Below are 1,153,433 nucleotides of genomic sequence, written 5' to 3'. Positions count from 1 at the left end.
GTAAATCTATCCTTCAGTACACAGCATTTATACTATATATTTTATATAGCAGCCCTTTAGAGATAGTTCTTCTCAGTTTGTGAAGGTACTCTTAAATACCAGAAGTTAATATTTGAAAATGCAACAAAATTAGGATTGAGTAAATTCTGATATATTGTAGACTTCACAAAACTTTCAAGCTATTTTCCAAATATTTTGTGTTCAGTTCAATGCATTTTCTAATCAGTATAATTTTCTTAACTCAGTGGGTATTGTCAGAAATTTAATCTATTTTTTAATTAATTTATACTCACCAATTTGACTTAAGGGGTATTTTGATATCTAGGAATTTTTTTAGTTTCTTTTTACAGGTCTCTTAAAAGCCTATTTTGTCCTGAAGTTGCCCTGAACTAAATTAGAATCCATTTTGAATCCATTTTGAAACTCTGAACTGAAAAAATGTATTACTACTACAAAATGAACCATGACATTCAACTAAAATAACAGTTCTTTGAATATACAGTTAACTGAAATTCTGGCAATATAGCTAAAATGAAAGAAATATAACTGGGAAGTCAGCTGATCAGGAGTCAATTCATGGTCTTCGCTTGACCTACCCTTAGTTCCTACTTCAGTCAAATATTGAATGTTTTTCACTAAAATAAGTATAACAACCCTTTTCACTCCCTTGCCTAAGTAGAAGACATTGTTAAGTGGATGTCTGTAATACTTTGAGTTGTTCAGACAAGAACACCTCGTAAGAGTTTTAGAGCAATGTTCAGTAATAAGGCGTGGAAGCAGGCCCTTTCAAATCCTGCAGGTGGAAGCAGAAATAGGAAGAGACCATTTGCGGACAGTGTTGCTGAAAGCCTTACAATGTTGGCTCACTTCTGCAGATGGGCCTTAATAAAACAACAGGGGATTGGTAAAAGTATGGCACATGGGATACTATGAATTGAACCATTCAAAATGATTTAGTAGACTACACAGTAGTGGTGGAAAATGACATGGAAAAATGCTCATGATATGTTAAGTTTTAAAAAGTTATCGAACAGTGAGTATTGTGATATCAAGGAAGTACATATGGATACTGAAATAATTAGATCAAGAGATTAATGGATCAACGGATGTATGGGGTAGATGTAGATATAATATAGATATAGAAATGCATACAGCTCTAAAACATATACACGTGTGTATGTATATTATATATATAGATATCTTTTTTATCTGTATCTAGATAAAATGTTAATGATAAAAATGTAAAATAAATGTTAATTCCATATTAATAAACATGGAAGTTAGGGTGATTTAACATTTGTGTTTTTTCCTTGTCTGTATTTTTCCTGAATAAATATGGATTTTCTTCAGTAAATATTATTTCCTTCAATAAACAAGTATTACTTTATAACATGTAAAAATTATTTAAGTGGAATACACTAGAAGAAAAATCATATATTAACCAATTAACAGACTGTACCATACTTATTCTAAAAGAAAAAAATTGTGCATATTTTTATGTGTTTACACTTTCCAAGCCCAACTTGCATTAATGTAGTCTCATGCCCCTTTTGGCTTTGCTGCAGGCAGAGTAGATCTCCTGTGCCTTAGGGCCTGGTGACATGGGAACCAAGTCACAGCCACCATCCCAGGCCTTGGATAGGGAAGACCTGCACTAGCAGCTTTTGACCTCCTAGGACCTCCTGAGGAATCAGACTTTTCATACAAATGTGCACCTCTCATGAGCTGAAAGATGATAAAAGGGGCATTTAGTGGTTGCTTTATGTGCTCTAAATTCACCTGGGAGACATCTTTAGATTTTTGAAATGAAGATGACCCTAATTCTACCCTCTACCTTTACATGGCAAGCAAAATGGGGTCAAGCTGTCCACCTAAGTACTGATGACGGGAGCACAGGCAAAACTCGTTTTAGCATCCAATTCCTCCTTGTTTTGTCCGCCTAAGACTGCCTCCTCAGTTGGAGGAAAAGTGGTTATCTCCACCAGGAAATAATACATTAAGAGTCGAGCTTTCCTAGTATAATACCCTCTCTGTAGAGTGCTGGCTCTTAAGAATGCTGTAAAGAAATAAATAGGAAAGTGTTATTTTTCAGCTATAGAAGACTGGGATTCAGCCTGATAACAACAGAAGGCCTAGGTGTTTTGCACAAAATAATACAGGAATCATTACTGAATTTTTGTGTTATCATTTAAGCTACGGTATACTCTAGACAACAGCACATAGAGCAGAAATGCAGATATCCTAAAGGGTCAGTGTAAAGGTCTCAGGCAAGGGGTTCTTTATTATTGTTTAATTTTCTTGAGTGTGATTTGTAGGTTTTCCCCCTATTTTTACGGGGCCTTCCCTAATTTATTCATAATGCATACAGTCATGAGGTAGCATCCCTTCGACACTCTGCAGAAAAGCATTTTACTTAAGTCTGAACCCATTCGCTAACAGTCCTGTAGCTTCTGGGCTTTGTAGTCTGTTCTCTGATTCACAAAATCCCTTGTTAGAATTGTACAACACTCAGAGCAAGGATCATGAATGAAAACAGATGCAGATTGTTAAAATGTTTGAATTTGTGTTTCAACACATCTGATACTGAAATTCTGATTTTTCACTTGCACAACTCATTTCAACTATATCCACCCTTGTTTAGGTCCAAAATCACTGTGGACCATGATTGCAGCCATGAAATTAAAAGACACTTGTTCCTTGGAAGAAAAACTATGACAAATCTAGACAGCATTTTAATAAGCAGAGACAGCACTTTGCTGACAAAGGTCCATATAGCAAAGCTATGGTCTTGCCAGTAGTCATGTACAGATGTGAGAGTTAGACCATAAAGAAGGCTGAACACCAAAGAATCTATGCTTTCTAACTGTGATGCTGGAGAAGACTCTTGAGAGTCCCTTGGACTGCAAGGAGATCAAACCAGTCAATCCTAAAGGAAATCAGTCCTGAACATTCATTGGAAGGACTGATGCTGAAGTTGAGGCTCCAATACTTTGGCCGCCTGATGTAAAGAGATGACTGTTTGGAAAAGACCCTGAGAAAGATTGAGGGCAGGAGGAAACGGGGGCAACGGAGAATAGGATGATTGGATGGCATCACCAACTCAATGGACATGAATTTGAGCAAACTCTAGGAGATAGTAAAGGACAGGGAAGCCTGATGTGCTGCAGTCATAAAGAGTCAGACACGACTTAGCAACCAAACAATAACAACTTGCTTAGGTCATAGGTTGGAGGTGCAAAATCAGGCGGGACTGGCACTACAGGTATCCTGAATCTGAACTGCGTAGACTGACTTGAACAAAAAGAGTTTGGTTCAAACCCACATATATGGTAACTCCAATACAGGGTTTTCAAATGAATTGGACTCAAGAAATATAATAGTTTATTTTTGTCTTTCTTTTTTCAAGGTTAGTTTTCCAGGGATAGTAATTAAAGAATAACTATGTTGAAATTCTTTTGAATGAGCTAAAAGAAAGACAAGGGGTAGTATTCCTTCAGGCTCATAAATAATAATTCCTTGAAAAAATATATTGAGCCAATAAACCATATTCCCTTCCCTTGACATAGTCCCTAGTTTTTAAGTCACCTAACTTTTTTCTATTCAAACTAAGAAAATGTAGTATATCTTTTTTGGTATAATTTGCTCATGGGAAATCCTGTTACATATAACCTTTCACAAACTCAGTGTTAAATGCCTCTTTTCTCTTCATTTCAATATCTCACAGTTGATTGTGTGTTAACTACAGTGCAGACACAGGCTGCTGTTACAAAGAGGTGACAAATATACAAAACAGGGTATTATTCAGCAGAGGCTATTTGGTAATATGTAACTTACAAGGTAATTTATTTGTTGCCCCCAACAAAGTTACATGATTATTGCAAACATCATAAACTAGGTTCAATTCCAGTCATACAAGGAGGATTTATAGGATGTTTCCTGTTTCAGCTGAGATCTTATTATAGCTCCCACAGGTAGTCAAAATGCCAGAGAATTATAACTTCCTTCAGTAATTGCTCAAACTTGAATGTAGCCAATACGGAAGGAAATAGGAACGGGCCATAAGTCTATTGTATCCTCTGGGTGTTTGAGAATCTCTGGTTTGTATTTCTAAATTGATATATAATCATTTTGGGTTTTTTTAAGATTAATTTTAAGTTTTTTCCCTAAGGAAATAAATCAACTAGCTTGTTAAATTTTACACAGTATACTGAACTATATCATCAAAGCTAGATTTAGGCCCTGTCCTCAGCAATCTACATTTGTTTCTTAAATAAATAATAATAAGAATCATTTTCCCAAGCACTTCAGTCTAATGTTACAGCTGTATCTGGTTACTCTTTGGATGGGAAATAGGCTGGTTGCTTTTCTTCTTGGCCTTCAAGCTTTGCTCCTGAATCCTTTCCACACACTCGACTCTTATTTCAAAGAGAAACCCCACTGGGAGGCTGGAAGACCTGACTGAGAGAAAAGGAAGTTATGCTAATCTCCTACCCCAAAGACACCAGAGAGCATTTCAAATACTTGCAGCTTAGGAGGAAAAAAAGTTTTCATTCTAGATCAATTCAAAGTTAGGTTATCACAATTGGAAGCTTTCAGCCTATGCCACCTTCTGTCCCCCCCTCCTCTAGCCTTCCTTCCTCACCAGTTCCTTCCTTAGACCAAGAAACAGAGCTGCTGGCTGAGGAGCAGAGCCAGACAGAATGAAGCTGAGGAGCTCAGAGTGGGCATGGGAAGATGCAGAAAAGAGGAACCAGCTGCTGCAGAGAGAAATGGAGGAGTTTTTTTTTTTTTTTTTCAACCATGGGACGCTTGATTGTTGGGGCAAAAGGTGCCAGAGCACCGAAGTACAGGAGTGGGCAGAGTTTGCTTTTGCTGCGTGCTTGCCCTCCTCAACCTCCCACAGCCTCAGGAGGAGCCAGAGGCTCTGCAGCTGGACCTGGGCCTCAGTGGGGCTGGAGATCCAGCACAAGCTGGAGAGAGCAGTCCTGACACCCTATCAGAAGCCTGAGCTCCACAGGAGCTGGAGCTGCTCAGGATCTGGAGGCTGCCCCCACCATGCAGGGTGTGGCAGGCATCAGAGTGGACAGCCCCATGACCACCAAAACAGATGGCACCTGGGATCTGAGTAGCCCACCAGGAATTTTCTGTATCCTTTATTAAATTTGCTCTCAAAGCACTAAAAAATGAGAGAGAGTGCCCCACGAGAGTTGGGCCTGTGTGGACTGAAGACCCAGACGGCTGTGTCCCTGACTACAGCACAGCCAGGACTGCATATCTGGAGGGACAATGACCCTGAAGTGTTGGGGCCACAGCTTGTCTGTGTAGCCCCTGTGACATTCAGGAGTACTTTGCTTCTCAGATGTGAAAGATTCCAGAAAAGGGGAGCAGGGAGCTCTGGGTGTTGTAGCCTCACATTCCGGGAAACAAACTCACTCAGAAGGACAATGCAGATAGTGGAGTGCAGTTTATTACACCGGCGGGCCCAAGGCAGAGTCTCCTCTTAGCCAAGGACCCCGACCAGCATTTGTGAAAATCTTTTATACCCCATGTGTACGTGCCGAACCCACCACCCCAAATTCCTTGAGACTTACATAAACCAAGGAAAATACAATCCCAATAACCCCATCATTCACGTGCTATGTGCTCATGTGCTCAAACAGTCAAACAATTAGCCAATAATCAATAAATCCGAGGTTACACTCCGACAGATACAGAAAAATTTATGGCCTGTGTGGAGGAAGGGGTGATTAGCGTATGTTTTCTCTTAGGCAATGAGTCACCTAGATACGATCTTCAAGGTTCCCCTGTCTGGAGGGGGTCTTATCCTTCTGTTGTTGTTTTCATAGGCACTAAACACAGAGTTCAGAGTCCATTGGAAAGGTGGCCGAGCATGATCAGCATGAACAGGCCTAAGATGGAGTCCAGGCCCTATGAATTCCTTCTTCATGGGAAATAAAACTTTTTTTTTTTTTTTATGTTTAGTCATTTGCTGAGAGTGAAATAACAGACTTTCACCTTTGTTAGCTGAGGAGTTTCTAAAGGAGACATCTTTCTAGAAGAAATGGTGCATATTAAATCTTTCAAGAAGAAATAGAGTCCAATGCAAGTATTCATTTAAGAAATACTTTATATGTCATATGGTGTAATCATTCTTAACCTCTTCCCCAGCCTTTTTGAAAATCTGATGAACAATACGAATTAATTCTCTAGGAAAAAGCATACACACGTGTAAGTACAGGGCCTTTGTCACAAACTCTCTGAAGTGACGGCCAGAAAGATTTTACCAAAACAGTGATGCAGAAAGCCCCACCCTCCATTCCCCAATAAAGATCAGCAGTTAGCCAGCTCTCTGGGAACAGAAACAGCTCTGGAGAGCACTGGAGTCCATTCAGCAAGGTAGGAGAGCAAAAATTCGAGAATAACCTCACAAGGGAAGGAAGGAAGCTTCATTTTGCCTGCATTATCCCATTCCTCAAGATAACATTACTCAGAGCCAGAAGAGAACTTCTAGAAAGCAAAGAGAACAACCAGAAACAGTTCCCCTCACCAGGAAAGGAAGAGTGGAGAGAGTGAGCCGCCACCTCCCCCAGCCTTCGGGGTACCTTATGAAGGTCCCATTTCAGTTTCACCCCCACCCAGAGACTGACAAAGCTGAGACACATACAGACAGTTAGGAACAAGGAAGAAAAGCAGTCATGGTTTAAAGTGACTGTACTGGTGGCCGGCCCAGGCCTCTGTGGCTACATGAGTGCAAGATGCCAGCCTAGACCCCACAGCTTACATCCTCTTCCTAGAGTGTACTTCATAAAGCCACTCCAGCTTTGTATTTGAACACCACTAGCCTGACACCTGTCACCAGTGTCCACCAATATCCACGTCCGATGGGGGACAATACAGCCACTGATGGGCATGCTGACACCCAAGGTCCCCATAACGGCTTGTGGTCTTAGGTCAGGCCCTGTCTTCTAACCCTGGCCTGCACAACCGCACCACACTACCTGTACTTAATCCCTCTAGCTGTGCACCTGCATACTCCTGGCCTGACCTCCAGTACTGTCCTCCCTGCAGTGGGGAGACTGTGTAGTCATAGGAGAGCATACCAGCAGCCAGGGTCTCCTCCAGCCCTTGCTGCCCACCCTGGCCCCCACCACTAGGTGTGTGTCTGCAGCTGAACCAAGCTTTTCCACAGGCACCTGCAGCAGGCAGCTGTATGCACACTACTGGCTCTAGCCACCATCACTGTCTGGCCTGGTCACTAGCTTCTGGACCTAGAGGGATACCTGAGGAGCCCAACAGCTCGTGCAGCCACTGCAGACTCCCACAGTGTTCCCAAGGACCACAGAGCTGTTCATGTTGTGGACCTCAGCAGCATGAGCCAAAGAGACATCATGCAGCCCTGGACCCACTGCCACCATGTGTCCCCACACTCGGTACCACTAGACCCAGGGACACAGTACACCCTAACCCACAGGTGAGTCTTTCCTTGCTGAGATCAAGCCATGAAGTCTGGAAGAGGTGACTAGTTATTTAAATGTAGAGACATCTATGAAAGCCTATATGGGATCATAAAGAACCAGGGAGTCATGAGTCCACCAAAGGAACACAGTAGGCCATCAGTAACAAACCCCAATGTGATGGAGATACAAGAATTGCCCAATAAACAACTCAAAATAATCGTTCTAAAGATGCTCAGAGAACTATAAAGAACACAGATGTGTAATTCAACAAAATTAGGAAAACAACAGAAAAATAAAATGAGAAGTTCAACAGAAAGATAGAAAACATAAAAATGAACCAAACAGAAATTGTGGAGCTGGAGAATACACTGAGCAAACTGAAGAATCCAATAGACAAATACATAGAGAGGAAACCCCAAGAGACTAAGAGCAGATTTCTCAGTACAGATCTGACAGACCCAGAGAGAATGAAATCCTGTATACGAAGTACTAGAAGAAAGAAACTGCCAATCGAGAATAACTGACCCAGCAAAACTGCCCGTCAGAAATGAAGTTTCTTCGCCACCATGCCTACTTTACAAAATACGCTGAAAGGAACTCTTCAAGCTGAAATGAAAGGGTGATAATTAGTGACATGAAACATATGAAAATATGTATATACCACATTGGTTAAATTACACATATAGTCAAATTCAGAATACTCTAATACTATAACAGTATGTTAACTACTTTAATAGAAAAGATACTGGACAAACATATTTTTAAAAAGCTATACTTACAGTAATTTCTTAATGGATATACAATATAAAAAGATGTAAGCTGTGACATCAAAAACATAAAAGGGGGGGTAAAAGGGGTTTTGTAGGTGATTGAAGTTAAACTGGTATCTATGTAGACTATTATATGTACAAGATGGTCTATGTCAGCCTCATGGTAGCCACAAAGCAAAAACCTACAGCATATTCATAAAAGATAAAGGGAGTGATTTTTCCTGGTAGCCTAGTGATTAGGATACTGAGCTTTCACTGCCATGGCCCAAGTTCAATCCCTAGTTGGGGAACTGAGATACTTTGAGCCACATGGCATGATAGGTGCATGACTACTGGTTCAATCTTCTTAGCCATTGTGGATCTGTTTAGTTTATCTTTTTTTTATAAGTCAGTCTTGATAGGCATATATTTCTAAAAATCTATGCATTTCTTCTAGGTTAGCCAATTTGTTGGCATATAACTATTCACAGTAATCTCTGGTGTATATGTATAAAGGAATATTATTCAGCCACAAGAAAGAAGTGCTGCCATTTGTGACAACATGGATGAAGCTTGAGAGCATTATGCTAAGCAAAACACATCAGAAAAAGAAAGACAAATACTGTATGATATCACTTACATGTGGAATCTAACAAAGCTAAAGGCATAGACACAGAGATTAGAATAGTGATTACCAGGCAATGATGGGGACAGGGCAAAGGGGAGATATTGATCAAAGGGTACAAACTTCCACTTATAAGATGAACAAATTCTTAGAATCTAATGATTAATTATATTGTATTATGTAGTTGAAAGTTGCTAAGAGAGTAGATCTTAAATGTTCTCACCACAAAAAAAGAAATGATAATTATGGGACATGATGGTGGTGATAGCTAATATTCTGGTGGTAATCATTTTGCAGTATATACATTTGCAACATTTAAGGGTATCAAACCAATACTTCTTACCCCTGAAACTTACATAATGTTATATGTCACTATACTCAATAAAGATGGGGGGAAAAGACTTTATTGAATTAAAAAACATATTTCAGGGGAAACCTTCCCTCATGTACTCTTTTATTACTGCCTGGATAAATTTGAGACAGTTATACTTTTTTCAGTTTAAGTTTTCATAATTGTATTAGAAAGAAATAATTTGTACCCTTTCTGACAACCCACTTGAAGATGACTCTTGCATTATTTATGCATTTTCACAACAAGACTTTTCATGTATTTGAATTCTAATAGCTGGGAAAGGAAATGAAAACAAATCAGCAAATGTACTTAGCCCTTGAAAGTTTGAGACATCTGAGTAGTTACAGTATCAACTATATCATGAACAATTCCTTTTATTAAAAAAAAAACTGCTAAAACTCAGAGGGTTGCAGTATTCTCAACACAGAATCAACTGGAAAAGAAAATGTAGACCACTTTTAAATATCTTTGATGTTGCCAAACCAGGGGGATTTTTTGATATGAGAAAAATACACATTTGCTTTTAAGGCAACATATTGCCTATTATGCATTAATGAACTGACTTCAGCAAAGACTCTTATCTGTTGCTTAAAACTGACCACTATAAACAGCCACTAGAGTGCTCTTTGCTACTGCCAAAAAAGATGTCCAAATATTTTCAGCTAAAATGCCAGCAGAGATCAAAGAGGTTTCACACTAGTTCTCCACATGCCAATGAGATACAAATGCCATCTTTTAGCACATTATAACAATTCTGTCAGCAAATTTGCCAGCAAATTTGGAAAACTCAGCAGTGGCCACAGGACTGGAAAAAGTCAGTTCTTATTCCAATCCCAAAGAAAGGCAATGCCAAAGAATGCTCAAACTACCGCACAATTGCACTCATCTCACACGCTAGTAAAGTAATGCTCAAAATTCTCCAAGCCAGGCTTCAGCAATACGTGAACCGTGAACTTCCAGTTGTTCAAGCTGGTTTTAGAAAAGGCAGAGGAATCAGAGACCAAATTGCCAACATTTGCTGGATCATCGAAAATGCAAGAGAGTTCCAGAAAAACATCTATTTCTGCTTTATTGACTATGCCAAAGTGAAGAGGAACTAAAAAGCCTCTTGATGAAAGTGAAAGTGGAGAGTGAAAAAGTTGGCTTAAAGCTCAACATTCAGAAAACGAAGATCATGGCATCCAGTCCCATCACTTCATGGGACATAGATGGGGAAACAGTGGAAACAGTGTCAGACTTTATTTTGGGGGGCTCTAAAATCACTGCAGATGGTGGCTGCAGCCATGAAATTAAAAGATGCTTACTCCTTGGAAGGAAAGTTATGACCAACCTAGATAGCATATTGAAAAGCAGAGACATTATTTTGTCAACAAAGGTCCATCTAGTCAAGGCTATGGTTTTTCCAGTGGTCATGTATGGATGTGAGAGTTGGACTGTGAAGAAGGCTGAGCACCGAAGAACTGATGCTTTTGAGCTGTGGTGTTGGAGAAGACTCTAGAGAGTCCCTTGGACTGCAAGGAGATCCAACCAGTCCATTCTGAAGGAGATCAGCCCTGGGATTTCTTTGGAGGAAATGATGCTAAAGCTGAAACTCCAGTACTTTGGCCACCTCATGCGAAGAGTTGACTCATTGGAAAAGACTCTGATGCTGGGAGGGATTGGGGGCAGGAGGAGAAGGGGATGACAGAGGATGAGATGGCTGGATGGCATCATTGACTCAATGGATGTGAGTCTGGGTGAACTCCGGGAGTTGGTGATGGACAGGGAGGTCTGGCGTGCTCAGATTCATGGGGTCGCAAAGAGTCCGACATGACTGAGCTACTGAGCTGAACTGAACAATTCTGTTGTACAATATTCTTTTTCAATGATCTGTAAAAAATTATGCATTTGTTGTTGTTTAGTTGCTAAGTTGTGTCCGACTTTGTGACTCCATGAACTGCAGCCTGCCAGACTTCCCTGTCCTTCAGTATCTCCCAGAGTTTGCTCAACTCAACCATCTCATCCTCTGTTGCTTGCTTCTGCTCCTGCCCTCAATCTTTCCCAGCCTCAGGGTCTTTTCCAATTAGTCAGCTCTTTTCATCAGGCAGCCAAAGTACTGGAGTTTCAGCTTCAGCATCAGTCCTTCCAATGAATATTCAGGACTGATTTCCTTTAGGATTGACTGGTTTGATCTCCTTATAGTCCAAGGGACTCTCAAGAGTCTTCTCCAGTACCACAGTTCAAAAGCATCAATTCTTTGGCATTCAGCCTTCTTTATGGTCCAACTCTCACATCCATATATGACTACTGGAAAAACCACAGGTTTGATTATGTAGACCTTTGTCAGCAAAGTGCTGTCTCTGCTTTTTAAAATGCTGTCTAGGTTTTCACAGCTTTTTTTCCAAAGAGAAAGCATATTTTAATTTTGTGGATGCAGCTATCATACCTAGTGATTTTGGAACCCAAGGAAATAAAATCAGTCACTGTTTCCACTTTTTTCCCCATCTATTTCCCATGAAGTGATAGGACTGGATGCCATGATCTTAGTTCTTGAATGTTGAGTTTTTAGCCAGCTTTTTCACTCTCCTCTTTCACCTTCATCAAGAGACTCCTCTTCAGTTGCTCTTCACTTTCTGCCATAAGGGTGGTATCATTTGAATACTGAGATTGCTGATATTTCTTCTGGCAATCTTGATTCCAGCTTGAGCTTCACCCAGCCTGGCATTTCACATGATGTACTTGGCAAAGAAGTTAAATAAGCAAGGTGACAATATATAGCCTTCCATATTCCTTTCCCAATTTTGAACCAGGCCATTGTTCCATGTATGATTCTAATTGGTGCTTCTTGACTTGCATACAGATTTCTCAGGAGGCAGGTGGAGATGGTCTGGTATGCCCATATCTTTAAGAATTTTCCACAAATTGTTGTGATCCACAAAGCTTTGTGTAGTCAATGAAGCAGAAGTAGATGCTTTTTTCTGGAATTCCCTCACTTTCTTCATGATCCAATGAATGATGGCAATTTGATCTTTGCTTCCTCTGCCTTTTCTAAATCCAGCTTGTACATCTAGTAGTTCTCAGTTCACGTAGGGCTGAAGCCTAGCTTGAAGGATTTTGAGCATTACCTTGCTTGTATGTGAATTGAGCACAATTGTGCACTAGTGTGAACATTCTTTGGCATTGCCCTTCTGTGAGATTGGAATGAAAACTGACCTTTTCCAGTTCTGTGGCCATTGCTGAGTTTTCCAAATTTTGAGTACAGCACTTTATCAGCACCATCTTTTAGGATTTGAAATAGCTCAGCTGGAATTCTGTCACCTCCCCTAGCTTTGTTGGTAGTAATGCTTTCTAAGGCCCATTTCACTTCACACTCCAGGATGTTTGGCTGTAGGTGAGTGACTACATCATAACAGTTCTCTTGGTCATTAAGACCTTTTTTGTGTAGTTCTTCCGTGTATTCTTGCCACCTCTTCTTAACCTTTTCTACTTATGTTAGGTCCTTTCAGTTTCTGTCCTATATCGTGCTCATTTTTGCATGAAATGTTCCCTTGGTATCTCAATCTTCTTGAAGAGATCTCTAGTCTTTCCCATTCATTTGTTTTCCTCTATTTCTTTGCATTGTTCACTTATGAAGGCTTTCTTATCTCTCACTGCTATTCTCTGGAACTCTGCCTTCAGTGGGGTATATCTTTCCCTTTGTCCTTTGCCTTTCTCTTCTCTTCTTTTCCTGGCTATTTGTAAGGACTCCTCAGACAATCACTTTGCCTTCCTGCTTTCTTTTTCTTGGGGATAGTTTTGGTCACTACCTCCTGTACAATGCTATGAACTTCTGTCCATAGTTCTTTAGGCACTGTATCAGATCTAGTCCCTTGAATCTATTCATCACCCCCACTGTATTATCATAAGAGCTTTGATTTAGGTTATACCTGTACCTGAATGACCTAGTGGTTTTCCCTATTTTTTTTTTTTTTTCCAATTTAAGCCTGAATTTTGCAATAAGGAGTTCATGATCTGAGCCACAGTTAGCTTCAGGTCTTGTTTTTGCTGACTGTATCAAGTTTCTCCATCTTCAGCTACAAAGAATATAATCAACCTGATTTTGGTATTGACCTTCTGGTGATGTCCATGTCTAGAGTTGTTTCTTGTGTTGTTGAGAGAGGATATTTGTTATGACCAGTGCATTCTTTTGGCAAAACTGTTAATTTTTGCCCTGCTTACTTTTATACTCCAGGCCAAACTTGCCTGTTACTCCAGATATCTCTTGACTTTTACATTCCAATCCTAAAATGTTCACTCTTGCCATCTCCCGTTTGACCATGTCCAGTTTACCTTGATTCATGCACTTAATATTACAGGTTCCTATGCAATAAATTTCTTTATAGCATTGGACATTTAATTTCACCACTAGACACATTCACAATTGGGCATTGTTTCCACTTTGGCCCAGTCTCTTCCTTCTTTCTGGAGCTATTTCTCTGTTCTTCCCCAGTAGCATATTGGACACCTATCGACCTGGGTGGCTCATCTTTCCGTGTCATATCTTTTTGCCTTTTCTACTGTTCATAGGGTTCTCGAGGCAAGAACACTGGGGTGGTTTGTCATTCCCTTCTCCATTTGTCAGAACTCCCCACTATGCTCTGTCCATCTTGGGTGGCCCTGCATGGCACGGCTCATGTATTTGAGGGAGATACTATTTTTTTGGCATAACACAGAAAATATGAATTAGGAAAGCTACATTTAGTAAGTTCAGTGATTTATTGTTACAAGTTAATACACTTTTTCCCCATTGTATGGAGTTACAAATTCTTGGCCAATTATCCAGAATACAGATGAAACCTGAATGTTACAGTGTAACTTGATAAAATACTTATCACTCCTTAGTCACTTGAATAAATAATAAATATTCTAACAGTTATAGTGAAGGAGGAAACAGATAGAACAGGCTCCATCTTGAAAGCAGGATTCCATCTTGGGCTGGACTTGGGTGGACTTTGAGCTAGATGCCCAGTATCTATGGAAACAACATACCAACTGGAAAACCAGGCCTCCCGGATGGAAGAGCCCCAGGGCTCATACCTAGACTCTCTGTTAACTAAAAGAATACCCTAATTATCTTTGTAACTGAATAGAATCATAAAGTCTATTATGCTTATTGGGGTATGACCACAGGCCTATTGATAATTTTCCACTGTTGACTACCTAGGCTTAAGGCATATGAATCACGAGTTAACTTTGATTGTATCTCTCTTTTCCTTTGTTCAGACTAGTTTCAAGGAATTGGGGGAGGTGGGTTAGGGCATGTACACTTAGGGCATATAAGGTTTTCAGAAAGACTGGTCAGAGTCCTTGGCTAAGAGGAGACTCTGCCTTGGGCCCGCTGGTGTAATAAACTGCACTCCACTATCTGTATTGTTCTTCTGAGTTTGTTTCCCGGAACACGTGGCTACAACATTTGGTGCATGGGCCGGGAAACTCCTCACTTTGCGGAGACAAGTCCCATTTGGGACTACTCCGAGGCCTTGCAGCTCGAATCTTCTAGAGGGGGGAAGGCGCCTCGCCCTTCTGGAAGGATTCTGCTTCTCAATGCCTGGACCTTTCATGTTAGCAGGTAGTGGACGGCAGCAGGGAACTGAGCGCTCAGGTGAGGAGGAACCCACCCAGCAGGGTGGAAGAGGGGGCCTGATCACCCCCCTGGGAGGGATTAGAAGGGGCACAGACCCACAGGAGCCTGGAATAGGCAGGTGGCAATGATTGCTTGGTACACAGGTTGACGAGTGTGTTAGGGCTTAGGAAGGAAATTTGTGAAGGTCATTTAGGAGGTGGTGTCCACGCTGTCTTGGGGAAAATTATTACCAAGCAATTGCCAGAGGATTTTAGGAGAAGAAACTTGGTTTTAGTGTGCTCGTATTCTGTCCTCCCCAAGGAAGTGTCCCATCTGCTATGAAATTCTTGACCCCCTCGGAATTGTCAGGCTAGAAGGAGGGGGATACATAAGTGAATACGAATTGGCTTTTCCAGAGATGGCCTGGGACGTGGGATATTTAACCCATCTGTATTTTCATTCACACCTGATCAAGCTCATCAAGGCAGAATGGACTTTAAAAGTTAAAGGAGAAACAGTCTTGGATCACGTGTTCTGGTTCGGCTGTGCTGACCAGCAGGTGAAGACACACCAATCCCCCTTCTCCCTCTGGGATCTGGCAGGTAAGGCTCTTCTCACCCCAATTAGGAAGGAGGCAGAATGGCAATTTAAGTGTCATTGAGTGGAAATATCAGAAGTACATAGGGTACTGAGAACTTCGTAGACAGAACGAAAAGAAAAAGTAGAAGAAGGTCCGAGAAGGTAAGCAAGATGGGGGGAAGTGAATCTAAGGCAACTATATTGGAGTGCATGATTAAAAATTTAAAGAAGAGTGGATCACAATAGACTGTGGAAAATTCTGAAAGAGATGGGAATACCAGACCACCTGACCCGGCTCTTGAGAAATCTGTATACAGGTCAGGAAGCAACAGTTAGAACTGGACATGGAACAATAGACTGGTTCCAAATAGGAAAAGGAGTACGTCAAGGCTGAATATTGTCAGCCTGCTTATTTGACTTCTATGCAGAGTACATCATGAGAAACGCTGGACTGGAAGAAGCACAGGCTGGAATCAAGATTGCCAGGAGAAATATCAATAACCTCAGCTATGCAGATGACACCACCCTTATGGCAGAAAGTGAAGAGGAACTAAAAAGCCTCTTGATGAAAGTGAAAGTGGAGAGTGAAAAAGTTGGCTTAAAGCTCAACATTCAGAAAACGAAGATCATGGCATCTGGTCCCATCACTTCATGGGAAATAGATGGGGAAACAGTGGAAACAGTGTCAGACTTTATTTTGGGGGGCTCCAAAATCACTGCAGATGGTGATTGCAGCCATGAAATTAAAAGACGCTTACTCCTTGGAAGGAAAGTTATGACCAACCTAGATAGCATATTGAAAAGCAGAGACATTACTTTGCCAACAAAGGTCCATCTAGTCAAGACTATGGTTTTTCCTGTGGTCATGTATGGATGTGAGAGTTGGACTGTGAAGAAGGCTGAGCACCAAAGAATTGATACTTTTGAACTGTGGTGTTGGAGAAGACTCTTGAGAGTCCCTTGGATTGCAAGGAGATCCAACCAGTCCATTCTGACGGAGATCAGCCCTGGGATTTCTTTGGAAGGAATGATGCTAAAGCTGAAACTCCAGTACTTTGGCCACCTCATGCAAAGAACTGACTCACTGGAAAAGACTCTGATGCTGGGAGGGATTGGGGGCAGGAGGAGAAGGGGACAACAGAGGATGAGATGGCTGGATGGCATCACTGACTCGATGGACATGAGTCTGAGTGAACTCCGGGAGTTGGTGATGGACAGGGAGGCCTGGCGTGCTGAGATTCATAGGGTCGCAGAGTCAGACACGACTGAGCGACTGAACTGAACTGAACTGAATTGAATGGGGTGAAGATGATGCCTAACCGCGTCCACATACTTTGTGAGGTCGAATGACCCCCTGTGGGATTAGGATGGTGACCAGAGGACACCATGAACTTAAAAAGAGTGGACGCAGTCTATACAGTAGTCACAGGAGAGCCAGGACACCTGGATCAACATCCATATATTCACTCAAGCTAGGGTTAGCTCAAGACCCTCCTACTTGGACAAGGTTCTGTATCCAGAAAGGAAAGGGAAAAATATTAATGGCAAAAAAATTGACTCATGATAAAACAGAAAATTCTATAGGATTTGGACGGGGATGACCTGACTCCTCCCCCATACTGGATAATGACGCGCCTGCCTCCCAGTGCTCCACCAGGACCGGAGGCCGCCTTAATGCCCGATCCAGGGTAATGTGAAGTTCCTGCAGCAGCCACTGCTCTTCCACCAGCTCTCCCGGAGTTTGTAGAGCCGCCATTTCGGCAGGCTCCAATCCCAGCAATGGAGACCTCTGGTCAACGCCCCCAGAATTCCACCTCAGCTGGACTGCCTAGATTTTATCCACCTCTCCGGGTGAGTACTGATGGGAAGGGGGAAGAAATCACAGCAATTAGACAGAGGCTGCGCTCCGCCAAGGAACAGGGGGAAAGAACCCCACTACAGATGCCCCTCAGAGAGCTACAACAGCCTCCGGTTCAGGACGCATGGGGCACTACCGCCCGCCCCCTGTAGCCTATTATCAGCCATTTTTCTCTACGGATATTAAACTGGCAGAGACACGCTCCACCGTACTCGGGGGTGTTCCCCGCCCCACCCCCTAGGAATACAGGTAATTTTTAAGGTGTCTCCTCCTTCTCACATGCAGAGAGATTTAAACTCATTATGAAGGTTCATCCTGTGTAAACTTTTCATGAACTTTCACCTCAATGGAACAATAAGGTTAATATAGGAAGCAAAGCAAAATTCCTACCAGAGATTTACATAGCGTAGCCTGAGGGACTCAGAAGCTGTTCTTAAAACACCACAACTATCTTCCCACTGTCACACTGTGCAGAATCAATGTGCAGACTGTTTTTCCAGAAGAGAATATATTGAGTTGTGTGGTCTTTCAGATGGAAGTCATGGTATTGCCAGCAACCGTTGAACTTAGGCTCTGATATGACAAGAATAGCAGAACTCACCGGAGAGGTCAGCAGCTGCTTCCTCTAAACACTTTCTGGGTGCTGTGACCTCCAGCAGCAGAGGCATTTATTCTTCAAGGGTATTTGGCTGTCTTGGAAGCAAACGAGCCTGGTCGGTCCTCACTGTGTGATCAGTTGCCAAGGGAATTAATTGCCAGTGCAATCTTGAGACTAGATGTGAAGTTATACGGATAGGATAACATTTCAAGGTCTACTAATCCTTGTGCATAGTGACATGAGAAGACCATCAGACCAGCTTGAGTATGGGAGGTATTTCTGAAAAGGGATAAGATTACAATTAAGTGTCTCAAAGCTCCTGCCTCTTTTATGAAGTACTGACTCCAGCTAGAGGTCAGTCACCACCTGAAAGGATCATGTCTCTATTTCAGGACAGTGACCTGAGCAGTCACTCTGTACTTTCTCTGATGGTCCCTCTTCTTTGTCCTTGGTGTGTGCGTGGTAAGTCACTTCAGTCATGTCCGACTTGGTATGACCCCAGGACTATAGCCCACCAGACTGCTCTGTCCATGGGATTCTCCAGGCCAGAATACTGGAGTGGGTTGCCATGCCCTCCTCTGGGGGGTCTTCTGACCCAGGGATTGAACCCGTGTTTCTTACGTCTCCTGCACTGGCAGGAAGGTTCTCTACCACAAGCTCCACCTGGGTAACCCCTTTGTCCTTGGAATTTTACTTAATTTCTAAATTAAAAAAAAATTTTTTTTTCCTATAACATGGAACACCTTTTTGATATTCTGCCAGTGCTCCCACTCTTATGCCTATTTATATAAGAAGCTCAGATTCCTTCTCCCCCAGATACTCTGGACAGGTGAATCACCTCATTAGGAGAAATCACAGAAACCACTTTATGTGTCACCATTGAGCTCTCTCTGCTCTGGGTGCTAGAAACCCCCACCTACTGTAACTAATAATGCTGTGCTCCTCCATAAGAATCAAGAGGAAAAAAACTACTTGCACCCATCATAAAGCAGAGTATCATTAGCAATGGAGTTCTGTAGTATCTGTCTAGCCATCAGTCTTTTCTATCTGACAGCATATTTTCTGAAGGCTAGGCATGGTTGGGGGTATGACTAAACTGAAAGATGAAATAAACATGGACCTGACCTTAAGGCTTTCCCAGAATTGAAGAAGACACAGGCATGCAACAAATACAATGTGATTCAGTAAGTAATAAAGTAAGTAAACAATAAAGGCACCTACAAGGTTAAAAAGAGAGGATGACATGCTAAGGAAAGGGAGGTGATGAATATAAGAGAGAGACATAGGAAACAACATGAAGAAAAATAGAGGCTTTCAATGAGCAGTTGTTGAAATTGTTCTAGATGTTGCAATGATATTTGAAAATACAAGCTTTACATCTGTTGTGTGTAGTATACAAAAATACAGTATAAAGTATTACAGTATAGAGCAGATTAAGAAAAATTTTTTTCGCATTTAAGACAATGTAGTGACTTTCAAACCGGAGCTAGAATTTAGCCTGACACAAAAACATCCATTCTCATGAGTGGAAATTGTGACGTTATACTACTCCTAAAAAAGTGAACTCTCAGAAGGCAATTTCATAAGAAGCAAAACCAAATAGCCTAATAATATCAGAGAAATAACCACTATTAACTGAATTCCTGTGTGGCAGGCTCCAATGTCATTGATTTGTATACATAATCTTGTTTAACTCTCACAACAGCTCTTACAATAGTTACTAACCCCATTCTACATTTAAGGATACAAAATCAGAAGAGTCAAGCAATTCATCTATAAGTGAGAGTTGGATTCAAATCCCAGATTAATTCGATGACATGGTATCACACTTCACACATCAATCCCTAAAACCCTACCAAGAACCAGTGAATGCTCATTATGATTAAGACTACATGAAGCAGTATCACACAGCACAAAGAGCACGGTGCCAAGAATCAAGAAGACAGTATCCTAGTTCCAGTCTTCTTCTATGCAACTTTGGTATACTTAACCCTTGAGTAGTTTGAAGTAGCTAATTTCTAAGGCTTTATCTAGGTAAAAAGACTAAAATTCTCCTTTATTATAACCACTGCCATATTTTTCATTCAAGTAATATGTTGGCTATTATTTTGAAGATAAGGTCATCTTTCATACATGCAGAATCATTTAATCAGTCACGTTTACAGGGTTCCCTACACTAAGTGTAATACTAGACTAAATGCTGACTATTCCAAGGTAGGATCTCATGTCAATAGCTGGGTTAGCATCACAAATTCACTAAAATATAATTTCTCTTAACATAGAAAGTATAAATACTACATGAGTTTGAGCCTCAAAATGAAAATGAGTATTTTCAAAATTGGTAAATATGACATACTATCTATTACATATTGGAGAGGCAGGGGAGCATGAAAACAGACTAGGAAAGAAATTAGGGTTGGTAGAGATTAAACTATGAAGGATCAGAGAGAAAGTGTAGAGGTAAACTCTGTCATGAAGGACAGAAAATGCCAGGAAGAACAAGCTCACTGTTCTTTACCCAGAAAAATGGTTTTCACTGTTTTGGCAAAGTGCACAATATAGTAGAAGTAGAGGCAAGAACTGATGCCTTTGATTGTGGTGCTGGAGAAGACTCTTGAGAGTCCCTTGGACAGCAAGTTAATCCTAAAGGAAATCAACCCTGAATATTCATTCGAAGCACTGATGCTGAAGCTGAAGCTCCGATACTCTGGCCACCTGATGTGAAGAGCTGACTCACTGAAAAAGATCCTGATGCTGGGAAAGACTGAAGGCAGAAAGAGAAGGGGACGACATAGGACGAGATGGTTGGATGGCATCACTGACTCAGTGGACGTGAGTTGGAGCAAACTCTGGGAGATGGTGAAGGACAGGGAAGCCTGGCGTGCTGCAGTCCATGGGGTTGCAGAGTCAGACAAGACTGAGCAACTGAGTAACAAATAGGAGAGAAATCCAATAGCCATCACTGAATAATTTTAATTATTAGTGCTGTCACCCAAATAATTTTGTGACACCGGGGCCAGGGATTTAAAGCTATGAGACAGCTTTCCATTTGTTTATGAAAATTCAGAAAATAATCTCTACTGAGTAATTTGGTTTGGAGATCAAATGAGATAACTAAAGAACATGAAAACGCCTAGCATTGACAGTGACACAATGTAAGCACTGAGTAAGGGTTATTCTTCTGCTCCTTGAGCTGCAGTTAAATTAGTGAAGCTTTAAATACTTTTGGATTAAAAAAAAAAAAACAAAAGCCCATTCATATATCAGAGACAATGCAAAGATAAGAGTACAGCTCTGGGCCAGATTTAAATCCTGGCCGTGCTACTTCCTTGCAGTGTGAGTCGGTCAGGTTACTTACCTTCCCTGAGCTTCTGTATCCACACTGGTAAATGAGAATAATCATCACGTAGGGATACTGTGAAAACAAAATGAGTGATACTTAGAGGTTTAAATTAGATAAAACTTACACTGCAGTATCTGGTAAACAGGGATCTCTCAGCAAACATTAGCTCTCGATTACCCTAGCCAAAATTTTCAGTTTGGACAAAGCCCCTATTAACAGTTAAGGTCAAATTTTCTCTTGGCTCCCACCTCAAGTTTTGCCAGCTGGGCCTTGCTTCAGCTGCACACAAGGACCCTTGTACATTTATGATTGAAGGTAAGAACTAGGAATGAACTAAGTTCAGCTTCTGCCTCAGAACTTTTACCTTATCTGCTCCACATTCAGCCTTGGCAAGGTGTAACACCTGAACGCCTACTTCAGTGTGTGCTTTCTGGCACCCAGAGCTTGTATACAATCAATGACTATGTAACTAATTACACAAGGTTATGGTCATACTTAATTAGCATGGCATCTCGATTTATAATTAATCATTGAATGTTCTCTTTCAAATAAAAACTTTAGATGTAACTTGGAGTGAAAATCTCCCCGTGTGCTTTACATGTTGAATTCTATCCATCAGTTTAAGCATGGATTTGCATTTAGAATGCAAGTATTTCTTACTTGATACTTGCTGTAAGGATCCTCTTTCTACTGCAGAGAAGATGCTGAAATTGGTATGAATGTGCATGCAACTAAAAATGATATGTAACTTGAAATTCCAAAGCCATATTTTTATCTTGACAGCCAGTCACATCGCTTCATTGCCACATTGCTAGAACCTACATTTACTGACAATTGTTTTCTCAATCAAATGTGTGATGCAAAAAAGCTATGCAAAAAACATTAGGAAAAATAAACATGGCACCATATTTCAGGTTTGCTTTTGAAAATGTTATCCAATAGTGCACAGTTTCAGTCTGTGAGAATAATAAAATTTTATCATCACCACTGATCCCCAAAACTTTAAATCCAGGAGATAAAGAGGAACTGTTGTTAACTAACTAATGGAGTTAATGATGTGATAGCAACTTAATCATGAGTTGGTCTCTGCTGTATACCTGACAGTAACTATTTAATACCTTAAATAATTAGTTTAACATGAGGCTGGGAGCAATTGGGCAGTTGACAAAACTGAGAAATAAATGATTCTGAACTACAATTTTTTTTCTTTAAAAAAAAATTATTTCCAATTGAGAGATAATTACAATATTGTGTTGATTTCTGCCATACATGGATGGCATATCTATGGATCAGCCATAAGGTATACATCTGTCCCCTCTCTCTTGAGCCTTCCTCTCACCTCCACCCCATCCCACCCCTCCAGGTTGTCACAGAGCTCTGTGACACTTGCTCTGTAGTATTAAAAACTTTGCAATTTCCCCATGACATTTCCATTTTTATGAATCATATCATTAGGAGGGCTTCATTGTCCTATTAATTTCAGAGTGCAGGAGCTGCCTGGATTTTGAAGCTTTGGAAGCAAGAGCTGTGGTTAAACGTGAGTTTCTAGCAGGTTTCAGGATATAATAAAGAGTGATGACACAGATTCCAGCTGCCGGATCCTGGAGATGCTGTGGGACCCTTAGGGAGTGAGAAGAGGTAGGTGAGAAGCAAAGCATGCAGGAGAACGAGGAAGATATAAACATTGGACGGTAAAGCAAAGTAGATGGTTTAATTTCTTTTTTTTTTTTCCTTTTCTTTAAGAGGCAAAGTGAAGCAATTAGGAGAGTCTGGAATATGCCCCTGAGTGCTAATCTTGACAAACTTATGAGATCAGGTCAGATTTATTGATGGTGCCCATCAGCTTTCCATAAGCCATTTAAAAATACATTGTCAAAATATGTTTAAAATCCTCAGGTTGTTGGTTCTGTAGCTTAAAGTGTGAAAGGAAGAAGCTGAGTAAATGGATAACTAATAATTGAAATAGCTTGAAGAAGAAAAAAGGCCCAGATTTTATATCTCTGAAATAGGATCCCATTAATGTGAATGCAATTTGCTTTTTCTCAATCTGATGATGACTTTGTTTCTATAGACCAGTTTCCAGAATGTACTGTCTGTAGCCTTGATTACCACCTAAGTTGCTACTCTGAATCTTTCCTATATAGAAATTTGATAGTCAAGAATGTTCAAAGTCATGGACTTCCCTGGTGATTCAGGGATTAAGACTCCTTGCTTCTCCTGCAGGGGACATGTGTTCCATTGCTGGTTAGGAAACTAAGATCCCACATGCAGCATGGCATGGCCAAAAAAAAAAAAAAAAAAAGACAGTTCAAAATCAAATCTTTCTCTGTGACCATTGGATACTGCCCCCTGCAAACTACCTTGCATAGTTCTTCTGCTGGGCTCCTATAGCTATTGTGAATATAAATACAGTTGACCCTTGAACAACACGGGTCCACTTGTAAACTGATTTTTTTCAGTAAATGCATTACTGCAGTACTACATGATCCAAGGTACGTTGAACTGGTGGATGAGGAACCACTGCTTTGAAGGACAGATTATAATGCTGTATAGATTTTCAGTTGTGCAGGGGTTGGCATCCCTAATCCCTGCATTGTTCAAGGGTCGACTATAGACACATTTTTTAAAATATAAATTTATTTAATTGGAGGTTAATTACAACATTGTATTGGTTTTGCCATAAATCAACATGAATCTGCCACGGTATACACGTGTTCCCCATCCTGAACCCCCCTCCCACCTCCCTCCCCGTACCATCCCCCTAGGTAATCTCAGTGCACCAGCCCTAAGCATCCAGTATCATGCATCGAACCTGGACTGGTGATTCGTTTCATATATGATATTATGAATGTTTCAATGCCATTCTCCCAAATCATCCCACCCTCTCCCTCTCCCACAGAGTCCAAAAGACTGTTCTATACATCTGTGTCTCTTTTGCTCTCTCGTATACAGGGTTGTCGTTACCATCTTTCTAAATTCCATATATATGCGTTAGTATACTGTATTGGTGTTTTTCTTTCTGGCTTACTTTGTATAATAGGCTCCAGTTTCATCCACCTCATTAGAACTGATTCAAATGGATTCTTTTTAATGGCTGAGTAAAATTCCATTGTGTATATGTACCCCAGCTTTCTTATCCATTCGTCTGCTGATGGGCATCTAGGTTGCTTCCATGTCCTGGCTATTATACACAGTGCTGCGATGAACATTGGGGTACACCTGTCTCTTTCAATTCTGGTTTCCTCAGTGTGTATGACCGACAGTGGGATTGCTAGGTCATAAGGCAGTTCTATTTCCAGTTTTTTAAGGAATCTCCAAACTGTTCTCCATAGTGGCTGTACTAGTTTGCATTCCCACCAACAGTTTAAGAGGGTTCCCTTTTCTCCACACCCTCTCCAGCATTTATTGCTTGTATACTTTTGGATCGCAGCCATTCTGACTGGCGTGAAATGGTACCTTATTGTGGTTTTGATTTGCATTTCTCTGATAATGAGTGATGTTGAGCATCTTTTCATGTGTTTGTTAGCCATCTGTATGTCTTCTTTGGAGAAATGTCTATCTAGTTCTTTGGCCCATTTTTTGATTGGGTTGTTTATTTTTCTGGAATTGAGCTGCAGGAGTTGCTTGTATATTTTTGAGATTAGCTGTTTGTCACAGTTGCTTCATTTGCTATTATTTTCTCCCATTCTGAAGGCTGTCTTTTCACCTTGCTTAGTTTGTTGTGCAAAAGCTTTTAATTTTAATTAGGTCCCATTTGTTTATTTTTGATTTCCAATATTCTCGGAGGTGGGTCATAGAGGATCCTGCTGTGATTTCTGTCGGGTTGCATTCCTATACACTAATAATGAGAAAATGGAAAGAGAAATTAAGGAAACAATTCCATTCACCATTGCAACGAGAAGAATAAAATACTTAGGAATATATCTACCTAAAGAAACTAAAGACCTATATATAGAAAACTATAAAACACTGGTGAAAGAAATCAAAGAGGACACTAACAGATGGAGAAATATACCATGTTCATGGGTCAGAAGAATCATTATAGTGAAAATCAGTATACTACCCAAAGCAATCTATAGATTCAGTGCAATCCCTATCAAGCTACCAATGGTATTTTTCACAGAGCTAGAACAAATACTTTCACAATTTGTATGGAAATACAAAAAACCTCGAATAGCCAAAGCAATCTTGAGAAAGAAGAATGGAACTGGAGGAATCTACCTGCCTGACTTCAGGCTCTACTACAAAGCCACAGTCATCAAGACAGTATGGTACTGACACAAAGACAGAAATATAGATCAATGGAACAAAATAGAAAGCCCAGAGATAAATCCATGCACCTATGGACACTGTATCTTTGACAAAGGAGGCAAGAATATACAATGGATTAAAGACAATCTCTTTTAACAAGTGGTGCTGGGAAAACCAGTCAACCACTTGTAAAAGAATGAAACTAGAACACTTTCTAACACCATACACAAAAATAAACTCAAATGGATTAAAGATCTAAACATAAGACCAGGAACTATAAAACTCCTAAAGGTGAACTACAATTTTTAAATACAATTTATATAACAAAATATAATTTTGGAGTAAAATTTAGTCATGTATTTTAGAACTTACATCCTATGATGGGTATTTTTTAACGTTCAGATCAGATCAAATCAGTCGCTCAGTCGTGTCTGACTCTTTGCGACCCCATGAATTGCAGCACGCCAGGCCTCCCTGTCCATCACCAACTCCCGGAGTTCACTCAGACTCACGTCCATTGAGTCAGTGATGCCATCCAGCCATCTCATCCTTTGTCGTCCCCTTCTCCTATTGCCCCCAATCCCTCCCAGCATCAGAGTCTTTGCCAAATCAGAGGGCAGACACACTGAAACCATAATCACAGAAAACTAGTCAGTCTAATCACACGGACCACAGCCTTGTCTAACTCAGTGAAACTAAGCCATGCCGTGTGGGTCCACCCAAGATGGGCGGGTCATGGTGGAGAGTTCTGACAGAATGTGGTCCACTCGAGAAGGGAATGGCAAACCACTTCAGTAGTGTTGCCTTGAGAACCCCATGAACAGTATGAAAAGGCAAAATGATAGGATACTGAAAGAGGAACTCCCCAGGTCGATAAGTGCCCAATATGCTACTGGAAATCAGTGGAGAAATAACTCTAGAAAGAATGAAGGGATGGAGCCAAAGCAAAAACAATACCTAGTTGTGGATGTGACTGGTGATAGAAGTAAGGTCTGATGCTATAAAGAGCAATATTGCATAGGAACCTGGAATGTTAGGTCCATGAATCAAGGCAAATTGGAAGTGATCAAACAGGAGATGGCAAGAGTGAATGTCAATATTCTAGGAATCAGCAAACTCAAATGGACTGGAATGGGTGAATTTAACTCAGATGACCGTTATATCCACTACTGTGGGCAGGAATCCCTTAGAAGAAATGGAGTAGCCATCATGGTCAACAAGAGTCCAAAATGCAGTACTGTGATGCAATCTCAAAAATGACAGAATGATCTCTGTTCGTTTCCAAGGCAAACCATTCAATATCACAGTAATCCAAGTCTATGTCCCAACCAGTAATGCTGAAGAAGCTGAAGTTGAACGGTTCTATGAAGACCTACAAGACCTTTTAGAACTAAGACCCAAAAAAGATGTCCTTTTCATTATAGGGGACTGGAATGCAAAAGTAGGAAGTCAAGACACACCTGAGTAACAGGCAAATTTGGCCTTGGAATATGGGATGAAGCAGGGCAAAGTCTAATAGAATTTTGCCAAGAAAATGCACTGGTCATAGCAAACACCCTCTTCCAACAACACAAGAGAAGACTCTCCACATGGACATCACCAGATGGTCAACACCGAAATCAGATGGATTATATTCTTTGCAGCCAAAGATGGAGAAGCTCTATCAGTTCAGTTCAGTTCAGTAGCTCAGTCATGTCCGACTCTTTGTGACCCCATGAATCACAGGATGCCAGGCCTCCCTGTCCATCACCAACTCCCGGAGTTCACTCGGACTCACATGCATCGAGTCAGTGATGCATGCCATCCAGCCATCTCATCCTCTGATGTCCCCTTCTCCTCCTGCCCCTAATCCCTCCCAGCATCAGAGTCTTTTCCAATGAGTCAACTCTTCACATGAGGTGGCCCAAGTACTGGAGTCTCAGCTCTAGCATAATTCCTTCCAAAGAAATCCCAGGGCTGATCTCCTTTAAAATGGACTGGTTGGATCTCCTTGCAATCCGAGGGACTCTCAAGAGTCTTCTCCAACACCACAGTTCAAAAGCATCATTTCTTCGGCACTCAGCTTTGTTCACAGTTCAACTCTCACATCCATACATGACCACTGGAAAAACCATAGCCTTGACTAAACGGACCTTTGTTGGCAAAGTAATGTTTCTGCTTTTGAATATGCTATCTAGGTTGGTCATAACTTTCCTTCCAAGGAGTAAGCATATTTTAATTTCATGGCTGCAATCACCATCTGCAGTGATTTTGGAGCCCCCCAAAATAAAGTCTGACACTGTTTCCCCATCTATTTCCCATGAAGTGATGGGACCAGATGCCATGATCTTCGTTTTCTGAGTGTTGGGCTTTAAGCCAACTTTTTCATTCTCCACTTTCACGTTCATCAAGAGGCTTTTTAGTTCCTGTTCACTTTCTGCCATAAGGGTGGTGTCATCTGCGTATCAGAGGTTATTGATATTTCTCCCAGAAATCGATTCCAGCTAGTGTTTCTTCCAGTCCAGCGTTTCTCATGATGTACTCTGCATAGAAGTCAAATAAGCAGGCTGACAATATACAGCCTTGACATACTCCTTTTCCTATTTGGAACCAGCCTGTCGTTCCATGTCCAGTTCTAACTGTTCCTTCCTTATCTGCATACAGATTTCTCAAGAGGCAGGTCAGGTGGTCTGGTACAGTCAGCAAAAACAAGACCGGGAGCTGACTGTGGCTCAGATCATGAACTCCTCTTTGCCAAATTCAGACTTAAATTGAACAAAGTACGGAAAACCACTAGACCATTCAGGTATGACCTAAATCAAATTCCTCATGATTATACAGTGGAAGTGAGAAATAGATTTAAAGGACTAGATCTGATAGAGTGCCTGATGAACTATGACGGAGGTTACTGACACTGTACAGGAGACAGGGATCAAGACCATCCCCATGGAAAAGAAATGCAAAAAAGCAAAATGGCTGTCTGGGGAGGCCTTACAAATAGCTGTGAAAAGAAGAGAAGCAAAAAGCAAAGGAGAAAAGGAAAGATATAAGCATCTGAATGCAGAGTTCCAAAGAATAGCAAGGAGTGATAAGAAAGCCTTCCTCAGCAATCAATGCAAAGAAATAGAGGAAAACAACAGAATGGGAAAGACTAGAGATCTCTTCAAGAAAATCAGAGATACCAAGGGAACAGTTCATGCAAAGATGGGCTCGATAAAGGACAGTAATGGTATGGACCTAACAGAAGCAGAAGATATTAAGAAGAGGTGGCAAGAATACACAGGAGAACTGTACAAAAAAGATCTTCACGACCCAGATAATCATGATGGTATGATCACTCAGCTAGAGCCAGACATCCTGGAATGTGAAGTCAAGAGGGCCTTAGAAAGCATCACTATGAACAAAGCTAGTAGAAGTGACTGAATTCCAGTTGAACTATTTCAAATCCTGAAGATGATGCTGTGAAAGTGCTACACTCTATATGCCAGCAAATTTGGAAAACTCAGCAGTGGCCACAGGACTGGAAAAGGTCAGTTTTTCATTCCAATCCCAAAGAAAGGTAATGCCAAAGAATGCTCAAACTACTGCACAATTGCACTCATCTCACACGCTAGTAAAGTAATGCTCAAAATTCTCCAAGCCAGGCTTTAGCAATACGTGAACCGTGAACTTCCAGATGTTCAAGCTGGATTTAGAAAAGGCAGAGGACCAGAGATCAAATTGCCAACATCCGCTGGATCATGGAAAAAGGAAGAGAGTTCCAGAAAAACATCTAATTCTGCTTTATTGACTATGCCAAAGCCTTTGACTGTGTGATCGCAATAAACTGTGGAAAATTCTGAAAGAGATGGGAATACCAGACCACCTGACCTGCCTCTTGAGAAATCTGTATGCAGGTCAGGAAGCAACAGTTAGAAGTGGACATGGAACAACAGACAGGTTGCAAATAGGAAAAGGAGGCTGTATAATGTCACCCTGCTTATTTAACTTATATGCAGAGTACATCATGAGAAATGCTGGGCTGGAAGAAGCACAAGCTGGAATCAAGATTGCCAGGAGAAATATCAATAACCTCGGATATGCAGATGACACCACCCTTATGGCAGAAAGTGAAGAGGAACTAAAAAGCCTCTTGATGAACGTGAAAGAGGAGAGTGAAAAATTTGGCTTAAAGCTCAACATTCAGAAAATGAAGATCATGGCATCTGGTCCCATCACTTCATAGGAAATAGATGGGGAAACAGTGGAAACAGTGTCAGACTTTTTTTGGGGGGGTGCTCCAAAATCACTGCAGATGGTGATTGCAGCCATGAAATTAAAATATGCTTACTCCTTGGAAGGAAAGTTATGACCAACCTAGACAGCATATTCAAAAGCAGAGACATTACTTTGCCAACAAAGGTCCGTCTAGTCAAGGCCATGGTTTTTCCAGTGGTTTATGTATGGGTGTGAGAGTTGGACTGTGAAAAAAGCTGAGTGCTGAAGAATTGATGCTTTTGAACTGTGCATATAAATAAGTCAATAAATATTTTTCAATAGGACCAAATAACTCAAAAATCATTTCTCACTAAAGACTAAAACATTTAAGATTTCAAACTGATTCTTTTCCCCAAAGAGGGAGAAAGAGGTCATAGTGTACCTTTAGAAAAAAGAAAGCAAGGTATCTGTTTTGAAATTCAGGGCAAGACAACAAATGAAATGATGGTTCATGCTCAAGTGACTATAAAAAAGGGATGAAGAACATACATGAGTTACACTACTTTAAGGATTATTCATTCACAAGTCTTTACAAATAACACAGGTGAAGTCTCCCAGAGGCAAGTCATTGTAATAGAAAGGTGTACATGATTTCATGCACATTAACTAGCAGATTATGGTTCACTGTCTGATAGAACTTGAGCCTGGCTTAGAAAACCTGATGGTATATAATAGACTTTATCATTCTCGTATCAATGACACAGCATTTGTAAGTTCAGTTCATTTCCTTCTTTATAACCTACTTGTCTTGATTGGATCTGTAAACTCTTAATATACAATCAAAGAACAAAGCAAGACAGGCAGACCAGAGAAAGGAAAAGCTCTAGCTAGCCAAATTAGGCTCTGTCAAGCTCTCCTTATGAAATACTAATTTGTATACTTCTACTTCTCATGTATGCCAAGTTTGTTTTTGCCTTCTGGGGCTTTACCTTCACTGTTCCGTCCATTTCTGGTTTCTTTTCATCCTTCAGGTCTTATAGAGGCCTTCCCAGATGACACTTTCCAAAGTGGTGCCCCCAAGCAGCTCTTTGATTCCTCAGCCCATCATCCCGTATATTTCCCTATCACCATCAGAAGTTTCCTCCTTTTCTGTCCATCATCGTTAAGATGAGAACTTAAGTGTAAAGTGGAAACTTCTTTATTTTGCTATTATACCCAGGAATCAATATATATTTGCTGAATGAATTAATTAGCAGAAAAGAAGAAAATGATTAGGAAGACTGCCAATGACTAACTGGAGAATCCAGGATGGAAGTCATGGGAAGCCTGTGTGTCAAGTTCCATGGTTACCTCTTATAAAGAAAAGGAAGGGAAAATTAAGAGATAAGTTGAATAAACAAAAGGAATAGGAAGGAGTCTAACAGAAAGGAAGGAACACCTTATTTTAACTCTAAGGTACTGTTTTAATGTGAAAAGTATTAGTTGCTCAGTCACATCCAACTTTCTGCAACCCAGGCCCGCCAAGCCCCTCAAGCCCCTCTTTCATTGAGTCACAAAGAGTCAGACATGACTGAGCAACTAACACTTCCACTTTTCACTGTTGTAATAACTGAGGAAACACAGGCTTGGTAAGGGATTGCTACTTTAAACTACACTGATCTCATCTGGCCAATACCTGGGCTTCCCTGGTAGTGCAGCTGGTAAAGAATCCGCCTGCAACGCAGGAGACCTTGGTTTGATTCCTGGGTCGAGAAGACCCCGTGGAGAAGGGATAGGCTACCCACTCCAGGATTCTTGGGCTTCTCTGGTGGTTCAGATGGTAAAGAATCCAACCCGCAATGAGGAGAGCCTGGTTTGATCCCTGAGTTGGGAACATCGCCTAGAGGAGGGCATGGCAATCCACTCCAGTATTCTTGCTTGGAGAATCCCCATGGACAGAGGAGCCTGGTGGGCTACAGTCCATGGGGCCGTAGAGTCAGACATGACTGAGCGACTAAGCACACCAAGCACAGCATCAGCCAATACTTACTCAACTGCATCAGACTCTCACAACTATCACCATAGCACTGTGCCAATTACAATCCATAAAGCCAGGTTCTGACTTAATTTTCTGGACTCAATCTTCCCTTAACTCAAAGTTCCCAACTGTTTTTTCTCCTGAATAAACACCAGAGCCCTAGTCCTATGGTAGTGAGAATCTACTATTTTGCTATTTTGGGGTGGGGGAGGCGGTGGTTTAAGAAACTGGTGACACTAGCACAATAGAACAAACAGTTGATTAAATTATGACTTAAACCAGTACAAAGTTCACTCTAAGGTCCTGGAAGGCAGGGGTAATCTCTTTCATCGTCAACAGTTCAGACATGTGCTCTCAAACCGACTGAATAGAGGACACTTTGTGCTCAGAAATCCTGCATTAGCTCTATCTAAAAAATAGTAATTACAGTAAATAAAGAGAAGATGGATTAATGACAGCTAAGGAGTGATTTCCTTTCTTAATTACATTTAATATATGATGTAGATTTCTATTTCCTCTGAATATTTAATAACAAAATGGCCACTTTACCTAGGTTCCAAAGTATTCCGTAAAAAGGGAACTTTCCAAAAAATGAAGTCTGTGCTGGAATGAATGACAGAAACACAAATTTAGCAAGCACATTAAAATATAAAGAGCTTTACAAGTTAACTTTACAGGATGTGATTTAATTGGCTATTTTATTGGTAATTTGAAAGGTCAGTATTAATTATATCAATTTAGAGGGAAAGTGTTTTTTCTTTAAAGTATGTATACCAGGCTATCAGTATGAAAGGCAAGGAAAGCCTTACAGCTTTTCACCTTTTGATTGGTAGATTTTTTTAATTTATTTTAATTGGAGGCTAATTACTTTACAATATTGCAGTGGTTTTTGCCATACATTGACATGAATCAGTCATTGATTGGTAGATGTTTTTACTTGAGAACATAAAGTTTTCAAAATGACATATCTGAGAAATGAGGTTAAAATTTTTAGAGAGTTTCCTACATATACAGTACCTTTTGGAATTAGCTTACTGCGTAACTTAAAATGCACCTGTTTAACAGTTTAAATTTAGAATTAAGGAATTAGTGTCCTAGCATAATTTCAATCTACTCTGTAGTTTATATACTTAAATTGGATATATTTTCATTTTTTAAAATTTATTTTATTTGGCTGTGCCAGGTCTGATCTTCAATCTTCATTGCAGCGTATGGTAGTTGCGTCATGTGGGATCTAGTTCTCTGACCAGGGTTTGAATCCCAGGCCTCCTGCATTGCAGCCTGGAGTCTTAACCACTGGACCACCAGGGAAGTCCCTTCATTCTTTAACAGGTATATACCCTTTTATAGCAATGTTGTTCGGATTTGAAAATAATGCTTTATACTCCTAAAGGTCAATTAAAATTCAGTAATCAGAGTAGCTGTATACTAACATTAATTATTATGCACTATATTTTAATAGTCATATCACTATACTTAATATTGTTTGGGGGGGTGTTTTCAATTCTAAATACATGCACATAAATAACACGCAAACGTGTCCCATTAGCATTTTTAAAAAATCTTTGGACCATTCCACTTGAAAATGAGTAATCCATTAAATAAAAACAACAAATAAACTTAAAAAAGATATTCCACTTTACTAATAAGCAAAGATATGCAAATTAAAACATTTATGTTTCATCTTTTAAAGAGGCAAAGATGCATCAACAACAGTAAAATTGGTATATATCAACAGTTTACCACAGGAGGAAATTGTACTCAAATACACAACTGTAAGAGTAAAACTGATATAATCTCATTGGAGGGAAATTTAATATGTTTAAAATGTATACACCCTTCCACCAAGCAATTTTACTTGTAAGAAATTATGCTATTTTTAAGGAGATAAAAGCCCAAGTTCACCAAGATATTATTTATAATACAGGAATACTTCCTTTTATTGCGCTTTCCTTTATTGCACTTTGCAGATACTGCATTTTTTATAAATTGAATGTTGGTAGTAACTCTGCGTTATCAGATGATGGCTAGCATGATTTTAACAATGAAACATTTTAAATTAATGTATGTGTTTTTTTAGACATACTATTATTTCACAGTTAACACACTACAGTGTAGTGTAAACATAACTTTTATATGCACTGGAAAATAAAAAAATTCATGTGACTCGTTTTATTGTGATACCCACTTTACTACAGAGGCCTGGAACTGAATCAACAATATCTCCAAGGTATGCCTGTAATGAACAAGAAGAAATCTGCCTAAATGTTCATCCAAAAGAAACTTTTAAACTAGTTATGGTATACAAGGAGGCATTAAAAAGAATATCAAATAGCAGACTTTTTCTACTTGAGTGAAATAAATAGATTACAGGCAAGTATATATGTTATGATTACATTACTGTAGAGAAAACAACAAAAACAGTATGCTGCAGTATAAATTCAGAAGAAAATGAGAAAAGTTAAGACAAACAAGATGTTAAAAATAGGAGTTGTCAATCTACTTTTAACTTTATTTAAAAATTTGTTTGGGGGGAGGAGTAGAAAGACTCTCTGCAAAGAACAATCCCGTAGTACACCAGTTAGTCAGTCAGTTTAGGAATATGAGAAAAAAACTGGGGCAAGATAAACTTGACAGGACTATGAAAGAGTGACTTTTCTCTTCACCTGAAGAGGGGTAAATAATGTCTTCACCCTTCCACATACTACCCCAATGGAAGTGTATATATTCAAAATGCCTGCTTTACCTTCGAGGACATTACTACTGACAAGTTATTACCGCTCTAGGATCCTAGTATTTCAGAGCAAACAGCATTTAATCTTACTTTCAACTGTTTACTGTGTATTTAGGTTATTTCAAATCTAAAACTATGTCATTAAAAAATTCCTGACCACTGGAAATTTTCAACAGATAGTGACAACTATTCCCTGCTTTAAATATAAACTGGAGAAACCATACACAAAATAGAAATATAGTCTTGTGGCACTTCAATTTCATTCCAGTATCTGAACTACAAAAAAATTATAACTAAGTTCACAGTAGCTTTCTTTTATCTTAACACAAGTTACCAGTGTATATATAAGAAGCTGTGAACAACAGAAGCTCTATGATATCCAGATACACAGCTCATGAGAAAAAGTCTTTACAATGCTAGTCAAAGAGCAAAACATCCACTTAGTTTTCAAATTAAATGAGGTGCTCTGCCTTCCATGCCAGCTGCCAAGCAATAGTCTCTTTATGTGTTTCTCATTCATTACTGACTGATATAGCAGTTCTCAACATTTTCATTAGTTCTGTGATCATTCCGTGTTTTCCCCCTAATCTTTCAAATAAATCTGTCCATTTTCTTACTGATAAAAATTAGCAAGCTAATGGCACACAAGTTTCCTTTTAGCGCTTAACTTTTAAAAAATGTTATGCAACTTTATTTTCTAATTTTAATATTTTTTCTAGTGGAATATGTTTCAAAACATTTAAGCAAATCTTACAATAGGTGACCTAGTATCAATGTGCTACTTAGATATACCTAAAATAAACTAAAGTTTATTTTAAACTAAGTTTAAACAAAAAAACTTCCATTTTACTGAATAAATTTCTGAGGATCCCAAAAAGAAATCATTCAAAATGTGATAGTCTAGTGTTTATTTTGTTACGGCAGGTACACTTGAATTTCAAAAATTTAAAACATATAAAAAGTGGTTAGGGACTAACATTTGTATCAACAGTTGATAAATGTCTAAGATTGTTTATTATACAGCAGGGTACAATGGTAGTGCTAACGCCAACAGGGCACTGTGGAAATTAGTCTAAAAATTATTATTAGGCTTTATACAAGCAACATCATTTGCTGCCGTTTTAGAATTTGGGGACACAGTCTGCTTCTAATGCTAAGCAGTCCATGAACACTTTTAATGTTATACAGTGTTATAGTAATTAGTTTGGCAAATGTTTCAAAATAAAGTAGAAATGTATTCATAACATCACAGAAATGCACATCCAGTTTTGTTTTCAATAAGAACCATAATAGGTACAGGTCAGAACTCTTCCCTATATGAAATAATTTACACACGATGAATGCTATAATATCACTATCTAAAATAATCACTAAATACAATTATTTTTCAGAAATAAACAAGCAAAGGTTTTTTTTCATTATCAAATATCAAAAACATAGAGAATGTATGTTTTTCAAACAAATGATATTGTAAAATTATTGGAATAATTTCAATGAATTCCGTAAATGTGCGACCTAAATCAACCAAGTATACTGAAGTACAACCATATTAAGAAATTGATGATCAGAAAATACAACCATATGAAATAAATTTATAATCCACAAAACTGTTTTTCAGGTCTTAAGGTCAAACAGTTCCACAGTTTACAGATAAAACAGAGGCAACAAAAATGCGTGCTTGTCTTCAATAAGTAGTTATTTTATGCAGAGGATGTAACACTTTGCTTGTAGACAGCATGGTATGCATTTCTCAGCAAGACATAGGGAAAACAAGATTCCAAAAGATCCATTGTCAGGAATGGGGATTCCTGCACAATCTGAAAAATTCCAAAAATGTATTAATTCAAGTTATTTATAATGGAAACATTTACTGACAATGAGTAAAGAATAATTTTATATTGCTCTTACTGGGAACACATAAATTTTTACTTTTAAAGTACTTTACTTTTACTTTAAAATCTGAAATATAAATGTGCCATAGTGCATGCATTAAAACATTTTAAATCACTACTTCTCAATTAAATCAGTTAATCAACAGGAAATACCAAGCACTTGTATTGCCCTCAACAATATACCATTTATTTAAAATATGGTCCATATCATCAAGTCTAATTGGTAACACAACACTAAGCTAAAAAGCCAAATCAAACCTCAGACCATCTATGATTAAGTGGAAAGCTGTTAAATTCTCGAGTTTTCAAAAGACAAGAAAAATCAATGTAGGCTAAAGTAATCAAAGTCTATCTAAAAAAGGGATCTGAGCTACAAGTACGTGGAATCATTATTAGGCTGCTGTGGAACCATTGTTAAGCTAGACACAGACCTCTGCAGATAAAGGAAAGTATTCTAAGTGAGGAAACAATCACACTACAGAAACAAGCACAGCTGGCTTCATGGCAGTAAAGAGAAGGAATTGACTAGGCACATAAGGTTGTAAGAAATGTTATTAGATGGGTGAGATGGAGTCAGAAAATAGAACATTCAGAAAACTAGGAAGAGATGAAACTAGGAAGACTTGGAAAATATAAAGCCTGAGTGTTTCCCAATAGGTTGAAAAACTATTTATAAAAGAACACTCTACAGGTAATGGTGATTCATTCTGTTGTTTTCTGAGATCCTTACCACATGGCAGTCTTTTCAGCGATTATTAGAAAGTGTGTGGCTTGGGTGGAGTGACTATAAATTGTCAAAAAAGTACATCAACTCTTATTACTATTTAATGACTAAAATACCAAGAAAATACTATCAGGAGTGACTGGAACCTTTTTGTGATTAACAAAAATTAAAATAAGACTTACCATATCTAGCAGTAAATAAACAGATTCTCTATTTCGTGTAGTTGTTTTATCTGTCTCCTGGCCAATTTTCAGTAGACTGGAGGATGCAAGCTTAAAAGTATACATACATTTTAAGTAAATAAGTTTTTTTAAAATAAAACTTTCACTATATATTTATAGTGAAAACTTTCACAGTGTATTTATCTTCAGTACGCTTCAACTTGCAACACATTTCAATAACAAGGTGAGCTTAGGTTCCATACTTTCAAGCAACAATTTAAGAGCTATTAAGGTATAAACAGACACAAAGATAATAAATGATACTGAAAAATTATTAGAATGATTTCCAATAATAATTATTGGAATAATAAATATTTGGTTAATCAAATATTTTTACTGGTCTTTAAAACTGATTTTTTTTTAGAACAAGTTAAAAAAAAAATAACCACAACAATTTAAATTCCTTTTTCTCTTCCCAACATCTGTATTAACTGTATTTCTTAATTTCTAAATAAGAAAATTTCACACTGAGTTTGAGTTAATACTACTACAGTGAGATTGACATTAGGTCTTGAATGAAGGAAATAAAATGAAAAATTTTAACTCTTAATACTGTTTTCTTTGAAATAGATGTTATTTTATTCTCCAATTAGTACTACATTTGCTTAAAAAATTAAAAAAAGAATTTTTAAAAGCTAACAGGATTTGTAACTTGAAAAGATGCAAATATTCTAGTGCTCTTATATCATAAGTGCGTCTTTTAAGTAAAATATGAAAAGGTATGCTGATACAGGAAAGAAAGAGCTACACTACCACAGAAACTAAGAGCAATACTTCATGAGGCTAGAGTCAGCATTACTACTTTCTTTTGGCAGTGAGTAGTATTCTTACTTTTGAGTTTGTCTCCATTCACAGACTTTCTCCAAATAAATGGAAATAAATAAAATATATCCTTTTAGAGGGAACATTCATCCTTTGCCTCTATCTTTCTTTGTTTTGTTTTGTTCTCTTTCAAACACTAGGCAAAATTCTAGAGCAGTCCAAACATCAGCTCAGAAAAAAAAGTCATATTGCAGAGCTCTAGAAACAAGAGACTGCTAAGCCAAAGGGGAAAAATGCTAAGCTAACTGCTCCTTGATTTTAATACCCTATCTTTACCTGTTTCTTCTTCCAAAAATAAATAAAGAGAATTTACTTTGTTACACCCCAAAGTTGTGATTTTTAATTCTCTCTAAAAAAAAAAAAAAATGTCCTGAATTTTGCTTGATTATACATACCGCCAAAAATTCTTTAAGCCGATCTTCAATGCTTCCTTTGTGAATTGTAAACAAAGCTGCAGCGATCTGGTTGATGGCTTTGGCCAAGCAATGTATGTTGTTGCAGTGCCCTGAGAAAGTGCATATAGGGTTTGTGGTTTCTGTGTGACTCCAAAATATCAAATCTCTAATGACTTTATAATCTACATAAATAGTGGCATGATTAAAAACAGTTGGAGCATAACCTGCCTTGCCCTCTCTTCACTTTCATGAGAACTCGTGCTTTTAAAAACAGTGTAGAAGAGAGCAACAACCATTGCTGTATTAAACAGGCACATTTTCAAAAACCCCTAAAAGAAACCATACATCAGTTTTACACTGTTTTGGAAACTTATTAAGTGCTTAGCTGCTTTAAGAACATTTCCCCATTCAATCCTTAAAATAATCCTAAGAGTTGGATAGTCCCTTCACTATCCCCTGCCACATACACATGCAGGCACCCATAGGCTCACATGTATACACTTCATATGTGTATGTGAAACTGGGCTTAGAAAAAGAAAAATTCAGTCTTTTAAGATCACACATTTAGTAAGTAGCAAAACTTAATCCACTTCTTATTGTGTTAAAAAAAAATGCACAATTACTTGAAAAGTACCTACTATATCAAAACTCGTAACTCTCCCAATGACAAAACAAACTACTATTACCTTCTATAGCAGGGCTATACTGAGACATCACATTACTGGCCAGTGTGGGCAAAGAAACGGCCACAAACACCATGAGGAGGCAGGCAATTTTATATTCTTCTTCTGGACTTATGTTTTCTAAGGCAGAAAAATTACAAATAACATCAAGGTATTTCTTTCAAGATTAGTTAAGAGTTGATGATCTAAATCAGAAAAAGCACATTTTAATTTTTATGTATTTTACTCTCTATAGAGCTGATTATGATTTTGTTACAAGAAGTATAGAATGCATAGAAATAATACACAATAGTATCAGCCATTATCAAGCTGTTAAGCATATTTCAAGGACATCTAAAAAAACAGTAAGGCAAAATTTCCTTTTTCTTTTTTAAATTGTAAGGTTACAGGACTAAAAATATATTTAGAATAACTGGAATCCTAAAATCTTCTACTTGATAACTAATAATAAATTATTTAATAGGAAAACTCTATGTTTCAGTATAGAAAATTTATCTCCTAACTTACTGTGCCAAATCATCCAAAAAACTTCATTTTTTTTCTAAAAGATATACATGTGATCTGATATTTACTATTAAAAAGATATAAATGTGTAAAAAAAACTGGATTTCTAACTTCTTCATTTTAGAAGACAGGAGGAACCAGTCATAAATGAATATAAGTAACACTGTCCTAACGTTTTAATTATTTATTGTTAAATAATTTATCTAAAACATTTATTGTATCCATATACTAAAATCTGTGTGTTATCTAGGTACTTCACTTATCTGGCACCTGAGAGTCACTCCACTAACTATATATAATTAAGAATTTAACATAAGACAAGAGTCAGAATATATTTGAAAAATCTAGCTGATTATGACTATTCACAATAGCCAAAACATGATATCGATCCAAATGTCCATCAACAGATGAGTGGATAAAGATTTCCATCAATAGATGAAGGGAATACTACTCAGCCATAAAAAAGAACAAAACAATGCCAATTGCAGCAACATGGATGCAACTAGAAATTATCATACTAAATGAAGGAAGTCAGAAAGAGAAAGACAAACATCATATGATATCATGTGGAATATATACCATATAATATATGTGGAATCTAAAACATGGGATGGGCTTCCCTCGTGGCTCAATGGTAAAGAATCTGCCTGCAATGCAAGAAACCCAAGTTCGATCCTGGGGTCAGGAAGATCCCCTGGAGAAGGAAATGGCAACCCACTCCAGTATTCTTCCTGGAGAATTCCATGGACAGAGGAGCCTGACAGGCTACATACAGTTCATGGGGTCTCAAAAAATCAGACATGACTGAGCAACTAACACTTTCACTTTCAAACAACAAGGTCTTACCATAGCACAGGGAATTATATTCAATATCCTGTGATGAATCACAATGGAAAAGAATATTTATGTGTATAACTGAGTCAGCTTGCTGTACAGCAGACTGGCACAACACCGTAAATCAATTATATACACTTTAATAAAAATTTTTTTAAACCTGGATGATTATAAAAAATACAGCCCTGGTAAATCAAGCTAGTCTCAATAATTAACCATGTGACTATAATTAACATATTGCATAAGTGATGAAACAAAACTAATGTCAAATCAAAAAAGAACTGATGAACTTAGTCAAACACCATGTTACATCCAAGGAAGTAGGGGAAGGCATTTTAGTACCAGAAACAGATGAAACATTTTACTTTGTGGAAAAAACTAGAATTCTGAGTAAGACATTTTAAAGGGCTGACCTTAAAATATTTTAAATATTTACATAATAATGCACAGACTTTCTATGGTAAGTAGCTCTAGTCCAATTAAAATAGGATATACTTTCATATTTTTTATACATTTAAAAAATTTACATATTACGGTTTCTTTTTTTGGCCATGCCACAGCTTGTAGGATCTTAGTTCCTAACCACTGGACTGTCAGGGAACTCCCAAGACACCCTTTTCTAGATAACAATGTTTCTGTCTATTAGATGATTTCCATCAGCAGACACTTATTTTCCCATCTGAAAAATATCCTTCCCTTGATTTTACTCTTGCCTCTAGCTACTACAGTTTTATTTCTTTGCTCCCCTTTATACAGTAAAACTCTGCAAGAGAGTTGTTTTATACTCATTATTTCTAATTTCTTTTCTCCTATTTTCTCTTCAGCCCTCTTTAATGAGCTTTTTGCCTTTAGGACTCCACTGACACTGCTCTTGTCACACCTATTAATTCTACACAGCTGGCCATTTCCTTTCCACTCAAATGGAAGTGATTCTTTCCTGGTTTGTCTTCTCCTTCACACGCCCTTCCTTCTCAGTTTCGCTTCTGGTAGTTCCTCCTCTTCTCCCTGAACTCTTAAACATGAAGGTGGCCCAGGACTCAGACTCTGATCCTCTTCACCTCTGCATACTAAATAGGCTTAATAACCTTATCCAGTCTTAATACTTAAATATCTAATCTCTGTGATGACGGTGCTATAACATAAGCTCCAGTAGACAAGGATCTTGGTATTTTCTGCACTGATATATTCCAACTACCAAAAAAATACACAAAAAAACTCACTGATATAAAGCAGACACTTGAACAGATAAGTATTACATCTATATTTGTGTTGCACAGGTTATTTAATAAGACCACTACATAATTACTAATGTATTTTACCTGATTTTTGTGAGGAAAGAGCTACCACCAAGGCAGGATCAATCTCACAAGGCAATCCAGCAGCTGATGATAATTCATACACATTCATTGCAACCTAAAAAATATAAAAACTAGAGTAAGAAACATACCAACAAATTTCTGAGAAATCTCACTTTAGTAAGAAAAAATACAGAATGTTTAAATTCGAGTTGCCTATAAGAACACTCAATTCAGTCAGTTCCGTCGCTCAGTCATGTCCAGCTCTTTGCTATCCCATGACTCGCAGCACGCCAGGCCTCCATGTCCATCACCACCTCCAAGAGTTCACTCAAACTCATGTCCATCGAGTCAGTGATGCCATCCAGCCATCTCATCCTCTGTCGTCTCCTTCTCCTCCTGACCCCAATCCCTCCCAGCATGAGTCTTTTCCAGTGAGTCAACTCTTCACATGAGGTGGCCAAAGTATTGGAGTTTCAGATTTAGCATCAGTCCTTTCAATGAACACCCAGGACTGATCTGCTTTAGAATAGACTGGTTCGATCTCCTTGCAGTCCAAGGGACTCTCAAGAGTCTTCTCCAACACCACAGTTCAAAAGCATTAATTCTTTGACACTCAGCTTTCTTCACAGTCCAACTCTCACATCCATACATGACCACTGGAAAAACCATAGCCTTGACTAGACGGATCTTTGTTGGCAAAGTAATGTTTCTGCTTTTGAATATGCTATCTAGGTTGGTCATAACCTTCCTTCCAAGGAGCAAGCGTCTTTCAATTTCATGGCTGCAAACACCATCTGCAGTGATTTTGGAGCCCCCCAAAATAAACTCTGACACTGCTTCCCCATCTATTTCCCATGAAGTGATGGGACCAGATGCCATGATCTTTCTTTTCTGAATGTTGAGCTTTAGGCCAACTTTTTCACTCTCCTCTTTCACTTTCATCAAGAGGCGCATTAGTTCCTCTTCACTTTCTGCCCTAAGGGTGGTGTCATCTGCATATCTGAGGTTATTGATATTTCTTCTGGCAATCTTGATTCCAGCTTGTGCTTCTTCCAGCCCAGTGTTTCTCATGATGTACTCTGCATAGAAGTTAAATAAGCAGGGTGACAATATACAGCCTTGACGTACTCCTTTTCCTATTTGGAACCAGTCTGTTGTTCCATGTCCAGTTCTAACTGCTGCTTCCTGACCTGCATACAGGTTTCTCAAGAGGCAGGTCAGGTGGTCTGGTATTCCCATGTCTTTCAGAATTTTCCACAGTTTATTGTGATCCACACAGTCAAAGGCTTTGGCATAGTCAATAAAGCAGAAATAGATGTTTTTCTGGAACTCTCTTCCTTTTTCCATAATCCAGCGGATGTTGGCAATTTGATCTCTGGTTCCTCTGCCTTTTCTAAAACCAGCTTGAACATCTGGAAGTTCACGGTTCACATACTGCTGAAGCCTGGCTTGGAGAATTACTTTACTAGCATGTGAGGTGAGTGCAATGGTGTGGTAGTTTGAGTATTCTTTGGCATTGCCTTTCTTTGGGATTGGAATGAAAACTGACCTTTTCCAGTCCTGTGGCCACTGCTGAGTTTTCCAAATTTGCTGGCATATTGAGTGCAGCACTTTCACAGCATCATCTTCCAGGATTTGAAATAGTTCAACTGGAATTCAATCACCTCCACTAGCTTTGTTCGTAGTGATGCTTTCTAAGGCCCACTTGACTTCACATTCCAGGATGTCTGGCTCTAGCTGAGTGATCACACCATCGTGATTATCTTGGTCATGAAGATCTTTTTTGTACAGTTCTCCTGTGTATTCTTGCCACCTCTTCTTAATATCTCCAGCTTCTGTTAAGTCCCTACCATTTCTGTCCTTTATTGAGCCCATCTTTGCATGAAATGTTCCCTTGGTATCTCTAATTTTCTTGAAGAGATCTCTAGTCTTTCCCATTCTGTTGTTTTCCTCTCTTTCTTTGCATTGATTGCTGAGGAAGGCTTTCTTATCTCTCCTTGCTATTCTTTGGAACTCTGCATTCAGATGCTTGTATCTTTCCTTTTCTCCTTTGCTTTTTGCTTCTCTTCTTTTCACAGCTATTTGTAAGGCCTCCTCAGACAGCCATTTTACTTTTTTGCATTTCTTTTCCATGGGGATGGTCTTGATCTCTGTCTCCTGTACAATGTTATGAACCTCTAGAGAATTTCAAAAACTTGGCTGAAGAAGGAACTATACAGTACAACGAACTACACTGAACAGCTGACTTAGTACTGTGTATGTGTTGCTGATTATAACTTTATACTATCAGGCCAAACAAAACTTGTGTATTTGCAGTGACAAATTCCAATAGAATCATTCTAAACCTATTATTTTTCTTGGAAACATAGGTGTAAGAGCAAGATCAAGCCAAAAGGTATGAGAAAAAAAAATGAATCAAAATTAATGACCTTATGTTTATGTCCATACTTTAAAAATTACCATAGTTCAGTGCCTAATTATGTTGTATATCCAAATACAGTAAATTCTTTATTAAAATAGATTTTTAAAGAAGTACTAATTTAAAACCGTATAAAGCAAGTTCTAATGACTAGTGTTTTTTGGTATCACATATGGATCTCAAGGATATTCTCACTGCTCAACATTTCAGTTCAGAAACTACCTAAACAGGATCGCTTTTGATATCACAACAGCTTTACAATCTAATATAAATTTAACTGTAAAAACCCAGCTATAATACAAGGTTGAATATATTTAATTTTACAATGAACAAACAAAAAGTTCTCTGATAATACTAAAAGGAAGAAAAGGAAGAAATGAATACTTGGGGATTCAGGAATATTTCTTAGGAGATGGCAATTGAATCAGGCTTTAAGATAAATAGATTTCAAAAGGCAGAAATATAAAAAGCCAGGATTTTCATGAAGAATAATTACAGAGCAAATCAGAAAATGTGAGAAGGTACACAGCAAAATTTGGTCATCTTACAGGATCCGGATGAGAAGAGGGGAAAAGTAACAAAGTGAGGCGAGCAAGAGAAGGATGGAACAAGTGATAAAAGCCTCAAAAATAAATTTGAGAAAACAGCTGAACACCAGACAAAAAGTTTAGAAATAACTTTTTAAAGTCAAGGCTTTTCAAACTACACAAAACAAAATAATCTTTCTGAAACATGAAGATAATAATCTTTAAGAAATAGTAACCTTTAAGAATAATAATCTTTAAGAAACATGAAAATTTAGAAAATATGGACAAAATAGCTCACTTACTAGATGTGTGTGCATGCATGCGTCCTGAGTCCCCTTAGTTGTGTCCAATTCTTTGTGACCCTATAGACCATAGCCCACCAGGGTTCTCTATCCATGGGCTTCTCCAAGCAAGAATACTAGAATGGGTTGTCATGCTCTAGTCCAGGGGATCTTCCCAACCCAGGACTGAACCTGCGTTTCTTAGGTGGATTCTTCACACTAGCGCCACCTGGGAAGCCTGTTCTAGATGTGTAACCACTGGTAAATACTTGCTGTGATTCAGTCAGTGGCTGTATTTCGCTGCCAATAAATCTTCAAAATGAAGACTCATAAGGTTACTAACCTTTCTATTTAAAACAGGATATTAATTTAAAAATTATAACCCATAATTAACATCCTTTTATAAGACTTTTTAACATCAATTTTAAAAAGCTGAACTTAGCTTTATTTAAAACACAACAACTCTCATTTCATTGGTTTTTTCATTCTGCTTATGACCATGTATTGGAAAAGGAAATGGCAACCTACTCCAGTACTCTTGTCTGGAAAATCCCACGGACTGAGGAGCCTGGTAGGCTACAGTCCGTGGGGTGGCAAAGAGTCAGACATGACTGAGTGACTTCACTTCACTATGACCATGTATAAATAGCTATCAGTTTAAGGAAAAGGTGACTGACCTGCATCACCAAGAACGGCCTGGAGAGCATCAACCTGGGCCTCTGGTGATGACGGACAGTGAGAAGGTCCAGTGAGGCCAGCAGCATCCGTCTGTCCCGCCTGCCCAGTTTGCCCTCCAGCCACGGACGCGGTGGGGCGATGACCGGAAGCCCCTGGCTCCCTTCCCCTCCCCACTTCTTGTGTGTGTGTGTGTGGGGGGGGGGGGGGTGTGTGTCCACCTCTGCAACCCCTGCCCCTCTCCTGGACAGTCTGCCAACCACCCACTCCTCCCGGAGGAGGGACTGAGCTACTGTGCACCTGGAAGTGGGGGTTGGGATGGGGGTAAGCAATCCCTCCAGCCCTGGGGAGCTCAGGAAAATGTATGCCTTCACTTAAGCTTTCATTTGAATACTGTGATCTGGTTTTTATTTCAAAATATAAAAAAGCAAACCCAACTACAATAGCCTTTTCACCCTTCTTACACTTTGTAACCTATCCCAGTCTTGCCTCATTGCTCCTCTGACAGCACTCTGTTACTCATACTCATTTCATTCATATTGTCTGTTTTTGTTTTTTTTTTTTAAGAAACTTGACATCAACTTGTCTATCTTTTTCTACTGAGTATATATATTATATAAATTATACATACACACACACACATGTGTCAGGCTAACTCGTTTTAGTTTACTTTTTTCTCTGAAGCCCTGGAGTTCTACAAGAGAGATATTTTGAGACTGAAACGCTTGTGTGCCTGGACTAGGAAGATGCCCATTGGGTTTGTATTTCTTTTTCATTTTGGCTTCTTCCCAAACCCCATCCATCCGGTGTTTCCCACTTCACATTTCTGGCTCTTATTTTTCTTTTTCTCCTTGTTTCTAAGCATTTGAAGACCCAACCGTGCTCCTAAATCTTGACTTAATTTATATAGCACAAATGTGTGGGAGACATGAGAGTTGGACTGTGGTTTTGTTTTTTTTTTTGGGGGGGGGGGGCTGTCTTGAGATGCAGATTGTGTCCTGAAAATGATGATTATATATGCAAAGCCTCCGCCCTGCCCTCCCTCTCTTCCACACTTCCCCACGAAAAAGTCACAGTGAGGCTTCCTGTAGGGAGCAGAGGAGCTGGAGCTGGCTTATAGAGGCCTGGGGCCCTGGTGTGAAGAGGAGGAGACTGAAATTCATGTCTTATGGCTATTCTGTTAATAAAACAGGTGTTGGTGGGTTTTTTAAAATTCTGTTTCTAAATAGAGGATTATACGCCTTTCTTTATTTTGATGGGGGTTGGGACTTGTGGCTTTAAAAAAAAAAAAATCACTTCTGAGTAGGATGTATATTTTTCTGTTGGGGTTTTTTGTTCGTTTTATTTTTTTAGAATCTTCCACAGCAACATGTGAGACCATGGAGTTAAAGAAACCCAGAGACCTTAATCAATTAATTGTACTGTTTGTGAATTTGTATAAATAATAACAAAGATCCTCTTAAAACATTTACATTCTTATAGTAAAAGGTTAAACTGATATTTATATAATAAGAGGAAATATGACGTATGTTTTTTGAAAAGAAAAAAAAGGTGACTGATATTAACCCATTTTACATTGCTATAGGTGATCAAGGAAGACCGACTTTCAAAATGCCTATATAGTATTTTGGTGCTGAGCTTTCAAAGACGCATTTTCAAAGGCAAAAATGTTAACACATTACTCTAAACTTTATAATAGCTTAGGATTTACTAAATTTCACTTCATATATAAGTTAAATATGCCATTTTAGAAACCGTAAAATACAAATAGAAGTTTTACTACCTTCATATCAGTTTCCCTTGGAATGTGATCCTTGAAATCTTCAATTGAACTGACAAGAAAAGGAATGTGGTAGGATAAGACCTAGGCAGGAAAACAAGCAATTATTTCTTAAAGGCAATCTCTAAATTTATGAAATGTTACCACTCAACTACTTTCAGCTTTCAAACAATTATTTTACTGTCTATTTTCAGATGATTTTCTAATGTACCCATTAATGGAATGCATTTGATGGCAAATTGAGTATAGTCAAAATGGAAAATGCGTTAATGAAGAAAAAGTTGGAAAAGTAGCATAATATCCAGGCAAGTTGTATCTCCTGAATTATATCACCAAAACATAGTAACTATGATTTTATATGCTTTATTTCACATAAACTATGAAAACTGGAATTTTAGTTATAATACTTCCAACTATAAATGGTAAAAGTTACTTTTAATTTCTGGGAAATTAAAAAGGACTATTTGGCTATAGAATATGTACTTAAAATGGCTTCTTACGTCTCTGAGTGCTTCCTGTGCCAGTGATCGGAAGGATAAAATTACACCAATTATTGTCATCCTCTTCAAGACACTGTCAACAGCTAAGTGTGAAGGAAGGAGAAAAGAGAAGAGAGTGAATTGGATTCTTTCTTAACCTTGGAAAAACTCTTTGTCATAAAACCCCATGACAAAAGGCACAATTAAAAACAATTTGATTACAACAAATGATTAAAGAGGCAAAGGTATTGAAAGTTGATATTAAAACTAAGGAAATTACTGTTTACTTTCAGTGGAGTACACTGTTCTTTAAAATGGCTTAGATGGTTCATCAGAATCTTGAAATAATCCTGTAAGTAGCCTCCTGTATAATCCTATCACAGTAATCGTAGAGGTGGGAGGGAGGAGAAGAAAGACTAGGGAAAGAAAAAGCTGCTGATCAGAGTGGATCCTTAAAATCAAATGGCCCTGGAACTAGGAGATGCTACATGTTGAGGTCCAGAGTCCAGAAACAAAAAATAATTATGTAGATCATAAGCAATAAGACCAGGTTTCTGAAGACTATGAATGGATTTGATCATTTACATTTTGGTTAGAGAACATTTTTCTGAAGTTTATTACCATTATATTCAAAATTAAAACTTGGTTAAATAAAATCAAGGGAAATTAGGATTAGAAGGATAAATACCTTCATTTTAAAAAAGCCAACATTTATTGAATTACTCCTCATACACAAGGCACTATACTATGTAATAAGAAAGCAGATACAAGTAGAACAATAACCTAGACCTTAAGTAACAATTTAAAGGCACTGTCAAGAAAACTAAGAAAACAGAATCCTATTTATATGAAACATACATACACACACACATATTTGTATATATATAACAAATTGCTAGACAGATGTATAGAGAAACTGTTAACTGCAGTTATACTTTTGAGCAGTAGGAATGAATTATTTTGGTTTGACTTCCTACCTCCTGTGGGGTTTGTTTAAATCTTTACCATAAGCATCTTTTATTACTACACATGAAAAAGCATAAAATAAACCAAAATGTGATGAGAATCAAAATAGCAGTGTTAACAAAACAATGTAAGTCACAAATACAAATTCCACATGAGCAAAGTCCTATTAATCTTTTTATCTATAGGACTCAGCAGAGTGCCTAAAACCCAGAACACAAGAGGATGTTTAATGAAATAATTAGTCAAGAAATGAGACTAGGAAGTTGTTACTATCCAGAAAAGATGAAAGAAAGAGAGTAAAAGAAAAGATTCTCTAAGAATATGTCATCCAATTTATGGGCATTCAGGAGGAGTGAGAACAAAGGGGCATGCCAGTCTAAAAAAACAGGACAGGAAACCCAGAAAAAAGAATCCAGAGAATAAGGCGAGCAATCAGAAAATAAGTAGTGTGATACAATCATATACTTCCCAAAGGATGTTACCCAGAATTTAACAAAGTTTGCAAAGACTGCATCTATAAATTCCTCTTAAATATGCACAATAACATATTAAAAGTTCTGAGAAACTTCACAGTAAGAAATCTTGTTTAATTTAGTTTCAATAAATAAAATAAATTTGTTCAAGTCACACAGAAATTCTGAAAAACTCAAAAGTTAATTGCAGACTGCCTCCCAATTCAGAGCTTTTGGGGGGGGGGGTGGTGGGCCACAGTGTGTGGCTCGTGAGATCTTAGTTCCTCCACCAAGAACTGAACCAGGGCCACAGTGGTGAAAGGACCTAACCACTAGACCACCAGGGAACTTCCCAGAGCTACTTTTAATAAATTACATAGCTTTCTCTTTTTAAGGGTATTTAAAAGAATATGTTAGCTGACTATGAAAATCAAACTGCTACAAAAGTACATCAATTTAGCACAAAGGTAAAAACGAGATTAGAGACAGAAGAGTATTCTGGAAAATAGTTCAACTCAAAGAGTAGCTTTCTCTATCCCCTAAGTAGATCACTCTTTAGCAGGCCTTTTATTTTTCCAAATCACAAAAAATATTTTGTTTCATTTCAACAAATAGGAGAGTTAAAAGTAATAGTAAACATGAATTGGACCTGCAGTGGGTTAGTTGCCTCTAACCAGATGATATAGTCAGAATGTTGTTTATTAGTATGAAATTCAGGCCAGTAAGGCCAGTTGGGTAGTCAAATGAGTATTTAAAAAACAAAGAAACATGAAAAATAAAAATAATAAGGATAAAGTAAAGCATACTAGAAAATATAAGTATACAGTAGACCAATGAAGAAAAGAGATCAGATAGGGATTTAAATAATAGTATTCATTCACACTCCTCTTCTGTATAATGCTACCAAGTCAATCTTTTTCGTTTTAAAATTTTCATTTCCTAAAGTTCCCAAGAGTAAACCTGACTTTTCCTCCTTTCAGTGTACAGCTCTAGGAAAAACTTTTAACATGTGTAGATCTACTTATCATCATCACCACAGTGGCAACGTTTCATCACCTCCAAAACTTCTTTTGCTGCTTTCCCTCTAAAGCTACGGCAAAGGCTGATCTGCTGTAAAAGGCAACCTGAAATGTAGTTTAGTGGGACGTTTTTTTGCTTTTATTTACTTTTGGCTGCTCTGGGTTTTCATTATCGTGCATGGACTTTATATCTAGTTGCGATGAGTGGTGGCAACTCTTTGCTGAGGTGCTTGGGCTTCTCATTGCCGTGGTTTCTTTTGTTGGGAAGCACTCGCTCCAGGCATGCGGGCTTCAGAAGTTACAGAGTGTGGGCTTAGGAGTTGTGGCTCACAGGCTCCAGCGCACTGGCTCAATAGCTGCAGTGTATGGGCCTAGTTGCTCTATGGTATGTGGGTCCTTCCTCCCAGACCAGGGATCAAACCATGTCCCTGCATTGGCAGGTAGATTCTTAAATCACTGGACCACCAGGGAAGTTCCTGTAGTTTAGTTTTATATTAATTTTAATTAAATAAGTTTGTATTTTTAAAAGCAAGATAAGCTAGCCTAAAAAAGTGATTCTCTAAGTCATTTTATAGTTTTATAAAATTTGATATAGCTGCAAAACACTTAAAAGAAAAATATCAAAGGGGAAGTACATAAACTCTATCCATATCTTTAATTTACTTCAGGATTATCTTTTATTTGGGAAAATAAACTCTCTGGTTTTCTCAAATATAGAAAGTATTTTATTCAGGATTTCACTAAGTCTTTAAAGTTGGAAAGGCTTTTAAATTGAATCAATAGGAAGTGTGACTTTTAGTTTTTAATTATAACTCTGAGTTCAAGGACAAAAAGCAGATGAAATTAACTCAAGTGGATCTAAAATAGTTAACTGGATAAACATACTTTAATAAACACTTAAGATTCACTGTTATTTCACAATATATCTCGAACAAAGAATCAGTATCAGGAAGATATGTAAAAAAAATTTTTAAGTTGGAGGCTCAGGTTTTCATGCAATGAATCCTAGGTTAGCAATACAAAGGAACAAGTTACTGATTCACATAACAAAGAGAGGTGAATCTCAACAAAATACACAAAAGAGTATACACTGTTTATACAACAGAACAGGCAATCTTAATTTATTATTTCTATGGTGATAGAAATGAGATCAGTCATTGTCAAGGGGTATGAAACTGACTACAAGGAATCATGAGTTTTCTGAGGTGAAGAGACTGTTCTTCCATGGGGCTGCAAAGAGTTGGACATGACTCAGCGACTGAACTGACTGACTGACAGACTGATCTACATCTTGACTGTGGTAATGGTTATGTGGATGTATGGCGGTGGTGGTTTAGTTGCTAAGTCGTGTCCAACTCCTGCAACCTTATGGACTGTAGTCTGCCAGGCTCCACTGTCCATGTGGATTCTCTAGGCAAGAATACTGGAGTGGGTTGCCAGTTCCTTCTCCAGGGGATCTTCTCAATCCAGGAATTGAACCCAGATCTCCTGCATTGCAGGTAGATTCTTTACCAACTGAGCTATGAGGGAAGCCCATGTGGATGTATACATCTGTCAAAAACCATCACACTCGTTCACTAAAATGCACATTTTACTTATACAAGCTATATCTCAATAATGCTGATTTTTAGAAAGTTACAGACCCAAAAGTTCAATCTCCTTTGGTCTAAATTAATGTAGATTAACTTATTTAATGGGTTCATGAGTTAACTGATAATGATATCGAATATTTAATATGTGATACTAAAGAGTATGGTAAAAAAAAATTATGAAACAGATAAGCCATTCACTTAAAAGATCCTTTCACTGCTAAAATGTTCTAGTGAAGAATGCTTTTCATAACTTACTACTTGTATTCACATCTGAGCAAAAACTAATAAAGACTGAGTTTCAGGATCTTCTTAATTCTTATAAAAAGCATGAGTTACCCACACGATAATCTTTTGAAGAGGGCAGCCATCTGGTCGGGTTTGTCAAAGCTGGTCCGCATTTGTGTTAGCACATCAACATTCTCCACCACAAGTTTCTGAGGAAAAAAAAAAAAAAAAAACAAGAAAAGAAAGATCTTAGGTCAGGCACAGACTTCCTTATGGTTGATGAGACAAGAACATGCTTGGTAATTACAACTGGCAAGCAGAAAAAACGATACAGAAAATCCAGATGCTCTATGCTTTGTTTTTGTTATTTTCATTAAAAAAATCTTAAAATTAAATAAAATTAATGTTTTCCTTCAGCTTGCAAATTCAAAAGGGAGGAGTTCAGGAAAAAGCAATAAAGATAAGGAGTAGGATAAAGGATTATCTTATGCTTAGACACAGTACAGCACCTACAATAAAAAGCAGACACCAAAGTGGATATAGAAAGCAATAAATTCCAACCAAAACAAAAAGAACTTGCTAAAGTTAAAGCTGGCTAAAGATAGCCTAGAGCTCATCACTGGATGATATACATAAAAACAGAGGGAGAAAACCATAGGGGTAGGGTACCACTTCATAAAAATTATAAACAGAGTAAAGTTTCCCAGCACTAAACAGAAATGTCAACATCTACCTCCTCTTCCAAGACCACTGAGAAACGGGAAGAGAGGGAAGGGAGTGAAGGATAGCTAATTAAGAAAAGTACAACTCATTAAAGAATTCTTTTCTTAAAAGCAGTACTGGAAAAAGTAATTTCATTTAAAAATTATAACTAAAACAAATATAATTAACTTTATTCTGGCAGAAATAATGGATCTGTATATTTGGAAAGCCTGGATATGTCAACTCAGCAGGTCTAGGTTTGGAGATGTTGCAAGCATACTGTTAAAATGCCACAGGAATTGTGTTAAAAACCAATGGCCGATGATAAGAGATTTAAGGGAAGCATAAAAAGACTATATGGAAAATCTATAAAAATAATTTTTCTTATACCAGTATGAATTTTATGTTACACTTTGGATTATTTTTGCTTTTACTCATATTCAGATGATCAGTTCCAGTCACAACTGTTTGCTAAATTCAACCTCTACAGTGTCTAATTAGAGACACTGCCTGCTCTCTCTGAGGCCAATTCAATACTTGTCTCATCAGTCAATACACACTCAAATATATGCCCAAGCTCGACAGTGTTCATACATCTTGAACATAATATCATGTATCAGTGAATCACAGACAGCATTGAGTTTTAAATGCACCATTATTTTATGTGTCATTAAGAAAAAAACTCTAATAATTAAACTGACACAATATTTTCTAATCATATAAGACACATATAATTTCAGAAATACTAATATAGGGTAATTTTGTTTCAGAATCAATAAAACAAAATAGTATATATTTAAATAGATATGGTGATCATTTTTAACTTCCTCTACTAGGCAATTTACAAACAATCCCATTTACCCTGATCCAAATGAGGGAGGTGACAGTCCACAATTTCACAACTGAGAAAACTAAGGCTCAGAGAGGTTAGGTAACTTGCCCAAAGTTACAGATATTAAACAGTGGAATTTGAATTCAGGTATGTCTGATTTTAAAATCCATGTTCTTAAACTCTAAAGAAATGGTTGTTGATCTTCAGCGTGCATCAGAATGATCTGGAGGACTTGTTGGGCTCCAACCCCACAGGTCCTAATTTAGCAGGTCTTAGGAAGAACCAAAAATTGTGCGTTTTTAATTAAGATTCAAAGCAAGGCTGCCTCTGCTGATCTGGATACCATACTTTAAAAACAATCAGCATAAAGTATTTAATTGCACATTACTCTTGAAAAGCTAATGATGTCTCTTCCTGACAAAGTATAGTTTATATAAATTTCTTTTCTCTCTCAATTGCATCCTGAAACAGAGTTTTCTATATATTTAAAGCCATGATGAATGATTATCTCTGACAAAGGGCCCCAAAGCTGGAAAACTAATACTAGGAATTGTAACTAAATGATATGGAACAACCTGAGATTAATCAAGTGAAACAAATCAAGACTACTAAAAAAAAAATGCTGGTTTTCTGTTCTAAAGTGTTGAATTCTTGGCACAATTCATATTTAAATTTCTTACTTCATTTGAAAAAAAACACCTTCTAGGACTCTGAAGAACTACAGAAGAAATGATCTGTAAAATGTCAAAACAATTCTTCTAGCAGGACTGGAAGAAGAAATTGACTTGATGGGCACAACTCCAAATACCCCAAGAATTTTAGTAGGAATGCAGACTGGTTTTCTTCTACAGAAAGTAATAAATGCATTTTATCATTAGTACACATGCATAGTGTTGACTATGTCTCTGACATGATTTATTCACAACCATTAAATATAGAGGGGCTTCCCTGGTGGCTCAGCTGGTAAAGAATCCACCTGCAATGTGGGAGCCCTGGGTTGGAAAGATCTCCTGGAGAAGGGAACGGCTACCCACGTTAGTATTCTAGCGAAGAATTCCATGGACTGTATAGTCCATGGGGTCGCAGAGTCAGACATGACTGAGCGACTTCCACATTAAATACAAAGAAACTTTTCCTTAAATTTATTTTATTGGCCCACAAACTTATTCTGAAACAAAAAGGTCCTCAGCTAAAACAGAAACTAAAAGTCAATTAATGTACACTTAAAGATAAAAAGAAGATGCAGCCACATAATATTTATGTCAGTTTAAATATAAAAAAAAAGAAAATTAAAGCTAAAAAGTTACAGAACTATCTTAAAAATATTACAATCTCCCAAAACAATGTACTCATTAATTTCAAAAAAGATTAAAATGCTATATTGGCACCAATATGCTTTAACGTGCAGAGTGTGAGTTAACAATCTTTTCCAAAGAATATTTGATAATATCAGAAAGTAATGTAAATATTCATACTCTTTGATTCACTATCTGTAATTTTTCCTATAAAAATGTTCAAACAAGTATGTAAACCTCATGAAATGCTGATTAAATGTAGAAAAATCTCTATATATGTCTAAACTCTGCTTCTTCCAAAAATCCACTAAAATGAGGAAAAAAATTAAAAGGCATAAATCTACAATAACAAAGGAAACAATAGAGGAAACAAGACCTAATGAGACAGCCCAACAAATTTCTAGAAGACGAAACCTGGAGCAAAGAATATGTAGAGGTGAGAAATTTGAGTATTTAAGTTCTTTTAAGGGAGATAAAGCACAGAAGGCAAGTTAATGGAAGCCTTGGAACCTAGGGAGGGCTCAGAAATTGTAGGCAGTGGCATAGAAAGGAAGACTTCGATTTGATAACAAGAGGGTCATTATATGCCTGTCTGGGGCATCTTCCACACCCAACTTCTCAAGTGATGCTGACAAGAGGACGCTACATTCAGGAATATCAGGTAAAGAAGGTGAAAGACAAATTAAGCAGGATTCCTTTCCACTCCCACTTTGGGTAGGCTTTGTCTTGGGTTTTGATTATAGAGCTCCTTGCTCCACAAGACCACCAAGACTACAGCTGGATCTTACAAATCTTACTTCTAAATTAGCAAATGTCTTCACATCAAAAGTGGCTTCCAGGGGCACTTCCCTGGTGGTGTAGTGATAAGGATCCCTGCTTCTACTGCAGGGGGCACAAGCTGGATACCTAGTTGGGGAACTAAGGTCTAGAAATAAACACCTCACTGTCTTTTTAGCTCTTCTTTAGAAGATGTCTGTCTTCCTTCCTTTCTTCCTATCTCTATCTAGCTCCATTTTTTAAAAAAAGTTGTCCTTAAGGTAAGAACTGACCTAAATAATCTAGCCTACCCGTACTGGAAGCAAAAATCTGTGTTATTTCTATTAATATAATTTTATAAACTCAGTATTCTAAGCAAAGTAATTTTACAGGACACTGAAAATGCAAAGTAAAATTAGAATCAGCACTGATAAACAAGTACGAGGAGATTTATCTCAATAAAATACAACAGTGTAAAACAAACTGAACTTGTCTATATGAAACACCATTATATTATGACCATAATATTTCTTATGGAATAAAATATAAGAATACACACTAAGTAGGCCTCAGTACACCGAGGCTGAGAAAACAAAGTTATGAATAATACCTCCAGTTCTTAATAATACACAAGTGGTTACATTCACAGAAATCTGAATTACAACTTGGGATTGGTAAGAATGATCTCTAAGAAAACCACTGTAAAGTGCTGTGCAATTCCAGATAACTAAATCCTTAGGACTAGCTTTGTTTTGCAGAAATCTAAATGATAACGGGCACAATGCTGGAAATGTAAAGCTTTCATATTTATGGCTGACCACATTAAGAACGCTTCGGAAAAATGCTTAACTAAATCATGATTTAGTGCTGAGAAGCAAAAAAATAAAAATATAAAGCTCCTAAACAGCAAAACATAACCATGTAGTTTTTCTAAAAGTCTTACAATTAATAAAATATGCAAGGTTTTATGAAGGTAAACTGAAAACTCATGTCAAGTAAGGAAAATCACAAAGAAGATTACTAAAATCAGAAGTTTTAAAGAAAAAAAGTTTTAGTATTATAAACCATCTTGGTTTTGGGGTATATTACATTTAATGAGAAACCCAAGTTAACTCACACTGATATATCTCCAAAGATAATAAATCTAAACTCTTACCCAAAAAGTTTCTTTTGACTAGCTTTTAAACTCAGGTTTAATACTATCAAATATCTGAAAAAGAACCCAGCCAAGAAATAACACTCGAGTCAGAAAACCCATAGTATTAAAAAAGAAGTCAACATTATTTAGTATTATTACGTCAACTTTAAATTTTAATATCTAAGAAAATACTGTCACTCCAAGATATAAAAGAGAAATGTTAAAACATCAGCTTTTACCATTTATTTTAAAGAATAAGAATATACTTGATAACATTAACAATTAAGGACATAGCTAAGACAGTTAAGTTTATAAAAAGATTACTAAGAGACCATGAGAAAAATCTGAACTCAAAAAAGATCCAAAAATAATGAACAATAACAAGAAAAATTATGAAAATAATAAAGGTCTAAAAAACAGTATCATACAAAATATAAGATGTGGAAAACCAAATAAACAAAAGGGACCTAATTAAACTTAAAAGCTTTTGCAGGGCAAAGGAAACTATTAATAAACAAGATTAAAAGACAACCCTCAGAATGGGCGGAAATGGGAGAAAAAACCCTGCAAATAAAACAACTGACAAAAGATTCATCTCCAAAATATATAAGCAGCTCATACAGCTCAATATCAGAAAAACAAACAGCCCAATCAAAAAATGGGCAGAAGACCTTAACAGACTTTTCTCTGACATACAGATGGCCAATAAACCATCTGTATGTCTTGTATATACTAAGATTAACAGATGCTCAGCGTGACTCATTTTTAGAGAATACAAATCAAAACGACAATGAGGTATCACCTCACACCAGTCAGAATGGCCATCATCAAAAAATCTATGAATAATAAATGCTGGAGAGATGTGGAGAAAAGGGAACCCTCCTACACCATTGGTGGGAATGTTACACTGATACAGCCATTATGGAGAATAGCATGGAGATTCCTTAAAAAAAAACAAACAAACAGGAATAAATCTACTATGATCCAGCAATCCCACCACTGGGCATATACCCTGAGAAAATCACAATTCTGAAGACACATGTACTCCAATGTTCACTGCAGCACTATTTACAGAATAGCCAGGACATGGATGCAACCTAGATGTCCATCAACAGATGAATAGATAACGAGGTAGTACATACATCCAACGGAATATTACTCAGCCATAAAAAAGAATGCATTTGAGTCATATCCAGTGAGGCAGATGAACCTAGCATCTATTATACAGAGTGAAGTAAGTCATAAAGAGAAAAACAAATATTGTATATTAATGCACAAATAGGGAATCTAGAAAAGTGGTTTTGATGAACCTATTTGCAGGTAAGGAATGGAGACTCAGATGTAGAGAAGGGACTTGCGGATGAGAGTCCGCAAGGAGAGAGCAGGATGAATGGAGAAAGTAGCGACATACATACACTGTCATTTACTAAACAGATAGCTGGTGAGAAGTTGCTAAGAACACAGGGAGCCCAGCCTGGCACTTTGTGATGACCTAGAGGATGGGATGGTAGGAGGAGAGGAAGGCTTAAAAGAGGGGGTGTATGTATAATTAAGGCTGATTTGTGTCCTTGTACAGCAGAAACCAACACAACATTATAAACCAATTTTCCTTCAAATAAAAAATAAATTAAAAAAAAAGTCAATCTGAAAGGACAACATACATTTGTTATGGCTTCCCTGGTAGCTCAGCTGGTTAACAATCTGCCTGGAATGCAGGAGACCCCAGTTTGATTTCTGGGTCAGGAAGATCCCCTGGAGAAGGGATCAGCTACCCACTCCAGTATTCCCAGGCTTTCCTGGTGGCTCAGATGGTCCCCTGCAAAGCGGGGGCCTGGGTTTGATCCTTGGTTCGGGAAGATCCCCTGGAGAAGGGAACAGCTACCCATTCCAGTATTCTTGCCTAGAGAATCCCATGGACAGAGGAGCCTGGTGGGCTATAGTCCATGGGGTTGCAAAGAGTTGGACACCAATGAGTGACTTTCACGTCATACATTTGTTAAAACCCACAAGATACACAAATCAAGAAAGAACCCTAATGTAAATTTGGGACTTCAGGTGATAATAGTATGTCAATGTAGGTTCACTGATGATGACAATATGTACCCACTCTCTGATAGAGGATGTTGATAACGGCGAAGGTTATGCACATGTGAAGCAGGGCATGTATGGAAAATCTCTGCACCTTCTGTTCAATTTTGCTGTGAACATAAAATGTTCTAAAAATAAAGTCTATCTTATAAAAGGTCCATCTAGTCAAAGCTATGGTTTTTCCAGGAGTTATGTATGGAAGTGAGAGTTGGACCATAAAGAAGGCTGAGCACTGAAGAACTGATGCTTTCGAACTGTGGTGCTGGAGAAGACTCTTGAGAGTCCCGTGGACTGCAAGGAGATCAAACTGGTCCATCCTAAAGGAGATCACCCTGAAAATATACACTGGAAGGACTGATGCTGAAGCTGAAGCTCCAAACTTTGGCCACCTGATATGAAGAATCGACTCACTGGAAAAGACCCTGATGCTGGGAAAGACTGAAGGCAGGAGGAGAAGGGGTGACAGAGGATGAGATGTTGAGATGGCATCACCGACACAATGGACATGAGTTTGCGTAAACTCTGGGAGATAGTGAAGGACAGCGAAGCCTGGCGTGCTGCAGTTCATGGGGTTGCAAGGAGACAGACACAACTTAGTGACTGAACAACAACCTTGTAAAAAAACACAGATGTGGAAGCCATGGTTCAAGTTACTGTAGGAAAACAAAAGAGGGGAGTGAAGGGGAGGGGGAAGGAAGGAGGAGGAAGAAGGGTTAAGAGAAAGGGAAAAAAAAAAGGTATCTGATTCCAAGTTGAAAACAGCATGGTATTATAGCTACATAAAGTGCTGATGCTACACATTATCTAGTAAGTACAGTGTCCAGGGTAAGTAAGTGCACTCTCACTAATCAGATCTGTAGTTGAAGTTGAGTTTATTCTCAGTTCTAGGCATTATTCTCTATAAGCAACACCAACAAGAGAATTTGTGACAGAAGAGAGTGAGACTAGAAGAGAAATGCAATATATTAAAAACTGCTTTAAACATGTGAAGGGTCATCTTATTACAGGCAGTCTCTACCTCTTGAGGTAACAGTAAGGGCCAATCAAAAATTACTATTTAGATATGAAAGTGAAAGTGAAGTCGCTCAGTTTTGTCCAACTCTTTGCAACCCCATAGACTGTAGCCTACCAGGCTCCTCCGTCCATGGGATTTTCCAGACAAGAGTACTGGAGTGGGTTGCCACTGCCTTCTCCAGGGGATCTTCCCCACCCAGGGATTGAACCCAGGTCTCCCTCATTGTAGGCAGATGCTTTACCAGCTGAGCCACCAGGGAAGTTTAGATATAAACATAAGTAGAAATATAGAGTAATTGATGAGATTGCCTCATTTTCAAGATCAACTCACCCACCTAGAAAAATGTATGTTTCTGCACTAGCTAAGAGTAGGTTAGGTGATTGCTAAGATCTCTTTCATGTTTTGAGACAGTGGAGCACAGTACTAGTATAAGCTCTGGAGTCAGGGCGACTCTATATATAGATCAAATTTATTTAGTTATATATTAAGCATGTCAGCTTGGACAAGTAAATCTTTCTTGGTTTTACTTTTCTAATCTATAAAATAGGGACAATACCAGTTTTAAGGATTTAAAGGAGTTAATAAAATACATGTAAAGAGCTTAGAAAAGTCCTAGAATACAGTAAAAAATCAGGAAAGCTACCTGTTTTTATTTTTGAACCCAACAAATATTTACCAAGCACCTCTATCTGCTGGACATTAATTTAGCACCAAGGTTTTAAGAGAGTTTTTAATTAAGTTTTTATTCTAGTGAAAGTGACATAAGATGCATGACATGAAAGGTCACAAATAAAGCTAGATTAAAAGAACAGAAAGTAATGGTTGCTATTTTTAAAAGTGTGGTCAAGAAAGGATATTCTGATAACTGAAAAATATATGAATGTTACAAGAAAACAAGCTAAGACAGTATCTCAGGGAACAGTACTTTGAGATGACACAACAGCAAGTAGGCCAGCTGGGATGAAGAGTGAAAAAATGTGAGAAAAAGTGGAAGGCCAGATCCTCTTGGCACCTGACAATACTGTTAAGGACATCAGATGCCTTCAACTCTCACAGGTATGTATAGGCCAATTTTTATTATCACATCATACTGCTTAACCTGCCACATTAAATGGCAGAGAAACAATAAAAACACTAACAGTTCTGGAAGTGTCTGAAACAAACAACAGTTAGCAAAAGCTAAATAACTGGACCATAATTCTGCAATGATTTCATCCTGAGAGGAGCACAAGAAAGTAGACTGGGATGACAGATGTGCTGCCAGAGAACAGGAGGATGGAAAAGAGACCATGAATTTACAGAGGGATTAGTCTAATAAGTAAGAATTACACTGTTTGTAAAGCAAGCAAAGCACCAAAACTAGAAGTGCAATGTTTGTGTATTTAAAACTATATAAGGTACGATATCTGTGCATTTAAAATCCACATTATAAAATAACTAAAGGCTGATTTCTAGCCAAGAATTGCAGATCTTTCTTTTAAAGAAGTGAGAGGATAATGACATGATGAATACTAAAATATTTACTCAGTTCTTATTGTAAGTCAGGGACTATGGTGAGTACCTAAGCAGCTGAAACTTATCACTTAAAGTGATTCTCAACCCAAAGTCAAAGCTCTTAAGTGACAGGACCAAAATCCATGATAGCCTGACTTGAAAGATTGCGTTCTTAACCACTGAGTAATACTGCCTCTCCTTTTAGTTATACTGAGTCTTGCTCTCTACTCACTCAGCAAAACATTAATCTTGCAGGAATTGACTTCACCTGTCTATTTGCCCAATTTTCAGTAAATCAGATGACCTCATTTAGACTTCTCGGGTGCTACACCTGAAATGCCAGCTACTTATTAATCCTATACACCATATTCTTAAGTAATTTAAAATAGAAGGCACAAGTAACCACCAAAAAAACTTTCACAAAGAAAAAGCTGTATTTTTAAACGTGTCTTTCCTATTTTGTCTGTAAATTCAAAAATTTTGCTGGCACAAATTTAAATTCTTTAAAAAACTAGATAGCTGTTATATAGACTCATTCAGTATAAATCACTTTAGCCCTGAGATCTTTTTACAAGACTTCTAGAATTACTTAAAACATTGCTTCAGCTCTTTCACGTTTATTAAAATGCTATGCACATTTTTCATCCAGTTTAAAAAGCACAAGATAATTTAAAAGACTGGCTAATAATAATAATAAAAAACAAACAAACAGTGGGAGGTGGGAGGGAAGTTCAAGAGGGAGGGGACAAAGGTATACCTATGGATGATTCATGTTGATGTGTGGCAGAAACCAACACAGTATTATAAAGCAATTATCCTCCAATTAAAAATAAATAAGTTTTTAAAAAGAAAAAAAAAAAACAATAAACCTAACAATGTTTATATTGGAATCTGTGGAAAGTAATACATTCAAACTACAAATTTAAACAGATGACTGGCTGGAACTTTGAACATGGTTATTGGAAGAAAGGCATCACAATACAACAGAATGAAGACGACTAACAGTCAAGAAATTTGAGTTTCAGTCTCCTTTAGCCAGTCAATTCACCTCTCTAGGCTTTCTGCTTTATCATTTGTAAAACAGAAGCAAATGAAGATGCTACTGAAAGAACTTGCTAGCTCTGTAATTTTGCATAATTTATAAATTTCATATAAATTCATATAGTTTCATTTCATGACAACTTTATGTCAGGTTAAAATAATTAACACTCTAGGTTTGTTTGTTCACATTTTTGAAATATTTTAAAGCTCAAATCAATAAAAACTGTATTACCTTAAGTTCAGCAACTTGTGATGAAATATGCCACATAAGACTTTCACTTAGGAACTTCATACCATATGGGCCAAGCAGCTCCGATAATGATCTCATTTCTGAAAGGAAATGGAATTAATTTTATACTTTGACAAAAAAATTTAAGAAGCAAATTATTAATTGAAAACTCTAAGAAAAGTCTCTAGAATAAGAAAGAACATAAAGGCCTAGGTAAGTCTAAAATTAATTTTTGATTATCCATATAATTGAATGAAAATAGTCATAACGGAATCAAAACCCAAAAGAATCAAGGTTTCTTCATTCTCTAAAATATGCCAGAGTATTATTCACCTGATATGTCAGAATATTCCTCTGCATTAAATGTTAATTCATTTTCCGTAGGTAAGTTCACAAATGCTTTCATTGCAGGGAAATAAGCTATATGACCATTGCTGACTTGTCTTAACAAAGTTTCCAAATACCTAAGGAGAAGAGTAAATTTGCAACTGGAGAATTTAATTAAAAATTTATTAAGGTATACATTACTGCATATAATTTTAAAGTTAACTAATAACATGAACAAGCATTAATCCATTTAAAAAACTTTTGTAAGTCATTCATTACAAAGAAACTTTTTATCATTCCAAATTTCTGAATATGTTTCTTACCAATTTGTGTACAGACTTGTAATGGTTGGTTCTCCATGACTGTCTAAATGTTGTGTTTGTTGAAGAAGAACATTATTAAATACTCTTGTAATATCAATTTGCACATAGTTTTCTATTGACTGGAGTACAGTCATGTATGCTCTTACACTTGTTAGAAGCTCTGATGGTTTTGCAATTTCCTGTGTGGCTTGATTATACATAGTCATTCCAACAATTGACCTGGAGCGGGGATGGTAGAAAAAATTAAAAAGCTCTAATTCTTGTATTTCTGTAAATAGGCCATTCAGTTTACAATTCATGAAATTAGTACTATCATTAACTTCCAAAGCAACAACTTTAAAAAAGAATATACCTAGCAGACATACAGGAATGAAATGGGGATGCAAGTGATTAAAAAAAATACTAAGGGCATCAGCAATAAAAATGATTTAAGAAGAAAGAGGGTTTTAAATATTCCTTTAACATGATATGTGGTCTCCAGCAAGTAAATGGACTATTCAAGTCTACAGCTTGAATTCCTTTAGCACTGTTACACACCAGTAGTTTTTAGGTCTTAAATATATTACCTACAGTCTTCATATTTAATAACCCTGCTATGCAGTTATCACCATCATTTCATAGAGGAAAGAACAAACCTGAGGTGCAGAACTCAAGTAAACTGATCAAGGTCACTTTGGAAGTGCATGCATGCGTGTGTGCCAAGTCGCTTCAGTTGTGTCTGCCTCTTTGCCACCCTATGGACAGCAGCCCGCCAGGCTCCTCTGTCCGTGGGATTCTCCAGGCAAGAATACTGGAAGTGGGTTGCCATGCTCTCCTCCAGGGGATCTTCCTGACCCCAGGGTCCGAACCTGTGTTTCCTGTGGTTCCTTCATTGCAGGTGGATTCTTTACTGCTGAGCTACCAGGGAAACCCTAAAATTCCCTAATCATTAGATTTATAAAGATCTTAGACTTGAATCTGTAAGGATAAATTCATAAAGACAACAGACAAACCCCATGACTAGTAACAGTCCCAGAAGAACAACTCAAGATGAAAACTGCTGTCCTTGTACACAGCCACTAAGTCTTTACGATTGTGTGCAAGTGATCAGCAAAAATCAATCAACTAATACTCACAAGCTATTTGTTCTGGCATAAAAATATTTCCCAGGTAAACAAGTATACAGCCTTGCCTTGAACCTGATCACTAAGTAGATGTTTGATAAAAAGAACATCTGCTTCTCTGTGGATTAACGGACCAACTGTTTACAGAAGGAAAACAAGGGAGCTGTAAACTGAACCCTACCTTCCATACAACACTGTACCAATCCACCGAGCCGAGAGTGCTAAGTATCAGAAGCGTAATGTCCTATGGTCTAAATGCTGAAGCAGTTTTGGTTTCACTGTCAGGATGCCTTCCTTACTAAAGAAGAGCAAGAGACTCTGCTCAACACCAGACTGATGCTCAACACCAAGCAACTGATGACTTGACACTCAATTTACTGCCTATTTACATATTCTATTTTCTTCTATAGTTGTTGTTAGTGACCACAACCTTTAGCCAAACCTTTTGAAAGTCCTTTGGCAAAATTTCTTTCATAAATTGCTCTAAGGCCTTTAAGAAAAATGTATTGAATCAATCAATATTTTCTTTAATAAATAAATGTGTAACTTTAGAAAAAAGCTGAAGCAACATTTACAAAATTTCTGACTTGTTACATAAAATATCAAGAAACATAACTTATTAAACTAATTAGAATTGAGTGCCTCACGGGTCTAGAATTCTATTGGCATAACAGCATACTTTGGAGTTCACAAGAGTTTCGTGTTCATCCAACCCTGAGGTTTTCACACATTTGACTGTGACCTGCTATACGATATGTGTCTAACATCACCAACTCAGTACACACAAATATATACCTAACTGAAAAGTTCTGTGAAACAATATTTCTACTTACTACATGCAATGCACTGAGTTTTCCCCCTATTTCTGCTTCCTTCTTTCCTTTCCTCCCTTTTTTCTTTCTTTAAATGTTCACTACAACTTTCTAAACTGATTCCATGATCCTACTGGGCTGCCACCTGCCAGCTGACGTATACCAATTTGCTCCAATCTTCTCCTTTTTCTTAGCATATTAAAAAGCAGAGACACTGCTTTGCCAACAAAGGTCCACATAGTCAAAGACATGGTTTTTCCAGTAGTCATGTATGGATGTGAGAGTTGGACCATAAAGAAGGCTGAAAGTGAAAATCGCTCAGTCATGTCCGACTCTTTGCAATCCCATAGACTATACAGTCCATGGAGTTCTCCAGGCCAGAATACTGGAGTGAGTAGCAGTTCCCTTCTCCAGGGGATCTTCCCAACCCAGGGATCGAACCCAGGTCTCCCGCACTGCAGGCGGATTCTTTACCAGCTGAGCCATAAAGGAAGCAAAGAGGGCTAAGCGCCAAAGAATTGATGCTTTTGAACTGCAGTGCTGGAGAAGACTCTTGAGAGTCCTTGGACTGCAAGGAGATCAAACCAGTCAATCCCGAAAGAAATCAACCCTGAATATTCACTGGAAGGACTGATGCTAGAGCTGAAGCTCAAGAAGCTCTAATACTTTGGCCACCTAATGTGAAGAGCTGACTCATTAGACAAGACCTTGACACTGGTAAAGACTGAAGGCAGGAGGAGAAGGGGACGACAAAGGATGAGATGGTTGGATGACGTCACCGTCTCGATGGATGAGAGTTTGAGCAAGCTCAGAGAGTTTGGTGATGGACAGGGAAGCCTGGTGTGCTACACTCCATGGGGTCGCAAAGATTTGGACACGACTGAGCGACTGAACTGAACTGAACTGTCCTTTTTCTTATAGGGAAGTTAAGGCTCACAAAGATTAACTAGCCTCTCCGGTGTTACAACGAGTTAATAAGTGTGGGATAAGACTGGGTAATTTAAGTAATTCCCAGTTCACTATTCTTCATACTTACCAGTTATTTTTTTCATACTACAATTTTACTAATTTATATACCATTTCTACTAATGCTTTCCCTCATAAAAGTAAAGACTGCATAGATATGAAGAATAAAGAAAACAAACTCATTAATCTAATCAACAAACAAAAAACAGTTTATATTCTTTCTTACTTAGTAAAGCGGATTTCCAGATGAGAAGTCAAATATTCTCGTGGGGTAAAGGTATGTTCCCAAACCACCATGTTTGGTACATAATTTATAGAGAAACACAACTCGGAAAGTGCAGTGTGCAACTTATCAAGGCTGAAAAATATTAATAAACAGTAAAGAAAAAAATTAACATCTCATAATAGCAATATGAAATTAATTTCATATCAGAATAGTAATGGCAAAATTCAACTTTTCCTCTCTTAAACTGACATGTTCAATATATAACAAGATGCCAAAATAGTGTCAGACATCTAATTTCAAATAAACTGAACATTACAGATTGCTTATAGTATACCCCCTCCAAATTTTTAGACAGATTCTTGGCCTTCAATATTCAACATATTAAAAAAATGACATCTATTACATGTATTTTCTTCAAAAATCCAAAATAAGTACTTTTGGATTAAATAAGCACTAACTGGCTAATCAAGTTCACAAATGTCAAAAAACATTAACAACTGGGAAATGAAGAATTTACAATTACTAGCATTTCCTCAGTACTAATGCCATACAAAAATGGAAAAAAAAAAAAACCAAAAAACCTCTTCTACCTGTAACAAAAAGATACAGTAATAGTGGATGGCTTACTTGGTCACGACCAGCCTGTTTTTCCTCATGCTTTCAACTCCTGGTTTTTCCCTTTCAGGTTCCCCTTTCTTACCAGTCTGTTTCTTTGACTTTTTATTCACTGCTTGACTGATGGTTTTGGCACAATGCTTGGGCAATAACTAAATTTAAAAATAAATGAAATCATACATACCAATTACTCCGAAAACATTAACTACTGAAACAAACCTTAGCTAAACCCAGACTATGCGGCAAATATACTAGCACTAAGAACAGAGGTAATAAGTGAGACGCAGCATTTACCTAGCCAGCTTGGAGAGCCCATTCAGCTTGGAAAACACAGAAACAGGGAAATCTTGTGTGAAGAGACATTTCATAGAGGTAGTTATATCAAAGCTACAGTTCAAGGACAAATTAAAAAAATACCAGGCAAGCGAGGAATAACATTTTACTGAAAGGAAAATGGCCTATGAAGACCAAAACTATGATAGAACACAATGTGCTCTGAACCTCATCAGAATGACTCAGTAGTGGAGCATAAAATGCTGGGGAGAGATGTTCGAGCTACTTTGGGAAGGGACTTGAATGCCAAGCTAGAGGCTGGATTTTAAACCATAACCCTAAAGACAGTGCGACATTTCTTAAAAACCTAACAACAGAGCTTCATAATAAGAGGTAATGAGATTTACTGAGAATTTGAGGATAAGATTAAAAACGGAAAAGAAAACAAAAAACAAAACCCAGCTAAGAGATGATTTTCTTGCCTTCAAGACAATTTTCCCATCTGTAAGGAAACATTTAAATTATTACCTGGTCACTAAGAGTACACTGTTCTGTGCAAATATCAGTGATGAGATTTCGAGCTTGTTTGGCCATTTCATCAAGGAACATATTACATAAGGAAAGACTGCGATCTCCAATATGATGTCTCTGTTAAAGAAAAATAGTAACAAAAACAATAAAAATTATAACAAAGTAATTTGAATTAACAAATCTAGACAAACCTAGAAAGCATATTAAAAAGCAGAGACATTTACTTTGCCAACAAAGGTCCATCTAGTCAAAGCTATGGTTTTTCCAGCAGGCATGTATGGATGTGAGAGTTGGACCATAAAAAAAGCTGAGTGCCGAAGAACTGATGCTTTTGAACTGTGGTGTTGGAAAAGACCTTGAGAGTCCAGTCAGTCCTAAAGGAAATCAGTCCTGAATATTCACTGGAAGGACTGATGCTGAAGCTGAAACCCCAATCCTTTGGCCACCTGATGCAAAGAACTGACTCACTGGAAAAGATCCTGATGCTGCGTAAGACTGAAGGCAGGAGAAGGGGACAACAGAGGATGAGATGGTTGGATGGCATCATGGACTTGATGGACATGAGTTTGAGCAAGCTCCGGGAGTTGGTGATGGATAGGGAAGCCTGACGTGCTGCAGTCCATGCAGTCACAAAGAGTCGGACACAACTGAGCGACTGAACTAATTTGAATTAAAAGTTTTTAAATAAACATAGAAAATAAGGTTCAAGTCTATCCTACATAAGAAGTGAAGATGGGAGATGTTATAGATCTCTTTTATCTCTTATAAAAACTAACCTACCATAGACATCTGGATTTTGTTTAACCAAATTCCGACTCCTGAAAGATAATACATCCCTTCTTCCTGAAAAAAAGGACTTGAACTAGCATTGCTTCAAACTTACTAATTTATTTAAAATGCAGATCTGACTTCACTACTTCTCTTCAATGGCTCAAAAATGCTGAGACTGGAAAGCAAAACAACTAGAGTATAACTCGGGCTCTGTGCTGCGAACAGGATAATGGCAGATGCAGAGACCACATAGGAAGCAGTAACAATCATCCAGGCAAAAGATAATGGGGCTTCTTCAAAGGTAAGAAGAGGCAGGAGTCTGAATACTTATGTAAGAGTAGAGCCAAAAACAGAAAAGGTTTCAAGTTGGGGTAGATGTGGAAAAATTAATGATTCTATTCTGGACATGTTACACTTCAGATGGCTAAAAATACCTAGGCTGCAATACAGAGAAAATCTAACTTGAAAGGAAAGATCTGGGCTGCAGATATAGATTTAGGAGCCACTAGCATAAACAAGGGAGAAGGCAATGGCACCCCACTCCAGTGCTCTTGCCTGGAAAATCCCATGGATGGAGCAGCCTGGTAGGCTGCAGTCCATGGGGTCGCTGAGGGTCAGACACGACTGAGCGACTTCCCTTTCACTTTTCACTTTCATGCATTGGAGAAGGAAATGGCAACCCACTCCAGTACTCTTGCCTGGAGAATCCCAGGGACGGGGGAGCCTGGTGGGCTGCCGTCTATAGGGTCGCACAGAGTCGGACACGACTGAAGCAACTTAGCAGTAACAATTCGTAAAGATAATAATAATGCTACTGCTCTTTTTAAGTTTCTTTTCTATAAGTTCTGTAGTTCTAAGTAAAAGGATTCAACACTAAGCTATTTTTTTTTTTTGAGGGGTGCAGAAATTTATTAGAATCCAAGACATGTCCTTTGGGGTTTATACATGTCATAATCATTTTTTTTTCATTTCTTATATGATATTATACATGTTTCAATGCCATTCTCCCAAATCATCCCACCCTCTCCCTCCTGCAGAGTCCAAAAGACTGTTCTATACATCTGTCTCTCTTTTGCTCTCTCACATACAGGGTTATCGTTACCGTCTTTCTAAATTCCATATATATGCATTAGTATACTGTATTGGTGTTTTTCTTTCTGGCTTACTTCACTCTGTATAATAGGCTCCAGTTTCATCCACCTCATTAATACTACTTAATTTTAATATATACTTACTATACTCACTAAGAGTTATTTTTCTTCTTGGACGATTAGAAGAAATACTGAGAGTACATTTTTGATAGATACTTGGTATGTGCAAAACTACAGAGTACTTTAATTACTCAGTAACTGTGTGTGCCAGTATGTGAATTCTTACAAACACTGGCAAATCTCAATTTTACTTACTGTATCTATTATATTAACAAGTCAGTGAAATTCTTCTTTGAAATGCTTATATTTAGCCAGCAATGTCTCCATTCAATTTGCAAGTATTTTCAATGAGCATTTCAGAGGAAAACTAAGCATATAAAAATCACTCATTATACGTAACTTTACCATAATATTAATGCCTGACTATTTATTTTAATAAAGGTTAATTTCAAGTGGCTTTATGCCTGGGAAATCCCATGGACAGAGAAGCCTGATGGGCCACAGTCAATGGGGTATCAAAAGAATTAGACACGACTGAATGACTAAATAACAAGTGATTTTGTGATGTGTTCTTAGAAACATGTATCTGTATTTATCCAATCATTTAAATAAATATTACATCATATGCCTAATCAAGCATTCTTCTGACTCTGCACAGAGATACATTAGGTGGGCAAGTAGGTTAGGTAATTATGACTTTGTGAGTCTTTGTGAAATTTGGTCAGCTGTATGCTTGGAGTAGCTTATTCCGCATACTATATTAATCCCAATACTACTCTGAAATTACCTCTTCTGGACACAGTTCATGTGTGCAACTCATAAAATGAGTGCAAAGTAGTGGAAATGCAATTGAGTATCTTGATTGAGAGGGTAACTCCAAACACTGCTGAAACATCTTCTCAAAAGCACGACTATAAAAACTATAAGGAAACAAATTAAAAATCAGAATCATAATTTTTATAGTTAGAGTTAGTTTAATTTGATTCAAGTAAATGAAAATTACCAGCTGTAGCATTTATTCTCGTAGGAAAAGTTATTTTTCCAAAGAGTTCTCTTACATATTAATAACCATTTCAGAATTATAAAATATTATTTCTATAACATTAACGCATTTAAAAATAAAAGTTAAAGAGAAAATAAACCATATCTATGGCATTTGAATATATACCACTCGAACCTTACAGCATCAAAAGTCATCAAAGCTGAGTCACTATCAATTGTAAGAAATACCATTATTTTATGTACCACTAAGAAAAATATTGTCAATTAAACAATAATACACCATCAACTTTAAATTATTTCCAGATTGAAGAGATGTTAAATCTAAAAGAATATGAGGTGATAAAATACAGATTTAATACATCTTCGAATAATAAAACAAACAGAAGTAGTAAACATGTCTTTATTTTGGATGTGACAAAGTAAGAATGTGGTTAAGACCAAGTATGAATATAAATTAATTAAATGACTGAAAATTTGCAAGTTTTAAACATTATTCAAAGTGCCTTATTTCCAGGAAAGAGAAGAGGAATTTATTTTTTTCTTTTTGAAGTTAATTTATTTGGCTGTACTGGTTCTTAGCTGCAGCACGCAGGATCTCTGGTCTTCACTGCAGTATGTGGGATCTAGTTCCCTGGCCAGGGATAGAACCTGGGTCCCCTGCACTGGGGGTACGCAGTCCTAACCAATTGACAACCAAAGAAGTCCCCAGAAGAGGAATTTCTAATTGCTGTATCATTCTTTTACAATATACAGCTCAAAAATACCTAAACATAAAATGTTACATTTTCTTTTCAAGGTAGCCTCTGGGTCAGACAATAGGATAGGGTTCCAAATCTTAAAACTCTTACAAACTTGTTACATAATAACTATATTTCCTGAGTTCCTTTAAGAGATCGCTTATGTCTTCCCTGCCAAGTAATTTGGATTTTTTCTGCAAAACTGCTAATTAAAGCCCCACTACAAACTGCAAAAACCAAGGTGTTTTTTTTTTTTTTTTTGGTTTTCTCCCCAAAACAAAATTATTCACAAGCTTTTCATAATGATTTCTATTCAATACAGAGAAACTACTACCACTATCCACTGAGAGTATTTCAGCATTTTAGAATTAAAGGAACCTACCTACCACGCTATTCTCATCAGCTTCCCTAAAGGAAAAAAGATCAAGAAGCAGAAACAGAGTGGACACTGTACAGCTTTGAAATCAGAATACTTAAGTTTGAGTCCTGACACCACTGTTTATTAATTTTATCACAATCAAGTTCACTTATTCATTGAAATACTTATTAAGCACTTACTCTGTTAAGACACTAAGGAAACAAAAACTTGACCTCCTTCAAGAACCATATAATATGGGGAGAAAAGGAGGAGCTGCAGACTACTAAGAATAACAAAAGAACTTATAACAGAAGCAAAGGAGAGTGGAGCACAGTGGAGGGGACTGTCACCACATTATCACAATATTAATATCTAACTTAATACTACAGAGGGAAACCACGTGGTATTTAATTGCCAACATTTGCTCTAGTTGACCCCAGTCCAAATTTTTTTTCCTTTAATGACACAATTCGAAGCGATTGTTTTTCACTTCTTCAAAGAAAGCATAAAAAACAAATTCACATCAGTAAAAGGTGCTCCTATAGAGAATTAAAAACAGACATAAAACCCCAACATAGTAAACTTCACTACTGGCAGGTTGTTCTCTATTCCCTTGATTCTTACAATCTCTTAGTAAACTGTCTTAAGCACCACACTAACGTAATCAAGAAACACATCTTTGGATAATAAAAATTTCAAATTCTAATTTAAAGAAAATTACAACATACCAAAATATGGACAGATCTGATGTTTCCACCAACATTTCCACCAAGGAATCTACCATTTTTGTGTGAAAAATTATTGTATTCATCATCTTTCCAAGTTCTCTGTGATCTGAAAGGCTAAGTGAAGCCTTAGAGACACTAGTATATGCCTGAAAAAGTAAAGAAAGAAACAAATGTAGTTTAGGTAATGACTTCAGGTATAGACCAAGTCTACAGGAAAAAAGAAAAAATACCCACTATTGAAGAATATTTAAAGTTTATTAAGAACATCATCTTTTAAAAACTGTCTACCATGATTCAAACTTAAAATTCCTATCAAGAATTTCTTTATTACAGTAAACTGAAATACTATTCTTAAAACAGAATCTAATACATGGGTCATTCAGCTTGAACTCCTAAAGCAAGTGAAGCTACATATCAAAGATACAAAACAATGAATTGTCACATGGTGTCCCTACCAAGAGAAGTTTTCGACTTAGTTCAAGATAAAACACATATTCAAAACAGTAAGATGAAACTTAAGTACTGCACATGTTGACTCAGGAAGGTTTTTGATTATACTGAATCATTAAAAACTGGAGAGCATAACACACCGTACTAATTGACGAACTCTAGAGAAGCATTCTGAAGGTGGTAAAATTAGTGTTAAGTTGATAAAAAAGGCGACAGGTCTTAACCAAAACCATCAGGACAGGTTGCGAGGGAAAGAAATTCCACTAAGAGGTACCAATGCACTGAAAACAAAACCTACCCTTGGGTGGTGGACATTTCACAAGCAAGGAAAACAATACGAGGGATGCCTACAGAATAAACATCATATATCACGCTGAAGAATTTAAACTTTTTGATAAATCACCAAAGAGTCTGTGTGATGGATAATAACTGCTTAGAAAGATTGTTCTATGCTGAGGTGGAAACAGAGAGGAGTGGAGAGGGAACAGGAGGCAGAGCTTCTTAGGAGGCAGTGGTGGTAACAATCCAGACAGGATAATGAGATGGTCCGGGGTGGTAAAGCTCAAAAGTGTTTAATCAGGGGAATGACTAGACATGGTAGGCAACCCAAGAATTATGGTTGATGACCACGGTCCTGGCTTTTGGGAGGCATTCTTTCATGAATCTCACGTGTACTTACACACCTTGCTGGATACGCCAAGAAAGCACAGCCCAGACCACTCACTATCTCAGCCATTTCTCCAGGTCTTACAGCTACCAAACTTGAGAAAGAAAGTAATGTGTCCCTCTGGAACAAAGAGCAAATATGCTTCCTGTTGATGATGAAACAGAGGGTTCCTCAAACTCAGTCCTCCTTAGCTTAAGACGTGCCCAATGCATACACAGCATTCATCTGGGTCTCTCTGCACTACCCCCAAAAGACATGATAGCAAGGGAAAAAAATGTATATATCTGGATGCTCATGGCACTTCCTGTGCAGTGAATTAAGTTCTCTGTCTCTAATCCAGGAGCCCCATGTCTTCTGCTAGTACCCATGAAACAGTAAAAGACTAAACAATTATTGCCTTTTAAGTAAGATAAAAATCAAATCTCAGTCTCTCCAGTGGGAAAAGGTCACTACACAGATGAGGTTACCATTCACTAAGGCAGGCGCATCACAAAGCAGAGCTCTATAATTTGATGTTTGTGTCTTCTACCAGAAAAAGGGAGAAAATGAAGAATGTGATGGCAATACAGTAATGGCAAGATGTATTCTGGACATTCATCACAAACTAAGTCTAACGGAAGTATAATTTACCTTTCATCAGTTTTAAAGTACAAAGAGGAACCAGTAGTGGCCATGAGTTCAATAAAGACTTCTACTAGCTGAGAATAATTTTAAAAATTCTGAATTAAAGTCCTGTGAAAATAAATTCAGATGAAATGGATGGTGACAAAATGAGACAACTTAATTTAAAACTCATTTGAAATGCTTGACAACAGTGGAAGAAGAAACACACGTCATTTAAAAAAAAAAAAAAAAAACTGGTTTAAATAAGTCTAAAATATGAACTACCCAAGTAAATTAGAAGGCAAAGAGAATCAGTGACTGAAGATACTTAAGAGACTAATGGAACAAACAGCAGAATGAGATCCTAATTTAGGAAGAGAAAAAATGGCAGAGAATACATGTAGAGAGGGAGAACTCTTCTTTTAAGACTCCAAAGACCCCAGTGACGGTAACAAAGCGTACTATCACATTCCCTTAAAGGCTTATTCTTCTAGCCCTGCCCTACTCAAGAAGTGATACAGAGCTCTACATCTCTCTCTGGCCATATACTTACACCTAGTAACTCTTATCCTTCTACCAGATCACTGATCAAACTCAGATCATTCATATCTTTTGTGAAGATATTTTTCTTCCTGTAGTAATATTTTACATTAAGAAGGCTCTTTTCTTGCCCTTTCCTGTGTAAGTGATTCTCCTACTCCAACTTGACCCATCTTTCAATGCGTGGGTAACAAGCTGTTTTCTCTACAAAGCCATTACTAGTAATTCCACTTGAAAAAACAACTTTCTCCTTCCTAAGAAAAGTGTAATTAATTGATAATCATACTCTGTCACTGTACTGATAATCATACTCTGTCATTCTAACTTAAGCTTTTAAACTATTTAATTTTCCCTATCTTTTATGCCTTGTCTCCAAATCCAGATGTATAAAATATCCAAATGAGGATTATACTCAACTATATAAGTTGTCAGTATTTTATCTCCCACATCCTGTAGCCTAGTCTGTGATCTTGAAACCCTAACAGTTGACTTGCTGTTAGTCATCTACGCAAACATCCTAGTTTCTGGACACTGCCTTCTACCTTGCATTTGTGTCCTCTTTTCCTAGTTAAGGCTTAGTTTTATGTCCCATTACTTTCATCCTTGGTATGTTTTGACCTATTCTCACTATAAAGTGAGAGTCTAATACACAACAGAAAGGAGTTGAGTGACTATTTGTCCTAATCATGGTTGAGAGCAATGCTATGCGTTGAACTGTCTCTCCCAAAAAGACATGTTGAAAGCATAATCCTTAATACTTCAGAATGTAACTTTATTTGGAAGTAGGGTCTTAATAGACATAAGTTAAAATTAGATCATTAAAATGGACTCTAATCCAGTATGAACTGTGTCTTTATAAAAAGAAGACATTTGGACAAAGAGATAAACAAAGAAGGAAGATGATGTGAAGAGAGAGAGCGATGTCATTAGAGCATTCTATCTATAGGCTATGGGAAAACAAAACATTCTCACAAAGGGATATATCAACTCTATACCCTTAATGCTCACTCTAAAGCTTCAAACATTGCTGTATGACTGCAATAGACAACGGTAAAATTCTCAAGTGAATTTTTCAAATGAGTAAGTCTAATAATTCTGAAGTATTCAATAAGGGTTATTTGAAAGTCATCTAAATCTGTAAAATTCTCTGAACATAAATGTTGGTTTAGGAACTCCCACAAACTGAGAGTAAGAGGCTGAAAACAGTTCAAACTTTGTGACGATGACTTTCAAATTTTTTAATGTGTATGTATCCTTTGGCACAGTAATTCTATTTTCAGTCATTTAATAAGCATGACTTACATACTGTTTTGTAAGTTTTTTTTTGAACAAGAAAATGTTAATTTCTAAACTTTATTTTTAACTAGAAGAAAATAATGTATAATATATCTCAAGTATCTCAAGTATTCTTCCCTGATCTCCCACTAATCAGCTCTGCGATTTCAGGGAAGTTACTTAAAACATTACTAATTATCAACTCATATCTGTTACAATGGCTATTATAAAAAAGGTAATATATAAAGACATTTGGTGAAGATGTGGAGAAAAGGAAATCTTGTTTATCAATGGTGGGAACGGAAATGGGTGCAGCCACTGTGGAAAACAGTACAGAGGTTCCTCAAAAACTATGAACAGAACTACCATATGCTCCAGCAATTCCACATCTGGTATTCATCTGAAGAAAAGGAAAACACTAACGCAAAAAGACATCTATATCCCTTTGTTCACTGCAGCATTATTTACAATAGTCACAACATGGAAACTACCCAAGCGTCCACTGATGGATGAATGAATAAAAAAATTGTGGGGTACACACACACACACACACACACACACACACATAACTAGAAATATTATTCAGCCATGAAAAGAGAAAGGAAATCTTGCTATTTGTGACAATATAGATGGGCCTTGAAGGTATTGTGCCTAATGAAAGAAGTCAGAGAAAGGCAAATATCATATGATCTCTCACTTACATGTGGAATCTAAAATGACAAAAACAAACCAAAATGAACAGAAGAAAAATCCAAACTCACATATACAGACAACAGATTGGTGTTTCCCAGAGGCAGGGAGTCAGGGGTAGATGAAATGGGTACAGCAGTCATAAGATACAAACCTCCAGTTACAAAATAAATATATGCATCCTGAAGAGCAGAGTCAAATGGGCCTTAGGAAGCATTACTATGAACAAAGCTAGTGGACCTGATGGAATTCCAGCTGAGCTATTTCAAATCCTAAAAGATGATGCTGTGAAAGTGCTGCACTCAATATGCCAGCAAATTTGGAATACTCAGCAATGGCCACAGGACTGGAAAAGGTCAGTTTTCATTCCAATACCAAAGAATGTTCAAACTACTGCATAATTGTACTCATTTCACACACTAGCAAGGTCATGCTCAAAATCCTCCAAGCTAGGCTTCAACAGTACTTAAATCAATGTACAAGCTCAATTTAGAAAAGGCGGAGGAGCCAGAGATCAAAGTGCCAACATCTGTTGGATCACAGAAAAAGCAAGAGAATTCCAGGAAAACATCCACTTCTGCTTTATTGACTATGCCAAAGCCTTTGACTGTGTGGATCACAACAAACTGTGGAAAATTCTTCAAGAGATGGGACTACCAAACCACCTTACCTGCCACCTGAGAAACCTGTATGTAGGTCAAGAAGCAACAGTTAGAACCAGACATGGAACAACAGACTGGTTCCAAATTGGGAAAGGAGTACCTCAAGGCTATACATTGTCACCCTGCTTATTTAACTTATATGCAGACTACATCATGCGAAATGCTAGGCTGGATTGAACCACAAGCTGGAATCAGGATTGCAGGGAGAAATATCAATAACCTCAGAAATGCAGATAACACCAACCTTATGGCAAAAAGCAAAAATGAACTAAAGAGCTTCTTCATGAACGTGAATGAGGACAGTGAAAAACCTGGCTTAAAATTTAACATTCAATAAACTAAGATCATGGTATCCAGTCCCATCACTTCATGGCAAATAGATAGGGAAACAATGGAAGCAGTGAGGGACTTTATTATTTTGGGCTCCAAAATCACTGCAGATGGTGACTGAAGCCATGAAATTAAAAGATGCTTACTCCTTGGAAGAAAAGCTAGACAGCCTATTAAAAAGAAGAGACATTACTTTGTTGACAAAAATCCATCTAGTCAAAGCTATGGTTTTTCCAGTAGTCATGTACAGATGTGATGAGTTGGACCAGAAAGAAGGCTGAGAACTGAAGAATTGACGCTTACAATCTGTGCTATAGGAGAAGATTCTTGACAGTCCCTTGGACTGCAAGGAAATTGAACCCAGTCAATGCTAAAGGAAATCAACCCTGAATATTCATTTGAAGGACTTACGCTGAAGCTTCAATACTTTGGCCACCGGATGCAAAGAGCTGATACACTGGAAAAGATCCTGATGCTGGGAAAGATTGAAGGCAGGAGGAAAAGGGGATGACAGAGGATGAGACGGTTGGATGGCATCACCGATTCAATGGACATGAGTTTGAGCAAGCTTTAAGAGATGGTGAAGGACAGGGAAGCCCGGTTTGCTGCAACAGCAAAGTGTTGGACACAACATGGGCTTCCCTGTTATGATAAAGACACTACCTGCAATGCAGGAGACTGGGGTTCAATTCTTGGGTCAGGAAAATCCCTTGGAAAAGACAATGGCTATCCACTCCAATATTCTTGCCTGGAAAATCCCACGGACAGAGGAGCCTGTTGGACTGCAGTCCATGTCGGGCATAACTGAGTGACTAACACTTTCACTGTCTTTCATGTGATATATAGGATGGTGACTATAATTATAATTAATAACACTGTATTATATATTTGAAAATTATAAAGCGAGTAAATCTTAAAAATTCTCATCACAAGAAAAAAATAAACTTGTAACTACATATGGTGATGAATATTTACTAGATTTATTGTTGATCATTTCAAAATACACATATATACTGAAATCATTGCTGCATACCTGAAACTAACATAATGTTAAATGTCAATAATATCTCCATTAAAAAAAGTTTTTTCCTTGACGTAAAGACTATGTTAGTTATAACAATACAAAAGAAGTCTTTTCAATAGGTATACAAGGAATATTTTTTCATATTAAGTTATGCTCTCATGTTAACTGAGGTATTCAATAACAAACAGAACGACAATGAAAATTAATGTTATTCTTACCTGTAATCGAAACCAATCTAATCTCATTCCTCTGAAATCAAATACTTCCCCATCTTCAACTACAGTAACAGAAAAAAGATTACAAAGCTAATTAATATTTTCCAATAACTTAAATCACACTTTAAAATTTAAGGGCTAGGACAATTCCACTTCTGGATGTATATACAAAAGAATACACCCATGTTCTTGTGTACACCAATGTTTACAGCAGCATTATTCACAACAGCCAAAAGGCAGAAGTAACTAAAAAGTCCATCAACAGTGGATAAACAAAATATCATATATACACACAATGGTATATTATTCAGCCTGAAAAAGGGAGCAAATATTGTAGCATGGATGTCATGTCATGGATGACATGTTGAGGGAATGCTAAGTGAAATAAGGTAGTGATAGAAAGACAAATATTGTACAATTCACTTATGTGAAGTATCTAGAATAGTCGAACTCATAGAAACCAAGTAGAATAGTGGTTCCAGGAGCTGGGTGAAAGGAAAACGGGGAGTTGTTACTCTATAGCTACATTTTCAATTTCGCGGGATGAGAAGTTCTGAATATTTATTGCACAACGATGTCAATACACTTAACTCTACTGAACTGTACACTTTTAAGTACTTAAATGTAGTTAGAAATGGTAATGTGGTAAATTCTATTTTACGACAATTTAAAAATGATAGCTAAGAGTGAAATAATTCTCATATCCTATAAAGGTGATGAGGCAGCTGTGCTAACAGAAGGGTAGTATACAGATTTCTCTCTAAACCCCGTGATTCTCATTTTGCTTACATGTCAACTCAAAAGTACCTAAAACAGAGCATGAGGAATCCTGTGAATAGAAACTTTGGAAAGCATGCTGAAGTCCCACAAAGTAACTTTATTTTAACCAAATATCATCAGGCACGTTTATAGCAGATTCATTATATAAGTATGTTTAACTTAATTTATCAATTTATAAGTTTATCAAGTTATCAATTTATCAAGTTATAAGTTTATCAATATAAAGTTTGATAAAACAAATTTATTACTCAGAAATTTTGATAGTTTTTATTTAAAGAATATAAAACTAAAATATCCAGTCTACTGGAATGGAGGAGTATTCAACTAATGGAAAGGCAGTCTATGATATGACACCAACTTTTGAGATTGACAGATCTGAACTTAAGTTCCTATTCTAGAACTTAGTATCTGTTAAAAAGTGTGGGCAAACCATGTTGAATTAAGGTTAACCTTAAGCCTTAAGGCTTAAGTTTCCAAATGTGTTAAAAGTAATTAACAACTTTTTAACATTGATGAAGATTGAATAAGATAATATATATAAAGTGCTTGCCCAGATTAATCATTTCATTGATTACTGTCATAGGTAATGCCTGGACCGTAATATAAACTTTATTATGATATAGGGTGCTCATTTTTCTTTTTTATAATTACAAAATACCTTTTGCCTCAAAAATACCATTTTGCCTCCAGCTGAATATGAAGAAATGTCAAGCTATACTTCTTGTAAATATCACCACACATCCATCTTTGAAACCTTTGCTTCAGAGCAAAGTTAAAACAAAAGAGAAGAGATTAAATATGCTCCAAAGTAGGATAAGTAATACTATAAAAACTAACTGCTAAGTCCTCTCCTCATTAACAGAATTTGAAAACCTAATGGCAAGAAAATACATTTCAATTTAAAAGACTTATTACCTTGTTTTACACTTAGAGAAGTCATAGTGTTAACAAAAGAGGACATGATGATTGATTCATCTTCAGGGCAAACAGAAAGATTCTGGAAAAAAAAAAGTGATAAAAATAATGATTAAAAACACCTAGTTGGGAAAAAATTCACAGGTCCATCAACTAGTAGGTGGATAAACTGATACATCCATAGTTAGATTTTTTTAAGCAATAAATAAAACTGGAATGTTTATACATACAGTAACATGGATGAACTCAAAAACATGCTAACTAAAATGAAAAACAAGGATGATTTCACTCACATGAAAAAAAACATTTTTTCAAGGCAAAAGTGACAAAAAAGCAGACAACGGGTTGTTGAGGATCTAGAGAGGGAATCAACTGCAAACGTGCACAAGAAAATTTTTAAATGTTGGAAATGTGCTTTATCTTGACTGGTGGTGGTGACATGAATGTATACAGCTGTCCAAATTAAAACAGTACACTTAGAACAAGTGATTTTTATCATGTATAAATTTTACCTCAACAAAAGTAGCACCAAAAAAAACCCTCTGAAAATGGCTTAAAAAGTGAGTATTTAATAAACTATATCTGAAGTAGATGCTAAATGATAAACTTTTAAAAAAAGTATATGCTTATTAGCTCACAAAAACCATAGTTTTCACATTAAGACCTGTACAACCATGTAAATGCCCACAGAGTTCTATACTGTACAATTAAAAATAGTTAAAATGACAACTTTAATGTTACATACATCTTTACCACAATTTTAAAATTTAAGTTACCATTTTAGCCAATATTACAATGAACTATTTTCACAAGTTATCTTAGTTTTAAATTTAAATCCTAGCAAATGGTTAAAAAACTATGCATGTAAATACTGTACTTGCGGGTGGTAAAAAGCTCAGGCATTTAACACATTTAAATAGTGTTATCTGAATGTGTTATTACACATGTACTCATGAACAGTGCAATACTGATCAAGTCACATAGGGTCTTTTTTCTTCACTATACCTACCCTCAGAGCTGGTAATATACTATGGATAAATGTCCATTATTAATACTAGTATCAGTATTGCTGTTGCTACTATTACTGTATCAGAAAAATAAGAAATTAATTTTCTCAGTTCAGTTCACTCAGTCGTGTCCGACTCTTTGCGACCTCATGAATCACAGCACGCCAGGCCTCCCTGTCCATCACCAACTCCCAGAGTTCACTCAGACTCATGTCCATCGAGTTGGTGATCCCATCCAGCCATCTCATCCTCTGTCGTCTCCTTCTCCTCCTGACCCCAATCCCTGCCAGCATCAGGGTCTTTTCCAATGAGTCAACTCTTCACATGATGTGGCCAAAGCATTGGAGTTTCAGATTTAGCATCAGTCCTTCCAATGAACACCCAGGACTGATCTCCTTTACAATGAACTGGTTGGACCTCCTTGCAGTCCAAGGCACTCTCAAGAGTCTTCTCCAACACCACAGTTCAAAACCATCAATTCTTCGGCGCTCAGCTTTCTTCACAGTCCAACTCTCACATCCATACATGACCACTGGAAAAACCATAGCCTTGACTAGACGGACCTTTGTTGGCAAAGTAATATCTCTGCTTTTTAATATAACTAGGTTGGTCATAACTTTCCTTCCAAGGAGTAAGCATCTTTTAATTTCATGGCTGCAATCACCATCTGCAGTGATTTCGGAGCCCAGAAAAATAAAGTCTGGTGCTGTTTCCACTGTTTCCCCATCTATTTCCCATGAAGTGATGGGACCAGATGCCATGATCTTAGTTTTCTGAATGTTGAGCTTTAAGCCAACTTTTTCACTCTCTACTTTCACTTTCATCAAGAGGCTTTTTTTTTCAGTTCCTCTTCACTTTCTGCCATAAGGGCGGTGTCATCTGCATAGCTGAGGTTATTGATATTTCTCCTGGCAATCTTGATTCCAGCTTGTGCTTCTTCCAGTCCAGCATTTCTCATGATGTACTCTGCATATAAGTTAAATAAGTAGGGTGACAATATACAGCCTTGACGTACTCCTTTTCCTATTTGGAACCAGTCTGTTGTTCCACATCCAGTTCGAACTGTTGCCTTCTGACCTGCATACAGATTTCTCAAGAGGCAGGTCAGGTGGTCTGGTATTCCCATCTCTTTCAGAATTTTCCACAGTTTATTGTGATCCACACAGTCAAAGGCTTTGGCATAGTCAATAAAGCAGAAATAGATGTTTTTCTGGAACTCTCTTGCTTTTTCCATGACCCAGCAGATGTTGGCATCTCTGGTTCCTCTGCCTTTTCTAAAATTTTCTAAAATTTTCTCAGTATTGCTAAAATAATATAAGACACAAAAAGACATGGAGTAGCTTAAAATTTTTAATACTTTAACACAATCTATAAAATTAATAAATATCCAGTTAGTCATAGCAAACTTCAAATGCCACAAAGCCAAGAGTTGACTTACTTTTTAGACTGTGACAGCACAGTAGCCTTTGATTTATCTGGTATGTATGCTATGCTAAGTCACTTCAGTCGTGTCCGACTCTGTGCGACCCCATGGACAGCAGCCCACCAGGCTTCCCCGTCCCCAGGGTTCTCCAGGCAAGAACACTGGAGTGGGTTGCCATTTCCTTCTCCAATGCATGAAAGTGAAAAGTGAAAGTGAAGTCGCTCAGTCGTGTCCGACTCTTAGCGACCCCATGGACTGCAACCTACCAGGCTCCTCCGTCCATGGGATTTTCCAAGCAAGAGTACTGGAGTGGAGTGCCATTACCTTAATAACAATTTTTAAAAAATTAAAAACTGCATTGCTGTCCACCTGAAACTACCACATGTTAACTGGCTATACTGTGATATAAAATAAAAAGTTTTTAAAAAACAACTGCAGCAAAGCAGTAACACTTTGCTTTGGATAAAAGCAGCTTTTCTATTCCTTCTTTTAACAGACATTCTAGAAAGGAAGCGTATGAGCTCCATCTAGTGGATAAAAGAAGAAATAAACTAGGATAGTAAACTGTAAGCTGTTTATAACTGAGGGTAAACAATTACATGAACAGTTTTCTTCCTATTTGCATTTTTAGGTAGGTTTGAAAGAAAATGAGGATTTCAAAGTATGGTTATTTCTGGGGAAAATCAATAGTTTTAGATTCAGTTCACTCACTCAGTCGTTTCTGACACTTTGCGACCCCATGGACTGCAGCATGCCAGGCGTTCCTGTCCATCACCAACTCATGGAGCTTACTCAAATTCATGTCCATTGAGTCGGTGATGCCACCCAACCATCTCATCCTCTGTCGTCCCCTTCTCCTCCTGCCTTCAATCTTTCCCAGCATCAGGGTCTTTTCCAATGAGTCAGTTCTTCGCATCAGGTGGCCAAAGGATTGGAGTTTCAGCTTCAGCATTAGTCCTTCCAATGAATATCAGGACTGATTTCCTTTAGGATGGACTGGTTTGATCTCCTTGCTGTCCAAGGGACTCTCAAGAGTCTTTTGCTCTTTTGCTGTCTCTGACTTTTCATGTGGCCCCCAGTAATTTCTCATCCACACTAAGCCATGGTGATTTTCCTAAATATTAAATCTGATTTATGACTAACCTCCTCTTTTGCAAGATCCTCTATAATTTGGTTACTGTACACCTCCACCCACCAAGATAAAGAATTATTCCCTGCATGTGTTCACTTTAAGCTTTATACACCCTTAAGCATAATGCCCATCACACTGGAATACAACTAAATGTTTTCTTTGCTCTAGATAATGATCCCCTTGGCAAAATATGACCGTGACTTATTTACAGTTGTGACTTCACCATGATACACAAGATTACTTTGTAAATGTTTACTGAGCAAATAAATCAATTATTGGAAAGGAGGGAAATAAGAAACAAAAGGGAGAATGCTTTCAGTTTTTTACCTGCACAAGCTCATTGAGGACAACAGCATCAAAGCCAGAAAGGTACTGCACGTAATATCTCTGCATTACAGGTCCGTATTTCCTTACATGTGCTCTAAGCTCTTCCATATAAAATATTAATTCAGCAATGTGCCTTTTTTATTTAAGAAAAAACATTTCAAAAATTAAATTCACTTACTATGAAGGAAAATATGAATTGCCTTTGATATTGCTACATCAAGTTTTTTCCTTAGAAAAAGCATTGTTAAATATTTAGTGTCAACTACTTTCTTTTTTATATTATCTCATATACAAAAAGAAACTATGGAAAGCAAAAAAGCAAGAATAAAAAACTGATAAAGGAAAATACAAAATAAAAATAAAATTAAGACATTTCATAAATGCATCATTAAAAAGTCATAAATAAAAGAAGGTTAGAGTATTAGGAAAATGTAAGATTTTTGTGTATGCTATTATTTCTCTGATTCATTTAACTTCTGTTGAGGGACTGTGGACTAAAATAAGAAAAAATATATTACAAATGACACAGCTGTAACTCCGTTAGGATTATTATTCAAATTTTTGTCTAATAAATAATTCTGAAACATGAATCCTATAAGAAATACTATAGCACAAAAACACACCTCTGCAACAACCTAGAGTTCTAGTGATAAAACATTTAAGCTTTAATTCAAAGCTAAAGTTGACTTTGCATTCTAATTCATATCACCTAACAATGTATTTTAAATATTCCCTCCATTATGACAAATATGAAAAGCCTTCAAGTTTTTCAAAATAATTTTACTTTAGTCCCTAAATTCCATAGCCCATAAAGCAAATATACAAAACATATATTTTTTAATGTTGCTAACTTACTTATCTATAAAGTCATCTGCACTCTTCTTTGGCATGTTATCTGCATGACGAAGTAGCCAGATAATTTCATCACGGGCAAAGGATAATGCCATAAAAACAAAAAGTGCCTGATAAGAAAAAAAAAATTTTTAATTTTAATGTGGCACATTTGTTGTAGCCGAAACAAGAATTAAATCAATTACCTTAGGACCCAGCAAGCCAGGCTGATCAGAGAGGACAGTAGCCAATTCTTTCAGTGCAGACCTTAAAAACTTGCGTCTTTCTCTGTGCATTGAACCACTATAGGAAAAGACAACCACCATTAGAGTTTATCTGTTTCTACTAAACTTATTACTGGCAATTAATTAACATCATTTCAGAGTCAACTTCCAAACTTTTCTTAGGAAACAGAAACCCTTAAAAATATCTTCTATGTGTTTGTCATTAAATGACTCTTCAATCTCGTCTTTATCCTTGCCTTTCTTGTGCTGCTATGGTAACTTTTTTCACTTCTACCTCTTAATTAAGATCCTACTCAAACTTCAAGACCAACTCTTCAAAAAGTATTTCCCAATATAGAGATGTCTAATCCTGAAGAATTTCTGCCAGTTAAGTACCATATAGCCTAGAACTCTATAAAACGGACTGTGAAATCCTTAAAAATAAGCACTTTTTTTATTGTATACATTTTTGTCACTCCCATGTAGAATCAATAAATATACCTTAATAAATAAGTGATTACCTATATCCTCATTTATTAAGTATATTGCTATTAAATATATCATTGTTTAGTCACTTAGGCATGTCTGACTCCTTTTGCAACCCTATGGACTTAAAACTGACTAAATCAAAGCTATATTCATTAAGGTACTGGGATGAAATCTATTTGGTGCTATTGTTCAAAAAGAAAGATGAGGAAAGGATAATCATAAATATTCATGTAATGGGTATCTTAAAAATAAAATACAAATTAGAAAAAATTTATTCTCACAAATTAACAACAACAAAAAAAATCAAAGAATATTCCAAATATTCCAACTCCTCATACTGTTCAAAATATAAATCATTCCAAAAAAGTTTTAAACTTTAGATAGTTGCAAAAAAATGACACCCCACAAACAGATGGGGAAAAAATGGAAACAGTGACAGACTTTATTTTCTTGGGCTCCAAAATCACTGCAGTTTGTGAATGAAGCCATGGAATTAAAAGACGCTTGCTCCTTCCAAGAAAAGCTATGACCACCCTAGACAGCATATTATAAAAGCACAGACATCACTTTGCCAACAAATGTCCGTACAGTCAAACGTATGGTTTTTTCAGGAATCACGTACGGATATGAGAGTTGGACCATAAAGAAGGCAAAGTGCCGCAGTATCGATGCTTTCAAACTGTGGTGCTGGAGAAGACTCTTGAGAACCCCTTGGACTACAAGGAGATCCAACCAGTCCATCCTAAAGGAAGTCAACCCTGAACAGTCATGGGAAGGACTGATGCTGAAGCTCCTATAGTACTTTGACCACTGGATGCTAAGAGCCGACTCATTGGAAAAGACCCTGATGTTGGCAAAGATTGAGGGCAGGAGCAGAAGAGAGTGACAGAGGATGAGATGGTTGGAAGTCATCATCAACTCAATGGACATGAGTCTGAGCCAACTCCAGGAGATAGTGAAGGACAGGGAAGCCTGGCTGTGCTGCAGTCCACGGGGTAAAAAAAGAGTTGGACACGACCGATAGACTGAACAACACATCTATTATATGCCAAAATTCTAAGGAAAAGAAATATGAACCACGAGAAATTTAACTCTGACACCACAGATTAATTTTGAAGACACACTAAAATCCAACCTTTACCTATGTGACCTTAGGTTCTAGTTCTCTTAAGCTCCAGACTCTCATCAAGAAACAGGGATGAGGACACCTGACTCAAGATGTATCTTTCATGATATCTAACATACAGTACTTTCACAATGTTAGCATAATTCTAACGACAAGCTTTCTACTTACTGAAAATAATAAGCTCATCTGGTGTAGTATCTAAATAGTAAGTGGGTAATGTTTTGATTATTTTACTATACAGGGTTGCTGCAAGGAGTATTACCATCAAGAGAAGATAGAAACACTATGTTAATGAATGATAAGAATTACTACTGCTCACTACTTATAACTGTTTTATATAATGCAGGGAAAAAAGACCTTTATAAAAGATAGCTGTGACACCATATATCTGCCAAGGGTTTAACATATGAATAAGCAGGCCTGGAATGGAATTCTAACCCACTCCAAAGCATGTTATTTGTACTAGAGACTGACTTTATAATAATATAAGCACTTTATTTGGGTGAAAAACATGCATGAGGAAATAATAAACTATCAGTTCAGTTCAGTTAGCAATAAATAAAGATGATTTAAATTCCTAATATCTATGTTATAGCCTAAGCCTAAATTCTAAAATTTCTTGTAGTTTTATATTTTCACCTATGACTGTGGTGTTATCTTTTCTCTGCCTTGTAGAAATACTGATGGATCAGACAGTGTTATCTCTACTGTACCTAGACTTACTAAAGAAGATATTCTATACAAGTATACCATGTAACAATTAAATGAATTACCAAATTATTTCTTGAGAAAATTGAAAAGTTGTTCAAACATTTTAAATACACTAATATCTAGTTTAAGTTATCTACATTTTCTAATAAAATATATTTACTAATATTTGGGAAAGGTATGGGATTACATACTTTGAAAAATAAACACCATTGGGGGGAGTGCACATGAAGTAGTACAAAAATCATCATAACTTGCCAAGTATTGGTACCAGAGCATAGGAGCAATAAGAGAAAGGAATGACACCAAAATAAATCCCTCTGTATGGTATTCCTTAAGAGCATGTTAACACTTAAAAAATATTAAAAATCTGTCCATACTAATACCAAGATGACTATATACAGTTATAAACATGTTTCTCATTGATTGAAAGTCCTCTACTTCTACTGCCACATCTCACACACCATTAATCTGCACTCACTTCAGCAAAATAATGCTTTAAGAAAGGAATTCTTGATCAAAAGTTTCACAGATAAGTTAAAACCACTTACGCATGTGACACAGCTGCCTCTTTGCATTCTCTTATGTCATTAATACGCTTATTATACCTATGAGCCAAAAAAAAAAAATTGGAAGTTTTGGTCAATAACAGTAAAAACAAGTTAGTCAAATACTAGTCAACTAAAAATGTCTTATTATCAACAAGAAAAACTGGCTCTCAAACTGGAAATACATGGAAAAGTCTACCCACATCATTTTGAGCACCTTAAGTACCCCATTGGCTCTTCCTAAAATAATACATCTTGTATTACATTAAAATTCAGTAATAAAATTAAATTCACAAAGCAGACTTTTATTTTCTTAAATCTCCAATAGGGACACTAAATTATACTTCTAAAATAATGAACAGTGATTTCCAAAAACTGCAAGTGCTGAAAAAGCTATTACTTCTGGCTTTTTACGCTACCTCATAAGCATAAAAAAATTTCTCAAGGCACATATACTAGGAACAGAAATTTTGTGGTGGTCCAGAAAACTGAAGCAGGGAAGCATTTGATTACTTTAAATTATTTTAAGGGATAGACCTACAGATGATTATTACTCACCATTTTTTTAAAAAAGCACATTTTTTTCAAATTAAAAAAACATTTAAAATAGAAGACACTGAATACAAGCATCAAATAGTCTAAAGGTGCCATCTATAAAATAAACTCTAATAAATATATGCTAATTTCCTGGCTACTAAATACATAAAAATTCAAAATTCCTAAAATGTTAAAGAAAAATTATCTTCCTAACCACTTATACCAAGAACTTCAATTTCTAAATTAAGTATGCTAAGATTTGTGTATTCTTTAAGCAAATGCCATAATTCTGTAACCACTGACCTGTATAAATTATGAGTTTTCATACTTATGGTCTGACTTGTTAATTACTATAATTCACATTTTAAATTGGATCACTCATTCACGATTTTAAAAAAAATTAAAACTTTTCAACTTTAAATACAGAAATTCTTAAATGGTAAATTTAACACAGAAAAAGCACAGCAAAGGAATTTCAAGAGGTCCAGTGGTTAGTACTTGGTGCTTTCACTGTGGTGGGTCTCAGTTCAATCCCCGGTCTAGGAACTAAGATCCCACAAGTCACGTGGAGTGGCCAGGAAAAAAAAAAAAAAGGTATAATGAAGAGACAATTGGTTTCATGAAGCCATTAAACTTATCTGTACCATATATACCTTAGGCTCACTCAATACTCAGAAACTCTCTGGTTCTAAGTGTTTACATATATTTAAATATAATTCCCCAGAGAGGATGTCAATATGCTAAGACATAAGTTTCAGGATTTTTGTTCTGAATCACTTTGAAAATGACAAAGCTCACAACTAGGATATTTCCAGGTACTCCACCATCTAAAATAAAAAGTAAACTGAGAGCTGAAAAATACAGAGGGTACTGTTTCTCACACTGAGAGGCTCTCACGCTGAGAGCCTACCTGCATGAGAATGTCAGAATCCCTTATGGCGACAGAAATCAAAACAGAGACCACCTGTGTAGGCTAGGGGAAAGTGGACCAGGGGCAGCAGTACTGACCAGAAAGAGGCACAGGAGAATTTTCTGGGGACATGGAAATATTCTGTATCTTGATCTAAGTGGTCACCAGGAGTATTCGTACACAAAATTATTGAGTTGTTCATTTAAAATTTATGCATTTTTCTGTCTGTAAATTTACCTCAATAAACTACTGGGGGGAGGCGGTGGGAGAAAAGGGCAGATTTCTTTACCTCTCCACAATACAGATACAGGGGATTTAGGAGGTTAGGGGTGATGCCCAGGAACCTGGATTTTAATTCACATTCCAGGGTACTTCATATGCATACTAAAATCTGAGATGGTATACTGGCTTACACTGTCAGTACTAGACATATCTTTACATTTTAATAATAGATTTTTTTAAATCTGAATTTCATTTAGGACATTATTGAATGGGATATGAAATAAATGTAGGGGAATTTCACTTCCATGAAGCTGACAAACCCAACCCAATTATTCAATATTTTTAGGTCCAATAGATCCCAAGATATTTTAGATACTCCTAATTTCAAAAGATTTTATAAAGGCTACCAAGTGTGAGTTCAACTTGTTTTTATATACTGGCTACAGAACCAAAAGTGGAAAAAAAAGCAAGCATTAAAAATTCCAAGGGAACAAATTTAAGAATTATTTGTGTTACAAGGAATGAGTATAAATGAGTCAGTTGGAATACTTCCTCATTATAAGGAAACATGATTTCCTTTTTGCAGTGGTCTGACTTCTGCAATGGCTATAAATAATTAATGAAGTATTTTTGATTGATTCATACACTTTTTTAAATGCACTGCATTCTAAAATACATTTCTAAAAACTTCATAATTCCTAAAATGTACATTGTGCTTTCAGTCATATTTATGTCTAAAACCATATAATGATACACAAAAGAGATCATATCTTCTTTCTCCTAGAACACAAATTTTGAAACAGCAGAAACACTAGATATTTCAGTCTGTGAAGTAACCTGTAAAAAACATCAGGATCATTGTTAAAAAATACTTGGTTTGACTGACAAGTTGGTATAGATTGTATCTTCTCGCATAATGTGAGTCTTCTCTACCCTAGAACATCAACACATATTCCACTCACTACTTTTCTCCAAAAAAGACAAAATAATTGAAAATGACATACCCTCGAATGTTTACAAATAAGTCTTCTGCAGCTTTATGAATGTGGAAAACTTCATCTCGAAAAAGAGAGAGGCAAGAGCTACTTTGAAGAGCTAGCTTCCAAAGGTTCAGTGCTGTTGCATCAGTATTTAGGATCCCATGGCACAAAATAAAGCCAACTTGAAACAAAAGGAAAAGAAATAGAAAATAAAAAGTTTTCCTAAGTTAGGTTATTTGAGTTTACAGGGTAGCTTTTTAAAAATAAGAAACATAAATACAGTCACTTAAACTGAGGCTTTTAAGTGACAGGTAATAATACATATACATACAAGATGGCAACAATATTTCTCTTTTTCAATAATTTTCTGTACTTTGTGGCACCCCACTCCAGTACTCTTGCCTGGAAAATCCCATGGACAGAGGAGCCTGGTGCGCTGCAGTCCATGGGGTCGCTAGGAGTCAGACACGACTGAGCGACTTCATTTTCACTTTTCACTTTCATGCATTGGAGAAGGAAATGGCAACCCACTCCAGTGTTCTTGTCTGGAGAATCCCAGGGACGGGGAGCCTGGTGGGCTGCCGTCTACGGGGTCCCACAGAGTCGGACATGACTGTAGTGACTTAGTAGTAGTAGTTAGTAGTAGTAGTACTTTGCAAAACCAGTGCTTTTAACTGACTTTAACAAATGAGTAAAAGATATTTTAAGCTAGAGATCAGAAGCTACCAATTTACATATATACAATTATCCTTACAGTTGTTAGAGTAACTGAAAAAAAAAGCTACTCTTCTAAGTCATTACAGGAAATGAAATAGCATGTCACAATTTCACAGCAAATTATAGTTTGTACTAATTTAGTCTTCTGACATATATTATCTGATAAGATTACCACATAGAGTGGAAAGACCAGTGGTATCCTTCTTTTACAACTGAAGAAATGAGGGTCAGTGACTTGCCTACAGTCACACTAATAAAGTACTAGAACCAGACTTTTCCTCAAGTAGTTACCCTTAAAGGCCAATATTCTTTCAGTATGTTCCATGGCTCTCTATTCTATAAATTTAAGTACCTTACCTTCGGTCATCTGATTTAGAAATTCTTCAAAAATGTGTAATCCTGTATGTTTACTGAGGTCTTCCCTGACCCTCTATTAGAGGCCATAAAACCTCATCTTTCATTCCTAGAAAGTGAAAGTCGCTCAGTCCTGTCCGACTCTTTGTAACCCCATGGACTGTCCATGGAATTCTCCAGGCCAGAATACCAGAGTGGGTAGATTCTACCCACTAGAGTGAGTAGAAGATTCCCTTCTCCAGGGGATCTTCCCAACCCAGGGAGCAAACCCACGTCTCCTGCATTGCAGGCAGATTCTTCACCAGCTTAGCCACAAGAGAAGCCCAAGAATACTGGAGTGGGTAGCCTATCCCTTCTCCAGCGGATCTTCCCGACCCAGAAATTGAACTGGGGTCTCCTGCCTTGCAGGCAGATTCTTTACCAACTGAGCTATGAGGAAAGCCATAAAACCTCATCTTTCATTCCTAGAACATGTACTCAATGCTTATTATAAACTAGGTATCATGCTGGGCCAGTTAAAAACAATTCTATTTTCTGTAAGATTTCCCTCTGATTCTCAACAGTCATTTCAATCTTTAAACTTCTCAATCACTAACATTTAACTTGCCCTGCATCTTTTATATTTAAATATTCCTTTCAAAGGGCCACTACACAGGCAAACTAACTCTTTAGGTAGGCATATATTGTAGGATTATACATACAGAAGTACATTTATTAATAACTTCCTTAAAAATTCCTGAAATATATTAAGATGTTTTTTATACTTAGGGTCCCTAAATGCAAATCTAATTATTTGATCTGGTACATAACCAAAGAAACAAAACACCTTTATGGAAATTTTTACAATCCTCAAGAGAAGTTCTGTGAAAATTTTTGCCTCATGCACTGATACATGATACTCTAATCCCTTTACTAAAATGAGATTTCACTTAAGTGTCTTGTACCTCAATTTATACTTAGACTCATAACACTTCTGTTGATAATAAAAGTTTCTCTGAAAATATTATCAGTGTCATTATGGGTCATTATAAACTTTACTTACATAAGACATGGGTTATATTATAAAGTATATTCATTTATTATAAGGTCAATAAAAGGTAAATTAAAATAGCCCAAGATTAGGAAGATAGTCTATTAACTAAACCACACATTAACCTCCTTTCCCCACTAAGTCCTTGGCAAAAGGACGGAAAAAAAAATTTTTTTTCAGTCATAAAAATGTAGGAAATAAGACAAAATCAATACTAAACAAGAAAGTTGGAGAAAATCTTTGAAGAGAGAAAGACTGTACTATCAATTTAAAAAGAGATCTTCCATAAGGAGTCATCTGGGTACAGTCAATAAAGTAAGAACAAATCCTGAAAAGAATACCAGGATAAGTTACTGTATAAAGTTACTGTGTTAGTCACTCAGTCATGTCTGACTGTTTATGATCCCATGAACTCCAGCCCGCCAGACTCCTCTGTCCATGGAATTCTCCAGGCAAGAACACTGGAATGAGTAGCCATTCCCTTCTTCAGGGCATCTTCCTAACCCAGGAATCGAACACAGGTTTCCTGCACTGTAGGCAGATTTTTTACTGTCTGAGCCACCAGGGAAGCCCCAAGTTACTGTGAAATCGCATTCAAAAGAGCTGGATCCTCAACATTCCAGACCCTCAACAACCCTCATGCTACGTGCTAAGTCACTTTAGTACTGTTTGACTCTGTGACTCTGAGGACTGTAGCCTGCCAGGCTCCTCTGTCCAAGGGATTCTCCAGGCAATAATACTGGAGTGGATTGCCATGCTCTCCAGGGGATTTTCCCTATCCAGGGATTAAACCTCTTATGTCCCCCGCATTAGCAGATGGGTTCTTTACCACTAGCACCACCTGGGAACCCCCAACAACCCTTAGCCCCAGGCTAGAATCTAGACCAGTGATTCTCAAACTTTGGCTTCCTATCAGAATCACTGGGAAGGCTTATTAAATCACAGGTTGCTGGGATCCATTCAGAGTTTTTCATCAGAAGTCCTAGGATGGAAATCAATATTCCGCATATCTAATAAGTTTCAAGGTGATACTACTACTCTTTCAACTAACCTACAGCAAAGCTGTAAAGAAAATAGACTATCTTTTATAGAAAGTTCTAGTGCAGGAATTGGTGTCAAAAACAGAAAAGTAAAAAAAAGTGGGAGGGAGAGAGAAGTGCAAAGTTTGATGTAACTCTATTAAATTCTACTCAAGGCTCAAATAAATGAAAGCAGCAAAACTGAGCAAACTGTCTTGACTTTTGGCAGTTGCAGCTCTCCCGAATTAGTTTGCCTTTTCCATGCCCAGGCATCCTCCATTAGGGTATTCTGCCTTCTGACTTCACCTCACTGCTCATTACACAAAGCCTTGCATTCATTACTCCCATTTAAGTAGTGGGACTGGGCTTCCCTGGTGGTTCTGATGGTAAAGAATCTGCTTGCAATGCAGGAGACCTGGATTCAATCCCGGGTCGGGAAGATCCCTTGGAGAAGGAATGGCTACCCACTCCAGTATTCTTGCCTGGAGAATTCCATAGACAGAAGAGCCTGATGGGCTACAGTCCATGGGGTTGCAAAGACTCAGACAAGACTAAGCGACTAACACTTTGAACACTTTCAAGGTAGAGACTGGATAGAAATAGTTCTATATAACATCAGAGGTCACTCAAGCCACCTAACTACTAATCACATGGGTTCTTCATCCATATATCCATAAACATAAAGCAATCAAGGATCACCATGCTTTTGAGCAAAATTAATACTCCGAAAGCTGTCTTTTTAAATCCACAAAACCATAAAAACCTTAACAATCATTATAGAAAAAAATATAAGGATCACAAACCTGATCAATGTAAAAGTTATAATTAATAAAAATGGCTAAGGACAGGCAATGTGTGTTAAATTCTTCCTCTTTCATACTAGTAACAGCATTACTCAAACCGCCAGTGCATGAGATTAAGTATAGAACTGAGAGTATTTAGAAACTTTCATTTAGAAAAATTTTCACTGATAGCAACTTAGGGGTAGAAACCTAGTAACAATCAAATTGTTAGATTAAATATTTAATTGTTAGATTAATACTTAAATATTGAATCTAATAATTAAAATGTAGGCTTTTATTTCATCTTTGCTTATTATTTTATTTCTGATAATTCCACTAATTCAGTTTCAATGTATTTTATAAAAAAGTACCAGTCCAAAAATCACTAAAAAAGAAAAATTGGTCATTCACCAGTTTTAGAAACAGTATAATAAAAAGTCATCAAATAATACCTAAATGTTAATAAATTAAGAAACAAGAACTATAAGAACTAAAAAGTACAAACTGCTCAAAATTATTCCCCTCTGCAAGTGGACCTGGGGGTGGTAGAAAAAATTATATTATAGCAGTTTTCATTTATACGGTATCTGTGTGTCTATTTCTCTCATAGTTTGTGAACTTTGTAGGCATGCAAACAAGTAATTTTATTTCCCATGCAAACATATGAGATGTCTATTATATGTACTAAAATAATTTAAAAACAAAAACAACTGAATAAATGCAGTACCAAGAAAATCATTAAAAATAAAAATTTACTTTTGATGGCCTTGTTGAGAGGCAATATAATGTAGACCACGAGCCTTGAAGGTCCTCTGTCTTTGTCACTTACTTGTCATGTGGACTAAACTTTAATTCCTCATCTATCAACTAGACCAACCTACTCTAACCAGATCAATATAAGGACTGGATGATGCACACAGAAGGCTTAGCACAGTGCTTGGTATTAAAGCAATCCATGTACTGTTATTTCTCTCTAAAACTTAAATCTGAGGAGCAGTCATAAAACTAACCAATTTTACTTACAGATAATCCATTTTTCCATGGCATCCAAAGAGAGATATTCACAAGGCATCTTAAAAAAGAAAATATAAATTTGTGATTTAACGGAAAAAGTTCTGCACTGAGTCACTCCTCCTCTTCCTTCTAAGAAGTCTGACTACTCAATTCTTGGTTCAAATACCACCACAACATAGTTGAAAAACTGGATGCAAGTTTTATAACCTATATTTATACCCGCAGTCCATAAAAGACAATGAAAGCGGTGCCTCTTTCTCAGATGTATAGAACAGTCTTTTGGAAGAGTTTAAGTTTGAATGAAAAACACAGGGTTTCCATCAATTCGAGAAGATCATAGCTACTTGGAGAAGGGAGTGTGTGCCTTGGGGTGCGGGCAGGGGGACTGTAATTAAAGACAAGGACCAGACAGATACATGGATAAGTTGGAATAAACATAATTTGGAAGCTTCCAAACCAGAAAAAAAAAAAAGAAAGCTGTGCCTCTTTCAAATTCACACACACTGAAACTTCTCTTTAAAAAACACGGTTGCTAAATTGTTTTCAATTTAGTAAATAACTACTTCCAAATTTCCCAAGTTTACTGCAGAGTTTGCAGTATTTCAAAGGATAAAATTTTATTAAAAAAAAAGTATGTGCCTGGATGCTCACTATATCACCCAAGTCAGTAATTATGTGTGTTTATTCTCCATATGCATAACATCTCTGTTTATATACACAGAAAAAAGACTGAAAAGAAACTTAACAGAATACAATAGTGACTTTCTCTAGTAAGTCTGTAAGATTTGGGGTGATTTTTGTTTTCTTCTAATTTTCTGAATCTTCCCAATTTTCTACCATAAGAAAACAAAGCAAATTTTTAAGCCTTAAAAGAACTCATACTGCTAACTGTACTCGGCATCAGCATTTAGAAATTAAAAAACTGTGAATAGTACAATGTAAATAATGAGCATTTTACAATACAGGCTAATACTAATTAGAAGAAAAAGTGCAACAGCATTGCTTGATTAAAAAAAAAAAAAATTTTACTCTTTTCATTCAAAAAAGAAAGTACAGAACCATACAGTGTCAGACTGTGCGGGATTAAGCATTGTGCTGGGGGCACTGATGAGACTCAGCAACTGGGCATTTCTCCACTGGTCAGCTGAAAGGTTCCTTCGAGGATACACCATCTGAAGAGAAATTAGTGCATCTGAAAGAGACTAATTAAAACAGAAAAACAGAAAGTTGAAGAATGAGTTGGGTTTTTTTACTTTCCATTTAATTTCCAGCTACAAGTGTTGTGTGTTTCTAACTGTACCATCATAAAACAAGAGCCTAATTATAAGTATGCCCCATATGACACTTGAGGTGGGTTCCAGTTATGCTCTAGATTTTTGTTTTTAATTTCATGAAAGTTACATAGATTCTGCATTCCTCAGCTAAAGCTTAGCTCAGCAAATCATGTTACTTTCTTAAAGGTGAAAATGTAGGGCAATCGTGTGATCTTTACTTTAAAAATGACACAGAGTCTAGCGTCACCCTTTTGTGTATCACTTTCTATGCCAATAGTGCTCACTGCAAGAAAAAGTGGTACTTAAGGTTATATGACTAAGTGTTAACACAGCTCAACATGTTTCATATTTCTTCAAAGAATGCCTTCTAAAAATGATCCACTGTACTTTATCTCAATAAATTATTTCTATTTGCCATTTAGTCTATTAATGATTTCATCTCATTTGCTTCTTGCTTGCTTTTAACTCTTTTGCTAGTCACTCCTGGTTCCTAAAAATTCTGTACAGAGTGGTCCTTTAATTTGGCTATGCATAAATTGCCAGGAGAGTTTGTTCAGAAAAAGAAAATCCAGGGCTCTGCCTGAGCCAGAACGTCTGGGAGTAAAACCTAGGAACTGTTTTTATCACTGCACCAAGTGATTTTGAATAATTTTTAAAATTAATTTGAACAAATCCTAGTAAATATATGGTGGTCTTTCTTGGGCTTCCCTGGTAGCTCAGTTGGTAAAGAATCCGCCTGCAATGCAGGAGACCTGGGTTCAATTCCTGGGTTGGGAAGATCCCCTGGAGAAGGGATAGGCTACTCACTCCAGTATTCTAGCCTGGAGAATTCCATGGACCAAGGAGCCTGAAAGGCTACAGTCCATGGGGTCGCAAAGAGTCAGACACAACTGAGTGACTTTCTATTAACATCAAAGCCCTGAGATATCATAGAATATTGGAAAAATCAAGATTAGGAAAATACTGATCTAATCCAAATAGACAATTCTCCTCAAGTAATTATTAACAGTCTAGTATGTGCTAATGGCTATGGAGAACTTAGAGATATATGAGGTGAAAGTGAAAGTGTTGCTCAGTTGTGCCTGACGCTTTGTGATCCTGTGGACTGTAGCCCACCAGGCTCCTCGGTCCATGGAATTCTCTTGGTAAGAATAATGGAGAGGGTATCCACTCCCTTCTCCAGGAGATATTCCAGATCCAGGGATTGAACCTGGGTCTCCTGCATTGCATGCAGATTCTTTACCATCTGAGCCACCAGGGAAGCCCTAAATAAAGATATAACAGCCTTTAAAATAAATGTTTATCATTTAACTGGGAAAAGAGCCAAATTTGAAGTGGGTAACTAAAAGCAAAGCCATATCTGATTGGCAGAAAGTTAGAAACAGATCCAGAGAAAAAACAAGAGATGAGCAGCTGAGGTAAAAGCACTAACAAAATCAAAGAGACAGGTGGTGATGATCTGTTTAGCACTTTGAAAAACCCTGACACTTCCATCTACAATGCTGATTTTTACTTCAAAATTGGTATCATCTACTAGACTCTTCCAAGCTAATGGTACAACTAACTCTAAGACATTAAATCTACATAAATTTGTGGGTATAATATAGCTCTGCAGAGAAATTAAACTGGAAATGCATCTTTAGAATTTTCATGGGAGTAAGAAAACTGAAGGAAAATTCTTGCTGCTAACTGTATGTCAAAAAAATAAAGCACAGATTCATATAAAACACTGTATTATTAAAACCTAACTCCCATCATTCAAAGGGAACAATGAACCAAGATTCTAATACCCCAGCCCTCGTTTTGCCACAACTGCTGCCAAATGGCTTACTTCATCACACCACTTCCAGTCCTCAATTTCCTTATCTTTATGAGGATACCTATAAACTTCCTTGACATGCTAAGGAACTAGCCCTCCCTCAGAGAAGCCATTATAATGGCATGACCCTAAACCAAAATTATTTCATTAAGAACTATTTTTTAATATATCATAAAAGACAGACATTTCAAATTATCACAAACTCCTGCAATTTTTTCTCATTACGAGGCTATATTCTAATAACATAACTAAGATTTATCAAATACTATGTGTGGAAACACTTTGCACAAAATAACTCATTTAGTACTCATAACAGCCATATAGAGTAGGACTACTATTACTGCATTTTTATAGATAAGAAAACTGAGATACAGTGAAGTTGGTTAAGTAATCTGCCCAGTAATACACAGTAACTGTCAGAGTTGGGATTAGAACGAAGCAGTCTGATATGAGTCTAGTAGACATTCTCAGGTACTAAACTTCACTAACTCTATATCCTATAGAGAACCTAAAAACTACAATGGATCAATATATTCCAGACTTTCCATTCATGATTCTGGATATAATTAAGGAGTTCTCTGGTTCACAATTAGATAAAACCATACATAACTATAAATCATATCTCACTAAGATTTTCTTTCTTAGAAGCAGTTTATCACTCTATCCACCCTAAAGCTCTCATATGCCTATTGAAGCACACCTAAAACCCAGCTCTTACCTTGCTATGGGGCACAAATTCTTCCATCATTTTCTTTAAAGGGTTTTCATAATCCACAATCATCTGACCAAGGCGTGGGTATTCTCGGTCACTTAAAACAGACACATAAATATCACTGAATTGTAAGCCATCAAATTGAGAACTTCACACAGATTTCTTTAATGCAGGTATACCTTGCCCCATGGGTCATCTCATGAGCATAGTTGTATAATCCAATGATTGCCTTCCTTTCTTCAATTCGAGACAGCAGTATCATTAGTGTTGTATATGTTATGATCAAATCTAAGTAGTTCTTTGTTAAATCAAAGTTTACAGTCTAAGAGAAAAAAACATTAAATTCAACTTTTTATTTCACAAACTTTTAAGCACACACAAAAGAATCTTCATGGCAGCTACTGGAAGCTAATAATTTTCTGTAGTTATTTATTTTATCCCCATTTCTGAAATTCTACCTAATTCCTTTCACCAAAAACATGTCTAAAATTTGGGAGTTACAGATAATAGTTTTGTGCTTGTAACACAATTTTACAGATGAAAAAGAGTTGGTGATCACCCTATTCAAACTGCTAACAATTTAAAAGAATAGCCAAAACCAGAATAATAAGCATGGAAGCAATTCTCACTAAGTAAGAAAAAAGGAGTATTAAGTTAATGAATAGGTTCACCATTAACTCAGTGATGTTTTTCACTGATTTCTTATATCTAGAAACTGTCTTATTAAGAAAGATTTTATCAAGTATGCCTTTTATGGAGAAAAAATTATTTGTGTAACCTTTTAAAATTGAGCCTATTAAAATAAAATACTAAAATTAACAACTATTTCCCAATATGTACAAGATTTATATTCAATGACAATCAAATAAGTAAAAAGAGAGATACAGTATAACTCCTTACCTTAAAAAATAAAGCCAAATTCAATGCTGAAATTTTATATACTAATTATATAAATTATCTCTAAAGAAAAGCATCTGATCCCCTTAGTTCTACTACTATAAGCAGAGAGAAGAATTAGAAATTTTTCTGAAAATTATACGTACAATGTCAAAGAAGACTTGGCAAACATCAATAGTATTCAGCAATTCACAAACATGGTCCTGAAAACAAAAGTTTATTTTAATCTTTTACTTATATGACTACTACTAAATTCAGAAAAAACATACTTTATTATCCACAAGTGACAGAACGTTTTATACAATTAACAAATATCAATTTATCTCTGAAATATTAAACTGTATGTATTAAAATACATACCTTAAATTCCATAACATCTACAAATGTGAAGTAATATAATGCCAGATTTTTCAGAATCTCTGATTTTTCTTTCTGCAGTTGTGCAAGCTGTTGCTGTGAAAACAAAATTAGAATGCACTGTTTACTGTGAACAAAATTATTACGTTTAATACAAACTATCTTCTTTTATGATTGCTATATGAAAGCACAAGCTTTTAGAAGAATATTTCTAGATGATTAAGGCTCTTTTAAAAAACCAAAATACTTGAAACAGCAACTTCTAAATAGTGGCCAGCAACTGACAGTGTGAGGCTATAAAACGAATCAAAGCGGATTAGTACCAAACTGCACTACTATTAAGAAAAACTGCAAAGTGTTAGGAAAAAAATAACTATCAAATGAACTCTTAAAAAAAAAACTGAAAGCAACTCATGAGCGTGATCACATTACTAAAAGTGGGAGAAAAGAAGGTGAAAAATATTATAACTTACACTACAAAAAACAATATGCTTTATAAATTCGGAACTTACCAAAAAGAACATCCAGGCAAAGCCACGTTACGCATGCAAAATAAAATGTAGATACAAACATAAAATACAGTAACGGTTCCCTGACCAGATCCACAAAACACAATAATACATTAAAGAAAAGCAAAAATCACAACAACAAAAAAGAAATGAGAAAGAAGCAAAACTAGAGTTAAGACGCATAAACATATGAAGAGGGAAATGTGAATACAAAAGACAAACATTATTTCAATCAACTGTATTATTAAATTTACAAAAGTCCTAAGTTTTCTTTTAAAACAACTATTAATATAACTTCTGATAGAATCCAGCCATACTGGACATGTATGCAGTAAACCATAAGTCTGCCAAACTTCAACACAATCATCTAGAACTATCTGATATTCTGAATGTAGCCTACAAAATAGAAATGTCCACATCATGTAAAAACTTGTTAGAAGAGGAGGATCTCAGCCTCACCGCAAATCAGAATCTGCCATTTAACAATATACCCAGGTGATCTAAATGCATGTTAAATATAATTTACCTAGGACATGAGAAAACCAGAAAATACGAGAAAATGGTTCAAAATATCAAACTGGCTATCAAAGGCCATCCAGTTTTAAGACCCTCCTGCAGTTCTTACTGACACCTAACACAGGAGAGTTGGGGGTAGGGGTGCCTCTACACATTATGATAAGTCAGAAAATTCTTAACAGTAAGCATAACATCAAAGGATTAAAAATATACCTATTAAAAGGCTATTTACAGTAGCAAGCACAGTGTTCTGGTAGACTCTACTACTATACAGTACCCTAAATACTGCAGTCCCTGCTGCTGCTGCTGCTGCTGCTAAGTCGCTGCAGTCGTGTCCGACTCTGTGAGGACATTTTAAAAAAAGTATAAACAAAGTTTATACTTCGTTATACTCTACTTCCCCTTAAAACCAGGCAAACTGAGGTATATACTTACAGTGATGCGTGTAACTGTTCTAGCTTTAGCTGTGTTACTAGTTGATTTTATTTTGAACAATATATCTGTTTCAAAACAATTCTATATTTACATGCACACTTTTGGAGAAGGCAATGGCACCCCACTCCAGTACTCTTGCCTGGAAAAGCCCATGGACGGAGGAGCCTGGTAGGCTGCAGACCATGGGGTCGCGAAGAGTCGGACACGACTGAGCGACTTCACTTTCACTTTTCCCTTTCATGCATTGGAGAAGGAAATGGCAACCCACTCCAGTGTTCTTGCCTGGAGAATCCCAGGGACTGGGGAGCCTGGTGGGCCGCCGTCTATGGGGTCCCACAGAGTCGGACATGACTGAAGCGACTTAGCACCAGTGGCAGCATGCACAGTTTTAATCATTACCACTCACAACATCAAGCAGATACTTATTTTAAAATGATTCTATTCCCTCAGATGATACTACCTTTACCTTGTTCAACAACATTTAACATTTATAATTGATATCAATCCTTTTCCCTGCTTTTCAGTACTTTAAATTTTAATTTTGAAATGTAACAGGTGAAAGTAAACTCCTAACAGGATAAAAAGCAAAAATATAACTTGGTTGCTGCTGGGTTTATATTTATAGTGCCTCCTTTCAATTTCGGTGTCTAGTTTGAACAAAAAATGACAGATTACCATCTTATTATGGGCCCTAATGATCTTTTATACAAATTCTCATTTTGCATATTAAGAAGCTAATGCCCACAGAACTTAAAAGAGTCTTCCCCAAAGTTTTATACCTAGTTAATATGAATGGGCCAGGATTAAAATTTCACATCCATACTCCTAATAAAGTGTTCTTCCTACTATTTCACATGGACGTGGGGGGATTTCATCCCCACTCCCATCTTCTTTTTTAACAGTAAAATCTCATCATGGTCTCAATTTCTCATTACAATGTATTTCCCCAAAATTGTATATAACTACCCTCTACTGTATATTGTCACCCTGTTTATTTAACTTACATGCAGAGTACATCATGTGAAATGCCAGGCTGGATGAATCACAAGCTGGAATCAAAATTATGGGGGAAATACCAACCTCAGAAATGCAGATACTTACTCTAATGGCAGCAAGAGAAGAACTAAAGAGCCTCTTGATGAGGGAGAAAGAGGAGAGTGAAAAAGCTGGCTTAAAACTCAACATTCAAAAAGCTAAGATCACGGCACTCAGTGCCATCATTTCATGGCAAATAGAAGGGGAAAAAGTAGAAACAGTGACAGAATTTCTCTCCTTGTGCTCCAAAATCAATGCAGATGGTGACTGCAGCCATGAAATTAAAAGATGCTTGCTTCTCAGAAGGAAAGCTATGACAAACTTAGGCAGAATATTAAAAAGCAAAGACATCACATTGCTGACAAAGGTCCATATAGTCAAAGCTATGGTTTTTCTAGTAGTCTGACAATGGTCCGTATAGTCAAAGCTATGGTCCAATGTCTGTATGGACATGAGAGGTGGACCATTAACGAAGGCTGAGTGCCGAAGAATTGATGTTTTCCAATTGTGGTGCTGGAGAAGACTCTTGAGAGTCCTTGGACTCCAAGGAGATCAAACCAGTCCATCCTAAGGGAAACCAACCCTGAATATTCATTGGAAGGACTGATGTTGAAGTTGAAGCTCCAATACTTTGGCCATCTGATGTGATGAGCCAACTCATTGGAAAAGACCCTGACACTGGTAAAGACTGAGGGAAGGAGAAGAAGGGGGCGACAGAGGATGAGATGGTTGGATGGCATCACTGATTCAATGGACGAGTCTGAGCAAACTCAGAGATTCTGAAGGACAAGGAAGCCTGGGATGCTGCAGTTGATGGGTAGCAAAGAGTTGGACATGACTTAGCGACTGAACAACATCAACAAAGCCTCTACACTGGTTAAAACAAATTTACTGAACTAATTATATATGAATTCAAAATAATTATTCAAGTTTTTAAAGCTCTACATACCTTTGTCTAAATATACCTTCCAATCTAAATTTCCCCTACATCTATTCACAGACTATACTAAGTAGCTAAAACAAACTATCCACTATTGTATATAAACATCTCACATTTTCTCTACTGTTTCCTCTATGGATATGTCCAAATTCCTCTACTTATACATGTCCAAATCTCACTACTCCTAAATTACTCAATTCAAATGTTAACCCCATTTTCAAGAAACCATCCCTGACTGAACTGCTTCCCTTGATGCAAATAACACCTCCCTCTTCTAAATGTGTACAGTTTCTAATAATTATCACTTTCTACCTTGTATCATAGTTCTCTCCAGCACTGTGAGGCAGTGTGCCAAACTCCACAGCCTGTATCATACAGCTGTGCACAAAAATATCCAATATAAAATCTATCAAATGAGTGGTTAGAACAAACTGAAAAGATCATTATTTGCTGTATAACTCAGGGAACTCAAAGCAGGCCTCTGTATCAACCTACAAGGGTGGGATGCAGAGGGAGATAGAAGTGAGGGTCAAGAGGGAGGGGACATATGTATACCCATGGCTGATTCATGTTGCTGTTTGACAGAAACCAACACAATTCTATAAAGTAATTATCCTTCAATTAAAAAAATAAATTAAAAATTAAAAAGAAAAAGACCTTTATATGGCAGTGTCAGATAACATTTTAGTAAGTTAACACTAGCCAGCCCACCGCTTATTGTGAAATCATGGCTAAATAACTTAACCTCTCACAGTCTAATACCCTCAATATTAAAATGGGAGCTGATGTGGGCAGTTTAGCCAAGACAATGTACAGGGCACCCAGAAGCTGCTCATTAATTAGTAAGTGAATAACAGAAGACACTCACAAACCACTTCTTCAAAATGAGCAAAAAATAAAGCTATTGAAAATAATCTCAATACTACTCATAGTACCCTAAAAAGAGCTGATATTAACTGAGCATGCTCTCTTTCGCAGGTAGTTCCAAAAAGTGTGCAAGTATTTTACATGATCCTCTCAACATCTCTATAAAAAGTTACAATTATGTTCCCTATTTATCAAAAATAAATTCCATAAAGTTCTACGTGAAAAATCAACTATAACAACAAAGAATAAAAGTGTCTACAACTCTTGAAGCTCAACTGCAAAAAATACTCCATTTTCATTTTTAAAGTGAAAGAGAGCAGACACTACCAAAAAGTATTTAACTTCTAGGTTCAACATCCAGAACAAGTCCTCTACCTCCCATCTCATTATTTCATAGTAAATAAAAAGTAGGAAATGGTTTAAGAATATAATCAATAATAGACCATAGAAAAGTACAATTTTGAGAAGGTAAGATTCTATTTGCTAACACTTTAAAAGCATATCATGGATACATGGGTTAAATATATTACCAAAATATCTGTACAGTGCTTTCATTAAAGTTTTTAACTGTGGACCATTATTCTTAAAATTCAAAGTAAAAACAAAATAAACAGGATAAACAGCCATGCAGATCACAAAATAAGATCATATCTCTTCAATGAAAAATACTGGTAATTAATCTTTGTACAATGAAAAAGTATTTTCTACACAAAATATAAGTATCTTAAAAACTGATTGAGGGACTCCCCTGGTGGCACAGAATCTACCTGTCAATGCAAGTAGATCCCTGGTCTGCAGATTCCACATGCCACAGACCAACAAGGCCCATGCACGTAGAGCTGGTGCTCGCAACAAGAGAAGCCCTGAGAGAAGAGGCCTGTGCACCGCAACGAAGACCCAGTGCAACCACAAATAAATAATTTTTTAAACTGATTGAAATTTAGTATTTACTAACTTTTATTCTTTCAGAGAAAAGATACTAACAAATTACGATCAGGAACCAATGACAAAGAGAGCTAACTCACAGACTTTCAATATAAAGGAAAGTGACTCAAGTTCTTTATTCACCTATGTCAATTATTCTTTCATCATCTAAACTGCTTATGCATAATAAACAGCTTTTCTTGACCTAAAATATACTAAAGTATTTTATTTCTCTTAAAAAAACAACCAAGTACAGAAGTTTGGTTGTTCAATTTCTTAGTAGATATTCTAAACCAGGTTTTTTAAAATAAGAGTGTAGAGAGACTATTTGGTAAACCTCCTTTAAGGAACGGTCCTGCCACCACTCTGTAATCAACACTCATAGCACAGCAGCCTCCTGCCTGGTCTCTGTATTCTGTTCTTGCCTCTTCAGTCTTCTCCACATAGCAACAGGAGAGTGGACATTTCAAGGCAACACACTACCCTGAAGAGAGGATCCCAATGAAGGAGAAGGGGACGACAGAGGATGAGATGTTTGGATGGCATCACCGACTCAACGGACATTAGTTTGAGCAACTAATGGAGTCCGTGGGGTCGCAAAGAGCTGGACACGACATAGCAACTGAACAACGGCAATACAAGATATTAACAATGGGTAAAGAGTATAACGTGAATTCATTATACTATTTTTGTTCAAGTCTAATATTATTTCAAAATAAAGAGCTTTAAAAAAATTCTAATAGTCTCTCATCATACTTAAAATACAAAGTCCTTATCAATGTCTCAATAAAATCTAAATAGGACCCCTGCCAGTCTCCACAACTTCATCTCCCCTCACACTCCTCCAGATTCTCTCAGTAGCTGTCATACCAGTCCACATGCTGTGCTCATCAAATAAATTCACCAAGGCTGGCCCCACCCCACACCTTTGCACTTGCTCGTTACCATGTCTGGAATGTTCTTCACTTCTCATAGCTCAATCTTTCACTTCAGAGAAGCCATTGTGGAGCACTTATCTAAGATAATCTTCTCACTCACGTTACTCTCTTAATTCCTTATCCTGCTTTCTATTTCTTCCTACTACTTATCTCCAAATAAAAGAACCTATTTATTCACTTTAGTTCTTTGTTGTCTCACATCCCAACTTGAATTGAAATTCCATAGAGGCAAGGTTTGTTTTATTTCATGCTGTTATCTCCAAGGTCTAGAGTATTAGAACGTAGCAGATATCCTTTAAATAAATAAATAAATAAATGATCAAGTTTCTCCACAGAAAAATCACGAAATCAATTTTTACACTGCACTGCTAACTATAAATGAATGCAATATCAGTATCAATTCACGTCTCATGAGTTCATGTATCCTAATACAGAGTGGTGATTTAATCCCCTGAATAAATCTCTGTTGGGTAAAATACTTCACTATGTCCTTACAGGATAAAAAATGAGAAACATCTAAAAAGAATTACATACTCATATCAAATATACGTAAATCTCCTAAGAGTACATGAAAATCCAAATTAACACCAAGATTAGTCATTTCTTAAAAAGGTTCATGGGACCTTATCAAGCTTTCCTTTTATCATATACAGATAATTCTACTGGCATTCACTATTTCAGAAATGCATTTTTCTGAGCAAAAGGTAGTAAGTAAATTCTAGGGAAAGTTTTCCTAACACACCTAATAAAAATGCATGATTGAGTGTTTAATATTTGTTACTAAACAATCTTCATAACTGCTTTTCAAGGTTCATTTTTTTTAAATTATGGTAAAACACAGCATGAAATATATCACTAAGGTCATATTTGATAAGTGTGTAGTTCATTTGCATCGTTGTGCAGCCATCACCCTCATCTACCTCCAGAATTTTTGTCATCTTCCCAATCAAGGCACATTCTTACCATTTTCCAGATATAGAAACAGACTAGAAAAGGGTAATACGTTAATATAGATAATCAAATTTCAAAGTTCAACATACCTCTTCAATACACTTCAAAATTCAAGTTGCCATACAATGACAAAAGGAGTATAGGAATAAGTAAAGCTAATGCTATTTTCTTCTCAGAAAATACTTCTATTTAATTGTAGTTTCATCAATCTCACAGATTGAACTTCTAAGAGCTCTAATTCAACCTGTTCATTTTATACATTAAAGCAACATTTTTCAAGTATATATTGGCATCTGTTCAATTCTGAAAAGCAGAGTTTTGTTTTTTAAAGAACCGAAACACCAAAAAACTTAAAGGTTGTATCCATGCCTCTTTGCAATAGAACTTTCCTGTTCCTCTCATCATGAGTCTATTTTCCCACCCTTACCATCTCAGGGAGCCTTGAGACTTGCTTTGACGAATGGAAAACAAGGAAAATGATACTCTTATAACTTACAAAGCCTTATAGCTTCATATTTTGTTCTTTTTTAGGACACTGTCCTGAAGTGTCATGAGCAAGCTTGAAATATCGTATCCCACCGAAAGAGAGGTTCAACATGCTGCTATCCCAACAGGCCCCATGCCTCAGCCACCCACCAGATGAATTCAGCTGTGACCTAAGACTGGTGAGACCTGCAGAGGAACTGCCTGACCAACCTCAGAATAAGAAATAAGTTGTTGCTGTTTTAAGTCTATTAAGATTTCAGGTGGCCTGTTATATAGCACTAGGTAGGGAAACAAGACTAATATAAAGTTTAATAAAAGAAATTAAAAGTCTTTATTTCACTACCTGAGCACGATAACTTGCACCAGGAAAAATCTTGGAAATCTAAGATTTCTGGTTACAAGATGGTTGAAATAACACAAACTGATGAAACTAATTTTAAGTATTAGAAAAGCACTAATAATATACCCCAGTATAGTGTGGCCAGTCAGGTCTAACATCTTTATAAAAGATATCACACTGTGTTAAGGACAATACAATTCACCTCAATTCAGTTCAGTTTCTCTGTCGTATCCGACTCTTTGCAACCCCATGAACCACAGCACCCCAGGCCTCCCTGTCCATCACCAACTCCTGGAATTTACCCAAACTCATGTCTATTGAGTCGGTGACGCCATCCAACCATCTCATCCTCTGTCGTCCCCTTCTCCTCCTGCCTTCAATCTTTTGCAACATCAGGGTCTTTTCAAATGAGTCAGTTCTTCACATTAGGTGGCCAAAGTATTGGAGTTTCAGCCTCAGCATCAGTCCTTCCAGTGAACAGCCAGGACTGATCTCCTTTAGGATGGACTGGTTGGATCTTGCAGTCTAAGGGACTCTCAAGAGTCTTCACCCAGTTCAAAAGCATCAATTCTTCTGTGCTCAGCCCTCTTTATAGTCCAACTCTCACATCCATACACGGTCACTGGAAAAAACACTGCCTTGACTAGACGGACCTTTGATGACAAGATAATGTCTCTGCTTTTTAATATGCTGTCTAGGTTGGTCATAACTTTCATTCCAAGGAGTAAGCGTCTTTTAATTTCATGGCTGCAATCACCATCTGCAGTGAATTTGGAGCCCAGAAAAATAAAGTCTGACACTGTTTCCACTGTTTCCCCATCTAACTGCCATGAAGTGATGGGACCAGATGCCATGATCTTCGTTTTCTGAATGTTGAGCTTTAAGCCAACTTTTTCACACTCCTCTTTCATGTTCATCAAGAGGCCCTTTAGTTCTTCTTCACTTTCTGCCATAATGGTGGTGTCATCTGCATATCTGAGGTTTTGATATTTCTCCCGGGAATCTTGATTCCAGCTTGTGCTTCATCCAGGCCAGCGTGTCTCATGATGTACTCTGCATAGAAGTTAAATAAGCAGGGTGACAATCTACAGCCTCAATGGATGTACTCCTTTTCCTATTTGGAACCAGTCTGTTGGTCCATGTCCAGTTCTAACTGTTGCTTCCTGACCTGCATACAGGTTTCTCAAGAGGCAGATCAGGTGGTCTGGTATTCCCATTACTTTCAGAATTTTCCACAATTTATAGTGATCCACACAAAGGTTTTGGCATAGTCAATAAAGGAGAAATAGATATTTTTCTGGAACTCTCTTGCTTTTTCCATGATCCAGTGGATGTTGGCAATTTGATCTCTGGTTCCTCTGCCTTTTCTAAAACCTTTTATTTCTTTTCCTAAAACCAGCTTGAACATCTGGAAGTTCACGGTTCACATATTGCTGAAGCCTGGCTTGGAGAATTTTGAGCATTACTTTACTAGCGTGTGAGATGAGTGCCATTGTACGGTAGTTTGAGCATTCTTTGGGACTGGAATGAAAACTGACCTTTTCCAGTCCTGTGGCCACTGCTGAGTTTCCCAAATTTGCTGGCATATTGAGTGTAGCACTTTCATAGCATCATCTTTTAGGATTTGAAATAGCTCAACTGGAATTCCATCACCTCCACTAGCTTTGTTCATAGTGATGCTTTCTAAGGCCCACTTGACTTCACATTCCAGGATGTCTGGCTCTAGCTGAGTGATCACACCATCATGATTATCTGGGTTGTGAAGATCTTTTTTGTATAGTTCTTCTGTGTGTTCTTGCCACCTCTTCTTAATTCTTCTGCTTCTATTAGGTCTATACCATTTCTGTCCTTTATTGAGCCCATCTTTGCATGAAATGTTCCCTTGGTACCTCTAATTTTCTTGAAGAGATTTCTAGTCTTTCCTATTCTAAAGGCACCATTTTCCATTATGAATGAAAATGTAAATGAAGCTAATCCCTTTACACTCAATTTTAATAACAGTCTTTAAAAGTTTTTCAAATATGTGATTAGCTTGTTTTCATAACCTAGGTATAGAGAAATAAGTTAGGCTTTTCTTACTCGTTAGACATCATAATTGTAACTGATAATTATACTGCACTTTTATGTCAAGACAGCCTCATGTGCTGTTGACATATGCAAGGCAGCATGACCACATTACAGAGTCCTCGCCAGCCATACTTTTCACTTTTTAAAGTTTTTATTTCTTTTCCTATCAATTATCATTTACTCCTGATGAAAGTACCTTTTAACATCAATGCTTTGGAAAATATATTTTTCACAACTTTACCTAGGTAAACTCAACAAGCTTGGGCACAGGGAGAACCAAAAAGCTTATTTCTGAATAAACTTCACTTTTTATAAACTACTATTTCTGGTTACTCAAAATAATTTTTTTTTTTACAGGTTTACTGAGGTATAATTTATATATCGTAAATTCATCTACCAATTAAATAACTGAAAATTAAATAATTGTAGTAAATTCATAAAGAGTTGTACAACCACCAACCCTACCCAGTTTTAGAACATTTACATTATCCCAAAAAATTCTCTTGTGCCCATTTTCAGTTAATACCATTCTCGCCTCCAGTCCTAATACTGATCTGCTTTCTGCCTCAATAAACTTGCTTTTTCCAGACATACCCTATAAAATGAAATCATATATAAACTTTTACAACCAGCTTCTTTCATTTAGCCTAATGTTTCTGCAGTTCATCCATGCTATAACATGTGTTGGTAGCTTGTTCCTTTTAATTGCTAAATAGTGATCCATTAAATGCATATACCAATTTAGTTTATTCATCAATTGTTGGGCATTTGAATTACTTTCATTTTTAAGCTATTTTGAACAATGAATGCTGCTATAAACATAGCCATGTGTGGACATGTGAAGTACTTTCATTTTTCTTGACAGATTCCTAGAAGTGGTATTGCTTCCTTCTGAGTTCTCAAGTGCAACTCAGAGAGGCATGTGATAAGAAAAGTAACCTCTAGATAAGAGTCAAGTTGCTGTAATTATATACTATGTATTTATTCAGCAAATACCCCAACCTGATACTGTATTGTCAGACACTGTTGGAGGAGCTGGGGATAAAACTATGAATAAAATGCTGACCCTGGCCCTAAATGAACATACAATCTAGTGAGGAATATTTATGTAAGTATACAGGTAACTCTTCCTTTTTAAAATCTGGTTATACCACAACTAACTTACAGGTGCAAGGTTCAAAGCTGGTGAAAATTTGTGATGATTAATTCCCACTTTCCCTTCAAGACAGAGACCCTCATCAACTTGTAATAACATAAAAGAAGTTTAAAGGAAAAAACAACCCATACACAAAATGCTATGAGAAAGACTACAACAAGAAAGGTCAGAGCTTCAAAGGGTAGTAAAGATGATGAGCAAGATGGAGAAAATTAAAGAGGGCCTTACCCTCAAGGATTATTTTTGTTACTTGATTACATGATGACGGACAGTGGAGGCTCATATTAGACTGCCTCAATCAGGAGGCCTGTAAAGAGGAATAAAGTTGATGCTTAAGCTGTCTTGCATTCTTTCTGAACTTCCTGGACATCTGATGTTCTTGGGAGATTTTGGAGTTAGGGTGAAGTGGTGTCAATGAGAGAATAATTCCCACTTGATACCTGATCTTTTAATACCCACTTTCTAATACCACCCTAATACCCACTTAATACCCTGAAAGTGAAAGTCACTCAGTGGTGTCTGACTCTTTGTGACCCCGTGGACTATACAGTCCATGGAATTCTCTAGGCCAGAATACTGGAGTGGGTAGCCTTTCTCTTCTCCAGGGGATCTTCCCAACCCAGGGATTGAACCAGGTCTCGCACGTTGCAGGAAGATGTTTCACCAACTGAGCCACAAGGAAAGCCCAGGCAGGGTAGGGTACCCTACCTTCATCAATTCTTTGAACTCAGAGGGAGCTCCTACCCACACACTCTACTACTCTTTCTTGAAAACATACCATCTCATGTTCAGTCTCCCCTTTTATCCATCTTAAGATCAACCGGCCCATCATTATATTACTCCCTTGTAACTCTCTGCCTCTGTCATACTTGCCAGATAAAACCCACAATAGGAGAAAGCCTATACCTATGCTCTGACTCCATCTCAACCTGAATTCACTACCACCAACCCTAAATGAGTTGCAACATTATGCCATTTTCACCATTAATTCCCTCTCCCAACTCTCCTCAGTGATTATGCGACTCCTCCTCTCTCTTAATAATGCCTCTTCATCTTGATTCTTAGGTTAATGCTTGCCTAAATGGCAACCCACTCCAGTACTCTTGCCTGGAAAATCCCATGGATGGAGGAGTTTGGTTGGCTGCAGTCCATGGGGTCGCTAAGAGTCGGATACGACTAAGTGTCTTCACTTTCACTTTTCACTTTCATGCACTGGAGAAGGAAATGGCAATCCACTCCAGTATTCTTGCCTGGAGAATCCCAGGGACGGGGGAGCCTGGTGGGCTGCCATCTACGGGGTCGCACAGAGTTGGACACGACTAAAGCAACTCAGCAGCAGCAGCAAGCCGGACCTTATATATATAGCTGGCTACTCAACATCTCCATTCAGACTTCTAGTAGGTCTCTCAAACTTAACATATCTAATATTGAGCTACTGAGTACTATCCCTTCTATAATCGAACCCTAAATAATCTTATTTCATCATCCCAGTAAATCTTGATATTTCCTAATCGAAAAACTTTAGGTCTTAAATTTCTCACTGTTTTATATACCCCATACCCAATCCATCAGCAAATACTGTAGGCTCTGTCTTCAAAACATCCAGAATGTGAACATTTCTCACCTTTACCACCCTAGGCCATGCCACACTCAGCTCTTTCAATGACTACAAATTGCCTAATCAGCTTCTCTGTTTCTACCTCTGTTTTTTCTCCAGACTATTTCTCAATCCAGCAACCACAGTGACCATAGGTATATCACTTCATTCCTCTATTACTCTTCTACAATAATTTCTCAACTCAAGAGTAACTAACCAAAGTCCTTACTATGTTTGAGAAAGCTCTTTATGATCTGCCTACCCCTTCAACCATCGTCCTTATCTCCTACCACTATCTCCCAGCTCCTTCCCCAGGGGGCACTCTGGCTTACCTCCCGTTCCCTGAACAAGCCAGGTATGCTTCCACCTGAGCTTCTGCCAGTGCTGCTCGCTAAACACAGAAGGCTCCTCCCCCAGCTCACCTCACATCCTCCTAACTTTAAATCTCCGCCCTGCTGTCTCCTCAGTAAGGCCTTTCTCAGGTCAAGTCAATTAGCATATCCCCATTATCACTCTGGAGAACGCAATGGCACCCTACTCCAGTACTCTTGCCTGGAAGATCCCATGGACGGAAGAGCCTGGTTACAGTCCATGGGGTTGCTAAGAGTTGGACACAACTGAGCGACTTCACTTTGACTTTTCACTTTCATGCACTGGAGAAGGAAATGGCAACCCACTCCAGTATTCTTGCCTAGAGAATCCCAGGGATGGGGGAGCCTGCTGAGTTGCCAGCTATGGGGTCGCACAGAGTCACACACGACTGAAGCGACTTAGCAGCAGCAGCAGCAGCAGCACTGCCACTCTTCGTTCTTTTTAGAACGCATCTCTACCTGGCAATATATTCCTATTCTAACCGATCTCTGTCCAGAAGAGTATAACCTACAAGACCAGTGATATGATTTATTTGCTGCTGGATTCCCTCTCCCAGAATAGGACTCAGCTAATAGAAGGCACCCAGTAAATGTTTTAAATAAATAAAACTATGGGAACACATACAAGCGGTACTTAACCTAATTAGAAAGGGTTAGAAAAAGCTTCTCCAAAATGGTGACATTTAAGGATAGACCTGAAAGACAAGTAGAATTAGCCTAGTCAAAGAATATGGTAGAGAAAGATTTTTCTAGATAATAAAAATAACAAAAGGCTAGAGGCAAGAGAAAGAATGACCATTTGTGCCATCAAAGTGTACAAATACCTCTCCCCAAATAAAATACTGCTTTAAAAATAGTCTATTCCCCCAATGAGGAAAATGAGGGCTAAAACAGTATACTATCCCATGTATTCCTGGCCAAAGACCATTAGGGTATGTATTTAAAACAGTATTAGGCAAGATGAGTGCTAAGAAGAACAAAAGTAAAACAAATATTTTGCAACATCTGTTATTTATTTCCTTATAGTTCCTTTTGCTATCTTTGATTTTAGAGCTTGGCAAATAATTTGATTTGACAAAAGGTAAAACTGGACTGGCCGTGAAAAACAATAATCAGATACCATGTCAAAGGTACTCAAAGGATACCAGGTTAAAAGTGGCCAAAGGCCCCTTCAAAGAAATGACTCAAGAAAACAAAACTAAAGATCAACAATACCACTAGGTTTGGTAACATACTTTGCTGTTTGAAGGAAATCATAATCATCATTGCAGTCAAAGGGATTAGCTAACAACACCTGGAAGATGGCTGAAAAACTGACAAGATATAACTTTAGGAAATTTTAAGAAAATGAATAAATAATTGCAAATGGCAGGAATGCATCTCCTTGGGGACTATGCTATGAAACCCCAAGACAAGGCTCACTGGCCCTTTTATCTGCCGAATAACTGACAGCATCCTTATTATTGTAGTTTAGTATAATTAGAACATACAATGCACAAGACACAAAATAAGGTGATTTTAAAACATATGTGTTTTGGGATCACGAGAACCACCCTTGGGAATATGACAAAAGCTGAAAAATACACTGACACATCAACTCTGTACACAATTTCAGGGGATTCCCAAACTCTATCAAATTCAGTGTGAAAGTTCAATCAGTCAGTCAGCTCAGTTGCTCAGTCATCTCTGACTCTTTGCGACCCCATGGACTGCAGCACGCCAGGCTTCCCAGTCCATCACCAACTCCCCAGAGCTTGCTCAAACTCATGTCCATCGAGTCAGTAATGCCATTCAACCATCTCATCCTCTGTCGTCCCCTTCTCCTCCCACCTTCAATCTTTCCCAGATTCAGGGTCTTTTTCAAGAGTCAGTTCTTCGCATCAGGTGGCCAAAATACTTGGAATTTCAGCTTCAACATCAGTCCTTCCAATGAATATTCAGGACTGACTGCCTTTAGGACTGACTGGTTGGATCTCCTTGCAGTCCAAGAGACTCTCAAGAGTCTTCTCCAACATCACAGTTCAAAACCATCAATTCCTTGGCGCTCAGCTTTCTTTATAGTCCATCTCTCACATCCACACATGACTACTGGAAAAACCATAGCTCTGACTAGACAGACCTTTGTCAGCAAAGTAATGTCTCTGCTTTTTAATACACTGTCTAGGTTGGTCATAGCTTTTCTTCCAAGGAGCAAGCATTTTTTAATTTCGTGGCAGCAGTCACCATCTGCAGTGATTTTGGAGCCCCCCAAAAATAACGTCTCTCACTGTTTTGTTTCCCTATCTACTTGCCATGAAGTGATGGGACCGGATTCCATGATCTTCATTTTCTGAATGTTTTAAGCCAGCTTTTTCACTCTCCTCTTTCACTTTCACTTTCATCAAGAGGTTCTTTAGTTCTTCTTCACTTTCTGCCATAAGGGTAATGTCATCTGCATATCTGAGGTTATTGATATTTCTCCCCACAACCTTGATTGCAGCTTGTGCCTCATCCAGCCCAGCATTTCTCATGATGTACTCTGCATATAAGTTAAATAAGCAGGGTGACAATATACAGCCTTGACGTACTCCTTTCCCAATTTGGAACCAGTCTGTCGTTCCATGTCCGGTTCTAACTGTTGCTTCTTGACCTGCACACAGATTTCTCAGGAGGCAGGTAAGGTGGTTTGGTATTCCCATCTCTTGAAGACTTTTCCGAAGTTTGTTGTGATCTACACAGTCAAAGGCTTTATGAGAACCAATACACTTGGGATAATAAAGAGAAATATATCCCGGGATGAAAGCTATGCAGCAGGCTTATGAAAATTGTCCAGAGGAAAGTTGGAAGGCAGAGGGTTATAGGAGAGTGGGCTCCAGAAAAAAAGGAAAGCTTATAGAAAGGTGGCATGAATTTTAGACTGGATAAATTTTAATATTCTATAAAGAAAACTAATTCAGGAAAGTAATAATATTTATTTATGGAACAAATTTAACTGTGAAATAGTTCTGGAAGACAGAATCCATTTCATTTTGATAATAAATATATATATAAATACATGTCATATAAACATATTATATTATTTGGACTTCTAAGAAAGTCCAAAGTGTGATAATGGAGTGAAGCAATGCAAATCAAACATTCAGGTCTTTGCCAATTATTTTAACTTTTAGAATCAGCACATAATTTAATCTCAGAACACTATATGATTACAGGACCAAAGGACAGCATTAACAATTCTGGAAACATGAAAGTAAAAATGACCAAGGTTGATGTTATAAATATAGAGAAATACACTATTTAAAGTTTAAAAAGGAAGTAACCAACAAAATAAAAATATTAACCAAAAAAAAAAAAAACATCAAACATCAGGAAGAAGGGAGAGGATAGAGGAGGGGAGGAAACAATGAGCTAAACCCTCATATTTTATAGCAAAAAATTAACAGATGCTATCTAAAGTTGGCAAATAAATATATAAAAGAATGAGCATATTTCTTATAGTTCTGGAGGTAACCTCCAGATATACTAAAAATATAGGTTCCCCTGAGAAATATGAGCAGGATAGGAAAGACTGGAATAGGATTACATACCCTCACATTTCATCCTAAATTCTTCTAGACTATTTAATTATGATATATTCATGTTAGCGTGGTAAAAATTAAAAGAAAAAAAAAAAAAAAGCCAGTTTAGGTAGGTCTTTAGTGCTGATGCAATTCCTGCCAGCACTTGACCTATTTCAAATAGTTTTTAAATATATCAAAGCAAGGTTTACTTGTTTTTTCTATTGAGGGGTTCACTCTTTTATTAATTTTCTTTCTTATTTAAGCTAGAAATTACATGTGGAAGAGATATTAATTGAATGTTGATCACACTTTTAAAAAAGAATATAGACACAAGTTAGTTCTCATTGTATTAAAATTTCTTGAATTTTAGTCAAAATCAAGCATTTCTTTTAAGTTTCCATGAGGATACACACATACTTCTTTAAAAAAGTATACATCATCAAAACCGTTACATTACTTTTACTGTAAGATGATTCCTTCTATAATCAAAGTATTATTTGCTAGCCTACTACATCCAAGTCGACAGAGATTGAAAGATGGGTGCACGGAAAACAAGAGTGAGGTTTCACAAATAAAGAGATTACTTTTGTTTTGCTTCCCCTAGTGGAGGCTGGAAGAAAGGAAGGAGGGGAGTAACAGGAGGGACTGGGAGGCGTGAAAAGCCTTGATGGGATCATTACAGCACTTCACTTGTCAGAGCAGGGTTCACAGATCTGAAAGGATACATTCAGAAGACATTAAAAGACAGTATTAAAAGTGACAAACCCTCAACGACCAGTGTAACATTTTGTAAAAGTTAGAGGGGTTTCTGAAGATTCTAGGTTTAGGTAACCAAGTGAATTGTAATGATTCAAAACAAAGAATACAGAAAAGACACAGAATGCAGGATAACCATGTGTTCAACACTGGACACAAAGTGTGATGTTCAGGTTGTGGAGCTGTCCAAAGTGTAACTATACACAGTATATTACTAGATAGTATAGTATCTAGCGTATTACTTAGTTGATGATATACTATTTAGATGAAGCCATGGAAGTAAAATGTTTTCTTACATACATATATTGCAGGAAGTGAAAAAAAAGGTCATTGAGAAATATCTACATGAAAACAGCTGGTAGAAAAAAAAGTGAAGCAGACCTAAAAGTTAGAGACGTAATATAAATAAAAGCTTCCATTTTTCAAAAGCAATGTGTTACACAAGTCTGCTGAGTGGTAAAACCAAAACTCAAATTTTGGTTTGTTGTCCATCCCTTTAACCAATATAGTATCACCATGATGGCAGCCATGACAAGACAAGTAATGCCCATTTTAGAGACTAACTAGGAATAAGCAAGTTTCCTTACCCTTTCCTTCTAACTCCGGACTAAACCACAGTGCATGTGTCAAGAGCCTCCCCATACCCCCAAAACACATTTATGCTTTTAAGAAGCTGGGGCTCCACTAAAAAGTACAATTATTTTTATAGCTAATAATATAAAGTGTTTTAAAGTGCTGGTAAATTTGGATCTTGACATAGTTATAGACAATATTCGAATAAATGAAAGCTAGCTAAGTTAAAGCTTATCAATCAGGTTCATTTACTCATCGTTATTTACTGTCTCTCATGAGCCAAGCACTAGGGATAAAATGGTGTCTAAAAACAGGCTTTAACGCTGTGCCTCTGAACAAACTGTGATGAAATTATGACACTTTTAGAGTTGCTCTGTCTTGTCTTGAGTGACTTTGTAAGCTACTTAATTAAAAATGTTTGTTACATATAATAGCATCTTGTAATACTGTGCTCCAAGAAAGAGGAAATAAACAATAAGTATAACACAAATATTCCTCTAAGTTTGAAAGCTTAACTTCAAATTATTTCAATAATGGCCTATACCTTAAGTCCAGAATCCCTGTATTATTGTACCACCCCACTCACTAATAATGTCTTCATTCTTAGGGAGTTAAGACCTAACTGAACATACATAAGACAGTAATTTATATCATTTTCTCCTTAATTTGGGAATCAAATCCAAAGTTTTATACTAAATGTACAATAAATAAGAAAATTCCTTAATGATACTTTTGAGCCAGATATTTTTACAGTTTTAAACTAGCTTTTAGATGTAAATACAGCATAGGAAGAAAGGGGGGAATTGTTTTTAGAAGTTTAGGAAAAAAATTTCTTAAAAGTTTTAATATACACCTGAACATTAGCTTTAAGAATTTCTTGGGCAAAACAACTTTTACCTATTGATAAAATAAGGAGTTTCTACTCTTTTCTTCATCCAGGGAAATAACAGATTTCCCTCTATATGTTCATAAGAAATCTATGAGAAACAAACCATAAATCCATTTGACAGTTATACTTTCAAAATAATGGAAGATATGATATAGACAAATAACCTCTCAGCTCAGAAATGTTTTCCTTATCTAAATTAAATAAGAAAATCTATAAAGCCTATTAAAATATATAGCCAGGGGCTTCCCTGGTGGTCAAGTGGTTATGAATCTGCCTGCCAATGAAGGGCACATGGGTTTGATCCCTGGTCCGGAAAGATTCCACATGCGAAGGAGCAAGTAAGCCCATGCGTTCCAACTACTGAGTCCACTTGCCCTAGAACCCATGAGCCACAACAGAAGAAATCACCAGGTGAGAGGCCCGCCTGCTGCAGCTAGAGAGTGGCCTCTGCTCGCAGCCACCACAGAAAGCTCACTCACAGTAGCCAAGGCCTGGCTCAGCCAAAAATAAATAAATAAATCTTAATTAAACACACACACACACACTGTTCAGTCGTAAGTCGTGTCTGACTCTTTGTGACCCCATGGGCCCTCCAGGATCCTCTGTCCATAAGGTTCTCCAGGCAAGAATACTGGAGTGGGTTGCCATGTCCTTCTCCACACATATATATTTTATATATATAGCCCGGCATATATTAGACACTCAATTAAGTAGCTGCTATAATAAAACTGGCTTTTATTTATATGAGTTTTATTTAATTGACTGCTTTGAAGCATATAGGGCATTTAATTCAACACCACGATCCAGGAAAAAAAATCACATTCCTTGGTATGGACTCTCCCTACGTCCAAAATTGGGGGTGGGATAGAATTTGTAAATTTACAACTGGTCACAACTACACAAGACAGTAAAAGTGACTCAACAGATTCAACATCATCACTACTGAAGCCATGTTAGGAACCAATCCTATTAGTTGGCACTGCCCTCCTTCACTGTATACGAGATATCTGTGTGCTCCCAGTTTCTACTGGATTTAAAAGTATGGGAGCTGGCACAAGAGCAGATACCTGAGAAACAATAAAAAAAAAATCAACAATTTTTCGCTGCAAAATAAGACTGGCTTTTTTGTAAGGATCATTTTAGAAACTTGAAAGCAAAAACTTTGCTGAATTTTCTACTGAAACAATCTTTCTGTGACTGCCTTTTCTGAAATTGAGGACAAGTGGTGCTTGTGTAACATGCATGAAAACAGAAATACTGCTCATCAGTAATTCTCCTTGATCCCTGAGATAATACAAGCATGTTCTACAGCACATATCTCTACAATGGCCCAAAGACCAGGAATAAGAAGAGAAAAAAGGCAACTGTGATGTCAATACCATTTCTTCAGTGTATTTAGCCAGAAATCGGTAAGCTCCGATCATCCCAGACACTACTGTCATTCCCTGTCCTTATACTTCTATTAACCACTTCTCTAGAATTAAAAAATTACAAGATGAAATCCCTCATTTCCTAACCCAAACTCACTAGGAACTTAAGAGGATTTTAGCTCTTAAAACTAAGATCACCAAACTTCACAAACAGTACACACAGTACTTTAGCGTGTAAAAAACAGCAGAAGGGCATTACACAGACTAGCTATAAAGGCCGTAGGACAAAATTCAGACTTTGCAAACAACACAACCAGAGTACCTTCTACAGGTAGAGATAACATTTAACAATGGTGTATAATTGATATTATAGGTTAAACATAGAATTATCACATGACCCAGCAATTCTACTCCTAGGTATATATTTCCAAGAGAAATAAAAAACATATGTCCATATAACTTTTACACAAGCATTCATAGTAGTAGTATCCGTAATAGCCAAAGAGCACAAACAACTCAAGCATCCATCAATTGATGAATGGATAAATAAAAGGTGATATATCCACACAGTTGAGTATTTTTTGGCAATAAAAAGAAGTACTGATATATGCTACAACCTGAATAAACCTTGAAAACATTATACTAAGTGAAAGAAGCCAGTCAAAAAAGACACATTATTTATTTTATCTATATAAAATCTACAGGACAGGCAAGCATACAGAAGGAGATTCATGTTTGCCTAGAGTTGGGGTGGTGGGGATACTGGCAGGAGTGACTGCTAATGGGTCTTGGGTTTCTTGTGGGGATGACAAAGATGATCTAAAATTGACTGTGGCACCGGGACACACAACTCTGTGGGTGAACTAAAAACCACTGAATTGTACATTTTAAACAGGTGAACTGTATGCTATGTGAATCATATCTGACTAGTTATTTTAAAAATCAATTTTGTGCTACAAAAGTTGAAAAATAAACTATTAAAAAACAAACAACAATAACAAAAACCTAGTATTATTGTAAACAGCATGCCCAGCAAATCAAGAACAAAGATTATCAACTTATTCAACAAAAAATTTTACTGATATGAAATATGTTTAATCAGATCTTGCTAATTTTCTAATAAAAGGTCTTGTATCAAGGAACTATGCTTATTCTCATACAGAAATTTTCACACACATATAAATTAAACTGAAAAGATTCTCTGAAGAGCTCATATCACAGATTTCATAAGCCATGAGAAAGAGAAGCATAAAATTAAATGTAAAACAGATTTCATTATAAAATCTTTTAGAGTGAATATATAACCTCTCAGATGAGTTAGCGAACTAGTATCAACAATTGAAGAAAGAGTTTTCCACACAATAATAGTGTTCTGAAGACATGTTCATTTTCAGTTATTCATATCTAATCAGGAACTAACTGTGATATCTTAATATACCAATGATAAAACAAAATCTTCTGTGAAACGAAAGAAAGACTTCTATTAACCTATATTCACAAAAACAGAAAACTTTTAAAATAAAACTTTAAAAAATTATTTAAAAAGCACTTCAGACTTATTTTGTTAGTTCTGACTGGTATTTTTCCTTCACATTAGAATATTTTTAAGTGAAAGCTGAATAACAGGCTAAATACAAATCTTCAATGAACATACACATGATCTGAAGAAACCACAAGATGACAAAATATCTTTTAAGCAGAGCTTCTCAAAAGTAGGGAGATTGTATGTAAGAGGAAATTTCTAGACTAAGTTTGTACATTAAGAAAAAGAGAAAAGAATTATAAGGTCACCAGAGAAAAAAGGAAAAAGAGAAGACACGCAGAAAGAGTCCAAGTCAACAAAATTTAAATGAAAAGACCACAGTAAGGTGAAAAATAACCCTAATTTCCTAAAGTGAGTTATTCATAGCAGTTGTTATAAAGAATTACCAAAAGATATGTGAAGGAATTGGCAAGACTCTAAATGTTACCATCTTTCAATATAATACTATGAAAAACTTTACCGTCTGAGGAAATGTAATATGGAATAATAAAGATCCTAACACCATCAGCTTGTTATCTTATTTAATGTAACAAGTTTTTCTCAATTATAAAAAGAAATACATTTTAAAGTTAAACAGCTAATTATGAAAAACAATACAAGCTCTATGAAGACATTTTCTAACTTCAAGACAAAGTTAAACCTATGACTGTAAGAAAAAAGTCCCTAACTGGTCATGCAAATACTAATATTTGAAAATATATACATATCTATTACCTTACTCTTTGTTGCAACTTGAAAGGGAATAAGTATATGTAAGAAATTAAGATCCTATTTTTCTATAATAAAATGGCAACGTAGCTCAATTGTTTTTTCCACCAATTTCTGAGATAAGAATATTACCTCTAAAAGCCTTTAATGTATATAGTTTATATATTCAGAATACAAAGAATTAGATAAATAAGAGCTACTTCAAGTACTGACCATTACTTCCACTACAGATGGCTAAAATCAAGTAATATATAAATTTAAATGACTTACATTGTTGTTGCGAGTTTCTACAGCAGGGAATTTTCTGACTATGAATTTCACAGCAGATTCCAGGTTTTTGTCAATAAGGTAGGATGGTTTTGCCTTGGGGTCTCCACAAGCCTATAAAACAACAGTAATAAAAAAAAGTGAAATGCATCGTTTTTCTAAAACCAAAAAATAATAGCAAATCTGTAATCAGAAATTAGAGAGATACTTGTTTTTGGTGAGCAGGTGATAAAATGAATAGGCAAAGTGCAGGGATTGTCACAGCTGAAATATGCAATGGGAGACAGTACAGAGATGTTCTTCTACTGAAAAAAAATGCATGGAAAGTTTCAAAGCAGTTAGCGCAGAACAGCAGTGAAGGAAAAAGCTCAAACCTAAAAAAAAAAAAAGAAAAGAAAAAGAAAAAAAAATTCTTGGTTTGAGGTAGGATTGTATTCATCTGAAGCTAATAAAGTATGACAAAATTAAATATTCAATAAGAGTACTAGAAATGTTTCTATGTGTTATATAATAAAAGCTTATGTTTAAATGTCTTTTCCAAAATGTTCTCCTCATTCAATCTAAACATTTTAAATACAAGAGCCCTAGTTCAAAAGAACTGGAAGGCGCTAAAACTGGCCTTATAGTATTAACTTGTGTTGCCGAAAATCTGAGTTACAACATTGTTTTCCATCATACCAGCAGCACTTCAAACAATGAAATCTACATCTATTCTATATCTCATAAGCACAGAACAAATGGAAATGTTTACATTTTGACCACATCAGCAGTACAGCATTCTCTGTATTAAACTGTAAAGCATTGTACAAATGTAAGGCATTTTTATTAGAAAGAACTTTTTATCTGAACTATTAGCAATACAGAATAATCTTCAATACTGTTCAGTTTCATTCTGTGACATTATTAACTGCTTCCTAGTGAATTACTAAAATGGTAACATTTCTACTTAACTTCATTGTATTTTAAAGAGGGTATGTCCTTTGAAAAGTTATCTATTATGTGTGAGGAAATACAATACTGTAATTTAATGATTTTTCACTGTTTACTATAGCTATGTTGTGGATTGCAGAAAGAGAAGTTATGAAACATGAAACTGATCTGAAAGCGGGCAAGCGGGCAAAGGGAAGGTGAAAAGCTTTGCAAACCTTCCAAACTTGTCCTTGCTGGGGAAGCATTGTAATAAAAAGAGAGAAAATTACTTGTAAACAATGACTGTCAAACTCTGACATACGTTTCAGTAGAGAACTTATGCACTGCAGACTATGAATAACAAAACAAGATGGAAACTATATGGTGCTACAATTTTAAAGGTATTCTAAGCAGCAAGTTTTAGTACACAATAAGTTTATAGAGTTTATATTATTCATATATATTTAAATACTACTGTGAGGTGTACAACCATGTCAGTTTCTTGGTGCTCTTTCTAAATAACTTAAAAATAATACTAGAAGGAAAAATAAAGACTACATGCAAGTATAAAAACAGGAGCAAAACCATCAGTGAAATTTTACATACCTTAAAAAACGGTAGCCAAGAATAAAAATAAGTCGTTATTGGATGACTTCTGCACTTTAGCTCAAATTCCAACTGTTTTTCAAATATCAACTAACTCCTTACCAAGCCCAAGTATAAAAATCAATGCAAAAATTCCTATATTTTCCAAAAGGAAATAGGAATGGAGTAAGAATTATCTTAATTCTCAAACATAATTAGATAAAACAAAACTATAAGAAATTTAGAACTTCATAATCTTTAACCAGACTGACACAAAGCTATTGTATAAATTTCATTTCAATATCATAAATACTAATATATCTGACTTTTCCTCAGAGTCAGCTTTTTAAACTAGCTTAAAATACTATTTCTCATAAATTAATCTTCCAATTAACCCACATCCCCCAAAATATTATATATAGGAATAACTGAGAGCCACATAACTAAGAATTTGTACCAATGGAAATAGCTACATATTAGCAATTCCTTGTATCAATGATAAAATGAAAACCAAGTTTCAAGAACATGCCTGAGGTAGTACAGAATACTAAAGTGATTCCAAATTCTTTTTAAATATTATGTATCATCTTTCATACTCTAATTATTTTAAAATTCAGTTATTCGTTCTAACAATATAAGTGAAATAACTAATAAAATATAATAGACTACCATACCCATTCCCAGAGATCACGAATTTTATTGTGTAAGAATTTAATCAAGTAACTAATAAGATATATCTGTATATAAACAGCTCTTCCTTACTGCCCAGAAAATAAAAAGAATGGAATTTCATTTCAGTGGAAAAATAAGTGGTTATATGGTCTTTCCTTGGAATTAATTTAACCTTTTCCCACACTCCTCACTGAGCCATATTTAAACAAACTACGCTGGGAGACAGTATGCCATAAAGATGAAGAACACAGACCCCGGAAGAGAAGACTAAATTTCAGTCTTCACCACTTACTATCCATGGGACGATCCATACTTGAATATATTATGACACATCTCCTAATCTCAATTTCTTCATGTGTAAATGGGGAAATCAGTATTTACCTAATAGCTACAATTATAATTACCTAAGTACAAGTCTTATGTGAATAGTAACCACTGAATAGTCTTTATCATAGTAAACAGAATTAGAAATAATGACTAAGATTCTTTCCTCCAATCATTTATTCTTTATATACCCCAAGTCTAAACATAACCAAATTTGCTTTACTTATAGAAAACGAGTAGCCTAGTAGTTAAGAACATGAGTTATAAGATAGGCTGTCCATGTTCAAATCCTGGCTCCTAGCTATAACCATAAACGAGTAATTTTCTGTGCCTCAGTTTCTTCATCTGTTAAATAAATCATAATTGCAATCTACCCTAAAAAGTTTTTGCCCATTAGATTAGTATCTGTGGGTGCTTATGGGTGTGTGTGTGCATATGAGCAGAATTTTTAAGGGTATCTGGCATACTACATTCACTCAAAAAATGCCAATAAAAAAACAAGATTCACAGACACTATACAAGAGTACTAGGCACCATTTTATTTTTTTCTGAAATCAACCTACTCGAGATACCAATAGAGACATTTGCAAATACTCAGGCAAAAAAAAAAAAGTGCAAGAAAAAAAACAAAACTTGACTAAAAGCTAGTATTTAGGTAACTACATCTTGGCAAAAAGCCATTCTTAATAATTAACTGAAGAATAATGTCCTACCATACTGAAAGAATGCAAATATCCCAATACAAATATCCCAACTAACCAGATGTCTCAGTTTATAGAGATTAAATCTTCTTCACTCTAAGATTTTCATTTTAATGACACCAACACAAAGAAATCATAAGATAATAACCTGTATTTTAAAAACACGGCCTGCAGTTGGTACACCTAAAACTCTTACCTCTTCCTCCTACAGTAACATTACACAAAACTCATCTTTCACTTTTAAAAGTATTACCCTTTGAAATAACATATTTAATAAAATGATAGGGGATTCCTTGGCAATCCAGTGGTTATAACTCTGAGCTTTTACTGCCGAAGACCCAGGTTCAATCCCTGGTTGGGGAACTAGGATCCCACAAGCCACAAGTTGCAGCCAAAAAAGAAAAAAGAAAGGAAAAAAAAAAAAATTGAATATACTACTATACTTAGTTATCAGTATATTTTAAACTAATATATTCCAGAAAGGCTTGCCACAAAGACTGAATCAAAAGGTTTGATATATTCAATTAAACTAGAGTACATCTAACCTGTCCATCACCCCACCCTCCAAAAAAACCAAAAGGGGAGTAAAGGACAAAATTTTGTCTAAACCCCTGAATCTCATAGCTCTACAAAAGGAGGAAAAAAAAAAAAAAAGCTTTTGCATAATTGGTTAAGGGGTTGCCCAAATGGCTCAGTGGTAAAGAATCCGCCTCCCAATGCAGGAGACTCAGGTTTAGTCTTTGGGTTGGGAAAATCCCCCAAAGGAGGAAATAGGAACCCACCCCAGTATTCTTGCCTGGGAAATCACATGGAACAGAGGAGCCTGGAGAGCTACAGTCCATGGGGTCACAAAAGAGTCAGACACACTTAGCAACTAAAACAACAACAATAACTGGCTAAAAGGGGTATTTCATCAAGAAGCAAACAGGAAACTAAACTATATCTGTAATTTTAGAATTGTTGTAAAAAGCACCACTCTAAATCCTTATTTTATCTTTACTCAGCATGATTTCATAATGCATAAATGCATAATGCATAAATATCAGAATTTAAAATTCCAGAAGATCTAAAGCAAATTTAAATATTTATACACTTAAATTTCCAGTTTTCAGAACTGAAACTTTATTTCCCATGAATATTCTAATTATCTTTAAATTTAACAAAGCTAAGACTAATCTGGCAGATAAAATTATACTAGTGTTAAAGGACGTACTTAAATGTAATAATCAATAACTATCTCTAAGTGGATCACAGCCCATACAGCCTTAGGCAAGTTGCTTCCCTGAGCCTTAGTACTTTAACCCATAAATTAAGGATACTATTATTACCTACTTAATAAGGTAGGTTGTTCAGATTTTTAAAAGACAAAATACACAAAAAGTGCTTATTCCAGGTGCCTGATACACAAATTCTTATAAGTTTTAATTATCTTCTATTTTTTTTAAATAGAACTTTTCACAACAGATGGATATCTATAATGAGTTCCTAATTATCAAAAAAGATCATGCATTTAACCAAATTTAGTGTTGTCAATTTAGTATTTCTTAGTTCATTTTTTTCACAAAACACAAATATAATGTTATTATCCAAAATAAACAACAAAGACGTTTCAGAAAACCACATATTATTTTATTCAGGCCACAAAATAAACATCTTTGATTAAAAACCTCAAAATCAGACTTAATATAGTTTTAAAGTATGACTTTTCAACAAATTTTCCTGCCAAATCTACCACTGAAATCCCTTCCAAGGTCTTTCCTTGGGTTGTCACAATACAGATTATGTACCACAGCTTAACTTTGCATGGTTAATGCTACATATTTTTCCAAGAACTTCCTTACCACGATGTTTAAAAATAAAAATTAAAAGTATAGAAACAGTCCTCTATGCATAAGAGATTAAGCAACAATCAAGAGAAGACAAAACAGTAAGGATTATAAGAGTCAAGAGTAAAAGGAACATTTACTAGGCACCTGTTGCATGTAAAACATCTTGGTTTAGAAATTATCTCAATCTTCACTCAACAGAGAGAAAAGGAGCATCAGAAATTAAGTGACTTGCTCAGGGCTTTATGATTACTAACTTTGAGTACTCAAGTATTTCAAAACACTAAAAACAAAACAAACAAAAAAACACTAAAAACATTTACTGAAAAATATATACACCAAAAAAATTAAGTAAAAATTGTTCCATTTCCTCAGCTGCTCAAAATTTTTATTGAAGTAATCATTATTAAAGGAAAAAAAATCTGATTACTTCAATCAATTTTATTTTTTAATTTCCACTCTACCTTAAAATACATTCCTTTGCCAAAATATTATAGAACAAAATAATTTATTTTAATACAGTAACTTAATTGGAAAAAAACATGAACAAAGTCCCAGGGATCAGAATGAGAAGGCTATTTGTGAGAGTATAGGAAAGAAATCAGCCTCACCTGAATCGTATTAGGAAAGGGAAAAATACAAAATGTGATCAAGATGAAAGATGAATTTAACTTTTACTCCACAAATAAGAAATAATAAACCTGTGTTAAAACAGGTTTTGCAAAATTGAAGGTACAAGGGGACTAAAATTCTCCCTTGAGTCTTCAACAAATTGATACTAACGCCTAGAGGAAAAATGGACATCACTTAAGACCATGGATTGTAAAAGCAACTTGCCTATAACTCTTTTATTTTCTAATTTTAAAAATAATGAATTTCAGTGTGCAACTTTCCAGTAAGTATTAAAAAAAATCTAAAAAAAAAAACAACCTATCAAGACCAAAACAAGCCTCAAATTCTAATAATACTGATTAAATTTTTCATTTTTTTTTTCATGCATATCACCCACATTTTGGCCAATCAATCTGCTTGCAACTTCCCCCTTGAGATTGGGTAGGTGAAAAAAAAAAGGGGGCAGGAAAAGAAAAAAAGTAACCCACTTCTATAGTTTGGATTAAAAAACTTGATAGGAAAGTAACGGAAATTACTGGAAATGCTTTAAAATTAATGTAATTTTATAAATCATCTCTTATAGAGTCAATAATAGCTGATTTAAAGGTATATAAATATTATGATTATTGTTTCCTAAGGACAAGTTCTCAGAAAGTAATAAATATTTTGACTCATTATATACTTCAAAATTCTTTATTAAAAATTTTAATAAATCAAAGTTTCTAATTACCATTCAATACTCAAAAAGATGTCTATGTTACTGTTTTCAAACATTTCTCAGCTTCTCATATACAGAAACATTTCAGTTTATATCCAACAAAGAGTAAAGGTTATATGTGGTTACACTGTTAATATTCTAAAAGAAGTTGGTCTTTAAAAGACTGCTGGGAAACATACTTCTGAAGAACAAATACTTATTTTATATTAGCAGTAAGTAGATATCAAACTATAATACCAGGCAGTAAAAAGGAATAACTAAGTAATGTTCCTAAAGATGGTATAGACCTGGATTTATTAGGAAAAAGTGAACACTTAGTAATTGCCCACTATGTTTCAAGCTCCAGAAATACCCAACATCTATTCACGTCTTACTCTTGTGCCAGGCACTATATTAGCACTTTGTGAATTAACCCATTTAATTCTCAACTTTATAATGCTAATTAAAGAGTATTCCACACGTGGGAAAACAGGAATATCTAAGATTGCAAGAATTAGAGTCAGTAAGACTAACATGGCTTAGAAAACCAAAAAATGTAACTTCAAGTGTACGAGAAGCTGAGAGCAAATAAGCACCCTGTAGATGGTTTTGCTAGTACAGAGTCTATGTGCAGCCGAGCATTCCAGGAATTTAGTTATCCCTCAAAATCAAAATTAAATCATTGCAATTATCAGAAAAAGAAATCAGAAGTATTAAAAAGTTAATTTTACTTATTTCAGTGGTTTTTCAGAACAACTTCAGGGGCTTTTGCTTATTCAGTAGATTTGGGTCATGATCCAGATGTACTTTTAAAAACCTTTTAAAATGATTATGTTATGTATTTCTGACCAAGAACCAAGGGGCTCCTCAATTTATAAATAAAGGAACTCTAACTCAGAAAGATTAAACAACTTGTCCGAAGTTAAAAAAAAAAAAAAAAGTACCAAGGTTTTATCCAGAATCTAGCCCTCTCAACCCACAGAATGCTACAAGTATGGGGGAAAAAAAACCAGAAGTTTAGAGTCTATATGCCAGCAAAAAGGATTAATACAGGATTTTAAAACTTTATATATTTTATATCTTTATATATTCTACTGAACAAAAGTTTGGAATCTTGAATGACAGACTATTCCTTGTCATTGCCTAGCTGAAGTTTCTATTCATACTTCAAAACCAAGCACTAAAGTCACCATCTCTTCTTCCCATCTCCCCCAGTCAGGAATCTTTAACTCCGTTCTCAAGACACCCACAACAACACTTAATCACTGCATTTTAGTTAATTATCTACACATCTGTCTCACCCACTACAATATGAATTTCTTGGCACTGGAGACTGTATCGTAATTTGTTTTCCCAGTGTCCAGGAAGCCTTTCAACAAATGAATGAATGAAAACTCCCAATATTTGCTACTAACTGAAAGAATAGCTCATCATATGACTTCCAAAGTTTTATTAAAGATATAATTTTATTACTGTCAAGTATCTAAAATAATCAAGTATGCAATAAGAAGATATTTTCCAATACTTAAAACAAGATATTCCTTCAAAAACTTTAACCCGTTATATATTTCAAAATTATTAAAAATTTTAATGATTCAAATAAAAGTTACTGTCATTCAGTTCTCAAGATGTATATGCCATTTTCTGCTGTTCAATTCTCCTTATAAACTTGCAATTTAAGAGACTGTTAAGTTTAACTTATTGAAGTAAAACATTTCAGTACAATAGTATTTAAAGACATGATTTAGAAGATTCTCTGTCATATTAAGTGAGTCAAAATTAATAATTACAATACTGCAAATTCCTAATAGGATCAAAATTAAGAAGATCTTACTACATTTACTAAAATGACAACATTAAAACCCGTCAACAAAAAAACACATCTTGGGAACAGAAAAGAATAGTACTAATTTTGTAAAGTTCAAGACAGAAAGAAACACACTTATTGGTTGTACTTCCTTAATGGCATTTCTTTTATTTCATGCAGGTTTTTCAATGGAAAAAAAAAGTTGCCATCTGACTTTAAAAATCCAAATGTAGAATGTATATTTGAAATCTCAAGAGACAAAGCCTCTTCAGTGAAGAGAGGCCTGTACACATCCTTACAATGAAGGAGGGTAAGCGCTGTCTCACTGTCTGAGCTCATACCTTCTTCCTGTCTTATACGTGCTCTTCCCTCAAGCAAGGGTTTCTCTTAGTTTTCAGTTTTCTTAGTGTTATTCCTATGGTTAGTCTTCTCAGTTTGTGCTTTTAATATGTCATGGGCTAATTTTAGAAATAATCACAAAGAAAAAAATCCATATAATATAAAAAGTAAATATAAAATATTTACAAGTTCCCCAAAATGTCAATAAATTGAATTTTAAATTTCCTAATTCTAAACTATTTCTCATTTCAATATACTACAAAGCTAAATAGAAGTCTTTAACAATTACTGGTGGACTGTTAATTATAACCTCAATGACTTTTCATAACAAACCCATACAAAGTTCATATAAAAGTAGTCTACAGTAAATAAGAAAATTATTTCTATAATTGCCTATTTCTTTTAGGTTAAGATTATTGTGTGTTCAAAATTATATGTGCCAGAAAAATATCACTAATGATTATAATCTAATGACAAAAATAAATTAAGAGCCCAGATTTAGCAGTTAAGAAAGAAAGGAGTCAATCCAAACTTTCATTTTTCAGAGTAAGACTTGGACAAGTTAACCAAATTCAACCGCTTTATCTAGAGAATAAATCACAGATCTAGAGAATAAATCACAGATCTGTAGACAACTAAAAGAAAAAAAATTTTTAATTTAGGATATAATAGAGATTCAATAAATAGCCAGCATTACTTTTACTTTTATTACATGTTCTTTTTGCTAAAGAAAGACATAAAAGGGAAGCCTGGCATGCTGCAGTTCATGGAGTTGCAGTCAGACATGACTTAGCAACTGAACAACAACAAAGAGAGAAAACTATTTTTAACATATAAATGTACACCTACTGAACATGATCTGAAATTATTGTTGGAATTTACTTAACACTAACACTGCAAGTAAATTATCAAACAAGAATACAAATTAAATTTTCAATCACCCTTGCCAGTAAAGACAAAAATTTTCAATACCAATACTTTCTCATCTGAGCCTCCTCATTTTCCACATATTGCATGTAGCTAACTAAATATGTCCATCCTTTTAATTTTCTTAAAATATAAATATACAAGCAACAGATTAAGAATCCTAATTTCATTTATATGTAAACTGTACCATGCTGCTTCTTCATTTTTGGAAATAATCTATTTTAGTCATAATATAATAAAATATACATGTACATATGTTAGCATTTGTACAAAAAATTGTTAAGTATACCCTTGTGGCTCAGACGGTAAAGCGTCTGCCTACAATGTGGGAGACCCGGGTTCAATCCCTGGGTCGGGAAGATCTCCTGGAGAAGGAAATGGCAACCCACTCCAGTATTCTTGCCTGGAAAATTCCATGGACAGAGAAGCCTGGTAGTCTAGAGTCCATGGGGTGGCAAAGAGTCGAACACAACTGAGCAACTTCACTTCACTTCACATACACAGCTTATTTTTTAAAAGTGGGAGATGAACAGGCAGAGAATTTCTGAAGTCATATGAGTTTTTGACAATAACAAGTATTCCTTCTGTAATCATTTAAAAAATTTATTATTTAAGTTATTTAACAAATCCACAAAGGAAACAAAAGGTGGACAATTTACCACTGCCACTTAAAAATAATAAAAATAAGCCTCTTTCCTAAGTATTTTTCAGTGATCTTTATCTCCTCAGCCTACCAACCAGTATAACAAGAAACAGAACTATTAAATCCTCATTTTTACAAGCAGCTTCCTTGAAAAGTAAGGAAGTAGGATTTGTTTACATAAATATATACATGTTTTATATATATATATATATATATATATAGAACTTAAATACAGATGATGGAGAGACAATGCTTTCTTAACATGTTTAAAGGTTTTGATACTAAAAATCTCCCTGAGGAAAAAATCTTATAGGTACTAACAGTACTTCTACAACTTGCCAGAATCCAATCTTTGAACATGCTTTCTTCTCCTGATTAACCCACACAGAAAATAAGGCCCTTAAATGAAGAGAAATGTAACACTGAAAGGGAAGACTAAAGCTGATTTCCCTTTCTTTACCCTGATTGCATACTTCACATACATTTTTTTTTACCTCCATTAGATAAGCAGATATCAGGTAAAGACTTTCAATTTTACACTGCTACTAACTTCTTTACTCATAAAATAAATTTATCCAAAATCACGGGCAAAAGCCTGTAATAAAAATACTCCATTAAAAAGAAGTTTGCAATAGCTGGATAGGTATTTTCACCTTTCTGTCCTTTAGAATTGAGGCAGAAATTTAACAAGATGAAAAATATGAAAAGTATTAACTGAGACCTTTTTGGTATAGAATTATCAAGTTCATGTTGGTGATGGCGTAGGAAAAAATAGAAAAAAGTAAGAAGGAATAAACATACACACACACACAAAATTAAGCTCAGCTAAAAAATGTTTCCTTTTTGGAATTTTGGTCTATGTGTTTGCTAAACAGCAGTAAAATTTCAGAAAAAAACAAATGTTGCTCCCAAAAGTTACTGAGAGTCCTAAACAAATACCATCTTACATTCATAGAAGTTTTAAACTATTTTCACATTGTTATAATTTTTTATCTTCACAATCTTGTGCAGTAGACAGATCATGTATTACCATCCCTGTATTAAGAAAAACTAAACTGAGCTCAGTTAAACTGTTTAAAATGGGTCTTAACTTCTACTTTGTAAAGATAACATAATCAGAGTTGGAACAGACTTGAGTGCTCCTTTCAGTTAATTTTCCCCCATCTCACAGATGAAAAACAATGAAGCTCAAGGAAGTCAAGACACCCACCCAATATTATAAAACTCTTAGTGACATACTGAAGACTGGAAGGCAGGTCTCCTAACTTCTGGCTTGATACTCTTTACTTCACCACACTGCCCTGCCATATCACAATGAGTGATATACAAGTAGCCTGAAATGTTAAAAGTCACTATATAAGTGGGTAGTAGTATTAGCTCCAAAAAAGGGAAGACATTTTTAATTTTTAAAAAATTATGACATTATGAAATAAACAAATTTAAATGTAAAACTACCTACCACCTTTACCTTTTTCCCCTAAAATCCTCCTTCACATCTTCTTAAATCTCTGATTTGATTACAAATTCTTAAAATTTTCATAACCTGTACATATTTGTTCGTTGTTGTTTAATCACTCAGTGGTGTCCGACTCCTTTGAGACCCCATGGACTATAATCACAAGGCCCCTTTGTTGGTGGGATTTCCCAGCCAAGAATACTGGAGTGGGTTGCTATTTCCTTCTCCAGCCTGTACATATTAAGATATCAAAAATTACTCAATTGATAAAATTTTATTTCAAAAAGCAAAATATTTTTCAGGGGCCATGCTACATTCCCCTAAGTATTAAAGCCTCTTATTCTTGGTTATAGTAACTCAAAGTTATTTTATTGATACCTAAGTCACTGAAATATTTTTCACTCTATATGCTCACTAAAATATTGCCATTGCAGACTTTTAGTTGAAACAGTAATCAGATCTGATAGACAATCTAATGCAAACACGAATTAATGAAAATGTGGTAAATGACTGGCAGACATGTATTATGCGGTAGAAGGGTTTTTTTTTTTTTTTTTTTTTGAGGACTATAAGAGATTGAGATTGAAAAGATTACGTGGGTTTATACTGCCATAAAAATGTAGACAGCACGAACCTTATAAACACATGGTAAACAGATCTTATTCACTTTTGGGGGCAAGATTTTTGAACAAATGTTTCAATCCCAGTCAGCCAGGAAGATACGCCAGCCTTTATACACAGCTCTATACAGGCTGAAAGACTCAAAATCCATCTGATGTATTTGTATATAAAATCACATGAGGAGGGCAGATCAAAAGCTATTATTATTAAAATTAGAGCAAGATTACACACACACACACTCATATATATGTTGCATATACATACATACATAATATGCATAATGTATTCATCCTTTTCAACAAGTCCTAACTGAAAGCTTCATGGACCACATAAGACCTCAAGTGGTAGTAATTAAAAAATGAGTAACACAGTCCCCACTGAGCGGGAACTCACAATCACTCAGACAAGGTAGAAGTATTTCTCAAGAAATTATAAATGTGTTAAGTGCTGAAATATAACATTTCAATAATTCAAAATATTAGACACTTGGATATAATGATCAACTCACTTTAAATTGTACTAGTTCAATAATGCAAGAGCCTAAAGTTTCTCAAAAGAGGAAGTGAAAAAAAAGGCTTTTGAGAAAAGGCAGTGAACTGAAGCATTTGAACGCTTAGAATTTAGTCTAATCTTAGATGATTTATGAAGATGAAATTTGTAAAATCCGACTATTTTCATGCCATAAAAATGTGTAACGAATGCTTTAAAAAGAGGAATTTTGCCTAAATACCCGAATCACTTTTGATGTTACTCTCACTTCCTCTTTTGGAAACCATCATAACCATTTCCTTTAACCACAATACCACACGTCTAGTAACTTTTAGCGACGTTTGTCTTGCTTGTTTCTTTGCACAAAGATCGTATAGGAACGAATTTCCAAGTTAAAGAGCATCTCACAAAAAAGTTCAGGTCAATGAACCTGTAAGTAATACTATCTAAAATTATTACAAACTTACATAAACTTATAACCAAGTCTCTTCTCGGTAAATGCAGAGGGTTTCACTGGAATGACCCTGAGCTCCTGTCACACAAAATATTAAGTGTGAAGAGGCATTTTACTCTCCAGAGTGCACTAGGTTTAAAGTCAACCAATCCTCATATTCAGGGATGCCAATGGAACACAGCCATTGCTGCACAAAATTTATCCCTATTAAACCAGGACAGACTTCTCCTCTAGAATTTCAGTGTCTTACATCAAATTGCTGAAATAGGTCAGTTTTATATTGAACTCCATCATACGAATTTTTAAGTATTTTTTTCTTCAGGGGCCCTAATTTACAAGGGCTACAACTCTACTGCTACGATTAAACTAAAAGGAAATATTCAGAATGCATTAAAAAGCCAAAAAAAATAATTATTAAGATATAACATCAAATACACACTGGAAACTGTCAGGATCTAACTTGCATCAAAAAATCTTAAGTTTTCTCTTTATCAAATTACTAAAAACTTACTAACTTTGCCTTAAAAGGAATAGAATTCTGGTCTTTATTTTCTAAAGTAAATTAATGTAATATTTGCTCTTTTAACCTATTTTTCTTAACTCCAACTCAGCCTTCCATTCCTTAATCTTGCGAAAGCCATGTAAAGACGTTCAATGGGCCTATTAGCTAGAGCTACTCAAATGATCAGACTACACCATAAAATCAGCATAACAGCAACACAATCACAGCTTTTATTTTGTATAGACACCAAACGTAAAGAAATTTAAGAAACGATGTTTCGGTATTATCGACATGGTTGGAAAAACTAAGATGAGGAGGAGTAAAGAGAAAAGAGAGAAGAAGGCTGTTATTCCTGTCCTAGTGACTCACAACCCAAAAGTATTTCAGGAGAAAACTGGTTTCACCCTCACTACCACCTCCTTTCCACCTTCAAAATGAAATACTTCTAAATCGTCAACACACTCTTAAATGGCTTTTATTTGGCAATCCAGAATAAAATGGCCAAGTGGAGGAGATGCAGGGCTCATCCAAATGAGCCATTCCCTTCTCACATTCCCACTTACATCCAAAAGAACTGAGGGGAAAAAAAAAAAAAAAAAACTGCTACCATCTCCGCCAGATTTCTACCATTCGATCTCAGTTATGGAACACCCAAGTTTTCCTATCCCCCTCCTAGGATCTCATCCATCCTCCTCCCTTTCGTGCAGACCCAGTTCCGGGGGCCCGGGGGCCAGGGCGCCGAGGAGGGGGCGGCAGCGGCGCCGGCGCCCCTCACCCCGCGCCGGGCCGGCCAGTTCCCAGTGCTGGGAGCGGGCAAATGGCTGCTCTCCGCCCCTGGCCGGCCCGCGAGCCGGCGGGAGAGACGCCAAGGCTCCGCATTAGGCCGCGGCGCATCCCGGCAACCCCGGTGGGGCCTGCGGCCGCGAGGCCGTGCTTTCTGCCCCGGGCGCCGCCCGCCGCCCCCATTGCCCAGGCCTCCCCTGCCCTCCATCCCGCCTCCGCCTGCCCGCCGGCCCCGCCGAGGCCTCGCCGGCCCGTGCGCACCTTCTTGATGTTGTAGAGGCGGGTGAGCATGCCGACGCCCCGGTCGTTGAGGATGGTGAGCTTCTCCGCCAGCTTCTGCTGACTAGGCTGCAGCACGGAGCGCGACATGGTGGCGGCGGTGGTGGTGGTGGTGGTGGCGACGGCGGCGGTGGCGGTGGTGGGGCCGGCGCCGCCGGCCTCGCGCCCAGTCACCGGCCCACGGCCTCCGCAGCTACCTCGGTCGGGTCTCCTCCCCTCCCGCCCGTGACCTCCGCCTCAGGGGAGCGCGCCCATGGCCCTCGCGCCCCAATCCCGTGCGGGAGGACAGAGCGAGCCGCGGCGGACGCCTCGTCGTCCCTTTCCCCGCAGCAGCCCGTGCCCCGGCAGCGTCCTGCCTTCGGTCCGCCGCCCTTCCGTCCCCACCCCCGGCGCTCTCCGCCCCAGCCCCCACCACCGAGCCGCCTTCCCCGGCTCCTCCACTAGGTGTGGCGGAGGCGGCGGCGTCTCAGGCGGCTGAGAACGAGGCCGCTTCCCCGCAGCCCCGGACGAGCGGTCGGTCACCTGATCTGCCGCGCCGGCGCCCTCGCGAGGCCGGACGGGGAACTGCGCCTAGTTGGGGCGGGTGGGGGCCTCGGCCCGCCTCGGCCCGCCTCGCGCGGCCTCGCTGCAGCCGCCGCTCGGGACGCGGCTCCGGCTCCACACGCGACCCAACCCGGCCTGGCCCGCCCACTGTGCGGGAAGCCTAAGCCCGACCTGATGAGGTTACGTTTTTTTGTCCGCCACACACCCCTCGGCTTTCAAGTTTCCAAAAGTTGCCTTTCCACCGCCTCCCTAAAGAAATCAGCAGAAGCCCGCGGGGAGGGGGCGGGGGCAGGGCGGGTTTTTTTTTCTGGCGAGTTTCGCCCGAGAGTGGGCTGGTGGCTTCATGCGCTTTTCCCTCCCACTGCTTGACAGACGCTCCGGCTGAACACAGCAGATGTGCTCTGCGAGGCGGCCTTCGCCTCTCCCTTCCTCCCCTTTCCAGCCTATCTCCCCCGCTTCAAGGCAGTTCAGGGGAGAGAGGGTCGGAAGCGAGGGCGACTCAAGTTCCTCAGATAATCAGAATCTGACATTTGTCGACGGGATTACCCCTCCGGAGAAGACGTCAATAGAAGAGGCCCTGGCCTGAGGGAGGCAGAAATAAATGTTTCTTCAAGTTCATGAAGGAACTTTCCAATTTTTTTTCTGGCCTCCACCCCAAATCCCACCCCTTCTTGGCAACATTCTGCTTTTCCATATTTTTTTTCCCCTTTTTTTCCTGATCAAACACCTCCCAGTCACACCCGAAGGCTGCCCCCTCTGATTCCAAAAGTGAGCAAAACCAAGGACTTATGTCATTGACTTGGGTGAGGAACTCCAGCAAAGAGGAGTCAAGCTGTTTTGATGGATTTTTTCGCCTTAATTTCGTTTGATGTATTAATTTTTAAGTAAGTGACAAAATATTCTGCCACCTTCAATAAACGACATTACAAAAGTAAGTGTCATTGGATTGATCAAAACACTTTATGGAAAGGAAATTGTGAGGAATATATTCTGAAACTTTTAAAAAATCTAGTGTATGTAGAGTTCCTTCAGAAATTTTCGTTTTAATATTACAAGATCAAGGCAGTAGACTGAACTTGATTTAAGGAGCTTCGAAAAGAGTCCTACATTCAGCGAAAAATCCTACCTGCCATTATGCTTGGAATCCTATACACAAAATTAACTTGAATGAAGGTTTTTTAATACAAACACCTCAGAGAGATCACCTATTGAGCTAGTATTAGTTATTAGCATATTGGGGGGATTTAATTTATCTGGTTGCATTCCAACTTCATAGTTTAAATATTAATTTAGAGAAGGTAAGAGTCTGGAACCTGAGATAGTGAGGGCGGACCTGGGAAGGAGAGGGTGTAGGGAGTGGGGTGGGGAGTAAAGATGTGCTTTTTTCAGGGACCAAAGGCAAATTTAACCAGACAGAATTAGAGTCCTACATAGAAAGGTTATATCATTTTCTAGTTTTTCAAACGGAGAAGGCGATGGCACCCCACTCCAGTACTCTTGCCTGGAAAATCCCATGGACGGAGGAGCCTGGTGGGCTGCAGTCCATGGGGTCGCTAAGAGTCGGACACGACTGAGCGACTTCACTTTCACTTTTCACTTTCATGCATTGGAGAAGGAAATGGCAACCCACTCCAGTGTTCTTGCCTGGAGAATCCCAGGGATGGCAGAGCCTGGTGGGCTGCCGTCTGTGGGGTCGCACAGAGTCAGACACGACTGAAGTGACGCAGCAGCAGCAGTTTTTCAAAAGTGCTGTCTAGAGAGAACAATAAAATGGTGCCACATTAAAATCTGAACACAGCTGTCATTTAGAAAAGCCACTATCATGATTCCATATGAACTTGAACACTTGAAGCTGCTTATAACTCAGAAGCACCGGATAGAGGGAGAGCTCTGTAGATTCTAGTCTCATTGTTGAATTTTTATTATAACTAACTTTTAGACATACTGGTCCTAGATTGAATAGAATATTTATATTAGGTGTAAGTGAAGTATTCATAATTCTTGCATTTCTCTACATTTTGCATCAAAAAGGATTTTGTTACTGAGCCAACCCTTTTGAAGTTTACCCATATGTGTAGTGTGAGTGGGCTTCCCCGGTGGCTCAGCAGTGAAGAATCTGCCTCCAATGCAAGAAACCTGGGTTTGATGCCTGAGTGAGGAATATCCCCTGGAGCAGGACCCCACAACTCACTCCAGTATTCTTGCCTGGAGAAACCCATGGACAGAGGAGCCTGGCTGGCTACAGTCCATAGGATCACAAAGAGTCAAACACCACAGAAGCGACTGAGCTCACGCATAATATAAAGTTTATTGGAAGTGCTAAGGTAATAATCATGTATTTTCCTATGCATATATGATTCTATGGCAAGTATAATTAGTATATGTCCTTTTATATTTCCTCTCAGTATTTCAGTCTTTGAAAATATGTCATACCATGTGAATCAGCCTATAAAGTTATTATAAAAATTGCCCATCTTGTAGATTTTTTTCTTCCTACTGTTTTCTAGAAAAGCAGAAACTTTTAAAAATGATTAGGAAACTTAGAAAAGATTAGATAAATTTTAAAAAGCTTGATTGACAATTTTATTTCTCTCATCATATAAAGCATAGTTTTCACAATTCCTTTGGTCCTAAAGATTTTCAAATTGTTTCACTTCAGTTAAGAGATTTCTGCTGTTTGTCCCTAGAACATAAGGCTTCAGAGAGATTTAGAAAGTAGATGATAGCTTTTTATTTGCAGTAATCATAGAAATTTAGCTAGCATAGACCAATAGGCCTTAAAAAGTGTGAATTTTACTGTATGTAAAGTATATCAATAAATCTGACTAGAAGTTACAAAACTGTGTTTTGAAAAATTATTTTTTCTTGAGAGAAGTATAAAAGTACCCACTGTAAGGAAAGTAAACATTTGAAAACCCAAACTGGAAAACATATAAATTGGAAGAAGAATAAGTTTGGCTTTATAGAAGAATTCATAATAGAATTATATTTTGTGACCCACAAATATATTTTACAATGATTCAGTTATAAAATCCTACTTATAAAATTTCAGAAACAAATCATGGATATGACATATAGCTTTTTATATATGTGTTATAAAATATTTGATCATTCATAGTAACAATTCTGGATGGATTTAAATGTAAATGTTTGAACAATAAACACTTAAAATGTACAAAATAATGTTATTCTGAGAGGAGATATGAAGCTGTGTAAGGTATAGATTTTAATCTCCCTGGCTCACATTCTGGGCTTCCCTGGTAGCTCATCTGGTAAAGAATCCACGTGCAATGTGGGAGACCTGGGTTTGGGTCCCTGATTTGGGAAGATCCCCTGAAGAAGGGAATGGCTATCCACTACAGTATTCTGGTCTGAAGAATTCTGTGAACTATAGTCCATGGGGTTGCAAAGAGTAGGACACAACTGAGTAACTTTCACTTTCACTTGGGCTTCCCTAGTGGCTCAGTTGATGAAGAATCTGCCTGCAGTGCAGCAGACCCAGTTCGATCCCCTGGTCAGGAAATTTCCTGGAGAAGGAAATGGTAACCCACTCCAGTATTCTTGCCTGGAGAATCCCATGGACAAAGGAGCAGGAAAGGCTGCAGCCCATGGAATCACAAAGTCGGACACAACTGTGCAACTAACTCACTTTTTTTTTCAGCTCACATACTGGGTAAGCATAGAACTGTACATACACGAGGAAGTCTGATATAAAGCAGCCTGAGCTACAGGACTACGAGAGAAGTCTAGAGAGAAGAGCCCCAAATTGAAGTTCCTAAGCGTGTGTGTATGTATTGTTCACATGACTTAGTTGCTCAGGCATGTCCAGCTCTTTGCCAGGCTCCTCGGTCCATGGAATTCTCTAGGCAGGAATACTGGAGTAGGTTGCCATTCCCATCTTTCAAGGGATCTTCCCAATGTAGAGATCGAGCCCAGGTTTCCTGCACTGCAGGCGGATTCTTCACTGTCTGAACCACCAGTGAAGCCCAAAGTTCCTAAGGATTATTCTAAAACTTAGGTTTGTTCAACTTTAATAAGTGCAAAATAATTTTAAGTGCAGGCAAATAATAGGAATGCCCATCACATACATGAAAGAACAAATAAAGTTGAAGGTAGAACAGAAAATATGTAGGCCTGTGATTGCTAAAGCAGGAGAAAAAAAAATTCAATGCGGAAGAAGTATAGAAAAAAATGGGAAAACTAAAGGTAACTTTTGAGAACTTGAGGATAATAAAGATAATTTGAAATAGTTGTTGACTTTATTAATTATCCTTCAATGTCTCCTTCTTCCTTAGAATAAAGTCTACATCTCTCAGTCTCCCTTGCAGGCTAGTTCTTGCCACTAGGACATAAGTTTCAAGAACCTTAAGAGACTGCTGTGTTCTCTTTTTGCCAGTCTTCCCCTCTTATTTCATTCTGTCACATGAAACAGGACACAGAGACCACTATCTCAATCCCTGAAGACAATGGCCACTCTGAGATGACAGAACATAGAAATGGAAGCTGTAAGTGGGCTTCTTAGAGCAGAACTATCATACCAACCCTCCCCGTTCGATTTCTGGATTTTGTGTGAAACAGAAAGTTTTATTTAAGCTTCTTTTAGCTGGGATTTTTTTTTAATTATTCACAACCAAACTTGATCCTAAATAATATTTCTTGTGGTCAACATTATAGTATCATTACTAAGAGTAAAATAAGGACTGCTGCTGCTGCTGCTAAGTCGCTTCGGTCGTGTCCGACAGTGTGCGACCCCATAGATGGCAGCCCACCAGGCTCCCCCTTCCCTGGGATTCTCCAGGCAAGAACACTGGACTGGGTTGCCATTTCCTTCTCCAATGCATGAAAGTGAAAAGTGAAAGTGAAGTCGCTCAGCCGTGTCCCGTGTCGGACTCTTACCAGGCTCCTCTGTCCATGGGAGTTTTCAGGCAAGAGTACTGGAGTTGGGTGCCATTGCCTTCTCCAAAATAAGGACTAGTAATCCAATTTAGTATTTATGTGTTTTTCACACTATGTGTCAGGTGCTACTATTTGAGTTACATTTTCTCATCTGCCTCTCTCAATTTAATGTGCTCAGTCGTATTTGACTCTTTGCAACCCCATGGACTGTAGCCCTCCAGACTCTTCTGTCCATGGGGATTCTCCAGGTGTTCTTTAAATATTTTCAGAGGATAATATTCCTTTTGAGATATTATCATCCTCATTTTACAGGTGAGGAAACTAAAATACAGATAGTTTTTTATTTTTAATTACAGAAGGTCATACCCATAGAAAGTGATAAAGCTGGTATTAGATTCTGTCAGTCTGACTCCAAAGTTCATGCATCTTCTTAACCACTGTGCTCTAACCGGCATAAATTTGTCATGCATCCGATGAATAGATTCTGTAGTTTCTGGAGAGTTCCTTAACTCTGCCCAAACCTTCCTAAACAGTCCGTTGGTTAAATTTTCTTCAATTAACTGCTAGACTCAGCTATATTTTTTCCACACCAATATATCAGTTTTTTATGTGTTTTTCTTTAGCTTTTGCCTCCTCCAGAAGCTAGAATGGTAATTTTTTTTCTTTTTCAGTTTGTCTTTTTTTTTTTCCTTCTTTTTTTTTCACTTTTTAAATTTTTTTGTTTCTTTTTATTTTTTTAATTTTTCTGGTAATTTTTTTCTGTGACACTTTTTCCTAATTCTGAAGTATATTTCAGTTTGCCTTTTTTTTTTTTTTTTAGTCACCCAGCCTTCTGTTGCTTCCCTATTTAGAGCAGAAAGAGGGACAGATTGACAAAGATCTTCTTTCAAGGTTCTTAGGGTAAAGATCTTCGATTAGGATATCTCCTGTCAAAATTAATGTTCCCCTAATTCTTAAAGACAAATGCAACATTTTTCCTCACATACAAACCAGGTAGCTATATATGACTAGAAATGTATGACCAAATTTCTCTGAGAAGCCTAGAAATAAAGCAGTAGACATAGAGTGTTTTTTTTTGCCGGTTCCCCATCCCTTCCTTTTGTGAAACCAACTGCTACCTTTGACCAAAGTGAAAGTGAAGTCTCTCAGTCATGTCCGACTCTTTGCGACCCCGTGGACTGTAGCCCACCAAGCTCCTCCGTCCATGGGATTCTCCAGGCAAGAGTACTGGAGTGGGTTGCCATTTCCTTCTCCAGGGGATCTTCCCAACCCAGGGATCGAACCCAGGTCTCCCACATTGCAGGCAGATGCTTTAACCTTTGAGCCACCAGGGAAGCCCCTACTTTGAACAAAACTGAGCGCAGAAAGTGAAAAATGGGTCAGGCTGTGGGGAAGATTAGGCATATGTAAACAAGAAACAAATGGAGTTTTGCAAGGAAATTTTACTTTTTTAAGCTGTTCTAAAGATTGCATATAGTTGGACCATACCGTAGACAGAAGAACCAACTTTGGGTGAAGAACTTTGAAAAGGACAGTAGAAGATTTCACTGTAGTTTAACTATGGTCATAAAAAGGACAGACAGTAAGATACATGCTAAATCAATACTTCAAGTTGTGTTCTACATATTCAAAGACCATAAGGTATGAAAATTACACAACTAAAAATGATTAAGAAAGTGAACAGGGAAAGATGCAGCAACAGTATCCCAGTATCTATAGTAAGTGAATAAGGAGTTAGGACTTAGTCAGAGATTGCAACTTGGTATTGCAAAGGAGTAACCAAGAGAAGTTTAAATGAAACAGAAGATGTCTCCAGTAGTTAGCAGAAGACATGCCTAAAACAGAACTGATCTGAAAAGTTCAAAAAGAAAACAATGAGAAATTAATTACAGCCTTGATCTTTACTATTCACATCCGATTAAATTCATCTTATAGCCTGCGAGATATTGATAATGCACTTTACACATGTTTGTTTGCTTCTGCTCTGCAAACTAAATTTCCTTTTAAAATCACTCAGAACTTCAGGTTCTTTCTGTGGAAAAACTCTAATGTAATGAATAATTTCTGTTTATGATTGGTTTTAATTCTTCTTGGTTCTTTTTGCAGTACAAAGGATTCATGAGTTTTTTGTTTTTGCTTTAGAAATGTATTGTGCCTAGACATACTTAAATAGTAGATGATGTATCAGTGTATACACACACTAATTGCTTGATCTTTGGTGTTTGGTCTTAAGTATTTTAAAATACTAGAATGCTATGTGTAAAATTGGCAAAAAACAATGGTAAAACAAAGCTTGAGTTAAACTACCGGTTAAGCCTATGATGATATCCAACTTCCAGCTTATATTTTTACGTTTAGTCTACCCTAAAGATCCTTGGAAGGTATGTTATGACCAACCTAGATAGCATATTAAAAAGCAGAGATATTACTTTGCCAACAAAGGTCCGTCTAGTCAAGGCTATGGTTTTTCCAGTAGTCATGTATGGATGTGAGAGTTGGTCTGTGAAGAAAGCTGAACGCTGAAGAATTGCTGCCTTTGAACTGTGGCGTTGGAGACGACTCTTTCGAGTCCCTTGGACTGCAAGGAGATCCAACCAGTCCATCCTGGTTGGAGGAGGAGACCAGTCCTGGGTGTTCATTGGAAGAACTGATGCTGAGATTGAAACTCCAGTACTTTGGCCACCTCATGCGAAGAGTTGACTCATTGGAAAAGACTCTGATACTGGGAGGGATTGGGGGCAGGAAGAGAAGGGGACGACAGAGGATGAGATGGCTGGATGGCATCACTGACTCGATGCACATGAGTCTGAGTGAACTCCGGGAGTTGGTGATGGACAGGGAGGCCTGGCGTGCTGCAATTCATGGGGTCGCAAAGAGTTGGACGCGACTGAGCGACTGAACTGAACTGAAAGATAAATAGTTTACAAAAATTGGGAAGAATATCGAACATACTGAACTGGACCTCCACGAAGTCTAGACTAGGAGTACAAACTTAGGATCATCAAAATATGGATGATATTTGGAATCGTGGCAATAGATGAGATCATTTTTGGAGAGATTATTTTTAAAAGGAAATTAGGATCTAGTCCAAAGCCCTGAAGAACTCTGACTTTAGGAATCAAATACAGTTAAGTGGAGTCAGCAAAGAAGACTGAACAGGAGTTTGAAGGGAACCCGCACAGAGTCGGGCACGACTGAAGTGACTTAGTAGCAGAGACTAGGGCAGTAGCCAGAGGGGTCCAGGGAGGGTTCTCTGTTTACTTTCAGTGGAAGTTGTCAGATTATCCTGTAAAGAGGGAGAGATTTATAACTCAGTACAGACAGAAAGGATGATCAAAGGTACAGAAGCTTTGACAGAACAGGAAGAAAGGAAATGAAGGGGAATCAGATGATAAACAAACAAACTAATTTTGACTGGGAGTTCCAGGAAAAGCCAAGATAATGATACTAGATAACATTTATTGAGTACTTGCATTGTGTCATGCTCTGCTCCAGTGTCTTACATGTATTAATGTGCTTCATCTTCATAACAAACTCTGAAATAAGAACACTTTATTATTCCTATTAAACAGATGAAGAAGTTGCTCCTAAGCCCACAGCTGGTAAGGGGCAAAGCTCAGGCTATTAACCACTTAATGAGAACACTGATGTAGGTCAGCAGAATTGGTTTGGGAAAGATAGGAAAGTTTTCTCATAACTTCTATTTTCTCAATAATTAGAATTGGTTCATCAGCATAAAAGGGAGGTCATGTGTCACAAATATTGAATGTTTAGCAGAAAAAAAAGCCTAGGTTCTGGCATCAGACTAACAGAGCTGGAATCCTGGTTTTCACACTTACCTTGGATCTTCGACATGTGACTAAAGCACTCTGAACCTCAATTTTTCACCTTAAATGAAGATTATTGTACTTATTAGATTGTCTGAGGAATGTATGGAATAATTTTTAGGACTGTACCTTGTGTAATTCAGTGAATATAAGTGTTTCTTGTTACTACTATGGTGATTATTATTATTGTCCCAGCCTGCCCAGTTGTGTGATTTTCTACATTGGTATGTGGCACAAAAGGGATGAAGAGCTGTAGATTTTTCTGTTTTTAGGTGAGTGCTATGGAGAGAAAAAGTGGCAAAGGAATTGGGAGTAGTGGTTAGAGAATAATGTAGCTAACTGTGTTTTAAGACTCAACCAAAATTTAAAAACTTGTCTAATTGTATTAGCATTGCTTTGTTTGACAAATTCCATTTCAAAGTAATAATTTCTGAAAAAGACAGTTCCTCTATTTCATGTTAGACATATAGCATAATCATTAAGCTTCTAAGTGTTGATTATATGCAAATGTTAGGGACATTAAATTTTTTCTTATAAAATATACATTATGCTAAATATTATAAACTCATTATAAGATGATTTTCCCCTACTAAAACATCACTGAAGTCTAAATGTTTACAATAAGTCAAGCGTTCACTGATGCTTAAATTCAACTTTCTATACCCACTTAAATTCAAATCCAGTGTTACTTAACCACCATCATACAAACTAAGGTGCTACTGTTTCCTTGCTTTAAAGCTATGAACATTCATTGTCCTACCTAGATTATTTGTATGGTAGATTATTTGTCCTACCTAGATTATTTGTATGGTAAAAATGTATGGTACATTTTTCCCGTTTCTTCCATTATTTCTAATTACTTCAATTGATTACTATGTTCCCCACAAAACTTTAGAATCAGAATTTATTTAAATTTTCCACACTTTGTGTATCTCTCCCATTCCCAGTGGTCTTTATTTGTGCTACACTTGAAATAATAGGATGAACAATTAACTTTAAGTTTGTGAAAAGAAAAAAGCCATGTTTCACAGCTAGTGTCAAGTTTTGTTTACTTATTTCATGTCATAGATTCTACATTTACAATATTAGGAGAATGTTCAAACAAACTTTAGCATATGCATATGTATGTGTAAATACTTTCGTGTGTCAGATTTTAATTATAGAATAGTTTGACCTTTGTAAGTTGAAAGTATTTATAAATAGCTATAAATAGAAAATATTTATGTTATCTAGTATATTAGCTTAAAAATGGTAGTCATTCTGTTATCTAATATATTAGCTAAAACTGCAACTGCTAGATTACAAACTATAGTACTTCCAAACACCAGAAGGGGACATTGGTAGTCAACCAGTTCTGGAAAAAACAAAGTTAGTGTAGCTCACTCTCTTGTTTTAAGAGAGGGTGTGACAGACTTAAGGCTCATGACTTGAATCAGAAGAACGGAATGAAGCTAACAACTCGTCTTTACTCATTTCCCCCAAGGAGTTGAAGCAGAACAAAAATAAAGCTGAAATCATCTTTTCCTTACATTTTGGTCTTTATAGGCCAAATTAATTCTTGATTCTAATTAAGGTTCCTAATTAGCTTTGGATCATGGATGCTACATAAATCTAACAAAACTAGGCATCCTGTCCATAAAAATATACAAAATTTTAGTGCAATTTTAACAAACTTCCAGTCTCACTAAAGCCTATATAAGGCCCACAGACCAAAGATTCAGAACTATTCTGGACTGTAACAAGTCCATCCAAAAAGCTACAGGAAGAGGAGTTGTATACCCAAAGTAATCATGTGTTAAATGTCCAGGTTTAACCTGACATAAATATTGAAAAACAAATGTTCAGACCAGCATTCAGAATGTAAAAAGTGTCTCTTTCCTGATGAGTTCAATGCATAACAACTGACTCTCTGGTAATCTTTCCGCAGGATGAAAGTGTAGACTTTGTAGTCAACATCCTTATCAGGACTAAATATCCCGCTGTAGCTGGATTACACAAGTTCCTGCTTTATCTGCCTCCTTCTGGTGCCAGACTTTGGCACCTCCAACAGAAAGTAGGAAAAAGAACTGAACGCATGAAACTTAAATGATTTGATTTTATTTTCAGTTGAATACCTTGACTAAATAGCTTGGTGCAAAGGAAACTGCTATTTTGCTCTAAGTTTTTTCCCTTTTTCTTACTGCTATATGTATATAGCATTGGCTGCCTCCTTAATGAAATATATAATGTCTTAAAGAGATTCTGTGGCTTCTGCACATTACATAAGCCGTAGTCAGTCTGCCTCAGAATGAATGCAGAAAAATTGTAAATTTAGTCTCAGAAGCATGCTGCTAAAGCAGACCCAGCCAGCTTTTCAGCCTTCAAAGCAGCTTTGTATAAAGCAGCACATTTGGAAATCTGTCGCTGGTACACTCTATTCATACTGGATTAATAAGAAGTAAAATTTAACATGACGAAGAAAAGGACATAGAATATAAGAAAGGATCACAAAAATGGAAAAAGCAATAAATTCCAACAAAATCCAGTATTAGTTAAGTTTTCAAATACCTAGACATTTATGTTTTTGAATGCTGACAATATACTCTTATTAATGAAATGTCCCCTCTCTTGACCTCAATGCCCAGTGGCAAATTCCTCTTTGCAGTGTACGTTTGCCTGTGTTCCACACTGCTATTGCTTTTTCAGGTAGGCAAAAAGTAAATATATAGTAAATACCACCACCGTCATTTAACATTAAATGTTTGACACAAAATAATGGACTTGACTACAATTATCGGAGTTAAGTGAGCTGCCTCAAATTCTTCGTGGAATAAGATCATTTCAAAAAAGATAATAAGGCGTCTGCACATCTCGCGAGAACTGGAAGAGCCTATGTGACCTGGGCTAAGCGGAAGTTGGGTCTCTTTTTCGTGGCGCCTCGGAGGCTGTCGGCCACTTCAGAATGAAGCTGAACATCTCTTTTCCGGCCACTGGCTGCCAGAAGCTCTTTGAAGTGGACGATGAACGAAAACTTCGTACCTTCTACGAGAAGCGTATGGCCACAGAAGTTGCTGCTGACGCTCTGGGTGAAGAATGGAAGGGTTATGTGGTCCGAATCAGTGGCGGGAACGATAAGCAGGGTTTCCCCATGAAGCAGGGTGTCTTAACCCATGGCAGAGTTTGCCTGCTACTGAGTAAGGGGCATTCCTGTTACAGACCAAGGAGGACTGGAGAGAGAAAGCGCAAATCTGTACGGGGTTGCATTGTGGATGCCAATCTGAGTGTTGTCAAATTGGTCATCGTGAAAAAAGGGGAAAAGGATATTCCTGGACTCACTGATACTACAGTGCCTCGTCGCCTGGGTCCCAAAAGAGCCAGCAGAATCCGCAAACTTTTCAATCTCTCTAAAGAAGATGATGTCCGCCAATATGTTGTGCGAAAGCCCCTAAACAAAGACGGTAAGAAACCTAGGACTAAAGCACCCAAGATTCAGCGTCTCGTGACTGCACGAGTTCTGCAGCACAAACGCCGGCGTATTGCTCTGAAGAAACAGCGTACTAAGAAAAATAAAGAAGAGGCTGCAGAATATGCTAAACTTTTGGCCAAGAGAATGAAGGAGGCCAAAGAAAAACGGCAGGAACAGATTGCCAAGAGACGGAGGCTGTCCTCTCTGAGAGCTTCTACTTTCTAAGTCTGAGTCCAGTCAAAAATGAGATGTTCTAAGAGTAACAAATAAATAAGATCAGACATCAAAAAAAAAAAAAAAAAAGATAATAAAAAATTAAGATTAAGGGATTTTTTTCTTATCTCCATGGGTGACAGTTTAGCTTAATTTATGTGAAAGATGTCTTTTTCTTTTATATCTCTTTTATTTCAAGTGGTGTCGCTACCTTTATTGTAAGATTTTTAAAATTTTAACTTTATATTACAAATTGTTTCAAATATAAAAAATATAAAGAGTATAAAGGCTTCATATATATTCATTATCCAGCTTTGACACCTAACATTTTCCCCAACTTGACTGTAAAGGGTTTTAATGTATCTATAATTGAAACTAGAATTATTTAATCTATATAATAAATAATATATACTTAGATTATAAATATTATATAAACCATAAATAATTGGAAACTCTTGAAAGAGATCATTTTGAATTATTTTTAGAAGACAACTATTTATTGTTCCTTCAGAAAGGAATTGGGCTTATAAACAGAATTCTTATTGGGAGTTAACTTTATTTTCATGGTGCTTGATGGTAATTTTTAGAAACATTTTTTAAAGAGGAGACTGTAAGAATAAATATCAAAGTAACATGCTTAGCAATAGCCAAACCAAGTGGTCAAACTTATTAAGCTCAGTTAAATACATATCTCTCTATCAAACTGAAGCTGGGCTAATAGCATGTGATACACCATTGCATGAGTCAGGCTTCCTAAATCTTGATTTCTTTGAAAAGCAAATGAAGAATGCAGCCAGTGCATTCATTGTACTGAGTCACTGGGTTGAAAAACAGAAAGATAAACCACCTACTGAACAATCACATTTTTTTCTTCTAGGTGATTGACAATTCTTTGAAGACTGGCACTCATCCAGTGCTCATTTCATATATTCTGGTCTCGGGCAACTTTGACTATGGGAATTTGATTATGTAAAAAACTCTCTAACTGATGTATCATTATCATCATTCAGTCACTGAATGGTGTCCAGCTCTTTGTGACACCATAGACCGTAGTGTGCCAGGCTTCCCTGAGTTCCTCAGGCTTCCCTCACCACCTCCCAGAATTTGCCCAAGTTTATTTCCATTGAATCGGTGATACCATCCAACCATCTCATCCTCTGTCACCCTTTTCTTCTTCTACCTTCAATCTTTCCCAGCATCAGGGTCTTTTCCAATGAGTCGGCTTTTTGCATCAAGTGTCCAAAGTACTGGAAATTCAGCTTCAGCATCAGTCCTTCTAATGAGTATTCAGAGTTGATTTCCTTTAAGATTGACTGGCTTATAGGTATAAACAAAAACAATTTTTAAAAGTCAGATAATTTTCAGAATCCTGGTGTTATGTTTATTAAAACTTTTTTCAGCTAGTATTAAATTTTTGCTAGATATTTGCACTAGTTGACAAGAAAAATTACAAAATCATTTTGATTGATTCAGTCTAAGAAAAGTTTCTCCTTTTTCTGTTTCCAAAGAAGCATCAGTTCATTTCAGTTCAGTTCAGTCGCTCAGTCGTGTCTGACTCTTTGCGACCCCATGAATCACAGCACGCCAGGCCTCCCTGTCTATCACCAACTCCCGGAGTTCACTCAGACTCACGTCCATCGAGTCAGTGATGCCATCCAGCCATCTCATCCTCTGTCATCCCCTTCTCCTCCTGCCCACAATCCTTCCCAGCATCAGAGTCTTTTCCAATGAGTCAACTCTTCGCATGAGGTGGCCAAAGTACTGGAGTTTCAGCTTTAACATCATTCCTTCCAAAGAAATCCCAGGGCTGATCTCCTTCAGAATGGACTGGTTGGATCTCCTTGCAGTCCAAGGGACTCCCAAGAGTCTTCTCCAACACCACAGTTCAAAACCATCAATTCTTCGGTGCTCAGCTTTCTTCACAGCCCAACTCTCACATCCATACATGAGCACTGGAAAAACCATAGCCTTGACTAGACGGACTTTGTTGGCAAAGTAATGTCTCTGCTTTTTAATATGCTGTCTAGGTTGGTCATAACTTTTCTTCCAAGGAGTAAGCGTCTTTTAATTTCATGGCTGCACTCACCATCTGCAGTGATTTGGGAACCCAAGAAAATAAAGTCTAACACTGTTTCCACTGTTTTCCTATCTATTTCCCATGAAGTGATGGGACCAGATGCCATGATCTTCGTTTTCTGAATGTTGAGTTTTAAGCCAACTTTTTCACTCTCCTCTTTCACCTTCATCAAGAGGCTTTTTAGTTCGTCTTCGCTTTCTGCCATAAGGGTGGTGTCATCTGCATAGCTGAGGTTATTGATATTTCTCCTGGCAATCTTGATTCCAGCTTGTGTTTCTACCAGCCCAGCGTTTCTCATGATGTACTCTGCATAGAAGTTAAATAAGCAGGGTGACAATATACAGCCTTGACGTACTCCTTTTCCTATTTGGAACCAGTCTGTTGTTCCATGTCCAGTTCTAACTTGCTTCCTGACCTGCATACAGATTTCTCAAGAGGCAGGTCAGGTGGTCTGGTATTCCCATGTCTTTCAGAATTTTCCACAGTTTATTGTGATCCACACAGTCAAAGGCTTTGGCATAGTCAATAAAGCAGAAATAGATGTTTTTCTGGAGCTCTCTTGCTTTTTCGATGATCCAGCGGATGTTGGTAATTTGATCTCTGGTTCCTCTGCCTTTTCTAATATCCCCAAAGCTATAGCCAGTACTGACAGCAAAAATGCTCTTCTATGCATAGAAGAGCTGTCAGTACTGGCTATAGCTTTGGGGATATTATTATATTGATAAGCTTGATTAATATACTCTTCATTTAATTTTTGTTTATTAAATTTTAGGTTAAGCCTAAGATCTATTGTAAGAAAAAATGCTGTAATAAAATAGAGAAATATTAATCTTTATAATTTTATATTGTTTGTGGTTTCAAGTGCCTTTTTCTCTCTATAACATACAAAATCCAAACTGCATTTTCCCCATGAATTTACAATGTGGGGGAGAAAAGAAGTCTTTAAAATTTAGAGCAGCAAGACTCCATACTTTGGAAAACAGGGAAAAATAAGTTTAAACTGCTCTTGTAGTAAAAAGCGCACTTTCATGCAGTGCTGTAACCCTTTTCAAGATTAATTTCAACCTATGTATAAAGAACATTCAAAATATCCACACCTTCTAAATATGAACACACATTTATATACTCTTCTCTCTATATCAAGGATCATTATTTGATTTTTTGAAATATAATAAAAGCTTGTTGGTGTATTCCTTTCTGTATTTATTTTTTAATTGAAGGCAAATTGCTTTACAATGTTGTGTTGGCTTCTGCCATACAACAATGCAAATCAGCCATAATTATACATATATCCCCTCCCTCATGAGCCTCCCTCCGCTCCCCCTATCCCACCCCTCTAGGTCATCACAGAGCACCAAGTTGGGTTCCCTGTGTTATGTAGCAACCTCTCACTGGCTATCTATTTCACACGTGCGCCTGATGGGCTACAGTCTCTAGGGTGGGAAAGAGTCAGACACTACTGGGCATACATGCACAGTGTATATATTAATATGTTGATGCTACCTTCCCCATTCGTCCCACTCTCTCCTTGCCCTACTGTGTCCACAAGTCCATTCTGTACATCTGCGTCTCCATTTTATCCCTGCAAATAGGTTCATCAATACCATTTTTCCTGACTCCATACACATGCTTCAATATACAATATTTGTTTCTCTTTCTGACTTACTTCGTTCTGTATAACAGGCTCTAGGTTCATCCATCTCACTAGAACTGACTCAGATTCATGCCTTTTTATGGCTAATATTCCACTGTATATATGTAACACATCTTCTTTATGCATTCATCTGTTGATGGACATCCAGATTGCTCCCATGTCCTGGCTATTGTACATAGTGCTGCAGTGAGCACTGGGGTACATGGTCTTTCAGAATTGTGGTCCTCTCAGGGTATATGCCCAGTAGTGGGATTGCTGGGTCATATGGTAGATTTATTCCTCACACTCATATATTCTGCTCCCAGATGTATTCCCTAAGGAAAAAAACCTTAAATTAAAAAAAAAATTGTGCACAAGGATACTATTCATATTAAAATAGATTAGATACAATTTAAATTCTCATAGTAGGAAATATTTACGAGAAAATTCTAAGCAATTCCATGTCAATGAAAGAAAACATGGATATACAGGTCTTAACTAAAATCTCCTGTGTATCTCTTGCTAGCTGGGGATTTTGACAAAAGTTCTTGGTCTTCTATTAGTGTTTGAGAACGACAAAGTAGGCCTTGGTAGGCAAAGTAGGCCCTACAATGAAAACAAGTAGATCAACAGCTTAATGAGATGTGGGTAACACCATAAACTCTTGGTACTTAAGGTGTTCAGTTCAGTTCAGTTGCTCAGTCATGTCTGACTCTTTGTGACCATAAGGACTGCAGTATGGCACCCTTTCCTGTTCATCACCAACTCCTGTTTGCTCAAACATGTCCATCAAGTTGGTGATGCCATCCAACTATTGGTCCCTTCTCCTCCTGCCTTCAATCTTTCCCAACATCAGGGTCTTTTCAAATGAGTCAGCCCTTCGCATCAGGTGGCCAAAGTATTGGAGTATCAGCTTCAATATCAGACCTTTAGGTTGGACTGGTTGGATTTCCTTGCAGTCCAAGGGACTCTCAAGAGTCTTCTCCAACACCACAGTTCAAAAGCATCAATTCTTTGGTGCTCAGCTTGCTTTATAATCTAACTCTCACATCCATACATGACTACTGGAAAAACCATAGCCTTGACGAGAACTTTGTGGCAAAGCAATGTCTCTGGTTTGTAATATGCTGTCTAGATTGGTCATAACTTCCTTCCGAGGAGTAAGCGTCTTTTAATTTCATGGCTGCAATCACCATCTGCAGTGAGTTTGGAGCCCCCAAAAATAAAGTCAGCCACTGTTTCCCCATCTATTTGCCATGAACTGATGGGACTAGATGCCATGATCTTAGTTTTCTGAATGTTGAGCTTTAAGCCAACTTTTTCACTCTACTCTTTCACTTCATCAAGAGGCCCTTTAGTTCTTCTTCACTTTCTGCCATAAGGGTGGTGTCATCTGCATATCTCAGGTTATTGATATTTCTCCCGGCAATCTTGATTCCAGCTTGTGCTTCATCCAGGCCAGCATGTCTCATGATGTACTCTGCATAGAAGTTAAATAAGCAGGGTGACAATATACAGCCTCAATGGATGTACTCCTTTTCCTATTTGGAACCAGCCTGTTGTTCCATGTCCAGTTCTAACTGTTGCTTCCTGACCTACATACAGGTTTTGCAAGAAGCAAGTCATGTGGTCTGGGATTCCCATCTCTTAGAATTTTCTACAGTTTATTGTGATCCACACAAAGGCTTTAGCATAGTCAATAAAACAGAAATAGATGTTTTTCTGGAACTCACTTGCTTTTTCGATGATCCAGTGAATGTTGGCAATTTGATCTCTGGTTCCTCTGCCTTTTCGAAAACCAGCTTGAACATCTGGAAGTTCATAGTTCATGTATTGCTGAAGCCTGGCTTGGAGAATTTTGAACATTACTTTACCAGCGTGTGAGATGCGTGCAACTGTGTGGTAGTTTGAGCATTCTTTGTCATGCCCTTTCTTTGGGATTGGAATGAAAACTGACCTTTTCCAGTCCTGTGGCCACTGCTGAGTTTTTCAAATTTGCTGACATATTGAGTGTAGCACTTTCAGACCATCTTTTAGGATTTGAAATAGCTCAACTGGAATTCCATCACCTCCACTAGCTTTGTTTGTAGTGATGCTTCCTAAGGCCACTTGACTTCACATTCCAGGATGTCTGGCTCTAGCTGAGTGATCACACCCTCGTAATTAACTGGGTCGTGAAGATCTTTTTGTACAGTTCTTCTGTGTATTCTTGCCACCTCTTCTTAATATCTTCTGCTTCTGTCAGGTCCATACCATTTCTGTTCTTTATTGAGCCCATCTTTGCATGAAATGTTCCCTTGGTATCTCTAAAAAGATGTCCTTTTCATTATAGGGGACTAGAATGCAAAAGTAGGAGGTCAGGAAACACCTGGAGTAACAGGCAAATTTGGCCTTGGAGTACAGAATGAAGCATGGCAAAGGCTGATAGAGTTTTGCCAAGAGAATGCACTGGTCATAGCTAACACCCTCTTCCAACAACACAAGGGAAGACTCTACACATGGACATCACCAGATGGTCAACACCAAAATGAGATTGATTATATTCTTTGCAGCCAAAGATGGAGAGGCTCTATACAGTCAGCAAAAACAAGACTGGGAGTCAACTGTTGCTCATATCATGAACCCCTTATTGTCAAATTCAGACTTAAATTGAAGAAAGTGGGGAAAGCCACTAAACCATTCAGGTATGACCTAAATCAAATCCCTTATGATTATACAGTGGAAATGACAAATAGATTTAAGGGACTAGATCTGATAGACAGAGTGCCTGATGAACTATGGATGGAGGTTCGTGACATTGTACAGGAGACAGGGATCAAGACCATCCCCAGGAAAAAGAAATGCAAGAAAGCAAAATGGCTGTCTGAGGAGGCCTTACAAATAGCTGTTAAAAGAAGAGAAGTGAAAAGCAAAGGAGAAAAGGAAAGATATACCCATTTGAATACAAAGTTTCAAAGAATCGCAAGGAGAGATACGAAAGCCTTTCTCGGTGATCAAAACTGTCGGTTCTTCTTTATAGTCCAAAAGCTTTCTTTATAGTCCAACTCTCACATCCATACATGACTACTGGAAAAACCGTAGCCTTGGCAAGATGGACCTTTGTCAGCAAAGTAATGTCTCTGCTTTTTAATATGCTGTCTAGGTTTGCCATAGCTTTTCTTCCAAGCAGCAAGCATCTTTTAATTTCATAGCTGCAGTCACCGTCTGCAGTGATTTTGGAGCCCCCAAAAATAAAGTCATCCACTGTTTCCTCTGTTTCCCCATCTATTTCCCATGAAGTGATGGGCCCAGATGCCATGATCTTAGTTTTCTGAATGTTGAGTTTTAAGCCAGCATTTTCACTCTCCTCTTTCACTTTCATCAAGAGGCTCTTTAGTTCCTCTTCACTTTCTGCCATAAGGGTGGTATCATCTATGTATCTGAGGTTATTGATATTTCTCCTGGCAATCTTGATTCCAGCTTGTGCTTCATCCAGCCCGATATTTCACATGATGTACTCTTCATATTAGTTATTATATACAACACACAAGGTATTAGAGCAATACGTTTCCTCAGCTCAGATTCTATAGCAGAAGAGAGAAAGTGAGGGAAATACTAAACTATCTTTCAAGCCCCTTGAAAGATCATAACCTGAGATTAAGTTTTCAGCCAAATAGACCTTCAAATAGTGCAACCTGGACCTTTGGTGGTCTGACAAGTGGTCAGGACAAGGCAACCACAGCAGTTTCCAGACCCACAAGGGCTAACATGGACAATGGCTGATAGAGCTGGACTTTTAAGGCATAAAATCCACTAACCTGTGGGGACCAAAATCAACTTTGCCCTCAGGAGTCTTTGTATCTCCTGTGGTACCCACAAAGCCCAATGCCAAAGCTATTCCTTTCATAGATTGAAAAGGCCATTGTAAAAACCATCCCCTTTGTATGCATTCCATGTGTTGATCTACTCCATCATCTTTTAGTTGAGCCAAAAAATGTAGTGCCACTGACTGCAAAGACCTTTTTTAAAAATGTACTTATATCAAAAGGTAAATACAAATTCTCCAGTCCCTCTTTTTTTCTTTGCTAGAATGGACAAGGTCAGTAGGCAGCTTCATGCTGAGGGTAAGACAGAAAAGGGCATACTATGTTTAGAGGAAAAAATAATGGTGATAATTTTGGTGTCTGGCCAGGGTGTGCTATAGGGACATATCTTCCCTGATAAGAGAAAGAGGAAGCTTCCTTTCACTAAAGAGAGTCAACATTCAAGAGGTCAGTGGGAGAAGATGTGGGACTCCAAAGGCAGGAAATAATTTAAAAGGAACTTACTCATAGAGTTAGGCTTAAAGTAAGAATTACTCTCAAAGGAAATGTATGGTGTCATAATTCTGCCTAAAGCTGTCTGGATAACAGTTTAGGAAACCTGCTTCCTCTCTCTTCCTCTAAATCTTGGAGAACAGAGAATTTAATATCACTGGAGGTGATGGCAGGGGAAGTAGTAGAGATACCAAAACCCCTGGAGCCAGCTTTCCATTTCCCTGGAACTAAAGGTAGCATCAACTCCTACTTTTTACACTTCTTTCCATTAATACAGGGTCTGGCCCAGCCCATGTGAGAATCATCAAGATTCTCCCCATCTCTTGAAAGACTCTGAAACTCCAGCAGAGAAGTGTGGAAGAGTAAGTGTGAAAGGAACATCTGTAAAGCTACAGAAGTTATTTTCCCAAAAGTAAGAACCCCTTTTAATCTGTCCCCATTTTAGAAAACTAAAATATTCTAACATTAATAAAAAGTAGCCAACTTTATAGGAAAAAAAAAAAGAACACCTGAAGGTTTTGAGTTTTGTAGGAATAGCAACCCAGTCATTGTGTTAGTTTAAAAATTCTACTTTGTCTAACCTAGTAAGGGGAAAAGACGGCCTGATTAGGTTTCAACTGTTTTCATTTCTGGGGCTCATGTTCTCATAATAGTTAAAATTGAGTAGAAAAATCAGAAAATCATAACATTTTAGAGCTAAATAGGCCTGGGAGATCATTCATTCCTTTTCATTTTATGGCAGAGAAATTTTAGAAAGGATAAATGGCTCAAATGTAGGAAGCCAAAAAGTAGTGAGAGAAGCAGTAAGTATATATAATCCATAAAATGAAAATCAGATCAGATGAAATCTGGAGTTTATTATAGAAATTGTCATTACACTGAACCATGTTTTCTCTGCTGTTTTGGGTATATATTTGTTGTCTCTCATTGTGTTGGTTAGGAATGGAACAAAGTTTTTCAAAATTACTGCTACATTGGAAATCTACAAAAATGGGGACTAGACTATTTTGGGACCATTGTTCAGAAGTGCATTTAACTTAGAAATGGTTACCATGGAGATAAGCACATGGTGTGTGACTCTATAGGTTTCCAGTTGCAGTTTTTTATGCTGCTGAGACATAAATACCCAATATACACACATACATGCACACGAGCCCATGCACACAGGCACAATGAATTTAATTGTTCCTCTCTTTCTGTAACATAATATTAGATTGATGCAAATGTAATTTTGCGATTTCAGATCGTGAATTTTAAATCGTTATCAGGCTCAAACACATCTTTATTAATCAAAATAGGAACCATTACACTCAACACATTTTTGCCAGTGAGAAATAAGTTTGTTTTTTCCTGTAATATAAAAATCTGTGCTTCGTTCTATGCACTCTTGGAAAGCATTTTCTGCCTCCTGCTGGTTGTGGAGGCATTGTCTCTGGAAAAAGTTATTGAGATGCTTGAAGAAGTGATATCAGGTGATTAGAGGTCAGGTGAATATGGCAGATAAGACGAAACTTCGTAGCCCAATTCATTCAACTTTTGCAGCATTGGCTGTGCAAAGTGTGGTCAGGCGTGGTCATGGAGAAGAATTGGACCCTTTCTGTTGACCAATACCAGTTGCAGGTGTGACAGTTTTTGGTGCATCTTATGGATTTGCGGAGCATACTTCTCAGATGTAATGGTTTCGCCTGGATTCATAAAACTGTAGTGGATCAGAGTGGCAGCAGACCACAAAACAGTGACCATGACCTTTTTTTGGTGCAAGTTTGGCTTTCAGAAGTGCTTTGGAGCTTCTTCTTGGTCTAGCATCTGGCTTTAGGAAGTATTTTGGAGCTTCTTCTTGGTCCAGCAACTTGGTAATCACTGGTTGTCGCATAAAATCCACTTTTTGTCACATGTCACAATCCGATCAAGAAATGGTTCGTTGTTGTTGTGTAGAATAAGAAAAGATGACACTTCAAAATGATGAATTAAAAAAAAAAAAAAAGATGAATTTTTTTTTTTTTTGATTTGCAGTCAGTTCATGAGGCACCCACTTATGAAGCTTTCTCACCTTCCCAATTTGCTTCAAATGCAGAATAACCATAGAATGGCGACCTTAAGTTCTTTGTCAACTTCTCGTGTACTTGTAAGAGGATCAGCTTCGATGACCCTCTCATTTGGTCGTTGTTAACTTCCAAAGCCCAGCCTCTGTGCTCCTCATCTTCAAGACTCTTGTCCCTTCGCAAAACTTCCTGAACCACCACTGTACTGTATGTTCCTAGCAGTTCCTAGACCAAATGCATTGTTGATATTGCAAGTTGTCTCCACTGCTTTATAACCCATTTTGAACTCTAATAAAAAAATCACTCAAATTTGCTGTTTGTCTAACATCACTTCTATAGTCTAAAATACATACATAAAAAGTTTAAAATATAACCCAGTGCTCTATTATAAACAGAATGGCACAAAAGTTGCATAAAAGTGGGAGAAATACTCGTACAAAATAAACAGCAAATAATGTCATTAGCAAACAAACAATAAAGAGACATATTTATTAAAATGACATATAACATAACCACATTTATTTAAGAATGTATTCCGATATCACTCAGCAAAGTTCAGCAATGCAAAACAGCAGTGATTTTTGCATCACACTAATAATAAAATTTCATACAGGGAACTTCACCGGCAGTCCAGTGGTTAGGACTCCATGTTTCCAGTGCAGGCGGTTCGAGTTTGATACCTGATTAGGAAACTAGAATCACAAGTGTGTGGCCAAGAAAAAAAATTCCATGCAATGCTGATCTCTAGTGATGGAAGAATTTGAAAATTCTATACGTATTAAAAAGTAATATTGTACAATGATATGAAAATTACTTTTAAAAAACATTGTAAGGTAGCCTAAACCAAGCTTAAAGACTAATAACACACTTAACAAGTAAATAGGGAGAAGGCAATGGCACCCCACTCCAGTACTGTTGCCCGGAAAATCCCATGGATGGAGGAGCCTGGTGGGCTGCAGTCCATGGGGTCGCTAAGAGTCAGACACGACTGAGTGACTTCACTTTCACTTTCCACTTTCATGCATTGGAGAAGGAAATGGCAACCCACTCCAGTGTTCTTGCCTGGAGAATCCCAGGGACGGGGGAGCCTGGTAGGCTGCAATACATGGGGTCGCACAGAGTCAGACATGACTGAAGCGACTTGGCAGCAACAAGTAAATAGGATATACATCTTAGAAGTCACTACTCTTTAAAGTGGAAATATAAAAACAAGAACATTAAAAAAGATAGAGTGTATTACAAAAGATTCTTGTTACTTTCCCAAAATTTTCAACAACGTTAGGCAATTGCCTAGTGTTTCTCTGTCTTCCTCTATCTTGTCAGCTATGTAATTTCTTTTTTTTTCTTTTATTTTCTTTCCTTTACCTTTTCTTCAAGAAATATATATTTTTTTAAGATGCTTAAATTCCTGAGAGACTGAGCACTTTCAGAGGATGACAAAAAAATAAATTTTGATTGAAAATTTCTTTTATTTATTTTATTTTAAAATTTTTTCATAGTGGACATTTTCAAAAACCCCAAACCATGTATCCATCAACCAACTTTGATACTTAAACCATATAGTGGATTTCATTACCCAGCTTCCCACATTATTTTACTTTATGATTCTGTTCAGTTGCTCAGTCATGTCTGACTCATTGCAACCCCATGGATGGCAGCAAACATGGGTTCCTTGTCCATCACTAACTCCTGAAGTTCACTCAAACTCGTGTCCATTGACTCAGTGATGCCATCCAACCATCTCATCCTCTGTTGTCCCCATCTCCTTCCGCCTTCTATCTTTCCCAGCAACAGGGTCTTTTCAGTTGAGTCACCTCTTCGCATTAGGTGGCCAAAGTATTGGAGTTTCAGCTTCAACATCAGTCCTTCCAATGAACAGCCAGGATTGATTGCCTTTAGGATGGTCTGGTTGGATCTCTTTGCAGTCTAAGGGACTCTCAAGAGTCTTCTCCAACACCACAGTTCAAAAGCATCAATTCTTTGGCTCTCAGCTTTCTTTACAGTCCAACTGTCACATCCATACATGACCACTGGGAAAACCATAGCCTTGACTAGATGGACTTTTTTGGCAAAGTACTGTCTCTGCTTTTTAATATGCTGTCTAGATTTGTCATAACTTTTGTTCCAAGGAGTAAGGGTCTTTTAATTTCATGGCTGTACTCACCGTCTGCAGTGATTTTGGACTGCCAAAAATAAAGTCTCTCACAGTTTCCACTGTTTCCCCATCTATTTGCCATGAAGTGATGGGCCCAGATGCCATGATCTTAGTTTTCTGAATGTTGAGCTTTAAGTCAACTTTTTCACTCTCCTCTTTCACTGTCATCAAGAGGCTCCTTAGTTCTTCTTCACTTTCTGCCATAAGGGTGGTGTCATCTGCATAGCTGAGGTTATTGATATTTCTCCCAGCAATCTTGATTCCAGCTTGTGGTTCTTCCAGCCCAGCGTTTCTCATGGTGTACTTTGCATAGAAGTTAAATAAGCAGGGTGACAATATACAGCCTTGACGTACTCCTTTTCCTATTTGGAACCAGCCTGTTGTTCCATGTCCAGTTCTAACTGTTGCTTCCTGACCTGCATATAGGTTTCTCAAGAGGCAGGTCAGGTGGTCTGGTATTCCCATCTCTTTCAGAATTGTCCACAGTTTATTGTGATCCACACAGTCAAAGGCTTTGGCATAATCTATAAAGCAGAAATAGATGTTTTTCTGGAACTCTCACTATTTTGATGATCCAACGGATGTGGCAATTTGATCTCTGGTTCCTCTGCCTTTTCTAAAACCAGCTTGAACATCTGGAAATTCACGTACTGATGAAGCCTGGTCTGGAGAATTTTGAGCATTACTTTGCTAGCTTGTGAGATGAGTGCAATTGTGTGGTAGTTTTTCCTCTGTAAAGAGCAATATTGCATAGGAACCTCGAATGTTAGGTCTATGAATCAAGGCAAATTGGAAGTGCTCAAACAGGAGATGGCAAGGAATCAGTGAACTAAAATGGACTGGAATGGGTGAATTTAACTCAGATGACCATTATATTTACCACTGTGGGCAGGAATCCCTTAGAAGAAATGCAGTAGTCATCATGGTCAACAAAAGAGTCTGAAATGCAGTACTTGGATGGAATCTCAAAAACGACAGAATGATCTCTGTTCGTTTCCAAGGCAAACCATTAAATATCATGGTGATCCAAGCCTATGCCCCAACCAGTAACACTGAAGATGCTGAAATTGAACAGTTCTATGAAGACCTACAAGACCTTTTAGAACTAATACCCAAAAAAGATGTCCTTTTCATTATAGGGGACTGGAATGCAAAAGTAGGAAGTCAAGAAACACCTGGAGTAACAGGCAAATTTGGCCTGGGAGTACGGAATGAAGCAGGGCAAAGACTAATAGAGTTTTGCCAAGAGAACGCACTGGTCATAGCAAACACCCTCTTCCAACAACACAAGAGAAGACTCTATACATGGACATCACCAGATGGTCAACACCGAAATCAGATTGATTATATTCTTTGCAGCCAAAGATGGAGAAACTCTATACAGTCAGCAAAAACAAGACCGGGAGCTGACTGTGGCTCAGATCATGAACTCCTTATTGCCAAATTCAACTTAAACTGAAGAAAGTGGCAAAAACCACTAGACCATTCAGGTATGACCTAATTCAAATCCCTTATGATTATACAGTGGAAGTGAGAAATAGATTTAAGGGCCTAGATCTGATAGATAGAGTGCCTGATGAATTATGGATGGAGGTTCGTGACATTGTACAGGAGACAGGGATCAAGACCATCCCATGGAAAAGAAATGCAAGAAAGCAAAATGGCTGTCTGGGGAGGCCTTAGCTGTGAAAAGAAGAGAAACGAAAAGCAAAGGAGAAAAGGAAAGACATAAGCATCTGAATGCAGAGTTTCAAAGAATAGCAAGGAGAGATAAGAAAGCCTTCCTCAGCGATTAATGCAAAGAAAAGGAGGAAAACAACAGAACGGGAAAGACTATTTTAAGATCTCTTCAAGAAAATTAGAGATACCAAGGGAAGATTTCATGCAAAGATGGGCACAATAAAGGACAGAAATGGTATAGACCTAACAGAAGTGGAAGATATTAAGAAGAGGTGGCAAGAATACACAGAAGAACTGTACAAAAAAGATCTTCATGACCCAGATAATCACGATGGTGTGATCACTCACCTAGACCCAGACATCCTGGAATGTGAAGTCAAGTGGGCCTTAGAAAGCATCACTATGAACAAAGCTAGTGGAGGTGATGGAATTCCAGTTGAGCTAATTCAAATCCTGAAAGATGATGCTGTGAAAGTGCTACACTCAATATGCCTGCAAATTTGGAAAACTCAGCAGTGGCCACAGGACTGGAAAAGGTCAGTTTTCATTCCAATCCCAAAGAAAGGCAATGCCAAAGAATGCTCAAACTATAGCACAATTACACCTCACACGCTAGTAGAGTAATGCTCAAAATTCTCCAAGCCAGGCTTCAGCAATATGTGAACCATGAACTTCCAGATGTTCAAGCTGGTTTTCGAAAAGGCAGAGGAACCAGAGATCAAACTACCAACATCCACTGGATCATCGAAAAAGCAAGAGAGTTCCAGTAAAACATCTATTTCTGCTTTATTGACTATGCCAAAGTCTTTGACTGTGTGGATCACAATAAACTGTGGAAAATTCTGAAAGAGATGGGAATACCAGACCACCTGACCTGCCTCTTGAGAAATCTGTATGCAGGTCAGGAAGCAACAGTTGGAACTGGACATGGAACACAGACTGGTTCCAAATAGGAAAAGGAGTACTACAAGGCTGTATATTGTCACCCTGCTTATTTAACTTACATCCAGAGTACATCATGAGAAATGCTGGGCTGGAAGAAGCACAAGCTGGAATCAAGATTGCCGGGAGAAATATCAATAACCTCAGCTATGCAGATGACACCACCCTTATGGCAGAAAGTGAAGAACTAAAGAACCTCTTGATGAAAGTGAAACAGGAGAGTGAAAAAGTTGGCTTAAAGCTCAACATTCAGAAAACGAAGATAATGGCATCTGGTCCCATCACTTCATGGGAAATATATGGGAAAACAGTGGAAACAGTGTCAGACTTTATTTTGGGGGGCTCCAAAATCACTGCAGATGGTGATTGCAGCCATGAAATTAAAAGACACTTACTCCTTGGAAGGAAAGTTATGACCAACCTAGATAGCAAATTCAAAAGCAGAAAGATTACTTTGCCAACAAAGGTCTGTCTAGTCAAGGCTATGGTTTTCCCAGTGGTCATGTATGGATGTGAGAGTTGGACTTTGAAGAAAGCTGAGCACCGAAGAATTGATGGTTTTGAATTGTGGTGTTGGAGAAGACTCTTGAGAGTCCCTTAGACTGCAAGGAGATCCAACGAGTCCATCCTAAAGGAGACCAATCCAGGGTGTTCATTGGAAGGACTGATGCTGAAGAAACTGCAATACTTTGGCCACCTATTGTGATGAACTGACTCACTTGAAAAGACCTGTTGCTGGGAAAGATTGAAGGCAGGAGGAGAAAGGGATAACAAAGGATGAGATGGTTGGGTGGCATCACCGACTCAATGGACATGAATTTGAGCAAGCTCCAGGAGTTGCTGATGGACAGGGAAGCCTGACATGCTGTAGTCCATGGGGTCGCAAATTGTTGTACATGACTGAGGGACTGAACTAAACTGAGTACTTATTTAATAATGTATTTAAATGAAATTCAGGTCTTTAAAAATCTTAAGTATTTGCACCCTTGTCTTTTAAATAAAAAGTATCAAGACTTAACTATCACAGAATGAGATACCTATCCAAGACCAGAAAAAATTATCTTTCACTCTATGCAGTCTCATCCCAAAGTAATATAGTTTTGAATACCCATTATTTACAAAAGAGTCCACTATTTGCATGATGTGGTGATTTCACTTTCTACTATTCATCTTCATAGAATATCTCTAGGGATTTGTTGTTCAGCCTCTCATTCATGTCCTATTCTTTTATACCCCGTGGACTGCAGCATGCCAGGCTTCCCTGTCCTACAGCATCTCCTGGAGCTTGCTCAAATTCATGTCCATTCAGTTGGTGATTCCATCCAACCATTTTATCCTCTGTCGTCCTTTTCTCCTCTTGCCTTCAATCTTTCCCAGCATCAGGGTCTTTTCAAATGAGTCAGTTCTTTGCATGAGGTGGCCAAAGTATTGGAGTTTCAGCTTCAGTATCAGTCCTTCCAATGAATATTCAGAATTGATCTCCTATAAGATTGACTGGTTTGATCTCCTTGCAGCCCAAGGGGACTCTCAAGAGTCTTCATGATCACCACAGTTCAAAAGCATCAATTCTTTGGTGCTCAGCCTTCTTTATAGTCCAACTCTCACATCCATGCATGAGTACTAGAAAAACCATAGCTTTGACTACATGGATCTTTGTTGGCAAAGTAATGTCTTTGCTTTTTAATATGCTGTCAAGGTTTGTCATAGCTTTTCTTCCAAGGAGCAAGCATCTTTTAATTTCATGCCTGCAGTCACCATCTGCAGTAATTTTGGAACCCAAGAATATAAAGTCTGTCACTGTTTCCATTGTTTCCCCATCTGTTTGCCGTGAAGTGATAAGGAGTAGTGGTGGTTTCCAGTTCCACAGTTGCCATCTTAGATCCGTCTATCTCTAGGGATTTTTCCAGAGAAATACATATTCTTTAGGAGCATTTCTAGGGGGAATAAGTTACTTGAAACCCCTGACTCTATTGAGAGAGGATTGAAGATAAATATATAAGACATGTCATTTTGCTTTGGACCAATTAGTCATCCCTTCCCTTATGGCTCAGCAGTACAGGATCCACCTAGAATGCAGGAGATGCAGGAGACATGGGTTCAATCCTTGGGTTGGGAAGATCCCCTGGAAGAGGAAATGACAACCCACTCCAGTATTCTTGCCTGAAGAATCCCATGGACAGAGGAGCCTGGTGGGCTATGGTCCATGGTCTAAAAAGTGTTGGACATAACTGAGCACGTACGCAATTAGTTATCCAGCTAAATGCTGACACTGAGATACATTTTGAGGGTGAAGTTCCATTGCTTTCTAATACATCGATTGAAAGTCACTCAGTCGGTCCAACTCCTTGTGACCCCATGAACTATACAGTCCATGGAATTCTCCAGGCAAGAATACTGGAGTGGCTAGACTTTTCCTTCTCCAGGGAATCTTCCCAACCCAGGGATCGAACCCACAGGGAAGAAGAAATTCTTCCCTGGAATTGAACCCTGGAGAAGAAATTCTCAACCCACTCCAGGATCCTTGCCTGGGACATCCCATGGACAGAGGAGCCTGGTGGGCTATAGGCCATAGTGTCGCAAAGAGTTGGACACAACTGAAGTGACTTAGCATGCATGCATGCATGTTTGTAATTAATGTAATTAAATATGTTTAAAGGAGAATAAATTCTTGGCAGAAAGTGAAGAGGTCAACATTCCTTGAGGTTCCACTATGGAATGGAATTTTCTGTCATTGACAACCTAGCAATTTTCTAAATGCAACCTCTGTCTGCCTCCACTTCCAGTCTATTAAATTCCTTTAATCTCTCTAATTTGCCAGTTGTCCCCACCACTTCACTGAAGCTCTTCTATATAAAATCATTAGTTGATTTTGTTTTATCATGTCAAGTTTTCTCTTTGGGTCTCTGTGTCCTGGCTTCTCTGTAATTTTTTATATCATTGAACAACATTTCTTTAAAAACTGTTTGCTGCTGCTGCTGCTAAGTCACTTCAGTCGTGTCCGACTCTGTGCGACCCCAGAGACGGCAGCCCACCAGGCTCCCCCGTCCCTGGGATTCTCCAGGCAAGAACACTGGAGTGGGTTGCCATTTCCTTCTCCAATACATGAAAGTGAAAACTGAAAGTGAAGTCGCTCAGTCGTATCTGACTCCTAGCGACCCCATGGACTGCAGCCCACCAGGCTCCTCTGCCCCATGGGATCCTCCAGGCAAGAGTACTGGAGTGGGGTGCCATAACCTTTGATAATATGGCACAGGTTTTCTACAGACCTCTATAACTTATCTGCTTGCTTTTTAGGTCCCCAAGATTTATCCCCCCAGAATTTTGTCCTTGGCTGGGTTTTCTTTAAACGGACTCCTTTGATAAATTCATTTCTTGTCGTTCAATCATCACTTCTACATGAATGATCTCATCACAAAGCAGATATTCAAAAAAAAAAAAAAAGCAGATATTCTCGCTTTGCTCACTTACTCATTTGCATACGAAATACTTATTAAGTTCTTACATTATGGAAGGCACTAAGTAAATAAATTATGTTCCTCAACACTGTAGAAAAATATAGATCACAGCTCTCACAAGACTAGCTAGAAACTGTCAGGTCATCTTTGATGAGCCCCTTACTTCAATTCCTGTATTTATTCTTTCAATAACTTTCATTTATTTTTAAAAAATACCTTTTGAGTGATCTGTTTTTTGTATGGGCTTCCATGGTGGCTCAGAGGTTAAAACATCTGCCTGCAATGTGGGAGACCTGGGTTCGATCCCTGGGTCAGGAAGATCCCCTGGAGAAGGAAATGGTAACCCACTCCAGTATTCTTGCTTGGAGAATCCCATGGACAGAGGAGCCTGGTGGGCTACAGTCCATGGGATCACAAATGTTATCACGTCCCTAATGGGTTATTTGCTTCTTAATTGGTCATTTGACAATTTTTATTTTCTGACCAGATTTTCTTCAGCCTATATAGTAATATTTCTTATCATATCACTCTTACTCTTCATAAACACTAAAAGTCCCAAAATTTCCAGCTGGTTTGTGAGGCGTCCATAATCTAAAACTACCATACTGTATAAATTTTATTCCTAAGAAGTCCCTTTTTTAAACAGCTAGAAAGTTCCCCCTGAAACATGTATCCTTATCACTTCTGTGTTTTTGCTAATACTAGTTCTCTTATTCTGTGATTTCATTTTTCTCTGCTGATGTTTTTTCCCTTCCAAATGGAACTGTTAGCTCTTGGAAATCAAGACCTATTTTTAGTTGTTGTTGAATTTTATCTATTCTGAAATACACATGCTTTCATATTATTAACTTATCTGAAATAAAGATACATCTTAATTAACATCAACAATGTCATAAACCTTGTAAAAATATGATTGGCAGTACTTCTTTCCTGGTGGTACATGAAATAATGGTGTGTCTTATAATCAATGGTATCTTAAATTTAATGAAATACCATTTTGGGGTAACCTCACAGTCCTTGGTGAAATATTAAGCTCATTGCAGATACTCCATAAATGGCTGTTGGTTAATTTATTTCCTGGTTATAAAGTTCTGAACCACAGAATTGGCTGCACTAATTTACATGTCCAGCTTGTTAGTAATTTCAAAAATAAAAACAAAAAAAAATTTTTTTGCAGTGAAGGTAGGTAGAAAATATAAAAAAGAATGAGAAACTGTGTGGCACCTACTTTAAAAAAAAAAAGAGGCTATCACAAAAGATTGAAATTTAAATTTCTGAATTACACCCCAAGCCCTTTTGTTTCAGGGTTTGGGAAAAAACCTCACTTTGTTTTGTGCTACATGAGATCCTTAAATATTACCACAGACATGCAAATATTAATATCTGAAAGGAAATATAGAAAATTCCTGCTTCTGTTTTGTTGCTTCTTTTGTTTTATTACTATAACCATGCATATATAAGCAAACGACGTTTTATAATCAAAATGCTCCAATAACAAATTCATGTGAGATATTGTATTCATAAAGAAAATTTGCATTCAAACCTGTTTTAATTGAACTAATTAAAAAAAAATGTCTTTAAAAAGATTGCGGAGACTTCCCTGGTGGTAGAGTGGGTAAGAATCCACTTGCCAATGCAGGTTAGATTCCTGGTCCTGGAAGATTTCACATGCCTAGGAGCAACTAAACCCGTGCACTGCAACTCTGAAACCCACGAGCCACAGCTACTGAGCCTACATGATGCAACTATGGAAGCTTGTGCCACTAGAGCTTTTTCTTTGCAACAAGAGACGCCATTGCAATGAAAAGTCTGCACACCATAACTAGAGTAGCCCCCACTCTCCACAACTAGAGAAAGTCCACTCGCAGCAATGAAGACGCAGCAAAGCCAAAAATAAATAAATAATTTTAAAAAGGTTGCAAGAGGAATTTGATTTTTTTCTGTATTCATTTTAGGCTGTCTCCCTGTTCTCAGTGAAATGCAGAACTAAGACTATTAACTCAAGCCAAAATTGTATGCCAACTGGACTTCCGATTATTTATACATATTTTTACCCATATAAATCATATCTGAGTAAATGAAAATTAGATATTTCCATAGCAATTTTATTATGAAATATGTCACAAGGTGTATAACTAGTGGGATAAAGGTGGGCCTTGGGATCCAATAGACCTGAGATTGAGTACAAGAGCCACTGCTTACTAGCTGTTTGCATTTCAATTATAGTTGTCCCTTGATTGGGGCACTTAGTGCCCTTGTTTGGGGCACTAAGCCACGAACCACTAAGAATCTGAGTGTAACTTTACAGTCAGCCCTCCATATCCATAAGTTCCATATCTGGGGATTCAGCCAACCTAGAATTGTGTAGTACTGTGGTCCAGTAATCATTAACAAAGATCTGTGTATAACGGAGCTCATGTAGTTCAAACCTGTATTGTTCAGCAGTCAACTGGGCTTTATCCAAAAGTGAGATTCTTATGATGTCCAGAGATAATACTAGAAAAATGCATAGCATTTGGCATAGACACTTTAAATCTGTTAGGAGACAGAAATTATATGGTGGACATGGCAATAAATTCCAGAATATATTCAATCCACACTTTCCCCCTTTCCCCATACCCCTTAATTCTTATAAGAACATGCTCCTTCTTTCAGAACAATCCTTTATCAAACCTTTATCAACCAATCCTTATCAAATCTCAGCATAAGCAATGCCTCTCCTGTGGGTGGAACGCTGCCCACTTCCTCTTGCCTGGGTTTTCTAACCTTTTGTTTCTTCTTTCTCTCCTGCCAGAACTCCAACTCCTCTGCCCACAGGCTAGCTTAATGAAAAGGAATCTTTCCCTTAAAGGACTTTTTACATAACCATATAATACAGTAGAACAAGCACTAGATACTAAGTTAAGGGTGGCTCAGATGGTAAAGAGTCTGTCTACAATGCAGGAGACCCGGGTTCAGTCCCTGGCTGGGGAAGATCTCCTGCAGAAGGAAATGGCAACCCACTCCAGTATTCTTGCCTGGAAAATCCCATGGATGGAGGAGCCTGATAGGTTCCATGGGGTCGCAAAGAGTTGGAGATGACTGAGCTCCTTCACTTAAGGGACCAGGGACCACGAGTGATGACATTGGGCAAATAAGTTTACTTCTTGGGCTGTACTGTACTGTACTGTAAGTCACTTCAGTCGTGTCCGACTCTGTGCAACCCCATAGACGCAGCTCACCAGGCTCCCCCGTCCCTGGGATTCTCCAGGCAAGAACACTGGACTGGGTTGCCATTTCCTTCTCCAATGCATGAAAGTGAAAAGTGAAAGTGAAGTCGCTCAGTCGTGTCCGACTCCTATCGACCCCATGGACTGCAGCCTATCAGGCTCCTCCATCCATGGGATTTTCCAGGCAAGAGTACTGGAGTGGGGTGCCATTGCCTTCTCCGACTTCTTGGGCTACTCTTCTATAAAACAGTTGAGTGGCACAGTGTCTAAGCATCCAATGATACTAACATGTTAGGATTACAGTATTATCAGCAGGGACTGCAGCTATCAATGTGTAGTTGACACTTCTACTCATCCATTACAGAATGATGTGGTACAAAGAATATGGGTTTTTGAGTAAGATGGAACTGTGTTCAGCCATTCTTGCTACTAGACCCTAGCAAACAAACCCAAACTCTGTGTCCAAAGGCTAGTCTTTACCTTGCACATTAAATGCCCTTCTCTGTAAAAATGTGGTCTATATTACTTCCCTCACAGAGTTGTCATGAAGCAATGTTTGTATAGTGCTGGGAAATGGCATGTGTTCTCGTTGAGGAGGGTTTTAATCTAGTGTAAGAGCTTGGTCTTCATGTCACTCAACACTGTCAGCAGCATGTGACACAGCTGATCACACTGTCCTCCTTGAAATGCTTTATTTGTACTCTCAAAAGTGTCTATCTTTCCTTTTTTCCTGCTTCCAAATCTCTCCATCTTAGTCTCCTTTGTTGAATCCTTCTCATCTTCTTGACCCTTAAATGAGGGCATAAGTCTGGCTTCTCATTCAACCTTCGTAACTATATCATCTCATTCAGTGTTATGGTTTTAATGGCGTCTTAAAGCTATGAAGTCAAGTGGGCCTTAGAAAGCATCACTACGAACAAAGCTAGTGGAGGTGATGGCATTCCAGTTGAGCTACTTCAAATACTGAAAGATGATGCTGTGAAAGTGCTACACTCAATATGCCAGCAAATTTGGAAAACTCAGCAGTGGCCACAGGACTGGAAAAGGTCAGTTTTCATTCCAATCCCAAGGAAAGGCAATGCCAAAACATGCTCAAACTACTGCACCATTGCACTCATCTCATACACTAGTAAAGTAATGCTCAAAATTCTCCAAGCCAGGCTTCAGCAATATGTGAACTGTAAACTTCCAAATGTTCAAGCTGGTTTTAGAAAAGGCAGAGGAACCAGAGATGAAATTACCAACATCCGCTGGATCATGGAAAAAGCAAGAGAGTTCCAGAAAAACATCTATTTCTGCTTTATTGACTATGCCAAAGCCTTTGACTGTGTGGATCACAATAAACTGTGGAAAATTCTGAAAGACATGGGAATCCCAGACCACCTGACCTGCCTCTTGAGAAACCTATATGCAGGTCAGGAAGCAACAGTTAGAACTGGACATGGAACAACAGACCGGTTCCAAATAGGAAAAGGAGTACGTCAAGGCTGTATATTGTCACCCTGCTTATTTAACTTATATGCAGAGTACATCATGAGAAACGCTGGGCTGGAAGAAGCACAAGCTGGAATCAAGATTGCTGGGAGAAATATCAATAATCTCAGATATGCAGATGACATCACCCTTATGGCAGAAAGTGAAGAGGAACTAAAAAGCCTCTTGATGAAAGTGAAAGTGGAGAGTGAAAAAGCTGGCTTAAAGCTCAACATTCAGAAAATGAAGATCATGGCATCTGGTCCCATCGCTTCATGGGAAATAGATGGGGGAACAGTGGAAACTGTGTCAGACTTTATTTTTGGGGGCTCCAAAATCACTGCAAATGGTGACTGCAGCCATGAAATTAAAAGACGCTTACTCCTTGAAGGAAAGTTATGACCAACCTAGATAGCATATTGAAAAGCAGAGACATTACTTTGCCAACAAAGTCCATCTAGTCAAGACTATGGTTTTTTCAGTGGCCATGTATGGATGTGAGAGTTGGACTGTGAAGAAAGCTGAGTGCAGAAGAATTGATGCTTTTGAACTGTGGTGTTGGAGAAGACTCTTGAGAGTCCCTTGGACTGCAAGGAGATCCAACCAGTCCTGGGATTTCTTTGGAAGGAATGATGCTAAAGCTGAAACTCTAGTACTTTGGCCACCTCATGCGAAGAGTTGACTCATTGGAAAAGACTCTGATGCTGGGAGGGATTGGGGGCAGGAGGAGAAGGGGACGACAGAGGATGAGATGGCTGGATGGCATCACCAACTCAATGGACGTGAGTTTGAGTGAACTCCGGGAGTTGGTGATGCACAGGGAGGCCTGGCATGCTGCGATTCATGGGGTTGCAAAGAGTCGGACATGACTGAGTGACTGAACTGGACTGAACTAAAGCTGATTACTCCAAAATTTCCATCTCCAGCAGAGATCTCTTCTATGAAGTCCAGATTCACATGTGTGGCTTCCCACTTGACATTTCCATTTGGTAGAGTAATAGGCATATTAAACTTAACATGTCCCAAAATGAACTTTTCATCTCCACACCATTCCTTTCTTGGTAAATGGCAGATCTACTTTTCAGTTGCTTAGGCCGAAAAACTTTAAAATTATCCTAATCTTTCCCGTATCAGTCTACTAATAAAGTCTCTTGGCTCAGCTCTCATATATATCTAGCATCTGACTGTGTCTTCCCTCCCCATCTACAGCCATTCTAGCCTTAGTAACTGTTGTCTTCCATCTGAGTCATTGTAACAGCCTCCTAACAAATCTCCCTGCTTCCATGTTGCCCCTACTCCTCCTCACAGCCGCCAGAAAGATCATCCTTTTACAGCACAAGCTAGCATGTCACTTTATCGCAGACTAGGTCCCTGGAAACAGATTGAGGTAGTGTTTACCATGCAGGACTTTTTAAAGGAGTGCTTTTGGGATCAACATTTGTAGAAGGGAGTGGAAGGATCAGGCTTCAGCAGAAGTCAATAGGTTATGCAGGCCCAGTGATAGTCTTGGCCAACCACATGTTGGTCTTTCCAGCCGGAAGCGCTCTTCAAAGTTGTCTCAAGTTGGGCTAAGATAGCCAGGTCTTTATGTTCCCTCATCAGTCGGTCTTGGTTGTGGTCTGTTCCATGAAGGCTACAAGCTCAGGCAAGGCAGCCCTCTGTAGCCAAGGCAGTCCTGAAGGCGTCATTACCAGTCAGCCAGTAGCACTTTCAGACAGCAGGTACTCACTGAAGGGGAATTTGAGTAGTACAACGCAGGTTCCGCCACTCCTCTGTTCTCTCTTGTGGCTCTCCGTCTCATTCAGAATCAGATCCAATGTCTTCACTATTTCTTTCTACCCTCCTCTCCTCTTTCAACGTTTCTCTTCGATCACTCTCTAAAGCCACACTTGCCACCTGGCAATTCCTTAAACTTCTCATCAGTACACTCCTGTCTTGGTACTTTTTCCTTCTACCTGCAGAGCTCTTCAATTAGGTATCTACAGGGCTAGCTCCTGCACTTCATTCAAGTCTCTACTCAAATTTCACTTTATCAGAGGAGCATTCTTTCACCAACCTGTAGCAAATAGCACACCACCCTTTCCTTCTGTTACCTTATTTCACTTAGTTTCTCTTTTTAACTCTTATTTCATAACCCAACATAGTTATAGTTTATTTATTTATTATCTGTCCATCTGCTCCCTCCATTTGGAAATGAGTTCCATAAAAGAGGGGACTTTGTTTTTATTTATTGCTATATTCCCACGGACCACAACAGTGCCTCGCACATTGTAACTGCTCGATAAATATTTATTAACACAGTTACTTGAGGGGCAGTGCAGTATTCCATAGTAAACAAGACCTAAGGCATTGGACTGAAACAAACCTAAATTTTACTTGTGGGTCTAAACTTATGATCTGGGAAATGTAGGATAAGTTATTTGCAATCTCTGCATTTGAGCTCCCTCAGCTGTAAAATGTGGGTAATTATAATACAATGGCTACATAATAAATTTGGGGTGAGTCAAATGGGATAAGGTGTGTAAAATACCTGACATACAACATTAAGAATTTAAAAGTTGCTTATAAGCACAGGACCTAGCATCTAGTGTGCTCAATACTTGGTATTTTTTTAAATCACTTCATGATAAATACATGGAATAATACGTGGTCAGAGTAGTTTTTGATAAACACATACTTGTTTCAGTTCAGTTCAGTTCGGTCGCTCAGTCGTGTCCGACTCTTTGCGACCCCATGAATTGCGGCACGCCAGGCCTCCCTGTCCATCTCCAACTCCCGAGTTCACCCAAACTCACGTCCATCGAGTCAGTGATGCCATCCAGCCATCTCATCCTCTGTCGTCTCCTTCTTCTCCTGCCCCCAATCCCTCCCAGCATCAGAGTCTTTTCCAATGAGTCAACTCTTTGCATGAGGTGGCCAAAACACTGGAGTTTCAGCCTCAGCATCAGTCTTTCCAATGAACACCCAGGACTGATCTCCTTTAGAATAGACTGGTTGGATCTCCTAGCAATCCAAGGGACTCTCAAGAGTCTTCTCCAACACCACAGTTTAAAAGCATCAATTCTTCGGTGCTCAGCTTTCTTCACAGTCCAACTCTCACATCCATACATGACCACTGGAAAAATCATAGCCTTGACTAGACAGACCTTTGTTGGCAAAGTAATGTCTTTTCAATATGCTATCTAGGTTGGTCATAACTTTCCTTCCAAGGAGTAAGCGTCTTTCAATTTCATGGCTGCAATCACCATCTGCAGTGATTTTGGAGGCCAAAAAAATGAAGTCTGACACTGTTTCCACTGTTTCCCCATCTATTTCCCATGAAGCGATGGGACCAGATGCCATGATCTTTGTTTTCTGAATGTTGAGCTTTAAGCCAGCTTTTTCACTCTCCTCTTTCACTTTCATCAACAGGCTTTTTAGTTCCTCTTCATTTTCTGCCATAAGGGTGGTGTCATCTGCATATCTGAGGTTATTGCTATTTCTCCTGGCAATCTTGATTCCAGCTTGTGTTTCTTCCAGTCCAGCATTTCTCATGATGTACTCTGCATATAAGATAAATAAGCAGGGTGACAATATACAGCCTTGACGTACTCCTTTTCCTATTTGGAAACAGTCTGTTGTTCCATGTCCACTTCTAACTGTTGCTTCCAGACCTGCATATAGGTTTCTCAAGAGGCAGGTCAGGTGGTCTGGTATTCCCATGTCTTTCAGAATTTTCCACAGTTTATTGTGATCCACACAGTCAAAGGCTTTGGCATAGTCAATAAAGCAGAAATAGATGTTTTTCTGGAACTCTCTTGCTTTTTTGATGATCCAAGGAATGTTGGTAATTTGATCTCTGGTTCCTCTGCCTTTTCTAAAACCAGCTTGAACATCTGGAAGTTCACGGTTCATGTATTGCTGAAGCCTGGCTTGGAGAATTTTGAGCATTACTTTACTAGCATGTGAGATGACTGCAATTGTGCGGTAGTTTGAGCATTCTTTGGCATTGCCTTTCTTTGGGATTGGAATGAAAACTGACCTTTTCCAGTCCTGTGGCCACTGCTGAGTTTTCCAAATTTGCTGGCATATTGAGTGCAGCACTTTCACAGCATCATCTTTCAGGATTTGAAATAACTCAACTGGAATGCCATCACCTCCACTAGCTTTGTTCATAGTGATGCTTTCTAAGGCCCACTTGACTTCACATTCCAGGATGTCTGGCTCTAGCTGAGTGATCACACCATCGTGATTATCTGGGTCGTGAAGATCTTTTTTGTACAGTTCTTTTGTGTATTCTTGCCACCTCTTCTTAATATCTTCTGCTTCTGTTAGGTCCATATCATTTCTGTCCTTTATTGTGCCCATCTTTGCATGAAATGTTCCCTTGGTATCTCTAATTTTCTTGAAGAGATCTCTAGTCTTTCCCATTCTGTTGTTTTCCTCTATTTCTTTGCATTAATCGCTGAGGAAGGCTTTCTTATCTCTCCTTGCTATTCTTTGGAACTCTGCATTCAGATGCTTATATCTTTCTTTTTCTCCTTTGCTTGTTTAAATGATGCTAAAAAGTTCTTGAGTTTTTCATGTTAGAGTGCTGGGTAGCTAGCTGGGGCTAATATCTCACTCTTGTTAATAGGGAGAAATTTGGTTTAAATCAATCTCAACAACAACAAAAATTTCAATATTTGGTGTTGTGAATAAGTGGTCTTTAAGCGCAACTTTGTCACTTTATACATAAATTTATACGCTATGTCTAAGTCCATTCAAAGTTGCGTTGTCTTTTAGGTGGGCTGAGCAAAGTTTCTATTTAAAGGAATCGGGATTTCTTGAGAAAAATGAATCATTCTTTTGTAATCCATTCTGTATTATCAGAATATAATATATTCTAATTCTCTATATATAATATATCTATATATATCTATATATAATATATATATATATAATGATTCTAATTAAAGAATCATGCTATAATTATTGTTTTGTAAACGTGGATATTTGCATCACCACTTTCTGAAACTACGTATGAAAAGACTGTTGCAATACTTCTTATAAAGAGTGTATATTTATTGCCTGAAGGCTTCTTCAGCAGTTTTACTGATAATGAAAATGCAGGCGAGAAGTCAGGGGGAAAATGTATTAAGCTCTTGTTTATCTTGTTTATATACAATTAAATAATTAAAAAGAAAAAATTACTTTTGCAAATTTTATTTAAATTATTACTCGTCTACCAACAGTTTTTCTTTTTTCTTTTTTTTAAATCGAGTAAATGTTCCTCTTGGCAGTAACAGCAGAAAGAAAAGGTGTGAACACAGAAAGCAAAGACTAATTTTTAACGTCTGCTGTAGCCCCCCGGCGGAGAAGGCAATGGCAGCCCACTCCAGTACTCTTGCCTGGAAAATCCCATGGACCGAGGAGCCTGGTAGGCTGAAGTCCATGGGGTCGCTAAGAGTCGGACACGACTGAGCGACTTCACTTTCGCTTTTCACTTTCATGCATTGGAGAAGGAAATGACAACCCAGTCCCGTGTTCTTGCCTGGAGAATCCCAGGGACGGGGGAGCCTGGTGGGCTGTCATCTATGGGGTCGCACGGAGTCGGACACTACTGAAGCGATTTAGCAGCAGGAGCAGCAGCAGCTGCAGGGATAGCATTGTTTTCCGCTAAACAGGAAGGAGAAACAGCATCCAATCGGCGTGCCTTTCTCAATGGCCAATCAAACTTCTCCTTACATTGCGGCGCTGGGAAAAACGGAGCCGGGCTTTCTTGTCTCCAGGCGAGTGTCAGCTAGTGTTACCTGCCGGGCCGTGTGCCCATGAGGTTGTTTTTGTTACCTGAACACTAAGGGACTTTAAGTTCGGTCCATCACTGTGCTAGTTGGATTTGCTTGTATTTGTTCCTAGCCACTGCTCAGGTAATGCACTCCCTTAACCAGGAAATTAAGGCATTCTCCCGGAATAATCTCAGGAAGCAGTGCACCAGGGTGACAACGCTGACTGGAAAGAAAATTATAGAAACATGGAAAGATGCCAGAATTCATGTTGTGGAAGAAGTAGAGCCAAGCGGCGGGGGAGGTTGTGGCTATGTGCAGGACCTTAGCTTGGACTTGAAAGTTGGTGTTATTAAGCCATGGTTGCTCCTGGGTGAGTATATTTGATTTGCCGCTAAATCGTTGAGTTCTTTTAACCATATTACTTCTCATTTTTCTTCCTAGTATATAGTAGTCTGTTCTATCAGCCAAAAGTGCCAGAAAATTGAAATGTTTCCTTTTCTGGATTTGGAACTTCCCCTAGCTGCCTGGGACTGTTTCTGCCACACTATGAACCTAAGAGGCATGGATTCTAGTAGCACATAGCACCTGGTATTTGAATTTTAGAAAAGCGTCTTTCCTGTTTTTCTAACTTGTCTGGAGGACAACACATTGATGGTGTACTTTATTGGATTATGAAAGGATATAGCCGTAAAAGATTATCCAAGTAAAACTAATGCTTTTATTAGGCAAGACTACAAGTGATGAGGGTTAAAGTTGTAGAAAAGTTAATGCTTGAAGAGACAAGTGCTTGTTTGCCTGCCCTGGGGTTGCAGCTATATGGAGTGCATGCCTCCTGTGGCCACATCTATTCTTGGTGTCTGTTTTTGGACTGTTAAGAAGGTGGATTGTTATTTTATAGCTAGGAGTCTGATGGTTTATGGTTTCTTGTATTCTGAGAAATAGAGATTCCCTGCACAATGCATAATTTACAAATAGCAAATGAAGCACAGATATGAATGTGCAAACTTGCCACAAATATGATGCAGTGTTCTTAAAAAATAGTCAACAGTGTTTTAAGTAGGTTTGAATAATTTTTCATTTATGAATAGAGAAATTAAGGCTTGGAAAAATCAATGATTTTTCAATATTTATATAGCCAAGCCTCTCTTGTGTAAAAAGAACACTGAATTGGGAGTCAGAAATAGCCAGTGAGATGCTGTGTGATGTGCACACTCCTTTTAAAAGCTCTGTGAAACAGAGATCATCAGCTCCATTTTTCAGATTGGAATCGAACTTAACAATTCGTTAAATAACTTGCACAGCTCAAGTCTGGTAACACTCCTGCTCTCCATCATTAACGTATACTGCCTCAGAGAGTCCAGGCTTTCAGCCTCACTCTTCCTACTCTACTTGTAGTAGATGAGCTAGTGCAAGTTATTAATTCTCTCTAGTCCTCCAAGAACGGAGAAGACAATGGCACCCCACTCCAGTACTCTTGCCTGGAAAATCCCATGGACGGAGGAGCCTGGTAGGCTGAAGTCCATGGGGTCCCGAAGAGTCGGACACGACTGAGCGACTTCACTTTTACTTTTCACTTTCACGCATTGGAGAACTCAATGGCAACCCACTCCAGCGTTCTTGCCCCGAGAATCCCAGGGAGGGCGGAGCCTGGTGGGCTGCTTTCTATGGGGTCGCGCAGAGTCAGACACGACCAAAGTGACTTAACAGCAGCAGCAGCAGCAGCAGCAGTCCTCCAAGAAACCATCTGTAAAGCTGAAGTAAGGATATCTGCTTATCTTATAGGGTTGTCCTAAAGTTGTTGCAAAAGTTTTTTGAAACATATCAGTTGCAGTATACATTTGAGTTATTTATTGTAGTCTGTATTGTGTGCATTGTTACATGCTGCTGCTGCTGCTAAGTCGCGTCAGTCGTGTCCAACTCTGTGCGACCCCATAGATGGCAGCCCACCAGGCTCCCCGTTCCTGGGATTCTCCAGGCAAGAACACTGGACTGGGTTGCCATTTCCTTCTCCAATGCCTGAAAGTGAAGTCGCTCAGTCGTGTCTGACCGTCAGCGACCCCATGGACTGTAGCCCACCAGGCTCCTCCATCCATGGGATTTTCCAGGCAAGAGTACTGGAGTGGGGTGCCATTGCCTTCGACCTAGCTTTAAATTTACCAAATAAATATGTCCAGTTAGTTTCTGCAGCTAAGTGAAAAATTTAGTGGGTCATTTAGTCTGAAAATTTCACCCAGGATTTGCACACTGTTTCTAGGAAAGGAAATACATCCAGGCACATTTTTTTGGTTATTTGGCTTCTATTGTAGTAATAATGGTTTAAAATAATTATGGTAGAATTTAAAAATATCATTCACTCTTTCAGAGTCTTCATGAACTTTGCTTATTTTTTAAATCTAGACTTATCCAAAGTGGGCTAATCAAGGTAGTATTCTAAGCTCATTGGAACCTTACCAGGATCTTGAATGAGTGGTGGGAGGGACTTCTGAAACTAGTCCTTACATGGTCTCCTCTTTGGATCAGGACATGAGATGTTTTCATCAGGTACAACCTCCTTTCTTGGGAGAAGGAGATGGTTACAAGAGAGGGAGATGGTTACAAATAACTTATTACTGAGGGACCTATGGATGGTTACATTTAAAGTTTTTCCAGGTGAATGATACAGGGGTTGTTTCTAGGTTGCTTCAAAAAACTTCCCTATCTCTACAAAGCAGCACAGCTCCCACCTGGCACTACATGAAATTAAATATTGTTTTGGATGATGGATAAAGAAGGTGGAAAGCTGTACAAATATGATCTGTCCTTTTCAGTTTGCTCATAAATTCACCCAAGCTCCTGCATTTCAAAAATCTTACATAGGCCCTTGAAATACCTAACAGGTTGATAAAAGATCATAGTTAGTATTTTTGTCCTTGGTTTTGCAAATTATATTTTTATAACAAATCTCACTAGGACTTTTCTTAAATCCAACTTGATTTGTAAAAGTGGAAAATTCCATTTCTCTTGGGTAGTTTTAAAAGGTACACTTACTTCTTACTATGTCCATACTATGAAAATTTGGGAATCCTTTATAAGGTTATAAGGGTTTCCCTGGTCGCTCAGATGGTTAAGAATCTACCTTCCCTGCGAGAGACCTGGTTCGATCCCTGGTTTGGGAAGATTCCCTGGAGAAGGAAATACAATCCACTCCAGTTTTCTTGCTACAGTGCATGGGGTTGCAAAGAGTTGGACATGACTGAGCAACTAACATATAAGATTATAGAGGATTTCTGATATCTAGAAAACTCAGTATTTTTAGAAGGCAGATAATACATTAAATTTGTAAAGCTATTTTGTAAAATTCTTTCATGAATTTTATTTTACCTTATCATTATAGAAATTTATGCTATTTCTATCCATTTATGAACATTCACTCCTACAAATTTCCCCAAAACATTTCTCTTTAGAATATTACTTATTTCCCTTTTCAGTAATGTAATAATATCTTTTTGGTTTGTTTCAGTAATAATTTTTTTGGTCTATTTCTGTGATGATGAAAATAGAGATTTGTAAATTAAGACATGCTGCATCAGAATTTATGCAATATTTTGTATTTTCATTAAAAACAGAAACAATTCTAGAGATCTTACATAGCCTATTTTTTATGATACATGTGATTGCAGAACACTGAACTTATTAGAAGTCCCAGCTCCAATAGCATGTAATGTGCTTTCTAAATCAGTTACTTCATCTATAATATTTCCATAATAATTTTTGGCCAGGGTCACGAATATTATTGGGTTGTGTCAATGTAAAATATGACTGTACATTATTATTAAACTTATTTCTTTAGTTGTAGTCCTATTCATCAACTTCTTTTTCTGTTATTTAAAATTACCATACAGTTAAAATTGATTTGCTATTCAGTTCTATTAAATTTAACACAATCATAGATTCATGTTGCCACTGTTAAAATCATAAAATTCTTAAAATTGATATTTGTTTTAAAATGTTAATTAAGGTAGTTTATAAAAGGATACATTCTACTTTTTCAAAACAAAGGTTTAAATAACACATTGTTACAATGATTTAGAGTATTTCTTTTAATAATAAGTGTTTTTCCAACAAAAGCTTAATGGAAGACTGCAATACAAAGCAACCATTTAATTTGGAGAAAAGCTAATGTTTATATCTAGAATTTAGAGAGAAGTAACATGAACTGAATACTGCCAAGTATTAGATGAAACACACAGGACAATTACCCAAAGTCCATTTGTACTGACTAAAATTATCCTGCCACACTATTAACACTCTTCTTGTGTTTGAAGAGTCAGTTGCTTTGGTCTCAAGAACACTAAATTTGAATCAATATATTCATTGTCTGGAAATCAGTTTCAAAATGTAACAACCAACTCTGGAAAATGACTAACTCATTCTGTGTGGGGTGTATATGTATTTAATGGAAATAATGAAAATATCCAGCTTCAAGAAATACAATAATGACAGTTGAGGCTAGAAAAGAAAAGAGTTTCATTCATGCATGTTTCTTTCTTTTCTTGTCTTTTTTCTATTGTAAGAAATAGAGTGGAATTATTATTTAAAAGATGACATGCATATAAAACCACCAAATTTCAGTTAACTTACTTGAATCCATTTTTCCTCCTGGAGATGAATAGGACTTCCTACAGAAAACTGAGAAATTATTTTTAAATTATGAGGTACTTCAAATGTGTAAAAAATTACAGACTATAGCAATTATATATCTACCATTAACAAATGTTAATATTTTGATAGGCTAAGTTTTCAGTAGAATAAAGTTGAATATAGATTCAGTAAGCAGCCTGTGAGCTTTGTATTACCAAGAGAATATTGGCCAACCAGCATATTGCTGACCTTCCAGCTACCTAAAATCACATGGTGGAAGCTGGCAGATTTCCCAGACAGTTAAAGTGAAAAAAATGTTTTCTATAGAAATGGAACCTAATTCAGGAAAGTAAAATACTTGAAAACTTTAAATAATAAATGCCCTATTTTTTCAGTTGTGTAACTCATTTTATTTTAACTAGTTATTCTCCTGTATAAACTTGCTTATTAACTAGAGTCATTTTTCAAATGTAGGAGATCTGGAAAGCCAACTTTCACAGGGAGCAACTGGAAAAGGGTACAGCCCTAGCTGTGCATGGAGCGTGGGTGGAACTCTGTAGACCAGCAGTGTTTGCTCTAAGCTACTGAGTGTTCCCGGACGAGCTGGCACTAAAGCATTTTGTGGATGTCTTTTTAATATTCTTTTCTTCAGTTACAAAAGAAATAGATACTGTAAAAAGTACACGTGAGCATGAAGAAAAAAGTCACCTATAATCTTACTGTAACATTTTGTTCTATATACTTCTTGCCCATTTTTAAGCATATACATCGTTTTTATTTTTACAGAAATGATTGATGTTTTGTAACCTGCTTTTATCACCTAATATATTGAAAATATATTTCCATGCAATAAATATTCTTCTACATTTCTCATTTCAAAGGGCCGTATATATTTTCATGGGATATTCATCAAAAATATTCATCCTGTAAATACTTCTGGACTCTGAAATCCCACTTCTAGGAATTTTTCCTAAAAGTTTTGGATATTGCAAAGATTAGCTATTAGGATGTTCTTCACAATATTGTTGGTAATACAAAATAAACCCCACAAAAACAAAACAAACAAAAATCCACCCAAACCCAATGCCCAATTTTTCTAGGAACAATTCCTAGAAGTGGGATTTCAGAGTCCAAAAGTATTTACAGGATGAATATTTTTAAATGAATATTCCTGAATTATCTTTCAAAGAGTTGGACTCAGGTCCTCCCAAGGTGTATTTCTTAAAATAATAACCAACACAATTGTTACAAAATTCAGATTAACAGTCAGGATAATTGGTTTTATGTTCAAGGTGATGTGATTTATTTCTTATAGGGTCACAAGATGCTGCTCATGATCTGGATACTTTGAAAAGACTCAAGGTAAGAAGAAATGCATCAGGAGTGTTCCAAGTTATTTACTGCAGCACTGTTTATAATAGCAAATTATTGAAAGCAACCCACATTTCCATTAGTAGGGAATTGGTTAAATGAACAATGACAGAATGCTATATAGCTTTTAAAAAACACACACAACAGTCTTTAAATACTGATATGAAAGGATCTGAAGGACATTTTTAAACGGGGCCAAAAATCCCCACAGTGTTGCCCTTGTGTAAGAAAGAGAGTAAATAAAATATTTGATGTAAATATCTGTCTTATAAGATATAAATATCTTTTAAAAATACCCTAAAAGAATGTATAAGAAATGGATAAAGGTAGTTACCATATAGGTGGGCGATAATGGAGTGGAGGACAGGTTGAAGAGCAAGACCTCTTAATTTTTTAAATAAGGTTTTGATTTTTGAATGACTTCAAAAAATAAAATTTTGATATTGCCTAGATGTGAGGTTTAAGTGAGTTAACCTGAGTGCTTATCACATACTAAGTACGCAGTGAAGGGGCTGTACTTATTATCTCTATTTTAAAGGGCATCCCAAGGTCAACCATTTAAAGGACCTCTGAAACTTCATTTTGGAAGTATGCTTGATTACTGGAAAGGTTTTAGGTTAGGTCCCCACCACCACATCTTGGGCTTCCCTGGTGGCTCAGATGGCAAAGAATCTGCTGCAGTGCAGGAGACCTGGGTTTGATCCCTGGGTTGGAAGATCCTGTGGTGGAGGGCATGGCAACCCACTCTAGTATTCTTGCCTGTAGAATTCTATGGACAGTGGAGTCTGGCAGGCTACAGTCCATGGGGTTGCAAAGACTGGGACATGACTGGTGGACTTCCAGCACCACCACCATGACCTGTGACTTGGTACAGTTCTTTTCAAGCAGGATCATTGAATCAATACACATATGAATTGCATTTCCAAGCAGCTAAACTACCTAGACATTGGATAGTTTAATAGCCCACAATATTTGTAAAGCAGTTTTACCTTTCAGCATGTTTCCCCAAGATTCTCATTTTGTCATCTTCATAATCCTGTGATAGATAGGAAAGCTGTATAGATACAGATATATTCTGTAAGTGGTCAGGCCTCATTTTTGATCTTTGGGGGATGTAGAATATAGTTCTAAAGACAGGGCAAACACATCAGTATCATACAACGTTGGAAAATCTATTATGTAATTAAAGGCAGAGTCATACAGCCCTGGCCAGAGGTACTCTTGGAGTGGGAGGGTAACTTGACATAGCCTGAGAGGCCTTCACCAGGGAAAGCAGAAGGATGTTTCAGACAGTATCTTCTAAAAATGTTCTTCCCTTCTGTCTAGAATTCTCCCATCTCTCCTCTTGAGCAGATTAGAGGTTTTTTTCTGTTGTTTTCCTCCACGAGGCAGTTAGGTTTGTAAATAGCTTATGGCCCTCTCTTCATGAGGTCTAGTTCCCTGAATATCTTAATCAATACTCTGGGCTGTGGACCACAGAAACCTGAGCAAGGAAGGAGAATGCATTTGATGATCTTAGGGTGGGGGGACGAGGGTGGGGGGACGAGGGCGGGGAGAGCTCTTTGGAACCTGGGAGGAGAGTGGCTGTGCCAGAGAATAGAAGGCCACCCGCTGGCACACGGCCCCTCTCTGCACATCTGCTCTTCTCATTTGGAAGCAGGGATCTGTCAGCTTCTCAGAACACTTAACACAAAATGGCTGTCTTAAAGCTCTTGAGTTTATGGATTATTCTGTCTCGTACACCTTTTTCTAAATTTCTTAAATCATTCTGTCTTAAGTCAGGTGTCCACCAGAATCCAATTCGCTGTGTTGGGGGAAGGAGCAAGGCACTGTCAGAGCCACACCTGTGAGGATAGTGGGGGCAGGAAAGGCAGAATCTGATCCATTTAGCCTTTGGATTCTATTAACAAACTTCCCACATGGCTTCTTCCATTTGCTTGGTGGACTCCAGGAAAGGAGCTTGAATGCGTAGATGGAGGAGGAGGTTGCTCACATGTGCCATTTGAAAGCAAATCTTTCACGACCATCCCACCTTTCAACCAGACTAATTCATCAGAATTTCTGGGTTTGAGACCCTGTGGCATTGGTGCTTTTTAAAACCTCACTGAGTGAGCAATCACCTTGAAACCAAACCCAGCGCCCTGTGGTGTGACTTGCCGTCCAAGTCCAGAAGCAGCAAGAGAATCCAGAACTCAGGGTGTGCCTATTGAACTTTTAAAAAGCTCACTGGATAGTTCTAGTGTGTAGCCACACTTGAGAACGACTGTACTTACAAAGAATACAAAAAAAAAGTAGGGAAATAATTATTGAGAGGGAAGTTATTGCTACTAATGCAAGTCCCTTACTTTAATTTTTTTATGGACATTAATTGATTTATCCAATGGATATTTTAAGTACTTTCTGTGTGAAGTTTCCTGTTCACTCACAATGCTTACTTATAAAAGTGAGTAGGCTAAATATGGTCCCTACCCTGGTGGAGTTTCCAGTACAATGTGGGAGACGAACTCTCGGTGATAAGGGCTATTGTAAGGCGCATAGAGGGTACTGTAGGAGTATACGGGCTTCCCTGGAGGCTCAGTGTTAAAGAACCTGCCTGCCAAGCAGATGTGGGTTTGATCCCTGGGTTGGGAAGATCCCCTAGAGAAGGAAATGGCAACCCACTCCAGTCTTCTTGTCTGGGACATCCCATGAACAGAGGAGCCTGGTGGGCTACAGTCCATAGGGGTCACAAAAGAGTCAGACATGACATGGCGACTGAACAATGGTAACAGCAAATATGAGTGTGTAGAAATAGCACTTCTGGTAAGGGAGGAGACAAGCAGAGAAGGCTCCCTGAAGGACATGTTATTCAAGTGTTCATGTGTTCAGTCGTGTCTGACTTTTGTGTGAGTCCTTGGACTGTCGCCCAGCAGACTCCTCTGTCCATGGAATTTTCCAGGCAGGAATACTGGAGTGGGTTGCCATTTCCTCCTCCAGGGGATCTTCTTGACCCAGGGATCGAACCTACGTCTCTGGCATTTCCTTCATTGCAGGCAGATTCTTTACCACTGAGCCACCTGGGAAGCCCAAGTGAGTCATGCTTAAATTATGTGTTGTTACAGATCTCAACATCTCAATTTAATTAACCTAATTAATTAACCTAAGTAACCTAATTAGGTTTAATTTTATTTAAACATAATTTTTGAGGTTTAATTAACCTAATTCATGTGAAATTTTTTAAATTATCTTTTTTTTCTCTTTTAAGGTGACTCATATTCTCAATGTTGCATATGGAGTTGAAAATGCTTTCCTCAATGACTTTATATATAAGAATATTTCTATATTGGATCTGCCTGAGACCAATATCCTGTCTTATTTTCCAGAATGTTTTGAATTTATTGAAGAAGCAAAAATGAAGGTAAGTTTGGTACTGATTCACAGTTCCTCAAGAACAGAAATTTTAAAATATTGGTCCCTTATCCACTTCTTTCTGTAATGAATATGTAAGAACTATTATGAAATTTCCCTTTCAACAATATTTCATTAATTCCTTTAATTATTCAGTCCTCCAGTTGCTCTTCTTCCAATGATGTACTTATTTTTATTTTCTTGCATTTATTTACTATTACTGTTTTGACTGCATTGGGTCATGACTGTGGCATAGGGTTCTTTCTTGCAGCCTGTGGGCTTCCCTCTAGCTGTGGCACTTGGGCTCCAGAGTGCTTGGCTCTGTAGTTGTGTGCAGACTCCAGAGCGCATATGCTCTGTGTTTTGTGGCACTCAGACTCTCTAGTTGAGGAGCACAGGCTCAGTAGTTGTGGCACCTGGGCTTCGTGGCCCCACAGCACGTGGGATCTTTGTTGTAGCCGGGGATCGAACCCACATCCCCTTCACTGGAAGGCAGATTCTTAACTACTGGACCACCAGGGAAGCCTCTATTTTTTAACTTTGATTTCTCATCTTCCTATGCTTTCCTAAGAAATGTTAGGATTTAAAATTTTCTGCTCAACTGGGTTGGCCAAAAAGTTTGTTTGGGTTTTTCCGTAACATCTTACAGAAAAATCCGAATGACCTTTTTGGCCAGCCCGATGCTAAGGTTCCTTTTGATCGTCTCTCACCATCTGCCCTCTGACCACTTTGCAAGGTAATCAGGTGAACTATGGAACAGAGGCTGCTCTGGTCCTTAGTGTGTTTATGAAGATGAATATCACCAAGATTGTTTGAAAATGCTGATCAATAGCTGTCCATTGGTTCTCTGACTTGAGAAGACCCACAGAAAATACAATACTTTAATCTTGGTACTAGATCCAAGGGAACACTCTGACAGGCAGGGCTTCTAGGTTGGCTTTACCAATTATTATGCCTTGACATTATATCATTTTTAGTCAATATATAATTCTTATAAAATTTATGTGAGATAAATAGATGGGAATGTAGAAGCTCTTATAGAGAAAAGTTAACTGTCATGGAGCACTTGGCAATAAACAATAGTTAACATTATAGCTTAATTAAATTCTAATGATTTTCCTTCTACCTTATCTCCTTGCCTTTCTCTGTTTCTTCCTTTCATTTAGTAATATTTATTGAGTGCCTTATGTGCCCAACACTGTTCTAGATACCTTCCTCTAGATTGCTGGAAAAATATTAAACTATTCAACATTATTTAATAGTAGATATTTGGATAAAAAAAAAAGGAAGAGGTTTTCTAATTCAAAGCCTGATATTGGCCACTCTTTTAGCTTGTGAAAAATTATATAGATCCTAGATTGTCACATGCCAGTGTACCAGCTAATAGTGTTAGGAATAAAAGTGATAATGTTTCTGTGTTAGCTGCTTTTCTAAGGAGATGTATAATATGCCTTAGATGGTAATGGAAAAATGTAAACATTATTCATACTTATATTCATATTAGACATATTAGACATGTCATATTAGACATTAAACATATACATGTTTCAAGTAAAAAGTGAAAGGGTTAATAGTTAATTAAAGTGGTCCTTAGTTTGGGTTTCTCACAAAACAGAACCTGAGGCAAGGATTTAGAGCTGATGCTTCATTTGAGAGGTGCAGTCCCTAGGCAGTGAGAGTGAGAAGAAAGGGAAGTGATTCAGAAAAGGATGAGAAGCAATGTAAGATGATGTTTTTACCCTGCTGAGCACGGCTTCACAATGAGCTGATAGCAAAATAGCTGGTTCCTTGGCAAGGTGGTACCCAAGACGTCCCCAGGCAGGGAATCCAAAGACACTGCACCTCAATACAGATTTTGGGAAAGAGAGAATTAAGAGAGAGAATTTACCTGCCTGGCTCTCTGTCAGCTCCTGTTTCCCATTGGTCAGAGTTTATGCATGGAGAGGTAAATACCCCCACAATTCCAGGTTACAGCACCCCGCTTTTTCAGCAGCCACCTTGAAGCCCTGTGGTGTGACTTGCCATCCAAGTTCAGAAGCAGCAAGCGAATCCAGAACTCAGGGTGTACCGGTCTCTGCAGAGACTGACATGGGGGAAGAGCCAGGTATTCTTAGGCAAGCAGAACTCAGTAGGCCTACGGGAAATAGTCAGCCACAGAGGTGGCAGCTGAGGTGGAACAGCTGAGGGTCCATGAGATGATGGCATCAAGGGAATCTGAGGAGATGCCTGAAGGGTTTCTGCTGTAAAATATATCTGAATTCTGTAATATGTTCTGATTTCTCAAGCCTTATGTGTTTTACTGGAACCTTAGCCTCAGCCGTAAATTTCCTTACCCTGGAAGCTCTTTATTGTTTAGATAATGCACGTTTAACTTTAGCAAAAGAATTCTTGAATTTTCTTCATTCTATTTTTTTTTTCCTAGAAGAAATCTCTTCATGATTTTGCCTGTTGTGTATTCAGGCATTATTAAATGCGATTACTCTGTGAATTGCCTATTTCAGAACTCCCTTTCTAGGCCCTCGTTTGTTGTTTTCATCTTTTCACAAAAGCTGCCAAATAGGATGTCTTCCATTTCCCCATGTCTGTCCTCATTTTTCCCTGTAGTTATAAAACCCTGTTTGTTTGGTTTCTCTGTCCTTCCTGTATCTCCACCTAATGTGTTATCTGCCAGGCTTATGCCCAAAGGGACAGAAATACACATGACATGGTAGTAGTAAGATAACCTCCATAGGTTCAAGAGTTCTTTTACTTGAGTATTTACTTGATCCCCTTTTTTATGTGCAGAAGATTTTGTTTGTTAGTACGAACTGTGTATTTGATATTCCACATTTACTTCATTATTTATAAGATGTGATTTTTAAAACATGTAAGTAGTTTATAACATTGGAAAAATATAGATAAGTAAAAATTAAGATCACCCATTTTCACCAATACATATAACGACTTGTAGTATTTTAATGTATTTTTCTATATATCAAAAGACTCATTTTTTAAAAAAGATCTGAACTTGATCTGTCAAAATATATGAGTTCCTTATTCTGAGAAGATAGAAGGGATGTATATTGCTGCCTTTAAGGAGCTGGCAATCTAATTGAAAAGCTATTAATAACAACATGAGAACAAAGCAAGCTACATAAAATGGAAATACTATAATTCTTATCTGCCCATTGCAAAATAGTGATATGATTTTTTAAGAAAATGTTTTCTCAAAATGCATAACAAACTTTTTTTCTTAGCAGACATTTATGGAATACCTACTATGTGCCAAAAATTGCACTAAGTACTAGGCATAAAAAGATGTCTTGGATATTCTTCCTGCCCACCTCTCATGCAGAGAGACAGGCTTCTTAGAAGCCATGGTTAGCTGGACCAACGAGAGGAAAAACCCTTTTAAGCACAGGACGACAGCAAATGCAAAAGAAAAATTGCTTTATAAATTATTTAATTGTCATTACTTTGAATTCTGGAAAGGGGATATGAAACTAGTAGTTTCTTTGGAAATACTTTCAAGGGCAGTATGATACTCAAGGAATAAGAGGTAAATAAATAAATTCAAAGGCTGTAGAAACTAACAGAAAAGTATCTGTTACATAAAGAATGTAAGAGAGAAGAAAATACTAACATTATTAAATAATAGCTAAAACTGATTACACTGTAAGACTAAAGCTAGTTTCATTTTCAAAAGCATATGTATAGATCATAAAATAGTGATAACTGATACAACGTCAGGAAACACTAAAAATTATTCTGGAGGGTATCTCTTATTAATGTTATGAGCCCAAGTTTCTTTGGAAAATCTAATTTGTTTTGCGTTAAAAGAAGTTCATTAATAGTGGGACTTCCCTGGTGATCCAGTGGCTAAGACTCCGAGCTCCCACTGCAGGGGTCCCTGGTTTGATCCCTGGTCAGGGAACTGGAGCCCACATGCCACAAGAAATGATTAAAGATACTGCCAGCTGCAAATAAGACATGATGCAACCAAATAAATAAATAAATACTATTTTTAAAAAAGAAGTTCATTAGCAGTGTCCATTGGTTACTGTAATATGATTTTAAAATGTCTTAAGTCTTATTAAAAAGAGCCATTGTACAAAGTGAGAAAAGTTCTATATATGCATAGTGAATATTTTTGTTTTGCTTTTCTTGTGCAGAAACAATATCTGGAAATGACTCTGAAATATATAAATATAAACAATTAAAATTGTATTTTTGATAAAAGAATTTTTAAAATATTAACTAATCTTATGAATCATTTTTCTTTCTTTCTTGAAGTGAGATACATTTGCTACACTTGTTATAATAGACTTGGAAAGGAATTTTGCAACGGATTTATGCATCTAAGAACTACCTTGTAAAATAATCTAATAAGCCATGAACATAGCATTGTTGATGTATGCTTTGGGCAGAGAGTTTTCTTTCTTTTTTTTTTTTTTTTGAGAGTTTTCAGTTGTCAGATTTCTTTTCCCCTTCCCTGTTCCCATGTTGTCTGTGTTGTACAAAAAGAAAAATCAAGAAATGAAGTAACTAAAATGCCTGGTTCTGCAGGGTGTGCTCACCATTCACTACGTTTCATTAAGATCATTAACTTTTAAAAGGCCTGAGATAAGCCAACCTCTATCAGTGCTGATCCATCAGATATATCACATTCATTATTAATGCAATATTACCCCCATCAGCATTGGTCTTGTACTGTGTCCCTTTTCACTTGTAAAGTATCATTTGCAAGTTACCTGAAACATTTTGCATTTATTGACCTCATGCTGGTGTCTAAATTACCTTTTCCACTTCATGTTGTCATGAGCTATTTGAGTCAACATTTTACTGCCTCATAAGTTTAACTATATAAAATAACAGAATAAAATAGATCCAAAGGAAGAACATTTTTTACTTACTGATCATTTTATAGATAGATTTCTAAGCCAGTGATACTAATTTCTTTATTGGAACAGTATATATACCTAATATGTACATGAGCTTTCTGTGTAGTTTATGATTGTGGTTTTATTTATATTTCCACATATATTTTCTCTGATTTTTCTCTTATTTATAGGCCTGTGGCTACTAAATTACTAGACTTTTATGGGTACTTTACTAGATTACTTCAGGGTAATAAAAGATAATTTCAGAATTCCAAATATATCATCAAAGCATTTCAAACCTGGGAGGTGGGAAAAGAAGGTGTTGATTAATTGATTGATTTTTTCCCCATTCATTCCCTACAGTGCATTGGTTTCTGATGATTGAATAAATTGAGTCAAATAAATTGATAAAGTGAATATTTTTATTTTATAGTTTTTAAATAGTATAAGATTTCAGTACAACTTTTCTTAAATAAATAATGAAGATTTTTGTTTGGTTTTATTATAGGATGGAGTGGTTCTTGTTCATTGTAATGCAGGAGTTTCCAGGGCTGCTGCAATTATAATAGGCTTCCTAATGAATTCTGAAGAAATCTCATTTACCAGTGCTTTTTCTTTGGTGAAAAATGCAAGGCCTTCCATATGTCCCAATGCTGGCTTTCTGGAGCAGCTTCGTACATATCAAGGGGGCAAAGAAAGCAATAAATGTGACAAACTACAGGAATTAGAAGAAGCAACAGTTCCTGAGTTACATTCTAGCCAATGATGGACAACTGTACTTTCTGAGTTGGTCTCTGGAGCCACCTTCCCTCCTTTTTTGGAGAGTAAACTAGTAGAAAGCTCCTTTCCTCATGCTTTTTTTTCAAGTGGAAATAGAGGTCAATTGATCATCCTAAACTAGGGTATAAATAAATTTTTCAATTATATCATGTTTTCTTTAGTATTATAATGTGGGATTGAATGTTTTGATTTGCTAAGGGAAAATAACAATGTATTACCAATAATTGATTTCTGTAGAAAGAAAAGGTTTACATTTAACATCTATATTAAAGCTTGAAAGATTAAATTAGTTGATTAAAACTTCTGGTAGTTTTCTATGCCAGCAACTATTTCCATGAAAGAAAAAACGTGAAGTGCTATTTGATTTACTACTTCAGAAGAAGGCAAATTTCTTTGTGAAGAATTTAAGATGAAAAAACAATACCTTAAACCTCCCCAAAAAGGTAACCAAAATCTGAAGATTTATACAATACCTATGTAGTAGTTACATTATTCACAAAATTTTTATGTCCTTTTATGAACATGCACCCACTTTTCATTTTGATTTTTAAATTATATTCCATGTCTATTTTTAAACATTTTTGTGTAGCTGTGCTCTCTTACATTATTGTGAGCGTATTGTTCTTTAATTAGGTGCTAGTCTCTTACACTGTGTACGTTTTATTCTGGGTTCCTAGCATTCTGTTTTGGGATTCCATGTCATAATTTTATGAACTCCTTGAATCTGTAGGAAAGTGTTTCAAACTGAAGAATCATTTTTAAAATGTGGCCTGTTTTCTAGTTTGGTATTCTTCTTAGGGAACATATTTTTAAGGAAGGAACACTTACGGTTTTGTAAGAAATTTTGAATACATTTTTAGAAAGCCCAAAATCATTTACAATTTTATTTCTGGCCAGAGGCTTTGAATGGTTTCTTTTTTTTTTATTAAGTCTCCATGTTGGCAAGGCTAAGCTCTGTTCATTATGAATTTGCTTAAAGATATGCTTTGAATTATTCAGAATAAAATCCACTTAAAATTAATTATAATAATTAAGATGGAGTTTAAGAGCTTTCAAGTAGATTTGCATGACTTAGAAAATGTCATTGCCCTGTAGATTTTAGTAAGAAAATCCTGAGCTTTCCTTAGATACACATTAGAGAGCAAGCATTTTCCTATACATAAGTTGGAAAGTGCACATTGAACACATCTGTGCATTTGAAAAAGCAGGCTTTCTTATGCTGGCAGGAGCAAAAAGTAGAAGCGATAAATGCAAATTATGTTTTAAGATTGCTTATAGCCTGACAAGATGTCATCGTATGCAAAGCTATGAACTTTCCATCTGTTAAGAAGCAGCCTAAGTATAATCAACCTACAGTAAGCTGTCTGAAGCCTGAAGACAGAATCCTCTTAAATATGAGACTGGTGTATAATATTGTCTTTATAGTTAATATTGCTGAGGATTTGCTGGGTAAACCTTGTCTGGTCGCATGTAAGTATTTATTTAAATACATTTTCCTTTGTTATTGTTATTTCATTTTCAGCCTTTAAATGTTGTAAACATGAAGCCTTAAATAGAACTTATTTCTTATGGATAGTCTATTTTTGTCTGTAGTTATATGTTGTTGCCTGTAGTGACCTGGTTACAGTGCAAACGTGTATATTCTGGCACATCTACAGAAGGGCACTGAGCATCAGTTTTGTTTTCTTTTAAATGGTAGTAGTTTGCTGTATCTAAAATAAATCGGTGAAGGGAATCCAGTCTTTTAAATGAGGGGTATTATGTGAGGCAATGATAGGTTGTACATGTAACATGTTTATTTGGCTCCCCATGAGTCATACCTAGTTATTTACAAAAAGGAGCTTTATTACTATGATTCTCTATTCCACGTATTATAGAAAAGTGAAAGTGTTAGTTGCTCAGTCGTGTCCAACTTTTTGCGACCACGTGGACTGTAGCCCACTAGGCTCCTCTGCCCATGGAATTCTCCAGGCAAGAATACTGGAGTGGGTAGCCATTTCCTTTCCAGGGGATGTTCCCAACACAGGGATTAGACTTGGGTCTCCTGCACTGCAGGCAGATTCTTTACTATCTGAGCCACGAGGGAATCCCTCACATATTATGAACAGATTTCAAATATACATCTGTTTTGAGGGAGTGACAAAACTATTTCAAGGACTTTGTGCCTCTATTTTAAAACAGATTTTCCTATTTTAGAAAGTCTCCTTCAAAGGTAAATTCTCCAAAGACTCTGGAATGTAGCAAGTATAAATCATAGTATTTTCCTTTTACCTTACACAATAAACTGGGTGAGTTAACACCTTTACAAGCAACCCACAATACATTAAAAAAAAAAAATGTAGCACAAGGAATTATTTGATTTTTCGAGCTGACCCTAAGTAGTTGATTTTTCTGCCCAAAGCCTCCTGAACATATTTAGTTACCTGTAGTTATTTAAGACTTTAAAGCAGAAGATTTTAAGGTTTTATATTTTTATGTTACATGCAATGATATTTACAATGAACACATTTTTGGTTTGTCTTCATTGATAAAACAGTTTAAACTTTTCTACTTCAAGTAAAACTTTAACTTACTGTTTTGTATCCATATTTATAATGTGCCCTTTATTGTTTCTGGGTATTGATATACTTTAATAAAAATAATAAATTTACTATTTCTCCCATTAGTATCTTTATTTCTTTGAGGTTATTTGTTTTAAAAGACTTATTTGCCATCAAATTCTGGATTTAAAAAATCTCATTGGCAAAACACTGAGTTAGACATTTTAGAATATAAATTAGTTTAAAGGTCTGTGGAAATTTGATGCTCCAGTCACCTCAAGAAGTGAAGAGCTAAAGTCAGTTCTTGTAATTGGCATTACTGTGGATAAATTGGCAGTGAAAATTCAATAGCATATCTTAGTACTGTAAGTCAAGAGAAGATGCTAAATTACTCTCAGATTAAACTGAGATTTACGTTCTTAGTAAAACCTTCTCTGACCACCTTATTTCAAGTGGCTCGCATCCTTAGCACTTATATCTACCTTTCCCTGTTTTATTTACTGTATATCCCTAATTGTCACCAAAATTGTATGTATTTTTCTTTATTTTGTTGCTTTTCCCATCAAAACCTGGGCTCCCCGTGAGGGCAGAGATTTTTACTATGTTGTTTGTCTGACCAGTGTGTGCCCCGTAACAGGCACTCAAACAGTTCTTGTCAGAAAGAGAGGTGGGGGGAAGGAAGGAAAAGAATTGATGCATGTTGCTGTGCCAGCTTAACAGTGCCCACTGCAGGTCATCATTCATGCCCTGGCAAGTGAACTGCAGTGCACATCTGCAGCCATGTCAGACAGTGCCTGAGAGTGACAGCAGGGAACACTAGTAATGGGTCTGGAACAGGGCCGCATAGGACCCTACACAACAGAACACATGAGTGTCCTTTTTAATTTCTGAATAATGTACTTTCTCTTTTTTGGCCATGCCCACAGCTTACAGGCTCTTAGTTCCCTGATCAGGGATTGAACCCGTGCCCCCTGCAATAGAAGAATGGAGTCCCGACCACTGGACCACCAGGAAATTCCTGCAATAATTTTCTATCAAAGTTATTAGAAATTAAAAAGTTGATCAAACATTCAGCAAGAGTATCCAGGATATGGTATTTTGCTTTCACTCAAGATATGAAAGAAGAATGGCTTATGTGCCAATTATCCATTTATTGTCTCAGCTCCAACTCCACTCATAATTGTGTCTATAAAAAGGAAGATGGGCAATTTACATACCTTTCTCTTGACAGTGGCTGTGATGTTGAGCTTTGTCAGTAGAAGGTGCTGTGTGTTGGAGAGCCCTTTCATGGGGAAGGGTCATTTCTACTGGGCTTGGTGTGCTTTCAAGGCAGACTGCTGCAGATCAGATAGCCTCCAACGATGCTCACAGCTTCTCCACCACCTCGTTAGTCCTGGGAGCCAGGCTTCTTCAGCACCCAGTGGCAGCAGCTTTCCTGGGTAATTCCCTGGGGTGGTTTTATAGCAGGGCTTCCCTTGTGGCTCAGCTGGTAAAGAATTTGCCTGTAATGTGGGAGACCTGGGTTCAATCCCTGGGTTGGGAAGATCCCCTGCAGAAGGGAAAGGCTACCCACTCCAGTATTCTGGCCTGGAGAATTCCATGGATTATATAGTCCATGGGGTTGCAAAGGGTCAGACATGACTGAGTGACGTGAAATACCTCCCTGCCGAAAGCTTTGCGTAGCATCCTAGAGGGTGCATTTCCAGAAAGTTCTTCCATATCTCTGCCATTCTGTGAGCCATGGCTTCACTCTGCAACAAGATCCAGATTTCAACCCTGGGAGACTTTTTCCTTAAACAGTTCCCCAGTGGTGGTGACTGTTCTTTATATCCACTCTTCCTATGCTACTGTTTAGAGCACTTTACTTCTTCCTTTCCAACCAATCCCTCATTACTCCAACCCTTTTATAGTTAATAAACTTTTATATTAAACTTTCCCACTCTTTATTGTGTGGTTTATCTCCTGATGGACCTAGGCTGTCTAGCCTATAATTTACAGTCAATTATTTTCATAATTGTCCTTGTGGAGTGTTTCTGGTAGCAGGTCAAGCTATGTTACAGCCATGCACCTTATGATAATAAAGGCTCAAATGGCAATTAATGGTGTAGGAATATTTTTTGAGAGAATACTTCTGTGAATATAAACAGTGTTCTGTGTAAGAGTATAAGCACAATGACCTGATTTTGCTAATGCTTCTTGTCTACAGAGTGGTGAATTCTTCAAAGTTAAAAAGAGAGCACATAAATAGTGTAATTTGCTATTGCTCCTATGTTTTCACCCACTCTTCCCATTTGTGTATCATACCAGGAGGAGAGGGAAATTGCTTTCAGTGCTTGAACTGAATTCTCACTGCCCTCTTTGAATAGTCCAGTTGTGCTAATAAATTTGTGAATCCACTTACTAGTAGTTGTAATTACTGCTAATGCAACTTCATGAACTTAGGACGTAAATGAAGAGAGCTAATGTCTCACCACTAGTGATGTGTGTGTGTGTGATGTCTATACACACACACATATATATATTTATTTTTTGTAATAGCAAATGCTTTTGTAAGTGCTCACAAACAAAAAGTTCCCTACATTTTCTCTAGAATTGGCACACAGCTTACTATGTATACATTATAGCATTACTATGTATAAGTTTTAGCATTCTCCCTTTCCTCTTAAAAAAAATCTGGTATAATAATTGCCTATCTTCAATTTTATGACACTCTCACAGCATGTCTTAAATATAACTGATCTTGCTTTGAGAATATCACTAGCAGATTTTCCTAGTATTTCTTCAATATATAAAAAAATGATTTTTTTTTTTTTTCACATTCAGGGACTCCCCTGCACGTCAAATACTGTGCTAGGTGCTAGGGATATAATGATCAGCAAAACAGTCAAAAATCCTTGCCCCCATCGAGCTTGCATTCAATGTAACACCACTGTATAATAACAGACACATCTACACTCATCACTCAACCTTCTGCTGGTTAGATTTTCTTCTGTTTTGACGTTTCTGAACCATGGAGGTCTTTCTTTACTAAGGAGAGGTGGGCAAATGACCAAGGGCAGAATTTTCTAAGAATCTCCTAACACAACCACTCCTGGTTCTGCTGAAGTAAGTAGTAGCCTTAAGAAGAAACACAAAAACTCCTCCTCACCAACATCTACCTACAATAATAACATTAATTAATAATAATTACCAAAGTTTAAAGAGAATAATTTCCTAGTAATCACCAGAAAAAAATTGACTACAGATATCAATTATATATTCTATTACAGAAAAGAGCCCTAAAATATTTTAAAAACTTTTTTCCCCAATGTGCAGTTTTGATCAAGCTACAGACACATATACACATATTCCTTTATAGGCAGTGAATGTGTTTTATAACTGACTTTCAAAACACCTATAATCTTTTAAAATATTAATCAAGCTGATAACTACGGAAATAAGAGTTGATATTCTTTTACTGTTCTGTCAAGGTATGGAGTCCTTGGATGATCATATCTGTATGGGTAAACTGTTAATTAACCATCCTCACAAGAAAGTTGGAAGAATTAGTAACTTAATGTTTATAAACTTTTTGTTTCTTTGGAAGATATTGCAATTATTATTACAATAGGATTAAGTTGCAGATACTAAAGAAGTTGCAGTAATAGCACCTAGCTTAATACTAAGTATTAAATTTAAATAAAAAATTGAAGTACATTTCCAAATGATGAGTAGCCTAGAAATAAAATTTTCTCACTATATAGTCCATATCCTTAGGATAGATTAAGCACTTATTTGTATCTCAAGAGGGTTTTCTTTTTCAGTAAGTACTAATATCTTCTACAATTCTCATTAATTCCAGACAAAAGAAGCATTTGTTAAAACTTTGTTTAAGAAGTACATTTTCTTTTCAGTAGAGTTAAGAAATTGGGAAATCAATAGAATTCAATTCTGTGGTCTTTTCCTATTCAGCGAGAATGAGCAGCTGTGGACCTTGTTCACAAGTGATACAGCAAGCTAGCTAACTGCTGCAGTGGCTCCTTGACATTTCATATTCTTGGTGCTGTTGAGGTTAACTCCACTCAAATCAGTTAACAGTTGGTCTTCTCTTGCAAAACTTTAGAGACTTCCCTGGTGGCTCAGATGGTAAAGCATCTGCCTACAATGCGGGAGACCGGGGTTCAATCCCTGGGTCGGGAAGATCTGGAGAAGGAAACGGTAACCCACTCCAGTATTCTCACCTGGAAAATCCCATGGATGGAGGAACCTCATAGGCTACAGTCCATGGGGGTCACAAAGAGTCGGACATGACTGAGTGACTTCACTTTGCAAAACTTTGGTCTTTTATTGCCTGTTAACTTGATATCATCTCCCCTAATCAATGGCTCTACAATTGAATTGTATGAAAATGTGTTTTCTAAAACTGTAAAGTGCTATACTACTAGTATTATTGTTTTGTTATTTCGAATTAGGAAACATTTTTTAGTCATTCTGGACATTCTTCAGATGCTCCCGTGCTTTTTCTGTAAAATATTTGTTGGCAGTACAGGATATGTTGATCCTCCTCTATAACACAGCCTTCCCTGATTCTGTAGCAAAGAGAAAACTAGCCCTCTCCTAGCCCATAATTCAGGGTGTGTCAGTATTACATGTGTATCTACAAAATTATAGAAACGAAAAAAAGATTAGTGTTTTCCAGGGGTTTAGAAGGTGGTTGCAGCCTAGGGAAGTAGGTGTGGTTATAAAAAGGCAACAGGAAAGATGCTGATCAAAATGTAAATATATCAACCTTGAGTATCCTAGTTGTGACATTGTACTATAGTTTGGCAAGATGTTACCACTGAGGGAAACCAGGTAAAGGGTACATAGCATCTCTCTACATTGTTTTTTACTTCCTGTGAATCCACAAACATCTCAAGATAACAAAGTTTAATTTAATAAAACTGTTAACAAAAACCTCCAAGTACCCAAGTTCATGAAGCTTACAACTTAGCTGAGGGGAATAGATAATTTTAGAATTATAGAAGTATATATTTCAAATCATAATTTGTCAAGTTAAAAGGGAACGCTCTCCTAAGCAATGTTTGAGATAAGTGCTGAAAGATAAGTAGGTGTTGAAGATCTTCCAGAACTGAGAGAACAAGGCATGTAAAGACCCAGGGGTGAGAAAGAGCATGACACATTGAAATGATGGGAAGAAGAATTTTGGTCTTTTAGAGCAGTAGATGGGATGGAAAAAATTTGAGCAGGAGAGCAACTAGCTCAGAATGTTATTTTTAAAAGCTCACTTCAGCTGTGCTGTGGAGTGTGGATTAAGGAGGGTAAGACTAACCAGGAAGCTAAATCTAGGTATCAGATGGTAAAGCTGGGATTTGGTGAAGGCAGCAAAAATGCAAAGAAGTGGATGCACTTGAAAGGTATTTAGGAGCTATTATTCACAGGATAGGATTGGTGTTGAAAGGATTGGTGTTTAAAGACCATGTCAAGATTTCATTCTTTAGCAACTAGATAGCTGGTGGGGCCATTCTCTGAGATAAATAATTAAATTTTACAGAAAAGATAGTAAGTTTGGCTTTTTATATTTTATTTTGAAGTGCCTTTGAGATATTAAAGTGTAGATGTCCTGTGCTGCTGCTGCTGCTGCTAAGTCGCTTCAGTCGTGTCCAACTCTGTGCGACCCCATAGACGGCAGCGCACCAGGCTCCCCGTCCCTGGGATTCTCCAGGCAAGAACACTGGAGTGGGTTGCCATTTCCTTCTCCAATGCAGGAAATTGAAAAGTGAAAGTGAAGTCGCTTAGTCGTGCCTGACTCTTCGTGACCCCATGGACTGAAGCCCACCAGGCTCCTCTGTCCATGGGATTTTCCAGGCAAGAGTACTGGAGTGGGGTGCCATTGCCTTCTCTGTAGATGTCCTATAGGCAATTGTATATGTAATTTTGGATGTCAGAGAATGAGTTGGGTTGGTGATATAAATTGAGAGTCATTAGGACAATGGAGGAGAAGGCAATGGCACCCCACTCCAGTACTCTTGCCTGGAAAATCCCATGGACGGAGGAGCCTAGTTGGCTGCAGTCCATGGGGTGGCTAGGAGTCAGACACGACAGAGCGACTTCACTTTCATTTTTCACTTTCATGCATTGGAGAAGGAAATGGCAACCCACTCCAGTGTTCTTGCCTGGAGAATCCCAGGGTTGGGGGAGCCTGGTGGGCTGCCGTCTATGGGGTCGCACAGAGTCGGACACGACTGAAGTGACTTAGCAGCAGCAGCAGCAGCAGGACAATGGATGTGAATACTAATACAGAGAAAGAATTTAGAGTAAGACTAGACCATAAGATTGAGCCTTGGGAACATTTCTGGGGTAGATAGGGAAGGATAAGCTAAGAAAAGAGACTTAGCCACATGGTCAGAGATGTAGGAGAGAAAGCAAGAGAGTCAAAGAAATTAGGGAGAATTTCAAAGAATGTTTACTGTGAACTAATGCTGCTAAAAGTTATATGAGATATAAAATAACAATGTCTTGGATTTAGCCTTATGGAGGTCTTTGGTGATGTTGGCAAGAGTTGTTTGGTAAATTAATGGGGGAAGAAGCCAAATAAGCTTATTAAAAGCTATGTAGTAGGCTGAGTGACATAGAAGAGCATTAGGATACATTTCAGTTATTGAATATATATTATATATTGAATATTAAATGACATTATATATCACTGAATGAATAAGTCAATACATTGTAGCTACTATAATTTCCACTATTCAGATTAAAAAATTAAGTCCTAGAGTTGTTAATGTCATATAACTATTAAGTATTTTTATTAAGTCAAGATTTGCACCTCTCCTCAACAAAATGCTACTTCTCTAAATGAAGACATTATCAAGTAGGAAAAGAGTAATTTTGTCATTGATTTTTCACTCATTTATTCACATAAACTGGGAGAGAATGTATGATCTTTGAACACTCTAGTACTGTGCTTGTGCTTAGTCGCTCAGTTGTGTCCAACTCTTTGCAACCCCGTGGACTGTAGCCCACCAGGCTTCATCTGTCCATGGGGATTCTCCAGGCCAGAACACTGGAGTGGGTAGCTTTTCCCTTCTCCAGTGGATATTCCCAACCCAGGAATTGAACTGGGGTCTCCTGCATTGCAGGCGGATTCTTTACCGTCTGAGCCACCAAGGAAGCCCAAGAATACTGGAGTGGGTAGCCTATCCCTTCTCCTTATTGCTTTAAAAAACAATTTAACTTGGGAAAATGTCAAAATACACACAATTAGAGAATACTATAATCAATTGGCCATCAACAATTATCAACTCATGGCTTTTCTTGTTTAAAGGATTTGCTCAACTATCCTCTTCCTCCACTGCTTCTGCCCTTACTTATTACAGAGGATTATTTCAAGGAAAGTCCCAGACAAAGCTTCTAAAGTAAATCCTATTTTTTTCAGTATTGTCCATTTTTCCTGCTAAAACTTCCATGGGGCTTTATAAAAATAATGTATAACACCTGAAAATTATGTTTTTTAGAATAGTTTTACATTCATAGCAAAACTGAACAATAGGTATGGAGATGTCCCACATACCTTCTGCCCTCACATATGTTTAGCCTCCTCTTTTATCAACATCTCCCACCAGAGTGTACATTTGTTGTAAGTGGTGAAACTACATTGAAACATCATTCAGTTGGGTTCAATTCAGTTCAGTCACTCAGTCGTGTCCCACTCTTTGCGACCCCATGAATCGCAGCACGCCAGGCCTCCCTGTCCATCACCAACTCCCGGAGTTCACTGAGACTCATGTCCCTCGAGCCAGTGATGCCAGCCAGCCATCTCATCCTCTGTCGTCCCCTTCTCCTCCTGCCCCCAATCCCTCCCAGCATCAGAGTCTTTTCCAATGAGTCAACTCTTCGCATGAGGTGGCCAAAGTACTGGAGTTTCAGCTTTAGCATCATTCCTTCCAAAGAAATCCCAGGGCTGATCTCCTTCAGAATGGACTGGTTGGATCTCCTTGCAGTCCAAGGGACTCTCAAGAGTCTTCTCCAACACCACAGTTCAAAAGCATCAATTCTTCGGCGCTCAGCTCTCTTCACAGTCCAACTTTCACATTCATACATGACCACAGGAAAAACCATAGTTATCACCCCCTCGAATCCATAGTTTACATTACTTTGGATTCACACTTGGTGTTCTACATTCTTTGGGTTTGACAAACTTACAATAACATGTATCCACCATGATAATATCATACAAAATAGTCTCACTGCCCTGAAAATCCTGTGTTCTGCCTATTCACCACTCTCTCCTATAGGTATATGTAAGTTTTGATGTTGTCTTTTTACTTCCAACAGGTGTTAGTGAGTGAGTGAGTGAAAGTCTCTTAGTGGTGTCCAACTCTTTGTGACCACATGGACTATACAGTCCGTGGAATTCTCCAGGCCAGAACACTGGAGTGGGTAGCTTTTTCCATCTCCAGGGGATCTTCCCAACCCAGGGATCAAATCTAGGTTTCCCACATTGCAGGTGGATTCTTTACCAGCTGAGCCACGAGGGAAACCCCTACAGGTGTTAAGAACTATCTAATCGGTTAAAAGACAAGTGAGTCAGCTAAGCTGATACCTCTTTTGATGTTTGGCTACCCTCTTTCTGCCAGTTGTTTACTATAATGAAATCAGAAAACACTGGTAAGTTTCCAAATATAATCTTGATTTTAATTTGTAAAGATGTAGCTTTGGCCATTACTGTTTATAGTGATCAGACAATGCAAATAACAACTAATTGATTTGCATTTTTTTTTTCTGGACAAAATCCCTATGTCTTAAACACCACAAAGCTCTTTTGGAGATCACTTGTCCCTGGGCCCTATGAAATCATGGTCTCTCCAAATGCTTTATGTGACATCACAATCTACGTCATGGCCTGTCCATGCTACACCAGCTGCCAGAAGCTCAGATGATGGGAACATGAGTGCGACAATGTTGCCTCTCTTGGCTCTCTTTTCAAAGGTGACAAACTCTATTCTTTCCCTAAATTCTTACCAAAGGTGGATATCATTTTTCTTTGCTTCAGTGTCAAAATTCTTTGCTTTTATTTTTAAAGTAGACTAAGAGTGGGATTTAATAATTTAGGTTTATATACAAACATTGCATATTAATGACATTTATAAATAGGTCGATGAATATTCAGTGTGTATGATAGACACACGGTAGTTTGGCTGCAAATACATCAAATATATTGAAAATTAATACATTTTGAGACTTCATGTCTCAAATACATTTCTGACTTTTTAAAAATTTGTGTTTAGAAGAAAGCTGAAATGTATATGGCTGGAAACTAATCTTCAGATTGGACTCTCTGTAGCCGTAGGGATTTCACCCAAGTGCTTCAGGGGTTATTTGAAGGTGATAATTGACAGCTGAGGGGGCAAGAATCCTGAGTTAGTGGGACTTGCACTTTTCCTGTTTTTTTTTCTTCCCCTCAACCAGAGTGGGTCTGTTGTAGGTATTAAGTATCTGCCCAAAACCTTGTTAAATGAAAGAGTATTCCATATAAATCTGAAAATCAATGATCTACAAAAATAACACTTGGGTGGAATCATATGTCACTGGAAGGCAGCATTCAGAGAACCACAAATCCAGAATAGAAATAAGGAACAGGTGTTCCACTTTGACATTTTATTTACCGTGTTCAGAAAAGAAAGTAGGAAAGCAAGTATTGCAATTAAGATAATAATATCCATGTACAGAAGACTATGATGAACATGCAGTATTTCTAAAGATTGTAGTTTAACAAGAAACATAAAAAGTAAAATTGTGCTATACAATGGTATTCATTCAAGATAACCCATTTTATCTCATTTTATAGAAATTTCATTTTACCAAAAAAGGATAAACAGAACTACAAATAGGTCTTCAATTTATAATATGTATAGTGAGCACTTCTGGAAGAATTAGTGTAAATTATTATTTTAAACATTTTAAAACATGAAAATTGCATCAAATAAGTTGTATCAGATAATTACACTTATTTATATAGAGTTTGTCATTAAAATTTGTTCATTCATTTACTTTTTCAACATAGTTTTATTGGAAAGTGATAGAAAAACAGAATAGAAAATATTACGATCCTGTCCTCAAGAAAATTCATCTAGTAGGGCTGAAAAGAAAACTTAAAAAACAAAAACAAGTATCTTGTAGCAAATGAGTTGCAGAAATGATGTGTTACACATTTTGAGATGAAACGATTAGCTGGCAGGGCTGGAGCAAGTTTCATGGTGGAAGAGAGCTGCCACTTACAATAACAGGAATTTGTAAATGGCGGTGGAAAGCAAAGAGATGCTGAACAGGGGTACTGCTGTGAGCAAGGAGTATAATGTGAAGATCTTTCACAAAATGTTGAAACACTTGCAAAGGGGAATAATGGGAGAATTGATTGGAGCAGAAAGCTAGGGTGAGAGAGTGAACAGACTGTTTTAAAACTGAGGTTCTCAACCACGCCTGGTGAAGGTAGGGTGACAATATATATTCCTTTTGAATCAGCAAAAGAGATGCTCCTACTGTCCTGTCTCAGTTTGTTTGGGCTGTTTGCTTCCCTGGTGGCTCGATGGTAAAGAATCTGCCTTCAATGCAGGAGGCGTGGGTTTGATCTCTGGGCTGGGAAGTTCCCCTGGAGAAGGGAATGGCTACCCACTCCAGTATTCTTGTCTGAAAAATTCCAAGGACAGAGGAGCCTGGCAGGCTACAGTCCACGGGGTTTCAAAGAGTCGGACATGACTGAAGTGACTCAGCATACACACAGTAGAATACCATAGACTCAGGGGAACATATAAACAAAAGAAATTTATTTCTTCAAAGTTCTGGAGGCTGGGAAGTCCAAGATCAAGATATGGCAGATTTGGTGTCAAGTGGGAGCCTGCTTCCTGGCTTACAGACAGCATCTTATTGCTCTATGCTCACATGACCAAAGGGATTGGGGAGCTCTCTGGATGGTTTCTTGTGTAAGAGCGCTAATCTCATTCATGAGGACTTAACCCTCATGACCTAACCACTTCCTAAAGTTCCCAGCTCCCAAATAACATCATACTGGGTGTTAGGATTTCCAACAAATAACTATGGGAACACAAATATTCAATCTATAGCAATTTCCACCCCCCAAAGGATTCTGATTTTCCTCTTGTTGCCTGGGTGAGAATGTATACAGTGTAATGGGAGACACTATTGGTTGGCATGTGCTGCACACGTGAAGCTTGTGAAGTTGAAGAAAAGGAGGCTACTGTAGGGAGTGGGAAGTTGGTGAGAGTTTTGGACAGCTGACTAGTGTGTACAAGGATGGGAGCATTGGATGGTGGTGTTTGGTGGGAGAGATTGAAGGCATGGCGTTCTTAAGAGTTGACTGCAATTGTCTAGGCATTGAGGAGAGAGAAAGAATAGGACTTGGTATCTGAATGTTTGATGGAAGGGAAAATGGAAACCAGAAAAAGCAAAACGGACCAGGCACTGTACTAAGCATATTGTTATTGTTAAGTCACTAAGTCGTGTTCGAATTTTTTGCACTCCCATGGACTGTAGCCTGCCAGGCTCCTCTGTCCATGGGATTTCCCAGGCAAGAATACTGGAGTGGGTTGCCATTTCCTTCTCCAGGAGATCTTCCTGACCCACGGATTAAACCCAACTCTCTTATGTCTCTTGCCTTGGCAGGCAGATTCTTTACCATTGAGCCGACAGGGAAGCCCGTACTAAGCATAACCACCTTTCAAAGTAGGTATTGTTTCTATTTTACAATCTAAAGAGATTTAATACAAATCGAAGTAATACAGGACTTAAGTGTATCAGTTGGACTTTGAATAAATGTCTGTATCATTTTAGACTCTACTCTAACATACTGTGATTTTGAATTTCTAAGAGGTCAATAGAAAAAGGGACAACTGGAATGGGGCTGCTTTTAGGGTAAGATGAGTTTATTTTTGAGGCTTGGTGTGCTGGTAGATTGTTCATCAAGCATCTGGGAAAGTATCAGTTGGCTTTAGAGAGAGCTGGGGTTTATAATATTGGATTTTTTTTTTTTTTTTTGCATAGACATGACAATTCACAAGGACTCCCAGAGAGAACATAAAGAATTTAAGAAGAGAGGGGACAAAGTCTTGACTATTAATAATATGTCCAGGTTAGAATAAAGTAGGATCAGGTATAGAAAAACCAGACAAAGATTAGAAAGTTACGGGATAAAATAGCAAGTGTAGCCTCACCAAAAACATGGACAACACTGTCTAGACAAAAAGATGGTCAAAGCTGTTGACTACTGCAGATGTCAAGAAGACAGGCTTAATCTGCCCACAAGGAGAAAAAGAGCTGGGGATCAGTAGTTTCATAAGATTTACATAGTAGCTAGTATGTAATGAATTAAACAACAAATGGTGAAGTTAGGGAAATAGATCATCTATGAAAATCTGTAGGCTCTAATTTTGAGATCTTGAGAAAAGGAGAGAAAATGTGAGAGAAATTAGTGCATGGTAGCTAGGAGAAAGAGAAAAGACCTAAGAAAGTTTCTGTGAGAGGGACAAGTAGGCATCTTTATAACTTGATAAGGAAAGAGACAGTTAAAGGGTAGAAGACTGAAAAGCAACTGAAGGAAAATGGGTTTCTTAAAGGAAAGAAAGTGTTTTAATTTGAAGAATACTAAAAATAGTAAATAATGCCTATAATCTACTACTAAAAGTTATATAAGGTAAAATAAGGGCCCTTCTTAAATCCCCTGATTTACAAACCCCTCTCCCATTCTACCTTCCCTGTTAATACTTTTGAAGGAATGTTTTCTAGATTTTTCCTTCATTTAAATAAGCGTCTCTGTCTCTGTCTCTCTGCATCTGTTCTCAGATGTATACTTTTTGTTAAGTTAAAATGAAATGATGCTATATAATGTTTTCAAATTGCTTTTTTCACATCAACCATGGAGATTTTTCTAGATCAATACAGTCACATATCCAATCCATTTTATTCTTTTTAACAGGTGCATAATGTTCTTTTATTTGGCTAGATTATAATTTATATTGAAATCCCTTCGTTGATGAACTTTTCTTGGTACCTTATTTCTAGAAAGGGAATTGCTGGGTGTGGTGGCCTGAATAGAACCTCCAAAGATATTCACATTTTAATCTCTGGAATCTATGAATGTTACTTTATAGACATGATTATTAACTTAATCACCACAACTGGTTACCACCGTGGGAAGATTATCTTGGATTGTCTGAGTAGCCCTAAATGTGATTACAAAGGTCCTTATAAAATGGACGCAGAGGGGAATTTTACTAAATAAGAAAAAGACCATGTGATGACAGAAGCAGAGAAGTAGTGTCAGAGGTAGAAAATGCTATGCCTCTGGCTTTGAAGCAGGAGGACAGGGCCAAAAGCTAAGTACATAATATATGGTTAGCCTTTAGAAGTTAGAAAAGCAAGGAAACAGATTCTCCCTTGGAGCCTCTTGAAGAAACCAGTCTTGTTGACACTTTGGTTTTAGTCCTATAACAATCATTTTGGATCTCTGGCCACTAGAACTATAAAATATAAATTTGTGTTGGTTTAAGCCATGAAGTTTGTAGTAATTCAGTATGACTGCATCTGAACATGATTACATCTGCAAAGACCCTATTTCCAAATAAGGTCACATTCATATGTATTGGAGGTTAGGATCTTAACATTTATTTTGGGGGACAGAGTTCAACCCATACATAACATCTGTTAAGAAAAAGTCACTTCATCTGTAAGTGGTTTTAAGCTTTGATTTCTGGAAACTTGTCGTTTGATGCTGGAATTGTTATTGCTGCTGCTGCTGCTGCTGCTAAATCGCTTCAGTCGTGTCCGACTCTGTGCGACCCCAGAGAAGGCAGCCCACCAGGCTCCCCCATCCCTGGGATTCTCCAGGCAAGAACACTGGGGTGGGTTGCCATTTCCTTCTCCAATGCGTGAAAGTGAAATGTGAAAGTGAAGTCGCTCAGTCGTGTCCGACTCCTGGCGACCCCATGGACTGCAGCCTACCAGGCTCCTCCGTCCATGGGATTTTCCAGGCAAGAGTACTGGAGTCGGGTGCCATTGCCTTCTCCGGGAATTGTTATTACCTCACCCAAATTAGAAAAATCCTGGCTGGATTTGGGATTTCAGGAAAACCCCAGAGGAAATAGGGAGGATGGTGACTATTTGCAGGATAGTGAGTTTGGTATGGATCAGAGAGCATCTCAGAATATACACATGTAGCATATGACTTTAATAAAATTAGTAAGTGAGCAAAACTAAAAAACACATTTTTTTCCTTTTATTTCCTTTTATTTAAAAAATTTTTATTTTATACTATAGTTGATTAACAATGTGTGTTAATTTCAGATGTACAGCCAACTGATTCAGTTATACATGTACATATATGAATTCCTTTTCAAATTCTTTCCTCATTTCAGTTATTACAGTGTTGAGCAGAATTCCCTGTGTTATACAGTAGGTCCTTGTTGGGTATCTGTTTTAAAACTAGCAGTGTGATGTGTCAGTCCTAAATTCCCAATTTATCGCTCCTCCCTATCCTCTCCCCTTGTTAATCATAAGTTCTCTATTTTTGTTTTGTAAATGAGTTCATTTGTATCATTTTTTTTATTCTGCATATAAGCTATATCATATTTGTCTTTCTTAGTCTGATTTACTTCACTCACTATGATAATCTCCAGGTCCATTCATGTTGCTGCAAATGGCTAAACAACTTATTTTCACACACACATATTGATAAATACAAGGTGTTTGTGTGCGCGCTCTTCAAATGATATCTAAAGAAAAGCAGCAGCCACTCTAGTGTTGCCTGGAGAATCCCAGGGAAGGGGAGCCTGGTGGGCTGCCGTCTACGGGGTCGCACAGAGTCAGACACGACTGAAGCGATTTAGCAGCAGCAGCAAACTCTCGCTAACTATGGAAGCGTTACAGTAACTTGTGTTACTATACGACTCAAGCACCAGCAAATCAGGAGGCTCACAGTTGAGCAAGGAAGTCCTGAAATCACAACTTCCACGTTGTTCCATCACTTTACCAGAAAAATTCTTCCCGCTCAAGTAGTCCGAGAAGACTGCTGCCCTATGCCAAAACGGCAGCGCCGGCGCCACAACAGATACAGCGCATGTCTGGAAGTTACGCAATCCCATAAGGTAGCGCGGCCCCACCCGTGGGGAGAGTTTCCGCCATTTTTGAAAATCAGGAAGGTGCGGGGGTGAATACCGCTGCTGCTGTGATGGCAGCCTTTGCCGTGGAACCCCAGGCGCCCACGTTGGGTGAGTAAAAAACTGCTTTTCCTCGCTGGCACCGCGATGCACACTGTAAGCTTGGAAGCGGGCACGCTGAGAGACAGTAATCGTAGGGTCTCGTCTGCTAATTTCAAGCCTCAAAGAGCTAGCCCTTTGGCTCGCCCCCAGGTTCCAAGTCCGCCCCCTTCTCTAGGCGTCGCCACCCTGTAGCTACCAAGGGGGCTCCGGGACGCTGCGGGCTCCGAGGAAGTCGAAGAAACGGCGGTCTTGTGGTGGTGACTAAGCCGCTTGGTATACTCCCCACAAGCCAGATCCAGACCTGTCCATACCTGAGACTTCGCCGGAACGGCAGACGCTATGCTGGGTTCCCGGATCCTGTGAAGCGTTGGTGGGAAGGTCGTCACCTGTGAACACGTGGGTGGGCGGTGCCCTGGAGCGTGGTCACCTTTCACGGCTGCTCGGTCACCTGGGCTTCCCGTTACTGCTTGATTCCAACTCCTCCCGGGATTCGCTAAAGGAATGTGTTGTTAATGGAAACTTGAGTTGTTCGATATTTAATTAACCAGGTGATGGCAACCATTCAGATATTCCCTTAATAGGAAGCCATGAGTTCGCTTCATTTTCTTTATCTTGGGAAAATGTTTGGGAAAATTTTCTTTATCTTGGGAAAATCCTCTATTGTAGAGGATCTTTTCCTCTACACGTAATGATTCCAACCAGTCCATTCTAAAGATCAGTCCTGGGTGTTCTTTGGAAGGAATGATGCTAAAGCTGAAACTCCAGTACTTTGGCCACCTCATGCGAAGAGTTGACTTATTGGAAAAGACTGATGCTGGGAGGGATTGGGGGCAGGAGGAAAAGGGGACGACAGAGGATGAGATGGCAGGATGGCATCATCGACTTGATGGACGTGGGTTTGGGTGAACTCCAGGAGTTGGTGATGGACAGGGAGGCCTGGCGTGCTGCAATTCATGGGGTCGCAAAGAGTCGGACACGACTGAGCAACTGAACTGAACTGAATGATTTTAAAAAATCATTTCCGTTATATAATGGGGGCATTAAAAAAAATCTTGCGTGTCAACCTTGGATGTCGATTATTGTGTGTATGTGTCGGTTGAGTTGTGGGTTTTGTGAGAACCGTGGAATAGCTTAAAACAGAAAATAAACCATCTACTATAATAGAGATGTATTTGAAAATCGCTAAGAGTCGGACACGACTGTGCGACTTCCCTTTCACTTTTCACTTTCATGCATTGGAGAAGGAAATGGCAACCCACTCCAGTGTTCTTGCCTGGAGAATCCCAGGGATGGGGGAGCCTGGTAGGAGGCCGTCTATGGGGTTGCACAGAGTCGGACACGACTGAAGTGACTTAGCAGCAGCACCTAATGGAACACTAAAACTATGGTTACTTCGACAAACAATGCTAGCTGAGTAAGACACACCACTTAACATTTTAGGAGTAGAGACTCGGAAATGGAAATTTAAGACTTGAGGATCCAACAATATAACTCTTAAGGAAAATTAGTCTGAGGGCTCGGTGGTTAGTGACAGTTTAGTTAAGAGTCCTTTGGCTCTCCTCACTTTGGTTATTTCTGTTGTATCACAGTATGTATTTAGATGTGTCAAAAGTTTTTGGACTTAATTTTTAGTATACTTGCTGCTGTTGTTGTTTAGTCGCTAAGTCATGTTTGACTCTTTTTCGACCCCATGAAAGGTTCTTCTATCCATGGGATTTCCCAGGCAAGAATCCTGGAGTGGGTCGCCATTTCCTCCTCCAGGGAATTTTCCAGAGCCAGGGATCCATCCTGTGTTTCCTGCCTTGGCAGGCGATTCTTTACCACTTCGCCACTTAGGAAGCCCATATATGTTTTGTTTTGTTTTGTTTTGTTTTTTTCTTTTGGGGCTGGGAGATGGTACCTAAAACTTTGTACTTTGAGTTTATAAATACATGTTCGTAATAGCTTTTGTTTAGACTTTTGATTTGATTTTAGTATTATGTTCTTTGGAAATATGTAGTAGTACCATGGTAACATAGTAACTAGCACTTTGAAGTAATTACAATGTAATATAGCTCTTCACACCTATTTCAGTATTTGCTTTCTTTTCCTTTTTCATGTGCTTGCATTGTTACTATCAAGGTCTGCTATGAGAAATAAGAGGAAGAGTAATTAATTGACAGCATTTGGATAGTACTAAGCACAATTTTGAGGCAGTTAAAATTACAGTGTAGTTAATAAAGGCTGTATAAAATATCAAGTGTTTGAACTTTCTGAGTTCCATAAATCACAAATCAGCTTTGTCAGATAATTGAAAAATTTTCATAAGCAGAAATTGCAAATTCTACATGTACACAGTAGGTTTTGGCTTTTAAGGTACTATTAGAATAATAATTGTAATAACTAATATTTGTGAGTACTGATTGTATATTAGGCACTTGAGTTAAGTGCTTTATTTGCTGTCTTTCTAATCAAAGCTGGGTGCTGTGATTATGTCCATCTTTCTGAAAAACTTGAAACCAGGTCTCTTGACTCCAGAGCTCCTGTTCTCCTTACTGTGCTATTTTGTTTTGAAATTAGAGGAAGTTATAGCTTCCTTATTTTCATAGTTGGAATAATAATATTACCTAGCCTATAAATTGTGAAAAATAATTTTGAATGGATCATCATGAAGTATCAGTTCTCCTCTTAATTGGTTTTCTGTTAGGGAGACTTATTGATTATTCCTAACTTTATTTTTTGTGTGTGTGTGTGTGCTTATTCCTAACTTTAAAATGAATGGTTTTAAAAAATTACCCAAAGCATATTTCTTAGTTGGTATGCTGTCATCACTGTTATTTCATACGTGCTTTAATGTGTGCATAATTACACTTTTATTACAGAAATGACCATGGTTTTTGTGTATGGGGAAAGAAAAATGGGACATATAGCTAAATCTGTTGTGTCTAATTTGCTTAGACTTTATGTTTGTAGTGCATCCTGTCCTTGTTTTTGGTTGTTACATAGTAGAAACTGCCAGAAATGGAAAGAAGTTGTTCTGTATGTAGTAGGGATTTTTTTTTTTTTTAGTCAATAAGCAAAAATTTAAAAATAAATGTTGATTCTTAAATCTATGAAATAATGTAAACATCTGTCAAATATTATTTTGTTAATGCACAATATTTTCATATTTTTCTGGAAAAATTTTATGATTTTTAAAATAATTTAACTGTGGTTTTGTAATATTTAACAATTTTTATTAAATTCTCAAAATTGTGTATACTGGTCCTTGTATCTTTTTGTTACCTATTATTACATTGAAGTCCTTTCTCTGTATTTTATTTTCTGATTCATTTAGGATCTGAACCAATGATGCTGGGTTCACCCACGTCTCCAAAGCCAGGGGTTAATGCCCAATTCTTACCTGGATTTTTAATGGGGGATTTGCCAGCTCCAGTGACTCCACAGCCTCGATCAATTAGTGGCCCTTCCATAGGAGTAATGGAAATGAGATCACCTTTACTTGCAGGTAGGTAAATGTTTGGGCTTCCCTGGTGGCTCAGCCATAAAGAAACTGCCTGCCAATGCAGGAGATGCGGGTTGGATCCCTGGGTGGGGAAGATCCCTTGGAGAAGGAAGTGGCAACCTACTCCAGTATTTTTGCCTCGGAAATCCCATGGACAGAGGAGTCTGGCAGCCTGCAGTCCATGGGGTCTCAAAAGAGTTGGACATGACTTAGTAACTAGATGACAACAAAGGTAAATTGCTTAGTGTAGTTTTAAGTACTATCAGTACATGTACCAGAATTTTAAAAAGAGGAGTGAGGCAGCTTTCACCTTCGTCACCTAAAATTGAAACAGGTGTAAGCAATATAATTTACTTTAATTCTAAGAATCCCTAAAAATATGCATACTGCATTTTATTCAATCTAGCATTGATTGTAACACCATTAAGCACCACTAGGAAAGAGAAGCACTAAATATGATACACCATTTGCCATTTTTGTTAATTATTCCTATTTCGGAGATGTTAAAGTGTGTTTGGGTGGGGGAGGGGAATATGGTCATTCAGCTTCAGCTGGATTCAATTTAAAAAATTTGTCTTAATATAATAACAGCAAATATTCAGTCAAAAGAAATATAATTTGTAAATTTGTAGATATGAATTTGACTTCTAGTGTTAGTGAGTTAAGATTCTTACTCACTGTGTTTAGTGAAAGGACTTACTCCACAAACTATGCTCTGCAGTTGCCAGCACAAAATATTGTCATGTAAACAAAACATCTAATACAGGACTCTTTTAGCAAACAAATATTTTAAAAGATAATTTGGAAATTTTGACCATGAATAGTGAGAGCTACAGAAATGGTTGAATTCCAAATGTGAGCTAATAAGTGTTTTAATAGATGTTTAAATGGAAATTCTTTTTTTAATTGTCCTTAAGGTATTATTGGGCTTCCCAGGTGGCGCTAGTGGTAAAGAACCCACCTGCCAGTGCAGGAGATGTAAGAGACTTGGGTTTGATCCCTGGGTAGGGAAGATCCACTGGAGGCGGGCATGGCCAACCCACTCCAGTATTCTTGGCTGTAGGATCCCATGGACAGAGGAGCCTGGTGGGCTACAGTCCATAGGGTGGCAAAGAGTCAGACACTACTGAAGCAACTTAGCGTGCATGCATGTGAGGTGTTATTTGTGTTAAAGTGGTTTATAATTTTTTTTTTAAAGATCAGGGAGAATTATCATAAGTTATAACTGAAGCGATTCAGTTAGAAACATTATCTTGGATAGATTATTTATTTTTACATATTTCAAGTGTGTTATTTTATTGTTGTAGCTACCATGTATTAAGTATTTATGAGCCAGGGAGTATCCTAAGCATTTTATATGTTATCTTATTCTTTTATCAGTCTTAAAGAGTAGTTGGTACTGTCTCTGTTTCTTAAAGGAGTAAACTGATGCTAAATGCGGTATAGAGCTTGCTGGAGCTCGCTGGTTAGTGACCACAGGCGGTTAAAGGTTGGGCCAGTCTCGTTCTATAGCCTGTGCTCTGGTGTGCATGGCTTTTGCTGCACCGTCTTGACTCAGACATTAGTCTTACAGAAGATGTGGGCTGCTCTACTACTTGACACTGATGATTCTCTGACCTAAGAAGGCCTCTTTGTAGCCCCCAAAGTTGATCCTTTTCCTGTATGTTTATTATGTACTTTAATAAATTTTTACTGTGAGAAACATGGGAATTTGACAGTCAAATTCCACATTAAAATATTATATTTTTTCAGGTATATACAAATTAGAGCTGTTTGGTATTCTACTTTCAAGTGAGAAATAGGATTAAATTTGATATTGAATTGTTAAGCATTTTGTAGAGAAAACAAAAGTTGTACGCATTCACTAAAAACTAACATTTCTATATAGTCCTTGTTCTGGAACCTTTTGTTCAAAGGGCAGTCTATGGATCACCAATATTGGCATCACTGGCAGCTTGTTAGAAATTCATAATCTCAGGCTCCATCCCACACGGTCTGAGACAGAACCCAAATTTTAACAAGATGCCCAAGTGACTCTGTGTATTAAGGTTTGAGAAACATTGGGAGATAGGAGTTTAAGCCTTATTTTAAAAATACTAAAGGATCTTACCAGATAGATGGAAGATTTCTTTGTTTTCTCACCTGACTATGCTGTTTGTACATTGTTAGGTGGATCACCACCACAGCCAGTTGTACCAGCTCATAAAGATAAAAGTGGAGCTCCGCCAGTTAGAAGTATATATGATGACATTTCCAGCCCAGGACTTGGATCAACACCTTTAACTTCAAGAAGACAGGTGATACACATATCCTCATTTATGGCCATGCATACTCATTTCATGTTTTCATGTGGTTATACAGTGAGGGTCAGTAATTTGAAATGTTTCCCTGAAGTCTGTTTTAGTATAACTCTGTTGCATAGGAATAAGCATTAGGGACAGTTACCATAGAGTCTACTGTTTACTCTATGGTACACAGTCAGTGGTTGTTTAAAAGTTCAATATACATAGTTTTGTGACAGAACAAATGAAGATCCAGGGTTTTATCCAGATCTCAGGTACCTTGTGATGATTTGAGGTCATTATTTTTAGGGATGGTTTATTAGTATAAGACTGATGCTCTTTGGAAGGAAAATTATGACCAACCTAGATAGCATATTCAAAAGCAGAGACATTAGTTTGCCAACAAAGGTCCTTCTAGTCAAGGCTATGGTTTTTCCAGTGGTCATGTATGGATGTGAGAGTTGGACTGTGAAGAAAGCTGAGTGCCAAAGAATTGATGCTTTTGAAGTATGGTGTTGGAGAAGACTCTTGAGAGTCCTTTGGACTGCAGGGAGATCCAACCAGTCCATCCTAAAGGAGATTAGTCCTAGGTGTTCTTTGGAAGGAATAATGCTAAAGCTGAAACTCCAGTACTTTGGCCACCTCATGTGAAGAATTGACTCATTGGAAAAGACTCTGATGCTGGGAGGGATTGGGGGCAGGAGGAGAAGGGCACGACAGAGGATGAGATGGCTGGATGGCATCACTGACTCGATGGATGTGAGTCTGAGTGAACTCCGGGAGTTGGTGATGGGCAGGGAGGCCTGGCGTGCTGCAATTCATGGGGTCGCAGAGAGTCAGCCACGACTGAGTGACTGAACTGAACTGAATACTCTTTTAGAGCTGTTCACTGTTGACTTATTTTACTAAAAATGCTTCCTTCTGCATGTTTATGAGTGATGGCCTAGTCTGTTCCTGTAGGTGTTCTGATGGTGATGTTAAATCTTGGCTGGTGTGGATGTAGGTGTTCTGCCAGTGTCACTTTCAGTTATGGATTGCAAGGTAGAGATTCTCTGTTTTGATGGGACTGATAGCACAAAAAAGTGTCTAATACTTATGAAATGCCTGTAGTGTACATACCCTGATCTCATGTATTATTTCATTTAATCCTCACAATGACCCTGGGATGAATGACTCTTAGGAGCTTTATCTCATCATTGAGGAAACTAGGACACCAAAAGCCCAAGGCAGCCAGTCTGGTTGAGCCAGATTTTAAACCCAGGGAATATTGACTCTAGAGCCAGTGTTGACAAGAACGATGCTGTGCTAATACTACTATGATTAGTCTTGGTTGTCAGTTGAAAGGTAGTATTGATTTTTCTTTTAAGTAGCAAGTTTAGGACCTTTTATAGTCAAAAGTTTTCTCTCCTATTACTGTTATGCTTAGTAGGATACAGAAACAAAATGTTTCAGCTGAACTGGTAAGTTCATTGTATAAAGATATTTCTGCTGTTTGATTTGGAGGAATATTAAAGGCTTTTCTTTAAATCAAATATAGTATATTTATTGGCAAGTTTAAGAAAAGTAGAAAAATCTTTCAGTAAATTTTGATTATAGGCTTGATACACCTGGCCTACTGGGCCTATTTGTAAAGCAAAGCAAAGTTAATTCATTGTGTTAAACAGAATACTTTCTCTTACCAACACTTGTACACCTGCCCTCCTGTCCAGTGTAGTAGCTACTGGCCAAGTGTGGCTGTCGACGCGTGAAATGTGGCTAGTCCTATAATTAACTGAGATGTTGTTTTGTGGAAAGTTTTAAATCCTTCATTTTAGGTTAGAAGGATTGGTTAAGAAAAGAAGCCATTCATTACACACACAATAAACAGTTTCAATTCTTAATAAAGGCTTATTTGATTAATTTCAATATACTGCCACTAAGAGAAAAGAAATAGAAACAATAGAGAAAAGTAACTGCATACATATCACCAAATTGGGCCGAAACCCACATCCAGACTTGAATAGTGTTGGGAAGTCCAGAGGAACAGCAGTCTGGAGTCCCTTTTAGGCAAAAGAGTCCTGGGCGGTGTGTCCATTCCACGGGTGAGGTTTTTGGGGACTCCCGCTTATAGTTCCAAGCTGCAAAACAATACCATCATCCATTTGTGTGCAAAAATGCAGCTCTGGTTTTTAAGTTTTACATTGCTGTTTCTTTTACCTTATGAGTCATAAGACTTCTTAGACTTTGGGAGGCTGGCTAGGCCTCCAGGGGCTCAAGAAATTACAAATGCCACTCCCTTTCTTATCTAAAGTGCCACTTGATTTGCTGGTAACAGTTGGTGTGCTTGCTGGCAAGCACATAGCTTGGCATGGTCAGAAGTCAGTCAGAGGCCTGCTCTCCAGCTTCTGAAGCCTGAACAAGACTCCCTCCATTTTATTTATAATTTCCCTAACAGATATACATGCCTACTCTAAAACAGTTACTTGGTGTGGTTTGTGTTATGTTTGGACAGTATTGTGATAAACTTAACTAAGTCCAGAATATTCTGTTGTATTTTTCTAAAGGTTGATAGATAAATCTGATGTTTAATTTGGTATGAGGACCTCTGGCTTATAAGTTTATGCCACCTTTCATTACTCCTCTGATAATACCTGGAAAGAAAGGGAGTTTATAGTTACTGCTATGTTCAAAATGTTTAAAAATCTTGTGAGCCATAATTTGTAGAGAAAGCTTTTGACTTGAAAGTTGCTAAGAATATTATTAAAGTCCAAATGAGTTTAACCCCCGGAGACTTTGGTCAGCCTCTCTCTACTCATAAGTTCTCATTAAGAATTGAACAGTGAATTTTTATCTCCTTTTAATAATCTCTTGACATTTGGTCTGGTTGCTGGGTAATAACCAGATTTTAGATTTTCTTACTTTAATCAGAATCTATTAAAAAAATTTCTCTGTTTACTTCTAGAGAAAGAGCCTTTCTCATTCTTGATTAGCTAGTATTGTTTTCTATTTTGTTTATAGAAAGATTTTTCAACTACTTGAATCTTTAATTTTCTCAGATTTAAAGGAACTAGTTTTTGTTACTTTTTACTAGTAGAGGCAGAGATATGCTGTTTACTGTGTAGACTGATTTGAATCTATACTATTTCATGGTTTGTAAATATCAATTTAGGAATACAGTTTTGCCAACTTCTGTTTTTCAGTTTGAACTTTGATGATTTGAAGAATCACCATTATATCTGTTATTTCAAATACTGTATTTTAGATACTAAAAACAAATAGCAGTGTTACTGTTAATAAAAATAGTGTCTTTTTACTTAGTTCACCTTTTCTTATTTTAAACATTATAATATGCCAACGAGTCTGCCTTTTTAGATTAGTAGTGTTCAACTTAAAAAAAAAAAATCAACAACAAAACAAGCAAACTTAGAAAGTACTCTTCAATTGTGAGCTAATAAGAGGCGTTGCCAGTACCTGGTAAACATTCAGTTGTCTGTTGAATGAAGTTCTTCAACATTTATTGTGTTTATTTTATGGTTAGAACTTTGCATTTGACCTGAACACTTTCTTCTGTTTTTGCTTAGGCAAACATTTCAGTAATGCAGAGTCCTCTTGTTGGAGTTGTGACAACTACTCCTGGAACAGGTAAGCAATGCCTTTCAATACCAGTGACAATTTTTTACTCTTTGAATGAAGATAGTAAGACCTGTGTTGGTAATTGCCAAAATTTTGTCTTATTTTTCAAACTTGGAGACTTTCTCAAATGTCAGTAACTTTCTTTAGGAAGGAAATATTTGTATATTGGTTCTTTCCTGAACTTACAGATAAGGTTATGATATTCTACTGAAAAGCATTAAGAATTTAAAAAAATTATGTATTAGTGTCTCCTGAATTGTTAAAACTGTAATTAAAAAATAAGTTGCAATTGAGAAGAAGAGGAATGCAGACTGAATAATAAAGATGTTTTGAGAGATATTAATGCATAGCTGTAATGAATGTCATTGACTACAAATAGCCATTGATTATATCTCGTTTTTCTTTAAGATTAATGGTATTTCTGTCACTGTCAGCATCATCATAAGCACAGCTTTTCCAACATATTTATGTATTTATATTTATAATCTATCAAATGTTCATTCAGCAAATACTTGGCATACAATCATGTACTAGGCCCTGGGAAACTGAAAAAAATAGATAATCTTTGCCTTTATGGAGCTTACATTTACTTATGAAATTTACATTTATAAGTAAAGTAAATAGTTTGTTAGAAGGTAGTATATTTTGTGGAGGAAAATTAAGCAGCAAAGGGAAGTAGGAGATAAGGGCTTATATAACTAAGGTAGCGTATTAGTTTTCTTTTGCTGCCGTAATATATTACCATAAACTTAAAAGTGGTTTAAATGATTCAGTGTATTATTTTTACAGTTCTGGAGGTGAGAAATCTGAAATGGGTCTCAATGGGCTAAAATCAAGGCATTGGTAGCCCATGTTAATTTATAGAGGCTCTGGGGAAGAATCCGTTTTCTGCCTTTTCCATCTTCTAGAGGCTGCCCACATTTCTTTCTGGTCCTCTTCCTCCATCTTTAAAGCCAGCAACATTGTATCTTTCTGATCATTCTGCTTCATGTCAAGTCTTGCTCTTTCTCTTTTAAGGACCCTGGTGAAGACTTCCAGCCCTTCTGGATAGTCAGGATAATCTCCCTTTTGTAATGTCATCTGATTAGCAATATTAACATCTGCAGTCCTAATTTTCCTTTACCATGTAATGTAAGATTCCTAGGTTTTAGGGATAAGGACATGGACATCTGGGGTGGGAGGGCGTTATTCTCACTACAAATAGTTATGGAAAACTAACATTTGCTCAAAAATGTTTAGGGAAAGTTTTCTAAACAGAGGAAGAAGCAAGTACAAAGGCACTGAGGTGGGATTGTGTCTGGAGTGTTCAAATATGTGTCAAGAAGTTAGTGTGAAATGGAGTGAGGGAGGGGTGAATAATAGGAGATGAGGCCAGAGAGGTAATGGGGGTTATTGTATTAATAGCACTTGGTCTTTACCCAGAAAAGGTAGAAAAAAATAGGATGAGACTGCCCCAGTGATGTGAATAGACTTTGGAGTAAGGGACAGGGTGGAAGCAAGGAGATCAGATAGTTGGCTACTACCTTAACCCAGGTGAGAGATGGGGGTGGCTTAGACATAAAACAGGACAGGAAAGGAGAAAAAGAGAAGCAACAGCAGAAACAGATGAAATGAAAGAAGCAATAGCAAGACAGTAGATTTAAATGAACTGAATGGACAATTATATAAACGAAATGTGCTAAACACTCCTGTTTAAAGGCAAAATGGTTGACAAAGTAATACCCAGTGACAAACAGATCTTTTTATCCTCCAGATCTTGATTTCTTCAAGCAGTGTGTGAGCCATCACTGGCAGTGTTCTTTAAAGTATAGATTTCTACTACTGGTTTGTCCAATGCTATTTCTACCATGTTCCTCAAAGTTCTTCCAGCCTCCACCCACTGCCCTATTCTAACGGTATGTCCACACTTAGAGGTATTACAGCAGCATTCTACTTGGTACCAGAATCTGTATTTTTAAAAAACTTTTGCTGTAACAAATTATCACAAACTTAATGGCTTAAAACAACACACGTTTATTATCTCATAGTTTCTGTGGTCAGATGTCTCGGGCAGAGCTTGGTTCTTTAGAGCTCAGATGTTAGCAAGGCTCTGTCCTTTTCTGGAAACTGTGGATGAATCTGCATCCACGTCGTTGGCCAAATTCAGTTGCATTCAGTTGGAGGACTGAAGTCTCTGTTTCTTTACCAGCTGTCGCCAGAGGTTATTTTCAGCGTCTAGAGGCTGCCCTTGTTCTTTGGCTTCTGGTTTTCTTTCTGTCTTCAAAAGCCGCAATGGCAGATCAAGTCTTTTTATATGCTTTGAGTCTCTCTGACCTCTCTGTTCTCTTGTAGTTCTGATTTGACTTTTCTGCCATCTGCTGCTGTTAAGGGATCATTTGATTCCTTTGGTTCATTGCAGTAGTCCACAGTAGTTCTTTATTTTAAGATCAGCTGATAAATAACCTAATTCTATCTGTAAAATCCCTTCACAGCAATACTTGGATTAGAGTTTGGTTGAATTACCAACCAATAAAACTGGGGGACAGAAACTTTGGGGTGATAACTTTAGATTTCTATCACATATCATGGTGAAAAATCTAGGATGTCACCTCTATTTCAGTTACATACTTGAGGTGAAATGTAGGGGAATTAGTTCAGGTTTTAGCCGTCTTAATCTGATCAAACAAATAGGTAGGTGACAGTGCTTTGTTGTGTGATAATACCTTGCTACTTGACTGTTTGCTACAATAGTGATTGTTTGGCTGAGTCAGTAAACGACTCCAGAGACTTTGGAAATGCAAAAGCACGTAATTTAAGTAATGTGTTATATGTTTTAAAGCATTTCTTAGTTGTCTAAAAACATACATTATAATATTCTTATTGCTGTCGTGTAGAAGAGTACAGGGTTAAAGCTAATTAAACTTCCTTTTGTTAATCTTTTTTTTCTAATACTGTAACTTCTATGAGTTTCTTGTAATTTTAGAAACCATATGTGAAAATATAAAAACTGTGATAGGAAAATATCCCTGTCATAAAATTGGCCACTGGGAGTCACAGCTGCTTCTCCTTTAAGTTTAAAGAATTTATGTATAGAAAGTCTTAATGGGACATAAGTGAAAAAGAATGCTTCTTCTTGAAAAAGAATACTTTTGAAAACATGTTGTAGGCATGAGGACTATGATGCATGGTCGATACTAAACAAGAAATTGAATAAAAGAGTTGAAAAAATTGAGGAAGAATATGTAGACTTTCGTTTTTTAAACTCTTACATTTAATGTTAAATACATGAAAACTTCTATAATTTGTAAATTTTAACTTTTGGAGGTTGACAGCTTTTATAAAGAGACATCACAGGACTTAATGGTATGAATTGCTGGTTTATGCTGAGGTCTTTCGGAGAAGGCACTGGTACCCCACTCCAGTACTCTTGCCTGGAATATCCCATGGATGGAGGAGCCTGGTAGGCTGCAGTCCATGGGGTTGCTAAGAGTCGGACACAACTGAGCGACTTCCCTTTCACTTTTCACTTTCATGCATTGGAGAAGGAAATGGCAACCCACTCCAGTGTTCTTGCCTGGAGAATCCCAGGGACGGGGGAGCCTGGTGGGCTGCCGTCTATGGGGTTGCACAGGGTCGGACACGACTGAAGTGACTTAGCATGGCATTGTATACATGAGTTTAAAGCTCCAGGAGTTGGTGATGGACAGGGAGGCCTGGCGTGCTGCAGTCCATGAGGTTGCAAAGAATCGGACATGACTGAGCGACTGAACTGAACTGAACTTGTATTTAATAAGGAGATTTTGGTTAGTTTTTAATTCTATGCTGCTGCTAAGTCACTTCAGTCGTGTCCGACTCAGTGCGACCCCAGAGACGGCAGCCCACCAGGCTCCCCCAACCCTGGGATTCTCCAGGCAAGAACACTGGAGTGGGTTGCCATTTCCTTCTCCAATGCATGAAAGTGGAAAGTGAAAGTGAAGTCGCTCATTCGTGTCCGACTCTTAGCAACCCCATGGACTGCAGCCAACCAGGCTCCTCCATCCATGGGATTTTCCAGGCAAGAGTACTGGAGTGGGGTGCCATTGCCTTCTCCATTTAATTCTATAACTGAGGTTAAAAATCTCTTTTAAAATCTTATTTCTGGTGCAGGAAAACCTTGGTCATACAACAAAGTAGGTAATCAAGATTAAAGAATTTCAGAAACTTTTTAATCATTATTGCCTCTGGTAAAGAATACTGAATGTTTGCCCTATCTTTCCCCATCCTCACAGATCAGTTTTCTTCTGCTGCTATTTAAGTGTTCCTCTATTTTTCATCCTATTTTTAATTAAAAATTTTTTTTTACTTCAGAAGTTCTTTCATTTACTTGTCAGCCTTTGCAAGTAGTATAGCATTTATATGTACTGAGCTAGAATCCTTATTTGTGTTAGCATACTGTTAACAGATTAAGTATGATGTTTAGATTATAGCCATTTTTGGCTGCTTTTGTTGATGCCAGGAACTCAATTCTAATAGTGTTCCTAGAAGAGCAGATAAAGGACTAGTTTTTCTGTGAGTAGCTTTTCCCTGACACTTCTTTTTCTGATCTGGGTTAGCTGTTCCTTGAGTGTGAGCCTGTAGAACTCTCTCTGCTAGGCTCTTATCTTACTCCATTACTGGGTTATGATCTTTAGGACAGATTCCTTCTATATACCTTCTTGTTTACCTGTCACAGATATATATATATATATCTGTATACCCTGGGTATAAAGGGACATCAGTAAATGTTGGTTGACTGAATGGATTGATGGATGTAAGTTGTAGTGAGTTGAATGGTGGCCCCCAAAATGACATGTTTACATTCTAACTCCTGGAACCCTGAGTACTGCTTTTTGTGGCCAAAACATATTAATTTAAGGATCTTGAGAGGGGTATCTCTCAAGGAGAGTGGACAGTTAAGGAGAGAGGAAAAGAGGGGAAGATAATCCTGGTTATTACCTGGATGCAAGTGCGCCCTAAATCCAACCACAAGTGTACTTAGTGGCACAGAGAAATTTGGCACAGACAGGAGAGATATACAGAGGAGAAGGTGATATGAAGTGAGGCAAACATTGAAGTATTGTAGCATGAAACTAAATAAATTTTAGTGATTAATTTTAAAAAGTTAATGCCACAGGCAGAAAAATGGTCCCCCAAAGATGTCTGTGTCCTAATACCCAGGAGTTGTGAATATGTTACATTACATGGTAAAGAGAAATTAAGGATGCTATGGAATTAAGATTGCTAATCATCTCATCTTACACAAGAAGATTATGCTGGACTAATAGAGTGAACCCAACAGAATCACAAGGGTTCTTAAATGGCGAGGACCTTTGTGTTCTCTAACACAAAAGTCACCAGCGTCTCTGGAAGCTACAGGAGCCAGCAGGCAAGGAATTCTTTGATTGCTGGCCTTCAGTAGGTGTTAGACTCTGCTGAAAACTTGTTCTTAGACTTCTGGTTTCCAGAACTTTAAGAGAGAATACATTTCTGCTGTTTTAAGCCACTCAGTTCGTGGTAGTTTGTTACAGCAGACAGAGGAAACTCCTATATGTATATAGTGTTTTGAGGCAGTGACATCCCAACACTGATGATTGGAATATTTGTGTCCAACTTGGCGTGGCATAGTTTTTCTTTCATATATTGAGTAAAAATTAGCCTTAATCTAGATTATATTAGTTTCTTATTGCTGCTGACACAGATTATAGTGGTTTCAAATAACTCATTTATTACTTTAAAATTCTGGAAGTCAGAAGTCTGGAATAGGTCTTAGTGGGCTAAAGTCAGAGTATTAGTAGGACTCCATTCTTTTGTGGAGGTGCTAGGGGAGAATCTTGTTTTCTTCTCTTTTCCAGCTTTTAGAACTGCCCATATTTTTTGGCTCATGCATTCTTACCAACTTCAAAGCCTGCAGTGGTTAGTTGAGCCTTTATTTCACATCATTTTTTCCCCTTGTAATTTAAGGACCTTTGTGATTCTGTTGGGTTCATTCTATTAGTCCAGCATAATCTTCTTGTGTAAGATGAGATGATTAGCAATCTTAATTCCATAGCATCCTTAATTTCTCTTTACCATGTAAATGTAACATATTCACAACTCCTGGGTATTAGGACACAGACCTCTTTGGGGGACCATTTTTCTGCCTGTGGCATTAACTTTTTAAAATTAATCACCAAAATTTATTTAGTTTCATGGCAAAGTAGCCATAGTACCATTGATTGGTCTCTAATTTTAGTGGGATAATGTCTTATGTTTTAGTCAAAGTAATAATTGCAGATTGTTTAAAAATAGCACATAGTCCTTAGATGCAGTACTATAATGAAATGCTGCAGTCTTTAGCTTTATTCCTCCAGAACTAGCCTGTCCAGATCTTAGAGCTGTTCCTTTTGGAATTTAGCTTCCCTTACCTGAATAAGTTGCTGTATTAGCTATCTGTTGTCACTATGACATATTACCACAAGTTCAGTGACTTAAAACAGTTTGGATTTATTTTCTTGTAGTTCTAGAAGTCAGAAGTCCAAAGTCAGTTTCATTGAGCTACAGTCAAGGTGTTGGTAAGACTGGTTACCTTCTGGAGGCCCTAGAGAGGATCCATTCCCCTGCTTTTTGGTTTTGTGTTTTCCAGTTTCTGGTGGTTACCTATGTTCTTTGGATTGTGGTCCCTTCTTTCAACTTAAAAGTGTACCGTATCACTCCAGTCTTTTTCCATCATCACATCACATCTCTTGTGAGGACACTGGGGGATGTATTGGGGGTCCGCCTGAATGATCTTCCATAGTCTTCCCATCTCAGGATCCTTAATCCTAAATGCATAATCTCTTTTGCTATGTAAAGTAACATTCACACGTTCTGGGGATTAGGATGTAGCCATCCTGGAGGGCCATTACTTAGTTGGCTGTATATAATTATATTGCTAATTCTTGATTTTCATTTTTAAAGTTGCTATATTTATCTTAAGGTAATTGATAATTATCTCCCCTGCATTATCTGAATATAATTGAAATATATCAAACTTTATTCCTTTGTCAGTGTTTTATATTACTGTGATTATATAAGTGCTGTTTAGTGTTGCATCAAGTAGTATATTATAATTTATCCTTCCTGTAAAATTTTAATTTTTCATAATGTTTCTTTTTTCCATTTGTCTAATTTTCTATGTGCCATTTGCTTCCTTTAAGCAACTGTTCTAATGCTGTGTCTTTTTAAAAATGCTCATAGTTTCATTTTTGTTTGTTTTAAACTGAGAACGTCTAATTCTCAGCTTCTCTTCTGGCTGTTTCCTATATTAGCTTGGTGTACAGCTCTTATCTCAGGATTTGCCTTAGCAAGTTTCTAGAGTTGCTCTATTTTTCCTAGTTAACATGTTTTCTTAGTTTATTTTCTCATTTTGGTGAAGGACATATTTGAGTACCTTTCTAGGAAAACTTACATGGGAAATAAACTTTAAGACCTTGAGTTTGAAATGCTTTTTACCTTCCTTGTAAATGGGTTGCTTGTTTGGCCAAGTATAGAGTTCTAGATTGGAATTTTGGAGGCATCATTCCTTTGTCTTCTGGCTTCCAGTGTTCTGCAGAAGTCAGACACAGTGATGGTTCCTAAGCTGTTGTAGGGGCTTGGTTTCAAAAAATTTAAGGTCTCTGTATGGTTAGTGTTTTCAGTTTCACAAATCTGCCCTGGTCTGGGACTTTATCTTTCTGGGGAGTTGGTGGATCCTTTAAATCAAGACACTTAGCCTGGGTTTTGGCAAACTTCCTTATATTTGATAATAGCTTTCCCACTGTTTTCTGTGTTCTCTATCTCTCTGGAATTTCTTCTGTGTGTGAGTGCTGCAGAGATTTCTAAATTTCTACTTTTTCTATGTTAGAGTGTCTTGTATATCTGTATTATACTTTCTGAAAGATGTCCATAATCTCAATTTCCAGTGCATCTAATAATTTATTTTGATATTTTAATATTCAATGATCTTTTTTGCTGCTGTTCTCTTAAAGTATTTAAAATGTAGCATCCATGAAAATGTAGTTTCATGGTTAAAATAACTTACCAGTGAAGTTCACCTTGGACTTTTATTCCTGTTCATACTGTCTGTTTCCTTCTAGATCTTTTTTTTTTCTCTCTCTCCTTTTTCTTTTTTTTTTTTACTCTCATACCTTTTCTTAGTGAAGGCATATATATTGAATGAGGCACTAAATAGCTACTTGGAGTCTGTGTGTGTGTGTGTTGACAATGGTAGGAAGGGGGAAATTAGTGGAGAGAGGTTATTCTGCCTCTTTTTGGGCTTTGCTATAGGAGCATTGGACAGTTAGATAAATTTTTGTTGGAAAAATATCTGATTTCAGTATATATAGGTCCTTTCTCTTAAATTTCCCAAAGAAAAATTCTTTAATATTCGGTATTAATGTCTAGCTGCTGTTCTGAATGTAGAAAGGGAGAAGTCTTCTTTTCAATATGCAGATTTTCGCTTAGTCTCTTACATAGTTATTCTCCACTGTGACTGGGACCCACCTGCTGCTGCTGCTGCTAAGTCACTGCAGTCATGTCCAACTCTGTGCGACCCCATAGACGGCAGCCGACCAGGCTCCCCCATCCCTGGGATTTTCCAGGCAAGTGTACTGGAGTGGGGTGCCATAGTCCTGAGGTATTGACGTTTCTTTTCCTTGGGGACTAACACCTTGGTGTTTTGGGGGTGGAGTAGCTGCACAAGATGAGGAAGGCCTTGCCTTTTCATCCCTTATTATATACTCTCTTAAACTAGTTTTCCTTGATTTCAACCAGGAGTCTGTTTCACACCTTCTGTGGTCTCCAAAAGCTTGGACTTCCCAGAGTGATTGTCATTAGGTACCTGACAAATGCTGGAGATGAATACTGGTGTTCAGTTCGTTGTACTATTTTGGATATTGTTATAGTCATCCGGGTACAATGCGTTTGTCAAACTGCAAGTCTGAGCATACAGTCCCTGCAAGACTGCTGTATCTTCAGGTGCCGACTGTAAGTTTAGGGGTCCCCAGGGCCACTTTCATTTCAGACTTGCTGGCTGCAAATTCAGGCTTTCCCAAGCCCACTCTAAGGTCTGATAATTCACTAGACAGATTGAGGATCCACTGAAAGTGCAATACTTACAGTTAGTTTTATTATAGAAAAGATACAGATTAGAACCTTCTAAAGAAAGAGCTACGTAGGCTGAAGTCTGGGACTGTTCCAAGCAAGAGCCGTGACGTGTTATCCTCTTGGCGTTGACACATGCACTACGCCCAGAGTATTGGCAAGCAGGGAAGCTCACGGAGCCTCCATGCCTTGAGTTTCCATTGGAGTTTCATCACATAAAAATGATTGCATCGTCGATCAAGTGGCTAAACTCAATCTCCATCCCTTCTTCTGCCCAGAGGTGACCTTTAACGTGAATGGTCTTTATGGGTGGTCATTATGGCATGACCTACTTCACTAAAAGTCACCTTGTTAGCATGAACTGTCAGGCTCACTTGAGGTTGAGGGGCCTTCCACAAATAACAGAAACACTCTCCTGGCTGGGGAAATTTCCTGGGGTATAGGGGTTATCTCCCAGGAACCTGGAAAGGCCAAACATCTCTTTGGACTGAGACCAAATTCTTTTTATATGTTGTGCTACATTGTTTCATGCTAAGAAGGTAACAGCACTGCCAGGGACCTCTTTTTCTCCCAAGTTTCATATCCCATGTATCTATTTAAAATTTCCCACTCTTTCTGTCTCTTACTTTCATTTAGGTTAGTGGTCTGTTTTGAAATAATGGAATCTGGTCTTTAATTGAAGACATTTTCATAAAAGGTAATAAGTTCTTTTGCCTTCCACTTCCAGTCTGATCTTAAGACTGTTTGAGTAATGATTTACCAAGGGAGACACAATTTGATGTGGTTTGATAAGCACACTTTTTCATTTTATAAAGCATTGCTTGCAGGTACCAGAAGTCTGATTGAAAGGAAGTAAAATTACTGGACCAATGAAACAGTAACAAGGTGGGGGGCAATTATGCTAAAGTTATGTACATAGTTTTAGATTATGTATAAGTGATTTATGTTTTTCAGAGTAGTTGATGGGGCAAAAATTAGATTGCTTATTTGAGACTTAATTTTGATTTGTTTTATTTTTAAAGGTCATGATGGTTGTCTTATTTTATCCTTCATTTAATTTCTTCCTTGAAGGTTATTACATGATATAGCAAAGCTAAATTGTACCTTCTTAATGGTAATACAGGACATAAAATTTTTGAATTGGCTTTAGATTTTATACTAAAATGCCTTTTTACCATCTCTTTTATTGTGTTAAAGCCATGTCTTTGTAGTAAAAACTAAACTTATTTAAGGTTATCTTTTGTTTTCTACTCTGGAAAAGTGTTAGGGATTCCTCCCAATAGTTTATTTAGGTCTTCCCTGCCTGTAGTACTCTAGGGAGTATGTTGGAGGCAGAGGGTAAGGGAGGGGTGATATTTAACAAATCAGTTCTATGTGGTATATCCTTTCACTAATCAATTCTGTGTGGTGCATTCCTAAAATCTCATGTGATTGTTGAGAGCCTGCGAGGGCCAGGGAGCCATGGCAAAATGGATCCAGTTAGAGCCCCCATTAATCTTAATCATTCCACTCTTTGACCCTGTTCTATTTGCTTTCTTGTTCTTATACCAACCCCCGCTCCCCAGTCGGTAAAGAATCTGCCTGCAATGCTGGAGACCTGGGTTCGATTCCCGGGTCGGGAATATCCCCTGGAGAAGGAAATGGCAACCCACTCCAGTATTCTTGCCGGGAGAATCCCATGGACAGAGGAGCCTGGCGGGCTCCAGTCCATGGCGTCGCAAGAGTCGGACACGAATGAGCGCACTGTCTGTCTGTGTGCTTCTCTGTATTTCCTAGCAGGAAAGTTGGTAGGTTGATTAGCTCACTTATTAAAGTAGGGTGTCTCATTTTAAATCAGGCTTATTTTAGAAATATTTTATACCTATTAAATGCCTCTGTGATGATGAAGAAAAGAATAATTGCTAGGAAAAAGAAAAGTTACCAAATGTATTTTAGCATCCTCTGCAGTTTAACATTCTTTAAGTTATTTACTTTGTATTGTCTCTCTTAAGCATGAATTTAATTTTAAAATTAGGCACATCTGTAGACTGAACCATGTAATATACTAGAATTCCATGTCCTTCTTGGATATCCTTTTGTTTTCTCTAGAGTTAATAATAACTGTTCCATTCCTTCTTTTGCTTGATTACTGTTGTAAAAATATTTAAATATTTGTAAAGTTTCTGATTGCTAAATTGTTTTTAGCCTGATTTCTTGACAACTGAACATAAGAAAATCAGTTTTGAGCATCTCTTATTTTCTAGTAGGGGCTAGGATAGTGTTTTGATTAAATAGATTTCTTAATTAGCCTAGCAGATCTGAGGTGATCTGAAATTATTTACTTTTTTCCATAAGGAAAGGCTATATTAATATGTTAAATTAGATTAATTCTGGTTTCTAAACTTGAGTCCAGATGATGTAAGGGAATTCATGTTGCATGGCATAAAGAATTAAGAACTTTGAAATTTGTAAATGGTCATATTTTTCCTCTTTAGTTAAATCACATTGTTACATTGCAGTTTTTACTTTATTGATGCCTTTGACTTTTAATTCTGTTGAGGCTGTAGTTTTGGTTTGATACTGCTTGGAGGCAAGAGAATGGAGATCATTCTTGGAAGTCTTTTATTTTAGATTTGACTCTGAATATGTTTGTGCTGTTGATGCAAAATAATAATTGTACCAAGTACATCATTCATAGTGTTGAATTTATATCTTGTTAAAATAGTTAACTTTTGTGAGTTCTTATCTATCTAATGTTCCATTTGATTCTTGAAGTAATGTTTAAGTCTACTGTTACAGGTTAATTGATGGATATAATATAATAGAGGAAAACTAACATTACAGAATTATTGAGCTATAATTGACAGTCAAGTTTAATTGTATACTATGTGCTGATTTGCTACACTGATATATTACAAAATGATCCTAGTGTTCGCTGACACTTTTCATCATATTACTTAATTACCGTTTCTTTTTTTTTTTTTTTTGTGGTGAGAAAACTCTATTCTCTTAGCAGCTTTTAAGTATGTAATCTGGTATTATTAGTGATAATCAGCATGCTGTACTTAAATCCCCGGAGCTTATTCAACTGTACCCTTTGACCAGAACAACTCCCCTTATCCCCTATCCCCAAGTCCCTGGTAACCACTGCTGTGAGTTCTGCGCTTTTACACTCCCATATAAATGGGGTGATACAGTATTGGTCTGACTTCTTTCACTTACCATCTTGAATGTCACGCACTCAAGGTCCATCCATATTGTCGCAAATGGCAGGACTTCGTTCTTTTAAATGGCTGACTGACATTTCGTTGGACTTACGGAGCACATCTTTATCCGTCTATCTACTGATGGACCTTTATTTTGTATCCGTATCTTGGCTGTTGTGAATAGTGCTTCAGTGAACATGGGAGTGTAGATATCTGAGATCCTGCTTTCATTTTCCTGGGCTATATGCTCAGAAGTGGGATTGCTGGATTATATGTAGCTCTATTTTTAATTTTTTTGAGAACCCTCTATACTGTTTTTCATAGTGTGTGTACCAACTTGTATTCCCACCAGCAGTGTATAAGGATTCCCTTTTCTCCAAGTCCTTATCCTTATCTCTTTTTTTTTTTTTAAATGATAGCCATTGATGAATAGCCATGAGATATCTCATTCTGGTTTTGATTTGCATTTTCCTAATGATTAGTGATATTGAGCACCTGTCTTTGTACCTGTGGACATTTGTATGTCTTTGGGAAAATGTCTGTTGAGTTCTCTTTCCATTTTTTTTTTTTAATTGGATTGGTTTTGTTTTGTTTGCTTTTTGCTGTTGAATTGTATGAGTTCCTTATGTATTTTGGAATATGTATCTGCATATGTATTCCTTATCACTCTTCTCTGCATTATGATTTTTTTCTTACAGGATTTTGTTTTCTAACATACTAGGTATTTGCTTGTTTCTCTTCCATGAGAAATTAAGCACTGTTAGAGATTTTTTTCCCTCCCTTTGGTCTAACTTGGTCACTTTTTGTATCTTTAATACCTGGAATGATCCTTAGTGTACATTTAAAGTCTCTGCTTCTCAGAAATAAGTGGTCTTAATAGGACAGAGCTTCTGAAATAAAATGAACATGTAAAGTGTTTAGCTTGACATGTTGGACATGAAGCACTCATTAATTGTAGTTGTTGAAGGATAAGAAAAGAAAAAATAGAATCAGACATTTCAGATAGAAATATCCTGAATAAGAGAAAACTGCATTCACATCTTAGGGACTAGGGTAGTACTATTTAGGAGCACACTGGAAAAATAAGGTTGGAAGTATATTGATCCTTTTGAATTGTGGTGTTGGAGACTTTTGAGAGTCCCTTGGACCGCAAGGAGCTCCAACCAGTCCATCCTAAGGGAAATCGGTTCTGGGTGTTCATTGGAAGGACTGATGTTGAAGCTGAAACTCCAATACTTTGGCCACTTGATGCAAAGAGCTGACTCATTGGAAAAGACCCTGATGCTGGGAAAGATTGAGGGCAGGAGGAGAAGGGGATGTCAGAGGATGAGATGGTTGGATGGCATTACTGACTCGATGGACATAGGTTTGGGTGGACTCCAGGAGTTGGTGATAGACAGGGAGGCCTGGCATACCTCCTTCATGGGGTCACTGAGCAGATATGACTGAACGACTGAACTGAACTGAACTGATATTGTGGAGACCAAGGTATTTGGATTTTGTACTGTCTAATGAGAAGTAATTGAGTATTTTTAAGGCAGAGGTGCCATAATGAAAGTGGTGGGTTTGGAAGATGAGTCCAACAGAAGTCCTTGAGGTTGACTGGAGATCCTTCTGGTGTAGGTTTAACTGGAAATTAATAAAACATTTAGAAATTTGTAATAAAAAATAAATTTGCAAAGTCATAAGTTACACTCAAATTTTAATGGTTTCCTCTCATTGTATCTGAACTGTTCAGTTCAGTCGCTCAGTCATGTCCAACTCTTTGCGACCCCATGAATCGCAGCATGCCAGGCCTCCCTGTCCATCACCAACTCCCGGGGTTCACCCAGACTCATGTCCATCGAGTCAGTGATGCCATCCAGCCATCTCATCCTCTGTCGTCCCCTTCTCCTCCTGCCCCCAATCCCTCCCAGCATCAGAGTCTTTCCCAATGAGTCAACTCTTCACATGAGGTGGCCAAAGTACTGGAGTTTCATCTTTAGCATCCTTCCTTCCAAAGAAATCCCAGGGCTGATCTCCTTCAGAATAATTATGATTTGGGTACAGCGTATATTTTGAATTATTTATGGAATTGCCAACTTTTAATATACTTTTCCATTTAAAACTAAAACTTTAATTTAAAATAAACCAAAATGTTTATATTGGTAACTAACTTACTAAATATACTAATATAGGGCAAAGTGTGTTTAGTCCTGCAAACATTGGTCAACCCCGAAAGACAACGTTATCTCCTGCCCAGTTGGATCCTTTTTATACTCAAGGAGATTCTCTGACATCTGAAGATCACCTTGATGACACTTGGGTGACTGTGTTCGGGTAAGGTTTCTAGATAATTTACCTTTAAAACAACAATGTTTTCTGATGAATATTATCAAGTATATTTAAAAAAACTAAAATAGTTGCACAGCAGATACTCATTTATCTACCTAGATTCACCTAAATTCATCTTTTTTGTTATTGTTGGTACATTTCAGGGCAAGTTGTAGACATCAATATATATCACCTTGACATTTCTTCTCTTCTTCTCTTGACATTTCTTTCCCTTCTCCGGGGGATCTTCCCAACCCAGGCATCGAACCCAGGTCTCCCGCATTGCAGGCAGGTTCTTTACCAGCTGAGCCACAAGGGAAGCCCTTGACATTTCAGCATGTATATTGCTTTTTGATTTTTAATAGTTTTTCCATCATTTTTCTGTTTGTCTTTTCTTAAATTATTTTCTCTTCAGCATATTTGCTGAATATTGGAAGCGGGTTGAACCACTAGACTTAGAAAGCCCCTTCCTTTGTTGAGATTGTGTCTGTGTTTATATTGGACTTTACCAGTTTTGAACTAACAAGTTGAATTGTATTTGTATATATATGCGCACTATGTCACAGGATTGGTACTTACTAACTCTAGAATACCGAACGTTAATAGAAACTGTGCATGACAGTCCTGGATGCATTTGAATAGGTTTTTAGATCCAAAAAAAGCACTTTAAGGCATCTGAGAAATCATACTGCATCACGAACAGATGAAAAACTGAAGGGGTAGACAGATTAAGTGATTTACTCAGAGACTTTATATCTAATTATCAGTAAAGCTTCAGCAAAAACCCAGGTTTCTTATTTTCAGGCTGTGATTGTTTATACAGTACTACATAAGGTTCGTTTCTGAAAGTGTGATGTCATACTGTTGCTGAACCTTAATTACTATACTTAGTTTTGGGGTGAAAAATACAAAAACATAAGAGCTTGAAGGAAGAACAGTGCACACAGTAAGTATTAGTGTACTTTAGTCAATTTATTTAAATTCAGAGGGATGTGTAAGATTAGAGTGAAGTTTTCCTTCTTACCTTTTCCCCAACAGCTACAGTTTTTCTCCTTATGAGGTAGTTACTGCCACCTGTGTTTTGTGTCACCTTCCAGAGAGAGTTGTTGTTGCTGATTCTGTTTAGGTGAAAAGCAGGGTCATATTGCTTTTCCTTGTTCTCCAGAAAGCCCACACTCAGCCCTACGTCCATAGCCACTGGCTGACTGCTGCTGCTTTTTTTTTTCTGTGTTTGTGTTTAAATTTTTGTATTCTCTCATGAAGTGCTTGTCTGTCTGTTTTTGAATGTATCTGTCCACTCAAGTGTCTTCTTCAAGTTTAGTAGTAATGGTGTCACTTTTAAGCTTCCTAAGTAGTTGGGTAAATTAATTGAAGTATTCTACTTCTTTAAGTCCTTCATTTTTAAGACTTAACCTTTCCCACCCATATATTTTCTGTTGCTTTTATATTTTAGTAACCCTGCTTATGAGTTTAATTGCAAGAACAGAAACATTTTTTTCTATGGGATAAAATATCATCTTTTGGTTATAGGGAAGTACAGCTAAAAAGTACAGTTAAAATACATTATATATGTTCTTCCTTTGATAATTTGACTTTTTCCTTCTGACTCAGGGTCATCATGAAATAACATTTATTGTTTTAGGGTAATGATTTTTTTAAAAAAATTTAATTGGAGGATGGTTTCTTAACAGTGTTGGGTTTGTTTCTGCCATACAATGGGTGAATCAGCTATAAGTATACATTTTTCCCCTCCCTCTTGAGTAGGGTGATTCTTTGACAGAATACTGGACTGTTTCTCCTCATAGTGGTCCTAGACTCTTAGATTTATGTTTTATTTCTCAAGTGCCTCCCTCAAGTGCAGACATTATTTCTCTGGTTTTGATATTTTTTAGTCCTGCTTTGCAGTCACCCTGACTTTTTTGTTGTTTTCTTTGGAGTTAGAAACCTTATATCCAAACTTACGTAACATAAAATAAATTTCCAATCTTGAATGCAGTATTTTAGTCACATAGATTTTAATATGTGAAGTTTCTTATTTATTTTTATGACTCACATTTTTTCCTTTAAGTTTCTAATTCAGGCTCCAGATAACTGAAGTTATTGGTTAAGGAAACTCCAGTTTTTCAAGTTGAAAATAGCTGTATTATTTGAACTATCAAAGTTATATCTCATTGTGTTAGTCAAGGCATTCAGCACTTTATGAAGAAGAAAGTAAAAATCACTTAGAATTTTCCATACAGAGATAAGGCCATTTAAAACTTTGGTAGCCATCTTTTTAATTGATTGTTTACCATTGATTCTAGTTCTGAGTTTTTGTTTTAGGAACACATTTTTGAGTTTTCAGGTGGTGCTCAATATATATTGATATGACTCTGTATAATGTAAAGTTCTTTGCTCTATAATAACCATAGTAGTATATCCCACCCCCCCGCAACAAGCATGTATGCACATACACATACCCACGTAAAGTAAGTTACATGCAGAACTGTGACTTGAATTTTAGAAATTTCAGGGGTGGAATTTGGAGATGGATAAAAGTAGCTGAGTCAGAACTAATTTTAACATAATTTGCTTTTGGGTGATGGGCAAATGAATAGATTTAACTAATAATAGAGGAAAGCAGAATGATCAAGGGTCTCTTATTAATGTACTAGACAGCTGGGGGGAGTTTATCTTGAAACGCTTGTAAGTTAATGTGCATTCGTCATTATTGATGTTGATTGGGCAAGTTTTTTTTCCCCAGGTTTCCTCAGGCATCTGCTTCCTATATATTATTACAATTTGCACAATATGGGAATATCTTAAAACATGTGGTAAGTCTTAATTCTTTTCAGTTCAAGATTTAAGCTGAGGAAAGATAACCTGTGAATTTGCTGCTGAATGTCTTAAAAGTTTTTCTTTCTTTTTTAAAATTTTCAAAGGATATATCTGTTGGAGTCTGACAGGTTGGAAGTTGCATAGTATTTGATAAAAAGAGATAGAGAAGATAAATGAGAGTTTCAGGCTTCCCCCCTTTTAAAAATAGTTAACAGTTCTTAAAAAAGATTATGACAAATTTTCCAAATTGAGCTTGTTTTATTGGGGTAAACGAAAGGATATTTCTAACTTTGAGTTCTTAGAGTTTCTTTAGTTTTACAGAGATCTTTTTTTTTCTTTAAATTACCTTGCACAGTAAATTATATATAACAAATCTTTTCTTTGTTGCTACAGATTGACTTGTTTAATTCCTACAAAAAATCAAATCGATGAATACAGTTTTAAAAAAATTTCATAGCAAGTGTAGATAAGACCTTTTTGTAAGAAACAGTTATCTTTTGAGAATTACTTTGCTTGTAGAGAATATTTGCTACATATTCTTTATATAAGAGATTTAAGAATTAGAGATACTGAAATTGTTTAAATAGAATTTTTGTTGAATTCTAGTATACAGCTTTTTACAGGGCATCAGATAAAAAGTAGAAGCAGATTTATTTTTGTGTGTTTCTGTTTTCTAATAGAAAATTTGAATTTTATATACTTTATATTTTAATTTAAGAGAAAACTTCATTTTTTGCAGATGTCTAACACAGGAAATTGGATGCATATTCGTTATCAATCTAAACTGCAAGCCCGGAAAGCCTTAAGCAAAGATGGAAGGATTTTTGGAGAATCTATCATGATTGGTGTAAAACCATGTATAGATAAAGTAAGTTATTGCTGATGTAAGGAAAACAGCTTAATTTATCTGAAGAACACAGAACTAAGTACTAACATTGGTGGTGGGTCACTTTTCTTCACTGTACTGCTTTTGCTTAGTTTTTGAAAATGTGATGGATGATGTTACAGCACTCTTTGATGATAAGTCAAAGATATTTAGTCACAATATTCTAGACATAATATATCCTAACCCCTTCACTCTGTAGGTAGTCAAGAGGTCTTAGGTAACTTACCCAGGGTTGTTAAGGTGAGGCCTACATTCTATGTCTTTTAACCCATTCCCTTTTTTGTGCAAAGCAATGTCAGATTCAAGTACTTTAAAGGAGTGGTGCTATTTCAGAATGAACTATTCCATAGGAATGGTGAAAAGTGAAAGTGAAGTCGCTCAGTTGTGTCCGACTCTTTGCGAACCCGTGGACTGTAGCCCACCAGGCTCCTCCGTCCATGGGATTCTCCAGGCAAGAATACTGGAGTGGGTTGCCATTTCCTTCTCCAGGGGATCTTCCAACCCAGGGATTGAACCCGGGTCTCCTGCATTGGAGGCAGACGCTTTAACCTCTGAGCCACCAGGGAAGCCGTTGAACGGTAACTGAGGGTTACCTTTTGAAAGACTGAAGCTTTTTTTTTAATGTAATATCAAATAGATTTATTTACATGTATATTTTTTAAAACTTCATAAAAAATGTCTTTATTTATTTGGCTGTTCCAAGTCTTGGTTGCAGCACGTGGGATCTAGTTGCCACACCAGAGAGTGAACCTGAGTCTTCTGCATTTGCAGTGCAGAGTGTAGCCACTGAGCCACCAGGGGAGTTCCTAACTTTTTGTTTTATATTGAAATATAGTTGATTAACAATATTGTGATAGTTTCAGGTATATAGCAAAGTGATTCAGTTATACATAAACATGTATTTGTTCTTTTTCAAATTCTTTCCACATTTACATTGTTACATAATATTGAGCAGCTTTCCCTGTGTTATATAGTAGGTCCGTCCATGTTGATTGTCCATTTTAAATATATCAGTGTGGTTATGTCAGTCCCCGTAACGATCCCTTCTGCCCATCCTTATCCCAGCAACCATAAGTTGATCCTCTAAGTCTGTGAGTATCTTTCTGTTTTCTAAGTTCATTTGTATCTTTTAAAATTCCATTTATAGGTGATACCATATGATATTTATCTTTCTCTATGTGACTTACTTAGTATGACAATCTCAAGGGGTGTCTGTGTTGCTGTAAATGGCATTATTTCATCATTTTTAATGGCTGAGTAATACTTCATTGTATATATATGTCACATCTCTATCCATTCCTCTGTCAATGGATGTTTAGGTTGCTTCCATGTCTTGGCTGTTGTAAGGTGAAGCTCTTTTATTAGTCATTTCTGTTTTAAAATACTTAAATAATACTAAATGTTTATATGGGGCTTCCCTCATGGCTTAGTTAGTACAGAATCTGTCTTCAGTGCAGGAGATCCAGGTTCCATCTCTGGGTCAGAAAGATCCCCCTGGAGAAGGGAAAGGCTACCCACTCTTGTATTCTTGCCTGGAGAATTCCATGGACAGAGGAGCTTGGTGGGCTGTAGTCCATGGAGTGCACTGAGCTGGACGTGACTGAGTGACTCACATATACACAAACAGACATATATTTATATACTTTTAAATAAACTGAGTACACTTTAAACTTTTCTTTGTAAAAAGATCATGCTTTTCTTGTAAAATCATGATCATTCTTTAAAGTATGTGAACTTCTACCTACCAGGCACTGTGCTTGATACTTATATATATACATTAGTGCATGAATTAGACATGGCTCCTGTTATTACAATCTAGGATTGCTGAGTAGTTGTGTAATTATTACATTGTGCTGTAACAGATCATCGTAGAGGCTAGAGGAAAATTTGGGGTTACTGAGTATAAAATAGCACTGGACTTTGATCCCCTACCCATCTCAACTTCCCCCAAAATTCTCTTGTCTTTCTTACTGATTTCATAGTGTTTGTTGCTGCTGCTGCTGCTAAGTCGCTTCAGTCGTGTCTGACTCTGTGCAACCCCATAGACGGCAGCCCATCAGGCTCCACCGTCCCTGGGATTCTCCAGGCAAGAACACTGGAGTGGGTTGCCATTTCCTCCTCCAATGCATGAAAGTGAAAAGTGAAAGTGAAGGCGCTCAGTCGTGTCCGACTCTTAGCGACCCCATGGACTGCAGCCAACCAGGCTCCTCCGTCCATGGGATTTTCCAGGCAAAAGTACTGGAGTGGGGTGCCATTGCCTTCTCCATAGTGTTTGTTAGGAGAGTCTTACTCTTGAGAGTTGATAGTAGATATTTGAGGTCATTCAAGTGAGATTTCTGTTTGAGCATTAGATTTCATGCTAGCTAAGAAGCAGGTATTGTTTTATCAAGTCTAAAATTATTTGAAAGGTGAATTAGATCAAATAAAGTATGCTTCTTTTAATGATGTTTTGTTTGGATGTAATAGTGGATAAGATGTAGTATGTTAGTAAACAGAAGTTCTTTCTTTCTCCAGAGCGTCATGGAAAACAGTGACAGGTGTGCTTTGTCATCTCCATCTCTCGCCTTCACACCACCCATCAAAACCTTAGGTACACCAACCCAGCCTGGAAGTACTCCTCGGATTTCTACCATGAGACCTCTGGCTACAGCGTACAAAGCTTCTACTAGTGACTATCAGGTATTTTAAGGATTGGATAAAGAACATACTTTAAAGGCTGCAGTGCATAGTGTGTTTGTTTAACTTTTTCGTTGGGTTGATTTGTATGCAATTAAATGCCATTAAATATTTCCTATTGAAGTTGATTACCTTGATGAAACCAATAAACTTTGTGTTTTTAAATTTTCTATTTTACAAATTACAGTTTTGGCCAGTGGAAATTTATCTTGAATTTTCAAAAAAAAATCTTTATCGTTTTAAAAAACATTTTGAGAGTTGTTATTTTAGTTTTTTCTAAGTTACGTTTGCATACATAAAAAGTTTCTTGTGGACATCTCTGGCGTGAGAGAATGTTAAAACTCTATTAGTTGATAACTAAATCTAAGGTATCACAAACCTTAGATTGGAAGTAGTTTTGGTGATCAAAAGAAAACATTGCCTAGCTCCCATTTCAAAATTTAACCATTTCAAAAAAGCTTAAAGGAAAAGTTCATTATGTTTATTGAAGAATACTAGAAATATTATGATTCTCATTCAGTATATAATTATCTCCTGCTTAATTAGCCAGGGGTTCTAAACTTGCCCAGTTACAGAGACAAGTCCTAAGACAGCAAATAAGACACTTTAATAGAGCAGTTGGACTTCTCTTGAAATTTGGGAATCATTCTACAACTGGCTTAATTTTTCCTTTTCCTTTTTTTTCTTTTAATCATCATTTTAAAGTCCTCATCTCCTGTCGCTTTAGTGTTTGTTCATTTTACTAATTGGGCAGCAGATGCACCTTGCTTTGCCAAAGGAGTATAATTTTGCCATTCTTAAAAGCATATGGATCTTCTAACTAAGCCTGTGTTTTAATCTTTAATTATACAATTCAGTGCTACAAATCCATTTTAGTGTTTGGTAGTTTAAAATTAGCTGTTAACTCTAGAATGGACTCTGACACTAAAACCATAACCGTACAATTTTACGTATGTGTGTTTTTTTGATAGGTGATTTCTGACAGACAAACACCAAAAAAAGATGAAAGTCTTGTATCCAAAGCAATGGAATACATGTTCGGCTGGTAGTGTAGGAAGAGCTGAGATGCCAACTACAAAGGAGAAGACTGCCACACTAAAACAGAATTCGCAGGGTGCTGCTGGGATTCTTCGGTTAGTTATATAACCACTCTCGACAGCGTCGTATAGCTGTCTCATACTTCCTTTGGAAGCTTTTTTCTTTAAGAATATAGCAAATTGTAGCTCGCACTTTAAAAGATGCTTGAGGTACATTTTAAAGAAACAAATCCTTGTATAGAAGATTTGGGGCTTTTGGTGATAGTGTGTGATTAACTGCAAAAACTCATTGATTACTGTAAATTATATAATTGAGTTTGTAGTGAGCCTTTGTAGTCTTCATAAGTTGGTGAGGTGAATTTCATGAAGGGTAACTGTACAGCTGCTTCTAACAAGACACAAAGATTATAATTAACAGTTTGAATTAGGGTCTTTTATTAATTTAGATAGTATTTAATATTTTAATTATCCTTGTTTATATTGTCCTGTCCTGGGTGATCATCTTTCAGTCTTGTAAAGCCAATGCAATCTTTTAAAAAACCTGAAGTTTCTTGATAATAAACTTGTCAATTATATGTATTGAGCAGTTTTTGAGAGTGATTTATTAATTAGTACAAAAAGTTTGAAGTCTTTGCAGAAATAGAGAAAATATGTCAGGAACCTTCATCTGCCTATAATCTAGCTTTAATAACCACGTAACCACTACTATTTTGCCATGCTAGTTTAATCTCTCACTCTTTTTGTTTAAAGTATATCTGAGATGTGATTTTAAATACTTGAGGTTATATCAAAGAAAGAATATTTCCATATGTAATTACCATGTCAGTATCTCACCTAAAAGAAGAATAATTTTTTAAGTTCTAATATCTAGTCCTTTAAAAAAGTTTTCCAGTTGTTTCAAAACTTTGTTTGAATTTTACAGTTGGTTGGTTTGAGTCACTATTGAGACCACGTCTACACAGTGTATTTGGTTTTGTCTCTGGAGTGTCTTGAAGTTTAAATTAGAGTTTCCTTGCTCTTCTCCACTGTTCAGTACACCTTGACTTGTTCAAGGTACCATGTGAGTTGCCTCTGTAGAGTCCCACAGACAGAATTTGATCAGTAGTTTTTTTGTTTTACTTATTCTATCATTTGTCCCATATCCTAGAAGTTGTATCTGCTGCTGCTAAGTCGCTTCAGTCGTGTCCGACTCTGTGTGACCCCATAGACGGCAGCCCACCAGGCTCCTCCGTCCCTGGGATTCTCCAGGCGACAACACTGAAATGGATTGCCATTTCCTTCTCCAGTGCATGAAAGTGAAAAGTGAAAGTGAGGTCGCTCAGTCGTGTCCGACTCTAGTGACCCCATGGACTGCAGCCCACCAGGCTCCTCCATCCATGGGATTTTCCAGGCAAGAGTACTGGAGTGGGGTGCCATTGCCTTCTCTGGAAGTTGTATCTAGGGAAGGTTAATTAGATTCTGATCTCATTTTTTTGAGCAAGAAGACTTGATGGTAGTATGGGATACTTTATGTTAAACCAGGGGACATTTAGTTCTGGTTGTCCCACTTTTATAATCCTGAGGTTGGTCACTGGGCACGTGGGCTAAAGCCAGACACTATCGTTGGAAAGGTCGCCATTAACTTTTTATATAACATTTTAAAAAGCATGCATTAATGATACTTGTATGAACCAGTTATTTCATTAAGGTTTGTAAAATGATGCTTTTCTTTCATTCCTATTGTATTTGTTAGCTGTAATTCTTTTCATATGGAATGACTTTGGGCCATCCATTAGGGCTGTTTGGTTATCATGAAATATATTCATGTCAGGATGCCAGGATAAATATTAAATTTGTTTCCTTTATCAGTTTTCAGAGTAATTTTTGGTACCCTGGCAACTTCTACTGCTGTTCTGGGTTAAAAAAACAAAGTTTTTTTTTATCCTTTTGTATCACTATGTACTTATGGCTTTAAGTTTTTTTTTTGTTTTTAATTCATTGTTTGAATTGTTTGCAGACATTGTCTTACTCGAATTATCCTCCTTGGCCAGTGAAAACCTCAAGCTGGCACTGTGTAAAAAGGAGGTTTTAATTGACATAATATTTCACCACAGAACATGTATCTAGGTAGTCTGCATATTTCTTTATATAAAGAGTAACTAAAATAACACATTGTGTGGAAGGTTTTGGTACCCTTTTTAAATTGCAGCAAACTACTGTGAAGACACCACCCTTATGGCAGAAAATGAAGAGGAACTAAAAAGCCTCTTGATGAAAGTGAAAGAGGAGAGTGAAAAAGTTGGCTTAAAGCTCAACATTCAGAAAACGAAGATCTGGTCCCGTCACTTCATGGGAAATAGATGGGGAAACAGGGGAAACAGTGTCAGACTATTTTTTTGGGCTCCAAAATCACTGCAGATAGTGATTGCAGCCATGAAATTAAAAGATGCTTACTCCTTGGAAGGAAAGTTATGACCAACCTAGATAGTATATTGAAAAGCAGAGATACTACTTTGCCAACAAAGGTCCGTCTAGTCAAGGCTGTGGTTTCTCCAATGGTCATGTATGGATGTGAGAGTTGGACTGTGAAGAAAGCTGAGTGCCAAAGAATTGATGCTTTTGAACTGTGGTGTTGGAGAAGACTCTTGAGAGTCCCTTGGACTACAAGGAGATCCAGCCAGTCCATCCTAAAGGAGATCAGTCCTGGGTGTTCATTGGAAGGACTGATGCTGAAGCTGAAACTCCAATACTTTGGCCACCTCATGCAAAGAGTTGACTCATTGGAAAAGACCCTGATGCTGGGAGGATTGGGGGCAGGAGGCGAAGGGGACGACAGAGGATGAGGTGGCTGGATGGCATCACCAACTTGATGGACATGAGTTTGAGTGAACTCCAGGAGTTGGTGATGGACAGGGAGGCCTGGCGTGCTGTGATTCATGGGGTCGCAAAGAGTTGGACATGACTGAACTGAACTGAACTGAACTGTGAAGACTTGTTTAATTCTCTGAGATGAAGTGATACTAAAGAATATACTGGGATGGATGAAAATCATTTATCATTACATTTATTATAAAGTACATTTTATCTGAAACTTTAAAAATCTTTTCCAACTTAAAATAGGATTGTTTTATATCCTGTTTCATTACATACAGAACTCAGTTATTCAAGGTAGAACTGGATACTTCTCCCATTAAAACTTCTGGATTTGTATTGAGTTACATTTTTGTAAAAGGGCTGTAGATTTTTGTTTTGAGAGGGCATTTTATTTTCATAGACCTCTGTGGAGCATGAAGTTTGCTTTCTAACTAAAAATATTTGTTTGCTATGTTTGAGTTTGTTCTTTTTACCCAGTATTGTCTCTGACCTATCTTCGTATATATCACATCATTTATTTAAAGAGAGCCAGGAAATAGATGACATATATGAGTATGTGTATTTGTGCAGAATTGTTGGATGTTTTTACAGATGAACTGTGGTTTTATTGTTGTTTAGTCTGTAAGTCGTGTCCACCTTCTTGTGACCCCATTGACTGCAGCACACCAGTCTTTCCTCTCCCTCACCATATCCCAGAGTTTGCCTGAGTTCCTGTCCATTGAATCAGTGATGCTGTCCAGCCATCTCATCTTCTCTTTTTGCCTTTGGTCTTTTCCAGCAATAGGGTCTTTTCCAGTGAGTTGGCTGTTGGCGCATCAGGTTGCCAAAGTGTTGGTGCTTCAGCTTCAGCATCAGGCCTTCCAGTTAGTATTCAGGGTTGATTTCCTTTAGGATTGACTGGTTTGATCCCTATGCTGTCCAAGTGACTCTCCAGAGTCTTCACCCGCACCACAATTCGAAAGCATCAGTTCTTTGGCAGTCAGCCTTCTTCATGGTCCAACTCGCACATCTGTACGTGACTGCTGGAAAAATCATAACTTTGGCTGTACGGACCTTTGTCAATAGAGTGGTGTCTTTGCTTTTTAATACGCTGTCTAGGTTTGTCATAGTCTTCCTTCCAAGAAGCGAGCGTCTTCTAATTTCATGGCTGCAGCGATTTCATCCACAGTGATTTTGGAGCCGTAGAAGAGAAGTCTGTCACTGCTTCCACTTTTTCCCCATCTGTTTGCCATGAAGTGAAGGAACCAGATGCCATGACTTTAGATTGTTAAATGTTGAGTTTTAAGCCAGTTTTTTCACTCTCCTTCACCCTCATCAAGAGGCTCTTTAATTCTTCGCTTTGCCATTAGAGTGGTATCGTTTGCATATCTGAGGTTATTATTTCTCCTGGCAGTCTTGATTCCAGCTTGTAACTCATCTGGCCCGGCATTTCGCGTGACGTACTCTGCGTATAAGTTTAAGTAAACAGGGTGACAGTATACAGCCTTGTTGTACTCCTTTCCCAGTTTTGAACCAGTCAGTTGTTGCATGTAAGGTTCTTACTTTGCTACTTGTTTGCATACAGGTTTCTCTGGGGACAGGTAAGATGGTCTGGTATTCCCATCTCTTTAAGAATTTTACACAGTTTGTTGTGATCCACACAGGCAAAGGCTTTCATATAGTCAATGAAGCAAATGTTTTTCTGAAATTCCCGTGCTTTCTCTATGATCCAGCAAATGTTGACAATTTGATCTCTGGCTCCTCTGCCTTCTTCTAAACCCAGCTTATACACCTGGACATTCTTGATTCAAGTACTGCTGAAGCCTAGCTTGAAGGATTTTGAGCATAACCTTACCATGGGAAGTGAGTGCAGTTGTTTGGTAGTTTGAACTTTCTTTAGCCCTGCCCTTCTTTGGAATTGGGATGAAAACTGACCTTTTCCAGCCCTGTGACCACTGCTGTGTTTTCCAAATTTGCTCACATATTCAGTGCAGCACTTTAATAGCATCATCTTTTAGTATTTTAAATAACTCAGCTGGAATTCTGTCACCTCCACTAGCTTTACTGGTAGTGATGCTTCCTAAGGTCCACTTGACTTCACACTCCACGATGTCTGGCTCTAGGTGAGTGATCACACCATCATGGTTATCTGGGTCATCAAGACCTTTTTTGTACAGTTCTTCTGTGTGAGAACTCTCCACTATGATCTGTCTTGGCTGACTCTGCATGGCATGGCTCATAGCTTCATTTAGTTACACAAACCCCCCCTTTGCCACGACAAGGCAGTGATCCATGAAGGGAATGGTTTTATTACTATTTTTTGACAATAAGAGTGAAGAAATGTAGAAATGTGTTTAGGAGCTTAAGTTCTGCAAAGAAATCAATCTTGGTTAAAAAGATAGTAATCTGTAGCTTCAAAGTTTGCAGTTAAATCCCCTCATTCCTTTCTGAAATGTTTTTTCCTTTTTCCCCAAAATATCTTAATTAGGTTTCATAAAGTGTTGTAAAACTAAGGACACTTTCCCTTCCATCTTTCCTGTTGCTACCTGATCTTAACTCTTTTAATGTTCTTACCATTCATTTATCAAAGGTTTACTAAGTGTTATTTTGTCTTATTCATTATGCTAGTTGCTGGAGATTGAGCAGCAGTAAGGCATAGGACTTGGATGTTTTTCCCCCGAGATTGAAGATGATTAGGTTATTTAGCGTCCCCTCTACTCCCTTGCCATTTTCACTCTTGTTTACCCAAAGCAGGGGCTTCCCAGGTGGCACAGTGGTAAAGAGACCTTTTGCCAATGCAGGAGCAAGAGACACGGTTTCACCCCTGGCCCAGGAAGATCCCCGGAGTAGGAAACGGCAACCCACTCTAGTATTCTTGCCTGGAAAATTCCATGGACAGAGGAGACTTGGGGGCTACAGTCCATAGAGTTGCAAAGAGTCAGATGTGACTGAGCATGCACACACACACCCAGAGTTTACCCTTGTTTACACTTCTTTAGTCTAACTACCTTTATTGGTTCTCCACCCCCGTCATCTTTTCCCACACTGTGAAGAAAGAATAATAGAAAAAATAGAATACTAGAAAAAAAAACCTGTTCTGTTGCATTGTGATTTTTAAATCAAAGTTTAAGTTTGATGTACAGCTTTCTTATCTTCTAACTTGCATGTAGAAGAAAGGTTATGGCCATTGACAAATCTTGAGCTAGATGACATTGTGTTTTGAGTTTTTCTTTTTTTCCTTTTCAGTTTTCTGTTTTCTAGCTCATCTGTGTCTCATATGTCCAGAGTAACTTAAATGGCAAATGCTCCACATACTTCTTTCCTTCTGTTCATAGTTCTAGACACGTTCATGTTATGACACTAGGGAGAAAAGTGAGTCTCTGTTTCTCTAATATCCTGTGAATTGGTTGGCAATAGCTATGTGATTTAGGGCATGAAGACACTCCTGTGATTTACACAGTTAACCTTAAATATAAATACTCTTAAACCTCAAGTACTTTCCAAACATTTTTAAAAAATCTCAATATGTAGGAAAAGACTAAGCATAAAATACACTAGTACATTGTAGGTTCAGTCAGACTTGAAAAGGGTTGAGATTTCTATGTGATGTAGAAATCTGATTGAAGTTAAAGTTCTTAGTAAGCTTGTACGACTTCTGGATGTTAATGAAGCAAAAGTGTAGGTATTGTGACTCAGAGACTCAGCTTTGGAAGTTCACCTCACGTTAGTAAATAAGTTGAACCAAAATTATTTTAGCTTAAAATTTTACTAGGTTGTTAAAAAGTAATGTAATGATGTAAGGTGAAAATAATACCTCTGACATTTTTAAATAGCTTTCCAAAGTGGGTATCTGACTATCTTGGTCTAATACTCATTTTCTTGACTCAGTGTTCTTATATTAATTTCAGTAAAAATGCTGATAGCCTATACAGTTCAAATTGCTATAATACTAGCTGGTTAATTAAAAGGTAGTGTTTAAAGTTATTGGAATTTGCTTTTTATAGTGATTAAAAGCATAGATTTTGGGGTGAGACTATTTTTAACTCCTGTGTCTGTCTGATAACTATATAACCTTGGATAAGTTACTTAATATTTTTTGTGCCTCAGCCTCATCATGTATAAAATGATGATAGTATCTTCATCATTGGATTGTTAAGATTAAATGTGATTTACATGTAAATCACTTAGAATAGCATCTGGTATGCACTATGCATCCATTAAACATTAACTATTAATAGTTAATATGCTTGCTAATTAGTCTCATTAAAAAAAATGAGTATGTGATGGATTAAAGATGGCTGCAAATTTTTGACATTCTTCCCTATTGAGCCACAGAATCTAGTTCTCCTTCCTCTGTGTGTGTGTGTGTGTGTGTGTGTGTGTGTGTGTGTGTATGTGTATGTGTTTAACTGATATAATACAGTGTAAGTGATGGTATGCCAGGCCCAGAACTAGCCTACTAGAAGATCAGCAACTTCCACCTTGGTCTCTTGAACTCCTGATCTCCCAGGTGGGAAGACCCATTATCCCGTGGGAGAGCTATGGAAAGGGCCTGAGACTGCATGGAATGGGAGAGGGACTTAGCTCTCAACAAAGCCTTCTGTTGACAAGGCACCAAGTATGTCAGTGAGGGTGTCACAGACTCTTAGCATAGCCTAGCTGCCAGCTCAGAATCACCAGGAGCCCATTCATATCGTGAAACAGGAGAATTACCCATCCAAGACTTGTATGAATTCCAGAATTCACAAGATCATGAGATATAAGAGTAAATGGTGGTTGTTTCAAGCTATTAAGCTTAAGGGAGGTAGGTTATAGAGCAGTTGAAGCAGAAGGTAAGAACACATTACACAAGTCTTGCCTAAAATCACATATAGTGATAGCAATTGGACAGAAACTCAGATTCTTTAGAGTACAGTGTTGTGGAATTATAGTGTATTTTCTTTAAAACTTAAGATTATTTGATTTTTAAATCATTTAAGATGCATTGGAGTTGAGAAGTGTTTTAACGAATGTCCTAGATTCCAATTGGTGGATGTAAAAGAAGCTATTATGTAATAGAATATTTAAAAAGAAACTATTAAAAACATGAGTTATTTTTAGTCTTATAAAGCTTCTTAAGAATTTACAATATATGAAGCATCAACTCAGCATAAATCACTGCACACATTTAATTGTGAATATTTAAACATCATTAAAGTTTGGTAAATTCTTCATTTAAATGTTCTACATTCTGTTTGTGCCAGCACTTATTATCTAGGGTTAGGCTTCCCTTGTGGCTCAGCTGGTAAAGAATCCGCCTGCAGTGGAGAAAGACCTTGGTTCGATCCCTGGGTTGGGAAGATCCCCTGGAGAAGGGAAAGGCTACCCACTCCGGTATTCTGGCCTGGAGAATTCCATGGATTCTGTAGTCCATGGGGTCTCAAAGAGTCGGACACGACTGAGTGACTTTGATTCATTCATTCATTCATTAAGGCAGAGGGAAATTTGGGGGGCACAAAGGCATCTCTTGCCCAGAGGACACATGTGGATGGTTTAGCTCCCAGATTCTGCAGTTTGTGAACTCTCAGGGCAGTGTATGCTGGAGCAGAGACCCTGACACTGGGAAGAGACTCAAAACCTTTTTCTGAGGTGTGTCAGTGAAACAAGTGTTTTTGGAGCCTTTGGGTCATTTCTTAAATGATCAGGTTATTGATGATCAGTAAAGATACTTTTATAAATTTAAGCCGTCTGTCTCTTCCTGGCTGTTTCTTGTAAGTAGCTAAGTCTTGCATAAGTAGTTTTTGAAGTGTAATTTCAAGTGGAATTTAACTGGTTAGATTTTTTTATTTTTGAAAACATCCATTCATGTTCCTATTACTTCAGAAAAATGTTTAACTCAAACTGGGGATGTGCCTCCACCTTGTGGTGACTGTTGGAAGTGTCCAAAATGAAAAAGTGTTAGAGTAAACCTGAGGTAAAAAGGCATTGCTGTGTTCAAGCTTTTGGAACTAATGACAACTTTTTTACATCTTTGTTTCTTTTTGCCTTTTTTGTTTGTTTTTTGTGTACTTGGTGTTAGTCTTACTGTATCTTTACTTTTATCACAAAAGATCAAAAGTATTTTTTAAAGGGAATGGACAGTTATAAATAAATCATTTTTTCCCAGAATTTTCTTTTGAGCCAGAATAAAAGAAATATTGATCTTAATGAATTAAAATGTGAAAACACTAAAAAAATAAAAATAAAATATGAAAACACTGAGTAATGTCATTGGTTTAAAAAGGATAAATTGGTTAGGATCAAGAGATAATTCATTATTTCAGGCAGCTCTATGGCAGTTCACTTAACCTACAAAAAGAACATAGAACATGTACATGTAATCCCATCCATCCGTCAATATTTGGAAAACTTCATTCAACTACCAATTCAAGTAATACTTATTGAGCTCCCAGTGTCTACTACAGGGCTTCCCCGGTGGCACAGGAGTTGCAGGTTTTATCCCTGGGTGGGGAAGATCTCCTGGAGTAGGAAATGGCAACCTGTTCTCAGCATTCTTGCCTGGGAAATTCTATGGACAGAGGAGTTGGGTGGGCTACAGTCCAGGGGGTCGCAAGAAGAGGGGGTTGAGCTGGACACGTCTCAGCAACTAAACAACAACGTGTTTAATCAGTAGGGATAAAGATGCTCTTGTGGAACTAATACTCTAGCGGAAAGAGACAACAGGAAATAATCATAGTAAATAAGTTACAGTTCAGTTGCTCAGTGTGTCTGACTCTGCAACCCCATGGACTGTAGCACGCCAGGCTTCCCTGTCCATCACCAACTCCCAGAGCTTATTCAAACTCATGTCCATCAAGTTGGTGATGCCATCCAACCATCTCATCCTTGGTCATCCCCCTTCTCCTGCCTTCAATGTTTCCCAGCATCAGGCTCTTTTCCAGTGAGTCAGTTCTTTGTATCAGGTGGCCAAAGTATTGGAGTTTCAGCTTCAGGATCAGTCTTGCCAATGAACATTCAGGACTGATTTCCTTTAGGATGGACTGGTTGGATCTTCTTGCAGTCCAAGGGACTCTCAAAAGTCTTCTCCAACACCACAGTTCAAAAGCATCAATTCTTCGGCACTCAGCTTTCTTTATAGTCCAACTCTCACATCCATACATGACTACTGGAAAAACCATAGCTTTGATTAGATGGACGTTTGTTGGCAAAGTAATGTCTCTGCTTTTGTATATGCTGTCTAGGTTGGTCATAACTTTCCTTCCAAGGAGCAAGTGTCTTTTTTAATTTCATGGCTCAGTCACCATCTGCAGTGATTTTGGAGCCCCAAAAGATAAAGTCTGTCACTGTTTCCATTGTTTCCCATCTATTTGCCATGAAGTGATGGGACCAGATGCCATGATCTTAGTTTTCTGAATGTTGAGTTTTAAGCTAACTTTTTCACTCTCCTCTTGCACTGTCGTCAAGAGGCTCTTTAGTTCCTCTGCGTTTTCTGCCATAAGAGTGGTGTCATCTGCATATTTGAGGTTATTGATATTTCTCCTGGCAATCTTGATTCCAGCTTGTGCTTCATCCAGCCCAGCGTTTCTCATAATGTACTCTGCGTGTGTTAAGTAATCAGGATGACAATATACAGCCTACTTCATATACTCCTAAAGGGTAATAGGTGTTATATGGGGTAAAAAAAAACAAACACTGAAAAAAAAAAACAAAAACAAACAAACACTGGCACTCATGGTAGACCTCATTAAGAAGGTGAGATTTGAGCAAAGACTTGACAGGGATGAGATTTCTAGATGAATCTGGGGAAGAGCTTCAGCCAGAGGGAACAAAAAGGACAAAGGCAGGAGTTGTGTGTTCAAGGAAGCTAGGGTTGCATGGGCAGGGGAAGACTAGTAGGAAAAGCCATCAGAGGTAGTGGAGCCTCGGATAACATAGAATCTTAGAGACCTTGATAAGGGCTTTCCCTTTTCTCTTTGTGGTAGACACTATAGTGGTCCCCAGAGACATGGTGTCCTGGGCCTCAGAGTGTGGGAGTCTGCTACTTACATGGCAAGGGAGCTATGCAGATGTGATTAAGGATATGGACCTTGACAATAGGTAAACATGAAAAGATACTGAACATCACTAATCAAAAGCAAATCAAAACCACAGTGAAATACCACCTCACACCTGTTAGAATGGCTACTATGAAGAAGACAAAAAATGTCAAGCATCGGCAAGGATGTGGATTAAAGAAAATCCTTGTGCATCCTTGGGAGGAGTGGAAATGGGTGCAGCCATCATGGAAGACGGTATGGAGTTCCCCCCAAATTAAAAACAACTGCCATGTGATCCAGCAGTCCTACTTACGGTTATTTATTTGAAGACCACAAAAACACTAACCTGAAATATATGCACGTTTATTTATTGCAGCATTATTTATAATAGCCATGATGTGGAAATGACGTGTGTCCATTGACATATGAATGGGTCAAGAAATGATGGGGGGTTATATATGTATATGATGGAATATTATTCAGTCATGCGGCTCAGCTGGTAAAGAATCTGTCTGTAATGCAGCAGGCCTGGGTTTGATCCCTGGGTTGGGAAGATCCCCTGGAGAAGGGAAAGGCTAACCACTCCGGTATTCTGGCCTGGAGAATTCCATGGACTGTATAGTCCATGGGGTCGCAAAGAGTTGGACACGACTGAGTGACTTTCACTTTCTTTTCATGGAAAGTGAAATCTTGCCATTTGTGGCACTATGGATAGAACTTGAGGGCAGTATGCTAAATGAAGTAAGTTGGATGGGGAAGACAAATAATGTATAATCTCACTTACATGTGGAATGTTAAATGAAACCAAACAACCAAGCTCATGGCCTGAGAGAACAGATTGGTGGTTGCCAGAGGTGGGGTGTGGGGGGACAAAATGAGTGGAAGGAGTCACAAGATACTGTACAAACTTCCAGGTATAAAATAAGTCATGGAGTGTAATGTACAGCATGGAGTCAATAATACTGTATTGCATATATGAAAGTTGCTGAGAGAGTAGATCTTAAATGTTACCACAAGAAGAATAATTTTAACCATGTGTAGTGATGGATGTTACCTCAGCTTATTATTGTGATCCTTTTCTATTACATACAGCTATCAAGTCATTGTTACACACATGAAACTAATAAAATGTTATATGTCAATCTTCAATTAAAAAAAGTTTATGTAATTGAAGTATAGGTGATTTACAATGTATTAGTTCCAGGTGTACAACAAAGCAATTCAGATATATATATAGAGAGAGATACTGATATATTTTCAGATTCTTGTAGGTTGTTACAAAATATTGAATATAGTTCCCTGTTCTGGACAGTAGGTCCTCACTGGTTATCTGTTTTGTGTATATAGTAGTCTGTCTGAGTGTTAGTCGTTCAGTCGGTCCGACTCAGTGCAACCCCATGGATTATAGCCTGCCAGGCTCCTCTGTCCATGAAATTCTCCAGGCAAGAATACTAGAGTGAATTGCCATTCCCTTTGTCAGGAGATCCCAAACTCCTAATATATCCCTCCCTCCCCTTTTCCCCTTTAATCATCAGTTCAATTGCTCAGTCATGTTCGACTCCTTGCGACCCCATGGAATGCAGTATGCTAGGCTTCCCTGTCGATCACTGGCTCCCAGAGCTTGCTCAAACTGATATCCATCAAGTTGGTGATGCCATCCAACCATCTCATCCCCTTAATCATATCTCAATTTAAAAAAGTAAGCAAGCAAGCAAGCAAACAAAAGGGTACGGACCTTGAGTTGGGAAGAGTATATTGGTTACTCAGGTGGACCCAATTTAATCAGCCCTGAGACCGCTCAGAGGATCCCCTCCTCCTCCCAAGTCAGAAATAGAGCTTCTGAGAAGAGCTGTCAGCTGACAGCAAGCAATTGGAGACAGTCCTACAATTGCCGAATTCTGGAATCAGCCAGAATGGGTAAGAAAACATTCTCTCCTGAAACCTTGGAAAAGGAACACATCTCTGCTAACTTCTGGATTTTGGCCTTCTAAGACAGACTCATTTGAGCTCTCTGGACTTCTGACCTGTTGGATCTGTGAGTTAATAAATTTGCACTGTTTTAAGCTGCTAAATTTGTGATAATTTGATTTGACAGTAACAGAAAACAGCAATTGGATCCTTTATAGTAGAGGAGTATTATGATAGGATTTGCATCCTTTTTACTAATTATGCAAATTTCTGTGCTCTCTTGACACAATACAAGTAGTTTTTATACAGTTAATCTCTCACTAAAGTTAATCACCTTCTGACTTTAGTAGTTCAAAGCTGAGTAATTTATATCCTTAACTGTTTTGACAGTTTGAAAAGCCTTTTTACATTTTCTTAATTTCAGCTTTAATATATATTTCTTTTCCAAGAAGTCCAGATTAATATGATCTGGAACATTTAAATAGTTTAAAGTTTATTCTCTTTGGGAAAAACGACACTATCTGTAGCAGTCAGGCTTGAATTGTCTCTGAAGACAGTATTTACCACTTCCTTTTTAGCCCCTTTTTTGCATTTTTTTTCTTCCCACAAAGTAAGTTCTTAATAAAACTGAAGTTACTAAAGAGTAAGAAAGGAATAAAAAGCTATTAAGATTGTCTTTAAACTGCTGTCTGAATATTTCTTAAAATGTGGATGTATTTTCCATAGCGTTCCACTTTGGCTGTCTCAAGCAGAAGCAGCGTATGCGTTTTCTGAGTCAGTTCTCAGTAAATAATTCTTCTAAGTTTGTATAGAATAATAGCTTACTAAACCGTAGTTCATTTGAGGCACCACATTTCAGCTCGGGACCACAGAGCTTCTCCATCAGCTATGGATAAGAAATTGTAGTTCTAAGGAAAACCTCTAGGCCAAGGTGCAGAAAGGCCCAAAACGGGACTCGGCAGTTACTCACAGAATGTTCTTACAAAGAGATTTCCTCAAACTCATCTGTATTCAGTATATTAATAGTATACATATTGATGGAAATTAGTCCTCTATTGTGCTTTTGTGTTTCAAAATAACTGAACAACTCTGCACTAGGAGGACACTAGCTTTAAAAACTCATTTTGAAGTGGTAGAACTATAGTGAGTAAACATTCTTAGGGACAAACTCCCATCTCTCTGGAGAAGAAAGAATTTAATCCTCTTTCTTTGTGGTGAAGTGCTGGGCACAGTGGATATTACTGCTTCCACAGCTTTATAAAGTAAAAAATATGAAGTTACTTTACTAAGTTTCGTTTATGCATTGTAAATTGAACCAAACATTAGGCAATTGGTTCTCTTAAGGGTCAATAAAGCCTGGTCACACTGAATCTTTAGCATAAAACAGTTTCTCCCGGCGGCAAGTTTCTGTTCCTACTGAAGCCCTAACTCCAATGTAACACTGTCAGATTTAAGTTAAAACATTTGAAATATTAATGATCAGTATTATGATTCATTTAGGAAAGAGAAGTTAGTACTTTGCATTAGTGAAAACCAAGGAGACTGAGGGCTTTAATGTGAAATTTAAAGTAAACTTATTCATAATGAGTTAAGAAGCTGCATTCTGAGATTTTGGCAGACCCAAACTCTAGTCAGACCTAGAACATTCCACTTCTGCAAATTAAGACTTTATTATTAGATTGCCCTTCTGATTCAGTCCTAAGAACACTATGATCAATTACCTATGCCAAAGGTATAGATTTATTTCAAGTTATTCTGATTAATGCTTTGACTTTACTACTCTTTATGGCAACCACATCAGCCTGTTTTTGACAATTAAGTATTGCGACTTGGTCACTGTCACTCTGCTACTGTCCCTATTGAATTCAAGGAGCCCGGTTCAATGGCAGCAGTTCCTCTGTCTTTTCTGGCCTGCAAAGAACAGCCACCTCAGAGCTTTGAAGATGCTGGGGTACCCCTCATGAATGTTTATTACATGGTCTTGGTGAAAGGAGTGTCCTTTGGACTCTTCAGGAGATACAGAGTTGGGGCATAGATGAGCAAGTCTAACATGATGAATTCATTCTAGCATCCAATCTATCTAAGCCTTTGGTATCTTCCTCTTCCAGATTTTCCAGAGTATTATCTGGGGACCCTTTGGGGTTGCTGACAGCCTTGTTTAGTATCTGTGAACTCAAAAAACTTTTTTTATAATAATACATTATTTTGCCTTTTCCATTCTTACGTGAGAACTCTGAGTTTTTCAGAGGCTAAATAATATGTGATGATAATATCTCTATGATGGCTAATGGAATATGTGGTTGTGTCTTCTTGTGTTCTAAATTTGGTGACAGGGGAGTTCTCAGTGTTTTCTAAGGGTGTAAAGAGGTCCTGAGACTAAAAAGTGTGAGAACCAATGCACTGTAATCTCTCAAGGAAGTTCTCATTTCGACTTTATTTAGAGTGAGCTACCTTTGATTTAATAGATTTTTCTTAGTTGTATTTTTAATTGTACTGATTTCTGCCCTAATATTTAGTTTTTTATTCATTTTCTTTAGTTTTTTTTTTCCCCTGGTTTCTTTTAAGATAGACCCTAAGTCATTGGTTTCAGATATTTCTTCTTTTCTAATTTAGACACTTGATACCGTACATTTTTCTTTAAGTATTGTTTTAATGGTACTCTATGCATTTAAAAATGTTGGATTTTAATTTTCATGTAGTTCAAAATATTTAAAAATTTCTTTCAAGATTTCTTGTTTGACTTATTTATTTAGAACTGTGTTGTTCACTTACCATATATTTGAGGATTTTCCAAACTCCTTCCTATTGATTTCTAGATAGTTCTGTTATGATTTGAAAATGTAATTTTATGATTTGTGTTCTTAAGATTAGATCTTATTTGTTTTATGGCCTTGAAGATGATCTGTCTTGTTGTATGTTTCATATACAATGGAAATAATTGGGAATAGACCAAATATTAGAACGTTTCAGAATAATACACACAAAAAATGGTGCATGCAGTGGTAGATAGATAACAAAAGAGCCCAATTATTCACCTTATATCCCCTTTGGAATGTGACTTTGCAGTATTTTGCATCACAGAGTGAGGTCCATTTCTCCACTCTTTGAATCTGGGATGGTTTAGTGAGTTGTTTTGACCAATGGAGTCAATGGAAATGATAGTGTAAAAGTCCTAAGTCTAGGCCAACCCTTGCACTCTTCTTTCTCTCTCTTGCAATAATCCTGCCATCACCGTAAAAGCAATCCTAGGTTAGCCTAGTGGAGCATGAGAGAGCAGGTGGAACAAAGTTGAGACCTCCCAGGTATTTTGAATCCACTCAAGTTTGGCCCACATCAGCGGAGCTGCCTGGTTAGCCGTAGCTGATGACAGAGATCTGAGTGAGGTAGGCTAAGACCTGACTGCCCAGCTGACTGACAGGAGAAACAGGAATGGTTGTTATTTAAGATTCTAAGTTTGGGGGATAGTTTATTAAAATGCGTGTGATAATTGGTAATTGACACATGGCCCAGGTCTAAACTTAGTTACTCAAAGCATGTTTACATGGAAACACACGTAAAAAAAGAGTTACAGACTCAGGTAATTAAATTCAAAGTACAGTATTACAACTTTTGTGGTGACAGAAGTTCATAGTTCTTCACAAAGGCACACTCTCCCTCATTCTACCTTTGATTACCTGTATCCATTAAAAAAAAAAAAAATCCTAATCAGTAATGCTTTTCAGTTCAGTTCAGCCGCTCAGTCGTGTCCGACTCTTTGCGATCCCATGAATCGCAGCACGCCAGGCCTCCCTGTCCATCACCAACTCCTACAGTTCACTCAGACTCATGTCCATTGAGTCAGTGATGCCAGCCAGCCATCTCATCTTCTGTTGTCCCCTTCTCCTGCCCCCAAATCCCTCCCAGCATCAGAGTCTTTTCCAATGAGTCAACCCTTTGCATGAGGTGGCCAAAGTACTGGAGTTTCAGCTTTAGCATCATTCCTTCCAAAGAAATCCCAGGGCTGATCTCTTTCAGAATGGACTGGTTGGATCTCCTTGCAGTCCAAGGGACTCTCAAGAGTCTTCTCCAACACCACAGTTCAAAAGCATCAATTCTTCGGCGCTCAGCCTTCTTCACAGTCCAACTCTCATATCCATACATGACCACAGGAAAAACCATAGCCTTGACTAGATGGACCTTTGCTGGCAAAGTAATGTCTCTGCTTTTGAATATGCTATCTAGGTTGGTCATAACCTTTCTTCCAAAGAGTAAGCGTCTTTTAATTTCATGGTTGCAGTCACCATCTGCAGTGATTTTGGAGCCCCCAAAAATAAAGTCTGCCACTGTTTCCCCACCTATTTCCCATGAAGTGATGGGACCAGATGCCATGATCTTTGTTTTCTGAATGTTGAGCTTTAAGCCAACTTTTTCACTCTCCACTTTTACTTTCATCAAGAGAACAAATGAAAGACTGTTTAGTCTAATGATTCAGTGTGCACACTGTGGGGATAGAGTCTGCCACCCACGATCTCTATGAACTTGAGAGATGAAACTAGTGCCTACCACATGGAGCTGTTGAAAGGGCAAAATGAATTAATGTTTATCAAGTGCTTAGAAGAGTGCACAGCAAGTAATAAATACAGCTGACCCTTGAACAAGAAGGACTTATACTGTGTTGGTCCACTTTACTCAAATTTTCTTCCACTAAATGCATACTAGAGCAGGATGCCATCTGAGGTTGGGTTAAATCTGTAGATGTGGAACTGTGGATACAGAGGGTTCGCTGAAAAGTTATACCTCATCTACTGCATAGAGGGTTGGTGCCCTTAACCTTGAGGGTCAACTGTATTATAAAAGTAAATGTTAAGCAAGTTATTCTTAGTTTCATAAAATGCAGACATCCTATTACTGGGAAATTACAAAGCTTATGCACTTAAATTACTTCATAAAGAAGTCAGTCTTCAAGAGTAATTTTATTAGTAAGTTTGATATATCTAATATGCTTGAAATATTTTATTCTATTCCCAATCACAGCGCTCAAAATGCTACTGAGACTCACTTGCTGGTAGAGAGTGCGGAGCAGGCAGTAGAAAAGTAATAGCACTTATGGGTCAGTTCACAGAGCAAATGTACGTTCTGTTAAATGTTCTAAAGAAGCCTTTCTTGAGTGATTTTAGAATATAAAAGTTTAAGGTTAGCAATTCTGTGACTACGAAAAAAAAAAAAAAAAAAGCCCCTGAACTCCTTGCAGCTTTAAAAACATTCTTAAAATTTTAGCTGTGTTTTTTTTTGGCTGGGAATAATGCTAATTATATTATTATTCACCTGTAAGGCCCTTTTCTTCCTGCTAAAAATAGTGATATTTGAGGATCCTAAAATAGTTATTTACATTTATATTAAGCTTGATATATGCTGCTTTAATTTTTTTATTTTTTAAAACCACAGTTTGTGTTAAAGAGATTTTTCTAAAGTGTGAAAAAATATTTTTATAGGGATTACACTGTCAAAGGTCAGAAGGAAATATAGTATAACTATGTTCTGTAGGTATATGTCTATACTTGTATTTTGGTTCTTTCCAAGAAGCATTTGAAGTAACTTCTAAAAATATACTATTACAGGATGAAAATTATTTAGAGGGAACACCAGTTGAAGAACATAAAAGGAAATTGTTTCTTCCTTTCGTGTATTCCTTTCTTTTTCTTTGCTTTTCTGTTTAAGAATATTTTTGCATGGAGTAGAAAATCAGATGTTATAGAAAAGTTGATATCACCAAATTTATAATAAGGAGACTATATATTCTAAGAAGTTGCTGACCCATTTGGAGGTTGAAGCAAAGCAGAATTTTCAGGACTAGAAAGTCATCAATAGATATGATATAATGTCATATCATATATTAATATATATCTGTCTAATACACAGTTAACTCCAATTCATTGATTACTTTTTGGGATGAAATAGAATTAGAGCAAAAGGCTTGAGGAATTCTGTGGGCTCCTTGATGTAGAATGTATAGAACTCATCTGTATAGTGTACATATCTCTAGTTATAGCACTGAGGTATGTTTTCCAAATGTAAAACCTCCTTAGGGCAGTGCTGGACAGAAACGAATTAACTCCATACGCTGAGAAACTGAAGCAAAAACAGGGTATTTATTTAATTAGAATTGAGTCACAAAAAAAGCTTTTAATTTTTATCTTTCAATAAAGACTATATAAATGATTTCACAGTAAATATTTTATAAAAATTTAAAATGAATATTTAAATGGTCTCATGCCTAAGAAATCAAAAGCAAATAAATTTGTAGGAAAAAAGAATGTTGGAACGGTTGTTTCCTAATGTGTTTAATGCGATTAGTTCTTGAAGAAGTTAAAGTCCATCTAGGAAGGATTTTGAAATTCTAGACAGAAAGTACTTGAAGAAAATAAGCACAGGAAAACATATGCAGGTAGACTCTAGTGATCATTAGAACAGCTACCACATAGTATCACAGTATACCATAGAGTATCACAGATTTAGGAACTTCTGGTCTGGCTCCTGATTTGTAAGGATGGAAGTAGTATTATAGACTGATGAGGTACGGAGGGCTCAGAGCATCTGAAATAGTCCGTAAGACACAGCCTAAAGGGGGAACAGAAACTTTATAACCAATTGGGATATATGATTCAGTTCAGTTCAGTTCAGTCACTCAGTTGTGTCTCACTCTTTGTGACCCCATGAATTGCAGCATGTCAGGCCTCCCTATCCATCACCAACTCCCGGAGTTCACTCAGACTCACGTCCATCGAGTCAGTGATGCCATCCAGCCATCTCATCCTCTGTCATCCCCTTCTCCTCCTGCCCCCAATCCCTCCCAGCATCAGTCTTTTCCAATGAGTCAACTCTTTGCATGAGGTGGCCAAAGTACTGGAGTTTCATCTTTAGCATCATTCCTTCCAAAGAAATCCCAGGGCTGATCTCCTTCAGAATGGACTGGTTGGATCTCCTTGCAGTCCAAGGGACTCTCAAGAGTCTTCTCCAACACCACAGTTCAAAAGCATTAATTCTTCAGTGCTCAGCTTTCTTCACAGTCCAACTCTCACATCCATACATGACCACTGGAAAAACCATAGCCTTGACTAGATGGACCTTTGTTGGCAAAGTAATGTCTCAGCTTTTGAATATGCTATCTAGGTTGGTCATAACTTTCCTTCCAAGGAGTAAGCGTCTTTTAATTTCATGGCTGCAGTCACCATCTGCAGTGCTTTTGGAGCCCCCCAAAATAAAGTCTGCCACTGTTTCCACTGTTTCCCCATCTATTTGCCATGAAGTGATGGGCCCAGATGCCATGATCTTTGTTTTCTGAATGTTGAGCTTTAAGCCAACTTTTTCACTCTCCACTTTCACTTTCATCAAGAGGCTCTTTAGTTCCTCTTCACTTTCTGCCATAAGGGTGGTGTCATCTGCATTATCTGAGGTTATTGATATTTCTCCCGGCAATCTTGATTCCAGCTTATGCTTCTTCCAGCCCAGCATTTCTCATGATGTACTCTGCATATAAGTTAAATAAGCAGGGTGACAATATACAGCCTTGATGCACTCCTTTTCCTATTTGGAACCAGTCTGTTGTTCCATGTCCAGTTCTAACTGTTGCTTCCTGACCTGCATATAGGTTTCTCAAGAGGCAGGTCAGGTGGTCTGGGATTCCCATCTCTTTCAAAATTTTCCACAGTTTGTTGTGATCCACACAGTCAAAGACTTTGGCATAGTCAGTAAAGCAGAAATAGATGTTTTTCTGGAACTCTCTTGCTTTTTCAATGATCCAGCGGATGTTGGCAATTTGGTCTGTGGTTCCTCTGCCTTTTCTAAAACCAGCTTGAACATCTGGAATTTCACGGTTCACGTATTGCTGAAGCCTGCCTTGGAGAATTTTGAGCATTATTTTACTAGCGTGTGAGATGAGTGCAATTGTGTGGTAGTTTGAGCATTCTTTGGCATTGCCTTTCTTTGGGATTGGAAAGAAAACTGACCTTTTCCAGTCCTGTGGCCACTGCTGAGTTTTCCAAATTTGCTGGCATATTGAGTGCAGCACTTTCACAGCATCATCTTTCAGGATTTGAAATAGCTCGACTGGAATTCCATCAGCTCCACTAGCTTTGTTCTTAGTGATGCTTCCTAAGGCCCACTTGACTTCACATTCCAGGATGTCTGGCTCTAGGTGAGTGATCACACCATCGTGATTATCTGGGTTGTGAAGATCTTTTTTGTACAGTTCTGTGTATTCTTGCCACCTCTTCTTAATATTTCTGCTTCTGTTAGGTCCATACCATTTCTGTCCTTTATTGTGCCCATCTTTGCATGAAATGTTCCCTTGGTATCTCTAATTTTCTTGAAGAGATCTCTAGTCTTTCCCATTCTGTGGAAGGTTGAGAAGAATTTTGTTTGGCAGTATTCTTGGGGACTGATCTCTTAAGAAAAGCAGTCATCAGGGAATACAAATCCATAATCCTAAGAGGTTGGTAAGAAGGATCAGAATTTGAAATGATACAGACACTGTGAAGAAAGTTTAATAATGGCCATTGATGTGGCACTTTAGGAGGAGAGAGAAATGTTAAGAAGAATTTTAGGCAACATGCTATGTGATGTTATGTAAAAGTTACCCGGTTAGTGCTCCTTTCAGGAAAATCATGGTAAATACATAATTTCTCAAGGCTCATGCAATACTTGTTTTTTTTTGTTGTTGTTTGTTTGTTTCTTGGTTGATAAGCATGGCTTCATGGAAGCCCCATTATACTTTATGTGTCTATAACCTTTTACCTAGGGTTATCCAGAATATTTCCTTTTAAAGGAACTGTTCTTCCCTCTAAAAGTTCAACATGCACATCAAAAATTCTCTAGGAAATGAAAAAATTTTATCCAAAATTTGGAGATAAGAATACAACATAAATTCATTTTTTTAAAAAAGAGAATAGATCATTGTCACTTATAGATACCTACTGCCTAACACTCAATATCTAGCCCTGTTTTTATGGGCATATTTTTTGTTACTGAAATAAAACAAATTTTATACAAACCAAATTCTTCTTGTAGTTTTCTAGGTAACTGATATCATAACCTTCTCTATTTTAAAAAAGTGGGAGCTAGTTCATCACCCTGTACTTACCAGTGTAATGAAATATGTTCAATAATGTTCTCATATCCTTCACCATCCACAGTTGTAGATTGAGTAGTATTGGAGAAAAAGTTCCTGGGGTCTAATAGAGAGGCATATTGTAGACTATTAGTCATGGTACATGACAAAGCTCTCAGAAGCCAACTGAAATATAACAAGTGGCGAGCAAAATCTTCATCATTATTTGGTAATTGCAGTAAGAAGCATCTTTCTTACTTACTTAATTTTCAAGGCTACCTAAAATCATGCCAAAGTAAGGATCAGTGGTAGTTATTGCCCTGAAAATCCAGCACAGCCCTACAGCTCCCTTTCTGTAACATGTTTTATTATGCTTCCTTTACAGGGGTTTGGCTTCCCTGGTGGCTCAGACAGTAAAGAACCTGCCTACAATGCAGGAGACATGGGTTCAATCCCTGAGTCGGGAAGATTCCCTTGGAGAAGGAAATGGCAACCCATTCCAGTGTTCTTGCCTGGAGAATTCTGTGGACAGAGGAACCTGGAGGGCCACAGTTCAGGGGGTCACAAAGAATCGGACATGACTGAGTGCCTAACACTTTACTTTTACTTAACAAAATAAACATAAAGCCCTAATTGTAAAAATAATAGAAGCCAACAAAAAAAATATATTAATATGCAATGCACGTGTATTTCAGTATGTAAATCCAAGAACACAAGCACACTTGAAGACATGATGACGCCATGAGGGGCTTGCACATACACAGAGAAGCTGCCGAGTGCCCTAGCTAAGGAGGCAGAGTGTATTGTACTGGTAAACTGAGCAAGCATGCCTGATGATAGTATAATTTTCCAAAATGATAAGCAATTCTTGGTTAAGTGCCAGATAAAAATACTACATGTTTTGCTTGATTTTCTTAGTGCCTTCTATGTGATCTTTGATAAAAGAATGCAAAAAATACTTTGTATTTACATATAAAAATGGAATTAGTTTCTAGGCCCAAGTAATTATAAACAGGTTTTTACCTACAAAAATCTTGTTTTGTTTTGTTTTTGACATTTCATAATTTGTGCAGTTCTGGTCCTCATATTGTGATGTATCTGGCATGTCTAAAGCCACTAGTGTCCCTCCCAATTATTTTGACAACCAAAAACATTCCAGTCAGTCAGTTAGCTAACTGACATATTCACTAACTACCTAGTAACTACTAAAAAATAGTCCTGTCTCAGTTGAAAACGTTGTTGGTAGGAAGAGAATAAATACAACAGTTACTTGTAGATCTGTCTCCCATAAACAATAGGCTCCTCTTGGTGGTTTTAACCGTTACTTTTCTCGTTTTGACTTTTTCATAGGCTAGGTCTTTAAATATTGCATCCTCCATACATAGCTAATTTCTGAAACCTTCTAATAAAACCCCATCCCCTGGAAGTGTTTGTGGAAAATGTGTATTTATTTATGGGTGCGCTGGGTCTGCGTTGCTGTACGTGGCTTTCTCTAGTTGAGGCGAGTGAGGGTTAGTCTTCATTGGAATGCACGAGCTTCTCATTGAGGCGGCTTCTCTTGTTGCAGAACATGGATTCTAAGGTGCGTGGGCGCAGTAGTTGAGGTGCACAGCCCCAGCTACCCTATGGCATGTGGAATCCTCCCAGACCAGGGATTGAACTAGTGTCCCCTGCAGGGGCATTAGTCCAGGTAGACTTTCAACCACTGGACCACCAGGGGAGTTTTAAGTGAAAAGGTTTCACAGATAACTAGTCATAAAATAAAACTTGAGTGTGATAGGCAGAAAAATGGCCCCCCAAAATGTCCATGTCCTAACCCCTAGAATCTATGATTATGCTACCTTACCTGGTAAAAGGGACCTTGCAGATGTAATAGAATTAGGGATTTCAATTATTCTGGATTATCTGGTTGGTCCCAATGTGATTGCAAAGGCAGTAATAAGTGAAAGGGGGAGGCGGGAATGTGAAGAGTCAGAGTCAGAGATTGAAGATGCGGTGCAGCTGGCATTGAAGATGGAAGGAGGGGCCCTGACCAATGCAAGGTGGTCTCTAGCAGCTGGAATAGGCAAACAAATATTCCCCTGGAAATTTCAGAATAAACAGTCCTGCTGACACCTTGATTTTAGCCCAGTAAGACCCATTTTCTACTTCTGACTTCTGGAATTGTAAGATAGTAATTTTGTGCCAAGTCATATACTCACTGATTCCCTTAATCTCCAAGTCAAACAGCTGCGTCCATACCCGTAGCTGTTTCCGTCGCTGAGTAGTTCACATCACTTGGACTTGCACTGTTTGTTGGGATTCAGCACTAGTTCTGAACTGAATAGGCAAGTCAAATACAATGGTATTATGTATTTCTTTTCTGAAGCAGGTATACCTAAGAATGAGAAATATGGGCTGCTCTTGTCCCTCGTTTCTAGTTATAGCTATTAGGAAATATTCAAGCATAATTTGAACAAAGTGACAGTTTTCTGTATAGGCAGACTTTATTAATAGCATTCAAATCAGCGTCATTAGTTTAGGGACTGTTTTATTTAACTGTATCCTCAGTCCCTCACAGAGTACATAGCATTGAGTAGATTTTGAATGAATGAATGGGTGTTACTTATAGCTTGTCAGAGAATTACTTACCTTCTAGTACCTCAGCACATCACAAACTTATTTCTCTGAAATTACTTAATGCCCTTCTTTAGGGTTTAGAGAAAATAAATATAACACCCATCAATTTGAACAATATGATTCATTTACAGTCCTTAATTTGCTGGTAGGTCTCCTTATCTGATTTTTCTTTTCCTTTGATCCTCTGCTTTTCTCCATTTTTCCTTTTCTGCTTGAAAAATGACCCATTCTTAGGGCTGCAAGCATTTCCTCTTAGTAGTTGATTTTAAAGCACAAGTATTACTAGAAAAATTCCACTAATGAGATACAACATTAAAAAACTACAGTAAAATATAAAATCTGGGGTTGTTATAGCCACAATATTATTGTTTCTCCTGCTATACAATTTAAAAGTTGTTTGTTCATTATAAAAATTTATATTTCTACCTTGCCTTTCAATACCATCTACCTAACCTTCAATGTATTTGTAGTTTGGCTTAGAAAAGTCCATGTTTCCCCATCACAAAAACACATTTAGTGCAAATGAATTGACTTCTTCCTTCATACAACTCTGTATGATTAATGAATTAGTCTATTAAACTTTGAATTGAAGAGGAACAATCAATGGAGTAAATAGTTTTGATCCATTAGGTACAACATTAACTTTCAAGCAAGCTTCTTTGGTGAAGCTATATTTTCATATAATGTTTTCAGTGTGTTATTTGATAAGAAGAAAAGTTCTCAGTAAGGTCGTGGTATGTAACTATTAATAAGCATTGAAGTCCTAACAACATTGGCTGTCAAACCTGATGTATTAATGTGAATTAAGGAGATTTTCTTCTCCTAAGAGGAAAATAGATTGTCATAGGTTAAACAATGATCAGCAAAACAAAGGCAATGTCAGCTTGATAGAAAGCCTTCAATTTAGAGGAGTGACCTTTAAAAGGGAATGCATAAATAATCTCACCATAATCACTTGGTGTAATATTTTGGGTTTACAGTTTATGTTGCAATAAAGCATATCTATTGATTTGATTTTTAAAAATTTTGCCCTTTGGGAAATCACCTCAGATTTTAAAATTAAAGCAAAAGACAGTAATGACAACAAAATATGAATAGCCAAAACAATCACAGAGTGAAATACTGGTTTGAAAAAGTCACCCTTTAAAGACATCGGGGAAAGTCAAAGTATTTTCAACTCGGCTCCAAATTACACAGAGCAAGTAGAAAATAGTTGTTGGTATGGAGTTACTAAACCAATATATTTTTATTTTAGTTTAGTTTTTTGGCTGTGTTGTGCAGTATGCAGGTTATTAGTTTCTTGACCAGAGAGGGAACCTGTGTCCCCTGCACTGGCAGCATGGACTCTTAACCACTGGACCACCAGGGTATTTTTATCTTTAGTAATCCCTAGTTCCGAGTTGATCCATGGCTTCTGTTACTTAGAATTGTGCAAAGAGGACTAATATAACATTTTAATTTATAAAATAGCAAAAATAATCCTTCTTCCATTCAGACTGAGCATTAGATTTAGTACGCTAAAGGAAAGGAGAATATTAAAAATGGAAGCCTATTTGTTCTCGTTCTAGAACATGTGGAAAAGACCTATATCTGATTTCTTTTCTCCAGGCTGATAAATTTGTAAGAAAGCAAAAAAAAAAAAAAAAAAAGAAAGTAGCTTTTGTTCATTGTTACAACAAGCCTGTAATGCTTTTGTAGTAAAATATGTAAATGAATACACAGATAACTAAGAAAATAGGCTGCTACTGCTAAGTCGCTTCAGTCGTGTGCAACTCTGTGCGACCCCACAGATGGCAGCCCACCAGGCCCTGCCGTCCCTGGGATTCTCCAGGCAAGAACACTGGAGTGGGTTGCCATTTCCTCCTCCAATGCATGAAAGTGAAAAGTGAAAGTGAAGTCGCTCAGTCATGTTTGACTCTTAGCGACCCCATGGACTGCAGCCTACCAGGCTCCTCCGTCCATGGCAGGAGGAGCATTTTCATTTCCTCCATCCATTTTCTAGGCAAGAGTACTGGAGTGGGTTGCCATTGCCTTCTCCGAGAAAATAGGCAGAGACTTGCTTTTCTGGTCAAGTGAAACATTTACAGGAACATGAAAGTTACCGAAGTTTTGGTTTGCTAATGTGGCAACCAATTTATTTTAACATGCTGTTTCTCAAATAACTTCAGCTTAAAATATCCAGTATGTCAAGGTGCCATATTTGGGGGTAGCATGTCCTGAGCCCTGTCAGAGACATTTCAGCTCTGGAGGCTTTCTATCCCATTTAACCAGTTAGGAGACCACGCTTCTTATCCCAACTAACTAGCTGGTTGAATTAACAAGTCAGTCTCTCTGTATCTTGTTTGCTTATCCATGAAAACACAGAAGTAAATTACATGATCTATACAAGACTCTGACCTTAAAAACAAATTTATGAAATAAAAATATGCATCTTCAAAATTAACTTCTAGCTCAGAGAGTGTTTCTGTTTTCTTGTCAATTAACTTTTTAAAAAATATATAGTGTTCTTTAGAATGAAACTACTGGATATTAAAATTCCAATTGTATTTTTAAGGACGGACTATATACCTTACTGAAATACATATATTATATACATATTTTTTGGCCTCGGGTTGTTAGCTTGTTGAGTTTGAATTTTCTATTATGCTTTTGAACACTCCTCAATTTTACATATACCCTTTGTATTTCAATAAAATTAAACTAAATGTATGTCACTTTGCATGTAGGAATGAACAAGCAAATAAACAGTATATAGCCACATATTTCAGTAGATTAAACTGAGCTGAAATTATCCTTCATGCTGGCACTATAATAGGCTATTGATCTCAGATTGCATTTTTCTGTTTCTCTATAATTGAATTTTGTTCACAAATGAAAGAGTGTGTTCATTTTCAGGTTACATTTAGTGAAATAAAAACTGCATCTGGGATCAGTTTTATCATGTGCTCAGTGAAAGACTAAGCCTTTCATTGAATTCAGTATGGAACATTGTGACTATTAAAAAAAAGTATACCACCTCCTTGGAAGAAATTTTTTTCCAAAAAAGCTAACATTTAAATCTTCATTGTTTTAAAAAATTCTGCATAATTATACCCATACATCAGACTATATGCGAAACTACAGAACTTTTTCCTATGAGTGAAAACTGATATGATGCAATTACATAAATTTACCCATTTATAGGAACTAAAAGAAATTTAAACTAAAGAAAATAAGACAGAATTTAAAAACAAAAGGATCTTCAAGTAGAGAATAGTTGTCTACCAAAACTAGAGTTGATTTTCTGACTTAAGCTAGACCTTCCTTTGGAAATTTTTAATATTAATGAGTTGGAAATTTTAGGAAGAGATAGAGAGAGATAGAGATCATTCTGTTGTTTTTGAGATTGCACCTAAGTACTGCATTTTGAGTTCTTTTGTTGACTCTGAGGGCTACTCCATTTCTTCCAAAAGATTCTTGCCTACAGTAGTAGATATAATGGTCACCTGAATTAAATTCACCCATTCCAGTCCATTTTAGTTCACTGATTTCTTAAATGTCGATGTTCACTCTTGCCATCTCCTGTTTGAACACTTCCAATTTACCTTGACTCATGCAACATTCCAGGTTCCTATGCAATATTCCAGGTTCCTATGTATCAGACTTGACTCCCATCAGCAGTCACATCCACAACTGGGCACTGTTTTCACTTTGACTCTGTCTCTTCATTGTTTCTGGAGTTATTTCTCCACTCTTCTCCAGTAGCATATTGATACCTACCGACCTGGGGAGTTCATCTTTCAGTGTCATATCTTTTTGCCTTTTCATACTGTTCATGGGGTTCTCAGGCAAGAATGCTGAAGTGGTTTGCCATTCCCTTCTCCAGTGGACCATGTTTTGTCAGAACTCTCCACCATGACCCATCTGTCTTGGGTGGCCCTACATGGCATGACTCATAGTTTCATTGAGTTAGACAAGGCTGTGGTCCATGTGATCAGTTTGATTAGTTTTCTCTGATTGTGGTTTTCAGTCTGTCTGCCCTCCGAGGGATAAGGATAAGAGGCTTATGGAAGCTTCCTGATGGGAGAGACTGGCTGTGGGGAAAACTGGATCTTGTTCTGATGGGTGGGAGCCATGCTCAGTAAATCTTTAATACATGATCAGTAAATCTTTAAATCTGTGTGGATCACAACAAACTGGAAAGTTCTTCAAGAGATGGGAATACCAGACCACCTTAACTGCCTCCTGAGAAATTTGTATGCAGATGAAGAAGCAACAGTTAGAACCAGACATGAAACAGCGGACTGGTTCCAAATTGGGAAAGGAGTACACAAGGCTGTATATTGTCACCCTGCTTATTTAACTTATATGCACAGTACATCATGCAAAATGCCGGGCTGGATGAAGCACAAGCTGGAATCAAGATTACTGGACAGTGAAGAGATGGAGTCATAGTGAAAACAACGCCCAGTTGTGGATATGACTGGGAGAAATATCAGTAACCTCAGTTATGCAGATGATACCACCCTTATGGCAGAAAGTGAAGAGGAACTGAAGAGCCTCTTGATGAAAGTGAAAGAGGAGAGTGAAAAAGCTGGCTTAAAACTCAACATTCAAAAAACTGAGATCATGGCATCCAGTCCCATCACTTCATGGCAAATAGATGGGGAAACAGTGGAAACACTGACAGACTCTATTTTCTTGTGCTCCAAAATCACTGCAGTTGGTGACTGCAGCCATGAAATTAAAAGACATTTGCTCTTTAGAAGAAAAGCTATGACCAACCTGGACAGCGTATTAAAAAACAGAGATATTACTTTGCTGACAAAGTTCCAAATAGTCAAAGCTGTGGTTTTTCCAGGAGCCATGTATGGATGTGAGAGTTGGACTATAAAGAAGGCTGAGCACAGAAGGATTGATGCTTTTGAACTGTGGTGTTGGAGGAGAATCTTGAGAGACCCTTGGACTGCAAGGAGATCCAACCAGTCCATCATAAAGAAAATCAGTCCTGAATATTCATTGGAAGGACTGATGCTGAAGCTGAAACTCCAATACTTTGGCTACCTGATGCAAAGAACTGACTCATTGGAAAAGAGCCTGATGCTGGGAAAGATTGAAGGTGGGAGGAGAAGGGAGCAACAGAGAATGAGATGGTTGGATCGCATCACAGACTTGATGGACGTGAGTTTCAATAAGCTCAGGGAGTTGGCGATGGACAGGGAGGCCTGGCATGCTGCAGTCCGTGGGGTCGCAAAGAATCAGACATGACTGAGCAACTGAACTGAACTGAAGAGATATCATTTAAAGACATTTCCATGTTCTTTATTTTTTTTTATTTTTTTCTTGTTCTTTATTCTTTATCACTTGAGATGCTTCCAGTAATATTCAGAGATTAGCCACACCACTTTCAGTCCTCTACTTGAAAGTGACAGTCTTCAACTGTGCAGCACGTCCTGGGTCTCAAAGCTCTTCATTTGTTCTTTGGTGATTGTGTGCAGATAACAGAGGGTCTAGTTTTCATCCCATGGCCTTGTAGGGGACACAATTACTATTGAAACAAAGTGGGAACGTTTCTGACCCTTTCTGAACTTTCTCTGGGTGGGAAAGGGGAGAGATGTGCCAATGGTGAAATTCAGTGACAGCATTCTCTCAGGACTCGCTGTTCAGGCCTCTGGGAAAGCTTCCCTACTTCTCTTGCCCAAAGTCCTGGAAGCAAAATGCTGGGAAGACTGTGTGTTGTGGTGGTATTCACCTTAGAAAGAACACAGCTTCAGGGCATGGAGAGAATGTGAACAGAGGAAACACTTAAGAAAGATGAATGAACTGAGCAGATCCTTCCTAGCGGAAAGCATGGATGCAGTAGTGCCATTTCCTTGTCTCACTTTGTGTTCCAGTGTGTGGGTTTGGAAGTACTCATGACTTAGTATTCTCAGTGGCTGCACATGGTGGCTGAGGAATATTTTGCAGTGGTAAACAATTTGTTTTATTCTTAAATTTTAGGCTTCTTTGTTTAGATACAACATGTATTAAGTTGATGCCACATTGACAACTAGATGGCTAGTGAAGGCGAACATTGGGAATTTTTTTTTTGTAAAGTATTTAATAATATTAATAAATGTTTTAAAAGTTAAATCTATTGACGTTAAATCATTTCTGTTAAAGTTAACCCATTAGTGTGGGCTTCCCTCGTAGCTCAGTTGGTAAAGAATCCACTGCAATGCAGGATGCCTTTTAAATTTAAGAAATAGTTTTGCATATTTTAAGATGAAAATAAACTATAAGATATATGAGGAATAATTTAATTTTTAAACGTTTACTTTAACTCACATTTTTATACAAATATATCCACATTTGAGGGGCTTCCCTGATAGCTCAGTTGGTAAAGAATCCACCTGCAATGCAGGCGACCCTGGTTCGATTCCTGGGTTGGGAAGATCCACTGGAGAAGGGATAGGCTACCCATTCCAGTATCCTAGGGCTCCTCTTGGGGCTCAGCTGGTAAAGAATCTGCCTGCAATGCAGGAGACCTGGGTTCACTCCCTGGGTTGGGAAGACCTCCCCAAGAGAAGGGAAAGGCTACCCACTTGAATATTCTGGCCTGGAGAATTCCATGGACTGTATAGTCCATGGGGTCACTAAGAGTCAGACATGACTGAGCGACTTTAACTCACTCACTCATCTACAATTGAATCTCTTTGAAAACAATTATATTTACTTTTTAATTCTTTAAATCACTGGGGATCAATCAGTACATCAAGATTGTGATAAAAATAGAAAAAAAGTGGAATTTTACTTTTTAAACACGTCACTTGAAAGTAAAGCTCAGGAAAGAAGAAAATGGTAGGGGGTAGGGGGGTAGGAAGAGAAAATTTACAAAGAGACAAGACGGGTTGCTTAAAATTTTAAAAGCTAGAAATGAAAAGTTTCCTTTGAGCGTGACCTATGTAAAAATCATGAATAAGATTATAACTTTTTATTTAATGACAATTTAATTATTGGTCAAAGCAAGGCAAATGAGAAACAAAATTATCCCCATCAAACCCACAGTTTGAATAGGTTGTATGAAATCCCCGAAACTTCATATTCTTAAATAAAGAAGGTTTTAATTACTGGTTAAAATGATGAGTATATATGTTAGCTTCTAGTTGTACTCATGCCCTGGTTCCTCATGTGAAGAATGGATCTTTCTATCCCTTCCATTCTCTCTAAACTCATTTCTTTCAGGCTTTTGTCCCCACAGCTTCTCTGAAACTACACCAGACAAGGTTACTAACGTCTGGCACCTTTTCAATTCCATGGTCAGTTCTCAGTCCTCATCTTACTTGATTTCGTTGTTGTTGTTCATTTGCTCAGGTCATCTCAACTTTTTGCAACCCCATGGACTGCAGCATGCCAGGCTTCCCTGTCCTTTACTATCTCCCAGAGTTTGCTCAAACTCATGTCCATGGAGTTGGTGATGCCATCCAACCATCTCATCCTCTGTCGCCACCTTCTCTTCCTGCCTTCAGTCTTTCTCAGCATCAGGGTCTTTTCCAGTGAGTCAGCTCTTTGCATCCAGTGGTCAAAGTATTGTAGCTTCAGTTTCAGCATCAGTCCTTCCAGCTTACTTGATTTAACAGCATCTAATACAGCAGAGCAGTCACTCGTCTCCCCTTGATACATGTTTTTATTCTCTCCTAGGACAGCATACTTTCTTATTTTCATTTTATCTTATTGGTTATTCCTTCTCAGCCCCTTTTTCTCTCTGTCTTCTTAATGCTGAAGTGCCCAGTGCTCAATCTTAGGCCATCTCATCTGTGTCCGCTCTCATTCCTTAGGTGAGCTCATCTATTCTCATGCTTTGAAACATCATCTTTGCTGACAACTTTCAAATTTATATCTTCTCTCCAGCTTTTCCCCTGAACTTCATGTTCAAATATTCAACAGCTTAATTGACATCTCTCCTGAAGATATTTGATATATCATGCTTAAAATGTCTAAACTGAACTGCTCATGCTAACCCCCAAAGTTGTTCCCTTTGCAGTTCTGTATGTTAATGAATGATAACTCTATCCTTCTGGTTGCTCGGGCCAAGTGACTTGTAGTCAGCTTTTGACTTCACTCATTCTCTCATAGTCCTCACTTTATTCATCTCTTAGTAAATCCTGCTAGCTCTATTTTCAAAATATATCAAGAATCCCACCATATCCTTTTATTACCATTGCTCTGCCTTGTTCTACCCCATCATCTTTCACTGCGTTAGTCTCCTAACCAGTCTCCTGTTTCTACCCTTTATTCTTTCGTGTGTGTGTGTGTGTGTGTGTGTGTGTGGCGGTGGGGTGGGGAGGGTGGTTGTTCAGTCATGTGTACTGTTTGTGACCCCACGGACTGTAGCCACCAGGCTCCTCTGTCTATGTAATTTTCCAGGCAAGCATACTGGACCAGATAGCTATTTCCTTCTCCAGGGGTTCTTCCTGATCGAGGGATCAAACCTACGTCTCTGGCATCTCCTGTGTTGGCAGATGGATTCATTATCACTCTGCCACCTGGGAAGCCTCTTTCTTAGTCTTATTTTTAAGTGCTTTCTTTAGTACCAGACATCCACTTAATTTAAAGCACTTAATCCTGAGACTTGTATAACCAATTTGAACTTTTTGAAGGATATATGCAAGCTTCATGAACATGGCCTCCATTATTCATTCATTTGACAAATATTTTTTTCTTGAGTTTATATTAAGTGACAGGCCTTTTGTTTAGTCCTGGGAATATAAGCATAAATAAAACATAGCTGCAGTCTAGAGAAAATTACAGTTGAATAGAAAGGAAAAGACAGCAAACATCTCTCTTTACTATGAGAGATGGCATAGGGTGGGTAATTAGTTTGGATTTAGACATGTTAAATTAAGGGTGCTTTTGGGATATTCAAGTAGAGATAAGTGGGTCTGGAGTTTATGAGAGAGGTTTGTATTATTGTCACATAGGAAGTGAATAAGGTCACTCAGGAAGAATGTGGAAAAAGGAGATTGAGTCTAATTTTGTAAAACATTTATAATGGGAGGGAAAGAATATAGGGAATGTTTCTTTGGACATTGGGTAGTATTGGGCATCTCAGGTCGCTGTGAAATTATTGCTTTGGTCACTGGAGTGTGAACAGAAATGATGTGTATCACTTCTGGGGAGGAGCTTTAAGAGGCAATACAGGAGTCAGCTGGTTCCTTTTTCCTTGTCCTGATGATTATAAAATGTGTTGAGCTGAAGCCTCTGTCACCCTGATCCCCTGAGTGATTATCAGTATCAAAGTTCCTTAAGTGTGGTCCCAGACTTGCAGCGTCATCGAGGGACACACTTTTGTCGGGGTGCACCAGTGTTTTGTTCGTTACAACTCATAACCTTTTGTATCCTAATGATTCAGAGAGGGCCGTAAGAAAGAGCGATTTTCAAGGAGATTCAAGAAGAAAAATATGGAAAAATTTTCAAGAAGATAAAGACATCAAATGCTTCATCACCAGACAGAGATTGAAAAGTGTTCATTTGATTTGGCATTTAGGAGGTCATTTGCAATTTTAGTAAGTTATGCAATGTGAAAGAAACAGTGTCTTTCAAATGACAACCAAAGGGAGAAAATCCAGATCTGAACTGCAGAAAGAGTGAGGCTCTTACTACCCCCATTTCCTTGCGTCTCATTTACTTTGCCAACATCAGTAATTGCTTATGAGTCTGCCAATTTCTCCTTACCATTTCCCTGATCGCTTTGAACTCACATACCACCCTCCTCCTTCCATCTTTCCCTTCTACCTGTCTCTGTTGGGGCCCTTTAGATTCTGTGATAACTTCCTCCATTCTTTCTTAGTAGAACTTCTTACAAGGAAAGCATTTAACTGGCACTTTTTCACCTCTTCAGCCTATTGCAAATTGACTTTTGACCTCATTGATTTAGTGAAATGGCTCATGGCAAGGAAATTTTTCATAAAAACCATATATAATTAGTTTTTAAACTTCCTGCATAAATCTCTTTAATTTTATATTATGACACAGTACACAATTATTCGCTGAGTAGTTCATCTCCTCTTAGCCAAAGAGAAAATTGAAACTGTCAGTCAAACTGTATGGAATAAGAAATAACATTTTTATTAGCAGTAAACAGAAACTTGTATAATAAAAGTATTTTTGTGTCACTTGAAATATTACCTTTGGTTGCAAGTTTTGAAAGTATTCAAGGTATTTTCTGTTCTTATTTATTTTAGTTGGGATTTTGATTGCAGGCAGCTTGCTTTTTTTTTCCTCCTGCCTTACAGTCACGATACTTGAGCACACATATAATGAAGCCTTGTTCAATTTGAGACTTCTCTATAGTAATGCAATAACATTACAAAGATTTTCTTCATTTAATCCTCAAACAACTTTTTTGAAGGGTTTTTATTTCCCCCCTATTTACAGATGAAGAAATGAAAACTCAGAGAGGAAGATAAATTACCATAGTTACATTGCCACAGCTTATGAGTGTGTGTTTGCTCAAATCTGGGTCTTCTGATTCTGAATTTAGAGCTGTTTTTACTATCCTCAGCTGCTTAGATGTAGTACAAGTATATAATTAACAACATAGATACAGTAACAATTCAAAGGAAATTAATTTTTTAAATGGACATTTTTATTCAAAGATGGCAAGACCATACATTTCTCCTAATTTATTTTGTCAAGATCTTATATGTTGAATGAGTTTAGATATTAGATGAGTTTAGGTTGGCAGTAAAGAACTGTTGTGCACTTTCATAGATATTCTTTTGTCTCATTCTTCTCTGAACAGACATGATTACACTGTCTTTAACATAGAAATGGATGTTTTGATACTCTTTTTTGTTTGTTTTTGTTTGATACTCTTCAGCAATGAGAAGAGGTTAAAGAAGTTTGGGTAGAACTAGTAAGAAGAGTAATTGGATATGATTGTTATCTTAAATATAGCCACCAGACTGTTGATTTAAGTTTTGGTCTGTCCTAAATTATTCATGACAAAATTTTGTCAGCATATCTGGCTCTTTTATCTGTGTCTATGAATCTTCCCTGGTGGCTCAGAGGATAAAGCGTCTGCCTGCAATGCAGGAGACCCAGGTTCAATCCCTGGGTTGGGAAGATCCCCTGGAGAAGGAAATGGCAACCCACTCCAGTATTCCTGCCTGGAGAATCCCATGGACAGAGGAGCCTGGCGGGCTACAGTCCACGGGGTCTCAAAGACTCGGACACGACTGAGTGACTTCACACACACACACACACACACACACACACACACAAATCTTCAAAACAATACTCTGTCTGTAAGGCTGATATGTATATGATTAACATCTAGGCTATCAAGATAATTTTAAAAATTAAAGGAATAGATAGGTGAACACTAGATTCAAAAACATTTCTTTACTTTTCCTATTTCAAATTTATATTAATAAAAGCCTCAAAGGCAACCTCCTTGAGAATATGCACACTCTTACTGGAAACACTCAAGACAATAAGATTAACATTTATTGCTGACTCAGCAAGAAAAGAAATTCAGAGAATTTGGTTCTAGAAGGGAGGTAGAACAAACAAACAGGATGAGCAATCATTTGCTGGAATAAATAGAATTGTTTAGTTTTAGGCATGTTTAAATTGAGAATGACAGAGGTTTTCTTCCAGGAGCTAAGAGCATGATCAAAAACCTGGAGCTAAAAGCATATTATGTGGAAAACAGTGAAGGCACCTGCCTCTCTACAGGAGGTCGACAGGTACGGTAAGGCCAGGTTGTAGGGGCTGCTGTAGGTGTTAGAATGCATGCTGAATGCAGCAAAGAACTTTCTGTTCAAAGACATTTCTTTCTCTGTTTTATAGAGATGTAATTGACATACAGCACTAGTGATATTATAATATCATTGAACCACAGTTCAAAAGCATATGTATTGATTCATTGATATTTATATGTGCATTGTTGTATAAAACAAAATGTTTGCCACAATAAACTTAGGTAACATCCATCACCTCACATAGTTACACAGTATTTTGCTTGTGATGAGAACTGTTAAGATCTATTCTCTTCAGTTCAGTTCAGTTGCTCAGTCGTGTCCAATCTTTGTGACCCCATGAATCGCAGCACACCAGGCCTCCCTATCCATCACCAGCTCCCAGAGTTCACTCAAGCTCATGTCCATCGAGTCGGTGATGTCATCCAGCCATCTCATCCTCTGTCATCCCCTTCTCCTCCTGCCCCCAATCCCTCCCAGCATCACAGTCTTTTCCAAGGAGTCAACCCTTCACATGAGGTGGCCAAAGTACTGGAGTTTCAGCTTTAGCATCATTCCTTCCAAAGAACACCCAGGGCTGATCTCCTTGAGAATGGACTGGGATCTCCTTGCAGTCCAAGGGACTCTCAAGAGTCTTCTCCAACACCACAGTTCAAAAGCATCAATTCTTCGGTGCTCAGCCTTCTTCACAGTCCAACTCTCACATCCATACATGACCACAGGAAAAACCATAGCCTTGACTAGACGGACCTTTGTTGGCAAAGTAATGTCTCTGCTTTTCAGTATACTATCTAGGTTGGTCATAACTTTTCTTCCAAGGAGTAAGTGTCTTTTAATTTCATGGCTTCAGTCACCATCTGCAGTGATTTTGGAGCCCCCCAAAAATAGTCGGCCACTGTTTCCACTGTTTCCCCATCTATTTCCCATGAAGTGATGGGACCGGATGCCATGATCTCAGTTTCTGAATGTTGAGCTTTAAGCCAACCTTTTCACTCTCCACTTTCACTTTCATCAAGAGGCTCTTTAGTTCCTCTTCACTTTCTGCCATAATGGTGGTGTCATCTGCATATCTGAGGTTATTGATATTTCTCCTGGCAATCTTGATTTCAGCTTGTGCTTCTATTCTCTTAGCATCTGTCAAAAAAAGATTCAGTATCGTTAATTATAGTCATCATGTTGTATATTACATCTGTTGGGCCTGGTTTTGGAATTTGGAAGGAAGTAACCAGACTCAAGAAGCTTAGTTTTTACTGTTTTACAAAGTTTTGGTTTCATAGACTAGTGAAGTTCCTAAAAGAATTCATGAGGACTAGCATATAGTTGTCAAGTGTTTATTTACCTATCGAAGGATGTTTAAAAAAATCACCATATTTTTATCTTCACTATTTCAGAAAAGAATTGAATTTTAACCTCAAATTATAGGTAGGAAGGGCAAGAGTGTCCTTCCAGAGTAAAGGACAGAACATTAAAAATGAATAATTTTGGTGTTATTAAAGACTTACTGCATTGTCCTTATTTTCTCATTTCCTCTTTCACCAGTGAGTCTTTGTCATGTACTTGCATGACTCCTCAGATCGATGGCTGAGATTTACTGAGCTAGGAGAATATCGTAATTATTCAGGCATAAGATGATAAGAACCGGGGAAAGGAGCAGAAAGAACAAGTGAAGGGAAGGAAGATGACACTGAGAGAATGTCAGTACTGGTGACAGGCTGATGTAGGAGAGAAAGGGAGAGAGTGAAAGATGCCTGCCATACTGCACTGTGCCCTGATAATTTTTAATAGTCACATGGCGTGTAACATTGCTCTAATTTGTCTCATAAGAGATCTTTTGGAATGGCATAGCAACCGATTGATGTCTTGCTGTTGTCTTCATCAAGACTAGAAATGCAATTTGCTTGACATATAAAGATCATGTTTTTATTGGTGATTGATGAGTTAAAATATTTCTCCATCTACAGGCAAACTGATCTTGAGTAAGATTTTAAAGGAGGAAAGAAAGTTTATTTTAAAGGAGGTTAGAAAGCTACCTTGATGAACCACCATCAGATAGTCATATCAAGATTTCACAGATTTTTTTTTAAAAAACAATTACCAGGATTCTTAACGTTTAATACTGATGTTTTGTTCTTGAGTCTTGAGACTGGCCATTTAGCAATTGCCAGGTTTTAGTGCTGTAGTTGAGGAGTTTCTGATTCTTCTTCTTTTTTAATGGGATGATGCTGTGATATAAGAAGAAGTATAAGAGTAGTGATAGTTATAGAAAAAGAACAAAGATGCTTTGTGACTTTGGAAATTATTTTCAAGGTTACTCACCAGAGGATACCTTGTTTAGGAAAGAAGGTTTTTTTTTTTTTCTTTAGAGGAGAAAATGTGTTCAGAAATAGTTAATGGCAACTGTGTTATTTACTGGATGTTGATCTACAGCATTAATTTAAGATGTACTTTATCTATGATTCTAGACTTCTTTTAAATGTCAAAATCTGGAAAGGCTACACTGGCTCACTCCACTGCTAGGTAATAGCTAGTATTGTCTTTGCTCCAGGGCATTTAAAATGAAATTTTGAGGTACATTGAAAAAAGTCACCAGTTCACTTACTATACAATATCTTGGAATGTGAATATCTGAAAGAAAAAAATTCAGTAAACGGAGTTACTTGCTGGAATTCACAACACAATAATGAGAAAAGTTTTGCAGCTTTGATCATAAAAGAAATGAGTTGTTTAATTTTACCCTTAAGTGCTGGTACACAGTTTCAGCACCCAGTAAGTCTGCATGCATTTAAATAACTTAAAACAATTATTAAAAGAAAGTTGCTAGAAATAAATAGCATTTATATAAAAAGGAGACTAAGTTCAAACTGCTACTGCTTTAAAATTTAAAAGAAGAAATTCGAGTTCAGAACAGGATGTAGGATTTAGTAACAAAGTAATTTCAATCCCTTAGTTCCTTTGTGATAGCTATGTTCATCATTTAATCATTTTACAAAGAAAGGAATAGAAATGTTACTTGTGATTCTTATCAACACTTGTGACTGAAAACTTTATTATGTGTTGTAAATACTTATGGCCCCAAATAGCTCTTTGATTTACAGTTTAAGTATTGAAATAGAATGAAATAGTTTCTACTGTGTTTGTAATCACTGCAAGAACAGTATGAATCATCTTTCAAATAAAAATACTTCCTTTCTTGACCTTTCCCAAAGATGTTTCAAAGTACAAGAATGCCACTTTTTTTGGTCTGCTGTCCCCAGACCTTTATTCATCATCTTGAAGGTGATTATTTTCTTAGTTGATCCTAGCCTTGCCGAAGAGTTCTATCTAGAGATTTAAATATATTATTAACTTAGAAAATAAATTTCAAACTACTCATGCTGTTTTACCTAGAATTATTACATTATTAAGAGTAAATATCTTATTAAACTCAATAGGGAGCCAGAAAGTGAATAAACAAGATTTATTTCTAAAGGAGGTACCTGAGTGTATATAAAATAACTAACCAAAAAATTAAAGTTAATAAAATGGGGCAGCTAAACCATATAAGTCAACAAAATTTATATTGAAAAGACCTTGTAAATATTAAGTTTAATTTTCCTAGATTGCAATATGGAATTGCTATTATTTGAAGTCAAAACAAAACATGTGAGATACCTGACATTTCAACAGAGTTTGTATGTGTCCTGAACCAGCTATACTTTTTGAGACACCATTCCAGGTGCTCGTATTTACTAGCCCTTTAATCCTCAGAGCACCACCTTGGTTTGGAAGCTCTAGCTATACCCATCTTCTAGATGAGCGAAGTAAAATGTAGAGCTCCAAATGGACAAATACTGCTTGGCAACTGTGTGGTGTTGGGTTTGAGTCATGTTACCTATTGCAAGTATCTCATGATTTCTTCTCATCCCCTGCCTGTACTCCTTCTGTCACCAAGTACTATAATTTCATTATTTCTTCATATCATTCTATCTTCTCCTTTTTTGGGGTTCTTGCTATGTACACCTGAATAACCATCATATTATGGTCTAATACTTTAGTAAATCTCAGACATCATTCTGAGGACTTGAGAGGATTTGTGACAAAATTTTAGTACCCATCCTCTTAGCCTATTAATCCAGTTCTGGGTTTCAAAAAATGGTTTGTCTGACTCTTTGTGACCCCATGGACTGTAGCCCACCAGGCTCCTCTGTCCATGGAATTCTCCAGGCAAGAATACTGGAGTGGGTTGCCATTTCCTTCTCCAGGGATCTTCCCAACCCAGAGATCAAACCTGGGTCTTCTGCATTGCAGGCAGATTCCTGACCATCTGAGTCACCAGAGAAGCCCTCTTAGACAGAAGCTATTATTTATATATGGTTGTAGGAGCCACTATTTGTAGTCACTTTTAAAAATTATTAGAGTATAGTTGTTGTACAATGTTGCATTAGTTTCTGCTGTACAACAAAGGGAATTACCTATATGTATAATCTGTCTTTTGTCACTTTAATTCACAGGCCTCAGATACTGAACCTAAGAGGGTAGAGGGAAATTTTTTTTTCTTCTCTTTAATAGTGTTAGACGAGCTCTAGCTGTATGAACAAGCAGAGTTATGGCTCTTGCTTCTTTGATAAAGAGATGAGGGCTTGCCAGCTCTGGCCTCTTGCTTGAAACCATTAGTTTGAGATGTCAGTTTGCATTGCATTAAATTTCTGTGCTATGCTACATGGACTCTTTTGCCAGAACTTTCCAGCCTTTCACTGTTTGCTTCTCTCCTTTGCCTAACAGGAACATATGGTTACTTAAATCTAAATTAATCTAAATTGGCTAGTGGCTATCCTATTGGACAGTCCAGATATTGAACACATCCATCACTGCAGGAAGTTCTGTGGGCTAGCACTGCCTTAGTTTGTTGCTAAAGCACTTGAATTGTGAGTAGACATAACAATATCACCTCTCAGCCTTGTATTCCGTTGACTATATTGCTTTCTTGACATCTGAATGAAATTTACAGTCAAATAGGCTCAGCTAATGGAGCAATAATCCATATTTAATTGTCATATGCTTTTGAAAGATAGTAAAAATAGTGAAGTATTAACTACCTGTATAAAGCACTAAGGAACAGAAGTTACTTGGCTTAGCTATGAAGAAGGAGGAGATGATGTTAGTATAGTGTTCAGAGGAAAGGGAAATCAGCTGTAGTGATGTCATGCCAGGGTTGAGTTGGCTGACCCTGGCTGGCCAGGTGAGTGTGTTTTTCCTCCCATGCCATTCCTGACCTCCCCAGTGAAAGAGATTTCCAAGATGAAATAATAATAGTTGCTTAGTATATGAGATTGATCTGTGAATTGTGTGGTTGATAGTGCTAGCTGAAGTTATTAATAGATGAGGCTAAATGTAGCAAAATTTATATATCTTTTGTTTTGTAGAGCTTTCTTAGAGAAAAGTCATAGTTGAGGTTAGAGAGGTTAAGTCTGTGGTATTTATATTTCCTCTAGCAAACTCTCAAGGAAAGATAAACTCAGTTCAGTTCAGTTCAGTTCAGTCACTCAGTCATGTCTGACTCTTTGTGACCCCATGAACTGCAGCACGCCAGGCCTCCCTGTCCATCACCAACCCCCGGAGTTCACTCAAACTCATGTCCATTGAGTCAGTGATGCCATTCAGCTATCTTATCCTCTGTCGTCCCCTCTCCTCCTGCCCCCAGTCCTTCCCAGCATCAGGGTCTTTTTCCAATGAGTCAACTCTTCACATGAGGTGGCCAAAGTACTGGAGTTTCCCCTTCAGCATCTGGTAGTTAAATAATCCTAAGGGTTAGATTACATGAGCAGTCTAACCTGCTTTAAGTAAGCATTTAAGCAATTCTTGTTAAACAAATAATCTATTTTACACTTATAACTCTATTCAGATTTGCCCCCATAATGAATGTTCAGCCAATAACTTTTCACTCACCATGATGACTCTTGAAAGTGATACCATTTTGATCAAATGATTCTTTTTTCCCACTAAAGTGACTTGTTCACCAAAAGTTACATTAAATAAATCTACTATGAAAAGTGACATTTCAACATTATAGTATCTTTGTGACCCTGTGGACGATACAGTCCATGGAATTCTCCAGGCCAGAAGACTGGAGTGGGTAGCTGTTCCCTTCTCCAGGGGATCTTCCCAACCCAGGGATCGAACCCAGGCCTCCACATTGCAGGTGGATTCTTTGCCAGCTGAACCCCAAGGCAAGCCCATTAAAACTATAAAGAGTGACATTTCAACATTATGGTATCAGGCAAAGATACATTCAGCAATTTACTTGACATAATTTCTGGGTAGAGGTTATCATACAAAGGTATTTCAATTACCTGCCAATAATGGATGAGTCCAAAACATTTCGCTTTGTGTGTGTAGGGGAGGGGAAAATATCTTTCCCCTCTAACCTCCTAGGTTCTCTCTGGCCTAAGACAGATTAACCAAAGAAAAGCATACAAGTTTGTTTAATTTCCTTAAGAAGCCTCCCATGTCATGTAAAACTCATGTTTTATGTGATACGGGAAGCTTCATAAGGATATGAAAACCTAAGTGAAGTGAAGTCACTCAGTCGTGTCCGACTCTTTGTGACCCCATGGACTGTAGCCTAATAGGCTCCTTCGTCCATGGGATTTTCCAGGCAAGAATGCTGGAGTGGGTTGCCTTTTCCTTCTCCAGGAAATCTTCCTGACCCAGGGATTGAACCTGGGTCTCCCTCATTGTAGGCAGACACTTTACCATCTGAACCAAAGGATATACATGATATCAAAGGATATATATGAAGACCTAAAGATATGGTTAAATCTGAATATTTTTATACTAGATTTGAAGAAGGAAATGGCAACCCACTCCAGTATTCCTGCCAGGAGAATCTCATGGACAGAGGAGTCTGGTGGGCTATAGTCCATGGAGTCACAAGGAGTTGGACATGACTTAGTGACTACACACACATACTAGGTTAGATGAAGAGTGGGAAGTTATGAAAATTGTGTTAGGACAAAGGGTATGAGCTAAGGCTATAAACTGGGGGAAATGAGCAAGGCCTGTCCATTCACATTCCTCTCCAGGTCCTTCCAGCTTTAGGGATAATGGTGATTCTTTCCTCAGGGTTTGGGGGGACACCTCTCATATGATGGTTACAAGACCTGGCTCAGGAGAGAAAAGAAGATCTGAGAGTCCTTTCTGCACTTGCCACTTCTCAGATTCCTTTAGTTTAAAACAACCTGCCAAGGCACTGATTTTGGTGTAGTGTGTTCTGAATTCCATTGTGTGCATCTATAAGGAGGGAGATGAAGATGTAGTATCTTCTGTGCATCTTTAGTCTGTTATGCCCTCCCAACCATAGCCTATACTTTGCCCCAAAGGTGTTTTGTTTTGTTTTTTTTTCTTTTGGCATATGGCTTTTGCAGTTTAAGTGCAAAAAATAACCGTCAGCCTCCAGATCTGAAAAATTGATGAAGAAAATATTTTAGAAATAAGAGAAAAGGACAAGTACAGTAGCACTGCATTTTATATACAAGTTGTATTTGTTTACCTTCAAGTTGCTGTTCATTACTAATATAAACTTGTTTTCATTCAACTGATATATTTTTCTAGCTGTGAAAATTAAGTATCTTGTGTTGAGATGAAACACATCACAACTTTCCCATTAAATTTAATGGGAACACATTTAAGAAAAGTTTAAAAGCTCGTAACGGCAGGGTTTTCAAGCACTAATGAACATCACTAAGCAGGGGATAGGTATACTTGAAAAGCAGCACTTTGATTGGGATACGCAGTGACTGCTAAGCCCTGTAGAAGATCCTGCAGTTTGAGGCGCCACACTGTAAATGAGAAGTCTGGACAGTTTTGTTATCATTTCTGCCTAATATTTATCTAGGTTGGATTCTTTTGCCATAAAGCTGTCAAACTTTCCACTCTGCTTTTCTATCTGCCTCTTTGAATGGGCTCCACAAGAGCTAGCAGTATCACCAGCCTTTGCTAAATTAACATTATTCTCGCTGCAATTCACTAGCATTTATGAAATAATTCAGATGGTTGAGATTCTATTTTCCCCCCACATTTAAAATTGTTTACCACAAATCTTTGCTTTATGTTATTTATTCATAAAAAGTTTTGCTTTAAGCTATTTTCTTTCTCAAGAAATCTTTAATAAAGCACCAAAATACTTTTGAAAAACCCTTAGCTATTCCTCATCTCATTGTTTTTTAACATCTTATTTCTTGGAATTACATAGGGTAATTTAGATAGTATAAAACTATATGTAACTTTTTCCCAAGTTATATATAGTGGTAAAAAGTTATATGCAGTGTTTCCCAAGTTATATGCAGTGGTAAAAAGAATTCTGCCAATGCAGGAAACATAAGAGATGTGGGTTTGATCCTGGATTGGGAAAATCCCCTGGAGTAGAAAATGGCAACCCCCTCCAGTATTCTTATCTGGAAATTCTACGCATAAAAGGAGCCTGGCGGGCTACAGTCCACAGAGTTGCAAAGAGTGGGACAAGACTTAGCGACTGAACAACAAGAACAACATAGCTGTAACTATATATGTATATATATTTTCTTTCTAAAATGTTTGGGCCATATTTTTAATACTGCGTTAAAAAATCCTGTTTAGTGCTTCTGATGTATGTGAATATGTCTCAGTAAATCTGGTTTCCTGAGCTAAGTTTTGAGGGCCAGATAACTTGATAAGCTTTCATTGTAGGTGGATATGAAATGTGCTGTGTTTCTTCATAAGTAACTCTTCCTGTGTGCAATGGAAAAATCTTCTATTAGTCAGGACTAGTGGTCATTTTATTGTGGTCATATATTTGTACCTCTAAATACTCTCAGGGAGAGAAAGACAAAGAGAATATCAAATTATCTCATTCAGTTACTTATTTGATGGAGGAAGAAAGTTAAATTTAATGACTAATAAGATATACATGGCTTCCTGGTCATAGATCGTTGAATAGCAATTTTTAGGTTTAAAATGTGAGACATTATTAATCTCATCATAAATGATTTTAATCAGTGATTGTATCATTGGACAAAATAAACCTTTAATAAATATTAACATTGATTTGTACAAAAATATATTATTTGGGCTTCCCTGATAGCTCAGCTGGTAAAGAATCCGCCTGCACTGCAGGAGACCCCAGTTTGATTCCTGGGTTGGGAAGATCCCCTGAGAAGGGATAGGCTACCCACTGTAGTATTCTTGGGCTTCTCTGGTGGCTCAGACAGTAAAAGAATCCATCTGCAATGCGCGAGACCTGGGTTTGATCCCTGGATCGGGAAGATTCCCCGGAGAAGGGAACGGCAACCTACTCCAGTATTCTTGCATAGACAGAGGAGCCTGGTGGGCTACAGTCCATGGGGTCACAGAGTCGGACACGACTGAGCGGCTAAGCACAGCACAGCACAGCACAGCACATGTATCGTCTACTTTAATAAGCATTTTATTTATTGAATTTATGTATATAATGATGTGAAAGACATTGATATTAAAACTGAGTTGTAAATATCCTGTGTCATATCACCATAAATATAATTGTTTAGGTACCAAACATGTGTCTTAAAGTAGTTTCAATAGATTTACTTTTGATATTAATTTTTATTTATTAGCCTTTTAAAGTATAACAACTTGGATTTTTAAGTATTTAGGCCATGCCTACATGACCTAACTACTCAAGCAAGAAAGAAAAATACTTTGGTTTATATCTGGATAACTTTAGACCAAACACATCCATTAGTAGGGAAAAGTTTTTTCAACCTAAACTTTCTTCTCTCCCCTGTTTTTAGGGCTTACATTGGCTGAATTGTCTGTTTAGTTTCTACATTCATTCATTTATTGTCATTATATTGTGCATTCAGAAAAATATTAACTGTCTGATTAATCCTGTGTAAAATCTCTAATATTTCTTAAATTTGTGAATTATAATTTTTCTGAATTAGCTCCTTTAAAAATTCAAGTTCATTCATTAACAATTCTTAATAAATCATTATAATTAACTCCAGTGCAATTCTATGCTAAGGAAAATATTTTATTTGGATAAAATATTTACTCAAACTTATGTCATAAATTAAATATTTACAATGAAGTCTGTGTGTTCTTAGTCACTCTTAGTCACTCAGTCATGTCTGACTGTTTGCGACTCTGTGGACTATAGTCCACCAGGCTCCTCTGTCCATGAGAATTCTCCAGGCAAGAATACTGGAGTGGGTTGCCATGCCCTCCTCCAGGGGATCTTCCCAACCCAGGGATCAAACCCAGGTCTCCTGCATTGCAGGTGGATTCGTTACCATTTAAGCCATTGGGGAACCCCAAGAATACTGGAGTGGGTAACCTATCCTTTCTCCAGGGGATCTTCCTGACCAGGAATTGAACCAGGGTCTCCTGCATTGCAGGCAGATTCTTTACCAACTGAGATACCAGGGAAGCCCATAATGAAGTATACAATATATTATTATCCAAACAAATAGAAAATTCACAGCTTATTGAATACTCAGTATAACCTGATATTTTAAAAATAGAATTATGTCATTTCCATTGCTGTTTCCTTAAAAATATTTGAATTACCATGATGCATCATAAGGAGGATATGAATATCTTCTTTAAGGGTTAAAAAAATCAGGAGTCTATTGCCTGTCATCTATAGAATAAAGTAAAAATGGGAGTGGGGATTTGACTTTGAGTTAAGATGGATTATGTGTTAGTCACTGTGCTTTAGAGAATGAACCTCAACAGCCCTTTGAGGTAATTATTATCTCCATTTTACACAGGAGAAAACAGAAGTTCAGTGCAGTTAACTAATTTGCTTAAAGTCACACAGTTAGTAAATGGTGGAATCAGCATTTGAACATGGTATATCTCATACCAATTTTTTATACTGTAGGGGAGCAAAATCTGCCACCCTGAAGTGTTTCTTTGGCACTGAGGACTAATTTAGGTTGATTATTTTTAAGACCACAAAGACTCAGGAAAAACATTTAACCTTCCCCCCAACTGCCTAAAAGAATGTAGATAGAGGATCTGTTTCAGGAAGGGCCTATCACCTTCAGTTCAGTTCAGTTCAGTTGCTCAGTCGTGTCTGACTCTGTGACCCCATGAATCGCCAGGCCTCCCTGTCCATCACCAACTCCCGGAGTTCAGCCAGACTCACGTCCATCGAGTCAGTGATGCCATCCAGCCATCTCATCCACTGTCGTCCCCTTCTCCTCCTGCCCCCAATCCCTCCCAGCATCAGAGTCTTTTCCAAGGAGTCAACTCTTCGCATGAGGTGGCCAAAGTACTGGAGTTTCAGCTTTAGCGTCATTCCTTCCAAAGAAATCCCAGGGCTGATCTCCTTCAGAATGGACTGGTTGGATCTCCTTGCAGTCCAAGGGACTCTCAAGAGTCTTCTCCAACACCACAGTTCAAAAGCATCAATTCTTCAGTGCTCAGCCTTCTTCACAGTCCAACTCTCACATCCATACATGATCACTGCAAAAACCATAGCCTTGACTAGACGGACCTTTGTTGGCAAAGTAATGTCTCTGCTTTTCAATATGCTATCTAGGTTGGTTATAACTTTCCTTCCAAGGAGTAAGTGTCTTTTAATTTCATGGCTGCAATCACCATCTGCAGTGATTTTGGAGCCCCCAAAAATAAAGTCTGACGCTGTCTCCACTGTTTCCCCATCTATTTGCCATGAAGTGATGGGACCAGATGCCATGATCTTCATTTTCTGAATGTTGAGTTTTAAGCCAACTTTTCACTCTCCTCTTTCACCTTCATCAAGAGGCTTTTTAGTTCCTCTTCACTTTCTGCCATAAGGGTGATGTCATCTGCATATCTGCCTATCACCTTACATAAGTGTAATATCAACTAGGTGTGGTAAGGGCTTTCCTGGTTGCTCAGCTGGTAAAGAATCCACCTGCCAATGCAGGAGATGCAAGAGAGAGACTCTGGTTCAATTCTTGCCTGGAAAATCCCATGGACAGAGGAGCCTGGTGGGCTATAGTCCTTGGGGTCACAAAGGGCCGGACATTACCAAGTGCAGACGCACATATGAGGTAGGATAGAACAGGGGAACCTGCAGTCTATTTTTCAAAATTTCTCTCTGTGACAAATTTCTCTTCATAGTGTCTGCACACCCCAAAACATTTGTTTACCAAACATTTGCTTTTCCAAACATTTGTGAATTACCTTCTTCTCTTTTGAAGTATCAGACTAACTACCCTCAATATCATCTTTTGTCTTTAGCTGAAGATGGTATTTAAGGTAAGAGTTTAGGCCATTTTGGTGAGTTACTCAATTTTCCTGGGTCTCTTGTATGTATACATGATTTTAAACTTTTGTGCCCCGGCACCACAGTCCTTTATGTGTCAACATGGAGAAGAATTCAGCAAGAGCACAGTGGTAAACAAGAAGTGATTTATTAGATAGGGTGCATGTGAGGCTTAGGAGTGGGTGAGAAACGCCAGCACCCAGAGAACTTAGTGGGCTACAGTTTTATAATCAGAGGAAGAGAGGGGGGCGGGGGAAGATCTTTATTTTTCTCAAGTAGCAGTCAAAATGTTTCTATCATCTGCTGCTCCTCCAGGTAGGGCAGGGAAGTTTACTTGGCTCTGTATGGTCAGGCTGGGACTGTCATACAGCACTTTGGAAAAATATTTTCAGGTTTCAGTACAATTGAGGGTCTTTCATTTTGAAAAGGCACCTTTCCATAAGCGATTGTTTTTTGTGTGCACAGAGCCTATTTTGGGGGTTGTTAACTCATTGAACTCATCGAGCAGGATGTGGGTATTATGCCTCCTTTGTTTTATTGTTTTGGGGCATGTCCAGTGCTCCTGTTGCATGGCTTTGTTGCTAAGCAAGCTTGCTTGGTTTTGTGTTAAGCAAAGCTGCTTTCTCGACTAATCTTTAACTTACAGGAGTTTCCCACATTTTTTCTTCTTACAATCCCCTAGTGGGATTAGCTATTTAATCACCTATTTGGACTCTTTTATTCTGTCTCTATCACTAGCAAAGGCTTTTTTCACCACACTTCAGTTAAGACATTGGGAGAATTAAACAGATCCTATGCAATGTAAAATCTGAAACAAGGTCTGGATGATTTAATGGAACTCATTTTGTTTATCTGTTGAATAATACAATACTACTACTACTAGAAATTAGGATTTACTGAGCTCTTTAGAATACTGAATATCTTCTGTCATTATTTCTCATTTAATCTGTAAAACAATCTATGAATTTCCCTATGTTGGAAATGAAGAAATTTAGTTATTTAGACAGTAGGAAACTTCATACAACTGGAAGAGCTAAGTTTTGAATAAAAAACTATGGCTCTAAAGTTCTTGCAAGTAATCATGAAATCTCAGTCAGTTCAGTTCAGTCGCTTAGTTGTGTCTGACTCTTTGTGACCCCATGGACTGCAGCACGCCGGCCTTCCTTGTCCATCACCAACTCCCGGAGCTTGCTCAAACTCCTGTCCATTGAGTTGGTGATGCCATCCAACCATCTCATCCTGTGCCGTCCCCTTATCCTCCTTCTTTCAATCCTTCCCAGCATCGGGGTCTTTCCAATGAGTCAGTTCTTCACATCAGGTGGCCAAAGTTTTGGAGCTTCAGCTTCAGCATCAGTCCTTCCAATGAATATTTAGGACTGATTTCATTTAGGATGGACTGGTTGGATCTCCTTGCAGTCCAAGGGACTCTCAAGAGTCTCCTCCAACACCACAGTTCAAAAGCATCAATTCTTCGGCTCTCAACTGTCTTTATAGTCCAACTCTCACATCCGTACAGGACTATTGGAAAAACCATAGCCTTGACTATTTGGACCTTTGTAGGCAAAGTAATGTCTCTGCTTTTTAATATGCTGTCTAGGTTGGTCTTAGCTTTTCTTCCAAGGAGCAAGCGTCTTTTAATTTCATGGCTGCATTCACCAACTGCAGTGATTTTGGAGCCCAAGAAAATAAAATTTCTCACTGTTTCCATTGTTTCCCCATCTATTTGCCATGACATGATGAGACCAGGTGCCATGATCTCAGTTTTTTGAATGTTGAGTTTTAAGCCAGCTTTTTCACTCTCCTCTTTCACTTTCATCAAGAGGCTCTTTAGTTCCTCTTTCTTGCATAAGGGTGGTATCATCTGTGTATCTGAGGTTATTGATATTTCTCCCAGCAATCTTGATTCCAGCTTGTGTTTCATCTAGGATTTGCAATGATGTACTCTGCATATAACTTAAATAAGCAGGGTGACAATATACAGCTTTGATGTACTCCTTTCCCGATTTGGAACCAGTCTGTTGTTCCATGTCCAGTTCTAACTGTTGCTTCTTGATCTGCATACAGATTTCTCACGAGGCAGGTAAGGTGGTCTGATATTCCCATCTCTTAAAGAATTTTCCACAGTTAGTTGTGATCTACACAAAGGCATTGGCGTAATCCATAAAGCAGAAATAGATGTTTTTCTGAAACAATACTCTATTTTTAACCATGAAACATCCTCTTGTTAGCAAGTGAGGATTTTAATACTGTTATTGGATTGAAGAGTTGTAAAAGGACTAAGGAGATTAAAAATATTGCTGTACTTGCTCTTACAGTCTCATTAATCAACAATCTAAAATAACGATAAGGGAACTGAATCCTCAAATGTTTTTCATTCAAGCAAAGTCAGTGAGGGTACCTTTTCCAAAAACTACCTGAGAAAGTTAAAAGGAGATGGATGACTAACAAAGGACAACCTAAAACCAGATTTCATTTTGACAATGCTCTGAGTAATGCTTAATAGCTTTCTGTTGGTTGTACAGCTATGAACAAAATCCTTACCAGGACCTCCAAGTCTATGTATTTTCTAGCCTCTGATTTTTTCACCATCTTCTAGTTCTTAAACTCCTCACATGTTCTCTATCAGGAAATTTTGCACATTCTGTTCCCTCTGTCTGAATTCAACATGGTAGTTAGAAACTCACATTTCAGTCAATAATGTTCTGTATACCTGTCAGTTCTATGCAAGGCAATGAGAGAGATTTGGGGGTACAACAACATAGATTTTGCCTTAGATTAATTAAAATCTTGTCAAAAGTATGTGTAAACATCTTAAAAATGAATTAAAGACAAAATAATAATTCTGGGAACTAATATTAATAGAAGGAATATCACAAGGTACTTTGTGGTTTGATGTCCAATAAATAGTATTAATAGTACTAATAAATACTACCAGTCAATCCTAAAGGAAATCAACCCTGAATATTTATTGGAAGGACTGATGCTGAACTGAAACTCCAATACTTTGGCCACCTGATACGAAGAGCTGACTCACTGGAAAGGACCCTGATGCTGGGAAAGATTGAAGGCAGGAGGAAAAGGGGATGACAGAGGATGAGATGGTTGGATGGCATCAGCAACTCAATGGAAATGAGTTTGAGCAAGCTCTGAGAGATGGTGAAGGACAGGGAAACCTGGCATGCTGCAGTCCATGGGGTTGCAAAGAGTCGGACATGACTGAGCAACTGAGAAATAACAACAAATAGTACTATGCTTCCCTGGTAGCTCAGATGGTAAAGAATCTGCCTGCAATGCAGAAGACCCTGGTACAACTATTAGGAATACCAGTTTGGTAGTCTCAAGTTTCTTGAACTCTCAACAAAGTAAAAGGTCACAATAGCCTACTTCACAGTCATACAAGTTTGAATAAGATCCAGTTGGTGACTGGCCCTAGTTCTTCTTCTGTGGGTGGAAGGAGTGTGAAACTAAGTAGGAAATGTGACTGGGAAATTGCGGTGGATGTTTCCAAGTCCCCAGTTTTCTCCCCATAATAGACTGATAGAACCGGCATGAACTTTACTAGAAGATTCTTTGAATCCCTGTCACTGTCTTGGGAGTTCTAGATAGTCAGAGCTATCCCTGTTCATAATTTAGCATGAGTTTATCCCTACCTGCAAGGTGGTGCCAAAGGATACTGAGATGAGAAGATTTCCATGTGTGCAATTAGGCTAATAGGACTCTTGGATGGCTAGCTCTACAGGTTTACACATTTCATTAACCATTACTGTAATGTAACCCATATTTTATGTTACTGATTTTTTGATACCAGTTATTGCATTATGTCAGTATGATTTTCATTTTTAGTTAAATTAAACTGATGTGTTTGTTACAAAGATCAAACGAGATAATCAGTGTAAAGCACTGTGATACAGCCTAACACACAGAAAAAACAACTCAGAAATTGTTAGTTATTATATTACTAGTAATGTTTGAATATCTGGTTCAAAGAACATTTATAAGTGATGCTAGTTGAAATATTTAGCAACTGCCATGGCATGGACACTGGGCAGTCAGGACAAATATGGCCCAAAGCATTAACCCATTAATCTCTCATCATAGGAGGTTCTTGGGGTCCCATGAGAGGGGTTGAATGGTTGGAGGATTTAAGGGGGACGCCTGGAGATTCAAGTCAATGATTCAAATGGCATAAAATGATTTCAGTATTTTAAATAGCTACATTTTACATTTGATATATATTACAAAGAATATGAAAATATGTCTTTTCTTTCTCACCTTAGTTTTGGTATGGCACATTTTTATTTCTACCTTGGCCAACTGTACCTGGCTAGTCATGTATCTCAAGTTTGAAGAATGTTCACATTCTTTTCTCTTTAATTTAAAAAATCATTTTGAAATACTTTAATACTTTTAAAAAGTTTCAAAAATAGAACACAAAATTCCCATATATCTTTTCAGGCACTCCAAATGTTAGCATTTTATATACTGCTGTATAATTATAAAACCTGACAATTAACATTGATATAATACTAATATCTAATCTAAGGGCCTCTGAAAAGTTTCATCAACTAGATAATAGTATTATCATGGTCTTGACAGTTTTTAAGCACTGGCGAGTTATTCTTTAGATTGTCACTCCAGTTGGGTTGTCCTGATCCTCCTCGTGATTTATATTCAGTGATGCCTTTTTGGCAAGAGTATCACAGAAACATTTTTGTGTTCTTAGTGCATCACATCCGGAGGCAAATGATGACAAGTTGTCCCATTATGCCTGAACTCAAATTTTATCACCTAATTACGGTGGTGTCTGCCAGCTTTCTCCTCCACAAAGTAACTATTTTGTTTCCATTTTTGAAAAGATATTTTGAGACTAGGTAAACATCTTCTTTTTCACACATTTTTTGCTCACAGTTTTAGTATCAGTTCATAATTCTTGACTGAAAAAAATTTACTGTGGTATTTTACAAATGGTGACTTTCCGTTTTCTTTGTACTTATAGTAACTGGAATTCTACTTTAAAGAAGGGCTTTCTCTTGTATTCTATTTATTCATTACTTATTTATATATGTCTGTCCTTGTGGATTCTTATTTTATTCTGTTGATTATAATCCATTTACTGCGCGAGCGCAGGAGGGCCTAGAGGAGCTATCCCACGTTGAAGGTCAGGAAGGGAGGCGGTGAGGAGATACCGCTCGTCCAAGGTAAGGAGCACAGGCTGCGCTTTGCTAGAGTAGCCATGAAGAGATACCCCACGCCCAAGGTAAGAGAAACACAAGTAAGACGGTAGGTGTTGCAAAAGGGCATCAGAGGGCAGACACACTGAACCCATACTCACAGAAAACTAGTCAATCTAATCACACGGACCACAGCCCTGTCTAACTCAATGAAACTAAGCCATGCCCGTGGGGCAACCCAAGATGGTCGGGTCATGGTGGAGAGATCTGACAGAATGTGGTCCACTGGAGAAGGGAATGGCAAACCACTTCAGTATTCTTGCCTTGAGAACCCCATGAACAGTACGAAAAGGAAAAATGATAGGATACTGAAGGAGGAACTCCCCAGGTCAGTAGGTGCCCAATATGCTATTGGAGATCAGTGGAGAAATAACTCCAGAAAGAAAGAAGGGATGGAGCCAAAGCAAAAACAATACCCAGCTGTGGATGCGACTGGTGATAGAAGCAAGGTCCAATGCTGTAAAGAGCAATATTGCATAGGAACCTGGAATGTCAGGTCCATGAATCAAGGCAAATTGGAAGTGGTCAAACAAGAGATGGCAAGAGTGAATGTTGACATTCTAGGAATCAGCGAACTAAAATGGACTGCAATAGGTGAATTTAACTCAGATGACCATTATATCTACTACTGTGGGCAGGAACCCCTCAGAGGAAATGGAGTAGCCATCCTGGTCAACAAAAGAGTCTGAAATGCAGTACTTGGATGCAATCTCAAAAATGACAGAATGATCTCTGTTTGTTTCTAAGGCAAACTATTCAATATCACAGTAATCCAAGTCTATGGCCCAACCAGTAACGCTGAAGAAGCTGAAGTTGAATGGTTCTATGAAGACCTACAAGACCTTTTAGAACTAACACCCAAAAAAGATGTCCTTTTCATTATAGGGGACTGGAATGCAAAAGTAGGAAGTCAAGAAACACCTGGAGTAACAGGCAAATTTGGCCTTGGAATATGGAATGATGCACTGATCATAACAAACACCCTCTTCCAACAACACAAGAGAAGACTCTATACATGGACATCACCAGATGGTCAACACCAAAATCAGATTGATTGTATCCTTTGCAGCCAAAGATGGAGAAGCTCTATACAGTCAGCAAAAACAAGACTGGGAGCTGATGTGGCTCAGATCATGAACTCCTTATTGCCAAATTCAACTTAAACTGAAGAAAGTGGCAAAAACCACTAGACCATTCAGGTATGACCTAAATCAAATCCCTTATGATTATACAGTGGAAGTGAGAAATAGATTTAAGGGCCTAGATCTGATAGACAGAGTGCCTGATGAACTATGGATGGAGGTTCGTGACATTGTACAGGAGACAGGGATCAAGACCATCCCCATGGAAAAGAAATGCAAAAAGGCAAAATGGCTGTCTGGGGAGGCCTTACAAATAGCTGTGAAAAGAGAAATGAAAAGCAAAGGAGAAAAGGAAAGACATAAGCATCTGAATGCAGAGTTCCAAAGAATAGCAAAAAGAGATAAGAAAGCTTTCTTCAGCGATCAATGCAAAGAAATAAAGGAAAACAACAGAATGGGAAAGACTAGAGATCTCTTCAAGAAAATCAGAGATACCAAAGGAACATTTCATGCAAAGATGGGCTTGATAAAGGACAGAAATGGTATGGACCTAACAGAAGCAGAAGATATTAAGAAGAGGTGGCAAGAATACACAGAAGAACTGTACAAAAAAGATCTTCACGACCCAGATAATCACGATGGTGTGATCACTGACTTAGAGCCAGACATCCTGGAATGTGAAGTCAAGTGGGCCTTAGAAAGCATCACTATGAACAAAGCTCGTGGAGGTGATGGAATTCCAGTTGAGCTATTGCAAATCCTGAAAGATGATGCTGTGAAAGTGCTGCACTCAATATGCCAACAAATTTGGAAAACAAAGCAGTGGCCATAGGACTGGAAAAGGTCAGTTTTCATTCCAATCCCAAAGAAAGGCAATGCCAAAGAATGCTCAAACTACCGCACCATTGCACTCATCTCACACGCTAGTAAAGTAATACTCAAAATTCTCCAAGCCAGGCTTCAGCAATACGTGAACCGTGAACTTCCTGATGTTCAAGCTGGTTTTAGAAAAGGCAGAGGAACCAGAGATCAAATTGCCAACATCCGCTGGATCATGGAAAAAGCAAGAGAGTTCCAGAAAAACATCTATTTCTGCTTTATTGACTATGCCAAAGCCTTTGCTGTGTGGATCACAATCAACTGTGGAAAATTCTGAAAGACATGGGAATACCAGACCACCTGACCTGCCTTTTGAGAAACCTGTATGCAGGTCAGGAAGCAACAGTTAGAACTGGATATGGAACAACAGACTGGTTCCAAATAGGAAAAGGAGTACATCAAGGCTGTATATTGTCACCCTGCTTATTTAACTTATACGCAGAGTACATCAAGTGTGGTGTTGGAGAAGACTCCTGAGAGTCCCTTGGACTGCAAGGAGATCCAACCAGTCCATTTTGAAGGAGATCAGCCCTGGGATTTCTTTGGAAGGAATGATGCTAAAGCTGAAACTCCAGTACTTTGGCCACCTCATGCGAAGAGTTGACTCATTGGAAAAGACTCTGATGCTGGGAGGGATTGGGGGCAGGAGGAGAAGGGGACGACAGAGGATGAGATGGCTGGATGGCATCACTGACCTGATGGACGTGAGTCTGGCTGAACTCCGGGAGTTGGTGATGGACAGGGAGGCCTGGCGTGCTGCGATTCATGGGGTCGCGAAGAGTCAGACACGACTGAGCGACTGAACTGAACTGAACTGAACTGATCATTATTTAGGCTGTTAAATTTTGCCCATTACCCATAGGGATTGGTTCCTAGATCCTGACATGTTGTCCTTTCTGTTTTGCACGTGTGTGTGCATGTGTATAGTTCCTTTCTTTCTGGAACGTCAAGATTTTCTGGGCCAGTACTTTCACTAACCCAGCCCTAGAAACAATTGTTTCTCCAGAGTCCAGGTTCTTTTTTCTGAAGAATAGCATTTATTTGGGTTGGCCAAAAAGTCCACTCAGGTTTTTCATTTTCTTCTTAGAGAAAAACCCAAATGAAAATTTTGGTCAGCCCGATAAAAACCAAGATCTGGTCACTAGGAGTGTGTATTGGTACTGGAATATCATTGCTTTTAGACCTTCTAAATGGACAGAGTTAGGAAAGTATTCATACACACCCAAGTTTGTTTATCTGTCTGTCTATCTCTGTTTATCTATCTGCCTGTCTACGATGGTTGTTCAGTTGCTAAGCTATATGCAACTGTTGGCAACCCCATGGATTGCAGCATGCCAGGCTTCTTGCTGGAGTTTGTGCAGACTCATGTCCATTGAGTCGATGGTGCCATCCAACCATCTCACCCTCTGTTGCCCCCTTCTACCTTAAAAGTAGTAAATTTATATTGATACTTCCAGGTCCAGTATAATACCATTTGATCATTCTAGCCTTCCCTCTTTCCTTATTTGTAGCTCTATTCTCTATTCAGGAAGGAACATGGCCTTCATTATTCATAATATATTTATGATTTGCTTGATACTGGAATACTTAAAAGTAGTTTCTGAATTGCTAATCCATACCCCTGTGTAAACAAGGCAACTTATTTGAGAGTGATATTGGAATATTGTTTTCAGAGTTTATGGTCAAAATAACTGTTTTTCCAAAGTTACATGTTAGTTTTTTCTGTTCTGCTTTCATATGGTTATGCTATTCATTGGTAATACAGTTAAGATTATCTGTTTCTGTCTGCATTCAATTTTAATTATTAGTACTTGTTGATTTTAATTATTTATTAATTTAGAAATGTAAACATTTGAAGTGATTCTAAAAAGTCAAACTATAAAATAGATAAACTCAGGGAAGTATCATTTTTCTTACACATTCTGTTTTTATTTTTAAATGCATTTTACCCCAGTTTCACTTATTCCTTGTGTGCAGCCAACCTCGTTAGATTCTGGTTTAACGTCCTGTGTTTTATTTTGCACAGTTGGGTAGATATATATGTGTGTTTCTATTTCCTCGTCTTTCTTACAAGAAAGTAGCATACAATATAGTCTTCTGTACCGTGCCATTTTTCACTTAACAACATATCCGGGAAATCATTTGTATCAACACATAGAGACTCTTCCCAATTTTAATAGCTGAATAATACTCCTTTGTGTCAATGTTCCATAGTTTATTATAGTTATGTTCTATGTATGGACATATGGGATGTTTTCAATATTTTGCTACTGAAAATGGAACTGAGTAGAATAACTTTCTGTACTTGCATTTCTATTTCTCAGTCTTTTAAAAGAAAAAAGTATCTGGCCTCCAGTATTTACTTACATTTCTATAATGTTACAAAAATATGTACTCTATCTATAAGAGTAGGCAGACTCTTTCAGTTCTTGTAGCACTAACCCAGCTGCAAAATCATAACAAATTTATACATTAAATATCAATCAATCCATAAAAGCAAATAAAATTCAAAGTAGCAATACTATTTAATATGATATGATAGAGGGTGATGTTTATCTGAAATTGAATCATATTTTATAAGAAGAATTTTGGTAATGATGGCAATAGTGTCATATATAGTTGATGGCTCACTTCTATTTCTTTTCTGTGTACTGAGAAACTTCATTCATATAATAACTTTGTGATTCCATTTATCTTCACTTGACATCAATTTGATATCATGTTCACTTGTGTTCCTGTAGTTTTGGTGTATAACAACTAAAGCTATAAATTTTCTGCCTTAGAATATGTATTTTCATATCAAAATCCTGTCATTTTATCAAATACTTTATCCTTTAATTGTATAAAATTCTTTCAATTGTGAATTATCATTACAAAAATAAAAATTTGACTTTGTAGCTAGTAAAATAATTTAGTTCAATGCAGAGTTAAAAGCAGGATGATTTCATTCTCACATAAAGACTTGCCAACTTTATGGCAGCCAGACATCAACTCATTAAATGTTAAGTATTGCTATTTCTGCTTCTAGAATGTTGGTGAAAAATTTCCCACTACAAATGCCTAGAAATGCTTGAGAAAATAGAGCAAAATATTTTAAAAATATGCTTGGATGGACTTAAAAGAGTGTAAGGAGGAAATCCTCAGAAAGAAAGGTAGAGACGTGGACAGTGAGAGCCTGGAGGAGGTCTTGGTAGTCACTCCAGGTAGTGACTGGAGGCTTGGATGTGAGAACCTACACACGGATGTGAGGGTAGGCATCGGGCTCTGGAGCTAGAGAGTTGGAGGTAGGACCCATGCATAATACCCTGACTATTGACAAGTTATATTGCAAGAGAAAGGACTAAAAACATCCATCCATTAGGATGGAGGCTGAAGGAAATAAAATTGAAGATTTCCCCTTCTTTATTTGGTTGGGAGAGAAAGTTCCTAGGAGAAATTTAAACCTGGGACTAGCCTTCAAATGGATTTGGAATTTAAATTACAGTACCCTGATTGTTTAGAAAATTCTAAACTGAGAAATTAACATAAAAATGTATCCCCAGCACAAAAGCAGATATTTATATCAATGGAAAGGACAGAAAGCTCAGAAATAAACCCATACGCTGATGGTCAGTTAATCTATGACAAAAGAGGCAAGAATGTACAATAGAGAAAAGAGAGTCTCTTCAATAAGTGGTGCTGGGGAAACTGGACAGCTACATGTAAAAGAAGGAAGTTAGAACATTCTCTGACACACAAAAATAAACTCAAAATGTATTAAATACCTAAATGTAAGGCTGGACACTATAAAACTCTTAGAGGGAAACAGGCAGAACACTCTCTGACATAAATCACAGAAATATCTTTTGGGATCCGTCTCCTAGAGTAATGGAAATACAAATAAAAATAAACAAATGGGACCTAATTAAACTCATAAGCTTTTGCACAGCAAAGGAAACCACAAAGATAACCTAGAGAATGGGGGAAAATATTTGCAAGTGATGCAACTGACAAGGGATTAATTTCCAAAAATATACAAATAGTTCCTACAACTCAATATCAAAAAAAAAAAAACAAAAAAAAAACAAAAACAACCCAAACAAAGAATGGGCAGAAGATATAAATAGACATTTCTCTAAAGAAGACACACAGATGGCCAAAAGGTACATGAAAAAAATGCTCAACATTGCTAATTATTGGAGAAATACAAATCAAAATGACCATGAGGTATCACCTCACACCAGTCACAATGCCAATCATTAAAAAATCTACAAATTATAAATGCTGGAGAGTGTGAAGAAAAGGGAACCCTCTTAACCCTATTGGTGGGGATGTAAACTGGTGCAGCCACTATAGAAAACAGTATGGAGTTTCCTTAAAAGGCTAGAAATAGAGTTATACATGATATTGCAATACCGTTCCTGGGCAAGTGTCTGAAGAAAATCATAATTCTAAAAGATACTTGCATTGCAGTGTTCATTGTAAATAGCCAAGACATGGAAGCAACCTAAATGTCTGTTGACAGAGGAATTGATAAAGAAGATGTGGTACGTATATATGTTGGAATATTACTCAGCCATTAAAAAGAATGAAACAATGCTATTTGCAGCAATATGGATGGAAATTGTCATACTGAGTGAAATAAGTCAGATACAGACAAGTATCATATGATATCACTTGTAGATGGAATTAAAAAAAAAGATACAAATGAACTTATTTGCAAAATAGAAATTGACTCACAAAGAAAACAAACTATGGTTACCAAAGGGGAAAGTGGGGGAGGGATATATTAAGAGTTTGGGATTAACATAAATACTACTATAAAATAGGTATACAACAAGAACCTACTGTATGGCACAGGGAACTCTACTCAATGTTTTGTAATAACCTACAAGAGAAAAGAATCTGAAAAAGGATATGCACACACACACACACACACACATATATATATATATATATAACTGAATCATTAAGCTGCATAAGCTGTAGCACAACAAAACTGAGAAAATAGAGAGAAGGCTTAAGTAGTACTAGGACCAAAAGCAGAATATAACTATAGATTTATCACAGATTGAAAAAGCCCCCAGGGATGGGAACCAGAATAGAAAGAGACACATGTATGTACCCCAGTGTTCACTGCAGCACTGTTTACAAGAGCTGGGACATGGAAGCAGCCTGGATGTCCATCGGCAGATGAATGGATAAGGACGTTCTGGCACATATACACAATGCACAATTACTCAGCTATAAAAAATAATGCATTTGAGTGAGTTCTAATGTGGTGGATGAAATTGGAGCCTATTATACAGAGTGAAGTAAGCCAGAAAGAGAAACACCAATACAGTATATTAATGATTATATATGGAATTTAGAAAGACAGTAACAATGATGTCTACACGCAAGACAGCAACAGAGACAGATGTAAAGAACAGACTTTTGGACTCTGTGGGAGAAGGCGAGGGTGGGATGATTTGAGAGAATAGCACTGAAACGTGTATATTACCATATATAAAACAGATGACCAGTGCAAGTTTGATACATGAAGCAGGGTACTCAAAGACCGTGCTCTGGGACAACCCAGAGGGATGGGGTAAGGAGGGAAGTGGAAGGGAGGTTCAGGATGGGGGGACACATGTATACCCATGGCTGACTCATGTCTATGTATGGCCAAAACCACCACAATATTGTAATTAGCCTTCAGTTGAAATAAAGTTAAAAAAAAAAAAAACCCAAGGGAAACCATACGTAAATATATACTACTGAACTGGAAAAGGTAAACAAAAATGGACAATTTTGTAGGAAATTTGCTTATAAAAGTACAAAAAATTATAAACATACATATAAATTGTCAAACAAGAAATGGAGTCAGTAGTTAAAAATTTACAAAACACACACACTCAACAATGCACATTCATCTAAGTCCATATTGTTTAACGGGTAAATTTTAACCATCTTTCACAGAAAAAATAATCTCTAATTTTAGGAACTTTTCAAAACTTTTCTAAATTTAAGGCTTTTTAAGTCACTTTATGGGGAGAAGGCAATGGCACCCCACTCCAGTACTCTTGTCTGGAGAATCCTATGGGCAGAGGAGCCTGTTAGGCTGCAATCCATCGGGTTGCTAAGAGTCAGACACGACTGAGCGGCTTCACTTTCACTTTTCACTTTCATGCATTGGGGAAGGAAATGGCAACCCGCTCCAGTGTTCTTGCCTGGAGAATCCCAGGGACGGAGGAGCCTGGTGGGCTGCCGTCTATGGGGTCGAATAGAGTCGGACACGACTGAAGCGACCTAGCAACAGCAGCAGCAGCAAGTCACTTTATGATGCTAATATACCTTGACTAAAAATGCTGAAAAAAATTAAAAAGAAATATTATAGGACCATTTCCTTTATGAACACAAAGCTAATTTCTAAATGCAATATTGGCAAAAATAATTTAACAATGAATAAATAAGTCATAGACATCTTTCCCTAATGATAATCATAATAGCTAATATTTATTGGATACTTTTGGTGAATATTTATTACAAGGCTCTGAAGGAAACTGTTTCAGAAGAGTTACATAACACGTCCAAAGTTATAACTAGTATTAGAGCAACATCACTATAAACTCAATGACTCTACACTTTCCATTTGATATTATAAATTTATACTATTGCATACATCTATATAATCTCTATAGTATTTCAAAGAGTTGGCTCACTTAAATATTTCTAGTGGTTGGATAATAGGTTACTGCCCAGCTTTTCTATCCTATGTTGAGAGCTCACTCCCTCTCTCTCTACCACATGAGGGCACTATACGAAAAGACCGTCTTCTGTAAACCAGGAAGCGTGCCTTCACTCGACACCAGTTCTGTTGGCACCTTGATCTTGGACTTCAGAACCCAGGGCCTCCAGAGAAGTGAATGCTTGTTTAAATCACCTAATTTATGGTAGTTTGTTTAGCAGCCCGAAGTGAATAAGACAGCCATTAACTGTCTGATTACTCTCAAAAAAGACTGCAGTGACTTACAGTGATCCTTTTTTAAATGAGCAAAATTTAAGAGCTGTACAAAGATGTACAGATATTAAGATCTGCAGATGTCCAAATATAATTGGCTACGTGGCTCTGAGAAATCTTAGATTGGTAAATGTATTTGTATATATAGGCTCTGATGTGACTTTTTCTTAAAGAATGATAAGAACAGAATCAGTTTTGTAGCTCCTTTCCATAATTTTCTTATATTTTTCCTACTGAGCAAAGATTTCAGAAATAATGAAAATAGGCTATTATAAATGTAAATTATTTTTATGTGGCATACCATGGATATACGAGAGCTTTGTATCTGTTATTGCACTTTCAGTAATCACATATTTTCTGTTTAATTGCCTTTGCTATTATTATTTGTCCTAGAAGAGACATTTTCAAATGAATTGCTTAATGATCTAATTAATAAATACTAAAAATTAATAAAACTTTCAAATATGAAAAAGTAGGAAAAATAGTTCAATAAAATCCTATACCTATTACTTAGATTACCAGAATTTTGCCATATTTACTTTATTTTCCTCTCTTTTCTGTCTTTCTTTTTTGATTTAGTTTAAGGCAGATTCCAAACATAATATCAATTGAGACATATAAACTTTTGTATTCACTTGTTAAATAAAAGAGATATTTTCTTATAGTTTCATTTTCAAAATTAACAATAATTTAAACAATTAATTTCACCCAATGTGCAGTTCATAATTACATTTCTCTAACTTTTAAAGGTCTCTTTACACATTTTAAAATTTGATGGTTGTTTACCTTCAGTCTTTTTTCATATAAAGCAATCTCCTCATTAGCTTTTTCTCCCATGCCATTGACTCTTAAGAGCCCGACTGATCACCTAGATTCTGAATTTGTCTCTCTTCACTTGTTTTTAACGTTACAATTGTTGCTCCTTTCTTACCTGTATTCACTGTGAGTGAAAGTTCTAGTGTTTAAGTAAATTCACATTCAGCTGCTTTTGGGCAGGCTACTTCTAGATGCTCTGTGTGATTGTATCACCACATCTGGAGGCATGCTGTCAGGTGGCCCCATACGTGCTGTAAGACTGAGATTTGTTAGAAGTGTCTGCTAGTGACAGCCTGATGCCGCCCACTGAAAAGCTCACCATCAACTTGTTACTTAAAGGTGTCATTCATTGATGAAAATTATCTAAATCAGTGACTTCATTTGGGTTATGAAATGGTGATATTCTAATGATATCATTTCTTTGACATGTATTAGCTGGAATTCTTCTATAAAGACAAAATTTCTCTTCTGACTGAGTAGAACCATTCATGAATACTTCAAGTATAGAAGAAAACATAATTTAATACTTTTTATTTATATGGATGTTTATTTCAATGTCTATATTTATATTCAGATTCAATATTTAGACTCATGATGGAGTCCTGGAGACTTACTTTATCATGTATTCAATTACACATTAACATTAGAATTGGAAATATGTATTAAAATGCTACCCAGTCTTGCCACATGGTGTTTTCCTCTAATGCTGTTTTTAGAATTGTTCTAACTTTTTGCAAATCCATTGTTTTTCCCCTCTAAGATGCAAGGTAAAAAGCAATTATCCTTAGCTTATTGCCATACGCTTATACAAAGGGTTAGGAAAATCAGATACATGGGTTAGCTGAGCATCCATCATTCTTCTGATTTGCTTACCAGCTGTCTCCTCGGGAGGCAACTGTCCAGCATCTTTAAAGCACTGCTGCTCCTAAAGTACCTCTGTTAACAGATGGTGACTTGAAGGATCTCATAGTTCATCATTAAATGTGGATGTCAAAAACTTCTGAACATGTTGGGAGGAAATTGTTTAATTTTTTCTATTCTTAGGTGCTATCTCAGTTAAAAAAAATAAAGTGTTGTCGGATAGTATTAAGGACATCTGAGGGAAAGAAGTGTGAAAAATATGTCAGACCCCTGTTAAGGGACCTGATTTTATGATTCCAGCAAGTGTTATTATTCATCCCTTCCATGTCTACTGTCGAATTTTGAAGAACCTTCCCCATTCCTTGGTGTCACCAATATTCTTAAAAACAGGTGAATGGCAGAAAATGCAAAACCTGAAATTATACTTAGGGAAACAGACTAATCCAAATTGAGGAAATTCTACAAAGTAATTGGCCTATAATTTTTAAAACTGTTAAATTCATGAAGATTGAGGAAAGTCAAAAGAACTGTTCCAAAGTAAGGGATGCCGAAGAGAAATGACAGCTAAGTGCAATGATTCAGGATCGAATCCTTTTACATAACTGGACAGCTGATAAAATTCCAGTGAGGTCTCTTGATTAGGGATATAAGAAAATTCTTGTACTATTCTTGCACCTTATCAGTAAGTTTGAATATTACAAATAACAAGTAAAAACTTGAATAAAATAATAAAAATAGATTTAAAGAAAAAAAAACAGGTGAATGTATGTGTTTGAAATCATTCCAAGACTGCCTTGGATAAATGATATTTGAGATAGGATAATATTTTACATGGGTGTCCTTGGGGGCTCATATGATAAAAAATCTGCCTAAAAAATGCAGGAGACTTGGGTTTGATCCCTGGGTTGGGAAGATCCCCTGGAGAAGAGAATGGCCACCCATTCCAATATTCTTGCCTAGAGAATTCCATGGACAGAGGAGCCTGGCAGGCTACAGTCCATGAGACTGCAGAGTTAGACATGACTGAGTGACTAACACACACACACACACACACACACACAATTGTCAGTTAATTGCCAAAAGTCAAGTGAATGACTTTTTAAGAAGTTAAATGCTACCAGATAAATAAAAGGCTTTAAAATGAAAGTTCATGGCTATTAACAGAATTTCCTACTTTTGAGGCAATGTCTGTTCTTCCTAATTCAGGCTCAGCAATACCAACCATTTGTGGATTTTTGAGTATGTCAGGCATTTTCTTGTCTCATGGCCTTTATTTCCTGAACTTGCAATGATTCTTTTTCCAAAACATAATTTTGTTCCAAATTTTACTTTGGTTAAGTGTTACCTCTTTAGAGAAACTTTCCCTGCATCCTGTCATGGTCTGTACCATTACCCTGCTTTACTATTCTTCCCAGCACTTGAAATTCTTGTTTATCAAATGCCTTTTCCATGAGAACGTGAGTTCCACAAAAATGTGCTGTATTCCAAGACCTGGAACCTAGCCAGGCTGAACTGTGTTTTGGTTCTGAGTTATAGAAAATGCAGTCAAGAGAGCCTCAACTATAAGGGTATATACTGATATGTTAAAAGAAGTCTCAGTGTGACTGTCATGGGGGAGTGGCCTCTCATATCTATGCTGCCATCTTTGGCGTGTTATTCTTTTGCCCTTATATTTTTTGATTCTTGGACATAAGATGGAAGACTCAGTTCCATGCATTATGTTTTGAGTCTAGGCTGAATGAAGAGGAAAAGGGTGACACTAGCAACATTTGTCACTTTCTTGAGGCAGCAGAGTTGTTCATAAACTCCCCAGGTGACTTTTGCTTATATCTCATTGAATAGAACCATGTCAGATGGCCACTCTTAGCTGAAAGGGAGTCTGAAAAGTGAATACTCAAAATATCCAAATGCTATAGCAGAGGTAAGCAACATGGAAGGGTCTTGGGAGTGGCCATGGGGATAGCTAGCTAATAGTCTCTACCACAACAGCCGAAAAAAGTTCACTGAGTCCATGTTGTGTTGTGTGTGCGTGCTGAGTCATGTCCAACCCTTTGCGACCTGATGGACTGCAGCCCACCAGGCTCCTCTGTCCATGGAATTCTCCAGGCAAGAATGCTAGAGTGGGTGGCCATTTCCTACTCCGGGGGAACTTCCCAAACCACGGATCGAACGCTCTTAATGTCTCTTGCATTGGCAAGTGGGTTCTTTACCACTAGTGCCACCTGGGAAACCCCATTTATGAGTATCAAGCTTCAACTAGAAAATACATGTAAAATGTAAAATGATGTCGTGTAGGACCTAGCACTTTACTGGAAAAAAAATTCCAAAATGTACAAATAAAAATAAGTAAAAAAACCAACCCGACAGTTATTCAGATTTACTTTTTGTGGTTTTAACTATTCTTCAGAAAATAATATTCCGTTTGGTGTGATATGTAGGCCTTTTTAACCTCTCAACAAAAAGCTGGTCATATTTTTGTGTTCCTTGTATACTTATTTTCAAAATGGGAAAAAAATACTTGAGTAGATTATTGGTAAGTCTCAAGACAATTCTGCTTAAAAGAACAAATGGGTTGAATGGTTTAAATTATGAAATTTTATGAGACTAATACAAAATTGTAGCCTGTCATTAGTTTTTTGTGGTTCGTTAGTTACAATGCTTAGAAGCTGAATGCCACCTGGGTAAGGACATATTAGATTATTTTCTGCAGTCATGTCTATCTTGATATAGTGCTGACTCTGTTATTCTTGCATCTAATGTATTCAAGTTGGCATGGAAGTGAAAGATGTAATTCTCATTACATGTGCTAAGCCAGGCGGCGAGGGAAACAAGCCTGACCAAATGCTTGGATTTCACCCAATGGTGCAGCAAACTAATGTTGTTTCTGAAAATGAAAACTGTGTCTGTATTTGTCAGCTGGAAATGTCCAGGGCTTTAGAGAAAGTATGCAATAAATGGAAGACACTGTTCACTAAGTTAACCCCTGTGAATTCAAAGGCACTGAGATGAAGTTCTCTATGAATAATAAAGGTACTTGTTGTTAATAACATAGAACACTTTGGTGATTTTATGCTGAAGGACACATGGTTTGACATTTTTATTTTAACTTGATGCCTTCCTTGGCAGCAGCAGCTAATAAAATTAGATTTTTTTTTTTAAGTTTCTCAAAGTGTTCAAATAGCTCTTGTAGGTCAATTGTATGGCCTATAGTTGTAAAAAATCCATGTCTCCAAGAGTTTCAGTTATATTTCCTTATAAACTTGGAACTTTGTGATTTAAAAAATTTCCCACTGTGTGTGTGATTAGGATTACTCTTAGTGCTGATTTGATTTTGAATTACCTCAGAATTACATATTTCTATTTTCTCATGTGCTTAAAAGGTTTTCCATCTTGTTTTTCACTATTTTGTTCCCATTCACTGAAGTTATAAAGTACCTGCTTGTTTATTAGAATATGTGATTTTTTTTTTCACTCAGTTGTGTCTTGTTCTCTGTGACCCCATGGACTGTAGCCTGCCAGTCTCCTCTGTCCATGGAGTTCTCCAGCAAGAGTACTGGAGTGGGTAACCATTCCATTCTTCAGGGGATCTTCCTGACCCAAGGATTGAACTTGGGTCTGTGGTAGTTTAGATGCCTATTATTCAGTTCAGTTCAGTTCAGCCACCCAGTTGTGTCCGACTCTTTGCGACCCCACGGACTGCAGCATGCCAGGCCTCCCTGTCCATCACCAACTCCCAGAGTTTACCCAGACTCACGTCCGTTGAGTCGATGATGCTATCCAACCATCTCATCCTCTGTCGTCCCCGTCTCCTCCTGCCCTCAATCCTTCCCAGCATCAGGGTCTTTTCAAATGATTCAGTTCTTTGCATCAGGTAGCCAAAGTATTGGAGTTTCAGCTTCAACATTAGTCCTTCCAATGAACACCCAGGACTAACCTCCTTTAGGATGGACTGGTTGGATCTCCTTGCAGTCCAAGGGACTCACAAGAGTCTTCTCCAACACCACACGTCAAAAGCATCAATTCTTTGGTGCTCAGCTTTGTTTATAGTCCAACTCTCACATCCATACATGACCACTGGAAAAACCATAGCCTTGACTAGATGGACCTTTGTAGGCAAAGTAATGTCTCTTTTTTAATATGCTGTCTAGGTTGGTCATGACTAACAATTACTTATTAGAAAAGTAGTAGGTTTTACTGACAGTCTCACAATAAAGTTGACCTCCATCAAAGATTTCTTATATTTACTTAAAATTTGGAATACTGTTGCAAGTGAATGTTGTGTGAGAATAATTAACAGTGTAAAGTATTCAATCCTGTCGATAGTATTAATATTTTAGCTATTTCTTCAGGGCATTTTCATCTCACATTCAATTAATAATCTTTTCTTTTAATGTACCTGAAACTCTCTTTTCTAAATATTATGTAATTTCATGCATTGTTATGAACATATTGAATATTTCTATGTAGAAAATGGGAAACACAAATATTCTTTAACATAGTTAAACAGTCCTCAGTTTTAACTTTCATGGAATATTGTAGAGTGTTCATGGAATTATCATGACTGGCTTCCCATCTACTCTGGAAGCTTCAGAGTAAGTGTATGAAGTAAATGGTTAAAGTGATCCATTACAGTGCTTTGGAGTTTATTGAAAATCAGGATGAACATAGAGTGTGTCTGACTTTCAGTTGGGGCCTTTGTTCTGGGGGTTGAAAGGGTTAATATGAATGTTTTTGTAGTAGTGTCTTTACACAGTATTCAGCAGTCTTTTGCCAATGGGTCTAAAAATCTCTCTTACATGAGTTTGACAGTGCTTCAGTTCAGTTCAGTTCAGTCGCTCAGTCATGTCTGACTCTCTGCGACCCCATGGACTGCAGCACGCCAGGCCTCCCTGTCCATCACCAACTCCCGGAGTTTACTCACACTCACGTCTATCGAGTCGGTGATGCCATCCAGCCATCTCATCCTCTGTTGTTCCCTTCTCCTCCTGCCCTCAATCCCTTCCAGGATCAGAGTCTCTTCCAATGAGTCAACTCTTCGCATGAGGTGGCCAAAGAATCGGAGTTTCAGCCTCAGCATCAGTCCTTCCAACGAACACCCAGGACTGATCTCCTTTAGGATGGACTGGTTGGATCTCCTTGCAATCCAAGGGACTCTCAAGAGTCTTATCCAACACCACAGTTCAAAAGCATCAATTCTTCTGTGCTCAGCCTTCTTCACAGTCCAACTCTCACATCCATATATGACTACTGGAAAAACCATAGCCTTGACTAGACAGACCTTTGTTGGCAAAGTAATGTCTCTGCTTTTGAATATACTATCTAGGTTGGTCATAACTTTCTGCCCAAGGAGCAAGCGTCTTTTAATTTCATGGCTGCAATCACCATCTGCAGTGATTTTGGAGCCCCAAAATTAAAGTCTGGCATTGTTTCCACTGTTTCCCCATCTATTTGCCATGAAGTGATGGGATCAGATGTCATGATCTTAGTTTTCTGAATGTTGAGCTTTAAGCCAACTTTTTCACTCTCCTCTTTCACTTTCATCAAGAGGCTTTTTAGTTCCTCTTCACTTTCTGCCATAAGGGTGGTGTCATCTGCATATCTGAGGTTATTGATATTTCTCCCAGCAATCTTGATTCCAGCTTGTGCTTCCTCCATCCCAGCGTTTCTCATGATGTACTCTGCTATGAGTACCCAGTTTGGGCATATACTTAGTCATCTATATTCAATCACCAAACACTTACTGAGCACCTATACTCATCTCTGCTAAACCTGCCTGTCTTCTTTCTCCTGTCTAGGTTTTATTTTAGTGAATTTGTGAAGTGTTCATTTGGGAACTTGTGGTGAATTGTGTCCGAGTGGGATACTCGAGTCTCCCTTCTGCTCCTAACTCTGGGTGGTATGAAGGTCACAGGAAGAAACTGGTAAAAGTTATTGTATATGGAATGAATATGGGTTTTGAGATCAAATCCTTTTTGGAGGTTTGAAGATTTTGGAGCTGCATTTCCAATTCTCATGTAAGATTTTGAAAAATATGCAGGAGCATAGAATCTACTGCCTTTTTAAATACTCAAGAGAAAAATAAGGCTGAAAAGAGCCAGAATGCTAGTACCCTTCACATTTTCTCTTGTTTACAGGCTGGGTCTAGGAGCTGTTCCTACAAAGCTCTTTCCCGCTGCGTCTCACCTTCCGTATCTCATTCCCGTAAGGAACCTCTTCAGGCTCTGCCACGGGGACCCAGTCATCCACTTGGCCTCTCCTTTGCAGACCCTTTGCTTGAGGTGCACTTCTTTCCCTTTCTGCAATCTAGACTTGTCCCTTATCTCCTGAGCTCACATGAACTCAGATTTCTACTTTCCTGGCAACCCTGGTCTGGAACAAAGACCTGAGCATCCTCCTTGTCCTTATGGGCCCATATCAGCCACAAAATAAGCCTCCATAGATGGACATAAATTTGAAAATGTATTTATTATATAATTTTCATGACTAAGAAAACATAGATTTGTTTAAGTATTCCTTCAACAATCGACATTAATGCTCTGATGAAGAATTTTGGCCTCACCAGCTTTTTTTTTTTTGCACTCATTATCTTACAATTTTGAAGAGCTTAAAGAGAAAGTTAATCTCTGTAAAATGTCTTCTCAGAGATTTTAATGTCTCTACATCAATTCCAAAGAAAGAATCTTTTAGAAAATAACCTACCTGTACTTTGTCTGTGTGTGCCAAAGTCCATTAAAATGATATCAGGAACATGTGTGAAGAGCCAAGTTTCCAAGGGCTTGTTGTTGTGCAGTGTGAGCCAAAACACAGCTTTCTGAAATGAAACAGATTTATTTAATAATAGGATGAACAGAACAATAGGAGTCACAGCAAGAGACAAGTGGGAAACAGGTGGCACCGAATGGTGTAATCAGTATGCCAAATGAAGGTCGATGATGTTACTAAATCACAGCTATCAATCAATGTGGGAGCCCCTATAGCATATCATACTCCTGAAGAGGAAACAACCCTGTTTACATCCTTCTGTAGGAGGTGTTGCTTACTTGCTGCACACACTATGGCCACAAAATATTCACCTTATGGGAATTTTCTTTCCCAAAGAGTTTCCCATTTGAGTTTACAGGAACTCAAAGCCAGTGCTCTATTTTAACCTAGAGGGATGAGATGGGCAGGGAGATGGGAGAGAGGTTTAAGAGGGAGGGGACATATGTATATCTATGGCTGATTCATGTTGATGTATGGCAGAAACTATCACAATATTGTAAAGTAGTTATCTTCCAATTTAAAAAAATGAAAGTTCGGTTCAGTTCAATTCAGTCGCTCAGTTGTGTCTGACTCTTTGCGACCCCATGAGTCGCAGCACGCCAGGCCTCTCTGTCCATCACCAACTCCTGGAATTCACTCAAACTCACATTCATCTAGTCGGTGATGCCATCCAGCCATCTCATCCTCTGTCTTCCCCTTCTCCTCCTGCCCCCAATCCCTCCCAGCATCAGAGTCTTTTCCAGTGAGTCAACTCTTCGCATGATGTGGCCAAAGTACTGGAGTTTCAGCTTTAGCATCATTCCTTCCAAAGAAATCCCAGGGCTGATCTCCTTCAGAATGGACTGGTTGGATCTCCTTGCAGTCCAAGGGACTCTCAAGAGTCTTCTCCAACACCACAGTTCAAAAGCATCAATTCTTCGGCGCTCAGCCTTCTTCACAGTCCAACTCTCACATCCATACATGACCACAGGAAAAACCATAGTCTTGACTAGATGGACCTTTGTTGGCAAAGTAATATCTCTGCTTTTCAATATGCTATCTAGGTTGGTCATAACTTTTCTTCAAAGGAGTAAGAGTCTTTTAATTTCATGGCTGCAGTCACTATCTGCAGTGATTTTGGAGCCCCCCAAAAATGAAAAGGTCTACCATTAAAAAATATTGACTATAATTGTCAATAGGGAATGCTGTGTACAAGTCCTTGCGTCTTTGTTTCATAACAGCTTTACTCAGATATAATTTACATGCTTAAATTTATCCTTTTAAAGTGTAAAATTCAACAGTTTTTAGTTTATTAATACGGCTGTGCACAATTTTAGAACATTTTAATTCTCTCTTAACAGAAACTCTTTACCCATGTACCCAAAGTCAGTCCCCATTTCCTCCCAATTCCCCAGTCCGAGGCAACTACTCATCATCTTCTGTCTTTATAGATGGCCTGTTCTGGAAGTTCCATATAGTGGAATCATATAATATGTCATATTCTCAGGACTGGCTTCTTTAACTTATGTTTTCAAGGGTCATGTATGTTGTAGCATGAATTGGTAATCCATTCCTTTTCATTGCCAAATAGTATTCTACCGTGTGGAGAGATCACATTTTATTTATCTATGCATCAGTTGATGAATTTGGATGTAAGTGCCTGGACAAGGATGCATTCTTCCTGTAATAAAATATTTAGAGTTGTTGTGCTTCAGTTTGTATAGAGAGTGAAATAGTTGAACAAAAGAATAGAAAAGTGGGAATCTGAGCTTGTGAAAAGGAAAAACAATTTTTTAGAAAACTGATGTTTAATGCTTAATTTAAAAATTTCCACAATATTAATGTGCCACAATTGGGGTCATTTAAAAAAATTGTATGTATATGTTTTTCTTGCTTTTAAAAAACTTGCATCTATTTGGCTACATGGGGTCTCCGTTGCAGCACAGGGGAATGACAAGTGGTATCAGCATACCACCAACAGCAGTAACGTGCTGGGCTTCATTGCCCTGAAGCATGTGAGGTCTTAATTTCCTGACCAGGGATCAAACCCACATCCCTTGCATTGGAAGGTGGCTTCTTAACCACTGACCACCAGGCAAGTCCCGTTTGTCTTTCCTTTTTTGAGTGCATAATTTTGGTTGTTCTTGAGCATCTGTAGCCCTGGGTTTGGCTTTGGAAGAATAGGATTAGATGCAAGAAGAGCAAAGATAATACCTGTTCATGTTCAAAAGGAAGACTTTGAAGGATTATTGTCTTCAGAAAGGATTCTCTAAACCCATTATCTTTCCTTTTAGCTTATCACGGTGTAGGCTTGGTGGATTGCTTTAGGTGATGTTATATGCAAGAAGTTTAGGTAGGAAGAGGAAGTGGGCAGAGCCTGTCCTTTCACACCCTGGTAAGAAAGAAAGGTTCAGGCAAGAGGGTAGTGATGGCTGGACTCAGATGTCCTAGGGAGGGACGGGCTTAAATCTGTAAGGGAATATCAAGGGCAGAGGGGCTCTTAGAAATACACTGCCTTTCCCTTTCTTTGTTAGGGCTCTACAGGAAAGCTATCTCTGAAGTTCCCCCACAAAACACTTGAGACAGCCACATGAAAGTAAACTTGATAAAAAAAAATGGATTAAAATAGAGTGGGGATTTGAAATATAGATTTCCCATGTGATGTGCACTCTGGAATTCTAGCCAGCCTGCCAAAGAACCCTCTGTGGTGGGGTTGCTCCATGGGCTGGGAGCCTGATGGAAGATGAGTCAGAGGGTTTGGGGCCCGTAGTCAGCCAGGGATGAGAAACACAAAGCTGTCAAGGAGGATCCGGATCTGAGACGACCAGCCATGCACTGCAGTGGCAGAGCGGTTTGATGCAGTCATATGAATTGACTGCCAAGAAACTGTTTTAATATATTCAAATGAGACTGAACTTATATGAGACTGGACATTTGGCAAGTCATTCTATCTGTCATTATTATCCATGTACATATTTTGTGCTTACCAACAGATAAAAATAGGCTAGTCATTACAGATGAAATGAAGAAACTACATTTTCTCTGCACTTTAGCCTTACAGTGAGATTTAAAGTTTGTGACTCATTTACAGATATACAACTATTATCTGTTATTAGACTATACCATAGTTCTGGTACTAGTTAAATCCTTCTCAGCAGATATTTTGAAATTCTGGGAAGATGTAGCAAAGAAAAACCTGTCCACCTAGTTATTTTTGTAATCATATTTTCCTCTCAATTACTAATTGTGCCTCCCTGTCTAGAGTTTAAAGAAACAGGTGGCTGCCTTAGCTGGCATGCTGGGTATGAAAAGGGAATTTCAAATGAGATATCTCTCCATTCCGAGACCGAGTCTTTATTTCCATAATAGTTTGAAACACTCTGAGGATACTAACTGGAATTGTCGTCGTCTTTTTTTTTAAGATCACATCTCTGCCACGTATTCTTTTTTGTCTGTTCAGGGTAAGTGTTTCCACGTCACTCTGTCAGTTTTCACTAGATATCTGTTGAGTTTTGGTTGAGCAATCATATTTTTGAAACAGGGATTCATAGAAATACCTAGTTTGGAATCTTCTTTACAAAAGGTCTCTCTTGAATGGAATGATTGTCCACAGACTTTCGGCTTCATTGGTGTCATTTCGCAGGCTAATGCTTGGACGGCTCACAGTTTTCAACGTAGGAGAGATGTTCTTGGGGGCGATTTTCCTGGGGGTGACTGTGTTAGTATGCTATAGCTACCATAACTAAGTCCCACGGACTGGGTGACTTCAATAACAAAAACCTATTTTCTCACATTCCTGGAGGCGCTGAGATCAAGGTGTCAGCCAGGCTGATTTCTTCTGAGGCGTCTCCTCTTGGCTGGGGATGGAATTCTTTCCCCTTAGTCTTCACATGGTTTTGCCTTCTATGGATATGTCCTAATATATCCTCTTCTAAGGATACCAGTCATGTTGGATGAAGGGCCACCCTAACGGCCTCACTGTTACTTAATTAGATCTTAAAAAACCCTGCCTCCAGATACAGTGGCATTCTCAAGTACTGGAATTAGAATTCCAACATACGAATTTGAGGAAGACACGATTCAGCCCATAATACCGATCTTTAGTGAGTTTTACTCATTGGAGGGACTGTCATTCCTGTTTTACTCTTCGGATTCTTTGAGTTATTTTGGAGTTCTTGTAGGGGTGCTCTGCCTGTACTCCCAGCCCAAACACTAACACTAATACTCCTTCCCAAACAAATCTTACACTGTTTTTCATGAAAATTTCTTGGGGCTGCAGCTGGAGATGAATGCTACAGCCCTCCTGAATGTGTATCAGTTTCAACAGAAAGACAACATCCCCATTCAGCCTTCTCCTGTGGATAAGCCCAACTGTTTTAGCTTTGTAAGGCTGGATTTGTAAATATAATTCCTTTCTCTTTCCACCTTCCAGAAATTTGTGAAAACATTAGTACATCAGTATATCATGTCTGTAGAAGGCATCCTTTCTTGACTTGATGGTGCCATGGATTTCTTCTTTTACAAAAATCTACTTTTACTAGTTATTTCAAGGAGAATTTGGGAGGAAAGAGGAATATGTGTATTTCTTATGGCATATTGAGTTTCCTTGGTGGCTTCGATGATAAAGAATCTGCCCACAGTGCAGAAGACCTGGGACCAATCCTTGGGTAGAATGGCCACCCATTCCAGTATTCTTGCCTGGAAAATCCTAAGAACAGAGGAGCCTGGTGGGCTATAGTTCATGGGGTTGCAAAAAGGCAGACTCACTGAGTGACTTTCATTTCATTACAGTGTGTTGAACCAGGTGTAAACTATACAATTTTAAGCTATTATGTTTGTATCTCTAAGTGTGATTTATATAGAAACATTGTATATGATGTTACTTAATCCTTAAAACCATCTTGAGAGTTAGCTGTGATCTGGTCTGACTTCTTTGAGGCCCGAACCCTTTACTTATGCATTAAAGATGATGACCATGATGATACTCATCACCGAGCTTTCAGGACAGAAGACTCTCTGAAAACAGTTTATTAGTCTAGTGCTAAGTTCTGTAGCATTTTTAGGCCTTAGGCAACTATGCCCTCAGCATAGTTATGCCATTACAGTGGACTGCAATGCCCATTCATCTCTTGCCAGAAATGTTTTTGCGTATAGGTCCCTAAGCTACTGGCTTATTTTCACATTACTAGTTTGTGAAATTCCTCTCCTAAGGATTCACTTATATTAAAAAAGTTAATAAAAGTTCTGAGATTGGTTGCTGCAAGACAGTATTAAATAGAATATTTTCAAATGTTTTTTTTCCTTTGCACAGATACATCCCTTTCAGCTGATTAAATGTATTGTTTGTGACCAATGAACATAAGGAAAAGTGCTCTACTTTAGTATTGTTTCTTAGGCTGATAGATTTGATTCATATTGCTTTAATGTGCTGGGATCTTGCAAGACTGAGGATTGTTGATGCACAGTTAGTGCAATAACATCCTTACAATAATGCTCTTGTGCCATTTTTGTTTCATTTGCCTCTTTTACTTCTTTTTCTATTCCTCTTTACTTTCTGCTGTGTTTCTTGGGCTTGGATTACACATCTGAATATTCAGCGTGGATTTGGTGCATCAGATTTTTTTATGTGCCCAGGTCAATGATCAGCTCTGATATGTGATTAGTGTTTCCAGACTGATTCATAATCCTAGGTGAGGGAGAGAGTCTCTATGTTCAGGATCATTGAATTTCATAAGAATGGAGAATTAAATGAAAGCTCAAAGCACATTATCTGTTAGATTTTAAAACCCTGAGAATTTCAAGGGAAACACTCCATATGTATCTTATCTGTTTATAACTTTCCTTGTCAAAATGTTTTGCTGTTAAGCTCAGAAGTGCCCAGGATGTCAGTTAAGTCTTTTAAAGTCTCCTCATTTAATTGTGTAGTAGGAAATTGTATTTCGGGAATTTTGGCCAAAATTGTGTTTTGGCTCTGTCTCTCTTCTAAGTCCTCCATTTCTCAGCAGTTAGTTGTTTTTAATCATCCCCAAATCAAGGGATTTAAGATACAGATCCATTTCATATTCTTATTAAAAATTGTCCAATGCTATTATAGCCATATAAATAAGAAGAGACAGAGAGTCACTGTTTTGACTTAAGAATCTTAAGGGGAAAGGAGAAATAAAATAGAAAAATAATTTTCCATTTTTTCTAAGATTAAGAACTGAATTCTTCAATCTGTAGGGAAGCAGCTCTTACTGAAGTTAGGGAATCTTACTTCATGAGTGGAAACAATGTTAAAAAGACCTTTAATAATTCATGGTAAAACCAACAATAGTTTGCATATTGTGTAATTCAAAATTGATTTGTAATAATTTGATTGGCTGCCGCCCCCCCCCACCTTGTTGTGTTTTTTGGTGTCAAATAAGAGGTGAATTGTAGATGAAAATTATCCTATAGTCATTGGGATGCTTCTAAAATGATTCTCTTATATCCATTGCATCTTACTGCCAATACAAATAAAGAAAATAAAAATTAGAATTCCAGAAAACTTGTGGTCTCTTTTCAAATTTCTACTGTTCCCTCATAGCTCAGTTGGTAAAGAATCTGCCTGCAATGCGGGAGACCTGAGTCATGAAGATCCCCTGGAGGCGGGAAAGGCTACCCACTGCAGTGTTCTGGCCTGGAGAATTCCATGGACTGTACAGTCCATGGTGTGACAAAGAGTCAGACATGACTGAGTGAATTTCACTTCACTTCACAGTAAGTTGAGTATACTCTTGATAATTTTCTTTGCATAAATATTTTAAAACTTTCAAGTGATATATATGAATGAGTTTTATGAAACAAAAATTATTTTAAACAGATTGGATTATAGTAAAAAAGATATAATCTAATATTTTCAAATATGGAGATAAAATTCTCAATAGTGTTGATAATTCTTTATCAGATGACTCTTATGAAACCTTTGAATTTTGTTTTTTATCCTCTGGAATAGGTTCTCTGTATGATTTTATTCAAAATTCAGAAAAATGGGTGTTAGGGATAAATATTTTCACTTACTATGTTGTCTTACAAAAATATATGCTCAAAAATTGCACCAGAAGAGATGGTGTCATTTCAACTAAATGAGATCTTTTCATTCAGTCTCTTGTTTTTGGTAAAATCACAAAGATAGTAGAACAGAATCCGATACAGGATCCAGGCCTTACTTCTCGCACCTGTGAGGTTTCACTTTGTCTCTGCTTCGTAACACTGGGCTTAAGCAACCTGAGCCTGTGTCCTAATGTATAAAAGAGGAGGATATAAACTTTATACTTCACCGAGTGTTGTGAAGTTTAAATACATTCTCCAGATGTATACTGCCTGGATCAGGGAGACTTTTCAACAAATGGTAGCTTAGGTTATTTCATTGTTGCTACTACTACCACTGAAGACAACAAATTTCCCCATTCAGAATGATTTCAGCAGCTGTGTTTGTATTATCATGGAATGTTCTTTGGTACCTGAAAGTCATACCATTTCTTTGAGATCAAAATTTCATTTTACTTTCTTTTCCAGATAATTTTTTTTAAAGTAATTGTTGATTATTTTTACATTGGTAAGTGATTAAAAAAGTAACTTTTGATAGAATCAAACCAAAGTTTGTCATTATGATGAACAGATTCAAATATAGATTGAAAGGCAGTACCATTTTTAAGTGTCAGGGCTGTAGCCCAGAGAAATGAGCACAAGGTTTCCCTCTCAATATTGTATGAGTTCCAAGAAGTTAAGGCCTTTTCTGTCTCTCATAACCAAAGGACAATTCAAAGGGAAGTGTTAACGTGAGAATTTTTCTTTTTATAAAAGCAAAGGAAAAGAAAAATAAAAAAAAAAAATTGCTGCCAAGAGAGAAAGAGAATTGGAGAACTGTGACAAATCCCTCTGGGGTCCGGCGTGTTGGCACAATGACAAGAGGTTAAAGGGAAGGGAACAATGGGAAATCAGTCCTGAGCCTGAAGCTAATCATTTGGCTTCTGAACAAAAGGGGGAAGAACTAATATTTTATAAAGGGAAGAAAGCCCAGGGAGCTGATGCACAAGTACGTTCCTTTATCCAGGAACAAAAAGTCAAAGTGAATTAATAGATGATTTACTGGAGCCTGAGTGGCATCTGAGATAGGCTTACATAAAGAAGTTTCCTTTCCCAGATAGTTGAAATGACGTTATAAAATGTTGCCTTTAAGAAAACATTTGATAATATATTTTCAGACTTTTGAACATATTCTTTAATTTCCATCTTTTCCTTCACAGTTATAAATATATGGGTCTTTCTAAGCCCAATGAGTATCTGACCTAAGCTAAAGATGTGTTGTTTTCAGGAAGCCTTGAGCTTGCTGTTTCTTCCCTCAATTACATTAATAATACTCAATTATAAATAAATAAAACCATTGTTTGAAAAGCTACATTGGCATTAACTAATATGAAATGTTCACTGGAATATTTGTTAGAAACCTGGATTCTATGGGGAAAGGTATTTTAAAGGGGTCAGAGTATAATGTAGGGAAGTATAGGTTGCATGAAAGTTGAAGAATCTCTTTAGTGGATCCCTAATGTAAAACCCTTTTCCTACAAAATACTTCAGTGAATTGTTTGCTAGATTTGGAAATCAGCATTGTTCAGTTGTCAGTAATATGAGATATTTCCATTATACAACATTTAAGTGAAATGATTGGGAAAGGAGGGTTAGAGATGAGATTTAAGTCTTTTTTACAAGGAAACTCTAGAAAAAGACAATGCTGAAAATATCAGACTTTAGAATGTCCTCTTTTCTTTCTTTCTTTTTTTTTTTTTTTTGCTCAAGACGGAGTACACATCTATTTGGTACTCAAATTTAAGTCACTAGCTTTATGGACTACTTTTTTCTTCTCTTTGTGGCCAGAATGGAGGTTATGCTGGAGCAAAAAGAAAGAGGAAGAGAACTCAGTCAATTCACAGCTGCTCATGCTGTACTAAGCACAGTCAGTAAACATTTGGTTAACTCATCAGGGAAAAGTAACTTAAAACTCTTAGTTGACAAAATTTGCCATTCAACTTAAGAAAAATAACCACTAGTTCCAAATAGGCACAACTCTGTAAATAGGAAGAATAAGAACCTAGGATCCTAGATGGAGCCTAGAAGAACCTCAGTTCAGTTCAGTTCAGTCACTCAGTCATGTCTGACTCTTTGTGACCCCATGGACTGGAGCATGCCAGGCTTCCCTGTCCATCACCAACTCTTAGAGCTTGCTTAAACTCCTGTCCATTGAGTCAGTGATGCCACCCAACCATCTCATCCTCTGTCATACCCTTTTCCTCCTTCCTTCAATCTTTCCCAGCACCAGGGTCTTTTCCAATGAGTCAGTTCTTTGCATCAGGTGGCCAAAGTTTTGGAGCTTCAGCATTAGTCCTTCCAATGAATATTCAGGACTGTTTTCCTTTAGGATGAACTGGTTGGATCTCCTTGCAGTCCAAGGGATTCTCAAGAGTCTTCTTCAACACCACAGTTCAAAAGCATCAATTCTTTGGTGCTTAGTATTCTTTATAGTCCAACTCTCACATCCATGAGGCTTCCCTGGTGGCTCAGATGGTAAAGTGTCTGCCTTCAATGCGGGAGACCTGGGTTTGATCCCTGGGTCAGGAAGATCCCCTAGAGAAGGAAATGGCAACCCACTCCAGTACTCTTGCCTGGAAAATTCCATGGATGGAGGACTCTGGTGGGCTATAGTCCATGGGGTTGCAAAGAGTCAGACGTGACTGAGTGAGTTCACTTTTCACATCCATACATGACCACTGGAAAAACCATAGCTTTGACTAGATGGACCTTTGTCGGCAAAGTAATGTCTGGTTTTTAATACACTGTTTAGGTTTGTCATAACTTTTCTTCCAAGGAGCAAGCATCTTTTAATTTCATGGCTGCAGTCACCATCTGCAGTGATTTTGGAGTCCCCCAAAATAAAATCTGTCACTGTTTCCATTGTTTCCCCATCTATTTGTCATGAAGTGATGGGACCAGACGCCATAATTTTAGTTTTCTGAATGTTGAATTTTAAGTCAACTTTTGCACTCTCCTCTTTCACTTTCATCAAGAGACTCTTTAGTTCTTCTTCGCTTTCTGCCATAAGGGTGATGTCATATGTGTATCTGAGGTTATTGATATTTCTCCCCACAATCTTGATTCCAGCTTGTGCTTCATCATACATTTTGCATGATGTACTCTGCATTTAAGTTAAATAAGCAGGATGACAAAATACAGCCTTGACATACTCCTTTCCCAATTTGGGACCAGTCTGTTGTTCCAAGTCCAGTTCTAACTGTTGCTTCTTGACCGCATACAGATTTCGTGGGAGGCAGGTAAGGTGGTCTGGTATTTCCATCTCTTTCAGAATTTTTCATAGTTTGTTGTGATCCACACAGTCAAGGCTTTGGCATAGTCAATAAAGCAGAAGTAGATGTTTTTCCAGAACTCTCTCGCTTTTTCAATGATCCAACGGATGTTGGCAATTTGATCTCTGGTTCCTTTGCCTTTTCTAAATCCAGCTTGAACATCTGGAAGTTCATGGTTCACATACTGTTGATGCCTGGCTTGGAGAATTTTGAGCATTACTTTGCTAGCATGTGAAATGAGTGCAATTGTGCAGTAGTTTGAACACTCTTTGACATTGCCTTTCTTTGGAATTGGAATGAAAACTGACCTTTGCAGTTCTGTGGCCACTGCTGAGTTTTCCAAAAATGCTGGTATACTGAGTGCAGCACTTTCACAGCATCATCTTTTAGGATTTGAAGCTCAACTGGAATTCTATCACCTCCTTTGTTAGAAGTGATGCTTCCTAACCTCCTTTGTTAGAAGTGATGCTTCCTAAGGCCCATCTAGACGAACCTAGATGAATCCTAGATGAACTTAGGATCTTGATGCTACATCTACTCTGTGCAAATTGGAGTATATCACATAATTTAATTGAGCCTCAGTTTCCCCATTTGCAAAGTAAATTGAATGAAGTGTTCTTCAGGTTAACTTTGGACTCTAAAACTTTGATTTTATTTTTCATGTTCAAAATGTTGGAAAGTGATTCTCATAAATAAGTTACAAACAAGGTACTGTGAAATTTCACAAGAGGAAATTGCTTCTAACTTCAAACTTCATGGAAAAACCTATAGATATATTTACATATGGAAGTAAAAAAATGCCTTTGGGTCAGAGGAAAAGGCAAAGATAGGAAGCAGGAAATGGTGAGGCCATTATAGAGAACAGTGGTTAAACTTTTTAGAAGATTCATCCCTTTTTCTTTCTTTTTTTTTTGAGTTTCCTTCATATTTTTTTTTTGTATTGGAAAATAATTGCTTTACAATTTTTAGCCATACAAAAATGCTAATCAGTTATAATAATATATATATATATCTATATATCCTTTCCCTTGTGAGCCTCCCTCCCCTTTCCAGTCCCACCCTTCCCCCTCCAGGTTGTCACAGAGCGCCAGGCTGGGCTCCCTGTGTTGTATAGCAGCTTCCCATTAGCTAGCTATTTTACACATGATATTGTATGTTTGTCAATGCTACCTACTTTCTCAATTTGTCCTACAATCTCCTGGCCCTGCTGTGTCCAAAAGTTCATTCCTACATCTGCATCTCCGTTCTTTCCCTTCAGATAGGTTCATTAGTGCTGTTTTTCTAGGTCCCATATATATGCACTAATGTACAAGATCTGTTTTTCTCTTTCTGACTTAATTCACTCTGTAAAACAGGCTCTAGGTTCATTGACCTCACTGCAACTGACTCAAATTCATTCTTTTTTATGACTGAGTAATATTTTATTGTATGTATGTACCACATCTTCTTTATCTATTCATCTGTTGATGGACATCTAAATTGCTTCCACGTCCTGGCTACTGTAAATGCTTCAAAGAACATTGGGGTACATGTGTCTTTTTTAATTGTGTTTTTCTCAGGGTATATGTCTAGTAGTGGGGTTGCTGGGTCATATGGAAGTTTTATTTCTAGTTTTTAAAGAAATCTCCCTATGAAAAAGGAATTCATAGGGCCTGGACTCCATCTTAGGCCTGTTCATGCTGATCATGCTTGGCCACCTTTCCAATGGACTCTGAACTCTGTGTTTAGTGCCTATGAAAACAACATCAGAAGGATAAGACCCCCTCCAGACAGGGGAACTTTGAAGATCGTATCTAGGTTACTCATCGCCTAAGAGAAAACATACACTAACCACCCCTTCCTCCAGACAGGCCATAAATTTTTCTGTACCTATCAGAGTGTAACCTTGGGTTTAGGATTATTGGCTAATTGTTTGACTGTTTGAGCACATAGCACGTGAATGATGGGGTTATTGGGATTGTATTTTCCTTGGTTTATGTAAGTCTCAAGGAATTTGGGGTGGTGGGTTCGGCACGTACACATGGGGTATAAAAGATTTTCACAAATGCTGGTCGGGGTCCTTGGCTAAGAGGAGACTCTGCCTTGGGCCCGCCGGTGTAATAAACTGCACTCCACTATCTGCATTGTCCTTCTGAGTGAGTTTGTTTCCCGAAACCATGGCTACAACACCTACTGTTCCCCATAGTGACTGTATCAATTTACATTCCAACCAACTGTGCAGGAGGTTCCCTTTCCTCCACATCCTCTCCAGCATGTATTGGTTGTAGACTTTTTGATCATGGCCATTCTGATTTGTATGAGGTGATATCTCATTGTAGTGATTTGCATTTCTCTAATAAGGAGTGATGTTGATCATCTTTTCATGTTTATTGGCCATCTGTATGTCTTGTATTTGGACATGTCCTATATTTGGAAAAATGTCTGTGTAGGTCTTCTGCCCATTTTTTTGAGTGAATTGCTTGTTTTTCTGATAGTGAGCTCCCTTTTCTCTTCTTTATAAAAAAAGGAAAAACAAACACAACAAAACCTCTCTAATAAAAAGTCCCAAGTAAATAAGAAACAAAGATTAAAGTAAAAAGATTTTCTTTCTGATATGCAAAAGAAGCTCACTGAAGAAAATTTGTACAACACAAAAAATTTAAGGGAGAAAATAAAACACATGTAATTCCAACAAGCAGAGATAATTACTGTTAATATTCTGATATTTTGGTGCACTTCCTTCTAATCTTTATTTTATGCATAAATATACATATATTTGTATAATTATGCTTCCATTCTACACATTATTTCATTATCTGTTTCAGAACATAATATATCATACGGATTGCTCCCACTTGACTCGTTTTTGGTACAGTTTAATTCTATACTTCTCATTCTGCTTTGTCAGGGATCGGCTTTGTCCTTAATGGTACTCTAATGGGTCTCTGGAGTAAATGGATGCTGAGGTTTGGTCATAATAGGAATATTTATTAAGATATGGTGGGTACTTTCCACCCCAGAGAATCTATTCATTGGGCATGGCACTCTAGCTTCCTGGAGAGCAAGAATGAATCTTGGGTACCACTGGGGCACAGTATTGGACTTGAAGTAAGTGCTTGTGTTTGCTGAACTACACTTTTAGTGTAAATGGTTCTTTTAGAGGAGGGCCAAATGCAGACTTGTTTTTCTTGCTGGAGACTAGAGGAAACTTCTGTGCATTTGGCAATTCCTGATCAAAGACAGCATTTCTGTACTTTCTGGTGTTTTCCTGTATGTAGTACTTTTATATATATCACTAGAGGTGTGTGTGGTGATTTAAGTGGAGGCATGGAAAAAATAATACATCAGTAGAAATATATTTTAATATGTACTAGTAAACATATAACTCAAACATCAACCTTGTGATTCCAAGCATCTTACCACTTAGAAAAAAGCTAAATTCAACTTAAGGAAAAACGTTAAGTAAATAATAAGACACAAGAGTTATGAGGATAAGGTAAAAATTGTGAAGGTTGAAACGGAATGACAAATGTTTGGAAACATAGCTGAGCCATATGTCCTGGATTAGGCAAGGGTATGAATACTTTCCCTACTTTCTTTGCTACTTCCTTTCACATGAGAGGAGATACTTACTATCTGTATGTGTATTATTTCAGATTAAAAATATTCTTTGCATTCCCGGTTACTCTCTTACTGCTGTTGAGCAGATCTGAAAGGATCTTTTCCAATCTTCTCTGAGAACATCAGTTATTGTCAACATCTTATCAAGCACCATTTGCTGTTCTCTGGTTTGTTTTTTTTTTTTAGTTGTTAATTATGACATTGTAATTGCTTTTGTATTTCCATCAAGAATTGTCAAGTGTTTTATGCGAAAGCTGTGTCGTTATAGTAGTTGAAAATATTTAGCAATATATCTATAGCCATAGATTCTAATTCAGGCTCTGCATAACTAGCTATGAGACTGGAGATAGGGAGTTCTGTTATTGGTAAAATGAAATAGATTATCTCTCTTGGGACTTCCCTGGTGGCTCAGTGGTAAGGAATCTGCTTGCCAACACAGAAGACTTGTGTTCTGTCCCTGGGTCAGGAAGATCCCCTGAAGAAGGGAATGGCAACACACTCAAATATTCTTGCCTGGGAAATCCTATGGACTGGCAGGCTATAGTCCCTGGGGTCACAAGAGAGTCAGACACGACTTAGCAACTAAACAACAGAAAAAACAACAACAACTTGAGTTGCTTATAACTCTAAAATCATCTTTTGTTCCTGTATTTCTGACCTCTGTGTTTAAATATATTATAGAGTTAAGGTCGTCCTCCTTTGTACTCTATGGTCTGCTGTACGGGGCTACTTAGAGTTCCCAGAAGTCACCACGATCTGTGCGATTTCCGTTTTGCTCCATCTCTCCTGTTTTTGAATATTAGGTTGAAATGCCATGAAAATAGAGCATTTGTATCAGATGTGAGAATCGCCCTGCCCATTCTGTGCTATGAAAGATTCATTCTTAAACTCTGATTCAAACAAATAGTAATCAGGACGAAAGTTTCTTAATGTCCACACTTTAGAGTTCGGGAGCCCAAAATTCTTTCTATGAAACTTGGTATTATTCAGTGTGACTTTTGTTTGCAGAGCCTATTATTCAGAAGTTTAAGCTTGACTTAGAAATTCATAATGTATGTATGCGCTGTTTGTGTCTCACTCTTTGCATCCTCTGGACCAGAGCCCGCCAGGCTCCTCTGTTCATGGAATTTCCCAGGCAAGAATACTGGAGTGGGTTGCCATTTCCTACTCCAAAAAATTAACAAAACTTAGTTCTTTGTTAGCGGAGAAGGCAATGGCAGCCCACTCCAGTACTCTTGCCTGGAAAATCCCATGGACGGAGGAGCCTGGTAGGCTGCAGTCCATGCGGTCGCACAGAGTCGGACACAACTGAGCGACTTCACTTTCACTTTTTACTTTCATGCATTGGACAAGGAAATGGCGACCCACTCCAGTGTTCTTGCCTAGAGAATCCCAGGGACGGGGGAGCCTGGTGGGCTGCTGTCTATGGAGTCGCACAGAGTCGGACACGACTGAAGCGACTTAGCAGTAGCAGTTCTTTGTTAGACTTTTAAGTTTAGCTTGCATATCTTATCCATTTGGTTTATAAGCTTAGAAGATGTTAATCACATGTAAAGAGCCTTTGGTTAATATTTGTCCTAATTTAGTTAAGCACATCTAGATATTATAAACTACCTCTATATATTTAACATACTTTATAACTTTATATATGTTCCTTTGACCTAATAAATCTTCCCAAATACCGACCAGTTTCTTGTAATTCTAAAAAGTTAAATTTAGAAATATGATCAACATACATGTTCAGTGCTTTTTATAAAGTTAGTTATATAGCAACTTAAAAAAGTAGTCTAAATCAATCATCCAATTATATATTTCAAATTGGAAACACAAGGCTGTCACTCTAATAATTCTAATTCTTCTAAATATTGCAAGTACAGAAAATACAAATATGGACAGACTCTTTTCTAATACAAGGATTTAACATCATAATTTTGATTTTCTTAAACATTTGAATTGTGTTCATGGAGAAGACTTTTGTGAGTCCCTTGGACAGAAAGGAGATCAAACCAGTTACTCCTAAAGGAGATCAACCCTGAATATTCATTGGAAGGACTGATGCTGAAGCTGAAGCTCCAATACTTTGGCTACCTGATGTGAAGAGCCAACTCATTGGAAAAGACCCTAATGCTGGGAAAGATTGAAGGCAGGAGGATAAGCAGGTAACAAAGGATGAGATGGTTGAATGACATCACTGATTCAACAGATATGAGTTTAAGCAAGCTCCAGGAGATAGTGAAGGACAGGGAATCTGGTGTGCTGTAGTCTATGGGGTTGCAAAGAGTCAGATAGGACTTAGCAGCTAAACAACAAACAACAACAAAACATTTCCATACCTAATTTTAAATTTTCTTGGGGTTGAAAAATGTGAACTCATTAAATCAGTCGTTACCATCACAGTTAACTGAGGTTACTTTGACCAGACATTTGTGTCTACTCACTTATGGGAGCCACTGAGTGACTTTGAAGGTGAAAGTGTTAGTTGGTCAGTCATGCCCATTCTTTGTGACCTGATGGACTGTAGCCCACCAAACTCCTCTGTCCATGGAATTTTCCAGGCAAGAATACTGGAGTGGGTAGTCATTCCCTTCTTTAGGGGATTGTCCTTACCTAGGGATTGAATCTGGGGCTCTTGCACTGCAGACAGATTCTTTACCATCTGAGCCACAAGGGAAGCCCTGTTGGTAGTTGCTAAATCAATAACTCAGTGACTCAAGCAGCATGCTCATATAGCTCATGTCCATGGATTTGAGTTTTACAGGTTGCTTAATTCTTTGGTGTGTTCAGAGAAATCTACAAGTTTTCTTTCATCAGCATGATCACTTGATAGATTTTACATTTCTTTATCTTCTATGATAAGTACATATCTTTCCCTTCTAACTCACTTTTGAACTTAATGAGATTCTAAGGTATAAAGTATCTTTTCTGAATAAACTTAGATTTAAATTGCATAAAAGCTTAGAATCTTCATTTTTCCTATTTTTAGCTGCTCAGAAATATTAAAATGACATCTGGTTGACATCGGATGTTTCTCATGCTTTTATTTGTCTTGCAGTCCTAATGTAGGAGATCTATGACTGGAAAGGAAAGCTCTGGCCTGGGTTTTGTAGACCCTCCCTAACTTAGTTAAATGGCCTTTAGTTTGTTCCTTTTTCCAGTGGTCAAGTATGGATGTGAGAGTTAGACTATGAAGAAAGCTGAGCGCTGAAGAATTGATGCTTTTGAACTGTGGTGTTGGAGAAGACTCTTGAGAGTCCCTTGGACTGCAAGGAGATCCAACCAGTCCATTCTAAAGGAGATCAGTCCTGGGTGTTCTTTGGAAGGAATGATGCTAAAGCTGAAACTCCAGTACTTTGGCCACCTCTTGTGAAGAGTTGACTCACTGGAAAAGACCCTGATGCTGGGAGGGATTGGGGGCAGGAGGAGAAGGGGACGACAGAGGATGAAATGGCTGGATGGCATCACTGACTCGATATATGTGAGTTTGAGTGAACTCCGGGAGTTGGTGATGGACAGGGAGGCCTGGCATGCTGCAGTTCATGGGGTCGCAACGAGTCGGACATGACTGAGCGACTGAACTGAACTGAACTGAACTGAACTCAGGGTCAGACAAGATTAATACTGGATGCGGAGTTCATTCTAATGAATGATTAGAATTCAGACACCTTTAATTCTTCTCAGATGTAATATAGAATTCAGACCAGGTCTAGACTGAATACTGGGAGTAATAGAAAAATGTGATTGGAAGGAAGAGGCTCCTGACTAATAATATCTCTCCTCTCACTTCAAACTTAAGCTCTGTAGGACCATGTTGTCTAGCTGAGTTGTTGGTCCAAAACCAGGGCAATTAGGCACTCACATTCTCCATTGTTTCTTTAGAATAAGCTAAGTAGGAAAAAAAAGGTTTCAAAATAATAAATGATTTTGTATATTTCCCAGATGCTTCTTGATGCTTGGTAAATGATGAATAAGATTATAAAGCTTTATTTTGGGAGGGGAGTTCTGCGGGAGAATGGATACACGTATATGTGTGGCTGAATCCCTTTGCTGCCCACCTGAAACTATCACAACACTGTTAATCGGGTATACTCCGGTATAAAATAAAAAGGTTTTTGAAAAAGGTTTTTGCTCCAACAAGAATAAGTTGTTATTTAAACACTAAGATGCTGTTTTTGGATGTTGGCGAGGGCTAAGTTTAGTTACTTTGTTTTTTAATTAATTTTTTTATTGAAGGATAATTGCTTTACAGAATTTTGTTGTTTTCTGTCAAACCTCAACATGAAACAGCCATAGGTATACATATATCCCCTCCCTTTTGAACTTCCCTCCCATCTCCCACCCCATCCCACCCCTCTAGGTTGATATAGAGTCCATGTTTGAGTTTCCTGAGCCATACAGCAAATTCCCGTTGGCTATCTATTTTACATATGGTAATGTAAGTTTCCATGTTACTCTTTCCATACATCTCACCCTCTCCTCCCCTCTCCCCATGTCCATAAGTCTATTGATACAGCCACTATGGAAGACAGTGTGGAGATTTCTTAAAAAACTAGGAATAAAACCACCATATGACTCAGCAATCCCACTCCTAGGCATATACCCTGAGTAAACCAGGGTTGAAAAAGACACATGTATCCCATTGTTCATTGCAGCACTATTTACAATAGCTAGGAAGGAAGGTTATGACCAACATAGATAGCATATTCAAAAGCAGAGACATTACTTTGCCAACAAAGGTCCATCTAGTCAAGGCTATGGTTTTTCCAGTGGTCATGTATGGATGTGAGAGTTGGCCTGTGAAGAAATCTGAGCACCAAAGAATTGATGCTTTTGAACTGTGGTGTTGGAGAAGACTCTTGAAAGTCCCTTGGACTGCAAGGAGATCCAACCAATCCATTCTAAAGGAGATCAGTCCTGGGTGTTCATTTGAAGGACTGATGCTAAAGCTGAAACTCCAGTACTTTGGCCACCTCATGTGAAGAGTTGACTCATTGGAAAAGACTCTGATGCTGGGAGGGATTGGGGGCAGGAGGAGAAGGGGACGACAGAGGATGAAATGGCTGGATGGCATCACCCACTCAATGGACAAGAGTTTGGGTGAGCTCTGGGAGTTGGTGATGGACAAGGAGGCCTGGTGTGCTACAATTCATGGGGTCGCAACGAGTTGGACATGACTGAGCGACTAAACTGAACTGAACTGAACTGAGAACATGGAAGCAACCTAGATATCCATCGACAGATGAATGGATAAAGAAGTTGTGGTACATATACACAATGGAATTTACTCAGCCATAAAAAGGAACACATTTGAGTCAGTTCTGATGAGATGGATGAATCTAGAGTGAAATGAGTCAGAAAGAGAAAGATAAATATTGTATTCTAACGCACATATACGGAATCTAGAAAAATGGTTCTGAAGAATTTATTTACAGAGCAGCAATGGAGTTTAGTTACTTTTTGATGGCAGCATTGGGCTTTACTTTCTTTTAGCATCCCACATGGGTTAGTAAGATTGTTGATAGGGGTTGGCATCTAGTCTGAGTATGCGGAGGGTGTTGACTGACCTGAGAGAGAGACGACCAGCCTCAGTCATATTAGCATCAGGGCCCATCTAGTCAGACTCTAATGCAATTGTTTAGTCTGTCAGGATGCAACTTTTTGTCCAGATTGACTTTTTTTCTTTCTTACAGTTTTGTATTCTTTATTTTGTGCCCTTATATTCTTTGCTTTCTTTTAGGTTGATGAGAAGCTATTTTCAGAAGTCACCTTGAAAAATTTGTCTTTTCTAATATGGGGCTAACCAACACTCCACTCCACCCAACCCCGCACCTTAAGAGAAAGCATTTTTTTGTGTTTTACTTAACAGATTTCATGTCTTTGAGTTTACATTTCCTAAGCACGGGGAAAATAGGATAAGTCTAAATGAAGTCTTAGCTGCAGTGAACACATTTATGACTATCCTCTTAATGTGGATAGCATTTTGTTCTAATAACAGGTAAGGCTTCATTTCAAGGGCACTCTCTGGGTAAGGCAGATTCTTCAATTCCTCTGTGTTTTGTTGAAGCTCATTATGTGCCTGAATGGCTAAAGGGAGAATGGATGTGTTTATACTCCTCAATGGCTGTCAGTTGTAATCAAGTTCAAGTAGCAAACAAAGCTCAAAGTGAATGAACACAAGGGTGTCATCTATCAGTGGCATCTTCATTTTTGAGCTATTGTGCCGTTCACATTAAAGGCAACAGACAGACTCTATGGTAAGCAAACACTGCGTATCTCAGTTTAGTTCATTCAGATTATTATGGATATGTCATTAACATAGGAGTGACCTGGAAGGGAGCCAGTTTCTCTGTCCTGTATCTAAAAATGAATCACTGTCCTGCTGAGAATACTGTGAAACCGATGTAGAAAATCATTTATTATGGAAGTATACAGTTCTAAAGGCTGAAATCCTCAATCTAGATATTAGAGCAAAAAATGAGGGAGGACTTGTTTGCAAAGTTTCTTTGATTGAAAGACTAGTTTTTTTCTTCTGGTCTCTCTTTAAATGATAGTCTACCCATTTGGGGGTGAATATATTATTATAATTGACATCAATAAGAATCAAAAGTTAACATAAATAACTTTTTTTTTTTCCAGGAAAGACTCTTGGCTGTAAAAAAAACCAACTGATTCAAATAACTCAAGCGAAAATTATTCACTGAAAAATACTAAGAGCTTGTGGAATCTGAGAAGAGTAAATAAGCCAAATTGAGTTTCTAAACTTGAGGTCAAGAGATGAGCTTCCTTGTTCTGTCTTTCCTTCTCTCTGTGTGTTTTTTCTCTTCTCTTCTCTCTGAGTTGACTTTATGTGCTTATTCATTTTGCACAGGGGCCCATATGGCCCTCTCAGCTATGATTTTACATGATCTGTTAACTCCAGTGCCTATAAATCAGGCAGACTTGATTGAGTTCCAGGGCCTCAGTTCCAAATTCCATACAGATGAATCTGACTGATTATTGGTAATACACTGGCTTGACTTAGCCCAGGGTTCCCTTCCTGACTAATCAGGTACATTCAAGAATGATGAACGATGGTCATGTAGACTTGAGTATGTTAGCTGTGGTTGGAACAGGCAATAATAAGCAACATGCTAAGTCTACAGGGACTTCCTTGGTGGTTTAGATGATAAAAATATGCCTGCAATGTGGGAGATTGAGGTTCAATCCCTGGGTCAGGAAGATCCCCTGGAGTAGGGAATGGCTACCCACTCCAGTATTCTTGCCTGGAGAATTCCATGGACAGAAGAGCCTGGAGGGCTATAGTCCATGGGGTTGCAAAAGAGTTGACATGACTTAGTGACTAACACATTTCTAGTATGTATGGTGTGTCTAAATCAGTGACCTGAAAACTTTTCTACCAAGATCCACAGGAGGAAATACATTTTCCCCCCATTTCATCCCAGCATTCATCTGTGTGTTGACTTTTGAAGCAATACTTCTAATTATAGGTGATATACTCAAGTATTTCCTTTTTGGTTTCTTTCCATCCCAGTTCATCCCATTAAATAAAGACATGCTGCTCTTGTCTCACAAGATTGATTTTATGTTCCACTAATGAGTTGTAGCTTTAGTTTCAAAAGCACTGGTCTGTATTTTTCTTTATATTGCTTCCCTTTGTAACACCATTATAATTATAATTGGCTCCCCTATTATATTTTGTAATTTCCTTTGTAGGAGAGATCACAGTTAAACTGCCTCCCTTGCTAAACTGCAATCCATATTAAAGCAGAGACTGTGTCTGTCTTGTTTACTGCATTCCCAGCACCTAACAGAGCTCCTGGCACATAGTAGATGCTCAATTGAGTAAATATTGATGAATGAGTAAATGAAGATCCAAACAGATGGCACCCTTAATGGGCTCATCTGGTTCTTTGCAAGAAGGAGATTCAGATACATATAAAACTGGCTACTCTGGGATAGCCCCCTGATAGAAAAAGCAGACAGAAAGGCCCAGCAGGAGACTCAGTGGAGCAAGGAGGGCAGGCCAAAGAGCGAGGTTTCTGTATCATCGCCAACTGCTGCCTGAAAGCAACCCACCAGGGAAAATGTACTGTCATAGGGGAAGAAATCAGTTTCAAGCCTGAGCTCAGACCTCAGTTCACCTCACATTCATTCCACAAAATTGCAATGCCTTTTTGGTTGGCTTTTCAAAATTTCAGTTTTGGGTATTTTCATTTTATCTTTATAGCTCATGATAGAAGCAGAGAAAGAACCACATAATATCTTGATTAAAAAACAAAACAAAACACGCCACATTATCTGTTTTCCAAGGAGACAAAGACATCTGGTTGGGAGATGGATTGCACACAGAGCTCCATTCCCCTTCTTTTTGTGAGCCTTCTCTTGGCAATCACTGACTCCCATCACATCAAGATTCATTTAACTCACTTCTGCGATTTACGGCTTCTACTTGTCTCTAGCAGTTGTTTGAAAAACTACTTATTATAAATGGCTATTTTTAATGGTGTCTCATATTTTCTTTTCCCATTTGCCAAGATCTTAATCTGCAGGACAATTGAACAATTACAGTGGTTTCATTTATAGACCTACTAAATGATCTGGGGGTACAAAGCTGTATTTATATACAAAGCAATTCACAGACTGATAAGTTTTCTATCATAGCTCACTGGCATCTGCAAAGCAGGTTATTATTTTAACTCTATTATTCTATTATTTTAACTCTCAGCCAGTTCAATATGCTCTAAATATTAATTTATAAGGTGAGAATCCTACACTTTTCTAAATAGTCAACTTACTATTGGATTAAAACTGTCAAAGTACAACTTAATACATTAAGTTATGCATATGATCTAATGCATACATTTATCATCTATATGTAATTACAACTCTTTTAGGAAGGAGAATTTGTATCTTAGGCCAGTATTTCTGAACTCTTTTTTTGTATGCTGTATGAACTTGCAGGGCACAGGAGAGGGAGGAGGGAGTTTCCTTCTGTCATTTACAGTCATTCCAGCTTTAATCAAATAAGCATGGAGAATACATGGGGCAGGTATGACTTTTGTCTACGGAACCTGAGTGAATGAAGCTCAAGACTTGTGGGAAAAGTCCTGCTCTTATGGTTCAGTCCCATTTGGTTCCTTGAAGACAGTGGCTCTACGCACTTTGTGCCAAGCTTAGGATGGGAATATCGGGGGCTGGGATTCTTGGTCTCTTTCATTCGAGACCTTACCAATTCTCCTGGCACTCTGTGGGAGTGGGGTTCTGGTTTCTTCTCTATAGTAATGCATAAAACTCACTCTCTCCTAAGGCCCATTGGTGAAAAATAAGTACATGTTACTAATTGTCATTCAGGATATATTTTAAGAAGTTAATAACTACACACACATACACACACAATCATATGATGCTCTTTTTCTCCCTGTATATATACTCTCTATGTATATACACTACAAATAATTTATCTTTGAAGGTCTGCTTAGCTGAGTTTTTTTATGTTTGAGAATTATTTATTGATTATACAAAACATGCGTTTGATATAGAAGTCATGTAAAATGTTATATTCTAATATGTTAAAAATATCTTCTAATAATATTATGCTTTATTTTGAAAACAGCTATGCTTTAGACAGTAAAATGTATATATAGAAAATGATCTGCTGTATAGAATTGGCTTCAAAAATGATTGGGAATACAGGGTAAACAGAGGGGTTATACATGAGACACACACACGGCTATGTTGCTAATAATCTTTTTTCCTCTATGTATGTTTGAAATTTTCCTAATAAAAGTAAAATATGTATATATTGTAAATACAAGTCTTTCTACCCTCCACTCCCACACCCACAGGGGAAACTGGTGGGAATGTGATGCAAATCTCACAGTCATGGAAGCCTGCCAATATCTGTCACGCAGTGTAAATGCGGGGCCCTCGTGCCCTAAGTTGTCACACCTCCCAATCACTTAGTGGCACTAAAGTGCATGCATTTACTTCCAGGAGTGTTTAGCACATGTTTCTATTCATTTCCTCATCATTAAATCTCAATCGCAACAGCACCGGGTGCCACAAGCTGAGAATCAGGTGAAGCTTCCTATGAAAATAAATGCAGAAATTCCTAATTGTGTCTATTCTAATAAAACCAAAGGGAACATTTAATGACTAATTTTCTTTTAGGAAATAATGTCATTGACAGGATTTTAGCCTGTTGTCCAACATGCCTACAGATTATTTAGGTACAAAGCAAAGCTAAGTTTCCCCCCAGCTAACTCCACAGGAATTTGCCCATACTGCTCTTCTTGATGCTCTCTTCCATATCACCTAATGATTCTCTCAGGGACCCCCTAGCCTGACCATATACAGAACTACAAACATTTATATAATGCAGTTGAATATATGATATATAAAGTTTATTTTATTTTTTCTAGTTGTAAAAATTTTATATTTGAAGACATGTTTACTAAAAGGTATTTCATTTATAAAGCTTTAAACTCTCCTTAGTTTATCAGAAGATTTTGTTTCATATTGAGCATTTATTAGGAGATTGATTTTCCAAGTAGACCATTTTCATCTGAAATATCATTGGGAATTGGGAACTGTAAAGAGGAAACTTTTTGTATTCTTTCACATCTTGGGTTTTCCACTTGCTTTTTCTTTGCCTGAAGCCCCGTCCTCACCTCTCCTTGGCCAGGGGAGGAATTTTTGTCCCTTTTTCAAGGGTTCGCTCAGTTTTGATCTCCTGCTTTTTTATGTCATCCCCACACAATGATGGCTTCTCACTCAGGATTATCTCTGTTATTGTTCTTTTTTTTTTTTTTTAAAGGTTACTAATTTTTAAAATAATTAGTTAACTATTTACTTGGCTGTGCTGGGCCTTCGCTGCTGCGCAGGCGTATCTCTAGCTGTGGTGAATGAGGCTAGTTTTCAGTCATGGTGCGTGGCTTCTCGTTGCAGTGGCTTCTCTTGTGGAGCAGGGCTCTAGGGCACAGGCTCAGTAGTTGTGGTGCCCTGGATTAGTCGCTCCGTGGCATGTGGGATCCTCCCAGACCAGGGATCGATCCTACATGTCTCTTGCATTGGCAGGTGGAGCCACCAGGAAGGCCTCTCTGCTGTTGTTCTTACCTCACTGTAAGAGCATATGTCACTGTTGCCCTTACCTCATTGAAAATTTTGCATTTTCCTATTAGATTATAAGATTGTGGACAGCAGATAATATAATTTATTAAATCGTTGGGCTGAGTTGTGTGATAATCTCTCCATCGTTTCAACAGAAAGCTGCTGAAATAAAAGAGAGATTTCACATAACAAATACCAAAAAGTAAGAAAATGTCAGATTTGAGGGAAATGTTGAGCAAAAAAATGACCTTTCCCCCCAGATAATCACTAAATATAACTTGCTTTTGGGGAAAGATAAAATCATCTTGAATAGAGTAATTGACAAGAACATTTGTCCTCCATTGTCACATCCGGTTGGAAAACTGCACCTAATAGTTTATATTCAATACAAAACTTGAACTCTTCCAAGGATAAGTTGATTTTCTTCTTTGCAACAAGATACAAGTTACTTTAGTACTTCATAATAGAATAGAAGAATGATTCAAGTTCACTACATGAAAAATACGCTAGGAGAGAAAAAGATTTTACAGATAAAGCACAATCCTACACTAAGCCAGAGGCTCACTAGACACTATTGCTGGGTAAAGAGTAATGGGGTGCTTGTACTGAATGCAGTGTAGCTGAGGAGTTCCAGTGGTTTCATAAACAACAAAACAAGTTCAAGTCATTCCCATGAGTTTGTAACTGAATTTTTCAGGATGCAATTTAATGTAGGAAAGGAAACAAGGATAAAATGTTTCAAATAAATTTCAGCTTTTGAACAAGAAACATTAGTAGAGATTAAATATTAATAGAGAGTAGTTTTCAAGCATCTTGAGATAGCAAAACTCCTCACTCATCTAATTTAACAGTGAAAAACGTATAGTAGCAGCTTGGGGAAAAGGACTAGCCAGGTGGGACAAATTTTACATTTTAAATGAAAAAACAAAACAAAACAAATGATATTGCTGAAAGTTGTAAAGTATGTATCTAATTTTTTTTTTTTTTGCTTTTTTTGTGAAGACTACTAGATCGAAGCTTTAGGAAAAATAACTGCAAAGCCCAGATTGTAGGTAGAGAGCTATAGAAGCCTCCAATTCCTAATCTGGGAACTCGTTATTAAAGTGTATTCAATTTTACTACATGGTATTCAGAATCAGGTTGCTGAAAATACTTATAAATTAGCTGACTCGTGAACTTCTTCTACCAAAACATGAGCTGAGAGTGTTGTGAGTACAGTGAGTCTATCTGTGTGAATAACCTTTAGATTTTCCAATGTCAAATTTCAGTATTTGTTGTGGTGTCCAGAGTATGGGTTGTACTGTTTTCTCTCATGTCAGTAGCAGGGCAGAGAAACACCTATTGAAGTGAGACTCATTCGAGCTCCATTAGCACGACAACACCAGCTGCTTTCTGGTGGACCGTCAAGGTTTTGAATGGGGGTTGGCTGACATTTTTTGCTGAGTGCTGGATGAAACTTTTTTCTGAGATTTCCAGAACTTTCTGAGCTCTCAATTACCACCATCTTTCTTTGGAGTTTAGAATTAGCGTTGTTTCCAAATCCAACCAGCAGGTGGAGCAATTTACTTTATTTATACTCCAACTCATATAAACAGGTATTTGACTATTCTTTGTCTCTGTTTATCTATCTATTCAAACTTAACTGTGTTTCAAAACTCTTCTTCGCATATTTGGAAACAATATATTACACGTAATCGATTTCATTTTAGAAGAGCCACATTCGTTTGTGAGGGTCTTAATCTGGACTTGCATTTTTATTTGTTTTAGACATGTGTAACAGGAATACAGGAGAGGAGAATGTTCATTATGGCAAGAAGTACACTGCTTCTTTTTCATCAGTTTACCTCTGCAATTCATAATCACATATTCTGCAAGATGCGAGTGAAGCTGGTTTTGATGTACCCATGGAATTCAGCAATTCCTAGCTATAATTTTGACAACCCTTTAATAACAAACTTTAAAATTCTGATTTGGGTAATGGACTCCAACAGAGCTTTCAAGTTGAAATTTATGGAATCATTTCAGCGATTAGACTATTCATCCTATCTCTGTCAATAGAAGATGGTTTCCTGTAGGAGATAACTAATAACTTTATAGAATTTGGGGATGTAATAGAATGATATTGTTCCCTGGAGGTCACACTTGCCAACCAAATGGTAATAACTTTTATTACAAGCCTGAAATAGTCTATAAATGTTTCATTAAATTCTTAAAAATGTGCAGTTATTAATTCTACACCCTCTTTTTGATTTCTGGCTACCACACTGAGACAGATGTGTTATGCCTGGGAATCTGGAAAACGCTATTGTGCTTAATTTATCACCTGTAATATTTCCTAGTGGGATTATCTGAATCCATGTGGGTTTTAGTAAGCTTCTCAGAAAATTTCATTATTACTTTAAATGCTAGGCTATGCATCTAAGTTCTGCCTTAATCTTCCCCTCTCTCCCAACGTGTACCTACTGATTTTTCTTGCTTAAGGCAGCAGGTGAAGTGGGGAGGGAAGACATTGCGTTTTCAGGCAACCTCAGTCGATTCAAAAGCATTTATGAGGCTTCTGTCTGTGCAGGGCACTGGCGTGGTGCTGAGCTGATTGAGTTAAGAAAGAAACAGACAATGTCCTTGAGGCAGAAAAGCTGCCAATCGCTGACTCCAGGGAGAAAGATTTTTATATCTTCAATATGGGCCAAGTTGCTGTTGAGCAGACTATGTGGATGTCTGAACAAGTAGGGGATGCCCAAGCCATACCTATGGTTGTAGAAAACAGAGGAAAGTTTCGCTTATCAGACTGCAAGGAAGCAGTTTAAATTTCTGAGAAATTAGTATTATAGAATACTTCAAAACAAAGTATCGTTTTGACTTTCAGGTTAACACTGTAACTAACAAAATATTGCAAAATCGAAGTCCCTTCAGGGCTCAATTTAATGGATAGAGAATAGAATTTGAAAAGGTAATAAAACAGACTCTCACACAAAGGTGCTAGGATTTTGCATTTGAATAACACTCTGTTGCTATCACCCAGAGCATCTTTTCTCCTTCCTAAACCTTGAAAAGGACCTTGGCCTTTTGCTTTTCCCTTCTCTTTAGCATCATGACTATGCATAATATGTCATCTGTACAATACTTGTGCATAAGCAGTGAGCAGGGAGATATTTTGGGCTTGACCCATTTTCCTGAAGGAATTGTTCTATTCTAAGTTCTTTGGTTACAAGGTACAGGAACCCATTCAAATGGTTCATGAAAAAAGGGGTTTTTAAAAACAGAATCTCATGTGTATAAAATGCAGAACAGTAGCCAGGTCTTATAATAAGTGTCAGAGTGCTATTTTCTTTCTCTTTTTTGTATATGTTACTTTTAATACATGGTCCAAGGTGAACTTGAGGAGGTCAGCTGAGGTCAGTCAAAGCTCCATCATGTGAGGCCTTGAGAATGTGATAAGGGCTGATGTAGTGGCCATAAGTGATCGAGAGGAATAAACCCTTAACTGAACTGAACTGATTGGATTCTCTCTCAAAAATGTGACTTGAGACACCAGTTAGTTTGTGTATGTCTGCTGAAATACTGATAACATCTAATATTTGTCAGGAGCTTAGAGTCCTAAACTATCATCCTAACTCATTTTTCTAACTCACGTTCTAACTCATTTTTCCTCACAGCTATAGGCTATGAATTAGTGTCATCCCCATTTTACAGATGAAAAAAACTGAGGTACTGAAAAGTAAAATAACTTGCAGAGATTGACAAAGGATGTCGTGGAGCTAGTATTTAACTAAGGCTGCCTGACTCCAGAGCCTATACTCATAGCTACTTCACAGCGCTGCCTTCAAAGTGTTAGTACTGGAGGTGGTTCTGGGCAAGCTAAAACTACAAGTCAAAGTGTAGGAGACATAAGTGGGGAGGGCAGAAATCATGAATGAACAAAAAGAGCATGTAGAGAAGAGCGTGGAGCATTGATCATGGCTGTTACCCCACCACCTAGACTGAACAAGGCTTAGTACACAGCAGCTGCTTATGGAATATGCACTGAATAGTGAATGAATGATTTCAGCAGGCGCTGTGGGTGTGACATATCCCCCGAGAAGACTGTGTGTGCAGGGTAGGGATCGCAGAATGATTTGTTTTAACCTGCTTCTTTAGAAAATTATATTATACATATATGACATGAGGACCTTGTCCTTTTTTAAAAAGTAAAGCTCTGGGATAAAGGGAAGGATAAAGTTCTTTAGGATCGCCTTTCCATCCTTGTGTCTTCCTTTCCACTCCCCAGAGAAGGTCCAGATTTTGATACCAAGATGGTGGTAGAGCTCCGGATAAGGACACCAAATCTTTGCATAACCTCATGGGGAAAGCTGGCTGACAGAAATACTGAACTGTTTTCAAGGTGACACCAGCTTCTATTGTGTTTAGCTACTTATATTTTGGGAGTATTTGTTAGAGTGTTTAGGCTTCCTCTAGTTAATACTCTTGTCAATGAACTATTCAGTTGCCAATCACCAATTTCCATGGCTAGTCAGATAAGAGGAGGTCATCTGTCACAAGAACTAGTCAATCACTGATAAGATGCTTAGTACAAAAATCTCTGCTTGAGTAGAGGTGATGCTCACCAATAAGATTCTACCTTATTGGGCATTTGAAAATGAGGTATATCCAGAGTTGACATTTGGCTGCAGGGACAGAAGCAAAAAGAGACCTTGAGATACCCGAGGTAGGAGACAAAGGGATGAGCAAGTGTTATATTACGAAGCATATTAATGTGGAGGAAGTTGGTCAGTGGCAAAAGCAGCAGGATCAGGGGCAAAGAGGACTGAGTCATAATAGTGTGTGTTCTACTGCCTCTTGCTGCTGAGGGGTGGTGGGATAGTGTAAGGCTGGAAATACGTTGGAGCATCTTAGTTTATGAACAGCATCCCGTCCTCTGTGAGGCTCAGTCAAACTCTGTGCAGGGTCTCTGTGTGATTCCTGTCTCCTCTGCTCCCATGTGTTTCTTTACAACAAATCTACTTTCCTTGAGATGGTCTGAAGTGAATTTCTACCAACCAAGCTTACAATCAGAAAGGACTGACAAATTGTTATTCTAAGTTTGTAATAGATTTTAAAGTGTTAGTCACTCAGTTGTGTCCTACTCTTTGTAGCCCGCCAGGCTCCTCTGTCCATGGAATTCTCCAGGCAAGAATACTGGAGTGGATAGCTGCTCCCTTGTCCAGGGGATCTTCCTGACCCATGGATTGAACCTAGGTCTTCTGCAATTTAAACATTAAAATATTAGTTTAAAAAGTAGATATTGACATAATGATAGATTTCTGACATACTATATGCTTATAAAATTATGTGCAGTTTATTATTTTTTGGTTTTTAATTTTTTCAACAAATACATATTAAGTATTTATTTTTTGTCAAGTTGTTTTTGTTAATAGAACAGAAAGTGAAGTGAAAGTCACTCAGTCATGTCCAACTCTTCACAACCCCATGCCGTGTACAGTCCTTGGAATTCTCCAGTCCAGAATATTGGAATGGGTAGCGTTCCCTTCTCCAGGGGATCTTCCCAACCCAGGGATTGAACCCAGGTATCCTGCATTGCAGGTGGGTTCTTTACCAATTGAGCCACAAGGAAAGCCCAGTAGAACAGAAAAGAGAGTGAGAATCACAAGTGGATTTGAGTTATTCCATTTCTAATTTTGATTATTCTCCCAATAGATTTCTTATTCACCGTGCCCACACTTGATCTGGGGTCATACACACCTTTGTCTATGTTTGTCTTGGGTCTGGTCCTCCACAAGCTGTCCTTTCAAGATGTACTCCTAGGATGCTTTCCTGGATTCTGCTGGTACATATTAGCCATTTCCTGCAACTCTGAGTGAATGATTGCTTTCTCCCCTTAGCAAGGCTATGCTAAGCTTTGACTCTGTTATTGTCTTGACTAGAGAGGAGAAATGGGCCAGATTTGAGGAAGACATGTATTGTCTCGTGAAGCATCTGGCTCTTGTTGAGGCCTCTGCATGGTCTTCAGGCAGTACATCGAGCTCTTCCATTCTCTAACAAGGGGAATTAGGCTTCTTACGTGGGCCCAGAGGGTTCCGGGGAGTCTAAGAGTTCAGTGTTATTGAGTGGCTATCTCTACTCTTAGAAGCCTTGAAAAAATGAAAGTGAAAGTCCATTGCTCAGTTGTGTCTGACTCTTTGTGATCCCATGGACGATAGCCCACTAGGCTCCTCTGTCCATGGAATTCTCCAGGCAAGAATTCTGGAATGGGTTGCCATTTTCTTCTCTAAGGGATCTTCCTGACCCAGGGATTGAACTCAGGTCTCCTGCATTGCAGGCAGATTCTTTACCCTCTGAGCCACCAGGGAAGCTGTAGACTCCTTGGAAAGGTCTTACTCTTTCCCTGACTGTATAGAAGAATTGCCGGGCCATTAAACTCAATCTTATCAGAAATTCTCTACTCTTACAATTAGGTTCCAGGCCTGGTCTTCAGTATGGTCTGTCCTGTGAGTGTAGGAGAGGAGCCTCTCCATAAACATTGCCCTGGGCGCCTTCTGATTTTCACATTTGCCTGAAGTGGCTTAATTGGCTGAATTGAGCCTGTCATTTCCTCTCTTCAGTGTATCAATACCACTCAACAAGAACCAAATAAATCTCCCAGCCCTGATAATTACTGTTTCCTCCATTTGTGACAAATGCCAATGATATCACAGAGGCCACTGCATCCCTTCTACATGTAATCTGTTCCAAGTCACCACAGGTGAAGTCCTTGGTAATTGCCATGTTGTAGCATGCCAGAAGGCTTCAGTACTCACTTAACCCAGAGATGCCTTGTTGCCATCTGGCAGGGGAGTGATCCAACTTCAGAATCACATCCCAGTGCTGCTGTCTCCTCTTTCTCTGCCCAACCATTAATTCTGGTGGGCTGGGGAATGACTAGTTGGTGAGAAATTACAGCCAGCTTGGCTTTGAAAGGAAGATGAAAAGTAGGGAGACAGAAGGGAAATGATGAATAGGGCCTGGATGAAAATGATCTAGGGTTTTATGGCAGAGAGAAAATAGCCCGTAGAGAAAAGGGGGGTAAAAACGCAAGACCCTGAACTAGTGAGAGTAGATGGAGGCTTCTCTTAAGATGAGAGGGAGGAAAGGAAAAGATACATGCAGATAAATTTGTCAGTGGTAATAATATAAAGAATTGAGCTCTTTCTATGTGTTTGTGTGTGTGCATGCTCAGTCATGTATGACTCTTTGCAACTCCATGGACTGTAGCCCGCCAGGCTCCTCTGCCCATGGGATTTCCCAGACAAGAATACTGGAGTGGGTTGCCGTTTTCTCCTCCAGGGGAATCTTCCTGACCCAGAGATTGAACTCACCTCTTAGTGTCTTCTGCATTGCAGGTGAATTCTTTACTGCTGAACCCATGGGAAACCGTCTGTGTGCTTGGCACAGTTCTAAATGTATGGGCAGAAATTAGTTTTCACTTAATAGCATAAGAAGACAATTTAAAAAAGTTTTCCATCAGGTCTTTGATATCATTTAGTATAGCAAAATGGGAGAAAATAACTCAAGTGTTAAAACATCATTTTCTTGCTATTAAAGCCCCATTTCCTTCTGTACTTTTCTTAAAACAGTTGGATTTATATTTTTAATATTTATAGCCAAGGATTAGAAAATGCCTTTCATTTCATAAGGTTCCTATTGTTTCAATCTTTTCTCTTCATCATTACCTCTTTATTTTTAATTTAATGGGCAGAGCTAAAAATAAAAATGGTCGAGTATACAGCACATCGTGTGTGGAACATGAATGAAGAGCTGTGCACATTTCTTTTTCACCAGACATCTTGATTCGATGGTCTAGTAGGCAGCGATTTATTGTGGTGGTTTCAGCAGAGATCTTTAAGAAAGGTGAGGCTTTGCCCTGAGCGAAAATGGCAAAGTTAACAAGCAGCTATCCAGTGTCTCACCACTGCAAATAAAGGTGGAAGGATGCAAGAGATAATGTAATGAGACATGCTCAGTTTGAGAGGTCTTTGGAGCATTCTGTTGTGATGGATACCGAGCAGAATCTTGTCATTCCTTGTATCCCTATGTAATGCCTTTCACCTAAGGCCAGTGAGAAGCTCTCTGTTACATATTCCACTTCTTTATTTGGTGAATGACTAATCTCATGATCATTGCGATTGAATTACTGCAAGTAGCACATGTTAGTCCACTAATAAAAGCAAAGCTTATGAGTCAAATGTTAGGGCTTTGTTTCCAATCTTACCCAGCAACATTATTTAGAAGATACTGGTTTTAAGTGGAGATTTGCCTATAGCATCACTAAGTGCCTCAGATGGTAGAGAATCTGCCTGCAGTGCCTGAGACCCGAGTTTGATCCCTGGTTTTAAATTGATGGACGCTTGTAAACTTTCATGGTACAAACTGTTTTTCTCTGCAGATAGGAATGGTAGTCATTTTTGGCACATTGAGAAGAGATGCCTAACTAGGCAGCAGCACTTAACTAAGATAACTGAGTTTCTTATTTCAAATAACTCTAAGTAGTCAGTTGATAAAACAGAACCTGTGAGGTATACACCTTCTGTCATTAATATTATTAATAATTTAAAACTCGGTCCCTTTTTTGGGCTAAAACTTATTATGTATCATGCTAAGTTGCTTCAGTCGTGTCCGACTCTGTGCGACCTCATAGACGGCAGCCCACCAGGCTCCCCCGTCCCTGGGATTCTCCAGGCAAGAGTACTGGAGTGGGGTGCCATTGCCTTCTCCATTATGTATCATAGCTTATTATAAAAGCAGCCAACTTTGAACCCCATCAGAGAAGGTTCAGTTATTGAATGTTGTTGTTTAGTCATGAAGTCATGTCTGACTCTTTTGCGACCCATGGACTGTAGCCCACCAGGCTCCTCTGTCCATGGGATTTCCCAGGCAAGAATACTGCAGTGGGTAGCCAATCCGTTCTCCAGGGGATCTTCCTGACCCGGATGTTGAACCGGGTCTCCTGCACTGCAGACAAATTCTTTACTATCTGAGCCACCAGGAAGCCTTCAGTTACTGAATACTTCTTTATAAAATTGTTTTATCTGCAGCACTGACTCTGGCAATAGCATTAAAGTAAGGGTGCACTTTCTTTTTGTTTAATCAATAGATTAAAAAACCCCTGTAAACAACTGCATAAGGGAAATTATTTAACATGGTTTGAATTTGTGTTCTCAAATCTATTGATTAACAGAACAGAGAAATGAGTCTTTTGTTAAGAAACTTGCAAATAAGCTGCTAGGCATTTTCCTTTTAAGCTGTTGGGAACACCTACTAAAGGCTAAAGGTCATAAAAAGAATTTAGCTAACAAAAAGGTTTATGTCATTCATTTTTAGCCAGTCATTAGAATCGATCAACTGTGATGGTGCTTATCCATACTCACTTAGAACTATCATTATGCTATTTTCCTTTTTCAAAAAAAATTAACATTAATTTACTGTTTTGGCTGCACCAGGTCTTGGTTGCAGCATGTGGGATCTTGTTCTCTGACCAGGGATCAAACCCAGGCCCCCTGTATTGCGAGCACAGAGTCTTAGCCACTGAACCACCAGGGAAGTCCTGGGCTATTTTCTTTTAATTTAGTGATTTGATGTTAGTATGCTTTGTTGTTGCTGTTATAGCTTATATAGTTGCTGCTATAGTTGCTGCTATAGTTCAGTCTTATTTGACTCTTTGTGACCCCAGGGACTGTGTCTATGGGATTTCCCAGGCAAGAATACTGGAGTGGGTTGCCATTTCCCACAGGGGAGCTCCCCAGCTCAGGGAATGAGCCCCTGTGGCAGGTAGATTCTTTACTCCTGAACCACCAGGGAAACCCACGTTAATATGCTTATGGTGGCTTTTGATGAGATAAATGATCGGGGCATGTATTGTCCAGTACAGTCTTGGCTGCCAATGGTGAAAAATCAGTGACAATAGTTTAAGTGATCCTGGGAATATGTGAGCAAGTGAAGGCACTGTTGTGAACGTTTCCAGGTTTCACATAGATACAGACAGACGATCTAGATGGCAAAACCAAAAACCTATTGATAATATTTACCACAGAACTATATGATAAGCTATCTCTATAAGCTTATAGTCTTGCCAAAGGACATGAGCTCAAGTCTGATGCCTCTGGATTGAGCTGCCAATTTCTGGAAATAAGAAAACAGAGGATTGTGTTGAACTGTACCATGAATGTGCAATCAGTAGACTCCAGACTGGCAAACTAGACAGGTCAAAATATCTTGGGTTCTTCGTTTTAAAGCTAAAGAAAAAAGGGGTGGAGATAGCATGTACATTAAAGGGGGTAATGATATTAAATTTTAGTGGACAAAGATGAACTACAGTGGCTTGGGATGCGCATGTTGGTGGCAAAACCTATGAAGAACTGTGAGGAAGTGATTACTATAAGTGAAGATAGTGGTTACTTTCGTTGGGTGGGGGAAAGAAGGCTTTGAGGAAGGGATAGGACATACGGAGGAACTTTGGAGATCACTGGCAAAGTTTTTCATTTTGACTTGGATGATGATTTCAAGAGTGGTGTTTTATGTGGTCTCTCCTGTTTTCCCCTGATGTTTCATGATGTTGAACATCTTTACCTGTTTACCATTTCCATGTCTTCTTTGGAAAACTGTTTAATCAGAGATTCTACACATTTTAAAATTGGATTGTTTGTTTTCTTGCTGTTTGCTTGTATATGTTCTTTACATATTTTGGATATTAGACACTTATCAGACATATGCTTTGCAATAATTTTCTCTCACTCTGTAGGTTACCTTTACATTTTGGTGATGTTTTCCCTTGCTGTGGAGAAGCATTTTAGTTTGATGTTGCTGCATTTATTTTTGCTTTTGTTGCTTGTGCTTCGGGTATGACATCCATAAAATCACTGCCAAGACCAATTTTAAGAATCTTTTCCCCTTTGATTTTGTCTAGAAGTTTTATGATTTCAAGTATGTTCAAGCCTTTACTTGTTTTGAGTTAATTTTTGTGCATGGTGTAAAATAGTGGTCCAGTTTAATTCTTTTGCTTGTGGTTATTCCATTTTCCCAGCACATTTTTTGAAGAGACTTTCCTTTCCCCATTATATATTTTGACTCATTTATCATAAATTAGTTGACATTTCATATGTTGGTTTATTTCTAGGCCCTCTATTCTGTTCCTTTGATCTATGTGTCTGATTTTATGCCAATATCATACTGTTTTAATTATTATGGGTTTGAAATATAAGTATAGTTTATGGCATGTGATTTTTTTTTTCCCTCAAGATTGCTTTGCCTATGCAAACATATTAATAGAAGGAATTTTTAGAAGTATAATAATAAAGGAGTTGATTCTCCAGTTATATCAATTGACTTGATATTGAGTTACTATATCAGGGTTATTATACATATTATATAATATATATGAACATTATAATAAATAAAATAACAGCTTACTTTTATACAGCACTGTGACATGTCAGGCACTGTTCTAAGTGTTTTACTATGTACTTTTGTAATTCCCACTTTATAGAGGTGATTTTGAAGTGTAAAGGATTGCTCAGACTCAGGAAATTGGAGAAATAGGATATCCATAGTGAAAGTGAAAATATTTCTTGCTCAGCTGTGTCTAACTCTTTGTGACCCTATGGACTGCAGCCCATCAGACTCCTCTGTCCATGAGATTTCCCAGGCAAGAATACTGTGTGGGTTGCCGTTCCCTTCTCCAGGGGATCTTCCCGACCCAAGGACTGAACCCAGGTCTCTCAAATTGCAGGTGCATTCTTTACCGTCTGAGCGACCAGAAAAGCCCTGCAGGCAACTTAACTCCAGAATCACTTTATTTTTTTAAAATACTAAATATTTCAATATTTATTAGAGATGTTATAATAGATATTAATTGAATACCTATATCTATATGTTGTTCTAATCCTGAAACTTTGCTTCTCAAAATTTTCTTTGTCTTGTTTCCTGACAGGAAAGTGAATTTTGATTTTCATTTTTTTAAAGTTTTGCTTTGATTTGGATATTGAGGTAAAGCCATGAGCACAAGAGAAGGAGGAACAGATATTTCAATTTACAAAGATATTTCAAGAAATAATTTCACAAATTATACTCTGCCAAGTCAACTATGATACATTCCAAAGGTACTAACCTTGGCAGCATTTAAATTTCAACTTGATATGCATATATGTGTGTGTGTATATATACACACACACACACACACATGTATATATATATATATATCTGGGGGTAGGAATCACTATTTTAAAAAATGCATAAATAGGGCCTATCCTTTTATTTCTATACAGCTATATTCTTAGCTTATGGACTACCCAATGAATTAAAATCTTCACTGGCAATTAATTTATTTTGTCCACTGTGTACATGGCATTTAAGTAAACCTTGGGAAAAGAAGCCCCAGCATGAACACCACCCAATCTTGATATGAACATACTACCTTGGGTGGTGGATAAGTTAGAACTCTTAGTTGCATTTGGCACAAGAATTCAGTAAAAAATGAAAGGTTGCTTTTTAGGGGAGAAATATTCTTTTTTTTTTAATTTAAATTTATTTATTTTAATTGGAGGCTAATGACTTTACAATATTTTATTGGTCTTGCCATACATCAACATAAGAGTAATGAATGATCAAAGAAGGACTGGGATTCAACAGACCCTTAGGAAAATTAAGATTTGAAAGGTTGGAAATTTACATCTCCTATCGGTACCACTTAATTTTTCTGCATCAGTATTTTTCTCTCATCAAAACAGACTCCTTTCACTGTTCTGGCTCGTAGCACTACTAACAGCTTCCAAAATTACATATTAAAGCTTCAGGGTTTACAGAGACATAAGATGAATCTCTTGGAAAGGGACTGATTGACTCTGCCTGGGTCAGCTAGTTGCAAACTCCTGGACTCATGAACGGTGGCAGAACAGTTCCTGTAGAAAGCATAAAGATGGAATGTGAGAAGGGACAGTTCCTAGAAGAAGGTGTTTGGAGTGATATTCTCAGAAGAATGGAATGGAGCCTGAAAATAAAAAATAGTTGTTCACTATAGAAATGGAAAATAAATACCAATATTTTATACCAGTTTTGACAAAGTGCTACTGTAAATCTAAATATGATTTTTGTCTGCTTTATTAAGGTTTAATTTACATAAAGTAAAATTCAACATCTAATTGTGTAGGTTGATGAATCTTAACAAATGGTTACATTTGTGCAGCAACTTCCACAATAATGGTGTAGAGTATTTCCAGCACCCCCAAAATTCTCTAGTATCCTTTTGCAGTCAATTTCCTCCTCTAAGTCGTTGAGTGCATTGGCCTCAGTTGTTTATACTACTTTTTATTATTCTTTTAATGTCTGAAATTTCTCGAGTGATACTCCCTTTGTCATTCCTGTTATTGGAAATTTGTATCTTCTCTTTTTTTCTTGACCAGTCGGACTAGAGATTTATCAATCTCGATATTTTCAATGAATCAATGCCTAATGATAACTTTAAAAATAAATAAGTTAAAAATCTTAAAATTTTTTCAATAAATTTTTTTAAATTAAACTTTTGTAATTAAATTGTAATATAAATATAGATATTTCTGAATTAAAATGTTCATTCCATGGTGACTGGAAAGATAGCACAATACATTTATAATTTATTATTTTTCTCCTTTATATTTCTATAAATCAACACAAGAGTGTTATCTTCAAAGTTGTTTTTCTACTTTTTCAATATACCATTTACTAATAATATATTTATGAAATACAAGAAACAAAGTTCCACAGCCTCATCCTATATATCTGGCAGGCTTAACTTTTTGAAATGTTCATACTTTTGTTGCTACAGTCATGCATAGAAGTGAAACATTTCTTCCTCTGTCCAAAATGTTGCATGTCTCCCTCTTTAAATTTTGAGCTAAGCTTGATTGACACCCTTGAAAAATCTATGCCACAAATAATTCAATTTTCTTTTTAAACTTTTAACAAAATCTTTGACTCATTTCTTTTTTTTTTGGAAATCCTTCTCACAGTGGTGTATATATGTATGTGCGTGTGTGCGTGTGTGTGCGTGTGTGTGCATGTGTGTGTGTGTGGGTGCATGGGCATATATGCATATGTACAATACAAAATTGAAAACTTGAAGAAACAAGGATTTCTCCCACTAGACAGCCTCAGATATTCCAGAGAATTTGAAAGATTCTTGTAAGAGCTCTTAAAAGTGGTAATAGCAAGATATTACTTAGCCCTTTAGGATGAAGGGAAGACAGATATTTAGAGATGATTACTTTTAGTAATAAGATCCTTGGCTGACCAATGAGAGAGTAGGGAGGAATGAAAGGAATAAGTATGATTCTGATTTACATCAGAATCTGTAACTCCATTGTTGGAGGTGGGGGTGGGGTTGGGAAGCTTTAAAAGAAGAAAGCCCTTTTCCTCTTCCATATAGGATTAGAATGCTCTCTTTAGAAATTAATCCTTTCCTTTGAAAGACATGTTTAGTTGTGTTGTGTTGTGTGTGTGTGTCAATGTGAACTTTCACTGAGAGAGAATTACATAGAACTACATAGAAAGCAGTCCTGGAGGGCCAGGACTGATCCTGGACTGTTCGAAGGGACTTGGGTTGTCAAAGACCGTCATAGATTGTCCTCTTGGAACATCAGGGCTTTCTAATGGGTTCACTGGAAAAAATGAGCATCTTGAAAGAAAAGAATGGATCATGGAATGATGCCACATCCTGTAGTTGTTAAGTGAAGTTTCCTGAGAGACAGACCATACAGAGAAGCAAGACAGAGAATGGAAAACTTGATGCATGTGTTATCTTGCATGATATTATGGGAGAAGTCATGGTTAGCATTTGCTTAAAATAGTTTTAACATCCATGTCTGAATTTCTTTTAATTACTCAAACTCCAGTAAATTCTGGTTCATTTATACAGTCGAGTTTAGTGAATTTGTGGAGAATTAATGAAAGGGCTCAATTGGAAGGACAGCATGCCTGCTGTTCAGCCAGGGCTGGGGTCCATGCAGATACAGTAGCAGCTGTCATGGATGCTGTGTTTAGGAATGTCCAGGCAGCAAAAAAGTGAGCGGTGGTTCATGGCATAGCTGTCATCACAGATGAGTATGTGACTTAGAGGACCAATTTCAGGGGGGACAACTTGTTAAGGCTACTTCATCTTCTTTGGTTATTTTCTTCTTGGGCATGGATTGGAGAAGGTCTCTCTATTGAGACAAACACACACACACTTCAATCAGTTTAATTGAACTACGTGCTATAGTATTTATCCCTTTGGATTGTAAAATTCTCAAAGAGCCTTTATCTTTTTTTTAATGTGCAATACAAATACTTAATATGGTTCTACATATTGTGAGGTACCTTAATAAATACCTATTTATTGAATAACTGTTTTTATCACATTTGAGGAGTTGCTTAGGTCATATCACTTTGGGATTTCCTCCTTTTTCCTTCCTTCCTTTCTCCCTCCTTGGTTCCCTTCCTTCCTTCTTTACCATTTTCCCTCTCTTTTCCCATCTCTTATCTCTCGCTTTTCCTTCTAACCTTTCTGCTGAGAAGACTTTTATGTTGCTTTAGGCCATGTTTTATAGAATTAGCTTTGTATTTATTTTTTTGAATTCTATGTTCTAGCAAAGGGTAGCATTTTCAAAGTATTTTTCCAAAGGTTTCACTTATGTTATTTTCAAGTTCATCTCTTGATTCAAGTAAGTACAATTACCTTTAAATAGACTATTATTTGATATCTGTCAAAGGCACTGAAAGATCTTAAAATTATAGCCCAGTATACTCTCTGGTCTGATATTACACCAATGATAATCCACAGAAAGTCAGAGGGTTTCCATGTGTAAATGTGATTTTAAATGAAGTTTTATTGAACCTGTCCCACTCAAAATTTCTTAACTTACAAAATACTGAATGAGTCTGTTTCTCTTAGGAAAAATAAAAACAGTATTCTGAACTGAAAGAAATTCATTCTATTATTCAGCATCTTATTTGTGCCTTCTGAGTTATCATGAACTATCATATTTGTTACTTATATGATTTGCTACTTTTGTGAAGTAAAAGCTTTTCAAGGTAAAATTTATGAATATATAGCATTTTCAATAGAGTCGGACATGCCTGAGCAACTTCACTTTCACTTTTCACTTTCATGCATTGGAGAAGGAAATGGCAACCCACTCCAGTGTTCTTGCCTGGAGAGTCCCAGGGACGGGGGAGCCTGGTGGGCTGCTGTCTATGGTGTTGCACAGAGTCGGACATGACTGAAGCGACTTAGCAGCAGCAGCATTTTCAATATAATAGTATCTTAATACTTTCCTTTAAAAATATATATTTATATAGTTGGTGAAGGCACAAAGAATAGAGGGGAAAATTCCTTCCTCAGTGCTGGTTTAGTAACAGTGCTGGGTAAGGAGAAGCCAGTGGCATAAAATCAAGTTCAGGATTCTGCAAGTTACTAAAGTATTGATCTCTGTTAAAGGGAATTTTAGTCCTGAGGGTTATTGCCAAGCACCTGCAAGGTGGAGAGCTATTTCTTGGTTCTTGGCCATGTGTGTATGGTTTCAGTATGTAGGTGGAGAAAAACTTGGTGGGAATGATTCCTCTGTTGACAGCAAGCAATGGGCAGTCATTACCTTTCTTGGAGAGAAATGAGATAGGGTGCTCAATGGAAAGGGAATTGCTCTCCTGGAATATGTGTCTCACTCTGATAGTTAAAACTTTGCAAAAGAGTCCACTATTGGAATATACCCATGTAATCCTTCCATCCATTCATGTATCCATTTTGTTATTCATTCACTCATGTAGATGCTAGCCGATTGGATGAAGCTTTTTTTCTGTTAATCCCCAAAATGAGCTGTCATCTGAGAAAGGTTGTGTTCTGTGTTTCCCTTTTTGCAGATGTCAAGGACTTGATTTCCTTTCATTTTAACATTTAAAATATATTTATTTAAAATTATGAAAGAAATTAATCTTTAATACCAAAGAAATGTAGACTAATTTGAAGAAGATTGAGAAAAAGCTAGGAAAAGGAATTCACTGTAGCTCCACTACACAAATAAACATTGCTAACTTTCTTTAGTTTCTCTTTTCTGATATGCTGAAAAGTTGGAACCGTATTAACTTCATCATCATAAGGGCACAAGTAGTAAGTTAGTAGTATATCAGCTTCCACTTTAGGCTCTGTATTCTTGGGATCCCATCTAAGGACACATAGCTGATTTAAGCAGAAAAATAAAATTCACTGAAGATATCAGATAGCTCATGGAATATCTGGGAGAGACAGAATCAGACTTGGAGGCTACAGAATTGGAAACATCACCCGTATCATACTATAGGGTTGCTTTCTTAGCGACCCCATGGTTTCTTCCAGGCACAGATCCCACAAAGTTTATTGCTGGACCTCTGTCACCGCTACTTCTAACAGCTAAATGCAGCCGCTCTCACCTTACTAGAACAGATCTTATGAAATGCCTGTTGCTTCAACTGCATTTGAACTGAAGATTTGCAATATTACTTCTGAGTGTCACAGCCAAATCTTCGAGCCTTTACCCTGACTGTAAAGTTTCCTTTACAGGAAACTGAAAAAATGAGCTCCTGGCATGGATTGAGAATATGGCAAATTCTCCAAATATAAGAGCTTTGAAAGGTACCAGTGACCCTTAAGCATGAAAAATGCCCAATAAAATTTCCCCATGGCTATGCAACATTGCTATACCCTCTTTTCTTTTTTTTAAAACGTCTAAAACAAGATCAACAATAGCAACAGCCAAATGCTCCATCCTATTTAAACCCAACAAACTCTTGAATAAGTAAAACCTGATGCATGCTTTCTCTAAAAGCAAGACAACATAAAATCTCACTGGGTTTTGCATCCAGCTCTGTGTCCAGTGAAGCTGTCAAGTCTTTAGCTTATAGTAGTTCTCCTGTAGTTTCATTGTGACTCTGTCATGATATCCTATAACATATGGATTAAATTATAAAGTAAAACCCAGCAATAAATAAAATAAAACACATACACTAATAAAAATGGAAATGTTAGCAAATGCTAGCAAAATCCTTACATTGTTTATGTATTTTACTCAAAACATTCTTAGATATTCAAAATAAATTTAACCACCAAGAGTAACAATATCTATTTTGTTTTTTCAATATCATTATTAAAATGTGAGACTAAGCCTTCTTCATGTCCAAAATCTAAAGATTGTTTTGGCATCTTGTATCCTAGTGATGCATATGAATTTCTTTTGCTTTTGAATGTACTATGATATATACTGTAAGAGTTATAAATGTTTATTTCCTTTAATTGGAGTCCTAGGGTGTGGCTATTTTCTACAGGAAAAAATGACTTCTATTTTATTGCTGTATCATGTGTAATTTGAAGGTAGTGTGGTAACAATTAGGGATCCAAATATAAGTTAAAATTAAAAATATTGTAGTGCTAATAATACCAAAAAATTCAGTTGAAGTTGAGCATCAGAAGGAACTCTTTTTTTTCTCACTGTGGTTTTTTCTTTTTAATTAATTAATTTATTTTAGTTGGAGGCTAATTACTTCACAGTATTGTGGAGGTTTTTGCCATACATTGACATGAATTAGCCAAGGTGTATATGTGTCCCCCCATCCTGAACCCCCCTCCCACTTCCCTCCCCACCCCATCTCTCGGGGTGGTCCCAGAGCACTGACTTTGGGTGCTCTGCTTCATGCATCAAACTTGCACTGGTCATCTATTTTACATATGGTAATATACATGTTTCAGTGTTATTCTCTCATCCCACTCCAGTACTCTTGCCTGGAAAATCCCATGGACGGAGGAGCCTGGTAGGCTACAGTCCATGGGGTCGCACAGAGTCGGACATGACTGAGCAACTTCACTTTCATGCATTGGAGAAGGAAATGGCAACCCACTCCAGTGTTCTTGCCTGGAGAATCCCAGGAACAGGGGAGCCTGGTGGGCTGCCGTCTCTGGGGTCGCACAGAGTTGGACACGGCTGAAGCGACTTAGCAGCAGCAGCAGCAGTGCTGTTCTCTCAAATCATCCCACCCTTACCTTCTCTCACAGAGTCCAAAAGTCTGTTCTTTACATCTGTTCTTTTGCTGTCTTGCATACAGGGTCATCATTACTGTCTTTCTAAATTCCTTATATATGCGCTAATATACTGTATTGGTCTTTCTCTTTCTGACTTACTTCACTCTGTATAATAGGCTCCAGTTTCATCTACCTCATTAGAACTGACTCAGATGCATTCTTTTTTTTTCTTTATAGCTAAGTAATATTCCATTGTGTATATGTACCACAACTTCCTTATCCGTTTGTCTGCTGATGGACATCTAGGTTGCTTTCATGTCCTAGCTATTGTAAACAGTGCTGCAATGAACAGTGGGGTACATGTGTCTCTTTCAGTTCTGGTTTTGTCCATGTGTATGCCCAGCAGTGGGATTGCTGGGTCGTAAGGCAGTTCGACTGAGCAACTTCCCTTTCACTTTTCACTTTCATGCATTGGAGAAGGAAATGGCAACCCACTCCAGTGTTCTTGCCTGGAGAATCCCAGGGACAGGGGAGCCTAGTGGGCTGCTGTCTATGGGGTCGCACGGAGTTGGACACGACTGAAGCGACTTAGCAGCAGCAGCAGCAAGGCAGTTCTATTTCCAGTTTTTTTTAAGGAATCTCTACACTTTTCTCCATAGTGGCTGTACTAGTTTGCATTCCCATCAACAGTATAAAAGGGCTCCCTTTCCTACATACCCTCTCCAGCATTTATCGTTTGTAGACTTTTTGATGGCAAGCATTCTGACCAGTGTGAGATGGTACCTCATTGTGGTTTTGGTTTGCATTTCTCTGACAAAGACTGATGTTGAGCATCTTTTCATGTGTTTGTTAACTATCTGTATGTCAGAAGAAACATTATCACATGTATTCATGGCTTAGGACACATATTGGGACTATTTTAACTTATTCTTCTAAGTGATAATAAAAAAAAATTTCTTTGGAATTAGATTGTGTGATTCATACTCCATTTATATAGCTTAAAATGTGGAAAGCATGCATTTTATTTTAACACAGTTAACTAAGGAGTCATAGCTCTGAAATGAATGAATGTTGGTATGTCTCACTCAGCTTTACCTCTTCCAAAACTTCCCTTTAGAATAAAAGGTCCTAAAGCTCTCGTGAAGTTTAAGTTTTAAAATAAAGATTTTTTTCTTCCCATTAAACTGGACTATGACCCATAAGAAAGGTTAAAAGAGCCTGACCTTTATCAGTCCTTGCTTAGGTCACAGTCGAACTAAACAAAGCTTGTGGAGCAGGAGCGCCCAGCAGTGGAAAGGATGAGGCCTCCGGGGGGAGGGGCCTGCTCCTCCATCCTGGCCCCTCCATCCTGGCCCCTCCATCCTGGCCCCACTACTGAACAGCTTTGACTTTGGGCCAGGTGTCTGACTGCTCTGAGCCCACTTTCCTTATTTATAAGATGGATCATCATCCCTCATTTGTTGGTGGGCTGCAAGCATTATATGAGGTAACTATATGTGTGGACTGCCCAGAAAAGTGCCGGGAGCCTGACGGTCACCTGGGCAAAACAGCTGTTGAGCTACTCAGTGTATACGTGTATCAGTCTCTCAGTCGTGTCTGACGCTTTGTGACCCTCTGGACCGTAGCCTGCCAGGCTCCTCTGGCCGTAGAATTTTCCAGACAAGAATACTGGAGCGAGTTGCCATTTCCTCCTCCAGGGGATCTTCCTGACCTGGGGATAGAACCTGCATCTCCTGTGTCTCCTCCATTGGACGCAGATTCTTTACTGCTGAGCCACCAGTGAAGCCCCTGAGTTACTTTACCTTCTGCTTTCTCATTTTCTCATCTGTGTGTCTTACAATCTTTATCTTCCAAGGCCATTGAGAGGACAGGAGAGAAATACAGGGTATGTATGTAGCATTTGGCTTTTAGTAAATGGTAGTTATTTAGGGTTTTTATGTTCTGGATAACATTCTCAATGAGGAAAAATGCGACTTCTTTTTTGTCTAAACTTGAAGAGTTGATTGTTTAGTGTATTTCAGTGTTGCAAAATGGACATAAAGTTGGCTGGAAAATAAATTGTTACCTGAGGAGGAGCAGGGCCAAATGGAAGTGTAATATATTCAGAGAGTTAATATATTAACTTGGTAAACAGCAATGAAAAGAGAAGGCAAGTCAGGTTGAAAAGAGTTGAGGCCAACTGGGTAACACTATTTGTTGAAGAAGGTAGACTAGAACCAAAGTCTCAATTAAATAGGTCTGATGATGAAGTGCGTACTTGTCATAGTTTGGGAGAATAACTGCCAAGGCCCAAGTTACATAATTGGGCCAATTTAACCTACAGGAATTCTAGCCTGTCCCCATGGGCTCTCATTTTCCCCAGGAAAGTGACAAAGGATTGCAGGATTACTTTCTCAGCTGACTCATCTGGGTCTAACAAACAAGGCAGCCTGATGTTTCTGATGAGGAAATTATACATGTGCTTTTTTTAGGGGGAGGGGGATAAATATGGATAATTTCTGGCTCCCACTAGGCCATTTTTTTTAATAAAAAAGAAAACATATTCCAATCAAGCAACAACAGGTGATCTTTTCAAACACAATCTCGTCTCTCACCACACCCCTTCTCCCAGGCTGGCAATTCCCCTTCTCAGCAGGCAGGATCACTCATTTTAAAAGTTAGGGCTTTCTAGAGAATAGATGATAGAAACTCAATTTGAATTAACTGGGGCAAGAGATGAATTTATTGGTTCATAAAATTGGAAAGGCAGGGGTGTAAGTCAAGATGATCAGATCTAGAAGCTACTTTTTCTTTTCTCTCTAACATTTGCCTTTGTTTCTCTGTAGCTGTTGATTTATTCTCCTCCACTGTAAGAGGTGAAAGCAATTCTTCCCTTCATTCTCAGTTTGAAAAGTTCTAGCGCTGGATTCATTTCTGTCATACACTTAGGCTTCAACTAGGTACTGTGTGGCCACGGAGATAAGGTTAGTTCACATTCAGATTGCACGTATGGGAGAGAGGGGAGGTGTTATATTGTTCCAAGGAAGGGACCGGGTGATGGGCAGCCATTCCCAGAGTGAGCCCTGGGAGTTACCGCGAGCTGGGTAATCCATCTCCTCGGTCTATGGTTAGTTAGCACCTTGCACCTAATGCTTTTCTTTTTCTTTTCCAATTTCTCATGCTCTGCACATTCTGCTGGAGATGAGCCTTACTTAGGAGGCTCCCTTTGTGTACTTGTTAGAGCAAGTGTGTTGAGTAGTTACAGTGCGCCTGGCTTTGGTAGGGATTTGGGGATACAAAAACTGGTTCAACATGATCTCTGTCCCCAAGGGACATGTGCATATGCACTCAAAACCGAGGATGTGCAAGCATTGTGTAACCTCTGCTGCAAGGCTCTGCTGAACATTTTTTAACTTAATTGTGTAGTTAAACTACTGTAATCATAGTTTTAATTTATTGGAATTTTCCTCTCAGTGTTTCTTTGTATGGTACTCTATGGATCAAATTAGACTCCAGTGAGCTTAGAGCTGTGGAAGCTGAATGGTTGAGTTCTCTGCTCCCCCATAGCCTCAGAAAGCTACATGTGCGTGTAACGACCTGTGGGCTAGTTGCCCTGGCAACACTTGTGCATTCTGCCAGACCCTCAGAAAGATGTGATCTCTAATTAACCTTAAAATTAACAGACTGATGACAAAAATTTCATAACAACTCAGAAGGAGAAGCAGAAAATATTCTGGAAACTGTAAATCTGAGGAGACACTTGTAAACCCAGAGATAGTAAAACATTATGGGATTTCAAAAGGCTGAGAGACTACAAAGCATGAACATTAGAACAATAATTGAGTGTAGTTTTCCTTCATTTGGATCCTCATATGTAAATGTTTTGAAGGAAATTAGAAAAGAGATAGTTAAAAATGTAGTTAGCCCAACATCCTTTACAGTGGATGCTAGGTACTATATTAAAAATGGAATCTACTTTTAGAGAATTTACTGATTGCATATTTTGAGCTGTCTCCTAATTCTGTCTTGGGAGTTCATTTGATTAGGTTTCCCAAAACTTACTTTATTCTCCAAAGCCAAAATGAATGCTTTGTCACACATAACTCATTATTTTGAGTCATAAAATTGGGTGGAATAAATACTTTTCCTAGCCTTATTGGGATGTAACTGAAATATAACATTGTTTAATTCTAAGGTGTACAACCTAGTGATTTCATATACATATATATTGCAAAATGATTCCCATGTATCACTTACATTACATGTATCACTTCACATAATTACAATTTTTTTTGTGTCCGTGCTGAGAACCGGGAGTTGGTGATGGACAGAGAGGCCTGGCGTGCTGCAAATCACGGGGTCACAAAGAGTCAGACACGACTGAGCGACTGAACTGAACTGAACTGAGAATGTTTAAAATCTATTCTCTTAGCAACTTTCAAATGTACCACACAGTGTGGTCAGCTACAGTCACCATGCTGTATATTATATCCCCAGAAGGTAATCATCTTTACTGGATGTTTGTACTCTTTCACCACCTTCACCCATTTCCTCTATTGGCTGCCCCCAACCTCTGTTCCTGTCAACGACCAATCTGTTCTCTGTTTCTGTGGTTTTAGATTTCATGTGTGAGATAGTACTGTATTTGTCTCTCTGCATCTGACTTATTTCACTTAGCATTAATAACCTCAAGGTTCATCCGTGGCAATATTCCCTTCTTTTTATGGCTGAAAAATAATAAAATATGGGTAATAATAAAAAATGATTGTGGTGGTGGTTTTAGATGCTAAGTTGTGTCTGACTCTTTGCAACCCCATGGACTGTATTCTCTAACTTTTCATTTGATTTCATGTCTTGGCTATTGTATATAATGCTGCAATGAACATGGGAGTGCAGATATCTCTTCATGATCCTGTTTTCATTTCTTTTGGCTATATGCCCAGAAGTAGAGTTGCTCGATCATACAATAGTTCTATTTTTACCTTTTTCAAGAACCTTGGTGGTTGCACCAATTTACATTCCTACCAGCAGTTGCACAATGTTTCTTTTCTCCAATTCCTTCAGTTCAGTTCAGTTCAGTCACCTAGTCGTGTCCGACTCTTTGCGACCTCATGATTTGCAGCATGTCAGGCCTCCCTGTCCATTACCAACTCCCGAAGTTTACCCAAACTCATGTCCATTGAGTCGGTGATGCCTTCTAACCATCTCATCCTCTGTCATCCCCTTCTCCTCTTGCCCCCAATCCCTCCCAGCATCAGAGTCTTTTCCAATGAGTCAACTTTTCGCATGAGGTGGCCAAAGTACTGGAGTTTCAGCTTCAGCATCAGTCCTTCCAATGAACACCCAGGACTGATCTCCTTTAGAATGGACTGGTTGGATCTCCTTGCAGTCCAAGGGACTCTCAAGAGTCTTCTCCAACACCACAGGTCAAAGCATCAGTTCTTTGGTGCTCAGCTTTCTTCACATTCCAACTCTCACATCCATACATGACCACAGGGAAAACCATAGCCTTGACTAGACGGACCTTTTTGGCAAAGTAATGTCTCTGCTTTTGAATATGCTATCTAGGTTGGTCATAACTTTCCTTCCAAGAAATAAGCGTCTTTTAATTTCAGGGCTGCAATCACCATCTGCAGGGACTTCAGGGCCCCCCAAAATAAAGTCTGAAACTGTTTCCACTGTTTCCCCATCTATTTCCCATGAAGTGATGGGACTGGATGCCATGATCTTAGTTTTCTGACTGTTGAGCTTTAGGCCAACTTTTTCACTCTCCACTTTCACTTTCATCAAGAGGCCTTTTAGTTCCTCTTCACTTTCTGCCATAAAGGTGGTGTCATCTGTATATCTGAGGTTATTGATATTTCTTCTGGCAATCTTGATTCCAGCTTGTACTTCTTCCAGCCCAGCATTTTTCATGATGTACTCTGCATAGAAGTTAAATAAGCAGGGTGACAATATACAGCCTTGACGTACTCCTTTTCCTATTTGGAACCAGTCTGTTGTTCCATGGCCAGTTCTAACTGTTGCTTCCTGACCTGCATATAGGTTTCTCAAGAGGCAGGTGAGGTGGTCTGGTATTCCCATCTCTTTCAGAATTTTCCACAGTTTATTGTGATCCACATAGTCAAAGGCTTTGGCATAGTCAATAAAGCAGAAATAGATGTTTTTCTGGAACTGTCTTGCTTTTTCGACGATCCAGCATATGTTAGCAATTTGATCTCTGGTTCCTCTGCCTTTTCTAAAACCAGCTTGAACGTCTGGAAGTTCATGGTTTCACGTACTGATGAAGCCTGGCTTGGAGAATTTTGAGCATTACTTTCCTAGCGTGTGAGATGAGCACAATTGTGCAGTAGTTTGAATATTCTTTGGCATTGCCTTTCTTTGGGATTGGAATGAAAACTGACCTTTTCCAGTCCTCTGGCCACTGCTGAGTTTTCCAAATTTGCTTGCATATTGAGTGGAGCACTTTCACAACATCATCTTTTAGGATTTGAAATAGCTCAACTGGAATTCCATCACTTGCACTGGCTTTGTTCATAGTGATGCTTCCTAAGGCCCACTTGACTTCACATTACAGGATGTCTAGCTCTAGGTGAATGATCACACCATCGTGATTATCTGGTTTGTGAAGATCTTTTTTTGTACAGTTCTTCTGTGTGTTCTTGCCACCTCATCTTAATATCTTCTGCTTCTGTTAGGTTTGCCCTTTATCGAGCCCATCTTTGCATGAAATGTTCTGTTGGTATCTCTAATTTTCTTGAAGAGATCTCTAGTCTTTTCCATTCTGTTGTTTTCCTTTATTTCTTTGCATTGATCGCTGAGGAAGGCTTTCTTATCTCTCCATGCTATTCTTTGGAACTCTGCATTCAGATGTTTATATCTTTCCTTTTCTCCTTTGCTTTTCACTTCTCTTCTTTTCACAGCTATTTGTAACGCTTCCTCAGACAGCCCTTTTACTTCTTGCATTTCTTTTCCATGGGAATGGTCTTGATCCCTGTCTCCTGTACAATATCATGAACCTCCATCCATAGTTCATCAGGCACTCTATCTATCAGATCTAGGCCCTTAAATCTATTTCTCACTTCTACTGTATAACCATAAGGGATTTGATTTAGGTCATACCTGAATGGTCTAGTGGTTTTCCCTACTTTCTTCCATTTAAGTCTGAATTTGGCAATAAGGAGTTCATGATCTGAGCCACAGTCAGCTCCCAGTCTTGTTTTTGCTGACTGTATAAAGCTTCTCCATCTTTGGCTGCAAAGAATATAATCAATCTGACTTTGGTGTTGACCATCTGGTGATGTCCATGTGTAGAGTCTTCTCTTGTGTTGTTGGAAGAGGGTGTTTGCTATGACCAGTGTGTTCTCTTGGCAAAACTCTATTAGTCTTTGCCCTGCTTCATTCCATACTCCAAGCCCAAATTTATCAACCCTTATCTCTTGTCCTTTTTGTGATGGTCATTCTAACACGTGTGAGGTGAGATCTGTTGTGGTTTTGATGTACATTTTTTTAATGATTAGTGATATTGAGTTGGAGAAGGCAATGGCACCCCACTCCAGTACTCTTGCCTGAAAATCCCATGGACGGAGGAGCCTGATGGGCTGCAGTCCATGGGGTCGCTAAGAGTCAGACACGACTGAGCAACTTCACTTTCACTTTTCACTTTCATGCATTGGAGGAGGAAATGGCAACCCACTCCAGTGTTCTTGCCTGGAGAATCCCAGGGACAGGGGAGCCTGGTGGGCTGCCGTCTGTGGGGTCGCACAGAGTCAGACACGACTGCAGCACTCTTTATGTTATTATGTTATGATATTGAGTACTTTTTCATGTAACTGTTAGTCATTTGAATATCTTCTTTGGAAAAATGTCTATTCACCTCTTCTACCTGTTTTTAAATTGGATTATTTGTCTTTCTGCTATTTTTTTTTAAATTTATTTTTCTTTTTATTGAAGGATCATTGGTTTACAGAATTTTGTTGTTTTCTGTCAAACCTCAACATGAATTAGCCACAGGTATAGAGGAGGGGATATATGCTATGGAGTTTTATGAGTTTCTTATATGTTTTTGACTTTAACTCCTTATCAGATATGCGGATTGTAAATATTTTCTCTCATTCTGTAGGATGCCTTTCATTTTCTGTGCAGCAGCTTTTTAGTTTGATGTACTCCCACTAGTTTCTTTTGTTGCTTGTGTTTTGTGTGTCATATCTATAAAATTGTTGTCGAGATTAATGTCAAGGAGCTTTCCTCCTATGTTTTCATCCAAGAGTTTTATGGTTTCAGGTCATACCTTTGTCTTTAACCTACTTCAAGTTAATTATTATGGTGTAATATATTTTATTATTTTTCACGTGAATACCAAGTCTTTTTCCAAACCATTTATTGAAGAGACTATCTTTTCTCCATTGAACATTCTTGGTTCTCTTTTCAAATATTACTTGACTGTATATGCGTGGGTTTATTCCTGGGCTCTGGATTCTCTTCCATAAGTGTCTGTTTTTATGACAAAACCACATTGTTTTGATTACTATAGCTTTGAAATATAATTTGAAACAGAAAGTATGATGCCTCCAACTTCGTTCTTTCTCAAGATTGCTTTGACTTTTCGGAATCTTTTGTGGTTCTGTAGGATTTTAGGATTGTTTTCTATATTTTTGTGAAAAATGCTATTGGAATTTGATAAGGATTACATTTTTTTACTGTTTTAAAAAGTTTATTTATTTTTAATTGTAGGATAATTACTTTACAATGTTATGTTTCTGTCGTACATCAACATGAATCAGCTATCAGATCAGATCAGATCAGTCACTCAGTCGTGTCCGACTCTCTGCGACCCCATGAATCGCAGTATGCCAGGCCTCCCTGTCCATCACCAACTCCTGGAGTTTACTCAGACTCACATCCATAGAGTCAGTGATGCCATCCAGCCATCTCATCCTCTGTCACCCCTTTCTCCTCCTGCCCCCAATCCCTCCCAGTATCAGGGTCTTTTCCAATGAGTCAACTCTTCGCATGAGGTGGCCAAAGTACTGGAGTTTCAGCTTTAGCATCAGGGTATACATATATCCCGCCCTCTTAAACCTCTCTCCACCTCCCATCCCATCCCACCCCTCTAGGATGTCACAGACTGCTAGGTTGAGCTCCCTCCATCATTCAGCAAAGTCCCACTGCCTATTTATTGTACATATGGTAATGCATATGTTTCAGTGATTTTACGTATGGTAATGCATATGTTGCAGTGCCAGGCTCTCAATTTGTCCCACCCTCTTCTTCCTTCCCTATGTCCACAAATCTGTTCTCTGTCTGCATCTTTATTGCTGCCCTACAAATAGGTTCATCAGAACCATCTTTCAAGATTCCCCGTATATACATTGATAAACAATATTTGTTTTTCTCTTTCTGACTTATTTCATTCTGTATAACGGTCTCTAGGTTCATGTACCTCACTACAACTGACTCAAACTTATTCCTTTTTATGGCTGAGTAATAGGAAACTCCAGTACTTTGGCCACCTCATGTGAAGAGTTGACTCATTGGAAAAGATGCTAATGCTGGGAAGGATTGGGGGCAGGAGGAGAAGGGGACAACAGAGGATAAGATGGCTGGAGGGCATCCCTGACTCTGTGGATGTGAGTCTGAGTGAACTCCAGGAGTTGGTGATGGACAGGGAGGCCTGGCATGCTGCGATTCATGGGGTTGCAAAGAGTCGGACATGACTGAGCAACTGAAATGAACTGAACTGAACTGAATATTCTATCACATATTTGTGCCACGACTTCCTCATCCATTCTTTTGTTGATGAATGTCTAGGTTGCTGACTGTTGTAAATAGTGCTGGAATGCATTGTGGCACATGTGTCTTTTTGTATTGTGGTTTTCTCAGGCATATCCCAGTAGTGGGATTGCTGGATCATATGGTAGTTTTATTCCTGGCTTTTAAAGAAAGCTACATACCGTTCCCCATACTGGCTGTATCAATTTACATTCCCAGTGACAGTGCAGTATGAATGCACTGTGGAGAAAGGTTCCCCTTTCTCCACATCCTCTCCAGTGTTTATTGTTTGTAGATTTTTTGATGATGGCCATTCTGACTGGTGTGAGGAGACACTTCATTGTAATCTTGATTTGCATTTCTCTAATAATAAGTGGGAGAAGGCAATGGCACTCACTCCAGTACTCTTGCCTGGAAAAACCCACGGATGGAGGAGCCTGGTAGGCTGCAGTCCGTGGGATCGCTGAGAGTCAGACACGACTGAACGACTTCACTTTCACTTTTCACTTTCCTGCATTGGAGAAGGAAATGGCAACCCACTCCAGTGTTCTTGCCTGGAGAATCCCAGGGACAGGGGAGCCTGGTGGGCTGCCGTCTATGGGGTCGCACAGAGTCAGACAAGACTGAGGTGACGCAGCAGCAGCAGCAGCAGCAATAATAAGTGATGCTGAGCATTTTTCATGTGTGATAAGGATTATATTGAATCTATAGATTGCTTTTGGTATTATGGACATTTTAACTATACGAATTCTTCCAGTTCTTGGACATGGGATATTGTCCCATTTACTTTAGTCTTCTATTTCATTAATGTCTGACAGTTTTCAGTGTACAGATCTTCACCTCCTTGGTGATATTTATTCATAAGTATTTTATTGTTTTTGTTTCTAAATCCCCCTTGTAAATAGGATTGTTTCCTTATTTTTTATCAAATAATTTGTTGGTAGAACAGTTTTCCCTCATTATCTGTGGAAGATTTGTTCTAAGACCACTGTACCAAAATTCAAGGATGCTCAAATCCTTATATAAAATGGTGTAGTACAGTTGGCCCTCCTTATTCTCAGGTTCTGTATCTACTGACACTGAGGGCCAACTTTGTATAGAAATATCACTGATATTTGTGTGTCGATTTTGTCTCCTGCAATGTTACTTCATTTGTTGACTAGCTCTAAGAATTTTTGGTGGAATTTTTAGGATTTTCTATATTTAAGATCTTAATATCTGCAAGCAGAAACAATTTTTCTTCTTTTTTTATGATTTGGATGCCTTTTCTTTTCTTTTTCTTTTTTTTGCCTAATTTCTCTGGCTAGAACTTCTAGTTCTGTACAGAATATGAGTAGTCAAAGTGGGCACCTTGTCTTATTTTGTCTTAGAGGAAAAGCTTTCAATCTTTCACTCTTGAGTGTGGTTAGCCGTGGGCTTGTCATATATGGCTTTACCATACTGAGGTATATTCTTTGTAGATTCAATTCGCTGAGAGATTGTATCATAAATAGGTATTGAATTTTGTCAAATGCTTGCATTGGTATCTGCACATTTGAGTAAGCAGTCTTCTCATCCAGACTTTATAGATTCACTTTGGCAGGGAGAGCCCTTCACCAGTCACTCAGCTTTGGCTAATGTCCTACCTAATGGGTCAGCTAGTGGTGTCCTTGGGCTAGTGGGGCTTGCTTTCAGTCTCCATTTGGGCAAAGATACTGCCCATGCCCAGGTCAGGGGATGCCACTGTCTGGGCTCCATGTTTAAGTAGGTTTACTGGGTGGGCTCCCTAGTTGTGGGAGGCTGCTGCCTATCCTCTGCAGTCAACCGGGGCTGCTAACTAGGGCTCTCAGTCCCCTCTGGTAGGGTGAGTTGGCCGGCTTTTCCCTTGCAGGGTTGTGCCACTGATTGGACTCTTCGATTAGGCAGGGGCTACAGGCGTGGCTCTGAAATTGCTCCTAGTCAGATGGAGTCTTAGACTGTGATCTCCAGCCTGATGGTGCTGCTGGATGTACTTGGTGTTCAGATGGGACCAACAGCAGGGCTTTGAGCTTGCATAAGACCTCTAGGTGTGCTCTGAGGTCAGGTGGGGATGCAGACTATGCCCTGAAGTTGGGCAGGGCCAAAGGCTGGGCTTCACAATCAGGGAGACTGATAAACATGCTCCTCTGCTGTGGAAGGTCACTGGTCAGGCTCCCTGGTCCCGTGGGGCCTCCACATGTGTCCTACAGTTGAGTGGGACTTGAGACTGTGCTCTACAGTCAGAGGGGCTGCTGTCTGGGCTCCCTCATGAATTGGGCTGTCAGCTTTGCTCCACAGTTGGACAGGGTCACTGACTGATATTCTTCCCTGGGCAAGACTATAGGTGTGTTCAGTAACTGGGCAAGGCCTGGGCTGGGCTTTGCTGCTGGGAGGGTGGTACTGCCCTAAGTGTCAGCCTAGGCCTGACCATAGGCTGCCCAGAATCACTGTTCAGGCTGCTTAGTTATACGAGGCCAGAGGAGGCACCTAACAGTCAGGCAGGACTGCTGGCGAGATGCCTGACCCCAGCAAGACTGTAGGATGGGCTCTGCGGCTGTCCAGTTTCTGCTCAGGCCTTTTCCTCTCATGGGACTGGATACCATAGCTGACAGTTAAGTGGGGCTGTGAATTTAGTTCTTTGCCTGAGTCGGATCGTGGAAGCAAGCTTGCTGGCTGGTGACTGGAATTAGGCTGAACTGCCCATGGAGCTTGCAGGGCCACTGGCTGGACTCTGCAGGTGTATGGACCTCTGACTGGCCTCTCCACTTGCTCACAGATGTGAAGAGGATTGTGGTGGGCCAAAGTCTGAGTGTTGTTTGCTGTAAGTCATCCTTCTTCTACTGAGATAAAGTGCAGCCTGAGCAACCCTTAGCATCTGGCTGTTGCTATGTGCCATTAACCCCCCAGCTTGTTACCAGGCAATGGTTTCCATGGGACCCATTACTGGTCCTGCCTAACCGCTGGTGGGTGCCATAGCAGGCCACTCCCCCAAGAAACCAACTGTCAATGAGTGACTGTTAGTGAGCCATTCAGCCAATGGTGGCAGAGTGGTGGTCGTCAGGTGGAGAGTGAGGTAAGAGGCCAATCCTGACCTTCTCCCCAGGACCTTCCAGCTCACTGGGCCTGGGCTAATGGGTGAGCTGGGGGCCCAGGGAACAGGCTGGGGGTTTCCTGCAGGACTCCAGAGCCCTTGCCAAGGCTGCCCACTGGCTGGACCCAGGCCTTGAGGCAGCAGTGAAACTTTCCCACTCTTGGCCTCTGAGACCTAATAGCAGAGGCAGTCCATCTGGGTCATAGTCTGCAAGACCTGCCCCCAAATGTTTGGGCGGCCTGAGGAGCCTGAGGGCCACTTGGGTCCTGGGTGCCTGGCTCCTTCAGTGATAATGGCTGGGCAGGGTCTGGGGATCTGACCTTTCAGTTCAGTTCAGTTCAGTTGCTCAGTCATGTCTGATTCTGCGACCCCATGAATCGCAGCACACCAGGCCTCCCTGTCCATCACCAACTCCCGGAGTTCACCCAAATTCATATGCATCGAGTCGGTGATGCCATCCAGCCATCTCATCCTCTGTTGTCTCCTTCTCCTCCTGCCCCCAATCCCTCCCAGCATCAGGGTCTTTTCTAATGAATCAACTCTTCGCATGAGGTGGCCAAAGTACTGGAGTTTCAGCCTCAGCATCAGTCCTTCCAGTGAACACCCAGGACTGATCTCCTTTAGGATGGACTGGTTGGATCTCCTTGCAGTCCAAGGGACTCTGACCTTTAGGGAGATGCCAGTTGAGATCTGCCTCCTCTTAGCTAGGATGGGACACCCAGAGGGTGAAAGTTACACCTGGGAACTTTGCCCTTTCTTGTCAGAACAAAATAACACCTGTTTTGGGGAGATTTACAGGAACATCATTACCTGACCATGACCTGACCTCAAGAACAAAAGCTCTGACACTTTGAAGCTTACAACTAACCATGTTCCTCCTTCACGTTTTCTAGGAAAGGGTTTTGCTGAGAGCTGTCAGGAGTTTGGGGTTTTTAAGGCATGATCCACCCATCTCCCTGCATGACCCTCAGTAAACCTTTATCTGTTCCAAACTCCAATGTTTTGGTATTGTTTGGCCTCACTGTGTGACGGGCACATGGACTTGAGTTTCAGTAACACTATGTGTCTGTCAGCCCCTCAGTGGTCAAGCCTTGCAGATTTTCCCAGCGTTCCCTGAGATGCGAGTCCCATCTGGGCTCCTTGTGAAGTGTCCCACATGCTGTGAAGCTGAAGTCCACCCTGGGCTCTGTTTCTCCCACTGGCAGAACCATGGCCCAGGCTGGCCATCTCCCCGCCACAGGGAGTGCTGTGCTGAGCAGTCTCAGGGAAGGTGGCTGTGGTTGGAGGGTAGCTGCTCCTCTTACCCTTCCAGTGTAGTCTTCCTAGAGGACCCTCATTCTAGATTTTCACATCCTAGAGGACCCCCATTCTAGAATTTTCACAGTGGTGTCTTATCTATGATTAGTTGCTAGTTGGTCTTTTTGTGGTGGGACTGAAGAACAACTGATGTTGCCATCTTGATGATGTCACTCCCTGGGTGAAGTGTCTTGACACTTCAGTTTGTATTGGGCATGTTTTGTGCAGAAATGGGAATAATTTACTATTAAAGGGGCCACTGGTTCTAACATATTAAATTGTTGTAAACAGATATAGCTAACTGTATACTTTTTGTGCCCAAATGTATGAATGACAATCAGGCATTGAAACCCTCCAGGGAAGAAGGGAGGAAAGCTCTCCTGATAAGAACTCCCAGGGAAAGTTTACAGAATTGACTAGGGAACAGATACTGTGAAGAAGTGGATTAGTATACATAAATATTTACAAGGAAGACAAAACATATTCAGACACTTTCTCACAGTGAATCAAACACAGTTGAAATTAGCCAGCACTGGCATCTCCTTGACTTTTTTCTTGTTTTTTATCTAGCCTCCCTCTTCCTTTGGTTGTTTCTTGGCAGCTCAGCATAAATACTCAGGAAATATCTCTGAAGGCTTATTCCTATGAAAAGACAAGATGAAAGTAGATTCTTTATGCTCTTAAATCAGTTGGGCTACTTAATATGTTGCTAGTGCAAAAAATTTATTCAGCCTTCAACAAATTTTTCATGGCTTCCTCATTTTTCCTTTTTCTGACATAACTTCTGTTTCATGGTGAATGAAATCTTGCTTTCAGCAATTTCAAAGTAACTGCACCTTACCCACATGATTTTAGGGATCAGAGAAGAGGCCAGATTAAATATTAACCTTCAGCTATGTTGTTCATGCTGACACTCAGGCAAATCTTGAGTTTTGTGGGCTGATGTTTGACAGGGGATCCTATTTCTTCCAGCTATAGGCTAGAAATTATAGAATTTATGCAGAGTTGAGGTCTACTTTGTGTGAAATTAAATGATCAAATGAACACTGGAAACTTTGCAAGGCATTCTTTTTTTTTTTTTATTAACCAAGTAAAGAAATCCCCTCTGTTAAAAGCTTCGAAGTTTTTGTTCTATTTTTGCTTTTCTTTCTATCTTTCTCTCACTCTTTTATTACTTTTTCTTTTAGTAGTGATAGGGTAAGGGGAGCAGGTGTTCCTAACTGTAAATCCTGCATCCCTGATGGGGTGGTTAGGTTCTCTAAGATTTTCTGACATCTTTGTGGATTGTCTCATAGCTATAGGACATTATTTTCCCTCTATGATATATGGGTTGTGAAGTCACTGTGTTGACTATATTAAGTACCTGGGGATTATTGTGGGTTGTAAAAGAGCATGGTATGACCACAGGGTACAACATAGCAGTAACTGATTCAGATTCCATTGACAGGTAGAATTGTGTATTATGTTTGAACAATATAAGTAGAGTTAGGATCATGGCTAGAAGTTAAATTATTTTTTAATTCTTCCATTGTAATTTACATATACTTTCCTGTAAAAATATTTTATTCTTCTTAGTAGATCTGAAATTGCTTTCTTCTCAAAGCTTAAGTTTTATAACGTGTTACTGTCATTCCAACCTAGTAGTAGTGCTTTCTTTAATTACTGTCAGAGCTGGGAATCAGCTTTGGCATAATTTCTTGTTTCAGCATATCACTTGGCTCTCTAGATAGATTTTATCTACTTAATTTTTACTTTTAAATAATAAAAAAATCTTTTTCTTTAGAAAAGAAGTGTACTTAACTTTTTCATAAAAGAAGACTGAGATGATAAAAACCTAACTTTAATAAACTGGTGGACTGACAATTCAAAACTTCTATTAGAACCATAAAACACTGTTTTTTTTGCTGCTTTTTTTTTTTTTTAACTTTGAAAGACAGGCATTATTGTGTTTCTACTTTCCTAGGGTTTGGCATTGTCACAATATTCTCCAGGCTTTCAAAAGTTTGATAATGACTTGATCCAATTGTTTAATTGCCCTAAAATCCAAGTTAGAATTGAACAAAAGCAATTTGATAATCTTTATCTAGATATATTCCACTTTTATAACAGCAGTCTTGGCTTAGGTTTTGACTGCTTTTATGTTCAGAGAATTAAATGACCTCTTGGTGAAAATCAAAGTTAATAAAATGGTTAGCATTTAAATGATTTTTACCCTATAGCCTATATAAAGCTTCTTTTCCTATAAGGGACAATATTTTTCTGAAGTGTTTTTATGCCTAATATTGAAAGATTTGCCAATCCCCATAGAAGCTTCCTGCTGAAACCTCCTGTAATGTGCTGTGAAAGGGTCTACAATAGAGCCTCTAATTCCTTATTTGTACTCCTGTCTCCTCTCTTGCCTTCCTTTTCACCTTTTCCTTTTCTCCTTGACCCTGAATTCTTTTCTTATTCATCGAAACTGCTCGAATCCCTGCTGCTAAGTCTCAGCGAGAGACTCTGTTTCCTGCAGAGGGCAGGAAATGTTGCAGCTCCTCCTTGATTGATAAGAGGTGCAGAGCCCTGCTGAGCAGCTGCAATAAGCAAATCCCTGCTTCAGTGGAAGTGGGTGTTTTTAAGCTATTGATCTCTACCTGAGAGTTTTCCTTACACAGAGTCAGAAAGGATGACGTGGCTTATTGATGTGGTCCCTGGCCAAGCAGTGGTCATATACACTGCAGAGTGATCATGCAAATTTGGAAGGGGACCGACCGCTAAATATGAAATGATGGCACTCGGTTATGATTCATGTTGATAATAAATATAGCAACATTGCCATAGTGGCCTTTATATTCAGTTGTTTTTGTTATGATTATTGTCGTTCAAGAACTGCATTTTCCAATTAATGGAAGTACTTTAGGTACATTATCTATAATAATCACTTTTAATGATAACAAATATGGAAATTAGGCCAGAGCATAAAATTAAGGATATTTGAATAATCATACTGCAATCAAGTCAAAATTACTGATGTCTTTATTTGACACTGGATTTTGTGGAAAATAGCACAAGAACACATGTGCTTTGGAAGCTGAAAGTACATCAGATTTTGACAGCACAACTGCATAAATTACCAAGTAGTTTGGGTGATTTTTTTTCTTCTATAAATCTCCAAGTAAAAATAACAGTTGCAAGGATGATTTTTGAACTAAATTAGAATGAATAAACCAATATGCAAGTAACTTCTTAAATATGTTTTCTCTCTGAAAGCAAGGTTGTATAATCTATGTTTAACACAGTGCCTAGGTAATGGTAAAATATTGTTTTTAATGTTTAAAGAGGGTGTATTATCTGACCAATAAAACTGACTAGAGTGAATTGTGTTGAATTAAGTCAGTAACCAAGCATATAAAATGCATTTGGTTGGAGGGATTAGTAGATATAAAAATGTAGTTTTATATATTGGAAATACTTTTTTATCTCATGTTAGTGTAAGCATGTAATAACTCAGTGGATTTAGAAGCATGTGTCTCAGCCAATAATATCTATGATGATACATACAAAATTAGGAGGCGTAGGCTGTGAATATTCTATTTTCTTGAGAACACAAAGTGAGTCAAGGACAAAATGGGATAAAATGGGAGTAAGGCAAATGGGATAGAAGTCTAGGCTCAACCCACTCCTAGTTTCTTCAGTAAGAGCAGCCCATCTTTTCTGTTACTATATTAAAAAACGATTGGGGATAACTGGCTGTTCAAATAATGTCCTCCCTCCAAAAAATGTGCACATTTTAATCCCCAGATCCTATTTAACATGTTACTTTGCACATCATAAAGGACTTGTAGATGTCCTTAAGGTTATGAGCTTTAAAATAAGGAGATTATACTGGATTACCCAGGTAAACCCCATGTAATCACATGAACCCTTTAAAGCAAAAGAGAAGGCAGTAGAGTCAGTCAGAGAAATGTGGCAGAAGAGGAAAACAGAGAAGATGCCGCAGGAGGTGATGTCAGATTCTGAGCATGAAAAGGGTCTGATACACTGTCCCTGGCTCTGAGATGCAGGAGTCCTTGTGCAGAGAAAAAAGGCTTTAAGAGTTAAGGGTGGCCTTTAGCCAGGAGCCAGGAGCCAGGAAGGGAATAGGGACTTCAATTCTGCAATGGCCAAGACCTGGATTTTGCCAACAACCTGAATGAACTTGGAAGAGGGTTCTTCTGAGAGCCTCCAATAGGAGTTTAACTTGCCAATATTTTGCAATATTCCTGTGGAACCTGGAACAGAGAAGCCATTTGAGGCAAACTTCTTACTTACAAAACTGTTGTTTTAAGCTGCTGAATTTGTGGTTGTTAGGGCAATGAAATTAATACAGTAACATTGAGTAAAATGTACAACATACATTTAAAATGTACATCTTGATGAATTTTTCTCCTGCTATATTCCCAAGTAACCATCAAATCACTATATAGGATACTAGCAGGAGGAGATCAAGATAGTGGAATAGGACACGGCGCTCATCTCCTCCCACAAATACATCAAAAATACATGTATGTGTGTAACAGTTCTCATAGAATACCTACTGAGTGCTGGCGAAAGATCTCGTACAACCAAAAAGGCAAGAAAGGCCACTAGGTAACCAGGTAGGATGAAAGAGGCAAAAAAAAAAAAAAAGGAATTAATTGAGACAGGACCTGTGCCCCTGGGTGGGAACTGTGAAAGAAGAAAAGTTCTCTTACCCTGGGAGCCCCCTTCACTGGCTGGGAGATCAGCTGGGATCGAGAGGCAGCTTTGGAGGCTCAGGGTAGAGTGCAGCCACCCACTTGTGGAAGGCAGAACCAGGTAGCACAGATGGTCCTGGCCACCTTGCTGCACTCCCCAGCACAAGAGACATGTGTGCTCATGTGTAGAGGGCAGGGGCTGAAACTCAGGCTTCAGCCGACACACCCAAGGAGGGGACTAGGGCTGGCTGCACGGAGACAGCCCAAGGGGACTGGAGTGTTGAACAGTCTGACCAATCTGCAACTTCAGGATGTGCTCCAGACAGAGTCCAGGTCCCCACTGTTAACTCAAAATAGCTTAAAAAGACTGAAATGTAAGACATGATATCATAAAAGCCCTAGAAGAGAACACAGGCAAAACATTCTCTGACATAGAGCATGCCAATGTTTTCTTGGATCAGTCTCCCAAGACGGTAGAAATAAAAGCAAAAATAAATAAATGACCACCTAGTCAATGTACAAGCTTTTGTATAGCAAAGGAAACCATAAATAAAACTAAAAGACAACTTATGGACTGGGAGAAAATATTTGATGTGACAAACAAGGGCTTAATTTTTTTTTTAAATACATGCAACTCAATAATAAAAAAACCAACCCAATCAAAAAAGGGGCAGCAGACCACTCTGCACTGCTGCTGCTGAAGACCTGGAATAGGGAGGGGCCGGCATTATAATCAATGATGTTTTTCAATAAAAATATATAAAACTTTTACCAGAGCAGTTGCACATTCCTCTTAACCACTCTTCAAAATTATTAGTGTATTTTAAATGACTACCATTAGTATATTTTAAATTACTACACAATAAAAATGTGATTGCTTTCTGAGTCAACATTTTTCTTGCAAACTAAGTTTTCGGTGTTTCCATTTTTTTTTAATTTTATTTTTAAACTTTACAATATTGTATTGGTTTTGCCAAATATCGAAATGAATCCACCACAGGTATACATGTGTTCCCCATCCTGAACCCTCCTCCCTCCTCCCTCCCCATACCATCCCTCTGGGTCGACCCAGTGCACCAGCCCCAAGCATCCAGTATCGTGCATCGAACCTGGACTGGTGACTCATTCCATATATGATATTATACGTATTTCAATGCCATTCTCCCAAATCATCCCACCCTCTCCCTCTCCCACAGAGTCCAGATATTTCCAAAACTAAGGTTATCTGTATTACAAGATTTCTGTCTTTTTTGTGCCCTCTGTGAAGAGGCAATTATTTTCCTTCTTAAGACTACTTTCTATTTTGCATTCACACAAAAGTTCCTCTTTGATGACTAAGAGGAACCCAGAGCTATGAGGACAGCATCTTTATCAGCTATAGGTACATATTCTTCTCTTCATCTTGATGCTGCTGACAGATCACATCATTGCCCTTATTTCTTCTTGTTCATCATTACTTGCTTTTGGCTTGTTACAGAAAACCTTTCCAGACACTTTAATATTGAAGACTCTTTGTTTCCCCCCATGCCCATTTCTTCTATGATAGATGAATATAGAATCTAATACTTTTCTGTTGTTCTTTATTGACCAGAGAAAAGTAAACAACCAGATTGTGCTCAGAGCCTGTCTCGTGCCTCATTAGGTGCTGGGGGTAAGCGATGGCGGCAGCATTACATGGCTCTGCAGAAACATCTGATTTATGTTCATGAGCAAGTGATGGTCTTCAAGACACGAGCACCAAAGTCATGAGTGGTGCCATATTTATCATAAAAATGAAAGATATTTTCTTATTTGTCATGAAATAACCCATGCATGTAATTCCTTTGGTGGGGGGAAAATAAATAGTTGGTTAGAACAAATTGATTTTTAAAAATCATATTATACAGTTGTCTTTCCAAAATCAGTGATTTGGTTGCCTTGGCAAAAATTAAACAAAAATGTTAACATTTATATCTCAGAAGAGTGTGAAAGTTCAAATTTCCCTAGCTTAAAGTATGATCATTTTATTCTATTTTAATAGAAAAGCTTCTACACTTGGAAGATTGCATGGTTCCCTTTTCCTTAGAGCAAAATTCTTATGTTTAGAAATGTGTATCTTTAAATGATTTCACTGATGATAGGTGAGCACCATCAAACATCCTCTGATAACAGAAGGGCTGGATGGACCAAGGTAGCCTTTGTAGATCTGAGATTAAGTAGAGGATACTTTTTGGATTTATTAGACAATAATAATAGCCTTGCATTTTGCAATATTTTACCATTTACAGATGGCTTTTTCTTAATAAGCATAGCAGGTAGTCTTCAGTCTTTTTAGGGCAAGAAGACCACATCAGAAGTTAATTTATGTGGCTAGTAAGTGGGAGAAAATCTAGTTAAAATTTCAGTTTCCTATTCTAGGGTCCTAAAGTCAAGATCTTAATTCTAATCTTGATTTCAGTTATTTATAATTGCTTTTCCAAAAGTCTGTGAGAAGTGTCCCTTGACGACCTAGCATCCTTGGAGTATCAAACCTAGAACCTAACTTCAAAGGCCCTGGGTTCTAATTTAGATTCTTTTGTCATAATTCAGGAAATGTGCCACCTTCAATGGGTTTGATACCCAACAATCAGCAAAAAGATTTCTCAGGGGACTACAAAATGCAAAGTGTCATATTAGATGCTATGGCACCAACGAGTAGGAAAAGTTGTGTCTCTCTAAGGAACTTGCAGTCAGCTTTTGGAGACAAGGTTTACTGTAAAGGTTCTATTCACATTGGGGTTCAGTTCAGTTCAGTTCATTCGCTCAGTCTTGTCCGACTCTTTGCAACCCAATGAATCGCAGCACGCCAGGCCTCCCTGTCCATCACCAACTCCTGGAGTTCACTCAAACTTACATCCATCGAGTTGGTGATGCCGTCCAGCCATCTCATCCTGTGTCATCCCTTTTTCCTCCTGTCCCCAATCCCTCCCAGCATCAGAGTCTTTTCCAATGAGTCAACTCTTCGCATGAGGTGGCCAAAGTACTGGAGTTTCAGCTTTAGCATCAGTCCTTCCAAAGAAATCCCAGGGCTGATCTCCTTCAGAATGGACTGGTCGGATCTCCTTGCAGTCCAAGGGCTCTCAAGAGTCTTCTCCAACACCACAGTTCAAAAGCATCAATTCTTCGGTGCTCAGCTTTCTTCACAGTCCAACTCTCACAATCCATACATGGCCACTGGAAAAACCATAGCCTTGACTAGACAAACCTTTGTTGGCAAAGTAATGTCTCTGCTTTTCAATATCCTGTCTAGGTTGGTCATAACTTTCCTTCCAAGGCATAAGCATCTTTTAATTTCATGGCTGCAGACCATCACATTGGCATTAGAGTATCATAAGGCAGTTGGTTCACTGCATCTTTAAAGCTGAGATCTCTTATAGTCCTTTCCTCGTTTTTTCTTTTTTTTTTTTGGTGAGAACTCAAAGTTTGGAAAATTAAAGTGACTTGTAATGAGGGTTCTAAGATAGATTGATAACAGAGGTGTGCGTAGGCTAGGGTGCTTTGGTGCTTAGTTGAATGTTTTTCTATTTTACCCTCCTGAGCTGCTGTAGAAGTTGGGCAGACTGTTAATGCAGTATACTCCAAGAAGGAAAAGTCACCCATTCTAAGAAAAGCCCATGAAGGATTAGATATCTGAGCTGTTCATTGAAAGATGTGCAATATTTAGATAAGTGGAGTGGGAAAGGCTTTCCAAGGGACCAATAGGATGGATTAGCAGATCAGGGATTAGACAATACAAATGAAGTAGATGCTTTCTTCTGTTGAAAATAATTGGGAAGGAAAGCTTGGAAATCTAAATAAAGAGTGAAATCATGGTAACATAGTATATTATTTCATAGTGGAGAGCATAATTGATTATAGTATATGAGAAACTAAAATAAAAGAGGCCAAGCTGGAGATTATTGTTTAGGTATGAATGATGATGAGGGCTTCTCTGGTGGCTCAGATGGTAAAGAATCTCACTGCAATGCGGGAGACCTGGGTTTGATCCTTGGTCGGGAAAATCCCTTGGAGAAGGGAATGCTACCCATTCCAGTATTCTAGCCTGGAGAACTCCATGGGCAGAGGAGCCTGGTGGGCTACAGTCCATGGGGTCGCCGAGTCAGACATGACTGAGTGACTAACACCGTGAATGATGACAGCCTAATGGACGGGGTCATTGTGGAAATGAAAAGAATGGTATAGGTGTGAGAACTCTTGAAGGAAAGATTGAAAAGAATTAATGACAACTTGGACTGGGGAATGACAGAGAAAATGCAGGCAAAGGAGTTTAGATGTTTGAATTTTAATGGTGAAAACAAATGAGAAATGAAATACATGAGCATAAAGGGAGAAATTAGAAGGAGAAGCCAGTTTTGAGGAGAAAGTGATAATTTTATTGGTCTTTAGGTTGAGAGTGTAATGACTAAGTAGAAAACTTTAGAAGATAGAAAGATACCTTTATTCAGTAAAGAGATCACAGACTTGGAAATTATCTACTTAAAAAAGTGGTAATTGAGATATAGCAGTGAAATTAAACTCTGAGGACTGGAGTGTAGGAGAAGAGCTTTGGGAAACACCTAACTCTGGGGGAGGGAGCAGGGGAGAGAAGTCAGCACAGGTAGTCTAGACCCAAAGGATCTGGGTTGGCCTGGAAGCAGGAAAATCAAAGTGTGAGACAAGAATTCAGTTTCAAAAAGAAAGAGGTGGCTAACTTTAATAAGAGAGTAAAGATGTATTTATGAAGTTTTCTGTTAAAAGAATATGAAGGAGAAATATAATAATCCTTATAGACTGGGCCCAAGAAGTCTATCAAAGATTGTATGCTAAGTCGCTTCAGTCATGTCCGATTCTGTGCGACCCCACAGACGGCAGCCCACCAGGCTCTGCCATCTCTGGGATCCTCCAGGCAAGAATACTGGCATGGGTTGCCATTTCCTTCTCCAATGCATGAAAGTGAAAAGTGAAAGGGAAGTCGCTCAGTCGTGTCTGACTCCTAGCAACCCCATGGACTGCAGCCTACCAGGCTCCTCCGTCCATGGGATTTTCCAGGCAAGAGTGCTGGAGTGGGGTGCCATTGCCTTCTCTGATCAAAGATTGTAGGAGTGTGTAAGTAGGAGACATTTCTAAAGCTTGGTCAGGTGGCTCACCATGTTTCCTAAAATATAAACAAATCCAAGAAAATAAACCCAACTTAAATAGATGTATAAAAAACTTTTTCACTGTTGAAAATATCAATATTTCTTTGTTTCATTTTCATTTTTTTATGCTGTTAAATTTTCACTAAAATTTTTTAAAAGCAGAATTCCTAAAAAGAAGGTAAAGGAATTAGTGTTCTTTAATTTCTCTGGGGAATATTACCCCAAAGAAAGAACAAATACATTTTAGCAGGTAGACAAAAGGAATTTATTTTCAGAGAAGAATGATTTAGTAATCTAATTTAGAATATTTGAAGCACAGTATCTTCATTTCCTAAACCAGTTTGAAAAAAATAAAGATATTTTAAAATTAACAGAGCATTTTAAAAAAATTGGTGAGAGTAGACAGAGGTGTGAATTATAGCATTAGATGTGTGGAGAATTTAATAAGATGTTTAGTAGGTTTACTGTGAACTCTTGACATTCCAAGTCAACATAATTTTCATTTTCTTTTTTATATCTGCTATTAGAACACACTTGGAATTAATTTCTAAAGCTTCACTTGCCTTTGAGCATCCTACTGCTTTGTACACGTCTTCATGTTTACTGTCAAATGATAGAAAAATATTTTATACATGAATTATTTTAAAAATCGTAAGTAAAAAAAAAGTTTATTTCCTACATTTGTAGATAACTTCCTAAATTTTGTGGAATGCTTGTTAAGACTAAAAAAGTCAATCTGTTAAGATTTTGAAAGATTATACTAAAAATTTTCTAAGTCCAGATACATTAAAAAAATAGTTTGTTCCATTTTTCTGATTTATATTAGAATTATTTTGCATTGCTCATTCTTATTTTGGCTGATGGAGTTGAATAAATGTTATTAAGGACCTGAATTTCTGGAATATAGTCTACACAGTAGATAAACAGGTCTACTACAGATTTGAACTCTGGACTCCTATGTCATATGGGAACTTTTTGCTTTCATAAAACCATAGTTCTTCCCCCTAGGATTTCTTAATTTTCTATCTCAGAGTCTACTGCATCTGTATCTTATTCTAAATGTGTGTATATTAGTCACTCAGTCGTGTCCGAGTCTTTGTGACCCCGTGGACTGTAGCCTGCCAGGCTCCTCTGTCCATGGTATCCCCCAGGCAAGAATACTGGAGTGGATTGCCATTCCCTTCTCCAGGAGATCCTCCCTAATCAGGGATAGAACCCAGGTCTCCTGCATTATAGGTAGATTCTTTACCATCTGAGCCACCAGGGAAGCTTTTATTCTTAATGGAAAAGGTCAAAAGTTGGGATATTTAGAAAAATTTTGGACAGCAATATTTGATTTGACAGGTGTATAATGCCTGTATAACAAACATATAGCAAGATTGAAATACAATAATATCTCCTCAAACATGAGATCCTGATATAAAAACTTGAGATCAGATGAAGTAACTTTGCAGTTCCTTTTGGTAACTTAAAGATTTTTAGATTTCATTGTATGCAAAGTGTGACCAGTAATTCTGGAGATACTTAGAAAAAAGACAATGGGGAGTTGGGATATTACAAAGGGAAGTAAAACTAATGGTAGAAAAGGAGCAGAATGTTTTAAAGCAGCTAGGAAAAATACTGAAAGATTTTTCAGAAAGAAAAATGAAAGAAAAAGTGGGCTTTAGAAAATTCCCCATAGCTTCCAGGAGGAAGAGAGACTACTTGGTTGAGACCTCAATGTGTTAAGCCCCTGGGGAGACCTGGGAGAGATGAGTGAGGCTGGCAGTGGGGAGATGGGGGTCCATTCTGAGTCATAACTACTGCATTCAAAATGGATAACCAACAAGGACCTACTGTATAGCACATGGAGCTCCACTCAGTGTTATCTGGCAGCCTGAATGGGAGGGAGGTTTTGGGGGAGAATGAATACATGTATTCATATGGCTGAGTCCCTTTCACTGTTCACCTGCAACTGCCACAACATTGTTAATTGGCTATACCCCAATACAAAACAAAAAGTTTAAAATTTGAAAAAAAAGCTAAAAAGACTGTGGTCATTTATACACAGTCACAAAGAAAAAAGATACTTTGAAGTATTTGTGTTAGCTGCAAAAAAGCTTAATTATAATAATTTATAAGCATGTTATTAATACTGGAGAAGAGAGATGGGGAGAGAAGGAGATTCTGAAAACTTGGAGCATGGAAGTGTATAATAACTGTTATTGCTAATCGTGATGTATAAAATGCTTGGTTTAGTACTGGTAACTTTATTTAGGATGCTGTTTTCATAATTTTGTTTTACAAACGTGAAGGTATTTTTTTAGCTTCCTCACAGATTTAGCTGTGACATTGTTTTCTCAGCTCTGTTTTTCTCTTATGGCTTTAATTTATTGACTGTAAATTACACCACAGGAATTTTTCTCAACCTGAGCCCTGTGGTTTGGGAGAAACTATTACATGTTTCAAGAAAAATCGGGACAAATTTGTATAAAGGGATTTTAAAAGAGTAAAGCTGGACATTCCTAAAGCAATTTTGGCTGATTTCCAGTACCATAAAGTAATGCAATTTAAAATCAACATGTCTAACCTACCAGTGAACTTTCAAAATGAAAATTTCCACCTGTTTGGCAATGAGACAATCTCTCCCCTCCCAAAATTCAAGCATTCTTATCTTAGAAGCTGAGATTCTCTTCTAAGAGCCTGGAGTAACCTCCTTTAAGTCCTGGCATATAAATGTGAGGATAGATACACCTTTATGTAACCCTGGGTCCCAGGACTCACCAGCCCTTGAATCTAACTGATCTCATAGCCAAATTAATGACCACATTCCACAGCTCTGAGTCACATCTCCATCTCTCTTCAAATAGCACTGAGGGATTCCTAGGGGATATGGTCCTCAGATACAAGTATGCTGACGTTTTCTGCTTTGGTCTCCTCACTCAGAAGCTCTGTCACAGCTGCTGTTCCTAAAGGTACTTCTTTCCATGTGGCCAGCACCATCTGTGCTCTCTTCCCTTACATGTGCTCAGGTTTCACTTAAACACCACATACACAGAGATGGCTTCCCTGTTCCTTCCCTATAACTGCGTGAAAGCTCTGTATTCTCCGCCCTCCCCTCAACCCCACCATAGCCTTTTGTATTTCTTCCTTGCAGACTTGCATTATTGTAATCATTTAAGAGATTGCTGTCTTTCTTCAATTTTAAGACATGCTCTGCCACAACGTTGTTAAAAATTTTGATAGTTCTTAGAATTGAAAAAAATCATTTTTTTTTCCCCCCTGAGGGATGGGATGGGGAGGGAGGTAGGAGGGGGATTTTTTTTTTTAAATTCATTTTATGTGATATGTAAATATATTATATGTATTTTTTAATCATGGAGAAGTTATTGAAACAATGATCTTATAATTAAGGGTATTTTGCAACTTGCTTGGAATCTTTTTTGGAATGTGATTGGGTATGAATTTATTAATTACTCATCCTTTTAGTTTCTACCTTATTTGACATTGAATCCAGGGAATTTCTTTATCAAATTGTGTATTATTTATTTATAAAAAGTACTCTATAATGTTAAGGTACAAATGTCACAGTCAGACCTGGCTCTTATCTTAGTTATTCTACTATCTGAAGTCATATGGTGTGTATATAAAATTGGTATATGGTATAAAATGGTATTATCTATGTTTATAATTGATTTTTTTTCATTTATGAGACAGATCACAAATTTAAAAATGTTAAAAAATGTTGATTGGGTATGTCTTAAAGTTGAAATACAGAAATCATTTAAATAATTAGAGTATACATGCACATTGTAAATATATGTTTATATATATATACCTATGTTGTTTTTTTCTTTTCTTCCCTTCTGTGTTTTCATCTATAAGAAACATTCCTTTCCAGTTATTAGCACAGCACCCTCAGGTAGAAAATTAGCTACCTATGGAGAGGGACCATTTATTTATTCAGCAAATAATCATTTTTTTGCCACTAATTACCATATGAGAATGATGGCATATATATACAAATATATATGTAAATACATCTCTATCTATCCATATAGTGTTAGATCATATATAGTGATGACAGGAGTTCCTGTGACAAGGAACAGATAATAAATAATAACATACAATAATAATAAGTAGAACAAATGATTACATTATGCAGCAAGTGCTTAAATAGAGACAGATATGTAGCTGAAAGTAGCTGAAAGAGTGTGACTGACTTCCTGGAAGAGAATAGGAACTTTACAGAATGGGTAGCTTGAAGCTATACCTAGATGAATGGGTAATTATTTACTAAATTCATACTCAACACATTTCCAAAAGCAAATTGCAAAATACATACAATGCAACAAAATAAGCAATAGAAGGATAATTCTGTATGATTAGAAAATAAAGTTCAAATAATAAAAGGGAGCCAGAGGAAGGAAACTCTGAATGCAAAACTATTTGCCATAAAGTCCTACACAGTTGCCCATTCTGTGTGTGTGTGTGTGTGTGTGTGTGTTAGTCGTTCAGTTGTGTTTGACTCTTTGTGACCCCATGGACTGTAGCCCGCTAGGCTCCTCTGTCCATGGAATTTTTCCAGGCAAGAATACTCAGTGTGTTGCCATTTCCTCCTCCAGGGGATCTTCCCAGCTCAGGGATTGAACCCACATGTTTCCTGCATTGGCAGGCAGATTCTTTACCATCTGAGCCACCAGAGAAGCTACCTACATGATTAAGTATTATAAAATTGTAATGTATACCTATGTGTAAACTGGGAATCGTGAAATGGTAAGACAATCCGTTTTCAATAACAAATCCAGTGTTGTACGCAGAATGGATGGAGAGTTGAGGCAAAGTGCAAGACTAGGTGTAGAGCAGCCAAGAAAACCAGCTGGGAAGCCCTTGGGATAGGTGTGTACGGCTGGTGGCAATGGTGCCGTGCAGGTAGGGAATAGATTTTGGTTCCAGTTGATCAGGACTGCTTTCACTTGTGTTTTGTTTTCCCCTCAATGGTCATACTTTTGTTTTGTTGTTGCTCAATAGATATTGCTGGGGGGACCACAGATCTGATATTTTAATATCTTATACATTATATTTTGGGCTATAACATCAAGGACTATACTCAAAACAGAGTATGGTATGTTGTGTTCATCTGGTGACACTGCTTGTGGGAGGAAATATTTCTCAAGGTTTTGTCAACGCTGAATTTGTACCAGAAGATCTTGAATCTGCTTTTGATCCCCTGAAAAGAGATGAATAATTTGACTTAGGTTCTGAAATTATGAGAGGTGTGCACACCTTCATATTCTAATTGCTAAGAAGTTATGACATGGTGATGTGGAAATTTTCAGTTATAATTTCACTTTTAATAACTTGTTCTGACCTAAGCAGACAGACACCTCTCAAGAGAATGGAAAATATAGATACTGACTGTCAGGAGTGTACAACAAGCAACATAATGTGATTTCAGATCAGCAGATTCACCACAAAAATTGGTTAATGCATCTCAAGGTGGGACAGGCCTAAAAGGAGTTGGGTTAAAAGTCCCACAGAGTTCCTTTAAAAGGTGATTTTTCGAGTCATCCACCCTTCTCCTCAGCATTCTGCCTCTGTTCCTCATTGATACTTTCCTTTATAAAATGTAAGTGTGCCTATAGTGAATATAAATTGTGAAAAAGTTATATGAGTTTAAAGTATTAATGATTTGTTAGGCTATTATTTTGAAACAGCCAAAAAAAAAAAAAGATCATTATGAAAGAAAAATAGAATCACACAGAAATTTTATGACAAAAGTGCCTCTGTTTAATGATTTGTAAAAGAAGTAGGAAGCATTTTCAGTGAAAACTGCTAATTATTTTGGTTTTCCATAATGAAAACCTGTGATGATGTTTAAATGTCTCTGTTCATTAGTCTACGCTGTTACATTGGTACATTTCTTTGCTTTGTCTATTTTCTCACTTTTCTGCATCAAATAAGACAGTAGCATGATAAGTTTAAAGTTTTTGGGAAGTGACGGCAATAATGTCTTGACTATGAGAACTGATGACTTGTGTTACTTCAGAATGAGAAGAGAGTCATCCTTTCGGTCTGGTATTTCATTTATCATCATGTATCTTGGAAGATGTTTCTTTATTCTGCTTTGTCAGAAACATCCACAAATCAAATAACTATTGATATACTCTTGGTGACTTATGTCTAGAAATACATTTTAAAGGTTACTGAAGAAATTAACCTTGGTAACAATTGTTTTTGCCATGCTAATGGCTCTTAAGGAATGATTTAATTGTACATGTCTTTGGAAGGCTTCTCAATGTCATTGCTGGTCAAACAGGAAAAGGGACGAGGTTCTAAGGTCAAACACCAGAAACAGCGTGTTCCTGTCATGCTCAGAGTTCAAGAATTTTTGGAGCCCAGCTTTTTTCTTAACTTTGATTAGAATAGGGATTGTGAGTTTATGGACCTTCTTCCACACCCCCTCCCCTTTGCCTGTTGTCTGCTTTGCCTTTGCTTATTCTGCCTTACTGCTTCCTGAGTTCTCCTCATAAGCCCTTTAGTACGTGGCAGAGGAATGCAAGAGCATTTATAGCCAGGCTCATAAACTTCCTGCCTGTGTCACTGCTACAGATTTAGGTGTTCTGATTGATCTTTTCCCTAGAGTGCAAGGCTCTGTACCTGTCCAACTAGTTGGGTCTGCCCTCATCAGCATCTTCTCAGCCCTCACCCTAGTGCAAATCAGGTGTGCGTGTGCTGCCTGATGCAGTGTCACAGTGGGCAGACCCTCATCTGCCTTGGAAGGTGTACCAGCCAGGTGTGGTCTCAGGCTTCTGACCTTGTTTCTTAGTGTAGAAAGTCGCATGGACTCTATGGTGTTTATTCTAAAATTTGTGGACAAAGAAAAGTCCTCCTTCTCATCAGGTCCTTTGAGAAATGGCAATACTAGCAATCATGGAAAAACAAAATTAGATAGTAAATTCCTCTGAAATTGGCTAGATAAAAATAGAGATGGAATACTGAATACCTAGTTTGTGTTGTGCTTTTTCATGGACGTCTTGTTGGAGAAGTTCCTTTATGTTTGTTGTCTGTGTCTTCACTTTGCCCCCTCTTTGCTGGACGGCTCGCCTCTCATATTTACTAGGCTGCTTGCTCTTTTACACATTTGGCATCACCCCAGTTTAGGCTGTCTCTGGGAGGGCCTTAGATTTCTGTAGGTACAACGGCAATGCAAGGGGTAAGGAAGGAAAAGGAATGGCTGCAAGTCGTGATTGAGAAAATGCCCAGAGAAAGACTTTAAGGAGGAATCACATTTCATGGATGATGCCATTTCTCCCTCTGCCTAGGAGTCATCTGCTTTCCCTCTTCTTATTAAATATTCACATAGTCACTATGGATGGCTAGTGTGATATTTTTCATTTTGAAACATATAAAATTGTATTCTAACAGAAGAAGAAAACTTCCTTCTAGAGATTTCAGAACACCAGTGGTACTTCCAAGATATTTTATAAAAAAGACATCTCTGTGTAGTTCTCCCTGACTTACTGGTGCACAGTCCGTACCATCTCTCAGCTATGCCTTTCTCTGGTGGCCTCCTTCTTGGGCACACAGTTATGTAGTGAGAGTTTCCCACTCTATGGAGTGAGAAACACAGCACCGGAAGCCCTGGGTACATGGGCCTTAAGTTAATGATCTTAGAGAAAACATGAGTGCCTTCACAGACAGGCTTCACAAAAGTTCTGGAGGCATTTTTCGTTGTCCTGCCTTGGGGCATGTACTCCTTTCCGGGACTGGGTCAGCCTCCCCTGAATCAAAGAGGATGAATTAAAGAGGATTACTGCAGGGAAAGTGACTCCCCCAAGGAAGAGCATACTGGGCAGACACACAAAGGTCTGTTTCAATGAATATGATAAAAATGTAGCTAGCTGAGGGAGGTTATTAGGAAATCAATTAGGTAGGAAAAACTTAAATCTGACTAGGCAGCTGATGCAAGGGTGATTTTGTCCTGGGTTGTTTCCTGTCCCACCACTGTAATGAAGACTCTTATGGGCTCACAGTTTTATAGGCTTCCAAGTGGGAACATTTCTTTTATCTAATCTGGAGTATATAAATAGCATTTTCCCTTTATATTTACTAAGGAGACTTTTTTTCCTCTAAGGCAGTGATCTTCATTATAGAAAAGTAATAGATTAGTAATTTCAAATTTAGATTACACAGAATTATTAATTTTGTTTAATTTGTGAAGGCTAGAAAAGCAGATTGATACAAAATGAGAAAATATGTCTTCACAATTTCTAATAATGAATGAGAATAGCCTTCATCAGTACTATAACGGCAGCTAATTAATAGCTAGTTAACAGTTATGTATATTTATAAATGTTTAAGTGTTTTAAAAAGTTTCACTAGAATGTAACCATCCTTGTGGAGTCAGGCAATGCCTAATACGTACATGCACACATATACTCAGTCTCATTCACATGGCTCAAAATGAATGCTTTTCTTGAAGAGAAAAGAAATAGCTTTGTTACTCAATTCTCTGGGAAGAAGATTATTGAGACAGGAGGATGAGGTGGCAGTGACTGAGCTGCTCTGGGAGGGTGATGGGGTAGAGAGAGATGGCTAAAATTTTCTATCCCTCAACAGTGTCACCGTAAGTTCTAGGAGTCATAAACATAGAATTTGAAAAACACTGAAATAAAAATCAGTGATGGAATTCAAATCACTTTATAGCATTGCTGCTGCTGCTACTGTCGCTTCAGTTGTGTCCGACTCTGTGCGACTTCATAGACGGCAGCCCACCAGGCTCCACCATCCCTGGGATTCTCCAGGCAAGAACACTGGAGTAGGTTGCCATTTCCTTCTCCAATGCATGAAAGTGAAAAGTGAAAGTGAAGTCACTCAGTCGTGTCCGACTCTTTGCTACCCCATGGACTGCAGCCTACCAGCCTCCTCCGTCCATGGATTTTCCAGGCGAGAGTACTGGAGTGGGGTGCCATTGTCTTCTCCGCTTTATAGCATTACTCACAACTAATTCGTAAGATGGATCCTCATCTGTGGTTTTCATGTATAGTGTTAGACACTTAATCATGTCTGACTCTTTGCGACCCCATGGTCTGTAGCCCTCCAGACTCCTCTGTCCATAGGATTCTCCAGGCAAGAACACTGGAGTGGGTTTTCATTCCCTTCTCCAGGGGATCTTCCCAATCCAGGGATCAAACCCATCCTGCCATTGCAGGCAGATTCCTTACTGTCTGAGCCACCAGGAAAGCCCTTTGTGTATACAGGGTGATACTAATAATATTTGACAATTGATATGACATAGGCACCCAACCAGCACTGCCAGAGAGAGCAGACTCCAACTGTAAACATCTGGAACACCTTACAGGTATGTTTCAGCTGGCTATCACCCCTGTATACCCATATGCAAAGTTATGAATAATTTCTATTGACAAATATTTTATCTGTCAAAATACATACTCTATTTCCATTTCAGTCTATTTTATTTAATGTCAAAATGATCACTGGTAAGAAGTTTTATTGGGAATTTTGTAGTTTTCTAGCTATTGAAATGGCAACCCACTCCAGTGTTCTTGCCTGGAGAATCCCAGGGACGGGGGAGCCTGGTGGGCTGCCGTCTATGGGGTCGCACAGAGTCGGACACGACTGAAGTGACTTAGCAGCAGCAGCAGCTATTGAAAACATACATGTATAAATTGTCACTAGATATTCTACCTAAAGACTATATCTTTTGGAATATTAATTACCTAACTAATGGTTAACATTACGTCTGCAAACATTTCTAGGCTCCTAGTGTGAGCCAAGCAGCATGTTGGTTTTTGGGTATACACCAAATAAGGACAGGGTTGCTACCCTGTGGACCTTATAGCTTCACCAGGGAGATAGATAACAGAGAATTCCAAAGCAGAATAATAAAGTTTGGTTTGAGGAAGTTCAGGGAGCTATGGAAGCAGTGAGGAGTGGCACACAAACCTGGGATCAAGGAAGACTTCCTGGGAGGGGAGATAGCTAAACTGTGACCAAAGAATGCATCAAGAAATGAGAAGGATGGAGGAAAAGAGCAACGGAAAGAGACTGGTTCAAGCACGTGTGAAGTTCCAGAAACTGAGGACAAAATATCTTTAATAACCCAAAAATGGCTTAGTATAGTTTGGTGTATGCCTCTCTGCCTTTGCTCATGCTGTCTCTTTGAACTGGGTTGTCCTTTCTCTTCTCATTCACTGGGAATATCTACATTTATTCCAGAATTTGGATTAAATATTCTGTCATCAAAATTTCATGGATCCTCTGTGTGGAGCTGAGGAGTGTATCCAGGATACACTCATATTGGCTATAACTCTTGATGCCTCATTTAGCTTGTACATTATTTGAAGGTAGGAGCATTATCATTTCTGTATTGGTACCTTGAGTAATGCTATCACAGCACGGATGTTAAGAGTTCAATGCACCTCTCATCCCTTATTGTTTTTATTACTGTCTTCCAATATTTCTAATAAACTACATTGAGGGAGTTTATGAGGGACTGCTTGTATGCATGCTCAGTCATGTCTGTCTCTTTGTGACCCCATGGACTATAGACCACCAGGCTCCTCTGTCCATGGAATTTTCCAGGCCAGAATACTGGAGTGGGTTGTCATTTCCTACTCCAGGGGATCTTCCCAATCTAGGGATTGAACCTGCCTCTCTTGCATCTCCTGAGTTGGCCAGTGGCTTTACCACTAGCACCACTGAATTGGAAATGAGGTTTTTGGAAGTGCACTAATTTTGCACTATGTACCTGGCCTCACTTTATCACCCAGTTACAGATAACTAGTCAATAAACCACAGGGTTGAACACAGGTGGTGATAAAAAGCCCACAGCACGTGACAAGAAGTGAGGGGCCAACTTTCTGACTTTAGGCATGTAACCCTGCCCACCAGTAAAACAAGAATTCCAGGAATGTCAATCAATATCAATAAATGTCAGACTCTGACCAATTCTATTAGTCATTCCTCCTTCCCATGCTAAAAGGACTATTGCAAACAAATTTTCTCAGCATCTGTAACCACGTATACACATAGTAACTGAAAATCTCCAAGTTCTATTCAAGCAAAAGTTGGCTGACTGTCTAACTGAAATATTGTACACTGTTGGATGGATGATTGAATTGATAATTTAAATGTGCCAATAATGGCACATTATTAAATGTGCCATTGAACCCTGAGAATCTATGTTCCTTTACATTTGACATTCATTTCACCTGAAATTATTCAGTATCCTTGGGATTTGGTAGGTCTGGACCAGGGATTATTTCAGTTCATAGAGAGGGACCAGGCCAATGAGGAAATTCTGTTGCTCTTAGGTTTGTTTTCTTTCACTCAGTATTCGGCCTTGCTGCAAGACTGATGTAGATTGGTTGCAAACTGTAACCCCAAACTGTAAGCATCAATGTATATGCATGAACAACAATGTGGTTTTTGCTTAAAGAGAATCTGTGAGCCCTCTGGTGCATTGGCTATGATCTGGTAACCACCAAGTTGTAGGAGTGAAACTTTAGTTGATTTCTTTAATAGGTGTGATTTCTATAAACTATCAGAAAGGCAATGGCACCCCACTCCAGTACTCTTGCCTGGAAAATCCCATGGGAGGAGGAGCCTGGTAGGCTGCAGTCCATGGGGTAGTGAAGAGTCGGACACGACTGAGCGACTTCACTTTCACTTTTCACTTTCACGCATTGGAGAAGGAAATGGCAACCTACTCCAGTGTTCTTGCCTGGAGAATCCCAGGGACGGCGGAGCCTGGTGAGCTGCCATCTATGGGGTCGCACAGAGTCGGACACGACTGAAGCGACTTAGCAGCAGCTATAAACTATTGGGGCTTCACAGGTGGTGCAGTGGTAAAGAATACACCAGCAGGAGATGCAGGAGACATGGGTTGGGAAGATCCCCTGGAGGAGGAAATGGCACCCCACTCCAATATTGTTGCCTGGAAAATTTCAAGGACAGAGGAGCCTGCTGGGCTACAGTCCATAGGGTTGCAAAGAGTCAGACACGACTGAGTGAGTATGCATGCACTATGGACTATAACTGTCAGATAATACCTATCATGATTTTGGAGAGTAATCTAAATCTTGATTATTTGCCTGAAAAATACAGACAGAACAATAATTCTTAAAATATAGCATGTTTAATGAAGATGGGAAATGATCTCATTGATTGGTGTGCACTTAGCAGACAATTTTGGGTGTAGCAGGATGTGAATACTGTAGGAAGGAGTGCTGAGTCTCTTATCTTGAAGCTGTGTAGCAAGCACACATTTCTTCTTGCTTATTTCCTTGTATATTTATGTATAACACTTTTATTTAGGATGAATTTATGGATACTGAGGGAAATTATGGGAGGGGAGTGGTAGAGGGGCCAGCTGAAGTGCACAATCCAACTTTTGTGCACTTTGTGTAACCCTGCCAACCAGTAAAATATGAATTTGATATTTGCCTTTGTTTTTTTACTGAAAAGAATGATTCTCAGTCTTTATATTGCAAAGTTTATTTTAATTTTATTTATTGGAGCAACAGTTGATATTTTTCTGGTACCATTAATTCAATAATTCATGGAAGAATTTTAGATTTATTGGTTATACTATGTAAATAGAATTATAATGGAAGGGCTAAAATATTACAATTCATTGTGGCTAAAATCTGTAATAGTATTTTATAAGAAATATATAAAATGATATATACCTTTTAACATTGGATTAAAAAAATAAATATGTTGTTTCACATGAATTTCTAGTCAGGAAATTGAAATTTAGCAATTTTGAGACAATTGAATTAAAAAAGATCGACACATTTATTGTTGGATAATGATATAACCAGATGTTCAATACTTAAATCAGATTTATTATATTCTTTGCAACCAGATGTGGAGAAGCTCTATACAGTCAGCCAAAATAGACTGGGAGCTGACTGTGGCTCAGATCATGAATTCCTTGTTGCCAAATTCAGACTTAAATTGAAGAAAGTAGGGAAAACCACTAGACCATTCAAAGGGGCTTTCCTTGGTGGCTCAGATGGTAAAGCGTCTGCCTGCAATGCGGGAGACCTGGGTTCAATCCCTAGGTTGGGAAGATCCCCTGGAGAAGGAAATGGCAATCCACTCCAGCACTCTTGCCTGGAAAATCCCATGGACAGAGGAGCCTGATAGGCTACAGTCCATGGAGTCGCAAAGAGTCAGACACGACTGAGACTTAAATTGAAGAAAGTAGAGAAAACCACTAGACCATTCAAGTATTACCTAAATCAAATCCCTTATGATTGTGCAGTAGACGTGAGAAATAGATTTAAGGGATTAGATCTGATAGAGTGCCTGAGAACTATGGATGGAGGTTCATGACATTGTACAGGAGGCAGTGATCAACCATTCCCAAGAAAAAGAAATGCAAAAAGGAAAAATAGTTGTCTGAGGAGGCCTTACAAATAGCTAAGAAAAGAAGAGAAGCAAAAAGCAAAGGAGGAAAGGAAAGATATACCCATTTGAATGCAGAGTTCCAAAGAATAGCAAGGAGAGATGAGAAAGCCTTCCTCAGTGATCAATGCAAAGAAATAGAGGAAAACAATAGAATGGGAAAGACTAGAGGTCTCTTCAACAAAATTAGAGATACCAAGGGAAATTTTCATGCAAAGATGGGTACAAACAGGACAGAAATGGTATGAACCTAACAGAAGCAGAAGCTATTAAGAAGAGGTGGCGAGAATACACAGAAGAACTATACAAAAAAGATCTTCATGACCCAGATAATCACGATGGTGTGATCACTCACCTAGAGCCAGACATCCTGGAATGTGAAGACAAGTTGGCCTTAGGAAGCATCACTATGAACAAAGCTAGTGCAGGTGATAGAATTCCAGTTGAGCTATTTCAAATCCTAAAAGATGATGCTGTGAAAGTGCTGCACTCAATATATCAGCAAATTCGGAAAACTCAGCAGTGGCCACAGGACTGGAAAAGGTCAGTTTTCATTCCAATCCCCCAAAAAAAGCAATGCCAAAGAATGTTTAAACTACTGCACAATTGCACTCATCTCACACACTAGTATGCTCAAAATTCTCCAAGCCAGGCTTCATCAGTACGTGAACTCTGAACTTCCAGATGTTCAAGCTGGATTTAGAAAAGGCAGAAGGACCAGAGATCAAATTGCCAATATCTGTTGGATCGTTGAAAAAGCAAGAGAGTTCCGGAAAAACATCGACTTCTGCTTTATTGACTATGCCAAAGCCTTTGACTGTGTGGATCACAACAAAGTGTGGAAAATTCTTCAAGAGATAGGAATACCAGACCACCTGATCTGCCTTCTGAGAAATCTGTATGCAGGTTAAGAAGCAACAGTTAGAACTGTACATGGAAAGACAGACTGGTTCCAAGTCAGGTAAGGAGTACATTAAGGCTGTATATTGTCACCCTGCTTATTTAACTTATATGCAGAGTACATCATGAGAAACACTGGGCTGGAAGAAGCACAGGCTGGAATCAAGATTGCCGGGAGAAATATCAATAACCTCAGATATGCAGATGACACCACCCTTTGGCAGAAAGCAAAGAGGAACTGAAGAGCCTCTTGATGAAAGTGAAGGAGAAGAGTGAAAAAGCTGGCTTAAAGCTCAACATTCAGAAAACTAAGATTATGGTCCCATCACTTCATGGCAAATAGATGGGAAAATAGTGGAAACAGTGACAGACTTAATTTTTTGGGCTCCAAAATCACTGCAGATGGTGACTGTAGCCATGAAATTAAAAGATGCTTGCTTCTTGGAAGGAATGCTATGACCAACCTAAATAGCATATTAAAAAGCATTAGTTTGCCAACAAAGGTCCATCTAGTCAAGGCTATGGTTTTTCCAGTAGTCATGTATGGATGTGAGAGTTGGACTATAAAGGAAGCTGAGTGCCGAAGAATTGATGCTTTTGAACTGTGGTGTTGGAGAAGACTCTTGAGAGTCCTTGGACTGCAAGGAGATCAAACCAGTCAATCCTAAAGGAAATAAGTCCTGAATATTCACTGGAAGGACTGATGCTGAAGCTGAAACTCCAATACTTTGACCATGATGCAAAGAACTGATTCATTGGAAAAGACCCTGATGCTGGGAAAGATTGAAAGTGGGAGGAGAAGGGGATAACAGAGGATGAGATGGTTGGTTGGGTGGTGTCACTGACTCAATAGATATGAGTCTGTGTAAACTCTGGGAGTTGGTGATGAACAGGGAGGCCTGGTTGCTGCGGTCCATGGGGTTGTGAAGAGTCGGACATGACTGAGCTACTGAACTGAACTGAACTGAATTATATATCCTTGTAAAGTTTAAGGCTCTTGCTTCCTATTTTTTTTTTAATTGTTATTTAAAAAATATTTTTCAAAAAAATGGAAAACTCTCTGGCTTGTTATCTTTTGTTGTATATTGTCCCTCATGATCTTATTTAAGTATTTTCCTGAATGACTCTATAGAAATTGCTTCAGCAAACTTGCCAGGTAACAACTTTTCACTGATTGATGATAATTCATGAAGAAAAGTTCTTTATTGCATTTATCTCTACTCTATTATTTGTGCAATTATGAAAATATCTTATTATAAAGTATAACACTCATATGGACAATTACAAAATACATCAAATTATAATAAAATAAATTATTATAAAGCAAACATCTCTGTAACATGTTTCCAAAAAATAGAGCTTTCAAGAATCTGATCCTCTAAGATAATTCCTCCTAGTGAGAAGGTATCACTAAAATGACTCTTGTGATTAAAATGCCGTGGCATTTCTTTCGTATTTAACCACCTATGTATGCATTCTGTAATAATAGAGTTTGAAATTTATATAAATGGAGCTGTACTGTGAGTGATATTTTTTGCTTTGTTCTTTTGTTATTATCATCTTTAAGATTCTTTCATCTTTTACTTTGTTTTGAGAAACTTTGTTTTCCATGTGAAATAATTGTCAGGATTGCTTGGGGTTTAGTTTTTTGCGTCATTAGCAGGCATGGGTCTCACCTCTTTTCTTCCCAAGTTTTGCTCCTCTTGTTGATTGTTTTAATGCATAGTTACAAAGAGATTCTCACTTAACTGCCATGATCCTGTTTCATTTTCAGAGGAGTTTTGAGTGCTGTTTTTTTCTACCTCTTGGATTATCATATAAATTTATCGAGTGCAAAGATTTTGAACAGAAGGGAAAGGAATAGATGCTGCCCTTTAGAATGATTGAATAAACTTACTAGAGAAACATATGGTATGAAGTATGGCACGAAAGGAGCTGACTGATAAAAACATGATTGCAGGGAAAAGCGCATCTGTTTACAGTTTCAAGAAGAGAATCAACAAAAGAAGAAAAACAGTTGGCATCTTCTTATATAGTAACCTTTTGTCTCTGTTGCTTGGAAAATTCCGTATTATGACAAAACAATTGCAAACTTATGACAGAGCAAGAGAAATAGGTAATTTTGATTGAACAATTTTCTGCATAGAATCCTTACAGATAAGGAATGTAATTGTACATATATTATAGAAAAAGAGAAAAGTAAGAGCAGGTTTTTATTTTTTAACAGGGGCAATCCTACTGTTGACCGCTACTTGATTCCCCAGATCCAAGATATTTTTCCCCACAAATATTTCACCTACATGTTTCAAGATACTTTATGGGGAGTCTCAGAATAAAGATTTAGCCAACAATTTGTTCCATGAAGTCAATGTTAAAAGTGATGTTGGAATTCACTGGGAGTATTAAGGGCAAAATAAAACATGAGCTTCCATTAAAATAAAGTTATTGTTAATTAAATTCCAACTTACTCTTTTTATTCTCTAATTTTAAATGTAGAACAACTACTCACCAAGTCTCTCAAGGCAGAAATAAGGAATGATCCTAGAATTGCCTTCTTTAGCTTACATACTCTCAACTATCAAATTCTGTTGCTTCTTTCTCTTAAACATTTTTTCAGTTAGAATTTCTCTTCCCCCCATCCCCATTGTTACTAACTCAGTTTATGGAAGCATTTCTCATCTATTTGATTTGAAATTATTTTTTGCCTCCTCTTTTTAAGATTCTTTTTCCTAGGCATTTCCAGAGGGAAATTCTAAAACTAATCTTAGTTGTTATTTTTTTGTTTAAAATCAATGTCTCCTATTTAAATTCCCTCTTGACCTTTGGGATAAAGTCCAATTTTGATCTCCTTAGCTGTACAAACATGATTGATCCCTTTTCACTTCCCCACATATACCTAAGTGTCAGCCATCTCAAAGGATATACACCCTGATCTTTCTTGCTTTAGTGCCATTATATATCTGTTTAATTTGAACATCCTCATCTTCTTTTTCATTAGACTAATTCTTACTTATTTAAGGTGAAATCAAGTGACTTCAGGTAATATGTTAATTACTCACATTGTCTTAAGAGAGCTCCCTTAACATTTTACATTTCTGGTGTGCGTGCATACTAACTCACTTTAGTCGTGTCCATGTGACGCTATGGACTGGCCTGCCAGGCTCCTCTGTCCATGGGATTCTCCAGGCAAGAATACTGGAGTGAGTTGCCATGCCCTCCTCTCAGGGATTGTCTGGACCCAGGGGTCGAATCTGCATCTCCTGCAGCTCCTGCATTACAGGCTGATTCTTTACCTCTGAGCCACCAGGAAAGGCCACATTTCCTATAGTTATATCAATTATAAGGTCTTTATAACATTACTGATACTGTGTGTTCCTGAATGCCTGTCTCTGCCATTTGTCTGTGAGCTTCGTGAGGTCAACTTGTATTTCCAATGTTGGGATTCTATATGAGGTATGATAGGTACTCAGTATACACATGCAGGAATTGGGTAAATGCTTGGAAACAGAAGCATCCCGAAGCAGGAGGAACAGACCCTTCCAACCAGAGGCAGGGTGCCCCTGAGCCCTTTCACAGATCAACCTTGTTATCCCAGTTCACAGAAACTTAGCTAGTTTTATTTTTTCCTTTGTTTCACTATACGTTTTTCCCTTTCTGGTATTACTTGGTTTATCTAAGCAGATCCCCTGCTCAGACCGTTATAAATGAAATTGTTGAAATTGTTAAAGCATTTGGAAATGAACCATGCTTATATGTAACATTCTCAAGGATTGTAATAATTCACATATGATGTTATTTGTATTACAGAAAATACTTTAACATAATCATATAAATCAGTATCACTTATATTATAATTTTATCATCTAAGTCAATTTCTAGAGCTATGCAACATTTTAAAATCTTTTCATAGTTTTCAGTGCTGGGATATTATAAAGAATTAATTTTGTGCTCTTTATTTATAAGGGCCAGAAAACAGTCTTTAGAAATTGATACTAGGAGTTTTTACATAGAGATATTCCCCTTCATAGTCATATAAATGTTTCCCTTTTACTTTCTTTATATTTTACTGGAGTGTCACTTTTATTGCATACTCACCTGTTTTTTTTTTGTTTGTTTGTTTTGATATTCAATATCAAAAGAAATCTTTTCTCTAAATGCTGAAAAAAAATCGTAAAAATTTCCACTATAAGCCAAATTTAGATTTGTTTGGTTTTTCTAACCAGCTTTTCTAAAATTAGTAACCAAAAATTCATTCAAAATATTGTGGAGAACTCAAATTCAAATTATGTTTATATTCTGTCAAAGACCACGATCTGCTCTTTGAGAATCTTCTGTTGTTTTGCTTAATTCTTTAGTACATTTTGCATCTTGCCTAAATTAAATTGTTTTAATAACATTAGATGGCATTGACATTAGACTGTTGTGAGGTTAAATATACATGTGCTTCAGCAAGATGTTTCTTCTTTGCTAATATAAAGAAAAAATTATTTATAATCTCTGAAATACTTACAAAAGAATTATTATTACAAGCACAATTGTGTCCATGTCTTCTTGGAACAAATTCAAATGACGTGTTGTACATGGCCAATAGAACGCTCCTGGATTTTTGACCCAAATTTTGGCTTATGCACCATTTTCTTTACTAGTATTAGTGTAATTTTCAGGTGGGGCAGTGGTGAAGAATCCACCTGCTAGTGCAGGAAACTCAAGAGACACAGGTTTGATCCTTGGGTCAGAAAGATCCCCTGGAGAAGAAAATGGCAGCCCACTCCAGTATTCCTGCCTGGAGAATCCCATGGACAGAGGAGCCTGGTAGGCTGCACTCCATGGGGTTGCAAAGAGATGAGCATAACTGAGTGCGTGCACACTCACACACACACACACACACACACACACACACAGAGTGTAATGTAACTATCCTAAATTTGCCCTGGACAGTAGTTTGAATCAATGACTAATGTGGAAAGCTATTTTTGTGGTTTACCTAGGTTGAAATTTGAACTTTCTATAATAAGTATAAAACTAAAGAAAAACAAAAATTTCAACTTCAAGGATAGGGCTATGGAAATTGTTGTTCAGTTGCCAAGTCTGACTCTTTGCCACCCCATGGACTGCAGCACACCAGTCTTCCCTGTCCCTCACTAACTCTTGGAGTTTGAGCAGTTTGTCCATTGAACTGCTAATGCCATCCAACCACCTCATCCTCTATTGCCCTCTTCTCCTTTTGCCTTTAGTTTTTTTCCAGCAACAGGGTCTTTTCCAATGAGTTGGCTGTTTGCTTCCAGTGGCCAAAGTATTGGAGGTTCAGCTTTAGCATCAGTCTTTCTAATCAGTATTCAGGACTGATGTCCTTTAAGGTTGACTGGCTTGATCTAGCTATGCAAGGGACTCTCAAGACTCTTCTCCAGCACCACAATTTGAAAGCATCACTTCTTTGGTGCTCTGCCTTCTTGATGGTCCGTCTCTCACATCATCTGTACATGACTACTGAAAAGATCATAGCCTTGACTATACGGACCTTTGTTGGCAAGTGATGTCTTTGCTTTTTAATACACTGTCTAATTTTGTCATAGCTTTCCTTTCGAGAAGGAAATAGACCACTCTATTATAGACTGCCCCAATATAGTGTAGGCTTTAAAGGGATATACTGTCATTGGAGAATTAAAAAAAAATAACAAAATTGGCTAAAAGCTGGCATGCTTTGAATGGTCACTGTGGACTGGCAATTGTAATTGATAAATGTCATTGATAAAATCCTTCTCTCTTTAAAAAAAAATCAGTCTTTTGTTTAAGTCCTAAACATTTGCTACATTTACTACTGAACTTTAATAATGCATAGTCACATTAGTACATTTTATTTGTTGTTGTTTAGTTGCCAATTTGTGTCTGACTCTTATGACCCCATGGACTATAGCTTGTGAGACTCCTGCATCCATGGGATTTCCCAGGCAAGAATACTAGAGTGAGTTGCCATTTCCTTCTCCAAGGTATCTTCCTGACCCAGGGACTGAACTCTTGTCTCCTGCATTGTGACATGGATTCTTTACCACTGAGCCACCAGGGAAGCCCCAGTACATTTTATTACTTAACCTTTAAAAAAGCATTGTATATAGGAATTCCCTGGTGATTCAGTGGTTAGGACTTCTGGCTCTCACTGCTGAGGGCCCAGGTTGAATCCCTGGCCAGGAAACTAAAATCCCACAAGTTGTACAGTGCAGCCAAAAAATAAATAAATTTTAAAAAAGCATTGTATTTCATGGAAGCTAATTTTCGGAGCTTTCAATTATACTTTTGGCTCCTAACACATATTGGACTCAACTATATGTTTTGAAAGTAAGTTATTAATAATTTGAAATTGTTTAAGCTGCTTTAGACTCATTCCTGTTTTTAAACCCCATTACACTTTCTTTTCTTATTAAAATTTATTCTTAGAAATAATTCTGAAATTCATTCAAATTAATGATAAAGCTGATTGATAAAATTTTGTAATATGCTCAGGGACATTGATATTTTATCAAGTTACACCAAAGGAATAAATATGCTTTTTAGAATTTACATGTCATTTAGCTGGGTGAATAGACTAGATATTTATAGAGTGGAGCAGGGATCTTCTTGAAGTAACTTTGATCTATAATATATTTCACTGCTATAATCTCTCTACTTACTTTTAAGGATTTTTATGATTGTGTGGTTTTTGCTAGCCTTTATATGTACTCTATAGAAATAATTTTACCTTTTATTTTTAAAGACCATTCTGGTCTGAGCTCTAATATTGTTGGCATAAGCACAATTCAAAGAAATCTGGAGGACCCAAAGCATGAGATAGAATAAACTTTGGGTTTCCCGGTGAAAATGCCGTAATGACCAAAGGTATTTTTTATTTAGTTAAAAGGAGGCATTTATAGAATGTTATCAAGATATCTAAAGCTCTCTAAGGAATGATATTTATGTACAATAATTTAAGAGAACAATCAGCTCCTTCTGTAGATGAACTTTTCAAAATATGGAAGTTTCATTAAACCCAGAGTTCATGTGGAGAAAGTGCAAAAGGCAATAGAAGACTGTTTCTATTAGATTCCTCTTCTGCAGCTCACAGATTTCAATATCACAGTGATTCCTTGAAATGGAATTGGAGATATGCTTATTTTACAATTTACAAAGAAAGAGAACTTCAAGAATTTTTTTGCTAAGGGTTGATAAATTACTGTATTATATTACTTTTTGATGCCATAACTTACCAGGTGACTATGTCATTCCTGGAATTATGTAAAAGGAACAGTCAACAGGAGAATGCTTGAGTTTTTAGATGTAAAATAGAGAAATCATATATATTTCTTAACTAGGAACATTGTTTTTCTGATTTCAGAGAGCCATCACAAAACCTCATTGTGTTCATCTTGACTAACTGGCTAGCACTCAGAGAAATCAGTCAGAAACAGAAAACTAGATGACAAAGAGAGATCAAGAGCAAATACTTCAGAATAATGATGTCTTTGATGAGTCTATTACATTGGTACCTTTAAACCATGGGAAATCTCCATGGGGGATTGATGAATGATGGGTAATAAGAATTTAAACAAAGACCCTTTAAGAGGGAATCTTTCATGGTAACTGGAAATAGAATAAAAGAAACCAAAGGCAGGTCTCTGTGCCAGGTCAAAATAGGATCAAATAGACAAGCTATGCAGGGCTCTCTGAGAAACTGGGGGGTGAGAGAAAGATTCAACAGTGAAGCTATTTGCATTAAAAACTACAAAATATTGAAAAGTTAGTGAAAGATGTACATTTGAGGCTTTTAAAAATACAGTAGAAAAGTAACTATATTTAAGAATATCTTCCTTAATTTTGAATTTAAAGAACAAATTTGTTTTATAGTGTTTATCTATAGTATTTTCCCATGTCAGGTGTTATAAGAAGTTTATGCTTAAAACATGTTCTCAAATATTATTTGCTTATTCTAAAACATTAAGAGCCCAAAGTGTAAAATTTTAAGATTGTGGTGTTTTATTTTTAAAAATACTCTAAAACATTTAAATATTAGCAGAAATTTTTTTTTTTATTATAGTGGCATATTGTTTTAACTCTTGAATTAGTGTTAATATAGTAGCCTTGTGTGAGCCTGAAAATGCAATAAATTTTTACTGATAGGTAAGAATGCTTTGGAATGATGCTAAAGCTGAAACTCCAGTACTTTGGCCACCTCATGCGAAGAGTTGACTCATTGGAAAAGACTCTGATGCTGGGAGGGATTGGCGGCAAGAGGAGAAGGGGACGACAGAGGATGAGATGGCTGGATGGCATCACTGACTTGATGGATGTGAGTCTGAGTGAACTCCAGGAGTTGGTGATGGACAGGGAGGCCTGGCGTGCTGAGATTCATGGGGTCGCAAAGAGTCGGACACGACTGAGCGACTGAACTGAAGAATGCTTTATAAATTAAGAACACTAATTTTTTAGGTGTTAAATGTATTACAATGTTTTTCCATCAAAATTTTTTGTAATGATGAGTACTTGTCCGTTGAATACTTTACTCAGCTCCCTGGACTCTGCTTAATGATGGAGTATCAACAGTTAACAGGATCACATCTGTTAATATCAGAGGCAGACTCCTTCATCAGCTTCTTCCTCATAAACTATGCTGAGAATGTCCTTCACCATCCCAAGATTTAATAAATATTGGCCTATTTTTCTCCTACCCCTTGTATGATTTCAGTTTTTACATTTAAATACTTGATATATTGAGAATGTATTTTGGTATGTGGACCCTTGAACTTTTAAACGATTTTAGTAGCCTAGATCCAAATAAGATGTTATACAGTTATAAGTAAAATATTTACATATACTTAGAATCTTTTCTTGTGGTTATTTCTGAGTAGTGTATGCTAGCATTTTCTTTCCTCAACCTTCTTTCCTCATTTTGTTATAACAAATTGGTAGGCGGTGTTTGAGGGAAATGGGAATAGGAAATTGGAAGGCATGACTCTGAGCTTAGGTGTGCCATAGCTGAAAAGGCCAAGTTAGAAAATGTATTTCTCAGTACAAAGCTAGAGCATTTTTAAAAAGCAGACACTCCTGTAAAGTTTAGCTAATGTAAATGGTTTTATTAGACATGACACATGAAGACTAAATTGGATTTCATTCCTCATCGTGATTTAATAATCTCATGTGCAAGTTTGTGATGCCCTTTAGTGTGATTAAAGATCTAAATTAAACTTAAGTGTTTATTATTTAATGAGAACATTTTAACAGCTAATGTAGGGCTCTTTGCTGATCTCAGGGTCATAGAATTCAATTGTTTCCTTCCTAAGAGAATTTTTTCTTTTAAAAATGAGAAGTGATAGGACTCTACAGGGTATATAAGCAAATGTACTTTTCTTTATATTCTGTAATATCCCACATCTCACTAATCTGGTTTAATGGTGGAGACAGAAGGAAGACACCAAGTTTGAACTAAAAATCCGAGTTTAATTAATAGAAATAGGCATCAAAACACTTGAGACATATTTAATAGACTACTGACCTTGAACTGGACACAACTTCTGACTCTCAGTTTCTACATGTGTAGGACGGTTATCATACCAGCTTCCGTGGACTAGTAGATCTTTAGAGAACACACAACATAATGCATTTGAGTCTTTGCAAACTATGAGATACTGAATGCAACTTCTCTATTGTTATTATTAATTTAAGTATGGATAATAAAAGTGAACAGTATGCTTGCTCTGGGTCTCCTTTAAAGAACGGATGACTCACTTATATTGACTAAATATATTTGAATAATATTAATACAGTGAGTTAGAATTTTACAAAGCCTGACTATCTAAACAGGCTAGGGCTTCCCTGGTGGTGCAGTGGTAAAGAATCCGCCTGTCAATGCAGGAGACACGGGTTCAATCCCTGGTATAGGAAGAGCCCACACACTGCTGCTGCTGCTAAGTTGCTTCAGTCGTGTCCGACTCTGTGCGACCCCATAGACGGCAGCCCACCAGGCTCCCCTGTCCCTGGGATTCTCCAGGCAAGAACACTGGAGTAGGTTGCCATTTCCTTCTCCAATGCATGAAAGTGAAGTCACTCAGTCGTGTCCAACTCTTCGCGACCCCATGGACAGCAGCCCCCCAGGCTCCTCCATCCATGGGAAGAGTACTGGAGTGGGGTGCCATTGCCTTCTCTGGCCCACATACTGAGGAGCAACTGAACCCGTACCACAACTACCGAGTCTGAGCTCTGGAGCCCCGGAGCCTCAATTACTGAGCCCACGTGCTGCAGCTTCTGAAGCTTGTGTGCCCTAGAGCCCGTGCTCCGCAACAAGAAAAGCCACCATAATGAGAGGTGTGCTCACAGCAGCTATAGAGTAGTCCCCACTCATGACAGCTAGAGGAAAACCCTCGCAGCAAGGAAGGCCCAGCACAGCCAAAATTAAATAAATACATAGATTTGAAAAAATCTTAAAAAATAAACAGGCTAAAATTTTGTTCTGTAATTCTAATTATTCTAGCATGTTTTTGAGCTGTCACCAACTTTAAGAAAAGTTTTATATGTGACATCAGTAAATATTAAAACAGTATTTCAATCATTATGTGCACAGCAGTTAACATTCCTCTCATGCATGTATCTGATTTCATTTGGAATCTTTGTTTACATTCATTTTGCTATTAGTGACTAGTGTAAGTGGGATAATGAGCAATCTCTCATTTTTTCACCGTATCACCTTCCTATGAAATTCTGCATTTATACCTGTACTATTTGTTAAAATCAGAAAAAAAAAAAACCACACGCAACTTTGTCAATTTTGAGTACAGATGTATTTTTTGTAACTGCTTTTGTTACATAATATCTCTGTAATCTTAGGTGAGTAAGCTAGTTAACTGCTTTGTGCCTTAGTTTTCTTCATCTTAAAAACCAAGTGCAGGGATAAGCCTACTCCATTGGTTTGTTGAGAGGCCTAAATAATATATTTAGAACATAAACTGGGAAAAAATGAGCATTCAATAATTTTATTGTTTTATCTATAACTATGCTAAACATTTAAGAACTTCATAAGTTGCTTTCTCTGTGGTCTGTGTAATTTTGAAAGCATAACAAAATAAAACGTAAACCTTTAGATGAAGCTCATGCAAAATTCCAACTCTAGTGTACACTCACCCATATAAATCAAAGTGGTCTTTAATGAATTATAGGTCATTTTTAGTCGAGGAAGTAAATAATGGTAATTTCTACTTATTTCCTTGGGGAAAAGCAGACTTATATTAGTTTATTCTTATTTATCCCAGCCTCATCTCTGCTGGTATGTGTCTTGGCCAGTCAATAAGAATAGCATTTGATAATTCATATTGTGTAGGCAGTCAGCTCCTAGGTGTTTGGATGAGGAAAGGATGAGACTGCTCACAGAGGTATGCCAATGATGCAAAAGAGGAAAAGCCATCCCTGAGCTCCAAGTAGGATATGAATTATCTGGATAGACATTACTGACTCCTAAATTGTGTCCTATGATGCCTTGGTAATTTAGAGAAGGAAAAAAGCTGTGGACTGGACTGGTCAGGAATGTGCTTTCCAGAACTTAGATTTGAACTGTGTCTTCACTGAACCACTCACTTATGGTGATTAATCTCCTAGGGCTACAGTATCAAAGGGCCACAGATTGAATGGGTTAAAAAAAACCCAGAAATTTATTCTCCTGTAGTTCAGGAGGCCAGAGGTCTTACCACTTTGTCAGCTAGCTTAGTTCTTTCATGGGCACTCTGCAGGAGAATCTGTTCCAATGCCTTTCTTGTAGCTTCTAATGGCTCCCGACAATCCTGACATTCCTTGGCTGGTTGCTGCAAAACTCGTCTCCCGTGTGTATTCACATGGCCTTTTCCGTTGTAAATGTGTCATCTTCTCTTCTTACAAACACAGCAGTCACACTGGATTTAGGCTGTATCCTAATCCAGTATGACTTTATCTTAACTTGATGATATCTATGAAGAACTTATTTCCAAATATGGTAACAAGTATCTTATATGGGGGGCGGTGACACACAATTCACTCAACAACACAGAGAGAGAAGAGAGGTGAATATCCAAGGCAAGAAAGATAGTGTGAGTATAAGCAACACATTTTTGAACTTTTCCTAGTTGCTTCTGTTATTTATATGAATTTCACCAATTTTCATGGTATCTGAGCCATTCATTAGCCAATCTGTTTGCTTCCTTTTAAAGAAAAAATACTGGAATTTCATCTTATATTTGTTTCACTATTTAGTTGTTTTTGTTTGTTTTTTGCTGTCACTAGAATATGATTTAGATGAGATTTTATTATTTTTGAGTACAGTAAAATTCAAATGTAATCCTTACTTGAAAAGAATAACACTAACAACAAAATCAAAACAATCCCATTAGTTTGCATAGTGGTTCTAGGACTAGTATTTTCTCCTATTTCAGGACAAAAATTATCATTAAGTTTTCTGATAAGTTCTTCCTATTTCTCTATTAGCAGAAGTTTCCTGATAAAACAAAGCAAATAAGGTCCTACACTTTCAAGGAAAAAAATCTGGTTTGAAGAATTAAGTGGACAAAATTGTATTGAAACTGACAAGTAATGTTTAGTCAAAATGAAAGTAAGCATACATGAACTCCTATCAATGATGGAAAATCAATGATGAAAAGTTTTTTTTTTAATGTGTCCATTATCCTAGTTATTTCTTCTTATTTTTAATAGGAAAATGTTAGTATGGTACTGCAGAACTGGAGATTGAGTCTCCTTCCATCCAGAGTAGCACTGCAGGATAATTTGTCCACATCCCCTTTTGGATGAACAATTGGAAACACTGAACATGAAAGGAAATAGTAGTTGAATCAATATATTACTTTGCTTAGCCTTTTGTATAACTAATGTTTATTGCAGATAATCATATATTTCATGAACTTCTGAAGCCACAGAAATCTATCTTTATTTTCTTTAAGCAGTTTAAACCTTTTGTATACCACTGAAAATCTTCAATCAATGCATTTAAGGCCATCTATGAATAATAATCTAATTAAGGAGGAAAATGAGCAGTTAATAAAGGTCAATGAGATAATCATTCAATTATGCTACTGAAAAAATTATACAATTCTTTGTTATAGAATAGGTAGCAAATCATAATAAAATATTAAATCATCATGAAATAGCTAAAGGAAACAGATAATTGGTCTTGGTTGTATCAAGAGTATATCAGTTTGCTAATCAGAATATATCAACCAAAATGAAATATTAATTTTAGAGGAAAATTCAAATGTGGACATTATTAGACTATTTTTTTTAGAATGATTAAAAAATGAAATTCCCTTTATCTAGGGAGTGGAAAGATACTGTAACTTTATGTTTCAAACAACAAACTAAATTAATGGAAAATATCTGCACACTATACTAAGACTAGACATGTTACTGGGTGTAACAGCTTTTATATCTTCATTTTATTTTACTCTCATACATCCACAATTTACATGGAAAGCACTTAGAAAAATAATCTGCAAAGAACGAGCTTCTCAGATGACTGTCTTGTCTCCCTGTGAAAAAGGTAATCATCCAGAGCAGACCCACTTCCATCTACAAATCAGTCATTAGAGTTGGAAGGTCTTAAGCCAAGGGCAAGAAGGTGTTTTTTTTTTTTTTGAATCAGCCTTCTAAGTTATCATCACTTTTGATTAATATGATATGTGCACATGGAAAAAAAATTGTGGACATATTTAGATAGACAGTGACCTAAACCCTATTATGGTCTGTCTTTCCTACATAAAGCCAGGGATTGACTTAGAGGCATGCAATGGATGCATCTGCAAGCCTGGGTCACATCAGAAAATCTCCGATAATGAGAAACTCTCCGGCACAGAGTCATTAGTCCTTCCAGTCATTTAAATATGGGCACAAATTACCTAAACTTTTGTGCTGCTGTTGAACATTTCAGGTTTCAGACAACAGGAAAGTACATGAAATGAAGCTATTTTCAGTTTTAAAACAAATGACCTCAAGGACTATCCCCCCTCCCCCACGCAAAGCATTGCTACTGTGAGCAATTGCTTAAAACAAAGCAGTATCTAATAATTTGAATCTTATAATGTAACTGTTGATACAATTTAAAAATATTTAAATGATATTCGGGCTGGGTGTGAGAGACAACGAGACAGATAGGAAGACACACAGGATATTGGGGTACTGGGATATTGCACAAAGTCTTAAAAACACACCAGTGCCCCATCCCCTGCCCCATCCCCCTCTTGCCCAGATACACTATAATATAGAGTATCTTGATAAGCCTTTTACCTTTTGCCTGGATCTGATTTTGCTATTACTTAGTTTTTTATATCTTTATTTATTCCCTAAATCACTCTTTTGTATCCTCTGTTTATGATCTGTTTTTTTTTATTTCAAGTTGTCATTTACTATTTGTCCCCATGTTTAACATTTACTCTATAGTGTCTTAAACATATCAGAGTAAAGCATTAAATAAATCTGGCAAACAGCTCTTTGGTCCATGCAAAAAAATAACACTGAGAGATTCTGGATTATAACTGCCTCTCTAAAGTTGAGCTTCTAAATTCCAGGCATATAAAATATTACATGAACATATACTTGTTATTCCTGTGACATACTGCTTGTATTTTGTATTTAACAAGGGAATTATTGCCAGCAACTTTGCTTGTTGTAGATAAAGTTCTTTGCTCACTAATTTTATAAAACAAGGTTAGAGAGTACACTTATTTACTAGAATTACTTTTTAAGAAACACTCAAATCATAACCTCATATTATGGTATATACCTTTTCCTGGATCCTTAGATTCATGTATTTAATTCATATATTTGACTGCCTGCTTGACATTTCTGCCTGATTATTTAGGAAGATGAACTGAGCAGGACCAAACTCTCTTGATTCCCCTTCCAATTCCCCTCCAAGGTCCTCTATCCATTTTCAGGCAAGAATACTGGAGTGGGTTTCCATTTCCTCCTCCAAGGGATCTTCTTGACCGAGAGATTGAAACCACATCTCCTGGGTCTCCTGCATTGGGAGGTGGATTCTTTACCACTGAGTCACCAGGAAAGCCTGGTTTTACCATAGAACATTTGAAATATCTGCTTTTTTGCTATCCCATATCTTTGCTACAAATGATATTTGACTCTCATGAACCCTCATGACTACCAAAATTTGGAACCCTCAAATTTTGGAACCCTTGTGACTACCAAAATTAGATTTTCAATGCTTATCTTTTCCTGGATCCTTAGATTCATGTATTTAATTCATATATTTAACTGCCTGCTTGACGTTTCTACCTGGTTATTTAGAAAGATAAACTCAGAAGGACCAAACTCTCTTGATTCCCCTCCCAGTTCAATCCATCCACTAGTTCTGCTCTCCTCCCCAGCTTCCCTGTGTCAGAAATGGCACCACCATCTGCCCTGTATGAGTCCAAAATCTAGGAGTTATTTTAGATTTTTCTGACCCCTTCCTTCAGATCCACTCTTCAACAGGACTTGTCTATTTTACCTCCAGACTATATCCTCAATCAATCTCATTCTTTCTTCTTGTGTTACTACCCATCCAAACTACCACCATCTCCTGCCCAGGCTACTGCAATATGCTTCTAATATATGCTCCCCTCTTCCAACCTGGACCTCTTACTATCCATTCCTCACAATACCCAGAGTGATATTTTTTAAATACACAAGTCCTATCACATCCTTTTTCTGTTGAAAGTTCTCCAGTAGCTTCTCACTGCTAAAAGAATAGACCCCTAACTCCTTACCCTGGCTTACATATTCTGGAGGCTGTCTACCTCACCAACTATGACTCATACTGTTTTACTCCTTGCCTACTACTTTTAAATTAAATAGGTTTTTAGGTTTCTGTTTTTCATGCTAATCATGGGCCTTCCTTAGGCTTTTTGTACTAACCAAACAGTGCTCTACTTTCAGTGGCCATTTCTTTGATCTCTAAGCATTGTTGGCTCTAAGCAGAATTTAGCTTAAATATCACCTCTTCCTAAAAACTCCCTGAACAGTGTGAAATTGCCACCTAATCAATGATTGTATTAGTCAGCAATTGCTGCAACAGTGCTGTGTAGCAATCCACCACAAATTTCAATACCTTACAACAACAGTTACTTATTTTTCTTGCTCACAGTTCAGTGGGTGAGCTGGGACAGCTCTCCCTCAGGCTAATGGTTAGCTGGGCATTTCTTCATGCTTCTGGTCAGACTCAGCAGTGCTCCACATCTCCCATTCTCCTGTCCAGTGGTTCCCTGAGACATGCTCTTCTAATGATGATCACAGGATCAAGAGGCAAATTATAAACACACACTTCAGGGTTTTGTTTCCTGTCATATCCGCTAGTATTCCATTGGCCAAAGTAAGTCATATGACAAGGTACAATGTCAGTGGAGCAAGAGATACATACTTCCTCAGATTCCTATAGTCAGGGAGAATGAAGAGTCCAGGGACTCAGAAGAGTCCATCTCATATCTCATTGGCTTATGCAGTGTCTTGTACTCATACATAAGCCAATCACTGGAAAGTCAACAGAGTTACAATTAGACCAGCTGGGCATCCGGTCCCATCACTTCATGGGAAATAGATGGGGAAACAGTGGAAACAGTGTCAGACTTTTATTTTTGGGGGCTCCAAATCACTGCAGATGGTGAGTGCAGCCATGAAATTAAAAGACACTTACTCCTTGGAAGGAAAGTTATGACCAACCTAGATAGCATATTCAAAAGCAGAGACATTACTTTGCCAGCAAAGGTTCGTCTAGTCAAGGCTATGGTTTTTCCTGTGGTCATGTATGGATGTGAGAGTTGGACTGTGAAGAAGGCTGAGTGCCGAAAAATTGATGCTTTTGAACTGTGGTGTTGGAGAAGACTCTTGAAAGTCCCTTGGACTGCAAGGAGATCCAACCAGTCCATTCTGAAGGAGATCAGCCCTGGGATTTCTTTGGAAGGAATGATGCTAAAGCTGAAACTCCAGTACTTTGGCCACCTCATGCGAAGAGTTGACTTATTGGAAAAGACTCTGATACTGGGAGGGATTGGGGGCAGGAGGAGAAGGAGACGACAGAGGATGAGATGGCTGGATGGCATCACTGACTTGATGGACGTGAGTCTGAGTGAACTCCGGGAGTTGGTGATGGACAGGGAGGCCTGGCGTGCTGTGATTCATGGGGTTGCGAAGAGTTGGAAACGACTGAGCGACTGAACTGAACTGAACTGACTCATTCCTGCAGCATATGGTCACTTGCAGAATGGAAAAAAAACAAAAAGTTAGGATTCAATAAAGAAAACGGGGGTAAAAGACTGTTGGTAAATCGATTATGAATTAACATCAGCATATGTAAATTAACACCAGAACCCTTAATATATAGTAGATATATTTAATATAACCATGCTTACATTCTGGGAGTTGGTGATGGACAGGGAGGCCTGGTGTGCTGCGATTCATGGGGTCGTGAAGAGTCAGACACGACTGAGCAACTGATCTGATCTGATTGTTATATTATTAAAATATTATATTATTTAAAATATTATATAATATATAGACATGTCATTCCAGAGTAAGAGTTTTCCATTCTCACCATCTTTATTATGATACCTGATGTTTTGATTTACTAGCTAGAAAGTTGAACTGTGCTAGTCCTGTATGACTATTATGGTCCAAATTTTGGTTCCCATAACAGATAAATAAACTAAGCAACTTCTCTTCAGAAATGATTTTTAAAAAAGGCCTAATTCTGTATGGATATGATCACTGTATATTTTGTTAGAGAGTGATAATCTTCAACTTTTTTTAAGCACTAAGGCTTTCATAGGAGAAAATCTATGTAGTTTCTAATACTGCTCTCTTGCTAACAGCTTCTTTTCTCCAAATTCCACATGCTGGTAGAATTGATTCTCAAGTAGAGCTCATAACTTCACCCATTTCATAGATGATCAGTCAAGGTTATACCTTTTTGCCTTATTTCCCCTGGTGAAACTTCTATTTCATGCTTCAGAGACTAACTACTATATAGTGGTTCCTGACCTCTGTGACCTGTCTGATAAGATCTTTCCTTATTTCAGCTGTCTGTGATCATAATAACTTTATAACAGATATACCCGATTGATAATCACAGACCACAAGACCACAAACTCAATCTTCCCAGATTAACAAATGATGGCACAGCCCTTCACATGTAAAAAGTCTCATAATATCCATTCTTTCATTTATTCATTCATTCTTTCAAGAATTAATGAGCACTTAGAATGATTCACTTTTCATTGATTCCTGTTTTAGACATAACTAAAACATTAAGCCAGGTCAAACTGAGATAATCTTTGAAAATGTGACATTAAAGTACTAATTAGTGGAAGAGTATTTAGCAGTGACCTTGAAAGAGGAAATTTACTTGCTAAGGATCAGGAAACCTGATCCTAACTCTTAGAAAGAGTTGCAACTGCTTCCCTTCTCAAAAGGGACATTCAAACTAGGGAAAATTATTGTAATTTCTTTGGTCAATGTGTGATTTTTAAATCATGCTAATTTGCATAGATGCTATAGATTTAATTTTTTTTCTTTTGAGAGAGGGAAAATTTGCCTTTGGTCAGTTTCTGTTATAATTAATCAGCATGTTTTGTACCATTTTCCAATATGTAAACATAGTTCCCTACTAGTTTCAGTTCAGTTCAGTTCAGTTCAGTCGCTCAGTCGTTTCCGACTCTTTGTGACCCCATGAATTGCAGCACGCCAGGCCTCCCTGTCCATCACCAACTCCCAGAGTTTACTCAAACTCACGTCCGTCGAGTCAGTGATGCCATCCAGCCATCTCATCCTCTGTCGTCCCCTTCTCCTCCTGCCCCCAATCCCTCCCAGCATCAGAGTCTTTTCCAATGAGTCAACTCTTCGCATGAGGTGGCCAAAGTATTGGAGTTTCAGCTTTAGCATCATTCCTTCCAAAGAACACCCAGGACTGATCTCCTTCAGAATGGACTGGTTGGATCTCCTTGCAGTCCAAGGGACTCTCAAGAGTCTTCTCCAACACCACAGTTCAAAAGCATCAATTCTTCAGCGCTCAGCCTTCTTCACAGTCCAACTTTCACATCCATACATGTCCTACTAATTTAAAGGACATAAAACATTGTTAATAATTATATAAGCACCAGTCGATGGCAGGATTTATAAGTAGAGCCCATTACTTAAGACAAGTGTGGTAAACTTTATAAATTCTACTGCTAATATCAATTCAAAAAAGTTCTAGGCCATATGATCAGAATACCCTATTTAAAACCAGTTTATTCATTTAAAATGTTATCCATTCAAAGTGACTGAGATCTAGTCTTACTTTTGCAATATATTATCCGTGTGATATTAGTGAACTTCAATCTTCACATCAGTCAAATAGGGAGTTCAATTACTCTTCCAGCACTATAGACTTATTGAGATGATAAAATGAAATAGAAATGTGTTAAATGTCCTTGGAAATACAAATGTGATATACAAATTTAAGTTTTTAAAATTTTTTAATTATTGGAGTAGATATGACCTAAGCATATGACCTGAGTTCAGTTGCTCAGTCGTGTTGGACTCTTTTTGACCCTGTGGATGGCAGCACCCCAGGCTTCCCTGTCCATCACCAACTCCCAGAGTTTACTCAAATTCATGTCCATTGAATGAGTGATGCCATCCAACCATCTCATCCTCTGTCATCCCCTTCTCCTCTCGCCTTCAATCTTTCCCAGCATCAGGGTCTTTTCCAGTGTGTCAGTTTTTCTCATCAGGTGGCCTAAGTATTAGAGCTTCAGCTTCAGCATCAGTCTTTCAATGAATATTCAGGGTTGATTTCCTTTAGAATGGACTGGTTGCAACTCCTTGCAGTCCAAGGGACTCTCAAGAGTCTTCTCCAATACCACAGTTCAAAAGCATCAATTCTTTGGTGCTCACTTTTCTTTATAGTCCAACTCTCACATCCATACATGACCACTGGAAAAACCATAGCCTTGACTAGATGGACCTTTGTTGGCAAAGTAATGTCTGTGCTTTTTAATATGTTTTCTAGATTGGTCATAACCTTTCTTCCAAGATATAAGCATCCTTTAATTTCATGGCTGCAGTCACCATCTGCAGTGATTTTGGAGCCCCCCACCCCCACCCCAAATAGAGTCTGCTACTGTTTTCCACTGTTTCCCCATCTATTTGCCATGCAGTGATGGGACCGGATGCCATGATCTTAGTTTTCTGAATGTTGAGCTTTAAGCCAACTTTTTCACTCTCCTCTTTCACTTTCATCAAGAGGCTCTTTAGTTCTTCTTCACTTTCTGCCATAAGGGTGGTGTCATCTGCATATCTGAGGTTATTTATATTTCTCCCAGCAGTCTTGATTCCAGCTTGTGCTTTATCCAGCCCACAGTTTCTCATGATGTACTCTGCATATAAGTTAAATAAGCAGGGTGACAATATACAGCCTTGGTGTACTCCTTTTCCTATTTGGAACCAGTCTGTTGTTCCATGTCCAGTTCTAACTGTTGCTTCCTGACCTGTATACAGATTTCTGAGGAGGCAGGTAAGGTGGTCTGGTATTCCCATCTCTTGAAGAATATTCACATTTTGTTGTGATCCACACAGTCAAAGGCTTTGGCATAGTCATTAAGCAGAAAGAGATGTTTTTTTTTGAAACTCTCTTGCTTTTTCTTTGATCCAACAGATGTTGGCAATTTGATCTCTGGTGCTCTGCCTTTTCCAAAACCAGCTTGAACATCTGAAAGTTCACGGTTCATGGACTGTTGAAGCCTGGCTTGGAGAATTTTGAACATTAAGTTACTAATGTGTGAGATGAGTGCAATGGTGCGGTAGTCTGAGCATTCTTTGGCATTGCCTTTCTTTGGGATTGGAATAAAAACTGACCTTTTCCAGTCCTGTGGCCACTGCTGAGTTTTCCAAATTTGCTGGCATATTGAGTGCAGAACTTTCACAGCATCATCTTTCAGGATTTGAAATAGCTCAACTGGAATTCCATCACCTCCACTAGCTTTGTTCATAGTGATGCTTTCTAAGGCCCACTTGACTTCACATTCCAGGATGTCTGGCTCTAAGTCAGTGATCACACCATCGTGATTATCTGGGTCGTGAAGATCTTTTTTGTACAATTCTTCTGTGTATTCTTGCCACCTCTTCTTAATAGCTTCTGCTTCTGTTAGGTCCCTACCATTTCTGTCCTTTATTGAGCCCATCTTTGCATGAAATGTTCCCTTGGTATCTCTAATTTTCTTGAAGAGATCTCTAGTCTTTCCCATTCTGTTGTTTTCCTCTATTTCTTTGCAGTGATCACTGAGGAAGGCTTTCTTACGTCTCCTTGCTATTCTTTGGAACTCTGCATTTGAATGGGTATATCTTTCATTTTCTCCTTTGCTTTTCACTTCTTTGCCTTTCACAGCTATTTATTTGTAAGCCCTCCTCAAACAGCCGTTTTGCTTTTTTGCATTTCCTTTTCTTGGGAATGGTCTTGATCACTGCCTCCTGTACAATGTCATGAATCTCCGTCCATAGTTCATCAGGCACTCTGTCAGATCTAGTCCCTTCAATCTATTTCTCACTTCCGCTGTATAATCATAAGGGATTTGATATCTCATCAAATACCTGAATGGTCTAGTGGTTTTCCCTACTTTCTTCAATTTAAGTTGAATTTGGCAATAAGGAGTTCATAATCTGAGCCACAGTCAGCTCCTGGTCTTGTTTTTGCTGACTGTATAGAGCTTTTCCATCTTTGGCTGCAAAGAATATAATCAGATTTTGGTGTTGACCATCTGGTGATGTCCATGTGTAGAGTCTTCTCTTGTGTTGTTGGAAGAAGGTATTTGCTATGACCAGTGCATTCTCTTGACAAAACTCTATTAGCCTTTGCCCTGCTTCATTCTGTACTCAAGGCCAAATTTGTCCATTACTCCAGGTGTTTCTTGACTTTCTACTTTTGCATTCCATTCCCCTAAAGTGAAAATGTCAATAACCTCAGATATGCAGATGACACCACTGTTATGGCAGAAAATGAAGAGGAACTAAAAGCCTCTTGATGAAAGTGAAAGAGGAGAGTGAAAAAGTTGGCTTAAAACTCAGCATTCAGAAAACTAAGATCATGGCATCTGGTCCCATCACTTCATGGGAAATAGATGGGGAAACAGTGGAAACAGTGTCAGACTTTATTTTTTGGGGCTCCCAAATCATTGCAGATGGTGATTGCAGCCATGAAATTAAAAGAAGCTTGCTCCTTGGAAGGAAAGTTGTGACCAACCTAGATAGTATGTTGAAAAGCAGAGACATTACTTTGCCAACAAAGGTCTGTCTAGTCAAGGCTATGGTTTTTTCAGTAGTCATTTATGGATGTGAGAGTTGGACTGTGAAGAAAGCTGAGCGCCAAAGAATTGATGCTTTTGAACTGTGGTGTTGGAGAAGACTCTTGAGAGTCCCTTGGACTGCAAGGAGATCCAACCAGTCCATTCTAAAGGAGGTCAGTCCTGGGTGTTCTTTGGAAGGAATGATGCCAAAGCTGAAACTCCAGTACTTTGGCCACCTCATGTGAAGAGTTGACTCATTGGAAAAGACTCTGATGCTGGGAGGGATTGGGGACAGGAGGAGAAGGGGACAACAAAGGATCAGATGGCTGGATGGCATCACCGACTCAACAGATATGAGTTTGAGTGAACTCCGGGAGTTGGTGATGGACAGAGAGGCCTGGTGTGCTGCGGTTCATGGGGTTGCAAAGAGTTGGACACAACTGAGTGACTGAACTGAACTGAACTGAAAGTGAAAAGGACATCTCTTTTGGGTGTTAGCTGTAGAAGCCTTTCACTAGTGATGTTCAAATGTGAAAAATATTCCACATATTTTTCATGTTTGTCTTCCTGTCTCAGAATCTGCCCCCTCTCCTCTTCAGTCATTTCCAGTTTAAAGAAGCTTCATTTCAGTCAATTTGAGATACTGTATGTGAAGTTCTATTTCAAAGCCCCTTTCCTGGATTCAGATAGGGCTCCCAGACAGCTGCAGAGTTCCACTGACCAAAGACAATCTTGTGTCTGAACACATCCCCCGCCCTTCTTCCAGCTCCCTATGTCCACTTAGCTGTAGAAGCTGCAGGGTGTGTGTGTGTGTGTGTGTGTGAATGTCTGTTCCATGAGAGACCATGATTTGGTGGTGGCAATTGTGATCCCCTCTTCTGTTTGTCATTGTTATTTTTCCTTCTAATACCAGCTGTCTGTTGGCTCCCTCTGTGCCTCTGGCCCTTTGGTCATCACATTTGTGAATTCTGGGGAATCTGCCTTGGCTTCCTCTTAGCTAGTTCTCCAATATGGGTGACTCTTCCTAGTTGTAGCCACTCTTTATTGTCTTGGCAAGAAGTCTCGCAACTGGAATCTTACCAGTTCAATGGGCTTAAGTACCATTTGCCTTCAGGGGTATTTTTTTTAAACTCAGGGAGTACTTAGTCATCCATGCAGGCTAAGCAGTGGGGTTTCAGACCATGCTGGGCATTTCAGCTCTCAGCTTCACATATAGACTTTCCCCCATATTCTGACAGAATAAAGTCCATCTGCAGGCTTGTGGCTCTGTAGTTTGAGGTCGAGGGTAAAGGGAAAAACCCATCCCCAAGGGAAGGAGGCTGGAGGTGAGTCAGTGACCTTTGATAACTCACAAACTCTCTACACAGATGGCAGAGGTGGGAGAAAGCACAATATTTTGCCATAACCTTCCCTTGGAATGTGCTACTTTGAAAACTTTTACTTATGTATAATGTTATTTATGCTGATTTTCTTTCAATTTAGGGTGTGAATCATGCACTTCTTTTTGTTCTCGGCTCTGAACTGTTTCCAGTGTAGTCTCTACTCCAGGTGGAAAGCTCTGGGGGAGCAGAAATGTTTTTCAAATCTAACCTCAAGTTACACTTTTATAAATACTTAATCGTCCCATGCACCATAACATTTGTTCATGCCTGATTAAAGGGCCTGGTCCATCAGGTTATCAGCTGTTTTCTTACCTGTTTCACCTACTTGATTGGAGCTTCCCGAGTGCAGAGGCTGCTCCGAGGTGGTGCATAGTATGTGCACAGGAATGTTGCATGAATGAATAAAATAGGTGAATGAGTGAATGAAAGAAACACTGGCTATGGAAGGACAGTGCCTTCCTGTACTTCCAGGAACAACTTTCTAGACAGCAAATAGTGTTCCTGGTAGAAGTTTGTTGTTCTTTTTCATCAATGATGATTTTATGAGTTCACCTCAGCATACATCCACTTGCCATATACTGAGTACGATGCCTATGAGTATCCAGAAAATAGTTTTCTTTTCTATAGAAAATATTTTACCTTACTTCCCCCAGAAGCCAACAGTAGGATGAATGCAGCATAAAGGAAACAATGGATTAAGCTTCTTCCCTGCCAACCTACTTACGTGCCTGAATTAGTATGACTTAACGAAAAATGTGAATTTAGAGGTGGTTTCCAGGTGCTAAGATCCTCTTGTGTTTGAAGGGAGAACATTTAGAAATCTCCTCCTCTGAGGCTGTAGCAGAGCTATGTCCTATTACATAATTTCAGCCATGATCATTTAGTAAGTCTCATTTTTATAATTTCATTCACTGAAGGAAATTTATTTGGCTCATTTCCTCTTAATCTTGTGTACACTTGTCTTTTCTTTTTGATTTTAGAACTAATATTAACTTTTAAAAATTGGGCTTAAGAGACATCACAGTAAGTTGCTTCATTATACTTGACATTTCAGTGTCATTGAAGTGTATATTTTACTCCTAGAATTCACAGCATGTCCTCACCTTACCAGATTAGCTGTTCAGTTAACCTCGATAAATTTGTTGGCTATCTGTGCTCCTCAGCAGATGCAAATGCTCAGTTATTTGCAAGGTTCACAATGAAGTCTGATTTGAGAAATCCCTGAGTTCATATTCATGTTGTTTGTAATGTAAATTTTCTGTACTAGTTCCCTGATTCTGAAAACTTTCCCTTAGCTTTGTTTTTGGTACAGCATGACACACTTGTTTTCTCAAATTTTTGCTTTCACATCTAGCTTTTTCTGTTTTCATTCAACGCACAACTAATATGTGTCAGGTAGAAAACAGCGTGTTTTTCTTAAGAGGCCTACAACTGAGAAAGACAGAGGCTGACTAGTATCCCTAATTCATTATGAGCAGCCTGGTGACAGACAAGCAGAGAAGGTGTGGTTTAGATGGATCTGTGGTTGAACATTTGCAAGCAAGACTGGATTGAAAAGGCATAGAGGGCAGGGCAGAGCTGGGTATTGAAGAGGGAGCTGTTAGGTGGACTTACCTGGAAAAGGGTCCAAATGAAGATGTGAAATCAGAATAGTAGAGGTCAGGATAAAAATCATCCAGTCCATGGAGGAGAAAGTTGATATGGATAACACAAAGTAATATATTGATTTCACTTAATCTATTAATGTGTATTAGACCTTACAAATAACTGAGAAAAAAAGAGAAGTGAAAAGCAAAGGAGAAAAGGAAAGATCTACCCATTTGAATGCAAAGTTCCAAAGAATAGCAAGGAGAGATAAGAAAGCCTTCCTCAGTGATCACTGCAAAGAAATAGAGGAAAACAATACAATGGGAAAGACTAGAGATCTCTTCAAGAAAATTAGAGATACCAAGGGAACATTTCATGCAAAGATGGGCTCAATAAAGGACAGAAATGGTAGGGACCTAACAGAAGCAGAAGATATTAAGATGAGGTGGCAAGAATACACAGAAAAATTGTACAAAAAAGATCTTCATAACCCAGATAATCACGATGGTGTGATCACTCGCCTGGAGCAAGACATCCTGGAATGTGAAGTCAAGTGGGCCTTAGGAAGCATCACTACAAACAAAGCTAGTGGAGGTGATGGAATTCCAGTTGAGCTATTTCAAATCCTGAAAGATGATGCTGTGAAAGTGCTGCACTCAATATGCCAGCAAATTTGGAAAACTCAGCAGTGGCCACAGGACTGGAAAAGGTCAGTTTTTATTCCAATCCCAAAGGAAGGCAATGCCAAAGAATGCTCAAACTACCACACTATTGCACTCGTCTCACACGCTAGTAAATTAATGTTCAAAATTCTCCAAGCCAGGCTTCATCAGTATGTGAACTGTGAACCTCCAGATGTTCAAGCTGGATTTAGAAAAGGCAGAGGAACCAGAGATCAAATTGCCAACATCCACTGAATCATTGAAAAAACAAGAGAGTTCCAGAAAAACATCTATTTCTGCTTAATGACTATGCCAAAGCCTTTGACTGTGTGGATCACAACAAACTGTGTATATTCTTCAAGAGATGGGAATACCAGACCACCTGACATGCCTCCTGAGAAATCTGTATACAGGTCAGGAAGCAACAGTTAGAACTGGACATGGAATGACAGACTGGTTCTAAATAGGAAAAGGAGTGCATCAAGGCTGTATATTGTCATCCTGTTTATTTAACTTATATGCAGAGTACATCATGCAAAATGCCAGGCTGGATGAAGCACAAGCTGGAATCAAGACTGCTGGGAGAAATATAAATAACCTCAGATATGCAGATGACACCACCCTTATGGCAGAAAGCAAAGAGGAACTAAAGAGCCTCTTGATGAAATTGAAAGAGGAGAGTGAAAAAGTTGACCTTAAACTCAGCATTCAGAGAACTAAGATCATGACATCCAGTTCAATCATTTCATGGCAAATAGAGGAGGAAACAATGGAAACAATGACAGACTTTATTTTCTTGGGCTCCAAAATCACTGCAGATGGTGATTGCAGCCATGCAATTAAAAGATACTTGCTCGCTTGAAGGAAAGCTGTGATCAACCTAGACAGCATATTAAAAAGCAGAGACATTACTTTGCCAACAAAGGTACGAATAGTCAAAGCTATGGTTTTTTCCAGTAATCATGTATGAAGTGAGAGTTGGACTGTACAGAAAGCTGAGTGCCAAAGTATTGATGCTTTTGAATTATGTTGTTGCAGAAGAGTCTTGAGAGTCCCTTGGACTGCAAGGAGATCCAACCAGTATATCCTAAAGGAAATCAGTCCTGAATATTCATTGGATGGACTGATGCTGAAGTTGAAGCTCCAGTACTTAGGTCACCTGATGGGAAGAACTGACTCACTAGAAAAGACCCTGATGCTGGGAAAGATTGAAGGCAGAAGAAAAAGTGGCCGACAGAGGATAAGATGGTTGGATGGCATCACTGACTCCATGGACATGAGTTTGAGTAAACTCCAGGAGTTGGTGATGGACAAGGAATCCTGGCATGCTGCAGTCCATGGGGTTGCAAAGAGTCGGACATGACTGAGCAACTGTACTGAACTGAACTGATTAGTCTGTAAGAGCTGCCATAACAAAATCCTACAGACCAGGTGACTTAAACAACAGGAATTTGTTTTCTCACACTTCTGGAGGGTGAAAATTCACAATCAAGGTGTAAGCAGGTTTGATTTCTTCTAAGGCTTCTTTCCTTAGCCTGCAGGTCCTCTTATGAAGACACCAGTCAGATTGGATTGGAGTCCACCTAACCTTCATTCTAACTTAATCACTTCCTTAAAGGTCCTGTCTCTAAATATAGTCATATTCTGACAGATTGGCAGTTAGGGCTTCAACATATGAATTTTGGTGGTGGGGGTGGTGGAACATAATTCAGTCCACTTCACATAGGAACAAATAATGCTTTAAAGATATATCACTATGAAGTTCATCTGTAATCCTAGAATAGTGCTTTCCAAACATTAAAGTATACATTTCTGGAGCCCATCTCCTCTCTATTAGTTTCCGATTCAGTAGATCTAGGGAGGGGGCTGAGAATTTGCATCCCTAAGTTTCTAGGTGATACTGATGTTGGTGGGCAATTAGAGAATAGATCAGTGCTTGTTACCCGGTAACAAGCAGAAGGAAGTAATATAAATACATGAGGTGAGCTGATTATATAAGAGAAGGGAAAGTTGTGTGTCTCATGCATGTGTGTATACGAGAGTTTTTCTAGAGTAGATATCTCTAGATATAGCTATGTTTGAAGATTTGAACTTTATTTGGCATGGTCAAATTGCTCTCCAAAGTACTTATAGTAGTTCTCACTCTCCACCAGAAATATTAAAAAATCCCCAAATATTTTTTCTTTAAATTAGAAAAAGTTGATATTAAGCAGTAGGACAAAATGTCTTAATAGTGGGTTGAGTGTGTTTATTTTCTTATGGGATTTTTTTTGTATGTTTGAAGTATTATATAATTAATCATAAAAAGTTTAAAAAAGATGAACGGCTAAATAAAAACACAGAGAGAGTGTTAGGGATGGTGGCAAGCTGGAGAGCATGACCTGTCTAAAGCAGAAAAACTCTGTTTGGCTCTGGCTAAATATTGCAGTGTAATATGGCATTGTGAAATCTGCAGAATTTTTAAGAGAAAACTGAAATTCAGATTTTTAAGTGAAAATTTCCACCATTTAAAGCAAATTGTGGACTAAATGAAATATTTGTGTCCAGAATTTGGCTGATGGGACACTGGTTTTTTTATTTTTTTTAAATTATGGTTGTCCGTTAATTTAGTTTAATTTTTTGGTCACATCACACAACTTGCGGGATTCTAGTTTCTGACCAGGAATCAAACCCTTACTTTCCTCTGCTGTGGAAGTGCAGAGTCCCAACCACTAGACCACCAGGGAATTTCGTGGTTTTGATCTTTTCTCCTCAGTCTTTGAATGAGGAGCTCACATACCACGTTCCCCTCCCAGATGACTTTCTGGAATTTGTGGGAGGTTATTTATTGCAGTCTGATTTTCCCACACTTGGCAAAAGCAAGTACAAATTGTTAATATGAGCTGTTTAACATCTAGATTAAAAAACAATAAACAACTTTGTTGTGAATGGCTTTTGAAGCCCAGAACCTACAAATAGGTCTCAATAATTTTCTGTTTCCATAAAATAAAGCCCCAACATAGCCAAGTATTTAAGATTTGTTTTACTTTTAATAGTTTATTTTCAATTATCCTTTGCTTATACCCTATGTTCAGACCAAACTGAACTTGCTATTTTCCAGAGGAGTATAACAGAAATTTAGAGCCAAGGCTCTGGAATGGAATTGACCTGGTCTTGAAATCAGTCTTCATCATTAATTGCCACATGACCTTGGCAAGTTATTTCATCTCTCTGATCCTTATTTTCTTTACTGGAAAATGGAGACATCACATTATTCATATCATAGGTTTGTTAAGAAGATTAAATAAGACTATATACAAGTTCTAAGTACATGCCGGGCATTCAATAGGCATTCGATAAAGGTTAGCTCTTATTATGATCTGTAAAATCATGCTAATAACATCATTACTATGAGGGTAGCATTAGAGAATACTTGTAAGGTGGTAAATGAAGTGCCAGGCAGAAATTGTAGCTGTAGTTTCTATCTTTGTGCTTTTTCACCTACCCGTACTTATGCTAGTCCCTCTGATTTAAGGTCCTTTTCTAGTCTCTGCGTGTTCACATTCTACCTATTTTCAAATGTCATTTCAAATGCCACCTCCTCCAGAGAGTGGTCATTTACCCATTCAAAAAATATTTATTGAGAACCCTCTTCTGAACCCATATCATTTTATATTGGTACTTTCATTTTTATACTTGTAATATATATTGATTTAAAAAAATAAAAATGTCAGTTTTTGGAAGGCAGGGTATATTTTTATTCATCTTTATATCTTCCACTCTGTCTAACATAGGGCTAGACACATAGTAGGCAGTAATTTTTTTTTCTAAAAAGGAAATAAACTTTTTTTTTTTTAGAAATTCTCCTTCTCTGACTGGGTGGGGCAGGTGTGTGTTTGTGTGTGTCTATTTATGGTGGCAGATATGCCTCCAACAAAAGACACAGGAATTCAAAATCTTATGAGTATTATGCTCATTAGTGCTTCTAAATTCTTTTTTATTTTTATTTTTGCAGATTTATACAAAGATCGACATGTCCAAGAAACCTTTACAATTCAGTGACTGGGAATTTGTATCATCAGAATTAATAGGATAATGCACTGTAAACTATCTTACTCATTCAAGAAACCAGACTTGCCATAAAAAAAAAATGGCTTCCAAATCAGCAAGAGACTGATACACTTAAAAGCCTCCTAAATTATTTAAATTGTTTGCTAAATCCTTAATAATATGTAATGTAATTTATTCTACTGATTAGAGTATTTCTTGATCCCAGGAAGGCTCCATTGGACCTCTGCCCCTAATCATTATGTGAACTTGAACACGTTATTTTAACTCTCTAGATATGATTCCTCATATGTGTAAGGGACAAATCATTAGCTTGAGGCTGTACATTGATTTCCTCATACTATCCCAGGCTCTGAAGACTGAATCCTATAACTGACAGGTCATTTTTACTTCTTCTACACCTTCCAAAGGACCTTTAAAAGCCATTTGGAAAAAGGCTAATAGAAAGGTAAAGGGAGAAAAGGAAAGTTCAGGTCTGCATCTTATGAATAAAAAATTATTTAGAGGGTATTTTGGAAGGATGTATGGTACTAGAAGAGTTGTGGGGTGTCAGAAAGTGGATCTGAGAACAAGAATTTGAGTAAATGAGGCCATGAATTGTGTGATCACAATGAAACAAGATATCAGTACCATGACTTCCTCTTGCCTTGGCGTTTCCGTAGAGGTCAAAAGGCTGACAGCATTGATGCGGACTCTTACATCCTGAAGTGAGGCGAGTGCCGCCTTACATTCTACCTAGGTGGCACTTGAAAAGTCAGTGGTCCAAGATGAAGTTTCTTAGTAATAATCCATCACCCATATTGCATCCATATAAGAGGGTGAGGCTGAAGAGGCTGAGAGAGAATATTTGTTGGAGGAAGTTCTCTTGTATTAGATTGTTCTTCTTCACCATCTGTGCCCCCAGCACAGGTAATGGATAGGAGGAGAACTGCCCTTTTGAAAGTTTGAAAGTGTGTGTGTGTTCTTTAGCAGAAGACGGACTCCAGAGCTGGTATTTAACTCATGTCTGAAAGGGCAAGAGGTAAGAAGCTGGAGCTGGCCCTTTCTGGTTATAGAGGAATGAAGGCTGTAACAGAAGCAAGCTGCGTTTCCACCAGTGGTGGGGCAAGGGCAAGATTTCTTGGGGACGGGTGTGGAGCTTACGGATATTGATAGAGACTTCTTAAAAACCATTCTCCCGAAGAAGACCATTAGACGGTGTGGTCCAAAGAAGAAAAGGTGAACACAAGGAATGGAATGAATTGCTGAAGGCAGCTGGCTGGAGAAGAGGCACTGCATGTGCCCCTGGGAGGATAGTCTTGATGTCTGAAGTTCCTAGTGAGGAGATCTGTGAGGTGTCTGCCAAAGTCTCCTCATGTCCCTCCATAAAAGAAAAAGATTTGCCTTGGATATCGGTCACACACGTAGGACACAAATCCCAGATCCTGACTAGGGCAGTCCTGTGAGCCAGCTGCTCTTTTACCTCTTCTTTGGCTTTATGCTCTGGGCTTAGAGGGAGTAGCATATGGGAGAGGAAGAGGGCAGACCTTACTTACCACATAGCTTTCCTCATCATCCCTTGGGCTTCCAAATCAGCATCAGATGTGATTTGGGGGAGGGAAGACGTTCTGAATTGCCTTTGATTTTGACACTGGCTTGGACAGACTTACGTGATTTTTATGTTGGGCTACACTTTTAAAAAATGTCAAAAAATAAGCTTCTACTTATTTAATTTGTAATAGTGACTGGAGTAGCTATGGAATCTGTCTGGGATTTCATGGAGAAGGGTCAAAGAATGAGTCCATGAAGGTGGCTTAATGGGGAGGAGTAAGAAGGATATGGTTTCTTTCATGTTTGAAAGAGTCCAGCTTACTTATTTAGTTATAATTGTTTATGAGAAAAGTAAGTAAAAATGGAATTAAAAATGTATGTTTGATCATTAATTGAGATATAAAGCATGCCACTGTTCTGAAACTGATTCACATGAGATTCTGGGTGTGTTAGAATTATGTACATAAGATATAGGAAATGGATTAGATGATCATTCAAGTCTCTTCCAAGACTGTATTTCCATGACTTTTAAAACCAATATGGTGGTTCAGAGTGACTTTAGAAAAGAAACTCTAAAAGCTAAATATCCTAGCTTGGAATTCAAGAGCAGTGTTTCAATATGTACTAGAGTTGAATTTATTTCAGGAATTAGATTCCAAAATTACCAAGTAGGGTACAAATCTGGAACACTAGAAATTATTCCTGAAGATCTCTTAAACTGTTTGTAAAGTATACCTGGTATCACTTTAAGAATGAATGACTACATTTTTCTAAATAGTTCGTCATCCCTTTATTCATTTGACAATTCCTTTATGTCCTTTGAACTTCAAGTACGTGTCCTCTCCTGGAAAGTCTTTGATCTGCTTCTCTCTGTGTGGTATCATAGATATATGCTCCCAACACATTGTGAACTTCTTGATCACTGCAATTGGCACTCTCTTGTAACCATCTGTTTATTGTTGTAGGACACTTAGCTACAGCAGAAGAATGTCCTCCTAGAGCACTGCAAAGGGCCACATGAATGTTTTCAGTGGTTCAGGGAAGGCTTACTTGTATTGGAGTACAGCCAGTTAACAATCAATGTGTTAGTTTCAGGTGTACAGCAAAGGGACTCAGCCATACATATACCTGTATCCATTCTCCCCCAAACTCTCCTCCCATCCAGGGTGCCACATAACATTGAACAGAGTTCCATATGCTATAAGTAGGTTCTTGTTGATTATCGGTTTTAAATATAACAGTGTGTATATGTCCATCCCTAACTCCCTGACTAAGGGATGGCTTATTTTTAAGAATGATACCTAACGTGTCTGGATTTGGTAGCCCCATGGTCTAGTTTTGGGTTACAGCTACTTAAGAAAATTAGATTTAGACAGTAAAAAGGAGACCAATATATTAAAAAAAATTTATGTTGCACAATTAAACTATAATCATCTCAATTAAACCATGGCTTTTGGTCTGATTTCTTTCTTTTCTTTTTCGGCTAACTTTCATTTGCTTTTATGACTATTTCTTGGCTTGAGATTTGCCATGGGAGATCAGTGAGCTACAGTCAACCCAGCTAAAATTTTATTCTTTAAGTTTTTCTCTTTTTCATTTTGATTTTTTAAATTGGAATATAATTGCTTTACAATGTTGTGTTAATTTCTGCTGTCCAACAACCCTCTTGAGCCTCCCTCCCACCCCACGCCCCCATTCCACCCCTCTAGGTCATCACAGAGCAGTGCTCCCTGTGCGACACAGCACCTTCCCGCTGGCTATCTATTTTACACATTGTAGTGGATATATGGCAATGCTACTCTCTCAATTTGTAATGCTCTAATTCTTTAATAAACATTGGTATGTCCTATTTGACTCATACAACAGAGTATGTAACTTAAATTTGTTAAACATAATAACAACAAATCCTTATGAGCACACCTCTCCACTAATAATCATCAAATTACTTATAACATTGAAGATATTTGTGCTTCTCACTCTCTTGTTTTTTTGACAGCAATAATATTCTGTATTACTTTGCTTTAGAAAAATTACCACATATAAATATAAATGATGCATTTTCAGTTTTGTTTATTTCAGCTGTATTCAATGGCATGCTATATGTAGTGATTTGTGACTTTTTTAAAAAAAGTAATATTATGCATACAAAAACCATCTAATATTATGTGCAGTATGTATTAGTATATAGTTGAGTCTATTGTATGTAGCAATTAGCCTATTTTCATGGCTAAATAATATTCTCCACCTTATCTAATCTCCTTTTGATGGAGACTTGGATTTTTATCAATTTCTTTGCTACATGAACATTGCTGTTATTAACATTTTTGAACATGTCTCATGCTACACATATATAGGAGTGTCTAGGGTATGTGTGCTTATTGATAGAGTTCAGAACACATTACTCCAAAATATGGTATCTTGGCAGATTAAATATTTTAAGCTGAAGGAGTCTGAGAAATGGCATGTGCAGGAAGGAACTTCCCCTGAAACACATGTGAGGTGCTCTCCCTATGCCCAGAGGAAAGGTACATCCTTATTGCCAAGATGAAGGCAATGGCACCCCACTCCAGTACTCTTGCTTGGAAAATCCCATGGATGGAGGAGCCTGTTAGGCTGCAGTCCATGGGGTCGCTAAGAGTCGGACACGACTGAGCGACTTCACTTTCACTTTTCACTTGCATGCATTGGAGAAGGAAATGGCAACCCACTCCAGTGTTCTTGCCTGGAGAATCCCAGGGACGGGGGAGCCTGGTGGGTTGCCGTCTATGGGGTCGCACAGAGTCGGACATGACTGAAGTGACTTAGCATAGCATAGCATATCTCCAAGATACCAAGAGGAATCTGAATGAATAGGCCTTGCTGTTTCCCCTAGATTGGCACTTAATTCATTCTCTATTTTGGTGAGCAGAAATTTTTATTTTAATGTTTTCTAACTTTTAATAAATAATAGCTACTTTTTAGTTTCAGTCTTCCCCTACCCTGAGAGCGTGAAGATAATCTACTTGGTTTTCTTCTAAAAATTTGGAAATTCTGCTTTTTTTCTGTTTAAATCTTTAGTCCATTTGTGATAGATTTTTGGTTTTGCTATGAGGTAGGAATTCAGTCTTTTTTTCCCTGAAGGATAACTAATTTTCCCAGCTCTGTTTATTGACTGGCTTCTCATTGATTTGCAATGTCATCTGTCTTATATAACAAGTTTCCTTATTTGTATAAAGTAATCTAATATCATATTAATATTACCTTGATTTTGAGCTCCTAGAATGAGAGTCAGTAGTTTAGATGTCAAAGTGTTTGTGATGAGATAAAAGAAGACAGATTAATAAAAACTGGTCTTTAGTAAGATCATTAAATGATGAATGACAGCATAATATCTTTGCTATGAAGGTTTTTTTGTAACTTATTGTTTACTAAAGTTTACAAATATTTTCTTAAAGGGAATTATTAAGACGATTAAGAATGCCTTAATATCATTTGCCTGAACATATGGACTTTTAAGTTCTGAATCTTGGGAGAATTTAACTCAATATATCTGAGCACAAATCATTGAAACCAAAAAGCTTGATTGATATTCTTGATGAAGGATAATTTGAATAAAATTCAAATTGATCACATGGACTTAATAATTTCAAATAAACATTTCTGTGCAGCAGATTTCTCCTGGTACCTGAAAGGACTGGGGTAGGGGGGGCGGAAAGCAGCTGCTGAAGTTAGAAACCTTGCACAAAACTTGTTCATGAGAGATATCTCACCTGACTACTCAGCCAAAACATTTGTTTGGCAAGTTTCAGATAAGCAGTCAAACTTAATTTTTTTTTTTCTTGAATGGATTTATTATTAAAGAAATTGCAAGTTCTGAGGCAACACTGCCCTCTGTAGTGAGCAGATTACGACTGTGCTTTTTTTTTTTTTTGTAAATTGCTTGACTTTAAAATTTTGACCCTTCAGGGTCAAGTTTCATACATATGTCTTAAATTGACTGAAGGAAAACTCTTTAGTTACTGTCTACTAAATGGCAAATTTAAACACAGTGATTTTATTATAAGACTCATCAACAGGCTTAATGTGTTTCATCTGTTTTATTCTTTACTGTTTACTAGGTTAAGCTTCCCCAGTGGCTCAGCAGTAAAGAATCCACCTGCAGTGCAGGAGACACAAGAGACAGATTTGACCCCTGGGTGGGAAGATCCCGTAGAGGAGGGCATGACAATTCAGTCCAGTGTTCTTTTTTAAAAATTCTTATTTATTTTTAAATGGAAGAATACTTGCTTTACAGAATTGTGTTGCTGCTGCTGCTGCTAAGTCGTTTCAGTCATGTCTGACTCTGTGTGACCCCATAGACGGCAGCCCACCAGGCTCCCCCGTCCCTGGGATTCTCCAGGCAAGAACACTGGACTGGGTTGCCATTTCCTTCTCCAATGTATGAAAGTGAAAAGTGAAAGTGAAGTCGCTCAGTCGTGTCCAACTCTTCGAGACCCCATGGACTGCAGCCCACCAGGCTCCTCCATCCATGGGATTCTCCAGGCAAGAGTACTGGAGTGGGGTGCCATTGCCTTCTCTGGGGCTATAGTCTATAGGGTCTCAAAGAATCAGATAGGACTGCAGTGACTTAGCATGCATGCACACAGGTTAGCTCTAGTGATGTAATCATTTAGCATGTGGTTCTTATATGTTCTTTAATTCTTAAAATACTTTAACTTCTCTGGATCAGTCCTTTCCTAAACCATCTGGATATCCTTGTTGAGCAATCAGATGTTCATTTTCTGCCCATTCCAATGAGATAGGATATATTTCCTAGAAGGTGTTCTGTCTCCTTGTTTTCTCTTTTTTCTCTCTCTAGAGACAACATCGCTCCTACTAGCTCTTTTTGGGGCACTTTCCTATTATTTTTTTGTACTCCAAGGCTCTTGGAAAGCTCCGTTCTCATCTGTCTGCCCTCCCAGAGATCAATAAGAAGCTTAAGACCTCCCAGACTTGAATGGAGTCTTACTATATAGCATATTAGAACTTTGGATAAGTAATGAATACTATTTTAGTATATGTCGTCAATATTGGGGGACTATATACTAAGTACTAAAAACCTTTCATTTTTAAGATCTGAAATTCAGATTTAACTGGTGGCTCTGCATTTTTATTTGCTAAATCTTTCAACTCTTTCCTTGCCTCCAACCAACCTCCCAAAAGCAACCACTCAAATCTTGTGACCTAAAAGATGTGGTGTAGCATGTGGTACTTTCTGCTTTTCTGGTTTTAAGGTCTCTTTGAAATTCCTCCAACAGTAGTCTGATGATATTCATCCATAAGTACGGGAATAGGAGAAAGAAACTACTTCCGTTTCATCTTTTCTGGGCTGAACTGATTGAACCATAGTAGATTTCATTGCTATACTCTCCTTTGCCTGTTGTAGATTTCTCTCTACAATCAGATTTCTCGGATTCTTTTTTTTTTTTTTTTTGTACTGTCCTCTGTATGTATCCCAGAAACTTCTGGTCTATAAAGAAACTCTGGGTAGAAGGCTGAAAATAAAGATGAAATAGGATCCTGGGCCTGGAGCAGGACTGGGTATGAGCTATGAGGATGGAGGTTATGGAGCCAATGCCACTATTTCTTCCTAAAACTCTGGCTGCTGATGTTTTTCTGGAAATAGCTTAAAACTCTGTAAACTTTAGACTTAAAAACTCTGCCCTTCAAATTGCTGCAAGTCTCTTACCACTCTTTACCAAGTTATGTTAGAATCAATAAATTAAATGTAAATGACTTTATTTTGGAGGTGGGCTGGATTTATATATTACTTGCAGTAAAAGAAGTGATAAAATGAAGTAGCATATAAAGCAGATTAATCTGAAAAATAAAACTGGTTAATTTGAATCTATGTCTAATGGTAAAAACAAAGAGCTATATTTTCAGTGGTTGTAAGTGGTGGTTTCTTTCTCAGAGTAGGGGAAATAAATTTGGAGAGTTTGATAATACTCAGCCTTAAATAGATAGCCATAATAAAGATTTTACACAGCACAAAATCTTTTAAAATATATTAGAAGTCAGAGAGAACTTATCCTTAATGGATTCTCATGAGGATTATATTTTAATCCATAGAAGTACCCTTCCTTTTTATTTTTCCATATATTCAAATAAAAAGTTTAAATAAACTCCAGTGGGACTACATTATGGGACCATTTTGATGTCATTATGTTCTGACATTATCTGTGGAAGTAGTTTCTTAAAAAATTTTTATTGGAGTACAGTTGATTTACAACTTTGTGTTAGTTTCTGGGGAAGAAGTTTTAGAGTATTTCATTAGATAAATGCCTCGATGAGAGTACAAATAGTTAGAGTGATAATTTAAAATAGTGCAAGGAAATTGAGGTAGAGTTACCCATGATAATGAAAGCTACCTTCGTTTGGAAAAGCAAGTGCTCCTATCAATACATATAGTTCTGATTTCATAACTGAATTTGTAATAATTGGAATTATATTATTTAAAATGGTGGCAGTATATTTTCTTGGTACTAATCATCCAGATCTTCAGCTAAAGTCAAGCAGAAAATTGGAATAATTGTTGAGGGATATTTAGATAAAGAAGCTGCCTTTATTTGAGTTAATTATGCCACTAAAATAAAAGAACCAAAGCCAATCATCACTAGATGGCTTTTGCAGAGATGCTGTCTGCCCTTTGCAGAACTTCCATAAAAATGACTGTGTCAATCAGATGCTTGATAAGTTTTAGATATACATCTTAACTTCAGGCCCTTATCTAAAATGGCTGCTTTGTTTGTTTTTTTTTTTTTTTGGTCATTTGTCTATCAGGTACTAACAATTGAACTTGTGTCAACAGAAGAGTTAAAAAAAAATCATTTATAAGTGATATAGCACTCTCAGAACAAGTGAAGTACATTGTGTGATAGTCCCTGGCTCTAATTTGAGGCCTAAAACAGTGTTGGTCAGACTTGAAAGTATCTAAGAATCTTTGGGATTACTGCAGACGTGCCTAGGGGATTTTGACATAGTAGATTTGGGTTGAGATTTTAGAATTTTAACTTTTAACAGGTATCCTAGACTGCAGATGTCTGTGGTTCAAAGACCATACTTTGGAAACACTGACTTAATGCTTGCAGTTGTTTTCTACATTGGCCATTCTTCTGCAATTCTCCTTAAACCCTAAACAACATAAGACAGACATGACCTGGCTGCGGCATGTGGGGTCAGAGCACAGAACATCCATCTACTCCCTCGTTTTCTACTCAATTTCATTAACTTAAATAAATATTCATCTGCCAGTGGAGTGAGGATAAAGGTATCTAAGGGAAGAGATGGTAGACCTGAATTAAAAAAAAAAAATATATATATATATAGCCATTAAGAAACTTGAAAGCCTTGTAATAATAAAGAAAAGGAATTAATTTTGTTCTTTACTGTGTCCCAGGCACTTAGACCAATGCCCATCACTTCACCTATGCTCAAGAAATATTTGTTGACTGTGTAATGAATGAATTACAAAGCAAAGTGCAATTAAGTGATGTAAATATGTGAACAACAATCTAGACGTGGGTGGAGCAGGATAGGAGTCTAGTTGTGAGGTTACTGATGTTTCCAAAATTATGTCATCCCTGTAATTTGCTTCCCTCCAAACCCCACCTCAGGGCTTCCCTGGTGGCTCAGCTGTACAGAATCTGCCTGCCAATGCAGGAGATGCAAGTTTGACCCCTGGGTCAGGAAGATCCCCTGGAGAAGGAAATGGCAACCCACTCCTGTATTCTTGCCTGGGAAATTCCATGGACAGAGGACCCTGGTGGGCTACAGTCCATGGGGTTGCAAAAGAGTGGGACATGACTTAGTGACTGAACAACAGCAAACTCCACCTCTCATACCTCTCATATGACTCACAGAATACGATAATCTTACCAGCTCATAGAATTTTTAGTGAGACTTTTCTGAGCTAGAGGTCCAGTGGACACTGTGGAAGAAGGGGTTGGCAATGAGTAGAGCTGTGGCTGAATCTCAGATCTAACGGTGAGTGGCTCACGGAGTGGCTGCTGTTCTGTCACTCAGCTGTGTTCAACTCTTTGTGACCCTGGGGACTGTAACCCCCAGGCCCCTCTGTTCACAGGGCTCTCCAGGCAAGAATACTGGAGTGGGTTGCCATTTCCTTCTCCAACCACGTGACAGAGTGTCCTAATTTCTCCATTTCAGTGGATTAGCAGGGACAGTGCAACCTCCCTGATTCACAGAGATGGTAGATGAAAACTGAGAGCATAACTAGGGAGGTACTTCACACTCGAGAGGGAGAATAAAATGAGATATAAAATTCTGAGTTCCTGGGATGCCTTTGTTACTCACTACATACACTTTTCTCAGAGCAGGACTTATTCAAAATTGTAGCTCAGGTGACCCCTTCCCTCATTGTCCTCCATGAATCGCTCTAGCTACTCAAAGCTTTCCCATTATATTACTTTCTCTTTCTGAGAAATTCTACTCTCCTCTTCTCCCCTCCTCTTAAAATCCATTCTGTTGAAGCAATGTTTTTATCTATGGTTGATTAATTATATGACAGTTTTAATAATTAATCATATCTTAGTAGGTTACTTTGCTTACATGCTTGTGTGCTAAGTTGCTTCAGTCATGCCTGACTCTGTGTGACCATGTGGACTGCAACCCTCCAGGCTCCTCTGTCCATGGGATTCTCTAGGCAAGAATCCTGGAGTGGGTTGTCATGCCCTCCTCTAGGGGATCTTCCCAACCAGGGATTGAAACTGCATCTCTTAAGTCTCGTCTCCTGCATTGGCAGGCAGGCTCTTTACAAGTGCCACTTGGGAAGCCTCACTTCACTTACATTCTTATATTTTAATAAAGTTGTATTCATAAAAATAATTTTAATTATAGAAATTTTTGGTACTATGGCAAATAAAGGGAATAAATTTCTATAGGTAGGCCTCTTTAGTCCTCTGAAATTATATAGTTTATTCATTCACTTAAAAAAATATGTGCGACTAACTCTGTGTCAGACTCTCTTAGGAGCTGGGGATGTAGCTAGATAAATCAGTTCTGGCTCTCATGGAGCTTACATCCAATAAAGATGAAAATGAAAGTCAGTCAGTCATGTCTGACTCTTTGTGACCCCATGGACTATACAGTCCATGGAATTCTCCAGGCCAGAATATTGGAGTGGGTAGCCGTTCCCTTCTCCAGAAGATCTTTTCAACCCAGGGATCAAACTCAGGTCTCCCACATTGCAGGCAGATTCTTTACCATCTGAACCACTAGGGAAGATAAAGAATACTAGAGTGGGTAGGCCTATCCCTTCTCCACCAGATCTTCCCAAACCCAGAAATTGAACCGGGGTCTCCTGCATTGCAGGTGAATTCTTTACCAGCTGAGTTACCAGCTGCTGCTGCTGCGAAGTCGCTTCAGTTGTGTCCAACTCTGTGCGACCCCATAGAGGGCAGCCCACCAGGCTCCGCCATCCCTGGGATTCTCCAGGCAAGAATACTGGAGTGGGTTGCCATTTCCTTCTCCAGTGCATGAAAGTGAAAAGTGAAAGTGAAGTCGCTCAGTCGTGTCTGACTCTTCACAACCCCATGGACTGCAGCCCACCAGGCTCCTCTGTCCATGGGATTTTCCAAGCAAGAGTACTGGAGTGGGGTGCCATCGCCTTCTCCGGAGTTACCAGGGAAGCCCCCAAATAAACAAAATATCAGCCAGCAACCATACTCTACAGAATTTAGACAGAATGGTGTGATAGAGAATGGCAGAGTGCTTATTTTAGGCTGTGCACTCAGGAAAACCTGTCTGAAAACCTGACTTTTCAACTCAGATCTGAACAACACGGAGAAGCCAATCAGGTGGAGATCAGAGTGAAGAGGATCTCGGAAGAGAACGCTGTAACAGTATACTGTCCTAAGGCAGAAATGTGCTTGATGGGCAGGCAGGCTGAGGAAACAGCGAAGCTGTAGGGGAGAGTGATATGAGATCAAGATAATCAGGCCACAAGATGTACAGGGCTGTGTAAAGTGGGTGAGAAGTTTGGATTTTATTTAAGTGCAGTGCAAAGTCATTGGCAATTGTTCAGCTGGAGGGTGTGTTTTATTTTTGAAAACCCACTCTGGCTGCTGTGGGGAGAATGGCTTGTGGGAGGTGCAGAGATGAAGCTGAGAGACAGGCTGTGAGGCTGCTGCACCATCTGGGTGAAAGATGATGGTGACTTTAGTAGAATGAAAAGAAATGGTTGGATTTTTTGTGTGATTATTTGGTAATACAGTTAATGGAACTTGTTTATGAATTAAATGCGGGAGTTGAGGAAAAGAGAATAACATTTACTGTGCCTTCATACGATACTATTTCCATCTACAATAATGGTAATTCTGGAAGATAATGTAAATTCTTTGGTGATTTTGGTTACTTTTTTGTTATGTGTGTTCTGTTGCTCAGTTGTGACTGTCTCTTCTGTGACCCCATGGATTGTAGCTTACCAGGCTCCTCTGTCCGTGGGATTTTCCAGGCAAGAATATTGGAGCGGGCTGCCATTTCCTCCTCCAGGGGATCTTCCTAACTCAGGATCAAACCTACATCTCCTGCATTGGTGGGCAGATTCTTCGCCACTGTGCCCCCTGGGAATTTTTCCAACTGGGCATTGTATTAGTCTTCTTTGGCTGAAATTACAAAATACCATACACTGGGTGACTTGGACATGTGTTTCTTATAGTTCTGGAGGCTGGGAAGTCTAAGATGAAGATGCCAGCTGATCCAGGTCTTGGTGAGAGCGCTCTCCTTGGCTTGCAGGTGGCCTCCTTCTCTCTCTTCTACTTCTTATAAAATGATAACACTATCATGAGGTCCTCACCCTCATGACCTCATCTAACCCTAACTACTTCCCAAAGCCCAATCTCCAAATACCATCACACTGTGGGTTAGAAAGAACTTCATAGGAATTTTGAGAGTAGTCCACAGCTAGCATCATAAAGATAATCAAAACGGGGTATGTCTCAGTCAAATCGAAACTCCTGGCCAATTTTTCTTGATAAATTACAAGCAAAGGTTGTGCTAGAGTACATGAGCAAGATTGCTCTGTTTGTTGTTTTCTATTGTATGTCTTCTTACCTAATGTTATTTAAATCAGGTAGATTACCTCTGAGAACTCTCCAATCTGAGATACATGATTTCATGAAATTTCTGTCATCACCAGAAATATAAATTACTTTTATAGATTATTGACATTATTCGGATTTAACATGGTGAAAAATTTTTGACAGTTAGGTAAAGAGGAGAAAGTGCTCACAGGATACGATATGAACCCCGTGGTTGCTGAATTCTGCCTTTGTGATATTGCATAACTTGCCCAGAACTTATGACATATTGTACAAAATAGCCCTCGCTTCTAAAATCTTTTCTAACCTAAAATAGATAGAAACCATGAAGGTCAGATAAAGACCCTGCAGCCTGATTTCCCCTTCTGTATCTGCCAAATCTTCAGCTGGTAATAGATGACTGTGCAGAGGCACAGGCTTCTTATGCTTTTCTCTCCTCTGCCATCAGGGAAAAAGATCAGCTCAGATCAACGAAGCAGAGCTGAAGGTCAGAGCAGAGTGATGAAAAAGATGGTCAGAAAGAAGGAAGCAGATTTCAGTTGGATGTTATCAAAATAGCAGTCAGCTGACAAGCACCCTTTTATATTTAAGGAACTTTGTAGGAACCGGTAATGATGCCATTAGTAATTTTTAGACCAGAAATCTTCATGTCAATATGCACTATTTGTTCACTGAGTAAGATGCTGGGATTAATATGTTTAGAGAGTAGTCAAAAATTCACACATTAGTCATGCATTGTCAGTTTTTCACGTCCCTGCTTCTTCAAGTCTCAGCTGTTTCCTGCTTCTGAGCCCGTACCAGCTCTATCTGTAGTGTCAAGAAATGGTGCAATGCAGAGATGTTTCTTGGCAATGGTTCAACTTTCCTTTGATCTTAAATTGAAAGAGAAAGTAAAATTTTCTTGTCCCAGCGCCTGGAATTATATAGTGCTCAAATATTTCATGGAACAGGGTGTGATTGGAGGACTGGGAAGAAGCTGTTCTAAAGCTAGTTGGAAAACTAGGAAAAAATAAACTAGGGGAAACGAACCAAAACAAAACTGGAAGCAACTCTCTGACTTGGAAAGGAAAAAGAGTAGGGAATGAAGATGGAATCCATCCTTCCAACTAGAGCGGGCTGTGTGGACCACTGAAAAAGAAGCATGGCTGAGATACAGCTGACAGAAACACAAAACCAGGGAGGCAGCAGAACTGGCCATAAAAATGACGTGTAAAAGAACCATTCTTCTCATCTCCAGCCGTCTAAACCGAGGCCAGGATCACAAGGAAGGAGAAAAGAGGGATTTATCAGTTTGTCATATCAATGACTGACAAGTATATTTTGTGTTTCTTTCAGTTAACCTTATTAATATTTTTCAGTGTCAGAAGTTCTTAAAAGAATATTTGTGAATGTGAATGTGAATACCGTTGGACTTCGTGTAACGAGTTGTTAGTCACTAAGTTGTGTCCGATTCTTTTGTGAGCCCATGGACTGCAGCCCGCCAGGCTCCTCTGTCCATGGAATTCTCCAGGCAAGACTATTGGAGGGGGTTGCCATTCCCTTCTCTAGGGGATCTTCCTGACCCAGTGATGGAACCCCCATCTCCTGCATTGCAGGTGGACTATTTACCACTGAGTCACCATGGAAGCCCTTAGTGTAATGAGTATTTCTTGTCAATAATACATGTTAAATGCAGTATTTCCTAAGAGTCCATCCGCAGCCGTTTGCTTTATGCATTCCCCAGGTAACAACCGGAGAAGGCAATGGCACCCCACTCCAGTACTCTTGCCTGGAAAATCCCATGGACGGAGGAGCCTGGTAGGCTGTAGTCAATGGGGTCACGAAGTGTTGGACAGGACTGAACGACTTCACTTTCGCTTTTCACTTGCATGCATTGGAGAAGGAAATGGCAACCTACTCCAGTGTTCTTGCCTGGAGAATCCCAGGGATGGGGGAGCCTGGTGAGCTGCCGTCTGTGGGGTTGCATAGAGTCGGACACGACTGAAGCGACTTAGCAGCAGCAGCAGCAGCCTGTAACAACATTTTCCCATGACTTCAGTTGTTACTTATTGTGTTTGTCCCAGAGAAGTCAAAGATCTTTATTTTTTCAGTTTTCCTGAGGTATCACTGACAAATAAAGTTGTATTATGTTTAAAGTACACAATGTAATGATTTGATATACATATAAAGTGTGAAAGAATTCCCTTTATTGAGTTAACACTTAAATCACCTCACATATTTGCTTTATTTGTGTGTATGTGTGTGTAAGAGAACATGGAGTTCTACTCTCTCAGCAAATTTCAATACACAATACAGTGTTATCACCTGTAATTACCATGGTATATATTAGACCCTCAGACTTTATTCATCTTATAGCTGAAGGTTTATACTCTTTTATCAATCTCTATTTCTCTCCATAATCAGCCCCTAGAAACCGTGATTCTATTCACTTTCTGTGGGCCTGATTTTTTTTTCATTTTATGCATAAATGATATCATGCAATATTTGTCTTTCTCTGTCTGGATTTTTTCACTTAGGATAATGCCCTCCAGTTTCATTCATGTTGTTGCAAGTGACAGGATTTACCTTTTTAATGACTGAATAATATTTCATTATCTATCTATACCACATTTTCTTGATCCATTCACCCATTGAAAGACACTTGGTTGTTTAAAATATTCCTTGGATATTGTCAAAATGTTATGATGAACAGAATATAACAGATATCTTTTCAAGATCCTGATTTCATTCATTTAGACATATACCCAGAGCTGGGATTGCTGGATCATACAGTAATTCTATTTTTAATTTCTTGAGGAAGTGCTACAGTTTTCCATAATGGCTATATCAGCTTATATATTGCCTCCAACAGTGCACAAGGGCTGTGCCTTTTTGCATCCTTGCCAGGATATTATCTCTTGTCTTTTTAATAATAAACATTCTAATAGATGTGGTATGATATCTCGTTGTGGTTTAGATTTCAATTTCTCTGATAACTAGTGTCCTTGAACACCTTTTCATGTACCTGTTGGCCATTTGAATGCCTTTGGAAAATGCCTGTCAGGTTCTTTGACCATTTTTAAACTGGGTTATTTATTTTTGTTGTTGAGTTGTATGAGTTCCTTATATGTTTTGGCTAGTAACCCCTATCAGATATGTGGTTTGAAAATATTTTATCCCATTCCATAGGTGTCTTTTCATTTGGTTGATGGTTTACTTTGCTGAGCGGAAGGTTTCAGTTTGATGCAGTCCTACTCATTTATTTTTGCATTCGTTGTTCTTGTTTTTGGTATCAAATCCAAAAAATTCATCACCAAGATCAATGTCAGGAGGCTTACTCCCTGTGTTTTCTTATAGGATTTTTATGGTTTCAGATTTCACATACAAGTCTTTTAATCTTTTTTTTGAGTTGATTTTTGTGTGGTGTGCTATAGTGGTCCAGCTTCATTCTTTTGCATGTGGCTGTTGTTTTTTCCAGCACCATATATTGAAGGGACTGTTCCTTTCCTCTTGTGTATTATTGGCTCCTTTGTTGAAAATTAAATGACCATCTATGCATGGGATTTTTTTCTGGACTCTATTCTGTTCCATTTATCTATGTGTCTGTTTTTATGCCAATAACATACTGTTATGATTACTATAGCCATATTCTGTAGTTTGAAATAAAAAACTGTGATGTCTCTAGCTTTGTTCTTTTTCAAAGATTGCTTTGGCTATTCAGAGTCATTGTGGTTCTACACAAATTTTAGGATTGTTTTTCTATTAAATATTTATGTGAAAAATGCCATTGACATTTTGATTGGGGTTGCACTAAATTTGTATCTCACTTTGGCTAATGTGGACGTTTTCACAATACTAATTCTTTTGACTCATGAATATGGAATGTCTTTCCATTCATTTGTGTCTCTTCAATTTCTTTCATTAAGGCCTTTAAGTTTCCAGTGTACAGATCTTTCACCTCCTTGTTTAAATTTGTTCCTGCATGTATGCTCAGTCAGTTCAATCATGTCCTACTCTTTGTGAACCTATGGACTGTAGCCCTCCAGGCTCCTCTTCCCATGCGATTCTCTAGGCAAGAATACTGGAGTGGGTTGCTATACCCTCCTCTAGGGGATCTTCCCCACCCAGGGATTGAATCCATGTCTCCTGCATTTTCTGCATTTTAGGCGAATTCTTCACCCACTGAGCGATAAGCTGCTGCTGCTGCTGCTGCTAAGTTGCGTCAGTCGTGTCTGACTCTGTGCGACCCCATAGACGGCAGCCCACCAGGCTCCTCTGTCCCTGGGATTCTCCAGGCAAGAATACTGGAGTGGGTTGCCATTTCCTTCTCCAATGCATGAAAGTGAGAAGTGAAAGTGAAGTCACTCAATTGTGTCCAACTCTTCGAGACCCCATGGACTGTAGCCCATCAGGCTCCTCCGTCTATGGGATTTTCCTGTCAAGAGTACTGGACTGAGTGACATGGGAAGCCCCAAATTTATTCTTAAGTAATTTTATTCTTCTTGATGCTATTGTAAGTGAGATTGTTTCTTAATTTCTATTTCTGATAGTTAATTGTTAGTGTAATGAAATGTAACAAATTTTCAATATTGATTTTGTGTCCTGCAACTTTACTGAATTTGTATATTAGTTTTAACAGGATTTTGTTGTTGTTGAATATTTAGAGTTTTCTATATATAGTATCATGTCATCTGCAAACAGAGACAGTTTAAATTCTTCCTCTTAGATTTGGATGCCTTTTATTTCTTTGTTTTGCCTGGTTGTTCTGGCTAGGTATTCTAGTACTAATATTGAAAAAAAAGTGGTAAGACTGGAAATCCTTGACTTGTTCCTGGTCTTGAGGAAAAGTTTTCAGCTTTTCACCATTGAGTATGATGTTGGATATGGGCTTGTTGAATACAGCTTTAATTATGTTGAGTTATGTTCCTTCTATCAATATAGTCAGCTTGTTGAGAGTTTTGTTAAAATCATAAAAGCATGTTAAATTTTGTCAAATGCTTTTCTGCATCCATTGAAATTATCATACAATTTTTATCCTTCATTTTGTTAACATAGTGTATCATATTGATTGATTTGTGGGTGTTGAACTGTCCTTTCATCCCCAGAACAAACCTCATTTGATCATGGTGTATGATCTTTTTAATGTACTGCTGAATTTTGCTTGCTAACATTTTGTTGAGAATTTTTGCATCTATGTCATTTGGGATTTTGCTATTTTTTGGTAGTGTCATTTGACTATTTTTTGGTAGTGTCTTTGTCTGGCTTTGGTATAAGGGTAATTCTGGCCTCATAAAATGAGTCTGGAAGTGTTCCCTTCTATTTTTTGGAAGAGTTTGAGAAGGATTGGTATTCTTTTTTAAATGTTTGGTAGAATTAACAGTGAAGCCATCTGGTCCTAGACTTTTGTTTATCTGGGAGTTTTTGATTATTGATTCAATCTGCTTATTAGTAATTGATCTGTTCGGATTTTCTGTTTCTTCATGGTTCAGTCTTGGTAGATTTTATGTTCCTAGGAATTTATCCATCCCTTCTAGGTTGTCTAATTTGTTAGCATGTAATTTTTTTATGGTAGTTTCTTATAATCCTCACTATTTTTGAATTATCAGTTATAATGTTTCCTCCTTTTATTTGCATATTTTCTCTCTGTGTGTCTTTAAGTGCAGGTTTATCAATTTTATTTATGTTTTAAAAATAATTTTTTCTTTCATTGATCTTTTTAATTGTCTTTTGAGTCTCTATTTCATTTACTTCTGCTGTGACTTTCTTTTTCCTACTCACTTGGGCTTAGTTTGTCCTTGAGGTGTTTAGTTAGGGTGTTCATTTGAAATCTTTATTTTTTTTTTTTTTTAAATTGTGGGCATTTATCGCTTCCCTCTTAGAACTCCTTTTGCAGAATTACATAGGTTTTGGTTCATGGGGTTTCCATTTGCATTAGTTTCAAGATATAATATTATTTACTTTTTGATTTTTTCAGGAACATGTTAAATCACCACATATTTGTCAATTTTCCAGGTTTTTTCTTGCAATTGTTTTTTAGTTTCATACTGTTGTGGTCAAAAAGGTGCTTGATATGATTTCAGTATACTTCAATTTTTAAAGACATGTTTGTGATTTAATTTATGATCTGTCCTGGAGAATGTTCCATGTACCTTGAGGAGACTGTGTACTCTACTGCTATTGTTATCGAATGTTCTATGTATGTCTGTTAGGTTTATTTGATGAGATTTATCACCCACCTCAAACAGTCTATTAGTTATAATCCTAACTCCTGGCAATCAATGCCTGTTTTGTTATGAATTTATGAAACAGTGACTTTCACCCATCTCATCTCTCTCCATGCCTGAGGTCTGGCCCACCTCACTTCACCTACTCTCCTTGGCTGTTAGAAATTTGAAGAATGATAGTATCACCTCCTTGACTGACTAATGACCAGGGGTACTTTGGTGACAAGACTTCGATTCTGCAGACCTATGACTTAACTCAAACCAAGATGCTGTGTGAGATATGGGGGTCAGGGACTATAGACTATAAACCTAGTATCTGAGCATTAGCATCTAAGTGCTCTCTCTTCTTTGAATTGCTGGTTTGAAACAGCAAAAGGCAGTAAAAGATGAATAACGCCTGAATCCACCATAAGCTAGAACCCATTCTTCAACACATATAGTATTTACATATTTAAGCTATAATCATTGACCTTTTAATAATAACAATAAATATCTTAAAGTATTTAAATTTCAGAAGTTCTTTAGAGTGGTCTGAATGGAGAAGGAGCTGATCACATATTAATATTTGAATCTAATATATTTAGTGCCTGGCTGTGAACTAAAACAATTGCTTCTTTCACATTTCCACTTGGATGCTCCACAGGCATTTCACAATCATATTGTGTAAAAATAACTTGATCACAGAGTAATGCAGCATTGTGTATCATCTTAGATGTTGGTCTCTTACATATCCTTTGATATCCAACATTACATCCAATAAATCACTGACTTTAAATGATTTCTTCATAATATTTTTTGGAGGTTCCCTTACCATTTGCTACCTCAGGCTCTCCAATTTCCATTTCCATGGCTTAGTTCAGTTCTTGCTCATATTATCTCAGCAATTTTCTATTTGGCCTCCAGCATAATCTTTGTTTCAATGAGTTTGTCTGATAGTTGGCATTATGACATACTAAAGAACACTGAAATATTCATGTACATTTTATTCTTACAGCAATCATTGCTCAAGAACAAATACCAATATTTTGTTAATAATTCTTCTAATCATATATATATATATATGTTTGTATACATTACATGGGCTCTATGGAATATATTGGTGTATTTGTTAACTTGCATTAAATTTTTGCATATTTATATTAAGTTAAATAAAAATTTCATATTGGAGCCTGAACACATGCGTAAGTGGTTGAAGCCATAATTTTAAGGGAAGATAAAAACTATGACTACAGTTGAATTTTACATGATACTTAGACATATTTTTGTAATGCTAGCTTCACTGTATATCATAATTTAAAATAGTATACCAGTAATTTCTCATATTCATGCCATTTGTTTACAACATAAGGATGATATTTAGTAGTTAAAATGTTATAATTACTATATTTACTATGTAATTACTATAATTACACCTATTCCTCAAAAACTTTTCAATCTTTTAAAACTTCTAAATCTTAAAAAGTTTTCTCTGAGTTGTTCAGTGATTCAGTCATGTCTGGCTCTTTGTGACCCCATGGACTGCAGCACACCAGGCTTACCTGTCCTTCATCATTTCCTGGAGTTTGCTCAAACTCATGTCCATTGAGTTGGTGATGCCACTCAACCATCTCATTCTCCGTCGTCCCCTTCTCCTCTTGCCTTCAATCTTTCCCAGTACCAGGGTCTTTTCCAATGAGTCAGCTGTTTGCCTCAGGTGGTCAAAGTATTGGAGCTTGAGCTCAGCATCAGTCCTTCCAATGAATATTCAGGACTGATTTCCTTTAGGATTGACAGGTTTGGTCTCCTTGCAGTCCAGTGGACTCTCAAGAGTCTTCTCCAGCACCGCAGTTCAAAGGCATCAGTTCTTTGGTGCTCAGCATTTTTTAATTGTCCTTTGGGAGTGTAGCATATAATCTTTAGGTAAACATTCTGTAAATACAGAATCCACATGCAGGATTCAGAATGATCATCCACTATATATACTGCCTCATGTAAGAAAAACTTAGGTAGTGATTTCTCTGTGTGAGATATCTTCTATGTATATCCCCAGTTGTTTTATTCTTCACTTGTCTTTATCCTGTTTTTTTTTTTTTTTTGCCCTGTGAGGCAACCTGTATAGACCATGGGCTCCCCTGTCTTCTAGCTTCCTATTGGATTTGGCTACTCATAGTCACATTTGGAGATGGAAACAGTGAGAGTGAGGTTAGGAAATTATATCAAGTGGTTCCTCTTGGTCAGTTTTCCTTTGATTGTGAGGAGCATTTTGCTACTGCCTTCTCTATAGGCTGCCTTTTCTATAGGATACTTCTCTATATTTCTACTTCTCTATAGTTTTCCTTTGATTGTGAGGAGCATTTTGCTACTGCCTTCTCTATAGGCTGCCTTCTCTATATTACGGTCTCCTTCTGGGCTCTGATAAATGCTTCTTCTTATCTCTTTGGGCTTCAGGACTGTAAAAGTGTTTGTGTGTGTGGTGTGTGTGGTGTGTGGTGTGTGTGTGTATGTGTGTGTGTGTGTGTGCTTTAAGGGCCCTTTACAAATCATCCTTGAATTTTCCTCAGTTGACTATGTTATCTCTTTTTTGTTGAGACTTTGATAGCTAAGTTACCTACTATTTTGGAATGTTCAGATTCAAAGAAATATGTTAGTCAGTACATGATTGTCTTAGCTCTTGGTGATTGGTTTGATAAGAAACCCCTTTTGCTGATTGACTAAAATCTCAATAATTTGCATGGTGTCAAAATGAAGACAATAAATAATCACTCACAGGCATCTCAGAAACCACAGGTCTATAGCAAAAGCAGAAATCTCAACGAAGTTTCAATTTGCTCCTCATATCCTAGACCTCTTGAAGTTAAGTGTGGCTGTGAGATTAGTTCTGGCCAACGAAATGTGAACCTTTGTTTTCCAGCAAAAACCCATGAATAATTCTTATCTCTTTCTTTGCCTTTAGCAACTGAAGGAGCATTGTGATTCAATTAATGCACCTACCACTTGGTGGAACCACTATCATCCTGGATCTTTAGGGACCATGTAGTGGAGAAGGCAATGGCGACCCACTCCAGTATTCTTGCCTGGAAAATCCCATGGACAGAGGAGCCTGGTAGGCTGCAGTCCATGGGGTCACTAGGAGTCGGACACGACTGAGCAACTTCACTTTGACTTTTCACTTTCCTTCATTGGAGAAGGAAATGGCAACCCACTCCAGTGTTCTTGCCTGGAGAATCCCAGAGACAAGGGAGCCTGGTGGGCTGCTGTCTATGGGGTCATACAGAGTTGGACAAGACTGAAGCAACTTAGCAGCAGCAGCAGCAGCAGTGCATAGCCTCACTCCTGAACATTGACCTTATAGGCTGAGTGGGAAATACATCTTTGTTATGACAAGTCCCTGAGATTTTGTAGTTATTATTACCATAGCAGAATGTATCCTACCGTAATTCAAGAGCCACAGGACAACCCTCAAGAACCGTTACCTTAATCTGCTTCTCTCCAGGCTTTTCAGTGTCAGTAAGCAGCACCATATCACATTCATAAACTAAGAAATTTTATTGATTCTTCTCCTTATACAATGTAATGTAACCTCCTTATACAATATAATATAACCTTATATAATGTAACCTCCAGATACAATCCATTGGCGTGTCATGTGTGCTCTACCACCAAGGTGTGCGCAGTCATACTCAGTTGTGTCCAACTCTTTGAGACCCCATGGACTGTAGCCCGCTAAGCTCCTCTGTCCATGGGGTTTCCTAGGCAAGAGTACTGGAGGGGGTTGTCATTTTCTTCTCCGGAGCACCTCCAGATACAATCTATTGGCAATTCATGTGTGCTCTACCACCAAGGTGTATGACCGGTCTATTTCTGATGATCTTTTTTTCTAAACGCTAGACCAGGATGCCATTGCTTCCCTGAATTGCTGCAATAACTTTGCAACTAGTTACCTTCTTTCTACTTTTGCAGCCTTATGATCTACTATCAGCACAGCAGCCAATAAGATCCTTTAAAAATGTAAATTAGATGTTTCTTTCCTTCTTTACGGAGAAGGCAATGGCACCCCACTCCAGTACTCTTGCCTGGAAAATCCCATGGACGGAGGAGCCTGGTGGGCTGCAGTCCATGGGGTAGCAAAGAGTTGGACATGACTGAGTGACTTCACTTTCACTTTTCACTTGCATGCACTGGAGAAGGAAATGGCAACCCACTCCAGTGTTCTTGCCTGGAGAATCCCAGGGACGGGGGAGCCTGGTGGGCTGCTGTCTATGGGGTCACACAGAGTCGGACACGACTGAAGTGACTTAGCATAGCATAGCATTCCTTCTTTAAACCATCAAGTACATCTTCATCCTCCCATTGTGCTTAAAAATACCTGTCCAGTCTAAAGCTGTGCTCCTAACCCAGACCAGTCACTATCACAGTGCCCTCCAGTTTTTTCAGAGCACAAACACTAACTGAAATTCTTTTAAATGTGTTTGTTTACCAGTTTATCTTTTGTCTTCTAGTTTAATGTAAATTTTTCTGTTTGGTTTATTTCTATATTCCTAGTAGCTAAAATATGTACTTGATACAGAGTTGGGACTCACTAAATATTTGTATAAAGAGTGATAAATTATAAGGGAAAATGGTCTAGTGCATGTTTACTAAACTTAATGTTCTATTTCTTTTTTTCTCTTTTATTTTCTGTTCTGCTTTTTCTTTCAAATTTATAACTAGAAAATTAAAGTCTACCACAGTCAAACTCCAGGCCCTAGGAAAGATTTAATGCAATTTCACATTAGCCAGAAAGAGAGCATAAATGAAGTGAAACATTTTGTTGCATCATTATTCGAAGAAAGCTTGTAAGAATACAATCACCACATGAGGCTATTTTTGTGTCAATTATTGCTGCAAGAATATAAAGTTCTATTGTAGTCTGTGAATATCCTTAAAATGGCCAACAGTTCCAAATTTATTAAGGATTCTATTCTATACAATCAGCTTAAATATCCACACTATCTTTGAAAATCTTGCAGTGGTATAGAGAGTTTTATAGGGTTGTTTGTTATCATGGTGATAGAGCTGAAATCTGGAGTGTGGAAGCTTTGTGCTAGTTCTGCAGGATAATGGAGGTCCCCTGGATGCTGTATTTTAAGTCTTTCAAAAGGAGTGGCTCATTTTTATCCAAAGCATAACTCAAGTACTTCCCTAGAATACCAGTCATTTGCTAAACAACTAATTTATCTCTTTACTTAGTTAAGAAATTTTTTCAACTGCCTTACAGGATAGACTGCTGAACTATATACACCTTTGTGGAAAATTTATATTAACATTTTCCTTTCACAGTTGGTCTCTCAAAATATATTCTTCCCTGTGTCATACATATTACATATAATTAGGGAATTACTATCTTGATTTGTATATGTTAAGCTTTTATGATATGTTTAAATTTCCTGAGGATAAAATGTATCTCTCAAAGTTCTCCAATGAGATGTGAAACATGATGATTTTACTTTCTTATGCCTCAATACAACAGGAGACGTCTACCTTTCCTTGTTAAACTGTGCAAGTACCTTATAGATGGTTTCATAATGTACTCTAAGGATAGAGGTTGCTTATTGGGTCCAATTTTGCATGGTCTGTTTCCAATAAAATATGGAAACAGCTATTTATCTTGAAGAATGAACCAGTAGGGAAACAAATGCCTTAAAAGGCAAAAATGTGCTGTTACCCGAAGAACCCACATTTAGAAGCTCTCTTAAGGCTCTTTAGGCTAAATGGCCTGTTTTATGTTTTAGATTAAATTTGAGGAGTGTTCTTCCCATACACATAATACAAAAGATAAATAGAATCATTAGAATCCAGTTACAATAATTAATTTAGTAGTACCTAGGTATAGGTGTCCATTAGTTGAAACTGAAATTGGGATGGATAATGCAATAAGATGCTAACTCTTTAGAAGAAATTTAGAAAGAAAGCAGACAGTGCACACACACACACACACACACACACACACAACCACACCCACACACACACCCTGTACGTGAATGTATGCAAACACCAAGGAGATGGCTTAAAGAGATAATAGAGTCACTAAAGCGTATGTGGCATCTGTAGATTATATATGCTTAAGTTTATTTATTTGTCCCTTAAACTTTGTCCTACCCCCAATCCCTCAAATAAAGAGAATCATACTTAACTTTAGGTTTGAATTTACCTAAATGGAACTTTCAGAAAAATCCCTCTGAATATTCTCTAATGACTTGTTTTGGGGGATAAGTATTTACCAATTATATGGCCCCTCTTTTCCTTTAAAATGAATGGCAAGTGTTTTATAAGAAAAACAGAATAAATGTAAACATTTCCTAAGGCTCTCAGTTTTTGAAAAGACATATCCCAAACTAGTACAATACTGAAATTTCTTTTGCTTAAACCAGTTAAAACTTAAAAAAAAATTATATCTTTTATTTTCACCAACCTCTGTCATCAAGATTGATTATCATTACTTTGCAAAAATTCCATTTTTGTGATATTTAGAATGTGTATATTAAGAGAAAATTAGCATAATTGATAAACTGTTAAGTTCTGAATTTCTTATGGGTAATATCTATTTTTTATAGGATCTATTACATAATTTTTCACTGTGGAATAAGAAGGAAAGGCAAAATGTGTTTTTCAAACAATTGTCTTTAAAATGGAAGGTCATAAATTACTAATGCAGACGTTGTGGTTTGGAGGCTAAAAAGAATTTTTGATGTGAAATATGATCTAGCCACACTAAAGCCCTGGGTAACTGAGAGGTCATTAAAATGTTTTCCTGTCTGAAATTTCTCTACTGAATGTAAAAACACATTTTGAACAGCTGGTCATCTCTGTTTGAATATCTGTCTTAGCACCTCAGATTCAGTGCCTTCAAAATTGTATATGAACTTGCATGTAGTAGAGGCTCAAAAATATTTTTTGAATGAATGTATCATGCTCAGATTTTCTGAATTTATTATAAAATTGCAGTTAAAATCTCAAAATCTTAATCACCTCCCTTTCCTTCCATTGTTAGTCAGTTTCATAGGTCTGCTGTCATTACTTCTTCAGTATCTCTTAACTCCAGAGTGTATACTCATAACAAAAGCATTATGGTTCTTGCCACCATGGAGCTTGGCTTTTGTGAGGGAAACCTGCAGTCTCGTAACTGTTCTCTTGGCACTGGTCTGTGGTGTCTTTGCTTAGTTCTTGGCATCCAGTGTTTCTCTACTCCATCTTATTAATCTTAAAAGCACAGGACATAATCTTTCTGTGTAATACTTTAAACAGCTCCCATTGTTTGTTACCAACTAACTTGGAATTCCTTTGGTTTGCTGTACCTATAGTCTGGCCCCACTAGCTCTGTTTACTAACTTTTCTCTTCGACTATATTTTGCAGCCAAACTAGGCTTCTCTCCGGTCCTCTAACATTTTCCCACTTATGTACCATTTACTTTCTTCTCTCCCTGGAATGATCTTCTCTCCTATGTCTGCTTGTTAAAACCCTACCCATCTTTCAATGCCAATTCTGCTACTCTCTCGATATCTTCAAACAGAAATATTTTCTCTGTTCTTTAAACTCTCATGGAAATTTCTTTGAGCCTCTCTTCCTACACCAAAAGTTTTGACACTAGCTTGTAGTCTTAGTGTTATTTACTATGTCTTGAGTACATTGTACCTGCTTAAGTATATTGCTTTAGTCTTCACAGCAGTTAGCATAATAACTTGCACACAACAAGATGAATAAATGAAGGACTGACCAGGCTAATTAACTGGCAATATTTTATGTACTGTGTAGGAGGGTCTATGATCTAATCTAATGTAATTTAATTACATCTTAACTATGAAATTTGATTGAGTCATTTGGATTAGCATAAATGACATCAAGTTTATTTCAAAAAGTTATATTTAGAAAAGACAGAGTCTTAGCAACTGATCAACTTGTGGGCAACTCACTTAGCTTCTTTGTGCATTATGGCAATGTATTGATACTTTTTAGGCATACTAAACATCAACTAAACTAAAATAAATATTTAAATTTGATGTCAAATCAGAGGAGCAAATTAGAATATTTTTTCTGATAGGGGATTCTGTAGATGACAGATAGCTATTTATAAACACACCTTCAAATCATATTCTCAGAATTGTTCAGGTTGAAAGTACCTGCTGGTGGTTTGGTAATTCAGGTTTCTCTCAAGTTTGCCCTTTCCATCTTTCCAGTTTCGCTTGCTTTGACAAGTTTAAGCTGTTAGATACTTTAAGTGCCTTTACAAAAAGAATCGGAAGGGACATGTTGGGGAATACTGAATCACATAATTTCCAGAATTGTCCAGAATTCATGCTGTCTTCGGGTGATGGAGACAGTATTGTGCCTGGCCTTAGAAAGAAGATCTTGAACACGAAAGATGAGTCGCTGGGGAGGTCTAGCCCTACGAGCAGGCATAGTGCATGCCATGAGACAAGCTGTAATTGTGACTGCTTTCCAGTAAACCTTGATCAGTTCGGTCATTTGGTGGCCCCTTCCCTGTGGAAACACACATGATTTTTATGACAGACATTTACAACATGTGATTCACTCTGCCTTTATAAACTGTTTGGCCAAACACCACTGTTCCATAAAGTGAGAGATACAGCATTGCTTGATGAGATATATTTCTTATTGTGTTTTGTAATTTTAATAACAATTCATTTCATAGAAAGGTCCCTTGGTTCTCCTAGAAACAATGCTGAAACTAATGCTCATGTCATTGTCAGAATGCTTTCCTGCCCTCAGAGACTGAATAATTCATTTCGGTGAATTTGCTTCCACACATTTAGGGAGGGTATGATTCAAGCTAACTCCCCAAGCAGACTTCTGCCCAGATGTAAGCACATGATGCCAAAGCCATACAGCCAGTCCATGGGTGAGCACGTTTATATCAAAACAATCACACTTTTCTAATTATTTATTAGTTTATTCATTGCCTTGCTTTCTTATCAAGACAACCAAAGAAGCAAAACGGATTAAAAAAAGAAGCAAACGGATTGAAATCTCAAAGAAACAGATCTTGGCACTTATTTCAAAAGCAAACTGAGTTGGTTAAATGAATGATTCTTTGAAGAAAGACTTTTCATTTGGGGAAGTGACTAGAGGAAGTCTTCTGCATTGAGGGAATCCTGGAAAATATGAACATCTTTGGAGACAATGTTTGGGCATATGTAAAGTAAAGCCTATTCCTGAGCTCCCTGGGTTCCTTAGACACTCCCAGGGACCCACTCTGAAGGAGATACTTTAGGTATTCTATTCTAATGGCCAGGAGGTAAGAGTCCCTAACACTTCTGAATGCTGTTCCTGGCTATTTCACATTGCTTTCTGGATGGAATTAGACAGATTCATGGAACATTCCAATAACTCTGGAGTCTTAGGTAGCTATTGATATTGTTTATGCTTAAAGATACAGGTAGATATAATTCCAAGGAAATTAAGCTCCAAAGATCCAGGTTGGAAGAACAATCCAGATAGGGTCATTGATAAAAGGTAAGATGATTTTTCAATTCTTGTTGGTTGGCTTAGTAAGCATTTTTTAAGGACAAAATTGGTAAATAATTTTGTTTTCAGGGCTTCCTGTGTTTATGGTAGCTGTCTGGAGTGCTATTTTGAGAAAGGTGTAAGGAGTACATTGATCAGTTCGTGATGTCTGTCACAGGCAAGGGAGAGAGGAAGAGGAATGCTCTGAATTTAATGACTTGGTATAGGTCTTTTAAATGCCCTATTATTCTTTATAATGAAGGCAGAAATATGATTCACAATGGCTTTGTTCTTCAGTTTTATGCAGTACCCAAAGTGAACTCTGAAAAGCCAACCAAAATCTTTGTATAGCTCAATGAAAATTTTTGTTCAGCCCATAGCAAATCCATAAGGTAACAACTGAAATGAGATAATGGAAACCTTATTTTCTTTACCATTTGTATAGCTAAACTGGGGGACCTATGAAGAGTTTAGATGCGTGTTTTTCAAAGTAATGATCTATTCCAAGGCAGAATTTAAAAATCTTTTTACAACATAGAAAGCAGTAATGCTTAGATAATTTCTAATTTTAAACTTCTAACATCTATAATCATGAATAAATTATATAGAACATGCAGAATTCATTTCTCCCTTTATGCCTGTCTAAAACTTGAATTTATGGTAAATACATGTCTCCATCAAGTTGGAGTCATCAAAAGAGACAGTTTAAATGGTAGTAAGAAGTTGGAGAGGAGGGGAAAGATCTCTGCATGGGTGAGCACACTAGCTTATATGATAATTACACTCTCAGTAATTTCAAATGTTGTCAAATTGGATTTCTTATATTTGGGGGACATTTTTGAAATGTGAATTTATGCATGTGTTTCATTATCGGGGCCGCAGAGTCTGTTAAAATATCTCTATTATAGAGAAAACTTCAGGGAAAAGATATTTGTTTCTATCTTGGTCAACCTCATTCCTTTTCCTGTTAACTGTAAAACTGACTTTTTAAAAGGGAAATCATTCATACCCTCAGTCTATGTTGTCCAGGGCTGAGTAATGACCAAGGTCCAAATAAGTCACAGAAATTATTTCAGAGATAGATGTATGACTTAATCAGGGCCTATTGAAGAGCAGCCATGGGGTTTCTGCTATCACTATGGGACAATTTCATTCTGTTGTGATTTCTAAGTCTAATTGGCTTGTAGATATCTTATAGGGGAAGAAGGTATGCCGGAAAAAAGGGAATTGAGAGATGGAGATAGATCCTAATGACATTCTTTGCGTAACTGCCTGGCGAAGCTCTGGAGTCAGTTCTGTCTTTGTACTTTTCATCTCTGTGACAACAAATTTCTTTTTAACTTCGAGTAACTTGAGTTTGTTTTCTGTCCTTTACAACCAAAAAGACCTTCTTTTAAGTGTTCTCAACTCTAATTCTATAAAAGCTTGCTATGGAACTCAATTTAAAATGATTAATAATTCAATCTTATTGAAATCCTAGATCTTTAGATATTCTTACTGTCATACTCAAAATTGGAAGATATAAAATATTTCTGGGCACACATGACATATTTTAAAATTAGGATTTAAAAAAAAATTATGTACGTTTAAATTAGGATTACCACTTAAAATATTTAGATTTATTTTATACATTAAAATATTATGGTATTTATAGTGATTTTTGGTTATGACTAGAATGATCACATGACTGAAGCTGTGAAGACTATTTGTGATGCATTATTATAATGATTTTAGGGCTACAGATTCTATAGTGTCCAAAATACACCTTACTGAGCATCTATCCTTCCCTCAAGTTTTTAAAAAGTGGGTGCTATGCATAAGAAATAACAAATCAAAATGCAAGTTGATTGTTACCTATGTCAAGAACTTTCAATAATCTGCAGTTGCAGGGCCCTGACTGGTACAGTAAGTCAGGAAGTAGAGAGAGCACTTCCTCCGTAATCTAGTTTTGGTTCATTAGGCATGTCTGTGCTGGAAAAGAATGTCTGTAGGTTCAGAGATTGCCCTTACCTAACTGATGACACAGTTGGAGATGTAGAGAGAAAAAGTTGAAATTTGCCATAGAAAAGAGAAGAGAATGCTACACTCCATAGTGTTGACTTGAAGGCCCAATGACTTCAGCCGCTATGTAAACATGGCTCAGTGAGTATCTGGGCTCTGACTCAGCAGATGGTGACCTGCCACCCTCAGGAGGGGCTGTAACGAGCAGGAAAGTGGGCAGAAATGGGTCTGATAATAACATGGAAGAGGACGTTTCCCTTTCCAGTGCAATATAGAACCAAAAATACTTTGCACACTAGATAAAGGAAATTAATTATTTGAAGAATTAGTTGTCCATAGACCTATACTAGAGTTTGGCTTCTGGCTTTGTTCCCAGAGTAATCCTTTCCTGATAGCTACTCCCTGTGCTGGGCTCCCCACTGCTACTCTTTCCCAGGGAAGTGTGCCTGTTGCTCTTCAACGTTAATTACTCTCTGTGCTGGTGACTGTCCCACATTACTTAATCATTCAGCAGCTACTTGAAAGTCATTTTACCATTTAGTGTTCAAATGCTGCTAATACAACAGAGTTGCAGCCAACTCAACAGTCCTGTGTCACGAGAAAGTTCTGGGGTACCACCTGTGTTCATGGTGGTTTGTGATCTCAGTCTATTCAGTAACCATCAGTAGAGTTTGTGATTAAAGGTGATGATGAAGCAATAAAGAAATATATGTGATTTCTGTAGCTGGGGACTCAAACTTATTGATGGAATTTTGAGTCTCTCTTCTCCTTACTCCTATTTGCTACTCTGTGTTCTTTTAGGAGAAGTTAGCATCTTGACAAACATAGTGAAGCTTCTTAAGAATTTCCATCAGCCTGACTGGAATGGATAGCTCCTGAGAAAAAAAAAATCGAGTGCCTCTGTGACCTGTAAGTAGTATTTTGCAATATGACTAGTCACACCTTTGAGAACTGAAGTGCTATGCCCAAGGCTTGTAATTATAGTTCAAGGTAATTTTGTTTCTATTACATTAAAAGTATGGTTTTGTTTGGATTTATCCTACTTGTGGTTCAATGGATTTCTCAAGTCTGGATGGATGTCTTTCATCAATGGAAAGCTGTTGGTCTTTGTCTTTGTAAATATTTCTTCTTCCCCATTTTTTCAATCCTCTTCTTTTGTGCTCTAACTCACATAGCATAAAACCTTTTTCTTGTGTTCCACTCATTTCTAGCAATCTTTCCTGCATTCTTCATTCTTTTTTCTCTTTGTGTTTTTGTTGAGAAATTGATCTGCCCTCTAGTTCATAAATCATGTTTCTGTAACCTTTTGTTTGCCTATCTATTTAGTTCTTAATAACAGACACATTTGTTTAAATTCCAGAATTTTCACTTGATTATTTGGTGGATATCAGTTTTGTGGCAAAAACATCTCCATTTTAATATAGTTTCTCCATCTTTCCCTCTCTTTCCGTGAACTTATTAATCATAGTTCTTTAAACTTTTGTCTGCTAAAGCAATATTCAGAGCACTTATGCACCTATTTTTATTGCCTGTTTTTCAAAAGAGAAAAACATTAGACATTGTTTATAAGTATGGCTTATAGAGTGGAAGCTGATCCAACTGGTGACTGTGCTGTGTGAAGGCAGAATGGCAGCTTTTTTTTTTTTTTTTTAAGTCTGTAGTCCATCTCTTACTCACTCTTGCTCCTAGGGTACAGCTCTACAAGTCTTTGAACTAAGAGTCCAGTATATTTACTGGGAATCCTTTCTCTGATAGGTCCTTAACTCCAATCTATAATGTCCAAAGCTTTGAAAGACTCTGAAAAATATTCTTGTTTTCAGAAGCTTCTGCCTCCAACCCCATGTACCTTCAAAATTTGACAAAAGTCATTTTGAGACCTTTTAGTCTCCATGGCACCCCACTCCAGGACTCTTGCCTGGAACATCCCATGGATGGAGGAGCCTGGTAGGCTGCAGTCCATGGGGTCGCGAAGAGTCATACACGACTGAGCGACTTCCCTTTCACTTTTCACTTTCATGCATCGGAGAAGGAAATGGCAAGCCACTCCAGTGTTCTTGCCTGGAGAATCCCAGGGACGGGGAGCCTGGTGGGCTGTGGTCTATGGGGTCGCACAGAGTCGGACACGACTGAAGTGACTTAGCAGCAGCAGCAGCAGTCTCCAATTTTGTCACCCAACTCCACGGCACTCTGCTTAAGCCAAGCCCAGATTTTTCAGATTCTTAGCCTGTTGCCTGACTCCCAGAGTCAGCAAAAACCCCAGGAACAAAGCTGCTTCAGATAATTAGCTTACCTATCTGAGAGTCTTCCTTCAGAATTTTAACTTCCATAGCTTCAGTTCCTTCCTCAGATGTCTAATGATTGTAAACGTTGTTTTATCTGGCTTTTCTGCTTGTTCTTTGTGGCAACTTCAGTTTATCACAGAGTATTCTAGCCTATCTGAATTGGAAGTCTTGTTTACGTTTTTTTAACAGTCTTTCAAAACCATTATTATTATTTTTTTTGGGTGAAATAAATCACATGAAGTCTGTTTTGCTCTTTACAAGCAAAGTAGATGTTTTACAAATGAGTTATAATGATGACTTGGCTATGTTGGCCAAACCGGGACAGATTGGAATCCAGAGACCAAACAAACCCTCTAGTAGGAAAAGTCTTCATAGAAGTTACTGAAAATGGCCAAATGAAGGAAGCTCAAACAGGAGAACATGTCAGCATTTTGGTAGGGAAAAGAATCCAGGGTTACATCTAGGCTGGCTGATTTGGTGGTAGATGTATGTGTAGGAAGGTGCAGGGGAGAAGGGGCCCCAGTTACAAGGCTCAGATTTACAAAGAACTTTTTATCTTCTAGGGTGCTTGAAATGGAAAGCAGGAATCTAAGCCCTGGGGAATACTGGAAAGTAAGGCAAGGGTTCACATTCTTTGAAAAAAGCCAAAGAGTTGGCCAGAGAAAAAAGGCAAAATCCTATAGTTAACCCAGGTAGAGAAAAAGTTGACTTGAACCACTGATACCCTGAAGCTCAGCTTTCCTCGATGTCTGTTAACTTAGTAACTGAATTTAGGCTGGGGCAGGCCTAAAGTTCTTTGCCAAGAAACCCCTTCTAGAGGATTCCTTGGTGGTCCAGTGGTTAGGGCTCTGTGCTTCCTCTGCAGGGATCACAGGTTTGATCCCTGCTCAGGGAACTAAGATCTGACATGCTGTGTGGTGCAGCCCCTCTCCCCTGGAAAAACAAAAAACAAAAAACTGCTTCTCTTTTTCATCCTTGCCCAGATAACAAAGTTAAATTTCAAGGTTTTCTTTTTCTTTGGAGCTTTTATTGACCCATTTCTCATCAACTTTTCCTGATTAAATCGACCACTCTTTGTTTTGTCATTGAATGCACTTTTGTATAGATTCTTTCACTCTTTCTTTATACAGGTACTGGTGATTTATTAATACACAAAGAATAATGAAAAGCAAAGAGTTAGTTGGATCATGTTAATGACTGGAGACTTACTATGATAGCTTGATGGATTAATCTCCATGTCTGAGTTAGACTTGCCAATGAAACAATTTTATCAGCTGATGAGAAGAGGAAAGAGAAAAAAAGGATGCTAAGAAGTGAAGATGTTCTTAATGCTGGTTTGTTGCTGTTGTTCAGTTGCTGAGTTGTGTTTGACTCTTTGTAACCCCATGGACTGCAACACTCCAGGCTTCCCTGTCCCTCACCATCTCCTGAAGTTTGCCCAAGTTCCTGTCCATTGCATCAGTGAAGCCACCCAGCCATATCATCCTCTGATGCCCTCTACTCCTTCTCCCTCAATCTTTCCCAGCATCAGGGACCTTTCCAATGAGTCAGCTATTCACATCAGATGACCAAAATACTGGAGTTTCAGCTTTAGCATCAGTCCTTTCAATGAGTATTCGAGGTTGATTTCCCTTAAGATTGACTGGTTTGATCTCCTTGCTGTCCAAGGGACTTCCAGGAGTCTTCTCCAGCACCATATTTCGAAAGCATCAATTCTTCGGCACTCTGCCTTCTTTATGGTCCAGCTCTTACAGCCATACGTGACCACTGGGAAGACCATAGTCTTGACTATATGGACCTTGGTCAGCAGAGTAATGTCTTTGCTTTTCAACACACTGTCTAAGTTTGTCATAGCTCTCCTGCCAAGAAACAATCGTCTTCTGATTTCATGGCTGCAGTCATCATCCATAGTGATTTTAGAGCCCAAGAAGAAGAAATCTGTCACTACTTCCACATTTTCCCCTTCTACTTGCCAAGATGTAATGGGGCTGGATCAATGATCTTAGTTTTTTTAATATTTAGTTTTAAGCCAGCTCTTTCACTCTCCTCCTTCACCCTCATCAAGATGCTGTTTAATTCCTCTTCGCTTTCTGCTATTAGAGTGGTATCATCCACATATCTAAGGTTATTGATGTTTCTCCCACCTATCTTTATTCCAGCTTGTAATTCATCCAACCTGGCATTTCTCATGATGTGTTCAGTGTATAGATTAAGCAAACAGGGTTATAGCAGACAGCCCTGTTGTACGCCTTTCTCAATCTCGAACCAATCAGTTTTTCCATACCGGGTTCTAACTTGCTTCTTGACCTGCATACAAGTTTCACAGGAGACAGATAAGATAGTCTGGTATTCCCATTTCTTTAAGAGTTTTCCACAGTTTATTATGATTCACACAATCAAGGGCTTTGGTGTAACTGATGAAACAGAGATAGATATTTTGCTGGAATTCCCTAGCTTTCTCTATGACCCAACAAATGTTGGAAATTCAATCTCTGGTTCCTCTTCCTTTTTTAAACTCAGCTTGGACATCTAGAAATTGTTGGTTCGCATAATGCTGAAGTCTAGCATGCAAGATTTTAAACATGACCTTCCTGGCATGGGAGATGAGTGCAATTGTCTGATGGTTAGCACATTTTTTGGTACTACCCTTCTTAGGAATTGGGATGAGTATTGACCTTTTCCAGTCCTGTGGCCACTGCTGAGTCTTCCAGATTTGCTGACATATTGAATGCAACACCTTGATGGCATCATTCTTTAGAGTTTGAATGGTCCTACTGGAATTCTGTCACATCCACAAGCTTTATTAACAGCAGGGCTTCTTAAGGCCCACCTGACATCGTTCTCCAGATGCTAGTTTAATGCCAGCCAAACTAAAATCATTCATCATTGGGTTTGAGCCCTGAGATGCAAAATCAAGTACTTTAAAATCAGTCACCATTCTGGTATACCATTCTACTTAAAAAAATTCTAGCCACATTAGAGGTCTGCAGTGTTAAATATGATAAAGTGCTGCTGGGTGCAATTGAAGACACTGAGCATATTTCAACTGGAGAAGACTTCAGTAGACCTGAGAGCTGCCTTAAATATCATGGCCTCTTTCCTTTGACAGCAGATTTTACAAGAGGTGTGATTAGTACTGTTGGGAAGAATTTACAGGATGACAGATTTCATCTCATGGTGAATGTAATAGAAAAGTTATTAACATTTAATTATGCAGAACCACGTATGGAGACATTAACCATGCTTAAAACAATGAAAAGTATTTCCCCCTTCCTTATTCCAAAAATGCAGCTGCGTTTTCTTTAAAATCCTTATATTTCTTACCCTTAAGGAAAAATTAACAAGTCAAGGCTCTGAGAAGCAATTAGAGTTAATTGTCTAAGAGGAAAGGAGATGTAAGATGTGTGCTTAAAGTGTTGACCTAGAGATATTGTTGGTAGCTTAGAGAGAGTAGTGCATTTTCAGGTTCTGGACTTGTTCTGGACTCCCCATTAATGTGTCAGCTCTGAGACTGCAGGATCTTGGAGGTTGCAGCGCTGAGAGGCTGTGAATGCCTTGGTGTTAAGTGTCTAAGTCTTAGGGAAAATCTGCCAATGCCAATCGCACTGCCAATCCACAATGAATCTTAAGTACCTAAATATGTTTCACACAGAGTCATTGCACTAGGCTGTGTGTCTGAGAGATCATGTTTGATTTTCACTTCAGAATAAATTGTGTATATGTATGTATGAACAGGCTTCCCTGGTGGCTCAGACGGTAAAGTATCTGCCTGCAGTGCTGGAGACCTGGGTTCGATCCCTGGGTCGGGAAGATCTTCCTGGAGAAGGAAATAGGAACCCATTCCAGTACTTTTGCCTGGAAAATTTCATGGATGGAGGAGCCTGGTAGGCTACCGTCCATGGGGTTGCAAAGAGTCAGACATGACTGAGCAACTTCACTGGTGTATGAATGAGTGTGTATTATCTATTTGCAGGTGTTTGTCTAAGGGTGTGTGTGTCTTCCTATGGAATAACTCCTAGTGACTTTCCTGCCAATCTTGGTGAATTCATTTTAATTTGGTTTGCCTAATTTCAAAATTATGACATTTATTATATGTACCCTCAATATGGTGAAACAGTTTGTACCTATCTCAAATAGAACTTTTAGACAATTTTATTAGTCTAGAAATGAAATTGGATGCCAGAGAAATTATGTTTCCTGTCACTGAATGTAGTCAAAGAGGGACTAGCTTTCAGAAATATTCTAAGAAAGAATCCTAGATTGGTTGGAAGGTTAAAACATTTTCTTATTTATATTTGTATCCTAATGTCTAGGAAAGTAACCATCATATAACAGACATGATGTAAATATACATTGAGTAAGTGAATGAATGACAGGTGCATTAATGTGACCCCCCAGTGTGAATGTTAGATGAATATATGGATGAACTAAACAGTTATTAGAATACAATTTATATGGATGCTGTATCGAGCAAGTTGTATATTTCCAGGGAAGATTTAAAGAAATCAATGCTTAAACTACTCATTTCACTTGCAATAACAGTTCTTATTGATGGTACAAAACTTAATCTAATTGCTATTGCACCCTCAGATAGGAGCATGCTTACTCAGAACTCATTTGGATTTCATGGTTCCTCTAAATTTTCTCATCTCAGCCCTAAATTGCTGAGTGCTTGCCCTTTTTGTTCATTCTCCACCACAGCACCACTGCCGTGCCGTCTGGATTAAGTAGTTCTTTTTCTCACTCAGATAGTTGTATGTGAGCTTTTCATCTGCAAGGGTGACCCTTATGTTACAGCACAAGGTGGAAACATTTTATCCTTTTGTTCTTTATGTGTCCTTTACAAACTAAAACAAAATCCCAAGTGCACTAAAAACATGAGCAATTTTCACTCATTGTTCTTTCACAGACAGTATCCAGGGGTGGTCAATCATGCCATGAGTGCATGTTCCTTGTCTGATTTCATAATTTATTTCTTCTGTCTACTGACCTAAGTGTGGTTTGTTTTTTCTTTCTGCTCTTTGCAGCACAACTGTCTTAAGGGGTATTACTCAATTTACGTTGAATAAGGAATAGTAGAAACACACTGGTCTGGAAATGCTGGCTGGAGTTAGGGAGCTTGTCCTTCTGTCCATTCTATCTTAAACATTCTATCATTCCAGCATACCTTTGACACTGTGTTTGTAATTTTAGACAATTTAGAAACAAACAGGTTTAATGTAATTTGAACTAGGAAGTAGTTTTCCAACACGTAGGGGAATTTTTTAAACTGTACGTTTATATTTTGAAAATCAGGCTGAGCTGTATATGTTAGAAGTAGTATATTGAAACATTGCAACATCGTTACTTTTATAATTCCATTGTTTCCTGTTTTAAGTGAACAGCTCTATTTTAGAAAATATTTTGCTGAACATTTTCCATTTGTCTTAACATAAGTGTGTCACCTTTGAATTTCTCTGGATAGTTAAGGAAAAATGACATTTTTTCATTACAGTGACTTTTTTCTAAACTCGTCTGGGCTATAAGTGTAAGGTAGGTAGAGTTTGTGTAAACTAATCCTTATAGCCAGAGAAGAAATAGTCATGGAGTTTTTTTTTTGGCCAGACACTTAAGAAAAATCCATCTTCTTACCCTAATTGAAAATTACTCCACAATAGTGTTCATGAAAATTACTCAACCAAGTTTGAGCATATTCAGTGAGAAAATGTTTCAGTTCAGTCACTCAGTGGTGTCTGACTCTTTGTGACCTCATGGACTGCAGCACGCCAGGCTTCTCTGTTTATCACCAACTCCTGAAGCTTGCTCAAACTCGTGTCCATCGAGTCGGTGATGCCATCCAACCATCTCATCCTCTGTCATTCCATTCTCCTTCTGCCTTCAGTCTTTCCCAACAGCAAGGTCTTTTCCAAGGAGTCAGTTCTTCACATCAGGTGGCCAAAGTATTGGAGTTTCAGCTTCAGTATCAGTCCTTGCAATGAATATTCAGGACTGATTTCCTTTAGGATGGACTGGTTGGATCTCCTTGCAGTCCAAGGGATTCTCAAGAGTCTTCTCCAACATCACAGTTCAAAAGCATCAATTCTTCTGTGCTCAGCTTTCTTTATAGTCCAACTCTCATATCCATACATGACTACTGGAAAAACCATAGCTTTGACTAGGCGGACCTTTGTTGGCAAAGTGATGTCTCTGTTTTTTAATATGCTGTCTAGATTTGTTATTTATAGCTTTTCTTCCAAGGAGCAAGCATCTTTTAATTTCATGGCTGCAGTCACACACAATCTACACTGATTTTTGGAGCCCCCCAAAATAAAGTCTGTCACTGTTTCCATTGTTTCCCCATCTATTTGCCATGAAGTGATGAGACCAGATGCCATGATCTTAGTTTTCTGAATGGTGTTTTAAGCCAGCTTTTTCACTCTCCTCTTTCACTTTCATCAACAGGCTCTTTAGTTCTTCGCTTTTTGCCATAAAAGTGGTGTCATCTGTGTATCTGAGGTTATTGATATTTCTCCTGGCAATCTTGATTCCAGCTTGTGCTTCATCCAGTCTGGCATTTTGCATGATATTCTCTGCATATAAGTTAAATAAACAAGGTGAGAATATATGGTCTTGACATACTCCTTTCCCAATTTGGAATCAGTCTGTTGTTCCATGTCCAGTTCTGACTGTTGCTTCTTGACCTGCATACAGATTTCTCAGGAGGCAGGTAAGGTGGTCTGGTATTCTCATCTCTTGAAGAATTTTCCACAGTTTGTTGTGATCCACACAGTCAAAGGCTTTGGCATAGTCAATAAAGCCGAAGTTTTTCTGGAACTCTCTTGTTTTGTCGATGATCCAACGGATGTTGGCAATTTGATCTCTGGTTCCTCTGCCTTTTCTAAAACCAGCTTGAACATCTGGAAGTTCATGGTTCAAGTACTGTTGAAGCCTGGCTTGGAGAATTTTGAGCATTACTTTGCTAGCTTGTGAGATGAGTGCAATTGTGCAGTAGTTTGAGCATTCTTTGGCATTGTCTTTCTTTGGAACTGGAATGAAAACTGACCTTTTCCAGTCCTGTGGCCACTGCTGAGTTTTCCAAATTTGCTGGCATATTGAGTGCAGCACTTTCACAGCATCATCTTCCAGGATTTGAAATAGCTCAACTGGAATTCCATCACCTCCACTAGCTTTGTTTGTAGTGATGCTTCCTAAGGCCCACTTGACTTCGCATTCCAAAATGTCTGGCTCTAGGTGAGTGATCACACCACTGTGGTTATCTGGGTCATGAAGATCTTTTTTGTATAGTTCTGTGTATTCTTGCCACCTCTTCTTAATATCTTCTGCTTCTGTTAGGTCCATACCATTTCTGTCCTTTATTGAAGCCATCTTTGCATGAAATGTTCCCTTGGTATCTCTAATTTTCTTGAAGAGATCTCTAGTCTTTCCCATTCTATTGTTTTCCTGTATTTCTTTGCACTCATCGCTGAGGAAGGCTTTCTTATCTCTCCTTGCTATTTTTGGAACTCTGCATTCAAATGGGTATATCTTTCCTTTTCTCCTTTGCCTTTAGCTTCTCTTTTTTTCTCAGCTATTTGTGGGGCCTCCTCAGAGGCCTTAGGATTTCTCAGGAGGCAGGTAAGATGGTCTGGTATTCTCTTCTCTTTAAGAATTTTCCAAATTTTGTTGTGATCCACACATTCAAAGGCTTTGGCGTAATCAATAAAGCAGAAGTAGATGTTTTTCTGGAACTCTCTTGCTTTTTCGATGATCCTTTTTGCATTTTTCCTCTTTGCATTTCTTTTTCTTCAGGATGGTCTTGATCACTGACTCCTGTATAATGCCATGAACCTCCATCCATTTGTTTTTCAGGCACTCTGTCTATCAGATCTAATTCCTTGGATCTATTTGTCACTTCCACTGTATAATCGTAAGCGATTTATTTAGGTCACACCTGTATGGTCTAGTGGTTTTCCCTACTTTCTTCAATTTAAATCTGAAATTTGCCATAAGGCGTTCATGATCTGAGCCATAGTCAGTTCCCAGTCTTGTTTTTGCTGACTGTACAGAGCTTCTCCATCTTTGCCTGCAAGAGTATAATCAGTCTGATTTCGGTGTTGACCATCTGGTCATGTCCACGTGTAGAGTCTTCCTTGTGTTGTTGGAAGAGCGTGTTTTGCTATGACCTGTGTGTTCTCTTGGCAACACTCTGTTAGACTTTGCTCTGCTTCATTTTGTACTCCAAGGCCACACTTGCCTGTTACTCCAGGTATACCTTGACTTCCTACTTTTGCATTCCATCACATATATAGCTTTGTGTAAGCACTGCAATTAAAGATACTTAATTTACTGCTAAAGTAATGGTGGTATCATTACCACAGGACTCCCTATGCTGTCCATTTATGGCCAAAGCAACCTTGGAAAAAAAAGGACAAAGCTAGAGGTATCATCTCTCAGACTTTACTAGAAAGCAACAGTAATCAAAGCAGCATGGCACTGACACAGAAAACAGATATGGAGATCAGTGAAACAAAATAGAGAGTACAGAAATAAACTCATGCTTTTATGGTCAGTTAATCAACAAGGGCTTCTCTGGTGGCTCAGTGGTAAATAGCCTGCCAATACAGGAGATACAGGTTCCACTTCTGAGTTAGAAAGATCCCCTGGAGGAGGAGATGGCAACCCTCTCCCATATTCTAGCCTGGGAAATCTCATGGACAGAGGAGCCTGGTGAGCATCAGTCCAAGGGGTTGCAAAATAGTTGGGCATGACTTAGTGACTAAACAACAAAACCAATCATCAACAAAGGAAACAAGAATAAACAATAGAGAAAAGACAGTTTCTTCAATAAGTGGTACTGGGAAAACTGGACAGTTACATGTAAAAGAATGAAATTAGAATATTTCCTTACACCATATACAAAAACAAAATAAATATGGATCAAAGACAAATATAAGATCGAAACCATGAAATTCATAGAAGAGAATATGAGTGAAATACTCTTTGACATGAATCATAGATTTTTTTTGTTTGTATTTGTCTCTTAAGAAGAGACAAAAGAAATAAAAGCAAAAATAGGCAAATGGGACCTGATTAAATTTCAAAGCTTTTGCACAGCAAAGAGAACCATTGACAAAATGAAAAGACAGCCTACTGAATGGGAGAAAATATTTGCAAGTGGTATGAATGATAGCTCAGTTGGTAAAGAATCTGCCTGCAATGCAGGAGACCCTGATTTGATTCCTGGGTTGGGAAGATCTGCTGGAGAAGGGATAGGCTACCCACTCCAGTATTCTTAGACGTTCATTGTGGCTCAGCTGGTAAAGAATCCACCTGCAATGCTGGAGACCTGGGTTGGGAAGATCCCCTGGAGAAGGGAAAGGCTACCCACACCAGTATTCTGGCATGGAGAATTCCAGGACTACAGTCCATGGGGTCGCAAAGAGTCGGCTACAACTGAGTGACTTTCAATTTCATGAATGATAAGGGGTAAAAATCCAAAATATATAAACAGCTTATACAATTCAAATGAAAAAACCCAAAGAACTCAATTAAAAAATGGTCAGAAAACCTGAATAGACATTTTTGCAAAGAAGGTATACAAATGGCCAACTGGCACATAAAAAATCTTAACATTGCTAATCCTCAGGGAAATGCAAATCAAAATCACAACTAGATATAACTTTAAAGCATTTACTTTAGAAAAATTGCAATTGTAAATTCTTTCTCTGCCCCTTTGAGATCTTCTGCAACCAGAAATGTCTTTCTTAAGGACTTGTGTGAGTATGCATGCTCAGTCATGTCCAGCTCTTTGTGAGCCTGTGTACTGTAGCCTGCCAGGCCAGCCAGGCTTCTCTGTCCACGGAATTTTCCAGGCAAGAATATTGCAGTGGGTTGCCCTTTCCTCCTGCAGAGGATCTTCCTGACCCAGGGATTGAACTCATGTCTCCTGCATTGGCAGGCAAATTCTTACCAATGAGCCACTGGGGAAGCCACCTTAAGAATCTGAGAGCCATCCCTTTGAAATATAATCTTGTCAAGGAAGATAGTACCTTTATCTCTCAGTTTCTGTGAAAGGTAAGCACCAATTAGCAAAGACAGATAGTATAATCAGATTGATCCACCTCTTCCCTAACTTACTGCAGTACTTTTTCACAAGCTCACCACAATGCTTAAAAACCCTCCCACCTTTTGTTTCAGCAGAGTTAAGTCTCACGGTGGCTCAGAGATTAAAGCCTCTGCCTGCAAAGCGGGAGACCTGGGTTCGATCCCTGGGTTGGGAAGATCCCCTGGAGAAGGAAATGGCAACCCACTCCAGTACTCTTGCCTGGAGAATCCCATGGACGGAGGAGCCTGGTAGGCTACAGTCCATGGGGTTGTAAAGAGTCGGACACTACTGAGCGACTTCACTTTCTAACTTTCACTTTTCTCTATTGCAATAGTCTTGAATAGAGTCTTCCTTGCCTATTTAACTCAATCTGGTACAATTTTCCTTTGACACTGAACTAAAATAAATATTTCGTTATGAGAACATTCTAACTACCAAGCCCAGTTAAGGATTTTGTGCTGCTGTTCCCTCTAATTGGAATGCTTATCCCTGATAGTCACCTTGTTACCATTCCCACTTTAGCCTGCTTTAATGTCACCTCCTCAGAAAGAATGTCTCTAAGATTTTAAAAATCTTTCACAGCACTTCTCCATACCTGAAGTTATATAGGGTTTATCTGTTCTCCATCTCTTTTCCCCATTTGTCTGTAAACATGATGAGGCAAGGGCTTTGTCTTGTCTTTACATCTGAAGAATCTAGAAGGGTGCTTGGCATTTAGCAGCAGGTGATGCATGTCATATTCTTTTTTTAAAAAATATAAATTTATTTATTTTAATTGGAAGCTAATTACTTTACAATATTGTAGTGGTTTTTGCCATATATTGACATGAATCCGCCATGGGTGTACATGTGTTCCCCACTGAACCTCCCTCCCACCTCCCTCCCCATTCCATCCCCCAGGGTCATCCCAGTGCACTAGCCCTGAGCACCCTGTCTTATGTGTCAAACCTGGACTGGCGATTCGTTTCACATATGATAATATACATGTTTCAATGCCATTCTCCCAAACCATCCCACCCTCGTCCTCTCCCATAGAGTCCAAAAGACTGTTCTATACATCTGTGTCTCTTTTGTTGTCTCGCATACAAGGTTATCATTACCATCTTTCTAAATTCCATATATATGCATTAGTATACTATATTGGTGTTTTTCTTTCTGACTTTACTCTGTATAATAGGCTCCAGTTTCATCCATCTCATTAGAATTGATTCAAATGTATTCTTTTTAATGGCTGAGTAATATTCCTTCATTTATATGTACCACAGCTTTCTTATCCATCCATCTGCTGATGGACATCTAGGTTGCTTCCATGTCCTGGCTATTATAAACAGTGCTGTGATGAACACTGGGGCACACGTGTCTCTTTCAATTCTGGTTTCCTCAGTGTGAATGCCCAGCAGTGGAATTGCTGGGTCATAAGGCAGTTCTATTTCCAGTTTTTTAAGGAATCTCCACACTGTTCTCCATAGTGGCTGTACTAGTTTGCATTCCCACCACCAGTGTAAGAGGGTTCCCTTTTCTCCACACCCTCTCCAGCATTTATTGCTTGTAGACTTTTGGATAGCAGCCATTCTGGCATATCATATTCTTGTGTTGAACAAATGAACAAATTTAAACTTGAAGGCTGATAAGGGCTGACAAAAAAAAAAGTGAGTTACACAAATAGAGATTAATTGTGCACATCAGTATGTCTGGTACTTACCTCAGGTGGATTACATCATGAATTATAGTAGTTTATGTATGACAGACAGAAGCACTAAATCACTGTATAATATTTTATGTGTTATATGTGTTGGGAACACATTTTGAGTTCCAAATAATTGGCTTACACATGGTATTTTGGAACATAATACATTTAAGTTGAACATATCTTGGCCTTCCATAAGTGTAGCCTACAATTTCAATAGTATGTTTTGCAAAACGTTGCTAAGATTATGCTGTTTCTGGAAATGTTATCTTTCCTAGTAACCACAGAGCCCAATTGGTGAGCAAGATAGGAGTTTCTTGATGGTAGCATTAGTCACAGTTTTCAGATAATTTGTTCATTTGGAGACGGACTCTAGCCATCCTTTAAGGATGTGAGGGAGAAGGCTGAATTCTCCTGCTACCTTGGGGAAATAATTGGCAAGAGGGAGGATGAGTGTCAGTCCAAGGAAATAAACTCCATTTTCATCTGAGAAAGTATGTTCCATCAGAACACAGCAGAAAGTCCAAAGGTAACAAGTGGAATGAGGTGAAAGCTTTGGTGCTGTTAGCATGCATGGCCAATGCACCAGCAATTACATGTTTGCTACTGAATCCATGACAGTAGTAGTTATGAATCCCATTTACATGAGAGGTTCTCTCTCCTGATCTGCAGTTTTGCCCTGGTTAGCAATGGTTTAGGCATTGTAGAGGGGTGGGGAGAAAGGAGTAATGTTTCCTGAGCACTCTCTGCGCCAGACATGGCTGCTGTATGTGAGTTGTTCCATTAAAGCTTCCAGCACCTTCTGAAGTGGGTGCTCGTATTACCTCCAACTTGTAGATGAGGTGGCTGAGGCTTAGAGCGGATAAGCACACAGCGGAAAGAGTGCGCTGGAATACTAATCCAGGGCTGTCTGACTCAAAAGTCAATCCTGTCTTCTGTGGCATTCTGTGATTATAGCTGCATAGGGCTGGGGAATAAACGATCGATGGCATGGACTCTAAGGGCAGCATTTCAGAAAGTTGTCGATATTCCTGTTTTTTTTCTTGAAAGCTTTTTAAGTCATTGTTAGGGATTTAGGGCTAGATGGGAAGGAATTGCAAGACAAGAATAAACTGCATGTTAGATCTTAGGTCTTTGAATTCATATGTAACATCTCTTTGTCAGTATTTATCCCCCCATAAGAGCAAACATATTAAAGAGAAAAATTGGAATTACTTGTTCTTATGAATATCCATATACAAGAATTCACAGCTAGTCACTAAGCATAATTTCTCCTCTACTGGAGTTTGAAAGTTCTTGTCAGTTTGAATTCTTATTTGTCTTAGTAAATAAGGGACAGCTATTACAATGATTCTAACAGAAAAACCAGAGTAAGAAAATAGGTGAATGAGTGTTGTGTTACAAGTAAATACTATAATGAGTAAAAAGTTATCCATAATTCCCAAACCACAGACTAATTCAGAATAACTGTTTCTGAGACCAGAGAGGTCTGTAGGCATTTTGGGAAGTGGGAGTGAGGAAATTGTGCTTTGGGGTATAAGAGCATATGGGGAATAGCTTCTCCATTCTTATTGTTTCCATAAGAAAGCTGATTTGAGACTTTGGTTTAAATATGGAGGAGGCAATGGCAACCCACTCCAGTGCTCTTTCCTGGAGAATCCCAGGGACGGTGGAGCCTGGTGGGCTGCCGTCTATGGGGTTGCACAGAGTCAGGACACGACTGACGCGACTTAGCAGCAGCAGCAGCAGCATGGAGGCCTCAGACTCTGAACTTTGCCTTGCTGCTAGAGTCCTGCATTACTTGCTTTGCTCAAGTCATTTAAATTTAAAAACAATCCGTTTAAAGAGATTTACCTGTCTGTCTGCACAGAAGACTTTGCGTGGGTGTGTGCTGTGATTTACTCACATCCAGATTCTAGTTCCTTACAGCACTAGTCGTACTCATGAACCCCCATACGACCCTTCCGTGAAGCTACCGAAGAGCATGTTAATGATGGAAAACAGGGTGAAAAGGTTTGTGGGGGTTGAAATGCCCTGAACCATGTAATAGGTCCTTAAATAAGTGTTTGATTGGTTGACAAGCAGCAATAAATCCGAGTTCCTTTTACCATTTATGCCAATTTGTTAAAGATAGCTGCCGTCTAATGAAGGCATGCATACGCATACATAATTGCCACTAAATGAAAATCATTTCTAGATACACTTTGATAACGGTTGCAGATTTTAAAATTGTTTATATTTAATTTTGTAGTTATAATTGACACACATTTCCAAATTATAACAAGAGAAATTTTTCATGAATTTTGATTTGTAAATGACTTTAAGCAGCCACGTAACAAAGAAACCATTTACATTGAATCCTACAAGTACAGCAGTGAGAGGTCAATAAGATGGCCTAGAAGCTCTGCAGTTGGCTTGGTTGCTAAGTCTTCAGCAAACATGGATGACTTAGGCTGAAACAGTGAGCACTGACCTGTGTTTGCACACCTCTGAGCTGGCATGGGCTCAATGAGGAAATAGGCAAACTTTATGGTGTTTCCATCTTGTCCAATCTCTCCATGCTACTTTCTTCCCTTAATCAAATCTTGCTTTCATGATATCAGAAAAACTGAAAATTTAAGTGGTCATCCTGAGCATCTTAGTGATGAAAGTAATAGTCAAAAAAAAAAAAAAAGGTTCTAAATGGTGGGAGTTTGTGCTCTCGTTTAGTTGCTAACTTCTGTCTGACTCTCTTGCAACCGCGTGGACTGTAGCCCGCCAGTCTCCTCTGTCCATGGGATTTCTCAGGCAAGAATACTGGAGCGGATTGCCGTCTCCATCTCCAGGGGATCTTCCTGACCCAAGGATACAACCTGCGTCTCCAGCATTGGCAGGTGGATTCTCAGATTCTTTACCATGGAGCCACCAGGGAAGCCCTTGTACTCTTAGAGCCAGGGAATTTATTATTATTATTTTTCTTCAGTGTGCTTTCCTGTATTCCTAAAAGCAGCCAATTCTGTGATTTGTAAGCCATTAATGTACCAAAGAAGTATTAAAAAATTTTATCCATTTTTTTTTTTTTGTAGAGAAACCATATTTGCTAGTCCTTATATGGGTTGACAAACATTTCCCTCCTGTCTGGGTGATGGTCTGTCTTACTTCTTAAGGGTTAATCCTATAGGAATACAATTTGGATTTATAATCACAAAGAAAAAGATAAAATTAAGCAGAGCTGATTGCTTTTCCACCAGACTTACTATAAATTTATATATATATTTAAATTGTGTTTGTAGCACTCTCATCAAATATTTAATATGTATTTCAAGGTGTAAAGTGCACTATGATTTCCATGCTATGCATACTTATGAAAAGAAAGTATATGCCTATCAAAATGGTGAAAAATGTGTAACAGGCAATATGTGTTTATTCCAAAACCCAATTATAGAGAAAAATATTCTTTGGAAAGCAAACAACTTTAATGTAAAATTTAATGCAACAGGTTTGACATATTTTAGTATAAATTAATTAGATTAATGAAGTGAAATGGTCTGAATAAGAAAAGATAAGATGAGCTATATAACATGAGACATTTTCCAGTAATTCTTAGGCTATTGATTGTTACTTTGTAATTTGAATTCTATTTAGACCATCAAAAATTGTATAAAACCAATTTTATTTCTTCTGGTCGATTACATGAAATATAATATAAGTTTCATTTATGTGGTAAATGAACAGAACGTGATTTCTTCAGTAAACATTTCTGATTGGTAAAATACCTTTAATCATTTCTTTGATTTTTCCTTGCTTGTGTTTGTACTGTGGGTCTTCTGAGAAGGTTGCACTTCTGTAATTCATTTTATTTTACTTTATTAATTTATTTATATCTGAACTTATTCTGCAAGTAATCTTTATGGGTTTATAATAAAAGTTAAAAATTATAAAGAAAATGATGAAAAACCAGAAAAAAAAAAAAAAACAGGCAAGAGGGAAAACTGGACCTTATTAAATGGGACTGAAAATGTGCACCACACAGCTTATGTAATTTTTATGACTGAGTTTCAAATTTGACTCTAAATTCCTATCAGAAAAAGTGAAACATGATTAGTTATACAATTGTCTTAATATGAAAGAGAACCCTATTAATTATATGTGCTAGAGTACTTTAAGTCATAAGTAAATGCAGATTCAACTCAAACTGGCCCTCAAGAATCCCAAGATACTTCTAGTTAGGGTGGAAGTTAGGCCTCGTTTAACCAGAGCTTGGTCTGATTGGCTGAGATATTCTTGGCATTTTCATCCTTTTTGTGTTTTCCTCTCAGTCTTGTCACAGGGCTGCAGCAGTACTAGGTCTCCCTTCATCGGTTCAGTCACTCAGTCATGTCTGACTCTCTGCAGCCCCATGGACTGCAGTATGCCAGGCTTCCCTGTCCATCACCAGCTCCCAAAGCTTGCGCAAACTCATGTCCATTGAGTCGGTGATGCCATCCAACCATCTCATCCTCTGTTGTTCCCTTCTCCTCCCATCTTGAATCTTTCCCAGCACCAGGGACTTTTCCAATGAGTCAGTTGTTTGCATCAGGTGGCCAAAGCATTGGAATTTCAGCTTCAGCATCAGTCCTTCCAAAGAACACCCAGGACTGGTCTCCTTCAGAATGGACTGGTTGGATCTCCTTGCAGTCCAAGGGACTCTCAAGAGTCTTCTCCAACACCACAGTTCAAAAGCATCAATTCTTTGGCAGTCAGCTTTCTTTATAGTTCAACTCTCACATCCATACATGACTACTGGAAAAACCATATCTTGGACTAGATGGAGCTTTGTTGGCAAAGTAATGTCTCTGGTTTTTAATATGCTGTCTAGGTTGGTCATAGCTTTTCTTGCAAGGAGCAAGCGTTTCTTAATTTCATGGCTGCTGTCACCATCTCAAAGGCTGTCTTTTCTGCCTTTCTCTAAGGCAGAGAAACTTTCTTTCCACTTTGTCTAGTAAACTTCCCCTCATATCTCACTAGCCTAATTATTTAATCAATAACCTTCAACCAAAGAAATGCTGTGAGCTTGCTGGGTTAGGGTTACTTTTTGAACCAGTCATGGGAAGGAAACTGCACTACACTGGAGCACTGAGGGCCAACCCTCAAATTGTGTGTGTGGTCAACTTCTCTTCAAGTTCATGAGCTGATTGGCCTGGCGGTGGATACTTGAGCAGATTTCAGAAATCAGGGACAAGAAAGCAGATGCAATCAATGATGTCTTCTAAACAAGTTACCTGAGGGAAATTAACTCTTTTTATTACTTAGGAATGTAGCACTCTGGATTCATTTATTGCTTAGGAAAGAATATTTTAGATTTTCATTCAGAGAAAGTTATGCTATTTGGCAGATTTTAATGTTAAATCAAAGTGAATCAAAAAATGATCTCAAAATAACTGTATCTCCTTTGTAGAGTCTTCTTTTTTTTATTTATTTATTTATTTATTTTTTATTCTTCCAATTTTATTTTATTTTTAAACTTTACATAATTGTATTAGTTTTGCCAAATATCAAAATGAATCCGCCACAGGTATACATGTGTTCCCCATCCCGAACCCTCCTCCCTCCTCCCTCCCCATACCATCCCTCTGGGCCGTCCCAGTGCACCAGCCCCAAGCATCCAGCATCATGCATCGAACCTGAACTGGCAACTCGTTTCCTACATGATATTTTACATGTTTCATTGCCATTCTCCCACATCTTCCCACCCTCTCCCTCTCCCACAGAGTCCATAAGACTGTTCTATACATCAGTGTCTCTTTTGCTGTCTCGTACACAGGGTTATTGTTACCATCTTTCTAAATTCCATATATATGCGTTAGTATACTGTATTTATGTTTTTCCTTCTGGCTTACTTCACTCTGTATAATAGGCTCCAGTTTCATCCATCTCATTAGAACTGATTCAAATGTATTCTTTTTAATGGCTGAGTAATACTCCATTGTGTATATGTACCACAGCTTTCTTATCCATTCATCTGCTGATGGACATCTAGGTTGCTTCCACGTCTTGGCTATTATAAACAGTGCTGCGATGAACATTGGGGTACACGTGTCTCTTTCCCTTCTGGTTTCCTCAGTGTGTATGCCCAGCAGTGGGATTGCTGGATCATAAGGCAGTTCTATTTCCAGTTTTTTAAGGAATCTCCACACTGTTCTCCATAGTGGCTGTACTAGTTTGCATTCCCACCAACAGTGTAAGAGGGTTCCCTTTTCTCCACACCCTCTCCAGCATTGATTATTTGTAGACTTTTGGATCGCAGCCATTCTGACTGGTGTGAAATGGTACCTCATAGTGGTTTTGATTTGCATTTCTCTGATAATGAGTGATGTTGAACATCTTTTCATGTGTTTGTTAGCCATCTGTATATCTTTTTTGGAGAAATGTCTATTTAGTTCTTTGGCCCATTTTTTGATTGGGTCGTTTATTTTTCTGGAGTTGAGCTGTAGGAGTTGCTTGTATATTTTTGAGATTAGTTGTTTGTCGGTTGCTTCATTTGCTATTATTTTCTCCCATTCTGAAGGCTGTCTTTTCACCTTGCTAATAGTTTCCTTTGATGTGCAGAAGCTTTTAAGGTTAATTAGGTCCCATTTGTTTATTTTTGCTTTTATTTCCAATATTCTGGGAGGTGGGTCATAGAGGATCCTGCTGTGATGTATGTCGGAGAGTGTTTTGCCTATGTTCTCCTCTAGGAGTTTTATAGTTTCTGGTCTTACGTTTAGATCTTTAATCCATTTTGAGTTTATTTTTGTGTATGGTGTTAGAAAGTGGTCCAGTTTCATTCTTTTACAAGTGGTTGACCAGATTTCCCAGCACACTTGTTAAAGAGATTGTCTTTAATCCATTGTATATTCTTGCCTCCTTTGTCGAAGATAAGGTGTCCATATGTGCGTGGATTTATCTCTGGGCTTTCTATTTTATTCCATTGATCAATATTTCTGTCTTTGTGCCAGTACCATACTGTCTTGATAACTGTGGCTTTGTAGTAGAGCCTGAAGTCAGGTAAGTTGATTCCTCCAGTTCCATTCTTCTTTCTCAAGATCGCTTTGGCTATTTGAGGTTTTTTGTATTTCCATACAAATTGTGAAATTATTTGTTCTAGCTCTGTGAAGAATACTGTTGGTAGCTTGATAGGGATTGCGTTGAATCTATAAATTGCTTTGGGTAGTATACTCATTTTCACTATATTGATTCTTCCAATCCATGAACATGGTATATTTCTCCATCTATTAGTGTCCTCTTTGATTTCTTTCACCAGTGTTTTATAGTTTTCTATATATAGGTCTTTAGTTTCTTTAGGTAGATATATTCCTAAGTATTTTATTCTTTCCGTTGCAATGGTGAATGGAATTGTTTCCTTAATTTCTCTTTCTGTTTTCTCATTATTAGTGTATAGGAATGCAAGGGATTTCTGTGTGTTGATTTTATATCCTGCAACTTTGCTGTAGTCATTGATTATTTCTAGTAATTTTCTGGTGGACTCTTTAGGGTTTTCTATGTAGAGGATCATGTCATCTGCAAATAGTGAGAGTTTTACTTCTTCTTTTCCAATTTGGATTCCTTTTATTTCTTTTTCTGCTCTGATTGCTGTGGCCAAAACTTCCAAAACTATGTTGAATAGTAATGGTGAAAGTGGGCACCCTTGTCTTGTTCCTGACTTTAGAGGAAATGCTTTCAATTTTTCACCATTGAGGATAATGTTTGCAGTGGGTTTGTCATATATAGCTTTTATTATGTTGAGGTATGTTCCTTCTATTCCTGCTTTCTGGAGAGTTTTTATCATAAATGGATGTTGAATTTTGTCAAAGGCTTTCTCTGCATCTATTGAGATAATCATATGGTTTTTATTTTTCAATTTGTTAATGTGGTGTATTACATTGATTGATTTGCGGATATTGAAGAATCCTTGCATCCCTGGGATAAAGCCCACTTGATCATGGTGTATGATCTTTTTAATGTGTTGTTGGATTCTGATTGCTAGAATTTTGTTAAGGATTTTTGCATCTATGTTCATCAGTGATATTGGCCTGTAGTTTTCTTTTTTTGTGGGATCTTTGTCAGGTTTTGGTATTAGGGTGATGGTGGCCTCATAGAATGAGTTTGGAAGTTTACCTTCCTCAGCAATTTTCTGGAAGAGTTTGAGCAGGATAGGTGTTAGCTCTTCTCTAAATTTTTGGTAGAATTCAGCTGTGAAGCCGTCTGGACCAGGGCTTTTGTTTGCTGGAAGATTTTTGATTACAGTTTCAATTTCCATGCTTGTGATGGGTCTGTTAAGATTTTCTATTTCTTCCTGGTCCAGTTTTGGAAAGTTGTACTTTTCTAAGAATTTGTCCATTTCTTCCACGTTGTCCATTTTATTGGCATATAATTGTTGATAGTAGTCTCTTATGATCCTTTGTATTTCTGTGTTGTCTGTTGTGATCTCTCCATTTTCGTTTCTAATTTTGTTGATTTGATTTTTCTCCCTTTGTTTCTTGATGAGTCTGGCTAATGGTTTGTCAATTTTATTTATCCTTTCAAAGAACCAGCTTTTGGTTTTGTTGATTTTTGCTATGGTCTCTTTTGTTTCTTTTGCATTTATTTCTGCTCTAATTTTTAAGATTTCTTTCCTTCTACTAACCCTGGGGTTCTTCATTTCTTCCTTTTCTAGTTGCTTTAGGTGTAGAGTTAGGTTATTTATTTGACTTTTTTCTTGTTTCTTGAGGTGTGCCTGTATTGCTATGAACTTTCCCCTTAGGACTGCTTTTACCGTGTCCCACAGGTTTTGGGTTGTTGTGTTTTCATTTTCATTCGTTTCTATGCAAATTTTGATTTCTTTTTTGATTTCTTCTGTGATTTGTTGGTTATTCAGCAGCGTGTTGTTCAGCCTCCATATGTTGGAATTTTTAATAGTTTTTCTCCTGTAATTGAGATCTAATCTTACTGCATTGTGGTCAGAAAAGATGCTTGGAATGATTTCTATTTTTTTGAATTTACCAAGGCTAGCTTTATGGCCCAGGATGTGATCTATCCTGGAGAAGGTTCCATGTGCGCTTGAGAAAAAGGTGAAATTCATTGTTTTGGGATGAAATGACCTATAGATATCAATTAGGTCTAACTGGTCTATTGTATCGTTTAAAGTTTGTGTTTCCTTGTTAATTTTCTGTTTAGTTGATCTATCCATAGGTGTAAGTGGGGTATTAAAGTCTCCCACTATTATTGTGTTATTGTTAATTTCTCCTTTCATACTTGTTAACATTTGTCTTACGTACTGTGGTGCTCCCGTGTTGGGTGCATATATGTTTATAATTGTTATATCTTCTTCTTGGATTGATCCTTTGATCATTATGTAGTGACCTTCTTTGTCTCTTTTCACCGCCTTTGTTTTAAAGTCTATTTTATCTGATATGAGTATTGCTACTCCTGCTTTCTTTTGGTCCCTATTTGCATGGAAAATCTTTTTCCAGCCCTTCACTTTCAGTCTGTATGTGTCCCCTGTTTTGAGGTGGGTCTCTTGTAGACAACATATGTAGGGGTCTTGTTTTTGTATCCATTCAGCCAGTCTTTGTCTTTTGGTTGGGGCATTCAACCCATTTACATTTAAGGTAATTACTGATAAGTATGTTCCCGTTGCCATTTACTTTATTGTTTTGGGTTCGAGTTTATACACCGTTTTTGTGTTTCCTGTCTAGAGAATATCCTTTAGTATTTGTTGGAGAGCTGGTTTGGTGGTGCAGAATTCTCTCAGCTTTTGCTTGTCTGAAAAGCTTTTGATTTCTCCTTCATACTTGAATGAGATCCTTGCTGGGTACAATAATCTGGGCTGTAGGTTATTTTCTTTCATCATTTTAAGTATGTCTTGCCATTCCCTCCTGGCTTGAAGAGTTTCTATTGAAAGATCAGCTGTTATCCTTATGGGAATTCCCTTGTGTGTTATTTGTTGTTTTTCCCTTGCTGCTTTTAATATTTGTTCTTTGTGTTTGATCTTTGTTAATTTGATTAATATGTGTCTTGGGGTGTTTCTCCTTGGGTTTATCCTGTTTGGGACTCTCTGGGTTTCTTGGACTTGGGTGATTATTTCCTTCCCCATTTTAGGGAAGTTTTCCACTATTATCTCCTCAAGTATTTTCTCATGGTCTTTCTTTTTGTCTTCTTCTTCTGGAACCCCTATGATTCGAATGTTGTAGCGTTTAATATTGTCCTGGAGGTCTCTGAGATTGTCCTCATTTCTTTTAATTCGTTTTTCTTTTATCCTCTCTGATTCATTTATTTCTACCATTCTATCTTCTAATTCACTAATCCTGTTTTCTGCCTCTGTTATTCTACTATTTGTTGCCTCCAGAGTGTTTTTAATTTCACTTATTGCATTATTCATTATATATTGACTCTTTTTTATTTCTTCTAGGTCCTTGTTAAACCTTTCTTGCATCTTCTCAATCCTTGTCTCCAGGCTATTTATCTGTGATTCCATTTTAGTTTCAAGATTTTGGATCAATTTCACTATCATTATTCGGAATTCTTTATCAGGTAGATTCCCTATCTCTTCCTCTTTTGTTTGGTTTGGTGGGCATTTATCCTGTTCCTTTATCTGCTGAGTATTCCTCTGTCTCTTCATCTTGTTTAAATTGCTGAGTTTGGGGTGTCCTTTCTGTATTCTGGCAGTTTGTGGAGTTCTCTTTATTATGGCGTTTCCTCACTGTGTGTGGGTTTGTACAGGTGGCTTGTCAAGGTTTCCTGGTTAGGGAAGCTTGTGTCGGTGTTCTGGTGGGTGGAGCTGTATTTCTTCTCTCTGGAGTGCAATGAAATGTCCAGTAATGAGTTATGAGATGTCTATAGTTTTGGGGTGACTTTGGGCAGCCTGTATCTTGAAGCTCAGGACTGTGTTCCTTTGTTGCTGGAGAATTTGCTTGGTATGTCTTGCCCTGGAACTTATTGGCCCTTGTGTGGTGCTTGGTTTCAGTGTCGGTATGGAGGCATTTGATGAGCTCCTGTCAATGAATGTTCCTTGGAGTCAGGAGTTCCCTGGAGTCAGGGTTTGGACTTAAGTCTCCTGCTTCCGATTATCGGTCTTATTTTTACAGTAGTTTCAAAACTTCTCCTTCTATACAGCACCATTGATAAAACATCTACATTAAAGATGATAAGTTTCTCTACAGTGAGGGTCACTCAGAGAGGTTCACAGGGTTACATGGAGAAGAGAAGAGGGAGGAGGGAGTTAGAGGTGACCCAAATGAGATGAGGTGAATCAATAGTGGAGAGAGTGGGCTAGCCAGTAGTCACTTCCTTATGTGCACTCCACAACTGGACCACTCAGAGATGTTCACGGGGTTATACAGAGAAGAGAAGAAGGAGGAAGGTAACAGAGGTGGCCAGAAGGATAAAAGGGGGGAATGAAAAGGAGGGAGACAGATCCAGCCAGTAATCAGTTCCCTAAGTGTTCTCCACCGTCTGGAACACACAGAAATTCACAGAGTTGGGTAGAGTAGAGAGGGGTTAGGGAGGGGACACAGGCGACCTGGTGGAGAAAAAGGAGGGTCCAAAGGGAGAGAGAGCAGTCAAGCCAGTAATCTCACTCCCTAGTGAAAAATGGGTCCTGAAGATTGGGTCCTTAAAGGTACAAAATTGGTAACAAATACATAAAAGCAAAAATTAAAAATCTAGAGTAGAGTTTGGAATTTCAAAAATACGATGTTAAAGAAAAGAAGAAGGAAAAGAAAGAGAGAAAGAACGAACAAACAAAAACAAACAAGGTCGCGAAAATTATAAAGAAAGTACAGGTACAAAATTGATAACTAATACCAGAAAGCGAAAATTAAAAATCTAGAGTTTGGAATTTCAAAAATATCGTGAAAATTATAAAGAAAGTACAGGTACAAAATTGATAACTAATACCAGAGAGCGAAAATTAAAAATCTAGAGTAGAGTTTGGAATTTCAAAAATACGATGTTAAAGAAAAGAAGAAGGAAAAGAAAGAGAGAAAAAATGAACAAACAAAAACAAACAAGGTCACGAAAATTATAAAGAAAGTACAGGTACAAAATTGATAACTAATACCAGAAAGCAAAAATTAAAAATCTAGAGTAGAGTTTGGAATTTCAAAAATACAATGTTAAAAAAAAAAAAAGAAGAAGAAAAATAAAGAGAGAAAACAAACAAACAAATACGAACAATGTCACACAAAGTATAAAGAAAATACAGGTACAAAATTGATATCAAATACCAAAAAGCATAAATTGAAAATCTAGAGTAAAGTTTGGAATTTCAGATATACAATGTTATATAAAAGAAGAAGAGAAAGAAACAGAGAAGAAGAAGAAAAAAAAAAAATCACAGAAATTATATAAAAAAAAACTATAGGTACAAAATTGATAACATATACCAAAAAGCGAAAATTAAAAATCTAGAGTAGAGTTTGGAATTTCAAAAATACACTGTTAAAGAAAAGAAGAAAAAAACAAAAACCAACAACAACAAAAAACAACAAGGTCAAAAAATTATAAAATATATATATATGAAGTTTGCTGAAGAAGAAAAAAATAAGGTCTTTTTTTTTTTGCAAAGTAATAGGTTATAAAAGTGAAAATTAAAGGAACAATAGAGGACTTAAAATTTTTTTTTTTAATTAAAAAAAGAAAGAATGATCGTAAAAATAATAAAAATATAACTAGGACTTTCTTGTTTCTTTTTTTGTGGGTGTTGTGGGTTCAGTTCATTTTTGGCTAGTTCCTTGGTCAGATTTATATTTCTCAAGATCTATAGGCCCCTTCCTATGTAGTCCGTAGTAACCACAGGGTTTTGATCTATTGCCTGTAGCTTCCAAGGCGTTTCCCTCTGTTATATCTTCTTCTGTTTGCTAGTCTCTTCAGTATCTGGTTTCCGCCCTGACTCAAAGGGCACGGTGTAGGACAGTTTTTTTTTTTTTTTTTTTAGGCTTACTTGTTCAGTCGCGCTGTGGGGAGGGACGGAGGGAGGGTGCAAACAAATAACACTGGCGTGGGCTCACAGTGCCTCAGCCACCCTGGGTCTGCCCCCGCTCACGGCGCGTGTAGCCTCCCTGTCCACACTGCTCGGACTCTAGGTTGTTCCGCCGGGAACAATCCGAGGCTGGCCCTGGGCTGCATGCACCTCCCAGGTCCAAGCCGCTCAGGTTCAGGCACTCAGGTAGTCCTCAGAGGCGCAGACTCAGTTGGGCCTGCGTTTTGTACTCTTCCCAGGTCCGAGCGCCAATTTGCTCTTCCCAGGCGAGCGCCAATGCTGCGACTTATCGCCTCCCCGCCACTCGGTTATCTGGATGTAAAACCGGCGCACCTTCTCAGGCAGATGTTGACCGTCCAGACCCCCAAGAAGTTTTAGTTAGCAAAGAAGCCTGCTTACAATTTTATAGATAATGTCTCTCTGGGGCTGCGATTGCCCCCTTCCGGCTCTGGCTGCCTGTCACCGGAGGGGAAGATCTGCAGCCGGCTATCTCTGTTCAGTCCTTTGTTCCGTGCGCGGGCCTGGCGGTCTTAGGTTAGGGCTGGCTTTTCGCGTGGTAGGTATCCCACAGTCTGGTTTGCTAGCCCAAATTATTTCGCTCAGATAGCGCTCAGGGTATTCAGGCCAGATTCTTACTCTCAGCGATGCAGCCCACGCCGCGCCTCCCTGCCCAGCCCCGATTCGCTAATGGCGGATGCAGGCGTCTGCGCTGCTTCTCTGCTGGGGGAGTTACCGTAGTGCTCGCAATCTGCGAGTTTTAAATTGTTTATTTATTTTTTCTCCCTGTTATGTTGCCCTCTGTGCTTCCAAAGCTCGGCACAGATTCGGCAGTGAGAAGGTTTCCTGATGTTTGGAAACTTCTCTCTTTTTAAGATTCCCTTCCCGGGACGGAACTCCGTCCCTCCCTCTTTTGTCTCTTTTTTTTTGTTTTTAATATTTTTTCCTACCTCCTTTCGAAGAGTTGGGTTGCTTTTCTGGGTGCCTGATGTCCTCTGCTGGCATTCAGAAGTTGTTTTGTGGAATTTACTCGACGTTTAAATGCTCTTTTGATGAATTTGTGGGGGAGAAAGTGTTCTCCCCGTCCTACTCCTCCGCCATCTTGGCTCCTCCCCCTAGAGTCTTCTGAAGACAGCTGAGTTCATAAAAGTTTTACCGAATAGATGGGCCAGTGGCATTCTATGTTTCCAATTTAAATTGTGCAGGTTTCTCCACATCTTTTCCTAGTTTCACTGTATTCTCCTAATATTTGTCTAATTAGAGGTAAAAATCATTGACTGTCAATCAAAACATATTGATCTGGAAATCTTTTCTCAATAAGGAAGAAACCCCCTTTTACTGGTTGGGGAAGAACAAATTTTAACAAGAGGGTAAATCACTGGAGTACTAGGACTAAAACTTTTGGATTTAAAGGTATGCCTCAAGGTAGTTGTGGTTTGGGGTTAGCTGCTTCTCAGTATGTGGGCCGGAGAAGGCGATGGCAGCCTACTCCAGTACTCTTGCCTGGACAATCCCATGGACGGAGGGGCCAGGTGGGCTGCAGTCCATGGGGTCGCGAAGAGTCAGACACGACTGAGTGACTTCACTTTCACTTTTCACTTTCATGCATTTGAGAAGGAAATGGCAACCCACTCCAGTGTTCTTTCCTGGAGAATCCCAGGGATGGGGGAGCCTGGTGGGCTGCCGTCTATGGGGTCGCACAGAGTCGGACATGACTGAAGCAACTTAGCAGCAGCAGCAGGAGCTCAAGGTAAAAGTGCTATTACTTTGATGGTTAAGATCTTAGATAATGATATTCCTGACCCTAGTGTTCATGTGCACGCACACACATACACACACACACACAGACTCATCCCAGTCATATGAAGTATAATCTTGAGAAGATTTATTTTTAAATGTTTACCTCTCTAAAAAAATCTATGGGATTTAAAATAATGTGAATGCTATTGCCAAAAGTGGAGGGCAAAATAAACACTGAAAAATATTTTAAAATAAAATTTAATGAAAAATAAAATTCAAGGAAGAATTGATGATAATAATTATTCATTCTTGCTTTTCTGAATTTGACAATAGTGTCTTATCCTTCTTCCTACTAGTCTTTGAGGACAGTGTCTACATTTAGACAACAGCTTCTAATTTTCTGGCTCCACTTTGCTTCAAGATGATTTTTTTTTTTTTTAATAGACAGTGGTCTTGGCAGGTAAATCAATTCCCGTAAGTATAGTCTCCTGAAATGAAGGCAGGTTCAGCATCCTTTCTGGGGGCAGCACTCAGTTCAGTTCAGTTCAGTTGCTCAGTTGTGTCCGACTCTTTGTGATCCCATGGACTGCAGCACTAGCCATTATTTTATTATCTCTTCCAGATCATGACACTCAATGAAGTGTGGAACTGATAAAAGATGAATTTACTTTAAGGTTCAAGAGAGAAAACATAGCAGAAAATGAGAAGTTTCATCATTAATGCATCAGTGAATTTGCCCAGGGAGACTTGATGATGGTGAAACTATCTCAAAGCCATAGAAATTGCATCTCACCTTATTCATGACTGACACTCTAATGGAATCTCAGACTATCTCAGACTGTCTGTACCAGCTTCATTTTCTCTTTCAGGTGCAAAGCAGTGTTTCTGGTTTGACCCATTGTCCCAAGTTAGACAGAGCGTTTCTTTGGCATTGGCCCAAAGGACAACAGGGAGGCGATCTAGCTAAAATTACATATTGATCTCCCTTTCAACCAACATCTTTTCCAGTTAAATTACCCTGTTTCTTCCTGAAGGGATGACTATGCGTTTTCAAAACCTGCTCACCCAACTTCTTAGGTGATAATTTTTCCTCTTACAGTCTTCTGATTTAGATTCTGGTATATTTTAAAACTGTTATTTGCGCCAAAGAATACTGATTTTAGAGTGTGGTAAGCACAGGCATTTGATAAAAAACAATCCTAGAATTAGAACAAATTAAACATTTGCTGATACAAACATTTAGGAAACAATTTCACTACTATGAGGAACTTGAATATTCTTCTTTCTTATTCTTCTCACCTAGTATGGTCTCCCTACAATGAGTTTTCTATACTGCTGAGAAATTCTCCTTCTTTACTAATTTTTAACTCTCTTGACATAGGAAGCAGTGTTTATACTTGTTTTCTTTTTCTTTAACTTCAGATGCACAGACTTGAATTAACCATAAACCTTAGTATATGACACACTTTCAGCCTATGCAAGTTCCTCCCTGATTGATATATTAGATGTTCAGTGAATAGTGTTCACTAACGGATTATTATTTTATCACTTCAGAAAATTCTCCAGTGTTGGACATGGAAAGAGGATTGAATATTGATCATGCTATTTCCTTTACCACACACATTAGAGGTTATCAACAGCTCCTTAGTGAGTGAACACTGGAGTCTGACATGAGAACTAGTGTATATTTTTTATATTTTATTGTATATGAACATGATGTTGAAGGGCACTGAATGTGGTTTGACTTTTGTAACTGTTTTTGTAAATTAACCAACTATAAGTATTTCTGTAGGTAGATGCCTGATCTGGTGAGCCCTATCTTCTGTTCTAGTCAAGATTCAGATGTTTGGATTATGTACAATCAGGAAGCTGGACCCTTTATATAACTCTGTCTTAACAAGACTCAATTCTGTCTGTATTCTACACATTGAATAGTCATTTACTAAATCTTATTTGATGATCTGCTTGATGTTTGCCATTCCCTAAGTGGCCAGGCTATGAAGTCAAGGTTAAAAGGCAGTAAGTGCCACACAAAGAAGAAACCAGACCATGATTTGAGGTTGCTGAGAATAGACATCAGGTACCCCAGGCTTAGGTGGTACAGTATTTAATCATTGCAAGAGGAGAGAAAGAGTGCACAAGATCCAGCCCCTTGCAATGTGTCTGCCCCCCATGGCCTGTGGATCTACTCTGCAGTAAGCTAGCACAGGCAATGTTGTGTACTCGCCCATTTCCTACTGAAGTAGAAAGACCTTGGCCCCTCTCCTGTGGGGTCTGAAATAGACAAGGCAGGCAGGAAACATGGGTGAGGGCCATTGATGTATATGCCTAAACAGAACAAGGGAATACACAGTGAGTCTGCAGCAGGGAAAGATAATCCCACAGGATGTGATAACCTAGCCCAGACTATAAGGATTCTTTATCTCTTGGTAAGAAGTGCTCTGGTCTTCCCAGGTGGCTCAGTGGGTAAAGAACCTGCCTGCAATGCAAGAGACACAAGAGATATGGGTTCTAATCCTCGGTCAGGAAAATCCCCTGGAGGAAGACACGGTAACCCACTCCAGTGTTCTTGCCTGAAGAATCCCACGGACAGAGGAACATGGTGGGTTACAGTCTATGGGGTTGCAAAGAGTTGGACGTGATTGAAGTGACGGAGCAACCACATAGAGAAGTGTTGTAGGCCCAAGGCTCATTCTTATGTGGCCATGCATGCATGAGACTGCCTTTCTTAACACTTGGTGATGATGGTGAAAATACTTCTATTGCAAATAGATTGAATTATATGTATATTTTGGAAAAATTACTTCCTTGGCATTGTTACTGACATTTCTATCATAATAGTTTCTAGATCAGTATTTCTAGCGTGTTTTTGACCATGACAATAGAAAGTTTCGATACGATGTGTATGTGTGTGTATATATATGTGTGTATATATATATAACTAAAACAAAAGATTCAGAAACAACACTTCCCTTTATGTATAATGCATTGTACCATTTTTAAAGTTTGATTCTATTCTGTCACTTTTAACAAACATTAATTCACTTAATTAATTTCATTAACAGATTCAAAGTACCATTGCAAAAAATACTATTCTAGGAAATGGGCCATACAGAACAGCAGAGTTGATGAGTGTACAGTGTTTTGAAAAACAAAAAGGAGGGGTACAGAAGAGCTTTAAGAACTGCTGTGGACATTACATAAATCCTACTTGTCTTTCTAGCTACAATAAACATGAGGCTTAAAAACTTTTGGAAGAAATGAGTTAAATCTGATATATGGGGTTACATAGTTTCACATAGTTTGCTTATACAATTCTTCTAGAAAAAAGCATTGATTATTTTAGTAATTCATAGAGTAATTGATTAATTAGAAATACATATATGATATGTAATTATATTATTATACATAATATATAGGAATTAATATCAGATACAATTTTTATAATAATATATCCTTTTAAAGTTTTTACACATATATGAAATTATATATATATACACACACACATATACAGCTGACCCTTGAATAACTAGGGTGTTAGGGATACCAACATTTCCTACAGTCGGAAATTCTATATAAACTTACAGTTACCTTTCTGTATATATGTGTGTGTATATATATATATGTATATATGTGGTTTGGTTCCTCCATATCTACAGTTTTGCATCCATGAGTTGAACAAACTGTGGACCATATAAGTGCTGTCGTCTTTACTATTGAAAAACTCCTGAGTGTAAGTGGACCTGTGCAGTTTAAAATTGCAGTGTTCAAAGGTCAACTGAACACACAGACATGTAAAGTTACATATACAGTATGTATTTTAATTACATACGTGCAGATCATTCATCTATCAGGCATCAAACAATTTGCATTTTCCATTGTGTTGTGGGTTCTACCTGGTTTCTTTCTGTTTATCTAAAGGGCAATCCCAAGGGCTTTATGCATGTTGCTTGCTCTGCTCAGGATGCTGCCTTTTTAATTTCCTTTGAATCTCAGCACAACTGTCATTTCCCAACTCTGTCTTCACTTTCTCCAAACTAAATCATGTCCACTTCTATTGTGTTCTTACAACCCACCTTTTCTTAGACTCTTTATAGCACCATGTTTATTTTGGCTGGCCAATTTTTCTTGAGTGTTCTATGCAGTACCTGATATATAATAAGCACTGGAACATTTGTTGCATGGCTAAATGAATCCTAATAACTAAAATTCCAAACACTTAAGAAAGGGTTAAGTCAGCATTCACAACATACCAAATACTTTTCAGATCTCATGACTTTCTGCCTGAACCATAGATTTTTTTTTTTTTTTTTGTATAGAGACACATTTTTTTCCTTCACATCTTTATCCACTAGATTTGATAATGACTTGTGTGTGGTAACTTCTAAATAAATGTTTGTTGAATTCTTTCTTTTAGACAAAAAGAAAGAATTATATAACCATATTATAACATATATGCAGCCATGAAATTAAAAGACACTTACTCCTTGGAAGGAAAGTTATGGCCAACCTAGACAGCATATTAAAAACCAGAGACATTACTTTGTCAACAAAGCCATCTAGTCAAGGCTATGGTTTTTCCAGTGGTCATGTATGGATGTGAGAGTTGGACTATAAAGAAAGCTGAGTGCTGAAGAATTGATGCTTTTGAACTGTGGTGTTGGAGAAGACTCTTGAGAGTCCTTTGGACTGCAAGGAGAGCCAACCAGTCCATCCTAAAGGAGATCAGTCCTGGGTGTTCATTGTTCATTGGAAGGACTGATGTTGAAGCTGAAACTCCAGTACTTTGGCCACCTGATGTGAAGAGCTGACTCATTTGAAAAGACCCTGATGCTGGGAAAGATTGAGGGCAGGAGGAGAAGGAGATGACAGAGGATGAGATGGTTGGATGGTATCACCGACTCAGTGGATATGAGTTTGGGTAAACATAGGGAGTTAGTGATGAACAGGGAGCCCTGGCGTGCTGCAGTTCATGGGGCCACAAAGAGTTGGACACTACTGAGCGACTGAACTGAACTGATATGTTATTCATGTAATGAAACCTGTAGAGAAGGGAATATATTTCTAGTGTAACATTAGAACAAATTTACATAGTCATTATTGTTGTGTTTTTTGATTTCCATTTTTAGAATCAATCTTATGAGAAGTAGAGAAAATATGTTTTGGGGTTAATGTGTTTATATTACAAAGTGTCTTCAAGAGCTTCTGTAGAGAGACAATGTATTGAGAAGTAAGTATTTAGTATGTTATTTATAATTAATGGTTAACAAATGCAAAAGCTAAAAATAACAATATAAATATCCAAGACTGGGGAGAGAAGAAGGGGAGGAAGGAGCAAGGAGAATGAATTCAATTTTCACAATTCATAAAGATGGCAGTCAATAGATATTATCTAAACTTAATAAGTCAAGATAATAAAAAAGAAACAAATTTCTTACTTACACTTATGGAGATAACCACCCAAACTCCTAGAAACAGAAAAGAGTTAAGAGATATTATCCTTGGAGAGTATATCTGCAAGAGGGAGGTTATTAAATGAGAGATTACTGCTTTTCAACATAAATCTTTGGCGCTAACAAGGTGAAAATCCAGGGAAAAAAGTGATACAGAATCCTACTTTATGATTAAACTCTCTTTAAACTAGTTGAGGCCCATGCATTTTTCTTGCCTCTGGCTATTCTTCTATCTTGCTGCGAACTGATTATAATTTTTTTTAAGCAAGTGTTGAATTGCCATGATGGAATATTCAGGCCTTCATACCAGAACACTGTTATGGGTGGAAATCAGAGTCTCTATAAGATGGTTATCTACATACTATACTAGTATTTAGAATTTATATGCAAACAGGAAAGCCTTAACCCTTTCCAAGCTTTCTCATAAGCAGCTTCATTATTAAACCCATTTAGTAGTTCATTATCTGCCTGCAGTGTGGGAGACTTGGGTTCCATCCCTGGCTTGGAAGATCCCCTGGAGAAAGGAATGACTACTCACTCCAGTATTCTGGCCTGGAGAATTCCATGGACTGGAATACAGTCCAGGGGATCACAAAGAGTTGGATACAACTGAGCAGCTTTCACTTTCACTTTACATAGTTCCTTCCAAGGAAATAGTGTACATTGCTGCTGCTTTGTTCAGACACAAAAACAATGGAAGGACTCTCTAAGTGTGTTACATTTGTGAATAGATATTTATAGGAATACTGATTATTTATTGAAAGTAAGAGTTCTGGAGGCTCAGGAGACTGGGTTAAATGAAGGGCAGTTTATGCTACCAGTTCTCAGAAGCCTCAAGGAGCTAGAGACTTTTAAAAAATATTTTTATTAATAGACTTTATTTTTTTAGAACAGTTTAACTTCACTGGAAAATTGAGCAGAAGTGACTTCTTGCTTCTGATTCTACATGTAAGGAGCTTGGAATTTTCCACTTTATCCTAACAACTGGTAAAAATCTAAACAGACTGAAAAACTGACAGCTCTCCTAGGATCCATAAGGGAGGTAATGACACAGGGTAAACCACTGCCCCAAAGACTGGAGAGACAATTTAGGCAAAAACATGGCGTCATGACGGCTTAGAGCAGAGCCTCACAAGAGGAAACTGCTGTGAGAACTAGTGCTGGGTAGGAAAATCTGAACTATAATTGACTCAATGATGGAAGCTCAGTGGAAAACTCTGAGTTAAAACCTCAGGGAGAACCCAGTCATCGGGGGCCCCCTATTTTTGTGAGTTTTATCTCAAGGAGCTTGACCAGTTTCTCACAGCAAACACTGGAGAAAAACCTTTTTGTACTTCCAGGAAAGGGATGAAAAAGGAACCATTTTGATATATCCAGGGCACTCTATTCTCCTTAACAAGGCCTGCTCTCAAGAGAAACTAGTTAACAAAGCCTAAACTGCTGGGGTGTTATCAAAGCCTCACTCACTTTGGGAAAGGGAAATATCCAACTTCCAGCCAACTTTCCCCATCCTCTCCCACTTAAGGACAGAGATTACTAAGAAATACTTGTGAATTTCATAGTCCAGAGGTGTAGGCTCACTAAAAGACTGAGACCTACGCATAGAACTGTAGAATGTTTCTTCCCGCCAAAACTCACCACCATATTACTAAAGACCTATGTACATCTTTAGGTCATAAAAGTTCCTTTTACTTAGTACATCATGTCTAGTTATCAAGAAAAAAAAATTACAAGGCCTACCAAAAGGCATAACACAGAATCTGAAGAGGCAAAGCAAGCATCGGAACTAGACAGGGCAAAAATGCTGGAATTATTTGTTTCATTAAAAAAACTATGAAAAATATGCTAAGAGTCCTAATGGATAAAGTAGAAAACCTGCAAGAACACATGGGCAGTGTCAGCAGAACAATGGAAATCCTAAGGGAGAACTGAAAAAAGAACGCTAGAGATAAAACTGCAACAGAAATGAAAAATGCCTTTGATGAGCTTGTTATTATTAGACTGGACATGGCTGAAGAAAGAATTGCTGAGCTGGAGGATCTCTCAATAGAAACCTCCAAAATTAAAACCAAATAGACATAAAAGAGAATACCAAGGACTATGGAACAATTACAAAAGGAGTTCAGTTAAGTTGCTCAGTTGTGTCTGACTCTTTGTGCCCTGTGGACTGCAGCATGCCAGGCTTCCCTGTCCATCACCAACTTCTGGAGCTTACTCAAACTCCTGTCCATCCAGTTGATGATGCCATCCAACAATCCCATCCTCTGTCGTTCCCTTCTCCTCCCTCCTTGAATCTTTCCCAGCATCAGGGTCTTTTCCAATGAGTCAGTTCTTCGCATCAGGTGGCCAAAATATTGGAGTTTCAGCTTCAGTATCAGTCCTTCCAATGAATATGCAAGACTGATTTCCTTTAGGATGGACTGGTTGGATCTCCTCACAGTCCAAAGGACTCTCAAAAGTCTTCTCCAACACCACAATTCAAAAGCATCAGTTCTTTGGTACTCAACTTTCTTTATAGTCCAACTCTCACATGCATACATGACACTAGAAAAACCATAGCTTTGACCAGACGGACCTTTGATGGCAAAGTAATGTCTCTGGTTTTTAATATGCTGTCTAGGTTGGTCATAACTTTTCCTTGAAGGAGCAAGTGCCTTTTAATTTCATGGCTGCAGTCACCATCTGTGGTGATTTTGAAGCCCCCAAAATAAAGTCTGTCACTGTTTCTATTGTTTCCCCATCTATTGCCATGAATTGATGGGACCAGATGCCATGATCTTAGTTTTCTGAATGTTGAGTTTTAAGCCAACATTTTTACTCTCCTCTTCCACTTTCATCAACAGGCTCTTTAGTTCCTCTTCGCTTTCAGCCGTAAGAGTGGTGTCATCTCCATATCTGAGGTTACTGATATTTCTCTCAGCAATCTTGATTCCAGCTTGTGCTTCATCCAGACTAGCATTTCTCATGATGTACTCTGCATATAAGTTAAATAAGCAGGGTGGCAATATATAGCCTTGATGTATTCCTTTCCTGATTTGGAACCAGTCTGTTGTTCCATGTCCAGTTCTGACTGTTGCTTCTTGACCTTCATATAGATTTCTCAAGAGGCAGGTCAGGTGGCCTGTATTCCCATCTCTAGAAGAATTTTCCACAGTTTGTTGTGATCCACAGTCAAAGGCTTTGGTGTAGTCAATAAAGTAGAAGTAGATGTTTTTCTTCTCCCATGGAGAAGGAATGGCAACCCAGTCCAGTACTCTTGCCTGGAAAATCCCATGGGTGGAGAAGCCGGGAAGGCTGCAGTGCATGGGGTCTCGAAGAGTCAGACATGACTGAGTGACTTCACTTTCACTTTTCACTTTCATGCATTGGAGAAGGAAATGGCAACCCCCTCCAGTGTTCTTGCCTGGAGAATCCCAGGGATGGGGGAGCCTGGTGGGCTGCCGTCTATGGGGTTGCACAGAGTTGGACATGAGGTGAAGCAACTTAGCAGCAGCAGATGTCTTTCTGTAACAGTATTGCTTTTTTTGATGATCCCATGGATATTGGCAAATTTATCTCTTGTTCCTCTGCCTTTTCTTAATCCAGCTTGAACATCTGGTAGTTCACGGTTCATGTACTACTGAAGAGAGAGCTTGTGAGATGAGTGCAATTGTGCAGTAGTTTAAACATTCTTTGGCATTGCCTTTCTTTGGGATTGGAATGAAAACTGACCTTTTCAGTCCTGTGGCCACTGCTGAGTTTTTCAAATTTGCTGGCATATTGAGTGCAACACTTTCACAGCATCATCTTTTAGGATTTGAAATAGCTCAACTGGAATTCCATCACCTGCACTAGCTTTGTTTGTAGTGATGCTTCCTAAGGCCCACTTGATTTCACATTCCAGGATGTCTGGCTCTAGGTGAGTCATCACACCATCATGGTTATCTGGTCATGAAGATCTTTTTTGTATAATTCTTCTGTGTATTCTTGCCACCTCTTCTTAATATCTTTTGCTTCTGTTAGTCCATACCATTTCTGTCCTTTATTGTGTCCATCTTTGTTACAAAAGGAGTAACATATGTTTAACAGGAATTTCAGAGAAGATAAGAGAAAATGAAGAAAAGTATTAAAACAGTAGTGACTGAAAACTTCCCCCAATTAATCTCAGAACCAGACCACATATCCAAGAAGCACATAGAATGCCAAGCAGGATAAATGCCACTGCTCCCCCACCCCAAACAGCAGCATCAACAAAAAGATCCTATAAGCACATGAATTCTACTGAAAATCAAAAAGAAAAAGTACTGAGAGAAGCCATAGGAAACAAATTCTCACTCTCAGAGGAACAAAGATAAGAATTACATCTGACTTCTCAGAAACCATGTAAACAATGTGAGTAGAGTGAGATATTTAAGCTGTTGAGAGGGAAAAACCCAGTGCTCCATACAGTCTGAAATGGTCCTTCAAAAGTGAAGGAGAAATAAAGACTATCCCAGACAAACAAAAATTTGAAGAATTTGTTGTCAGTTGCCTTACAAGAAATATTAAAAGAAATCTTTTATAGAGAAGAAAAATCTTATAGGTCAGAAACTCAGATCTAAAAAAGGAAGAGCATTGAAGAAGGAATAAGTAAAGGTAAAAAAAAATTTTTAATTTAAATTTTAAATTCTTGAATCACCATAATAGATGAAGAATTCATTCAAAATAATAACATTGTATTTGATTATGTAAGCTCATACTTAAATATAAAGTTTATTTATATAGAAGTGAAATGACTGACAACAATGATGCAAAGGACAAGGCAGAGAATCTTTATAAATATGTCTATATGTATGTATGTGTATATATGTCTTTACAATGACATGAATAAACTGAAAAAAAAGAAGGCAAAAAATTGAGCAGAATATATAGAGATTTTTCCATATATTTATTCCCCCTACCACATGCATAATCTCCTCTATTATCAACATCCCCAACCAGCCTGGCATATTTGTTGCAATTAATGAATCTATGTCGACATGTCATGATCACCCAAATTTCACACTTTACATTAGGGTTCACTCTTGATGTATAGTCTATGGGTTGGGACATATTTATTATGACATGCATTTACTTTTATAGTGTCCTACAGAGTAGCACTGTACTCAGCTCATTAATTCTTCCCTTCCACCTAATCCCTGGAAACCACTAATTTTTCATTGTCTCCACAGTTTTGCCTTTTCCAGAAGGTCATGTAGTTGTAATCATATAGTATGTAGCCTTTTCAAAATGGCTTTTTTACTTTGTAAAATACATTGAAGTTTCATTCATGTATCTTTATAGCTTGATGGCTCATTTCTGAATAATATTCTATTGTCTGAATGTACTATAGTTTATACATCCATCCACCTACTGAAGGACATCTTGGTGGCTTCTAAGTCTTGGCAGTTGTGAACAAAGCTGCTGAAAACATCCAGGAGCAGGGTTTTGTGCTGACATGTTTCCAGCTCTTTTGGGAAGTACCAAAGAGCACAATTGCTTGGGGGTGAGGTAAGAGTATGCTTAGTTTTGTAAGATGCCTCCAACTTGTCTTTCAAAGTGGCCGCATAATTTTACATTCTCAATAGCAATTAATGAGAACTCCTCCTGTTCCATGTCCTTACCAGCAATTGATGGCGTCATCTGAGTTTTGGCCACTCTAGTATGTATGTAGTAGTATCACCTTTCTATTTTTCAATTTACATTTGCCTGGTAATGTTTGATGTGGAATCTATTTCCATATGCTTATTTGCCACCTCAATATCTTCTCTGGTGAAGTGTCTGTTAAAGTCTTTGATTTACTTTTTAATCACGTTGTTTGCTTTTTATGTTGAGTTTTCAAGATTCTTTGCATATTTTTTTTTGTTTATCTTTGTATATTGGGGATTCCCTGATAGCTCAGTTGGTGAAGATTCCACCTGCAATGCAGGAGACCTGGGTTTGATCCCTGGGTTGGGAAGATCCCCTGGAGGAGGGAAAGCCTACCCACTCCAGTATTCTGGCCTGGAGAATTCCATGGACTGTATAGTCCATGGGGTTGCAAGGAGTCAGACATGACTGAGCGACTTTCACTTGTATATTTTAGATAACCTTCCTTTACCAGCTATATTTCATCTTCTAGGGCCTTTATAGTTTTACATTTAGGTCTGTAAGCCATTTTGAGTTTTTTTTAAATTTTTGGTGTGTGTGTGTGCGTGCGTGTGTGTGTGTGTGTGTGTGTGTGTGTGTGAAAATTGTAAGGTTGGGTATGAATTCGTTTTTTCTCATGTGGATGTCTAGTTGTTCTAGCACTATTTAGTGTCCTCTTTTTACTGTTGAATTCTGACTGATTTTGAGGATATGCCACTTGGAAAACTAGAGAAAGGAACACTGGATCAGGCATAAGTGTTGCTTTTGGCTTGCTTAACAACTTAAAAGTTTATTTTTTCTCATGTAAAAGAAGTCCATAGGTTGCAGTTAGTATTCATACTATATCATGTCATCCCTGGCTCCTTCAGTAATTCCGTTACCCCTTCCATTAAGCATGGTTTTTATTCTTGGGTTCTCTCTTAATTTCTACCTTTGGTTTCTATCATCGTTCTCTTATGGTCAGAAAATTGCTACTTCATTCAGGCAGAAAGAAGGAGAAAGGAATAAGCGTGTCTATAAGATAAGTAATCCCCTGAAGAGATCATTTCTGGTAGTTCTGCCTTGAAAATTTAGCTTACATCTCATTTGGTACCTTTTCCTGCAAAAGCAATGTAGAAATTTAGGATTTCAGTTGGAAACATTGTTTCACCAATTGTGTTAAGAGTAGGGGAAGAAGGGGAGATAGAATTTGGGCAGGCAACTTGCTGTTTCTGCCAAAAGCTTCATCTATGGCAAAACTTCTGCTTTCAACTATTTATCATATGTAGAAGGGGAACCAGATATGAGTCCTTAAAATGCCAAAGATTTGTTTTAATATTATCTTAGTTGTCTAGACTATAGGTGTAGAACTTTTCTAAGCAATACTCATGATATTGTATACTGTAAGAAGTTTCTCCAGGACTATAAAATGGGACTTGTTGAGATGGAAATATATCCCTAGAGTGTCTTACTTAATTCGTTATCTCTAGAACCCAGGAGTTGTTGTTTAGTCACTAAGTTGTGTCCAACTCTTTTGTGACCCCATAGACTGTTGCCCACCAGGCTCCTCTGTCCATGGGATTCTTCAGGCAAGTATACTAGAGTGGGTTGCCATTTCCTTCTCCAGGGGATCTTCCTGACCCAGGGATCAAACCTGCATTGCAGGCCGATCCTTTACCACTGAGACAACAGGGAAGCCTAGAGAGCCATATAGATAATAATAGTATTAGCTTTCTATTGCTGCTATAACAAATTACCTTAAATTTAGCAGCTTGAAAAAAACCCCACATTTACTATCTCACAATTTTGCAGGTTAGGAGTCTGACGCTGGTTTCACTGAACTGGAGTCAAGGTGTTGGTAGGACTACCTTCCTTTCTGGAGGCTCTAAGGGAAAATCCTTGTCCGCGCCTTTTCCACCTTCAAGATGCTTCCCACGTTCCCATCTTCCTTGGCTCAAGCTCTCTGCTTCATTTTCAAAGCCAGCAACACTGAATTTCTACGGCTGCTTTTCTATAGTCACATCTCCTTCTGACCCCAGCAATCCTGCCTCCCTTCTTCACTTTTCAGAAAGCTTGTGATGATGTGAAGCCGACTTGAAGAATCTAGGATAACCCTCATATCTTAAGGTCATCTGATTGTCAACCTTACTTCCTCTTTGTCATATAAGGTAACAAACTTATAGATTCAGGGGATTAGGACATGGGCATCTTTGGAAGGCCATTATTTTGCCTACCACACTGATGTTGGATAAAATTTGTATAAATAAGTAATAATTATTAACATTTAACATACTGAGCTTCATTTTATCCTTCAGCTACTGTTGTGAAATGAGGTAATGAGTTTAGAAATGTGGATGAACTAAACTAAACAAGTTTAGAAACGTGCAAAATCACAAGACCAGGGTTTTGCCCATGTTTGTATGATTTGAAAACCCATGTCTGTATACTATGCTATGCTCTTCCTCTCTCTAATGAAGAAATAAACCAAGTGTGCTGCAAGCTTGACTCCATGATGGCATCCATGCTTTTGACAAAGGCTAGAGCTAAATCAAGCTCAACATATTTTGGAGTCTCAGTCTAGGCTGGTAACCTTTTACATGTATGATTATGAAGTGAAGTAAAAAAAATTATTTCTTTTATGATTTAAAATGTTTCTCACCATTTGCAGTCTGTGAAGCCCCAAACTTGTATAGAACCTGCTAAGGAGAATATTGTTTTTTTTTTTTCCCCATCTGTACTTAATCACACAATATAGACTTGGTAGTTATATTAAAAATTTTTTAATTCAAATATAGTTGATTTACAGTATTGCATAAGTTTCAGGTGTACAGCATACCAACTCCCGGAGTTCACTCAGACTCACGTCCATCGAGTCAGTGATGCCATCCAGCCATCTCATCCTCTGTCATCCCCTTCTCCTCCTGCCCCCAATCCTTCCCAGCATCAGAGTCTTTTCCAATGAGTCAACTCTTCACATGATGTGGTCAAAGTACTGGAGTTTCAGCTTCAGCATCATTCCCTCCAAAGAAATCCCAAGGCTGATCTCCTTCAGAATGGACTGGTTGGATGTCCTTGCAGTTTAAGGGACTCTCAAGAGTCTTCTTCAACACCACAGTTCAAAAGCATCAATTCTTCGGCGCTCAGCCTTCTTTACAGTCCAACTCTCACATCCATACATGACCACAGGAAAAACCATCGCCTTGGCTAGACGAACCTTTGTTGGCAAAGTAATGTCTCTGCTTTTCAGTATGCTATCTAGGTTGGTCATAACTTTCCTTCCAAGGAGTAAGCGTCTTTTACTTACATGGCTGCAGTCACCATCTGCAGTGATTTTGGAGCCCAAAAATAAAGTCTGACACTGTTTCCACTGTTTCCCCATCTATTTTCCATGAAGTGATGGGACCAGATGCCATGATCTTAGTTTTCTGAATGTTGAGTTTTAAGCCAACTTTTTCACTCTCCACTTTCACTTTCATCAAGAGGCTTTTTAGTTCCTCTTCACTTTCTGCCATAAGGGTGGTGTCATCTGCATATCTGAGGTATTGATATTTCTCCCAGCAATCTTGATTCCAGCTTGTGTTTCTTCCAGTCCAGCGTTTCTCATGATGTCCTCTGCATATACGTTAAATAATCAGGGTGACAATATACAGCCTTGATGTACTCCTTTTCCTATTTGGAACCAGTCTGCTGTTCCATGTCCAGTTCTAAATGTTGCTTCCTGATCTGCATACAGATTTCTCAAGAGGCAGGTCAGGTGGTCTGATATTCCCATCTCTTTCAGAATTTTCCACAGTTTATTGTGATCCACACAGTCAAAGCCTTTGGCATAGTCAATAAAGCAAAAATAGATGTTTTTCTGGAACTCTCTTGCTTTTTCCATGATCCTGGGGATTTTGGCAATTTGATCTCTGGTTCCTCTGCCTTTTCTAAATCCAGCTTGAACATCTGGAAGTTCACGGTTCATGTATTGCTGAAGCCTGGCTTAGAGAATTTTGAGCATTACTTCACTAGCATGTGAGATGAGTGCAATTGTGTGGTAATTTGAGCATTCTTTGGCATTGCCTTTCTTTGGGATTGGAATGAAAACTGACCTTTTCCAGTCCTGTGGCCACTGCTGAGTTTTCCAAATGTGCTTGCATATTGAGTGCAGAACTTTCACAGCATCATCTTTCAGGATTTGAAATAGCTCAACTGGAATTCCATTACCTCCACTAGCTTTGTTCGTAGTGATGCTTTCTAAGGCCCACTTGACTTCACATTCCAGGATGTCTGGCTCTAGGTCAGTGATCACACTATCGTGATTATCTGGGTCGTGAAGATTTTTTGTACAGTTCTTCTGTGTATTCTTGCCACCTCTTCTTAATATCTTCTGCTTCTGTTAGGTCTATACCATTTCTGTCCTTTATCGAGCCCATCTTTGCATGAAATATTCCCTTGGTATCTCTACTTTTCTTGAAGAGATCGCTAGTCTTTCCCATTCTGTTGTTTCCTTCTTTTTCTTTGCACTGATCACTGAGGAAGGCTTTCTTATCTCTTCTTGCTATTCTTTGGAACTCTGCATTCAGATGCTTATATCTTTCCTTTTCTCCTTTGCTTTTCACTTCTCTTCTTTTCACAGCTTTTTGTAAGGCCTCCCCAGACAGCCATTTTGCTTTTTTGCATTTCTTTTCCATGGGGATGGTCTTGACCCCTATCTCCTGTACAATGTCGCGAACCTCATTCCGTAGTTCATCAGGCACTCTATCTAATCAGATCTAGGCCCTTAAATCTATTTCTCACTTCCACTGTATAATCATAAGGGATTTGATTTAGGTCATACCTGAATGGTCTAGTGGTTTTCCCTACATTCTTCCATTTAAGTCTGAATTTGGCAATAAGGAGTTCATGATCTGAGCCACAGTCAGCTCCTGGTCTTGTTTTTGTTGACTGTATAGAGCTTCTCCATCTTTGGCTGCAAAGAATATAATCAATCTGATTTTGGTGTTGACCATCTGGGGATGTACATGTGTAGAGTCTTCTCTTGTGTTGTTGGAACAGGGTGTTTGCTATGACCAGTGCCTTTTCTTGGCAAAACTCTATTAGTCTTTGCCCTGCTTCATTCTGTATTCCAAGGCCAAATTTGCCTGTTACTCCAGGTGTTTCTTGAGTTCCTACTTTTGCATTCCGGTAGGCATCTATATATATTATTAATAATGAAATAATGAAAAAGGCATCTGTATATATTATTCCCAGTCTCCCAACATATCCTTCTATCTACCTCCCATAAGGTCTGTGGATCTCTTTCTGTTTTATATTTCTGGTAATAGTTCTTTTCTTTTCAAAGCATTATTATTCTCATGAACTAGAGGAACCTCAGATATATTCAGCATTGGGCATATTTGAATACCTTTGTTTTATAAAGAAATTATAGTAACCAGGAATGGTATGAGGGTTTCTGAATATATTTTCACTCACCTTGTCCTCATTTAATTTAGCATTCACATAATGCAAACCATTATGCTCAATGTAGATTAAAAATATTTAAGACTGTGAAAATGTGTGCCAGTTTATTATCGTAATTGAATGTGAAAGTACAATATTGGAGAAACTCATTTTTTTTCAGTCTTTTTCATGACACATTTTGAACTGTTCACATGTACATAAAGAAAAATTTATTTTTATGAGTATTTAAGGAGAAACCATATTACATTTGAATATGAAAATCTAATTAAACTGTTGATAAAATTTGAATTTAGCAATGTTGAGAAATGAAGTTAGAACAAAAAAATAAAATTGTCACACGACAACAAAACTTCTCACAGTGTTGTGTTCTGATGCTTTATTGATATGACAAATAATTTTATTCAGTATGAACAAGTATAAGCAATATTTGCAGGTTTAAGTGATGTTTTACTTGGGTTATGTTGAAATTGTTCTTCTAGATACTGGTTTCATTCAAGCTCAAAATCGTATTTTTCTTACAAAGCATTTAGAGTGCTCCATGCTTGTTATTATAAATTCTATAAAGACTGAATGAATTAGGAAGATCTTCTAGTCAAACTAATTTCATATAATGACCATCTTTCTACATGATGACATTCTGTGAATAAATGGTGAAGATTCATTAGTGTGGTTTTGGAGGCTCATTTATTTTACAGATAGAAAATTGTAGGCTTCAATTTGATTCTCATTTTGCATATGGTGATGTGTACATGTAAGAAAAAATAGAAAAAGAAGACAAGCGGAAGGTTTATTATTAAACATTTTTTTCCAGTATAAGAATTCTCAGTAAAGTTACCATATTTTCTCACATTCTTCCTATTAAGAATCCTTCTGTTTTTGCCATTTGGCTAGAATAGTCAAGTGGTATTAACCCAATAGTCTCACAATACACTCAATAATCATTGTTATTATTAAGACATTTAAACTATAAATACACAGATTCTCAAGGGCAGGCAATGTCTTATTTATCTTTTCATTCTCTAGTACTTATCCTTGTGCCTGACATGTTGAGAGTGCTCAGTACCTGCTTGTTGAATGAAGGAATGAATGAATTATATCACAAGTACTTTTCCAGGGGCATAACATGTATTATTTATTCTTGCTGAACTAAGTTACCTTATTTGTATCTTGGGACCCTGGATTAGATTGTCCCTAAGACCCTTTCTAGTGTCAGCATTTTGTATCTCTATTGTTCTTTCCTTCATCTGATTGTGGAAGATAACGGGGCTTTTCTTCTTTCTCCCTCAGTCTTTACCTCTGCCTTGATGGCAGAGAAGGTAGAGTCTCCTGGACAATAAAGTCTCTTCAACCTGGTAGGTTGCTTGCTGATCCTAATGGTTGATGACAGCAGTGGGAGGTGGATTTTGATGGATAGCAGAGACTTCTTGCAGCTTCCACTCTGCTAATTCCATGGTGACTGGGTTGTTCAACATACCTTTTTCAGCACTTTTTTCTTTTCCTGCTGAGCTTTCTAGAGGTGGTAGAATGCTGAATGGCTCTTTCAATAGTCTGCTTTGTCAAAGAATTTATTCTAAGCTAGCTAGATCTGCTTTAGACCTGCGATGGTCTCTCTCCTGCTGTGTGTGCCCTGAAGCTTCAGGTTCACGGACTTTTGGAAGGCTTGTCCTAGGTGCTGGTTTGCCTGATACAGTTCCAGTTAATACTTGCTGCCTGTTATCACGGTTAATGCTGCCTCTTTCACTTGCAGAACTGACCTGGTTTGGACAGTAAGTAGTCAGGTTACCTAAACTTGGCTCTATTACACTGGAAGGGTTTCTTCTCCTTGATTGAGGTGTACTCATTCCTGGCAGTGCTGTCTTGGGTTTTGGCAAATGTCCCACGCTCCTCCTCTTACACCTTTTGTGAGACCTCCAGCACAGAGGCAAACTGAGTTTACTCTCTTTACCAAGTTTTTTGGAAAAAAAAAATAAAAGAGACAGTTTAATGCATCTGGGTTAAAAATATGAGCTTTTTCTTCCAAGAGCTACTAGGATAGAGTGAAATAATAGCAAACAATCAGATAAATTTTAAAAACATATTTGAGAAAAAATCCACTAGGTTCTAATTATAGAAGAGTGTCCATGTGATATAAAAGAGGACATTACACTTCAGATCCTTATCTTCTTGGAACCGTGTTTTTTCATGTATTTCCAAGTGTGCGTCCTGCATGGTTGTGGCCTCTACAGTCCTCCAGTTCAGCGCTCTTCTACTCCATGCGCTTTTGGAATGCAGAGAGATAAGGGAGAAGCTCAGGTCTGTTACGGAAAATTGTATCAAACGCCCATGTGCTGCACTGGAAAAGAAAAGAAGACAAGGGACATGTCAGAAGAAGGGAAAAAGTCAAATGCTGCAGTTTTCTGGAGGGGTTTGGAATTGGAGCTAGGCATTGAAGGATGGGATGGGTGGGATTTTTGCAGCTAGAGGTGGGGGCAAAATGGAGGGAGTGTATTGTCTTGTAGGAGGCCTATCCAATTTAAGTGAGAAGAGAGAAAAGTGAGAAATAAGATGCCAGTGCCAGAGAATTTGAGATTCTGAAGGTAAAGGAATTTGAATACTCAGGTAGTCAGCTTTCCATGACATGTACTTTTATTGGATTTCAAATATTATTTCAAAAGCTTTATTTCTGTAGAGGAGTTTTACCCTAAAGACAGATATAGATAGAGCTGACGAGTAAAAGGCAATTTAATGGTTCTCCAATTAGCTTTATTACTGTCTCTTCTCCTTTCACCCCTTTGGCACATAGAATATAAAGGGGAAAGGAGAGAGAGAAAGTAGAATATATGCTTGGCTTGCTACTGGCTTGCTTATGCCAGCTGTGTGTCCACAGGCAATCTGTGGATTTCATTTTGACAGGAGTGAGATGTTGGCTTTGGGTACACAGATCTGGGTTCTATTTAGAAGATGAGTATTCTGGGACAGTCCTTGTAGCCTTTGCTGGGAATTAGGGGTAGGTGTTGGGGAATGGAAACTGCCCCTGACCTTGCTCATTTTTACAGAAGCTTGCTGGAAGGGTTTATGCATTCAATTGAGTGTGGTCTGAAGACATTAATTCCAGAAGATTGGATCATTAATCCTAGCAGACCTGCCCTTCACCCAAGGTAGCAATCCTGTTGTCTGTTTTCCCTGTCTCTCCTATCTCTGTTTTCTGGACTCTTGTACTATAACTTCTATAGATTATTTTCCTTTGCACACTCTGTCAGCATGTTTGGTTTTTGACTTTAGAGGATTTTTAGCTTATGTCCTCTCTGCCCATTGTAAGTGATTTTACAGATGTAAATCTATATTCATATACATATTTGGACTAGTGAAAATTATCCATTTATTCATTTAGCAAATGTTTATGGGGCACCTACTTATTTGCTTTTCATTGTTCTAAGTGCTAGAATGCAACTGTGAGCAAAAAAGATAGTCCTTATGGAGCTTAGATTTGTGAGATGGAAGAAGTGGGGAATGAAGTAATGAGATAAACATAACAAATAAGGAAATTATATAATGTGTTAGAAGCAGATAAAAGCTGTAGTAAAAAAGCAAATACGACCAGGGTAAGGGGGCCTGGGAGAGCAGGGGAGAGCAGACAGTTGCAATAGTCATTAGAGTGATCAAGAGGGGACTCATTGATGAGATGAGATTTGAGCAAAGATTGAGATGAGGCAAGAAAATCAGCCAAGCAGTTGTCTTGCAGAGGAAAATTCAGCACAGGGAAAACAGGATCAAAGGCTGGAAGCAAGAGCAAGCCTGGTGTGTTCAAAGAGCAGCAAGGTGGCCAGCAAGTTGGGGTGAAGTAAGTAACAGGGAGAATAAGAGTAGAAATCGGAGAGGTGACACAAGATTAGTTATTGAGAGTGTTGTTGGTCATTTGCAGGGAACTTGGCCATTATTCTGAGTGAAATGGTAGGCCATTTCAGAATTTGTGACACAAGAGTGTCATAATCTACACTATGCTTAAAAGGATAACTTTTGGTTTGTCTTGAAGCCAGATCATGGATGAGAGGTGGATGGGTAAAGATGAAAACAGGAAAACTTGCAAGGAGATTCTTGCAGTACTCCAGGTTAGACAGGACAGTGGATAGGATTAAAACAGTAGCCGAGTAGTTGATTCTTTAGGTATATTTTGAAGCTAAAGCTTTCTGAAGGATGTGAAGTGTGAGACGGAGAGGAGTCAAGAGTGACTCTAAGGTTTTTGGCTTAAGTATTTGGAGTACTGGAGTTTTCAAGACAGTTACATAATTTATAATCATTTATTAATTTAAAATCTGCAAACATTTCCATAAATATTTTTCATATAATACTTTGGAAATGGAGACTGGGTCAGAATGCAAAACACATGTGATAGGTGAGGGAAAGTTTCTGACTCAGTGAAGGTTGTCTCGATAACGCCTTTCTACCACACATCACTAACAATGCACATCTCAGATGTAGGGACCGTGAATTATTTCTCTTGCATTTTTAGTACCCTACCGCAGTGTCTGTCATACACCTTATTTCATCAAATCCATTGCTACTGATTCTTAAGCTATAATATTATTTTATGTACTACCAACAAATGGTACCACTTTGTTAAGTGACATTATTTTTAAAATTCTAATAGTAAATTTAACTTAACTGAAATTTATTGAAAGAGTTATTTTGGAATATTTAGACATACATGTTTATCATTCAGTGTTGCTGTTATTAACTACTAATATCTTTAGGGCCATTGGCACGTGAAAGGCAATGCTTTTCATATATATATCAGTATAAAAATGTAATACAGCTTCATCTATTTGTGGGTGTCATCCTTTCTTGGGTGTCAAAAAGCACTTGGTGTTACTTTGCAAAAAAATTTGGAATGGTGATCATTCTCACAACCATGAATATGTGCTTCATTAATATTAACTGAATGCCCTGTCGCACAGATTCCTTTTCTGCATATATAATAACATTTCATTTCAGTGCTGGATCATAGCTTAATCTTTCAGAAGATATTTTAAACAGCCATTGAACTCTACAAATATAGTATTAACAATGTACATAACTCATTTGAAGAGATGGAAATATGAAGAATTATGACCCAGTTCTGTGCAGACTTTGAAAACTGTAAGCTGCCCTCTGGCCAGCAGCCATTATGGGATGTCATTCATTGTAAGATTCTGATATCTAAGTTGTTAAAATGTGAAAAATGTGCATCTTACAATCAATGAAATATAATAATAAATATTCAACAAATGCTTGACTGCTTGAAGTATGACTCCCCACCCCGTGATGCTCCGTGTGCACATGGAGCATCTGGCTCCAGGCTGCACTGTGTTCTAACCAGTACCTGTCCTCCAGATCCTGTTCAGAATTTGATACATTATTTCTATTTTCATTTATATTTTTCCTGCCTAGCATCCCTTCTTACAGGAAACTATCCCTCCCACCTATGCTCTGTCCCTGTGGTTGAGTGGGCTTGATTTCAATCCCTGCTCTCCCCAAAACAGGGCCAGGGAGGCCATGCAATGGCTCTTCAAGACCTGCACCATCAGGCCACAGTGGCTGGCTTAGGGATGGTCACATGATCCAAGCCAACTCAGACCCCAGCTTTTGTCAGAGCTACCAAGACACAGGCTTTCTTTTTGAGGGGGATGAAGAAGATCTTTTAGGACCTTGTAGGCCTGCAGCTTGTGGTGGCCATCTTTTTACTACAGAAGTTGTCTATTTGAGGAGGAGGAAGCCTGTTGAGAGGAAAGCAGAATTGAATTATAAAGTTGTCTGGCAACCTCTGATCATTTTTGTGTGTGTGTGCGTGTGTGCATGAGTGCTCAGTCGTATCTGACTCTTTGCAACCCCATGGACTGTAGCCTGCCAGGCTCCTCTGTCTGTGGAATTTTCAGAATATTGGAGTAGGTTACCATGTCCTTCTCCAGGGAAATCTTTCCAACCCAGGGATTGAACCTGCATCTCTTGCATCTCCTGCAATGGAGGAGGATGCTTTGCCAGCTGAGCCACCAGGGAAGCCCTTTTTCTGATTACCTTTATCTAGCCCTAATTGAAATATATTTAGAGTTTTCAGTTATATGTCCAATAGATATATTTTTTCCTAAGGTAAGGTGAATTCAGCTTCTTTGGATTAAAACTGGAATTGTCCTTACTAATACAGAAGTGTTTTCCTATCTGCTGCTCCCCACCCTCTTCTCAGTAAATATCCCCTATAGAGTGTGTGTTGACATTTAGTTACCATCTTTTCTCTGAGTGGCTCTAGGACTTGGAAGTCTTATTCTTACTTGGGACCCATTTCTCTCTAAATTATTCCGTTAATCTAAATTGATTTTGTAGTTAATTGTCAAAACCAAGTATAATTTGACTCTTCACTTCTTCTGGGCCAAGTTCTTAGCTCAGTCCTTTTAGTCATTGGTAGATCGCACCTTTCTGCTCTCACACACTTCTGATAGATGCAGACTCCTGTTTTTGACAGAAGCTGACTCCTACTCTCTTTTTCAAAGCCTAAATGTGTCTTTGTGCCTCCCACAAAGTTCTGGCCTCTTTTGGTGATGAATACCTCAAGCTCCCGGCTCACTTGCACAGCATAGAAGTTTTGGTGCCCTTAAACTTATTTGCAGGTTAAAACTTTTTCAGGTAAAGTTATCAACTCCAGCTTCTTTCAAAATTTTCTGTGGTGACTCAGATATTCCCAGTGCAGAGATTCATATCTTCCCAACATTTCCTAATTAAACTGCTGTACCATGTAAGGCAGTATTGTGTTACATGGATAAGGATGCTTTCTGGAGCTAGAAATGTGGATTAAAATCCTTGCTCTGGCATTTTTAATTCTACAGTCCTAGGTAAATTATTTTACCTCTCCAAGCCTTAAGTTGTAAAGTGGGGATGGAAAAATTGTTTCTAGTTCAAATAATTGTCATGGGATTTAAATATCTATCTGAATCTATCATATCTGGCACTTAGTAAGTTCTCATAAAAGGTGCTTTTCATTAAGTACATCATAAAGCTGAATATCATATTATTTCAGGGTAGTCTAATACCTGACTTGTGTTTTACATCGAATTTTATATCATATGTATTTAGTTGTTATTATTTTTCTCATTCTTTCATATAGGCACAGTACCAGAAGAATCATACTTAATCTAAGGCAGCAAAGTTTTGGATTCTTTTTTTTTGGATTCTTATAAAATAAAAATCTGTTTAATATTGCAGATAAATCCACATATTGTGCTCTAAAATCAATATAGAAAGGACTCTGAAAGCAGAGTCAGAATGGTAGTAGAATTTATTACCAAAAAGACAGAACTTGGCCAGGTTCTGCCATCTCTTATAGGTTCAGTATGTCTCTACAGAATTCTTAGGTGCAGATAAAGTAATCCTGTTTGATTTATATGGCCCCAGCTTAAGAAATCTACAGAAGGAAGGTCTATACCAATTCTTTATCTTAGGCACTTCGTTGGCAGTGGCTTTATGTTCAAAAAGATATGGGTTAGGAGGCTACAAAGGACTGTTCTCTCTATGCAGTTTTCATTTGCTCAGTTTCTTCTTTAATATGTAGTGATATTTACTGAGCAATATTAATTAGGGGTTTAAAAATTAGTTTTATTTGTACTTGAGGAAAGTGCCAGATTGATTGCCAGGAAGTTTGTGTCCTCTTACTGTATCATAATTAACTAAATTCAGTCTCTTCTTTGCCTGCCTCATATACCCATCAGAATTACACAGCCTTAGGAAAAACTGCTGTCAAACGTGAAAAGTCAATCCTTATATTTTTAATCTTAGAGAAGAGAAAAAAAGGTGATTAAAGATTTAGAACTATGGTAAAATTATTAAGAATTATTATCTAAACCTTGGCTTTTAACCTTTATGAGTTACAGACCCCTTAGAGAAATTTATGAGAGCTGTGGACACTCTCCACTAAAATGTAAAGGTTGACATAGGCAAAAAATTCTGCACTTAATTTCCAAGGCATTATGAATCCTCTGAAGTTCATCAGGTTAAGAATTTTAGTGTGGTTTCTTAAAATGGTAGAATCTTAGAATAGCACAGGGATGTTAGAGTCCATTTAAAAATCAATCTCCAGCTTCACTGGAGGTTTTTCAAACTCAGCACCGTGGACATTTGGGCCTGATAATTCTTTGTCATGTGGGACTGTTCCATGAATTGTGGGATATTTAAGAGTACCACTTTGTTCTACTTACTAGGTGCCAGAGTGAGGGCAGAGGCAGTCATGACACTCAAAAATCGCCTCTAGGGGACGAAATCAGTTGAGAACCATTAGTCTAACTTAAAAATACTTTCCATTTTGATAACAAGTGATCATCTGGTCCCTAAGGGCATGTTCATTAACTCTAGCCTGACACGTCTATTTTAATTTGAGACTGCAGGAAGTCGAATCTGAGGTAAGTCCTTGAGGGCAGGTGGTTAATTTGGGAGGTGATTCTCAGAAGCGAAAGTGCGAGTGGGAAAAAATGAGACATTGTCAGGGGAAAGCTAGTGCAGTTTGCGTTAATGAGGCAATGGGGGTTCAGTTATGATGGGGATTCTCTGATGGACAGTGAAGAACCCACCTTCGAACTGTTCCATGAGGGGGTGGACACTGAGGTATTGATTCTGTCTCCTCACCCTCACTGGTCAAGATTGCTCCTGGCTAAATTTAATTCTCAGCACTCCCAGGTTGCCCTGATGCTGAGAAAGATTGAAGGCAGGCGGAGAAGGGGTCAACAGAGGATGAGGTGTTGGATGGCATCACTGACTCAATGGATATGAGTTTGAGCAAGCTCTGGGAGGTGGTGAAGGACAGGGAAGCCTGGCGTTCAGCAGTCCATGGGGTTGCAAAGAGCCCGACCGACTGAGCGACTGAACAACAACCTTAGTTTATGTATCATCTAGGACTATTTTCCTGTTACAATGGTAAAGTCGAGTGGTTGCTGCAGACTAGCAGGCCTAAAATATTTATACTCTAGCTGGTTTATTGCTCAAAATGTAGGCTCATCCTTGGCCCTACATATTGCCAACCTTTGATCTTTAGCAGCAGTGAATAAATCTATTTCCTCTTCCAAATGACAACCTTGAATGAAAACATTTCAACACATTTCTCATGTTTTTCTCCCTCTCTTGCTTTTTTGTTTTCCAAGATGAACTTTCAAAATTCCTTTTTATATTTATCATAGAGCTTTATTCAAAGACCCTTCATTTTCTTGGTCACCTTCCTCTAGACCATTCCATTTAATCAATGTTTCTCTTAAAATGGAACTTATTTTATAATATGTGATTTGAACAGTCAGAATAGTGACAGTAACCCCTGTGTTGGGTATCTATCTTCTAAATGCTGCTTGACTCCATTAGGTTTTTGGAAGACTCATTACAATGTCAGCTCATGATAAGCAGCAAATCAACTAAAATCCATTTTCACAGAATTTGGTGCATTATTTTTGACATTAACTACGCCTCCCTTTTTAAACTATTATTATTTTTTTTTTGAATAAAGTTTAACTCTTTACAGTCGATTTAAAGATGTTGTTTATTGAGTTTAAATATTTGTTACAATTTAATATTCATTGTTTCAAATGAAAATCTTGTGTTTAATGTTCGGGTGACCCTGATTTGGGATCTAATTTGCTTTTGGAAAACAATGTCAATATGGAATCAGTAGAGGTCAAACCTGAATTTCCAGGCCATTACATCATAAAGTGGGGTCTTTCAGGCAGATGAAGCAGTTGACCTTAATGCTTTAGTCTTTTTAGCAGTGTTATGCAACCACAATCTTGTCGTGTCCTCACAAGCGGGTGTATAGTAATGTACTTTTTTTTTACTTTTTGACTTTGAACTTAGTCATATGGCTTTATTTGACAAACAGGATAGTAGCAGACAAGAAAGGGGCTTGCATGGCTAGCTTTGCCTTCTGGAAAATTCTGATAACTACTATGATTAACCAACAAACAAATAGAAAATACAACCCTCTTCCAGGAAGGCATTTACCTATTTTTAAAACTAGAGTCTAATCAAGGAAAGTTGTTTTACTGTGATGGAGGGGGCAACATTTGCCTACTGTATTTCTGAATTTCTAGGGAGCAGTGATCCCTATGTGCCTGTCATTCTTCTTCTTTTTCTGAATGGAAATGTCTTATTCCAGTTATCCTGCCCACTGACCATTGAGGAACTTGTCTATTTACTTCCTAGATCTGTGGATCAAGAAGGGCCACATTTGAACCTAATGTATACCAGGACATTAGCTTGATGCTTTGTTTAGGTGGATTTGGTGGTATCTTGAGATAGGGGTGAATATGTTTTCCTCATGATAGGGATATGAATAGTCACACCAAGAAGATGAATTGGGGAAGACTAAATTATTTGCCCTGCTTTTAAAAACTTCCCTATGGTACTGTTGGGTCTCCTAGGTGGCACAAGTGGTAAAGAATCTACCTGCCAATGCAGGAGATGCAGGAGATTCGAGTTCAGTCTTTGGGTCAGGAAGATCCCCTAGAGAAGAAAATGGCAACCCACTCCACTATTCTTTTCTGGAAAATTCCATGGACAGAGGAGCATGGTCCAATGTAATGGTGGGCAAAGTATGGCCTGAGGGCCAAATCCAGCTGTAGCTAGTTTTTGTAAGAGCCTCAGCTAATAATGGCCTATATATATGTATGTATGTATTGCAATTTTTGGAGAAGGCAATGGCACCCCACTCCAGTACTCTTGCCTGGAAAATCCCATGGATGGGGGAGCCTGGTAGGCTGCAGTCCATGGGGTCACGAAGAGTTCAGACACAACTGAGTGACTTCACTTTCACTTTTCACTTTCATGCATTGGAGAAGGAAATGGCAACCCGCTCCAGTGTTCTTGCCTGGAGAATCCCAGGGAGAGGGGAGTCTGGTGGGCTGCTGTCTATAGGGTCGCACAGAGTCGGACACGACTGAAGTGACTTAGCATTGCAATTTTATCTATTTTTGGCTGTAGTGAGTCTTCTCTAGTTGCTGCCAGTGGGAGCTACTCTTCATTTCGGTGCAGGAGGTTCTCATTGTGGTGGCTTTTCTTATGGCAGAGCCGGGGCTCAATAATTGTTGCACATGGGCTTAGCTGCTCCCTGGCATGCGAAATCTTCCCTGACCAGGGGACAAACCTGTGTTCCCTGCAATGCCAGGCAGATCCTTAACCACTGGACCACCAGGGAAGTCCTGGCCTTTATGTTTTTAGATTTTGAAAAAGAGAAAAATTTGCAAAAAGAGAGCTATTTGGCCCATAAAGCCTAAAATATTTCTATCTGGCATCTCACAGAAAAAGTTACTAATTCCCCAGTCTATTGGAAGATTAAGAGCCTCTCCCCATCCTGGACTTTGGGCTTTGCCTTGGCTTGTGGGATGTTAGCAGGTATGATGTGAGCAAAAGCTCAAAAAGTGTTTAGGAGTTTGAGCTTGACCCCGGGAGTCCTCCATGCCCCTCAGATTTTTAAAATTTTATATGTGAATTATAACACCAGGCAGAAAAATGCACAATACAGAAATGTACTAGCTCAGTGATTAATTACAAAGAGATGGCCATATAACTATCACCCAGGTCAAGAAGTGAATATTGCCACCACTTCAGAAGTCCATCATGCCTCCTCTCTGCCTGCAAAGCAGACCCTTTCCAATATGTATCCTTGATTTTCCAAACTGCAATATTAGCAATTTTCCCTTCTTTCTGGATGACAAAAGGACCTTAGAACTCTTTAATACATCATTTTTGTCTTTGTTCTCTCTCTCTCTCTCTCTCTCTCTCTCTATATATATATATAATTTAAACTTGAGACATTATTGTTTGCTTTACATTTAACATTCATTTGAATTTGCCTGCATATTAACATTTCTTTTTACTGATTTTCATTTCTTTATAGGTCTCCGAGTGTTTGGTTTTTGCTGTTGTTGTTATTGTTTAGAGTACCTGTTAGTGCAGTTCTGCTGGTAAGTTCTAGCCTTTGTCTGAAATATCTTTATTTCTCCTAAATTTCTGATGATAATTTTTCACTGAATATAGAGTCCTAGGTTAACAGTAATTTATTCAGTTTTTTGACTTCTTCTGTTCTATCAAGAGGTCAAGAGTGGATTTTTTTTTTTTCAAACAAAATAGCTATATTGAGATAAAACTGACAATCAATAAAATGTACACTGTAGGATGTTTTCTTGAGTACTCATACAAATACTTAAGAAATCCAAGTGGATTTTGTATTTCATGCAATTATATGAGAGAGGGAATCAGACTAATTTATTCACTGAGGAAAAGTTTGGTATCTGATTTTTGGAGAATTTGATGATTTCCATGTCATGTTTTATGTGTCTGGTATTATACTGAGAGCTGGGTGTTCATTGTTGAGCAAGAGACAATTTTTCTGTCCTCCTAGACTCACAAAGTAGTGGAAAAAAGAGTTTATTAACTAAGCATTTAGAATAGATCATATATGAATTTCCAGATACAAGACCCTTCCTAAAAGAATAGATACAATGCCTGATCCTTACAGAGGTACTAGAGATGGCCTCCAGCTGAGGATAGTGGGACTGTCTCCTTGACAGAAGAAATAACTTGGCCAAAAATAGAGAAGCAAGGAGCAGCATCGCTTTTGAGGAAGAGGAGGTGGTTCAAAGCTGTATGGTGGGAGTAGAGATCAAAGGGAGAATGGAGTGGCTAGAGGCTGGTGAAACAAGCTGGAATTAGATCATCAATATTGTGATAAACCTTATCAAAGGGTTTAACTTTTTACTGACAGCAAGGGAAGCCTCTAAAGAATTTTAAATGAAGATGGACATAAAACATCTTTGATTAAAAAAAATCATTTGGATTGTAATGCAGAGAAAGATTTGGAGCAGAGCATGGCTAGAGGTGAGAGGACTAAAAATGATGAGTTTCTAAAGTCCTTTAAGGGCTTCCCACATGGCTCAGTGTTAAAGGATCTGCCTGCCAATGCTGGAAGATGCAGGAGATGTGGGTTTGACCCCTGGATTGGGAAGATCCCATGGAAGAGGAAATGGAAATCCACTCCAGTGTTCTTGCTGAGAAATGGACAGAAGAACCACAGGAGACTGGTGGGCTACAGTCCATAGGGTCCCAAAGTAGTCGAAAATGAGAAGAGGGCAGTACAAGATGAGATGGTTAGATAGCATCAATGGACATGACTTTGAGCAAACTCCAGGAGATAGTGAAGGACATGGAAATCTGGTGTGCTGCAGTTGGATTGCAAAAAGTTGGACACGACTAAGCAGCAAAAACAAAAGTCATTTCAAAGTAAAGCTAAGATAAAACAAAATAGAGCATATTGTCCTGGCAGTGATTCAGTACTGGTTTTTATTTTAAGGTAACTTTTAGAGTAGACAGCTCTCTGTCTTAGTTGGTTAAAGTATTTTGGTATTGCCTCCCATCCAGGATCAAGTTGTGGCTGAAGCTCTCCCTAGAAGCTTTAAATCACATATTTTTTTCCTAGTACAATTAAACAGGTTCTTCAATGTATGTCAACAGATTGTGTATGACTTCTGCAGGAGTTTGATCCTGACTTGTCTTGTCTTGATATGGAGCCAGAATTCCAGTTGCAATGTATTCTGAAATGCATTGCTGTATTTAGGACTAGCTCATTAGAAGAAGAGATAAGGGAGTGAAGGGCCACCCTGCTGTTACTTTGTGAGCAAAGAGCAGCATTCATCCTCTTTCTCACCAACAGACAGACGCTGATATAGATTAATGCTTATTCTCAAACCTTTGGAACTCTTGAATCATTTTTATTCTTCAGAGTGTTCCAAATGAGAAGCAGACATTGTCCATGTCCCATCGATTGTAATATGAGTTTGTTAGGGAAAAACGCAGATGTAATTTTATTTTGAAAGTTACAGTAACAAAAATTACATCAACGGATATATAATTCAACTTCAAGGCAGAAGGCTGGATTTGAACGGGCAGGCCAAAACATATCTGAATCGAAAAAAGTTTTGGCTTATTAAAAGTAATTGATTGGGGTGATCCAGGAGAAAGATTTTGAAGCTGAGTTGACACTCCTTGGGAAAGAGGGTTGTGATCCATAGTGATATCTGCCTGGGCTAGATTCTTTTCTTTTTTAAGCAGCCTTCTAAATCTGAAATTTATGGTATCTGGGTAAAAACAGATCTGTGCAACTGAGACAAGGTTGAGGCTTGTATGATTTATATTATTCAAGACAAAAATTTCTTGGTTTCAATTTCATAGTATTTACACGTGTACAGTTGGAAAATATTTTCTTACTGGAGCAGGAAGGTCCTGGTCAGAAGAAATTTGCTGATGTCACTTACATAAAATGTTGATGAATTATAAGAGTCCAGTGTTGAGTACTTAGGACTTGCCTTATATACCCTGATTGTGTCATTGTGAGTCTAATCCTTATCATTTGACTTATCCATCCTCCTTCCTTCCCTTCTATCTTTCTGCTTATAGTTGTTCAAAAGTGATTTCCTCAGAGGGGCCTTCTCTTATCTCAAAGACTAGATCAGGTCTTCCTGCTCACGTTCTCATTGCTCTGTTTACTGTTCTTTCATTAACACTGTAGTTGCAATCATATTCTTCTGTGATTATTTGGTTAAGGTCTGTCTTCCCCACTGGGCTTTCCTGGTGGCTCAGTGGTAAAGAATCTGCCTGCCAATGCAGATGTGGGTTCAATCCCTAGAGAAAGAAATGGCAACATACTCCAGCATTCTTGCCTGGAAAATTCCATGGACAGAGGAGCCTGGCGGGCTACAGTCCATTGGATTGCAGAGTCATACATGACTGAGCAAGCATGCACACCTCCCCACTAAACTGTAAGCATCATGAGGTTGAGTTTGTTTGTTTTGCTTATGCGTTATGCTCAGAGCGCAGACACATCTATATGGCTCGAACAGAGGAAGAACTCAAAAAACAAAAATGATTTTAATATGGTGAAACATGAACAAATAAAGGTTGTACCAATGATAGAGAAGTCTTTAGTAGAGATTTAAAACTTGAGCTATCTTCAGAGATAGCTCTGTGGGAGAGGAAGGAGGGGCAGTCTGTGAAGCAAGACCTGTCCATTGGTAGAGATGAAATGCGTAGCAGAAGAGGGGCAGAGGTGTGTGACTGATGTACTGAGGCTGTGGAGGAGCGAGGCTGGAAAGGCCTGCAGGTCAGTTATGAAGGCCTTGTGATTCCCTTGTTTCAGTATTATCTTCTAGCAGAGCCAGTATCATCACACTTTTGCTTCAGAAAATTAATAGATTTGAAGGAATGAGCCTGGCGTCTGGGACCAGTGAGAAAAATACTGCAGCCTTTCAGGCCAGAGATGAAACCAGCATTAACTAAAAACATGAATTGGAACTAGAGACAAGGAGATAAAATTGAGAAATATTTTGCAGGCGTGATATACAGGATGTGGTGGTGGAAGGGATGGAAATGGGGAGCTGCATGTGGATAGACACACACTATTACCGGGGCAGGCTGGCTTGGATTCAGCCCAAGGAGGGTGGTGGGTCGGTGTTAGGAAAAGCCAGGCAGAGAAGAGCTAGGGCACTGCATTGGTATGCTTTAACATTCTGTGTTTATCACCCCCTTTTCTTTATTTTATTGTGGCTTTAAGGCAGGAAAGAAAAGTCACAAAATTTAAGCAAGGAAGGTTTTTGATTGGGAGTAAGCAAAGCACTAAAAATAAATTTTATTTAGGTCTTTTAATTTTGACCAGGGCTTTTCTGTTGTCAGGGAAGAATATTTAATCAGAAATACAGCCAGTGTCTCTGGCTATGGTTTTCTCTGACTATAAATTCTCTGAGGAGAGTGAGTAAGTTATGGAAAATAATTGAGATGTGAGGTTACATGCTAAATTGCATAAAAGGCTGAGAGGCCATAGTAAGATGGATGGGGATGATGTGTTTTTGACTTTGGCACATGCTTTTTTATTAGAACAGCATGTTGTTCTAAGTACTGGAGACTAGATGGATGATTTATTATATTTTAAATATCTTATGAGACATAAGATAAGTGCTAGGAGACCCTATAGATTGACTATTGTTATATCCCTGTCCATGGAAGACTTAAATGTCATGATTCCAATTTGAAATAAGAGGTACAACAAATTGACTAAATTTGTTGATTCCAAACTCTGCAGAGAGTCCTAGTCCTAGGAATGTAAAAGTTAAGCAAATTTTGGATCTGACAGGGTAACTGCCAACTTCTTTCCTTGTGCTACAGGCACAGCATATACCTTCTAATAGCCTTCCTTCGTTCTGATTCAAATCCTTAAAACTGATATAAAAGCATTTAATGGGCTTTTAGAGGAGTATCCCCCTTAAAACAAGCTATCTAATGAAAGGTAGCTTGCTATCTAAAAGGAAGCAGATTTTCCTGAAACTAAAAAGACCTGAATTATTTCCTCAGCTCTCCAGGGACAAGGAATCTAAAACCCTGGTCTCTCTTTCTGGGCTTTGTTTGTATTACTGGTGTACAAAATCTGGATAATCATCCCAGTGGCATCCCTTGTGGGAAGGTTGTGCAGACAGATGTTGTTATATCTGAAAAATGTTGTAAAAGAAAAATCTCTTTATGAATATAAAGGAGTAATGCTCCTGCTTCAGCCCTAAATGCTCTAATTTCATACTATTGGATACTATGATTTCAGAACCTTCTCCAATGCATGAAAACATCTTTCTCAAGATCTCAAGCAAGGGAGACTTGTTCCTGACATGGTTTTATGAGTGTAGCTGTCATGGCAGCCTCTGCAAAGAGGTGAAGGCATGCGGATGTTAAAAGCAGCCACAGTGCTTTCTAGGGAGAAGGCTGTGTTGGTGCCTGCCCAAGTATCTGGCACAGAGAAGCAGTTCTTGTCTACTACCAGAGCAGATTCTGAGTGACTGTCTGTAACAATACATTCGTATAACAGCTGTGCTCATCTTTGAGCTAAGCCATCTGACTGCTTTAAGAATCCCTGTCTTGAATTTATATCCAAGGAATATCAGGTCTTTAGGACAATGACAAATTGAAGTGGCCCTTCTTAGGATTAACTGATGCTGGCTTGTCAGGCAGCTGTGAGCATTGTTGTAAAGGCTGGCAATAATCAGTCCTTCTAATGGTAAGTGAAAGCATTTAATTGGATACTGAGATGTGATTGGGACGAAATGTCAAGGGGAAAGTGAAAATTCCAAGGTTGTTGGTCTGCCCAATCTTATTTTAAAACAGACATATGTTGGAAGGCTCTGTGGTTTATCACTCTGAATTTGGCATTAAAGAGGAGTTTCAGGGCTTAATAGTTTTAGCCACGGTCCTAAAACTGTATCAAATCTAAGCACTTCCTTTTCTTGGCTGGATTAAGAGGGAAACTTTAACAAATAGAAACTTGCTTTGGGAAACATTAATATAATAGTTATTTAAGTGTATTGGAATATGAATCATTGAAGAAAATTGAGAAAGGAAAATTTTAGCATGGTATACATTATATTGTGGCTTCCCTAGTGGCTCAGATGGTAGAGAATCTGTCTGCAATTTGGGTGACCCGGGTTTGATTCCCGGGTTGGGAGGATCCCCTGAAAATTGAAACGGCTACCCACTCCAGTATTCTTGCCTGGAGAATTCCATGGACAGAGGAGCCTGATGGGCTACAGTCCATGGGGTCATAAAGAGTCAGACATGACTTACTGACTAACACAGTAATAAGAGAAAAAGGAAAGAATACATTATTTTAAAAAGCAAATACAAGTAATTATTATTGTTATTACTATTATTTATATATTTAGCCTAATGTGTAAGAAATTTAAAATGGCACCTTTATCTTTAAAATCAGTGTATAAAGTATTCTGACAATTTTGATGGACTGTTTATTAAGTTGATATAGCTGGTTAGTCTCTCAACATTCCAAGTATCACATGTGTCCATTAAGGTCATCTTCAAACTATTGCACTTATTTCTAACTAATGGCACATTCATAGACCTTTTATTATGGGGAAGCTGTGATAATATGAAAATAGAACTTTTTTCACTTCGAGGTGGCACTCTTTCGCCTGTAGTCCTGCTTAAGTTGCTTGTGCTAAGGGAGGAGGCTTTTTCATTTACACTTGATTTTATAGCACCATAGTACTATGTGACATGTGGGGTCAGAGCAGTGATTCTTGGGTGGTGCAGGGAAAAAGTCTCTAACAGTGTTCAACAATGGTGTCGGAGTTTCCTTAGTAAATAAAAGCAAATTATTAATTTTTCTTTCTAGAAATTCAGGGCTCGGGAGGACCACCAAATAGACAAAGAACTCATGGCAATCTTTGAGTGGGTGTTAGAATACAGACTGATGACACTAAGTCATATTCTCTTCCTGCACAGGGAAAATACCTCTCACATAGACTGGTGAAAAGATGAAGGCCTTTGGGATAACGGGAGCTGGATTTCTGCTTCAGCTCTACCTTTCATAGCTGGCCTCCTGGATAAGTGAGTTTGTTTTCTCATCTGAAAATAAGGCTAGTTTTACACTTCTCACAAGGTCATTGTAAACGCTGATTAAGGCAACTTTTTATGGGTTACGACAGTCTTAGGACAGACCTGACATAGTATTTGCTAAATACACGAGACTTCTCTTCTTCTTCATTTCTCTTTCCAGCTTTATTACTTGAGGCCCTTCCTCAATGCAAGTCCCTCCTCCTTTCTCCAAGTGTGGCCATCAGTTACTCAGTCATGAGCTCTCTTTGAGTCATTTTTGAGCCCAGGCTTAGTGACATTGAGCAGGATTCCAAGATTAGTTTAAAAAAAAATTTTTTTTTTTAGTTTTTCTCTAACTTGTTCTATTATAGACCCCAAGTGTACTATTTATGTAATTATTACAGTGATTATAATAGCTGTTTCTTTCCCCCTGAATACCAGAACCAAAGTTACAGAGGACTTTGTTTTAGGTTTGACAGCCCTCCTATAACCAATAGCCAGCTAAATGGCAGGTGAACAACATGGAAACATGACATAGATCTTTCTCTAAACTAACTTCTTAAGATTAAATACTCATAATGGTTCATTCACATTGTGTTGAACCAGGCTGTGTTCCTTGGTCTAGAATAGTTGCAACCATAACATTAATAACAAAATCAGATAGAGTCCCATTTCTACAAAGGACCAGGGTTAGAGTGACATTCCTCTGTGAATTCTGATAGTTGCACTTTGCATAAGTTGATCTCAGTTCTTTGGTTGATTAACACTTATAGCAAAATTATTTCAGACTAATTTTTTTTCTGTGAATAATTCTAAGTGTGAGGTGGTTTATAGTAGCATTTTAATGTAGTAGATATACAAAATAGTTGTAGATCAAAGCTAGTCTAAATAATATTGGAAATAATGTTTCTTATAAATATACTTGGATGCTAAATTCTGATATCATTTCTAATTGAATATTGTGGTTGCCTATAAGTTTGGGAAAGCTTCTGAAGAGTAAAAGTTACTTGAGAAATGAACTTTCAGAGGTCAGTATGAGATCAATATTCTGGAAGTTCCATAAAAAGAACTTTATATCAATAAATAATGTTTCAGTATTTTTACTTCAACATCTGCTACCTTTTACAGGCTGGAAGCTAGCAATTCTAAAATTGCACATTTTAGCATATACTAGCCATTATTATCTTTGCTTTGGCAATAAACACCTTCCTAAATGTCTGCATTTTATTTACTGAAAACTCCACAAATGGTATCCTGTCAGGGAGAATTTTCAGGATGCTATTGTGGGTCACAGCATGAGATTTTATACTATTTCACAGTACCCTGTAAAGACTTTCTCCTGTGAAGGAAGGAGCAATAATTACTTCATTAGTTACATAAGAGAGTCAGAGGTCTGAAGCATAAATTGATTCTGATTCATCAGGGATATTATTAAGCTGTCAAAATCTGTCAATATGGAGTGTGACAACAACATGTAAAATTCCATTAAAGGGTCATTAACAAGGTCTTTGAGCTCATGCTTAGCATTTTCTCTGAGTTCCTAATGGAACTTTTCTCAAAACAGGATTTAAGTCAGATGTCTCATAAACTTTAATGCTGTTAAAAGTTTTCATTGTAAAAAAGTATTAGTCTTTTTTGAGTTTTTTAGTTCCTGTGTCAGCCAAAATGAAACAGCAGTTAAGTATCAGCTATAGAAGTTTTTAAATCTCGAGATTCACATCCATTATTTTTAAAATCTAGTAAGCTCTGAAGATTGGCTGCAAATGACACATATTGGTTTGTATGTAAAGACTTACACATTTCTCTGCCAACCACAGCCATTGAATTTTTGCCATTATTTTGATAGATTTTTTTTCCCCCTGTAGAGGAAAAGGAAGTACAATTTGTGATGAAAACTTACTTTTTTTCATTATGCTGTCAATTACTGAGATGGGTGGTATTTGCAAATAAGTGTCCAACAAGAAAGTTAGTGCAATATTTTTTTCCTTTCTATAGAAATATCTGACAACCACACAAAAAAAGAAGTATTACCACTTTTCTTACTGCCGTAAATATGGCTCAAAATGCCAAAGTGATCGAGTCTCAGCATTGTAGGTGATGGCAGCTATGATGCAAATAGCTTAGTTATTCATTTAAATGGTAGACAGGTAGAGATTAGAGCTATTCTATCATTTTAATGAACACTAAGAAAAAGGTACCTGTGATGCATGAAATAATAAGTTGCATTCTTTGAACACAATATTGGAGCTGTAGAAAAACTTTATGAAACTTTGAATAACTAAACAAAATTTCATATACTTGTTCCTAGCATTTAAAAAAAGATATCTAAGATACTGTTGTGGTGGTGGTTCAGTTGCTAAGTTGTGTCCAGCTCTTTGAAAAGATCCCATGGATGGCAGCACGCTAGGCTCCTCTATCCCCCACTATCTCCTGGACTTTGCTCCAATTCACGTCCATTGAGTTGGTGACACTGTCTAACAATCTCATCCTCTGACTAAGATATAGACTGGAAAAAATAAAACTGATGAGAATACATTGACATGGGATGGTCCAGATGGACTAGGCCCAGATGTAATTTATTTGGTAAGATCCTGGGAGCTGAGACCATATTCACCTGATAGAAGTGTTAGGGGAAGCACACCGATTGAAACCACCCACCCTGGCCAGGCACCATAGTAACCATTTGCATGAGTTGTTTTATGACAGGAGATCCTGATAAGGAATATGGAACTAATAAGCCACCACCAACCGGAAGAGTTCGGGAAAGGTCGAAAGGAGACACCGCATGTCCGTCCACTTCCCAGAATTCCTCTCGCCAGCATCCATCTTGGCTGAACGATGCGTGCGCCACCAGGAAAGATCCTGAATTAGAATGATTGGCCAAAGACCACCCGGAAACTAATCCCATCACCATAAAACCCGAGACTGTGAGCCATGCGGCAGAGCAGTTCTCCTGGGTTCCTTTACCCTACAGCTCTCCACCTGGGTGCCTTTTCCCAATCAAATCTCTTGCTTTATCAGCGGATGTGTCTCCTCAGACAATTCATGTCTGAGTGTTAGACAAGAGCCCAGTTTTGGGCCCTGGAAGGGATCCGCCTTCCTGCAACAGAAGGAGAAATTGGGAGGATATATACAATTGTCAAGTAAGGATTAATTGTGACTGCTGAGCCAATAAAAGAGTGGAAATTGCAAGATAACCTTGAGAATAGGAGTGAGCTGAGCTGGAAAGGTGAGAGAACTGTATACAATAGAAAGAGATTTAAGGCAATGAATAAGGTATTAGATAATGGCATAAGGAATTTAGATGTTATTTAATATTTGATTCAAAGGTTTTTTTGAATGTAAAAACAGAGCATGATCCCTATCCTGAATGGTATCTAATAAGAAATTAATTAATTGATTTAACAAAACTGTACTGGTGTCATGACCACTGATGTTAATTAGAAGCCAATTGGCTGATTATGCCAATTACATACCATGGAAGTTTCCAAGGGGATGTTCATACTGTCTGAAACTTGTTTTCACTTTGAGAGAGATACTAATTATTTTCTGGCAGACTAAAATGAAACTGGAGTAATGAAATAAAAATCTCTGTTCTGAGGAGAAATAAGATATATTTAGTACTGAACGTTTATCATTAGGGGCTAAGGAATCCCATGTAAAATTTGAGAGGAAGAGTTATCAAAACTTTTTCCTGTGCTGTTGACTATTAAGAAAAGGGCTTGTTCTCTTTCTTGTTGGACCCTCATTTGCAAATACCACCCATCTTGGTAATTGACAGCATAATGCAAAAAGTAAGTTTTCATCACAAATTGTACTTCCTTTTCCTCTACAGAAAAGAAATCTATCAAAGTAATGGCAAACATTCAATGGTTATGGTTGGCAAAGGAATGTTTAAGTCTTTGCATACAAACCAATATGTATCACATGACTGTAGGGATGATATAACCATTCAACAACTTGTGCAATATGCTTATTTACCAACAGCCAGAGTAATGCCCACAGTAAACAACCACTTTGGCCCACTGATATTTCCAGCCTGAAAATTGGCTTCTTATGGCTAGCCTGGTATGTTTTAGGATGTGGTCTGGGCCAAACACAAGCTCCATTCTAGGTGAGTGAGTATAAATTAAACATTGGTTTCTTATCACTTAAACGGTGAACATCACTGAACAGCCTACCTATATTAAGCCAACACTATGTCTACCTGCTTACCAGTGTCTGAAAAGGGCTTGATAGGTGGTAATTTCTGAGATGATTCTTATGAGGAAACATAAAAGACAGTGGCTAGCACAGAAGCTGCTTAGTATCACTTTTTAAATGTAATAAACAGGAACGTAGGCAATATGAATGCTCCATTTTGTCAATTAAGTTATTTTGTTAATTGGATTATTTTTGCCAAGATTTTAAACATGTAATGAGTCAAATAAAATAAAAATAAAAATCAATGATGAATTTGTACCTTCCTATTCCAAATAAGTAAACTTGAAAGGATGTCACTCTTATTTTGTATCAGTAAAGGAAGGGATATTTGTAAATTTAATTGATTTGGGTTAATAATATTTCAAAAATAAAACTTAAAAATAGTATTTTAAGAATATTTTGAGAATTGTGGGAATAGGAAGCAGTTCCTCATGGAGTGGAAGAGGGAAAGATGAAAATAATAAGACTGTCAGGGAATGTTTAACAGTAGGATTCCTGTGTGCTGTTTCCTATCTCTCTTGAGCCCTCTGTTTCTTACTAGTTCCTGTCAGGAGAGAGAGGAGTGGCAAGTCACTCCCAGGACTGAGATCATAGAGATGGGATGCTTGCATAGGATTTCCTTCATTAGCCTTTCCATATGGTGAAAGGGATTATCTACGATCCTCTTTTGATACGGATTGCATTTTGGCCTTATGGCCTCTATTGCTCCTTGTTTCCTTGGTAACTTGTAAAGTCTGGTCTTTTGATCTTTATCTGAAGAAGCTACCTTGTGATACGGTATATATACTCACACAGAATTCAATAAACACCCTTGTTCCATCAGAGACTTGGGTCCCCATGTCCTTCCTTCTTTCTCTCTCTCTCTCTATATTTCTGGCTGATTCCCTGGAGCGCGAAGGCCGGCTGCGTAACCCAGGGAATATTAGCCTTTTTCCTTCTTTCACTTTCTTATTGATGACTTCGGAACGGAACCACTAGGTTCCTGTCCATTAAAGAACTGCAACAATAGACAACATCCATGAAACCGATGGACTTGAAAGATAGAAATTATTATGGAGAAAAAGTTTGGGGGGAAGGCGCCAAGATGGTGGAGGAGTAGGACGGGGAAAACACTTTCTCCCCCACAAATTCATCAAAAGAGCATTTAAACGTCGAGTAAATTCCACAAAACAACTTCTGAATGCCGGCAGAGGACACCAGGCACCCAGAAAAGCAACCCAACTCCTCGAAAGGAGGTAGGAAAAAATATTAAAGACAATAAAAGAGACAAAAGAGGGAGGGACGGAGTTCCGTCCCGGGAAGGGAGTCTTAAAAAGAGAGAAGTTTCCAAACACCAGGAAACCTTCTCACTGCCGAATCCGTGCCAAGCTTTGGAAGCACAGAGGACAACATAACAGGGAGAAAAAATAAATAAACAATTAAAACTCGCAGATTGCGAGCCCTACGGTAACTCCTCCAGCGGAGAAGCAGCGCAGACGCCTGCATCCGCCATTAGCAAGCGGGGGCTGGGCAGGGAGGCGCGGCGCGGGCTGCATCGCTGAGAGTAAGAATCTGGCCTGAATACCCTGAGCACTATCTGAGTGAAATAATTTGGGCTAGCAAACCAGACTGTGGGATATCTACCATGCAAAAAGCCAGCCCTAACCTAAGACACCGCCAGCCCGCGCACGGATCAAAGGACTAAACAGAGGTAGCCGGCTGCAAACCTTCCCCCTCCGGTGACAGGCAGCCAGAGCCGGAAGGGGGCAATCGCAGCCCCAGAGAGACATTATCTATAAAACTGGCTTCTTTGCTAACTAAAACTTATTGGGGGTCTGGACGGTCAACATCTGCCTGAGAAGGTGCGCCGGTTTTACACCCAGATAACCAACTGACGGGGAGGCGATAAGTCGCAGCATTGGCGCTCGCCAAACACCTCATCACCTGAGCTGCTCGGACCTGGGAAGAGCACAAAACGCAGCCCCAACTGAGTCTGCGCCTCTGAGGACTACCTGAGTGCCTGAACCTGAGCGGCTTGGACGTGGGAGGTGCATGCAACCCAGGGCCAGCCTCGGATTGTTCCCGGCGGAACAACCTAGAGCCTGAGCAGTGTGGGCAGGGAGGCTACACGCGCCGTGAGCGGGGGCAGACCCAGTGTGGCTGAGGCACTGCGAGCGCACGCCAGTGTCGTTTGTTTGCAGCATCCCTCCCTCCCTCCCCATAGCGAGACTGAACAAAGAGAAGAAATACAGCTCCGCCCACCAGAACACCGACACAAGCTTCCCTAACCAGGAAACCTTGACAAGCCACCTCTACATACCCACACACAGGGAGGAAACGCCACAATAAAGAGAACTCCACAAACTGCCAGAATACAGAAAGGACTCCCAAACTCAGCAATTTAAACAAGATGAAGAGACAGAGGAATACCCAGCAGATAAAGGAACAGGATAAATGCCTACCAAACCAAACAAAAGAGGAAGAGATAGGGAATCTACCTGATAAAGAATTCCAAATAATGATAGTGAAATTGATCCAAAATCTTGAAATTAAAATGGAATCACAGATAAATAGCCTGGAGACAAGGATTGAGAAGATGCAAGAAAGGTTTAACAAGGACCTAGAAGAAATAAAAAAGAGTCAATATATAATGAATAATGCAATAAATGAAATTAAAAACACTCTGGAGCCAACAAATAGTAGAATAACAGAGGCAGAAGATAGGATTAGTGAATTAGAAGATAGAATGGTAGAAATAAATGAATCAGAGAGGATAAAAGAAAAACGAATTAAAAGAAATGAGGACAATCTCAGAGACCTCCAGGACAATATTAAACGCTACAACATTCGAATCATAGGGGTTCCAGAAAAAGAAGACAAAAAGAAAGACCATGAGAAAATACTTGAGGAGATAATAGTTGAAAACTTCCCTAAAATGGGGAAGGAAATAATCACCCAAGTCCAAGAAACCCAGAGAGTCCCAAACAGGATAAACCCAAGGAGAAACACCCCAAGACACATATTAATCAAATTAACAAAGATCAAACACAAAGAACAAATATTAAAAGCAGCAAGGGAAAAGCAACAAATAACACACAAGGGAATTCCCATAAGGATAACAGCTGATCTTTCAATAGAAACTCTTCAAGCCAGGAGGGAATGGCAAGACATACTTAAAATGATGAAAGAAAATAACCTACAGCCCAGATTATTGTACCCAGCAAGGATCTCATTCAAGTATGAAGGAGAAATCAAAAGCTTTTCAGACAAGCAAAAGCTGAGAGAATTCTGCACCACCAAACCAGCTCTCCAACAAATACTAAAGGATATTCTCTAGACAGGAAACACAAAAATGGTGTATAAACTCGAACCCAAAACAATAAAGTAAATGGCAACGGGATCATACTTATCAATAATTACCTTAAACGTAAATGGGTTGAATGCCCCAACCAAAAGACAAAGACTGGCTGAATGGATACAAAAACAAGACCCCTACATATGTTGTCTACAAGAGACCCACCTCAAAACAGGGGACACATACAGACTGAAAGTGAAGGGCTGGAAAAAGATTTTCCATGCAAATTGGGACCAAAAGAAAGCAGTAGTCACAATACTCGTATCAGATAAATTAGACTTTAAAACAAAGGCTGTGAAAAGAGACAAAGAAGGTCACTACAGAATGATCAAAGGATCAATCCAAGAAGAAGATATAACAATTATAAGTATATATCCACCCAACATGGGAGCACCGCAGTACGTAAGACAAATCCTAACAAGTATGAAAGGAGAAATTAACAATAACACAATAATAGTGGGAGACTTTAATACCCCACTCACACTTATGGATAGATCAACTAAACAGAAAATTAACAAGGAAAAAAAACCAAAAACATGTATCTATAAAGCTCACTAAAGCAAAGCACAGTAAAATGAGGTATGGCAATAAAAGGCGTTAAATTTATCAAATAAAAAAAATAATAAAGTGCTGAAAAATTAAAAAAAAAAAAAAGTTTGAGTTTCAAAAGTCAGAGTTTTGGAAAGTGATAACTACCAAAGCCCTTGGGATTTATTCCTTTGAACCAATGATTCCATTTGTCTAATTCTCTACTTTGAAGTCCATTAAGGCCTCTCAGAAATGTTCTTATAGGCTATTGCATACTGGTTCAGAGATCTTCTCTCCTTTAATTTCTTTCTCTTGACTTTCAAAATATTCAGCACTTTTTAAACTCAATATATACTGTGGTCACTGACCTAGTGCCCAGGCATGGATTGCTTTGGCTGCAACAGACACTTTCATTCTGGGGACCTTGAAGGATCAAGAGGTATGACAGAGGCCCACAGAGCTCAACATGGTGGGGTCAGTTCAGGGAGCAAGTGTGGTTTTCATCATCTGGTGAAGCATGAGCGTTTCTTGTTATAAACAGAAAGATGAGACATTTCATTTGTGTTGTAAATCATAGTTTCAAATGAGCTAGTTCAGATGTCAGCTTTGTGAAGGCTTTATTTTTTCCTTTTTTAGGTTACTCCAATAATTTACATATACCATTTTAATGGTATTTCCCCCCATTTTGCTATAAGTATCCTGTCCTCCAATGGGCTGTCGTAAAAGGGCACAGGACATTTTTTTGTTCATTTTTGTATCTCCATGTCTAGTTTGGTACTTGGTACAGTGGTACCTTATAACTTTTTTTGTTTGTTGTTTCATTTGTGTGTTTTGAATAATGAACATAAGTTTTGCAATAGATAGAGCTGTTTCTCATAGGGTCTCTTGCCCACTTAAACACTGATGAAACTTCACATTGCTAAGTTATGATTGTTAGTTGGGTAATCAAAATATAAGCATGTAATGTTCTAAGGTCAGTTCTTTCTATTTTTAATTATATGTTTTCCTTAATTTGTGCTCAGTTCTAAGATTTTGAACTGTGTTTTTATGTTTATTCTTTTAAAATTTTCATTGTGTGTTCTTTTTATTAAGAATATGTGGCAGATTCATGTTGATGTATGGCAAAACCAATACAATATTGTAAAGTAATTGACCTCCAATTAAAATAAATAAATTTATATTAAAAAAATAAAATAAAAATACAAAACCAGAAAAAAAAGAATATAACCCCATTAATTCTTGTTTACTCCCCCCAAACAGAAATATATAATAGTTATGTTCTAGATTATTAAAATTTTTTAATTAGTTAAAATTAGATTTATATGTAAAACACGTAAAAAAGAAAAGAAATACTGCAGGTAGCAGGAAAATAGCCTCACATTGAGTTACTGAGAAAGATGATATATTTTTATCTTTTAAGATTCTCGTTGTATTTATCAGCTGTATTTAGCATTGTCAGTAAGGGACTGATAATTGGTGAAAGGTCAGAGAAAAAGTTTTGACGTGTTTAAGTTCAAAGTGTTGTCAAAAAATTGAATAAATTTATAATAACACTAAGAACTGCCACTGGCTATCCAGTTAAATGCATATTGAAAAATCAGTTTTAGGACAAGTTAGATCTATGTCTTGCACTAAACAGGGAAATGAACTGAAGCTATTCATTGACATGGGGTGGAACTAGCATGTTGAAAATTGGGGCATCTAATGCCTGAGTTGAGGACAAACCTTGATTTTTTAAGCACAGAAGCAGCAAAGGGATGTGCCTCAGACACAGGAAGACTTTGGGCTTTATCACCTGCCTGGACTCACAATAGGGAGGGTGTTGGTGCCACAGTGTGAGTTCTGAGTCAGTCTAACGGCTATACCCCTAGCTACTGATGTATAGGTGGCAGATGACAAAAGCTGGGAGCTATAAATGCAGAGTGCCCTCTTTTCCTCATCTTTTATGGAAACTCATCCAGACAGGTATGGTGCTTGTTCTTTGCAGAGAGATATGCCCCCATTGGCTGTCGGCATGTGTTGTGAGCTAATTTAGGTTCACTGAACGTACCTGGAAATCTCTATAGCTGAGCCCCTCATTTCTATGTCTGAGACTTTTTATTTTGTGAGGTGGATACAGTAAGCAGGAAGAATAAAATACTGCTCAGGTAAGATTTCTACTCAGAAGTTTTTTCAAAGGAGGCTATGAATTATAATGCAGAAGGACGTTGCACTCACTGCCTGGTGATCTGGTTCTGAAAGCAAAGCCTGTCTTTGATAGCTGGAGAACAAGTAATTCTAAAGATCAAAATACTTGTTATCATAATAAGAAACCTAAATCTGTGCCTGGGCATGTATTATTTTCCAAAATGTTCAGGTACGTGTTATTCTCTGTCACCTCAGTGTTCAAAAGCTAAAAGGAACTGTGTGATGGGGGGAATAGTGAAATCATTACGGCCCATCTTGGCCAGCCAGGTGGATTGTTTTCAGGCCTCCTCAACTTTCTGGAATGTTCTCCACTTTATCCTGCATCTTTTGTGACCTGTACCTGTTGTACAGTTCATCTACTCTATCTTCACTTCTCTGAATAAGGCAATATACACAATGCTGATAACTAATGAATATTATCGAATAATTAAATCTTACCAAATAAATGAATTTGAGCAAACTCTGGGAGATAGTGGAGGACAGAGGAGCCTGGCATGCTGCTGTCCATGAGATTGCAGAGTTGGGCACAACTTAGTGACTGAACAACAACAACAATCAAATACAGAATATCTAGCCAGAGAGAAAATTATAGACACTGTAGAGAAAGCCAGTAACAAATTTGTTGTTCCTGTTATCATTGATTATGTTGCTGTTGATGAGAGCTCTCACCCTGCCTTGGTTATTTACTATCAGCATAAATAATGCAGTGCTTATTTTTTCATCTTTCTTTCTTTATCTTTTTTACCAGAAAAAAGGTAAAGTTCAGGATCTTGAAAATTAGTGTCCTAGTGAACTAAGCAATGGTGGGGAAGGAAGATGATATTTCAGGAGAAAAAAAGCAATGGTAACAGCAAGTGATTTTGCAAGGAGGTATAGGTATCAGATAGTGTGTTTGTTATAGAAAAGAATTAAGATCAGTAGCCACAGTTGGCCATTTTAAAGCCCTGAGTGTTGCCATGGCTACACTGAGGCAACTGTTATGGTCACCCTTAGAGTACACACAAGGATAAAGGGAATTTAGTGCATTTAGATACAAATATGAATAACAAAAATTTGTTTTCAAATAAAAAGGAGAAAGTGAAAATGGATGTGTTTGTCTATACCAGCTATGGGAATTAAGAGTTTGGAAAAACTAAGATAATTGGCATATGTGCTAGGTTACAAAAAAGATGTGATAATTTAGAACTAATCCTGAAAAAACAATATTCTAATTTGAAATCTGAAGAGGGCAAAAGGTCCCTCTTAGGGAATAAACGGAACCTAGTACCATAGGTAAACAATTCCCATATTCTTAAATGATGCTTTAGAAACAGTAAAATACAAAAGTGAGTAGCCTATTTAGTCCAAGCTTGCATCTTATACTTTTAAGTTGCTCAAAAGCAGTTCTTGTTCATTGCCTGTTTTCCCCCGACCTTGAAGAAATCTGTGATTAAACTCCACCTCCATATATTCTCATTTTAGAGCTATCCAGCAGAGCTATGCTTTAGTCAATATATGCCTTCATCTCTTATTCTGACTTGACTTGAATTTCTTTTGTGATTTTTTTTCTCCTGGAAAAACCTAATTCAACCTTCAGTATCAAACTCACTCCTTCTGTGGGCAAGTGAAACAGTGGGCAAATGAAACAGTAGCCAAGTGTCAGATTGCATTCAACTTAATCTCCTTGAAACTCCAACTATCTCATTTACCTGTTTATCTCTTCAAAGTGAGAAATAACTGGTATAATCATTTTTACTATTGAGTCACTTTTTATTATCATTTAAAAAACATCTAAAAGGATGTATCACTTACTGTCCTTTTGATATGTGAGGTCAATAAGTTATTATGTAGCAGGGAGGAAGATAACACTGTACATTTTATTTATTTTATTTTCCTGACTTGGGAAACTTTTGATTTCATCTAGAGAATATGAAAAGACCTTAACAATACTGTGTTAAGCTCATTTTACTCAATATTTTGGTTTATATATCTACCAAATTGATATTGTCTAAATCAAAATGAAAACATGTCCAGTTCTTCCAGTTTGCCAAATTGATATTGTCTAATTCAAAAGGAAAACATTTCCAGTTTTAAATCCAGTGGACTTCTGTTGTTATTGTTTTTGTTCAGTAGCTAAGTCATGTCTGACTCTTTGCTACCCCATGGACTGTAACATACCAGGCTTCCCTGTCATTCACTACCTCCCAGAGTTTGCTCAGACTCATGTCCATTGAATCAGTGATGCCATCGAACCATCTCATCCTCTGTTGCCCCCTTCTCCTCCTGCTCTCAGTCTTGCCCAGCATCAGGGTCTTTTCCAGTGAGTTGACTCTTGGCATTAGATGACCAAAGTATTGGAGCTTCAGCTTCAGCATCAATCCTTCCAATGAATATTCAGGGCTGATTTCCTTTAGGATTGACTGGTTTGATCTCCCTACTGTCCAAGGGACTCTCAAGAGTCTTCTCCAGCACCCCAGTTCGAAAGCATCAATTCTTTGGTGCTCAGCCTTCTTTATGATCCAACTCTCACATCTGTACATGACTACTGGAAAAACTATAGCTTTGACTGTATGGACCTTTGTTGGCAAAGTGATGTCTCTGCTTTTTTATCTGCTGTCTATGTTTGTCATAGCTTTCCTCACAAAAAGAAAATGCTTTTTAATTCTGTGGCTGTAATCACTGTCCACAGTGATTTTGGATCCCAAGAAAGTAAAATCTGCCTCTGTTTCTATTTTTCCCCCATCTATTTGCCATGAAGTGATGGTACCGGATGCCATGATGTTAGCTTTTCAAATGTTGAGTTTTAAGCTTTCAATCTTATCTTTGCTGTATGTAATGTTATGTGCTCTGAAACTTTGAACTTTGCTTTTAAATGTGATTCCAAAATTCCTGGTGGAATTTAGAGAAGAAAGTTCCAAACATTATTAATCACAGCTCTCTATATTCCTTTTGACAACTTCTACTGTTCACAATATCACTTAGGCTTAGTGAGCCAGGAAATACTGCTCTTTTCTTTTACACTTAGCCTTTCAGGGGTGTGTAGATAAGGCCATCGGCGAGCTTGCCAGCACACAGACTCATAACCATGCTCTGGTGCAGACCACTGATTCTTCCCTCCTTAGTCGTTCTTGTCACTCTCTTTCAATCAGTTGGCCAAGAGTGGTCACCTTGACCTAAGGTCAGCTAGTCTGGGTAATAACCTTTGCATGCAACTGTCAGGAAGAGATGAGTTTGGAACATCACATTTACTCACAGTAATTTTCATTAGAAACACGTGTGATCTTTGCAATTAAATGTGGAGCACATGTACACACTGCTATATTTAAAATGGATAACCAAAGAGGGGGAGGCCCAATACCCCTCGCCACCCCAGTTCAGCAGGAAGTAGCCAGAAAGACCTCGACGCCCCTATTCCCAAAGAATTGGGCCTCCCATCTCTTGAGGGGGGAATGTTAGGTAGGTAGAATAGGGAAAAGGAGTCCAAAATGGTGGTGGCTAAAAGACAAGGTCCAAGGACCAGAGTGAAGACTTCAGGCAGAACAAACAGAACAAACAGCACTCCTGGCTAAGCCCAATTTGCATAGGGCAGGCCTAGGTGGAGGAAAAAACATATAAAAGGAGGAGCCAAAGCGCTTTCTCTCGGACTCTATCTCCCGCGTGCTCACTCTCTCTCTATTTCTCTCTCTCTCTCTCTCTCTCCCTCCCCCTCCCTCCCTCCCTCCCTCCCTCCCCACACACTCCTTCACTCTCTTCTCTTCGAGTCTTGGATTCTCCTACTATCTTCTAAATAAAATGGAGCTGTAACACTGAAAAAAAATAAAATAAAATGGATAACCAAGAAGGACCTATTGTATAGCACATGGAACTCTAAGTTATGTGGCAGCCTGGATGGGAGGGGACTTTTGGGGAGAATGAATACATATATATGTACGGCTGAATCCCTTCGCTGTTCACCTGAAATGATCACAATGTTGTTATTAGGCTATACCCCAATGCAAAATAAAAAAAAAAAAATTTAAAAAGGAGGATGAGATGAAAAGGATGCAAACATGTGAACTACATGGCAGGGTTAGGGCTATGAGGCTTTATGAAAAAGTAAAATTATAATCTAGCACGTTTTCCCGAGAGGGAATGAGAGACCATGTACCTCTGGGTGTGACTGAAAGGTCATCCCCCCTGAACCGCCTCCATGTTTGAGGCAATAGTTTTACAGTTCTCTCTTCCCACCCATTCCCCCCCCACAGTTTAACTTGAGCTCCTTACAGGCTAAAGAACTGAGCAGAAACAAATGAGATTCTTGTCATTTAAGCCATCCTCCCTGAGCAGGATATCAATGTGCCCCATCCTCTGCCACTGCTCCTGCTCTGTGCAGTCAGCCTGCGCCACAAACAAGGATCTGACAGGCGGCCATTATCCCTTCAGGGAATGTCATGAGCTTGCTGCTTTTCCTTGGACAGCCAGTCCCCAAAGAATTGTAGCACTGTCAAAATTTAAACGTGGCTCAGCTTTCCTTAAATGTGCTTCTCTGAGAAACATGCAGTCTCTTTGTCCTTAATAGGCAATTGAACTATTTCTGGAATTGAATTGAATTACATGTGTATTCAAACCAGTCAATCCTAAAGGAAGTCAACTCTAAATATTCATTGGAAGGACTGATGCTGAAGCTGAAGCTCCAATACTTTGGCCACCTGATGAGAAGAGCTGACTCACTGGAAAAGACTCTGATGCTAGGAAAAATTGAAGGCAAAAGGAGAAGGAGGTGGCAGAGGATGAGATGGTTAGATAGTGTCACTGACTCAATGAATCCGAGCAAACTCCGGGAGATAGAGGAGGACAGAGGAGCCTGGTGTGCTGCAGTCCATGGGGTCACAAAGAGTTGGATATGACTGAACGACAATAGCCAACAACGTGTGTATTCAGTGCTTGGTTTCTCCTGGAAAGGAAAAGACCACCAGCTGAGTTTGTTTTCAGGGTAGTTGAGGGGCAAAGGCCCTACTCTCTTCCCATGCTGATCTCTAACCTCCATGCTTGTACTTTGCCTCCTTGTACACAAGCTCATATTGCTTAAGACACTTAATTGTTTAGGGGAAGATGACATCTTCTGACTCACTACCCTCAGGACATGGGCTGGCTGGCTTTTCTTTCCTGTCTCCTGACATTCCTGGGCCTTTCTTTAGGTTCAGTGTGATATTATGATATAATAAAAAAATATTATATATGGTCTTTGTTCCTGGTTGTGGGCATAGATCTCCTAAAACTTTTGTTATATCCTAAACGACATGTGTGTTTTTTGTATTCTAGTGAAATAAATGATGGCTGGCAGGCTCTAGGTGGCTTTAGGATGAGGCCTTTTCACCTAAGTGATCAAGGCGTGTTTAGAGGGTTGGAAGTTTCAGTCCCATTTCTTGACTTCTGAGAAGGGGAGAGAACTTGGAGATGAGTTAATCAACAGTGGTCAATGATTTAACCCATCATGCCAACCTAATGGAGCCTACATAAAAACCGCAGGGTTTGGAGAGCTTCTGAGTTGGTGAACACATCCACATGCTTGGAGGGTGAAAACTGTTAGTCATTCAGTCATGTCCGACTCTTTGTGACCCCACTGACTGTAGCCCACCAGCTTTTCTATCCATGGGATTCTTCAGGCAAGAATATTGGAGTGGGCTGCCATTCCGTTCTCCAAGGGATCTTCCCAACCCAGGGATCAAAGCCAGGTCTCTTGCATTGCAGGCAGATTCTTTATCAACTGAGCCACCAGGGAAGTTGGGAGGGTGATGCACCCCTAATCCAAGGGGGCAGAAATTCCTGTGCTTTGGATCCTTTTGTACTTCACACTATATACTTCATCTGGTTGTTCATCTGCATCCTTTATAGTATTCTTCACAATAAATAGGTGAATGTAAGTAAATGTTTCCTTGAGTTTTGTGAGCCATTCTAACCTGGGGGTAGGTTTGCAGTCTCTCCTGTGTTTGCAGCCAATTTGGACAGACTTATTACTTGTGACTGGCATCTGAAGTGAGGGCTTTTAGACTGAACTCTAAACCTGTGGAGCTGGACACTAACTCCTGGCATTGAATTAAGCTATAGGACACCTAGTTGGTGTTCAGAGAGCTGGAAAGTGGATTGATATGGGGAAAACCCCACACATTTGACTTTAGAATTGTTGTGGGTAGAGGAATAAGTTTCCTTTAACAACTAATATTTATGATATACCAATGGTTCCAGGTGCATGGCAGATAGTACTGAACATGAAGAGAAAATTATACAATAAGCATTTTTATTGAATTTAGAAGTTGCATTCATCCTGTAAGCTAGGAGAATTTTTTTTTTAGGAGAATTTCATGTTCTAGGTGCATTTATTTCATGGAGAGAGGTACTTAGTAAATATAGGGATATAAATCACACCCTTAAGCAGACATAGTAATTGTTTAATTCTAATAAGAATACTGCTGTTGCTGCTGCTGCTAAGTCGCTTCAGTCGTGTCCAACTCTGTGCGACCCCATAGATGGCAGCCCACCAGGCTCCCCCGTCCCTGGGATTCTCCAGGCAAGAACACTGGAGTGGGCTGCCACTTCCTTCTCCAATGCATGAAAGTGAAAAGTGAAAGTGAAGTCACTCAGTCAGTATCTGACTCTTCTCGACCCCGTGGACTGCAGCCCACCAGGCCCCTCCGTCCATAGGATTTTCCAGGCAAGAGTACTGGAGTGGGGTGCCATTGCCTTCTCCAAATAGGAATACTACTGGGTAGGTATTCTTACCTGTAATTTCTGATGAAGAAATGGAGGTTTAGAGACATTGATGGATACTGTTCAAGGTCTGCTAAGAGGCACTTTTTTTTTTTTTAAAGACCCACTACCGTCCCCACTGGGAGCCTCCCTGCCACACACTGGGGTCCCCTAACCCCACACAGGCGATTGGCCCAACTCATCTGTCACTTGCCTGCCACCCGCCTTCATAGGTGATTCAAAGACGTGATAATCTCTGTCCTGCCTCAGGACCTGTTGCAGTAAGTGGCAGATATGAACCCACATCTGAGCTTATTCCAAAGCTTGTACTCTTTCCAGTTACCGTAAAGATACGGGAATACATAAAGCATTAGTTTGTAGTGACTTTAAAACTTCCATTTAGTTTCTTTCTCCTTTTTTGTAAAGTGAATAAAAAACTTAAGACTCGTCTTTACCAACAGGACTTCATTTCTTAAAAAACCTGCACCGGAGGCACTGATGATGAGTAGCAGTGGGCTTCTGAGGGAAGAACTCATTGTTCCTAATCAGGTGGTAGGAAGGATTTTTTTTCTGTGGCCTTGGCTCAAAGTAATTGCATATTTATCTGAATAATTAATCAGAGGCCCAAGTACTCAAAGCAGCAGCTGGAATTCCCACGATGGACTTCCACGTTACATTCACTAATTCTCAGCACTTCAAATGGTTTCTTACCCATGCAGTGTAAAACCACATGAATCATACAGCCAAGTACTAGCCATACTGGGGACAATTTCCCCATCTTGGGGAATGCATTTGAGATGACTTCACAGGAAATATAAAGGAAAATGATTACAGTAAAGAAATTTTTAAATGGAAAAGCTTTCAACAGTTTGTATCTCTACAATCACTTTCCCAGGCCTTAACATTTACAGGCTAAGAACGTTTTATAGAACCAGTAGGTGTAATGTTCTATTAATTTAACAAGAAAGAAAGCTTCTGTCAAAGCATCTTTGTTAAGCTTCTGTTAAAGCATCTTTGTATAAAAATGTGTGTTTTAAATGCAGAATCATTTAAACTCAGAATCAACATAATGGTCATTTTCCTTATCTGTCAGTGGATGGGTAGGAAACAATGACAGACTCACGGTGTCTACTAACCTAGATTCAAAAAACAGAATTGCCTTTGATCAAAGTGTTGGATGGCAGGTTGAATAGAAAATTGTTTTTGAAGACTCATATTTTTATCAATAATTAAAAATTCAATTATTGAATAACCTAAATTATCCATGAGGATCAAATTTACTGAGATTCAAGGAACTTGAATTTTGGAAGCTGTGAGCAAGAGCTTGCCTTGCAGCCTCTCATAGGTATATTGTATTAGGCCTGCCTGCATGATGTTTTATAAATAAAAAGTCAATGGAAGGATTTCACATAAAAATCAGGAGTTTTGGCTTCTCTTAAAAAAAAATCAAAGCGATGTGCCAGCACAAGGCCTATTATTGTCCCTTTCGGCTGAGGTGTATGTTTTTCATTTCTTACTCTCTTGCACATAACATGTATGCAAATTCTCTACTCTAGGTGACAACTCATTTTAGGTTACCTGACTAACAGTGTAGGCACTTGAGTTTCAGCCTATATTCTAAGGTCTGCATGCTGTTAGTTCCCAAACCACAGGACTTTTACCTGTTGAGATCCTCTCTCAGTACTCAGGAGATGATGATGATGGTGGTGATGAAGACTGCTTTTGAAATTTGGTTCTATTATTCAGATCTCAGAGACTTTTTGAAATCATACAAACCTTAAAAGAAACATTGACTTGAATAGAAAATAGTGATTTTAAAATTGTAAAGTTTGGTAACATTATTTGCTGTGAGAGATTTATATGTTAAGAAAGGTTTGGAATATATGAGGAAGATCCCAAGCAATCTCAGTTATATAAAGAAATTAGCCTTTAAGGTTGGGAATATAACTGGAAAGTCTATGCTGTAGTTTTGCCTTCCTCAGCCCTTCCATAGTTTACCTCCTCCCCTAGCCCCAACATGATTAAGTCCAAACAATAGTAATGGATACTGAAGGAAAAGTTCATCTTCCTGTATTTACCATGTAAGAACTGGATTATAATAGGGTAGAGGGGTAAGATTTAGCAGTTAAAAATGCCAGATGTCTATTTATCAGCATTTCAGATAAACAACAAACATTGTTGTAATATAAGTATGTTCCATGACATATTTACCGTATATATGCTATGGTCTGAATGTATCCTCCCCAAGTTCATATGTTGAAATACTAATGCCCAGTGTGATGATATCAGGAGGTGATTAGGTCATGAGGGTGGAATCCTCATGAATGAAATTGATACCCTCATAAGAAAAGCTCCAGAGAGCTCATCCCTTCCCTGTGAGGACACAGAAGAAGTCAGCAGTCTGCAACCAGAAGAGGGTTTCCACCACAGCCATGCTAGCTCCCTAGTCTTGCAACTCCAGCTCCCCAAGCTGTGAGAAGGAACCTGCTGTTGTTTGTAGCCACCTAGTCTGTGGCCTTTTGTTATGGCAACCCAGACGGACTAAGAGAGTACACTTGTACTAAAAGTGTTCATTGTTTATTTGAAATTAAAAGCTAACTTTTGTCTCCTGTACTTTATCTGTGCAGAAGGAAATGGCAACCCACTCCAGTGTCCTTGCCTGGAGAATCCCATGGATGGGGGAACCTGGCAGGTTACAGTCCCTGGAGTCGCAAAGAGTCAGACACGACTTAGCAGCTACACACACACTTTACCTGGCCACCCTAGAAGACAGTAAAGGTGTGCATAAAAGGCTTGGAGATTGCAATAATCAGATTGCGATAATCTGGCCCAGCAGATGCATAGGCCACAGGGAGCCTGTTCCCAACCTCAGTATCAGATAGGCCAAGTAGAGAAGGCATTTTTAGAAATTTCAGACAGCAGGAAATCAGACTAGGTTCAGGCTAGCAGGCAATAGGTTGAGAAGTTCGCATGTTTTAAAGGTAGATATGTATTAAAGTCTTGCCTGGAATGATAATAATGATGATATGATGGTATCTAATCCATGAGCTTTATTACATGCCAGACATTGGCCTGTATGCTTCCTATATTAACTTTATTCTTCATAACAACCCTGTGAGATAGATACTATTATTATCACCTTTTCATAGGTAAGGAAACTACGTGTGTGTGTGTGTTAATTGCTCAGTTCATGTCTGACTCTTTGTGACCCCATGGACTGTAGCCTACTAGGCTCCTCTGTCCATGGAATTCTCTAGGCAAGAACACTGGAGTGGGTAGCCATTCCCTTTGCCAGGGAATCTTCCCAACTCAGGGATGGAACCCGGGTCTCCTGCATTACAGGTGGATTCTTTACTGTTGGAACTACCAGGGAATAGGTACCAAATGTAAAATAATTTTCCCAAGTGACAGAAATGGGAAAACCTGGATTTTTGTTTCATTACTTACTAGGTGAGTTGACAGAGTATTAGGTAAATCATATAATTATATATTGAATACAAAGTATTTTATAAGTATGTCATGTAATATTTGCAGCAACCCCCAGGAGGTAGACATTATTGCCAAAGATTTAAACAAAAAGCTAAGCATTGTTTTTAAGGATACAGATTGTTAGAAATATTTTTAATAATACAAACTTCTACAAAGCACTGCAGTGGAAAGATGCTCATAGTACACTACTTTTCAAGCATCAGAAATTACACTGAGTTTTATTTGTTTTGTAAAAAAAAAAAAAAGGTGGGAAGAGGAGGAAGAAAAATAAATCAGAGCAGGCCTGTATCATAAGTGATTTTCAATTTGGCATTAGGTACAAATTTATAAGGTATTGATATTTTCAATACCAGTCATGTTCTGATTGCATATTTTACAAAGCTCAAAATTCACCCAACACTGCTATTTATACAAATAAAGACACATATACATATAAACATATATTTAGAAATTTATTTTTAAATATATACTATATGTATATATATATATTCTAAAATAAGGACAGCTCTGCACAGATTAGAGTGCTCTTATCTTCTTGTCCTTGTGAGACTGGAAATTTAGGGAGGGTGAACACTCATGAGGAAGGGAAGAGGGGAGAGTTGAAACTAACTCACTGGGGATAGTCTACCAGGGAGCCTGGTAACCCCAAATGGGACTGTCAGTGGTATGCCAGAGACAATATACTCCATTGCCTCTGGATAAACAAACACTTCATATGGGTACCTCAGAGTCTACTTTTATTGAAACTGACTTATTTCTTAAAGATACAATCATATTTCTGATTGTATATTTCTTTCATCTAAAAGAGCAGACCTGTACTATTTTAGTTTGCCATTGTGCTTTAGGATTTCTTATAAATTATGAGTGACCCCCTTCTCTGAGACAAACTTCGATTCTTTTAATTGCAAAGAGAAGTAAATATCAGGGCTGCAATAGACAAAAACTGATCAAAGTCTTCATATTACCTTTGACTTTCTATTTTTAATGTAGTGCGTGCATGCATGCTAAGGCGCTTCAGTCACGGCCAATTCTTCGCTACCCAATGGACCGTAACCCACTAGGCTCCTCTGTTCATGGAGTTCTCCAGGCAGGAATATTAGAATGCGTTGCCATGCCCTTTTCCAGCGGAATCCTCCTGACTGAGGGATCAAACCCCCATCTCCTGAGGCTTCTGCATTGCAGGCAGGTTCTTTAATGCTGAGCCACCGTGGAAGCCCTTTTAATGCAGTCCTCAAAATTTACTTTGAGCTCTCTGCTAGGAAGTGAATGATTTCAGCTGTCTGAGGGTCCTATGTCAAGCCTTGCTAAATGCTAATGTTTGCAATGAAAAATCAGAGGACAACACGAAAATTGAACTGCTGGACAATTGTGGAGAATTTCTCTAGCAACTGATTACAACCTTTCCAAGGTCCAGTGATGGTAGAGGCTGTGGCTGATGAAGAAATCTTATTGAGACTCTCTCTAGGTCTTAATCCTACTGGCTCTTTTTGCTGGGCTCATAAAAGGGCAAAGTACAATGTCTTAAAGAAAGGATAAGCATTTGCTTAAATAGTTTGGGGCAACTAATATATTATAGGTGAAGTATGCCAAAGTCTGAGTGTGGGATTTATGTATGTCATTGATTTGTCCTCTGGAAAACATGTAAAAATATAACATGAGAGAATGCAGTGGTCTTAGGCAATCTATTCTGGGGATAGTAAATATAAGTTACTAGTATTTTATTTTCCCTTAATCAAGGAAGAAAAATTATATGGCATGGTCATAGAAGGTTCAACTCCATAGGTAAGCATCTCCCTGGCCTGTGTCCTAAACTCACTGTAGTATTTCAGTATTCTTGTTTTACTCATGAGAAAATTGAGGCTAGAGGGGCCAACGAACTTGCTTAGGATCATATACTTAGTTAATGGTAGGACTTCTCAGACTTTTTTAACTCCAAGGTCATGTGCTTTTCCCATATATCATCTTAGAGGACAAATTGCTCAGTCTTCTCAGCTCCAGCTTCTTCACCAGTGAAATGGTGATGCTATTATTAATACCTGCCTTATTGGGCTGTGGTGAGGATTAGACTTAACTGATAAAAAGTTTCCAGTTCAATGATGGCCCTTGATTATGCTTGATAAGTGAGAGCTTTTACTATTACTAAGCTGGGAACAGGTAAGTGTCCCAAAGATAGGTGGGCAAAACAATGTCAAGAGAATCCAGTAGGAGGCCTGAACAGATGTCTATGTAGGCAGTAGGCTTCATGGCGTGTGAAAACAATAGTAAGAGTATTTAGCTCATAGAAGGGCTAGACTGAGAGCAAACAAGGGAATGGCTTACTTCTGCAAAACATGAAGGCAGGGCCCTCGAAAGGAAATGGCTAAACTTACTCAACCCAGAATGAATTTGACCTTGAATGAATTTTCTTGGAGAAAGTGAAAAACACCCCTATAAACGGGCTTCCCAGATGGCGCTAGTGGTAAAGAACCTGCCTGCTAATGCAGGAGATTTAAGAGAAACCGGTTCGATCCCTGGGTCGAGAAGATTCTCTGGAGGAGGGTATGGCAACCCACTCCGGTATTCTTGACTGGAGAATCCCATGGACAGAGGATCTCAGCCAGCTACAGTCCATAGAGTAGCAAAGAGTTGGACATGACTGAAGTGACTTAGCACATAGGCACCCCTGTAAATCCATTGAGACTGTTCAGGTATTTGCTAAATAATTGAAATGACTAAGTTAAAACAAATTTGCTAATAAAATAATCCAATTGTTTCTTAAACCACAAGCATGAGAACAACAGAGGTCACTTGTTTTCTTTTATCATAGTCTGGATTTGGGAGTGAAATAATTTTTAATTTGCTATTTCATATGCAGTCAGGGCTAGAATTCTCTTTACTTTTTTTTTTTTATTCAGTGTAATACAGGTTTGACATTTAAAAAAATGATGCTGTGTGACAGCAGCAAGAATAGTTTTGTATGTGACTATATAACCTGTCAAAGAATCAGCATCAGGCCTTTCTGAAGTGCTGTCATTCTCATTCACAATAAAGGCCCTCAAGCCCCTCACTGTCCCGCAGTAAAGGCTGTCACCCAGTCAGCACAAATTTCCTCTGTGTATGAGTCAGCTTTGATACTGCTGATGCATGTCAATCTCTTGTTAAATTCACTGAGGGTCAACTACCTAAATGTTTCTACTCAATGATTCAATAATAAAGAAAAAGGCCCTGAAATACCTAGAGAAGTGTGGCAACTGGCATCCTTTTGATAGATGTATTAGGAGCCTGATGAATGGGGGTAGGAGCTGAATTTAACACAGATACCAATAAAAATGAAGTAGTGAAAAAGCTTGTAAGTTTATTTTGTATATTTGCATATTATTCTAAGGACATTTGTTTTGATTTGTTACTGGCACTTTTCTGGATAAAATGGGGTGGCTTTAGGATTTATTTGAAAAGATTCAAATTGTTATTCATTGATTCATCCATCTGTTCATCAAACTTTCTTGAGCCACACACGTGCTGTTTTAAGCATTGAAAATACAAAGACAACCAAGACTAGGCCTCTATCCTTTTGAGTCTCACAGAGTATTAGGTAAAGAAATTTCATTGAATTTAAAAAACTAGCATTATTCTGTTTTTGAACTTTTCCTTTTTCTTGATTTTTTAAAACAATTTTCCTGGCCTTGCTGAAAAGCTGTAATGGATGCAATGTGAAGTGCTTTGAAAAGCCTGGAAGAGCAGGGAAAGCACAGATTATGCTTATTTTCTTCTATTCTTTCCTAGATTATATCATTCTGTTCCTTTCCACTCCTCCGTGGTCTCCCTATATACATGCTTCTGAATGAAAGTCTGAGATTGGAGACTCTATTTGTGTTAGGGTGAGGTTTGCTGGCTTGGAATATATATTTTTTTTTCCAGTAGGAAATTGTAGCTCCTCAGTTGCTGCCTTCACCACTTTGATTGGGAGTCTCCCTTTATCAGTTTCTAACTTAGGGTCTAAAAATAACTCTTGCCTCCTTGGAGCCACAGAATAATTAACAAGAGACATAAAACTATGGTCAAATTTTCCTGACACCTGTATGTATTTTCACTTTATTACCCTTTCAGTTGTTATATGAGTATATTTTATTTCATGTATTACAGAATTAATATCTGTTTGTCAGAGATGATTCTAAAGAAAATAAAGGAAATTAAAACAGAAAGTAAAAATATCCAGATAGAGTCACTGCTGATATTCTGTAGACTACTCTTCCAGCCCTCCTTAAGGCACTTAGAGACACAGACTTTTTTCTTAAACAAAAGTGATTTTGCTAGAAAACTTTTCTAGGTGTGGAAATGTATGGTTAAGCCCAGAACATCTTTAACGATTTAAAACATATCACCAAATTGTTCCCCTGAATCAGTGTGGCAATTTGTATTCCCATTCAGTTCAGTTCAGTCGTTCAGTCATGTCTGACTCTTTGTGACCCCGTGAATTGCAGCATGCCAGGCCTCCCTGTCTGTCACCATCTCCCGGAGTTCACTCAGACTCACGTATCGAGTCAGTGACGCCATCCAGCCATCTCATCCTCTGTCGTCCCCTTCTCCTCCTGCCATAAGAACATAGATTAAGAACATCTTAAACTAACAGAGAACCAATGGGAAATCAGAAACCTAAGGATTATCCCAAGAACCTGTAAAAATTGAAAGAGCTTACCTTTCATGTTGACTTTTAAAAATATTATCTCATTTTTGCAAATTCAGAAATACAACCACTTATACATAGTGCTAGACATGACTTTGCCAACAAAGGTCCATCTAGTCAAGGCTATGGTTTTTCCTGTGGTCACGTATGGATGTGAGAGTTGGACTGTGAAGAAAACTGAGCGCCGAAGAATTGATGCTTTTGAACTGTGGTGTTGGAGAAGACTCTTGAGAGTCCCTTGGACTGCAAGGAGATCTGCAAGGAGATCCAACCAGTCCATTCTAAAGGAGATCAGTCCTGGGTGTTCTTTGGAAGGAATGATGCTGAAGCTGAAACTCCAATACTTTGGCCACCTCATGCAAAGAGTTGACTCATTGGAAAAGACCCTGATGCTGGGAGGGATTGGGGAGAGGAGGAGAAGGGGACGACAGAGGATGAGATGGCTGGATGGCATCACTGACTCTATGGACATGAGTCTGGGGGAACTCCGGGAGTTGGTGATGGACAGGGAGGCCTGGTGTGCTGCGATTCATGGGGTCACAAAGAGTCGGACACGACTGAGCGACTGAACTGAACTGAAGGTCATTTCCACAGTGAGTCTTAATCTGTTTGTCTGTCTGCATCCCAGATAGTGCTGAGCTCTTTTTATGAGTCACATTTGATCTTAGAGACTGTAAGCATTTTTGTTAAAAAAAAAAAAAAAGCCGCTTCACCTCCTGGTACACCAAGGTGGGCCTGTGTGCTGCTATTGATATTTCCGACAGGCAGCAGCAATATTATGTTCCTTGAAGCTGTCTTCATGTGCCTTTATCCTGCTCCTCCAGTCCTCCTTGTTTGCTGCCTCCCTGATTCAAGTTGCTGAGCCATAGTTTCCTGATATCTGGCTTGACTCCATCCCCTTCTAATATACACTCTCTGACGGTGAGTTGCAGCGAGCAAATCTTCAGTGCGGTGAACTGGCTGTGCTCCAGGCCTCAACTGCTGATAAATCTGCCTTGGCATTTGATGTTAAGTATAGCTCTCAGATGATGACTATGTTTTTTGAAGCGGCATGCAACATTTTGGTAGGCTGTGATTATAAACCAGCACCTAAAAACTAGTAACAGCAATGGGAAAGAATTTTCCATGCACAGAAGCCCGTTAGCAGTGGTTGTCCTTTTCTGCACTCATTAATGTAGAAGTCTAAAGATTTTTAACCGAATATGATCCTCAAATCAAAAAAGACAGACCAGGGCACAGTCACCCCTCAGGGTGGCTTAAATTTGGGGGCCTTAGCAAGCAGCATTACTAGGAAACTCAGACAGCTTTTGACCTAGGATGTCCTTGAAAATATGGGTAGTTGTCTATTATGGATGCCCTTAAGAGAAAGTAGTATCTTTCTCTTAGTAGTATAGACATAGGAAACATTGCTTTAGAGAACTTTATAGATATACATATACATATACATATACATATATGTATACATATATACATATACATATACATATATGTATCTATAAAGTTCTCTAAAGCAAAGTACAGTAAAATGAGGTATGGCAATAAAAGGCATTAAATTTATCAAAAAAAATAAAATAAAATAAAAAAATAATAATACTTCAATCAGAGGGCATACTTACATAGGAATGTTCTTTGTGGTTAAATTAGTACAACAGTATTTCTGAGGATCTTTGATTAATACAGTATAATATCTTTATGAAAAAAAAAATAAAAAAGTCAAAATTTACAAGTTGGATCATCCTAAGATCTGATAGCTGGACAACAGAATCTCTTCCAAATGCACACACACTACTATATTTAAAATAGATAACCGACAAAGACCTACTGTATAGTACAGAGAGCTCTACTCAATAATCTAATAAGCTAAATGGGAAAAGAATTTGAAAAAGAATATAGATACATGTGTATGTGTATAACTGAATCCCTTTCTAGTACACCCACCTGAAACAGACACTGTTGATCAACTATAATTCCACATAAAATAAAATTTTAAAAAATCATCAAAAAAAAAAAAAAAAGAAATTGATCCCAGAGCAAGAGAGAATAAGAAATTGGATAATACTCACAGGTTTGGTGCAAGTCCATAAGTTAAGTTCAGTCATTCAGTCATGTCCGACTAGAAAAAAAAAAAAAAAAGAATTAGGGGCTTTTCTGGTGACTCAGACAGTAAAGAATCTGCCTGCAATGCAGGAGACCTGGGTAAAAAAAAAAAAAAAAAAATAGACATAGGAAACAGAGATGTCAACTGACCCCAGCAGTTATCAGTACCCCTCACTTTTACTAACTACCAGGTCAGTGTTTCTGAAAGTGCTCTTCAAACCTTGAGCCTTGAGAGGTACTCCACAATTTTTTTTTATGGTTAAAGGAATTTGGGAAATGATGTAAGTTTTATCAATATCTTGAGAGTCACAATTGACATTTTAAAATTTATGACAAGTCTTGTAGTAATAAAATTGACTTAATTTTGTTTAACCTACCCCCCCCCCCCCCCCCGCCTTTTGTTTTTGACTATGGACACTTTATCTTCTGCAGCATTTTGATAAAAGCAGGTTGAAACCTGGGATTTCCTCCCCATCCCCACTGTGTCCTGTGGCCAGTTGTTTTATTCTAGATGCTGTACCTGAGGTTCTTCAACTTGTTCTGTGTCATTGGCCCCTGTGGTAGTCTGTTGCCTGAACATCTCAAAGAAAATTTTTTTCTTGTTGATTTAAAATTTTTCTCTTAGTTTTTTGACTTTCAACATTTTTACTTTAATGTATTTGTGTTTTCTTGCTTAGAGTTCATTTTGCTCCCTGTATATATGGGTTATTATTTTTCAGTAAATTTGGAAAGTGTTCAGTCATTATTTCCTTGAACATATTTTCTTTTCTCTCTCCTCTCCTGCTAGTATTTCCATCAGTGAATGTGTTAGTGTGTTAATGGTACCCACCTTTCTCTGAGGCTCCATTCATTTTTCTTCATTCTTTTTTTCCCCATCTCTGTTCATCTTGTATAATCATTGCCAATCTATTTTCAAGTTCACTATTATTTTCCTCTGCCAGTTCAAGTCACTTTTGAGCCCCTACAGTGATCTTTTGATGTCAGTTACTGTATTTTTCTATTCCATTTGGTTCTTTTTTCTAATTTCTGTCTCTTTACTGATATTCTCTATTTAATGGGACATTGCCATCATCCCTTTACTTCTTTAGTAATTTTTTCTTGTAGCTCTGTGAATGTATTTATAATGGCTACTTTGAAATTTTTTTTCTTTTAAATCTGACATCTCTCACTTTGACAGTCACAGGTAGCTTCTGTTGCCAGTTTTTTTCCTAGTGTAATACTTTCCATAAGCTCATGATATTTTTTTTTGCTCAAACTGGATATTTTTGATACATTATAGCAAATATGGGTATGGTTCCAATTCCCCTGCTCCGAGCTCCCTTCTTCTTGTTATTTGCTTATTTATATAGTGACTGCCTAGATCCCTGGGTCAGGAAGATCCCCTGGAAGAGGAAATGGCAACCCACTCCAGTCTCCAGTATTCTTGCCTGGAGAATCCCTATGGACAGAGAAGCCTGGTGGGCGACAGTCCATGGGGTCACAAAGAGTCAGACACGACTGAAACGACTTAGCACACAGATACATAGTGACTGCCAGTATTATTTTAATGAAGTCTCTTTTCCTCTGCCTCCTCACACCACCCCCTAACCTACCATTTATTTATTTTTATTTGTTAATTGCTCAGTCATGTCTGACTCTTTGCGACCCCATGGACTATAGCCTGCCAGGCTCTCCTGTCCATGGGATTTTTCCAGGCTAGAATACCGGAGTGGGTTGCCATTTCCTTCCCCAGGGAATCTTCCCCATCCAGGAATGGAACCTGGGTCTCCCGCATTGTATGCAGATTCTTTACCAACTGAGCCATCTGGGAAGCCCCACCCAGTTGTTAAACTTCACAGTTGGTGACTGATTGCTCTGTTTCCAAAAATGCTCTGGGACATAAATTGCTACAGAAATGAATCCAATCAAACTGTGGCTCCTTTATATTTCCTGAGGTCAGTATTTGCTATTTTCTGTCCCTGCTTCTCTACTGCAATTTAGGCAATTTACCATCTAGGTTAATCTTCCTTCTATCTACACATCTCTTCTGAATCCAATAAAAATGTCATTTTTTTTTTTTTTTAAACAATCTGCTTCTCCCTACAGGCAAAATCTCTGATTGAGGGCTCTAGAGGTCTGGAGTTTGGGTTGAGGTGATGGCAAACTTCTCTCTGAGTGACATCCCTGCTCTAGGAGCTGAGTACTCAGTAGATGAGGTTTAGTCCTGAAGCGTCTTGGTTTGTTTTACCTGGTGTGGAGCAATTACCTCATGAGTAGGGGAAAGGACTTTTAGGCTCCCCATATTTTCAGCCTGCTGTACCCAAGGTAGAGCCTCAATTCCATGAGTAGGGCTTGGACAGAAAAAGGGAACCTCACCTCTTAGGAGTGTTCACCTGGGGCTGAACCACAGCATCAGGCAGCTCGGAACAGGAAGAGAAACACTGAAGTCCTGCTCCTTCTGCGAAGAAGGTCCTCTGACAGGGAGCTGGGGAGAAAGGGAGTTCTGTGTTCTTGACTTGCAGCAGTCTGGAGTGGAGTGTCTACCTTACTGAGCTTGGAGAAGAGAGGGAAGGAACAGTCTCAATTCAAATACTACAGACTTTCATCTTTTTACTGAATTTTCATTGATTTTACTGAGTTCATTAAAAAAAAATTTTTTTTTGTTTGTTTGTACTCATGATCATTCCCAGAGTCTGTGAATGATTGTTTTTGAAAAATAATTTTCTCCAGTTACACTAGGGAGCAGGTTAACAAAGTTACTTCTATTGTCATAGAATAATTTTTAAACGCATAAAATAAAACATATAGGATTACCAAGGAAATAAATTATATTTAAGTATAGTCATAAAAGATTTAAAATTGTGAATTTAATAATAATAACTGTTGCCTGAAATCTGGGTTCACTTCATGGTGGGTGTTGAGCCAAAAGACACAACCAAGCCAAAGACAGGAAGGAGAAAGGATTTGTTTCTTGCAGCAAGTAAGGAAAACACCAGGGATCTTTCCCAAAGCAGTGTCTCCTGGAACAACTAAATTGTGGAAGTTTTAAGCTAAGTTCAGTTCAGTTGTTCAGTCATGTCTGACTCTTTGCCACTCTAAGCTAAGGGTACATGCATATTCATGTATGGTGTGGTGGCATATGCATATTCATGAAGGCACTTGTTCAATTGTTCAGTCACTCAGTCATAAAGAGGGAAATCGAAGGGGCTTGAGCAGAAGAGGATTCAGCATAGAACTGGAGCAAAGGTTGTTGTTGTTCACTTGCTGAGTCGTGTCCGACTATTTGCGACCCCATGGACTGCAGCTCACCAAGCTTCCCTGTCCTTCACTGTCTCCTGGAGTTTGCTCAAACTCATGTCCATTGGTTTGGTGATGCCATCCAGCCATCTTATTCTCAGTCTCTTCCTTCTCCTCCTGCCCTCAATAGTTCTCAGCATCAGGGTCTTTTCCAATAAGTCCACTTTTCACATCAGGTAGCCAAAGTATTGGAGGTTCAGCTTCAGCATCAGTCCTTCCAATGCATATTCAGGGTTAATTTCCTTTAGGATTTCCTTTAGGAGTCCAAGGGACTCTCAAGAGTCTTCTCCAGCACCACAATTCAAAAGCATCAGTTCTTTGGTGCTCAGCCTTCTTTATGATACAACTCTCACATCCATACATGACTACTGGAAAAACCATAGCTTTGTTGGCAAAGTGATGTCTCTGCTTTTTAATACGCTGTCTAAGTTTGTCATAGTTTTTCTTCCAAGGAACAAGCATTTTTTAATTTCATGGCTGCAGTCACCATCTGTAGTGATTTTGGAGCCCCCCCAAAATAAAGTCTATCACTATTTCTATTTTTTTCCTTCCCATCTTTTTGCCATGAAGTGATAGCACTGGATGCCATAATCTTTGTCTTTTGAACACTGAGTTTTAAGCCAGGTTTCTCACTCTCCTCTTTCACCTACATCAAGAGGCGTTTTAGTTCCTCTTCACTTTCTGCTGTTAAGGTGGTGTCATCTGCATATCTGAGGTTGCTGATATTTCTCTTGGTAATCTTGATTCCAGCTTGTGATTCATCCAGCCCTGCGTTTTGCATGATGTACCTTTTTTTTAAGTTAAATAAGCAGGGTGACAATATACAGCCTTTCTCAATTTTGAGCCAGTCTGTTGTTCCATGTCCAATCCTAACTGTTGCTTCTTGACCTGCATACAGGTTTCTTATGAGGCAGGTAAGGTGGTTTGGTATTTGCATCTCTTTAAGAATTTTCCATAGTTTATTGTGATCTATACAGTCAAGATCTTTAGTGTAGTCAAGAAGCGGAAGTAGCGGAGTCCAAACTTTAGTTGATTGATGTCACAAGGGTCAGAAAAGTTCAACACCATCATTTCTTAGGTTCCACCTGACCAGTCTGCAGTCTCAGCCTGTAGTCTCCATCCTCCACATGGGTGTGGGCTTTCACTCCTGCAGAACTTGAAGATTTGTATCAGATTGCTATATATGTCCTTCGAGGAGGAACTGGAATTCTGTTTTACCTCTGCACTATTATTTCTTGAGTGCTTTTCCTTTGTTCCTGCATTCCTTTGTTCCCTTAAGATTGTTAATTACTAAGACCAGTTCAAAGGCAAGTGTTGTGGCCAGACTTAGATCATGAAATGGCTTAGGTCTAAAATGACTTTTCTTATGTCAAGAAAGTCATTCCTGCTTCTCTTTCTTTAGGGACTCCCTACTATATCAGCATACATAACTACCTTACTTTAAAGGAGATATGAACATAAATGAAGCATGTATTTTAGAATATCTACATCAACCATATTGTGATATGGAAATATCTATGGTTACTATTGGTGGCGTTTTAATACCATTGTGGTTTGTTGCCTCATAATTTCAGGAAATGATAAATTTCATTTAGAGGTCAGTGACAATAAAAATGTTACATTTTATAATCTGCATTCACTGATCCTCTGAATTTTATTCACGGTTCTCTTGGGGGTCTGTGTATCCAGGTAAAGATTACACATAAGAATCTGGACCATAACAAAATCTAGAGAAGGTCCTTGAAACAACTTGTGTGTATTGTGACCTATGAATTGCTCAGATTCTTCATTTCAATGGCAAATGAATGACCCATAGGGATTTTGAAGTCCTCTGAAGTTTTGTATAAACTTTTCCTAGAAAGCCATGACCTCTGTCTGTCACTACCCTTGAATCCTCTGTTGGAGTAAGCTTGGAAATGATGGTACAAGCATGAGCAGGGAATTTTAATAAAAACACATCTTATTTTAACAAGAAAGCTATTGGTGATTTTAGAAAAACAGTACTTAGTCTAGAATGTGCAAATCTGGGAGCTAAACTGTAAATATCAGGCAACACAAACTCGAAGAGATTTAAAATTAAGAAAAAGTATTTAAATAATTGCCTACTAAAATTTTAGTTTCCTTAGAAAACATCTTTGTGAAAACATAATTCTCCTTTTAGAAACTATAGTTCACTTACATAATCCTCTTTAAAGGGAATATTGTCCAAGTCTTACATGATGGAGAGAAAATTATTGTTCGGTTATTGCTTAGTTCAGTTTTTTATTTAAATTAATTCAGATTTTGCTTCTACCACTAGATAAAACTATTTCTAAGATACAGAGTTGCTGCTAGAATTACTTCCTCCAGGTTTTATGTAACAGCATATTGTGTAGGAAGCTTATTAGTTCATGCTGTTTGATTGTATTACCCTAACCAATGATCTATTATTTTTAAGAGCCAGTGGGACGAACTGAGGGAATAGTATGGAAACATATACATTATCATATGTAAAACAGATAGCAAGTGGGGATTTGCTGTGTGATACAGGGAGCTCAACCCAGTACTCTGTGACAACCTAGAGGAGTGGGGTGGGAGGGGAGATGGAAGAGGATTCAGGAGGGAGGGGACACATGTATACCTGTGGCTGATTCATGTTGATGTATGGCAAAACCCAACACAATATTGAAAGCAATTATCCTCCAATAAAAAAAGAAAAAAATTTAGAATTATATAAATTATATATATGCACTTTTACTTTTTCTGCCATAGCCATCAACTATATCATTAAAAAAATTAGCAACATGTTACAAACTAAAGCAAAACTCTTATGCTATTTTACTGTTGTTCCTTAAGCCATTTTGGTTGGATGTAAAGGAGGTCCTTCCTTCCATCTCAGCACTGTTAAATATTAGAAAGAAGGAATTTAAAGGTCATTAAAAACCTCTTATAGCTGAGGCAATTTGAGAATTCTCCTGTCCCTGAAGGTAGTGAGTTGGACTAGATCACTTTCCAGAGCCTCATGTGGCAGTTTTGATTTATGATTCTGTGTTCTGATATGCAAAAGGAGTTTGGTATGCTGATGTGCAAATGATCTGGCTTGAATAAATCATATCAAAGCATGCTCCCTCTTTTAGTATTTTTTTCTCTTATGAAAAGAATTTATTTTCAGAGATAGAATGAGGGACAATTATTAGTGTTTGCAGAGTGTTTGATGAAATGAAAAGAAGAAAAAAACAAATTTCATACTGACTGTTGAAAATTTCTGTGGTAGTTGGCATATTATTTTGTCTTTCTCTCTCTTATGGAGCTTTGTTTCTTCAAGAGCATTAAAAGTTACCCAAAGAGTAATTTTGGTTTTAAGACTAGAGAACACATCTGTTCTTCTGGGACCAGAACTCTAAGGTGATTAGTGCTCCAGGGATGTATGAAACCAATGTAATGATTTGCCTTTGCATGAGAAATCACCTTCTTCTTCAAAACCTGAAAATCCCTACAGAGTTATGACTCACCTAGCCCGCTGGGAGAGCTGTGGAGAGGATGGCCTCACACTGGGAGAGACAGATAATTGTGAGGGCCAGCAAAGTTTTAGAAGACAGGCTGCTTGGGTGGAAAGAGAAACATTAAACAGAAATACAATGGAGCTACAATAAAAATATCTCTGGATAAATTGGAGAGTAAAATAATAACAGTGTAATGGCTCAAGACTCAGACTAAAAATTGGGGGATGATACATTCTGATCCTGGCACTGTGATTATCTCACCCTGTGTGCCTGTACAGACAAATCACTTCCCATCTGAGATTCAGTTGCTGCAGCTGAATGGGTTCAGAAGGTGACAGCATACCTCATGGGCGTAGGCATATTTGCTTTCCTCTTGTGGAGTCCCTCACTGAATTGGGAAACCAGGAGAAACACCATTGCTTCCTTACAGCTTTCTTTGTTCATTGCTACCACCTCCCACAATTCCATTCACATTTGAAATTTTAGGAATTGAAGCTGGAGGCATCTTGCTGTGCTGTGCTGTGCTGTGCTTAGTCTCTCAGTCATGTCAGATTCTGAGACCCCATGGACTATAGCCCACCAAGCTCCTCTGTCCATGGAATTCTCCAGGCAAGAATACTAGAGTGGTTTGCTATGCTGTCCTTCAGGGGATCTTCCCAACTCAGGGATCAAACCCAGGTCTCCTGCATTGCTGGTGAATTCTTTACCGTCTGAGTCACCAGGGAATCCCATGAATGCTGGAGTGGGTAGCCTATCCCTTCTCCAGGGGATCTTCCCAAACCAGGAATCCAACAGGGGTCTCCTGCATTGCAGCATAATTCTTTAGTAACTGAGCTACCAGGGAAACCAAGAGGCATCTTATATTAATATAAAAATTATTTTGCTGAAATCTATTCACTTGGACCAATTGGAATAGAAAACATTGCCACCTTGAGTCATTTTGACTGCATACAAAACTGTTGGACACCCAAGATAGACTATCTCCAGATCCTCAAAGAGAAGGGTTCTCACCATGTGGTTACCTGGGGACCAAGGTGATTCCTGGCAGGTACAGTCATGCCTTTATTCCTCTTTTTCTCAAATTCTTAAAATGCAGCTTCCAGCTGGTACCATAAAACAATCTGGAAACTGAAGTGGATTTGAAATATAGACACCCATATCCTGGCTTCTTTATTTTCACAGGGCTAGAAATACTTGACCAAAACAAAACCCCCAAACCAACCAACCAAACAAGCAAAGGAGGCAGTGAGGATAGTATGAAAGTGAGAGTGACAGTTGCTCAGTCACCTCCGACCCCATAAACTGTACAGTCCATGGAGTTCTCCAGGCCACAATACTGGAGTGGGCAGCCTTTCCCTTCTCCAGGGGATCTTCCCAACCCAGAGATTGAACCCAGGTCTCCCGCTTTGCAGGTAGATTCTTTACCGTCTGAGCCACCAGGGAAGCCCAAGGATAGAAGAGGGATGATGAATATTCTCCTGAGTTTTATCTTCTGTGTTATGTGACTTTCTTCTTTCTGCTCATCAAAGATTTCTTAGACTTCCCAGCTTTTTCTCCTTGAATCAGGGTTAACTTTCTTGCTTTAACTTTCAAGCTTATCTGTTTGTTATTTAAAGTACTATTTAAGATCACACAAACTTTTTTGAATGGGTGTTTCAAAGCTGAAAACAGAACACTCCTGATACAAACATATAACTGAGAATATTTGGAAGGAATATATACTACCTGTATAAGATGAGTATTTATTTTCTATATAAAAAATTTTATAACATGACTTTTTAAGTTCTGCAACTAAACCAGTGGGGATAATTAGATAATAAATACTATTATCACTCACATTTAATCCTTCCTCCTATTGCTGATCCTAATCCTTCACATATCCTCCAGGAACTTGCTATACCAGTTTCATTTTCGCTCATAACATCCTCAAATCTTTTCTTGAATCTTAAAATATTTGTGTTAAGTGTCTTCAGTGTGTTAGGCAATGAGTTGGTTGCTGGGAAAACAGCCGTGAATAAGACATAGCATCTACACTTGATTAAATTGCAGTCTAACATGGGGGAATGAGAAGTAAATAAGTATCACAAGATGGAGAAATGAGTATTTTGAGAGTTTGTGATATGCCCTAATTCTTCTGCTACGTCAAAATAATGCTCAGGATTCCTTTGTCCTAAGAAACCTCATTCAATTCTTATACAGACACCTTTTACTACCAGATTTTCCCATAGGACATTAGCTCTTTCTCCTATTTTACAGTTAATCTCTACTATTCAGGCTCCTGCTCTCACCCATCCTACTGGTACTGATATTTGTCATTGAAGAATATCTTCTAAAGGCCAAATCCAGGGTCTTTTTCTTAACCTTGTTTCCTCTTGACTTAATGAAGCACTCTTCATTGCTGACTGCCCCAAGCTCACTGACTGGATCCTTGAACAGCTGCCTAATGTGTTTTACATTTGTCTTTGTCCCGATTCCCTCCCAAGATGTTAATCATCGTTTCTAGCTCCAGCTCCTCTCCTGAGTGCCATCTTTCATTTTCACCTGTGCATTTCCCCCTAGATGTTCTGCCAGACCTTAAATTCATGGGGATAAGTACTAACTCATCATATTCAAACTCCAAAAAGCATATCTTTGACATGATACAGTTTCTCCCTCTCTCTCTCTTTTTAATCTTTAACGGTTCCTTGTTGCCTACTAAATTATATACAAGGTCTTCAGTAGACATTCAAGGCTCTATATATCCTTAAGCCGTATTTCCAACATTTTCTCCGTTGTTACTTTTCTGTACCCACCCTATCATGAAGACCAAGTTAAGAGGTGGCTGCATTTTAACAGTTGCATATTTTTCTGCTTCTATTTGTTTGCTCATTCTTTTTCTTGGACTGAAATTCTATCTACTTTCATCTGTTTCTGTCAATATGCTGCTAGTCTTTCCAAGGCCCTCACAGTAGTCACCTATTCCATGATGTCAGCCTAAAATTGTTTTTCCTTTTTAGAATGCTATAGCATGTTTCTCCTAGAATCTCCCTCTATCATGTATATGTATTTATAATGTGCTTTTTAATATACTATGTAATATCTTTGAGGGATGAACCTAGCATCTTACTTTGACCATATGCCTTAAAAAATATTTGTTGAGTTGCACTTACCCCTTCAAATCATCATTTTTTCTTGACTCATCTGTTTCGGATGTATATTTTTCCCAATAACTTGCATATAGATATAAAAATATATGCAATAAATTTGAGGAGTACATACATTTGTGACTGATAACAACATGTTGAATGACAGAAGAAAGAGCCAAAAAAGAAGAGTAGATTAAAAAAAAAGCAGGGTTAATTAGAATATTGATCTGAAAGAAATCATTAGCCAAGAAATAGATGAAGAGGAAATGGATGGGCAGTAGCCTATGTAGAAAGAATACTTAAGTATTTGACTCTGTGGTGAAACCAAAATGAATTAACAGTCAACAACAAATTGTTCAGCTCTATCATTTATTAGAAGTCAAAGTAGGGAAGTCACTTAATTTCTTAGAGTATTTGCTCTTTCAGCTATTAAACATTATTGAACACTAGAACTAAGTATAAGACATTTCCAGGTGCTGGAGTTACAACTGCAAAAAAGAATACATGGTCTCTGTCCTTATGGACTAAAACATTAATGAAATAATAATCTTTGTCCCACGTTAAAGTAAATGATACTTTTCGTCTTGAAAAGTTATGATGCAGAAGGTTAAATCAGAGAAAGACAAGAGCATTAAGAGGAGAGACATAAATAAATACTATGTGTGAGATATTAAAATACAAATAATAATGTGGATAAAAAATGTGTAGTGTATTACTTGGGTATGTTTTTGACATACTTTCACTCCTGATGTTATTTCACTTTCCCTGTAATGCATTAGGGTGTGAATTCATTTATTATGCTTAGTAACAGAGCATTTTTGATCTGAAGATATATGTACTGCTTCACATTTGAAAATTTCTTAGTTATGGCTTCTTCAAGTATTTCTACTCTTATAGCTTACATTCTTCTGGAACTCCTCTTACATGTATATTGGTGATTCTCAATGTATCTTCCATGTTTCTTTTCCTTTTCTTTCTTTTCTTTAACATGGTTGAATTTACTGTATGTAAATTATACCTAAATACAGCAGCTATGAAATATGTATCATGGCCAGGACTGGTTCTTGTCCTTCCATGTTTCTTGGCTATTCTTTCTCTTAAAAAATGCCTTTCTCTTTTTATGCATTATTCTGGGAAATTTGCCAGTATTTGAGTCTAAATGTTTTTGCCTTTTTGTTTCATAATTTCCTCTTCATTTTTTTTTCATGCAAGTTTTTCTTTAATACATCTCCTTGGGCAATCTACACGTATTTATCTGAAAGTCTTTTCTATAATACACCTTTAACTATATATAATTAAAAAATAAAATTTTTACCACACTTTCATAAAATTAATTTTGAGTGAATTTATCACTTGATTTTTTACTTTTTTGGCATTAAGCATCTTCATGGGGTTCTGGAATTTTGTTTGGTAGAGAAGTTGTTTTTTTATAGGTATAAAAGTACATGTCTTTATTTCTTCTGATACAAAAATCAATATATGCTCCTTATAAAAATGCATAAAAGGAGTATGTAATAGAAAGCAAAATTTCTAGAAATAACCACTGGGTCTAGCTTGGTTATACTCCTTTAGATGTTTTGTCCCCCTCTCTGGCTAGTAACATGCAATAAAATTGCAAAAGTGATATGGTAAGATCACCTTTGTGGGAGACTTTTGCATTTATTTTTTTCCTGTGCCTCTGCTTCTGGATCATCCTTCATAGTCTTATTTTTGCAGTTGTTTCCTCCTAGCCATTGGTGTCCCAGCCCAGATCCAAGTCTCTTATTGGTACTGCTTGTCACTGTAGTAGCAACAGTGCAGATCATGCCACCGATCCTAGAGAGGCCTTGCTTGACATTGATGACACTCTGCTGTTCTTCTCTTGCCTCCCTCTATCTGGAGCATCTTATAAAGCTAGGCCCACCTCAAGAACAAGTTGTAGGAGTTATAACAGTCCAGCCTCTGACTTCCAGCAATGACTCTAACTTTGTCACATCTTTTCTCTAGAGGCACATTTAGTTCTTATTATTTGCAGAAGCAACACTCTCAGCCACTAGTGGCTGCTTCTGGCTCAAGAGTAGAGCAAGTCTATGATTGTCCCTGCACACTGTCTTCAATTTTCATTCTTTTCAGTTAGCAAAGATGTTAAATACTTTTATAAATTTTCCTTTGTCATTGAGTTTGAATAATTTCTTTCACATACATTCAACATGCATGGTCATTTTCAGAAAACTTGAATTAGTTAATTTAAAACTAGCTGATGTCCAGCTATACTGGCAGTCACCTAGAGAGAAAGCAGTGAAAAGATAGCAGTGTATATCTATTAGTAGAAATGCTATGGCTTGAAATTCTTACAGACCTTACAAGGATAATTACTTTACAGAATTTTGTTGTTTTTCTGTCAAACCTCAACATGAATCAGCCATAAGTATGCATATATCCCCTTCCTTTTGAACTTTCCTCCCACCTCCCTCTCCATCCCACCCCTCCAGGTTGATATAGAGCCCCTGTTTGAGTTTCCTGAGTCATACAGCAAATTCCTGTTGCCTATCTATTTTACATATGGTAATTTAAGTTTACATATTATTCTTTCCATATATCTCACCCTCCCCTCCTCTCTCCTCATATCCATAAGTCTATTCTCTATGTCTGTTTCTCCATTAAAAGTGAAGTTGCTCAGTTTTGTCCAATTCTTTGTGACCCCCATGAACTGCAGCCCACCAGGCTCCTCTATCCATGAGATTCTCCAGGCAAGAATACTGGAGTGGGTTGCCATTTCCTTCTCCAGGGGATCTTCCCGACCCAGGGATCAAACCTGGGTCTCCTGCATTGTAGGCAGACGCTTTACCATCTGAGCCACCAGGGAAGTCTATTGACAGGTGAATGGATAAAGAAGTTGTGGTATATATACACAATGCAATATCACTTAGCCATAAAAAGGAACACATTTGAGTCAGTCAAATGTGTTTCTCCATTGCTGCCCTGTAAATAAATTCTCCAGTACCATTTTTCTAGATTTCACATATATACATTAGAATACGATATCTTTCTCTTTCTGACTCTCTTCACTCTGTATAATAGGCTCTAGGATCATCCACCTCATCAGAACTGACTCAAATGCATTCCTTTTTATGGCTAAGTAATATTCCATTGTGTATATATACCACAACTTCTTTATCCATTCATCTGTCAATGGACATCTAAGTTGCTTGCTAGTTCTAGCTATTGTAAATAGTGCTACAATGAACAATGGGGTATCTTCTTTTGGCCTCTTCTTTGGAGCCCTCTCTTTGCATATTTATTGAAAACTTATGCTTTTTAAAGCTTAATATAATTCATCTAAAATACTGAAAACAGAAGGGAAATAAGAGCAAGAGTGTAGTTTGATTTATTTCAATCTCACAATGCCTAGAGACAAATATACACTCTCAGTCTTACTAAAGAGGCCATTGTCTATGGTTCAATCCATATCATGTTAGTGATTCATTAAGTATACTTTAAAAATCTCTGGGCTTCTTCTTCTCATTAAACAAGATTTCTCCAGTTTTCAAGCAAAAAGGGACACAATTGCTACTCCTTATCTCTGTGTCTCTAATTTCAATTTCTTCACATATATCAGAATTCAATAAACATTTGTAGACTGTCAACTTGCAAAAAGAGTGTCTGCTTTCACTATAGGATTGTAAGAATGTGATCTATGCATTTTTAATTTCTAAAGACTTTCTAGCATTTATGAAAGAAGTCAGGTAGCTGGAAAAGTTATATCTCTGCCATCTCTCCTTGGAAATAGCCATTACAATGACACCACACAGTATTATTATGCTAGGCCCAAAGACTACTGTTTTATTTTTTTAGTTTTATTGAAGTATAGTTGACTTACATTATTGTGTTAATTTCTGCTGTACAGCAAAGTGACTCCATTATACATATATATTCTTTTCCATTATGTTTATCACAGAATATTGCATATAGCTTCCTGTGCTATACAGTAATACCTTACTGTTTATCAATCCTATATATAATAGTTTATTAATATAGCTGCTAATCCCAAACTCCCAAACCCTCCTTCCCTCAACCCCCTTCTCTCTTGGCAAGCACAAGTCTATTTTCTATTTCCATGTGACCTCTGGTTTTTGGTGTCAAAATCTGTAGATTTATTTATGGAATGTCATTAACTGTGTTATTCTTTCCATATCTATTGCAACATCACTATTTTCCTTTTCTTTTCCTGAACAAATTCAATTGCTTTTAACTGGTCTTCCTACCTGAGTCTAATGGTATTTAATGTTTATGAGGTCCTGAAATTTTCTGAAAATCTGACAAAATGTGTGTAGCTTTTTTCTTGAAAATGCACTTAAGTATGTACAGTCTACATTTTAAATACATTTCAGTGAGGTTCATAAATCCCTTAAGCTGCCATGTGGACTCCTAAAAGTGCTTCCATTTGAACTTAATATATTCATTTCATTCACCCATTCTTTTTGCAATTAAATGCTTCTGCATCTGCACTAAGGTACATAAATTTATGCTAAGCTCTGGATATATAAAGATATATGGGAAATAAATTTTCCTCTTAAGGAACTTCTAGTCAAGACAAGAGGGAAGAACTATGTTCAAAATATACAACAAAGTGATAATAGTCATTTGTGTCTTTCCAAAGACAGAACATTTTGATTCTGTTAGGGATCAGATTGACCCTGCTAAAAGAATGCCTTTATTATTCTATTCCCACATTAAGCAAACTGCAATGGTGCTCTATTAATGGAGAAAAATGAACAAACTTTTAAACTTGAAATCTAAGAACTTTGCTAATCAGACTCTAGTCTATTTTTGCTGTGAGCTGCCTGCAATATCACATGTGGAAAGTTAAATAAAAATCTTTGGATTTCAGTTTTCTCATCTATAATAATAATAATGATAATAGCAAGAAAAACAAGAATAACGGATACAAAATATCTCATAGAATTTTGGACAGTGAAAAGTGAAAGTGAAAAGTGAAAGTGAAGTCACTCAGTCGTGTCCAACTCTTTGCGACACTGTGGACTGTAGCCCACTAGGCTCCTCCGTCCATGGGATTCTCCATGCAAGAATACTGGAGTCGGTTGCCATTTCCTGTCTTGCATTTATTATCTCTCTTGTATCAGAGTAGCTAAGAATGAGGACTTCGGGTCAGCAGCACCTCTGATCCATTCTTGCTTTGCCAATTTTTGTCTTTATGGTTTGGGACAAGTAGTTTGACCTGATTATCAATTTTCTCAGTGCACAAAGGAAATAATATGAACCCTGAGGGCAGCTGAGGATTAACTCAGGTCTAAATGAGACACTGCAAATGATCTGACCGTAATCTGACCATGGTATCTAACACAGTACTAGATATTATTATTACTATACATATAAATATAAAAACTATAAGACTTTTAAAATAGATATACTTATCATTATTCACATATAAGAAAATTGAGGCTCCGATAGTTAAATAACTTTCTCAGGTTGTACAGGTACTGAGAAGTGTAGTTGGGATTCAAGTTTCTCTGACTCTAGAGGTCATGGTTAATCCAAAGCCAGGCAGAGGGTGGTGTGGGGTACAGGGAGAAGAGGCAAGAAATGAGAGGGAGAGAAGAGCAGCGGTGCTGTTCTTAGCATACAGCCATTTGTTCCCCTCTCTTTTCAACTTTCTAATTTGAATTTTCCACTTCAACTGGTCATGTCTAGTCACCAACCCAGAATCACCTCGCCTCTGAGTCTTCGTCTGTGCCGTGTCTTGTCTCTTGCCTCTAGGTTCAGTTCCTACTCCTTCTGAAAAGCCCTGGGAGAGACTCATTGGCTTTTGGAGACTGTCTAGACCACATCTCTTGGGAGTCGTCTTTTGCAGTTCAGGTTCCATAACACTTGTTTTCTGTATCACTCACTTGCTGCTCATGTTGCCCAGCTCTTTGTTGTTGCCTTTTAGGTCCGTGTGTTTTAGGTCCTGGCTGCGCAAGGGTCACACCTCCTCGTAGCAGGAGCTGTGGTTTGAAATCACAATGCCTGCGGTGCTGTCTCCCATGAACTAGCGTTCCATGCATATCTCATTGTTGAGTGAGTGCATTTCATCCTGGAAAATAATATTAAAGTATGTCTTCCTTCAGCACTCTGAAATCACAATCTCAATCATAAGGAAAATACAGTTCTATTTGTGCGCTGCTTCATTAGAAATATAGCTAATGTGCAGAGTAATAAACACTTTTATTCTTGTAACTGGAAGATGGATGACAAGACAATAGTGTCATGGACTTGAAGGAAATCATGGCATCAAGGGAAATGTGATGAAATGCTGCTGCTGCTGCTGCTGCTAAGTCGCTTCAGTCGTGTCCGACTCTGTGGGACCCCGTACACAGCAGCCCAACAGGCTTCCCCGTCCCTGGGATTCTCCAGGCAAGAACACTGGAGTGGGTTGCCATTTCCTTCTCCAATGCATGAAAGGGAAAAGTCAAAGTGAAGTTGCTCAGTCGTGTCCGACTCTTCGAGACCCCATGGACTGCAGCCTACCAGGCTCCTCCATCCATGGGGTTTTCCAGGCAAGAGGACTGGAGTGGGGTGATCTAGGGAGTTTATTATTTTGATCTCTTTCTTTTTTTCTTTCTTTTTTTTCCCTCTTCTGAGAAAAATGAGTTACTATAGCATTTTAAGAGTCCAGCATCCTCGAAGCCCTGTTAATGTAACAGTAACATTCTTAGCATTTATGCTGTTTACTTGCCCTATGTAACACATAGGTGTCAGACAGTGGGTAAAGTTCTTTCCTGAGAGTGTCTGATTCCTTATGCAAGATCTTCATATTTGCCTTGTTATATGATTGGGGGAAAAAGATACTTAAACATAAGAACTCAAGACAGTTAAGTTTTTTCCTCAGTGAAACTTTTAATCTTTGGGATGTTGCAAACTGTAAGTGTTGCTCTTACAGTTTATGGTGAGCTTTTGACTTGTATTATCTTTGATATTTTTTCTTTTGTTCAGATTATTTTCTGTAGATAAGGAAGACGGGAAAAGGAGACTTCAAACAGATGGCACTGGTGCCTCGGGTATGATCTTAACAACAGGCTGTGTCCTGCACTGCTGGAAACGCTGTTATTGAGGTAACTAAGCATAAGGCATATGGTCATGCCATGTTGATTTTGGGAATCAAAAAATAAAGTTTTTACTTATGTCTGACAGAAAACCAGTTTACTTAATAGTTTTTCCTTTAAACTTAAGTAGAAGAGTACGGAACTAGAAAATTTAAATTTATGTGGTTATTAGAGCATGATTACATGCTGTCTCACAGGGCAGTTTGACATTGTGCTTGTGAAATAATGCGTTCCGTTTTTTGCTTTGCTTTTAATGGTCATTTCTCAGTCTTCGTCTCATGTGACCTTTGAGGGCATATGACATGAGTGCTCAACCCCCTTCCTTGATGCCCTTTCTTCACATGGTTCTGTGGTTTTCATCTGGGCACACTGGCCAGTTCTCAGTCTCATTAACTGTTGCTCCCTTTTCTCCCTTCCCTCTGATTGCTGAAGTATTCCAACACACTCACTCCCTTGGTGGTTGTATCCATTCTCATAGCTGATATACCAAGTGCTGCTGCTGCTGCTAAGTCGCATCAGTTGTGTCTGACTCTGTGCAACCCCACAGATGGCAGCCCACCAGGCTCCCCTGTCCCTAGGATTCTCCAGGCAAGAACACTGGAGTGGGTTGCCATTTCCTCCTCCAATGCATGAAAGTGAAAAGTGAAAGTGAAATCACTCAGTTGTGTCCGACTCTTCACGACCCCATGGACTGCAGCCTACCAGGCTCCTCCGTCCATGGGATTTTCCAGGCAAGAGTACTGGAGTGGGGTGCCATTGCCTTCTCCGAGTAGGTGCCAACAAATTCCAAATTTATATCTCCAGCCCAGAGCCTGAGCTACTGACATCAGTATTTAACAGCTGACTTTACTTCTCCACTTAGATGTCTAACAAGCATCTCAGATTAGACATGTTCAAAACTCTTTCCTTCCAAACCTGCTTCTGCTCCAGTCTTCTCTGTCTCATTTGATGGCATTTCCATCACTCCTTATGATTTCCAAAAAATAACTCACCATAGTCCAATTACTGTTGACTCTTTTGAAGAGAAAGGCCATTGAGGCTAGCTGAGGCTTTTGTGTATAGGAAAGCACATAACTTCTTATTCTTCTTCTAGGGAGCTCTCCTTTTTTATTTCAGTTTTCAATTTTTTTTAATTTCAATTTTCCTTCTATCTCCTGGCCATCAGAAAGGGGGTTATTGGGGGAAGCAATAAGTCACTTCACTTTGATTCTTTGTGACCCCATGGACTGTAGCCCATCAGACTCCTCTATCCATGGGATGCTCCAGGCAAGAATACTAGAGTGGGTTGCTATTTCCTCCTCCAGGGGATCTTCCCAACCCAGGGATCAGCTGATGACTCTTACGTCTCCTGCATTGGCAGGTGGGTTTTTTGCCACTAGCACCACCTGGGAAGCCCAATAATTTCATACTTTGGGTGTAATTTTGAAATGGCACTCAGAAGTAGGAATTGATACCACAGTATTGTTTTCTTTCCAAACATGACTACAGCCTGGCAAGGCTCAAGTAATTACTGAAGGATGAAAACAGTGTAAGTATTAACTAAATATTAACATGGCTACTGATGTAGTAATAGATGCTCCTATCTAATTTGTGGTTTTGGGAAAGGTGCTCTGACTCCCTTTCATAGGACTGTTCTAATTTCTGGACCTCTGTGTTTACTGCAACAGAATATGACTGACTGCCATTGAAAGCAAGCCACGCTGGGAGAGGTCTGGTAGAGCCATGTAGCTCTGATTAGTTAATGCGGTGGTATTTTTTTTTTTTTTTTTTTAGCAATTTTTAGTAATCATGGAACTGAGTAATATTAAGAATAAAAGAAGCATGTCACACTGTCCTGATTTTTAAATATCATGGGCTTCTCTGGTGGCTCAGATGGTAAAGAGTCCGCCTGCAATGCAGGAGGCCCAGGTTCGATCCCTGGGTCGAGAAGATCTCCTGGAGAAGGGAATGGCTACCCACTCCAGTAAAAGTAGACTTTTCTTGACATTTCTTCCTTGTGTCATTTAATGTGTTTCCTGTACAAGCAAAGAGTCAAGTGAGCATATGTTGCCCTATTATTTAAGGACCCCTTTTCCTCTTCTTTAGAGGTATTTTCATGCAAATTGTGCTTAAGATGTGGTAGATAGTCTCCCAAAATAGCTGCACAACAATTCCTCCTTTTCCTGTGTATGCATTCCACTCCTACCAGAGTTGCAGCCTATCTCCCAAACACCCCACCTATCTTGAGTTGGGCTGGGCTTGTGACTTGTTCTAACCAGTAGAATACTAAAGACAAAAAAGTGATGCTGAGCCAGCTCTGGGCCTAGTTTTGAGGGAGTGGCAGTTTTGCTCTTGCTCTTTTTGGATTCCAGCTGCCACAATATAGGGAAATCCAGGCCATCCTGCCAGTGAGAAGAACCAAGGTGGAGAGGCCCTGGAAGATGAGTCACCATATGGAGAAAGATACCACATGAAGAAAAACTGAGTTGTCCAGCTGACAGTCAGGACCAATTCCTAGCTATACGAATGAGGTTTTCTTGGATGATCCAGTTCCTGCTCAGCTACCAAATAAATGTAGCTGTGGGAGGGACCCTAACCAACACCATATGGAATAGAAGAAGTAACTTCAGAATTGTGAGATGCCATAAATTGCTATTTTGAGGCCTAAGTTTTGGGGTGGTTTGCTAAATTGCAATAGATAACTGATACAAAGGACTTTGGGGCACCAAAGGATTGTGGTTTAATGTTTAATTTTGGACCTTGTTTGAAGTTATTTGGTGAGTTTCCACAAGGTTCTGAAAGTGGTTTATTCCATTTGGTAGACACTCTAACAGAGGTATTGGAGGGGTAGCAAGTGATTGCTGAGAAATCAAAAAATGGCAATGCTTCTCAGGGGTGTCATGAAGATGAGGCCACTGGTTCCTACGTCTCCGGCCACAGCCCTGCATGGCCCTGTGCCCACAAGATGGACAGGGAGATGCCCAGGGATAGAGGGAAGATGATAGATGAAGAATATATTTGCATAGGTCAGGCATAGGTCTACCTGACTGCTGTACTGACATGTTAAAATGACAACTCTTGGTAGATTGAAGTCTAGAGATAGTAATACCCTACTCACCTGTGTGTCAGTGATGTGTAGAGGGCAGATGTTCATTTGGTAGGTTTGAATATAAATCATAATTTTTTTTTTAAAAGAAGTAGTGAATATTTGAAGTTACAGGATGTATATTTCTGAACTGTTTTCAAGAATTCTTACCTTTTTATAGACTCATTTCAACTCTGCGTTTGAAACCAGATGGTTTATTCTTGAACTGAAAGACTGAATATATTAACCTTTAATGTAAATGCACTTACTCATTGAGCAGTTGGTTACTCCTACATTTTTCTGCATGACCTTGGTGACAAAGAACCACTTTTTGACTCTTATTTTTTAAATGCTTACTAGAAAATCTTATTTGAGAGTTACCAAACCATCTGATTTGGATGCTTTAAAATGTGAAAGTCAGAAATAAATTGGCATTGCTGAGGTACTCTGGATGAAAGGGTTACCACCACTCTATAATCTCGAGTTGTAAAGAAACAATTTGAGTTATTTTCTATGTAGGTTGACAAGTGAGCTTTTTTTGTTGGGTTAGAGTTGGTAAAACAAAGACTTATTCAAGCTGTGAAATGCATTCAAGGGTAAACAGCAATAAATGACAAGAGGTCTGTTTTGTCAGATATGTTTTTCACTGTTGTACAGACTTCTGATTAGGGGGAAAAAGGGCTGTTTGAAATTTTGGAATGATGGATCTTCCATAATGGAGATAGGTTTGTTTGGCTGTGAAAGAGAACAGATTGGAAGCTTTATCTTGAACTGGCATGCTATCAGTCAGTTTCTCTTTACCTTTTAAATATCATGTGTTCTTAATAGTATTTATAGTTCAATTTTTTTGTGGTTTTATAGAATCTTTTAAAAATTTTACGTAACTAATATTTTCTGATTCTGGTCTGTTCTAAAGACTACACTTAAACCCACTGGAACTGTATAGCCTCACGAATGGTTTGAATTGGTTTTTGAGTTGTTAAGATATTCAGCCTTATATAAAAATGAACTTGATGAAGTTCAGTGAAGTTTAATAAAGCTGTGGCCAAATTCTACTAAATATCAAAAGCTTCACTTATTGTTATTCCCTAAAAAAACTCTCAAAGAAAGAAAAGTGAGGCAAAATTACACACTCTTATTAAGTTATTATTACAGAAGGAAAGGAATATTAAAGTGCTTTTCAGGAAGATGGGGTGAAATGCCTTGGGATTGACTGTTGAATATAAAGTGAAAGGTGAATGTAGAATTAGGTGAGGGGGAAGGCATCTTTGCAATTTGATTATTTTAATGTTGCTGCTGCTGCTGCTAAGTTGCTTCAGTCGTGTCCGACTCTGTGTGACCCCATAGACGGCAGCCCACCAGGCCCCGCCGTCCCTGGGATTCTCCAGGCAAGAACACTGGAGTGGGTTGCCATTTCCTCCTCCAATGCATGAAAGTGAAAAGTGAAAGTGAAGTCGCTCAGTCGTGTCCGACTCTTCGAGACCCCATGGACTGCAGCCTACCAGGCTCCTCCGTCCATGGGATTTTCCAGGAAGTGGGGTGCTATTGCCTTCGGTGAGCTATAGTTCTAATACAGAATCCAGTAGGTTCTTTCTCATTACGACATTCAAAATTTGTTTACATAAAGAACTCAAGGACATTTACTTCAACTGAAAGTTTTCCTTTCTGTGTGCATTAAAAAAATTAAATCCTTTCTAAAATGGTGTTGCAGTTTTAACCTTAGCAATTTTGCGTGGCATAGTTTTCACATTAAAGGGCTGGAGTTGAAGAGATTTTCTGACAACTTAATTGATTTGTATTTAGTGTTCTTTGGCTTATGTGTTTAGGCTAAAAATAGCTATTTGAGATGACCTCATTTTACTGTTTAAAATTTCAAGTACATCCCATGTGTGGGGGCTTCATCTTCATTTAGGTTCCAGAGAGTTCCTGTTGGTGATTACAAAATTTGATTCTGATATTATGTGTTATTATTTCATTGCCTGTCAGAAAGCAGATTTAGTAGTTAAAGGGAAAACCATCAATAAAAGTTGTTTGCTTTTCTGATTTTATTTCATTTATCAGTAAGAAATATTGATGTTTGTAGATCGAAACTGCTTAGATTTTTCTTCTTGATCAAATGAAAATGAGGTGGCATTCATTACTCCAATGGATAAATGTGGCCTAGTGCCTGTTAGTATTTATCCATCTGTTTGTTCACTCAGTAAGTGTGAACTTTAATTTTTTTTAATATGGTGTCTGAGGTAGTAGTAATCTTGGCATTGCACTATCTGAAGCGTGAACATTCATTCATTTTGGTTCTAAATCAGTTTAAAAGCTGATTTAAGCTGTGTAATAAAACCAGTATTTCCCTTACTCTTTATGTTTTAACTGGAACATTTCAAAACATTGTAATCATTAAATTTTCTTCACCCTTAAAACCAGCAGTAATAAATTCTTTAACCAGGATTTTAAAAGCTACTAGAATTTCATTAGGTTAGGTAATAAATTGTGGGTGACCTTGAAATCTCTCAAATTCCCATTTACTCCGATTACGGAGGCACAATGTGCTTATGCGGTTTGGGATATACTGATAACATTGTAATAAGATGTAAACTTAAGGTACAAAAAACAACAGTTTATGTGTTTTGGTTAGAAGGTTTGATGAAAGAGGGGAGCCTATGTGCAATGCAGCGTGAAGTAGGAATGACCTTAAGAAACGTGAAAGGGCTGTATGAGAAGGACTTTGAATGCTTGAACAGTGAAATGACATGCTCTGTTCTGAGATGGGCAAACTCCACCTTGTAGGGATGTCAATTCAGCATGATCCCAATAACAAGGTCAACAAGTTTCTTTTTCTTTTGGAGTTAGACAAGGTGGTAATAAAGTTGATAAAAAAAAAATCATGAAGAAGAAACTAGAAAAGCTCTAAAAAAACAGCAATGGGGGGGATATTAAAACATACTATAAAACTGCTACAATTAAACTATTGTGGTACTCTAGTGAAAGTCATTCAGTCATGTCCAGGTTTTTGCAACCCCATGGACTGTACAGTCCATGGAATTCTCCATTCCCTTCTCCAGGGGATCTCCCCAACCCAGGAATTAAACCCAGATTTCCCACATTGCAGGCAGATTCTTTACCAGCTGAGCCCCCAGGGAAGCAGTGTGGTACTAGGGCTTGATTAGAAAGTCTAATGGAAAGAACAGAAATTCCAAGAATAGATCTAACGCATGTTGAAATTTGTTACCTAGTAAAGATGACATCTAAATTCTCTGTGGAAAAGATAGACTTTTAAAATAAACGGTGTTGAGAAAACAGACTGGCCATTTCAAAAATGATAAAATTGGATCTGTGCTTTTCATAAAAACACTAGAATAAACTGCAAATGGATAAGAGATGTAAATATTAAAAAATGAAACTATCTGTGTTCTAGGAGACAATATCAGTGCATTTTCTTATAATTCTGGTGTGGGAGAACTTTTCTGTTTATGACTTAAAGTTCAGAGGTAATAAAATTAAAAATTGGTAAATTTGACCACATGAAACTTTTGCATGGGGAAAAAATTATCAGCAAAGTCAAAAGACAAATGACCAATTGGGAGAAAATATCTGCAACATATAATAGACAGTGAACTGATTTTCTTAATATATAAGAGGGATCATAAAAAGAGGATAAAAGGCCAAAACCTGAGAGAAAAAAAGATATAAATAGTTCACAGAAAAAGATATCTAGTAGCTCAAATGTATGGAATGATTGAAAGACTAGCAAAAGCATAAAGGCTTGACAATATAATTTGGTAAGGTTGTGGAGAGACATATATTGTCCTATTGATGTGAAGGCAAAATATTATAATCCCTACAGAGGGGAATTTTGTAATATCTAATAAAGTTAAACATGTATTTACCTATGATCATATCTAGAGATTTACTTTGAAGATACATCTATACAAATATGAATTTAAACTATAGAAGACACTATTGATTGTGTAAGTGTAATAGTAAAATGTGGGAAATAACCTAAATGCCCAGCTACAAAAAGTTGGTTGAATATGATACAGCAACTAGTAAAGTACTATGTGACCATGAAAAAGGCTTTTTATACTGAAAGCAAATAATTTCTGCAATTTATTTTTGTGTTAAAAAAAAGGTGTAAAAAGAGTATAATTATAGTTGTGTCAGCAGCTTCTGATATGTTTTCCAGTGATCCTTACTTCCTGGTATTCTAGCCCTCCCCTTGAGTGTAGCTAGACTGTGATTTGCTTCTCAAGGGTCATTTACAGCAACAGTGAGGGAATGTTGTCATAAAATGCTGTGACTTCTGTCTTGCTGGTATCCTGTCTCCCTGGATCTCCCCACCTGCTAGTTTTGATGCAGAGAGCTATCTGGGCTGCCTCTGGTGAACAGCCTTCAATAATGTGAGGCAGTCAATTCAGTAGCTTGGGAGAAGCCTAATCACGCCACCGGCACTGAGTGAGTTAGTAGATCCTGTTTCGCCTGAACACTGGGATGACTTCAGCCGAGCTCCCTTTTGGTTGCAGCCCAGCATGTGGGCTAACACTGTGATTGCAGTCTCATGACAAACCCTGGACCAGAGGATCCACTTAGTGATGCCTTTTCTGAATTCTGGTCCCACAGAGACTGTGAGATGTATATTACTTCATATTGTGAAGTTTTATAGCACTAGGTTATGTAGCAATAGATAACTAATAGTATATGTCTTTTATGCAATAAAGAAGGGAAAGTAAAGCTCTATATTTATTTTTATAAAAAAAGACTCAGGGGAAAGAAAAATTAGCAGCAAAAAGGTAAATTCTGAGTATCTGAAAAATTATTGTGAGGTAAATTCCAACCTCATGGCTCGCCTGTTTCTGAGAAACCTTAGTATTCAAGTATATAAATGCATTTTTTAACACAGCTATAGTCTTATCGTGGGAGAAGGCAATGGCACCCCACTCCAGTACTCTTGCCTGGAAAATCCCATGGACGGAGGAGCCTGGTAGGCTGCAGTCCATGGGGTCGCTAAGAGTCAGACACGACTGAGTGACTTCACTTTCACTTTCACTTTCATGCATTGGAGAAGGAAATGGCAACCCACTCCAGTGTTCTTGCCTGGAGAATCCCAGGGACAGGGGAGCCTGGTGGGCTGCCGTCTGTGGGGTCGCACAGAGTCTGACACGACTGAAGCGACTTAGCAGTATAGTCTTATTGTAGTGAGTCTGCATATAGATTTACTGGACATCATTAATTCTAATTCATGATAGAAATGGAAATATATACATGTTTCTATTGAGATTTTGACCCTTAACTCTACAGGATTTGTTTTTGGAGACACTTTGAACTGGAAGGCTGACATGTTTTGCCTTACAGAGACTTGACTTCAGTTACTGAAAAATGCTAGTGTTAAAGGAAGTCCTATTTATATTCAGCTATTGCTAAAACACATTTACTGCAGAAATTTAACAAGTCTTTGAGATAATTTGAGTGTTTTTAAAGAACTGTGAACTACCTCACAAAGGAAGTGATTCTTTTCTTTTACTAAAGCTCCCAGTGAATAACACAAGTATACAATTTACAAATACTAAGAAGGTTAAGAGTTTCAATATTCCTTTCACCAGCTCTAACAGCTTGCTGTATCATTCTGGTTGTTTGGTAAAGAGTTTGCTAGATGTACAGACTGAAAAACAATAGGTCAGTGAAGCTATTCTGGAGGAGTCAGAAAAACCTTCCATCCCTTTTACTCTCTGAGAGAATTTATATTGCCCTGAGTCAGAAAGATTCCTTGGAGTAGGAAATGGTGACCCACTCCAGTTTTCCTGCCTTGAAAAATTCCATGGATAGAGGAGCTTGGGGAGCTACAGTCCATGGGGTCACGTAGAGTCAGACATGACTGAGTGACTAAACACACACACACACACACACACACACACACACACACACAGAAGAATAGCTTTTGTATAAAGTAGTACCCTATTGAAAATTCTTAACATACTTTCTAATGTCACTGGATCTATTTATTTATTTATTTTTTTAGGCATATCGGTTTAGGCAGAGACATTGCAAGTCCATGTGAGTTAATTACTATATGAAGAAAAGTATTTTCTCTGGTTTTATCCTTGGATTATTCAGTTATAGCACCGTTTCTATGCACATGAGGATCTATCACAACCTTAAAATTTATCACAATCTTAAAATTTAAGTTCCTATCAAACATAATCTAATTTATTCAGAGTCTCATCCAACCATGAGAATACATATACATATCCATGTGCTTTCAGCTTTTTTTTAAGTGCTAAGATGATCCCTCTAAGGAAAAGGAGGCATGGTATTATCAGCATTACTTGGTAAAGGTATCATTTTTTCGTGATTCAACTGGCCCTTTTAATCATGAGGATTTATTAAAGGCAGTGTGTTGACTTAAAAAAACTGCACAGTGTGAGAGTTGTGAGTCAAGTTTTATCTGGGGCAAAATCAGGGCTATAGCCTGGAAGACAGCACCCCAGATAGCTCTGAGAAACTGGTCTGAAGAGGTAGGGGGGAAGGTCAGAATATATGTGGTTTTGGTGAAGGGGGACATGAACCTTGCAGAAGGTTTCTGCTAGTCTTATGAAAGTTACTGCTAGTCAACAGGGGCGGACATCACCATGAAGGATTTGGTCAGTGTATTGTTTTTATAGTTGCTGAGTCATGTCCGCTTCTTTATGACACTCTTCCCTGTCTTACTCTATCTGCTGGAGTTTGTGCAAACTCATTTCCATTGAGTCAATGATGCCATCCAACCATCTCATCCTCTGTCCTCCCCTTCTCCTCTTGCCCTCAATCTTTCCCAGCATGAAGCCCTTTTCTAATGAGTCAGTTCTTCGTATCAGAAGGCAATGGCACCCCACTCCAGTACTCTTGCCTGGAAAATCCCGTGGACGGAGGAACCTGGAAAGCTGCAGTCCATGGGGTCGCTGAAGGTCGGACACTACTGAGCAACTTCACTTTCACTTTTCCCTTGCATGCATTGGAGAAGGAAATGGCCACCCACTCCAGTGTTCTTGCCTGGAGAATCCCATGGACGGGGGAGCCTGTTGGGCTGCTGTTTATGGGGTCACACAGAGTCGGACACAACTGAAGTGACTTAGCAGCAGCAGCAGCAGCAGCAGCAGCAGTTCTTCGTAACAAGTGACCAAAGTATTAGAGCTTCAGATTCAGCACCAGTCCTTCCAATGAATACTCAGAGTTGATTTCCTTTAGGATTGACTGATTTCCTTGCTTTCCAAGGGACTCTCAAGAGTCTTCTCTAGCATTAGAGTTCGAAAATATCAATTCTTCTGCACTCAGCCTTCTTTATGGCCAAACTCTCATATCCATACATGACTACAGGAAAAACCATAGCTTTGACTTTACGGACTTTGTCGGCAAAGTGATGTCTCTGCTTTTTAATATGCTGTTTAGATTTTTCATAGCTATTCTTGCAAGGAACAAGTGTGTTTTAATTTGGTGGCTGCAGTCACTGTCCATAGTGATTTTGGAGCCCAAGAAAATAAAATCTGTCATTGCTTCCACTTTTTCCCTTTTTATTTGCCATGAAATGATGGGACCAGATGCCATGATCTTAGTTTTGAAAGTTGAGTTTTAAGTTAGCTTTTAACTCTCCTCTTTCACCTTCATCAAGATGCTCTTTAGTTCCTCTTTGCTTTCTGCCATTAGAGTGGTATCATCTGCACATCTGAGGTTGTTGATATTTCTGCCAGCAATCTTGATTCCTGCTAGTGATTCATCCAACCTGGTATTTTTCCTGAGGTACTCTGCATATAGGTTAAATAAACAAGATGACAATATACAGTGTTCACATACTCCTTTCCCAATTTTGAGCCAGTTCATTGTTCCATGTCTGGTTCTAACTATTGCTTCTTGACCTGCATATAGGCAGGTAAGGTAGTCTGGTAGTCCCATCTCTTTAAGAATTTTCCACAGTTTGTTGTGATCCACACAGTCAAAGGCTCTAGTGTAGTCAATGAAGCAAAATTCGATGTTTTTCTGGAATTATCTTGCTTTTTCTATGATCCAGTGGATGTTGGCAATTTGATCTCTGGTTCCTCTGCCTTTTCTAAATCCAACTTGTACATCTGGAAATTTCTTGGTTCATGTACCTTCTCCACTGTGTTGAAGCCTAGCTTGAAGGATTTTGAGTATTACCTTGATAACATGTGAAATGAGCACAGTTGTGCTGTAGTTTGAACTTTCTTTAGCATTAGACTTCTTTGGGATTGAAAGGAAAACTGACCTTTTCTGGGTCCGTGACCATTGCTGAGTTTTCCAAATTTGCTAGCATATTGAGTGCAATACTTTAACAGCATCATCTTTTAGGATTTGAAATATCTCAGTTGGAAGTCCATCATCTCCACTAGCTTTGTTTGTAGTGATGCTTCCTAAGGCCCGGTTGACTTCACATACCAGGGAGCCTGGCTCTAGGTTGGTGACTATACCATCATGGTTATCTGGGTCATTAAGATCTTTTTTGCATAGTTCTTCTCTGAATTCTTGACACCTCTTCTTAATATCTTCTGCTTCTGTTAGGTCCTTGCTGTTTCTGTCTTTTATTGAGCCCATCTTTGCATGAAATGTTCCCTTGGTATCTCTAATTTTCTTGAAGAGATCTCTAGTCTTTCCCATCCTATTGTTTTCCTCTACTTTTCTACATTGTTCACTTAAGAAGGCTTTCCTGTCTTTCCTTGCTATTCTCTGGAACTCTGTACTCAGTTGGTTATATCTTTCCCTATCTTCTTTGCCTTTTGTTTCTCTTCTTTTCTCAGCTATTTGTAAGACCTCCTCAGACAACTTTGCCTTCTTGCATTTCTTTTTCTTGGGGTTGGTTTTGGTCATAATCTCCTCTACAGTGTTATGAACCTCTGTCCATAGTTCCAAGCAGTCTATCAGTGTATGAGCAGGATTAAAATAGTCATCCCAGCTTCCTTAAACACCTGAGGGAAATGCACTTAGAGGCAATCCAAGGATAAAGAACATTCCAGTGTGCAGTGAACTGAGTATGAAATATTGCATAAAATACCTATTTGTTTTAGTTCTGACAAATTGGAAATCTTGCCTTGCTCACCTCTTTTCCCACTGGTTGGATTAAAAAAAAATTCATTTGATGGAATTTTCCTAGGGAAAATATAATGAGAAAAAAAGGAGTAGTAATAAGCCTATGAAAACCCTCAATCTGACTCCTTAAACATGAACCTGAGCATATACTAACCTGAACTGTGTGTTTTCCATTTGGACCCAACTGAAATACAACCCTTTTTCTTATAGGCAGAAGAGAATCTGTGAATTATCATATTTATTAAAATTAGAGCTGAGACAGCCATCTGTTCTTCTGGGGAGTTTTCATTAATTCAGGTTGTTGATTTCAGCACCATTTTGCTTTTGTTGTTTTAATCTCCATTAAGTGAGGCTATAAATGTAACAGGGGACAACAATTGGAAACATGTAGAGAAACAACATTTTCCAAACAAGGAGAAATGATGAGAAAATGCCCAGGATAAAATGGACAGTGCTGTGTGGCTAGAGAACCAGGTCCACGGTGAGCTTTGGCTGTTGGGAAGAGAGAAGGAGTATGAAGATCGTCGAGACAGAAGGCACGGATATGTCTGAAATTTTGATGAGTTGGACAACTAAATTAAATCTGTGGTGGTGTGGGCAGGCAGCACAGATGCAAAATTGTAGCCCTTGAAAAAGAGGAAATAGAACGTAAGGTTTTTGCTGCATGTGTGATTAAATCTCATGAGTCTATGGAGAGGAAAATTGAGATGCCAGAGAAACAAATGATGCTGTAAAAACTGAAGTGCACTGACTGAGGCAGAGGGTGGAGATCCCTGAGGGAGATAAGGTTGCTTTAATGATTTCTACTTGGAGTTAGCCAACTAAGAGGATAAGCTGCCACTTCCCACCAGTGAAGAATGTAACTCTCAACCTGTACTTATAACCACATGTAATCAGTATCCTAGTCAATACTATTTGCTGATTCCTTAGCGGAAAAAAAAAAAAAATCAAGCAATCCAGTAAATTCTTCCCACTATATAATTCTACTGTATTTCGGTACTTGCTGGGCACCACAATAAGATTTATGCTTTTGTTGATTGATTTTATTATATTCTTTCTATTCCTGGATTTCAGTCTCTTCTTTTCTCTAGTACGTGTACCTATTTTATTTGAAACTTTATTTGAAAAGAGTTTCTAGTAATTGAGTGGTGTGTGTATATGTGTGTGTTTATATATAAGTATTAAAAATAATTATACAGTACTTAAAGTCATAATTGCAACAGATAATGAAGCATTATTTTTAAATATTAAATTAAAATGTGAAAATTAAGATAAATTTTAATAATAATTAAAATCTATTTATTAACATTATTAAACATTATAATAAACATTATTATTTTATGATCTTTGAGAAAATGTTTAGTCTTTCCTATACTATATATTTTATTGTTTATTTAGATAAAAAGTGGGATGAGGAAGTTAGTATCATTTTTATACTTCCCAAAACCGCTATCATTATTTTTCGCGTATGTGTCCGGGAGATCACATTGAATCTGTTGGTTTAGAGGCTTTAAAAATTAGCTTCAGTAGGGTATAGTTAACAAGTACCATCATAAGATAGAAGTATACATCATGGTGATTTGATTTATGTATACAATGTGAAAGGATTCCCCCCATCTAATTAACTTACGCACCCATTACCTTACATACTTATATTGTTTTTGTGTGTGTGTGTGTGTGTATGTGTGAGAAGAGTTAAGTTCTACTTTCTTAGCAAATTTCAATTATACAATACAGTGCTGTCAACAATAGTCACCACGATTTATACTAGATCCTGAGACCTTATTCACCGTGCAACTGAAAGCCTGTACCCTTTTACCAATCTCTCCTCCCTATTTCTCCCGCCCTGTAGCCCCTGGCAACCACTTTTCTATTCTTTGTTTCTATGAGTTTGACTTTTTAAAAAAATTCCACGCATAAATGATAACATGTAGTATATTTGTCTTTTTCTTTTCTTTTCTTTTTTAAGGGTTCACACTGCACTTTTTTTTGTTTTTATTTTATTATTATTATTTTTTAATTTTATTTTATTTTTAAACTTTACAATATTGTATTAGTTTTGCCAAATATCAAAATGAATCCGCCACAGGTATACATGTGTTCCCCATCCCGAACCCTCCTCCCTCCTCCCTCCCCATACCTTCCCTCTGGGCCGTCCCAATGCACCAGCCCCAAGCATCCAGCATCGTGCATCGAACCTGGACTGGAGACTCGTTTCATACATGATATTATACATGTTTCAATGCCATTCTCCCATATCTTCCCACCCTCTCCCTCTCTCACAGAGTCCATAAGACTGTTCTATACATCAGTGTCTCTTTTGCTGTCTTGTACACAGGGTTATTGTTATCATCTTTCTAAATTCCATATATATGCGTTAGTATACTGTATTGGTGTTTTTCTTTCTGGCTTACTTCACTCTGTATAATAGGCTCCAGTTTCATCCACCTCATTAGAACTGATTCAAATGTATTCTTTTTAATGGCTGAGTAATACTCCATTGTGTAAATGTACCACAGCTTTCTTATCCATTCATCTGCTGATGGACATCTAGGTTGCTTCCATGTCCTGGCTGTTATAAACAGTGCTGCGATGAACATTGGGGTACACGTGTCTCTTTCCCTTCTGGTTTCCTCAGTGTGTATGCCTAGGAGTGGGATTGCTGGATCATAAGGCAGTTCTATTTCCAGTTTTTTAAGGAATCTCCACACTGTTCTCCATAGTGGCTGTACTAGTTTGCATTCCCACCAACAGTGTAAGACAGTTCCCTTTTCTCCACACCCTCTCCAGCATTTATTGCTTGTAGACTTTTGGATCGCAGCCATTCTGACTGGCGTGAAATGGTACCTCACAGTGGTTTTGATTTGCATTTCTCTGATAATGAGTGATGTTGAGCATCTTTTCATGTGTTTGTTAGCCATCTGTATGTCTTCTTTGGAGAAATGTCTAATTAGTTCTTTGGCCCATTTTTTGATTGGGTCATTTATTTTTCTGGAGTTGAGCTGTAGGAGTTGCTTGTATATTTTTGAGATTAGTTGTTTGTCAGTTGCTTCATTTGCTATTATTTTCTCACATTCTAAAGGCTGTCTTTTCACCTTGGTAATAGTTTCCTTTGATGTGCAGAAGCTTTTAAGTTTAATTAGGTCCCATTTGTTTATTTTTGCTTTTATTTCCAATATTCTGGGAGGTGGGTCATAGAGGATCCTGCTGTGATGTATGTCAGAGAGTGTTTTGCCTATGTTCTCCTCTAGGAGATTTATAGTTTCTGGTCTTATGTTGAGATCTTTAATCCATTTTGAGTTTATTTTTGTGTATGGTGTTAGAAAGTGTTCTAGTTTCATTCTTTACAAGTGGTTGACCAGATTTCCCAGCACCACTTGTTAAAGAGATTATCTTTAATCCATTGTATATTCTTGCCTCCTTTGTCAAAGATAAGGTGTCCATATGTGCGTGGATTTATCTCTGGGCTTTCTATTTGTTCCATTGATCTATTTGTGTCTTTGTGCCAGTACCATACTGTCTTGATAACTGTGGCTTTGTAGTAGAGCCTGAAGTCAGGTAGGTTGATTCCTCCAGTTCCATTATTCTTTCTCAAGATTGTTTGGCTATTTGAGGTTTTTTTGTATTTCCATACAAATTGTGAAATTATTTGTTCTAGCTCTGTGAAGAATACCGTTGGTAGCTTCATAGGGATTGCATTGAATCTATAACTTGCTTTGGGTAGTATACTCATTTTCACTATATTGATTCTTCCAATCCATGTACATGGTATATTTCTCCATCTATTAGTGTCCTCTTTGATTTCTTTCACCAGTATTTTATAGTTTTCTATATATAGGTCTTTAGTTTCTTTAGGTAGATATATTCCTATGTATTTTATTCTTTCCGTTGCAATGGTGAATGGAATTGTTTCCTTAATTTCTCCTTCTGTTTTCTCATTATTAGTGTATAGGAATGCAAGGGATTTCTGTGTGTTGATTTTATATCCTGCAACTTCACTATAATCATTGATTAGTTCTAGTAATTTTCTGGTGGAGTCTTTAGGGTTTTCTGTGTAGAGGATCATGTCATCTGCAAACAGTGAGAGTTTTACTTCTTCTTTTCCAATTTGGATTCCTTTTATTTCTTTTTCTGCTCTGATTGCTGTGGCCAAAACTTCCAAAACTATGTTGAATAGTAATGGTGACACTGGGCACCCTTGTCTTGTTCCTGACCTGAGAGGAAATGCTTTCAATTTTTCACCATTGAGGATAATGTTTGCTGTGGGTTTGTCATATATGGCTTTTATTATGTTGAGGTATGTTCCTTCTATTTCTGCTTTCTGGAGAGGTCTTATCATAAATGGATGTTGAATTTTGTCAAAGGCTTTCTCTGCATCTATTGAGATAATCATATGGTTTTTTTTTTTTTTTTCAATTTGTTAATGTGGTGTATTACATTGATTGATTTGTGGAGATTGAAGAATCCTTGCATCCCTGAGATAAAGCCCACTTGGTCATGGTGTATGGTCTTTTTAATGTGTTGTTGGATTCTGATTGCTAGAATTTTGTTAAGGATTTTTGCATCTATGTTCATCAGTGATATTGGCCTGTAGTTTTTTTTTTTTTTTTTTGTGGGATCTTTGTCAGGTTTTGGTATTAGGGTGATAGTGGCCTCATAGAATGAGTTTGGAAGTTTACCTTCCTCTGCAATTTTCTGGAAGAGTTTGAGCAGGATAGGTGTTAGCTCTTCTCTAAATTTTTGATAGAATTCAGCTGTGAAGCCGTCTGGACCTGGGCTTTTGTTTGCTGGAAGATTTTTGATTATAGTTTCAATTTCCGTGCTTGTGATGGGTCTGTTAAGATTTTCTATTTCTTCTTGGTCCAGTTTTGGAAAGTTGTACTTTTCTAAGAATTTGTCCATTTCTTCCACGTTGTCCATTTTATTGGCATATAATTGTTGATAGTAATCTCTTATGATCCTTTGTATTTCTGTGTTGTCTGTTGTGATCTCTCCATTTTCATTTCTAATTTTATTCAGTTGATTTTTCTCCCTTTGTGTCTTGATGAGTCTGGCTAATGGTTTGTCAATTTTATTTATCCTTTCAAAGAACCAGCTTTTGGCTTTGTTGATTTTTGCTATGGTCTCTTTTGTTTCTTTTGCATTTATTTCTGCTCTAATTTTTAAGATTTCTTTCCTTGTACTAACCCTGGGGTTCTTTATTTCTTCCTTTTCTAGTTGCTTTAGGTGTAGAGTTAGGTTATTTATTTGACTTTTTTCTTGTTTCTTGAGGTATGCCTGTATTGCTATGAACTTTCCCCTTAGGACTGCTTTTACAGTGTCCCACAGGTTTTGAGTTGTTGTGTTTTCATTTTCATTCGTTTCTATGCAAATTTTGATTTCTTTTTTTATTTCTTCTGTGATTTGTTGGTTATTCAGCAGTGTGTTGTTCATCCTCCATATGTTTGAATTTTTAATAGTTTTTCTCCTGTAATTGAGATCTAATCTTACTGCATTGTGGTCAGAAAAGATGCTTGGAATGATTTCTATTTTTTTTAATTTACCAAGGCTAGCTTTATGGCCCAGGATGTGATCTATCCTGGAGAAGGTTCCATGTGCACTTGAGAAAAAGGTGAAATTCATTGTTTTGGGATGAAATGTCCTATAGATATCAATTAGGTCTAACTGGTCTATTGTATTGTTTAAAGTTTGTGTTTCCTTGTTAATTTTCTGTTTAGTTGATCTATCCATAGTTGTGAGTGGGGTATTAAAGTCTCTCACTATTATTGTGTTATTGTTAATTTCTCCTTTCATACTTGTTAGCATTTGTCTTACATACTGTGGTGCTTCCGTGTTGGGTACATATATATTTATAATTGTTGTATCTTCTTCTTGGATTGATCCTTTGATCATTATGTAGTGACCTTCTTTGTCTCTTTTCACAGCCTTTGTTTTAAAGTCTATTTTATCTGATATGAGTATTGCTACTCCTGCTTTCTTTTGGTCCCTATTTGCATGGAAAATCTTTTTCCAGCCCTTCACTTTCAGTCTGTATGTGTCCCCTGTTTTGAGGTGGGTCTCTTGTAGACAACATATGTAGGGGTCTTGTTTTTGTGTCCATTCAGCCAGTCTTTGTCTTTTGGTTGGGGCATTCAACCCATTTACGTTTAAGGTAATTACTGATAAGTATGATCCCGTTGCCATTTACTTTATTGTTTTGGGTTCGAATTTATACACCGTTTTTGTGTTTCCTGTCTAAGAATATCCTTTAGTATTTGTTGGAGAGCTGGTTTGGTGGTGCAGAATTCTCTCAGCTTTTGCTTGTCTGCAAAGCTTTTGATTTCTCCTTCATATTTGAATGAGATCCTTGCTGGGTACAATAATCTGGGCTGTAGGTTATTTTCTTTCATCATTTTAAGTATGTCTTGCCACTCCCTCCTGGCTTGAAGAGTTTCTATTGAAAGATCAGCTGTTATCCTTATGGGAATTCCCTTGTGTGTTATTTGTTGTTTTTCCCTTGCTGCTTTTAATATTTGTTCTTTGTGTTTGATCTTTGTTAATTTGATTAATATGTGTCTTGGGGTGTTTCACCTCGGGTTTATCCTGTTTGGGACTCTCTGGGTTTCTTGGACTTGGGTGATTATTTCCTTCCCCATCTTAGGGAAGTTTTCAACTATTATCTCCTCAAGTATTTTCTCATGGTCTTTCTTTTTGTCTTCTTCTTCTGGGACCCCTATGATTCGAATGTTGTAGCGTTTAATATTGTCCTGGAGGTCTCTGAGATTGTCCTCATTTCCTTTAATTCGTTTTTCTTTTATTCTCTCTGATTCATTTATTTCTACCATTCTATCTTCTAAGTCACTAATTCTATCTTCTGCCTCTGTTATTCTACTATTAGTTGCTTCTAGAGTGTTTTTAATTTCATTTATTGCATTATTCATTATATATTGACTCTTTTTTATTTCTTCTAGGTCCTTGTTAAACCTTTCTTGCATCTTCTCAATCCTTGTCTCCAGGCTATTTATCTGTGATTTCATTTTGATTTCAAGATTTTGGATCAATTTCACTATCATTATTCGGAATTCTTTATCAGGTAGATTCCCTATCTCTTCTCTTTTGTTTGGTTTGGTGGGCATTTATCCTGTTCCTTTATCTGCTGGGTATTCCTTTGTGTCTTCATCTTGTTTAAATTGCTGAGTTTGGGGTGTCCTTTCTGTATTCTGGCAGTTTGTGGAGTTCTCTTTATTGTGGCATTTCCTCGCTGTGTGTGGGTTTGTACAGGTGGCTTGTCAAGGTTTCCTGGTTAGGGAAGCTTGTGTTGGTGTTCTGGTAGAGCTGTATTTCTTCTCTCTGGAGTGCAATGAAGTGTTCAGTGATGAGTTATGAGATGTCTATGGTTTTGGGGTGACTTTGGGCAGCCTGTATCTTGGAGCTCAGGGCTGTGTTCCTTTGTTGCTGGAGAATTTGCTTGGTATGTCTTGCCCTGGAACTTGTTGGACCTTGTGTGGTGCTTGGTTTCAGTGTAGGTATGGAGGCATTTGATGAGCTCCTGTCAATTAATGTTCCTTGGAGTCAGGAGTTACCTGGAGTCAGGGTTTGGACTTAAGCCTCCTGCTTCCAGTTATTGGTCTTATTTTTACAGTAGTTTCAAAACTTCTCCTTCTATACAGCACCATTGATAAAACATCTACATTAAAGATGAAAAGTTTCTCTACCGTGAGGGTCACCCAGAGAGGTTCACAGCATTACATGGAGAAGAAAAGAGGGAGGAGGGAGTTAGAGGTGACCCGAATGAGATGAGGTGGAATCAGTAGAGGAGAAAGTGGGCTAGCCAGTAATCACTTCCTTATGTGCACTCCACAACTGGACCACTCAGTCATGGAGTTATACAGAGAAGAGAAGAAGGAGGAAGGAGACAGAGGTGGCCAGGAGGATAAAAGGGGGGAATGAAAAGGAGGGAGACAGATCCAGCCAGTAATCAGTTCCCTAAGTGTTCTCCACCGTCTGGAACACACAGAAACTCACAGAGTTGGGTAGAATAGAGAGGGGTTAGGGACACAGGTGACCTGGTGGATAAAAAAGAGAGTCCAAAGGGAGAGAGAGCAGTCAAGCCAGTAATCTCACTCCCTAGTGAAAAATGGATACTGAAGATTGGGTTCTTAAAGGTACAAAATTGGTAACAAATACATAAAAGCAAAAATTAAAAATCTAGAGTAGAGTTTGGAATTTCAAAAATACGATGTTAAAGAAAAGAAGAAGGAAAAGAAAGAGAGAAAAAACGAACAAAGAAAAACAAACAAGGTCGTGAAAATTATAAAGAAAATACAGGTACAAAATTGATAACTAATACCAAAAAGCAAATGTTAAAAATCTACAGTAGAGTTTGGAATTTCAAAAATACAATGTTAAAAAAAAAAAAAAAAGAAGAAAAAGAAAGAGAGAAAACAAACTAACAAAGAAAAACCAACAAAGTCGCAAAAATTATAAAGAAAATACAGGTACAAAATTGATATCAAATACCAAAAAGCATAAATTAAAAATCTAGAGTAGAGTTTGGAATTTCAGATATACAATGTTGTAAAAAAGAAGAAGAGAAAGAAACAGAGAAAAAAAAAGTCACAGAAATTATAAAAAAATCTATAGGTACAAAATTGATAACAAATACCAAAAAGCTAAAATTAAAAATCTAGAGTAGACTTTGGAATTTCAAAAATACAATGTTAAAGAAAAAAGAAAAGAAGAAAAAAGAAAAAAAAACAACATCAAAAAATTATAAAAAAAAATATATGAAGTTTGCTGTAAAAAAAAATAGGGTCTTTTTTTTTTTTTCTCCAAAGTAACAGGTTATAAAATTGAAAATTAAAGGAATAATGGAGGAGTTAAAATTTTTTTAAAAAATTCAAAAAAAAAAAAAAAAGAAAGAAAGAATGATTGTAAAAATAGTAAAAATATATCTAGGACTTTCTCTGGTTTTGTTGTGAGTATTGTGGTTCAGTTCATTTTTGGCTAGTTCCTTGGTCCAACTTATATTTCTCAAGATCTATAGGCCCCTTCCTATGTAGTCGGTAGTAACCACAGGGTTTTAATCTATTGCCTGTAGCTTCCAAGGCGGTTCCCTCTGTTATAGCTTCTTCTGTTTGCTGGTCTCTTCAGTGTCTGGTTTCCACCCTGACACAAAGGGGACGGTGGAGGACACTTTTTTTTTTTAGGCTCACTTGTTCAGTCGCGCTGTGGGGAGGGAGGGAGGGAGTGACGCTGCAAACAAATAACACTGGCGTGTGCTCGCAGTACCTCAGCCACCCTGGGTCTGCCCCCGCTCACGGCGCGTGTAGCCTCCCTGCCCACACTGCTCAGGCTCTAGGTTGCTCCGCCAGGAACCATCCATGGCCGGCCCTGGGCTGCCTGCACCTCCCAGGTCCAAGCCGCTCAGGTTCAGGCACTCGGGTAGTCCTCAGAGGCGCAGACTCGGTTGGGCCTGTGTTTTATGCCCTTCCCAGGTCTGAGCAGCTCAGGTGATGAGGTGTTTAGCGAGCGCGATTGCTGCGACTTATCACCTCCCCACCATTAGGTTATCTAGGTGTACAACCGGCTCACCTTCTCAGGCAGATGTTGACCATCCAGACCTCCATGAAGTTTTAGTTAGCAAAGAAGCCTGCTTACAATTTTATAGATAACGTCTCTCTGGGGCTGCGATTGCCCCCTTCAGGTTCTGGCTGCCTGTCACCGGAGGGGGAAGGTCTGCAGCTGGCTATCTCTGTTCAGTCCTTTGTACCGTGTGCAGGCCTGGCGGTGTCTTAGGTTAGGGCTGGCTTTTCACGTGGTAGATATCCCACAGTCTGGTTTGCTAGCCCAAATTATTTCGCTCAGATAGCGCTCAGGGTACTCAGGCCAGGTCCTTACTCTAAGCGATGCAGCCCATGCCACACCTCCCTGCCCAGCCCCTGCTTGCTAATGGCATGTGCAGGCGTCTGCGCTGCTTCTCTGCTAGGGGAGTTACCATAGGGCTCACAATCTGCGGGTTTTAATTGTTTATTTATTTTTCCTCCCTGTTATGTTGCCCTCTGTGCTTCCAAAGCTCGGCACAGACTCTGCAGTGAGAAGGTTTCCTGATGTTTGGAAACTTCTCTCTTTTTAAGACTCCGTTCTCAGGATGGAACTCCGTCCCTCCCTCTTTTGTCTCTTTTTTTTGTCTTTTATATTTTTTCCTACCTCCTTTCGAAGAGCTGGGTTGCTTTTCTGGGTGCCTGATGTCCTCTGCCGGCATTCAGAAGTTGTTTTGTGGAGTTTACTCGGCGTTTAAATGTTCTTTTGATGAATTTGTGGGGAAGAAAGTGTTCTCCCCGTCTTACTCCTCCGCCATCTTGGGTCCTCCCCATCTTTTTCTGTTTTATGGCTCACTTAGCATAATGCCCACAAGTCCTATCTATGTTGTCACAATTTCCTTTTTTCCTCATAGCTGAATACTATTCAACTGTGTGTTTGTATACACACACGGACACATGTGCACACCACATCTCCCTTATCTATTTATCTGTAAAAGGGCCCTTAGTTTGTTTCTGCATCTTGGCGGTAATGAACAGTGCTATAGTAGACAAGGGAGTGCAGCTGGTTCTGGGCAAACTGTTGTATGACAACAGTTGTTGAATGATATTTTTTCAGTAAATTCCATGTCTCTCCAACTGTCTACCAGCTGCTCAAACCCTGCCTCCCCCTGCCTCTCCTTGCCTCTGATACGCTACTCGAGTGGTCCATGATGTGGGTGGGTTAGCTGTGGGAAAGGGGTTAGGAAGGAAATACCATGCTGTCTTCCATGTTTCTGTGGAATGGACCTCAGTCAGCAGCAGCACATACCCATTTCTGTCACTCCAGGGCAGGGCAGGGAACAGAAAAGACAACTTCGATTGCATAGAGTGTTCAGTCCAAAAGAATGAGAGCCAATCAAAACATGGCAGATAGTTTTCAGAGTATATGCAGGAAAGATTTTTCATGAGAATCTGTTGAAAAATATTAAATATTTAAAATTAAGTTGGAGCCATTGCTGGTAAAATCTGAGAAAGTCTGCAAGTAGTACTAGTAATTTTGTTTCAAGTACCTGAATATCTTCATCCCTATGAATCATATAGAAGAACACAGGAATATGGAACACACCAGATGAGAAATCCAGAGCAAAGCAAAACAGGAATAGTAGCTTTGCAGAGTGAAGTATTGTAGACAGTGAGGTGTATCTGAGACGTGATTAAACTAATTGAAAACTTCCCCAAACAGGAATAGTTATCTTAACCACTTGAAGAGTTTCAGAATTTCCTCAGGAGGAGAATTAGAAATTTTTATCAGAATCCAATATATTATGTACACTCTAAAATTAATATATATTGTAGAAAGATCCTTATGTAGTTACAAGTATACCACCTGATTTTTCAGTAAAGATTCTGATGTCCAGAATAAACAAAATAAGTTCAGTTCAGTTCAGTCACTCAGTCGTCTCTGACTCTTTGTGACCCCGTGAATTACAGCACACCAGGCCTCCCTGTCCATCACCAACTCCCGGAGTTCACTCAGACTCATGTGCATCGAGTCAGTGATGCCATCCAGCCATCTCATCCTCTGTCGTCACTTTCTCCTCAGTATACCACCTGATTTTTCAGTAAAGATTCTGATGTCCAGAATAAACAAAATATGTAAACAATATCATTTACCAAAAATGGCTTAAATATGACATGCTGAAATTCATTTATCTGACCTTTTCACAAATCGCCTTCCAATTTCAGTCATTTTAGTGTTGAAAGTGGGAATTTAGATGGGGTAGTTCCTTTTTAAGACTGTGAACCATCTGATTAATGGTTGACCTTGTCTAGTTCTATGTAGAATAGTGGAGCTACCAAAAAAAAAAAAAAATGATGGCCATTCATTTGGTTGTGAATTAAGTAGATCATTGTTTACTGAGTATCTCCTATGTTCCAGGTACTGTGCTAGGCACTTAAATTAGTGGTTCAAACACTTATGGTCCCTGCCCATATGGCATTTGTTCTAGAGCAGTGCTGTCCAACAGAAATTTTTGTGATGATGGGAAGGTTCTTTTTCTGCTGTCTAGCTCTATAACCACAGGTGAATTTTGGGTTAAAACATGACTAGTGTAAATGATGAATAGTATTTAAAATTTTAATTTTGATTAATTAAAAAATTTAAATTTGAAGAGTCACATGTGGCAAGTGGCTACCTCTTTGGACAATACAGCTCTAGAATGTGAGGCAGTTTTATGGCCCCAGGTATCTTGTTTGTCTCTAATCTTAGATTAATATTTATAAAGGGGTCTACCTCCAGTAAAATTTTCTTCATTGGTGGGTCCTTACACATACTCTAATTTGCTTCTGCTAGAGCTCCTTCTTTTGTATCTTGCCTCTGAATCCAGTCTTGTGGAGGAAGTATCACATTAAACAAATTCAAAAATCACTGTAAACATAGCATATGTTGTTGATTTTTTTTTTTTTTGCTAAAATACACTATTGGACTAATATCATTTGACAGGTTACTATTATTAACATAGGTTAAGTGTGTGATATCAAGGACTATACAGTCCATGGAATTCTCCAGGCCAGAATACTGGAATAGGTAGCCTTTCCCTTCTCCAGGGGGTCTTCTCACCCAAGGACTGAACCCAGGTCTCCTGCATTGCAGGCAGATTCTTTACCAACTGAGCTATTAGGGAAGCAGCATAGGTTAAGTCAATTTTTAAAAATGGCTTTGAATCACTGTTTTTTTTGTAAGTGTGTGTGTGTATGTTTTTTTTTAAATAAAGTACTCACTAATGGGAAATTCCAAAAAGGGAGAACATTCTTTGCTTGGGCTATTAAGCATATGGAGTGTTTGCATTTTCAAAAAAAAAAAAAAAGAATTAATGGAAAATAAGATTCTGTGATGCTCTAGTGCTGCAGCTTTGCAACATAATGTATCACAGGCTGGTTACAAGTCAGTCTTTTAGCAGGAGTATACATGATCAAAGCTTTTGGATTCAGAGTTGTTTGGCTTAAGTGATTTGAAAATAATGTCACTGCTTAAGCTATCCTATCTTCTCTCTGTTCATATGATGATGCTGATGGTTTGCTTAAGTGGGGCTGTCCATCTTTGATTATATCTAATTAATTATGCATATATTCATTTAATATCTAAACATCTCAGAAGTTTACCATAGGCTTAAGTTATTAGTAGGATTAACCATTTTACCTTACAAATATTAATATTTAAAGATCTGGCTCTTTTCTCTCTTCTTGGAATTCTTTTGCAATGCACTAAGCATAAGAGAGATGATATAGAATTTCTGTTTAATTTTTCTCAAATGAAATATAGTCTTATCAGACTCCTTGTCAACGTGTTTTCAAATCTTAAAGAACAGAGATGTATTTAGATTCTTTCAACATAGCGGCCTTTAATGTATGACATTGATCTTCATTATTGTCAATAACTATTTATTAATTAAAGTGATAAGAATAATGCTATGGATTGGTTATCAGAGAAGACAGGCAGTGTTACACATATCTGTTAGTTATCTCTATCTAAAGCCCTTTCCATTGCTTCTTCGTCATACCTGTAAGCTGTCAGGTGACATTCAGAAAGTTGGATTTTGATCTCCAATAGGATGTTAACACCTTGGCAGGAATATGTACATCTGATCCTTTTCTGAATGTTTCAGCCAAGTAGCATCCTTTGGAACAGCGTAGTCTGGACATCCCCACTCCCACCCTCAAATATTATGGGATGAAGTAAGAAAGGAGAAAAGTTCTGAGAGTAGGAGGAATCAGAAACATTTTCTTGGTTCAAATTTTACCTACCTAGTCTTGATTTCAGAGAAGGCAATGGCACCCCACTCCAGTACTCTTGCCTGGAAAATCCCATGGACAGAGGAGCCTGGTGGGCTGCGGTCCATGAGGTGGCTAAGAGTCGGACACGACTGAGCGACTTCACTTTCACTTTTCGCTTTCATGCGTTGGAGAAGGAAATGGCAACCCACTCCAGTGTTCTTGCCTGGAGAGTCCTGGGGACTTCGGAGCCAGGTGGGCTGCTGTCTATGGGGTCACACAGAGTCGGACATGGCTGAAGTGACTTAACAGTCTTGATTTAGAAAAGAGTATGAAATGGATAAGAGACTGTCAACTAAGCTTAATATTATTTTCTTCAAGAATTAGTTACTTGAGTGATTTAGTATTCACAATTTAACTGGAATTTTAACTTCACAAATTTTATATTTCCTAAATATATATATATAGGAGAAGGCAATGGCACACCATTCCAGTACTGTTGCCTGGAAAATCCTATGGATAGAGGAGCCTGGTAGGCTGCAGTCCATGGGGTCTCTAAGAGTTGGACACGACTGAGTGACTTCACTTTCACTAAGTGTGTGTATATATATATATATATATATATATATATATATATGAAAATCTATGACACAACTTAAAAAATTGTTATTTTACCTCAGTAGGCACATGCATACATGTAAGTATGTAAATGAAAAATTATGAATATGTATCAACTAAATAAAATGTGCTTCAATGTATAATTATGTATTAATATCCATTTGCTTTCATGATAATTAATTATTGAGATTAAAGAGAAATTTGATAGATTTTCCCAGAATATAATCTCCCTTTGATGACTCAGGTATTTAGAGAAAAATAAATTAGCTAATTAGTAGAATTTTGAGGTAATATTTAAATTTTTCCTTGTTTATGTGATTTTATTTATTTTAAATCACACTGTGCTTATTTAGTTTATGAACATATAATAGTATTAAAATTAGTAAATTACTATGCAGCCTTTATTCATTTTTTATTTTTTATATTTAGAAGGCTTTTTGTTTAGTTGGATTTGTTTTTTAAAGCAAAAATATTATGCACTTATTTCCAACTCCTAGCAAAACAAATTCTTTCAGTGACTCAGATCATAGAGCATAGTATAAAAAGTTATAAGAACTCATTTACACATATATCAAGTCATCATGTTTCATTTTAAGTTTTTTCAATTACACCTCAATAAAACTGAAAAAATAAGTAGATGGTACTATTCCAATGTAAGACAGGATTTTTAAATTGTTACCCAATTTCTTTGAATATATTTTAAACAGATTGTGTATTTTAAACATTATTTTGTGCCTGCAGGGGAAAGAACTAATTTAGGATAGAAGGCACTGCAGTGGGGGAAGCAGACATAGGGGAACAGAAAGACTCGGGGTCGTGTCCTAGCTCCCCCTTCATAATATCCCTGTGAATTTAGGAGTTCATTTAAAAATCCCAAAGCTCCAGTTCCATCATGTAAATGGGAGACAAAATGCCTTCCATGTCTTCTGCACTGACAAAGATTACATATGAAAATGCATTGAAAGTAGAAAGTGTTAGAAGTTGTCAAGAAATACTATAACTCACAGAGTACATTCATTCTTTGAAACAGTTATTTTAAGGCCAAATATTTTGTACATAATGAGAAAAGATGCCAATTTCTCAACTTAAGTAACAGACTGGTCTTTTGAGAGCTGCCATGGACTTAGGATGACCTTGGATGGAAGCATCAAGTTCTGTTTATGGCTGCACAGTCTCATGACCATGACCTTTCTGTGGTCTAATAGTAGCAATAACTACAAGTAGAATCATAGCACTAGCTATGAGATGTATGTGCATAGCTCATTAAATGGAATGCTATATTATTATTTCATGACACATGATCTTGTTTTACTCAGTAGTAAAATAAGAATAAATTCACAACACAATGAATTTCAGAGCATATTTCCACCAACTTAAAACTTTTCTCCTGCTAGTCTGTAGTCAATCTCCATCCCCATCTACAATGTTGTATGGGTACATGCGTGTTCAGTCATGTTCAATTCTTTCTGACCCCATGAACTGTAGCTTTAGGTAACCAACAATCTACATTCTATCTCTATAGGTTTGTCTTAAGTAGAAATTTCAAATGAATGGAGTCATGCAATATGTAGTATTTTCTTTTTTTTTTTTTGCATCTGCCTTCCCTCAATTGGTAGTGTTTTTGAGATTTATCCTTGTTGTAGCATGTATAAAGAGTTTATTTCTTTATACTGGTAATAGCTCAAATTATGGATATACCATATTTTGCTTATCCATTTACCACTTACTATACTAAATTTCCCACTTGGGCTCTCTTTTTGAATAATGTTGTTATGAACATTTGTGTGTGAAAGTATGTATGTGTGGGTATGTACATATATTTTCTTATTTTTGTGGACCTAAGGTGTTTCCCTTGGGTAGATACTTAGGAGTAAAATTGCTGTGTTGCATGGCAGGTATATATTTAATCTTTTAAGAAATTGCTAAATTGGTTTTCAAAGTTGATATCATTTAGAATTCATAACAGAAAAATATGAAGGTTCATAGCTTTGTATCTTTATCCATACTAGTGTCATCAGTCTTCAGAATTATGGTCACTCCAGTGAGAATGTGGTGATATCTCATTAAAGTTTTAATTTGCATTTCCCTAATGACTAATAATGTTAAACATCTTTTCATGTGCTTATTAGATATTTGTAATCCTCTTTGGTGAATATTTACTCAAATTTTTGCCCATTTTTAAACTGGAAGTTTTCTTAATATTGATTTGTAAAAGTTCCCTGTATATTCTGGAACTTACAAGTCCTTTATCAGAAATATGATGATATAAGACTTGCAAATATTAATAATTTATCCTAGATTGTGACTTGTCTTTTTATTTTCAGTTCTTCTTTGCTCTTCTTTTGAAGAACAAAATTTTAAAAATATTTGTTTTGGGAATTAACAATAAGCATTTATTTTTTTGCTCATGCAAGTATGGGGTAGTTGGGTGGGTTTTATGGATAAAGGCTAAATTCAGTTGTGATTCAAAGGTATGATTTAGGTCTACATATCCCTTCTCCTTCTTGGACAAGAAGCTATCCAAACTATGTTCTTTTCATGGTGAAAGGCAGGAGTTCAAGGGAGGCAAAATTAATTACATAAGCACATTTCAAATCTTTGCATCATATCCACTAACATCCCATTCCCCTACAAAAGTCACACTGAAGAAACCCAAAGTCAAGGGGCAGGAAAAAGTCTTTTGTCTTCCAGGAGTCCATTGCAAAGAAATGAAAGAACACAGACCAGTGATCAAATTTGCCACAAGCAGCATATGAGTTTTATAGTACTAAACAAGATATATTTTTTTGAATATATAGAGCAAATAAAGACCTATCCCTTGAAGCATTATGTCCACCAGGAAGCCACAATCAGTACACCTTATGCAATTCTTCAAGGTTATTTTGTTTAGTGCCAAGAGTGTTAGTTAGTATACTAAACAATTTAATATAAATTATCATGATGATATAATTTCGCCCATATTTTTTCAAAATTTTTAATTTTGATGAAGTCCAATTTATCAGTTTTTAAAATGGATTCTGTTCTGTTGTATTAAGAAATCTTTGCCTAACCTAACATTCCAAACATTTTCTCATATGCTCTCTTGTAGACCTGTTACAGATTTACATTTAGGTGATGACCCATTTTCAGTTAATTTTTATGTATGATATGAGGTTGAGGGAAGCTTTTAGTTTTTTTAGGGCTCAAATAGCTAGGCACTGTCCTTCAATATTTATTGTGAAGACTATTCTTTCCCCATTGAATTGCCTGGCATTGATGATGTCAAAAATTAATTGATCATAAATTTAGGAGTTTATCTGTGCTCCATTGATTTATGTGCTTGCGCTTATGTCAGTGCCACACTGTCTTGCTTACTGTAACTTCACAGTGAGTGTTGAGGTCAGAAAATGTAAATCTAATTTGTTTATTCTTTTTCAAAATTGTTTTGGCTATTCCAAGCCCTTTACATTTCTATATCAGTTTTAAGTTTGGATTGTCAAGTTTTACAAAAGTAGCAGCTGGAATTTTGATTTTTATGTTGAATCTGATGTGTTGAATTTGAGATAAATTGCCTTGTTGACAACCCACGAATGTGATTTGTCTCTTTCTTGTATATTTACTTGGATAAAGATATCTCTTTACCTGTATATCAATAACCTCAGATATGCAGATGACATCATACTTATGGCAGAAAGTGAAAAAGAACTAAAGAGCCTCTCAATGAAGGTGAAAGAAGAGAGTGAAAAAGCTGGCTTAAAATTCAACATTCAAAAAACTAAGATCATGGCATCTGGTCCCATCACTTTATGGCAAATACATGGGGAAACAATGGGAACAGTGACAGACTTTAGTTTCTGGGCTCCAAAACCACTGCTGATGGTGACTGCAGCCATGAAATTAAAAGATGCTTGCTCCTTGGAAGAAAAGCTATGACCAACCTAGACAGCATATTAAAAGGCAGAGACATTACTTTGCAGACAAAGGTCCCTCTAGTCAAAGCTATGGTTTTTCCAGTAGTCATGTATGGATGTAAGAGTTGGACTATAAAGAAAGCTGAGCACCAAAGAACTGATGCTTTTGAACCGTATGTTGGAGAAGACTCTTGAGAGTCCTTTGGAATGCAAGGAGATCCAACCAGTCCATTCTAAAGGAAATCAGTCCTGAATATTCATTGGAAGGACTGATGCTGAAGCCGAAACTCCAATACTTTAGCCACCTAACGTGAAGAACTGACTCATTGGAAAAGACCCTGCTACTGGGCAAGACTGAGGGCAGGAGGAGAGGGGGATGACAGAGGATGAGATGGTTTGATGGCATGACGGACTCTATGGTCCTGAGTTTGAGCAAGCTCCAGGAGTTGGTGATGGACAGGGAGGCCTGGCATGCTGCAGTCCACAGGGTTGCAGAGTTGGACATGACTGAGTGACTGAACTGAATTTACTTGGATATTTAATTTATCTCTGCAGTGCTTTTAAGTTTTTGGTTACAAGTCTTGTACTTCTTTTGCTAAACGTATTCCTAAATATTTAAATCTGTTTGATAGTATTGAGAATGGAATTGTCCCTTAATTTCATTTTTGTTTCCCGTATTAGAAACAAAATTAACATTTTAATCTTGTATTCTATGAACCTACTAAATTTTCTCTTATTTCTAGTAGCTTTTGCTTCCTGTAAATTCCTTAGGATACCCGCATAGACAATCAGCTCATTTGTGAATGCGTCCAGTTTTACTTCTTCCCTTGCAATCTGATGTTTTTTAAACTTATTTTTCTTTTCTTACTGCACTGACCAGAAACTCCAATACAATATTGAATAGAAATGGTGAAAGTTGACATCATTGTCTTGTCCCTGATTTTAGGGAAGAAAACATTTAGTCTTTAACCATTAAGTATATGTTGCTGCTGCTGCTAAGTCGCTTCAGTTGTGTCTGACTCTGTGCGACCCTATAGACGGCAGCCCACCAGGCTCCCCCGTCTCTGGGATTCTCCAGGCAAGAACACTGGAGTGGGTTGCCATTTCCTTCTCCAATGCATGACAGGGAAAAGTCAAAGTGAAGTCGCTCAGTCGTGTCCGACTCTTTGCAACCCCATGGACTGCAGCCCACCAGGCTCCTCCGTCCATGGATTTTCCAGGCAAGAGTACTGGAGTGGGGTGCCATTGCCTTCTCCGTAAGTATATGTTAGCTGTAAGTTTTTTGTAGATTTTTTTTGAAGATTGAAAAGTTCCCTTCTAATCCTTGTTGTTTGAGAGATATTTTGTTTTTTAATCATGTATGGTGATTTTTGTCCTTTATTCTATTGATATGGAATATTGCATTGTTTGATTTTTGGATGTTTAAATCAGTCTTGCATTCCTAGAATACATCTCACTTGGTTATGGCATAGAATCCTTTTATATATCAATATGTATATGTTTGTTTAAAGACTTTTGAATCCACATCCAATATACAAAGGATATTAGTTTGCATCTTTCTTTGCTACTTTTTGGGGGGATTCTACTTAGTATCTTTGTCTCAAAGTCTACCTTTTCAAAAAAAAAATCATTCCACATTATGGCAATATTGTTTGTGTGTTTACTTATTGGTTTTGTAACAAATCATGGCCCTGCTTCACACTATCCTCTGCACTTATCACAGAGGCCTCAAGTGTCCAGCAGACTCCAACAAAATTGTCTTATCTGGGACAAAGTTGCACTAGGATTGTGCAAAGGACTTGAGAAAAGAGCCATGCCCATCATTAAACTGCTGTTCTGGAGTGCCTGACTGTCATATGCTCCTAGCTAGACAAAGACCTGGGATTATTTGGGTTCAGAGTGCCAGGTGTAATTCTGTGCCAGGAAGCTGCTCAGTTTGAAGATCTCTTAGTCATGTAACTAGGAATGCTATATGACTAACTGCAACTCTCCAGGAGGAGAGTTGAGATAATCAATTTAAAATTTATGCCTATTTACTACCAAAAAATCCAGTCAGAGCAGATATATTCTGGTGGAAGAATTCTTTAGACGAGTATATGGAAACCACAAAAAAAGCTTCATTAAAAAAAAAAAAATTTATAAGGATAACCGCTGATCTTTCAATAGAAACTCTTCAAGCCAGGAGGGAATGGCAAGACATACTTAAAGTGATGAAAGAAAATAACCTACAGCCCAGATTATTGTACCCAGCAAGGATCTCATTCAAATATGAAGGAGAAATCAAAAGCTTTGCAGACAACCAAAAGCTGAGAGAATTCAGCACCACCAAACCAGCTCTCCAACAAATACTAAAGGATATTCTCTAGACAGGAAACACAAAAAACGGTGTATAAACTCGAACCCAAAACAATAAAGTAAATGGCAACGGGATCATACTTATCAGTAATTACCTTAAATGTAAATGGGTTGAATGCCCCAACCAAAAGACAAAGACTGGTTGAATGGATACAAAAACAAGACCCCTACATATGTTGTCTACAAGAGACCCACCTCAAAACAGGGGACACATACAGACTGAAAGTGAAGGGCTGGAAAAAGATTTTCCATGCAAATAGGGACCAAAAGAAAGCAGGAGTAGCAATACTTATATCAGATAAAATAGACTTTAAAATAAAGGCTGTGAAAAGAGACAAAGATGGTCACTACATAACGATCAAAGGATCAATCCAAGAAGAAGATATAATAATTATAAATATATATGCACCCAACATGGGAGCGCCGCAATATGTAAGACAAATGCTAAAAGTATGAAAGGAGAAATTAACAATAACACAATAATAGTGGGAGACTTTAATACCCCACTCACACCTATGGATAGATCAACTAAACAGAAAATTAACAAGGAAACACAAACGTTAAACAATACAATAGACCAGTTAGACCTAATTGATATTTATAGGACATTTCAAACCAAAACAATGAATTTCACCTTTTTCTCAAGCGCACATGGAAGCTTCTCCAGGATAGATCACATCCTGGGCCATAAATCTAGCCTTGGTAAATTCAAAAAAATAGAAATCATTCCAAGCATCTTTTCTGACCACAATGCAGTAAGATTAGATCTCAGTTACAGGAGAAACACTATTAAAAATTCCAACATATGGAGGATGAACAACACGCTGCTAAATAACCAACAAATCACAGAAGAAATAAAAAAAGAAATCAAAATTTGCATAGAAATGAATGAAAATGAAAACACAACAACTCAAAACCTGTGGGACACTTTAAAAGCAGTCCTAAGGGGAAAGTTCATAGCAATACAGACATACCTCAAGAAACAAGAAAAAAGTCAAATAAATAACCTAACCCTACACCTAAAGCAACTAGAAAAGGAAGAAATGAAGAACCCCAGGGTTAGTAGAAGGAAAGAAATCTTAAAAATTAGGGCAGAAATAAATGCAAAAGAAACAAAAGAGACCATAGCAAAAATCAACAAAGCCAAAAGCTGGTTCTTTGAAAGGATAAATAAAATTGACAAACCATTAGCCAGACTCATCAAGAAACAAAGGGAGAAAAATCAAATCAATAAAATTAGAAATGAAAATGGAGAGATCACAACAGACAACACAGAAATACAAAGGATCATAAGAGACTACTATCAACAATTATATGCCAATAAAATGGACAACGTGGAAGAAATGGACAAATTCCTAGAAAAGTACAACTTTCTAAAACTGGACCAGGAAGAAACAGAAAATCTTAACAGACCCATCACAAGCACGGAAATTGAAACTGTAATCAAAAATCTTCCAGCAAACAAAAGCCCAGGTCCAGAGGGCTTCACAGCTGAATTCTACCAAAAATTTAGAGAAGAGCTAACACCTATCCTGCTCAAACTCTTCCAGGAAATTGCAGAGGAAGGTAAACTTCCAAACTCATTCTATGAGGCCACCATCACCCTAATACCAAAACTTGACAAAGATCCCACAAAAAAAGAAAACTACAGGCCAATATCACTGATGAACATAGATGCAAAAATCCTTAACAAAATTCTAGCAATCAGAATCCAACAACACATTAAAAAGACCATACACCATGACCAAGTGGGCTTTATCTCAGGGATGCAAGGATTCTTCAATATCCGCAAATCAATCAATGTTATACACCACATTAACAAATTGAAAAATAAAAACCATATGATTATCTCAATAGATGCAGAGAAAGCCTTTGATAAAATTCAACATCCATTTATGATAAGAACTCTCCAGAAAGCAGGAATAGAAGGAACATACCTCAACATAATAAAAGCTATATATGACAAACCCACAGCAAACATTATCCTCAATGGTGAAAAATTGAAAGCATTTCCTCTAAAGTCAGGAACAAGACAAGGGTGCCCACTTTCACCATTACTATTCAACATAGTTTTGGAAGTTTTGGCCACAGCAATCACAGCAGAAAAAGAAATAAAAGGAATCCAAATTGGAAAAGAAGAAGTAAAACTCTCACTGTTTGCAGATGACATGATCCTCTACATAGAAAACCCTAAAGACTCCACCAGAAAATTACTAGAACTAATCAATGATTATAGTGAAGTTGCAGGATATAAAATCAACACACAGAAATCCCTTGCATTCCTATACACTAATAATGAGAAAACAGAAGGAGAAATTAAGGCAACAATTCAATTCACCATTGCAACGGAAAGAATAAAATACTTAGGAATATATCTACCTAAAGAAACTAAAGACCTATATATAGAAAACTATAAAACACTGGTGAAAGAAATCAAAGAGGACACTAACAGATGGAGAAATATACCATGTACATGGATTGGAAGAATCAATATAGTGAAAATGAGTATACTACCCAAAGCAAGTTATAGATTCAATGCAATCCCTATGAAGCTACCAACGGTATTCTTCACAGAGCCAGAACAAATAATTTCACAATTTGTATGGAAATATAAAAAACCTCGAATAGCCAAAGCTATCTTGAGAAAGAAGAATGGAACTGGAGGAATCAACCTACCTGACTTCAGGCTCTACTACAAAGGACATACAGTCCTCAAGACAGTATGTTACTGGCACAAAGACAGAAATATAGATCAATGGAACAAAATAGAAAGCCCAGAGATAAATCCACGCACATATGGACACCTTATCTTTGACAAAGGAGGCAAGAATATACAATGGATTAAAGACAATCTCTTTAACAAGTGGTGCTGGGAAAACTGGTCAACCACTTGTAAAAGAATGAAACTAGAACACTTTCTAACACCTTACACAAAAGTAAACTCAAAATGGATTAAAGATCTAAACCTAAGACCAGAAACTATAAAACTCCTAGAGGAGAACATAGGCAAAACACTCTCTGACATACATCACAGCAGGATCCTCTATGACCCACCTCCCAGAATATTGGAAATAAAAGCAAAAATAAACAAATGGGACCTAATTAAACTTAAAAGCTTCTGCACAACAAAGGAAACTATTAGCAAGGTGAAAAGGCAGCCTTCAGAATGGGAGAAAATAATAGCAAATGAAGCAACTGACAAACAACTAATCTCAAAAATATACAAGCAACTCTTACAGCTCAATTCCAGAAAAATAAATGACCCAATCAAAAAATGGGCCAAAGAACTAATTAGACATTTCTCCAAAGAAGACATACAGATGGCTAACAAACACATGAAAAGATGCTCAACATCACTCATTATCAGAGAAATGCAAATCAAAACCACTGTGAGGTACCATTTCACGCCAGTCAGAATGGCTGCAATCCATAAGTCTACAAGCAATAAATGCTGGAGAGGGTGTGGAGAAAAGGGAACTGTTTCACACTGTTGGTGGGAATGCAAACTAGTATAGCCACTATGGAGAACAGTGTGGAGATTCCTTAAAAAACTGGAAATAGAACTGCCTTATGATCCAGCAGTCCCATTGCTGGGCATACACATTGAGGAAACCAGAAGGGAAAGAGACACGTGTACCCCAATGTTCATCGCAGCACTGTTTATAATAGCCAGGACATGGAAACAACCAAGATGTCCATCAGCAGATGAATGGATAAAGAAAGCAGTGGTACATATACACAATGGAGTATTACTCAGCCATTAAAAAGAATACATTTGAATCAGTTCTAATGAGATGGATGAAACTGGAACCTATTATACAGAGTGAAGTAAGCCGGACAGAAAAACACCAATACAGTATACTAACGCATATATATGGAATTTAGAAAGATGGGAACAATAACCCTGTGTAAGACAGCAAAAGAGACATTGATGTATAGATCAGTCTTATGGACTCTGTGGGAGAGGGAGAGGGTGGGGAGATTTGGGAGAATAGCATTGAAACATGTATAATATCATGTATGAAAGGAGTCGCCAGTCCAGGCTCGATGCACTATACTGGATGCTTGGGGCTGGTGCACTGGGACGACCCAGAGGGAGGGTATGGGGAGGGAGGAGGGAGGAGGGTTCAGGATGGGGAACACAGGTATACCTGTGGTGGATTCATTTCGATATTTGGCAAAACTAATACAATATTGTAAAGTTTAAAAATAAAATAAAATAAAATAAAAATTTTTATGGCTATTAAATTCTGTTGGTGTGATGAGTTCTACCTGAGGTCAAAGGGCCTCTGGTATCCTTGAATAAGGAGGGACTGAATTACAGTTCTGCTGGTAACCCTTTTCTTCTTATCCTCTTTCTGTATTCTTTTGTTTTAGCTGTGTGTTTTCTAAGTTATACAGTTGGCACTTGTTTTTTGTAAACTAATCTGAATGTCATTAAAAAATATACAGAGGTCTTTAAGCCATTTATATTTGCTGCTATTAACAGATGTACTTAACTTTATCTCTATGATTTTGTTGCATGGTTTCTGTTCTTTTATATGTTCTGGTAATGTCTCCTTTTTAAAAAAAGATGTATAAGGTCTCCTTATTATAATTTTAATACTATTATATTTTGATCTTATTTTTATTTTTTCCAGAGATTCCTATTAAGGTTGTGTAAGACATATTTTAACTTTAAAAATAAAATAAGAACATCAGGAATAAAACTATATTTTATCACTTTATCTTTTATTAAAAAACGTTTTTAACCCAACCCGCCTCAGAATGAGGACTGTTGAAAAAAGATGAATATAATTGTAGTTGAAGGGAACAAGGAAATCTTTGTAGAAGAAGAGGCATGTAAGTTTGGCCCTGAACAAATGGTAGAATACAAATAAGTGGAGCTAAAGAGGTATGTAACTCTTAAAATCAACTATGTAGTTACTCATTCCATAGATTATTTTAGGAGAATGGTTCATTATTCCCCAGTGGCTCACAGGTAAATAATCCACGTGCAGTGCAGAAGACTTGAGTTTGATCCCTGGATCAGGAAGACCCACTGGAGAAGGAATTGGCAACCCCTTCCAGTATTCTTTTCTGGGAAATCCCATGGACAGAGGAGCCTGGCAGGCTACAGTCCGTGGGGTCACAGAGTCAGATGCGACTTAGCAACTAAACAACAATGACAGCCTGCAACCTAGCGGCAGTTGCAGTTCATCATTCTATAGCTTATTTTAGGAGAATGGTTTACTATTGGCTATTTTTCCATATAATCTTTGATTCAGAACCTGAATATAATGCTCAGAACAAAAATCCTTTCAGCAGCAGCTGAAATGTAAGCTTTTGGTAACCGCTGAAGGTGGTTCTTTCTGAAACAGAGGGGTGGGGACAGCCGAAGTGAGCCTCTGGGAAGCCCCACTCCCCACCCTGGCTCTGCAGTGCAGATAGTGAATTGCAGCATCTAGCAAGAGTGTAACATACAGGACATATCCCAGTTTTGAATGGAGACCGTTTTGCTTCAGCCCAAGATATCAGTGCTATTATATATCTTCTCTGTAATCTACATTTTTATGATTTTATAAAAATATGAATCTGCTTGTGAAAGTATTGACTTCTTTTATGCTACCCAAAATAAATCTACCTTCTATACAGCAAGGCTTAATAAATGACTGTTGAACTGAGTGAATGCATGGATAAACAGAGTTGTCAGATATGATCCTGAAGAGGTGAAATGTTTAATTTAGTATGTATATTCACTTTCCATTTTATTAATAAGAAACTACAGACTGGAGCTGCAAGATAACCTTTACTAATGAGAGTGACATTGCATACACAAACAACTGAAACCTCTAACCAGGCTTGTAAAGTGTTTTTATTTTACAACCAAATTTGATTTGTCCTGCCAAATTTGCATTGCTCTGCTCATTATTATCAATAGCAGGCTTTGTCTTTTTTTTTTTTTTTTTTTTACCCATTTCCATTTAGATCATGGAAAAAATTGTAACTTGTTCAGCCAAAGATTTTTTCTTTGAAAAGTAATTGATGGTAGTGGTAATCCTATCAGTAAATGAGAGTTTTGAAGCCTATAAATATGGGGACCAGACTCTGGGTCTTATTAATTTAGTAAGGCCTTGACAGGCTGCTTGGGAAATATCTTGGAGTTTTCTTTTGAAGTTTTTGCATTTACTATGGGCCTCTTGCCTTTCACATTCATCATGTACCTCATCACAGGTTCATGGTATTATTTTAGGCAATGCATATGGAAATATAGGGCTTCCCATGTGGCACTAGTGGTAAAGAAACTGTCTGTCAATGCAGGAGATGTAAGAGGCACGGGTTGGCTCCTTGGGTCCGGAAGATCCCCTGGATTAGGGCATGGCAACCTACTCCACTATTCTTGCCTGGGGTAATCCCATGGACAGAGGAGCCTGGTGAGCTATGGTCCATAGGGTCTCAAAGAATTGGACATGACTGAAGCGACTTAGCACACATGGAAATATACCATATAAGTGCTTTTTCTTATTATAACGTTATGGCCAGAAGTTGTCTTCATTTAGAATCAATGCTATTTCACAGATGAGAACCAGATTAGAGAAGATGTTCCACACACTTATTGGTAGCTAAATTGGGACAAAACCCAATTCTGCTGACTCCTAGGCCAACCTGTCTCCAGATTCAAGGGAACATATAAACACTGTGTTTGACTACTCTCAGCTTCTAGGCTCATAATGTGTAGGTTGTTGTTAGCACAGATCCACTAATAGAACAGGATGATAGAGAGCACCATGTTTGACTTATGAAGAGGCCTGCAGCTCTGCCCTGCTAATTACAGAGTCATAGTCATCTTTTCCATAATTGAGTATATCATGACAGTCTTAAGCTTAGTGTGTACTCAAGAGAAATATTTTAATAGATGAAAGCACAATAATGTGTATTTCTTGTTTTCCTAAATGACAAATGATTAGCAATTTTCCAGGCATACTTTCTCACCTGGAAAGTGATTCTCTCAAAGACAGCCATCGGGTAGGAGATACATATTTCCATTCTTTCCCATATATTTGCCAATAAGTGATGGGACTAGATGTCATGATCTTAGTTTTTTGAATGTTGAGTTTTAAGCTAACTTTTTCACTCTCCTCTTTCACTTTCATCAAGAGAGGGAAACGGTGACAGACTTTATTTTCTTGGACTCCAAAATCACTGCAGATGGTGACTGCAGCCATGAAATTAAAAGATGCTTGCTTCTTGGAAGAAAAGCTATAACAAATCTAGACAGCATATTAAAAAGCAGAAACATTACTTTGCCGAAAAATGTCTGTCTAGTCAAAGTTATGATTTTTCCAGTAGTCATGTATGGATGTGAGAGTTGGACCATAAAGAAAGTTGAGCGCTGAAGAACTGATGCTTTTCTTTTTCTTTTTTTGACTTTTTTTAAAATTTTTATTTTATTTTTAAACTTTACAATATTGTATTAGTTTTGCCAAATATCAAAATGAATCCGCCACAGGTATACATGTGTTCCCCATCCTGAACCCTCCTCCCTCCTCCCTCCCCATACCATCCCTATGGGTCGTCCCAGTGCACTAGCCCCAAGCATCCAGTATCGTGCATCGAACCTGGACTGGCATCTCGTTTCATACATGATATTTTACATGTTTCAATGCCATTCTCCCAAATCTTCCCACCCTCTCCCTCTCCCATAGAGTCCATAAGACTGTTCTATACATCAATGTCTCTTTTGCTGTCTCGTACACAGGGTTATTGTTACCATCTTTCTAAATTCCATATATATGCGTTAAAGCTATGGTACATATACACAATGGAGTATTACTCAGCCATTAAAAAGAAAACATTTGAATCAGTTCTAATGAGGTGGATGAAACTGGAGCCTATTATACAGAGTGAAGTAAGCCAGAAGGAAAAACACCAATACAGTATAAGAACTGATGCTTTTCAACTGTTGTGTTGGAGAAGACTCTTGAGTGTCCCTTGGACTGAAAGGAGATCCAACCAGTCAATCCTAAAGGAAGTCAATCTTGAATATTCATTGAAAGGACTGATACTGAAACTGGAGCTTCAATACTTTGGCCACCTGATGCGAAGAACTGACTCATTGGAAAAGACCCTGCTGCTGGGCAAGATTGAAGGCAGGAGGAGAAGGGGACAACAGAGGATGAGATGGTTGGATGGCATCACCGACTCAATGGACATGAGTTTGAGCAAGCTCTGGGAATTGGCGATGGACAACAAGGCCTGGCATGCTGCTGTCTGTGGGGTTGCAAAGAGTCAGACACGACTGAGCGATTGAATCAAACTGAGGAGACACATATTAGAAAAAAAAAAGATGTCATAAAACTCATTTTCACTCAACTTAAATGGTAATTAAAAACATCTTGATCCAAATAGTAGGGAACTAAGGGTCCCCCAAAGTAAGCTAAGGAGAAATTAAATTAAACTTCAGTTCAGTTCCGTTGCTCAGTCATGTCTGACTCTTTGCTATCCCATGAATCACAGCACTCCAGGCCTCCCTGTCCATCACCAACTCCTGGAATTCACTCAAACTCATGTCCATCATGTTGGTGATGCCATCAAGCCATCTCATCCTCTGTTGTCCCCTTCTCTTCCTGCCCCCAATCCCTCCCAGCATCAGGGTCTTTTCCAATGAGTCAACTCTTCGCATGAGGTGGTCAAAGTATTGGAGTTTCAGCCTCAGCATCAATCCTTCCAATGAATACCCAGGACTGATCTCATTTAGGGTGGACTGGTTGGATCTCCTTGCAGTCCAAGGGACTCTCAAGAGTCTTCTCCAGCACCACAGTTCAAAAGCATCAATTCTTCAGCACTCAGCTTTCTTCACAGTCCAACTCTCACATCCATACATGACCACTGGAAAAACCATAGCCTTGACTAGATGGACCTTTGTTGGCAAAGTAATATCTCTGCTTTTTAATATGCTATCTAGGTTGGTCATAAATTAAATTTACATTTGTCTAAAACTTTACTATTCAAACAATGAATATAGATGTTTAATATGACTTGAGTAGAAAAATTAAATTTTGGACTTTTTCATCATCAACTTTAAAATGACTAAAATTTTTACATTGTTTTAACTTGCTTCAAAAGAAAAATGAGAAATGCAATTAATATGGTTTAACTCTGCAGGATAAATATTATTATTTAATGATGTATAAAACAGCTTTATTCTAACAGCTTCATGCTGGGCACAGAAATGAAAAAGAAAACTCAGATTTATGTTTATGTATGTATGCACTTAGGATATCCAATTCTTTATTTCCAGTAAGAGAACTCATTTAACATTTTTACCTATCAAGTGAATATTTTGGGAAGCATTAGCATGTCACATATTTCTCAAAACTCTAAATGCCATGCAGAATAAATGTAAAACATAAGGATTAAAATTTAATCCCTTAGTATCCATTTACTAATGGGCCATTTTTTTTGCGCAACTCACTAATTCTACTAATGTGAAAGATATGTCATAATAAATAATGACGAAGTAGTTGTCACTGATTGAGCACCTGTTCTGGATGAAACACAGTCAGAACTCAGTGTATCTGATCCTAGCGTATCAGAACTCAGTGTATCAGAACCCAGTGTAGGTGATCATGGCCTCTAGAATTAAATTCTGACTTGAGAGTCAGCACTGAAAGTTTTCCAAATCAAACTCTATTTCCAGTCTAATCCCATCAGTTCAGTTCAGTCGCTCAGTCGTGTCTGACTCTTTGCGACCCCATGAATTGCAGCACACCAGGCCTCCCTGTCCATCACCAACTCCCGGAGTTCACTCAGACTCATGTCCATCGAGTCAGTGATGCCATCCAGCCATCTCATCCTCTGTCGTCCCCTTCTCCTCCTGCACCCAATCCCTCCCAGCATCAGAGTCTTTTCCAATGAGTCAATTCTTCACATGAGGTGTCCAAAGTATTGGAGTTTCAGCTTTAGCATCATTCCTTCCAAAGAAATCCCAGGGCTGATCTCCTTTAGAATGGACTGGTTGGATCTCCTTGCAGTCCTAGGGACTCTCAAGAGTCTTCTCCAACACCACAGTTCAAAAGCATCAATTGTTTGGCGCTCAGCCTTCTTCACAGTCCAACTCTCACATCCATACATGACCACAGGAAAAACCATAGCCTTGACTAGACGAACCTTTGTTGGCAAAGTAATGTCTCTGCTTTTGAATATGCTATCTAGATTGGTCATAAGCTTCCTTCCAAGGAGTAAGCGTGTTTTAATTTCATGGCTACAGTCACCATCTGCAGTGATTTTGGACCCCCCCAAAATAAAGTCTGACACCGTTTCCACTGCTTCCCCATCTATCTCCCATGAAGTGATGGGGCTGGATGCCATGATCTTCGTTTTCTGAATGTTGAGCTTTAAGCCAACTTTTTTACTCTCCACTTTCACTTTCATCAAGAGGCTCTACCCTTAATAACACTACCTAATAATGAAATCATACTTTTCTGTGTTGTGCACAGACACCAAGGCTTTCATTCCTTGAGTTTTTCCTCATGTTGCCTCTTATACCTCAGTGCTCTCCCTAGACAATTTGCATGTCAAGTTCTGTGTAATATATTTATTTCCTTTTCATGACATTTATTTTCAACTTGAACTATAGTTTTTTTTTATCATATTCCATCTTTTCTATTAGGTTGCAGTTTTGTGAAGATATAGAGCATGCATTAATTATTCTTGTGTGTTTTCCTGTCATCATGGAAAGTAATTAGGTTCCTGGTATCTGCTGAAGTATATAGTGCTCCATTGGCAATATGTGAGAATGACTAGCAAAATCTTGATGAATTCCTTCCTTTTTATAAGGTGACTACATTTTGGCCTTAAATGCATCCTTAGCTTGAGTCCTTGCATATCTCAAAATCATCTTTAAGAAAATCTTAAAATATTTGGAATAAAGGGATTTATAAATTGAAAAAGCAACACTGATTCAAATGGGGGAAAAGAAACATCTAGACATAATACAATGAATTAAAAGATGGAGAACAAGTGCTTTACAGGAGACATAGACTGCCTTATAGTATGGTTAATATTAACTTGCCTCCTGGAACTTTTTGGGTATGTTCTAAGGACAGTAATGATGTCAAGAATCTTAAGATGACTTCAGGGCATTTGTTTAGTCTTTTGTAATAGTTCTGTGTATTACTGTTCTTACCTAGACCTTTCTTTAGGTCAGAAACAATACAGTTTTCTTTTTCTTTTTTAACAATACAGTTTTCATTCATGAATAATTATTACTAGTAGACAGGTAAACAATTTTCTCTGTGTCTTAGAGTTTATTTTTAACTCTGATAGATAATGAAAAACATACTGGGTGGCACAGGGGTAAAGAATCTGCCTGCCAGTACAGGGGAGCCAAGAGACAGGGTCTGATTTCTGGGTGGGGAAGATCCTCTGGAGTAGGAAATGGCAACGGGGTTCCAGTATTCTTGCCTGGGAAATCCCATGGACAGAGGAGCTCTGCTGGCTACAGTCCATGGGGTCGCAAAGAGTTGGACACGACTGAGTACACACTCTCTCTCACTTTCTGTCTTTCACACACACACACACACACACACACAGGCAATGAAATATAGTAGTTAAGAAGAGGATTAAATTATCTGGTTCAGTACTAGTTATGATCTTAAGCAAGATAATTAACCTCTTTGATAGCTGTTTCAGAATATGTAAAATGAGTTCTTACCTTGGGATATTGTATGGTTTGAACAAGATTGTATACACTGTTAATCTAAAACAACAACACAAGTAGTTATTTTATCAGCAAAATGGGTTAAGAAACAGCAAAGAATTGTAAATTTGGGATGGAGCATGTGGCAAATCACATTTAAGTCTGATAAAAGGAAAGAGAAGAAACTTTTTTTAGAGAAGGAGAAGTTGGGATGGGCTGTTATAAACAAAACGTCTCCTGGAGGAAACTAGGAGTTCACAGTATGGTTAATTTTCATTGGTTGAGTTGTGAGAGTCTCTGATTGGTTGAGCTGTTACCAGGCAAGGAGAAATTTTTTCTTTCTCCTGCTGAAGGTAGTAAAGTATGTTACTTCCTGCTGGAGATGCAAGGTTCATCTCTTCTTGTTGGGATCTGTATTGTCTTGACTGGTACTTGAGTGAGAGATTCACGTCCTTTCTGTACCTCCTCCTGAGATTCAGCACATGAATGAGAATTCCTCCTTCTGGCCTCCTAGCCGCATGGACAGAGGAGCCAGGTGGGCTACAGTTCATGGGGTGGCAGAGTTGGACACGAGTGAGTGACTAACACTACTACTATTACACAGTCATTAAGGACTAGAGAATACCCTCAAGCCCTCAAAACTAAGCTTCTAGGAAAAAAAATCCTGAAAATATACAGTACAGCAGCCTGAGGAGAAAATGACCTGGTGGCCACCATTGCAGTCAGGCACTGTATACCACAGCATGTGTTCTCCTCAGACCTCAAGCTCCCACTGTTGGTATCTCCACCTCACAGTCATGGCTCTCCCCCAAATGCCTCTGCTGCCCACTCACCAGCAAGCAGAATGCCCAGGCAAAGCTGGATAATGTGTGCTTGTGAGTGGTTGCAGGTTTCTGACTGTTGAAGCAAGGCAGGCAAGTGAGATTTCTAGTTTCAACCTTGGAGAGTTGGGATTAAAAAGGTAGACAATTCTCCAAATGTTAGAGTTAATGTTGAAAAGGCACTAAGCAGGCAGAGAAAACAGAAAATACACTGTAACCATCTCCACAATTTTGTGTGATTAACAGGTTATGGTTTTATAATCAGAAGTGCTAAGTTCTGGGATTACCTGGTGTTCTAGTGATTAGGAGTCCACGCTTTCATTGCTGAGGGCCCAGGTTCCATCTCTGGTCAGGGGACTAAGGTCCCACAAACTGTACAAGCAAATAAATGAATAAATAACCACCCCCCCCCCACAAAAAAGTACTAAGTTCTAGAGGCAGTTGCAGAATTTTAGATGAATGAACTAGTTGCTTTCATAAACATTTTGTGGGCATGAGTGTATCCTTTGAACTCTTTTTATTACCATCAAGATTTTAATACCATGGAACTGCCCTTTGTTATATAACATTAAGGAATCAGGAAAGTTCAGTCCCCCCCCTCCCCCCCAAGAGTATCAACTGAAATAATTTAGAAAAAATCTTTCAATGGTTAAACTAACATGTTTGAAATTTAAATTTCTTTACTTTTGAGGCACTTGACTCCAAAACTATAAAAGGGCATAATAAGTCTTCCCCACTCCTGTCTACCAGCAACTGAATATGCTGCAGACAGTCCAGGCCATAAGTTTCTTGTGAAGGCCCTCCAGAGACCTTGCATAGACAAACAGATACTGTTCTGTCCACACTGTAGCATCCTATCCATATTTTACTGTACTGTTTTGGTTTTCTCACTTACTAATGTATCTTATGTGTCATTCAGTGTAAGCGGAAAAGACACACTTCTCGTTCTCTTATGACTGCATAATATTACACTCTATGAATGCATTACTTTTAAGAGCAGTTTCCTAATGCTGGACATTTAGATATTTTCAGCCCAATGTTATTATATGCAATGCTGTTATGAAAAGCCACAGACATAGGTCTTTGGCAAGTGTCTATGTTACCTATAGGATAGACTCTCAGAAGCTAATGAAGTTAAAATGTGTTTGATTTGATAACTCTTGTTGAATTGCCTTTCATGGAAATTATGCCAATTTGTGTTTCCATCAACATGTGTAAGTGTAATTTTTTACTCATATCTTCGTCAGCGCAGAATGTTCTCAAACTTTCTGAGCCTTGCCAGCCAAGAAGGCAAAATAGATAATATCTTGATGTAATTTTAATTTTCTTTTACTATAATGAGTGAGATTGAGCAAACTTTTATATGTTTAAGTCATTTATATTCCCTTTCTTATAACTTTCTGTCCAGAGGCAATCTATTTTCATTCAGTAGGTTGACTTTTTTTTTTTTAAAGGACTGTTTATTGTTTAGGGAAATTAATGTTTATCTGACAGGTAAGTTACAAATTTTTAAAGTCTTGTGATGGTCTTCTGATTTTGCTTTTTAAGGTTTGGGAATTGCTATCTGACTTTACTTTTGGTAAAGTCAGCAAAGTGATATTTGACAAGAAAAATTAAAAAAAATTTTTTTAAGTAGCCAAATTTGTCAATTTGACAAATTATGTCTTCTGATTTATGTGTTACATTAGCAAGATTCATTATTTTTTTTCTGAGAATATGTAAAGAACTCAAAAACTACTAGATAAGACTAACAAATTCAAACATACTGTGTTCATGAAAAGGTATCTTATTAATGTCCATCTGTCTTCACATTAAAACTCTTATAGGCCCCCACTTTTTCTTAAGAAGCAGTATAAGTTTGAATTTATACCATGGACCACATGGTTCTTCATGGTAATTTTCTCATCTAGCACCCCACCCCCCACATGCCTTATTTATCATCCAGTTCTATCGGTGGGTCACAAAATTTTAGTTCCATAAATGCCCAAACTCTCTCTTGCTCTAGCCCTTTATAGTGTAAACCGCTTCATTTAAAATATTCTACTTTTTTAGTTATTCTGTTGATTCAATATTCCTGTTTAAATAGTTTTTTTAATCTTTGCTGACATCATCTCTCTGGGAAACTCTTTTAAAAAGCCCATTTCCAGATCAACCTTAAACACCCTTCCTATGCCTTCCCATGGCATATTTTTCTACTCTGGGAGGAAATTGTGAGATTGGAATGTTACCTGGGAGCAGGAATTATTGGTGATCTTAGTCAGTACATTTTGGTAGCAATTTCATTGAGATATGATTTACATATATAACATTTACTCATTTGAAGTATATAATTCAATGGATTCAGCATACACACAGATTTATAGAACCGTATCACAATCAATTTTATAATGTTTTCATGACCCCCAGGGCAAATCTCATACCTTAGCAGTCACCCATCCATTTTCCCTTACTCCCTCAACCCTAGGCAATCACTAATCTCGTTTCTATATTTGTGTGTGTGTGTGTGTGTGTGTGTGTGCTAAGTCGCTTTGGTCGTGTACCACTCTTTGTGACATTATGGACTGTAGCCTGTCAGGCTCTTCTGTCCATGGGATTCTCTAGGCAAGAATACTGGAACGGATTGCTGTGCTCTCCTCCAGGGGATCTTCCCGACCCAGGGATCGAACCCGCATCTCTTGTCTCCTGCACTGGCAGGCAGGTTTTTACCACTAGTGTCACTTGGGAAGCCCTTTCTATGTCTATTGATTTGACTATTCTGGACTTTCAATACAAAGTGAATCATATAGTATGTGGAGTTTTGGACTTGGTTTGTTTCTCTTACCGTATTTTTTTAAGGTTTATCCATGTTGTGGCATGGACTAGTACTTCATTCCTTTTTATGCTCAGTTGTGTCCAACTTGTGATCCCATGGACTGTAGCCTGCCAAGCTCCTCTGTCTATGGAATTTTCCAGACAAGAATACCAGAGTGGGTTGCCATTTCATATCCCATAATTCCTTTTTATGGCTAAATAATATTGCAATTGTATGGATATATCATATTTTACTTATACATTCATCAGCTATAGACCTTTGAATTGTTTTCCATCTTTGGCTATTATAAATAATGATGCTGTGCACATTCATGGGCTAGTTTTTGTGGAGTTGGCATGTTTTTACTGCTCATGAATATATATTATACCTAATAATAGAATTTCAGAGTTGTATGGAAACTATTTAATCTTTTGAAGAACTGCTAGACTGTTTTCCAAAATGACTTTACCATTTTACCGTCTCACCAGCAATGTATGAGGGGCTCTGATTTCTCACATCTTCACCAACACTTGTTGTTATCTATCTTTTAGTTATTCTGGTGGGTATAAAGTAGTGATAAAAATCACTATTTTGCATTTTCCTGATGGCCAATGATGTTGAACATCCTACATGTGTTTATAAGCCATTTGGACATTTTTTGGGAAGAAGTGTTGTGACTCCTCCTTTTAAAAAGCAGATTGAGAAATCTCCTTGCTTCTTTTCTCTATCATATCCTAGTCTTGACCTTGCAGATCTTAGGTCTTAATACTCCTGTGGAAAGAACAGTAATTGTCAAATGAATTTGAAAAACAGCATTTCTCTCCATGAACTGTTGTAGAGTAAGGTTATGCTATTAACTTCTTCCCAATGAACTGCCCACTTGGGATTTAAGGTGCCAATCACACTATGTTCTTTATGAGTTTAGAACTGGTGAAAAATTGACATAGATACTGAGGTATCAAGTGAATTTATAATTTCAATTGGCCCAGATTCCCTGGCTGCCCACTATATGAATTAAATCAGAATATCTAGGGGTGGGGCTCAATCATCATGATGTTTAAACTCTCCAAGTGAGTCCAAAGTTCAGCCAGAGCTGTAAGAGTGAATTGTCCAAGGGCCATTAGAGTCACCTGATACTTTGTTGGACATATAGAATCTTGGGTTCCATCTCAGAATCTGCATGTTATAATTTTAGAAGCACTGCTCTGGAACAGTACTTCTTAAACTTAAACCATGCATAAGGACCCCCTGGAAGGCTTGTGAAAACACAGATTCCTGAGCCCTATCTCCAGTTACAGATTCAGCAGGCTTGGAAAGCAGCAGGACAGTTTACATTTCTAACAAGTTCATAGGTGCTGCTACTGCTGCTGTAAGTGGGTCCCACAGCGTTGTAGACTTGCTGCTGCTGCTGCTGCTAAGTCGCTTCAGTCGTGTCCGACTCTGTGCGACCCCAGAGACAGCAGGCCACCAGGCTCCCCTGTCCCTGGGATTCTCCATGCAAGAACACTGGAGTGGGTTGCCATTTCCTTCTCCAGGTGTACTTAATACTGAAGAATGGGAGTGGGAGGAGCATCCACAACTCAAAAGGCTAGAAAGGCTCGGATGCTGTGTGTGGGCAGTGATTCTTCTCCCCAGTGCAGGGTTTGATGCGAGAACCTCTTCTCTGAGGGCAAGAGTGAGCGGAGTGAGAAGAGGGTTTGAGGGTTTCAGTTACTTCTGAAAAAGAAGCAGCATCTCTTCATGTGAGAAGGTAGGAACACCCAGAAGGGACAAAATGGTCCTCGTCTACTCACACTGGTCTTCCAGGGATGAAATCTCTCCAGAGAGAGAGAGGAGTCTCACGCCTATTTGATTATACCACCTATTTTATTATACCACACATATGAGATAAAATTTCAAGTGCAGCAAAAGTCTCAAAACTGCCCTGAGAGAGAAGTTTAGAAGAAATAGATTCAAGAGTGATTTTCAGTTGGTTTTCAAGTGCTCACTCTCTCTGTAGCCTGGGGTCTTCACTTGTGTTGAAAACTATAGTCTAGGTGGTATAACCCCTGTGTTCTGAGACTTGTGTGGGGTCAGAACTCCCTCTCCTCAGAGGTGCTGTGAAGCATGTGTGTGTGTTTTGTGTGAGAGAGAACTGCTAGGAAAAACTTTGACTTCCTATAAAGTTACAGCATATAGTCAGCACTGATTAATGATTACTCTAATAGGAAAACTGCTTATGGTGATATTGCCTATAACACGTGGGAACTGGTGTGGCCATGTAGTGGATTTTGCTAGTTTCGAGGCAGCAGAACAATTGCAGTGTCTTCTCTCAGTTTGAAAGTCTTCTACTCCCACACACATTATCATGAGGCTCATTATGTTTTGCCATTAACATTAATGGGATTTAATATATAGTGGAACAGAATAAACCCCTGACTTTGCAAGTAGACAGTGGTTTTGAAATCAATGTTTAGAAACCATAAAACACCTACTTGTCACAGAAGCATTTGACAAATTTCCTTAAATTCCCTAAAGATACTCACTTATGTGCTTCATTATTTCAAACCAATGATCCTTAGATCTTAGAAGAAAAGAAAATATCTGATATACATATTTTTAAAAACGTAAAAAGGGGTTGCTTTATCCATTTGAGGCTTGAGTCTTAAAGCAGGTGTTCTTTAGTACAAGCTCACCTGTTTTCAACCAAGCTTTCACTTGCTGGTTTTAATTAGAAATGTGGCTAAAATTGCACTGAAAAAAAATGTTTTCTGGCAAAGAAAACTCTAGGAATTTAACCCCAGAAAGGGATGGAACCTTAAGGTAGCTGATGAATAAGAGAAACAGCAAATGGAGAAGCTTGGTGAGGCAAATAAGAGAATCAAAAAACTGTCAAGTTATAGAGATGAAAGATTGAGGCCAAGGGCTAAAAGGAACAGACAGGGTGAAGTTGTGACAAACACTTATTGACAACTAATGTCAAAGTAACTGGGACTGTGAAAAATAACAAGGGAAATCAAAGAGATGGAAATGTAGGTTGAAGGGGGTTGAAAGGAGATGCAGAGGATACAAGGGAATGGGACAAAGTGCTGAGAAATGTATATGAGGTTCATAACAGAGGTCAGGCCATGTCTCAGTAGAATACAATGTTACCGCCATGTTGACAAGAATAAATAAGCTACAAGGTAAGGTGATACTTCTTGTGATTAGAATATGCAAACATACATATCCTTACAATATGGTGGAAACCTGAAAGCTCGGTTGGTGAGCATAAATGTGTCTTTAAATATTTTAAGAACTGTCAAAAAGAAGAAGAATTGGGTTTACTCGGAGTGGAGCTAGTGCCAAAGGGAGTGAGTGCAGACAAATTCCTTCAGAATGAAAAACACCTAATGTATCAAAGCGGGGGCTTTCAGGCACCCTGCTGGGGCAGAGGCCAGCTTTGATGTTTCCCTGCTTTGACACCATGGTGCCTTTAAACTGTGTGAGGTTTTTGGGGTTTAGAAATGGAATAATAATTACCTTACAGGATTGCTGTGTGATTTGAATGAAGCAGCGTTTGTAAAATGTCTGGCATAGACTTGTTTGTAATAACTGGATTTCTCATGAATGCCGGAAATGAAGTACCACACTGAAGAAGGATCTCATTTGCATGCATTGCTCTTCCCAGCTCCTGTCCTGTGTACCCTTCAGGTCTTCCCGTAAGTGTCAAACTGCTTGAGTCCCCTGTTCTGTAATAGCTTGAACTTCCCTAATGCAGTACTTTCAACAAAAACTGATTACTTAGAACCATATGTTGATAGTTTCGTAAACTCCTTGAAGAAAAGAACAGGGTTTGTTTTAGCAACTACGACATCCCTAAAATCTACCACAGTGCCTGGCACCTAGTTCTCTGATTTTAGATAGAACGGAGGAATGCTGAATTCCTGTCCATTCCAATCCAGCTTCCCTAAACATCCTCCCCTTGCCTTATAAGCCTTGCTCATTCTTATCTTCTGGTGTAACTCTGCGACTTCACTTTCACTTCTCACTTTCCTGCATTGGAGAAGGAAATGGCAACCCACTCCAGTGTTCTTGCCTGGAGAATCCCAGGGACGGGGGAGCCTGGTGGGCTGCTGTCTATGGGGTCGCACAGAGGCGGACAGGACTGAAGCAATTTAGCAGCAGCAGTGTAACTCTTTATGTCTTTGTTTCTCCTACCCCTAATTTAGTGCGTCATTAAGTGCTTTTAACATTTGTACATATCTTAGGTTTATGCCTTATTTCCATGCTATCATCCCAGCCTAAGTAGATCCTAATTTTATACCTAGAAGACTGAAATGGCTCCTGGCTTTTTTTCTATCAGTTCATGTATCAGCATCTATCTATTACATCCATAGCTGCTAATACCTTTCCTCAAATGCAAATTTTGTTATGCTGCTGCTGCTAACTCACTTCAGTCATATCTGATTCTGCGACCCTATGGACTGCAGCCCACCAGGCTCCTCTGTCCACGGGATTCCCCAGGCAAGAATACTGGAGTGGGTTGCCATTTCCTTCTCTGAAATTTTGTTATAGACTTGTTCTGTATTTTGTAATGATACAACTACCTGATTCTTTGTGATCTTCTAAGATGCACCGATTTCCTCACTTGATAGTATTATTAAGAGTGGTATCATTTATAAAGGTGGAACATGTTTTATTTATGGTAAGTAAAAATAGAATCTTAATAACTCAGTGAGCTGAATCAAAACATTTGAAAAAAATTATAAAAAGAAAACCTCTTAAAAACTTGAAGGTTAAAAAAAAAACAAAAAAAAACTTGAAGGTTAATATTCTTGATACCACAAAAGTGAGGTGAGGCAAGCAAGAGCAGCAGTAGAAATTCCATCAATGGTGAGGGTTTGGCTGAGTGCTGAGTGTGACCTTTGTTGATGCCACACTTAGATATCTGATTAGGGGATCTCCTCTTAATGGTAATACCATTAAGAGAAGTAACATGAAGTGAACAGTAACTGGGGACAGAGCAACATGTGGTCTAATTAATGCTGGGAGGGACTGGGGGCAGGAGGAGAAGGGGATGACAGAGGATGAGATGGCTGGATGGCATCACTGACTCGATGGACGTGAGTCTCAGTGAACGCCGGGAGTTGGTGATGGACAGGGAGTGCTGCTGGAGTGCTGCGATTCATGGGGCTGCAAAGAGTCGGACACGACTGAGCGACTGATCTGATCTGATACGTTCTGGAGAAGTGTCTGGGAGATGCTGGATCATGAAGTCTAATATCATGAGAGTATAAATCCGCAGCTGCAGTGACCCTGAGAATCTAAGCAGCAGGGACACTGCAGTCAGCTCTTGTCTCCTGCTGATGTGATCTCAGCATAAATGAGACAGATGTGTTTATAGCTACCTTGCTTCACGTGTGCTGAAGGATATATTTCTGCAGGAGAAGAAAACCTTATGTGTAATTGAGTCCCACTGTAGCTTTTTAGATATTCGCCCGATGCTTCTGTACCTTCACACGTTCCTCCTGAGCCCCAAATACTTTACCTCCCTTTCCTGATCCACTTTCCTAGTTAAAAAACCCTACTTCCAAAGATTCACTCAGAACGTAAGACACTGCCAGGAAATCATTCCTGATTAAATCTTCCTACATTTCATGCTTCTTCTCAACACCATGTCATGCCATTTTGTCTCCTGTGATCTGTGCTTGCTAATCTGTCTTTTGGACTTACTTTATGTACATAATGCCTTGTAATCTTAACTTGATTTACCGTCCTGAGGCGTAGGAAATTTCCTGATTATTTTTCATGGTATCAAAAGCCATAATTGGATCATGTTTGTTTCCTCCATAAATGTTGACTTGTCTGGGTTACACTTGTTACAACAGCCACTTTCACCTGTATGGGGTGTGTCATTTCAGTTTGGAGTACTATACCAGATATTTGGAAAATAAGTCTTGGAAAAATAGACTGTTTTGCTTCAGGGAGTCCTGTATGCTTCAAGCCAAAATTCTTGTTTGCCAGGTGAGGAAAGTCAGGACAGAGCTGATGCGCTTGTTCAAGGTCGTTCAGAATAGAAACTTGACCAGGGTTCCAGACACCCAGTCAGGGCTCTTTTTGCTAGAGAGTGCTCTTTCACTGATAAGGTTCTGGTGCAGCTGCGTTGTCTGGCAATTAACTCTGCCAGGTCAAATCTGAGCATGTTCCATAGCAAGCACTGCGTGATACAAAAGGAGACGGAATTCGACCAGTATAGGCTGAAATTAAACTGAAAGGAATATGGCATGGCTATTTAAAAGTGTTTAATTTTATAAACCCCAGCAGATCAAAGTAATTATAGAGCAATAAAAGATGAGTAAAAGCCTCCGATGGACGCAAGGAAGAGATAAAGCTAGACTTTTCAGAACAGCCACTGTTCTTCCTACAAAACATTTTCTGGTTTTGTTGTCTATTGTCTAGTTCTTATTAAACTGGCTGGGTTGCAAACAAAGCCATGTTAATATAATGTGGATGCAATTTATTCATGAGTACATCTGTCCTTTCACAAGGAAAAATGCATCTATTTAAACAATACCGATGTTATCCTAAAATTTGAAAGTTTTATGCTTATGTAAGTGTGTTAAATTATCCTTATAACATATTGAGAAGCTGGACTTTTAATCAATTTATGTTTATTTATAAATTTGTAAGTTTTCTCCCCTTAGAATATACACTGCTGCTGCTGCTGCTAAGTTGCTTCAGTCATGTCCGACTCTGTGCGACCCCATAGATGGCAGCCCACCAGGCTCCCCCGTCCCTGGGATTCTCCAGGCAAGAACACTGGAGTGGGTTGCCATTTCCTTCTCCAATGCATGGAAGTGAAAAGTGAAAGTGATGGAGAACTAGATTTCAAATTAATGATAGGAAAGTTTATTTTAGCTTTTATTTTCTTAAGTTTGCTAGTAGTACTACCTTTGAGGAGAAGACTTTCTTATAATGAAGAAAATCAGAACATTGCTTATTTTAAACTCTTTTCTGGATCATCACCTTCCTAGAAATTCTTAAAATAATCTTAAATACTTTCTAGCTTTTGGTAGTATGAGTGTGTGGGGAATGTGGACATCGATGTTGATGTGATCACTAGGTACTCAGTGCAAGGACTGGACGAAAGGAAGGCAGGGGTTAGGGCTGGTTTATAAACCAAGGCTTCCTTCCCCTGGCTCAAAGTTGAGCTCTGGGATGAGAGTAGGGGGTGGCTCCTATTTGACTTTGCCTTTAGGTAAGTCATTGGGTCAGTTTTGATGAATGTAAATGTTTTGCCTTTGCTTTTAATAAAGCTGTGGGGAAACAAAAGTATATTAATATAGATATAAATATTTATAACTCTTAGGAAGAAAGACAAGTTAAAACAGGCTATAAATAGTAATATAGTAACAGTTTAGGACTTTTTAAAATTAAGCAATCACTATTGCTCCCTTTTTACTGTACAAACCTCTAATTTCCTTTTCTCCTTCTTGAAAGATACAGAAAAGTTTACCTTGCATAATCATCACCCCTTCCATCCTGTCTGTAATTTATAATGTATATATTTAAAGTTTTGTATATGTTTAAATGTATTGTATATAAGTAAACTTTTGATACACATATACATATATTTTTTTCTGAAAGAGAAAATGTGTTGCAAGCCGAGTCCTCTCTGAGATGCTCTTGCTCTTTGAAAGAATTGATGGTGCATCAGTGAGGGATCAGTGAAGAAATGATGCACCTCTTAAGTAGGAAGTGATTTAATACAGAGAACTAGATGTTAACAAAAAGTAGACAGTATGTTCCAGGAATGAGCTCCTAGGAGAACTTTTACCTTTAAGACCTGCACTTGTATTGTGGTTTCAAGACACATTCTGTAGCTGCAATCCAGGGTTTGGAGGCCAGCACTGATGGGAAGTGCTGCAGCTACAACAGCTTGTATCTCCTGTAAGGGAGAAGGGATACTGGTGAACTGGACAGAAAAATCCATTTCTAAACGTTTGCTTCCTGATAAAAGAGTGGAAGGGGAAGGCAGAGAACTCATGTCTCACTTCTCCCCTCCAAATTTCACATATCCTAACTTACACTGAGAAAGTAGCTTCAAGAGAATGAAGGAAGTGCAATTGCCACCTCTCCAGCCAAGGGAAAGGAAGAATACCAGTTCACATCATCTACCACATAGAGATGCCATTAAATGCCCCAGTGAAGGAGGGTTGTGTGATCGCACTTTGATCCTCCATCCTCCTCTGGGATACTCTGATGCATGTGCAGAAGTTACACTGGAATTGGTGTATTTTTTGTTCCCTTGAAATCAAAGAGGTATAATCTTAAAAAAAAATGAAAGAATGAAATAAATTATTTCATATACACTCTGATTTTTATACACTTAAAATTTTTTCACAAAATGCTTTCTAATCAAAACACTGATAAAAGGAAAAAATGATTGGAGAAGGAGATAGCAACTAAATTTATTCCTGTGAGTCTGAATCATTCATTGAAGTTGAGAATTTTAGAGTAGATGGGTTATCTGAAGGTGAAAGTTGAGTAGAACTCACATGTTAATGTATAACTTCTTTCACTGCTACCCTAGAGTGAAAAGTATCACTTGGAAAGAGTATCATATATGAATGCTTCTCAGACTATTAATGAAGATGAAACATAACATTTCATCTCTGTAGCAAAGCAACTTTATGGTTTATCTGAAAAATTTCTTCTTTGATCAGTGAAGCATCTTAATTATTTCTGGTGTAGGAAACCCTGCTAGAAGGATTGATGTTTGTGAATAAGGGAGCCCTAACAAACTTGTGATAAAGAGCAATAATTCTGAGAGAAGACAACGTTGTGGGTGGCATAGAATAAAAACAGAAATTTGTTAAGTTTCAGGAGGACCACTAATTAGAGCCTCTTAGAAAGTTTGTACTTTTAATGAGTGATATTGTGTTTCTGGTGACAAGAAGGAAAAACACCAATACAGTATACTAACGCATATATATGGAATTTAGAAACATGGTAACGATAACCCTGTATACGAGACAGCAAAAGAGACACTGATGTATAGAACAGGCTTATGGACTCTGTGGGAGAGGGAGACGGTGGGAAGATTTGGGAGAATGGCATTGAAACATGTGAAATGTTATGTATGAAACGAGATGCCAGTCCAGGTTCAATGCACGATGCTGGATGCTTGGGGCTGGTGCACTGGGATGACCCAGAGGGATGGTATGGGGAGGGAGGAGGGAAGAGGGTTCAGGATGGGGAACACATGTATACCTGTGGTGGATTCATTTTGATATTTGGCAAAATTAATACAATTATGTAAGGTTTAAAAATAAAAAATTAAAAAAAAAATAATAAAAAACAAAACAAAACAAAACAAAAAAAAAACAAAGTGTTTTAAGGTATAAAAAATTTCAAATTACATTAAAATAAAATTTTAATAGCATTTTTTTGTGTATTTTAATCTCAACTTTTTTCCTGGATATAAATCTCTGAATATTAATTGACCATGTAACTCAGTAGACTGCTATATGGATTAGAGCATTAAAAAAGAAAATCCTGAGATATATATATATATATATATATATATATATATATCAGAGAAGGCAATGGCACCCCACTCCAGTACTTTTCCCTGGAAAATCCCATGGATGGAGCAGCCTGGTAGGCTGCAGTCCATGGGGTTGCTAGAGTTGGACACGACTGAGCAACTTCACTTTCACTTTTCACTTTGATGCATTGGAGAAGGAAATGGCAACCCACTCCAGTGTTCTTGCCTGGAGAATCCCAGGGACGGGGGAGCCTGGTGGGCTGCCGTCTCTGGGGTCACACAGAGTCGGACACGACTGAAGCGACTTAGCAATTAGCGAGATATATATATATATATACATACACACACACACACACATATATATATATACACATATACATATATGAATCTTTAAGCCTTATTTCCAACCTTCAACCAAATGAATTCTTGTAAATATTAAAACATTTTAGTCCATGGCATCATCTCCAATTATGTTCTCCTCAATTATATACCTTTGACACTACTTGACCGTCTCTCTGCATCTGTCTACCATGATGGAGATAAATGGATGGTCACTCTTGAACAGTCAATAATGTTTTAATTGAAGCACTTGCCCTGTTAATCTAGCTCCAATGTCCCATTATAGGGTAGAATGAATGTTCTCGCATAGCAGTTATCCAAGTTGTGATTTTGTTTCCTTATAATCATTTGCAATTGTGTTTGAAATACACCATAACGCAATTTTCTCAATTTAATATGAACTAGTTTTAGTGGTGCAAAAGTTTGATTACAATTTTTATTTTATCCCTTAGTATAAGATGGGCATCCATGTTTAATCATATTCACAGATTATCCCAATGAATACAAATATGCTACATTATCTTTAAATAAATGAATGTCAATATGTTCCAAGGTAACCAAAGTAATTGCATATTGATAGCTGTTATTATTGTAAGTCATGGTCTTTAAGAGAAAATGCACTTGTATTTTTTAAAAAGGGGCAATACTGTAGTCTATTTTAAGATGATAATCTTCTGTTTCAAGTACAGACATAATATCACTCTAATATAGCTGGAAGACCCTACGAATAGATAAAAATGCAGAATATAAACCTGAGAATAACAATATGTTGTCTTCTTTTGAAACTGAATGAATGTTATGAACATCTTAGCAGAGCTAATATGAAATTTCCATTATCTGTGACAGATGCTTAGAACTTGCATCCACTCTCCAGCCAAAGCAGATAACAAGAGCTAAAGCCATTATCCTGCACTTTTTTGTAACTAGATATTTTCAGATTTTGTATGGAGGCTTATTGTAGTGTGCAAAATGCTCCAGGAAAAAGCATTGTCCCCTTTTCTAAAGAGGATAAAAATTTCATGGAATGGATGGGGGTGAATAACAGAGCACTTGTTTTCTGTGGTCTGAATTTTTATCAAATGAGTGGGTTGTCATCTGGATCACCATGTGGCACAGTTCCAGGGGGTGTCACTTAAATTCTATCGTATATAGTTAAGGCCCTCATCACCTTGTGCTCTGTGCATCATTGTGGCCACTCAAGGTCGCTGTGGGTGTCACCATCTCGGAAACATTCTCAAGGGCAAGCCCTGGCCAGGAAGACACTCTTAGATGAGATGATGAAAAAAGTGTTCCTAGTGTGAACTGTACTGAAAGAATGAGTACTTTGTTTTGTGGGGGGTGTAGTGTATAATCTTCTCAAAATGAAGTATTTCATTATAATTGAGTACTGATCCTAAATATAAGAACCAAATTTTAATCTCAAGTTTACTACCAGTTTCAGTTCAGTCACTCAGTCATGTCCAGCTGAGTGATACTAGATGGGTTAGTACATATCTTGGTTTTACTAGTTGCCTCTATAAAGTGTGGAATTTGATTCCATTAAGGATTTGCAAATGTTCTATTATAGTGGAACCCCTAAGCAAGATTCAGCTGGAAAACAAGTAGATTGCCTGATTGAATTTCCTTTTGGTAAATTCTGGAATCTGAAAGAGAACTTCAACCCCTGTTCTCCTCAGTAAGTATGAAAAGGGATCAGTTGATGAACCGCCAAAGTGATATTTTTTCTTCATACTCAGATTATATATGAAGTACCATCTCATACCTGTTTTGTACTTATTTTCAGAATATATATTAGATGTCATATTCTAAGAATTTTGAAGGACTCCTAAAGTAACTATTTCAAAGAGGCCTTGGAGTTGAATCTATTTTAAATTGAGTTTTGGCCACTCACTTGCTAGCTGTTAATCCTTGGGCAAGTTAAACTTTCTTAATTTGTATGTAGTGAAAAGATAATCCATATACTCATATATTTGGGAGAATTTGGGAGAATTGAATAAGATAATACATGCAAAATGTTTAGTAGAATTTTTGGCCCAAATTATGGCTCTTATTATATGCAAAAATTATGGGGAGAATATGTGTCTGTTTGGAAAAAGGATCATGAAAGAAAGGGATGACTTTTATATTTTTAGGATAAGAGCTCTAGCTTCTTAAGCCTGAACCAACTTCCTTTCCCCAGGTGGGGCTTTACAGGAATGGAGCTTCCTTTGGGATGGAGTCAGTCTTATCAGAGTACTCATGTAGGAACAAAGAGGATACGTATTAACTTGGAATAAAGATGCTCCAAAGGATAAAGTGGGGGAAGGTGAAAACATTTAAATTTAACCCATTAAATTTAAAAAGACGGGTTAAATTTAAATGTTTTCACCTTCCCCCACTTTATACTCCCATTAGGTGGATAACTTGTGAGTATTTGCTGTTTTGCTAGTAGTGTTCTAAGTGCTTTACATGGATTATTTCATCTAATCCTGGCAACCCTATGATGTAGGTATCACTATACCTATTTGTAGAAATAGTTGAGGTGACACCAGAGCCCAGACTACTTAGTACCATACTCTAGTGCCTTTTGTATTTGAGATCTTCTTCCATTTTGGAGGGAGAATAAAAGGTGAGAGAGAGAGAAGAAAAACTTGAGGTTTCCCATTGGGCTTTTATTTTTTAACTTATTTTTAGTTGGAGGATAATTGATTTACAATGTTGTGTTGTTTTCTGCCATACAGCTGAATCAGCTGTAAGTATACATATATCCCCTCCCTCTTGAACCTCCCTCCTACCCACCCCATCCACCCCTTGAGGTTGTCACAGAGCACAGGTTGGGTTCCCCGTGTTGTAGAGCAACTTCTCACAGGCTATCTATTTGACATATGATAATGTATATGTTTCAGTGTTATTTTCTCAATTCGTCCCACGCTCTTCTTCCCCCACTGTGTCCACAAATCTTTATGTTCTCTATGTCTGCATCTCTATTCCTGCCCTGCAAATAGGTTCATCAGTACCATCTTTCTAGATTCCATGTATATGCATTAATATGATATTTGTTTTTCTGACTTACTTCACTCTATTGACTTCATTCTATAACAGGCTCTGGGTTCACCCACCTCAGTTCAACCAACACATTCATTCCTTTTTATGGCTGAGTAATACTTAATTGTGTATATGTACCACAAATTCTTTATCCATTCATCTCTTGATGGACATCTAGGTTGCTTTCATGTCCTGGCTATTGTAAATAGTGCTGAAAAGAACACTGGGGTATGTATGTCTCTTAATTATGAGCTTTAATATATATAGGGAAAATATTAATATATCACCTATGTTCCAAAATGAATATATCTATGATAGTGTGGTAAATTTGAACTGTTTACAGTAGTACTAATATCTATTAGAAATTTATGATGAGTAGTATATACTTGCTTGTTTTCTTGATTTTGGACTTGACTATGTGATATGATTTTGCCAATGGCATGATGATGGATGTAACATGTAAAATGTTTGGAATTTCAGTTGAGTTTCCGTTTATACCCCTATGTTCATGGATAAGGAAATGGCAACCCACTCCAGTACTCTTGCCTAGGGAATCCCATGGATGGAGGAGCCTAGTAGGCTACAGTCCATGGGGTCGCAAAGAGTCGGACACGACTTCACTTTCACTTTCATCACAAGAGGAATTTGCCTTGGATAGTTGTTGCTGGAACACATCTGAACACAACCTGCAACCAAAAGCAAATCCCAGCGAGTCCTAGCCTACACAGTTTATTGTGATCCACAAAGTCAAAGGCTTTGGCATAGTCAATAAAGCAGAAATAGATGTTTTTCTGGAACTCTCTTGCTTTTTTCATGATCCAACAGATGTTGGCAATTTGATCTCTGGTTCCTCTGCCTTTTCTAAAACCAGCTTGAACATCAGGAAGTTCACGGTTCACCTATTGCTGAAGCCTGGCTTGGAGAATTTTGAGCATTACTTTACTAGCATGTGAGATGAGTGCAATTGTGCGGTACTTTGAGCATTCTTTGGTATTGCCTTTCTTTGGGATTGGAATGAAAACTGACCTTTTCCAGTCCTGTGGCCACTGCTGAGTTTTCCAAATTTGCTGGCATATTGAGTGCAGCACTTTCACAGCATCATCCTGCAGGATTTGAAATAGCTCAACTGGAATTCCATCACCTCCACTAGCTTTTTTCCTAGTGATGCTTTCTAAGGCCCACTTGACTTCACATTCCAGGATGTCTGGCTCTAGGTCAGTGATCACACCATCGTGATTATCTGGGTTGTGAAGATCTTTTTGTACAGTTCTTCTGTCTATTCTTGCCACCTCTTCTTAATATCTTCTGCTTCTGTTAGGTCCACACCATTTCTGTCCTTTATCGAACCCATCTTTGCATGAAATATTCCCTTGGTATCTTTAATTTTCTTGAAGAGATTTCTAGTCTTTCCCATTCTATTGTTTTCCTCTATTTTTTTGCATTGATCGCTGAGGAAGGCTTTCTTATCTCTTCTTGCTGTTCTTAGGAACTCTGCATTCACACGCTTATATCTTTCCTTTTCTCCTTTGCTTTTTGCTTCTCTTCTTTTCACAGGTATTTGTAAGGCCTCCCCAGACAGCCATTTTGCTTTTTTGCATTTCTTTTCCATGGGGATGGTCTTGATCCCTGTCTCCTGTACAATGTCACGAACCTCATTCAATAGTTCATCAGGCACTCTATCTATCAGATCTAGGCCCTTACATCTATTTCTCACTTCCACTGTATAATCATAAGGGATTTGATTTAGGTCTTACCTGAATGGTCTAGTGGTTTTCCCTACTTTCTTCCATTTAAGTCTGAATTTGGCAATAAGGAGTTCATGATCTGAGCCACAGTCAGCTCCTGGTCTTGTTTTTGTTGACTGTATAGAGCTTCTCCATCTTTGGCTGCAAAGAATATAATCAGTCTGATTTCGGTGTTGACCATCTGGTGATGTCCATGTGTAGAGTCTTCTCTTGTGTTGTTGGAAGAAGGTGTTTGCTATGATCAGTGCATTCTCTTGGCAAAACTCTATTAGTCTTTGCCCTGCTTCATTCCGTATTCCAAGGCCAAATTTGCCTGTTACTCCAGGTGCTTCTTGACTTCCTACTTTTGCATTCCAGTCCCATATAATGAAAAGGACATCTTTTTTGGGTGTTAGTTCTAAAAGGTCTTATAGGTCTTCATGCTGCTGCTACTGCTAAGTCGCTTCAGTCGTGTCCAACTCCGTGCGACCTCATAGACGGCAGCCACCAGGCTCCCCGTCCCTGGGATTCTCCAGGCAAGAACACTGGAGTGGGTTGCCATTTCCTTCTCCAATGCGTGAAAGTGAAAAGTGAAAGTGAAGTTGCTCAGTCGTGCCAGACTCTTAGCGACCCCATGGATTGCAGCATACCAGGCTCCTCCATCCATGGGATTTTCCAGGCAAGAGTACTGGAGTGGGTTGCCATTGCCTTCTCCGGTAGGTCTTCATAGAACCATTCAATTTCAGCTTCTTCAGCATTACTGGTTGGGACATAGACTTGGATTACTGTGATATTGAATGGTTTGCCTTGGGAACGAACAGAGATCATTCTGTCATTTTTGAGACTGCATCCAAGTACTGCATTTCAGACTCTTTTGTTGACCACGATGGCTACTCCATTTCTTCTAAGGGATTCCTGCCTGCAGTAGTAAATATAATGGTCATCTGAGTTAAATTCACCCTTTCCAGTCCATTTTAGTTTGCTGATTCCTAGAATGTCTACACAAGCCAAACACCAGCAGATGTGGGTTTATGAAATTAAACACTGTATGCCATTGAGGTTTGTTTGGTTGTTAGGCAGGATAATTAATAGTTGAGTGTAATTTGTAGCTATTACTGTGCTCTCATTAAATAATAAAATCCTTTTTCAAAATATAATGTGAAAATTCAGCTATTTGCTCCAAAGTTATACCACTAAAGCATTTACTCAGCTTAAAAACAATTTGTGTTTACCTCCTAATTCAGTTCAGTCACTCAGTCGTGCCTGACTCTTTGTGACCCCATGAATCGCAGCACGCCAGGCCTCCCTGTCCATCACCAACTCCCAGAGTTCACTCAGACTCACGTCCATTGAGTCAGTGATGCCATCCAGCCATCTCATCCTCTGTTGTCCCCGTCTCCTCCTGCCCCCAATCCCTCCCAGCATCAGAGTCTTTTCCAATGAGTCAACTCTTTTCATGAGGTGGCCAAAGTACTGGAGTTTCAGCCTTAGCATCATTCCTTCCAAAGAAATCCCAGGGCTGATCTCCTTCAAAATGGACTGGTTGGATCTCCTTGCAGTCCAAGGGACTCTTCAAGAGTCTTCTCCAACACCACAGTTCAAAAGCATCAATTCTTCGGCGCTCACCTTTCTTCATAGTCCAACTCTCACATCCATACATGACCACTGGAAAAACCATAGCCTTGACTAGATGAACCTTTGTTGGCAAAGTAATGTCTCTGCTTTTCAATATGCTATCTAGGTTAGTCATAACTTTTCTTCCAAGGAGTAAGTGTCTTTTAATTTCATGGCTGCAGTCACCATCTGCAGTGATTTTGGAGCCCCCAAAAATAAAGCCTGACACTGTTTCCACTGTTTCCCCATCTATTTCCCATGAAGTGATGGGACTAGATGCCATGATCTTCATTTTCTGAATGTTGAGAAAGCCAACTTTTTCACTCTCCACTTTCACTTTCATCAAGAGGCTTTTGAGTTCCTCTTCACTTTTTGCCATAAGGATGGTGTCAACTGCATATCTGAGGTTATTGATATTTCTCCTGGCAATCTTGATTCCAGCTTGTGCTTCTTCCAGCCCGGTGTTTCTCATGATGTACTCTGCATATAAGTTAAATAAGCAGGTGACAATATACAGCCTTGATGTACTCCTTTTCCTATTTGGAACCAGTCTGTTGTTTCATGTCCAATTCTAACTGTTGCTTTCTGACCTGCATATAGGTTTCTCAAGAGGCAGGTCAAATTAGACAGTGTAAAACTGTCTAATTTGAAAAAATGTAGGTTATGAAAAATAAAGATTTAGGCACTGAAAAAAAAAAAAAAGGCAGGCCAGGTGGTCTGGTATTCCCATCTCTTGAATTTTCCACAGTTTATTGTGATCCACAGAGTCAAAGGCTTTTGCATAGTCAATAAAGCAGACATAGATGTTTTTCTGGAACTCTCTTGCTTTTTCCATGATCCAGCCGATGTTGGCAATTTGATCTCTGGTTCCTCTGCCTTTTCTAAAACCAGCTTGAACATCAGGAAGTTCACGGTTCACGTATTGGTGAAGCCTGGCTTGGAGAATTTTGAGCATTACTTTACTAGCGTGTGAGTTGAGTGCAATTGTGTGGTAGTTTGAGCATTCTTTCACATTGCCTTCCTTTGGGATTGGAATGAAAACTGACCTGTGGCCACTGCTAAGTTTTCCAAATTTGCTGGCATATTGAGTGCAGCACTTTCACAGCATCATCTTGCAGGATTTGAAATAGCTCAACTGGAATTCCATCACCTCCACTAGCTTTTTTCCTAGTGATGCTTTCTAAGGCCCACTTGACTTCACATTCCAGGATGTCTGGCTCTAGGTCAGTGATCACACCATCGTGATTATCTGGGTCGTGAAGATCTTTTTTGTACAGTTCTTCTGTCTATTCTTGCCACCTCTTCTTAATATCTTCTGCTTCTGTTAGGTCCACACCATTTCTGTCCTTTATCGAGCCCATCTTTGCATGAAATGTTCCTTTGGTATGTCTAATTCTTTTGAAGAGATTTCTAGTCTTTCCCATTCTATTGTTTTCCTCTATTTCTTTGCATTGATTTCTGAGGAAGGCTTTCTTGTCTCTTCGTGGTATTCTTTGGAACTCTGCATTCAGATGCTTTTATCTTTCCTTTTATCCTTTGCTTTTCGCTTCTCTTCTTTTCACAGCTATTTGTAAGGCCTCCTCAACAGCATTTTGGTTTTTTGCATTTCTTTTCCATGGGGATGGTCTTGATCCCTGTCTCCTGTACAATGTCATGAACCTCCGTCCATAGTTATCAGGTACTCTATCTATCAGATCTAGTCCCTTAAATCTATTTCTCACTTCCACTGTATAATCATAAGGGATTTGATTTAAGTCTAGTGGTTTTCCACAGGACCACTGACAGAAAGTGGTCCACTGGAGTAGGGAATGGCAAACCACTTCAGTATTCTTGCCTTGAGAACCCCATGAACAGTATGAAAAGGCAAAATGATAGGATACTGAAAGAGGAACTTCCCAGGTCAGTAGGTGCCTAGTATGCTACTGGAGATCAGTGGTAAAATAACTCCAGAAAGAATGAAGGGATGGAGTCAAAGCAAAAACAATACCCAGTTGTGGATGTGACTGGTGATTGAAGCAAGGTCCAATGTTGTAAAGAGCAATATTGCATAGGAACCTGGAATGTCAGGTCTATGAATCAAGGCAAATTGGAAGTGGTGAAACAGGAGATGGCAAGAGTGAACGTCGACATTCTAGGAATCAGCGAACTCAAATGGACTGCAATGGGTGAATTTAACTCAGATGACCATTATATCTACTACTGTGGGCAGGGATCCCTTAGAAGAAATGGAGTAGCCATCATGGTCAACAAAGGAGTCCTAAATGCAGTACTTGGATGCAATCTCAAAAACGACAGAATGATCTCTGTTTGTTTCCAAGGCAAACCATTCAATATCACAGTAATCCAAGTCTATGTCCCAACCAGTAATGCTGAAGAAGCTGAAGTTGAACGGTTCTATGAAGACCTACCAGACCTTTTAGAACTAACACCCAAAAAAGATGTCCTTTTCATTATATGGGACTGGAATGCAAAAGTAGGAAGTCAAGAAACACCTGGAGTAATAGGTAAATCTGGCCTTGGAATATGGAATGAAGCAGGGCAAAGATTAATAGAGTTTTGCCAAGAAAATGCACTGGTCATAGCAAACACCCTCTTCCAACAACACAAGAGAAGACTCTACACATGGACATCACCAGATGGTAGACACCAAAATCAGATTGATTATATTCTTTGCAGCCAAAGATGGAGAAGCTCTATACAGTCAACAAAAACAAGACCAGGAGCTGACTGTGGCTCAGATCATGAACTTCCTAATTACTTATTTCTAATTTGAGAATGAATGGGAAATTGGGGTGATGAAAAAGTAGGGGTCAATTTGTGACACTTGAGAAGGCATAACCAATGTATATATGATATTAAAATAGCAAGCAAATAACAGTGAAAGGATAAATATCTGTTAAATATCTATTTATGTTAAATAAATATCTATTAAATAATAGACTTAAATTGAGTGGTTCAGAAATAAGTTGGTGGGAATTGTTGAAAATTTGTATTTTCAATTGCTGTTTATTGAGCACTTCTCTAAATTTTGCTTTACAGAAGTTTACTCCCTAGAGAATCTGAGTTTGTATATCCTTTGACTTTTTGTTACCAAGTGTGAAAGTTAAAAATCTGTCTTGAAATTAGAGAATTCAGTGGAGGATTATGATCACCACACTTTATAATTATGTTCATTCCCACAATAGTAATTTATGTATTTGTTTGGAAAAAAAATGTCACTTAAAGTTCAAGTTGCTTCACATCTCAGACTTCTTAGGGTTAGGTGTGTATGGAGTGCTGGTGACAGGGGTGTTAATAGCATCTTTTATGGTGTGTGTGTGTGGTGGTGGTCTTTTATGCTTAGAGACTGGTGGGAAGATGGAGAAAAAAAAAAAAAAACTTCAAAAATTCTTTGTGTGTTGGCAAACACTGTGGAGGAGGGATAAACTGGCCTGCATAAAAATGTGGGTGAATTTGGGTCAAGGTGTCTTTAGTAAGGGCAAGTTAAATAAGTCAGAGTAACCAAACATTTTGAGGTCTAAGGATGTCTAGTATTAAAATTTTTGTGTGTCTCTTATGTAAAATGCTAAACCTTTAGTAAAGTCTGCAACTAATAGAAATGACACTCTAATAATTTTGGGGAGGAGTGGGGAGAATGGTGATTAAGAATAAGCTAAGGTCTATACTGTCTGAATAAGAGAAGAGTAGAAAAAAGATACCTGTGGGCGGTGGTATGAGAGATTTAAAGTTTACTGGAAACATTACCTACCTATGAGGCACTGATTCTTAGCTGAAGTTGGATTCACCTGGGAGCATTAAAAAAATATCATGCTTTTGTCCTGCCCCTAGATCTTCTAATATAATATGTCTGGGTTGTGGGAATGTTTAAAAAGCTCCTTGACATGATTTGAGTTTGTATCTAAATTTGACCATCACTACTCCTTTCTGTAGCAAAAGTCTCTACCTGGCTATACACTAAAATCATCTGTGAGTAACAAATACCAACTGCGGTAGCATTCCTTCTTAGAGATTTTTATTTAAATACTCTGGGATGGAGGCTAGCTATCACATTTTCAAAGCTTCCCAGATTATTGTCACGTACAACCCAGAGTACAATCAGATGTGATCCTCAGAACATTGGAGTGGCTCTATCAAGAATCAAGGGGTGCTCCAGTGAGAAAGGGTGGTTGGAGGGATAGAAGGAGGGAGATATAGACATAGGGCCATTTTTAGGAAGATAAAACCTTTATTCCAGTCTGGTTATAAGGTTAGAACTCACATATCCAAAAATCTATGGATGCTTACAGAGCAACAAGGAAGCAACAAGCTGTACCACACCTCATCTGAATTCGTGGATGTTATGAGCCCAGGATGACCCTGAATTGCACTGATCATATGAAAATGAGCCTTTGGAAATAATTCCCATAGTTCAGGGCTATTGTGTTGCCAGAGTTTGTAAATAAAAATACAAGGTACTAAATTAGAGTTTCAGATAAATACTTTTCAGTATGTGTATGTCCTGGGCAACTGAGGGATAGTGAAGGACAGGGAAGCGTGGTGTGTTGCAGTCCATGGCATCGCAAAGAGTTGGACATGACTTAGTGACTGAACAACAGGTGTCCTGGGCAATTGACATGTATTTCCACTAAATGTTTCTCTGAAATTCAAATTTAACTCTGTGCCCTGTATTTTATCAGGAAACCCTGGGATTAAAGAGTTTGAGTTTGATATTTAAACCTTAAAGGATAATGGGATCTAGGTGCTGACCCAGAATGGGTTGAGAAAGCACCTACTGTATGTAGGAGAACATGTTAAATTCTGTGGAAGTGTCTTATTAAAAATTTTTCCCGTGGGCTTTCAGGAATTTAGGATATACTAATACAATAACAAGTGTAAGCAGTGAACCTTCCCAAGAGTTCTAACCTACTATTTATCTTAACATTTTAAATCGCATGGTTCTGTGTCAACACAAGAGTACCAAAAATATAAAAACATGTGTGGAAGATTATTTTAATAATTTTTTAACTTTGCAAATTACATTTGTTCCCCCCATCCCCAGTACATATTCAATTTGTAGAAAAAGATTTTGGTCTTCCTTAAAAGGCAAAACAGAATTACAGTCCCTATCCTCAGCTTAACTCAATAACAGTCAAGCTAAGCTTATTGCTTTTCATCGTTCATGGGACCTTTCACCTCAACTGTGTAGAAATTCATAGATTGAATAAAGGCATTCAGTTAGTGAACATAAGAGATAGTCACTGATTAGAAGAGAACAGTGTTGAAGATTTAGTCTTGGACGTGTTTAAAAAACATGCCTTAAAACTTCTAAAACATTGAAAAATTAGTTCCTCTGAACTCTATCAGGAATATAATTGCAAAATATTTGTATATGTATTTTTTAATTTGAATATTATATTGCATATATTTCTTATAACTGAAATGATTCTCTTTAGAATGTAAAATGGGTTATAAAGATTCAGTTCAGTTCAGTTGCTCAGTCATGTCCTACTCTTTGCAACCCCATGAGCTACATATGTCAAAATTCATTGATACTGAGGACTAAATGGCAATAAAATATTATTGATTAGTCCATCCGAAGTCATTTAACATTTGATATTTATACACCAGTCCAATGTTTAATTAGAACTGCTGAAAATATGAAAAGAGAAAAAAAAAAACAAACCTGGACTGTATATATGTTTAGAAATCTGGGTAGGAAATTGCAAATCTTGGGAACACAGGTGGTGGTTTTATTTCTTCTAATTGAAGGTCAGGACTTTGGAAGATAAAGAAGGAACTGAGAAGTGAACAGCTGGCTCTGTAGATGGTGTTGAACAGAATTTAGTTTTCTGGACCATGATGCATGGTACTAAACTAATGCTCCTGGCAAAAGAAAAAGTACATCTAATGAAGAGTGGGAAGAACAAGCTTGGCAAAAGATTTGCTGACCGGAAAAAGAAGGCATTGATATATGAGTAGGGTAGAAAACCGGATCAAACAAGCTGTTAAATTATACCCTATGGAGGGAAATAAGCTGACTTAGGAAAAGTAAAAATAATGAAAGAGGAGTAGCAAATCAAGAGAAGGTAACAGGAAAGAAGATAAAGGAGAAATATTTCTCCTGGTGGTTTCATGTATTTACATCTGTATTCAGATAATATAGGTAATGATAATATTTAAAAACAAGTATTATTTGAAATTTTTCCTTATGACTTAATGGAGATGAGAACTTTGGCTGAGTAAAGCTATTTGACCCTGAGATTCCAGTTCTTACTGCTTCTACCAAAAAATCTATAGAACACAAAGGAACGTAAGGTAGGGTCTGATGAATTGGCCAGTAAATTCGTTGGTAGGAGACTCAGGAAAGGGCTGGTAGTGATTCTTCGTTGAACAATTAAAAGTACTGTAGGAAAAGAAAATTGGCAATTTTCAAAGGAATGTTTTGGTTTCTCCCTTTTCCCTTCCACTTAGGCTATGATGTATTTACAACAAATTTCAAAAAACCCAGGGTATGTAGAACTCCAGATCCCTGTGATACATAATGCAGAGAAGAAATTGATGATGACTGATCCAATAGTGGAAGATGTGGTGGTGGAAATGGACAGATATGGAATTAGGCAATTTCAGCTTTTATAGATCTCTTATGGCCTGCTGTGGGCTTGGTAGATGTCAAAATCTAGCATGGAAAATTTAAGACTTTTCCCCCCATAGCTGAGTTTAATTTCTATTCTGAATTTCTTGCTCTCAATACTAGAAAAATTGGTCTGCTCTTATCCAGGTAGATATTCACTCCACAATAATGATTTCTTAGTCTTTTGGGGTGGAAACTACAGCAAAGTCAGTGATCAGTCATTTAAGATTTAAAACTCTGTCACTTCAGGATTTACGGAACCCTGTTCACCTACCTCTGGCCTTGCAGTTGTTTTGCAGGTGCTTGGAATTACCTATTTCTGTAGTGTCAGTGGGAGGCAGAGATAGCCTCTTTGGCCCTTTCCTTCCTCTTTCTGATATGCACAGTCCAGTCATGATCTTCACTTTTCAGTATCCATCTCTACATTTGCATGGATGGCCAACCACTTCAGTGCCAGTCTATAATGCCTGTCCCGCTTGCTAGCTTTCTCTGTGTTAACGTTCTTATATACTTGAAGGCATGGGTCAGGTTAAGTGGATCTCCTGTGCTTTTCTTGGGATTTTAGGCTCATGGCCATCAAAACTTCTCTACTTCTGTTACATTTCATTTATCTCTATTTTTCTTTGCCGGTGCCATTTTGGTTGGGGTAGGGGAACATGAATGGATTTTCTTGAAGATCTCTAGTCACACAATTTTCTACTCCCGGGTGTCCAAATTTAAGAGTTCCCATCTCACTCACAATCCAGGCCTAAATAAGGGAGCATTGTATACCACTATGTACACCAATTATCTATTCTTGTCTTCCAACTTTCTTTCTTCTTCCTCTTTTAGTAACTCATGTGTCTTTGTTGGGGGTGGTAAGTAAAACACTTGCTTAGCATTGTCCCCCCAAATTTTCTTCAAATTAGACTTCTTTAATACTTTAAAACCCTAAAATTGATTATTGTACTCATTTCACCTTGATATTCTTCATTGAAACACTATTCAATAGAGATGCTTCAAGATCTGATGATACATTGAAGAAAGAAACATAATATTTCATAATCATACTATAAGAGGTGTATTTAAATTCAAGGTAGATTATATCTGATAAATTTGTATTAAAGTGTATTAAAGTATTATATTAAAGTGTATTAAATTATATTGTATTAAAGTGATTGACAAAACTCTTTATTATCATCAGTTCTCAGTTCAGTCACTCAGTCGTGTCTGACTCTTTGCAACCCCATGAATTGCAGCTACTTGCCTATAATATAAACATTCCAGAAAAACATATTTATTGGAAAAACCAAGAATTTGTTATATTTTCTACAAGTTTCTCTACCAACAGTTGCATTGCCTGTAAAACAGAATTAGTAAAACTGTACCTATTTCATGAAGTTTTTCCAATGATTACATGTTGATAAAATATCTACCCTAGTACGTAAAATGTGCTAAGTACTCAATATGTGTTAGTAGCTATTTTTATACTTTCATTGTAATCTTGATCTTGGGTAAAAACACGTTCTAGATGAAGAGAAATAAATGAATATGGAGTCTTTACAGATTGTTGGGACAAACTGCATTTTCCTTACATTCATTAACCATCAAGAGTTTTTGACACACAGGAGTGTTTAAATGAATGCAAGAATGTTTCTTAATCTGTTTTATATTTCTTTACCTGTTGCATTTCCTTCCATGTTTAACAAAAACATCTGAGTCTAAGAGAAGTCATGAAGGAAGAACATTTTAGGAAAGAAAGAGAAAAATGTTTAAGTGGTTGTTGGCATTTGGAAATTTAATTGTCAAATACTGATCTGTGATATGGCTTCCCTGGTGGCTCAGATGTAAAGAATCCACCTGCAATGCATGAGACCTGGGTTTGATCCTTGGGTAGGTAAGATCCCCTTAAGGAGGTCATGGCAACCCACTCCAGTATTCTTGCCTGGAGAATCCCCATGGGCAGAGGAGCCTGGCGGGCTACAGTCCATGGGACTGCAAAGAGTTGGACATGACTGAGCGACTAAGCACACATCTGTGATATACTTCACAAATAGCTATGGTTTATAGAAGGATGAATCTGGTGGTGAGGCTTCTTAATGTGCAGATGGAATAATGTTTCACTTCAGTTCAGTAGCTCAGTCGTGTCCAACTCTTTGCGATCACATGGACTTCAGCACACCAGTCTCCCTGTCCATCACCAACTCCTGGGGTTTACTCAGACTCATGTCCATTGAGTCTGTGATGCCGTCCAACCATCTCATCCTCTGTCATACCCTTCTCTTTCCACCTTCAATCTTTCCCAACATCAGGGTCTTTTCCAATGAGTCAGTTCTTTGCATCAGTTTCAGCTTCAGCATCAGTCTTTCCAATGAGTTTTCAGGACTGATTTCCTTTAGGATGGGCTGGTTGGATCTCCTTGCTGTCCAAGGGACTCTCAAGAGTCTTCTCCAGGACCACAGTTCAAAAGCATCCATTCTTTGGTGCTCAGCTTTCTTTATAGTCCAACTCTCACATCCATACATGACTACTGGAAAAACCATAGCCTTAACAAGATGACCTTTATTGGCAAAGTAATGTCTCTGCTTTTTAATATGCTGTCTAGGTTGGTCATAACTTTCCTTCCAAGGAGTAAGCGTCTTTTAATTTTATGGCTGCAATCACCATCTGCAGTGATTTTTGGAGCCCCAAAAAAGTCTGCCACTGTTTCCACTGTTTCTCCGTCTATTTGCCATGAAGAGATGGGACCGGATGCCATGATCTTTGTAATGTTTCACTCACATGAAACTAAATGACACTAAGATATTCTCTAAGCAGCTACTGTTTTCATTATACTTTTGTGACTTTTCTGAATCTCAGTGACCTGGGGTGTTGCTGAAGTAGTGGAGTTTCTGTGTGGAAGTGAAGGTGGCTGCTGGCAACAAGTGCTTTTTAGTAGAACACCAGAGCAAAGCAAATTACTTCTTCTCTGGGAATCATAACCATATTGAGATGGGTTGGGAAAACAGCAATAGTGCTGTTGTTGAAATCTCCCAGGAACAATTTTAAATACAATTATAGACATCGTTTTGTTGTTGTTGATCAGGAGCTTTTCTTTCAGGGCCTAAGAAGGAATAAGAGGAGTTAAAGAGTTTTTTTGAAACCATCATAGAGCTTCCAAAGACAAAGTGTAACAGGGTTCTAGTATAACAGGAGCTGGCCATGGCTAAACATTAAGTTTTTGTGAAAAAATGTTGAGGAGTTCATGGAAACTGTGAGTAGGTGGGGAAGGTTTGAATTAGGCAGGAACTGATGTGTCCTCATTCAGACTTTTCTTACCCAGACACTGTCATGGGGACTGTCTAGCACCTGGACAATAATAGATGCTGTTGCTGGCAAAAATGTTACATTATGATAGACTTGGTGAACTGAAACACAAAATGCAATCACAAGACAATTTGAGATTTTTTTCTTTAATTTATAGTCATAATATCATGAAATGATATGTAATTATTTCACTTGAAAGTAATTTAATTAAATGGGGGTGACTTTTAAAAATTAAAGCAATATATATACTATTGTAGCTAATACTATATAGAAGTATATGCTAAAGAAGTACTTCCCACTTTTAGCTTCACTGTGCAGAAATATTATAGCTTAAAATTTGAGCTGTATCTTCCAATCCATGTAAGAACATAGCATGCAGAACTATACTATATATGCTGCTCTATAACCTGACTCTTCACTCAGTAGATTATGTACTTTGGTTTATATCAGAACATGTAGCTCTATTTGGTCATTTTAGAGACTCCACAGCATTTCGTTGTTTAAAAACCACAATTTAGTTAACTAAAGTGGAGGTTCAGCTAGATTATTTCTAATCAAAATTTTGCTTCATGTTTCAGTGAATATTTTTCTTTAACGTATATTTGGTGAACTTGTACACGTGTTTCCCTGGGCTAAATTCTTGGGAGTAGAAATATTGTGTCCAAGGGAGAAGCATATATAAAAACTTGAGTCATTACCAATTGACTTCTAGAAGGCTGATACACTTCAATCACAGTAGCAGGATATGAGAATGGCAAATTCCCTGTAACTTGTGTGTATGTGCTATTATGCTCAGATAATTTTCAGTGGAACAATATTTTTCAGAGATGGCTGACTAGATTTATTAAGCTATTCTGAGTTTTTCCCTCAAAATATCTGAAAGCAAAAGAACACATTCCGATAATCCTTTCTACATTTTAGGTATTTTTCTAAAGTTTTGTTAATTTATTAAAAGAATTAAAGTATGGTATTAAAATGTAGGTGGAAAAAAGGCCAACTTTTCAAAAATACTAGAGACTGAATAATTTGATAATCATTGTTATTAAGTCAGATAAATGTTTTCCTTAAGAATAACTTAGTTCTTAAAATTTCAGGACTTTTTTTTTTTTTTTAGTGAATTTGGAAGAACATTAAAATAAAATGTTGCTTTCTTCTCTAACACAAGAAAGTCTTAAGGAATTTGTGTTCTACACAAGTCTAATTATTTTCCTTTGAAAATAATATATTGGGTTGAAATTTTCCTGTCTAGTCAAAAAAGTAAAATGTAGAAAAGGAAATGACATAACTAGTCTGTATAAGAATTTTTACAAATTGTGAAAGAATAGTTGCATATCATATATAACTAGTTCAGCCATTTCTCTACATTAAACCTTTTTAATACCACTGGGTAAACTGGCTGCTTATATTGCTATTGTTTTGTATAAATGCAGTAATTCTGCAAAAATAACCTTCTAAACATTGTACTGCTAAATATACTTTTCATTGACGTACTCAGTTATACAATCCACACAGGTATGAGTGCATGTGTTAATTGCTTCTGATATTTCATTTGCTTTTATATTTTAGCAATGAAAATGGGAATTTGATGAAAAAACCCAACATGCTCAGGTAGTTACCTCCTATTTATTTTGAGTTTCACCTTTTTTCAATCTTAAGAACAAACATCAGAAAGGTAACAGGTCCTTGGGATAAACATCTCAGTAAACTTGGTTGTGATTGTGCAGCGTGGCACACCTTTGGGTATAATTGCTAAAGAATAAAAATGATGTACTTTGAAGAGGAGCTCTTTTCAGGATCACATATCTGCTACAGCTGTCATATAGCAAGAGAGAAAATCATGTTTAGAATTTGTTTTGTGTGTGTGTGTGTGTTGGACGTATTTATTTGCTTGCCCTAAATTTTTATAAATTTGTACTTAAAGTTAATTGACTATTGTGGTGTAGTACAAAGAACATGGAGTTGGGCTTCACAGGCCCTGGGTTGTAATTCTGGTTCTTTAATTGCCTGTTAACTGAGTGATTGTGGTCAATTTAACTTGCTGAGCCTTTGTTTCTTCATTTCTAAAATAGAGTTAACAATACCTACTTCAAAGAGTTGGTATATGTTTTGGGGAAATACAAGTGAAGCATTTCAGCTAATAGTTGCAAAGTATTAAATAAATGTTAGTTTCCTCCTCCCCTTCAAATACCCAATTCAAGCCTTACTTTACATGCCTGTGAATCATAAATTTTTCTTGAGTTGAGTGATATTTTACCATCTCTACATCAAAAAAGAAACTCTTATACAAGAATTACTGTATCTTCTGGGAGTCTCAGAGAAAAAACTCAAGTCTCAGGAGTTCTTGAGTTACTATTTGTTTCTCAGCTAGTCATGTTTTAATTAAACCTTAATGCTCTTAGTATGGATGTCACTGCTACTTACAGAACCTCTTCACATACTTTTTGTGTTCTTACTATGCCAAAGTGTTACCTTAAAAATTAGTTTTTGAATTAATGAACATTAATAATTATGACATTAAGGTAATTTCAACAATTTCCTTAAATTATTACAGAATATTCATATTAAAGTATTCAAATCTTAATAAGCACCATTGCCCTATTCATCTTTTGTGCATGTATTTAGAGAAGTCATTACTGTGCAAAGAAGGTTCGCTAACATGAATTGGTTGTTTAGTGCAGATTGTAATTTCTTTATTGCTCTCCTGTTACATCTTTATAGCACCAGTCCATAGTAGATGTTAAAAAAAAGTCTTTATGGTCCTCAAGAACTTAGCCTTACCTTTGCCCTCTTTACTCTAAAAAGACCATCCTGTTACTTTGATGACTTGCAAACTGCCTCCATCCTTTCAATTCATCCTCTGTCCTACTTTATACATCCTGTTTTCTGTGGAGTGCTCAATGAATAGTTACCAGTGTTGTAGAAAAATTTTCCAAATCCACCTTCAATCATGTCACTATTTGATCAAAAATCTTTGCTACTTGGCCATATATTCAAGACCCTCTCCAAACAGCTTTCCTCACCTATTTCAGTTCAGTTCAGTTCAGTCACTTAGTCGTGTCTGACTCTTTGCGACCCAGTTAATCACAGCACGTCAGGCCTCCCTGTCCATCACCAACTCCCAGAGTTCACTCAGACTCATGTCCATTGAGTCAGTGATGCCATCCAGCCATCTCATTCTCTGTCGTCCCCTTCTTCTCCTACCCCCAATCCCTCCCAGCATCAGAGTCTTTTCCAATGAGTCAACTCTCCGCATGAGGTGGCCAAAGTACTGGAGTTTCAGCTTTAGCATCATTCCTTCCAAAGAAATCCCAGGGCTGATCTCCTTCAGAATGGACTGGTTGGACCTTCTTGCAGTCCAAGGGACTCTCAAGAGTCTTCTCCAACACCACAGTTCAAAAGCATCAATTCTTCGGCACTCAGCCTTCTTCACAGTCCAACTCTCACAGCCATACATGACCACAGGAAAAACCATAGCCTTGACTAGATGAACCTTTGTTGGCAAAGTAATGTCTCTGCTTTTGAATATGCTATCTAGGTTGGTCATAACTTTCCTTCCAAGGAGTAAGCATCTTTTAATTTCATGGCTGCAGTCACCATCTGCAGTGATTTTGGAGCCCCCAAAAATAAAGTCTGACACTGTTTCCACTGTTTCCCCATCTATTTCCCATGAAGTGATGTGACCAGATGCCATGATCTTCGTTTTCTGAATGTTGAGCTTTAAGCCAACTTTTTCACTCTCCTCTTTCACTTTCATCAAGAGGCTTTTTAGTTCCTCTTCACTTTCTGCCATAAGGGTGGTGTCATCTGCATATCTGAGGTTATTGATATTTCTCCCAGCAATCTTGATTCCAGCTTGTGTTTCTTCCAGCCCAGCATTTCTCATGATGTACTCTGCATATAAGTTAAATAAGCAGGGTGACAATATACAGCCTTGACGTACTCCTTTTGCTATTTGAACCAGTCTGTTGTTCCATGTCCAGTTCTAACTGTTGCAGTGGATGTTGGCAATTTGATCTCTGGTTCCTTTGCCTTTTCTAAAACCAGCTTGAACATCAGGAAGTTCACGGTTCACGTATTGCTGAAGCCTGACTTGGAGAATTTTGAGCATTACTTTACTAGCATGTGAGTTGAGTGCAATTGTGCGGTACTTTGAGCATTCTTTGGTATTGCCTTTCTTTGGGATTGGAATGAAAACTGACCTTTTCCAGTCCTGTGGCCACTGCTGAGTTTTCCAGATTTGCTGGCATATTGAGTGCAGCACTTTCACAGCATCATCTTTCAGGATTTGGAATAGCTCAACTGGAATTCCATCACCTCCACTAGCTTTATTCATAGTGATGCTTTCTAAAGCCCTTGACTTCACATTCCAGGATGTCTGGCTCTAGATGAGTGATCACACCATCGTGATTATCTGGGTCATGAAGATCTTTTTTGTACAGTTCTTCTGTCTATTCTTGCCACGTCTTCTTAATATCTTATGCTTCTGTTAGGTCCATACCATTTCTATCCTTTATTGAGCCCATCTTTGCATGAAATGTTCCCTTGGTATCTCTAATTTTCTTGAAGAGATCTCTAGTCTTTTGCATTCTCTTGTTTTCCTCTATTTCTTTGCATTGGTCACTGAGGAAGGCTTTCTTATCTCTTCTTGCTATTCTTTGGAACTCTGCATTCAGATGCTTATATCTTTCCTTTTTCCTTTGCTTGTCGCTTCTCTTCTTTTCACAGGTATTTGTAAGGCCTCCCCAGACAGCCAGTTTGGTTTTTTGCATTTCTTTTCCATGGGGATGATCTTGATCCCTGTCTCCTGTCTCCTCACCTATTTAGTGAATTGTAAATCAGAATTTGATGCAGGATTCTGAAAGTTTCTATACTATTCCAAGTTGTAAAACTGTATTTTTTTCTCATTCACTCATACCCAACTCAAACTTTAATGAGAGAAGAAATAATTACCAAAGGTGTCTGAAGCTTTGTGTCTGTAACAGTCTATATTGTTAGATTACAGATTTTTTCCCTCCCTTAGATACCTTAGTATTCTAATCTTCATTCTATTTACTTTATATGGTCTATTTATTCCCACATTGAGGCCAAAGTCCACTTCCTAAGACAGAAAAGGGACAACAATTTTTCTTATCAGGAATGAGCTTAAAGAATATTCTAGAAGACAGGGTAGAAGATAGGGTACATGTCATGAACACTTATGTGCCAGATGGTATTCCATTATACAATATTTATTTTCCCAGTAATAGTGATTGTTATCCCCCTTTTCTAGAATTGATCATGGATAGGTTTAGGACCTTAAGTCATTTGCCCATGACCATATGGCTAATAAGTGGCAGAAGCATGATGTGAACGCAGATCCCTTGCCACCGAGTACAAACTTTCTCTTCTACTCATGCTGTAAAAATTTTATTAAAATATTGACTTTCATAAATACTATGAGCCCAACATTAATAGACACCTCCAAGGAATATAATAAGTGGGAAATGTTAGCACTGTTGGTCATGCCCTTCTGATTTTTTTCTGCCATGATTTGAAGACAGGTGAGTGGCTTTTGAGGAATATTTCACATCTGTACTCTTCCTTTGTTACTTATGACGAGGCGGGTGGTGGTTCCTGGCTATCATTCTTACTGCCTCCCTGAGGAACTCCTACATACTTAGATATGTTCACTAAGTACTAGCGCTGCTGGCATCACCTCCAATGTACTTGATTTGGGGTGATGGTTTCTCAGCTACAACTTTGAGAAGCAGTTTTGAATAAGTGACTTATAATGTCTATGCCACAATCCTGCTCTCAGTTTCCCACGCAGTAACATTGGTGCTGTGCTGAAACTATTTCTGGGATAAGTTATTTTTAAATGTGATCAGAGACTAAGCAGACGGATTGGCTCAACCCACTCTTGTATGTCTTCATAACAACTTTTCCTCCCTTTTCATCTTCTAGTAGAGATACCTTCCAGGAGATTATTATACTTGAGTTGTATTTCTTCTTGATTCTGATTCTTCATGGAAATTATTTTAATTCCTGCTTCCTTTTAATTTCTTTTTCCACACCCTCTGTCTCTCTTTGCATGCTTTCTGAACACTGAACTCTTCTTGGATATTGACATATTTAGTGGGTTGTCTTTCAAAGTTTTAAAAACCTTAATAATATATTACATGTAAATATGACTTCTCTTACCCCACAGTGACCCTTTGCTCAGGTTTTTTGTTCTTACTTTCAGTTTCTATGCTGTGCCCCACAGCTGCAATTACCCTGAGGGAAGAAATGACTGTAGAAGACTGAATGGCTAGTTCAGTATTCCTTGGCTTACTTTAAAAGTATAGTTTAACTTGTGGCTGTGACTGACAGTTTATAAATGGAATTATAGGCTACATGGTTAAATTTTAGGACAACAGCATTTTTTCATTTGCACACATTTTTTGGTTTACTTCAGATCCTGAAATAATGCCTTGGCACTTGTTGAAATCCCAGCTGCTTAGTTCTCTCTGTGCAAATCAGTGGAGGGGGAGAGTGTGTGGTGTTGTCCATACTTGGTCCTTGTGGGAAAGCCTCAGAGAGAACTGCTGGATAAAAATGAAAACAGGCCACATGAGAGCTGAAAACACTTTTTATCAAGAGACCAGTCTAGTAAAATATGGTTTAAATATAGTATTATATAATTATTTGAAGTATATGTAAATAAAAATCCTAGAAATTAGGAAGAACAATCCAATTAAAAATGAACAAAGGACGCGAAAAGACAAATCACAGGGTAAAATGTAAATAGCACTTAAGCATTTAAAAAGGTGTCCAACCTCTCTCATGACAAAATAAATTTAACTACAGTAATGAACCATTTCTTAACAATCAAGTTGAGAAAAATGAGAAATATACAGAAAATAATTCCTTTGGGTATACACTTGCAATTTCTTGAAGGCGTACAAAATGGTATACCACCTATGGAGAATTTGGTAGTATTTAACAACATCATAAATATTTTAACCTCAAATATTATAATATTCTAGAAATATATACTACAGATATACCTAATAAGCATGAAATTTCATATGCTCCATGCTATTCATTATGCTACTGCTTGACACCTGAGTTTGGCAAAAGAAGACTGGTTAAGTAGATAATACATCCATGTAGTAAAATATAATAGTTTGCTTTTTAAATGAAGACATTCTTAAATGAAGACATTACTGATAAGGAGAAGATAAGTTGTTATTTACAAATAAACAATGTAGTGGGGAGCAATGGTTACCAATGATTAGAAAATACCTGTATATTCATTGTACCCTTATTTATAATAGTCAAGATATTTATGCACCTCTATATTCATTGCAGCATTATTTATAATAGCCAAGATATGAAATCAATCTAAGTGTGCATCAATGGATGAATGATAAAGATGTATATATTCAAAGAAATAATCAGATCAGATCAGTCGCTCAGTCGTGTCCGACTCTTTGCGACCCCATGAATCGCAGCACGCCAGGCCTCCCTGTCCATCACCAACTCCCGTCCTGAGTTGGTGATGGACAGGGAATTCACTCAGACTCACGTCCATCAAGTCAGTGATGCCATCCAGCGATCTCATCCTCTGTCGTGCCCTTCTCCTCCTGCCCCCAATCCCTCCCAGCATCAGAGTCTTTTCCAATGAGTCAACTCTTCACATGAGGTGGCCAAAGTACTGGAGTTTCAGCTTCAGCATCATTCCTTCCAAAGAAATCCCAGGGCTGATCAAGAAATAATACTCAGCCATAAAAATTTTGCCATTTTGACAATATGGATGAACTTAGAGTATTTTGCTAAGTGAAATAAGTTACAGCATATGGATGTGGCTTATGTGGAATCTGAAGGACACAAATGAACAACACAACAGGAACAGATTCATGTACACAATGAACAAGCTGGTGATTGCCAAATGGGAGGTAGGTAGGCAGGTGGGTGAGTGAAACAGATGAGGAAGATTAAGAGGTACAGACTTCCAGATATAAAATAAAGCACAGGAATGTAATGTACAACATAGGGTATATAGTCAAAACATAACAACTTAGACAGATAGTAACCAGACTTATGAACATTTTGTAATATACAAAACTACTACATCATTATACTGTACGCCTGAATCTGATAATGTTTCAAGTCAGTTATACTTCAATTAAAAATAAAAAAAGATAAATTGCTGCTTCTTTCACCTCTCATTCCTGGTGGGCATTTGCATTCTGAATATAAACTTTTCTGTGCTTGGGAATACTTCATTGACTTGTTTATCATGTAACATCGAGGACTGTCTACTTCAAGCTGGGCCTGATTTGGAAAAGGCTCTTAGCACATTTGGTCCATGATAAAACAACCTTGCAACTTAGGCTATACAACCCGGTGGACAATATGGTATTACAGTTTTCTGTGGTGGAAAAGGGCACCAAGTGGAGTCAAGATTCAACAGGAGAATTAAAACATATACCCTTAAAAGTTTTGAAGCAGGTCACATTGTCTGTGCAGAGATTACACAACTGCCTGTAAGGGCTCTTCTCCTCTCTCATGTGGGTGTAGATGTGGCATGAGTGAGAGGTGCTGATGAGAATCATCTTTTTCCAAATCTGTTGAGTGAAGTCACACTGGTAGCTTGAAGTCAGCCATGGTGGGAGTATTTATACCTAGGAAATTGGAAAATGCTTTATATTTATATAAATGCTATGTGCTTGTGTGCTTGGTTGCTCAGTTGTGTCTGACTCTTTGCGACCCCATGGACTGTAGCCCACCAGACTCCTCTGTCCATGGGATTCTCCAGGCAAGAATACTGGAATGGGTTGCCATGTCCTCCTCCAGGGGATCTTCCCAACCCAGGGATCGAACCCAGGTCTCCAGCATTGCAGGCAGATTCCTTACTGTCTGAGCCACCAGGGAAGCCCATAAATGCTATAGATTTATATAAACACTATAGATGTATATATGCTGCTGCTGCTGCTAAGTCACTTCAGTCGTGTCCTATTCTGTGCGACCTCATAGATGGCAGCCCACCAGGCTCCCCTGCCCCTTGGATTCTCCAGGCAAGAACACTGGAGTGGGTTGCCATTTCCTTCTCCAATGCATGAATGTGAAAAGTGAAAGTGAAGTCACTCAGTCGTGTCTGACTCTTAGCTACCCCATGGACTGTAGCCTACCGGGCTCCTCCGTGCATGGGATTTTCCAGGCAAGAGTACTGGAGTGGGGTGCCATTGCCTTCTCTGGATGTATATCTGGGGCTTCCTTAATCTGAAGAGCCAGCTTTTAAACATTTACCCACATAACACTGGAATGAGCCCCCTGCTTTTATTAATACAGCTTGTTTGTTCCTTCTTCCCATGCCTGTGCCCAGTCTTCTATGGGCACTTTCATTTTACGATGGATTACCACTGGGTCTAGCTGAATGTGTGACTTGCTGGGTATGATAAAATCAGGGTCATGGTAGGCAGCTCTGGCTGCATTGTCATGTGATGTCCTGTGATGAGGCATGCGGGGTCTATCACCCCATTAAGCAGTGGCAGTGGTAAGTAGAGGGCTGGGTGTAAACAGAGACAGAAGAAACTTTATAGAAAGAGAGATTCAGCAACAGGGATCCAATTATGGATCCATTGGTTCCATCATATACCACCCTGAATCTGCTTTCCTGAGAGAATGTTGAAATGTCTATGTGAAGGTGCAGCTGAAATGCTAACTTGAGATAAAACATTACAAGGATGTGTGTGTCATACCTTAGGATGCATATTCCCTCTTTCTATGGTTGCTTTTAGGGCTGTGTCTGACAGTTATGATACAGAGGCTCTGCAGGGGTAGAAGGAGGATTGGCTCTTCATTCACTGTTACCTGAGAGGGACTGGAGGAATGTGTGTCTCCCATCCCGTGGCTCCCATCCTGATTCTCAGAGGGGGAATGGGTCTATCAGAGAACACATGGTAAAAGCGTATTAAACTTTCTGCCATAGCTGAACACTATGGTACGTTTGAGCTCCTTGGGCTGAGAAAACAGGAACAAAGGAAAAAGTTACCATCCAAGTAGGAATAATTGACCTTGATTCACAGGAGGATATAGAGATTCTGTTAAATAGTGGGGCAGACTAGCAAATGTGAGGAAAACATGTAATGTCTTATTATTTGAGGCTCAATTTTGATGATAAACTGACAAACACAGGACCTGTGGCCTAGAACAGGATGATGATTAGGAGTTCATATTTCTTATGGTTGAAAGTCTGGGTCAGACCCCCTCCCCCTCCACCAGACAAACCTCCCAGGGCAGTGGAGGATGAGCCAGGGGTGAGGAAATCTAGAAAGGATAAAAAGGGAGATAAGTACCATTCCATAGCCTCTTATCCTTATTTCTCAGAGGGCAGACAGAATGAAAACCACAATCACAGAAAACTAATCAGACTCATCACATGGACCACAGCCTTATTTAACTCAGTGAAACTATGAGTCATGCTGTGTAGGGCCACCCAAGACAGATGGGTCATGGTGGAGAGTTCTGATAAAACGTGGTCCACTGGAGAAGTCAATGGCACACAGCTTCAGTATTCTTGCCTTGAGAACCCCATGAACAGTGGTGGTGGTGATTTAGTTGCCAAGTCGTGTCCGACTCTTGTGACCCCAGGGACTGTAGCCTGCCAGGCTCCTCTGTCCGTGGGATTCTCCAGGCAAGAATACTGGAGTGGGTTGCCATTTCCTTCTCCACCCATGGACAATAATAAAAGAGAAAAAGATATGACACTGAAAGATGAACTTCCTAGGTCATTAGGTGCCCAATATGGTACTGGAGAAGAGTGGAGAAATAACATCAGAATGAATGAAGAGACAGAGCCAAAGTGAAAACAAAGCCCAGTGGATGTGACTGGTGATGGAAGTAAAGTCTGTTACTGTAAAGAACAATATTGCATAGAAACCTGGAATGTTAGGTTCATGAATCAAGGTAAATTAGAAGTGGTCAAACAGGAGATGGCAAGAGTGAATATTGACATTTTAGGAATCTGTGAATGAAAATGGACTGGAAAGGGCAAATTTAACTCAGATGACCATTATCTACTGCTGTGGGCAAGACTCCCTTAGAAGAAATGGAGTAGCCCTCATAGTCAACAAATAAGTTCAAAACGCAGTATATGGGTGCAATCTCAAAAATGACAGAATGATCTCTGTTCATTTCCAAGGCAAATCATTCAGTATCACAGTAATCCAAGACTATGCCCCAACCAGTAATGCTGAAGAATCTGAACAGTTCTATGAAGAACTACAAGACCTTCTAAAACCAACACCCAAAAAAGATGTCCTTTTCATTATACAGGACTGGACAGCAAAAGCAGGAAATCAAGATATACCTGAAGTAACAGACAAATTTGGTCTTGAGTACAGAATGAAGCAGGGCAAAGGCTAACAGAGTTTTGCCAAGAGAATGCACTGGTCATAGCCAACACTGTCTTCCAACAACACAAAAGAAGACTCTACACTTGAACATCACCATATGGTCAATACTGAAATCAGATTGATTATTTTCCTTGCTGCCAAAAATGGAGAAGCTCTATACAGTCAGCAAAAACAAGACTGGGAGCTGACTGTGGCTCAGATCATGAACTCCTTATTGTCAAATTCAGACTTAAATTGAAGAAAGTAGGGAAAACCACTAGACCATTCAGGTATGACCTAAATCAAATCCCTTATTATTATACAGTGGAAGTGACAAATAGATTAACTGGATTAGATCTGATAGAGTCCCTGAAGAACTATGGATGGAGGTTCATGACATTATACAGGAGGCAGTAATCAAGACCATCTCCCCTCCCCCCCAAAAAAAAGTAATGCAAAAAGGAAAAGTGGTTCTCTGAGGAGGCCTTAAAAATAGCTGAGAAAAGAAGAGAAGCTAAAGGCAAAGTAGAAAAGGAAAGATCTACCTATCCAAATGCAGAGTTCCAAAGAATATCAAGGAGAGATAAGAAACCCTTCCTTAGTGATCAATGTAAAGAAAGAGAGGAAAACAATAGAATGGGAAAGACTAGAGAGGTCTCTTCAAGAAAATTAGAGATACCAAGGGAATATTTCATTCAAAGATGGGCTCAATAAAGGACAGAAATAGTATGGACCTAACAGAAGCAGAAGATATTAAGAAGAGTGGCGAGAATACAAAGAAGAACTATACAAAAAAGATCTACGTGACCCAGATAACCATGATGGTGTGATCACTCACCAAGAGCCAGACATCGTGGATTGAGAAATCAAGTGGGCCTTAGGAAGCATCACTATGAACAAAGCTAGTGGAGGTGATGGACTTCCAGCTGAGCTGTTTCAAATCCTGAAAGATGATGCTATGAAAGTTCTGCACTCAATATGCCAGCAAATTTGGAAAACTCAGCAGTGGCCACAGGACTGGAAAAGGTCAGTTTTCATTCCAATCCCAAAGAAGGGCAATGTCAAAGAATGCTCAAACTGCTGCACAATTGCACTCATCTCACAAGCTAGTAAAGTAATGCTCAAAATTCTCCAAGCCAGGCTTCAATAGTATGTGAACCATGAACTTCCAGATGTTCAAGCTGGATTTAGAAAAGGCAGAGGAACCAGAGATCAAATTGCCAACATCTGCTGGATCCTTGAAAAAGCAAGAGAGTTCCAGAAAAACATCTACTTCTGCTTTTGACTATCCCAAAGCCTTTGACTGTGTAGATCATAACAAACTATGGACAACTCTTAAAGAGATGAGACATTACTTTGCCAAAAAAGGTCCATTTAGTCAAAGCTGTAGTTTTTCCTGTAGTCAGGTATGGATGTGAGAGTTGGACTATACGGAAAGCTGAGCACCAAAGAATTGAGGCTTTTGAACTGTGATGTTGCAGAGACTCTTGAGAGTCCCTTGGACTGCAAGGAGATCCAACCAGTCAATCCTAAAGGAAATCAGTCCTGAATATTCATTGGAAGGACTAAGGCTGAAACTGAAGCTCCAGTACTTTGGCCACCTGATGCAAAGAACTGACTCACTGGAAAAGACCCTGATCCTGGGCAAGGTTGAAGGCCAGAGGAGAAGGGGATGACAGAGGATGAGATGGTTGGATGGCATGACTGACTAGATGGACATGAGTTTGAGCAATCTCTGGGAGTTGGTGGTGAACAGGGAAGCCTGGTGTGCTGCGGTCCATGGGGTTGCAAATAGTCAGATGTGACTGAGCGACTGAACTGAAGTACCATTTAAACACTCAAGACCAACTGCAGTGGCAGTAGCTATGTGGTTTATTTAGCCTACCTTAGATCAGCCAGAATACTAGAGGAAGAAAGATCAACTAGAAATAAGAAGATCCAACAGAATAGTGGAGGAGCTATTCCCAGATAGGATGAAAGTTATTGCACATCATGTTTTTAAGGGCTACAAGTGTTAGACTTCAGTGGATCTTATGATATGCCCTGAGATCCTTGTTTAGGCATGAGACACTTAACATGACTAACTTTTGCCAAAGTCTCATTGTTAAAACTCTCTCCAGTAACTGAAAGAAAGTGAAAGTGAAATTGCTTAGTCGTGTTTGACTCTTTGTGACCCCATGGACTGTAGCCTATGAGGTTCCTCCATCCATGGAGTTTTCCAGGCAAGAGTACTGTAGTGGGTTGCCATTTTCTTCTTTCTACCATCTCACTCAAGGTTATGTCCTGTCTAAAGAGACTGCCAACACAGTTCATTATGGGTTAATGGGTAAGAAGATCCAGCCCGTTTGACTTAATTTTGGAAAACTGAAGGCCCTATGGAGTGAACTAAGGCCTTTTTTGCAGTTGCATTGCAGTCAACTTCTGTCTCTGCCTATTGGTTTTCCTCATTTCGTTAACTGTGATGTTTGCTAGAGCATTAATGTCCTAGAAAATTTAAATATGTTCATATTGAATGCTAGTCAGGTAACAGTATCAGATCAGGTCAGATCAGTCTCTCAGTCGTGTCCGACTCTTTGTGACCCCATGAATCGCAGCACGCCAGGCCTCCCTGTCCATCACCAACACCCGGAGTTCACTCAGACTCACGTCCATCGAGTCAGTGATGCCATCCAGCGATCTCATCCTCTGTCGTCCCCTTCTCCTCCTGCACTCAATCCCTCCCAGCATCAGAGTCTTTTCCAATGAGTCAACTCTTCACATGAGGTGGCCAAAGTACTGGAGTTTCAGCTTTAGCATCATTCCTTCCAAAGAAATCCCAGGGCTGATCTCCTTCAGAATGGACTGGTTGGATCTCCTTGCAGTCCAAGGGACTCTCAAGAGTCTTCTCCAACACCACAGTTTAAAAGCATCAATTCTTCAGCGCTCAGCCTTCTTCACAGTCCAACTCTCACATCCATACATGACCACTGGAAAAACCATAGGCTTGACTAGATGGACTAGATGGCAAAGTAATGTCTTTGCTTTTGAATATGCTATCTAGGTTGGTCATAACTTTCCTTCCAAGGAGTAAGTGTCTTTTAATTTCATGGCTGCAGTCACCATCTGTAGTGATTTTGGAGCCCAGAAAAATAAAGTCTGACACTGTTTCCACTGTTTCCCCATCTATTTCCCATGAAGTGATGGGACCAGATGCCATGATCTTCATTTTCTGAATGTTGAGCTTTAAGCCAACTTTTTCACTCTCCACTTTCACTTTCAACAAGAGGCTTTTGAGTTCCTCTTCACTTTCTGCCATAAGAGTGGTGTCATCTGCATATCTGAGATTATTGATATTTCTCCTGGCAATCTTGATTCCAGTTTGTGTTTCTTCCAGTCCAGCGTTTCTCATGATGTACTCTGCATATAAGTTAAATAGCACAATTATTACTTTGTGATCATGCATGAGTTATATTAACTTTTTTTTTTTTTTTTCAAAATCATGTTTATTTAGGTGTACATTACATAATCAGCTTTCCTGGTGGCTCAGATGATAAAGAATCTGCCTGAAGTGCAGCAGACTTGGTTTCAATCTCTGGGTTGGGACGATCCCCTGATGGGAGGGCATGGCAACCTACTCTAGTATTCTTGCCTGGAGAATCCCCATGGACAGAGGAGCCTGACAGGCTACAATCCATGAGGTCACAAAGAGTTGGACGTGACTGAGCGACTAAGCACATAGCACAAATTACATAACACAAAGTGGGATTGATTAGATTTTTAAAAATTATTTATTTTTTAGTTGAAGGTTAATTGCTTTACAGAATTTTGTTGTTTTCTGTCAAACCTCAACATGAATCAGCCATAGGTATAGTACATATATCCCCTCCGTTTTGAACTTTCCTCCCATCTCCCTCCCCAGTGCACCCCTCTAGGTTGATACACAGCCTCGTTTGAGTTTCCTGAGACATACAGCAAATTCCTGTTGGCCATATGCTAGTGTAAGTTTCCATGTTACCCTCTCCATACATCTTGCCCTCTCCTCTCCTTTTTCCATGTCCATAAGTCTATGCTCTATGCCTCTTTCTCCATTGCTGCCCTGCAAATGAATTCTTCAGTACCATTTTTTCTAGGTTCCATATAAATGAGTTGCTGCTGCTGCTGCTGCTGCTGCTGCTAAGTCACTTCAGTCATGTCCGAATGTGTGTGACCCCGTGTTGACCCCATAGACAGCAGCCCACCAGGCTCCCCAGTCCCTGAAATTCTCCAGGCAAGAACACTGGAGTGGGTTGCCATTTCCTTCTCCAATGCATGAAAGTGAAAAGTGAAAGTGAAGTCACTCAGTCGTGTCCACTCTTAGTGACCCCATGGACTGCAGCCTACCAGGCTCCTCTGTCCATGGAATTTTCCAGACAAGAGTACTGGAGTGGGGTGCCATTGCCTTCTCCGATATATGCGTTAGTATATGATGTTTATCTTTCTCTTTCTGATTTACTTCACTCTATAATAGACTCTAGGTTCATCCACCTCATTAGAACTGACTCAAATGCATTCCTTTTATGGCCGAGTAATATTCCATTGTGTATATATAGCACAACTTCTTTTTCCATTCATCTATTGATGGACATCTATGTTGCTTCCATTTTCTAGCTATTGTAAATAGTGCTACAGTGAACAATGGGATACATGTGTCTTTTTCGATTTTGGTTTCTTCAGGGTATATGTCTAGGAGTGGGATTGCTGGGTCATATGGTGCTTTTCATTCTAATCCCAAAGAAAGGCAATGCCAAAGAATGCTCAAACTACCGCACAATTGCACTCATCTCACATGCTAGTAAAGTAATGCTTGAAATTCTCCAAGCCAGGCTTTAGCAATACTTTTACCGTGAACTTCCAGATGTTCAAGCTGGTTTTAGAAAAGGCAGAGGAAGCAGAGACCAAATTGTCAACATCCACTGGATCATAAAAAAAGCAAGAGAGTTTCAGAAAAACATCTATTTTATATTTTATTGACTATGCCAAAGCCTTTGACTGTGTGGACCACAATAAACTGTGGAAAATTCTGAAAGAGATGGGAATACCAGACCAACTGACCTGTCTCTTGAGAAACCTGTATGCAGGTCAGGAAGCAACAGTTGGAACTGGACATGGAACAACAGACTGGTTCCAAATAGGAAAAGGAGTATGTCAAGGCTGTATATTGTCACCCTGCTTATTTAACTTCTTGTAGAGCACATCATGAGAAATGCTGGGCTGGAAGAAGCACAATCTGGAATCAAGATTGCCGGGAGAAATATCAGTAACCTCAGATATGCAGATGACACCACCCTTTTTTGTTTTTAATTTATTTTAATTGGAGGTTAATTACCTTACAATATTGTATTGGTTTTGCCATACATCAACATGAATCCACCATAGGTATACATGTGTTCCCCATCCTGAACCCCCTCCCTCCTCCCTCCCTCCTCCCTCCCCGTACCATCCCTCTGGGTCGTCCCAGTGTACCAGCCCCAAGCATCCAGTATCATGCATTGAACCTGGACTGGTGATTCGTTTCATATATGATATTATACATGTTTCGATGCCATTCTCCCAAATCATCCCACCCTCTCCCTCTCCCACAGAGTCCAAAAGACTATGCTATACATCTGTGTCTCTTTTGCTGGATGACACCACCCTTATGGCAGAAAGTGAAGAGGAACTAAAAAGCCTCTTGATGAAAGTGAAAGAGGAGAGTGAAAAAGTTGGCTTAAAGCTCAACATTCAGAAAACGAAGATCATGGCATCTGGTCCCATCACTTCATGGGAAATAGGTGGGGAAACAGTGGAAAGTGTCAGACTTTATTTTTTGGGGCTCCAGAATCACTGCAGGTGGTGATTGCAGCCATGAAATTAAAAGATGCTTACTCCTTGGAAGGAAAGTTATGACCAACCTAGATAGCATATTCAAAAGCAGAGACATTACTTTGCCAACAAAGGTCTGTCTAGTCAAGGCTATGGTTTTTCCAGTGGTCATGTATGGCTGTGAGAGTTGGGCTGTGAAGAAAACTGAGCACCGAAGAATTGATGCTTTTGAACTGTGGTGTTGGAGAAGACTCTTGAAGAGTCCCTTGGACTGCAAGGAGATCCAACCAGTCCATTCTAAAGGTGATCTGTCCTGGGTGTTCTTTGGAAGGAATGATGCTAAAGCTGAAACTCCAGTACTTTGGCCACCTCATGCGGAGAGTTGACTCATTGGAAAAGACTCTGATGCTGGGAGGGATTGGGGGCAGGAGGAGAAGGGGACAACAGAGGATGAGATGGCTGGATGGCATCACCGACTTGAAGGACGTGAGTTTGAGTAAACTCTGAGAGTTGGTGATGGACAGGAAGGCCTGGCATGCTGCGATGCATGGGGTCGCAAAGAGTCGGACACGACTGAGCAACTGAACTGAACTGATTGACATTTTCTTAATTGTTTTGGGTTTGATTTTGTAGATCTTTTTCTTCTCTTGTATTTCTTGACTATATAAGTCCCTTTAGCATTTGTTGTAAAGCTGGTTTACTGGTACTGAATTCTCTTAACTTTTGCTTGTCTGAAAAGGTTTTTATTTCTCCACCGATTTTGAATGAGATCCTTGTGGGGTACCTTAATCTTGGTTGTAGATATTTCCCTTTCCATACTTTAAATATATCCTGCCCTTCCCTTCTGGCCTGCAGAGTTTCTGCTGAAATATCAGTTGTTAAATGTATGTTTAATGTATGTTTCCCTTGTATGTTACTTGTTGCTTCTCCCTTGCTGCTTTTAATATTCTTTTTTTTTTGTTTAGTCTTTGTTAGTTTGATTAGTATGTGTCTTGGTGTGTTTCTCCTTGGTTTGTCCTGTATGGGACTCTTTGCACCTCTTGGACTTGATTGACTATTTCCTTGATTGACTATTGGGGAAATTTTCAACTATAATCCCTTCAAAAATTTTCTCATACACTTTCTTTTTCTCTTCTTCTTCTGGGACCCCCATAATTTGAATGTTGTTATGTTTGATATTGTCCCAGAGGTCTCTGAGATTATCCTCAGCTCTTTTCATTCTTTTTACTTTATTTTGCTCTTCGGAGTTTATTTCCACCATTTTATCTTCCAACTCACTGAATCGCTCTTCTGCTATAGATATTCTGCTATTGATTCCTTTTAGAGTATTTTTGATTTCAGTAATTGTGCTGTTTGTCTCTGTATGTTTATTCTTTAATTCTTCTAGGTCTTTGTTAATTGATTCTTACATTTTCTCCATTCTGTTTTCCAGGTTTTTGATCATCTTTACTATTATTATTCTCAATTCTTTTTCGGGTAGCTTGCCTATTTCCTCTTCATTGATTTGGACTTCTGTGTTTCTAGTTTGTTCCTTCATTTGTACAATATTTCTCTGCCTGTTCATTATATATATTTTTAACTTATTGTGTTTTAGGTCTCCTTTTCCCAGTCTTCAAGGTTGAATTCTTTCTTCCGTTTGGTTTCTGCCCTCCTAAGGTTGGTGCAGTGATTTGTGTAAGCTTCATATAGGGTGAGACTTGTGCTGAGTTCCCCTCCCTCCTCCCCCTCCCCCACTGCCCCCACCTGATAGGCAAGTGAGTGTGGTGGTAATCCTGTCTGCTGATGATTGGATTTGTATTTTTGTTTTGTTTGTTGCTTGAATGAGGTGTCCTGCACAGGGTGCTACTGGTGGTTGGGTGGTGCTGGGTCTTGTCTTCAAGTGGTTTCCTTTGTGGACATTCTCACTATTTGATACTCCCTAGGGTTAGTTCTCTGGTAGGCTGGGGTCTTGGAGTCAGTGCTCCCATTCCAAAGGCTCAGGGCTTGATCTCTATTAGGACCACTTTTCCTGGTAACCTCGAGTACTGAAGAATGAAGAAAGGTCCTCCCACTTAACCATTGGAGAACTCTCAATCTCCAAGATCACAGACAACTGGAAAACTCTACTGATGAGGCAAGTCTGGCTCATTTGACTTTATTTGGTGTTTTTATTTTGAGGTGCTTGATCATTCCAAAACAACTTTAATCAACTTAGAAGAAACATATGCACATCTGAACATGCAGCTGAGATGACCTGGACCTGTTTCTCACATCCAGGGCATTTTCACTTGCCCACACTGAGAAGCCTCTTGGAGCATCTCTGGGTTGATTAGCTTTAACATACACCCATACCTGTACATACACCCAATCCACTTTTTTTGATTGATTCTTTAGGATTTTCTACATAGACCATCATGTCTTCGAATAAGGAGAATTTTAATGTTTCCTATTTTTTCTTTCCTTATTGAACTAGCTGCAGCTTTGAGTATAACATTAAAATGAAAGTGGTGATAGTCATTTTGAACTTAGAGGAAGTAATCTTGCTTTGTTTCGATTTTAGAGCAAAAGCATTCAAAATTGCTCCATGAAGTATATTAGTTATTTGCTTTTTGTACATGCTTTTTTTTTTTTTTATCATACTGAGAAAGTTTGAAAGTTCTTTTTATTCTTAGGCATTGAGAGTTTTTATCATGAAAAGAAATTAAATTTTGTCAAGTGCTCTTTTTCTGCATTATTATGGCAAATATCTTTTCTTTCATTTTTATTTAATTGATAACATGATTTTTGAGTGTTTTAGTTTAACAACCTTTTGTTTTTAGGATGAACTTCACGTAGTCACTCACCATATATCATCCTTTTCTATATTGTTTGACATATTTACAAATATTAATTTTCTGTAAATGTTTATGATGAGTATTGGTCTGTAAATTTTTATTGGTGCTGTTTTAGTTTTGCTTTTAGGATTATGCTGGCCTTATAAAACAAGCTGAGAAATGTGCTTTTTCTATTTTCTGAAAAAGTTTATATAAAATAATTTTTTCTTCACATTTTGTAGAATTCATTAGTGAAGACTTTTGGGCCTGAAACCTTCTTTATGAAGTTTTATTTTAGTGAAGGTATTTATAAATTCAGTTTTAAAAGTATATATACAGCTACTAAGGTTTTAGAAAATTCATGTATATGATTTGGGAAGTTATATTTTGCAAGGAATTTGTTCATTTTATGCAACTTATATAACTTATTGGAATATAGTTTATAATATTATTTATTTAATGAGTTTCCACTGGCATTTACAATGGTTCAGGTTTTTATACAATATATTCTTCTAACCTTTGTTAAATCTGATGTCTTTATTTTCTCCTTAATTTTGAGAATGTTAGACACAGAATTTCAGGTTGACAATTTTTTTTTTTTTTCTTTCAAGACTCAAAAAATGTTGTATAGTCTTTGGCCTACTGTGTTTCTAGTGAGAGGTATTGGTTATCATTTGTAAGAAGTTCCCCTGTATGTGAAGTAATTTTTATCCGGTTTTACTTACCTCTGTGAAGACTGGTTAAATTTCAGTTGGGTCTTTTCCTTATAAAGTCCTTTGAGTTCCAGCTCAACATACAGAGTAGTGTACCAGAGTTCCATCCTCTGTGGCCACTGGACAACTTTTGTCTCTGCAGGGCATCAAGGGCTCTCAGAACCAGTGCTCTGACTTAATACTGAATAGAAACACCCCAAGAAAACATAACTTTACATTTCAGCTCACCTTCCTGCATTGCTTCCTATCTTTTTCTGGATCTTGACCTAGTTCTTCACTTGGATGCTTTGGTTTTTAGCTCTTAGACTAGAGAAAGCACATACACATATTGTACATACATGAACATAATAATTATCCTGCTTGTTCAGTTACCTTCAGTGGGAAGGTTGGTCCAGATAACATAGCTACCCATTACTAAAAATGGAAATCCCACTTGTAAATTGTCATTAGATTAGTGTATCTACATAATACTGGTTTTCATTTTCTCCATTTGATGATTTGGAAAAGACACTTAATCTTTATGTAACACTTTTCCCAGCCTTATATGATAAAACACATATGCATATATATACATATATATACACACATCCATCCATCCTGGTATACATATGTATGTATGTATGTATACATTCTATCTATAAATTATTTAACTGTAGCATTTTAGGATTTGATCAGTCTAAAATAACTTCAAAGAACATATGGAAAAGTATCTGTTTAGTAATGTAGAACACCTGGCACAAAATATGTGAAGACTGTTACTTTAATAAATATACTATGCAGAGCTTCTACAGAAACTCTTTGTTACCTGATAAACAGGAAGCATCTGTTATCTTATGAAATTAACTCACAAATAGGCAACCCATAAGATAAGAATCCCTATGGCAAAAAGACTAGGCTTATTTACTGAGCACTTGAGAGAAATGCTCTCATTCATTTTTATTTCCCTAAATTCCTGCCATAAAGAACTATAAATGGTGTGTTCAGCATATGTTTATGAAATGTTTTGATTGAAGAAAAATGAATGGACTATTGTGTTAGATAAATATAGTACTCCGATCTAACCACTTATCAGTTCTCATTTATACCAAAGTTTAGGCTTTGATATCAAATTATTCTAAGATCAGATCTCAATCCTAGCACATATTAGCTGTGATATTGGTAAAAGGTATTAAAATACTTTGAACTTCAATTTCCTTATCTGTCAAAAGGGAATGATTTTACCTATATCAGAAGGTAAGGATGAGAAATGAAACTGTTGTTACTTTGACACTGGCCATTATTATTATGTTTTACCTAGACAATACCACTTCATAACTCATCCTCTTAAATTAACCATTCCCTTCCCCAGTCCATTCTCTACCCAGGAGTAAGCACAATCTCTCTAAAATGAAAATCAGATCATGTATTTTTGCTGCTAAGTCCTCGAGTATTTCCTTATTTCACTAAGAATAAAACCCATATTTCTTGGAGCCAGTTAAGATTAAAATTTCTTGGAGCCAATTAAGATTCAATCTGACCCTGTTTCTATCTTTTTCTTCGCTAATATGTTGTTTAATTTGATAATTTGACAGGTACGTGTTACATACTATGTCTGAGTGTGTCTGTGAATGTGTTTCTTGATGAGATTAGCATCTGAATCAGTGGACTGAGAAAACTGATCTCCTTAGTGTGGGTGGGACCTCATGCTTCCTTGTATGTGGAAAGAGAGGAAGAAGAGACTGCCTAACTCTCAGTTACTCTGAGAGTCCTGATTAATATAACAATCCACACTAAAAGTCATACATACTTCAGTGAGCTGGACAACTTATTTTTCCATGGAAGCTCCATGTTCTTTTCTACAAGCATATATACCAAGATATATCTGCCCTGTAATAATGACCCTTCCAGATCTTCTTCCTTCACCTCCTCACTTACTTTTTCCTTTTCTTCCTGACTCACTTGATTAAATATTAGCTTTCTTTCAAGTTGAATTTCTTTCTCTCTTTTTTTACTTGAAAATCCCCTGAAATGTAGAAGCTCCTCATGACTGGGTCATGTGTTTCTCCTCTGGGGGACTGAGTACTCTGGGCTCATATGATTCTAGTATTGACCTTATTGCATTCAAGTTTCTCATCTGCTTCTCCACTTACCTTTCAAACTTTAATGTTTGCTTAAATCTCTAGTATAGTTCCTAATACCTGGTATGTGATAAACAGTTGAGTAAATGAATGAAAATAAGATGGCATTTGTAAAAATTGGTACAGTTACTAGTGCATAACGTGTCAAGAATAAGTAAGACATACAAAAGACATCAATTTAAATTTGGTTGACACATTTCCCTTTGCTTAGGTGGTAAAACTCTTTAAAATTTTTTCAGCTGGAGCTGAAACTGGAGCCTATTATACAGAGTGAAGTAAGCCAGAAGGAAAAACACCAATACAGTATACTAACGCATATATATGGAATTTAGAAAGATGGTAACGATAACCCTGTATACAAGACAGCAAAAGAGACACTGATGTATAGAACAGGCTTATGGACTCTGTGGGAGACGGAGAGGGTGGGAAGATTTGGGAGAATGGCATTGAAACATGTGAAATGTCATGTATGAAACAAAACAAAACAAAAAGGCAGATCTAATCACTTAATTATTTTGTCATAGAAAGTATAAACCTGCTTTGAGCAAGCCCATTCATTCACTCTAATACTACCCACTGCATATGAATAGTGTAAACAGTGTTACATGACAGCTCTTCATACTCTTGAACTCTGGTACTTTGACGCCCTCTTTTCTTTATTTAAAATTTCTATGGATACACTCTGACTTATCAATGTACTTTAAATGTGATATCCCAAAATGAACACAATATCCCAATATTTCAGGCTAGGTTTTAGTAAATTAAAAAAAAAAAAAAAATGAAAAAAAAAAAAAGTTGACCTCTGATAAAAACTTTTTAATCCTACATAAAGTTTCCACATTTTGGGATCATATATTTTATAATTTTCTTTACCCCTCAATCTCATTTCTAATAATTTCTGTGAATATAAGCAAATATTATTTTCCTATTAGATACGGACAGCATATTAAAAAGCAGAGACATTACTTTGCCAATAAAGCCTGGCTTGTCAAAGCTATGGTTTTTCTAGTAGTCATGTATGGATGTGAGAGTTGGACTTCAATGAAAGCTGAACACCAAAGAATTGATGCTTTTGAGCTGTAGTGTTGGAGAAACTCTTGAGAGTCCCTTTGATTGGAAGAAGTTCTTGCCAGTCCATCCTAAAGGAAATCAGTCCTGAATATTCATCGGAAGGACCAGTGCTGAAGCTGAAACTCCAATACGTTGGTCACCTGATGCAAAGAACTGACTCACTGTAAAAGATCTGGATGCTTGGAAAGATTAAAGACAGGAGGAGAAGGGGACAACAGAGGATGAGATGGTTGGATGTCATCACTGACTTGATGGACATGAGTTTGAGTGAGTTCTGGGAGTTGGTGATGGACAGGAAAGCCTGGTGTGCTGCAGTCCATGGGGTCACAAAGAATAGGACAAGACTGAGCAACTGAACTGAATAGGTAAGAAGTTTTCTAAGCATGCTAATTTCACAGGACATAGTCAAGCACTGGCATTGTTAAATAAAATGGATATGTACAAATTAGGGATTTTGCTCTCCTCTTCTTGCTTTATTAACCCTTTTCCATCTAAAACAATGCCACAGTACTGCTCATCTCATCAGTTTGGGCAAGACAAACGACCCAGAAAAAAGTCGGACCAATGAAATTCAATTTCCCAGATTCTATAGGTGTGAATTTGAAGTAGATAAAAAGTAAGAGCTTGCTGTGTCAATTTTTTCAAATCAGAGAGCAAAAAGAAGCTTTCAGGTGGACCTGGGTCAGATATTGAACCCTGCAGAGCCTTGATAGGTTACAGAGCAATAACCTACAAAAGCCATGAATAGCAAACAAGTCAGGCCGAAAAAAAAAAAAAATTTTTTTTTTCAGCTTACTGGTCTTTAGTTTAAGTTTCTAGCACAGAGAAGAAAATCATAACTCAGTGTCTGAATAAATCATATTTTACTAAATCCTGGTGATGGTCATTGTGCCTATTTCTTTAGTTATAGATGATTCCCTTCCAATAGGGAGAGAGACTTCTGATATACTTTCTCAATGGTGGGGCTTCTAATATTCAGTTTCCTAGCACATAAAAAAATTAATTTTCTTTTAAAATGATCATGGTCTGCGGAATTTAGATGCTAAACCCTGAGATGCTGAATTTTCTACAGTGTTACTTTTATTACCAGAAAATTGTTCCAGCTATTTAGACAATGATATCATATCTTTTATAATACTAATTCTTAACTCTATTTCAGAGAAGTATTGTTTACATATTAGAATCACTTGAACTCTTTTTAAAAAGGCAAATATTTGGGTCACATACCAGATCAATTAAATTGCAGTCCCATGGAATGGGGCTGAGGGATGGATATTTCTTACAAGCTCCCTCAAGTGATTATAAAGTAAAGCCAAGAATGAGCACCAGTGCCTTAGGGTCTAGTTAAAAATCAGAATCACTTGTCCAAGATCTAATTCCACATCTAATGTCCCAGAAGGTTCTGATGTGACTGAGTTTTCTTTTATTCTCTTTAAAAGTAATTATTATATTCCCCCCAGTTTCAAAAAGAGATAACAGTGTAGCAAAGTACAAAGAAAAATAAAAGGCATCTATCATCCCATTGTTTAAGGAGAAGAGAGGGGGACAATTGTTAAAGTTTATAGTTTAAAAATTTTAAATTTAATCTTTCAAGTAAGAATGTACTGTTGTATGGGTATATTCTATGTTCGCTTATTTAAGGATTAAATTGAGCTGGAGGAGATCTAAAGAGATTACTTGGTTAGAACGTCTGTCTTTATTAAAAAAAGAATATGTAACTGAGGCACCTGGTAAAATAACTTCCTCAAAGACATATAGGTATGTGTTGTGTTGAACTAGATTTTATATCTCTGCCTTTTTGCAGTTTATAGTACAGTGCCTCGTGTTTTGAGTTATTACAGACTTTATCATCCTTGGGCAATTACCTTGGATTCATACTACCTTTTTACTAGATACTAATATCATTTTAAACTGTGTTTAAATATTTCTTTCTGTCTAAATTTTGCATGAACTTCACTGGTGGCTCAGTGGTAAAGAATCCACTTTGCAAGGCAGAAGACGTGGGTTCAATCCCTGGCTCAGGAAGATCTCCTGGAGAAAGAAATAGCAACCCACTTCACTATTCTTGCCTAGGAAATCCCATGGACTGGTGGGCTACAGTCCATGGAGTCATGGACTCACGCAGAGTTCGACACGACTTAGTGACTGAACAGCAAGAAACCTTTATAGTCATTCATGTCAATATGCTTGATTGGTGATTCCTGTTGAGACCAGTCTCTTCACACACTTATGAAATACATCCTTTGAACTTTAGTGAGTTACAGTCTTTCCTCATCTACGGAAACTGAGTACTAGTATAGTCACTGTATCCTCTAACCCTGTAAGATTAATTTTTCTGACCCCGGAACCTAAATTTGACTAGTGACTGCCTGTAGAACATCCTAGAAATATTAATATGATAGGAAAAACTACTGCCTATCCTGTTAGCAAACACATTGTTTAATTAATGAAAACTCAGGTTGTTGTGTCAAGTAAGTGATGACTTGCAATGAATGCCACAAAGAATTGCAAGAATTGATTCATAACCATCTTAATTATAACTAATAGGGTCATGTTCTTTCCTTACATAATAAATGATTCCCTACTTACTATGGTAGAGTTATAAAAGTTTACGTTTAAATAAGATTGGATCCTAATGCTATAGAGACCCTAAATAGTGTTCAATTAAACCTAAATTTTGAGCAAATTATTTCTAGACTGGTTTAAAACTTAATGAGATAATAATCACCTAGGAGAGAACAGCATGGTAGCAATAGTATAAAACAGCAGCAGTCTGACTGGCTTGTGTATATTCTCTTATTCTTGATCTCATACATGCTTAATAGACTTAAAACATTATGGTTCAAATAGACTCAAGGTCACTAAATAGGTCTATAATATGGATAGAATTGAATTATATCTGAAGTGTTTAAGGCACAAATATATGAACATAGTTTAAGTAGTTAGGGGAAAAAAATGCTAATTTCTTATCTAACACAGTTGGGAATGAATATTGGTTCAGTTACCCTAATAGGATATCAGGAAACTTGGAAAATTTATTCAACAAATTCAATATAGAATAATTAGTAAGATGCCACAGTGTTGATAGAGCTTTTAATTAACACCTGTACAATATCTCTCCCTCTGCCCCTTCAGAAAAATTCTGGGGAATATTCTGCCTCTTTAATAGAAAATGTGGGAAGTAGACAAGTTTTTAAAAAATCTACTTGTGTTACTACTGTAACAAAGCAATGGTCATTAACACTTTGGGGAAAAAAAGACGAAAAAATCCAATGTCCTTAAAATACAACTATTTGCATACTGAATCTTTTTCTTTATAATCTGTTTTTCTGACTTACTGGGTTTTAGAATGTTCCACATCATTATATTTTTAACTGACCTCATGGTGCTTCAGCTGATCTCATGATGCCTTAGTTGAGCTCAAGGCTTTTATTTACATACAAAGGCACAAGCAAAAAAGTGAAAGCTCAAGTATCTAATAAGGATTCTGTGTATCAATGTCTTACATACTATGAAAGGCAAACAAATTGTGGGAGAAAAATTTGCAGCATATGTAACAAGCATGGGAACACTATTGTAGGTATACATTTAGCTTTCCTGGGCCTCCCTGGTAGCTCAGCTGGTAAAGAATCTGCCTGCAAGGCAGGGTCCAGATAGATTCCTGGGTTGGGAAGATCCCCTGGAGAAGGGATAGGTTACCCACTCCAGTATTTTGGGGCTTTCCTGGTGGCTCAGATGATAAAGAATCCACCTGCAGTACTGGAGAACTGGGTTTGATCCCTGGATTGGGAAGATCTCCTGGAGAAGGGAATGGCTAGCAACTCCAATATTCTGGCCTGGAGAATTCCTTGGACAGAAGAGCCTGGCAGGCTAGTCCATGGGGTCTCAGAGTTGGACACGACTGAGCGACTTTCACTTCACTTTAGCTTTCTTAGTAGTAGGAAAATTGTGAGACTCCAAAGAAAATAACTTACAAAAGAAAAACTATATAAATTTAGTTATATGAAATAAATACTTGACCATGTCAGTAGCTTAACAAACACAATTTTAATTTATTTTAAAAAATGATTCAAAAACACTTTATTGCAGAATAGACAATATTGGAAAGATATTTAACTTTGAAGTCCAACATTTATAATTGAACCCTGTCCGACCACTGGTGAACTGTATTAATGTTAGTTTTCTAATTCTCATTTCAGGGAGTTACGCTTACAAAGTTTCTGTGTGAAATAAATGAGATAAAAATTAAAACCCTGGAATGAAGTTAGAGAAGAAAGCCACTTCCGTCACTTACCACACCTAAGCATTCTCACCTCTAGTCCTGAATTGATTAATGCTATTCTCTTGAAATGTTCAGTGTACAATGCTGTATTGCTAAGTACAGGCACAGCACTGTACGGTAGATCTCTGGAGTTGATTCATCTTGTATAACTGGAAATTTATCCTCCATCAACAGCTACTCTTCATTTCCCCCTCCTCCAAGCCCCTGTTACCAATTAATATACTCTTTTGCTTCTATGATTTTGACTACTTTCAATATCTGAAATAAGTATGATTATGCAGTATTTTCACTGTGACTAGCTTATTTCACTTAGTACAATGTCCTCCAAATTCATTAAGGTTGTTGCCTGTAGCAGGATTTCTTTCTTTTTTTTTTTTTAAAGGCTGAGTTATATTCTTTTATATATATGTGTGTGTGTGTGTGTAATATTTTCTTTATCCATTCACCCATCAATAGACATTGAGGTTGTTTCCGTATCCTGAGTATTGTGAATGTGCTACTATGAATTTAGGAGTGTGGACATATCTTTGAGATATTGATTTAATTTCCTTTGATATATACTCAGCAGTGTGATTGCTGAATCGTATGGCAGTTCTATTTTTAATTTTGGGGGGAACCTCCATACTCTTTTCCATAGCAGCTGCATCATTTTACCCTCCCACCAACAGTGTACAAAAGGTTAAAATTTCTCCATATATCACCAATCTTTGTAACCTTTTTTGACAATAGCCATCCTCATCTTTAAAAAAATTAAAAAATTTTTGAGTATAGTTGATTTGCAATGTTGTTTTAGTTTCTGCTGCACAGCAAAGTGAATCAGTTATGTATATACATATATCCACTCTTTTTTAGATTCTATTCCCATATAGCTTATTACAGAGTATTGAACAGAGTTCCCTCTGATATACAGTAGGTTCTTATTAGTTATCTATTTTATATATAATAGTGTGTATATGTCAATCCCAGTCACAATTTATCCCTCATGTCCCCTTTTCCCCATTGGTAACCATAATTTTTATCTATATCTGTGACTCTATTCCTGCTTTGTAAATAGGTACATTTGTAACATTTTTTTTTAGATTCCACATATAAGCCATATCATATAATATTTATCTTTCTCTTAGTGTGGCAATCTCTAGGTCCATCCATGTTGCTGCAAATGGAATTTTAATATTTTTTCTTTTTTATGACTAGTAATATTCCATTGAAACATCTTTTTTGCCCATTCCTCCATTGATGGACATTTAGATTGCTTCTGTGTCTTGCTGCAGTGAACACTGGGGTGCATGTATCATTTTAAATTATGGTTTTCTCAGGATATATGCCCAGGAGTGGGGTTCCTGGATCATAAGTTAGCTCTATTTTTCATTTATTAAGGAACCTCTGTATGTTCTACATAATTGCTGTGCACTCCCACCAACAGTGTAGGAAAGTACCCTTTCTCCACATCCTCTTCAGCATTTATTGTTTATAGTATTTTTGATGATGGCCATTCTGACTGGTGTGAGGTGACATCTTATTATACATCTGATTTGCATTTCTCTAATAATAGGTGCTGTTGAGCATCTTTTCATGTGGCTCTTGGCCGTCTGTATGTCTTCTTCAGAGAAATGTCTATATCTTTCACCCATTTTTTGATTGGGTTGTTTGTTTTTTTGATATTGAACTGCATGAGTTGTTTGTATAATTTGAGATTAATCCCTTGTCAGTTGCTTTGTTTGCAAATATTTTCTTCCATTCTGTGGGTTTTCTTTTCATTTTGCTTATAGTTTTCTTTGCTCTGCAAAGGCTTTTCAGTTTCATTAGGCTCCACTGGTTCATTTTTGCTTTTATTTCCATTATTCTAGGAGATGGATAAAAAAAGATATTATATGATTTATGTCAGAAAGTGTTCTTCCTATGTTTTCCTCTAAGAATTTTATAGTATCCAGTCTTACAGTTTGGTCTTTAATCCATTTTGAGTTTATTTTTGTGTGTGATGTTAGAGAATGTTCTAATTTCATTCTTTAACATGTAACTGTCCAGTTTGCCCAGCACCACTTATTAAAGAAATTGTCTTCTCTTCATCGTATTCTTGCCTTTTTGGTCATAGATTAGGTGACCATAGGTGTGTGGGTTTATCTCTGGACTTTGTATCCTGCTCTATTGATCTGTATTTCTGTTTTCGTGCCAGTACCACACAGTTTTGATTACTGTGGATTTGTACTATAGTCAGTAACCTAATGAATGATTATCAGCATCTTGACAAATGAAAATTTAAACAAAGGTAAAATTTATTTTTAATTACCAAATGTGTAAACTAAATAACATTAATACTGTCCTTGTTAGGAAGTAGAGTGGAATAAGCTTTGTGGAAGGTAAGTTGTTCATATGTACCAAGAGCTTTAAAAATGTAATTTCTGTGTAAAATGATATATGCCTGTCTAGAAATTTGCATTAGTGAAGTAGAGATGTGTACATAGACATGACAAAATTCTTCACAAAGTTACTTTGAATGGCAAAAGTTTAAAGATACCAGAAATAGATAACAATGGAGAATGTGCTCAGTAAACTATATAGTCATTAAATATTATGTTATTAGAAGAATATTTGAGAATTCCAAAGTGCTTTTGGATTGCATGCCTGATTTTTACTAGCACATGTTTATATTATGATATAAACAGCAACAAATGATGCTAGAATGGTTGATGGCCATTTGCAAAAAAAAAAAAAAAAAAAAAGAACCTCAAGCTTACCTTGATTTTTGTTAAAATGAAAAATAATTTAAAATAGACCCAAGTTTAAGAGATAAAATTATAAAACTTCTAGAGGAAAATATCAGAAATGTTTTAGTAAAAATTTCTTAAAAATGAGGCACAAACCATGAAAAAAGTCAATAAATTAGACCAAAAGCCCATTTGCAATTTGAACGACATTGTGAAAACGAAAAGGTAAGCCAGAGATACAAATTATTTGCAAAGTATACATTCAACAAAGGACCTTGTTTAGAACATATATCTCTCAAAACAATAATCAGATCAGGTCAGATCAGTCGCGTCCAACTCTTTGCGACCCCATGAATCGCAGCATGCCAGGCCTCCCTGACCATTACCAACTCCCGGAGTTCACTGAGACTCACGTCCACTGGGTCAGTGATGCCATCCAGCCATCTCATCCTCTGTCGTACCCTTCTCCTCCTGCCCCCAATCCCTCCCAGCATCAAAATCTTTTCCATTGAGTCAACTCTTTGCATGAGGTGGCCAAAGTACTGGAGTTTCAGCTTTAGCATCATTCCTTCCAAAGAAATCCCAGGGCTGATCTCCTTCAGAATGGACTGGTTGGATCTCCTTGCAGTCCAAGGGACTCTCAAGAGTCTTCTCCAACACCACAGTTCAAAAGCATCAATTCTTCAGTGCTCAGCTTTCTTCACAGTCCAACTCTTACATCCATACATGACCACAGGAAAAACCATAGCCTTGACTAGACAAACCTTTGTTGGCAAAGTAATGTCTCTGCTTTTGAATATGCTATCTAGGTTGGTCATAACTTTCCTTCCAAGGAATAAGCGTCTTTTAATTTCATGGCTGCAGTCACCATCTGCAGTGATTTTGGAGCCCCCAAAAATAAAGTCTGACACTCTTTCCCCATCTATTTCCCATGAAGTGATGGTACCAGATGCCATGATCTTCATTTTATGAATGTTGAGCTTTAAGCCAACTTTTTCACTCTCCTCTTTCACTTTCATCAAGAGGCTTTTTAGTTCCTCTTCACTTTCTGCCATAAGGGTGGTGTCATCTGCATAGCTGATGTTATTGATATTTCTCCCAGCAATTTTGATTCCAGCTTGTGCTTCTTTCAGCCCCGTATTTCTCATGATGTACTCTGGATGTAAGTTAAATAAGCAGGGTGACAATATACAGCCTTGATGCACTCCTTTTCCTATTTGGAACCAGTCTGTTGTTCCATGTCCAGTTCTAACTGTTGCTTCCTGACCTGCATACAGGTTTCTTAAGAGGCAGGTCAGGTGGTCTGGTATTCCCATCTCTTTAAGAATTTTCCACAGTTTATTGTGATCCACACAGTCAAAGGCTTTGGCATAGTCAATAAAGCAGAAATAGATGTTTTTCTGGAACTCTCTTGCTTTTTCCATGATCCAGCAGATGTTGGCAATTTGATCTCTGGTTCCTCTGCCTTTTCTAAAACCAGCTTGAACATCAGGAAGTTCATGGTTCACGTATTGCTGAAGCCTGGCTTGGAGAATTTTGAGCATTACTTTACTAGCATGTGAGATGAGTGCAATTGTGCGGTAGTTTGAGCATTCTTTGGCAATTGGAATGAAAACTGACCTTTTCCAGTCCTGTGGTCACTGCTGAGTTTTCCAGATTTGCTGGCATATTGAGTGCAGCACTTTCACAGCATCATCTTTCAGGATTTGGAATAGCTCAACTGGAATTCTACCACCTCCACTAGCTTTGTTTGTAGTGATGCTTTCTAAGGCCCACTTGACTTCACATTCCAGGATGTCTGGCTCTAGGTCAGTGATCACACCATCGTGATTATCTGGGTTGTGAAGATCTTTTTGTACAGTTCTTCTGTGTATTCTTGCTATCTCTTCTTAATATCTTCTGCTTCTGTTAGGTCCATACCATTTCTGTCCTTTATTAAGCCCATCTTTGCATGAAATGTTCCTTTGGTATCTCTAATTTTCTTGAAGAGATCTCTAGTCTTTCCCATTCTGTTGTTTTCATCTATTTCTTTGCATTGATCGCTGAAGAAGGCTTTCTTATCTCTTCTTGCTATTCTTTGGAACTCCAAAGCAATAATAGGATAATTAATTAAAAATGGGTAAAAGGTTTGGATAGACACTTCACCGAAGAAGACATATGGGTAGCCTACAGCACATGAAAAGAAGCTCAGCATAACCCTACAGATACCACCTTATGCCCCTACAATTGTTAAAACTAGAAAGATTGATGATTATGGGCATGCCAAATAGCACAAACACTTCGGAAAACAGTTTGGCAGTTTCTTGTCTTCAAGAGATACACAATATTGTTTCTATGGTAATATTGCCAAACATGTATAACTTATTCCAATCATAAAAAATTGTTTAGAGAAACCCCAATTAAGGGACATTCTACAAAATAACTGATCATATTCTGTGAGTGTCAAGGTCATGGAAGAAAGGCAAGACTAAGGGTCTGTTTTCAGATTGAAGGAGGCAAGGAGAAATATAATTTAGATACAATGCTAGAATAGCAAACATTATCAGTTAAACAAACAACCCTGAAATTTCAAGTTTACTTAATATATTATTTTATTTTACTTAATATATTGTATCTTATTTTACTTAGTATATTGTATCTTATTATACTTAATATGGAGAAGGAAATGGCAACCCACTTCAGTATTCTTGCCTGGATGGAGAAGCCTGGTAGGCTACAGTCCATAGGGTCGCTAAGAGTCGGACACGACTGAGAGACCTCACTTTCACTTTTCACTTTCAGGCATTGGAGAAGGAAATGGCAACCCACTCCAGTATTCTTGCCTGGAGAATCCCAGGGACAGAGGAGCCTGGTGAGCTACAGTCTATGGGGTCGCACAGAGTCGGACACAACTGAAGTGACTTAGCAGCGGCAGCATAGTTAATATATTGTATCGGTGTTGATTTCTTATTCTTGAACATTGCACTAGATTATGTAAGATGTTAACTTGAAGGCAACCAGGTGAGGGATATAAGGAAAATTTTGTACCCTTTTACAACTTTTCTATAAGCTTAAAATTCAAAACATAAAATTTTTTTAAGGCTACAGTTTTACACAGAATATTCTAGTTTAGAAGGTCAGATAAAAATCTGAACAGACTTTCAAAGTTCTAGTGTCATCCAAGAAGGAAATGGCACCCGACTGCAGTACTCTTGCCTGGAAAATCCCATAGACGGAGGAGCCTGGTAGGCAACAGTCCACGGGATCGCGAAGAGTCGGACATGACTGAATGACTTCACTTCCACTTTTCACTTTCATGCACTGGAGAAGGAAATGGCAACCCACTCCAGTATTCTTGCCTGGAGAATCCTAGGGACGGCGAAGCCTGCTGGGCTGCCATCTATGGGGCTGCACAGAGTCGGACAGGACTGAAGTGACTTACCAGCAGCAGCAGTGTCATCCAATAATGTTAAACAAATATAAGCTGTTCATAAATTGATCTAGTCATTTTAGTATAGTCATTATAATTCGGTACAAAAATAAAGTTAAAATAGAAAAGTTAACTATACAACCATCATGTGATTCAGTCATTCCCTTCCTAGGAGAAATGAATGTTCATGCTCATACAAAGACTTGTACACTAATGTTTATAGCAGCTTAATTTGTAATAGTCTAAAACTGGAAATTTGTGCAAAAGCAAGCAAAAATATGTATAAGTAAAGTATATCAATTATATCTCAACACTTTAAAAATAGCAATAGCAGTTTTTAATTTCTTAAACTGGAAATTTCTGGGACAAGTAGATAAACTGGATTCCCAGGTTAAAATTTGTGTTTTATATCTGAGTTCTATTTTTATTTTTCTGAACATGCTTATGTGCTACATATTATAAGTATCTGTGAGTGTTTATGTATATTTTTTCCTACAGAAAAGTTATAATGCTTAATCAAAGGATGTAGTATTTGTATTTTTAGAAACTATGTTCAAATAAGCACTTAGTACAGTTCACTTGTATATTATCAAGAATTGTTTATGAAAATTACAATCTTTTTGAGAATTAGTTCTCTACAAGCATCAACTGACTAGAAAAGAAGAAAATTCCTTATTTAGAAGTTTTATGCTGACATTTACCCATGTTTATCCCAAATGGCCTTCTTAATCTCAAATTTATCACACCTTTTTCTTTAATAATTTAATCTCAGTGAACATCAAACAATCTTAAAGCATATGTGATTGAAAGATTCATATTTTGTTTAGTTTTTTAATTTTAGTTAAAAAAATCTAGTGTATAAACGAAAGCTTATAAGGTGTGTGGGAATATACTTAGATGAAGAATCTAAGAATTGGATCTAATCTTTGGGGTACAGATGGGTAAACAAATCATTACCCTGTAGCACTGTGTAATTCCTACAGTTCCCGTTGTCCTCAGCTGACATGTTTGAGTTCCAGTTTTAAGACCTAGTTTTTCATTATGCAGAGTTTTCATTCCAAACCAGGCATTGGACTACATGATTATAATCTCTAAAATACACTCCCCAAATATACCGTACTCTCTCACATATGACCTTCACAGCTTGGAGTTTTTCAATAATTCATTGCACTCTTTACTTCAGGACACTTTTTTCCCCTCAAAGTTACTCATATATTAATGTGGAATTATCTTTATGTGAATACATTTATTTACTTACCTCATTTTGAATTATCTCTGTCAGTAAATATTTTGTGACCATCCTAGGATGCTGACTGAAACAATATTTTATTTTTTGAGAAACTATACTAAATAGTTATTAATATTAACATTGTCCTTTAAAAATAATACCTAGAAAGTTCTGTGATTATTTCAGTGTTATTGTCATTATTATGAGTATTTTCAAGTTCCTGTTTTAAAATTATCTGCGAAGGCAATGGTTTATTAAAAAAAAACAAAAAATCTATTGTTGACAATAAATCTTGATCTTTTTCAAATTATTGGAATGTAATAAAATAGTTGGAGAAATCTAGGTAATTCTGACACAATATTTCACTTTATACAAGAAATTCTATTTTAAAACTGGCTTCTTTTTAAAGAGTTTTAAAAAGATAGAGGTATTATAGAATAAAAACTTTTTTTCCTAAGATGAATTTTTTATAAGAAATACTCTTTTAGAAAAAGTTCTAGAATATTTGAGTCTAATTAAATAGCAATCAGTTCATTCAATGCAATCCCTATCAAGCTAACAACAGTATTTTTCACAGAACTAGAACAAATAATTTCACAGTTTGTATGGCAATACAAAAAACCTCAAATAGCCAAAGCAATCTTGAGAAAGAAGAATGGAACTGGAGGAATCAACCTGCCTAACTTCAGACTCTACTACAAAGCCACAGTCATCAAGACAGTATGGTACTGGCATACAGACAGAAATATAGATCAATGGAACAAAATAGCCCAAGATAAATCCATGCATCTATGGACACCTTATCTTTGACAAAGGAGGCAAGAATATACAATGGAGAAAAGACAATCTCTTTAACAAGTGGTGCTGGGAAAACTGGTCAACCACTTGTAAAAGAATGAAACTAGAACACTTTCTAACATCATACATAAAAATAAACTCAAAATGGATTAAATATCTAAATGTAAGACCAGAAACTATAAAACTCCTAGAGGAGAACATAGGCAAAACACTCTCTGACATACATCACAGCAGGATCCTCTATGACCCGCCTCCCAGAATAATGGAAAAAAAGCAGAAATAAACAAATGGGACCTTATTAGACTTAAAAGCGTTTGCACAACGAAGGAAACTATAAGCAAGGTGAAAAGACAGCCTTCAGAATGGGAGAAAATAATAGCAAACGAAGCAACTGACAAAGAATTAATCTAAAAAATATACAAGCAATTCCTGTAGCTCAATTCCAGAAAAATAAACGACCCAATCAAAAAATGGGCCAACGGAGAAGGGGATGGCACCGCACTCCAGTACTCTTGCCTGCAAAATCTCATGGGGGGAGGAGCCTGGTTGGCTGCAGTCCGTGGGGTCTCAACGAGTCAGACAGGACTGAGAGACTTCACTTTCACTTTTCACTTTCATGCCTTGGAGAACGAAATGGCAACACACTCCAGTGTTCTAGCCTGGAGGATCTCAGGGACAAGGGAGCCTGGTGGGCTACCGTTTATGGGGTCTCACAGAGTTGGACACGACTGAAGCGACTTAGCAGCAGCAGCAGCAGCAGAGGGAGGGTAGTGGTGCCCATCTCTTCTTGCCAACATAGTGTTGAATCCATCCTGAAGAGAAGGATGGAGAAATTTGACTCCTGAGCCTTAAATGTTTTGCTTAGCATTGTATCTTCAGCAACCCAACATGTATCGAACAATTTCATAGGCCTTTTAATTTAAGTAGTATCTCTTTTATTTAATTTTTAATATGACAAGCTACAATCTTGTGTTTTTATTCTGCTGTAATTTTCCATATTTCCTATTATATATGATTGTTAAGTCTTACTGGAGGGGAAAAAAAATGGGCCAAATAACTTAAACAGACATTTTTCCAAGAAGACATACAGATGCCTAACAAACACAAGAAAAGATGCTCAACATCACTCATTATCAGAGAAATGCAAATCAAACCCAGAATGAGATACCATCTCACGCTGGTCAGGATGGCTTCTAACCAAAAGTTTACAAACAATAAATGCTGGAGAGGGTGTGGAGAAAAGGGAACCCTCTTACACTGTTGGTGGGAATGCAAACTAGTACAGACACTATGGAGAACAGTGTGGAGATTCCTTAAAAAACTGGTAATAGAACTGCCATATGACCCAGCAATCCCACTGCTGGGCATACACACTGAGGAAACCAGAACTGAGAGACATATGTACCCCTATGATCATTGCAGCACTGTTTACAACAGCCAGGACATGGAAGCAACCTAGATGTCCATTGGCAGATGAGTGGATAAGAAAGCTGTGGTACTTATACAGAATGGAATATTACTCAGCTATTAAAAAGAATGCATTTGAATTAGTTCTAATGAGGTGGATGAAACTGGAGCCTATTATACAGAGGGAAGTAAGCAGAAAGAAAAATACCAATACAGTATATTAGTGCACATATGTGGACTTTAGAAAGATGGCAATGATGACCCTATATGAGAGACAACAAAAGAGACAAAGATGTAAAGAACAGTCTTTTGGACTCTGTGGGAGAAGGTGAAGGCAGGATGATTTGAGAGAATAGCATTGAAACATGTATATTATCATATGTGAAACAGATCACCAGTCCAGGTTCAATGCATGAGACAGGGTGCTCGGGGCTGGTGCACTGGGATGACCCTGAGGGATGGGATGGGGAGGGAAGTGGGGGGGTGGTTCAGGATGGGGAACACATGTACACCCGTGGCCGATTCATATCAACGTATGTCAAAAACCACTACAATATTGTAATGTAATTAGCCTCCAATTAAAATAAATAAATTAAAAAAATAGCAATCAGTTCAGATAGCCACAATTTTCTTTTCTTTCTTTCTTTATTTTTAATATAAATTTATTTATTTTAATTGGAGGCTAATTACATTATAATATTGTATTGGTTTTGCCATACATTGACATGAATCGGCCACAGGTGTACATGTGTTCCCCATCCTGAATCCCCCTCCCACCTCCCTCCCCATACCATCCTTCTGGGTCATCCCAGTGCACCAGCCCCAAGCTTCCTGTATCATGCATTGAAATTGGACTGGCGATTCATTTTACATATGATAATACACATGTTTCACTGCCATTCTCCCAAATCATTTCACCCTCGCCCTCTTCAGAGTCCAAAAGACTATTCTATACATCTGTGTCTCTTTTACTGTCTCGAATACAGGGTTACATTTACCATCTTTCTAAATTCCAAATATATGCATTATTATACTGTATTGGTGTTTTTCTTTCTGGCTTACTTTACTCTGTATAATTGGCTCCAGCTTCATCCACCTCATTAGAACTGATTCAAATGTATTCTTTTTAATGGCTGAGTAATACTCCATTGTGTATATGTACCACTGCTTTCTTTATCCATTCATCTGCTGATGGGCATCTAGGTTGCTTCCATGTCCTGGCTGTTGTAAACAGTGCTGCGATGAACACTGGGGTACACATTTCTCTTTCAATTCTGGTTTCCTCAGCGTGTATGCCCAGCAGTGGGATTGCTGGGTCATATGGCAGTTCTATTACCAGTTTTTTAAGGAATCTCCAGACTGTTCTCCATAGTGGCTGTACTAGTTTGCATTCCCACCACCAGTGTAAGAGGGTTCCCTTTTCTCCACACCCTCTCCAGCATTTATTGTTTGTAGACTTTTTGATGACAGCTATTCTGATCAGTGTGAGATGGTACTTTATTGTGGTTTTGATTTGCATTTCTCTGATAATGAGTGATGTTGAGCATCTTTTCATGTGTTTGTTAGCCATCTGTATGTTTTCTTTGGAGAAATGTCTGTTTAGTTCTTTGGCCCATTTTTTGATTGGGTTGTTTATTTCTCTGGAATTGAGCTGCAGGAGTTGCTTGTATATTTTTGAGATTAATTCTTTGTCAGTTTCTTCATTTGTTGTTATTTTCTCCCATTCTGAAGGCTGTTTTTTCACCTTGCTTATAGTTTCCTTTGTTTTGCAGAAGCTTTTACGTTTAATTAGGTCCCGTTTGTTTATTTTTGCTTTTATTTCCAATATTCTGGGAGGTGGGTCAGAGAGGATCCTGCTGTGATGTATGTCAGAGAGTGTTTTGCCTGTGTTCTCCTCTGGGAGTTTTATAGTTTCTGGTCTTACATTTAGATCTTTAATCCATTTTGAGTTTATTTTTGTGAATGGTGTTAGAAAGTGTCCTAGTTTCATTCCTTTACAAGTGGTTGACCAGTTTTCCCAGTACCACTTGTTAAAGAGATTGTCTTTTCTCCATTGTATATTCTTGCCTCCTTTGTCAAAATAAGGTGTCCATAGGTGCGTGGATTTATCTCTGGGCTTTCTATTTTGTTCCATTGATCTATATTTCTGTCTTTGTGCCGGTACCGTATTGTCTTGATGACTGCGGCTTTGTAATAGAGCCTGAAGTCAGGCAGGTTGATTCCTCCAGTTCCATTCTTCTTTCTCAAGATTGCTTTGGCTATTTGAGGTTTTTTGTATTTCCATACAAACTGTGAAATTATTTGTTCTAGCTCTGTGAAAAATACCGTTGGTAGCTTGATAGGCATTGCATTGAATCTATAGATTGCTTTGGGTAGTATACTCATTTTCACTATATTGATTCTTCCGATCCATGAACACGGTATATTTCTCCATCTATAAGTGTCCTCTTTGATTTCTTTCACCAGTTTTATAGTTTTCTATATATAGGTCTTTTGTTTTTTTCAGTTGTTAGTTCAGTTCAGTTACTCAGTCGTGTCCGATTCTTTGTGACCCCATGAATCGCAGCACGCCAGGCCTTCCTGTCCATCACCAACTCCCGGAGTTCACTCAGACTCACGTCCATCGAGTCAGTGATGCCATCCAGCCATCTAATCTTCTGTCATCCCCTTCTCCTCCTGACCCCAATCCCTCCCAGCATCAGAGTCTTTTCCAGTGAGTCAACTCTTTGCATGAGGTGGCCAAAGCACTGGAGTTTCAGCTTTAACATCATTCCTTCCAAAGAAATCCCAGGGCTGATCTCCTTCAGAATGGACTGGTTGGATCTCCTTGTAGTCCAAAGGACTCTCAAGAGTCTTCTCCAACACCACATTTCAAAAGCATCAATTCTTCCGCGCTCAGCTTTCTTCATAGTCCAACTCTCACATCCATACATGACCACTGGAAAAACTAGGTAGATATATCCCTAAGTATTTTATTCTTTTTGTTGCAATGGTGAATGGAATTCTTTCCTTAATTTCTGTTTCTGTTTTCTCATTGTTGGTGTATAGGAATGCAAAGGATTTCTATGTATTGATTTTATATCTTGCAACTTTACTATATTCATTGATTAGCTCTAGTAATTTTCTGGTGGAGTCTTTAGGGTTTTCTGTGTAGAGGATCATGTCATCTTCAAACAGTGAGAGTTTTACTTCTTCTTTTCCAAACTGGATTCCTTTTATTTCTTTTTGAGTTTTGATTGCTGTGGCCCAAACTTCCAAAACTATGTTGAATAATAGTGGTGAAAGTGTGCACCCTGTCTTGTTCCTGACTTTAGAGGAAATGCTTTCAATTTTTCACCATTGAGGATAACGTTTGCTGTGGGTTTGTCATATATAGCTTTTATTATGTTGAGGTATGTTCCTTCTATTCCTGCTTTCTGGAGGGTTTTTATCATAAATGGATGTTGAATTTTGTCAAAGGCTTTCTCTGCATCTATTGAGATAATCATATGGTTTTTATCTTTCAATTTGTTAATGTGGTATATTACATTGATTGATTTGTGGATATTGAAGAATCCTTGCATCCTTGGGATAAAGCCCACTTGGTAATGATGTATGATCTTTAATTCTGATTGCTAGAATTTTGTTAAGGATTTTTGCATCTATGTTCATCAGTGATATTGGCCAGTAGTTTTCTTTTTTGTGGCATCTTTGTCAAGTTTTATGGTGGCCTCATAGAATGAGTTTGGAAATTTACCTTCCTCTGCAATTTCCTGGAAGAGTTTGAGCAGGATAGGTGTTAGCTCTTCTCTAAATTTTTGGTAGAATTCAGCTGTGAAGCCGTCTGGACCTGGGCTTTTGTTTGCTGGAAGATTTCTGATTACAGTTTCAATTTCTGTGCTTGTGATGGGTCTGTTAAGATTTTCTATTTCTTCCTGGTTCAGTTTTGGAAAGTTGTACTTTTCTAAGAATTTATCCATTTCTTCCACGTTGTCCATTTTATTGGCATATAATTGCTGATAGTAGTCTCTTATGATCCTTTATATTTCTTTGTTGTCTATTGTGATTTCTCCATTTTCATTTTTAATTTTGTTGATTTGATTCTTTCCCTTTTTTTCCTTGATGAATCTGGCTAATAGTATGTCAATTTTATTTATCTTCTCAAAGAACCAGCTTTTAGTTTTGTTGATGTTTGCTATGGTCTCTTGTGTTTCTTTTGCATTTATTTCTGCCCTAATTTTTAAGATTTCTTTCCTTCTACTAACCCTGGAGTTCTTCACTTCTTCCTTTTCTAGTTACTTCATGTGTAGAGTTAGGTTATTTATTTGACTTTTTTCTTGTTTCTTGAGGCATGCCTGTATTGCTGTGAACCTCCCCTTAGCACTGGTTTTACAATGTCCCACAGGTTTTGGGTTGTTGTGTTTTCATTTTCTTTTGTTTCTATGCATATTTTGATTTCTTCTGTGATTTGTTGGTTATTCAGCAGTGTGTTGTTCAGCCTCCATATGTTGGAATTTTTAATAGGTTTTCTCCTGTAATTGGGATATAATCTTACTGCATTGTGGTCAGAAAAGATGTTTGGAATGATTTCAATTTTTTTGAATACACTAAGGCTAGATTTATGGCCCAGGAAGTGATCTATCCTGGAGAAGGTTCCGTGTGCCCTTGAAAGAAAGGTGAAATTCATTGTTTTGGGGTGAAATGTCCTATAGATATCAATTAGGTCTCACTGTTCCATTGTATCATTTAAAGTTTGTGTTTCGTTGTTAATTTTCTGTTTAGTTCATCTATCCATAGGTGTGAGTGGGGTATTAGAGTCTCCCACTATTATTGTGTTATTGTTAATTTCCCCTTTCATATTTGTTAACCTTTGCCTTACATATTGTGGTGCTCCTATGTTGGGTGCATATATATTTATAATTGTTATATCTTCTTCTTGGATTGGTCCTTTGATCATTATGTAGTGTTCTTCTTTGTCTCTTTTCACAGCCTTTATTTTAAAGTCTATTTTATCTGATATGAGTATTGCTACTCCTGCTTTCTTTTGGTCTCTATTTGCATGGAATATCTTTTCCCAGCCCTTCACTTTCAGTCTGTATGTGTCCCCTGTTTTGAGGTGGGTCTCTTGTAGAAAGTATATATAGGGTCTTGTTTCTGTATCCATTCAGCCAGTCTTTGTCTTTTGGTTGGGGCATTCAACCCATTTACATTTAAGGCAATTATTGCTAAGTATGATCCCATTGCCATTTACTTTGTTGTTTTGGGTTTGAGTTTATATACCCTTTCTGTGTTTCCTGTCTAGAGAAGACCCTTTAGCATTTGTTGGAGTGCTTGTTTGGTGGTGCTGAATTCTCTCAGCTTTTGCTTATCTGTAAAGCTTTTGATTTCTCCTTCATATTTGAATAAGATCCTTGCTGGGTACAGTAATCTGAGTTGTAGGTTTTTCTCTTTCATCACTTTAAGTATGTCCTGCCATTCCCTCCTGGCCTAAAGAGTTTCTATTGAAAGATCAGCTGTTATCCTTATGGGAATCCCTTGTGTGTTATTTGTTCTTTTCCCTTGCTGCTTTTAATATTTGTTCTTTGTGTTTGATCTTTGTTAATTTGATTAATATGTGTCTTGGGGTGTTTTTCCTTGGTTTTATCCTGTTTTAGACTCTCTGGGTTTCTTGGACTTGGGTGATTATTTCCTTCCCCATTTTAAGGAAGTTTTCAACTATTATCTCCTCAAGTATTTTCTCATGGCCTTTCCTTTTGTCTTCTTCTTCTAGGACTCCTATGATTGAATGTTGGGGGATTTAACATTGTCCCAGAGGCCTCTGAGGTTGTCCTCATTTCTTTTAATTCATTTTTCTTTTTTCCTCTCTGCTTTATTTATTTCTACCATTCTATCTTCTACCTCACTTATCCTATCTTCTGCCTCTGTTATTCTACTGTTGGTTCCATCCAGAGTGTTTTTGATCTCATTTATTGCATCATTCATTATATATTGACTCTTTTTTCTTTCTTCTAGGTCCTTGTTAAACCTTTCTTGTGTATTCTCAATCCTTCTCTCCAGGCTATTTATCTGTAACTCCATTTTATTTTCAATATTTTGGATCATTTTCACTATCATTATTTGAAATTCTTTTCAGGTAGATTCCCGATCTCTTCCTCTTTTGTTTGGTTTGGTGGGCATTTTTCCTGTTCCTTTACCTTCTGGGTATTTCTCTGCCTCTTCATCTTGTTTATATTGCTGTGTTTGGGGTGGCTTTTCTGTATTCTGGCAGTTCGTGGAGTTCTCTTTATTGTGGAGTTTCCTTGCTGTGGGTGGGGTTGGATGGGTGGCTTGTCAAGGTTTCCTGGTTAGGGAAGCTTGTGTCAGTGTTCTGGTGAGTGGAGCTGGATTTCTTCTCTTTGGAGTGCAATGAAGTGTCCAGTAATGAGTTATGAAATGTTAATGGGTTTGGAGTGACTTTGGGCAGCCTGCATATTGAAGCTCAGGGCTATGTTCCTGTGTTGTTGAAGAATTTGCATGGTATGTCTTGCTCTGGAACTTGTTGGCCCTTGGGTGGTGCTTGGTTTCAGTGTAGGTATGAAGGCGTTTGATGAGCTCCTGTGGATTAATGTTCCATAGAGTCAGGGGTTCTCTGGTGTTCTCAGGATTTGGACTTAAGCCTTCTGCCTCTGGTTTTCAGTCTTATTCTTACAGTAGCCTCAAGAGTTGTCCATCTATACAGCACTGATGATAAAACATCTAGGTTAAAGATGAAAAGTTTCTCCACAGTGAGGGACACACAGAGAAGTTCATAGAGTTACATGGAGAAGAGAAGAGGGAGGAGGGAGATAGAGGTGACCAGGAGGAAAAGAGGGGGAATCAAAGGAGAGAGACAGATCCAGCCAGTAATCAGTTCCTTAAGTGTTCTCCATGGTCTGGAACACACAGAGATTCACAGAGTTGGGTAGAGAAGAGAAGGGGAGGGAGGAGATAGAGGCGACCTGGTGGAGAAAAAGGAGAGTCCTAAGGTGGAGAGAATAGTCAAGCCAGTAATCTTGCTCCCAAGTAAAAATGCGTCCTGAAGATTGGGTTTTTAAAGGTACAAAATTGATAACAAATAAAAAAAAATAGTAATCATTTCAGATAATAGGATGTGTAATGCTGGAAGGAATCTGAAAAATCATTTTGTCCAAACTTGTTTGAGGAAATTGGAATACTTAAATGTTCTCTAGCAAATGCCTATAACATTTATGTCTATTCAAAAACCTATGTATACGTCTAAATTACAAAACATCTATATAAATACACATACATATCTATGTGCATATGTTTATATAGCAAGTAAAACTGTATCTGAAAAAATGTAAAACATGACATGTTTATTTTTCCCTATAGGTGTTTTTCTTTTATAATATTATTTATTTGTATATTTGATTTGCTTTATAGTTATGTAAGAGCCACAGGTACAAAGAACTGGTAAAAATGGGCAAATATAAAATATCTAAGTAAGAGCAAAATAAAAATAGTTTAAGTTCACTGGAAGCCCCTCCAGGCAGCTCCCACATCCTTTGGTGGCTGCACTAATCCCCAAACACACCTTGCTCACTGGCATCTGTTTGTATTTTTTTTCCCTCAGTCTTTGGTCTGAACCATGTTTTATATGAACATCATTAGGATTAGAGAGATCTGGATTGAAAACTTGGTCTTATTATCTATTACCTATGTAATCTTGAGTTTCCCTGGTGGCTCAGATGGTAAAGAGTGTGCTTGGAATTCAGGAGACCTGGGTTCGATCCCTGGGTTGGGAAGATCCCCTGGAGAAGGAAACAGCAACCCACTCCAGTATTCTTACCTGGAAAATTCCACGGATGGAAGAGCCTGGCAAGCCCCTGTCCATGGGGTTACAAGGAGTCTGACATGACTGAGCGACTAACATATCACTTCAAGTGATCTTGATCACATTGTCTAGACAGTGAGTCTTAGATCTATATTTGTATATTAGAAATAATACTTTGAGGACTGAATAAGAGATTAGTATGTATTGCCCAACAGTGCTGATTCAGACAGCAGACATTCAACATATTTATTTTCTCTGTGCCCTTATGGCATCACGGACTCGATGGACGTGAGTCTCAGTGAACTCCAGGAGTTGGTGATGGACAGGGAGGCCTGGAGTGCTGCGATTCATGGGGTCATAAAGAGTTGGACATGACTGAGTGACTGATCTGATCTGATCTGATCTGATGCCCTTATGGCTTCTTTTCACTAGTATACAACAAGGCCAATATTTGCATTTGGAAAAAGTTGGCTTAAAGCTCAACATTCAGAAAACGAAGATCATGGTATCTGGTCCCATCACTTCATGGGAAATAGATGGGGAAACAGTGGAAACAGTATCAGACTTTATTTTTGGGGTCTCCAAAATTACTGCAGATGATGATTGCAGCCATGAAATTAAACGACGCTTACTCCTTGGAGGGAAAGTTATGATCAACCTAGATAGCATATTCAAAAGCAGAGACATTACTTTGCCAACAAAGGTCCGTCTAGTCCAGGCTATGGTTTTTCCAGTGGTCATGTATGGATGTGAGAGTTGGACTGTGAAGGAAGCTGAGTGCCGAAGAATTGATATTTTTGAACTGTGGTGTTGGAGAAGACTCTTGAGAGTCCCTTGGACTGCAAGGACATCCAATCAGTCCATCCTAAAGGAGATCAGTTCTGGTATTCATTGGAAGGGCTGATGCTGAAGCTGAAACTCCAATACTTTGGCCACCTCATGTGAAGAGTTGACATATTGGAAAAGACCCTTATGCTGGGAGGGATTGGGGGCAGGAGGAGAAGGGGATGACAGAGGATGAGATGGCTGGTTGGCATCACTGACTCGATGGAAGTGAATTTGTGTAAACTCAGGGAGTTGATGATGGACAGGGAGGCCTGGCGTGCTGCGATTCATGGGGTCACAAAGAGTCAGACATGACTGAGTGACTGAACTGAACTTCAACTCCAGGACTCTCTACTTTTAATGAAGTTGGCCTTGATTTCCAGAAGAGTTGCTCCTTTCTTTTGGATAGTTTGTTTCTTAACAACTTCCTGCTGAAAATTTACTAGGCTAACATAAGTCTTGGAGAAGGCAATGGCACCCCACTCCAGTACTCTTGCCTGGAAAATCCCATGGATGGAGGAGCCTGGTAGGCTGCAGTCCATGGGGTCGCTAAGAGTCAGACACGACTGAGCGACTTCACTTTCACTTTTCACTTTCATGCATTGGAGAAGGAAATGGCAACCACTCCAGTGTTCTTGCCTGGAGAATCCCAGGGACGGGGGATCCTGGTGGGCTGTCATCTCTGGGGTCGCACAGAGTCGGACATGACTGAAGTGACTTAGCAGCAGCAGCAACATAAGTCTTTTATTGTACAGAGTTATACAAAAAGAAAAAACAATCAAACTCTTGTAGAAAGATTTGTGAAAATGTCTGGAAAAGGTAGGAAGTGAAATGAGTAATATAAACATTTTCTGAAGGAAAATTATCTAAAGGTGAATAGAGTTTATTAAAAGATCCAAAAAGTAACATTAACATTTTCTTGTTATTAATGTGACTTTTGAAAAAGGTATAGTCTGAGCATATAGTTTCTAGTACATAATGCACTAGTTTAATTGATCCCTTTAGGCCTTTAATGAACCTACAAACTTACAGCAAATGTAATTTATGGAGGTATTAAAATTAATTTGACACCAAAATAAACTTTGCATTATTAGTATAGTGGGCTTCCCTTGTGGCTCAGCTGTTAAAAATCCGCCTGCAATGCAGGAGACCAGGGTTTGATCCCTGGGTTAGGAAGATCCCTGAAGAAGAGAAAGGCTACCCACTCCAGTATTCTGGTCTGCAGAATTCCATGGACTGTATAGTCCATGGGGTCGCAAAGAGTCTGATACAGCTAAGCTATGTTCTTTCTTTTTTTAGTATTGTAACATCTACTGGGAACTGCCCCAGACCTAAAAAATCAAAGCTATGGTAATTGATAAGCTTATCAATTCATTCATTGATAATTGCTGAACTACAGATCTTATATGTTAATGAACATGTTTTCTCCCTATTGATTCCTTTTCCTAGCCTCTAATCCACTTTTCTGAGTCTCTTTAGCTCAGAAATGAAACCTTTCATATCTACTTGTCAGCTAAACCAAACTTACATGATAAAGCTTACATAACAAAAATAGAAATGCTTCTTAAAGCTCTTAGCCCTTATTTGCAGTGGTGACTTCACTCTATGTAGGCTGGTTGTTTTCCCTTGAATCACATTTGTTAATTAAGTTCCATGTTTTCTAAATATATCATATCACAAATTAATAGCCTTTTGAATTTTCATGAATATTTTTAAAGTTAATATTTGTATGTCCAATATAAAGTTTTATAATACTGCTTAGGGGCCTCACTGAAACACTTCTGTAAATCTTTTATTTTCATTTTTTAAGTATATAAAGAAGCAGAATCATTCAGGGTAGCAGTGTTGTTCTGGAAATAGAGCTGAACTTCTACCAGATTAGTTCCCTTAGTGTGTGCATAAAGTAAAGTGATATCTTTATTTTAGTTCTTCAATTTAATCACTGATTTTTTTTTGTAAATTTCTGAAATTTAGTCACTGATATTTGTTGCTTTTTTGTTTGTTGTAAATTTAATCATTCACAAAGAGTAGTTTTGTTATAAATTGTTTGTTGTAAATTTCTCTGGAGGACTAATGGAAAAATTTCCAAATTGACAAAAATCATTATACATATGGAGAATAAAATAGCAACCCATTCCATTATTCTTGCCAGGGAAATTCCATAGGCAAAGGAGCACGGTGGGCTATAGTCCATGGGATTGCAAAGAATCTGACACGACTGAGTGACTTTACTTCACTTCGCACATAACACATGTAATATGAAATTCAGAACAGATAAATCTGTGTTGTACTTTGGATGCTAGGCAGTTGGCTATGGTTGGTCACTCTTAATTCCCTCTTGTATTATAACTCCTAAGGCATTGTCTCATTAGATGAGAACTGAAAGAATTTATTTGCATAAATAAATGAAACTGTGAATTCTAGAGTCATGTGTATTTCATCTCTGTTTATTTTCACAAACATTTACATGCGTTGTACAAACTTGAGATCATTTTGTGACTTGGATTTTTTATATTATTTTATGTTGTGAGCATATTCTGTTAAGTACTTTTTGTAAAAAAATTTTTGAATCATTATGTTCATCATATAAGGACTCTTTATATATACATTGCTTTCCAGAAAGCTGTATCCTACTTTAATGAGTACTGCATACTAGTTTATCACAAAATATTTCCCAGCATTGACTATTGCCTTTTAAAAGTTATTTGCAAATTTTTGTATGTAAAATGGAATATCCCATGATTGCAATTCACAATTTTTAATTTATGTGTATCCATATTCTATATAATGTTTATAACTCATCTGTAGTTCTTTTTTTGAGAATATATCCTCTATTCATTTTATATTATTATATTGAAGTATATTATACTGAAATATATTATATTATATTTAAATATATTATTATATTTAAATCTATTTTTGAAATATACTTTTAATGTTGTTTAAAAGACACAAATCCTTTTTACATTATTACCTTCCAATTTTGTTTATGTTTGTATAGGTAGAATTTCTATTATATAACATAACTATGTTATATGGGCTTCCCTTGTGGTTCAGCTGGTAAGGAATCTGCCTACAATGTGGGAGACTTGGGTTTGATCCCTGGGTTGGGAAGATCCCCTGGAGAAGGGAAGGGTTACCCACTGTAGTATTCTGACCTAGACAAGTCCATGGACTGTATAGTTCATGGAGTCTCAAAGAGTCAGACATAACTGAGCAACTTTCACTCACTCACATATAATATGCAATAATGTAGAATTTGGGGCTTCCTTGGTGGCTCAGCTGTAAAGAATCTACCTGCAATGCAGGAGACACGGGCTTGATCTCTGGGTCAGGAAGATCCCCTGGAGAAGGAAATGACAATCTACTTCAGTATCCTTGCCTGGGAAATCCCATGGACATGGCTACAGTTCATGGGGTTGCAAAAGAGTCGGAATGAAAGCAGCACTGTCGAATTTTAACTATTTTAATTATTGTGAAATGCAGTAGTTTTTCTTCCAGTTTTTAGATATAATTGACTTAACAGTAGTATATAAGTTTAAGATATATAGCATAATGATCATTACATAATTATCACATTAGGCTTAGGGAACATCCATCACCTCGTATGAGGGAAGGAGAAATTGGATGATGACAGTCAAAAGGTACTGCAAACTTTCAGCTATAAATAAGTATTGGGGATGTAATGTGCAACATGATAGATATAATTAACACTGCAGTATGCTATATGGGAGCCTTTCAGGTGGCACTAGTGGCAAAGAACTTGCCTGACAAGGCAAGATATGCGGGTTTGATCCCGTTCTTGAAGATCCCCTGGAAGAGGGCATGGCAACACACACCAGTATTCTTTTTTTTTTTTTTTTTTAACTGGAGGCTAGTTACTGTACAATATTGTAGTGGTTTTTACCATACATTGACATGAATCAGCAATGTGTGTACATGTGTTCCATCCTGAACCCCCTTCCCACCTCCCTCCCCATCCCATCCATCTGGGTCATCCCAGTGTACCAGCCCTGAGCACCCTGTTCATGCATCAAACCTGGACTGGCAATCTGTTTCACATATGATAATACACATGTTTCAATGCTATTCTCTCAAATCATCCAGCCCTTGCCTTTTCCCACAGAGTCCAAAAGACTGTTCTATACGTATGTGTCTCTTTTGCTGTCTCATATGTAAGGTTATTATTACCATCTTTCTAAATTCCATATATATGTGTTAGTATACTGTATTGGTGTTTTTCTTTCTGACTCACATCACTCTGTATAATAAGCTCCAATTTCATCCACCTCTTTGGAACTGATTCAAATGTATTCTTTTTAATGGCTGAGTAATATTCCATTGTGTATATGTATCAAGGCTTTCTTATCCATTTGTCTGCCGATGGACATCTAGGTTGCTTCCATATCCTGGCTATTATAAACAGACTGTGATGAACATTGGGATACATGTGTCTCTTTCAATTCTGGTTTTCTCAGTGTGTATGCCCAGCAGTGGGATTGCTGGGTCATATGGCAGTTCTATTTTTAGTTTTTTAAGGAATCTCCACACTATTCTCCATAGTAGCTGTACTAGTTTGCATTCCCACCAACAGTATAAGTGTAAGTTTCTCCACATCCTCTCCAGCATTTATTGTTTGTAGACTTTTGGATAACAGCCATTCTGACCGTGTTAAGGGGTACCTCATTGTGGTTTTGATTTGCTTTTCTCTGATAATGAGTGATGTTGAGCATCTTTCCATGTATTTGTTAGACATCTGTAGGGCTTCTTTGGAGAAATGTCTGTTTAGTTCTTTGGCCCATTTTTTGATTGGGTCATTTATTTTTCTGGAATTGAGCTACAGGAATTGCTTGTATATTTTTTAGATTAATTCTTTGTCAGTTGCTTCATTTGCTATTATTTTCTCCCATTCTGAAGGCTGTCTTTTTACCTTGCTTATAGTTTCCTTCGTTGTGCAAAAGTTTTTAAGTTAAATTAGGTCTCATTTGTTTATTTTTGCTTTTATTTCCATTACTCTGGGAGGCAGGTCATAGAGGATCCTGCTGTGACTTATGTCAGAGAGTGTTTTGCCTATGTTCTCCTCTAGGAGTTTTATAGTTTCTGGTCTTACATTTAGATCTTTAATCCATTTTGAGTTTATTTTTTGTGTATGATGTTAGAAAGTGTTCTAGTTACATTCTTTTACAGGTGCTTGACCAGTTTTTCCAGCCCCACTTGTTAAAGATTGTCTTTTCTCCATTGTATATTCTTGACTCCTTTGTCAAAGATAAAGTGTCCATAGGTGCGTGGATTTATCTCTGGGCTTTCTTTTTTGTTCCATTGATCTATATTTCTGTCTTTGTGCCAGTACTATACTTTGTATAGCTTTGTAGTAAAGCCAAAAATACTACAAAGTATGATTTTTCCAGTAGTCATGTATGATGTGAAAGTTAGACTGTGAAGAAAGCTGAGCACCGAAGAATTGATGATTTTGAACTGTGGTGTTGGAGAAGACTCTTGAGAGTCCCCTGGACTGCAAGGAGATCCAACCAGTCCATTCTGAAGGAGATCAGTCCTTGGTGTTCTTTGGAAGGACTGATGCTAAAGCTGAAACTCCAGTACTTTGGCCACCTCATGCGAAGAGTTGACTCATTGGAAAAGATTCTGATGCTGGGAGGGATTGGGGGCAGGAGGAGAAAGGGATGACAGAGGATGAAATGGCTGGATGGCATCACTGACTCGATGGACATGAGTTTGAGTGAACTCCCGGAGTTGGTGATGGACAGGGAGGCCTGGCATGCTGCAATTCATGGGGTCGCAAAGAGTCAGACACAAATGAGTGACTGAACTGAACTGAACTGAACTGTAGTATAACCTGAAGTCAAACAGGTTGATTCCTCCATTTCCATTCTTCTTTCTCAAGATTGCTTTGGCTATTTGAGTTTTTTTTTTTTTTTTATCCATACAAATTGTGAAATTATTTGTTCTAGTTCTGTGAAAAATACCGTTGGTAGCTTCATAGGGATTGCATTGAGTCTATAGATTGCTTTGGGTAATAAACTCATTTTTATTATACTGATTCTTCCATCCATGAACATGGTATATTTCTCCATTTATTTGTGTCCTCTTTGATTTCTTTAATCAGTCTTTCATAGTTTTCTATATATAGGTCTTTTGTTTCTTTAGGTGGATATATTCCTAAGTATTTTATTCTTTTGGTTGCAATGGTGAATGGAACTGCTTCCTTAATTTCTCTTTCTATTTTCTCATTGTTAGTGTATAGGGATGCAAGGGATTTCTGTGTGTTGATTTTATAACCTGCAACTTTACTATATTCATTGATTAGCTCTAGTAATTTTCTGGTGGAGTCTTTAGGGTGTTCTATGTAGAGGATCATGTCATCTGCAAACAGTGAGAGTTTTACTTCTTTTCCAAACTGGATTCCTTTTATTTCTTTTTGTGTTCTGATTGCTGTGGCTAAAACTTCCAAAATTATGTTGAATAGTAATGGTGAGAGTGGGCACCCTTGTCTTGTTCCTGACTTTAAGGGAAATGCTTTCAATTTTTTACCATTGAGGATAATGTTTGGTGTGGCTTTGTCATATATAGCTTTTATTATGTTGAGGTATGTTCCTTCTATTCCTGCTTTCTGGAGGGTTTTTATCATAAATGGATGTTGAATTTTGTCAAAGGTTTTCTCCTTTGATAATCATACGGTTTTTATCTTTCAATTTGTTAATGTGGGGTATTACATTGATTGATTTGCAGATATTGAAGAATCCTTGCATCCCTGGGATAAAGCCCCCTTGGTCATGATGTATGATCTTTTTAATATGTTGTTGGATTCTTATTGCTAGAATTTTGTTAAGGATTTTTGCATCTATGTTCATCAGTGATATTAACCTGAAGTTTTCTTTTTTGGTGGCATCTTTGTCTGGTTTTGGTATTAGGGTGATGGTGGCCTCATAGAATGAGTTTGTAGTTTACCTTCCTCTGCAATTTTCTGGAGGAGTTTGAGTAGGATAGGTGTTAGCTCTTCTCTAAATTTTTGGTAGAATTCAGTTGTTAAGCTGTCTGGTCCTGGGCTTATGTTTGTTGGAGGATCTTTGATTAGAGTTTCAATTTCTGTGCTTGTGATGGGTCTGTTAACATTTCTATTTCTTTCTGGTCAGTTTTGGAAAGTTATACTTTTCTAAGAATTTTTCAATTTCTTCCAAGTTGTCCATTTTATTGGCATATAGTTGCTGATAGTAGTCTCTTATGATCCATTGTATTTCTATGTGGTCTGTTGTGATTTCTCCATTTTCATTTCAAATTTTGTTGATTTGATTCTTTCCCATTTTTTCTTGATGAATATGGCTAATAGTTTGTCAATTTTATTTATCTTCTCAAAGAACCAGCTTTAGCTTTGTTGATTTTTGCTATGGTCTCTTTAGTTTCTTTTGCATTTATTTCTGCCCTAATTTTTAAGATTTCTTTCCTTCTACTAACCCTGGGGTTCTTCATTTCTTCCTTTTCTAGTTACTTCACGTGTAGAGTTAGGTTATTTATTTGACTTTTTTCTTGAGGTATGCCTGTATTGCTATGAACCTTCCCCTTAGCACTGCTTTCACAGTGTTCCACAGGTTTTGGGTTGTTGTGTTTTCATTTTCATTTGTTTCTATGCATATTTTGATTTCCTTTTTGATTTCTTCTGTGATTTGTTGGTTATTCAGCAATGTGTTGTTCAGCCTCCATATGCTGGAATTTTTAATAGTTTTTCTCTGGTAATTGAGATCTAATCTTACTGCATTGTGGTTGGAAAAGATGCTTGGGATGGTTTCATTTTTTTTTTTTTAAATTTACCAAGGCTAGATTTATGTTCTAGGATGTGATCTATCCTGGAGAAGGGTCCGTGTGCACTTGAGAGAAAGGTGAAATTCATTGTTTTGGGGTGAAACATCCTATAGATACCAATTAGGTCTCACTGGTCCATTGTATCGTTTAAAGTTTGTGTTTCTTTGTTAATTTTCTGTCTAGTTGATCTATCCATAGGTGTGAGTGGGGTATTAAAGTCTCCCACTATTATTGTGTTATTGTTAATTTCCCCTTTCATACTTGTTGGTATTTGTCTTACATATTGTGGTGCCCCTATGTTGGGTGCATATATATTTATAATTGTTATAGCTTCTTGGATTGATCCTTTTATCATTATGTAGTGTCCTTCTTTGTCTCTTTTCACAGCATTTATTTTAAGGTCTATTTTATCTGATATGAGTATTGCTACTTCTACTTTCTTTTGGTCTCTATCTGTATGGAATATCTTTTCCCAGCCCTTCACTTTCAGTCTGTATGTGTCCCTTGTTTTGAGGTGGGTCTCTTGTAGAAAGTATATATATTGGTCTTGTTTTTGCATCCATTTAGCCAGTCTTTGTCTTTCGGTTGGGACATTCAACCCATTTACATTTAAGGCAATTATTGATAAGTATGATCCCGTTGCCATTTACTTTGTTGTTTTGGGTTTAAGTTTATACACCCTTTCTGTGTTTCCTGTCTAGAGAAGACCCTTTAGCATTTGTTGAAGAGCTGGTTTGGTGCTGCTGAATTCTCTCACTTTTATTGTCTGTAAAGCTTTTGATTTCTCCTTCATATTTGAATGAGATCCTTGCTGGGTACAGTAATCTGAGTTGTAGGTTTTTCTCTTTCATCACTTTAAGTATGTCCTGCCATTCCCTCCTGGCCTGAAGAGTTTCTATTGAAAGAAAAGCTGTTATCCTTATGGGAATCCCTTGTGTGTTATTTGTTCTTTTCCCTTGCTGCTTTTAATATTTGTTCTTTGTGTTTGATCTTTGTTAATTTGATTAATATGTGTCTTGGGGTGTTTTTCCTTGGTTTTATCCTGTTTGGGACTCTCTGGGTTTCTTGGACTTGGGTGATTATTTCCTTCCCCATTTTAGGGAAGTTTTCAACTATTATCTCCTCAAGTATTTTCTCATGGCCTTTCCTTTTGTCTTCTTCTTCTGGGACTCCTATAATTCGAATGTTGGGGCATTTAACATTGTCCCAGAGGTCTCTGAGGTTGTCCTCATTTCTTTTAATTCTTTTTTCTTTTTTCCTCTCTGCTTTATTTATTTCTACCATTCTATCTTCTACCTCACTTATCCTATCTTCTGCTTCCGTTATTCTACTATTTGTTGCCTCCAGAGTGTTTTTGATCTCATTTGTTGCATTATTCATTATTGATTTACTCTTTTTTAAAAATTTCTTGTAGATTGTTAAATCTTTCTTGCATCTTCTCAATCTTTGTCTCCAGCCTATTTATCTTAACTCCATTTTATTTTCAAGATTTTGGATCTTTTTTTTTTTTTTTCTATCATTATTTGGAATTCTTTTTCAGGTAGACTCCCTTTCTCTTCCTCTTTTGTTTGGTTTGGTGGGCATGTATCATGTTCCTTTTCCTGCTGAGTATTTCTATACCTTTTCATCTTGTTCTGATTGCTATGTTTGGGGTGTCCTTTCTGTATTTTGGCAGTTTGTGGTTCCTCTTTATGGTGGAGGTTCCTCACTGTGGGTGGTTTTGGACGGGTGGCTTGTCAAGGTTTCCTGGTTAGGGAAGCTTGTGTCAGTGTTCTGGTGGGTGGAGCTGGATTTCTTCTCTCTGGAGTGCAATGCAGTGTCCAGTAGTGAGTTTTGAGATAGCTGTGGGTTTGGTGTGACTTTGGACAGTCTGTATATTGAAGCTCTGGTCTGCGTTGCTGGAGAATGTGCATGGTATGTCTTGCTCTGGGACTTGTTTGCTTTTATGTGGTGCTTGATTTCAGTCTAGTCAAGGCTATGGTTTTTCCTGTGGTCATGTATGGATGTGAGAGTTGGACTGTGAAGAAGGCTGAGTGCAGAAGAATTGATGCTTTTGAACTGTGGTGTTGGAGAAGACTCTTGAGAGTCCCTTGGAGGAGAAGGGGACAACAGAGGATGAGATGGCTGGATGGCATCACTGACTCGATGGATGTGAGTCTCAGTGAACTCTGGGAGTTGGTGATGGACAGGGAGGCCTGGTGTGCTGCGATTCATGGGGTCGTAAAGAGTCGGACACGACTGAGTGAGTGATCTGATCTGATCTGATGGAGGTTTTTGGATGAGCTTTTATTGATTAATGTAAGGAGTAAAGAGTTTTCTGGTGTTCTCAGAAAGCCTCCTGCCTCTGGTTTTCAGTATTTTTCTTACAGTAGCCTCAAGACTTCTCCATCCATACAGCACCGAAGATAAAACATCTAGGTTAATGATGAAAAGATTTTCCACAGTGAGGGACATCCAGAGAGATTCACAGAGTTACACAAAGAAGAGAAGAGGGAGCAGAGAGATAGAGGTGACCAGGAGGAGAAGAGGGGGAATCAAAAGGGGAGACAGCAGTCTAGCCAGTAATCAATTCCATATATGCTCTTCCACAGCCTGGATCCCTCAGAGAGGTTCACAGAGTTACATAGAGAAGAGTAGAGGGAGGAAGGAGATAGAGGTGACCAGGAGGAGAAAAGGGGGAATCAAAAGTAGACAGACAGATCTAGCCAGTAATCAGTTCCCTAAGTGTTCTCCACAGCCTGGAACACACAAAGAGATTCACAGAGTTGGGTAGAGAAGAGAAGGAGGAGGGAGGAGATACAGGTGACCTGGGGGAGAAAAAGGAGAGTCAAAAGGGGGAGAGAGTAATCAAGCCAGTAATCACACTCCTAATTAAAAATGGGTACTGAATATTGGATTCTTAAAGGTACAAAATTGATAACAAATACCAAAAAACCAAAAATTAAACATCTGGTGTATAGATTAGACTCTCAAAAATACAGTAATAAAAAAACAAAACAAAAATCACAAAAATTAAAAATATATATATGAAGTTTGATTTAAAAATAGAGTCTTTTTTTTTGCAAGGTAATAATAGGTTATAAGGGATTTGATTTAGGTCATACCTGAATGGTCTAGCGGTTTTCCCTACTTTCTTCAATTTAAGTCTGAATTAGGCAATAAGGAGTTCATGATCTGAGCCACAGTCAGCTCCTGGTCTTGTTTTTGTTGACTGTATAGAGCTGCTCCATCTTTGGCTGCAAAGAATATAATCAAATCTGATTTCAGTGTTGACCATCTGGTGATGTCCATGTGTAGTGTCTTCTCTTGTGTTGTTGGAAGAGGGTGTTTGCTATGACCAGTGTTTTCTCTTGGCAAAACTCTATTAGTCTTTGCTCTGCTTCATTCTGTATTCCAAGGCGAAATTTGCCTGTTACTGCAGGTGTTTCTTGACTTCCTACTTTTGCATTCCAGTCCCCGATAATGAAAAGGACATCTTTTTTGGGTGTTAGTTCTAAAAGGTCTGGTAGGTCTTCATAGAGCCGTTCAACTTTAGCTTCTTCAGCGTTACTGGTTGGGGCATAGACTTGGATTACTGTGATATTGAATGGTTTGCCTTGGAAATGAACAGAGATCATTCTGTCGTTTTTGAGATTGCATCCAAGTACTACATTTCAGACTCTTTTTCTGACCATGATGGCTACTCCATTTCTTCTGAGGGATTCTTGCCTGCCGTAGTAGATATAATCATCATCTGAGTTAAATTGACCCATTCCAGTCAATTTTAGTTCACTGATTCCTAGAATGTCGATGTTCACTCTTGCCATCTCTTGTTTGACCACTTCCAATTTGCCTTGATTCATGGACCTTACATTCTAGGTTCCTATGCAATATTGCTCTTTACAGCATTGGACCTTGCTTCTATCACCAGTCACATCCACAGCTGGGTATTGTTTTTGCTTTGGCTCCATCCCTTCATTCTTTCTGGAGTTATTTCTCCACTGATCTCCAGTAGAATATTGGGCACCTACTGACCTGGGAAGTTCCTCTTTCAGTACCATATCATTTTGCCTTTTCATACTATTCATGGGGTTCTCATGGAAAGAATACTGAAGTGGTTTGACATTCCCTTCTCTAGTGGACCACATTCTGTCAGACCTCTCTACTATGACCCACCTGTCTTGGGTGGCCCCACAGGGCATGGCTTAGTTTCATTAAGTTAGACAAGGCTGTGGTCCTAGTGTGATTAGATTGACTAGTTTTCTGTGAGTATGGTTTCAGTGTGTCTGCCCTCTGATGCCCTCTTGCAACACCTACCATCTTACTTGGGTTTCCCTTACCTTGGACTTGGGGTATCTCTTCATGGCTGCTCCAGCGAAGCGCAGCTGCTCCTCCTTACCTTGGACAAGGGGTATCTCCTCACCACCGCCCCTCCTGACCTTGGATGTAGAATAGCTCCTCCAGGCCCTCCTGCGCCCACATAGCCACAGCTCCTTGGATGTGAGGTTGCTCCTCCCAGCCACCACCCCTGGCCTTGGACGTGGGATAGCTCTTCCCAGCCACCACCCCTGATCTTGGATGTGGGGTAGTTCCTCTTGGCCACCAAGGGAACATGTCATGCAAAGATGGGCTCGATAAAGGACAGAAATGGTATGGACCTAACAGAAGCAGAAGATATTAAGAAGAGGTGGCAAGAATACATAGAAAAACTGTACAAAAAAGATCTTCATGACCAAGATAATCATGATGGTATGATCACTCACCTAGAGCCAGATATCCTGGAATGTGAAGTGGGCCTTAGAAAGCATCACTACGAACAAAGCTAGTGGAGGTGAAGGAATTCCAGTTGAGCTATTTCAAATCCTGAAAGATGATGCTGTGGAAGTGCTGCACTCAATATGCCAGCAAATTTGGAAAACTCAGCAGTGGCCACAGGACTGGAAAAGGTCAGTTTTCATCCTAATCCCAAAGAAAGGCAATGCCAAAGAATGCTCAAACTACCGCACTATTGCACTCATCTCACACGCTAGTGAAGTAATGCTCAAAATTCTCCAAGCCAGGCTTCAGCAATATGTGAACCGTGAACTTCCAGATGTTCAAGCTGGTTTTAGAAAAGGCAGGGGAAGCAGAGATCAAATTGCCAACATCCGCTGGATCATAGAAAAAGCAAGAGAGTTCCAGAAAAACATATATTTCCACTTTATTGACTATGCCAAAGCCTTTGACTGTGTGGATCACAATAAATGGTGGAAAATTCTTCAAGAGATGGGAATACCAGACCACCTGACCTACCTCTTCAGAAACCTGTATGCAGGTCAAGAAGCAACAGTTAGAACTGGACATGGAAAAACAGACTGGTTCCAAGTAGGAAAAGGAGTACGTCAAGGCTGTATATTGTCACCCTGCTTATTTAACTTATATGCAGAGTATATCATGTGAAACACTGGGCTGGAAGAAGCACAAGCTGGATTCAAGATTGCCGGGAGAAGTATCAATAACCTCAGATATGCAGATGACATCACCCTTATGGCAGAAAGTGAAGAGGAACTCAAAAGCCTCTTGATGAAATTGAAAGAGGAGAGTGAAAAAGTTGGCTTAAAGCTCAACATTCAGAAAACGAAGATCATGGCATCTGGTCCCATCACTTCATGGCAAATAGATGGGGAAACAGTGGAAACAGTGTCAGACTTTATTTTTCTGGGCTCCAAAATCACTACAGATGGTGACTGCAGCCATTAAATTAAAGAGGTTTACTCCTTGGAAGGAAAGTTATGACCAACCTAGATGGCATATTCAAAAGCAGAGACATTACTTTGCCAGCAAAGGTCCATCTAGTTAAGGTTATGGTTTTTTCAGTTGTCATGTATGAATGTGAGAGTTGGACTGTGAAGAAAGCTGAGCACTGAAGAATTGATGCTTTTGAACTGTGGTGTTGGAGAAGACTCTTGAGAGTCCCTTGGACTGCAAGGAGATCCAACCAGTCCATTCTGAAGGAGATCAGCCCTGGGATTTCTTTGGAAGGAATGATGCTAAAGCTGAAACTCCAGTACTTTGGCCACCTCATGCGAAGAGTTGACTCATTGGAAAAGACTCTGATGCTGGGAGGGATTGGGGGCAGGAGGAGAAGAGGACGACAGAGGATGAGATGGCTGGATGGCATCACTGACTCAATGGACGTGAGTCTGAGTGAACTCTGGGAGTTGGTGATGGACAGGGCAGCCTGGTGTGCTGTGTTTCATGGGGTTGCAAAGAGCCAGACACGACTGAGTGACTGAACTGAACTGAGTAGATTATAAAAATGAAAATTAAAGGAGTAATAAAGGACTTAAGAATTAAAAAAAAATAAAAATAGTGAAAATATATCTAGGAATTTCTGTGGAGCTGTTGTGGGCAGTTTGGGGTTAGTTCAGTTTCAGATAGATTCTTGTCCAGCTTATACTTCTCAAGATCTGTAGGCCCCTTCCAATGTAACTACAGGGTTTTAATCTGTTGCACCTGTCACTTCCAAAGTGGTTCCCTCTGTTTATTTTAGTTGCTTCTGTTTGCAGGTCTCTTCAGTGTCTGATTTCCACCCTGACACAAGGGGGCGACGGTGGTCACTTATTTAGGCTCACTTTTTCAGTCGTGCTGTGGGAAGGGTGGAGCATTGCAAACAAATATCACTGGTATGTGTGGGGAGTGCTTGCATTGTCTCGGCCACACTGGGTTTGTCCCCTGTCATAGAGTGTGTGCTTTCCCAGTCTACACTGCTCAGTATCTAGGTTGCTGTACAGGGAAACTGTCTAAAGTTGGCCCTGGTTGTGTGCCCTTCCCAGGTCTAACCCGCTCAGGTTCAGGTTCTCGGGCATCCACAAAGGCACAGACTCTGTTGGGCCAGCATTTTGTCCACTTCCCAGGTCCGAGCAGCTCAGGCAACCAGGTGCTTTGCAAGCGCACGCTCCCTAGGTGGGGGGTGCGTCTTATCACCTCCCTTGTCCCAGACACTCGGTTTCCTGGGTGGCAGCATGCGTGCCCATCTCAGGTGTGCCGCGTGTCCCTTCTGGGGAGCTGATCTCTGGTTGTGACCCTCCTGGTGGATGTCAACTGTCCAGAGTCCCAAGAAGTCTTGGTTAACAACTGGCAGCCTGCTTGCAGTTTGGTAGAGGTGCCATCTCTGGGGCTGAGATTGCCCCTTTCTGGCTCTGGCTGCCCTCCACCTTCCTCCCTGCCTCCAGTGGGGGCGGGGGGAATGGGCCAGTTCACAGCCAGCTAGCTCTCTTCTGTTATTCGCTTAGTCCTTTTTTCTGTGAGCAGGCTGGCAGTGCCTTAGGTTAGGACTTTTTGCAGGATAGTTCTCTCCCTCGCTCTCTCTTTTCTCTCTCTGGCTATCCCAGTTAGGATTGCTATCTCACATTAGCTCCCTCAGATTGCCCTTAGGGCATTCAGGCCCGGTCCTTACTCTAAGCAATGCAGCTGGTGCCTCCCTGTTCAGCCCCTGCTTGCTGGTGGTGGATGCAAGCATCTGGGCTACTTCTCTGCTGGGAATTGCTGTTAGGCATGCAATCTGTGGTTTTATTTATTTATTTATTTTTCCTCCCAGTTATGTTGCTGTCTGAGATTCCAAAACTCCCCAACAGACCTACTGGTGAGAGGGTTTCCTGGTGTTTGGAAACTTCTCCTCATTTAAGACTCCCTTCCTGGGATGGGTCTCTGTCCCTAACTCTTTTATCTCTCTTTTTATCTTTTATATTTTGTCCTACCTCCTTTAGAAGACAATGGGCTGCCTTTCTGGGTGCCTGATGTCCTCTGCCAGCATTCAGAAGTTATTTTGTGGAATTTGCTCAGCTTTCAAATGTTCTTTCAATGAATTTGTGGGGGAGAAAGTGGTCTCCCCGTCCTATTCCTCCACCATCTTAGGACTGCCCAGCCCCAAAACCAGTATTCTTGCCTGGATAATCTCATGGACAGAGGAGCCTGGTGGGCAAAGTCCATAGGGTCATAGAGTCAAACAGGACTGAAGTGGCTTAGCACACATGTATGTTATATATCATGAGAAATGCTGGGCTGGATGAAGCACAAGCTGGAATCAAGATTTCCAACAGAAGTATCAATAACCTCAGATATGCAGATGACACCACCCTCATGGCAGAAGGTGAAGAAGAATGAAAGAGCCTCTTGATGAAAGTGAAAGAGGAGAGTAAAAAGTTTGGCTTAAAACTCAGCATTCAGAAAACTAAGATCATGGCATCCAGTCTCTTCACTTCATGGCAAATAGAGGGGAAACAGTGGAAACAGTGGCAGACTTTACTTTTGGGGGGCCTCCAAAATCACTGCAGATGGTGACTGCAGCCATGAAATTAAAAGACGTTTACTCCTTGGCAGGAAAGTTATGATTAACCTAAACAGCATATTAAAAAGCAGAGACAATACTTTGCCAACAAAAGTCCATCTGGTCAAAGCAATGGTTTTTCCAGTAGTTATGTACGGACTTGAGAGTTGGACTATAAAGAAAGCTGAGTGCCAAAGAATTGATGCTTTTGAACTGTGGTGTCGGAGAAGACTCTTGAGAGTCCCTTGGACTGCAAGGCGATCCAACCAGTCTATCCTAAATGAAGTCAGTCCTGAATATTCATTGGAAGGACTGAAACTGAAGCTGAAACTCTAAAACTTTAGCCACCTGATATGAACAACTGACTCATTTGAAAAGATCCTGATACTGGGAAAGATTGAAGGCTGGAGTAGAAGGGGACGACAGAGGATGAGGTGGTTGGATGGCATCATGGACTCAATGGACATGAGTTTGAGTAAACTCTGGGAGTTGGTGATGGACAGGGGAAGCCTGGCATGCCTCTTTCCATGGGGTTGCAAAGAGTTGGACATGACTGAGCAACTTAACTGACTGACTGATGTTATATGTGAAAGTTAAGGTAAATCCTAGTATTCAATATTTAGAAATGTCTTAAGAATCTCTATATAGTTCTTACTTCTCAATGAAAACTATACCAATTCTTTATTGACTACTCTAAGAGGTTCACCAACCCCAACACCACCTTGCCTTATTTTGTTCTATTGTTTCTTATCTGCCATTATTCAATTTTCCCTCTTTTTCATGACTGTTAATATCTAACAAACTACAGGCATACCTCATTTTATTTCACTTTGCAGATATTGCCTTAAAAAAAAAAAAAAGCAAATTGAAGGTTGTGACAACCCTACTTTGAGTGTCTCCTGACACCGTATTTTTCCCAGGAGTATTTGATTACTTCATGTCTCTGTATCACATTTTGGTAATTCTCTTAATATTTTAAACTTTTTCATTATTATATTTGTTATGGTAATCTATGATCAATGATCTTTGTTACTACAATTACTTACTGAAGTCTCAGATGATGGCTAGCATTTTGTAGTAATATTTAAAGTATGTGCATTGTTTTTCAGACATAATTCTTTGCATGTTTAAATATGCTACAGTAGAGTGTAAACACAGTTTTTATATACAGTTCAGTCACTCAGTCGTGTCTGACTCTTTGCAACCCCATGAACTACAGCATGCCAGGCCTCCCTGTCCATCACCAACTCCCGGAGTTCACCAAACCCATGTCCACTGAGTCCATAATGCCATCCAACCATCTCATCCTCTGTCGTCCCATTCTCCTCCTGCCCTCAGTCTTTCCCAGCATCAGGGTCTTTTCCAGTTAGTCAGTTCTTCGCATCAGGTGGCCAAAGTATTGGAGTTTAAGGTTCAGCATCAGCCCTTCCAACGAACACCCAGGACTGATCTCCGCTAGGATGGACTGGTTGGACCTTCTTGCAGTCCAGGGGACTCTCAAAAGTCTTCTCCAACACCACAGTTCAAAAGCATTAATTCTTGGGCACTGAGCTTTCTTTCGGAGAAGGCAATGTCACCCAACTCCAGTACTCTTGCCTGAAAAATCCCATGGATGGAGGAGCCTGGTAGGCTGCAGTCCATGGGGTCACTAAGAGTCGGACACGGCTGAGCAACTTCACTTTCACTTTTCACTTTCATGCATTGGAGAAGGAAATGGCAACCCACTCCAGTGTTCTTGCCTGGAGAATCCCAGGGATGGGGGAACGTGATTGGCTTCCATCTATGGGATCTCACAGAGTCCGACATGACTGAAGCGACTTAGCAGCAGCAGCAGCAGCAGCAGCAGCAGCAGCAGCTTTCTTTATAGTCCAACTCTCACATCCATACATGACCACTGGAAAAACCATAGCTTTGACTAGATGGACCTTTGTTGACAAAGTAATGTCTCTGCTTTTCAATATGCTGTCTAGGTTGGTCATAACTTTCCTTCCAAAGAGTAAGCGTCTTTTAATTTCATGGCTGCAATCACCATCTGCAGTGATTTTGGAGCTAAGAAAAGTAAAGTCAGCCACTGTTTCCACTGTTTCTCCATCTATTTGCCATGAAGTGATGGGACCAGATGCCATGATCTTAGTTTTCTGAATGTTGAGCTTTAAGCTAACTTTTTCACTTTTATGTGCACTGGGAAACAAAAAAATTATGCAATTTGATTTGATGATTTTCATTTATTGTGGTAGTCTAAAGACTGAACCTACAATATCTTCAAGGAATGCCAGTAATTTAATTTTTAAATTTATTTTTCATCCCTTCTTGACCTAATTCCTCACAACAATGTAAGCTCAGCATAGATATCTTAGTTTGTTGCCTGTGTCTCCAGAGCTGAACTTGTTGAAGCAGTATAATGGTGGTTACAAGGTCTGGGATGTGGGGGAACTGGGGAGATGTTGTTTAAGCGTGCAAGCCTGAAACCAATTGCTATGTCCTGATGATCCAATGCACAGTATAGTATTTATCATCTACAATACTGTGTTCTGTACTTCAAAGTTGCTAAGAGACTAAATCTTAAACATTTTCACCACAAAAATGATAATTATGTGATATAATAGAGATGTTAACACTACAGTGGCAATCAAGCTGCAATATATAAGTGCATCACATCAACATATTGTACATGTTAATTGAAATACAACATTTTAAAAATTAATACCAAGCTTTCTGGCAGTGACAACTTCCCCACGAGAATATGCCTCTCACAAAGGATCTGCTTCATCCCTCTCCAGAAGAGGAGAAGAGGAAACATAAGAGTGCTGCCAGGTGCAGAGCCCAAATTCCTATTTCATGGATCTGAAATGACCAGGAGGCTATGAAATCACCACTGTCTTTAGCCAGGTACAAAGAGTGTTTTTTGTGTTGGCTGCTCTACTGTCCTCTGCCAGACTATAGGAGGAAAAGTGAGGCTTACAGAAGGATGCTCCTTCAGACAGGGCATCAAGATGAATGGGAAACCACCCCAATAAACATATTTTGGATACATCCTGTTAACTGTCTTATTTTACTACTAGGGAGTTCTTACCTCACATATTCAGGGCAACCAGAAGAGTGGACTCGAGTCATTTGGGCCAATTTGAAATAAAATAAAGGCAGTTTCCAAGTCTGAAGTCCCTGATGCTGAATATAAGGACTCATTAATAAGAGGAAAGCTGTTGATGCCAATACAGAGTAAAAAGGAGAATCTAGTAACAACCTACAAACTTCTGAAGGACACCCGAGTCTTCACATTGATCTATACATTGGCAGAATAAAAGAAGATACTTTGTTGAATAAATCTAGGACAAATGTTGCATTTAAAAATTTGTGTGCTCCTGAGAGTATCTACCTGAAGCACTCAAAACTCAACCCTCTAGGAAATTCTTTTGCTTCTTACCAGAGAAAAAGAGGTGAACTAAACTTGGCTCCTCTACCTCTTTTCAGCTTTTTATCTCTATAAAGTAATAAACTATAATTCCTGAGCATCTTGTTTCTTTTCAGCTTACAAATGAATATTTAAATTCTCTGCCACTGTAAAATACCTGTTATCTTTCCTGTGCAGTTTAACTCCAGGTGACATCCTTCCCTTGAAGTTTGTAATAGTCAATGGTGATTCAAGTTCTACCTTTAATCCCTCTATCCTGAACCAATGACCTCTTAAATCCAGGGGTCACTTGTCCTTTTTCACTCAAGTGTTATTTCTAGGGAGCATTCTGATTTGTATATACCTTTGTCCTCAATAAAACTTCATACTTTTGTCTTTGAAGCATTAAAAACAGTTTATATCAATAGAAAATGAACCTGTGATGTGTTAAAACTACTTACCTAAAAACTAGTAAAAATTAATGCAAGTTTATGTTTTTAAAATTGTCTAACTGCATTCCAAAAGGAGAGATTACTGAAAACGTAAGAGTATTGAATGAGTTATATATTGACCTACAAAGCTCCTGCAAAGTTTAGGAGATCCCCACATGGAATCTATTATGCCTTACATCCCTGGTGAAAGACTGATCAACCAGAACTTATCTTGGATTCCCAGTTGCAAAACTCTGCCATAAATAAAGTTTTACTGAATGTGATCAATTTTATTATTCAGATATAAAATTTTATAATCTATTAAATTTTACTTTATAATGAGTTTGTGCAGCTAGAGTCATTCAATTCAGCAGAAGAATGATGTTTGAGGAATCTCCCAACATTTTTTCAAATTGCAGTTTGTCTTGCAAGAAAAGTTCATATTATTGAGTGATGCTACACCATTTAATTTTTCATGGAAGATGACTAACCTCTAGGAGAGGAACTGGAAAGTAGGTTAATGATTAGTCAGCTGGTAAAAGTACTTTCTCTAACTTACAAATACTTATTAATAAGAGAATAGTTGTTTAAAAGTAATTTTTAGATCAGGAACACTCTTTATGTGTGAGGCTTTAAATACACGGGTAACTGTTCAGTTCAAATGGAATAGTGATTATGAATACATCTTTCTAAAGCTTGTGGAACACATACAATTATTTAGGAGGGAGGGGGGTTCAGGATGGGGAACACGTGTACACCTATGCCGGATTCATGTTGATGTATGGCAAAACCAATACAATATTGTAAAGTAATTAACCTCCAATTAAAATAAATAAATTTATATTAAAAAATTAAGCATATTGGTTTGAATTGAAAAGGTATCTAAAATTCTTACTGTAAGAAGAACTTAGTAGGATATGGATGAGTGACAAGTTTTGCAGAACAAATCCAGCAAACATTTTTTCATCAAAGACCCCTAAATACTCTGTTCAAAACAGCGTGCAGCTGGATAACCATTTGTTCCCAAGTTTAGATGTTCTATTTATGAAATTATGTTCTCAATATTCCAGCAATATCCAGATAGGTTTTCACAAAGAATCTGTGTATGGAATTGAAATTAGAACAGAGGGAAGGGACCAGTATTTTAGAAACAAAGAAATTATTTTGATAATTATTAAATTATACAAAATGTTTGATGAAAGAAAGAAAAATTTTGTTCATACAAAGCTAATTTTTGGACCTCACTTCGTAGAGTAGCCATTTGGATCTCACTTATGTTATTAAACACAAGAAATCACTTTTTTAGAGAGAAGTAGAGGAAAGTAAATGCCTCTACATGGTAAGGGATTTTGAACAGATGTTTTTGTGCTTTTAGAATGTATGTATGTATGTATTTATTAAAGAAGAGTTATTTAAAACTTTTTTCTTGAAAGAAGCCTTTGTTTGCAAAATGGATTGAGGATATGATTTATGAAGCTAATACAGGAAGCTAATCCCAGCTAATTTGATGGAGTAGTTGCCTACAGAAAGTTAGTTATTGTTGAGGGTTAAATAGCTGTGAATCTTTGTATGTCTTGATAACAGAAGCACTGACTATATTTGTTTTAGACTTTTTCAAGGTGGGTTGTTCAATGAACAGGAAGATTGTGTCTCACTCTAGAGCAAAGAAAAGGTTTGTTTATAGCTTTGGAAATAGAGATAATGTCTCCCTCCAGAGCACAGGTCAGCTGTACTTACTGTTCAGTAAAATAAAATGTTGCCTTCTGGAGCAAATGAACAGGCATGCTTGCTGCACATTATAAAAGATTTGAGTTCCCTAAGTACAGAGTTGCCTTCCTATAATACAATTCACAATGTGCGGGTGTCACCTGGCATTCTATTATCCTTTGAGAGTAGGAACTCAGGAAAATGGCACAGGTACATGCGTATACTCTGGGCACTGCTGTTGCTGTGAATTTTAATCAAGTTCTTTGCTTCTGACCCTAGAGTTTCATGCTGGCTTCCAGCATCCATGAAACTGTGGCAGGCTAACATGTTAGCATTCAGGTAAGGTAACCTCTCAAATCTTTTGACAGTCTTAGTGACAAGGGTCAGAGCTGACAGAGACATTGCTCTCTAGAAGAGAATGGATAAGCACCTTATGGTCCAATTAATGGGCCTTGAGAGAAATCCTTTGTATTGGTAGTGAGCATGTTGAGCAACTTCAGGTCAACTAGACAGTAAATGATTCATTATTTTATTTCTGAATAATGAGAATTTGAGCATGAGGTCATAGGTCAAATGTTAGGAAACTGGTTCAAAGATAATGGCTCGAAGGGTGGTGTCATATCAATACAGCAGAACACTTGAAATCTATCATATCCAAACTCTTTTCTAATAAAATTATGGTAATAAACTGGGGCAAACCACTAAATGTAAATTGGGACCCTCCCCATGTAAATACATATTGCATTAGGCTCTTAAAAGTTGGGATTGAAAGAAGGCATTTGCAATATCAATCACTGAAAACCAATCCCCTCTGGCTTGTTAACATCTTTTGTAGTTCTAATATCATGTCTGGAACTGCTGAGACTGTGTATGGTATTATTTACTTCAGACTGTGATAATCTATAGAGAATATCCGTAAGCCATCTGCCTTTTCCACAGACGACATAGGGCTATAATACAGAGAATTAGTTTTGTGTCAATACTCCTGTTTTTAACACATCACTGAATAAAATTGTAATTTTTTTTTCTTACCAGATATTCCCTGTTGCTTCAAACTAAGAAGTGTGTAGGCTCAGGCAATTCCAGAGGCTCCCATTTAGTGTGGCCAATTAATACTGGCTAAAGGGCAATTTTATGTGTCTTCTACTTAAAATATCAGGTAGAGGAAGTGTTCCCCAGTCAGACATAATATCCATTTTAAGAAAACATTCTGGTAATGGAGATGCAATTACCTCACATAACATTTGTCCAAGCATTCTAACTGCATCCAGATTTTTACTTTAACTCCATCTACAGATTCATCCTCATATGCTCTCAGTCTACTATTGCTCCTTGTAGAGGTGCTCTGGTTGTTGCTAATTTTCCTCCAGATGGAGGGCTTGTTTGCCATTCTGGAAGTCAGGTTTCAGTCTGCTTAATTGTACCAACTAGTACTAAGATTTGTCTTGGGTGGGCTGAAATCCCACCCTTCTCTAGACAACAGTTACAGAAATGTGCATCTGCTATGAATAGGAAAAATGGAAAATCTGATTAGTATGGCCAGAAATGAGGCACATTATTAGAAATTCAGCTGGTACTAAATCTAGGGTGTGCATGCAGTGCTTGTTAAGGATACAGATGATAGTTGCTTTTGTCTTGTGGTTTAACTCCTCCTGCTGTTTGATATGCCACTTTGAGACTGAGATCCATTTGGAGATAACATTAAAAGATCTAAGTTTGTCTTTTTTTTAAAAGTGTGTACTCACCGCTAAAAGGAAATTGTACTCTTGAAGAGATTTCCCTGGGAGAGTAACTTTCTTGGGAAACAGTAGATGAGTGAAGTGAAAAGTCAACATGTTACTCAACCAGTCGTGTCTGACTCTTTGCAACCCCATGGCTCTGCTGTCCATGGGATCCACCGGGCAAGAGTACTGGAGTGGGTAACCATTCCCTTTTCCAGGAGATCCTCCCAACTCAGGTACTGAACCAGGGTCTTCTGGTTCATTGCAGGCAGATTATTTACCATCTGAGCCACCGGGAAAGCCCCAGACGAGTGCCTAACTGCTATTTATATCTGGGCTGTTACTGTCCTAGGCTGGGCTTAATATGCTGATGAACATGAAGAACTGGAAAATGAAAACTTACCCAAACAATTATAGATCAACATTTGAAATTGGCCCCACCAATGAAGAAAACTCCTCTAGCCTTTTTGTGAAAATCAGGCAAAAACTAGGATGTTGTCATGACAATAGGCCAGCAGATGCTCATGATTAGGATAGACTCTAAAAAGAAAATCTTGCCACTGTGTGAATCAAACCCAAGTCAGCTAAAGGTGCAAACCCTGAGGTCTTATTGGAAAGCAGTGTGTCTGTGGCTGCTTTATTAAGGGGTACACAAAGTTGTGTACCAGACATCCTGGAATGCAAAGTCAAGTGGGCCTTAGGAAACATCACTATGGATAAAGCTTGTGGAGGTGATGGAAATCCAGTTGAGCTATTTCAAATCCTAAAAGGTGATTCTGTGGAAGTGCTGCACTCAATATGTCAGCAAATTTGGAAAACTCAACAGTGACCACAGGACTGGAAAAGGTCAGTTTTTGTTCAAACCCAAAGAGAGGCAATACCAAACAATGCTCAAACTACTGTACAGTTGCTAGCAAAAGAAAGTGAAAGTTGCTCAGTTTTGTCTGACTCTTTGTGACCCCATGAAATATACAGTCCATGGAATTCTCCAGGCCACAATATTGGAGTGGGTAGCCTTTCCCTTCTCTGGGGGATCTTCCCAACCCAAGGATTGAACCCAGATCTCCAGCATTACAGGTGGATTCTTTGCCAGCTGAGCCACAAGGGAAGCCCAAGAATACTGGAGTGGGTAGGCTATCCCTTCTCCAGTGGATCTTCCTGATGCAGGAATCAAACCGGGATCTCTTGCATTTCAGGCAGATTCTTTACCAACTGAGCTATCAGGGAGCCCATGCTAGCAAAGTAATACTCAAAATTCTCCAAATCAGGCTTCAACAGTACATGAACCATGAACTTCCAAATGTTCAACCTGGATTTAGAAAAGGCAGAGGAACCAGAGATCAAATTGCCAACATCCATTGGATCATCAAAAAAGCAAGAGAGTTCCAGAAAAACATCTAATTCTGCTTTATTGACTAAGTCAAAACCTTTGACTGTGTGGATCACAGCAAACTGGAAAATTCTTCAAGAGATGGGACCAGACCACCTGACCTGCCTCATGAGAAATCTGTATGCAGGTCAAGAAGCAACAGTTAGAACTGGACATGGAATAGCAGACTTGTTCCAAATCAGGAAAGGAGTACCTCAGGGCTGTATATTGTCACCCTGCTTATTTAACTTATATGCAGAGTACATCATAAGAAATTTTGGGCTGGATGAAACACAAGCTGGAATCAAGATTTCCAGGAGAAATATCAATAACCTCAGACATGCAGCTGACACCACCCTTATGGCAGAAAGTGAAGAAGAACTAAAGAACCTCTTGATGAAAGTGAAAGAGGAGAGTGAAAAAGTTGGCTTAAAGCTCAACATTCAGAAAACTAAGATCATGGCATCTAGTCCCATCACCTCATGGCGAATAGATGGGAAAACAGTGGAAACAGTGACAGACTTAATTTTTTGGGCTCCAAAATCACTGCAGATGGTGATTTCAACCATAAAATTAAAAGACGATTGCGCCTTAGAAGAAAAGCTGTGACCAACCTAGAAAGCATATTAAAAAGCAGAGATGTTACTTTGCCAAGAAAGGTCTGTCTAATTAAAGGTATGGTTTTTCCAGTAGTATGTATGGATGTGAGAGTTGGACTATAAAGAAAACTGAGTACCAAAGAATTGATGCTTTTGAACTGTGGTGTTGGAGAAGACTCTTGAGAGTCCCTTGGACTGCAAGTTGATCCAATCAGTCCATCCTAAAGATCAGTCCTGAGTGTTCATTGGAAGGGCTGATGGTGAAGCTAAAACTCCAATATTTTGGCCACCTGATGTGAAGAACTGACTCACTTGAAAAGACCCTGATGTTGGGAAAGATTGAGGGCAGGAGGAGAAGGGGACGATAGAGGATGAGATGGTTGGATAGGATCACCAGCTCAATGGACATGAGTTTGAGTAAACTCCGGGAGTTGGTGATGGACAGGGAAGCCTGGTGTGCTGCAGTCCACAGGATTGCAAAGAGTTGGACATGACTGAGTGACTGAAGTGAACTGACACAAAGTTGAAATAAATGGTATCAGGTATGAGGATATTGCTGTTTATACTGGAGCATTGAGTGGGCCCCCAACACAGAGTATTTTTAGCTGGGCTGTGATTGAGCAGCTTCTTAAGCTGAGAGTGAATGCAAAAGCCTTGCTCACTGGCATGTGGTCACTGTCTGTGCTTGTGTGCCAGGTTTCCTCTCTTTCCCTCTGCTCCAGCATCAGCTGACTTAAAAATAAAGGTGCTAAGATGTGAAGCCAAGGTCTTGCTGTCTCAAGGGTGAACAGAGGTCATGGGCACCCAAGTATGTTGGGGAACTTTGGGCAGGTGAGGACTCAAACTTTTATAACTTAGATACAGGCACCCCAGTCTCTTACCACTGGGGCATGGGGACTCTTAATTCAAATAAAATGGTTTGGAAAAGATTCAGTTGTTAAGGGAGTCTAACATTTCTTTGTGGGCACTTTGGTATAACTCTGCCCTGTTGGGGCTTCTACATTTGAATGTGTAGTTGGAATTGATGTCTTATATTTGGATAATACTTCTCTATCCTATCAGAGTCAGTAGGGGATTTTCTTAACATGAGAGAGACACATCAGTCAGGGGGAGTTAGCATCTCTGGGGTCCTTAAACCCTGATGACTCCTTTCAGGTGCCAGTGTTGGTGACTGATTTTGCATATGGAGCCTCTGGCAAAGATGGCAGCCTTTACCAGTGGTAGGTACAGTGAGGGTTTTGGACTCTCACCCCCTTGACTGGATTACCTGGTAAACCTCTTGAAAAGCAGCCTTCAGCTTTCTACTGGCCCCTTGTTATTCAAACTTAACATTTCCCCAGGATACACTGTGATTCTGTAGCCTGTTATTATTTCCTTTTGGCCTTGGTCAACTTGGACTCAGTGACTAACAAGGTCAGAAGGGCCTAACAAGCCTTACTTGTTAAATGGAAAATAGTGTATTTAAGATATTGCAGTCCTTGCTGCAGTATCTATCTGGTCTGCCATTGGGGAAACTACAGACTGGCAGGTTAAAGACGTTCCTCTTTGAGGCCACAAACCGTAGAGACAAATAGAAGCTGCTGATCAAATTGGCTGGGTCACGCAAAGTGACTCATTTTAAGGGATAAATATTTGATGAGATTGACTAGAATTAAGCTACTGATTAAGCCTCCACTGTCTGTATTGCCACTGTTGCTGCCTGAATACAATGTCATACTGGACAGGGCAATATACCCATCATTGTAAACTGGGCTGAAGTAAAAGACTATACATTTCTGATACCACTGTAATCAGCTTTGTGGCTTCTGTCAAAAGTGACCCGTTTGGCTTACAGTGAGGGAGCCCTCACTATACAGGGCATGGCTGCTGCTGCTTTGACGACTTGACAACATTAGATTTTGACTTCTCTTTGGGCTTTCCTCGTGGCTTCTTTGCTTCCCTAGTAGCTCAGATGGTAAAGAATCCACCTGCAATGCAGGAGACCCGGGTTTGATCCCTGGGTCAGGAAGATCCCCTGGAGAAGGAAATGGCAACCCACTCCAGTACTCTTGCCTGGAGAATTCCATGATGGAGGAGCCTTGTGGGCTATAGTCCATGGGATCCCAAAGAGTTGGACACAACTGTGTGACTTACTTTAACTTTGTGGCTTCTTTGCTGTTGACACCTTTTCAAATTATGGTATGGCTGTTCAGTCTCAACTGGCTCTGACTATACTGTTGTGGAACTTGAAAATTATCCATGTCATTCTTTCATCTTCCCAGATTGTTTGTAGAAAGCAGTACCCCTTTTATTGTGTGTGCAGGCTCAGATGCTTGGTTGTGTCCCACTCTTTGTGACCCCATGAACTGTAGCCTTCCGTGTTCCTCTATTCATGGAATTTTCCAGGCAGAAATATTGGAATGGGTTGCCATTTCCTCCTCCAAGGGATCTTCCTAATCTAAGTATTGAACCCAGAACCTCCTGCAAGGCAGGCAGATTCTTTACCATCTGAGCCATAAGAAAAGCCCTACTCCTTTTATTGTAAGCACTCAAAAAATAGGTTTTATAGTCAAGATATTTGATAGAACTTCCAAACTCCCTGCCATCTATAGGTATCTGGTGTGACTGACTGTTGAAGGGCATCCTCAAAATTAAACTTAAAATGATTTCTATTTCTCACCTCTTTCTTGTCCATACATCTTAGTAATGAACTTTGCTGAAATGTGTCTGTCCCAAGATAAGTTATTTGCTCTTGATTGCTTCCTGGGGCTATGTTCAGAACAAAAATGGTAGTGGTTTATGCAAACTGATTTTGAAAATTCAGAATTCTACCCTGACTGTGAAGAAGGGTTTTTCTTATCTATTACTGAAACCCTGTTTGGTGCACTTCCTGATGGTGCCTTGTGAAAAGGTGTGCCTAGGGATTCAAACTTAATTCTAGTTCAGACACCTAGATTATCTTGTTACATTGACATAGTCCTAGATGTTATGGATGATGATCACTTGGTAGAGAAATATCTCAATATGCCCCATACACGGTGACTTCTACAGATTAAATGGGTATCTGTAAGTTTGATAAAAATGCTCTTTACCTTTCTGGACTGATCCTTTTGAAAGAATGGTTTGGACGCACATAGGGAATTATAGAAAGAATGAAATTGTAGCTACTGGCATGGCACCCACTGATTTTGTAGACATGAAAGGAGCTTCTTAGAGGAAGCTGCAAGATGCTCATAAATAATGAATCGTGTATGAGCATCTTGCAGCAGGTATTCATACACTAGGAGTAATCCAGTAAGAAGAAGGGACAGAAAATGTGTCCCTGACTTTAGCTAAGCATACAAGAGCAATCTTGGTTCTGAAGTCTGTTGAGGTTAGTGTTAACTCATTGGTCAGAGTTGTTAAGAATGAATTCTAGATGTACTCCTTGTGGTTCAAAGTAGAATCTGTATAATCATCAATACCATGTACTGAGATTAATTGGAAAAGTTACTATAGAAACTAAAGGAGAAAGCCACCTGTCTTTCCACAGTATCTCTTGATGGTTGAGACACTTTTTCAGCTGGAATACTTCAGGCCTCACCCTATTTCTTAGGTCCTGTTGTGGGTCTTAATTAAATGCTGTATGAGAAAAATGTAATGAATTTGGTTCTAGCATCTATTGGGTAGATGAAGCAGAGTGGCCATCAGAGTAGTACATTTACTGGAAAACTCACCAGAAGTCAGAGAGCATAGAAACTTGGGTAGATATCTACCAATATTTTTGGCAGATAATTATCCATGGGCTTCTCACATTGCTACACACATCTTTTTAAGGACAGTTGTGCTGTGATGCCTTGGAAGATGAGTATTATTGTCTGGAATGGAGGGCATGGTTAGTTCAATCCTTGTGAATCCATTTAGCATCAGAAAAGACAATGTTACCCTCAGAGCAAAAAGCCGGCATGCTTATTGGCTATTATGTTTAAAATCTGCTAATTTCAGGGTTACTTCTCAGTAAAACAATATATATATATATATATATATATATATATATATTTTTTTTTTTTTTTTTTTTGCATTGCCTGAAGGAAAGTTATGACCAAACTAGACAGCATATTCAAAAGCAGAGACATTACTTTGCCAACAAAGGTTCGTCTAGTCAAGGCTATGGTTTTTCCTGTGGTCATGTATGGATGTAAAAGTTGAACTGTGAAGAAGGCTGAGTGCTGAAGAATTGATGCTTTTGAACTGTGGTGTTGGAGAAGACTCTTGAGAGTCCCTTGGACTGCAAGGAGATCCAACCAGTCCATTCTGAAGGAGATCAGCCCTGGGATTTCTTTGGAAGGAATGATGCTAAAGCTGAAACTCCAGTACTTTGGCCACCTCATGCGAAGAGTTGACTCATTGGAAAAGACTCTGATGCTGGGAGGGATTGGGGGCAGGAGGAGAAGGGGACGACAGAGGATGAGATGGCTGGATGGCATCACTGACTCGATGGATGTGAGTCTCAGTGAACTCTGGGAGTTGGTGACGGACAAGGAGGCCTGGCGTGCTGCAATTCATGGGGTCGCAAAGAGTCGGACATGACTGAGCGACTGATCTGATCTGATCTGATGGAAACTGGGGAGAAGGAAATGGCAACCCACTCCTGTGTTCTTGCCTGGGAAATCTCATGGGCAGAGGATCCTGGTGGGATACAGTTCATGGGGTCGCAAAGAGTCGGACATGACTGAGCAACTCAGTACATGGAGACTGGAGAATAGGGAACTGGTATAAAAACTTTTGATCCTCTGCTACTGCCATATGTCTGACCAAGGTTTTGTGCCCTCTGCCAGTATTTATGAAACTGTGGCTGGTTAACTTGTTAGTTCTCAAGCAGGTTAAACATCAGACACTTTACAGGTCTTGGTGTAAGTAAGGAAGCACATTGACTATCTTGACTCTCCCAATTTTGTTTTTTTATTTCTTATCCTGGATACACATTGGAATCATCTGGGGTTTAAAAAGTACTCTGCCTTTGATTTACTTAAGACAATTGAAAATCAGATTCTCTGAGGGTAGGACCTGAACATTGGTGGTTTTTAAAGCCTCCCTAAATAATGATAATGAGAAATCAGGAAAATCACCGAGTAAGCCCTTACAGCTTACCCTTACAGCTGAATACATCAAGTGTTGGCTGTGTACTTCAGCATTATACTGTACTCCATCATCCATGCTGTCTCAGGCAAAGGTAAAGAATCCATAAATCAATAGTTAAATAATTGTGCATTAAATCAGTTTTGTGACTATGTGTGCTTCAGTGATGTCTGTTGGTCTTCCATAAACTTTGCTCCCTGATGGTGTTAGTTTTTCCTTGTCTGTTATTAGACATTTCGTATTGATAATACAGGCTGTTTCCTAGACCTTTACAGGATGGCCATCTTCAACTTGATTTATACCTCTTGTTAATGATATCGCATGCTATTGCAGGCATTCTAATCTATCATTGAACCCTTGAAGCTCAGCAGCAAACCTGATCAGGGTTATTAATGCTTATGTTCTGTTATCGTAGATGGAATTTTGCCCTGGAACACAAGTTCTGAATGATTAGTAGTCAAGTATAAAGTGGATTTATCAAACCACTGAGCAACTTAGATGCTGATTAGCCAGCAAAGACTGATGAACAAATACAAATGTGACACATATAATTGTCCCCCAATACTTGAAGTGGAAGGAAGTTATATTTCTTTAGTTTTGAAAATCATATGAGGTGTTGTCTTGGGCGTCTATGAGCCAAGGTCAAGTCAAATTTTGGGGACGGCCACCTTCCTTTTCTAGATCATACCAGTAAGTTGGGGATTGTAGTTCAGAAAAATTAGGGAGGGTCCTTGGTCCATTGAGAAAGCTTCAGAGGTGCTCATGGTTTAAGCCCAGCTGCTGGGGTGATGGATAATCACCTTCCATGTCTACATGCTCAGCAAAGGGCACTCACTGCCCCTGTGTCTGGGATTCAGATTCCACAAGGTTTCATGTTGCCTTCGCGCTCGAGGTCCTGCCATCTCAGGGCCCTGCATATGAAGAGCACAAGTCCCTGCCACATAAGGAAACACCTTTCTGCTTCTTTTTCCATTTCTGGAGGAATTCAGTCACACTTCTCACATCTAGCTATCAGCCTCCAATTCGTGGTACCTTGCCTAACCTGAACAGTTCTCTTCCTAATTCTTCTCAAACGTGATTTTTTAAAAAAATATAAATTTATTTATTTTAATTGGAGGTTAATTACTTTACAATATTGTATTGGTTTTTCCATACATCAACATGAATCCACCATGGGTATACACATGTTCCCTGATTTTTAATAATAAAAGTCTGGTTTACTCAACTTTGGGAATGGTTATTTAGATATCTTTATCCAAAACTCTTCTTCTTAGGAGAGAGGGGAAATATTCTTAACTGTTGATAATAAACTTACTATGAAGAAATCACCTACAGTTAATTTTTCAGCAAGATCATTGTTCTAGAGAAAATTTTCAGTAAACCATTCTGGCACTTAACATGAATCTATATAGCTTTGTTAGTTGAGTGTGATGAACAAAAGTACAAAGGAAATCAAGCTAGAGATTAACTAAGAACCAAGGTATTATCCTACAAAAACTAGCCACATGAATAGAGAATGCAGAATAAAAAGAATAAGAAGGATATTAATAGATTTGTAGTTAGCCTAGCAATGTTATCAATGTATAAAGAACAAAGAATTCAGAACATTGAAACATGCTGTGAGATGAAAATGTGGTTTAAATATATCAGTGTTATTTTTAGTAGGTATTCATGGAAAGAATAATGTCATGAATTTATGCCCTGCCTTCGAGAAATCATTCAATTCTTTATTCAAAATCACTAATAACATAGAGACAAGGGTAGTTATAAGGTCATTATAATAATTTTGAATAAATTTCTATCATGTTAAATTTGCATATAGTCCTATCAAAAACCAGAAGGGGTGGGATAGTTTGTGTTACCATTAGGAAAATACTTGTAAACCCTTGGCATCTGCTTCTTGTGTAACAATAAAATTAACTTGAAGGCTTTGTTACATTTAGAGTACCATGTTGGACATTGTGGGGAATGAAGAAATAAATAATACATGAATGTTACAACTAGGGACTCATATTTTAATGATAAAAATCTATTTCTAAATAAGTAATGTAAGAAAAGTTAAGTACTCCAATAGGGGTCCTATAATCAAAACAAAATGAAACTTTGGTAAAGTTTCAAGAAAGAGGTGTGATTTGAGTAAGGACTTAAAATATTCATATAATCTGTGAGTAGCATGGTGTGAGGAGGTGGCATGGTGAGAACAAGGAGTGCACTGACACATTCTTGATCAATTAATACAGTTACATGTCACTATACAAGCTGGTATTAAGCAGCAGTAGAGGCCCCAGTTGAGTTGTGACTGAGAGTCATATTTAGCATGTCTAATTTGGTACTCATCTAGTGAACCCCACATGTTTTTTGATAGTGGTGGATTACCTTTGCAGGGATGACTTTTCCAGGAGGATGTTTGTATCCAAGTGCCTGGAGATAAAGCGAGGGGCAGATGACAAAGAACTATGGAGAAGGACAGCATGATGTCTGTTTCCTCAGCCCTGGTTTCTGAGCCTTCCCTTCCAGCCAAGTTGACAAAACATACTTCATGAGGGAATTTAGCAGAACCAGGGAGGTAAGCGGTGTAAGTACTGGGATGACAAACTTTCACAGAGAGGGAGAGATGGGCAATCTGCCTGTTTATGCATGAAAATTGGAATCATTTGAGATGATGAGGGTGCAAGACCTTCGAAAGTACACAGTGGAGTGGTGGCACCAGTAGGGACAACGGTGTGCAGTGTGAAAGGCACTAGGGATTTCCTGGGAGAGCTGGAATAGGGATGGACGATGTGCATCTGTGAAATGCCCTCTCAATGCCCACAGAGTGTTAGAAAAGGCCCTTGGTGGTTGGCTGAATGTCTAGGTCAGGTGCAGTCACTGAGTTAGGAAGTTTGATCTCATTGATATCCAAAGAACTAAAGAGGCTTTGGAAACTTTAGGGCTTCTGTACCATTTATAGGAGAACACAGAATGCTTATATTATTAATATGTTTACGGAAAATCTGTTCATCCAATTTACACCAGTCACAAAGACATAAAAAAAATTCTAGGCCCTCTTTTCCGGTTCATTTCAAGGTATGTGGAGCCTGGTGGGCTGCAGTGCATGGGGTTGCGAAGAGTCGGACACGACTGAGCGACCTCACTTTCACTTTTCACTTTCATGCATTGGAGAAGGAAATGGCAAGCCACTCCAGTGTTCTTGCCTGGAGAATCCCAGGGACGGGGGAGCCTGGTGGGCTGCCGTCTATGGGGTCGCACAGAGGCGGACACGACTGAAGTGACTTAGCAGCAGCAGCATGTATCTACAGATAGGGGGAGGGGGAATGTCTCCTGTCCTAGATGCCACCCTCACTGAGGAGGCTTCCTAAACAGTATTGGCATCTCTCAGGTGCACATAATGTTCAGAAATGACACAGTAGCAGTCACAGAACTACAGAAATCTAGCTTCTTGAACTTATTTCTGCAAAGTAGATTTAGGGCAGGTATGCTAACTGATGAGCTGTTAATAAACCTTTGTCACTTTTACAGCTTTCTTTAGTTATGACCAAGCTAGAAATATCACAGTCAATCAGCTCTTATTTAAATGGCCATAAAGAGGTGAAGAAATGAAGAAAGTGGCCCACAAGATCTAGAAAGGTCAGAGGTCAAAAGTAACAGCGGGCATGCTAGACTATTTTCAGCCTGCATTTTTCATCATGGATTTCTTTGAGTAGAACTATCAGCTATAACTTCTTTCCTGCCACCAGCAAATATTTCTGGGTCTAGAGATCAGGCAAAATATTAAATGCCCTCTTTATTTTGATGAGGCACAATATTGTATCCTGTGTAGTCTGTCATTATGTTTTACTTTTCCTCCTGCCTTAGGTCTGTATGAATGACAGGAATATCTTTTATGTCAAAGATAGAGAATTTTTTTTAGCCAGTGAAGGATCCCCAACTGTGCAGGAACAAAAATGGTACAAAGAGAAAATATACTAAGCAAAGAGAAAATAAATTAAGCAATTGGGCCCTCCTCTTTAATATTTCTAAAATGTCTTCCTTGCATTAGAAAAAGTCTGACATATCATTAATCTCACTTGAAGCCCCAATGAGACCTCTCTTTATAGGAACAAAATCTTAATGGTCCATTGGAGGTTCAATATTTAATTAGGATAAGCTTTTCACCTGAAGGCCATTTGGCATCTTCTCTCGTCAAAGTCTGGAGTAGAAAATGAACAATGTATTTGTAAAGCACATATTCTTGGGTAGTGTTGCTGCATCTTAACTGGAGTCTTACGTATAGTTCACAAATTTTCACTTCCCTGCTCACTCTCAACTTGGAACTGACATTTCAAGGTAATAATCTATAAGTGAGAAAAGGGTTAACCATCATATTTGGAGTCAACATGGGGATCTCTGAGATGTACCTAAAAGTGAGAACCACTGATTTATAGTTACGACCACCAGAAGCAAAGAAGGAATATACACCTTACAAGTAAAATGTCCTGGGCATCGTAGTCTGGTGAAATGCCTGGACTTTTGAGTCAAACTTATACTGGAAAACCAGTTTCAACACTTACTAGTTGTGTGATTTGGGACAAGACACTTAAGTTTTCTAAGGTTCAACTTCTTTATCTCTAAAATGGAGATCATGGTAACACTTAGCTTTTAAGGGTGCACTGAGATATTGCATATAATGTATTTAGTTCGTTGCGTACAACTAATAAATACCCAAATACAGTTGGCCCTTAAACAACATGGTCTGAATTGTGCACGTCCATTTACACCTGGATTGTTTTCTATAGTAAATATTACAGTACTATACCATCTGATCTGTAGTTCATTGAATCTATAGATACAGAGGAACTTAGATACAGACGGCTGGCTATAAATTATATGCAGATTTTTGGCTGTGCCAGAGGGTAGGTAACCCTAACTCCCATGCTGTTTGAGGGTCAACTGTATTGGTTATTATTGTTATTAATAATAAATATAAATGGGCTTCCAAGGTGGTGCTAGTGGTAAAGAAGCTGCCTGCCAATGCAGGAGACATAAGAAACGTGGGTTCAGTCCCTGGGTCAGGATTATTCTGTGGAGGAGGGCAGGGCAACCTACTCTGGTAATCTTGCCTGGAGAATCCCATGGACAGAGGAGCATGAGAGCCTACAGTCCATAGGGTCGCAAAGAAATGGACATGACTGAAGCAACTTAGCCCAGGCACACACATTAATATAAAGATTACAATACATCATTACAACCAAAGTGATCATTACTGAGGAGTAGTAGTAGCTGAAAGGGAAAGTTCGACTCTTTGTAACCCCATGGACTATATAGTCCATGGAATTTTTCAGGCCAGAACACTGGAGTGGGTAGCTGTTCCCTTCTCCAGGGGATCTTCCCAAACCAGGGATTGAACCCAGGTCTCCTGCATTGCAGGCAGATTCTTTACCAGCTGAGCTACTAGGGAAGCCCAGTAGTAGCTGAGCTTAGCTAAAAGGTAAAGTAGTAGAGGGTACCAGACTACAATTTTTCTTTTTTACATTTTGCTTCAGCTGTGAAATGCATTTACCTCTTTCTTATACTCAGTGTTTTATCATTTTTATCATATTATAATAGAAAAATAAAAGATTGGACATCACACCTCCTTATACTTTGAATAAGACTTATTTAAGGCATTGCATTATCACTCTGTCTTTACAATTAAAAATATCTATCTGTAAGTGTCAAATGAAAGACTTGTCTCCTTTGCCAGAAATTTTTGGCAATGTGAAGCAAGCAGAAAAACAAATATTGCCTTATACTTGAAGTTGTATTATTTACAGGATTATTCAGAAGGACCTGCAACAGTGGTTGTACTCCAGTAAATACTTAAAACATATTTGTGTAAATCTGCTCCAAGTATTTTAGGTTGACAGGAAGAAAGAAACTGTGATGAGAGGGTGTGGTATCTGGGCAGGCAATTGGTTTCCTTTTCTTTTTTTTTTTAAATTTTATTTTATTTTTAAACTTTACATAATTGTATTAGTTTTGCCAAATATCAAAATGAATCCACCACAGGTATACATGGTTTCCTTTTTTTTGTGCATTCCGGGAGGAGGGTTGCTGGGAGGTAGTGAGAGAGTTTGGGGAAGAGTGGTCTCTGGAAGATAATGAGTGCAAGAGAAGAAACTTTAGTAAAGCAACTACACTGCAACAAAAAATAATATAAAAAAAGCAACTATAGGCCAGTTGCTCAAACAACTCAAATTCCTAGGGAGTTTGGCAGATAGGGATCAAGTGTAAGACACCTGAGTGTGCTGGGAACACTAAAGAACTAGAGTTCCCATAGAAAGGAATATGATCCATCCCTAGAAATCCTACTTTTCAACCCGAGAAAAGCAAAAGTCTAGATATTCTTTTTTTTTTTTTTTTTAAACCATACTTTTAAAATTATAGCACAGGAAATTCTACTCAATACTCTGCAGTGACCGCTATGGCGGGGGCGGGGAAACAGTGGGACTATGTATATGTAGAGCTGATTCATTTTGCTGTACACCAGAAAATAATGCAACATTGTAAATCAGCTATACTCCAATAAAAATATTAAAAGTGTAGTCAATGCATTCAACTGAAAAAAATCACAAATATGTCATGTTCATGGTTGAATCTGCAGGTCTTTGCTTTGTAACTTCTAGGCCATAAATATGTGAGCATGGATAGTACAAGTGTTTTGTATAATTGTTCCTGGGTATCTGCAGGGGGTTGGCTCTAGGACCCTCATGGATATCCAAATTCACAGCTGTTCAAATCCCTTATATAAAGTAGCATAATATAGTTAGCTACCTGTATCCACAGTCGAGCTGACTGTGAAAAGTTTGAATTTGTAAATTTTGTACTCATGGAATGAAATTGATGAAACAGTACATGGTGTGAAGGAAAACTACATACTTGATGTGAATTCCAGATATGAGGACATTCAGTATATTAGAAGAGGACAAAGATTTGTTTGGCTTTGTTAAACTGACAGCATTTACCAGAAATATTTTATTGTACGGCCCAGCATGTTGTTTCAGAATTCCTTACTCGGTTGTATGAGATGTGAAACAAAGGTGTTTTGCTTTTCTTTTTTTTAATTTGAAGTATAATTGATTACAATATAATATTAATTTCAGGTATATAACATTATAATAGTGATTTGATGTTTTTATTGAAACAACTGTTTTTCATAATGTCTATCAAAAATATAGTAAAATGCAGATTATTTGTTGTTGTCCAGTCACTCAGTCATGTCTAACTCTTTGTGACCCTATGGACCACAGCCCACCAAGCTTCCCTGTCCTTAATTATCTCCCAGAATTTCCTCATGCTCATGTCCATTGAGTTGGTGACGCCATCCAAGCCATCCAGTCATCTCATCCTCTGTCATCCCCTTTTCCTCCTGCCCTCAATCTTTCCCAACATTAGGGTCTTTTCCAATGAATGGGCTCTTCGCATCAGGTGGCCAAAGTATTGTAACTTCAGCATCAGTCCTTCCAATGAATATTCAGGATTGATTTTCTTTAGGATTGACTGGTTTGATCTCCTTGCAGTCCAAGGGACTCTCAAGAGTCTTCTCCAGCACCCAGTTTGAAAGCATCAGTTCTTCAGTGCTCAGCCTTCTTTACAGTCCAACTCTCACATCCATACATGACCACAGGAAAAACCGTAGTTTTGACTATATGTACCTTTGTTGGCAAAGTAATGTCTCTGCTTTTTAATATAGTGTCTAGGTTGGTCACAACTTTTCTTCCAAGGAGCAAGCACCTTTTAATTTCATGCCTGCAGCCACCATCCACAGTGATTTTGAAGCCAAAGACAATAAAGTCTGTCACTGTTTGCACTGTTTCCCCATCTATTTGCCATGAAGTCATGGGACTGGATGCCATAATCTTGGTTTTTTGAATGTTGAGTTTTAAGCCAGCTTTTTCACCGTCCTCTTTCACTTTCATCAAGAGGCTCTCTAGTTTCTCTTTGCTTTCTGCCATTAGGGTAGTGTCATCTGCATATCTGAGGATATTGATATTTCTCCCAGCAGTCTTGATTCCAGCTTGAGTTGTCCAGCCTGGCATTTAGCATGATGTACTCTGCATAGAAGTTAAATAAGCAAGGTGACAGTCTATAGTCTTGATGTACTCCTCTCCTGATTTTGAACCAGTCCTTTGTTCTATATCTGGTTCTAACTGTTGCTTATTGACCTACATACAGGTTTCTCAGGAGACAGGTAAGGTGGTTTGGTATTACCATCTCTTAAAGAATTTTCCACAGTTTGTTGTGATCCACACAGTCAAAGCCTTTAGCATAGTCAATGAAACAGAAGTAGATGTTTTCTGGAATTCCCTTGCTTTTTCTGAGATCCAATGTATGTTGGCAATTGGATCTCTGATTCCTCTGCCTTTTCTAAATCTAAATGCAGATTATAATATAATTTAATGTTTAAACAAAGTGACATAAAATGATATTTTTATAGAATTTTAATCTTTTAATATAATACACAGTACTTCCTTATATTTCCTAAACCAGTGTTTAATACTGTTTCTGGATCTGATGCTTATTTTCACAAATCAAATGACTTATAAAATTTGCCAGAATTAAAAACTAGTAAAGACATTTTTGCTTCTACTCACTGTGCTGTGCTTAGTCTCTCAGTCATGTCTGACTCTTTGCGACCCTATTGGCTGTAGCCCAGTAGGCTCCTCTGTCCATGGGGGTTCTCCAGGCAAGAATACTGGAGTGGGTTGCCATGGCCTCCTCCAGGAGATCTTCCCAACCCAGGGATCTGACCCAGGTCTCCTACATTGCAGATGGATTCTTTACCATCTGGTCTACCAAGGAAGCCCTTATACTCCCTGCTAAGTCACTTCAGTTGTGTCTGACTCTATGCGACCCCAAAGACGGCAGCCCACCAGGCTCCCCCGTCCCTGGGATTCTCCAGGCAAGAACACTGGAGTGGGTTGCCATTTCCTTCTCCAATGCATGAAAGGGAAAAGTAAAAGTGAAGTCGCTCAGTCGTGTCCGACTCTTCGCGACCCCATGGACTGCAGCCCACCAGGCTCCTCTGTCCGTGGGATTTTCCAGGCAAGAGTACTGGAGTGGGGTGCCATTGCTTCAGGTTACACGTACTTTAATTTGCTTCGTAGGGGTCCCAGAGGCTGCTCTCCAGGCGGAGGCGCTAGGCTGGGCTCTCCTGCAGCGGGCCCCCCACGCCAGCCCTGCAGACCTGCAGACCCTTGGGAAGGGCCATGTCCTCCTCCACGCCACCTGTGTCCTCCACGAGTTCCTCATAGGTACTCCCTAGTCATTGTTAAAAATGGAAAAAAAAAAAAAGACTTTCATGTTTCATTTGGATAATACTGATAATTTGTTTAATCATATTTATTAAATAAGGATGTATGATTTTAAAAGAATTAAATATTCAAAGTATTTTTAACTGCTACTCTTGGTCTTCCCTGGTGGCTCAGCTGGTAAAGAATCCACCCGCAATGCAGGAGACCTGGGTTCAGTCCCTGGGTTGGGAAGATCCCCTGCAGAAAGGAATGGCAACCCATCCAGTATTCTGGCCTGGAGAATTCCATGGACAGAGGAGCCTGGCAGGCTACAGTCCATGGGGTCACAAAGCGTCAAAAATGACTGTGCAACTTTCACTTTCACTGTTATCTGTGGGGTTTGTAGTGCTCAACGTACAAAACAATAATGTAATTTATCTGAATGGCAATTCTTCTTAAAGCCCTATCCTTGTTGTTTTATAAAAGAAGAACAATGTGAGGTAATGTGGTAAGACAATTTGCCTAACATTTTAAAAAGAACCATTGCTCTAGCAAAAATATGAGCTCTGGCTACAGTTGATGTATGACAGTTTAACTACCTGTTTTCTATGGTTCCAAACAAAATAGTCATTTTAAAAGAAATGTCTACATAATCAGGCTTACTATTAAACAATAAACTATTATTTAGTTAAGCGACAAATGTGGCATGTGTATGTTAGGGTTAAGTCATCTTTGTGTAATTAAAATCATTGCCTGAACCAGTGAACCAGTGATGTTGCTCAGTCATGTCTGACACTTTGCGATCTCATGGACTGTAGCCTACCGGGCTCCTCCATCCATGGAATTTTCCAGGCAAGAGTACTGGAGTGGGTTGCCATTTCCTTTTCCAGGGGATCTTCCCAACTCAGGGATTGAACCCGGGTTTCCTGCATTGCAGGCAGACGCTTTACTGTCTGAGCTACCAGGGAAGCCCATTGTCTGAAGAGTGAGAAAAATCCAACCTCCTTAAAAATAAAAATTTGGTATTTTCCGATGGAAATAAATGTTCTTAGAGCAATAGACCTTTCATTCTATAGCTTTATACAAATCCTAGTGCATTGGCTGCACAGTATTGGTTGAATAAATGAAGGAAGGACAAAGAAATTATTTTGTTTGGAATGCACAGGGGATGGGGCAGTGGATGGAGTCTTTATTTTCTTTTTTGCTGCCAGATCTTTAAACAAAGAAGATGAGAATTCTTGCACTGAACTAATAGGAAATTGGAAATATTTTGGAATCTGTTATTTTTTCCATTGGCTGCTTTGTTAAACTGAAATTAGAGATATTTGTAAGACTAAGTTGAAATAGAAATTTTGATTTATCTGATGTGTGTTCTATCAACTTCAGCAATCCATAGTAAAGCTTAGTGTACCAAGGAGTTTTATTATATACACATTACATTAAAAGTGTGATATTTGTATTCTCACAATAAGTCAGATAAGGAATCTTATGGATTATTTTAGACAAAATTCCCTTGAAAAGGAAATTCTCAGTGGATCTTCAAAGAAATTCAGTTCGAGTGGGATATTCTATTATTGGTGTGACAGATCTCTGCAAACTTAGTGACTTAAAACAACACATTTATTAAATCCTCAGGCCAGAAGCTGATCTAACTCTCAGTGAGCGATAATTAAGGTTTGGGCACAGCTGCATTGCTTTCTGGAGTTGTAAGGGAGAACCCATTTTCTGGCCTTTTCTAGCTTGTAGAGACATCTTGCATTCCTTGGTTTGGACTACCTTCCATCTTCAAAGCCAGCAATGTCTGACGGAGTCTTTGTCAGACTGACCCTCCAAACTTGATCTTTCCCCACTAAGGATCCTTATGATTACACTAGACCCATTTGGATAATTCAGGATCATCCTTTTAAGGTCAGTTGATTAGCAAACTTAATTCTGCCACTTTAATTCCCCTTGCCACTGAACAGAATATTCACAGCTTCTGGGAACAAGGATGCATACATCTTGAGGGTGGCTGTTATTTTGCCTATCATGGTAGATTTTAGAAATCAGGGGTTGTAAATTTGTTGCTCATGGGTGAGATATGACTCACAGATAAGTGATTTTTTTCTTTCCTATGTTTATTATGTTGGGGTATAGAGTGTTTTAAATTAGTTGCCAAAATTAAAAATAGAGTCTTAGTAAAATAATGTTTCTATACTGCCAGAAAAACATTTTTAAATTTGGAATTAATGGTTTGGCAATGACTGCCTGAAATGTGTTATTGGTGACTCACTTTAAAAGGGTTTTGTGCTTTTCACTTTATGGGTGTCTTCATCACTCCCAATTGTATCTCTAAATCCAAGGCTGGATTTGGTGGCAATTGCTCTTTTTATTCAGCCCGTTTCTTTTTTTATATTACTTACTTGGTCATTGTTGGCATCTGACATCCTGTGTTGAGTGAGTGAATGAGTAAGTGTGTACTAAGTACATTTGTATTGTTGTTGTTCAGTTGCTCAGTCATGTCCGACTCTTTGTGACCACATCGACTGCAGCATGGCAGAATTCCCTGTCCTTCATCACCTTCCAGAGCTTGCTCAAACTCATGTCGATCAAGTCAGTGATGCCTTCTAAACATCTCATCCTTTACTGTCCCCTTCTCCTCCTGCCTTCAGTCTTTCCCAGCATCAGAGTCTTTTCTAATGAGTTAACTCTGCATCAGCTGGCCAAACTATTGGAGCTTCAGATTCAGCATCATCCTTCCAATGAAGGTTCAGGATTGATTTCCTCTAGAATTGACTGGCTTGATCTTGCAGACCAAGGGACTCTTAATAATATTCTCCAACACCACAGTTCAAAAGCATCAATTCATTGGTACTCAGCCTTCTTTATGGTTCAACTCTCACATCCGTACATGACTACTGGAAAAACCATAGCTTTGACTATATGGATCTTTGTGGGCAAAGTAATATCTCTGCTTTCTAATATGGTGTCTAGGTTGGTCATAGCTTTTCTTAAAAGGAACAAGTGTCTTTTAATTCCATGGCTGCAGACACCAACTGCAGTGATTTTGCAGCATAAGAAAATAAAGTCTGTCACTGTTTGCGCTGTTTCCCCATCTATTTGCCATGAAGTCATGGGACTGGATACCATGATCTTGGTTTTTTGAATGTTGAGTTTTAAGCCAGCTTTTTCACTCTCCTCTTTCACTTTCATCAAGAGGCTCTCTAGTTTCTCTTCATTTTCTGCTGTTAGGGTGGTGTCATCTGCATATTTAAAGTTACTGACATTTCTCCTGGCAATGTTGATTCCAGCTTGTGAGTTGTCCAGCTTGACATTTAGCATAATGTACTCTGCATAGAAGTTAAATAAGCAGGGTGACAATATACAGCCTTGATATACTCCTTTCCCAATTTGGAACAAGTTCTTTGTTCCATGTCTGGTTCTAACTGCTTCTTGACCTGCATAGAGGTTTCTCAGGAGGCAGGTAAGGTAGTCTGGTATTCCCATCTCTTTAAGAATTTCCACATTTTATTGTGATCCACACAAAGGCTTTAGCATAGTCAATGAAACAGAAGTAGATATTTTTCTGGAATTCTCTTGCTTTGTCTATGATCTGACGAATGTTGATAATTTGATCTCTGTTTCCTCTGCCTTTTCTAAATCCAGCTTGAACATCTGGAAGTTCTCGGTTCATGTACTGTTGAAGCCTAGCTTGGACAAGTCCATTTGTAGTAGGTGTATATTTTACTTAATCATAAGACTAGAATGAATGAAGCACTAAACATTTTCTAAATTTCTATATTTCTCTAAATCAGACCTCCCAGATTCCACTTAGTAGCAGGATATTTAGCCTGGGTGAATATATTGAAAATATATACATCCCATAAAAGATTCTTATAATACCTACAAATCAATAGGAGAACAAACACCCTAGCTAAAACTTGGGGGGAAATCTTGAATACACACTTTAAAAGAAACTATTCAAAATGAGCAGTAAACATAAGATGCTCAATGTCATTATTTCAGAAGAAAACACAATCAAAAATAAGATGTGCAGCAACTGGAACCAGCAACAGCTGATAGTAGAAAAATGGAAACAATCGCTTTGAAAAACTCTTTGGTTGTACTTACTAAAGCTATGTTTACATTTGCTAATGATGCAACAATTCTATGCTTTTGTAATAATACAATCACAGAAATGAGAACACATTCATCAAAAGACAAAAATGCTTATAGTTTTATTTGTAATAGCTCCCAGTTGAAAACAACCTTATGATCATCAACAGGAGGGTGAATACATACAATGTAGAATATTAAGCACTAGGATACTTCTTATTATAAAGAATGAGTTGCAAATGACATGGATGACTATCACAGGCATAATTATGAGTAAAATAAACAAGATGTAAAAGAGTACCTACTGGTAGATTTCATTCATATGACATTCCAAACAGGTTCCAGAACTAATCTATTAGGACATAAGTATGAATAATGGAGATGGATGAGGAAAGATTCTGAGATGCTGGAAATTTCAGTATTTTAAATGGGGTAATGATTACATGAGTGTGTGTGTGTGTGTGTGTGTGTGCATGTGTGTGTGTATACATATATATATGGATGGATTTTCTACTTAAATTTGTGTATGTGTGTTAAATCTTGACTTGAAATATTTAAGGAAAAGACTACTGTGCCTTTTTTAACCTACTTCCTAGCTTTTGTGTTTTTGTCTTTTAAAGTTTTATATGTATTTTAAATGCAGCAGATGTTATATATTATTTTGTGCACATAGTATCCATTTACATTTATCCTAATAGTTATCTTTTTAGGTATAATTCATTAATATCCAAATTTCCATGTTTTCCTGTGAGTTTTATTTTTCTTCTACCTGAAGAAATCCCTTAGCATATTTTTTAGTATAGGTTATATAGAATGAACATTTTCAGTTTTTGTTTGCTAAAATTGTGTTCTTTTTTTTTTTTAAGAATATTTTCTCTACATATAGAAGTTTTTGTTGGCATCTAGTTTCTTCCAGCACTTTAAAGATTTTCCTTGTCTTTCGGCTTTTATACCTTTTCATAAGACATTAGATATCACTATTGCTGCTTTGAATGTCTTGTGCTGTGCTATGCATAGTTGTGCCTGACTTTCTGTGACCCCATGGACTGTAGCCCACCAGGCTCCTCTGTCCACGGGGATTCTCCAGGCAAGAATACTGGAGTGGGTTGCCATGCCCTCCTCCAGGAGATCTCCTTGACCCAGGGATCAAACCGAAGTCTCCTGCATTGCAGATGGATTCTTTACCACCTGAGCCACCAGGGTCTTATTGCTGCTTTTTAACACTTTTACTTTGTATTTGATTTTCAGAAGCCTTTTATGATTTACTGAAGTGTGGTTTTCCTTACGTGTATTCAGCTTGGGATTGCAGAACTACTTGAATGTATGCATTGATAGCTTCCGTCAATTTTGGAACATTTCCAGCTCTTTTTAAAAATATTGCTTTTGCCCTGTCCTCTCTCCTGCATTTGGGTTTCCATACCACATATGCTACACACTTTGCATTTTGTATGTGATTAAACATGTATGCTACACACTGTGATAAGATGCATATGTGACCAATATGTATCTTATAAATTTCTTTCCTTTTATTTGTCTTATTCTTTGGTGAACATTTTGTATAGGCCTCCCTTTCATTTCACTAATCTTGCTATATCCAGTCTTCTTTTTATAACTATTCAGATATTTTAGTTTCAGATACAGTATTTTAGTACTACGCTATCCATTCAGATCTTTTTTAAGTACTCAAAAATTTCTAGCAAAACTCTTCATCTTTTCATGTATTTTCTCTATGGTTTTGTTAGCAATTTATAGTTATTTAAAAACTCTTGGTAACTAAAATATAAGGATCTTCTGTGGATATTTTTTCCCTTGTCTGATTTTTCTCTCAGGCAATATTTTATTTTATCAGAAAAAAAATACTTTTTATTGTTATAATGATAGAATGGAGGCTCACCACCTATTATGTACTGAGCTGATTGGAGGCTGCCTTGCAGTATTTGTGTGTGTGTGTGGTTTGTTTTAATAAATTTTAAAAGACTTAGACTACCTCTAGTTCTTAATCATTCCTGAGGGATGCTTTCAGTTAAGAGCCTTGCAAAAAAAAAAAAAAAAAAGAGCCTTGCAAATCTCTGCATGCTCAGTGGCAATAACTTGTGAGAAACTTCGTTCTGCTTTCATAAGACTTTCACCTTAGTCCTTCAAGTCTACACGTTGTTACACTTTACCTCATTCTTCTAGAGCCTTTGACTGTGACCTTATGATTGCAGGGACCCCTCTCGTTTGTGAGTTTGTCTCTACAATGGTGCTGTGTGGTGGGAAATTCTCATCTGCTTCTTAAGGGTTCTTGGCTGAGTCATTTAGTCTTCTGCATTGTATACAGTCTCAGAATTTGGAAAACATGTGTTTTGAGAGAAAACCAGCCATATGTTTGAAGCCCTCCAGTCTTGAATTTTGTCACTTCCCTGCATAACTGCCAACTACTTTGCTGGTATCGCTGTCTCTGGCAGTAGCCTTCTACTTGTGCCAGTTCCAGATTCACAGCCTCCAACCCTCAACCAGAACTGGCAAAGGCTCTGGTTGTGACTACAGACTCTAAGTTGACATCTGAGTCTCTCTCCACTGTAGAATTCAATACCTCTGTTTCTTCTTGCTTCTACAGCTCTATGATATCTTTAAGAATACTACCTTCATATTTAATCTTGGTTTTTTAGTTCTTAGTAGGACCTTTGGCTACAAATGATTACACTCTTCCTTAGCACCATCAGTTTTTGAACAGACTGAATTGTTTATGGCTCTGTGCTAAGGGATGTGGTTGCAGAGGAATAGATCTTGAGATCTTCCTCAGGGTTTTAAAATGTTTGTAATTACATGGCATGTACCCCAAAATAATAATAAAACAAAACATTATGGGGTAACTTCCTGATAAATTGTTTAAATAGATTAGTTAAGAGGCCAGGAGAGACCTCTCTGAGTTCTGGGGTAGTCAGAAAAGGCAAACTTTTAAAGTTAACTTTAAAAGAAAACTTTAAAGAACTCAGGATAAGAAAAAGCACTTTGAGAATAATGTAAGCCAAAGATGTGGATGAAACAAAGATTTCATAGTAGTTTTATTTAAAAAGCTCATAACTTGGTAAGAACACTAATAATGTCAATCAAATGCAAGAATAGGTAAACTAATAGTTGTAAAGTTACACAATGGGATATAATCCAATAATTTAAAAGACTGAACTAATCATTAAACAACATAGATGTAATCTCAAAACATTCAGAAGAATAAACCAGATGGTAAAGAGTACATATAGTATGATTCCATTTCTAGGAAGCTAAAACATAGGCAGTAGGTAGATAGATATAGTGACATATTTGCAAATCAGAACAATACTGCCTCTGGAAGGTGAGGATTGACTGGATGGCAATATTAGAGACATTTCAGTGGTGATGAGAATGCTGTATATCTTGATTGATATGGAGAATTTCTTGGGTGATACATATATCAGCTTGTCAGATTTTATGGGTATTGTTTGTGTAGCTCACTGTGTAAATATTTCAACAATATAACAATATAAAAGCCATCAGTAATCAACATGTCTTATAACAGATACTTTGTTGATTGATTTTCAAGAAATGGTAGGAGGGGCATTTGGATAAGATGCAGAGAATCTTAAAAAGAAAACCATTAAAATAATCCACAAGGGTGAGAAAAAAATCAGAATAATGCTTTAGGGAATTTAATATCCAAGGCTTCAAGAAACCACTCAGCCAGTAACCAATAGCTGAAATAGATTTTAATGCTATATTTTCTGTATGTAATCACACTTGGGTAAAATTGTAAAAGCGAATATTTTAGCTCATCATTTAGTACACACTTTCCTAACAATAGTATGTTAAAATTTTAACGTGGCCTTTCCTAGTAGGAGTTAAGTCTACTGCATCTGTTAAGAATGACGGTCACTGAACTTTTGATAATAGCTAGGTAAGTCTACCTAAGCTGGAGGTAGGAGGGGAAACTTGATTTCTAATTTCTCAAATTAAGCCATAATTTCAGTATGAGGTTTTTAAAAAATCTGGCAGAACTATAAATAATGATCTGAGGCAAAAAAAGAAAAAAAAGTTGGAGATGAGATGATTTTTTTCTTTTTTTTTGTCTCTGAATGCTCCATGGTTCATTCTGATTGGTTTTTGGGTAAGTTTTATTCACTTCTATGAAAAATATCAGAAAAACGCAATAACATAATCCAAGATACTTTCAAAATACATAAAGGCTCTAAGGAAATAAGAAGAAATGATAATGAGCGAAAACAGATGTTTCTTTCTTAGAAGAGTAATTAGAGATAGAAATAGCATCTTGCAGAAAGCAAGAGAGTCTTATCACCAACTCTTCTGGGATTCATTCAGCAAGATAGCTCACAAATATGTATAAATTTTAAAGCATGAACAATTGAGGAAGAAATGAAGTTCTATAAGCTCCAGAAAACTATATGTTGATCTCAATCCTGTGCATTGATGGACTAAGCAAAAACCACAAAAGAATCTTCTTATCAACATATTTCTGTATCTGAAATTATATCATAGTAGATTCATTATTTTTGGTTCAAGTGCAATATCTGTGTTTCACTGTGTAAATGTACATTTTTTTTTGGAAGTGGCAGTATATATCTTTTTAGAAACTAGCTCTTCCATACTGATGACTTAGTAGGAAAACATAAAAGAAAAATTTGTTGCAAATGAATAATTTGTTGCAAACGAATGGCCTGTTGCATCTTTTTCAGTAAAGAGATACAGCGTGGGTTTCTGTCAACTAGGGAAATTATATCCCTGTTTATATACTATTGAAATTTCTTATTCAGTCCATTCATCAAGGACATTGAATACTCAAGAGGTGTGCAGTAAGATAGGAGACAACCCAGAAAAGGCAGGTAGTAAGGTGGAAAAGGGGCTTCCCTGGTGGCTAAACTGGTAAAGAATCCACCTGTAATATGGGAGACCTGGGTTCGATCCCTGGGTTGGGAAGATCCCCAGGAGAAGGGAAAGGCTACCCACTCCAGTATTTTGGCCTGGAGAATTCCATGGATTGTATAGGTCAGCCTTTCTGATCATTTATTTTTGTCTACTCAAAATAAATGATCTGTGGGGAAAAAATTATTAGGTAGAATATTAATCTTCCTTTGCATAACATATTTGCTCTTTTAAAGTGAAATACAGTTGACATACAATATTATGTTAGTTATAATTTATTTGCTCTTAATATTACTGTTTGGAAGTTTGATCAGGTGCCTTATTCTTTAGTTACAGTTACTGCCTCTGCCCTGTTTTTAGCTCCTTTTTTGACAACCCTCAACACTCCCCCCATCATGGCAGAGGAAGTTAGCCAACAGTGATATTTGATCATTGCAAACTTAACATTCTCAAAACCCTCAGTTTAAAAATTGCATTATAAAGGTAAAATTTTTTTTTTTTTTGCAAAGCAAACTACATGCTTGAAGCCTGTAATCATGGATTCTGCCACTCCATTCCTGTGTTGTTGAAAAAATTGTGTTTATGTTTTTCCATTTTTATTCATTAAGGACAATCTTCCTACTCAATCAGTTCTTAGATCTCCAACTTTAGAAAAAGTTATGGTCTTAATGTTGCTTGCCTGTGTGTGCATATGCATGCATGCCTGTGTTTGAATTACAAGGCTCACTGTTTGTTTGGAGTTTTACTAAAGGTCTGCATTTGTAAATCTTTGCTGGTAGTCTTGATGGAACACACACACTGTTGCTATGATTGGTATTTATCAAAAACAGTGAGTCATTTGTTTTTTCCTAATTGACTATCATAGTTAAGGTTAATATATTTTTGTTATACTCTACATATTTCTTAATTTTAGTTTTTAACTCTAAATCATTTTCTTTTATTGGTATGAAAATACCAGTTTAAGGAATTATTCACATATTTTTCTTGATGGCAGAATTAATGGAAGAAAGTGTTGTTTTACTAAGGTGGGTATTGGTTTTATTTGATGACGTTTTAAATTTTCACTTCACTTTTTTAGATTTGTAAGTGTTCACAAAGGTATAACCAGTAATCTGCACATCTACTAGATAAAAATGCTATTTTTATATATTAAAATATTACTGAAAAAATATATTAAAACCAGAAAATCTTGTTTCTACTGTATATTTGTATTCTATCATGAAATTTCCAAATTGACATCTTCATGCTGATAGCTGTGTCATCTGTTTGTAACTTAAAGTGTTCACGTTGTAATGGAAGGACCATAATTGTGATGATATTGGGAAATACCTGTGTCAAGTGCTCTGCTTCTATTGCTAGATTATTGTCATGGAGAACTAGGAATCATCTGAACACACCATTTCACAGTGGCATGGCCCAATGTGCAGCACAGGTGTTTTTCTAATTGTGATCTATTTAGAAGGGATAGGGTTTAATGGCCCAGAAACGTACACTTCACCTCCTTGACCTTGGGCATTCATGTAAGTACTTAGTAAAATTTGTGGGCACATAAATTAACTTCTATAATTGCTGAGAATTGTTTTCTCAAGTTTATATGGCAATGTGTTTCTTTTCTCCTTAACATTTAATATGTGTATTAAAGGAAATTAGATGTATATTTTATCAGGCATCTGATAAAATGAAAAGCTTACAAATTAAAGAACTGATTAATTCTTTCTTCCTCCAAGAAAGTGTGATGAATCCAAAAGCATTCACTAGGAAGTTCTAGCCTGGTATACCAGTTCTCCAGAACTCATTTTCTTTCTTAAGAGTGATAGAAAATTTGAAATATACTGAAGAACCAAAATCTAAGACAGTGATAGCTTTGACAATTATTAAAACATTTTTAGTTGTGTAACAGTCAAATATAAATTTTTAAGAAATTCATTGAACTATGTTGATTAGCTTTTTATTTTACTATATTTTGGAATCCTTACTTTGCTTTGTAGGTCTAAAAAGCCTAAAAGTCCTATTCAGTTTATTATTTTGTACTCCCTCTACCCCTGAAAGCATCAAAGTTGAATGATCTTTAAAGTTGCTTTCTTTTAACTTTTGGTAGAATAAAGAGTGAATATATTTTACAAATGCCATTTCTAGAGATAGTGGGCTAAGTTATTTTAAACCAAAGTTCCTGTTGAGAACAAATAGAGAAAATGGACAAAACATAAAAAATTTCTTGAAGGAGTTCAGAAATACCAGAGCATCAAGGAGTTACAGGGTCAAAATCAGGAGAGAAAGAAGACCATCTCAGCCAACAAGTAAATAATATCCCAGACATTAAGTAATATAGCTTAAGATACAGTAAAGGGAAAAATAGAAAAAATGAAAAGAAGTGCACAAACACATAATTATCATGGGATATTTAAACACATCTTTCCTTGTAACTAATAGACCAAATAGACAAAAATAAGTGTACAGTGGATATGACCAACAGAGTAAGTCCTCTGTGCTACTCTGGAAGCTGTCTAGGAGATCAAACAGCTCGCTGTGTCTTGAGAAGCTATTGTCAACTTGAGAGGGCATGTGTGCCTTTTCCTTCTTTTATGCCTCACTTGTTTTTTTTTTTTTTTCACTTACTTTTGCTGCCTTGGGTTGCACCATGCAGAATTGGCACCTATTGGCTCTGTTCATAGGGAACTGGGATTAAGAAAGTATGAAAGTGAAAGTCACTCAGCCATGTCCGACTCTTTGCGACCCCAGGGACTATACAGCCCATGGAATTCTCCAGGCCAGAATACTGGAGTGGGTAGCTTTTCCCTTCTCCAGGGAATCTCCCCAACCCAGGGATTGAACCCAGGTCTCCCATATTACAGGTGGATTCTTTACCAGCTGAGCCACAAGGGAAGCCCAAGAAAGTATGTTATCCTTTAATAACAATGTTTATTTGAAAAATACAAGATTACTTAAAAAAAAAAAAGATTACTTCAGACCTTCTTGCCAAGCAATGAAAATACCCCAGATGTTAAGCTCTCTCTGTAGGTAACATAGAGATTAGAGTATTAACAAGAGAGAGAAATACTGGGCAATAGTTTAACAATGGCAAGAGCATGAAACTTTATCAATATTGTAGGAAAAAAAAAACCCCGCTTTAAAAAAATGTATCAATGTTCCTAACATCAATGCCACACTAAAAGGCAAGAACAACATTCTAGTCCCATAGAATGAACACAAAATAGAAGACATGCAAAGAGTAATCTGTGGAATCATGAGTAATTAAGCAGTAAAGAGTATTTAGCAAAAACTATTTTGGGTAAAATTTAGGAAATCTCCAAAGACATAAAATGTCCATTCATTTCAGGGTAAAGTACCTTATAATGTACTATAATTAAGAGAATTCCTGAAAATTTAAGCCAGATGTTTGATATCAATCTTAAAATACACATTTTCCCCTCAAGCAAATTCAATAAAACATTTTCATGTAAATTAATTTGAGAAAGTAGATTTTACAACAGACAAGTGCCTAAAGAGTTAGCATATGGTCCAAATGCAGCTCTGGGAAAATGCTGAATTCTAATCCGTTCGCTTCCTTAGATGAATCAGTGTCTCCTCCAAACAAATTGATCGCTTAATTCCTGAGTTTATTTATATTCCTATCTTTAATGAATATGCACATTTCTGACGTTCTTTGAAAATATTATCTAAAACAATAATGCCTGCGGTGCTTGTCTGGGTGATTCCCAGATATTTATTGTGACCTTCAGCTATTCATAGTTCCAGAGTGGCTTTTCCTGTAGCACAAAACATCTCTCTCAAGCCCACGTTCACCCCAAACTCCATACATCCCAAAATACACAAACCATATCCTACTCTTAATGAATCCCCATTATGTACACCATTGTGTCCGAGTCCTTTCTTCTAAAAAACTAGGATTATCTTTCCAGGCTCACCTCACACCATTTCCTTCCATATACCTTGCACTTAGGTTCAATAGTGTTATTGAATATTCCCCCCAAATAGTCTTTATTTTCTCACTTCTTTGTCTCTTTTTCTCATTTCCCTTTTAATTGATATTGCTACCTGATGAAACCCATATGGTATTTTTTAAGTTATATTTTATCACTTCTTAATACTTTTTCCCTGAGCTCCTCAAGATAATACCTTTTATATATTCCCATTTTACATTGTATTGCTGTTATTGGTGAATCATTTTTATTGCTTTGCTAGATTAAAAGTTCATTTCAGTAATTTAGAATATTTTATTTCTCTTAATCTCTTTTACAGCACATAGCATAATACTGATTCATGAACATGAACATCTGGGTCTCCTCATAAACTAACAAAAAACATAATAAATTACATATTTTTTATTATATATATTTAAAGCTATTTGGGGAAATAAGCAGATTTTTTTTTTCTTAGTGAGGAAAGGTTTTCTTGGGAAATGTCAAACAATCATACCTTAAAAATTTAATACAGTATTATCTTAATGCTTAATTATCAAAATAAATGTCAACTAATGAATGTTCATTTTTGTCTGACAAACAAAAGCAATACTATATTAGGGTAAGGAAGGATGCTGATAGTGCTGAGACTTAAGATGAAGAAAAAATCATCTTGATATTTTAGTTATGAAAGTGGAGATTAAAAAGTGAATTGTTTTGAGGGCTCTCATATATAACATTATTAACTACTTCAGTTGAAATTCTCAAAATAAGTAAGAACGTTTCTAAAAGGTAAGATCTGATCACAATGAGCCCATTTATTTTATGACTTACCTCTGAGCACTTGTTAGCTCTAATTTGTTAATGAACTTATAAAGTGCCTTGTGTAAACTCTTGGACATGAAATTGCCATGTGAATTGGATAATTGCCATGCTTGGGTGGAGTAAGAACACAGACCTCACTTTCAGCCACATTCTTTTAATTCATTTTTTTAAAGCTTATTTGTTGGTCCACTACATAGAAAAGTGCATAAGATTGGCAACCAAGTAAGTATATAGTGATGATGATAAAACTTAAATCTGTAAAAGTTATTTATACCTTTTATCTAGGCCATTTTATTAACATTTGCATGCTAAGTATCAGATCAGATCAGATCAGTCGCTCAGTCGTGTCTGACTCTTTGCGACCCCATGAATCGCAGCACGCCAGGCCTCCCTGTCCATCACCAACTCCCGGAGTTCACTCAGACTCACGTCCATCGAGTCAGTGATGCCATCCAGCCATCTCAGCCTCTGTCGTCCCCTTCTCCTCCTGCCCCCAATCCCTCCCAACATCAGAGTCTCTTTCCAATGAGTCAACTCTTTGCATGAGGTGGCCAAAGTACTGGAGTTTCAGCTTTAGCATCATTCCTTCCAAAGAAATCCCAGGGCTGATGTCCTTCAGAATGGACTGGTTGGATCTCCTTGCAGTCCAAGGGACTCTCAAGAGTCTTCTCCAACACCACAGTTCAAAAGCATCAATTCTTCGGTGCTCAGCCTTCTTCACAGTCCAACTCTCACATCCATACATGACCACAGGAAAAACCAGAGCCTTGACTAGACGAACCTTTGTTGGCAAAGTAATATCTCTGCTTTTGAATATGCTATCTAGGTTGGTCATAACTTTCCTTCCAAGGAGTAAGCGTCTTTTAATTTCATGGCTGCAGTCACCATCTGTAGTGATTTTGGAGCCCAGAAAAATAAAGTCTGACACTGTTTCCACTGTTTCCCCATCTATTTCCCATGAAGTCATGGGACTGGATGCCATGATCTTCGTTTTCTGAATGTTGAGCTTTAAGCCAACTTTTTCACTCTCGTCTTTCACTTTCATCAAGAGGCTTTTTAGTTCTTCACTTTCTGCCATAAGGGTGGTGTCATCTGCATATCTGAGGTTATTGATATTTCTCCCGGCAATCTTGATTCCAGCTTGTGTTTCTTCCAGTCCAGCGTTTCTCATGATGTACTCTGCATATAAGTTAAATAAACAGGGTGACAATATACAGCCTTGACATACTCCTTTTCCTATTTGGAACCAGCATGCTAAGTATAGTTAGGATAATTTTATATGGAGTTTAACAAATCAGTGAAGTTGTATCAGTTTGAGTCATCTGAGCTACTTTTGAGACTACTAAGAAAACCATTATTTCATTTCATCATACCTACAGGCACTAACATTTAGAAGTTTTTAATCCAACATGTATTTGTTGAACCTGTGTCTACATTATGTTGCATGGTATCTAAAGAATTATTTTTCTTCTAAACATGATGGTTGAACTATAAATCTATTATTATTACAGGAATAACAGAAAAGAAGAGCTGTAATATTGAAAACTGTTACCATGAATTTATTCTGGTTCTCACAAAATTGTAGACATGCTGTTCAATCCTAATTCTCACCTCAAGTTTTTCTTGTAGAAGAAAAAGAACTTTTGTGCATTGTTGGTGATAATATTCACTGCTCTGTATTAAGTGTTCAAAAGTAGTTTCTGAAGAAGCAAATAACAAGTCACAGAAAGTATGAGAAGTAATCATTGCTTAATGTGTTGATGACTATACCACCATGCTGAAGTGGTTTTGTATTGACTCAGCTTGCAGATCCAATACTTCAACACATTTAAAAAGGCTTGAAATCATTCTCTCTCTGACCACCAGAGCGGAAACTGCTGTTTTCCCAATCATTAAAGAATAAAGAATGGTTATATTTTGCTGAAAACATCCATTCATCAGGATCCACTCTGGTATGATGCCTGCCCAGGAAGACCATCACAAAACTAGCTGTAATACTGTTTTCTTGCATAAACAGCACTGTTGTAGAAGACATGTGAGGAATAATTTTATCAGAGCAGCAGAGGTCCTGCCCTCTGGTTAGAACAGACTTGTGATAGGACTTTAAAATAACTAAAAATCAAGTTTCATGTGCATTTCTCATTATCGGAAAAGAATGTGCAACTTCCAAATGTATTTCCAAACAAATCACTGTCAGTTATTTTGTTTATCTTGTAATTAGTGCTGTCTTCAATAAATACTTTTAAGATGTATATTTCTTTTTTTTTGCCATATGGTAGTGCAGTATTTTATTTATTCTGTCCATTAGTAACTACTATTTGATAACATTTATAATATTAATAGAACTTAATATAAAAGAAGTTCAATCTACATTCTTTTTTAATATTTCAATACTGGATATTAATCTGAAATATAGTCAAAATTAGTATGGTCAACTCTTTATGTCAAAATTTATAATAAATGTTTGGTATTAGTCCACATACAATTAAGTTTTTGGTGGAAAGTTATTTGGCTGGAAGAAAGAACATTTGGTTTACTTCACTAATGGGAATCTCTCTTAGTGCTGGGATGGCCTCTACTTGGTCTTTCTTCTGCTGTTGATTTTTGGCATAGTTATCTGTGATAGTATGAATGGAATCGAGTGGAGAGGTACTCATCATGTTTGTTCCAAATAAGAGGATGTAACCGATGACTACGGTAATGAGGAGGTACACAGGCAGAGCAACGGCCCAATACTTTTGAGGCCAGTAAGTTAAGCCTAAGGAGTTTAGCCAAGATTCAGGAATAAAAGCCCATACAAGATCCAGTATGAAGCCAAACTGGGAGCTTAAGAAAAGAACAAAGCCATAAATCGCTTTTTCTTGCAATGGCGACAGTGCATTTTCCACCATTTCCCCTGTGGCTTTAGACATTTTGCTTGCACACTTGCACCGAGCACCCAAACGTCACCTGCACGAGCAACCAGCCCCCTAGCCTCACGTGCACACGCACATCCTGCAGTGGAAGGTGGGGGAGGTCAGGGGAAAGCAGGGTGGGGGAACTGAACGCCACCCCAACTCTACAGGCTTCACCGCTGTGAGAACAGAGAAGGAAGGACCTAAGATTTATATTTCTAATAAAAGATTTTTTTTTTTGGTAAAAATTCAAATAAGTACAAAGATGAAACAGTAATGTTTAGAGGATGTTGGCTAAGGATGAAAATTAGTTGAATTAGCACTATGCCAAGAAACTCTAAGATCTTTTGCATTTTATAGAAATACGGTTTCTATATGAACTGGGTTTGGGAATTGTATGTATGTCACCTTTTAGTTCTTCCAAAGATTTACTAGACTTCTTATATTCTCTCTCAAATGATATGGTTCATTCTTTAATGTGCTGTGTTCTTTTCCCTAATTACAACTCTTCCTGAATCAAAGTTTTACCAAGCCCATACTACCTGGAATAGATAAAAGTCCATCTTAGTATTTGCTTTGAAATATATTTTCTTTATATCTCATATTTCAATTTTTCACTATTCATTTTTTCTTTTGCTTCTAAGAATTGACACGCTATGGATTTTTTTCAACATGTTCTGCCACACCTGATGAGAAGGAACTTATTTCATTGACTTCTTCCTGTTTGACTATGTCACAAATAACTACGCAGTCATAATTTTTGCTTGATTTCCTGTCTTCGTTGTTCAGTTGCTTAGTCATGTCCAACTCTTTGGGGCCCCATGGACTGCAGCATGCCAGGCTTCCCTGTCCTTCACCAACTCCTGGAACTTGTTCAATCCATTAAGTTGGTGATGCCATCAAACCATCTCATCCTTTGTTGCCCCCTTCTTCTCCTGCCTTCGATCCTTCTCAGCATCAGGGTCTTTTCCAATGAGTTGGCTCTTCATATCAGGTGGCCAAAGTACTGGAGCTTCAGTATCAGTTCTTCCAATGAATATTCAGGATTGATTTCCTTTAGGACTGACTGGTTTGATCTCCTTGCAGTCCAAGGGGCACTCAAGAGTCTTCTCCAACACCACAGTTCAAAAGCATCAATTCTTCAGGACTCAGCCTGAATTATGGTCCAACTCTCACAGCCATACATGACTGCTGGAAACACCATAGCTTTGACTAGACAGACCTTTGTTGGTAAAGTAATATCTCTGCTTTTTAATATGCTGTCTAGGTTTGTCATAGCTTTTCTTCCAAGGAGACAGTGTCTTTTAATTTCATGGCTGCAGTCACCACCCGCAGTGATTTTGGAACTGAAGAAAATAAAGTCTGTCACTATTTCCATTGTTTTCTCACCCCATTTGCCATGGAGTGATGGGACCAGATGCCATGACCTTAGTTTTTTGAATGTTGAGTTTTAAGCCAGCTTTTTTTACTCTCCTCTTTCACTTTCATCAAGAGGCTCTTTAGTCCCTCTTCACTTTCTGCCATAAGGGTGATGTTATCTGCATATTTGAGATTATTCATATTTCTCCTGGAAATGTTGATTCCACCTTGTGAGTCATCTGGCCCAGCATTTTGCATGATGTACTCTACAAATAAGTTTAATAAGCAAGGTGACAATATACAGCCTTGATGTACTCCTTCCCAATTTGGAACCAGTCCATTTTTCCATGTCTGGTTCTAACTGTTGCTTCTTGACCTGCATACAGGTTTCTTAGGAGGCAGGTAAGGTGGTCTGGTATTCACATCTCTTGAAGACTTTTCCACACTATGTTATTATCCACACAGTCAAAGGCTTTAGTGTAGTCAATAAAGCAGAAGTAGATGTTTTTCTGGAATTCTCTTGCTTTTTCTATGATCCAACAGAGGTTGGCATTTGATCTGTGGTTCCTCTGCCTTTTCTAAATAGAATTTGAACATCTGAAAGTGTTCACATACTGTTGAACATCTCGGTTCACATACTGTTGAAGCCTAGCTTGGAGAATTTTGAGCATTACTTTGTTGGCATGTGAAATGAGTGGAATTGTATAATAGTTTGAACATTCTTTGGCATTGCCCTTCTCTGGGATTAGAATGAAAACTGACTGTTTACAGTCCTGTGGCCACTGCTGAGTTTTCCAAATTTTTTGGCATAATGAGTGCAGCACTTTAACAGTATTATCTTTTAGGATTTGAAATAATTCAGCTGGAATTCCATCACCTCAACTATCTTTGTTTTTTATAGTGATGCTTCCAAAGGCCCACTTGACTTCACACTCCAGGATGTTTGGCTCTAGGCGAGTGATCATACCATCGTGGTTATCTGGGTCACTGAGATCTTTTTTATATAGTTCAGTACATTCTTGCCACCTCTTCTTAGTATCTTCTATTGTTAGATCCATTCCATTTCTGATCTTTATTTTTCCCATCTTTGCATGAAATATTCCCTGTCTTTAGATTTAAAAAATACATGAAAGATACAATAAGAAGGAGGCAGGGCTTTGGCTTAACTTAGTAATAACTCTCTCTGTAACTCTTGAAAATGTCTAATTTTCTTTTTTTTTGATAGACTTAAAATTGCATGTGGAGAAGGTAATGGCAGCCCACTCCAGCATACTTGTCTGGAGAATTCCATGGTTGGAAGAAACTGGTGGGCTACAGTCCATGATGTCGCAAAGAATCAGGCACGACTGAGTGACTTTCACTTCACAAGCATATGCCGTGTTGCTTTGTGTGTCTTTAAACATTTAAATAAATCATGCTTTTATATATTGGCATTTATCTTGATTTTTTTATTCAACATTATGTTTTTGATATTTATGCAGGTTGCTACATTCAGATTTAATTAAGTCCTTGCCATAGTAAAAGGTATGTTAACTTTTAGATGTATCCATATAATATGAATGTCTTTAATCCTTCTCTAGGATCACTTTTTACTATTAAAGCATGTAGCACAGGGAACTATTATCAATATCTTTAATAACCTGTAATGGAAAAGAATCTAAAAAGAAAGTATACCTATATCTTAATCTCTTTGCTGTAAACCTGGAACTAACACAACACTGTAAATTATATTTCCATAAAAATTAAAAAATCTAAGCCTCTTTCCTCAGTGACTGCATGTGGTCCAGGCCTCTCCCAAAATTTTATCTAAGGATTCCCAATAATGCTTTCACCCAATCAGTTGTCAATTATCAAGAACTTATGAGCTTGCAATGATTGCTGTAAAAGATATTTGTTGATGTACTCCTAGAAAAGAAAAAGTATGCTTGAGTGAAATAAATTAGCTCCAAATAAAAAAATCTTATTTGACAGACTTTTACAAAACTGTTCACATTTTTCTAAGTTCAGCTAGAAGGAGGAGTCTGTCACTAGAATTAAAAATAACTCTGTTCCCAGAATTCCATAATGGGTAAGAAAGTTCAAAAGAATAAAAATGTTTAAAGATAATACTGCTACTGCTACAAAAAGGCTTTAGATATATTAACTATTTTGAAGATGAGTTCTATTTTACCCGCCTTTATTGTGTCTAATAATCATATAAAACAAGGACCTGGAAATTAATAATGAAGGTATAAAATGTTACACTGAAATTATGGGTTTAATAGAATTTCTAAAATTTGAAGCTCCTGGAAAACACATTTTCCCACTTTGTGATGTATTAGATGACCCCTTTTTGTTGTGCCTTTTACCACCATTTAGAAAAGTTGAATGGCATGCTTTATTTTCTGTCTCCTTTTTTTCATCTATTATTTCAGGTATTGTGGCATATTTTGTTGGCAACGGATGACATAACTTTTGTTCTCTCTAAAGGAAGTATCTTTACTTTTGTCATGGGGCTGAGGAAACTTTTACTTTTTAAAATGAATCTGGTCCATGGACAGGTGGTGTGCTGAGCTTTAAACAGCTTGATGAATGATTTGGCTCTGCAGAGCAGTGTCAAATAATGTATTTCAGTTGGCAGTCTCAATGAAACAGAATAAGGCAGTCGGTTTTCCGTTATATATTAGTCCTTGCACCCACTCGACTTCCAGCTGTGCATGCTAGGCATAAATCCTGCCCTTCCTTTACCTGTGCCAGTAATTCACCCAGAGCTTCCCATTTGAGTCTGTTTACCTAATGATTGCACTCACCATCAGGAGCCATCCTGTCACTGGGGCAGATATATGTTCTTTACCTGCTGATGTATTAAGTCGTGTGATTGTAATCAACCAATATTCTGGATTAATTATGGAGGATAAAGGGAGTTAATGCTTTTTAAAGTCCTCTGTTATGAGATAGATGCTTTAATTTTAAGAAGCTGGTGAATTTACACGTATACTTCAGTTAAGTGTAACAACAATAATAAGTGTAACAATATTTATATCAACTTTTCACTGTATCTTGTCTAGAATTATACTTTAGTTAGTATTATAGGTAAAAATTATTTGTTTGTTTTTGCTTTTCTTTCTTATTTATAAACAAATAGTGTAAAAATCTGTTTATTTAAAGGAGTAATATTATTCAAGGGCACTGAAAGCTTTATGACACAATATTTGCCTTTTAATTTTATCCTGTAGATCACAGGGAGGTGTTTAAAGAGAAAAGTTTAGTTTTTATCACTACCACTGCTACTGTTACTACAATTGCCACTTTCCCTCCCTCCCTCTTCCCCTCCTGCTCCATTATTATTATTATCATAATCATTATCATCATTATATTAATTCATGACAGTGCTCTTCTGGAATAATAGAGGATATATTTGAAGGATGACCAAATGATGGAAAATAGGAACAAAAAAGACTCATTTGGAGTGGTGTTAATAATTTTGGGGGGAATATGTGGACTGTGGAAATTAGATAATTTTTGAGAGATTTTTGAATTAGAATCTTTTAGCTGCTCAAATGAGAAGAAGGGGTTGAATAGAGGGAGAGAGCAAGATGCTAGTAATTATAGCAAGATGTAGAAGTGAAGGAGACAGATGATAAACTTAGTCTGAGGTAAATTTTGAGGTAAATGTTAGATACCAATGTACAGTAGACAGTTTAGACGCATAATCTTGGACTTGAGTAAATAGGTTAGGGCTAAGGGTCTGCACTGGAAATCATGAAAGTGAAAGTCACAGGGAGTAGATTTGGTGACTGAAAGAATGAAAAGCAGAAGATTTCTGAATTTTCATATAAAAGATTGGCAGATATGCTGCTGAATATGATAGTCACTGGCTTCTTGTGGCTATGGAACATTTGAAATATTATGAACTGAGATGTACTTTAAGTGTAAAATGTACATCATGAAAATTTAGGACAAAAATACATCTCATTAACAATGTTTAAATTGATCACGTATTTTGATCATTGTTTAATTGAACAAATCCAAAAATTTTTAAATTCATTTCACTACTTAATATAGCTACTATATAACTTTATTCATGTGGCTTGTGTTGTATTTCTACTGAATAGTATTTTTCTACAGACTAAAATCCTAATGCTTTTGCATGACTATGAGTCATGTTACCATACCAAATTCATGTTTTGTTCTTTCCATGTCTTCTCCATACAGCCAGCTGTGAGCTAGGGCCCTTCCATATCATGTTGTTTCAAATCTGCAGCCTTTTATACATTTTGCTCCCAATTTGGGGAATGCCCAGCTCTTTCTTGAAATTTTTGTCCTTTTAGGTTGGCTTTTCAAAGAGAAGACACTTAAATTTAATAATTAAAAAATATTATTAGAGATTTTTGGAACTATTTTTGAAGAAATAGAGGACAGAATAATAAAATGAGTCCATGTACACATCATCCCATTTTGCTAATATCAACTCATGTCCAATCTTGTTATCCCTATAATTAGCAACGTTGGCTCAGATCATTTTAAAGAAAACCCCGGATACAATTTACATTCATTTATAAATATTTAAATGTGTATTTCTAAAACAATGAGGACTATTTATAATACCAATAATCATATTTCTTTAGTATCATTGAACATAAGTGTTCAATGAAGTTTTTAAATTGTTTTTCCAAATTGATTGTTTAAATAGAATCCAAATAAAGTCTTTATATTGCAATTAGTTGATTAGATTCTCAGTCTTATAGGTTCTCTGTCCATCTGTTTTTTTTTTAATGTAATTTTTTTTTTGTAGAAGAAACTGAGTCATTAGACTTAATATAATTTTCATAATCTATATTTGAATATTTTTTCCATCTCCAGTATTCAGTATGTTTCTCTACGTGTTGTTACTTCTAGAAACACGATCAGATTCAGATCTTTCTCTTAAAGAATACATCACTGGTGATGTGTGCTTCCATTTCCATTAGGAGGTACATGTTTTCTAGCATTTTAGTTTTCTTTAAAGTGATCGTTAGCAGCCACTGAGTCCATTCTGAAGGAGATCAGCCCTGGGATTTCTTTGGAAGGAATGATGCTAAAGCTGAAACTCCAGTACTTTGGCCACCTCATGCGAAGAGTTGACTCATTGGAAAAGAACCTGATGCTGGAAGGGATTGGGGGCAGGAGGAGAAGGGGACGACAGAGGATGAGATGGCTGGATGGCATCACTGACTCGATGGACATGAGTCTGAGTGAACTCCGGGAGCTGGTGATGGACAGGGAGGCCTGTTGTGCTGCGATTCATGGGGTTGCAAAGAGTCAGACACGACTTAACGACTGAACTGAACTGATGATCTTTGAGTGCATTTGTTACTTAGGATTTATAAATTGGTAATTCAAAAATTTTGTCATTCCTTAGTTTTTAGCTAAATAGTTCTTTAAAGAGAAATCCTTCCTCATCAACTAATTGATATATTTTAGGATCTGTTTAATGTATGATTTTTTACCTACCATATATTTTTTTAAAACAAAGCTTTACTAGCATTCTTTATAAAATTAATTTTTATAGGGGTAAGTGATTTACAATGTTGTATGAGTCTCCTGTACAGAAAGTAAATCAGTTATACATGTAGATATATCTACTCTTTAAGATTTTTTTCCTGTATAAGTCATTATAGAGTTTTGTATAGAATTCCCTGTGTTAAATAGAAGGTCCTTGTTATTTATCTATATGCAGTAGTGTGTATATGTCCATCCCAATCTCCCAGTTTATCCCTACTCACCCCTATCCCCTAGGTAACCATAAGTTTGCTTTCTGTATCTGTAACTCTTTCTGTTCTGTAAATAAGTTCATTTGTACTATATTATTTTTTGGATTCACATATAAACAATATCATATGATATTTATCTTTCTCTGACTTATTTCACTCAGTATGACAATCTCTCTATCCATCTCACTGTAAATGGCATTATTTTGTTCTTTTTTATGGCTTAGTAATATTCCACTGTATATATGTACCACATCTTGTTTACCCATTCATCTGTCAATAGACATTTAGTTTGTTTCAATGTCCTTGATATTGTAAATAATGCTGCAGTGAACACTGGAATGCATGTATATCTTATTGAATTATGGTTTTCTTCAGATATATGCCCAGGAATGGAATTTCTGGATCATATAATAGCTCTATTTTAGTTTTTTAAGGAACCTTTATATCATTCTGCATAGTAGCTATGCCAATTTATATTTCCACCAACAGTATTAGAGGGTTCCCTTTTCTTCACACCTCTTCCAGCATTTATTGTTTGTAGATTTTTTTTGATGATGGCTGTTCTGACCACTATAAGATGGTATCTTATGTAGTTTTGATTTAAAACTTGGGTCTCCTACATTGCAGGTAGATTCTTTACAGTCTGAGCCATCAGGGAAGCTCAGTGATTAGTAATGTTGAACATCTTTTCATGTCCTTTTTGGCCATCTTCAGAGAAAAGTCTATTCAGATCTCCCATCCATTTTTTGATTGAATTTTTTTTTTTTTTTAATATATTGAGCTACATAACCTCTTTGTATATTTTGCATGTTAAGCCCTCATTGGGTCCTTTTTTGGTAAATATTTTCTCCCACTTTGGGTTGTTGTCTTTTTCCTTTGTTTATGGTTTCCTTTGTTGTGTAAAAGCTTTTAAGTTTAATTAAATCCCATTTATTTATTTTTGTTTTATTTTCATTACTCTAAGAGGTGGATAAAAAAAAAATCATGCTGTGATTTATGTCAGAGAGTGTTCTGCCTATATTTTCCTCTAGGACTTATGTGGTATCCAATTTTACGTTTAGGTCTTTAACCATTTTGAATTTATTTTTGTGTATGGTGTTAGAGCGGAGAAGGCAATGGCACCCCACTCCAGTACTCTTGCCTGGAAAATCCCATGGATGGAGGAGCCTGGTGGGCTGCAGTCTGTGGGGTCGCTAAGAGTCAGACACAACTGAGCGTCTTCACTTTCACTTTTCACTTTCATGCATTGGAGAAGGAAATGGCAACTCACTCCAGTGTTCTTGCCTGGAGAATCTCAGGGACAGGGGAGCCTGGTGGGCTGCCGTCTGTGGAGTCACACAGAGTTGGGCACGACTGAAGCGACTTAGCAGCAGCAGCAGCAGCATGGTGTTAGAGAACGTTCTCATTTCATTTTTTTACTGTCCACTTTTCCAAAGAAATCTACAGAGTCAGTGCAATCCCTATCAAGTTACCAATAGATTTTTCACAGAATTAGAACAAACATTTTTAAAATTTGTATGGAGACACAAAAGACCCCAATGTGTTTTGGCTGTTTGATTCCAAAAAGCCAAAGCAATCTTGAGAAAGAAAAATGGAGCTGGAGGAGTCAGGCTCCTTGACTTCAGACTATACTATAAAGCTACAGTAATAAAAACAGTATGGTACTGATGCAAAAAAGGAATATAGATCAATGGAATAGGATGGAAAGTCCAAGAATAAGCCCAGACACCTATGATTAGCTAATTTATGATAAGGAGGCAAGAATATACAATGGAGAAAGACACCGTCTTCAATAAGTGGTGCCACTAACATTATTTTCTAAGTAAATTTCTAGTTCCCTAGCATTTTCCAGGAGTTACCAAGGAGTTGTTGTTATAAACTCCTGGATAGCAACATACATCTGTCCCTTCTTAGCCAGTGATAACCTCTTTAAGTTGACTGATTCATTTTTCCTTGTGTTTTGTTGTAACAAAATGCTCCAGAATTATCTTGCGCATTTTATGTTCCAGACCTGGAGTCAGCCATTTTTCAAAGTACTTGTTCCATTTTGCATTTCTACTAGCAATATGAGTTGCTAGTAGAACTTGCTCTGCATCCTCTTCAATATTTGGTTGTAACTTTAAATTTTTTTGCTATCCTAGTGAGTATATATTGGTATTTAAATGTAATTTTATCTTGTCTTTCCTTGAGTAAAATTTGAGAATCTTTGGCTAGTTATATATTCTCTTTTATGAAGTATGTTGTTCCAAATCTTTTGGCAAGAAATGTTGCTTGTGGAAGTTCTTTATCTATTGTGAATGTCAGGCCTTTGTGTGTCTCCCTCTCCCCTCCTCTCTCCCATGCTCTCACACACAATATAATACATAAATGTATATACACTTCAATTATTTTTGACTGTTCATTGTCTTGTGCATTTTGATACACAAGATTTTTGACTTGGAAATCTAGTTTTTAATTGTTTTCTTAATGGTTAGTGATTTTTGCCTTCTAAGAAAATTTTGCCTAACCACAAGTTGCTGAGGATTTTTTTCCCCTACTCTCTCCTATAGTTGGAACTTTATAGTTGCAGCTTTTTTTTTTTTCATAGTTGCAGCTTTATGTTTAACTGAAAGTCTCTTGACTAATTTTTATGTATGGTTTGAGATATCAGTAATCTCATTTTTTCCCCACATGAGTATTTATCTAGTAATGAATCATTTGATGATATTATCCTTCAATACCTATTGAATTTCACTGCCAATTTGTGAAAAATAACGTGGATTTATTTCTAGACTACTCATTTATTCATTTGTATGGCTTTACACTAATAGTGCAATGTCTTCATTACTATGGTTTGGTTACTTGTCTTATAACTAGGTACTATAAGTTATCTAATAGGGTTCTTTATAAACTTATTTTGGCTATTTGAGTTGTTTTACATTTCCATGTGTGTTTTAGCATTGGCTTTTAATTTCTGCAAGAATGATATTTGGAATTTTGATATCACATTGAATATATAGATTAATTTGGAAGAATCAACTCACTGACAATATTGTTTTCATGTTCATTAAAATGGGAAATCTCTCCATCTTATGGGTCTAAGTTCTTAGCAACATTTTGCAGTGGTCAGAGTGGCAATCTTGTATGTTTTTTTGCTAAGTTTCTTTCTTAATATATTATGCTATTAAAATGTACCATTTAAACAATGTTCAGTTATTTAACTATATATAGACATCAATTAATTTTTTCTAGTTTTATAGTCAGAGTCCCTGATATATTCACTTACATTTAGTGACTTTTTGGTGGATTCTTCAGGGCTTTTTATAAATACAATGATAATGTCTGCAAATAAAGATAGTTTTATATATTCCTTTAAAATCTGTATTCTTGCTATTTGTTATTACATTGTCTAAGACTTCTATTAAAATATTAAATAGAGATGTGGATAGTGGACATCTTTGTTCCTGTTTTTAGGGGAAAGTTTTCATGCTCAGTGTCATCATGTATCATGTCAACAGTAGGTAACACTAGAGACACACCATCAAAGAGAAGAATTACAGACTGAAATCTAACCAGTGGCAGAGGGAAGTGGCATTAGAGGACAGGATGAATCAGTTTGATTCCAAGTGTTTAAATGTGAGTTTCATAAAAATCTACTTTAAAATGTGGAAGAGGGATTGCCGCAGGTGAGACTAGAGTGAAGTAAGCCAGAAAGAAAAACACCAATACAGTATACTAACGCATATATATGGAATTTAGAAAGATGGTAACAATAACCCTGTATACGGGACAGCAAAAGAGACACTGATGTATAGAACAGTCTTATGGACTATGTAGGAGAGGGAGAGGGTGCGAAGATTTGGGAGAATGGCATTGAAACATGTATAATATCATGTATGAAATGAGTCGCCAGTCCAGGTTCGATGCATGATACTGGATGCTTGGGGCTGGTGCACTGGGACGACCCAGAGGGATGGTATGGGGAGGGAGGAGGGAAGAGGGTTCAGGATGGGGAACACATGTATACCTGTGGCAGATTCATTTCGATATTTGGCAAAACCAATACAGTATTGTAAAGTTTAAAAAAAAAATAAAGACAGTTAAGAGGACATAGTAGTTATTCAGGTGGGAGATGATGAGGAACTGAACTCTGGTATTGGCAGTGAGAATGGAGAGAAATTGTATGGGAGATATTTGGTAAGGTGACTTCAGGAGGGATGGCAGTATGTGAAACTGTGAAACTGAAGTCAGCTGATACATTTTCAAATTGTTGAATCACTATCTCCCAGAGTCTAGTCTGAGCAACAGTGGTCTCAAAATACAATTGATAAAAACAGAAAATTTCCAAAAAAGAATAGGAAAAAATGGCATACTTTAGGCCTTTTTGGGACATTACAACAGTACTGTGGGTTCAGTGCTTCTGTCTGCTTCTAATTTTATATCCTCTTTGTCAGATGAAAGGAGAATAAAAGAGGGATTTGAGTAATAAGATTTTTTTTTAAGAAAAAAGTTTCATGGATTGTATATTAGAGGTGAGGACTTGAGTCCTCCCAAGTGATTTTGATTTGCCAAACTTTCTTTCAAGATAATAGTTGTCAAAATGACTTTTGAGGAGTGGAGTTTAAGATTTTCAAAAAATCTTACTTTAAGTGAAAACAGGTTTTCCTGGGTACTGAAATGTATTGGCATGAACTTATTTCCTGGCCATATGGATTGTAAAATAAGCTGGAGTGTTTTAGAATTAAATGAGATAATTTATGCAAAGTCCCTAGCATAATGGGCACGTAGTAGGCATTCCATAAATAGTAGGTTGAGGACATAGATTCCAAACTCATTAACTGAAAAGGCTATAGTTACAAACATGAATATGAATAAAATTGTTCAAGAAGAGTGAGTGAGGAAAAGAACATAAATCTGGGAAAACCTGGCATGTTAGAACAGGAAGTGAGGATCTGGTGAAAGAGAGGTAAAAGCAGGGGTCAGGGAGTTATAAGAGCAACAATAGGGCTCTCTCATGGAAGCCAAAGCTTTAAGAAGGAAGGAGTGGTCAGGCTGAGAAATGCTTTGAAAGGGTACAAGAAGTGGAGAAAAGAATTTGCCAACTCAGGTCGTTGGTGAGTTTAGCAAAGCCAAATCCATCTTGCATTAGTAGAAAAAAAAGGGAAAAATCAATTTGAGTTTTCCAGATTCCATTTGAGGCAAATCATGTGGAGGGCCTACACATAGGGGAGATGAAAAGTTGATTGAAGGGCTTTGTGATGTTTTGAGAGAAAAATACTTGTGCATCTCTTAAAACTCTCTGGTAATAGGTAATAGATAATTGGTGACAGGAACTTGGTGCCTCAGTTGCCACAATCAAGCTAGGAGATATAAAGCTTCTTAATGATGGAATTTCCTTGGGTAAATCATCACAAGCCAAGACAAAAACATGGGCTTGCTGACTTTGAGCTGCTCAAGGGCACAAGCACCATCTTATTCATATGTGTATCAAGAGACTATCCCAGGATCTGTCACTTAGTTGATGCTTAAAAAAAAAAAAAAAGAAGATGTAAAATTTAAAGTGATTTGGTTTGAAACTAGAGGCAGAGTTGTAATTTTATGCCTTATTAAGAATAGAACAATGTGTCAGATTTGGGAATAGGAAGACAGCGTTATGTTTCTTAATTCATTGGACAGGACACTAAATGAAAGTTTTTTTTTTAATTTATTTATTCATTCATTCATTTTTGTCTGTGCTGGGACTTCACTGTTGCATGGGCCTCTCTCTAGTTGTGGTGATGGAGGCTACTCCTGAGTTGTGGTGCGTCAGCTTTTCACTGCAGTGGCTTCTCTTGTTGCAGAGCCGAGCTCTGGGGTTTGTGGGCTTCAGTAGTGGCGGCACATGGATGGGCTCAGGAGTTGTGGTTCCTGGACTTTAGAGCACAGGCTCAATAGCTGTGCCTGGGCTTAGTTGCATGGGCTTAGTTGCTCTACTGCATGTGGGATCCTCTCAGATGAGGGATTAAACCTGTGTCTCCTGCATTGGCAGCTGGATTCTTTACCATTGAGCCACTAGGGAAGCCCTGAAAGGTATTTATTTCTTAATCAAAGTCATGGGCTGCATTTAAACTTTTGCTTTGTTTATTTAGGCTTCTTACTTCTTTTACTACAAAAGAACTTTAGCTTTCATTAAATTTTATGAGTAGAGAAAAAGGAGTAGCCATGTGAGCTAAAGTGTAGAAACTAATGGGTGTAGGCATTTAAGTTAAAATATATATATATATATATATATATATATATATGTGCTTTAAGTAAAAATCTAAAAGTAAGAGATGAGACAAGTCAGACTTTTAGAATGAAAATACCCCATAACAATATGATTTTGTTTAAAATTTCTGTTTATAGGAATGCAGATAACCTTTTCAAAGGGTTTTAATATCTGATTAGTTCAAGTGTATTTTGAAATTTAAAATTTTAATTAAATTTATCAATAAATCTTTTATAAGAAACTTCCACACTGTTTTCAAAATAATTCATTGACAAATTCATATTCCCACCAGGAATGTGAGAATTCCAGTTGTTCCACATCCTCACCAATACTTCATGGTCAACTTCTAAGATTTGTTTTTTTTTTTTTTTTAATTTTTAACCATCTTGATTAGATGGTGTTTTAATATATATTTTCATGATGACCAATGATTTTAAGCATATTTTCTTGGACTTATTTCCCATATCTCCTTTTGGTGAGATCGCCATTAACGTCTTATACATTTTTTAAATTGAAGGTTTAAAAAATTGTTTTGAGAATTGTTCATATTTTCTGATACAAATCTTTTCTAGATGATTTGAAAATATTTTCTTCCAGTTTGTCTCTTTTAATTCTCTTAATTGGTTGAAGAGAAGAAATTTTGAAGTTGAATTTATCAACATTTAATTTTATCAATTTTTAGTGTCATGTCTATGTTAAATGTACAGCTACTATATGATCCAGCAATTTGAGTGCTAGACACTTATCCAAGAGAACTGAATGTATGCATCCATTTAAGACATGTATGCAAATGTTACTAGCAACTTTATTTGTAATAACTGCAAAATGTAACTAACCCATATGTCCATCAACAAGTGAATGGATAAACAAATTATGATATACCCATACTATTAAATGCTACTCAGCGATGGAAAAGGAAATGGCTATTGATAGACACTAAAATATGTATGATTTCAAAATAATTATTCTGAGTGAAAGAAGCCAGATAAAAAGAGTACATGTTTCTATTTATGTAAAATTTTAAGAAATGCATGTCAATCTGTAATGGAAAAGGGCAGGTTAGTGGCTGCTTGGGGAACGGGGGCAAGATTGCAAAGGGGCATGAGCAGTTTTTGAGGTTGAGGGATATGTTCATTATACTGATTAGTGATAGCTTCATAGGTAAAATTTTCTGTCAAAGCATGTCAAATTATGTACTTAAAATATATATATATTATTGTATTTTAACACATACCTTAACAGAAAACAGCTTGCAAAAAAATCAATTCTCTGTTAACTATATCTTAGAATCATCTAGGAGAATGCAGCACTTTAAAAAGCTAACACTTTCAGTCTATTTGCTTGAAGCTCTTTATATTCATTAGAGTGGATATAACTTATCTTTAGTAGTTAAAAAGATAAAGACTAGCCTGTAGTAGGAAATAATGTCTGTTCCTACTAATGAATAAACAGAAAAAGAGCAAGTAAGCACCATGGATGACTAATGATGAATTTTAGCTTACTATTCCCTCAGAAAAAGGCAAAAAATAATTACATGGTTAACAAAAGAGATGTAAGTGTGTTCATGCTCTATTGCTCAGTCATGTCTGACTCTTTGTGACCCTATGAACTGTAGCCTGCCAGGCTCCTCTACCCATGGGATTCTCCAAGCAAGAATATTGGGGTGGGTTGCCATTTCCTCCTCCAGGGGATCATCCCCACCCAGGAAATGAATCCATATCTCTTGCGTCTCCTGCATTGCAGGTGGATTCTTTACCACTGAGACACCTACCTGGGGAGGCCAGAAAAAAGGCAGTAGGTATGAATTCTTTATACCTAAAGTATTATTAAATAGAAATTAGAATCATAGGTACAGATGATTAGGAAAATGCAGAAGAAAATATAAATATTTATTATATGAAATTAAATTTTAGAGAGAGTTTGCTTAATACTAGCTAAATTAAGGAAGACACAGGCAGAGTGAGAAATGGATCATTAATTATAACAAAGTGCTTGTAATGTACAGAGACATTAATAATGACAATGACAATGTCACTGGTGATAAATGCAAAAGCAATTGCACTTTTTATGTACTCATTTTTTCAAATTCTTAACTGCCCTTCTCTGGCTGAAATTATAGGGTTTTCTATTAAAAACTTTTGTAATGTGTATTAGGAACTTCACTTTGGCAATGATACTAGAATTACAAAATAATTATTAAAAGCTAGAGAAAACAAAAAGATATTAGGGCAATGATTTTTTTCAGTATTTAAATAATTCTGGAAAAGTTATTAAAGATTGACTGTTTATTAGACTTGTGGTTAATAAAATGTAATTTGAAACAACTAACTTTCAGATGTTGATTTAGCCTTCTAAGCACTGTAGAAATGTTATGAATTATCAGTAGGTTTTTGATATTGTATTGTTTTTTTACAAAGATTTGGACATGAACATTAATTAAAGTATAAATTGAAAATTTGTAAGAACATATATCAAAAATAAAATATATCTATCTAGTGTTAAATTACAATGAGTTTTTAAACTAACATTTTTCTTTTTTTTTTTACACGTGTTCCTCATCCTGAACGCCTCTCCCACCTCCCTCCCCATAGCATCTCTCTGGGTATCCCAGTGCACCAGCCCCAAGCATCCTGTATCATGCATTGAACCTGGACTGGCGATCTGTTTCACATATGATAATATACATGTTTCAATGCCATTCTCCCAAATCATCCCACCCTCTCCCTCTCCCAGAGTCCAAAAGACGTCCTATACATCTGTGTCTCTTTTGCTGTCTCACATATAGGGTTATCGTTACCATCTTTCTAAATTCCATATATTTATATATATGTGTTATTATACTGTATTGGTGTTTTTCTTTATGGCTTACTTCACTCTGTATAATAGGCTCCAGTTTCATCCACCTCATTAGAACTGATTCAAATGTATTCTTTTTAATGGCTGAATAATACTCCATTGTGTATATGTACCACAGCTTTCTTATCCATTCATTTGCTGATGGACATCTAGGTTGCTTCCATGTCCTGGCTATTGTAAACAGAGCTGTGGTGAACATTGGGGTACACGTGTCTCTTTCAATTCTGGTTTCTTTGGTGTGTATACCCAGCAGTGGGATTGCTGGGTCATATGGCTGTTCTATTTCCAGTTTTTTAAGGAATCACCACACTGTTCTCCATAGTGGCTGTACTAGTTTGCATTCCCACCAACAGTGTAAGAGAGTTCCCTTTTCTCCACACCCTCTCCAGCATTTATTGCTTGTATACTTTTGGATCGCAGCCATTCTGACTGGCATGAAATGGTACCTCATTGTGGCTTCGATTTGCATTTCTCTGATAATGAGTGATATTGAGCATCTTTTCAAGTGTTTGTTAGCCATCTGTATGTCTTCTTTGGAGAAATGTCTATTTAGTTCTTTGGCCCACTTTTTGATTGGGTTGTTTATTTTTCTGGAATTGAGCTATAGGAGTTGCTTGTATATTTTTGAAATTAATTCTTTGTCAGTTGCTTCATTTGCTATAATTTTCTCCCATTCTGAAGGCTGTCTTTTCACCTTGCTTATAGTTTCCTTTGTTGTGCAGAAGTTTTTAATTTTAATTAGGTCCCATTTGTTTATTTTTGCTTTTATTTCCAATATTGTGGGAGGTGGGTCATAGAGGATCCTGCTGTGATTTATGTCAGAGACTGTTTTGCCTATGTTCTTCTCTAGGAGTTTAATAGTTTCTGATCTTATGTTTAGATCTTTAATCCATTTTGAGTTTATTTTTGTGTATGGTGTTAGAAAGTGTTCTAGTTTCATTCTTTTACAAGTGGTTGACCAGTTTTCCCAGCACCACTTGTTAAAGAGATTGTCTTTTCTCCATTGTATATTCTTGCCTCCTTTGTCAAAGATAAGGTGTCCATAGGTGGGTGGGTTTATCTCTGGGCTTTCTATTTTGTTCCATTGATCTATATTTGTGTCTTTGTGCCAGTACCATACTGTCTTGAGGACTGTGGCTTTGTGGTAGAGCCTGAAATCAGGCAGGTTGATTCCTCCAGTTCCATTCCTCTTTCTCAAGATTGCTTTGGCTATTTGAGGTTTTTGTATTTCCATAGACATTGTGAAATTATTTGTTCTAGCTCTGTGAAAAATACCATTGGTAGCTTGATAAGCATTGCATTGAATCTATAGATTCTTTGGGTAGTATACTCATTTTCACTATATTTATTCTTCTGATCCATGAACACAGTATATTTCTCCATCTATTAGTGTCCTCTTTGATTTCTTTCACCAGTGTTTTATAGTTTTCTATATATAGGTCTTTAGTTTCTTTAGGTAGATATATTCTGAAGTATTTTATTCTTTTCATTGCAATGACGAATGGAATTGTTTCCTTAATTTCTCTTTCTGTTTTCTCATTGTTAGTGTATAGGGATGCAAGGGATTTCTGTGTGTTGATTTTATATCCTGAAACTTTACTATATTCATTGATTAGTTCTAGTAATTTTCTGGTGAAGTCTTTAGGGCTTTCTATGTAAAGGATCATGTCATCTGCAACCAGTGAGAGTTTTACTTCTTCTTTACCAATCTGGATTTCTTTTATTTCTCTTTCTGTTCTGATTGCTGTGGCCAAAACTTCCAAAACTATATTGAATAGTAGTGGTGAGAGTGGGCATCCTTGTCTTGTTCTTGACTTTAGGAGAAATGCTTTCAATTTTTCACCATTGAGGATAATGTTTGCTGTGGGTTTGTCATATATAGCTTTTATTATATTGAGTTATGTTCCTTCTATTCCTGCTTTCTGGAGAGTTTTTATCATAAATGGATGTTCAATTTTGTCAAAGGCTTTCTCTGCATCTATTGAGATAATCATATGGCTTTTATTTTTCAATTTGTTAATGTGATGTATTACATTGATTGATTTGCAGATATTGAAGAATCCTCACATCTCGGGAATAAAGCCCATTTGGTCATGATGTATGATTTTTTTAGTGTGCTGTTGGATTCTGATTGCTAGAATTTTGTTAAGGATTTTTGTATCTATGTTCATCAGTGATATTGGCTTGTAGTTTTCTTTTTTTGTGGCATCTTTGTCAGGTTTTGGTATTAGGGTGATGGTGGCCTCATAGAGTGAGTTTGGAACTTTTCCTTCCTCTGAAATTTTCTGGAAGAGTTTGAGTAGGATAGGTGTTAGCTCTTCTCTAAATTTTTGGTAGAATTCAGCTGTGAAGCCGTCTGGACCTGGGCTTTTGTTTGCTGGAAGATTTTTGATACAATTTCAATTTCTTTGCTTGTAATGAGTCTGTTAAGATTTTCTGTTTCTTCATGGTTCAGTTTGGAAAGTTGTACTTTTCTAAGAACTTGTCCATTTCTTCCAAGTTGTCCATTTTATTGGCAATTATATATATATATCAAGAGGCTTAATATATTCATATTATCCCACTTATAGAAATGTATTACTCTAAAATTAATAATGTTAACAAGTCCTTATGTACAAGTTGTTTATCACAGCATAATATAAAAACAAGTGAAAAATAAAACTAAAATAACACCAACAAAGCAGTAGCTACTCAACTGTTTGATTCTTTCAAGAGACTAACATGAAGTTTTGGGAACTTGTGTTTTTAAGCTACTAATATTCTGAGGAAGTGTTAGTATTAATAAACTTAATAAATTTAATTACATTACCTAAATATAAATTTTACACATTAAATCAGATACGTTAAGTACATGCCCAGTGCGAACAGTGTGTGTGTGTATTGTTGTTGCTCTTGTTCAGTCGCTAAGTCATGTCCAACTCTTTGCGACCGCATGGACTGTGGCAACATCAGTCTTCTTTGTCCTCCACTGTCTTCCTGAGTTTGCTCAAATTCATGTCCATTGAGTCAGTGATGCTATTTCTGTGTATATATACTTGTATAATCTTGGTCTGGCTTTCAGGATTGAAGTTGGTTACAGTGGAACAACGTGAGAGCCATGGTTTCCTAAAAGCATGTGAAAGTGAAAGTGAAGTCGCTCAGTTGTGTCCAACCCTCAGCGACCCCATGAACCGCAGCTTTCCAGGCTGCTACATCCATGGGATTTTCCAGGCAAGAGTACTGGAGTGGGGTGGCATTGCCTTCTACCATTCAAAACCTGCTCTACTTATCTTCAGAATTGTTAGCTAAGAGAGACAAAGTTCTACCTGGTTATCTGCATGTCTCCCTACCGTGGTAACTTCTAAGTGGGGGAATTGCTGATATTTATTTTCTCATCTGTTATATTTTGTATATTTCTAATATTCTATATGTATGTTTTCATAAGCAGAAAAATGACAACATCTTTATGTGGTGATAATTTCTGTCATTAAAATGTTTGAAGCATGATTTTTATAGTTGTATTACATCCCATTCTATTGCTATCTTGTGATTTATTTTATAAATTTTCTAGTGTTATTTAAATATTTTATTGGTTATTATTGCTGCTGTATTTAAATACTGTGATCAAGATCATGAATATGGGTAAAACACTGTCTTGGATTTTCATTACTCCTGGAATCTTTTATGATCAAGCTCTGACTCCTAACCTTCAGCTGGAGAATATTTGTTGTTAGAGTATAGTTTTAATGAAGAAAAAGCCTTAAAAATATTTAGCTATGTTTAAGCTCCTGACCACAGCTTGAGTTAGCTGTACTAAGAATGTGCATTGTTTATTGGTCATTTGGTTGAGAGGTGTTTGGAGAAAGTGCAGATCTTTGTGCCCTGCTGATGGAGGGTCAGCTCTCTCATATCTATAATGATGCTATTCATCATTGGCTTAGAAACTCTAGTTAAGCCTTTAGGGAAAATGTTTTTGATACAGTCTTATGTTTTTCAGAAGCTATAGTTAACAGAATTGCTAGCAAGAAAATTTACATTTAGAAAGGTCACACAAATGATCAAAGCTTATAGTTATTCTAAATGGCTTAATTGAATGGTTTTCATCCTTACAGATTTGACGAACTTAGTGCCATTTTATTGTGGTACTTTCAAATGTTTCATAACTATATATGGTGATGTTATATCAGAAAAAGGTACCGCTCATTTACATTAATCAAAATAGCAAGTTGCTCTTGAAAGAGTAACCTCAGTTTTTTTGGTAGGATATTTTGGTGTTTGTTTAATAATTTCTAATGAGTTTGACCCCAATGTCAGTATTTGGAACATAATGGGAAAATGTGATTAACAAGTTTCAATTATAGGAAAAAATGCAGTATTTTATTCTCTATGGGTTCTTCTCATTCTTATAATTGCAGCACACACATTTGGAAGTGTGATTAATGCTTAATTCCTGTCTCCCTGAAATTAATGGTAACTAAATTAATGGGCAGAAGTTATAGTTGCTTTGCAAAATCTTTTCTTTATTAAAAAGCTCAAATTTGGCTAGTTACCTTGCCACCCATCTAAAAGGTAATATTGACCATTTTCCCTTGTAATTAGGTTTTGTGGTTATGTGGTTTAGAGTTGGCAAATGAGATGTAAGCAGAAATGTGTGTGTGTTCTAACAAGTCCCTTCAAAAGGCAGGGGAATCACCTTTCTGAATCTTTTTCTCCATCCATCAGGTTAGGATGAATATAATGGCCATAGAACTTGGTTCTGAACTTGAGAACAGAATCTGTGTGCAGCAGAGCAAAAAAGAAAACAAAAACAAAACCCAAAACCAAGAAACTGGATCCATACTCTCATGTTACCTGCCCCCTGCCCCCAAATCTTGTTCTGTCTACCTTCAGGATTGTTACAGGACCTAGAAATAAGCTTCCTTTCATTTAAAATATAAATATCCCCTGTCTGTTATCAGGACTAAAACAAATCCTTATCCATCATTGCATTTCTCTTTGTGTATTAGAATGGTTTTAGTCATATATCATTTATATCATTGTACGTGTGTGCTCAGTTGCATCTGACACTTTGAAACCCCCTGGACTGTAGCCCACCATGGTCATCTGTCCATGGAATTTTCCATCCATGATACCTGGAGTGGATTGCCATTTCTTACTCCAGGATCTTCCCAACTCAGGGATCAATCCTGCATCTCTGGTGTCTCCTGCATTGGCAGGTGGATTCATTACCACTGTGCCACCTGGAAATCCCATGTATATCATTAGATGTCTACAAAATATATATTTAAACATAAATATTGTATTTTATTTCACTATGCTTACTATAGAAATAAGAGTAAAGTATGATCCAACATAAGGCAGAAGTGTTAAGATACTAAAAGTAATATTTTGTGCCTGATGATATATCCTTATATGCTGTGCACTGGGAAGAGCACTGAATCCATATCCTTGTCACTTTGAAAATCAGACAGCAGCCATCACATAGCCACTTAGATATAGTGCCATGGTAAATATATTTGATTTTGCCTAACAGATACCTGACTGTCCCTGTTTGTGGGGATTAGAGTTCTTTTCTAGTCTTGGCTAGACTAAGACTAGAAAACAATATTCAAAAAACTTAGATGATGGCATCTGGTCCCATCACTTCATGGTAAATAGATAGGGAAACAATGGAAACAGTGACAGACTTCATTTTCCTGGGCTCCAAAAATCACTGCAGATGATGACTGCTGCCATGAAATTAAAAAATGCTTGCTCCTTGGAAGACAAGCTATGACAAATCTAGACAGCATACTAAAAAGCAGAGACATTACTTTCTGACAAAGATCTGTATAGTCAAAGCTATGGTTTTTTTCAGTAATCATGTATGGATGTGAGAGTAGGACCATACAGAAAGCTGAGCACCGAAAGCATTGAAGCTTTTGAACTGTGGTGTTGGAGAAGACTCTTGAGAGTCCCTTGGACAGTAAGATCAAACCAGTCAATCCTAAAGGAGATCGGTCCTGAATGTTCTTTGGGAGGACTGAGGCTGAAGCTGAAGCTCCAATACTTTGGCCAACTGATGCAAAGAACTGACTCACTGGAAAAGACCCTTATGCTGGGAAAGATCAAAGGCAGGAGGAGAAGGGGATGACAGAGGATGAGAAGACTGGGTGGCATTGCTGACTTGATGGACATGAGTTTGAGCAAGCTCTGGGAGTTAGTGATAGACAGGGAAGCCCGGTGTGCTGCAGTCCATAGGGTCAGAAAGAGTTGGACACAACTGAACTGAACTGTCTTGGCTAATGAGATAGGTCCTAGAAAGCAATTTCTGGAGCAGATGCCATAAAAGAATATCTACTATTTAAATTGCTATTAAATTGTTTGCATGTAACTTTTTTGGTCCATCCATTTATATGACAGACATCTGAACATGGCATACAGTTGACAGTTTTAGGTTTTAAATCATTATCAAATTGTACTTCAATGAAACAATGCCTTTTATTCTGAGTCTCACCCATTCCAAAGTGGAACCTATATCAGAATAGCTATATCAACATATCTGAATAAAGTTGGTGTTGAGAAAATATATTTTTAGAAACACAGAGGTAATATTCCTACAATATTGGGCTTACAAAATATAGTGGAACTTGCCCTTCTTTTGTACTGAAATGTGGCAGCCCAGTACATCCTTTCTTTCCACCAATAGACCTCCTTTATCCTATGAGGAATCTATTTTATGTAGACTCAAGTGGACCCAAGTTGGAATGAACAAGCTTGTGCTTTAGTTTGATTGGTTCAGGAAAAAGCCTATGGCTCAATCTGAGAAATTAGATTCTTAGCAAGAGTTTTCTGCTCTTGAGGCATGTGGTCCATTTTCCTTTGGGATTACAAACTCTGAGGGCATGCTAAGTTGCTTCAGTCGTGTCTGATTCTTTACAACCCTATGGACTGTAGCCCACCAGGCTCCTCTGTCCATGGGATTCTCCAGGCAAGAATACTGGAGTGGGTTACCATTTCCTCCTCCAGTGGATCTTCCTGACCTAGGGATTGAACCTGCATCTCTTATGTCTCCTGCATTGGCAGGTGGGTTCTTTACCACTAGCGCCACCTGGGAAGACCCTTCTAAACCTGAGCCATATAAAGCTGGTATTTATTTTGCCCACCATGAGGAGGAAGCTGGCCTGAATATGAAACTAAGGTAGAGGAAAGCAGAGACGAGACATGAAGAATGGACAAGGAGTTAATAATGTCATTTGTGTGCTCCTATATATATATATCCCTCTACTTGTAGTTACATGGGAAAAGCCACTTTTTTTTTTTTTTTTACATAGGTTGGTTTGATTTGACTTTCTATCACTTGAAAGTGAGAGTCCTGATTGATAAAACTTCTTTCTTATCACAGAGCAGTTATTAGACAAGGGACATAGTAAGCAAAGTGAAGGAAGGTAGGTATGCTTTGGCTAGCTGATAGATCTTAGACATTTTGTAATTGAGTCTTCTGAGACCCCTGTATCTTTGTCCCTTGGGAACCAAGACAACCTTCTACTTAGTTGGCTCTTTGTTAGTCATTGTACAAATGAACATACCCACCATAATGTGAGGGACAAAGCATTTAATTTCATGAATTTGTATGATACTCTCCAAGTCAACAATTTGAAGAAGGGTACTCCAAGATGGCTAACTAGACTAACTGGTTTTACCACGGCAAGGGAGGGCACACACAGTGTACATGGGTTATTTCTATTGGACAGGAATCACTTCACCCCCTTTTCTGATAAATCATCTCATTTTTTTTTCTCTCTCTGCTCATTCAGGTGGGAAGATCAGTTCAGTACTCCATTGCCATGTTCAGGGATGGGAATATACTTTAGACTTGACCCATCATTGAATCTCATAGCTTCAGACAAAACAGTTTGCTTGAGGCTAGACATGTTTAATATAAACTGGGCCAATCAGAGTGCTTTCTTGATATTTTCTGTACAGGTGTAGGATGAGAGACCTTTACTTTGGTGTTACCAAGTTCAATACAATTGCGAAATTCTTTGTAACCATACCTCCACATCTCACATTTCTTGTCTTCCCTGTTAACTTACTACCACCAAATGCAGAAAGCTTATCTGCAAAAGAATTAAGCCAACATACAGAAAATGTCAGAGCTGAGAAGAAAAATAAATGCTACCTACATCATCTGAGTCAACAAGGTCAGCATATATGTTTGCTTCATAATTATGAGTGCTAATATATAAATTCTTTTATGTGTCTGTGATTTGAGTTTCTGTCTTTAAAATACACTTGTGTGTTCAGTACTCAAATAGTTAAGTATTCAACTACAACAGACTTAGTAACATCAGCATGGGAGTGAGTGTGGGTGTATGCATGTGTGAACACATTTTTGCATGTATAAGTCTAGTAAAAGCTAGATATCTTGGAAAATATGTTAGATTAGAAAGGGAGAATAATCTTTCTAAACTGAGTAATTGGAGTCTTTCACTTATTGTAATTGCTTAAAAATATTATAGTCTGCGTAAGTACTTACTGAATTGAACCCCAAGGGGGGAAAAGTTTGAACATGCTGTAGGCTTCTTGACATGTTAATATGGGCTAAGCAAGCCAGAACATTTGCAAAGTGCTATGAATTTCCTAATGTTTCTTTTGTTGGTTAATTTTGAGGTCAAAGGCTTTGGTTATATTTTAATGATTACTCAAAATTATGTTAGCATAGCAATGAAAATGGTTCGTGAGGGAAATAAAATGCTAATACTGCTGATCCCATTTTTAAAACTGGATTGTAGTGGAAAGTGCATGTTGCTATAAAATATCAAGTGATAAGCTGGATCCTAGGACAGAAGAAACTAATAACGCTCCATCATAAGACGCTGTTCATATTTACAGGCACGCCCGGCACCATGTGCTTAGCTTGCAGTTTTGAAATGCTGAAGCCTCAAGTGCAGTGTGTGAGTACGGGGAGGAAGGGGTCAGAGCCCAGTCTGGCCTGTTGCACTGTTTCTTCAGGCACATGTTAGGGAATGAGGAGGGTTCCTGTTTTCTTATATTGGCCTTCAACTCTGACTTCAATATGCAACGATTTTCCCTTTTCCTTCTTACTGTGCCTCCTTCCTCTATCAGAATAATTGGGCTCTTTTGAAGATGATCTTTGGAGTTATAACTATAGACTGTATGCCAATGACTACTACCTCTCAGCTGAACGCTCATATTCCTTTGCCCCCTCCCCCCCCCTTTTTTTTTAATATTGCAGTTGGATCCTCAGACTTAATTCTTGCTCACTGGGCTTAAGTTAAACTCTGCTAACAGAGACCCCTGGGGGAAGGTGGTAGACCTGAGTGAGGGTGAAGAGACTGTTCTTCCTCTCTCTCTCTCTCTCTTTTTTTTCTCTTTTCTGTGTGGTAGCAAGCCTACTGAGGGCTTTCTGGTAACTCAGTCGGTAAAGAATGTGCCTACAGTACAAGAGATCCGGGTTCAATCCCTGGGTCTGGAAGATCCCCTGGAAAAGGAAATGGCAACCCACTCCAGTACCCTTGCCTGGAAAATCCCATGGACAGAGGAGCCTGGTGGGCCGCAGACCATGGGATCGGAAAGAGTAGGGCACGACTGAGTGACTAACAAGCCCATTGACATGCCCTGGGTCCTGAAGTGTCAGTTGCCTACGTGATTGTATAGTGGTGAGGGGTCTCTAGAAAGTTCCTTCTTGATCAGAACAGTGGGTAGCATGTTTCTCCAGTAGTTCATCATCTCCACAGAAGTCTAGGTCTCATCCTTAATGGGAAGTTTTCTTCTCTCAGTTTCTAAGTTTCTCCTTTACTGACATTTTCCTCAGTCCTAGGGTTGTGTGTTTATTTTTGATTGCTCTGTAACAAATGACCATATGTCTAGCAACTTGAGCCACATTCATTATCTCACAATTTCCGTTGGATTTTCTGCTCTGGGTATTGCCAAGCTTCAATCAAGGTGTCAGCTGGGCTGTATTCTCATGTGGAAACTCAACTAGGGAAGAATCCTCTCTGAAGCTCATTCAGGGTTTTGGCAGAATTTATTTACTTGTGGTTGTATGACTCAGGGTCCTGGTGTCTTACTGACTGCTTACTGGAGGCCACCCTCAGGTCCTAGAGACCACCAGCAGGTCTGCCATGTGGTCCTTTTCAAGTAAGCACTTCACGCATGACTATTTGCTTCTTATTTGTTGAAATTATGGATTGTCTCATGAGGAGACCCTGAATAATACAGCTCTGACCTTGGTGAAACTGGAAAATTCTGAAAGAGATAGGAATACCAGACCACCTGACCTGCCTCTTGAGAACTCTGTATGCAGGTCATGAAGCAACAGTTAGAACTGGACATGGAACAACAGACTGGTTCCAAATAGGGAAAGGAGTACGTTCAGGCTGTATATTGTCACCCTACTTATTTAACTTATATGCTGAGTACATCATGAGAAACGCTGGGCTGGAGGAAGCACAAGCTGGAATCAAGATTGCCAGGAGAAAATTGCCAGGAGAAATATCAATAACCTCAGACATGCAGATGACACCACCCTTATGGCAGAAAGTGAAGAAGAACTAAAGAGCCTCTTGATGAAAGTGAAAGAGGAGAGTGAAAAAGTTCAACATTCAGAAAACTAAGATCATGGCATCTGGTCCCATCACTTCATTGCAAATAGATAGGGAAACAGTGGAAACAGTGGCTGACTAGATTTTTTGGGCTCCAAAATCACTGCAGATGGTGACTGCAGCCATGAAATTAAAAGATACTGACTCCTTGGAAGGAAAGTTATGACCAACCTATACAGCATATTAAAAAGCAGAGACATTACTTTGCCAACAAAGGTCCATCTCGTCAAGGCTATGGTTTTCCCAGTAGTCATGTGAGAGTTGGACTATAAAGAAACCTGAGCACTGAAGAAATGATGCTTTTGAACTGTGGTGCTGGAGAAGACTCTTGAGATTCCCTTGGACTGCAAGGAGATCCAACCAGTCCATCTTGAAGGAGATCAGTCCTGAGTGTTCATTGGAAGGACTGATGTTGAAGCTGAAACTCCAATACTTTGGCCACTTGATGCGAAGAGCTGACTCATTTGAAACGATGCTGATGCTGGGTAAGATTGAAGGCAGGAGGAGAAGGGGATGACAGAGGACGAGATGGTTGGATGGCATCACTGACTCAGTGGACATGAGTTTGAGTAAACTCCAGGAGTTGCTGCAGTCCATGGGGTCACAAAGAGTTAGACACGACTGAGCGACTGAACTTAACTGAAGTGACCTTGGTGTGTCTCCAGTGTTATTAGTGTAGGAGGCTCACTCATAAAACTAACTATTTCAACCCCTAAGAACTCAAAACCCTGGGCCTTGCTCTCACAGGAAGAGCTGAATATTTTACTGATGGAGTCAGAATTGCAGAAAAGGTTAGAATACAAAACACGGTCCATTCATGACATTTACCTGGTGTAATATAATACTGAGCTAAATAGACTACCCTTGTGTGGGCCTCCATCCTCCTCTTTGGTCTGTAGGGCAGGCAGGACCAGGTTAGCTGGCGGTTCTGGAGGGCATATGCTCTTTCAGTGTAATGAATTAGTTAGCTATTAAACTAAATGTTTCTTGACTTTCAAAATGAGAACATTAGGATGGTCCTTTCACATATTTATTTGCCTTGCTGTGAAGGTAGTCAAGGTCTGCTGGATTTGTGATGTGCTAAATGAACGTTTAGCTGAGGTACTCAGGTGGTTTTATTGGTAAGGTTAGCTACAAAAATGAAGGCGTGAGGTTATTGGAGGACAGCATGACATCCATTAAATTAAATACCTATTAAATTTTCTGAATGGTGGAAGAGGATTGCTTAAAAGCCAAGAGGGAATGAAGCCTTTCAAAAAAGTGGAGCAACCTGACACTTAGTTTAAGCAAGTTTTCTTCCCATTGAAAAGATTTCTTTTGATGCTCTTTCTGGATGTGTTTTGCATCAACTGCAAACAGCTTGTGGATGTTGATGAAAATAAAGCAAAAGATTAGGGGAAGGGAAATAATGAGGCTATTTCAGAAGCTGATATCATCATTTCTCTGCTCACTTTTGCTACTTGCTTTGGTTTTGCAGAGTGGTACACATCAATCCTGCTTTGCATTTTCCCTTTATGTGAACTGTACAGCCTTTCAAAAGCAATGTCTTAGGAGGTTAATTAAGGAATAAATCAGTCAAAACGTATCAAAAGAGGCCTAACAACACTACTCAAATGTACTTTGTTTTTGAAGAAAATGTATGTTTTAGATGCTAAAATGATTATAAGACATTCAACAACAAAGACATGTTAACTCTTTAGAGAATGTGGTCAAATTCTAATTATCTTGAACTGTGGGGGCAAAGCAGTGAATTGCTAAAATGAATAAAGACCTCATCTTGAATTATCAATTTTAAACCATTGAGAAACAAGCAATTTACTTTGGGCCTTGAAATTTTCTATTTTTAAAATAGAAAAGAAAATCTTCCAAATCATAATTTTCAAGGGATCATTCTCTATCAATGAAACTTATACATGTTTGCTCTTCTGACTTGCTTTCCAATATTAAGATTATTTCTGAATTGCAAAGAAATGGTAAATCAGTTATAAAAATACTTCTATGTGAGGGGAGTATGGCTCCAAAAGCAGAATCTATGTGGCATTATTTGACAGAACCAAGAAAGATACATAGAAGGTCCTTGGAATAGGTAGACCTCCTTTATAGTCTGGACTGACTGCCCTCAAACAAAATCTTTATCAGTCTTTTGTCCAGGAATATATTATAGAGCATATTACTGATAACCCCGTGTTGGTAATTTAAATAAGAATTTCTAGTGCCAGTGAATTCATTCAAAGTGAACACTTTAAACCTAGGACTCTTGATATATGTGTTGTAGAATATGCCAGCTAAGGCACAATAAAGCTCCATTCCTCCGGCAATGCTTCTCCGTGCCTCAGATACCATCTGTTGTTTTTAATACTGAGAAGGGAAAAAAGGACTATGTCAACATTGGGAATTCAGATGTACAGAGACACACCTAATGGATATGTGGGGTTAGTTATAGAGTTGACAGAAAGCAGGTTACTAAGAGATTAGTGAGAAAAGATTTGCCATAGGAATAAGAAGGAATCTGGCCTGAGGCACTGGAGTCATAAGCAGGACTCGAGTTCATAGTTGCTTGGTGTATTACATGGCAGCTAATATGGAAACTTATGCTCATCTAGATGGGCTTCCCAGGTGGCTGAGTAGAAAAGAACCCATTTGGCAACGTAAGGAGACACAGGAGACACGGTTCAACCCCTGGGTTGGGAAGCAGACCCCCTGGAGGAGGGCGTGGCAACCCCCTCTAGTATTCTTGCCTGGAGAATCCCATGGACAGAGGAGACTGGTGGGCTATGGTCCATTGTGTCGCAAGGAGTTGGACACACTTAGCAACTGAGCACACAGGCATATGGACACTCTTCTAGATATCTGCTGGTAAGTACATGCTCTTAGGAAAGTATGACATATGTGAATTTAAAGAGCTGTCTCTGTAAATCCTGTATCACTTTAGGGCCCAAGTTTTTTGCTGTGTTATTTTGTTCTTCTCCTTCCCCCCCGACTTTTGCAAAAACAGATATTCTTCTTCACTTCATAGTCTGCAGACACAAGGGGGAGTATCAGCTGTTTTCTAGATAGTCCACTTTTATAATAGTGTTGGTAGCTTGGCCATCGGAAATAGAACTCAGGCTTAACGAGCACTGAAGTGGAAAAGGGGTAAACTGTAAGCTTGGAAACCAGATTAACAATCAGCAAGAAATACTCATTATAGATACTTTTATGAAATTCTCCTTGGTGATTTGCACAAATACTTAGAAGAGAGAGACTCCACAAAGAACTGGGCTTCCTAATTGAGTATTGGAGCTCAAAGGATTAGATGTAGGTCTCTGATAATTTATTTTTCTAAATGTAAACATCTAGTTTTCTACTAGAAAGATTATTTTCTTTTCCTGATTATAAAGATTCAGGCATAACTGTCAATGTGACTTCATTTATATCTAAAGTTTGGTGAAATCTGGAAGGTCGTTAAAATGCTCAATAACAAATCAATTTAAAAGTCAAGAAAGGCTTAGTGATAATGGGGATATCTCACTTTTTCAATCAACACAGGATAATCTGATATGAAAAATCTAATATAAAAAGGAAAGCATATATCCTGGCTTAAAAAAAAGAAATCTATGTTCAAGCCAGTGAGAAAAGGACAGGCTGTTTAATCAATGATACAGGAAAAACAGGCTACCAACCAGGAGAAAATTAAATTGGACCCCAACTCATAGCATATACAAAAATAAATTTCAGGTAGAATAAAGATTAAAATGTGGGGAAAAAATTACAAAATAATATCTACAGCCCTGCAAGTTTTGGGTAAGGGAAAATGTCTGAATTGAGATTAAAAATCCAGATGCCATAAAAGTAAAGATAGACAATTGAGTAAAACTGATTTGACTATATACAAATGAATAAAATCTACAACTTATACTCTAAAGATAGTTAAGAAATATATAGAAAAAGTTGTTTGTAATGCTGATGACAGGCGTTATTTAATACACAGAAAGCACTTACAAATTGACAATAAAAAGACAATTCATAGATGAAGAAGAAAAGAATATGAAAAAAACAGTACAGAGAGGGCAAGTCCAAATGGCCAATGAAACTATGAAATCTTAAACTCTCTAATAGTAAAATACAGGTTAAAATCACAATGAGCTATCATTTATACCCATCAAATTGATGAAAATTTCAAATATGACTATTATAGAGGGAATGTGGGGAATAGATATCCTCATATTGCTGATAAGAGCATAAAGTGTTTCCATATCTTTGGAGAACAGTTTGGCAATATACAGTTGATCCTTGAACAACACAGGTTTGAATTATGTGGGTAATTTATATGAGAAGTTTTTTCAGTATATACTTGAGTCCTGAACAATCTGTATTGATTGTATTATGGAATAGTGTATACATAGAGCTGACTATCGGAGAAGGCAATGGCACCCCACTCCAGTACTCTTGCCTGGAAAACCCCATGGACAGAGGAGCCTGGTAGGCTGCAGTCCATGGGGTCGCTAAGAGTCGGACATGACTGAGCGACTTCACTTTCACTTTTCACTTTCATGCATTGGAGGAGGAAATGGCAACCCAGTCCAGTGTTCTTGCCTGGAGAATCCCAGGGACGGGGGAGCCTGGTGGGCTGCTGTCCATGGGGTCACAAAGAGTCAGACACGACTGAAGCGACTTAGTAGCAGCAGCAGCAGAGCTGACTATAAATTATATATGCTATTTTCAACTGCATACAGAGTTGGCCCCCTAACACCCCTGTAGTAGTTCAAGGGTCAACTATATATAAAAATTTAAAAATACATAGATTATTCAAACTGGCAATTCCCCAATTGGAAATCTAGCATATAAAAATATACCAAATTTTAAGAACACGTACAAAAGATTGTTATGCCAGTATTGAATTGGAAACAAAAAGTCAGTGCCATCCAACGAGGAAAGGCTGAATGTATGTTGAAGAGCTGTATGGGAGAATATTAAAGAAATTTAAAAAGTACGTTTGAATTCTACCAGCTATTGCATGATTTGTAGTCTACATAGGGTTACAAATGTATACAGAAAAACATGGAAAAGTTAGACTTTTAACATAGTTCTTCTTGAGGTGAACAAGTACTTGAGGGTAAGAAAGGTAGCTATGATGAAAATTGAACACAAGGTAACTTCTTTTATATAAGGTAATGAATATTAATATTCACATAAGTGCATGTATACATATATTCATACAAACTTCTGGCAGAATGCTCACCAGCATGTAAGTAAGCAGGGGTCACTCTGATTGGTGGGAGACCAAATAACTTTTGATTTCTTTTTTATGTAGTCTTTGATTTCTTCTATATATAGTCTTTGAATTATTTACAATGAGCTTGTATTATTTATATAAATAACCGACTTTGATTTGTGAAAAAAAATGTGTCCAGTTTTGTGAGCAATGTTTATCATACTTCAATTGGTCAGAGAAAGTCAACATACAATACTCTTGTCAGAAGTGGCTTTTTATTTTTTACTTTTACTGCCTAAGCTACATTTTTCAATGATGATTTTATCTATAGAGGTTCTCATACATGCTCACTGGAGAATAAAATAATAGTTTAAAGTAGAACTGTGAGAAAAATGATTATTTTAAGTAGATTCTATATTATTGGTGACAGTAGTTATGATTTTAGCTTTGTATACATGATACTCTGGAAATCAGAAATTAAGTGTTTTATCTTCTTTCCCTGACATGAATCAAAGAAATATAGATTACAAATTTATTTAATAGAAAACCTTGTAAAATTTAAAACACTGGGTTTGCCACCAGTGGAAAAATAAAATAAATAAAAATAATAAATAAAATAAATATTAATAAAACAATAAAATAAAATATTTTGGAGGAAAAATAAAAAGATAAGGAAAGAAAGATTGGAAGATATTTACATTCTGGTGACCATAGAAGTATGATGTTCAAAGAGCTGGTATCATGAGGGTCTTTTAAGACTAAATCAGGTATTAGTCTGGGATTCCTAAAAAAAGAATCAGTAGGAGAATGCACATATATGGATGGATTCTTTATAAGGAACCACTCACATTGTCGTGGAGCTAGTCCCCAAGATCCATAGTCAGTAAGATGGACACCATGCAGTGATGATGGTCTAAGTTCCAGTTTGAGTTCAGAGGAGAAGAATGATATTCCAGCTCTGCCACAGGAAGAGGAAGCAATGTTTCCCTTAGTCCTTTTTATTCTATTCAGGCCTTCAACAGTAAGGCTCATCCATATGGGGGAGAGCAATCTTCTTTACTCAGAGTACTGATCCAAATGTTAATTTCATCCACAACCCTCCTCACAGACACACCCAGAATTATCTTTAACCAACTATCTGGGCCCTTGTGGCCTTGTCAAGTTGACAGATAGGATTATACATCACAGCAGGCTTGCTCTGAGTTTTAATTTTGGACTTCCTCTGTTTAAATCTTGATACCACTAATTTACAGTGTGATCTTACATAAATTACTTAATCTCTTTATTCCTCAGTTTCCTTATTGGTTAGATATGAGGATTAAATAAGATAGTTCATGTAGTATTTAGAACATTGCTTTGCTTTTTTCCAGGCACATAATATCCTCTAGTTGTTATTATTATCATTAGTGCTATGATTATTATCATTGTCATTTACAAGATCTTTATTTTATGTTTACTGACACTTACATCAAAGAAACAAGACTTGGAAATGCTGTAGTTGAATCACTATACTTGTAAACTACATTTTTTATAAGAACTGTGTTTCTGTACCTAAGCTATCAACTACATTTTATCAAGTTGAATTTGCTCACTTCTGTTGTAAAATTACCTTATTATTTTGTCTTGATTTATCCCACTACTGTACATAGTTTAGAAAATTTTCTGGCTAGAAAAACTGAGATCCACTGGGGTTGTCTTCATCTTGCAGAATGGCAAGATGTAATTAAATAAAGAACACCTCCAAGTTATTCAAATCATAATACAACAGAAATTATGGCTTTCTCACAATACTAAGTCATGGGGGTGGGATATAGGACAGCAGATGGTGTCAGGGGAATTTATTTGGGTAAATTACTGTATAATAATAAAATACTAAAACATAGTAGGTATAATATCATGATGCTCAATGTTGAGATTATAAATGTGCCTGTGATTTCAATCACAACTTTAATAGAAGTATCAGTAATAAATGGAGGCTCTGGAATCAGGTCATGTTGGTTCAAATCCTGGCTTCTTTTAACTGCCAAATAGTAATATTAGGGAAATTGTTAATTTCTCTTGTCCCTCCTTTCTTTATCTGTAAAATGAGAATTATAATACCTTTGTTAATGTTGTAAGATTTAAATATAATAATCCACGTAATTACTTTGAAGAGTGACTGTAACATGGTAAAATGCTCAAATGTCTTCTGTTACCTCTATTACTAATATTGATGTTATTGCTATTCTTTTGATCCCATTTTTTTTCCATGTCTCCACTCCCATTTTTATTTTATTTTATTTTTTTTAAATTTTATTTTATTTTTAAACTTTACATAATTGTATTAGTTTTGCCAAATATCAAAATGAATCCGCCACAGGTATACATGTGTTCCCCATCCTGAACCCTCCTCCCTCCTCCCTCCCCATACCATCCCTCTGGGTCGTCCCAGTGCACTAGCCCCAAGCATCCAGTATCGTGCATCGAACCTGGACTGGCAACTCGTTTCTTATATGATATTTTACATGTTTCAATGTCATTCTCCCAAATCTTCCCACCCTCTCCTTCTCCCACAGAGTCCATAAGACTGTTCTATACATCAGTGTCTCTTTTGCTGTCTCGTACACCGGGTTATTGTTACCATCTTTCTAAATTCCATATATATGCATTAGTATACTGTATTGGTGTTTTTCCTTCTGGCTTACTTCAATCTGTATAATAGGCTCCAGTTTCATCCACCTCATTAGAACTGATTCAAATGTATTCTTTTTAATGGCTGAGTAATACTCCATTGTGTATATGTACCACAGCTTTCTTATCCATTCATCTGCTGATGGGCATTTGGTTGCTTCCATGTCCTGGCTATTATAAACAGTGCTGCGATGAACATTGGGGTACACGTGTCTCTTTCCCTTCTGGTTTCCTCAGTGTGTATGCCCAGCAGTGGGATTGCTGGATCATAAGGCAGTTCTATTTCCAGTTTTTTAAGGAATCTCCACACTGTTCTCCATAGTGGCTGTACTAGTTTGCATTCCCATCAACAGTGTAAGAGGGTTCCCTTTTCTCCACACCCTCTCCAGCATTTATTATTTGTAGACTTTTGAGATCCCATTTTCTTTCAGATTACTGTATCTAACTGCCTCTTAAATATAGCTACTTTCAGGCCCTATGGATATTTCAAATATATCTAAAAGTAAACATTTTCCTTCCTCTCCTTACCTTTTCCTCATATCTCAAAAAATGATCCACTCTGACCCATTGTCAAACCAGAGATACAGACATCATCCTACAACCTCTTTTACAATCACCAGCTACTTGCCAATCAAGCAGTCTCTTATTGCCTTGTGGTCTTCTTAAATCTTTTGCTGATTCTTTCCTCAAACTGTTGCCTTGATCCCATCTGCCGGCCTAATATTCAGGCCTGACTTTGGTCTGAACACCTCTGAACTCGTGACAATGCCTCCAAGGTATTGTTGCACTAAATCTGAAATGGCTAGATACAGAGTTCAGGATTAGATTCAAACTCTGGATTGACACCTATTCTTTTATATTGTGTCTCTTCTCCTGCCATTGCCTGTAGTGCAGCTATAGGGAAGCCCAGAAGATCTTCACACATGCAGGTTTATTTCTCTTTCCTCCCTGTCTAACTACCATTTACTTTTCTTGAAAGCTCAATGCAAGCATTGATCCCTCTGGGAAGCATTTTTAAATCTCCTGTATGATTTTCAATTTCTCTTTGTGTGTCCATAGTGTCTTGTGAAAACCTTTAAACCTTTATCAGAGAACTCATGGTGCAAATTGTAATAGCCAGTTTGATGACAGGGACTGTGAACTTTTATGATCTCATGTCTTAAATGTAAGTGCTAAAAAAGTCTTGCCTAATATGAAGAGAAATCGAAACAATTGTGACCATGGGCTTTTTCTCTGGAAGGGTCAGAGAATCTATATCCCGAGTCCCATTCCCCACTTTCTTCTTTACAGGAGCTGGTCATGTACCACTGATAAGAAAGAGGAGAAAAGACACTTTGCCTTAATTTGACCTTGAGCACTACCTAGGAATGTGTGAACTCATGAAACCTCAAAAGAACCTAATTCCAAAGCATTTTTGTATTCCTAAAGGTGGAGATCCTGGGTAGACAGCTCTTTAGTATATAAGACCCATTTGTACGTTTTGGTTTGTGAAATATAACCTCTATAAAAGGAAGACAGATTTCTCTATTAACACAGCTCAAAAATAATATTTACAGTATTTCCATAAAAGGACTCCTTTAGGCTAGATTTCAGTAACATGCACATTATGAGAGATGACAAGGTAGGATCTCTTTTGGGAATTTCACTCCAGTCTGGATGCTACACTTATTGTGCTCGCTGAAAAACTAAAGGATAAATTTAAGCTGGGACTGGCATCCTTGTTTACTGTTTGTAAGCATTATTAACTGATTTTGTAATGTATACAATCAGATGACATCTGTATATAATCAATTGACATCTACAATTAACTTATAGGCTCCTACATCTTTTTTTAATTAATTAAATTTAATTAATTAAAAACTACCTTTCTATTGTAAAGGTAGTTTATCTGCCGAAGGTTTCTTGGCATGGAAAATAGAAAGTAAACACAAGGCATTCTTAACTCGAATAGTTGTGGTTCTTTTCACTAAATGATACTGTCTTTGCACAAAAATCCTAGGATAGGATCTCATGAGAACACTTTCCTCTATGGCAGGAGAAAGGCATGATGTTTAAGGCATAACACAGCCCTAGTGCTCTTTTCTCAGTTCTTCCTTGGTTTAGACATGTCTCTTGGCTATTTATCCAAATTCATAGGAAATTTAATACTCTCTTCTTGTGAGGTGATCTTTTCCTACCACCCCTACCCATCATGTCACTAAATGTGAACTCTACCCTTGTTGCTGTTGTTTAGTCGCTAAGTTGTGTCTAATTCATTTTGTGATCCCATGGACTGTAGCCCACCAGGCTCCTCTGTCCATGGGTTTTCCCAGGCAAGAGTCCTGGCATGGGTTGCCTTTTCCTTCTCCAGGGAACCTTCCTGGATGAGGGATCAAACCTTTGTCTACTGCATTGGCAAGCAGATGCTTTACCACTGAGTCATCTGGGAAGCCTGAAATCTGCCCTGGGATTAGATTAAAACTAGATTTCCTTCTAGGCATAAAATGTAGTGGTAAATTTTGCCTACCATTATTCCACAAAAGCAGGATAATATTCACATCATTTGTTGAGCTTCCTGTAAATTTTACTCTTATTTTTTAGGTACAGAATATATGCATGGTAATCTTTGTGGCAATGCTATTGGATAGTGCTTTTTATCACTTCAGTGTCTAGTCAAAGTTTGACAATAAAATTGTACTCAAGACTTAAAAGAGGTTCTTTCTACGGAAAGAGTAAGACTGTATGGAGTTATTTGGCAAGAATACCAAGAGAACACTAAAGAAAGCAAAAAATAAAAGTTGGAGCTTGAAAACTGAACTATGATTTATTGTAAAGTTCTGCAGTAAAAGAGAATGTGTGTTGAGGCGGGGAGTGAGAGGGGGACAAATATCTGCAGAGTGATTCTTAGAAGGAATAGCTCTAAAGGACAAGGCTCAAGGACATCAAACACTTGGAGTTCTTACTTCCCAAAGAAGGAACAGAGAAATTGCTTTGTCACTCTGACCATTACTTGGCTCAAATATTTTATGGAGATTTGTAGCTATTAAAATAGGATGCTTTGATTTTTTTTTTTTCATTAGAAATTTCTTTTTTCCCCTCCTGAACAAATGCTATTCTAAAGGTTTTCATTTGTTTTGGTAGATTTTTGCCTTTTTATACACAATCAGTCAACAATTCAGCAACCTAACAGTAACTTTTCTTCACCTTTCCAAAGATGATATTTACTCTTTATCTATTTGTATGTACTTAAGGTTTTGTGTGTAAGAGAAGGATGCCTGTGTTCACTTTTGGAATGGAGATTGCTCCACTGATGTGATCTCCTGACCTCTCCATATTCCCTTCCCTCTGCAATTCACTCTGTGAGTTCTGAGAAGAAAGAGTGCCTTATCTGACTGGTAATATTAGGAAGAATAAACTAAGCTGACATGCATAGTACAGCTGTCTTCCTCTTTGCTTTAGGAGCAAGGTCCTTGCAGAAAGCACATTTTCTTCTCCTGGGGTGCTGGGCCCTGCTGGCATGACTAATGACTAATATGTCAGTATGGGGGACAGAGTATAAATCTCCACATATCAGGGCCTAACATATATAAATTCACACCCTCTAACAGTAATAGAAAAGATAACTTGGTCTCAATCTGCTTTCCCTTTTTCTCTCCTCAATGTGTTCAGAACCTCTTTGGAGAAGAAGAATGCACTGTACTGGGTTTTCTAATTGATAATGACATTTGGTGCATGGACCAGGAATATGGAGAAATAAAACAAAAGTCGAATTTCCTGAGCAAAATATACATATCTAGACTCCTGAGTTTTGTGACTTTGAGCTTCAGTGTAGATATAAGGCATTTTGACATTAGTGGTTGGTAAAAGCTTCTATCAGTTCCTTGGAGAGAAACTGTCCATTGACGTATTTGCTGTGGCTCGAACAAAGGCTTTAATTCAGCTCCAATGACAACTTATCCTGCATTGGTAACTATTGCTTCTGGTGGCTTGGTATGTGGTTGAGGGGCTTTATTCGTTGAGTTTTATATAGTTAGACATCATTCCAGGTAGGAAAGGAGGAAGCTGAGTGAGTGGTCTCATCAGAGGAAAATGGGAGACTAGGAAAGTAACTTGGGGAGGCACAGAGACCTTAGTAAGAAGATAGTTGGTACAAGGATTGAACTATAGGTATCGAACAACCTCAGGCAGGGTACACACAGCTACAACTTACTACACTGCTGCACCTTTTCCAGGGCAATGATTTGATTATTGGAAAGGTGTTTTTGTAGACCTTTAAGGCACTGATGGATTGGAAAAGAAAAAAGTTTTTTTAAAAAGAGCATAACAACTGAGTTGGGAATTTGATACAAGATACTAGGAAGATGATTGCTTAAAACTGTTAGTTACTGTTGGGCTTATAAGCAGCACTTTGCTATACTGTCCTAAATTCCATTAAGAGACAGGGATGTAATTTTGTGACAGCTGAACTGGGTCTAAAGTGGGATTCATGTGGTTTGTACATAAGTGTAAGTGCTTTTCCCCTACCATATGGTCTCAAATTTGGCACTAGTTTAATTAATTATATATGTGGGGAAAATCTTTCCTAGGAGATAGAATTCTTCACCTTTCCAAAGATGATATTTACTCTTTATGCAAAGCTGTTGCATAAGAAGAAGTGGTGGGAACAGCCACTGTAGTTCAAGACTGCAGGTAAGCTCAGCGGAGTATGAGCAACTGTGTAGACCTGACATGAACATGATTATTCAAGGGTGGGAAATACAGGGCTCAAAGGAGAAGAGAGCAAAACGTTTAGACAGAGATTGTAAATGCAGTGCCAAAATCAAGTTCTTCTTGGAATTTAACCCAACTGAATTTACAAATCTTAGATTATGAGATCTAAAATAAACAATATTTTCTCTTACAGACAATGCTGAGTTTCTGTCTTGTTTCATGGTAACATTAAAAATTCTGGAAATTGAATTTTGCTTTCTCTGATCTCAGTGGGAAGACAGTCTTTCATCATGAGAATGATATTCTCTATAGGTTTTAAAGATACCTTTATGGAGTTCAAGAAATTCTTTCTTTCCAAGTTTTCAGAGATTTCTGTTTTATCATAAATGGATGTTGAATTTTGCCAGAGACTTTTTCTATTCTGTTCATGTTTTTTTTTTTTTTTCTTTCATCTTTTGTCATGGTGAGTTCCATTGATGTTTGAATGTTGAACCAACCCTGCATTCCTCGGATAAAGTGCACTTAGTTTATGCATTATCCTTTTCATACGCTAACAATTTCAATTTGCTAGCATTTTAATGAGACTTTTGTATGTTGTTCATGATGAATACGGGCTTCTCTGGTGGCTCAGTGGTAAAGAACCCACCTGCCAATGCAGGAGACATGGGTTTGATCCCTGGTCCAGGAAGATCCTTTGAAGAAGGAGATGAAAGCCTACTCTAGTATTCTTGCCTGGGAAATCCATGGACAGAAGAGCCTGGTCACAAAGAGTCAGACACAACTTACTGACTAAACAACAACATGATGAATATAAACCTACAGTTTGCCTTTTCTTCTTCTTTTTTTGGGAATCTTTATCTGCTCTTGACATTAGAATAGGATGAGTTAGGAAGTAGATACACCTCGATTTTCTCAGAGAACTAGTATTTCTTCCTTAAATATTTGATAGAGTTCATAAATTGAGACATCTTTCTCTGCTGTATTCTACAAATCCAATTTTTAAAATAAATATAAGGCTAGCTGTTTAGGCTCTTTCTTCATGAGTGAACTTTGGTAGTTTTCATTTTTCATGGAATTTGCTGTTTCATTTTGCTGTTGTTGTTTGGTCACTCAGTCATGTTCAGCTCTCTGAAACCCCATGGACTGCAGCATGCCAGGCTTCCCTATCCTTCACCATCTCCTGCCGTTTACTCAAACTCATGTCCATTGAATTAATGATGCCATCCAACCATCTCAGCCTCTGTCATCCACTTGTCCTCCTGCCCTCAATCTTTTCCAGCATCAGGGTCTTTTACAATGAGTTGGCTTGTCACATCAGGTGGCCAAAATATTGGAGCTTCAGCTTCAGCATAGTTATTCTAATGAATATCCAGGATTGATTTCCTTTAGGATGGACTGGTTTGATCTCCTTGCTATTCAACAAACTCTCAAGAGTCTTCTCCAGCACCACCATTTGGAAGTTTCATTTCTTTGGTGCTCAACCTTCTTTATGGTCATTCATTAAACTTGTTAAATTTTTGGCAAAAAGTTCTCAAAATATTCATATTATTCTTTTACTATTTTTAATATCTATAGTGATGACATATCTCTCATTCTTAATACTCATAATTCATGTACTTTTTTCCTGATCAGTATGATGAGAGACTTAATAGTTATATTGATCTATCAAGAGCTAGCTTTCAGTTTCTTTGATATTTTTCCTTAATTTTCCTAACTTAATTCAATTGATATTTATTCTTTATTATTTCTTTCTGCACATGTTATGTTCAATTTTCTCTCTACTTTCCACTTTATTTAGATTATTGATTTGAAACTTTTCTGTCTTCCTAATATCATCATATACAGCTGGCTATACTTTTCCATTAAGCCATTTCAAACAGTATCCTGGAAATATTAATGTTTCATTTTAATTAAGGTCAAAACTTTCAAATTTTCCTTGTGATTTTCTATTTGATCTATCAGTTATTTAAAATTGAATTGTTTAATTTCCAAATATTTGGATATTTTCCAGGCATCTTTAATAATTTCTTTTTTTTGCAATTTAAGAAAAAGTTTTTTAAAAATGTGTAATTAAAAAAAATTAATTTATTTATTTTACTTTACAATATTGTATTGGTTTTGCCATCCATTGACTTGAATCTGCCATGAGTGTACATGTGTTCCCCATTCTGAACACCTCCGCCCCCACCACCTCCTTCCCCATCCCATCCCTCTGGGTCATCCCAGTGCACCAGCCCTGAGCACCCTGTATCATGCATCAAACCTGGACTGGCGATTCGTTTCACATATGATATTTTACATGTTTCAATGCCATTCTCCCATATTATCTGGCCCTCACCCTCTCCTACAGAGTCCAAAAGACTGTTCAATACATCTGTGTCTCTTTTGCTGTCTCACATACAGGGTTATCATTACCTTCTTTCTAAATTCCATATATATGCATTAGTATACTGTATTGATGTTTTTCTTTCTGGCTTACTTCACTCTGTATAATCAGCTCAAGTTTCATCCACCTCATTAGAACTGATTCAAATGTATTCTTTTTAATGGCTGAGTAATTGTACCACAGCTTTCTTATCCATTCATCTGCTGATGGACATCTAGGTTGCTTCCATGTCCTGGCTATTATAAACAGTGGTGTGATGAACATTGGGGTACACGTGTCTCTTTCAATTCTGGTTTCCTTGGTGTGTATGCCCAGCAGTGGGATTGCTGGGTTGTATGGCCATTCTATTTCCAATTTTTTAAGGAATCTCCACACTGTTCTCCATAGTGGCTGTACTAGTTTGCATTCCCACCAACAGTGTAAGAGGGTTCCCTTTTCTCCACACCCTCTCCAGCATTTACTGCTTGTAGACTTTTGTATAGCAGCCCTTCTGACTGGTGTGAAATGGTACCTCATTGTGATTTTGATTTGCATTTCTCTGATAATAAGAGATGTTGAGCATCTTTTCATGTGTTTGTTAGCCATCTGTATGTCTTCTTTGGAGAAATGTCTATTTAGTTCTTTGGCCCATTTTTTTATTGGGTCATTTATTTTTCTGGAATTGAGCTGTAGGAATTGCTTGTATATTTTTGAGATTAATTCTTTGTCTGTTGCTTCATTTGTTATTATTTTCTCCCATTCTGAAGGCTGTCTTTTCACCTTGCTTATAGTTTCTTTTGTTGTGCAGAAGCTTTTAATTTTAATTAGGCCCCATTTGTTTATTTTTGCTTTCTTCCCAATATTCTGGGAGGTGGGTCATAGAGTATCCAGCTGTGATTTATGGCAGAGAGTGTTTTGCCTATGTTTTCCTCTAGGAATTTAATAGTTTCTGATCTTATATTTAGATCTTTAATCTCTAATCTTTAATTTAGATCTTTAAATTTTGAGTTTATTTTTGTGTATGGTGTTAGAAAGTGTTCTAGTTTCATTCTTTTACAAGTGGTTGACCAGTTTTCCCAGCACCACTTGTTAAAGAGATTGTCTTTCCTCCATTGTATAGTCTTGCCTCCTTTTTCAAAGATAAGGTGTCCATAGGTGTGTGGATTTATCTCTTGGCTTTCTATTTTGTTCCATTGATCTATATTTCTGTCTTTGTGCCAGTACCATACTGTCTTGATGACTATGGTTTTGTAGTAAAGCCTGAAGTCAGGCAGGTTGATTCCTCCAGTTCCATCTTCTTTTTGAAGATTGCTTTGGCTATTCAAGGTTTTTTGTATTTCCATACAAATTGTGAAAGTATTTGTTCTAGTTCTGTGAAAAATACTGTTGGTAGCTTAATAGGGATTGCATTGAATCTATACATTGCTTTAGGAAGTATACTCATTTTCACTATATTGATTTTTCTGATCCATGAACACAGTATATTTCTCCATCTATTAGTGTTCTCTTTGATTTCTTTCACCAGTGTTTTATAGTTTTCTATATAGAGGTCTTTTGTTTCTTTAGGTAGATATATTCCTAAGTATTTTATTCTTTTCGTTGCAATGGCGAATGGAATCGTTTCCTTAATTTCTCTTTCTGTTTTCTCATTGTTAGTGTATAGGGATGCAAGGGATTTCTGTGTGTTAATTTTATATCCTGCAACCTTACTATATTCATTGATTAGCTCTAGTAATTTTCTGGTGGAATCTTTAGGGTTTTCTATGTAGAGGATCATGTCATCTGCAAACAGTGAGAGCTTTACTTCTTATTTTCCTATCTGGATTCCTTGTATTTCTCTTTCTGCTCTGATTGGTGTGGCCAAAACTTCCAAAACTATGTTGAATAGTAGTGGTGAGAGTAGGCACCCTTGTCTTGTTCCTGACATTAAGGAAGATGCTTTCAATTTTTCACCATTTTAATTTCATTTAATTTCATTAATTTAATTATTAATTTCATTTTCACTGTTTTAATTTCATTTTAAAGAACATATTTTGTATAATTTAAATTCTTTTAAGTTGCTATGACACAGAGTATGGTCCATCATGGTGAAAGTATAGTTTAAAAGAACGTTCATTCTGTTTTTGGATTGATTGTTCTACATATGTCAATTCGGTCAAGTTGGTTGATGGTATCAACCAAGTCTTACATAATCTCCTGGTTTTCTGTCTCCTTCTCCTATCAATTACTGGGAAGAATGTTGAAGTATCTAAATACAATCATTAATTTGTCCATTTCTTTCTCAGTTCTATTCACTTCTCCTAAATTCATTTTGAAGCTCTGTTGTAGATGCATACACATAAGATTCCATTTATCCTTTATAATATTATGTTTTCAGAAATTTATGTTTTCTGATATTAATATAGCTGTTTCAGGTAGCTATATTTAAATTTTTATTTATTTGCATGTTTTTCATTCTTCTAATTTACATATCTTTGTTTAAAAGTGGATTTCTTTTCCCTCTGATTTTGGTTTTTTAGAAGTTTGAAAGTGGTATATCTAGATGTGCTGTTTGATATCTATCCTGCTTTGTTTTCTGATTTTGGTTTTTTAGAAGTTTGAAAGTGATATATCTAGATGTGCTGTTTGATATCTATCCTGCTTTGTTTTCTGAACTTCTTGGATCTGTAATTTGGTGTCTGCCATTAATTTTGGAAAACTCTTGGCCATCATATTTTTCAAATATTTCTTTTGCTCAGCTCTTCTACTCTAGAGTTAAAGTTATGTATGTGTTGGCCCATTTGATTTGTTACACAGCTTTTGGATGATGGTTTGCAATTGGGTGTGGTTTTTTGCCTCTCCCACAGAGGCTAATGTTCATTTATCCCAGGGCTTTACACCATATGTATATGCTCTCTTAGAGCTCTCATCAGTTATTTCTGTGAGTATCTGAGAGGTCCAGGAAGACAATCCTGTAGGTGGATGTATATTTCCCTTGTTCCTGTAGCCCTCAGGTATTCTATCCTCTTAACTACTAACTTAACATTTACCAATTCATTAAAAACTGTAGTTGAATTCTTCTTACTGGTGCCTGAAGTTACATGTTCAAGTAAATTAACAATCCTGTTGTTTTTCTCCAATCAGGCATCTATCTTTCCTAGATTACTAGTTTCAGTTCAGTTCAGTTGCTCAGTTGTGTCCGACTCTTAGCAACCCAATGGACTGCAGCCTGCCAGGCCTCCCTGTCCATCACCAACTCCTGGAATTTACCCAAACTCATGTCCATTGAGTCAGTGATGGCATCCAACCATTTCATCCTTGTCATCCCCTTTTCTTCCTACCCTCAATCTTTCCCAGAATCAGGGCTTTTTCAAATGAGTCAGTCCTTAATATCAGGTGGTCAAAGTGTTGGAGTTTCAGCTTCAGCATCAGTCCTTCCAATGAACACTCAGGACTGATTTCTTTAGGATGGACAGGTTGGATCTCCTTGCTGTCCAAGGGACTCTCAAGAATCTTCTCCAACACCACAGTTCAAAAGTATCAATTCTTCAGTGCTCAGCTTTCTTTATGGTCCAACTCTCACATCCATATATGACTACTGGGAAAACCAAAGCCTGGACTAGACAGACCTTTGTTGGCAAAGTAATGTCTCTGCTGTTTAATATGCTATCTAGGTTGGTCATAACTTTTCTTCCAAGGAGCAAGTGTCTTTTAATTTCATGGCTGCAGTCACCACCTGCAGTGATTTTGGAGCTCCCCAAAATAAATTCTGCCACTGTTTCCACATCTATTTGTCATGAAGTGATGGGACCGGATACCATGATCTTAGTTTTCTGAATGTTGAGTTTTAAGCCAACTTTTTCAGTCTCCTCTCTCACTTTCATCAAGAGGCTCTTTAGTTCTTCTTAACTTTCTGACATAAGGGTGGTGTCATCTGCATATCTGAGGTTATTGATATTTCTCCTGGCAATCTTGATTCCAGCTTGTGCTTCCTCCAGCCCAACATTTCTCATGATGTACTCTGCATAGAAGTTAAATAAGCAGGGTGACAAATTATAACCTTGACATACTCCTTTCCCTATTTGGAACCAGTCTGTTGTTCCATGTCCGGTTCTAACTATTGATTCCTCACCTGCATACAGGTTTCTCAAGAGGCAGGTCAGATGGTCTGGTATTCTCATCTCTTTCAGAATTTTCCACAGTTTATTGTGATCCACACAGTCAAAGGCTTTGGCATAATCAATAAAACAGAAAATGATGTTTTGCTAAAACTGTCTTGCTTTTTGGATGATCCAGTGGATGCTGGCAATTTGACCTCTGTTACCTCTGCCTTTTCTAAATCCAGCTTGAAAACCTGGAAGTTCACAGTACAAGTACTGTTGAAGTCTGGCTTGGAGAATTTTGAGCATTACTTTACTCGCATGTGAGATGAGTGCAATTGTGTGGTGGTTTGAGCATTCTTTGGCATTGCCTTTCTTTGGGATTAGAATGAAAGCGGATCTTTTCCAGTTCTGTGGCCACTGCTGAGTTTTCCAAATTTGCTGATATATTCAGTGCAGCCATTTCACAGCATCATCTTTTAGGATTTGAAATAGCTCAACTGGAATTCCATCACCTCCAGTAGCTTTTTTCGTAGTGATGTTTCCTAAGGCCCATTTGACTTTGCATTCCAGGATGTCTGGCTCTAGGTGAGTGATCACACCATTGTGATTATCTGGTTGTGAGGATATTTTTTGTAAAGTTCTTCTGTGTATTCTTGCCACCTCTTCTTAATATCTTCTGCTTCTGTTAGGTCCATACGATTTCTGTCCTTTATTAAGCCCATCTTTGTATGAAATGTTCCCTTGGTATCTCTAATTTTCTTGAAGAGATCTCTGGTCTTTCCCATTCTATTGTTTCCTCTATTTCTTTGCACTGATCACTGAGAAAGCCTTTCTTATCTTTCCTTGCTATTCCACAGAACTCTGAATTCAAATAGGTATACCTTTCCTTTTTTCCTTTGCCTTTTGCTTCTCCTCTTTTCACAGCTATTTGTAAGGCCTCCTCAGACAACCCTTTTGCCTTTTTGCATTTCTTTTTCTTGGGTATGGTCTTGATCCCTGTCTCCTGTACAATGTCATGAACCTCTGTCCATAGTTCATCAGGCAATCTGTCTGTCAGATCTAATCCCCTTCAATCTATTTTTCTCTTCCACTGTATATTCGTAAGGGATTTGATTTAGGTCATACCTGAATGTTCTAGTGGTTTTTCCTACTTTTTTTCCATTTAAGTCTGAATTTGTCCATAAGGAGTTCATAATCTGAACAACAGTCTGCTCCCAGTCTTGTTTTTGCTGACTGTATAGAGCTTTTCCATCTTTGCCTGTAAAACGTATAATTAATCTGATTTCAGTATTAACCATCTGGTGATGTCCATGTGTAGAGTCTTTTCTTGTGTTGTTGGAAGAGGGTGCTTGTTATGACCAGCGCATTCTCTTGACAAAACTGTATTAGCCTTTGCCCTACTTCTTCTGTACTCCAAGGCCAAATTTGCCTGTTACTTCAGGACTTCCCTGGTGGCTCAGATGGTAAAGCGTCTGTCTACAATCTGGGAGACCTGGGTTTGATCCCTGGGTTGGGAAGATTCCCTGGAGAAGGAAATGGCAACCCACTCCAGTACTCTTGCCTAGAAAATCCCATGGATGGAGGAGCCTGGTGCAGGCTACTGCCCATGGGGTCGCAAAGAGTCGGACACGACTGAGCGACTTCACTCACTTCAGGTATTTCTTGACTTCCTACTTTTGCATTCCAGAACTGTATAATGAAAAGGACATCTTTTTTGGGTGTTAGTTCTAGGAGATTTTGTAGGTTTTCGTAGAAACAATCAGCTTCAGCTTCTTTGGCATTACTTGTTGGGGCATAGACTTGGATTACTGTGATGTTGAATGGTTTGCCTTGGAAATGAACAGAGATCATTCTGTTGTTTTTGAGATTGCATTCAAGTACTGCATTTTGGACTCTTTTGTTGACAATGATGGCTACTCCAGTTCTTCTAAGGGATTCCTACCCACAATAGTAGATATAATGGTCATCTGAATTAAATTCACCCATTCCAGTCCATTTTAGTTTGCTGATTCCTACAATGTTGATGTTCACTATTGCCACCTCCTGTTTGCACACTTCCAATTTGCCTTGATTCATGGACCTAACATTCGAGGTTCCTATGCAATATTGCTCTTTAAAGTATCAGACTTTACTTCCATCACTAGTCATATCCATAACTGGATATTGTTTTTGCTTTGGCTCCGTCTCTTCATTTTTTCTGGAGTTATTTCTCCACTGATCTCCAGTAGCATATTGGGCACCTACTGACCTGGGGAGATCATCTTTCAGTGTCCTCACTTTTTGCCTCCATCATGACCTGTCCATCTTTGGTGGCCCTACATGGCATGGCTCATAGTTTCATTGAGTTAGACAAGGATGTGGTCCTTGTGATCAGATTGGTTAGTTTTCTGTGATTGTGGTTTTCAGTCTATCTGACTCTGATGGATAAGGATAAGAGGCTTATGAAAGCTTACTGGTGGGAGAGACTGGCTGAGGGGGAAACTGGGTCTTGTTCTGATGGGAAGGCCATGTTCAGTCAGTAAGTTCAGTCGCTCAGTCATGTCCAACTCTTTGCGACCCCATGAATCGCAGTACCCCAGGCCTCCCTGTCCATTACTATATATTGGAGTTCACTCAAACTCATGTCCATCGAGTCGGTGATGCCATAGAGCCATCTCATCCTCTGTTGTCCCCTTTTCCTCCTGCCCCCAATCCCTCCCAGCATCAGAGTCTTTTCCAATTAGTCAACTCTTTGCATGAGGTGGCCAAAGTACTGGAGTTTCAGCGTTAGCATCATTCCTTCCAAAGAAATCCCAGGGCTGATCTCCTTTAGAATGGACTGGTTGGATTTCCTTGCAGTCCAAGGGACTCTCAAGAGTTTTCTCCAACACCACAGTTCAAAACCATCAATTCTTTGGTGCTCAGCTTTCTTCACAGTCCAACTCTCACATCCATACATGACTACTGGAAAAACCATAGCCTTGACTAAACAGACCTTTGTTGGCAAAGTAATGTCTCTGCTTTTCAATATGCTATCTAGGTTGGTCATAACTTTCCTTCCAAGGAGTAAGCGTCTTTTAATTTCATCGCTGCAGTCACCATCCACAGTGATTTCGGAGCCCCAAAAGATAAAGTCTGACACTGTTTCCACTGTTTCCCCATCTATTTCCCATGAAGTGATGGGACCAGATGCCATGATCTTAGTTTTCTGAATGTTGAGCTTTAAGCCAATTTTTTCATTCTCCTCTATCACTTTCATCAAGAGGCTTTTTAATTCCTCTTCACTTTCTGCCATAAGGGTGGTGTAATCTGCATATCTGAGGTTATTGATATTTCTCCTGGCAATCTTGATTCCAGCTTGTGTTTCTTCCAGTCCAGCGTTTCTCATGATGTACTCTGCATAGAAGTTAAATAAGCAGGGTGACAATATACAGCCTTGACGTACTCCTTTTCCTATTTGGAACCAGTCTGTTGTTCCATGTCCAGTTCTAACTGTTGCTTCCTGACCTGCACTTAGGTTTCTCAAGAGGCAGGTCAGGTGGTCTTGTATTCTCATCTCTTTCAGAGTTTTCCACAGTTTATGTGATCCACACAGTCAAAAGCTTTGGCATAGTCAATAAAGCAGAAATAGCTGTTTTTTTCTGGAACTCTCTTGCTTTTTTTATGATCCAGCGGATGTTGGCAATTTGATCTCTGTTTCCTCTGCCTTTTCTAAAACCAGCTTGAACATCTGGAAGTTCACGGTTCATGTATTGCTGAAGCCTGGCTTGGAGAATTTTGAGCATTACTTTACTAGCGTGTGAGATGAGTGCCATTGTGCGGTAGTTTGAGCATTCTTTGGCATTGCCTTTCTTTGGGATTGGAATGAAAACTGACCTTTTGCAGTCCTGTGGCCACTGCTGAGTTTTCCAAATTTGCTGGCATATTGAGTGCAGTACTTTCACAGCATCATCTTCCAGGATTTGAAATAGCTCAACTGGAATTCCATCACCTCCACTAGCTTTGTTTGTAGTGATGCTTTCTAAGGCCCACTTCACATTCCAGGATGTCTGGCTCTAGGTGAGTGATCATACCATCGTGATTTTCTTGGTTGTGAATATCTTTTTTGTACAGTTCTTCTGTGTATTTTTGCCACCTCTTCTTAATATCTTCTGCTTCTGTTAGGTCCATACCATTTCTGACCTTTATCGAGCCCATCTTTGCATGAAATGTTCCCTTTGTATCTCTAATTTTCTTGAAGAGATCTCTAGTCTTTCGCATTCTGTTGTTTCCCTCTATTTATTTGCACTGATCGCTGAGGAAGGCTTTCTTATCTCTTCTTGCTATTCTTTGGAACTCTGCATTCAGATGTTTATATCTTTCCTTTTCTCCTTTGCTTTTCACTTCTCTTCTTTTCGGCTATTTGTAAGGCCTCCCCAGAAAGCCATTTTGCTTTTTTGCATTTCTTTTCCGTTGGGATGGTCTTGATCCCTGTCTCCTGTACAGTGTCATAAATCTCAGTCCAATGTTCACCAGGCACTCTATCTATCAGCTCTAGTCCCTTAAATCTATTTCTCACTTCCACTGTATAATCATAAGGGATTTGATTTAGGTCATACCTGAATGGTCTAGTGGTTTTCCCTACTTTCTTCAATTTAAGTCTGAATTTGGCAATAAGGAGCTCATTGTCTGAGCCACAGTCAGCTCCTGGTCTTGTTTTTGCTGAATGTATAGAGCTTCTCCATCTTTGGCTGCAAAGAATATAATCAATCTGATCTTGGTGTTGACCATCTGGTGATGTCCATGTGTAGAGTCTTTTCTTGTGTTGTTGGAAGAGGGTGTTTGCTATGACCAGTGAGTTGTCTTGGCAAAATTCTATTAGCTTTTGCCCTGCTTCATTCCGTATTCCAAGGCCAAATTTCCCTGTTGCTCCCGGTGTTTCTTGACTTCCTACTTTTGTATTCCAGTCCCCTATAATGGAAAGGACATCTTTTTCCCTGCTCAGTATATCTTTAATCCAATTTTCTGTTGATGGGTGGGGCTGAGTTCCCTCCCTGCTTTTTACCTTGGGCCAAATATGGTGCAAGTAATGAAGATAATGGCTACTGTCTTCAAAAGGTCCCATGCATGCACTGCTACACTCAGTGCCTCCAACCCTGCAGCAGGCCACGGCCAACCCACACCTCTGCTGGAGACTCCTGGACACTCAAAGGCAAGTGTGGGTCAGCTATTCATTATTCTAGAGTTGCATCATGTTTGTTCTGACCAGAAATAGCAATGATTATTCTAATCCGAGTAATAACTAGAACTCTTTTAGAGGACAGTAATTTTTATGTACCTTCAAGTATTTCGGTTTTTGAAATACAATAGAGACTGTTTTACAAAACCAATACATTATTTTAAAGTAATTAGCTTCTAATTAAAATAAATAAATTTAAATTTAAAAATGACTTTTCGTTGCCAGTTGTAACTATAGATGAAAAGTTTATATTTTATAGCTGGTAAAATAATTTTTAAATATTATAATTAGATTGTAAACAAAAAATGTTCTCATAGACCTTGTTGACATTTAATAATCTTGCATTATCAGCTTGAGAAATAGTTGTGGCTGTTGTTCAGTCACTAAGTTGTGTCTGACTATTTGCCATCTCATGGACTGTAGCACTCCAGGCTCCTCTGTCTACCACTATCTCCTAGTGTTTGCTCAAATTCGTGTCCTTTTAGGTGGTTTTGCTACCTAACCATCTCATTCTCTACCACCCCCTTCTTTTGCTGTCAATCTTTCCTAGCTTCAGTGTCTTTCCTAATGAGTCAGCTCTTCACATCGGGTAGCAAACATGAATATTTGGGGTTGATTTCCTTTAGAATTGACTGGTTTGATCTCTTAGCATTCAGAGGGGCTTTCAAGTGTCTTCTCCAGCACTGCAATTTGAAAGCATCATTTCTTCGACACTCAGCCTTCCTTATGGACCAACTATCACATCTCTCTGTGACTACTGGAAAAACCGTAGCTTTTACTATTCAGACACTTGTTGGCAAAGTGGTGTCTCTGCTTTTTATATGCTATCTAGGTTTGTCATAGCTTTCCTTCTAAGGAGCAAGCATCTTTCAACTTCATGGTTGCAGTTACCATCCATAGTAATTTTGGAGCCGAAGAAAATAAAACCTATCACTGCTTCCATTTTTTCCATTTCTATTTGCTACAAAGTGATGGAACTGGATGCCATGATCTTAGCTTTTTTAATGTTGAGTTTCAAACAAGTTTTTTCACTCTTCTCTTTCATCCTCAACAAGAGGTTCTTTAGTTCCTCTTTACTTTCTACCATCAGAGTGGTATCATCTGCATATCTGAGGTTGCTGATATTTCTCCTGGCATTCTTGATTCCAACTTCTGATTCATCCAGACAGGCATTTCACATAATGTACTCTACATATAAGTCAAATAAGCAAGGTGACAATATACAGCCTTATTGTACTCCTATCCCAATTTGGAACTGTTCATTTGTTCCATGTCTGATTTTAACTGTTGCTTCTTGATGCACATATAGGTATCTCAGGAGACAGTAAGTTGCTCTGGTACTCCTATCTCTTTAAGAATGTTCCACAGTTTTTTGTGATCCACACAGTCAAAGGCTTTATCATAGTCAATGAAGCTGATGTTTTTCAGAAAGCGGAAAATTCATTGCTTTCTCCATGACCCAATGAATTTTGGCAATTTGATCTATGGTTCCTCTGCCTCTTTGAAATCCAGCTTGTACATCTGGATGTCCTCAGTTCATGTACTGTTGAAGCCTAGCTTGAAGGATTTTGAATATTACCTTGCTAGCATGTGAAATTAATGCAATTGCATAGTAGTTTGAACATTCTTTAGCATTGCTCTTCTTTGAGATTAGAATGAAAACTGACTTTTCCAGTCCTGTGGCCATGGCTGAGTTTTCCAAATTTGCTGATATATTGAGTGGAGCACTTTAACAGCATTATCTTTTAGGATTTGAAGTAGCTCAGCTATAATTCCTTCACCTCCACTAGCTTTGTTCATAATAATGCTTCCTAAGGCTTACTCAACTTGACATTCCAGGATGTCCGGCTCTAGGTAAGTGATCATATCATTGTGGTTATCTAAGTCATTAAGATCTTTTTTGTATAGTTCTCTGTATTCTTGCTACTTCTTCTTAACCTCTTCTGCTTATCATAGGTCCTTACTATTTCTGTCCTTTTTTCATACCTGTCCTTGAATGAAATGTTCTCTTAGTATCTCTAATTTTCTCGAAGAGATCTCTGGTCTTTCCCATACTATTGTTTCCCTCTATTTCTTTGTATTGTTCATTGAAGATGGCCTTCTTATCTCTCCTTGCTTTTCTCTGGTACTCTGCATCAGTTGTATAGTTGTATCAGTTATATCTTTCCCTTTCTCCCTTACCTTTCACTTCTCTTCTTTGCTCAGCTATTTGTAAAGCCTTGTCAGACAACCACTTTGATTTCCTGCATTTCCTTTTCTTTGGGATGGTTTTGATCAGTGCCTCTTGTATTGTTATAAACCTCCATACGTGGTTCTTCAGGCACTCTGTCTACCAGATCTAATCCCTTGAATGTATTCCTCACCTCCACTGTATAATTATAAGGGATTTGATTTAGTTCATACCTCAATGATATGACCTTTACTTTTACCATCAGACACATCCACAACTGTCATTTATGTTTTGGGCAAGCTTCTTCATTCTGGAGCTATTAGTAATTGCTCTCTGCTCTTCCCCAGTAGCATATTGAACACCTTCTGACCTGGAGGGTTCATCTTCTGATATCATATATTTTTGACTTTTCATGTTGTCCATGGGGTTCTCCGAGCAAGAATACTGGAGTGGGTTGTCATTTATTCCTCCAGTGGACCACTTTTTGTCAGAACTTTCATTATGACCTGTCCATCTTGGGTGGCCCTGCACTGCATAGCTTGTAGCTTCATTGAGTTACACAAGCCCCTTTGCTACCACAAGGCTGTGATTTATGAAGGGGAGGGAAATAGTAGATTAAGTTAGTTTCAGGGGCTTCTTTCTAGCTTTGCTGTTGTCTGACTATATAGCAAGATAATAAATGGATGAGGAGTAGAGAATAAGTATAATGTTTTAAACATCAAAACTGTTTCTAACAACAAAATAATTACTTTTCTTCCCTTATCCTAGAGTGGCATTTTTAGCTTGGCTAGGTGAGTGATGTTTGAATTAGAATTTTAAGACTGCAGTGTCTATCAAGTATTAGCAACTGGTCCAGGGACATGGGCTGGCAAGGAAAGAAATAATGGTGCAATCAAGTTGTTATTAACTCTGTTAGCAAGATAGCAGTGTTATCAATGGTACTGGGAGAATTGGAGGTCAAGAAAATGGTATCAATAAACCTGTAAGAGCACAGTAACACAGTAGTGATCTCAGGAGCATTATAAATAGCACACTTGAGTGACAGTGTTATCTGAGAATACTGTTAATCATGCTTTTGAATGACAGTAGTCTCTATGGCATTTTAAGTGGTAGAGTTGAATGATGGGGCCATTAAGGATACTCTTAACAGAAATAGATGAGCATAAAGTAGTTTGGAATTCAGGTTCGCTTTGATGACTCAAGATTGTTTACACAGATTCTCAAGTCAAAGTCTTAAGAGAATTGGTTCAAACCTTTTAAAATTCACTTAAAAACTACAAGGGACATTTAAGCACTTTGAAAGATCACAAAACGGATAGTCATTTATCCTTGTCACTTTATGTTCTCTGAGACACTTGTACATGTTGTAAAGTACTGCATAAAATCTCCATCCTTTGCAACTAGACAGTCAAGATTATTCTCACACTAGTTCTGTTCATATGTCATTATAAGACTAGATAGAAAGGGTATGATTGTTCTTAAGGAACATTATGAAGCAATGTTAAATTTCTTGAAAAATTTTGTTCTAGTAGAAAAGTAAGAAGGGATGCTCTGTTTATTGATTTATTTAAAGGATTTATTGTTAAGAAATCCAACTTTCTGTTGCATAAACCTTTCGAGTAGTGAAGATGACTGGTGGAGGGTTAGGGCAGGACTAAAAAATCCCTTAAACAGAAATGCATAAGAAAAGGTAAAGTGAGGTGGACAGTGTAATTTGGAATGCCTAAAAACATTATAGGAACTCTTAGGAATGGAGGGGAGTATTAGTACAGAGTAAAAGAACATTGGCTATGGTGGAATAGAATCTATCAAAAATTATACATGTACATATGTGAGATGATTAAAAGTTGATGAAAAGTAGTCCGTTGGGTTGGCCAGAAAGTTTGTTTGGGTTTTTTGTAACAACTTATGGAAATACCTGAACAAATTTTCTAGCCAATCCAATATGATATGGATAATGATTACCCAACAGACAAACTAGATTATTTCACTGTTCAAAATATATATCATTTAAATTCATCTGTGATTTGTTTATCCAAGTTCTCAATTGCAACATTTGAAATGAATGAGATGTTTAGAACAAAGGGGAGGGGGAGGAAATGCTGTTTTCTTGTTACAATACTGAGGAAGACAATCCTACTTGTATTTAATGCTCTGTGTATTAAGGAAGTTAAATGTTTTGCCAGGTACAGAATAGTACAAATGACTAAGAACTGTGCTTCTTTAAGAGAGAAACACTAGGACCAGAATGACAGTAATACCCTTTTTAAAATAATGATAAGCAATAAGATTTGTTCACCAGTAAGCACATGTTTTTGTTTAGTTCTTATAGTTTGTTTCCCAAGCATGTAGTCATCTACAGAAAAGAATGCCAATCTCCTTGAAATTTGATAAATTGATTTTTTGTTTACGGTGAGTTTGAATCTGAGGGTACAATTCATAATGCTCTAAAATGCTTCCCTTTCTATTTTATACCATCAGATAAATACACAACTTTGAATTCTTCTTCAGATAACATAAGCAGATCTAAGTTTCAAGTATAAAGAATTAAGAAAATAAACTTTTCAGCAACCACAAAAATTTGATCTCAATATATATATATATGTGTGTGTGGAATTTAACAAAGTTTAATTCAGTCCTTTTGGGAATAATAAAAATAAATAAATGGAAATTAGTAATCGAAACTACCATTGAACAGATATGAGGGACAGAGGATGTATCAGAAGACCTTAAGAAAGCAAAGAGAGAAATTAAACTTGTTTTAGAACCACCCTCATACTGTACCCAATAGAAAGGGTGGCTGTTGTATTGACAGAGCAAGAATCTGCATTAGTTCAGTTCAGTTCAGTTGCTCAGTTGTGTCCGACTCTTTGCGACCCCATGAATCGCAGCACCCCAGGCCTCCCTGTCCATCACCAACTCCCGGAGTTCACTCAGACTCACATCCATCGACTCAGTGATGCCATCCAGCCATCTCATCCTCTGTCATCCCCTTCTCCTCCTGCCCCCAAATCCCTCCCAGCGTCAGAGTCTTTTCCAATGAGTCAACTCTTTGCATGAGGTGGCCAAAGTACTGGAGTTTCAGCTTTAGCATCATTCCTTCCAAAGAAATCCCAGGGCTGATCTCCTTCAGAATGGACTGGTTGGATCTTCTTGCAGTCCAAGGGACTCAAGAGTCTTCTCCAACACCACAGTTCAAAAGCATCAATTCTTCATAGGGTAGAACTATCACCACTAATAAAACCAGAAAGGCTTGAGCATTTAGGCAAACACAAATGCAGAACATCTGTTATTTACAGAAAGTGGTAGAATTGTATAAGCTGATGGGCTTCAGAATTTGTGGGCATGGGAATATATTGACCCCTCATGTTTCTCACGAGAAGTTATGCTAAAAAAGAAATTAAGTGTACATTGCACCTAATTGTTCATTTAAAATGCTTAGCAAGACCCTTATATGGCCATTAGTTAGTGTTTTCATTCAGATTTTTGCAGTGTACATAGAAATATTAGAGTCTGTAGGACTGCTTCATGTCTTTTGTACCTGACCTACATCATCCTTGAGGGTTTGTGTTCATTAACTTAAGTTTTCTGCTATAGATTTTATAGAATCTCAATTGAATATTTTAATACTATTCTATTTTTACTTTTCACTTGAATCATATGCATGATATATATTTCAAAATATTCTAACTTTTCAGAAACTATTCATCTGTTTAGTATATGCCACTTTTCATTTCTTTTATTATTATAGGTGCTGACTTAACAATTATATAAAATACCTTTAGAGGCTTACTATGTACAGGCACCTTATATACATTATTCTTAATTGTCCTAATAACACTACAGGATAATATTTTTCTGAGTTTAGAGGTGATTCCTAGCTGGTAAGAGAAATGTATGGAAGATCAGGGCCTCAAAGACCCAAGGTTTTACCATACTGTATGTACTGTACTGTTAAGCATGAAGTAAGAACTATTGGATCTGAACAGAGAAGCAAAGCCATTATGTAGGACTAGAATAAAGGATTTATTATGGAAGTTTGACCTTACACACTGTGTCAGCTGGTCAAACTCTCAATGTAATTACTATTCTGTATCTGGTGTTGGATCTAAAGTCAACAGTTAGGAAGTTGGGAACAGAAGATAGATGTGAAGTGGGCTTGAACAAGAATCAGCTGGAACTCATGAGGATGAGCTGGACTGCATTATGACCAACTGGAACCTGAATCTATCTCTTACCACCTCCAAGGCTGCAGTTTCAGTGATGCAGTGATGTGTGCAAGAAGCAGGCACATGTGGCTTAGAAGCTGCATGTGCACATGGACCAGGGCTGGGAGAGGATGAAGGAGGAAGTCTAAAGGGATCTGGAGGAGCTGCTGGGACAGCTGCAACTTCAAGACAACAAAGTGAATGAGTTAGGTCAGTGATGACTTTGTGAGCTACAGCAAAGCAAGACCTCCCACTCAACCTCTGAGCAAAAACATGGCTACTCTCCTTCCCTTCTGTCTTCCCAGCCTTGCACAGCTTTCTCTGGTAGTCAGTCTTGACCCAGAGACATACCAGGGGCAGGATTACTGAGAAACACAAATTCCAGCTTAGCTAAATTGACACAGTACAAAACAACTACATTTAGTTGTAGACATGACCAGTTTTCTTGTAAGAAAATTATATGGAAATATGTTAAAGAAATCATACCTTGAACTTTCACATTTATTTTTCCCTATTCACTACATGATTATGTCTCAGTCTACCAGGCAAACAGCTGTGTATAGTACTATTTTCCAGGAGAGGAAGAGAAAGATGCAGTTTTGTTTACTATATATACTATCTTTTATATTTTATGTAGGGAAAGTCAAAACAATAAAATTCATTGACTAAAGTTTTGAACCATTGAAAATTCTATTTGAAATATTTTGTAACTCCAACTAGAGTTATCTATAATTCTAATGAGTTCTGCATGAAAGGAGAAAATGATAATATCATTAGAGATGAGAGATTGAGCCGTTGTTCTACTTTGTGGTTGCAGTTTCCAAATATAAGCAGGAAATTTTTGTAGGAGTCAAAGTGCCCTAATAATATTTTAGAAATGATACTTTAGTACAAAGAAATGCACCTAATAACTTCTAAGGAAAGGGATATAAGGTGTCTATATAGAGGCACCCTGCTTTATGGTATAGATAAAGGAGTTAAGATTAAAATTATGAAATTTCCATATGCCAGATGTTTGTATGGACATGGAAAAAGTCAGCTCAGAGCATATGTAGCATTTGTATGGATCAAATCCAGAGATGGTAACAACTGCTGTGTGTCTTTTGCATGCATGTAATAGCATACTTTAAGATATCTTATTACAAGATATTCTGCTGAGTCTTAGGACATCATAGCTATCTAAAGGGGTAATTCTTTTTTTAAATATGAAAATCTTGTTGAAGAAACTGTAGAAAAGATAGATAAATAAGAAAAAATTTCTGGTAGTATTAGCTAAGAGATACGAAGCAATAATTAGAACTGGACATGGAACAAGAGACTGGTTCCCAATCAGGAAAGGAGTTATGTCAAGGCTGTATATTGTCACCCTGCTTATTTAACTTCTATGCAGAGTACAACATGAGAAACGCTGGACTGGAGGATGCACAAACTGGAATCAAGATTGCCAGGAGAAAAATATCAATAACCTCAGATTTGCAGACAACACCACCCTTATGGCAGAAAGTGAAGAACTAAAGAGCCCCTTGATGAAAGTGAAAGAGGAGAGTGAAAAAGTTGGCTTAAGGCTCAACATTCAGAAACTAAGATCATGGCATCCAGTCCCATCACTTCATTGCAAATAGATGGGGAAACAGTGGAAATAGTGGCAGACTTTATTTTTGGGGTCTCCAAAATCACTGCAGATGGTGACTGCAGCCATGAAATTAAAAGACGCTTACTCCTTGGAAGAAAAGTTATGACCAACCTAGACGGCATATTAAAAAGCAGAGACATTACTTTGCCAACAAAAGTCCATCTAGTTAAGGCTATGGTTTTTCCAGTAGTCATGTATGGATGCTAGAGTTGGACTAAAGAAAGCTGAGCACTGAAGAATTGATGCTTTTGAACTGTGATGTTGGAGAAGACTCTTGAGAGTCCCTTGGACTGCAAGGAGATCCAACCAGTCCATTCTGAAGGAGATCAGCCCTGGGATTTCTTTGGAAGGAATGATGCTAAAGCTGAAACTCCAGTACTTTGGCCACCTCATGCAAAGAGTTGACTCATTGGAAAAGACTCTGATGCTGGGAGGGATTAGAGGCAGGAGGAGAAGGGGACGACAGAGGATGAGATGGCTGGACGGCATCACTGAGTCGATGGACGTGAGTCTGAGTGAACTCCGGGAGTTGGTGATGGACAGGGAGGCCTGGAGTGCTGCGATTCATGGGGTTGCAAAGAGTCGGACATGACTGAGTGACTGAACTGAACTGAGTATGTTAACCCGCATGTACATACATTATTTATATAGTTTTATCTGTTGTATGGGCTTTCTTGGTGGCTCAGATGGTAAAGAATCTTCCTGCAGTGTGGAAGACGTGGATTTGTTCCCTGGGTTGCGAAGATCCCCTGGAGAAGGGCATGGCAACTCACTCCAGTATTCTCCAGTATTCTTGCCTGGAGAATCTCCATGGATAGAGGAGCCTGCTGGGCTACACAGTTCATGGGTAATAAAGAACAGGACATGATTGAGTGACTAAGCACACATGCTTCTGTTGTGTGTGTGTGTGTGTATAGTGTGCTTGTGTGTGTATTTAAATAAACATGAGTTCATAGTGATACCATCAACTCCAGTTCAGGATCACAGGTTGTAACTTCTTCCTGGGACAGTGAGAATTCTCATTATGTCTATATACATTATGTTTGTCTTTTGAGCTCTAGAGTAGGAGTAAAATAGTTTCAGATTGCTTAATTTTATACCCCTCTATATTAGTTGGAGAAGGCAATGGCACCCCACTCCAGTACTCTTGCCTGGAAAACCCCATGGACAGAGGAGCCTGGTAGGCTGCAGTCCATGGGGTCGCTAAGAGTCGGACATGACTGAGCGACTTCACTTTCAAGTTTCACTTTCATGCATTGGAGAAGGAAATGGCAACCCACTCCAGTGTTCTTACCTGAGAATCCCAGGGACGGGGAGCCTGGTGGGCTGCCGTCTCTGGGGTCTCACAGAGTCGGACACAACTGAAGTGACTTAGCAGCAGCAGCAGCAGGTACTTGTCCACAGTGTACAGTTCTGTGGACAAGTGCCTAATCACATATCTATTACCACCACCATTCAAAACAAATCCATATTCCTAACGTTTCCTTTTCTGCTCTTTTGTTCTCAGTGCGTCTCCCCCAAATTTCTGATAATTTAATAAATAGAATAAATAATAGAAAACTAATCTGTTTTCTATTACTATAAAGTGATCTTTTCAAGCCTAATGTATGTGGAATCTTACAGCATGCAGTTTTTTGGGGGTGAGTGCCTTCTTTTAATTAGAAATATAAGATATATCCATTTTATTCCATAAACCATAGAGTTTTTCATTTTTATTGCTGTGCAGTATTCTGTTATATGGATTTGCTGGTCTATTTATCTATTTTCTTGTTTAAGAAAATCTGTGTTATTTCAAATTTTGGCAATTATGAGTAGAACTGCTATAAATATTAATGTACAAATTTTCATATAAGGTGTTTTCAATTTATTTTAGTAAATACCTAGGAGTGGGATTGCTGACCTTGTTTATAAAATTCCTATCTAGATATCCTTCATTCTGGTATTTTCTCCAGGCATATACAAAACTAATCACAATTAACACCACTTTTGTGTGGCAGTGGCCAGAAATCTGGTCTGGAACCTCTTGTTTCAGAGTGATAAAACTTGAAAAGAATTTCTTTCCAATAAAAATCCATTTTAATCACAATTACTACAAAACTGTTACTCCCTCATTGACCTTACTAGTAGAGAGGGAGCTGGAGATGGACATTATTAAAAAAAAAAAAGAGTAGTATGAGAATTTCTTATTAGTAATATCTTTTACATTTTATTTCATAAGAAAAGATGTACCTGAGCATATTCTGTTGTATTACAGCTTAAAGTTTAAACCTTATTATTAGAAAATGTATGCTATTTATTAAAAATACAATTCATTTGTTAAAAATGAATAGTGAACCTCAGTATAAGTAATTTATTTTGACAGTGTATTAGAGGACTACATTCTAGAACTTATTTGTTATGAGGTTTTTATAGAGAGTACTGCTGTGGAAAGTCTCAAATCCATGTTGATCTGGTTGACTTCACATGTGCACTTGGTGTAAGAAACCAGGTTTTGGTGCCAAATCTCCTGTCTCCTTTTCTTTTTCCCCTCTTCTCATCTCTCATCCTTCCCCTCCTCTCCTATCCCCTTCTTTATTTTAATATGTCCCTCCCTTCCTCTCACTTCCCTCTCTTTTTTCTTATTTTTAATCCGTGTATATATATATCGCTCACTATGTTCCAAGAGCTCAGTTCAGTTCAGTCATGTCTGACTCTTTGCAACCTCATGGACTGAAGCATGTCAGGCTTCCCCGTCCATCACTAACTCCCAGAGTTTACTCAAACTCATGTCCATTGAGTTGGTGATGCCATCCAGCCATCTCAACATCTGTCGTCCCCATCTCCTCCTGCTCTCAATCTTTCCTAGCATCAAGGTCTTTTCAAATGAGTCAGCTCTTTGCATCAGGTGGCCAAATTATTGGAGTTTTAGCTTCAGGATCAGTCCTTCCAATGAACAACCAGGACTGATATCCTTTAGGGTGGACTGGTTGGATCTCTTGCAGTCCAAGGGACTCTCAAGAGTCTTCTCCAACACCACAGTTTAAATCATCAACTTTTCAGCGCTCAGCTTTCTTTAGAGTCCAACTCTCACATCCATACATGACTACTGGAAAAACCATAGCCTTGACTAGATGGGACCTTTGTTGACAATGTCTCTGCTTTTTAATATGCTGTCTAGGTTGGTCATAACTTTCCTTCCAAGGAGTAAGCATCTTTTAATTTCATGGCTGCAGTCACCATCCACAGTGATTTTGGAGCTCCAAAAATAAAGCCTGCCACTGTTTCCACTGTTTCCCCATATATTTACCATGAAGTAATGGTACCAGATGCCACTATCTTAGTTTTCTGAATGTTGAGCATTAAGCCAACTTTTTCACTCTCCTCTTTCACTTTCATCAAGAGGCTCTTTAGTTCTTCACTTTCTGCCATAAGGGTAGTGTCATCTGCATATCTGAGGTTATTGATATTTCTCCTGACAATCTTGATTCCAGCTTGTGTTTCATCCATGCCAGCCTTTCTCATGATGTACTCTGCATAGAAGTTAAATAAGCAGGGTGACAACATACAGGCTTGATGTACTCCTTTCCTGATTTGGATCCAGTCTATTGTTCCATGTCCAGTTCTAACTGTTTCTTCTTGACCTGCATACAGATTTCTCAGGAGGCAGATCAGGTAGTCTGGGAATCCCATCTCTTGAAGAATTTCCCGCAGTTTGTTGTGATCCACACAGTCAAAGGCTTTGGCATAGTCAATAAAGCAGAAATAGATGTTTTTCTTGAACTCTCTTGCTTTTTTGATGATCCAGTAGATCAATTTGATCTCTGGTTCCTTTGCCTTTTCTAATCGAGCTTGAACATCTGGAAGTTTATGGTTCACATATTGTTGAAGCCAGGCTTGGAGAATTTTGAGCATTAATTTACTAGCGTGTGAGATGAATGCAATTGTGCGGTAGTTTGAGCATTCTTTGGTATTGCCTTTCTTTGGGACTGGAATGAAAACTGATCTTTTCCAGTCCTGTGGCCACTGCTGAGTTTCCAGATTTGCTGGCATATTGAGTGCAGCTCTTTCACAGCATCATCTTTTAGGATCTGAAATAGCTCAACTGGAATTCCATCATTTCCACTAGCTTTGTTCATAGTGATGCTTCCTAAGGCCCACTTGACTTCACATTCCAGGATGCCTAGCTCTAGGTGAGTGACCATTTTGCTTTTTTTGCATTTATTTTTCTAGGGGATGGTCTTGATCCCTATTTCCTGTACAATGTCACAAACCTCCGTCTATAGTTCTTCAGGCACTGGGTCTATCAGATCTAGTCCCTTAAATCTATTTCTCACTTCCACTGTATAATCATAAGGGATTTGATTTAGGTCATACCTGAATGGTCCAGTGGTTTTCCCTACTTTCATCAATTTAAGTCTGAATTTGGCAATAAGGAGTTCATGATCTGAGCCACAGTCAGCTCCTGGTCTTGTTTTTTGCTGACTGTATATAGCTTCTCCATCTTTGGCTGCAAGAATATAATCAATCAAATTTCGGTGTTGACCATCTGGTTATGTTCGTGTGTAGAGTCTTCTCTTGTGTTGTTGAAAGAGGGTGTTCCAAGAGCTATTCTAAGTTTTAAATCTTAACTCACTTAATTCATTTATTGTTTTTTCTTTTTTTAAATCTAAATTTATTTATTTTAATTAGAGGCTAGTTATTTTACAATATTGTATTGGTTTTGCCATACATCAACATGAATCCGCCATGGGTGTACATGTGATCCCAATCCTGATCCCCCTCCCACCTCCCTCCCCATACCATCCCTCTGGGTCGTCCCAGTGCACTAGCTCCAAGCTTCCTGTATCCTGCATTGAACCTGGACTGGCGGTTTGTTTCTTATATGATATTATACATGTTTCAATTCCATTCTCCCAAATCATCACCCCCCCCCCCCACAGAGTCCAAAAGACTTTTCTATACATCTGTGTCTCTTTTGCTGTCTCGCATACAGGGTTATCATTACCATCTTTCTAAATTCAATATTTAGAAATATATATTTCTATATATATATAGAAATATATATTTCTATATGTTAGTATACTGTATTGTTGTTTTTCTTTCTGGCTTACTTCACTCTGTATAATCAGCTCAAGTTTCATCCACCTCATTAGAACTGATTCAAATGTATTCTTTTTAATGGCTGAGTAATATTCCATTGTGTATATGTACCACTGCTTTCTTATCCATTCATCTGCTGATGGACATCTAGGTTGTTTCCATGTCCTGGCTATTATAAACAGTGCTGCGATGAACATTGGGGTACATGTGTCTCTTTCAATTCTGGTTTCCTCAGTAAGTATGCCCAGCAGTGGGATTGCTGGGTTGTATGGCAGTTCTATTTCTAGTTTTTCTAAGGAATCTCCACACTGTTCTCCATAGTGGCTGTGCTAGTTTGCATTCCCACCAACAGTATAAGAGGGTTCCCTTTTCTCCACATCCTCTCCAGCATTTATTGCTTGTAGACTTTTGGATCACAGACCTTCTGACTGGTGTGAAAAGGTACCTCATTGTGGTTTTGATTTGCATTTCTCTGATAATGAGTGATGTTGAGCATCTTTTCATGTGTTTGTTAGCCATCTGTATGTCTTCTTTGGAGAAATGTCTATTTAGTTCTTTGGCCCATTTTTTGATTGGTTCATTTATTTTTCTGGAATTGAGCTGCAGGAGTTGCTTGTATATTTTTTAGATTAATTCCTTGTCAGTTGCTTCGTTTGCTATTATTTTCTCCCAATGTGAAGGCTGTCTTTTCACCTTCCTTATAGTATCTTTTGTTGTGCAGAAGCTTTTAATTTTAATTTAATTAGATCGCATTTGTCTAGTTTTGCTTTTATTTCCAGTATTCTGGTAGGTGGGTCATAGAGGATCCTGCTGTGATGTATGTCGGAGAGTGTTTTCCCTATGTTCTCCTCTAGGAGTTTAATAGTTTCTGGTCTTATGTTTAGATCTTTAATCCATTTTGAGTTTATTTTTGTGTATGGTATTAGAACGTGTTCTAGTTTCATTCTTTTACAAGTGGTTGACCAGTTTTCCCAGCACCACTTTTTAAAGAGATTGTCTTTAATCCATTGTATATTCTTGCCTCCTTTGTCAAAGATAAGGTGTCCATAGGTGCGTGGGTTTATCTTTGGGCTTTCTATTTTGTTCCATTGATCTATATTTCTGTCTTTGTGCCAGTACCATACTGTCTTGAGGACTGTGGCTTTGTAGTAGAGCCTGAAGTCAGGCAGGTTGATTCCTCCAGTTCCATTCTTCTTTTTCAAGATTGCTTTGGCTATTTGAGGTTTTTTGTATTTCCATACAAATTGTGAAATTATTTGTTCTAGCTCTGTGAAAAACACCGTTGGTAGCTTGATATGAATTGCATTTAATCTATAGATTGCTTTGGGTAGTATACTCATTTTCACTATATTGATTCTTCTGATCAATGAGCATAGTATATTTCTCCATCTGTTAGTGTCCTCTTTAATTTCTTTCATCAGTGTTTTATAGTTTTCTATATATAGGTCTTTAGTTTCTTTAGGTAGATATATTCCTAAGTATTTTATTCTTTTCGTTGCAATGGTGAATGGAATTGTTTCCTCAATTTCTCTTTCTTTTTCTCATTTTTAGTGTATAGGAATGCAAAGGATTTCTGTGTGTTGATTTTATATCCTGCAACTTTTCTATATTCAGTGATTAGCTCTAATAATTTTCTGGTGGAGTCTTTAGGGTTTTCTTTGTAGAGGATCATGTCATCTGCAAACAGTGAGAGTTTTACTTCTTCTTTTCCAATTTGGATTCCTTTTATTTCTTTTTCTGCTCTGATTCCAAAACTATGTTGAATAGTAATGGTGAAAGTGGGCACCCTTGTCTTGTTCCTGACTTTAGGGGAAATGCTTTCATTTTTTCACCAATGAGGATAATGTTTCCTGTGGGTTTGTCATATATAGCTTTTATTATGTTGAGGTATGTTCCTTCTATTCCTGCTTTCTGGAGAGTTTTTATCATAAATGGATGTTGAATTTTGTCAAAGGCTTTCTCTGCATCTGTTGAGATAATCATATGACTTTTATTTTTCAGTTTGTTAATATGGTGTATTACATTGATTGATTTGTGGATATTGAAGAATCCTTGCATCCCTGGGATAAAGCCCATTTGATCATGGTGTATGATCTTTTTAATATGTTGTTGGATTCTGATTGCTAGAATTTTGTTAAGGATTTTTGCATCTATGTTCATCAGTGATGTTTGCTTGTAGTTTTCTTTTTTTGTGGCATCTTTGTCAGATTTTGGTGTTAGGGTGATGGTGGCCTCATAGAACGAGTTTGGAAGTTTACCTTCCTCTGCAATTTTCTGGAAGAGTTTGAGTGGTATAGGTGTTAGCTCTTCTCTAAATTTTTGGTAGAATTCAGCTGTGAAGCCGTCTGGGCCTGGACTTTTGTTTGCTGGAAGATTTTTGATACAATTTCAATTTCCGTGCTTGTGATGGGTCTTTAAGATTTTCTATTTCTTCCTGGTTCAGTTTTGGAAAGTTGTACTTTTCTAAGAATTTGTCCATTTTTCCCACGTTGTCCATTTTATTGGCATATAATTGCTGATAGTAGTCTCTTTGTATTTCTGTGATCCTTTGTATTTCTGTGTTGTCTGTTGTGATCTCTCCTTTTAATTTCTAATATTATTGATTTGACTTTTCTCCCTTTGTTTCTTGATGAGTCTGGCTAATGCTTGTCAATTTTATTTATCCTTTCAAAGAACCAGCTTTTGGCTTTGTTGATTTTTACTATGGTGTGTTTTGTTTCTTTTACATTTATTTCTGCCCTAATTTTTATGGTTTCTTTCCTTCTGCTAACCCTGGGGTTCTTCATTTCTTCCTTTTCTAGTTGCTTTAGGTGTAGAGTTAGGTTATTTATTTGACTTTGTTCTTGTTTCTTGAGGTATGCCTGTATTGCTTTGAACTTTCCCCTTAGCCTTGCTTTTACAGTGTCTCATAGGTTTTGGGTTTTTGTGCTTTCATTTTCATTCATTTCTATGCATATTTTTATTACTTTTTTGATTTCTTCTGTGATTTGTTGGTTATTCAGCAGCGCGTTGTTCAGCCTCCATATGTTGGCATTTTAATAGTTTTTCTCCTGTAATTGAGATCTAATCTTACTGCATTGTGGTCAGAAAAGATGCTTGGAATGATTTCATTTTTTTTGAATTTACCAAGGCTAGATTTATGGCCCAGGATGTGATCTATCCTGGAGAAAGTTCCGTGTGCACTTGAAAAAAAATATGAAATTCATTGTATTGTGGTGAAATGTCCTATAAGATATCAATTAGGTCTAACTGGGCTATTATATCATTTAAAGTTTGTGTTTCTTCATGAATTTTCTGTTTAGTTGATCTAGCCATAGGTGTGAGTGGGGTATTAAAGTCTCCTACGATTATTGTGGTATTGTTAATTTCTCCTTTCATACTTGTTAGCATTTGTCTTACATATTGCGGTGCTCCTATGTTGAGTGCATATATATTTATAATTGTTATATCTTCTTCTGGGTTGATCCTTTAATCATTATGTAGTGTCCTTTGTTGCCTCTTTTCACAGCCTTTGTTTTAAAGTCTATTTTATCTGATATGAGTATTTCTACTCATGCTTTCTTTTGATCTCTATTTGTATGGGATATTTTTTTCCAGCCCTTCACTTTCAGTCTGTATGTGTCCCCTGTTTTGAGGTGGGTCTCTTGTAGACAACATATATAGAGGTCTTGTTTTTTTATCCATTCAGCCAGTCTTTGTCTTTTGGTTGGGGCATTCAACCCATTTACGTTTAGGTAATTATTGATAAGTATGACTCCGTTGCCATTTACTTAATTGTTTTGGGTTCGAGCTTATACACCGTTTTTTTTTTTGTCTCCTGTCTAGAGAATATCCTTTAACATTTGTTGGAGAGCTGATTTGGTGGTGATGAAATCTCTCCGCTTTTGCTTGTCCATAAAGCTTTTGATTTCTCCTTCATATTTGAATGAGATCCTTGCTGGGTACAGTAATCTGGGCTGTAGGTTAATTTCTTTCATCACTTTCAGTATGTCTTGCCATTCCCTCCTGGCCTGAAGAGTTTCTATTGAAATATCAGCTGTTATCCTTATGGGATTCCCCTTGTGTGTTATTTGTTGTTTTTCCCTTTATGCTTTTAATATTTGTTCTTTGTGTTTAATCTTTGTTAATTTGATTAATATGTGTCTTGGGGTGTTTCGGCTTGGGTTAATCCTGTTTGGGACTCTCTGGGTTTCTTGGCCTTGGGTGATTATTTCCTTCCCCATTTTAGGGAAGTCTTCAACTATTATCTCCTCAAGTGTTTTCTCATGGTCTTTCTTTTTGTCTTCTTCTTCTGGGACTCCTATGATTCGAATGTTGGAGTGTTTAATATTGTCCTGGAGGTCTTTGAGATTGTCCTCATTTCTTTTAATTCGTTTTTCTTTTTTCCACTCTGATTCATTTATTTCTACCATTCTATTTTCTAATTCACTAATCCTATCTTCTGCCTCCGTTATTCTACTATTTATTGCCTCCAGAATGTTTTTGATCTCATTTATTGCATGATTCATTATATATTGACTCTTTTTTATTTCTTCTAGGTCCTTGTTAAACCTTTCTTGCATTTTCTCAGTCCTTGTCTCCAGGCTTTTAATCTGTGATTTCATTTTTATTTCAAGATTTTGGATCATTTTCACTATCATTATTCAGAATTCTTTATCAGGTAGATTCCCTATCTCTTCTCTTTTGTTTGGTTTGGTCGGCATTTATACCTGATTGGTATTCCTCTGTCTCTTAATCTTGTTTATTTTGCTGAGTTTGGGGTGGTCTTTCTGTATTCTGGCAGTCTGTGGAGTTCTCTTTATTATGGGGTTTCCTCACTGTGGGTGGGGTTGTATCAGTGGCTTGTCAAGGTTTCTTGGTTAGGGAAGCTTGTGTCGGTGTTCTGGTGGGTGGAGCTGGATTTCTTCTCTCTGGAGTGCAATGAAGTGTCTAGTAATGAGTCATGATATGTCAGTGGTTTTGGAGTAACTTTGGGCAGCCTGTATATTGGAGCTCAGGGCTGTGTTCCTGTGTTGCTAGAGAATTTGCATGGTATGTCTTGCTCTGGAACTTGTTGGCCCTTGGGTGGTGCTTGGTTTCAGTGTAGGTATGGAGGGGTTTGATGAGCTCTTATCAATTAATTTTCCCTGGAGTCAGGTGTTTTCTGATGTTCTCAGGATTTGGAATTAAGCCTCCTGCTTCTGGTTTTCAGTCTTATTTTTACAGTAGTCTCAAGACTTCTCCTTCTATACAACACTGTTGATAAAACATCTAGGTTAAAGATGAAAAGTTTCTCCACAGTGAGGGATACCCAGAGAGGTACACAGAGTTACATGGAGAAGAGAAGAGGGAGGAGGGAGTTAGAGGTGACCCGAATGAGATGAGGTGGAATCAAAAGAGGAGAGAGCAAGCTAGCTAGTAATCACTTCCTTATGTGCACTCCACAGTCTGGACCGCTCAGAGATATTCATGGAATTATACAGAGAAGAGAAGAGGGAGGAAGGAGACAGAGGTGGCCAGAAGGATAAAAGGGGGGAATGAAAAGGAGAGAGACAGATCCAGCCAGTATTCAGTTCCCTAAGTGTTCTCCACCGTCTGGAACACACAGAGATTCACAGAGTTGGGTAGAAAAGAGAAGGGGGAGGGAGGAGACAGAGGCGACCTGGTGGAGAAAAAGGAGAGTCCAAGTAGGGACAGAGCAGTCAAGCCAGTAATCTCACTCCCAAGTAAAAATGAGTACTGAAGACTGGGTTCTTAAAGGTACAAAATTGATAACAAATACCAAAAAGCAAAGATTAAAATTCTGGAGTAGAGGTTGGATTTTCAAAAATATAATATTAAAGAAAAGAAGAAGAAGGAAAAAACAAAGTCACAAAAGTTATCAAAATATATATATATATTTTGAAGTTTACTTTAAAAATAGTCTTTTTTAAAAGTAATAGCAGGTTATAAAAATGATAATTAAAGGAGTAATAGAGTACTTAAAAATTAAAAAACGTTAAAAAAAAAAGAAATGAATGAGTGTAAGAATAGTAAAAATATATCTAGGACTTTCTCTGGTGGTGTTGTGGGCAGTGTGGGGTCAGTTCATTTTCAGATAGTTCCTTGGTCTGGCTTATATTTCTCAATATCTATAGGCCCCTTCCTATTTTCAGTTCAGTTCAGTTCAGTAGCTCAGTCATGTCCGACTTTGCAACCCCATGAATTGCAGCACGCCAGGCCTCCCTGTCCATCACCAACTCCCGGAGTTCACTCAGACTCACGTCCATCGACTCAGTGATGTCGTCCAACCATCTCATCCTCTGTCGTCCCCCTTTCCTCCTGCCTCTAATCCCTCCCAGCATCAGAGTCTTTTCCAATGAGTCAACTCTTCGCATGAGGTGGCCAAAGTACTGGAGTTTCAGCTTTAGCATCATTCCTTCCAAAGAAATCCCAGGGCTGATCTCCTTCAGAATGGACTGGTTGGATCTCCTTGCAGTCCAAGGGACTCTCAAGAGTCTTCTCCAACACCACAGTTCAAAAGCATCAATTCTTCGGTGCTCAGCCTTCTTCACAGTCCAACTCTCACATCCATACATGACCACTGGAAAAACCATAGCCTTGACTAGACGGACCTTTGTTGGCAAAGTAATGTCTCTGCTTTTGAATATGCTATCTAGATTGGTCATAACTTTCCTTCCAAGGAGTAAGTGTCTTTTAATTTCATGGCTGCAGTCACCATCTGCAGTGATTTTGGAGCCCAGAAAAATAAAGTCTGACACTGTTTCCACTGTTTCCCCATCTATTTCCTATGAAGTGATGGGACCAGATGCCATGATCTTCGTTTTCTGAATGTTGAGCTTTAAGGCAACTTTTTCACTCTCCACTTTCACTTTCATCAAGAGGCTTTTTAGTTCCTCTTCACTTTCTGCCATAAGGGTGATATCATCTGCATACCTGAGGTTATTGATATTTCTCATGGCAATCTTGATTCCAGCTTATGCTTCTTCCAGTCCAGCGTTTCTCATGATGTACTCTGCATATAAGTTAAAAAAGGAGGGTGACAATATACAGCCTTGACATACTCCTTTTCCTATTTGGAACCAGTCTGTTGTTCCATGTCCAGTTCTAACTGTTGCTTCCTCACCTGCATACAGATTTCTCGAGAATGTAGTGGATACTAACTACAGGGTTTTAATCCATTGCACCTGTCACTTCCAATGTGGTTCCATCTATTTTAGCTTCTTCTGTTTGCTGGTCTCTTCAGTGTCTGATTTCAGCCCTGACACATAGGGGGTGGTGGTAGACACATTTTTTAGGCTCACTTGTTCAGTCGCGCTGTGGGGAGGGAGAGACATTGAAAACAATAACACTGGCGTGTGTTCGCAGTGTCTCAGCCACACTGGGCCTGCCCCCACTCATTGCGCGTGCACCCTCCCTGCCCATACAGCTCTGGCTCTAGGTTGCTCCACTGGGAACCATCTGAGGCCGGTCCTGGGCTGCATGCAACTCCCAGGTCTAAGCCGCTCAGGTTCAGGCACTCTGGTAGTCCTCAGAGGCGTAGGCTCCTCTGGGCCTGTGTTTTGTGCCCTTCCCAGCTCCCAGCAGCTCGGGTGATGAGGTTTTTGGCGAGTGCGGTCACTGTAACTTATCGCCTATCCCGTCCCTGCTGCTCGGTTTTCTGGGTGTACAACCGGCACACCTTCTCAGGAGGATGATGACTGTCCAGAACCCCAAGAAGTCTTAGTTAGCAAAGAAGCCTGCTTGCAGTTAGGTAGATAATGTCTCTCTGGGGCTGCAGTTGCCCCCTTCTGGCTCTGGCTGCCTGTCACCGGAGGGAGATGGTCTGTAGCCAGCTAGTTTTGTTCAGCCCTTTGTTCTGTGCACAGCCCTGGCAGTGTCTTAGGGCTTTTTGCGTGGTAGCTATCCCACAGTCTGGTTTTCTAGCCCAGATTAGTTTTCTTTGAATAGCCTCGGGGCATTCAGGCCTGATCCTTACTCTAAGCAATGCAGCCTGCGCCTCCCTGCCCAGCCTCCGCTTGCCTGTGGCAGGTGAAGGCGTCTGCGCTGCTTCTCCGCTGGGGGAGTTACTGTTGGGCTCGTAATCTGTGGGTTTTAATTATTTACTTATTTTTCCTCCTTATTATGTTGCCCTCTGTGCTTTCCAAGGCTCACATCAGACTTGGCAGTGAGAATGTTTCCTGGTGTTTGGAAACTTCTCTCTTTTTAAGACTCCCTTCCCGGGACGGAGCTTCATCCCTACCTCTTTTGTCTCTTTTTTTGTCTTTTATATTTTTCCTACCTTCTTTTGAAGACAATGGGCTGCTTTTCTGGGTGCCTGATGTCATCTGCCAGCATTCAGAAGTTGTTTTGTGGAATTTACTCAGCGTTTAAATGTTCTTTTGATGAATTTGTGGGGGAGAAAGTGGTCTCACCTTCCTATTCCTCTGCCATCTTCTTAATCCACTTAATACCTTATTTCGTAGGAACTATTATTAGTTTCATTTTACTAATTAGCAATCTGACCCAAGGGATTTCTAAGTTACTTCTTTGTGCTCATGAATTTATGTCACTGACTTAACTTAGTTCATTGTAAGTGTAAATCTTATTGCTCCTTGTTTTGTTTCTTGATTACAAATGTGCCATTTTAGTCCTCTCTGTATTCCTAATAGTCCTAGCATAGTGCCTTATGAAAGTCAGAGCTCAATAAATACCTGATGATTTGAAATAGCTGGAGATGAAGATTAATAAATGGGGATAGCTTTTTTCTTGAGACATCAGTGCTTTACTATTTCAGCATATTTCACTTTTTGAGTAAGAAGATTACTAATTTGTCAATATGAATGAATAAACACGTACAAAATGTTCTCATGAAGTACATGGCAGTTTAAAAACCTGTGGAATCACTGAATTTTAGAATTAAGAAACCATGGAGATTCAGTGTAATTTTTCATTCCATTGATGAAGAATCAAGCTTCAGAGATGCCAAGTAATGTAGGCCGAGTCACTCCTGAGTCCCAAAGTGATGGGTTTTGGTGATCATACTGCCTTCCTCTGAACTGTGGCCTCTGTTCTTAATTTTTGATACATAATTAAAGGCTACAGATAAATACCTGGTGACGGCCCCAGACTGAACACCTTAACCTTTGCTCTTACTCTCATTCTGAACTCTGGTTTTAGGCTCTTGCCATACAAGTGTAGTTGTTCTCAGTACAGGAGCTTTTATTTGTAAATCATAATACTTTCCAAATAAACTGAATTTACAGGTGAGGAGATGTCAGATATTCATCTACATGGCAGAATTTTATCTATCCCAAGAACAGATGATATGTTTCATAACTAACGTCACTCACTATGGCTCCCTTCTTGGTGCTTTTTTTCTTTTCTGATTCTAACTCCCACCTCTTACCTTCTACTTAAGTGATTGCTACTTCCCCATACCTCCAACCATGTCCTTTGATACTCTCCTTTTTGAATCTTTAGCCAGATTTCAACAAATAGCTGTTAATAAAGAGATACTACAGAACAGTTCTCTTTTAATATACAGGATCCCATCAGAAACATTCCTACCCTAAAATATAAGCTAATTATTGTCCCCAAAGTTATCTCCTACAATAGTGGTTATTCATACAAACAACTTTGCTTCTTGATTTTTGTATTATGTATTTACAGGTATTTAGGGTAAGGTCTGGATCTCTCAGGGATTTTTTCGGTGTGGTGGTGTTAGTAATTCATGGTTATATCATTTTATAATCCTTTTGAGAAGATAATTTTTATAGTTCCCAAGATATAAACATTAAATTTAGATCTTGACATTCAATTTTTAAAAATATGACCCTTTTTGTCTGAATAAGTTGTGCTCTAGAAACCATAGGTTCTAATTTTCTTCATCTGGGATTATAAGAGAATCTGACAGAAAATTTCTTTGAAATAGATTACCCTGAATATCAATTCATTTTTTTCCTGAAACTTATTGGCATGATCTTTTATTAAATCTGCTAGAAACTCTGTTAGTTACTTGAATAGCATATGAAAATATATGATGTTTAAGTATTCAAAGGCAAAAAAACCCCTCACTTAAAAGATATATTGAATGAATAATTGAAGTAAACTTAGGACCTGACCACAATATTGCAATTACTGTCTAAAAGTCCCTGTGGTTGGATAATTCTTTAAAAACAGAAAGCTGTTTTGATCAAAGCCAGATGTTCCTATTTTTAATTCTTGGCACATTTCCTCAGTAAAGGATTTTCATCTTCAAAAAGGAAAAAACAGACATTGCCTTCAACCTGCAGTGTTTGAGCCCCAGGGAAGTAACACTGGTTTGATAAAAGCAGGAATGCTTATTGCTTATGTTTTGCTTTGGACAGTTGGTGTGAAAGAACTAGGGTATGAAGAAAGCTTGGCCTTTGGATTGTTAGCTGTTTGAATTGTGGATATGTAGTCGGTATTTGTAGCATGAAGCAAAGATAAAGTGTACAAGGGTTTTGTGGATATTACAAATGAAATGATTCAGAACCTTATAGAACTTATAGTGATTTACCTTTAAGCTTTGTAATGGTTGATAAAAACAGAGGAGGAAATAAAGCTTGCCAACTTTACAAGAGTGATGTTGATTAGTGTATGATAGTGCTTTAAGAATTGTTGAAGAATTCTTGGTAAATCAGTACTTAATAAATGTTACAGATTACAGTAAACCAATTTAATTCTCTCTGCTGCTCAGATTTCTGGTGAGGAAATTTAATGATGTGGATAGGTTTCTGGCTGAGCTAATACTATCATTTACAATAATTCTTCTGACTTGTAATATTTGTAAGTACCTTAAAAGAAAGAAAATAATAGGCTTTCTCTTGGATTTTCTATTATAAAAAAGCTATTTTCAAGTATTTAAGATTGAAAACTTCATAAAATAATACAAATAATACTTGTAGTAATCTCTGTGAAGAATAAGTACACTCAAGGATTCTCTTCATCAACTGTTACACATCATTAAGTTTCTTACAATAACTTGGCATAGAATCTTATTCAGTTAGTTAATGAAAGTGCACCTTGAATAAATAAAAATTCAATTTTAAAATAGTCTAATGATCAATTGTTTATATTTTATACTTTAAAGCTTGTTTTATAATTTTTTCTTCCTCACAATTCCTCCAATAGAAAGAGGCTTCCACTTTCAGAACACAGAAAATACTCTAGTTTAAGCAAAGTGTATGTAATATAAGAAATAAAGTGTTTACACTATCATTGGAAAGCCCGGAGAGCAAGCTTTAGATTGAACCTTCAGGAAGAATTCTAATATCAATAACTTGGCACTTACCCTGCAAGGAAACCTTGATGTCTCCAACCAGGAAACCCCTGTCTGAACTACTGAAAACAGGATCTCAGAGCCCTAGCTGCAATCTGGGGATCATAAAGCTACCACCTGAAGAGATCTAGGGCAAACCAGTCTCTTGAATCTGTGAATAGGGATCATGCGAATGTTGTCCAGAGCCAGACAACTTGTGAATATACTTTATATTACATTGAAATGAATAACCCAAACATTCATGACTCACCTGTACTCATAGGATCCTAGTTCTCTTTGTTTCCCCTGACTATATTACTGGCGATCCCCCAAGCATCTCAGAAGTACTTGGACCTAACACTTCTCCCCTAGCATCTGTGCTTTTTAGCTTTACCCCGTGCAAAGCAGGTGCTGGCCCTCCTCTTCCACTGAATTACAGGGTCTGATCTGCTTAGCTGTTCTATGATGTGGATATCACTGCTCTGGTAGGACAGCTGCCACCTTCTGCTACAGCCTGGCAAATTCCGTGATATGTTGGACCTGGTACATACTAGTTAACAAAAGCCAATTATTAAATACATTTAAGCTTTGTTAGCCATTTACAAAGCACAGACATCATTAAAAAATTAAATTAGATAAATTTAAATAAACTACCAGCCTGTTGTCCCTGAGTAGAGTTGAGAACAGAATGTGCAGTGGCGTTTCATTCTACAGTATATCTACATACAGATGCAGTAGATGTAAATAGCCCCAGAAGCACAGGTAAGAGTAAAATGTAAAAAAATTAGGAGTTGATACATTTCAACTACTTATTGCATTTGTGTCTGTGATCCCAACAAGCTGACAAGAATCCGGTGATCAGATGTGTGTATCTCTGTGCCCTAACTTAACAACCTTGTCTGCCTCCTCCCCTGCCCAACTGCCTTCAAAATCTAGCATCTCTTCTGGGATACCAACTAAAAACCCTTTCCCCACCATTTTACCAAAACAATTGCACCCACCCATCTGTTTCTTAGCTCCTTGCTTTTCAAGTTGAATGTTTGGGGAAAATAATTTTGAAATAGCTTTTTTTCTGAGTACTCAAGTCTGACCCTCTCTAAAAGACTGTGTATATAACAGCTTTATGCACATATGTGTTTGAGGGATTTTATTCTGAATACTTATTTTAGCTACAGACTGATGCTGAAGCTGAAACTCCAATACTTTGGCCACCTAATGCGAATAACTGACTCATTTGAAAAGACCCTGATGCTAGGAAAGATTGAGGGTGGGAGGAGGAGGAGAAAGGGACAACAGAGATGGTTGGATGACATCACCAACTCAATGGACATGAGTTTGAGCAAACTCCAGGAGTTGGTGATGGACAGGGAAGCCTGGCATGCTTCAGTGCATGGGGTATCAAAGAGTCTGACAGGACTGAGCGACTGAACTGAACTGAATGGTAGTACCCAGTGGAACCCATTTGCTCCTTTCTCCATAGAAGGGAGTGTACATTCTGATTTCCTGGCCACTTTTATCTTTCACCTGTATTTTCTCACCCTCCTATCTTCTGGAGGGCTTTCCTTGTGGCTCAGCTGGTAAAGAATCTGCCTGCAATACAGGAGACCTGGGTTCAACCCTTTGGTTGGGAAGATCCCCTGGAGAAGGGAAAGGCTACCCACTCCAGTATTCTGGCCTGGAGAATTCCATGGACTGTGTAGTCCATGGGGTCGCAAAGAGTCAGACATGACTGAGCGACTTTCACTTTCACTTCACTTTCACTTACCTTCTGGAATAACCCCAGGACATGCACTTGTCATTCCTTCCTTTCTCTGGAGCTCCTTTCCGGGCTGGTGGCCAATTGTGTCTTGTTCCAAGTCACCAGAGAGACTGGCTTTTACACATGACATTAAATAAGGCTGTTAGGGTTAGATCTGTTAATACTGATGGAGCAAGATGATACATGAGTAATGATGGGGTGTCCATGTTCTCAAGCCTTTTCATGGCAGCCTACTTGTGAATATGCAAGTAAAGTGACTAAACCTCCATTCTTTATGGTCTAAAAAAGTCAGGATTGTTTCCAATGTTTCTGAAGAATCCTAAGGGAGTACCAACATTTTCTTGTTTCTTATCCTTGTATTACCAGAGATTTCTTCATGGATTTTTCTTTTTTTATTAACCTTTTATTTTATATTGAGGTATAGCCAATTAACACTATTGATAGTTTCAGGTGAACAGTGAAGGGACTCGGCAATACATAAGTATGTATCCATTCTCCCCCAAACTCCCCTTCCATCTAGGCTGCCTCATAACTTTTAACTTTGAAGACTTCCCTGTGCTATACAAAAGGACCTTGTTGGTTATCCATTTTAAATACAGAAGTGTGTACCTGCTGATCCCAAACTCCCTAATATATTTTTCTAATGAAAACAGCAGTCTTTTTCCTGCTGCATCCAAACCTAAATGTGTCAATGAGCACAGTTTTCCTGAAAAATCAATTTTTTCTTTGTGATCAGGTGTATCTAAGCCTGGTTCTGATTCATTTTATAACCGCGAAGAAACTTCTGCCTGGAAATAAGAATTATTTTTAAACATTCAGACCGAACTGTACATCTTTTGTGGTTCATTCCGCATTTGTAAAAATCACAATGTATCTTTGTTAGTGGAGACTTTTGTAATCTTAGTGAATAAGGCTACACAGTGGTGAACACTGGGAAAGTCTGAAATATCTTTGGCTTGTTAACTGCTAACCTATTTTAGGATACTCCCATAGTTTGGCAGAAAGTTTTCTCAATCACTAGTTAATTACCTCCGTGCTTTGGAAAGGGTCATGAGACGCTGTGGATGTCAAAAGTTTTTGTCTCTTCCTCAAGCTTCTTTGAGGAACAAATGCATCTCAAGCATGGCTACAGAGACTGAATGTGAGGAAATATAATTCCAGAAAGTCAGATGGGGGTAAGGACCATATTTAGATACAGATTGTTAAATTACATTATAATAGGCCTCCAGGAAGTATATTCTTCATTTTCTTTCACACCCCTGCAGATTTTTCTCAGTGAATACTATCTGAAGAATCTATTTATTGAGTAGCAAAAAAAAAAAAAAAAAAAAAGCATGATTTCATCATACTATTCACATTTATATTGATTTGTATGAAATTATAATCTTTAAAACATTCTAACTAGTATCCAGGAATCTTAAATAACTTAACTTGAGGTTAGTTAATTTAATTTGCAAGTTTCCTTTATTAATGAACAAATACTTAGTGATTTTTAACTTTTACTGTTATAGTCTAAAGATTAATTTATTATAAGAATTTAAAATTGGAGTGCTCTTTTCACATGAAAACAATGATGGAAATCTGTTCACAAAAGAGATTTAATATTATAGCTGATATACTGTATATTTACAATGATAAAATAATACTGATCTAGTAGTAATAATTACAAAGATAATAAAACTGAATCAAATAGTGATATATTGTCTTGAATACTGGTATATGAAGTTTGCTTAAAGGAAAAATAATAGAAGGAACTGGAGAAGGAAATGTCAACCCACTCCAGTATTTTTGCCTGGAAAACCACATGGACAGAGGAGCCTGGCTGGCTCCAGTCCATTGGGTTGCTAAGAGTTGGACATGACTAAACGAATTCACTTTACTTAATAGAAGGAAGGAAGTTGGGTATTTTTTAAGGGCACAGGTAGCTGATTAAATAGAAGACTAGTTTTTGATCAAATGCACCTTCATCTTGGTATATATGATATACAAAGACCTCTGTCTTCTTGGTGGTTATTTCTTTTTCCTTTATGAGGTAGGTACAGGAGAAGGCAATGGCAGCCCACTCCAGTACTCTTGCCTGGAAAATCCCATGGACAGAGGAGCCTGGTGGGCTGCAGTCCATGGGGTCGCTAAGAGTCGGAGACGACTGAGCGTCTTCACTTCACTTTTCACTTTCATGCATTGGAGAAGGAAATGGCAACCCACTCCAGTGTTCTTGCCTAGAGAATCCCAGGGACGGGGGAGCCTGGTGGGCTGCTGTCTATGGGGTCACAAAGAGTCGGAAACGACTGAAGGGACTCAGCAGGAGCAGCAGCAGTGTTCGTCTCCGGAAACCTAGATGAATGTTTCTCATGTAGATAGGAAAGAACTGGGTAAATAGAAAAGCAAGGAAAATATTTAATACCTTAAACATATAGTGCATATAAATGGAAAAGATAATGTATATGATTGAATTTATTGAATTTTGACAGAAAGGAGATAAAAACATCTTGTGTACTGATTCTTTTTGATCCCAGAGAGGATTGTGTCTGGAAGGTTCTGCTTTTGGTCCTTAGGTGATTCCATCAATCCAGTACCTTGGTAGCTGCCTGGTGAGTAAGGGAATGAATTTTAGATCACCACAGATGCCTGAACTAGAAACTGCTTGGGAACTTTGACTCCTCTATCTTCTTAATTTTCCAATATACTCATTTAGAAAATGCTATCAATTTTGCCTCCCGAGCAATTTAAAATCTGTCCTCTCACCACTCTCACCATTACCCTACTATATTTATCAAGCTCTACTATTTTTTGTAGTTTTCTGATTAGTTGCTAGGATGCCACTTTCTTCCTACATTAATAAACAGTCTTTACATAATGGATTGACAGAGTTCTAATCTAAAATGTTCTGATCAGCATAGTAGTGTACTCATACTTAAGGTTTAGTAAATTCTGTGTATAGGTCTCAGGCCAGTTGGAGCCTAATAGTGGGCTGAAATATGCTTAAGATGTTTAGAAAATAGAGCCATTTACCCAGCATACATCAATTGAGAGAATAATAAATTGTTTTTATCTGTTTTCCACTACCTAGATAAAACTTATTTCAGTAGTCATCATTTTAGTAGACTTGAATTTATTAGTAATTGTAATTGAAGTTAGATTTAATTAATATATATTGAGATTTAACAATCATTAAAAATTATATCTTGAAACTTGGGTATTATAAATTATTAACTAAAGAACTAGATGAGAATATAATGTTCTTATATACTTGGAAAGGCACTGATTTAGTGTTCTTTACCACAAATGGATTATCTTGACACCCTGTTATTAATAAAAATGTATGGGCACCATACTCAGAAATTTCTATCATATGAATCAATGCTAAAAAACAACAAATATGGATTTCATGGTTTCCTCTTTAAATTATCTTCTTTGTCCAGAGGGAAACAGTGATGACATTGTTGTTTGAAGTCTTTAATATTCTAACTTTACTGACAGTTCCATTCTCATTTTTTTGCCACTTTTTCCATCTGTTCTGTATGTGACCAAAGCCACAGCCACAAACCCTGTTACTTAGCCAGCAAAATCTGACTCTTCTTCAAGGACCATCTCAACATCCTCCACAGTCCCTCTGGTGACCATTCACCACTCTCTGTGCTCCCTAAACCCTGCACTCAAACCTCGTTCATAGCACTCATTTAGTTTAGGGAAGGCTTCTGCACTACACTCTGATACCTGAGAATAAGGATAGTGCTATGTTCTGTGCATCCCAAAGCCCCTAAGCAGAGCGTGTGGCCCATAGGCAACACTGAAAGCAGGTTTAATTGATTGGTATAGAAGGCACATTTTATGTCGCTCCTGTCTATGTATTTGAATCTTCAGCAGAGCTTAGTGAACATACAGATACTAAGGTGCCATTCTATATCTGCCAAATCAGTTCTATCTCAGAGGTGGGTCTAGGTCTGTGTGTTTGGAGCAGAAGCTCCACAGTTGATTCTAATGTGGGACTGATATATATGCACCACTATGTGTAAAGTGGAGAAGGCAATTGCACCCCACTTCAGTACTCTTGCCTGGAAAATCCCATGGATGGAGGAGCCTGGTGGGCTGCAGTCCATGGGATCGCACAGAGTCGGACACAACTGAAGTGACTTAGCAGCAGCAGCATGTGTAAAGTAGATAGCTAGTAGGAACCTGCTGTTCAGCACAGGGGCTCAGCTCTGTGTGCTATAGTGACCTAGATGGGTTGGGGATGGGATACGGGTGGAGTGGGAAGGAGGTTCAACAAGTAGGGGATGGATGTGTATATATAAAACTGATTCACTTAATTTTACACCAAAAACTGACACAACATTGTAAAGTAACTCTGCCCCAATTTAAAAAAAAAAAATGCATTCTGATGTTGAAAACAAGCAAACAAAAAAATTAGGATTATAGTTCTTTTTCCGTTACATGGTGGGTGAGTGCTCAACAAAATGTCATGATGGGTAATGAATTTTGATAAAAGTCAGCTTTTTTTTTTTTTAAATTTTGCAAATGAGGCACATGCAACTGTAGGTAAAATAGATTGTCAGAGTTATCTGCTTACTGGTGAAAGAGCAAGAGAGAATCCAAGCTGTGGAATTTTTGTGTAGTAGTTCTGCCAGTACATTGTCACCATATTTATCCAATAAGAGACTTTATTTTTAATCATCCGTGTGAAACATTGATGATCTAAACAATGTTTATTTGAAATGCAGGTATTACTGGGAGGATTATGTTTCTTAATATGTTTACTGCAATAACACATAATTGATTTCCATCTGAATAAGATCTGTATCATTGTGAGTTTTGAAAATTTGGGAAATAGGGTAAAATATATTTTTGGACTATTAGAACTCAAAGATTTTTGAATGTTGAGGTGTCAACAAATGCATTGAGAATGAGAGAGAAATCTGGATGGAGGTAGAGCTAGTAAAGGACAGAAAAATTTCAAACAAAAAGTGGTTTAGGAGTTTAGCTCAGAACTTCCATGTTGAGCTGTGTGTTACTGATAACCATCCTTCAGCTAAGTTTTGAAATACTACACACATTTTAAAAATTTCTTTGCAATGTGTATCATTTTGATAGCATTCATTTAGCCTGGCCCATTTGAGAATGGGTTTCGCCTTTGAATTTTTCAAGCTTCTAAACTCTGTGATTCATTTATTAATAATATTAGAATGCATTGAATTAGTGTAGTGTGATGGGATATTGATTTCTGCAAATGCCATGTATATTATCTAGGATCAATATATTTCATTACCATATTGGTAAATCTTGTATCTGGAATTATATTTTGAAAATGATCTTACTCTCAATCTTAAAAGTCTATTAATGGCTGCCTAATTATAGGAAAACATTATCAACATTTATACAATATTTTCATTCTTAACTAAAACTTTGCTCATGATTTCTTCATGGAACTTTTCCTTGCTTTCACAACCCACTATCTGTATATTGCTTTATTTGTGAATAATATCTGAATTGTAGTGATCTCAGTACTCCCTAAGGTAACTCTACATAGAGTATTATCATCATTATTTGATTACTTGTTCCACTCCTTTTTTAAATAGAGTCTGGCTGTGTCATAATATCTCTTTGATTTTAGATTCCCATTATTATAATTACATTTTGACAGCCTCTGTTAATATCTATTCTAAAACATTTCATTTGACTGATTGGATACATTTTATTTCAATTATACCTGATTGATTTCTAATAATAATAGTTAATGTCAATAATACCTTTAAAATAGGTAATTATTATTTTGATATTTAATAATTTGAGGGAAATTTTTTCTGTTGGCAAGCATTGTTTCTTTAGTTAGATATGAGAAAAATGAGATAAAGGGTTGATGATACTGCTCTGTATTTGGATGTTATATGTAGAATATACACTTTGCAGATATATGCATATAGCACCTCTCACTACATTTTTTTTTAATGTTAAAAATACATTTGGCTGTGCTGGGTACTGCTGTACAGCCTTTTCTCTAGTTGCGGCAGGCGGGGACTGCTCTCTGGCTGCTGTGCGTGAGCTTCTCGTTGTGGTGACTTCTGTTGTGTAGCACAGACTTCAGGGCATGCAGGCTTCAGTAGTTATGGCTCTGGGATCTAGAGCACAGGATCAATAGTTGTGACGCATGGGCTTAGCTATTCCTTGGCATGTGCGACTCTCCCAGATCAGGGAATGACCACCGGCGTCTCCTATATCGGCAGGGAGATTCCTCACCACTGAGCCACCAGGGAGGCTCCGAAAAATATTTTAATTTGTTCCTGAACTATCATTCACCAAAATGAAAAGGCATTAAATAAACAAAAATATTTCCACTAGTTTTAATGGAAAAAATTATATATTTTATCCCAACCCAGTCAGTTCAGTTGCTTAGTCATGTCAGACTCTTTGTGCCCCCATGAACTCCAGCACACCAGGCCTCCCTGTCCATCACCAACTCCCGGAGTTTACCCAAACTCATGTCCATTGAGTCAGTGATGCCATCCAACCATCTCATTCTCTGTTGTCTCCTTCTCCTCTTGCCCTCAATCTTTCTTAGCATCAGAGTCTTTTCAAATGAGTCAGTTCTTCGCATCAGGTGGCCAAAGGATTGGAGTTTCAGCGTCAGCATCAGTCCTTCCAATGAATACCCAGGACTGATCTCCTTTAGGATGGACTAGTTGGATCTCTTTGCAGTCCAAGGGGCTCTCAAGAGTCTTCTGCAAAACCACAGTTCAAAAGCATCAATTATTTGGCGTCCAGCTTTCTTTATAGTCCATCTCTCACATCCATACATGACTACTGGAAAAACCATAGCCTTGACTAGGTGGGCCTTTGTTGACAAAGTAATGTTCATTTCCAAGGCAAACCATTCACTATCACGGTAATTCAAGTCTATGTCCCGACCAGTAATGCTGAAGAAGCTGAAGTTGAATGGTTCTATGAAGACCTACAAGACTTTTAGAACTAACACCCAAAAAAGATGTCCTTTTCATTATAGGGGACTGGAGTGCAAAAATAGGAAGTCAAGAAACACCTGGAGTAACAGGCAAATTTGGCCTTGGAGTACAGAATGAAGCAGGACCAAAAGCTAATAGAGTTTTGCCAAGAGAATGCACTGGTCATAACAAACACCCTCTTCCTACAACATAAGAGAAGACTCTACACATGGACATCACCATATGGCCAACACCAAAATCCCAACCTAAGATATTAGTAAAATTTTCACAAAAAGAGAAAATATATCAGCTGAGAAATGAAAACATGTTCAATAAGGAAAATAATCAACTTGGAAGCAAATATTTCACTCAGAAAATGTAATTAAAGTTTATACTATGCTTTTTTTCCTTTATTTTTGCAATGTTTTTTTAGCAAATTTTCACCCAAGTTGTGGACATGGTCATAATTGTGCTTATATACTTATCTGTAAGACTGACCATAGTAAAATGCCGTCAGCGCAAAATATGTACAAAACATGAGACTATGTTGAAATACATGGAAATAACACATTTGCATAATACAGATGGGGAAGTCATAGAAGACGACTTGGCAGACATTTGCAAAACATTTGTTTTTGTCCAAACATAAGGCATAACGCAAAAATGTTCAGAGTATTTGATATTCTCTGAACACTTGTGGTAGACAAATTGGCATTTGTCTTTGTCTTCACCTATAATTCAAAATATTACTACTGATAGTGTATTTATTCAGTGTGATTTTAGTAAAAATATTATACTCCTCCAATGCAAGGGAAATTGTTGTGGATGAAGTCTTTAAACATGTAAATTAATTCTGTTGTTTATTTTTATATTCCAACATGAAAAACGTATTTATTTAAAGCACTTTTCATTCATTTAAAAGAAATGCTATTTATGGGTTTTTAAGAACTTAGATATGTGCAAGGAATAATTTGTCTATGAGCTGGTAAAAATAAAAGTCATGCAATTTTAATAATAATTCACGATCAAACTCATGTGAAAGAGTACTCAGCAGACTGAAAGTACTTCATTTTCTACTTTGGGAAATGATCTTGGACTCGATGGGACCTTCCCTAGTTTATGATAATTGCTGTCATTAATAGCGTTAGGAGTGAATTTCAGCCTTTAATACCTCAACACTGTTCAGTGCTCATTGAATGACCATTCAGGGGAATAAACCAGAAAAGAGGAGTCATGAGTTACCCGCTACCACAATTTCTGCTCCAAAGTATCAAAAGAATTTAACAGTCTTTATCCGTTACATAAAGTTTTATCCATTGTTACAATTGAAAAGTTCTGATATATCAAAATCTCTTCTTGTTATTGAAAGTGTCTGCCACTTTTCAGACTGTTTCTCCATTAAGACACACTTAGAGATTTCCCTAAGGGAGCTGGTAGCCTTTAAGGGCTTTCTCAAAGTTATTTTTTTTATCCTTATTTTCACTAGAGATGTTAGTTTATGTCGGTGAGCATGAAAGTATCCTAGGTGTTCCAGCTGCGGTCTGAGTCCCTGCAGCATCACTATCACATGAGAACTTGTTTGAAATGTAGACTTTTTAGGTTCTTCCCCAGAGTGAAACAGAATTGGCATTTTAGCAAGATCCTTAAATTGAAAATCACTATCTAGGTTAAACACCAAGTTGAAACAGGAAATACATTTTTGGTTTGAGTCAATGAGAAATGGTAGTTGGGATACAAGAAAGTGTGAGAGGTTTAAAAGAATGTTAGTGTGACCAAGCAGAGGCAACCCGATGCCAAATTATTGTTCAATGTGATAAAAAAAATAATAAAATAAATTAAAAAATAAAAATAAACCCAAAACTTCTGAAAACAGATTTAGCACCTTCCTCTGTGTCATAGCATAGTCCAATCACAAGTGTGACCTGAGGGAGAAATGGAGTCAAGAAATATGCTGATGAAATAACACATATAGGTTTTATTTTAATGTGTATTAGTGAAAATGAGATGGTGGTTATGTATATCACTCTTACTCATGTGGCATTTATTTTAGTGATCTACACAAAGAACATAACACATGGATCAACTCCAGGGAATTAATAGTATATTACTGAAAGGATGTCCTTTTCAGTAATAGGATGTCCCTTTTCCAATTCTTTCATCTTCAAATCAATTTTAATTCTTTTGATTACATCAAGAACAAGGTTTTGGGTACCAATGAGTACATATTGGATTTTATAGATTATTGAGTCGGGTAATTTTCAAGTGTGGAAGTCTTGTTATACTTCTCTAACCAGGAAGCCATGGCCTTGCTCACAGAACTCCTGGAAAAGCAGGGAAGATCCAGATGCCATGTGTAATGAGTTAGCTGGCAAACAGCCAATATTCAAAACTGAGAATTGATTTGTTGAAGGTCTTTCTATGCATTGATATGTCTGATATATGTGTTTTATTTTTACTTTTAGAAGTTTCAAATATGGATATTTGAAACTAAAAGAGATAGCTTGATTTCCCATGTTTATAATTGCATAATACCATGTGTATAAACCTTTATTGTAATTGTTATTTTATATCAAATTATAATTATAAAATATTTGATAATCTTAAGTTTGATTTGGTTACATCTAGAATTAATATTAATGATAGGAATTTTTGTTTAGGCAATATCAAAAAAGTTAAATTTCCTTTTCATATATTTGCTTTGGAAGATTTATTGTGATTTTTTTTAGCATTAAGTTTTGAAGTTTGTTATTTTTCTATTCATTTAAAGTCTGTGAGTCTATATTAATGTCTCTAAGTCTGTTATTAAGGAGAAAGAAGTTATATTATTTATTTACTGCCATATTTCTCTTATACCAACTGTTCAGGTCAGTACAGTGAATACTGAAGAAAAGGCACACAAAAGTGAATTTAATATTTATTTACAAAGTTAGAGACAGACTGTAACATAATCTGTGACTCTTGGCCTTGTGTTTTATGATTATTTGATCTGAATTTTGATCAACTCTCCACATACCTAAAATAAAAAATCTCCTGTGGAACATCACCACTATTTAATATTAAATACAAGCTTTATAGTCACCCTGTTATGGTGTAGTGGAGTTGGGGAACAAAGGAAACAATATTAGAGTGAGCAAAGTTGGCCCATCGTGGCAAGATCTACTAGTTTCTAAAGCCCCAATCCTTTATCCTTTCTTGCTGATGTGGTCCTATGATTAAATTCTCATCTATGGATGGCATGTGAGTGGAGAGGTGTCCCACTCTGGTTCAACTAGCTAAGATGACTGCTCTAGATTTGGGCTTCACTGATGGCTCAGACAGTAAAGAATCTGCCTGCCATGCAGGAGACCTGGATTTAATCCCTGGGTCAGGAAGATCCCTTGGAGAAGAAAATGGATACCCCCTCCAATACTCTTGCCTGGAGAATTCCAAAGGCAGAGAAGCCTGGGAGCCCTTTCCTACCTTGATGATTGAAAATGGAAACAACTGGAAAAGTGTCAGAAGTAGCATATTAAGAGTAAAAGAACTATCCTGCTAGCCTGGGTTCTGGGATGATTTTGCTGAACTTGGCCCATCCATCTTTCTTGGACTATTATGTGAGGAGGGAAAATACATTTCTATGTTCTTTGACAAGTATACTTTTCAGTCTTTTGCTTACAGTAGTTGAGCCTTCAGTCTGACTAATGCAACTATGTGGTTTTTCTGGTAATGATAGCCAGGATGGCTATATAGTTGTCCAAACGGGAAACTTTTGAGTTTAGGAGAACAGCTGTAAATTGGGGATATTAGAGTGAGAGGGAGGATGTGTTAGTCTAGTGCTGCTCTGGTTGTAAAACCATTTTTCTTTCCCTGTAATGACAGTCTTATGTGACTCAACCAAGCATGGTATAAGGCTCCCTCACAGACTGAGACTTTTCTTCATCTGGTTTAATGATAGAGGTATGATTTTATGAGCTCCACATTTCAGATAATGGACACATTTTCCTCCCTAAAATATTTAAAGAGTAAAATAAATGGCTGGGAGAAATTGTCACCCCAGGATCCTTTCTTTACAGAAGAGCTACATCACACTGATCCTATTCCCAGTGGCTATGGGATTTCCATATGGTATCAGTACAGATTTAATCTAGGTCTCTGTTCCCAGGAGTCTTGCCTTCTCTAACTAACCATTCTGAGTTTGGAATCCTGAAACCCCTTAGTCAAATGAGACTAAGACTATTTAATATCCATTGCAATTGTGACGAATGAAAGAAAAATAGCATATAAGGTGTTTATGAGAGTGCCTGGCTAATGAAAACCAGCCAATGTGCAGTGGCAATAAACAAAATTAGTGCTAAAGTACCTAAAACTAGACAGAAGTCTGGGCACAGCAGGACTGGCGTCTCTACTTAGTGTCTCACTAGGCTGAAATCAAAGCATTGGCTGAAGCTGCGTTTTTCATGGGGCTGAGTATGGGGGTGGTCAGAACCCTCTTACACGCTCACCTGCTGTTGGCATAATTAATTTCCTTGCTGCTATAGGACTTGTTACTGAAATCCAGTCTCTGTACATTGGCATCAGATAAAAATCACGGAGACAGAGTTTGGGGTGAAGGGGGAAAGAGTAGCCTTATTTCTTTGCCAGGCAAAGGAGGCCACAGCAGACCAGTGCCCTTGACACTGTGTCCTCCCTGAAAGGGTTCAGTGAGTAAAACTTATAATGTTAGCTCAAAATAGGGTTCTTGGTAAAGATCAGAGCAGGTGTGGGGTCTGATTCTTCTCTTCTCATGAAACATTTCAAAACGGTCAAAATGTATAGAGATGGGGTCTAATGTTCTCTGGGGCTATCTTACCATGACCTTCTCTTCTGGAATGAAGGATGCTTACAAAGAAGACACATATTAGGGAGTGTTTCAAAGAGGAAAATCACCAGATGCCTCATATAGCTTTAACTAACAAATGAGTTTCTTTAAGCAATTAGGTGCAAAGCAATCACTAACAAAAGAAAGAAAAAAAAAGTATGATAAGAGGATATGCAAGTGAAGCAAAAAGTGATGGAGACCAACTAGTCCAGTCAGTGTTAGCTGTAGCAGACTGAGGCACCGTTTTTCCTGCTAGCTGTGGGTTGAGAACAGCTACAGCTCTCACCTCCTAGAGGCCACTCATATTCATGGCCATATGGCCCCCTCCATCTTTAAAGTTAGCAAATTTCCTCTTCTAGCTGGAGAAAAAGCTTTAGTTTTAAAGGATTTATGTGGTTATCAGGTCCATGCAGATAATTTCCCTATTTTAACATTAATATGGGACTATAATTATATCTGCAAAATCCCTTCAAAGCAATACTTTGAAATTAGTGTTTGATTGCATAACTGGAAATAATTCATGTGCATTTCAGAGCCTTGGAATCTTATGAAGGCTATCTTGGAATTATGCCAACTATAACGTCCTTGAAACAACTAAAAAAAAACCAGATAAATTATGTGAAATAGTAGTGTTCACATCATTGGACATCAGGTGATATTTCACAGCAATTGTGAAAAGATGGGGATAAGGTGTACAATCTTACAATCGCGTCCTGCATATGACAGGTTTCCAGGTTGTAGCATAAGGAGTAGGAAACCAGTAAAAGTCCTGCAGCTTCAATAAGTTAAGGAGTTGGAACTGGGAGTTTTTGAGGCTGAGTGCAGAGTTCTAGAGAAAAGAGAATGGCTGAGGGAGGGAACTCTAGAAATCTCTTTGTGTCTTTAACTGAGCACTGATCAGCATTTGCAAGCGGGGAATTTAACCATAGCAGAGAGAACCACTCAAAAGGACTCAACAGATTGAAGGAATAATCCCTGGAATTTACACAAGGCTAGAAATAGTTCCTCTTCCTGCCAAATACACAGTGGGAAGTAACACAATTCAAGGGCTATTGGATAGAGTCCTCTAAAGTGTATTGCCTCAGTGGTGGGTTAATATTAGCTTTACACTGAGTTCTTCTCTAATCCCTATGTAATAAAGCTTAAAAGCATAAAAGGATTAAACTGTTTTAGGCAAGTTAACTGCAACCCAGAAAAAAAAAAAATCTCAGGAATATTTGAATATAAGATATGCAGCACTCAACAAGGTAAAACTCAAAATATCTAATACAATTTTTCAAGCATGGACAGGAGCAGGAAAATATTACATATAACAAAGACAAAAATCAATAAATGGAAACATCATATAGAAATGGCATATGTAATAGAATTAATAGATGAGGACATAAAAACTATTATTGTAGCTATATTCCATATGTCCAAAAATGGAGAAAGTGAAAGCTTTAGTTGCTTAGTTGTGTCCAACTCTTTGTGACCCCATGGACTGTAGCCCACCAGGCTCCTCTGTCCATTGGGTTTCCCAGGCAAGAATACTGGAGAGGGCTGCCATTTCCTTCTCCAGGAAAGACATATCAAAAAAAGAACAAAATTGAATTTCCAGAGATAAAAATGACAATGTCTAACATAAGAAATACACTGAGTGGAAGTAAGAACAAATATTACAGAAGATTAGTGAATTTATAAGACATAGCAATAGAAACTATCCAAAATGAAAAACAGAAAAAGACCTAAAAGGAACAGTACATCACTGAGCACGAGACAACATTCCCTTTCATTTATGTGTATTAACAATGAACAATTGCTAATACACAATTGTTTAAAGCTATACACGGAAAGGTTCAGAACATTGCTGAGAGAAATTAAAGAGGATCTAAGTAATAGAAAAGAAAGACCCAAACTTAAACATCCAATACTAAGATGTCAATTCTCTCCATTAAGTTCAGTTCAGTCACTTGGTCATGTCTGACTCTTTGCGAACTCATGGATTGAAGCATGCCAGCCCTCCCTGTCCAACGCCAACTCCTAGACTTTACTCAAACTCATGTCCATTGAGTGTGTGATGCCATCCAACCATCTCATCCTCTGTCATCCCCTTTTCCTCCTGCCTTCAATCTTTCCCAGCATCAGGGTCTTTTCCAGTGAGTCAGTTTTTCACATCAGGTGGCCAAAGTATTGGAGTTTCAGCTTCAGCATCAGTCCTTCCAATGAATATTCAGGACTGATTTCCTTTAGGATGGACTGGTTGGATCTTCTTTCTGTCCAAGGGACTCTCAAGAGTCTTCTTCAACAACAGAGCTCAAAACCATCAATTCTTTGGCACTCAGCTTTCTTTATAGTCCAACTCCCACATCCATACATGACTACTGGAAAAACCAGAGTTTTGACTAGATGGGCCTTTGTTGGCAAAGTAATGTCTCTGCTTTTTAATATGCTATCTAGGTTGGTCATAACTTTTCTTCCAAGGAGTAAGCATCTTTTAATTTCATGGCTGTAATCACCATCTGCAGTGATTTTGAAGCCCCCCAAATAAAGTCTGCCACTGTTTCCATTGTTTCCCCATCTATTTCCCATGAAGTGATGGGACCGAATGCCATGATATTAGTTTTCTGAATGTTGAGTTTTAAGCCAACTTTTTCACTCTCCTCTTTCACTTTCATCAAGAGGCTTTTTAGTTCTTCACTTTCTGCCATAAGGGTGGTGTCATCTGCATATCTGAGGTTAATGATATTTCTCCTGGCAATCTTGATTCCAGCTCGTGCTTCATCCAGCCCAGCATTTCTCATGATGTACTCTGCATATAAGTTAAATAAACAGGGTGACAGTATACAGCCTTGACATACTCCTTTCCTGATTTGGAACCAGTCTGTTGTTCCATGTCCAGTTCTTACTGTTGCTTCTTAATGTGCATACACATTTCTCAAGAGGCAGGTCAGGTGGTCTGGTATTCCCTTTCCTTTCAGAATTTTCCATAGTTTGTTGTGATCCACACATTCAAAGGCTTTGGCAGAGTCAATAAAACAGAAGTAGATGTTTTTCTGGAACTCTCTTGGGTTTTCAATGATCCAACAGATGTTGGCAATTTGAGCTCTGGTTCCTCTGCCTTTTCTAAATTCAGTTTGAACATCTGGAAGTTCACAGTTCATGTACTGCTGAAGCCTGGCCTGGAGAATTTCGAGCATTACTTTACTAGCGTGTGAGAGAGTGCAATTGTGTCGTAGTTTGAACATCAACATCAGAACAAGACCCAGTTTCCCCCTCCGTCAGTCTCTCCCATCAGGAAGCATTCATAAGCCTCTAATCTTATCCATCAGAGGGCAGACAGACTGAAAACAGCAGTCACAGAAAACTAACCAGTCTGATAGTATGGACCACAGCCTTGACTAACTCAATGAAACTATGAGCCATGCTGTGTAGGGCCACACAAGACGGATGGGTCATGGTGGAGAACTCTGACAAAACATGGTCCACTGGAGAAGGGAATGGCAAACCACTTTAGTACTCTTGCCTTGAGAACCTCATTAACAGTATGAAAAGACAAAATGATAGGACACTGAAAGATGAACTCCACAGGTCAGTAGGTGCCCAATATGCTACTGGAGATCAGTGGAGAAATAACTCAAGAAAGAACAGATGGAGCCAAAGCAAAAACAACACCCAGTTGTGGATATGACTGGTGCCAGAAGTAAAGTCTGATGCTGTCAAGAGTAATATTGCATAGGAACCTGGAATGTCAGGTCCATGAATCAAGGCAAATTGGAAGTGGTCAAAGGGGAGATGGCAAGAGTCAATATTGACATTGTAGGAATCAGCGAACTAAAATGTACTAGAATGGGTGAATTTAACTCAAATGGCCCTTATATTTACTACTGTGGGCAAGAATCCCTTAAAAGAAATGTAGTAGCCCTCATAGTTGACAATAGAGTCCAAAATGCACTACTTGGATGCAGTCTCAAAAATGACAGAATGATCTTTGTTCATTTCCTAGGCAAATCATTCAATATCACAGTAATTGTCTCCATAGTCCTGTGTAAATTGGTTTTTTATATCCAACATAATCTCAATTAAAATCCTCTCAAAGTTTTTTGTAGAAATTGACAAGCTGATTCTAAAATTCATATGGAAACTCAAAGTGAGTAGGATAGCCACATTTTGACAAAGAAAATAAATTTGAAGGGCTTACACTATCTGATTTTAAGACTTATTTAGATACAGTAACTAGGCCTATGGTACTTGTCTAAGGATAGACAAATAGATCAATCAAACAGAATAGAGAACACAGAATTAGAACTAAACATTGAATTTTGAGAAAAAAAAAAGAAAGTTTAGTGGATGAAGGACAGTCGTTTCAATAACATGTCAAAAAATTGGATATCTATATGCAAAAGCATGAACTTTAATCCACACCTCTTACCGTATATAAAAATTAACTCAAATGATTTATGAAACTAACTGTAAATCCTAAAGCTACAAATCCTTTTGGGAGAAAATCTAAGAAAAATCTGTGTAGTCTTGAGTTAGGCGAATATTTCCAAGGGGCCCAAGAAAGTTTGGAGGTATTACACATGTGTTTGTGAACTTGATTGCGGTGATGTTTCCATGATGTATACATGTCAATCCTTAGTCACATAGTTTTATTTATGCATTTTTATATCTTTCAAAAATCTGTTAATTTTTTTAATGGAAAAATTTCCTTTACTTTTATATTAACACATTATTGCCTGGGCGATTTTTGGAGAAAACATCAGTGGCCAGCAATTTGTTATGTAAGTAAATATTGAAAGACTCTGGTCAAAAATGTTTGGGTAACAAAAGACATATTAATAATCTCTGTCAATAAGCTGTTAACTGAGGCTGTATGGATTAAAATTAAAGTGAATTTACCCCATGATGCAAAGAGAAGTATTTATACAGAACTACTTAAGCAGTGACCCAACCTGACAGGCCATTTCCCATTAGTCACTCTGAGAGTATACAGGCGAGGTTTGAAGACTGATCAGGAGACGTCAATGAAGGAGGGATTTTCTTAGAGATAGAGCACTGTTAGAGACCTCTGCTACTGTTTTTTCCCCTTATCCCATATATTAGGGGAATACTTAAGGTCATCTTAAACCAGTGAGCAAGTGAGAGAACTTTAGAAAAATTTCCCTTTAAAGTTCTGTCATGAGATTTCTGAAAACTGGAGAGGCAGAGACTAGTACCTGATTCAGTATTAAAACAGGCTGAAGCTGAGTCTGGCCAGTTACCTGATAGCCAAGCTGAGGGAGAAGCCCATAGTGCCTATGAGCTGTATTCCAGAAATGCCAGGAAACGTGCCTGTATTTGTTGCCCTGATGTGAATGATGACACAGGTTGCTGGCAGCCATTGTGCTGAAAAGAATTCTGATCGTACAGATCACTTGTAGGTTGACATGAGCCCAGTGGATATAGTCTACTGGAGTAGATTGCCACAGATTCAGTCCTGAAGTGGAATTGTTCACAGTCAGCTGGAGAAGGCAACACCCATTATAGCAAACTGAAATCAGAGAATCTCACTAGGGGATCACTGTGGAACTCATGAGAACACAACAAGAGGTATTTCCCTCATGAGGCACCAACACACTCTTGCTTTTTCTTTGCCCACCCTAATCCAGAAGAAATAGTGTCATTGTGAGTAGGGAAAGAAAAATGGAAGAGTATAATGGAAACCGATGAAGAAAACTTTGTGCCCTGGGTGAAACGACTCTAGCTATTCCCTAAAATCTGTTTTTTCCTTTCTTCTTGATAAATTCTTAATTTTCAACTTTGCACATGACTACCTCTCAATATAGTTTGATTTTCTTGCAAGTAAGAGAGGTCATGTGATCAAGGTTTGGCCCATAGGATCTAAGCAGTAAAGACAGTTGTGACTTTTGAGGAATATATATAAATAGAATGGGAGGACCTTTCTCCATCTCTCTTCCTCCTGCTAGGGTGACTGCGGACTCAATGATCTGATATCTTTCAGGCATCCTGAATTGGATGTGGAAGTCACAAGCTGAAAAATATGGACAATTAGGAGAAGAAACTTGAATCCCTGATGACTATGTGGTACCACCGTACCAGACCTGGGCTGCCTACCTCTAGAGATCTTTACATAAGAAAGAAAGAAATGGTTAGCTCTTCTAAGGCCCTTGGGAACTCGCTTAAGCACATTTGAACATAATGTTTGATATACTTGCCTTTTCTAGTACAGGTTTACCAACCTGAAGCAGGACTTAGCTGGGGAAGGGGAGAATTTCTGAACTGGATAATAATGAAACTCTATAATAGGCTTGAATGGACTTGCTGACGCCTAAAATGGGATTGCTCGCTAATATCTGACAATGATGAAATTGCCTTGTGATGTATCTGTCAGAGGTACAGATGAGAGACTCACTGGAGCACAAGCGAAAAACAGTAAAGTGAAAGAATAAAGTTACATTTACTTGCTCTCTACTAGCTCAGTGCCAAGTCATTCAGTGAATTGGTTACACATTTGTTCTAATTGGCTAAGCAACACTTTATTACATGAATGAACTCAATGTAATACATTAATGAGATATACTGCCTTGAATTGCTCAGAAGAATCTAAAAATTGTCAAATGTTCTTTAATTGATATGTCATTAATATTGGAGCTTTAGTAATTCAATGTAATTTTGATAACTAATATAAAGCTATAATTAATTTTGTCACATAGAATCTTTATGTTATGTTTGTGCTTCCAGAATTTTGTATTTTATATGTATTTATATTTATATACAATATATATATTGTATATATATTTATATATACAAAATACAAAATATTTTGTATTTTGTATTTAATATGACCTGACATTGTACAAGATATACTTATAATTCATCTTTCCCTTGAACCTGTATTCAATCTTTTTAGCATATTTTTACTCAAATATATATTGGAAGCACTTTTCTCTCCTCACACAAAAAACTTCCTATGTTTGGCCTTTTGTACAAGTATGAGACAGTTATCCTTTGAGAAACACTATGGTTTTCAATTGCCCTCGAAAGAGCACACCTCACCCCATAAATAGTTGTAGGGGTCTTTCACTGCACCCCGGTTTAAGCCTTTCTGGAGGATGAATATTCAGATATTCACCTTGGTTGCTGTTGAGACAGCATACTCCTTTTTGGCAGCAGTTATACCATCCTATCTCGGCTCCCAAAGGAAATGTCACGCAGCCTGTATTATAGACTGTATATTGTTAGGCAGTTCTAAACATACTGTCCATGTTTGGCAGCCATTTTTGTCTGTTGGTAACAAATGAACCAAGACATAAATTTAAAACAATTGTTTTCCTCCTATCTTCTTAAAACTGGAAGTGGTGCTATCACAAACTTTCTTCATATACATTCTTAATTATACATAATTCTCCTTCCATAATATTTACTTGGAATAAATATTGAGAAATAGGATAACAGATAAAACAGCTAATGTTTATTGATTCTTACTATATACAAAGCTGCATGTTTAAGGATTTGAAATCCATTATCTGCTTTAACCTTCATAATTGAGGTAAGTGCCATTAAGGTTTTTGCTAAACGTATAAGAGATCCGAGACACAAGGATACAAAATTATCCATGGTCATCCACACAGTGGCACAGCCAGAATTTGTGCCTCAACTGTCTTATTTCAGTGTCCTTCAGACAGTCTACTGTGAGGAGCTATCTTTCTAAAATGCAGTCCAACCATATTATTCACCAGTGATGTTTTATTGGTTAATGATGCCAGTGTAAATCTGACTTAAGCTGTTCACAGCTTGGCGATAACTTATTATTTCCAATTCTCAGTCAACCTGCTTCTGATACAATTGCACACACCTTTGACTTATACCAGAGAGATACAAAACCATTTTCCTGGACAGCCTATGTTCCGTTATGCCTTTCTACTTGAGCATGTGGAGCTCCATCTGTGTTTAATTCCTTTCACCACCTTGGCTACTTGGAAACTTTTCCATTAAGACATTTCCATACTTTACCCCTAGAGAATGATTTGCCCTAAACAGGGAATCCTGGGAAGAAAGATATAATTCTAACATAAGTTTAGGAAAGAAGTCCAAGTGATCATGTAGACAGGTGTGCTTATCAGGGACCTAAGAATTGAAAGAATTCCTAATTTTCTATGAAGGGGAAGTCTTGGTGATGGATAGTCAAGGAGGTCTTCTGGAGTTAGGGAGACAGGGAATAAAAAGCTCAAATCTTAATTCAGATATTGCATTTTATATAAAAAAAAAATCTATGCTTGCCAAGCAGTGTATCATGTGCAAAATACAGACAAGTGGAAACAAAGTTAAAAATTTCAAGGGACTGCAAACATGTTTCTCCATCACTTGGCAACATCATGAAAACACAATTTAGTGAATGTGATGTGTGGAGTAAAAAGGGATAAGGCTTCAGGGCAGTTGTTCTGTATGGAGTTATGTCCAGATATTGTTTGCTGCATAGATTTCATAGACTTTTGTTCTGTTAAATGTGCAGATCTTGTTGAGATCAGCCACATTTTTTTTTTACATCTGTAGCTTCTGTAGAATAATAATGCCAAGATACTATAATTTTTACATTATCAAATGTGTATTCAAGTCTTCCTTGAAAATAAACTCCAACCACAGGTCATAAAATGACAGGGACAACTACTTCTTTATCTCTTGTGACTCACAGTGTAGTTCTCTGTGTGTGAACAGTAAATTCAGGTTGAAAAGCTTTTTGTGAATTCAGCAGTTCTTACTATTTCCTAACTATTCCTCTTATATCTATGGTAGATTAACACTGAAATTTCAGTGACTCTTATGAGCAATTCTTTTTATTTTTGTGCTGTCAGGGTCACCAGGTTGCCACTTCAAAGCATTATTTTCCCCATACTAGATCTAGTCTCTTATTCTGGTAATTTAGGGAACTGCTTAGTTGTTCAAATTCAAACAATGGCCAGTTCTGATACCAAGGAATTTCTTTTTCTTACTCTTTGCTTGAAATAACATTTCAAATCTCTAAAAATATTACACATAGAGCAATACTTTCCCAGAGGGAGATTGACATAGCAATGGGTTCATCAGAACTGCCATCTACTCCCTTTCAAATGAATGTCAAGTTATGCTGGCCAATGCATTCAAATGCCCTCATCATATCTAGTCTATTTTCTCCTTTCAGAAACTAAAATCCAACTCTTAATGTTTGTTTCATTGTCACTCTGTTACCAAGGATACCTGGTGCAAAGATTCTCAGCACTGTGGAACTGCAATGAAAGGTTATAGATCTTCATTACTCAAGTACAGATGATCATTACAGAACTCTAAAGCACTGAATGTTTTGGTGTGTAACATTTTTTAAGGTGATTATCTTAGACAGTGTTTACCTTATGTGCATAGTACATATAATAAATGGAAGATTTTGACAAATCACTATAAATCAATTCTTAAACGGTCATGTTCTGTAGTGTAGGTGGCAAGTTGATTTTATTGGTTCATACTCAATATTTGGAATGGTAGATATTTTTAAAATACAGTGTTTCTGTTGTTAGTTAACATTCTTAATTATTCTTCTCTACTTGGATTTTCTAGCTATAGTTAGATTCAAAGAATTCAGTTTCACCATCTATTCACATCCTGTACATTACTTTGATTGACACAAATACAGATCACAGTTCTGATCTAAGAAATGAATGGATTATTCACTAACCTGACAAAGAGATTGGCACTGTTTGATCTTTTCCATGTAACAGATTGTGGTCTGGAGAGGTGACCAGTGTAGTCAAACTTAGCCATTATAAAGCTCATTGAAATCAGGTGGCAGACGTTCAGAAAGGCTATTTAGTAAAACTGTAGATTTAAATTAAATTCAGAGAGTTTGATATTACTTACTGTTCTTTTTTATACCTCACTGGCTTCTCCATTGTATGTTTGTTACAGTCTTCTCTTATTTTAGTTGCTTCTAATGTTTCTGTTATTCATGCTTAATAATTAATGCTATGCTGCTGCTGTTGCTGCTGCTGCTAAGTTGCTTCAGTCATGTCCGACTCAGTGTGACCCCATAGACGGCAGCCCACCAGGCTCCCCTATCCCTGGGATTCTCCAGGCAAGAACACTGGAGTGGGGTGCCATTTCCTTCTCCAATAATTAATTAATATTTAGTAATTATCATTTATAGAGTTCCTTTCAGGGTATTTAAATATCTGGAAGATAAAATACTAGTATAATGTGACATTAAAATTTACGTGAAATCCAATTCTACAATTACTAGTTTAAGTTAAGGATATTTTTTTCAGATTAATTCTTCATGGCACATATACAATTCTTTATCCTTTATATGTTCTGTTGATTTTTATATTCTATTTAATACTTAAAATTTTAAGAACATATTTGCAAAGGATTCAGCTAATATAAGTTGAGTCTATATTACATGATAATACTGTACAAAAAGCTAGGGAAACACATACATGAAATTAGATAAATTATGATGCACAAAGGTGAGTAATCAGTCAAAAATATGATGAAAATACTGTAGGAACACAGAATTAACTATGAACTTTCCCTTGGAAGACAGTAACAGAGAAGCAGTTGTTGAAGAACTTCCAGGTAAAAAGAGCAGCATAAAATTAAGGTAATTCTAGAAAGAGAATACTATGTGCAAAAAATTAAGATGAATGGAGATCTCTGACTGGTGAGCAGAGAGTAATTTATCCTGATGTCGGAGGACAGTATCAGCTCACTGGGAATGGCAGAGCCTTCCCAGAAGGCTGCAAAAGCACCTGTGAATACTACTGCTTGTCTTGCTACCAATAGCGTTTAAATTAAAATTCCTTTTCTTATCTCTGTATAGGGCTATGTTTGAGTCTTGACATGGGTAAGCAAGCATTCTAATACATAAGTCTTAGAAAAATTGTATTTTACTGTGATACTCTCAAAGGATACTTTTATAAGAAAAAATGTTCTTAGGGCACATCTGGTTGGAATATGGCATGTAGGAGTAGTTTCTTGAATTTTATCCACAGAAGATATGCTCAATGTGATTGTGATGGTATTCTGCTCAGGCAGGCTGGGGTCTTGCCCGGTTGTAAGAATCCTCAGGTGGTGCAGAGAAAGGCTTTTATATCTTAAAGATATAAGAGGTATCCAGAGTAGGTATCTTATATATGAAAGTGCCTTTTGCAAGCCATGCCAGCTCTATCTCAGAACTATGTCCTTTGAAGAATTTCTTACCCTGTCACCAGGGAATCAAACACATTGTTCTTTCTTGGTGATAAGGTGGCCATTAACAGTTTACACGTACATTCTACCAGCCTAGAAATTCCTGTAGAAGGAAAACATCTTTCCATATGGTTCTAACTGAAAAGTGGGAGGAGGTCCCTGATTGGGTTGATCATTAGTGGGATTAATTCACTCCTGCGGTCTGGGTTGAAAGAGCAAGCTCAGTGCATGCAAATCTCAATACATGGCATAGAACCACTAGAGGAAGAGAAACTTGAAATGATAAGGGGTGTGTGTGTGTGTTTCAGATGGCGGTGAGTTGGAGGGGTATAGGTCATGACCATAAAAAGGCAGATGCCCACAATATTTGTTTTGGCTATTTTATTGCTTCATTGTTGGTAGATTTGATTTTTAACTGTTTTAAAATGCATTTAAATTGATTCTAAGAGCAAAATCTGTGTAATGAAACAGATTAAGATTTCTTTTCACTGTGTGTTATTTCCATTAAAAAAAATGGAATAATACATGCTTGTTCTACTGCTAAGTCACTTCAGTCATGTCCGACTCTGTGCAACCCCATAGACTGCAGCCCACCAGGCTCCCCCCTCCCTGGGATTCTCCAGGCAGGAACACTGGAGTGGGTTGCCATTTCCTTCTCCATGCTTGTTCTACTAAGAACAGTTTTTTTTTTTTTTTTTTTTTTTAAATCTCTCTCTCTCTTTTTTTTTTAATCACAGGTCTAATTGTGTGGAGCAAAATAAATTTATCAGGCAGGCATTAAACCACTCTTCACAATTCTGTGAGTAAGTTTGACTAATTATCTAATGCTTTTTAAACTGTCTGAATTAGAGAGAACTTTGCTTCAGTTTTTTTCTTTACCTGTCTGCTGCTGTATGCTAATATTAATTAGATATTTGTCATGAAATTAATATAGAGTAAAGAAAATAAACTACATGCATAAGAGGTAGAAATGTCATTGCTTTCCCATGTATTTTGTTTTTCATTTCCCACGTATTTTGTTTTTTATTTAAGAATATTATTCTTAGGAAAGTGGCTGTGCAGAAATGGGGAGGCTTTTACTCAAAAATTTTAAAGATTTAATGATTTAAGTAAATCATCATTAATCTTGTTAATGAATTTTTTGCACTTTAAATGGTAATTGACAATGTTTTTAGCTCTATGATATTTTTATAGTTTGCCTGTTTTTAACCTTGATTTCATTTTCCATTCTAAAATCTAGAGTGTACTATTTATACAATTACTTTCTCAGTTTAACTAGAGTATTAGGGTCCCCTGAACTTTGAGTGGCATGTGTAAACTGTGCAGTTTGAATTTTAGCATCTTACATTTTAATAATGTGAGCTTTTACAGTTTTTTCTATAACTCATAAATCCTAATCAGGAGGCATTGTCAAGGAAAAACTAAAATCTGGTTTCTGCATGTGAACTGAGTCAATAAATGATTAATTACATTGCTGTTTTTGTTTACATACTTGGTAGACTTTTCTTTTTTGCTGTATGGTGCCTTGTTAGAATTTTCCATTTAAAGTGTAAATAATTATGCTAATAAATTTAATACAAATTTCATAAAAATATAAGCAATGAAACTAATCTCCTTCCTATGTATATATATATATATACGTATATATATAAGATATTTTTTTTAAGAAATAGATATCTGTTTCTTCCTTTTCTTTTTGGCAATGCACTTAGCACGTACGATATATATGTTGGCCCTTCAGTGATATCAAAATCAAATTATGTCTTTGTTTTTGTTGGTAAACCCTATGGGTGTTTATAACTAGTGCATTAGGTCACTAGAGAGGTTCCACTGCCCCCAGTGCAGCTCATAAAAAATAATTAAATATTTTTAACGAAAGTGTTTCTAAAGTAAAGAAGTAAAAGTGGCAATCAACTATTCTTATTCTAAAAATAATTGAATACTAAAAGCTGAACAGCATACATTTTCCAGACTCCATTTAGACCTACTTATTATTGAATTTTCTCTGCTTTGTTGTAACGTAATTGTTGAGCAAGTTTAGCAAAGTCTGGCTGACTTTCATCTTAAGTAAAAAGGTGGAAAAGGTAAAAGAAAAATAAAAGGCATCTTATCTTAAAAAAATAATCCCCATTAAAATAGTTTTCTTTTTCAGGCCTCTGTTGCAACAGGATAGGAGAGAGTCTCAAGTTCTTTTTACTTGGAATTTGATAGTAAGATGTTACCAGTGTTTAAAATAGCATAAGATAGATTTAGGATCTTGGTGAGTATCTGGCAAAGTGAACAGTATAAGCATTGACTACTCACCACAGTGTTGTGACCTAGGAAGCCTTAATGTCCTCTCTGAGCTGGCCTAGAGATACTTTGTTAGTCAAGAAGTATTCTATATAATTCTTTGATAGGAGACAATCATTAGCTATTCACACCTTCATTAAAGTAGATAGAAGACTTAAGAATTTTTGTTGCTGCTCTTTAGGCAAAGAAGTTTGGGCAAAAAAAAATTTTGACTCCTTTGGTTATCCAGAGGCAGGCAGAAGCCTTTCTTTGAGTTATGATATTTTAGAAAACTAGGTGATTTGAGTTGGTAAATTAACCTTAGTGCATCACTCTTGAACAGTTTCAAAAATGCTATCTTTGATACTCAGCCACCTGGCCAGTGAATTTGTCATTTTAAGTTCACAGATCCCTTAGCTGGTGGTCTAATGGAATAAACTTGCTTTATAGGACATTCGTTTTAATAGAGGTCATTAACTTCATTGCACAGGTACACTTCAGAGACTGAAAAGTGCTAACATTGCATCTTCAGTATCTATTTTACAAATAGCAGTTAAGGACATTATTAGATCTTGGGTTGTCTCTTATGTGGCTGTCATCTTTCTCACATGGCCTCTCATCTTCTACATTTGTTCCTGTCCAAAAAAAAAAAAAAAGTGCTTTTTGAATATACATAAAAAATATCATGATACATCAGGTCACAACGTCAAAGTCCTTCCTATTACATTTAGAATAGAATTCAACCTCCTTACCTTGGTTTTGTATGGTATATGGTTGACAACAAATTATCCCTTAAAAATTAGCTCATGGAATTCACTTATTCTTGAGGCTCCAGCAACATCTGACTTCTTTTAATTTCTCTAACCTGCAGGCTCTCCCTGATCAGATCTATTCGCATAATATTCTCTGTCAATGTGATTTTCCTAAGTGTTCACATGAGTGAGTTCTCATCCTCAGGTTTCAGTTTGTCACCTATTCAGAGGTATTTTGGGTCTGATTGAGTACCTGACTACTTAATCAGTGTAATAGGTAGCTTTCTCCCTAGAGTTAGCTTCCATCATGGTACTCTTGATAATGGACAATCCTGACTTGGAAGGGAGTCAAACTTACAGATTTTTAATTGGAGCCACGCAGCCAGTCTCAGGACTTACTGAAGCTCAGATGGAGGGGAAAGAATTGAGTGAGAAGCAAACTGACAGGAAAAGAACAAATTTATAAGCATAGGATGCCTGTGAGAGATACAAGCAGGCAGACAAGGGAGTGCAGCCCTGAGAACAAAGAGGGCTACATTTTTTAAATCAAAGAACACCTTCTTCCTCATTTTGGGTAGACATCAAAGCTTACATCATTAGTTCCTCCTTTGATCCCATATGGTTTAACTGGGACTGGCATCAGTTCACTTAAGTTCAGTGGCTCAGTTGTGTTCGACTCTTTGTGACCCCATGGACTACAGCACACCAGGCTTCCCTGTCCATCACCAACTCCTGAAGTTTATCCAAACTCATGTCCATTGAGTTGGTGATGCCATCCAACCATCTCATCCTCTGTTATCCCCTTCTCCTCCTGTCCCCAATCCCTCCCAGCATCAGGGTCTTTTCAAATGAGTCATCTCTTTGCATCAGGTGGCCAAAGTATTGGAGTTTCAGCTTCAACATCAGTCCTTCCAATGAACACCCAGGACTAATCTCCTTTAGGATGGACTGGTTGGATCTTCTTGCAGTAAAGGGACTCTCAAAAGTCTTCTCCAACACCACAGTTCAAAAGCATCAATTCTTCGGTGCTCAGCTTTCTTTATAGTTCAACTCTCACATCCATACATGACTACTGGAAAAACCATAGCTTAGACTAGACAGACCTTTGTTGGCAAAGTAATGTCTCTGATTTTTAATATGCTGTCTAGGTTAGTCAGCTTCATGACCAAGATAATTGCGATGGTGTGATCACTCACCTAGACCCAGACATCCTGGAATATGAAGTCAAGTAGGCCTTAGGAAGCATCACTACAAAAAAGCTAGTGGAGGTGATGGAATTCCAGTTGAGCTATTTCAAATCCTGGAAGATGATGCTGTGAGAGTGATGCACTCAATATGCCAGCAAATTTGGAAAACTCAGCAGTGGCCACTGGACTGGAAAAGGTCAGTTTTCATTCCAATCCCAGAGAAAGGCAATGCCAAAGAATGCTCAAACTACCGCACAATTGCACTCATCTCACACACTAGTAAAGTAATGCTCAAAATTCTCCAAGACAGGCTTCAGCAATACGTGAATCATGAACTTTCAGATGTTCAAGCTGGTTTTAGCAAAGGCAGAGGAACCAGAGATCAAATGGCCAACAAGCGCTGGATCATGGAAAAAGCAAAAGAGTTCCAGAAAAACATCTATTTCTGCTTTTTTGACTATGCCAAAGCCTTTGACTGTGTGGAACACAGTAAACTGTGAAAAATTCTTCAAGAGATGGGAATACCAGACCACCTGGCCTGCCTCTTGAGAAATCTATATGCAGGTCAGGCAGCAACAGGTAGAACTGGACATGGAACAACAGACTGGTTCCAAATAGGAACAGGAGTACATCAAGGCTGTATATTGTCACCCTGCTTATTTAACTTCTATGCAGAGTACATCATGAGAAACGCTGGGCTGGAAGAAGCACAAGCTGGAATCAAGATTGCCAGGAGAATTATCAATAACCTCAGATATGCAGATGATACCACCCTTATGGCAGAAAGTGAAAGGAATAAAAAGCCTCTTGATGAAAGTGAAAGAGGAGAGTGTAAAAGTTGTCTTAAAGCTCCACATTCAGAAAACGAAGATCATGGCATCCGGTCCCATCACTTCATGGGAAATAGATGGGAAAATAGTGGAAACAGTGTCAGACTTTATTTTGGGGGGTTCCAAAATCACTGCAGATGGTGATTGCAGCCATGAAATTAAAAGACGCTTACTCCTTGGAAGGAAAGTTATGACCAGCCTAGATAGCATATTGAAAAGCAGAGACATTATTTTGCCAACAAAGGTCCATCTAGTCAAGGCTATGGTGTTTCCAGTGGTCATGTATGGATGTGAAAGTTGGACTGTGAAGAAAGCTGAGCGCTGAAGAATTGATGCTTTTGAACTGTGGTGTTGGAGAAGACTCTTGAGAGTCCCTTGGACTGCAAGGAGATCCAACCAGTCCATTCTAAATGAGGTCAGTCCTGTGTGTTCTTTGGAAGGACTGATGCTAAAGCCGAAACTCCATTTTGGCCACCTCATATGAAGAGTTGACTCATTTGAAAAGACTCTGATGCTAGGAGGGACTGGGGGCAGGAGGAGAAGGGGACAACAGAGGATGAGATGGCTGGATGGTATCACCGACTCGATGGGAGTCTGAGTGAACTCTGGGAGTTGGTGATGGACAGGAAGGCCTGGCTGCTGCAATTCATGGGGTTGCAAAGAGTCGGACACGACTGAGTGACTGAACTGAACTGAACTAGATTAGTCAAAACTTTCCTTCCGGGGAGTAAGCATCTTTAATTTCATGGTTGCAATCACCATCTGCAGTGATTTTGGAACCCCTAAAAATAAAGTCAGCCACTGTTTCCACTGTATCCCCATCTATTTGCCATGAAGTGATGGGACCAGATGCCATGATGTTCGTTTTCTGAATGTTGAGTTTTAAGCCAACTTTTTCACTCTCCTCTTTTACTTTCATCAAGAGGCCCTTTAGTTCTTCTTCACTTTCTGCCATAAGGGTGGTCTCATCTGCATGTATGAGGTTATTGATATTTCTCCCAGCAGTCTTGATTCCAGCTTGTGCTGTATCCAGCGCAGCGTTTCTCATGATGTACTCTGCATAAAGTTGAATAAGCAGGGTGACAGTATACAGCTTTGACGTACTCCTTTCCTGATTTGGAAGCAGTCTGTTGTTCCATGTCCAGTTCTCACTGTTGCTTCCTGACCTGCATACAAATTTCTCAAGGGGAAGGTCAGGTGGTCTGGTATTCCCATTTCTTTCAGAATTTTCCACAGTTTGTTGTGATCCACACAGTCAAAGGCTTTGGATAGTCAATGAAGCAGAAATAGACGTTTTTCTGGAATTCTCTTGCCTTTTCAATGATACAGCAAGACTGGCATGCCCCTGTTTAATTCGTATGTATATTAGCCTAAGGGTGATAATATACTAAAATATCCTAAACATATAATAAAAATTCATCTCTGGTATCAGTCTAATATCCCCTTTCACCTTGTTTCTTTCCCCTTTACCTATTCCTATCTTGGCTACATGTAGGAGTGCAGTTTTCAGGGTCTGTTATTTTATAAATCTCCCAGGCTGAATGCAGGTCTTATATTCATTTTCCTGCAATAATGACATAAAAAGTCTGTTTAGGTTCAAAATGTTCTGATTGTTGCTTAGCTGCTACATGTTCTTGGCATTTTCTGGTTGGTGTGTAGCTTATGGTAAATTCCCCAAGTTCCTCTCTATCTTACCTTAGTGGGATTTCTAGCTGTGTAACTATCTTATTGTATTCTTGTCACTCTAGGATTTTTCTTCATAACATTAGTCATAAGTTATAATTAGGATTTTAGTTACTTATATATGTCATGACTCTCTTGCTGAATTTCAGCATCTTGAGGGCAGACTCCATACACATCTCTTTTGGTCCCTGATATGTCACAGAATCGTGGGTCAAAAATATGTTTTGAGAACTGATTACTGGCTGGATCTCTCTCTCTCCTTTTCATTCCCTCCTTTTATCCTCCTGGCCACCTCTGTCTTCTTCCTCCCTCTTCTCTTCTCTGTATAACTCTGTGAACATCTCTGTGTGGTCCAGTTGTAAGTGCACATAAGGAAGTGTTTACTGATTAGCCTGCTCTCTCCTCTATTGATTCCACCTCATCTCATTGGGGTCACCTCTAACTCCCTCCTCCCTCTTCTCTTCTCCATGTAACTCTGTGAACTTCTCTGGGTGTCCCTCACTGTGGAGAAACTTTTCATCTTTAACCTAGATGTTTTATCAATGGTGCTGTATAGAAGGAGAAGTTTTGAGACTACTGTAAAATAAGACTGAAAACCGGAAGCAGGAGGCTTTAGTCCAAACCCTGACTCCAGGGAACTCCTGATTCCAGGGAACATTAATTAACAGGAACTCGTCAAACCCCTCCATACCTACACTGACTGAAACCAAGCACCACCCAAGGGCCAACAAGTTCCAGAGCAAGACATACCATGCAAATTCTCCAGCAACACAGGAACACAGCCCTGAGCTCCAGTATACAGGCTGCCCAAAGTTATTCCAAAACCATAGACATCTCATAACTCATTACTGGACACTTCATTGCACTCCAGAGAGAAGAAATCCAGCTCCACCCACCAGAACACTGACACAAGCTTCCCTAACCAAGAAACCTTGACAAGTCACCTGTACAAACCGACCCACAGGGAGGAAACTCCACAATAAAGAGAACTCCACAAACTGCCAGAATACAGAAAGGCCACCCCAAACTCAGCAATATAAACAAGATGAAGAGACAGAGGAATACCCAGCATGTAAAGGAACAGGATAAATGCCCACCAAACCAAACAAAAGAGGAAAAGATAGGGAATCTACCTGATAAAGAATTCCGAGTAATGATAGTGAAAATGACCCAAAATCTTGAAATCAAAATGGAAGCACAGAAAATTGCCTGGAACAAGGATTGAGAAGATGCAAGAAAGGTTTAACAAGGACCTAGAAGAAATAAAAAAGAGTCAATATATAATGAATAATGCAATAAATGAGATCAAAAACACTCTGGAGGCAACAAATAGTAGAATAACAGAGGCAGAAGATAGGATTAGTGAATTAGAAGATAGAATGATAGAAATAAATGAATCAGAGAAGAAAAAAGAAAAATGAATTAAAAGAAATGAGGACAATCTCAGAGACCTCCAGGACAATATTAAACGCTGCAACATTCGAATTATAGGAGTCACAGAAGAAGAAGACAAAAAGAAAGACCATGAGAAAACACTTGAGGAGATAATAGTTGAAAACTTCTCTAAAATGGGGAAGGAAATAATCACACAAGTCCAAGAAACCCAGAGAGTCCCAAACAGGATAAACCCAAGGCGAAACACCCCAAGACACATATTAATCAAATTAACGAAGATCAAACACAAAGAACAAATATTATAAGCAGCAAGGGAAAAACAACAAATATCACACAAGGGAATTCCCATAAGGATAACAGCTGATCTTTCAATAGAAACTCTTCAGGTCAGGAGGGAATGGCAAGACATACTTAAAGTGATGAAAGAAAATAACCTACAGCCCAGATTACTGTACCCAGCAAGGATCTCCTTCAAATATGAAGGAGAAATCAAAAGCTTTACAGACAAGGAAAAGCTGAGAGGATTCAGCACCACCAAACCAGCTCTCCAACAAATACTAAAGGATATTCTCTAGACAGGAGACACAAAAAGGGTGTATAAACTCGAACCCAAAACAATAAAGTAAATGGCAATGGGATCATACTTATCGATAATTACCTTAAACGTAAATGGGTTGAATGCCCCAACCAAAAGACAAAGACTGGCTGAATGGATAAAAAAACAAGACTTCTATATATGTTGTCTACAAGAAACCCACCTCAAAACAGGGGACACATACAGACTGAAAGTAAAGGGCTAGAAAAAGATGTTCCATGCAAATAGAGACCAAAAGAAAGCAGGAGTAGCAATACTCATGTCAGATAAAATAGACTTTAAAACAAAGGCTGTGAAAAGAGACAAAGAAGGTCACTACATAATGATCAAAGGATCAATCCAAGAGGAAGATATAGCAATTATAAATATATATGCACCCAACATAGGAGCATCGTAATATGTAAGACAAATACTAACAAGTATGAAAGGGGAAATTAACAATAACACAATAATAGTGGGAGACTTTAATAACCCACTCACACCTATGGCTAGATCAACTAAACAGAAAATTAACAAGGAAACACAAACTTTAAATGATACAATAGACCAGTTAGACCTAATTGATATCTATAGGACATTTCACCCCAAAACAATGAATTTCACCTTTTTCTCAAGCGCACACGGAACCTTCTCCAGGATAGATCACATCCTGGGCCATAAATCTAGCCTTGGTAAATTCAAAAAAATAGAAATCATTCCAAGCATCTTTTCTGACCACAATGCAATAAGATTAGATCTCAATTACAGGAGAAAAACGATTAAAAATTCCAACATATGGAGGCTGAACAACGCGCTGCTGAATAACCAACAAATCACAGAAGAAATCAAAAAAGAAATCAATATTTGCATAGAAACAAATGAAAATGAAAACATAACAACCCAAAACCTTTGGGACACTGTAAAAGCAGTCCTAAGGGGAAAGTTCATAGCAATAGAGGCATACCTCAAGAAACAAGAAAAAAGTCAAATATATAACCTAACTCTACACCTAAAGCAACTAGAAAAGGAAGAAATGAAGAACCCCAGCGTTAGTAGAAGGAAAGAAATCTTAAAAATTAGGGCAGAAATAAATGCAAAAGAAACAAAAGAGACCATAGCAGCAAAAATCAACAAAGCCAAAAGCTGCTTCTTTGAAAGGATAAATAAAATTGACAAACCACTAGCCAGACTCATCAAGAAACAAAGGGAGAAAAATCAAATCAATAAAATTAGAAATGAAAATGGAGAGATCACAACAGACAACACAGAAATACAAAGGATCATAAGAGACTACTATCAGCAATTATATGCCAATAAAATGGACAACGTGGAAGAAATGGACAAATTCTTAGAAAAGTACAACTTTCCAAAACTGGACAAAGAAAAAATAGAAAATCTTAACAGACCCATCACACGCATGGCAATTGAAACTGTAATCAGAAGTTTTCCAGCAAACAAAAGTCCAGGTCCAGACGGCTTCACAGCTGAATTCTACCAAAAATTTAGAGAAGAGCTAACATCTATCCTATTCAAACTCTTCCAGAAAATTGCAGAGGAAGGTAAACTACAAACTCATTCTATGAGGCCACCATCACCCTAATACCAAAACCTGACAAAGATGCCACAAAAAAAGAAAACTACAGGCCAATATCACTGATGAACATAGATGCAAAAATCCTTAACAAAATTCTAGCAATCCAATTCCAACAACACATTAAAAAGATCATACACCATGACCAAGTGGGCTTTATCCCAGGGATGCAAGGATTCTTCAATATCTGCAAATCAATCAATGTAATACACCACATTAACAAATGGAAAAATAAAAACCATATGATTATCTCAATAGATGCAGAGAAAGCCTTTGACAAAATTCAACATCCATTTATGATAAAAACTCTCCAGAAAGCAGGAATAGAAGGAACATACCTCAACATAATAAAAGCTATATATGACAAACCCACAGCAAACATTATGCTCAATGGTGAAAAATTGAAAGCATTTCCCCTAAAGTCAGGAACAAGACAAGGGTGCCCACTGTCACCATTACTATTCAACGTAGTTTTGGAAGTTTTGGCCACAGCAATCGGAGCAGAAAAAGAAATAAAAGGAATCCAAATTGGAAAAGAAGAAGTAAAACTCTCTCTGTTTGCAGATGACATGATCCTCTATACAGAAAACCCTAAAGACTCCACCAGAAAATTACTAGAGCTAATCAATGAATATAGTAAAGTTGCAGGATATAAAATCAACACTCAGAAATCCCTTGCATTCCTATACACTAATAATGAGAAAATAGAGAAATTAAGGAAGCAATTCCACTCGCCATTGCAATGAAAAGAATAAAATACTTAGGAATATATCTACCTAAAGAAACTAAAGACCTATATATAGAAAACTATAAAACACTGGTGAAAGAAATCAAAGAGGACACTAATAGATGGAGAAATATACCATGTTCATGGATTGGAAGAATTGATATAGTGAAAATGAGTATACTACCCAAAGCAATTTATAGATTCAATGCAATCCCTATCAAGCTACCAACAGTATTCTTCACAGAGCCAAAACAAATAATTTCACAATTTGTATGGAAATACAAAAAACCTCAAATAGCCAAACAATCTTGAGAAAGAAGAATGGAACTGGAGGAATCTACCTGCCTGACTTCAGGCTCTACTACAAAGCCAAAGTCATCAAGACAGTGTGGTACTGGCACAAAGACAAAAATATAGATCAATGGAACAAAATAGAAAGCCCAGAGATAAACCCACGCACCTATGGACACCTTATCTTTGACAAAGGAGGCAAGAATATACAATGGAGGAAAGACAATCTCTTTAACAAGTGGTGCTGGGAAAACTGGTCAACCACTTGTAAAAGAATGAAACTAGAACCCTTTCTAACACCATACACAAAAATAAACTCAAAATGGATTAAAGATCTAAACATAAGACCAGAAACTATAAAACTCCTAGAGGAGAACATAGGGAAAATACTCTCCGACATACATCACAGCAGGATCCTCTATGACCCACCTACCAGAATATTGGAAAGAAAGCAAAAATAAACAAATGGGACCTAATTAACCTTAAAAGCTTCTGCACAACAAAGGAAACTATAAGCAAGGTGAAAAGACAGCCTTCACATTGGGAGAAAATAATAGCAAATGAAGCAACTGACAAACAACTAATCTCAAAAATATACAAGCAACTCCTACAGCTCAATTCAAGAAAAATAAATGACCCAATCAAAAAATGGGCCAAAGAACTAAATAGACATTTCTCCAAAGAAGACATACAGATGGCTAACAAACACATGAAAAGATGTTCAATATCACTCATTATCAGAGAAATGCAAATCAAAACCACAATGAGCTACCATTTCACGCCAGTCAGAATGGCTGCTATTCAAAATGTCTACAAGCAATAAATGCTGGAGAGGGTGTGGATAAAAGGGAACCCTCTTATACTGTTGGTGGGAATGCAAACTAGTACAGCCACTATAGAGAACAGTGTGGGGATTCCTTAAAAAACTGGAAATAGAACTGCCTTATGATCCAGCAACCCCACTGCTGGGCATACACACTGAGGAAACCAGAAGGGAAAGAGACACGTGTACTCCAATGTTCATTGTAGCACTGTTCATAATAGCCAGGTCATGGAAGCAACCTAGATGTCCATCAGCAGATGAATGGATAAGAAAACAGTGGTACATATGCACAATGGAGTATTACTCAGCTATTAAAAAGAATACATTTGAATCAGTTCTAATGAGGTGGATGAAACTGGAGCCTATTATACAGAGTGAAGTAAGCTAGAAAGAAAAATACCAATACAGTATACTAACGCATATATATTGAATTTAGAAAGATGGTAACAATAACCCTGTATACGAGACAACAAAAGAGACACAGACGTATAGAACAGTCTTTTGGACTCTTTGGGAGAGGGCGAGGGTGGGATGATTTGGGAGAATGGCACTGAAACATGTATAATATCATATATGAAATGAGTCGCCAGTCCAGGTTTGAAGCACGATACAGGAAGCTTGGGGCTGGTGCACTGGGACGACCCAGAGGGATGGTACAGGGAGGGAAGAAGGAGGACGGTTCAGGATGGGGAACACATGTATACCTGTGGCGGATTCATGTTGATATATGGCAAAACCAATACAATATTGTAAAGTTAAAAAAAATGAAAAAAAATTTTTGAATATATACTGTTTCACACCAAGTTTTATAAACTTATGTCTTCATACAGACCCTCTGAGAGCCTTCAAGATTTAACTTGTAGCTTCCTATAATTTCTGAATTTGGAAGCCCCTTTTGATGGAGCATCTCAAGGGATTAGTGCTAATTTACACATTTTTTTTTTTTCCTGACTGGAGATGATTCCTCAAGTGATCATTTAGGTGTCTGATGAACACATTTTAATTTTAAGAATATAATTCATCCCACTAGGTAATTAGTATTTTTTGCATTAATAGTGTTTTGAGAAAATATAGTCTCAAAGAAGAAACTAACATGATATTTTTCCCCTGGGGATATGCTATTAATGAGAAATCAGGAAATATTCCTATAAATAACTAAAAATACCAGATCCTGTTACTTAGAAATATAATAATTTACTAGAGAGAATTAATGAGCAAACTAAATTTATTCTCTTATATAGGGTGTTGAGTCATGAAATAGAGTCATCATGAACAAAAAGTACTTGCATATTTAGTCTCAGTATTGCTTATAGGCTTGGGTTTTTTGTTTCTGGTTTATTTAGCATTAAGTTACATGTATATGTGTGTCTCTGTGTGTTTTCTCAGGCAAGCTATCTTATGCTTAGGAAATGATATCACAGTACTTATGCATGAAGAGTAACTGATGGCTTTGTTGTTCTGTCTCTCAGTCATGTCTGACTCTTTGCAACCCCATGAACTGCAGCAGCCAGACTTTCCTGTCCTTCACTATCTCCTGGAGCAAGTGTCTTTTAATTTCATGGCTGCAGTGACCATCAACAGTGATTCTGAAGATTAAGAAAATAAAGTCTGTCACTGTTTCTATTTTTTCCTCTTCTATTTGCCATGAAGTGATGGGACCAGATCCCATGTTCTTCATTTTTTGAATGCTGAGTTTTAAGCCAGCTTTTTCACTTTCCTCTTTCACCTTCTTCAAGAAGCTCTTGCAGTTCCTCTTTGCTTTCTGCCATTAAGGAGATGTCATCTGCATATCTGAAGTTATTGATACTTCTCTCGACAATCTTGATTCCAGCTTGTGAATCATCTAGGCTGGCATTTCACATGATGTATTCTGCATAGAAGTTAAATAAGCAGGGTCGCAATATACAGCCTTGACATACTCCTTTCCCTATTTGGAACCAGTGTGTTGTTCCATGTATGGTTCTGTTGCTTCTTGACCTGCATACAGCTTTCTTAGGAGACAGGTAAGGTGGTCTGGTATTCCCATCTCTTTAAGAATTTTCCACAGTTTGTTGTCATGCACACAAAGTTTTTAGCATAGTCAATGAGGCAGAAGTATGTTTTTTTCTGGAATTCTCTTGTGTTATCTATGAGCTGATGGATTTTTGCAACTTGATCCCTGGTTCCTCTGCCTTTTCTAAACATAGCTTGTTCGTCTGAAGTTCTTGTTTTATGTACTGTTGAAGCCTAGCTTGAAGGACTTTGTGCATTACATTGCTAGCATGGGAGGGGAGTGCAATTGTGTGGCAGTTTGAGTATTCTTTGGCATTATGTTTCTTTGGGATTGGAATGAAAACTGATCTTTTCCTGTGGCCAGTGCTATTTTCCAAATTTGCTGGCGTATTGAGTGCAGCACTTTCACAGCACCATCTTTTAGGATTTGAAATAGCTCAGCTGCAATTCCATCACTTCCACTAGCTTTGTTCATAAGGCCTTACTTGACTTCACACTCCAGAATATATGGCCCTACATGATTGACCACACCAGGGTGGTTATCTGGGTCATTAAGATCTTTTTTGTGTAGATCTTCTGTGTATTCTTGCCACCTCTTCTTAATATCTTCTGCTTCTGTTAGGTCCATATTGTTTTTGTCCTTTATTGTGCCCGTTTTTTGGGCACAATATTCCCTTGGTATCTCTACTTTTTTTGAAGAAATCTCTAGTGTTTCTCATTCTATTGTTTTCCTCTATTTCTTTCATCATTCGTTTAAGAAGGTTTTCTTATCTCTCCTTGCTATTTTTTCAAACTCTGCATTCATATGGGTATATTTTTCCTTTTTTCCTTTGCCTTTTACTTCTTTTATTTTCTTAGCTATTTGTAAGGCCTCCTCAGATAACCTTTTTGCCTTTTGTATTTCTTTTTCTTAGGAATGGTTTTAATCACCACCTCCTGTACAATGTCATGAACCTCCCTCCATAGTTCTTCAGGCACTCTCTCTATCAGATCTTAGCCCTTGTGTCTATTTGTCACTTCCATTGTATAATCATAAGGGATTTGATTTAGGTCATACCTGAATGGCCTAGTGGTTTTCCTCTACTTTCTTCAATTTCTTCTACTTTCTTTAAGTCTGAATAAGGTAATAAGGATTTCATAATCTGAGCCATTGTCAGCTCCCAGTCTTGTTTTTATAACTCCATCTTTGACTGCGAAGAACATAATCAGTCTGATTTCGGTGTTGGCCATCTGGTGATGTCCATGTGTAGAGTCTTCTCTTGTGTTGTTGAAGAGGGTTTTTGCTATGACCAGTGTGTTCTCTTGGAAAAGATTATTAGCCTTTGTCCTGCTTCATTTTGTAGTCCAAGGCAAATCTTGCCTGTTACTTCAGGTATTTCTTGACTTCCTCTTTTTGCATTCTATTCCCCTATGATGAAAAGGACTTCTTTTTTTTTTTTTTTGGTGTTAGTTCTAGAAGGTCTTGTAGGTCTGTTTGGAATGGGTATATCTATTTATGTTTCTCATGTAAGGGATTAAAATTGAGAAATATATTTATTTAAACATAATTGTGAACAAAATAGCAATTTTTGATAACATTTTCTAAAAAAAAGAAACATTATTTTATATTATCCCAAGCCTATTTAATGTCTTATTTTAAAAGAAAGATATTTTTATATATGTTTCTATTCCATTTGTTGCAAAATGTTGATTTAGTTAAAGTATATGAAGAATAAGAGTGGAAAATGCAAATAACATCTTATTATGAATATAGTTTGACTTCCTAGACTACCTGTCTTAGGTACTGTATATTGTACAAATATACAACACTTTGTATAACCATTGTTCTAATAAGTATTATGTGGGGTAGTTGCTGCTTGTGTGATTATAAACACTATTTCTACAAACATTGTTTTCATGCCTAGTGGTACATGTTAGCCAGAGTTTCTCTGAAGTATATACCAAGGTGTGAAAATATTGGGTTGCATAACATGTACAGTTACCAATGGAATGTCAAACTGTTTTCCAAGTTGGTTTTCTACATTCATACTTATATTAACAGGCAATGGATATTCCCAACCCTCTATATTCTAATTTATAAATTTCATTGATTCTAATCAACAAAATTAATCAGCCAATTTTTCTTTTATGGTGGGTATAAAATGTTATCTCATTGTAATGTTAGCTTGTAGTCCTCTTATTATTAACAGAGTTGTGCATTTTTTCATGTTTCATGGACTATTTGTGCTTCCTCTTTAATATGCTTATTAAATCCAGTAAAGAGTTCTTTATAAATTTTAATATATAAAACTTTAATAGTTTTATCAGTGTATATGTTACAAATACCTTACTTAAGTTTGTGACTTGTATGTATGCTACCTATGCATTAACTGACATCTCTAATTGTATTATAGTAAGCTGTTAATAATTTCTTTATTGTTTGTATCTTTTCTTAGTTAAAAATGTCTTTTCTACTTCAAAGTCTCAAAGATAGTTTCCAAAATTTTTTCCTTGAAATTTTGGTTTAGGCTTTCATATTTAAATTTTTAGTATTCCTGAAATTGATTTTGATTTATGTTAGGAAGAATGGGTTTAATTTTAGAATTTTTTTTTCACTTTTTGCTTTATATATCTAAATGTGCTTATATTAATAAGAGCATAAAATTTTTGAATTATGACAATTATAACAACTTACTGGTGTCTATTGGTCTTAAGTCTAGTTTGTTAAATTTAAATATGACAACTTTTTTAATTAGATTGGAATTTTCCACATATATATACATATATTTTTTTCTTCCAATAACTTTAGTCTACCTGATGTCATCCTCTTTTAGGTATTTCCCTTATATTTAACATATCTTTGGATTTCTCTTTAGAAAACAGAAATTGCCTATCAATTTTTTATATTTTATAAGGGCCTTTTAGATATTTGTGTTAATTAGATTATTGGTTGGAGAAGGGCATGGCAACCCACTCCAGTGTTCTCGCCTAGAGAATTCCATGGACAGAGGAGCCTGGCAGGCTACAGTTCATGGGATTGCAAAGAGTCAGACATGACTGAGTGACTAACACAGACAGATATTTGAATTTAGATCTGAAACTTGGACTGTGGGCTTTTCATCTTCTTTTTTTTTCTTTCAGTTTTAACAACATGACTAATAGATTTATTTTTTTTAAAAAAGCTATGTAGAGTGATGAGAACAGAAGCCAAATGAAATGAGTTGTGTAGTAAATGGTAGGTGAGAGAAAAGAGGGGACAAATACAGAGAGTCTCTACTGAATTAATTGTTATGTAGCGAAGATAGAAATAACTGCAGGAAGATGTGGGAATCAAGGGACTGCTTTTCACATTTTTAAGATGTGAGAAACTTAAGTGTGTATAAATGTAATTAGGAGTAATACAAATGAGAGACAGGTATTGAATATATGTAAGGAAGCAAAGTTATTTGACGGTGTAAAACTCTTGATTGGGTGGGATGTCATAAAGTTCTGTGCAAGAGTAGTCAATTTCCCTTTACCACAGCCCTTTATGGAGTTCTCCACAGAGAGGAGAGAGGTTACAGAGGACATGCATGCAGATGTAATAACGGCTGTAGATCTGTAGTAGGCTGTTAAGGGAGATCTCACTTCATGGCTGCTATTTTTTGCTGTAAGCAACTAGTTTGTCTCCTGAGAATGACATTATTGGTAGTATGTCTGGCTGGAGCTTTGAGGGCATTTAGAAATTAATATCACAATGTTATTGGCAAGTTCCAGGATGACAAGCATGGAATCCCAATTTAATTTTCTAATTTTGTATATGTTTATCAACACATTTAAATGAGCTTCTCTTATCCAAAGATATCTATTTTTAAAAAAGCTTCAAATAATTAACTCTAATATTTTGGTCTTTGTCCTGGGTACTACCATTCTAAAGGAGATCAGCCCTGGGTGTTCTTTGGAAGGAATGATGCTAAAGCTGAAACTCCAGTACTTTGGCCACCACATGCAAAGAATTGACTCATTGGAAAAGACTCCGATGTTGGGAGGGATTGGGGGCAGGAGGAAAAGGGGACGACAGAGGATGAGATGGCTGGATGGCATCACTGAATGGATGGATGTGAGTTTCAGTTAACTCTGGGAGTTGGTGATGGACAGGGAGGCCTGGCGTGCTGCGATTCATGGGGTTGCAAAGAGTCGGACACAACTGAGCGACTGAACTGAACTGAGTATTGGAGAAGGAAATGGCAACCCACTCCAGTATTCTTGCCTAGAAAATCCCTTGGACAGAGGAGCCTGGCGGGCTGCTGTCCATAGGGTCGCAGAGAGTTGGACACGACTGAAGTGACTTAGCATGCATGTATGCATTAGAGAAGGAAATGGCAACCCACTCCAGTATTCTTGCCTAGAGAATCCCAGGGGTGGAGGAGCCTGGCTGGCTGCCTTCTATGGGTCACACAGAGTCGGACATGACCGAAGCTACTTAGCAACAGCAGCAGCAGCAGTTATATAATTTTGATCTTATTCTCAAAGAGGACCAAGTGGTTTGAGCTTAAAATATTGTCACTGAGAGAATTGCAGCTTCCCTTTCTCTGGCATCTCTTCCTGGAGCTTAGTTCAAGTCCAACATGACATAGAAACTATAAATATTGAGCAACCGGGTCCTAATAATGTAGTATACTCTTATTTTCTTTCCTAACTTTTGTAATAAAAATCTAAGTATTCTAAATGCATGTATTTAGTTCTAAGGACTGTGAACTCCTCTGGGATTAAAATGATACACGACTGATACCCTTGCCTGGGAAAGAGATACTGGAAGAGGGAGAGGGGGCTGGGACTTTTGGGTGGCTAGTAATGTTCCTTTTCTTGACCTCAGTGCCAATGACATGATGTGCTCACTTTGAAAATTCATTGAGAGGTAAGCCCATGCTGTGTGCACTGTTTGTATTACAATATACATACAGAAATACAGACGTATGGGAGCCAACACTACATAATGTACACTATAAACATGGGGATGTGTAAATAGTGTTTATGTAAATATAATCAGGGATACATTAGAGAGATGTATAGGATGCTGTGAGATGACTCCACTGAGACTGTTATCTTAAATGTTAGGCTTCCGTGGTGGCTCAGATGGTAAATGTCTCCAGTAATCTCCTAATCATCAGATGCAATGGCTTATCTTAAGCAAATACTGTCTGTCAACTTTTTGACCACCACCATCTTCATATGCTGTATTTCCTTTGATCCTGAACTCTGGATCTATGTATAACTTAGTATATCTTCTCTTTCAGTTTCTAACTCATGAAGGACCCATGTCCCCCCTGAATTTTCAGCAGTCATTGCTGCCCAGATAACTCATAGGGTCATCGTTCCTGTCTTGTTCTCTTCACTATGCCTCAGATCATAATTCAAAGCTGCCAGCTAACCATATATATCCTTAATGAAAATGCATCTCCTCGTCTTGTCCTTCTTTCTCATTGTACCTTCATAAAAACCCTATCAACCTATCCATTTCTTATATCCTGTGAGGTGTCCACCATTTTTTTGCAAAGGAAAACATTTTAGTAATCACTCAAAAGATGCCAATTTTTCTAAGAAGTGTTGTCATAAGCAAACTTGTTGCACTGTTTAGTAGCCAGTTTCAGGGAAAAATGTTAGTGATGTAAGTGATTGTAAGTGAGAAGGATATGTCATTATCCAATTGTTATGCTTGTAGCCAGTAAAAAGGTTAGAATCTTTAGATATTTTGTGTGTGTGTGTGTGTGTGTGTGTGTGTGTGATGAAGGCACATTATTTTGTTTTGTATTTTGAGGATGATAGGTATTTGAGTACAGTTTTTCTTTTTCCTTGGTAACTTTTAATAGAATGCTGTTCACAGGTTTTCTATTTTTCATTTTCTAAGAAGAGCATGGCAACCCACTCCAGTATTCTTGCATGGAGAATCCCATGGACATGGATCCTAATGGGCTACAGTCCATGGGGTTGCGAAGACTTGGATATGACTGAGTGACTAACACTGTCACTGACTTTCAGTTTCAAGTACCATCTTGACTTTGCAGAAAATCCTAAGCTGATTTATGGATTTTATCGTTCATACTCGGCTTGGCTTTCAAGGTGAGAAGTCAGCATTTGTTGAAAATCAGAGATGACTTCTGATGATGAAAAATAAGTCTATAGTATTACCTGAAACTTGCTTATTACAGTCACATATGTATTTGAAACACAGTGAGAAGATATTTCATGTGGGGAACACAAATATAAGAGAACACCTTTATTCTTATTTTAGAAGACAACAGCAAACAATATTTTTGGTGTTTCAAGGTCTCTACTATTACTTTTTACAATAATATAAATCTTAAATTCAGAAAAATATTTTGGTTAAAACCATGAGGAAAAATCTTATTAAAGTTTATTTTGTGTTTGGCTATCACAATATGATTATCATCATTATCCAGGCTTTTGTATAAAATACCAGAAAATTGTGATGAGGTAAAAGCTTAAACATTTTGAGGCCAGAAATATGAATTAGGCAACTTCTTTCTAGAAAATGACAGCAAAAACTAGTTCAAGTTTGCAAAATATTGATATTCACATGATATTTGAATAGGAGGTCTCAGATTACACTTAAAATATCATATTCTTATATGTTACATAATCAAGTATCAGTTCACTTCAGTTCAGTTCAGTCACTCAGTCGTGTCTGACTCTTTGCGACCCCATGAATCGCAGCACGCCAGGCCTCCCTGTCCATCACCAGCTCCCGGAGTTCACTGAGACTCATGTCCATCGAGTCAGTGATGCCATCCAGCCATCTCATCCTCTGTCATCCCCTTCTCCTCCTGCCCTCAATCCCCTCCAGCATCAGAATCTTTTCCAATGAGTCAACTCTTCGCATGAGGTGGCCAAAGTACTGGAGTTTCAGCTTTAGCATCATTACTTCCAAGAAATCCCAGGGCTGATCTGCTTCAGAATGGACTGGATGGACCTCCTTGCAGTCCAAGGGACTCTCAAGAGTCTTCTCCAACTCCACAGTTTAAAAGCATCAATTCTTCAGCGCTCAGCCTTCTTCACAGTCCAACTCTCACATCCATACATGACCAACAGGAAAAACCGTAGCCTTGACTAGACGAACCTTTGTTGGCACAGTAATGTCTCTGCTTTTGAATATGCTATCTAGATTGGTCATAACTTTCCTTCCTAGGAGTAAGCGTCTTTTAATTTCATGGCTGCAGTCACCATCTGCAGTGATTTTGGAGCCCCCCAAAATAAAGTCTGACACTGTTTCCACTGTTTCTCCATCTACTTCCCATGAAGTGATGGGACTTGATGCCATGATCTTCGTTTTCTGAATGTTGAGCTTTAAGCCAAATTTTTCACTCTCCACTTTCACTTTCATCAAGAGGCTTTTTAATTCCTCTTCACTTTCTGCCATAAGGGTGGTGTCATCTGCATATCTGAGGTTATCGGTATTTCTCCCGGCAATCTTGATTCCAGCTTGTGCTTCTTCCAGTCCAGCGTTTCTCATGATGTACTCTGCATAGAAGTTCAATAAGCAAGTTGACAATATACAGCCTTGATGTACTCCTTTTACTATTTGGAACCAGTCTGTTGTTCCATGTCCAGTTCTAACTGTTGCTTCTTGACCTGCATACAGATTTCTCAAGAGGCAGGTCAGGTGGTTAGGTATTCCCATCTCTTTCAGAATTTTCCACAGTTGATTGTGATCCACACAGTCAAAGGCTTTGGCATAGTCAATAAAGCAGAAATAGATGTTTTTCTGGAACTCTCTTGCTTTTTCCATGATCCAGCCGATGTTGACAATTTGATCTCTGGTTCTTCTGCCTTTTCTAAAACCAGCTTGAACATCAGGAAGTTCACGGTTCATGTATTGCTGAAGCCTGGCTTGGAGAATTTTGAGCATTACTTTACTAGCGTGTGAGATGAGTGTAACTGTGCAGTAGTTTGAGCATTCTTTGGCATTGCCTTTCTTTGGGATTGGAATGAAAACTGACCTTTTGCAGTCCTGTGGCCACTGCTGAGTTTTCCAAATTTGCTGGCATATTGAGGGCAGCACTCTCACAGCATCATCTTCCAGGAGTAGAAATAGCTCAACTGGAATTCCATCACTTCCACTAGCTTTGTTCATAGTGATGCTTTCTAAGGCCCACTTGACTTCACATTCCAGGATGTATTGCTCTAGATGAGTGATCACACCATTGTGATTATCTGGGTCGTGAAGATCTTTTTTTGTACAGTTCTTCTGTGTATTCTTGCCACCTCTTCTTATTCTGATAGATAGAGTGTCTGATGAACTATGGAATGAGGTTTGTGACATTGTACAGGAGATAGGGATCAAGACCATCCGCATGGAAAAGAAATGCAAAAAGCAAAATGGCTGTCTGGAGAGGCCTTACAAATAGCTGTGAAAAGAAGAGAAGCGTAAAGCAAAGGAGAAAAGGAAAGATATAAGCATCTGAATGCAGAGTTCCAAAGAATAGCAAGAAGAGATAAGAAAGGCTTCCTCAGCGATCAATGCAAAGAAATAGAGGAAAACAACAGAATGGGAAAGACTAGAGATCTCTTCAAGAAAATTAGAGATACCAAGGGTACATTTCATGCAAAGATGGGCTCGATAAAGGACAGAAATGGTATGGACCTAACAGAAGCAGAAGATATTAAGAAGAGGTAATCAAGTATACCTCTGATCTTGGGAAAATAAATAAAGTTTTAGAAAAAGGAAAATCACTGATAATAGCTTATAAGATGCATACTATTTTACAAGACAGTCATTTAAGTAAAATCTGAAAGGTTTAAACTAATATCCTCATTAGTGTGGAGCTGGCACTTGGTGGATAATTCAGGTGGAGGTACAAAGAAGTAATATTCTGGCTGAAGATGTTCCCTGGGGTGTATGGTTCCAATCCAGGTATTAGTTCAGTATCAGAGATGATACAGAAATACTAACAGATAGCTAGCTAGGTAGGTATATAAGAAAAGACATTCTAAGAGTATTCAGTATTAAGTGACATAGCAGAAGGGTTGTTGCTTATCTACAGATTGTTCTTTCTGCTTCTGAACTTGAAGTCAAGAATTGTACTTAGTTTTAAATGTGTGCAGTAGTTTAAGTCAGGGTGCTACTATAAGAAGAAGTAGAATGTTGTCATTGTTGTTCAGTTGCCCCGTCATGTCCAATTCTTTGCAACCCCATGGACTGCAGTACACCATACCTCCCTGTCCCTCACCATCTCCTGAAGTTTCCCAAGTTCATGTCCATTGCATCAGTGATGCTATCCAGCCATCTCATCCTATGATGCCCTCTTCTCCTTCAGCGCTCAATCTTTCCCAGCATCAGAGACTTTTCCAATGAGTCATCTATTTGCATCAGATGACCAAAATACTGGAGCTTCAGCTTCAGCATCAGTCCTTCCAGTGAGTATTCAGGGTTGATTTCCCTTAAGATTCACTGATTGAAGCTCCTTGCTTTCCAAGGGACTGTCAGGAGTCTTCTCCAACACCACAGTTCAAAGGCATCAATTCTTTGGCATTCTGCCTTCTTTAAGATCCAGCTATCACAACCTTATGTGACCACTGGGAAGACCATAGCCTTGACTATAGGGACCTTTGCCAGCAAAGTAATGTCTCTGCTTTTCAACACGCTGTCTAGGTTTGTCACCGCTTTCCTGCCAAGAAGTAATTGTCTTCTGATTTCATGGCTGCAGTCATCATCCATAGTGGTTTTAGAGACCAAGAAGTAGAAATCTGTCACTACTTCCACCTTTTCCCCTTCTATTTGCCATGAAATAATGGAGTCAAATGCCATGATCTTAGCTTTTAATATTTAATTTTAAGCAGTCTCTTTCACTCTCCTCCTTCACCCTCATTAAGAAGCTCTTTAGTTCCTTTCTGCCATTAAAAATAGAATACTGGGCAAGGGTTTAAAATAGGGTCTCCTGGACAAAAAGATGGGAACTGAATTATTGGAACTCAGGTGTATTTCTTTTTTTTTTTTTGAGGGGGGAATCTAATCAATGATTCCTCCCAAACTGTATTTTTCTGTAGCAGTGTTTGTCAACCTTGGCCGGATCCTTTGGCCTTCCTTCCAGAGTGACTCCTTGTCTCAAGGCCCTCAGGGCATAAGCATTTCTGGGTCAGGTGGCTTTGAGCCCAGAGGCCCCAGAGGGTCCTGATACTTGCCCAGCAGCCCTCAGCCAGAGATGCATGTCATTCTTGCCCAAGGATTCCTAACAAATCCTTGCCACACAGATCTATAGAACAATCATTTGCAGTGGGAGACCCTCTCCTGGTGAATCCCACTGTACCCAAACTTGCCACGTGCTTGTCCCCTCACGTAATTTTCCCAAGCCTTATCTTTTGTGCACAAGGGAACAAGGTGCTCCCTCAGGCAACCCTCAGTGAAGTCTGGCTATAAACCATCCTTAGTGCCCACTATTCTGAGCACTGAGTGTAGAAATAACTGCTTCCTCTCTGCCCCAACATCCTGAGTTCAGCAGGGCAGCTGCACCCATGGTGCCAGCAAGTCCGGCATCTGTAGGGCAGCTGTGTTTCTATTATGTGAGATCAAATTAGAACTGGAAATATCAATTGACTTGATGAATCATCAACTAAACTAAATTTTCTCTTTTAAAAGACATACTAAATCTAAAGCCTGGAGCATGGCTGAGTGGGGATCAAGTATCTTCAGCTATGGATAGAGGAAAGATGTGGGGGTCAGGGTACCTGAAAGATTCTCATACATGTTTTTTAAAAAATAAAATTACATTTAAACCTTGCATGAAAACACTAGAAGAGAAAACTAAACCAAACCTAACCAACGTAATAAGTCAGACCTCACTGACTGCATGCTTTGAAAGAGATCTGCGATCCTGACAAATTTCCATTTACCCCTAACTAAGTTAAACACTTTGCTAAACAAAAAATATTCATTTCCTTTAAAAATTTTGAGCTTTGTGGTAGGTAATTTCTGGTGTATTAGATAGAATTTCTGTTTGCATGTTAGCTGTGAAGATTAAAATGATACAGGGAACAATTACAGAATAAACTAACATAACATAGTAGATTTTTTGTCATTTGTCTATATATAAAGCATTAGTTCCTGAATTGGGTTTAGTATGAATGATTGTATTTATAAGGTAGCATGTATATGCAATCATACACACATACACACCAACACACATATGGAGACAATAGCCATTTGTGGAGTTAAACAATAGCTTTTATTCTAAGAGTTGTAACTTAATTTATTTCACTTGGGTCAAGGGAATTAAGTGTTCTGAGAAATGAGTTCTGTAGTTTGGTGATATTTAATTATTTTTTAACAAGAAATAAATGCTATAGAAGAAGTGTAGGAAACAGGTATAGACCATTACACCAAATGTGAAAAAAGTAACAAAGAATTTCGAAGGTCAAAAGACTGTGAGTATAATTTTCAAGAGGAAATGACAAGGACTAATGGTCACAAAGATCATAGGTCCCTCCGTCCCTCATTCAGCACCCTAAAATTACCTAGGAAACCCCTTTCTAAGGAGACAAAAGCCATATATTGTTTGGCAAGGAGAGAAAGTGCAGCATATTGAGAGTCTTTTCTTTCTTTACTCTGTGATGAACTCCTTTTCCAAGATTTTCTGTCATACCATCTCCTGAGTCAGCCTCTGGAGCTCAAATGAAGAGAAGCAGCTGCATTAGGGCTGCCACCCTGAAAGGTGAATAGGCTGCCATCTTCAATATTGTTGCCACTAACTTATGTAGCTGAGTGCCAAGATCCATGGGCTTTGTCATTGCATGATAGGATTATATACTGCCATAGAGAGACTCATAATGATGGTGCACCGTAATCTCTTCAAGATTAGGTTTCTGTCAAGACCATATTTCTTATAAAATTGGCCTGAAGAATTATAGTCCACTAAGTTCTAGATAAAGTAATAATTAATTATAGCCAGTAGAGTGTATAGAAAAGTGACAGCATTATTGCTGAATACACACAAAAAAGGGAACTTATTTAATTAGATGACAGGAGAAGAAATCATGTTTAGAATTTTAATGAGAACTACGATTGAAAACTTTTGGCCTTTGGCCACCTCAGGTAAAGGCAAAACTTAAAGTGATTTTTAGAGATGAAAGCAGAATTCAGTAATGATGTAAAAGGTATTGAAAGAAGGGAAAAGGACTCATATCTCTAAATGAGATATGCTGTATTAAAAAAAATTTTTTTTCCTTCCTTCTTTATTTTGAGTTGGTAAAAAAGATGTCTCCATGATTGCATTGATTCTGTTATTGCAAAAGCATGCTAAGAATTATGCCTGGAGCTAGATTCCTTGATCATTTACTAGACAGTATAGAGGTCAACGGTTTGTGCATGTGAATGCCAAGTCACTTCAGCATGTCTGACTTTCTGTGAACCCATGGACTGCAGCCCAGCAGGCTCCTCTGTCCATGGGATTCTCCAGGCAAGAATATTGGAATGGGTTGCCATGGCCTTCTCCAGGGGATCCTCCTGACCCAGGGATCTAACCCATGTCTCTTAAACCTCCTGCATTGACAGATGGGTTCTTTACCACTAGCGCCACCTGTGAAGCCCATCAATGGCTTAGGTTATGCTGAATAAGCAACTACCCTCCCCTTCCCCCATATCTATAGCTTTATTAAGTTAAATGTAAAGTTTTTTCTCTTTATTATTAGTGCAAGTTCACCACGGGTTTGAGCAACCTGCCAGGTAAGCTTTCCTGTATAGTCAGTAATCAGGCTTTCACATTTCTGGCTCTAACATCTCATGTGAGGTCAGGTGGGTATTTCCATTTGGAAATAATGTGTGCCACGTATGGTTATATTTCCTGGTGAGTCACAGGTCCACCCCTAACATCTTAGAAGAGGGGAAGAATAGCCGTTCTGTTACTAAGAGGAAGAGATTTGAATCAAGCATTAGGGAACAGTTTTAGTGCTCACGCTGGGTGTTTACTGGATGGTGTTAGTGATCTCCACATAAAGGAGATGACTGTTGCTCACAGCAGGCATTTGAATCCTCTTCCTTGAAAGAGAGTATAACCCCAAGATTCTCCATTCATTTCCTCAGATACCTACATAGGAGAGTTAAGAACTCTAGCTTCCTACAGGACATAATATAGACTACTTATTTTCAAAATTCTTGAATTAGAAAAAGCTTAAAATAAAATCACAGGGAGCCACCACAAAGATTTACTATCTTGCATATAGAAAAGTAAATAGAAAATTGTTATAAAGAACTACTTAAAATTAGTAAATCTATTACTCTTTTAGATACTATATCAATTTGTAAGCAAGGTTATTCTAAAGTAACAACCCCCAATCCCCAAGTTCTCAACCATTTAAGACAAAATTTATTTTTTTAACTTTTTTAATCTTTAATTTCTTTTGACAATGTTTTATAGTTTAAACGCTGTAATCTTTTAACTTTTTTTGTTAAATTTACTGCTAAGTTTATCTTTTATTCTTTTGGATGCATTCAAACCAAAAATTTATTTTTTATTTATTAAAAAAATTTTCTTTCTTTATTTTTAATTGAAAGATAATCCCAATAATGTGTTGGTTTCTGCCATACATCAACATGGATCAGCCATAGGTATATATATGTTCCCTCCCTCTTGAACCTCAAACCCACCTCCCACCCCATCCCTACCCTCTTTTGAAGATTTGGAACAGCAGACTGGTTCCAAATAGGAAAAGGAGTACATCAAGGCTGTATATTGCCACCCTGCTTATTTAACTTATAAGCAGAGTACATCATGAGAAATGCTGGGCTGGAGGAAGCACAAGCTGGAATCAAGGTTGCTGGGAGAAATATCAATAACCTCAGATATGCAGATGACACTACCATTATGGCAGAAAGTGAAGAAGAACTCAAAAGCCTCTTGATGAAAGTGAAAGAGGAGAGTGAAAAAGTTGGCTTAAAGCTCAACATTCAAAAAACTAAGATCATGGCATCTGGTCCCATCACTTCATGGCAAATAGATGGGGAAACAGTGGAAACAGTGTCAGACTTAATTTGGGGGGCTCCAAAATCACTGCAGATGATGATTGCAGCCATGAAATTAAAAGGCGCTTACTCCTTGGAAGGAAAGTTATGACCAACCTAGATAGCAAATTAAAAAGCAGAGACATTACTTTGTCAACAAAAGTCTTTCTAGTCAAGGCTATGGTTTTTCCTGTGGTCATGTATGGATGTGAGAGTTGGACTATAAAGAAGGCTGAGCACTGAAGAATTGATGCTTTTGAAATATGGTGTTGGAGAAGACTCTTAAGAGTCCCTTAGACTGCAAGGAGATCCAACCAATCCATTCTAATGGAGATCAGTTCTGGGTGTTTATTGGAAGGACTGATGTTGAAGCTGAAACTCCAATACTTTGGCCACCTGATGTGAAGAGCTGACTCATTTGAAAAGACCATGATGCTGGGAAAGATTGAGGGTATGAGAAGGGGACGACAGAGAATGAGATGGTTGGATGGCATCACCGACTCAAAGGACATGGGTTTGGGTGGACTCTGGGAGTTGGTGATGGACAGGGAGGGCTGACATGCTGCAGTTTATAGGGTCGTAAAGAGTCGGACATGACTGAGAGACTGAACTGTACTGAATTGAACTATGAAGAAACCTTAGTAGTTTGGGAGAAAAAAAAAAAAAAACCCACAAATTTGTAAAACATAAAGTTATATACTCTCATAGCTTCATTAAATTAATATTTGGTAAGCAGAGCTCTGGAGTGTCAGATGGTTTGACAAAAGACCACAAGGTGATTGAAATAGCAAATTGTTCACAGGTCCTAGAGAGAGTACACCTTATGCCTCCAGGGGCCGCACAGCGAGATTTAAGGAGGATGCAGACAGAGAGCGTGGCAGGACCTGGGGCATATGCCTTTGTTATGATCTGCAGGTAGAGTGTTTTGGGGTTCCTGGGTTAAGGCTAGATTGGTCAGTTAATAACCAAGAGAGTCGGGTTTGGGAAGATCTCTGAGCAGCCCAAGGGAAAGGCCCTGGAAGGCAGAGAAACTATTTATCATCAAAGCTGTTGGGGAAGTCATACTAGAAATATATATTTACTTATGACTCTCTGGTTTTATTTAGGGCTTACACTTGCATGAGAAACTAATGATGGCTTATGACCCCCGAGGTTCTCTTGACACAAAATGGATGCTAAAGCAGCAGTACCATGTAGTAGCTTAGCTAAATTCTCAACAAGTGCTTAATTCTTCTCCTTCCCATTCTATTCACTGATTATAACAGTTTTTTATTTTCTTGGCAAAAATAATTTGTAAATCAAACCCTTCATATAAAAGCTTAGGCATTTTAGATTCATTTTAGGATTATGTATTTGCTTAGTCAGAAAATTCTTTATTTGCCAGTTAACAATTTTTTCATGTGCTCTTTCCTTTTAATAAGCATTTGCTTTTAAGTGCTGATCATTGCAGCATGAATAGAAGTAGTTATTTTCTGAGAAAATGGATATGAAGCAGGTATTGACTTTTGTGGCAGTGAACATAGAGATTTATTGACTGGAAGATAAGGTCAATACTTGCCTTGAGGGACAATAAATCTAGATGTTCAACAAAGTATAAAGTCAATATTTGTATTAATACCTATGCTTTGAATACCTGTCTAAAATCCCTGGAAATTTCTCTATATAATACTGGAATTTCTTGATCTTTGAAAAGTGTGCCATTGTAAATAGACCTTGAAAAGATATCACAAAGTTTGAAACTAAGATCAAAATAAACCAGTGCAGTTATCAAAAGTAGAATGCATGAATTTTGCAGTCTCTTTTGCAAGAGTGTTTTCTTTAAAATGTGTAAACTTTATCAACTACTTGATTCATCAAAGTGTGAAATTTGTTTAGTTAACAGCATTTCACTGAAGTACAATTTTAATAGATACAAAGCATATATGACAGACCTAGAACTCTAATGTTCATAAATAAAATGTTGTCAACTACTTTTGTTTCTTAAGACTTCAAGGGTATTCTTTGCAAATAAATCACTGGATTTTAAGTACAGTACAGCGCTCATAATGTTATTACATTGCTTGTTCCCTTAGGTGCAGCCATTTTATTATTATAGCCCCTTGACTGATTAGAGTGCTTCCTCCATTAAGAAATACCTGTTACATATAGACTTCATAGTATTGATTTCAGAGGCAAACTTTCTAGAAAGTACTTGCAATCATCAAAACAAAACTAGGTATCTTCCACGAGGTACCCTCCCTGTCATCTTTCTAGCAGTGGCTTGTCTACCTTCCAAATCCCCTGGACTAATCACTGCAGGGTTTATTGACATTTTTCTGTCAGTAATGTTCCACTTTTAATTTACAGTGAATGAGCCCATGCACTTTAATCCTCTTCACCTGCCATTGAAATAGCCAACACTTATTATAATAGTAACAAAATAAAATTGCAATCTAGCATTAGAAACAAGGCAAGGAAACTCAAAATAACAGGGACTGAAGACAAAGTGAGGCCATGGACAATTAGCAGGAGCAAATGTTGAACCTGCAAATGCTTTTGAAAAATACACTGCTGCCACGGTCCATAAGGGATGAGATTTCTGTGGAAGCAGCACTCCTCACGGAGGATGTGCCGAGTAAGGTGAAGACACTGCTCCAAAAGGCTTCTGAGGTGGGTGGCCATGCTGGCTCATGAAAGCTGATCCCAGCCAACTTTCAGAAAAATGATTTAGTATAGCAGCCAGGCTCTGCTCTTACTACTTGCTGTAGCAACTGGACCTGCTATCTTGCAGATTACAGTTCTAAAAATGAAAAAAAAAAAACAAAAAAAAACTGTTCTCCTTAAATCTGTGTCTGATTGTTCTTTCAGATAATGTTCATGTTTTATCTTGACATCCCAAAGCAGAAATGCATTGATCACCCTCCGTTTGTAGCAAAGTAAGAAAAATTTTTGTACATTTGAGGCTCAAAAGATGAAACAAAAGTTAAGGTTCTAAATTATCACTGAAATCATCTCTAACTTCATAAATGCTACTTGAGAGGTATTAATTCCATCTATGAAAGGGGAACAGAAAATATTGCTTTTAGATGGAGAAACAGATTTCTGGATTTAAAACCTCTCCACTATCACCACTGCTCTGAATTCTGTAATTTATATGTGAGAAACTAAAAACAAGTTACTTAGAACTGTTAAGGGTAAAATGGCAAGTGAAAATGCCAGCTTAGTGCAATGAGCAGGAAATATCAGTGGCATTATAACCTTCAGATAAAATGACATTCAAGGGCAAAAACATTAAATGGGGCAAAGATAACAGTGGTGATCAACCCAGAGTTCACAGTTCCATCATTATAATCACTCATTTGCTCATACCCTCAATTCTTTGTCCCTTTTTTCTCGCTTTGTTATTTGGAATTAACTTCAACCCCGGTTAAATTCAACTACTTACCTTTTCCAGATCTGAAAACTTGCTGCAGAATATGGCTAGAGAAAAGTCACCTGAAAATATTCTCTGATCTCATGTTAATTGATAACCATAGGCATCAAGGCAGCTCCTAACAATGCCATGGAATGACCTGCTTTCGCTGATGACCTCATTTCTTATTTTGCTATGAACAAAGAAGCAATTAGGAGAGAATTTCTACAACAAGTATGGTGACTTTTCTGTTTGATTCTATGCTCATATACTCTGCAGGCCCTCCTATTTTTGTGGAGTTACTATATATGATCCTATGTGAAATAGTGATCCCTCCAGTTAAGCTTATTTGTAATTCTAGAGTTTAAAGGACACCAGTGGAGAAATATATATTTGAGAGTTGTCAACATATAAATGGTATTTGAAATTATAAAATAATAATGATATAGTGGTTGATTTAGTCATTAAGTCGTGTCTGACTCTTGTGACCCCATGGACTGTAGCCCGTCAGGCTCCTCTGGAAATCCATGGGATTTCCCAGGCAAGAATACTGGAGTGGGTTTCCATTCCCTTCTCCAGGGGATTTTCCTGACCCAGGGATTAAGCCCACATCCCCTGCATTGGCAGGTGGTTTCTTTACTGTTGAGCCACTGGGAAAGCCCAAGGAATAAAAACAGACCCTAGTAAATTGATAATTGGTGATATTGAAGAAAAGCATATTAGTGGAGTAAAGGAAAACAAAGTGAAGTAGGTTCAAAATAGAATGGAGGGTGAAAAGTTGGAGGCAATGAATGTTTTAGTCTGCTCAGGCTGCCATAATAAAATACCATAGACTAGGTGTTTTCCTCAACAGAAATTTAGGTTTTCAGTTTCAGAGGTTACAAGTCAAGGCCAAAGTTTGAACCAGTTAGGTTTCTGGTGAGAACTTTCATCTTGCCTTGTAGACTGCCACTTTCTTGCTATGTCTTCATGTGGCCTTTCCTTGGTGTGTGTGTGCATCTGCATGGGAGAGAAGTAGAAGAGAGGGAAAAAGCAAGCTGTCTGGTGACTCTTCTAAGAACATTGATTGCATTGGATTAGGACTCTCTTTTATAATCCCACTTAGCCTTAATTGCCTCCTAAATGCCAATGTCCAAATACAGTCACTTTGGGTTTTAGAACTTCAACATATGAACTTTGGGGAGGAGACATGATATAGTCTGTAGTAATGACCACAGACAACTTTGTATTACGTTGACAACTCTATGCAGAGAATAAATTATAGAGGATGAAAGTTAATGCAAGGAGGAGGCTATTAATTGTGGTATGGGGTCATATAGTTGAATGTGGTTGGGTGTTAGCCCTGGAAATGGACTCTAGATGGAATATATGTTTTGGAGACTGGGAAAAAAACATGTAAGACTACATATAGTATGGTGAGTGGCAGGTTATACTTTACAAATACAGTCCCATCTTTTCCCATTATACATACTCTTTTGCAATGTGCCCTTGCCACTACCCCATCAAGGAGTGGAGTCTGTTCTGTACTGCTTTATATCTGGGTTTTCACTGTGACTGCTTCTGTTTAGAGAATATGGCAAAACTGAGGCTGTACAAGCTCTAGGAATAGCCCTTAAATGGCCTGTCAACTTTGACTTCCTGCTGCTTTGAAAGCCAGCTACTATAGAAGGGCATGGTTCTCTGAGAAAAGCACGCTGCTGCATGAAGTAGCCTTGGAGGACGAAAAATCACAGGGTGAGATTTGGAGGTGGAGTCTTGTGGAAAGGAGGAGAGAGGCCAAACAGCTCCATGGCATCAGACATGAAATAAAGAAACCATTCTGGATAATTTAGTGCTGTCAAGTCTCAGGTGACTCTAGTCCCAGCTACTGTCTGGCCACACACACAAAATACACCACACGCACCTTGCTCAGTTCAGCCTAGTCAACCTACAGAACACTGAGGAGATCAATTACTTTGGGGTGGTTTGTCACACATTACTAGGTACCTGAAATGGGAGTGGGTGGTGGTAAATGGATGTAAAATCTAAGAGCGTATCTCTGTTTGTATGTTAGGGACTGGGAAATAGTGCTGGTGGTATCTGAGAAGGAAAATTGTGAAACAAATTCAAAGGTGAAAACCAAGAGTTCTATTTTGACTTCTTTAAGACTGAAATCACTATTACATATCTCTGTCAAGTACATGGATAAAAGGAAAGAGTGGTAAACTGTGTCAAAAGTTTCTGAAAAGTTGATGAGAAAATAATAGTACCTGTTGGATCGATCAATACGAACATTACTGAACTTTGTATAGGTTTCTTTCTCCCCATCCCTGCAATCTCTACACTAATCAATAGAGTCTCAGTATCTCATATCAAGAGTAGCTCTGACTGTCTCCCATTCTCAGCTCACTCTTATTACTTCTAAATTATTTTTTTCCAAAGTTACTTTCATCATTTCACACTAGTGCTATAAAATTTGTCATTTTTTATGTAAGATAAAGTTCTTTATCTTTATTAGTAAATAGCACCAAAATATATATTTATTCTATCTACCCACTTTATCTACTATATTATGGGAACATGTCTCTGATCATGGTAGTATTCTCCTAATTCTGTAACTAAATGCCACCTGTTCCTTTTGTCTCAAGTGCCCATCTCTTATTTTCCTCTATCCAGACCCTTTACTTTTTGGACAAAGGCCTTTTTCATGGTGTCTTTTACATTTTTCTGGAAAAATCATTTTAAATTATAGTGTAAAATCTATAGTGGATCATGAAGTCAATTTTCTGTGTCCTGCCTACATTTAAAAAAATCAAACAAACAGGAAAGAAAATATAATTTAGTGAAGATTAATTCATTAAATTAATTCATTAAATTCATTGGTTCATTAAATTTTTGTTTCAGGTTGTATGTGTTTGTGTGTGGGGGTGTGTGTGTGTCTTTGTTCTTAAATATGGTTGTGTTATGTCTATATGATCAGGAAATAAAATGTTTTATTGTGAGGCCACATTAAAAAAATTTAAAAGCCACTTATCTGGAGCATATAACTTTCTTACCTAATCTCCTATTTGGCCTTTTAAAATCTAGTTCATTTAAATAGTGTCTAAGATGCTGAACATTGAATTGTTTAATTATTTTAAATATATATTCCTGGAAAATATTTACTCATTTGTCCATTTCTCACTGAAAACATGCATGTATTGCCTGTTATGAGTCATCTTTTGTGCTTTTCTCTGGGTCTACAGTGCAATGTTTGATAGACCCTTACTCATGAGGCTTATATAGGGAAAGACATTGTAAGGCCATCAGACAAGGTCATCATTGATAAGAATTAGATGAAGAAGACAGATAGGGGACTTTCAGTTCAGTTCAGTTCAATCGCTCAGTCGTGTCTGACGCTTTGCAACCCCATGAATCGCAGCGCGCCAGGCCTCCCTGTCCATCACCAACTCCCGGAGTTCACTCAAACTCATGTCCTTCGAGTCAGTGATGCCATCTCATCCTCTCATTTCATCCTCTGTCATCCCCTTCTCCTGCCCCCAATCCCTCCCAGCTTCAGGGTCTTTTCCAACAAGTCAACTCTTTGCATAAGGTGGCCAAAGTATTGGAGTTTCAGCTTTAGTATCAGTCCTTCCAATGAACACCCAGGACTGATCTCCTTTAGAATGGACTTCAAAGCATCTAAAATCTTGGGGAAACTTGGGCTTACCTGGAAAAGTGGTGTTAGATCTGACTTCTGAAAAATAATTACAACTTGCATATGCAGAAGAAGTGAACTGGGAAAGAACATTAAAAGAAGAAGAAATATATTATTTGAGACCCTGAGGTAGAGAGAACAGCTAATTAGAGGAATTGAAAGAAGAGTCCTTTGACTGGAGCAAAGTGAATGAGGAAAGATTGACAGTGAGGCTAAAAAAGCAGAAACAGAGAAAATCATCCCTAATATCCTCATAAGTTGCATAGTTTTCCCTGTTTAATCTAAAAGCAATGAGAAACCTCTAAAGCATTTCAGTCTGAGGAGTAACATGATTGACTCTGTGTATTTGATAAATATAGTATGTGAAGAATGTATTAGAGGGGAGTAATAGTGGTCCTGAGACCTAAGGCAGGAGGCTGATGCTCTCAGTTCAGCTCAGTTAAGTTGCTCGGTCATGTCTGACTCTTTGCAACTCCATGAATTGCAGCACGCCAGGCCTCCCTGTCTATCACTAACCCCCGGAGTTTACTCAAACTCATGTCCATCGAGTTGGTGATGCCATCCAGCCATCTCATCCTCTGTCGTCCTCTTCTCCTCCTGCCCCTAATCCCTCTCGGCATCAGAATTTTTTCCAGTGAGTCAGCTCTTCACATGAAGTGGCCAAGTTATTGGAGTTTCAGCTTCAACATCAGTCCTTCCAAAGAACACCCAGGACTGATCTCTTTAGAATGGACTGGTTGGATCTCCTTGCAGTCCAAGGGACTCTCACGAGTCTTCTCCAACACCACAGTTCAAAAGCATCAATTTTTTGGTGCTCAGCTTTCTTCACAGTCCAACTTTCACATTCATATACGACCACTGGAAAAAACCATAGCCTTGACTAGATGGACCTTTGTTGGCAAAGTAATGTCTCTGCTTTTGAATATGCTATCTAGGTTGGTCATAACTTTCCTTCCAATGAGTAAGCGTCTTTTAATTTCATGGCTGCAATCACCATCTACAGTGATTTTGGAGCCCCAGAAAATAAAGTCTGATACTGTTTCCACTGTTTCCCCATCTATTTCCCATGAAGTGATGGGACCAGATGCCATGATCTTTGTTTTCTGAATGTTGAGCTTTAAGACAACTTTTTCACTCTCCTCTTTCACTTTCATCAAGAGGCTTTTTAGTTCCTCTTCACTTTCTGCCATAAGGGTGGTGTCATCTGCATATCTGAGGTTATTGATATTTCTCCCGGCAATCTTGATTCCAGCTTGTGCTTCTTCCAGCCCAGCGTTTCTCATGATGTACTCTGCATGTAAGTTAAATATGCAGGGTGACAATATACAGCCTTGACGTACTCCTTTTCCTATTTGGAACCAGTCTGTTGTTCCATGTCCAGTTCTAACTGTTGCTGCCTGACCTGCACTTAGGTTTCTCAAGAGGCAGGTCAGGTGGTTTGGTATTCCCATCTCTTTCAGAATTTTCCACAGTTTATTGTGATCCACACAGTCAAAGGCTTTGGCATAGTCAATAAAGCAGAAATAGATGTTTTTCTGGAACTCTCTTGCTTTTATGATGATCCAATGGATGTTTGCAATTTGATGTCTGGTTCCTCTGCCTTTCCTAAAACCAGCTTGAACATCTGGAAGTTCACAGTTCACCTATTGCTGAAGCCTGACTTGTAGAATTTTGAGCATTACTTTACTAGCATGTGAGATGAGTGCAATTGTGTAGTAGTTTAAGCATTCTTTGGCATTGCCTTTCTTTGGGATTGGACTGAAAACTGACCTTTTCCAGTTCTGTGGCCACTGCTGAGTTTTCCAAATTTGCTAGCATATTGAGGGCCACACTCTCACAGCATCATCTTCCAGGATTTGAAATAGTTCAACTGGAATTTCATCACCTCCATTAGCTTTGTTCATAGTGATTCTTTCTAAGGCCCACTTGACTTCACATTCCAGGATGTCTGACTCTAGGTCAGTGATCACACCATCATGATTATCTGGGTCATGAATCTCTTTTTTGTACAGTTCTTCTGTGTATTCTTGCCACCTCTTCTTAGTATCTTCTGCTTCTGTTAGGTCCATACCATTTCTGTCCTTTATCGAGCCCATCTTTGCACGAAATGTTCCCTTGGTATCTCTGATTTTCTTGAAGAGATCTCTAGTCTTTCTCATTCTTTTGTTTTCCTCTGTTTGCATTGATCACTGAGGAAGGCTTTCTTATCTCTCCTTGCTACTCTTTTGAACTCTGCATTCAGATGTTTATATCTTTCCTTTTCTCCTTTGCTTTTCACTTCTCTTCTTTTCACAGCCATTGGTAAGGCCTCCCCAGACAGCCATTTTGTATTTTTTGCATTTCTTTTCCATGGGGGTGGTCTTGATCCCTGTCTCCTGTACAATGTCATGAACCTCCGTCCATAGTTCATCAGGCACTCTATCTATCAGATCTAGTCCCTTAAATCCATTTCTCACTTCCACTGTATAATCATAAGGAATTTGATTTAGGTCATACCTGAATGGTCTGGTGCTTTTCGCTATTTTCTTCAATTTAAGTCTGAATTTGTGTGGGCACAGGAGGGCCGAGAGGAGCTACTCCACGTTCAAGGTTAGGAGGGGTGGCTGTGATGAGATACCCCTCATCCAAGGTAAGGAGCAGCGGCTGCGCTTTGCTGTAGCAACCATGAAGAGATACCCCACGTCCTAGGTAAGAGAAGCCCAAGTAAGATGGTAGGTGTTTGAGAGGTATCAGAGGGCAGATACTCAAACCATAATCACAGAAAATTAGTCAGTCTAATCACACGGACCACAGCCTTGTCTAACTCAATGAAACTAAGCCATGCCATGTGGGGCCACCCAAGACGGGCGGGTCATGGTGGAGAGGTCTGACAGAATGTGGTCCACTGGGGAAGGAATGGCAAACCACTTTAGTATTCTTGCCTTGAGAACCCCATGAACAGAACAGTATGAAAAGGCTGATGCTCTAGCGTATGCCAAAGATGATAATGATTTGGTTGGGATGGTGATAATTGGGTGGAGAAAAATCGATGAATTGGAGGGATATTTAGGATGTAAAATTGACATGAAATAGTGGCTTATTGGAATGGAAGGTAAATGAGAGGAATCTGTTAAATAATGACTCCCTAGTTGTTGGTCTGAAGAGATGGTGAACTAATTTAGAAGAAATGAGCATGGATATAATTGTGGATGTGTGGGATTTGAGATTGATTTGAGATATTTAAGTGTTGATGGATGTTTGATACATGGGTTAGTAGTCAGGGAACAGTTCTGGGCTGGGGATAAAAATGTGGATTAGAACAACCAAAAGGAAAGAGTAAATTAAGAATGAGCTTTCAAAAATTTAAACCTTTAATGCCTAAGTTTTAAGATGATTAAGTAAAAGAAATTGAAAAGAGTGGGTGAAAAAGAGGATGGAATTTTTCCCACTTGATTTAGCAAACCAGAGGTTATCAGTGGACTTAGAGAGAGTGACTTGAAAACATAGTGGGAAGGGAAGCATTGAAGGAACTGGAAGAATAAATGGGACATGAGAAAGTAGTGAAATTATTAGTCACTTAATTGTGTTCATCTCTTTGTGATCCATGGACTGAAGCCCTCCAGACTCCTCTGTCCATGGAATTCTCCAGGCAAGAATATTGGAGTGGGTTGCTTCTCCAGTAAATATAACTATCTGAGAAAGTTAAGATAATCCTGCTGAAGATTAGAAAGCATGTACATTTTATAGATGTTCAATAAATTCTTGTTGAATGAAAAAATAAACAACTTTTTTTAAAAACAATTTTCTTCAAATGATTAATGTTGAAAAAAGGAATTAACATTGGATTCTTGCAATTTAGTAGGGCTTTTTTTTTTTTAGGAAATAATTTTATATTGGAGTATGGTTGATTAACAATGTTGTATTAGTTTCAGGTGTACAGCAAAGTGATTCAGTTATACACAAACATGTATCTGTTCTTTTTCAAATCTTTTCCATTTAGGCTGTTACATGATATTGAGCAGAGTTCTCTGTGCTATGAAGTAGGCCCTTGTTGGTTATTCATTGTAAATATAGCAGTGTGTACATATTGATCCCAGACTCCTTAACTGTCCCTTCCTTCCTCCCTTACCCCCAGTAACTATAAGTTCATTCTCTAAGTCTGTGAGTCTGTTTCTGTTTTGTAAATAAGTTCATTTTGTATTATTTTTATAAGATTATGCATATAAATGATATCATATGATATTTCACTTGTGAAGTATGCCTTTCATTTAATCCTTCTTAGTCCATCCTATAAGATAGATGGTATTTTTCTATTTTTTATAAGAAAAATGAGATTCAGAAAATGAGATGCAGTTGAGATTCAGTTCAGAAAAATGAGATGCAGTTGTCCAAGTTTGCACAGCTAAGTGGCAGAGCAGGCATATCAACCTTTGACTGTTTCAGAGTCTATTCTGTCCTAGAAAATGCAACTTACTTGACCACAAAAGTCTATTTGTTAAGAGTTAGAGGGAGTCCTAGTGATATAGTCTTTGGATCCAGCTTTCTCTGGCCTAGTAAACTGCATACGGAGGTTCACTTTAGATCAGAGACTCTCAGGCATGGCTGATCATTCATTCACCTAGAATGCTTTTTAAAAAAATGAATGCCTAAATCCCACCTTAGGAAGGTCTGAGAGTGGTACCAGGGAATCAATATTTTTAAAAAGTGTCCCAGGTTATTCTAATGTACCATTGAAATTGAGAAAAATTAGATTGCTACCAAATTACTAATTAATAAAAGCCAAAGGCGTAATTAATGCTTTATGGTATTTTACTAGTTTTGACTAAGTAAGTTTAAATTTGGAGAAAATAGTAGAAAACACATTGACTCAGACACAGATGAACACATCTGGCAGTGACTGCTAAGAAACAGGATGATACCAAAGGCTCACCAATCTTGGCGCCTCCTCTATGGGTCATTTTGATGCAATAGAAGCATATCTTCTGGCCCTATTGGTATGTTGCATATTTAAGAGCGGCCGATAGAGCTACTTCTTGCCTGAAGTAGAGAGAAAGGGCCCAGTACTAACAGAAATGTAGCATGTTGCATTGAGCACCTACTTCCCTGCCCTTTCCCACCACCTTATTCCCATCAGTGTGCATGAACTCTCAGAGGGGAAGATTGTGAGCATTCCTTCTGCATAGAGATGTTCATTTCTTCACCTGATTGACTAAAGGAAGATAGAAGTTGGCCGTAAAAGATTTCTGTTGAGTTTAACCTGAAAATTTATGTATTTGTATTTTCCTAATTGTTAGACTAAAGTAAAAATAACTTAAAATAAACTTCAATGCTAAGACACAAAGTATTTTCAATCTTAGTTCAGAATTCATTTAACCATGAAGGAAAAATTCTCATTGGGTTACACAGGTGAGATTAAAGATTTTCCATTTTCAGTTGCCATTCTCTCTCATACTGCTGTGCACTGCAGTGGCGGCTTTGGGACTAGAAGCTACAAAGTTTTACACTTTTCAAAAGATGAAATATATCTGACATCATAACACAGCAACCATTGTTAAAAATGGTAACTGAAATAAATTGTCATCATTCTTTCTTACACTTTCAGTAGATTTGTATTGTAACGCATGGTGAGCTTGATAAGAAGATGGTGCATACATAATTCACTTTTAATAGCAAACAGATCTTTGATTTCCTTTTCCTTATCATTAGGCTCTTAATATCCTGTGTGTGTACCCTTTGAAGTAGCTGCTACTCTACCATCAAGAGAATTTTTCCTGTATTCAGGGACCAACCAAAAATAGTGTTCATTTCTTTCTTTATTCTTTTTTTATTCTTTTCTTATTATGCATTGGCTTCCATCTATTGTAAATCATGAGCTAAATGAATCCTGTACTTGGAGATGGGTAAGTTCAGAGACATCTCATTTATATGTTTGTGCAAACTGCAAATTTTAAGCCCTACCTCTAACTTTACAAGGGTTTAATGTGTATGAAGAAAAAGTAGCGTTTTGCCTTAAAATGAATTACCTTAGATAGGTGAAACCACATGAACTGTATTGATTTGAAATTATATCTTAAAAATGAAGTCAAGTTAAAGATATTTTTTAAGATGAAAATTATCAGTGGTAAAATAAGCAAAAAATCAAACATAACAATAATTTGGCCTTTATGAGTAGAAGCGTTAGAGTTAAAAGAATTTTTGAAAATCATATTTTTTACCTTCCCCTTTTGCTTTTCTCAGAACATAGTAAAGAATGTTTAAGAGAATTTTTCCACTTATGTATGTCAATAAAAAGTATTATATGCCGTATATCCCATCTTACATATTTTAAGTGATTAGATAATATCTATTCTATTGAAATAGGTTCTTTCCTCTATACTTTTCTCCTAATATGTGATTCCATATATTGGCATTGTAAAAATAATATGCCAAATCATTATTTTTAGAGCCACATTGTGTTAAGTCTTAGATATTTGGCCAAGTAGGAAATTCCAATCTCACTTTTAGTAGTTGATGTTCTTGGAGTCAGTGCTACAGCAAATCACTTGATAAGAAAGGAAAGAATTAAACTAAAGCTTCAGACTATTGCTTTGCTTTCCTTTGTGCTATCCCACTGCCACTACATTGCTCCTGGATTTTGAGTGTTGCCTTCCCTGGTGGCCTTGGCATCCTTAGCAACCATCCAGTCCTTTGTTAGTATTGCTGACCATAGCTGCTGGTGTCACTTGCGCTGCTCCACAGACCATGTTTCCTATTGTATTTCAAATGGGTGAATTGTTTTTCTACTCAGGCAGTCTCAGAATGGTGACATCTAGGGAGTAAGGTCTTTTGATTTCCAACTGATAAGCAGATTTTCTAATTTACATCATTCATCAAAATTCTGCATCTGTGGGATCAACTATCTATGGATTGCTAGTATTTATAGTATTTATTGAAAAAAAAAATCAATGGATAAATGGACCCATGAAGCTCAAACCAGTATTGTTTAAGGGCCAACTATATATATGTTCCCAGAAAGAACACTCCACAACCAAATGGCTTCACTGGAGAATTCTTTGAAATAATTAAAAAGGAAGTAATATCCATCTTATAGAATCTTTCCAAGAATATAAGTGAAGGGAACACATCCTGAATTGTGAAACTAACACGCATTATAATCTGCTACCAAAACCAGATAAAGACACTAAAAAACAAAAACAACAACAGCTATGGATCAATATAGTTTATGAAAAATATAAGAATTCTTATAAAAAAGCTAGTAAATCAAATTCAGCAATATGTAATAAGTACAAATACTCCCCAATCTAGGGTTTACATGAGAAATGTAAGGTTGTTTTAACACTAGAATTAATCAGTTCCATTCATCATAGCAACAAATAATAGGAAATTTTGTCTGATTATCTTAAATGATGAAAATCTATTTCATAGTCAAACATTCATATTAAAAACTCTCAGCAAACTAACAGTGAAAAGAAACTTTCTCAACATGAAATTAGAAGACTTCTATGCAAAACTATAGCTAACAATTTATTTAATGGTGAAAGGCTCAATGTTCTTCTCTAAGACTGGAAGTATTCCGATGATGTTTGACATCACCACTTTTTTCCTGCACTGTGAAAGTTCTGATCAAAGCAATAATATCGATAAATAAAACAACTAAATAGGTTACAAGGCAATGTGCATCTAAGGAATCTACAATAAAGCTATTATAGTAAATTAGATAGGAAGTTGGCAGGATACAAGGCCAAAATACAAAATCAGTTGCAGTTCTGTATATTAGCAATGAAAACTAGAAACTGAATTAAAAATACTTCAAAAATAGTGTGCATATTCATGAAATAATTAGGAATAAATTTGATAAGATATATATCAGCTCTGTATCCTAAAAACTGCCGAACAATGTCAGAAAAGATTAAAGTAGTCCTAAATAAATGAAAATATAAATCATGCTCATTGATCAGAAGATTCAATATTGTCAACTCCCCACACATTAATCAAGATACTTACTTTAATTCCAATCAAAATCTCATCAAAATTTGCTCTACAATTTAAGATTTTTCTAAAATGTGTAGGGAAATGCAAAGGACCTAATGTAGCCTACGGAGAAGGCAATGGCACCCCACTCTAGTACTCTTGCCTGGAAAACCCCATGGATGGAGGAGCCTGGTAGTCTGCAGTCCACGGGGTGGCTAAGTCGGACACGACTGAGCAACTTCACTTTCACTTTTCACTTTCACGCATTGTAGAAGGAAATGGCAACCCACTCCAGTGTTCTTGCCTGGAGAATCCCAGGGAAGGGGGAGCCTGGTGGGCTGCCATCAATGAGGTCGCACAGAGTTGGACATGACTGAAGTGACATAGCAGTAGCAGTAACATAGCCTAAACAGTTTTAGAAAGGAAGAGCAAACTTGGAGGATTTCACAAAAATCAAGACAGTATTATATTGGCATAAGTTTGATATATTCTATATATCAATGGGATGGAGTAAAAGGCCAAGATAAAGAAATTGGTTATCAACATAGGTGCCAAGATAATTTTTGGAGGAAGGGCTTGCTGGACAAAATATATCTACATGGGAGGAAGAAGTAGAAATGTGTCCCCTGAATCTCACCATACATAAACATACAAACCACTCAAAACTGATCATAGCCCTAAATGTAAAAGCAAACTAGAAAATGTTAAGATAACATAGTTAAGTCTGAGTATAGCATTCTATTTCATCTATATACCACATCTTCTTTAAACATTCATCTGTTGAGAGATACTTATGTTGCTTCCATGTACTAGCTAGTACAAATAAGCTGTTATGAACATTGAGGTGCATGCATCTTTCCAAATTAGAGTTTCCATCTTTTCTGGACATATGCCCAGGAGTGGATTGCTGGATCATAAGTTAACTTTAATTTTCTAAAGAACCTCCATGCTGTTTTCCATAGTGGTTGCATCAATATACATTCTCACCAAAAAGTATAGGAGAGTTCCTTTTTCTCTACACTCTTTCCAGCATTTATTATCTGTAGACTTTTCGATGTTGGCCATTCTGACCAGTGTGAAGTGATATCTCATTTTTGTTTTGATTTGCCTTTCTCTAATAATTAGTAAAGTTGAGCGTCTCTTCTTCATGTGCCTGCTGGCTATAATATCTTCTTTGGAGAGATGTCTGTTTCAGTGTTCTGCCCATTTTTTGATTGGGATGTTTGTTTTTCTGATACTGAGTTGTATGAGCTATTTGTATATTTTAGAAATTGAGCCTTTGTTGGTTCCATCATTTGTAAATATTTTCTCCCAATTTATAAATTGCCTTTTCATTTTGTTTATGGTTTTCTTTGCTATGCAAAAGATTGTAGGTTTGATTAGGTCCCATTTGTTTATTTTTGTTTTTATTTCTTTGCCTTGAGTATTGCCATTGTAGCAACATGGATGGACATAGAGATTATCTTACTAAGTGAAGCAGGTCAGACAGAAAAGACAAACATGATATCAGTTATATGTGGAAATTAAAAAAAAAAAAAGAATTTTTAGCAAAACAGAAACGTACTCACTGACATAGAAAATAAACTTGTTTACCAAAACCGAAGTGAGAGGAGGGATAAATTAGGGGTATATGAGATTAACAGATATACACTTCTACATGCAAAACAGATAAACAACAAGGACTGCATAGAAAAGGGAACTATATTTATATCTTGTAATTAATTATAATGGAAAAGAATCTGAAAGAGAATATATATATATATATATATATATCGTTGAATCACTTTGCCGTACACTTGAACCTAACACAATATAGCTATAGTTCAATTAAAAAAGAAAGCATAGTTTAAAAAAATTCCTTGTTAGCTCAGTTCAGTTCAGTCACTCAGTCGTGTCCGACTCTTTGCGACCCCATGAATTGCAGCACACCAGACCTCCCTGTCCATCACCAACTCCCACAGTTTACTCAAACTCATGTCCATTGAGTCAAGTGATGCCATCCAGCCATGTCATCCTCTGTCGTCCCCTTCTCCTCCTGCCTTCAACCTTTCCCAGCATCAGGGTCTTTTCAAAATGAGTCAGCTCTTCGCATCAGGGGGCCAAAGTATTGGAGCGCCTACACGGCAGGAGACCTGGATTCGATTCCTGTAGGGGAAGATCCCCTGGAGAAGGGACTGCAAGCCACTGCAGTATTCTTGCCTGGAGAATCCGGTGGACAGAAGAGCCTAGCAGGGTACAGTCCATGGAGTTGTAAAGAGCTGCATATGACTGAGCAACTAACACTTTCACTTTCAATTTAAAAAGAAAACATCATTAAAAAAAATCCCTTGTGAATTTAGAATAGGCAAAATCTGCTTATAGATGATAAAAATTACCCATAAAATTGAAAAAGGGTAAATTAAATCTCATTAAAATAAACAAAATTTCACTTAAAAAAACTGTTAAGATTTTGGAATGCACATGATGGATACATATAGAACTCTAACAACAGGAGGGAGACAAACAACCTGGTTAAAAACTGACAAAAGCTTTGAACTGATACTTAACAAAAGATGATATTACAGATGAGCAATAAGCATATAATTAATTTATATATGTTATAATTCCATATAGTAGACCTAAGGAGCTGACGCTTTATTAAACACTGCTAAAACAAAATGAGAATTTTTCAGAACTTGAAACAGATAAGAATTTTCAGATTGAAGAAATACAGTAAGTCCTAAGCAGAATAAAGAAAAATCAAAACTACATCTTCAGATAACTTTTTAAGAGAGTGCAGATAGGAAACAGCATAATCACCTTATAATATTCAGTAATATTTTTTTCAACTCACTGTAAGGATTGGAAAGCTTAAATTAAGAAAAAGGTAATGTGGGGCTTCCCTGGTAGCTCTGATGATAAAGAATCTGCATGTATAACTCTGTATCTCTCTACATTCTTCTGTCTTATCTATCTAATCTATGGTATGTAGGAATAAGTCAAACACAAAATTTATAAGATTTTTATAAAAGTGTTTAATTATTTGTGAGGGTAATAAACCAATAACGGAGAGAGAGGTCAATATGAAGAGAAATTAATTTTATTCAAATTTATCTACTGAATTAATTTGAATTCTAGTAAAATTCTTGATAAGGTCATTTTGAAATTTATATAGAACAGGAAATATACAAAATAAGAGTTAAAGAGATTTGCCACACTTGATATTAATATTTAAGAAATTATAATGAATTCCACAGTGTGGTATAGCACAAATATAGACAGTTGTACCAATGGAACAGAATAATGAGTCCAGAATGTGTCATTACAAAAAAATTGTGAAAGGATTGACTAACCAATTAATTTTCTAGGGCAATAGGTTATATATTTGATAATTAAAAATTAGCTTCCTACATCACAATACTTATAAAAATAGGCTCTGCCTTAAAGCCCTAAATATTAAAAATACTCTAACTTTTATCAAAAAGCAATGATTTAAGCATCAAATTTAAGCTACAAATAAGATCAAATTGCAGCTTATATTTTAGTCATCAGTTCAGTTCAGTTCAGTCGCTTAGTCGTGTCCGACTCTTTGCGACCCCATGAACTGCAGCACGCCAGGCCTCCCTGTCCATCACCAACTCCCGGAGTTCACCCAGACTCATGTCCATCGAGTCAGTGATGCCATCCAGCCATCTCATCCTCTGTCGTCCCCTTCTCCTCCTGCCCCCAATCCCTCCCAGAATCAGAGTCTTTTCCAATGAGTCAACTCTTCGCATGAGGTGGCCAAAGTACTGGAATTTCAGCTTTAGCATCATTCCTTCCAAAGAAATTCCAGGGCTGATCTCCTTCAGAATGGACTGTCATAAGGAGATGCAAATTTGTTTAATATCTGAAACTATAAAGATCCCCAACAAATCCATAAGAAAAATTTGAAAATTTCTAAAAACTGAGCAATGGGTATAATCATAATCATGGAATTTAGTAGTATTAAGGGAATAGTACAGTAAAGCAAAGTTAAAAATTAATTAAAATGTAGATGTCATTTTATGCTCACAAATTTGGTAAAAATTTAAGAGACTGATTGTCAAGTGAGAATGTGGAAAAATGGAAATTCTCGTCATTACTGATGGTGTTGTAAATGTTATAGTCACTTCGGAAAGGAATTTGGCAGTTTCTGCAGAAGGTGGTATTTGAAGTATGACTATGAAAGTCATCATCTTTGACCCACAGGTTTCATTCAGAAATAAATCTCCTAGAGAAACTCTGGTATATCAGACAAATAGACAATTGTTAGGAGATTCATTGCAGCTTTGCTTCTCATCATTTACAATTGAACACAACCAAAATACCCATCAACACAGAATGAGTGAATATGCAGTGCTGTATTTTCAGTGAAATACTACACAGAAGTTAAGAATATTTGAATCATAGCTGCATGTATCAATAAGGATAAATAAACATTATTTACTCAAACATTCATTTGTTTTGAATAAAATGCAAATTACAAATATGTGCAGTATTATTTATATTACCTTTAAAAACTGGAAAGAAAAACTGCATATATTATCTACTGGTAGATGTATATGTATAGAAAGATAAAATTAATGTATCTTGGGAACATTTTACTACAAAGTAGTAATTTTAAAAAATCATCCTGCAATAGTAGAAAGATAAGAAAAATCTTCATTAGAAATGTGGCTTTTAGCTTTCAGAAAAGTTTCATCTGTGATACCTGCTGCCTTTACTGAATTTTGCATGGTAAGCAAGATAATAAAAGTGAAATCCTCAGTATCAGAGCATATGGAAGTGAGGGTAAAACAGAAATAAAGTACCGTTCATCTGTTGGTTATGATATATAGTATTCTTTTTATTATTTAATTGGTTTGTCTATTTGATGCCATTTTCTTTGTATTCTTCGAACAGTCTCTTTCCACACGGCCACTGTACTTTTCTTCCTTTCATATTTCCTTAGAATGTTGTAATTTTAAAATTCTACAGCAATATACCTCTTATATTTTTGTAACTTTTTATTTTTATAAGAACGGTTTTTGACAGTACACTATGACACTAAATCTATGTCATATATATCCAAACATTGTACATAATTTAGCATTATTTCATGTTGATTTTCTAATAGATATGTCTTGTTTCTTTCCAAATGATGTACAGAATTGCATTGCTGTGCCATAAGACATGAAAATAATACTGTGCCTATTTTAAGTTATTTGGAAACAAACTGAAAAGGGCATGTTAAGAATGAAAAGCACAAGTCTTATAAAAGTGAAATTTTTAGAATTTAGCAAAGCAGGGAAAACCTCAATTAATTATGAAACAATTTCTTTGTTATCATGTTTTCAGTTAATAAAAACAACACAGTGTAGAAAATGAATGCTTCATGGATGAACATTACTTTTCTTGAATATGGAGAAAAGTGTAACAGTTGTGTTGAGTGCTTACTCTATGCTAGACACTGTGCTTTCCACGTACCAAGTGTTTATTTAATCTTCTCCCAAACCCTTTGAATTAAGTATTGTTATTATCCCCATCTTACAGTTCAGAAAATAGATATACTTGATGTCATTAATTTTACACAGTTTGAAGAGGTAGACAGTAGTAGAAACAGGTCATAGACTTGGCAATTTGTTTTAAATCCACGTTTTACTGCTATATTAAGGAAAAAATGGGGTAAGCAGGTCCATCTTCCTTGCTATAAGTTGACCTGTCTTCTCTCTTACACATGGTGAAATAGCAACATTCTGATGGATCAATATTCCAATTTGATTCTTTTCATTTTCCTGTTGCTGGTGATGTTCTTGTGTATTCTCAATCAGGCTCTTATATTTTCTATATCAACAGCAACTATTTGATTTTCACAAGAGATCCACAATAACCATTTAATTACTGGTAAATTCCAAAAATGAAATAGCATTTCTTGGTTCCAATTGTTGAAACGAAAATATTCAGCTTGGATATTTTGGAAAATATCCAAAACTCTTCTGTTTTGGAGAGTTGAAAAATATTGACTAATTTTTGCCAACAATGGTTACTACAGAAGTCTGATAGACTCCTAAAGGTCTCACAACTATTACAGGCATAGTTCTGAGCTTTCTCCCTTCCTCAATAATCTGAAAACAGGTGTCTTTTTCTAAGACTGGATACATGGCCACACATTATATGATAGGTTTCCTACTGTTTGTTTACTCTTCCTGTTGCTCTGATAATTGCATATAGGAAGTATGCTTACCCAAACCTGGCATTTTTTGACCACCAAACAGAAGGTAGCCTAGGAAAGTAAAAATACTGAAAATATGCTCAATAAAAGAGCAAATTACATGTAGACTTAAAGCTGTATTTACAGCTCATTTATTTTGCAAAATATCTTAAGATGTGCACACTGTATATTTTATAGCACAGAGTGAATTAAATATACTTTGTTGAACAACTCTATTCTCACTGCATATTAGGGAATAAACTCATAGTATGGACATTTGCTAGTGACTCTGGTTTATGGGAGAATCTAGGGTACAAAAAGAAAACCTGCATGGAGTATCATCTTCAATCTGAGTGTTAGCTTCAGGAAAGCTACCATTTCTCTCATATACAGACTTTCAGACTAGTCTATTTTGATATAATAAGATACTGTAGTATTTATTTTCAATAATTTTCCATTTTTACTGAAAATTTCAAACTTATCATTGTGGTTGATTTTAAACTAAATCGTAAAATTTTAAAACTTTATTACTAATACTTCCACACTGTGCTCATCACACATAAATTTATACTTTGCCTGTTTCTCATGTGTGGATTCTAATGAGACTTGTGAAGGTTATCAATTTTGTCTAGTGTTTAATTTTTCAGAGACATAGGGATGTGCGAAGATTTTGAGATTATTATTATTTTTTTTTTTGCATTCTTAACTAACATTTTGGACCTTGCTTACCTTCTCTAATGTTTTAATATATATAATTTCTAGAAATAAGTTTGTTATTGAAATTTATTAATCCTATTATTTGATTAGAAAACCAGAGAAATAAATTTAAAGTTTAAATTTTAAAGATAACAGAGAAGTGATTCTCAGAAAAAAACCTTAGAAACATGGGTTTTTCTCACAATTTCTGGTAATTTGTGTTGGTGTTTGAATGGCTTCATTTGAAATTTATTTTTAAAGGAATCAAAGTAGTATAGAAAAAGATGAAATACCAAGGGGAGTCTTTTGTGCATTATATATTGCTGCTAAGTCGCTTCAGTCGTGTCCGACTCTGTGCGACCCCGTAGACGGCAGCCCACTAGGCTCCTCCGTCCCCGGGATTCTCCAGGCAAGAATACTGGAGTGGGTTGCCATTTCCTTCTCCAATACATGAAAGTGAAAAGTGAAAATGAAGTCGCTCAGTCGTGCCTGACTCTTAGCGACCCCCATGGACTGCAGTCTACCAGGCTCCTCCGTCCATGGGATTTTCCAGGCAAGAGTACTGGACTGGGTTGCCGTTGCCTTCTCCACATTATATATTACCAAAGTACAAAAAGAATGTGGGCACATTTATATTGAATTTAAATTATGTTCTTATGGAGATGTTTGATTTTGACTAACCCATGCATGGTTTGAGCAAGCTCCAGAAGATAGTGAATGATAGGGAAACCTGGCGTGCTGCAGTTCATGGGGTCACAGAGAGTTGGACATGACTTAGAGATGAAAAACAACAAACCCATGCATAGTTAGCAACATGAGGTGGGACAGTGGCAGAGAGCATGGGACTTTCTCATCCTTGGCCTTGGTGCCCCAGTTCCTTGTGTTCCCTCCTTTAATTGGATTAATGTTAAATTAAAAGGAAAACTGGTTTCTGAGATAATAAAACCTTTAATAAGTGATTCAGGGATCATTTTGTGGTTCTGAAAAGCTGAGAAACCTGTAGATTGTGACCTGTCTTTGAAAATGTTAACTTGTGTATATGCAAGAATCTCACACTAACCTGAGGTTTGTCCTAAATCAAATTCTCTGTCGAAAGAACTTGTAAGTATTCCTTAGAGAGGAACAAAGCAGGCAAGTGGCTTTCTGCTTTATTATTCCCATGGCTGGATTTTCTCTGCTTTAAACAGAATTTTTCCATTTTCCTTTTAGAAGGGCATTCCTCAATAAACAGAGCATGTTGAGCATAATTTACTGTTTCTTGATGACTCAGGCTCATCATAATGAACATTGGTTAGTACAATCAACTGTATTAGAAAGATGCCCCTAAGAGCTATTAAGATATATGGTACTGTTTGTCCCGGCTAAACCAACTGCTCCCAGATGACCTAAATGTTCCAGACTGCAGTAGCTGCTCAGTACAGTGTACACTAAATAGAAAATATATTTTCATGGACTGTAGGGAGATATCTGTGCTGTGGGGCTAGATTTGATCATGATGTCCTTATGTCTACCTCTGTTCTTTGAAGCAAAAACCCTCCCCAAATTTTACCTGCTGTGTAAAGCTCTGTGTTACCATTCCAAATTTATTGGGGTAGGCAAAAATGACCTTTTCCATTAGTAATTAGATAACTGGGTTTAAATGCCAAATTTAATAATATATCCAGGGGGGAAGAATCACTAAGATAGGGACCTAGTGCTGGCAGCTTAAAGAGCACACAACAATGAATCTCTCCTCCCTAAACCGTAGTCTCGGTTGGATATTTAGTCTTTCACTGTGACATAGTCTCTGAAAAATAGTTGTAAAAAGTCCTCTTTAAAAATGCAAAACATCCAATGAAGGGTTAAAATTCTGTCATTTATTATTATGGAGTAGATTAATGGAATTAATTTCATACTGATGCCTTAGGTACAACTGTATAAAGGGACTAGGATTTTTGAAGGGTGGTGAAGATCAAGGGAAGAGAGAGATCATTTTGAAGGTTCAAGTATTTGGGGAAGGGGTAAGTTTAAGTAATGGTGTCTCAGTGAAAGACTTTTGACTTCCATTAGAAGGTGCCATGAGGACATTAGCACTTGAGAAGCAAGAGTAGAAACAGAGGGAGGAGAAAGCAAGGGGAAAAAAGCAAAATCCCAGTGCAGTCTTTCAGTTTGTAAACTAAAGGCATATTTGAGCATATGCAGTTTTTTATATAAAGTATATGCACATTGCAACTGAATAAAATAGGTCATATTAGAATGCATTAAAAGAGATCTTTGAAAGATTTCCACATTTAATTTTTTAATAATTCAATATAATTTATTTTCTAATTAAAGAAATTTTCTTTGGAATACCCATGTACACATTTTTTCCAATGTATGGTACTTTATATCATTCTTATTTCACAAATGTTGCATATATTTTATTTAAGTGTTCGAGATGGTCTAACTTTCAAGTTGGCTTTATCATAAACTTTTCTGATTATTCTTTGCCTTTTCCAATGTTTCTGATCTGTCATTAGTTAGAAATGAATATCTTGGATCATATTGAATTTTTAAAATGTTGAGAGAAGATAATTTTAAAAATAGTTATTGTGAATGATAGTCTAGTGTTTAAGACTTCTTACTTCCAAGGCCTGGTTCAATCCCTGCTTGGGGAACTATGATCCCACATGCCAAGGGGAGCAGCCAAGAAACAAAAACCAAATAAACCTATAAATTGAAAAACAGAAAATAATAACAAAAACAACAGATTATTGAGAACACAGTTCAACAATATCTTACATTTGCATAATAGTTTATAGTTTTGAATGTGAATTTACAAAGTACGTTTTTTTATCTTCATAAAATCTTAGAATGTGTGAAAGCAAAATCTTATCTCTCTCATTTTATAGGAAAAGGTAACTGAAGCCAATAAAATGAAGTTTTTGTTAAAGATGACACAAGTAGTGCATTGTAAATTTAGAACTATAATTTAATTCTTAGTTTTATAAAACTGATCTTTTATTGGAGATGAATCAAAAGATTCAGCCTCTGAATACTTATATCTGTGTCTTAGTACAAGTTACTACTTGTAAAGCCTACTGAGTAATGCTAGTCATTGTTGTTTAGTCACTAGTCACATCAGACTCTCTGAGATACCATGGACCGTAGCCTGCCAGGCTCCTCTGTCCATGGGATTTCCCAGGCAACAATAATGGAGTGGGTTACCATTTCCTTCTCCAGGAAAGCTTCCTGACCCAGAGATCGAACCTGCGTCTCCTGCATGACAGGTGGCTTCTTTACCACGAAGCCAACTGGGAAGACCAGTAACACTAACACATAATTTGTAAAACTTTAAATGTGAAAAAAGTAGTTAATATATAAAAATATAAAGTATAAGAAAAGGGGGTGATATTACTCATCTGTTGTTAAAAATACGAGCTGATTGTTATTATTCTAAGTGTGCTGATTCAGTTATGTTCAGTCACTCAGTCGTGTCCAACTCTTTGTGACCCCATGGACTGCAAGATGCCCGGCCTCCCTGTCCATCACCAACTCCTGGAGCTGGCTCAAACTCATGTCCATCGAGTCGGTGATGCCATCCAACTGTCTCATCCTCTGTTGTCCCCTTATCCTCCTGCCTTCAATATTTTCCAGCATCAGGGTCTTTTCCAGTGAGTCCAATGGCTAATTTTCTCTTTGCCAGCAACATCCTGCACCTGCATCCTTCATGAAGTGATGAACTTCATTGCTTAAATCATTCCCATTTACTTAACTGAGGAGTAGGACACTAGAAGAACATTCGCTTTTTAATTTCCCCTGGATAAGAGCTCTATGAGATGGCAGTTTGCTGGACACAAGGATTTTTTTCAGATTTGTACTTGCTACCAACTCTGATTTAGGATGTGGATTGGGAGCCCAAAAAGTTCCCTAACTTCTGAGCCAGAAAAACTTTGTAATAAGCATTTGTTAGCACAACCTCTGCCTTCCATGAAGTATAACCTTTTGCCTCCCAAATTAAAAAGCTCCATGCCACTCCTTCAAAAAATAAGTAATGGGATAAATAATGATCTGACAAATATAAATAGGTACCAAAGAATGTATACAGCAAATTTAGGCAAAAATAGTTTAAAAAGGGTAAGATTTGTCATTTTTGTACCAAGTGCTAATTAGGTTTATCCTTTTATATTTCTGAGGAAGAGATTTTCATGCAGTATACAATTGATCTGGACTAGCAGTTGACAAACATGGCTTGTGGGCTATTTGTTTTTGTAAATACTGTTTCATTGAATGCAGTCACATCTATTCATTTATATAATATCTATGGCTGCTTTAGCTCTACAGTGACAAAGTTGAGTAGTGTGACAGAAAACAAGATTGGTAGTCCTAAAATACTGTCTCTTCAAGGAAAAGAATGTAGAGGTCTAAGGGGCTTTTTGTATTAAGTTATATATCTGATAAGAAAATCTGGTCAAAGTAACATTTAAAAAATATAGACCATCTTGTTGCTGTTCAGTTGCTAAGTCATGTCCAACTATTTGCAACTGCACAAACGGTAGCACACTGGGTTCCTCTTCTCTATTATCTCCCAGTTCAGTTCAGTTCAGTCCTATTCAGTCGCTCAGTCGTGTCCAACTCTGTGACCCCATGAACTGCAGCACGCCAGGCCTCCCTGTCCATCACCAACTCCCGGAGTCCACCCAAACCCTTGTCCATTGAGTCGGTGATGCCATACAACCATCTCATCCTCTGTCGTCCCCTTTTCCTCTTGCCCTCAATCTTTTCCAGCATCAGGGTCTTTTCCAATGAGTCAGCTCTTCGCATCAGCTGGCCAAAGTATTGCAGTTTCAGCTTCAACATCAGTCCTTCCAATGAACACCCAGGACTGATCTCCTTCAGGAAGGAGTGGTTGGATCTCCTTGCAGTCCAAAGGACTCTGAAGAGTCTTCTCCAACACCACAGTTCAAAAGCATCAATTCCTCAGTGCTCAGCTTTCTTTATAGTCCAACTCTCACATCCATACCTGACTACTGGAAAAACCTATGCCTTAACTAGATGGACCTTTGTTGGCAAAGTAATGTCTCTGCTTTTCAATATGCTATCTAGGTTGGTCATAACTTTCCTTCCAAGAAGTGCGCATCTTTTAATTTCATGGATGCAGTCACCATCTGCAGTGATTTTGGAGCCCCAAAAAATAAAGTCAGCCACTGTTTCACTGTTTAGCCATCTATTTCCCATGAAGTGATGGGACCAGATGCCACGATCTTCGTTTTCTGAATGTGGAGCTTTAAGCCAACTTTTTCACTCTCCTCTTTCACTTTCATCAAGAGGCTTTTGAGTTCCTCTTCACTTTCTGCCATAAGGGTGGTGTTATCTGCATATTTGAGGTTATTAATATTTCTCCTGGCAATCTTGATTCCAGCTTGTGCTTCATCCAGCCCAGCGTTCTCATGATGTACTCTGCTTATAAGTTAAATAAGCAGAGTGACAATATACAGCCTTGATGAACTACTTTTCCTGTTTGGAACCAGTCTGTTGTTCCATGTCCAGTTCTAACTGTTGCTTCCTGACCTGCATACAGGTTTCTCAAGAGGCAGGTCAGGTGGTCTGGTATTCCCACCTCTTTCAGAATTTTCCACAGCTTATTGTGATCCACACAGTCAAAGGCTTTTGCATAGTCAAATCTGTTTCTCCCTTCCACTATATAATCATAACAGATTTGATTTAGGTCATACATGAATGGTTTAGTGGTTTTCCCCACTTTCTTTAGTTTAAGTCTGAATTTGGCAATTAGGAGTTCATGATCTGAGCCACAGTCAAGTCCCAGTCTTGTTTTTGCTGACTGTATAGAGCTTCTCCATCTTTGGCTGCAAAGAACATACTCAATCTGATTTTGGTGTTGGGCATCTGGTGATGTCCATGTGTAGAGTCTTCTTTTGTGTTGTTGGAAGAAGGTGTTTGGTATGAACAGGCATTCTTTTGGCAAAATGTATTGGCCTTTGCTCTGCTTCATTCTGTACTCCAAGGCCAAATTTACCTGTTACTCCAGGTGTTTCTTGACTTCCTACTTTTGCATTCCCGTCCCCTATAATGAAAAGAACATCTTTTTTGGGTGTTTGTCCTAGAAGGTCTTGCAGGTCTTTATAGAACTGTTCAACTTCAGCTTCTTCAGTGTTACTGGTCGAGGCATAGACTTTGATTACCATGATATTGACTGGTTTGCCTTGGAAAGGAACAGAGATCATTCTGTCATTTTTGAGATTGCATCCAAGTACTGCATTTCGGACTCTTGTTGACTGTGATGGCTTCTCCATTTCTTCTAAGGGATTCCTGCCCACAGGAGTAGATATAATGGTCATCTGAGTTAAATTCACCCATCCCAGTCCATTTTAGTTTGCTGACTCCTAGAATGTTGATGTTCACTCTTGCTATCTCCTGTTTGGCCACTTCCAGTTTGCCTTGATTCATGGACCTAACATTCCAGGTTCCTATGCAATATTGCTCTTTACAGCATCAGACCTTGCTTCTATCACCAGTCGCATCCACAACTGGGTGTCGTTTTTGCTTTGGATCCATCCTTTCATTCTTTCTGAAGTTATTTCTTCACTGATCTCCAGTAGCATATTGGGCACCTACCAACCTGGGGAGTTCATCTTTTCGTGTTCTATCTTTTTGCCTGAGTTTGCTCAATTCAAGTCCTTTGAATCAGAGATGCTATCTAAGCATCTCATTCTCTGCCAGCCCCTTCTCCTTTTGCCTTCAGTCTTTCCCAGCATCAGCGTCTTTTTCCAATAGTTGGCTCTTTGCATCGGGTGGCCAAAGTATTGGAGCATCACCTTTAGCAACAATCCTCTCAGTGAGTATTCAGGGTTGATTTCCTTTAGAATTGACTGGTTGGATCTCCTTGCAGTCCAAGGGACTCTCAACAGTGTTCTCCAGAAGCACTATTCGAAGGCATCAATTCTTTGGCACTCAGCCTTCTTTATGGTCTCACATACCTACATGACTACTGGAAAAACCATAGCTTTGACTATACAGACCATTGTTGGCAAAGTGATGTCTCTGATTTTTGTTCTTTAATATTCTATCTAGATTTTTTTATAGCTTTTCTTCCAAGAAGGAAGTGACCTAATTTCATGGCTGCAGTCACTGTCCACAGTGATTTTGGAGCCTGAGAAAATAAAATCTGTCACTATTACCACTTTTTCCCCCTTCTGTTTGCCATGAAGTTTGGGACCAGATGCCCTGATATTACTTTTTTTTAAGTTGAATTTTAAGCCAGCTTTTTCACTCTCCTCTTTCACCTTCTTAAAGAAGCTCTTTAGTTGCTTTTCACTTTCTGCCATTAGGGTAATGTCATCTGCATATCTGAGGTTACTGATATTTCTCCTGGCAGTCTTGATTCCAGCTTGGGATTCATCCAGCCCAGCATTTCACTTGATGTATTCTCTGTGTAAGTTAAATAAATGAGATGATGACATACAGCCTTATCATACTATTTTCCCAGTTTGGAACCAGTTAGTTGTTCCATGTCTAGTTGTAATTTTTGCTTCTTGACCCATACAGGTTTCTCAGAAGACAGGTAAGGTTATCTGGTGTTCCCATCTCTTTAAGAATGTTCCACAGTTTGTTGTCATTCATAGAGTCAAAGGCTTTAGTATAGTGAATGAAGCAGAAGTAGATGTTTTTCTGGAATTCTCTTGATTTCTGCATGATCCAGTGGATGTGGGCAATTTGATCTCTTGTTCCTCTGCCTTTTCTAAATCCAGCTTGAATATCTGCAAGTTCTCTGTTCATGTACTGTTGAAGCCTAGCTTGAAGAATTTTGAGCATAACCTTGCTAGCATGTGAAATGAGTGCAATTGTGTGGTAGTTTGAACATTCTTTGACTTTGCCCTTCTTTGGGATTAAAATAAAAACTGACCTTTTACAGTCCTGTGGCCATTGCTGAGTTTTCTAAATTTGCTGACATACAGAGTGTAGCATTTTAACAGCATCATCTTTTAGGATTTTAAATAGCCCAGCTGGAATTCTGTCACCTCCACTAGCTTTATTTATAGTAATGCTTCCTAAGGCCCTCTTAACTTCACACTCAAGAATATCTGAATCTAGGTGAGTGACCACATCATTGTGATTGTCTGGGTCATTGAGGCCCCTTTTGTATAGTTTTGTGTATTCTTGCCACCTCTTCTTAATCTCTTCTGCCTCTGTTAGGTCTTTGCTGTTTTTGTCCTTTAGGGTGTCTATCCTTGCATTAAATTTTCCTTTATATCTCCAATTTTCTTGAAGAGATCTCTAGTCTTTCCCATCCAATTGTTTTCCTCTATTTCTTTGTGTTGTTCATTTCAGAAGACCTTGTCTCTCCTCTGAAATTCTGAATTCAGTTTGCTGTATCTTTCCCTTTCTCTCTTGCCATAATGGCCATAGTGGACCTTAATCATTCATGGCTGGCCAACATCTTTGCATGTATTTTTATTTTTCTATTTGTTTCTCACAAGGGTAGATTCTAAAGTCTTTCTTTCAGCTATTGAAACCACCCTACCAATCCAGTTACACCTGTGTGAGAGCTGAACGTGAAGGAACTTTTGTTTGCAACTAAGGGCACTAACTGTTAAATAAAGGAACCATGCTTATGAATATAAAGAGGAAATTCTAAAATAAAAATGATTCAGCATATTATTAATGGAAACTTGCAATTTGTTTAATTATTGCAGGAATAATGTATGGGAAGATCATGTTTCCAAAATCCAAAAAATATTTTAATATCAATACAAACAAGAGAAGGACATGGCTTAAATATGATAAAGAATATACCTCAAGGGGAGGAATATCTACTTTATAGTGAAACTCTAGAGGCATCTCTACCATAATCATTAAATATGTAAGAACTAACATTATTCTTACACTTTAATAAACTATTAAGAAGATAAAATAACAGGTACATGCATTGGAAAAGAAGAACTGAAGTATCAAAGCTGGTAATGGTATGTTTACAAGGAAAAACCAACTGAGATATCAATAGAACAGTTAAAAGTTTAATAAAGCAGGAGGTAAAACTCAAAACAAAAATTAGTTATATTTTCTGAATATCATATCAATGAACATTGTGTGGGAGAATAGAACCGCTACAGTTAGGGCAAAATGATATTTAATCTAGGAATTAGCGTTTACATAATCTGGGAGGTGATGGAAGAGGATGAGGTGGCTTAGGGTGAGAGATCAGAGGAACAGCAATCAATAACAACCCCCTTCAGCATGGGCACAGAGGAGTAAGTGAGAGTTTAGGGGTAAATCTGAGAAGTTGTGTGTGACTGGGAACCAAAGTGGATCAGTTAAAGGGGAACTTTTAGAGAAGTGTAGAAACCATTGCTTGCATAGATATTGTTGCTTCTGTAAAACCATCTTTTTCTGGAAGAACTGCTGCTTCTTTATGGAATCTGTTCTCTCTCTGTGGGTTTTTGTTGTTGTTTAGTCACTAAGTGGTGTCCAACTCTTTGTGACCCTGTGGACTGCAGCCTGCCAGGTCTGTGCTGGCTGGTAAATATGGATGGTTGGCCAAGCAAGTAGTTGGAAAGGTGAGTAGAGAAGAGAGCAAAGACAAACGATGCCTTTCAGTCATCACTGGATCTGTCAACCATGATATAAGACTTAATCCTTTTCAAGATCTCAGGAAGTTTTTTTAGAAATGACCAAGCTAGCAGTAAAATATAAGATAATGTTAAGACCTTAATAGCCAAATAATTTTGGGAAAAATCATGCTGGGGGACTTACACTACCTAAATGCAAATTTACTATAAAGCTACAATAATAATGTTTTATTCTCATAAAGATAGACTTACAAATAGTTCAGGGAAGCAGAACAGATATTTTAAAACTATACACATATATTTAATTGATTTTTGATGGTGGCACTGAGGCAATTCAGTTGGGGAAGGAAAAGTATTTTCAAAAAGCTGTCTTGGTGGGCATACACACTGAGGAAACCAGAAGGGAAAGAGACACATGAACCCCAATGTTCATCGCAGCACTGTTTATAATAGCCAGGACATGGAAACAACCTAGATGCCCATCAGCAGATGAATGGATAAGAAAGCAGTGGTACATATACACAATGGAGTATTACTCAGCCATTAAAAAGAATTCATTTGAATCAGTTATAATGAGATGGATGAAACTGGAACCTATTATACAGAATGAAGTAAGCCAGAAAGAAAAACACCAATACAGTATACTAACGCGTATATATGGGATTTAGAAAGATGGTAACAATAACCCTGTGTACGAGACAGCAAAAGAGACACCGATGTATAGATCAGTCTTATGGACCCTGGGAGAGGGAGAGGGTGGGGAGATTTGGGAGAATAGCATTGAAACATGTATAATATCATGTATGAAATGAGTCGCCAGTCCAGGTTCGATGAATGGTACTGGATGCTTGGGGCTGGTGCACTGGGACGACCCAGAGGGAGGGTAGGGGAGGGAGGAGGGTGGAGGGTTCAGGATGGGGAATGCGGGTATACCTGTGGTGGATTCATTTCGATATTTGGCAAAACTAATACAATATTGTAAAGTTTAAAAATAAAATAAAATTTAAAAAAAAAGAAAAAAATGACAAAGAATAAAACAGTATGTATTTTTACAAAAAAAAAAAGCTGTCTTGGAAACACTGATTATGTGAAGCAGGGGTTGGGAGGGTGGAATAACTCTGTCTCAAGTCATAATCTGTATTTATTAAAGATAAGTCATAGATCTACATATGAAAGCTGAAATTATAAACTTTCTAAAAGAGTAGGATTATATTTTTATAATCTTGGAGTGGTCAAAGTGTTCTTGGGATATACAAACACATAAATTATTAAAGACAAAAGAAGAAACCTAATAAACTAGATTTCATGATAATTAAAAACTTCTGCTCATCAAGAGACACACTTAAAATAAGCCCAACATACATTGGAAGAATTGAATAGGGCAGCCACAAACTTGTAGTCTAGACTCTCATATATTGCTGCTCATGCGGATGTTGGGACTGTAGAACTTTTTTTCAAAATTATTTTATCAGCTGCTTTTAAAAGCAACTTTTAAACATCACTTTTAAATATGCTTTTTCTGTAACCCAAAGTACATTCCGAAGAAACTACAGAGTATTTTGAAGAGGGAAAGCTTAATAGAATTAATGGGCTTAAAGTAATGCGGTTTGGCTAAATGTAAAGAAAATTTTAGCATACAGAAATAGTATATATGCCAATCCCAATCTTCTGATTTATTCCACCCCCACCTCTTTCCCCTCTTGGTACTTATATATTTGAGCTCTACATCTGTGTCTCTATTTCTGTTTTGCAAATAAGATCATCTATATCATTTTTCTAGATCCCACATATATTTCCACTAATGTATTTGTTTTTCTTTCTGAGTGACAGTATGTATAAAATAGACAACTAATGAGAACCTACTGAATAGCTCAGGGAATGCTACTCAGTGCTCTGTTGTGACCTAAATGGGAAGGAAATCCAAAAGAAAGGGGGTATATGTATATGTAGAGGTGATTCACTTTGCTGTACAGTAGAGCTTCCCCTGTAGCTCAGTTGATAAAGAATCTGCCTGCAATGCAGGAGACCTGGATTCAATTCCCGGGTCAGGAAGATCCCCTGGAGAAAGAAATGGCAACCCACTCCAGTATTCTTACCTTGAGAATCCCACGGACAGAGGAGCCTGGCAGGCTACAGTCAATGGGGTCTCAAGAGTTGAACACGACTTGGTGACTAAACCACCACCACCACCACCAAAAACTAATACAACATTGTAAAGCAACTATTCATCAATAAAAATTAATTAAAGCAAAAGAGTACAGGAGTAGTAGATATATGAACAGCCATTACCCCTAAAATTGAGCTAACACCAAAGAACCCCTGTTCCCTCTCATATCCCAGGCTGAGGTCCCAACTTCATGGGGGTGCCTAAGCATGCATGACTCACAGGATGGCCGAGAAATTTGCTGAGGTGTGGTGCCAGGGAAAGTCACTGGAAATATGCCCTTTGGTGGTCCGGGAGGAGCCTTCCCCAGAGAGGTTCTGTGTTTTGGAAGTTTGCTAGAAAGCTTTCAAGAGAGTGCTCCAGGAAGCTGCCCACAGGAAGGTGCTGTGTGCCATTGCCACTGAGTGCTGCAGAAGCCATGTGCCCTGCAGGAGCCAGAGGACAGGCGCTCATGGGAACCATGAAGAGAAACCTCTACTGACAAAGTTAACTTGGTGGCAGCTGACAAAGGACCAAGTCTTTACAGGGCCCCACTACACTGATGCAGACTTGGAAGTGAAGGACAGTTTGGGAGCTGAGTGGCAATAATTGATAACTGGCATAATAGCCATTTTTACTCCTAGATCTGTATCTAAGAGAAATGTTTTAAATGACTTTACAAAGATGACTTATAGAAGAATGTTTGTATCAACTTTATTCTGAATGCTCCCTGACTGGAAATGTCATACAGCGGAAAACTACACAGAAATAAAAGGGAATAAAATTCTGATACTCAACATGGATAAATCTTAAAAATATTATGCTGAATTGAAGTGACCAGACATAGAGTATACAGACTGTATGATAAAAAATTTTCAAGTATGGAAGAGGCAAAATTTATCTGTAGTTACAGCTGGTGGAATTGATTTCCCATTTATTGAGATGGGGAACACCAAAGAACAGAATTTAAGGGCAAAAATCAAGAAATACAGATAGAAAAGTATGACATTTGGGTAAGAAAGTATTTTGTAAGTTAGAAGGCTGTGGAACAAAGTATGGAGGAAAATATTGATAGATTTTACTACATTTCTGAATTATTTTAGGGGAACACATTTTTTGAATTTTGTTGGATCAAAACTAGTAGGCACATATTTTGAGAACTTTTTCTGTGGTCTGTCTTTAGAAATTATACATGTGTGGGGCTAAGTGAGCATGCACGTGTGCATGCTTTTCTTGTATGTCAAAAATTGGGATATTATAATAAAGATCATATTCCACTTATGACACAGTGAATTTAACAAGTGTTTCATTACTTAATGTGAGAGCATTTAAGTGTCTTCCCAAGAGTATAATTCTACAGCATAGTGACATGATATTTGGTGAACAGCGCAAATAGTTATTATTGTAATGAGAGCTTTTCCTCAGCTTTCCTTGTGGAAGAAGTAGTGAGTTATTCCTATAAATTTACCCATCTGAAATACGCCAGCCCAGTCCAGAGCCTTAAACAGAGATCTCTCTGAGCTGGTTTCCTGTTTAATGATCTGTAAATGAAACTGTTATTGCTTCTTTGCCTCTCATTTCTGAGCACCATTATTTCTCACAGTGGGTTGTCTTTGTCAGACAATAAAGGTAGAAAATGTTTTTAAGCTTGTCAGGGGATTTATTGATATAAATGAGAGAGAAGTTCGGTCAAAATTAATGACCGTGGTTTTCCATGTAGGAAGAGGAGAACAAGGTTTTAAAATGATTGCTCTTTTTAAGATATATAATTCTGCCCTGGAACAATATTTTCCTTCTATTACTGTACTCTGAGTTTCAAGTTTACACATTCATTTGCTGCAGTTGTTTTTGCTGTATGTAAGACAAACAATAAGATTTTGACTACATAAACAAGCAAAGGCCATCTATCTTGAAATTCGGCATTTAAAGAATTCTCTGGGTACTATGCTACGATCATCCAAACATAGTATTTGGATCAAAAAAAATATTTTGTTTATTATCAGAATGAACCATGGTGGAGGCATGGGCATTGATAAAATGCGTGATTTTCAGAAACCAATCAGGTTTGTATTGTTCACAGTAATTTTAGCAAATATACAACTTGAAGGCTTATTGCTCCCTTGTCTCTAATCAGCAGAAAAGAAGGAGATTGAATCTGCAGAGAAGATAAGTTTATTTGATACCTCAAATTTTAAAAAGCCCCTTTGGAGTAGTTTAGGTGATAATAACCAAGTTTCTCTAATTGAAGAAAAATCACCACTTAAATATCTAATTAGTCTGAGAAATATGGTTGATGTTTGAGTCGAGGCAGCAAATATTGACTGGAAGAACCATGTTTCTTCTAATACAGAAATACTATAATCCCTGGCATTTCAAATAAGTTTGTGACCTATATTCATATTTCTTTTCATTGTTACTCATGCGATCAAATTCAAAGTTATTTATCTTTATCTATGTTCTTCATTTGCCCATTTAGAGAAACACTTTTTGATCCAGACTTTATAATCGATGGCATTATAGCTTCTAATGCTTTAATAACATTCAAAATAAGAGAGAGAGGAATAAAAGAGTGAAATGCATTGTTGGTTGAAATGCCACTTTGGAAAATGGAGTTTGATTTATTTTGAGGATAGATTTTGTGAGAATAAGGGAAAGTGGACTATGAGCTAAAACTATTTTAATGACTCTTTAGCAACTCCTGTTTCCCCTCTCCGACCCCCTAGAGGTGGGAGTGGTTCTCAGGATGTGGTTGCATGCTGGGAATTTTGATGGCTGATCTTGCGACAACAAACTTTGCAAATTAGAGGATCTGGAATTCACTTTTCTCTGTAGCTACTACAGTTGCTTAGCATCCACTATGGTGTTATCAGAACTGACAAATGTGCTTATGAGACAAACAGAGTGTTAAGAGTACAGCTTAGCTGACTCACACAAAAAAACTATAATATACCTTTACTTTCATGCTGTGTGATCACTGACTTACATTTTCAAGATAATTAACTTCAGAAAAAGGTAAATATCAATGTACAATTTGTTTTGAATATTTATTCAACTAATATAATTAACCAGTGAGGTGTTAAAAGTGCTAGAGGATATATTTTTAAAAGAGAAATTAAACTACTTAAAAAGCTTATTTGATGCCTTCTAAAAAATATTAACACCTAAGAAAAAATTAAATTCTTTATTGTGGGAACTATAAAACCCAAGGAGCCAATTTCTGAAGTTTTATCCAGTGAACTGTGTACATGCAGTAACTCTAAGCAATTGTTCATAATATGTGCTTTGTGTCATCTGTAATGTTGCAAAACTGATTTTTATTAGCTGACCTCCAGACCTTTGACAGAAATTCGATAATTTCATTTTACTGTTTGAAAAAGAACAGTGTAATTATACTAGAGTTGCAACATATTTGTTATTGCTAAGTAGACCAGTGAAGAAGTTTAAAGCAGTTGCTGAATTTTTACACTTTGTAGAAACTTGAGTTGTGAGTTCTGCCTTGGGTAGTTTTCACAAAGTAAAATTGTATAATGGATACTGTGGTTTTCAGATTGGAAAGCTGTACTACTTGATGAGATGGTCCAAGTATTTGGGAGAAAATTGAATGTCCTGATGGTTTTAATCTAAAATATCAGTTCAGAATCTATATCTCTGACTCCAAACCCCTTCTTATTCCCCAAAGCCTTCTCCTTTACACAAATAGATGTCTCTGCTTGGGATTACTAGATTCTCAGGTGGCAATGAAGACTTAATGTGAATAAATGAAGGACTCTTATGTTTGATTTTAGCTGTTGAATTTCCCAAGAAATTTTGTTCCAGGTGTTTTTTTGGTTCCCTTCATTTAGTTTTGATAATTGAATATAGTTTTAGCAATCTACTACAACAAAATGTTATTTAAAATGTGTTAATGTATAGAAATTTGAATTGTTATCAAATGGCTGTATTTTTCTATTTATCCCTTTTCGCTATCTGGTTTTGCACTTCTTATGTGACAGAAATGACTCACTTTACTATAAAATTCTGTTTAATCAGAGAATCTTTGTTAATTTTGAAATATCATTATAAGAATCTAAACATTTTAGACTTTAGTGGCAGGTATGCAAGTGTGGGAGTAAGTTACATTTTTAAACAATACATTCTTCTTTAAAAGTTCCAGATGGAAACAAAGACATATATGTATGATTTTTAATTTTTGTTATATATTATATCCTAAAAAAGGCACTTCTCTCCTTTTAAAATATCATTTTTTATCAAACTTTTAAAAGTTAATATGTGTATTATAGAAAAACTGAGACATATAAGAAACAAAGAACACAAAATCGTCTATAAATGTAAGGACTTTGATGTATCTGGAGTTGGTGATGGACAGGGAGGCCTGGTGTGCTGCAATTCATGGGGTTGCAAAGCGTCGGACACGACTGAGCGACTGATCTGATCTGATCTGATCTGTGAGTCCTTGTGTATGTTCATACACATAACTGAGCATACATGTTTGTATGGTTGAGCTTGTATAATATGTATTGTGCTTTTTCACATGTTATAAATATGTACTTATTTAAAATCTCAAAGTTATGCGTATCTTGATGACCGGTTGAGGCTTTTGAACTGTGGAGAAGACTCTTGAGAGTCCCTTGGACTACAAGGAGATCCAACCAGTCCATCCTAAAGGAAGTCAGTCCTGAACATTCATTGGAAGGACTGACAGTGAAGCTGAAACTCCAATCCTTTGGCCACCTGATGCGAAGAACGAACTCATTTGAGAAGATCCTGATACTGGGAAAGATTGAAGGTGGGGGGAGAAGAGGATGAGATGGTTGGATGGTGTCACTGACTCAATGAATATGAGTTTGAGTAAACTCTGGGAGTTAGTGATAGACAGGGAGGCCTGGTGTGCTGCAGTCCATGGGGTCACAAAGAAAGGTACACGACTGAGTGACTGAACTGAACTGAACTGAATATACTTCACCAAGTCAACCAAGAAAAAATAATATAATCCTATCTTTTGTAGAAACAAAACTTTCATAAAGATAAAAATGGCAACAGGCCTCTGAATAAAGATGTTGGTAGAATAACATTAAAATACTGTATACTCTAAATACTTAATTTGAAATGTAACATAAAGCAATAAAGTATAATTCAGAGAGAATTAATTATCAGGCCTAGATTATTAAAATATCAACAAGAAAAGGTTTCCATCAAATTATTTTAAAAAGTGTATTGCCAAAATAAAAAAAAAAAAAAAGAAAAAAGAGAAATGTATTACAACCACAAGATATACATTCATGAATCAGTGTCTGCAGGCAAGCTAAGTCGCTTCAGTCATGTCTGACTCTGCCACCGTATGGACCATAGCCCTCCAAGATCCTTTGTCCATGTGATTCTCCAGGCAAGAATACTGGAGTGGGTTGCCATTTCCTCCTCCAGGGGATCTTCCTGACCCAGGGATCAAACCCATGTCTCTTGAGTCTCCTGCATCACAATTATAACAAAAGATTTCTAGAAACTGGCTAATTTTCAACTGGCTAATTTCAGTTTGTTTCAATAAAAACAAACTCCTGTTTTTCTTATTCATTGTCACCTTAAGGAATCAAAAAATCTTAAACAGAAAATAAGGACTGCACATTGTCCACAGTAAACATTGGTACTTTAGAAGATACCCAGATAAAGAACTATGGTCTCTACTATCTATAGCTATAGGATAGGCTAGCAAAGACCTGTTTTCTTCTCCTTTCTTCTACCTCCTTCACTATCCAAATGACCAAGTACAGAAGCAAGTCCAGCTCCAGGAGATTTGTTAACAAAGAATATTTCCAAAAAACAATCTTTTCCATTAATAAAATTATATTTATAGGAGAATTATTTCACTACCTTTACTTTTTGTCCCTTAGGACTTACCTGCCCTGGAAATATATAGCAATATTAACTAAAATACGATGATATTTTACTATACCTGTTTTTAATATAGCCTAGCTGCTTCAACTAAGAACTTAGTTTGTTCAATTTGTGTGTAAAAATGAAATATATATCAAATCAAGTGGCCCTTAGGAAGCATCACTATGGTCAAAGCTAATGGAAGTGACAGAATTCCATTTGAGCCATTTTAACTCCTAAAAGATGGTGCTATTAAAGTGCTGCACTCAATATGTCAGCAAATTTGGAAAACTCAGCAATGGCCACAGGACTGGAAAAGGTTAATTTTCTTTCCAATTCCAAAGAAGGGCAATGTCAAAGAATGTTCAAACTACCATGCACTTATGCTCATTTCACATGCCAGCAAGGTAACATTCAAAATCCTTCAAGCTAGGCTTCAGTAGTATGTGAGCTGAGAAATTCCAGATGTACAAGCAGGGTTTTGAAGAGGGAGAGGAACCAGAGATCAAATTGTCAACATTCATTGGATCATGGAGAAAGCAAGGGATTTCCAGAAAAACATCTACTTCTGCTTCATTGACTGTGCTAAAACCTTTGTGTGGCTCATAACAAAGTGTGGAAAATTCTTAAAGAGATGGGAGTATCAGACCACCTTACCTGCCTCCTGAGAAACCTGCATGCGGGTCAAGAAGCAACAGTTAGAAAAAGAGATAGAACAACTGACTGGTTCCAAACTGGGAAAGGAGTATGTCAAGGCTGTATACTGTCACCCTGCTTATTTAACTTCTATGCAGAGTACATCATGTGAAATACCAGGCTGGATGAATCTCAAGCTGGAATCAAGATTACCAGCAGAAACATCAACAACCTCAAATATGCAGATGATACCACTCTAATGGCAGAAACTGAAGAGTAACTAAAGAACCTCTTGATGAGGGTGAAAGAGGAGAGTGAAAAAGCAGGCATAAAGCTCAACATTCAAAAAACTAAAATCATGGCATCTGGTCCCATCACTTCATGGCAAATATAGGGGGAAAAGTGGAAACAGTGATAGACTATATTTTCCTGGACTCTAAAATCACTGCTGATGGTACTACAGGCATGAAATTAAAAGACACTTGCTCCTTGGAAGGAAAGCTATGACGAACCTAGACAACTTATTAAAAAGCAGAGACATCACCTTAGGTCCATATAGTCAAAGCTATGGTTTTTCCAGTAATCATGTACAGATACGAGTTGGTCCATAAAAGAGGCTGAGCATCAAAGAATAGATAGTTTTGAATTGTGGTGCTGGAGAAGACTCTTGAGAGTCCCTTGGACTACAAGGAGATTCAATCAGTCAAACCTAAAAGAAATCAATGCTGAATATTTATTGAAGGACTGAAGCTGAAGCTCCGATACTTTGGCCACCTGATATGAAGAACCAACTTATTGGAAAAGACCCTGATAATGGGAACGATTGAAGGCAAGAGGAAAAGGGGGCAACAAAGGATGAAATGGTTAGACAGCACCACTGACTCAGTGGACATGAATTTGAGCAAACTCTGGGAGAGAGTGGAGGACAGAGGAGCCTGGCATGCTGCAGTCCATTAGGTCACAAATAGTTAGACATGGCTTAGTGACAGAACAATAACAACAACAGTATATTAATTTATGTAGTCTCTGCACAAGTGTAATAATAGTTATAATCTGAAAATGTCCTTTAAATGTGAACATTCTGGCTTAGAACCCTTCCTTTCTCTCACTCATCTACCAATCCAATGGACTATGTGGATCAAGTTTTTAAATAGCAGTCTTATGAATTTTAACACAAAATGTATTCTTCAATTTTCCTTTTGACATATGCTGACACATCTAGAAAGACCAGATGTTGTAAAATCAGGACTCATTTGTCCATTACACACACCACATAAATAGCAAAGTAGAACAAAATGCACAGACATGTGGGACAGCAGTCCACCCTAAACACACTGAAGCTGCGTCCTTGGCACCGCGTTCTCCTCCTTCCTCCCTGGACACAAGTGCAAAGGTCAAACATATACTGTTCAAAGAGGGGGTTTGGCCATTCAGCTTCACAGCAGTATTTCAAAAAAAAAGTGATTAAAAATACTTATAAAATATTTTATTTTACTAAATACTTTTGATTATTTTAGAACATCTAGAAAAGCTAGCTATTTCAAAAAAATCCTTTTCATCATTAACTGCATGTATGTGAGGCATAAAGTGCACCACAGTAGGATGGTTATAACATAAATATGACTTCTAAATACAAGCAGTCTGGCGTAGGACCCTTTTTCCTCTTCATAACAGAATCATCTCTGAATAGTCTCATTTCCTTTCTGTCTTTGTGTAATACTGGGATATGTATTTTTCTTCTCTGGTGTTTGTAATTTTATAGATTTTTATGAACCTAGGTATTATACTAGCTCTTGGCTCCTTCATATATGAATTGAGTTTACTAGTCATTCTTTCTCCTAAGTCAACATTCACCAATTATAGATGAAAAATGCCTTCAATTTTCTAATCAGCCTCTTCACAGCCTTGTGCTCTAACCCTTTGATCAAATGTGGAAGTGTAACTTATGGAGATGATCTAACAATTCCATTTCCAAAAGTCATTCCCAGAAGGTATTTCTTTTCTATGATTAAAATTTTCTTTCCTTTTTTCCTTGTACAAAAGAGTATTTACAAGCCAGGTGATTTTTAACTCTGTTTTATTGTATGCAATTGACTTTACATCTATAAAGCCTAGATATAGAAAAATAAGTTGAATTTTAGAAGGCTGGCAGGTTAAGTTTAGAGCAGCTTTTTTCAAATTATGTGCACAAGCCTTCTTTAAAGAGCAATCTTCTCGAGTGGTGGTGTGCACTTTCTGTTGGCCAAATATAGCCCATTATTCTCTCCTGTCTCTCTTCCAATATTAAGGTCTAGCTGACCATTAACCCACTTTCCTTCATGTTTCAGGGCTCCACTCATGTGCTGGGCTGCAAAGCCTTTGCCTGTTATTGTCAGGATGGGCTAACATCTCCTCCAGGTGGGACACAGGTGGCCAGGTCTGTACGGATCCTGGCCTGAGGCAGCCAAGCTCTCCTTCATGCCAACTGACTTTCTTAGCCTGGGATGGCCCAGGCTTTCAGGGGTGCTGTTCTTGCTTTGCCAGCCCATTGCCACCTCGTACCAGTAAGGGTATTCGGGTTCCTGGTCAAGGCTGCTGGCGGCTGTAGAAGGCTTGAGTCTGGCCTCTGCTTCTTACCTCACTATCTGACTGAATTTGTCTCCCTTTTTTGTTATTGAAGTTTCTTTCTCTCCCCCCTTAATTACAGTATGTCATAAATAAAAATTATATGGTATACAGTGTGATGGTATAAGTATATACGTTGAAATGATTACTAAAGTCAGTTAATTCACACATGCATCAGCTCACATAGTTACCTTTATGCAGGAAGGTGGTGGTGAGAACACTAAGACCTAGTCTCAGCATATTTAAGTATACAATACAATATGCAACTTTAAGTATACAAGGCAATACTTTTTTTTTTTTTCAGCTTTGCAAGTGAAAGTGAAAGTTGCTCAATTGTGTCCAACTCTTTGTGACTCTATGGACTATACAGTCCATGGAATTTTCTAGGCCAGAGTACTGTAGTGGGTAGCCTTTCGCTTCTCCAGGGGAATCTTCCCAACCCAGGGATTGAAGCCAGGTCTCCTGCATTTAAGGTGGATTCTTTACCAGCTGAGCCACAAGGGAAGCCCAACTTTATTGTGGTATAATTGATAAAGTTGTAAGATATCTAAATGTACATTGTGATGGTTTTATATAAATATATATATATATATATATATATATATATATATATTTGTTGCTATTGTTCAGTTGCTAAGTTGTGTCTGACCCTCTGTGACCTCACAGACTGTAGCCCGCCCGGTTCCTCTATCCATGGAATTTTCCAGGCAAGAATATTGGAGTGGGTTGCCATTTCCTCCTCCAGGGGATCTTCCCAACCCAGAGATCAAACCCATGTCTCCTGAATTGGCAGGTGGATTTTTTACCAGTGAGTCACCAGTTGCTGAGCCCTGAGTTGGATGAGTTCCTTATATATTTTGGATATTAATCCCTTATGGAATATATGGCTTGAAAATATTTTTTCCCATTCCGTACTTCAACTTTTCATTTGGTTGTTTCCTTTGCTGCACTATCTTCTTTTTTCTTTTAAATAAAAATGTTAGGCTTGCAGATATCTATTTAGTAGAGTTCTCCAAATAATAGGCATATTAAAACTGAGACTGATTTAAAAAGCCTAAGCCTTTTCATGTTTTTCTACTTATTCACAATCTTAAATTAATATGGTAAGGCTAAAGAAATTGCTTAAAGCCTTGGAGAATTTCTTGAGAATTATTCATTTAAGAAAATTCATTAATAAAATTTGCATCAGAAAAAATGATGAAATATTTTTAAGTTTGAACATAATAACCTTTTGATATTTTATAAATTAAAACTTACCATCTCTAAAAATGTGTCATTCAATATTATATCCAGATGCTTAATTTCTTCATAGTTCCAGTTTGAGTTAAGCAAGTTTATATGGCATCTGTTAACCTGTGTGGTCAGTGTACCTGGGAGCCTAGACATAAGGGAGTTTACAGTATAGTGTTGAAAGTTTCATTATTAGTATTTTCAAAAATATTTATATACTAGTGACATTTGAAGTATCTATAAACTTGTGTTCAGCAATGGGGCAGCATTGATGGTTCTGCCAGTCACCTATGAATTATTCCAAAGAACTTAACCAACAGAAAGTGCAAAGATTATTTAGTCCTTGAATAAATTTCAAGTCTCTACCTTCGTAACAAACTCTTATTTAATTGCAACTTGTAATACTTATTTCATTACAGTGGAATACAATGAAAATAGTATTGGTGTGGGTTGGAGGGATGGGAATAGAGAAAATGAGTTCATTTTATCCTGAAATACTTTGGAAGTATTAATAAAGTGGAGTAACTATTGGATGCACAGAGAAGCAGCAGCCACATCTCATAGGGAACAATTTTGTATCCTGCTGCTGCTGCTGCTGCTAAGTAGCTTCAGTTGTGTCTGACCCTAGACGGCAGCCCACCAGGCTCCCCTGTCCCTGGGATTCTTCAGGCAAGAACACTGGAGTGGGTTGCCATTTCCTTCTCCAGGGTATCTTCCCAACCCAGGGATTGAACCTATGTCTCCTGCATCTCAGAGAGAGTCTTTACATCTGAACTACCACAGTATCTTCTAGACAAGAGGGCAGTTTGAGAAAGGTCAGAGTGTGGGAAATAAGTCCAGGAAACAAGTCTCTCAATATGTCTTGAGAGACTAGAAAGAAGAATATATATTGGGAGTTTCCTTAAAAAGTGTGATTTTTGTGTTAATAAAGTAGGAAGTAAATTCAGTTTGAAGATGATAGAGAAGTATTCAATGAGAATATAAAAGCTTCATTTTTCAAAAATTCTGATCCAAGCTATAAAAGAAGAACCCCCATTTTGAAGTCAAATGCTGTCACAAACCCTGGATATTAAAAGTTTTAGGGCAAGAATTGGACATCTGGACCCTCCTGACAGATCTGCGTGCCATGATTTGGCTGGTGAATGACCCTGTAGTGCTACTCTGGGAATCACAAGGCAACTCTTTTCAGATTCAGAAAAATCTTCTGCTGTCTTCAGTCTTTATAGAATGGGAAAAAACTCCCAAGGAAATCGGTGACCTCACTGATTTTGTGCACATTACAAGGTAATAATATGAGACTGTAGCCTGCTTTTATTCCTTGAAAACATAAGGGGATACTGGCTGAAATGGGATTTTTTGCTCATGTAGTCTTAGAACACAGAGAGACAGGGATTGTTTATAATTTATGGCTTATGTATGATCTTTGTAAATTAAAAGTACTTCTGTATAAATATTGTTAGATCTGTGTGACTGTGTATATAAAGTGGAGGTGGTGACTTATCATTTGAAATGTCATAGTCAGGTGTTAACACTGTAAGAGTAATAATTTCATAAATATATCAAAATGTAACTGAAACCTATGCAAAGAGATTAGCATCATTTTTCATTGGTGAGATAAGTAGCACTCAGGGTACATGATTGGCAATAATGTACTCCTGCGTTAATAAAATGTAAATATCCCACAAGCTCCATCATCCACGGGGACTCATTCTCAAGTTCTAGAACTCCATTTGTTCTGGCCTTCTCACATTTAGTGGAAAACTCTGTTCTCTCATATTGACTGGTTCTTCTATGATAATATCTTTGTTTCCATGGAGTGGGAGGGTGTTAGATTAACAATATCACATAATCTTATTTGCTAAAATTTTCTCTTGGTTGTGGTGGTTTAGTTAAGTCATGTCCTTAGCACACTTCATATTGAAAGTTTTATACTTCCAGGACCTGATTTTTCATATTTTTGTCTCATTGGTAACTAATGAAATTCTAGTTATTTCCTTAAAAATTTTATGTCATCTTAATTGTTGATGAAAACATATGCCTCATAACCAAAAATTAGGTGGTATACCCTTTTCCTCAACAGTTGCATAAAACGAGATACTTTTTGGTAACCCCGAAGTAATTCTTGTAAGTTGATGAAGTGATTCACAAAAGTATTCATCTTACTCCCCTATTCATTATGGAAACTTGTGTGAAAATGAATCACCAACTTCTTTTTCTGTTTTGTTTTATTATTACAATCATCCTTGAAAGTCTAATCTGTAAAAAAGAAATCTGTAAAGAAATATGTGATGATATCAGGGTTGTTATGTCCTATGATATATAACTAATAATTTCAAAAAATTTGGTAATTTCGTAATTTTTAAAGTATTTTTAAATTGATATTTTGGTTTTCTAGATAATGTCAGGTATAGGTAATTGTGAGGTTCATTTTATGTATTTTTTTATTTTACTTTTTTTTTTAACTATACAATATTGTATTGGTTTTGCCATATATCAAAATGAATCCACCACAGGTATACATCTGTTTCCCATCCTGAACCCTCCTCCCACCTCCCTCCCCATACCATCCCTCTGGGTGGTCCCAGTGCACCAGCCCCAAGCATCCAGTACCGTGCATCGAACCTGGACTGGCGACTCGCTTCATATAAATGATATTATACATGTTTCAATGCCATTCTCCCAAATTATCCCACCCTCTCCCTCTCCCACAGAGTCCAAAAGACTGTTCTATATATCAGTGTCTCTTTTGCTATCTCGTACACAGGGTTATTGTTACCATCTTTCTAAATTCCATATATATGCGTTAGTATACTGTATTGGTGTTTTTCTTTCTGGCTTACTTCACTCTGTATAATAGGCTCCAGTTTCATCCACCTCATTAGAATTGACTCAAATGCATTCTTTTTAATGGCTGAATAATACTCCATTGTGTATATGTACCACTGCTTTCTTTATCCATTCATCTGCTGATGGACATCTAGATTGCTTCCATGTCCTGGCTATTATAAACAGTGGTGTGATGAACATTGGGGTACACGTGTCTCTTTCAATTCTGGTTTCCTCCGTGTGTATGCCCAGCAGTGGGACTGCTGGATCATAAGGCAGTTCTACTCCCAATTTTAAAGGAATCTCTACACTGTTCTCCATAGTGGCTGTGCTAGTTTGCATTCCCACCACCAGCGTAAGAGGGTTCCCTTTTCTCCACACCCTCTCCAGCATTTATTGCTTGTAGACTTTTGGATCACAGCCATTCTGACTGGTGTGAAATGGTACCTCATAGTGGTTTTGATTTGCATTTCTCTGATAATGAGTGATGTTGAGCATCTTTTCATGTGTTTGTTAGCCATCTGTATGTCTTCTTTGGAGAAATGTCTATTTAGTTCTTTGGCCCACTTTTTGATTGGGTCGTTTATTTTTCTTGAATTGAGCTATAGGAGTTGCTTGTATATTTTTGAGATTAGTTGTTTGTCAGTTGCTTCATTTGCTATTATTTTCTCCCATTCTGAAGGCTGTCTTTTAACCTTGCTTATAGTTTCCTTTGTTGTGCAGAACCTTGTAAGTTTAATTATGTCCCATTTGTTTATTTTTGCTTTTATTTCCAATATTCTGGGAGGTGGGTCATAGAGGATCCTGCTGTGATGCATGTTGGAGAGTGTTTTCCCTATGTTCTCCTCTAGGAGTTGTATAGTTTCTGGTCTTACGTTTAGATCTTTAATCCATTTTGAGTTTATTTTTGTGTATGGTGTTAGAAAGTGTTCTAGTTTCATTCTTTTGCAAGTGGTTGACCAGTTTTCCCAGCACCACTTGTTAAAGAGATTGTCTTTAATCCATTGTATATTCCTGCCTCCTTTGTCAAAGATAAAGTGTCCATATGTGCGTGGATTTATCTCTGGGCTTTCTATTTTGTTCCATTGATCTATATTTCTGTCTTTGTGCCAGTACCATACTGTCTTGATGACTGTGGCTTTGTAGTAGAGCCTGAAGTCAGGCAGGTTGATCCCTCCAGTTCCATTCTTCTTTCTCAAGATTGCTTTGGCTATTCGAGGTCTTTTTGTATTTCCATACAAACTGTGAAATTATTTGTCCTAGCTCTGTGAAGAATACCGTTGGTAGCTTGATAGGGATTGCATTGAATCTATAAATTGCTTTGGGTAGTATACTCATTTTCACTATATTAATTCTTACAATCCATGAACATGGTATATTTCTCCATCTATTAGTGTCTTCTTTGATTTGTTTCACTAGTGTTTTATAGTTTTCTATATATAGGTCTTTAGTTTCTTTAGGTAGATATACTCCTAAGTATTTTATATTTTTCGTTGCAATGGTGAATGGAATTGTTTCCTTAATTTCTCGTTCTGTTTTCTCATTATTAGTGTATAGGAATGCAAGGGATTTCTGTGTGTTGATTTTATATCCTGCAACTTTACTATATTCATTGATTAGTTCTAGTAATTTTCTGGTGGAGTCTTTAGGGTTTTCTATATAGAGGATCATGTCATCTGCAAACAATGAGAGTTTTACTTCTTCTTTTCCAATTTGGATTCCTTTTATTTCTTTTTATGCTCTGATCGCTGTGGCCAAAAATTCCAAAATTATGTTGAATAGTAATGGTGAAAGTGGGCACCCTTGTCTTGTTCCTGACTTTAGAGGAAATGCTTCCAATTTTTCACCATTGAGGATAATGTTTGCTGTGGGCTTGTCATATATAGCTTTTATTATGTTGAGGTATGTTCCTTCTATTCCTGCTTTCTGGAGAGTTTTTGTCATAAATGGATGTTGAACTTTGTCAAAGGCTTTCTCTGCATCTATTGAGATAATCATATAACAATTTGTTAATATGGTGTATTACATTGATTGATTTGTGGATATTGAAGAATCCTTGCATCCCTGGGATAAAGCCCACTTGTCATGGTGTATGATCTTTTTAATGTGTTGTTGGATTCTGACTGCTAAAATTTTGTTACGGATTTTTGCATCTATGTTCATCAGTGATATTGGCCTGTAGTGTTCTTTTTTTGTGGGATCTTTGTCAGGTTTTGGTATTAGGGTGATGGTGGCCTCATAGAATGAGTTTGGACGTTTACCTTCCTCTGCAATTTTCTGGAAAAGTTTGAGTGGTATAGGTGTTAGCTCTTCTCTAAATTTTTGGTAGAATTCAGCTGTGAAGCTGTCTGGACCTGGCCTTTTGTTTGCTGGAAGATTTCTGATTACAGTTTCAATTTCCGTGCTTGTGATGGGTCTGTTAAGATTTTCTATTTCTTCCTGATCCAGTTTTGGGAAGTTGTACTTTTCTAAGAATTTGTCCATTTCTTCCACGTTGTCCATTCTATTGGCATATAATTGTTGATAGTAGTCTGTTATGATCCTTTGTATTTCTGTGTTGTAAACATAAGACCAGAAACTATAAAACTCATAGAGGAGAACATAGGCAAAACACTCCTCGACATACATCACAGCAGGATCCTCTATGACCCACCTCCCAGAATATTGGAAATATAGGCAAAAATAAAGAAATGGGACCTAATTAAACTTCTTACTTTTAAATACTGGTTTCAGTTTACCTTGGTCATCCTTTGGTCAAGTTTGAAGTTTTTGTCTTTGCTTCCAATTGGAAATAATATACTATCATTTGAAGATTAAATTCCTTAGGCATGTCCAAGTCATGTACTCCAAACTATACAAAAGGACAACTTTTCTAAAAGGCAGATATAACTATGCCACTCTCTTGCTTAATAATATTTCAATGTCTTACCATCGCCTTTCAAATCAAGCCTAAACTACTGAATATTATCATTGAAAGTTTTTAAATCTCTAAGGTTCCATGTCCTTTACATTCAAATGTTCAAGTGCCTCTTCAGTATCCCATTTGTATTCATCCCACAGATACCTCAATACAGAATGTGACAAACTGATCTGTCATCTGTTCCTGTAGACCTGTTCTTCCATCTGTGTTATTTCAGATGTCAGCATCACTATTAATCCATGTTCAAATATCTCATTGTTTTCCTTTATTGTCATTTCCCAAGGTAATCCTACTGTGACAACAAACTTGGAGTGTGTACAGGCATATCTCAGAGATATTTCAGGTTTGGTTTCAGACCACCACCATAAAGCAAACATTGCAACAAGGCGAGTCACACACACTACTAGCTCCCAGTGCATGTAAAAGTTGTGTTTACACTAAATGGTAGTCTATTAAGTGTGCACTGGCATCTAAAAAACAATGTTAGTATGAAATTAAAAAATACTGTCATGTGAGCCTTCAGTGAATAGTAACCTGTTGGCAGTATTAACATCAAAGATCACTGATCAGAGATGATCATAACAAATATAATAATGAAAAAATGTTAATACTGTGAGAATTCCCAAAATACGATACACAGATGTGATGTGAGCAAATGCTATCGGAAAATTGGTGCCAAAGACTTGCTAGTTGAAGGTTTGCCACTGACCTTTGATTTGTAAAAACAAACAAACAAAAACCAAACAATCTCTGTGAAGCACAGTAAAATGGAGGTATGCCTACAGGGACTACAGTCACTCAAACATAAGTTGGTTTCCCATTCAGTGTTAAGTAAAAATGGAGGTATGCCTACAGGGACTACAGTCACTCAAACATAAGTTGGTTTCCCATTCAGTGTTAAGTCTTAAATGCTGTTACATTATAGGCAGGGTCATCTCTTCCAAGAAGTGATTTAGAAACCAGTCACTTTCCATTTTAAGGTTTCCTTGTCTTCTATTACCAGAGTGAGAGTGGGTGAGGAAGATCTCCTGGAGGAGGGTATGGCTTCTCACTTCAGTATTCTTACCTGGAGAATCCCACGGACAGAGGAGATTTGCAGGCTACCGTGCATGGTGTCATAAAGAGTCAGACGTGACTGAAGTGACTGAGCAGAGCATAGTACAATGTATAGTATCATATTTAAAATATGTTCACGGTCATTTTCCTTAGTGCACTATGAAATCTTAAAGGAGATGGATTTTTAAAAAAATTTTGTGTCTTCAATACCTTGAGTCATTTTCACACAGATAATATATACAGTGCTTACTATAACGGAGAAGGCATGGGTTGCTCTGCTGATATTACTGCTTCTTGGGGGGAATGACAAGAAATAGTTCATTAAAATAGGTAGTTTCTGGATGTTAAATCAAATTCTGAGTAAATTCTTCAGTTCTTATCTTTCATCTTTTGTCTCTGTTCTAACTGGTCTTAGTCTTTTTCTCAAGTATTCTCTTTCTTCATTATCTACCAGCCCAAGGAAACTTTTCCAGCCTCCAAGAGAGAAAAATTGTCCTTACTTATGATTTTTTTCTTCATTGTCTCTGCTTAAGTCATTCCTGTGTGATATAATGTTTGATTTTCTTTGAAATATTTCAACATGAATATTCTGGTCTGAGGTATGTACTAGCTGCTTTACATTAGTCTTCAAGAGCATTCAATTGAACTCACCTAAATATACAACGTAGAAGTAATCAGCTAACCTTGACTCAGACCCAGAGGCTATCCTGACTGCTTCAAATATCTTTACTTCCCATCACCATCAGAGTGTCTTCATTTTCATAAAGAATGTTATAAATAGGTTTACATTGGTGAAATAAATGGCTTATTAATTAGCAGAATAGATATTGGAAATGAATTTTTATTAATGAAGTTAGTAGATTGGCTATAGTATTACAGGGGGTAGGTACTTTGCTTTTCTTGCTTAAGAAAAATATAAAAACTGTCATCTTTTCTGAAGCTTGTGTCTTGTAGAATGGATCTGTAGGGGTGATCCATAAATGGTCCTGTAATCCTGCTCCAGGTGGGAAGGTTTCTTGGTCTCCTACTTACAGTTGATTACATCTGATACTAGAATATTGCCACATTTTCCCCAGATAAACCTTCCATGAAAGTTTTAGAGCACACAGAGGGACAGGAAGATGAGACATCTTCAAGAGTTCAGTGTATGACTTTTGTGTGCATGTGTGCTAGGTTTCCAGTAAACAGTGGTGTATGTGGCAAAAATTAGGCCAAGCTTTGTTTCTGCTATGGGCTTCCCTGGTGGCTCAGACAGTGAAGACTCTACCTGCAATGCAGGAGACCTGGGTTCAACCCCTGGGTTGGGAAGATCCCCTGGAAGAGGGCATGGCAACCCTCTCCAGTATTCTTTTTTAGGGGAGTAGTCAATTCTTAACTATTTCTTTAACAAAGTCCTCCAAATTGAAGAGTGTGTATATTCAAATTGAAGTAGATCACTCTAAAACACTGAGCAATTAAAATTCTAAACCGCAGAATCGATCCCTTTTTTGGGGGGATGGGGGGTTGTTTCTTCTTTTTCAACCTTAAGACAATTAATAAAAATGTCTAGCTTCTTGAGTGGGAATAAGTAGAGGATATAAGGAAATATCAAGAACACAAACTACTGCTTAGCAATTTAAAACTCTAATCCCCATTTGAATGTTTGCTGATTTAAATCTTGTAAAGACAACCCCTATGTTATCTATTTGCCAGGCAAAAAATCATTTAAAATGTCTTTTTTTAATGAGAATATATTGAAAGGTATAATAACTTACACCAGTTCTCAATCTCTCCCAATATTTATTCTTAATGCGTATATTTCTAAATCTCTCTGATACCTTTAAAATCAGAAAATATATTTCCGAGGGATTCTCTCATTTATTTTCTCAGCATTCAAAGAAATGTATAATCTATGAGTGCTGTCACACCTACGGTTCAGGTTATTCCTTGCAAGCATTATGGCAACTATTGTTTTATACTTGGCTGCCTTTACACGTTCACATCGCCTGCTTGGTCCCTATAGACATTTGAATTAGCATACTTGCTCAGGAAGTTACCAGGCATTTCAAATATTTCAAAGCATTTTAAAATTTCAAAGCGTTTTAATTGTAAATTATTATTCATTTTTAAAATTTAAAATAAATGCACTACACAAAGGTAAGAGCTGAAATTGGGAAGTCCTTGATTTCAGGTACACATGTATCTATTGCAGGGAATTCTTATAAATACTATTTTCAGAACTGAAGAAATTCTTCCCATACATTGAACTTCCCAGCTGGGAATCCCATACACCTTACTAGGCAACACAAATGTTTTTTTTCATCAGTATAGTTTTAATCTTGTATGTAGCATCCTGGTATGTGATATTAGTGATTCTTTCCTAATTTAGCAGAAGGTCATGGTTTGTGTTATTCCCTTAAACATTTAATATATAAATGGAGCAACCTCCTGCTGCTTGTGGCATCAATTTAGATTTTTCATGCTTATTTCTGGTACATGTGCTGCTAATGCACAAGGGTTGAGAAAAGATTCACTTTCCTCATTTGTAAAATGAGGCTGATGGTATTAGGTGTGCTCTCAGCTCCCTTCAGATTCTAAAATTTTATGGTTCTAGTAAGGTAAGCTTAAGCCACATTACTAAGAGTAATAGCTTTTCTTAGCCTAGTCTATGGCAAGGCTTTCTTAAATGGCCTACTTGCTTAGAAACATCCACTAAGCTTCTCTTCTTATCCAGATTAAAGTGTGTTACTCTAACTCTCCAGTTCTGAGATTCCTAGGTTTTTTAGAATATCAAAACTATTATTTATATGTGGAACTGATACCCCCTACCCCAGTAAATAAGCCCTTTGGAGCATAATTCAATTTACCTTCCGTTCTTATAGGATATTGTTTTATCCCAGTTCAGTTCAATCACTTGTCGTGTCTGACTCTTTGTGACCCCATGAACCACAGCACGCCAGGGCTCCTTGTCCATCACCAACTTCCAGAGCTTGTTCAAACTCATGTCCATTGAGATGGTGATGCCATCCGCCATCTCATCCCCTGTCGTCCCCTTCTCCTCATGCCTTCAATCTTGACCAGCATCAGGATCATTTCAAATGAGTGAGCTCTTCACATCAGGTGGCCAAAGTATTGGAGGTTCAGCTTTAGCATCAGTCCTTCCAATGAACACTCAGGACTGATCTCCTTTAGGATGGACTGGCTGGATCTTCCTGCAGTCCAAGGTACTCTCAAGAGTCTTCTCCAATACCACAGTTCAAAACCATGAATTCTTTAGCACTTAGCTTTCTTTATAGTCCAACTCTCACATCCATACATGACCACTGGAAAAACCATAGCCTTGACTAGACGGATCTTTGTTGGCAAAGTGATGTCTCTTCTTTTTAATACACTGTTTAGGTTGGTCATAACTTTCCTTTGAAGGAGTAAGCATCTTCTAATTTCATGGATGCAATGATCATCTGCAGTGATTTTGGAGCCCAAAAAAATAAAGTCTGCCATTGTTTCCACTGTTTCCCCATCTATTTGCATGAAGTGATGGGACCAGATGCCATGATCTTCGTTTTCTGAATGTTGAGCTTTAAGCCAACTTTTTCGCTTCCACTTTCAGTTTCGTTTAGAGGCTTCCAAGTATTTCTTCACTTTCTGCCATAAGGATAATGTCATCTGCATATCTGAAGTTATTGATATTTCTCCAAGTTATTGATATTTGGGAGAAATTAGAGATATTTCTTGATTCCAGCTGGTGCTTCATCCATCCCAGCATGTCTGGTGATGTACTCTGCATATAAGATAAATAAGCTGGGTGACAATATACAGTCTTGACATACTCTATTTCCTACTTAGAACCAGTCTGTTGTTCCATGTCCAGTTCTAACTGTTGCTTCCTGACCTGCATACAGGTTTTTCAAGACACAGGTCAGGTGGTCTGGTATTCCCATCACTTTCAGAATTTTCCACAGTTTATTGTGATCCACACAGTCAAAGGCTTTACAATAGTTAATAAAGCAGAAATAGATGTTTTTCGGGAACTCTCTTGCTTTTTCTATGATCCAGCGGATGTTGGCAATTTGATCTCTGGTTCCTCTGCCTTTTCTAAATCCAGCTTGAACATCTGGAAGTTCACAGTTCATGTATTGCTGAAGCCTGGCTTGGAGAATTTTGAGCATTACTTTACTAGCGTGTGAGATGAGTGCAATCGTGCCATAGTTTGAGCATTCTTTGGCATTGCCTTTCTTTGGGATTGGAATGAAAAATGACCTTTTCCAGTCCTGTGGCCACTGCTGAGTTTTCCAAATTTGCTGGCATATTGAGTGCAGCACTTTCACATCATCTTTCAGAATTTGAAATAGCTTAACTGGAATTCCATCACCTCCACTAGCTTTGTTGATAGTGATACTTCCTAAGGCCCACTTGACCTCACATTACAGGATGTCTGGCTCTAGGTGAGTGATCACACCATCGTGATTATCTGAGTCATTAAGATCTTTTTTATATAGTTCTTCTGTGTATTCTTGCCACCTCTTCTTAATATCTTCTACTTCTGTTAGGTCCATAAGATTTCTGTCCTTTAATGAGTCCATATTTGCATGAAATGTTCCCTTGTTATCTCTAATTTTCTTGAAGAGATCTCTAGTCTTTCCCATTCTATTGTTTTCCTCTATTTCTTTGCATTGATCATTGAGGAAGGCTTTCTTTTCTCTCCTTGCTATTCTTTGGAACTCTGCATTCAAATGGGTATATCTTTCATTTTCTTCATTGCTTTTCACTTCTCTTCCTTTCACAGCTATTTGTAAGGCCTCCTCAGACAGCCATTTTTTTTTTTTTTTTTGCATTTCTTTTTCTTGGGGATGGTCTTGATCCCTGTCTCCTGTACAATGTCACGAACCTCCGTCCATAGTTCATCAGGCACTCTGTTTATCAGATCTAGTCCATTAAATCTATTTCTCACTTCTAATGTATAATTGTAAAGGCTTTGATTTAGGTCATATCTGAATGGTCTAGTGGTTTCCCCTACTTTCTTCAATTTAAGTCTGAATTAGTCCATAAGGAGTTCATGATCTTAGCCACAGTCAGCTCCCCGTCTTGATTTTGTTAACTGTATAGAGCTTCTCCATCTATGGCTGCAAAGAATATAATCAATCTGATTTGGGTTTTGGCCATCTGGTGATGTCCATGTGTAGCGTCTTCTCTTCTGTTGTTGGAAGAGGGTGTTTGCTATGAACAGTGCATTCTTTTGGCAAAACTGTATTAGCCTTTGTTCTGCTTCATTCGGTACTCCAAGGCCAAATTTGCCTGTTATTCCAGGTGTTTCTTGACTTCCTTCTTTTGCATCACAGTCCCCTATAATGAAAAGGACATCTTTTTTTTTTTTTTTTTGGGTGTTAGTTCTAAAACGTCTTGTAGGTCTTCATGAAACTGTTCAACTTCAGCTTCTTCAGCATTACTGGTTGGGGCATAGGCTTAGATTACCATGATATTGAATGGTTTACCTTGGAAACAAACAGAAATCATTCTGTGATTTTTGAGATTGCATCCAAGTACTGCATTTCAGACTCTTTTGTTGACTATGATGGCTACTCCATTTCTTCTAAGGGATTCCTGCCCACAGTAGTAGATACCATGATCATCTGAGTTAAAGTCACCCATTCTCGTTCATTTAAGTTCGCTGATTCTTAAAAAGTCGACGTTCACTCTTGCCATCTCTTGTTTGCCCACATCCAGTTTGCCTTGATTCATGGACCTGACATTCCAGGTTCCTATGCAATACTGCTCTGTACAGCATTGGGCCTTTGCTTCTATCACCAATCACATCCACACTGGGTGTTGTTTTTGCTTTGGCTCCATCCCTTCATTCTTTCTGGAGGTATTTCTCCACTGATCTCCTGTAGCATATTGGGTACCTACTGACCTGGGGAGTTCATCTTTCAGTGTCCTATCTTTTTGCCTTTTCATACTGTTCATGGGGTTCTCAAGACAGGAATACTGAAGTTGTTTGCCCTTCCCTTCTCCAGTGGACCATATTTTGTCAGAACTCTCCACCATGACCTGTCCATCTTGTGTGGCCTTACATAGCATGGCTTAGTTTCATTGAGTTAGACAAGGCTGTGATCTGTGTTATTAGATTGGTTAGTTTTCTGTGATTCTGGTTCCAGTGTGTCTGCTCTCTGATGCCCTCTCTCAGCACCTACTTTGTTACTTGGGTTTCTCTTACCTTGGAGAAACCTTACCCTTGTCTCAGTAGATATTTAATAAAGCCTGTTAATGAATAAATGAGCATGCAACTTTTGTACCTCACCATCCAATTTACAAAGTGTTTTCATGGTCTATTATCTAATATTATAAAAGTATGAAATGTTAAAGTTGAAGGGATATTAAGGACAACTTTAATCCACTGGTTCCCAGGTAGGATGATCTTGCTTCAGTGGACATTTGGCAAAGTCTGGAGAAGCTCTATACAGTCAGCAAAAACAAGACTGGGAGCTGACTGTGGCTCAGATCATGAATTCCTTATTACCAAATTCAGACTTAAATTGAAGAAAGTGGGGGAAACCACTAGACCATTCAGGTATGACCTAAATCAAATCCCTTATGATTATACAGTGGAAATGAGAAATAGATTTAAGGGATGAGATCTGATAGACATAGGGCCTGATGAACTATGGACAGAGGTTTGTGACATTGTACAGGAGACAGGGAGCAAGACCATCCCCAAGAAAAAGAAATGCAAAAAAGCAAAATGGCTGTCTGAAGGGGCCTTACAAATAGCTGTGAAAGGAAGAGAAGTGAAAAGCAATGAAGAAAATGAAAGATATACCCATTTGAATGCAGAGTTCCAAAGAATAGCAAGGAGAGAAAAGAAAGCCTTCCTCAATGATCAATGCAAAGAAATAGAGGAAAACAATAGAATGGGAAAAACTAGAGATCTCTTCAAGAAAATTAGAGATAACAAGGGAACATTTCATGCAAAGATGGGCTCAATAAAGGACAGAAATGGTATGGACCTAACAGAAGTAGAAGATACTAAGAAGAGGTGGCAGGAATACACAGAAGAACTATACAAAAAAGATCTTCACTATCCAAATAATTACAGTGATGTGGCCACTCACCTAAAGCCAAACATCGTGGCATGTGAGGTCAAGTGGGCCTTAGGAAGTATCACTATGAACAGAGCTAGTGGAGGTGATAGAATTCCAGTTGAGCTATTTCAAATCCTAAAAGATGACGTGAAAATGCTGCACTCAATATGCCAGCAAATTTGGAAAACTCAGCAGTGGCCACAGGACTGGAAAAGGTCATTTTTCATTCCAATCCCAAAGAAAGGCAATGCCAAAGAATGCTCAAACTACGACACGATTGCACTCATCTCACATGCTAGTAAAGTAATGCTCAAAATTCTCCAAGCCAGGCTTCAGCAATACATGAACCGTTAACTTCCAGGTGTTCAAGTTGGATTTAGAAAAGGCAGAGGAACCAGAGATCAAATTGCCAACATCCGCTGGATCATAGAAAAAGCAAGAGAGTTCCCGAAAAACATCTATTTCTGCTTTATTGACTATGCCAAAGCCTTTGACTGTGTGGATCACAATAAACTGTGGAAAATTCTGAAAGTGATGGGAATACCAGACCACCTGACCTGTGGCCTGAAAAACCTGTATGCAGGTCAGGAAGCAACAGTTAGAACTGGACATGGAACAACAGACTGGTTCTAAGTAGGAAAAGGAGTATGTCAAGACTGTATATTGTCAACCAGCCTAACTTCTATGCAGAGTACATCATGAGAAGCGCTGGGCTGGATGAAGCACAAGCTGGAATCAAGATTACCCAGAGAAATATCAATAACCTCAGATATGCAGATGACACCACCCTTATGACACCACCACCAGAAAGTCAAGAAGAACTAAAAGAGCCTCTTAATGAAAGTAAAGAGGAGAGTGAAAATTTTGGCTTAAAGCTCAACATTCAGAAAACCAACATCATGGCATCCAGTCCCATCAGATCAGATCAGATCAGATAAGTCACTCAGTAGTGTCCGACTCTTGCGACCCCATGAATCGCAGCACGCCAGGCCTCCCTGTCCATCACCAACTCGCGGAGTTCACTCAGACTCACGTCCATCGAGTCAGTGATGCCATCCAGCCATCTCATCCTCTGTAGTCCTCTTCTCCTCTTGTCCCCAATCCCTCCCAGCATCAGAGTCTTTTCCAATGAGTCAACTCTTTGCAGGAAGTGGCCAAAGTACTGGAGTTTCAGCTTTAGCATCATTCCTTCCAAAGAAATCCCAGGACTGATCTCCTTTAGAATGGACTGGTTGGATCTCCTTGCAGTCCAAGGGACTCTCAAGAGTCTTCTCCAACACCACAGTTCAAAAGCATCAATTCTTTGGCCCTCAGCCTTTTTCACAGTCCAACTCTCACATCCATACATGACCACAGAAAAAACCATAGCCTTGACTAGACAGACCTTTGTTGGCAAAGTAATGTCTCTGCTTTTGAATATGCTACCTAGGTTGGTCATAACTTTCCTTCCAAGGAGTAAGCATCTTTTAATTTCATGGCTGTAATCACCATCTGCAGTGATTTTGGAGCCCAAAAAAATAAAGTCTGCCACTGTTTCCAGTGTTTCCCCATCTATTTCCCATGAAGTGATGGGACCAGATGCCATGATCTTCGTTTTCTGAATGTTGAGCTTTAAGCCAACTTTTTCACTCTCCACTTTCACCTTCATCAAGAGGCTTTTGAGTTCCTCTTCACTTTCTGACCTAAGGGTTGTGTCATCTGCATATCTGAGGTTATTGATATTTCTCCCGGCAATCTTGATTCCAGCTTGTGTTTCTTCCAGCCCAGCGTTTCTCATGATGTACTCTGCATATAATTTAAATAAACAGGGTGACAATATGCAGCCTTGACGTACTCCCTTTCCTATTTGGAACCAGTCTGTTGTTCCATGTCCAGTTCTAACTTTTGCTTCCTGACCTGCATACAGTTTATCAAAAGGCAAATCAGGTGGTCTGGTATTCCCATCTCTTTCAGAATTTTCCACAGTTTATTGTGATCCACACAGTCAAAGGCTTTGGCATAGTCAATAAAGCAGAAATAGGTGTTTTTCTGGAACTCTTGGTTTTTCGATGATCCAGCAGATGTTGGCAATTTGATCTCTGGTTCTTCTGCCTTTTCTAAAACCAACTTGAACACTGGAAGTTCACGGTTCACATATTGCTGAAGCCTGGCTTGGAGAATTTTGAGCATGACTTTACTAGCGTGTGAGATGAGTGCAATTGTGTGGTAGTTTGGGCATTTTTTGGCATTGCCTTTTTTGGGATTGGGATGAAAACTGATGTTTTCCAGTCCTGTGGCCACTGCTGAGTTTTCCAAATTTGCTGACATATTGAGTGCAGCACTTTCACAGCTTCATCTTTCAGGACCTGGAACAGCTCAACTGGAATTCCATCACCTCCACTAGCTTTGTTCATAGTGATGCTTTCTAAGGCCCACTTGACTTCACATTCCAGGATGTCTGGCTCTAGGTCAGTGATCACACCATCATGATTATCTGGGTCATGAAGATCTTTTTGTACAGTTCTTCTGTCTGTTCTTGCCATCTCTTCTTAATATCTTCTGCTTCTGTTAGATCCATGCCATTTCTTTCCTTTATCGAGTCCCATCAGTTCATGGCAAACAGATGGGGAAACAGTGGAAACAGTGTCAGACTTTAGTTTTTGGGGCTACAAAACCACTGCAGATGGTGATCGCAGCCATGAAATTTAAAGATGCTTACTCCTTGGCAGGAAAGTTATGACCACCTAGATAGCATATTCAAAAGTGGAGACATTACTTTGTCAACAAAGGTCCATTTGTCAAGGCTATGGTTTTTCCAGTAGTCATGTATGGATGTGAGAGTTGGACTATAAAAAAGCTGAGCACAGAAGATTGCTGCTTTTGAACTGTGGTGTTGGAGGAGACTCTTGAGAGTCCCTTGGACTTAAAAGAGATTTCGCCAGTCCATCCTAAAGGAAATCAGTCCTGGGTGTTCATTGGAAGGACTGATGTTGAAGCTGAAACTCCAATATTTTGGCCACCTGATGTGAAGAGCTGACTCATTTGAAAAGACCCTGATGTTGGGAACGATTGAAGGCAGGAGGAGAAGGGGATGCCAGAGGATGAGATGGTTAGATGGCATCACCGACTCAGTGGACATGAGTTCGGGTAAACTCCGGGAGTTGGTGATGGTCAGGTCGGCCTGTTGTGCTATGCCTCATGGGGTCGCAAAGAGTCAAACACGACTGAGTGACTGAACTGAATTGAACTGGAGACATTTTTAGTTGTCATAACTGAGAGGTGGATGTTACTGGCATTTAGTAGATAGAAACTAAACATTCTATAAAGCTAAAAGCATGATTTCTACAACAAAAACTGTACCCAACATCCCAGTAATGCTGAGATTGAGAAACTGCCCTCAGTTTATAAGTGAGGCAACTGAAATGCTGAGAAGTCAATAAAATCTCCCAGAGGATTCTTCACTTCAAGTGCTTTTGCCTAAGAAGTTGACTCTCAATATATCCTGCAAAGGTGATGGAGATATTTTCCCATTTCATAAGTGAGAAAACTGGATATTTGGAAAAGTGATAGTGTCACTGGAGAAGGAAATTACAACCCACTTCAGTATTCTTGCCTGGAGAATCCTGTGGACAGGGGAGCCTGTGGGCTGCCATCCATGGGGTCACACAAAGTTGGACATGACTGAAGCGACCTAGCATGCATGCATGCATTGGGGAAGGAAATGGCACTCTACTCCAGTATTCTTGCCTGGAGAATCCCAGGGACAGAGGAGCCTGGTGGGCTGCTGTCCCTGGGGTCACACAGAGTCGGACACGACTAAAGCGACTTAGCAGCAGCAGCAGTGTCACACAAGTAGCAGGACTGAGAGCTAGCACTAGTGCATGTCAGCTCTGTATTTAGGAATATAGTAGGTGACTGCATATGTGATTTATAATACGCAAAGGGGGAAATTTCACATCATATTATTTTTTTCTAAAGATCCTCATCAGTACTTGCCAAGCTCAGGGAAATTTAGTATCATTTTGTTGTTAGTGATTTGGAATCATCATATTATAGACAAACTTCAGGATCTATATAATCCTGGGAATACTGGTTAGGCAGGCAGGTTTGCTTTTAGTACAGTGTATGTAGAAATACATATTGTTCAGTGACTGATAGTTATCTTCTGTTGTTCTTCAGCTTCTAGCTACTGCTGTTAAACTATCATGCTTTCTGCCTTCAGTTTAGTTCAGTCGCTCCATTGTGTCCAAGTCTTTGCGACCCCATGGACTGCAGCACACCCGGCTTCCCTGTCCATCACCAGCTCCTGGAACTTGCTCAAACTTATGTCCATCAAGTTGGTGATACCATCCAACCATCTCATCCTCTGTCATCCCCTTCTCCTCCTGCCTTTGATCTTTCACAGCATCAGAGTCTTTTCCACTGAGTCAGTTCTTCACAATAGGTGGCCAGAGTATTAGAATTTCAGCTTCAGCATCAGTCCTTCCAATGAACACCCAGGACTGATTTCCTTTAGGATTGACTAGTTTGATCTCCTTGAATTCCAAGGGATTCTCAAGAGTCTTCTCCAACACCACAGTTCAAAAGCTCAGCTTTCTTTATAGTCCGACGCTCACATCCATACATGACTACTGTAAAATCCATAGCTTTGACTAGACGGACCTTTGTTGGCAAAGTAATGCCTCTGCTTTTTAATATGCTGTTTAGGTTGGTCATAGCTTTTCTTCCAAGGAGCAACCATCTTTTAATTTCATGGCTGCAGTCACCATATTCTAGGAAGGCTGAGGTATGACTTCTTCCCAGAGCTTCACAACCCAAATAAGCACAAGATCATTCACAGAAATCTTTACTAAATGCCCATGCCTGACATTTAGTGACTAGTGCTCTTTTGTACTACATAGGCTTTTCCATCTGAAGTCTTTCCTCTTCCACAAGAATGTGTCCCAGCAGGACCTAGTAGGGCATATCTGTAGCCACTGTTCGGTTCCCAGTCTACAGGAAACATAACTACCTGGTGACACATGTTTCATTCTGTCTTCATTTTAGCTATTTTTGCCTTAACCATCTCAGATAACTGCTTTTGAAAACAAAACACTTGTTAACTCTCTCATGGAGCAAGGGAACCCCAGATCTCAAAGACACAGCCCTGGATAACCTCTTGGGACAGACACCAGAGAAAAGGAATTTCCATTATTTTGCAGTGAATCCAAGCTTCCACTCCTTAAAAAATGATGTGGCCATATCTTTGCCAGATTATTTCATCACATTCCTCTTTAAATAAATCATGAGGGAAATTAAGTTAAAGAAAAATCTTGTCAATTCAGGTTCTTTTGTTTGTTCATGTATTTATTTTGGCCATATTCCTTACATGGTCTGTAAGCTTAAAGTTGTACCTCTATACATATATAGACTGATTGTATTATATCAGAGTCAAAAAATATTATCCACATGGGTGGGTATGTACTCTCAGACTATAGAGGAAAGCTGTACTGGTTTCCAAGCTGATTTAATGACAGGAAAGAAAATAGTACAAGAAGAATGATAAAGTGTGTGAAAAAATGTAAAGAAAAATTTTGCAGTAGGTAGTAAAGAAAAATCGGCTGTTTCACAGATACTTAGCTTTTGTATACACAATGATTTATTAAGAAGCTTTTTTTTAATTAGACTTAAGGAAAACACCATTACAAGTAACCTTCCTAAAAATACACTAATGGAATTTTCTTGAACTCTAAAGGGTTCCTTGAAACAAATATATGCACACTTATGTGAGGATAACAATATTTATTCTCAAATGTTATGAAAATATTTTTCTTTTTAGCCAAATGTTCTGTGGCTTCATGTTTTTTTTTTTAGTTTTAATTTTCAAATTTTATGCAAGAAATTATGTTGAGGATACAATAATTTATATTGTACTAATCACTTTTATAACTGGAAATTATTTAATTCCTCATACATTTATTTTAAAAATAATAAATATATGATTTTTCCTAAAGTTTTGGTAGATCTAAGTAACATATTTTTCCTATTTTATTTTGTTCCTGTCTGCTTCTATAACTAAGGTGTTCTTCCCCACCCCCCCTCCTTCTGGCATTTATACAGAAAATCTTTTTAAAGTGGGCAGTAAAGAAGATAAGAAACCATAGAAAGCACATTAGAAGTGAATAATGTTCCATTCTGTCAACAATGTGATTCTTCTAATACATTCATAGGGCAAAATTGAAGTATTTAACGGAAGCATAATTATGTATTATTGCCACTAGAAACAAGCTGACATTTTTCTCTTAAAAATTTATGATGGATACAAGTGGAGGATTGTCAGCAATACAATAATACATTTTATTTGTGCACAAATCTCTTAGCTATGCTTTGGTTGATAAATACGTAGCATCAAGTACAAGATGGATTTCAAGTAACTATATATTAAATGACATGCAGGTGAATTTCTTCTTTCTCTTATTTCTTCCAGGACATATCACTAAAATATTGGTTGCTCAGTACCTACCAAGATATCTTACATGTTATCTCACAGGAAATATGTTAGAATGCTTTATTTCAAAGACAGTAAAATTTTTTCATCAATAATACTACTTTTAGTAATCTCTCTCCTTATGATTATATCACAAAAAATTCAGTCTTTTGCATATGAATGAAGATTCCTTAAAAATTGGATCTTATATGCATTATCTTTGAAAAAGCAATGAACTGCATTTCCACAGTTTTTGTAAGTCCTGTGCATGATTCCATAGCTGTTATACAATGATATGCATATCTTTCGGCTTAATTATTTATGATCTACCTTTTGTGATATCTATTTGGTAATGAATGTAATATAGCAATACTTTTCCTAAGTGAAAATTTAAATTTAATGTAACTTAAATCATTTAGAATTTGCATTTCAAAACAATGAAATAAAGTCATTAAGGTGTCTGTTTCAGCTACCCCAGTTTTACAGAAGCTCAGATATGCATGCATTAGTGTTTCTGTTAGAATTAAAAAAAAAAAAAACAAAGTTAGTATGCAGCCCAGCTTTTATCTCCCTTCTTGCCCTCATTTTTCTGTCTATATTTCATTTTTTTCAGGCAATCTCACTTTACCTAATCAGTCCAAATGTCCACTATCCAAGGGAAGCCCCATAGGCAGGAAGCCAGGCCTGTACCTATTTGGGGCATTTTCATCTTCAGATGTTAGCTCAAGAATGGGCATATGCCTCTACATGAATCAGTGAGCTCCAAGGGAACACTTACTAGAGGCACCTTCCAGTAATTAGTCCTTCACCCTTAAGGGAGAATTATTGAACAAGATGGTTACTGTTTGTCTCTGCATTTTGCTGTATGCAGAGAACAAGGCCTCTATCTGAAAAGGCAATCTTGCTACTGGTCAGAGAATAGAGGCTCTAGGCAGAGGAGGACAAAGCCAAGAGGCTCCAAAGGAAAAAAAAAAAAAAACACTTATTATTTAATGTCTGATTTGAACCCTATGCTTGGATTCTTTTCAACTACATGACCAGTAATTTTCCTTTATTTTTCAAGTCAGTCTGGGTTGAATTTACCTTTAAAGTGACATTTAAAGTGAAACACGTTGGAACATGTAACTTTTCAAGATATTTCCCGTTTAGCTGAATTAATTTTTCATCGGTTTGTAAATGGATTTTCTGAAGACATACAACAATGTTAATTGTGGTTGAGGGTAACACTGTTGCATGTCAAACTGAGAAAACTGGACTTGGGAGACTGTACCGGGATGGATGCAGTAGATTTAAAGATAGGGCCTTCATGGGCATGCAGGATATAGAGTTTAGAACTCCATATTTGGTTCAATGCTTTGTTGTCACTTGAAATTCTTAATATTATTTTTTAAACAAAAGGGTTTCACATTTTCATTTTACACTGATTTATGCAAATTATGTTGTCAATTATGTACAGGTTGCTGTCTAAGCCTTTTATTCTAGCTGGAATACAGATATAAGTATTGATAGGTTGAAATAGGAAGATGTCTTTTTTTTTTTTTTTAATGTGGTCAGTTGGGAAATGACAGGAAATGTTTCCTTGGGATTGCTTGAGGATGAAGAAAGTTTGACTAACAACTCCTGGTCTCAGTTATAAGATTTTTCATGTTCTAACCATTTAAAGCCCACATTGGGCTCAGAAACTGAGATTGTCTGAGATTAAGATTTATCTCTGAAAACTAGAGGAATCCAAGAAGAAGGAGTTAAGAAAGTTATTAAAGAGTTGTTTAGAATGTGTAATTTTGCACTTTAGGACAATCTACACTGCAACATGAGAAGAACCTGAAAATTGAATCTGTTAGCTAAACATTGCCCTGCCAAAGATTCAGTTTTTCTAATAAAATGTGTGTGTGCATATCTTACATTTGTAAAGCCTATAGTTTTAAATGGGCAAGATGTAAGAGTACGCTATGAAGATTTTCCCATTTAAAGGGGTTTTTTAATGGGTATGGGTAGTAGGCCAAGTGGTAACCCCAAAGATACGTTCATAAACGAATCCCTAGAAGCTGTGAATATTACTTTATATGGCAAAAGCGTGAATATTACCTGAAGTGGCATAAAATGAGATTAAGGATTTTAAGGTGCATATTCTGGATTATCCAGGTAGGCCCTTGGTGCAGTCATATGTGTCTTTATACGAAGAAGGCAGAGGGACTTCTGACACAAACACACTGAGAAGAAGTCAATGTGAAGATAGAGCAAAGAGATGTTGCCACAAGCCAAGGAATGATGGCAGCCATCAGAAGCTGGAAGAGGCAAGAAGCAGATTCTCCCCCTTAAAGCCTCTAGAGTGTAGTTCTGCTGACATCTTGATTTCAAGTTGGTGAAACTGATTTTGGACTTCTGAACTTTTGGCCTCCAGAACTGTGAGAATAATTTTCTCTTGTTCTCAGCCATCAAATTAGTGATAAATTTATGGTAGTCAAAAGAAACTAATATAGTATACTATTACCAATGATTCACAGTGATGAAATATAATATTTAAAAAAGGATGAATTGTTGATAATGTATGAGATAGGTATGGTAGATGAATGAAAGTTGTCATTGAAAGATCAATTACAAGAAGCCTGAGCACTATTAAAATCATACACCTAATTTATTTTTTTAGTTTATTTTTTAATTGGAGGATAATTGCTTTACAATGCTAGGTAGGTTTCTGTCATACACCAGTGCAAATCAGTTGTAATTATATATACATAGGGCTGGAAGAAGCACAAGCTGGAATCAAGATTGCCAGGAGAAATATCAATAACCTCAGATATGCAGATGACACCACCCTTATGGCAGAAATTGAAGAGGAGCTAAAAAGCCTCTTGATGAAAGTGAAAGTGGAGAGTGAAAAAGTTGGCTTAAAGCTCAATATTCAGAAAACGAAGATCATGGCATCCGGTCCCATCACTTCCTGGGAAATAGATTGGGAAACAGTGGAAACAGTGGCAGACTTTATTTTTTTGGGCTCCAAAATCACTGCAGATGGTGATGCAGCCATGAAATTAAAAGATGCTTACTCCTTGGAAGGAAAGTTATGACCAACCGAGATAGCATGTTCAAAAGTAGAGACATTAATTTGCCAACAAAGGTCCATCTAGTCAAGGCTATGGTTTTTCCTGTGGTCATGTATGGATGTGAGAGTTGGACTGTGAAGAAAGCTGAGCACCGAAGAATTGATGCTTTTGAACTGTGGTATTGGAGAAGACTTTTGAGAGTCCCTAGGACTACAAGGAGGCCCAACCAGTCCATCCTAAAGGATATCAGTCCTGGGTCCTCATTGGCAGGACTGATGCTAAAGCTGAAACTCCAATACTTTGGCCACCTCCTGCAAAGAGTTAATTCATTGGAAAAGACCCCGATTCTAGGAAGGCTTGGGGGCAGGAGAAGAAGGGGATGGCAGAGGATGAGATGGCTGGATGGCATCACCGACTCGATGGACATGGGTTTGGGTGGATTCCGGCAGTTGGTGATGGACAGGGAGGCCTTGCGTGCTGTTATTCATGGGGTCGCAGAGTCAGACACAACTGAGCAACTGAACTGAACTGAACTGATACATATATATATATATATATATATATATGTATATATGTATTCTCTCTCTCCCCGCTCCCTTTGCATTCATCTCGGTTGTCAAAGACCACCAGGATGGGCATCCTGTGTTATATACCAGCTTCCCACAAGCAATGTATATATGTTAATGCTACTTTCTCAATTTGTCCTACCCTCTCCTTTCCCTACTGTGTCCAGAAGTCTGTTCTCTACATCTGTATTTCCATCCCTTCCCTGAAAATAGGTTCATTAGTACTATTTTTCTAGATTCTATTTATATGCATTAATATACTGTAGCTGTTTTTCTCTTTTTGACTCACTTCACTCCATATAACAGGTTCTAGGTTCATCTACCTCACTAAAACTGACTCAAACTTGTTCCTTATTATGGCTGAGTAATATTCCATTTTATATTTGTACCACATCTTTATCCATTCATCTGTTGATGGACATCTGGGTTGCCTCTATGTCCTGGCTATTGAACTCGTGCTGCAATAAACATTGGAGTACATGTCTTTTTGAATTGTGTTTTTCTCAGGATATATGCCTAGTGGTGGGATTTCTGGGTCATATGGTAGTTTTATTTCTATTTTTTAAAGAAATCTCCACACTGTTCTCTATCATGGATGTATTGATTTACATTCCCAATAGCAGTGCAGGAGGGTTCTCTTTTCTCCACACCTTCTTGGAAATCTATTGTTTAGATTTTTTGATGATGGCCATTTTGATTGGTGTGAGGTGATAACTCATTGTTTTTAAGATTTGCATTTCTCTAGTAGTGAGCAATGTTGAGCATCTTTTCACGTGGTCACTGGCCCTCAAAAGTACTCACTTTAAAGTCACGGACTTAGCTTTGCTGAGGGTAAGAAGTACCATATTCTCAGCTGAGGGATGCAGTCTAATACCAGGAGTTAATCATGACTTATTGGCAATGGCAAAAAGTTTATTAGATGCAGAAAGTGTTTTTAGGATAGCTGTATAGGAAATTGATCATTATTAATATTTAATGATTCATTTTATGCTTGGCAGGCTACCTACTGGGTACAGACAAGTTCATCCACAGAATAGTTTTAAGCTCTTGAAAATATTTTTATTGTTTTGTGTGTGGGTATTGGAATCATTTTTAACTGAAGCATTTGAAGCTCTGACTTTGTATACACATAGCTAGTCTGAAATATTTATAACAGTATCCATTCTTATAACCTCAAATAAATAGACATAATGAATTTAATATTTATGCTTCAATTTACTGCATCATGAATTTGAAATGATTAGGAGATATCATAAAATCCAATACTATATATACACAATGTGTGTGTGTGTATATTTAAACTGGGCATAAAAATAAGTAACTCATAATTGGGAAAATGCAGGATTTATTTTCAGCACTATGACAGTTTATGTTACACAAATGCCCTAGCCATTTAGGGGATTTTTCACACTTTATTTTACACTTTATCATATTTTTCAGTTAGTTAATTTGCTATGAAACTAAACTTATTTCTATGTATATTTCTACAGTTCTGTCAGTCTTTCTTTTACAATTATAAAAGTGGGAATTGAAGATATCCCTAAGATATCAGGTGGATTAATATTTAAGTGGTAAAATGGGAAATAAAACACTAGGTTCAAATAAATCTCTATACTTGGTAATACCTTAAAAATAGTATTTATTTAACATCTCAAGAATGATGGCAACAGAGATAAAGAAACAAAGAAGAAATGAACAAGTCACTGCCCCAAAGTTCACTGAGCCCTGAGAGGTGCAGAGGATCAAGCAAACCAGTACAGGTGTTTGGGTTACCTCTCTGATGTTCTTTCTTACCACACTTCTCCTCTCATACATATATTCCTTCTTCATCACTTTTGTATTTGCCATTTCTGTGCCTGGAATGTTCTTTTCCTGTGTCTTAGGTCACGTTTTCCCAGAGGAAAACCCAGAGCCAAGGATTAATGTACAAGTAATGCCTTAGTGGGAAGGAAGACCCTGAGGAAATCTTCTTCCCTACTGGAGGGTGAATTGCATCTGAGCAAAGGCAGTGGACTTTTGTATCCTCATAACATTCAGTAATTGACTTTGGATGCCTGAGACAGGGAAGTTCAGTCCAGTTCAGTCGCTCAGTCATGTCTGACTCTTTGCGACCCCATGAATTGCAGCACGCCAGGCCTCCCTGTCTATCACCAACTCCCGGAGTTCACCCAAACTCATGTCCATTGAGTTAGTGATGCCATCCAGCCATCTCATCCTCTGTCGTCCCCTTCTTCTCCTGCCCCCAATCTCTCCCAGCATCAGAGTCTTTTCCAATGAGTCAGCTCTTTGCATGAGGTGGCCAAAGTACTGGAGTTTCAGCTTTAGCATCATTCCTTCCAAAGAAATCCCAGGACTGATCTCCTTTAGAATGGACTGGTTGGATCTCCTTGCAGTCCAAGGGACTCTGAAGAATCTTCTCCAACACCACAGTTCAAAAGCATCAATTCTTCAGCGCTCAGCCTTCTTCACGGTCCAACTCTCACATCCATACATGACCACAGGAAAAACCATAGCCTTGACTAGATGGACCTTTGTTGGCAAAGTAATGTCTCTGCTTTTGAATATAATATCTAGGTTGGTCATAACTTTCCTTCCAAGGAATAAGTGTCTTTTAATTTCATGGCTGCAGTCACCATCTGCAGTGATTTTGGAGCCCCCCAAAATAAAGTCTGACACTGTTTCCACTGTTTCCCCATCTATTTCCCATGAAGTGATGGGACCGGATGCCATGATCTTCATTTTCTGAATGTTGAGCTTTAAGCCAACTTTTGTCAAAATAACTGGCCTGAGGTTTCAGTTTGATAATTGGCAGCATTTTGAGAAAAAGGTATGAATAATGTTCCATTTAAATGGGGTTATGCTGACATGCTTTCTGATTGGAACAGAATGCTTTTCTGTGTGAATATTTGTATAAATACATTGTTAATATAAAAGTCAGTGAAACCCATGTGCTCTCCATATCAGCAGCTGAAAATAAAGGAGGATACTCTGTGGTTTGATTTACAATAACTTCTTACCCTTTCCCCCCTGTAATTGTGTATACAACAACCAGTCAATCTAACTTTATTTTTATTTAAATTATTATTCTGACTTTTCTGAGTGCTATAGGAAAACCTTGGAGTTTCTATATTTTTGCATAAGAAAGGGAAAAATCTGTTTAAATAAAGATTTTTAATGAAACTTGTGTTTGTTGAGAGTAAATAACCCCGATGAAGACCAAACAGTAGCTCGGTAGAGAATTTTTTAACCTCATCCTATCAGATGTTGTGGCTCAGATGGTAAAGAATCTACCTGTAATGTGGGAAACCTGGGTTTGATCCCTGGGCTGGGAAGATCCCCTGGAGGAGGACATGGCAACCCACTCCAGTATTCTTGCCTGGAGAATCCCCATGGACAGAGGGGCCTGGCAGGCTACAGTCCACGAGGTTGCAGAGTTGGACATGACTGAGCAACAAAGCATATATCACACACGCAAAGTACTGTTCAGCAACATGTCTTTTTCCTGTCACTGCAGCCAAAGACTTCACTGTTTAAAAGGCCAGACCCTGCACCTCATTTTATTGATTCTTACTTTTTTCCATAGTCACCCTTCTCTTTGTTCAGTCTACCACTGTTTGGTCTTTTCCTCTTTTCATTCTTATTAATGAGAACAATTCAAAAGCATGTCAATAAATACTAAGTTTATTCTTAACATTCATAACTCTGTTCTTTGAATTTTCTCGGTGGGTCAACCATTGTCATTGCCTTTAATCTCATTCTTTGTTCTTTTCTTTGGTGTACTATATTTGGTTTTCAGTCACTAACAAGTTATTTATATTCAGGAATTAGGGATCACGGAAATTAGAGCTAAAATCTTCCTAGTTGTCAAATCTGGGTATAAGAATAATAGAGTTTTTTTAATATTAAAATCAGATTCATTCTTTTTTTTTATCACGTAGTTTGAAGTAGTCTAGTGATAAATCCTTAGAGTCAAAATTCAGTGCTTCCAGTAAGAATAGAAGAGTACATGCACTTGATTTACCTTCCCTGAATCGTTTGAAATGGAAAAAAAATACAAAAAATTAAGAATCAGCAGTATCAGTGTACCATAAATTATGAAGAATATGAAATTTAGACTAAATTGCTGCAATGTGATAATTACCTCCCAGATACTGCTATATTATGACATTTCTGTCTCTCAAAAAGAGAGGTCAGCCAAACAGTATCCATAGGCATATAAGTATGCTTGTGCACACAGGCAAACATGTGCACACGTGCGCACACACACAGAAAAGGAAAAGAAAGACAAGAAAATGAAAAATGAAATGTAAGTTTCTGCAGGCAGAGCACCAGAAAAAAGAAAAGCAGTTTGAAGTTGATGTAGTGTGACAGAAGAAGAGACGCAGGAATGTGAAACATATCCATGTGCTGCTGACCACCATTACCTAAGCAGAAATTTCTTGAAAGTTATTAAAAACAAACAAAACCAAAACACATATAGCCACTGAGATCCACACTAGCCTTAAGAATTCAGGGATGTAAAAGCTAAATTCTGAGGTGAGAGCTAAATTCTGAGCTCATTTGGGACTGCATTCTTCTGAGTACCAAGGAACAAATAAAATTTAATGACAAAAGATGAAAAAATGATAAATCTATATTGGAGCTGCTCAGTTCACTTAGCACATTAAACATTCTGCTTCTCCCAAGCAAATTAAAAAAACTCAAAAATGATCATAAACCAACAATCTCCTCTCCTACAACTCAGATTACAAGGATACAGTTAAAATAGTACTCAGCCATGAAGTCAGAGATACTGAAGCCTCACTTTTCTTAGGAAATTGCCAAATCTGTAATTTTAAGAAAGTGAAGAAAATGGATACAATAAATAAAAGACAGACCTTAGAAACAGGTATTTGCAAATATATTACTCCAGAATAATTAAAGAATAGTTTAAATAATAAGAACAATATTAAGGATATTAAAAAATTGTGAGCTTTCAGAAATAAGAGATAAATTAAGAGATTAAAATAATTATCAATGAAGGGGTAAAAAGGAAGAGATGGAAAAACACTGGCAGAAAAAAAAATGTATTAGAAAAAAAGGAAACACTTTTTGACTGTGAAAAGCAGGATTGTTATAAAAAACAGTATTTGGGAAATCAAAGAATTTGGTGGAAAAGAACAAAGATATAAGTTACTCCAGAGAAGTTGATAGATGTAACAGCCAGAAATGATTGATCACCATAAGCGTTCTTGGCATTTGTGAAGAAAATAGGTCAAATGGAACAAGCAAAATAAACCCAATTTTCAGTTCAGTTCAATTGCTTAGTTTTGTCCTACTCTTTACGACCCATGGACTGCAGCATGCCCAACTTCCCTGTCCATCACCAGCTCCCAGAGCTTGCTCAAACTCATGTCCAATGAGTTGGTGATGCCATCCAACCATCTTTCCTCTGTTGTCCCCTCCTCCTCCTGCTTTCAGTATTTCCCAGCATCAGGTGGCCAAAGTATTGGAGCTTCAACTTCAGCATCAGTCCTTCCAATGAATATTCAGGACTGATTTCCTTTAGGGCTGACTGGTTGGATCTCCTTGCAGTCCAAGGGACTTTCAAGAGTCTTCTCCAACACCACAGTTCAAAAGCAGCAATTCTATGGCACTCAACCTTCTTTACAGTCCAACTCTCATCTCCATACATGACTACTGGAAAAACCATAGCTTTGACTAGATGGACCTTTGTTGGCAAAGTACTGTCTCTGGTTTTTAATATGCTGTCTAGGTTGGTCATAGCTTTTCTTTCAAGGAACAAGCATCTTTTAATTTCATGGCTGCAGTCACTATCCACAGTGATTTTGGAGCCCAGGAAAATAAAATCTGTCACTGTTTCCATTGTTTCCCATCTATTTGCCTTGAAGTGATGGGACTGGATCCCATAGTCTTTGTTTTTTGAATGTTGAATTTTAAGCTAGCTTTTCCACTCTCCCCTTCCACTTTCATCAAAAGGTTCTTCAGTTCCTCTTAGCTTTCTGCCATAAGGGTAGTGTCATCTGCATATCTGAGGTTGTTGATATTTCTCCTGGCAATCTTTATTCCAGCTTGTGCTTCATCCAGCTAGGCATTTCACATGATGTATTCTGCATGCAAATTAAATAACCAGGGTGACAATATACAGTCTTGATGTACTTTCCCAGTTTGGAACAATTTTTTAATTAATTATCCGGTTCTAACTGTTGCTTCTTGACCAGCATGCAGGTTCCTCAGGAGGCAGGTAAAGTGGTCTGGTATTCCCATCTCTTTAAGAATTTTCCACAGTTTGTTAGAAAACAGCTTATACAAAATTTAGAAAACAGGTTATACAAAATAATTCAATCAGTGCACAGAGAGGGTTGATAACAATAATAGAAGAATGTAGAGGTTATCATATATCCTGAAAAATGGACTAATCTTTAAATATAAAGAATCCTAAAAGCATCCAGGAAAGATTATTACATCATCTGCTGTGGAAGAAAAATATCATGTTGGTTTGCGAACATCATGTTGGTATATTAAAATACATGGAAAAATCAAATTATTAGGTAAAACATGCCAAAGTTAAACAAAGAATAATGTTGAATTCCTAATTTGCTTCCCTTACCCAAAAATGCATTTTTGGGTAATAGATGAAGAATACTTTAAAAATTAAATTATAAATAAAATAGAATAAAAATGTGGAGAAATTTTGTAATATTATTTTAGAAATTAAATTCTAGAAGACAGCATAAAAATTGAGCTATTTTGTGTGAGTGCTTTGTGCGGGGACAAAGTGGTGTTCTTCAAAATATGGTGAAATAACCAGAATATGAAAGATAAGAAATAGATTAATATGATGACAGAATCTTTGAAAATATTCTAAATGATCAAAATTTATGTAAACAAATTTAATAGACCTACAGAAATTCTACCTACCTCACATCGGACACAAAGGTATTTTTACTACTTGATGTAGAAATCTTGGGGCTTCCCTGTGGCTCAGTGGTAAGGAATTTGCCTGCCTCCCAAGCAGGAGACATAGGTTCTATCTCTGGGAAGGAAATGGCAACCCACTCCAGCCTTCTTGCCTGGGATATCCAAGGACAGAGGAGCCAGGCAGGGTACATTCCATGGGTTTGTAAAAAATTTGTACATGACTTACCAACTAAACAACAACACAGAAATCTTATAAATAAAAATGAAAGAGGTGAACTAAACAGAAAAGCAATATAAATGAGCAAGTCATAGAAAAAGAAATAAACATGGCTGGATAACATAAAATTATTTAGTGTCCTGCATCTGGCTAGGAGACTAAAAGAATAATAATAATAAAAATGGCAAATCTTATAGCAAATTTAGGGATCGGACATGGATGGAAAATATACTATTTCTGCCTGTGTGTCTAGAATTGCTCACATGAATCTACCCAGATGCAATGGAACTGCAAAATGTAATCTTTTTGTATGCCTTAATGAAAAGACACGTTTCACTAGTAATATAGCTGTTTTACGTGCTATTTCATTCTAGGGGTTTATTTATTTTTCTAGGGGAAATTTTCTACAGAAGATTTAGATACAGAATTTTATCAATTAGAATAGTTTTTATTAGTTAACTAATAAATTTTAATACCTTCAAATCTTGGTACATTATGTGTATAGCAGTTTAAAAGAAGGCAATTAATTTATAGTGAATATAGCCAAGATATATTATTAAGAAAAAAGTAATTCAAAGCAATGTATACCACACGATCCCATTAAACTAAGGTAATAGTGAGAGAGATGACTTTTACAAATGTAGAACTTTGTCTTCTTTTTTCCCTTTGCTAACACCTCTTCAGTGAAAGCTCTAGTGATTACTTTGTATAAAATATATATGAAAACTAGTCTAATTCATCTCCTCATTGTTATCATCACTATCATGAGTATGATAACGATAATCTCTAACATTTGTAGAGCTGTGTTTGATTACATAAAACACCTTTTTTCCAGTTCATGTGAAATTTGCAGAAAAGAAACATAATATTTTTATAAAATATTAAAGGGACACTTTAGAATTTGAGAGAAATACAATGACCTTCCCAAAGCCACATGGTTATCAAATGGTGATAATTACCCAGCTTTCTTAGGGAATCTTTGAACAAAGGGTAATTATCAGTCATCTGTTAAGAAGCAGCTCCAAGATTTGATTAAAATCTTCAAGTTTTTAGAAGTTATTGTAATCAAAAAGCATAATTCTGGAAAAAAGAATTAAAATAAGATGAAGACTAAATGCCAAAATTATGTTCTGATATCTGCACTAATTTTATCTCCAACCCAACTTAATTTCTGGGCAACAGATATATGACCTCTTACTTTTTCTAAGAATTGAGTCCTTCTGGCTTATTGTTTTTATTTAAAGCTTTTAGCATTAGGAAAGACCATGCTAATTATTTTATTTTCAGTTCAACTAACTTTTAGGCAAATCAGTCACCATTTAGAAATAAAAATCCTGCTTATGCCAAACTCATACTTTCCTGCCACTTTTTAACAATTTCAGCTCTTTACTGGGACCATATGTCAATACCATCATTCTATCACTCAGAGCCTTTTAAGCACCTATTCACAAATAGCATTATACTTGGTGCTGTTCCGAGTAAGTTAAAACTTAATGGATCTTGCATTTGAGGAGTTTAAAACAGAAAATGGAACAGTAACCTAGACAGAAAGTAAGAATTAGAAACTTGAGTTTGACAAATTGTCTGCAAGTCCAAAAAAAAAAAAAAAGAACAAACAAAAAAACCCCAGACTCTTTGCTTTAAAAAAAAATTCAGAGTTTTCAGAATATGAGGCTACAGGTCTAATGTTTCAAAGTGGGGGAAAATGAATTTGAAAGCTTCTGATTTTGAATATAAGCCAAACTGAACTTGCATGGGATATTTTTTCCTTATGTAACTCTTTCAATCAGTGGCAGATCTCAACAACTATTCATTAGCTATTTAAAGATATGATTAGTAGGTAGAATGTGCCTATTCTGTCTCTGAGAGTGTAGATGTGGCTCCAGGGAGCCTCACAGCTCCAGAACTGTGTTTACTTTTCAGCTCTGCCAGATTCAGCCCTCTCCATGTCATCAGCAAATTGCCACTTGTGCCTTGCTCTGTACTTTACTAAATTTGATAATAAGATTATTTCACATCCAGCTGGGATTTTTGCTGATTACTTAAAAACATTATTTCTTCAGAAAATCGTGCTATTTTTAACCACACAACTTTTCATACTTGCATAATTAAGAAAAAATATTCAGAGACAATTCTCTTGTATTTTTGCTGCATTTAAAAATGCATTTTGGGCAATTGAATTTTCTGAAGATCGAATAGAAAAGGTTAGTTATTGTTAACTAGCATTTTCCCCCAAATCAAAGCACTTTACGTAGAATATCTTTCCCTAAATAGTAATTCTATTTAGATTTTCATTCTCCAGCAAGAGTTTTGGATTATCTTGAATTTAGCCTAGTTTTATGAAATGATTCATATGCTTTCTGAAAATTTTAGGCCAGATTATCCATGGATCAGCAGTTGCTGTAAAGAAAATGCTGATAATGTTGAAGAAGAAGGTCAAGGTATCCTGAAATAGAAATGAATACAAGTGTATATTTTAAAATTTGCCAGTCATTAAATATTTTTTTCTAAATACCCATTTATATTTTGGGGTCATTTTATATTGACACCTCTGTGAAAGTCCATGTAGAATTAGGATGAAATGTTTTAGTGGTTTATTATTATATTTTTTCTAAGTATATATCAGAGTTTCTTGAATTAATTTTAAGTAAGGTTTGGATTTATGACTCAATTATTCATGTTTATATGTATTCACTACATATATTACTTAGTAATAAAAGGATGAATGAGTCCTGAAAAGCCACATGTTTGGGATATCATCTCTTGGAAATTTGTCTATTCAGGGGCTCCATCCATAGTAATAGAGCTGATAATAAGGTGATATTACAGTCTTTTGGACCTGGTGTGATATAAGACATAGATTTCCAATGAGAACAATATCATCAACAAAGGAATGAAAATTTGTTCTTGGTGAGGGGAGAGGGATTAAAAAAAAAAGTGTTTTTATTACAATATTATGTAGCCCTCCAAAGCTCCACTGTATCTACAGAGTTTTTATTTCTTAGTATTTAATTTCTCTCATAGGATTTTTTCGAGTAACACAGTAGTAGTATTGGCATTGAGTCCTTGGAAGATACATAAATTGTGGTTAAGGACAGAACATGTTACAAATTATAGTGATTAGATGGCTGTGCTTGGAGGGCTTTCTCTCAATTGTGTGCTCAATCTGGAAGGCCTATTGTGAGAGGTGGCCTGCAGGTGTCTATTGGTTGTCACTGCCCTCTGCCTGTGGATCTAGGGGTTTATGTTTGATTCTCAGTGCTTTTGGGTGAGGTTGGCTGGCTCTGGGAATTAAATAAAAATAGTTTAAAAAATAAAGATAGTTTATACTTTATTATTTATTTTTACAACTTTAGTCAACCCAGAATTAGTAAATTACTAAAAAATAAAAACCCAAAAAGCAACTTTGTAATATCTGAAAGAAAGACTACCTATCTAGTAGATAATTTAAACTTATTTTCTGATATAAAGCAGAAGTTAAAAGCTAAATTGGGCTTCCCTAATTGCTCAGTTGGTAAAGAATCCATCTGCAATGCAGGAGATAGCTCAGTTTATAATCTACCTGCAATGCAGGAGACCTGGTTCGATTCCTGGGTCAGGAAGATCTGCTGAAGGGATAGACTACTCACTCCAGTATTCTTGGGCTGCCCTGGTGGCTCAGCTGGTAAAGAATCTGCCTGCAATGCGGGAGACCTGGGTTCTGATCCCTGGGTTGGGAAGATCCTCTGTAGAAGGGAAAATCTACCGACTCCAGTATTCTGGCCTGGAGAACTCCATGGATGGTATAGTTCATGGGGTCGCAAAGAGTTGGACATGACTGAGTGATTTTCACTCACTTAAAAGCTAAATTCACTACAAGTAACTGTTAAGCAACTATTCTAGTTTTTATGTTGTTGCTTTTGCTGGAAAATAAGCTTTGAATTATCAACTTTAAAATCTTTATTGTATTGCTATTATTATTTTGTTGCTTATGTATATTCTTAATTTAATATATAATTTGATACAATTTCTTTAAGTAGAAAAATTGTCTTTTAAGTTACTCAACAAAAGCAGTATTAAATTACCAAACTTTACATTTTAAAATTTTTGCTTAAAAATATTGTCATTCTTGACCCTGCATTGAATAAAAAGAGGAAGCCTTGAATATTTATTCTATGTATACAATTCAGATAGTGATACATTACATCATCAACAGATAAATGATCTACCTATGACAGTAAAATACAATCAGTTCAGTTCAGTTCAGTCGCTCAGTTGTGTCCGACTCTTTGCGACTCCACGGACTGCAGCAAACCAGGTATCCCTGTCCATCACAAAAACCCAGAGTTTACTCAAACACATGTCCATTGAGTCGGTGATGCCATCCAACCATCTTTCCTCTGTCATTCCATTCTCCTCCTGCTTTCAATCTTTCCCAACATCAGGGTCTTTTCCATTGAGTTAGTTCTTCGAAAGTGGCCAAAGTATTGGACTTTCAGCTTCAGCATCAGTCCTTCCAGTGAATATTCAGGACTGATTTCCTTTAGGATGGACTGGTTGGATCTCCTTGGAGTCCATGTGATTATCAAGAGTCTTCTCCAACACGACAGTTCAAAAGTATCAGTTCTTTGGTGCTCAGCTTTCCTTATGGTCCAACTCTCACATCCATACATGACTACTGGAAAAACCATAGCTTTGACTAGATGGACTTTGTTGGAAAGTAATGTCTCTGCTTTTTAATATGCTGTCTAGATTGGTCATAACTTTTCTTCCAAGGAGCAAGCATCTTTTAATTTCATAGCTACAGTCACCATCTACAGTGATTTTGGAGCCCAGAAAAATAAAGTCTGTTACCATTTCCATTGTTTCCCTATCTATTTGACATGAAGTGATGGGACCAGATGCCATAATCTTAGTTTTATGAATGTTGAGTTTTAAGCCAACGTTTTCACTCACCTTTTTCACTTTCATCAAGAAAGTGTTCTTCTTTAGTTTCTTCTTTAGTTCTGCTTTGCTTTCTTCCATAAGGGTGATTCTATATGCATATCTGAGTTTATTGATATTTCTCCTGACAATCTTGATTCATTTCTCATGATGTACTCTGCATATAAGTTAAATAAGCAGGGTGACAATATACAGCTTTGATGTACCCCTTTACCTATTTGGAACCACTCTGTTGTTCCATGTCCAGTTCTAACTGTTGCTTCTGACCTGCATACAGATTTCTCAGGAGGCGGGTAAGGTGGTCTGGTATTCCCTTCTCTTGAAGAATTTTCCACAGTTTGCTGTGATCCATACAAAGACTTTGGCATAGTCAATAAAGCAGAAATAGATGTTTTTCTCGAACTCTGTTGCTTTTTCAATGATCCAATGGATGTTGACAATTTGACCTCTGGTTCCCCTGTCTTTTCTAAATCCAGTTTGAACATCTGGAAGTTTCATGGCTCGCATACTGTTGAAGCCTGGCTTGGAGAATTTTGAGCATTACTTTGCTAGCGTGTGAATTGCAATTGTGTGGTAGTTTGAGCATTTTTTGGCATTGCCTTTCTTTGGGATTGGAATGAAAACTGACCTTTTCCAGTCCTGTGGCCACTGCTGAGTTTTCCAAATTTGCTGTCATATTGAGTGCAGCACTTTCACAGCATCATCTTTTAGGATTTGAAATAGCTTAACTGGAATTCCATCACCCCCATTAGCTTTGTTCATAGTCATGCTTTTTAAGGCCCAGTTGACTTATTCTAGGATGTCTGGCTCTGGGTGAGTGATCACACCATTGAGGTTATCTGAGTCATGAAGATCTTTTTCATGGGGAGAAACTGGAAAACAAGTTTCTATAAAGGCTCTTAATAAAGGTGATAATGGAAAAAAAAGCTGAAATATACAATTGTGGAAACACAGGCATTTGGTATTTGTTCCAGGCACAGAGGTCTCAGTGACAGGTAGCATGTTAATGCTAAATAAACAATGTAACCAGATTCCATCCTGTGGAAGTGACAAGATAGGAAGTAAGAGTTAAACAACCAGTCAAAAACCACTGAGTTCCAATTGAAATAGAAAACAACAACCTTAAGATAAGGCTAGTATTGATGAGTGCTGCTGCTGCTAAGTCACTTCAGTCGTGTCCGACTCTGTGCGATCCCATAGATGGCAGCCCACCAGGCTCCCCTGTCCCTGGGATTCTCCAGGCAAGAACACTGGAGTGGGTTGCCATTTCCTTCTCCAGTGCAGGACAGTGAAAAGTGAAAGGGAAGTCACTCAGTCCTGTCCAATTCTTAGTGACCCCATGGACTGCAGCCTAACAGGCTCCTCCATCCATGGGATTTTCCAGGCAAGAGTACTGGAGTGGGGTACCATTGCTTTCTCCGAGTATTGATGAGTAAAACTATGTAAATTTGCTCAGGGATTTCTCTGCCTGGTTTTAATTACTCTCTCTATGTTGATGACTCCCAGGTGTATAGATCTCAGGTCTCTTTCCTAAACTCTACTAATTGTAGAAACTTCATGCCTTAAAGACATTTCAGACTTTAAGACTGAACTCCTATGGTCTTTTCTCTAATCTCTTCCTCCCTTGTTTTTTCCCTTGACTTTTCCATATCTGAATTTTGCAGAAATATTTAACCAGTTGCTTAAGCCAGAAGCTGGGTTGTTGGGTCATTTCTTTCTGTTACTTCATTCCCATATTAAATTCAGTAGCAAATATTTGTGTTAACATAATGCTTAACTTTATATGTTTCATGGGTCCGTAAAGCATACTAGTTTTCTTTCATTCTCATTCTCTTGCAATCATTTCTCTATTAACAATAAGTTATATGAATACAATTTAATAAAGTTTTGCTGCGTAAAACTCCTCAGTGATTTCCCATTGCAATTAAAACAAATATTAATTCTAATTCCTTACTATGTGCTATTAATTCTTTCATAATCTGGTCCTTGGTGTCTCCAAGCTCTTATCTTGCCTCCAAGCTGCAAATGGTCATTCTTTTAGCTTCCTACATTAAGCCCAGTTCTTTGTTCTTCTATTAGACCTTTTATTCAGTTGCTTTTATTGCCTGTAATGTCATTTCGTGCCACCCTTTCTGTGGAATTATATAATTTTGTTCTTGAGGTCTTAACTAGAAAGTTAGCTCTTGAGTGTTATCCTTCCAGACTGTCCTCTTGACAAAGGTTCTTACCTTCACCCTACTCACTTATCATTGTCTCTAAATTGACATCCAGTTTGTTCTTTATATCACTGACCATCGTTTGTCATTTTTAATTTATTGTTGTGCTTCTTTTAGTATATCTCCTCCACTAAATTGTGAACTTCATGAGAGCAGCTTTGTTTTCTTTGGCTCACATCGTATCATCAGATCTTAGCTTCCAGTTTTTCCATTTTTGTGCTTAGTCGCTCAACTGTGTCCAGCTCTTTGTGATGCTATGGACTGTAGCCTTCCAAGCTCTATCCATGGGGATTCTCCAGGCAAGAATACTGGAGTGAGTTATCATGCCCTCCTCCAGGGGATCTTCCCAACCCAGGGATCGAACCTAGGTCTCCCTCATTGCAGGCAGATTCTTTACAGTCTGAGTCACCAGGGAATTGTTTCATAGTAATAAATCAATAGTACTTATAGAAAAATGTCCCTTCCAGACAATGACTGAAGGGTTCATATAATACTACCTCAGAAAATCTTGTAGAAAAGACTTTGTAGTTATGAGGCATCATTAACTGTCAGTTTCTAGAAATTGATGTACTTAAGCAATTCTCAGAATTCTACTTAAAATTTATGAAGATATCATGCATGACTGAGACAAATATGTATAATCAACTCTCTCTAGTTTTTTTTTTTTCTTTTGACAAGGTGTATCTATGTAACAGAGGTATTAGTGTACCTGCCAACAATTTAGGGGAGTAATGGTTAAATGAATTTTTATAAAATTTCCAAACTTAAAATTTCTAAAATCTGAGTGATAGAAATTAAGACACAGTGATATAAATTAAAGCACATATATAATTAATTTGCTGTCTCATTATGCCTTAATTATATGAGCTGTCCTTAGAACAGCTAAAGCCAATGTATCAGGAGAGGCCTACATAGTAGCTGGTAGGAGAGAGAGGACTGAAGTGTGACTGGAAAGGAAAGATGGCTCCAATATGAATGCTATGTCAAGAATAACAGAAATAACCAACAGACAAATGAAAAGATGGACAACATTACCAAGCATCAGGGATACTCAAGTCAAAACCACAGTGAGAATCTCCCCTCACACCTGTCAGGATGGCTGGCATCAAAAAAAACAGGAAACACAAATGATGTTGAGGGTGTGGAGAAAAGAGAGCACTTTTGCACTGTTGGAGAAATTGTAACGTGGTTCAGCCATTGTGGAAAACAGTATGACAAATCCTCAGAAAATAAAGAGCTACCATATAATCCAGCATTTCCACATATGGACATTTATCCAAAGAAAATTAAGATACTAACTTGAAAAGAGGCATGCACCACTGTGCTCATTATTATTTTCAACGTATGAAAGCAGTGTAAATGCCCATCAATAGATACATGGATAAATAATATGTGATATAAATTTACTGTGGAACCTTAGCCATAAAAGAGAATGAATTCTTGTCATTGGTGACAATGTGGATAGACCTGTAGGGTAGTATACTAAATGGAATAAGTCAGACAGAAAAAGGAAAATATCATAAGATTTTACTTATATGTAGACACTAAAAAACAAACAAGACAGAAATAGACTCATAGATACAAATACTCATAGATACAAAGTGATGGTCTCCAGAGGCACCCTTCCCTGGAAGGCAGTTTGTGGCAAAAATAGGTAAAGAAGATCAAAAGGTGCAAGCTTTCAGTTGTAAAATAAATGCCATGGGGATGAAATGTACAGCATAGGGAATAACATAGTCAATAAAATTGTAATCACTTTGGTAAACTGATGGTTACTATTCACACTATGGGCTTCTCTGATAGCTCAGTTGGTAAAGAATCTGCCTGCAATGCAGGAAATCCTGGTTTGATTCCTGGGGCAGGAAGATCTACTGGAGAAGCAATAGGATGCCCACTGCAGTGTTCTTTTGCTTCCTGTGTGGCTCAGCTGGTAAAGAATCTGCCTGCAATGTGAGAGACCTGGGTTCGATGTTCCCAGGGTTGGGAAGATCCCCTGGAGAAGGGAAAGTCTACCCACTCCAGTATTCTGGCCAGGAGAATTACATGGACTGTATAGTCCATGGGACCACAAACAGTCGGACATGACTGGGTGACTTTCACTTTCACTCACATTATGGTTATCACTTTGTAACATATATAAATGCCAAATTACTATGTTTGACATCTGAAACTAATATTGTATATTAACTATATTTCAATTTAAAAGAAAGAAAAAAAGTAAGAATAACAAAGGCAAATGCTCTTAACAGCAGATTTTTATTTGAAATCAGGCTCTTTCTCACATAGACAAGGGTAGCCCCACTAGGGTTATTTATTTAATCATGACTCTGTAGAGCAATTCCAGGAGGCCAATTTACTCACAATAAATACTGAAAAAATGGCCAAGTTGATTGGATGTCTGAGATTTTGTTGTTGTTGTTGTTAGTTTGCTTTTATGTTGGCTATCATTAAACAACAGCTTTGAGATAATTATGTTTATTCCAAAGAAACATGCTTTGTATAAACCCTTAAAATGTTTGACCATATTTAAATAATGTAACCAATTTTAGAATTTCCAAATTAAGAGAAATCAATATTAGAAATTTTCTTTAACTTTGAATTCTTCTGTATGACTTGATTAAATTTGTCAAAGTCCAAAGAAGTGGACAATCTTTTATCATCAATACTTTTTAAAAACCTCTATTGTCTATTGGATGCATGTTACAATGTATCCAACAATTTGTGGTTAAGCCATGCAATTTGACCTTTGTTTTGTTTTTAAAATATGTAAGATATTGTCTTTAAGTTATAGACAAAGGTCTAAGGATAAAATAGGACTGTTTTTTTGGATTCTTGATACTTAAAAAGCGAAAGGAGGAAGAATTGTCTTGTAGGCTTCTTAAAAGTTACTTTTTAAAGGTTAGAATTTGAAGCTGGATTTAAAGATGTTTTTAAAGAATATAAACTTTTCAGAGTTTAAATCGCTAAAAACAAAATATTTTAACTCTATGAAGAATTACTTTATATGTGATCAGTATTTTATAAAGCAGCTGTATTCACCATTTATAATATAGGTAACCATATGTATAGATATGAGATTATAGAATTCCCCTAGGATATAGTGCATGTAACTGGACATTTCTTAGAGAAGGGATTTTCAACAATTGATCTCCTCCAAGGGGTTATAAACCTCTAGAAGCAGATGCTTCTGGGTGTTACAGTTAATTTACTGTAGTAGTTTATGGAATGGAGGTGACAGAACTACCCTGAGAGGAGTATCTGTCCCAGTCACTCCCTCATCCATAAATGGGATCATTTTCTAAGTAATTGGAATACTCCAATTACATGTGAATTTAACAGTCTATCATGACCAGAAGGACACCTAATTAAATGATCCCAATGCAAATGATGTTAGATGAATGGTCTGAAGTGCTTTCTAATCTCAGATGATTTATGTAATCTAGCTCTTAGGAAGTCAAGATGTTATTCAGAGGGAAGTATATGGCTCTCTGGCTCAGTTACCATATTTGGGGTGTGTAATGGATCCAAGGTACGTGAAAGAGTACAAAGAAGAGACGCAAAGATATGGTGGGGGAAATGATAACCGACTCAACTGAAGGAAAATGTTCAGGTGACTTGAGAAAAACAGTGTACCCATTCTTATGACTGAAAACACCATGCCAGTTTTATTCTAGCCTGGAGAAATTGCAATCCAGTTATGAGAATTGTGGTTGAGAATGAAATACACTTGGATAAGGGGCTGAATCCATCTTTAGATTCTAGACAGATTATCTAACAGGCTGAAATCGGCTTGCAAAACCTACAGAGAGGGATCTTGGGCCTTTTGCAGTGATCTGACATCTGGTATTTAAAATTTCTTAGAATTGCCAGATAAGGGTGCTCAATAAATAGCAGTGGTTCTCAGTCTAGTGCAATTCGTAGTTCAGAACCATTTATTTGGTATTGCAGGGAGACATCACAGCAGAGTGACTACTACTGACAGCTGATAGGTAGAGAGGTCAGGGATGTTGCTAAACATCCTATAGTGTACAAAACAGTCCTCTCAGCAAAGAAGTATCCAGCCAAAAAGGTTTATAAAGTTGAGGTTGAGAAGCTCTGATGTTTAGTCACGTCTGTGAGGGATATAGATGATGCTCAGAAAGACCTGGATTTTAGAAAGGAGAGTAGAAAACACCATGGTAGAGGCATTCAAGATAAGGGTGACATTATGAATTAGAAAATTTGATCAGATAGATCATCTAGTGGTTATGTCACTTTTGTCTAAGTGCATAATTTAGAGGATTATTATACACGAAGGAAGCATGTTGGCTTTTTCTTTTTCATGGGAGTTATGGATAAAATTCAGTGTTCACTCAGTTTTATCCCAGACTCACATATTAATCTGGATTGGAGAGCACATGCCCCGTGTGAGAAGAAAAATGTAGAGAACAAGTGAGATGTCCAAGTTTCTCCGTGCTTTGTCTGCCTTTTCCTTCATTTTGTATTTGAAATTACTAGTGAAGCTTGTCACTGGGTATGGCTTCTTATTTGTGTGAATCTTATTTGATGATATGATCCTTTGTATTAGCTCAGCCACCATGATTGTTTATTCTGTAGTGTTATGAACAATCATCAATATGACTGATTCTTCATCACTGACATATAAAGATAAAGATAAATTACTATTAGAGATTGAGATGGTAATGTATGCTTACCCTTCAGAGAGAAATTTAACATTTGAAACCAAATATTTCCTGATGCACAGAGCTGACTCATTAAAAAAAAAGACTCTGATGCTGGGAAAGACTGAAGGCAGGAGGAGAAAGGGATGGGAAAGGACGAGATGGTTGGATGGCATCACCAATTCAATGGACACGAGTCTGAGCAAACTCTTGGAAATGGTGAAGGACTGGGAAGCCTGGAATGTTGCAGTCTATGGGTCACAAAGCGTTGGGCATGACTGAGTGACTGAACAACAATTATTTCATTGTATGTTAATGTATAGGATGCACTGTGGAAAAATACATGCTCTCAAATACAAAATAGCCTGCAACTAATACTTATTTAATGTCTTCATTACTTTGGATTATGTTATTGTTGGATGATGTTATTGTTGTTTAGTCACCAGTCATGTCCGACTCAGGCTCCTCTGACAATGGGATTTCCCAGGCAAGAATGCTGAAGTGGGTTGCTATTTCCTTCTCAAGGGGATCTTTCAGGCCCAGGGATTGAACTCGCATCTTTATTGATTGAACTTACATTGAACTTACATTGCAGGCAGATTTTTACCACTGAGCCACCAGGGAAGCCCTTACTTTGAATACATGGATTGTATTTAAGAAAAAAACAAGGTCAAAAAGTACGATTTTAAGATAGAAGCTCTGCTCTGTAGTTGCTACTTTATGTGAGAATTTACTGTGCAACTTTTTGTTTCTGTTCTTGTTACTAGATGGAGAGAACAGGGGTGTGGAGACACCTATTATGAATGTCTTTCTTTCCAAGTTTTCCCTTCAACCCACCCTGTAAGTGAATTGAATAGAAACATTTGTTGTTGCTGTGTAGAGGAAAAAAAGAAACTTATTTTGTAAGATGGTAAATAATTCTCCAAGTAACCCATTTCAGAAACACTATGTGAAGTGCTTCCCTGGTGGTTCAGATGGTAAAGAATTGCCTGCAGTTCAGGAGACCTGGGTTCGATCCGTTGGTTAGGAAAATCCCCTGGAAGAGGGTATGGTAACCTATTCCAGTATTCTTGCCTGGGGAATCCCCATAGACAGAGGAACATGGTGGGCTACAGTCCATGGGGTCACGAAGGATCGGACATGACTGAGGGACTAAGCACAGTATGGCACACATATAAAGTGAAACTGTAGAGTCTGCTATAAAAGTTTGTATGGGATTTTTGCAAAACTAGATTTTTTTTTTCCAGTAATTACTTCTGGCATATAATTTTAATGATATATAAAATTTCTATTATGAATAACAGATTTAATTAAACTTAATCTAATTAGTATTTATAAGCATAATTTTGATTTACACATTCAGAAGATAGTTTTAATTTAAAATATTGAATTCCCTTTACAGAGATTTGATTAGAATATAGATTAGGATGATCATGTTTTTAATCTGTTCTTATTTGCAAGTTTTAAAAAGCCATATTTTAGTAACTAGTGATAATCATTTAGGCTTTCTAAAGCTCTATTTTATGCCAATAATCAGATTTTAAGGTCATAATGATCAGTTACAAAGTATAGAAATATCTGGAGGTGATAAACCCTAAAAATGTATACATACTACGTTTTAATTATTTATATCAATGTCTAAAACAAATTTCGGGATTTTTTTACTTATTAGATAAACATAGTAATCTACGGGGCTGTATATTATTCTTTTGAGCTTGTTCGGGGAGTATGTAATTTCCTTGGTTCTGTCTCACCAGTGCAAAGATTTGAAATGGTGGACCAGTGTTATAGCTAGGTTATAGCTAGGGCAAGCAAAGGAAAGTACATCCTTGAGGCATGAGGGCAGGCCAACCCCAAAGAAGAGGCGTCAATCTGTCTTCTTTTATATACTTTGTCTGTCCGTCCCCGCCGCCCTCCTCCCCGCCCCCACCCCACCCCACCGGGGCCTGCAGTATGCAAACTGGGCTAGCCAAGAAGGGAGGGGCATGTTTATTTCACCTGAAGTTCTCTCTCTGGTCTGAGGATTTTCTTTTGTTCCATTTTCTTGGGCTTTTCCCTTTCTTTGTCTTTCAGCCACTGCTATTTTGGATTCCCTTTTCCTATTCTAACTACCTAACACTTCCCCCTCAAGAGATGGCAGGCCCAATTCTTTGGGAATAGGGGCATTGAGGTCTCTCTGGCTACTTCCTGCTGAGCTGGGATGGCGAGGGGCATTGGGCCTCTCCCTCTTGCTAGTCTCAAGCCACAGAGTCCTTATAATGGTGTCCATCTAAGGGTGAGTGATATTTTCTGTGGTTGGGTGTAGTTTTATATATCCTTGTTGAACTGGCCTGCATGTTGTAGTTTGTTGACCTGGGCAGAGAAAAAAAGAGTTAGACAATTGATAATACATGGAACAATCATAAGCAATATTAATATGGTGATAACAGGGGTTAGTAGGGGCATTAGCTAACTCCAAATCCCCCTTCACCAGGAGAAGGATCCCACAAAAAGAGATTGTAGCCACTCTGAGAACTCTCCAGTTGGTTCTTTGAGATCCCATAGGGTCTGAATGTTTTTCTTGAGGACTGTGAGACTTTCTTTAACTTGGTTGGAGATATTTACTCAGAAACAACACATTTCATTCAAGATGGCTCAAGTCTCTCCTTGTTCATGGATCAGGAAATCTATCTCCTGTCCCTGTTGGAGTACAACCCCTGCCAACCTGTGTTGGCTCTTCAGAGCTATCCTGAAAATCTTATCCCCAGAAACTTAATTTGGGAGGTGTTCATTAGAATGGCACTCATTTGTAGTCCTGTATCTGAGCTCTCCCAGGAGCTCACAGGTGTATTGATTGTCCTCTTCTGTTTTCTTCCATGGCTTGACTCATGAGTAGTGAATCCCGGAGTTAGATCCTGGTACCTTGACTGCTGTGGGGGTAGAAAGTACTACAGGATAGGGGCCTTTCCACATAGGCTGGAGTTGAGCCTCTGTGGACCCATCTTTCCAGACTTTAATTAGGACTTGAGTCCCTGGAGCATATAGTGGTGGCTCTTTAGAGTCTTTTGGGTCCTGGTTGACACCACACAAGCATATAACTTGTTGGATCTGATCACCATACTTGATTGGGGATCCTTGGGTGGTCAAGTAGCCTCTTTCCAAACAGCAGCATGTGCATGTAGCACCAGAAAGTCATACTTGGAGTCAGTGTAAATGTCTACTCTTTTTCCTTTTTCCAGCTCTAAAGCTCAAATCAGGTCTATGAACTCAGCCAATCGGGCTGAAGTACTTGATGGCAAAGGTTTAGCCTCTATGGTCTCAAAATTGGAGACTACTGCATATTTAGCTCTTCTTTTTCCATCTAAGACAAAGCTGCTTCCATCAGTGTACCAGATTTCCTGAGCATTGGTCAGAGGATCTTCTGACAATCCCTCTCAGGGTTTTGTCCAATGGTCCGAAGTTTCTAGGCAAGAGTGAAAGGGGAGAGAGAGCCTTCGGGGGTAGGCAGGAGGGTAGCTGGGTTAAGAATCTCACAAGCAGATATAATCAGGCCTGGGTTTTCCATCAGCACTACTTGATACTTGAGGATATTTTGATCAGACATCCATAAATGGCCTCTCCCATTCAGGAGTTGTTTCACCTGGTGGCTAGTAAAAATAGTTAGTTTGCTCCCAAGAGAGAATTTTTTGAGCGTCTTCTATCAGGACTGCAGTAGCTGCAAGATTTTGAAGGCAGGGAAGGATCTCTTCCCAATAAGGGAGTAGGACACTCAGGGACCACCAGAAACTGGTGGGAAAATATTTGTCCATCCCAGCAAGAAGTTCTTGGGTGAATATTTTTGTAATTGTTTTTCCTGTAACACCCAAAATGGTACAGGTTCAGGAGGAGAAGGCTCTGGAGTAGGAGGTCAGGACAGAGTAGGTAGCCCCTGTGTCAACCAAGAAATTCTCAGACCAACCTGCTACATCCAGTTGCACCCTTGGTTCCAGCCCCTTGATGATAATCTGTGACAGGACGGCTGGCTGGAGCAGGCTGCTTCAGTCCTGTTGAACCACTGTGAGGGAAGGCTTGGCGCTTGACCTTGAGACTCTTGAGTCCCCAGGGCAGAGTGCCACTCAATGTCCCAATTGATGCCATTTGTAGCAAGCTCTTTTAGGAGACTTGCCATGGTTTGGACACTCTTTGGCCCAATGTCCTGCCTGTCTACAGATTAGGCATTTGCCTCATGCCTTGTCCTTCAAGGACTTGAAGTTTGCCATAGGGCTTCCCTGGAGGTGGTCAGCATCTGGGCATGCCTTATCTTTTTCCTTGTCTTCCTTTCCTGGGCCTTGGCCTCCCTCTCCTGTCCTCTGTTATAAAACGTATTGGTGACTATCTGGACCATCTCATCTAAAGAGGGAGCAGGGTCCTTCTGCTGTAGCTGTTGTAACTATATCCTGATGTCTGATGCACACTGGGACAGGAATTTGTCCTTTAAAATCACCTGTCTCTTGTAAGAGGCTAAGTCCAGATTGGTAAACTTTTGGAGGGCCTTTTTAGACTTTCCAGAAAGGCACTGGGGTTCTTGTTGGACTCTGGAGTTATTGCTGGAATGGGCACAGTCCCACAAGTAATAGGCTTCCTTCTATTTCCATTGGTGGATTTCCTTAGGGATGAGTCTTTCTGAAGCTTACCCTACCCAGAACTGTTGCAACTTGAAAGCTGGGCATCCCTGGATTAGGGTGCTGATCCCCAGGCAGGTCGAGGCATGTCAGCCTCCAGATAATTGGGCCCCTGGGAAGGTTGAGGCATGTCGACCTCCTGGGACACTGGACTGGCAGATCCCTGAGTAGGTTGAGATATGACAACATCCCAGAGACTAGATCCCTAGGCAGGTCAAGGCAGGTCGATCTCCTGGGACCCCCCAGGCTGGTGGGTCTCCAAATAGGCTGAATCATGACAACCTTCTGGGACCAGATCCTAGGAAGGTTGACCTCATGAGAGATCCCTAGGCTGGAATTGGGTGTCCCCAAGGTCTCCAACATGACTAGTGCTGGGTAGGATTAAGGGGTTGTAATCTTAACTCATTACTGGCTTGCCCACTGTGGATGGGAATAGATCAGTTGTAAAGCAATCCAAGCCTGTGCCCTGAGACAGAGAACCTGGCGAAATAGCCATAAGCCTTATCCTCTTATTGCTTTGAGGGAAGGTAAGTCATTGATTTCCTCTCCTAGTCCTCCATAAGAGGTTCTATGAAGACCTACAAGATCTTCTAGAACTAACACCCCAAAAGATGTCCTCTTCATTATAGGGGACTAGAATGCAAAAGTAGGAAGTCAAGAAATACCTGGAGTAACATGCAAATTTGGCCTTGGGGTACAGAATGAAGCAGTGCAAAGGCTAATAGGGTTTTTGCCAAAAGAATCCACTGGTCATAGCAAACACCCTCTTCCAACAACACAAGAGATGACTCTGCACACAGACATCACCATATGGTCAACACTGAAATCAGATTGATTATATTCTTTGTAGCCAAAGATGGAGAAGCTCTATACAGTCAGCAAAAACAAGACCAGGAACTGACTGTGGCTCAGATCATGACCTCCTTATGGGCAAATTCAGACTTAAATGGAAGAAAGTAGGGAAAACCACTAGACCATTCAGGTGTGACCTAAATCAAATCCCTTATGATTATACAGTGGAAGTGACAAATAGATTCAAGGAATTAGATCTAATAGATGGAGTCCCTGAAGAATTTTGGATGGAGGTTTGTGACATTTTCCAGGAGACAGGGATCAAGACCATCCCCAAGAAAAAGAAAGGCAAAAAAAGCAAAATGTCTTTCTGAGGAGGCCTTACAAATATCTGTAAAAGGAGGAGAAGTGAAAGGCAGAGGAGAAAAGGAAAGATATACCCATCTGAATACAAAGTTCCAAAAAATAGCAAGGAGAGATAAAAAAAAGCCTTCCTCAGTGATCAGTGCAAAGAAATAGAGGAAAAGAATACAATGGGAAAGATCTCTTCAAGAAATTTAGAGATACCAAGGGAACATTTCATGCAAAGAAGGGCTCAATAAAGGACAGAAATGGTATGGACCTAACAGAAGCAGAAGATATTAAGAAGAGGTGGCAAGAATACACAGGAGAACTATACAAAAAAGACCTTCATGACCCAGATAATCACAATGGTATGATCACTCACCTAGAGCCAGACATCCTGGAATGTGAAGTCAAGTGGGCCTTAGGAAGTATCACCACGAACAAAGCTAGTAGATGTGATGGGATTCCAGCTGAGCTATTTCAAATCTTAAAAGATTATGCTATGAAAGTGCTGAACTCAATATACAAGCAAATTTAGAAATTTCAGCAGTGGCCACAGGACTGGAAAAGAGCAGTTTTCATTCCAATCCCAAAGAAAGGCAATGCCAAAGAATGCTCAAACTACCATGCAATTGCACTCACCTCACACGTTAGCAAAGCAATGCTCAAAATTCTCCAAGCCAGGCTTCAACAGTATGTGAACTGTGAACTTTCAGATGTTCAAGCTGGTTTTAGAAAAGGCAGAGGAACCAGAGACCAATTGCCAACATATGTTGGATTATCAAAAAAAAAAGAGAGTTCCAGAGAAACATTTACTTCTGCGCTATTGCCTATGCCAAAGCCTTTGACTGTGTGGATCACAACAATCTGTGGAAAACTCTTAAAGAGATGGGACCACCAGACCACCTTACCTGTCTCCTGAGAAATCTGTATGCAGGTCAAGAAGCAACAGTTAGAACAGGACCTGGAACAACAGACTGGTTCCAAGTCGGGAAAGGAGTGTATCAAGGCTGTATATTGTCACCCTGATTATTTAAATTAAATGCAGAGTACATCATGAGAAATGCTAGACTGGATGAAGCACAAGCTAGAATCAAGATGCTGGGAGAAGCATCAATAACCCCGGATATGCAGACAGGACCATCCTTATGGCAGAAAGCAAAGAACTAAAGAGCCTCTTGATGAAAGTGAAAGAGGAGAGTGAAAGAGTTAGCTTAAAGCTCAGCATTCGGAAAACTAAGATCATGGCATCTGGTCCCATCACTTCATGGCAAATAGATGGGGAAACAATAGAAACAGTGAGAGACTTTATTTGGAGGGGCTCCACAATTACTTCAGAGTCTAACTGCAGCCATTAAATTAAAAGACACTTGCTCCTTGGAAGAAATGTCATCAACAAACTAGACAGCATTTTAAAAAGCAGCGACATTACTTTGCCAACAAAATTCCATCTAGTCAAAGCTAGTCCAAGCTATGGTTTTTCCTGTAGTCATGTATGGATGTGAATTTTGGATTATAAAGAAAGCTGATCACCGAAGAATTGATGCTTTTCAACTGCAGTGTTGGAGAAGACTCTTGAGAGTCCCTTGGACTGCCAGGAGATCCAACCAGTCCATCCTGGTTGGAGAAGATCAATCCTTAGTGTTCCTTCAAAGGACTGATACTGAAGCTGAAACTCCAATACTTTGGGCATCTGATGCAAAGAAGTTGCTCATTTGAAAAGACCATGATGCTGGGAAAGATTGAATGCAGGAGGAGAAGGGGATGATAGAGGATGAGATGGTTGGATGGCATCACGGTCTCAATGGACATGAGTTTGAGTAAACTCTGGGAGTTGGTGAAGGACAGGGAAGCCTAGTGTGCTACAATCCATGGGGTTGCAAAGAATCAGACAGGACTGAGGGACTGAACTGAACTGACCTATGATATTTCTAAGAGTAAACATTTCATTATAGTAGACTCACTCTAGGTAATAACAGAAGTAGTAACAAAGGAGTGGGTTATCTTGTCCTGATAGGGGCACTAAGAGTATTTTAATAACAGGCTGGGTGGAGCAATGTTGTCTCCAGAGGGGACAGGGTCCTGGTTTTTGGAGTTAGTAAGTGGCTTAAGAACAAAATGATAAGAGGCACCAGACTGAATGAATGATAGAAATGGAGTGGAAAATATGATCTGGGGGTATGTTTGTAGCTTTGGGAGAAGGGTGGTAAGGGTTTTGGCCCTAATGACCTGTAGGGCTAACCCCGAAAGTGGCAAACATTGTCTCTGGAAGCCCAATTGCCCTTGAATGGATGCCACCAAGGGATGGTCTTCTAGAAGGCATTGTGTGATTCCACTGAGAGGTGCTGTTGTCCCACACATTGTAGGAAACATGGAAGACGAAGGCCTGAATCTCTAGAGGGACTGGATATTATATAGCATTTCCCTCCCAAGGGCCAGCTATTTTCTGGTTGTCCCGCCAGAAGATTGTAGATGCAACATTGTGGGCCTATATGGGGCTCAGGAAGAGAGCATGAAACAGAACAGAAGAGGGCAGGGCACAACCTTTGAAAGAATGACATAGCCCAAGGGCATAACATAAACCCATTAAATCGAATGGCTCCATGATGGCAGACAAGTAAAATTCAACTAAACCTTGATCTTCAATCTACAAGCTAAATGACACACCCAGAGGCGCCATGACAGTTCCAAGGCACTATCAAAAGACCAAGGAGTGGTTGTTTTCCCAATTGTTGGAATGATCCTCCCACTCATTAGCATATGAAATCACCCAGTTCATAAAAAACTAACCATGCCACATTGTATGGCCACCCCATACACCCTTTGCAATGGCCCCACACTCTGTGGATTGTGCTTCTCTCTGAATCTGAACACATCTACCTCTTACCTACTCTGCATCTCTCACTAAATTCTTTTGGCAATGAGACATCAAGAACCTGAGCTTTATTTGGTCCTGAAATCAGGCACTGTGGGTTTTGGCTGGGCTCAATTCACAGATGTGACGGAGTGATTGAATGTAGCGCAGAGTCCCTGCCACGTGGGTTCAGATCCCAGTCTTAGGTAAACAGTTTCAAACACAACTTTCAGAAATGGAAAGATGATGAACTGCCCAATACTTTGTGGCATAGATGGAGAGAGAAGCTGAAGGAGGGGAGGAAAAAGCAGTGGAAAATATGTGCCAAGGAACCCCCTTCATAACCTGCCAGAAAAACTGTTAAATGCCTGACCTGTACCCACAATTCTCCTTGGCATTATCCTGGACACCAAGGAGGTTAAGGAAAGAAGAACCCTCACCCACTTGGGCAACAGCTACTAGGGTGTAGCAGATAGTGGAGCCTTTGGGATGCACTGGGGAGTAGCCCCTGCCAGAGTCCCTCAATTGCACCCACTGCTGCTTGCCTGTTAGCAGGGGGTTCAAAGAAACAAGAAATGAGATATTGTGAAGGAATTAATATTTTGTTAGCCATATGTCCTTCCAGCCATAGGGGTGAGGACCTCCTACCTTAACTGAAGGTGTTCTGGAATCTGAGACTGATCTGCGTGAGCTTTCTGCTGAGATTGTTTCTGTTATCCTGGTTTTCAGCACGTTTGGTGGCTTCTCATTTCCACTGTACTGGGTTTCCTTTGCATTCAGTTTCCACCACGTGAGCTTTCGCCAAGTTGGGCTTCTGCTGTACTTGGTCTCCACTTCACTGGGGCCAAGTTGAGGTTGTTTCAGCCAGGTTAGATCTGAGTCATGAGACCAAATATTTTGGGGGAATATGTAATTTTTTCAGTTCTGTCTCTCCACAGCAAAGATTTGAAATAGCGGACCAGTGTTACAGCTCTGTTACAGCTCAGAGTTTTATTCTGCTTGCAAACGAAAGTACACCCTCAAGGCTTGAGGGCAGGCCAACCCCAAAGGAGAGGCATCAATTTGTCTTGGCTTCCTCCTTTTATACATTTTGTCTCCTCCCCATCCCACCGTCCAAGCCTGCCCTATGCAAACTGGGCTAGCCAAGAAGGAGGCATATTTGTTTCACCTGAAGTTCTCACCCCAAATGGGATATACTTTGTTGCATTTCCGTGGGCTTTTCCCTTTCCTTGTCTTTCCAGTTCAGTTTAGTTCAGTCGCTCAGTACTGACTGACTCTTTGCAACCCCATGAATTGCAGCACGCCAGGCCTCCCTGTCCATCACTGACTCCCAGAGTTCACTCAAACTCACGTCCATTGAGTCGGTGATGCCATCCAGCCATCTCATCCTCTGTTGTCCCCTTTTCCTCCTGCCCCCAATCCCTCCCAGCATCAGAGTCTTTTCCAATGAGTCAACTCTTCACATGAGGTGGCCAAAGTACTGGAGTTTCAGCTTTAGCATCATTTCTTCCAAAGAACACCCAGGGCTTATCTCCATCAGAATGGACTGGTTGGATCTCCTTGCAGTCCAAGGGACTCTCAAGAGTCTTCTCCAACACCACAGTTCAAAAGCATCAATTCTTCGGTGCTCAGATTTCTTCACAGTCCAACTCTCACATCCGTACATGACCACTGGAAAAACCATAGCCTTGACTAGATGAACCTTTGTTGGCAAAGTAATGTCTCTGCTTTTCAATATGCTATCTAGGTTGGTCATAATTTTCCTTCCAAGGAGTAAGCATCTTTTAATTTCATGGCTGCAGTCACCATCTGCAGTGATTTTGGAACCCCCCAAAATAAAGTCTGACACTGTTTCTACTGTTTCCCCATCTATTTCCCATGAAGTGATGGGACCAGATGCCATGATCTTCGTTTTCTGAATGTTGAGCTTTAAGCCAACCTTTTCACTCTCCTCTTTCACTTTCATCAAGAGGCTTTTTAGTTCCTCTTTTAATTTCTGCCATAAGGGTGGTGTCATCTGCATATCTGAGGTTATTGATATTTCTCCCGGCAATCTTGAGTCCAGCTTGTGTTTCTTCCAGCCCAGCGTTTCTCATGATGTACTCTGCACATAAGTTAAATAAACAGGGTGACAGTAAACAGCCTTGATGTACTCCTTTTCCTATTAGCCACCACCATTTTGGACTCCTTTTTCCTGTTCTAACTACCTAACAAACTCTTGGAAAAAAACAGTTAATTCTTGTTTACTTCCAAAATGTTCTTTTTTAGGCAGTGGAAATTACAGGTGAAATAGATATTCACCAAAGGCAAACTAAAATGCAAACTGAGTTTTTCATATAAGACTGGGGTTATTTAAAGTCAAAAAATAAATGATTTCAAGTGAATCTTAAGTTATCTTTTATCTTACCCTTCCTCTGACCAGTGACAGGTCTGGATTAAATGTATGCTTATAATTTGTCTGGATTATGGGTTGAAAATCAAAATGACTTGATGGACAAGTTTTATAACAGTAACAGAAAAAGATGTTCTTGAGATCCACCAAAATACATATGTTCTGCCATTTGGTAAAGAAACAGTCTACCTTCCTGTCTCATACTATTTTATTTTTATTAAAATCTAAAAAACAAAAAATTGTTTATCCTTTAAAAAATGCAACAGTGGAAAAATAACAAGTTCAGGTGGCAATAAGTCTCAGATAAAAGATGATTTTAAAAATGAAGGAAATTGTGCCAAAATGGAAAGCACATTTTCTTATTAAAGGAGATATATACTACTCAGTTTACAGAAATAAGTCCATTGTAAATACTTACTTTATAGTCTCTAAAACTGCTAATTTTCTTTAATTTACCCCAAAGAGCCTTCCTCTACCCTTTTCTGCTCTGCGCTGCACTCTGGGAAACTGCCTTCTGTAAATTGCCCCTACTGAAATCTCTTTTCCTCTGATTCTGGTTGGATTGGGCAACAGGAGAGCTGATTGTTAGAGGTACGAGAGATCAAATAAATTCATTCCTCTTCCCTTTCCCTGCCAGACTGAGGTTTGGGCAGTGCTTCCTCCTTTTGAGGAGCTCATCACTTGCAGCTCTATTCTTTGCTGGGATCCCCTCACTCCTTCCCCTTTCCCACCTAGTCTTAGGGGTGGTAAGAACTTGCCACTGGTGCTAGTTCCCAAGTACATCACCATCACATACCAGTTCGGTTAACTCTGTTTAGACTTTTGTAAATTGTTTCTTTCTAAAACTTCTTTCAAATAAACTTTCCAGTCCAACATCTGTTTCATGGTGGGAGTCTGAATGATACAGTAACACTACTCAGTGTACTTCTTTACAGTCTTTATTATGCAGGATTGAAAGCTCAGTTTTTCATACCTTCTCTATTAAAAAAATATACATTCAACATTTTTAATAGAAGAAAGTGCATGTGTCTCATATATATATTCCACTTTGTAAATTTCTGCAGGCTTTATATACTCATATAGTACCAGAGGATTACCAGATTCCCAAAAGTCCCTTTATGCTTCTTTAAGTCCTACTCTCTCAAGTGTACCCAATATCCTAACTTTGTTTGTGTGTGTGTGTGTGTGTGTATGTGATTCTAGAAATGCTATTTTTTTTTCTTTTTAGTTTTATTTATTTATTTATTTTACTTTACAATATTGTATTGGTTTTGCCATACATTGACATGAATTTGCCATGGGTGTACATGTGTTCCCCATACTGAACCCCCTTCCCACCTCCCTCCCCATCCCATCCCTCTGGGTTATCCCAGTGCACCAGCCCCGAGCACCCTGTATCATGCATAGAACCAGGACTGGCAATTCGTTTCACATGTGATAACTTACATGTTTCAATGCCATTCTCCATATCATCCCACCCTCGCCCTTTCCTACAGAGTCCAAAAGACTATTCCATACATCTGTATTTCTTTCGCTGTCTCACATACAGGGTTATCGTTTCCATCTTTCTAAATTCCATATATATGCATTATGTATACTGTACTGGTATGTATGTATGTATATATATATATATATATATATATATATTGGTGTATATATTGCCAATATCCTAACTTTGAACAGCTTGAATTTGTCTCAACCCTTTTTGAGCTTTATACAAAGACATTTTATTCAAAATGTAGACCACTTTAACATCTCATGTCTTTGTTCAACATTGTTTCTGAGATTAACACATATTATTCATTACAACTGTAATTTGTTCATTCTCATTGCTGAGTAGTATTTCATTTAAGCGCATAATTTTTTAGGCAAAGTCCAGGGAATGAAGGACTTTGGCTTGCTTCCAGTTTGGTGTATGATGAATAAAACAGCTATGAACATTCTATATTATTCCATAATTATCCATATTATTCCATAATTATCTTTTAATGGATATGTACTGTCTTATTTATTGAATATAAACCTAGAATGGAATTGTTGGGAAACAGGACTGTTATAGGTTTAGATAAAGAATTTCCAAAGTGGTTGTATCAGTTTATACAAGCAATGAATGTACCATTTACTCCACAATCTAGACAATATTTGGAGTAGTCACTATGTATAAATTAACCTCTCCTGTTTTGTGTGAGTTTGATAAAGTCTAAAGATCACTAGGAACATACCTAGAATCAAAGTAAATTTACTTACCTGGTGGCTCAGATAGGAAAGAATCTGCCTGCAATGTATGAGAGCCAGTTTGACCTTTAGGTCAGGAAGATCCCCCCTGGAGAAGGGAATGATTACCCACTCCAGTTTCCCTGCCTGGAGAATCCCAAGGACAGAGGAGCCAGGCAGGCAGCCATGGTATCACAAAGAGTTGGACATGATTGAGCAACTGATACTTTCAAATTGTCATAAGGTGACTGCACAAAAGGGAACTGTAGGTTGTCTTCATACAGTATCAGTTCAGTTCAGTTCTGTTCAGTCGCTCAGTCATGTCTGACTCTTTGCGACTCCATGAATCGCAGCACGCCAGGCCTCCCTGTCCATCACCAACACCCGGAGTTCACTCAGACTCAAGTCCATCGACTCAGTGATGCCATCCAGCCATCTCATCCTCTATCGTCCCCTTCTCCTCCTGCCCCCAATCCCTCCCAGCATCAGAGTCTTTTCCAATGAGTCAACTCTTCTCATGAGGTGGCCAAAGTACTAGAGTGTCAGCTTTAGCATCATTCCTTCCAAAAAATCCCAGGGCTGATCTCCATCAGAATGGACTGGTTGGATCTCCTTGCAGTCCAAGGGACTCTCAAGAGTCTTCTCCAACACCACAGTTCAAAAGCATCAATTCTTCGGCGCTCAGCCTTTTTCAAGTCCAACTCTCACATCGACACATGACCACTGGAAAAACCATAGCCTTGACTAGACGGACCTTTGTTGGCAAAGTAATGTCTCTGCTTTTGAATATGCTATCTAGGTTGGTCGTAACTTTCCTTCCAAGGAGTAAGCATCTTTTAATTTCATGGCTGCAGTCACCATCTGCAGTGATTTTAGAGCCCAGAAAAATAGTCAGCCACTGTTTCCACTGTTTCCCCATCTATTTCCCATGAAGTGATGGGACCGGATGCCATGATCTTCGTTTTCTGACTGTTGAGCTTTAAGCCCACTTTTTCACTCTCCACTTTCACTTTCATCAAGAGACTTTTTAGTTCCTCTTCACTTTCTGCCATAAGGGTGGTGTCATCTGCATATCTGAGGTTATTGATATCTCTCCCGGCAATCTTGATTCCAGCTTATGCTTCTTCCAGTCCAGAGTTTCTCATGATGTACTCTGCATACAAGTTAAATAGGCAGGGTGACAACATACAGCTTTGACGAACTCCTTTTCCTATTTGGAACCAGTCTGTTGTTTCATGTCCAGTTCCAACTGTTGCTTCCTGACCTGCATACAGATTTTTCAAGAGGCAGGTCAGGTGGTCTGGTATTCCCATCTCTTTCAGAATTTTCCACAGTTTATTGTGATCCACACAGTCAAAGGCTTTGGCATAGTCAATAAAGCAGAAATAGATGTTTTTCTGGAACTCTCTTGCTTTTTCCATGATCCAGCGGATGTTAGCAATATGATCTCTGTTTCCTCTGCCTTTTCTAAAACCAGCTAACATCAGGAAGTTCACGGTTCATGTATTGCTGAAGCCTGGCTTGGAGAATTTTGAGCGTTACTTTACTAGCATGTGACATGAGTGCAATTGTGCGGTAGTTTGAGCATTCATTGGCATTGCCTTTCTTTGGGATTGGAATGAAAACTGACCTTTTCCAGTCCTGTGGCCACTGCTGAGTTTTCCAAATTTTCTGGCATATTGAGTACAGCACTTTCACAGGATCGTCTTTCAGGATTTGAAATAGCTCAACTGGAATTCCATAACCTCCACTAGCTTTGTTCATAGTGATGCTTTCTAAGGCCCACTTGACTTCACATTCCAGGATGTCTGGCTCTAGGCCAGTGATCATGTCATTGTGATTATCTGGGTCATGAAAATCTTTTTTGTACAGTTCTGTGTATTCTTGCCACCTCTTCTTAATATCTTCTGCTTCTGTTAGGTCCATACCATTTCTGTCTTTTATTGAGCCCATCTTTGCATGAAACGTTCCCTTGGTATCTCTAATTTTCTTGAAGAGATCTCTAGTTTTTCCCATTCTGTTGTTTTCCTCTATTTCTTTGCATTGATCACTGAGGAAGGCTTTCTTATCTCTTCTTGCTATTCTTTGGAACTCTGCATTCAGATGCTTATATCTTTCCTTTTCTCCTTTGCTTTTCACTTCTCTTCTTTTCACAGCTATTTATAAGGCCTCCCCAGACAGTCATTTTGCTTTTTTGCATTTCTTTTCCATGGGGATGGTCTTGATCCCTGTCTCCTGTACAATGTCATGAACCTCCATCCATAGTTCATCAGGCACTCTATCTATCAGATCTAGTCCCTGAAATCTATTTTTCACTTCCATTGTATAATCATAAGGGATATGATTTAGGTCATACCTGAATGGTCTAGTGGTTTTCCCTACTTTCTTCAATTTAAGTCTGAATTTGGTAATAAGGAGTTCATGATCTGAGCCAAAGTCAGCTCCTGGTCTTGTTTTTGTTGACTGTATGAAGCTTCTCTATCTTTGACTGCAAAGAACATAATCAATCTGATTTCAGTGTTGACCATCTGGTGATGTCCATGTGTAGAGTCTTCTCTTGTGTTGTTGGAAGAGGGTGTTTGCTATGACCAGTGCATTTTCTTGGCAAAACTCTTTTAGTCTTTGCCCTGCTTCATTCCGTATTCCAAGGCCAAATTTGCCTGTTACTCCAGGTGTCTTGACTTCATACTTTTGCATCCCAGTCCCCTGTAATGAAAAGGACATCTTTTTTGGTTGTGAGTTCTCAAAGGTCTTTTAGGTCTTCATAAAACCGTTCAACTTCAGCTTCTTCAGTGTTACTGGTTGAGGCGTAGACTTGGATTGCTGTGATATTGAAATACTATAAATTAGTATTTATAGTATAATTTATAGTATATAAATATATATAAATATAGTATATAAATATATAGTATAATTTATAGTATAAATTCATACTATACCATACAGTATAGTATGAATTTATCATAGGTGATTTTTTAGAAGGACTAAGGAAAAAAGAATTTATTATGGTTTAGGATTTGTCAGGAAATAATGTTAATTTAGTACGGGCATATCCCTTATGATTATACAGTGGAAGTGAGAAATAGATTAAAGGGACTAGATCTGATAGAGTGCCTGATGAAGTATGGACGGAGGTTCGTGACATTGTACAGGAGACAGGGATCAAGATGGAATAGAAATGCAAAAAAACCAAAATGACTATCTGAGGAGGCCTTACAAATAGCTGTGAGAAGAAGAGAAGCAAAAAGCAAACGAGAAAAGGAATGATAAACCCATTTGAATGCAGAGTTCCAAAAAATAGCAAGGAGAGATAAGAAAGTCTTCCTCAGTGATCATTGCAAAGAAGTAGAGGAAAGCAATAGAATGGGAAAGACTAGAACTCTCTTCAAGGAAATTAGAGATAACAAGGGAATATTTCATGCAAAAATGGGCCCAATAAAGGACAGAAATGGTATGGACCTAACAGAAGCAGAAGATATTAAGAATAGGTGGCAAGAATACACAGAAGATTCATTTTGATATTTGGCAGAACTAATACAATTATGTAAAGTTTAAAAATAAAATAAAATAAAATAAAAGGCATTGGTGCCATTTTAAGTAGAAAAAAAAAAAAAAAGAACTACACAAAAAAATATCATCACAATCCAGATAATCACAATGGTTTGATCACTCACCTAGAGCCAGACATCCTGGACTGTGAGGTCAAGTGGGCCTTAGAAAGCATCACTGTGAACAAAGCTAGTGAAGGTGATGGAATTCCAGCTGAATTCTTTCAAATCCTAAAAGATGATGTTGTGAAAGTGCTACACTCAATATGTCAGCAAATTTGGAAAACTCAGCAGTGGCCACAGGACTGGAAAAGGTCAGTTTTCATTCCAATCCCAAAGAAAGGCAATGCCAAAGAATTCCCAAACTACTGCACAATTGCATTCATCTCACATGCTAGTAAAGTAATGCTCAAAATTCTCCAAGCCAAGCTTCAGCAATACATGAAGCATGAACTTTCAGATGTTCAAGCTGTTTTTGGAAAAGGCAGAGGAACCAGAGATCAAATTGCCAACATTCACTGGACAATCAAAAAGGCAAAAGAGTTCCAAAAATCATCGATATCTGCTTTATTGACTATGCCAAAGCCTTTGACTGTGTGGATCACAATAAACTGTGGAAAATTCTGAAAGAGATGGGAATACCAGACCACCTGACCTGCCTCTTGAAAAATCTGTATGCAGGTCAGGAAGCAACAGTTGGAACTGGACATGGAACAACAGACTGGTTCCTAATAGGAAAATGAGTACATCAAGGCTGTATATTGTCACCCTGCTTTTTAACTTATATGCAGAATACCTCATGAGACACGCTGGGCTAGATGACACACAAGCTGGAATCATGATTGCCGGGAGAAATATCAATAACCTCAGATGTGCAGATGACACCACCCTCATGGCAGAAAGTGAAGAAGAGCTAAATAGCCTCTTGATTAAAGTGAAAGAAGAGAGTTAAAAAGTTGGCTTAAAGCTCAACATTCAGAAAACTAAGATCATGGCGTCTGGCCCCATCATTTCATGGCAAATATTGGGTAAATAGTGACAGTTTATTTTTCTGGTCTCCAAAATCACTGCAGATGGTGACTGCTGCCATGAAATCAAAAGATGCTTACTGTTTGGAAGGTATGTTTTGACCAACCTAGACTGCATATTATAAAGCAGAGACGTTACTTTGCCAACAAAGTTCTGTCTAGTCCAAGCTATTGTTTCTCCAGTAGTCAGGTATGGATGTGAGAGTTGGACTATAATGAAAGCTGAGCATGGAAGAATTGATGATTTTGAACTCTTGTGTTGGGGAAGACTCTTGAGAGTCCCTTGGCCTGGAAGGAGATCCAACCAGTCCATCCTAAAGGAGATCATCCTGGGTGTTCATTGGAGGGGCTGATATTGAAGCTGAAACTCCAATACTTTGGCCACCTGATGGGAAGAGCTGACTCTTTTGAAAAGACCCTGATGCTGGAAGGGGTTGGGGGCAGGAGGATAAGAGGACGACAGAGGATGAGATGGTTGCATGGCGTCCTCAACTCAATGGACCTGCGTGTAGTCCATGGCATCACAGAGAGTAGGGCATGACTGAGTGACTGAAGTGAACTGAACTATCATAATATTTAGTCTTAAGGTAAAGTGAAAAATTAGAGTTAGAATTGTCATATTAAAAGAAGCAAAGGTCATTATTTGACCAGGAAAAAGTGATATTTAGTAAATTTTGTGATTATGTGATGTGTTTGTATTCTGTTTTGTTTAATTACAATCAGGGAGTAATAGCATTGGATATTGATTTTTTATTAAATTATTTATATTCAGCATGGAGCACCATGGACTGTTATTTAACCAAGCCAGCTACTGGCTGTCAGCTAATAGGGCTATTTTGTTATTTTTCAGTTCACCATCTTGGCCAAACGTAGTTAAAGTGAGACTCCATGACATTAATCTGTGCTGTTCAGAACTGTACTGTTGCCAAAATTCTATCAACTAGGAGTCTATTTAAAAAATATTATTCGTGATGGGACTAGAATTACTATTACCTCTCCTTTTGCTTTGCTGTGAACTGTTGAATCATCCTATATGACAATAACTATGAAAATTCATATAAACTCTGGATACAATATATTAGCAAGCTGTAATACAGGCAAATACCAGAAATAAGTTGATTATTAGTCTTTATAATAGATTATGAACACAGGAGCTTAGAAGACCAAACCCCATTGTTAAAAAACTTTGTAAAAAAACATTGTAAAATCTAGCTTGTATGTTCTAGAGATTCATTTTGTATATTGTATGAATCCTTTTTCCTTTGAATTTGCAGTAGTGAAGAATCTAGGATGAAATTCCTAAACACTTACGAAGATAGAAGAAAATGGTTGGGCAATAAAATATTGAGTAAAAAGGCAAGATTTTGAAAAAATTGAGAAATAATAGTTCCAAGGAAATATGTATCTGCTCAATCTATCTCTTTTATTCTTTTTTTTAGCTTATATTTGATTGAGGACAATTAGCTCAGCTATTTGGGAAGAGATTATATATTTAAATACATGATAGCACTGCAAGTTTGAAATTTTTAGTGTCTGTTATTAAATGTGAACCATTAACATAAAGTTATCAAATCAGAATTATCCAAGGTAGTTTTCCAGAGTGCTGTATGAGGGTATATTATTTCCTAGAGTAAGTTATCATTTTTCCTTTCTGAGAAAGGAAAAGGAGAGTTGCTGAATTCAGGATGTTGCAGGAATGGATAGTGCTATTTGAAGGGGAGAAATATAATGAGGGCATTGACATGTGTAATTTCTTACACATACAATTGTAAGAAAGATTATAGAGACATCCTGAATATTCTTCACTTAGTTTCCCCCAATGGTAACAGGAAATTGACATTGATATAATTCACTGACTTTATTCAGGTTTCATCAGTTTCCCACCCACTCATTCGTGCATGTGTATATATTTATTTCTATGTAATTTCATCAAATGTGTAGGTTTATATCACCACCACCATAGCTGAAATACAGAAAAGTACTATTTAACAATATCCCTTGTAGTACCATTTTATAGTTACATTCACCTTCTTTTCTGCCTTCCCCCTTAACTTCTGGCAACTGTATAATTACCCAGCATGTAACATTTTCCTCTCTACTCAGCATGATTCCCTGATATCCATGTTGCAAGTATCAATAATTTGTTCCTTTGTATTACTGGGAACTTTTCCATGGTGTGTTTATACTAAATGTCTATTTTCTCTTCTTTGTGCTGTGCCTGGAATTTCTCTCCAGGTAGTAAGCCAAGTTAATTGTAGATTTTACCTCATTTTTTTCTTTTCTCCCAGAAATTGCTTTACTGCTGACTTTCCTTTGTCTAAAAATGTTTGCTTCAAATATCTTGTCTGATTTTCTAGATGTTTAAAGTGAGAAAGCATTGCTTACTCCATCATGAACTAGTGCAATTTCTAATGGTGTAGGTTAATTGATAAAAATTTCTAAGTTAAATAATTTCTTCTATATTAGTTTTTTTACATTAATATTTTTGTCCTGTTTTATAAAACCTTGTCTAATCCAAGATCATAGAGATATATATTTATTTCTACCAACTGTATTTTTGATATTTAGACTTATGGGCTACTTCAATTAATTTTTGTCTGTACTAGTTTCTATAGTGATTTCATCTTGGATGACTTTTCTTTCAGGCCAAAACTTACCTCAAGTTAGTACTTTTACTGTTTTATAAATAATGAAAGACATGATAGCAATTTACTTCTATTTATCCTACGTTCTGCCCGCACTGGAAACCATTAGAAACTTCCAATCTTGGCTATAAAGGAGTAAGACAGACTGAATTTTCCCTCCTACCTGAACATCTAGAAAAGTAAACAAAATATGTTGATCAATTAAGTTAAAAAAAAAAGTTGTGTTTATTCAGTTCAGTTCAGTAGCTCAGACATGTCAGACTCTTTGTGACCCTATGGACTGCAGTACACCAGGCTTCCCTGTTCATCACCAACTTCTGGAACCTACTCAAACTCAGGTCCATCAAGTTGATGATGCCATCCAACCATCTTTCCTCTGTCATCCCCTTCTCCTCCTGCCTTCAATATTTCCCAGCATCAGAGTCTTTTCCAGTGAGTCAGTTCTTCATATCAGGTGGCCAAAGTATTGGAGCTTCAGTTTCAGCATCAGTCCTTCCAAAGAATATTCAGAACTGATCTTCTTTAGGATGGACTGGTTGGATCTCCTTGTAGTCCAAGGGACTCTCAAGAGTCTTCCCTAACACCACAGTTCAAAAGCATCAATTCTTCATCACTCAGCTTTCTTTATAGTACAACTCTCACATCCATACATGACTACTGGAAAAACCATAGCTTTGACTAGACAGACCTTTGTTAGCAAAGTAATGTCTCTGCTTTTTAATAGGCTGTCTAGTTTGGTCATAGCTTTTCTTCCAAAGAGCAAGAGTCTTTTAATTTCATGGCTGCAGCTACCATCTGCAGTTATTCTGGAGCTCAAGTAATATTTTGGAGCCCAAATAAATTCTGGAGCCCAGATAATAAAAATGTGTTTATCATCTTGATCCTATTGACTGAAAAAGAAACACATGAGAGTAAAATGAAAACTGTACTGGGGGCAAAATGAGGACTATAGCCTGGGAGACACAATCTCATTTGGCTCAGAGGAACTGCTCTGAAGAGGTAAGAGGGGAGCTCAGTATATATAAATGATTTTGGTGAAGGAAGATATGTTCAATCAAGGACACATTTTGGCATAAGGTCACTGCTAGTCACAAGAAGTTTGCAGCCAGTCGAGAGAAACAAATGTCTCCATTAATGATTTTAGTGCTTTTCTAGATATGAGAAGATACAAGAAATTGGGCTAATAACATCTTATGTCTATTTTTTAAATTAATTGATTAATTAACTCTAATTTGAGGTCAATTACTTTATAATATTGTGGTGGTTTTTGCCATATGTCAACATGAATCAGCCACGAGTGCACATTTCGCCATCAGTGCACCCTGGCTGATTCATGTTGATGTACGGCAAACCCCACAATATTGTAAAGTAATTATTCTCCAATTAAAATTAATTAATTAATTAAAAAAAATCTTCTAACTATCTAACTGGCAAGCTCTGCCAGTTTTTCCCAGAGCAGAGAGTGCTTCATTCCTGATTTCTGCCCTGAACTTCTTTCAGGGTGTTTAGAAGGTCAGTGACTATGGTGGCTGGTGATTTAATACTTGTAGAGGCAGATGGCAAGTGACAAGTCTTAGTTAGCAATTCCATTTCTGTTACACTCTGTGTGGGTCTAATAGCTATCACAATGTAAGTAACTTCCTTATCTTTTATTTTGTTGATACTTTAAGCCAAGTCATTTTTTTTCTCTAAGATATTTAACCAGAATTGTATTTGACAGTGTATTTTGTTGTAGGAAATGGCAACCCACTCCAGTATTCTTGTCTGGAGAATACCATGGACAGAGGAGCCTGGTGGACTACAGTTCACGAAGTTTCAAAGAGTCAGATATGACTGAGTGACTCACACTTTCACTTTTCACTTTCTTTGGTAAACCATATGGATCTTCCTGAAGCATTACTTGTTCAAGCAAATCCTATTTTTCTGTTTCTATTAATTTTTGGCATCATACTTACTGACTTGTAATAACCATATCTAAAAGAAAGTTGTCCCTTAATTCTCATGTTAATTGAAGATAATTTAAATTTTATTATTTATTTATATTTTGACCTTGCTGCTGCTAAGTCACTTCAGTCGTGTCCGACTCTGTGCGACCCCATAGACGGCAGCCCACCAGGCTCCCCGTCCCTGGGATTCTCCAGGCAAGAACACTGGAGTGGGTTGCCATTGCCTTCTCTATTTTGACCTTAAGTGTGACTAAAATAATTGTAGAAGAAAATTGGATGTGAATAAAATGATTTGAAAGCAAATATTAAAAGTTCTGAGAAGCAAGCACTAGAGCATCAGAAAGTGCTTTAAGAGGAATTCAAGGGTTTTAGTATCAGACTTTTAAATCTGAACTCTACCTATTATTACCTTTGTGATTTTAGGAAAGTTACTAAACTTTTCTTGCTCTGACTTCCTTCCTATAAAATGGGAAAATAATTACACAAATCTCATGGGTCACTGTCAGGAAGCATTTAACAGGAGGCTTCCTGTGTACTGTTTTGGATCTGTCATGAATCCTCTGTTCCTTATTAATTCTTGAAACCTGGTGCCTTCGTGAGCGACACAAGCCCTGTGTCAAGGGCTTTATTGGTTCTCTGCGTAAATCAGGGAATATCAGCCTCTCTCTCTCTTTTACTTTCTTATCATCGACTCCAGACAACCAGATTCCGGTCCATTAAAGGACCTCAACAGGTCACCACTTAGAACTGTTCCTGGTTTACTGCAACTGCTATCTTAGCTATTTATGAATCCTAGAGCAAAAACCTTTGTGTATACAAAAGTTTCACACAGGGGAAAATATCAGGGAAATAAATACTTAGGTTTAGAACATATTTCAGGAGGTATTTTTCAGGGGCAACCTATTGACTTCAAATTGAGTCAAGGCTGCTAAAATACTTAGTCCAAAGGGTATTTTAAAATCTCCCTCAAATGGATCATTGTATAGTCTAATTTAAATGTCTGATTCTTTTATTGGAGGGTTTTATTAGCATAAGAGAGATCTTGATTATCATCACTATTATTATTATTTGCATTGGCTTTATCTGAATGGTCATTGTGGACTAGTAGAGAAATGAAGAAATACCACTGAGGACTTTATTCTAATTGTTGGTTATTCATAACTTACTCAAAAATGTTTTTCTTGACTTCATAATACCCTTTTGTACTCAAAATTTTGAAAATTTGAAAATTTAACAATAATATGATATAAAAGATTACCTAGCATATAATACCTTTTACTTTACTTTGGATAGCTTTATTTACAGTTGTGGATTGCAAAGTATGCTATTTACTGAGCTCAATGTCTGATGAATCACAAAGATTGGCCTCAAACGCTGTTATTATCAATTCATAAATCATTCAACTCTTTTTATAGGACTGCAAAGAAAGCTGAGTGCCTAAGAATTGATGCTTTTGAACTGTGGTATTGGAGAAGACCCTTGAGAGTCCCTTGGACTGCAAGGAGATCCAACCAGTCCATTCTAAAGGAGATCAGTCCTGGGTGTTCATTGGAGGGACTGATGCTGACGCTGAAACTCCAATATTTTGGCCACTTCATGCGAAGAGTTGACTCATTGGAAAAGATTCTGATGCTGGGAGGGATTGGGGGCAGGGGGAGAAGGGGACTACAGAGGATGAGATGGCTGGATGGCATCACCGACTCGATGGTCATGAGTTTGAATGAACTCAAGGAGTTGGTGATGGACAGGGAAGCCTGGCGTGCTGTGATTCATGGAGTCGCAAAGAGTCTGACACGACTGAGTGACTGAACTGAACTGAACTGAACTGATATTATTTTTTACATGCAACATTCAAAAGTGTATTGAAACAAGAATAAGTAAAGAATTGCTCTCAGCAACTTTTTTATTGTTAACTTTTGAAATCTTGCAAATTAGTTACCATTAATTCAGCCATATAGTTATTTCTTTCTATTGTGAAAAATACTTGTAACTATTTATTTAGCAGCCTATTATCTTCTTGTTGACTGAATATTTTAGTTATCTAAAATCATTTATTGTACACATCCTATCTCTCTCTCATATATGTATTTGCTGTGAATATACACATATGTATATATGTGTATGTCACATGTATATATTTGTATGTGTACACATATGTATATATACACACATACGCACACACACACATACATAGGACATCTTACATATACACAGTGAGAAGTCTGAAGTATAACTCAGATCTTCCATTTCTGCTTAAATGTAACTTTTTAAAGAACACCTATCATTTCACTATTGTTGCAGCCTGGAAAACATAGGCTGCACAAATAGCAACAAGGAATGCTTTGGGGTAGGTGTGGCAGTTTAATTTGGGTCAGAAATAACTTTCCTTTTGACTTCAACTATCATTTTATCCCACAAAACCTCCATATAATAAAGTTATTTTCTGTAATTGGGGGAAAAAACAAAACAAAAGAGATTATAACACATGAAATGTATTAATTTTAAATTACTGAAAAATATAGCTATTCTGAAAGTTAAAGGGGAAAGACATCAAAGGGTTGAATACTTCATATGATTGTCCCCTCAAAGATATAGCCTATTCTAAAACTTACCGCCACTTTCTCTTGTCTAATGTCTTAATTGTTCTATCTTCTAATCTCAGATGTGAAAATCTCCACTCACCTTCTTGAAAGGCCTACAACCTACTTAAATGGGTTGCATTTCCTTCAGTTTTCTTTGTCCGTTTTCAACAAGAATTTTGCCTTTGGTAAGATAGCAAATGGGCTTCAAGGATCTCTAGATGTAAGCTTAGCACTCCGTTGAAATCCACTGACAGACTTATAATAAGGGCTCAGAGCACTCACTCTATTGCCGGGGCCATAAGCAGGAAACAAATGGTACTGAAACGGGAATCTGAGCTCTTACCTACAAAGCTAAAGAATGGAATCCATGAACACGCGAATACTCACATAGGCAGATTTTTATTTCAGAGAGTAGAAGTACAAAGCTCTCAGCATAGACACTGAGGTGTGGGGGTGGAGGGAAGTGTCCTGAAACAGCAGAAATCACAGCAGTTTATACCTTTGCCAATATTGACCAGTTCATTTTTGGTTGGTTCAGGGGTCTGGATGTATGTAATCCCTGACCAATCAGTTTAAAAATCATCACGCATAGTTTGTCAATTTTATGGCCTTTTTTGATCTCTTAGCCCCTGAGTTTTCCCAAGACATTGAGTCTCCACCCCCTGACCTTTCCTCATGATCTCAGGCCATTGTTTAAGGACCAGTGTTTGCTCAGTCTCCTCAGTGGTGTTTGACTCTGCGACCCCATGGACAGTAGCCTGCCAGGTCCTCCGTCCATGGGTCCACGGGGATTCTCTGGGCAAGAAACTGGAGTGTGTGGACATGCCCTCCTTAAGGACCAGATGTCTGCCCTAATGTTGATGGTTCACCTGGTGTTTTAGTTCTCAATAGGTTGGACATCAGTTACTGATTGTCCTGTCATGGATTTGAGTGTTTTATGGCCTCCAGTCCAGAGAGGCATTTCCCATGAGCACCAAGGAACTGGAACAGCAAGTATGGCAATAGTTTAGTGGAGCAAGACAATTGTGTGAAATAAAAAAGTAAGTGGAAGTTAGAACTGTATTTCTAAAAGGAGAAACTGAGGCCTTAACTCTGCACTGACTACCTAATAATTTTCTACCTCAGTACCTGGGATAAAGAAGGTCTTTTACTAATGACAAAGTTATAAATTCAATCAAAGAACTTAGCAACCTTAAATGTTTATAAACCTAATAAAAAAGTTTCAAATTATATAGAGAAAAAGTATTAGAAATTTAAAGAAAAATAGACAAATCTATAGCTATAGTGAGATATTTCAATACTACTCTTTCAGTAATTGAAATAACACTTAGTAGATAGAAAATCAGTAAGAATAAATTAACCAATGACCCAAATGATATACTTAGAACATTTCAAGTAACAGTAGAAAAATAAATTATGTTCAAAAATAATTATATAACGTAAATGATATTTCTCATAAGAGACCATATCCTGGACTGTAAGAAAGGCTTCAATGTATTTCAGAAGTATTCAAATCATGAAAAGTATCATTCATCAATGATATAATGACTGTAATGGAATTAAATTAGAAATCAATAAAAGCAAGATATCTGAAAATCTCCAAATATTTGCAAACTAAAAAAGAAAACCACACATACATCTAAATAACCTACGAGCCAAAAAAAAAAGGAAATGTGAAAATATTTTTAGTAAATTTTTTTAAATGATATATTAAATCTTATGAGATAATTTGTATTTCAGTTCAGTTCAGTTGCTCAGTTGAGTCCAACTTTTTGTGTTCCTATGAATCGCAATATGCCAGGCCTCCCTGTCCATCACCAACTCCCAGAGTTGACTCAAACTTATGTGCATTGAGTCGGTGATGCCATCCAGCCATCTCATCCTCTGTCATCCCCTTCTACTCCTGCCCCCAATTCCTCCCAGCATCAGGGTCTTTTCCAATGAGTCAACTCTTCGCATGAGGTGGCCAAAATATTGGAGTTTCAGTGTCAGCATCAGTCCTTTCAATGAACACACAGGACTGATCTCCTTTAGAATGGACTGGTTGGATCTCCTTGCAGTCCAAGGGACTCTCGAGAGTCTTCTTCAACACCACAGTTCAAAAACATCAATTCTTTGGCACTCAGCTTTCTTCACAGTCCAACTCTCATGTCCATACATGACCACTGGATAAACCATAGCCTTGACTAGATGGACCTTTGTTGGCAAAGTAATATCTCTGATTTTGAATATGCTATCTGTGTTGGTCATAACTTTCCTTCCAAGGAGTAAGCGTCTTTTAATTTCATGGCTGCAATTACCATCTGCAGTGATTTTGGAGCCCAAAAAATAAAGTCTGGCAGTGTTTCTCCACTATTTCCGATGAAGTGATGGGACCAGATGCCATGATCTTCATTTTCTGAATGTTGAGCTTTAAGCCAACTTTTTCACCCTCCTCTTTCACTTTCATCAAGAGGCTCTTTAGTTCCTCTTCACTTTCTGCCATAAGAGTGGTGTCATCTGCATATCTGAGGTTATTGATATTTCTCCCAGCAATCTTGATTCCAGCTTGTGCTTCTTCCAGCCCAGCATGTCTCATGATGTACTCTGCATATAAGTTAAATAAACAGGGTGACAATATACAGCCTTGACATACTCTTTTTCCTATTTGGAACCAGTATGTTGTTCCATCTCCAGTTCTAACTGTTGCTTCCTGACTTGCTGATTTGTATTTACTCAGTGCTAAAAAAGTGCAATGAATATATGCAAAAACATGAATGAATTTTCAAATAATTATAAGTGAAAGGAGCTAGAAAAAAGACAGTATGATTCTAATTGTATGAAATCCTAAAAGGTGCATGCTGATACATAGTGTCAAAAGCAGACCTGCAATTTTGTTGCAGGAGAGGGACTATGAAAATGTGAGTTACAAAAGGGAATGAGAAAACTTTTGAATGTGATGGAAATGTTTGTCATCATGATTGTGGTGGTGTTTCACTGATATGTATATCTGTCAAATACCAAGTTGAATACTTTAAATATATACAGTATTCATGTCAATTATATCTCACTAACGGTATTAAATTTTTCTTGGTTTGAGTTATCCATAATATGTACTATGGATCAATTTATAGAAAAATGACATCTTTATCACATTAATCATTCTACGTATAAACACGCAACATCCCATGATTTATTTAGCTTTCCTTAGTATCTGACAGTAATCGTTAAATTTTTTTCACATGGAATATTTTCATAGATTTATTTTTAGAATTCTGTTTATTTAGAATGAAAGTTAAGCTGCCACTCTAAAGAGACCAACACAACAACATCATAAGGTACAATTACATTTATTTTTCTTACACATTCTATGTCTGTGTCAGTAATCGTTAAATTTTTTTCACGTGGAACATTTTCATAGATTTATTTTTAGAATTCTGTTTATTTAGAATGAAAGTTAAGCTGCCACACTAAAGAGACCAACACAACAACAACATAAGGTACAAATACATTTATTTTTCTTACACATTCTATGTCTGTGTCAGTCATCAGGAAAGGTTATTGGAAAGTACACCTTTCATGAAGACTAGTTTAGTGATCAGAAAATTGTGCTTTTTGCCATCAGGCTGGCTCTTTCATTCCTTCCTTTTGTTTCTTTCTTTATCAAAGCAATTCCCTCAAATATTTCATAGTTTTCTGGACTATTGACCTTTGGCCAGTACCAATTTCTATACCCCTAGGTCTTTTCATGGGGGCTTCCCTGATGGCTCAGTCATGAAAAATCTGCCCCAGTTCAGGAGCCATGGGTTCAGTCCCTGGATTGGGAAGGTCACCTGGAGAAGAGAACAGCAGTCTACTCCAGTATTCTTGCCTGGAGAACTCCATGAACAGAGGAGCTGGATGGGCTACAGTCCATGGGTCACAGAGAGTCAGACACGACTGAGCAACTAATACTTTTGTGAGTGTAACAGCTTTTCTGAGTTCTGTGAGTTCTTCTAGCAAATCATTGAGCCTGAAAATGGCCTCAGATTGTACCTTAAAGCTGCTGACCAATTCTCACTAAGTCCTCTTCGTATATCCTACTCTGCAATAGCATCATGTCTCTCAGCTCAATAACTCATAAGTTTCTAATGTTTTCTTTCTAGCTTTTTCTTTTTTGCTACATTATTTCAAAATAATTCTTAAAAAATTATTTTCTTCCTTTGTTTACCATACTCAAGAAAAAAAATCTAAATGTCCTATAGACATATCTTATTATTATTATTTTTAACATCATCTGGTCTAGCAGCTGTCTCTTCTTTTTCTTCTACCCTCTCTCGTTCAGGTTCTTGTTGGTTCTCACACTTATCAAGCATTCAGCAGCCCCAGGGACTATGCACTCACTGTTTCCTATGCTAGATATTCACAGGGATTGAGCTCCCATTATTTAAACTATTATTATGCGGGGATGGAATTCAATGAGTTATAACCAGTAAAGCTTGCTTAGTACCATGCAGCAGGCTTATCTCCATGAGTAATCAGGGATCTTTCTAATTGATAAATGATCTTGTTTTATAGGGTGTTAAATATTTGAACATCATTAGTACCTACTTGTTACCTTACCTGGGAGGTTCAAGACCTGCCACCCCAAAATATGGGGCCTTGGCATAATAAATAATTCAAACTGAAGGAGTTTGAAAAAAATGGTAGAAGCAGGAAGATCTGACCTCCTCTTCCTTTTCCCCTGAAACAAATCATAAAAACCTCTTGTGAGAGTTGCCCTCCCTATACCAGGAGGAAAGGAGCAACCTTATCTTTGAAAACAAAAGGATACTGAGAAGAATCTGAAGAGGGCTTTCTAAGTTCCCCTAGTTTACATCACTTATCTCATACTCTCTTTTATCACACTTCTCCACCACTGTCCATTCTTCATCAAACCTAGCATAAAATACTCATGGGTATTTTTAAATAAAGATCCCACTTTTTGGGGGCTTCATTTCCTCTTAAAGGCGCCTGTGTCACATAATTTATAGTAAGTAAATTTGTATGCTTTTATCCTGTTAATCTCTCTTTGTTAGTACTTTTCAGAGCCATCCAGGAACCATAAAAACATTAAGAAAAACCTTTTGCTCTTCCAGAGGTCTTCTCCATCCATACTATATAAAATGGCATCTGGACTCACTCTGAAGATATCCTTTTCTGTATCCTTTTTCCTTATTCATTTTTATTCATAGCACACCAATAGATATCTATAAGCTTATAAGTGTAGTGATCTCTAGTTTTGTTCTTAATATAATAGGTCTTCAGTACATATTTGTTGATCAAATGGAAGAACCCCTGTTATCTCCTCCTATCCCAAAGAAAATTTTCCTTAAAATATTAATAGCTTAATCACTTTAGAATGATAAACCCCGTAGTAATTTTAAGGTGTTTTTTGACAGTTTGATCCAATGTGACTATCCAGGGGTGGGAATGAGCTTACTAGATCACCCATCCTTCAACATTTTCCCACCTGTGGGAGTGGCAGTTATGTCTCTGTTTCTGTAGTATCCAGCATGTGACTGTTTTTTAAAACATGTTCACATCACACATACTGTTATTCTACCAAGTGATAATTTTCAACAGTAGCAGAGAAAAATAAGAAGGAAGAGAAATACAGTATTAATAATGGACATATAATTTTATTTATGAATATAGAGAAGTTTTAATTCTCTTTATTTCCCTCTTACCATTCTCAAATGATAACTGAAGAGACTGTCCTCAGTTCTCATGATATACCCATTGTAGCCTTTTGCTGTTGGGTTCACTTTGCTTTCACGTGTAGCTCCCTTGGGCCTGTTTCTCCAAAGTTGTTTCAAGCTCAACTACTTTGCTTGGTACCACCGTACTCACAGAACCTCTGGACTGAGTCTCAGAAGGGAGAGCTTCTCCCAACACAGGTGTCTCTCTTGACTTTGAGGATCTTATTAGCCTTGTGCTTTTGTCTAATTTTCAGAAAAATGTTGGGCATTGGGTTCTGTGTCCTTCAAATTCCAGGTGGCATGGACCAACTGGTTCTTTGTTCCACTTGCGTCCCTTCCCTAGGGCTATCCACTCGGCAAACTCCGCGTGGAGTATCTAGTGTCTGATGTGGGGAAGAAAGTTAAGGTTGTTTTAAGTTCACTTCTTGAGAGGACAGGAAACTTAGAATTTTTCATCTCATTGCTGCTGCTAAGTCACTTCAGTCATGTCTGACTCTGTGTGACCCCATAGATGGCAGGCCACCAGGCTCCCCTGTCCCTGGGATTCTCCAGGCAAGAACACTGCCATTTCCTTCTCCAAAGCGCAAAGTGAAAGTGAAGTCATTCAGTAGTGTCCGACTCTTAGCGACCCCATGGACTGCAGGCCACCAGGCTTCTCTGTCCATGGGATTTTCCAGGCAACGGTACTGGAGTGGGGTGCCATTGCCTTCTTCTTCATCTCATTATGATGACAATAAAGACCATTTTTAATTTGTAAACCCCTAAGTAATGACTTAGAAACAAGTTGTCATTTCATTACAGCACAAACCTTTAGAATTGATTACAACATTGCGGATCTCAGTAATTGAGGGAGCACCAGTTTGTGAAAGATAGTTTCTTTACATTACTCTTTTTAACACATTGTCAATGCTATTAGTTTTTTCCCTTTTGATTTCATCCTGTTTTTCACTGAAGGCTGTTGTACCATATTGATAAATATGATTATAATATTTTGAAAACATGGGGATTTCCATGTTTTCTGGGGTGCTATGACTTACATGACTATCCCTTTGAGATGTAGATTCCATCTGGCAATTTATTACATTGACAAATGCTAATAGGAATCTCATCTTCCAGCAGTCTTACTATTAATTATTACACACACTGTTGATGAAAAATGTATTATGAATGTTTGCTATATAAATACACTGTATTAAGTACTTAAAAATAGATAGTAGAAAAATCAAAGATATGGTCCAAATAAGTGATGTATGAAAGCATCTCACACAAGTGTTAATATAGTTAAAAACAAAATGCTTTAATTTTTCAGGGGAGAGTTAGAAAGCTTATAATTTCACTCAGGAAAACACTTGTACTCTAAACATGAATTTCTGTGTGAGTCATATCTAAGGTAAAGGGAAGAAGAAAACCCAAAAATGTCCCTTACAATTTATAGGAAAGGAATAGAAAATAACTGAATCTTTGATTTTTGGAGAGTGATAAATTTTTGAGTTGGCCTTATAAAACACTGATTGTTACAAAACTGTTCTGAATAAAATTTAAATTTTAACATTCTCTCCTTGGATTGAAGATTAAATTTTTGCCAAAAACACAAATAGCATATACTTGTCTGATTTCCTCAGCTGTGAAATAGAAGTAATAACAGCATCATTAACCCTGTGCATTATGTTACAGTATTTGCTGCTGCCTAACTTATGATACAGACATTTAAGGATAGTGTCAGAGAGTAAAGTATTGTGTTACTGCTCATGTTTTTTTCTCAAATATTTAGAAAATAGTTTTGTAGCTGACTTCTATAAATTAATCCAAGGAAGTTTCATTGCTTTTACTTAACTTGGAATGTATAATAGTTATTATACCATTGGTGAGTATTTTCAAACACTGTAAATTTTAAATACTTCTTAATTCCATAGCTCAGAGAATCTCAGAAATGAATTCCATAGCATTTCTCTTGCTTTAAATTTTAAGCTAATAAATTCAACTGCATGTCATATTTGAACAATTTGATGCTTTTCTGATGCTACTCTGTAGTTGGGATATTAATCTCTGATTTTTGTTAAGTTACTGCCTTTAGTTATTCTTATCTATTCTTAACTAACATAATTAAAAGAAATATCTCACCTAAGTATTTTAAAATACCCTTAAAGGTGAGTTTATATTTGTAATTATCTTTAGGGATTTTCTTTCCTTTAATTTTAGGATGTTTATTTATAGTTGTGATATACACTAGAAGTCTGCTTTTTGAATAGCCATATTTTATTTATTTTTATTAAAGTATGTGCTTAATCACTCAGTTGTGTCCACCACTTTGAGACCCCATGGACTGCAGCCTGCCAGGCTTCTCTCCATGGGTATTCTCCAGGCAGAATACTGGAGTGGGTGGGTTGCCATGTCCATTCCTCCAGGGTATCTTCCCAACCTGGGGATCAAACCCAAGTCTCCCACATTACAGATTCTTTACCATCTGACCCACCAGGGAAGTCCTTATTGAAGTATAGTTGATTGATAAAGTTGCTAATTTCTGGTGTATAGCAAAATGATTCATTTATACATACATGTACATTCTTTTTTACATTATTTTCCATTATGGTTTATGGCCAGATATTAAATATAGTCCCCTGTGCTATACAGAATGACCTTCTTGTTTATCCATTCTACATACAATAGTTTGCACCTGCTAAAACCAAACTCCAAATCCATCCCTCTCCTACCTCTCCTCCTTCTTGGCAACCACAAGTTTGTTTTATGTCTGTGAGTCTGTTTTTGCTTCATCAGTTCAGTTCAGTTCAGTAGCTCAGTCGTGTCTGACTCTTTGCAACCCCATGGATCGCTTCATAGGTAGGTTCATTTATGTCGTATTTTAGATTCCAGATAAAAGTGATATCATATGGTATTTGCCTTTCTCTTTCCGATTTTCACTGAGATAACCTCTAGTTGCATCCATGTTGCTACAAGTGGCATTATGTCATTCCTTTTATGGTGAATAACCATATTTTAAACATAATTTTCATTGCAGTGAGTTAAAAGGTCAATTGATTTAAAGCAGATAAGTTTATGAAAACTTACAGCCTTGATGTACTCCTTTCAAAATTGGAACCAGTCGATTATTCCATGTCCTATCCTATCTGTTGCTTCTTGACCTGCATGCAAGTTTCACAGGAGACAAGTAAGATGGTCTGGCATTCCCATCTCTTTAAGAATTTTACACAGTTTGTTGTGATCCATGAAGTCAATGGCTTTGAAAAAGTCAATGAAGCAGAAGTAGATGTTTTTCTAGAATTCTCTTGCTTTTTCTATAATCCATCAGATACTGGCAATTTGATCTCTGATCCTCTGCCTTTTCTAAACCCAGTGTGAACACCTGTGATTTCTCATTTAAAGTACTGTTGAGGCCTAGCTTGGAGAAATTCGAATATTACTTTGGTAGTGTGTGAAATGAGTGTGATTGTGTGGTAGTTTGAGCATCCTTTGGCATTGCCCTTCTTTGGGATTGGAATGAAAACTGACCTTTTCCAATCCTGTGGCTATTGCTGAGTTTTCCAAATTTGCTGGAATAATGAGTGCAACACTTTAACAGCATCATCTTTTAGGATTTGAAATAGCTCAGCTGAAATTCTATCACCTCCACTAGCTTTGTTTGTACTGATGCTTCCTAAGGCCCACTTAACTTTGCACTCCAAGATGTCTGGCTGTAGTTGAGTGATCATATCATTGTGATTATCTGGGTCATGAAAATCTTTTTTGTATAGTTCTTCTGTGTATACTTGCCACCTCTTCTTAATGTTTTCTGCTTCTGTTAGGTTCATACAGTTTCTGTCCTTTATTGAGCCCATCTTTGCATGAAATATTCACTTTGTATCTCTAATTTTCCTGAAGAGATCTCTAGTTTTTCCCATTCTCTTGTTTTCCTATATTTCTTTGCATTGTTCACTTAGGAAGGCTTTCTTCTTGCTATCTCTTCTTGCTATTCTTTGAAACTTTTCATTCAGATGAGTATATCTTTCATTTTCTCCTTTGCCTTTTGCTTCTCTTCTTTTCTCAGCTACTTGTGAGGCCTCGTCAGACAACCATTTTGTCTTTTATATTTCTTTTTCTTGGGGATGGTTTTGATCACTGACTCTTGTATGATATTACAAACCTCCATCCATAGCTCCTCAGGCACTTTGTTCATCAGACCTAATCCCTTGAATTTATTTGTCACTTCCACTGTATGATTGTAAGGGATTTGATTTAGATTGTACTTGAATGGCATAGTGGTTTTCCCAACTTTCTTCATTTTAAGTCTTAATTTTGCAATAAGGATTTCATGATCTGAGCCACAATCTGCTCCCAGTCTGGTTTTTTACTTGTATAGAGCTTCTCCATCTTAGGTTGCAAAAAATATGATCATTCTGATTTCAATGTTTACCATCTGGTGATGTGCATGTGCAGAGTCTTCTCTTGTGTTGTTGGAAGAGGGTGTTTGCTATGACCAGTGTCTACTCTTGGCAAAACTCTATTAGACTTTGCCCTGCTTCATTTTGTACTCCAAGGCCAAAATTGCTGGATACTCCAGGTATCTCTTAACTTTCTACTTTTGTATTTAAGTCCCCTATGATGAAAAGGACACCTTGTTTTGGTGTTAATTCTAGAAGGTCTTGTAGATCTTCATAGAACTGTTCAACTTCAGTTTCTTTGGTGTTAGTGGTTTGGGCATAGATTTGGATTCCTGTGATATCCAAAGGTTTGTCTTGGAAATGAACAGAGATCATTCTGTTATTTTTGAGATTGCACCCAATTACTGCATTTGGCAATATACACAGAAGAGTTATACAAAAAAGATCTTAATGACTCAGATAACCATGATTGTGTGATCACTTATCTAGAGCCAGACATCCTGAAGACGAAGTCAAGTGGGCCTTAGGAAGCATCAGTACAAACAAAGCTAGGGGAGGTTACAGATTTCCAGCTTAGCTAATTCATATCATCAAAGATGATGCTGTGAAAGTGCTGCACTCAATTCACCAGCAAATCTGGAAAACTCAGCAGTGGCCACAGGCCTGGAAAAGGTCAGTTTTCATTCCAATCTCAAAGAAAGTCAATGCCATAGAATGTTCAAACTACCACACAGTTTTACTCATCTCACATGTTAGCAAGTAATGCTAAAAATTCTCCAAGCAAGGCCTCAACAGTACATGAACTGAGAACTTCCATATGTTCAAAGTGGATTTAGAAAAGGCAGAGCATTGAGAGATCAAATTGCCAACATCTGTTGGATCATCAAAAAAACAAGAGAGTTCCAGAAAAACATCTGCTTCTGCTTTAATAACTATGCCAAGCCTTTGACTGTGTGGATCACAACAAACTGTGGAAAACTCTTAAAAGAGATGGGAATACCAGATCACCTTACTTGCCTCCTGAGAAATTTGTATGCAGGTCAAGGAGCAGCAGTTAGAACTGGATATGGAACAGTGGTCTGGTTCCAATTTGGGAAAGGAGTATGTCAAGGCTGTATATTGTCACCCTGCATATTTAACTTATATGCAGAGTATATAATGTGAAATGCCAGGCTGGATGAAGCAAAAGCTGGAATCAAGATTGTGGAGAGGAAAATCAATAATCTCAGATATGCAGATGACATCACCCTTATGGCAGAAAGTGAAGAAGAAATGAAGAGACTCTTGATGAAAGTGAAAGAGGAGAGTGAAAAAGTTTCCTTAAAACTCAACATTCAGGAAACTAAGATCATGGCATCTGGTCCCATCGCTTCATGGCAAATAGGTGGGTAAACAATGGAAACAGTGAGAGCTTTTATTTTTTTGGGCTCCAAAATCACTGCTGATGATGACTGCAGCCATGAAATTAAGACACCTGTTTCCTGGAAGAAAAGCTATGACCAACCTAGAGAGCATATTAAAAAGCAGAGACATTACTTTGCCAACAAAGGTCCATCTAGTCAAAGCTATGGTTTTTCCAGTAGTCATGTATGGATGTGAGAGTTGGACCATAAAGAAAGCTGAATGCTGAAGAATTGATGCTTTTGAACTGTTGCATTGGAGAAGACTCTAGAGAGTCCCTTGGATTGCAAGGAGACCAAACCAGTCAATCCTAAGGAAAATCAATCCTGCATATTCATTGGAATTACTGATGCTGCAGTTGAAGCTCCAATACTTTGGCCACCTGATTCAAAGAACTGACTCATTGGAAAGACCCTGATGCTGGGAAGGATTGAAGGCAGGAAGAGAAGGGGACAGCAGAGGATGAGATGATTGGATGGCATCACCTGCTTGATGGACACATGTTTGAGCCAGGTCCATGTTTTTGTGATGGACAGAGAAGCCTGGCATGTTGCAGTTATGGGGCCATGAAGAATTGGACATGACTGATGACTGAACTGCACTGCATTTTGGACTCTTTTGTTGAGTATGAGGGCTACTCCATTCCTTCTAAGGGATTCTTGCCAACAGTAGTAGATATAATGGATATTTGAATTCATTCACCCATTTCAGACCATTTTAGTTCACCGATTCCTAAAATGTCAATGTTCACCCTTGCCATCTCCTGTTTGACCACTTCCAATTTGCCTTGATTCATGGACCTAACGTTCCAGGTTCCTCTGCACTATTGTTCTTTACAGCAACAGACTTTCACCACCAGACACAACCACAAGTGCGTTTTTCCTGCTTTGGCTCAGACTCTTCATTCCTTCTGGAGCTATTTTCTGTTCTTCTCTAGCAGCATACTGAATACCTACTGACCTGGGAAGTTCATCTTTCAGTGTCATATTGCTTTGTCTTTTCATACTGTTGCATGGGTTTGCAAGGCAGGAATATCAAAGTTGTTTGACATTCCCTTTTTCAGTAGACCACGTTTTGTCAGAACTCTCCACCATGAACTCTCCATCTTGGCTGGCCCTACACAGCATGGCTCATAGTTTCATTGAGTTAGACAAGGCTGTGATCCAAGTGATCAGTTTGGTTATTTTTTTTGTAATTGTGGTTTCCATTTTGTCTGCCCTCGGGTTGATGAGGATAAGAGGCTGTGAAAGCTTCCTGATGGGAGGGACTGGCTGTGGGGAAAACTGGATCTTGCTCTTGTGGGCAAGGCCAGGCTCAGATAATCTCTAATCCAGTTTTTTGCTGGTCAGTAGGGCTGTTTTCCCTTCCTGTAGTTTGGCCTCAGGCCAAACTATGGTAAGGGTAATGGGATATTTTAGAGTGGCATATTCTACAACCCTTCAACAGGATTCAGTGTGCAAGAGATGTGTTGTAGAAAATTTCTTGGAAGAAAAATGAGGATACTTAGAGGAGGAGAAATATGTTAGCACTGGAGGACAAACACCTATGAAGGAGATAGGTTGGGAAGGAGGGTTGGGAGGAAGAATCTGTGATTGTAGTGCAACCCTAAGAAAGTTTTCGTGAGGCTACTGGGAAGTACTCACAGCCAAAGTTGCTCACAGGAATGGACCTGCCTTAGTACCCTCGCCACACTCAGTCATTGGCTGGAGCATCTTATGAGAAGTGTAACTTTGACACAAAGATGAGATACATTCCAGGGTAATAGTCAGTCATGGTCTCTAGCACAGTTTCATGGCTGCCACATGCCATTTTCAGTTTGTTAGAGAGAATCATTTTAATCTCTTAGAATATAGCTAGAATTCCACAAGTATTTTTCCATTCCCATTGAATAGAATTCAAATAATGGGAAAGCTTCTTATATGTAAGGACATAACTTGTAAAATATAGTATGAATACCTATCATCAAAATTTTATATCTCGTGAAGAAGGTTTGTAGGAGATAATCCAATTTGGCATGATATTTGAAGGGCATAAAATACCTAAGGGGGTGGTTTTGCTGTTGTTTGTTCAGCCACTCAGTTGTGTCCAACTGTATGAAGCCCCATTGTACTCTCTATGTCCTTCACCAACTCCTGGAGCTTGCTCAAACTCACGTCCATTGAGTTGGTAATGCCATCCAACCATCTTGTTCTCTTATACATTTTTCTTCCTGCCTTCAATATTTTCCAGCATCTGGGTCTTTTCCAGTGACTTGGCTGTTCACTTCAGGTGGCCAAAGTGTTGGAGCTTCAGCTTCAGCATCAGTCCTTCCAATGAATACTCAGAACTGATTTCCTTTAGAAATGACTGATTGGATCCCCTTGCAGTCCAAGGGAATATCAAGAATCTTTTCCAACACCACAGTTCAAAAGCATTAGTTCTTCAGTGCTCAGCCTTTTTTATGGTCCAGCTCTCACACCCATACATGACTACTGGAAATGCCATAGCTTTGATTATATAGACATTTGTCAGCAAAGTAATGTCTCTGCTTTTTAAAATGCTGTCTGGGTTGATCATAGCTTTTCCTCCAAGATGCAAGTGTCTTTTAATTTCATGACTGCAGTCCCTGTCTGCAGTGATTTTGAAGCCCAAGAAAATAAAGTCTGTCACTATATTCATTGTTTTGCTATCTATTTGCCATGAAGTGACAGGACCAGATGCCATGATCTTAGTTTTCTGAATGTTGAGTTTTAAGGAAATTTTTTCACTCTCCTCTTTCACTTTCATCAAGAGGCTCTTTAGTTCCTCTTCACTTTCTGCCATAAGGGTGGTGTCATCTGCATATCTGAGGTTATTGATATTTCTCCCCACAATCTTCATTCCAGATTGTGCTTCATCTAGCCCAGCATTTCACATGATGTACTCTGCAAATAAGTTAAATAAGCAGGGTAACAATATACAGCCTTGACATACTCATTTCCCAATTTGGAACCAGTCCAATTCTAACTGTTGCTTCTTGACCTGCATACAGGTTTCTCAGGAGAAAAGTAAAGTGGTCTGTTATTCCCATCTCTTTAAGAATTTTCCACATTTTTTTTTTTTTCTGGTGATCCACCCAGTCAAAGACTTTAGTGTAGTTAATAAAGCAGAAGTAGAAGTTTCTGGAACTCTCTTGCTTTTTCTATGATCCAATGGATGTTGACAACTTGGTCTCTGGTTCCTTTGCCTTTTCTAAATTCAGCTTGGCCATCTGAAAGTTCTCAGTTCACTTACTGTTGAAGGCTAGCTTGAAGGATTTTGAGCATGACCTTGCTAACATTTGAAATGAGTGCAATTGTGTGATACTTTGAACATTCTTTGGCATTGCCCTTCTTTGGGATTGGAATGAAAACTGACCTTTTCCAGTCATGTGGCCACTGCTGCATTTTCCAAATTTGCTGGCATATTGAGTGCAGCACTTTAACAGTATCATCTTTTAAGATTTAAATCACTCAGCTGGAATTCTATCACTTCCACTAGCTTAGTTTATAGTGATGCTTCCTAAGGCCCACTTGATTTTGCACTACAGGATGTCCGGCTCTAGGTGAGTGATTATACCATTTTGGTTATCCTTGTCGTTAATGTTTTTTTTCCTGTAGTGTTCTTTCCCATTCTACTGTTTTCCTCAATTTCTTTGCATCATTCAGTTAAGAAGGCTTTCTTATCTCTCCTTGCTATTCCTTTGTCTGCATTCGGAGGAGTATATTTTTTCTTTTCTCCTTAGCCTTTCATTTTTCTTTTCCTCAGCTATTTGTAAGGTCTCTTCAGACAACCATTTGCATTTTTGCATTTCTTTTTCTTGGGGATGGTTTTGGTCACATCACTGCTTCCCATACAATATTATGGACCTTGGTACATAGTTCTTTAGGCACTTTGTCTATCAAATCTAGTCCCTTTAATCTATTTGTCACTTCCACTGTATAATCATAAGAGATTTGATTTAGGTCATATCTGAATGGCCTAGTGGTTTCCCCTATGTTCTGCAATTTAAGTCTGAATTTTGCAATTAGGATTTTGTGATCAATAAGGAATGGTTATCTTCACAAATAGACCAAGCCAGCAATCCAAAAGTCTGACAGACCACAGAAATGGGGAACTGAGGAATAGGAAGTATGTTTGGGATAAAGGAAACATCATGTACAGACTCTCTTCTATTGTACCAAGATTCAAGGACACAATCCAGTTCCTGAGACATGAACAGGTTGAGTAAAGGCAGGACAGGGATTCAATCCTAGAGTCTGGAAAAATCATCTTTAATGCAAAGATTCAGAGTTTTAGATATAGGGAACAAAGTTAGATTTCAGTGTTAAGAATTGAGGCCAGGATAGACAAAATTCATTCACAAATTAGAAGCCCAATTATCCAAACAGGCCAGTTTGTAAGATTAGTCCTTACGTATGCTGTGCTTAATCACTCAGTCATGCCTGACTCTTTGTGACCCTATGGACTGTAGCCTGCCAGGTTCCTCTGTCCATGGGGATTTTCCAGGCAAGAATATTGGAGCAGTTTGCCATGCCCTCCTCCAGGGGATCTTCACAACCCAGGGATCGAACCCAGGTCTCCCACAATGCAGGCAGATTCTTCAGTGTCTGAGACTCCAGGGAAGCCCTGTAAGATTAATAGTGAGAATAATTTGACCATGTGTCCTGTCACGTTGGGCTGCAGTTGTTTAGTTGCTAAGTTGTGTCTGACTCCTTGTGATCCTATGGAATGTAGTCTGCCAAGCTGCTCTGTCCATGAGGATTTCCCAGGCAAGAATATTAGTGAGTTGCCATGTGCTTTTCCAGGTCATCTTCTGACCCAGGGGTCCAACCCTTGGCTCCTTCACTGGCAAGAGGATTCTTAACTGCTGAGCCACCCAGGATAGTATTTCTTAATGTCTTTGTGCTTGAAGTTATCCGTAGTCTTAGAGACTGGGTCAGGAATGAACTTTGTTGGATTTAGAGTTTTCCAGTCACTTTAGAGGCTGAAGCTTAGGCATAAGGCAGGATCAGATTCCCAGTTACGCTAGGTCAGGCTATTACAACCTTATCATTTTTCTCCCTGCCTGCATCTTAGAGTCTATCACACTGTTGCTGAGAAATTTATATAAACTTAAGATAAAGATCTTGAATCTCCTAGTCTTCATATTACCTCAGAAATTGTCTGGATTATATCCACTAATGTTAATGTTCTAGCATAATTGTTTATATTTAACATTTTTTATTCAGCACTATTGCAGGAGTAGCTAATCTGTTCTGCTGAATGTTATAGAAGGCAGTTTATATTTCATAATTCGGCAGAATTTCATAGAAATTTTGTCTGAGCTAATCTTGGAAATTTTCAATCAAGAAGTTCTCACCTTTCTTCATTAGTTCTTTACTATCTTAACTGTGAATCTCTGTGGTTGTGCTGTGTACTTAGAGCTTTCTAGAAATATTTCATGTATGTAGCATAAGGGAAAACATTATTTTATTAATCAATTTTGTTGGAGCTTAAACCAAAAAATTCAGCAACTGTAACATTGGGAAGTCATTAATATAAGAACTTATGGTTACTATATGTAATTTTTAATGTTTTCATCACTTTCATTCTTCAGAAATACTAACTTGCTACTATAATAATGAGAAATACATTCTAGGAATCATAAACTATTTTATTATTTATAATTTTTTAAAAATTTAGATAATGTTTATATCATGTTCATTATGCCTAACTGGGGCATTGATGTAAATTATCCTCAAAGAACTAAGAATTAATCCTGAAAGTCTCTACTTACATTAATTTGTTGGTGTAAACACATTCAAAATTTTTAATATCAAACACTTGGTTTTTAGTAAGTACAATAAATATTTCTTAATTTTTATGTTTGAAATATTACTATAATTTCTGCATCAGCTAATAACTACCTTCAGTCTTTGAAAAATGATGTCTGCTCAAGTGAATAAAATCTTTTATAGTTTGCATAAAACATTTTCATCTCTAAAGTAATTTTTTAAGTTTAATACAACCTCCATTCCTATAAGTAGAAAATGATTTGTGTTTTTTTTCATTTTTAACTTCATATAAAACACAGTTACTTACAATAAAAATAATTGTTTTAAAAATCTCTCTACAGTATAATTTCTAGACCAATATCATTCCCAAAGAGGAAAGGTTGTTTAATAATGAGTCCCAATGCCATTATCATACAATCTGTGTAAGTATTTGTTATCTGGAGATCAGCCCATTGGGTTAAACTGATTAGGAGAATATACTTAGATTGATTTTTGGGTTCTCAATATGGAAGCCTCTCTCTAATGAATATGGTAGATGGGCTAATAGGGAGCTAAAGCACAATTTATTAAAGATGATTACTTAAGTTTGAAATTTTTTGGAAAGTGCATTTATTATCTTTTGCTAAATCCCCAGGAAATAAGAATTTATGACAAGATCTTTTATTATAATGTATAAAAACCTACTTAAGACTTGCAAGCAGAAAATGAGAAATTAAACAGCTTAGTTGTGAATTATTTTCTTTCATAGAGCATTAAACATTAATAGGATAATATTTCTATTTAGAACCAAGAAACAGTTTTAACTAATTAATATGCTAACATATTTATTCATGTGCTTCATATAAATGTTTTAATAACATTTTTCTTGATCTCTAAAGAGAACACTTTATTAGCATTATTTTCTCCAAAAAGTGAAGTATTTCAATTTGTGTAAGCTTATAGTATTTTTTTAAAGAAATGTTTTATAAAAATTTTAGTATTGCCACTGTAAGTCCAAGACATATTGATATATTCTGTTGAGGCCCTATTGCAACATCCCCTCAGCACGATGAAAAAAAGCAAGGAGAGTCACTTGTATGCAGCGGGTGCTTAGATTGAATGCAGCCATTCAATCAGGGAACCAGCCTCAGTTCAGTTCGGTCACTCAGTTGTGTCCAACTCTTTGTGACCCCATGAACTGCAGCATGCCAGGCCTCCCTGTCCATCACCAACTCCCAGAGTTTACTCAAACTCATGTCCATTGAGTCAGTGATGCCATCCAACCATCTCATCCTCTATTGTCCCTTCTCCTCCCACCTTCAATCTTTCCCAGCATCAGTCTTTTCAAATGGGCACCAGCCTAGGGAACTTCTGTCTCATTCTGATTTTAGTTGACTCATAACCATCAACCTGGAGGAGAACAGGTGAGAAAACAGACAAGAGTAACTACACAATTTATTGTGTGTGCTGAATTGACCAGTATCGGTAACCATTGGTCTACAGTTCACAGCTGCTCTATAGAGCAATGTTTCTTTACTATACATACAAATCCCCTTGAAATCTTATTAAATTGTAGATTCTGATTCAGTAGTTCCCACGCAGGGGGTGGGGCTGAAATTCTGCAGTTCTAACAATCTCTTGAGTGATCCACACCCTGTTGGTGTAGAGTCCACACTTGGGAGTAGACTGGTCTGGAGCCCTGCAGACTCAAAATTCTTTACCTCAGGCACCATCACTTCCCTTTTCACATTCCCAAACTTCCCACAAGATGGAGCTAACCAGACTCGTCTGATACGTGTTTTTCTCATTATAGCTCCAATACTGTAGGTGGAAGACTTTTGTAAAGGCAAGACAGACGCATTTAACTCTGTTAAGAGAACTATTTGTTTGTTGGTCAACCCCTGCTATTCTACATTTCCTTTTTTTAAAATTTATATCATCTCTTTATTATATGCTTTTTTTCTTTATATTTGTTCTCTTTCTCTGCATTTTTCTGCCCAAAGTTTGTCCAAAGCTCTGAAGCTTTTAATTTCTACCAAGCTAATTCTGATGACTTTCCCTTAAGGTACTCAATAAATACTTCTGGATCAATACTTCAATTTCAACTTAATCTGTTAAAGATTTGGGAGAAGATCATGTTCATTTTTAATGTAAACTGTCTAAATGTTTATCAGAATGGAATTGAAAGAATGATGGGAGTAAAACTCCTCCAAACATTTCTAATCTAGTATATAGACACAAAATAAGCTTGAGCCAAATATAAAATATAAATCATTTTCTAACTCTCTGTATATCTCTAAAGAGGCTTCAAGAGTGTCTTGGTATGTATCCCTTTCTAGATGCAGAGATGATAACTTAAATTTCTAGAATGATTTTTATGCCGCAAAGACCATTCCCATAAATTATCTTTTTTATTTGAAGCCCTTAATGAGGAAAGTGGGCTCTGTCTTTGCTCAGATAATATACTTTGAATGGTGTTGAAAGTTACTTCTGCCTCCATATATTTATCTTTTCTATTAAACTTGCAATATGCCCCAGATGACACCATTGGGTTCTTTTCTGTGAATAAGACATATAAGTCTCGAAAGTTATTATTTAACGACAACTGTACACTAAAACAGAACTGCCTTATGATCCAGCAATCCCACTGCTGGGCATACACACTGAGGAAACCAGAAGGGAAAGAGACACGTGTATCCCAATGTTCATCGCAGCACTGTTTATAATAGCCAGGACATGGAAGCAACCTAGATGTCCATTAGCAGATGAATGGATAAGAAAGCTGGGGTACATATACACAATGGAGTATTACTCAGCCATTAAAAAGAATACATTTGAATCAGTTCTAATGAAGTGGATGAAACTGGAGCCTATTATACAGAGTGAAGTAAGCCAGAAAGAAAAACACCAATACAGTATACTAACGCATATATATGGAATTTAGAAAGATGGTAACAATAACCCTGTGTATGAGACAGCAAAAGAGACACTGATGTATAGAACAGTCTTATGGACTCTGTTGGAGAGGGAGAGGGTGGGAAGATTTGGGAGAATGGCATTGAAACATGTAAAATATCATGTATGAAACGAGTTGCCAGTCCAGGTTTGATGCACGATACTGGATGCTTGGGGCTAGTGCACTGGGACGACCCAGAGGGATGGTATGGGGAGGGAGGAGGGAGGAGGGTTCAGGATGGGGAACATATGTATACCTGTGGTGGATTCATTTCAATATTTGACAAAACTAATACAATTTTGTAAAGTTTAAAAACAAAATAAAATTTTAAAAAATAAATAAAATAGTACCTTGAGAATTTACAAAGTTTGTTCTAGTTTATGTTCAAGGTTATGTTCTTCAACCAGTGTCCCTTCTGTCCTATGTTTGTATTCTGGTTCATACATCCTCTAAATGCTAGAACACTCCAGGATTCTTTTTTGATTTTCTCTCTCTCTCTCTTTTTTTAAATTATTGGACCTATTATTAACACAGCCTCATTTTCTTTGGATAGAAAACTTTCAGTTATAAACAGCATACTTGAGACTGAATTCTTACTTAGGCTTAGATAGCTTTCTTAAGCTCCAGAAATATATTTCTGCTACCTATTTGCATACGCCTGCAAAATATGTAAAAACCTAGATGAGAATTAGGTCTTGGGAGTGGCTACATTCAAGATGCTAATAGCATGTATATATAACACATTTAGGTTAATAAACTTGCTATTATATATTCTGTTTTGAAGTTAGTGATAAGAAATATATTCATTACTAACAACCCCCCACCTTTCAATTGCCCTAATAAACTTGTTTATTATTAACTTCTTCAGAATGTTCTTCTCACCAGAAATGAAAAATATAACTCAGAGAAGGTCATAAAATACGTATAGTTTCAAAAGGATAATTTCTTTTTTACATTTATAATCCAAGTGTCTAAATTCTTACAATTTCTCATACACAGATTATCCTTTTAAAGAAAAACTCTGCTGCATGTTTTAAAAGCTACCAGTAAATTAAATTAAAATTTGAAATTGAATAAATATTCATTTAATCATAAAACTCTTGCCTGTATTATGTTATTGTGGCATAGCCTGTTTGTAAATATTAATGTCTGTTGTTAAACATAAAACATATTTTCTTGATAGTCTTCTGAAGCTCAGTGAAATTTTTTTTTTACTCTTAGAATTGGTTTTATTTTGCATTTATTAGATGATTACCTCATCTGTCTTAGGAATTTGTTTCATTTGCTGTTACAAATACATTTTTTTCTGATTTAGCATGATAATATTTATATCCTCACTATTCAATTATTTAATTTTATACTAATATGTCTAAATCGCAGAGCAGGGCTTCTAGAAGTATTTAATTCTTATCCTATAAATCTTGCTACAGTTTAAATAATTTAATTAAATAAATGATTAAACAAATGTAAGATAAGAAATTAAATCACTTTATTGTTTTAACTACTTCAGAAGTTTGAATTAATTATGATCTACTAAATAAATACATGCAATAATATATACATGGTAATGAGTTAAACATTTCTGAAGTATATCCTATAGAGTGCCATGGTTAATGTCCAATGAATCATGAAAAAATAAGGAATAGTAATTTCATTGTTCAAAAGCTAAAATATATTTAGAAAAATAAAAGGGAACAATTTTAAAAATGTCACATATTAATTAGGAAATTTTACTAATATAACAATAAAAAAGAAACTAAGGTTGCTGAGATTTTAGAACCTTTGTAGCTACATCAAATTTCCATCTTACATTATATGATCAGAGAAGGCAATGGCAACCCACTCCAGTACTCTTGCCTGGAAAATCCCATGGACAGAGGAGCCTGGTAGGCTGCAGTCCATGGGGTCGCTAAGAGTCGGACACAACTGAGCAACTTCACTTTCACTCTTCGTTTTCATGCATTGGAGAAGGAAATGGCAACCCACTCCAGTGTTCTTGCCTGGAGAATCCCAGAGACAGGGGAACCTGGCAGGCTGCCATCTATGGGGTCGCACAGAGTCGGACACGACTGAAGTGACTTAGCAGCAGCAGCAGCTAAGATACATCATCATATAATAGCTGTGAAGCTGTCCTGGTACCTTTCCTAAAAGTTAACATTTCTTAAGGGGATTCTTTTCAAAGAGCAACCATAATGTAGGTAATTCTTGCTAATTTAAAGACCATCTACAATCTATATATGAATATAATAAAGATGTCTTGAAGGTGTCATTGTCATAAAAATACATATATCTGGATGTCAGACCTTTAATCAAATCTTTATTATCTGGGAGTAGCTTACCAGTTTTCAAATAAGCTATATTAAAAAATAATAATAGTAGATATTAGATTATTTAAAAAATTGTGAATTGCTACAAATCAATGAAACCATCTGCATATTAGAAGGCCTTTGTTGTATGAAACATAGAATAGGTAATATAATGTCACTTAGTGTTTGCTGCGCACCTTCCAACTTTGCCTTCACAAGTCTACTCCACTGTCAGATTTTCCTTTGGCAAAAGTTTTCTCATGGCTAACTGGATGGTGAAAGCTAAGGTGAGTCCTTGACTACAGAAGTCTTTAATCACAGTCAGGGTTCTGAAGGTAGGGGGCGTTTTGTGAAGAAGAGAGCTAATAATTTGGAATTTTCCAGATTTTATGTCTCAATCAAATACTTGTAATGCAGAGATCAGTTCGGAAACCAAAAAGAGTAGCAGCTACTTTAATGAATACTGTTTTTCAGTTGCCAAGTCATATCCGACTGTGACACCATGGACTGCAGCACAGCAGACTTCTCTGTCTTTCACTGTTTCTCAGAGTTTGTTCAGACTCATGTCCACTGATTCAGTGATGCCATCCAATTATCTCATGCTCTGCTGCCCTTTTCTCCTCAATATTTCACAGTATCAGGATCTTTACCAATGAGTGGGCTCCTTGCATCAGGTGGCCAAACATTGGAGCCTTTGTTTCAGCCCCAATCCTTCCAATGAATTACAGAGTTGATTTCCTTTAAAACCGACTGGTTTGACTCTTTGCTGTCCAAGGGACTCTCAAGAGTCTTCTTTAACACCACAACTTGAAAGCATCAGTTCTTTGGTGCTCAGTCTGCTTTATGGTCCAACAACTCTCACATCTGTACATGACTACTGGAAAACCATAGCTTTGACTAAACAGCCCTTTGTCGGCAGAGTGATGTCTCTGCTCTTATTTATTTATTTTTTTATTTTACTAATCAGCTGAGATTTATTTCACAATCCCAGTAAACAACAGCAAAATATAATACAACTTGGAGGAAGCTGGAGGGTGCAGCCCTGGCTTTTTTTTTTTTTAATTTTATTTTATTTTTAAACTTTACAAAATTGTATTAGTTTTGCCAAATATCAAAATGAATCTGCCACAGGTATACATGTGTTCCCCATCCTGAACCCTCCTCCCTCTTCCCTCCCCATACCATCCCTCTGGGTCGTCCCAGTGCACTAGCCCCAAGCATCCAGTATCGTGCATCGAACCTGGACTGGCAACTCGTTTCTTACATGATATTTTACATGTTTCAATGTCATTCTCCCAAATCTTCCCACCCTCTCCCTCTCCCACAGAGTCCATAAGACTGTTCTATACATCAGTGTCTCTTTTGCTGTCTCGTACACAGGGTTATTGTTACCATCTTTCTAAATTCCATATATATGCGTTAGTAGACTGTATTTATGTTTTTCCTTATGGCTTACTTCACTCTGTATAATAGGCTCCAGTTTCATCCACTTCATTAGAACTGATTCAAATGTATTCCCCTTAATGGCTGAGTAATACTTCATTGTGTATATGTACCCCAGCTTTCTTATCCATTCATCTGCTGATGGACATCTAGGTTGCTTCCATGTCCTGGCTATTATAAACAGTGCTGCGATGAACATTGGGGTACACATGTCTCTTTCCCTTCTGGTTTCCTCAGTGTGTATGCCCAGCAGTGGGATTGCTGGATCATAAGGCAGTTCTATTTCCAGTTTTTTAAGGAATCTCCACACTGTTCTCCATAGTGGCTGTACTAGTTTGTATTCCCACCAACAGTGTAAGAGGGTTCCCTTTTCTCCACACCCTCTCCAGCATTTATTATTTGTAGACTTTTGGATTGCAGCCATTCTGACTGGTGTGAAATGGTACCTCATAGTGGTTTTGATTTGCTTTTAAATATTCTATGTTTGTCATCGCTTTTCTTCCAAGGAGCAAGCATCTTTTAAATTTATGGCTGCAGTCACCATCTGCAGTGGTTTTGGAGCCCAAGAAAATAAAATTTGCTACTGTTTCCACCTTTTTTCCCCATCTATTTGTCATGAAGTGATGGGACCAGATTCCATGATCTTAGTTTTTTGAATGTTGAGCTTTAAGCCAGCTTTTTCACTCTCCTCTTTCACCTTTATCAAGAGGCTCTTTAGTTCCTCTTCACTTTCTGCCATTTGAGTGGTATCATCAGCATATCATCTGTGATTATTGATATTTCTCCTGGCAATCTTGATTCCAGCTTGTGCTTCATCCAGTCTGGCATTTCTCATGATATATTCTGCATATAAGTTAAATAAGCAAGGTGACAATATATAGCCTTGATGTGCTCCTTTCCCAATTTTGAACCAGTCTATTGTTCCATGTCTAGTTCTAACTGTTGCTTCTTGACCTGCATACAGGTTTCTCAGGAGACAGGAAAGGTGGTCTGGTATTCCTGTCTCTTTGAGAATTTTCCAGTTTGTTGTGATCCACACAGTCAAAGGTATTAGCATAATCAATGAAACAGAAGTAGATGTTTTTCTGGAATTGCCTTGCTTTCGCTATGATCAAATGGATGTTGGCAATTTGATCTCTGGTGCTTCTGCCTTTTCTATATCCATCTGGAAGTCCTCAAACTGCTGAAGTCTATCTTGAAGGATTAATCATTTTTATAATGTATTTTATTGAAGTGTAGTTGATTTACAATGTTGTGTTAATTTCTGCTGTATAACAGTGATTCATTATACACACACATTCTTTTTCATATTCTTTTCCATGATGGTTTATCATAGGATATTTAATATATGGTTCCCTGTGCTCTACAGTAGGAACTTTTTGCTTATCCATCCTATATATAATAGCTTACATCTACTAACCCCAAACTCACAGTTCATTCCCTCTATACCCCTGTCCCTCTTGGCAACCACAAGTGTGTTTTCTATGTCTGTGAATCTATTTCTGCTTAGTAGATAAATTCATTTCTGTCATATTTTTGATTCCACATATAAGTGATATCATGTGGTATTTGTCTTTGTCTTTCTTTTTTGGTTTAGTATGATAATGCTTAGGTCCATACATGTTACTACAAATGACATTGTTTCATTTCTTTTTATGGCAGAATCGTTTCCATTGCATACATATATATATATATATATACCACATTATTTTTATCCATTCATTTTTCATTGGAGGTTTAGGCTGTTTTCATGACTTGGCTATTGTGAACAGTGCAGCTATGAAGATAGGGGTGCATGCAACTTTTTTGAATTATAGATTTATCTACATATATGCCAATGAGTGGGATTGGTAGTTCATATGGCAACTCTATTTTTAGTTTTTTGAGGAACCTCCACAGAGTTTTCTATAGTGGCTGCATGAATTTACATTCCCAACAACAGTGTAAGAGGGTTCTCTTTTCTCCACACCCTCTCCAGCATTTGCTATTTGCAGACTTTTTAATGATGGCCATTCTGACTGGTGTGGTAGGTACCTCACTGCAGTTTTCATTTGCATTCCTCTGATAATTAGTGATGTCAAGCATCTTTTCATGTTATCTATCACCCATCTGCAGATACTAATCATTTGTTTATTTCTCGTTGTAAACTTTATGGGATATTTAGTATTCACATGTACATTGGAAAATAGAGACTTAAATTCAGTGCCCTATCTCTTTTCATTCTGGATTTATTGAATAATATTTTGCCAGAGCTCTAAATGACATGGGATATAAACTCTGACCCTGGATATGGCCAGGATCTTGACTAGCTTCACAGTTGCATATCTTGCCTGTCTTTAGATTCTAAATTTAGATTTGATTTGATCAATCCTATATGCCTTTTTACTCAATATTCAGTTGAAAAGAGATAGAAGGAAAAATAAAATGCTAAGTAATTCTATTGTCATTATAAAGGTGTGCCAAAAAAAACTGTATAAAATCTGAGATTTTACCATACTTGTAAGCTACTATATTAGACTGTCACAGTATTCATGAATGTTGGCAGGACAACATGAGAACACTGGATCAGAGATGAAGGATTTTTTTTATTCAATGGCTCAACAAACAGAATGTTAATCAGTATACTTGTGTCCATCCCCCTTTTGTCAAATCCCATGGAAGTGTTACAATTGGACTCAGATGGATATCTACACATAAAGTTGGTTACATATTAGGGAACCCTGATCTTTTGTAAGAGACAGTGACCATTCCTGCGTTTGTTCAGAGGGAGACACTTTCTATCCTCCAGTGCGGAAACTGCAGAGGAAAAAAAAAATAGGACTTCACTTAGAAAGCGTGTAGAAAATTGTCTTCCAAAAGAATGAAAAATATGCTATTATTTGAAAATTATTGACTCCTGTCCCTCATCTTGTTTATATCACCATTTCTATCTCCTATTCTTCCATAAATATCAATTTATAGATTAAGAGAAATGCAATTTACAGCATGGATTTTTAGGAATTCAGAAAAATGATAGTAAATTCTACAAAGAGATACAAGGAAAATATGGTTATTAGGTGTGAGGAAACCAAAGTACTTTACCTACGATTGTAATAAAAACTGCTGGCCAGAAATTCTAAAGGATAAAGATTTTGAAGACTTGAGTACTTAAAATAGACTAGTTTATTATATTTGATATCTGTGCACCTAAATTTATACATTAATGTGTATTTGAACAGATATAGTAACTTATAATTTGTTCTTATATGCTTGATATAAACTTGTTATGTCAAAATTAAAAATAATTGCTTAATTTTTAAGAGCTTTCATTTGTCACAAAAATTAGAGAAAACTCCTTGATTAAATGTCTGTATCATATGAATAAATGAAAAATCCATTGGATATTTCAGAACTTAACCTAATAATTATTTCAAAGTTCTAATTCAAAATTGTAAGGAAAATATTTGAGTAAGTTATATAATCTTAGTAATTTGACCATTATACGATCATTTTTCTTTCTTCTTTTTTTTTGAAAGTAAGGGTTCCTACTTTTATTAAATAAGAAAAATGATAGTACACCAAATACTATCATTTTTCATTTTCATTTTTTTTTAATTTGAACACAGTTGTGTTAAAACTAGGGCTTCCAAGCTATGACAAACATAGACAGCATATTAAAAAGCAGAGACATTATTTTGTGACAAAGGTCCCTATAGTTGAAGGTATGGTTTTTCCAGTATGTATGGATGTCATGTATGGATGTGAGAGTTGGACAATAAAGAAGACCAAGTACTGAAGTATTGATGCTTTTGAACTGTGGTGTTGGAGAAGACTCTTGAGAGTCCTGGGGACAGGCAAGGAGATCAAACCAGTCAAGAAAATCAATGCTGAGTATTCATTGGAAGTACTGATGCTGAAGTTGAAGCTCCAGTACTTTTGCCACCTGATGTTAAAAGCTGACTCATTGGAAAAGACCCTGATGCTGGGAAAGATTGAAGGCAGGAGGAGAAGGGGACAACAGAGGACGAGATGGTTGGATGGCATCACCGACTTAATGGACATAAGTTTGAGAAAGCTCCGGGAGTTGGCGATGGACAGGGAGGCCTGGCGTGCTGCAGTCCATGGGGTCGCAAAGAGTCGGACACGACTGAGCAACTGAGCAACAGCAAGGTGGCACTAGCGGTAAAGAGCCCGCCTGCTAATACAGGAGACGCAAGACATGCGGGTTGGATCCCTGGGTGGGAAAGACTCCCTGGAGTAGTGAATGCAGGCTACTTCAGTATTCTTGCCTGGGGAATTTCATGGACAGAGGAGCCTGGCAGGCTACAGTCCATGGGGCCACAAAGAGTTGGCCACGCCTAAGTACAGCACAGCATACAGTGTTAGATGAAGCAATTGTGGTTAATTCTAATAAAAATCACAGAAAGATATTATCATACATAATAGTGAATAAATTTTTGGGATTTCTAAAAGGAGTTCATCAAGGCTGTATATTGTCACCCCGTTTATTTAACTTACATGCAGAGTACATCATGAGAAACGCTGGACTGGAAGAAACACAAGCTGGAATCAAGATTGCCGGGAGAAATATCAATAATCTCAGATATGCAGATGACACCACCCTTATGGCAGAAAGTGAAGAGGAACTCAAAAGCCTCTTGATGAAAGTGAAAGAGGAGAGTGAAAAAGTTGGCTTAAAGCTCAATATTCAGAAAACGAAGATCATGGCATCCGGTCCCATCACTTCATGGGAAATAGATGGGGAAACAGTGGAAACAGTGTCAGACCTTATTTTTCTGGGCTCCAAAATCACTACAGATGGTGACTGCAGCCATGAAATTAAAAGACACTTACTCCTTGGAAGGAAAGTTATGACCAACCTAGATAGCATATTCAAAAGCAGAGATGTTACTTTGCCAACAAAGGTTCGTCTAGTCAAGGCTACGGTTTTTCCAGTGGTCATGTATGGATGTGAGAGTTGGACTGTGAAGAAGGCTGAGCACCGAAGAATTGATGCTTTTGAACTGTGGTGTTGGAGAAGACTCTTGAGAGTCCCTAGGACTGCAAGGAGATCCAACCAGTCCATTCTGAAGGAGATCAGCCCTGGGATTTCTTTGGAAGAAATAATGCTAAAGCTGAAACTCCAGTACTTTGGCCACCTCATGCGAAGAGTTGACTCATTGGAAAAGACCCTGATGCTGGGAGGAACTGGGGGCAGGAGGAGAAGGGGATGACAGAGGATGAGATGGCTGGATGGCATCACCGACTCAATGCACATGAGTTTGAGTCAACTCTGGGAGTTGGTGATTTACAGGGAGGCCTGGCGTGCTGTGATTCATGGCGTCGCAAAGAGTCAGACACGACTGAGCGACTGATCTGATCTGATAACCTTCTGAACTAATGAAATAATTAGAAATTAAAAGTGTTATTTGAAATTGATAAATAAGTTGTGAAAATGAAGCTGTTAGAAGCTCTAAAATTTGACAGAATATTTTTATACCTTTGAAAGAAGGCGACTGATACAAAGGCAAGGGTCAAAATGGAATCAAGCTTAATACTGGTATTATTAGTCTCTAAAATATTCTTCACTAATGTAGGAAGAAATTACAAGATTATTTTACTTTGTTTCAACAAGTTCTGCCATTAATAGATATTTTCATTATTTTAATGTCATTATTTATCACTTTGAATTGGTATGTGAGAAAGTTATATTACTGAGAAAGAACTCAAGAATGGATATTGAAAGACAAATCTGCCTTACTTTGATTCTAAGCTCACTCAGATGCTCATGTACACCTTTCATTCCATAATAAGGTTAAACTAGTCCCCTTCCTTAAGGGAACAATCTAATGTTCCATAAGAGTATGAAATCTAGATGAAAGATTAAGATTTCTTTGTTTATTGTTCTATACTTTGAGCATTGATTTGGCTAATTTTGATTTATCAAATTATAAACTCAGAAGCACATTTCTTCCTAACATAGCCAGTGCATGATAGTGAAGTTATAGGTTCATCATCATAAACTATCCCATTTGGAAAAGAAATTAAAAAACACATAGATTTAGTGATACATACCAATTATTATATCCTATTACCAGGAATAATAAAGATTACCTGATCAGAGACAGTGGAGAAGGCAATGGCACCCCACTCCAGTACTCTTGCCTGGAAAATCCCTTGGGCAGAGGAGCCTGGTGGGCTGCAATCTGTGGGGTTGTGAAGAGTCGGACACCACTGAGTGACTTCACTTTCACTTTTCACTTTCATGCATTGGAGAAGGAAATGGCAACCCACTCCAGTGTTCTTGCCTGGAGAATCCCAGGGACAGGGGAGCCTGGTGGGCTGCCGTCTATGGAGTCGCACAGAGTTGAACACGACTGAAGTGATTTAACAGCTTCAGCAGATCAGAGACAGAGTAGGTTTCTTAATTAGCCCATCTAGCCAACTTTTATTTTGCTTTCTAAAGGAACTACTTTCTCATTGCCCTCACCATTCTTGCTTCTGAACTTTTAAGTGATTCAATATTATTTTTTTTCAATGTCCAAACTGAGGTCACTCCCTATTCAAGATTACTTCATGATTCATGAGTTATTGGAGCTACAGCTATTCACAGCAATGTTTACATATGCCATGTTAGAAGGATGACTCTCCAAGGTGTCTAAGCCCTGATCCCTAGATTCTGTCACTATGGTTGTTGCTGCTGCTACTGCTGCTAAGTCGCTTCAGTCATGTCTGACTCTGTGCGACCCCATAGACGGTAGCCCACCAGGCTCTCCCATCCCTAGGATTCTCCAGGCAGTAACACTGGAGTGGGTTGCCATTTCCTTCTCCAATGCATGAAAGTGAAAAGTGAAAGTTCAGAAGTGTTAGGTTATGAACCTTAAAATAGGGAGATTATTATGGTTTATCTGATGGGTTTAGTGTAATCACATGAATCCTTAACATCAGAGAAGTTTTGAAGAGATATAGCAAGAGAGAATGAGAGAGAGTTTAGAGGCATAAGAGAGATTTAACCTATGAGACCTAGAGGAATGAAATGGAAAACATGAGAAGGAATGTGGGAAGCCTCTAGGAGTACAGCTGGTTCCAAGCTCACAGTCTTAAGGAAATAAGAACCTCAGTTCTACAATTACAACAAAATTCAGCCAATAGCCTGAACTGCTAGGAGGCAGATATTCTTCTACAGCCTCCAGCAGGAATGCAATGCCACCAAAGCCTTGACTTCTGCCACTCACACTTGGGATCTTATAGGCACCACCAGTAAAATAAAAAAATAAAAATAAAAACAACGTTGTTTCAACCTGTTTGGTTTGTGGTAATTTATTAGGCCAACAATAGAAAATTAATGAATCTGTAGAATCTTTTCCTGTCTAAGCATTATAAAGGGAATACTGGGTATGTGGAGCCTGGACATGACTTTCTTCCCCTACCCTCTTCTGCCAAATCTAGATTCTTTGCCACCCCTGAGCTAAGTGGTGCAATGCTTACCGAATATTGAGAAGGTCTGAGAACTCAAGATAATGGGTATCCTTTTAAAGAGTGATGGAGGAGATGAGAAATTATCTAGAATGTGGCATGAAAGTCCAAAGATTTACTGGAATAAAGAGGTTCCTAGAAGAAGCTTTTGTGAGGAGGATTATTAAGGTCTGGGAGGAATGCTATAGCCTTTAAGGAGAGTGTCAAAATGCCCAAAAGGAGCCAAAAGAACAAGCTCAAATTCCCAAAATACTGAGAGAAAAGGTTAGGATCAGAGGGAAAGTTGGGGGGACAGGTTGGGTCTCCTCTAAACAGAGATTGGGAAAGACCATAAGGGGAAAATTTTGCTTCACAGGGGCTAGCACTTTGCCCTTAATCCACAGATTCATGGTATAGCAAATCTTTTTGTTGTTTACATCTTAATTATGCCCCACATTTAGATATGAGCCCAAGTAAAGCCAATGTAGCAGTGGTGGTGATGCTTAGTCATGTCCAGCTCTTTGAAACCCTGTAGACTGTAGCCCGCCTGGCTCCTTTGTAAATGGAATTTTCCAGGCAAGAATACCAGAGTGGCTTGCCATTCCTTATTCCAGGGGATCTTCCCAACCCAGGGATTGAATCTGGGTCTTTTGCATCTCCTGCATTGGCAGGCAGATTCTTGACTACTGTGCAACCTGGGAAGCCCAATAAACCCATAAATAAATGCATAAATAAGTATTTAAGTAACTTTTCTTCTGAGAGCCTCCATACGTAGAAAAAAATCAGGGTGAATAATCAAATGTGTGCCTAGTAGTGCAGAATTACTAGGGAAAAAAGGATGAAATCTTGAATTACAAAGACAAAAGACAACAGCAAAAAAGTTGCAATTAAACCCCTAGTGGCATCATTATAAAGTCCTCTGGGGGCATAAAAATACACTAGTCAAATCTAGAAAATTGAATTTATGAAATAAAGGAGAATGTAATCTGGATTGAAAACTGAATTAATACCTTAGAAGATCAGATGTAAGAAATATCTCAAAGCACAGACAAGTTAAAAAAAAAAGTAGACACTGTAAAATTCATAGAATAAATCTGAGAGACAGAATGTGAGCAATAGGTTCTACTGAAGGAGAAAAGGGAACAGGAAGGAGAGGAAGCAAACGTATCAGAAAAAGATTTTTTAATGAAAAAGGTCTTAATTTGCAGATTTAAAAGGTCACCTAAGTTATAGGCTTCATTGAAGCAAGGCTGCACTGAAGAAAAAGAAATCAATGACACTCATAGGCATATCCTAGCAAATGAGCAAGAGAAGATATCTTACAAGTTTTCAGAAAATTAAAGCAAAGAACAAGGCTATGTACAAATGGGGAAAAAAATCAGACCATTGTTGAACTTTGCACCCCCAGCGGTACAGGTAGGAGGCTGTGATTGTTTATAAACTGGTGAAGGAAAATGACTGCAACTTGAGAATTATTTAACCAGGGGAAAAGTCATTCACCAGTTAAAGGGAAATAGAACTGTGCAAGAAATCAAAGATAGTTCTTGAAAATAAAAGGGAAAAAATGCTTGCAGGTAATCTACATAGCACAGAATAGAAATTCTTTAGAGAACACTCCACTGATATCAGTTCCAATCAAAACAGGACACAGTAAAGTTTATTCTTAGAGGAAAATGTATATGGATTAATTACCCACTGCTGTATGTATGAAATTATCCCCCAAACTTACCTTCTGAAAAATTCCCCTAATTTCTTTAAGTAAGACAGGCCTTGGATACAAAGTTTGGTTCAGAGTCTTCTATGAAATTGCTGTTACATGTCACCCAGGGATGAAGCTATATGAAGGCTTGATTGGAGTTAGAGGATTTACTTCCAAGGTGGCTGTCTCACATGGCTGACAAACTGTACTGACTTTTGTCAAAAGGGCTCAGTTTCTCTTTGTTACCATCTTTCCACTGGGCAGCTTGAGGCCTCCTGTCAAAAAAGTCATCAAGGGAAGTTAAATTCATATTGCTAACTGAAAGAAGATAATCTGAAAATGCTTCCAACTCTACGACATTATGAACTCTGAAGACAGTAAAAAGATCAGGGGTTGACAGAAGCTGAAGGGAGTGAGGGAGGGAAGTATGAATAAGTGGAGCAGAGGGTATTTTTAGGGCAGTGAAAGTATCTTGTATGGTACCCTAATGATGATTAAATGTTATTATTGTTCAGTCGCTAAGTCGTCTTGACTCATTGCGACCCCATGGACTACAGCATGCCAGGCTCCCCTGAATTCTCCAGCTCATGTCCATTGAGTCAGGGATACTATCCAACTATCTCATCCTCTGTTGCCCCCTTTTCCTCTTGCCTTCAATCTTTCCCAGAATCAAGATCTTTTCCAATGAGCTGGCACCTTGCATCAGGTGGCCAAGGTACTGGAGCTTCAGCTTCAGCATCAGGCCTTCCAATGATTATTCAGAGATTGGTTTCCTTTAGGATTGACTGGTTTATCTCCTTGCTGTCCAAGGGACTCTTAAAAGTCTTATCCAGCACCACAGGTTGAAAGCATCAATTCTTTGGTGCTCAACCTTCTTTATGGTCCAACTCTCACATCTATACATGACTACTAAAAAAATCATACCTTGACTATATGGACCTTTGTTTGCAAAGTAATGTATTTGCTTTTAAATATGCTGTCTAGGTTTGTGTTAACTTTTCTTCCAAGGAGCAAGAATCTTTTAATTCCGTGGCTGTAATCACTGACTGCAATGATTTTGGAGCCTGAGAAAATAAAATTTCAATGTTTCCACTTTTTTCCCTATTTATTTGCCATGATGTGATGTGACTGGATGCAATGATCTTTGTTTTTTGAATGTTGAGTTTAAGCCAGCTTTTTCACTCTCTTCTTTCACCATCTTCAAGAGGCTTGTTAGTTCCTCTTCATTTTCTGCCATAAAAGCTATACAGTCTGCATATCTGCATATCTGATATTTCTGTCAGCAATCTTGATTCCAGCTTATGAGTCATCCAGCCCGGTATTTCACATGATATACTAGTATTGAATGTAAGTTAAATAAGCAGGGTGATAATATATAATTTTGACATACTCCTCTCCTGATTTTGAACCAGTCCTTTGTTCCATGTGTGGTTCTAACTGTTGCTTCTTGAGCTGCATGCAGATTTCTCAGGACACAGGTACTGTGGTCTGGTATTCTCATCTCTTTAAGAATTTCCCAGTTTGTTGTGACCCACATAGTCAAAGGCTTTAGTGTAGTCAATGAAGCAAAAGTAGATTTTTTTTTTTTTGAAATTGCCTTGCTTTTTTTTGATCCAATGGATGTTGGCAATTTGAACTTTGGTTCCTCTGCCTTTTCGAAATCCAACTTGTACATCTAGAAGTTCTCAGTTCAAGTACTGTTGAAGCTTAGCTTGAAAGATTTTGAGCACTGTCTTGTTATCATTGTATGGTAATTTGAACATTCTTTGAATGGCCTTTCTTTGGAATGGTATGAAAACTGACATTTACCAGACCTGTGGCCTTTGCTGTTTTCCAAATTTGCTGGTGTATTGAGTGCAACACTTTAACAGCATCATCTTTTAGGATGTACATTGTCTAAACCTGTAGACTGTACAACACAAAACATGAGGCCTAAAGGTAAACTATGGATTTCTTTAATAAAAATATATGAGTTATCATCAGTTATAACAAATATACTATACTGATTCAAGATAGTAATAATAAGTGAAACTCTAGGGGGACAAGGGGAGTGTTGGGAAGGAGAGGGGGGATATATGGGAACTCTGTACCCACATCTCAATTTTTCTGTAAACCAAACACTGTTCTAAAAGCAATCTATTAAATTGGAAACCTAGAGAGAAAGACAGCTTCCCAGGTGGCACAGTGGTAATGCATTCATCTGCCAATGCAGGATATTCAAGAGACATAGATTTAATCCTTGGGTCAGGAAGATCCCCTGGAGTAAGAAATGGCAACCCACTCTGGTATTCTTCCCTGGAAAATTCCATGGACAGTGGAACCTGGTGAAATACAGTCCATGGGGTCGCAAAGACTCAGATGCAGCTGAGCATACACATACATGCAATATAAACTTAATTTTAGTAGATTAGACATGTACAGTGTTTATTTTTCTCCCACTACAAGAAGTCTGGACATTGCAGTCTAGGCCTGGAATAGTAAATCAACAGTGTCAGGTAGTCTCAGATTCCTTCTGTCTTTTCTTTTGATCTTTAATATTTTATTTTTGTCTTCAGGCTCCCCAGATGCATTCCTAGGCATTAGAGCTACATACCAAAAGTTAATGCAGAATGCAGCATCCTCCATTTGAAGTTTTATCTTTATAATAGGAAACAGAACATTCTAATAAGGCCACATTTATTTCATTCCTCTTGGAATGATAGTATTCTGTTCATCAATAGTCTTAGTACTTCTTATACTCATCAGCTATTTGCAATAACATATAGCATCAGTTCTCAGGGGTTTACACCAAGAAACATTTATTTCTCCTTGGTATTAAATGTTGATGGCTGTTGGCTGTTTATCTCTTGCATGTATCTTTTTCATACTTGGAATTAGGTAAGAATAGCAAACTGCATTTTTCACATGCTATTCTCAAGGCAGAGGGAAAGAGCAATTGGTAGTAACTTTGAGTGTCTCTTAAAGTTTTTGCTCAGACATAACATACATCAATGGAGAAGGCAGTGGCGATCCGCTCCAGTACTCTTGCCTAGAAAATCTTATGGACGAGGAGCCTGGAAGGCTGCAGTCCATGGGGTCGCTGAGAGTCGGACACAACTGAGAGACTTCACTTTCACTTTTTACTTTCATGCATTGGAGAAGGAAATGGTAACCCACTCCAGTGTTCTTGCCTGGAGAATCCCAGGGATGGGGGAACCTGGTGGGCTGCCGTCTATGGGGTCGTATAGAGTCGGACACGACTGAAGTGACTTAGCAGCAGCAGCAGCAACATACATCACACATGTTCATGGCTAATGGATTAAGGTGAGTAACATGGATAAGCCTGATGCTTAGTATATTTCATCACCAGGGAGCTGCTGTAAGTCACATGGCAATGGATAGAGCTGTATAATTCTCTTAGAGGAAATGAAAAAAATAGCTGGGAATGATAATTTTCCCCATCAGTATAAGTCTATAATTAGGAGACAATTTACTATAGTAAATACAATAGAATTGGCTTTGGAGTCGAACCTGATTCAATTCTGTCTGGCTCTGTTGATGTAGATTGTCTCCAAGCCTTAGCTTTCTTATTGATAAAATATGTTAATATCTGTGATAAATGTTCTATTATAAAGCATTTATGTTTTAAATTGCCTTTAAAATGACTGGCGAATAGTAGCTGCCCAACAATTTGTTATCATTTCTGAGACAATATGAAAATAATGAATCAATTTTTCAATGGAAATCTCAACCAACTTGCTGAGACTTTGATAGATATAGACACTCTAAAAATTATCTGGATTTTCATTGTATACTTTGTTTAGACAGGAAAGGGTGAAGCTTTGGCATTTCTGTGTGAGACTGGAAATGAAATGCAGTATAAGCACATTATGTTAAATTTTTTAAAAAACTGAATATTTTACGCACTCATATTTGGCCTAACACAAGTATGTATATAGCTTATGAATTTTCATGAAATGACTTTATTTCAAGAATTTAAAGACATTTTTTTTCAGATTGTGAAAAATCAGTTAAATATGTTATTGTATCTCATTATTCTCTGATCTTGCAGAAGATATCCAAAACATATTTGTAAATCTAAGAAAAAGATGTTATTGATTATTTAGGATTTTATCCCTTTTACTCACCTCCATGATAACAAACCTCTATAGCTTTTCAAAGTACTCTTAAACAATTTTTGATAAAAATGAGATGAAATAATTTTGTAGCTTCAGATTTTAGAAAGGAAGTAGACTGTTGATATGTTATCTTTTAAGTTTCTTTATGGGTTAGTCTATTTGCCTTAGCCCACTTTTTTGACATAGTTTCTTTAATTGACAAAAGTGTTTTAAGAAAATATACTGAGATTGGATTAAATCTTTGATCAGAATTCTTTTTATCATTGTTAATTTTTCACTCTGTGGTACAGATATCTCTTATTATCCTATTTTTGCAATTCATTAGATCTCCAAAGCTTTCCCTTTCCTTTCCCAGTACAATGATTTAAAATTCCAGATGTATGCAGTCCTAATTATCTATCCAAACATATCTAGCTTATCATATTAGCATTGAAAGTGAAATGTAGAATTTTAAATGAGTACAATTTTTTTCCTAAGAATGTAAATCTCTCGACTATTTAGATACTGACTTGTGAACATGTTTATAATACACATTATATATAATTATAGAAAAAAACATTTGGTAGAACAAAGCTGACTTCATATCATAATGAACATCCCAAGGTCCACAAAGTAGCTATTGTATTTGATTGTCAAGGATACTTTCTCTCTCATTTTGTTTCTTCTAAGAAGAGATCCAATTGTCGAACTGTAGGTATAGATGTGTGTTCTAGGTTTGGCCAATTGTAGGACCTCAGTTTCTAGGGAATGATAAATATCCTAGAGGTAAGCCTCAAACACAAACTTCTCAGATTACTATGCAGACATTGGAAAAAGAATATTTATTCCTCCTTGGATTGCCTTGCTGAGGGAAGTGTGTCCCAAACCTTTGGCAGTTGACTATATCCTGGTTCAAATCTTTGAGGCCTGGAACTTGCTGTACTGCTTTAGATTTTGTGAATTCCTTCCCAATGAAGAGAAGCAATATATTTCTCTTTATTGCTTAAGCTGATTCTCTGTCGTTTGTAACCAGTGTATTCATTTTCCAAGTAAAGAGTAGGAGTCCTTACTTTGATAAATTAAAATTTAAAAAAAGATGTTTTTTAGAACATAAAATGTCTCTCCTACTTTTGAGAAATTGAGAACGCTTGTGTTTTAGACCTGGTCAGGGCAAACACTGATGCATTTGTGACATGTGACACTGCTGTGCTTTGCATTGTGATGAGTAGAGGATGGGTAGTCTCTGAATTCTTAAAAGGAAATATTTTATTGTTTAACTGAGAAGAATATAATGTAGTAAGGCTGTGTCGTAGACTAACTTACACTTATTCAGGTATACCTGTCTCTCCACTTCTTCAGGTACACCAGTGATGAAACAGGTAAGAAGAAAGGAAGGGAAGAAGGGAGAAAGAAGATGAGAAATGGATTAAAAGAGGTGCTTTGTGATTTGTGTGTGTGTGTCCAAAAAAGTTAACCTAGAGGGAAGCAAGGATATGGTTAATCCAGGAAGTTTTACAAATTCTGAACATTTTGTCTTACTGTTCTGTCTTTTCTGCTCCCTTTCTCTTTTATGGGATAAAATATACTTTAATATTTATTTGGTATATTTAAAAGCATTACTAAGCAGGGCTGCATTCTCAGTTAAATTGAAGATGAAATTTTAAGAAATTAAAAAGGATAATTTTGACTTTGCCTTATGGACTTCCCTGGTGGCTCAGACGGTAAAGCGTCTGTCTACAATGCAGGAGACCCGAGTTCGATCCCTAGGTCGGGAAGATCTGCTGCAGAAGGAAATGGCAATCTACTCCAGTACTCTTGCCTGGAAAATCGCATAGACAGAGGAGCCTGGTAGGCAACAGTCCATGGGGTTGCAGAGTCACACACGACTGAGCGACTTCACTTATTAATTATAAAATATGAAATATGACTTCACTATTTCTAAAGTTATATAAGTTTTCTGAGTCCATGTTAAAAGAAAGCATGGAGAAGAAAAGGAGTGGAAGTAAAAGTATGGGAAAGAAACATTAGATTTTGTTTGACTGAATTTAGATACATTTTAATTAGGCATTGTTCACTCACAGCAGAGAAGGCTTGGTGAGAGGTTTCTTTTATTATGTGCCAGAGTGGAGAAGACATCTAACAATGAATTCATTGAGAAATAATTAAGTTGTAGCAATTCAATTAAAATGTTCACTATTGCTTAATAAGAGTTAATATTTAAGAAAAAAGTGTTTTGTTTTTTTTTTCCTTATGATTATTTTCATCTAGTGTTTGCTTTCCAGTCAATGGGGGAGAAGGGGGGTGAATAAACAGATTAGCTACATGCTATACTGTTTAAAGCTTTCCTGGATTGCTAAATTGTAAAAAATCTTTAAAAGTTTTTAGCAAAATTATGTTTAAATAAAGCTTCTCATAAAATATAAAGATGAGTAATAATTTCTCTATTTTTTAAAAAACTTACTATGAAAAATTTCAGACCTTCACTAGAGAAGTAGTAAAATTAACTATCATGAAGACATGACCCAACTTAACAATTATGAACATTGTGTCAGGAGGAAGAGAGAGCAGAGAAGTGGCGCACCTGGCCTAATGAGAGTCACAGTCATTAGAGACAATTTGATCCATTTTTAGGACTGCTCTTGAGTACTGGTAAAGAGTTAAGATCAAGAGAAGGCTAGAGACTAGGATTTTAGGTACAGTGGTATTTATCATGAAAAAAAGTATCAATTAGTCATTTAGGATGCAGTGACCTAATTCATAGTATTATTTTTTGTCTCTGACCTTAGATACCAATCATTGTGAAAGTTACCAGCAGGGAAGAGAGTAAAGCAGTAATTTCAATGGGAACTCAGAGAACAACAGTCATTAATTACAGAACATCATATGAAAGAGAGAACAGTAAAAGAATATCATTTCCATACTTTTCCCCTTCTCTTGCTTGTCCTAGAGGTGTTTTTCTTTTTCTTTTTCCCAAGCTTGAATAGCAATTTTGAATTGTATTAGAGAATCTGGGTTATAAAAAGATTTTGCTTAAGCTTATTAAACTGTAAAACTATTTGAATACTGATATCTTCTCCAATTTTCCATCTGAAAATCTAAAAGGCAGATCTTGCACTAAGAAAAACGAGTAAGATGACTGATTGAAACGAGCACACAGTTCCCAGACCTAGAGAGTCTGTGGATGGCCTTAAAATATATGCTAAATGCCTGCACTAAGGCTTTTTATCATCTCTGCTTCTTGGTCTATGCCGTTCACTCTCTGTGCTGTGCTTCTTGCACACAACAGCTCTGTTCAAGTGACAGCATAAAAACGTTAGAGACTGTTCAACTCTGAGGAAAGTTATGATTCTCCAAACAGCCTCAGTTATGTTGGTGTAAAGACATTACAAGGAATTATCATTTATTTGGGTCTCTAGATCGTCTTCTGAAAAATTTAGGTACTACATTTTATATTATGATTTCAAAATGATTAAGATTCTATATTAGTATGCCAGGCACTATTTCAGGTATTTTATATTTAATAACTTATTCAATACTCATATCAATCCTATCAGTATAATACTATTATTTTTACCCTTGTATTAATAATGAAACATTCTGAAGCACAGGAGTGTTAATTATTTCCAAAGAGTACATAATTAGTAAGTGGCTGAGCAGAGATTCAAATTCACGAAGTCTGGCTATAGTCCCTATGCCATAAGCACTTGCCTGCAAAAATAAACTTAAAGAAGCACAAAATGGAACAGACAATTGGAAATTTAAAACATTTTCAGTTGATCATAATTTATATATATCACCATTGGCTTTTAATTTTTTTTGGCATTTTTCAAAATTTCTGAGGTAGTTAAATACCGATTTACTTTTTATTTTTAGCCTATTTTTACAATTTATTTTTTCTTGAAATATAGTTGGATCACAGTGCTGTTTTAATTACTGCTGTATAGCAAAGTTGCTCAGATTTACATATATAAGTTATACAATTATTTTTATGTTCTTTTCCGTTATGGTTTAACATTGAATATAGTTCACTATGCTGCATAGTAGGACCTTATTGTTTATCCGTTCTATATATACCACTTTCCATGTGCTGATGCCAAACTCCCAACCCAACCCTGTCCCACCCCTCACCCCCTTGGCAATCATCAGTCTATTTTCTGTGTCCTTGATTCTATTTCTGTTTCATAGATTAGGTTCATTTGGCTTTTAATTGTCCTTAACTTCAAGGTAGTAAGACAGGGAACTAAAATTTGTAAATATAAAAATTTATGGCTTTTTCTGTTTCGGTGAGGAGAGTATGCTTTATTTTATAATTTATAAAAGCTGATTAAAAAAAAAACTATCAGAACAATACTAGAAAGACATTAAAAAATAATGAATTTAAATAAAATGAATTCAATAATTTCTTTCTTTGGGTTCTTCAAAAAATAAAAACATAAGTGCCAAGTAAGATTTCATAGAAAAAAATCCTAGAATCGGGATCAGGTGAAGTGGAATTTTTCAAAGATTTATTTATTGGTTTATGTATTTGCGGTTGTGCTGGGTCTTCATTGCTGTGCGTGGGCTTTCTCTAGCTGCAGTGAACGGGGTCTACTCTGCTGTGATGCAGGGGCTTCTATTGTGGTGGCTTTTCTTGTTGCAGGGAGCCTTTCTGGTGGCTCAGACGGTAAAGAATCTGCCCACAATGCAAGAGACCTGGGTTCGATCCGTGGGTTGGGAAGATCCCCTGGAGAAAGGAATGGCAACCCACTGCAGTATTCTTGCCTGGAGAATCCCATGGACAGAGCAACCTTGGGCACTATAGTCCATGGGGTTACAAAGAGTGGAACATGACTTAGTGATTAAACAACATAGGTAAGACCATTAGCTGAGTAGTCTAAAAAACAGTTGCGTCTTGAAGGAAGTTTTTCAAACTCCAATTCCATTGTTTTTGTCACTGTACCTAAGAATGAAATAAGGAGAATAAACCTGAAAGGAGTCATTTAGATAAAACTAAGATTAAAATGCGGAGAAGGCAATGGCACCCCACTCCAGTACTCTTGCCTGGAAAATCCCATGGACGGAGGAGCCTGGTGGGCTGCAGTCCATGGGGTCGCTAAGAGTCGGACACGACTGAGCGACTTCACTTTTACTTTTCACCTTCATGCATTGGAGAAGGAAATGGCAATCCACTCCAGTGTTCTTGCCTAGAGAATCCCAGGGACAGGGGGAGCCTGGTGGGCTGCCGTCTACGGGGTCGCACAGAGTCGGACACGACTGAATTGACAGCAGCAGTAGCAGCAAGATTAAAATGTAAGTGCTAAACAGTATTTCCCCCCGCCCCCCCCCGAGTAGACAAATTCAACTCAATTTCAGAAATTCTTTCATTTTTCGTAATTATCAAATAATTTTGTCAATTAACATGAAATCAAAGGGTTACCAATTGACTTACTCAGCTACATAACAATACGTACAAAGCATTCCTGATGCTTAGTTTGAACTGTACAGGCGATAGGAAAAGAAGGAAAATTAACCTTTGGTACATATTTCCTCTGTTCCAGAGACTGTGTGATTAACTTTTTCTGTTCTTTTATTTAATCCTCACAATGTAGGTAATATTTACATTTTTAGATGAAGAAAGTAAGGCTTTGTAGAAAGCAGGCATTCTAACGCAGTCCGTCTGGCTTCAGAGCCAGACAGATTCAACTACACTTTTTCTAAGGGGCAGAAAATGTTTAGTGGTGGTTTCCCTGTGGAGGAAATGAATTGCAGGCTCAGGATACCATGAGATTCTTTTGCCCTGCCAACTAATAGTTAGAGTGCCCTGCTGGGGAAGTTGAAGCAATTTTCTTCTGCCTGATAGGTCCCTACATTTTATTATTATTTTTAAACAGTTGCTATTGAGGTCAAGTTTGAACTACTCCTGATATGATTGTTTCTCTGCTTCTGCATCTTGTCTGTGGCTGCCTTTATTGTTGACTGTCCAGGCTTGTGAATGATTGGTTTTTGTGTTCTAAGTACTCATAATCTAGGTCTTCCTGCTCTTGCTCCAAAGTTTATTTTGCTTCAAATACCGTTTTAGAACTTTAACTTTCCAGATAGAAACAGTTGATGAAAAAATCTAATTTTGCTAACATGACTTTATTGATTTAAAAAAGTTGTTGCCAATATTTTGGACCAAAAAATGTATATCTATATCACTGTTTTAAATGGCATTTACTTGATTACCAATAAAGCTGAGCAACTTGCCTATTTATTTTCCAACATTACTTCTTTTTCAAATTGCATTATTTTATTCATATTCTAAAATTAATTTGTAAACTCTACATAGCAAAGAAATCTGTATTCTGAGATGTGCTGCATATCTTTTCTCATAATCTGTTGTCTTTTAAGTTTGTTTATAATGTATTTTGTCAATGAATAATTTAAAATTTATGAGATTTATAATATCAATAGTTTACTTTCTGGATTCCCATTTTTCTATTTTAAGAATAAATGACAATGTAATTCAAATGTTCTTTTATTTATTATTAAATTGAAATATTTACTCATATGATAGTGATATAGTATTTTCCCTAATCTCTAGCTAATTTTAATTTTTAAAAATAAACTATCTTGTTCCAATAAAATAAAAATTTATTTTAAAATTATGACCTTAGTTTCCTTATATCAAAGGATATATTCCCATATACTTCCCTCTATTTCTGGTTGCTAGTCTGTTCTAGCTACTTCTCTATTCTAGTGGTCATAAGCAGTGTGAGTGCGCATATGCATGGATTCATGTAGTATAGTGAAGACAGAGATCTTATAATAATATTCACTTCATTAGGAGAATTTGCAGCTATAAATCCCTCAAAAACATTGCTTTATCTGTTTTTGTATTTTATATTTTCATTATAATTTTGTTTCAGACATTAAAAAATTTCTATTGTGGTTTCTAATTTGACCCAGGGATTCTTCAGAAGTACGTTTTAATTCCTTTATAAATCATTTTAATTTGGTCTGTTTGGTGAGAGAAATCAAATTCTGTGTGATTTTAATTCTTTTAAATATATTGGAGCATGGATTATGGCTTAGCATATAGTCTGTCTAGATGAATTTTATGCATACTTAAAAGTATGTGTATTCTACAGATGCCATCTATAATATTCTATCAATATTAATTAGTCCAACCTGATGGATAGTGCCCATTTTAATGTATTGATTTTCTATATTTTTCTAGTCATTCTATCAGTTGCTGAGAGAAGGATGTTAAAATCTACTATTTTGCGGATTTATCTATTTCATTCATTTAGTCTGTCAACTTTTGTTTTTAGGAGTTTTGAAGATTTATTAGATACATAAACATATATGATTTTCATGTCCTTGAATTAACCTTTTACCACAAAATATTTAATTTTGGTATGTTCTTTGTCTTGAAACCTATTTTATCTGGTGTTAATATAACCACTCCAGTGCTCTTATGCATTCTATTTGCATGTATAGTCTTTTTCTATCAATTTCCTTCTACCTTCGTCTTTATATTTAAACTCTTACAGACAACACAGGAGTTGAAACCTGCTATTTTTTATTTCTGATAATCACTGCTTTTCAAGTTGGAATGATTAGACAATGTAAAATTTAACTGTTGTTATGTTCTGACTTCAGTCTACCATTTATTTTACTGTTTATTGTTTGTCCCTCTATTTTTTGTTTCTCTGATCCTATTTCTGCCTTCTTTGCTGCTGCTGCTGCTGCTGCTAAGTCACTTCAGTCGTGTCCGACTCTGTGCGACCCCATAGACAGCAGCCCACCAGGCTCCCCGTCCCTGGGATTCTCCAGGCAAGAAAATTGGAGTGGGTTGCCATTTCCTTCTCCAATGCATGAAAGTGAAAAGTGAAAGGGAAGTCGCTCAGTCATGTCCAACTCTTAGCGACCACATGGACTATAGCCCACCAGGCTCCTCCATCCATGGGATTTTCCAGGCAAGAGTACTGGAGTGGGGTGCCGTTGCCTTCTCTGTCTGCCTTCTTTAGAGCTAGTCAAATATTTGAGACTTTTGTTTAATCTATTGACTTTTTAGATAAATCTCTTTGAATTATATTCTTAGTGTTTGAGATATATCCTTAATTTTTTTCCAACCTACTTGGAATTATTGTAATATTGTATCACTTCTCATAAAATATATGCTTGCAACCATACTTCCCCATGCCCTCTTTATATTATTTTTGACATATATATTGCATCTACAGACATTATAAGCCCCATGCTATGATGCCATAATTTTGGCTTTCAAAACTTGTATACATTTTAAGGATACTGAGTAAATTTTTTAATATTTGTTTTCAAACTTACAATACCTGGTTGTATTTATTTCTTCCCTCAAATGCATATTCCCATCTGATATAAATTCACTTCACTCTGAGAATTCATTTTGCATTTCTTGTGAAGCTTACTTGCTGGTGACAGATATCTTAATTTTTTCATATCTTTTTTTCATATTTTACTTTTATTTCACCATCATTCTTAGACAGTTTCTTCCATTATTTTGAATGTGTCATCAACTATCTGTCATCTTCCTCTTTAGATAATGTGCTGTTTTTCTCTAGCTGCTTTCAAGATTTCTCTCTTTATATTTGGTTTTCAGCAATTTGACTATAATATGTGTATGTGTCCTTTTCTTTGTATTTGCATTTTATCATAATTGAAGTTTATTGAACTTCTTGAGTCATATATTTATGTCTCTCACCAAAATTCAGGTTTTATTAGACATTGTTTCTTCAAAAGAAAAAAAAATTTCTACTCCTTTCTCTCTTCTCCTTCTGGAACTCCAGTTACATTTTTGTTAAACCTGTTGATATAGTCCTGCGGCCCCTTAGTACCTTTTCATTTTAGAACAGTGTATTTTCCCTACCTCACAGTTTCTGTTGATCAATGTGCCAGCTTGCATGCCTTAAAAAAAAAATCTCCACTCTGATATTGTGATCATCCTATGAATTTTGCAAATTGATATTATATGTTTGTTTCATAATTTCATGTGGTTCATTTTCATAATTTCTGTTTCTCAGCTGAGATTTCCCATGTGTTCATTATGAGCATATATTGCTCTAGTCTTTGAACACAATTATGGTATGTGCCTATTTTAACATCTTGGTCATCTCAGAGTCGGTCCTTTTTCTTACATTCTCCTTTTTCTTCCTAAGCCTAGAGATCTGAACTGTCTCCGGAATATTGTGATATTTGGGGAAATTCAGGATTCTGTTTCTAAAGAGTAGTGGTATTTGCTTTATTAAACAATGATGGTAGTTGAACTTGTGCCTCTCCTGCACTTGGTGGCAGAAGAAATCTCTGGTTAGTTCATTTAATTTTAGCTGGACTGCCTGGTTTCTGCCTCATACATGTGAAACCAGGGGCTCCTCAGAAATTTGGGTAGAGTTGCACATATAATTACGGACTTCCACTCGGAATGTCTTTTCTAAGATGTCCTTCCTTGTTTTTCTGTGCTGTATTGCTTGAACTCTATCTATTGTTCTAAATCATCTAGCTTGACATGGACATGGATCTAATCCTAGTTGAAATGCTATAACAACTTTACTCTTCCAGTGTCTTGTAATAACTTAATAGATGGTAGGTATAGTAGCTATCATATTTCCAAAAATTTTGACAATTTTCCACATTTATTATTTTGTAACATTTTCAATCATTGTAATCCAATTTTAACATATTGGAGTCAGATAAAAATTGTCTTAAATGAGTATTATTTGAAAATAAGTGATATTTATGTGTTCCATATTAGAACATGTTATCTCTTTTCATTTATTTTGTTTTTATGGGTTCAGTATATTTATGTTAATTTCTTTTTCTTTTATAGCTTGTGGTAAATTTATTCTTAGATATTTTTATATTTCTAGGTTTTATTACAAGTGGATTATTTTTCCAATACCATTTACAACTGGCTTACGCCAAAAACAGCTTAAATTTGCATATTTAGTTTGTATACAAACACATTACCAAGTTAATTATTAATTCTAATGTTTTTAATAGAATCTCTTGGGGTTACTAGATATACAAAATGATACAATATAATTAAATATTGGAGAGTAGTTTTAAATATTTTGCCTTTCTGTTTACGAATTTTTGCTGTCAGTTTTCCTATCTTGTTATATTAGCTAAAGTCTACCTAACATGTTAAATAATAATTGAATAACAATTACATATTATTATCAGTAATATATGAATGTGTACAAACTTTTGGAAAATATTTGACAATATTTAACAAAAATTTTTGGAACATGTATATCTTTGGCCCAGTCATTTCACCCTTTAAAAATCTTCTTTAGAGATTTAAATAAGTATATTAGCATGTAGGGACATATATTTGGATTTGTGTATTTCTGTATTACTTTTAATGTGAAAAGACCCACTGAGAATAATTTCAATGTCATAAAAATGGAAGCAGTTGGATAAGTTATGATACAGCCATAATAAGAAATACCATACAGTCATTAAAAGCTGATTAGCTCTGTTCTTGCTCACTTAAGAGACGCGCATTTTACATGATGAAGCAGCAAGTGTGGCAGAACTTGGTGTATATTTTTACCAGTGTTTGTAAGCAACTAAAAGGATAAGCATATTTTTTCAAATGTTTGTCTGTATGTAAAGAAATATATGGAATAATATATAATGAGTTTAGTGATAAGAGTTGCATTTGAGAGAATACAAAATTGAAGCAGAGAAGAGAGATGTTTCTCTATATGCTACTACATTATTTGATCTAAATGCATCATTTTGGTAGTTCCAGTGTCAATAAAGCAAATATAAGCTTAAGAACCTCATTATAAACATAAAAATTCAATAAGTAAAAGCAATCTTATAATTAGATTACATTTCTTTTATTTCACAGTTCCCTTTCTTTTATATTATAAATACAAATTTCTAAGTTAGTTCCTTGTAAACCCAAATTAGCCAATTTATATAATGATTTATATAAGTAGTATGAATTGTTAAGAATAACAGTGAATCTACAGAACCATGTTAGTGAATAATAGAACATGCTGGGATTATTGAAAATTCACATAGCCATGCTTAAAAGTAAACAACATTTTTTTAAACTTTCACTTCTTTTTTTAAAGTTATTTTTTATTGAAGGATAATTTCTTTACAGAATTTTGCTGTTTTCTGTCAAACCTCAGCATGAACCAGCCATAGGTATACATATGTCCCCTCCCTTTTGAACCTCCCTCCCATCTCCCTCCCCTCCCACCTCTCTAGGTTGATACAGAGCCCCTGTTTGAGTTTCCTGAGCCATACAGCAAATTCCCACTGGCTATCTATTTTACATATTTTTTTAAACTTTTAAGTAGCTTCTAGTAACTTCCTAGATATCGTTTTAGTATTTGTTCAAAGTATTTTTATGAAATATTTACAATTTTTTGATTCAATGCAAGATTGGTTTTGAAACATTTCTTGCAAATGCACAAATGCTCATTATACTTGACAGTTAATATTGAATATTGCACAGAGAACACTGGCCTTCTGGTTGCTTTTGCAATTAACCTCTAGCCTATTGACAACAACACTTTTAATTATTATGCCCCATATTTATGAAATAGACTGTGTCCTCCGAAATAATAGGTTATTGATTTGAATAGTCATTTTGAATGCAATTGAAAATCCAATCATTTTTTGTAAAGCTACTGAATATTCATTTATTATTCTTTATGTTCCTCAATACAGCCTTTGCTTCACTCTAAAAGAGTTTGACAGCATTTTATTCAGTATCCATTAGACAGCAAACACTGGGGCCCATTATTTTGTTATTTCAACAAAAGCTGAGTATATTTCATGGAATATTTTATGCAAATAGTTTATGTTCTTCTTTGTATAATTCATCAAATTATGTTTGAGAGTGACATTTAGAGGCAGAAAATATGTCTACTTAATAACCTGAACTCTCCATACTCAATTTGATTGAATAGTTAGAGGACTAGACATTGGGTTATTAGAGTTATTTCATGTTTTGTGCTAAATATATTATATTTGGGTAATTTAGGGAGTGGTTATTAGAAGATAAATGCTTTCTTTTGTAATTCCTCTATTTGTTCTAGATGATCACATATTACTTAAAAAGCAATATGTTTGAGTTCAGTTACTACTTTATGAAAGTAAAGTTTCCAATGTATACTTTTAGATAACTGATATCATTCAATTACAGTTTTCTGAGAACTTAACACATTCTTATGAACTAGAATGTGTTAAATGTTGTACAGATTGCTTCATTGAATCATAATTTGAATATATTAATTATAGCAATTCAAACTAAAATGCTAAAAACTAGATTTTTTTCACCTCAGTAAATTTAAGGAACATATAGTAAAATTAAAATAAAACTTTTATTGTTAAAGGCTAATATTACTTTACTTTAAGGAGTAGGAAGCAAAATATATTTATAGTTACTTATGACGGGGGAGGGCTTCCCTGGTGGCTCAGACGGTAAAGGGTCTGCCTGCAATGCGGGAGACCCCGGTTCAATTCCTGGGTCGGGAAGATCCCCTGGAGAAGGAAATGGCAATCCACTCCAGCACTCTTGCCTGGGAAATCCCATGGATGGAGGAGCCTGATAGGCTACAATTCATGGGGTTGCAAAGAGTCAGACACAACTGAGCGACTTCACTTCACTTCATGACAGGGAAACTGACACAGATTCAATTTCTTCCTGCTTGTATATTGAAGCCCAGAACATAGGTCCCTTTTCATTCATCCAGACATCCATTTATTTATCTATTCAGTAAATATTTATTGTATGCCTATTATGGCATTCACAGGCACTGCTTAAATGAAGAATTTCAGTCCAAGATCTGAAGGAACTTATATCCAGTAATGTAAACAAAAACATCATTATAATTAATTTTGAGAAATGACGTGACCATAATATGTACAATGGTTACAATGAAGAAGTAACAATATAAAATGACCATGTGTATTATGGATACTTTAAGGAAAGAATTTCAAGGTAAAGACAAGGACAAACAGAATCTAGATGTATGCAGTGATGTGTACTAGGACACTGAAATATGAGAAAGCATGGGGAATTTCAAGCAATCAAATGTGACAGAAGAATCAGGTTCAAGAGCTGGAGTGGCAGGCAAGGAATTATGCTAAATGACTAGGAAGAGTGAAGTCCAGAAATGCTGTTTGTCAAAGTTAGGAATTTACATTTATCTTATAGGGGTTAAGGGTATTGTTTCATAGTAGGTAAATGGATTGAATTTGACTTTGAGATAACTCTGAATCTTTAATATGTTTTAAAGAGGACAGAGAAGAGAAGCAAATGAAAAAAAAATAGGACAAACTTTTAGCCACCCAAGTGAGATATAATGAAGACTTCTATGAAAGCAGTTTTAATTCACAGAAAGAGATGAGATAAGGAGATTTTAGGAGGTAGTAAATATTAGCAGAGTTTGGTCATGAATTGGATAGAAAAAAATGGAATACAAGCGTGAACTAGAGAACAAAGTCTAAGTAAAATGATGTTACATTTCTAGACAGGATATAATTGAGCCATACTAGAATGGCAAATGTTAGTATCTCATAAATGATGTAGGAAATTCAGGAGACAGTGACGGGGATGAAAAGAGTTCAGATTTGGATATACTTAATTTGACAGGTTGATGTGAAATAAAACAGATGTGTAGTGAGACAGGAACTTAATCTTGCAACTGAAGGTATATGTGAATGTGGGTATACAGATTTGGAGATCATTGAAATATAGATGATTATTGGTAGATATATGTGTGATCAGTTTGTTAGGATATAGATCAGAGAAATAATAAAAATGTAATTGTAGCTTTTAATTGACAGGTATACAAAGTGGTACCAGTGGTTAGGAATTTGCTTCATAAAGAAATGATGATATCCATGAGCAAAGCTTGCCATGAGAGGAAGTGGGAAAAGAAAGTTTCAAATGAGAGGCAGGGGAGTGGAAGTGATGACAACATGAACCCTAGAGACAAACTGCTTGAATTCAAGACTTGGCTCCAATTCCAATCTACTAACAGTGTGAGCTTGTGCACAGTGTCATAGAAAGTGATTTTATCTGAATCTTATTTCCCTCAGCTATGAAACTGGAATACTAAGAGACTGGTACCTCTTACAGTTACTTTAAGAATTGGTAAACCACAATTCCTGATACATGATAAGCAGTCAATAAATGTTTTCAATATTATTATAGAAATAGCTAGCTGATCAACTATTCCAGTATTTGATGCAAGCAAGAGAGGCATTCATCTGATTTTGTGTGAAAGTGGAGATAGGTGGTTATTTATTATACTTTTATCTTGCTGATATAACTCAAACAAATTTAAGAATTGCAATATAGAAATCTAACATATTTACTTATGTATTTGTTTACTTATTTGTTTTGGAGGCATAGAGGCTAATTCAGCTCATTCTAGCTAGTCAAAAAGATACAAAAAATCTCTTGTAGGCACTGAGGGAGAAAACATTAGCACCAGAATACAGAAAATTGTCTATTTGAATAAGTGTCTCAAACGTTGTAAGGACCAGGATAAATATGTTGATATAGTTTCATGTGATATCAGTTGACAGTGCGTTTCATGATGCTCTGAAGAGAATATAAGGCAATGTCTAGATAAGTCTAATATTTCTGCTGTAGTTGTTCAGTTGCTAAGTCCTGTCCAACTCTTTGGGACCCTATGGACTGCAGCACACTAGCCTTTCCTGTGCTTCACTATCTCGAGTTTGTTTAAGCTCATATCCACTGAATCAGTGATGCTATCCAACCATCTCATTCTCTGTCACCCCATTCTCCTTTCGCCTTCAATCTTTCCCAGCATCAGGGTCTTCTCCAATGAGTCAGCTCTTCGCATTAGGTGGCTAAAGTATTGGAGCTTTAGCTTCAGCATCAGTCCTTCCAACAAACATTCAGGGTTGATTTCCTTAAAGATTGACTGGTTTGATTTCCTTGGAGTCCAAGAGACTCTCAAGAGTCTTCTCCAGCACAATTCAAAACCATCAATTCTTTGGCCTTCAGCCTTCTTTGTGATCCAACTCTCATATCCATACATGACTACTGGAAAACCATAGCTTAACTATATGGACATTTGTTGGCAAAGTGATGTCTCTGCTTTTAAATATACTGTCTCGGTTTGTCATAGCTTTTCTTCCAAGGAGCAAGCATCTTTGAATTGCGTGATTGCAGTATTCTTGCCTGGAGAATTCCATGGACAGAGGAGCCTGGAGGGATACAGTCCATGGGGTCTCAAGAGTCAGACATGACTAAGCACAGCACAGTCATCGTCCACAGTGATTTTGGAGCCTAAGGAAATAAAATCTGTCACTGCTTCCACTTTTCCTCCACGCTATTTGCCATGAAGTGATGGGACCAGATGCCACAATCTTAGTTTTGAGTTTTGGGTTTTAAGTCAGCTTTTTCTCTTCTTTTTCACTGTTATCAAGAGGTCCTCTAGTTTCTCTTCACTTTCTGCCATAAGGGTGGTATCATCCTCATATCTGAGGTTGTTATTTTGCCCAGAAATCTTGATTCCAGTTTGTGATTCTTCCAGTCCAGCCTTTCACATAATGTTCTCCATATAGACGTTAGATAAGCAGGGTGACAGTATATAGCCTTGGTATGCTCTTTTCCTAGTTTTGAACCAATCCATTGTTCCACCTCTGGTTCTAAGTGTTGCTTCTTGACCTGCATGTGGGTGTCTTAGGAGGCAACTAAGATGGTCTGATATTCCCATTTCTTTAAAAATTTTCCAAAGTTTGTTGTGATCCACATAGTCAAAGGCTTTAGCATAGTCAATGAATCAGAAGTAGATGTTTTTCTGGAATTTCCTTGCTTTCTCTCCAATCCAACAAATGTTGGCAATTTGATCTCTAGTTTGGCTGTAGTTTCCTGTTACTTGTTTTGCTACTTTCCTCTGAAATTTAATTGTACAAGGCTTTGGGAAAAAAGCTTGTTTTCTTGTTTGACTGCCTTGTAAAGGTGATTCCTACTACAAGCACTGTCCATAGCTTATTTTCTCTTGTCAACGTTTAAGGAAAGGGAAAGTAGAGGGGGCAGTTACATTGTGAAGACCATCCCAGATGAAAGATGGAGAAGTGGCCTTAGTATGTCTAAACAGCATTTAGTATCTTTGAGGAAGATTCTTCCAATCAGTTCAGTTCCATTCAGTCACTCAGTCATGTCTGACTCTGTGACCCCATGAACCTCAGCACACCAGGCATCCCTGTCCATCACCAACTTTCAGAGTCTACCCAAACCCATGTCCATTGAGTTGGTGATTCCATCCAGCCATCTCATCGTCTGTCATCCCCTTCTCCTCCTGCTCTCAATCCCTCCTAGCATCAGGGTCTTTTCAAATGAGTCAGCTCTTCAAATCAGGTGCCCAAAGTATTGGAGTTTCAGCTTTAACATCAGTCCCTCCAATGAACACCCAGGACTGATCTCCTTTAGGATGGACTGGTTGGATCTCCTTGCAGTCCAAGGGACTGTCAAGAGTCTTCTTCAACACCACAGTTCAAAAGCATCAATTCTTCGGCACTCAGCTTTCTTTATAGTCCAACACTCACATCCATGCATGACCACTGGAAAAACCATAGCCTTGACTAGCGGACCTTTGTTGACAAAGTAATGTCTCTGCTTTTGAATATGCTATCTAGGTTGGTCATAATTTTTCTTCCAAGGAGTAAGCGTCTTTTAATTTCATGGCTGCAATCACCATCTGCAGTGATTTTGGAGCCCAAAAAAATAAAGTCTGACACTGTTTCCACTGTTTCCCCACCTATTTGCCATGAAGTGATGGGACCAGATGCCATGATCTTAGTTTTCTGGATGTTGAAATTTAAACCAACTTTTTCACTCTCCTCTTTCACTTTCAAATGCACATAGATTATCCTCAAGCAGTTAAAATTTAATAAAATTTAAAAAATATAAAATAAACTCTCTAATGTAATGAATTACAGGCATCTTTTACAAAAAAAAGGAAGCCCCAAATTTGATAATACATCATTCAAAATCACTAACACTTATCTGTCCACTCTGTGTCTCAGAATTAAAGGTTAAAATAAATTGGTATTCTTCAGGTCAGATAGCTACATAAAATTATACTTTTAATTTAAAACATTTCAAGTTAACCAAAGGATTAATGAAATGACTAAATCAACTGAATGGAATGAGAGTAGTGCACCATCCATGTAACATAATTATTTGACAAATTGTAATTATTATATATCACATTTTTATGTTTATTTTTAATGTCTTCATACTTTATATAAGCTGAAATACCTAGTAGCTGGTATGGGTAAAGCTGGGGTATTTGTTCTCATCTTGTCAATCTCCATTCTCATCATCTTGCAGGTTTTGGGTGATGCATTTTTTTGTAGTCCATGGTCAGATCAGATCAGTCACTCAGTCGTGTCCAACTCTTTGCAACCCCATGAATCACAGCACGCCAGGCCTCCCTGTCCATCACCAACTCCCAGAGTTTACTCAAACTCATGTCCATCGAGTCAGTGATGCCATCCAGCCATCTCATCCTCTGTCGTCCCCTTCTTCTCTTGCCCCCAATCCCTCCCAGCATCAGAGTCTTTTCCAATGACTCAACTCTTCGCATGAGGTGGCCAAAGTACTGGAGTTTCAGCTTTAGCATCATTCCTTCCAAAGAAATCCCAGGGCTGATCTCCTTCAGAATGGACTGGTTGGATCTCCTTGCAGTCCAAGGGACTCCCAAGAGTCTTCTCCAACACCACAGTTCAAAAGCATCAATTCTTCGGTGCTCAGATTTCTTCACAGTCCAACTCTCACATCCATACATGACCACAGGAAAAACCATAGCCTTGACTAGATGAACCTTTGTTGGCAAAGTAATGTCTCTGCTCTAGTAAAACTGTGTCTTTTTTGTTTAGCAATTAAAGAGCACTGGTTTTAGTGTCCATTTTTCTAATACTGACTCTGCCACTTACTGATTTGGTGATCTTAGACAAATCACCATCCATTGTAAGCCTTGGTTTTTGCAAGAGTGGACAATAGATTTAGCTTACATATTTGAGAACTGAATAAAATAATGTTTATGAATTGTCTACCACATGTCTGATATGTTTAAAGGTTTTATCATTAGTAGTATCATCACCAACTTGATCATTTCTCAATTGCACAATACTTAACCTTTGTATAAATGTAGACTCAGAGTTTAGATTTTTAAATGACAAAGTCTTAGTTCTGTTAATGCTTAGGGTTACTTCTAATAATGTTTTGTCTAAATGCCTAATACAACTTACCTGTTATTTATCTGTGAATTCTTTCCAAATCAAGGCCCAGCCCTTTAGCTATTTGTGTCTTTTTTTTCCTGATCTTTTTTTGAATATTTCCTCTTTGCTAATTTTATCGGTGCTATGTTCCCTTTGCAGTGGTTCCCTGTAGGCTTTTCTTTTGGGCAGAAGGAATAACTTAGCCAGTTCCTGTTCCTAAAGTCAGTTTTCTCATGTTGAAGAACCCTGGTTGTCTTTGTAGTCCCTATATTTCAACAACACAGCATTTCACTGTTTAATCATTTCATATTTGTAATGAAATGTCTGCATATGCAGATCATGTAAAATACTTTTTCAGTGATGTTTTCTTCATTTAAAGATTTTAATTTTTTTTTTGTTTTTCAGAAAAAAAGTAGGAGAAGAAAGATGCAGAGACCAAGAGAGGAGCTCACAGTGAGTAGAAAGCATTATTTTCTCACTTTGTCCTCTATAAGCAGCAATATTACTCTAGTGAAACAGTGGATTTTTTTTTTTTTTCTTAATTTTCTGGCAATGATACCGTTTTAGATTCCCAGGGGATAGAGAGCCATTTTATAAGGATGATGCTTTGACTATAGCAAAGGAATAACTGGAGATTCATTTGAGACATAATTGATGATGGTCTTTCAGGGAGGAGCCCAAATTATCATGAGGAAGACAAAAGATGTGACTTTTCTATTGCTTCTGTAGCTGGATCAGAAAATTACTTGGTGGGATGCATCATTATAAATTGTTGATTCTCATGCAAAAAAATTTAAAAAAAATTAAGAATTCTGGCAGTTGTGCAGAAAGTAAGTAAATGGACTGTTGAAAATTTATAAAATTAAACAGGATTTTTTTTAATTGGGAAGTTGATGTTAAATTGAAAGTTGAGCGATCAGCTTGCTCAGTATTAATAAACTAATTGTATTTCCCTGAGTTAATATAGGTTGGGTTTTAACTGATACTAGTCTGCATTGCACCACTTTTTAAATAACATCATGACATTTCTTTTACTTTCCTTGGACAGTACTTAATATAATCACTGAAAAAATTTGTAATCAAATACATTTTTATAGATTCTTCTAAAAATACACTTTCCTCCAAAGTTTTCTCAGTGATTCTTAATTATGAAAATGGATTATTGCAGTCAGAAATAATCTACCTCAATAATTTATACAAACAATATGCTTCATTTGAGTACTTATATATTTAATGAGTTTTTTTCTCTTGACACTATAGTACTATATATCAGCAATCCAAAGCCTGCTAGTAATAAATTCATTTACATGTTTATGAAACAGTATCACTTGGACTTGTCTTCTATTAATTGTTAATTACTATAAGTACAATTTCATTCTTTGGCTTTTTCATAGTCAATGAGTAACATTTTTGCAAAGGAGATAACGTTTTGAGCAAATCACATTGTCTCAATAGAAGTTACTTAGAAAAAATTGTCAGCAAGATTAACCAATAAAAGCAATGCTATGTGTAAAATCTTTATATACAACTCAGGTCTTAATTTTATGTATAGTTTTATTTAGCTGTAAGAATTTGCTTACACACATTGCCTTCAAACTCTAATTGAAATATCTATAGTGCATATATTTGTTAATGAACATTTTCAAGATTCCTACTATTTTCTAGATACTATCCTTTATAAATCTTTAAAAATATTTGTTAAAATACAAATATTAACTCTTTTAATCAAAATAGCAACCATAAGAGGCAGTGGGTCTGAATTTACATTTGAGGAAACTGAAGCACACAGATGGGAACTACCTAAGGTAAGTAGTAGATCCAGAAGTCAAAGAGTGTTCGTTTGGCTACAGACTCTTTGTTCTTAACCACTATACTGCATTAATACTATATTAAAATAGGCTGACACAAATTTTTTGAAAACAGACTTAAAATTGGTACGTCAGAGTTGCATTCAGGTGTTTCTTTGTTGAGATACTTGCTGTCAGTTCTCTGACTTGATTGTAAAAGCAGGGTTTAATTCTCTCAAGCATCAAGCATTGAAGGTTTATGTTCCACAGAAAAAGAAAGACTGAATTTGTGACTTCTGTATTCCTGTATTAACCAGCATGGTACTTTCATCAACTTCAGTCATGCATGATTCTGAATTTCTGAAATGAAATGGTTTTTCCTGTATTGTATTGGATCATTCTGAACTCATATTGGATTACTGTGAGGAAAAAATTCCAGATCTGAAGCTATGTTTTACACACTGGTTCACACATTGATTCACTGTATACTTAAACTTTCCTAATTAAGGGTTTATAACTTTTTATTGACGTGTTCAGTGATATCCACTGATGGTCCTCTTGGCTTCGGAAACTACACAGCACTGCTTCAGACTCTTCAGTGACCTCCTTCTCAGGACTTGTTCTACACAGATCAAATCTAATCTTCCCAATGACCTTGTATCCAGATTTTTGCAAAGTGATTGAAAATGCCTTTAAATACAGATTATTAATTGAGGATAATGACTCTTTTTTTTTAACATTTATATGTGATAATTTCTTACATGAAGAGAGCAAATGATGCAGCAGTGTTAGGGAGCAAGATAGCTGCAAAAATGTAGAACAGTGATTATCAACATTTTCAGTGAATCAGAATCACTAGGAGGATTTGTTAAAATACAGATTGTTTGTCCCCTATATGCATTTTTATCACATTGCCAGGTCATGCTTATACTAATGATTTGGGGAAGTGCACATTGAGAGTTCCTGATCTAGAGCTTCATATATTATCAGGATTAAAATAGGGCCTGCACCTCCCTCTGACTGTTTTCTTGTAATTCAATAGGATCAAAAATTGCATAACATCTCATTCGTATTTTGTGTAGCAAAAGCAAAATTCAAACTTCTCTTAGTGAGTTCTTATCCATTTATCTATCATTTTTAGCCACAGAGGTTTACTGAAAAGAAAAGAAATTGAGCTTTAGGGTGTGGGCGGAAGTGAGTCAGAGGTGAAATGGTGGATAATGATATATCTTAGGGTTCTTTAGAAGTTCACTGAATTAAAATGTACTCAGTAAGTGGGAGGTTTGCAAAAAGCAGAAAAGATAACTTCTTGAGATTATCAGTGTAATTTTCTGTAAGATATGGTACAATAAAAGCTAGGAAATGTGTATTGGATCCAAAATGAAATTTTGAGAAAAATTAAATAAGGATGAAGATAATATTTGGATTAAAAAAATTAGAATGCTTTTTCTGCTCATAAAAGGATTTTTCCATATTTTCTATATTGAACAGCAGCACAGAGAGTAAAGCATCCGTTTATGACTGTTATTGGTTTCAAGAGTCTACTGTTGCCAAAATTTTTCAACTTTTAATTTGAATTCATATCATTCAGTTAATACCTTTGACCCACCACTCTGTCAGGAATTATGATAGAATCTGGGCCAATATTCTCAAAATATCTGAAATCAAACTGTTGTATATCCAGCACTTGGAAGAGTGTCTGAACCATGGTAGATGCTTAATAAATATTTTTGAATGAAGTAAAGAATAAAGAGTGGAACCAAGCATTTAAAGGAATACCCAGTCAATTCCTTAAAGGCAGCATATTAAAAAGAAATAGTCCTAAAACTATTGTTTCTTCTTGAGTACAGACATACCGGAGCAAGATGCTGCTGTACCGTCTGGCAGGATAAATAGCCCTCATCACCAGCACATTTTACAGTTAGGCCATTCCCAAGAGATGTCACGCAGATACCTCACTTCCAGTGTCTACATAAATCCGCAAATTCTGATGACAGATTCCTAAGCAGGAACTACATTTCTGCTTCTGTGTCAAGGCAGTTGCTTATGTACCATTTCAAAATTGGAAGCTAACCTTTTCAAAATGTCAGTGCACTTATTTCACCATCTTTATAATTACCAGCAATTTACATTTATTCAGTAGCTTCACAGTTTGAGTACTGTGTAAAATTCTGTTATTCTTTGAGAACCTATGTTCCAAGGAAGATTCATCTATCCTGTGTTTAAGGTAGTTACAGACAACTGGCAAATATACCTGGACAAATGTTATAGTCTGTTTTTCAACATGCTTCTCACCTGGGGGTAGAAGAATTCTGTTATTTTTGTTGATAAGTGAGTCTTTCAAAATGACTGTCTACCCATAAGTTAATTGCAAACATATGGAGAGTTGACTTTGATTGAAGCTGGTGTGTATGTCTTCCTAAGTTTGTATTCTTACGGTGGAAGCCCCCTGCCAAGATTGTTGGAAGATATTTAGAGGAAAATATTTATAAAACTTTTTGAACATGGTCATGTAATTCAATGTCTCCTGAATTATGCTAGCTTGGACATTTGACTCATAGTTGTATAAATGTTGGAAAGTTAAATTATCTCAGGTTGTTCAGGCAAACAGTCATTAAATAAGATGTTAACAGCTTAAAACAGAAATATCTGCTTCCCAAAGTGTTCAGTTTTATAGAAACTAAGTACCACAAGTCTTTGTATCACTAAAAGGCCTAAAATAAATAATGTAAAGATCATCCTTGACATATATTCAAAAATTTTAGGATTGCCGGGAGCTGGCAAGAGACATTCCACTCGTGACAAAGGTCATGAGGAAGGAGGCTCGGCATACGCAAAGGTGGGATCGAGCCTCAGGAGTCCCCCCGGATATTCTCGAGCATCTACCCCCCAAAAACCAGAGTCTGCCTACTTTATTGCTTTGTGCTCTCACCTCTGACTTTACTGGGGGCTGTCCCCCAGCACCATCTCTCTCTCTCTGTCAAAGAGTTAACTTACAGCTCCAATTAATAAAGTTCCTGGGCAATTAGGAGTGTTTAAATCCAAACTCCTCAGATGGCTCTCTAACTTGCCTGAAAAGTTTACCCGGACTCCTACAGCTACAGCTATGCATACGATTGTTTACAGTCTCCCAGCCTCGAGAGGCACGGGAAGCTTAAGATATTCAAATAGCTTAGAGCCTCTCAGAGAGTTAGAAACTGTCAGAATAAAACTAGTAAAAGATTTCATTGATGAGCCAATGCTTGTTGCCAAGTTTTCACATCCCCTGAATTGTATCCTTGAATGTGTATTAATTAATAGTTGGTATGTAGAAAAAATAAGTAGTGGCCTTGGTGTTAGTAACTTTAGACCCTTAAGGTAATAAATTCTTTCCTTTGTTGTAAACCCATTACACATCCGCCCTATAGGAATGCGATTTTATCTTCGGAAGATGGTGCCAAACCTTAAAATAATTACTCTTAGGGAAAATAAGTCTTTGTTGATAAGTCCTTGTCAAGAGTCATAAAATGTTAATAGGCCTTCTGGCCAGAAGATGATGTAAATCACCTAAACCATTTGCATACGATAAATTTGCAGGAAAGAAACCCTGGTTTTTGATAAGGATCAAAAACGGCTGACTTTGCATCCCCTATTATCCTCTATGTGTAACTTAGGGTATAAAAGCCTCTGTTGAAAATAAAGCTACGGGCCTTGCTCACCAACGCTTGGTCTCCCCATGTCATTCTTTCCTTTCACATTCTGGCTGAAGTCTCCATCTGGAGCGTGGATATCCTCTGTGACCATTTATTTGCCTGGGCTTCTAAGATAGGATATTTTCTAAGATCAGAATTTCAGTTATATTCTTTTTATTATGCCCATTGAGAGAAAGCCTGGACGTTTTTGTTACCTTGATTTGAGGATCATGTTTGTTGGGTAGTGTGGGAAGAGCCATGTACTTCTTTCTGCCTTAACTCAAAACTCTATTAGATTAGATTCAGAATAAACAGATCTCATAGCCAAATTGGTTTATTTTTATGCTCTGCATTTGCTCACCCCAAAATACCATTTTTTTGGTCCTAAGGGAGGTGCAAATTGGAGCTAAAAAGCAAAGCAATATGTCTGCCAATCTTGAGTGTCCTCTTATTTCCAAAGTCAGTGATAGCACAGCCCTTGGCTTTATCAGACTGGTTACTCCAGCTCCAACAGAGGAAAAACAGTCATGATATCAAAATAACTATGCTATGAGAGAGTCTTTTCTATAACCTGCCATATACACTTTAAAGATAGTGAAGGCATCAGTTTTACAGAACTTTTATAAAACTGACATAGTTATTTAGTAGAGAGAGCTTATCTCTTATCTCTTTCCCCTGGGATTTTGATGTGCCAATTAAAACAAGAAAAAGTAACTACTTAGGTCGATCATACATTTTATTAAGGAAGTCTAAAAAATATATAATCATTTTCACTTTTCCAGGAAGAATAACATACAGAAGATGTCCTTTAACCATTCTGAAAGCTAATTAAAAAAAGAGGAATAATTCAGTTATTTGCATATTTTGCATAATCTGAAGAAAGAAAATTGATATTATTATACTCTGCCTATGAGAATATCAGTCTGGTTCCTAACAGCAGATTTTGCTATAAGTTTAATCATGTCACACCCTCATATTTCCAGGGGATCTGCAATTAGTAATATCTAATTGCAGTCCATGGGATCACAAAGAGTTGGATGCAACTGAGCAACTGAACTGAAGCTACCTTTAAAACATGGTTTTCTTATATACCTTAAAACTGACATAAGATTGGAACCTACTTTTAGTGTTAGATCTATTCACTTTATAAATTGATAAAGTGGCATACAAGGAAAAAAGTATTTCATCTCATAGAGAAAATTGCAACATATATCAATTTTTGTCTGATTGTCAGAAGATAACTGCATTCCCTGTGGCCTCTGTTAAACACAGAGGAATTTGGCGTGTTGGCTGATGGCTGTTTTCCAATCACAACTCCTTAAAAAGGTACAGAACAAGACTTGGATTTTACTTGATTTGTTTTTGCTGTTTCAAAAGGGAATACATGAATAGTAATATTTCTCTGTAAAAGTAATATAAGGTTGCATAAAAGCCAGTGCATTTGAGTTAGAGAGCCCCATGGGTGATTTCCTATAATATATACATCTGTATATTTATCTGTGAAATAAATGGCATTTCCTAGCAACTACCAAGTTCAATTTAGGCTCACCAGGAAAATCTGAAACTTGAAGAAAAACACAAGGTCACTTTTCAGTTGATCTTCACTAAAATATTCCATTTTCATTTTAATGTATATCAAGAAATATCATATACATGATTTTTAACATAAAAATTCCTCCTTCAGAAGATACGTAAAGAAACGAGTTGGAAAGTTTGCTATTCTTGTTGTCGCCTCATCACCAGGTGTCTTATTGAGTTGGTATTTGAGGACATGATGTATTCCTCGTGTGCACTAAAAATGCTCTGGCAGCCTGGCTTTCACCTTAGTGGGGACTATGGGGGTCATGCCCTTTAACAGTTAATGTATCATTAATGCTCAATGATAACGGCATGCCCAGAGCTGAAAAATCACTGGAAAAATACAAATATCCAAAATTGTTTTACCTATAATAGGACATTGTCTCAAAAGAAATCCATACCAGTAAACATTTATATCATTTTCTCATTAGGCTTCAAGTCTAGGTTATGACTAGATTCATTGTCTCATAAATGATGTTATTGGCTAATAGTCAAATAAAATGCTTGAAAACTTGTAAGACATTCAGAAAAAAAACTCCAATAATTACATGGTACCAAATTTATTATAAGAATAGTGTCAAAAAGGAGCGGAGCCTAATTTTCTATTGGAAAATTATTCTGATCTCCAGTTTGAACTTTGGGCTCAAATTTTTAAATGACTCTTCTTGTTTCGGGTGTACCTCACACATGCCCAGCTGAGTAAAGAATGTAAGTACCCAAAACAGAGCGCCCTATAACACAGAGAGTCTCTCAGGCACAGAGGAATGAATGATTTCAGGTACATTGTGCCACAAACTCTATTGACTGTATTTCCTCACACAGGGAATTAAATTTGAAAGAGGTGAAGAGTAATGGTGAAAGCTGGAGAAAGCTATGAAAAATTGTTCTGTGTTTTCAATTTCATCTCGTTCTCCATTCTTGGACTTTAAAGTGATTTATCCATGTGTAAAAAAAAAAAAAAAAATCCTCAGATTCACATTTCCTGATGCCCAGTTGAATTTTAGGGACTGCTTTTCCAAATTCCAACCATCAAAAACAGATCAGACCAAAAAATCAGATGAAAATCAAATAAATATTTGTTATTAAAAGTGCATAACATAAAAATTATATATTTTGGTAATCTTAGAATCTCTAGATTATAAAATATAGTATTTTATTATTTTAAAAACTTCATATTATAATTTACCCGGGGGGCACTTTGTTAAGCAACTTTCAAATAAGTAATACAGCATTGTTAATTATAGTCAGCACTCTAGTTAAATAACTAAATAATGAGGAAACTTAAAAGATATTGTGGTAGGGACACATCATTTATATGGTCATGATATGTTCCTCTTGCTTTGCTTCTGCTGTAGTTATGCAACAGTAAATCAAACAGGAGGCTTCATGCTATCATCACAATTTGCTTTAATTGTGATGACATTGCTTGACATTGGTGTTTAAGTCATTGTTTATCAGTGAAGACACGAGGTGTAGTCTGGTATGGTAAACACTGATTGCTCTCAGGGGAAAAAATAACTGTCAGTGAAGTTGAATCGAGCAGTGGGAACTCAGAAAGGACAAAGATGCTCTGGCAATAATGCAGAATAAAATAGAGAATAACCAAAGCAAAGCCAAAATGAGCAGCTGTTATATCTATGTGAATACATAAACATTTATAATTGTACATAGTACCCCATTAGGGGAATAGTTTTATTTATGTCTATGAAATATAGTTATAAAATGACACTTTTATGAAAAGGCATTTCATAAGAGAATGCAAAAGGTTTTTTTTCTAATAATCCGTTGCATTCTTTTTGAACAACATTCCAAGTATCAAATACCACTGTGTTGTTTCAGTCATGGCATACACTTACACTTAAGCCTCAAGGCACAGTGAAAGTGCTGGATGGTTTAATCAAGTAGACAGTATTACAGCATATTTCTAAGCAACGTTTCCCTTTAAAATTTCTTATTCTTGCACAGATCCCTACTGTGGTGTTGATCTGACTCTTATCTATCTCTGAAAAACCCAGTGATTTTCCCAGAATGATCTTATTTAGGTTGACACTTTTTGGAGGCTGATTCTGTTCTCAGCATGATGTTGTCAGGAATGTCTACACAAGCGAGTCTAGTATGACCTTCTCTGTCAGTGTTTTTTTTTGTTTTGTTTTGTTTTTTTAACATTAACTTTACCTGTTTGATCAAAATAAAAATTAATTTATGTTTTCAATTCCTAAGCTTCTGTTAATTAGCAGCCTACTTAGCTCTAGTAATGACGGCCATACATTCTTATTTCAAAGTCTCATGTAAGCCTAAGGAACTGCAAAAGAAGAAACCATTACTATTTGATGATAATCATTTTTTAACCTGAGTGGTATATTTGTGATATTCTTCCCATTAATGGAAAATTGTTTTTGAAGGTTTAAATACTTTTAGGATTGATATAGTAAATCAGAATATATTGGTATACTTCTAAAACATATAAAGATTTTATGAAAAACATACATTGGAACTAATCTTATGGAACTGAATTGGAACTAAAACAACTTCAGTCGTCATATACTGGCTGAATGGGAATTCTAGTTTGAGCATTACTCAGCATTTGATTGTAATGTCTATAGATTTGATGAGATGAAAGTACAGTACTTTCTATTTACTAAACTTTCAATGATATTTGCAAGATTTTACAATGTATATATCATAATAAAATTAATGAGGAGAATGAAAAATAGAAGAGTTTTTTAAAAAGGCAATATTTGAAATTATGTGGTTATTCTAACACTTTATTCCATGCAGTTTTATGGGTATAAGCATGCAGGTTGTAATTACATATCCTTAAAATCAAGTGTGACACGAAATGATTGCCACACAAGGTAATTTCTTGTCATAACGAAGATTGAAAAAAGAATATATTACCCATGAAGTTTATAGAGAGTAGTCCCAAAACAGGATCCAAATACGTATAAAGAGCACAATGAATTCATTAGCAGTTGTCAAAAAGTGGTGTGAGTTTTATTCAAATTCATTTTTCTTTGTTGCATAATGAAGTATTATCAAGCAATTAATCAAGAAACAAACTGCTTTTAGTAATTGATACTATGTTAATTTCAGTTTATGCTGGTGTGTCAGTTAATTCTAGGTCTTAGTAATTTTAGCAATGGATGATGGTACTTTACAGTTACTTCAGACTGTAAGTGGTTGATTTAGTGTAATAAAATGACTATGCACTAAGAATCAAGGTAAAGGCATTGGCTTGTACTGTTGTTACCTGGAAGATTCACTAATACCCAGCATAGTAAAAATATCTATATCTTCTTGTCTTAAAAACATTTGACTTTTGCAGAAAAGTGATATTAGAAGACAAAGACAATTTCTAGAACTCAATTTCAACCTTTTTTTTTGGCCAGAATTACATTTTATTTTAAAAGCAGAAGGAAAAAAGTATTATAGGAAGGTGTGAAAATACAATGGATTAACATGAGAATCGCTTTACAAACTTCTGCTTCACTTTGACTGGGAGATCAGCACTGTGCTGGCTTAACTACAGGTTCCAGTTTTCCCTCTGACTTGTATTAGGTGACTCATTCATTAGGTGGCTTGTATTTGTTGAATAATAATATAAAAATAAAGAATATTTTAAAAGCAGAATAACTTGTTAAATAATCTACATCCTTAATATGTTAACTCTGTGCTGATTCCTTGGTGAATCTTTAAATTTCCAAACACCATATTATAATATAATTCTTTTTATCTAAAGACCTCACAATATAAAATATGGGATTTTTTACCTTTACAAATAACTGAATTGATATAGCTATTGCCTTCACTATACCACCCCGATCTAACCATTTTCTCCTGGTTAGACAACCACAAGTTTTGTCCTAACCCTTGTAAACTGTTACCACCAATATATCAATGACATTACAGGTTTTTGGTTTTGGTCACCTTATTATAAGCCTTACATATTGTTGTCCCAGATGGCTATAATAGCTTTCTCTGTGGCTTTGTTCCCTGTCTTCAAAACTGTGAGCTAATTCCTAAAATGGTTGTTACTAATTAAAACTTTGATTCCTTTCAGGTTTGCCTTTAGTCTCAAGGTTTATGTTTGTGTTGTTCCTGCAAACAAGTAATTGCATTAGGATCAGATTACATATGAATACCTTACTAGGGCCAAGTGATCTTTCAAGTCATTAGGAACAGAGCTGTTTGCCAAAAGCATTCAATCCTTTAGATTCATTAGATCCTTTCTACCACCTGTAGGTTATTATTCATTATTTTTCTGGATACAGATCCATTGCAATCTGCCCAAACTTCATCTGCAACTTATATTTTCTTTCATATAAATTTTTACTCATAGTCCTTTGTTCTCTAAGTAGTATCCAAACACTTTCTCCTTTGAAGCATAATGAAACCAGTCATCCTCTGTAAATGATAAGTTCTTTTTCAATCTAGTTCTTCTAATGCTAGTTTTCACTTATATGTATCTGCATATTAATTGATATTTTAATGTCCATGAAAGCAGGAAAAGGGAAACGAGCCAATGAAAAGGGACTTAGTCAAAACCATTAGTTGGTGGTCAGAAGTGCAATCAGGGTCAGAATCAGTAATATTTATGTCCTAACTCCCTAGATCTTGAAGCCAAGTATCTACTTTCATTCTTTGGGTTAACAGTAAGCCAGTGTGTCTTAAACATTTATTCTACATAAAAATCCAGTCCTCCAGATAAGAGGCCTTGTTTAAAATGTAGACTCTGTTCCATCTTCAGAGATTACTGTCTGGGAATCTGTATATTTAATGTCACTTCAGGTACTCTAGCTTGAGAGGTACACTCAAGGTTGCTTGATATGTATTGGAAGAATTGCGACTCAAAAACAAAAGAAGCAACTTGAAGTTTAATGTACATGAAGCGTTCAAAGGAACATGAACATATTATTTGTATATGTGTGCATGTATACATTTTGACTGCTCCTTTTGGTGCATGCTGAGTCAGTTTGCTTATCTCATTTTCCCTTATAAATTATATTTTCCTTAGAGGATATTACCTAAACTCTAAAAATGTATCTCGTAATATCATGAAATGTGTTATGTACACAGTGGGCTTTGAATCCTGTGATTATACTAATGACTTTCATGTTTTGCTGAGTAACTCTTATGTATCAGACTTATTCAATGTACCTAAATATTTTCTCTAATTGACACAAGAACCATGTGAGATAAGTCATATAAATGCACTCCATTTTATAGATAAAGATATTGGAGTCCTTAGAAGTTCATGAATGTATCTCAAGTAAGCATATTTAGAAAGTGACTGAAACATAATTCAAATCTGACTCCTAATTTTCTCCATACAGTCATTAGTTGCTTTTGTTCATTACTTCCCCTTGAGTGAGAGTGGCCCCTGTAACTGTAACCAATGGGGTGCACTGATTATGGATAGATGATTACATAAGACTGTGGTGCCTGTATTACTGGAGTTTCTGTTGTTGCTTTTGTAAAAGCTACTTTCTGCACAACTGCACAGAAATGAGTTCTGCCAAGAATCTGAGGAAATTTTAAAGTAGATTCCTCCCCAGTCCAGCCTCCGATGAGAACCCAGCCCTGGCAAGCTCCTTAACTGCAGCCTTGTAAACCTTCAACAGAAGACCCATTTAAGCCATGCATGATCTCTTGACCCACAGAAACTGTGAGGTAATAAGTGTGTGTCTGTTTAAATCCATTAAGTTTGTGGTAGTTTGTAGCAGCTGTGGAAAATGAATACAGGTTTTTTTTATTGTTTGAATCTAATGATGGATTATCTAACTAAATATGGAGGTTTTCTGTTGCTTATATACTGAGAAAGAAGTTTTTTCCTAAGCTCTAAAATAATTATCTGAATTAATATTTCTGTGTTTTATTTGGCTACCACTGGGTATTGTAAGGAATTAATTCTTTTGGTAATTTTGCTCTTTTGACTCCCTATAAATCCCTTATTAATTGAATAGAATAAACATAGCTCTATGCCTCAGTGAGCCTATTTTACATTAGAAAGTTATTATATATTTCTGTGAAGTGATTTTTTTAAATGATTTTTAAAATATCTAGTAAAGGAACTAAAAAGCCTCTTGTTGAAGTGAAAGAGGAGAGTGAAAAAGTTGGCTTAAAGCTCAACATTCAGAAAACTAACATCATGGCATCTGGTCCCATCACTTCATGGGAAATAAATGGGGAAACAGTGGAAACAGTGGCTGACTTTATTTTCTGGGGCTCCAAAATTATTGCAGATGGTGATTGCAGCCATGAAATTAAAAGACGCTTACTCCTTGGAAGAAAAGTCATGACCAACCTAGATAGCATATTCAAAAGCAGAGACATTACTTTGCCAACAAAGGTCTGTCTAGTCAAGGCTATGGTTTTTCCATTGGTCATGTATGGATGTGAGAGTTGGACTGTGAAGAAAGCTGAACGCCGAAGAATTGATACTTTTGAAGTGTGGTGTTGGAGAAGACTCTTGAGAGTCCCTTGAACTTCAAGGACATCCAACCAGTCCATTCTAAAGGAGATCAGTCCTGGGTGTTCATTGGAAGGACTGATGCTAAAGCTGAAACTCCAGTACTTTGGCCACCTCATGTGAAGAGTTGACTCATTGGAAAAGACTCTGATGCTGGGAGGAATTGGGGGCAGGAGGAGAAGGGGACGACAGAGGATGAGATGGCTGGATGGTGTCACCAACTTGAAGGACATGAGTTTGAGTAAACTCACATCAGGGAGGCCTGGTGTGCTGTGATTCATGGGGTCGCAAAGAGTCGGACATGACTGAGCGACTGAACTGAACTGAAAGGTGTTTATATTACATTTTTTTTTCTATTATCTAAGCTGACAAACATTTCCTCATGTTCATTTAACTAGAACTCAGGAGAGCTCTTGTTTATATGGCACTCAGTTTTATGATTTTACTTTTAAAATGACTGAGAGGGAAGAAGCTGCCACCAGTGATGCTCCTGACCTTTTTCAACCTTTCTCATGACCTCAAACATTTCTCCCAATGCATTCTCCCCAAAATTCTCCCAGTAGAATATGGTATTTAATAACCCAATAAATTGTAGGTAGAACATGCATGCATTTGCTATATGTAAGCACTACAAACTCTCACCTACTCAATTCTGAGGAAAAGCTGGCTGCCTGGTTTAGTTCTTCAGTCATGTCCAACTCTTTGCAACCCCATGGATTGTAGCCCACCTGGCTCCTCTGTCCATAGGGATTCTCCAGGCAAGAATACTGGAGTGGGTTGCCATGCCCTCCTGTGGGAGATTTTCCCAACCTGAGGATAGAACCCAGGTCTCTCACATTGCAGGTGTATTCTTTACCATCTGAGCCACCAGGGAAGCCCTTGAGGAAAAGACTGCTGACTAAATTTAAGAAAAAATTAAACTGCCTAGCACAGTAAGATAAACACAGTGATCCTTTAGTATGGTTTTCTTTCCCCACCATCAATCATTTTTTGTTTCTGTTTTTGTTTTTATATGCCCTCTTATATAACCTCTAAGTCCTAGACTTCACAATTATAAAATGACAACATTTATCCCCTACCACTCTCATGGCCAAAATGGAATAGTGATATACTAAGGATTTTAATATAAAGACTGCAATATATTACAGTCGAAGAAAACAAATGAGAGTGTTTTGTCACTTTAAGAGTGAGAAGATCTTAAGAATGTATGCTCAGAAAACATGAAAAAGATTTACTTGTTTGACTACTTATTTAAAAAAAGCAGAGGATTAACAAAGTCTGTAGACAAAGGGAATCCATATGGCAAAAGATTAATGTCTTTTAAAACAAAGTTCTATAAATTTGTTGTTAAATATAAACATAGAAATGAAATGTAAATAGATAATTCACAGAAGAGAAAAAGCATGTGAGTAATAAATATATAAATACATGATCAACCTCAGTGGTTGGGAAAATGCAAATTAAAGCAAAAATGGAATATCATTATTTTATCTGTGAGATTAGGAAACTTAAAATATTTGAAAATATAAATACTGAGATACTTGTTGGTCAGAATAAATTGCTCTAACCTTTTGGGAAGACAACCTGGTAATATTTATTAGTATTTAAATTTCTTATTCTTTGACCAACATTTGAGAAATTGCATCTATAGGTTTATTAGTATATAAAATTGTATGTACATGGCTGTATTTGCTATTGTCTTAATGCCTGCTGATCCTTTCCAGATAAAAATAGGCATTCATCCTTTGGTTGTGATGATCTATTGGTAGTGTGAGAAAATGGTTGAATCTTGGGATGCAGATGGAGAGTCCAAGCAGGGATTTATTCGGGTGTAAAGTTTTACAGTTGTATAAGACATCTCTTTCAAGTCATACATGTAGCTATTTTGTTTGTTTATTTGTTTTCTCTTCAGGGAATGGAGATATATTCTAGTATGAGCTTTCTGTTTTACCTAGCATAGCTCTAAGTTTTTAAAGACATGTCCAGCTTGGGTAAAGGATGCCGGTAGTTGCCTTTGTAAACAGCAGAGTTATTTTCAAATCGTTGGTTCTTTCTTTCTGTACTCTTCTGTCTGTTATCTACATTACATCTTTAGTCTTGCAGAAGAGATCTTATAGGCCATAATCTCTGATTATAGTTCCAATAAAACCATAAATTTATATTAAAACTATGAATAAAAATGTAGTTATTTAAGAGAAATCTTATTAATGATGCCCATTAACATTTCTTCCATTCAGTCCTGTCTTAGAATTCCCATTAAATAAAATGAGAAATGGCAAATAAAGTTTATAATTTGGAGAAAATAATGCAAAACTGTCATTATCTGAATGTGACATAATTGTATATGGAAAAGTTTTAAAAACTCTACAGCAAAACTATAGGAATTATTGTTAATGATTCAAATTTGCTGGATACAGAGATATATAAAACTCAATTGTATTCTTATATAGACATAATAAAATATAGAAAGTGAGAAAATTGTATGTCCTTGTCATAGCATCAGAATATTTAACATACCTAAAATGAAGCCATTTAAACATATAAAACACTTAAACTGAAAATTAGAAAACATTTTTGAGAAGTAAATATAGGAAAGTATCCTTGTGACCTTGGGATAGAATGAGATTTCTTAAATGGGACAGAAAATCAGTAACCATGGAAGGAAAAAAATCATAAACTAATTGAAAATTCAAAACTTAAGCTTATTAGAAGATATTGTTTAAAGAGTGGAAAGGCAAGCCATGGAGTAAAAGAAGATATTTGCAATACATAGATCCAGTGAAGAAAGTTTTTGTATCCAATGAAGAGAATACAAATTACTCATACATATCATTAAAAAAAGGAAGACAACCTAATAGAAAAAAGATTTAAATAGTGTATAAGATGAAATAGGAAGTATACATGAGGCATACACTGAAGTATGGTGGCTATCTCAAGGAAAAACCCTGGAGTGATTCAGTTCTGAGCTGAACTAGCCAATTTTTCTATTTTTTCATTAAACACCATTTTCATTTCAGAAATGGCTAACAGACAAAGTACAGTTATTCTAATTCAGATATTTGGTATAAATTTTCTTAAAATAAAAGTATTTAATAAAAAATATAAATTTTCAAAGAAAAACAATAATTTTGGGAAATTTGCATCTTCCACTGTAAGCTTGGAAAATTACAATACTTGAGATTTTCTGATGAGATATTATCAAATATGTGGTTTTTTAATATATAGTATAATATATGTGCCCAAATTTGAAATATCTGCCTAACTCAATGAACAAATATTTTACAAATGACCAATGGAAGAGGTAACAAAATCTTGCAAGGGCAAAAACTCATTAAATGAAAGATAAATTAAGATATTTTAATGTAACAGTGCAAAAAGTGCATTGACATGTTTTCAGATTGCACATTACAACAAAGTTTGTGAAACCATTTACTGAGTTTGGACATATTATTATGAAAGATTATTCACCATTATATGAAAGGGTTTTACATTTTCTAGCAATATGTATGTGTGTGAGGACATTATCTTCATGAACTTCAACCAACCATGTTGCAGCTGACTGAAAGCAGATGAAAGAATCTGCTCATCAAGCAAGACATTAATGAAATTTGTAAAAGTATACAAGCACTCTTGGGAATTCCCTGGCAGTTCAGTGATTAGAACTCCAGCTCTCACTGCTGAGGGTTTGGGTGCGCAGCCAAAAAAAAAAAAAAAAAGACCACTAAAAAATAAATAAATAAAATAAAACTGTCAGACTAGTGTATTCTCCTTGGTTCTGTCTCGTCACACTAAGATTTGGAGTGACGGACATTAAAGCCCTCGGCGCGTCACAGCTCTTGGGTCTTGGACACACCACGTTATAGCTCTTAGACAAATCAGTGTTACAGGTCTATTTTATTTAGAAGATAGCAGGAGAATCCATCCTTGAAGCGTGAGGGCATGCCAACCCAAAGACGCAAAGAGAAGAGAGTGGAGGAGTGAGCCAGCGTGAGGGAGAGAAAGACGGAGAGGGAGAGAGAGCGAAAAAGCGCACACACGCGGGGGAGAGAAAGTGCTTTAGCTCCTCCTTTTATATGTTTTTTTTCCTCCCCCTGGGCCTGCGCTATGCAAATTGGGCTTAGCCAGGAGTGCTGTTTGTTCTACCTGAGGTCTTCACTCTGGTCCTCGGACCTTCTTTTGACTTTCCTTTGTTCTATTTTCGTGGACTTTTCCCTTCCTTGTCTTTTAGCCACCGCCATTTTGGACTCCTGTTTCCTATTCTAACTACCTAATAAAACCATCTTGACTAGCTAGTAGCAATGGCATTATTATTGATATTTTAATAATATCAATATTTTAAATAATAATATAAAATATTTTAAAATGTTTTATTTTCAGATATAGTTAACCCATATAGACAAAAGTTCTTTAGAGTACTTGCTGAATTTTAAAATCTTAAAATCCTGAGACCAAAAGTTTTGAGAACCATTGCTGCAGAACTGTGAAATTAAGATAAAGATGCTGAGAGGTATGCCATGAAATTCTGAAAGTAGAAGGCAACAGAAAAAAACTCTAGTTCTAAAATTGTAAAGACCAGAGTTCTGGTGGGCCTCCAGACCTGGTTCGCTTTTTGAATGACAGCACAGACTTCCATGAATGACTATTCAGTGCAGAGATGTTTTCCTGTGTTTCACAAACAGTGATAAAAATAATGATCATTTATTGAAAGCAATCATTAACAGCCATGAACATTAAATGATGTTATTTTCTTCCTTGACTCTCTTCAATCCCTCCTTGCTTGGTATTTAATCTTGACACAATGGCTTCTCTGTGATCTCGTCTCTTTATCTGTTCATTTGTATCTTCCTGCAATGCCCTTTTCCATATTTTCATCCATTTGTTTCTATTATTCAAATAATTTTTTTTTTTTACTTTATCACGTCTTTTTATATGCCTTTCTTTCTGCTTGAAATTCTGTTTACTGCATTTAAAAAAAAAAAATTATCGCCCTTTCTTTACACTGACTTAACTAAAGCATCTCTTCTTTTTGAAGTCTCCTTATGTGGAGTTTGACTTTCCTTTCTCTATTATCTTTACACATCACATATTCCTCCAAACAAGCAATGACCTCAATAAATCCAGTTTATCTTTATCCCTGGAATTTAAGAACCTCATCCACAGAAGTAGTTCTTTTGATGTTAGTATCCCTATTATCTAGCATATTCCCTGGAGCATGTTAGGAATAAACATAAATGAATAAACCAATTGTGGTGGATAAAGAAAGGACATATGTTAAACTTTGGGATTTTTATTGTGCAGAAGGATCTACAAGGGAAAGATGTAAGAGTAGGAACAGGAAGTATAAATTGAATTTTGTCACCTGTCTACACTTACTCAACAACACGTAGTGAAATTGGGGATAATGAAATATCTGATTTAACAGAGAGATCCTGCTGTCAAGTTAAGATAACAGAGCAAATTGAATAAAGGAGGCAAAATTGGCATGCTATTGAGAAACTGTTCCTTCTGAATTACAAGGTCGGTTAAGTCTACAGAAAGCAATACTTAGGTCACCACATTTTCTTCACTAGAAATAAATTTATTTGGAATCTTTCCTAGAGAATTTTATTTATAAGTACTCATGGAAATGAGTTGTGTATCTGAAATGTTTAGATATAAGTTAATATTTATAATACTTCTGTGATTTCTGGGTGTTTTTTTTTGGCCAGTTTTTTTTTTTTTTTTCTCACTGAGTTTCCTCCATACCATTCTTGATCTTAAATATTTTCTGTTATAGTTCTCTCTTCTTTGTCATGTCTCCAGCTTGTTTCTATATAATACCCTTGGAAACCTCCAGATTTCATTGTTTGATAGGTAACTGATATAGAAATAGTAATTTTCATCTCTCACATAAAGGGTTAAAATAACCTTCTAGGTAATCTCCCTTTATTTTCCTCTTGCCCACTTTGGAAAATCGTATTATTATTCAAAATATTTGTGTGACTTGAGGTTTTTCTCCTCTCAGTGAAAGGATTATAGATTTCTTGTCTTCTGACGTCAGGGTTGACCCCATGACTTGCAGTGGTCAATGAGATGGGTTTGGAAGTAATCTAGAGAGTGCACTTGGGAGCAGGAGCTTTGAGAGATGGATCTTGGTCAGCCTGTCTCTCTTTTGCCTTTGCTATGTGGCTGGCATTGTCCCAGATACCAACTATTCTGTCAGCCTGATCCCAGAGAGAAGGCAATGTTGGAGCAGAGCCACAGTTTAGCCCAATGGCTATGTGATGTGAGTGAGAAAGAAACTTTTCATTTTTCGTTGGTTTTTTAAGCCTCTGAAATTTTAGGGTTGCATGCTACCACAGTACCGAATTTAGTCTACAATGATCCAGGGTCCCTCGCTATACCCTGTCTTTCTCAACAGATTAGGCAGAGTGATCTTTTCAAAACTGTAAATCAGCTCATGTGATCTATCTTATTTCACGAATAAAATGTCAAAGTGTTCCAATGACTGAAGAGATGCTGCCTGATGTGACACCTCACTCGCACCCTAGCTTTATGAACACAGCATCTCATATTCCCCTCTCAGTCACTGAGCTTCAAGCCACCAGGCATTTTTGCTCTTACTTGAGTGAGCTCCAACTTTAGGAATTTTGCATCAACTGTCACTTCTTCCATTTGCCTCATTCCCTCACCTGCTTCCAGTCTTGCCCAGATATTACTTTCTCAATGAGTCTACCTTGACCATCCTATTTAACATTACAATCTGCTGACCAAACCCTCCCCTGTGACTTGCACATTCTGTATCCCCTTTAGACCTGACTTATGTTTTCCTTTTTCTCTATTACATCTCACAAGTTAGAACACACTCTACAATATGTAATTGTTTACATTTAGTATTTATTGTCTGTTATCACTCAGCAGAATGTATGTTTTGTGAAGTCAGGAATCTTGGTCTGTCTTGTTCATACAGTAATAAAATAGAGTTGAAGTTGAGCCTGAAGCTCAGAAGAACTATTTGGTGCAGAAACAAAAGTTCTAGCTATTCATGACTTTTTCACTTTTATCTCAACTGACCTATGAAGTCCTCATCAATGTATTTTTATTAAGATCTGTTTGCTGGACAAGAGATTGCACGTAAGATTAGACTATATGGCACACATGTAGCATTCAGTGGTTTGAAATCCGCTGTCACAACAAGAACCCTAGAAAAAATGTCAGATAAGTAAAACTGCCATTTGACATTTCCCTTTCTTTTCTAAACTCATTTTTATTTGAATAAATCAGGGAAAAATTAGAATTTACTCAGGTGTTCGACTATAGGTAACCTATTTTATTTCTTTATTTCACACATACCAAATTGCTGTTCTTTCCTGTCTCTAACCCCAAAGTCAGCAAAATGAGTCAAGGAGAAAGGGGAGGAGAATAAAGTGGGGAAATAGTGAAAATCCAATCGTGGCCTCTCTCAGATTAAAGATTTCTCAGCCTGAGACAGGCTCAAGCAGAGGGAGCAAGAGAGCTTAAAAGTGTAAATGAAATACTAATGCCTTGATATTGGATCAGAATGGATTTTTACTACCAGAAAAATAATTTGGCAGAACTAGTTTTAAGGATGGAGAACTCAATGGCACCCCACTCCAGTACTCCTGCCTGGAAAATCCCAAGGACGGAAGAGCCTGGTAGGCTGCAGTCCATGGGGTCGCTAAGAGTCGGACACGACTGAGCGACTTCACTTTCACTTTTCACTTTCATGCATTGGAGAAGGAAATAGAACCCACTCCAGTGTTCTTGTTGGAGAATCCCAGGGACGGGGGAGCCTGGTGGGCTGCCGTCTCTGGGGTCGCACAGAGTCGGACATGACTGAAGTGACTTAGCAGCAGCAGCAGCAGTTTTAAGGATGGCGATAAAAAATGATCAAGTTGGTTTTTTTAATATCACTGATTTCAAATTATTCAATAATATTGTTGTTGGTCACTTGTGTCTAACTCTTCACGACCCCATGGACTGCAGCATGCCATGTTTCCCTGTCCTTTAACATCTCCTGGAGTTTACTCATGCTCATGCCCATTGAGCTGATGATGCCATCCAACTATCTCATCCTCTGTCATCCCCTTCTCCTCCTGCCTTCAATCCTTCCCAGCATCAGGGTCAGGCATTGAATCTTCCTTTTATAGTCTGTTTTAATACCAACTATATCCCATTTTAATGAATACCCTGTATAATTATAGGGCCATATTTTCTTAACTTTGTTTGATGTTTGATAATCCTATGTGAACTATTAGAAAGTATGTTTAAAATTTTCCTTTTTAGTTATGTTTTACCCATTTTATTGTTACTTTTGGAGAGTAATCTCTCAGTCAAGTTATTTAAAATCCTGGGACACGTCAAATGTTAGGCTTTCCCTCTGTTGCTAGATTTCACAGTATCAATTGCACAGTACTTCCCTATGACTTTAAGAGATCATTTTTTAATGATTAAGGAAATGTCTCTGAAAAAATAAAGTTCAAGTCAGAAAGACAAGTGTGCAATTATAGTGATTTCTCATGTGGAAGGAAAATGTTAGTTAGATCCACTTAGATCTTTCTGCAGTGGCACTTCCAGGCTGTGGGGAACTGGTCAAAGGGAAATAAAAATCCATAAAGCTAATATTTTTGCTTAAGATAAGCTAAGGAGTTCATTCTCCAAGAAATTTTTTTTTTTTTTTTTTGGCTTAGAATCAGGGTCTCATCACAGTTAAACATTTTTTATTTTATTTAAAAAGTAGGCATATTCTTAAGATGGTTAATTTGTCAAGTACTTTATGAGACAAAGAATGATTTTACATTCATTGCTTGGGTCTATTTCACAATCATCAGTTAAAGGATGGTTGTTTTGAAATGTACCTACATTCTAATGGGAACTCAGATGCTCTGCTTTTTGCTATACTTAACTGCTTTCTTTCTCTTGGAAAGGAAAGTGGTGACTCCCAGAGTCCTACATCTAGGGGGAAGGCTCACAAAATTTGGCTCTGTCAACCATGAAATTTGACTGCATCTGAAAGATTAAAGTATACTCTATTTTGGCTTATTCTGCCATCTATTCTCAGGCTGAAGGATAAAGCATGATTTGACTATTTCAAGTACCTTAGGCTCTTGCCTGATACAACATATTGAAGTGTGTTTGCTTTCCAAAATATCAACATAAAATCATCTGTTTATGTCTCCCTTTTTATGAAGTTAATTTCGTTGAATTTGCCCTTACTTGCTCAATCTTCCTTGAGGCATTTTTAGATTTTAGTTAGTTTAATATATAATTTGGGATTACTGTTTAACTCATTTTTTCTACATACAAATTACTCTCATGCACGATTTGACAGAAGTATTAAAGATAATATGTAAAATTCTAATGAGACAGTATGTTAACCCTCTCAGTGTTATTTAAAGTTACTTTAAGACAAAGAAATGTTAGCAAGCAATTTCAGAGGAATTTGAGGTGATTGCTGAGTTTTTCTAAATTTCTGAATGCATATCACAAAATAAGTTACCTATTCTGCTCAATATTTCTGGCCTGTGTTCAGCATACAATCATTTTGTCCCAGAGATTTGTTGAGGAATCAGGAAGTTCTGAAGCAATAAAGGAAAAGAATCAAAAGAGCAAAGATCTCAACAGAAGCACATAAGCACACACATTACTAAAGACCATGTGGCAAATTATCTAGTTGACTCAAATAATTTGTTCTATCTTGCCTATAAGATTACACATCCTCCCCCATTAACTTTGCTCTACTCTATAATGGTAAAATAAATGACATTTATTTATTATATGGAAGAAAAAAAAGCACTTCTTAGATGAAAGTGTATGAGTTCATTTCTATAGGAAAAAAGTAGATAATCATGAGATATTTATATAGATAAATATTTCAAAATGTGTACTCTTTAACACTGGGCCCTGATTACTTCAGAGATAGTGGAACTGGAGGTGAGAAGTTAAAAGACACAATTAAAAGACGCTTACTCCTTGGAAGGAAAGTTATGATCAACCTAGATAGCATATTCAAAAGCAGAGACATTACTTTGCCAACAAAGGTCCGTCTAGTCAAGGCTATGGTTTTTCCAATGGTCATGTATGGATTTGAGAGTCGGACTGTGAAGAAAGCTGAGCACCGAAGAATTGATGCTTTTGAACTGTGGTGTTGGAGAAGACTCTTGAGAGTCCCTTGGACTGCAAGGAGATCCAAGCAGTCCATTCTGAAGGAGATCAGCCCTGGGATTTCTTTGGAAGGAATGATGCTAAAGCTGAAACTCCAGTACTTTGGCCACCTCATGTGAAGAGTTGACTCATTGGAAAAGACTCTGATACTGGGACGGATTGGGGGCAGGAGGAGAAGGGGACGACAGAGGATGAGATGGCTGGATGGCATCACTGACTCGATGGATGTGAGTCTGAGTGAACTCTGGGAGTTGGTGATGGATGGACAGGGAGGCCTGGCATGCTGAAATTCATGGGGTCACAAAGAGTCGGACACAACTGAGTGACTGAACTAACTGAACATTTTCTTTTTTATAAATTTGGACTATTTAATTTCTTGAAATAAAACTACCTTTCTTTCAGAATTAAAAATTCAATAAAATACAAGGACATACAAACAAAATGAGAATAAAATGAAATTTTTCATATTAAAATGACATTTGGCAACTGACATGAACAGGATTGAGGGAGCAAATATACCCAAATACTGGCTCTGACTAATCACTTCTTCCCAAGCAGTTTCCAAGCAGAACATAGGAAAAAGTCTATCAGTTTTCTCTCCCTGTGAAAGAGAATTCTGATTTGTCTGATGTTGGCTTAGTATCTCCCACCTACTTCTCCAGGGAGATCCTTGTTTGCCAAAACATTTTATTTGATACTTTGTCAATTAAGAAAGAAAAGAAACAGAGTATAGATTAAGGATTAAAGACAGATTAGGGTGAAGTGTGTAGGTTTCCAGAGACTATATTTGATGTGAGAAGTATATGAGGAAAAAAGGAGGGAGGGTATTATTAAAAATCCTGCATTTACTTCAATATCAACTTCAAAATGTAGGAAATACACAAATAATTGAGTATTTAATTTAATCTTGAGTTAATTTAATCTTACTTTGGCTTTTAGACTTAAAAAATTTATTTTAATATTATAATAGTACTCTGAAAAGAGACCATTTGAATCTTGGCTCTAAAATTTTAAAATAACATTTTTCTTAGATTTGTCTCTGGCATAAATCATAATGTAGACAACTTCTCTAATGTGTTGTTTTAGTCAGTTTGGGGTGACAGATCTGCCTAACAAACAGCTCAACAACCCCAGTGACTTACAGTGAGAGCCTTACAATGAACATGGGTCTGGGAGTTGACTGGGGTGGCTGTTTTTCAGTCTGCAAGTCAGTTTCATATCTGTTCCACATATCTTTCATTCTGAGATGTAGGCAAGATCTTCTGATGACAGATGACAGGAGCCCAAAACCGCAAGCCAAACACACCAGCCAGTTTAAAGCGTCTGATTAGATGCAGCGCATACAGTATTCACTGGTCAAAGCAAATGAGGAAAAAAGTGAAGTTAAAATGAAAGTCTCTCAGTTGTGTCCGACTCTTTGCAACCCCATGGATTATACAGTCCATGGAATTCTCCAGGCCAGAATATTGGGAGAAGAGTAGCCTTTTCCTTCTCCAGGGGGTCTACCCAACCCAGGGATCGAACCCAGGTCTCCCACATTGCAGGTGGATTCTTTACCAGCTTAAGTACTAATTCTAATAAAAACTGCACTCTTTCTCCCAGACTTTCCCTCCTTAACATCAAAACCTTTGCTTGGCTCTTACCATTGTGAATTAAGGTAGCACAGGAAAAATGGACTAGAGAGAAATTGAGAGGAAGCCTGAGAAATCTAAGTCTTTCTCCATTTTGAAAGCAGATCTACCACTTAGCATTTCTGTCCCTTGGATAGAGAGATAGAAGAGAAACGTGTCCATGCAAAATCTAGTACCACATTGTGATTCTACCTACTATTTGAGTGTACTCCTTCCTGTCAGCTTAGTAGAAAATAATTCATAACAACTTCTTATGAAGAATAAAGAGGAAGAATCAGAAAGGAAATGGTCCTCAAACTTTTCTGTCTGTTTAACAAGCTCACTGCAGTGAGCATCTGTCATTTTTAACATGCCCAGTACTGATGGCTCAGACTGTAAAGAATCTGCCTGAAATGTGAGAGACCTAGGTTTGATCCCCAGGTTGGGAAGATCCTCTGCAGGAGGGCATGGCAACCCACTCCAGTTTTCTTGCCTGGAGAATTCCCATGGACAGAGGAGCCTGGCAGGCTACAGTCCATGGGCTAGCAAAGAATCAGACACAACTGAACAACTAAGCACAGTACTCATTTCCCTGTCTTCTGATAAAACCAATCTTTCCTCATGCATATTCTAATGTAATTTGAGTGAAGTTGCTTCAAACCCTATGGCCATGGGGCATAGGCTTGAGAAACTAAAGCATCAGGGGTTAATTTAAAGGTGAGCAGGTGATGCAATCTGAGTCCTAGAGAATGTATTTAGGACTTTTGTTGAAACTACTGGAAATAAAGTATTCCCCCACTGACATTGTGGTTAGGATGATGTATAAGCTAAAAAGTATAGGCAGCCATCTTTCCATCATGTGGAGGAGAGTTGAGAATTTTACCATGGTATAGCAATACAGAGAACATAATGGATAAGCCACAGTCCTTGTGATGTTCTTTTATTCTCTGTATCCAGACATGCTTGAAAATACCCTCTGTCCTTCAAGTTACATGCCTCAAGACATTCATAGTTTAGGCCAATTAGTTTTGTGTGATTTTTCTGTCATGTGCTACCAAGTGACTTCCTGGTTGTTAGTTTCTGCATTTTATGTAGTTCACATTAGTATCTAGAAAAACTTTGCAAAGGGTACACCTATTAAAAAAAGGGAGGGGGGAGGCTTTCCTGATAGTTCAATTGGTAAAGAATACACCTGCAATACAGGAGACACCATTTTGATTCCTGGGTTGGAAAGATCCACTGGAGAAGGGATAGGCTACCCACTCCAGTACTTTTGGACTTACCTTGTTTTCAGCTGATTAAGGGAAAAAAAAAAAAAATATATATATATATATATATATATATATATATATATATATATGCCTGAAAAGTAGGAGTCCTAGGTTCAATCCCTGGGTTGTGAAGATCCCTTGAGAAGGGAAAAGCTACCCACTCCGGTATTCTGGCCTGGAGAATTTCATGGACTGTATAGCACATGGGGTTCCAAAGAGTCAGACATGACTGAGAAACTTTTTTGTAATAAAAAATAAAGGTGCACACAACTGGAAAGGAAAAAAAAAATTCCCTACAAAGTTAACTATTTCTTGCAGTGCTTTTTCTGTAATTCCCATTCTGCTCCCACCCTTCTGTGTAATTAAAGCTATTTTTTTCTTTTAATAAAGATGGAAAGTCCATGAGGGCCACTAATAAGGTATGAAAAATTATTCAAATACAAATTACTATCTCAAGTTGTGAAATTATTTTCTTTATGGAAATAGGATGCTGTATATTTCAAATAATACATTTTTGAGAAAAATATGAATGTGATTATATAACAAATATTCTCTGACTAAAATTTATTGTGGAGATGATAAAAACATTTTTTTCACAAAAGATCAGTTGAGTTCAGTCACTCAGTCATGTCCAACTCTTTGCGACCCCCTGGACTGAAGCCTTGCAGGCCTCCCTGTCCATCACCAACTCCCAGTGTTTACTCAAACTCATGTCCATTGAGTCAGTGATGCCATCCAACCATCTCATCTTCTGTAATACCCTTCTCCTCCTGTCTTCAATCTTTTCCAGCATAGGATCTTTTCAAATGAGTCAGTTCTTCACATCAGGTGGCCAAAGTATTGGAGTTTCAGCTTCAGCATCAGTCCTTCCAATGAATATTCAGGACTGATTTCCTTTAGGATGGACCGGTTGGATCTCCTTGCAGTTCAAGGGACTCTCAAGAGTCTTCTCCAACACCACAGTTCAAAAGCATCAATTCTTTGGTGCTCAGCTTTCCTTATAGTCCAACTCTCACATCCACACATGACTACTGAAAAAACCGTAGCCTTGACTAGATGGATATTTCTTGGCAAAATAACATCTCTGCATTTTAATATGCTGTCTAGATTGGTCATAGCTTTCCTTCCAAGGAGTAAGCGTCTTTTAATTTCATGGCTGCATTCACCATCTGTAGTGATTTTGGAGCCCCCTCAAAAAAAGTCTGTCACTGTTTCCACTGTTTGCCCATCTATTTACCTTTAAGTGATGGGACCAGATGCCATGATCTTAGTTTTCTGAATGTTGAGTCTTAAGCCAACTTTTTCTCTCTCCTTTCACTTTCATCAAGAGGCTCTTTAGTTCTTTGTCCTCTGCCATAAAGGTGGTGTCATCTGCGTATCTGAGGTTATTGATATTTCTCCTGGCGATCTTGACTCCAACTTGTGCTTCATCCAGCCCAACGTTTCTCATAATATACTCTGCATATAAGTTAAGTAAGCAGGGTGACAATATATACAGCCTTGAGGTACGCCTTTCCCTATTTGGAACCAGTCTGTTGTTCCATGTCCAGTTCTAACTGTTGCTTCCTGACCTGCATACAGATTTCTCAAGAGGCAGGTCAGGTGGTCTTGTATTCCCATCTCTTGAAGAATTTCCCACAGTTTATTGTGATCCACACAAAGGCTTTGGCATAATCCATAAAGTAGAAATAGATGTTTTTCTGGAACTCTCTTGCTTTTTTGATAATCCAGTGATGTTGGCAATTTGATCTCTGGTTCCTCTGCCTTTTCTAAAACCGGCTTGAACATCTGGAAGTTCATGGTTCACATACTGTTGAAGCCTGGCTTGGAGAATTTTGAGCATTGTTTTACTAGCGTGTGAGATGAATGCAATTGTGTGGTAGTTTGAGCATTCTTTGGCTTTGCCTTTCTTTGGGATTAGAATGAAAACTGACCTTTTCCAGTCCTGTGACCACTGCTGAATTTTCCAAATTTGCTGGCATATTGAGTTCAGCACTTTCACAGCATCATCTTTCAGGATTTGAAATAGCTCAACTGGAATTCCATCACCTCCACCAGCTTTGTTCATAGTGATGCTTCCTAAGGCCCACTTGACTTCACATTCCAGGATGTCTGGCTCTAGGTCAGTGATCACACCATCGTGATTATCTGGGTCCTGAAGGTCTTTTTTTAATAGTTTGTCTGTGTATTCTTGCCACCTCTTCTTAATATCTTCTGCTTCTGTTAGGTCCATACCATTTCTGTCCTTTATTGAGCCCATCTTTGCATGAAATATTTCCTTGCTATCTCTAATTTTCTTGAAGAGATCTCTAGTCTTTCTCATTCTATTGTTTTCCTCTATTTCTTTGCACTGGTCACTGAGGAAGGCTTTCTTCTCTTGATAATTTACCTGCAGATTTGGGCCATCTAGGGCCTGAGTTCTAACATAATTCTAATGCTTTGTGACTGGGCAAATTACTTAGCTTCCTGGCTAATAGCATCACCTACAAAACAAAGGGGCCAAATTATCTCACTTCTGAAGATGTTTCTCTCTTGAAAATATTATAAGTTCTGCCATATTGCTTGCATTAGTTTCACTTTTAATATCGTGTTCTCCTACATGAATGGAACATGACCTTTATACTTTTATGAATGCTTATATCATTCACAGAGTAAAAATCTGTCCTTGATTTTACTTTTGAAGAAATAGCTATATTTTTAAGCATACAAAATAAAGTAAGAGAATCAAAAAATGATAAAGTATTTTAATTTACATAATCTCAATTTTGTCTCCTAAGCAGAACCAAGTGAAGATAATGCTGACTAACCCACTATGCATACTGCATTGTAGAAGTCTATGGCTCGTGCTGACACATTCATAATATTTATCTGAAGGAGAGAGAAATAAATTATACAGTTTGTTGATACCTTGAAAAGTATATTCCCAAGCATTTCAAGTGCTTAATTATAAGCTGAACATTGAAACCATGGTACAGAGAGGTTACTTACTCTGGGACCTCTATAAACTTATATTGTTATTGAACAAACTGGAGAGGTTTGAAAGTGGATTACCAAGAGATTTCTTAAGAACTAATTTTCTATACTGGATTAGTGAAGCTGCTTATGGCTTATTAATTTGAACTCCCTTTAGAAATCTATTTATTTATCTTGTTTGTTACATTTGCTTGAAAAATCCTTATGAGTATATGAACTAAATGAAAAATAAAGGATTTGAACATTTTTTTCTTCATTCCTAATTCAATAGAAATTGCAGATTAGGACAATGCTATTAAAAGAGCTTTGAGTGTCTTTATTCTTGTACAAACTCAAAGAGTATTCAAATTCACATGTGCACAGACACATATATCATTAAAGGAGTTAGATAAAAGCAGATAAAATAGTAACAGAATTTCCTTTAAAAGCATCAGGCCTGATCAAGTAAACATTATTAACTTATATTTGTTTCACAAAGAAATTGAAGCTGCTTAAAATAGTGGAAACCATGAAAATAGTTAAAATAAAGAGCTGATAAATTAATTAAATTTTAAAAATGATAGGAAGATAACAAAAACTGAAATTCATGACATTGTCTGAAATGCACAGCATAGGTCTCACATAGCTATAAGAGATGGACTATACATTTAGCTATATTTAGCTCTAATTACTTAAAGCCAGATAGAAGTGCAAATCATAATTCTATATAATTTCATTACATAGCAAGATAAATTCAAGCCTACTCTCAATGAGAAGATAGGCATTTCTGGAACTGAAACTTGAAACAAATTTCTTCTATAAAATCCTTTGGACAGTGCATGATATAAATGATACTTTGATATTATAATAGATAATATACTCAACTAAAGCCTTATAGTAAGTACAATAACGCATGTGATATGATTTTCAGTTCAGTAGCTCAGTCATGTCCAGCTCTTTGTGATCCAATGGACTGCAGCATGCCAGGCTTCCCATCTATCACCAACTACCAGAGCTTTCTCAAACTTGTATCCATTGAGATAGTGATGTCATCCAACCATCTCATCCTCTGTCAACCCCTTCTCCTCCTGCTTTCAGTCTTTCCTAGCATCAGGGTATTTTCCAATGAGTTAGTTCTTCATATCAGGTGGCTGAAGTATTGGAGCTTCAGCTTCAGCATCAATCTTTCCAATGAATATTCATTGGAAAGGACTGATTTCCTTTAACATTGCCTGTTTTTATCTCCTTACAGTCCAAGTGATTCTCAAGAGTCTTCTCCAACACCATAGTTCAAAAGCATCCATTCTTCAGCCCTCAACTTTCTTTAAGGTACAACTCTCACATCCAAACATGAGTACTGGAAAAACCATAGCTTTGATTGACTGACCTTTGTCAACAGAGTAATGTCTCTGTTTTTTAATATGACTTTTAAAAATAATATTTCTTTGGATTGATTGATGAAAGACACTGTGGTGGAGTCCAGTAAGAATGATTCTATGTTAAGCCAAAACAGTACAGCTTATTTGTATTGATAAACTATTAAACTATTAAATGCTGTACCTTAAGTGATCATGATGATATTTTGTGGAGAATGAGTTGTATTTTATGTTATAGACAATAAGCCAAAGGTCATTTTACTTCCTTACCTACATAGTACATATAATTTAATTTGTACCCCTTGTGTGATCGTTTTCCAGCAGTCATGTATAGATGTGAGAGTTGGACTATAAAGAAAGCTGAGCACTGAAGAATTGATGCTTTTGAACTGTGGTGTTGGAGAAGACTCTTGAGAGTCCCTTGAATTGCAAGGAAATCCAACTATGCAATCCTAAAGGAAATCAGTCCTGAATATTCATTGGAAGGACTGATGCTGAAGCTCAAACTCCAATACTTTGGCCACCTGATGCAAAGAACCAACTCATTAGAAAAGACCCTGATGCTGGGAAAGATTGAAGGCAGGAGGAGAAGGAGACGACAGAGGATGAGATGGTTGGATGGCATCACCAACTGAAAGGATATGAGTTTGAGTAGGCTCCGGGGGTTCGTGATGGACCAGGAAGACTGGCATGCTACAGTCCATGGGATCGCAAAGAGCTGGACATGACTGAGTGACTGAGTGATCTGGACACTATCTTGTGTACAATTTCATAAAACATAAACCTTGCCAAACTTTCTCTGTTAGATGGTTGGTTGAAAGATGGAAACTCCTGGATGCTTTCCTCAGCTGCTCAAACACATGCAGAAAGCACTGAGAAGGAGGACTGGATTGCTGCCATGGGCTTATTGGCTTTTCTGGGTCCCTCATCCATTAGTAGCTCTCTTGTAGAAGCAGATGAATGAAGTGGTACAGAAAGCAATCCGGTGTAAACTTCACTCCTTAGCTTCTCTTTCTAAGAGGTGCATTAGATGCTTTATTGACTATGAATTGAATTACACACACATAGACACACACACAAAATCTAATAATTATCAATCTTCTTGAGAGACTTAGATAAAAACAGAGACATGAATACAGCATGACAAATATAATTAACCTTGCTGTATGTTGTTAATGAAAGTTGAGGGAGTAAATCACAAGAGCTCTCATCAGATTTTTTTCTGTTTCTTTAATTTTGTGTCTATCTTTAAATTTTGTAGCTACATAACATTACATGATATGCAGTAAATTTATTGTGATAGTCATCTCATGATATATGATGTATGAAGGTGAATCAAAATGCTGTATACCTTAAACTTATACAATGCTATATATCAATTATATCTCAATAGAACTGGAAGAATTAAAAAAAGCAAAAAAAAGAAAATTTAAAAAATGGAGACATAAAATTTCTTTTGGAAATGCAAATTAATCCAAGTATACCATGAAAGAAATGCAGTGATCCTTATAAACTTCACATAGGTAAAAAGCAGAAATGTCAGAAGTGAAAATATATAGTTGGTCTAGGGATTTGTCTTATTAGAAATATAAGTGCTTAGAATTTTTAAAAAGGCTGACAGTATTTGCAATAGCTATCTTTATTGGCTTTTGGTATTTGGAATTTTTTTGCTGTTTATTTACATTTATGCTTTTCTCTATATGTTCTATGTATTTCTGAGTTTTCATAATAAGTGCATATCAATTCTATACTAAAAAGATAAATGATTACTGCTACTTCAAATTGATTATCCTAAAAAATGTTAACAGCCTAATCAGATTTAGTAAAATCACTAGTAAACATATTGTTTTTGAATCTCTTAGCTTGAATGATACAAAACTAGAGTTCTTTTTTACCTCAAATTATGACTTTTTATTTATTTTTAATTTAAATTTATTTATTTTAATTGGAGGCTAATTACTTTACAATATTGTATTGGTTTTGCCATACATCAACGATAACCCTGTATGTGAGACAGCAAAAAAACCTATGACATTTTAAACTGAAAGTAAAGGAATAAAAATAAATACCATTCTTATTTAGTGAGAGATAAATAAGTGGAGTGCAAACCTTAATACTTGCTAATGAATCTAGTTCTAATTTTCTTATAATGTGTCAGGGAGGAAGAATCCATAATATTTGGTGAGGAGTATTAAATTCATGACAGGAATTTTTATTAAGCCCAGGAGAATGGGTTAGAATTGAAAATCTTCCCCAAGGTACCTTAGCTTTGGGAGCAGAAGCCCAGTTCTGCTCTCAGAGTCAAATCCCTATATCTGTTTTCCCACATTCTAGATTTCACCTAAAATAACCTAATTAGGTAAAGACAATATTATTGGCCCTATTAGTTCTGACTGTGGCATTGCAAGATGGTGCCCAAACTGTTTCTACTGTGACATTGTTCAGTTCAGTCCAGTCGCTCAGTCATGTCTGACTCTTTGTGACCCTATGGACTGTAGCACACCAGGCTTCCCTGTCCATCACCAACTCCCAGAGCTTGCTCAAACTCATGTCTATCAAGTCAGTGATGCCATCCAACCATCTCATCCTCTGTCGTCCCCTTCTCCTCCTGTCTTCAATCTTTCCCAACATCAGGGTGTTTTCAAAATGAGTCAGTTCTTCTCATCACGTGGCCAGAGTACTGGAATTTCAGGCTCAGCATCAGTCCTTCCAATGAACATTCAAGACTGATTTCTTTTAGGATGTGACATTGTAAGAAGGATGAAACAGTGTAAATAAATATCATAAACTAAATATGATGACCAAGTAATTAATGAAATGCCAAAAAAAGATCACAAGCAACTCTGGATGGGTTTACAGAATGACAGATTTGACCAGTTTGGGGCCATCAGTTGGAATATCCTGCAAAATAAAATGGATTTCATTATATCCTTTTTAGAATATACCAGAAACACACTTTGGGGTGGAACTTGGATGGTGTGGATGGATGGGAACAAGTGAGATTGACTCAGGTGGATTGGCTCTGTCTTCCTGCTGCTGCTAAGTCACTTCAGTTGTGTCTGACTCTGTGCGACCCCACAGACAGCAGCCCACCAGGCTCCCCCGTCCCTGTCCTAGGAATGTTCTTTTTTGAATTACCAATTAAGCAGTTTTTAGCAAGCACATTAAAAAAATGAGCACCTTATTCCAGCCAGAGACGCTCAGAAGGCTCAAACAAACCTTGTGTCCACAAGGACCCAGAGACCCCACAGAGACTGAGACAGAATTGTGTTTGAGTGTCTCCTGGAGGTACAGGTCAGCAGTGGAGTGTTGCAGGGGCAGGGGCTCTGGGTGCAGCAGACTTGGGTAAGAAAGCCTTCCTCAGTGATCAGCGCAAATAAATAGAGGAAAACAAGAGAATGGGAAAGACTAGGGATCTCTTCAAGAAAATTAGAGATAGCAAGGGAACATTTCATGCAAAGATGGGCTCAACAAAGGATAGACATGGTATGGACCTAACAGAAGCAGAAGATATTAAGAAGAGGTGGCAAGAATTCACAGAAGAACTATACCAAAAAGATCTTCATAAGATCTTCATGACCCAGATAATCACAATGGTGTGATCACTCACCTAGAGCCAGACATGCTGGAATGTGAAATTAAGTGGGCCTTAGGAAGCATCACTGTGAACAAAGCTGGTGGAGGTGATGGAATTCCAGTTGAGCTATTTCAAATCCTGAAAGATGATGCTGTGGAAGTGCTGCACTCAATATGCCAGCAAATTTGGAAAACTCAGCTATGGCCACAGGACAGAAAAAGGTCAGTTTTCATTCCAATCCCAAAGAAAGGCAATGTCAAAAAATGCTCAAACTACCATACAGTTGCATTCATCTCACACGCTAGTAAAGTAATGCTCAAAATTCTCCAAGCCAGGCTTCAACAGTATGTGAACCATGAACTTCCAGATGTTCAAGCTGGTTTTAGAAAACGCAGAGGAACCAGAGATCAAATTGTCAACATCCACTGGATCATCAAAAAGGCAAAAGAGTTCCAGAAAAACATCTATTTCTGCTTTGTTGACTATGCCAAAGCCTTTGACTGTGTGGATCACAATGAACTGTGGAAAATGCGGAAGCAACAGTTAGAACTGGACATGGAACAACAGATTGATTCCAAATAGGGAAAGGAGTACCTCCAGGCTTTACATTGTTACCCTGCTTACTTAACTTATATGCAGAGTATATCATGAGAAACGCTGGGTTGGATGAAGCGCAAGCTGGAATCAAGATTGCTGGGAGAAATATCAATAACCTCAGATAGGCAGATGACACCACCTAATGGAAAAAGATAAAGAAGAACTAAGGAGCCTCTTGATGAAAGTGAAAGAGGAGAGTGAAAAAGTTGGATTAAAACTTGACATTCAGAAACTAAGATCATAACATCCAGTCCTATCACTTCATGGCAAATAGATGGGAAACAGTGGCAGACTTTATTTTTTGGGGGCTCCAAAATCACTACAGATGGTGACTGCAGCCATGAAATTAAAAGACGCTTACTCCTTGGAAGGAAAGTTATGACCAACATAGACAGCATATTTGCCAACTTAGGTCCATCTAGTCAAAGCTATAGTTTTTCTAGTAGTCATGTATGGATGTGAGAATTGGACTATAAAGAAAGGTGAGTGCTGAAGAATTGATGCTTTTAAACTGTGGTGTTGGGGAAGACTCTTGAGAATCCCTTGGATTGCAAGGAGATCCAATTAAGTCCATCCTAAAGGAAATCAGTCCTAGGTGTTCATTGGAAAGATTGACGCTGAAGCTGAAACTCCAATACTTTGGCCACCTGATGTGAAGAGTTGACTCACTGGAAAAGACCCTGATGCTGGGAAAGATTGAGGGCAGGAGGAGAAGGTGACGACAGAGGATGAGATGGTTGGATGGCATCACCAACTCAATGGATATGAGTTTGGTTAAATTCAGGAGCTGGTGATGGACGAGGATGCCTGGCATGCTAGAGTCTATGGGGTCTCCGAGTCAAACACGACTGAGTGACTGAACTGAAATATGATGGTTCCATCTAATACTTCAGTATGATCACATTGACTCATATATATGAAATTAAAAATTTTTTATGATTAAATATTTCACTAAGTTAAAAAATTCACCTGGTAGTAACATTTTTATTAAATGTTTATTTTTCTGAGTCCTTGAAATATATATATATATTTTTAAAGCTCAAAGCTGCAAGAGTATTTTTTTCTCAAAGTTCATTGTTTAGCTGGCTTATCTGTTGCCTTGTGATTGGTTACTATTTTGAGGGTAGAGATCAGTGTCCAAAAATGTAATGTAAAACCCTGTAATGATTTAGTTAGATATTGATTTGCCGGCTAGTCATTAGGAGGATTTTTAGGATTTCAGTTATTTAGTTGAATTGCTCTAGCAGAATATGTATCAGAAGGCTTCTTATTGTTCCAGATTTCTTTTAGTCCAAGATTCTGGTCATTTGGCAACATTTATTATAACCTTAGCACCTTTAACTTGAAAAGAACATTTTTTTTTTTTTGAAAATAAAGATCATCAAAAGAAAGAAAAAACCAAGGAACTCCATGTTTGTAGTTAAAATTTCCAAGCTGCAAATAAGGCACATTCCTCTGTTACACTGCCACAGTTCACTACCTGCCGGCCAAGTAGGATAGAAGTTACTAATTCCCAGTTCTCAGATTTTCTGCTTACGACAGGAAAAAAAAAATACTTTGGCCAATTTCTTTATGATATGTAGTGTGACATAGCTAATGGAAAGATCTTAATACTGTCAGAGGTAATTTTCAAAGGTTTGCCTATGTACCTGACCTCATTTCTGGTTGTGTTTAATTCATTGGTAATATGTACTTGGGGAAATTTATATATAACTTAGGCATGACATTGCATATAAACAGGTATGGGATGAGGCTACAAATACATCCTGTCTAGATCTTGGGGGATAAACTAACCTTTCTGGACATTTAGCTTACATAGAAATAATGAACATGGAAAATAAGATATCTCTAATATTTGTCAGGATTCACATTATGGAGACCATTTTATGACTTCTGTTAAATTGCCTTATCTTTTTCTATCACCATGTTTAATGATTTATGGGAAAGTTTTGGTGGTGGTGGTTTAGTCGTTAAGTCGTGTCTGACTCTTGCGACCCCATGGACTGTAGCCTGCCAGGCTCCTCTGTCCATGGGATTCTCCAGGCAAGAATACTGGAGTGGGTTGTCATTTCCTTCTCCAGGGGATCTTCCCAACTTAGTAATTGCTTTCAATACCTAAGAATTGCTTTTGTGAAATTGTTTTATACTGAATTGCTTGCAGTCAACTCTGAACGGTCCCACTACCACCACTCTTTTCTTTATACACTCTATCGCTTAAAAAAGCATTTTGTTTTCTGCAGAAGCAAAGATATTTGGCAAATTGATATGCATTTGAAGTTTTAGTGTTCAGGTTACTGCTGAATAGGGAATTTTAATAAAACTAGGAGGAGACTGGTTTTCTTTTTAAAAACTCATTATCTGGTGGGGATGACAAGATAAAAGGAAGTAGGAAACATAAACCATTCATGAGGATAATGGACAGAACCTCATATGAGACTCAGGAGGCTAGATTCTCAAATATCCCACTAGCTTGAGATGTAACATGAACCAAGTCAATAAACTTTCTGATTCTTACTTTTGTCATAAGGAAGATAAAAGAAAAGTAACTTCCACAAGTTGGAATTTTGTCTCAGCAAATTTGATATTTTTAATGTAATTATCATCTGTTTACCATTTCTGACAAATTATAATTGTGAATACTGGTGGTTTCAGTGTAAGATTCTTTTTTTTTTTTTTTAAGATTCTTAAAAGTATAAGAAAAAATATTTGAAATTTTAAATATTTTAAATGATTAATACTTTTCTAAATGATATTGTTTTTAAAATATGCATGCTACATGTTCATATAGAAAATTTTGGCAACGTATTAATGTATAAAGACAACATTTTAAAATTTCTTTTTAACTTGAAGGAAAATTGCTTTACAATATTGTGTTGGTTTCTGCTGTACAACAACACAAATCAGTTATAATTATAACTATGTCCTCTCCCTCTGTAGTTTCCCTTCCATCCCCCAGTCCCAGGCTTCTAGCCCGTTACAGAGCACCACGGTGGGCTCCCTGTATTATATAACAACTTCCCACTAGCCTTCTGTATTTCACATGATAGTGTATATATGTCCGTGTCACTTTCTCAGTTTGGACCCCCTCTCCTTCCCCTGCTGTGTCCACAGTTGTATTCTCTATATCTGCAGCTCTATCCCTTCTCTGCAAATGGGTTCATCAGTACAACTGTTCAAGATTCCATAATATGCATTAATATATGATATTTGTTTTTCTCTTTCTGACTTACTTCACTCGGTACTTCACTCGGTACACTGGAAAAGGTCAGTTTTCATTCCAATCCCCCCAAAAAAGGAAATGCCAAAGAATGCTCAAACTACTGCACAATTGCACTCATCTCATATGGTAGTAAAGTAATGCTCAAAATTCTGCAAGCCAGGCTTCAGCAATATGTGAACCATGAACTTCCTGATGTTCAAGCTGGTTTTAGAAAAGGCAGAGGAACCAGAGATTAAATTGCCAACATCCGCTGGATCATGGGAAAAGCAAGAGAGTTGCAGAAAAGCATCTATTTCTACTTTATTGACTATGCCAAAGCCTTTGACTGCGTGGATCACAATAAACTGTGGAAAATTCTGAAAGAGATGGGAATACCAGACCAACTGATCTGCCTCTTGATAAATTTGTATGCAGGTCAGAAAGCAACAGTTAGAACAACAGACTGGTTCCAAACAGGAAAAGGAGTTCGTCAAGGCTGTATATTGTCACTCTGTTTATTTAACTTATATGCAGAGTACATCATGAGAAACGCTGGGCTGGAAGAAACACAAGCTGGAATCAAGATTGCCAGGAGAGATATCAATAACCTCAGATATGCAGATGACACCACCCTTGTGGCAGAAAGTGAAGAGGAACTAAAAAGCCTCTTGATGAAAGTGAAAGTGGAGAGTGAAAAAGTTGGCTTTAAGCTCAACAGTCAGAAAATGAAGATCATGGCATCTGGTCCCATCACTTCATGGGAAATAGATGGGGAAATAATGGAAACAGTGTCAGACTTCATTTTTCTGGGCTCCAAAATCACTACAGATGGTGACTGCAGCCATGAAATTAAAAGATGCTTAGTCCTTAGAAAGAAAGTTATGACCAACCTAGATAGCATATTCAAAAGCAGAGACATTACATTGTCAACAAAGGACTGTCTAGTCAAGGCTATGGTTTTTCCAGTAGTCATGTATAGATGTGAGAGTTGGACTGTGAAGAAGGCTGAGCACCAAAGAATTGATGCTTTTGAACTGTGGTGTTGGAGAAGACTCTTGAGAGTCCCTTGGACTGCAAGGAGATCCAACCAGTCCATTCTGAAGGAGATCAGCCCTGGGATTTCTTTGGAAGGAATGATGCTAAAGCTGAAACTCCAGTACTTTGGCCACCTCATGCGAAGAGTTGACTCATTGGAAAAGACTCTGATGCTGAGAGGGATTAGGGGCAAGAGGAGAAGGGGACGACAGAGGATGAGATGGCTGGATGGCATCACTGACTCGATGGACGTGAGTCTGAGTGAAGTCTGGGAGTTGGTCATGGGCAGGGAGGCTTGGCATGCTTCGATTCATGGGGTCGCAAAAAGTCGGACACGACTGAGTGACTGATCTGATCTGATCTGATGATATTTGTTTTTCTCTTTCTGACTTACTTCACTCGGTACCCCAGGCTCTGGCTTCATCTACCTCACTACAACTGACTCAAATCCATTCCTTTTTATAGCTGAGTGATATCCCATTGTATATGTGTGCCACATCTTTATCCTTTCCTTTTTTTGGTGGACATCTAGGTTGCTTTCATGTCTTGGCTATTGTAAATAGTGCTGCAGTGAATACTGAGGTTCATGTATCTTTTAGAATTGTTGTTTTCTCAGAGTATATGTCTGGAAAAGGCAATGGCAACCCACTCCAGTACTTTTGCCTGGAAAATCCCATGGATGGAGGAGCCTGGTAAGCTGCAGTCCATGGGGTCGCAAAGAGTAGGACACGACTGAGCGACTTCACTTTTACTTTTCACTTTCATGCTTTGGAGAGGGAAATGGCAACCCACTCCAGTGTTCTTGCCTGGAGAATCCCAGGGATGGAGGAGCCTGGTGGGCTGTACTCTATGGGGTCGCACAGAGTCGGACACGACTGAAGTGACTTAGCAGCAGCAGCAGCAGAGTATATGTCCGGTAGTGGGATTGCTGGGTCATATGGTAGACTAGTAGACATATTCTTAGTTTTTAAACGAATCTCCATACTGTCCTTCATAATGGCCCTATCAGTTTACATTCCCACCAACAGTTCTGGAGGGTTCCCTTTACTCCATATCTTCTTCAGCATTTATTGTTTGTAAATTTCTTGATGATGACCATTCTGACTGGTGTGAGGTGATATATCATTGCAGTTCTGATTTGCGTTTCTCCTATAATGAGCAATGCTGAGCATCTTTTCATATGTTTATTGGTCATCTGTTTGTCTTCTTCAGGGAAATGTATGTTTAGGTCTTTTGCTCATTTTTTTTTTTTTTTTGACTGGGTTGTTTGTTTTTCTGGTATTAAGCTGTATGAGATGCTTGTATATTTTGGAGACTAATCCCTTATTAGTTGTTTCATTTGCAATTATTTTCTCAAATTCCAAGGGTTGTAAAGACAAAGTTTAGATTCACCCATAAGGCATCCAACCAGTGAAGCATCATTCATCAAGAGAGTTCCAGAAAAACATCTATTTCTGCTTTATTGACTATGCCAAAGCCTTTGACTGTGTGGATCACAATAAACTGTGGAAAATTCTGAAAGAGATGGGAATACCAGACCACCTGACCTGCCTCTTGAGAAACCTGTATGCAGGTCAGGAAGCAACAGTTAGAACTGGACATGGAACAACAGACTGGTTCCAAATAGGAAAAAGAGTACGTCAAGGCTGTATATTGTCACCCTGTTTATTTAACTTATATGCAGAGTACATCATGAGAAACGCTGGGCTGGATGAAGCGCAAGCTGAAATGAAGATTGCTGGGAGAAATGTCAATAACCTCAGATATGCAGATGACACCACCCTTATGGCAGAAAGTGAAGAAGAACTAAAGAGCCTCTTGATGAAAGTGAAAGAGGAGAGTGAAAAAGTTGGCTTAAAGCTCAACATTCAGAAAACTAAGATCATGGCATCTGGTCCCATCACTTCATGGCAGATAGATGGGGAAATAGTGGAAAGAGTGACTGACTTTATTTTGGGGGGGCTCCAAAATCACTGCAGATGGTGACTGTATCCATGAAATTAAAAGACGCTTACTCCTTGGAAGGAAAGTTATGACCAACCTAGACAGCATATTAAAAAGCAGAGACATTACTTTGTCAACAAAGAACTGTCTAGTCAAGGCTATCATTTTTCCAGTAGCCATGTATGGATGTGAGAGTTGGACTATAAAGAAAGCTGAGCACTGAGGAATTGATGCTTTTGAATTGTGGTGTTGGAGGAGACTCTTGAGTGTCCCTTGGACTGCAAGGAGATCCAACCAGTCCATCCCAAACAAGATCAGTCCTGGGTGTTCATTGGAAGGACTGCTGTTGAAGCTGAAACTCCAATACTTTGGCCACCTGATGCAAAGAGCTGACTCACTGGAAAAGACTGATGCTGGGAAAGATTGAGGACAGGAGGAGAAGGGGACAACAGAGGATGAGATGGCTGGATGGCATCACTGACTCAATGGACATGAGTTTGGGTGAACTTTGGGAGTTGGTGATGGACAGGGAGGCCTGGAGTGCTCTGAATCATGGGGTCTCAAAGAGGTGGACACAACTGAGCGACTGAACTGAACTGAACTGAATATGTAATATATAACACATAAATTTTGCTCTTAGACTCTTTTGTTTTGGTTTTTATAATTTATTTAAAATATTTTGATTAAAAATTTATCCTGATATTGAATTGAAACATTCAGATAACTTTTTTGAACATTAAATTTTAGTGACTACATTCTTTTGAGTAATCCCAAAGACATTATAAACTGCTATAAGAAGACACTTCAGATACTTACAATACTTACATCAGAAATAACATTGTAAGGTATTTACAAACAAAATAGAAAGAAAGTAATGGAGAGAAGAGGTGCAACAACAATATTCTTAAATTAGAGTTAACAATAAAGTTATTAAACTTGGGTAAACCTAACCCTGGGCCAGGGCCTATTTTCCTGTATATTTTTAAAGAAAACTAATAGTTATAGCACAGATTATGCTATACACTCATCACAAGATGTCCTTGAAGAAACTCAGACTGAAAGAATGATAGACTCTAGGAGAATTTTAAGGTTGCTAATAAGCAAAGTTAGCAGGATTTCTTGATCAATTTCCAAATGCATTAGTTTTAGACCACATTTACTAAAGATATCCATCTTGCTCAGATGGAAAATACTTCTAAGTAGCTATTATTATTAATCATGAGCAAACACCAAGGAAATAAGAAAATGCAAGTGACAACATAACCTTTGCTCAGGTTATGCTTCTGAGCTTCTTGCTACTGGTTCCAGACTTAGTTGTCTTGAGAACTATATTGAGGGGTAATGTTGATTTTATTGCATTGTGGAGAAAACTTTCAAAGGAGACCAATGTAAGACAAGGACAATGTTCCATAGAGATTGTTGTCAGTAATTCTGGATGTTCTCAGAATTGTATATTACTCCTGGGTGTGGGAAGGGAATGGAGGAGCATCTATTTTCCTTTGCTTTATTCAGCAGTCCTTAATACTTGAAAGAGAATTCTACATGGAGTGGAGAAATTAGATGCCCTTTGCCCTAAGTGAGTGAGAGCACTCATGGGAAGGAAAAAGGAGGTTGAGAGATCTCAGATTTGGAATCATAGCAGAGATTTCTAGAGTTAAAAACAGTATTTTAAAAAATTCCTATGTATTATTTTTAACCATATCTGGTGGCTCAGATGGTAAAGCGTCTGTCTAGAATGCGGGAGACCTGGGTTCGATCCCTGGGTTGGGAAGATCCCCTGGAGAAGAAAATGGCAATCCACTCCAGTGCTGTTGCCTGGAAAATCCCATGGACAGAGGAGCCTGGTAGGCTACAGTCCATGGGGTCGCAAAGTGTTGGACACGACTGAGCGACTTCACTTTTACTTTTACTCATATTTATAATTGTGCATTCTATCATTTGCTTCTTCTTTGTTAAGAAAATTCAACCAAGTAAATTTGAAGATCTAATTGGCTTTATGAGGTGGTTTATAAATTAGGAATCTAGCAACTATTGAAGTAAGCCAGAAGGAAAAACATAAATACAGTATACTAACGCATATATATGGAATTTAGAAAGATGGTAACGATAACCCTGTATATGAGACAGCAAAAGAGACACTGATGTATAGAACAGTCTTATGGACTCTGTGGGAGAGGGAGAGGGTGGGGAGATTTGGGAGAATGGCATTGAAACATGTGAAATGTCATGTATGAAACGAGATGCCAGTTCAGGTTCAATGCACGATGCTGGATGCTTGGGGCTGGTGCACTGGGACGACCCAGAGGGATGGTATGGGGAGGGAGGAGGGAGGAGGGTTCAGGATGGGGAACACATGTATACCTGTGGTGGATTCATTTTGATATTTGGCAAAACTAATACAATTATGTAAGGTTTAAAAATAAAATAAAATTAATTAAAAAAAATAAAAGTAAAAAATAAAATAAAATAAAATGTCATTTAAAAAAAAAAAAGAAAGGCACTCTGAAGCATTGTACAAAATGGAAGATTTTTCTATCAGGGAAGGTGACATAAGAAGATTTTAGCAAAATATTTTTTTAAAGTGCTTTTGGGCACTAGACATTTTATTTTAGAGTAAAGAGAACTGGCACATGTTTTATCATGCAGATTATTTCACTAGTCAGTCTGTTCAGTTCAGCTGACCAGTCATGTCCAACTCCTTGCAACCCCATGGACTGCAGCATGCCAGGCTTCCCTGTCCATGACCAACTCCTGGAGCTTGCTCAAACACATGTCCATTGAGTTGGTGATGCCATCCAACCATCTCATCCTGTCCCTTTCTCCTCCTGTTCTCAATTTTTTCCAGAATCAGGTCTTTTCCAAGGAGTCAGTTTTTCTCATCAGGTGGCCAAAGTATTGGAGTTTCAGCTTCAGCATCAGTCCTTCCAATGATTATTTAGCACTGATTTCCTTTAGGATGGACTGGTTGGATCTCCTTGAAGTCTAAGGGACTCTCCAGAATCTTCTTCAATGCACAATTCAAAAGCATCAGTTCTTTGGTGCTCAGCTTTCTTTATAGTCCAACTCTCATATCCATACATGACTACTGGAAAAACCATAGCTTTGAATAGATGGACCTTTGTTGGCAAAGTAATGTCTCTGCTTTTTAGTATGCTCTTTAGGTTGGTCATAGCTTTTCTTCCAAGAAGCAAGCATCTTTTAATTTCATGGCTACACTCACCATCTGCAGTGATTTTGAAGCCTAAGAAAATAAAATGGTTTGCCATTCCCTTCTCTAGTGGACCATGTTTTGCCAGAATTCTCCACCATGACCCATCTTTCATGGGTGGCCTTATACATCATAGTTTCATTGAGTTAGACAAGGCTGTGGTCCATGTGGCAATGGCACACCACTCCATTACTCTTGCCTGGAAAATCCCATGGACGGAGGAGCCTGGTAGGCTGCAGTCCATGCGGTCGCTAAGAGTCAGACATGACTGAGCAACTTCACCTTCACTTTTCACTTTCATGCATTGGAGAAGGAAATGGCAACCCACTGCAGTGTTCTTGCCTGGAGAATCCCAGAGACAGGGGAACCTGGCAGGCTGCCATCTATGGGGTCGCACAGAGTTGGGCAGGACTGAAGCGACTTAGCAGCAGCAGCAGCAGCAGTGGTCCATGTGATCAGTTTGACAATAGTTTTCTGTGATTGTGGTTTTCCCCCCACAATCAGTGTCTCCCATTAGGAAGCTTCCAGAAGCCTCTTCTTATCTGTCAGAGGGGCAGAGAGAATGAAAACTTCACTAGTGCAACTCAGTAAATTTCAGATTGAGTGAATAAAGGTCATATTCCTGAGAAAGGCAGAAAATTACAATTAAATTTTGATTTGCTGCCCTGGGGACCATTTTGGCTTGTTATTTCTTTCTTTCTTTCTTTTTTTAAACACCTTGGAAGTACCTGCCAAGGTTTTAGGTGTTATACATGCATTCTATGCCCCCTCCTAAAAAGATGGCTTTTATTTAATTTATTTTTTCTCTTCTACTCTATTGACTTATTTATGTTAATATGTGTTTTCTTCTATTCCTTTTGGATTTTTCTTTTTTATTTATTTATATTTATTTAAAAACATGATTTATTTCCTTCTTCATAAATATATTCAAACCACAAGATTGTATTTTGAAATTTTAGGTAGATTTTCTTTTTTTAATTTATTTTATTTTATTGTTTAACTTTACAATATTGTATTGATTTTGCCATATATCAAAATGAATCTGCCACAGGTATACATGATTTTTGTAGATAGTTTATTCAGTTCTAAAATCTGTAATTCCTTTTGTGTCTTCATTATTACCAAAGTTATTGAGTAGTGTATAATTGATATGTAGGTATAAAGTTCTGAAATCAATGGTACTTTATTTTGGTTTTCATTTTCTAATTTTATTGCATCCCAGTCAGTGAATGAGGTTAATATGATACAAACTGCTTAGCATTTGTTGTGATTTCTTCTGTAGTCTAATAAATAGTCAATATTGTTAGTATGTCATGCATTTTATTTAAAAAATAGAGAAAATGAGCACATGATTTTGTTTCCAAATACATGATTGTGCTGCTCACCAAATGACAGGCCAGTCAATAAAGAAATGAGGTACTGGGGCAAGGAATAGTGATCTTATTTGGAAAGTCAGCAGACTAAAGAAGACAGTGGACTAGAGTCCCAAAGAACCATCTTGCCTGGATTTGGGTTCTAGTTTCTTTTACAGAACGAAGAAGGGGAAGCGAGGAGGTAAAGTAAAAAAGATAGTAAGTTTTTGCAAATATTTCCTGGTTCTGGCCAATCTCCTAAAGGAATGTGTTAATTGCCTCTTCCCTGAGCCATTCACAAGCTTCCCAGGTGGCACTAGTGTTAAAGAACCCACCTGCCAGTGCAGGAGACACTGGTTCAATCCTTGGTTCAGAAAGATCCCCTGGAGAAGGAAATGGCAACCCACTCCAGTACTACTGCCTGGAAAATCCCATTGACAGAGCAGCCTGGTGGGCCACAGTTCATGGCATCGCTAAGAGTCGGACACGACTGAAGTGACTTACGTGAACCATTCATAGGTAAACCTGATCAGGATGTTTCCTGTGAGTTAAACAAAGCATTTTAACTTACTGCAAAGGAACAGGAGGCAAGGTTCACTGAGGTGGGCCATTCTGTATACTTTAAGCTATAGGCAACATTCTTTGAGTGATTGATTAACTTGTAGCAAAACAATAGAATACAAAGGTTAAAGAAACAGATTCATTATGGAGTCAGATTTGTTCTTCCCTATTGCAATTTTATTAATACAGATCAAGCTTTTAATTATGATATTCAAGACATTATCTTTTCTACTGACACACTGGGTTTTACATTATTCTTTTAATCAGTTTATTACCAAATATTTATTAAGTATCTATTATATTCTGGTCATTTTTCTGTTTAACTTTCCTCCTTCCTTGCTTATTTGTTTACTTTTTTGCTGTCTTCTTGCTTTCTGCTTTCTTTGATCATGCTTGGCTCTTTGGTTTCATAAAGTAGAGCTATTTTAACATACCTTCCTGGATGGTATGACCCTTTATCTGTACTCTGCCAAAGCACTTGGTTCATTACCATCCTGATTTGCTGAGGGATAGCTTAGTGCCTAAGCTTGAAAGAGCCACCTTGGACATACTAAAACTGGCCTCATGTGGCCTTATCAGGACAGTTTATTCTGAGTCTGGTGGGCTATAGTCTATGGGATCACAAAGAGTCAAAGTTGATTGAAGTGACTTACCACAAACCATTCACAGGTAAGCTTGTTTCCTGTGAACTAAACAAAGATATTTTAGCTTACTACTAAGGCACAGGACCAGACTTCCCTGGTGGCTCAGATGGTAAAGTGTCTGTCTACAACGCAGGAGACCCGAGTTCAAGCCTTGGGTTGGGAAGATCCCCTGGAGAAGGAAATGGCAATCCACTCCAGTATTATTGCTTGGAAAATCCCATGGACAGAGGAGCCTGCTAGGCTACAGTCTATGGGGTTGCAAAGAGTTGGACACGACTGAGCGACTTCAGTATGTCAGTAAGGTACAGAAGGCAAAATTCACTGAGCTGGGCCATTTTGTACACTGTAAGCGATAGGCAACATTCCTTGAGTAATTAACTTATAGCACAATAATAGAATACAAAGGTTTAACTAAAAGAAACAGATTCATATTTTAACATACTTTCCTGGGCCTTATGACCCTTTATCTGTACCCTGCCAAAGCAGTTGGATCATTATCACTCTGATTTGCTGAGGGATATCTTTGTGTCTAAGCTTGAAAGAGCCATCTTGAACATACTAAAACTGGCCCCATGTGGCCTTATCAGGACATAATATTCTGAGTCACAGGAGAGAGCCTGCCTGTCAACAAACTACAACCCAACTAAAACTCAAAGAGTCAGAAACAACTTAGTGACTAAACAACAACAACATACTTAGTATGAAATTCTGTGTGTTTTTAGCAAGGTTGCCCTATTATTGCATAAAGTAAGGGTTCTTTAAATATTACCATTAGGGTTCTCTGATTCTCAAATACCATGCCAAGAATTTGTATTTGGCTAACAGACTGGTTCCAAATAGGAAAAGGAGTACGTCAAGGCTGTATATTGTCACCCTGCTTATTTAACTTATATGCAGAGTACATCATGAGAAACGCTAGGCTGGAAGAAACACAAGCTGGAATCAAGATTGCTGGGAGAAATATCAATAACCTCAGATATGCAGATGACACCACCCTTATGGCAGAAAGTGAAGAGGAACTAAAAAGCCTCTTGATGAAAGTGAAATAGGAGAGTGAAAAAGTTGGCTTAAAGCTCAACATTCAGAAAACTAAGATCATGACATCTGGTCCCATCACTTCATGGGAAATAGATGGGGAAACAGTGGAAACAGTGGCTGACTTTATTTGGGGGGCTCCAAAATCACTGCAGATAATGATTGAAGCCATGAAATTAAAAGACGCTTACTCCTTGGAAGGAAAGTTATGACCAACCTAGATAGCATATTCAAAAGCAGAGATGTTACTTTGCCAACAAAGGTCTGTCTAGTCAAGGCTATGGTTTTTCCAGTGGTCATGTATGGATGTGAGAGTTGGACTGTGAAGAAAGCTGAGCGCCAAAGAATTGATGCTTTTGAAGTGTGGTGTTGAAGAAGACTCTTGAGAGTCCCTTGGACTGCAAGGAGATCCAACCAGTCCATTCTAAAGGAGATCAGTCCTGGGTGTTCATTGGAAGGACTGATGCTGACACTGAAACTCCAATACTTTGGCCATCTCATGCGAAGAGTTGACTCATTGGAAAAGATCCTGATGCTGGGAGGGATTGGGGGCAGGAGAAGGGGATGACAGAGGATGAGATGGCTGGATGGCATCATTGACTCAATGGACATGAGTTTGGGTGAACTCCAGGTATTGGTGATGGACAGGGAGGCCTGGCGTGCTGTGATTCATGGGGTTGCAAAGAGTCGGACATGACTGAGGGACTGAACTGAACTTGAGTCTGTTATTCACTTCTTCAAGGCTTCTGAAGCAACTATACCAAACCATCCAATTCTACAATCTTTATAATCACCTTTGTTCTCATATTTTTTAAGCTAGTGCTTCTCTGCCCACCTGTACCTTACTAATCGACCATCAATGAAAGCATCAATAATTGCAGTGCACTACATATGAGAGGTCATTATCACCCAGTTTTGATAATAACTGTCTTAGTTTGGGTTCCCCTAAAAGCAAGCCCTAGACAAGGAGTTAATATTGATAAGTTTATTTTGGGAGGTGATCCCAGGAAGCCCAAGGAGGGCATGAGCTAAGTCACACAGAGAAAGAGAAAAGTCCAATAAAGGATGTATTAAGTAGGTTACCACTGTGTGCGACTGGAGCCCTGTCCTGCTGGGACTCCTGTGAGGAGCCTCAGAATCATCCCACACAGGAGTAATAAGTGGAGGGTATTTATGTACCCAGTCCAGTCTTCAGTTTTTGAAGTCTGCCCAGGGGAACATAAATGCTCAGCCCTTTAGGGCTTCCCTGAACAGTCTGAGCAAGCTTCAGTGGTGCTGGAGAAAACCTTAGAAAAGAAAGATCCAGTTAGTTTATAAGGGAACTGTCCACTTTAGCTTAGGACTTTTTAGAGGTGGATCAAAATGAGAGGAAGTGGGAACAAAATAGTAAAATAATATCTTCTATAATGAATATGACATTTATTTTTAAAATATGCTTCTAATATACAGAATATAGCTAGATTTTATTTTGTTTTCTGTTTAAATCAGTGAATTATGCCTATATATATTTTCTGTTTTCCTTTTCTGCCCTTGATCAGACTGATATTTGATTTCCCCCCTGGGTTGGAAGTTATGCATTCTACCTTTCTCTCCAGATGTTCTGAAGTTACATATTTTGTATTTATTCTTTTTTTTATTGTTTGCACTCAAGTGGCTAACATACTTAACTAACATTTTTTCTTAAACATTTAGAATTAACAAGTATTCCTATTTATCCTCTTCTGCAAATATGAGATAACAGCTTTGTATGTTTTGATCCCATGCTTATTATCACCTGAAATTTTGTTTACAGGTGGCTACTAACAAGTTAGAACTTTTTGCTTATATTTCTCTAATTTACTTGATTACCTGTACATTATACACTTTTTCTTGACTGATTTTTTAATAGGAAATTTCTTATAGTATATGTTTCAGAAGAAAGCTATGAAAAATAAATGTTTGAATAACATGTCTTAATTTGCTGTGTCCCTTGAATGCCATTTTGATTAAGTACAAAATTCTGGGCTGAAAGATTTTTTTTTAGTGATGGTAATGAGTAGGCATATGTGTGCATGTGTATATCTCTATGTGTTGGCTCTTGGAATAAACTTTCAGTCCAAGCAGTTAGCTTTTCCTTCAGTTTTAGGAAAATTTTAATTATTTATAATTATTTTTTGTTGTTATCTTTATTCTTTCTATTTTCTTGTTTGGACTTTATCTTAGGTATCTTTAAGAAGTTTCAGCTATTTCTTTCATAATTCTTAAGTCTTCTTTCATACCTTCTATCGTTTTGCTCTTTTTTTTTTTTTATTTTCAGAGAATTGTCTGGAGTAAAACACAAGGTGATGGTACAGATACTACTTCCTATATGAGTTCCTGCTCCCTCAGTTCAGTTGAGTTCAGTTCAGTCGCTCAGTCGTGTCTAACTCTTTACGACCCCATGAACGACAGTACACCAGGCCTCCCTGTCCATCACCAACTCCCGGAGTTCACTCAAACTCATGTCCATCAAGTCGGTGATGCCATCCAGCCATCTCGTCCTCTGTCGTCCCCTTCTCCTCCTGCCCCCAATCCCTCCCAGCATCAGAGTCTTTTCCAATGAGTCAACTCTTCTCATGACGTGGCCAAAGTATTTGAGTTTCAGCGTCAGCATCAGTCCTTCCAATGAACACTCAGGACTGATCTCCTTTAGGATGGACTGGTTGGACCTCCTTGCAGTTCAAGGGACTCTCAAGAGTCTTCTCAAACACCACAGTTCAAAGCATCAATTTTTCGGCGCTCAGTCTTCTTCACAGTCCAACTCTCACATCCATAAATGACCACAGGAAAAACCATAGCCTTGACTAGACAGACCTTTGTTGGCAAAGTAATGTCTCTGCTTTTGAATATGCTATCTAGGTTAGTCATAACTTTCCTTCCAAGGAGTAAGCATCTTTTAATTTCATGGCTGCAATCATTGTCTGCAGTGATTTTGGAGCCCAGAAAAATAAAGTCAGCCACTGTTTCCACTGTTTCCCCATCTATTTCCCATAAAGTGATGGGACCAGATGCCATGATCTTTGTTTTCTGAATGTTGAGCTTTAAGCCAACTTTTTCACTCTCCTCTTTCACTTTCATCAAGAGGCTTTTTAGTTCCTCTTCATTTTCTGCCATAAGGTGGTGTCATCTGCATATCTGAGGTGATTGATATTTCTCCCTGCAATCTTAATTCCAGCTTGTGCTTCTTCCAGCCCAGCGTTTCTCATGATGTACTCTGCATATAAGTTAAATAAGCAGGGTGACAATATACAGCCTTGACATACTCCTTTTCCTGTTTGGAACCTGTCTCTTGTTACATGTCCAGTTCTAACTGTTGCTCCCTACTTCCTATGTGATTTTGTAAAAAGTTTCTTTCTTTTATTCAAACTTATTTCCTTTTTTTCATTGAAGAATTACTCATTTTGATTGTCAGATTTAGCAAATATACCCTTCAGTTCAGTTCAGTTCAGTTGCTCAGTTGTCTGACTCTTTGGATCCCATGAATTGCAGCACACCAGGCTTCCCTGTCCATCACCAACTCCTGGAGTTCACTCAAACTCATGACAAATAATACATTTAATTACCAAACGTGTTAAATATTAAATATAAAACAGCAGTTCCTTTGTATAAGAAAGTCCTAAATATTCCACAGGGCCTGCTTATACTAAACAGACATTTGCTGTTTATCTGGAATTCAAATTTAATTGGACATCCTATATTTTATCTAGCAATTCTACTCATATATATTTTTTTGTTTACTTAAATATCTTTCTTCTCATTTCCAGCATATTTATTCATCTATTTTGTTTTATTTTTTCTTCTGTCATTTCTAGCCATTTGAAGTATACTTGTGGCATGGAGCATATGCGTGTGTGGGTGTGGGTGTGTGTGTATGTGTGGTGCATGATTGCTCAAAAATTTTCAGTTGTTATTCATTTTTAATGTTTAGCTATTTACATAAAATTCATTTGTGTATATGATATGAAATAGGGATTTGCTTTAATATTGCTTAGAAGAGATAGCCAAACATTCTCACAGCATTGGTAGAATTCTCATGTCCTCTCATTTGTATCCATTCAGTTAAAAATACAGATTATCCCTGAGATTCTTCTTTTCTTCACCCCTCCATCCAGTCAATTAAAAGTCTTATAGAATTGAACCATTGACTTTAAAAGGTAATAAATATCTTCTCTTCTTCACACCCCACACAGAGCTTTCTTATACTTCCATGAATGAGTTATGTTCAAAGGCAAGTATAGGAAGACTGAGCTTGATTTTTTCAGGACTGGAAGTTTTAAAAGGGAAAAAGTTTAATGTGCATTTATGCATGATGTCTCATCTCTGTCTTCTATCTAGGCAGTAAAAGTCATAAATTGATTCTATACCTCCTTTTTTAAGGGCCAAGGTGGAATCTTCATGTCCTGTGTGACATGGGCTAGGCATTAGGAAGAATTAGCCTCTTGTTCACCATTCTGTCTTTTGGAACCCTAGATATTGCTTTCAAGTTGTACACTTGTATATTCTCACTTTCAGGGTTGAAATTAGCATTTAGGAGGCAATTTCGGTAGTGCTCCAGGTGTCCTCTTGTGTAGACATTGTGATGGGATACCCATATCTTCCTTCATAAATCAGGTAGTTGTTACTCAATCTCCTGGAGCTGTTGCTGGCAGACAGCCTTAAGCTATTAGCCCCCTCGGGTAACTGCCTCAGCTGAAGACTGCTGCTCAATATCACGTTCACTTCCTGTGATGTCCCATACCCAGTAAATAGTCAATGTGAGGACAGCTTTGAGAGTTTACTCCATCTTTAAAATCTCCACAAATGGTTGGTTGTCTTACCCTGAGAATGAAGCAAAACCAACTTCTTTTTTTGCCCTACCATACTTCTTCCCTTTCTTTTCCTTCCCTTCCTTTTTTGTCACGTCCCCTAGTTTTAACCCTGAGAAGACTTCCTTGCAAATCTATTGGATGTAAATTCTGTCTCAGAGTCTGCTTTTTAGGAATGCCAACCTGCAACAATATGCTACAGCTTTGCTTTGGAGGCATTAAGTCAGAGCCACAGATCATAGTAAAATGATACACAACTGTGTTAATTATTAACCTGGGCACATATCTCTTTTCGGTACCTCTTTGGAAGGAATGATGCTAAAGCTGAAACTCCAGTACTTTGGCCACCTTATGCGAAGAGTTGACTCATTGGAAAAGACTCTGATGCTGGGAGGCATTGGGGGCAGGAGGAGAAGGGGACGACAGAGGATGAGATGGCTGGATGGCATCACTGACTTGATGGACGTGAGTCTGAGTGAACTCTGGGAGTTGGTGATGGACAGGGAGGCCTGGCGTGCTGTGATTCATGGGGTTGCCAAGAGTTGGACACAACTGAGTGACTGGACTGAACTGAACTGAACTGATGGAAGTATCAATACAAAGTGTGATTATTGTAATAATTGGCCCTGAGCCCATATGTTGTCTTTGAAAATTGGAGCCCTGCTTATTATCATTTTTATTTGTAACATTTTTAAGATTATAAAATAAATTTTGGTATATTAAAGAAAATTAGAAAATACAGATAAAATGAAAAACAAAAAATATTGTATCACAACCCACAGATGACCTCTATTAACTTTTGAAGTTAAGTTCTAGAATTTTGTCTGTGGAATCAGACAAATACATATATATATATATATATATATATATATATATTTCTGATAAAGCCTTCCCTTTTCAGATAATGATCCTCAGTGTTAATATATCAGTAAATTTTCATAAGACTACCCAGGCTATATTTATGTTTCCTCATTTGCTAATGTGTTCTTTATTGTTTGATTGATTAAATGAGAGGCCATTTATATCTGGTTAATTTGTCTCTATATATTTTAAAATTAGATTTACTAAGACTCTCTCTCCCACTTCCAATTTTCCAATTATAGTCCTAATTTATCCATCTTAAAATACTGTAACACTTTGTGTCTGCTGTCGCTTCAGTCATGTCTGACTATTTGGGACCTTATGGACTATAGCCTGCCAGTCTCCTCTGTCCATGGGCTTCTCCAGGCAAGAATACTGGTGTGGATTGCAATTTTCTCTTCCAGAGAATATTCCTGATCCAGGGATCGAACCCCCATCTCCTGTGTCCCCTGCTTTGGCAAGCAGGTTCTTTAGCACCAGCACCAGCTGGGAAACCCACGCAACATACATTGTTCTATTATTAACTATTAGTACTTTTACCATAATTATTCCATTAGCTCCATCAACCCTCAGTATTATATTCTAAGTAGCTCTATAATCCTTCCATTGTCTGTTATCACTGTCGATGCCAATGCCTGCTGTTCTAATGGATGCCAATGGTAGTTTTAAAAGTGGAACCCTGATATCCAGTTCTTTCTTCTTCCAAATAGTTCACTACTCTGAAGCCAGAATGATCTTATTAGCAGAGTTCTGATGATGACATTTGCCTGACTTAAATCGCTTCAGTGGATTAAGATTTTTAGTGTAAAGTCCAAATTGTCTATAGTACCGTATTTTACAGAGCCATTTTGATCTAGTCCTTCCAAAATTCTAGCATCTCTTCTTCCCTTCTCAGAATTTTTAAAATTCCTTAAGTATCTCCATACTCTCTCTTGTCTCTGGGCCTTTATAGATGTCTTGTACATGCCTGATTAACAACCTTAATCTCAACTAGGATGTTAGTTCCACTGTGAAACCTTGTCTTACTCCCCAGACTAATTTGGGTGTGTCTACTATGCTCTACACTGAGTCTTCTATTGGTGTCACTTTCCTCTTTATAGCACAATTGGCTATAATTCCTTATTAATATCTTGTTTCTAACTACTTTCATAAGAATAGAGAAAATTCATCTTTTTTAACTTTTCATTTCTCCCCATACCTCTGATAGTATCAAGACACAATATATGTTTACTAAATGCTTGTTATGTATATAAGTAAATAAATAAAGGAAAGGATGGAGGCTGCTTGAGGAAATATTGTTCCAACTTTCATAATTTGAATTAATAACTAAGAAAATAACTTCAAAATAGATATTTTTGTTATGGTCTTATAGATTGCATGAATGTGATTGCTAAAAATTTTACTAAGAAAGTCTAGCATAGTCTAATGAACTAGAAAAGTAGAGCACAGATGACTGTACATGTGGAAATAGTTTTTTCCTAAGCCTAGGGAAAAAAATGAAAGTAAATGAGTGGGCCTTATTTGATTTGATGGTTTTCTCACTTAATAACAAGGACTAAAAACTGGGCTCTTTTGAGGCCACTTATTTTCATTAGGAATGTGATGAATAGCTAAGACAAAAAAAAACACAAGTTTTAAGACAAAATAAGTTTTTATCTTAGAGCAATGTTAATTGAGTTTCAGCTATTAAATATTTCTGAGCAAGTGCAACACATGATTTCAGAGCTTTAACAAGTAATTGGTGTGTCAGAAGAAGAGAAAGTGGGGTTTGCTGATTTATGTTATCTGTTGGGTTAAGTGGCAAGCACTTTCCAGTTCCTTATTGCAGAGTGTGTGTGCTAAGTTGCTTCAGTTGTGCCTGACTCTTTGTGACCCTATGGACTGTAGCCCACCAGTCTTCTCGGTCCCTAGGATTCTCCAGGCAGGAATACTGGAGTGGGTTGCCATGCTGTCCTCTAGTGGATCTTCCTGACCCAGGGATTGAACCCAAGTCTCTTACATCTCCTGCATTACCAGGTGTGCTCCTTACCAGTAGAGCCATCTGGGAAGACCCGGCGGCATAGTAGTGGACACTTGTTTGTGGCCTCCCTATTTTCTTCACTTTCATTGGAAATGAAAATATATTTTCTTTTTCCAAAAAAATGCTCATTAAAAAAGAAGTACAGATAAACTACACAGGAAAGTTTTTTTGACATCAATAATGACATTATTTATGTATGGCAATGTGGCAGATTAAAGATAGCTGCAAATTGTTTGACACTCTCTATATGAAATGGCAACCCACTCCAGTATTCTTGCATGGAAAATTCCATGGACAGAGAAGCCTGTTGGTCTATATTCCATGGGGACTCAAATGTCGGACATGACTTAGCAACTGAATAAAAAATAATAAAAATAGCAGCTGCATATGAAAGATGATTATGTATCCCTCTCCTTGCATCTGGGCAGGCTAATGAGTTCTTTGGCTAGAATACAGTAGACATGGTGGTATGCAGTTTCTGGCCCCAAACCTTTAAGAGATGGCACCTGATGTGTTCAAACTCTCTGCTGCTATGAAAGAAATTTCCCTAGTCTGAGGCAACAAAGCTGGGAAGGGAATATATATCCACTCTGGTTGGCCGTACAAAGAAAGATGAGCCTTCCAACCCTTCTTGCCAAGGTGCTAGATATGTAAGCACCTTCTTAGAGTCTCCAGATCAGCCTACCTGTTTGAAATATGCTGAGGGACCCATTCAGTGCCATGGAGAGTGAAATAATTTCTCTGTCCAAATTCCTGAACCATATATTCATGATATATAATTAAATGCTTTAATCTATCAAATGTTTTGGTATGCTGTGTGCAATAATACAAAGCGAGAATGGAATTTAGTACCTAGAGCTGGGGTGCTGCCTAAAACTTGCGGCTTTGTCTTTGTGACCAGTGAATAGAAGCTGGAGCGGCCTCAGGAATACTTGCTGCTGCTGCTGCTGCTGCTAAGTTGCTTCAGTCGTGTCCGACTCTGTGCGACCCCATAGATGGCAGCCCACCAGGCTCCCCGCCCCTGGAATTCTCCAGGCAAGAACACTGGAGTGCGTTGCCATTTCCTTCTCCAATGCATGAGAGTGAAACGTGAAAGTGAAGTCGCTCAGTCGTGTCCGACTCTTAGCGACCCCATGGACTGTACAGGCTTCTCCATCCATGGGATTTTCCAGGCAAGAGTACTGGAGTGGGGTGCCATTGCCTTCTCTGCAGAAATACTTAGTAAAACATAAAAAAAAAGAGTCTGGAAACATTAGTGGAGGCTAGGAAATGGGTACCTGATTTATGTACTGGCAGAAAGTTCAGAACTGCTTCTATCAGTAAAATGGGAAATAAAATGGTCGCTTGATCTGGGTAAAGCAGGAATCTGATTTCCTTTTGCCTGTGATAAAAGACATCAAGGATGGAATGAACCACAGAAGAAACTGTTCAGTTTTCAAGAAGAATTTAGGGGAAATATATAACAGGGCTTGCTGTGTTTGAAAATGAAACTCATGCTTGGTTTCTCCCAGCAAAGCACTCTCAGTTATGTAATACCTGGCCTCTGGGCAGTTTGACATGTAGAACAGTTGTCAGTAAACATGGGCCAAGCCTAGAGACCACAAAGCTGTGACTGAGGGAACTTTTGTTGAAACCTCATAAAAATTTAAAGGCTTGCATAGTGAGATTTCTAAAAGTCCCATCACCTTCCCCTTAGATACTCTGCTAGATGACAGGTCCTCTAAGAATTTTAAAACATGAGTTTAGAGTGTTTCAATCAGCCAATGACTTCCAAGGATCTAAGTGGCATTTTCCCATAGCATTCGGACTGTTAACTCATGTTGAAACAGGCTTCTCCTTGAAAGAAAAAGGATGTTACTTTTGCTTAATAGATTGAACTGTAATTGATACACACACAAAAAACCCCATAGCTTTAAAGACATTATATTAGCTTAGACTGAAAGAGGACAAAAAAGTACAGAATGAAAAGAGATCTTAAAATTGCCAAAATTATCCAATGAGAAAACAGGCTGAGAAGCCTACAGATTTTACAAATTTAGCATTTCTAATGGGAAAAAATATGCGAGAGAAGACCAAGAGCTCAGAAGGGTTGCCAAGAATCATTCCACAGATTGCTGCTGGGTCTTAACCCAACAGTTATATGGAATAGGAGACATGTGCCTGACTAGATTGCAGAAACAGTAAGGACTAGTAACAGTGTCCCACATTTCTAAGTTGTTTTTTGTTTAAATGAAAGTTTTCCATATTGGTTATCTTACCTGTGTCTCACCATTGCATGTGATGTGTGTGGAGGACAGATAATTTACCTCTTTCATATACATATCTTCAAAATGAGAGATACTTTATCTGAGGAACCAAACCTGAGGAGGCTCATCTCATCCTGGGAGTGATTTAGGTTACAAGATCCAGGAGTTTGAATATATGCTGTAATGGGAAGAGCTTCTGGGGACCGTGGGGGGAAAGGAATATTTGGCAGGGAGGAATCAATTACGATAACTGGTGGACAGTAGGCAGACTGTGGCTGATTGAGTAAAGACATGTCAATATTTTAAAAATATTTTTTATATGGTCATTCAATTGAATGGTGGGGTCCACATTTTTTTTTTAAAGAAATTTGTATTTATTTGCAGGTGTAAAGTTTTATACATCATTAGCAAAGCAGCAGCAGTATGATTACTTCAGGGTGGCCTAGCCTGTAAGCTAATGAATTAATTATCACAAAATTTTTATGGCACAGAATATTACAGTCATTCTCCTTCAGTCTGGGTGACCTCAGTAATCGTTTTGACAAAGAGTGTGTAAGGTGAAGATGATGATGCTGTGTGCTTTATGTGAGTGACAATATCCACTCTCTTGAGACATATCCCTACTTTAGGGTCTATAAACTACTATGTGAGAAGCCCAGCTACTTTGAGACTGCCAGGTTAGAGAGGCCTTGGCTAGTTACTCAGGTCAACAATCATTGCAGAGCCCACCTCCTCAGCTACCCTGTCAAAGTACCAACATTTGAGCTAAGCCATTTTGGCTATGCCAAACCAGACCATATGCAGCCAAACAAAACCAAGTGACCTAAGTTAATGCTACAAAGGATAAAATGATTGCCCAGTCAAGCAATGCCTGCTTTCTTGGCCCACAGAATTATCAAATATAATAAATGGAAGTCATTTTAAACTTAGGGTTGGGAATAATTTGTTGCACCATAATAAATACTTAAAATGATTTTTTAAATGACATAAAATATTATTTAAAGCTATTTTTTGCATTATAGTATATTATGAATCCTTGTTCATGTAAATAGAAATTCATCTGAGTATAACTTAAAAAATAGCTGAATAAATATGACAGGGTATTTATCCAAACTCTTCATTCAAATTTAGGTGTTTTGAATTATCTCTCTGCCAATAATCTGAGTCAGGTAATTATCATTCAATTCAGATGGGATATTGCAAAAGTGCCTAAGATTTCTCTCTACATTAATTTCTCTCTTCATTCATTCATTCATTTCTCCATTCTGAAACCAGACTGCTTTTTCCTGAAACAGTCGTCTGACTACTACTGGATTGTAAACTTCCTAAGTGCAGAGACCATGAATATTTCATTTATAGTACCTGACATAAAGGAGATCCCCAATAAAACATTCTTGCAAGAATAAATTAGTCTGCCATCCTAATACCTGAAGAGCTTCACTGGCTCTTCATTACATTTAGATTAAAGTACAAACTATTTATCTTACCCAATTCAGACCGTAAGCACACTAAGCTTCTCTCTATTGAGAGGGGCTTTTGCAATTGTTTTTTTCTTCCCTGGGTCCTTGAATATTTAATTTTTATTGATGAGCTTATCCCTTTTACTCTTCATCCTTCCTCTGCTTACCAGGTTAATTCCCATTTATCTTTTAGGACTTAGCTTCTGTGCTCCCTTCCCAGGGATTTCTCCTAATTTTCTTTACTTGGTTAGATACCTGGGACCTAAGGTCTCTTTGCATATATGTGAACTCTGTAATAATTACTCTGAGTTAAATCATAAGGTTGATGGTAACACATATTCTCAGAATAATAAAGTTCAATAAGCTTTAACTATATTTTGATGCATCCTGATACATCTTATTTCTCAATTATTTACATATTTTTCTATTGCCATGAAGCATAGTCTTTTTAATGTGCTCTTGAATTCAGTTTGCTAGTATTTTATTGAGTATTGCTAGTATTTTTTTATATGTATATTCATCAGGTATATTGCCCTATAGTTATTTTTCTCTTGTAGTGCCCTTATCTGGCTTTGGGATCAGGGTAATGCTGGCTTTGTGAAAGGAGTTTGAAAGTATTCCTTCCTCTTCTACTTTTGGAATTGTTTGAGAAAACTTGGTACTAATTCTTTAAATCTTTGATAGCATTTACCTGTAAAGCCACCTGGTCCTGAGTTTTTATAAGTCGGTATACTTTTGATTTAACCTTCTAACTCATTATTGGTTTGTTCAGATTTTTATTTCCTCATGATTCTCAAGGTTAAATATTCTTAGAATTTATCTTTTGTTCTAGGTTTTCCACTTTGTTGGCATGCAATTGGTGATAGCAATTTCTATGTTGCTTTATATCTGGTGGTATCATTTGTAATGTCTATGCTGTAGTTTATAATTTTATTTGAGTCATAAATAAGACTATATTTTTTCTTAGTCTGACTAAAGGTTTGCCAATTTTGTTCATCTTCAAAAAGCAAACACATATTTGTTGATCATTTCTATTCTTTCAAGTTTCTATTTCAGTGCTCTCAGTTCAGTTCAGTTCAGTCGCTCAGTCGTGTCCGACTTTTTGCAACCCCATGAATTGCAGCACGCCAGGCCTCCCTGTCCATCACCAACTCCCGGAGTTCAGTCAGACTCACGTCCATCGAGCCAGTGATGCCATCCAGCCATCTCATCCTCTGTCGTCCCCTTCTCCTTTGGTATGATCCAAAATCCCACTACTGGAAGAAGCAGAATCAGAGTCTCCAAGAGGTGCCTGCACCACCATATTTAGTATAGTATTGTTTACAGTAGCCAGCATATGGAAGCCACTAACTATTTGCCAGTAGATGAATGGGATTAAAAAATGTGGTATATATAAGTAATGGAATAAATGGAATATTACTCCATATAAGCCATATGAAGAAAAAAATCTTGCCATTTGTGAGGCTATGGATAAACCTGGAAGGCATTAAGTGAAATAAGCCAAAGACAGCTACTGTATGGGATCCTTTTTTGTTAAGCTTTTTTTTTTTTTTAATCTTAAAACAAAAGAGAGTAGAATTGTGCTTGTCAGAAGCTGCGGAAGCGGGAAATGGGGAGGTCTGTACCTCAAAGGATACAAACTTTTGGTTCTAAGATGAATAAGTCCTGAAGATCTAATGTATGGCATGTTGACTACACCTAATAATATGATATTTATATACATAAAATTTGCTGAAAGTAGATTTTAAACATTATGATGCCCACATTCTAAAAAAATTAGAGATATATGAGAGATATATGTGTTAATTAACTAGATTTTGATAATTATTTCATAATGTTTATGTATATTAAATCATCAAATTGTATATTTAAATGTGTATAATTTTGTCAATTATTTTTAATAAGGTAGAAAAATATAAAATACAGATGGCTAGGACCCTTTCCACCCTTTAAGAAACTTTTGAATTAATTAGGTTTTACTTTAATGATTAATACCACTTCCACAGTGGCTCAGATGGTAGAGTGTCTGTCTACAATGAGTGAGACCCGAGTTCGATCCCTGCGTTGGGAAGACCCCCTGGAGAAGGAAATGGCAATCCACTCCAGGACTACTGCCTGGAAAATCCCTTGGACAGAGGAGCCTGGTAGGCTACAGCCCATGGGGTCGCAAAGAGTCGGACACGACTGAGCGACTTCACTTCACTTAATGATTAACTATTAAAAGTTATAGCTTTAATGTTTCTGCACATATTTAGGTGTATTATGAGAACAATATTCTGGTTCTTTCACTCCACTTTTTAGATATGTGACCCAATACAACTTGTTCATTCTCTATTTTTCAATAATTATGAACAAAATAACAGCACTTACAGTTTTTTTCTAAGACTTTAGATTTTTATCCATCTTAGTACTGTGGAGTGTTCCCAATAAAGCCATAGTAGTGAGTTTTAATACTCCTGGTAATCAATTGAATCTATATTCAAACAATAAAAATAAGACATATATATATTTTTTTAAAATAAGATATATTTTAATTCTCTTAAGCACATTTAATGTAAAATATTATGAGTTCTTTGACATAATGATGAAATTGTATATTTTGTTTTCTGTGTGCACATCTTTAGACTTTGAGAAAATCAGAAAAGTGTTCTGCCAGAGAGACACAAAGAGAGAGAGAAAGCAAGAAGAATAAGCCCTCGTAAAATCAAATTTAGGTCTTAAAAATTAAGGTCTATACAGTTAAATTAACTTTTATTCAAATACCTAGAAAGATTCTGGTAAATCATCAGCCACATGCAACACTGACTTTATTCAACAAAATTTTAAAGAGGCTACAAACAATATATGTCATGGCCCAGAGGCATTAGACCAGTATCGCCACATCCTTGAGTAGGTTAACTACCACTGTCAGATGAACTGATCAGATTTATTCCAATTTTAAATAGTTCCCTTCAGGAAGGCAAAGACTGTGGATGTATGCAGTATGCATTTGTGCCTTCACTTTGGGATGTATACAGTCATCCCTAGCCATCCAAAAGGGACTGGTTCCAGGACACCCTGTGGATACCAAAATCAATGGATGCCTGTCTCTCATGTAAAATGGGATAGTACTTATGTATAACCCATGCACATTCCCCCATCTACTCTAAGTCATCTGTAGATTACTTATAATACCTAATACACTGTAAATACAACGTTGTGAATACAATGTAAATGCTAGGTAAACAGTTGCCTGCATGAGAAAAATTCAAGCTTTGCTGTTTGGAACTCTCTGTAATTTTTCTTCCAAATATTTTTGATCTGTGGTTGGTTGAATTCCTGGATTTGGAAACTGTGGAACAGAGGGCTGACTGTATATTAATAAGCAAAAATTCTGAACTACAGAAAAAGTGCATTTAATCAATTATTTTGAGTGCTGCTCTAAGAAGCTTTGTCACTTTAATGAGATCTGGCTTTCATTTTTCTTTGGAAACTGATAGTGTTTTTGATAGGTCCACTCATCAGCTTTCTTAAGGAAATTCAATTCTGCTTTGTACACTATACTTTCTGGTATTTGAGTTGTATGTAAGAATTAATGAGCAAATCTCTACCTTTCTTGAAATATTAGAATTGAATGGCTAAGTTAATTTAAAGAGAAATGAAGAAATTAATGTCACATAGTCATTAGAAAGAGAAAGATAGTGATTATTAAACAGTGATGGTCATATCATACCATTATAGAAAGAAGCTTAAAAGCCAGCCACCCATCTGGTGTTTGACTCCTTTATCTCAATCCTGGAGAATGAGTGTCTGGTCTCTGCTCTTCCATTGCAGGGAATTCCCCATTCACCGTGCAATAATTTAATTTAATAATGTTTATAGCTCTGAGTCTTATAATCTTTTCCATCTTTAGCTGAAACCCTCTATATGTAGCTCTTATGCACATGCCAAAATTCTGATCCAAGCCTATGCTAATATTCTCCTCTGGCCCTCTAAGGTATTTTGGCATATCGGAAGAAGTAGATGAGTATATACTAATAATGTCTATCATAATGTGATAAGGGAGAGAGAAGCAGAGTACCAGAGTACCTTGGAATTTCTCTTCACTGGAGACCCCTTTCTCACTCCTTTCACACTGGTAGAGGACGTCGTTCATCTACCTACATGTTGAATAAATGTTTTCCTGTAGGCTTTTATAGCTACACTTGAGCTTGAGATTTACTTTTCATCATTGAGCTTTTAGAGAATCAATAAATAGCATCTATCTCCTCTACTGATTCAGAAGCACAGGAGAGACAGCCAGATGGCCATTAAAATGTCAGCTTCATTGTTAATAAAGCTTCCTTCTAGGGTTGAAGAAGTACGTGTTTTTAAGCATGTAGCCAACAGTTGTACTGTCAGGTAAGGCCTTAGGACAGACCACCTAAAGTAAAAGTTTAGGTCCAGGATTTCTGTATCACCTTTATCCAGCAGACAGAAAGAGAAACAAAGACTATAAATTTCTTAAATATATATTTATAAATCTATAAATGCTTAAAAACTGAGGAATATGGCTATTTCATATTGGAGAATTAACTGTCAGAATAAAGATTAAAAGAGGGCTAGGGCAATAGTTCAAGTGTGTTACTTCCCCAAAATATAAATATGTGAAAGGCATGGGTTACCAATATTGGATATTTATTTAATATCAATTTAATTATTCTTGTGGATGTGTGTCAGCCGTTATTTTATTTAAAACTTTGGAAGTCAGTTACGATCATTTTTTAAAAATGAAGCTTCCTACACATTAATGCTGTAAGAAGAGTATGTGATGAGTACAAGCTGTGTCAAGAAGATTCCACCACTATCTTGATTGTCATCTGGGTGGCAGACACCAGGCATATTGCTTTCACATTTATTTTAACTATCATAGTTTGGAGATGTAGGTATGATTTAACAACTATTTTAGATAAGAGGTAACTATATTTTCTATGGTCACACATATATTAAAAACAGAATTTGAACAGATGACTTTGGGTATGTTTTCTCATATTCACTCCTCTCCCTTCCCTTTTCCTTTGTGAAAGGTTTAATAGCTGATATCCTGCTATCTCTAAGGACTGAAATACTTGTTCCTGTTTATATTTTTGTGCAGATTTAAACTATTGATAAGTAAAAGGGCCAAGTTTAATGGAATATCCAAATCTACTCCTAAAATTATTTCTGAAATACTGCCAAGACAGTTTTTCATCCTTTCTACTTCTATAATTCAATGCTCCAAAATGTATAAAACAAGGTTACCTGTCTATGTGATTCTGTAGCTTTAAATAAACAAAAATTCAGGAGCTTTAAAAGGTGAGTTCAGATTTAGAGGCTTCCAAAAATTCCCTACAATAATGCTTTAGACTGAATCTTAATGTATATGTGTGTGTACACATACAACAGGGTTGTCTTTTGGAACATATTTAAGATGAAGTTATATAACTCTTTATAATTCAGATGAAAAGATGCTGTAGATATTTTACAAATTCAATCTACTACATTCCCTTTAAAACATTTAGCCTCCTTTAGAGGAAATCAGTCTTTCTGTCAGGCTTTGGCAGTTAAGCTCTTGTCTGCTGAGATGGCATTATTCACCATTCTGCATCCTGCTCAGCAGCAGGCATTATGCCTTGGCTGTGACCATGCAATCCCATTTTAAACTCTTGTCTCTGGATGTGTCAGTTTTGACTTGGCTGCTGACTGGAACAGACATTTAAATCTTTAGATCTGTAGATTTAATTACAAGTACTCCAAAATGAAGTGAAACTCTGGATTCCACCGTTTGTAAGTATACACTGAAAGATAAATAATTGCAAGCATCTAAAATGTTGGTAAATTTCCTTTGCCATTCTAAATTTAAAGTTAGACACATTTTTGTATTGTAAAAATTGCCAGATGTTTATATGGGTTTTGCTACTCTAAGTCGGCTCTTAAGTGGCTGACAACTTCCTTTGGTAAGGTTTTTCAGGAGAGTACAAAATGCAGAGCTCAGTAGAATTGATTCACTGCTGTCTCTCCCACCTAGATACAGAGTTATAGTCAGTCCTTTGCCACGGCTGGCTCAACTTTGATGTTTTACACTGTTCCAGTCTCTTAGAAATCACTCTCATGAGAATGGAGAAAAAATTTGCTGTTTAGCAGTTCAAGGAACCAGGTGCTCTGTGACCTCATGACTTCAGGAACTTGCCTTTCTACTTGTGCTGCAGAACTAGTAGGAGTTCTTAAAAGGACATTCTAGAAAAATATGTTGGAAAAGGTTTTTCTGTGGTGTCAGCTTTTGGTGAAAGTGGCTACTCTTGCAGAATTTTTGAAATGTGGAATGTCAAATAGCTACAGAACCTAGAGAAAGTCCATCTACTGATACATTTGAAGAAGCAAGAGAAACATCAGCCTGCCACATAGTGCCAAAGTTGCTCCAAGAACCCAATCCTCTGACCCTTATTCCAATTTTTCACAAAATCGTAGCACACTGCATTTGAAAAGAACCGCCATTATTTTAAAAACAACTGTTTTAGCTGACTGGGGATAGCAATATTTCTGTGTCTGTGTGACTCATGATTTCAATGCTTTTATAAAATTTTTTGGAGACCACTGAAGGTAATTTTTCAATGTTTCACATTTCAGGATATAAATAAGGCATGCTACAGAGGAAAAATCTGGGCTTTAACTGGTAGAAGTGCCTAAATAATAGCAAAATGGTTAAGAATATGGACCGTAGAGACAGATTCCCTTGTTGAATGCTTACTTTGCCTTTTTTCTGTATTGAGGCCTGGGACACATCAGTTAACTTTACCGTGTTCCTGTTTCCTTTATTTGAAATAGGAAAAGTTTTAGCAGCTATCTCAGAGAACCATACCTGATACGTGGTAAGTTTATCAAAGTGTTAGCTATTAGTATTAATATTAATGCTAACTGTACAGACCTAGATATATTGCTTAATATTTCTGAGACTCAATTATTTGACCTGAATACCATGTGTGTTGTCTTTTAAAATTTTTGTTATCATTTGAATTATATATAATATAAATGATTTAAAATATATAACACAGAGTCTAGCAAAATGGTTGACAAAAACCATGTAAATAGATAATCAATAAATGTTAGTTCACTGTCACTAAAGGGATTAAACTGATGTTTCCTTTAATATATATTTATACTCACACACTCCAGTACTCTTGCCTGGAAAATCCCATGGATGGAGGAGCCTGGTAGGCTGCAGTCTATGGGGTCGCTAAGAGTCAGACATGACTGAATGACTTCACTTTGACTTTTCACTTTCATGCATTGGAGAAGGAAATGGCAACCCACTCCAGTGTTCTTGCCTGGAGAATCCCAGGGACAAGGGAGCCTGGTGGGCTGCCATCTATGGGGTCACACAGAGTCAGACATGACTGAAGCGACTTAGCAGCAGCAGCAGCATACTCACACACGCACACTGTGCCTAGTTGCTCAACTGCGTCCAGCCCTTTGCAACCCCATGGACTGTAGCCTCCCAGTCTCCTTCATCCATGGAGATTCTCCAGGCAAGAATATTGGAGTGGGTTGCCATGCCCTCCTCCAGGGGAATCTTCTCAATCCAGGGATCAAACCCAGGTTTCTTGCATTGTAGATGGATTCTCTATGAAGCCCATATACAGATATATGTGTGTGTGTATATATAATTAGATTTTATTTCTGAGTAGGTAGTGAATTTACATGAGTCAAAAATTAAAATATTTCAAAGCTATACAGTGAGTCTAGTACCTAACCTCTTACTCATATATACAGTTTCCATTATCCACTATCATGGCTAATGACTTCTACAGGTTTTATATAAAGTTGTCTTTATTAAGAAGTTTTATATAAACTTCTAAAGTTTTATGTGAATATAAATACAAATAAATGCATAGTTTTATTTTCTTTCTTTTCTTCAAACATATAGCGTATAACACAAACTCTTCTGCATCTTTCTTTTGCATTTACCGTATCTTGGGGACTAACATTTCTGTAAAATACAAGGCCTTTTTCTTTTATAAATTTATAACTACATAGTAGCCTCTTGCAGGGATGTGCTGTCATGTTATTAGCCAGTGCCCTGTTGATCACCTCTTGAGTTGTTTCTGATCTTTTGCTATTAGAATGAATGCCACAGTGAGTAATTTTGTATACATAGGTTATTTTGCACTCATGAAAGGCCGTCTTTGGAATAAACTCCTGGAAGTGAAATGAATGGACAAAAGATATATACATTTATTTATATTGTCAAATTGCCCTTTAGGAGAATTTTATGAATTTACACTGAATGTTAAATATTTTACAACCTTTTAATTTTTCCAGATGGACTGAATGAAAAAAATATTACTTCAGTGTATTTTTATTTGCATTTTTCATACTATCATGAATAAGCATCTTGATGTTATTTAAGGAAAATCTGTTTGTTGTCTTTTGTGAACTTTGTTTACATTAAAATGTTGACCTTGATTTCTAGGAAGTATAATAACTTAAGGACATGAACTCTTTATCTGTAATATGATTGGCAACTATTTTCCCAACTCAATAATTATTTTATTCTGATTTTTCCATATATGCATTTTAAAATGCTTTCATGTAGTGAAATTCATTAATTTATTTTATATTGATTTTGAGTTATTTTTAGAAATAGAATAGATCTTCTCTATTTCAAGGCTATATAGGAATTCTTCCATTTTTTTCTTTAATATTTTATCATTTAATTTTTTTATCAAAATAATTATTACCTGTACTCTTTGTACCAGCATGTTGAAATTTATTTACATTATCTCAAAATTTCTCAAATAGTAATATTAGCTTTTAAGAGAATGGCATGTAGAATATTTTAAATCTTATTGAACTGTATATTCCCTTTTAGAAGATATTCTTTATTCTTTAACTTTGTAGTCAAATAAGAGCCCCTTTTGGAGGACATGCTTACATCCTGCATGTTATATTCTGCACAACTCCAGGGGTGCATTGTCATTGTGAATGTGTAGAGGATAATCCACATGACCATGGGTCGCAAGCTGCCTCACTGTCCAACCTCCAGTAGAGCAAACATTGCCATCCACTTGCCTTACCATGATTACCTTGAAGGCTGATACTTTGACAATCTCATTTTTGATACCTAGAATATAGCAGCATACTTACTAATGGTATACATGTTATAAATTAGTGTTGAATAAATGGTTGCCTTTTTAAAACATACTTTTTCTAGTCTTTAAAGACTGTAGATTTTAGAGCAGTTTTAGAATTGAAAGGAAGATGCAGAGATTTCACATATACCTCAGCTCCCACCCATACATCAGTTCAGTTCAGTTCAGTCGCTCACATAACCTTCCCCATTAATCAACATCACTCACCAGACTAATACATCATCATCATTATTATTATTATTATTTTTTTTTTTACCAAGGAAGAACCTACATTAATACATCATAATCACCTAAAATCCATAGTGTACCTGAGAATTCACTCTTGGTGTTGTCTTTGTGTTTGGACAAATATATAATGATGTACATCCATCATTATAATATCACACAGAGTATTTTCATTGCTGTAAAAACACTGTGTGCTCTGCTTCTTCATCTCTCTCCCCCTTTACCCCTGGCAACCACTGATCTTTTTATTGTCCCCATAGTTTTATCTTTCCAGATGTCACATTGTTGAAAGGCATATAGCCTTTTTCAAGTTGATTTCTTTTATTTAGTAATATGTATTTAAGCTTCTTTCATGTCTTTTCATGAATTGGTAGCTCATTTTCATTTTTGCTGTGAATAATATTCCATTGTCTGGATATACCACAGCTTATTCATTCACTTACTGAAGAATATCTTGGTTCCATAAGAGTTTTGGCAATTATGAATAAGTTCATTGGTAGGACTGATTTTGAAGCTGAAGCTCCAATTCTTTGGCCACTTGATGCAAAGAGCTGATCCATTTGAAAAGACCCTGATGCTGGGAAAGATTGAGGGCAGGAGGAGAAGGGGACAGCAGAGGATGAGATGGTTGGATGGCATCACCAACTCAATGGACATGGGTTTGGGTGGACTCCAGGAGTTGGTTATGGACAAGGAGGCCTGGTGTGCTGCGATTCATGGGGTTGCAAAGAGTTGGACACGAATGAGTGACTGAACTGAACTGAACTGAACTAAGTTACTACAAATATTTGTTTACACGTTTTTGTGTGAGCATAAGTTTTCAGATCCTTTGTGTAAATTCCAAGGAAAACAACTGCTGGATCATATGGTAAGAGTATATTCAGTTTTGTAAGAAACTCAACTATATATATTTTTTTTTTTTTGTTGTTTTTGTTTTTTTTGTTTTTTTATTTTTTATTTATTTATTTTTTTATTCTTCCAATTTTATTTTATTTTTAAACTTTACATAATTGTATTAGTTTTGCCAAATATCAAAATGAATCCACCACAGGTATACATGTGTTCCCCATCCCAAACCCTCCTCCCTCCTCCCTCCCCATACCATCCCTCTGGGCCGTCCCAGTGCACCAGCCCCAAGCATCCAGCATCATGCATCGAACCTGGACTGGCAACTCGTTTCCTACATGATATTTTACATGTTTCATTGCCATTCTCCCACATCTTCCCACCCTCTCCCTCTCCCACAGAGTCCATAAGACTGTTCTATACATCAGTGTCTCTTTTGCTGTCCCGTACACCGGGTTATTGTTACCATCTTTCTAAATCCCATATATATGCATTAGTATACTGTATTTATGTTTTTCCTTCTGGCTTACTTCACTCTGTATAATAGGCTCCAGTTTCATCCACCTCATTAGAACTGATTCAAATGTATTCTTTTTAATGGCTGAGTAATACTCCATTGTGTATATGTACCACAGCTTTCTTATCCATTCATCTGCTGATGGACATCTAGGTTGCTTCCACGTCTTGGCTATTATAAACAGTGCTGCGATGAACATTGGGGTACACGTGTCTCTTTCCCTTCTGGTTTCCTCAGTGTGTATGCCCAGCAGTGGGGTTGCTGGATCATAAGGCAGTTCTATTTCCAGTTTTTTAAGGAATCTCCACACTGTTCTCCATAGTGGCTGTACTAGTTTGCATTCCCACCAACAGTGTAAGAGGGTTCCCTTTTCTCCACACCCTCTCCAGCATTTATTATTTGTAGACTTTTGGATCGCAGCCATTCTGACTGGTGTGAAATGGTATCTCATAGTGGTTTTGATTTGCATTTCTCTGATAATGAGTGATGTTGAGCATCTTTTCATGTGTTTGTTAGCCATCTGTATGTCTTCTTTGGAGAAATGTCTATTTAGTTCTTTGGCCCATTTTTTGATTGGGTCGTTTATTTTTCTGGAGTTGAGCTGTAGGAGTTGCTTGTATATTTTTGAGATTAGTTGTTTGTCGTTTGCTTCATTTGCTATTATTTTCTCCCATTCTGAAGGCTGTCTTTTCACCTTGCTAATAGTTCAACTATATTTTTGAAAATGGAGATAAACCATATTTCGTTCACCTGTTTCTTCTGACATATACATATATATATATATTTCATCATTTAAATTGTGTTGTTTAATGGTTTTTTGTCAATAAAAGTGTTTTACTCACACTTGATACCTATACATAGGGGTTTTTAATGAAATGTAAACACTTTTAGTATCTTCAAAATGACTGTTGTATTCAGAAAGGCATTTTGGAGGGAAACTTCTATTTGTATTTGTTTTCAAAATAAAGCACACAACATTATTGAGTGCATACTACATTATAAGCACTGAATAACATTTTGGCACATATACCTTACTTAATTTTGTACAATGATGCTATCTTCATCTCAATTTCATTAATAAGTAAGTTAAGTATTTAATTTTCAGCTTATAAATTATAAAGACTTTTTCCTAAAGCTACAGATGTGTGTAGATGGAACCAGACTTTAAACCCAAACAGCCCAAATCCAGAACCTAAGGATTAGATCTATACTATATTACTTCTTTCCTGACCTTGTGAGGTCTTATCATTTTAAGGCAATTACTGAACAGAAACATGTAGAACTCAAGAGGAAAGAAAAAGAAAGCACTCACTACCATTGTTTGATTCCTGAAACATAGGCATTTGAGGGGAAGCTACTGTTTTTCATTACCTTCATGCTGAAATTCCTCAGATGACCATGGAGCTCTTAATACTTTTCATTATCTGAAAATCATTGAAGACTGACCTAGTCGTTTATTGAAACCAATGCTCGGTACACAGTCAAATACATTTCTAGATTTTAGTCCTCCCCATAGTGATCAGGGAAATATGTTGTTGTTATTGAGCTGCAGTGATCCAGGAACATACACTTTATCACTGATACTGCCTCTGAGAAATAAAAGACAGATTTTAATTACATTCACTCCAACCACCAAAGTTAGGTTTTTCTACTGGCCTTCTGCCTATGGCAGAGTTTAAACACATCTTCTTTCTCTCTCCAGCCCTGACAGGTGTGTGTGTGTGTGTGTGTGTGTGTGTGTATGTGTGTGTGTATGTGTAATTAACCTACTGAAGTTCCTCTTGTAATTGTAAGAGCAGTTTTAAAATAGTTTATCTCTAAATATTCTTAAGATTTTTTTCCTTGCAGATATAATATTCTGAATTGCATGGTGAATAAAAACTATGCTGCAGTATAGGAAGCTGATATTTTTCAGGCTTGGTCTAACTTTAATTAGTTGACCCTCATTTTCCTTGCTTATAAAAATTAATACCACAGATGATAAAGTCCCCAAATTCTGTCATCTTAAATCAGTGATACATGATATAGTGAAAGAAGGAGAGAGACCCTAAACATAACTTTAGTAATTACACATTAAGTTAAATGAAACTTTGCTGGATGGATGGAAGATGATGAAAAATGTTTATGGGTTAATTCAGGAAATATGTGGCATGCTAACCACTTTTTTTTTTTTGGAATATGTGGTGTAATTGCTGAAAACAAAATCAGATAGTTCTGTTCTGAAATTTTGACTGCTTTAGCTTTGTGTTTTGACTTTTGATGAAATTTGAACATATTCAGTCAGTTTTTCATGTCTGACTCTTTGTGACCTCATGGACTATAACCTGCCAGGCTCTTCAGCCCATAGGATTATCCAGGCAAGAATACTGGAATGGGTTACCATTTTCTTTCCAGTTCATGATGTTCAGCATTTCATTAATTGATTATATATTCTTAAGTTATATATTGTTACATTTAAACATATAAGAAAATAAAATTTAGCTTTGGGCTAGGAAAATAAACATCCACCTAGCTATTCACGAACTGCAATAACAGAGACAAAGTTAACAGCAGATTTAACAGGAAACACTATTTCTCCCCAGGGTACACCATGTCTGGCAAGAGTCATAATGACCTTATTTGACTTCTTACTGCTTTTTTATTCATAGATAAATTTTCTTCTCTAAAATCATAGACAATGAGGAAATTTCCTATTTGAAATTACATCAAGAATTAAATATGCCATTCTTTCCTGGAGTAGCAAAGCCATGTTGACATAGAGAAAAGAAGATTCAACGGCAGGTTGTCTGTATACGACATCTGGATTTGTCTTGGCTTTATGGTTTCCAGGAAAACGGGAAAATGGAATCCACTTTGCAGGCCATAAGCCTTTACACAGTTCTGCTTTATGCCTATGAAAATTCTGCTTTCTGGAAACTTCTCTGAAACTCCAGCCTTCCCCTCAATCTTATAAAACTCTACCTTTTTCTTTGTTTGATTTCTCTTGGTATGTAGTCTCTCCCGTTTCAATGAGTCAATAAACCAAGTTTGTCCTTTGTGGCTACAGATCAGGCTCAGACAAGTGGCTCAGACTATCTGAAGTAAGACACATCTACTATAGTAAGGAAATGAGTGATACAACTGGGAGGGATGAGGGGTTCAAGTTGGATGAAAAATGTTTATGGGATAAATTCACAAAATATGTGGCATGCCATCTTTGCTTTTCTAGGGGCAAACAGCAAACTTGGCTTTAAGCATGTAAGCAACAAAGAGAAACAGAATCCCTTTCAAAGCTATAGTTAGTCCTTAGATTAAAAACAAGACAATTGCCTAAGAAAAGTCATACTATTCCTGCTGCTGTGTTTGCAGGAAATGTGTCCTCACAAGAAAACACTATGATAAAACAAACTGCTTTCTCAACTGTATTTCTAAGTTGAGTAGAGGCTAGAAACACAGTCCACAAAGCAATGCATGCTGCTGAAATTCCTCAGTACTAAAGAGCTATTTCTATCTGTGCCTACCTGGATTACATCACTTCTGCTTTGTCTGAATTGTATGAGTCCCAAAGTCCGCCCAGTTTTTCCATTTCCCATGTTTTGTCTTGGTGTCCTGGCAATGTTAGAAAAACAAAAATATAACCTCAACCAGCCTTTGCAAAATTCCCCATTATATTTATGGAATCATCTGCATAGTTATAAGGGACTAACTTATTTTCTGCCAAGAATGTGGAAAAATAAGAGAGCAAACTGTATGTTAAAGGTTATGTTGACTTTTCCACACCTTTCAAAAGATATACAAAGCCAAGTAAGTTACAAACTCTCAAAAGACAACATGCTCATATGGTAGTTTGATTCCATGCTTGAGGTTCCTAAGAGACTGTGTTATGTGTGTGTTAAGTCACCTCAGTTGTGTCTGACTGACTGCAGCTCCATAGATTGTAGCCCACCAGGCTCCTCTGTCCATGGAATTTTCTAGGCAAGAATACTGGAGTGGCTTGCTATTTCCTATTCCAGGGGATTTTCCCAACCCAATGATCTAACCTGTGTCTCTTACATCTCCCGTATTGGCAGGTGGGTTCTTTACTTTAGAGTAGATCCACCTACTTTTATTTAAATCCCGGTTTTGGTGAAGAAGAAAAAGAATCATATAATGTAAAAAATAAGCAGAAAGTGGGCAGTTTAAAGGCTTAGAAAAAAATTTAAATTAATAAAAGTAGTTTAAATTCTCTAATAATTTTCTGATTATTTTATCCAGTCAGAAAGATAATAAAGGTATGTAAACCTATTAAAAATACTCTGTTTCTTTATGTTGTATATGCATGATAAGTTGCTTCAGTCATGTCTGACTCTGTGCGACCCTATGGACCCATGTCTGTTATGTCTCCTACATTGACAGACAGGTTCTTTACCACTAGCATACCTGGGAAGCAATTGAGTCCTAATAATCATTCAAAAATTGAAAAATATTGAGTTGTTAAGTATTAGCAAATTTATCATTCAGCAACATTTTTTAAAACATTTGAAGGTTCTGAGCAGTTTTTGATGCATAATTATTTTAATTTTGCTAATGTTATTATTCTCTGAGACTATTTACAAACATTAAGACTCAATCAATCAAACCACTGTGCTTTGGTGTTAGGTACTATGAGAGACTGAAAAAGGTAAAAGATGTATAATATGTCTGACTTGAGTTCCTGTCACAGAGGAGCTTGAAACTTCTTTGGGGAGACATTTATTTACTTGGTGTCTGACTCTTTGTGACCCTGTGGACTGTAGCCCACTAGGCTGCTCTGTCCATGGAATTCTGCAGGCAAGAATACTGGAGTGGGTAGTCATTCCCTTCTGCAGGGTATCTTCCCGGCCCAGGGATTGAATCTGGGTCTCCTGCATTGAGGGCAGATTCTTTCTTATCTGAGCCACAAGGGATTGACATTTATTTATCATTACTAAATGCAAGCACACATGCACTGAATGAGTGTTTACCATAGGCATAAAGTATCCTAGATTTTAGTTAGCATCCTGAAAGAATCAGATGAAGCTCTTTAAGTAATATGGGCTATTTACAAAAATAGGGGTAAGTTTTAGCAAAGTCATCAAAAGATTGTTCAATATGTAGGGTAGACCAGTGTTTTAGTCTTTAAGATACTTTTTCTGATTCTCAGTCCAACTTCTTTAATTACATTCTCTCATCCAAAATCATTGATTCTCTATTAGAGCTTGACATTTAGTATGTCTACCCCTAAAAACAAGGAGGTATAATCCCTAATTTTGGGAGGGATTACAATTTAGAACAAATGAAAATAATGCGAATAAAGTCTTGTTCTGGTTGTGTAGTCTTTAATAACATCAAAGAATAGTCAATAATGTAGCCACATATACACTTTGAGTTCTGTAGTCACAACTTTAAAGATAAATAAAAAATCAGTTTTAGAAATCATTTCACATACATAGGTTCAGTTTAAGGTTGTCTATTTTGTTAGGTATACTCTTTTTAAAAAGTGAAACATTATTTGTCATAACTCACAAAGGACAGAAACCCTATTTTAATTTAAAGTAAAGTGAAAGCATTAGTTGCTCAGTCGTGTCTGACTCTTTGCAACCCCTTTGGCACCCCACTCCAGTACTCTTGCCTGGAAACTTCCATGGACGGAGGAGCCTGGTAGGCTGCAGTCCCTGGGGTTGCTAAGAGTCGAACATGACTGAGCGACTCCACTTTCACTTTTCACTTTCATGCATTGGAGAAGGCAATGGCAACCCACTCTAGTGTTCTTGCTGGGAGAATCCCAGGGACGGTGGAGCCTGATGGGCTGCCGTCTATGGGGTTGCACAGAGTTGGACACGACTGACGTGACTTAGCAGCAGCAACAGCAACAGCAAACTGTTGCCCACCAGGCTCCTCTGTCCATGGTATTTCCCAGACAAGAATACTGGAGTGGATTGCAATTTCCTTCTCTAGGGAATCATCCTGACCCAGGGATTGAACCCAGGTCTCCTACATTGCAGACAGATTCTTTACCATCTGAATGACCAGGGAAGACTTGAATTTCAATTTAAGGGACTTGAATCAATGATTTAATTATTTTGGTTCCCATTCTTTGCTTGTCTTTACCAGGGTCCAGACTTCATATTACTTTAATAGAATTATTTATTCTGTGTATTATGTTTATATTTTTACGGTTTGTATAATTCTAACTTAAAATTGCTTAGTTGTGATTGTGGATTACATCTAAATTAATTTAGAATTATAATGTGTACAGTGTTCCTATACCATTAATTCACTTGAGATAAAGGGCTAGTAGAAGTACTGATGCTTTCCTAATAAAAAAGCATTATTTTCTAAATACTTGAAATAACCAGTTTCCACAGAACACTTTTTTTGCACCTGGACTATAAGTAGCTTATTATTTGAATATAGAAACTGTGACTTGAGAAATCAGAAGACTATTTTAGGGCTGCTAAATTTCAAACCATCTTCAACCTCAGCTGCTGATCATCTGCCAGAGTTTCATAAGAAAGAGCATATCAAGGTTATAGTCTTTCACACAGATTGAAAATGTTTGGGGATAATGGAGGTTTAGTCATGTCCAACTCTTGTGACTGTAGCCTTCCAGGCTCCTCTCTGTCTGTGGGATTTTCCAAGCAAGAAGACTGTAGTGGGTTTTCATGCCTCTCTCCAGGTGATCTTCCTGACCAAGGGATTGAACGCTCATCTCCTGCTTGGCAGGTAGATTCTTTACCACTGAGCCATCAGGGAAGCCCTTAAAATGTTTAGCAGTTCCAGGAAAAGGTCTTTCCTAAAATGTCTTTACCTCACACAGTGAGAAGTGCTTGTATTACTTGGTATTGATTAAATGTTTGTTTAAATGGCTGAAGAAAAAAAGTAGAAAAATGGATTGTGTGTAGTGATGGTGACACTTGTAAATATTTCACCATGAGAAAAGAAACCAGTAATTTTTCGGAAAGCTATCACTAGAGTTTAATACTCTCTCTCTCTCACTAACATACACACACGAGGGATATTTATTTACCACTTACTTGTATAAGCTCTGAGGAATCTATGGAGACTCATTACATTATAAAGATATAAAAGTACTCTTTCCTAATGTGTTTGCACAGTTGTTAAAAGCACTGTTGATAGTATAACAGTGTGTGAACATTTTAAAGCATGTAAACCTTGGAACAGAGCTATTTATTATAATAAATGGCAGTTTTTGCATAGGATTTTCTATTTCTCTGATGTCTTTCTCATTTTGTTATAAATGTCATTTTTTGATAAACAACAGTTTTTAAGAAAATATTTAGTATGTCTTGACTATACTGATATTATGAACATAAATTTGAATAATTAGACTTAAAATGCTCAAATTTTAAATACATAATAATTAAAGATGTTCTTTAAACTGGCAGTTTTCTGATTAATATGTGCATATCTCTGTACTAAATACTATGCTGCTTTCAGATTTAATAAAATGATACTTTGATCTTAGTCTATGGATAAAAGAAGAGATGCAAATGAAAAATTTGGATTATATTTAAATGACAAGACTCTGATTCAGTGAAATACAGAGCTCTTTGAAAAAAATCAATAGACTTTCACAGCTTAAAACACCAAATCTTACTGCAAGTAACTCTGTCTTGTAAATGGCTCTTTCAGTTCAGTAAGATAGACAACTAGCTCAGCCATATCAGCATCAAAAATTTTTTTTTTCTTGGTTCTGCTCTGAATTTGTACCTTACTTTTAAAATGGGACTCTTTTTTGTTCTTTGTTTGTTATGCACTTTTTTTTTTTAACTTTGAAAGTGAAACTCACACATTTGTGCATGACTCTTTGTCAGGCTCCTCTGTCCAGAGAATTCTCCAGGCAAGAAGCAAGAATACTGAGTGGGTAGGCCGTTCCCTTCTCCAGGGGATCTTCCCAACCCAGGGACTGAACCCAGGTCTCCTGCATTGCAGGTGGATTCTTTATCATCTGAGCCACCAGTGAAGCCCCAAAATAGTGGAATGGGTAGCCTGTCCCTTCTCCAGAGGATCTTCCTGACTCAGGAATCAAACTGGGATCTCCTGCATTGCACGCAGATTCTTCACCAGCTGAGCCACTAGCAAAGCCTTTTTTTTTATTTTTTAAACTTTAGATTTATTCTGCTAAGATGGCAGAGGAATAGGATGGGAAGACCACTTTCTCCCCCACAAATTCATCAAAAGAACATTTAAACACTGAGTAAATTCCACAAAACAACTTCTGAATGCTGGCAGAGGACATCAGGCACCCAGAAAAGCAGCCCATTGTCTTCGAAAGGAGGTAGGAAAAAATATAAAAGACAAAAAAAGAGACAAAAGAGGTAGGGATGGAGCTCTGTCCCAGGAAGGGAGTCTTAAAAAGTGACAAGTTTCCAAACACCAGGAAACACTTTCACTGCCGAGTCTGTGGCAAGCCTTGGAAGCACAGAGGGCAACATAACAAGGAGGAAAAATAAATAAATAATTAAAACCCACAGATTATGAGCCTAATGGTAACTCCCTCAGCAGAGAAGCAGCGCAGATGCCTGCACCCACCACTAGCAAGCTGGGGCTGGGCAGGGAAGCGTAGGCTGCATTGCTTAGAGTAAGGATTGGGCCTGAATGCCCTGAGGGCAATCTGAACGAACTAACTTGGGCTAGCAAACCAAACTGTGGGATAGCTACAACGCAAAAAGCCCTAACCTAAGACACTGCCAGACCCGCACACAGAACAAAGGGCTGAACAGAACTAGCCAGCTGCAGACCATCCCCTCCGGTGACAGGCAGCCAGACCCAGAAGGGGGCAATCGCAGCCCCAGAGAGACATTCTCTACCAAACTGCAAGCAGGCTTTTTTGCTAACTAAGACTTCTTGGGGTTCTGGAAAGTCAACATCCGCCTGAGAAAGTGCACCAGTGGTACACTCAGAAAACCGAGCAGCAGGGATGGGGGAGGTGATAAGTCGCAGCGACTGCGCTCGTGAAACACCTTATCACCTGAGCTGCTTGGACCTGGGAAGGGCACAAAACACATGCCCAACTGAGTCTGCACCTCTGAGGACTACCTGAGTGCCTGAACCTGAGCGGCTTAGACCTGGGAGGTGCATGCAGCCCAGGGCCAGCCTCAGACTGTTCCTGGTGGAGCAACCTAGAGCCAGAGCAGTGTCGGCAGGGAGGGCACACACATCATGAGCTGGGGGCAGGCCCAGTGTAGCTGAGACACAATGAGCACATGCCAGTGTTATTTGTTTGCAGCGTCCCTCCCTCCCCACCATGCAACTGAACAAGTGAGCCTAAAAAAAGTGTCCACCACCTTGTGTCAGGGCAGAAATCAGACACTGAAGAGACCAACAAACAAAAGAAGCTAAAACAGAGGGAACCACCTTGGAAGTGACAGGTGCAATAGATTAAAACCCTGTGGTTAGTACTGACTACATAGGAAGGGGCCTATAGATCTTGAGAAATATAAGACGGACCAAGGAAATATCAGAAAATGAACTGACCCCACACTGCCCACAACAACACCAGAGAAAGTCCTAGATATATTTTTACTAATTTTACGATCATTCTTTTTTTTAATTAAAAAAATTTTTTTAAGTCCTCTATTACTCCAACCTACTATTACTTTTCAAAAAAAGACCCTATTTTTAAAGCAAACTTCATATTTATATATATATATATATTATAATTTTTGTGACTTTTTTTTATTCTCTTCTTTAATATTGTATTTTTGAAAATCCAACCTCTACTCTACATTTTTAATCTTTGCTTTTTGGTATTTGTTATCAATTTAGTACCATTAAGAACTCAATCTTCAGTAACCATTTTTTTGGGGGGGAGCGAGATTACTGGCTTGACTGCTCTCTCCCACTTTGGACCCTTCTTTTTCTCCACCAGGTCACCTCTGTCTCCTCCCTCCCCCTTCTCTTCTCTACCCAACTCTGTGAATCTCTGTGTGTTCCAGACGGTGGAGAACACGTAGGGAACTGATTACTGGCTGGATCTGTCTCTCTCCTTTTCATTCCCCTCTTTTATCCTCCTGGCCACCTCTGTCTCCTTCCTCCCTCTTCTCTTCTCTGTATAACTCCATGAATGTCTCTAAGCGGTCCAGACTGTGGAGTGCACATAAGGAAGTGATTACTGGCTAGCTTGCTCTTTCCAATTTGATTCCACTTCATCTCATTCAGGCCACCTATAACTCCCTCCTCCCTCTTCTCTTCTCCATGTAACTCTGTGAACCTCTCTGGGTATCCCTCACTGTGGAGAAACTTTTCATCTTTAACCTATATGTTTTATCAATGGTGCTGTATAGAAGGAGAAATCTTGAGACTACTGTAAAAATAAGACTGAAAACCAGAAGCAGGAGGCTTAAGTCCAAATCCTGAGAACACCAGAGAACTCCTGACTCTAGGGAACATTAATTGACAGGAGCTCATCAAACGCCTCCATACCTACACTGAAACCAAGCACCACCCAAGGGCCAAGTTCCAAAGCAAGACATATCACACAAATTCTCCAGCAACACAGGAACACAGCCCTGAGCTTCAATATACAGGCTGCCTAAAGTTACTCCAAACCCACTGACATCTCATAACTCATTACTGGACACTTCATTGCACTCCAGAGAGAAGAAATCCAGCTCCACCCAGAAGAACATGAACACAATCTTCCCTAACCAAGAAACATTGACAAGCCACCCGTACAACCCCACCCGCAGTGAGGAAATGCCACAATAAAGAGAACTCCACAAACTGCCAGAATACAGAAAGGATACCCTAAACTCAGCAATATAAACAAGATGAAGAGACAGAGAAATACCCAGCATGTAAAGGAACAGGATAAATGCCCACCAAACCAAACAAAAGAGGAAGAGACAGGGAATCTACCTGATAAAGAATTCCAAATAATGATAGTGAAAATGATCCAAAATCTTGAAATCAAAATGAAATCACAGATAAATAGCCTGGAGACAAGGATTGAGAAGATGCAAGAAAGGTTTAACAAGGACCTAGAAGAAATGAAAAAGAATCAATATATAATGAATAATGCAATAAATGAGATAAAAAACACTCTGGAGGCAACAAATAGTAGAATAACGGAGGCAGAAGATAGGATTAGTGAATTAGAAAATAGAATGGTACAAATAAATGAATCAGAGAGGGGGGGAAAAAAAAACCGAATTAAAAGAAATGAGGACAATCTCAGAGACCTCCAGGACAATATTAAATGCCCCAACATTTGAATCATAGGAGTCTCAGAAAAAGAAGACAAAAAGAAAGACCATGAGAAAATACTTGAGGAGATAATAGTTGAAAACTCCTTAAAATGGGGAAGGAAATAATCATTCAAGTCCAAGAAACCCAGAGAGTCCCAAACAGGATAAACCCAAGGCGAAACACCCCCAAGACACATATTAATCAAATTAACAAAGATAAAACACAAAGAACAAATATTAAAGCAGCAAGGGAAAAACAACAAATAACACACAAGGGGATTCCCATAGGATAACAGCTGATCTTTCGATAGAAACTCTTCAGGCCAGGAGGGAATGGTAATACATACTTAAAGTGATGAAAGAAAATAACCCACAGCCCAGATTACTGTACCCAGCAAGGATCTCATTCAAATATGAAGGAGAAATCAAAAGCTTCACAGAGAAGCAAAAGCTGAGAGAATTCAGCACCACCAAACCAGCTCTCCAGCAAATGCTAAAGGATCTTCTCTAGACAGGAAACACAAAAAGGGTGTATAAACTCGAACTCAAAACAATAAAGTAAATGGCAACTGGATCATACTTATCGATAATTACCTTAAATGTAAATGGGTTGAATGCCCCAACCAAAAGACAAAGACTAGCTGAATGGATAAAAAAACAAAAGCCCTATATATGTTGTCTACAAGAGACCCACCTCAAAACAGGGGACACATACAGACTGAAAGTGAAGGGCTGGAAAAAGATTTTCCATGCAAATAGAGACCAAAAGAAAGCAGGAGTTGCAATACTCACATCCGATAAAATAGACTTTAAAACAAAGGCTGAAAAGAGACAAAGAAGGACACTACATAATGATCAAAGGATCAATCCAAGAAGAAGATACAGCAATTATAAATATATATGCACCCAACATAAGAGCACCGCAATATGTAAGACAAATGCTAACAAGTATGAAAGGGGATATTAACAATAACACAATAATAGTGGGAGACTTTAATACCCCACTCACACCTATGGCTAGATAAACTAAACAGAAAATTAACAAGGAAACACAAACTTTAAATGATACAATAGACCAGTTAGACCTAATTGATATCTATAGGACATTTCAACCCAAAACAATGAATTTCACCTTTTTCTCACGCACACATGGAACCTTCTCCAGGATAGATTACATCCTGGGCCATAAATCTAGCCTTGGTAAATTAAAAAAAAAAAAAATTGAAATCATTCCAAGAATCTTTTCTGACCACAATGCAGTAAGATTAGATCTCAATTACAGGAGAAAAACTACTAAAAATTCCAACATATGGAGGCTGAACAACGCGCTGCTGAATAACCAACAAATCACAGAAGAAATCAAAATATGCATAGAAACGAATGAAAATGAAAACACAACAACCCCAAACCTGTGGGACAAACTGTAAAAGCAGTCCTAAGGGGAAAGTTCATAGCAATACAGGCATACCTCAAGAAACAAGAAAAAAGTCAAAAAATAACCTAACTCTACACCTAAAGCAACTAGAAAAGGAAGAAATGAAGAACCCCAAGGTCAATAGAAGGAAAAAAATCTTAAAAATTAGGGCAGAAATAAATGCAAATGAAACAAGAGACCATAGCAAAAATCAACAAAACCAAAAGCTGGTTCTTTGAAAGGATAAATAAAATCGACAAACCATTAGCCAGACTCATCAAGAAACAAAGGGAGAAATATCAAATCAATAAAATTAGAAATGAAAATGGAGAGATCACAACAGACAACACACAAATACAAAGGATCATAAGAGACTACTATCAGCAATTATATGCCAATAAAATGGACAACATGGAAGAAATGGACAAATTCTTAGAAAAGTACAACTTTCCAAAACTGAACCAGTAAGAAATAGAAAATCTTAACGGACCCATCACAAGCGCGGAAATTGAAACTGTTATCAGAAATCTTCCAGCAAACAAAAGCCCAGGTCCAGAGGGCTTCACAGCTGAATTCTACCAAAAATTTAGAGAAAAGCTAACATCTATCCTACTCAAGCTCTTCCAGAAAATGGCAGAGGAAGGTAAACTTCCAAACTCATTCTATAAGGCCACCATCACCCTAATACCAAAATCTGACAGATCAGATCAGATCAGATCAGTCGCTCAGTTGTGTCCGACTCTTTGCGACCCCATGAATCACAGCACACCAGGCCTCCCTGTCCATCACCAACTCCCGGAGTTCACCCAGACTCATGTCCATTGAGTCAGTGATGCCATCCAGTCATCTCATCCTCTGTCATACCCTTCTCCTCCTGCCCACAATCCCTCCCAGTATCAGAGTCTTTTCCAATGAGTCAACTCTTCACATGAGGTGGCCAAAGTACTGGAGTTTCAGCTTTAGCATCATTCCTTCCAAAGAAATCCCAGGGCTGATCTGCTTCAGAATGGACTGGTTGGATCTCCTTGCAGTCCAAGAGACTTTCAAGAGTCTTCTCCAAGACCACAGTTCAAAAGCATCAATTCTTCAGTGCTCAGCCTTCTTCACAGTCCAACTCTCATATCCATACATGACCACAGGAAAAACCATAGCCTTGACTAGACGGACCTTTGTTGGCAAAGTAATGTCTCTGCTTTTGAATATGCTATCTAGGTTGGTCATAACTTTCCTTCCAAGGAATAAGCGTCTTTTAATTTCATGGCTGCAGTCACCATCTGTAGTGACTTTTAAGCCCAGAAAAATAAAGTCTGACCCTGTTTCCACTGTTTCCCCATCTATTTCCCATGAAGTGGTGGGACTGGATGCCATGATCTTCGTTTTCTGAATGTTGAGCTTTAAGCCAACTTTTTCACTCTCCACTTTCACTTTCATCAAGAGGCTTTTTAGTTCCTCTTCACTTTCTGCCATAAGCGTGGTGTCATGTGCATATCTGAGGTTATTGATATTTCTCCCAGCAATCTTGATTCCAGCTTGTTTCTTCCAGCCCAGTGTTTCTCATGATGTACTCTGCATATAAGTTAAAGAAACAGGGTGACAATATACAGCCTTAATGAACTCCTTTTCCTGTTTGGAACCAGTCTGTTGTTCCATGTCTAGTTCTAACTGTTGCTTCCTGACCTGCATACAAACTTCTCAAGAGGCAGATCAGGTGGTCTGGTATTCCCATTTCTTTCAGAATTTTCCACAGTTTATTGTGATCCACACAGTCAAAGGCTTTGGCATAGTCAATAAAGCAGAAATAGATGTTTTTCTGGAACTCTCTTGCTTTTTCTATGATCCAGCAGATGTTGGCAATTAGATCTCTGGTTCTTCTGCCTTTTCTAAAACCAGCTTGAACATCAGGAATTTCACGGTTCCCATATTGCTGAAGCTTGGCTTGGAGAATTTTGAGCATTACTTTACTAGCGTGTGAGATGAGTGCAATTGTGTGGTAGTTTGAGCATTCTTTGGCATTGCGTTTCTTTGTGATTGGAATGAAAACTGACCTTTTCCAGTCCTGTGGCCACTGCTGAGTTTTCCAAATTTGCTGGCATATTGAGTGCAGCACTTTCACAACATCATCTTTCAGGATTTGGAATAGCTCAACTGGAATTCCATCACGTTCACTAGCTTTGTTCGTAGTGATGCTTTCTAAGGCCCACTTGGCTTCACATTCCAGGATGTCTGGCTCTAGGTCAGTGATCACACCATCGTGATTATCTGACAAAGATGCCACAAAAAAGAAAACTACAGGCCAATATCACTGATGAACATAGATGCAAAAATCCTTAACAAAATTCTAGCAATCAGAATCCAACAACACATTAAAAAGATGATACACCATGGGATAAAGTGGGCTTTATCCCAGGGATGCAAGGATTCTTCAATATCCACAAATCAATCAATGTAATACACCACATTAACAAATGGAAAAATAAAAACCATATGATTATCTCAATAGATGCAGAGAAAGCCTTTGACAAAATTCAACATCCATTTATGATAAAAACTCTCCAGAAAGCAGCAACAGAAGGAACATACCTCAACATAATAAAAGCTATATATGACAAACCCACAGCAAACATTATCCTCAATGGTGAAAAATTGAAAGCATTTCCTCTAAAGTCAGGAACAAGACAAGGGTGCCCACTCTCACCACTACTATTCAACATAGTTTTGGAAGTTTTGGCCACAGCAATCAGAGCAGAAAAAGAAATAAAAGGAATCCAAATTGGAAAAGAAGTAAAACTCTCACTATTTGCAGATGACATGATCCTCTACATAGAAAACCCTAAAGACTCCACCAGAAAATTACTAGAGCTAATCAATGAATATAGTAAGTTGTAGGATATAAAATCAACACACATAAATCCCTTGCATTCCTATACACTAATAATGAGAAAACAGAAAGAGAAATTAAGGAAACAATTTCATTCACCATGCAACAAAAAGAATAAAATACTTAGGAATATATCTACCTAAAGCAACCAAAGACCTATAAATAGAAAACTATAAGACACTGGTGAAAGAAATCAAAGAGGACACTAATAGATGGAGAAATATACCATGTTCATGGATTGGAAGAATCAATATAGTGAAAATGAGTATACCACCCAAAGCAATCTATAGATTCAATGCAATCCCTATCAAGCTACCAACGGTAGTTTTCACAGAGCTAGAACAAATAATTTCACAATTTGTATGGAAATACAAAAAACCTCGAATAGACAAAGCAATCTTGAGAAAGAAGAATGGAACTGGAGGAATCAACCTGCCTGACTTCAGGCTCTACTACAAAACCATAGTCATCAAGGCAGTATGGTACTGGCACAAAGACAGAAATATAGATCAATGGAACAAAATAGAAAGCCCAGACATAAATCCACGCACCTATGGACATCTTATCTTTGACAAAGGAGGCAAAAATATACAACAGATTAAAGACAATCTCTTTAACAAGTGGTGCTGGAAAAACTGGTCAACCACTTGTAAAAGAATGAAACTAGAACACTTTCTAACACCATACACAAAAATAAACTCAAAATGGATTAAAGATCTCAACGTAAGACCAGAAACTATACAACTCCTAGAGGAGAACATAGGCAAAACACTCTCGGACATACATCACAGCAGGATCCTCTATGACCCATCTCCCAGAATATTGGAAATAAAAGCAAAAATAAACAAATGGGACCTAATTAAAATTAAAAGCTTCTGCACAACAAAGGAAACTATAATCAAGGTGAAAAGATAGCCTTCAGAATGGGAGAAAATAATAGCAAATGAAGCAACTGACAAACAACTAATCTCAAAAATATACAAGCAACTCCTACAGCTCAATTCCAGAAAAATAAATGACCCAATCAAAAAATGGACCAAAGAACTAAATAGATATCTCACCAAAGAAGACATATAGATGGCTAACAAACACTTGAAAAGATGCTCAACATCACTCATTATCAGAGAAATGCAAATCAAAATCACAGTAAGGTACCATTTCACGCCAGTCAGAATGGAGCAGTTCAAAAGTCTACAAGCAATAAATGCTGGAGAGGGTGTGGAGAAAAGAGATGCCTCTTACTCTGTTGGTGGGAATGCAAACTAGTACAGCCACTATGGAGAACAGTGTGGAGATTCCTTAAAAAACTGGAAATAGAACTGCCATATGACCCAGCAATCCCACTTCTGGGCATACACACCGAGGAAATCAGAATTGAAAGAGACACGTGTACCCCAATGATCATCGCAGCACTGTTTATAACAGCCAGGACATGGAAGCAACCTAGATGTCCATCAGCAGATGGATGGATAAGAAAGCTGTGGTACATATACACAATGTAGTATTACTCAGCCATTAAAAAGAATACATTTGAATCAGTTCTCATGAGGTGGATGAAACTGGAGCCTATTATACAGAGTGAAGTAAGCCAGAAAGAAAAACACCAAAACAGTATAGTTACACATATATATGGAATTTAGAAAGATGGTAATGATAACCCTGTATGCAAGACAGCAAAAGAGACACAGACACATAGAACAGTCTTTTGGACTCTGTGGGAGAGGGCGAGGGTGGGATGATTTGGGAGAATGGCATTGAAACGTGTGTAATATCATATAAGAAATGAATTGCCAGTCCAGGTTTGATGCAGGATACAGGATGCTTGGGGCTGGTGCACTGGGATAACCCAGAGGGATGGTATGGGGAGGCAGGTGGGAGGGGGGTTCAGGATGGGGAACACGTGTACACCTGTGGCAGATTCATGTTGATGTTTGGCAAAACCAATGCAATATTGTAAAGTAATTAGCCTCCAATTAAAATAAATAAATTTAAATTAAAACACACACACACAAATAAATAAATAGTAAAAAATAGATTTATTTTAATTTTTCTGCCCTGTTTCTCCATGTAAAAATCTACTAATGATTCTTTGGTATTTGTTTTAGGTTTGCTAGTAAGTCTACACACACTGTGGTTAGAGTATAATTCTGAAGTGAGTTTTTATAACTTTTGAAGGGATGAATCTCCCTCCATTCCTCCAATTTCTGAGTCACTGAAAATAAGTCCTGTTGCAGAAATGAATAGCTAATAGTTCTGAGGAGTGGACTAGAGGTATTTTATGGAATTGAATGAGTAGAAGTGTTGAACAGCAAGATCTGACTGACATGGAAAAACATATGTTTCAGCCTAGTGCAGACAATCACGGGTACAGTGGTCTTTTTTAGAGAAGATAGAATTGAATATGTGTGTCTGACAGAAAATGACTATACAGCTAATATTGTATCTTGGTTGAAAAGGAGTCCAGTCTTATTTGTGACATTTTCTCCCAGGTTATGAAGCTGGCAATACAGGTATGATTGAAAGGCCATCCTATTTTGGGGCCATTTAACATTTTTCTCTTTCTGGACGTATATTGGTCCATACTATAGAATAATATGTTATGAAAAGTTTGCACATGCTTATGCAAGCTCTTTTTCCCAAAGAGTGGTTTTGGATTTTCTTTAAAAAAAAATTATGTTTTTGACTTAATTTATGTACTGAAGTTTGTAACATCAAACAGTAATTTTTCAGGCAGAAAATAAATTATAGGAAAAACTTCAGCAAGTTCATCATATCTGAAGTTATATGGTTTCATTATAATATTGAGTCAGAAAATAAGTTTTGAAAGCTTAATTCACCTAAAAGACAAAAGGTGAAACTATTGTAAGAGTGACTGTATAGACATTAAAGATATCTTCATGGGGAAAAAACCCAAAACAAATTAAAACAGATTTCTTTGAGTTGTAGTTACTACTCTTGCTTTACAAGATATATCTACTTCACAAAACTCAAATACTTGCCCTTTACAATAAATCCCAATATTCTTTATCACTTTTCCCCCATAGAATAGAGAAAAAGTGTGGTTGTGATACCAGTTTATCATAGCATTTGTTGGACAACAATGTCGAACAACCTCTACCTTGATGATTAAATTTGGTTGAAGTAAATAGGAGAGGTAGCCTACATTATACCTAAGGCTTTTAAACCCAGGATTCTGTACTAGGAATAAAATATAATAAATTTGAAATACTAACCTATGGCATTTCCTTCTCACTTAGCCAGTATGCTATATTTCTCAATGTATGCATTTGATTTAAGACAATAAAATTGAACCTTGCCTGGACTCTGCTGTCACTGAGCACATCCTGCTCCTTAGTAACAGGGAAAAATTTTTCGCATCCTTAGAAAAACTAAAAATAGGTAACATCCTGTCTAGCACTAGCCTCTAAATAAATGCAAATTTAAACCCTTTCCTGTTAGTTGCTAACTTCCTAAGATAAACAAGTTTATCTCTGACTTTTGCAACACTGACATCTAGAGATATGTGACTATCCTTACAGAAGAGATAAGATATGATAATGTTTTCCCCCACTGTGAACTGAAGGACAGTAACCATGGTTTTATTTTTAAATATTTGTTCTATCCTTTTATCAGGGAGTTGGTTCTTTTGAACTCTGGACTCTCAAACCATGTGCAGATAAAAAAAAAATTTTTTTTTTCTTAATGTATTTATCTATGAGTTTTCTCCCAAAGTGGAGGTCCCATCAAAATGTTCAGATAGATTTAACCACTGGTGCTGTCTAGATATGTATTGTCCAAGAGCTATAAGCTCGTGTGTCCCCACACCGAGGTCAGCCTTTTTTCACGTCCAAGAATAAATCTTGCTCATCAGAGATGAAAGTTTTTCTCTTGAGATTGTTACTGTTTCAGTTTCTGTTTCTGGAGTATGTCTGGTTCTCAGTGAAATCTAATTCTCTTTTGTACCTGATTACCTGTTTATGACTTCCCTTAGTGATAAAGTTTTGGGAAGCTATTTTGATTGTAGGATCTGATTAACCAGTCCTTGTTCTTTATTGTTCAGTTCTATCCTATTCTTTGCACTCCATAGACTGCAGCACACCAGGGTTTCCTGTCCTTCACTAACTCCCAGAGTTTTCTCAAACTCATGTCCATTGACTCAGGGATGCCATCCAACCATCTCATCCTCTGGAGCCCCCTTCTCCTCCCTTTCTTTCCCACCATGAGAGTCTTTTCCAATGGGTTGGCTCTTTACATCAGGTGGCCAAAATACTGGAGCTTTAGCTTCAACATCAGCCCTTCCAATGAATATTCGGAGTTGATTTCCCTTAGGATTGACTGGTTTGATCTCCTTGCAGTCCAAGAGACTCCCAAGAGTCTTCTCTAGCACCACAGTTTGAAAGCATCAATTCTTCAGTGCTCAGTCTTCTTTATGGTCCAACACTAACATCTGTACATGACTACTGGAAAAACCATAGGTTTGACTATAAGGACATTTATCAGAAAATTGATGTCTCTGCGTTTTAATATGCTGTCTAGCTTTGTCATAGTTTTTCTTCCAAGGGACAAGTGTCTTTTAATTTCATGTTTGCAGTCACCTTCCTCAGTGATTTTGAAGCCCAAGAAAATAAAGTCTGTCACTGTTTCCATAGTTTCTCCATCTATTTACCATGAAGTGATGAGACCAGATGCCATGACCTTAGTTTCTGAATGCTGAGTTTTAAGCCAGCTTTTTCACTCTGCTCTTTCACTTTCATCAGGCAGCTCTTTAGTTCTTTGCTTTCTGGTATCAGAGTGGTGTCATCTGCATATCTGAGGTTATTGATAATTCTCCTGGCAATCTTGACTCCAGCTTGTGCTTCATCCAGCCTGGCATTTCTCATGATGAAATCTGCGTGTAGGTTAAATAAGCAGGGGAACAATATATAGCCTTGACATACTCCTTTCCCAATTTTGAACTAGCCCATTGTTTCGTGTCTGGTTCTAACTGTTGCTTCTTGACCTGCATACAGGTTTCTCAGGAGGCAGGTAAGGTGGCCTGGTATTCCTGTCTCTTTAAGAATATTTCGCAGTTTGTTGTGATCCATACACTCAAAGTCTTTAGCATAGTCAATGAAGCAGATGTTTTTCTGGAATTCCCTTGCTTTCTCTATGATCCACCAGATATTGGCAATTTGATTGCCAGTTTCTCTGCCTTTTCTAAATTCAGCTTGTACATCTGTAAATTCACATACTGCTGAAGCCTAGCTTGAAAGATTTGAGCATTACCTTGCTTGCATGCGAGATGAGCATGATGATGCAGTAGTTTGAACATTCTTTAGTATTTCCCTTGTTTGGGATTGGAATGAAAACTGAATTTTTCCAATCCTGTGGCCACTGCTGAGTTTTCCAAATTTGCTGGTATATTGAGTATAACATTTAACATCATCATCTTTTCGGGTTTAAAATAGCTCAGCTGGTATTCCATTACCCCCACTAGCTTTGTTCTTAGTAATGCTTCCTAAGGCCCAGTTGACTTCACACTCCAGGATGTCTGGCTCTAGGTGAGTGATCACACCATCCTGGTTATCTGGTTCGTTAAAACCATTTTAGTGTAGTTCTTCTGTGTATTCTTGCCACTGCTTTTTAATCTCTTCTGCTTCTGTTAGGTCCATACCATTTCTGTCCTTTATTGTGTTCATCTTTGCATGAAATATTCCCTTGGTATCTCTGCTTTTCTTGACGAGATCTTTAGTCTTTTCCATTCTATTGTTGTCCTCTATTTCTTTGCATTGTTCATTTAAGATGACTTTCTTATTTCTCCTTGCTATTCTTTTGAACTCTGCATTCAGATGGGTATATCTTTTCTTTTTCCCTTTGCCTTTCTCTTCTCAGCTATTTGTAAGGCTTCCTTGAATAATCATTTTGCCTTGTTGCATTTCTCTTTCTTGGGGATGATTTTTGTCACCAACTCCTGTACAATGTTAGGAACTTCTGTCCATAGTTCTTCAGTCTTTGTCAGGTAACAAATGACAGTATGGGTGGGTTTGTATGTGATTTATATTAATCTTAAGTCTTATAATTTTGTCATTTCTCTTTTGGAATGATTTTATCTTTGCTACCAGGTTACAAGACATTACAAAACATAGATTAGTAGGACCATTGGACTGTATCAGTTCTGAGGTTGAAAGTTTCTTGTGTCAATTTTTGTCTTCAATATAGGGGATATTTTATCTTCTGGCTTTTTATAACTTACTCTAATGTTTGATTGTATGTGTACTATTACAAGCTTACATCATTAAAAGGGAACAAAAACTAACACTAAAATGAAAACAAGCTTTGTTGTCATTGGAGTGAAGAGCAGCCACTGTAAGTGAGTTATAACAAATGCATTTTAGATACCCTTTGTGTTTCCCTAACATTTCTATTACATGGTTGAAGAAACCAACAGGTGAGCTTTTATTCAAAGTTAGTTGTGTGCTGTGCTTACCCATGGTTAAATTTGTAAAATCAAATCTGACAGTCTTCTCTATGTCTATGTATATGTAGATATTTTTAAAGACTTTTTCTTCTTATAAAAGATTATTTTTATATTCTTTTATAGTGGTAGTTATTTTTTAATTTTGTTTTGTTTTTGGATCAGTGGCTGGCACATTCTCACTTTCTTTATTTTGGGAATTTGGGGTATTATTTGGTCTTAAAAATTATAGAATTTTTGCATGCCATAATCATCTGTGTGTAGTGTAAGGACCAAAGTTCTTTGATTTCTATGATAACTTTTGTTAGTTTTAATACCAATTGCATAACTGTATCTGACTATATGTTATAATTTCAATATAGATAAAATGTGAAAAAAAATGTGAAAGATTATTGCTGACTGGTCCAGAAATTTTAGCCTAAATGAAAGATAGTTTTTCTCTCTATTGAAAGAATTAGAGATGTCTATGAAAATACATAAATTAGACAAATGATGATGTGAGTAAAATATTTGCTAACAAGATGTGTTAATGATAAATATCTAATAAACATTTATTACCTTTATTTAATTTATTAGTCAGCATTATTAATAAGTAGATGTGTAGTAAACACTAAACTTGGAAAACTCAGCAGTGGGCACAGGACTGGAAAAGGTCAGTTTTCATTCCAATCCCAAAGAAAGGCAATGCCAAAGAATCCTCAAACTACCACACAATTGCACTCATCTCACACGCTAGTAAAGGAATGCTTAAAATTCTCCAAGCCAGGCTTCAGCAATACGTGAACTGTGAAATTCCAGATATTCAAGCTGGTTTTAGAAAAGGCAGAAGAACCAGAGATCAAATTGACAACATCCGCTGGATCATGGAAAAACAAGAGAGTTCCGGAAAAACATCTATTTCTGCTTTATTGACTATGCCAAAGCCTTTGACTGTGTGGATCACAATAAATTGTGGAAAATTCTGAAAGAGATGGGAATACCAGACCACCTGACCTGCCTCTTGATAAACCTATATGCAGGTCAGGAAGCTACAGTTAGAACTGGACATGAAACAGCAGACTGGTTCCAAATAGGAAAAGGAGTACGTCAAGGCTGCGTATTGTCACCCTGCTTATTTAACTTATATGCAGAGTACATCATGAGAAATGCTGGGCTGGAAGAAGCACAAGCTGGAATCAAGATTGCCGGGAGAAACATCAATAACCTCAGATATGCAGATGACACCACCCTTATGGCAGAAAGTGAAGAGGAACTCAAAAGCCTCTTGATGAAAGTGAAAGAGGAGAGTGAAAAAGTTGGCTTAAAGCTCAACATTCAGAAAACGAAGATGATCACATCTGGTCCCATCACTTCATGGGAAATAGATGGGAAACAGTGGAAATAGTGTCAGACTTTATTTTTCTGGGCTCCAAAATCACTGCAGATGGTGATTGCAGCCATGAAATTAAAAGACACTTACTCCTTGGAAGGAAAGTTATGATCAATCTGGATAGCATATTGAAAAGCAGAGACATTACTTTGCCACCAAAGGTCCGTCTAGTCAAGGTTATGGTTTTTTCCAGGAGTCAGGTATGGATTTGAGAGTTAGACTGTGAAGAAAGTTGAGCACCAAAGAATTGATGCTTTTGAACTATTGTGTTGAAAAAGACTCCTGAGAGTCCGTTGGATGGCAAGGAGATCTAACCAGTTTATTCTAAAGGAGATTAGTCCTGGGTGTTCATTGGAAGGACTGATGCTAAAGCCGAAACTCCGATACTTTGGCCACCTCATGTGAAAAGTTGACTCATTGGAAAAGACTCTGGAGGGGGGAGGAGCCAAGATGGCGGAGGAGTAGGATGGGGAGAACACCTTCTCCCCCACAAATTCATCAAAAGAGCATTTAAACGTCGAGTAAATTCCACAAAACAACTACTGAATGCTGGCAGAGGACATCAGGCACCCAGAAAAGCAACCCAACTCTTCGAAAGGAGGTAGGGAAAAAATATAAAAGACAAAAAAAGAGACAAAAGAGGGAGAGACGGAGCTCCGTCCCGGGAAGGGAGTCTTAAAAAGAGAGAAGTTTCCAATCACCAGGAAACCTTCTCACTGCCGAATGTGCCGAGCTTTGGAAGCACAGAGGGCAACATAACAGGGAGAAAAAATAAATAAACAATTAAAACTCGCACATTGCGAGCCCTAAGGTAACTCCCCCGGCGGAGAAGCAGAGCAGACTCCTGCACACGCCATTAGCAAGCAGGGGCTGGGCAGGGAGGCACGGTGCAGGCTGCATCGCTCAGAGTAAGAATCTGGCCTGAATACCCTGAGCACTATCTGAGCGAAATAATTTGGGCTAGCAAACCAGACTGTGGGATATCTACCACGCGCAAAGCCAGCTCCAACCTAAGACACCGCCAGGCCTGCGCATGGAACAAAGGACTGGACAGAGATAGCCGGCTGCAGACCTCCCCCCTCTGGTGACAGGCAGCCAGAGCCGGAAGGGGGCAATCGCAGCCCCAGAGAGACATTATCTATAGAACTGTAAGCAGGCTTCTTTGCTAACTAAAACTTCTTGGGGGTCTGGATGGTCAACATCTGCCTGAGAAGGTGCGCCAGTTTTACACCCAGATAACCGAGTGGTGGGGAGGCGATAAGTCGCAGCATTGGCGCTCGCCAAACACCTCATCACCTGAGCTGCTCGGACCTGGGAAGAGCACAAAACGCAGGCCCAACTGAGTCTGTGCCTCTGAGGACTACCCGAGTGCCTGAACCTGAGCAGCTTGGACCTGGGAGGTGCATGCAGCCCAGGGCCGGCCTCGGATTGTTCCTGGCGGAACAACCTAGAGCCCGAGCAGTGTGGGCAGGGAGGCTACACGCGTTGTGAGCGGGGGCAGACCCAGTGTGGCTGAGGCACTGCGAGCGTACGCCAGTGTTATTTGTTTGCAACATCCCTTCCTCCCTCCCCACAGCACGACTGAACAAGTGAGCCTAAAAAAAAAAAAAAAAAAAAGTTTCCCCCACCGTCCCCTTTGTGTCAGGGCAGTAACCGGACACTGAAGAGACCAGCAAACAGAAGAAGTTATAACAGAGGGAAACGCCTTGGAAGCTACAGGCAATAGATTAAAACCCTGTGGTTACTATGGACTACATAGGAAGGGGCCTATACATCTTGAGAAATATAAGTCAGACCAAGGAACTAGCCAAAAATGAACTGAACCCACAGTACTCACAACAAAACCAGAAAAAGTCCTAGATATATTTTTACTATTTTTACGATCATTCTTTCTTTCTTTTTTTTTTTAATTTTTAGGAAAAAAAAATTTTAAGTCCTCTATTGTTCCTTTACTTTTCACTTTTATAACCTATTACTTTGCAAAAAAAAAAAAAAAAAAAAAAAAAGACCCTATTTTTTTCTTCTTCAGCAAACTTCATATATATATATTTTATAAATTTTTGACCTTGTTTTTTTTCTTCTTCTTCTTTTCTTCTTTTCTTTAACATTGTATTTTTGAAATTCCAAACTCTACTCTAGTATTTTAATTTTAGCTTTTTGGTATATGTTATCAATCTTGTACCTATAGTTTTTTTAATAATTTCTGTGACTTTTTTTTTATTCTGTTTCTTTCTCTTCTTCTTTTATATAACATTGTGTATCTGAAATTCCAAACTCTACTCTAGATTTTTAATTTATGCTTTTTGGTATTTGATATTAATTTTGTACTTGTGTTTTCTTTATAATTTTTGTGACATTGTTTGTTTTTCTTTGTTTGATTGTTTTCTCTCTTTATGTCTCTTCTTCCTTTTTTTTAACATTGTATTTTTGAAATTCCAAACTCTACTCCAGATTTTTAATTTTTGCTTTTTGGTATTAGATATCAATTTTGTACCTGTATTTTCTTTATAATTTTCGCGACCTTGTTTGTTTTTCTTTGTTCATTTTTTCTCTCTTTCTTTTCCTTCTTCTTTTCTTTAACATCGTATTTTTGAAATTCCAAACTCTACTCTAGATTTTTAATTTTTGCTTTTATGTATTTGTTACCAATTTTGTACCTTTAAGAACCCAATCCTCAGGACCCATTTTTCACTAGGGAGCGAGATTACTGGCTTGACTGCTCTCCCTCCCTTTGGACTCTCCTTTTTCTCCACCAGGTCGCCTGTGTCTCCTCCCTAACCCCTCTCTTCTCTACCCAACTCTGTGAGTTTCTGTGTGTTCCAGACGATGGAGAACACTTAGGGAACTGATTACTGGCTGGATCTGTCTCCCTCCTTTTCATTCCCCCTTTTATCCTTCTGGCCACCTCTGTCTCCTTCCTCCTTCTTCTCTTCTCTGTATAACTCTGTGAACATCTCTGAGTGGTCCAGTTGTGGAGTGCACATAAGGAAGTGACTACTGGCTACCCCACTCTCTCCACTATTGATTCCACCTCATCTCAATTGGGTCACCTCTAACTCGCCCCTCCCTCTTCTCTTCTCCATGTAACGCTGTGGACCTCTCTGAGTGACCCTCACAGTAGAGAAACTTTTCATCTTTAACGTAGATGTTTTATCAATGGTGCTGTATAGAAGGAGAAGTTTTGAAACTACTGTAAAAATAAGACCAATAACTGGAAGCAGGAGGCTTAATTCCAAACCCTGACTCCAGGGAACTCCTGACTCCAAGGAACATTAATAGACAGGAGCTCATCAAACGCCTCCATACCTACACTGAAACCAAGCACCACACAAGGGCCAACAAGTTCCAGGGCAAGACATACCAAGCAAATTCTCCAGCAACAAAGGAACACAGCCCTGAGCTTCAAGATACAAGCTGCCCAAAGTCATCCCCAAACCATATACATCTCATAACTCATTACTGGACATTTCATTGCACTCCAGAGAGAAGAAATACAGCTCCACCCACCAGAACACCGACACAAGCTTCCCTAACCAGGAAACCTTGACAAGCCACCTGTACAAACCCACACACAGTGAAGAAAAGCCACAATAAAGAGAACTCCAGAATACAGAAAGGACACCCCAAACTCAGCAATATAAATAAGATGAAGAGACAGAGGAATACCCAGCAGATAAAGGAACAGGATAAATGCCCACCAAACCAAACAAAAGAGGAAGAGATAGGGAATCTACCTGATAAAGAATTCCGAATAATGATAGTGAAAATGATCCAAAATCTTGAAACTAAAATGGAATCACAGATAAATAGCCTGGAGACAAGGATTGAGAAGATGCAAGAAAGGTTTAACAAGGACCTAGAAGAAATAAAAAAGAGTCAATATATAATGAATAATACAATAAGTGAAATTAAAAACACTCTGGAGGCAACAAATAGTAGAATAACAGAGGCAGAAGATAGGATTAGTGAATTAGAAGATAGTATGGTAGAAATAAATGAATCAGAGAGGATAAAAGAAAAACGAATTAAAAGAAATGAGGACAATCTCAGAGACCTCCAGGACAACATTAAACGCTACAACATTCGAATCATAGGGGTTCCAGAAGAAGAAGACAAAAAGAAAGACCATGAGAGAATACTTGAGGAGATAATAGTGGAAAACTTCCCTAAAATGGGGAAGGAAATAATCACCCAAGTCCAAGAAACCCAGAGAGTCCCAAACAGGATAAACCCAAGGCGAAACACCCCAAGACACATATTAATCAAATTAACAAAGATCAAACACAAAGAACAAATATTAAAAGCAGTAAGGGAAAAACAACAAATAACACACAAGGGAATTCCCATAAGGATAACAGCTGATCTTTCAATAGAAACTCTTCAAGCCAGGAGGGAATGGCAAGACATACTTAAAATGATGAAAGAAAATAACCTACAGCCCAGATTATTGTACCCAGCAAGGATTTCATTCAAGTATGAAGGAGAAATCAAAAGCTTTTCAGACAAGCAAAAGCTGAGAGAATTCAGCACCACCAAACCAGCTCTCCAGCAAATACTAAAGGATAGTCTCTAGACAGGAAACACAAAAACGGTATATAAATTCAAACCCAAAACAATAAAGTAAATGGCAACGGGATCATACTTATCAGTAATTACCTTAAACGTAAATGGGTTGAATGCCCCAACCAAAAGACAAAGACTGGCTGAATGGATACAAAAATAAGACCCCTACATATGTTGTCTACAAGAGACTCACCTCAAAACAGGGGACACATACAGACTGAAAGTGAGGGCTGGAAAAAGATTTTCCATGCAAATAGGGACCAAAAGAAAGCAGGAGTAGCAATACTCATATCAGATAAAATAGACTTTAAAACAAAGGCTGTGAAAAGAGACAAAGAAGGTCACTACATAATGATCAAAGGATCAATCCAAGAAGAAGATATAACAACTATAAATATATATGCACCCAACACGGGAGCACCGCAATATGTAAGACAAATGCTAACAAGTATGAAAGGAGAAATTAACAATAACACAATAATAGTGGGAGACTTTAATACCCCACTCACACCTATGGATAGATCAACTAAACAGAAAATTAACAAGGAAACACAAACTTTAAACGATACAATAGACCAGTTAGACCTAATTGATATCTATAGGACATTTCATCCCAAAACAATGAATTTCACCTTTTTCTCAAGCGCACATGGAACCTTCTCCAGGATAGATCACATCCTGGGCCATAAAGCTAGCCTTGGTAAATTCAAAAAAATAGAAATCATTCCAAGCATCTTTTCTGACCACAATGCAGTAAGATTAGATCTCAATTACAGGAGAAAAACTATTAAAAACTCCAACATATGGAGGCTGAACAACGCGCTGCTGAATAACCAACAAATCACAGAAGAAATCAAAAAAGAAATCAAAATTTGCATAGAAACGAATGAAAATGAAAACGCAACAACCCAAAACCTGTGGGACACTGTAAAAGCAGTCCTAAGGGGAAAGTTCATAGCAATACAGGCATACCTCAAGAAACAAGAAAAAAGTCAAATAAATAACCTAACTCTACACCTAAAGCAACTAGAAAAGGAAGAAATGAAGAACCCCAGGATTAGTAGAAGGAAAGAAATCTTAAAAATTAGAGCAGAAATAAACGCGAAAGAAACAAAAGAGACCATAGCAAAAATCAACAAAAACAAAAGCTGGTTCTTTGAAAGGATAAATAAAATTGATAAACCATTAGCCAGACTCATCAAGAAACAAAGGGAGAAAAATCAAATCAATAAAATTAGAAACGAAAATGGAGAGATCACAACAGACAACACAGAAATACAAAGGATCATAAGAGACTACTATCAACAATTATATGCCAATAAAATGGACAACGTGGAAGAAATGGACAAATTCTTAGAAAAGTACAACTTTCCAAAACTCGACCAGGAAGAAATAGAAAATCTTAACAGACCCATCACAAGCACGGAAATTGAAACTGTAATCAAAAATCTTCCTGCAAACAAAAGCCCAGGTCCAGACGGCTTCACAGCTGAATTCTACCAAAAATTTAGAGAAGAGCTAACACCTATCCTGCTCAAACTCTTCCAGAAAATGGCAGAGGAAGGTAAACTACAAACTCATTCTATGAGGCCACCATCACCCTAATACCAAAACCTGACAAAGATCCCACAAAAAAAGAAAACTACAGGCCAATATCACTGATGAACATAGATGCAAAAATCCTTAACAAAATTCTAGCAATCAGAATCCAACAACACATTAAAAAGATCATACACCATGACCAAGTGTGCTTTATCCCAGGGATGCAAGGATTCTTCAATATCCACAAATCAATGTAATACACCACATTAACAAATTGAAAAATAAAAACCATATGATTATCTCAATAGATGCAGAGAAAGCCTTTGACAAAATTCAACATCCATTTATGATAAAAACTCTTCAGAAAGCAGCAACAGAAGGAACATACCTCAACATAATAAAAGCTATATATGACAAACCCACAGCAAACATTATCCTCAATAGTGAAAAATTGAAAGCATTTCCTCTAAAGTCAGGAACAAGACAAGGGTGCCCACTTTCACTATTACTGTTCAACATAGTTTTGGAAGTTTTGGCTGCAGCAATCAGAGCAGAAAAAGAAATAAAAGAAATCCAAATTGGAAAAGAAGAAGTAAAACTCTCACTATTTGCAGATGACATGATCCTCTACATAGAAAACCCTAAAGACTCCACCAGAAAATTACTAGAACTAATCAATGACTATAGTTAAGTTGCAGGATATAAAATCAACACACAGAAATCCCTTGCATTCCTATACACTAATAATGAGAAAACAGAAAGAGAAATTAAGGAAACAATTCCATTCACCATTGCAATGGAAAGAATAAAATACTTAGGAATATATCTACCTAAAGAAACTAAAGACCTATATATAGAAAACTATAAAACACTGGTGAAAGAAATCAAAGAGGACACTAATAGATGGAGGAATATACCATGTTCATGGATTGGAAGAATCAATATAGTGAAAATGAGTATACTACCCAAAGCAATTTATAGATTCAATGCAATCCCTATCAAGCTACCAATGGTATTCGTCACAGAGCTAGAACAAATAATTTCACAATTTGTATGGAAATACAAAAAACCTCGAATAGCCAAAGCGATCCTGAGAAAGAAGAATGGAACTGGAGGAATCAACCTACCTGACTTCAGGCTCTACTACAAAGCCACAGTTATCAAGACAGTATGATACTGGCACAAAGACAGAAATATAGATCAATGGAACAAAATAGAAAGCCCAGACATAAATCCATGCACATATGGACACCTTATCTTTGACAAAGGAGGCAAGAATATACAATGGATTAAAGACAATCTCTTTAACAAGTGGTGCTGGGAAAACAGGTCAACCACTTGTAAAAGAATGAAACTAGAACACTTTCTAACACCATACACAAAAATAAACTCAAAATGGATTAAAGATCTAAACGTAAGACCAGAAACTATAAAACTCCTAGAGGAGAACATAGGCAAAACACTCTCTGACATACATCACAGCAGGATCCTCTATGACCCACCTCCCAGAGTATTGGAAATAAAAGCAAAAATAAACAAATGGGACCTATTTAACCTTAAAAGCTTCTGCACATCAAAGGAAACTATTAGCAAGGTGAAAAGACAGCCTTCAGAATGGGAGAAAATAATAGCAAATGAAGCAACTGACAAACAACTAATCTCAAAAATATACAAGCAACTCCTACAGCTCAACTCCAGAAAAATAAATGACCCAATCAAAAAATGGGCCAAAGAACTAAATAGACATTTCTCCAAAGAAGACATACAGATGGCTAACAAACACATGAAAAGATGCTCAACATCACTCATTATCAGAGAAATGCAAATCAAAACCACTATGAGGTACCATCTCACACCAGTCAGAATGGCTGCGATCCAAAAGTCTACAAATAATAAATGCTGGAGAGGGTGTGGAGAAAAGGGAACCCTCTTACACTGGTGGTGGGAATGCAAACTAGTACAGCCACTATGGAGAACAGTGTGGAGATTCCTTAAAAAACTGGAAATAGAACTGCCTTATGATCCAGCAATCCCACTGCTGGGCATACACACTGAGGAAACCGGAAGGGAAAGAGACACGTGTACCCCAATGTTCATCGCAGCACTGTTTATAATAGCCAGGACATGGAAGCAACCTAGATGTCCATCAGCAGATGAATGGATAAGAAAGCTATGGTACATATACACAGTGGAGTATTACTCAGCCATTAAAAAGAATACATTTGAATCAGTTCTAATGAGGTGGATGAAACTGGAGCCTATTTTAGAGTGAAGTAAGCCAGAAGGAAAAACACCAATACAGTATACTAATGCATATATATGGAATTTAGAAAGATGGTAACAATAACCCTGTGTACGAGACAGCGAAAGAGACAGTGATGTATAGAACAGTCTTATGGAATCTGAGGGAGAGGGAGAGGGTGGGAAGATTTGAGAGAATAGCATTGAAACATGTAAAATATCATGTATGAAACGAGATGCCAGTCCAGGTTCGATGCCCGATACTGGATGCTTGGGGCTAGTGCACTGGGACGACCCAGAGGGATGGTATGGGGAGGGAAGAGGGAGGAGGGTTCAGGATGGGGAGCACATGTATACCTGTGGTGGATTCATTTTGATATTTGGCAAAACTAATACAATTTGTAAAGTTTAAAAATAAAATAAAATTAAAAAAAAAAAAAGGAAAAGACTCTGATGCTGGGAGGGATTGGGGGCAGAAGGAGAAGGAGACAACAGAGGATGAGATGGCTGGATGGCATCACTGACTTGATGGACATGAGTTTGTGTGAATTCCGGGAGTTGGTGATGGACAGGGAGGCCTGGCGTGCTGCAGTTCATGGGGTCGCAGGGAGTCAGACACAACTGAGCGACTGAACTTAACTGAAACATGAAACTAAGTTAAGCCCATATCTCAACCCACAGATATTTGGACAAAAAGTAGAACAAACAATGGACCAAGACCCACTGCATATAAAAGTATTTTTCCTGGTGTGCTGCACTGTACCCATACTATAATTCTAGGGTTCAATCCAATGGTAAATCACTTACATCCTGAAGTGATCCTGAAAGCAGCCACCCCCAAACTCCCCTGAGAATTTGATGAGAGTTCCACTGTGTATATGAAATGTTTTATGAATATATGAGTTGATATCCCTTTGTTTAACTCTGGGGAAATTAGTAAATTAGATTATAAAGCTTCTTGGTGCTCCTTTTCTGATTGACTTATAGGGACTAATAAGCACTCACATAATTCAAAGTTAACTAAACTAAACCAGAATAAGCAAAAAACTCAATAATCTCAGATATAGAAAAAAGTCTAAATGACTTAAAAATGCTGGCCTTTTAAATTAAAAAAAGTTAGCTCAGAGAAATGATCAAGTTGGAGATAAAGACTGACTGCCAGGGTATAGCATAAGAAGCAATTTATATCGATGTCTAGTGGGTAGAAGAAAAAATTGAGAACCTCAGTAATATTAACAAAATTTAAGGTTTTTAAAAAATTTAAAAATTATTTGTAATATTTCTAATCAAAGTGAATACTTGAGCAAATTAATATGATTAGCTAATTTTAATTCATTTTGATTTTATCATAGTCCAAAAATATGTAAGTGTATATAATTTGTGTAAAATTTGGGTAATTTTTCATAAAAGTCCTAATTAATTTGAACTTGCTAATATCTTATACTGGTTATATTATTATATTAAGTTATAATAATTGCCAAAAGTATTTTAAATAATACAATTATTTTAAAATATGTTCAACTAAGTTTATATTATTTTTTAGAATATAAAATTGTGTAAAAATTTATTCTACTTAAACAACATATGAATGAAATAAAAATGTCACTTTACAAAAAAAGCATATCAATAATAAATATGATTTTATACTATAAACATCAGTTTAAGCATAAAATTTGTAAGATCCTTAACCAATATAAACTGTAGGATGATACTGAGTTTATTAATATATAAAATTTGTCTGCCTGTAAAGAATTTGCAAATAGATTTCAATTTAAAATTATTGAGACTACAAAACAGCAACCCTAGATTGTCAAGCTGTATGTATTCTTGTCTCTTGTTTTTATGCACTATCAAATGATCATTGCCAAATAACTTATAAAGATTTCATAGATTATTGTGACCTTTAAAAAATGTGTTCACATTGAAGATATATATATGTATATATTTCTATACATGTACACCACATTTTTGAAGCATTCTTACCAGACACACACACATACACACACCAGAAAACATGGGTGTATTAATTAACTTGATTCTAGCCATCCTTTTGTAATATATATGCATATAAAATAATCACATTTATACTTCATATATGTAAAATTTTGCCACATGTACCTCAGTAAGACTGGGAAAAATGTGTATACACATGCTGCCATATTCTTCCCCTCAAGATGTAGATCTTTGTTTCCACTTGAATACTGAATATGCTGAACTTAGTGACTCACTTCCAAAGAGGAGTGTATGGCAAAAATGATGGGATATGACTTCTGATACAATATGCAAAAACTGTGGTTCTGTCTTGAGCAAACTCACTTTTCTAGGACCATTTACTCTGAGCAAGCCAGCTGACGTATTATGTGAGCATCCCATACGGAGGGGCCCACATGGTGACAAGTTCACCGTATTTTCTTTTGATATCCTGAGCCAGAACTATTCAGCTGTTATTCCTGATTTTCAGAAATTATGTAAGATAATAAATGTTTGTGTGTTAAGCTGCTAAATTTTGGGGTAATTTGTCACACAGCAATAAATAAATAACATTGTAGTGTTCCTGTGTAAACTGATTTTTCTCACTTTAAGAAACATAAAAGTGATGTTAAAGTTTGCTCCTGGGGCAAGATTACCTCTAGGATGTGAGGGTTGTGTCCATATATATTTTTGTTAGGATCCTAATGATACAAACAATTTAATTTTAAAAATGAATTATAGGCTTCAGTGAAGTTTGACAGACAGTGATTTATCAACCAAGACTTAGAGTAATAGAGAAAATGCATCTAAATACTTACTGATTGTCAGATGTGAAGATTTCACATTTTGTTCAGGTACCATCATTTCCTTTTCAGGTCCAGAAATTATCTCTTCATGTTCTTTACCATCAGTTGTGCATTCATAGCTAATTTCCTGTCTCCTACACTTGAAAAAGGAAGCAGTACTATTATGACTTACGAGGCAGTGGGCCTTGGGAAACTGTATTGAAATAACATAGATCTTGGCTCTGCATTTCTCTGATACTATTTATTTAAACCCAGTTACATCATTATTCACAATGCTGCATCATTCATCATCCATTGTGCTCCTGTGAATACTGGTTTCCAATTACTCTATGGTTATCATTGTGCTTCATTAATAATGATCACAGTACAATACTTGTTCAGAATATGCAGTAAAATGTGGGCATATTTTGTTTTCTGCTCATGTTAAATTTATTATTCAGAATTTTATAGTGTAAGTGTTGAATAACATATCATCCAATCATGATTTCTCTTGAACTGTTTATGTTGTAATCCCTGCATTAACAGAATATGGATTTTTTCAGTGTTGACTGTCCACCTCCTGACCCACTTTTGCACACTACACAGTGAGAAGGTTAGGCAAGGAGCTTTGGATTGTATAAGAAGCATAGCACTTTCTGTGCAAGGACTGATTATTTCTACTCAGGCTTAGCTTAAGACCAACATCAGAAAGCAGAGCGCTGCAATTTGAAAAAAGGCAAGAGTGGGCATCAGTTGGAAGGGCCCATGGCATTGCAAAATAGTAACCTCAAAAGTCCGTAAGTCCTTGCGGGAAATGGGTGCAACCACTCCTAGAGGATGCCCTGTCATATGGTGAGGATCCTATGGAGGGGATGGAAGTGAACCATGAGAAAGAGTGGATACACAGGTAAAAAATACCTGCTGTCACCTCTCTGCCCTCAGATGCTACAGAAAAGAGATGATAACATAGCAGAAATACTGACAAGTAATCCTATGCATGTAGTTTGGCTCAAAGTTTTCCTGTCTATTTCCCAAAGTACTGAACTTGTCTCATGTCCCATGTGAATGAGTCACTCCAAACACCATTGCCATCATTGTCAGCACCATTCTAGAGACTCAGTCTTGCTTACTTCTGTGAAAGAAATGCTACAGTGGCCTGCAGTGGGCAATCTATTTCTGTGGCACAGCCACGGGGCTTGGCAGTCACCCCATAGGCTCACATTCCAGGGACCTGGACTCTCTGCATGGACAACAGGGTTGGGGAGTATTCTGAAGGGGAGACACTAGACTGGATCCCAGTGGAGCTAATGCAGGAGCACATCTGACCTGGAGGTATCTTGCCTGAATTGTGCTGCTGAGCTCTGCTGGGCCAGCAGAGGGAGGCAGGCCCTTCAAAATGGAGGGCAGGGCATGTCCTGAGGCCCAGTGTGAGGGTCTGAGTAGTAGCATACTAGGGCAGAAAGCATACTGGGTTCACTAGTAGCAAAATGATAGATATGCACTGTCTGCCTTTAAGTGAGATGTTAGAAGTTTAATGCTTAATTCCCTACAGTGTAGGCATTGTTTTATAAATAAGATTAATATATTTTAAACACTTTAAATGTATTCATTTAATTATATGTGGATGTCTAAATATACTCATATAAAATATCTAAACTATAAATCAAAAGTTATAAATTGTAAAGAGTACAATATTTCAGAAAAAAGTTGATCTTTGAGTATATAATGTTTTAAACCAGTCTAAGTGAAACATTACTGCAGGCCGCCTGTACACAACTTGGTAATATAGACCTGCAAGTCTACTTTTTTCTTAGGCGCTACTCTTTTTGGGCAGAAGCTAGATTAAGGCAAGTATACAAAGTGCCTTTTTTGAATCATATCATTTTTCATGGAAATGTGGTTATTTACATGCATTCATAAGAATCCAACCTCTTTTTCAACAAATTATAACTGGACAGATCAGATTTCTAACCATGGCCATGACAAAAAGAAAAAAAACAACATGATTCATCCAATTAGATGTAATAAATCTATTATTAAAGAAGAAGGATTACAAAATCTCTCCTGGGAAAATGGCCTCATACCTCTTCTGTGGGTTATGAAATCACAGCCTCACAGGTTGCATGGGGGAAAGAGTTGCCCTGATAGAATGTGGCCTCTTGGGAGAAAACTTTCAAAAAATTATGAAAAAAAGTAAAAACATATACCATTATTAATTTTTATTGGATTTTATACTTCAGCACTTTCTAGTATGCTATCTTTCTGATAGTTTTATAAATACAAAACTATTATTTATGAAAAGATTTTTATAAAGATATTCATTTCAATGTTGTTAAATATAGCAATAATCTGGATATAACCTAAATATTTACCATTTAAAAAACCTGGAATATATATATATATATGTATATCTTTATTTCATATACATTTCATCTGTGCATAGACACATATGTACATATATATGTATACATATATGAAATAAAATATGCATACAAATGTCATTCACAACATAATTTTTACTGTTATTAAAATGTAATCTATTCACAATACAGAAAAATACAAGTTACTGTTATTACCAATAAGGAGTGAAAATTGCTCAAAATAACATATGTGTATGTATGTATGTATGTATATATATATATAGTTTGTGTTAAAAATAACTGAAATTATGTAAATGTTATCACAAGGTCTTGAAGAAAACACAGTACTGCTGCATGAGGTTCTTTTTTACTTTGTGTTTTCTTGTTGTCACAGGGTTTAGTAAAAAATAGATACAAAGAAAGTACATTTTATGAGTGATATCACTCTACTAATCTATTATCCGGAGAAGGCGATGGCACCCCACTCCAGTACTCTTGCCTGGAAAATCCCATGGATGGAGGAGGAGCCTGGTGGGCTGCAGTCCATGGGGTCACGAAGAGTCTGACACGACTGAGCGACTTCACTTTCACTTTTCACTTTCATGCATTGGAGAAGGAAATGGCAACCCACTCCAGTGTTCTTGCCTGGAGAATCCCAGGGATGGGGGAGCCTGGTGGGCTACCATCTATGGGGTCACGCAGAGTCAGACACGACTGAAGTGACTTAGCAGCAATCTATTATCAATGTCGATTTTTTTCCCAGTAGTGATGATGAGTTTTTTTTGTCTTGTTTGTAGTTATTTGTGACTGTTCTTTACATGATATCGAGAGCTATTTAACAAAACAATGTCTTTGCTCTTGCAATTTGGTTCTACAGTCTCCTTATATTTTACTTAATTAAAAGTGGTTCATAGACATGCATTTTATATTTGTTGGTATCACAGAGCAAGGTCCTATATATATGAGAGTGCACACACACTTATCCATGTGCATACAAATACACCCACAGAAACATGACTTTAGATACCTTAAAAGGGGCTTCCCTGGTGGCTCAGCTGGTAAAGAATCCACATGCAGTGCAGGAGACCTGGGTTTGATCGTTTGGTTTGGAAGGTCTGCTGAAGAAGGGAACAGCTACCCATTCTAATATTCTGGCCTGGAGAATTCCATGCACTATATAGTCTGTGGAGTCGCAAGGAGTCGGACATGACTGAATGACTTTCACTTTTCCCTTTCATAGTGTAGTGTAGCAGAGAAGATACATCTTTTTTACCTTCCAAAGCATCTGCTTTTCTCATTTTATATATGATGATTCATATTCCTGTTATCATATAAATTATATATAGTACATCTGGTTCATGCTTGTCCAGAAGAATGTTGAAATTATTTCAATTTATATAAATCTACTCAATTCAGGCATGTTTTGCCTGAATTGTTTAAAACAAATTAGCTGATGTGGCAGAAGTAACACCATAAGGTTAATTAGGATACAGTGTGTTGCATGGACACTGAGTAAGTTCAACAGTCAATGAAAACACAGTGAATGTGAAATACATGCAGTCAAACTGAGCACTGACAGTGAATGTGAAATACATGCAGTCAAACTGAACACTGAGGACAAACGCTTATAATATGGTAATGGCCACATTTGCTCCACTCATGAGCAGAGGGCTACAGATTGACCTGATGTTTATGAAGGAGTCTAAATTTATGCTTTGACTATTATCCACAAATATGGCTGTAAATTTGTTTAACATCACAGAAGCATAAAAATTGCAAGTGCTCTGGGCCTCCTTTAAGCTCTGAAAACCTTTAACCATTTTTTGGTTCTATTATAAGTAATCAAAATACAATACAAACTAAAATAGAACTCACTGATCTTAGCAGATTACATTTGAAAGAGTCACAAAATTTGTCATACTAAAGGAATTTTCACTAAATAAATATGAGGCAATAACAAGATATTGCTTTAAAATGTGATGGCTATAGTCATGTTGAGGATGTAGAAATAAAAAACATTTTTAATATGAACTGTAAATTAACAGCAAGAATTATTTCTATAGGCAGATAGGATTTGGTATAATTTATTTTTCCTTCACTTTTCTCTTTTTTTCTGAAAACTGTATGTATTATCTTTATAAGGAAGTATAATACAGTTTTAAATACACTTAATATTTAAAATTAATATTAAAAATATTTTTTAAATAACAAACAACCCCCAAACCAAACAGATGTATCATTTTAACAAGTAAATAAAACTTTGAAATATTACAGCAAAATGATTTTGAAAAATATCAAATTGTATTTAAATTGCAATAGAGATCCACTATAAAATGGGACCCAACTGCAAACTTTCTGCTAAACTAATGCTACTTTTACAAAATAGTCATTTTATAATTAGTGTACAGGTTTTTATATAAAAGAGATAGAGCTATATGTAATGATCTGTAATAAACCTTGGTTCTTATAACTGTGTTAATGTGACACAAGAAACATATAACTAAATTAATACCAAAGTTATAAAAAAGATAATTTACTGACAGTAGGTAAACAGAGATTTTTGAAATATTTCTAGATCTCTTTTATATTTATAACAATATATATTTGCCTCTAATGCAAAATAAAGTTCTGTATCAAAATTTAGCTCATGTTTTAAGTAACCTTTACCAAAAAAGATGTCCTTTTCATTATAGGGAACTGGAATGAAAAAGTAAGAAGTCAGGTAACACCTGGAGTAACAGGCAAATTTGGCCTTGGAGTACAGAATGAAGCAGGGCAAAGGCTAATAGAGTTCTTCCAAGAGAATGCACTGGTTAATAGCAAACACCCTCTTCCAACAACACAAGAGAAGACTCTACACATGGACATCACAAGATGGTCAACACCAAAGTCAGATTGATTATATTCTTTGCAGCCAAAGATGTAGAAGCTCTATACAGTCAGCAAAAACAAGACCAGGAGCTGACTGTGGCTCAGATTCTGAACTCCTGATTGTGAAATTCAGACTTAAATTGAAGAAAGTAGAGAAAACCACTAGATTATTCAGGTATGACCTAAATCAAATCGCTTACAATTATACAGTGGAAGTGAGAAATATTTAAGGGACTAGATCTGATAGAGTACCTGATGAACTATGGATAGAGGTTCATGACATTGTACAGGAGACAGGGATAAGACCATCCCCATGGAAAAGAAATGCAAAAAAGCAAAATGGCTATCTGAGGAGGCCTTACAAATAGCTGTGAAAGGAAGAGAAATAAAAAGCAAAGGAGAAAAGGAAAGATATACCTGTTTGAATGCAGAGTTCCAAAGAATAGCAAGGAGAGTTAAGAAAGCCTTCCTCAGTGTTCAGTGCAAATAAATTGCACTGAGAAAACAATTGAATGGGAAAGACTAGAGGTCTCTTCCAGAAAATTAGAGGTACCAAGGGAACATTTCATGCAAAGATGGGCTCAATAAAGGACAGAAGTACTATGGACCTAAAAGAAGCAGAAGATATTAAGAAGAGGTGGCAAGAATACACAAAAGAACTGTATAAAAATTATCTTCACGACCCAGATAATCACAATGGTGTGATCGCTCACCTAGAGCCAGACATCCTGGAATGTGAAGTTAAATGGGCCTTAGGAAGCATCACTATGAACAAAGCTAGTGGAGGTGATGGAATTCCAGTTGAGCTATTTCAAATCATATAAGATGCTGTGAAAGTGCTGCACTCAATATGCCAGCACATTTGGAAAACTCAGCAGTGGCCACAGGACTGGAAAAGGTCAGTTTTCATTCCAATCCCAAAGAAAGGCAATGCCAAAGAATTCTCAAACAACTGCACTCATCTCACACGCTAGTAAAGTAATGCTTAAAATACTCCAAGACAGGCTTCAGCAATATGTGTACCATGAACTTCCAGATGTTCAAGCTGGTTTTAGAAAAGGCAGAGGAACCAGAGACCAAATTGCTAACATTTGCTGGATCATCGGAAAAGCAAGAGTTCCAGAAATACATCTATTTCTGCTTTATTGACTATGCCAAAGCCTTTGACAGTGTGGATCACAATAAATTTTGGAAAATTCTGAAAGAGATGGGAATACCAGGCCACCTGACCTGCCTCTTGAGAAATCTGTATGCACGCAGCAGGAAGCAACAGTTAGAACTGGCCATGGAACAACAAACTGGTTCCAAATAGGAAAAGGAGTACGTCAAGGCTATATATTGTCACCCTGCTTATTTAACTTATTTGCAGAGTACATCATGAGATACACTGGGCTGGATGCATAACAAGTTGGAATCAAGATTGCTGGGAGAAATATCAATAACCTCAGATATGCAGATGACACCATCTTATGGCAGAAAGTGAAGAAGGACTAAAGAGCCTCTTGATGAAAGTGAAAGAGGAGAGTGAAAAAGTTGGCTTAAAGCTCAACATTCAGAAAACTAAGATCGTGGCATTCAGTCCCATCACTTCATGGCAAATGGATGAGGAAACAGTGGAAACAGTGGCAGACTTTTTTTTTTTTTTTGAGGGGGGGATGGGGCTCCAAAATCATTGCAGATGGTAACTGCAGCCATGAGATAAAAAGATGCTTACTCCTTGGAAAAAAAGTTATGACCAACCTAGATAGCACATTAAAAAGCAGAGACATTAATTTGCCAACAAAATTCTGTCTAGTCTAGGTTTTGGTTTTTCCAGTAGTCATTTATGGATGTGAGAGTTGGACTGTGAAGAAAGCTGAGCACTGAATTGATGCTTTTGAACTGTGGTGTTGGAGAAGACTCTTGAGAGTCCCTTGGACTGCCAGGAGATCCAACCAGTGCATCCTAAAGGAGATCAGTCCTGAGTGTTCACTGGAAGGACTGATGTTGAAGCTGAAACTCCAATACTTTGGCCACCTCATGTGAAGAGCTGACTCATTTGAAAAGACCGTGATGCTGGGAAAGATTGAAGGCAGGAGGAGAAGAGGATGACAGAACATGAGATGGTTGGATGGCAATACTGACTCAATAGCCTTGAGTTTGAGTAAACTCTGGGAGTTGATCATGGACAGGGAGGCCTGGTGTGCTGCAGTCCATGGGGTTGCAAAGTGTTGGACATGATTGAGCGATTGAACTGAACTGAGCTGAACTGTACCCTGCAGTATAATATAATGAAACTTCATAAATTGTACGGAGAGAAAACTGTTGGGCATAGACATATGACTTAGAATACCCAAACAATTTAAAAACAAACAGGTAAGCAAATAAAAAGGAAAATTAAAACTGGTCAAAATTCAAAGTCAAATTTTTTAATTGTATAAAATTTAAATGTTATGGTTGTCAAAAAGTGCAAATAGAGAAGTAGGGCATCTATTTTATTGTACCATTTGGTGGAATTTTCATGTAATTGTAATAGAAAGAATATGGTAAAAACAAACTAAATCATGTGCCTTTTTATTACTGATTCTGGCCTCTATTCCATATGTACATTTAATTTCCTTTGTAGTTATTCTCTCTCCTCTCCTAATTTGTATTTATGATTATTTTGTTACTGGAATTTTTGTAGAGTTTTTTTTTAAATTGTACCCATTCTTAAGTTATACTCTACTCTGAGATTAAATAAAAATGAATTTCAGTCTCCTAGAATCAGTCCCAGAGAATGTCTAAGAACCAGATACAGAGCATTAATGTTGATTTGTGTTATCATACCAAACCTGACATTTTCATTCCAATGAAAATTTGCAACAAAAATGTTGATTTTCTACATATTGCCATTTATATGTTCTATCTTTATTATCTATGACTATGCTTATTTACTTTGGCTTTTTAATGTAATCTTTTGTTCTTTCTCAAGACTCAATATGTTAAATATCTCAGTAAAAAAAAAAAAGTATGTCACTATTGTAAATTGTTGAAGTTTCAATGGTTAAGGAACATTTTCTACTCTTTACTCATTTCATAATGGAAAAGTTAGAGAATATTTAAGAAGGGAAAAATATATCCTAACAAAGGTGTAGCCCAAATTTTATTTTGTAATAGCGCATATTGGGTTAAAATCATGAATCTGAAATCAGCATGTTAATCCCAATCCTAGCTTGGCCACTTACTGTTTCATGGTGAACAACTTTCTTAACCTGCCTGCTTTAGTTTTCTCATCTGTGATTTGTGTATCATAATGGGCAGGACTAATATATTAGTTAAAAGTTACTATATGTGAACAATTAGAAAAATACAGTGTGCAACTGGAGCTTATTACACAGGTTTATTATCAATATCATTATTATAACCATTACTATTATTCTGTAGTTTAACTACTTTACAAATGAGCCAGGAGTGAGACTTGCCAAAGGTCAAATATCTAGTTAGATAACTAGGTTTCTATTGAAGAAAAATAGGGGGAGGAGGAGAAACTAGCCTCAATGGGGCTTAGAGTCAAAGGTTTTTTTTTTTTTTTTTTTTTTATGCCAAACATCAAAAGTATACTTCATTTACTTTGTCAGTTCTTGCCCCATTTTTTTGCCTTTAAAAGGACAAAACTCATACACACTTGCTCACTTAGAGTTCTGGACAAACCTTGATCTTTAGATTTTTCAAAACATTGAAACCACCTAGAAAAAGCAGTATATCAAAAATCTGAAAATACAGGGTCAGAAAGTTTCCACCAAGGAAGAATGATGGCTCCAAATATGTGTATGGGCAACACAGGTCCTGAGATCTAAACAGTAGACAAAGAGGCAATTTCAATTTCATCAAATCATAGATGATTCTTCTGCTTAAATGTCATCAAACAAGTAAAGCATGATCGTTAAGCAGATACACTTCTGTGGATTTAGATCTTAGCCTTATCCTTTATTACTTCAGGGATATCAGGCGAGTTGATTGAATTTTCTGAGCTTCTTAGTCCTCATCCATAAAATAAGGATAACCAGAGTAGCATCCTCATAGTGGTATTGTGAGAACTGAATAAACCATCCATGTAAAGGTTGTAGCAAATGTCTAGCATATGACAATTTCTTGGTTTTTAATGTTATCAGCACACATTAACATGGAGTGGTCATACATTTGAGATATTATTATTTATAGAAAAACAACTTTAAAAATGGGTAACCTTTCATTCATTCATATTGTTCAGCTTAAAAAATGTAAAGGAAATTGTGGTACCTCTAACTATGTAATATATATCTGTGTCACTATATTCTTAGAAAAATTTCCTTGAGTAATTAGTTTTAAGGAATATTGCTGAGTTTGCATACAGCCATCCTGTACAGCACTTTTGAGCATAATTAAATACAGCTCAGTGACAAGTTCTCTTAACACAGATTTATTAATATATTAATACAATAATGAACATAAAATATCATTAATTTAGTGGTTGCCTGATGACACTGAGAACCCTCAGTTTTACACACAGCCAAGTTTCCCATCTCCTGGGGATCTTTCTTTTCCTCATCAGTGACTAAACATAGAGCAAGCCTTTTCTGCCTTTCTGGAGTCAGTTATTTACTTCAAAGTAGCCTCACTTGGCCCTTGAAAATTCAAGATTCAAGTGGATATATTTTTGTCAATTTCTTTCACAAAAGAAATTTTTTCTCATGTTTTGGCCATATTTTTCTGTTTTGTTCTTCAGTGTCCTGGTTTCTCTGTCTTTCCTGTCATAATCTCACCTGGAGAGCTTTTCTCCAGTCAGGCGTCAGACTCCGTTTTGTGTGGCACTTCCAGGAGACCTTGCTTGTGTTGACTTTAGAAATAAAACTGTCAGTTACTTTACCAGCTAAATGTGTTATTTGGGAAGAGCAGAGAGTAGCAATTTGGAAAAGGCTGGCTGTAGTTAATCATAGGCAAGTCCAAAGACATGAAGGTAAGGTCACTTTTCATTAGGTTTTAGGAAACTGGGGAGGATTGTTTTGAAGGAAAGTTCCTTAGGAATGAAGGAGTTCGAGGTTTTTTTTGGTGGTTTCATATTGGCTACAAGTGGTGGTTAGTACTTTGTTGCTAGGGCAGGGAGCTGTCTTCCTTTCTTTTCTTAAAAGCAGAAGATGAAATTCCCATGTGAAAAATGTCCTCCTTCTTACTGGAAGAAAAGTAACATTATTGTTACCATGGATAACACGTTGAGACCTGGAGAGAATTTGTATAGAGAATTCTCTGCAAGCAGACCGTGTAAACACAATTCATATTTTCCTCTCCCTGCTGGTTATATAGGCTGCAGCTAGTAGTACTTCTATGAGAGCTCTTCCTCAGGGCTTCCTGACTCCATTCAAATAAAGCTTACCTTTATGTATTTTCACACTTGTGGGTTTTCACTTTTCTCCAATGTATGTAATTTTCTGGATTCCAGTGTTCCCTAGAGCTATTTGGGGTTTAGGCATTAAAGTTCTATTCCCCTGAACAATGGATAATCTATTATAAATGGAAATGAAAGCTGTGGTTAAAAGTGTTCTGAGATTGTCTGTGGTAACTGGGTTTAACACTGGCTCTGGAATTAAGAGATGAGTGTTTAAATCTGTATCCGTCACTTACGTCCTCTCATGTTTAT

At 37.7% G+C, this 1,153,433-nt stretch overlaps 5 protein-coding genes, 2 long non-coding RNA genes, 2 other non-coding genes and 1 pseudogene across 14 annotated transcripts; 7 read left to right on the top strand and 3 right to left on the bottom strand.

The window, feature by feature from the left end:
- Positions 1-33,206: 33,206 nt before the first annotated feature.
- NCKAP1 (NCK associated protein 1) lies at positions 33,207-139,146 on the bottom strand. Of its 2 annotated transcripts, XM_061433518.1 has the most exons (32): positions 138,597-139,058; positions 125,134-125,151; positions 123,992-124,102; positions 101,215-101,307; positions 101,001-101,057; positions 100,137-100,279; positions 99,964-100,054; positions 97,217-97,354; positions 96,162-96,210; positions 91,261-91,417; positions 88,591-88,647; positions 85,699-85,795; positions 85,517-85,623; positions 84,662-84,794; positions 80,773-80,854; positions 79,081-79,139; positions 72,622-72,767; positions 70,584-70,716; positions 67,872-67,991; positions 67,083-67,222; positions 66,456-66,587; positions 63,349-63,567; positions 63,032-63,162; positions 62,702-62,799; positions 52,224-52,317; positions 47,876-47,958; positions 47,379-47,459; positions 41,715-41,808; positions 39,061-39,177; positions 38,375-38,484; positions 37,119-37,208; positions 33,207-36,137 (listed from the first exon to the last, which is right to left on the bottom strand). In XM_061433518.1, exons 1-32 carry the CDS (start codon positions 138,702-138,704, stop codon positions 36,021-36,023), a joined length of 3,405 nt encoding a protein of 1,134 aa, XP_061289502.1. In that variant the 5' UTR covers positions 138,705-139,058; the 3' UTR covers positions 33,207-36,020. The 2 variants fall into 2 exon arrangements, with proteins under 2 accessions (XP_061289502.1, XP_061289508.1); XM_061433524.1 differs by lacking the exon at positions 125,134-125,151 and having other exon boundaries at positions 138,597-139,146.
- A 73-nt stretch (positions 139,147-139,219) lies between these two features.
- Positions 139,220-140,088, top strand: LOC133257546 (uncharacterized). The gene is made up of 2 exons (XR_009739596.1): positions 139,220-139,336; positions 139,530-140,088. It is a non-coding gene; the product is annotated as an uncharacterized LOC133257546 (long non-coding RNA).
- A 10,718-nt stretch (positions 140,089-150,806) lies between these two features.
- On the top strand, positions 150,807-151,570 carry LOC133257527 (small ribosomal subunit protein eS6-like). Its single transcript, XM_061433493.1, has one exon. The coding sequence runs from the start codon at positions 150,822-150,824 to the stop codon at positions 151,548-151,550; it is 729 nt and encodes a 242-aa protein (XP_061289477.1). The 5' UTR covers positions 150,807-150,821; the 3' UTR covers positions 151,551-151,570.
- Positions 151,571-180,196: 28,626 nt separating this feature from the next.
- On the top strand, positions 180,197-197,024 carry DUSP19 (dual specificity phosphatase 19). Of its 2 annotated transcripts, none has more exons than XM_061433473.1 (4): positions 180,197-180,616; positions 186,182-186,228; positions 189,482-189,634; positions 194,992-197,024. In XM_061433473.1, exons 1-4 carry the CDS (start codon positions 180,391-180,393, stop codon positions 195,247-195,249), a joined length of 684 nt encoding a protein of 227 aa, XP_061289457.1. In that variant the 5' UTR covers positions 180,197-180,390; the 3' UTR covers positions 195,250-197,024. The 2 variants fall into 2 exon arrangements, with proteins under 2 accessions (XP_061289457.1, XP_061289466.1); XM_061433482.1 differs by having other exon boundaries at positions 189,600-189,634; positions 194,992-195,079.
- A 15,928-nt stretch (positions 197,025-212,952) lies between these two features.
- NUP35 (nucleoporin 35) lies at positions 212,953-245,021 on the top strand. Its single transcript, XM_061433458.1, has 9 exons — positions 212,953-213,063; positions 216,371-216,541; positions 218,708-218,835; positions 222,381-222,441; positions 236,891-237,032; positions 239,770-239,839; positions 240,583-240,711; positions 243,244-243,408; positions 244,377-245,021. Exons 1-9 carry the CDS (start codon positions 213,024-213,026, stop codon positions 244,452-244,454), a joined length of 984 nt encoding a protein of 327 aa, XP_061289442.1. The 5' UTR covers positions 212,953-213,023; the 3' UTR covers positions 244,455-245,021.
- Positions 245,022-279,914: 34,893 nt separating this feature from the next.
- TRNAC-GCA (transfer RNA cysteine (anticodon GCA)) lies at positions 279,915-279,986 on the top strand. The gene has a single exon. It is a non-coding gene; the product is annotated as a tRNA-Cys (tRNA).
- A 235,260-nt stretch (positions 279,987-515,246) lies between these two features.
- LOC133257557 (uncharacterized) lies at positions 515,247-1,042,869 on the top strand. Of its 4 annotated transcripts, XR_009739601.1 has the most exons (8): positions 515,247-515,315; positions 565,834-565,952; positions 843,477-843,538; positions 874,258-874,449; positions 1,022,543-1,022,654; positions 1,038,393-1,038,440; positions 1,039,722-1,039,792; positions 1,040,312-1,042,869. It is a non-coding gene; the product is annotated as an uncharacterized LOC133257557 (long non-coding RNA). The 4 variants fall into 4 exon arrangements; XR_009739603.1 differs by lacking the exon at positions 874,258-874,449; XR_009739599.1 differs by lacking the exons at positions 515,247-515,315; positions 565,834-565,952 and adding an exon at positions 840,795-840,884.
- LOC133235417 (small ribosomal subunit protein eS27-like) lies at positions 705,272-705,608 on the top strand (annotated as a pseudogene).
- On the bottom strand, positions 742,316-742,870 carry LOC133235413 (phosphatidylinositol N-acetylglucosaminyltransferase subunit P-like). Its single transcript, XM_061396913.1, has one exon. The coding sequence runs from the start codon at positions 742,740-742,742 to the stop codon at positions 742,335-742,337; it is 408 nt and encodes a 135-aa protein (XP_061252897.1). The 5' UTR covers positions 742,743-742,870; the 3' UTR covers positions 742,316-742,334.
- Positions 867,233-867,366, bottom strand: LOC133236246 (small nucleolar RNA SNORA43). The gene has a single exon (XR_009732811.1). It is a non-coding gene; the product is annotated as a small nucleolar RNA SNORA43 (small nucleolar RNA).
- Positions 1,042,870-1,153,433: the final 110,564 nt, after the last annotated feature.

This window comes from Bos javanicus, chromosome 2 (genome assembly GCF_032452875.1).
Source record: "Bos javanicus breed banteng chromosome 2, ARS-OSU_banteng_1.0, whole genome shotgun sequence".
Taxonomy (NCBI): domain Eukaryota; kingdom Metazoa; phylum Chordata; class Mammalia; order Artiodactyla; family Bovidae; genus Bos; species Bos javanicus.
The sequence above is the reverse complement of the archived record's forward strand: the minus strand, read 5'-3'. Positions and strand labels throughout refer to the sequence as shown.

What these genes read in the sequence shown, in the direction of transcription:
- NCKAP1 (XM_061433518.1), bottom strand. Translation starts at nt 138,704, where the DNA reads ATGTCGCGCTCCGTGCTGCAGCCTAGTCAGCAGAAGCTGGCGGAGAAG. An exon ending in CTGGCTTGCTGGGTCCTAAG is followed by an intron (nt 85,624 to 85,698) that starts GTAATTGATTTA and finishes TTTTCTTATCAG; the next exon opens with GCACTTTTTGTTTTTATGGC. An exon ending in TCCTCAATGAGCTTGTGCAG is followed by an intron (nt 80,855 to 84,661) that starts GTAAAAAACTGA and finishes TTTTTTTTCCAG; the next exon opens with AATCTTTCTGTTTGCCCTGA.
- LOC133257527 (XM_061433493.1), top strand. Translation starts at nt 150,822, where the DNA reads ATGAAGCTGAACATCTCTTTTCCGGCCACTGGCTGCCAGAAGCTCTTT.
- DUSP19 (XM_061433473.1), top strand. Translation starts at nt 180,391, where the DNA reads ATGCACTCCCTTAACCAGGAAATTAAGGCATTCTCCCGGAATAATCTC. An exon ending in TAAGCCATGGTTGCTCCTGG is followed by an intron (nt 180,617 to 186,181) that starts GTGAGTATATTT and finishes TATTTCTTATAG; the next exon opens with GGTCACAAGATGCTGCTCAT. An exon ending in TTGAAGAAGCAAAAATGAAG is followed by an intron (nt 189,635 to 194,991) that starts GTAAGTTTGGTA and finishes GTTTTATTATAG; the next exon opens with GATGGAGTGGTTCTTGTTCA.
- NUP35 (XM_061433458.1), top strand. Translation starts at nt 213,024, where the DNA reads ATGGCAGCCTTTGCCGTGGAACCCCAGGCGCCCACGTTGG. An exon ending in ACCCCAGGCGCCCACGTTGG is followed by an intron (nt 213,064 to 216,370) that starts GTGAGTAAAAAA and finishes TGATTCATTTAG; the next exon opens with GATCTGAACCAATGATGCTG. An exon ending in ACTTGGGTGACTGTGTTCGG is followed by an intron (nt 237,033 to 239,769) that starts GTAAGGTTTCTA and finishes TTTTTTCCCCAG; the next exon opens with GTTTCCTCAGGCATCTGCTT.
- LOC133235413 (XM_061396913.1), bottom strand. Translation starts at nt 742,742, where the DNA reads ATGTCTAAAGCCACAGGGGAAATGGTGGAAAATGCACTGTCGCCATTG.